The sequence below is a fragment of the Nipponia nippon genome, unplaced genomic scaffold (genome assembly GCF_047370975.1).
Source record: "Nipponia nippon isolate SJK-2023a ecotype South Korea unplaced genomic scaffold, ASM4737097v1 scaffold_6, whole genome shotgun sequence".
Classification (NCBI taxonomy): Eukaryota; Metazoa; Chordata; class Aves; order Pelecaniformes; family Threskiornithidae; genus Nipponia; species Nipponia nippon.
Window position 1 is genome coordinate 31,924,933 of NW_028262380.1, and position 1,153,433 is coordinate 33,078,365.

At 36.3% G+C, this 1,153,433-nt stretch overlaps 2 protein-coding genes and 1 long non-coding RNA gene across 4 annotated transcripts; 2 read left to right on the plus strand and 1 right to left on the minus strand.

The window, feature by feature from the left end:
• Positions 1 to 169,619: 169,619 nt before the first annotated feature.
• On the minus strand, positions 169,620 to 654,791 carry SGCZ (sarcoglycan zeta). The gene is made up of 9 exons (XM_087736759.1): positions 654,671 to 654,791; positions 395,212 to 395,406; positions 299,670 to 299,771; positions 242,472 to 242,559; positions 219,965 to 220,087; positions 194,299 to 194,371; positions 181,203 to 181,326; positions 170,076 to 170,214; positions 169,620 to 169,940 (listed from the first exon to the last, which is right to left on the minus strand). Exons 1-9 carry the CDS (start codon positions 654,707 to 654,709, stop codon positions 169,819 to 169,821), a joined length of 1,005 nt encoding a protein of 334 aa, XP_087592885.1. The 5' UTR covers positions 654,710 to 654,791; the 3' UTR covers positions 169,620 to 169,818.
• A 125,053-nt stretch (positions 654,792 to 779,844) lies between these two features.
• On the plus strand, positions 779,845 to 808,341 carry LOC148051404 (uncharacterized). The gene is made up of 4 exons (XR_015699507.1): positions 779,845 to 779,971; positions 784,715 to 784,735; positions 799,531 to 799,657; positions 808,091 to 808,341. It is a non-coding gene; the product is annotated as an uncharacterized LOC148051404 (long non-coding RNA).
• A 4,967-nt stretch (positions 808,342 to 813,308) lies between these two features.
• Positions 813,309 to 948,424, plus strand: TUSC3 (tumor suppressor candidate 3). Of its 2 annotated transcripts, XM_087736359.1 has the most exons (11): positions 813,309 to 813,484; positions 858,776 to 858,945; positions 869,039 to 869,156; positions 871,572 to 871,712; positions 872,260 to 872,400; positions 881,447 to 881,536; positions 881,865 to 881,888; positions 921,217 to 921,280; positions 936,925 to 936,999; positions 939,396 to 939,486; positions 947,887 to 948,424. In XM_087736359.1, the coding sequence occupies exons 1-11, from the start codon at positions 813,359 to 813,361 to the stop codon at positions 947,900 to 947,902; spliced, it is 1,056 nt and encodes a 351-aa protein (XP_087592485.1). In that variant the 5' UTR covers positions 813,309 to 813,358; the 3' UTR covers positions 947,903 to 948,424. The 2 variants fall into 2 exon arrangements, with proteins under 2 accessions (XP_087592485.1, XP_087592486.1); XM_087736360.1 differs by lacking the exon at positions 881,865 to 881,888.
• The last annotated feature ends 205,009 nt before the right edge of the window (positions 948,425 to 1,153,433 follow it).

Here is a 1,153,433-nt window from a genome sequence, read left to right on the forward strand (position 1 = left end):
GGGTGCCCTGGGCTGAATGTATTAGGTGTGCTCCACGTGATGCAGTTTATCTTCATCCCCAAGGGGTGATGCTCCTTGAGCCTGCTCTGTAATGCAATGCAAAACATAGCAAATAGGGATGACTGGGAGATTTGCTTCAAAATATGCTCCTGATTTACACTAACCTGCTAATGTAGATGTATTAGGAGCCTGGAAAAAAGAAGAAACCTCAGTAAGGGAGTTTCTGAAACAACCTGTCTCAAGGGAAGTTTTGTTGGTTTTCTCGGGGGGAGGAGGAAGCTTAGCCCTTATTGATCTTGATTAGACATTGGGGTGATTTGCTAGTCTGTCTCTAAAGATACAATTTGTTGAATTCATTGTAATTACCATTATGATATTTTTTCACTAAAAATGCATTGCTGATTTTTGGTAAAAAATAAGATCATGTACAGCTTTCATCTTGAACGGTTTCCGCTTCCCTTTTTGCAGAATAAATATTCTATTCATCTCTTGCTGATGCTTTCTTCCTCTTTCCATTCTTGGTATTTTCATTGGCAATATTTGGTTCTTGCATGGTATTTTAAAATAGAGTACATTTCTCCAAATTTAGCTTAGTAAGGCATTTTTTTCCTCTCTCTCAGATTTCCTACTTTTTTAGTCTGACTGCCATGATTGTTCAGAGCTTCCCAGCTGCTAGTGTAGAAATGGCAAAACTGACAATGATAAAGACTGTTTTCACAGCTTTTTTTCAAGACTGTGTGTTTAACTTGAGCAAAACCAGGATAAGCACAACAGTAGGCTTTGAGTTGATGTAATATTTGAGAAACAATGATTGTTCCTGAGAGAGGTCTGATCTCAAAGTACAAGGGACAAAATAAATAAAACATACCAGAGTAAATAATAGCATTGTATACAATTTGGTTTTCATTATGAGAATGACTATTAAAAGATTTGAAGGCAATAGAAACTTAAGATAAATAGAAAAAAACTCTGTTTTATTCCCATACTCCATCGTTTATAAGAGCAACTCCAATTAGTGTTTCTATGTAAACATACGTGTTTAAGTTGCAAGGAACCTCCCCGCTGAGCTAATTAGATAACTGTGGAATTTGATCTTTTGAACAGAAGTTTATACTGATAAAACAATCCAGATTCTGAACAAAATGGCACACAGTGGAACTCAGCATTGCTTGTAAAAAACTATTTTATTTTATATAGCTGATCATTACGTGATTTACTAATCAGATTTCTCTAAAGGACAAAGGAACAATGAGACTCTAGAAAAGGAAAATACATCATGGTTTGAAAGTGGGGAAAAAACAAAAAAAGGATATTTTATCTAGTGACTTGAGAGGAGAAGATAATGAAAAGATACCTGTGAAATGATGATGAACTATACACAGCAAGTGTTTTGGAGGAAGATCAAAGAGTAGTAACACATAAGAGAAAAACATACAAGTTATGTTTTTTTAAAAAGAAGCTAGAAATTGGTAAAATGGAAAGGAAGGAAAAAAAGACTATATGCTGTGTTAAGATCTGAGGATTCCAGCAGGAGTTGTGCTCACCTAAAACTGGTCTGAATCAGACTTGGAAGATTCAGCTGATGACATATTCAAGGTAAAGGAAAGGAAGTGTTTTTGCTCTGCCTCCCATGACAAACCGATATTTAAAGGAAACATAAGAGAAATGACATATGCTTTACCAAGAGGTTGAAGTTAACCAAAAGGAGAATGTTGGATAACAGTTTTGTCATCTGAGTAGTTAAAGAAGAATAATGCAAGATTATCAATGTTTGACAGGAGCCCAACTTCCATGCTCTTCACCCCATACTATATTTTTAAGATTAGTTTACAAACTAGAGAAAGAAAAGATTAAAAACAGCTTTTCTGAGAGAGAGGCAGACATTTGGAATGTTTTCTGGACATCATACAAATTCTTCAAACAAAACTTCTATTTGCTCAAAGTGATAAATATGGCAAAGGCATGTATTGTATGCTTTTGCATGAAGCTTTTATTGCAAGTTGTTTCCTCTATTCAAATATATATCAAGGTAAGGAATATCAAACGCTTTCACATCCACTGAATTCCACAATGCATTTTTTGTTGTTGCTGTTGTCTTTAATAAATCAAATTTTGCTTCAGAAAAGGCCAGTGTTTGTATACTAGACATGAACTCTTGTCTGTCTAACCAAGATCAATGGTTGAATTATTTGTCTTGGCTAGACTGATAGGCACCCTGTTTTCAGTGAACTCACCCTTTCTACACTTATCAGCGTGGTTTTAAAGAAGATATTATGGTAAATTCTCAGTGACTTGGTTTCCTTTGTGTGTTAAGGAGAGATGCTATTCCTTTTCCTTCCTTACCATTCATGACAGTAAGTAGTGGTTCAGCACTGTCTGCCATAATTACCTAGAAGATGCCTAAAAGCAAAAGTAAGGCACTTAACAGGGGTAGTGCAAAGTTATTACGCTAATCTAAGGGAGGTTCAAAGCAGAGAGTGAATGGAAACACTGAAGTATGCTTTTCTGCATATCTAGGTAACCCACAGAGTCCATTAGGTATAATTTCCAAAGATCAAAGGGATTTTCTAAATCCTTTTCCCATCTTGCAGTTAGAAAGAACATACAGTTATTACTAGCCTTCTCACAAAATGTCACCTTTTGGAGAGAAGGTGTTCTTGATACATAGTGACCCTTGTGATTAAAATAGTTTGAGAAAACTCCCGATGACAAATTCTTCATCAGTGTGCTAGCTGTGTATTACACCACAAAACCGTCAAGCTTGAAGAAAGGAAGAGGAAAAGGAAAAACAGAGGAAAACAGAAAAATGCTGAATATATTGTTTGTATGCTCGGGTTAACTGCAGTCAGTGTGATGAGATAGAAATGCTAAATATATGTTTGTATACAACTGATATAATTCTTGATGTAATTTATAATGTAATTGCTCTTCCAAATGACACATGCATTTTATCAACCTGAAAGGGTGATAATAAAGAACTGTTCACTTTAGTCAGCACTGCCTTCTTGGGTATACTTCCTATATTCCCATGCTTCCTAGCAGAACTTCAAGGAACAAGGGAAGAAAATCCTAATTCCAAAGGAATGAAGGGAAGTTCTGCAAATCATTATAGCCAAGTCTGACACAGAGCTCTGTTACTGAAGCAGGGTTCCTAATTGAGAGCAACTAGATAAGTACTTAAGAATGGCATATGAAGGAAAGACAGACAAGTTCCTTCTGAAAAGAAGGTATAGTGATGCAAAATAAGGTCCACTCTAACTAAACTGGAACTATAGCATTTGAAATATTGCAGTATCTCACTAACAGCCTTGTTAAATGCAACCCATATTTAATGTTTTACTTTTCCCTTTGTCACTGACTTCAATTTTGTGATCAAAAGCTCAACTCCTTAAATCTTTGGAACAAATGCGTTTTTTCTATTTTTAAGTTGAGTAATTCAGATAAAACAGACAAATCTGCAATTCTTTTATTTTTTGAGAGGTAAGCATTCCAAGTAACAGAAATCCTAAGATTTGTGAATCTTAAGCTATGTTCCTCTGTAAAAGAGAAACCCTCTTAAGAGTCAGCTTAACAGCTGTCATCAAGGACCATGATGCCTGGATGATTCTCCTCAGACAGGTGTAATTTCACTGTCTTTTCTGAGGACATGACAGATATTATCAAAATTTAGAAAGAGTTTTATACTGTAATTGATTTATGTCACAGTTATAAGTTACTGCAGTAAGTGACTGGTTATCTCTTCTTGCTGTCCAACCTGCATACGCAGGCGATGTGCATCCAGAATAAATGGAGATCTTAATTCTCCATCAGTGACTTGGCTTTTTCAGCCTGACTACAAGGGAGAAGCTGAGTCAGTGTAAAGATTAAGCAGAACAAGGGAACGGTATGGGAACTGTAAGGAAGCTTCCCAAATCTTCAGGATTAATTAGTAATGAATGGATCTTCAGGATTAATTAGTAATGAATGGGCAGGGACAGAAGCTTCGCTTTTTGCAGAGTCTCCAGGGGTTAATGAAACATACTATAGAGTATAGGGCACGGGATCAATCACCTATCACATGAGTCTGAGATTATAGTTTCTTCTAGTCGTTATTTTCAACCATTTACTTTATGCTGCAAGCTTAGATGGGGGAAAGAGAGGAGAAGCAAAGTCTAAACATGTCAGATCATAATTAGTGGCAACAGATACCAGACCTACTTCACCTCACTATAACTTTTTACCAATCTAATACAGCCATGCTTTGGAATCACTGATTTATTCCAAGCTCCAAAATGCATATTGGTACATAGTGTGCAATATTCACACATCTTAAAGCCTGAGTGCTGTAACCACCCAACAAATTTAACAGATGCCCATAGAATATCTTGAGCTATGTCGGATTATATCCAATAATAAATTCAGGTTCCTAGGGCTTTTTTTTTTTTTTTTTATTAACGATATGAAGTCTAAACTTGGACCTAGGCTTTCAGCTATTATTCAAGGCCTAGTTCGGTAGAGTGTAGCTGGATCAGTTTTACTGAAGAAATTACTGTTAAGGCACAACAAAGTACATAAGTAGGAGCTGTGCAGAGGATCATGAGGTTTCTCATCAGGAGCATGACCACCACATACTAATGCATACCCCCTTAGTACATACTACCTGCTATTATTGGGAAAAAAAAATAAAATCATTCATTTACAATCTTAACTCAGAAATATTCTTCTTACAAGATCTCTTGTACATGGCAAAAGCTGCTCCAATTTAGTGATTCAGTGACATCAAGCATGCATTGGCAGTGAGTTTTATGAATTTTTCTGGTAATCATTTGCTGGTTTGGCACATATATGCAGCAAAGATGATGTAACTGGGTAACATTCAATATGAATGAAACTACAGAATTTTCAAAAAGTGTTTAGTCAAAAGAACACAATGTGACAATGGAAATGTAATACATATGCACTTTAACACATAGCTTGCACAAGTCATATCTTAAAATGTACTTTCATAACATTTGCACAAAGCCTTCAGTATTGTTCAAAATACAAGGTGAGGAATGTAAGTCAGTTTAGAGAATAAGATACTATTACCAGTTTGGGAGATAAACAAAATCTACAGAGTTCAGTGATAGCACAATATTCAGTGTCATGTCTAGCTTTATAGTTTGTTGTATTACTGGAGATTTTAGAGAGGTAAGAACGATAAGCCTGTAGCCTCCTATGCTATTAGCAATGATTCAGTCCTAATAAAGTCTTATCAAAGGAAACATTTTCCTATTATAAAGTTTAATGACATTGAAGATGTCAGAAGTTTCATGCATTTTTTCTCATTTAACTGAAATTTTTCATGTGGCAGTCAGGGATATAAATTAGTTATCAGTGGGAATATAAAAAGGGCGTACACAGTCAAATTAACTCCAGATTTATGTCTCTTTACAAACGTACCTCCATGACCTACGTTTTTCATTACACAAAACCAACATATATAGCAAATGGGCACAATATATGGAATAAGTTTCTGTACCTCTGCATCCTGTGTTAGAGTTTATTATTTGATGAGTTTCCTGGCAAAGAGAGTAAGTCTTGCTGACTAAGATCTGTGACAGCAGAAGTCTGTGACTGATCCTAAGCGAACACTTGGACAGTGTCAATAGATACTGCTGCGTTTTAAGGGGGCATGAGAGTTTGATAAGGAAATTATTTCATGAGAGTGAGAGTACCAGAAGAAAGCAGCAGAAACAATACAAGTCGTCACAAGAATGAAAGCTGTAAATGACGCAAAAGCAAAACCGAGTGAACTGTTGTTAGTAGTGTTTGTTCCTGAGGTGAGCGCAAGAGTTTTTTTAGGAAAGACTGCTGGCTAAAAAAGGTTCTGTCTTACTAAGTATAAGCTTGTCTTCTCTCTTGGATTCCCCTGTTAATCAATGACACTTGACTCAAGAAACAGGAGCCAAAGACACAAATTGCAAAGCAACAGCAACATAACAAAGAAATTCTTGGTTCCATCCTTGTTTCCTAACTGAGGCAACCTCTGGGGAAACTCCAAATACTAAGATTGGTACCAATTAGTACCAATGGAGTATGAGTAATGTAGGTTACTGGTACCGAATCCTGTTGTTTTTTCAGATTGTTCATAAGAATTCAATATGAATAATATTCACATCCAATATTTTTGCTAATAATCACAGACTGGTGTATTTTAATTTTTTTGCATTAAGCTCCTATGTTAAATGAGAAAGTGTTTGGTGCATTGACACCTTTAAAGTCATCATAACATTAAGATGTCAGTCATTTTGTAATTTTGTCCATTGCAATTGAACATCTGAGTTGTGGTGTGTGACCAGTGATAAGATTTTAACGATGAAAAGTAGTTACTACCAGGCATGCACAGTTGCAAGGAAAAAACCTCAAAAACATACAAAACAAAAGCCACAGACAGAACCATCCCCCCATCCCTCCCCAAACACACATATTCCAAGAAGAGCATAATGTTAAATATCCACCCTCTAACTATGCCAGTGTGGTTTTGTGGTTTAATATACTATAGTGTGTGAAAGGTGAAATAGAGCTATAGCAAATATTTGTCTGTACGCTCACAAAAAGTTAAACATACCTAAATATAACTGCTTCAGTAAATCTTTCCAAAGCCCATCATGAAAAAATACTGGATGATGAGCTCACTCAAAAGTGAACTTTTATGTATATATCCCCCCTCTCCCTGTGCACATTTGGACTATGGAAGTCCAAAAAGCTCATGTACAAGCAAAGTGTGGGCAGTGCCCACACTCACTATGAATTAGCACATATATCTGTGACTAATATCCAGATCATTCTATTTGTTGGACCCAAGACAATAAAAATGGTGGATGAAGTTTAAAGAATTTTGAGGATTTGTGGGTGGCCAGTCAGTATGACTAAGATGACAGACACTTTCTAGCTGCTTCAAATAGACTTCAGTCTGACTAGTCAGAGTCCCATGTGGTCAGTATGGAAAAAGTGGAAACCACTAAACCCCAAAGACTCCACTGGATTTTAAGCATGTTCCTGCATAGCTTACTCTTGATACCCCTTCTTCTCAAAGTCATACAGCCAAAATAGCGAAGAGTGGAACTATTTTAGTGCATTGTTGTTAAAAGGTTGCTAGCAAATTGAACAGAATTCAGAGAAAATAAGGCAAAAATTGCAAAGGAGTCTGAAAAATGTTAAGAGAAAATTAGAGCTAAGCATGTATCTTTGCTACCTGAAAAATACATGAGTAATGTAGAAATCTTAAAATATTAGCTACAAGAAGCTAAGAAAGCATAACATAAAGGAACTATTCCAAACTGAATTAAGTATTGATAAGTCATCATTAATTTATTAAGGAGGCTGAGGAACTCAAGAAAGATGGAATCCCAGAATAGAAAAGGGAGACACCTACAATATACAGTTTAAAAAAAATATTAAAGAACCATCTTGAACCTAGGTAGCCCATCAGTATGACATGTCACACTCAACGGTGTTGTAATGATGCAGTTGGCATTTGAAGCTGAGTTTTCTTGAAATTAGCAGAAAGCTCAAACTGATTCTTCACATGTACTGCGTAACACTTCAGCTGCTCCGCCACTACATCCCACAGGCATATATGAAATCACACAGGAAAACCAATGTAAATATATTTTAATTATTTTAAATTTACATGAAGACATAAGTAGTCAGGTGTGTGCAACCCAGATTACTCTCAGTTCAGATATCACACAGTTCTAATACCCATTAACAAGTCTATTCTGTGTCTGAAAGTGGAGGAAGCTCATAGCATATGAAATTGGTGGGTACTGATGTTTGTGCATCCTGCAGCTGTCACCCAATAGTTATTTACATCCCTGTGGAGTGGATTAATCTATGTACCACTATAGTCTCTGCTCTTTGGGAATCATAATAATCGGATGCCACCTGCCTCTTTACATGTTGGTCTACAGCCAAGGCTAGACTATGAGGGGTACCTGCTCTGTAAGCAAACATTAGGCTTCAGATTAGTCTGCAACTGAACTTTGTAACCTTAACTGCAAATAAATTTCCACACAGTCTAAGAACAGTCAGATTCAGTAAGCTCCTGAAATGAAACAGAACAACCAGAATAGATTTGAGAGAACTGCTAAAAGGATGGGGTCATAACCAGCATATAATTTATTGCCAGATCAAAACCAATGATTTGAACAAGGATGAGAATCTAGCCTTAAAAATGTTCACACAATCCACCCACATTAAGAAGATTTTGCTGCAAGACACACTGCAGGTTGAGGTTTGGGCAGATATGACCAATTTAGGCAAAAGAAGAAATGATGAAGACAGCTTCTGCTGACTCTGAAAAGGAAAAATTGACTAAGGGCCAAGACTTCCCTGCTATGCCATAGGCTGTACCATAAAGCCCAAAGTGGACATGACTGCCCACTTCCTTGGATGTGTCAGCTGGTAGCTATTTATCTTTTGATTTAACAGACCTTATTATAAGTAAGTGGTCTTCTACTAAGTGAATGCTTCTCATTTATTTTTCCAGATTATACTCTGAAAAATACCACAGTAGACTGCATGTGGTAAAAATGGTAAAAATAACAACTCGATTGTAGGATTTATATAGAATCACATTCTCCCTGTGCACATTAAGAGGTTCTCTGCCTTAAACCAAGCAACAGCTTCATAAAGTGCTCTCACCTTTCCTTACCTGTTTTCCTGTCATTCCTTCCACAGCAACTCAATGCTGCTCTCCTACTTTCTCAAACTGACCAACTTCACAATAATAATTTACTACCACATTGTATATCCTACCCATCCTTTTCTCTATTATCCAGCACATCACTGTTAGCACTATCTTTTCGTTGAATCTACTCAAACCGACAACCGCAAGACCCTCTTTGTGCAGAGTGTGAACCAATTTTATGAAGTGGGATTGGAGATTAATGTCTTATAATACACTAAAGGAAAGTCATAGAATCTCTCTAATTAGTATTTTCTCTGCATGTTTTAACTGCAACATTTCAGACATTCTCCCTAAGTACAGAAGTTGCATTACATTACCAATAAAGCTCTGTTTAAGAAACCTGCTTACGACAGTAAGGCCTGATTGCACTAAGCTCCAAATGGCCCAAATAATGCAGTTCACCTATTGCTCTCTGATTTCACTGTTCTAACTTCACACATTTCATAAGAGATATAAATTCAGAAGTTTAGGTGCATGAAGTATAATGAGCACGTTATGGGATGAAGAGTTCCTTAAATTATTCCAAAACAGAGTATGACACCCTCCGTAAAACCTAGAAAACATCGGTAGGACCTAGAAAACATCAGTAGATTGTGAAACTCTGATCAGCCTTCCATGTGTCTTAACAAATCATCAAATATGTTGTCTTCAGCTCTTGAAGACTTCTGTCTTCAAGTCATGTTGAACTAGTGATATTTCTTTTAACCTGAGTTTGCCTATGTTCAAATTCCAGTCTATGTTCTCCCTTCCTCAAAATTCTTGCCAAGGAGCTATTAGGAGTTGCAGACAAACTGACCTGCACTATATCGATAACCTACAAGAGACAGTCAGAACTCAGCCTTCTAGGAGTTATGTACATAATTTACTACATCAAAGATCAAAAAGCACATGGAAAGCAATGTATTGCTTTTAATCTCTTGCACCACTGGGAAATGGCTATGTGACATGCTAAGGATGAAAAGAAAACTATTAAACAGAGTAATTAATGGTGATTATTTTCTTGCCTTACATAAAATACAAAACTAAGTAGTTCACTCTCTGGCATGGTTTAGATCTTGACTTGGTGTAGTACAGCAGCTTCACACAGGCAAGCAGCGAGTAGGCTGGGGGTTTGCAAGAAGTTGGGAGGAGACAGCTGACTCAAACTGGCCAAATTAATATTCCATACCATGTGACATCATGCTCAGAAATAAAAACTCAGGGAAAGGAGGAGGAAGGGGGGGACATTCATGGTTATGGCATTTGTCTTCCAAATTAACTGTTATGCATGCTGCAGCCTGCTTTACAGGAAGTGGCTAAACATCTGGCTGCTGATGGGAAGTAGAGAATAAATTCCTTATTTTTCTTTGGTGTGTTGTCCTGGAAGACTGCCTGCTGTCATCCTAAACAAGGAGGAATCAGAGTACTATTCATATTTCAGAAGTTTTAATGTCTTGTTTTTTTCCTCTGTTAAAAGTAGCACAGGTTACTAAAACTGGATTGAGGACTGATAAGTCATGTGATGGCAATACGGTCTTAAAAGTAAGTCACATATCTACTGCCTCAGGAGATGTCTGCCCTAAAAATTTTGACACCGTTTGCCATCAGATTCAGTGACGCTCCATACACTGAGATGCATGCTTCTGAATTGCTTGGGAAGACTTCATGTTGCTCTGCAATTCTGAGGTGAGCTCTGTGCAGGCCTTAAGCAAAGGACATTTTATTATCCTGAATTTTTGCAGCTGCTGCTGGTCACCTCAGCAATGTGGCACAGCAACTTCCTACCCATCTGTTTGTCTCATGAGCTCAGAAGAAAGGACTCTAAAGCATTAAAAAAAAAATCCTCTCAAAGCAAGTGGTCTATATCATTGGTCTCTTCTCCAGTGGTAGATTAATTGCCCACAATACTGCCAAAACTGATGCGGAATTCCCTAGAAGGACTTTAGTTTGCAGAGCTGATGCCAGAGGGTAGTGAGCTGCCAAATACATCTTCTCAAGCAGTGTATTTACAGTCACCAAATGCATATTATTTCTTTATCCCATTGAAAATAGTGTGCAGGCTTTCACAAGAGAGACGACTAATGGGATGGTGAGAGAGGAACCATGGGAGTTCAAGTGTGACTGCAGAGGCTGCAGTCAGGTCTGGCTACCCTTTGTGATATATCAAAAAATGCAGCAACACCAGAGCCCTAGTGCTGCAATAGGACAAAGACGCACAAGATTGCTCAGATGATGCTGAACACTTAATATGCAGGACATGTCATGAGGACAGAACCATAAGCACATAATAAAAACACATAACTGTGTGAACAATGTCTAACCCACGATCTTTAGCTTATTGCTAATTAGGTCATCCCCAGTGTCCCCTTGTATATCTATCCCGTTCTGCTCTATTAGATGGCTCTTAGCATATCAGAGGTAGACGGTAGGAATACCTTTCAGCACACTAGGAACAGAAGGTAGAAACCCTCAAATCCAAGGGCAGGGAGAAGTAGGATGTCAACCAGGTAAGTAATTCTTATCAGCTTTGGGAAATAAATTTAAAATACTTTTGGTATAATTGGTTCCATGCTTTTTTGGGGGACCTTAGAAGAAGAGAAATTAATAATAGAAGATGCAAAATATCTTTAAAAAATATTTCCTTGAATTTTCAAGTTGGCCTCTAAGATAGAAAAGCACTAACAGGGTAAGAAATGCATTCCTTATTTCAATATATAACATGTGCTAGTCTTTAAGTGACTTGGAACAGCCACAGCTTCTCTCCCAGGACGGGTGCAGGTACTTTCAGAACTGCAGCATGTCAGATGTTCCACAAAATAATGCCGCCCACGCATAAAAAGCACAGCAAAAATATGCATGGAACATTGTTTAAAGTGCTTTGCTTTCTCCTGCATTATTTCCTCTGCCTTATTATACCAATCACCTGGAGCATAAATCTGTCTTCACCATCTGTTCTTTCTTCTAAAGCAGCTCCCCATTGCCCTTGACTGTTGTTCTTGTACACAATTCTTTATCAAACCTAATTGGAAACAGCACTGAAACCAACACTTACCATCTTCCCAGGCATGCTGCTTAACCCTTCTACATCCAAAACAGTGTTGAACATTGCACATGAGGGTGCAATTCTTTGAAAAGCAAAGGATTTTCTCTCCAGTGCTGAACCAGACAAGCCCTCCTCACCACTGGGGCTACACGGTTACTTAGATGTCCCATGGAGAAAATAAGCTTAGAATTTCAGAATTTCGAGGCTGCCAGTTATAAACAGAGACAGAAACATCCTGCTGTATGAGGTTTTACAGACCTGTCAAGAGAAAGCAGAATTTGGTCCCTTATACTCCCTGTATGTATCAGAGTCACCTACTGTGATAGGTTTGGGGGTTATGGGAAGAATTATAGATATACCTCAGAAATAAAATAGGTTCAGCTGGTAGGACTCACTTACAGAGTCCAGCCCAGGCACAGAGTCCCTCCTCTCATTTTAATTCTAGCATTACTTATGGCAGTGTTGCAGGGAAAACAAAGTGTGTTTTTGCTGCTTTAGTTTAAAACAAATAAAAACATAGTAAGATGATATATTTTACCAAACAAATCTGAGGTTAGTGCTTGGAAAGTGAATGATTCACAGAGTGCACTGCAGGACACAGGGGAAACAAAGCCTTTCATTTGCAGGCATCACCTGTTTGCTTTCATTTGTGCTCCATGATTATATATCTAAATCTTTAAAAGCTTTGGATTTTGAACAGCTGAAGCATTAAATACTGTATTTAGAGAAGCTTCACATGCCTTTAAAGCAGATGTTTGATGGTAGAAGTAGATTAAGGTGGGTTTCTGCACAAAATATACTTGCATCTTTGTAAATGAAATACCACAAACATTTAATTCCTTGATCAGTTTGAAGGTGTGACTGTATATCATCATTATGTCTTACTTTATTTGGAGGGTATTTGACTATCAAATACACAGAAATCCAACATTTCTAATTTTATAATTTCAAAATGAGTTATTTTGGGACTACATATTATATCATCATCTGTAATAGTAAATAACTTATTTGCTAAAGAAAGCAGAGAAATCAGTCAAAATTCAAATTCACTTTCATATGATTATGAAGTGCCTTAAAACTGACTCATAGAAACCAACTGTCTTTACAAAGTCAACATTAGATGTATTCCTAAACCACAAGCACGGATAAGTCTATGACAATATCCCCCAGCAATTTATGTTTTCCCTCAACTCATGCATTACTTCAGCTCTAAGATATTCCTATATGAGTTTAAAGTTTAACTAATGACCAGAAAACTTTATTCACTTTCTCCAAATTGCATATTTTTCCTCGAATTCCAAATGCCACATACTCTGAATGACGAAAATATTTTTCAGTCAAAGCAAATATATTAAAATTAGAGCTACTGTGGGTCCAGCTTCCCACAGTACCTTCAGCTCAGACCCCTTCCTTTTTGATGGAGATTTGAATACTAAGAATATATGGGTTGAGGTTAAACCTTCAATAGCGTCCCTGATCAATAGAATGAACAGCCATGTAACTCATGAAAAGTAATATAAATACTGAGGGGTATTAAGAGCTACAAATGTTGTAGATATTTAATATTCTTCTGCCTGAAATGAGACAGAGAACTGAGCATAACACAAACATCTGATTCCTTACTTTAGTGCTTTAATCTTTATTCTTTAAGAAGCTATTCTTTAAGAAGCATAACTTTATACAATCACCAGTTGTACCTTAAACCAATCTTTGACAGCTCCTCCTGAATGAATTCCTCTCCCAAATGTTTAAATATCCCTTTCTCTAGATAGTTAACATAAGATCTTGAATTCTACCCAGATACCTGCAGGTTACATCTTTTTGTGTGTATACTTATATATATGTATTCACATGTATAGACATATCAACTCATCTAAATATGAATAACTATTTATTCAAATTATTCTTCTGAAGAACTGCTTTTACACATTCACGCAGCTAGTTTGCTCTTAACTTCATATATAATGGATACGTGATGCAACAAGCCCAGTGGTAATCCTGTTCATTTTCAGTTGAATACTCAAATAAATAGATAACTTTTAAATCACATTCATGAAGGCAGCAATTTATCTTAAACTTTCACGTAACTAACTGTGTCCAGGCTTCTACCCTGTTTTCAGAAGGCAGCTGTCTCCCTTCCCACAGCAGAGTCACATTATATTCATAAGAGTGTAAGTCCCATGCTTGTTTCCTTGTGTTTTCATGATTATTATATTGAGTTCTGAGTTTAAAGAAGCTTCAAAACACACTGAACACAGTTTTCATGGGTTCTCTCCAAAATTAGTGACTGGTCTGATCCAATGCCCTTGTAAAAGCTTGTATTTCCCAAAAGGATTCTGCATACCTCTGTTCCTTACCCAATCTAAATGCCCTTCATAAAAATAAAAGTTTTTAAAATTCTTTTTGTTATAGAAAGAATTTCAGGTATATTATCAAAACTGTGAATACTATTTAGCAAATAATAGCATAGACTAACTAATAGATTTTCATTAGTGATTTACAGTCATCAGTTAGAGGATCCAATTGTATTCTGCATAACAAACTATAGAAGTATCTGTAAGAGCCCCTTCTGCCCAAGAAACTAAGTAGTATCAATAAAAGCCCCTTTAACTGTTAGTTGTTTGATTTCCCTTCTCATAGCAAAGATTCTCTTTGGTACACTGTGAGGTTTTGTTTTTTTTTTTTTCCTCCAATTTTCCAAATTCAAGTTTATAGAAACTTAGTTCCATTCTTAACATTTAAAGAAACAGCTGGCTCTACAGACAGGTAAAAAAAGCAAGCAAGCAGCATGACACTAGTATCTGTAAAGTTGCCTTATTTTAATAACATTTTTCACATTTCTTCTCAGTGTGTGAGCTGTTCAGTTTAAAGGAACTTTTCGGACAACATTTTTGCCTGTTTCCTAGCTAAAACTTGCTATAACACTTTTTAAACTTGATAAATAATGCATAGCAAAACAAGCTTATGGTGAGTGAATATTAATGGCAGGAATTAGAGCACAGAAACTAATCTACAGTCAGAGAACACTAAAGCACAGAGTACTAAGTGACATAAGTAGGCTAATTGGATGCTTCTTACAGGAACTGCTTTTCTGCAAACATTGGATTCACCTGACAGATTTACTTGATGACTCTTAGCATGAGAAAAAAAAAATGCTTCTTTTTTATGTCAAACTAACAGATCTGTGTCTTGACATCAAGGGGAATAATTAAAAAAAAAATATACCCAGTACCTTAATGGTATTTTATTTTTCTTCCTCATTTATTTCAAGAATCAAAATCATTCTTCTTATTCTCCTCACAATCCTTTTCCAATCCTTGACAAAGACAACTCAGATTCTCAGAATAAGATAGCATTTAAGAAAATAACTATAGAAGTTTGCTTTACAGTATCTTGATCAATGCCTGCACATGCTCTAGATGTCCTAGTTCAAGAACAATATAGCCATCCTCCTACTTACAAAAGCTGGAATCAGCTTTTGACTTGTGGATTTTTTCATTTTTATTAATTTATTTTTTTAAGAAGTTGATAGCCATATGCCTTTCTCAGCCCAAGGCACTATCGAAGTGTAGATCAGTGCCAGTTAGTAGCCAAGTTTACAAACACCTATCGCAATCTCAGTGCTTCTCTGGCCTGTAAGTGGTAACCTGGGTAGACCACTCAAATCCCACCCAGTGAAAGAGAGGGGAAAATAGAAGCAACAAAAGCTGACAGTCTACCCAGAGTATTTCCTAACTAGGGGTGGAAAATGTCTTCATTACATTTGACAGCAACCTATCCAAAGGATTACCCACTCAGCCTGATCAAAGTCCAGAACCAAGGTGAGTCAGCAGAAAAACTTTGAGGGAAGACTTAAGTAATGAAATGCCAACATAAGGAATTGCCAGGAGTAAGCCCATACTGTGCTACAGCTCTGTCAAACCTAAAATCCATTAATTTTATGTTTGATAGAACTCATAAATAACATGACTGACAACTGCATGAAATCCAGCAAATTATAGCATTATATTTAATAGCCCCAAACCACCTACTCTTAGTCTTATATGTAGCTACGTCCTCTATAGCATTCAAGGCTGTTCTGTTGTCAACAGCTATTATAGAGGCAATGGAGAGTATAAGCCATATTTACATTACTGGTACTTGTGGAGGCTTCCCTTTTAAAAGCCCAAATTAAAACAGGAAACCGAGGTTGAGGCACAGAGCCACCTCAAACTAGATTTATGAACAAACCAGCTGTGCTAGCAAGTGTGTTCCTTTACTGAAAATCTCTAGATAAAGGAGCTTGAGATTCAGTTACTTACAGCTAGGCTTCTACTGCTCTTTTAGATGCCAAAAGGTCTCTGAAACTCTCCAGAAAATTACTTTTGTCCCTTCTGGAGGAGCAGTTCTTCTCAGGCAGGATACCTTTGATACCTCCCAGTATATGCCTGAGATCAAGCTGTTTCACGGTAAAAAGTCAAGGCACAAACTCAGAGTATCATAGAGCTGGCTGAAAAAAATATTACCGTACTTTATACCAGTTTCTAGCAAGATATACATAATTACACTTGTGTGACTTTTGCCGATTTCAATAGAACTCTCCATTAAGTGAATATAAGGCTAAATAAAGCTGGATAACTTTCAGTAGCATTAGAGGGGAGTCTAAATAGAATTAACACTGTAGATAAATTATCCAGGCCAGTTCTGTAAAACTGATTGCTAAAACTGTTAGAATAGAAGTCTTTTGACAGGACTTTACTACAGGGAAGCTACATGTAAAGTAAATAAAACCAAGGGAAAAACTTAAACTTTGCAAGTATGTTAAATGCATTATTACATAGATAATGAATAGCTAGTTCATTGCTCCTGCATGCGTCAATACAGATTGTAATACATTGTGTAATCATCCTTTCAAAAGCACATCTTAAGTGGTACATGAGCAGTATCGCATTTCAAAGATATCTTTGCATTTCAAAAGACTAAAGAATGATTCTCACCTTATATAAACATATGTATCAGAACTGTCATATACATAACAGAAGTTAATTCCAGAATTTTCTATGGAAATATATGTATCGATATCTGAATTCATAGCTTCATACTTTGCTATGCTAATGTTTGCATTGTGCAAACAAACTGGAAATCTAAATATGTTTGTATATTTATGTGTACTTTAAATAGCACAAATTTTTTTCTACATCTGACAAAGCACACTGATTTGTAAATCTATATAATACACAACCATACGTAAAGTTCAGGATGCAAGTAGCTCATTAGCTTACAATGATTATTAAGAAAACAAGTTTGAAATCTTATTGTAAACTTGCCCGGTCATTTGACTTTTGGTGAATATACATCCATGTATAATAGAAAATTAAGTCCTTCTATCTCAAGCCAAGAATAGATTTTCTTTGGTTGTAATTATTAGACCTCAAGACACAAAGTCTCTTCATACATACGTGTCTATTTGTACTATATCAACAGTTTTATCACACAAGAAGATTTACTTAAAAGGGAAATACTTCATTATTCTGACTTCAAACTAATCAATATGAAATTAGCTTATGCCAGAATAAAGATAGTAACCTGGAAGCAGGTGCGTGCTGTATAGACAGTAGGTATGAAGGAAGAAATTTGGTGAAGCCCCATTTGTTTTTTCCACTGCTGCCTCCTTCCCTGTTATGGCTCTATGTGCAGTAGTTAACTACAGGAACGTCTCAATTCTATTTTGTTGAAAATTTCTACTTTCAAAAGAGTAGGATTCCCCAAAATACACTTTAGCTACATGCTATACTAGTATTCCATGCTCTTCTACATAGCTACTATTCTTTTGGCATTATGGGGTGGTTTCCTATCTGAGAACAGCCATTGCATTTCAAAGGTTGCCCAAGTTTCAAATGCTTACGAGACAAACAGGCATGGGGAAAAAATGCCCCCCACCAGAATGACAGTAACAGAGTAAATGCAGCTTCTGCATATCTACTTGGGATTAGCTACTGGATGGCTGGAGATTTCCAGACCAATCACTGCATTAACAAGTAAATTTGACCCTGAAGATGAATCAAGTGATGGGCAAAAATAAGATGGAAAACAAGAAGATGGAGCAAGAAGGTGCTCTAAAAAGTTAGTGTTTTTTTTTTTGTTGGGTGGTTTTTTTTTGTTTGTTTGGTTGGTTGGGGTTTTTTTGTGGGGTTTTTTTGTTTGTTTTTGTTTGTTTGTTTTTTTTTAATCCCAGAATAACTTTCTACTATGCATCTTAATTTCTGTGTGATTGACTCCTGGGAAAGGATTGTATAGTAATTTCAGAAATATAAACTGAACTCAGAGTATCAGCATAACAAAGGGATTTTTTTCTGGTGGTCTGCAGTAAGCATTTATAAGGCCAAATGTCAGCATGAGAATTCCCCCATTCATTCAGAGGGGTCTTTATCAAAGCCATCAAGTTAAACAGCCTTATTAGTCATAAGCTACTAAACAGTTTGGTATGAGCAGATAGAGGTGTGTTAAGAAGATACTTTCAGTATACTCCATGAAGACTGCTTATGCTCAAGACCATGCACACACGTTACATTAGATTGTCAATAAAATCTGTATTCCTCTAAACATTTTTTTCCATTTTTCATGATACCTCAGTAGACACAGAAATGGAGGAAAAAAAAAATATCACTCCATCACTCCTGTGTGGCAATTTTACCACAGCCAGCACAGACTTGTTTGAGAAACACAGCACGCAGGAATTTTAAGAGCTCAAAGGTCCTCCTCTGATGAAAAAAGTGGATGAGGTGGTTAGGAAGATAATATTAGCAACAGTGTGTCAACATTTCTGCTATTAATTCTCCTCTTACCTTCTAACTGAAGGTTAGCTGAACCTTCAGTTCAGCTGAAGCAGCTTTTTACTGGACTGGATTTAAAACAAACAAACAAACAAACAAGCCCCAAACCAACCCTCTCCATTCTCCCCTCCTAATTGTGCTCTGTAGTGCACTTTATGTTGTGTTTGTTTGTTTTTTATTTAGTATTAAAAGAGCAATAGAATGTATTGCTGAAGGTGATTTCATCATGGAGACGTCATTTTTGACAAACATACTCTTTACCCCACTGTAAAACTTGTGTAGCAGGGGCAGGATAACGTTTCACTCTGGAGTCAACAAAAATGGTAACACAGGTTCTTTCCTTGCCCGGCACAGGAAGGGTGGAATGATTTCTCCCCCACCCTCTCCCTACACAATATATTTGCATTTTGCATACCTCCATGAATTTCTGAGGTACAGAACTTATCTTTTCACTATATTGTGAGATTGCTTTTTGGCCATGGTGAGGGATAAGGAAAGATGTAGAATTAGGCTCATAGGTGCTCCTTTTCTTTGTAGTTTACCAACTAAAAAAAAATGAATTATTAGTATGTGGGATAACTACTTGTGGATACAAGTTTTAGACAAAGGAAGTCTTCCTTTGGCTTTTTTTTTTTTCCTCCTTTCTTCCTCCTTTCATTCCTCACTCTGGAAAGCCACCTCTAGTCCAAAGCGTGCAAGACACTTGTGTGTTTTCTGCTTTGGTTTTGTTTGTTTGTTTTTGTTTGTTTGTTTTTGTTTGTTTGGTTTTTTTTTGGGGGGGGAAGAGAATAAAGCAAATGATGTGGAAACTTTTCACACATTTTGGGTATGGGTGACATTCAAGTGTGAAGAGCAAAGGACAGGTTCATTGTTAAGTTTCCAGAGAAACAGACTTTATTTCACTGCACAGTTCTGAGATACCATTCCCAAAGCTTTTTTCCAAGCTACAGGAATGGGAATGGAGGGAACCTGCTCAATTAACAGATGTGTTAAGCACTGGAGTACAGTGAAATGAGCTATAGGATCTGTGGGGGAAATCAGAGGTCCAAAAGCTATAGGAAAAATAAAATTTCAGCAACAGAAAAAGCATGATTGTGGAATAAAGCCTGCTAAGGCTAGCAGACAGTCCTATTAGTGTTGAATATGTCCAAACTCTATACAAATCACGAAACAAAAAGACCTACTTGCTTGCATATGCTCAGGGACATCCTTGCTAGTATCAGGCACCAGTGGAGAACACTGTTCATATTGCTGGTTTGCACAGTACCTCCCTGAAACCAAGCGGCTGAAATGTAATTAGACTATGCTCAAAAGCCCAGGAGGTGAGAGCCAGATCCAGCAATAGTAGAATCAAGTTGTTTATCTAAAATTCGTACACCCGCAAAACAAGCTAAAAATTCCTGTGCCGCTAGTGATGCTCTGAAATGGACTTGGGTGTTGAGAAAGAAAGAGTTTCTCGTTCCTTATCAACACTTTATTTCCTATTTAAAGTTTCAATTGATAGAGCAAATTGTTTGTTTTATCATATAGCTATAGTATACCAAACTTTCAGTAGGTGCAATGATATGGATGAACTACTGTTTCCTGGATTTAGCATAATTGAGCCCCCAAAACCACAGGCAGCAAAGCTAATCTGCCTGTCAGGCTATTTGGCACATATTCGTGTGCCACTGCATACATTGAACCATAACATGTCTACATCAATCCAGAAGATGTGCTACGTTTGAAGGGTGAAGCTAGGGCTGCCAAACTCTCCAGTGGCAGTAATTGTTGCAGTACACATTTGCCATGAAGACACCCCCCCCCCCCATACACACACTTTGAAAATCCATTTAGATATCTCTATATTAAAACTGTATCCAGGTTTTGAGCACAGCTTCACACCTGTTGCTGATCATGACACCTTTTTCTTCTTCATCAACCACCCCTGAGGTAAAGCACAGGATGATGCTGTTATCTCATGACAAACTCCTATCCAGCTTGTCATAACAGACAGGTGGATGGACCACTGGCAGCAAGTGGTTCCTTGCTAGCTCTGGTTTAATTTTGCATTTCACTGGGTCCTGATTGTGACCCTATTTGAACATGAGTTAATGACTCCGTTTATGCTTCTGCAGCTGAACAGCATTTTTTTCCTGAATCTTTGTTTCCCTCCTTTCCCCAGTCTGAAAAGATGTTAAATCCAAACTTTCAGGATGGCTGCTGTTGGAGGAGCAATAAGAAGACATGACATGGGCCAGAACTAGCTGATGGATACAGGCTCTTACTGAGCATAAGGTGGTGTGCAGGGTTAGCAGTTAAAAATGAAGTTAATTCTGACCACTGTGTCCCCCAGAGATGAAACAGTTGGAAGAAGTGCAGGAAAATCAGCTGGCTTTCCTAATATTTTTGGAGATATGGATGATCATTTGAACATTAATAATTGTTGTGACATTTCTGTTGTCTGAATCCTAGTAAAAGTCTAGATCTTGTTACATAGTCTGCTTGATCTAGCTGTCAATGAAGTATTTTATGCTGTATATAGCTGGTTATGCAAATAAATAAAAATCTACTTTTCCAGCGAAATTAAATTGTGTTATATTTCCTCATACAGTAATGTGGAGAGCAAACAGTATCTGAAACATGGAATATGTTTCATAAATTGAGATATTTCCCAGCACTTACTCACTCAGCTTTTAGAATCTGAGAGTAGGGGAACAATTTAAGTGCAGGTTAAAATGATTTTTAGTCACTTAAAGTTGTAAGTAAGTGCTCTATACATCATATTGACAACTTAAATCTCCAAAGTATAAATGTCAAAGACCCTTGCCCTGCCTAAAAGCAACTTGCTGGTTAAAACCAGGGAATTTCAATTAAAGATGATGTGCAATTACTTTAAGAAAGAATAAAACCAAGCTCTCCATTAAGAATATATGAGCAGCTGTTTAAAAAAGAAAAATGCTGTCCATTCATTCAATTAACTCCTAACCTTGAAGGCCACAGATCATTTCATTTGTCACCACATCGATTAGGCAGCTCTAAATTTTGAGAGTGCTTCTGTGCCATTAGGTTATTAGATCCAGCTAATTTGTTTTCCTAGAATTACATGAACACGTTTGACACATTAGCTAATTAAGAAAGTTAGAAGATTTGTATCAAACCCTTTATATAAGTATAACAAATTACTGTTATCAAAACACTGATTCAGAGACAAAATATGTATCCTTTTTCAAGATATAGCATACAACGGACAATATTTTGAAACAAAAATTGTCATTCCCGTGCTGCTATAAAATTGCAAGATATGAGGAAACAATGTTAAGCACCAAACAAATCCTAAATATTATCTCTCAAAATTATAAGTAATTCAATCTATTAAGTACAAAAGCCCTCCCTTTATGATTTTTAAATGTTTTTGAACTATATTTCTTTTCCAAACAGTAAAGCAATCTTCACATCTACTAGTTGTTTGAATGGGAATACACTAACCCTAACAAGATGTATTTACAGAGCCAGGTTTAGAGTATTTAAAAGATAACTTTTTTTTTTTTTTTTGCATATAAATTGAACTGATACTGCAATATCTAAAGGAATTTTATTTCCAGTAAATAAATTAGAAGTGCTTCCTTATTTTATTATGAGATGTATAAAAGAGAGCATTCTCCTACCTTAGTCAAAGATGCTTGCTTCTTACTGACTGGAACAATTTTACTTGCATCCTTGTAAACTCTTGAGCAGTAATCCTGTTATGTGTCTACAGCAGTTCCATGGGGGTGGGACTTCTGTGTAATAATGAATTCACCAGGGAATCTTCCCTTTCAAAGAATGCTGCTGCAGACAAGGAAACCACTCTACATTTACTGTCACAAGCTTTTGGATGATTAGGTTAAGACCTGAGGAGTAAGTACGTGTACATGCATACAGTGACACAGATTCAAATATTTCCTATATGCTAAAGCTTTGATAAATAGGCTGAAAACTGCAGTATGCTTTACAGGGAAAGTGTATGTATATATGTGTACATAAATACACTTTAGATATATATAAAAAAGGAGACTCACAAAAAGTAAATATGAGAGAATTGCTTATTTAGTTTAGATGGGTGTGGCAAAATAACGTGGCTGGGTCTATTAGTGATTCTAACCATTTAATCTGAGAAGCAGAAACTCAGTCAATCATGCCAATCCTTACCTAAAAAAAAAAAAAATCTAAGTGTTTCTTAATCCTACATGATAAGCTGCATAAAAAGCAGATGCACATCCGCCCCACTGACAATCACTAATTTCCCCTGTGCAGTGGCAGCACAGATCTAATGAAGAAGCTCTGTAACGTTAACCCAATAATGTCAAAAATAGCTTCCTACAAGCTCTCTGACAAAGAGTCGTGATGTTTATAGTGATTATTATTAAGATTTATGAGGAAAAAAAAAGCCTTGGAGAGTATGTGGTCACTTAAAATAACAGACAACAAGCGTGAGAGCAAATTGATATGTCGGCTGAAAAAGAGACATATCTGGCAAGGTTATGGCAGCGAATGCGACAAAGGGTGAAGAAGTGTCCCAGTATTTAACCAGCCACTTTAGTGAAGCTGTAAGAAGGATGGTCTTATGATCCATTACTGGACTAAGTGAGCATATCAGCCTTAATTCAATCATCCAGCACTTCCCCTATCTCATTTACAGATAAAAAGAAAAATAAAGAAAAATTTATATCTAGATCTAAGACCAATGCAAAACCAGCAAGTTAAAAATAGGACTTCGATACATTTTAGATACCCAAATTAAAAGCACCTCTCCCAAGCCTTAGTTAATGCCTAAATTAGAAAAACTTCTAAAGGAATTAACAAAATAAAAATAAACTTCCCTACATACCTCTAAATTTGCTTCTGTACATATTCATGGGTGTTAATTGATGGCAAGATTGATAATTTTGCCAGCTAGTACTTTCAAAATGCAAAAGTGGGCCAGAAAATAGAGGTTCCTTTCCCTAAATCCTTCAAGTGACTCCATTTGTCCGGCACTCATAGCTTTCTTGTTAGCTACCTCACAACAGGTACAAACAGTCATACTTTTCTTCTGTATAAATTCCAGCATTCATCCAGGGTGTGGAAGACAAATTAAACTCCCTTCCCTGCAAACACAACCTGCATTTCCCAATTCCATGCAAGTGCCCTAACTAGCAAGTCATGAAGTGGTCTGTGTGCTTACCACACCTTCTTTTGAAACTGTCCCAACAGGAATACAACACTCAAAAATCTGAGCTACTTAAAAGACAAACCAAAAGAATAAACATCATCCTAGAAAGTTCAAACGTGAGCATAACCTGAAGAGCAGGTAACAACCTTATCTAGAGTAGAATTTTGAGGATTTTATTTCAAGAGAAATGAGAAGAATTTACGGTTGCTTAACTCAAAGGGCAGAAGGTGAAGGAAGAGCAGAGAGGGAAGAGAATGATAATATTTAACTGCGTCAAAAGCAAGAACAGAGATGTTTCCCATCTTTATAGCAGATAGTATAGAAAGCAATTAGTTTAAATTGCAGAAAGAAAGGTTTTCCAATGCCTAACATGGATCTACCAGTAAAGACGGAGATTCTGTAGTATTCCAGCTTGCCTGGGAGGCTTTAGGAACATGTTAAAAAAAATCATAAATAATCTAGGAAGAGTTGATTTTGTATTGGCTTAGTGAGGTGGTCTGTACATGTCTGAACAAGGTTTTCAGTGCAAGTTCTGCATATCGAGCATATGGAGGTGAAGCATGTAGCTGTCAGAAATAAAAAAAATTGTCTTTGGATAAAATTAACTAGTAAAAAATTTCAAAAAATTATTTTGATAGGAGTTATTTATGTCAATAGAAGTATGAATGTCATCCTGCTAATGAGAAGCTTAAAAGCAATATAACACTAATTAATCATTTCAATTCAATTTTAAATATATGCTTGCTTCGTTCATTCAAAAGCCTTTACCTTCACTTTAGAACAACTAAAAGAATACAGGCTATTTATCTAAATTAACCTTGTTCCTTTCCCAATTTGATATAGAAATTTGGAGCATTTAAGACTGCTTTTCATAGCTATAAGAACAAAACCTATGTGTCAGGTGTACTAGATTTCTCCAAATACTTTGTTTCTGCTCTTTGTATGAAGTAATTGCACCCTGGTAGAACTTAGAACTTAATTATTCTGACCTAACAGACTAATTTTGCTTAAGACCTTCTTTTATTGATCTACTATACAGTTGAAATGCTTTCCCCTTCTGGCTTGTGCATTGCTTATATTAAATTACTGTCTAAGTCATTTTCATCTACTTTAAAGATTACTTTGTGGAAAAGTGACACCAGACAGCAAAGGTATTGTCTTTTAAGTAAATAAATTACAGGCAGTCCCCCCTTTGCTACTGTTAGATATCCAAACTTGCAGTTACACTTTTGCTATTTGATAGCTGTTGCTAGTCAGTAATGGATACAAGTCCTCTATACAGCTGTTTTTTAATCACATTAAATTGTAGCTTTTTGTAAGTAGAAACTGTCCTTTGATAAAGGAAATTAAATTTAATAAAATGCCATCTTTCTGCAAACACTGATTTGATTTACTAGTATTGTGTTGGAGAATTGTAACCAGCGTTTAGCAATATCTGCACATCATCAAACCAATGAATGCTTCAGTGAAAGACGCAAAGCACTTCAGTTATTGGAAAGTGCATTTCATCTACAAGCTGTAAACAGAGACTCCCGCTCTCAGAAACAAATCTACGTAGAATCGTAGTTCAGTGGCATTTAACTCAAATAAGAGATAAATCTTCTCACATCAGTGTTATTTATTCTTTTCCCCTTCCAGTCAGAAGAGCTTAATATGCATCTCTAGAAAATGTGCAAGATCTCTGACAATTTTCTTTACTTCCATGTTAAAGTGCAGACCATGTGGAAGATTTGCATCCTACATGGAACTCCCATGGATTCTGTATTTCAGTAAAATATTGATGATGTGTTGCGGCTGTCACTTTTTGCTCCAGTGATGTATAGGCTTCTTCAGATTTCCTTGTAACTAGGGCTGTCAAAAGAGGAGTGAGGACAGCCCTCTGCAGAGTCACTTTGGTAAATCTAACTAAACAGATTGCAGAACTGTACTTAAGGGTATTTTTGAGAAAGCCTGTTAGAAAAAAATGCCATCCTGTACCATAACATAAGTACCTTGAAAAAATATTTTCATTGCAGAGGTTTGGCTACACAGGATGCTTAGCCTAACTAATAAAGTCTGGAGAGACTAGATTAACACATTTACCATAAACATACTTGCCATATAAAACAATCATTTCAGAAAGTCATATAATTGTAGGAAAGAAGATAATGAAGAAAGTACAAGATGGATCTATGGCCTGCAAGTAGACTGGAATACATCAAACAGTATTACACTGGGCAACAGTTAATAAATACCCCTGTGCATATTTTTAAGGGTTTACAGTCTTTGGGAATTTTTTTTTTTTTTTGGAACTAAGCTCATCTATGCTGCTGTGTTGACCTTAATTTATGAAATAAAAGGCTGGAGTGAGAAAAAAAAAATTCTAAAGCCGCTAAAGAGAAGGCTAACAAATACTTATGTATTTTCCACTTGACTTACACAACCAACTTCATGTGTGATTTTTAGTTCATTCCAGCCTAAGGTTGTTGGAAACTTCAAGGAAAAGTCATGTTTTGCTTTCTACAGTTTTTCTGGAGATGCATCACTGCACTAGCGTACAACTTAGCACATTGAACAAACTTCTTTCCAAAATTTTACTAAGCACACAATTCTTAAGTCCATGTGTTACAGTGTTTATGTCAACACAATTCTTAATGTATTCCTGTTGCTACAATAAGTTTGTTTACAGCTTGTAGATGAAGTAATTCTCATACATTTTTCTGAGGATCCCCTGTTTTTTCATTGACTACATAGTTACATCTAACCTCCATGCCCTTTATGCGTGGGCAGAGCTTCCTCTCTTTGAATCACGTGCAATACTTCAATGGCAGCATCAGTTCTTGCCAACACCGAGAGCATTGCGCTGGCGTCCTATTTATACTGCAAGCAAAAATAATTACATCTTTTCTGTTCTGAAAACTAGGCACTGAAAAGGAAGTAACCCAATATACTTTAATGAGACTTCTTTCTACAAAGGGGTTTAGCCTCCTGTGTCACTACAGAAAATTCAAAACAGCTTTCTCTTTGTTTATTTAAAAGGTGCTACATGGTTTAGCAGTCATTAAAATGAAGAGGACAGATTTTCTTCTTTTAAGCATCAATTGCCTTGGAAGTTTTCCTTTCTTACCAACTCAAAGGAAAGCATGTTAGGTTTCAGACTGGTAGAGAAATAAGGGAACCACCGCTGTATCCTAAATACCACTAAGCAATAATGAATTAGATAAAATATAAATAATAAATATAAAGTGCCTTCACTTATTCATTCAGAACTCTGAATTTGGCTGGTTATGTTACCTGTGTTATTTGTACAAAGGCAACATTTAGTTACACCAGATGTGTTTCCTTTGATTATATCACTTAACATTTCAACACAGAGAACTGCTTCGCTTCTTGTGGCACCAAGGAGGACAACCATCATGCTCAAAATGCTGCTAAAGCAACTTCCAGGAAAGCATCCTCACTTCCTTGCTACCCTATTCTACACAGTACATGCTGGTGAATAAGGAAGGAAACGGGGGGCGGGGGGGGGAGGGGGCTAATTTCAAATCTCTTATGTTGACTTATTCTATTTTTTGAAGTTATTCATTAGGACATGAAGCAGAACCCAGCTGAAAAGTGCCAGGTTCAGATAAGAAATAATTTCTACATATTAAATTATTATGTAATTATTTTATACAGACACACCCCCCCCCCCCCCCCCCCCCCCATGTTATTAGAAAGAACAAACTTTTCCAGAATATTTACAAGTCTGGATATTAAACCATTTAGTAGTGGAGACCCCAGTTCAAAGGATCTAGTCTGGATAGGCATCAGAACCTGTTTCTTGGTTTTCCTTCATCAGTGCCAATCAGCATAGACATTAAGAAATTTTGCAGGCAAGAGACACCGAATGTAGTAAGAAGGATCTGTCATAGCCAAAACTTGAGGTTCAAGCTGGAATTCAGAAACAACCTTTTCCTCCAAGAGGGTGATGAAACAAATAAATGGAGCAAATTACCCAAGGACATTACACAGTCTCCATCCTTGAAGTTTTCAAGACTACTGGAGAAAGAGCTGAATTTCAAGCAGCATGTTCAACATTCTTTTTTTATTCCTTTGCTGATCTTATACATAGCTTCATTCTTCACTAAGAAGGTGAGAGAAGTTCCTAACTCAAATAGGTTTAAGACATACATTTCAAAGACTATCCCTGCCCAGACAGAGCTATAGAGTTGGTCCAGTTGTATGACTACTTTTGTGAAGAAAAAAAGTGATTGTCCTCAGGCTATTGCTTTCCCAGTTTACATCTCCTAAGCGATCATCACTGGACAGCTAGGTAGAGTAGCCCGGTTTTAAGACATACATCTTGTTGCAGAATACAGATCGAAGTCCAGGTCATCTGTTGAGGTGGAACTTCAGACAGAAGTAGGAGAAAAGTGACTTCTGACATTTTATGGAGGGATAGACAGACTGAGATTAAACTCAGGAGAGCTCAACTTCCTTTCTGAAATCAAGCTCCAGTTTTCATATGCCTGTAGGCAGTACAACTAAGGATGGAGATCTCCATAATTGTTGGATAAAATCATGACCCCATGATATTGATGAGGGCTTTATCACTGATTAGAACAGGTCCAGGTTGTCAGCCATCATGCTGTTTACAAAGTACTTATTCTTAAAGTAAGAGTTTTAATTTTTGTTCTTAAACCCCCCAAAAAAACCAAACCAAAACAAAAAAAAACCCCAACTCTGAGACACAGGTAAATTGAATAATTATCTCGTGGGTTAAATCTAAACCCATGTCCACTGTGGCAGAAGTAAGAACAGACTACAGTTTTGCTAACTTGCTTAAGAAAGTGTTCCTCATAACTCTTGATACTGCAGAAGTTACTGCATTTCTCATGAATAACAAAACAGATTATAAATACTTTTACTTTGATATTCATAGACTAATATCAAAATACTATAACATTCCCTCAGTTTCCTGTTTCCCATGACTTCCATCTGAAATCTTTCTTAGTGACCTTTGAAAAGGGGATTTTTTTGCTCTCCTAGTTTCTGTGAAAATGAATGTAGCCAAAACCAGAATTAAGACCAATATTTAGAGACTATTTTGTTGTCCTTCCATCCTTTTTTTTTTGTTTGTTTGGCTTCCCCCCCCCCCCCCCCCCTCCTTTTCTTCCCATGCTTATTATCTTTCTTCTTTTGTTCATATTCTGATGCATTTTTTTGCCTGGCTCACAAGTCCAGGTTTTACCATCTTTTTATGAAGCTCTTCAAATATTTTTAAATTATTATGACCTGGTTTACTTGCTTTTAGTTGTCTTCATCCATTATGCTGACAAGTTTTGTTTTGAGTGCATATACTTTTTTAAAAAAAACATACAGTATCTTAAAAAAATTCATTTCACATGGTTGTTCTGAGGGCTGGAAGAACAAACTGAAGTAAGCCATAGAAGGTTAACACAACAAAAATCCTTAAAATTAGTTAAAAGATGCATTAAAACTAATTCTAATTGGTAAAACAATATAAAAACAATATTTTTCTAGTATGCTATTAGCAATCTTCCAAATAACAATAAGATATAAGAAGAAAATATAAAAATTGACACAATGTGTAGACAATGCAAAGACTGACAAAGTTGTAACAGGTGGTGTTGTGTTTTGGTTTGTTTTTTTTTAGGTTTGGTTGTTGGTGATTTTTTTTTTTAAGAAAAAAACCACACACTGTGGCCCTTATCTAAGAGGCAACATGTAAAGAAGTAGAGTAGAAAAAGAACCAGATATCACAGAGTAACAGAACTGTGTTGTTCAGTATAACGACTGCAGTGAAAGCAGACTTTTCAGAAGTATGACTTGCTGGCATGACACTCCGCAGAAAAAAACCGCTCACCTTTAGAGTTTATCTGCCTCTTGAAAACAGCCTGAATGACTTTCATGAGCAGCCAGCAGTTTGGATTAACAGCTGCTTACAAGCGGCGCTCCCTGAAGATCGTACTGAGTTAGAAGTGTTTGTATCATAAAACTGGACAAGACAGAAGGCGCACTCATCAAGTTCAATCTGGGGAGTTTGTTGAAACACTGGAGGAGAGCAGGATTTCTGTTTAGAGGGACCCAGGTACACTGGAGTACCAGGCCAACAGCAATGTCTGAGATTTAAAGAAAAATGAGAAGCCCTGCACCTGGCAAAGAGCAACCTCGTGCATTGCAAAGTAAAGGCCAGGCACAGACTGATCTGCTAGCCAAGGACAACCCAAGGGTCCTGGTGGAAAGCAAGCTGAACAAGAGTCAGTAGTGACCCCCCTTGCTGCAATCATAGCTATGTGCTTATTGGGCTGCAAAGAAAGAGCACTGCCAATGGACCAAGGGAATGAATGGGTTATTTCTCTCCACCTGGCACTGGTGAAGCTGCACCTGAAATATACTCTGCTGGGTTTTGGCCTGCCCATAGGAGAAATAGTTTGTCAGCAGAAATACTGGCAAATGGGAGAGTTCAGTGATGGGTCACTAAGATGGGAGCTGGAGCACATGATGTATGAGGAGAGGCTGAGGAAACCGAGCTTGTTTAGGCTAGAAAAGAGATGGCTAAGGAGAAACTGGTTGCAGTCTGACTATCTAAGAAGAGAGAGAGAGAAGATTGCAAAACTCTGCTCAGACAAGTGGAGCAAAAGGTCAAGGTGACAGTCATGAGTAGCAGCAAGAAAAATTATGTTAGATATAAAGAAAAAACATTTAAATAATGAAAGCAGTTAAGCACTGAAGAAAGGGTCCAAAGAAGCTGTGGATTCTCCATCCCTGAAAGTTTAAGACAACTGGAAAAACCTGATCTACCTTTAAAATTAGCCTTTCTTTGAGAAGGAGCTTGTAGTTGATAGCTCCAGAAGTCACTTCCAACCTAACTTTTCCTAAGAATGTAAGGCCATACTTCAGAACTGCTTTACCACCACAGCACAGAGGACACTTGGGGTTTCATTGAAGTGGACAAGTTTCCTCCCCCAGGTTGCTAACATAACCATAGAAGATTCACAAAAAAATTGTGTCAGATTTACCACTTGATTTATTAGCAAACATTATCTGTTTTTTGGACACAAAATGCAATTTAAATACTGTGGCTGTACCAATGAACACTGCTCCTAAGTGCATAGCCTACGTTAAGGAGGCCTGTTTACATTAACTTCCACCATATTTTCAAAATCAGCCTTACAGTTTTTGCAAAATAGATTGACCCTAAGTACTCTCCCATGTACTATGTTAAGGGGTAGAATGTAAGCCAAAATAACAGGAGTGAGTAGGCTGACATTTTTCAGAAATAGTTACTATCTTTATTTAAAGTTTAGCATAGATTAGGGAGAGCTATAAATCACTAAACAATTGCTTCTGCAGCATATCCATTATTTCTTAGAAGTATGCCAAGGTAGTGTTCTTAATGATACCTGATGCAAGACTGGAAAAAAGCCATCCTGCTGATAGAAACCAGTGAGCCGAGAAAAGTATCCTTAAGATGTAGGATTCACATCTATTTTGAAGTGGGTGTGGTAGAACAAATTACTTGAAAACAGAGGGGAGGTTTAGGAAACAGCATGGTATTGGTTGACTGGGCAGATCACTTCCAGCAGCTTCTGTGGTAAAAATGGAATAACACTCCTTTTCCCAGAAGGCAGGGATGATTGAAGAATGATTGAAACAGAGTTTGTACAGAAGGTTTGAAGATCTAAAATACTGTTAAGTTATTTATCACAACTAATTACAAGTTTTCCTTTTAAGGTACTGACATCAAAGCAATATAGGGGTTCAAGGCTAGCATTGGTATAACTGTTTTGAAACTAACAAACCTGTGGTAGGTAGAATTTACAATTTACCCTTACGGGAAGAAAACAAAAGACTGGGACCTAATTTATTGCCTACATAGGTTATAAGACTGAAGATCAAGACTTAAAAGTTCTTCACACAACACACACACTCACCAGTCAAGACAAAGTGTTAATGGGTTTTCATCAGATTTTATTTTAAAGTTAAAGCAAACAAATATTCCAGAAGGCAGTTACCTCAATAAGTAGTAAGAGACCATATTACTCTGATAAAGACACGTGACAAGCTATCACCTCTCTCCCTGATTTTGGGGGAGGGGAAAACGGCAGAAGTTTATAATATATTTAGGTCCAATCTCAGCAAGAATTTCTATTTATTTTTGAACTAAAATATCAACTTGGCCTTTCTGAGAAAAGCCCATAGACAAAATGGGGAGAAATACACCCACAAAGAGAAACGTTACATGATGAAGGCTTGCATCTCAAACAACAAGAATTACATTAAACTGAGCATTTGTTTATTGTTCTTATTTTCCCCTGTTCTCCCCTCCACCCCCACTTCCTTGCTGGCATGGGAATTTTATTTTTTTTCTTTATAGTTTTTAAAATTATGTCCTAGACCTTTTTCTTTTTTGTAACAGAGTTGATCTGAAATTTATGTTACATTTTTTGATACTAAAATAAACAAAAAATGAAGAAACTTTAAGCACTAAGCTTACTTTTGGGAACAGATCTTTTGATCTTATACTTCCTATCTTTTTTCAACAAAGCATCAAAACAGCTGCTTGTGTTGAGGTTTTGAGCTTGGATAGGTGGTTTTTTTTGTTTGTCAGTTTTTAAGTAGAGAAGTCCTGAAGTCTCACAATTCTAGGAGCACAACACTAAGGGGAAATTAACAAACCCTGAAGTCAAACCATTGATCTACATAAATCCACTGCCAGGGAAGCCATGGCGAGAGGCCAAAGAGAAGCTCTGTGCCTCTGCATAAAGAGATATGAAAGATCTAAGTAGATTTGCTCCAGTGCCAAAGCAGCAAAGTGCACATAGGGCAGAACATGCAGTAGCACCTTGCAGAAAGGAAACAGCACAGCATTTCTTCCTTTGATATTCACAGCCCATTTCATCTAAGGGAGGAAATAATCAAATTATAACATGGTGCCAAAGTATAAGGCCATGATCCCATATTAGTTACAGCTCATCACAAGTAGATACCCAAATAAATATAGGACTCTGATGTTATCCATATTAGTCTTACTGTTGTTTAAATAGATGAGTCAGGATTTCAACAACAACAACAACAAGACAACCAAAACAAAGTTTAGATTTTTTCATATGTTAGGAAACCAGGCTTGGGGCTAGAAATAGCAGGTCTGGTGTTTTCACCCTCTCTCTCTCCTCCCTAATTATTTCTTGGCCGCAGAATTTAGTCATTTTACAACAGTGCAAAGAAGAATTATCTATTTATGTTTTAAAAAGGTATAATTTCAGGTGCCCTATGGTGAAGTCCATGGTAATGTGATATCTTGTAACTTCAGAGCTTGCAAGACCAAGAAAATAGATGAAGCAAGCAAAATAAAGAACATAAGTGGATGTGTAGAAAGAAAAGGAAATATTTTTATTTAGTGATAAGGACTGTAATAAGTTTTATTCCGCATGTATCTGGCCTGTGTATTCTAATTATAATTTACTCGGAGATTTGTGTTGCAAATGCACATCTGGACTTTGTCCATTTGCCTGCATTGTTACTTGCTCTGCTGTTTGTTCCAATTTTATTTTCACATAGCTCTGTACAGTGCTTGCACTTCCCAAGGGAGTTGTTCCTAGCAGATGGTATTTACACGTACACATCATGCCTAGATTTCAGTAGTTTTTCCACAACTCTATTTTCAAGTGTCAGAAACAAAGTTCAAACATATCACCACACACAGTTACATTTGTGTTACAGGATTTTGAAGGAGAAGGGGAACTGTGAAGTTACTACGCAGTTTTCAAATAAGAAAAATACACTGTGATTACAAGCTGGAGTGGAGAGAAATTTTCAAATGTTTCATATGTCCCTTGTAGTGACACTTTCAGGTCTTTTTAACTTCTGTCCCAGGACAGAGTATTTTATCTGTTCTCACTAGAAAAGATCTTGCAGTCTAATCAGAATATATCTTCTCTGATCCCAAGACTAAAGAGGTGATCAAGCATACAATGTTTCTTTTGAGACTAAACACCTTGCCACAGAGTCTGAAAGAATCTGTTTTTTTCTAAAACTTTAGAAAAGTCACAACACATTAGAAGAATGCTAAGTAATGCTGTTAACACATCTTAAAGTTTATATTCCTTGCCAGTAAGTTTTAAGGTAAATATTTTTTTTTTTTAAGATAGCTATTCTGAGTCCTTCCATGTATACAAGTACAGCAAAAGTGTAACCCTGGAGAAGAAGAGGTTTTGTTCAGAAGAGAAATGCAAAAAGCATTTTTGACAATATTTTTTGAGAAGATTCTGCTGTTGGTATTTGTTTGGATTTTTATTAGTCTTAAATCTTGTTATACACATCCTGCCAAATATCTCTTACATCATTTTCATGTAGCAATTCAAGGACATAAATTTATAGTTACATCGGATATTAAAAACAAGCATATTGGAATGCAATTTAATAGGGCCCAGATCTTCAAGTCTTCGTAAAACAAAATATTCCGACATAAAATATTTTTATACTTTATCTTGATGTTAGCACTTCTTTCATCCAATCAACTTCCTTCTCAAGTGTCAGTCATACATGATACAAGAAATAGCGTGTTGTTTTACTCATATCTGTCAAATTCCAGTCAGATAGCGCTATTTTCCAGGAGAGTTTTAAATATATATCTACCACTATATTATAAGAAGGCAGTCAAAATGTTAACCACTTTATATTAAAGCTGTTAAACAGCTTGGAAAACCACTCAATGATAGATGAAAAAAAGCCTTCTATACAAGCCATAACAACAAGCATCAAACACACTGGGACAGGCTCCAGCAGCATTAAAAAAAAAAAGTTATGCCGAGACATTAAAAAGCCCTCTTATAATGTTAAAACAAGGTTAAAGAATCAAACCAAGATGAGCTTATCCTTATGCCCAGCTCTACTGTGGCTCCTTATCTGCATTTCCATAGAACAGCTTAAATCCTCCTGTCCTGTGTGTAATGGAAAACAAAAATGATACCCAGTGCTTAGCCAGCACTCTGCAATCACTGTTTGTTATGTCAGGACACAAAGAGCATTTCCAAGACACCCACTGACACCTGACAGATACAATATTGGAGTAATGTTAGACAGTACCTGACACTCCAGCTCCCAGAAATAGAACCCAACTGCTGTAACTCTTGTATGAGTAGTGCTAGTTTTAATCACACGGTGGTCATTTTTACAACTTCCCTTTTTAAATCATCTATACCTATTGAAAACAATCACCATTGCAAAAGCTACAGCAGCTTAGCATCTCTCATACATTAACAATGCACAGCATGCTCTCATCCTGTTAAACTTTTGCTACTGGGTAGGCAGGTTTGTTATTTGAATACCAGCCTAACTATCCTTTGCCAGCCGACTGCCACCAGTTACATTCAACCAAAATAACCAATTCTACAAGTGATAAATAACAGGTAAGCAAGCAATTACTACTGTTCTGGCAAATTCTTTAGAAAAAATACATATTTGATAAATTCTGAAGGAATAGCTAAACCAAGTTCTCCTCAGCATCCACCCTACCCCTGCAAGCTTCCTGTTTGTGGCCACTGTAGAACACCTAGTACAAGTCAAAGCAGAGATGTGATTCTTCCTCTCCAGCACCACACTGAAGTACCATAACTACTAGGCAAGAAAGTCCTCTTTCATACAGTCACTTTATTATTTCATTCCATTAGTAGTGCTTTCATGGAAAGACAGAGGCTGCTAATCATACAGATGTAATCATGGCCCACCTCTCTTCCCTTAAGAATTGTACTACCTGCAGTTGCCACTAACTGACGATCAAGTTAAAATGGGAATTGTTATAACCGAAGTCAAAATATAAGTCTGTATTTTCCATCTACACCAGAAACAACAGAAGTATCTCTTATGAAGAACAGTTTCATTGTCTTTTATCATCTCTCTCTAAAGACTAATGAATGAGTAAAAATGGATTTTTTTCCTTCTAACAATGCAATACTTGTTTCTTGCCTTTCCGTTGACATCCCTTCATACTGTTGTGCTCTGCAGAACAATAGAGCCAGTTGTAGAAATTAAATGAGTCACAAACAACACGTGACTTGGGGCATGTAAGGCAGAACTGACTATATCACTTTGTTTCAGCTGCCAAAGGGTGTAACAAAATCATGCTTGTTTACTGCTTGAATTCAAAATTTTGCTGTTGATCTGAACATATTTTTTCTTTTTAAAGTAAGACATTATGTAACATGCAAAGTTGTTCATAACTTATCAGTACTAACTTACAGTTTGGTTAGCCCTAATGCTTACATGATACAAGACACTGTTCATGTATTGATTAATCATCTCATAACATGGAGGTGACAAATGTCCCTGCTAGAGCAGCATGTAAAGATTAGCTCCTCCGTGTAAAACCAGGTTAGCAGCAACACAGTTTTGTGATTCAAGATATATTAATCTTAAACTGGAATTGCATTTTTCCTTCTCTCCTACAGCTCTGATCATTACATATCTACGTAGGTGGGCAAGTAGTTGGAAACCCAGTTTTTATTGTGTTTTGTTCCTTGCTGACTTTCTTACTACTCTTTCAGTAAGTCACCCTGGAAATAAATATTGTAACTAAATAACTGGAGTATTTTTTCTCATCTGTTGTCAAAAGTTTATCATCTTCCAGATCTTTCTAGGCTCACTCCCCTTAAGTGTCAGAGCACATGCCTATTACACGCTGGCCATTACACAGCAGCAGCCTGAGGCATTCCCACTCATATTAGGTACTGGATTAGAAAAATAACAAAGCAGAAAACCACAATAAATATTTTGTCTAACTAGTAAATTGGAAACCAAGTGCTCTAGATCAGGAGAAAGGAAGAAAGTAGTTTGAGCAGAAATTAAATATCCAAAGGGAAATTTATGTTCCCTGTCAATCCATGCCTATATGAAGCTGCCATTGCTCCCAGAGACAAGATTTCTACCGTGAATACAATAAACTAGGAGCAACAGTGCTCATGAGTGTTTCTCCCAGTATTACCCCATTATTAAAATCTTATATTCTTAAAATCCTTCTGAGATTGTCTCTAAAAAGGTGAGGATGAGTGCCGTTAAATGATCTACCAAATGAAGGTATTCTTTTTCCTCAAAGAATTCTAGCACAGCACTTCTCTGTCAAAGTGGCAAGGCATGGATGGTCCCAGCTTTCTCAGAGCAGCTTTGTCAGTCACGGTTCAGCTGAATTTTAGGTGACGTTTGTACACATATTCCCCCAGCTCCAGTTAAAAAGAGATAATTGCATTGAAAAGGTATTCTTGTGAAGTAGTACCAGAAGACTTCTGGAAATCATCTGTCATCATTGTCATCTTATCATGCTGACAATATGAGAAATCACCATTCTTGTTGACCTCTTGTCCTCAAGTTAAACTTCTAACAAGTTTTTGAAGTTATCAAAAGTCTCGAGGCTCAGATTTAACCATGGAATAATGCAGAAAAGAATTCTCTGTGATTCAGACATGAACACACAACTCAATGCCTTTCAGTTCAAGCTGCACAAATTGCGATAATGAGGAGGTGACTTTCTAAGCTCCAGTAACCATTTACCTGCACACTTTTTGCCACCTCCTACTGTTAAATACAGTAGTAGGACCCTAAGCTAATATGTCACATTTTGCAGGCTGGGTGGTCTAGGAGCATCCAGAGTGAGTTACCACAGCTCAGCTGGCAGGCACTTACTAAGCTGCATTAATGCACTTCTGTAAGACTGTATGACCATATCCAAGCTATCAGAAAGAACATAGTTCTTCATGACAATGATTATTTCAATTTATATTTTTCATATTATCCGCCAGGCATGTAGATCTTTTTACAAATAAGAAATATTTGCATTTATTACTACCAACCTTACCCTCAGGAGATTTCAGAAGTAACTAAATGTTTAGAACAAAGCAGTTGGTAAATTAGATACATAAATATGTATAATCCAAGATATCAACAAAAAGGGTTATTTCTACTGAAATCTGTTTCAGCATCAGTTTCAGCAGATACAGGTACAAACATATGACTTGACTGCATTAAAAGAAAACAAATACTTCCAAGATGCTCCTGCATATTGGTGTTCATGGAACTTGCAGTTGAGATTCATTGCAGAAGGGCCTTAAAAACCCTTTTCTTACAAAACAGCATTTTGATCACTAGCTTAAAAAGCTTCAGAAACAAAATAACATAACTCCATCTAGTTTGGCAAATCACACCAACTTATATCAGATATTATTCTGATCAAATGATATTATGTACATTTTGTTCCACTCAGACCCTGAAAAATGAAAAACATTACAAGATTCAATATTTCTTGACTGATAAGAGTATAGTCATTCATAAAATACAGAGATGGCCAGAATAAAAAAATTAGTATCAGCTATAAAGAAAATATCAACACAGAAAGTTATGAAGCTCTAGGTTATGATTCCTTAATGAAGGCTCAAGGCTTGTATTGAATTACTAGATGCATCATCAAAGTGTGAAAGCTTAAAAAAAAAAAACCTGCAGGGAGCTCTTAGTCCTTTTTTTGCCCCCCAGTTTCTCCGCAGAGCTCTCCCCTCTAGATGAGATTAGGTTAATTAAATAGGCCAAACTCTAAGAGCATATTTGCTTACATGCACTGTTATTTAAGAAATAGATGCTCAAATTTCTTCTTCAGAAAAAATGCTTTGGTTACTAATTCATGTTTGTTTTAATGCCTAAGCATTTGCTTTAATGGTACTCTGATGACAAGTCACAAACTATATTTAAAACCTAAGAAACAGCAGAACATGTGTGCCAGCCTCACTTTCCCTGGCTGGCAGCAGTCAGTCAGTTCCAGGCAAAAAGAAAAGAGAAATGATGCTTTTTCAGAAGGGAGGTGTATACTTCTGCTTTGGCTAGGAGCTGGGACAAAATTGTTTCATACCACAGGGTGAATCACTAACAGCTCCTGACTCTTCACATGGGAGGCAGGGTGGAAGGAACGGAAAGGAACCCCCTTCCCTTCCCTCCCCAACAGATTTACCTGTCCCCACCTTTCTTATGTTTTGCAGACCAAAGTAACTCGTGCGCTGTTACTGGCGTGGAAGCATTTCAAGAGCTGAGTTGACTATAGTGTTAAGAGCCTCGAACAAGAAAGTAGAACAAACAGTGACATCGAGTGGCAAGATATCTGCAATACACTTCTGAAAGTCCCTCTTAGAAACTTCTTCATCAGCCCATTTTTAAGGTCTATTAAACTTTTAAATATTTATAGATTAGAGTTAAGAATTAAAGCAGGATGCATAAAGCGAAAACATTAGTCTTATTTGCGCTTGAACCTTCAATGTTTCATTGGAAAGTATTCTTAAATGAAGACAAAAAAAAGAAAACACGCATAACTACAGTTCACACTAGGAACAGGCATAACTAGCAACTTTAAAAAGACCAAGGCGAGAATCTAGCCAGTTTTCAAAGCATTTGTAAAGTCTTCTCTTTTGAACACATCATAACATCTCTGAAGTTGTAGAAAAGCCACGTGCAATGGTAAAAAAGTACATGGAAGCCACTTGTACTTTCTACCAAATCCTCCTTCCCTCTTAGAAAGCTACCAATGAGTTGAAGTTCAGGAGACTTTAATTATTCTATTTAAGTGACTCTCCCTTTCAGTCCTGGAGAAGAGTTATCTTTGAGTGACACTTATATCACTATTAATAGAACTCCAAATTTCATGAATGACATTTGGCACTGCTGTAAGCTTGGTCTTAAGACACACACACTGAACTATTTTACAATGACTGCCCTGTTCTTTAAATCATTTTATAGATGAAACTATTTAAACTGGTTTCTTTCTAGGAAATATTCCATAGAGTTAACTGCTTCTAGTCTTCTGTCAGATACATAGCCAGTGTGACAAGAGCCATATCTATGGCTTGAAATCTCCTAGGACTTCATAATACTCAGATAATACCTAGGTGGGTAGTTAGTGACAGAAGAAAGATGGCTTATACTTCATAGGACTGTAGCACTGTGCCCAAGGAATGGTAACACATACGGGACTTTTATTATTTGACAGCACAGGAGATGAAAGGGTTTTATTCACTAAATTCACAGGTCCTGGGCAAGATATTTTCTGGGTAGTTCACAGTATGCACACAGCTGGATTTTGAGTGGTGAGAAAACCATATTTGCTAGCGAGGAATCTTCTTTTCTCTCCCCAGTATCACCACAGTTACTAGCTGAAAACACTAAATTTTAATTTGTGCTTTCCAGAGGGCATGTACACAAGCCATTTTAAGGAAAGCACAAAAAAGAGGGATTAAAAAAATAATATAAGAGTACTTCACTGATGTCTTTCTGAACACCAAATGGGATGAGGTAGAAAAGTGAAAGTTGAAATAGATTAGTGAGAATGTGACATTAGCAGACATGACACATCTTTGGCTTTATGCTGGAAAGCTTATTTCATTTTGCATTATAGGATGCTATGCCTTTGGTATTTGTCAGTATAATCCAACACAAATGATCACCTTTAGAGAATTCATATACAACATGAAACAAATAGAATATTTCTGTGTCTCAACCAGCTATTTAAATAGTTATTCTTGTATGTATGTGTGTATATATATATATATATAATAGAGTTATTTCGTCTCTACAGTGTTATTTTCTCCTAAGGATCAGAAAGCCATTTTTGCATAGTTGCCTGTATTTCTCATATCCCTACAGTTTTCCATGGAAGTGCTAGCTAGTACTTCCTTCCCCTAGCTCACTGCTGAGTAACAAGGGCTCCTAAGTCTGAGACAATGACAAGATTCATTTAATTTCCTAATTATTCCATCAAACTAATCAGAAGACAGGTGCGCAAAAAAAAAAATCTTGCTTCATGCTGCTTCTCCCAGGTTTCTGTAGCCCAAGAAACCTGTAGAAAAAAAACCTAAACCAATCCATGCAAAACAGCCTGTGTTTTCTTTTTTTCCCTCTGATGCTCAAACCTCATTGTCATATCAACTTGTCATGCTAGGGAGCTGCCAAGCCAAATATCACAAGCAGAAGGGACAACACTCTTGTTCAGAAATGGAGCTAGTCTCTGAAAATAGTGTGTATTCTAACAACTTGTTGCTCTCGGTAAGAGGAATGTCTACTGCTTCTCAGCTCCAGGTTATTTGTCTTTTACACAAATACTATACATTGCACATAGATCCTTTGGCATTCAAATTAGTGTCTACTTGAAAACAAACATTAGATGCTTGTGTTAGCAATAATATTTTCAAAACAGTGTTTAAACAGAGGTTAGTTTTCACAGTATTTCTGATAAAGTATTAAAAAGCTAGCAATTCTAAAAAGTTATGATCTAAAATGAGCTAGATGTGCTCTGTATGCAAGAAGTTTGAGCAGTCTTGTGTACCTTAAGCAAATTATATCTTCAAAGAAGAGACAAAGTAACACAAAGAAGACTTCCTTTGCCTTTTTAATAGAAACCTTTCCACATAACAAGGCTAAAGCTTCCAGGTTAACAGTTCTTCACAAAACTAAACTGTTTTATTTTTTTCTATTTCTTCTCATGGGTTTCAGTGCCTAAAGGTACAATTCACTCATCTCCAAAGTCCATACCATAAAAACTTTGCATATTTTGTTATTAAGAAATCAGCATCACAAGGTCTGTGCACAGGATAGGACAATCATTTTACACTGACCTTTTGGCCCATTAGTTTTTTCAAAGCAGATACCAAATGTTAGTTGTACCATATGGGCCAGCTGTTTCCTATCTGTATTTCAATCTGAAGCATTGCATATACATGGCAAGACTTGTGAGTACTACGCATACAGTGTTCTATTCTGTCCCAAACTTCATCCTTCTTGGAACTTTTCTCACAGCAGCCTACATAGTGGGAAGCCAGCTGGAAGCAAACAGAATTAAGTTTGACCTCCCAGTCCCTTACAGATTTCCCATGACTTTTCTGCTGTACTAAAGTTTTTTTTCCTTTACACAAACCAGCATCACTTTTGGACAACTGTCAATAGTACAGCACCAGAACACAGATCACAGACAGTCCTTAACAAAGAGCTGATAGAAACATATTCAATATCTCACCTTCAGGAAGGGATAACCTCTTACAGTCAGATACCTTTAAAACTTCCGATAGCAGTTGAAACACATAAAAAATACTGATATCTGCTTTTATAATAGGATTTCTTAGGTAACTTCCCTTATTTCTAAAACACTCAGAAATAGTATAGAGAGATGGAAAGGGACTAGATGTAGTTCAGGACTGTAGCAATTTTTTAGTATGGCAAAATCCAAAGCTCAAGCAGAATTCAGTCCTAAACTACAGGCATTAAGATCAAATTTTGATGAACACAACTCCTTTATAGTAAAGTGTTGCATGAGAAGAAGTATACTTCACACATGGAATACCTTAATTTACCTCTGTTATAGAACAGCAATATTATTTTGAATTTAATTCATTTACATTAAGAGCAATATGCTGTACTCAAAAACTAGGAAGACTGATCTTGCAAATAAAAAAACAGACACAAACATCTCCAATAGGTTGTTAGGTTTTTGTTTTGTTTTATCCTTTTACTAAGTTAAAAGTATGAACAGAATACAGAGTACAGAGATTGTATAACATGAGCTTATTTCTAGTCTTTCAGGCAATTTTCACATATTTTTTGGTGAATTGCTTCCTTCTTTCTAGGATTAGAGAGCTCCAACAGGAGTTGCTTCTGTCTACTCAGATTACTCATATCCCAATATCATGGCAGGAATTTATGTTATCAGCTGCTGCTTCTCTCCTCAAGAGCAGCCCTTCTCTTCTGGTTTCATCTCCTTTATAGCTGCCAAAAATTGAGTGCTGCTTTAGTCAAGTAGTTACTGCTTACTACCTAGCTGAGTGGCAGTTTGAGAGTGAGAGAGGGAAACTTGAATTTGTGTTTCTCCCCCTGACTCCACCAAGTAGGGTATTTACAGCGCTGCAAATTTCTTACAGGTTGATAATTTCACTAGTTTTCAGGAATAAAAATTCACGTTCCCTACTATTTGGCAAGTAGTGGAATCATGTGGATGCTGCCTTACCCATACAGATAACAGTTCATCTGTAGTTTGATCATACCTTAGCATTGCCCAGAAGATTTGTAACTAAGGGGTGCCATGAAAAGAGGCATCCACAGAGCAGAACTCATAGTCTTATTGCTGATAGCATGGGGAAATGTATTTAAACGAGCACACTTGTCTGAAGGCACAAGATCATAGTTTAGGTTCATTATTTCACCATCTCTGCACATTTACAGAGTGAATAAGTGTTTCAGCAGCCTTCAATATAATTCTTACAATATTAAAAAACCCAAATACATAAGTTTCTGTAATTTTAACAGCTAGTACATCTAGATTTGTGGAAAGACAACTCACCGTAAGGCGTGCCTCATGTTAGCTGGACACCACAAAGCCAAGCATTTTCCTTAGCATCCACTCTTCAACAACCGTTTTCCTCCCCTTGAAGCCTGTGGAGCCACAGCTGTGGTTTTTCACATGTAAGAAGTCTTAAGTTTGACACCAGGTCTTCCATCTTGGATTCAGAGTGTGATAGTTCATTTCACTCTCCTCAGAAAGACTTTTATGTAATTTCCTTAGTGTTTAATACAGGGAAAAATCCAAGCTTGAATTCAAACTCAGAGGTGCCCTCACAAACAAGATGTGTCCTCCCACTGGCCTTACAGTTTTTCTGAACTACACCCAGGAAGCACACTACCTCAGAAATACCTCTTTATACAACATTGTCTCTATCACAAACATTACTAAGATTCCTTCAAGTTACTATAACAATATTGTTAATATCAACAGTTAAAATAAACAAATAACAAAACCTCTCATCTTTCCTCAACACTCCTATCTTCTAAGGGAACTCAGAGCTTTGTTTACTTGCAAAGCTCTTTATTAATGACCACTCACGGCTGAGATCTATCTTTAATTGGACCTGGCAGCTCTCCAAGTGCAAGGAGCTCACTAATTGTTTAATTGTTTGTCTCATTAACTCTTCCAAGGTCAGGGATGTTTGCATCCTCCTCTCCCAAGACTTTATAGGAAATTCGCTTGCGCTGCTTTCAGATTAGATAGACGAAAATTTCTGTGCAGAGAATATATTTGCAAAATTCACAGTATAATTACATTAAAATAGAAAATATTAAGGACCAACTATTTTGCAGAATATAAAGGGGAAAAAGCTCCCAATGTTGTAATATTAATTGTGTTGAAAAAGAAAGACCAGGCTGTAATCTATTTCAATGTCTTCCAGAAATTCAAGCATGTTTTAAAATTCAAACCAAGCAAATAATAAAAACCCCTTATGAAACAATATTTAAATAATATATATTGAAAGTATTTCAAATGATGGAAATTATTTCAGAGAATAAGGCGACATTTTTAAAGATAACATAAAATTACTAATTGCAAGTTATTTACATGAAATAGATTGCTGTGTTAATATTTGTTTTGCTTTGCTTTGGCTATTGGGCAACAACTTCTTTGCGACCTGTTTTTTACTGCATAGTTTTATAGATTTCAGAAGAGCTATGTTGTTTTGCCCTATTCTAAATGTGAGTAGAACCATGCCCTTTTCTTTCACTCAGTTTTACATGTGTCTTTTGCTACTTTCTAGTTCTCAGCCCATTAGATCAGACATCTATTCTCACTCACAAAAAAGAAAAACATCTGTTCAGTGGTTGATTTTCTCACTGGCAATTTAATAAGCGCTGTAGCAGCCTCTTTCTTGATATAAAAAAGGGAATGGTTGTTTTTTTCTCTTACTTTTGTGTATTTTCTCTGTTCATTGCTGAATTTTCAGTAATCCGTTAATGCAATACTTACTTATATTAAGTTTTGGTACCATGCTAAGCTAAATTGTGTGCCCTTATTGTATTATTTCTTTATTTTTTTTAGCTTTGGCTAATTATTTCATTAATGGTTAATTGCCTCAGAATCAGCTTTAGTATTATGGTTTATGTACAACCTAGATCCAGTAGATCAAGTAAAATGAAAGCTCTAGACATCTGCCCATAGGCACAGTGAAACAACTGAAAACATTTAATCTTTTCTGTCATTCATCATCATCCACCAGCCTGCCTGGAATATAACAAATAAGGTTGCTGCTTCTTGCATTCATTTTTTTTCCCTAACTGCAGCATCTTTCCTCCTGTTGTGTATGGCAAAACCAAATAAAAGTCCTGCTGCACGTGATCTGACTTACACGAGCCTAGTAGTTCTCAATTATCTTCAAAGGTACATTCAGAGCTCTGTAATGCTTCTCTTCACCTAGGTTAACGTGCTACATCTACATCGTCACAATTATCCTGAGCTCCACCATCAACTGTGTTAGCTCTGCAGCTTCACATGAACATCAATTTCTGCACTAGGGAGACCTTCCTTGTTCTTGTCAAGCACATTTATTACCTTCTGGCATGCTGTTTCTGCAAATGTAGCCTGCAATGACAGGGATCATTAGGTCTGTACTTAAACTTTGATGACATAAAGGAATGAAAACCTCAACATATTAATCTTTTCACCGTACTGGCAAAGACTACAGGACAAAAAAATAAAAAAAAAGGCTGAGTTATTACCAGCGAAGTCTAGACTTCACGCTCAGGAATCCTGAACTTCTGCATTGTTTTAAGGAAATCTGAAGTAATCTACTCAACCTGGAACTACGTCATGTTTGGACCAGGTGATGCGATTCATCTTGGGACTGGTTGTTCTTCAGAAGACTGTGGGAATAATTTCAGCCAGCTGTCTGCACCAGCAGTTCTGCCTCTTGCAGGAAAAAAAAATTATTTCCCTTTTACTGTTTCTCCTCAGGGAATCCTAAGAATTTCCTTGGATATTTGCAGCAGATGTTATAAATATTAACAGCTCTTATATCAACAGAAAGAAAAAGAAGACTACAAATATACATTAATATCTTACTGTCCTGCAAACTAAAATTACTCAAGTATTCTATTTCATAGAAAACTTTAAGAAAATATCCTAGAATTCACTTTGCTGAAATTCTTATTTATGAAAAGAAACAAACAAAAAAAAGTTGTAAGGTCTTATTTAGTAGTTCCTAAACATTTTAGATTTAATTTTTGAAAAAACTGAAGAATCCTGGAATTGTCTTCTAGATGAACTTGAATGCTATTGTCTCTCTCAAAAATGCACAGTGAAAACATGCTACCTCATACAACTGTAAAAGACAAAAATGGCCACACCACACATGTGACTGACATCTAAGTTATGCTCCCTAATATATTGTCTCTGTATCATTGCATTTCTGATTATGTGAAGAAATTTGATACAGTTATCTGACTAATGTCACAGGCATTACCTGTCACACTTGACTAAAAGTGAATGCCAAGAAGTTTGGTGGCATCAAGGAGCTAGAGAAAACATAAAACTAGGTAATAAAACACTAATTTTGTATTTTTTAGCTAATTTTCATTGTCTTTTTGTTCCCCATAATTCTCTCTTCTTCCTGTAAGGAAAAAGAAAAGATGTAAGCTGTGCAGTAAATCCTGCTGAAAAAGAATTCCTTGTGAGGGAGTACCTTTATCACTGAGCTATGTCTTAGACCCTTTTCGTCTCTCTTGGGTGTACTTCATAGGTGGTTCCATTAGGTCCTAGGTGAAACTCAGCTTGACACATTTGAGTTCAACAACTTGAACATGAGATATCAGAAATGTAGCCCCTTTTTGTGCTGATCCTTATTCACAGGATATTTGTACCTATCTGCCAGCTGTGTTAAGAAGGCTGTGATCAGACTCTTGATTAAAATCACTGAAGAGAGACTCTTTTAAATGGGCAGAAATCTATTTCTACTCAAGACAGTCCTTTCTGTACAGGTTTATTCCCTCAGTATCTCCCAAAGAGTCCTTCCAAGATCTCTGCCTGTTCAATACCTCATTTTCTCTCCACATCGCCTTGTAAAAAATAAATCTTCTTGCTGGCAAAGTGCCTTCTCTATGTGACATTTCCAGTTTGGGGTCACCTTGTGATAACCTGATCATTCTTCCTCTTTTCTGAGACTAGTATACTTTAAGTTTGCTTCCCTCCAGCATTTAGGCTGTCATCTTTGGGAAGAGTGAACCATGGAAGCCTGGAGAGAGCAAAGGCTTGTCTACCCTTCCCAACCAACAGCACAGACATTGTAACATTGATTCTTTTGAAACTGTTTATCTGTCTTCGCCGCTTATCGATCTTTACTGCCTTTCTCTGGATGTTTGTTTTCCATTAGCTGCCGCCTTTGACTCACATTCTGACAGCCATACTTGTTTGTAGCAAACAGAAAAACTGATGGGGAACATGACATTTATAAAAATGAGATCCATAACTACTGCATTCTTCAAACTCTCCTACAAAATTGTTTCTGTAATTACAACTTAAGGCTTCTCAGCTTTTTCATTTCTTTTACATGGCAATGTATACAATGATGTACTTGATTTTTGTGGCTCTATCAGTTGATGTTCCTTCTGCTGCCTTTATTCGTCAAATTCTTCAGAATTTTGCTCTGTACAGAGTTGGAAATATCTTTTTGTTTCCTGCAAGTGCCTCAGGTTTCTGCAGTACTGTTTGTTATTCTACTGACTTCACTTGTTCTTTCAGGCTGTTATATTTAAGATTGATGAGGCATTCATTCTCAGTCAAGAAGCTTTTTAAAAGTACACTGAGTTGTATAGATAAATTAATTACTACAATTAAATGCTTGTATATGTTTAGGAATGATTGTTGACTTTCCCCCCTAAGCACATTGTCTTTAATCAAAGACTGCAGAGGTGAAAATAATCAATTACTCGCTGCCTACTTCTACTAAAAATATCCTCATTTCTCAGATGGTTTAGCTGACTGACTACAAGATAATTTACTGTGCACACAATAGGTAAGCAGAGAAGAGCTACAAACTCACACTGGAAGAGGAGTAATTTCAGATAATGTTTCCTCAAATATAAAAAGAGCTCATAAAGTAAGAAATTCATAGAATTAAAGTTTGTTTATACTTCTAGATTGCTAGCTGCTTTAATTTGTAGCAAGCAGAGCTTGTCCCTGAATGTGACTACCATCACAACTCACAAGGCATGTCTCTCTGTAGCAGGCTTTTAAATACAATTAGAAAATTAGGCTCTTTTAATAATAGCCTGAAAAGTAGATTATCTTAGGAGTTACTCTGTGCTGCTGCTGCTAGATTGTCTGTAACTAGTGTGGAAATTTCTGCACTGAACTGCAGTGCGGACATGCCTTTGGTAGGGAAAATACTATCTGCAAAGAATTTCAAGGTAAAAAATTCTTTTTAATATAAATTTAACACATAAATCACCCACTAAGTGAAGAACATCATAGATAATTAATGGCAGTTCTAATGATACTGCTGGTACATATGAGTATTTCCCTGTAAACAATCCTTTTTTAAAAGGTCAGCAGTTTTATAAAGGAGTAAACTTTAAATTTTAATACAGGCGTATTTAACAAAAACAAACCCAACAAATCAGGGATGCAATAGAGGACATTTGCTTAAATATTATTACAATTGTAATTTCAATGATAAGATAAAGTGTGATGATACATCATCTATCTCTGGACTAAAGCTGCATCTGTACTTTCTGAGAGCAAAAGGCAGTTATAACAACTTCTAACTAAGCTGACAACCCTTACTGCTACCTTTTTTTTGGGTTTTTTTGGTTTTTTTTTTTTTGGTAAGAATTACTTGGCAGTATAATACAACCCTGTTATGTGACATTGCGCTAGGGAGATGTAGCTAATGTATGTCACCTTTGACTAGCAGATAAAAATGTATCTTAGGCTACATGACAAAAGACTACAGAGGAAGGCTGCTGAAGGGAGCTGATATGGTGTTATAGTACTCTTGGAAGGGGAGTCCTAGTAACATGCTGCAAAGACTGATGACCGAATATTCACTTTGGTCCCAGAACTACTGTTTCCGAAGTGAACATTAGGAAAGAAGATAGATGGAGGGAGGTGACAAAAGTGAAAAGAAGGACAGAAAGAACTGGAACTACAGAGCAGAAAAAGTGCACTTCTGCATGGCCCACTCCCCTTGGCAAGTTGGAAAAGGAGCTGGCTCTCAGTAACCTGGCATGTCTGCGCTGAGCAGGGGAGTATGAGTTTGGTTTCTGCAGGACAGCTTTGCTTCAGAGCCCCCACCTTGAGAAGACAACTATCCTGCTTTCTGCCCAGACCGTAGCTGTGCAGTGTGAACGAGGAGATTTCTGCCTGGTGGGTCACTGCCTGCAGTGTTAGCTGCAAGATGTGCCGGTGACACTCTCAATGTACTTTGTCAGTTACATATAGTAATACACTCTGTCTGCTCATAGGGTAAGACACAGGCTGATGTGCTCATCTGTTCACAAAGTATGTACTAACAGCTTGAGGCTTGTTAGATTTGAACCGAACAGTAGGAGGGGCAATTATTGTGTTCAAATCTAGGTTTTGTTCCAACATGATCTGTCTAATGTTCACTGTCCTTAATTCTGAACTGAACTGCTATATTCTAACAGTAGCATAAGGAAATTGTTTGGGTTTTTTGTTGTTGTTTTTTTTTTGTTATTGTCGGTAAGACAATAGACTAACTTATTTCAACAGATTCATAACATTTGTTTTCATACTCAGAAAACATTTTGCACTGGTGGACTGTACTGGAGACATGAAACTTAAACACACAATCACTAGGTAAAATTATTACCTAAATTTCACTGACAGAAATACAAAGAGTATCTGTTCATGATTCTACTAAGTTGTTTCACTGTTCCTGGTAATACAAGTCATCAGAATTTTACTGAACCTTGTCACCCATAAGCCAAAATAATGCTTGATAGCATCAAGTGTCATCTGTCTTTTGAGCCAAACACACTTGGACAACTCTTGCTCCTAAGGAACTGGAAAAATCTCTTCTCACTTTTTGTGTAAATCTAGTTAAAGCAAGTATGTAACAGGTGCACACTAATTACTAGTTACCGCTTAACTATCAGCATTACTTTAGAAGAACTTTTCTCTTTACTAAATCTAATAAAAAGCAGTTCTAAATTGAAGAGTTCCTCTAGGTACCCAAACATACCTTCTGGACATGTTCTGATTCCCAGGCAGACTGCATGTATTGGGTTTGCATGGCAAGGTTTTGGTAGCAGGAGGGCTACAAGTGTGGCTTCTCTGAGAAGCCAGAAGCTTCCCCTGTGCCCAATAGAGCCAATGCCAGCCAGCTCCAAGATGGAGCCACTGCTGGCCAAGACCAAGCCAATCAGCAATGGTGGTAGCACCTCTGGGATAACATATTTAAGACGGGTTAAAAAAAACCTGCTGCACAAAAGCAGCTGGAGGAGAGGAGTGACAATATGTGAAACAACTCTGCAGACAGCAAGGTCAGGGAAGAAGGAGGAGGAGGAGGTGCTCCAGGCACCACAGCAGAGATTCCCCTGCAGCCTGTGCTGAAGACCATGGTGAGGCAGGCTGAGCCCCTGCAGCCCATGGAGGTTAATGCTGGAGCAGATATCCACCTGCAGCCCATGGAGGAGCCCACGCCGAAGCAGGTGGATGCCCAAAGGAAGCTGTGACCCCATAGGAAGCCCACACTGGAACAGGCTCCTGGCAGGACCTGTGGACTCATGGAGAGAGGAGCCCATGCTGGAGCAGGTTTGCTGGCAGGACTTGTGACCCTGTGGGGGACCCACACTGGAGCAGTCTGTTCCTGAAGGACTTCACTCTGTGGAAGGGACCCTTGCTGGAGCAGTTCGTGAAGAACTGCAGCCCATGGGAAGGACTCACGATGGAGAAGTTGGTGAAGGCCTGTCTCCCATGGGAGGGACCCCACACTGGAGGAGGGGAAGACAGTGAGGAGTCCTCCCCCGAGGAGGAAGGAGCAGCAGAGACAATGTGTGATGAATTGACCATAACCCCCTTTCCGCGTCCCCCTGCACTGCTCTGGTAGGGAGGAGGTAGAGAAATCAGGAGTGAAGTTGAGCCCGGGAAGAAGGGAGGGGTGGGCAGAAGGTGTTTTTAAGATTCGGTTTTATTTCTCATTATCCTATTCTGATTTGATTGGTAATAAATTAAATTAATTTCCCCAATTTTAGTCTGTTTTGCCTGTGATGGTAATTGCTGAGTGATCTCCTTGTCCTTATCTCAACCCATGAGCCTTTCATCATATTTTTCTCCTCCTGTCCACCTGAGGAGGGAGAGCGATAGAGCAGCTTCGTGGGCATCTGGCATCCAGCCAAGGTCAACTCACTACACCGTAGAAAAGAAGGATTAGATGAGGCTCCAACATAGAAAGGTCTTCCCCTACCGTGGAGCCAGGCTGCTGCTGGTGTGAAGTCCTACACTTGGAAGCTTAGCTCAGGTAATCTAGGCACCTGGAAACCTGATTTTACCTCTTTCTAAGAATTTAAAGCACTTTCAAACTTTGTGATCTGGATGAGTCTTGATTAATCAAGAGAAAGTTCTCAAGTTCTGCCTTTCTTTTCATTAAGCAGATCATTAATTACTTTAACTGAGAATTAGTTCATTTTTTGAGGGCTGTCTTCACATATTAAGAGCATTCACTGTGCCCTGGGGTTAATCCAGGCCTACAGTTTAAGAGCCTGATTCTCACCTCTCTGTTGAGGCTGGCATTCTGTCATCCTGTGAAGGGTTACTCAAACAGGCTGACTAAAACAGTTGACTGCAATCAACTTTAACACACACAGTCTAGCTTTTCTGGCAGTGGCACTGGCAGTGTGTCTATTATATACTGAAGACTGGAAGCAGCCAGTGGTGGGATAGGGTTGGTTGGCTGGGATAGCTGGGTTTAGCATTAAAAGCCAATAATAATTACATAGCTTTGGAAATGGTTTAAGATTTCTGCTCCTCCTACTATAGAGCAGACTGCATAAAGGGTCCCCTAGGAGTAGGGCATGTTGGATCTCACACTTGCATTGCAAACTGCAGGGATATTAGGCAACTGGCTTTATACAATTAAACAATAATTTCTTCTCAGTAATTATGGCCATGATTCTGCAAGAGGCCAAGCATGTGACAGTTTCCCTGATGATTTGGGTACCACTGTCCACAAAGCAGTAGCTCTTTATAATACATAGTGTAGCCTATCTTAATTAAATGATGGTAGATGCTCTTGGGTAAAGTTCTTGCAGTGTCATTGCAATGCCGAGCTTTTGTAGATGTTAAAGTATATTGTATTGAATAATAGATGATTTTACATATAGTTTCTTCATGCTGGTAAAAGGAAAGGAGGTTTGGGCTGTTTTGCATTGCCTTAGGGGGACATTATTCAGTAGAGTCAACTTTTTTTTTTTTTTTTTCTGATTTAGGGAATAACCCCCATGACAAAGAGCAGAGAAGATGCTTTTTATTTCCCTTTAAATGTATTTCACCAGGCAGGGACATGTACTTATCTGTTTTCAAGTCAGTTATGCCTAAATTCATAAATTTAGGCACCCACAGTTTATAGTACCATCTTTACAATGTTAAACCACAAAGCCAACCTCCCCTAACTCCTCCAAACCACCTCAAAAAAGAAACAAGGCCAGACCCCCAGCAGGTGGCAGCCAACTCTAAAATATGTTGAAATTAGCCCACTTCAGTGTATGAATAAAAAGCTCTAGAGCACAGATGATGCAGAAATAAGTAAACAGTGCTTTAAGAAGCAATTTCACATGCTTATTGTCCTACCTTTAGGTTCTGAATCTTATAAGCTTTAGAATTTCTTCATAAAACAGATGGCAGCTTCCCTTGGTTTTAGGTGACAAAATTGCATTTCTTTAACCTATGACAGTTTAATATTGTTGTATTACTAGAAGAGCTATCGTCTCTATTCTGAGGAAATAATAACTGGTATTTCTGCTGAAAAATGCTTGTGTTATAAGTTCAAAATAATATTTCCCAATCTTATTATTGATCATGTAGATCAAATGCGAACAGAAATGCTGCTTACATTTCCAGAAGAGCACTAAAATAATCAACAAACATTACTGTAAATACATATATCTCCGAATGCAATCTATATGTAAGTACTTTTGAAAAAAATTGTTCTAAAGCATGAGCAAGTATCCTTATACAGATATAGAATGAGCAATAGTAGCAGGTCCAGTCTAAGCGAAAATGCTTTTTGCAGCACATCCTATAGTACAATGACTAATGTCTGTTTTGCTGTTAATTTATTTGTGTTGCTATAAAAAAATTATTGTTCAGTGGCATTATCATAGGACACAAAAATAAACTGATTATTCAGGTCTGTAGTTAGTACTACAAATTACAAGCATTATATTACATAAAAAGACAATCCATGTCAAAATATATCCATTTGGTGAATCCATTATTGAGAGTTAGCAAAAAGTTCTTATTTGGTGGCAGATACAGCTATTCTGTCATCAGAAAGGCTGAAATTTGCCCTCACGCATGATGCTTATTGGCCAGTTAAGTCTACCGGCTAAAGGGCTGTTGTCTTGGGCAAGAGAAGAGATTCCTGGTGGCTGGGGAGGAGCATATTTTCCAGCCTACTCTGGAAAGACTGCTTCTGGGTCTGGTCAAAAAGTGGCTTTCAACCTTCACTACTCCTTGTCCTTGTCCGTATTCCAACTTTAGCCTGCTAGGCAGGGCATTCAGGGATAGACCGAGTCAAAAGACAGCATATAATAAGAGCCAGTTATGCAAGAGCATGATTTGGGTATACTTAATGAGTGAAAAAACATATGCTTGAGCCGACTCTGATTGCAAAATTCTAATTGATTTCTTTAGGAAACTCACTGTTTGCCCTCCAGCTAGAGTGATGTTGGTATAGAAAGGTGCATTGTATTTAGTGCCCATTATCAGACTCCCTGAAGTGCTTAACTCCAGAGTTTGAAGATTCCCCAGTGCATATTCATATCCCAATCATTGGGCTTTATTCCCATCTAGTTCTTCAGCAATATTATTACATAAAACAAAATTGAATAGCTTCTGATTTTTCACAGGGGGCAGTTTCAAGAGGGGAGCATGCCAATCTCAGGTTTGCAAGCAGAATTAAATCTAGATGCTCGATTTAATCTAATTAATTTAATTTAACCCAGAATTAAATCTGAAAGTGGACCAAAGGAAGGAGCTGAAAGACTGTTATGGTCGAGAATCTCCAGTTTGGTTAGTGTGAATGACTACCAGCTTTGGCGCATTACAGCCTACACATCCTGTCAAGAAGGGCAACTCAGGCTGTCCAGGGGTATTGCACATGAACAATCAGAATTTCTGTTTTGTAAGAAAATTTGGTTTAATTTTTATCTTTTAGAATGCAATGATTTCACTGAGACTTAAAAACTTCTTGGTCACGGCAGTTTTGCTGAATCTTTGCGCTTGCATCAGTGACTTTGGTATCTTGCATATTCTGCACCAGACCTTTTCAGTTTGCTTTATAATGACAACCGAACTGAAAAGCTTTCCATGTTTTCCTGCAGTTCTTAGGACATACAAATCTAACTTCTTCAGAAGATGCTTTTGGAGATGAGGGGGTTTACCTGATCTCAGATAGGAATGAATGCCACAGCAATTACAATATCTGCCTCGCTCAATTTGCACTGCTTTTGCTTACTCCTACTTAAAATGTCACAAGATCTTAAGGCAACACAGTAAGAGCAACACGTAAGAGTAAAGGACAAGGAATCTGTGAACTCTGTTGTCTCCTGATTGATAAGGCACCTTTCGAACTGAGAAGTACAAAATACTTTGGTGCTCTTCAACTAATTAAAATAATTCAAAGTCCCATGAGCTTTTTTAATGAGCTTGTCTTTCTGTACCTGTGAAGCTTCATAGCATGCAGCTTTTCTGTAATACAGTTGAATCAGATTTTTTTCCCTTTGAATAACAAACTAGTTATTTTTCTGTGATTTAGGCCACTCAAACTTTCCAAGTCAGTTTCCTCCTTTGGAAATGCCATATGAAATGATATAAAAGGGATGGTCATTGATTTAAGTTTTCAAAATCTAGGAACTGTTTTGACATATAAAGCATCACATTACAATTAGATGTCGATTCTTCAAATTGTATCTTGGGTTTGTTTTTGTTTTCTATAAGGAAAAAGAATCCTCACTGTTGCAGATACTGCTTTTTGGTAACTATTGACTTTTAAAACAATGATCACTGTAAATACATGAACAAATTTTCCAAATTGCTGAGAGGTCACAACCCCCAGGAAGTCAATTGAACTCTATGTGTTTGGCGAGAAACAGGTTCACAGCAACTGGTATGGTTATATTTGAATATTAATCACATGAGAGAGGACAAATAACGAGTGTGAGGCAAAAGTGTGCATGGAAGATAGAGGGATATGACAAAAGTGTTAGTATGACAGCAAGAACATCTAACTAAAATGTCAGACCTTCAAAGAAATTTAGTAAGGAAAGTCTGTGTGATTGTTGAAACTACAAACTGAGTTGTAAAGTAAATATTTAATTATCTGCTTTTAAAAAATCATTACAGAAGCATAGTAGGTTTTCTCATGTAGTTAAAAAAAACTTAAAAGCTGCATTCATCTAGGAGAACTGACAAATGAGCAATGCATTTCAGTGGAGTTTCTTTGCCTGTATCTTTTGATTAATTCAATATTGAATCATTCATGTGATTCAAGTTTTTCTTAAAGTTAACAGTTAGGCCACTACATCTGAAGTCAATTAGAGCTTCTGAGGTCTGTGAGTAGGCACTTCCATTGAAGAAAATATTTTTTTTTTTTCAAATATAATGACTATATACAAATAGGATTCCTCTAGACAGACCTGAATTAGGAACTACTTTGTCATATTGTTGCAAAGATATTGGGAGAAAAACTTTAACATTTTGAAGAAACTAATTTATCTTTTATTTAGTTTACTTTTCACATTCCCACACATCCATTGCTATGTGTGTTATATCTTTCCTGGAGATGGCTGAACACCTGCCTACCAATGGGAAGTAGTGAATGAATTCCTTGTTTTCCTTTGCTTGTGTGTGCAGCTTTTGCTTTACCTATTAAATTGTCTTTATCTCAACCTATGAGTTTTCTCACTTTTACTCTTCCGATTCTCTCCCCCATCCAGCTGAGAGGGAGTGAGCTTGTGACTGTGTGGTGCTTAGTTGCTGGTTGGGGTTAAACCATGACAGATGTTCAGATGAAAAACAATACAAAGTTATGAAATAGAAGGCAAAAGAATATAACTCTAAGGATTAGTGCTTCTGCTTGAATAAAATAGTTAGAAATATATAAATATAATGAATAAATACTTCATTAACATATGTTTCTCTTTCTGTGGGTAAAATACAATATCACACTCTAAAACTAATAGGAAATTTTCTAATTCAATGTTAGGTAACAACATGCATTCAGATTTTTTTAAGAATATGTAATTGGTATCAATGAACGCATTCCTTAAAATACTAGTCATGGTATTCTTATTTCCAAATTAAGAAACATACACCTGGAAAAGGCAATACAGAGGTGGGAATAGGAGGCTGGGTGTGGCAAGAGGCCTGGCTACTTTTCAGGTGACAGTGCAGACTTAGGTGGATGTGAGGAGTTTCTCTGTAATTCAGACTTTGCATTTTCAGGGTATACATGTTATAAAATCCACCAAAAGAAAGCTATGCCCCAAGAAACCTACCTGCACAGTTGCAGTCTCTGGAACTAAACCTGTTTGGCTGGGACAACTTCTCATCTCTACAAGAGCTAGAAAAGTTTTTATAAGATAGATGCTGCATTCACTTCAGTGTTTTTTCAGTTTATTAAAAGAAATTCTCCTGACCCAGTTACCTGTACTGAATTTAATCACAGACAAATTGAATCCTACCTGAGATCAGGTAACGCTCATCTCTGAATTTCTCTCTCATTTCTAGCAAGGCCCAAAATAGCTCTTCCAGTTCCCAGTTGTGCTATGCTGATAATCTCTAATTACCGGGTATCTTTTATTAAGGACACATCTAAATCATCCACTGCAGTCCAGTACAGAGAATAGTGAACTAGCGCTGATAAAACTCATATGTGTCCAAAGTCCTGACTGTGTGTTGTGCAATGAGTAGATTTTAAAATCACAATGACTGCGTTAGCACAGGACCATAGTTAACCCTCTCACCTGGCCTTAAACAAAACTTTGGGATCCAGTAGTGAGGTGCTTGGTATAAGCTGTGGGGGACTCTGTTTCATTTTGCAGCATAGCCATAGGTTTATATTTGGCAAAGGTCCACATTTGTTATGTCGAGTAAGTTGTTAACATTATTTATGTCTGTTTATTGAATTTCAAAAGTGCATTTTCATGCTAGCATTTTTGAAAATTCATGATTTCCATTACAATCTTTTAAAATGTATTTCCTTGTTTTTAAATGGAAAAGGACTTCAACTGCAGAATGCTTGGAAAATGTTATTGTAATAACCATGATAGCAGTGCTAACTTCCATTTATCATTTATACGCATAAGGAGATTGCTATTTTTATTATGTTTAACTGATGTGTTAATTATCAAGGAAACATATATATTTGGTTCATAACAAATCCTTTATTTCCCCAAACAAATCCTTGCACTTTTTTCTTTAGAAAATTACATTGCTCATATTAATTTTAATCCTAGCTTTCCTGTTCAGAGAAGTTGCTTGGTTTTACAAAACAATTGGGATGAAATCAGAAAGAAGTCTGCTTGTTCAAAAGTCCCTGAAGGAAATTACTTTCCTTTGCTTTTCTAGATGTGTTCTGTATTCCTATGACTAGAGTGACCACAAGAAAATGTTAAACATGTCTGAATCATTTTGTTCCAAATGTTACCTTAATTTTCCCCACCTTTCCCATTCCTATTCATGACAAAAATGAGGAAGAGTAGAATGGAAACACGCAGACAGCTTAATAATGTGCTGGAAAATTCTCCCCAAATACCTGGATGCATTCCCAGGTACAAATCTTGCAGTCTTACTTTTTCAGAGAAATAAACTCTTCTCTAATACAGTATATTAGGAAGGACATCAGAGAAACTATTTAAATGAGAAGTTGTTGTTACTAGGAAGAAGTAATGCTGACAAAAAGTAAGTAACCCAAAACTGAAATAGAAGGGAAACTCTACAGATTTCAAAACATTCAAAGGCATATTTAGAAAAAAAACAAAAACAAAAAACAAACCATGTTTTAAAATTGTTCCTTTCTGCATTCACAGGTTCTGGTCTGAAGGACAAATATGAAAAAAATTGCAAGCAAAGATGCTGTCATGGTATTTCTACCTTAACAAGAGCAAAATGTGATAGAGATATTAAAATGTTTTGTTTCCGCTCAGGTTCTTTTCAGCAGTTCTCTCATGTGGCAAAATACTTAAATTCGTATCTTACAGTAGAAATGATAGAACAGGGAGGACTCTCTCAAGAATATCCAGTCCATACTCAGTCTTTGGTGCACAATAAAATGTACCTACATCATCCCCACTGGATATTTATCTACTATGCTTCTTAAAAGCACCACTGAAGGGAATCTCACATCAGAGAAAGAGGATTGTTGCAGTTGAAAATCGTTCCTTAAAAATCTAAATAATTATTCAGTATATGTTTTTCTTATTTTAAAATAAGCCTTTTTTCCCACTTGTAATTACTACTCAGGACCAAGGAGAACACTCACTCATATCATTTTACAATACTTGAAGTCATTGCAATCATTTTACATATTGGAAGTCTTGAAACCCCATATCCTTTATTAGGATTCTCTTTTCTATTAAAAACAGCATCAATTGAGAGAATTGTTCTTGGTACTGAATCTGATCTTTGCCATTTTTACACAATTTGTTCACTTAGTCAAGACCATTTTGATTTTTTATTCTGTCCTCCAAAGAGCCTTCAAATATTCCTAGCTTGGTATAGTCATTAACTTTTATAAGTGTACTCTCCATTCTGTGATCCAGGTTGTTAACACTAATCTTATGAACATGTCATGTGGAACAGTGTCAAAAGCCTTATTGATGTCAAGGTATAACACAATCTCGGAGTCCCTTTTATCCGCTAGGTCAGTTGCCTTGTCAAAGAAATTAGAGTAGTTTGACATTATTTGTTCTTGATAGATCCACACTACTTTTTTAACATTGTCTCACTATCTGCTAGATACTTACAAATGGGTTGTTTTATGATCTCGTGTAGTGTTCTTCCAAAAATGAAGCTGGGCTGGCATGAACAGATTTTTCCAGAACATCCTCCTCTCACCCTTGCTGTTCTTTAGAGAGAGCTGCTGTATTTACCTGCCCCCTTCCCCTTCTTCCTGTACTACTAATGGTAAAAGCCTTAAGCACAGCACAGCTAAACAGTTGTAACTAGTTTCCCTGTAATATCAGATTAATCTGTCAGGCCTTCTGAAGTTAAGCATCCCTAATTCATCTAAATATTCTCCAACCTCCTGTTTCATTTTTTTGATCCACAATTCTGTTTTGAAATGTTCTGGTTTGAAAATCTGTCATTTTAATGATTAATAATTTTATGAAAAGAGGAAAAGACATTGACTATTTCACTCTTCTCTATTTCATAAATCCATCATTTACACTTCTGTCTGCCTAAGTACAGGATTGATGCAGTTCTTTTCTTTTTCTTTCAATGTAGTTATGTATATTTGCGTATGGAAACACAGGTAACATTTCTTGTTTCTTTCTATGATCTTTGCTAATGGTAAGTCATCCTGCAGCTTTGCCTTTCTGACTTTTCTCCCTGTATTTTTTGTGCTGTTCCCGTTGTTGCGTTCCCTACTTGGAGGTCATTAAAGGCCTTATAATATAGATGTGTTTGTCTATTTCTAAACTTTTCCTGCATATTGTGCATTTTGGAATTTCATATGCAATGTCTCCTTTAGAAGCCATCAGGTTCCTGAGTCTGTTGAACTGGTTTTTGAAGTCTGTTCTCATAATGCTTCTCTTTCTGTAAAACTTATTTCTTAATAATTCAGACAGACTACTTACTAACTTCAAATTTTCACCTTCCTCTTTAATATTCATTAAAATACAATTTCTGATTCCTTTCCAATGTGCTAGGAATATTTCGAGAAGTTTTGAACTGCTCTATCACCCTGTATAACTTTCAGAACAAATAACTTATTACAATGTGAAACCCTCTGGAAGTTTTAGTTGCTTTCAAATATCCTCATCTACATTCTCTTTATAACAGGAAGCCTACAGTAAATCCTTGCTTTGTTATCCTTTTCTCTTTGATTGTTTCATAGACACAATGGAATTTTCTTCCACTTGTTCCTTCCCCCAAATTCCAGTCTAGACTTTAATTGTACAACGTGAATGGATTTCTATTAAAACAAATTATTGAGTCAGAATGTAGATTCCACTAATGCAGCTACACTGTTCATAGGAAAAACGTTTATAAAGGATTATGTCTTGCTTATTCTAGGCTTTGCGAAGAGGCTGGATGATACAACAAAATGATATGGGAAGGAGTTAAAGTCAGACACAGTAAAGCAGGGAAGAGTCAAAAGAAAATGCCATTCTCTACAAGGCAGAGGAAGGAAGGAAAAAAAATTCCAGATAAGAGACTTAGCATCAGAGATCATGATTCTTAAACCATGTCGTTATGAATATGTAAATCAAGCTACAAATATTATGGTATTCTGGTTTACTACATTTGGTTATAATGGTGGACATAATTACTACATTACAGATTACTCAGTCTCTTTGGAATGCCAAAATTGCTTGCACCAAATAATTATGCCTTTATTTTATTACCAGTTTTAAGAAGATTAAGAAATTTGGAAGTGGGAAAAAAACACACAGAAAAGAACAAAAACAAACAAACAAACAAAATACCTATTTTTGGTCAATACTATTCCAGTCTTCAAATTTAGTTCATAAAACATGTACATGTATTTTGCCTGTGATTTCCAGTAGGGATTTTTAAAGTGGTCCCATGGTACTATACCTAATAATAAAAAAAATTGTTTAATATTAGAAAACAGCATAATACTTCTGTGATTTAGTTCTACACTGGAGCAGGGGGATTATTTACCTTTTTTGAGTGACCTTTATCTATCTGCCAAGTTACAGCTGTGTGGTTGTAATAATCCCCACAAGAGTTTTCCTCTCTGAAAGTTGTTAGCCGTGTTGGAATACAGACTTAATAACACCTTCAGAGAATAGCTGCTGAAAAGCTCTTCTATGCATCTTGTTAGAGTGGAGTTTGAATTTGACATGCAGCGTACACTGAGCAGTCCATAGTTTCTCATTTGTGGAGTCACAGATGGACAATTTATACTTCTTTCCCTTCTATTTCTATGTTTGGTTGGCAACTAAGAGGTGTATGGCATGGTCTCCATGGGCTCCTGCTTACTCCATTCATTGTTTTTTGCCCTATCCCCACGTTCTTCTCACTTTTCATATTGTCTTTTTCATGGCTGCTTCCCTAACAAAGATTGGCCACACTGCATCATGAATGGAGTTGCAATTTTCTGAAAAAACACCTCCAGAAAAGAACTTCAGTGCACCAGTATGGAACATAAGATGTCCTTTTGTCATAATAGTCTCCACAGCCTAGGGTTAAATATCAAAGCTCTGTTATGCAGTATCTAAAGAGGTTCAGGTCATCAGAATGGTCTTAATACAGATCAAAGAACTGCTCAAAGCAATTCAAAGAAACAATAAAGTTTTAACATCTTACAGCTCTGCTTTTGTGAAGACTACAGCCTGGATTTTGTCCTGAGGCTTCCAAACTCAGTTACTGAAACACCAAAAAAGCAGTCACTCATCTCTTTCCAGATATTATGTTGGAGACACTAATCTTCACTTTATTTAAAGAACTAAAATATTCATTGAAATTTATAAATGATCTATATTTGAAGCTATAGAAAAGCTTTTTACACTACTGTAATAGGAGCATTATTATGTCTTTAAGAAATGTGGAAATCAGTCATAACTGCTATGAATTATTTAGGGACCTCCAAGCAGAATACTTCCTTTAATTCCTTTTTCTACAATACTTTCACCCTTCTGCAGGCCAAGACAAAATGAAGAACAACCTAGTGTTGTTGAGAGAATATGTCTACATTTTACTGGCATATAATTTAGCGTAACTGGAGAAGATCACTAGATTGGAGCAGCTGAGGTTGGAAGCCTTGCAGCCAATCTGTATGTTGTTTGGGGACTTGACTTGCAATTATCTTTAGTTGGGTCCTCTGAGACAAATTTCCTCCCCATACACATGGTGTGAAGCTGATCAGTCACTAGTTCAACACTTCATGCAGTTCCTTGGGGATCATATTTAGTGCATGCCTGTTGTGGAGCTAAGATCTAGTTTCCTCAGATAGGAGCTTAACTAGTAGGTACCAAAACCGTTCTGCCAATACAGCCAGTGAACAGTAACTGAGGATGCCAAACCTGGATGACTACTCTGAACTGAAACAATTAGGTAGATGCAGCCGATGTTGACTGGAATAACAGTACAAAAGTAACCCATTGCTAGATTTTACTGGGATTTGAGAAGGCATGCCAGATCTGATAGTTCTAATAATACCAGATATTTAAAATCCATGCAAAACAAGGCTCCAAAAAAAAAAAAAAGATAGCATCAAAATATACTGACAAGGAACACTACTGCCTTACACAAATCAGAATCCCTGTATGAGGTCTGAAAATATTGTTACAAGCTTTTGCCTTCCTCAGAGGCATGGCAGGAGGAATAGACAGAATCATTTTGATCTGACATCATATCATTAACTACCTGCAACAAGCAATGTATGCTTTATATTTTATGATATTGTTACTTCCTACCAGAGCCCTAACTATATAACACTTTATCATTTTTTTTTTTTCTGATTTTGAAATCAGGTAGGGATATTTACTTGTTTCAATGATTAAACCAGAAGAACAGATGTACAAAGGTGGATTCTAGGAAAAGGTGAGGGAAATGCAAAGAAGGACTGTGATCTTAATACTCATAGGCAGCCTTGGAGTCTAGCGGTGGATTGTAAAGAACATTAAGCAGCCAGCTTTTGACAGGCTGTCTTAATGTACTGATCTAGTCTCACCAGACATGGGAGCATTTCGGTAAACCACATGATTAATGCTAGGGGAAAATTGTCTTCTCAATCACTGTTACACAGTCACTGCATTTTGTAGAATTATAGGACATTCAAAGGACATAGGTTTCTATCTAATCTGTAGCTGATAAAGACAAAATTCCCTAGGCTTCTGTGGATACACTACTCGTCTAAGCTGGCAAAGCCAACTAGCTATGCTTGTGAATGCACTATCAAAATCTCTGACAAAGACTTTCATTTTATTTGGATTTTAGTTATGTGGCTTTGAAGAGGAATCTGTAATATATATTCTAACTGTAGCCATTAGAGGGAGCTGATTTATGACACATTTAGAGTATATGAATGCGTTAATATGAATACAATATTTAGGAGTAGCATAAACTACCTTCTTCTTTAACAGTCTTTTGATTATTAACTATCTCTGATCAAAAGTGCTAATGTTATTGTTAGAATTACTATTACAATTAATGTTAAAGTTGCTGAGATTTCTTTATCTCAAAAAAAAAAGAGATGATTTTGGAAAACACATAAACTTGTCTTAAGTGAAACAACTTGAGAGAGCAAGAGAACAGTTAAAGGCACAACAAATGGGAGTTTTCACATAAAAGGATATGCACAACAAAAGCTGAGGCAGAGCAAATCATATTTCATACTCATGAAATACGAGCAACTGATACTCAGCAGCAGCCATGTATGCCTTTGAATTCAAAAAAGTCTAAGCAAAAGAGGATGGCAAGTTTAGCATGTTTGCCTTGTCTGATCCCCTGCCTATCATGGGAAATTCAAACAATTAAAAGAAGAGAATAAAGACATTGTTGTCTAAGTGTGTGTGAAATGAATTTTGATAAATAGATAGGAATTGTTGATTTCTGTATACAACAAGGAATTAAAAAAACATTGGAAATTAAAATGTCAGATTCTGTGTACAGTAGCTATTATCCAAAAATGGAAATCACAGACTAGTCAACTTAATAGTGGGATTTCACAAATAGTGTATTAGTGATAAGAAGTTATCACAGATAGTGGTGACTCGCAGCTCAAGGTTTTTTTTGTTTTATTAGTTGAATAAAAAAATGGATGGAATTATTGTTACGGAGGTCCATTAAAAACCAGATTCTATTGCCTAGGTATTGGTTCTTCGTTGAACTCTAACATATTGAATGCAAAAAAAAAAACCAAACCAAAACAGGAAGTCCATTATCCCACTTTTAGTATTTATTTGTTATATCTAGATCTTAATTCTTATTATATATACACTTTATATATTTATATATAAATAAATATATTATATATATTTATAAATATTTTATTTATAAATAGTATTTATAGTATATGCTATATGTGCACTATATAGAGAAATTTATGCTAATTTTTTCATATATAAAAATATTTTTGTATATATAGAAAGAGTGTATATTTAGGGGTATTTGTGTATATATATTTATATATACGCATACTATATATATACTCCTGCAAGAAGAAATAGGAAGGAAACAATACTTGTTGCAGCTCTGTTCCTCTCTGTTAGATCTACTTACAAACGATTTGAAGATATGCAGATTTAAAATAAAGAAAACAAAAATAGAGAGAAAAATTTAAAGGAAAAGAAAGCTAAAACAAGGTTTTAAGAATGGAAAACAAAGTGTAACAGAAAGGGAAATATGAAAACATTTACACCAAAAAATTAAGGCATTTCAAAAATATAATTCAAAAGAAACAAACTGATCAAGAAGCAGATTGAGAGAAAAGAGATTGATACTTTTTTATTCCATCATGATAAGCTTAATGAAGCACCTGGCTGTGGTACCGAAAAGAATAAGTTTACACTTATAAAAGGAGAGAGAAATATAGCAAATTTTGAGAGACTGAACTAAACAAAGGAACTTTGAAAATGAGAACCCTGCAAACAAGGTGAGAGGGAAAAGCAACGAAAAGAAGGAAATGGAGAACTGTTGGGAACCTTCACCCATGTGAGACAGTAAAACTGTAGTGGTGAATGACAGAAATAGGGAGTGAGGATCAAAAATAGGAGGGAGTAATGCTGGGGAAACAGCTGAATTTTGATATTCTGCTCAAAGATCAAAGTATGTGGAAAATCATTTGACTTGACATTAATGTTCAACAGCAGATTAAGTATGTAAATATAAAAATATATTTTATACAATATAATTTATAATTATAAATATACTGATATGAATTTTTATATAAATATATTCTAATATAAAACATATTAAAGTGCAAATGTTTTAACTTGAGTTAAATATATAAATTAATACATATAAACATGCACAAATCAAATATATAAACATATATTTATGTAAGTATGTTGAATTAGGATTTACTGTAGCTTTACCAGCTGATTCCACAGGCCTTTCACATTGTCAGAAAAGGGAACCTTAGGAAGACTATGATGTTTTTCCAATTTCTATTTATATAATGTTTACAGTACATCTACTTTTGGTGCTAAATTATTCATTTAAAGTTCATGAAAATGTTCCTGGCTGTAGAGTAAATTAACACCTTTTAACTGTTTACCAACAGAAACCTGGCAGTGTGCACCCAGCTGGATATTACTGTCTCTGAGGAGTTTTCATGTTCATAACATCACTTATGGAGCTCCCGCAGTTTCCACATGTACATACCCCAGAGCATCCAAGCTTTTAGAATCTCCTTCCCCTTCAGAGTAACAACTGCAGATGTCTCCAGATGCTGCAGCGGCAGATTTGTTCATTACAACGACCAGCTGGAAACAGAAATTTTTGTTTGGGGTTGAGGGAAGAAAGATACTTTGCCATTTGTTCTCCTTCTGCTTGGATTGAAATGCTGAACTGCTCAGGTTTGTGGGATGAGGGTGAAGGAACCACCAAACAGCCAATAGCTACTTCTCTAAATGGGTGCGAGATCCTCAAGCTGAGATCAGGATCTGGCTCTCTGAACTTTCTTGGCAACCAGCAGTCTCTCTTCCCACACAGAGACATCACTGAGAGCACCTGGATACTGAAGGGTCAGGAAAGAGAGGCAAGAAAAGGAGGTTAAAAAGGTGTGTGATGAAGAATAAGAAACTCTTAAGACATCTGATGTGGACAGGAAAATATACTAGAAAGCAAAATAATGAGGTAGAAGGAACTATGGTAAGCAGAAAAAGCACGTTCCTTAAAGTATATAAAAGTAACTACAACAATAAAAAATCCCATGTAATTTAATTTACTAATATTGAAACAAAACCTGATTCTCAATTAGTATGTGAAACTAATTGAGATTTTTTTTTTCTAGTCTTCTGGAGCTCAGTAAGTATTGTGTACATCGAAAGAATATGAATGGGTGACTGGAGGGCAAAATTCACCTTTGCCGAAACTGTCTTATCTAGAAGTTGTAAAGGTAATTTAGAAGTTTTTCTCTACCTTCAAAAATCACATAACTGCAGAACTTTTCAGAATTTCCCCAAGAATAGTCTAATGTTTTCAAACCTCCCTGTACCATCTCCAGTTTTAGTGAGAAGTTATTTACATTTCTGACTTTAAAAAAGGAAAAAAAAAAAAAAGGTTTTGCAAGTTTTAGTCTTCAGGCATTCGTGTTCAGATTTGTAAATCTGAATTGGGATAGTGTGGGAAGAAAGCTTAATATGGCCCAGATAGTGTGTGTTCACCTCACTTAAGAACTTGCTGTTCCTTTCAAATCAATAGAAATAACAACTAACATTTATATGTGTTGTGCAACTTAGCAGGGCAGGCACAGGGAGGTTAAGAGACATGAGGAAGTTTACAAAGCGAGTAGTGGCAGAAAAACACATGAGAAAAGGACACAGTCCTATATTACGTGTAGCCCAGGATCATGTCACCAGCAGTAGATAGTTGTAAATGCCTAAAAATTAATGAAAGTAGGACTAGCATACAAACAATGTCCTTTCCTTTTATACTATAACTACTTAATTTCTTAGAAGTTATTGGCAAGAGACCATCTCAAAAGCCTATATTTTTAAGGTAATTAACAGGTAAGGCCTTAAGTTTTGTAGGTTTCCAGGTCTCCCTTGAAACTCTTATATTTGTGCCTTTCATACTGTCTTTCAATTTTTAGTTACCAAAAAGACTTTCAAATTAGATGTTACAAAACCCTTGTAGTAACTTTGCTATTTCATCCCTCAGTTCATTTACTGGGTGAATTCCATATGTTCCTGGTGATTTTTAATTGTTCATTGTGTTAATAAGTTCCATAGTCTGTTCCACAGTCACTTCAATTTCAGATAAATCTTTCAACAAGTCCCTCAAAAAAGATAGGTTTCAGCATTGGAATTTTCTTAGTTTTTGCTACTATGAGTAAATTACAAATGTAAAAGAAGGTAAAAGAAATTTAAACAGTCATATAGGATGTTGTTATCAGATAATTTAATTTCATCCATTTGAAAATGTCACTATGTAGTTATCACATGAAAATGCAGATGACATAAAGCCATGCTCATCTCAATGTAAAGTAAAATTCATCAGCTTAAGCCAAGGTTCAGTGGTCCCTGTCTCCTGAGGGCAGTGTAATTGAAACACTTGCAAGGGAAAATATTTTTTGTGCATTTTTTTCTATACTTTGTCATCACCCTGACCTAAATCTTAAATATCTGGGATTTTCTTTCAAGGAAAAAATCAGAACGTACTTTTTTTTATTCTGGAATATAGAAGTATTTTTGAGAATTTCCATCAGGAAGTAAATTTCAACTCTTTAGCCAGATATTTTACTATCATATTTTGTTTTCTGCTTCTTTTTCCAATCTTATTTCAACTTTATATGCATGTTTTGCAACAACATGCAGTTGCCTTTATCTTACTCTATGTCTCTATTTCAGCGAACAAGCTGGTCATAAGACTGAGGCTTGTTGCATAGTGCTTGTCCTCTCTCTCCATCTCAAAATGTTTTCTTTCAGAAGTGCCATTTGTCTTTGGCTGAACTCCCTTGGATGACACCTTACTGCTGACCCTGTGGATTCATATTTGATGTTGTGATGTATTTCAAACACTCTCAGAACCTAGGTATTATAAATTTACTCTCGTCATCTCTATTTTCAATTCCTTTAAAGAAAAAAACCTAGCATGTTTCTTAGGACATGGCTTTTCTTTCAAAGTCATACAGGATGTCTTTTAGCTCTGCTCTGTCCATGCTGTCTTCTTTTTGATTCAGTGTCTTATTACTCCCTTCCCACTTTTCCAGTTGGAAAGACAATAGCTCCCTCTTTGATGAGGTCAGGCTATGGTCATGCCTCTCTTCATGACTTGTTTCTCTTGATGAAAAATCTTTGAATCTAAAGGTTTCTGTTCAAGGAAATCTCCCATTTTCTGCTAGTCCCTCTGCTCACAGGCCTCTCCTGCCTCCAAACGCTGACAGCTGGTAGCATCTCTGGGGCCTTCTCAGATCTGCCTTTGATTGAGATCCTACCTCAGCTACTGCTTCTGCTCTTAGGCCATCAGATTGTTTTCCACACATGGGAGAACTGTTAGGTGGTAATTCAAGTAAAAGCAGGAAAAGACTGTAGGATATGCTGGGATTGAGGCTTGTTTTAATGACTTGGAAATGAAGTGAAAATATCAGCACTTGTTGGAGTACCATCAGACTTAGTATATTAACTTTTATATTTTTTTCCCCATCAGAATTCCTTTTCTCATATCGTAACCATTTTGTAATCAATTTTAATTGTTATCAATTTTTTATTTTTATCTATTTTTAACCTGACTTAAAACCTAGAACATAATTATCTTTTCTATGGAAGACATGAGAACATTTTTTTACCTTTCTGTCTGCAATCAGTCAAGTGAAAGGACTAGATAGAAATGAAAACTGAAAATTAGCAATATTTTAAGAATGGTTTTACCTGCCCAAACCAAAGTGTGCACACCCAATAAAGAGGGATACTTTGACCTCAAGACCTATCCTACTACAACAGAGAAAAGTATATATCATTTAGTATTTAGAAAAAATGAAGGAAACAGTTTTAATAGGCAGCAAGACATAGAATTCAGGAGTTATGAAGTACAGAGAACTGGCTCTCAAATAAGGTCCATGGCTCAAAGACAAATGCTTAAAGAGAGGAATGCATTTAACTTCCGAAGAGAGGACTGAAAGGAGATGTACTTACAGTGTATCACTTCAGAGGAAGAAAGAACAGCCTAAGTACTGTCTGGCTTCTGCTTCTGAGGAACAACAAGAACAAATTGCTGAAATATGAAGCTGGAGAAATTCAGGGACTTTTTTTTTCAGGAAATGCTGAATTTTCAGGAATACTTCTACTATTAGAACAAGCTTCCAATAAATTTAGTTTCTTCCTCTCTTCAGCTTGGCTGCACTTGTGAAAGATCATTTCAGTCAAAGACAAACAAATTCTTGGGCTCTAGAATATCTTGTGAAATTTAAACAGTCTAAGATATACAAATCCAGACTGGTTGATCTAATGAACACTTCCAGTCTTAATCTCTCTGCACCTGTGATATTGGAACTAGAATGTGGCAGGAGAAAGGGAAAATGTAAAACAGCCTGCCTTCCTACTTAGCTGGCCTTGAAGCTTAACCATGGGGAAAATCCTGCTGGCTCCCTTTAGGTCCTGGACTCGTGTAAAAACGTAGTCAGGGCATGGTCATGGGCACACCATGAAATAGAAACGATTTGGCACAGGGGTTGTTACGGAAAGTCTTTCCCACACTTCCCCTCTCAGTTACACAGCACCTGATCTGCTTCCCACCTCCTGGCATTGGATTACCAGTTTTGGGGCTGACATTCTGTTTTCTAGTATGACTGCTTTGTTTCCCTGATGAATTTTAGAACTGCTTACGCTTCAAACGAGGTTTCCTTGTCTTAATGATCTTTTACTGCACTGTCCTTCCTTTGACAAATCAGTCCTGTTTGATGAGTCAAATGAGATAAAACAAGCTTTTCTTCCTCCCCTTCCCAGCAGATCATTTTCTCTCCCTTTTCTTTCCTCCTCTTCCTGCATGTAGGATTAAACCTCTTTTGGCACAGAGTTGTGTGACACATGATACAGAGCATGTGAAAACTGCAACGACCCAGACACTCATCTGGCGGCAGTAGAAATAAGTACTTTAGTTTAAGTCACCCAGGAATTATGTGGGATCCAGCACTGCTACTTTACATAATAAAACTTACAAATGTGAACTTAAAATTGCCTATCAGCACAAAAGTAACTCTCAGGAGATACTGCATTCACAGCAGATATCGAAAAGCATATTAATCTAGCTATATTCTACAAAATCTAAAGTAAGTGCTCTAATACAAACTAGGGTAACAGCCTCTCACACTGAGTGCATTTGAAGCAAAAATAGAAATATTGCATTCTGAGTCCACCTCTCTAATGTGTGAGATAAGGTTCTCTGACAGCACCAACTCAAAGTTTGAGTCATGACTCCTTCTTTCTATCCTGTTTTATCACACAGAATCACTTTAGCTATTACTAAAAGCCTTTTGAACTGATTCTTAGTTTTGTTATCTCCTGTTTCATACAGAAAGCCCCTTTGTAGTAACATTCAAAAGCCATAGCCAGAAGTTTCACAAGAAATTAAGAAGCATAAAAAGCGTGGCCCCTTTACTGTCATTTTAGACATGAGGTTTGTTTTTCATATGACTAGGTGAATCATAATATTTTTTAGTTTCAAGTGTATTTCTTTTGTTCACACATTGATTTTATTGAACATTTAGTGTAGCATAGCTTTTGGAATTAGAGTTTTTTTCCAGTCGATCGCCCTTTTCAACTCTCTCTGCATAACAGAATTTCAAAGAAATTCTCTGAACCTTTTTTTTTTATGTACTATTTTTACATATCATAACATTGGTTTCCATGTTGGTCATTTAATCCCTCTAGGAAATTGTTTGCTGCCTGCACCTGAGGTTAGATAGTCTGTAACTCCTTGTCATCTATATCTTTTAAAATGCCTATATTTCTCAATGGTTACACTTAATATCAAATATTATTTTATCTTGGACTATGCCTAGTATGCCACAAATTTACTGAAGAGTTTCTCTTTGAATTAAAAATCAGACTGTCTTATACATACATGAAAAGAAAGAATGGTATGGAAATAAAAGAATGAGAGGATTATACCACACAATGACATTACTCCGACATCAGTCCCTTTGTGTGTTCTGCAAAATTCCATCTCAGTACAAATGAGACCTGTCTCAGTGCAGGACAGCAGAAGGATGCAAAGCTTCCATAGAAATCTTTATAAAACTTCTTCTTGGAAGGCACTCCCAAATGTAGCGCAGAAGTTGTCACAGATGTTCTGTGGGAATACAAAAGCCTGTTATGATGTGATTAGTCATGTAACCTTGTAAGCATGCACTCTTTGGTATACAGCAATATGTAACTGCATTTTTAATATTCTGTTCTGAATATTGCCCTGCAGCATTTACAGTCTTTATAAAGGGGAAACGATTCTACAGACTAAAGTATCTCTACCATACAGAGAATCCACTGTAGAGAATAAATCATTAAATGGACTTCATGACTTCATTGTTCTATATACAAATATAGTCTGCTTCCAAATTTTTGGTTTGGTTTGCAGATGGGTATGGATACTTGTACTCAATCCTTGTATGTTTCTATGGCTGTTACAATGTGGGTATCTTGGTCATAAGGTGTTTACCTTATTTGACACATCTGATTTAATTGTCAACTGATAGGTCATCTATTTGAATGATTAACATAACTTGAAAGAAAGGGGAATATGCTTACCTGTCTTTTTTCATACCAATGGTCATATAGCGCTGCACCTGCGTCTGGCAGTGGGATGAAGTACCATCAGTAATAAACTGTTGGCTGATACAGCTCTTCAAAAAAGCAGCAAGTGCTGATAGATGCTTAAAGACTCTTATTCCCTCTTATTAGCCTTTTCAGATATATTGTCAAGTTGCCTCTCAGTTTTATTTTAAGATTTAAGGTTTGATTTAACAGCATGTGAATGAAATTGTAATTTCACTTGCTTTCACTTCCATACAATTTCTGGATATGTGTTTCAATTTTGGACTGACTAACAAGAGCCCCACAGATGATGCAGGCAGGCTGAAGTGATGACTTATCTCTTCAGAAGACTGAACTACTAGTTTCTAAAATCTCAGAATAAGAGGCTTCCAGTATTTGCTTGCCTTTAAACAAGTAGGTACCACTATTGTGAAATACAGCTTTAAATCGCTGTCATTTTTCTTGTAGCCTCAGCTTGTCAGATCTGCTGATAAATTTCTGTTATATATCCTTTGGGACTCCAGCACTGTAAGTACAATACTTGCAGAAGTGTTAAATGCTGCTGGTCTGACTAGGGAATATTCAGATCTGCAGATTTTTCTTGATAGAACCACGATTTTAGCCCTGTGAGAACTTCTGCTATTTCAAATGTATGTCAGCATTTTTAAGATAGTAAATAAGTCAAAAGCTGTGTGCCATGTCTGTGTGGGACCTCTCAGAGAAGGACTGTTCTCCCCCAAGACATCTCCTTACTCACCTAGGCACGCTTTCTCCCTAGATCACATTTTATATCCTATCACAAGCTCACATCTCCTTATTTGAGCATTGTCTTTACTTTAAGCTATTCTTTCACAGGCTGTTTCTCACAACAAATGCGTATCAAGTGTGATTGTCCCCCACTTTGGCCCCCATTCATGGGGACCACTCTCCAATGTTTAAAATTACATATGAGCTTTAAATGTACTACTTTATTTTTATTTTATTTTATTGCCCAAATACAGAGACATTACTTCTTTAAGGATGTTCCCACAGTAGTAAAATAATTGTCACAATTTTCAAATAAAAAAAAATCTCTCCCAAACTTACACTTTAATTTGGCCTTTCTGTATACCCATGGATTTTTTTTTTAAAGATCCAAGAATGAAATATAATGGTTATTTCTGCTTTTTTCCAGATCATTAAGGAACAAGTTAAGTAAGATTTAAGCTAACAGTAGCAGTAAAAACGCTCTACAAGATTTACGTCTCATCATAACTATGTACACTGGTATTTGTCTTCAATGCAGTCCAACAATTTGAAATTCCATACCTCTAAAAAATGGGTACAGAATCCACCCTTGCTGCAGAACAAAAGCTAAGCTTTATATTTAAAAATATCAGATCTTTATAACTTTTTATTTGTTGATATAATTACTCCTATAATGTGGAAATCAGAATGTTGCTTTCAGCCCTGTACATCTTTTTAGGACAACACAGAAAAGCCATCTAAAGCTTTCATTTTGTATAGATATGAAGTGAGAAAAGGAATTGGGAAGTCCTTTCTGTATAAAACATGCAGTTTAGTTTGGTATTCTGTGACTGAAATTGTAGTAACTTGAACATGTTTTTCTGATTTATATGCAAATGACTCAAATTCATGTTCTAAAGCCTTAACAGCAGTATGTCATTTAAATGTACCCATGAGGTACACTATTGTCATTACGTAATACCATATTTTATGCAGTAGTCTGAATACTAAAAGGTAAGATGACCTCCATTAAAAATCTATTCTTGATTCTTGATCTATTTTTCATTGTAAGAAAAGAGTTTTCCCATCCTTATTTAAATTTTTGATGTCACATTCCTTCTATAAAATATTCCTTTCCCCTTAAAGGCAAGATCTTGTCAACAGAGACATTAAAGATGCACCCAAGCTAGAAAAACTTTAGATAAATCAGACTGAAATATTCTAAAACCAGAATTTACCCCTGTCCCCAGAGTTCTTTGAAAGCTTATTGCACTTGCTTTCTGATTTTTTTTGAAATTATTTTCATCTTTTATGTGGGGAATTTTACTATGCTTTTCCTTCCTTCCATATATACCTCTTGCGTTTGATACACAGGTTATTCACTTCTACTGAATACTTCTTTCCATTGCAAACCTACACCACTACACATCACAAAATAATTAGTTACGTTGCTGCAATTGGTCTATAGCATAGCTCTTCACTGTACTGACAGAAAAGTCAGTGTACTGTATTCCCTGTCACTATCTGTCAGTATTCTGCATGCTGTGATTGACTTATTTGGGAGAAAAGTTTTTGAAGAAATACAATTGTGTGAGAGTGTGCGTGCACATGCACATGTAGGAGGCTCTTTTGTCCATAAACCAAGGCTTACAGTAAAGGCATAGTGATTTAAGAAAAATCTTTCAGGTAAAATGTTAAAATGTTCTGTACATCTAAAAATATTCAGTATTTTCCTTGGAGCTGCAGCTATTACATTGAATAGATAGTTTGACTCTTCCAAACTCAGATGACGTGCAACGCTAGATTTGATCTGCTCTCACTTCCAGACAGTTTTATTAAAATACAGTAACTTGTTTCCAACAAAGAAAAAACAAAAATATAGTACTGTTGATTTTATGTGAATATTCTTAATTTGTAGCAGCCTAATCAAGACTAACTGTTAGAATCTTTAAAATATTTTTTACACACATTTTTCACTTGACCATTTAATGCAAATAGTTGTGTTAAATTGTATTCCTAAGCTAGCACGGGATGGTTCAAGTTATCATAGTCAATGAAACAGAATAAAAGGTTATTTAATTTTTTTATTCTGTGTTGGACAACAGTTGTTTATCTGCTTTAAAAGGAGACTGAGTCTCTCAATTTACCCATCCCTAGTCAAGTTCCTAGGTCAAGAAAATACTGCAGTTTCCTACCTCCACTGATATCTCGTAACTTTTTTTTGTTTGTTTGTTTAAATAACCTCACTCAAAACAACACATGTGTTAGTAAAATTCAGTTTCCTGGGAAACCTTGAATTGACCTTAAAGGATTCCTTTTATTCTCTTTTTAAAAATCGGATCACAAAATAAAGCATCCTAATTTTACTTCAATGTGCCCCCTATGTAGTCATCAAGCCTACTGCAAAGTGGATATAATGAACTGCTGCTCATTTTAAACACTGGACAAGCCAGAGTAAAGCTGTTCTCTCTTCTTGTGGATATATATATATATATATATAAATCGTACCAACTTAGATTTGAAAATGTAAACTTCCTCAAATAACACTGATTAAATTATCAAGTCTTCTTGCCAAACATCAGTCTGTAAAATTTACATGCTCCTGGCTGATGGCAGGCCTAAAGCTTACACTTAAATATTGGTTGAAGAAGGGCTGCAATACTAATTTTGGGCTCCAAATACACTCAGACATTTTTAAATCCTGAGGTGTCTATCTGGACCAACCGATTTTTAGTCTACAGGTTTGCCATCGCTATCATTGGCAGAGAGATCTGCCCTTGCTCCATCTTCCCTTCCAGCTGGCTGGGCACCCACCAGCTCCGATCCAAACCCACTGGGTTCCCAACAGAGATTATGGTATTAGCTCAGGCACGCTGCCTTCAGATCAGTGCTGGCATTTGTCGATTTACCATAAAGTCCAGGAGGAGCAAGTGCAGGTCAGTCTCCAAAGAACATACAGATACTCTGTAAGCTGCAAGAAGATGTATGCCTCTGCAAAGGGCCATACTCCCAGTCTGGAAGAAGAAGACAAATTTGAAAGAGAAAAATTCTGAGGATAACAGTGCTCAGTTGAGACTGAGTACCTATTGTCTGCTTTTGCTTATGCATGGATGCATGTACATATTTTGCAATGGAACATCAACATTGAGTTTTGAAAGCAGCTCATCCTGTCCCTCTGGAATATGAAACACTTAAATATTGTGCTTGTATTATTGTCAAGCTGTCAGGCACGATGTTTAGAAGTACGTGCTGCAACCTATATTGTTGCACTTCACTAGTCAAGATGCATCCCTGAGGGGACCACCAAACTGTACTTAAGAAGTGTTATAAATAATAGTGTTTAGTAGATTTCATCAAGGACTTCTTTAAAAGCAACACCACAGCATCTGCTAAAAAGCTTTCTGGGAATATCTAATACTTACAAGACTATTTTGCTACCTTATTATACTTGTATTACACCCATGCAACCCCACTGCTTTTATTTTCAATTAAGTTAAAACTGTATAAAATCCAAGAAAGACAGAAGTGAAATCTAGCCCATAGTATTCATGCAGGACAAACCTTAAACTTCACTCAACATATTGACTGGTGTATTCTGTTGTCAGTTACTACTGAATAATTAAAACAAATAATAGTGAATGCATAGTATTTCCTTGCCAAAATGCTAGAGCATCTTTAATAAAATTGCACAGATAGTTGTGTCTCATTTTTTGAGAAAAATGTGTTTTCTTTATTTTATAATAGTCATCAAGAAGAAAAAAAACCCAACACACAAAAACATACTAAAATGAAAAAAGAAAGCCACATCCAAATTCTGTTCCAGAATAAACTGAAATAAAAGGAAGACTTTATGATCAGTTTACAGTGTGGCTTATTTGCTGGAGTACAAATGCTCCATGGACGTACCGGAGCAAAACATCTGTTAAAATGATTTGCTCCCTCCATCAGTTCCAGATACAGATAGATGTATGACTCTTACATGTGCTCATGCTTGAGGTGGAAATTAATCATAATTTTATGAATTATAAACATCTGCAACAGTAAAAAAGCCAATCTAACTCCGATTTAAACAAAACTAGAGGGCATGTATGCTCTATCCTCTCCTTTGCCTATTTGAAGCTCATTAAGTTAAACCCTTATCTTTAAAAAGAGGACTTGCGGTATTTATTACTTATAATAAGGTCAGGGGCACTGACAGTATGAATAGGCCAGTATAGTGTGTGACATTTATAACAGAGAATTGAAAGTAAAAATAGAAACGGCTCCATGAACCTACTTTCACAGCTGTTTAGCATAATGACTGCACAGTACAGTCCACTACTGCCAAGCTAGCTATGAACAAGGTAGTCTGCAAAACTTGAAGCAACATAGATACATTGGCTCCATGCTTTACCTACTAATTAGATTTGCTTTTCAAAGTTTTTCCAGTAGATCTAATTAGTCCCTATTCTTTTACCTCCAAAGTAAGCCAGTGCGGTTCTCTCTGAGGCCACAGTAGTGTGGACCTCCTGGGAAGGAATACCTGTTGGGTGATCTTGTCCCATCTATCTGCAGTTTTAAGAAGGCTTTACAGTATCAGAGAGACTTTATGCTCAGCCTCTATTTATGCCTTGCTTACACTAAATTATTTGCTAATTACTCAAAATAAAGAGGAACATTATGCAGTGAAGGCATACATAATGTACATCAGTATTATGATACCCATGTCCATCACAGTTCTGCCTTATTGCATGTCTGTTCTGTGCACTGGAATAAAATGAACCACGTACATGAAACCACGTTGAAATAATGCTAACACAAATAATTTTGTGAGTTATGCAATAACTCACAAATAATAACTCACTCAATAACTGTTATGCAACTCTGTTGTTAGTGGTTTTTTTAAATGTTTTTTCAGGTTTTTGGGGGGAGGAGAAATGGGAGTTATATCAAAAGAAAGTTGTTTATTTTTTCCAATCAAAATTTCTCAAGACATCATTATTTTTTAACTTAGGGTCACATATTGGTTTGTACAATTTCTTCATTAAAAGTAAGCACATATGGCCTTGAAAGTAGTACAGAATTTAGTGATGTCACTTATAATGGAGCAATTTAGCCACTGAATTAAATCATGGTGCTAACTGATGGATTGGCACATCATTTCATTTTAAACAATTTGTGAAACCCTAGAATTATTTTTATTTTTCATCTTTTCTACCAATTCATATCCTCTTAATATTTATTAGGTATTTAGTAGAGAATGAAATTATAGAGAAAAAAATGATTACTTACAGCATAATTTCTGGTTTGGTAACATCTCCTCTACTGCCACTACTAGATTATTGCATTATTTGGTTTTGAATGCATTCTCTATCATCTCTTATCTGTTTTAAGATTGTCTCTCATTCAGCCTGACCTTGGATGCAGCCAAGTGGCAAAAAATAAAATAAAGTGAAAAAGCTAGGGGAAGCAAGGGGAATAGACAAGGAGGAAAATAAATAAGCAAAACTGGTTTATATTTTTTTTCTTTTCCTTTTATAAAAAATGCTGCACTATAATTTACAGCATCCATAAATGATCCTCCTGTAATTATTTACATCTCACCACTGATCATTTAAATAATCTATAACCAAGGCCAGTTTTAACATGTAGCAAAACAGTCTAAGGCTTTTAGTCATCAAATGTTTATTTGCCCTTTAAAAAGAAATTGTATGTTGCGCCCTGGAAAAACAGTTTATGTTGTTTTATTTTTTTTTTTACTTCAAGCTGTTTTATTTAACAAAGTGGACTTTAGAAGGTTGGAAACAAAAGGAAAACTGGAACATTCAACTTACCGATACTTACTTTAACTTTGGTCTTACTCTAATTACACATTTCATGTTATTTTTAGTGGCATAAAAGGGTAATTAAGCTTATTTCTGAGATAGCTGCAATACCACACTGCATAAAGGACTCAGGAGAAAGGCAGAAACTGCAGGAGCAAAACCACTTAGAAAATTATATATAAGGTAAAGAGACTTTGGCATCTGCCCTCTTTTAGGTGAGTAGCCTCCCCACATGGCATAAAGGGATGTCAGCCAGTATGTTAGCCTGGGGCAGAAGTGAACAAGTTAAATGGTAACCTACTCACTGAGAAAACACTGAACCTGCCAGGTCCGTGAATTCTTGTTCTCTCCAAGAGCTGAGCACCTGGAGTGGGTGGCATGGAGGCATTTCCCACCCCAAGTACAGGAACCGTCACTCTTACCCCGCGCTAGGAGGTAGCAGCAATAGCATATTGTTGATGTATCTATTGGGCAACTGGAAACACCAGCCATGCGTCAATCATTAAATCAGAGTGATTTGGTTATCTGTGGGATTTATGGTGGTTTTGTGAAAGGCATAGGAGAGCTTTATATTCAGTATTAGTACATAAAGCTTTCAGATATTTTACATATTTGAAACACATGGAACATATAGTTGGTTTTGTGATAAAAGAAAAGAATGCAAGTACCATTAAAGCAAGTCCTTTCCTGATTGTGGAATTATTTTTTTTTAATAAAGAATTTAAATCTAACTGTATTTTAAAAATCGACTGAATAATTTTTAGAAAGAGGCCGTAAATTACTGAAATTGAGTTGTTTTCACATTTCTCTATGCCCTTGTAGATACCACAATGCTTCAGTAACCTCAAAAATAAACATTACTTATCTACTTCACTGCAAAGAAGAACTGGAAAACTGACAGGTTATCCAGTGCATAAGCAATGAAGCAACAAGTACAAAACCAGCTGCTCAAGACTATTTTACATATAGCACTTGTAGTTGCATTAGGTACTGTATGCAAGTGTTTAATTTAACATTACCTACTTTGAAAACTAGAACACAGCTTCATTTTCACTATCCTGTTTTTTGGCAGCTTCATATTATTACCTTTCAAATCTCAAGGCAATCTACATGTGAAGCATTATATTTTTGACACGTAATTATTGTGCTATAACTAACAAAATAAGTTGGCGCTCTCATTGTTTTAAGAATAATATGGAACAACAACCAGCACTTCCTGCTGATAAAAAAAAAAAAAAAAGAGATTACCTTTACTGCATTCTGTCATTTCCAGACAGAACAAGTGCTATATTTTAGAAATGGCAGTTACCTGATGCTTTATACACCATGTTATCAGCTTTAGTAGAACTCAGTGTTTAAAGTGACAAAATATTACTGTTGTTACCTTAACACAACAACTCTGAGAAAGTAAGCTTCATTGACAAAAATTTTATAACTGTGGATCTGAATTCACTCTGCTTAAGAAAAAACCAAAACCTACAGTTGATTCAACTATGAATCTGCCTAAGTGCACTTGCAGCAATTGATACATGAAATTTAGTTCAGCAGGGACTACCAGTGCATAAAGTACGTTAACACTCAATAAAAAAATGCATATATATGTATGATCATGTGCAATACCTGATTTCCATCTGTGAGAAACATGAATTCAGAATAGAGCTATATGGAGAATGGTTAGTTATACGATATTGGAAATTAAATAAAAGTAGGGTCTGTAACAGTGTCTTGTTTAGCCTAGTAAAACTCAAAATAAGAGGGAAATTAAAGAAGTAAGTCAGAAGAAATATTCATGCTTAGCCAACAGCATAAGCACGGAAGCAAATAAAAATAAAATAAAAATAAAAAAAGATGCTGGAAAATGGAAAAGTGAGTTGGTTTCTGATGCAGCTATTCAACAGAGGTAATGAGAAAACCAACACAAAATAACGGCATTTTTAAACAAAAGTTTTAAGCTAACCTTGATTTTTTAGTGAGAGGGATGATGAAATATGACTACCTGTATACCTAGGAAACTGGGTTCTATAACCAAGATGTCCTTTACCGTTCTGTTCCTGTAATCTGAACTTCCATTTCGTATTTGCAAATTTATTTGTGAATTTTACATATGGTAAAGGACAGTAACATTTAGCCATAGTCTATCTTGATGTAGCAGAGAGATTCACCTTTTTGAGTTATAAAAGTATATGCTTAATCTCCAGATGTTTTCACATGAAATACCTAGTCCTGGACAAATTCCTTGATGAGTAGTAAGAGCACCCATTGTTTTCAGTCATAGGTTATCTTGTCCGCTGTCTGTGATACCAGATTGTTTCTGTGGCAACTGCAGCAATTGCTTACTGGGGGTGGGATGGGTGGGGAAAGTACTTAGTACATATTCATATGATTTGAATGCAGTGTGGCGATAAGCAACCAGCTCTCTGCATATATGAACACAGGAGGACCTCTGCTGCAGAACATAATGGTATGGGTTTTGATCATTGATTATTTACCTGCACTGTGACACAATTAAGTTTTATGCATAATGTACCTGAGATGCAAATTCAAAGAAAATATATGAACAAAAGTGTTCTAAATACCAGTTAAAAACTTATGCTTCATATAAATAAATCTTAATATAAATAAATGTCCTTAAAAATACTTTATGCCCTTTGACATTTGGACATAAATATTTGCTGCTTACTTCACTAAGTGTATTGATATGCCAACATATAGAAAATACTAAAAAACTATTTACAAGCTCACCAAGTGCCATTGTAGCTTTTTTTTTTAAAAAAAAAAAAACCCCAATGTACAGACTGTAGATTGGAAGTGGAAGATATATATGAAGACAGCATTTTGACATTTTTTACCTTATACAAGCCTGCTTTGTCAAAATCCAGATTACCTAGAGCTGCAAAAAGCTGAATTTCAAAAGCTGGTTTTAGTTTATTATATCCAGGTATCCTGAACAGTTGTAGGTTTTGATTGAAATGAGAATTTTGAGTGGCATTCTGAAAAACTAGGCTGCTTATTTAGATGCTCAAGAATAGATTTTCTTTATAAATGTCCATTTACTTATTTAACATCTAACTACTAAATGGCTTTAAATATGTGTAAGGATATCTTTTCATTTTCAGGGTACTAAATTGAACTTAAAACCAGGAAATTTATTTTAGGCCTGCATAGATCACTGTGCAAATCCATGGGCTTCCTCTAAAACTTAGGATCTTAATCTCTCCTCAGAAGCAAATATTTTTAAATTGATAAACTATTTTTCCAGGCACACAGAAGATTAAACTAATTTATAGAGACAATTTTAAGATGTAAAGAAAAGCATATGCCATAGGAATTTTTCAGATGGGAAAGGTGCCTAACCCTTGGACATCAAAGATTGCTTACATGAATCTTGAACATTACTGACAAGACATTTTCTTTCTACTTTCACTTTAGTTTTCGGTGAAATATTCTCAGGCTCTTTCTGCAGTCTTTAAATAGGTGGCTCTTCATGGCTACTATCATTTTGTTCCACCACAAAAAATATAAAATTCAATTATTAGTGTTATTGTCTAGCTACTCCAGTTTTGCATAAAACTTAATAGTATCAGCTCAACGTTACTAAAGTGAGAAATACCAGTAAAAAACAAGGCATTAGTGTTGAAAGAGGAAATACAAGACTGGAGCCAGTTTATTAGGGGATGTACTCAAGGGTCTAAATAGGGAACACACCATAATTTAATTGATGACTTCTAACAAAGGTTTGAGCACCAAATCAGTGACATTGTGCTAACAGTGACAGCATAATATTTGGGAGTCATTATGATCTGAGGGAAGGAATAAAATATGCAGAGAACACTGGATTGCTTTGAATAACAAAAATAAAAATAAAATAAAATTCAATAAGTTGGAAATAATGTGTTTAAGAAATAATGTGCAAAGGAATTCTGCCAGCAGACACCGTTTCATCAGCTGAAAACAGCAAAGGAGAAAGAGATACGCATATTATTTCTGTGAGTCAGTTTGAGCTGTGACATTTATTTGGGCTTTGGCTTTGGTTTCGCTACAAAGCAACTGTGTACAGGCAAAGAACAGACAGTTTCAATGTTGTGACAGTAAAGTACAAAGGAACATTTGTTACCTACAGAAAGGTTTTGATTACTAGTGCTGTTTCAGAGGGGATACAGCTCCAGTAATTTTTCTGTAGTACTAATTGAAGACTGCTGTGTCAGTCTTCTGTACTGTGTCAAGTCTGAGATTATGATTTGCAGCTTTCAAATATCTTAAGATTGTTCATCAAGAAAAATATATCTGGTTATGCGTTATATTTAATACCACTGAGAGACTTCATACTTGGTTTTCCTCTTAGAAGTTATCTATACTTCTTCCTTTTTCAGAGACTTTCTCTACCTGTATTTTCAACTCTTTTCTTGCAAATTTAACATAAATGCATAAAATATATTTTGGGTGGATAGTAGTGTGATTAGAAACATAGGGCTGGAAAGTAATTCCCAGCTCATTAGGAACAGCATTTTCAATACGGTACAAAAAGTGTTCAAGCTCATTTAAAAATTATTCAATTTCTTTGGTGATGTAACTCATATTCAGGGCTGTGTAATCAATTGCTCTGCTGTGATAGTTACAAACGTTCTGTTTCCAACCTATTTCCAACCTTCTTGACCAGACTGATATCATCAAGACAACAACAACAACAAAAAAAAAGAGGTGGTAAGAAAAATTATTTATCCTCACAGCTGGTTTAAGATTTAAGCCTAAAGTGAAGACCAACATTTTCCAGCGTTATTCTTGAACATATGTGGGAACACAGCAAAATTGAGAATCCAGGCAAGGATTCAGACAAGTAATGCCACTTCATGAGTTACTTCTCATGATTTCACAGTAATGTATCAATTTATTGTGTAGTGCCTGTTATCTTTGGGCTTGTTTTGCAGTGTCTATAGAGTATTCTCATGACTGCTAGAGCTAGGACATCTTCTGGAATGCAGAGAAGAAAATTAATGCACCAAAGCACCATGTCCTAAGGCAATACTTTAGTGCATGCATGAGACATGTTGTATGATGTCTACAAGGCAGAAGTTTTCAACTACGTCATCATAGTGTAGTTGCATTTCATGTTTTCATTAACAGAAGTTTTTTTGAATGACTGTTCCCACTGACTACACATTCTTTAGCTTTCTGAATGTTTAGGGAAATATGATTCCATTACAATACTAAAACTAAATATAAAACATCTAAGAGAAAACTGTTAAGGTTTAGGTATTGAAAAAAAAACATTAGAGTTATGGCAGGACTTAAGTACCTGAGATAGTAAGCCCAGACTAGACTTTTACCTTTTCAGTAACAAAAACAACAGAATCTTCATGTAGCAGGAAGATGATGTGATGACTGTGTTTAGGACTGAAGAACTTTAACTCTTCAGCTAGCTACCATTTAGGATGCCTGAGATCTCATTCTATAGATGCACTCTGAACGTATCTAAAGAACTGAAATAGTGGGACACCTCAGCAGCAGTAGATCCATCAAAAAAAACCAAAAAAAAAAAACCCCAAACACAAAAGTTTTATTGTTACCAGTGTGATGTTCCTTTTTTGTTTTAGATTAAGTAATTTTGGGATAAATTTACAAATATTCTGGAACATGCAGATAAAAAAACCCTACTCTCTCTTGAGTAAAACCCCAAATCTCTATAGAATTAATCTTTCTCTCCTCTCTTTTATCAGAGGTAGGGAAACTTGATTTTTTTTTTGGGGGGGGGGAATGGAGAGATGTGGCGATAACTTAATTTTTAAAATATATAATCTTGCTTGTAAATAAACTTTTATATCCCAGACTCTAGTATTATGCAAATTCTGGAAGAGAGAAAGAAATTTTTCATCTCAGCAGCCACAAAACAAGGTATTTTATGCATATAGAACTTCAATGTAGGAGGAGAAGAGGGTGGGTAAAATACAGTTTCTACCTCATATTATAAAAATTCTTGCAGCTATCTTGGAGAATGAAAAATTTCATTGCTGTATACAAAATGATTATAATGAGCTTCTTGTGTGTTGCATAAATCAGTTAACTGTGAGTTCTATGATGTGCTAAAAATGAATAACCTTGCATTATTTTGCTTGAAACATATATATCTGATGCCATATATATAACCCCGTTATTTTTTTGTGGCTAGACACATACTTTGTTATGTTGATTTAAGTTAAAGAAAGATCCATTTCAGAATTTGGCAATATAGATGTAGGCTGTTCTTTGCAATACTTACATATTTTCAAATACAAATAAGTCTGAACAATAAATGCCTGCAAGACTATGACAGCTCCTGATTTAAATCAAGGTGCAAGATGAAAGTCATAAACCAAGTGAAATATTGAGTTGTCTGAGCTTTTTACTGCTAGGATGTTAATAACCTTTCATTTTTAGTGCCTTTTTGCTTGAAATATTTATCTTCCTGTTTTCACTTCGTAATGTTTACAGCCTTAAAGTTTTTTGTTGTTGTTCTTGGTTTTTTTTTTTTATATGTTGTCAGTGTGGAGAAGGGATTGTTTCTCTGATTACGAAGACACAAAGTGAACTATGAACATAGTAAGACTTCACCTTATGAAGCCTACTGACAGTGGGAAGTAAAATTTAATTTAGCGGTATTTTATCCCTTTGCAAGAGGAAAATATGTTCTAAAACTAACAGCAACATAATTCGTATAATATGGTTTGGTTAATGAAAGGATTTGACCCAAAACAGCTAGAGAAAATTTCATTTTCTAATGAAATTAGGAAGGATTAGCTGCAAAGTTTCTATACTAATTGAAGTAATGGTTTCAAAGTGTGGGAGCTCAATTAGTCTGGTTTCAAGTCAAGGATAGTAGAAAACTTGAAACAGTAATCATAACAAAACTTAGGTATTGCAGGTTAGGACTGCTGGCTGTGAGAGCAAGAATGGTGAATTTTCAGTGTGTATTACTTACCTAAGGAAATAAGTATTAATATGGAGTCAAAAGTGCAGAGGTCAAGCACTCAGGGACAACCAGAATTTCTGCTGTGAATGGAGCTACTCCAATGGAAAGATAAAGAAAGATATGTGTATCTTAGTCAAAGAGCATCTTTGAGACATTTACAGGAGTTAGATGAGAAAGACATAATTGACTAAGGCAAAATAGATGCATACAATAAAGGATACAATTTCAGGTAGCAGAACTATGTGATCTAGATTTAGAAAAAGATAAAAAACATTTTTTTTAATAGATGATCTGTCTCAGAATAGAAGGCTAAAGTATACTTATTTTTGTTTTCCCAGTAAAATTAAGATCAAGAGGGAAGACGACAACCTAAAGATATGTATTCTTTAAAGATATAGTGTTAAGTACTAGAGTAGGGGAAATGCTATTTAAATTCAGAGATAATCTTAACATAGAAAAAATCATTATGTTTTGGCAAAGAGTACTTATGGAAAGAAGATATTAGCTGTCACAAAGTGGTCAAGAAATTTCTAAGACAGCTTTGATTATTATAAATATTTTCAAACACCTGAACTGGACAGAGCTAAGAGTCATTATTTTCATTAAGTACTAGCATTATATTGTCTAAGGGGATAGAAAACTAGATCTGACTATTCAAGGGGTCCCTTCCGAGTCCTAAGAAACTCTTGGACCACTAAGCTCACCCTTTCTATTTGACAACCAAATGATATAACTCAGTTCATGTGTTTATGAAGACCTGTGTTGAAATCAGGAATAAAGCCAGCAGAAACACACAGAAACTCCTGTACTGTCACCGGTTTTACATTTAGTTCAAGGTTATGCTGACGACATCCACATAGGCAAATCTTCAGGGAACAGGCAGCTCATATTGTTTATATTGCAGACATTGTGGCTTGGGACTTAAAAATGGATATCCTGGGACCTTCTTTTGCTGTTTCATACCCTGCCTTTATCAACAGTTACAAAAGCATATGAGCTGCTGTATAATCAAAAACACAGACTACGTGAATTAGTGATAACTGTCCAATTCCTATAATTACAGAAACTTCCATATTTAAGAATAAAGTAACTCTGTTTCCAGGGTGGAAAGAAAAGTGTTTACCCAGTGACCACTTTTGGAGTTTAAAAGAACTATACCGTCAAGATGTTTTTTGAGTTTGCTACTCCATCAAGTTATTTCAATTTATAAAAAATTCTAGACACACTTTTTTGAAAAGAAATCATTATATCAGAAAAAATTATATTCCTGTGCTTTTATGAAAAAGTATTTTCCTGGAAAGGACTTGTACATTTTTGGGAATTAGCAAGAGAATTAAAGTTATATACTCTGTAATAAATATTTTCTTAAGCATCTACCTCAAGATGTTGTATAAAAAGTGCTTCATTACCACTATGGAAGCAATGACAAGGATTTACTCTGTTGTTAGACTGCCATTTTTTTTCTGTATATAGTGTGGTAAGTGTACACCTGATGTTTGGGAAAGAATTGTTCGGTAATATATTGAATAAAATACTTCAGTGTCATGTATTTGCTCTCTTGTGGGTGTAAGAAAGACAAACATTTCACTATAAATAAAAGCATATGGAAGCACAGACTTAATCATTTAAAGTCTAAAAAGTTCTTCTCATGAACTGCTGTGCTTCACTTTGGGATAGCAAATCTACATTGTATGTTTTTGTTTTCTTCAACACAACACAACACATGTCCCACACTTGGAGAACTAGAGCATAACAAAACCAACTTCATTATAATCCAGAGTCACAAAGTACACTTACATGTCAACGTCTCTTTTGAAACAGACTTCAGTAGAGACATAACCTTCTTTCCAACAGATAATAGGATTCAAGTAGTCAATAATATGGAAGACCAAGACTTTTTAAGCCCATTTATACATCTGTTGGAAGGAAGGAGAGGTGTAAACACATCGTAGATGAGTTTCGTAGATGTGTCTGAACTTCTTCATATTTAATGCTTAGTCAAGGAAAACTTTGTATTCTGCAACTCAGGAATACAAGCACAAGCTGTTATATGGACAGACACTTTAGCTAATCCCTTAGCAATTCTAGTTCCTGTTACTCCCTCCTGCTTCCCTTTGATGTTGATATGTGAGTTTTAATTCTCTTAGGCTGGAATTATGACACAATCCAGTCTTTTACTATCCAAGATGCTTGATTTCAGGTGGCAAAGCATTCAAGTGACAGCTCTAATCAGACCCAAGAATAAAGGTGGATTAACTAGTTTCCAGACAGAGTAATTTACACCTATACAGCAAAGACTTTCAGTCTTTCATCTACTCACATATATTATCTGCTAGTGAGGGAGACTTATTCTATAACAATTTCAGTAATAAATCATACGAGTACAAAAATAAGTATCCTATCACTATGAATAAAAAAATATATGCAGAATATCACAGATAAAGAGAAAGTAAGGAGCGAGTAATTGAAGGAAGGTCAAAGAGGTAGAAATGAGCATCATTTTGTTTATATCTGATTCATCTTGCTTACCTTTTGTTACACTCCCCTCGCAACAAGCTTGTACACTACACCATTTTGCTTGATGTATATATACATATTTTCAAATACAGATTGCATTGTGGTTTTTGTCTAGTTTAAGAGATCCTAGGAAGCTTAACTTTTAAGTATAAAGGGATTTTTTTGTTGGCTTTTTTGCTACTTTTGGTTTTTTATGTGTTTGTTTGGTTGGTTTTTTAACAGATAGTAGTTCCCCAAAGCTTAGGGGAAGTTCAGCATTATCTGACAAGGAATCCCAGCAATGCCTTTCAATAGCCTTCAGGAATAAACCACTCCTATCCTCTTCTTTTCTTCCATATTTTTTGTAGCTTCTTTGAAAGTTTTATCTGAATTTTCTACTTTTAATGTACGTCTTATGCGTTAGAATCTATTACAACTTTTTTTTGGACCAAGCTCTTCAAGAAATATCTTTGCACCAAAGTTTTCCACAGAACGGCACTGATTTCAATGAAATTCTGTTTTTCAGAGTGACAATTTTCTGGTCTGTAGAAAGCTTCTTTCCAGCAGTGTCAGTAACATCAGTCATTTATTTAAATACCGTCAAAGTAGGAGCTTCAGAAGAATTATCTGTAGTCCTTCAGCTGCTAACCTAGGAATGCAAATCCTCATCTGGAAAATGGAGACATAAATTACAGACTCTTGTCTAAACCAGACAGAGAAAGAACTTCAATTTCACTCTGCCATATTCCAGATGAATACCATAACTTAGTAGTAGTAATTATATTCAATGGAGCTATTTGTTTTCTGTTTTCCACAGGATCAATGCAAAAGTCTTGGTCTTTGCTCTCATGTGAAAGGATAAAAATACTTAAGTCTCCTTAGCTTTCCTTCCAAGGTCTATGGGCCTTAATGATCTCACACAGCACAGTGGCTTCTTTAGAAGGAACACAAGAGCACAGAAAAGTTATGACTCCTTTGCCACAAGCCCTAAGGATGGAGGAACAAGTGCCATACTAGCCGTCCTTGCTCTGACAGCATAGTAGTTTCGTTTCCTTTCTAGGAAGCATTTTGACTGTTGACACAGCACCAGCAGTGTATGTGCCTACCTGACAGCTATAGTTTGGTCCATAAATGAATAGTATTTTCCAGCTACATCTAACTTTTCACAGGATTTTGTATACTTATGGGAAAAGAAGTTTATATACCCAAATAATAATTTACATTTGATGATAGATGACATATTCTAATATGTCTATAAAACAAGGAAAAAACAGGAATAAGTCTAGTAGACAAGAGCTAAGGCTTGGTAACAATGACAACTACTATGACATTCAGAACTGGAATATTCATGCCTCACAATGAGGAGTGTGAGGAATATTTATACCTCACAATAGAGCAAGTAACACTAAAATGGTAGCCCCAGCCCACAAAAGTGACTGTCATCACAGCCTTTTGGTTTTGCAGGTAAACACACCTTCCTATGGCTTTATTTTAGTTTACATTTTAGCAGAAATCTAACCAAGATTTATGAGCTGCTAGTTAGACCACTTGTCAGACCTCTAGCTGGAGCATAGTAACTTTATATTCTCTTTTCTACATGGTTATCAATTGTTTTTCTAATATCTTATGTTGAATTCTTTGAAATCAATTCAGAAGAATGCAGTGGGAGTTCAAAAAATTATAGGTTTATGTAAATTTTTATTGTAAGCCAAGTGTCTCCTCAAGTAGTTTTCTCCCCAAGGGATTTTCAGTGCCTGCAAATTTCAGAGGGACTTGACAATTTTGCAGCAATTTATAAAACCTCTCTCAGGAAAATATAAACAAGTGATTTAATTATACTTCATAGCAATCCAGTTGGAATTATTTTATTTGACTTTAATTAATTTAGCTGAATTTAATTTTTTTTTTTTTTTGTGTTCCCCCAAGGTAAATTCAACAGCAACAAATACATAAAAGAATTTGACAGGTTCTGGGAAAGATAATGCTGAAGTTCTGCAGCCCCACTCTTCTCTGGGGTTGGTACCCCCAGCCATAGCACAGCTCCATCAGACACTGCAGATCCTTAGAGAACTTCAGAGCATTGAATTGTCACAAAGAAAATGTATATGGACTTCTTTTTAATGTTAAAACTTCCTAATCAGCAAAGTATTTGCCATATCAATTAGTAATCTTAAATCAGGGTATTTATTGGTTTTCAAAAAGTTTTCACAGTATTCACCAAACCAGTCATCTCAGTGTAAAAGGCTATAATGTTGGTCATGCATCATTTCCCCTTCATAAATTCCCTTCACCTGAGAAGGTTCTGTTGATATGCACAATTTGCCAGGGGAATAGTTTCATCCTCAAGAGAGAAATTAATGACTCCTCCTTTTTCTTTGTTTCTCCCTGTCTGTAAGTATGGCAATGAATGACATTGAGTTGATTGACCAACTGCATTAAAATAAATAACATATCAGAACTTGACCAAGGGCTTGGCTGCTAGTGAACCTGAAATGTTGGTAAGGCTAGTACATGGACAGAGATATTCAAATGTTATTCACTGTTATTTTGAAAGTTTTAGTAGACTAATGCATGGATGAGTCAAACTGACTCAAATTCTTATTGTGGAACACCATTGTTCTTGTCTAGCGTGCTTTGAAGATATTTATCTGGGGAAAATCATAGTTCTATGAGTTATACTGTATTTTTTTTATTACTTCTTAATTATAATGTAGTTTAAATTACAATACAACAATCTGCTAGCAAAAACATTATTTTCTTCACACTGACCCATTAACTTTTTTCTGTTACCATTCCATTTATATCCACCCACTGATCACTGCTCAAGTATTTTTCCTGACAGCGCGTACTTCAGCAAATACAATAAACACATTGTAATAATCTCAAATTAATATTAGTGCTGTCAATCAGTTATATATGTGGATTTCTGCAGTGAAATTAAATTAAAAAGTGTCGTATACAGATAAAAAGCATGCAAGTGAGGGTTTTTTCCATTTTTCATCATGACTCATAGATGCGCTCTGGAAGATGGGATTTTGACAGTATTTGAATCAAAAATACTAACAGACAAAAAATTTTAATGTTATGCAACTAAATATCAGTGTTTCAAAAACTTATTTACTGAAATAGACATTAAACACCAGTGATATAAACCAAACTTCTAGGTAATGCGTTTCCTATAAAACCAACATGCAATGAGTAGCCTATGTCACATTAAATGATCTGACTTCTCCTAAGTGTCCATGTTTCCCATGTAATTATACAAGAGGACTTAAAAGACATTAGAACTATGAATAGTATGTCTCATAATCATTTTAAGTGTCTATTTTCTCTAAGGCCTTTATGAGCGTGATGAAGGACTGATGATCTGAACACAGTATTAACTTAAATTGGATGGAGAGAATGACAAAGCAAAATCTGAAAAGTTACTAAGTTTTTACATGCTTTACTGAGAACAGAACTTGAAGGCAAGAGGTATAAACTAAGGGCACACCTCCTCAGAGAGCCTGAGCTGTCAGAAGTAAATGAGAAAGATAAATTATTCTGCTAGATTAACTTAATCCCCTAATTCACAAATTTGATACTGGTCAGCAATACAATTAATGGTCCTATTTTGACTGAAGCTATTTTTTGAGTAGGACTGTACATCTGACACAGGATCAAGGTTAGAACACAAGATAATTAAAGGGAGCTGATCACAAATACAATGGAGAAAAATAATTATATCCTATAGAGATCCAGTTATGTGACAGTTTATGGACACAAGTTCTAATAGCATATATGGCCAAGTGATGGAATACACTCAAAAGGGCTGTGCACAGTTCAGATGAAGTTTCTTCCAAACATCTGTGCAGCATAGGTCTGGCATATCAGAAGGATATATAATGCAACAGATATTGCTCACAATAAATCCACATCATTGCAAATAGAACCCACAAAGAAACCTTCTTCTTTTTCCACCTGAATGGGCCAGCTTTCATCTACTTTTCAATGATTTAGACAGAATTTCTATAACATGAGAAATCTTACTTTTCTTCTTTTTCTATTTTTTTCTAAATCATATTGACACAAAACATCCTTACAGAGCATGGACACCAAGTTCAGAAGTGCTAGCATACTTTCGATCTATTTTGAGACTTACACTCTTCCCCTTCATTTTTATTTTACATAGATTTTTAGAATTTCCATTTCTTCCAGTCTTTTCTCAGGAAGTCTAAAACCCAAGAACTTTGATTATTCTCAGTTTCTCCTAGACTTTCTCCAGCTGGTTCATGTCTGCCCTGGAAGTGCAGTGCCCTGGACAAAGTATGCTAGCAGAATCCTCACAAATGGTAAAAGAAAAAAAAGGATTATTTGATATAGCTTGCAACAACTCTGATCTACTTTGTCTGTTTTATCCCAGTATGCCTGCTGATTGGAGGGCATTTTTTTTTTCCTCCTCTCTCATATATAATTTCATGTAATCTTCTATTACCTTATCTAGTCTTAATATGGATTTGGGGACAAACTCAAAAAAGTTCATAAAATCCAATCTAATCCAATCCAATCTGTCTCCAGTCAAATTACTGAATCAAATTTTACCAAACCAAACTCTACAAAAATGACATTTTATTGCAGGAAAAAACAAAACAGACCAAAACCAAACAAGTATTGGAAGCTAATTTTCTATTGGTCTTTGTTTATTTATTTATTTTTTCTTTCTTTAAAAATAAGTTTTCCAGAGAAACTGGAATCCCTCAATTGTGGAAGGATCTATTTTATCCCTTCAATTTAATGGTACTAAAACAGAGTATCTTTTTATTCTGCTATGCCTACTTAGTCAGAATCAAATCCAATTATATGTTAAAATTAATTAATCACTTCTTAAAGATATACACAAAGCAATACAAAATTATGGAGAGACATTATGACGTCTAGCTGATATTATGTAAAGTTCTGCAGAGTTCCTTATTCTTGTAAAGCTGGTGTGTCACACCATGTTGTTTTCAGTAATTTTGGTGATATAGATAACAGCAGTTAATTTACAGTATTGGCAAGAGCTAAGTTCAAAGTGTTAATGACACTATTGGGAAAGAGGAAAAATAAAAATATATGTTGAAAGATATATTGTCAAAAAAGACATATTTTCAATATTTTCTATTTGAATATAAATATAGCTTCGGTCTTTTATGAAGGACAGCACACAAAAATTGTTTCAGAATCAGTTTATTGTTTCTGCAAATTATAAGAGGCAGAAGCAAGCCAACAGCAAAGCCTTGAAAGATATTATGAAAATTAATGGTTTGTTGAAGAAAGGTGCCTTGGGAGCTGAAAGAAAAAACAAAAGTATAAAAAAAGACAGCAGGATATTGTACTGCTATGGAAGTTACTGCATTCCTATGATGCTGGCATTGTTGCTGTGTCAACAGTTAATGTGGGATCTCAAAGCCACCAAAATGAAGATTTTTTGTTGTTGTTGTTGTACCTGACCTTTACAGCATTTTGGAATTAAATTCAACTGTGACCAAAACTTGTCTTGAATGTCTGCTTTCAGCATGGAAAAGAAAAGCTTTGCTGGTCACTGAAACTGTCACTGCCTCAGTCTTGCCATCCAAGATATTAAGTTAAATGAAGCATGTATATCCTTCCAAAGCACTTAGAAATCTACTAAAAGTAAAAAAAGCTTTATGAAAAAGCAGCACTGCTACGCAAATATTATCAACTAAACACATATAGGTATATTTTTTCCTTCCAAGAACAAGCACCCAGCTCATTGAAGTACCTACATTGCTAGGTGATGTGTATAAAGTTTGAGTGTCTGTATGTACTTCCAGTTTGCAATAACTTTGCTTAGCCCCTACTACTCTTTGCTAGGAACTTGAGGCTGTCCAATTGCTCAGTCCTCAAAGGTGACTCCATCCAGGCCTCATATATTTCCTTTTCAAACAGTCTGAATGCCCTCTAAGGCAAATAGTACTCCTAAAAGTCATGATGTGTTACATTACTGGGTTAGGTTATTTTTGGAAGTCAGAAATGGAACAAAAAAAAAAAAAAAAAAAAAGGAATTCTAACATTTCTATTTAAACCTGCAGGAGCTCTGAATGTATGCTTTGCTTTTTTCGGCTTTCAGAAATTATCACTGAATGGCCCATTGGTTGGGATAACCAGTACCTGTATGAGTACCAATGTTTACTGCTGTCCTTCGGATGAACCCTTGCTGTGTCTCCAGAATACCAGTGTGTTTGGGGATGTGCCTCATATCCCATAGCTGTTTGTAGCTATGAGGCTCTGCGATCCCTGGGGCTTCTAACACTTCTTGTGGTTTTCCCTGATGGACAAAGGGCTTCTCCCAAACACAACTACCTGATTCAGAAACAGAGCACACAATGACATAACCAAAACTCCAAAGGGAAGAGTTGTATTAATCCAGACCATCCTCCAGGTGGAGAAGGTATCACTAAAAGCCAGTTAAAGATCTTGTTTGTCTGTTTTGGGTTTTTTGTTGTTTTGCTTGCTTTTTAATAGGAATACATGAAAGACTGTCTTGCACCAGGTAAAATCCTGACTTCTAATGCCAGTGAAGACAAATAATTAATCTCTATTGGAGTAATGATCTTGTAACCAAACACCTCTTCTGTAAGCAACGTTTCACCCGTCCTCAAAATGTGTCTGTGCACACAATTTCATGAATATTTCATATTTGTCTTTTTGATAACATATTAAAAAAGCATCTGAACTGTATATAGAAATTTCATGTGAATAAAAACCATTATATTGCGGTTAGCAGAGATCCCAGTTGTACATGTTTAATAATTTGTCTATACCTTGTCAGACAAATGCCATTGCAATGTTATTTAATTGTTGATGTATCCCATAATTGAGCTTCAGTGATAGCCTGACATATTTTACAGTATTTATGACTCAAAAAATCTTGGTTATGATTCAAGTTATGAAAATTTTTCCAATAAAACAATTTAACTTTCTTTTAAGAAAATAATTTGTAGCTGTACATTTTTTTTGTTTTTACACTTTGAAGTTTAAAAGATATCAAGAAAACAATGACATAAGATTACAAATTACACACAAAAGATCTTTTTCAATTTTAAACAGATGTTACTAGGATGAGCAAAAATGTAGCAGTGATTGTGCATGTACATGATGCAACAAAATTTCTTGTATACATAGTTTACAGGTCAATTTGTGCTATAAGCCCCCTGATAGCAAGAAATGAAGAGATAAACAGTTCTAATTCAAGAAATCAAAATATTTTACTCTCACTGTACTATGATTTGACAATACTAAAACACCTGTCACCCACTCTTTGCATTAACATGAAAGTCAGAGATAATTTCATTTGCATGGAATTTATCTCATTTTCATGTTCACTTACTTACTGCTTGTGCTGTGTATTAATAAATGCTAACACAGCCAAAACTACTTTTGTCTTGGAAAGGTAGATGAAAAAATGCAGCGTTTGTGTTTTGAATTTTCACAGTAGTAACTTGAAAATTAGCTAACACCAAAATCTACTTCAAAACTAGAAGTTTTATAGAAGATTTCTGTGTAATTGCCTGGATGTTTTTGGTTTTAATATCCTTAAATAAACCTTTTATATTTTCTCCTGAAGACTGTGCAATATTTCAGAATTTCAAAGATTACTTTTTAATCTCTCTTCAACAAAAATAGTCCTTGTACCAGTATACCCAACACCTCAGTCTTTGTTCCAACTAAGTAACTATTGGACTCTTAATTAATTTGCCAGGTAGAACAGGCAATCAAGAGTAACAAGCTACAGAAGAAACAACTTAGCTGATCTCTGTGAGTAACCTAGGTCTCCCCTGGGGAAGGAGACAGGGGCAGAGAGCAAGGTATGATGAAATGAATACCCCCAAAATAAGAATAATGGAATATGAAGCACTAATGGCACCATCACATTAAGAAGTCATCAAAGCAGCCGGTAGCCTAAATTCACTCACAGCTCAATGTAGTAGAGCTGATTTAGCTTCTTGACAATTCCTTATTACTGTGGGGCTAGAGTAACAGCACCATCTTTCTTTTCACCATCTTATACCAAATTTTAAACATAATGAGAAAAGAAAATCAGATACAAACTGTAGCATTGTTTCCTATTCTTTCACCAAAACACAAAAGAAAGCTGCCAATTTCAAACAGCAGAGGGTACGGTCCTGTGAGAGACCCAGCACCTTGCAGGAGATGCTGAGCACGTTCAACCAACACTGGAAGATGCTCAGTACCTTGTAGACAAGGCTAGCAAATGGTAACCCTATGTATAGTGTAGGAAGGCTGCTGTATTTCCATTACCTTCCTCCCCTACCCCATCCTCTCTGAAAAATTACTGCCTATGTATTTAATAACAAAGTCAAAAACCACACATTTTCAACGTTCATGAGGAAAAAGAACGAACTTGTTACACTTGGCTAAGTAAAATAGAAATACTGAAAGTACTTCAAAACCACTCACTAAGAATAAATAAATGATATGCTACATCTCTACACCACAGCATTGTTCTGTTCACCACAGATTTTAAAGTGTGTTACAAGGATGGTAATATGGCAGATTGCATACTGGGCACCATACAGTATTTGATATTTCAATGAAAATCTTAAAACAAACCCGAACAGCTATCTGTAGAACACATACAGCAGTGATTTTCCTTTTTTGTAAATTTCTAGTGGCTATGTATTATTGTGTTTGGACCCACTTAGGTACCTAAAAGAAAATGTGTTTTGTTTTGTTTTTTTTCCTGTGTCTAGTAATGTCATAGTATGTGCACCTGTAATTACTTCACTTTCTTTCACAAAGATTTAAATACAGAGATGGTATTTAGGGATTACGATAATTTCTTTAATTTTCAGAAGAAACAAGTTTCGCAACATTTGCTGCAGTATTTGAAACAAATATTGAAGTGCTATTTAAAAAAAAAAAAAAACAAACATATTTGGAAAGAATATTACCATGTTTTAGAGCTATTTCTCAGATCCTTGTAAAGCAACATTCCTCAGTCTGAAAGGTCACAACTACAAATAAATCAAGACTGTCAACAGCTAGAGCATCATGCTGATTAAAGAAATAAAACAATTTATGGAGTTATACTTCTCACAACAAACCTTTGTCAGGCTGTCATCTATCTGACTTCAAACACTTCTTTGTAGAACATCATTTTACTTTGCTTCTGTTGTGAAATTACCTTTAAATGTCCATTATGAACTTTCCAGTTATTGAAAAAAATAAATCAAGTTTGGGGCGTCTTTGAGATACTCTATCATGTTCATTATTCATGTATTTTACTGCCAGTTCAACACTAAAGTTCCAGGCAAAAACAAACAGTGTTGCTGTTTTAGTAACCGATATAAGCATGAATAGTTGCTAGATGGTACAAAATGTTTATAACTGAAATTTTGTTTCCAGTGTTCCTCAGAGAGAGGCTGTCAGAAAAAAAAAACTGGCTATGAACCATGCTAATAAATCAAGATTTCTTACTATTTTTCCAGCTTATGCATGAGCATAACACAAATGTTCTTGGTTTCTTAGCTTCTAATACTTGTCTTCCTCCCATCTGTCTTTACTTCTAAGTATGAATTTAGGTTTTTCTATAAAAGGAAATTTTATTACTAAAATTTTCTATTCATTACTAAAATGTCCATTCTATTTTCACGAATAAAAAGTGACAGTAATGCATGAGTTCTGCTTAACAAGATAATTATAAACTTACTTCTCTAATGTGGTTTTTCTCATGGTCATTCTAAAAATTGTATTTTTAGTAGTGCTTCCCTTCCTGAAGACAGAATTTATTCTAAAGTTTTTTCACTGACTGTGATGTAGGTTTTTATGATAAATCACACTACATATTTTGGTATGTTATCATTAAAGCGATTATTCAAGGTAGTTCACAGTCAGAATGAATAGATGCTTTCAGGATTTAGATTTAAATGAAATCTAAAACTCCATTCTCTGAAAACCATATGAAACCTTTTCAATTTTCAACACTTTCTCAGTCTTTCATAGTTAAGTTGATCAGTAACAAAGTCATGCTTCAGTGTAGGTGATCTAGTTTTAATGTTCTAAGCAAAGTTCAGTCCTGCTGTAAGTAGATACAACCCATTAAAGTTAATGAATTTCTACTTGTGTTGACTATAACTACAGTGGCATTTGTTATGCTGAGATCTAATTCTTTTTGTTGGAGTACAATTTTACTACATCTTAAGAGGTGACATTATTGAGTCTTTCAGACAGGATAATTGGAAATCCTTTAGAAAGCCCTTCACATTATGCTCCACATAAAAGTTCTTGTTTGTGTTTTAATTTTATAGCAATGAGCACTTATGGTGTGAACATGTTTTGCAAAATTTTAGATTAGATTTAAATCTCATTTTTAAATTGGTATAGCTTGATCACATTTCTAAGTAAAAAACAAAAATATATATAGTAAGGTGTGGTATACCTGTGTATATTTTGCTTTGTCTTTTTAATCTTTCTTTTTCTGATAGAAACCAGTGAAGTTCACGGAACACATAACGTTAAAAGAGAATTTTACACTCTATAGCCTGGTCAACCAGATATTAGTATGTTCTACAGGAGCTATAAAAAACCTGCTATAAAGTATGGCCGAGTCCTACAATTCAAATTGAATTATATTACTCTGAAAATTACTGGTACTCACAATGTAGATTTTAATGCATATTTTAGAAACAGCAATCATATTTGCAGTTTTAAAGATATGATCCTGTTACTTTTTTTTTTATTTGGTGAAACAACTACAGAGTTTTTAACCTCATATAACAGAGCTTATGTAGCTTTATCATGAATGAAAGTCATTATGATACTGTAGATAAAGATATAATGTACTAATCTGAATTAAATAAGTAAAGCATTTTATGAGCAATTCCTGGAACTTCTGTTTAGCTGAGGTGCTTAATGGTAAGTGTTTCAGAAATTGAATTCATTTTGACATGGAAATATTCCAAGCTTAAGAAGATATCAACAGTTACTGAAATTCACAACATAAGAGGGCTCGTATGAGTTACTATATTTGTCCTTCTTTCCCCATTAATCTTTTGTGCATCTGAGTGGGAGAGTATCATAGAATCATAGAATCACTAAGGTTGGAAAGGACCTCTGAGATCATCGAGTCCAACCGTTAACCTAACTGCCTGGTCCACCTCTAAACCATGTCCCTAAGCACCACATCCACATGTTTTTTGAATACTTCCAGGGACTGTGATTGTACCACTTCCCTGGGCAGTCTGTTCCAAGGCATAACCACTCTCTCCATTAAGAAATTTTTCCTAGTATGTAATCTGAATCTCCCCTGGCACAACTTGAGGCCATTTCCTCTCGTCCTATCACTTGTTACTTGGGAGAAGAGAATGACACCCACCTCACTACAATCTCCTTTCAGGTAGTTGTAGGGAGCAAAAAGGTCTCCCCTCAGCCTCCTCTTCTCCTGACTAAACAACCCCAGCTCCCTCAGCCGCTCCTCAGAAGACTTGTGCTCTAGACCCTTCACCAACTTTATTGCCCTTCTTTGGACACGCTCCAGCACCTCAATGTCCTTCTTGTAGGGAGGGGCCCAAAACTGAACACAGTACTCAAGGTGCGGCCTCACCAGTGCCAAGTACAGGGGCACTATCACCTGCCAATCCACTACTAGTATACCCACAATCTTCTCTAATATGTAAATTTCAAATACGGACAGGACGATCTCACAACATGACCTCACGTAAATTGTTAATTTATAATGTCTTGTGCAAATCTTCACATCTTTGAGGAATCTTTTATCCCAATGCAAGATCATAACAAGACCTAAGGAAAACTCACTGACACAGAAATATCTGTCTAGATGTTACAAACCTTCCTGACATATTTTATTAAAACAGGTGGATTCACGTGAAATAGTTGGCATTTAGACAAAACCTGGAAACAAGATTTGCAGTAATTTGTACTTCACCAGTTCTAACTGGGGTAGGTATCACAAGGAGTTTTTTATAGAAAACCAATAGATCCAGAAGATACATTTTAGCTTTGAAGATATGCAACAGTTTATTTTTCAGATAAGAGTCTCTAATGAAAAAGTAACCCTCATAATACAGAAACCAACTGGTTTAGCAAGAAAGTAGAAAATCCAAAGTGATGCAGATTTACTTTAAAAAGCAATACTTCCTGTAAATTTTAGTAGAGAACAAAACAGACTTCTGTTTTTTTGGTAACTGCCTTTGAGATGGTACCAGTTTAAAAGAAAGGTTTATGCTGCTTCTCACAGCAAGTATATCTCTCTTCATACAATCCCTCTTCAGGGAAAAGCCTATGAAATTTGGTGACAAATGGAAAGCTACAAGGTCTCTTGCTTTTCTTCAGTTGCTGCATGACAATTTTGAATAGTGTCTTATTAATTTACTGTAACTATTAAAATCAGAGTGGGTAAGCATAATCATTTTACTTTCTGGAATTTAAAATTTTTGGAGGATCCTAATATCTTTACTTTTTCTACTGATACCTTTTAAAAAGATTTTCTGCATTTAAATAGCATATTTTCATTCCAATAGAGAAGCTTGAATAGCTCAATAAAGAAATGAGCTTTTCTTTCATCTCTAAGTAGACAGTGTCTTACTTCTTGTGTCACTAATGACTGTACCATTAAAGAATCAAGCCGCAAACCTACAATATTCTGATATTAAGATAAATTCTGTGATATTCAAAATAATAAGCAGAATATTTGTATTCCAAATATTTGTATCTAAGGATCAATGTGATGTTAACAAAAACAAAAAAAATTAAATCAATTCTATTGAGCCCAGCATGAAATTAGGGGTCTAGACTGCTGGAGTTGAGCTCTCCTGTGGTTAGATCGCTCATCCTCATCCAGTAGGACCCAACTAACACATTTGAAAACAACATTTCTTTGCTATTTTTCTATAAATCTATGACTCTATCTGCCAGAACCTGAAAGTAACAGAAACACTCAGAGATCAGTTATAGCTAAAACAGCACAATGGCTGGCTTTTACCTGAGTGAAAGCCACTAGTAAACTAATGATATAGAATATTTCAAGCTCTCAAGAAAACCAGCACTTTCACAGTTTCTTAGTGCTATCCTGTGTCAGACACTAATTAAAATTATTTAATCTCATATTTGTCTGATTTTAGATAAATGTGAATTACTCTTCCTACTAGGTGTTTGTTATCTGGCTTCACACTTGCAATTTTGTCCACAAAATCTGGCTAGCAGGATGGCCTAGTATCAACAAAACATAATTAAGAGAAAGCTGGAAAAGCTAATATCTGCTAATGTATTTTAAAGTACACTTTAAATATTCCTCACAATCTCTGAGTAATACTTTAACTTACTGGGTACTCAATCACTTGCTTACAGTTTTATCAAATCTATACTAGCACTTACCATATTACCACAACTAAGTTACTATTGCAACATTAACTTTGTATGTGACTTACTAATCAGAGAGACTAATTTAACAGAAGTACTGTACCTTTGCTTTCCAGCCTAGTCAACAAATTAGATTACTAGAGCTTTCCCATACAATAAGCCTTTCAGTTCACTTACTCTAAGCAAGATAGTTGTTAAATGAAAAGTTGTGTAGACTAGTAGATACAGCCTTAAATTGGAATTCAAGGTACTTAGGTTAAATTCAGTTTGTTTTTACCAAACCATTTAATCTTTCCTCACAACCTTTCAAATTTTTGTTCAAACTGACCTTGCAAATCCTACCTGATTTCAGTGGCAGGCTTTAAACCGTACCATCATATACGCAAAGGTGTTTATCTGTTATATGACCTTTGTAAAGTTCCATTTTTTTAAAGCTTACTTCACAGGAAAAAGAAAATTAACTTTTATGTTTCACTTACGTGTTTCAGGACAGAAGTGGATAGTTGCAGTGAGACTGTAGCTCAGCAAAATTAAGGATGAACACAGCAAGAAAGGGCTAGTATCTCCTAAATACGAGAAAACCTCTGCTTAATTTTTCCCCTCCCTTTTTACCAGCTTTGGCTGGTAAGGACCTTCACATGTGATAGAGGAAAAGGACAAGCAATTGTTCCCTTAGCCAGCTTGATTTACAAAGAGAGACTAAATGTGTCAGCTATTTCCTGAAAATTGGAAGCTATTGGGCCCAAAGCATGGGCAGCTGTACCTAATTTAAGGAGTCATGAGTACACAAAAGCTAGAACTGCTGCTGTAAATGGTGGACATGTGGGATTCAAGTCTCAGGCACTGAAGTTACAGGGCTACAGGATTTTGCTGTATAAGCAGGTGCACCTTCACTGATTTCAGTTTTTCTGCTTTCTCCAGTAATGAATTTGTCCTAGACTGCCTCAGTGCATATGAGCTTTGGGAAACCATAAACCATGTTTATTTTTTTGCATATGTTGATAAATTGCTGTTTATGCCTCCTACCTCCTTATGTCCTGACTCATCATTTTGAATGCCTGCCTCAGTTGGTCAGTGACACATTATGAGCAAGAAAATTTCCCAACAGCCTCATTGCATAATAACAGGTCAGCTTTCCAACTCAATTGCAACTTATGCTATACGAGCAATTCAACTTTGTGCTGTGCTTCAATATCAAACTTTAGCAGAATATAACATACTGGCAGGCTTTTTTTTTTTTTTTTCTTCAGTGTTTGCAAGTCAAATATACAAAGTTTGTCTTTGAAAATATAAGACTACCTTTTTCTTTTTCACCTTGCATTGATCAGGCTGACCTCACCCCAAATTCTTCAGCTTCTGCATTTTTTAAATAACCTGTGATTCATAAAAAGGGCTTTCTGACAAATACTCTCATTCCTTTGTAAAGTTTGTTCAGACTCATTGTAAATCACATCTAAGCTGCGTGAACCCTTTCTTTCCTTAGAACCCTCAGTATAAAATGGATTTTTTTTTTTTTTTTTTACTTTTTAAGAAGGTTTCAGTCTGAATGACACCTTATTCTAGTCTCTGACCTGCAGCAAGAAAGCCTTTCTTGTAGTTCTCAGAAGTCTGACATTTAATCCTTTCATTGCCTGGTTTCCACTGACAAGCTGCTAAATGCACACAACTATGCCCTGGCCAAATAAAGCTAGTGTGCCTGTAATGACACTAAGTCATAAAGCGGAAGGTCAGATACCATTCTGAATTTTAGTCATCAAATGACAGTGATGAATTTTTAGCTACTCAAAAATGCATATCACTGGGATCCACAAAGGCAATCCTGACTTCAAATGACATTATTATCAATGTTCTGCTTTTGGAAGCTTGCCTGAAAAACATGATCCAATAAAAAAATCCTTCGTGTAATTACTAGAGTGCACTGATGGGCGAGCATATGCTAATTTACATTTACCTCTTTGATTCATACATTTCTTAAGTCATATATCTGGAGAAAACACATTCAACGGTTTTCAGAAAAAAATTTTGAGCAGTCACATAAAAGAAAACTACATATTTTTGTTGTCTTATAGCTTACTCATAATATTATCCATATTTGAATTTATTTCTATAACAGACCAGAGTGCAAGCCATTGAATAATACATTGCAGTTAATTCAGTTAATATCTACTTGGCATTACAGGGCTGAAATAATTGTTATTGTTGTTTATATATGCCCTGAATCTGCATAATGCAACCTGCAAAATCTCATGCTGTCAGTAGTCAGAAACTTGGAAGAATCCAGACTTCTGGTAGTCTCTAGATGCATGTGAAGGTTGTTCTAAATAGCTTGATATATATACAAGGTGCAGTGCGATGACACACAGAGATACTACCAGCGTATTTCTTAAAGCACTGGTAATGTACCTGGAGATGTACCCTGACTTGCAGGGACTGCATGCAGTACCACATTGGTGAAGCTATCTCGCTTTTGGGTCCACAGCTGGCAAACGACCAGCTGTCTTGTATATCTCTCTGACACACTGTTCTGGATAGGGACTAGCATCAGATTCCTATGAAACATTTTTTCCATCTTGATCACTGCCTACCCCAAGTCAAAAATTGGGTAATACCTGGGTGAGAGGTTGAAATTAATTAAAAAATAAGGAAAATTATTATAAAAAATGAAAACCAACCCTTACATTCTATTAAGACAACATCTTCTGTTAATCAGATGCACAGAACTAAGCAAGCATTTTTTTCCTAGGCCAGCTACTGCTTTCTCAGATTTAGGAATTAGCATGGACCAGGGTGATCCTTCTCAACAATCATTTTTGGAAGGTGAGAGAGTTGGGTAGGATGGATGTGACAAAATAGTGCTAGCTTGTCTCTGGTCTAGTAAAATGTTCCCGGCATACACTAGCTCATATAGATGCAGTTAGTGTGTCCAGTGCAACAGCCATTTTCTTGCCAACCTTTTCCATTTACATTAATGGAAATATATAGCACAAATGCTCTGGAGCATATGGCTCTTCTAGCTGGTTTCTACAGGCACATTAAGGTACTGGCTATAAATATAATCCCATGCATAGATGGTACCATGAGGTGTTCAGAGATTGCATCTATTCATACGAGTTACAAAAGCTATCTGAGATCAGGTGAGATCTTGTCTGGGGTCCCAGGGTTAATGTATATAATAACCATGTGATTTCATTGAGCCCTATTCCTCAGCTCTGTGGCATATGAAAAATATAGATGTTTCATATGTCAAAGTAGGGCTAGAGGCTGCTTTGTGTTCATCAGTTAGAATTGTTCAATTGATTTGCTAGCTATTTTAAGAAAATGAATGTTCTTCCATAGGAAACAGCATTCATAACTGTATGATGTAAATTTACCTGCTGCCAGCTTCATCCCAATAAACTCATGTGACTCAACATTCTGCTGAGAGACGCTTTAACACTTTAAACAGAAGTCTTCCATGGATGTCTCCCATTTAAATACTGAAACTGTTGATTATTATTTCATTCCTGTGTGCTCATGAACTCACAGGTCATGGTAACATAGTTATATCAATCTAAGGTCTTATAAATCTAAAGGATTTCAATGTGCACATAATCCACATTCTAGGACCAAACATTGCAAACAAGAGACTTTTAAACTGAGATAATATAATATTATCTCTCATGTTCCTTTGTAGTTAAATCTCAACAGAAAAGACCTACACTTATCTAATCTTCTAATCAATATCAAGGAAGTTATACAGGGTTAGCTTAGCAAGAAAAGCAGGGAGAAAGTACAAAGTTGATTTTATTTTTAGAAAGGAAAAAAAAGAATTCTACAAAATACTCTGCTGTAATCAGTTGGAAATGGTAATACCAAAATCCTATAGGAGAGCTTCTGTAGATACCTTTTTATGCCATGTTTATGTAATCAAATATATACATTGTAGTTCTTAATTGTGACAAAAGAGATATTTTAGTTCTGTTTTGTAACTAAAACACAAACTTCTAATTCTGTCAACCCTATAAAATATCTTTAAAGAAGCTTAAGTTTGGGAATGTGACAATCAGATGAAGCAGAGATATAGAACACCATTTAAAGTGACACAAATATTTGTACATGGGATTTACCCAAAAATGGTTTGTTCACTGTGATTGTGACAGTTCAGCAATGATATTCAATGCATCCAAAAGAAAAATGCAGACAGGTATCCACAAACAACAGTGATATAGTTCAGTAAGCTGAGATCCTACATCAGTACTTTCCAGGGTCTGAGAGATGCTGTAATTGCTTGGTTTGTTCATGGTTTATTATATAGTGCTGAAAGTCATATTCTATTTAAAAAGGATGTTTCTGAGCAGTGGAGGAGAAAGTTTCCTGCTTGCAGGCTTGACTGCAACAAGGCAGGAAAAGAGGGAGAGTCCATGTCTGAAGGTTGGAGAAAGCCTCTTTTTAAAAGCTGCTCAGAGTTGGAGGGATGAGTGCAAGGTGGAGGGTGACCGTGAGTGAGAAGGCAGCCTGCCTATAGCAGAGAACAGATCCCTAACCCAGCAAGAGCAGTGAGGAAATTTTCCTGAGGACCCAGAGGGAATAAAACAGGAGTTCACATCCAGGAACACACTGAAACCTCCAGGGCACACTGGGCAGAGCAAAAACTTGTTGACAAACCATTTAGAATTGCATTGTCTTTTAGAAGATCTGGGTTTTCTTCTCTGCTTTCAGAGCTACTTTATTTTTGTTTGTTTTCTAGTAAAGCATAGCTTGAAAAACTGGGAAGTCTTTGATGTGCTCACTTTTAGGGAAGATGATGCATTCTCTTCAAATCTCTGACCAACATAAGGGTTTGTCAGACAGGCAACAAAGATTAAAAATCAATCCAGTGTCTAAAACTGAGTTAGATGCTCTTAGTGACCTCTAGAAAGCATGTTAATTAAAATTTTCATTTGAACAGCATCAGTAAGTTCAATCTGGTTTTTTTTGTCTGCCACAAATTACTTTGAGAGGATATGTTTCTCCTGTTTGATGGATATCAAGAAGCCACTAACCTTGTAATGACTTCACAGAGAAAGAGGTATCCTGAATCTCTGTTCAGTTACTGTAGCTTAAGTTGAGATTAATTCTCAACTTTCAAAAACTGGACAATTGTAGGAAAACTAGTGTTATTCATATTGCTGTGGTTGCCATGCCTGCCCTGGCTTTACAGTATTTGTTTGCTCTACAATGCTACCACGGCTAGCTGTCTTAACGAGTAGCAGATTCATTCTAAAAACTAACAGAAACAGATAAAGCTATCATATGAAAACGTCAAGGAACAAGTATTTTGATTAGGGCACTAAATGGAAGTTTAATAAAAGTCAGTCTGTGATACAGGTTGTAGCTGTTCTCCAGAACGTCTGTGCTGCATGTCTCAGCCCTGTGAGAGCTCCGTCCCACAGGAGTCTGAGATGTCGAGCAGAGATCACTATGCTTTCCAAACCTGACACTAAATACATAACTCTGTCCATCACAGCTTATCTTGTCTCAGTCTGATTAAAGTCTACTCTATAAGGATCAAAGACCTTCTAATATCCTTTTAAAAAAAAGAAAATCACCAAACAAACTGAGATTTTTATCACTTAGACTAAATAAAAGCTTTAGAGTAACTGTTTCTGAAATATATGGAACCGTATTTTCATTTATCTAAGCAGGATTTTTGAACACTGTCTGCAGACACCAAAAGAAATAATAATTGTTTTACTGGGCTCTGTTGAATAGGCCATGTGCATAACCTTCCATGATATGTAAAACCAGCACACCATTTTGATTCACTGGAGAATGTATTTGGAGGCAATATCAGTCACCTGGCATGTGAGAATTAAAAAAAAAAAAAAATCCCAAAGCAACCAAGCAACGCAAAGATAAAATGCCCCAAAATATAAACACCCTTGCATGCTTGTTTAGAGACCATCTCCCTACAGAACAAAGCATTCAGTATATTTTGTTTCCCTATCTACCAATTTTAATTAGAGACCAGTAAAGTTTATACAACTCTGCCTGCCTTCTCCAGAAGCCCAGCCACAGGGCAGACTAAACCTCAGCTCCTCATCTCCCTCTGGTTACTCATGGTGAGAGAAAAGTCTCTTGTTCTAGTCAGTGATGGGAAGATCTTTCAGATCATCATCAATTCTTTCTGCTTTTTTCTTTTTTTTTTCTTTTTTCCTTTTTCTTTTTTCTTTTTTTCCTTCTTTTTTCTTTTTCCCCTTGTTTCCTTTTTTTTTTCTTTTTTTTTTTAGCACTGCTAATCTCACAGGTTGAGGAGAGAAGGATACTTTTTCTCATTTCTGTGACAGACACATAGCCTAATCAGGCAGCTTATAGCAGAGATGACTATAATTGAACACATATAAATTAATAAGGTGAATCTGTACTCTTGCATTAACCACTGAAGCTTAAATTTATAGCTATATCGAGGAAGTAACAGAGAAGCAACACACCTCTGAAAAACAGCAGCTGTGAGGAGAGCAGTCATGACCATGGCCAGTCATGTTCTTATGTTTATGTTCTGGATTTCTTCAGAGTGAAGCTTGAAGACCTTCAGACCAAATACAATAATTTTTCTACCCATCTTTATGATATAGTGATGAGTGGCACAGAAAAGAGAACTACATAGTACTAAAACAGGGCCACACAACACCTGAAAGAATGAAAAATAAGTAACTAAAGCTCACCAGAGAAATTTTAAGTTAAAATATGACCAAGACAGGTGGGCTCATGCTTCTACTCCAGCAAAAAAAGTGTACATTTATGTCCAATCTTAAAAACAACCACAGAAAAAATTGTATCTTACCACATTCAAGTTAATGTAGTGGAGCTCTCCTGACAGGTTGAACTGTATCTACTAAATCAGCAATATGACTTCTTTAGGCAATATGGATTCTTTCTTGCAGGGCCGGTGTCTGACCCTGTACCTGCATGAGATGTAACCATAGCACACCTGAGGTAGCTGAGGCACCAGTTTATTTGTTATCTGTTGGTTATCTGTTGGAAAGAGAAATCGGCTGCAGTGGAAAAAACCAAGATATCAACGTTTATTTTACTGTGGACCAGAAAATGACACACAAATGCCAGGAATACGAAAAAAGATCTGTTTTTTAAATGTATACAGCATACATATACTTAAATAATGTTTTTATGTAACTATCAGTGCATCGTATTTTGTTGTATTTGTATGTTGTGGAGGAAAAAGGAAAAAAAAAAACTTCAGAAGGAATAAAATCACTGCAATACAAAAGTAATATGCAGAATCCATGTGAGACTCTGAAAATATTTTATGCAAATTTATAGTCAAAATTCTTGCGCTCCGCAGCAAACAGCTCTGTGGTCGTGCTGCTATTTGAAGTACAGTATCTCTGAACTACTGAAAACCTTACAGCCTTGAAAATAATATTTCATTCTCCTGAGTGATTTTGATCATCACACATTTCTTGAACATTTCTAAGAAGGCTAGGTTCTTCCTCTTTATTTCTTACTTAGATTGGTTGTTTCAGATCTTTTTCCTGAAAAGCAATAACATTAGCATGGGCAAGAAATTGTGAAGTCATAAGCTGCGTTCCAGCCTGTGTTCAGAATGAGTACCACTCGTGTCTTTGAAAGGTTGAACATGCTATTTATATCTAGTTGTCCCAGAACAGAAAACTGCATTGCTACTGCCTCACTAAAATAAAGGATTCTAGAATTTCTGTGCTTCTGGGGTGCCTACTGACTTTCTTTATGACTTACCTGGGATGCAATGTACATTATAATTGATGCAGGTCTAACCCCAGAATACTATGCTTTTAGCCCTTGCTGGTGGACCTCACACAATATAGCCCTTGGTTTGGTCACAGTTGCATCACCTTCTGCCATTTGTCAGATACATTCAAATTTCATTGACTAGTCAATGTTAAAAATCCTTTCAAAAACATTATCAGAGCTTTCAACAACTTCTGCAACCCATTCTCCATTTTTCAGAGAAGAAAGAGAGCTGGGAAGCAAAGTGCGAAAGGTTTTTCCCCAAGAAGATGTTGCCTCCTGGCACAGCTTTTTAGAATCTCTCTGCTCTGTAAAACAGACAGTTTTTAAAATCTCTATTTGAAGCACGTTTTTCTTCCCCACCCCTCTCAGGTCTTAGAAATGCCTGCCTCAATTCACTCATCACAAAATATCTATAAATTTATATAATTTATCCCACAGAGTATGCAGCCTCGCACTGGAGAAGTTACTGTACAAAGTGCTGTTCCATAGTATAAATAATATTGTTTCTGGATGAAAAACGTCATTGTCACAGGCAGAATTAGTGACAACCGTGGATTTCTGCAGTTGTGTGATCTAAGATTTCCATTTTATTTGGAATCTCAACGACTTGCCTTTTTTCCTGTATCATGTCTGTGCAACTGCAACATCTCCTGCAGAATCTTAAACCTTTTATCCCGCTTTCATATTTGTACTCATTTTTAACCTGACACCTTGAACTGTTAGCTGTCTTTTGAGATCCAGTGGGTTCCCACAGGGCCATTCACTGATGAGTAAAAAGCCGAACTTGGATGTGACCTCTAGGCCTCTTCCTCTTTTTCTTGCTTGTTAGCAGATTGTTCGTGTGCAGTTTGATACCAGACAGAAGGTATTACTGTAGATCTGTTTTGTGCTTTACTTCTCTCCCTATGTGGTATCATTTATCTATTATTTCTTTTCTTTTTGAAGAAAAAGAAATTCAGCTCTAGCAATACATAGGACATGAAGAGCTTGCCTTGAAATCTGTGTGAATTACACGTTTTTTTGGAAATGGTTGCAGAAATGATATTGCCAGATCATACCTGAAAGAGAGAAAAAGAGAGAGGGCAAGATCTCCTGAACAGGTAAACTAGCGCTATTCAGATTTCGATATTGGTTATATGTATAAATATTTTTCTATTCCTAGGAAAATATTGAGACTTTTTTCTTTTTAATAACTATACATTAGTAGAGACAAGCCTGGGATTTTTTTTTTGGTCTAGGTTTAGATAAAAATGCAAATTAAGCCAAAATGGATTTCGCCTTTGAGGGAAAAGGTAATATAGATATGTATTGCAGTTATTCCCAGGTGGAACATATAAAGTTGAGTAGCAGAGGTTTTTTTTCCCCTCCCTGTCTTAAATTGAAAAGTTCCAAGAATCAGCAGCTAAAAATCCCAGCTCCTTATATGACTATACTGTGCAAGTAACTTTGCCCTGAAGAGATCTGTGAGATGGTCACAGCTCATATACAGGATATTATTCCTTTTTTTTTTTTTTTTTTTCCCCTGAGGCAAAAATCAGGGGAAGGAAGCAGTGGGATTGGGACAAGAGTCACTCATGCTCTAAAATACAAGAGCTGTGGTTTGAAATCCCACTGTAATCCTTTCTTTTTTTTTTTTTTAAGCTTTACAATTTCTTTGACCTCATAGGCTACAAAGAAATAACCTGTGGAATCAGATTTACTTCTTCTCATCTCAAATTTCAAGTCAAAACACCTGAAAAATACCCATGTCTTGAAATGTGCCCCAAAAGTAGAGCTTGTTTCATCACAGAAACACTATCCTAACCTGATTCCAGCTGCAGGCAGAATCAGATATCGAATGTTGCATAAGAATAGGGAGATTTTATGATTTACTGCAAACTTGAAGTTACTCTTCAACTTGGTTCAGCAGGTAGAGAATGCTTCAAGAAATGTTTGGGATTTTTCATTTTAAATCCAGATCTGGTCTTCTATGTATCCAGTTATTTCCAAAACCCAAAAGCTTCCTTTTAGTTAAATATCTCTACATAGAAGTCATTGTCAAGAATTGTCATCTCATTGGTGGCTTAGAAGGATGAAAATCTGGCAAAATAGGCAGTCAGGTAGATTGATAGGCAGGAAAAAAAGGCCAACTTACATACACATGTCATTTTTTTAATGCTAAAAGTTTTTTTCAGATAAAGTTCCTGTATCACTGATCCATTCAAAGTGAATCACAGCTATTAGTTTTCAATAGTTTCTAACACTTTTATTTAAAATATTTTTTCAAACCAAGTATAAAATATCCATAGACAAAGCCTTATAATCATACGTAGACAAATGTAAGGTTTTTAAAACTTTGTATCTCAAAACAAATTTGAAGATACCATACATTTGTGGAATTTGTAGCATTTGAACTTGCCATTCTTCCTTTTTTTACACTATCAAAAATAAATATGTCTTAATAGGAGCTAATTTCTTTAACTTTCATATCTAGGCATTTAAAGTCTAACAAAATTGTCCTGGTTTCAGCTGGGATAGAATTGATTTTTTCTTCGTAGTAGCTGGTATAGTGCTGTGTTTTGGATTTAATATGAGAATAATGTTGATAACACACTGATGTTTTAGTTGTTGCTAAGTAGTGCTTACACCAGTCAAGGACTTTTTAGCTTCCCATGCTCTGCCTGGTGCACAAGATGCTGGGAGGGGGCACAGCCAGGACAGCTGACCCAGACTGGCCAAAGGGCTATGCCATACTGTATGACGTCATGCTTAGTAAATAAACTGGGGAGAGTTGGCTGGGGGGCAGCGATCACTGCTTGGGGACAGGCTGGGCATCGGTCAACAGGTGGTAAGCAATTGTATCGTGTATCACTTGCTTTGTATATTATTATTGTATTATATTATTATTATTACTAGTACTATCATTCTATTTCATTTTACTTCAATTATTAAACTGTTCTTATCTCAACCCATGAGTTTTCTGACTTTCACCCTTCCAGTTCTCTCCCCCATCCCACTGGGGTGGGGGGAGTGAGCAAGTGACTGTGTGGTGCTTAGTTGCCAGCTGGGGTTAAACCATGACAAAAATACACTAGGAAAACTATTCAGTAACCTATCATCAAGAGATATTCTTCCCAACTTTCAAGCCAGTACTCATACACATCCACTAATTGGCAAACAAAAGTAGCTACAATCCCTCCCTTAACAAACTCCTCACAAGAGGTTCAACACCATAGCAAAGGGTTAACCTCTTAGGCCAGGTAGGAAGGGAACCTGAGCAGCAGGAAAAGGAATCAAATATTTAATTAATTCCCTGAGCAACGTTCCATAAAGATCAAGCTTCCATAAAGCACAGATCATTATTTACAACAACTCCACTGCTGCAAAATCCTGTAGGGAGAATGAAAACTGTCCAAACTCCCTCAGGGTGTTTTGCTCCTACAATTTCACTGCTATACACTAGCTGGAGTCTTAATGTGATTCTTTTGCCCTCTTATACATCTCTGGAGGTTGCTGGTTTTTTGGTTTTGTTTTTTGTTTGTTTTGTTTTTCATATGTTCCAGGTGATTCTATGAAGACTGTATTAGTCCCTTAAATAAAGAGACCAAAAACTTAGTAGATCCCAGAGGCTTACCCAGCGTCACTGTTCTTTCTTAGCTTGAAAGTTTCTAGGATCCTGTCTATAATGTTTGTTTTCCTTCCAAATTTCCATAAAGAGGTCATTTCAGACTACATTTCAGACTGCAGGTGCAAAGATGTAGGGAACACTGAAAGCATCAGCTTTAAGTCTTTCAAACATATTCATTAGGAATCCCTGTTTACTCTATAGTTACTGAAGAAAAACTAGCTCATAAATTAGTTTTTCATAATCACTTTCGTTGTGGTAGTGAACAAAACCCAGAAAAAGTCATTAAAACTACTCACAATCCAAAATAGTGGGAAAAAACTCAAGGAAAAATCTGAAGGACTGAAGCAACACAGTCAGTCTACTGAGAGGAAAGCTCAAAAGTATTTACTTCTTTATTTCAGGGAATTTATAGACAATACGATAGAGATTAGTCAGAATTTTAGCTTAGAACTATGAAAAGAGCGAACATTGCAAGCCAAAGCCAAACTACTTTAAAATAAATAAACATTTTTTTAAGAGTAAGTTAATCCTTCAAAGAAAGGTACCTAAGCCTATAGTCACTTTTCTATCATTAGAACTCTTTAAATCACGATTAAATGTAATTTTAAAATGGAAATTATTAGCAGAAATCACAAAGATAATCATAATGGTCACTTTTACTCTCAAGTTCTATTCAGAGATGCAAGATATCACTCTGAAAACATTCAAAACACCTCTTTTTGGCAGAATTATTTTTTGTCTAGATTAAAATTGAAAATGAAAATGAATAATAATAGAGTGAGATATTATAAACTGAAACAAAAGATTTATATGCAATCACATTCAAACCAACCCACTAAGTTTCACACAGCTTTAATAGTCTTAAAGCAAGGGGTTGGGTTTTTTTGTTTTGTTTTGTTTTTTGGTTTGGTTTGTTTTTTTTTTAATTTGCACATTACTTTTCAGCTAGGCTGCCTTATGTAGTGGCACAAATCTCAGAGGAGATCATTCACCTGCCTTTCCTGTCAAATTACATTGCAGAGTCAACAGTAGCCAATGAAGTGTGATATTTCACGCTAGACTTTTAGTTCCCAATAAACCTAGTCAGTGGAGTATCTCCCATAATTCAAAATGTTTTAGACAATTAAATACTTAAATACTAAAGAAAAAAACATTAAAAACATTAACTTAATGTAACCATGGTGTCAGTCAGATTGTTTATACAATAAGCAAGAATATTTCAAGACTAGATTTTAGGAATGACTTAGCGGAAAGAAGCTCAGAATTCACAAAAAAATGTGGAGGATGTTCTTGACCTCATGACTCCTGAAATCAGTGGGGAGGCTCCTCTGGTTGATCCACTATTACTCCAATAAAATCGTTCATGCTACCATATGCAAACTAGGCTTGACCACCCCAGACTAGATACAGAACTCTGTTTTAAGTCTCTAACTGGTCTCTGGGCAAGTTTGATGATCAGGGACAGAAGACAATATCTATCCTGTCCCCAAATACTATTCCTCTCCAGAATTACTGTGTCCCAAGCCTTGTGTAACTTCCTGCCTAGAATATACAGTTTCTTCATCCAACTGTTTAGTATAATATAGACTACATATATAAAATCCATCCTTGATCATTGCAATTGTTTTATGCACTAGCTCTTTCTTTCCCCTTCAGACATTGGTCAGAACTACATGCAATTGTGTAAATATAGTAACATGGGTCAAGTTATTGCCTTTTGAACTTACTTTAAAATATGATTAAGGGACTTCATAATTAGTAAAAACTGGCACTGTAGTTCTACATCAGGTGCATTTGTTTAGACTTAACTCTAAGTCTCACCACTTGTAATTAGATGTATTTCTATGCAAATAAATCAGTCTCCCAAATTTGAACCATGAAAATCCTGACATTAATGGAAACTTATTCTGGACTTTAGTCAGGATAGGGTTGGGTTTTTGCACACATATGCTGTGAATCAACACATATTTGCATCCTGAACCCAGGCATGTTAACTGGTCGGCCACATAAGTTTTGTTTGTTTGTTTTTTAAAGAACAAAAGCATATAAAACCCCATAAGTTTGTGCAACCTACATCCTCAATTTTATACTGGAAGATGCTTCAATGGATCTTCTTAAAAATGTGATACTGTATTTATATTTATTTCCTTACATTAGAAAAAGGAATGAGATGCATGTTATTTGAAAAAAAAATTTTTTTTCAGATTAGTGAGACTATAATTTTGTAAGATAACATGGCAGTATTTCCTAGTATTTCAAGATTTTACTTTTTTACTGAAAAAGAATGGACATGTTTAATGTTTCTCTAGAAAGCTGGTACCTTTCATTAAGATTTTGCTTTGGAGGAAAAATTCAATTAGCCCTATAAATAAATAATTACCAGATTGTATGGAACAAATTTCAAAATGTATAGCAAAACCAATGATCTTGGAAAAGTAATAGTAGGAATTAGAATATGTTTGTCTACAAGCATACGAAGCCCAAGAAATTGGAAATTCCTAGGGAACATCACAATTCCTTCAGATGACATCTACATACATTAGCCTAAATAGAAACCAGAAAACATCATTAGAACAACTTTAAACATACCTATTAATGCGCATATTCAGGTACACTAATAGCTTCACTATTTAGAATACTATTGTATGGCGTATCTGATCAAGGTCAGAACTAGAGTCTGTGGGTACGGTAATTTAATCTAAAATTGAACTAGAAGCTCAGGGTCTCCATATTCAAAGAACACTAATGATATTTATAAAATACATTGCATTTATTTTTAAAAAATTATTACTATTGACAATTTGTTTTATAATGTTGTAAATCTATTTTAGTGATAAGTAGTTTGTGGTATTTGCACAGCTGCAAGTAGGCTAATTTTCAAATATGGAATAACTAACTATATAATTTAATTTGGTAGAGAAGCTTTCTTTTTTATGTGATTATGTTATAATTTGTGAACTGACAGCTGAGTACTAAGGAGGCTGATCAGTCACCTTAATGGAAGTGTACAGTAGCAGAAAATGAGAAGAAAATAATTTGATAGGTAGGGTATTTGAAAGAGTCTAGCCTTAAGCTAGTCCAATCAAACACACTGCGGCACAAATAAATCCAAGGTTAAATTCACTTACCCATGTGGACTTCAGAGGGTTCTGTGGGTTTCAAAAGTAACAGGTTTGACAGGTTCAGCCACTTCCTTTTTTAGGACTTAAATCTGAGATTCCAGAGTAGACTTCCCATACTACATACAGGTACCCTAACTTGTCTACTGATCTCTTCATTTTATCTTGGATTTTGAAGTGAGGAGATAGCCTTCAATCAATAAAAGTTCGGCACACTATTACATGAGAATATAGACAATGCATCAATGTAGTTAGCTACATCTGATATTAAATCTTATATTTAGAATAAAAGTACATTTTCTAATACCTCTAGTTCCAAGACCTCAACTTCTTGAAGAAAGAGTTGTTTCATCTCTTCTCTTTGCAATGTTCCTGGTTTGTGGAGAAGCATGCCAGACACAAATAAGCAAACACATGAATGACACATTACCATTTAAAAATGAATAGCAAACTTTACTAACCTGAAAATCTAAAAGATCAAAACATTCTGGGAGTCCTTCCAACTTATTTGCCAAAAACAGTGAGAAGAAACAAACAAAGAGTGGAAGTCTAGGACAGGTAAACACAGTTAACTGATTATCTGAGAATCCAGCTGGGGAAGAACTCATCTGCCTGTGATTGTTCGTTAGAGGGTAGGTGAGTGGACTCAAACTAGAAGAATGCTAACTTTTCAAAAGAGCTTCAGTAAGAGACTCCAGCTTTTTGTACTTTAACTATATAGCAATTAGTAAATAGCTGTTTGTCAGCTGATTTTTCAATCTTTTTTTCCTATGTGGTACAGCATGGCTTAAACTACAGCTCCCTGTAAAATTTGCAATATACAACATGGATTAGAACTAGATAATAAAGAATACAAGTGAATTGTAATATGTACCACACCACACATGTGTCTGTATGTACTAACTATATTATTAACCAGAAAGAAAATGAAAGATTATGCTATTGTGAGGTGCTAGGTGAGGAAAGAATGCAAAATAACTTTCTAATTATAATAAAGATGTTCCAGGATAGAAAGCTGATGTTAAAAGCAAACAGAAACTCTTAGCAGCTTAGTTAATGTGAAAAGAAATAAAGTCATAAGAATAAATCATAGAATGGTTTGGTTTGGAAGGGACCTTTAAAGATTATCTAACCCAACCCCAAATAAGGAAGCTGCATTTCTAAAACATAAAAACATGTATAGATGAATAGAAGCGAGGGTTCACAGCAAAAGCTCTGAGTCACATTCAGAAGAAAAAAAATGTATTTCCATGCCAACAAGAAGAGATGATTACATATATACAAAGGTGGTAAAATATTTAAAAGAATTTTTTTTCCTATTGTGATCTATATACAGAACATGAACACAAGGTTCATAATCATTTGATATTATTTTATAAAGCAGGCATTTTAAATTAATTCATATCATCAATCTGGAAATATCCAAGTTATGTCATTTATCATGCGACATAAAAAAAAAAAATAGCTTCTGCATGGCATGTCTTTGCTCAAAGGCAAGAATAAAAACAACGTGGGAAGTGGAAGTTTTTTATGCAAGGCTTTCTCTGTACAGCTGTGTAAGGATGGGCACTTCATTTGAAAGGGTCCTGCTTTCAGTAACATCTGTTAGTTTATTTCTATCTCAGCTGACTCATCCAGTCCCCTGGCAATAAAGCTACTCTTGAGCTAGACTTACGGGACAGTGCTGAACTAAACCCGTGCCAATGCAGATCACACCAAACAGCTGCCACAGGTATACTACACACCCAAGAGAAGGGAAGCTGCGGGGAGAGCAACCAGGAGGAGCTGAAGAGAAAGTCAGCATCCAGTGATGTGCAATTGGAAGTGACAAGCGAACAGAGAGTTGTCATCTCCTGCCATCTCCATCCAAATATCTATGGGGAATCCCCGACAGGAAAGAATCTCTACCCCTTGAATGGTAGGAAGATTAATGGGCACCACTAGAAGCTGTTAAGAGAATATTAGACTCACATTTAGTGGCAAGAGAGATTAGAAGAGAAACTTATTTAATAAAACTTGAAATAACAAGTACATTGACTGGGTGGTCAAAAGCAAACAATGTACTTGACCTCCTCAGACAGCATGGGAAAATACTGCTACCACCACATAATGCAGGTTATATTTCCTACTAGTGAAAGACAAGTGGGGATAGCTGGTTTATATTAAGTTCATCTGGACAGGAAACCTATACAAACCTGAGGTTTTGAAATTTTAGTGTTAATTTTGGGGAGAAAAAAGTCAGAAGCTCAAAAATGTAAATGACTTAAACTGACAATGTTTTTAGGCTCAGCACTGCAGAAAAGTTTTTGTATAAAGGATATCGAAATTTCATATTTTATTAGAAGCTTTGTTTATGAAGGCTACATACCCTGTATTTAAAAGGAAAATAGTTTTGAACACATTTATTTTAGCTTACAAAATGCTGATATGTTTTTCTTCAGCATGTTTGAATGTGAAAAACAATTAAGGCAGAGAAATATGACACTTCTCTGTAAAACTGCCTATTATTATAAAGTGGTGTTATTTTCATGTTTGAATGAAAACTGTCAACTCAGTTCTGATGTCAAACATCAGACCTAATAGGAGACAATTCATCTGATCTTGAAATATTTTTTGAATTATAGAGGGAGAAATTAAATGGGGCAAATTAAATTCTACTGTTTTCTAAAGAAATAATAGGACAAAGAAACAAGCATGGTTTCCAGGTAGTTTGGGTGTTTCTGCTCTACTGGAACTGGTGAAACTAATCACATCCAAAATTAGAAAAGGAAAATTTTTAGCAAAGACTTCCTGTAGTGAACTGACTTATCAAAGAGAGTTGTAGAGCTGGATTAGGTATGTGTAAAACCTGGCATGTCTGGCAGATTTATAGGACATCAGAGGCAAAGCACAGCAAAAAAAGAAAAAAGGCTATGAGTAAGGAGATATACCAGGTTTCAGAGCTGAATATATTGTGGAATTTTGGAGGCAAAAGAGATAATTTTGTTATGTGCTTTGGCAAAATAACCCGAATGGGCAAACTATGGTTGCCACAGCAACCATTGGTATGCAAGGGATTCCACAGAAAACATTTATTGAAAGTCTAATGAATTTGGACTTGATTACAAAGGATGGTGCAGGCTTACTTCTCCAGGGGAAGAATTAAATTTGAGGTTTTTTATTGGTGTAAAATAATTGGGACTAAGATAAAGGTATCTTTTATGCCCACTTAACATTTTACCGTTGTACTTTTTGTCAGGCTTTGGCATCTGCACAGCAACAGGGACTTTCACAGAGTTTTCTACATAACAAAATTTGTGCGAAAAAAAGAAATATCTATCTGGTGAAAGATAACTGGGCAAGGAGAAGATCTCTAATACAAATAAAAGCACTGAAGGTGGACAGAAAGCTCCTGTAATTAAAAAGAACTGGATTTTAATACCTGTGAATGAATAGTTCCTGGCTGTAGATTACCATCCCCTGAAGACTATAAGAGCTCTGTCAGCAGTCAGACCAGTCAAATAAGCAGATTGTACAGCCTGGAAAATTCCCTTTTCCTTTTGAGCAGACTTTATTTTATTTCTATATTTTAAGACAGAAAATCTGACACATACCTGATATACGATGATGAGCACGTTACCTCTTCTCTAGTAAGGCAACATGCAGTAAGGTCTCCCTCCCCAGGCCCTGAAAAATTAATCCATACTATGTGTAATAGCTAACTGGAAGGATCCTAGTGCCAGAAATGACAGCCTGTGAGGAACAATCATGCAGTGCAGTCTCCCAATACACAGGGTACTCTAGGTTTTAATTGATGAAACAAAGAATGTGAGGAAAAATGGTAACATTATGAAGGGCTATGAGAGAAAAATATATATTTTGTTGATTATGAATTGGAATTTAATTCCTGAAAAAAGAAAGTTACCATCACATAAGCTGGGATGCGTGGCTGTGTCTGAGGATGAGGGGGGCAGGACTTAGCTCTGCTTGTCAGACCATGCAAACTTTAGGAATCAGAGAGATGGAGGAAGAGGAGGGAATAAATGGGTTCTTCCTAAGGAGATGTCATTAGCTTCACCAATGACTGGAACAGCACCAGGGCGCTCTTCTGTGTCCCCTGCACTAATACGATGGTAAATATTCTTATTCAAGCTATTACCTACTCATATCCTCAGTCAGCATTAGGTGCTTTGACAAGCATGGTTAGTTTAGCAACGCTCAGGCACACTCTAGCTCACATGTCTGTGCTGTAATCTAAGGGACTATGTCATTTCTCTGTCATGCCTAGGTTTCACTTCTTGCTCTAACACATTCAATTTTTAAACAAATTCATCCTGCTTACATAGCAATTACAAAATCAGCATGTTTAAATGTTTCATATGGTAAATGTCACATGCAGATGATCTACTCCAGAAATAGCAATACTGCAACTCACTGTCAAATTATTTCAGATATTTATAGAGTGCATGTTGGCATAAGGATGGGTGTTCATCTTCCTGACTTTACTGCTGAGGCATAGATAAAAGAAGTAAAATGAGGAATTTCAGTGCTAGCAAGAAGTTGCAAACTCTTGGCAGCTTTCAGCTGGAGCATAGTAGAGATAAGTGCATCATCCCTGAGAGGTAATTGCTTGGTGATGTGGCTGGTAGCACTCCGCCTGCTCAGCTTGCCTACCAGCAGCATGCTGCCCTCCAGACACTGAGGAAGGGGAGCAAGTTCACAAGCTCTGAGGATTAGACTGAAGGGAAGCTTGCCCAAGGTACCAGTTATATAGTGGGAGGCTGTAAACCAACATGGAGCCTTCTTCAGTCTTGTATGTGAAAAGCATTAAGTAAACAGAGCCTTTTTATCACCATGAAACCAATGAAGTTGCATCCTCCCAGCTCACTCCTCCCTTATGTCTGTCATTTACTGCATGCCGTACTTAATCTGTAATGGTTTCTTCTAAAATAAGCAGTTCTAGCAAAAAGAGGCTTCTGATTGTTCTAAATAGCATTGGCACTGACATCAAAACAGCATGGTATGTGTTTCCACTTATAATTTATATGAATAGCACCTGAGTATTAAATATTAGGGCAGAAACAATCAGTTATTTCATGCAAATCAGGTGCACTTCTTATGCTCCTCATGAGTTAGATGCCAGCCTGACTCCTTCATTAGGTAAGAAGTGTTCAGACTTTGCTCACTGTGTAGTCAAGTGCTAGAAGTTAACCACAAATAAAGCTTATCAGATAGAAGAAAAAAGTCCTTTGAAAGAAATGGCAAAGGAAGTTCTGAGAAGCAGTGTGCAGCTGGAAAGCTCAAACAGATCTATTATTTTCAAGAACAAAAACTGCTACGATAATAATTTAAAGCAAATCCCCAAGGTAGGATCCTGTGAAACTATTCTGTGAGCATGTGCCCCTTTTGCTGAAATAGAAAAGGGGTGAAGAAGGAAACAAAGCTGAGCAAATAGACATTATTAGAATGCTACTACTAATGGCAATAACATAAGCAACATTGTTTTCTTCTGCAGTTTTCCCAAATGAGGGGATTTCTTGATTAAAAATATGGAATTTCTCAATACTCAAGACAATTCACACTTTCTTTAGCTGCTATATTATAACATTATAAGACAGCAACATCCAAATGCTTGTGAGATTTCTGGATTAACTGGAATTATTGCACTTTAGAGGCATAATCCATAAAGCTATTAGAACTGGCTCAGAAGAAAATGTAACAGAATTTAGAAAACTACTGTCAGAGTTCCTACTTTAAGTAACTTATATTTAAAATCTCTAACCTATAAACAGTGTCTTTTTCTATACAAATATTAATTTTAGATAACGTTTTCAAATTTATAAGTTATTACTTTTGTATGTATTTCTGTATTATAATTTTAATCATAAAAATGCTGGCCTGATGATTGATCCTCACATAAGCAGCAGCAAATCAAAGTGCACACTGAGCTTTTTTACATACAGCACATCATCTAGAAAAGGAGAAATATCTTCTGAAAACAAACTGAAGGAAAGCTTACATCCATATGGATTCAAGTGAGGATCTGCAGAAGGAAACAAGACGAGGAAAAAAGTGACATGGATGCCTTCAGCAATGTACACTGAAGTGAAATAAAAAGTTCTTCACCCATTGTCACAGGCAAAACAATCTTTACTTGGAATCTATTTACTTAATTTATTGCCAATTAAAAAGAAAAAAAATCCAACCCCAAAAGCATTTAATCACTGATTCAGGTATTAGCAAAAAGAAAACATAAATAATTAAACAAACATATAAGTAAGCCTTTTTCCACCCCATTCCCCAGGCTCAAGTCAAGCACATTCCCAGTGTCATCTCCCCCTCTCATAGTCTCAGCTTGCCTTGTTTTGCCTCGGTGACACTCAGCCCGCCCCAATCCATCCCCCGAGGTGAGTGGTGGCGCAGGAGGTTGGAGTCACGTGTGCATTGGTTTCTTTCTGCTGCTCCATCGTGCTTCTTGCTGCTTTTCCTCCACCACTCCATGATTCTCAGTGTCCCTTCCCTGGCTGGGGCCACCTGCAGTCCCCAAGGGTACCCCTGCCCTGGCACATCACCCACAGCCTCCATTTCAGAGCTGTCTGTGACCAGCACCAGGAAAGCCACGGCCTCTTCTCACACTGGGCACCCTGCAGCCCCGCTGCCCAGGTGCTACCAGGTACACCTGATAAACTCATTCAAAAGCAATTTCCAGGGAAGCAGTGAAGGACAAATATTTTGAGAGTACTGTCTCTCAGCCCTTTCCCTCATGAATAAGTACTGACCACCATAAAATGTTATTACACATCAATACAGAGAAAAAAATAACCCACCCAAAAACCACAATGATGCAGAAAGCAAACAGCAAGACCGCCTTGCGAAGGAGGAAAAACGGAGCCCTTTCCACAAAGACCAAATAAAAAAGAGGCTTGGTCAACACTCCCACAAATAGTTTAAATAATTAATACATTTAGAGGCCCCTTCCCCTCTCAGATCCTAAAAATCCATCCTAAAAATGGTAATTTACTTTAGAGGAAGACTGAAGTTACTGGAGTTCAACTGAATCAAAGCAGTAACCTAGACTTTGAGAGGACTGAAAAAATCAAAAAAATGCAGATAACTGAATTTTGGAGTCCTACCCTTATGACAAAAGGGTCCTACCCTTATACCAAAACAGAATAAATACATATATGTGTATATATATAGCTTAACCTGAGAATGAGGCTGCAATTTTAGACTTTGTAAGAGTGCTCTTCAATATCTTCTGGCCTTGAACACTGGACTCATTCACAGGCAGGAGACACAAAAAAAACCCCATTTCTCCTTTTGAATAGGTTCTCTTTCTAACATAAGACAATGTGATCTCTTAACAGAAGGAGATTTTAATATCCTCTTCAAGCAATGTTTTTACAGAATGCAAACTATTAGTTATTCCCTGTTCAAATTTCTGAATCTTCACAATACCTCTTAATTAAAGACATGATGCTATCTGCCTCCCGGAGGCTTTTAACAAGTATGTATCCCAAATTAATCTTGAATCAAACTGAAACACAAAGATTTGTCACACAAGTTTCAGGGACATCTGTGCTGCATAGCTCAGCTCTCGATATGATTTGTAAAAACTTCTCCCCTGCTGTCCACAGAAGTTTCCTCTGACATGGGAAGCAGAGGAAGCTGCTCCCATCAGGAACAGGGTAGAACAAGGATTAGTTGAGATAAAACTCTATTATCCTATAACGTACACAGCATATTTTGAGATTCACACAACTCATTAATCCGATCAATCTTGAATAGTGTGGATCCAAGGAAGCCAGGATATATATTTGGGTTCTCAAAGCAGATTTCACAAAGCCTAATATCAATACTTCGAGAAAATTTATTTTCTGTTCACAACCATACAGGTGTACGGTAGACTGGCTAATTTTCTAGTCTCCAAAAGCTAGTCCAACATAACTAATGAATTGACTGAGTCAGTCACAGATCACATATGAATTGACTTTAAAAGAAAATGTCAGATAATGTAAAAGTTACCTCTCTACATAATTATGAAGATGAGGAGTCCACTGGATCATTAGGTAATGCATGTGTAATAAAATTTGAACAAACAAAGCTATATTTTTTGTTGTATACTGAATAAAAATGAAGGACTCAGAATTATTTGGGGAAAAAAAGAAGGGAGGTTACTTATAAGTAATATAGCTAAGTTTTTTAACTTTTTGTACTTGCAGATTAATGTAAAAAAATGCACATGCCAGTATGCTTGACACTAGAACTATGATGCAGCATGTTATTTCTAAAACTCCCTCTTTCTGAAAGATAAGTCAGGCAAAACTTAAATAAAACTCAATGATTAAGGTTTGTCTTAAAATGTAGTCAACTCCTTCCACTGTTTGTTCAGAAATTATTCATAAACTCTATGAAATTGAAAATCTCTATGGTACCCTCTGTGAAGCCTCAATAATTCTGCTTGAGAAAACAGAAAAGAGATTTCCTATATGTTTTTGAGCATCATGCAGAATCACTTATTCCCTTAGACCATAAAAATCTTTGCTACATGCCAATAAAATGAGATGTTGCATACCAAGAGCAAGGGCACTTTAAGGAACCAACACAGACGATTTCCCACTGCTATACTGAGGTGGATTCATGGTGTAATGGCAGTTTGGGGTGGAGCACAAAGAGAGAGAAGAATGATTTATAGGCCAATTTTTAAAAGGCTGTACGTTAGCTTATTTAACAGTGTGAAGGGCTAATTATTTGGACATAGATACTTCCTGTAGGGAAGTTCCTGTCCCTCTTCTTATAAAGTTGTCAGCAGATAAGGACCAGTTGGACTGATGGTGGGGAGACAGTATCATACGTTCTTAAAGAAAGAGCACCATAAAAATTTATTACTGGTTTTGTGCATGTTTTGTTCCAGTGAAATTTTCCAGCGAACTTTTCCAGCTATGTTTAAGTTACAAACTATTCATAAATAGCACAACAGTGGGTGACTGTACAGCGCAACGTGTTCTCTAGCTGCAACATTCAAGCTCTTATATCATTTTCCCTGCTGCTGTGACTAACGTGCTCTTTAAATAGACTAAAGAAATAAAATTTCAGGAGCTTTGCCATTTTTTTTGGAAGTTCAACATTATGTAGAGTAAGAAAGGTGGAAAAGTTGGATATTGCCAGCTGATATTATTGTCCTTGTGCTCCCTATGTTGTGAAATAACAGAAAAGAACTAGGCAAAATTTTTTTCAGGTGGCTTTAATGTGTTATACTGTCAAAGGCTAAGTCCTTTGGGTACTACACAAAACTGATTTTTAGTCTGCTTTACTGACTGTAGTATCATTTCTTTTCTACTTCCATAGCAGTAAAAAACACACCTTATTTGAACATTGTGTAGCACACTGGAAGGTCAGAGCATCTGTTTTATTTGTATCACAATACTTCAGCATTAACAGCGGGCAAACTCAGACCAACAGCAATAGAAAGGGTCAAACACTCAAAGAAAATTGGTTGCAGCCTGCTCCACAGACTAAATTTACCCTCCCCACCGTGTGTCTTTTAAAGTAAATCTGTCATATATAAACAATTGCGTGCATCTAGATTACTTTGTCATCTACTTTGTTTACCCAACTTCTTTTTAAGCAGTTCCAGTAACTAGGTTGACAATATGCCCACTCAATCTATTTTCAGACTTAACAACCTTTCTAGCTAGATTTTTATAATGTCTAACCTATCCATGCTGAATTTTCCACAAAGGGCACAGAGAATATTTATCCTTTTCCTTTTAGATGCTTTTCATAGAGACCATTATCTGCTCTCCTCTCGTTCTTAGACAAAGACTTCTACACTGAACAACCTTGTTTCTTTAGGTCTTTTCTTATATATATATATATATGTTTTCTAGAAATCTAATCACCATAGTCCTATCTGAATTGCACTCCCCATTGTTGAATTACACTCATATTTATTCTTTGTTTGTTTCAGTGTTGTTGCAGTGATATATTATTAAGTGGGCCTCCAGATGATACCAGAGGCTATGAAATATTTAGAAATAGTAATAGGGCTTTAGAAAACATGGAAAAGATGATATGGAATAAATTACACCCTTGTCTACTATTTAACATACCAAAAATACATTATTTACTACAAACCCTGATTTCTTCTGTGGAGAGGCACTTAATTATATGGCAAACAAACACATACTTGGCAATTTATGGGAGCAGGGAGTTACTCAGGTAGGACTCTGGTATGTGGCTCTTTTTGCCACGCTCCTCCTATTCCCACCACTGCCTGTTCAACTTTTATAAAATTTCTCCCCCCCATTTTTTTTTTTAATAATTAGAACTCCTGAAACCTGTTGCAACAGATACATCAGATTTGTTGTTTTTTTTTTTAAAAAAAAAAAAAAAAGGATTTGCTTCCTGGCTAGACATTTCCCTCATTGAGATCTGCTGCTTTCCCCACACAAGCTGTTCTGTCAGACAGTTTCCTGGTATAAAAGGCTTCATCTGTAACCTGCTGCTTTGTTGTGGAATATACTACAATTCTTTCAACAAAAAACAAAGTCTTCCAGAAACTTCCTAACACGAAGAAGAGCCTGTCTTTTCCCTTACTGTTGTGATGAGGAATGAAAATTGTTTTGTGGCTTGGGTGTGATTTTCCTGATGTAGGTGGACCCAAATTTACTTACTTAAAGTGTTGCAGTTACATTTACTAAAGCTGCTCAAGTGTATCATCAAAATGCACTAGAAAAGGGTGGATGGCTCCCATGTGTAGGTGTTTCTCATCCAGTTGTAGAAACCATCAGTAGGAGGAGCAAGGAAGTTCACAGCCACGGGGGTCTGCCAGCCATAGCACTGACTATCCAGGGAGGAGGAAGTAAAACCTGGAACTAAACCAGAAGCAGCTATTTGAGAATTAGAACACTTAGTATGATTACAATCCCACACAAATTCTGCTGAGGGTTTTGTTGTTGGTATTTTGTTTTGTTTTGTTGTTGTTTTTTTTTTTTTTATTGAGAGACAATCTGGTACAATGAACTTCAGGCAGATCTTCAATTTAACAGCCTGTACCTTTACCTTTTTCAGTGTTTCTATTCTTTTACATGCACCTTCTGTAGTCTTAGCAATAGAGCATCCAGAAAATGTAAGAAACTTCTAACCCTTGCTGTACTCCAGAGCTTTGAGTTGAGAAATCCTCTAAATGCTAATCCTTCAGTAGTACTAATTTATATAGGTGCAATATCTGTAAAGATTAAGATATCTACAAATCAGGATGGAAATAGTCAAAAGTAAAACTGACTGATAAGGCATTTGCTACTAGCTAACAAAAATAGCTGTGCTGAGTGAAGCTTGAAATTCAAGAGCTGGGGAAAAGAAGAAAGTAGAAGAAAAATGTATTTACAATTACAATTTTTCTGACCACATCGTTCTTTCCAAATTACCCTGGCTGATTCTAACTGTGTTGTTATAAACAACCTGCCTTAACACAGAAGACAATAAGCTTTGCCTCTGCTTTAATCTCCTACAAAGTATGGTGCTCTGGCAGAGGTTCTCTTTTTTTTTTTTTTTTTTAATTATTATTATAGAGGCTTGCAACACATGGTTCAAAAGTAATTGCATGGAAGACTCTCCAAAAATATATGGCTTTGGAAACTCATAAAGTAAAATTAACAAATTAACATCTCTAATCAGCTATCCTCAAGTCCCTGTCTTCAGGCAGAATAAAAGCTGGTTTGCAGTAGCTGTAGCAGTTACTAAGAAAATAACACTTTTTTTCCCCCCCTCTTTTTTTTTTTCTTTTTTGCTTATATTATCTTCCTTCAGATTTTGGGGTTAAAGAAACTTTTACTTAACTTCCTTAACCAGTGCATAGTACATCTGTTCCACCCCAGTGGCCATAAGCATTTCCAGCATGTATATAAGAGCATGACTATATCTGTATAAGTGCATATGTAGGTAACATCAGTGAGCTCAGGCGGAAACTGGTCCTAAGAAAATTAACTTGCTGAAGACAAACCAAAAATCAAATGAACATTTTGTAAGGACAAGCAGATCAATTTTGAGACAGAATAGGTGGTGCTTACTGATACACTTGTGACTTTTTTTAGAAACCAGCAAATTGAAAGTATATTGTTTAGTGTTGTACAAATATAAATTCTCATAGCATGGTAGAAAAAACCAAGCCTTCCAACTGCAATTGACTTTTTTGAGCAAGTATTTTGAGAGTTCTGAGAAAAGTAATTGATGCAAGCTCCAATTTCAGGTAACAAGATAAGTGCAATCACATTGGTATGTGTCAAGATTTTAAGCAGTACATTTACCATTTGTTTGCATTACACGTATGTAAGACACACATTTATCTCAGTAAGACACCTAACAGTTCTCTTTACTATGACGGCTGCAAATCTAAAATATTTCTACCAATGTTGTCTACTTTAAAATGTAAAGAAGCATTGTTTCTTTAACGTACCTGTTCTCCTCCAGTCCTGAGAATGACTAAGGTTTTTATTTGACTTAGTCTGTACTGATTCCCTGATGATATTGCAAAACACAGACAAAATTTTCTCATAATAATTTTTGCTAAATATCATCTCTGAAACACAGTAATAAAGATATTCAAAACAAAGGTTGGATTAATGATTAAGCTTTGAGATCAAGAAGTCAGTTTTCTTAGCCTTGTACATCCATCAAGAGGAATAAAGAAAAATGTATAGACCAATTATTCAGTGTCCTTTAAAAGGTCACAATATCCAGCTCTTCTTTTCACAAGAATTAAATCAGTACTCGATTACTTTTTTTAAAAAATAAAGTGGTTTTTCTTCAGGTTAACATACCTTATGACTGTCTGGATTATTTCTTTATTTTCAGTGCAGCAGACCAGTGCAGTCTGAGGAACACGGTGTCATCTTGTAATGCAGATGACTATATTTATGCTTTCATCTGTATTCAATAGGGCAATACCTATAATTCTGAATCATTCCAGTTTGGTCATACGGAAATCAATACCACCACCACCATGTCTATCGGGACAAGTAATATGAGCCCAATTTTCCGTTATTCATAGAGTCTAGTTATTGTCATTCTTAAACAGTTGTTTAGCTATTTAGTTTGTTGGCAGAGAGATGAGTTAGTTATGAACATCTTTAATTACTTTTTCTATCACTTGACAAAGCTGATTGTTATCAAGGGAAATTAGACTTTCAAAAGTAATAAAAGAAAGGAGGAATCAGCTATGTCAGAGGTCTCCCATACAACAAGAATAAGTGAAAGGACTTATCAGTTGGTTTCTAATTGAGTCTGATGGGAATAAAAGATACAATACCTTTTATTAAAAAGATGTGTGCATACTTTAAGCATACCTCCTGTTTTTTTCCATCACATTGTTGAGGCATTCATTTTATCCTGTTGCCTCCTAACTATGGGAGATAGGAATACTATTTCACTGAAATCATCTTTACTTTTTAATCCATTATGGTTCTGAAGTGAGCAGAATACCACCATGAAAGATCATCATCTTAAATTTGGTTTCAAAAACATTAGCTAGATCCAAAGTGATTAGGCATCTTGCTCAGACTTCATGAAAAATATATTCATGAAAGTAAAATCACCATTGTTTCTTGGCGACAGCTTCATGACCAGCAGAGAAGGAATGAAGCCTATGCTTAGAAAACTGTTTCATCCCTGTTCATAGCCAAAAAAGTAATTTGTCCATCAGTAATGAAGTAACTTTGCCAGGATCCTAAAATATATACAGCTGACAGCTGAATAAACTCATTATGAATCTACCAAGGAAGAAAATATCAGAAAAGATGGACACTTGTACATGGTCAGTTAACTGGGCCACACTTGTCTGCATAAAAATCTGTTTCAAGCCAGAATTAATTCAACCTTTTTTTTTTGTTGCTTTTTGTTTGTCTGTTTTTGTTTGCTGTAGGCAGCACTGTTTGTTGCACCATTTCTAAGGGGAAGGAGGGAGTGGGCAGGAGAAAAAAGAGAGCGCTGAAGTCCAGAAAAAAAAAATTGGATTGCTGGAAAATAAAAAAAAAATCTTTTCTGAACACATGCCCTTTTATAATACACCTTTTTTTTATTAGCAGTCATTTCTCAGGCCCAGGATGGAATTTATGCATTTTCTACAAGTTCACACTAGTACTTTCTATGGGAAAACAGAATATCAAAGCTGTTCAAAAGCACATTCCAGATACAGAGGTGGTGGATAACAATAGCAGGTTGCATGTCTTAATAAAGTGTCAGTATGTAATGTGTTGGCACTCCATTTAGAAAGAAAGGAGAGTTCTCAAAGTATTATGATGATAGCTCTAAACATTTATTGACAGGACTGTAATACTAGCTTCCTCTTAACTGTTTTAGGGCAAAGGCCTGTAATACAATGATTCTATTCCTACTGAGAGAATACTACAACAACAAAATGAGCATATATTTAAACAAATTAAAAAGGTCAACAAATTAATAACTAAAAAAGGCACACAGCTTTGAACAACATTACAGCCTGGTAAAACAGCATATACTGGATTAGAGAGCATATAAAAGCATTATGTGTAGTATGAAAGAAGACTCAATGGAGTGACACATAATTGAGAGATGATATATAAGTGGCGGTATATAAAGCAGTCAAGGTTTACTTCTTAGAAAACCACTCAAAATGGTCTCCTGAAACTAATCAGAACTGACAACAATTTTAAAAACTAAGATTATATAACAAAGTGATATGAAACTGTAGGAATGGAGCAACACAACCAATATTTTGTCACGCCAAATAATGCTTATCAATATTGCCAAATTTAAATGAATTAGAATAATTGCACAGCAAATTGGTTTTTGTTGACTAAAAAGAAAGACTTTGATTCTTCTACTACAGAAATTATAAATTTCTTCTAAAAATATTAAAGCTAGCAAATGTGAATTGCGTTAGAATAATATTGCCAAAATCAGTATTTCTTCTCTATATTTATTATGACATGGACCAAAACTATATCACTATTCTTGCTCTCTTTTATTCTTTTGAGGTTTTTGATAGTCTTATATATAAGAATATTTCTTTTTGAAATTATTACCATTTATTGTTTAAAACTCTGTGGAAATAGGTCATGAATGAGAGAGCTGGAGGAAAAACAGGAAACAGGACAGCAAATTTTCTGTACTAGAACACCAAAATACACCATAGCATAAATACAGGGGGGAAAAAAAGATCAATTAATTTTCTCATCTAGGACTTCAAAACACTATTTTCCTTGAAAATACATTTATCCAAGGATTGTGTGAAAAATTGTAATAGCCACTATGTTAAATACTTAGCTCTTGTATTTATACCACATATATACATACGGTGTATATATACACCATACATAACATATATTCGTCATTGTCATTTTGAGCACTTATATTTTTCCTCTGGAAACAAGACAATTTATATAAAACAGAGCCTGTTAAAAAAATAAAAAACACAAGAAAATAGCATGTATTACAAGTAAACCTTGACAAAAACAAACCTAAATTAGTAACTGGTGTCACTAGTACCAGTGACCTCTAACACCTAATAACTGCATCTATACCAGTTTCAGTTCAATGTAGAAATAAATATCCTAAATGTTTTGAGCTAAGTCTACCATCCCTTCAAAGAAAAATCTGTCAATAATTGTAGGAAGAGGCTACACACTATACAGTCCAAGAGAAACAGGTGTTCTTTCTTGCCCTAATTTTCAAGAAATAGTTCAGATTACACCTGTTTCATAAACTGAATCTCATAGCTCCGGGATGCAGGTACAAAGCAGAGCAGGAATTTGTCTAACAGCAGAGCTTTATTTCCTTGTGGGAGTTCTCAAAGGAACTCTTCAAGATGAAGTCCCAGACTCACAGTCAGTACTCTTCATGACTTTGCTTTTAGCTGCCTGCAAGCAGTACAATTTGAGTTAGCTTGGGCTGAATACAGTAAATACAACCCCAGAAACCCGATTTTGTTGTTGACACTGTTTACAGATCAATGTGATCTTTAATGTTGGTTCTGCTTTGAGTGAGGTTGGACCTCCAGAGATCCTTTCCAACCTAAATGATAACAGAGCAAACCTATGAAGCAGCTTTTTAAAATAAAGAATATCCCCTGTGTCGTGTCCCCGTCCCACCCCACCCCACCCCACCAACGTAGTTTGCTCATGGAAGTGCTGGACCATTATTTGCAAGACATACTGTTTGAATCCACCATGCTCCATGTCTCACAATGTCCTTGTGGATAAGTCATGCTATCATTACATGCTTTACTGCTATTAAGACTATTTGAAAGTCATTAGGATTTCATGCATAACAGGAGGAAGAGTATCTCAGATTCTCACCCAATCTAATGTAGCTGCTTAGATGAGATCTTTCTTTGGGACATGGCAGAGGCAGCAGCTCAAGAAAGTGCTGGCATCCCTGCTGTGTTTCTCAGTCTTTTGATATCAAAACTCTTGCTCTCCACCTCCTCCTTCCACAATTGTATTCCTCCTCCATTGTTCCTCTGGGACCAAAGACTACTAGAGAAAGATCTAGTTTGAGATTTGAGTATCCACATTTGGGCATATCTAAACTCCTGTAATAGTCAAGGAAGCTGTAGTCAACACAGGCAATGACAATGTCGGCAGTGCAATCAGTGGAGTCCAGAATTCAATACTGGTCAGTTTTCCTCAGCAGCGACTAAGCATGTGCTTTAGGGAAACCTTAGCCACAAGCGCTCCAACCTCCATTGACTGTAGATTGCTATTGACAGTAGTGGGAGCCACCTAGATCCTGAGTCGTAGACACACCAATTCAAGTGCTTTAATTAGGAGCTGAATCCCACTCCTACTGACTTAATATGTAAGGCAGCTTATTCTGCACTTTACAAACTAAGGGGAGGAAGGCAATTTGTAGGTAGAGGGGAAGGGGTGCTCAGCCTGTCATCAGTCCTGAGCTGAGAGGCCATGCAAGTAACACCACCACAGCTCTCCAAAAGTGAGTACAGAAGGAGGGCAGGGGACTGGAGGAGGACAAATGCAGGGAAGGAACAAAGACACATGAGCCTGGGCACCAGAGGAGAGCAACACAAAGCCAAACACAAGGCCGCTGGTGACAGTACTGACACCTAGTAAGTTCAGTATCAACCTGCACTTACAACCACCGCATTATCATAACATTATTTCTTGCCCTTTGCTAATGGGAACACACTAAGGTTTATGTTAATCTAATATATTGTTGTCACATTTTGTTTTTGGCATCTTGTGTAGCTTTCTCAATATGACCTAGAAAAATATTTAATATTCAGCTATGTCATCTTATTGGCACCCTTTACACTGACAAAGTAGATACAGGTCTACTTTTATCTGAGGTGTTCTCTGCTGATGCCTGTAAACTGAATTAGGATGTTCTTAATCTCATCTTGAGTATTGTCCAGATGGAAAGAGCCACATGCAGTGCTACAACCATATCATTAAATTCTTACTTCACAACACCAAAATTATCTTTAAAATCTAATTTTAACAACAGTCTTTCCAACTCGATTCCATATAAAAAAACCAAGCCCTTTTATCATGAGATCATTCTAATATGCAAATGACATTGTCTTTTTTTTTTTTTTTTTACTACGGTACATCTCCCTCCCTGTCCACTTCTGTAAAAAGGATAACTAGGCTGAAGACATTATTTCTCACTGAAGTATTTATCAGGAGTAGGTGACTTGTCACATTAATTTAAATTCTCTGCTAATGAAAGTACACTTAGCCGTAGATGTAGATACATAGCAATATATTAAAAAAATGTGTTTTCCCTGCCTGAAATTACTGGTGCTTGGGCCTTTTAAGGCTACTTATATAGCAAGTCTTGGCCGTAGTGTTGGTAATTGTATTTCTAAGACTATGTAAATGCATATTCAACTACAAAGCAAATTAAAATAAAAATATTGGGTATGTACAGCCCAACTAAGATAATACAGAGAGTGAGGGTGAGAGGTCCAGGAAACCTAGTGGAGTTCCGACTAAAAGGGGACTGAAAATTTGGAGGGGAAAAAAAAATCCATTTAGTGCTCCTACATGTTGAACTTAGTTGAATAATTTTGACTTGACCTTAGAGTGCTTAAATCTTCTTTTTCTGTTCTCTCTGAGAGGATGGTGACAAGACTTCAAGAACACTGAAACAGTGATGGCAAACAAGGATTTCTAGTTTACAGTCTATTTCTTCTGGACCATCCAGAGGGTGCAGTTTTAGCCAAGTTGCTTTTTAAATCCAGGATTAACATTCAGTTTCTTCAGTAGTAGTAGCAGAGTTCTATGCAAAGAAGGCAGCAATTGCCTGCCTTGTGGCTGCTGATGTAAAATAAAGCAAATTAAGGAAAGTCTTAGAAATGCACCAGCCATCCCTTCCCCTTCCTATCGCATACTCAATGATAAAGTAAATTACAATCTCTTAAACTAGTCTAGGAAAAGAACCCACTAGAAATACGGTAACAATTGTGTGCTGTGTGGGAGATAGACTGGGTAAATTGGCCTTCCATGATATTATACTCATACATAAAGATAAATTAATGTTGGCACTGCTCTTGGCTGTCTGCAGTCACACTCAGGAATGTAGAATTCATTTAGCTGGATGAGTTTCAAGGCATACTGGAAACTTCTGCCAATGACCAAATTGAATCTTCCCAGAATTGGAAAGACACAGACCATTCCTGCAGAGAAGTGTTGAAAGGTTTGACAGCCAGTTGCTGACCTGTGCTAGAATGAATATATGTTTCAGATTGAAAGGCAGAGCTGCTCAATAGCTCAATTATATAAGATCTTTGTGTTTCCATTCTTTAGTACACGTGCCTAACTAAAGAAGTGTTTCCCTTATGATTTGTACTAGCATGACTAGCACCCTAGAAATGTTTCTCTCCCAAAAGAATGTTAAATTTAACAATGACAATGGTTTTCTGTTAAGAGTTACCTACTTTATAGCTTTTTAGTTTATGTCAGTCATACTTCTTCAGAATAATCTTATCAGTAGCAAAAAGTGATACTCTGGAGTGATAGATTGCTTATATGCACTGGCTTTGATACTATTTTCCACTATACTGCATCGGGACAACTTTTTATAAAATGAGTAATGAATTAGAGTATTTTTTAAAATCACCTGCTGATCACATTAATCTCATCTGAGTCAGATGAATTTGTCATGTATACTATTAATAATAACACTAGTAGTAGTGATATAACCTTCTTTGTCTTAGTTTCTCAGCTGACAACACATTAGTCCAATATTCTTATTGATTATCCTTGACACTTTCTTTCTCTTTTTAGTTCCCTTTTTTGTGTGTCAGACTGTCCATTCACATTGTTGAGTGGCAAGGGAGATAAAATAAGATAAAATGCAAGCAGCCAGAACAACTTAGTAAATATACTGCTTCAAACACCTCACCTGGCAGATTCTTGTCTATACGCAGAAAGGCAATGCATTATTTATATTAATTTCCATACCAGGATCATTCTTATGCAAATAAAACAAAGCAAAACAATATAAAAGAGCAGTACAGAAAGAACACGTTCAGCAGGTGCTTACACCTCTATTGTCATGAAATTAAACTGAGTTCTTATATATACATATATATTTTTATATATATATATATTTATATATTTCCTTAATAAGAACAGATCAAGTTTCTGTAGATTAGGTCAAACCATGGAAACTGTTCATGGTGCATACAGTTGACATATTAATAAAGATAAGAAGAGATTGCTGTAATAATTCAAGGTCACGTCACATAACACTTGTTTACAATACTATGTTACCAAGAATGATCAACTATTCTTTTATCCCTCTGCCTTCTTCACCACATATCCCCAAATGATTTTGAATTTTATTTGATTTGCTTATGTCTGTCAGTTTCAATGTTGATCAGAGCTCTACTTCACTCTAATTACAGACAAGGAAAATTTAAAAGGACAGTTCCTGTCCCTAAGCATTTTCACAACTATTTAGATACACATTACCTGAACAGCACTGACAATTGATTTCTACATTTGAAAAAAATAGAGTGTATTTAGACATATTTGGCACAGCATTACACCATACGCAATCTCTTTGAAATCAATGATATCGAATAGAGAATAAACCTGAGCAGGTTGGCATGCTGTGTGTATTTCATACGCAGCATCAAATTAAGATCATCTCAAGCTATCTACTGTGCATCAACAGCAACATACTTTGTTATTTCCCATTTGCACACATTTTTGTTGTGGTTGTTTATCTCTCACTGGAGTCCCATCTTCCTGCCATCTATTATCACCCTAACTCCCTAATGTGGCTCTTATTTTTTGTAGCTATTTCCTGTGAAATGAGAGTGTGCAAAACAGCCAGATCAGCATGCCCTATTTTTTTCCCCCTATAAACACCAGTACTTACAGAAGAGTCTTTCTTTTCTTATTACAAGAATATCTGTCTTATGGACTTCTCAGGTTCAGAACAATTTTAGAGTTCAGGCCATGTAGGCTTGAGAATTTAGGTCACTTGATGCTCTTATGAATAAGGACAGATGCATGATTTCCTGTACAGGTTTTTCTGTCTTATCTTGCTAGATTAACATTTGTCTTCAAGTTCAGATATTGAAGGGAAGTGGAAATCCAATGTCTATTATCACATACAAAAAGCTCTGGTGTATACTAGCTATGTATATATATGCATGTGTATTTTAAAACTACATAGGTATGGCCAAACTTTAGCAAGTATTGTTGTGTTATGCATGCAGAAAAAGGCATCTGAGACGAGCTCTAAACGTAGGAAAGCCCATGTTTTACAGTACAGTGCTGCAGAGGAATAAAATTTCTTCTTCTTTTGCAAAACAAAAAATCCACTGCTCTGCAAGAACTTAAAGATACCTTGTTAATGAAAAAACACTTAAAGAACTGCATAATTTCTCATCGAAATGGTCATTATTAATAAAAAACATGGACTTGAGTTCTGTAAAGTAGGCAAAATTGTAGATTTGCTCTGCTGATCCAGCACATGACATACAATGGTATGAAAAAAATCTACCAGTGTTCATGTTGAGAGCAATGATCTAGCTTCGTAAAATAATGAATAATTTGCACAATTCAAAGTTAGATCAACAACCTTTTGTGGAATCCATGTTCACTTTTGTAGAGGTGAACCAAATTGCTCAGGAAGGGACTGCACTGTGGGCAGTGGGAAGAGGCACAGGATGCTCCCTGTCTTTGTGTATTGAACAAAATAAAGAGGGATGGCAAAGGACTTTTCATTAACCAGCAAAATAAGAGGAAGCATATGGGCTAGGGGAAGCCTGAAGAAAATATTTCCAGAGAGTTCACTTAATTTGTAATCACAATAATACCTGTCACATCAGGCCAGATCTAGTATTATTATATATGAGGTAATTTAGCAGCAACTCTCTAACAAGCCATACTGACTCTATGCAAGAAGTTATTTTTCAGAAGCATATAACTTGAATACCTGTAGGTATAAGGAAAACATACCTGAATAACAGCAGGGCCACCTTAAACCAGTTTTGAATTTCCATTACAATCCCATGAGATGCTGCAGTGTCAGGGAAGGGTTAGTTCTCTATCAGACAGAGAACTGATGTTTGGATAGGAATTGAAATGAAGGAGACTAGAAAGTGTTAATGCACTTCAGATATTTTCTAGTAGAAGTCTTTACAATCATAATGCAGCACGCATGATTTCTGCTTTGAGAATTTCACTAGGAAGAAAAAATTACAACTAATACTCCTTTGCTCATGAATTCTATATTTTCCCTACTGTTCAGTGATATTTTCCCTTCAGTATAATTTTACAGGAGAGTGTGAAATGACTAGTGATGCCTTCTGTTCCTGTCTCTCTGTTTACTCTCACAGAGGAAAGAGGTTTGGCTTTCTTCCTTCTTTTGGCAAAAGAGCTTGTTAAAGTTCCCTGCCCCCTTTTTTTTTTTTTTTATAAAGTTAGATTAAAGGAGTGCAGCTCTGCCTGAATAAAATAACTGGAGCCACAAATTTTTTTTTGCTGTATCTCTAAGTACCTTATTCACTCACATAGATTATAGGTTTCAGAATAAGGTTACTCAACTACTTCGTTTGGTAATTTTTTTTTTTAACCAGGCAGCAGTATTTAGCTTCAGTGGTCCTGGCCTACCAGATGTTACATGCTCCCTTCATTTCTATGAGCTGTGCAGACATATAAAAAAAAAAATATAAAATCACTAAAGGAAAGCATGCGATATCACATTTTATTCAAATGAAATTTACCATTTGACAACAGTCTACTGTAAAAATACCCCTGCTCTAAACAGTACCAAGGCCATATAAGAATACCCCTTAGTCACACAGCAGAGACAAAAAGCTGTCACATACTGGGAACTTGTGTGTTTATATAGAAACACCTCAAAAAACAGGGCACACGTAGAGAATTTATTGCTGCCCAAAATCAAAAGCCTTCATGCAGACCTAGTTACTTCTGTGGAGTCAACTGGAAATGGACAGAGGACAGGACAGTGTAACGGGAACCTGATCCTCTGTAACGGGAACTTGATCCTCTTGGCAAATGATACTCACTTGTTTCAAAGGCCAAGGGCTTCTGCTTATTTGTTTCTTGTTTGCATTTGCAATCAATCTGAGCACTGGTTTATCAGGCAGCACTACCTACCCGTGGTTTGACAGCTGAACAGCAGGAGGAGGAAAAGTTGGAGAAAGACCAAGGGGCTGTGCAGTGACAGCTTCGCTGGCTCTACACAGGTAGATTAATGAGTTTACAGAGATAGGTACGGACAATCCCTATTAAAGATATCACCTCAGGTTGAAGGTGGGGGCAAGGAAACCTCAGTCAGCATTTTACAGGTATTGCCTACTGAATCCTTATCCAGGAAAAAAAAACTCACTGGAGCTCTGACCGTTAAGAAAAGTTGCAACATAATATTCTGTTGATATCTGGCCAATACTGAATAGTTGAGGATATAACCTTTTTTCTTTACTTCTGCTAAGGTGATTAATATCACCAACTTCATAATCTTACTGGAGGATGGACACTAAGATTGTCTTTGCCATATAGAAAATGATGTAGAGGGTAGGACAGTGTGGGGAAAGTTATGTTGTCATCCAGCTACTCATTTGTCCCTCCTGAGCAACTGAGATGTCACAGCACATGAAATACAACATGCTTTCAATCATAAGCACTCAACACAGTTGACATGTCAAATATCACCCATGCTGGTCACCTATATATGGCCTAGCTTTTGTACTCAAATACATACATAAATCTGGAAAAAGCTTCTTAAAAAAAGGAACCTATAAAACTGGCTGTACCATTAAGTAGTGTTAGAATTGGGTTAGTGCTCAAATTATTAATGAGTTAGGATGAGGACATTCCTTTTCCCCAAAAATACTATATTTTATATAAACTATTTTAGTGGCATAGACATACATCTATATGACATGGAAAAGAGTTGCCATGTTTGGAACACCCAGAAAATCTATTCCCAGGGATTCTGTTCCTTGTGATGAGAATAGAAGATAGATTGAATTAACTCAGAAATATTTTCAGAATATATCCTCATTTTCTAGGAAAAATTTCTGACTGTGTTCTTTCTGGATGGTGAAAAAGAAGAAAAAAATACCACAGAGATATGGATCAGATATTACGAGCTGTAATGGAATATAAAATATGCAGTAAATAAGAGCAATTCTATTGTTAAGGAGTCTTTTAATTGCCTATTTGTGTAAGCACGGGTAAAGATACGACATTTCCCTTGGCAGTGGTAAAGACAGAGCAATATTAAGCTTTGTACAAAAGTTCAAGTTCTTTTATGTCACTCTTGACTTTCTTCCAGGAGTTTATAAACTGACTGCATTCATCATTACAGGTGCAACGATGAAAAGCAGACCCTGAAGATAATAACATATACTGTTTTCATCTGTTGTTTTATCTGTGAGAACATTCAAAGAAAAGAATGGAAGAGAAATACTGAAGAATCTCTAAATAAAGCTCGGATTTTGCTGCTTCACTTTATAATCTCTGGAGATTTGCTGAATTGAAGAACATTTTAGGACATTAGAGGACCTATGGTCTTCCTTCTCACGTCACTTTTTTCCCCTTATCCTTTAAGTAAAAGGTTTATAAATAAAAGTCCGTTTAAATACGTTATACTTTCACAAATTATACTTGTGATTAAATTAAAGTCAAATGAAATAAATGTTAATTTTGATTGGATTTTATCCCAGTCTATTAAAATTAACTTTTAAGGTTAAGATCAAAACCTTGCCAAAGATTTTTCCACAATGCTTTTTGTCTGAAATACGAATTTCCATACTGGTTCTTTTTGTAGAGAAGGTTTGTATCAGCAACACTTTACATTTTCAAAGAAGTAGAGAGCCTGGAGACAACTGAAGAAAAAAAAGACACTCAGAGGTACTAGCCGCATTTCTGCTATACTTACAAGATAGTACCTGTAAAACTAAGAAGTAATGCATATTTAAAATAAGTAGCATCGCAGTATTTTTCTTTTAGAAACAACAATGTGAAAAAGAAAAAAACCCAACTCTTGTAAGCAGCCAGTAACAAACTGCTCCAGTTGCTTTTAGAACCATTGGGGGTTTTTCTTTTGTTTGTGTTTTTTTTTTTCTTTTTTTTTTTTTTTCCCCTCCACAGTATAGCCACCTTTTTATGGCTGACAAATGCCCAAAAGATAGCTGCAAGTGACTCAATGACAAAATTTGTTTAAATTAGGTAAGAAAGACTTGAGCATTTATTTTAATCTGTGTAGCAAAACAGATCTAATGAAGATGTGATTACTATTATATTCTTAATGAAAAATGATTTCAAAATTTAGCAGGAAAGTTCAAGATATATGAACTTATTATTCACTGTAAGAAACTAATGAAGATTTACCTGTTTCTAGCATAGTCTTTTGGACCCTGGAGAAAAAGTAAGAAAACAAGTATCTAAGAACAGCTGAAGCTATTTCTGTGTCACCTTTAATTTTAAAGCAGTTGATAAAACAGTGAATTAATTGGAACTGCTGAACCAACCCTAACCTTTTTTTTTTTTCCCCGAAGTTTTAATAACTTTAGTTTGCAAAAGAACAGTGCAAACAAAAAGATAGAGGCCTCTTGTTCTGAATATTTTTTTTCATTAATCCAGAGGGACCAGAAGTATTATGGTAGGCTTCTAAAGGGCTAATGTACCTGAAAAGATGAACTGTCATATATTACTGTGCTAGGTTCACTGCACAGAGCTAAGCTATCTGTCTAATTTGAAAAAGCCTAGTAAAGCAAGATTCACACACAAAAATCTACTTCCCTGAGGATAGCTAACATTCCTGGGATGCTTTACAGTTTTGTGGTGTTATTTTGTACAGTTTCCCCTCTCACTTTTAATTTCTCTAGGCTCCGTACAGAATTCTGGTAATAACACCTGTTTATTTTTATTTGTCAGGAATTAAAAACTGCTCAGCTGTGCTAGGATTAGCCCTCAAGATTCTTTCTGAAGACATTACAATCTGGAAGATCTATAGAAAAAGGACTAGATACAGCATGGGGTGTATTTACATATGCATTAACAAAAAAAAAAAAATCAAAGACACTGATCTGAACATGCCCATAAAGGAAAGGTTGTAGGGATTTTTATTAGAGTTACTGATCCCTAATCATTCTGCAAGATACGCAACGAAGCTGGCCCCCTACATATTTTGCATTCATATGGCTCCATGGTATGTTCTTTGCTTAGGAACTTTGGAGCCATTACGCTTGCATATACCAGTGAGGCCAGGATCAAGGCTCTATATTCCAGAGCCTGGGGAGTCCAGGCAGTGAAGCCAAAAGCTTCACTTGTACTTTAACTTCCATTGTACTTTAACTGCCATCACAGATCCTCAGCTATGGCTGAGGAGAATGAGACAACTTGGAAGGTGTGTGTAAATGTTACCTTTCTTTTCCTTCATCCTCAGCATCTTAATACCCAATCTCCTGACAGCTCCACACTGAGCGTGTGAAGCGCACATCTTACATCCTGTCTGTCATAACAATTTTTATTACACTCCTCAGGCTAGCAGCACGAAGGGAAGCCCTTCACAGGGGCTGCTCAGATGGCTTCTTGCCTGTGAGTCTCCCCCATTCCTGCCTCAAAACTGGAACATTCTTGCAAATACTGATTAGATAGTGTTGTGCCATTTTCCTCCAGGAAACAAATAACCAGCATTGGTAATAGCTCTCTAGACAAATACTCACAAATAGGATGCCTAATGGCAAAGTATGCTGAACTGTTCTAACTGGATAAAGGAAAATTCACACTTAAGAGCTTGTTGAGGAGCAATTCCAAAGAATCACTTGTGTGTCTGAGGAATCTTTCAATAATACTATTTATAGGGCTTAAAAATGCCTGGTTTATTGCATATTTTTATTGGTAACTATGAAAACAATGACATTTTAATTTTCTAACATTTTGTACAGGGTCATTGAGCTGAAGGAGAACAAAAGAAGTTATCTAGTCTAACCCCTGGTAATTAAGTTGTTTTGAAACACACCCAGCTGTGGAGACTCCATAACCTGCTCAGGTCATACACTTTAAAAATTTCCATAATTTCCTCTTAAGCGCTATATTGTAGATCTCTGCTCATTTTTGTTACACTCTTGTTGACTCATTCCAAATGGATAATTTTTTTTTCTTTAAATGCAGCACCCAAAACTGAATACAGAATCACAACCGACACTTTGTCAGTGCTGAGCATATGTATGAAAATGGCCCAACAAACAAATAAGGGGCAAGAAAGTATTGAAAAATGTTTGAGCATAGTTATGTTTTTGCTGTACCTTTTTCATTAATTTCTATCTCAGTCATAGATGCTGAAGAAATATCACACATCACTATCAATGGGACATAAGGAAGTCTTGGAGCCCATGATTTAGAAGTTCTGCAGATGTTGACCCAAATCTCCCATAACAGTTCCCTATTTTGAGAATAAAAGAAGTTTCAGTCTCACACAGGATTCTTAGATAACCCTGCAAGTAATAAATAAAAAGTGAAAAATAAGTCATATTGTGATGTATTGTTCATTTAAGAAATGGAGGAGCATGAGAATCCATAAAAAAAATATTTTAGTCCTAACTACAGGCAGTCATTGAGCAGCCTCCCACCCTCTTAAATGAATTGTAAAAGCGGGAAAAGGAAGATACAATGAACAGCTTAGAAGACAAACAGTTAAAACAAAACTGCTGGTGCTGAAGCACTAAAACACTCCTGTGTCAGTGCTGCAAATCTGCTTTTTAGGGCTTTTGAGCCTCCATGTTCCTGCTGCCTAACTCTGAACAGAGGTGGTTAAAAAATATTGATGAGACACGCCATCAGCCTTTTTTTTTTTCCCCATCCAGAACATATTACAACTGTGATCCTTTAACGTTCATCATGTTTTCTTCTCACAACCATAGCATTGTGAATATTCTCAAATTTCTTAATTTTACGTACAGTTAGAAAAGGAGAAAAATAAAAACAATTAAAAGCTAATAATTAGAAACCAAATGGCATCATCTACTATTTATTACACCTACAGTCATAGCATAAGAATATTTGGTAGCCATGTGTTGATAGTTTTCTCCTCTAAACTTAAGTTCTTCAAAATATTGTAGATTAAAACATCAGGTAAGAAAATACTGAAGAAAATATCAAAAAGCAGACAAGAAAAACATGACTTTATGCTCTACTTAGTTGATATAAATATCTATATACTAGACAGCTCTTCAATTTAAAACATCATATGCTATAATATGATTTGTAACAGTTGAAAATCTGATTATTTGTGTACCTTTACATTTATGTACCTCTATATTATCTATATGCAGATATTTAGGAACTCAAAGTTGCAGCAACTTCTTAATCTTTATTTTGTTTCTGAATATGACATTAGAGACAAAGTAATGTTATGGCTGAAACTATAAATAAAGAGAAAATACATTTTCTTCAAATACTTTCAGATTTATCACTAATATCTACCAAGTGTGCACATTTCTATAATCACTTTTTTATTTAGTCATCATAAACACAGAGAAATAATAAATAATATCACTCAAAAAACCTGCATCACAAAAGAGCAAAACAAGGAAAATAAGCCTTTGTATCATTTTTTGCTACTATAAAAAAAAAAAACAAAAAACAAAAAAACAACTCCTTTTATCTGGAGCAGTCTGGTCAGCTCACATAGTCTTTCCATAAGCACAATACGAAAAGACCCATTTTCCACCTGCACTGTAGTGCTTTCCTTCATTTGCAACCAGTATTGAAGGTCAAAGCTAAAATACAGCTTTCAGCATCACTTCTAATGTTACTTGTATGACTATTGAAATATAAAACATACAGAACTTAATGAGGCACCTCAGCAAAACAATTACCATTTTATCAGATCAACAGAGAGCAGAAGTCATTTGAATGTTTACTTATGATAAGCAAGAGAATAAGCCCAGAAAAGCGTCCTTGAAACTGGAAAGCGGCATGCCCAGAGAGCTTGCGCACTAAGCATACACCGGGTTAGTTATTTAAACCCAAGCTCTTCAGCCAGGTCCTTGGCAACCAGCAGTTTGGGTGTTAAGCCCACCACCTGGGTGGCCACCAGCTGGGCTTCCTAGAGCCCCAGGGAAGTTGCCACAGATGGAACCAGCAAATGCAGTGCATTACAGACCCCCTGGTAGGCAGGTCTGGGACCGCAGCAGCTGGGAAACCACTCCAACCTTCTTCTCACAACTGAGAGCGCCAGCCAGCGGCAGAGTCAGCTGCCTGAGGCAATGGGCAACTTGCAATGGGAACACCAGAGAGAGCTGAGAAGAAAGCAGCCCACCCCACAGTCTGTCAGGTGGACTACACAGGGACCAGGTTATTTCAGTGATCCAAAGAGCTGATTATTCAACCTTCCTACCAGCTGAGAAGCCAGCCAGCCCAGAGACACTCATTCAGGCTGATGATACTACCAGTGTCTGCTTTGGAAGGGAGATGGGTAGGAACTCCCTCACATCAGTGGTCAACAGAGGAAAATTGATCTTTTTGCAAATTGTTTGGCAAGATCAAAAAAGGAGGCCCCTGACCTACAAACATTGTCGGAATTCTACACGTCTCAAAACATCTACAAAGTGTGGATAGACTAAGGCAAGGGATATGAAACTGTTTGGAAGGCACAAACCTTACATAAACAACAAAGCTCTACCAGGAAATATCCTGACAGCAAACTGCCCTGAAAAAGCTGTGCCAAGCAGTCTGCATCCACATTGATCTGCCTGTGCCCAAACAGTCCTCCTGACCATTTCAATGCAATCTGAGGTACCATGGCCTCAGGCTCAGTGAAGGCCCTGTGATCCATCTGCACTGGTCAGCACAGAGTAGTGGTCTCTCTATAGGTGTGACACCTCTACTTTGACAGCAGAAAAGGGGTGTCATGTTCCTTTTTCTTCACCCCAATCTCTTGTGGTTTTTTTTTTTTTTTTTTTTTTTTTTTTTTTTTTTTTTGTGTGTGTCCTGAGTTCACTTTCAAAACCCTGGACTCTGAAAAAAAAGAAAAATGGCTTCAGCACTCCTCAGCATGCTCAGACAAAATACTTTGCATTTGAAGGCCCACTCTAACAGCAAGACAAATAGCTGAGGACAGCAAGGAGCAGGATGACAGTATGTGAAGATCAACAGTCCTTTAAATGATTTCCAAAAACCTCATCACAGTGAACCAGCAGCTTAATGCCTTGCTATGTGCACAGATCTGTGATGTCAATCTGTGACACGCAGCCATCACTTCAGAACCTTAAAAAAAAAAAAAAAAAAAAAAACAAAAAAACCCAACCATTTTCCTGGAGTTGTGTGACAAACTCCCTTCAGCTCCTCAGCAGGTACTCCCTGGGATGTAAGCTGGTCCGACAGCAGAGAATTGCTTGGTTGAACAGCGTGTAGCAAACACTCATGATCTCAGCAGGGGAAATATTCTTGTGGATGCTACTACGTGCAATGGATTGCACAATGAAAGCTCTGCTGAAAGGGATATGCTGTTGCCTGGATAAGATGGATGGGGTGTTTTTGAATATCCTGCATAAAACTAGTGCAGGCGACACACCACTAATGGAAGTTTTAAAAGTCACTGTTATGCAGCAAGCCACCTCCAATTAATAACTTCCATGAACAGGTGTTACTGCTCTGGGGATCTGCACTGCTCTTTTGCCATACGATGCATATGGTTGTCTTTAAGTACAGATTGCCGAGCATAATTAAGAATAGTAAAGAATTTTTTTTTGATGCAAATATATGAGCACATAGTACATCCTATTTAGAATTGAATTGACTATTTCCAGGCAGAAGAATAGCTATGAGCACATAGTACATCCTATTTAGAATTGAATTGACTATTTCCAGGCAGAATAGCTCTTTCTGTGGTGCTTCAATCCATACTTTCTTGGTCTTATTTCAGATAGCCAAAACACATTCTGGTCACTATTCAGTTTTTCTGATTTCCAACAAAATGCTTAGTCATTTATTCTGTTCTAAGATCTGAAATCATATGCACAAGACTTCATATCAGTTAATCTTGGGCTTCAGCATAATTCTAACATTTTTCTTTATAACACTTAAATAGGCTTCTATAAATGCATAAACATATTACCAATGTCTTTCTTTTTCACCTCTACTCTGCAATAGCAGAGCCCAAAAACTGTACTCTTCTTGTGCATGTTACAGAAGATGGTTCAAAGGAAGTATATTAAAAGCTCGTCCCCCTTTTATGCCATCCATTTAATTGCATCATTCCCTTGTCCACTGGTACACTGACTGTGTAGGTCTGTTCAGCCTTGGCTTTTTCATGGTTTGCTAATACCAGTATCTCTATTCTCAGTGACAACCAGTCCTTGTTTTGAAAAAAAAAAAAGAAAAAAAAAAAAAAAAGCCCTCTGTTGATATCCAGATGGTGATGGGAACCTAATTCACCATGCTTAGAGTTAAACCTAGTGAGAGACTTGGGGTTAGACCTTGCTCTGTTTCCTCTTCTGGTAAGCCTGCTGCAACCCTTTCTTTGTGTTTCAGACAAGTCCTAGTGCTGCCAACCTCAGAGCTTTCCTGATTTTTGCAAATATGAGACGCACATCTTCAGAGACTTCTCCATTCTCCATACATAGGAGGCTATTTCAAGGAAAACTGGAACTTTCTTCCTGAATAATACCACAGCTTGAGGTCTATCTTTAGCTTGCTTGAGCCTTGCTTGTACAGGTGAAAATGGAATTTTAAACCAGATTATTTTCCAATTCTAGTGATCCCTGAGCTCCCATATACAGAAACTTGATGAAAGTATTCACAAAGCACTGCAGGGATAGTTGCATGTGGGGTTGGTATTGAAGGTGGACATATTATCACATGCACACAAGAACTTCAACAGACTATGTTGTTCAAAAAGCTGAAGTGCAGAATTGTAGAATAAAAATATCCATAAGCACTGCTTGCTGTGAAGTTTTGTTGTGGGTCTAGAATGCAGAGAATCTCAAAGACTTCCATCCACAAAAATGCCTGCATCAAATGCCAAAGGTTGTATAACATTACTGTGTCTTCCCTTAAAAAAAAAAAAACAAACAACCAAATTATTCAAATGACCTACTTGGCACATTCTGTCATTGCACATTGTAGCTCTCCGACTTCAGCATTCCCACAAGAGCTGCATGCAGCCCTCTTCAAATTTTGATCAATCCGTCCTCATCAAAAATCCTTCTCTGAACTCTCGCATTCATTTTGGTTTCCTCCAGAAGTTTAATCAGTGTATGCACTCTTCACAAAGGTTACTAGAGTCAGAAGTTTTCCGCCTTTGCTGATACTTAATAAGCGGTTCTACCAATTGCTCTGTCCACCAGGCTGCTGTCTCTCATTGTCACTGTGCTGTGCAAGGCAAACGTGGTAATAGAGACTGATTATTTTCTTCTGAGTGTCTGAATTCACTGAAAAGGAACCTTTTGAATGCCCTAGTGAATTCTTCTGATAATTTTTAAGAGACATTTTGCTGGTTTTCCCCTCCATATTAGAGGGGATTGGCAGTTTAGCGAAAAAACTTCCATAAAATGAAGTTTGCCTGCTGCCATAGAAAAGCCTTTAATTTCCTCTATATTTGCCCTTACAGCTTGGCATATCACAAGCAAAGAGGAAAACATTACCCCGTGAACTAATAATTTCAGATAAGTCTTACACCCCTTTATTATTTATACAATATTAGAGGCAAGTATGAAGCTTTAAACATAAATTAAAAGGTAATCTCTTATCTTTGCAAGGATACATTCAAATTGGACATTAATTTTTATAAATATAGTAATCCAAGTATGAAGACTGGGTACAAAGACTGGAGGCAAGCATAGGAAATGGACTAAGAGTAAAAAGTAAATTAATAACGATGGTTCTTCACAAGCATGCCTGTAGCCTGACCTGCTTATCTCAAAAGGATCTCGTGCTGGTGAGTGCATCTCCCTCAGACAAAAGGTTTATTTATCATGCTGTGACAGATCTGAATTGAGTTATGAATACTGCATATTGGCAAATACTTTGGAATGTTTACAGTGTGAATACATTGAGAGACCTCAACTAAGAGGTCTGTGAAACAGGTGGGATGAAAAAAAAAACAAAACCACACCACAACCAAAAAAACCCAAATCAAAAAAAAACCCCTTATGAACTATTAAAGCACAAAGCCAGAACCATTGGCTGAGAGAAGTATAGCTCAGCCTTTTCATGATACATACCCAGAATAAGTGTAAACCAGAAACCAGAACAATCACAACTCTACAAAACAAGCTGGAAAGAATTCTGGTTCCTATCTCAAGAGAAAGTTGTGTGAGAAACCAAGCATGAGTGTGGAGTATGGTGTGCAGAGGCAATGAAAATACGATAAAAAAGACAATGAGACAAGTATTTTCATAGGGTATAGATATTTTTTTTTCTTTGCCATAATACAACTTTAAATCTTTCCTTCTACTGCAAAGTAAATAAAGCAAAGGTATTTGCAGTACAAAAGAAGATCCACAAAGGAATGAGGTAGAATTATTTGTCTTCAACAGTTATTCTGTGCAAGTGATTCTAAACTTCTCCCTTGTGGGGACATGGTTAAGAGCAGAACAACAAATTTGTCTCTGAACATATGATGGCACAGCTCTGCCATCTGAAGCTTTCTCTCAGACCTCAGGAGTCAATTACAATGCCATCAGAATCATTTGTTAACTTGGAGCCAGACAAACACTATATATGTTTTATACAGAAAATGCAAAGTAATACCTTTAAGGCCAAAAGGGGGAAAGGAGTAGTGAATATGAACAGGATAGGGACATTAGGATTTATAATCCTGAACAGTGAATATCCTTAGCTGTAAAAATCAAAGAAGTGCCAAATACAGCCAAAACACTGGTGTGCTGTTTTTTCAAGAATCCAGGTACATATCCATCTCCCAAGGTCAAACGCAAAGCCACCTTAGACATTCTAGAAAGGTCTCACCCATCCTGAGTAAAAACCTGAAATCTTACATTACCTTTTTAGTTGGTGATAGAATATCAACTCTACAAAATTAAAAGTATGATAGAGGAATCTTTAGAGAAGACTGACAGGAATGAATACACAACTGATGGGGAAAATTGAAGTCTCAATGAACTTAGGTTGTTTGGACAAAAAAGAGAAGGTGGAACAACAACTACCCACAGTGTGACCATACATTTATTGAAAATGAAAATTGATCAAAAAAATGTTTTTTACTAGCAGTCAAGATTCAAACAAAATTTGTGGAACTAAAATTCACACTAGAATAAGGTACATTTTGAGTAGAAACATTCATTAAGCACTGGTAAAATTTGCTAGGCACCATGATAGCAATGGAGATTTGAAATCAGGATGACTTTTTCCCTGAAATGATATAGGTTACTGGAACAGGAATCAACTTGGGCAAAACCTAGTCTGACGCTCTTCTGTACACAATGGCTATTTCTTCTGCCTATGTAAGTGACAAATGTTAAATTAATCTTTGTCAGCTGAAAAATCTAAAGGTCACATTATCTCTGTATAGCATTTGGTAATAAACATTTGGCACTAAGCATCAGGGAACATAAAAGTCCAAAATACTTCCTAAAAGGCTCTGAAATACTGAGACATTACATGAAGACTGACAATTGCCAAAAGAAAGAGATACATACATATTTATGTTCTCCTTGTTTACATCCTTATTAAGCATTTAACTTTTTCCTTGAAAATTTAATTTCAGATTTAGGAAAGTAGCATTGTGTGATAAAAACAGTGAATATTGAAGAGAAATTTGAGAGTGAAGTTAAGCAGCATATAGTCCTTACATAGCATTTCAGAACTGCATCTGAAATTTCCTTGGGAAAAAGACAGATTTTAAGATATGTGAACTAAGAGAAGTAGAGATTTTTTTTTTTCCCCCTTTTGAGACACAGAAGATTTAACAGGAACATAAATACCAGAAGAAAAAATAGACAGCTGTGCTTTTTTTTTTTCTATAATGTACAAGTCTAATGTCTTCACAGGTAGGCTGAAGAATGGTAATGCTAAATAATGGCAGGAAGAGACATGACAAATATTAAAGTGAACACTCACAATAAGAAGTTTTATTTCCCTGAATCTGAGTTACCAACTGTACATTAGCAAAGAGATGGATAGGTAAACGTTGTAACTCTGTAAAGAAGGGAAAGGCCTGAGGCAAAGCTGAAGTTTAAGGAGTCACCACTACAGAGGTTATAATCAAAGCTTTTACAGAAGATGATGTAAACAGTAGGGAAAAAAATGGCCCATGAAAAACAAATTATATAGAGACTTTCAGTGCCATCAAGCAAAGCCCATGATAGATTTATATCATCAAAATGTGTATATTGATGCAGAGCTTAAAACCCACACATTTGGGTGCAGAGCTAATTCTTATTTGCACACAGTATTTACACTGTATTGACTGTGGAGGAAAATCAAATAAATAGTCATAAAGGGCGAGATCAAATACTGCTCAGACTCTGTACTATCCACTGTGTGTCTCTACAGTTTTAGATGCACCATTGTGATGCCTTCCTGCCAGTACAAATGGCATTGTATAAAGCAGACAAACTTTGACCATGATAGGCGTTGTATCTAGCATATTTTGACAGTAGTTGAGTCTGACATTAACAAACAACTATTCTATTGAACAGATGATCCCTGTTCAGAGTTATCAGTTCAGACCTCCATGTAAGCCATCTCACAAGTGACGGGTAGGCATCTTTACAAGGAGACACATTGCCTGATGTACAGAACACAAATGAGCATATTTTTTTGTCCCTCCATAATATTACAATGGTGCAATGGTATTTCTATCACATTTCTGCCACAACAGGACATTAAGGCTATTGCAAGGTAACAGAGTTTTGTGAGTATACAGTTCCTAGATATGGAAATTGAAGATATCCAGTCATGTCAGGTATCAGACACTCTTATGCCTAACCCCCTGACAGCTTGATTTGATTGATATTACAGCTGAGAATATCAGGCTGCAATAAACTTTGTACGCAGCTGATAGCTCTCTTTTTTTCAGTTTTGTTAAGATAAAACTGAAGTTTTGAGATTTTTCTATCACATAATAATTAGTATGTAGAATCTGAATATTTCATATGCTTGTCATTGTTAAGATAAAACACAATGAGAGCAAAGCAAACTGAGTGACTGAGAACAATGCAGTCCCAACTGAAGACTTTCTGTGTGCTTTGGAAGCTTATATTAAGCATAAAGAGCAATCTGCAAAATTTCACCCAAGTTAGAAACAATGGTAAGAACAGATTTAAGACAAGGAACTGACAATTCACCTGTTTGACTACTTGGAATCTGATATCCCGTTGACAGATTCTTTACATTATACACACACACACAGACAAATACATATATATACACACACACAAATATATTCCATGTGTTGGTGCAGTATCTATGCATTGTAATGTAAGCATATGTGTTTAGCACTCCTTTTTCACCATTATTAATCAGCTTAGTACTTTGATGCTTACTATAATATGGCAAAATTTTTAAAAGTCAACATAATTTAGTTCATCCTTACAGAGAAAATTTTGGTTTGTGTTGTTCTACCTAAAATGTGGAACTCCCCTTAAGTTACCAGCCAGAGTCATTCCAGGATGAGAAACTCGTCTTCTACACCTAAACTTGTCTTCCATTCAGAATCTAAGCAAAGCTCATACAGAATATGGACTTTCTCACTGACCTCTTCAAGGCCTTCCTCCTAGCCTTGTTAAAAATTGACATTCCTTGTAAAAAAATGCATTTTGCAGCATTTTGAAAGTTTTCCATACCTCCACAAAGCTGGACTACTGAAGTCTGAAGTACTGCACATACTAAGATTGCACCACTAACCTCAACAAATCAAAAGGTGTCCTTTTTTATGAGATCTTGCTTTGACTAATCAAATCTATTTGTGTAGAAGGTAGTTTTCCCTAACTAATTCTAATAAATCACCATGGTCTAACACACTATTGTGTGCTCCAGATGACCACATAATCTTGACGCCTTACTATTACATCTGTTCTACAGAGGACTCCCTGCCCTTTATAATGAAAAAGATGTAAAGACCTGTAACTTAATAAGAGTTCAACTTTATTAACTTAGATCATCTGAGAATTCACACAGAATTCACATAACTAATCACTCTCTCCATTTGGAAGACCTTTATCAGTCTTCAGTAGCTTACTTCCAAAAACCCACTGCTTTGTTACCTCTTTAGTAGCTGACATTAAAAGTCCCATCTCTGTCCCACATTTTTTATTTATTTTAAGGGAATGCCTTAATCTGTATCTGGGAATCAGGAAACCAAACTCTGCATGGCATGAGATCTATCCTGGACACCTATGAGAAGCAGCCGTAAACAATTACCTTAATCTTATCTGCCATGGGTTCCAAAATCAATTTTCCCCAAATTACTCTGGTATCAAACATGAGCATTTAATTATTTCTTAATTCAAACTGTTTTGACCTCATCAGCTCAAAGTGATTTGATCTTTTTCCTTCCAAAATTTCCACTGCAGTATTTTAGAGACAAAAACAATTGTCCTGGATCTATCTATTTTATTTTTTTCTTCCACTCATTAAGTCCATAGAACTAAATAAACCCATACAGTTTACACCTGGTGAAGAATAATAATCTCTGACAGCTCCTTCCTGGATGCTGAAAACTGTATTGGATAGTGCGAGAGTGGTTCATCTAACTTCCCAGTCCACCACTGGGATTTTGTTTTGTAGCAGTTTCCATGAATGGAACTCTTTCCTTACTGGGTTAATAGGAGTTAATATTATAGATCCTCTCTTTTAGATTGCTTTTAAAGATGGAGTTCTGGCATGAAAACAAGAAGAAATCAAGAAAACCCAGTTTGAGTAGCTATATGAACTATTTATATTAGCTAATAAAAGTGAAACCTCTGCTTTAAAAGAAAAATAGACAAAGGGGAAGGAAGGGGGGAAGGGGGGCAGAAAGTCAGACTAATGTTAGGCAAATCATTTTATGTATTTTAATCATTCCTCCAGGAAGTGATGGGTGATTAACTTTTCAGGAAAATCAAGAATATGGACCAAACCATATGAGAAAAATATGAACTTCACAGGAATATTCATTCTTACAAATGTCAAAGCTGTTAGCAATTCATTTTTCCACTGTTCCCAAGCCTCATTCAGACTCATCCTCTGGAAAACTTTGGATTCTAGTGCTCTTTATTCATTAAATCAGTCAATGCTTCAGGTACCTTCTTAGGGTCTTTGTTTCTTTGGGCACAAGATACACTTTTAAAGAAATGACGAAGTTAGACTTGATACTAAAAATATAGTTTTCTTTTTTTATTGTCTTTTTTAATTCCTCCCTCCCTCCCTCCCTCCCTCTCTGAATACTGCCATACAAAAGACCTGGGAAATGAATGCCTGTCAAACATGGTCATGCTGCAAAGAACTTTGTAGGAATGAGACCGTTATATGCAAACCCACACAGGTAGCAGCAGCACAGTTTCCTAGAACAATCACCTAATTATGTGCCAGCCCAATACTAGTGGAATTACCCATAAAGATTAAAAGAGACTCCATTTTCTGTGTAAAGACTTCTTGCCAAGGCTGCTGTTTCCACCCACTGTAGTGTATTTTTGACATGTGGACACTAGTTCATTAAGGTCAATGATTCATTTTACTAGTCCAGTAAACAGCCATCTTAATGAAAATTTTTGGTTGCTAGTCCATTATAGCTGGCATAATAAACAGCTGACTGAAGTATTCCAATGTTCAGTGAACAATGATAAAAGTGTCTATTAAGGGTATGCAGCTATGCCAAATACAATCATATATAATCAGCTGCACCAGAAAAGCCTGTCGACACATTGGAGAACATCGTCAGTCAGATGATGCATCTGCTACAAGTGGCAGCTGTTGTGCTCTGGAGTGTAGACAATTAGACACAAATATATTCCTTGGGCTATTTGCAGCACTCAAGCATGGTATTAGCTGACACCTGTTAAGCTGTAATCCCTACATTTTTGATACCTACCCATCATGATTATTGAAAATACAATTTAAGATATCTAAAGACATGAGATTTCATAAATAATGGTGAACATAACAGCAATACCACATGTATTTCTGAATTTTATTTTAGGAGAAGCTCTTTAAATAGTTCACAAAGAGTCAGGCTAAATAAAATTATAAGCCTCTTACCAAATTCATAAATGCCAAGTGCCAAATATATTTACATGTAATGTACTATGTGCTACAGTGTAATTTTTTATATCTAATTACTGAAGTAGGAATCAGTAATATTGCAAATAAGGGCATATACATTTTGTGGAGAAGAAATATCAACTATGTGAACAGGAGAAGCATAGAAAAAACTCTGCCTTTAAGGCTATGAAGAAATTGAGCATAAATCTTTGCCTTTGGCATAAATATTTAAGCATGCAGTGAAGTTATTATTGGATTTTTCTTTATTTGACTAGCTCTGGGTTTTGCTTCATATCACTAGATCTGGTGATAATTTTGATTGGATTATCACACCACCACCACCACCACCCCCCTCCACCCCCCCCCCCCGATTTTCTCCAAGTGACAATTTTTTCTTGTAGTGAGGAAATAATCCAGAGGTTTATAAAATTACTTTATATATATATATATTTATATATATATATATATACACACATACACACAAGAAAAAAGTACTACTGCAGATGTCCTTTAAAACCACCAATAACAAGAAGTTATTAAAAAAGTCCTCTCTAATAATGTCTTCCTCAGCCTACAAAAATAACATGCCCAAACAAGTCAGGATAAATTATGAAAGCATATCTGAATGTTAGGGGTCTTGCATATCATACTCAAATTCTTAAACTCTTGAAGTTTTTTTATCATTGATTGAAAACAAACTATGCTAATGATTCTCATACAAAATGATAAGGCAGACATGGAAAAAGCACATACACTTAAAAGATACATACTTGACTCAAAAATCATGACAAAAGTTTCTGACCAGTTTCCACCCACCCCCCTTCTGATAATTAATCTTGCCAAGCATGAAAGAGAAAGAAGAGCTTTTGCATAAAATTTAGTCACATAGGATATTAAAAACATGGCTCCCAAAGTACTATAAACACATAATGCCTTACTTAATAACTGTAAGAGCTGTTAATTTGCTAATTGAATATTTACTATCCCATGGTTTTCTATTTTTAAAGCACAATGGGAGGCATCAGGTTGACACCACTAGAAAAACAATGTTTTTCTCTTCAAAGTTTGTGATACTTCAATCTTCTGAAGATTTTTTTATTTTCATTTAATTTTCTTGAATTTTTCAAAAAGATAATTCAAAATAGCTCTTAAGACTGAACCTAAGGCATTAAAAAGAAAGCTGGTCTTAACCACTGCGTGTTATTTCAGTTCTCTGAATCAGGGTAAAGCTCATAGTGTAGGCAGTACAAACTCATTTACTGATGTTTATACTGGTCACTTAGCTGTTAACCCTGTGAGTAGTCTCATAAAATTTACTGAAGACTGTTGCCTACCAGCAATTTCATAAGACTAGAACCTTTGTAAAATGCTAAGAGAGGGCAAAGTACTTATGATGGTCCCCAATAACGGAAAAACATTTGAAAATGGCTTAGCTTTTTCCATACAGAAAACACTAAGCAATTTATTGCAATGATTTATTATGATTAGACTCTCAGCAGAAATTAAACTTAAAAAAAAAAAAACAAAACCAAACCCAAAACATTTTTTGATGGAAAATAGGCAGAAGTTTTTTCTCACACTCCAGACTGCTGCACACAGGTTTTGTTCAGCTGTCTGGAGAGGTCTCACCCTGAGAAGGCACCAGCCACAGGGCTCCTGCTGGTAGCCAATTTCCTTCACTCCAATGGTACTTACCACACTGTTCCATGCATAATGCTGACAGCATAAAGTGTGCCTTGATGCAGAGCATGACAACTGCCCCAGAAGTCAGCTTCAGCAGTTATACAGTAAAAGCCAGCACAAGAGCTAGGACTGTGGACTTGATCAGGAACTAGAGCCAAATCTAGTCAGGAAGGCAGAAGCCTAGCAGGAGAAAGGAACCACCAGCTGCAACAACTCCAAGTGCTGATCACCAAACAAGCACCCAGCAACACTTCCTGGAGCCTTATATAGCCCTTTAAGTACCTTTCTGACCTCTATAGGATTGGTTGGGCAAGAAGACAGGCCGGACTGATAAGAGTTGGAAGCCTTTTCTGGAGAGACACTGGGTTAGTCAGGGAGAGAAACCTTCTCTGAGACTGATGCACCTGGAAACGACACTGGATCAACCAGAATATGAGTGCTTAGTCAGGCACTTGGAAAGTGAAAAATTCAGCAAGCAGCCCAAAATACAAAATTTCCTCTAATATTCCCCTAATATGTCCCTCAATATTCTCCAAATGTAACATTTTTTTAAAACTCCCTTTTCCCCTAGAGTAAAAAAAAAAAAAAATCTCTTGTGTCTTAACTTTCTCAATGTTCAGAGAGCAACATAATTTATATGCCAGCTGAATACATGTAACACCTTTTATGATTGTAATTTTTATTGCAATAAACATTTCAAGAATATGAGGATAAGCAAACTAAAATTAGAAAAATAATTACTAGGAAAGGAGGAACTATGACCAGAAGTTATTTAAAACCAAATTTTGCTGAGGTATAAAATGGTCAAACAAAACTAAAAATGCTGCTTCGGTAGTGTGTTTTTAATACAGGTTTGGAAAAGGAGAGCAAAAGGTCCAAACAATGGTCTAAGACTATATTTTTCTTGCTTTCTAGCAAAACTTGATTCATGTGGTTTGGGAAGGGTGGTTACATGCATCTGTAGAACCTCTGGGACCTTGGAGTGTGCATGACCCTTGTTGTCAGGAGAGATGAACAATGCCACAGGAACACGTGTACCCTTTGCAGCAACACTTTGAGAGTAATAGATTTAAAAAACACCCAGTGGTCCTATTAAGACTGCACTTTAATCGAAATGGAGCCAGTCTGCTGGCACTGAAAATTAAAAAGGTTGTAGAGGAGTATTTACGCTAGGAGCTGGGTGAAAGCCAACAGGCACATAGGAGCACCTGGTTCAGACTGATGTGACCCCTGAGAGGATGTGGTTAATGTTCAATGTGTCTCTGAAAGGCCAGGAGGGAATAAATATCACAATCACAATAAATAGAGTAGACAAACCAGACTGCTAGCCAGGTCAGCTGACTGGCATGTGCCATGTCAAACAGTGGAACAAGGGCAAAATTTACAAGTGCTTCTGTGCCGGGACTACAAGTCTAACACAGAGGATGGGGAAAGTAAGCTCTTTACTGGAGATGGTACAGGGGAGATTGCCACACTCAATGCATTCTCTGTAGCAGATAGGTCAGAGGGGCTAGATCACTGGAGAATACATGTAGAAGAAGCACTAGACCAAATAAATTAGGTGTTAGTAAGTGACCAGGACTGGAAGGGATTTATCTGAGAGTTCTGGAGCATTATAAGAAGAAACTGAAGAGAAGACTGGGACTCTTCAGTTTGAAGAACCTTTGGAAAAGGCTCAAGGTGATAAGTTGAACATTTACAGTGGTGGATAAGGTGGTTGCAGAGCTATTATCATCAAATAACTGCATCAGGAGAGGTTCAGACTTGACATTAGGAAGCATTTTTTTGAGAGGGTGGTCAAACATTGGAACAGGCTTCCTAGAGAGATGATCGATGCCTCAAGCCTGTCAGTGTTTAAGAGGCATTTGGACAATTCCCTTAATAACATGCTTTAACTTTTGGTCAGCCCTGAGTGGTCAGGCAGTTGGACTAGATGATCACTGTAGGTCCCTTCCAACTGACATATTTTATTCTGTTCTATTCTAAATCCTACAATATAAGAAGTAGGGGCACTCGGTGAAATTATTTAAAGATCAGTTTAAAAATAGATGAAAGAAAGCTCTTATTTGAGAAGCAGGTGATGAACATTTGGAACTTGTTACAACAGAAAAGCAGCTGTGTCAGCAGCTTTGAAAAAGGATTACAGAAACTCGTGGACAACAGATCCATAAACCGATACCAAAGGTACAAGGCAGGGAATACAACTGTGGATACTAGGGGAGTCTGTGGGGAAGGGGCTGTGTAAATTGGCCAGACTCCCACGCTGTCCCTGAATACCATCCCCTGCTGCCACTACCAGAGGTTGGTCTGACCTAGACTTGGATATTGGTTGGCCTAAGTGCATTGATTGTGTGTTTTCTCCAGGGTCCACAGAAGTCCAATGGGAATGGTAACAGGAAAACTATGCAGAGTGATATCTAAGGTGTTTTATTCAGAGGGTGATTAGGATCATTTGTTTTGGAATTATGACAAGATCTTTAAACTCGGCTTATAAAATGAAACATTGCTTCTGTGTGTTATTTTATTAAACTTGAGAAGGTAAGTCCATTAACCTGGAGAACTTTCACAATATTAGTATTTACTACAGACTCTTACAGAAAGAGTCCTAAGGAGTTATAAGTCTAATGGTAGAAAAAGAGAAGGCATGAGCAGAGTAATCACCATGATTGAAAACACACAACTAACATTTTTTTCAGAAAATTATTCTCCCCAGAGTACAGCTGACAGATACAGTAGTCAATTCTTATAGAGCTGATAGCCAGATCTTCCCATACAAAACGTTATATTACAGAGCTGGCATTTTCATGGGGGCAAGACTGTGAAACCTGTTATTTACTTCCTCTTCTCCCCTGCACCATAGTGTGATTACTGATTATTGCAGGTGTGAAGAAAACTCCATTCTCCATTTGTCTGAACTCTTCTGTGTCCCGTGATAATAAATAGGGCAGTCATGCAGCTCAGTAGCTTGTTACAATTTACAAACCAATTTCTTGTTTGTTTTTTAAATCCCTCTCCAAGACTTCAGTGTTGTGGAACAGCTGGCAATATACAGTGGCCATCTGCACTACCTTTGTCTTTTGAGATTTCAAATTGATTTTCTTCAGCCTACCACGTGAAGTTAAGGGGTGCTCATTGCCTGATGATGTGCATTCATACCATCCAATGTATCTGGGAAGACCATTTTAGTACGAGACCATCAGGATGAGCAAACTGCACTGTGGCAGATGAACTGTAGAATCAAGCTGCTTTTGCCCCTTATGTGCAGGGTAAAGGTTTTATCCATGTTTCAAGGCTTCAAATATAGATCATTTCTAGAGCTGTGTATGTGAAACATAGCCAAATGCCACCGATTTGCTTTGCTGATTGATGGCACTTATCCTCAAAGACACAATAGAGTATGTTCATATAAAGTCAGCAGGGCTTTTTAGGACTTGCACAAAACACTTTCAACATAATAGATGTTGATATAATCCAAATCAAAAGTAAAAATGGGTATGATGAAGACAGACAGTGGTGCATAGAAGTCACACACAGATCTGAAAAGGGAAATATTGATTAATGTATCTTCTCAAGAGTGGCTTTACTCAACCAAGCAAAAGTGAAGCACCATGGAATATTCAGAAGAGTCTTTCACCTTCATTATTTTATAGTAAGTAATTTTTAGGCCTGCAGGGTATTGCCTTACTTTGCTTGGTTTACAAAGACTGATCCAGAAAAATACTTTATCATGCTCCTAACTTCAAACTTCAGAAGTTCCATTAAGTTTACGGGAATGACTCACATACTTATAGTTAAATACATATTTAGAGCTTTGAAGGAGCTTCAGCTAAATGTTAAGTGTAGTGACAAAACTGCATTCAGGATAAATAAATCCAAAGGATGAGCTGATGTGTTTTAAATAATAGAGAAAAAAAAATGAACTCTGTACAAAAAAAATGTTCCAAACATCAAAAAGTATATCCCACTCATACAAAGGATATACAAGACAATGGAAAACAACATAACATATGAAAAGGATTAGCATGTAGCTTAATTTATTTTCCAGATTAATTATGTTAATAGAAAAGTTCAATAAATTGAAGGTGCACATTTCACAGAAGTTTATACTAAAGAATTTTATTCACATTTATTTAAAAATTGATATAACTTGTCATACTTCACAACATGATAATACATTATATACTTCTAAAAGGGAATAATACACCATTTAGAAATTTTTCTTTGGAATGTGAATACTTTGTCATCACAATAGTCTAACTGAAGTGATATTTGTTAGGCAAACTGTACAGTGTCAAATTTAATTAAATGTTTTCTTGTTAGGTTTCCCAAAAATAGATAGGAAAATTGCCTAAATCAACTGAAATTATACTGTTCTGTAAAATGTGAGACAACGTAATTTAAATGTATTTTTCCCTTTCAGTTCTCAGAAACATATGGCCATTAATAAAGTTTTGTGGTTTAGATATATAATTTAAATCTCTTTAAAAGTACATAATGTACTATAGTTAAACAAAAAGATAAAACCCACATTATATTAAAGCCATGCAAGATTTTGGAAACTGGAGGTAAATAAACAAATCATTTTAGGAAGCAGCTCCAGGAATCTGGTTAATCATGTGGTGACTCGCTCACAAACATATGCTAACATGCACAAAAAGAGATGTTTACTATCAGAGCACTGTAGAAAGAACTGGTACGGTGTCCTAGAGTTTCCCAAAGAAAAATGGAAGTACCATTAATTTAATATCAGAATTTTAGTAGGTCTACTGTAGTCCAGCAGTTTATAGTAGGAAACTGGAAGATGAGGTGGCAATAGTCATTTTAGAGAATAAATACTCTTATGTAAAATTTGCACTGCATATCATATAATTCATAAATAGAGACATTTCTTCACAAGGTGATATAAGAAGAGGACTCATCTGGGCTCTAAAACTATGATATGTGATGCGGGTAGACATAAATGTATTATGTGTTTAAAAAAACTGAACACAAACAAAAGCTTTCACCAGCGCAGTTCTTTAGCTGGTGAATCTACCTTTCATAACACAAGAAAGCTGTTGTTTCTGAAATGCTTGTAAGTAGGCCTGCTTTCTTATATATTTTTTTATATGTATATATATTTCTTGAGTGCTATGAAACAAATCACAATAGAAATCAATGCTTGCTCCCAGATGCTGTTTGGGAAAAAAAAAAAAAAAAGAAAAAAGAGAGAGATAAGAAAATACTGTCCAGGCTCTTACCTCAAAAAACCCCCTCAAAACAAAAAAAACCCACCAACCTATACACTATTCTCCATTTCCTAACTCTTGCTCCAGCTGTTTTCTATTTACACTGCTGCAGGCTAATGTAAGCCTCAGTGACTCCCTTCTTATTCCAGGACTCTCCTTTTGTACATAAAACATTGTCTTCTATATAGCTTCCATAGCTTATAGGTTCCACAGCTGTGCCCCTCATCACAGCCAGAGTAGCAACAGAGGTTTTCTGATATTGTCTGTACCATCTCTTTCTTATGAATAGTACATTTCTGGTCTTGGAAATAATTTCTGAATCAATGGTAACCTGAAGCTTTTCCTCTGCTTCCTGCGCTTTGGGCATGATATATTTGATGAGGCCAGACAGGTAAAGAGAAATTTTAACACAAAATTATTGTCTTCCCCTTTAAACTGTAAACTTTGTCTAATACCACTCTCTGTCACTTTTTCCCATGCCTTTATTCTCTTTCCATGCCCTTTCTCTGTTTAATGTTTTGGTTGTATGCTCCCTTTCTCTCCCTGCTTTTTACTCCACCATAGCAATAACGATTAGCTTGAGCAATAACCCACTCCCTGCAGCAATTAATAATGTCAGCTTTAGTAGCTGCTTGTCAGATTTTTCTCTTCCCTTTACACTTAAAAAAAGGGATTACAAGAAGTCTAAAGATAGACCATGCAATGGAAATCAAGGTCAAACACCAATGATAAGGACTCATTTCCCTAATTTAACTTCCCTGTGGCAGAAGGAAGGGAACCAGTGTGGTCTGCAGAGTCTCTTTAGCAGTGACTGGGAAGGTTAGGAATATCAAATCTATTGCTTCCAGAAACAGTGCAACTCTTCCACCACGAGGAAAATACTGGGCCAAAAGATGAAAAGGCAGTAGCAGTAGAATTTTTTTGGCAGTTTGTTTTATGACTCATCTTGGACATCTCATAATTCGTTAATTTGGTTTTGACAAATGAGTGAAGACTCCACAATCATTTAGAGCTCTCCATATGTGGGAGACAAAGTGGTACCTGTAGTTAGAAGTGGGAACAATTTTCAGAGGAAAAATTATACTAACGTTAATGATGGATTTTAGACATTGTAAAAAGTCACAGACCATGATATTTTTTTTGCACAAACTTTTAATGAACATTTAAAGCCTAATCCAAAGACACAGAATTTGTCAGCGTTTCCTATAGTCTTTACCAGTGTCTGAATCCACCCCAGTGTACTGGCCTATTTTCACCTCTTTCTGTCATAAACACAGATACACATGCAAACAGTTCACTGTCACCTTCTGATTGAGAAGTACAAAATTTATACGTAGGTTACTGCTTTTCTCCTTTCCAATGGTGTTTTTAAAAGGAGTCAGGAAAAGAAAGGAAAAAGGAAGTTTCATGGATATAAAGACATAAAAATGATTCATCCCCACCTGACTTTCTGTCCATTTCTCTGAGTTAATATTAGGCCTAATATAGAAGTCTAGTGACTGTTTTTTCACTTAAAAAAAAAAAATCCAGCTTTCATCTATATTTTTATTGTGTATTGTTGCAACATGGCTTATTTGGATTTGCTGCCTATGCACCACTGTCCTACCCATTCCTATGTAGATCAAAAATCCACCACCTTTCTGTCTGTCTGTCCAAGGTTATTGTAATGCCATGTCTTATTCACCCTGGGGAGCACGGAGATGGAAATCATGCTGACTGTTGTCTTCACAACGCCAAACTGCTGTAGGATACCCTCTCTCCTCACATGAGTACATGCCCCCACATCTTGTTCAGTTCCACTGTAGCATGGGAGATACTATCACAGCTGCTTCTTTTGCTACTACATAGGTAATGTATTTCCTTTGTCAGCAGAGGCTCCCGTCTCCCAAAGATTACACAAAACAACAGAAAGGCATGCCATTGTAAAAGAAATCAGATTCTTAATTTACATAGGATGAATGAGAATGTCACTCATGAGCTATAGGAACAATATTCTGTTATTAGTAGGGTTTTTTAATAGTTAGATTTATACTATTTAACACTTTAGGCCTTTTTTTTTCTTTCAGATTTGTTGATGTAACGTAAAAATACATTAGTAGAGAGGGACAAATAATGAGCTCAGTGATTACTTTTCTATTTTCAAAAAACGAAAAATGTAACAGGATAGGATAGTTTGCATATTTATTTTATGGTATTTTAAATACATTCCTTGAATGATAAAACCCATGAGAAATTAAAACTTATTAATAAGTTTATAGTCCAAAAATTTCACTGTTCATTCTAGTAAGTCAGACTAAAAGTGCTATTTACCTGTGTTTGTTTTCCTTCTTATATAACTTCTGTTTTCACAAAGCAAATAATTTTCCTCTTTGGTAGAAACTTCCCTTTTCAAACAGTTCCAGTAAGTTACACAGGCTGATAGAGACTCAGCTAAATCCTTTCCGTTGTCTATTCTTTTGTTATTTGGAAAGAAAGGAGGAGGCTAAGGGGTACAACTGAAGCTGAGCTGAAGAGGTAAGAGTGGGTGGGAGTTAGAGGGAGGGATTTTACTTTCTCTAACTGCTGTAGCATTTGGGACAAGAAAACTGAGTAAACATCATCTAGAAAGAAAACAATAATGCATTTTTTTCAGAATAGTTCTGAAACATGTACTTAGAAATAGGTTATTGTGCTAGAAACCAGATCTCTCAGCGGTGAAGAATGACTGTATGCAAGCTCCCAAAATACCATAAACACAGAAAACCAAATGTCTTGCCTTCAGGATTGATTCTCTAATGCCTAAGTCCTGTTATTCATTGTGCTCTAGATGATGCTAGAAGCTGAACTTCTCCCTCACAAGTCTCACAAACAAGGAGGTATACATGTGATTAAAAGGCACCTTTACTTCTCAGGTCGTCATGCATTAAAAGAACTTGATTAAGCCAAAGGCCATTTTTTAAAATATAAATTACTCTCAGTGCTTAAACTCATCAGAATTTGAGATGCTGGAAGAGCCGGACACTCCTTAAAAGGGTCAACTGCCCTTAAAGATTTAAGTTTTCCCCAAACTGAGAGAAATTTTCTAATTTCAATCTTTTTATTTTCTCAGTTAAGCAGGCTAGGCTTATGCGTGGTATATGTAATATTGACTCTAATCAGACCAGATATACAATATATGCTTTTACCATGGCTCTTCTGAAACTTGTTCTGGTCCTGGCCTGTATAAGAAATGTATTGGTTAAAGACCAAATAATACTTTGAAATTCAAACAACATAATCTGAAGGTCAGTTCAAAGTTTCAGAGGAGACCCTATTTTACACAGAGAGCTTGTATTAAATTCTAGTCTCAGCATGAACTGTGTTCAATCAACACAATGTTTATGGTGGATTTCTTTTCACTATACCTTCTATTTATATTTTAGTGTCATTAGGTTTTCCCAGATTGGACTAGTACAAGCCTGAATAAAATGGCTAAGAGTAATTTTTCTTTCTGTATCAGCTATTGTGTTTTAGTCACTTGAGACTTAGCAGGACCTACATTACTGATAGTTCTATAAAACTGTTGCTCATGTACAGAAATTAGGAATTTTTTAGGCATTATGCAGCTAGCTACTGTCTGGCTACTGAGGATATTGCTGAAATAGTAGCATGGCATCAAGCAGCTCGGTGCAAAAAAAACCCACCCAAATGCTCACCCTGCTTTTTGCCAGAGGTCTGTCCAAGGCTATGCTGTTAGCAGAACTGATGTAACCCAAATTAAATGTAGATAGGATTTGTTCGCATTGATAACATCACCACAAGACCTTTTACATAACTGTGTAATTGTCAAGTGGCTTGTAAATTGATGCGGTTCAAACATATACATACAGTTTATGCTTACTCTGGCAAGGTACAAAGGAACTTGAGTAGTGTAATATGCTTTTACAGTAGATGAGATGCAGCACTGTAATTTAACTTTACTAATGTTGATGTAGAAATAAAACCTATACTTCTTTAAAACTGGATTTTCTTAACATGAGTACTGCATTTAAATGCAGTGTCTGTTGTTTCCAAAAACATTTTTGAACTAAAATTCTAGTATACTGTTTGTGAAGACAAAAAAATGAAAAACAAATTAAAGCTATTACCATACGGCTAATGTAGACAGAAGTAAGGAAATGCATACTAAGAAAAAAATCTACCAAATAAAAATACACAGAAAACCTAAAAATTTCTCATCAGTTATCCTACATCTTCCTCTCATCCTTAGAAAGCTTCCCACTTGATTATTCTTGAAAAGAGTTCTAATATGTTTCCTATTTTATGTATCACATTTATTTATGGTTATATAGTAGCACCAGATGAAAATGCTAAGACCCAATGAAAGAAGTACAGGAGAGATTTCAAACTGTGTTAATTACAGGCTGTAGAAGTTCTAGCTCTCCAAGAAAAAGCAATTTCCAACTTCCAAAACCTTGCTATTATTTTCATAAAAGAAAAAATCCAAGGAAAATAAAATAAAAAATCTTAACGTTTCAGTGTACTGCTTTCGATTAATGTTATCTACAATTATAAGACAGACAGTCCATTAAATAGAAAAAAGATTTGTTTTACATAAAGCAAGAGAGTACAAAAGCACAGCTTTTGTAATTTTGGTAATATTGCAGTTTTACAAACATATTGCATAGTATGTGTAAGAAAATAGTTCTCATCTTTTTTTATATATTTATATACACAAGAAAATCATTAACATGAAAGTTACAAAACAAAAATGGTTAACAGACCTTTACTGAGTACTGGTTGAAACAATATGGCACTCAAACTTCGATCCAACTTACATATGCATTACAGTGAATCAGCTGATAACAATTCCATAGTCTAAGGTTTGATTTTTTTATTTTTTATTTAGACAATGATTTAGAATCTAAAAAAAACCCATAAAAATAATACATTATGTTAGCAACTGAATATCTTAAACATCCTCCATTAAATGCTTCTAGACATTTATGGCTGTATCTTCAACCCAGACTTAATAGCCCTCTGCATCTAAAATGATTTAAAGTGAATTCCGTTATCCAGTCAAGCAACTGTTTTGCAAGCAAAACAATATAACTTCAGTTGAAACAAGCAATGTCTTGGCACATTTTGGAATACATAGTCTTTCATTTTCTTAGGAACACCAAAAGATCCTCATATGTATGAACAGTAATGTAATCGCACCGCACCGACAAAAATTTTAAACCCTGGAAAAAAGTGAACAATCTACAGCTCAAAATGCTGCACAAATCTAAACTATGTTACAATTTCATGTTGTAATTACAACTTGTCATCTCTTCATTCCAACAGAATTAGTAGAAGCAGCAGTGTCATAGTGTTAGATATAATAGAAGTGTCAGTCTTTGGTCTTATCACTTGACCAACAAATGAACTGCAATACAAAACCATACAGCTAACAGTGCTCAGAGAGGTTGGCTGATGCTTTTATTTTTCTTTTTTTAAACAAGAAAGAGACAGTATCCTATAATATCATGACACAGATATTTTTACAGAAGATAGATCTATTGTATATATTAAATACATGTAGCTAATAAGGTTTCATTGTTGTCGTAAGGACAGCCCAGAAGAAGTCAAACAGCTGCAATACCATCTTAGTGGTTCCCATACAAACATTCTAGTACAAAAAGAAACTTTATTTGATACATGTATTCATATACTATTAAAAAACTCAGAGGAATATTTTAGCCACTGATTTTTTTTTAAATTGCGTTAATATTAATGCTTAACAATATCCTAAGGTCTTCAATCTTTCCCTGAAATTGTCACAACAGCAATTTGTTCATGGGAAAGTCTTGCCTTAACCAGAATAAGAAGTCACATCTCTTTTCTAAAATACACAATCAAAATATTCAGTCAGATAAGCACTCTACCTAGAGACATATCAGCTGGGGCTTAATCATAACCTGAATGTTAGATATTATAAATGGCCAACAGAGACTGAAATAAGTTGGAGACAGGGCTAGGGATCTATGAGGAAGATGACAAAAAGAATCCAAAAATTTCCTATGGCTTTGCACACAATGACCTCAGCATTATAAAACCAGCACTGAAATAGCACAGCTATGGCTCCATGTTTTAACATGGTATTTGTGCTGAGATCTTCTGGTTTCCTTCCATCTGAAATTACATTGTGGGACTATGCCATTTTTCTGATATTTTTGGGGTGCACTATTAGCGGAAGAGCTCTAGTATTGAGGTTTTCACTATTGCTAGCTCCAAACATTCAAAAACACTGTGTCTGTTTCTCTGTCCACTCAGGAATGATGCTGCTGCTTACAGATTATTGGTGTTCTGATTTTTTTAGTTCTCTAAATGCATTGAAATCACTTTTCCAATACTCTCTGAAATCACGTGGCCTAGAAATATGTTTTAAAATGAAAACTAAGATTTTCCCCTTCTTACAGTTTGCAATGGATTTAAAGTAAAACATCAATATTATGAAACTCACCAGAATATTAAGACATTATGAGAACTCATGGGTTGCCGAATCTCTCAAATACTCTCTAGTTCAGACCGAAGGGACTCTAAGCAAGAAAATCCTGACAGTGCAGAGCTATATGGACTTACTGGCTTGATTTTGTTGACTCCAATGTGCCATCTGCACCTCTGCCCTGAGTTTTCTTCATACGAAGTGGTAAATTATTCCAGCCTTGCTGTTAAAATGAATCTAGTAACAAAAGATTTTTTTTTTTCCTACCTGCCCACTCCCACCCAAATTTGTGTAAAATTTATAAAGGTTGGGTCTTTCCATCCAGTGGGCAGAAACCTTTTTCATACGTGTTACAGGTACATAACCACATAAGGTGAAGAGCAAACAAATAAATTCTCAATGGAAAATTCATCACAAAGTATCTGCAAGCCATCCTGTGGGTTTATTCTGGGAGAGAAAAAAATCTTAGTCTACTTGTGTGCAATTTCTAAGACGCCAAAATTTAATTCACCAAATAGATTAGTCACTATAATCTGTTTGTTCATCTTCTAAGTAATCAGTGTACATAATTGTGCACAGATATGAATACATATAGATGTTTCCTCATACAGATCTATATACTTTTCCTCCTGAAATATTACTTATCCACATGACTTTCATACTACCATTCTATTACTTGCGTGCGTAAGAAAAATACATCAGTTTCCCTACAGTGTTAAGAGTATGTTGTATGGCTACACTTTCTAATGTTTTATTATCACCTTTGTTACTTGTATCTCTTTTTGTCTCTCTTACTAAAAATTCTCAGGCTTCTAATATATTTTCTTGTGATATTTTCTAATATATTTTCTCTCCAAGTAAAAGAATAAAATTCTCAAAGAAATAAAAAATCAGCTGTTAACAGCTTTCTTTTGAAGGGATAATAAATTTAAAATCTTCCTTTAACTGGTAGAAACAGCAAATATAGCATTCTTGCCATGGGGTGAAATTCACACCTCTGAAGAGGGCCAATGGAAAGGCAAGCACCAGTCAAGCCGTGGACACGTCTTGTGCTGGTCTTCTGCATAGGAGTGAATTTCACCTGAAGTGAAAACAAAATCAGCCTTATTAGATGGCAATAAAATAAATAGGTAATCACAGTATTAGTTTGCTCATTTTCATTTTTTTTCCTCTAAGAAAAAAAAATATTGTGTAGAAATACCCACCTTGCTGTGTCTGCCCTGGCTGTAGAGTTACCTTGCAAAAGCTGTCATTGCATTGGTGATCTTATATTCAGAAGCCTCTAAAGCTACATGCTAGGTGATGTAACTTAAAGGATAGAATTAAAAAGCACACTTACCTCATGTAATCAAGCCATCTTCCACAATAGGAAACATTTTTATACTGTTTTACATTCCTGGGTTCTGCAAGTTTCAAGATACTCTTGTTAATCAAAGTTGTGATAAATTTACTACCAGCATACCAAAGCATTTCATAAGATTTCAATTACCTACCAAGCCAAACAAGTATGAACATTTATACAAGAAAGAAATCCCACATCAAACTTGTCAAAGAAGGAAGTCAGTAGTGAGATCTGAGTGCAAATGGGGCTGCACAATTTAAACACAGACCTGATAAAGTCAATGCAATATCAATGTACTTTTTAATACTGAATGTCATTTAATATGTGTTTTTATATATATTACTATTACTTTGAAAACCTTAGCAGCAGATGGTAAACAAAAGAGAATAAATGTGAATGTCATACCAGTTGTTAGTGCATTGCTTCTCAGCATTACACGTTACATTAGTACTAACGTTTGTACTGTGTTCAAATGGCAGCAGTTAGACATAGCTAGAAAATGGACAAGATGTACCTTTGAAGATTTTCTTGTTTTTACATTTGCCAATTATAAATACCTTGTAAAGAGCAATACAGTGATCACCAAACATATCATCAGTATTTCCCTCTTTACCCTGTTCTTCTTTTCCAGAAACTGTATGTTCTACTTAAAGCAATTTCTTCACATGCAGTAGCCACAAAAATACTATCTAAGGCCATTCAGATCTGACAAACAGGAGCAGATGTCTTTTCAACTCTGCAAGGTAATATTGCTGAGCACTTCCAAAATTTATCTAGTGTACAAAACCCTAGACTTAGTAGACAAAGAGTAAGAACACACTTTTAAAGAAACCAAACTCAGGGAGGGATTCTGTCTCTTTTTGTGTTAAAAACCATTTACTGAATTTAATTGTTTAGTAAAGCAAGCATCACACAATGCTTCAAAATTTTAAAATTCAGGGATAAAAGTTTACATCCAAAAAGATGAATGGAAAATTGTGCTTTCAGACAGTAAAGTTATTTATCATACAGGGGGAACCAATTCATCTCACCGTCAGATTCTGGGCAAATTTGTTTATGTACTATATATATATATATGTGCAGTTCATATCCAGGTCCTGCAAAAATCTAAAACTATGTGCTTCACTTCATGTAGCAAAGGCACCTGTGTTATTCTCCCTTTTGGACAAAAGGTGATATTATGTTCCAGGTTTCCTGATGAAGAATACATTGATTTCTGAATATCTCATTCCCATCTCTACGTTGAGTGGCAACACAAACCACAAGAGAAGGCAGCGCTGTTTTCCTGCTTACACTGGAAGAAGTTGCTCTGCAGGCCATTTGAAGCGTTGAACTTGTCACAAGGGAAACCGAGCAGAACTGTGAAGCAGAGGGATAGTAACAAAAGGCTATTCTGGTGTGAGGATAAATTGGAGTCATTCTAGCTCCACAAGCAGATGTTGCTACTGGATTGACATGTGGAGCCTGCTCCTGCAGGGGACAGGTAAAGTTTACCATTGGGACAGACGCAGAGCTCATAGATAGTCTGACGAGGAGCTGAAGAACTGGGTGAGGAGGAAGAGGAGGAGGAGGAGGAGGAAAAGGAACCCACTGGTAGATTTCCCAGGCGGATTGTATCTGCGTTTAAAAATATCTACAAGAGGGGGGAAAAAAAAAAGGAGTAAGTAAATTTCATTCTTCATCGTGACATATTTTAAAGACGTGTTTTGAGGCAGTGTCCTGAGTTTTTTAGAAATATATAAAAAAATTAGAAATATTTTATTAGAAGTATTAGAAAGATTATTAGAAATATTAGAAATATATATTAGAAATAATTACTTTTAGAAATAAAAAAGCTGTCAACATTTCTTATTTTTCAACTCTGTGTACTTGTATACCCATTAACACTCATTATTACAGTGTATGCAAATACTTCACCCAACATGTTTATTCAGGTACAAGCAGTGTCATATAAAAACATTCTGACAACATTCTTGAATAGGTTGAATTTTCACTTGTACATCTTATGATTAAAATTTATTCACTCATGGCAGTAGCACATCCTTGCTCCTGAAGAATTTGTATTTTAATAAGTGTGAAGTGATATTAGAGCATATTCCCCAGTGTGTTCCTGTAAGCAGCTGGAAATATGTGCTGAACTGTGCTAAATTGTAGGGGCTTAACAATAGCTACATCCAGAGAATAATTAAACAAGGGTACAGAGTCATACGCACAAAATAAGGAGTTTATTTGACCTAAATTAAGAGGAGAAAAGATTTCAGGTTAAAATTTTATTAAGAAGGTCATCAAGCTATTCCCATTTGTTTCTGAATGTTGAATACAATTAAAAAAATATTGTTTTTTTTTTAATCTCCTTCCATTGGAAATAACATAAGTCAGTATGAGACTGTAAATACCAGTAACGTTCATGAATCTGTATAGAGTTCTGCAATACTTACTTACACTTATGTTACATTTTCAGGGTGTTGAATAAACGATGTAATGAAATTAGGTAGGTAAAGCAGGAAAAACCCATATCTTCTACTGCCACAAACAGACGAGTTTCCAGCTGCTTAAAGTTTATTTTTTATTCATGGAAGGAGTAAATGAGAGCCAAAGTAAGATCAGTCATTACCTCAGGTGCAGACTATGAACTTTAAGAAGACAGGTAACAAATCAAAATGGCTTTAAGCCCTGCAGATAACAGTACGAAGCTTAGGAAAAGATGAGTTCCTTAAATACTTGCTAGTGTTTTTTATAAGTTATTGAAAATCAACAAAGCCAACTTAACACCATTATATCATAATGTTGGCAGTACATGTAAAGAATCTGGGGAGATATGGCATGTATTGCTTTTTTTCTACAGGAAGCAAGTATTATTTTATGATAAAATCAGTGGTATGGGCAGAAAAGCAGCGCAGAAGCACTACTAAGCCTCTGCTGGAGAGAAGTGAAGGAGACAAGGCTGTGAAAAATTTGAGGAGAGAAGACCAGATAAAATCCCATACGAAGACTGATGCACAGTCATGTTACCATTCACAGCAGAAGCATTGTAAATGACTGGGATCATCGAAGGAAATACAGGCTGAAAGTAGGCCAAAACAATATAACCCCCCCATCATTGCGAGTTCTCCAGCTCCCAGAGAAAGATACTGTCATCACTGGGAATTTACACTAAAAGGGACAGAGAGGGAGAATCTCAGAGGCACAGGTGACAACTGCATGGCATGATGCCTGTTTCAGTTCACACCCTGACTGATAGAGGAATTGATTACAAAACTAAAATGCAGAAAATTATTATCTTTGTTCTGTAATTTATATGACAACGGAATGATGTATTTACACATACATACATGCATTGCTGCTTTCAAAGTCCAGTATCATAGACCTGAAATAATTAGGAGTCAAAACACCCACAGAAATAATTTAGATGGAAGAAATGTGGATGGTGTTGGGAACAATTTAATAATATTCTGATAGAATTACAACTGAAAAAAAAGATTACACATGTAAAAACATTCAGCTCAGCTAGGAGTAAATGTGAAAGAACTAAAGCAAGCATAATAAGAAAACAAAATAACAGATGGGGAAAAAAAGAATTTGATAGCAAACTATAAGCTAGGAATTGGTAAAACGTAGGAAGGAAACAAAGGACAATCATCAGTCAGCGGAGTGATGGGTAATAAAAAGTACTCTTTCATTTTTCATATCAAGAATAAATGAAATGTTAACAAGTCCACTATTAATATAGCAATGGTGGACTTAACCATAGTGCGTAAAAATCCAGTAGCATTCAACAGTGTAAACTCTATGTAAGTATAAGTGTATCTTTTATACAGAATAGTGCTCAGTATAGTTCTGTACTTTGAGAAAGATCAAGTATTGATGTCAGAACATGACTGTGATAAAATACTTTCAATTTCAACAGTAACTCAACAGGATATTAAACAGGAGCCAGTAATGTCATATACTTTTAATCAGCAGCTCTTGATAACTTTTAACAAATAGATCTCAAAAAAATCTGAGCAGTCTTTTGGACTTTTAATACTGATTTTCAGTAAGCTCTGATATACTTGGAATATCAAAGAAGATAAGAAAAAGACTATTTCTATGCTTTTTTTTTTTAAAAAAAAATGGAAGCAGGAGATATTAGAATATTATATATGTGATAATAAAAGGCACTTCAGTGTAGAAGACATACATGTAAGAAAATCCAACAACAATACAAGATTAGCTATTTGTACTTTTGACAGAGTGTGTGACTGGCCATTTTAACAGTTTAGCTGCAGTGGTGACAGGGAAGGATCATGAGACATATGTAAACCAAAATTAAATGGGTTCTAAAAGACATATCTTTATTCAAACAAGAATTAACTCAGAACAAATCAGAGGGCATATGTGTCAAGAGCTCTTGAACTTTATTATCTTTTTCCTAGGAGCTCAATATTTTTATGTGTTTGTTTACATCAGGACAGCTACGCTTTTGCACGCCCTCATTGCAGATGTTCTGTAGTGTACTGCTCTAAGACTTTAATCCAGTGGACCTTACTCCAGTGTGCATTACAATACAATGTAGCTCAGTTATTTTGCTCATTAAATTAAATGATCTTTTTAAGCATAGGTGTGCCTGCTTTTCCACTGGTGCTTACAAATGTCACACTGTGATGTAGATCAATCCAGGTTTTTCTGGTGTCATAATCTTGAGCAGTAGCTATCAGGTCCTGTCCCAGCACTCATCCCAGAACATCTGGTGAGCAAAGATAGCAGGGTATGGCATCTGAGAAAAACTGAAGTGGCTTCTTGTGAGGGTGTATCTGCTGCGGTGAGTCTAACAAGCTCTATGCCTTTGCAGAAAGCTGGGAAGGCTGTGCAATTTAAACAGACTATTATAGCTAATCCCTGGGGAAGCCCAAGATGAAGATTAATAAAGATGGTTTAAAGTCAGCATTAAAATCTACTCTGTACATATGCTGTCAAGGTTATAAATGAAAGACTAAATTTACAGATGCAACCTTGCTATCTATTAGTTAAGCAGGGGTCCATATATCTCATCATAGTAGTCCAATACATAAGGAATTTCAGAGGAACATAGTCCATGTTTGAGGATATACCCTCTCCCTTCCTATTATCTGCTAAAGACTGAAATTCATGGCTGAAAAGTCCTCCAACATCAGTAAAACTTAAACTATTTACTGTTTTATGCCGGATGTTATGAGGTGTTTAAAGAGAAAGGAACAAGTGGCAAGACACAAAAACTGAACAGTATTACATTCCTAGGGAACACTGTTGCTAGATGACAGTAGTTAATGGAAGTGCCTGTATACACAGTCTTTCTCTAATCTTTTGTGCTTTGAAAGGTATGAGATAAGCCGTTTAATACTTCATATACATCAAGGCCATGCAAACCCATCATGCTCTTTCTGAGAGTCTCACACCTCAGCAGATAAATAGGCAAGGATAAAAACAAAACTTTTATCCATTCTTGAAACATTGTAGGAGACTGACTGAGAGATTACAAAATGGAAAAGGCAGCAGCTACTCAGAGAAATGCTATTTCACAGAGAGCAGAGCACTGAGCAGCATCATTCCCTCTAAATATTTAAGGTTTAGAAATACTAGATCACTGCTTTGTATTGTGCATCTTAGTGCTGAGAACAATATATTAGCCCTATAATATTTAAAAGTAGACCTGATTTCTGACTAATTAAAGTGGCAAACTGAAACAGCCTGTAGGGCGTGTGATAGGAATGGAAAACTTGTACTCTTTTACATACGTTTTTTGCTAACAGAGATCTGCAAGTCATCTGCTCATCAGACTGTGTTGTTAATCTGAACAGTGAGCTGAAAAGGAAAAGGAAGGCAAGCCAGAAAATATAGATTATCTACAAACCAAAGAACTAAACTGAAAGAGAGAACTTTCAGCGGGCAAGATATAGGCATGAGTTAAAAAATTCCTACAAGCCATTGCACACAGAGAAATGAACCTGCTCTGTATAGAAGTTCTCCACTGGGTCCTTGACTAAGACCTCTCGAGAGAGGAGATGATAGGCTAAGTTGATAAAGACAAATGAAGGAGTTAGGATTTATAAACATTGAAGAACTTTCTGTATTTGTGTACAGTTTGATTAGACAGCTAATTCTACAGAGCTGCAAAGGCATATTTCAGGGCTAATGTAGATAAGTAATGGCAGGAAACCAGAGGAAATGTGGGAGAAAGAAGGAAAGATGAAAGGTTGGTGTTCATCAACCAGTATGAGGAGACTGTAATGACATCTTACTAAATAAACCTTTTGGATTCCCATAGGCTCTTCAGAATTAATCTGAATATATCTGAATTATAACAATGCAAGATTTTGTCTAGTCTTTTTGCTCTTCTGCATATGTTATCAGAAGCATACATACAAAGATGACTATAGATTGGGTCAAGAGACTCAACTATATAATTTTCAATGCCGGTATGTTTTAACATTCAAGGTGAAGATGAACTATAGGATAAATTGCAGTAGTTTAGTTCACATGGGCCATTTCGTCTAACACTTATCTGTGCTTTTGACATTTATTTTAGAACCATTATCTAAACCAGTTTTCATTAAATCTGAAAGATAGTTCTGAGAGAGAGAAAAAAAAAAATCTTAATGGAAAATTAAAATATTAACTTGATAGAATATATACTGTAAAATCTAAACATATGCTGGCACAATATCTGGAATCATATCTGTCATAATGATTAATAGTATTGAGGAACAGTTAAACAGTGAAATGAATGTGATGACTGGGATGAAACTGAATATACTAAATATTCAGAAAAGACCAAAAGATCTAGTACAACCTGTGTATTGAAAATGTATTCTCTACAGGAGTAAGATCAATTGACCGCAAGACAAATGAGACCTTTAGGCCCAAGTGTGGTCTGGTGTGGTGAATGTTCTTTTTCTAAAGATTGTACCTGATACACCTGGACAGAGCCACCCTGGCAAGCTGCTTCTTTTGTCAACATTGCTCCCATTCCCACCTCCATGTTATGCCTGGAACTACTGGAAAGTGAAAGTGATTTGAAAACTAACATATATATATATATCTTAAATATAACATTGCACATTAGTGAAGTGTACAGTTCCTGCTTGAATGGAAGAATTTATGTTTTGACTCCTCAGTACTGAAGTGGTGTTTATAAGAGTTATATTTCATTTTAAGTACACATTTTTGTAAATTAATGTTAAATAAACACAAACATACATTGTAACTTCGCAGTTATAACCCCGGTGTAATTTGTATGGGTGACTACTGAAGCAAGAACTTTCTGGTGTATTTATTTCTATTAAGGAAATCATTTTCAGGGATGATCAAATGGGGTTGCTGTGAATGTTGACCAGCAGAAGTTTACAAGTTCCAGTGCTTATGGAATGCCAATGGTAGTCTCATGCAGAAGAATTCCCAGAATCAAATTCTACGTGATATTGAAGTCTTTGCAAATTCATTCAATCGGGGCAGATGTGACTTCTTTGTGATTTATGTATCCAATCCGGAAATGTATTTGGAATATTTGTGCTTAGTCTACTGACTACAAAAACTTATCAATTAATTACCATTCAAATCAGAACTAGATTAAAATGTGATATTAATGAAAAAATATTTTATTTATATAATAAATTATTCATTGTCACTTCTTTTTCTAATAAAATGGCTTATGGTGTTGGTCTTCAAAATTTGCCCATGAACAAACAGTTCAAAGATGGGTAATGTCACTTAAACCACTTTGCTTTTGTAGTTTGGGAACACTGTATTTTGATTGTAGACTTCTACATAAAAGTGCTTTTTACTATAAATTAACTTATACATTAATAACTGTTTTAAGTCAAAAATGAAAGGTTTTGTTTAAAAATAACATGGCATTTTAACAACTTTAAATAGCTGTCAAAACATCTTAATAGAATTCTTGAAGCCAATAATTAAAAAAGTACAGAAAAATTTGCCTTCATTTCTGCTAATCTCTTTCCTCCCAGACAACAGTGACAAGTCAACTGGTTAATACCATAAAAAAAGGGCTGTGAAAACAAAATGCAGCACACATTTCTTTGACAATTTCAGTGAATAAACAGTGGATCTTTGAGCTCCAGAGCCTGCCATTGCTTATTTTTTATTGAACTCACTCCATCCATATCATTCATTCATTAAATTTTTTTTGCAAACATTTAATCTCAGACAAACGTAACGGCTGAATTGAACTAATCTAGGAAATGTTGTAGCCTTTAGTCAGCCATTCCTCCATAGTCATGGCAAGCAGCTTGCAGAACAAGGTAATTCCATTTCCGTATATTTAGGTAATTCAGGAATTTTTTTTTTTTTCTGTTTCAGAACATAAAAAACATCCACAAAGACCCCACCAAACCCAAAGCTTTAAAATGGTACTGTTAGTTGGGCTTACAAGTGATGATTACTCCAGTTTTACTAAGTATTAATCTCTGTGTTACATACATCTCCTGGACTTAGAGAGAGAACTGGATAGGATTATAGATCAAATGTTAGTACTATATGCATTTGTTAGTCTCTACAAAACAATCTTGGGTGTATGCTTCATAAACTGTGTTGTGCTAAAATGGTAAATATAAACTCGTCCTCTTGTTTGCTACACTGATTTTGAGTAAACTTTGTTAAAGAGTGTTACTCATTTTTAATGTGACAGCTATGTGATGCCTCACCAAGGCATCAGCCTCATTATGCCAGAAACAACCAAACATAGTCTACAAATGGTGTTATGAAGGTGTGTAATTTGACAAGGAAATACAGGGCATAAAGAAGTAAATAGAAAAAAGGTTACAGACAGAGTGACTAATATGAATATGTTTGTAAAAATGAGAAGCCTCTGTGAGTCTTTCTCCTTTCATTTACTTGGCCTTTGATAGTCAACGGGATGCAATGAAAGTGCAGAGCCTAGCTTACATAGAAGTTGCTTGCAAAAATACATAGCAGCTGCACAAGACCTGTAAGAGCTGAGTCTCATTAATAGCCTTCTCCTTCAAAGGGTGATGTATTGTCAAAACCATTAAAATTAGTTGTTAGACCTATGAGTGGACAACATCAAACAATCCTTTAAGCTTGCTATCATTATATGATAACGTGTTTCAGGTTCAATTATAACATATTTTTATGCCTAGCAAAATCTAGTATCTACAGAATTCAAAATTGGCCTGTACTTTTGCACTGTGTTTATATGTGAAAGAAGCAGTAGACAACTAGTAGTCATTGTGCTGAATTTCCAGACAAGAAATGTTCTTTTTCTTCTTATGTGAACGAATAGATTCAGCTAGAGCCTGGAGCTTCACATTTCATTTTCCTTGTAAATGATTGCTGCTTTAAACCATTGGTTATGGTTTATTTATAGAATAATACATAGTTCACAACTAAATGCCAAGCTATAATTGAATCAAAGGATTCTGCTGATGCCTCGACTCATAAGGGTGCAGCTCAAGAGCTTTATAAAGGGCAGCAGAATCTGAGTCTAAATTACAGCCCCCAGTATTCAGTCTGGGATCACGCATTATAATGCGTAATAGGGCTAAAAGGATTATTTTAATACTGCAGTAAATAAAAAGAAAATGTATCAAACAGTGGAATTCAGAATGCTTGCAGAGGCTTTCAGTTTATGATGTAGGAGGCTAGAGATTATACGGCATGAGAAATAAGGCTAGTGGAGAAGTATTTCATAAACACATTTATGTTCTTAAAAAAATATTCTAAAGTTATTCTTAAATAAAAGGAAAATATATGTTTCATAGATTGCTCCACAATAAATTCGTAACATTCTGCTACTGGCTATAACTGGTTGATTCCAGATGCCACATAGCTATTTTCTGGCACAATAGCGCAATAATTATACTATAGAAGGAAAATATTAATTCACATCCTTTGATGATCTTTTGAATAAGCTTACAAACATTAAAAAGCTAAATTTAGTTAACCAGTGTGAGAATAATACAAAAAACTTGTATTTTTTCCAGTACAAAAAATGTCTTATGACAAAAATGGTTCACAGATCCAATTCACACAGACAACATTTTTTTTTTGTGTGAAAGAAACTTGACTGATAAAGCATACGTTTTTAGGCTAAAATGAAGATTATTTTTGACATAGATACTTTGCTTTGTTTTACAATGTATTTTCTTAAAAATGAGTAATGATAAACCCTTTACACTTTTTTCCATACTGTCTGCTAATCTGTGGTGTATCTGTTGGGCTGTAAGCAAGGACACCAATCAATATTTTGTTATGTAGACATTTTATCCATCACATGTTTACCCTGGTTCCTCACACCAGGCTGTAATTAGTCCAGCAATTCCCTCATGTGGCCATAGTAACTTTGCACAACGAGTGATGCTGTGGAAGCTCATTGTATGCCTTCCAAAGTGTTTCTGCATTTTCCTCTTACCCTTTCCAGTGTAAAATATGAAATAGTGGACTATAAAGGCATTGGTCAGACCTCAGGATGGAATTTCTCTGTGGATTTAGGGTACAGTTCTTTATAGATCTTACTGGAATTGCAAGTATTCAAGAGATATATAATAAGACAATAACACACCTTGAACTTAGTCAGATGTAGGTTTACAGAACAGCTCCTTGGAAAAGACTGGGGAAAGGTTGGTACCTTGTTTTCTGATAACTATCAATCTAACATCTCCATGGGAAATCACAGATATGCAAAGTCTTACTTACCATGTAGAGGAATATAATGATTTTTAATACAGAGTTCAGCAAAGTCTGCTTTACACTGGCATTTTTTTCCTACAAGCATTTAATACTGAATTGAATTCCAATTCTGAATAATACATAATATAGTCATTACAACTTTTCTTGGGTTCCCATTTTCAAAATCCAGCTAAGGTCATAAGACATTATTTCCAAAACTACTTTGTCAATAAGTTGTAGTAAATACTTAAGAAAAATTAGAAGTCATGCAATAAACTCACAGTGTTGATATAGAGAAAAATGCCTGATGAATCCACAGATTAAATATTTGTACAAAGCACCACAGAGATACACAATACTAAAAGAAGACATTATAGGTACAACCATTGCTTCAAGGATCATGGGGGACTGAGGAAAGCTAACAGTCTTTCTGTTGTTTTGATATTTTTTTTTTTTTTTCATTTTAATTTGAGTATTACTTTTTCCCTCTGGCAATATCATGAAGGGAAAGAACAAAGAAATACATTCTAGGTGAAAAATTTATGTTAATAAATGTAGGAAACATACTAGATTTGGCCAGGTAGGGATTTATGGAGGGGAAGCAAGAAAGGTTACAGGAAGCTGTAGCCCCTGCAATAAAAACGCCCACAGAAAGGACAAGGGTGATGAAGGACAATATTTAGTATTAAAAGAGGATTAGATTGTCCTTACTGCTAACTTGGCAACTTTAGGGAACAGTAACAAAGACTTCATATTTAGAGAGGTGGTAAGTAAACATGAGAGAAACTCAGAAATAAGATGAGACGTGATATATAAATATTTGAGGCTCTGAATTAGGAAAATACTGTGCTTTAATTATGCAGGACAGATACTTGCATCAATAGAAAAATGTTATCAAAGTAGGCCTTTGATGCAGTATATTGGCCAAAAATGTTCCTGTCTGCATTGTAATGCAAAGAGTGTGAATTGCAGGGGATTATCTGTCACAGATGTGAATGCTGGTTTCGTTTGTTGCTTATTTGGATAGTTTGTAAAGTATCTTGGAACATTTGGTAGAAAATACAAAATACAAACACAAAAGGCAAAAAATTTCTAAAGAGATCCATTCCCAATTAGATATTTACATTAAACAACCCATTTTCCAAAATATGCTGTAACCTGGCAAGTCCCACTGAGAACAATTTGAAAATCTATCCATTTCTCCAAAGTGTCTAATAGAAATCTGAGAGCCTTTGATACCCTTGCACGCGATTTTTAATGTTATATCATTTTAAGGATTGAAGATGAAAGGACTTTCATACCAGTAATCTTTCATGCATTTCTGCAATACATGGATTGCCAACCAAACCAGTGACCCAATTTAAAATTGTTTTCATGAGTTTGCACAGGTCTACCCATGAAGAATCTATACCAAAATCTTTTTATGTCGAGCTGATCACTGAAACAAGACACTGATGAAACAGTACAGTGAACATACTGTTGAAGTACTCTGTCTCTCTTACAGAGAGTTCAAGGAAATAAACCACATGTAGAGCAAATTTGTTAAACCTCTTCATCATGGTTTAATGAAGTATTAATCCAAATTAATCCAGACTTCTCTCTCTTCATTTGTCAGATTCATCCAAAGTAATTTTTTAGCACTATCACTTAGCTGTCTCTGTCTCACAGATATGCTGAAGGACTGGGTAGCTTTTTCCTTGACTCTTAGATCAAAAATAATTCTTATCTATATTAATTTAACTAACATTTTTTTCAGTGTGAATAAAACTTAGCGATTCAAATATTTGCAAAAAGCAAATAAGTATTAATAATTGAGCAAGCTAAACCAAAATTACTTTAACATAGGCAAATTCAGAACACTTCTTGTGATGTTTACCTTGCTGCTGAATAAACTATCCTCACATTGTTTGCATTACGCTGGGCAGAGCTGTAGAACACTTCTCTACTGGCTGAACTTACCTCCCCTTCTGTGGACTGTAAATGCAGTTCTTTCCTACAGGTAGCCTTTAAGTCTCCTGCAGCTGCATTGACTTGCACTCCCCTGGGTGCTTCCATTACCAAAGATCTAGTAGGAGATTCAAGTCTGAAAGACAAAAACAATCACTGAGAAAAGATGCACTGAATCAAGCCACCCAGCCCCAAAACCCACAATGCATGTAGATATAAATGTATTTTGAAAGGTAAAGAAGCAAAAATGAGTTATACGTGTGATTCTCTCACTATTCTTTATGGCCTGGAGAAAGACAAAAAAAAAGTATGTTTTTAAATCTATTCCTATTTAAGACAGCATGTAAGCATATACTGATATAAGCCTGTCTGCTTAGTGATGCTTTCTGACATTAGTACCTAATTTACTTGACTGTACTAATACTGAAATATGGGTACTTAAGAATCCACACGGGTCTGTGAATGCTTCTGTAATGACACGTTAATAACTAAAGTCTGCTTAGTGACTGATGACAAATGTTCAACTAAATAAAAAGAAAGCAAAACACTTAAAAAGTTTTAAATAATGATGTAAAACTGATTAGAATGACTTTGCCTTCACAGGCTCGTTCATATTTCGGGTAGGTGTAGCAGCATTATGTATGAAGAAGAGAGGAAAAGAAAATCTGTTATGTCTCTATTATTGTGGGGGTTTTGCACGCTTTTTCTGTTCTGCAAAATACTCGTTATGCTCTTTAACCCTGTTATAATAGGGTTAAGACGCATATCACTGGGTCTTGGTATCTTTCCTCAAAGCAACTATTGTTCTTCTACTGTCAGTCTTACCATTTCTCTCTACCCTATACTCAAGATCCTCCATCAACCTTAATGCAGAACTATGATACTTTCTTAGCTATGTTATGTCACAGTATTGTACAGGTTTCTCTTGAAAGGGAAGTACTAATGCAAGGATTTCGTAGAAGTCGTGCTCACACACTGAATAGGAAGGATGATTGGATGAAAACTGTATTGAACTAGGAAACAAAAATTTGGATTCAGCTGTTGTGTTCACACAACAGTGGTTGTGTTCAGCTCTAGACTTATTGCATAGCCCCGTTAAGAGGGAGACAAAACTTTTAGTCTATTTATATCCCAATAATATAATGACAGAACATAGTTCCACTTTACCTGAACAAAGGCTTTTTGTAAGATGAAATATATTAATGATAGAAATGTCTAGAATGAGTAGCTTGAAGAAAACATTGTATGTCCCTCTTCAACAAATTGTATTTTGAGTATTAGGTCACATCCATCCAGAAATGTAATGAGGTACTAGATGTATAAAGGAAAGAACAGTTTGACAAAGAATTTGCTACAGAAACGCCAAATGAAAGAACTGTCAAGCAAAGAGAATTTCAGTGTATTTCAACTATTGATTTTTTTTTAAGTGTACAGAATAGCGATGGACTATCATTTTGAAACCAAAATACCACATTTGCATACAAAGTCACTGAGATGGTGTCTGTGAAACATTTCTGCTTGTTACATGTCACTGACACTCAATAGGGAAAGGAGGGGAAAAAAAAAAAAAAAGAAAGCAATTATTTGGCAACACAAAATGAAGCTATTAAAAGCAAGTGTCCACATAGAGGAAAACACTATTTGTCGCTACCTATATAAAAAAGCATACATAGGATAGATATTAGATAGAAGCACTAGAAAAATCTCTTTTTCTGTTAGTGCTAAGCCATTTTCTTTCATTTTTTTTGACTCTCTGTCGGGAGAAATTAATAGAAGGTTCTGCGGTTCTTTGTACCAGGGAAGAATCTAAATATCATGAATTATTTAATCATGTACATCAGTGTCTTTCAGGTGGTGGTTTTTGAACTTCTGATGGCTATAAGACAGCAGAAAAAGAGCTTCCAAAACCTTTTAGAAACCATATAAACTATAAAGTTTAGAAATTAGGTTTTCAAAAGTACTCTGTTGCCTTAGTGAGGTTTTACCTTGAATGTAAAAGGAAACTGAATTGTATAAATGTTAAATGATTGGATACTTCCATTCCATATTTTTCAGAAGCATATTTTTGCGATTTATAACCTACTTTCCAGGGATATTAACATCTTGCAGTGGTTTCAGTTGCCATTTCATAATCATGAAGACAAAAGTGCTCTTAACTACATTTATTGCATTGAATTGATGGGTATTAGCAAAGTCAGAAATATTTCTTGTTTCATAACAAAAAAGCCACTCTCAGACCTGACTGAAATTTTTCAGCAGGTGGACAATAAAAATTTATTTAGGAATAACTTTCAAGAAACTATGATTCTGTTTGAAGAATAAACTTTTTTTTTCCTAAAACACATGACAGTGTATAGGTCAGAGTTGTTTTGTCTAGTTTCATTGCTGTTTTTCATGAACTACATTAACATAAATGACTTCCAGTTTGTCTAAAATGAATACATTTGGGCAATTAATTTCTGAATTTGAGAAGAAGTTGTTAATATCAGCCATCTACACACTGTGGAGAAGAAATTTCTTTTTCAGACAATAGATTTTTTTTTGCAGTTTCCTGAAATCAAATAATGTGGTAGAAATGTCAATGAATGGCTGACGATCTGCAGAGTAGTTTTTAAAACACCACCTATCTATTAGTAAAATTGAATGCCCAAATCTGTTTTACAGTTACTAATTTACTTTTCTTATTATTCTTCAGATGATCTACATCTGAAAAGTGACTTATCTGAGCAATCTGCAGCATGTTCCTGGAAATGCAAAAGTCTATACACATAGAGATTACTTCCTCAATGTTTTGAGATAAATTATGTTTGATATGCAGCTGCTTTATAATATTTTTTTTGTCATATTTCTGACAGCTTTAATCTCTATTTTAAACTTATTGTAACACTCCACATTGTAATACACATCCCTCCAAGGAAAAGTGCATTATTAAAATAGCACATCAAGAATTTGCTTTCCTTTCAGATTTACCAATGGCCTGTCACAGTGGCATTGACATCTATGAGTGAATCCTATTCATATAATTTAATTTTTCTTTCCCAAACAACAAACAGCTATGATGGAGAAGGTAACTACTGCTATTATTAGAGAGAAACTACAACACTGTAGGAAAGACAAAGAGTTTTTTAAAAATATGTTTTTAAACAATATAATCTGTCAATTTGCTATATGTGATGTAGACAGATGATCTATCCAGAGCAGAGAAGGACTTTTTTCTTTTTAATTATCAATGGTTAATTTGTGAAAAAAGATAAGCTTCAGAGGATCAAAGCTATATGAATTTGAGTTGAATTCATTAAAGAATTATTGCTAAAAAAGGAAACTTTTCAAATATCTTGACTATGTTCCTTTGAAGGTATTAAAATATTTCTCATTAGAAATGCAGAAACATTTATTCATCATTTGGTATTTTCTGTTTACAAGCTGACCTAGATTGTGTTAGAGAAAAATAATTTTAAAAATTAACCCAAAGATTTCATTTTGTGTTTTAAGAAATATTTTAGATTTACCTCTTGCATATCCCTCATACTCACGTGGGATATAATTTATCTATGTTAATTTTGTTCTGTTGGCTAACAGAAGGTATTTCCTAAAATAGAAGGAAACAGAAGATTCCCCTGTGCAGATGTGAATAATTTATTTGCTTTGTGTCTATTTAAGCAGTGGATCCAACCCATAGTAAAACAACTGATATGAACCTCTACCAATCTGGAATTTGTATTCAAAACAGGGGATTAAAAAATATGCTGTCAACTAGAGATCGCACATGTAAAGCATGTATTAATTTCCCCTTTACTAGGATCTTTACACTGGGAGGTCAAGAAATACTTCAATATTTCCAAGTATTTAACTTTTATATATCACAGTCTTGCCAACATATGTTGTTGTGGCTTTTTTCAGTTAGCAGAGGAATCCTGTTATTAAAAGTTTTGCAAATGTAAAACCAATGGAAAATCTACACAGTAACTTGGTAACCTTTTTGTAGAATTCTATATATTAAAATAATTGTGACATCTATCTTGCTGCCTGTGCGTAAAGAGTTGTGGCAGTCTGGGGCTGCAGAGAGGTAACATACACAAAGAGGAAAAGGGAAGGCAAATGGATGTGCCAAGCCCCTCTCTATCCCTCTTCCTACTTCTTCCTTGTAAACAAGCACTCCCAACCCAGAAACCCCACAGAATGCAGGGCCTTCCTCTTCCACAAGTGAAACCATTTTGTTCCAAATTAGAATTAAGAATTTTTTAAAATATAATTTTGAAAATGTTGTTTTCTAGAAACATCAAACAATTTTAAATATATATTCTTTCAAGTTCTATTATTATGAAAAGAACAGCTGGCTGTCCTGACACTCAAGAAAACTGATTTCAAGAGTCCTCCAGTAGAGACCAAGAGTCCTTAAAAGAGTCCACTGAACACTGATAGTGCTAGATAAAATTAGGGTTTCCTTTCAGCCCATTTCCTAGAAGTCAGGTTGCAAACTCAAGTAGCATCCATAAAGAATAACCAGGGACTTTTATGATCATGGTGACAAAAAAACCTCCTGGAAGCCTTTTTTTAACGTATTGTAACTATTCAAACAGAGGATTCTTGATTAGCTGCATTTGACATCACAGTGGGAATGCTATGAAAATAAAATTAGTATTCACCCATTTCAGTCTCATTACTTACACTATTTACAAGGGTATACATGCTCTTTTTAACATATATAAAAAAGTATCTAAAAATCTCTTTTTGATACATTTACATGTACATGTGCATGTATCAAAATGTGCACCTCTGCAAGATGCATATGAATCATTGCCAGAATAGTTATTTTTCCTGAAGCTTGTTGTATTCCAGCTGATGTTTTTAAGCAAATGCTTATATTTTCAGGATTTTTTTTTTTTTAATTGAAATGCAAGCGTAAATGTGCAGGTCTCATGAATCCTTAATATCAGATATGTTTTACCAAGAAGCAAAATTCTCATATATTCATGTGAAGGTCTCTGATTTATGTGGGAACCTAACCTTTAAGGGCAGAATTCGCCTCTGTATTTTGCGACTTCACAACACTAGTCTTAAGTAAGATAAAGTTAAATAAATGCTTTATGGAATAGGTAATGGCCTAAACCAGCAAATATTAACATGACTTTTTTTTTTTTTTTTCAAATATCCAATTTTGCAACTCATGAACAATAAACTTAAATAAAGAGGAAACTTTCTTGACCTAAATCAGAACAGTAGAATGGCATTCAGTATAGCATTTCATGTTATGTTCATGCTCTGAATGTCACTGACTTTGGCATGTGTCAGCATGCCCTTATTATATCTCCTGAAATTCTCATTAACCCAGAAATCACCTCACTGGGCTCAAATCTGAGTTCTAATTGCCCTGTACATGCCACTGTTTGCAGTTCAGTGGGTCTGCATTATCATAGTGACACTTGAAACAACTGAGTATTTTAATGTTATTTGACATAGGTGATAAATCAGAAAAACAATTTCCCCACATAGGGAAATAAAGGATCTCTTCTGAGAATATAAAAAATACTAGTTACCCAAAAGATTCCCCTTCCCATAATCTTCCTTACTTTTGTTCTGACCTGAAACCCCTCCTACACGTGCCCTGTCACTCCGCTAAACATCCTTACATGAAGTTTATTTTTTTTCCAGAAATAGCTCCATTATCTGAGCTGTCTTTCAGAATATATTTTCTTAAAATAGAAATCTATGTTGTCAGAAAAAGATTGAAGCAACATGCCCACAGATAACGCTCAAGTGGCTGTCAAGAGTGAGATCTGAACACAAAGTGCCTGGGGGAGACTGAAGAGTCAAACTGGGCTCTTTGAATGACTAGAAACACATGAGAACTGGTTGACATAAAATCTCAGTTTTGAAAACCATTAGCTTCCTGTGATTAGGAAGTGATGGTCCAGACTACCTGTAATCTTCTAATGATATTTTCAATATTGTTTCCCTAAAGGTCCTTAAGCTGATATAAACGGATATATTTCAGCTGAGATACACTGCGACACTGGTTTTGATCCACATCTTGAGGAAACTGCATCTTGTGGAAAATTATTCTGCTGAAATTCCTTTAATAGGTCTGCTTCAACCTCTGCAGATTAAGCATAGCAGAGAGCTTGGAATATACTCTCCAGTGGCTCACACTTGGACTGTATCTAAATAGTCCAAGAAGAAAACAGCCCATTCAAAAAAAAAAAAAAAAACAACAAAACCAAAAAAACCAACCCAAAATCAGAAAAGGTTTGGTGAGTTTACTTTCAGTCACTTTTTTTAGCAAGCACCATTTCAAGAAAGAACTAGAGAGAGATTTTTTTTACCTCTGCAATACAAAATAGAGTGGTAGATTATGAAGAAGCCAAATAGCTTTTTTCTTTCTTTTTGGCAGTGAATTCTATCTTGAAATACAACTGAGGATAGAATGAAAATTGCAGGATAAGACATGTAAAATCACTCATTCTTCTCCACTGCTTAGGCTACCTCTGGAGTTCTCTGTATAATTATAGATATAAGCAATAGGAGCTGTTTTGTGGACTATGGAACTAATAGTTTTTTAAACTCATGTACTCCCTGTAACTATCCACCACACAACCCCCCATCCTCTGAACCTCCTTTTTCTTATACCCAGATTGTATGAGCTTCAGATCCTTTGTCTGGCTCCAACATGGTGCTAGGACAAGAACCCAAACCATACCCTCTGCACCCACAACCACAACACTGCTTGAAACTCCATGTCCTCTGCGCACTATAACCACGTCCTAACCGTGAAGCAACATATGTCAGAAGTTGAGGATAGTCTGAAGCCATGAGTATACAAATGGCTAAACTGACAGCAGTAAACACTAATAATTTTCTGTTAGCTTCTGTAGTTAGGCACTTGTTTGCAGAAAACACATAGAAACTTAAGGATCTTTTGCCTTTCTATCAAATACGGATGAAATTGCCCAGCTGCTTCACAAATTATCAGGGAGATGAGGGGAGAGAATAGATAGACAGAAAAGTTAAGAAGCCTTGTTTTCTTGGGAAAGTGGCTAAAGAGTGGCATAGAAAATGGAGATACTCCTGGGAAGGGGAAAAAGAACAACTAGAGTGAAAAAATCTCTGGGGAGAAATTTAGTACAAGGAAAGAATAAGGAAATTAAATGTCGCTCAAATGAAAAAAAAAAAATAGCTCTTTTTATCCTTGCAGTAGTAAGACTATTCACCTAAAATCATAAGAAAGACAAGAAATGAAAATATTATGGATGTTACAGCAGCATTACTTGGCCTTAATGATATATAGTACAAGTTTTATGGACTATAAGTAGTATATCAAATCACATTTCATCAGAAAAACTACACCAAAAAGGAGTATGCAGGTGTGGTGGAACAAGACTGTATTTGATTTAGAGTCCAAAGCATTTCAGAAATGAGTTCTGGCATCAATAACATCAGCCCCTAGGCATCAAGGACTGTTCAATTTCCATTAGAAAGTAGTCCAACACTTCTATCTGGAATATCTGTGCAAATGAAATACTTGAACAAAGCATGTGCTTTCATATCTAGTCCTAGGCTGGAACTACGTGGAACTAGAATTTCTTGAACGCAGAGCAGCAGCTTGAGTCTGGAAGCGGTGTAACAGCTCTGGGGCAATCTCAGATGCAACGAGCCCTGCTGGAGCCAAGAGCATGCAGCAGTACACTGCTGAAAACCCTGAGCATCTCCCCGTGGCACTCTGAGCACCTCTGCTGGTCACAGCTGCTGGTAGACCTGAGCAGGCTTCATGTAAAGAAAGATCCTCAGCTGCCTTGACACTAATCTGCAGAGTGTAAAGTTTCCTTGTCTTCCATTAACTCAGCACTGTGCAAATGCTTTCTATTGCTCCAAGCTTCACACAGGTTCTGAGATAGGATTCATTGGATATTATATTTACACTCATAACCCTGTTAGCCTGAGACAGCTATGCTTGGAACCCATCTGTGTGTTCCTGAAACCATGGCATGGCATAATCATAAAGCAAACATAATCCAGTCACTGGTAATAAAGAATTTTAGTTGTCCTGTTGTTCCTTTTTGAAGGCTATTCCAGAACCTCTTGCATTTGAGAGGCAGAATGATAATTTCTATCTAATATTTCATCCAATATTTACCATCATACTGTTGAGTTTCACAATATTCTTATTCTAGTGCTCAAGATCTTCTGATTGCCAGTGCTTCCAAACCTGTGTACCTCTGTCTAGCACAAAGAGAGTTATTAAAACTGGAAATAAGATCAGTCCTGAAGAAATTCTCCCTACAATCTCCTTCCAGGCTGAAGGAGGGATTTGAACAATACATGCTTATTATATACCACTTAAAATTACTAGAGCCTTTAAAATTAAATTAATTAAATTAATTAAAATACTAGAGCCTTTTCCCTTCTCCAATGTCAAATATAATGATTGTCACTGAACACTAAAGCAAATTATTCTTTCAGTTTAAGAGCCGTACCTAGTTACCTTTTGTTCCTACTATGTCCTATCTGCATAGTAATTATAACCTTTTATTACTGGCTTTCTTCTCTATTTATTTCGATGTCTTTTATTTTTCAATATATATAAAAGCATATATATATATATGTAAAAAAAGAAACTTGACTTTTGGCAATTTCTCAAATTTTTACTACACCCATCTCTATTTATGTATGAACATGTATGTTAAAAAAAACATAGGGATAAGGCTAAGCAAAGAAGTTTCTGTCCCTACACATGCCCAAACACTGAAATAAATATTTAAACACCAAATACAAATTCTGAAAGCATAAACAGTATTACTTCATTAAAAAAGATAAAATAAATTATACTTCATTAAAAAAGAATACTGAGAAAGTAACTAGAACCTGACATCATTAAAAGAGCATAGGAAGGAAACTGGTTTGTTTTACTCTTCTGTATCTTCTCCCTTTTGATGATGTTTCGTTTGTTATTTGATTTCTGGGTAAAATAGATGAACAGAGTCCCAGTGCTTTTGTTACTCTCAGCTTGCTCAGACAACTAACAAGTTAATGTCAAGATTCCTTTCTGATGCCTTCTCTGGCTCCAGGCTTTAATAGAATAGATATTTTGCCCTATTAGTAAACCAACCCTTCAATGCCACGAAAGATGGCTCTCACAAACCATCAGGCAACTCTGAGTGAAACAGCCCCCTTGCGCAAGATCTGTGTATTTTTAATTCTTCTCAGACGTAAAATAGGATCCTACTAGCTTGGATGGTTCCTTGCTGCTTGATCAACTTTCATCTCATTATGCCCAGCATTAGCTTGCAGGATTAGCTGATAGTCTAACCTGGTATGCGAGGTTTGACATAGAAGAGAAAAAAACCTATTAAATTTGATCTTGCAGTTATCCCCAGAGAACAACAACAAATTAATTTACCCCCTTATTAAGGAGGTTATGGAGGGCAAAGCTATCTGCATTTCACTACTGTTTGCCTCTTTTCTGCATGGATATTACCTATTAGTGCACCATGTTTTAATGCACTATTAGCCTAAAACCAATATTTGGGAACCTATTATATTGGCAATATAGTCTTCCTAACTGTGTTCCTGTGAGAAAAAGTGGTGAGAGAAATATGAAGATTAAATTATTAAGATATAATTAATTTTCCTGATTCTAAGGCATGATTCTTTTATGCTGCTTATCCCAGCTAATGAAGGTCAGCTTTAATTAGTTTTTGGGATTTGACACAAAAGGGTTTACCAGCTTTCACAAAGGATTGTATAAAAACATTTTCTGAAAGTAAAACCTCACTAGCTATTATTTGACCATGTAAGACAGGAGAAAGATGTGATCAAAGTGGTTGGGCATATAGGAAGGAATTATTTTAAATCTCAACTAAATTTTGTTTTTACACAACACATTTTTATTAGCAAATATTACAGCTGTTTCTCTGCCTGAAGACCTCAAAATCTGCCTATAGAACAAAGAGTGGCTGAGGCAAAGTTTAGATATGTGAAGCTAATATTAATCTGACTTTGTCTTTTTGGGTCCCTATCCAGAGTAGATGGAGCTAAAATCCCAAGAGTTTTGGGACAAACACTATGAGCCTTGTGGGTATCAAATTCTTAGTTGAAATTTTATAGTTCAGTTTCATTCCCAGTAATCAAGGTGTTCAGAATTCCACTTTTTAAATTCAGTAATGAATTGCTTTACATATCCAAGGTTATGAATAGTTTTCCAGCATCTTTTTTTGGAGGGGAAAAAAAAACCCAACCCAATATTATTTAAATATAGTCATAGCTTGATGTCTGAGGTTTATTACTTGACCACAAATACATATTCCAACATGAAAAATATGGGATCATTTATATTTTAATTAACAATCTAATGTAAATTCTTTTATCTTTCAGTCCTGTATACAAGTATTCTCATAGCCTAATATATTTGCATTTATGCACTGCAACTTGCTGTCAAACTGCAATCACCTGTGTCCACTGAAAAAAATTAACTTTAATGTCAACTCAGCAAACTCTCTACTCTCCTATGTTACCACTAATTTCAGAAGTCCAAAGGTGGAAGGATGTGGCATTTGAAAAATACTCTACATCAGTTTAGGACTGCCAGTATGGTATACTTTGGCTAAGTTTACATTAAAACATTAAAAAGTGCTAGGACCCAGGCCAGACCACTGGAACTCAATCATCTATGCAGCTAAACAGTCACTGGCATACTTGAGAGTCAATTGGGATTCAGTTACAATTCTCCCAAACAATTTGCAGGCACTATTTGGAGGGTAGCATGAGTCAAAGACATTCCCCCTCAGCATTTACAATGCAGCTATTCTGTTTTAGAGGATAAAATGCTTTTACAATGTCAATGTAGTTGTATCAGTTGGGCCTCAGGCCAGAAAATTGGTTCTGGTATTGTTTTGTTTCTGTGACAGAGGTAGCTTCTGAGGCCACAGGGAAATGTCATATTAGGGTTGTTGACCTATTTGTTTGGGCACATTTAGCAAACAATCATCTAAATGATAAATCACTGCTTTCTGACAACATTTTTTAAATTAGCAAAAAAAAAGCCAATATTGGGGGGAAAATGAATGCAGGGCGTGAACTTAAAAAAAAAAACCAAACAACCTTTTTTCTTAAATCATTTGAAATAAGATTAAAAGGCATATGGTAACTGGAATTTTAAAAGGGATATACATGATCTGAGTGTCTAACTGTATTTTGCTGTCAGAAAATATCTCACAAACCCACAATTATTTATAGTTCTTGCAAGCTACAAGGTTAAAAAGGGTCTGCAGATTACCTTCTAGAAAGATTTATGCCAAAAGCCAAGAAATCTCTGTCCTAATAGTAGTTACCATCATTTTAAAAAGATTAAAATGACTTGAGAGTTTTAAAAAAGGAATATCACTCAATCCTAACTAATATATAGGAGCACATGTGTACAAAAACTTGCAGAACACAATATAGACTGAATATATTAAGAATAAAATCACTTACACATAAGGCAATGCTGCTTGACCAAACAGCAAGGGTTTCCATGTCATAATTTTTTTTAATAAAAAGTTTGGGTTAAGTTCATTATTAATGAGAGGGCAGAAAGTTGAATAGAAAATTGTCACTAATTTAAATTCACCTTGGAAAAATGAGCTGAAGGAAGAGTGGAGTTGGAAAACATTAAGCAACAATGGGCATCATGGCAATGAATAAAGCCAAAAGACAAGAGAGGTGAATGCCAAATATATGTTTCACAAACAACATGAGATGATTTTAACTCTAGTGAAATTAATCCTGAAGACACAGGGTTATCTATCTGTTTTATCACACATTTGCACTCTGTTACTATTATTTATTAGAAAGAAGTAGACAAAGCAGCGTTTCCACTTTCTTTTGAGTGGGACAAGTTCCACCCTCTTACTCAAATTTTTGGGCCCCTGAAAAAAGAAAAGATTATTATGGTTCCACTTTGATTTCTGCTGAACTCCCTTTGATTAGAGACCATACCACCTTGGTGGTCATCACTAATAAACGCCTTTACAACCACTCTCAACAAAGAACTGACAGGAGTTTTGGCAGGGGATAGGGATTTTTCAGATAAAAATATAATGAGTAGGATTCTCTGGAAGACCTCAAACCATTACATTACTTTAAAATGTTCAGTGTAAATAACCAAACACAACCATTTACTTCTTACACCCCACATACAATGGTCAAACTTGTCCACATGGGCAGCTTCCTGCACGTGATTGCTGCAACATCATTACTGGTTGATGATCCTAACTGCCTCTGCAAATATAGGAAAGGGCATTTAACAGTGCTTTTCTGGAGCAATTAATTGTAAATACTGCTGGGCAGGTAAAGGGATAGATGTTTAGGATTCGTAGTAGAATTGAATCTATACTGTTTCTCACCAGTTCTGCTGAGAGAAACACAAGAAAGGACCTTTGATTTTCTGGGATTGTCATATATTCTCATTAGTCATCCATATGAATTACAGATTAGTATTTAGCAGTGCACATACCTGCACTTCAGGAAAAAGCTTTTGCTACAATCTAAATTTTCTCTTTCTCAGTCTGTAGGTGCTTTAGTAAGTTTTAGACTTGATCTTTTACTATTTACTTATTTCTCCACTTTTGTGAGTATGTACAGAAAACTTTGGATTTTTTACACTTACAAATGTAGCCTCGCATGGTAATGAATTTTTGAAGTGTGTGTATGTAGTATTCAAAAAACCCAAGATCCCACAAACACCACTTGAAGAAAAAATCTGGGACTGGCTTATATATTCTGTAACAGCTCATAAAAAAATCAAAATCTGTGTCTGATGCTATTAAACAGTAGTGTACTCATTTGACCTTAAAAACACCTGACTATTCCAATCTTTAGGGAAAATATACTTCTCCAGGATTCTGCCACAGGAGGCAACTAATTTATTAGAAGTCATGTATTTTACATTTTGTGTGATAGTAGTTTGTGGGGTTTTTTTGACTAGTTAGAACAAATTGGAGTCTACCAGTGTTTTGGATATGTATGAGTCATTAAGTAGGCAGTATATATTACTATACAGATATTTGCTTTTAATCAAAACTTAATTATTTTTGAGAATACTTGATTTTAAAACAACTTTTTGAACAACACCTACTTGAGATCTTGGGAAGGTTCTGCTCTGATATGGGGTGTCTCCACAGAGTGCCCAAACACTGCCCCTTCTGTGCCTAAAATACATAAATAAAACACAGTACAGTTACTTTGGAAAATAAAAGCACATTGAAATGTATGACCACAAATTGACATTTTTAGGACAAAATATCTGATTGAATCCTTTAATAATGATTATCAATGTTTCTTCAAATTTACGTTTGCATTTCTATATCAAAGTCTGGACTGACATCATGTGAAATTTTAGACTTCTGCTTATCGGTAGATGAATTTCCCATACAAATCTGAAAACATTTATAGATCCAAAGTTTTCAGCACTGACTTGCCTGAATGCTCATCTCAACACTTTGGAGATGGATTGTTTTACAGATAAGGAAAAGAATATCATAGGTTTGTTTGACAAAAACACGTTAGAAGTGTCTACTATTTTCTGCATGATGTTCATTTTGATTACTTAAATTGAGATGCCAAGCTTTCAAAAGTTTTGAAATAACAGTCTACCACCTGAAGTTGCTAGCCTGAATCTCAGTATCTGGCAGCTTCAGCGTTTCCTTCCATCAGACCTTTCTCATTGAAAAATTTTGTTCTCAAAGAAATTAAAGTGACTTATCTGGAATGTTCTTTGCTTTTAGTGTTGGTAGTGGATGCTCATGTATCTCTTTCTGGGTACTCAAAATCAAGGCAAAGAAAAGGGGTAACTATTTCCTAAAACTGAATTGATTCTCTATTGAATTTTAATTTCTGTAACTAGGTCCAAGTTGCATATGATAACTCCACATTTTGAATTACATGGCCAAGATTTTTCATTGAAAAAATTAGGGTTCTGATAAATATTCACTGAAGTTATTTGAAAAAAAATACAAATATTTACACAATCCATTTTAAAATGCAATTATTTTTAAGGAGAATGAAAAATGACCAAGAAAAATTAATAAAGACCTGATTACAGCAAGTTCTCTGTTAAAATAAGAGAAAACTCAAGAAACTGACACATCAGGACTGAATGAATAACAGTCACTTATACTACTCAATTTACGTTTAAGGAATAGCAATAGTCTACCTATGTTGCTAGGCATTCAAAAGTTTGTCTTCTTTTTTTTCCCCTGAACCTTGTTGTCATGTTTATTTTTGTTTACAGATTTGTCCAATGCCATTATTTTTGTCTTCCACTTATATAAACATCAGCTTTTTGTTTGTTTGTTTGTTTGTTTTGTTTTAACAATATCCATATGCCTGTAAGCTTTTACTTTCCTTCTCTGAAGATGATGTACTGGGCACTGTGTAATGAAAATAGCCTAGAACTATTGTGTGAAAGTCTTTCCAACAGAGAATCGCCAATAAAGATGCAAGAACTAAATAAAAACACAAGTAAAACAGGTAATGTATTTACCTTCTATCACTAGCAATAAGATTAAGGAAACTGTCTGGGACAATTACAGTTGATTACTAAATATTCTAGGATTAATTGCCATATTTCAACAACAGAAGTTTTCTTGTGTTCTGAGCCTCGAATTCTGAGTAAACTTAAAAATATACCAACAATACCTCACAGTAGCTGTGCAAGAAGTGCTCAACAGAACAGAGGCACCACTCCAATTGTCACAATATTTTAAATACAATAAAGTACTTTCAATTATTTACATATTTTATTTTTACATATTTTCTTTTATTTATTTACATATTTTATTTAAATATTTCACAAGTATTTTAAGAACTTTTGGCTGTTAATGGAGACAGATATTTAGATATTGTGGCGGTGAATGGAGTCAAATCCAGTTGGCGGCTGGTCACGAGTGGTGTTCTCCAGGGCTCAGTGCTGGGGCTGGTCCTGTTCAGTGTCTTCATTGATGATCTGGATGAGAGGGTTGAGTGCACCCTCAGTAAGTTTGCAGATGACACCAAGCTGGGCGGAAGTGTCAATCTGCTGGAGGGTAGGAAGGCCCTACAGAGGGACCTGGACAGGCTGGACCGATGGGCCGGGGCCAACTGCATGAGATTCAACAAGGCTCAGTGCCGGGTCCTGCACTTGGGTCACAACAACCCCATGCAACGCTACAGGCTTGGGGAGGAGTGGCTGGAGAGCTGCCTGGCAGAAAAGGACCTGGGGGTGTTGGTTGACAGCCGGCTGAACATGAGCCAGCAGTGTGCTCAGGTGGTCAAGAGGGCCAATGTCATCCTGGCCTGTATCAGGAATAGTGGGGCCAGCAGGACCAGGGAGGTGATAGTGCCCCTGTACTCGGCACTGGTGAGGCCGCACCTCGAGTACTGTGTTCAGTTTTGGGCCCCTCACTACAAGAAGGACATTGAGGTGCTGGAGTGTGTCCAGAGAAGGGCAACGAAGTTGGTGAAGGGTCTAGAGAACAAGTCTTATTAGGAGCGGCTGAGGGAGCTGGGGTTGTTTAGTCTGGAGAAGAGGAGGCTGAGGGGAGACCTTATTGCTCTCTACAACTACCTGAAAGGAGGTTGTAGCGAGGTGGGGGTCGATCTCTTCACCCTAGTAACAAGCGATAGTACAAGAGGAAATGGCCTCAAGTTGCTCCAGGGGAAGTTTAGGTTGGATATTAGGAAAAACTTCTTCACTGAAAGAGTAGTCAGGCACTGGAACAGGCTGCCCAGGGAAGTGGTTGAGTCTCCATTTAAATACCTCTACCGTGAGGGTAGATGTGGTGCTTGAGGACATGGTTTAGTGGTGGACTTGGCAGTGATAGGTTAACGGTTGGACTCGATGATCTTAAGGGTCTTTTCCAACCTTAACGATTCTATGATTCTATGATATTTTTGCAGTTAACCAATAACATTTAGTAAACTAATGTTACCAGGATTTGAATGCAGAATGAGGCTACAGAATGTTTAATTGATAATAGCATTTCACAGTGTTAAAGAGAAAATGTCCTGAGCAAGAAGGCAAAAAAAAGCTAATTAAATGTTAAACCGAATTACTGTCAGAAAATCATCATTGTTGGTCACCTTTGAAACTCCACTTTCATTTAAAAAAAAAAAAAAAAAGGAAAAAAACCCCGTCATTGTAAAACACTCTACTGGTATGGAGTATCCAAGACAGGAAGAGGGGATTTCTGAGAGTGATGAAGTAAAGTCCTAGCTTTTAATCTCCAGAAATCTATAAGTTTTACAAATATCTTGGCAAAGCATACTGAAAACAATTTCATTACAACTGCTGCTTTGATGATCTCACAAGAAAACAACCAAATCCACTTTCTATAACCAAACTTTTCTGAGTGTTATGGAGAACCACGGGAGGGAATAAACAGCATATCTTTTTACCTAAAAGTATTCACAGAGATGCTGTGCAGCATCTGCTTTTTAAAACTGACAGCGCCTTGCAATTCTGCTACCTTTAAGAGACAGGAATAGCATGTCTGTATAGGCAGGCTTTCTGTCACTCAAAAAAATCTCATCCCCATTTATAATAGCATGCAAAAAACTGTATGGGAGCTGAATATCAGAAATCAAAGAGTGTGCTTCCAGATGCTGTTCAACTTTTTCATCAGCAGAATTTAATACTTTCAAGGCCTAAGGCTTTTTGTGTTTTTGAAGGTGGAAATAGGACATGAAGATGTAAATAACTGAGCAGGATGCAGAATTGCCAGTCTTTACTTATAAGAAGACCACAGCTGTAATATTTGAAAGAGCAGAATTAATGCAAAGATATATAAAACATCACTATAGTATGGGTCAGACACTAAATCAATCAGAAGTGCCAAAGATAATATTAGGCAAAGACTGATAACAAAAGAGAAATTACAGCTGGTTCTAAGCCAGCATTAGTATTTCCTCACTTTCAGCAACACTTGTTTTAAAGATGAGACGGCGTTTCTCCCCTAACAAAACAGAAATTTAGAAAGACCGACCAAGTTTGTCCAAGCAGACTGAAAATCCAGGCAGGTAGAATTAAGGACAAACTGATAGAATTAAATAAAATATAATTAAAACTCATAACAAACCAAATGTGCTCCTTTTGTTATTTGAAAATATAATCCCACATATGTTTTTTGCTTCCCATAAGGCCTCAAAAGTGAAAGTATAACAGTTCTTGTGGTAAATGTTTTATCCTTAAAAAATATGCTGTCAACAAGTTCAAGAATATCTCCAATTCCTTTTATTTTATAGTGCAAGAAAAGCAGGCACTTACAATTATCTTGTTTTTAGTAAGAAAGGTGAAAAAGATCAGCCAGCCAGAATTTACTGATGTGTTTCCAGCAGTTAAACAGCAGGATCAAGAAAAATGCAAAGGGATTGTACAGCAAATAGAAGACATGGATCAGCATTACTTAAAAATACAGAACAGAGGAAAAACTATAGGAAGGTATTCTTTATTTTTTAATTTACTATATGTAAATCTGCAGTGCTTTGATGGGAAGTTAGATCATGTATTTCAGTAGTGCTTAGGAAATGGTGCTACAAACATACCTTTCTATGAATAATAAATATAACAATATAAATCCGGATTCAAAGTGAATAGCATGATTTTTTAAATGAAATAAATATACTTTAGGTATTTAATAATTTATAATGTTAAAACACTTTTTTTTTTTACAGAAATAATATAAGAATCTATTAACAGTATTCCCTGTCTTACAGAATCATAACCAAGACCTACTTGAGATGAGTGAAATTCTAGAGAGAGATGAATGAATACAAAAAAAGAATATAAAGAAAAGACTTGAACCTTCAAGCCCTTTCAAGTACCACTCAAAAGGAAGTAGTTAGGGAACTGAATTCAAAGGAACATGAATTAGAATGGATAGCTATAAAAAGTGAACCTTTCAGAGGAAATAAAATAGCAAGGGCACGGCGTATGTGCAAAGGATGTAAAATCAAAATTGTAAGTGTAACTGAATAAAATTACTCCCACCTCCAGCTTCCAGTGGAAGAGAATGAGTTAAGTAAAGATTTTGCTAAGAAAGAAGCATCTGTGAAGGCAAACTGCTGGTCAAAGAATACCGGTCGCTATAGAGTTTGCTGGAGAAAACTCAGTAAATAGCACAAATCAGGCAAAAAGGCCATAAGTCCAATTCTGTATTTATAGAGAAATCTCATTATGCATAGCAGATTTATAAACAGCAGACCTTTAAAACACACTTTTTTGATATAGGGCAAATCAAAGCGACCCTTTCGCTACAAGCAAAACTAGTCACACATTCCTGCTGAAACTGAATATTCGGAATCCAGAGAGACTAGCGTAAATTACTCATTTCTGCTCAGTTTACTGGTTCCTGACATTCAGCCTTTGGGTGATGACAAGTTTCAGAAAAACAATGGAAGTACAATGTTGGTATTTGGTGCTGGATTATATTTACTTATGTATGTTCATGATGACGGATTTTTGTCATTTATTTAATCAGCAAATAATCCTTTAGTAATTTATGAGTTAGTTCACACAACACCACTGGTACCTTTTAGTGACCTAATAACCGACTAGCACGAAAAGACCAACACCTGAGCATATTGATTAGTAGAGCTAATTTTTTTGTAAAAATAATGCCAGCTGAAGAGTTGATGAGCCAAGAATAAAAAACCAATAAATTATTTTGCTGTGAAAAATGAGCCATATATTAACATTATCCCACTCCTTCACATCATTCTTGTAAGCAATCACCTCAAATGTACTGACAGTGGAATTGTGTAGCATTTTGATGTGTACAAATTATATGGCATTGCAGTGTCACAGGCATAGCTGAATCTTACTGCCTTGATCTTTCTCTAGGTTTTTCAGAAACGTCAAATAACAATATGATGAACTACTAAGATTATGCAAGTATTAGACTGTAATGCCAATTTGTCCTCTGAGTTAGAGAGTTTAAAGAAGAGTTTGTAAAATATTTATCATTTTTGAAGCTTGCAATTTTATTCATTGAAAACTCATTATTAAGTTAAAGCATCCACAGGTTTCATACAGAAATATGAGTAATTTATCAAGATTGCTTTACCATTGAAGAGACCTTCAAAACATAGACTTTATGTTCCAAAAGTTTAATTGCAATAAAAAAAAAAATCTTAATTCTTTTATCATGTGTACCAATCTAAAATTTAAAAGTGCCTTTGTGAGATTACTTAGCTGTTGTTCAACACTAAGACCTTGGAAGAGCTGATCACTGCCAGACTGAAAAAACCAGATATATTCAAGTAGGTATATCAAGGATCATAAAAATACCACAGAAAATGCTTGTTGCTTCTTTTTTAAAAGCCCAGTTCTTACAATTTATCTTGGGCTGATTAGAAACCCAAAGAAGTCAGAATGCAGCTTCTGGATCACATGTTGATTGTGCAGCTCTTCATGACTTTCAATTTTAATAAATGGCTTGAAATGTAATTTAGCTAGGTACTTGTACTGAAAAAGCATGATGCAACTGGATTTTTGTTTTGGAGGCCTATATAACTAAAACGAAACTAAGTAGGTTATTTTATGAAAACATGATTGGTGTGATTGCTGGGATTTCAATCTTGCAGAGTGCCTCAGGAGCAAAACTGACTAATGTTACATAGTGAAGGTTTCAGGTATGATACTGTTGGGGCCATATTAGAGGTATATTATAGGTAGGAAGCTGTAGTATAGCCTGACTAGATGCAGCTGTTCGCTTGTAAACTAAAGCATGACCATCTAAGTCTTCAGAGGTAAGCCATTATTAAAAAGTAAATTCTAAAATGAATGATTTAGATTCATTACTCAAGGCCCTTGAACATGACTAATGTTTGATTCATATTTTCTGTATGGCAACCTTCCTGAAGCAAGACTTCTACTAAGCCTTTCATTTAGGTAAGAAGAATGAACTCCCCAATAAATTAAAATTCAGCATCTTAAAGTGTGATAAATTTTGATCAAAGCAAATCACAACTCCAGGAAATACTTGCGAAATTGCGACAGTCAGTATTTATTTTCTTAAATATCATCTTAACTTCTATTGAGTACAAACATTTGAAACATTGCTTCCTAATGGTGGCCAGTTAAGACACCTTTTGTCTTGCAATGCAAATGAAACTGGATTATGTGTTCAGTTGCTCATCCACATACTTGTTTGAAGGTTCACATCCAAAATCTATGTCTGGCCACCACTTGGTTTACTCTGCTGAAAAAGTGAATCTACTTGAATAAAATTTGGACTGAGCGTAGTAGTAACATAATTCAATTAATAATTGGAAATGGCTATTCTAAATGCTACTTCTGGGATGGAAAAAGTCAATATATTTCATGAAACTGCTGAGAAGTTACATTAAAATTGAATATTTCTTCAAAACATGAATGAAATTGAAAAATATATAACAGGTTTACACAGAAGAATTTTTCTTAAATGATAATTTTCGTAACAACTTTCACCTTTTTCCCCTATACTGTATGACAGATGGAGATATACATGACAATAAAAATTATTAACTACAACCATTTTCTGCTTGAATTGATACAGTCTCCTTGAAAAGTTACAACAGCTAGATATATGAATATATTTAAAGCTTACATTTAGATTTCACAGTAAATAATTCCTAAAAAACAAAAAACCATCTTCTTTTCCTAGATATATATGATAGTCTGGATTTGCATTTTTCTTAAAATTGTGTAAATGATTCTGGGTTCACAATAGTGGAACACAGAGCAAAAATCATCCTTGTCTACATTCAAAAAAATGAATTTTAATGGGATTATTTTTGCATTTAATAGATTAAAAAGACACTATTTTCACTTTGTTGTAGAAGATAACCTTAGGATTTGGAACACTCAGGCTTATGCTCTAATGAATAGTTAATCAGTTACAAAACAGAATTGCTGATTCCTTGATGAAAAATGAATGAATCAATGAATGAGAGGACTATCAAACAACAGTCAAGAGCTCCATAACCAGGGGACTCACCTTGGATGTAAAAGAATGGGACATGAACTTGGTATCCCAAGTACAAAATGAAGGCTTTAACTTCAAGGCTAATTAAATTATCTTATAATCTTATCTTGATTTTTACTAAAAGCAAAGTGTCATGTATTTGTACAGAATACTATGGAAAAATGTTAGAATCTGAAGGGGGAAAAATGTGAGAATGAAAAAAATGTTTCTTACCTAGTTTCAAGAACGATCAGCGATAGTTTCCCATTTCAAAGCTTTCTGAAAATTCTATAATGTACTGCTGCCTACCTACAAAACCTATCTAGGACTATTCGCTTCAAATTTGCCCTAAAACAAAAGAATTAATTATTAGCTTCTGATAAAGGAAAAGGGCATTTGCCCTTCAGTTAAAATATTCCATAAATAGATGGTCTGATTTTGAAAAGTCAAAAGCTCAGAGGAATTTATCAGCAGTTTCTCCATTAAGTCTAGACATCTCATTAGTTGCCTAAGTTAGGAGGTACAGACTATTTATATTTTATCTATAGCCAAAAAAGAGAAATTGGCATCTCTAGCAGTTAGTTAACTACTGATACTGGACTGAGACTAGAGCAATAATGCACACAACCTAAGCACCTTGAAGTTTTTGCCTTCAACATCTGGTCAGCAGTTGACACATGAATTTTACCTAAATTGGGAAAGCTTGTTTGGAAATCTCACTTTAACTATATGAGAAGTCATCTAAGTTACCCTTAGCATTAAAACTGATTCATAGGGTGCCTTATAGAGGTTTTAGCGGCCAGTTCTTTATGCCATATGTAAATGTGCATTTATTTCTGTTCTCTACTTTGCCATTACTGCAGCATACTGAAAAACTGCTATGATTATGTGATAATTACTGCTTCATTCTCACAATTTAGTAAATTGTTTTATTTATGCAAAAGAAAGCCACAAAGCGGCAGGACTATTATCCAGATTTTTGAAATAGGTCTACTGTAGCATTTTTACTCAGTAGGAATTAGTGTGCCATTGATAAATTATAAACAAATATTTAGATAAACGCATTTGTGCACCCTGTAGAGGGCACTAATACACATATAAAAAGTTCATCATATGCAAGTATATAGTATGTATTTAAAAAGTCACTGTAAAAATGCCTTCAAATACTTTTGAATTAATTAAAAAAATGAAAATGTGAGAAGAATCCTCACATGTATTGCTACAATGCTGAAATGGAGATATGTTGATATAACACATTTTGGTGCATATTAGACCAAAATGGAACAAAAATGTTAGTATCTCCAATTATTGAAAGTCATAATTTTTTTTGCAGATATGAGAAATAAAATGAAGCTATAATATCAGTTCCTCACACAGTTGTTAAAAAGTTTTTATTTGATATTATCACTAGATATCTTGATTATCACCTATTATGACTGTCTTTTTATTCCTGCTCTTTATTAATGTTCTGGTTTTCTCTCTAGAATTAAGTTACACAGATGAATACAGCACATTCAAACCTGGCGTTACCGCAATGCAAAAGGGCAAATGACTTAACTTAGATAAGTCTTTACTGCAGTTTTAAACGGAAATTCTGCAGCTGTGAGAGAGAGGGTGAATGTGCAATAGTAATTTTGTCACAATATTCTTACCTTCGAGTCAGCATAGCAGTGAAGCAAGCCTTTTAATTTAGCAACAAAATGGAAGCAGGTGTATTTCAAATCTGTTAACTGTAGTGACTGTAAACCACCAATGGTCATGCTAGCAAATGCGTGCCTGTGATCTGTATTAATCACAGGAAAGACAGCATATTTTCTGCAGGAAAGCACAAGATACTAAAGCATACTGCAATATACTGAAGTTGGCCAAAATATGCATCTTTTGCCAAAGTCTCAGATGTTTTTGCAGGCAAGAACCACAAGAGTTGCTACATGACTTGCAGAGGGTGTGGGAAGAAGGTTTATGGCAGTAATTTACTGCTAGATCTACCACTCCGTTTTCAAGATGGGACTGAGCTGGGCACAGAGTAATTTATCAGTGCTGGTCTCAATACTCCCTTGTATGTCACCAAGGAGCAGTATCAGGACTCAGATTATAACCACAATTCAGATTACCTGGCAAACCTTGTAACAGCCTAGCTCTGCTGCGAGTCTTGTGGCATAACCTTAGTCTAGTCTTTGCTCTTTTACCGATTGTGAGTCAGGGGAGACTCAAAAATCCCACTCTCGTCACTGCTGTAATACACCTATCATAAATTCACCATAAGACTTTTAAGGTTGAAGCACTTTTCATTGCCTTGCTACATACCAAGGCATGTCTGGTTAAAATTAACAAAGCAGGCTTTACTACTGCATGAAAATTTGGTGTGATCAGCTGCCAGAGAAACCTGTTGCTCACATCCTCTTAGACTTTAAACTACATTATGTTCAGGCACTTTTAGAACAGAATACTGAACACCGGGCATCAGGATTGTCATGTCTAGGGAACAGAACGTTGTACAATTTGACAATCATTGTGAAATCAATTCTTTTCTTTACGTTTTTTAACTTTAAATTACAGAAAAAATATATTTCCTATGTCCAGCTATCAACAAAAGACTTTACCAGGTTCAGAGACAAAAAAGAAAACATTTCTTATTTTGCATTTTCTTCAGATCAACTCTAGAAGATATTTCTCTATATTATCCAGTTAACAAACTGTCACGATGCTTATCAATCCAGACTTTCGGCTTTCATTGAAGAGAACCTTACCTGAAAAGACCTCTATTCTTATATTCTTTAACCTTCCAGAGGAATTTATTTCTTTTAGATTCAGTCTTCCTTGTCCTTTAGTCTCCCTCTGGCCTCCAGACTTACTCTCATCACTGTAAGTAATGTGTTCTGTTTTTTCAGCAGGATACTCCCTCTGCTCCTTTCCTTGTTTTGTATTAGAAGTTCCTTTTAATATCTATACTAATTTTTCACATTAATGCTTTTCCAAAATAAAATTTTTTTGAGTTACTGTTAGTTTTGCTGTCATGAAGAAAAAAGAAAGCGTATTTTCATTAAAACTTCAAATTCAGAAACTCTAATTGGTCTTTTGCTTTCATCCTAAATCTAAATATAAATCTAAATATAAATCAGGGAGGCAAGGCCAAGAATGACAGTGAGAAGAAAAAAAATTGCAACTATAAAAAGCTTGAAAACAGTCCTGACAGCTAAAACATGAGACAAATTTGTTGGTAAATACTCTTTCTGCACAGTATGCTTTATCTATTGCATTTTCTCTGCTCCACACTGAGAGTGTAAAAACAGATTAAAAAAGTAGTCCATCATTTGGTAATGTTGTTAACATAAAAATAGCAAAAATAATACAACTGTTTTTCTTGATATGAAAATAAATATTTTTTAAAAAGGTATTTCCCTTTGATGTTTAATGAAGAAAGACTTTCAGCTGTAACTACCAATCCCACCTCATGCTTTCGACCATAAATTGGGAAAGGAATTTTTCAAGTGAACCTAGCATTCGGCTACCGCCAGTATTTTGTTTTGCTGATCTTGGATACATCTTGTGTCTTAGTGTGATATCCAGGTACTTTGAAAGCTTTACGTGCTGCTGTATCTAGACCTTTGACCATCATAACATACTTGCTTTGCAGAAAGCGATGCAGAAAAAGGACATGAAAAAGCACTATTCCTAGTTACACTGACACTGTAAGTGGTGTAATCTATAGTACTTCCTGTCACTTCTATCACACTTTATGTACCAGATTGGTTTAGAATGATGATGACTTAAGGGCAAAGTCTCCACTTGGGCTAAATGACATTTTGGCATTTGTAAAGGAATAAGGCTGCCTGGAAGAACTGAAAGGCATTTGTGTGTGCATGATTGTGCGTGTGTGTGTGTGTATGTGTGCTTAGATCTATGCTCTAGCCGTCTTTTTCTAGCTTGCTCACAAAATATGTTTCAAATGTTTTACAAAGCTGCTATCTAATAGCTTAAATGATAACCAAGATATTTTTATAAAGAACAGTTACCATAAAACTGAATTCTAATGCTTTCTAAGTAGGAACAGCTAGATAAACTTATCCCACTATATATTACTAATATTAGTGTTGACAGGATCAATACAAGTGTTCTTCATATATCAAAACAGTAAAATTTATGGTATGCATATTCACTTCATTTTATCTATGAATGTAACATATACCATTCGGAAACATTGACATTTAGGTTTTAGTGTGGGCTTCCAACCACACAGTACGATGATTTCTGAAAGGAGAGGTCTCCAGTTGCTTTACCTTGCTAAGCTTATTCATCCTATCCCTTCTTGTAGTGAAGTGTGCTTATTCATGCAGCTTTCTCATCTTCCCCTCACCATACAGAATCTTACTTAAAAGTGAAGCTGAAAGTACATACCAAAAGTAACTAACTTCTAAAACAGATATACGGGAAATACACTATGCAAAGAGGAACTGTACACAGAAGGAAATAAAGGACAAGAGAATGGTCCCCTTTTTATGGCCAAACCCAAATTCTTTTCATTTTCTCTCCAGTAAGATGAAAGGGTAGCTGTATAATGTTATTTTAGAATGTCAGTGTGGTTAACCATGGGTGCTTTAGTTGGCCAAGATATGATCAAAACCAGCCACATTTGTTGTGTGTTCTCCTGTTCATATAGTCCTAATGCCATTTTGTGAATTAATCTTGTGAAGCAACAGTGTTTCGTAGTGTTGCTCTTTGTTTCAAAACACTGCAGTTTGGCACTTTGCTCAGTATCATACCTAGGAATGCCCACCTTATCAAAGCTTATAGTTTGGACCATTATACTTGATTGTGACAGCATTTATTCAAACAGGAACCAAAAAGTCTACATTCCTAGATTAGCACTGGTCTCCTAGGTTTGGAATGGAATATCTCAAAACTCTGTACCTCAATTCAAGAATTCAAGTAAACCAAAAATAGTTAATAAGACCCAAGAGGAGATCAGTCAAAGAAAAAAATATGTGATATTAATTACACACTGTGCTATGCACAATTGTACAGTATGAAATAATGTAAAAAAAGAATAAAGTTTTATCAATTTTGGAAAAAATAATAAATAATAAAAATTAGAAATGACAGTCAATGAAACTACTAAGAATGACTTTTAGAAATGCATCAAGCATAAAGTATATGCTAGTGAAAGTAGATTAATTGAAAAGCAGAGAAGGAAAGTGAGAATATAAATTTTCCCCAAGGAATTTAAATATGAAATACAAAGAGGTCCTTGCTAAATTATTTACAAATGAATAAATGGCAATGCTTATTAGTGCAGAAGGAAAACCAAGTAACTCAATAAAATCTCAGCCATGGTCCAAGATCCCAAGAAGTATTTATTACTCCCGTCTTGCAAAATTCCTCATTGTATGCTTTAGCTTCAGTAGTACAACTCACAGGACCAAAATTCCAGCACACATTTAAATGCTTTGTAGGATTACTGCCAGAATGCTTCACTATTGGCTTTGCCAATTCAAACCCAAAGGATGGGCAATGTAGCTCTGAAAAATGCAAAAGTGCTCAAACCAATGAGACAACTAAAATGACAAACCATGGGTGAGAAAAATGCATATTTTAACAATCTATATAATTAATAGCCACTTTTAAAAAACTTCAGTGAACTTAAGCATCAGTTTAGGTTATTCATTCAGGGCTCATTTTTTGCGCTTATACAATTAAAAGGCAAACCTTACACTGATTTCAAGCTCCAGGCTACTAGTTCCAGTTGATGGGGGCTGGCAAGGATGGAGAAGCATCATCATCTGTTTTATATTTGTTTTCAGTAAATTTTCTATAGAATGAATTTACCGACACCAATGTTTGATATCACAACGTTTTGAAAATGAGTATGGAAAATAAATCTTGGTATTTTAATTACAAGTTTTGCACAGGCAACTAAATTTCAAGGATTAAGGTTATCCAATAATGAAACAGACATAATTCTGATGTATGTCAAAAAAGCTTGGATTTCAAATCCTAACGAGTCACAAAAATGTAATCATGATCAAATCACCATCACAAATTATTAACTGAAAATCAAACAATTAAATACAAGAGAAAAGCAATTTGTTCACAGATGTTTCACAACTGGAAAGTCACCCATTTGTACAGTGGAACTGCTTAACACAGCTTTTAAAAAACATATTAGTTCTGTTCTTAGAAACTTGTCTGAGCCTGCTAACATTCAGAGAGGCTAGGCTGTCAGTGGCCCTTAGATCAGTCCTATGACTATAAAATTACTGTTGCTGTCATGTTCATTTTATCTGGACTTAAATAATCAGGTGACACCCAAATTTAGGAATTAAAGTCTAAGAGGTAATAGGAAGAAAAAAATTAATTCCTTAAAGAAAGAGACTAGCTGAGGTCTGAAGAAATTGAGAGGGATTCACCAAGAATTCACCAAGAAGGATGCTCGCTCTGATCTGGGAAGCCCATTTGAAAAGCTTCAGGGATTGCTTACAACAGAGGACAAAGTAGGAGAAGAAGGTCTGTGGAGGATATGTTTCTAAGCCAGGAATATCTGACCAGGCATAAACACAGTATCACATAGCTGCTGAGAGTCAAGGCAAATTCAGTCAGACTAGGGTCTACACCAGTGCAATTAGCAATTTCAAGACCATTCATGCTAGATTGTGTCTAGTTAGATTTCAAGTCAGGGGAAAACTCATTTGCATCCATGTACAATATACTATTTAGACTTACCTTAAGATTCCTGTCTGATGATCAGATCTCAGAAAAAGGAGGCTTCCCCCTAGAGAAGTGCCTGCTGGGAAAAACTGGTTTGGCTGGTAGATGGAAGAATTTTGAATAGGAGTGGTAGTACATAATGAAGTTCTACTCTATCCAAAAGACTTGTGCTGATCTTAATGACAAGTCTCCCAAGAAACACAAATATTCGTGGGGTAAAGAAATAAAGCTGTTCACCAGACACTGGTTGACAGAAATGTTCAACCTGTGACTGGTCAACAGCCATGTGGAAGGGATGAGAACTCTGAAGGACTTCCCTGGAACAAGCCAAAGCAAAGGTGTTAAGCATATGTGAAGAAGTGCAGACAGTAGAGCTGGTAAATGGCTTGCCTGTCTCTGAAAGCACATGCTGAAAGGCAGCAGAGAAAGCCAAGAAAGAAGGTGCTGGTTCTATGGCTGTACAAATACTACTTGCTGGACCTTGGTTGGGGATGCATGCCCTTCCTTCTATAGCAGAGGGATATTCCTCCTCTCTTATAATGCCCCATTGTGCTATGACTTGCTCAAGATTTACTTCAGCGTTCCTCTACTTAATGAAAAGGAAAACCTTAAGAAAGGAATAAAATTATTGGCTATTGTTCTTCTTTTACTTTGTAAAAGAGAAAAAAAGGTAGTTTACACTTACCTTGAACAGAAACATTTTTATGCAGAAGTCAAAATGAGAATTTTGTAATTGATAGATTTTGTGAGTGGTTAAAGATACAAATGGAGAGCTAAGTGCAAATGCATATACTGATCTCTCTTTTTTTGGTCATGCTACCCACCTGGTTTTTCATACCTAACACTGTATTATAGCCAAAAAAAACCCTTAAAGAATATAAATAAAACAACAATGACAAGGACTGTGTCTAACACATGCTAGTAAGAATTATTCTAGTGTAAACTTCTGCCAGAATTCTGACTCTTTTATCAGTGTTGCATGTAGAACAACAACAGTATGTTGTTATACTGGCACCTTCTAGACATTACTCAAACCTGACTGACCTTGTTAAATTGTCTGCTATCTCCATCTAGTCTTGCTAAGTGTTTTACATTAAAACCTCATGTAATCTATTAATTTCACATTTTCTGTAAGGTCTTAGAAAGTGATATGCACATTACATTTATCAACTTTAAATGATTCGCCCACAAAAATATTCCTTTTTTTTATGGAAAGAAACTTTTTATAATTTCTGGTATAAATTCAAGTACGAGGTAGGGTTCCTTCAGTGACTGATTGTTCTCATAAATAAAAGCTCAAAAAAGCCCAAAATATTAGTTAGTCATAAAGTATTAAAATGCAATAATAAATAATATGAAACATTTTAAATTATTTAAAATAATAAACAATTCTATGCAAATAATACAGTGACATGTGACATTTAGAATAAAATACAAAGAAGTCTTCTTTTAGACAAGAAGAAACTTAGGAGAAGTGTGCCTGCCTATAATAGTGACAGCTGCAAAGATTAGGACATTACTCCTAAGGTTAGAAAGAAGAAATTTTATTGAATTTACATTAGTTGGCTTGTGACTAGAGATTAAAAGAAAATATCTGATCTCCCCTAAGGCTCATTCCTTGTGGTGATCATTAAGTTCAAAACGAAATCAGGATCAACCAGCTCATCTTCAACAGATGTTGTTATAATTTGTTCTGTAGCAGAAAATGAAGGAAATTCTACATTTTCTACAGCCAAATTCTTCCATTGTTTCATTATTCTTTCCGTTAAAAAGTCTTTTTTTTTTTTTTTTTTTTTTTTTTTTTACAACTGATAGAGAGCATCCCTTTTTTTTCAACAGGCTGTTTCTCAAGGGCTCAAGACTCATATCATATTCCCTTTGATATTTTTTTCTTCAAGCTAAACAGCACCATCTTTCTCTCTCTTCCCTCAGAGATCATGCTTCTGGATAACTAATCAATCTCATGGCTCTGGATTCTATCCAGCTGTTTACTGAACAATGGTACACCAAACTGGACTAAGCACTTTGGAGAGGACCTTGCCAGTGTTGAACAGAGCAGATCTGCAGGCTCTACTCCTGTTTACACATTCTAGCTTCATATTTGACTTTCTTGCATCACATGATGCTCTTCAGCTTGTGATTCAAAATTCTTCCTAACTTTTTTTCTGAGGACACCTGTGAGTCTTGCTTATGAATTCTCTGAGGTTTTAAAATTGAACTCTGAAAGTCAATTTGATTTTGTTTTGCTGTTGTCTTTCCCTGTAACTTTCAAACAGGGGATGTTCTCATTACATGGTGATTTCCCTCTCTCAGATTTCCTTCCACTTTCACATTCTCAGTTCCTCCCCCACTGATCAGCAACACTCCTTTAGTTACTTTTTCAACACTGTGTCATCCTTATAATCTTTTGTACAGGCTGCATCTTGATCTTTTTTTTTCCTCTAACAGATGTCTGTCTCTGTAGTTAAAAGAAACAAGAGGCCCCCAAACATACTAAAGTGCTGTCACCAGGCCCTGTGCATTAGATGATTCTTTTTGTTTATAAAAAACTTCCTCTGTATAATCTTTTTGGTTTGGTGGTCAACATTACCACATAGGTTCTTTGCCCTTTCATCCGTACCCATGAAGTATAAATCCATTTGCATTTTGAATCTTAGAGCAGTTATACATTCTTCAGATGCATCCATTCCTGCCTGGATATTGAGGTTTTTTGCTTCATTCTTTTTATGAAATTATTCTTACCACATATAATTTCATTTCTTTTATAGAATATATGTTGAATTTTGCCACTCTCCTTCTGGAATTTACATTACTCATTCTGAATTCTTATACATTTCTATCTACACTTCTTAATCTTCATACACATATACACACTTCCATACTTTCTGAACCTTGAGCAAAGCTGCATTTTTATATACTTCTAATTCAAACACCTATACACATTGACGATATTTTTCTAGAGCCAAAATGATGGCTTATTATGTTTGTGCCTTGGTGTGCTGAATTTAATGCTGTCAGACACTGTGAAATGTAAACTCGTCATTAGCCACAATGAGGATAGGAATTTAAATTCACAATGTAGGCTTAAGGCTGCAGGCCCATATTTTCGTGGGTGATATAATTTTTTTTCTGGAGTTGCTTCCTGTGGGTGAAATTATTCCTAGCTTACAGGATCTGCTATAAATAAGCTTTGAGATGCATTGCAGAGCAGATATGATTTGAATCTATGTTTTTCACAGCTTTGACTACATACCTGCTTTATAAATAGATGTACGAACAACAGTGAAGTCCAAGATGTTGCTGGTGCAAATCTGCTAACTTTTCGTCTGAGTAAAGCTTTGTTTCAAACTGTGACTGCCATGGACTCAAACAGTACCTCCCTGTGAGGATTTCTGTATTTATTCCTTCTGCTACTTAATACTTAAATTCAGAGTCAAGATCTTCCTGTTGTTTCACATAGGTTTTGAAAGTATGATGTATGTCATGACATATTCTTGTATAATCTCACCATGCAGTTTACGGCTACTAAATACATTAGTTTGTACTGAAAGCTGGGTAAAAAAATTGTCTTAAGATCAGGTAAAAATAAAGCCACTTTGTAGTGGTTTCAGATAGGGTTCAGAGAAAACAAAGTGCAGTTCTGACATGTATTAAATGTCTCATGGTAAGAGGTACATCTGTATATTTTTGGGGAAAAGTCAGATGCCTGCAATATTTCCTAGAAATATAATACTATTCCTCCTATTCTGAAGGCTTTACAAATTGAAATCCAAATGATCTCATTTTCTAGCATCTAATGAGAATACTGTTCCAGGACAAAGCAAGATATTTTTGCCCTGTAATATCACCATTATAGGACGAGCATTTGCAGCCAAATACTCTTTTCATTGAACCTAAATCCTATAATGCTTTGCAGCCTGACCCTTATCTCCAACAATAGAATTTTGTTTCCAGGCAGAAATAAATCACAAGCAAGTACTTTAAGGCAAAAAAAGAAAATGGGAATGCTGGAGCTCCTTTATGATTCACCTTTCCCTCCTGTGAGTAGCTATATCTTAAAAACAGAGATGGGTCTGACTGCTGTAATTTAAATGTGCATTTTCAAAATTACCAAAGCCTGAGGGCAGGTGAGTGTCAGGCTTAACTCGGGTTTTGAGAGTTAGACTTTTACTACAATATCTGAACCCAATTCATGTCAAGTTCCTGTATCAAAATGAATGTTTAGTGTGTGTTTTCCAAACAAGCTGGTTTGGTTTAAGGGTTATCTCAGCTTACTAATAATGTGGCAATTTTCCACTGGCCTTTGACCCTTATGTAGGCCATGTGGATTTGCCTGATATCATGCAATTCAGACCCTTCAAAACTAGAACTACTTTAAATTGCTTCTCTAGACTCTGCACAGTTCTTCAATAGGGAATATGAAATATTATTGGGAATATGATGCAGATATTCGTAGTTTTTCCTAAAAATATTCATTCTTACATTGGTCACAAATATCCAATAACTTAATCTTGGTGTCAAAGGTTTAACCTGAAAACCAGATTCAATCTGGAAGTTAGAATCAGTCTCTGGATCAATACTGCCCTGTACCAGAACAGAGCAAATAGTCTCTTCACTAACTTTGGGAAGCTGCTGGCTGTGTTCTGCAAAGGAAGAGCTCAGACAAGTACAGAATCAGCTCAAAAACATAAGTCCTATTTAACAGAATTAAATAGATTACAGCCCAGGAGAAGAAAGGATTAAAATCTGTCTTCTGTTATAACTGATGCTATCATGAAAAAAGGAAAAAAATCAACTAGTTGAATATAGAAGGAGAAGCATTCGGAAAGCATGGATTATAGAAAGGTTGACTCTCAAGGCAGAGGATGATTTTCCTCTACTTAAACATCAAAAGAGTGTCATTTTGCTGTTTTTTTTTTCCCTTCCTGTTCCTTTCTCCTGCCTGACTATATGCTGGCTCTTTCTATGCCTCTGTCTATAGAAGAGCCTTGTTGAGTATTTTTCAGTGGAATGGCTGTAAGAAATTGAACATATTTTCCCGGGCTGGCAGAACTGCTTGCACATTTGTCTGCTTTTGGGTCTATTCTCTTTTCAGAAAAACTTCTTTTATCAAGGCTTCTTTCTCTTTACATACATTCCTGAGACCAATCACTCTGTTCCTTGGCGTGTTTATGCTCAAGCGCCAAAAATCAAAATCTTGCTTTTGCAAACAAACTGTTATTATCCTTAGGTCAAAGTAGTCCTCCAATAATCTACATAGTCATGTGCAGGCTGGTGTAAGTACACACTGCTTGTAATCTCAGCTGGCTGGATGCATTCTACCCTTAACTAGAAGATATAAATTTATTTGTGCAATGTCCTGGATAAGAAATTTATTTATTTAGTCTCAGCACTTTTAGTCTGCTTATAAAACTTCCAGTTTACAGACAGCTTGGAGTTCACATATATATGTTTGTAATCAGCTCTATAGTTGTACCTCAAGAGTAGTGCTCTGACAGGTTGCTCTGTTGCCAAGTGGTTACACTCCTGCAATAATATTATCTTTCAATCAGAGCTCTCATACAGACAAGACTGGACATTAAGTGCTTCCTTGAGATCTAAATAAGCTTATCAGAAACCTTTTTCATCCAGTACATTTTGGGGTACATATTGATGTAGTCATTACTGAGGAAACACAGAAATTCTATATATGTAATGCATTTTTGTTACTGACAGATGATGATAAAGGAATTCTGGTTCATTTAGTGTTCAGGGTACCGAGTCTGGCATATCTACTTAAAGGTTTAACTTTTTACTACAACATCAAATACAGTAGTTTTACTGTGGTCACATAATTTGGTTGCATAAGCCAGTTTAAAGCGATTAAGTGCTTCCCTTCATCTTGTGTCATTTCACTCTCCAAACTCCATCTATCCTGAATGACAATCTACCAACTGAACATGGTAAATCCAAGATCTTCTTTCCCATTCATACTGAAATTCCTATTCAGTCTCTGAAGACACTAGACATACGCCTACTGTAATAACAACATACATCAAATAATCATTTATTTTTCTACATTTCAGTACTTGTTATAAATATTTTATTTCTACTTTTCCAACCTAACTTGCATTTCACATATATTTCCTCATATTTCTGTCATATTTCCTTTTTATAGCCATAAGCCATATTTCTACTTTATCATTTCCTTTTAACTAGTCTGGAAGACCTATTCCAATTACCTGCAGACTCACAGTCCTACACCATAATCTGAAAATCGAAACTGAGGTACTGATGCACTCCTCTGCATGTTAATTCTGGATATTATTAGAACATTATTAGAAAATAAGTATGTAGGTATCTTCTGATGTTTCCTTGATGCAACAAGGCTCTCATCTTTCATCTAGTGAAGTAAATGGCTTTGATCAAAGCCATACTGAGCCCACTATAAGCATATACTTTAGTGTAATGAAAAAGACACTTGCAACCCTTCACAGATTTTTCCCTAACACTGTTCTGGTGCCAGAGTAGATTTGACCTACACACGTCCTGCTATTAATCTGAGAAAGTTTCCATTAAAACTGAAGTATGCTACCTCCTGTCCTTCTCGACTTCCATCTTTCCACGTAACTTTGCTATTTGACAAGGAAGAAGGCTCACAGAAGGTCATAATGATCTGCAAAGTTTTTATACCTCTTCTTTTTGTTTCTCCTACTGCTGCTAGCAACCATGTGCAAGTCTTACTACAATTGCAGTTCCCACAATGAGATCTATTACTATGTTTGAAATATGGAAACAAAGTGATCTTCAGCTAATTATATCAGCTCACACAATACAGACATGGAGCTCCACATATCTGAAAATTTTTGTGTTTCAATAAATTATGGAAGTAGTTGAACTTTATAGAACTACTACTTAACTGTCTACTTTACTACTACTACTTAACATTTACTGTCAAGTTTTTAAAGATTTTATTTATTTTTAGAGGAAAAATATTACTGTTAACATTAATTATCATTATAACAAAATTAAGTTTTATCCAGAAAGGACTTCAGGTCCTGTGCCAAAACAGATTATACCACATAGACATGCAGCAATAAGGGATGAAAGAAAATAAGCCAGCAGTTAAGAAAGTAATAGGAAACAAAGTAAATTACTTCTCCATAAAGGTGAGTAATATTTTCCAAACGATCTAGACTGGGTTATTTAGAAAAAGTGATAGAGCTTATTTGCTGCATCTAGAAAACATAATTGGATTTGACTGCAGAACAGCAATGGCTTCTGATGGAAGACCTATGTGGTTTAATTTGCAAATCCATTTTTGCCTTGCCTTTTTTTAAACGTGATTAATAAAAAAGCCACATGTGCAAGTACAACTGATTTAGAAGAAGGTACCTAAACCTGTAACAAATCAAGGTATGCTATTGTTTTTATAGGTCTTGGAAGAAGGGTCAGAGATAAAATCATGGTTAAATAAAGAACACTATAGCCAAGTCTGAATGAAGTATATAGATCAGAAGAACATGTAGGAGACAAGAAGAGAATTAAATTGCAATCTCTTCTCCTTCAAAAATCATAGAGAGAGAAATACTCTTTACAAAAAAGCAAAATATTTGCATAATTTGGATAAAACATTGTAAGTTTAATGGAAAAAAAAAGTTTCGGATAACATGATTTTAGCCTTAACTGAGCAAACCACCTCAAAAGTCAGAGGAGAAAAAAACCTCAGTTACGTTGTTCAAAAAAGTAGGTGTTTTGCTTAGAATATAACTAGATGACCTCCACTTTGCTTAGTACTTCTTATACAGCTGCTAACTACAAGTTTGGTTTAAGAAAAAAGAGGAAGACAAACTGTACTAACAGAGACATACAGTGAAAGTTTTTATAGAATGGATTACAGCCTTCTTTCATAGTAGTGTGTCGGAAAAATGTATATTGAGCTAGGCCTTCTTAATCTGTTTTCTCAAAAGTACTCTGGCAGAATAAAGCTGAGTTGTGATATATGCTTGTCCTCTCACTGCCAAGTGTGACCAACACAGTGTTTTCAAGTTCTGCTACAAGAATATCTTAGAGCAATTGTACTGCAATTAAAAGAAATCTGAAATAAAAGCATAGGGCAGAAAACTTTGTGTTAAGATTTAAATAACAGAAGTAAAAGTCAAACAGATACTTTTGGTCTGTAACTGCAGAGGGAGTGAAGAAGACTCTACGATGCTATAGATGCTGTCCATTCATCGGGACAGGGTGAATATAAGGGGTGGAGAAAGGTTTAATCATGTGCAGAAGGGAAACTGCAAGCCCACCAGAAACTCAGCTCCTTATTCCTGTATGTTTCCTGCCTCTTTGGCAATATGTTTACTTCATCATGCCTTTCTCTTCCCTCCCTACAAAGCTCTATGACACATGTTAAACTTAGTGGTAGGAGGCATCCCTGTGTCAAGGGGCAATAGTCAGCTGCAATTCTAACAGCTCTGTCTAACAAAGCAAAAGTTGTACCTTTTTTACTCTTTCTTTCTTTCTTTCTTATCATTCATCCTTGAATGATAAAGTAGAAGAGAGCTAACACAGTTAAAAGAAAAAGCAAAAGCAACAATGCAAGTAAGAATAAGAAGTCTAAATTAAATCAGCCAACTGCCTAATTTTAAAGTGAGAGACTCTTAATACAGAAATAAATAGCTGCAATATCTCTAAAACAAAAAGTATTACTTTTGACTCCATATTTTTCTTATCTGAGGAATATATCAATATCTGGATTACTAGCCTGTTTCTACTATAACTTTCTCCCTGGAATAGGCTGCCTAAATAAAAATTTACAAATAACAATGCTACAAAAATAATCAATGAGAAGCTGTAAATTTAATTTTTCAAGTTTTTATTAATCAAGAATTTCTTATACTGCCTTTTGATAGATTGCTTTTTAAAGCTGTGCATTACAAAAACATTCTTCTGAGTTGAGAAAAAATCATATAAAATAAATCCCACATTGCCATAATGGTTTATAAATGCCCATGAAATAGGCATGCTTTAGAAAATTAATTACCAAAATGCATCATTTATTGGACCCACTCACAGTGAAATGTTTCCAAAGAGACATTATTCACAGCTAAGCAAGAAAATAAAATCAGGTTTTCATTGTAGTACCACACTTAAATAAATACATGTGAGAATTTCATCTCCAAATAAGCACAGCTTATTTTTGCTTTTGATATTTTTTGGTTTTGCTGTTCTTCCATAACTCCTTTCCTATATTCACCCCAAGGCACCATGATTATCAAAACACAGGCTTGAGAAAAATACACTTTAAAAAATTTCTGGTTGATGTTTGACATTATGATGCCTTGCCAGGTTTCATCAGTCATATCATGTCATATAGAGTAATGCAGTCTGATTGATGCAACTCACAGGGACTCATCACCTTTCATGTGTTTGCTGAAGAATTTAAAGGTATCATACAATCTTTGGACAGAATTCAAAGAGCTACTATATGAAAGAAAGATTTTGTTATTTTATTTTTCCATGAAGATAATTTATATTTTTTTATTCTTTGGGAGATTTTTTTTTTTTAATACTTTTCTTGAGGTTGCATGGATCATACAACCTTTAGTCTCCATTGGGAGAGTACAGGGATTTGATTACATTTCTTAATGGCAGGAAATCTAATCCTCAGTGCCATTTGTAAGATGTTTTATTTTTAACTTATGACAGATGGTTTGAAATCTCCTTTGTCAATTGTATATTTAAGATTAACTTTCTCAGTATTTAATATTCTGTTCAAGTTTGAACCTTAGCAGGATTCAGTATGATTCTCTTTTTTCTTCTTGTGTTATTTCAGTTATTGTCTTAGGTTTTACTATGGTAAAATTCTTGTACAACTACGATCTATGAAGAATTGCTGCTGACTCAACAAAACACTGATATCTCCTTCTCCTAACCCCAAATTCGGTAAACTGATAAAATTTAGTGTATTATATTGGATACTGCAACATCACTAAACCGCCTGCTTGTAAAAGCCTTTTCTTTTTGTTTAGCAGTATTAATACAAATTGCTTGGCTAGAGAAGATAGATACAGGTCAGATAGGAATGAAAGAGGAAGAAAAGTTATCCCACATATACTGGCAAGCAACAATCTTGAGGCTTATGAAGAAAGTTCAATCATAGCTTGACTCTGGACTCCCTGGATGTATTTTAATGTTATATCTGGCATTATATGGCAGTAAAACTACCTAATATTTTTAAAAAAAAAACTTAAAGTTGCTAGTAATGCATTTTTAGTTTTACAGACCAGAAAGGGATATCTTATCACAACAATCATAAACCAGAACCATCTTATACTTTCCACACAATTGAACTTTCAAACTAGTAGGTTGGTTTCAAACTCTGTAAATCAGGCATTCCCAGATATAGACTGACCTAAAGCTAAACACCACTGACTGGTGAAGCAATTCAAGTTTTGTATCTTAGTCTAGATTCTGAGTGTATAGATAAAGCCCCGCCTAAGTTCAGATAAGATTTTATTAAGCAGTCAAAGTTAAAGCATTTATCTAAAACAAACTTAGGTAATGGATTTTTTTTTATAAACTAACACATTTCTAATATCAAATGAGTTACTGAGATAGAGAGAGAGAGATCTTGATGACAGTAAAACACCAATGAGAATTATTTTTCTTATTTTATTGGACAAATGTTCAAGTCAAGACAAGTTTTCTACTTACTACACTTCAGCTGAACCTCCTAAAGTAAAGCAGAGTATATACCCTTAATTCACATAGAAGTTAGACTTGATACTTTGTATACAGAAAAAACAAAGGTATATAACAATAGTTTTTATCATTGTGAAGGGGCATTACCTAAACAAATGTCATAGGTACCACAAAACAATGCTTAATGGTAACATATAAAAGCCAGATCACTGTGGTAAGGGTGATTTGTACCATAGCTGGTCCTGCAGAGTTTAAATTCAAATCTACCTTTAGAGGATCACTGATGATGAGAAAACTTTTTCCTCTCCAGTGGATGAAAATTTTGTAGAGGAGTGATAGATTAATTATTCTAAGAGTACTAAAAAAAAAAAAAAAAAAAAAAAAAAAAAAAAAAAAAGAGTTTACATCCATTTAGAAACCTTACTAATACCATACCTGTTACTTTCAGTCTGTCGGCTCCGATGACAATCTCATCTTCATCTGCAGAAAACAATAGTTTTCCACCTTCACTTGCCCTCACTTCAAATCTCTTACACTGGGCCTCCACAGCATCAGCTCCTGAAATCAAGGAAGTGAATGTTTCATCTAAGATATTTTGTAAGAATAAAAGTAATCATCAGCATACATGGAATATCCAAAACATATTGAACACATGAGTCTTTTATAAAATACTTGGCTTTCTGTAACTCAGATAGGTAATTCGTATTATAAAATATTGTTAAATTAATTTACAGAGTAACTATTTCACTATTGCATACCAGGACAGAATTTAAAGTAACTATGAAAAATATCTATTTCAGTGTCATGTGTGCATGTCAAGACAAGAATTTAGAATGTCCTTAAACTCTGAGATCTTAAAATGCCAATTTGGGCAGAGCTTTCTGGGGTTTGCTCAGCTTAAACTGCAGTTTCTTGCCAATGGAAAAAAAAGATAGCATATGAGCCTATTTCATAAAGATTAACAAATCAACACAGCAGAAAAGGGTATTTTTCGTTCAGTTCTACTGCAAATTGAACAGCAGAAAAACAAAAAACCCCAACAAAACAAACAAAAAAGATGAACTGAGATATCACAATTTATCTCATGTTCTATTAAACAAAACTCCCAAATGTCTCAAAGCTCCAAAATCCTAAAATAATTCTGAAATCAGACTGACCTATGGAATTGCATCTAACAGTGCAATAAAAGAAGTTTGCAGATACTAAAACTCTGTTAAATTTACTATGCTTTTCAATGTACAGGTCTTATCCTTATTCTTCAGTGTTTTGTCTGCTAAATTGTTTCTAAATTTTTTTTATTTTATTTTATTTTATTAATAAGTGAAAGCAAAACTTTAATTCTGAAAATGGTGTTGAAAATCAATGAACTGCATATAGCACAACCAGCAGTAAGGCAAATTACCAGATTTCAGGGAATAATTATCTGACAATTTTCTCATTGATCCCTAATTAGATTTCTAATGTACACCTGGAATGACCCATCAATCTATATGGGTAAAAACTGTGGTGCAGGCATTAAGGACAAAGAAATCCATGTATGTCATTTCAGTTTATCAATCTGGCTTATAGGTTTGCAAAAAACCCACTTGCTTCCATAATGTGGAAGTTTTCAGTTTAATATTCAAATGCACATGATCAAAATATATAAGAAATACAAAAGCTGTGATAACTAATTTTGGATGAGGAATTGCCATAGCAGCCCTTACTTTGCAGAATCAGTTATAAAATCAAAACAATTCCTCTTTCAGATGAACTTACATTTGTACTGTGAAAAATTTCTGGTTATTTTTAATTCATGAATGTAAAAAGAAAATGAAAAGGAATTATAAAAATACTTGTGGTGCCCCATTTTCTTGAAGGTAGACATGTTTATTCTGTTGTAAAAGTGTAAAATGGTATTTTCTTCCTCTCTCTGTACAACTGAACTTTATTTTAAACATGATAATAAGGTTGTTGGCTTTGTTTTGAAAAAATACTAAATTTTTGTAAAGACAGACAAGGACAGATTTCATATAGCCTAATGTTAGCCATGGGATAAATGCTACGTCTCAGAAACATTCCAGGATGCTCAATAATAAAAGGTATAACAAAGTCTAATTGTCCATCAGGATAAATGTAATCACAATATATATTCACACATAGTTGTCTTACTGCATTCACCCATTACCCTGAAATAATTTTCCAAAGGTCAATGGTGGCGTCCCTGATAGTGTTGTCCCCAGGCACATCTGAATTACTTGTTTAAAATGCTAGCACGTCGCTAGCGATGCATGCTAGCAATACAGTTGGGAAGGATACTCAGTTCTTTTGCACCATCGCAGGGAAAGATACCTTTTCAAAAAGCTGCTAAATATGTATTTATATTTATTTGTTAAATGATTGCTTATTTTATGAAAGCCTGTGAAATCTAGGCATTATCAGGCCTCTAGTGAGTCCAACAGACTGTTGTGTGTCTGTGCAGTGGCAGAAACACAAGAGGAAATCAGAAGGTCAATTTATCAATTTTTTTCAATTTTAGTTCTTAGTTTGCAAATACGTTAAGCTTATATGTTCTTTTGAAAAACAATTCCATTGCAAAATAAATCACACTGTTGTTGACTATATCCAGTTACTCTATGAAATGCAGGTGACCACATAACTCGGATTACTGTAAGAACTGTAATAAAACAGATAATATTACCATTTAATTCATTTGGAAGAGGAAGAAAATATAATAAATTATAGACTAGTTTAAAATACTTGTGAAAATTATAGACGACCTTTTCTAGAGGACTTTTGAAGATTCTACGATCCACTGATTATTTACACACAGACATGATTTAATGCTTAAAATGATATGTAATAGTAATGAACAAACACTGTTCACAATAGTAAAAGCAAGGTGTAATCCTCTTTAGATAGCACTGCACAAAATTGTTTATTCTAGAATGCTTCTTATGGTTCAGAATGGGAAGACCTGTAGAGGCTAAAGAGATCAATGCTTTCTTGTTGAATATAAGTGCTTCCAGAAACCTTGTGGTTTGAAGGAAGATGTCTGAGATAACATCAAAGTCATTGCTAAAATTATTGATGACAAAATAAGTGGTAGCTTCATATTTGAAATAAGATTGCATGCTACTATTTAGCCATTTCATTATAATTGAAGAAAAATTGTGCCCTCTTTCTGTACCATTGATATTTTGCCACTGTGTTCTCTGGAGGGAGGAAAAACAGGCCTGTTACTAAGTTGTTTAGGTTGCCCTAATAAAATCGTACACTGAAAAGTTCAAAATCAAATAGCCTTACTATGGTAAACAGAGAAATGATTCAAATTTTACATAAGCCTTTTACAATGTCTAGCTTTTATTCATTAATATATATTTTCTTACTGCTTCTGTTGAAATTTTTTTCAGAATTGAAAAAAATTCTGAAGCTATCAAAACATTCCATTTTGATACACTTTTGGAGTAGTGTTTACTTTCAGTTTGGAAATGTTTGTTCTTCATTTTGAAATGTTTAAAAAGCATACAATTAAAAGGCATTAATTGAATGCAAAATTTATGAAAGCCATATTAAAATTGACCTAAAATACATTCCTTTCAGGAAAAATGGCAAGCAATCATTTGTCCTGTTTTAGTCACAAGTTTGATTTCAAAATCTCAAAGCCCTTCTGGAATTGCATATTTTTTTTTCTGCACAAGTCTAGTTTTCAATAATTTTGTAAATTTCATTCTATTTTAAGATTGGTGTTAGAATAGAATATATTACACTTCACGAGGGCTGGAAAGCACAGGTAAGAATTCTGTTGTAGAAGTAAATTTCAGTTAACAAGAAATATGAGTTGTATTTTAAAACAATAAGCTCATGGTTTCAGATTGCTTAACAACTACTATAATGTTCTGTGTGAAACTCTTGCATACCATAACATATTATCAAATATAGCACTTGATAGAATACCACAATAATCAAGAAGATCACATGCTTTAAAGTCTTTAAACACCACTATATAGAAGCATAGTATTCTTATTTCCCCTAGTTGGCAGAAGGAAAAAACATGCACAAGACATAAGGGTACCACCAGTCCCTAAAATGCAGACAGTTCCTACTGGTTAGTGCATTCATGGTGCTCAGTATCTCGTCCCCCTGCATGTGCCAGAGTGGTGTGGCATGACCTGGACTGGTGTGCCTACTGGGCACCCTGCCTGAGTGCTTACACTTCCTTTGGAGGGAAACTGCAGCAAGGAGGAGGAGGGCGAGCCCTTGAGTCTCACTTCAACAGTCAGAGAGCATACTTCAGTCAAGTTTTGGGGAAACAATCTGAGGATAAAAAGCTGAAAATCCCTCCTACAACATCTAGATAAAGGTCAGTCAGGATATTTGTGCTGTAACAGGTAATAAACCCAGGCAGACTTCACTTTACATGAAGCATTGTCTGGTGAGCTGTTTGTAAAAATACTATGCTCATTTATGGAGACAGGTAATGGGAACATAACAAAGGGGACAAAGTTTTTAGCAGGGCCTGTAGCGATAGGACAAGGGGCAATGGTTTTAAACTAAAAGAAGGTAGATTTAGACTAGATATAAGAAAGAAAGTTTTTACAATGAGGGTAGTGAAACACTGGAACAGGTTGCCCAGAGAGGTGGTAGATGCCCCAGCCCTGGAAACATTCAAGGTCAGATTGGATGGGGATCTGAGCAACCTGATCTAGTTGAAGATGTCTCTGCTCATGGCAGGGGGGGTTGGAGGTCCCTTCCAACCCAAGCTATTCTATGATTCTATGAAAAACAAAACACTCAACTGATTAGAAAAAAAATAATACAATACAACCAGTGTGTATTGTCATGGCCCAGGAGACTTCCTTTTTTAACAGCGATGGGTTGCAAAACAAGGAGCCCACCAGAGTGTGCTACCTGCCTGACAAAAGCAGCAGCATCCTGCAGGGACAGGAAAGCAAAGCTGAAAAAGGATGGAAGGTTGGACCTGTCCTTGTCCTGCAACCATAGTTATGGGTCAGGAAACCAAAGGATATCACAAATAACTTCATACTAATTAGTTTCATCTTTATTTAAGAGCTGATGATTGCTTAGCTACCTAAAAGTACGTGGCATTATAAGTACTGTGATGCTGGTAATTTACACACATGAAAGTTGTTAGTTCTGTAAAGAAAAGGGATTAACAGAAAATGTGAGAGAAATCAAAGAGAAAAAAGACCTGCCACATTCTTACTCATTAAATATCACTGCAAGTGACAGCCCATGTTTCAATAACTGCCTTTTAAAACTTGCAATGTATTTAGGATAATACAGCTTTTCATGAAGAATGACTTATAGAACAATGATCTGGAACTTCTACAAAAAAATGCATATATTTTAGAAGCTCAGCATTTGTGCTTCTTCAACATCACATTGTATAAAAGTAAACCTAGAATTCAGCTAGTCCAAAATATCATTACAGGATAAAACTCTACTTTTTTATTCTAAAAGAAATGGGCTTTTACTTTATGTTGCACTCAGGACTTAACAGTGCATCACTTAGTATTACTCACTTATTGCTGAAACAGCGGTTAGTGTATTCAAGCCACTTGAGACATTACTAACAAAACATAATACATGCTAAGTTTGTTTCTTTGACGTAGAACCAGTTGTGAATGTTATGAAAATGGTTTTGAAAAGCTAAATTGCCTACAGAGTAATCAATGTTATCAAAATGGAATTCTGTTTCATTACATTTTCATTTCCCAGTTGAAATAAGAGTAAGCAGTTGCATGTGCAATGTATTAGTGTATTATCTTCTTAGCTTTAATGCAAATTTCTGTGTTCCAAAACCACTCTACAAACATACACGTCTCATAACATGTCTGAATCTTTAACAGTACTACTAACAAAAATGATGAGAGAATCATCTCTTAGAATATCATGCATGAACAAAGCAAATCTTTTGAAATTTTTATCTCAAACTTGTAGAGCAATCACACTATCCACTATGCTTATTTTCATCAAATCGTATCTGCTTGAATAATGCACACTTCAGTCCAGAGAAACATGCAGGAAAAATCTGTCTTCCAAATTGTTTGGAAAGGTAATTTGCCAAACGCATGGCTATCTGAAAAGTTTTCTATCTGTGCTACTTTATACTATACTAGTAACCAACTTCATACTAGCGATGCAGTCAGTTTCTTAATAGCTATAATCAGGATGAAGGGATGTCTATGGCAAACTGCCTTGTCATATTGTGTCTAGGAAAATTATTTACTTGTAAATTCAGTTGTATAATACTGAATTAAATTATTAAGTTTCTGTGAAATTCCATTCAAAGTATATAAATGAAAAACGTACATTTCATATTAATCTATACATCGTATATAATGATGGTTTATAACATACGCTTGTTGCGCAGCAGTTGCATAATCAAAACTATCATTAAACCAGCTATGTTAAAAATGGTACAAAGCATAAAATTATTCATTTTAGCTAGAGTGAAGATGTGTTAAATGAAAATGTTGGGCAGTACATGCAATATGGATACCAAAAATTATAGTACTGTAACCCAGATTAACACTAATAGAGACTAAATTTCAAGACAAGAACTGTCTCTGTTTTGAATTTGTACAGCGTCTAGCTTGACTTACTTATTAAGTAATATTATAATAACAGCCATGAAGACTGCATGCTTTTAACATTTTGCTTTTTAAAGTCAATGATGCCTTGTACTACTTTATTATTATTCAGGAAAACAAATTATAACCACTACTTGGAATTATAATAAATACTATCCTTTTGATAGTAGATGATAGTAGATGATAAATATTTGATAAATGTTTTTTAATGATAAATCCTTTGTTTTCCTGAGTATTTTCCACAAAGTTCATCTCCTTTCCCATTTTCCATAAAATGATATAAATAGAAGTAATAATGCTTGTGTGATACTTGTGAATACAGGAAGTGATGTAGAAAGTCATTACTGTGGAGACAAGATAGACAAACTAAAAGTCATAATTTCCCTAATTGCAACACTTTACACCCAAACATTACTTTAGACTTATTTTTTAGATTTTTAAGAATATCTAATGCTGCTCATTACTCATTTGGCACACAAAATACACTTTAACCCTATATATTAAGAAGATTGTGTTCTTTCTTTCTCATCAGTAAAGCGCTCCACTCCTACTCCTATCAACAGCAATGAAAGTAACACAAACGTTAAAAACAGGGCAAAGCTAACATTTGCTTTGCTTTGTCTTCTGGTCTGTTTCCAGCCATCTACAGTGCATTTCCACTCATTCTCAACTTACTGAAACATAAGTTGAATCTAAGATGCATGAAGAATAGTAACTATCGACAACACTAAATACACAAGAAGTTGCATTTTTTCTCTTCTGTTGATAAAGACATTTTGTGTGCTTATATCAGATGTAGATGAACACCAGCAGTTGTGTCTGGTTTCTAAATCACTTTCTGTGTCCACCTGGCAGACAACAAATTCAGATGTAGAAATAGGTAAGAAATCAACCACTTTCAATTAAATATAAGGCCTAGAGTTCAAAAGGAATTACCACAAATTTATGATCAAAACATAATGAAATCCAGTATACTGTCTTCTGATTCTTCAGTGAAAAATGGGTTATTTAAACATTTATTAAATGCAGGGTATTTTTGGATGACAAAGTAAGTTACTTTTATGAGAATGTGTTGATGCCTCTGAGATGGGAGATAAAAGAGATAAAGCATTTTTAATAAAGATTCAACCCCCAGCTGGGTCTAAAATCAATATTTGTGAAATATACACCCAGATAAAATTTTGTTAATATTCACAGGAATGTTAAATATTATATTATTTTTGCCACCAGAGGTCTCAGAAATTTTTCAGCAAACGTAAATGCAATAATGCAAATGAAAGACTCATACAGCTGAATAGAAGCATTGAGGAATTTGAATAAAGAGAGCTTTCAGCTGAGAGCAAGACATCTACACAAGCAAACATTCACGGCAATCGGAACATATTCTGTGTTCTGTTTGCTGAGGAAAGGAAGGGACAATGTTCATTATATCAAAAAAGGGTGAAACTAGCAGCTAAAAAAACCCCCTAGCTGGGTTTGTCAATAGTTGACGGCCATGCTATTGAGATGTCAGAAAGCTACTACTTTTAGGAGAGGTTGACCTTCGAGGCTTCCTGGTCTGAATGATTACCTACTCAGACAAGGGAAACTGGAGCAAGTGCTAGGCAGTGCACATATTTGCTACCTTTTTTAGCATCAGACTACAGTGAATAATACCAGCTGTCAACATAAATTATTAACATAGGGATAAGCCACACATTTACATAAGAGAAGTATATATGAACAAAGAAAATTAAGTAGAACCATCTGAATCAGACAACAAGTATGGTGGTAGCATGGCTCTTCCTTCTTCATGACCTACAGACCCACTGGTATCCATAAAAGATTAGTGATATTACAGATTTAGGACTTGGTCAAATGGAAGCTCACAGGAAAATTCTGCCCTCCCGAGCAGATTTTACTTCTAGGAACTTTATGAAAAAAAATCACCTAAAATATTGCCTGTCACCTTTGCAATGGATAGAATACATCCTTCCTTGATGCATCTTGCTCGTGGAACCCCAGCTATGAAAATATAAATGAAAGTTGTACAAAAGTTGCAGCAGACAGCACTCTCCATGTTATTTCTATACGAGGCCACAAAGAGCAAACCTGTGCTTTTCCTCCTACTATCCCTATCACATGGTATTTTCTATTGGAGACTTTCAGAAATTACATGGCTAAACAGGCCTTTGGTTTGATCTGATAGAGCTGTCCATAGGTTTCATCAGCTGTGAGTAATACATATGGATGAATGAAAGTAAAATGTGCTTCTTGAAGGTTGCTTGAGCTTTAAGTTAAGTTAACACATTTATTTTGCTTCTGTAATGGCTAAAAGCATGTGCATTGTCTTCTCCTGTGGCTCAGCTGACAGCTTGTAATTTTAGCTATAGTATCTGAATCACTTATATTGGTCCTTAGATAAGAAAGCTAAGCAAGCCAAAGGAAGATATGCCAGGCACCCAGTTGCGTGTGTAAGACTTCAGACTGTATGTTTTGCTTTATTTATAATCTCATTAAGTTTAGTTTATTCAAAACATGAGCTAGATAGTTGAATTGAGGCTTGTAGTGAGTATGAGTTTCCTATCTGACTGAATTTTCTCATAATTCTATAAATACATTATAAACATATATAAATAATATATAAAATAAATATACTTAAAATAAAAATGTATAGAAAAGGCTAAATTTAAAATTAAATATATTTAAATATAAAGTAAATAATAAAAATATTAAATTATAAAGAAATATATATTTTTTTTATTACCAGCCTTACTGCATTATCTATGGATGTTTTCCTCTATTGTCCAGGAATCTTCTTTGTGACATCAGTAAACAGCCACACTACATTACATTCGTCTTATAGCTGCCATTATCAACTTCACTTTCACTGACAAGCTCAAATGTCCAGCTCATGCAAATGAATTAGTTATAACTCTAATGTATTTTAGAGTACTCCGAAGTGTGAATGGGAATAGAAAGTTTATCAGTTTTTCTTTCTCATGATGAATGCAACCTGAATAGTATTAAATCCTAAGACAGTTTTCCAAGTTTTCAGCATTATCCCCAACCTTGGAATTTTTAGCTTTCTGTGATGTGATTAGTTTTTACAACTGAAATAATTTACAAAGCGGATCATATACCTTTCAGAAGCTAAGGCTTACTGAAGCAGTCTGTGCATTATGTTTCCATACAAAATCAGTGGGAAAGTTTCCATTGTCTTTGTTAGGTGAGTTTGGCTATAAGGTTACTGTTACACTGTTTGGCCACTACACATTTTATGAAAATCCAAAGTTGCCTACTGAGTAACAGAAGTATATTATTTACAGCATATTCCACTGAAAAGAAATGAGAGTTAAAAAAAGACAGAACAATACATAGTATGAGATACCTGACTACATGCTGTACTTAATGAACAGCGCATTCAAATCAAATAGCAAGAGCACGCAAAAGACAGTAAGGGGAGTATGAAATTTCTTCATTATATAGATGAAACTAAAAGACAAAACAGAAATGTTGCATTTCTTCTTGGGAAATATAACATCTTGCAGACAACAAAGTCATTCATTCCTCTCTGAAACTGTTTCTATTTATCATTATATATTTCCTTTAGGTCAGACTTTTAGTCTGACTTTTCTATTGAATGTTCTAAAAATTTCCCAGAAATTCTACTGAAAATCACTTACCTGTAAAACTCTACAACCCTGCTTTTTTCTTTTCTTAAAAACTTATCTGATGTTTGACCTGCTTGCATCCTTTGAGACCTTATCTCTCATCCACGTACCTCTCTAAAATAATTGCTAATAGTGCAAGTACCTTTCTGCTGCCTGCTTTATCATTCTGAGGTGAACTGGACTGGAACTGAATTGAATGAAGTGAAATACATTCATGTCACCTAACGGTTCCTTACCTTTTCTCTTCCTGATTTTACCCTGTGACCTTTTTTACTAACTGTTATCTATCTTGCTTTGTGAAGATCTAAAAAGAAAAGCATTTCAGTTTTGTCTTTCTTACTGGTAATATTCTCTGTAGGTATTAGACAGTCATTCTGAAATTTGTTTCTACTCTGTAGGTATTTTGAACATATTTGGTGGTTTACAAATTAAAAGATTACTTAAAAATTTTTACTGGTATTCTCTATATACACTTATTATTCAGAGGTTAGTTTTCAATCTTCCTTTTTTTTTTTCCCCCTACACCACCCCCACCCCCGATTTTATTAAAAAGATACAAGTTGTTTTTCCAGATGCTCTTGGCAGTTTTCCATGGATTTCGAATATAACGTGTTGTGACTAGAAAATATCGTATAATATTATTCACAATGTATTGAATTAGACCATTAAAAGGTTTCTGAATGCTAATTAAACTTTTTGAGATAAATAATTGAATTAATCACATTTTCAGAGAAGACTGAAAAAAGGATATGAGCTACCAGAGGACTTACAAGCTTTATTGGAAAAGATATGTTTAAAAAAAATGTTTTAGTTTTATAAAATGTATTCAACACTGTTAGCTATAACATAGGGAGGACTAGAAAATCTATTCTTTCCACAGTGACTGTTTCTCAGATTATCTGCTTTAGCTAGAGAGTACAAATATGCTGAAGTTATCTATGCAAAAGCTGTTAGCATGTCATATAATCACACTTTATCTGAGAAAGATTTAATTAAAGAATGCACAAAATATTAAAAGATGCACAGGATTCACCTAATAAAAGGCTACCACTGGGTACTACTGGGTAGTAAAACAAGAGTAAAAAATTATAGCCAGATGACCAGAAAATGATAATTTTAAACTCTTCTGCTACTTGGTAGATCAGTGAACTGCATTTGCAGATTTCCAAACAACTAGCATCCACTATGATGATAGCACAAGATGATGATGGCTTAGCGCAGCTCTCAGCATTTTTGTATTATCCATTTAGTAAATTACTTGTCTCCTTGCCCTTGACAGTGGGACGAGGGCCAGCAAAGCTGCAGAAGCAGGATAAAAGCAGATTCGGGCTCTTAGCTTCTGGAAGTGTCTCTTCTGATTAAGGTTCTCAATGGAATTCATTGTTGACTTGTAACACAGAAGATGCAATTCAATTCACAGATGAAGGCATCTACCTCAGATTCCTACCCTGCTGACACTTAAATTCTGCATCTTTATCTGTGATTTGAATCATTCCCAGATTGTCTACCTTTCAAATACACCCCTTACAAAGTCTATATTGATACCCTTGGGAGTAGGATCTAATGGTAATAGAACAAGTTTAGTATCATGAGGAAATCTGAAGTGTCCTCAAGAGAATGTATGATTTTGTATCTGGAAAGAAATCTAACCTAGATGCAGATGGATGTAGAAATTCAGAGGCAAGACCTGCAGCATAGGTGGAATTTTTGTCTGGACTTGCTGAAAGCTTTTGCATTGGCAATACGGCAAGCCAACTAGAATCACTCCACCACAGAGAAAAATAGATGTGGTAAATTAGCATTTGGCTTCATATGTAAGTTCCACAGAGAAAAGAAGTTAAAACAAAAACAAACAAAAAAACCCCACAAACCCAAACCAAGCAAACGAAGATGCAGAAAAGACCAAACTAGAGACAGAAGATTAGCAAATTTCCCTTCCCTTCTTAAAAGAAAGGTGAGTGTCAGAATCATCCTGTCATCTTCTTCCACAATAGAAAACCACTTTCTCCATTCCAGAAGCAAAATGGGTAGGAAGCTTTTAGTGTCTGACAACTTTAAGGTTGCAAAGAGTCCAGGTGCCTTGGTAATACTTTTGATAGAAGAGCAACAAAATAGCTTCTCCAAACAAAACATCTGTCCAAAACATCACAAAAGGAAACTCATGAAGTTTTGGGACACTAATGTTGGAATAACTTATTTTAAAGGCAATGTAGTCCTTAATTTTGATTTGGAAACAATGCTCACTGTATTATTTTGATCTAAAACGGATGTTAGTGATTCAGTGAGTGATAACTATTCCCAGTGACTAATTAATTTCAGTTTTATGGAATTCTTTTCTTCACAGGAAGAAATCTAGTTGAAATTTTAAAATATTCAGCTAATCATTAGTTCAGTGCCGTCTGTTCATAATTCAGCTGCAAGTGCAATATTTATCACCCTAAGAATAACTGAAGGAAAAAGAAGGTATTTTCAGAGATATATTTATGTATTACAGAAATTTTAAAAATCCATATTAAATATACCTTTAAATATCCTGTACATGCTTGAGACAAATTACATCAAAACAGCTCTGCCCATCTACAAATAGCTGAATGAAACATCTCTAGTATTGGTATAATATGGAATTTGAAACTCCATACTGTTCTGAATGGAGGCAAAATAATTAAAAGACTAATAAAAATTATTATCTTGATAAATAAGCATAACAAAACAGCTATGTTCTAGTTATGGATATTAACTGGTATTTTCCAATGTGTTATTAAAGTTTCAGTGTTATACATTGAAGTTAGTTTTCGAACTGCATATTTTTATAAGACTCAGACAAAGCAGTGCAATAAATAGAAAGTAAAATTTGACATTACTGTTTTTAAAAAACACAACATTTTTAACAAGTGAGATGCAATTTCTGATAGTCTAAAGACATGTGAGAAGAAATTCTAGAAAATAGGGGGTTTATTTATTTTTTAATACTAGTCATCTAATAGATATGAACTAGAACTTGTGATCTAAGAGGTTCATGATCTTGTATGGACAAATAGTTTTCATGGACAAACAGACAAATATTTCCAAGCCTGACTATCCACTTGCAAAAATCTCTGTCACATATAGAAACAGGCTAAATTCCCATAGCTGGCTCAGTAGGATAACTGATAGAACTCAGACTTTTTAAAAGGTAACTTAGCTGAATAAAGACTCTAAGTCTACAAACAAATTACTTCTCACCCATATTTTTGATAAATCTGTTTGCTGTCACTTCAACATATTTAACAGCAGCAGCATGCTGTTGAGTTTCTTCTTCCAAGTTTTCTCTGTAGTTCTGAAGTAAAGGAGAACATCAGAAAGATCTCACCACTGTTCTCTTTTTTGAATTATGTTTTAGTATTTAATTAAGTTAAAAAATGACTTCTCATTTATTTGCCCTTATTTTGTCCTTCACCTAAGCCACTCCTATTAGAATATTAATGAGCTGTCTGAACATCAGGGAAAAAAAAAGGGGGTAAAAATAAAATATTAATGTCTTGTCAGGGACTTGCTAAAGGTCCAGATGCTGTAGGTAATTTAATAATGCTTAGCACCCAGCAGCAGCCTTGTGAATGTCAAAATGCATGCACAACACCTGTTTTTGCAGTTAAATAAAATATTAGCAGTTAAAGCTAAAGACAAAGAATTAGAACCATCCTTTGAAGATGTATGTTGTATCCCTCAAACCCTCCGAATAATGTCTATTTCTTTGACTTTTGGAATCTCTCTCCTACAAAAGGAAATCACTTCTCCTTCCCTGCTTTGAACATTTGGGTAGTAGTTATGCTGTCTCTATTGGCCAACAGTGCGTGGGTAACAACAGCAGGACAGATGGCAGTGGATTAATGTTTAAACACTAACACTTATGTACCACCATGCAAACCACTAATGACCTCTTCCCACTCAGACTCTACTTTTATGATTAAATCCAACCACTGCTTATAGTTCCATGTCCTCTGGTATGGTATGGGAAAAAAATTGATATATTTTATTATTGAGGATAAAACATTTGAGAATTGAAACAGAATATCCTTTCTCCTAGTTTTCAGTGCCAATTTTATAGAAACAGTGGAAACATCCAGACTTGCATTTAAAATACAATCAGGTAAAATAAAAAGCCTATACAGCAGAGAAGTAAGCAGAGGACTCCTGTACTGCTGGCAAAATAGCTGTTGATAACTGATATCTACTTCAGCGTACGTCCAATCTCACTACAGATGCTCTGAAGTCAAAGTTAGCATTGAAATGAAATACTAAGGCACTGAGCTGAGGCTCATACCTAGCATATTGGGACACTCCTCTGCACAGGGTCACCGTTGTACTCTTGTTCCCCCTCCACAATCACTGCCTGGAAAACACTGATTTAGTGTTCCCTTTCATCCTTTTCTCATCTTCTCTGAAGTGACAGTGGGTATAGAACATTAACCATTGCCCTCTCATGAGAAGAGAGGCCTGTGGCTGCTGCTTTTCAAAAGGTTATCCTGCGGGAAGCCAGCATGTGGCCAGTCCTGCATGTGCCCAGCTATTCCTGCCAGCACCAACTGTCAGCAGCTGGGACCTGAGGCTTCACTTGAAGCCTGGCTTCCAGAAGGATGCCTGAAGAAGACCTGCTACTCGTCCCTCTTCCTCCACTCCATGGTTTTATTCTGTACCCTTTCGAAAGAATCATAGAATATCTCAAGTTGGAAGGGACCCATAAGGATCATCAAGTCCAACTCCCTGCTCCTTGCAGGGCTACCTAAAACTAAACCATATGACTGAGAGCATCATCCAGACACTCCTTGAACTCTTACAGGCTTGGTGCTGTGACTGCTTCCCTGGGGAATCATGTTCCAGTGACCGACAACTCTGACGCAGCTTCATACCTTTTCCATGTGTAAAAGAAAAAACGTCCAATTTCATAACAGCAGCTCAACAAAAATTAAGATTTATAGTGAATATATACAAGAAAATTGGAGCAGCTGAAGAAGAAAAAAGAAAGCACACTGCCCAGTAGCTGCATACGCTTTGGAGGATTTCTAAAGTCCAAACTTAAGAATGTATATTCTGACTTTGAAAAGGCATCTTTTCTTCCATGTGCTTGCACTTTCCAAATCAGCTCTAGATTAGGGAAAGAAAACCACATCAAAAAACAGGTACTGGACCTCAAAATTCCTTCCAAACATAGATGATGAATAAACTTAGAAAAAGAGAGAGGAAATAACCTGCATGTGTTTTGTCTATGCTACAAATATTATAGAGAGAAGTATCAGACTAGTTATAAAAGTACAAAGTATGTTTTTCTTTTTGTCTGTCAGTTACAGACAGCAAAAGGTCCTCTCCATGTTAGATCAACAACTTCAGATATGAACTAACACAAGCTGTACCTTGTATCTGAGGCAGAAATAGTCTTCCTGAGCTCCGACTGAGGGAAATAAAAGAAGAAAAATTGGATCAAGACTTAAACGTTGAAAACTTTTAGAGTCTGAAGAAGACAGAAAGAAGAAAAAAATATACTGAATGCAGAAATAAGAGGAAGAGGTCTCAAGACCCCAGCTCTGGAAGTACTGATGTAGTGCTTAAATAATTTAATAAAAAGTGATTATTTTTAAGATTTAAGGAAGATTATGTATAACACGCTAGAGTCAGGATGATAAAACATAAAGCAAGGAATCTTATATCCACAGTATAGACCTTCTTTGCTACGTTGTTTAGAACCAACAAGGCACAGGCACTCTTGCCCCTGAAATAACCACGCAGAAATTTCACAGAATTTAATTATTGTCCTTCTGCTGCTTCCATTGGTGTTTTTTCATGGGGGATTTTTTAATTCCTGACATATCAACTGACATGATATGCTTTTGTATTTCAGGAAGGAGGTTTCAGGTTAAATAATGGCCATACCTACCAGAAAGAATTACCACTTGGTCCTAATAAGTGACAGAGAAATAGCTTACTACTCTTTATTTTTATAGCACAGTTTTCATGTGGCAATTCATAAGGGAGATATAAGATATGTTTTACAGCATAGTATATTTCATATATTGAACAGCAATGTAGTGTTATGTCTGCATATAACATGAGTATCATAAAGATATGAAAGATATTGCTTAAAAATTGAAAATGTACCTAAATGATTAAAACCAATCTGAAGTACTGATGTAAAGTATCTCTCTCTTGCAAAGAGATCTTGTTACCCAAGCACAAAGTGGACTGAAAATGGTTGATGATACCAAGTCTATTTAAAAGTTTTATGAGTTAGTTATGTAATGGATGTATAAAAACATATTCTTTTTCAATCCAGTTAATGCAAGGGCTAGTCACAAGAGCCTAAGTGCACTACTGCTGAATGTCAAATGTACATATGCAGATTAACAGAGAATGATGTAGCTAATTTACAAGTGAAATAGAAGTAAAAACTAGAAGGGAGTTGTTTGCAATTGTTTTTTACTAATCCATTAACTATTAGTGCCTCTTGATGCTGAATCAAAACAAACAAGTTGAGAGGCTTTCTATTATTGGAAGATGACTTAAACAGAGAATTGAAGAAGAAACATGGATGAATTTCAAATAAATAACATGTTAATTTTTAAAAGGCTACTTTGGCAGACCCATCAAAGTGCTGGCAAAGAGACTGAAGTTTTGACCAGTTTTCAGAGCTTCACATTTTCCTAATACCGCAAGATAATTAATTAATGGGAGTAGATTCTCATGATAGCTTAGCCAAAGTCATTAAGATTGTATCTGAATATATTGTATGTGAGCTCCTATTACAAAACCTGTTACAGTGCAGATGGTTTGTAAAAAGACTTTCCCAGGGACTAGACAGACAGAAACAGAGGCAACGTCACATTGCACTGTAAATTATGAGAAGGGATGAGACTCAGATTCCAGCTGGACATTTCAACTGTTATGAGCAATATGGCTTGCTTTCTGACTGCCTCTTGGCTCATGGCGCACGCTTTGCCAGGAGGAGACGTAAAGCCATATGGCCTCTCAGGCACTGCTCCGTTGTACCTTCTGCAGTGATTCCTGAAGCTGAAAGAGGTCCTTTAACTCTGCAGTTAAGTACAAGGTAGCTAACCTGTACTTAGAAAGGGCAAGTTATCTCACATTTACCTCCATTTAAAAGATCTGACAATGGATTTGTACCACAGACTAGCAGATGAGCTGTATTTTCACGTCCTGATAAATTGTTTATGTTCCTATACTTGGAAAGAGTGTTTAGCTGGCTATAAAACTTTGGTAAGAAATACTACATTGTATAATATTTTGGTATGTAAGCTATCTAAATATTCTCTGAATCGACAAGTAACTGACTTTAAAACAAGGGAAAACATTAGACAACAGAGTAATTTTCAACAGAAAATTCCATTTATGGTGCAAAAACATCTGAAAAAATGTAAGCGATGCAAGTCATTTAGCACAGAAATTACAGATACTGTGTTCATTTTTTTGGATTAGAAAAGGAAGAGGGAGTGAATTAACTATAAGTTAGAAACCTTTGCTACAATGAGAAGAGCCTGATTAATGATAAAATGCCCCAAAAGAAGATTTTAAGCTACTATATATTCAGTCTGAAGTTCAATATCAAATGCTCCTGTTTGTACATCACTACTGTACCACAGTGGTTACAAGAGCAATTGGTTTAATATGAAAACTAGACTAGCAGAATGTTCAATATATTTTAGATTTTTGAAATTTCAGTGTAGTTTGGGACTACAGATAGGCAAAGCTCCCTGTAAGGGAAAGGAGAAAGGCTTTATTTTACATGTTCCTGGCAATTAAGTTCTGATCCATATTGGCCCAGTTGAAGTGTAGAAGCAGCTAATGAGGGATTGTAAAACATCATCCCTTCTCTCCTCAGCACCCTACTATCGACAGTACAAGAACAATCATGAAGATGAGAGAGGAGTTGAGCCCATTATGTTCTCTTTTCCTACTGTGAGGAAAGAGTATATGTGTATGACTGCCCTGAAACTACCCTCTTCCTGCAACACTTAGGAGAAAAGACCTTACATTTGAGGCTACTATGTATGCAAACAAGATGAAAAAATACAGAAGCATTTCTCATCCATTGTTATTTAAGCATGTTTTTACTTCCATTGCCTTAATAGACACTGAGTTCAAGTTCATAATAATCTTCAATAAGTAACTGTCTAACAATAGATATCAAAGATTTAGAGCCACATGTACACACGCATTGTTACAAGTTCTACCACAAGTAATTCTAAAAGCAAGAATGCTTGAAATCTTGTCTCTTGCTTCAGATCTTCTTTGATGTCTAGACCAAACTACAATAAAATGGATTGAGGTATTCGCAATGGGAACGTCACAAGCAACATTTAGGTAATGAGTTACCTTGATCACCTTGGAAGTGAAGAGGTACCGGGATGTGTTACTTGGTAAGGTATCAGTAGATATAGGCAGAGGTGGCTGGCATATGTGATACAGCTAAGAATGATGAAGGGGACTGTTTCCACTCCCACAAGTTTACATACCTGTAGTTTCTAATGTCCAATAATTTCTGCACAATACCCCATGTACTTCTTGGTAAAACACAGCAAGTAAGCAAGCACATTTTTAAGAAAAAAAAAATTCTTAAATGCATAACAAAGTTTTGTGGTAAATAGATGGAAAGTGTCATCGAGTTTGACAAGTTATTTGAATAGCTATGTCTTTTAGTACTGTTATCAGCCTTTACCAGTGCTGTAATTGAAAATTACACAACTGCCTGCTATTTTAAAAAAGTAATTGCAAAAGTGTGATATAACTTTCATTGGTATTCAAATACTTTTTCTCAATTTACATGGCTGTAGAGATCTGAATGAGTAGAGCTACAGGTTCAGGAGCTCTCTAAAGCTGTGACCTGTAGAGCTCTGGACCTCTATGAGAGTTATGATTCTGTCTTAAAGAGCCCCAAGCTTAGCAAAAATGAAGTGCACACTTATCTGTACGTCATATTCTAAAAAGGTTTCAGATATCCCCAGGGATCTTTATGAATGGAAAAGGGTCAAAATAGCAGAAATACCTGTCAGAAGCAATTATTGCAGCAAGAAAAAAAAAAAGAAAAAACCACCTCATGTAAAAATGAGGAAGCTGGCAAAGTAATAATCAAATCTGAAGATGATGTTATGGTAAGTACACATGTGGGCTTCAAGTGTCTCCTTTCAGCCATATTTAATTTTGATGCCTGGAGCGCTTGTCAGCCTAATGTCCTCCACAAAAACAGGCAGAGGTATATATGATCTGCGCATACTGCATGGACACAACAGAATTCTGGATTGAGGTGAGCAACTGTTGTGTATTTCTAAGATTGGCAGAAAATTAGTAGACTTTTTTACATATTGTTTTACACTACGCAAACATTTACTGACAGAGAGAAAAAGTTGTGTCAAGGTAATTCAGTAAAATCCATAATGCAAAGCGTATTGCTAAGTAAGGTTTGGGAGGGGACAGATGTGATTACTTTTCTTTATCTAGCTTAGATACAAAAATCAACGAACGATCATCTTTACGTCTTTATTCTGTGGATATCCTTTATGTCTGTGCTACATCTGCTCTGTTGGTCTTAAATGGCATATCTAAAAACTGAAGGCTGTGGAGTCCTTTTGGAGATCCAGATACAAACTTTGCAGTTTCCTGGCCATATGTCAGAAATAGACTGAAGCACAAAACAACATTTCTAGCTCAGTTGGTATAGATCCCAACAGAAAGCATCGCTACACCAATGACTTTCTCTCCTTCCAGTTTTCAGGGCCAGTATAAATACATTGTACTTTAATAATGGATGCACCCTTGGTATTGTAAGACCTGGAGCCATGACTTGGTTTTACACTATTTAAACATGTAACCACTGAATCATCCAGTATTCTTAGATATCTTATTTTTTTAATATACTTTTCCTTCACTCCTTCTAGATTAGGATGTGCTCTAAGATGTCTTAATGTTGCACTTTACAGAAATATTTTGTCTTCTATAGTCACTCACAGAACTGAGTACCTGTTATCAAGAGTTTCACTGGAGTTTTTCCCTGTCCCTGGGTGACCATATAGTCTTCTTCCTCCCAGCCCCACCCCCATGTTTTTACACTAATCTGTCTTCCATTAACAGTTTTCATTAGGTGCTCTTAAGGCTTAGTCATGCATGGCACAATTCCAAATACCACAGAAAAATATTTTAGTTGTCCCAAAATTTGACATGACCAATGACAGCAATTTAAACCTCAAAGACAAGAGACCAGCCTCTTTATTGCCTTCTAACATCACTTACGTCCTGTGAAATACAGATAAAATGCCAATGATAGCACATATATAGGAGGTGCATTATCATCCACCTGAATGCATGGGCATCCTTCTTTCTTTTCAGAATGCTCCTGCCATGCACATAAACGTGTAGTCTTTTTATTATTCTTCTTCAACTTTTTGAAGGAGTTAACGAATAGGAACACTTCAAAGTTGTTAAATAGATAATTTTTTCCCCAAAGCATAACAATTTACTTTTTCTGTAGTTTAAAAATATTTCTCCTCAATGCTTTCTCCACTGTTTCTTTTCATCCCTTTCACTGGGCAGCCACACATACAGCTGCTTCAGCATGCAGCACCAGTGAAGGGACAAAGAGTACTTTTGAAGAAGGCAGGGATTTTCCAGAGCATATTTACAGCTAACAGGAAAAAATGTTTTCTGATGTCAGAAAACCTGGTATAGGAAAGTCCCCCTTCCTTCTCTCAGCAGATGTTTCCATGCTTTTAACTACACGAAAATCAAGGATTTGTCTTTATCTGCTCTACCTTGCACAACAAAAATTTTTGGAAGGGAGGGCAGGAATTGACTTTTAGGTGCCTGTTAATTTCTTTCCTTTCCAACAGTAGAATGTTCAGCCTTTTACTGATTGTACTGGTAGTTATGTAAGTAAGAAATATTAAATAATAAATAAGAAGATAAGGAATATTTTAACATGTATTCAATACTGTATGAGCAATTTCTAAAAAATAAAGAAGCAGATTTTTATATGAATATAGGAAATGATATAGCCATTATGAAAAAGGATGATAAAGAATAAGAAATAATGTAAATACAATATTGCAATTTAGCAAACTTCCACTCTCCAGACACTCTGCACCAGCTGCACACCAAGAAGCTTACAGGTGTTCACTCTAATGATGGTAATGTAAGAACACATGTTTTCTTCAGGCCTTTATGTTTTTAAAATATTAACCTCTAGTGTGATGCCCATAAGTAGGTCAGTCTCAATATAATCACACACGTTTTTAGTGCTGGTTCCACTTAGCAGGAACGATGTCAGCAATCAGAATATCATATCTATTTCAGCCAATGTGAATGTTTGCCATGGGCAACTCACCTTTTAGTAATTACTAGCTGAAGTGGAAGGTTTTAATAATACAGTTACTAGATGAAACAGAACTGCGTTCCATAAACGCACTGGGCAAGTACAATATGGCTAGAACAGATGTTAGCTTAATTTTCCTCATCTATATCTGCTAGCAAGTCTGGTTACCTTTGCACATTCATTTGATGTGGTCATTCAGGAAAAATCAGTGCAGGTGGTGTGTCACTCTGTATGCACTTGCCAAAAATTTTTTACAACTTGAAGCCATGGTAGCCAGCCAGTATGAAAGCTCAGTATGGATTACGACTAGAGTTTAACTTAAAACTATTTGTGAGCATATCCTTGGCATACAAGGAAAAGGAGTGGATAAAATACAGCTTAATCCAGAAGTAAGGTGAAAAAAATGAAAAAACGTGGAGTCTAAGGGGTGTCTCCTCAAATTTATATATACATTAGTATCTTACATATATATGTTTGTATATTTTTCATCCCATTTCCAGTCAGTATATATTGTTTTCTAACAGATCTAGAACATTACTTTGTACTGAATTTTTTGGCCAATATTCTTAAAAAGCAATTAATATCTTCAGTACTGTTCTAGTATTGAAAATATAAAAAAAAATACTTCATATTTACTAACACAATAAGTATGATTTGTGCTAAAAACACAGTATAGCATGGTAAACTTAATAAAAGCAGGGAAAAAGACATGAAAAGTGGAACAAATAAGTGCAGGATTTTTTATTTCCATTTCAGTTGGAACTTTGATTTGCTATATTTTATACTTTGCAAAATATCAGACACCATTTTAATGAATGACTGGCAATACGATCACTTTCCATTTAAATTTTGTAGTGACTAGAAAACCATTTGGATTTTTGCTTTGTTCTGTTTTTTTACATTCTGTTATTCTAACTGTTTTCAATACATGCTGATACAAATACATTGCAAGATTAACGGGGACAAACCAATTCCCACTGAAGTAATGGAAGACTGACAGAACTTGTAAGAAAAGAATGGTTATTTTCCCACTGAAATTGTTGCTGAAACAAGTTTTTCTGAGTTGGTTTTTTTTTTTAGTTTGTTTTGTACAGCTGTCTCAAAAATAATCATTTTTCATTAGGCTATGTTTTAACTACTTTGAGGCATTTCTGCTTTCTCTGCCTTCAGCTAATGCTGAATCATGTTCTTATGATCCATTGTATGCCTTGTTTTTTGTCTGAGTACGGTGATGCGATTTTTTTTTTCTGACTATTCAGCAATATTTTATCTTCTATGTTAATTAATGAAACCTACTCATAAAGCTAAACTGATATACATAACAGTCAATAAAGAACACTCACCTACTGTCAGTTGTCCAGTTAACTGTCCCAAGTGATTTCTTGCATTCACTGTTACATTTCTGTCAGACTGTAAGACCAGTGGGCTATCCTGGGAAACATGTATAAGACAATAAATGAGAGAACAAAAAATTGAGGTAGAATATAAGCCAGAACTAAATATAAACATGCATGCTGAGAGGGGAGATGTGTCAAATATAATAGCCTTTTTAATAATTTCATAAAGTATGTAACAAGTCAATTTTTTATATAAAAGAATAACAAGAATACGATTTTAAGCTTAAAACCTTTCTGCATAGAATCCCTGCTTTAAAAATCAGAGTTGAACTTAATTTATATAAATTGGACTTTATTTCCTGAGGATATTACAAACTTACAAATTCAAAAAGCCTTAACACAAAACTGTTTCATTAACCTTTTCAATATATTGCTAACATATACTTTTCTAACTACCTAACCAACACTATACTACATTATTCTATTAATTTGTACAACATATAGTATTTGGATTGCACTAAAACCTTACAAACACAGCCATGCATTTTTTTGAAGGTTAAGGTTATTGTTATTCTCAAAAAGTAAAGAAAGCAAGCACTGGAAGGTAAGGTCATATAACAGACAACCCTGACCCACCACCAATAGTACCTGACACGTAATATTAGTGATCAAGCTGATGCAGCACAAAGACAAACACTATATGATGTTAAATACAGTCTTAACATTTTTGCAGTCAGTTTGCAGCATGACTGCATTGCTATCAGCATCCTACTAGATTTAAGCTTTTGAGGGATGTTTACATATATATGTGTAGGCATATCCTGTGTCCAAAGCCAGCTTACGGAATCTCAGAAATGAAGACACAATTGAATTTTGCTTCTTGAAAAACAAGGAGCCAGATCTACTCCTCCAGGGGAAGGACATGCACAGGAAACAGGAAGAGCTTCAACAGAAAGCCAAGAGAAACCCAGCCTAAAAACCCCAGAGTTTACTGATCATGCTCTCATTAGGGAGAGGTGAGTGCATGAGGGGAGGGAAAATTAGGATGGTGGCTGCTGCTGCAGAGAGGCACTTTCCTCCCTGAAATCACCTGCTACCACACTGTTCTTCCCCTGAAGCTTGCAGTGATACCATGGGTGCATTAATGCTTCTGGCAGTTTGCTAGCACTTACCTATGCTTAGGTAAGTTTATCCAACACCAGTAAGACACCTCACAGAGACAGCTGGGAAAGTGCTTTAGGTAGGAATAACTAAGGGCTTGGAAAATATTTCTGAGAATTATTCTTAGATTCTTCCCTAGGCATCAATTATTGGTCATTCCTGGATTGAGCATATTAGGTTAGATAGACTTCGTGTGTGTGTCACTTAATATATTGCTTCTTCCTATTCTCAAAAGTTTTTTAAGAGAATGAAAGGAGTTAAGGAGCCATATATAAATATTTATTTTTACCTGAATGTTGCATTAGGTTTGCACTTAAATTTTCTATACCTTACAATGCATTCCATTGAATCCAGGGCTTTCCTCTGCAAGAAACACTCTTCCAAGTTGTTTTCACTGTGATTATTAACTTTAAATGATACTCAGCTCCCTAGGAAGTCTGAAATCATTCTGAGCTAATTTCCAAGAGTTCAGGTGAGCTTCATCTCATTGGACCATGCTATGACCTCTCTAACATCCTGCCAATTAGCTCTGCATCACAGACTCTGGTAGATGAAAGTCACTGTTTGGCTTGTCCATCTTTCTAGATAAAAAGCTATAATTATCAGTGAGACACAGTGTTCAGTGTGACTGGTTTGAGCTAAACATGTGATGCAATCAAGGGAGCTTCTGGCAACAAAAGCAGCTGCTAAGGTCCTTTTTCTCAACACTTGATTTGATTTCCACTTTGTTTATGGTCCTTTGAAGATTATTAGTCCAGGCAACTGCTGCCCTGGGAAATGAGGTTGTCCTGATAGACAGCTGTATGGCGAAAGTATATTTTTAAGGACCCCTTTTCACTTTTGCTTTGTCAGTATTTGGAGAAGAGTCTTCTCAGAATAATGTCACCCTTAGCAAGGGAGGGTAATGTCATGCCTGTTTTTGCCTGCTCAGCTAAGGGTTTGGTGACTTACACTTCCAAACACTGTTCATAGTCTGATCTGAAGGTTTCTTTCCTTTCACCTCAGGAAAACTTAGGAATCTTAACAAGATTGTCAGGCTAAAATCTGCCTCTCAGGTTTCTTGTGCTCAGGCTCTAATTGTAAATGAAGACCTTGGGTATCAAATTCTCAAGTACAGGATAATGAAAGATTAGGCAAGCCAAACCTTCTTTCTTCTCCTTTCCTTGTCTTACTTAAAAGATAAAAAGAAGGATGAAGAAGTTAAGAACTTAAATCTATATTCCTTAGTTCCTGGATATCAAATATAGAGCTGCAAGTTTAAATTCTGGACCAAAGAAAACCCAGTGGCAAAACTATCAATTTAAGCAGTCCAGTATTTTGTCTACACTGTTTACCTGCACCTCCATTTTCCACAGGAAGTGCCTAAAGACAGAGGTTCAATGTATTCAAAGGTAGTCTACTCAGAGGAGTTAGCAACTCAGAGAAGACAGCTGAAATGAGTGGAATTATAGATCTGTAAGATGAGTATAAAGTGAGACGAGTGTCAGTCATATGAATATGAATTAACATATATCTACATCATAAAAATGTTGGATAATTTTATCTCTGGGTCACCATATCTGCTACTCTTTTGATGTGAACTTAAGCTTGAATTTAATAGACTTGATAATCCACAAAATGCTTTACATTCACACGTGAGAAGGGAGTTAAAAATATGTCATCACAGTTTTCCTGGAAATTGGAAATTAAAAAAAATGTTTTGATGAATATATAAACACAAAGAATAGAAAAAAAAAAAAAGAAAAAAGAATGATTAAGCTCTCCAAATACTGTGGAAATATTTGGAAGTAAAGAAGATTTGTTCTGAAGTCAGACAAGCCTAGGAACATGCACAGTTATTTTTTTGATATAATTTTCTAGGCTGATGTCGCCCAACAGGTGATAAAGTATATAAAAAAAGATTGTTATATTAGTAAATAATTTTTGTATATTTATTTAATGAAAAAAGCTTTAAGGTTATACCTGACAAAACACACAGACATACATGAAAAAACGGGGCAAAGATCTATTACTTCTGTTGCTGACTTTATAAAGATGTATATCAGATCTTCCATTTAGAGGTGAACATAAAGAGCATATTCCCTTACATGTAATAAAGTAATGTAATGCTATAAAATTAGTTCCATGTATTTCTGTAGCTCAGTTTTATGAATATCAGGAATGGACATGTTCCACATTTAGAATATAATCATATAAATGCAGTGTAAAAGTTATCGTGAACAACTCCAAGGAACACCCTTGAAGAAGTTCTTTATCACCTAATATTATTTCTTGACACCCAGTTAATTTGAATGCATGAGAAAAAGAAATAAAAAGGCAGGTCTCTCTTGCCCATCCCAAACTTTCTACCCCTGGAAAAGGCCATGCCACACTTGCTGTCCCAGTTCCCTGAGTTCAGAAGCTGTTCTTGCAGCCTGAACTTGCGGTATGGGACACGGGAACAGGGAGTTTCCTGAGGTACAGGGAACTTGGACCACTTTTGGATTACCAGTATTATTCAATCTTGGAGCAAAGTAGTCCCTAAAATCCAATACTACAATCTGAAATCTGTATTATGAAAACTTCCTCCATAAAAAGCACATGCAAAAAAATTGTAACTGGAGAGTTGGCCTTTTTCCTCCACCTTTCTGTCATGGAATTTCAGATCTTGTCTTCCTGTTTCTTCATTTTGCCTAGCATACATACAACCATGGTTTCTTTCCCAGTCCTTATAATTCTAACTTAAACTGCAAGAATGTGTGATGAATTAAGCATAGCAGTTAGTGTGCTATATATATTTGCTCTGAGTTTACCTGTATTTGTTAAGCATTTACTGGAATAGTTTCACGTATACTGCAAAGCCAGTGAAAAACCTTTAAGTGGAACAAGTCATACTGTTCATGTGATGATTTTGTAAGTATTCTTCACGCACACCAATGGCAGCTAGTTCCTTAGGGGAAAGTTGCTTTCCTTCAGCTATACTACCCATTTACAGGACAATGACAAGCTTGCTTTGCAAACGTGAAAAAAAACAAAACCAACAAAGAATTTCAGATAGTGAGATTATGTCAGTTTTATTTTTTCTGGAAATGATTTCTGAACTTAGTTATCTTAATAGGGAACATTTTTCAGCTGTGCAAAATAAAATACTGAATCTTATGTCTTGAAAAGGTCTATTTTTTTTTAAGCTAAAGCTTTTAAATGAAAACATCTGAGGCAACAGATTTTATTTGGGGAACACAACTTTCTGTGGTTTTCCCCAATCCTTAATGATTTACACATATCAGAGTAAGAACATTTCACCTCAAATATAATTTCTCTTGATTTAAATTCTGTACTGAAGTATAATCCTTTATATCTGATGCATGACACATTGACACAGAAGTGTGTTTGATGTTACTAATTCGTTAGTAATTTCTTAAAAAAACAGATATAATTTTATATGAAGCATCACAGGCTATATATGCACCTTCTCATTAACAGAACACTTGAACTTTTTATTTCTGCACTGCTATGTAAATGTGGTCTTCAGAAAAGAGGTAGTAAAGGATTTGTGATGCCATTTCAAAAATTATACTGTAGATAACAAAAAAGCAACATAGTAAGGACATTCTTACAGTTACATAGAGCTTTTAATAATAACAATATGCTAATAGCTAAAATATTGTAGAGGGATGCTCTCAGGGCCCTGAGAGCACCACCAGCCCTTACTGGCTCTGCCCAGCCTCCCTGGGGCCTTCCCCAACCCTGCAGGGGCCCATTTCAGTCGCTGGACTGAACCCATTTGAACCCCTCCTGGCAGGGTTGTCCTTCTTGGCTCTCCCCTCCCCTTAGGGATCAGTCAGCCCTCGTTGCTCCCTGACAGATATGAGGACCTCAAGAAGTAGTTGATGCTCATGATACTGTATGAGATGACTCCTGTTATAAGCCCTGAAATGTTACAACTTCAAGATTTTCAGTAGTGTATTAAAGGCAAACCAGATGATGTTACTATAGTCACTTCTTATCTGAAACAGGTTTGCAGCCTGGATTCATAAAGGGAAAAATAAACAAATGAATTTAGGGGATATTTTCAAAAAGCTTTCTTGAATCTGATGCCAGTTATAAATATAATGAAAATTTTGGGGGAAAAAAAAAAGTTGTTTTTTTTTTTTCTTTTGGAGTAAGGATCACAGTGCAGTACTAATAAATATCAACTTTTATTTTAGAATTAGATGAGCGGATTACTTTAAGTATATGAAAGACTGATAGATTGCTTTATGAAGTCATTTTACTAAAAAATATTCTGCATGAGCAATCATAGCAAAACTCTAATTTTTTACAGATGATTCCATTTTTTTAACATTTTGGACAAATTTTATGCCTTTTGCACAACATTCAAATAGGCAATCCCAACTAATTAGCTCAGTTTTGAAGACTATTTCCAAAATTCACCCTTTAAATTAGAAACAGTTTAAATGGAGCAATTTAATTCCAGTTAGTTTAATACAACACTAGTTTACTCTAGGTAAAATGGTACACTGTATAATTAAATATAATCCCAGCATAATTAAATATAATCCCAGACTTATGTTCAGAACACAGTTAATTATGATAACACCACCCACTTTGACACTCTTAGGAATAGTAGCAGTATGTATACCATAGCTTATAGTGCAAGCAGTAGCTCTTATGATATGATTCCTGTGCTTCGGCAAGCACACCACTTCAGGTTTCTGGACCTCCACACAGTGTCATATAGATGTATAAAGTAATGCAATAAGTGGGCAGGATTCTAGATCTGCCAACTCTATCTGTTCGCAGTTTGTGAGAGGATGTGAGGTTATATACTACTTTGTTATTTGAGCCCATCGCCAGCATGGGCAGCTAATATAGTTATGGCGGGACATTTCCTTACAGGGCTCTTTTAACAAACTTACTCTGATAAAGTGACTAACCTTTCTTAACTACTGACTCAGAATGACTATTGTATTTCCAAGGTACTTTTGCATTAAAAAAAAAAAAAAAAAAAAATCTGTGTTAGACTTCGGTTTGCTGAGAAACTCACCATGGCATTCCCCATATCCAACCACACAGTGACTGTGCATTGCAAGACTTAAACAAAGTCAGGGAACATGTTTCCCCACTGCTTCATAACACCACAGTTTCTCTACTGCTTTAGAGCCAATGACCCAGACAGAAGCACCAACAGTGTATGAGTTATTTGACCACACCATAGCAAAAAAATGGGAACTGAAAGAAACAGAAAATATTCAGTCTTCTGGTCAGTCCAGCAGCCCAAGGGAGTCAAAAAGCAACTGAGTAGTTTTGAAATAACTACATGGACAACTGCAGCTCAGGCAGATGAGGGATAACAAGCATGAAGACTGCCTTGGAGGAATTAAGTGCAAAAAGTTTGGAAGGAGAATATGAAGGACACTGTGTCAGTCAAGAAGGGTAGAAAGCAGAGCAAAGAAGCTGTGAGGGGATGGAGAGAGCGTTCCTTAGCTGTTTACCCATTGTCCAGAACCAGAACATCAGCATGTTTCTTAGCAGCCTTCCTTGAAAATGGGGAGGTAATAATGGAGGTGGAAGAAAAAGCTCCAGGGACTAAGAAAACACTCATCCGTAAGGCTAGGAGTCTCAGAGCCAAACTTTCTATCATTAACTTTATTCTTAGCATTAAACTAACATGAAGCAACTTGAATAAGGAAAGATTTGGAAAAAATAGACCTACAAATGCCAGCAATTGCTGAGCTCTTGAGTACTTAAAAATGTTGAAGTCTGTTAAAACCGTCCAAAGCTTGGAAGAGCATGGGACTGTCAAAATACAAATTAAAGAAAAATATGCTTCATCAGAATATTCCAAATATATTCTTTCCAAGAATATTTCCAATATTCTCATTTATCAATATTTACCAATATTTAATATTTCCAAGAATATTACCAAGAATCTTCCCAAGGTGTCAGGACAGTAGGGTCCCCAACATAGGGGTACTTCAAATAGGGAGAAGTGAATAATTTATTGTCCAAGTTATTCCTGGACAATTCTGAGATGAGAAGAGTTAATATAAGTATTGATCCAATTAAATTAGATACTTTACCTATTTTCTGTATTCCTGCATTCCTAAAATAAAGTTTCATATTAGATTTTAGTTTTCGTCGTTCCTGACCAATTGTCCTTTCTAACCTGAGAGTCACAATTTAATCCCTAATAATTAGACTCAGAATGAGGAAGCTGATTGCAAAATCACAATAAACATCTTTGGACTTTTGCTTTAAGGAAACATTCCAGATATCTTAAAAGTTTGATCAAATGTTATTGAAAATCAGTAATTTTTTCACACCAGTTTTGCACATTAGGAAGGTTTGGAAAAGTATTCAAGTAAACTATTAGGTAAATGCATTTCATTTGTCCATGACAAGACCGATTTACATATAATTATCATCAAATGCAAGCAGAAAAAAATAATTAACCAACTTTTTTATATAAGACACCGGTAAAATGAGTAGCAGATTTGACTTTATGTCAAAACTGATTTGGTAAAAATACTCCAAATATTGATGTAAGCCACATTTTCAGCAAGATACAAAATCTATTTTTCCAAATTAAGGCGGGACAAATACCTCACTTAATTGACTCACCAAAGAAATGAACAGCTGTGGAAGACAGATAAACAAAGCACAAGGAAATAGTTTGGAAAAAAAAAAAATACACCCTAGTGGATACTGAAAGAAATATCATACTTTCGGGTATTGACAAGGTTCAAGAAACTTTCTAGATACTTTCTAGATAATTCTTGTTCATCGAAGGATGTTATCTCAGTTCCCAACCTCTGCTCCATTTCCATGTCAGCCACCTTGTATACTAAAGGCAATCACAGATACCATCCAGCTTCATGATACAGCATATCTGAATCCAAACTTGATTATATCTACCAAAGTAATATAGGTGTAGCCAACAAGAATCATACACAGCACTCCAGAGGGCCACATGCACTGATAAAGCTGCGCAGTGATCATGGCTATAACCTCCAGATTGTTTTGCTTCCTCGTATAATGCACCAAGAAATTTTTATTACAGCAGAATTCAGTCATGCATAGAAAAACTTAGTGATAAAATAGATATTTAAATAGCAGACAAAAAACATGACTTTTCTGGAATTGATTTAAACATAAGATAAAATTTCAAATGGAGTTTAGATATAAACATCCCAAGTAAAAATAAAACAAGACTACAAATGTACTTGGAGGAAGCTTGTTAAACGCCCAAAGCTCACTCCTTAGTCATTAAACTTGTGACACAGCAAGTAAAATTGTATATTACTGAGCTGCAAAGCTCCCAGAAAACTTTAATTAGGAAAAATGTGGAAAACCAATGCAAGTCTTAAAATCTGAAGCCAAAATATTAAGGATGGAATCACTGTACTTCACTCCTTTCAAACCATCATTTCTTGCAGTGAGGGTATATCAGTTACTGAATGGACTTTTGCCATTAAAGTTAAGTCCAGCAGTAATATAACAGTCCATTATGCTATTTCAAATCTTGGAAAGCAGTCTTTCAGTTCCTCTTTGTGTGCAGGTGCTAACACCATGATATACCATTACACTGAAACAAGAGTGTGTTTCTCATGTCTTTTTAAATTAAAGTGCTAAAACTTGAAATATAGCAGCAATTAACTCCAGGAAGAGGTTGAAGGCATTACAGGAAAATTTATACAAATCAAAGTATATTCACACATTTAAAAATATTTTCCTACCATTCCCTATTGAGGGATCATATCTCTACAGAATCTGAATTACATTTATTTTACACTCACTAGCTGAGAGAAAAAAAAAAACAAACAACCAAACCAACATGCTGTAGTCAGTGATCTGATAACCTGGATATATGTAAACCTTTTCCCAGATTCCTAGTTCCTGATATGTCTATGACAGAGAAAAGTGTGTCAACCCCTACTCACTTGATGTATAACAGGAAATATACATCAGGTTTACATATTGATAAATGAAAAAATGATAAAATGAAAAAATAGCCAAAATAAACTTATTCCATTATATTTACCTAATCCTATGGAAAATCTGACATAAAAGTTCTGAAAAATGTGAACTCTCCAGCAGATCAATAGGTTCTGGGTTCCAGTTTTGTGGTGCCTTGCAGACATCCAGCAAAGGACCATATAGAAATAATATTTCCATCACCAGTTTTTATTTCACTATGATTTCTATGACAGAACTTTTCAAATTCTAAAGCTGGAGAAGGATAAACAAATTCTAAAGGAAGGTTAAGGTACAAAATAGAATTTCAGAAATACATAAATTGTAGCAGAAATCTGGAATTAATAATATAGCTCGGACAAAGCAGCAAAGACTTGCTATTAATAAACAATATTTAAAAGTCTATTTGCTGCATATTAAAATGAATATTGCAAAGAAAAATATAAGACACAAAAGTAAGGCAAGACTAGTCATTAATTTTAAACATGTTTAGTTACAAAGTTTATTTTAGGTGAATATTAAACTTATTCTTTTATAGAAAATTAAGATTGTGGCAACCTATATGATTAAATGATGCCACTAGTAGTAGCAGCGGCTTCAATAGCAGAAGTCAGAAATGGTTATCTGTATTTTTTGTCTCTTCACCTAGGTATCTTAGTTTTTACAATGCTGTTATTTCCTGGTAAGCCTTCCTTCAAGAAGAATCACTCACTGCTGGTTCCTAATTACCTTGGCAATGTTTTCTGCATTGCTAGTTCTCTCTACTATTACTGTATTAAATAACCAGAAGCACACATATCTCAAATGAACTCTGAAACACCCTACTGAAAAGAAGGGATATTATTATTGTTACTTTACTGAGCCTTCCCCTGTATGCACCCATTTCTTATTATATCAATTGTTAGATGCTTTCAGGCTACATTATTGCACTTGCTTGATGCAAGCACTATCAATTCCATGGATGTTTATCATGAGGTATGAGGCTTTGATCAAGTCATCAAAAAGAATGAGAATAAGAATAGCAATTACAGGAATTACAGATAATCCACTGATTCTCTTTAGTAATGCCTATTACGAAAAGTATACTTCTTTAAATTTTCAGAAAACATCTTGATCATGATAGCCCAGGGCTGAGGACTTCAACATTTATGGCAAAGGTCTCAGCATATATTTTATCAGCTGCTAAGCACAGGAATTCAGTCCAAAAATGTCTTTGCAGCATTTCTTTCATGAAAGTAACATCTGTGGTGTTACTGAGAAAATTCACTTTTGGCTGTCTAGCTAGAAGAGTCAGATAACTTTCCACATACTCTGGCTTTAAGAGAGCAAGAGAAGCTAATTTTAAACTCTTCTGTTTTAATTATGGAACCACGACTTATACTTTTCCACAGTCCCTGCAGTCAGTCCCAGTCTTCTTCTCAGGACCAAAAGTATTTGGTTCCAGGAAGTCTCCTTATCTTCTCATAAGAAAGGACCAGTCTCATTATTTCTTATCTTTTTCTCTTCTTGGTCATTAGGGTTTCCTAGGTGATATTGCACCTGTAAAACCTCTTCTTCCTTCTCCTTTCTCTACTACACACCATTCCTGATTCTATGATTAGGGCTGATCTGAATTTCCCAGGGGAAACAACATCTGCTGGCAACTTTTCTTCCCACCCGAAAGAGGAGAGTGTGGTTATCTTGAGAGACAACAATAAAATCCTCTATTAACAAAGACTGCTCACATAAAAAGGAATTAAGATGCCTCATATCTATTTGATTGGTACAGTCTCCTCAATTTGTAAATAGGTATGCGAACAGCTAATATGTAACACAGAATACTCTTTGCATTCCAGTTCTCCAGGAAGAACCACTACAAGATCTTCATCTGAATTATTATTTTTCAATAAAGTATATATTTTATCACCATAAGTTATGAAGAATCAATACAAAAACTACATTATCTTGAACGCAACAGGTAGAAGAGAGTATTTCAAGATTAATAAAAAAAGAAGTCCCCTACACATCATGCATTCACCTTTAATTCTGACATACCAACAGCTAGAAAGTGACCTTGAAAAGTATTACCTCAGGTTTTGCTGTTGTACATTCTTTAACCTTGCAAAACATTTAATAAGCTTTGCCATTAGTATGACACAAACTTGGCCAATATCTGAGCTCAGAGTTTGTTTCATGTCTCCTCTAAAACTTGTCATCTGTGGAAAGGAGATATTCATCCCCACCTTTATTGTAGAACATGACTTGGTGGTGCAATAAATGGCCTTTCTGTTAGAAAATCTGCTTTGAGATTTGCCAATCACAGACTAGAAAGTCACCAACTCTGTTCTGAAGGTGAAAATTGAGGAAATAAAATTCTGTAGAGGGGATTATGGTTCAGGAAAAGAGACAATACATGCCCCTTCAGGGAAGCATATTATTTTCCAGTGGGAACAGCACTAGTGTCAACTTTGCAGTTGTAGATAATTGCCACCTTTTAATAACACAGATCTTTTCCAAAGGATATAATTAACAATTTGTCTTTCTTTTCTACTCTCTAGCTATTCAGAATTTATTTCTATTTCAGTAACCAGCTAACTTTTCCATACCAAACACTTTTCCACTGCAGATATTAAAATATTGAAGAAAATTTGCCTCCACTGACAGAGACTACAACAAATATAGTTTCGTGACTTTGCAGTTTTCCACAGATGACATTTAGATTAAAACAGCATGAGAAATGCCACAAACCTGGATCACTTGTGTAACCTGCAGAATTAATCAGTAAAGTTCTAAAGACTGAATTTCTTTTAAATTCAAGATCATAGAGCAATATGGGAAATTAAAAATGGTTGCATTTCCTTACCAACTTTCAAAAAGATCTCATTGAGGCTTGAATTAGTGTTTGAGTACTACTCATACTTCTGCATATGGAAAACAATGCACATGCAGGCATACCAAAAAATTAAGAACTCTTTCTGCATTTTTCCTTCATTACTCGTACGATAGTGGTTTTAATATTTTATGTTGTGTTTCTGGCAACTACTCAAGCTCTACTAAATGTAACAGGATGATCAAACAGTTCCATGTAATTCTGTATCGGAATACTGCAGTAATTGCCAGGAAAAAACAAAAATATACTTAAGTTTCCGTTATAATCATATTAGTATTCTTCTATAACCTTAGTAAAATCTCTGTAAAATATTTCTAGTGCACCTTAGTTATTTTCAGTGAAACTTAAAGACTCTAAATTATTTTTCCTCACATTTATCCTAAAAAGCAGTGAAAAAAGTTCTGGTTTGTGTTTTGAGCTCTGAATTTTGAGCAAAGGTAACAAAAAAATTTAGACTTGGTTCATGCTTGTCACAGAATGTGTCCTCTAAAGAATAAAGTTTTTGGTTTAGAACTGTCAAAGTGTTTGAATATATGAAAATTACGCAACAGTTGTCCAAATGTACTCTAAAAGCTGTATAAGCAACATTATAATAAATTAAAATATTTAACAATGAACTTTTTCACAAAGTTCTTCAGGACCCTAAGACGACCATCTAATAACTTTTTTCTTCCCTGAATCTTGTCAGCCCTTCCAGGATTCCAGAGCTTTATGCTTATTAAAAACCAATGTGACTTTAAACATTTTATCCTTAAACTCAATCCTACAACTGAAATAAAGAAAATTTGTCATTAGAAATTAGCTAACATTGAACTAAGCAAAGATATTGTTCAGTCTACTAATTCACATTTCAATAAATACTAAAATTAATAAAATCCCTACTCTTCGAATTGCAATTAAATCAATGTATCTTCCTATTTGATTCTAAAAGGCAATGAAAATAATTTACTATTTGTCATATATTCAATTTTAATTTTGTTAAGCTGCTTTTAACACTAAAGAAACAAAGAAACAAACAAACAAAAAAATCTATCAGCTGATCTACATCCTCAGAGCCAATTAACACAAAGCCTCCTCAAACAAAACCTTTCCTCTCAGCAACAGACTTTCATAGACTATTACTTGTTAAAAAGAGTCACAAAGCAAATACAATGATTACTGATGGGAATGACAAATCTCAATAATTTTAAGGACAAAACAGACTCAAAGGAAGGTGCTATAGAGACAAAAATAAAGATGGAAGTAGTCCTCAGAAACTTAAAGATAATAAAAAACATTAAAAAATTGTACTGAAGATGTTTCAGAGGTTTTTTATTTATTCAGCTACAAAAATAAAAATGATAAAAGAAAAAACCAGAAAGACATGGCATCAGAACTAAAATAAGTCATACACTGAACATTTCCTAGCACTGGTTTCAGTGATGTAAGACTGCATTTTCAGCTTCTCCAAGCCCAACTAACAACAATGAACAGTGTTTTGTCTTCTCTCAGAATGCAGTCTTGCATTATCTTTTCCTTCTCAGCAAAGAAAAAGCTTACATTGGTTCTACCTCTAGCCTTCATCCCATTACTCAAATGATCTGACTTACCAAAGGAAAAAAAAAAAGAGAATAATAAAAAAAATTGAGTTTAAATAGTTTACCTAGATAATTTCATTGTTTTCTAAAATGCGGCTTAGAATCATAGAATCATTTAGATTGGAAAAGACCCTTAAGATCATCGAGTCCAACCGTTAACCTATCACTGCCAAGTCCACCACTAAACCGTGTCCTCAAGCACCACGTCTACCCGTCTTTTAAATACCTCCAGGGATGGAGACTCAACCACTTCCCTGGGCAGCCTGTGCCAGTGCCTAACTACCCTTTCGGTGAAAAAGTTTTTCCTAATATCCAGCCTAAGACTAGCTTGACTAAAACCATTGAACTGATACAAGTAAGAAGGAAGTCTTGCAATAGAGGACAGGGTTGACAAACTAGGGGTTGCAAAGAGCAGAGACTTCATAAACTATTTCTCTATTAGAAATATTTCTCTGCCAAAGGATCTAATGTAAAACCGTGCTTACATCTTCCAATATTTACATTGTTTCTGTCCAAGCAATTTATGGCAAAGTGGGAGAAACTAGATCAGAACCTTTCTTTGTTCAGAATGAGACCATGCATTCGTCACGTTCATTAAGGATTTAAACCAACTTCAGATAGTAAGCAATTCAAAGTAGCTGACATCAACAAGCATTGATTTAAAGTGTTCCAGTTTCCCTTCATATAACAACATACAACATCAATTTAAACCAGCGATAATTCTGTGGTTTTATATCAGAGTGACATTTATAGTTAAGTCCTTATAGACCCTATAAAGTACTATTTTGTGCAAAAAGGAATTTTAACTAGTGAACTGCAAAGACACTAGGGCTAAACTGCAGCACAGTCTTTATGAGGCAAACTGTCCTGTCAGTCAAACTCAGTCCTGTTGGACTCCAATATGTTTGTAACTGCCTCTTAATTGGTAACCGGCTGCGTGATAATTCCTCCCCTGAAGAGCACATTTCTTTTGTTTTTACTTTATCCATTTTGCCATGGGGGATTATGCAGATGGTTAGCACCCTGAGTACATGGGATCACCAGGCAATAAAGTGGAAAGCCGTTTAAAGTCAAGTTTTGTAACTGATTCTCACTCTACAGTTAAATATTCTTTCTTATAAAAAATGGCCTGGTAAGTTTTTTACGAAACATCTCTTTGGAACAACTCATTTGACATCACTGGCAAAATTTAACTCTTTTAAAGAGAATCCTAGCTAACTGACACATATACAATATTTCAATTTTTTTATTTTAATCATGCTTTCTGTTGTATTGTATCAATGCCATGGAGGTGGGGAAGGAAGGTTAAGTGTATTATTTCAAGAATACAAGAAAATGTTCTCTGCTTAAATGTCAATGTAAAAACAAATTTCAGCTAATTTCAGCTGTATTTCTGCTAACCTATGACCTTTAAATAAGAAAATCTGAATTGTTCAATTTTCATCCTCTGATAATCCTATATTTGTATTATATTTTCAATTTATTCATCTTTTAACCAGGGTGATAACATTTCAGTCAGTGGTAGAAGATATCCTTCAATATTTAGATGATATTATGGATTTATCAGCCTCCACCAGGAGACCTTTGAATGAAAACATATATAATCATGCATATATCTTGACAATTATTTTGATTACTCTAATAGCCTGGCAATAAATCTACACAATAGACTCCAATATGATCTTGATACCTTGAAAAAATTGTATTCTCTTCATATCTCCTATTCAATAACTGTGCTAAAAACTATGAAATGCAATGCTTTCATCTATCTGTAATCAAAAATTTAAAAAAATATAGAACTATGCATCAGATGTGGGAAAACCACAGCAGAAATACTTTTGCTTCAACTGGCTAATATTAGCTAGTGGATTTTTTTTTTTTTTCCAACCAATACAATTACAAAAGCCATGATGAAACACAGTTGCATTTTCCAATTTCCTGAGCTTGAATTTCATCTAATTTGATTCCTGTACAGCCATAAGCAAATAATCCTACCTCAGCCAAAGGCTTTGAATGGTAGTTATCAGTTTCACTTTTGAGGATCTATCATAAAACTGTATTTTAACTTTCTAGGTCAGCACTTCTGAAGTGTAAAACATCCCGAGGGAAAAGGAAGAATTCTAGTTGGGAACAATTTCACCCTGAGTCAGCGTTCATGTAGCTGACTGTGAGAAAAGCTCAGGCAAAATTTTTTAAAATAGAATGCAAAAGGCAAGGAAAAACATAACCATAACCTACATTATCATCCATATCTTCATGTCTCATAAATTATACAAAATGAATTCTAGCAATGGAGTCACAAGAACACTAGTCAAAGCTTATATAGAGGGAAATGGAGATTTTCAACACCTACAATGTTCCCGCTGTGTCACATGTGACACAGTTCCATACTGGTTTCATTTTGACACAAAATCAGGAAGGAGACCTTCAATTTCATTATTTTGCCTAGATTTCTTTTTATATGATATATTGATAAAAGATAATGAAAATCTCATTTCAAAACCAGGAAGGCTGTATTTTCAAAACAACATCCTGCTAACAAAAGGTTGCCCAAATAGAAAATTCCCAGCAGCCAAAATAAAAATAAATCAAACGCTCTGCCACATAATTCTCTCAGAACAGAGTACCCAATCTCAAATGCTATCCACAAAACAAATATATTGCTCAGGTTGTAACTTTTTTTTTTTTTTAACACAGAAGATTGAAGATTTTTGCTTCCCAATGACTTACGCATTTTAGACAACACTTTCGTGTTTTTTCACTAACTGAGGTGCTACACTCAAAAGAATTCACTCCCAGTGTAGCCAGGGCCTAACACAGATTTTATTAGATATTAATGCAAGAGGCTTAATCTGAAGTGATTTTAAAACAGATTTCCACAGAACAGGATTGAAATGTAACCAATGTAGGCAGTTTACCTTCTTCTGCACAGCTGTCTTGCATCAACTATTTCAGCCTTTGCTTTAAATTTCTAAGAAGATGCCATAAATGCCACAGTCTCCTTTTAATGTTGAAATATCTCTGGTTTTTGTCTCGTATCTTCTTTTCCCTAAGGTATTTTATAATATGTCTACCAGTATTCTTTTATTAATAGACATTTATTTGGAGTCATTCAATTCTACCATATTACCAGTGATTCCTGATATCTGGAGGCTCTTTTAAAGCCATAACTCAGCAGGACTGATTGAATTAGTAGTAAATTTTCTTCAAATGTTGTAGTAGAATGAAAAATACGATGGAAATTTCACAGAATTTAAATGTAAAATAAAGTTCTGCACAATCTGATGAATTTTGAGGTTTCCCTTCAGAAAACGTAAGTAATCATTTTCATAGTGTTAATTACAATGGATTACTAAAGTTTAATTTTATTTTCAATTTTAGATTGCTTGAATGAGAAGTCCAGTCACCAAGTGATAGACTGCTAATAACTTAAAATGTTTTCTTAAGTCTTTCATTCAGTTCTTGACATAGATTACATCACAAGATATTTTATCATCTCTGAAAGTGAAAGAAAAAGCACTGGCTTTGCTTTGCTGATGTTAAAGGCACACACACCAATCAGTTAGTAGCTGACTTACAAAAATCTCATAAAAGTGTTTTACTAACCAGAGGTTATTTTGTGCTCAAGTATTACACAGCAGTTCTGATAGGCGTAAATAGCTAAAAGCAATAGTAGAAAGACTGGTGCTAGAGATTACATGAGTTTCTTTATGCCAATTTAGGTAAAGTGGTCTTGTGTGTACACAGGGATCACTGCAAGATATTTCTGATGGTCTCTGCTTACTACAAAATGGCCTTTCAGTATCTGTATGCAGCAATGATCTATCTGTACTATCTACAATTCACTGCCATCTAAATTGAGGAAATACACAACATCCTTCTCTCTAAATTGAAGAGATATGGATTTGATGGTGGACTCTTCGGTGGATAAGGAATTGGCTAGATGGTCACATCCAGAGGGTAGTGGTCAATGGTGCAATGTCCAGATGGAGATCAGTGACAAGTGGTGTCCCTCAGGGGTCCATATTGGGACCAGTGCTCTTTAATTTCTTCATCAATGACATTGACAGTGGGATTGAGTGCACCCTCAGCAAGTTTGCAGATGACACCAAACTGAGTGGTGTGGTTGACACACCTGAGGGACAGAATGCCATCCAGAGGGACCTGGACAAGCTGGAGAAGTGGGCCTGTGTGAACCTCATGAGGTTCAAAAAGGCCAAGTGCAGGGTCCTGGTCGGGGCAACCCCTAGTATCAATACAGGCTGGGGGATGAAGGGATTGAGAGCAGCCCTCCCAATAAGGGCGTCGGGGTACTGGTAGATGAAAAGCTGGACAGGAGCCGACAATGTGTGCTCGCAGCCCAGAACCGTATCCTGGGCTGCATCAAAAGAAGCGTGGCCAGCAGGTCAAGGGAGGTGATTCTGCCCCTCCACTCTGCTCTGCTGAGACCTCACCTGGAGTACTGCATTCAGCTCTGGAGTCCTCAGCACAGGAAAGACATGGACCTTGTGGAGCGGGTCCAGAGGAGGGCCACAAAGATGACCAGAGGGATGGAACACCTCTCCTATGAAGAAAGGCTGAGACGGTTGTGGTTATTCAGCCTGGAGAAGAGAAGGCTGCAGGGAGACCTTATCGTGGCCTTTGAGTACTTACAAGGGGCTTATAAGAAAGATGGGGACGAACTTTTTAGTAGGGGCTGTTGCGATAGGACAAGGGGTAATAGTTTAAACTAAAAGAGGGTAGATTTAGACTAGATATAAGGAAGAAATTTTTTTTACTGTGAGGGTGGTGAAACCCTGGAACAGCTTGCCTAGAGAGCTGGTAGATGCCTCAACTCCAGAAACATTCAAGGTCAGGTTGGACAGGGCTCTGAGCAACCTGGTCTAGTTGAAGATGTCCCTGCTCATAGCGGGGGGGGTTGGACTACATGAGCTTTTAAGGTCCCTTCCAACTCAAACTATTCTATGATTCTATGAAATACTTCTGATATAAAACTGTAATTGCAAGATAGATAGTAAAACCTGAATCTTCTGAACTTTCAGGATCAAAGAACAGAAAAAACAGCATTATTTTTCTAAATGATCTTTTCCATTTTGCCACTATAGCATCAAAGAACCAAAACCTACTGCTCTGACACTGCTGATAATGAACTTGTCTGGTTGAGCTGGGTGCTGGATCTGCGTGGCTCCTCTTTTGTACTACTAACTGATCTTTGGAAAAGGCTGGGATTTTCAACACAAATATGTATTCTATACCTTTTGTTGCCTGAAACCTTAAATTACCTTAAAATACTTCATTCACTAATTCAGAAAAGTGGCAGTATCATTTTTAGTTCATTACTGAGTTTAAAAAAACAGGTTTGTTTTAAATAATAATAAATAATAAAAATCACCAGGCAATACTGGTGTGGCATTAGGAACCAATCTGTGAAACAGTGATTTGGGGTCAGAAACCTGGATTCATACCCTTTTCAAACAGCAAAAGAGTTAAAACTGCAGCCAGATACTAACTCAGTGAATGACCAACACCTTAGTAAATGAACAAATGACCATATTTTAGCTTATTTAGAATTTTCAGGCAACAATAGGGAGAGAACATATATTTGTCTTTAAAACTACAGGTGTTTTTCATTTGAGAAAAAGGACAGGGTGGATAAGGCTGTAGACACAGATATATGGACTTAAAGGAAATTAAGACAAGTCCCAGAATTTCTGGCAGCTTCTTCCATAGTCTTTTTGGCCAGATCGATGCTGTCTTTAAGAATCATTCCAACAAGGACACATAAAAGTGTCCATCTATTCTGGCAGCATTTCAGACTCTTACAATTCCCATAAGCGGCACAGTGCATAGGGTCCCTTTGTCTCTCTCTGAGGCAAGATCTTCTTCCATTTCTCCAGCCACTGACTAACCTAGGATACATGTAAAACATAATGGTCAAGTATAAGGAACACTCCTGGAGTACTGAAAATTGTTTACAATTTTTTTTTTTTTAATTTGCTGTCAGGGCTTGCAAAAACATCTCTGAATTAGTAAAATAATTTCACTACTGAGAGTGAGATAATAACAAATTGTATTTCAGACCAGTGTCCCTGATCTGCCATTGCTTCAGCTGTTCTATATGCCCACTTGTGCATGGATTTCAAAAGGTTAAGATAAAATTGTATGGCATAATGACAATTCATATTTATTCTAATTGCCACAATTTAGTAGAAAATTACTTTGGCCAATAAATCACTTTCAAGCATTCTTTCTCAAGACAATGCCAGGATTTATCACAAGGCCAGCTGTCAGGGATTGTTTGTTCTTTAAAGTTACAAACTTTGGATGTATAAAAGCCCAAATGTCATTGTCAGTGTAAGAGTCTTTTAGAAGAATAAGATGAGTTGATCTGTCCAACAAAGAAAACACAAAAATAATACTGAATACTTCAATCCCTATGATTCATATCTGTTTTCACTTTCAAGAACTTGTTTCATTGTATACCTACTGAAACGAAACAATACACATTTCACATCTGTGACACAGAATTGTCTAATTTGAGACTCAAAATTGATATTTTTACATCATGAAATATTATCAGAAACAAAAGATTATGTGGCAATTCAATTTCTTTTATCAGCTAAAAAATGGAAGTAATTTTCTCTATGGTTGATCTGTTCAGAAATTTATTTTAAATGTTGTCTCCTGATCCTCCTGCCTCACTTCTCTTCCTTCAAAAAAAGACCATAAAACCCCTAAAGTAAACAAACTGTTACTCTCTGTTGCACTAACAAGTCTATTGAATCCACATTGGCTGTCCTGTCACTTAAGTTTCAAATCACTGAGCTTACGAGTCACTATTGCCTAAATGTCAAAATCATTTCAAGGGGGTTTAAGTGCTCACGTATTTTATATAGACAATAATTTGAATGTCTCTTTGGGTTCTCTCTGGGTTATGCAATAAATATATAAACTGAAATGTTATGGATTCCTAACTTGTAGTCCACAGACCTTTTTTTTTTTCAGTCAGGTGTGAGACTGTTCCAGAGACATTAAAAAAAAAAAAAAATCTGAAAAATCTCATTTTCTTAAAACTTCAGTCCCTGAAAAATCTTGTTCGTTCTTCATCTAGGGTTGTTCCTTTTTAAGAGGTATTCTTGGACTTGTGCTTGGTCCTTAAATCTCTAAAGTATAATTAGCTAAAGGTATTTTTTTCATTTGCTCCTAGCTTATTATTTGTAGGATCTCCTGTTAGGCCCAGACCTTCCCAAAACAATTTTGGCATTTATAATATCATTGCTGAATTCAATTTGCTCTACAGGGTCCTGAAGCTGAAACCACAACAGCAGATTGCAGCTTCCCTTCCTTTTATCCTCAGGAACATATTGCATTAATTTTAAATTGGTTTACTCTCATCTTCTGGGCACAATACATGGTATTGTAAAACTATGAAGTTCTATATAATCTGGAGACCAAAATTAAACGTTACATAATGTAGTCTCTCTTCCTGTAGGTCACAATAACAGCATGCATCACCAAGGATATCCAAGAAAAACAGTGCATTTGTAATCCAGAAGTTATTAAAGAGGGAAAGTAATTTCTCTCAACAGTCTGAGACATGCCTGAGTCCAATGATATTTATGAAATTAATGTCTCGCCTCTTTGGCAAGAGACAAAAAGGTTAAATTGCTATATACATAGATTTTCAAACCAGAACAATTAATTAATCTGGCTTTCAGTATAATGTAGACCACAGAGCCTTAAGCCAGTAACTTCTGCATTGGTTTCTCTACCGTATCCCTTAGGCAAACCACCATGTTCTTTCCCAACTAACCAAAATTAATTATATTTATTAAAATATCAATAGAGGCCAAGATTTCTGAAAGAACTAATCTCAAATATAAGAAAATAAAATATAGTCAGGGTCAAAATCCGGAAGATTTCTTTATGAAGAACAAGCTTAGTTATATTAGTAGCAATGTGTAACATTCTTGTACACCTTCAAGGATTTCTAAGTTAGTGATAAACTCCAAGAGGCTATCAGGTGAGAGAATCTATGGCTGTTAAGTGGAATACCTATACCACAAATAGCTTGATGGCAAAATTCTCAAATGAGGAAAACTTCCCTTTGCATTTAACAAGATTGCTGTTTTCAGAGAAACTGCATAAGATCTGTAGATCAGTTTTACAGTTCAAATTAATTCTTGATGTAACTTCAAGTTTCAATATACTAACTACAGGTACTGCATATGCATGTCATTTTCAATGTCTTTAGGAAGAGAACACATTTCAGGAAATATAGGAGGACTGAAAGTATCAAAGTAATGCAGAGAAGAAAAACAATCTGTATCCTTCCCTGGCATTTCAGAATATACTTACTATGAGCTTTAAAAGTAAGTGTAACAGCTGATATTGCCTTAGCTTAGGGTTTACGGTACATTTAAAGAACTATCAAGCATTAAGTATTACCATTATTATTATTTGATGAGGACAGGGCATAGACTGAATTTTACTGCTGAGGTAGTTGTGTTCCCCATTATTCTAGTCTCTTGAATTGTGTAAAACCCTTCAATCTGTTAAATGACTCCATTTTACATCACAGATTTGCCAACCTCTGCAAGGACAGGGACTGGTTCTTTTCCAAACAAGCCTGAATATCCTTTACAGAAAAACACATGGACAGATGGCCTTCTTCCCTGCTGATGTTACATTAGAAATGTGCTTGGAGGGAAATTCTGTCAACATCTCAAGTCATATTTTTGCCTTATTTATTTTGAAATATTATCTAATGTGGTGAGGTTCATTAATACATTTTATATTAGTGTTCAATGTAATCTTATTTGATTGATAAAGGATGTTCTACATTTCTCTTTATCTTTCTGTGGGGAAAACAAAGGATGCAACAATCTACCAAAGTAAAAACTTTAGAGGAACATAATTTTTATAAACATTTCTTAATCTATTTTCTTTGATTTAGTTCGCTCTAGAATACCCCCCCCTGCTCACCCCCCAATACTTAGATGGTATTGAAGGACTGCACTTTCAAAACAGTTTTAGCAACCCCACGTTGATGAAGTAGTCAGCATGGATTTATGAAGAAGAAATGTCTGACCAAACTGACAGCTCTCTACAATGAAATGACTTGATGGATGAGATAAGTGGATGTTGTTTATCCTAAGCCTTTTGACCCTGTCTCCCATGACATCTTCATAGACAAACTGATGACCTACATAAAATGACAGTTAAGTGGACTAAACCTGGCTAAACAGCTGGGTTCAAAAAGTTGTGATCAGTGGCACAAAGCCCAACTGGAGACCAGTCCACTAGGGGTATACCTCAGGGATCTATATTGGGGCCATCAGTGTTTAATCCCTTCATTAATGACCTAGAAAATAGCACCGAGTTCATCTTCAGAAACTTTGCATATGACACAAAACTGGGAGGAGTGGTTGATACACCTAATGGTTGTGCTGCCATTCAGAGGGACCTCAACAGGTAAAGAAGGTCAACAGCCTCCTGAGCTGCCTTAAGACGACCATCACCAGCACGTCAAAGAGGGGAGCTTTCCTTTCTACACTGCCCTCATAAGAACCATCTGGAGTGCTAAGACCAGTTCTGGGCTCCTCAGTACAAGACAGACATCAACATACTGGAGCAAGTCCAGCAAAGAGCCACAAAGATGATAAAAGAATTGAAGCGTCTGCCATAAGAAAGGATGCTGAAAGAGCTGGGACTGTTGAGCCTGGAGAAGAGATGGCTCCTCAGGGCAGAGGATCTTATTAATGTCTATAAATACCTGATGAAAGGGTGTAAGACTGAGCCAGACTCTTCTTAGTGAGGTCCAGTGACAGGAAAAGAGGCAGTTGGTGAAAACCGAGATAGAAGAAATTCCATTTACACATAAGAAAAAAACCCATAGTCTGAGCATGGCCAAGCATTGCAACAGGTTGCCCAGAGACCTTTTGGAGTCTCCATCCTTGGAAATATTCAAAACCTGACTGGACTTAATCCTGAACAACCTGTTCTAGCTGACCCTGTTTTGAGCAGGGGAGTTTGACTAGATGACCACCAGAGGTGTGTTCTAGCTGCAGCAATTATGTGATTCTATGAATGTAAATGAGTACGGAGTGATAGTATTGTTTCTTAGGTCCCCACATGACTCCCAATAAAGCTGACAGCATTTTCTTTCCTCAAAAGTAAATTAATAATGTGATAAAAATCAGTCTGGATCAAGGAAAATTCATGTATTTGTTCATGCATAAAGACCTGTCTTTACTTGAAACCTGCTATCTCACCATACCTCAGTGACAAGCTCTTCAAAAGCATATCCCTTAAAACCTTATGTGATCTCCTTGTGGCAAACATGGAGATAAATTTTCCTCCAGAACTGCATTAGACACTCTCAGTCAGTATTTATCAGTGAAAAAAAAAAGAAAAGATATGGATTACACTGACATTTACAACTGCACCCCAAAAAAACATTCACATTGTTCTTAAACTTAATAACTTTCATAGAAACAGGCAGTATCTCATTTGGTCTAGTAACACACATATTTTACTTATAAAAGTTGTAGAGTAATGTTGTGGTTTAACCCCAGTTGGCAACTAAGCACCACACAGCCGCTCACTCACCCTTCCCCCAGTAGGATGGAGGAGAGAATCGGGGAAAAAAAAAAAAAAAGCAAAACCCAGGGGCTGAGATAAAGACATTTAATAGGACAGCAGAGGAATAATAATAATAAATAATAATAATAATAATAATAAAAGAATATACAAAACAAGTGATGCACAATGCAATTGCTTACCACCCATTAACTGATGCCCAGCCCATCCCTGAGCAGTGATCGCTGCACCCCGGCCAACTCCCCCCAGCTTATATACTGAGCATGATGTCGTATGGTATGGAATAGCCCTTTGGCCGGTTTGGGTCAGCTGTCCTGGCTGTGCCCCAGGGCACGTGCTGGCAGGGCATGAGAAGCTGAAAAGTCCTTGACTAAGCACTACTGAGCAACAACTAAAACATCAGTGTGCTATCAACATTATTCTCATACTAAATCCAAAACACAGCACTATACCAGCTATTAGAAAGAAAATTAACTCTATCCCAGGTGGAACCAGGACAAGTAAAAAAGTACTGTGACAAAACTTCACTCTCCTTTTCTGAAGAATACAACAGCCTGGTAATTTAGAATTGTATAATCTATATCATCATGCTGTCATCTAAATCAATTGACAAGAGTACGTGGCGCTTAGGGACAAGGTTTAGTGGTGGACTTGGCAGTATTAGGTTTACGGTTGGACTCGATGACCTTAAAGGTCTTTTCCAACCTAAATGATTCTATAATTCTATGATTATTAATAGTAATAAATTAACTAATATTAAAAATATTAATTTAGTGTAAATAGCCATTAATGCTATATCTGGCTCTTCCTGAAGAAGTTTCAGTAGATTTATTTACCAAAGACTCCTCTAAAATAACTAATACTCATATCTTGGCACTAGTAGCAAATATTCAAAAGATATTCCCCATTCAAGAACAGGGAAACAGTGAGACTAACCTGCAGTGGAAATCAATTCTTTGATTTTCAAAATACCTTTGTCTCTTAGTTCCTTTCATTCTGCAGACTACATGAAACTTTTCCAGTCTTGCTTCAGATCACATATGCTTTAGCTCTGCAGACTGACTGACTGAGGAGAGACGTTACTGCACTCACTAGGTGTGTCACCAAGAAGGAGCAAAGGAACACTTCTATGAACAGTCATCCAGTGGCATGGAAACTTTTACACACTGAGGCCAACTACAAAGTAATTTCTTGCTTTCAGTATGGCACAAAAACAGAGACATTTTTGAAGTAAAAATCCATGGATAAATCCATGCCAAATTAGTCCTGGTAGCATATCTGAACCAGACTGACCTACAGCAAATTGCATAAAGAGCAGCATCTTTAAATCAGTACTGAGAGACCAGATCTCTACAGGCTGTTATCAAAATCACTGGGGTACTAAGGTAGCTCCAGGACATATTTGTACCTACCATATGTTTTCAGTGCAGATATAAAGCACAGAATTTTGTCTTATATTATCTTTTCCAAAACATTGTTTAAAATAGAAAAAGTGCACTGTTCTTATTTAAACATACTCTCCTTCTATAACACATGAAACCCAAGCTATATCACATAAACTTTGAGCCATTATTGCAAAAAAGCTTATACAGGGATTTGATGCAACTAAGTTTCCAGCAGGGAATGAGCAGCAGAGATTTATAAAGGCTTTTACTCTTGCTGAGAAATCTCTACAGTTTTTAGAGAAGAGAAAGGGAACAGAGGCAAAAAGACTGGAATCAAAACTGACATCATGGAGAGTAAAGACAGAAAACAGGATCTGAAAGACTAGCTATGTTCAGATTTTTAATTTTTTTTTTATTATTATTTTTAAGGCAAATTAACTATCCTACATCTGGCAAGGAAATTGTTTGCTTGCTTGTTTTTCATTAATTTATTCATATGCTGCTGATTTATAAGCAGTGATAAACCACCAAGAATTACCGTGAAAGCAAAAACTAAAAGAAATGGAGGGAAAAGTCACTTGTTCTAAAGGAGTCAAGTGTGGTTTCTATAGGAATGGTTAGGGAGTAAAATACAGTTCTGTTCTTAAACTGGCACCAAACACATTAAAAAAAAAGAAAATCATACAATCCTTGACAATCTGTATTCAAATTCATCTAAGGATTTAAAGGTGAGGTGCAAAAAAAAGCACCACGATATCTTATATGAAGGCTAATTTGAAATCAAACCTATCCCATAAAAATCTATTTAATCCACTCTGGTACCTCAGATACCTTCAGTGTTTTCCTTTTTTAAAAAAAAAAAAATAAAATAAAAAATTACTTAGAGTTAAAAGTTATGGTCCTGCCTGTATACAAAAGTAACACTATCTTGTTTGAATTGAATTATCTAGGCACCTCTGTCCTGACAAAAACAATTGGGAATGTTTAACTACTTGTGATTTCTAACATCAACCCACAAATACAGCATTGAGACTACATGTGTTGATTTCATCAGTATTGCCACCCAGTTTTTTTATAGTTGCTTAATAGCTAGAGCATTTGCCCAAGAAGTAGGAGATATGGTCTAATTCCCTTTTTAGCCTGAGGGACATCAAATGTCTCTCTCTCACCTTCCCATCAACTGTGCCAACCAGGCTATGAGCAAGAATATAATGACGGTGCTGTACCACTCAAAAATGAAATAAAATAATGCCTCATTGTGGGAGGATGGGAATTGTAATATTATAACCTAACAATCAGAGTGATTTCTAAGTTCCATTGTGTCACGTCCTTGAGCCTCCAGCTGGAAACATCTATGACAAGTCCAACACAATCTTATAAAGACAATCTCATGCAGGCAAACCACATTTAAGTCCTAGACACTTCAGAAAACACCAAACCCCTTTCTCCTTCCAAATCCAACCCTGCTGTGCAGTACTGATAGCTTTCAGCTTCCACTAGAGACATGGTTGCTGCATATGCTTAAGAGTGGCTTTCCAGCCCCATCCAAAAAAAATAAAACCCAAAATGAGATTTTAAAAGGTTCACTAATTTATTTAAAGATTTTCTTATTTCACCTTAAATAATCACAAAGAATGAATGAATGTTTATATTTTTGTCATTTAATTCTTTAGTTAATTGAGATATGCCTAACAGTAACTATTTAAGGCCTACTATTCAGGGGAGTCCTTTTTTTGTTGTTTATACATAACCACCCTGATATTTAATTTAGATGTTCTATTGCATGCATACATTATAGTTACAAGTAGTAATATCATAGAATCATAGAATGGTTTGGGTTGGAAGGGACCTTAAAAGCTCATGTAGTCCAACCCCCCCTGCCATGAGCAGGGACATCTTCAACTAGATCAGGTTGCTCAGAGCCCTGTCCAACTTGGCCTTGAATGTTTCCAGGAATGGGGCATCTACCAGCTCTCTGGGCAAGCTGTTCCAGGGTTTCACCACCCTCACAGTAAAAAAAAAAAAAATTCCTTACATCTAGTCTAAATCTACCTTCTTTTAGATTAAAATCATTATCCCTTGTCCTATCACAACAGGCCCTACTAAAAAGTTTGTCCCCATCTTTCTTGTCAGCCCCCTTTAAGTACTCAAAGGCCACGATAAGGTCTCCCCAGAGCCGCCTTCTCCAGGCTGAACAACTTCAACTCTCTCAGCCTTAAATACCAATTAGTATGTCTATTAACTGCAATGCTGATATTGTTTCGACAGTAGCAAACACTGAAGTGTCTCTTTGAAAGGCATGGCCACATGCTATCACCAACCATAAACTTGGTTTTCATAGTAGCTGTATGATTTAAAGGTTGTTACTACAAATATCAATAGTGAACTACCACTTCAAGTTCTGCTCTCTGGGGAAAAAACAATTTGGAGTTCTGATTATACAAATAATATAAGATGAAGATTCAGAGCATTTGGATTTCTGCTCCTATTACCTTGCCTGGCAACATTAATGTATAAATATCTTTTAAAAAAATCTCATTTGAGTAAAGAAAAACTAACAAAACAAAACCCAGACCAATGGATAAACCATTGTTACGTTAGTACAAACTAGCAACTCTAGAAATCTCAACTACGATTTTATAATATTCAGAATAGTGGACTGCACAACCGGTAACTGAGTTTATTAATGTGAAACACAGGAAATTCTAGACATGCACAAGTATGTTCTCCTCCATTTCAATCCCTTTGCAACACAAAACTGAAAAAAAAAAAATTTTGTTCCAGATAAAACCGAGAAGATTACTTAGCTAAGGCCCTGGAAATGAAGCAGTGTGGTCCACTATGAGTTTACTGTCTGGTTGCATTGCAGAATCAGAGCAATCATGGGTGGATACTCTTAAGAAGAAATCAGGAGGCACTTCTACAACCATGGACTGAATAAACTGCCTCCTTCAGTAAAAGCACTGAAGTTCTAAATATGTGCTGGCACTGATGCATAAGACAAAGTAAACATGCTTATGCTGCAAGTATCCAATAATCTTCAGATACCATGCTGATCACCACAGTAGAGGTAAATTTCCTTTCTTGTTTATTTAATCAAATAAATGGCCAAAAATGGGGGAAAGCACAGATGTGTTGGTTTCATGTTCTTCTTTCTTACAATCTATTCAAAAAGAATTAATATCCCATTAAGGACATTTGTGGGTTTGCTCTATGGCTTGGGATCTGATCCAATGGATGTGTGCACTGACCTGGAGGGACAGTGTTTGGCAAAATACGTCATTGTGATGCCTGTTCAGTCTTTATCTTTACTTCCAAGACAAGCTCAAGTAACCACTGTGACAGTGTTTAAAATACGGATTAGGAATAATATAGGATTGAAATACTGATGAGTTCAATCCATTAAAGGCTGGGATACTCAGAAAAATTACCTCAGAGGACTGCCCTGAAGATTTTTGTTATGTGCAGCCAGATGGAACATGTCTATAGAATAAAGCAGATCTCTTGAAAGCTGCTTAAGTGGTAAATGATGATGAAACACCACAGGGTACAAAAGCTTGCCTCACAGAGGTCACTGCAACTCTCCAAAAGAAGTCAGTTTAGTAGACTTCTCAGTCTATACTTTGCAAGCACAGAAGAGAATGGGAAAAAGAAAACTAAAGAGAAAGAAGAGTAACTGAAATGAAGACCACTATGGATGTTACCTCATTATCTCTCTCTGGGTTTAATTCCAAGCTTCAAATGACTAACCTCATAGCTTTTGCTCTTTTTGTAAAATAATTGTATTTATTTAAAGGCTGCAGCCTTAATCTACATAATCATTTCTTCTTAGTTACTCTATCTAGAAAAGCATATTTCAATTCTCAGCAGATTTCTGTCTGAATCAGTGCACATTTTCCAAGCTATAATGACTCAGTGTAAATGTCCATAGGTTTCCGAGAATCACAGTTTACTGTATGTTTTAGCCAGCCAAATTTTAAAAATGCGATCAACATGTAAATTATATAACAGTATCATCCCTACTGTTCTTGGTCATCATAGAATATCCTCTCTTTTTGAGAAGCAGACAGATGATAGAGTAATAATTAAAATTGCAAGCAAGCCACACACATGCACTTCCAGTTCTGGGGGAAGGAGGGTGTACACACACATCCAAATAAGCTTATGAGCTTAGCAATGTTTGTTAAACATATACTGTCTTCCCTGTGAGCAGAAAACATCAAGACATCTAGCTGGTGTTGACTACATAATACTCTAAAATCCTTGGGAAGCACTCCCATTAGCAGATGTTCTTCCATGAAGGATGTGAACACAAGGTGTTCAAATGACCTGCGAGTTGATCATATGTTTCAGTGGTATTAGCAGGCAGCTGGGAAAGGATAGGCAACTTCAGGAAATCTCTACTACAGTCTTTCCTCTTTTGAAAATTCTCAGAAAAAAAAAAAAAAAAGAGGGAGCACTCTAAACATGTTTGGCTTTGAAAAAATTGTCCATGGGTACAGGGAAAGGAAGAAGCACCTGCTAGAATTGAGATTACAAAAGTAGTATTCTTATTTGGTTGTTTAATGAGCAAAAATATCTGAATCTTAAGATACACTATTTCATTAAAAATTAGGAAGAACTAGATAATATAGAAATACAGAATTTGAATCCAAGACTATCATTGAGAGGAGAGCTTGCCCTGGTTGGGGATGAATTCTGCCACAAGGATGGATGGTACACAAGACATGAAAAAGAAGTTGGTGTTTAGAAGATGTGAGATAACAGAAGACAGATGACCTTTGACCATTAAAAGACATTCCCTCTGAAATGTGAAATACAACCCTGTGGTGGGTTGACCCTGGCTGGACGCCAGGTGCCCACCAAAGCCACTCTATCACTCCTCTCCTCAGCTGTACAGGGGAGAGAAAATATCATTAAAGACTCATGGGTTGAGATAAGGACAGGAAGACCACTCAGCAATTACCATCATGGGCAAGAGAGACTCAACTTGGGGAAATTAGTTAAATTTATTACCAATCAAATCAGAATAAGGTAACGAGAAAATAAAAACTAAATCTTAAAACACCTTCCCCCCCCAACTCCTCCCTTCTTCCTGGGCTTAACCTTACTCCCAATTTCTCTACCTCCTCCCCTCCAGCTGTGCAGGGGGATGGGGAATGGCGGTTGCAGTCAATTCATCACATGTTGACTCTGCTGCTCCTTCTTCCTCAGGGGCAGGACTCCTCACACTCTTCCCCTGCTCCAGCATGGGGTCCCTCCCATGGGAGACAGGCCTCCATGAACTTCTCCATTGTGAGTCCTTCCCATGGGCTGCAGTTCTGCACAAACTGCTCCAGCGTGGGTCCCTTCCATGGGTGCAGTCCTTCAGGAACAGACTGCTCCAGTGTGGGTCCCCCACGTGCCCACAAGTCCTGCCAGCAAACCTGCTCCAGCACGGGTTCCTCTCTCCATGGGTCCACAGGTCCTGTCAGGAACCTGTTCCAGCGTGGGCTTCCTATGGGGTCACAGCCTCCTTTGGGCATCCACCTGCTTTAGCATGGGGTCCTCCATTGGCTGCAGGTGGATGTCTGCTCCACCGTGGACCTTCATGGGCTGCAGGGGGACAGCCTGCCTTACCATGGTCTTCACCATGGGCTGCAGGGGAATCTCTGCTGTGGTGCCTGGAACATCTCCTCCCCTTCCTTCTTCATTGACCTTGGTGTCTGCAGAGTTGTTCCTCTCACATATTCTCACTCCTCTCTCTGGCTGCAGTAGCACAGATTTGTTTGTTTTTTTTTTTTTTCCCCTTCTTAAATATGTTATCCCAGAGACAGTACCACTGTTGCTGACAGACTCAGCCTTAGCCAGCAGCGGGTCCATGTTGGAGCTGGCTGGCATTGGCTCTATCGGATATGGGAGCAGCTTCTAGCTGAAGCCACCCCTGTAGCCACTCTGCTACCAAAACCTTGCCATGCAAACCCAATACAAACCCAATATTCTAGAGTCTATACAACAGTGGTACTACTGCTATCATCAAATTACCAGAAGATACACTGACATACAGCTCTTACTATCTATGTCTACTGGCAGGTCTATAGAGAGGTCAAAAGTTTATTGCATATAGCATTTAATCTTTTTGCTCTAGTGGCAGAAATTGAACTGAGAATCTGAGCTCTATCCCTGACAATGACCTTGCTAAAGTAGGTATGATTTTGTATAATAAAAATGTACAGAGCTCTTTTCTCATTTTGCTTTTTTGTTTGTTTGTTTAACTTGGAAACCAAACTAAAGAAGTGAAATAGTGTTAGCATAGTAAAGTCAAGAAATTATGAAATTGTCAAATTATCATGGTTTGTGCAAGTTTAAACCGACATCTTTTTTTACTTTGGCACTCTACTACAACAATCATTCATTACATGATTTCATGCTTTTTCTCCTATAGGTGTCATTCTTATGAAGTCTATATATAACATATGAAAACTGCACACTAGAAGACTGTTACACTTAGGGTCCATGCTTAATTTCTTGTAATTGTTGGAAGGTACAAAGAATGGTGGAGGTGACCAGGTGAGGATAAAAATACCCTTAGAACTCTTGATTCACTACATTCATCTGCCAGACTTTTCTATTTACATTTTGGAGTTAAAACTTATACAATGTTTTTTGGACCTTTTCAATATTCCAGGGTTGTTATGTATTTTCCTCCTCCAGACTCACACTTACATTAAGATAGCAGAAAAGTCGGTCTGTATTCTAAATACATTTGCCAAAAGAATAAGAAGTTGGTATATGATAATGTTTTTTGTATCCAAGTATCTATATCCTCCTTTCTGTTCCACTTGCCTCAAATAAAACCTGCCAGTTCTATTTCTGTTTATACCTAGTCTTGATTTTGTTTAGTTTTTGTTTGAAAAAGCTGTGCTCTTCCTAACACACTTTGAAATGTCTGACTGCTCTGCAAAATTTTAGTCCTAAAGATAGCAACCTGCTGATTATTTAAAGTCTGTTCAAAATTTCTCAGCATAATTCCTTTACCTTGCAGGACACCATACTGCGAGCAGACACTGTCAATCACAGTGCTATTCTGCTTGAGACAGACTGACTCGCTTTGCAGGATATCAAGAGGAGGCAACATTTTCCTGTGGTAAGAATATCCCATTTGGGGGTTTCTATTGTGTGAGTTTGGGATTATGATTAGATCTACTTGCTTTTTATGAAAGACTGGAAACTGTACTTGATAATTTCAATGGTAATCTAAGGGTTTGTATGAACTGGTAGAGAAAAAGGACAATTATTCCTTTAAGCCTTTTCCCACCCTATATTATCTCTCCCTTCCCTCCACATATTTGGGAAAAATGGAGAGATACCATCTGACTCAACTAGACAAACTACTACTTTCTATAGTCAGGAAGAGCAAACATAAACCAAATCTCTCCACTCCAAAACACAGAAGCAGTTTGTGCTTAGTATGAATTTCTGAGACAGGAGAGGATTAGCATAATTGTGGGGCATGCGTTATACAAAGAGAGTACACCATGCAGATGAGAAAATGGAAAGATTTTTCAATGGTGTGAGGAAGCACTTTTAATCACCTGGGAACTGTGTTCGAAGTGAAGACGAGTCATCCTTCATATTACAGGGATTAAGAAACAAATTTTGATGAATGAAATTTATGGGAAGGCATTACTCTGATGAGTTGAGTGAGAGTTGAGCAAACTCATCTCAGGAAATTTTAAAGGTGGCTGAAAACATTTCAAAGTTCATGTTAAGTCTACAAAATTTTACTTGGATCATGAACTGGAACTGAGGTGCTACTCCTCCAGATGAGTGCTCCAAACACTCACCTGGTCATAGTATCAAATTAATGAGCTCTTAATCATGATTCCTCCTAATCCTCGGGCATATTTAATTATTTATACAAAATGAAACAGAACCAGCAAGGGAAAAAAAAAAAACAAACAAGCCCACAAACCAGAAAGGGGGCGGGGGGGGTGGGAGTGTAAATAAGAGAGAAAGAGAAACGGGGCGGGGGAGGGAGAGAAAGAAGGCGTGAGAAAGAGTGAAAAAGAGAGAGGGGAAGTGGGACAGAAAGCTACTGCAAAATGCCTCATAACTAAATAAATATCTTGTTATTCCAATTTCATAGTAACCCTCCCAATCAGAAAGACTGAAAATGCAAGCAAGGTTTCATTTGCTCTTCAGAACAAGGCTATTTTAACCAAAGAGAAATTGGGATCATTTCCAGTGTGAAGAAAAATGTGTTTCAACTATGAGTTTTAGAACTTCAAAACAAGTAAACAACACAAAGATGAGATGTAGATAGTCACCAAGCAACTAATTCTGTCACTCTCACTAATATTGTATAATACCATTACCATCAAATTTTCATTTTCTTTCATTTGTTTTCATTCACTAAAAGAAATACATAGGATAACCTAAAAAGAACAAGACTTACAGGGTAGGACTGAACTTAAAAGGACAAGCTGAGATATATCAGAAAATCACTACAAAGGCACGGCAGTTCTACAAAACCACTATGCGTTCCGTACTAGTTATTATATATAAAAGCTAGTAAAGAAAAATGTTGCTATGTAAAGTATAAATTAGGCAGACTCAAATCATTATTGGTTGTTGGGCAGGTAAGACAGTAGCATTAGCAGATGAGTAAGAAAACAGAAGTGCCCCTGTTGTACAGTACTGTATGTTGTTTACAAATATTAAAAACTGAAAATACCTAAAAACATAAATTGAAGTTAAAATGTCAGGGAAGCTTTACCTGACAAAAACATGCTCTTAGAATACAAAAATCCAGCCTCCACCAATGTCAGACATATTAATAAAATCCTATAAAGACTTTTACAAACTCTGGGAAGGGAACCAAAGGCACACACCTTTAGTTACCTGCACGTTAATGTTAATTGACTACAGTTTTCACAACAGAATTTGATGTTTTCTGATTGCATTTAAGCCAACCAGAGACAAGATGTTGATGATCACCTAGTTATCTATTAAAAACACTATTTGTGCCAGCTTTGAAGTATCACAAAATATTTCAGACCATTTCTTCTATGTCCACAGAAGACTAATATCTTCATTGCTGTTTTGATTGGCTCCACCATCTGTCATAAATACAGATAAAAAATAATGGAAGAAGCAGCTCTAAAGACTAGGTATGCAATGTGTACACTCTGCTCTGGAAACAGTGACTCTCTGAAATTTGCTCATGCTATAATAAAGTACATTTGCATAAATGCAGAGTAATTGAACAAGATAACAGGGACAGTCGGCTGAAGTTATGCAAATCAGAGACAGGTTGGGACACATTTCAACCATTCTCAAAATATCAGCTTAAATGTATTCGAGATCAAAGTTTGTCTCTGATTTAAGTAAAGAGGATGCACAAACAGTGTCCCAACAAGGCTAGCATGTTAAAAGGGCACTGCTTCTATAGTTCAGTAAATCTTTAAAAGCTGCTAGCTATTGATTTTGTTTCAGATAACATTCAACATTAAATTACTAAAGGACCTAGCAAAATCGGATGAACCTATATTAAGTAAAGGCTCCTGGTTACAATTGCACTTTGGTGCAGCTGGTAAAATCTCATTGCAGCTTATTTTATAATTAAGAATGACCTTTTTTGAATTAAATATGAAAATATAAAGTAAAATCAGAATAACTGCTCTTTTGAATTATAAGGCTGATGAATATAAAGTATTTTAAGGTATCAATGGCCTTTCAGCTTTTCAATTTATAAACTTTTTTGTCAATAAATCAGTTACCTCATAGAAATTGACAAAAAGTCGGAGATTGGAGCTGCTGGCTGATAGCTGGGTTTTTCATCTCCACTGATGGAGACGCATCTGGAATGCTTCAACAGAAGCATTTATTCAAAATAAGCCATCAATAAAAAAAATAACTGACAATTTAAATGTTGGTATTACTGTCTGTAGACTTTAGAGTTAACACCTTGACTTCTGTTTCAGTTGCACCGTGTGAAAGCTCTGATAAAAACCCTGGCTTATACAAGAATCCAATTTTAAAGATTTTAAAATAATTATATTAACTAAAAACATTTTCAAATAAAACTAGTGATTTGAAAGTACTATTTCTGACAGGAGCTAAATTAGATAGACCATTGAGAGTTTTGTTGATTTAAGTGGAAACAGAATCAAGACTATAATGCATAATATATTGAAAAAAAGCTAGGACTTCTCTTTCCCTTCTGTCCTAATACATTATCAAGAGATAGCTAATAAAGCACAATGTCAACAAATTTAAAACTATTAAGTTTTTTGGGGGGTTGGGTGGCAGAGGTGTTTGGGTTTTTTTGACAGAACAGATAATTGACCTAAGAGAATTACTAGGGATACACAGCAGTCTACATAGTTTGAGAAAGGATTAGAGATTATCACAAGGAAACAGAACACCTACTGCTACAATAGATAATGCATATTAAAAAAAAAAAAAAAAAAGAAAACAAGCTATCTAAATCTTCATATTGTGGGCTCTGAATTGGTCATTAAGTGGCAGAAATGAGAAGATTGAAGGAGCATAATAATTAAACATCACACATACTCTGTGATTCACTCTCAAAGTTTCCGTACTAGACAATTCCAGAGAAAGAAAACTAGAACAGCAGATCAGTTACTAGCATTAACTACAATGGTAATTGTTGTGCCTAAGGGTATTGCCAGTGAATATTATGATAATTAACATTTTTTTGGCATCTTCCAGCTGATAGTTTAAGAAGTTAAGTCTGAAAAAAAAAATAATTTACCCTAGTCTTACATCAGTCTTACATCTATGGAAAATTACTATTTTTCATTTACAAAGGAGGAAGCAATCCTAATCTATTATGGAATTAGCTCAAAACCTCAGTACTTAACAGCAGTTGTATTTTGACCAAAATCTAAGCCTTATCCATTATTTCTTGCTTTCTCCACAGAGGTCTCCTTATTCTAAAATCCATGAGAAACTACAGAGTTAGCAAATCCACTGAAAAAGAATGCTGTAGCTATATACTACTACTTACCAAAAGCAAACAAAAGCCCCACAAAGAAACAAAAAACCCCATAAATTCTCCCCAAATACCAGGGTTGTTTTTTTCCCCCCAATATTTTCCTATTTTTAGTTCCAAACTGAAAAACAGGTGTGACTGAATAAAAAAACCAAATTCTTAGAAGATAAACCCTAAAAAAGAATCTTTTCTAATTCCTTCCTAATCGGGCATGCAAACATAAGCATAGTTAACTCCTGCAAGTCCTTACAAGTTAGAAAATCTAGCTGAACTTGCTAGCAACATGATACATTTACTAGCAATAGATGTATTTCTCTTAAGTCTTAAACTGATAGTATTTAGATCTGTCAGGATTTGTATTGGGACTGAACGACATTGAAATATTTTCACTTTATATATTTAAACTGAATCCTTACTTTGTTCAAGTCAAATCAAGCTCCCAGAGATTTTAATACAAGTACGATTAGCTATTCCATATAGTTGATATAGAAAAAAAAACAGGGTCTTTATTTAACAAGATTTTCAACATATTTATCTGCCCCACCGACAGTAACACCTCAGGTTTAGTACACTTTTTCTAAATCATTGCTATTTAAATTTTGTCCATTTGCTGGGCTATTTCAATTCAACTAATGGCCTTCAGCTGGTGTAAAAGTAATAGCTCAAGGTTAGCACATGATTTCCTTTTCATTTAATTGCCTTTTCAGTGTGTCCTAATGAGGTAGGTAAAGGAGGAAATCATGAACGATCACTAGAATTTCCTGTAAGACTGTAAAGGAAGGAGGTTCTGAGAATAACATATAATTTACACAAGAGGAGAGTAGGAGTGAGAGATATCTGAAGTTTGAAAGATGACCACTCAGTACTGTGGCTGTTGAAAGAGATGAGACATGGGGCACAAATAATTAATTTTTCATGAAAAAAAAAAACCAAACCAGTACACTTCTATTGTAATTAAATATCTCAACTCATATGAACCTTCATGGAAAATTCATCTTTACAGATTTCTGTGAAGTAATCACTTATTTTCATAACCTGAACCACAGAAGTCACTCACAAATACATAAATAAATTTAGATTGCTCATTTTGTTTCACTTACACTAGCATCTATATGCATACTGGGGAATCAGAATTAAGATATTTCTGGCACTAAATAAGCCTTTACACTTTAAAATACAAATTATATTGGACATTTTGTGTCCAACATTGTATCTGCTTGAAATTGCATAGATGTTATTTCACTGTCACATTGGCCTGTGTACCAATACATTATGCTTTCTTTTTGTTGAGAATAAAAATGGGAAGGGAAAATTTCCCGGACCCCATCTTGTCCTCTGGCTAAGGAACAATATGCATGCCTGCACTACAAATTGGATAATTTTCAAAAAACATGAAAATTTTCGAGCAATTAAAAAAAATTGCAGTGGTGGTGGTCCATATTAAACTTAAAAGAGCCACATCTAAAACTATAGACACAGGTTCTTAGAGCCAGGAAAACATGGCCAGCCTCAAGGTGAGTGTGGATCCAAAGGCCAGTCAACAACCAGCTGCAGATTCCTCCAGTAAAGGGTGAGAGGAACAGAGACTAACTTACCTAACGCAGTCCTTTATCTTTCAAACCAAGAATTGCACCTACATCAGAAAGCACTATTTACCAACTTCTACAATTCCAAAAGGCAAAATAAAACTCAAAAGAACAGATACATTTTCACTGTATAGAACTTTCTCCTGATCCTGGCACTGTGCATCTACCACCAGGTAAGCTGGTCAAAGTTCTAACACTTTCTAAGTGTTATTTCTAACTAATCAGCATTTCTAAGCTGTCCAAGCTCTCTTAGAAAGTGGCTTTCATTTCTTGCCATGCTTTAAAAGCATAAGAACCAGGCAGGGCTTCCTCACTTATTGTGGAAATTCAAGACATGACTGGAAACAATTAGTCAGAAATTGTTATGTAAAATCAGATGAAGTTTTGAAAGAGAAAGAATTCTTAAAATCAGAACCAGAAAAAAATCCTTTCCAGAAAAAAACATCAGTTTAGTGACCACAGTCCTCTTGACTTAAGTCATCTTGACTAAGATCAGAGACTTGAACATTAATGTCCCACAGCTCTATGTATGGGATGAAGATCACTTTCTCCCTCTTTTACACATGCACGGAAGTACATGTATACAGAGTCGGAAAGTTTTAGATCAATTCTTGCGGTGGATAAAAATTAATGCTCATGGAGAACAGAAAAAAAAAAAACAAAAAAACCCAAAACAAAACAACAAACCCCACATTTCATAGAGAAAGGAAGGCAATTCATAAGTTGTCTGGCTCCAGTAAGTCAATGCCGCCTTCAGTTGCTCAGAACATGGTACACTTTGCATACAGTCTTCATGATCAAACTTTATTCACTTTTGAAAGGGAGCAAGCAAAAGAAGCTGTAGGAAACCTCAGGCCTGTGAAAATGTTATAGGATGTGATGTTGCATTTCTAATACATTTTTGTAAGAAATATGGTATTATGATGCTATAAATACATTCGCTAAGAGTCAGAGTGCTCACTTGCACTATTGTGGAAAGAAACATTTGAGACAAGCAGGATGAATTGAAGCTTCTTATTTTTCTATCTTACCTTGACAGAGCTGCTGCTTTTATATGCTCTGTTTCTAGTGTTAGTGGTCCTGTCCCCAAAGCATCTCAAAGGATGAAGACATTTGCTAGAAACAATTCATAATAAAACTGCTTATCCTTCTTTCTCAATCAGGAGCAACATCATTATCAGTTTCATCTTTTAATGGGGACATTGTATTGGTAGCCTCATTAGCAAAACTGTTTAGTAAAGCAATAAAATAATGTCAGGCTCTACTCTTTATAGCTTCTGATTAGAAAAAGCATTGCATCTCATGAGCAATTTAGAGCTCATCAGTCTCAAAACACACAGGAAATAAATTATAAGAGAAGGATGAGCTTAGAATGATGCCTATAAGCTTGATCTTCAACACAGAAAACAAAATGATAATTGTAATAGTAACTGAGGGCACTGAACATTAATAGATGATCTCAGTATGCTTGATATAGAATACTCCATAAAAATACAATACTTCTGTACTTTGTATTAATACCACCATGCCCTGATGTTCTTATTTGCTTACATTGTCTAACAGCACACACAATCTTTTAAAGTATCAAGCCATATAACCTTCTGTGAGATAGGAAAGTGCTATTATCCCTGTTTCACAAGCAAGAAATTGTGGTGCAGAAGCCATCTTGTCTGAAATCTTGGAAAAAGCTATTGACCTTTAGAAGTAAATGTGATCCTGGTTCTGCTTCTCCTAACCTTTGTGCTCATTGTAGTACAAAACCAAATGGCATAAAGATAATAAAAATCTAAATTCTAAGCATTCACATAACTCCTAGAAATGGTATCCTCTGGTCTCGAAAACAGTATGAAACATGAAGGCGCTGGGGGGCAAGATATTCTTTGGATCTTTAAAGGCTTATCTCAGTCTAAATAAGGCAAATTTGTTTACTAAGTGTCTTACCAACCTTATCCTTCATTCTTGCCTTAAGGCAAAAGACCAAAATATAAAAAACATTAGGCAGATACTTGTTGAGTTTCTCAGCTTTGTACAATAATGATTTATTTTTTATTAACACATTTTTTATTCACAATTTATGACAATATCACATGCAGTTTAGAATGGCATTTCTGTTTGTTAAAAAACAAAACAAAGAAGTAAAACATTGAATTACCAAAGATTCTTCCAAGATACTGAAAGAAGATTGATTGAAGCTTGCTAAGCTAGAGGCCTAGCACACATAAGTAAGCACATATAGAACACGTAAGGTCTACTGTTTAGGAGGAGCCATGTAAAAAAGTTTGCTCAAATAAAACTACTGTGTTCATCAAAGAAGAGGATCCACCACCAAAAATTAAATGAATCAAAAGGCTTCTCTCATGATTAGAGTGAAAATAAAACAAAAAAAATTCTCAAGACATTATGATCCAAGACCTTTGAGTGATTTGTAAAATGAAATTCTAAAATGTGTTTCTTAAATTTACACTAGATACCCGAAGATTCAAAAGAGGCTGAATAAAAAAAAGAAACCAAACAAAAAAGGATTAAATCCTTTAGCAAGGAAAAGCTGAACTGCAAAGGAAAGGTATCTTTGTGAAAATTTGTCAAAAACTTTATGCATACGGAGAACTATGGATTCTAATTCTATAGAGATTCCCTGCCCACTGAAACTTACTTAAAATAGTTTTTGATCTGTACAGGAAAGCAAAATAGGATTACAAGCAAGAAAAATAGACATTCAAAGTCTGATATAATTAAGAGCTTTAAGAAACTAATGATCTTTTAGAGGTCAAAACTGAAAAAAGCTTCTTGTTTATTCTTAGTATAATGATTTCTCAGTTACATTTCTGGTTTGGAAATTTCAGTCTTTAGAGATTTATCAGTTTTACTTTATTTTAATCATAGAGATCTACCCAAAACGTCTGTGAGAGAGTGCATTTTTCAGATCACAGCCGAAGACATTAATTAAGCCTTCTGCTTACACCTCCAGGCAGGCTGACAAACTAGGAGGGCCCTTGGCTTCATTTTAAGGAAGTGAAGCAAAAGAAGGGGAAAAGCTTGATTAGTAGAAGTGAGAAATTGGTTATACTTACAACAACATGATCCAATCAGAACAGACTTTTACAATGAAACACGGTGCCAAGGACCTAGTATTAATACTATTTGTGGTTTTGACGTTATACTTCAGCATATTCCGGCTTAGTTTTGCAGAAAAGGAATCCAGTTTGCACACTGCAAGACCACGCTCTAACATGTACCAAAGGACAGTATCTGGAGAGGATCAGGAGAGGCACTTCAAATGCACACTCTTGATGAAAACTAGAATGCTAAATGTGATGATATGGATCAGAGGAGATTCTGTTTTAAAGACCTAGAATCACATTTGAAAAGGACTGCAAGATGAAGATGAAATTCTGAGATACTATGCCCAGCTACTGGGAAGTGAGTCATTAACCTGCAATTTATCTTCAAGAACAAATGTTAATTTGGTCTGTTAAAAAGAAATAAATAAAAAAGTCATTAAAATGTTTGTTTTAATTTTAAGATTATTATTAAATTACTATAGTAAAACTATTAAAAATCACATATCTGCAGAACATCAAAATAAGGGTAGAAGTGTCTATTTGACCTTCACACAATTAAGGGAAACATTCATATGCTTAATATTTTTAGTGATTTGATCTAAAAGTAGTTTGCTTTAAGGGATAAGTGAAGCAACAGCAAAGATTTTGTACTTGAAGTGGAATTTGACCCAAGTGTACAATTAAGTGTGTCTCATCATTTCACACAGAAATCCACATAGAAGAAACTGGTAATCTCAGACAGTCTGAAGCAAGTGTCTCCATGTACCTCATAAAGGACAATATCATTACTGTGTTAGGAGAACCGAACGTCTATGGACTCTTTTGCCTGGTCAAGAGGGTCTTTTCAGGCTAAAGTTGAAGCATGTGTTAGATTCTAGCTTGGACTCATCCACAGTTAAGGCTTGGTCTATGTTTATTTACCCTTCTTGCTATGTTCCAAGTTTGAACTTGTTTTATTCAATGGAAGGGAATTTTGCAGCAAGGCTATATTATGCTGGATGCATCTGCAACTCCTTTTCAATTATGCAACACACCTTGTGATCCTGGCCCAATTCTCATGCATACCAGATATCTGTAGCCTGTATGTCCTTTGGCGGTTCCTGTGTAGAAACTGAGATACACGGGAGATAAAGAGGTGGTTGGTGCTCACCTGGTTCTCATTACGCTAAGAGATAGGGACATCTGCAAAATACACAGTCTGTGAACTGAAAACTGGTTGGAGAGATTAAGTAATACGGATGTACATAGATACCATCTTCTGACCGCTAAACTCAAGGTCAGAAACAGATTTATGCCTGCTACTGTTACAGAAATACATCCATGCAACAAAGTGTTCTTTGTAGAATGCCTCATTAGATACTGATTTATACTACTTGAATTCACACATAAAGCATCCGTGCCATGCTCACCAGGTGCCTCTTCCAATATTTTGATTGGCAATTACACCAAATTGCTGAAATCCACAGGTAAAAACCCAGACCAATAAAGAACTGCACACCATAGAAAGGTACAGAACAAATGGCCAGAAATACACAAATCCTAACACCAACTATATTTGTAGCTCAGAACAGTTTCCTTAATGCTCCTCTGACTCTGTGAAGAGAAATTGATGCCTTAAAATGCTAAGACCAAAGCATGAAGTTAAGAAAAAACGTAGTCTTCAATGTGTTTTGTGTGTGAAAACTTTTGAAGCATTTCAAGCTATTCTTTTTCAACTAATGGAAGAAAAACTTTGAGGAAATAAAAAGGAACAGTACATGCCACAGCTAAGTATAAACACTATTTTTTTTAACCCACCCCCCCCCCGACATACCTGTCTTTTCCATATATCTGCCTGAATTTTTCCCTAGTATTCAATCACCACCATTTAACATAAGATAAAGAAGCACCACTTCATTCTTGCATCAGCTGCTTTCAGGTACTCCCAGCACCTTATCTGTGCAGTATAGGAGTTCTACCAATTAATACACTAACATATAATTTTCCTCACTTTTGTAAGAACAAAATTATATTGCCCTTATTCATGCCGAACAATGAATGAAGCTATTCCAAAAATTAGTATACTATTCAATATGAACCACGGTGTTTCAAAAAACTACTGCATGCTAGTAGAGTATATCTTACAAGAGAAGCAGCACCTGCATCTTAAAAGAACATGCTGTAGTACCCCAGATCTAAATAGTCATAATGATATTTTTACTAAAATATTTTAAAAAATAAATTTTCTTCTTGTAGAATGTACAGTAGTTGCTCCTGCAAAAAGCTGATCCACTTTCTGCATTTTCTGTGCCAGCATTTTGGCTCAGCTTGTCAGAGAGTTAATTGACATTCCAAAATGCCTACACTTTATTAAAATAACAACACAAATATGAAGCACTTTCCTTCTGAAGCACTCAGAAGGAGAGACCACAGGTTTATAGGAAGATTCTGATCTGGTGGATACCAATGGAGAAACTCAGAGACAAAACTAAACTTTGCCCAAACCTTGTATTTATATATTGATCTCGCAAGAGAAAAAAAAATTCTCTTTTTAGCCATTCTATACTCTTAGTGTAAATGTCAATTTTCCTTTCTACTGAAAATGATTGTGGCATCTTTCATGTAAATCACTATCAGAGTGCCAAGTTTAGTATCAACACAGATTTCACTTTTACTAGTGAGAATTATGTACAATAAATTTGTATTTTTAAAAATTACTTAGGCTCAAGACCAAAAGAAAATTCACCATGACCAGCCTACACGCATGCTACTGCAATTTACTGCAATTTACACTTGCAAAGACTTCAGCAAGAGTATATATTGTAGCGGCTGTTGCAGAATTGTGCATGACAGATTGCCACCCTAAATTAAGAAACTTTGGGAACTACAGTTAGTTACTTTGCAGAACAAATTATTTGAATTCAGCTAAAGATACAAATGAGCCTCTGGCTGAAGCCCAAGACCCAACTTTACTGTAAATCCCCAGATGTTTGTTGTACAATCATAATGCTGAAACCATAATTACCAATTCCAGTACAGGATGCTAACTTGTTCAGCTGCTCCCATTATAAGATTTCTGCTTTCCTTGTGAGTTTTCTTTATCCCAGTCCCACCCATGAATTCCAGCCTTTATAGTTTGAAGTTCTTGCCAGTGTTTATTTCCAACTGAATTTCTAAAATAAAAATATCTTACCCTTAGTTTGTTTCCATGAGACACAAATAATACATCACACAGCAATGCACTAATTTACCGTTTTATGGTTATCTTTTTTAATTTGAGATCTTTATATAGCTTGGAGATTTATCCTTGAAAAACTTACAGACTTAGTTACCACCTTAAAAATTTTCCTTAAGTTTAATTCTAAGCTTTTTTTTCTTTTTTTAAAAAAAAGCTCATAGCAAATCAGCAGAGTCTGATTAACACCAAGCTTTTAGAGTCTAACTTGATATAGAAATAGTTCGTGTGTCTACAGGTCAGAGTGCATATTGCTGCTATACCTGAGTTTTAAAAAGTAACATAGACAACAGTACGCTTACATTTCTAGAGCAGAAGTAGGCCCACAGAATGATGCTTATTCAAGATGTTAAGTAGATAGCGTTGAATAACTATAACAAAGAAGAGATACAAAAACAACAACAAAAAAAACCAGATAAATCAACTTGGTCACCACTTAAAGTTAGGAACTATTTTTTCAAGAAGACAAGAGATACTGGGTCTTTGATTCACTTGAACTAATTTATGTCATGTATTAATTTGGCAAGAGGAGGTAACCTACAAAGATAATATCTCGAATTTAGTTGGACAGATCCTTACATAGAAGAAGTTCTGGAAACTTTCAAGCAGACCATAGAGGCTTTTTGAAACAGCTTTTGGTAATATCTTACAATGTAACCAATGGGTACTATTGAACTTTTTGGTCACCTGCAAATCAGTGAAGTATGTTGATGTCAAATACCAGAAGTCTGACAAAAATAAACTTTTAGTGTCTTCTATCAGTTTCTCAATTCCTTAACTTCATATAAAGGGAGAAGATTCTTAATGGCAAAATAACATTTCACATTGCATAGAAATGTTCCATGGAAAAATTGGAATGTGGAAAATTTTAATACTTTTCTACAAAATCCACAAGAAATTACACTTGAGAAAGGGCAGCATAATTAGATCCAAAGTTAGAAACAGGAAAAAAAAGCATAGAATACATGAATTTCGTGGAACTCTGATCTATTTTTTATTTTATCTGTAGAATGCATGGTATTTCAGGTTACTTGTTACAGGCGAGAAGTTACAATTTTCAGGTAATTTTCTATTTGAAATTTTAATTTCTTTTAATAAAATGAGTTCAAAGGAAATCATTGATCATACACTTGGTAGTGAAAAAGAATTTAAATTGTTTTGCTTTGTGCAATTATTTCATGGGGATGTTCTTCAAGTCAGCAAGGCTTTCAACTAATGTTAGTGTTACTTATCACTCTTGGATGCAGGCCAGTGTCAAAACATGGTCCTTGTTAAGGAATAATCAATGCTTCCATTTTCTTTCTTCAAATAATAAATTTGAAACTGCTTTGGAGTAACAGTGTTAGTAAAGACTCAAGAGCATAATCCATAAACTGAAGTGTGGTACTTACTTATTTTGCATTTAAAAGTGAGGGTGATAACTCCACCTGCCTTTTTTAAGGACGGATTGAATTAACCACATATTGAAGATCTACAAGCAAAAAATAACTGGTATGTTTTTTGCACTGCCTAAAAAAGGAAAAAGATAGGTTTTATTCTAAAATACATAACTTGCTGTGCCTACAAATATTTTAGTAATTCATACTACTTTATTAAAATGCTTGTAGCACTTCTTGTATCTATTTACCTCCTCTACCTTATTTAACTTGATACTTCCTCATTAGAGATAATGTTGCAGCCACATTGCTTCCTAAAACTGATGGAAGTTTAGCAGGTTTTTTGAGAAATTGATCTGGCAGCACAAAAAAAAAAAAAAAAAAAAAAAAAAAAGACGTTTTAAAGTCATTGAGGGAGGGATTTCAGAATTATATAAAGGAGATTGAAGTTTAAGTCACAGTACTAGATGGATGGGAAACTTCGTCAGGGAATAGTAAAAATAAAAAAAAATAATACTCTGTAACAGCATTTTCAAAGCAGAAAATTTCATTGCTGGTGACAAGTTGTTTCTGAAACTAGAGGTTTATAGCATGATATATTTCTTATGACAACAAAGGCTGTATAGTATAAACTCAAAAAGTATGCTTGCTATCTGGAATAAAAGGCTCCAATTCTTAAGACTGACCAGTGATTTTAAAGTGTTGTGCATAAATACGCAAGTTATATATGTGTGTTCATATAAAAAAAAAAAAAGAATGTTATGATGATGAAGCAGTAAAATCCAACTTAGTTCTTACTGAATAGCAAGAAAATACAAAGCTCATTTCAAACAGGAGATGGACATTATTATAAATGCAATCCTTATGATATTTGGTTGTGGTAGTCAGATATCAGAATCTGCAAAGGAACAAGCAATTTATCCCTTAAAGAGAAGAATGGTGTCCTCACCAGGGACTGTCAAAACAGATGTGATGATTATAGTATATCTTATCCTGTGAATTTCACTCCAGGTAGTCAAGGTAAGAGTCATTCTTATTTTTTTCATCTTAAACTTCGGAATATTCATCAATATTTCTATATTATCATGTAAGACACCAAATTGTGTGCAGTGTCCCCAAAAATATGGTATTTCTCAACTATTAGAATGCAATTTTCTTTCCTTGCTTAGATTTTTTTTTTCCTGATAGAATACAGAAGTGCTCAGAACGATAGTAGGAAAAAGAAAAAAAAACAACACAACCCTCAGTCTAATACAATACAGCTCTGATAAATTACATAAGCAGGTAGAAGAATTATTTTTTCTAAACTGTCTCATCAAACTCTGGAATTAAGCTTCTATAACTTTATCACAGATGTCCTTAAAACAAAAAAATGCTTCAGAACTTCTATTTGACCACTCACATCTCCTTTGGAGTAACAAGCAGATTTGGGGTTTGAATTTTATCGGTATTTATTTTTGCAGATTATGAATGGTTTATCTGCTTTACATAATTTAATTGCAAATGTTTTTTAAAGTGAGAAACATAATACAAGACACAAAGTATACTGAAAGCAAAGCTGACCAAGTAAAAGTGGACCATAATAATTCTGTTTCAGTTCAAGGTAAGAAATAAATTTTTCTATATCTAATGAGTAAAACTAATACTGTAAGTTGGCTTGCACTTCTGGAAATTTAATTTAGGACACCAGTTTCTGGTTCAGAATGAATACCCTGAGAATTTTTATATTCAAAGTGTCACCTTTGAAGTTCTGATTTGATTATTATCCCTGATACTTTTGAGATTCATCTGATATGAAACAGGAAAAGAAAAAAAAAAAGTGTTATTATTAATGAGTTGGAAATAATTAAAACTCTGAACAGTTAAAACAGCAATGCTTTCGTTATTTTTCTTGTTCTCTTTTGCTTCTAGAAATTATTTGCTTGTACACTCCTCCTCCTAGTTTTGTATCATATGCAAACTTGCTGAGGGTGCACTGTGCAGGTCCAGGTCATTAATGAAGAAATTAAACAACGCTGGCTTCAGTATTGACTCCATGAGTACACCACTAGTGACTGGCCTCCAGCTAAGCCTTGTGTCACTAGTCACAACCCTTTGAGCCCAGCAGTTTGGCTAGTTTTCAGCTCACCTCACTGTCCTTTTAGCATGTACAGATTCAGTTTGTCTAAGAGTACATGATGGGAGACGGGGTCAAAAGATTTGCTAAAGGCAAGATTAACAATATTAGCTGTCCACATCCACCAAGCTAGACATGTTGTTGTAGAAGACTGCAGGTTGTTCAGGCATGATCTCTCCTTCAGGAATCCATGCTGCCAACTCCCAGCAGCAATAGATGTATAATTTTATTACATGAATATTCTTTGTTGTTAATACACTAAGTCTTTGGATATGAAGTAGATCTCCTCCTAACTTAACAAACACACTGTTTACAATGGTTTTTGGCAAAATTTGTCTTTGCCTATCAAAGGCCTACAAGTGAAGGCATTGCACAACCCAACTTGTAAGAAATACATTTCAAAGGATCTCAGCAGCCCTCAAGCCAGGGCTAACAGACTAGCCATATTTTGGGGAAATAAAATTATGTTATGTACTTTGTGCTTAATAGCTTACATGGATATTTTCCCCTCACAACAACTCCCATTTGTTCCCCCTCATTTTTATCTGTGCATCCGTAGTTCTAAGGTTTTTACAGAAGAGCAAAAAGTAAGGTCTATCTTAAGTTCATAAATAGGATTAAAAGGATAAATGTTCTCCGTGAAAAAACATGAGTAAATTCCTGCATGAAGAGATAAAAGACGACATAGATTTTTCTCCTTTTAAACTCTCTTGCAAGTCATCTGCTTCTACATTTCTGCTTTGGATCAGATTTTCTACGGAAATATTATTTTCTTCATTTTAAATGTACAGCATTTCTTTAAGTAATTGCTTAGCCTCTGTAAATTGCAACTACATTATTTTGAAGTTTTTCAGGGAGAAAAATGTCATTCCTCAGCTTAAGATGCCCATGCAGTTAAAACAGCTAAAAAAACCCTCACTTTGAATGAGTACTGGGATCAGACACAAGACATGATGAACATCAAACAAAAATATCACACGGCTTCACTGAAATTTGCCCCAGTGGAACACAGATGTATTACACGAAGGAAGTACTTGGAAACCTGAAAATGCAATTAATACTGAAAACAACAAAAAAACCCAGAAAAACAGTTGTTACTTCATTAAGTTTCCCACACCCTTCTGAAGAACCATTCCCAAATCAAATTCAGTTCCTCAGGCTGGTATAAAATTGGGTGGATATAGGCCACTCATGACTTTATTCATGAGCTGTAGTCAAACAAAGTAAAAATCTTGGGTAATATTAACTCAGAATTTTCAGTATAACAAGCAGAGATTCTCCTTGACTGAACAACAAGTCACAGTAATAATAAGCGGAGTACAGGTTGACATGAAAAAATGATGTGTTCAAAAGATAGAGTTGTGCAATTGGATGACTCCCAGACAGGTTTCAGTGAAGTATAGCAAATCAAGGACAAAATCATGAATCATGAAAGTTCTTATCAGCTGTCAGTGAAGAGCGAGTACAGCCAACTCAATTTCAAACTGGCAGAACCTACAGAGACCACCAGCAAATATGAGAGTGACTTATCCCTTGGCAAAGCTTGTGATTAAGAAAACCTTATATCGTGTTCATAGCCAATAAACTGACACTGGGCTTTCAGTACATTAGAACTACATCATGTTGAGAGCCATAATGACTTAAGGAGTCCTTTATGTCATAATGATGACTTTATTCTTAGTGACAGGCGAGTGATCCCAAGGGCAAGGCTGAAGAGTAGGTATCAGAAAAATGAACTAGGGAGCATTTCAGATTTTATCTGAGAGGATTGTGACATGTAGCTGCAGAAACAAGCATTGCACTTCACAATGAGCAATAAAGGTGGCAGATTCTTAGGTGCCTTTGTGATTTTTTGATAGTACAAAAAAGAGGAGCAACGACATCTCCTAATTGGAGTTTCTCTGATACCTATATACCTCAGTAGCGGTAGGACTGCAGGACACTCAAACTAGTTTACTGCATGGAAATGGGGTATCTTATGGAGCAGAAAAGAGAGTGGATATAGCAAACAACTTGGCCTTGAATTTTTAGAAGAATATGTTTCAGGGGAGGGTGGGGGAACATTTTCCTCTTCCCCAACCCCAGAAATCAACAAATATGACATACTTGCAGGACATTGCAAGAGACTATGAACATCTTTCAAGAAGGGAAGACTTTGGAAACTACAGCTCAGTCAGTCTCACTTCAGTTCCTAGGAAGATTATGGAGGAGATCCCCCTGAAAATCACTTCAAAGCAGATGAAGGAAAAGGCAATTGGGGAATAAATGAGAATGGGTTTAGTAAGGGCTAGTAGCATCTGATTTGGTGGTCTTGTATAACGAGAAGACTGGCTCAATGGACAAGAGCAGTGGATGTCCTTCCTCAACTTCAGAAAGCCTTTTGATGTGATCTCCTATGCGCTTCTTTATAACCCTACCGGAGACAGAAGCTCAACAAGGCATTCTCTCAGAAAAAGCATTTGGGGTTCTTACAAAGGCATCTAAGGCCCAAACACAAACCTAAATATGTGCAATGTGCCAGCTGGAATTGACAAAATTTAACTCTATGTTAATGATTATACACACTTAGAGAGACAGTGAAGAAAGAGCTATAGGGTAGAATTGCGTTTGTCAAGAATGATTCACGTTTGGAAATAAAACAGAATAAAATAATGCTCTCAAATATTTATGAGGATATTCAGTCTCCAGAGTGAAAATCTGGTGAGAATGAATACTTAAAGTTCTGCTTTGAAACCTACCTACAATTTCCTAGTTCTCATACAATCACATATTTAAAAATACAAGATATACAGAAAGCTTTCAGAGTTTGTGTTCAATTAGAAGTTTGTGTATTCAGTGTTTCTTGTTTTCTAGACCTTTTGCTAATGACTTAACTAAATCATTAAATTCTATGTTCTCTAAGGATCTCTCTTGAAAACACATGCTCTAAGTTCAGAGAATAAACTTTTAACCTTGTTAATTGTACAGAAAAAACAAAGCAATCCCCCCTAGTTTAAGGGACGATGAGTTACTTATTTTATCTGCAATGGAAACAATTTAAGAAAGAGAAAACCTGATTTTCTTCCACATTTAAGTACTGTATGTGTGAACGAAAAAGATCAATAAAGCCAAGAAAACATTCTTAAAAAAACAATGCTTTTATTAAAATCATTTAGGTTGAAAAAGACCTTTAAGATCATCAAGTCCAACCGTTAACCTATCACTGCCAAGTCCACCACTAAACCATGTCCTCAAGCACCACATCTACCCATCTTTTAAATACCTCCAGGGATGGGGACTCAACCGCTTCCCTGGGCAGCCTCTTCCAATGCCTGACTACCCTTTCAGTGAAGAACTAATTTCTAAATATCCAACCTAAACCTCCCCTGGCACAACTTAAGGCCATTTCCTCTTGTCCTATCACTTGTTACTTGGGAGAAGAGAATGACACCCACCTCACTACTGCCTCCTTTCAGGTAGCTGTAGAGAGCAATAAGGTCTCCCCTCAGCCTCCTCTTCTCCAGGCTAAACAACCCCAGTTCCCTCAGCCACTTCTCATAAGACTTGTGCTCTAGATCCTTCACCAGCTTCGTTGCCCTTCTTTGGACACGCTCCAGCGCCTCAATGCCTTACTTGCAGTGAGGGGCCCAAAACTGGAACACAGTATTCCAGGTGCGGCCTCACCAGTGCCAGACACAGGGGGACAATCACTTCCCTAGTCCTGCTGGTCACACTATTCTTGATACAAGCCAGGATGCCATTGGCCTTCTTGGCCACCTGAGCACACTGCTGGCTCATATTCAGCCAGCTGTTGACAAATGCCTCCAGGTCCTTTTCTACCAGGCAGCTCTCCAGCCACTCCTCCCCCAGCCTGTAGCGTTGCATGGGGTTGCTGTGACCCAAGTGCAGGACCTGGCACTTAGCCTTGTTCAGTTTCATACAATTGGCCTCAGCCCATCCATCCAGCCTGTCCAGATCCCTCTGTAGGGCCTTCCTACCCTCCAGCAGATTGACACTTCCACCCAACTTGGTGTCATCTGCAAACTTACTGAGGGTGCACTCGATCCCCTCATCCAGATCATCAATGAAGATGTTGAACAGGACTGGCCCCAACACCGAGTCCTGGGGAACACCACTTGTGACTGGCCACCAACTGCATTTAACTCCATTCACCACAACTCTTTGGGCCTGGCCATCCAGCCAGGTTTTTTTAGTCAGCAAAGCGTACGCCTGTCCAAGCCATGAGCAGCCAGTTTCTTCAGGAGAATGTTGCAGGAAATGGTGTCAAAAGCTTCACTAAAGTGTAGGTAGACAACATCCACAGCCTTTTCCTCATCCACTAAGTGGGTCACCTTGTCCTAGAAGGAGATCAGGTTAGTCAAGCAGGACCCGCCTTTCATAAACCCATGCTGACTGGGCCCAGTCCCCTGGTTGTCCTGTACATGCTGCCTGATGGCACTCAAGATGATCTAATCCATAACCTTCCCTGGCACTGAGGTCAGGCTGACAGGCCTGTAGTTCCCCGGATCCTCCTTCTGGCCTTGTTGTAGATGGGCATCACATTTGCTAACCTCCAGTCGACCGGGTCCTCCCCGGTTAGCCAGGACTGATGATAGATGATGGAAAGTGGCTTGGTGAGCACTTCTGTCAGCTCCCTTAGTACCCTTGGGTGGATCCTATCCGACCCCATAGACTTGTGTGTGTCTACGTGGTGTAGCAGGTCGCTAACCATTTCCCCTTGGACTATGGGGGCTTCATTCTGCTCCCCATCCCTGTCTTCCAGCTCAGGGGGCTGGGTACCCTGAGAACAAGTGGTCTGACTATTAAAGACCGAGGCAAAGAAGGTGTTAAGTACCTCAGCCTTTTCCTCATCCTTTGTCACTATGTTTCCCCCCACATCCAAAAAAGGATGGAGATTCTCCTTAGCTCTCCTTTTGTTGCTAATGTATTTGCAGAAACATTTTTGTTATATAACAAACTAATAAAACTGTACCTTGATTGTTTCCATTCACAAATGCAGTAGTACGGATACAGTAGTAGGACGATGAAGAAAATTCAGAATAACTGAAATATTGTAACAATTCAGGTTATTGCATTATGTGTTATTTGATTTCATACATCTCATCAATGATACACTACAAATAATGCAGTTTGCATTCTTTCTTTGCATCATATCAATGCAAATGATATAAACATGGAAAATACAATGTTGTCTAAATTAAACTTACTGGTTTCAGACTAGTATTTTAATCAAAAGTATACAACTAGACCAGCCATAGTCAAAATGAAATTCTCAGTAAAATTCGGTTCATAGAGTATGTGTACCCTTGTTTCAGGGATATAAAGATATCAATTCAGGATCAAATGAACCCTTATCTGCTTAGGTTCTGATGTATCAGTTCAAGTTCTGACTTGCAGTTATTTGGTAAAAATACAGAAGTATCTTTTTTTGTGTAAAGATGAGATTTTGGGTAGGAACCCATGGTTCTGCAGACACCACTAACTGAATAGAGTAGAAAGAGCAAAGCAAGAGGAGCAAGATTAGGGAAATGGCACCCTCTGAGCAGCCTTCTCATTTACACAACTTCTACAGACAAAACATGAATGAATACTCAGTTTACCCAAGACTTGGATTTTTCATTACTACTCTTCAGTAGAAAATTGTATACTGGCAGGAGAAAATATCATTATTCGTTTTGTTTTTAAGAATTCATGCAACTGACTTAACTCACAGTATTTTAGCATTTACTTTTAATATTCAGGGTTTTAATGAAGCAATCACAAGATAAAAGCCAATTTTCGACGTACATACAAAGTTCAATACGTATCTTCTGATAAAGGCAGTTTAAGGCTTGCATTTAACCCTGCATAAGAGATCTTCTTTGGGGATCCAGGTATGCTGCAGGCAAAAGTGGTGATTTCAGCATCTGTAAGCATATGTGAACTTTACACTAGCAAACCTAGCCACCCTTCATATTTAAACTGCAGCAGCAGAGAGCTCAGTTCATCCTAGCTACTCAACAGACTGCCCAGGACTCTTACCAGAAGTAATTCACTATCAGAATCAGAGGTGAACCCTGCACTATGAATGAATATGTTTTATCAGCTCCAGATCTAGCTAACTAAAAGATAGCTCCAGCATATATGTTAGAACTCTGCACATGCCTCTTAGCCATAATATAGCACACCTGCTGCTGTACCCTGCTGCTAATATCATTGGTCTTCCCACCTAACTCTGCTTTGTTCTGAGTAATGGGAAAGCAGTGACACCCTGACCTGCAGGGCTGAGAGCCCTACATGGAGGTCCCTCAGCGGCCATTCTATAAACCATGTTGCCAGTGCAGTGGAAATACACCTGTTTCACAAACTTATTTTTGAATATGTTACAAGTCATCCCAAGAGTTAATCAAATAATGTCACTTTAATGTCTGTGTTCTTTTAGAGGGGAAAGAGTAAATTTGCTTAAAGAGCAAACTCTCAGAAAATAAATAAGCAACATATGCAAGTAAAAGACTGCAAAGATGTCAGCTTCAAATGAGTTTTTGATTCCACGGTACATTTTAACTCCCATATGCATCAAACTTAAATCATTACTGCTTCCATGGAAAAGGCAGGGAAAAGCATTCCCCTCTGTATCACCCAAAGCAAACACTAATGGCTGGTGGGCAGATTAGCTCTTCAGAATCCACTGTCTGTATTGACTAGGTCTCTAATGACTATAATGAGAGCTCAGAAAACCTGTCTCACTCTTAGATTTCTACAGCACCGAGGTCAATTTTGTAACTGACAAACCAGTTAATGTCAGATGCAGATGCCACACGCCTGGGGAAACACCATGCAGAGACATCACAAATCCCTATTTAAAGCTTAATACAGCTCCAGAGGGTTTTTTCCATCATTCCCTCATGACATTCACATTTGCATACACCAGAAGTTACTGAAACTAGCACAACAACTACTGAGCAAGGTGGCAAAACACTGGAACGTACATCTAGTTCACAAGCACTGCAAGATGAGCACCAAGTCTACGTACATACCACTCTTTTGGCTAGGTAACAAGTGTTTTAATGTTAATAGATATAAGTAGACCTGCAACACCAAAAATATTTTAGTTGAAATACTTTGTCCAGCTAATGATTATCTCTTTTCTTCTGCTGATTTGAGGGCACTTACTGACAGGTCTATCTGTTTTTCATGAGCCTCACAGGACTGGTGTGGCCTTGTGTTAGGCTACTGGTGGACTTTGCATCCTATTCCTTTACAGGAGCTACATGTGTATGCATTTTTCCTGAGACTGGTTAGCAGCTCTGAGTGAGATTAGGACCCTACTTGAATCTCTCATTACTCTCACTTGAAACAAAAGTTTCTGTATTTACTTTAACAGAACCAATGTTCTGCAATATGAAGCCCTGTGGAAGCAAATATCCCAAATCATAACTCTAACATACAGTAACAGGACATGGAACAATAATAGATACCATCCACCTGCAGAAAGGAACTGGGAAAAACGCACAAACCATGACTAATGTTCTGCAACCTCTAAGAAAAAGTATGCTCCCTGAAAGGTTATACAGCCTAGAAATTTTACACCAATTTCATAAAGTCTACATATTGGAATATTCATACTAAGGAGTTTCATGCTTTAGGCATGACTTTAAATAGATTTGTTGTACTAGATATTAACAGAACCCTTAAAATATTTTTTATATTTAGATATAGATAAAAGATAAAGTATTATAGTTATTTGATTAATTCTATAGTTTCAAAATTGTAAAGAAAACATTAGAAGATTACAGAAACTACTTCAGAGGTGCTCAAACCTTTCCATTGCAAGGTGATCTAGGAAAAAATAAACCCACAGCCAAAGTTCCCTTTTGTAGATGTCTTTCTAATTTTAGAAGGCAAAAATCTGGCCTTATTGATTTACTCTTGGTAGCAGTGTTTGGTACTTAAATGGTCATTTAGGTACTTAAGCGCTGACTGTTCCATTGTTTTGTCTCCCCTCAAAATTCTGATCAATATCAAAGCTATGATATTTGCATTTATTTAGAAATAATTAATTACCAAATGCTTGATTATAGATTTATCTTGGCTACTTATTAATATTTTTAGCTACTATTATAAAAGAAACATTAGGAACAAGATTTTGTAACATTGTATGTATTGTGAGTTGAAAAGTAAACGAATATCTGTTCAATAAAGCGATCAAAATTCAACATTGTTGGGGAATATACTGTTGCTTAAATATTATAGACTTTTCCATTACATAGGACAGTATTGTTACTCTGTTAAACTTTGAAAGATCTTAGCTTTACAGAAAAAGAGGACAAAGAGACTACCTGTTCATCTCGCACATCTATTAACACTAGTGAACTAATTAAGAGAAATGGGAAACTGTCAGGATCTCATTTATGAATGTATTTGAGACTTTTTTTAATCTATATAGAAGACAGATTTCAACAGACAGAATTTTCCACAAAGGCATTTAGGGTAAACATACTTTTCATTCCTGTCAACTTTTGCAGTATGCATATTAAAATTCTTTGCTGATGATTGACTGGAAACCATTGTAATATTCCCCTCTGATCATAGGTCATCACTTGCATAGTAAAAAGAACTTAAGAGATTTCCAGTATTTCAAAACTATTTTTTTAATTCATTGATGATTTTAATATATAACAGCATAACTGGATAGAAACAAATGTGTTAAAATGAGCTACGCTGAATTTCTGAATGCCTAATATCTTGATTTTCTTTTTTCCTCTGTAACAACCTGCTGCTAAATGATAAAACAATTACATTTAAGCAACATTGAAAATGGTTGGCTTTAAAAAATTAAATCCCTGAGACATGACATTTAGCAAGATTGCCTGTACCTGATGAAGGGGGTGGGGGGGTGGGGGGGAGAAAGAAGAAAAAAGGAAGGAAGAAATCACACTAGCTAATAATACCCTTAAGCATATATAAAACCATTGTTTATTTCACTGCATTTTGAACATATCACCAATCTTGCTCTTCTGGCGTTCACACTAAATTAAGGGTTCCATTCCCAATACTGAGGTCCATCTGAAGTATAAAATATACATACGTTGAATCTCTTCTCTTTAGGATAAGACATTTCTTTTAAGAGGCAAACAAGAATCCAGAAAAAAAAAAAAAAATTTGACATGAAGGAAGCTTTCACTGTTAAGGTATTCTCAAAGCAAACCTCTACTGATTGCTAAATTAGGAGGTGTAAGAATTAACCTTTGTAGTTTCAGACTGAAGAGATTAATTTATATTAGCTGTAAATTAAGAAAAAAAAAAGATGAAAAACACCTACCTTTCGGGAATGGATTTCTTTCACGTATAGTGGAAGTAGAAATTCAGATATTCCTTCAAGTCGTATTCCTTTTTTAGTGACTCTCAAATTTCCCATTCCATCCTACAATCAATAATATATATATATATATTCACTTTAGGAAATAACCTTATCCAGAACAAGGTAAAAAGAACACAGTAGCTGACCTAATATCTAAAAATAATGACTGCTGTCCCACAGCTCTCCTCATGATCTTGGACAGGAGCTAGATGGGGGGATTTATAGGCAAAGCTTCACCTAGGATTGAGGTATTTAACTGCGCAGCCTGATGGTGAACTGCATACATTATTCCTTGCCTGGACTTAATGCAAGGGTACAAATATAGATCATAAATATTTCTTTAGTGTAGAGGTAAAGCTAGATCTTGAATTGCAACTGCTAAGTAAAACAATTATGTAATTATCTCTAAATATATATATAACATTTGGTAAAGTAATCTATTACTTTTCCGTAGAGAAATATTAGAAAATATTACGTCATTGTTATGTCTTGAATCAACTGGTTTTGCTTTTCCCAGCAATTAAAATACATAGGGAAATATCCCATAGGAAGAAAGAAGTGAAGAAGTTTGTGTTGTTGTTTTTTTTTTTGTTTTTTTGTTTTTTTGTTTTTTTTTTTAATAGTAGTTGCTCTTTATTACTAAGAGCATGTTGCTGGTGAAAAGAATTTCAAAATGCTGAGGATTATTTTTGTTAGTTTTAATTTATCTGAATAGAAATAGGAAAAGGGCCTTTGTAAAAGTCTGGATGAGACAAGCAAACCAAATGATTCGATGTTCAATAAAAAATATAAGCATAGAAGAGTGGCATAATAAGGCTTCAGCTGTACTCTTACAGGAAAAACGATTAAATCTGCTTGATACTTAAGAGACAGGATCATTTTGCACACTGATAGAAATTCAAACTTTTTATCGCTGGATGCTTGTTACTATTTTCCTGACAGAAGATAATTCTTCACTGTACAGCCAGTGGAATTCAACTTTATCCACTTCAGTGCAAAATTAGAAAATTTAACCTAATTGCTAATTAAATGTTTTGAAGCCATTGCTGACTCTACTGTAGCAAAACAGTGAGAACTTGCATTTCTGCTCTGTTGGCTGAATTGCGAAACAAGTAACCTCCACTTGCTAGGCAGTCATAAACAGCCGGATAACAGTGTCCCCAACTGCTATAGCTGAAGCTGGAAGAGGACACTGAATTAAACAACATTATGCTTATGTAAAGATAGTGTAGCCACTATACCACTATAGCTATTCCCTTTGTAAAACAAACAATGATGCCAATATGGCAGATATTTGACTGGCACCACTGCCTCCACATCTGAAGCAAGACTGTGAAAATGTTAATTCTTTAAGACAACAAAAAGAATTACATTTTATACAATGTAATTCAGTTGGTATCAATTCCCAAACACGACAAGGATATAGTGATAGATAGCTTTCCACACTATGACAGATTTGCGAAGAACATACTGTTGGGAATCATGCCTTCACATGTCAGTTACAGGACTAGAAGCCTAGATGCCTATGACTACAAAACCAGAAACTACCAGACTCAGAAAATAAATATAACCCCTTTCCAAAGCAGAGAAAATATGGAATAACAAAAGCTACTGCTAAGGCTATCTATAATATAGAATATACTTGTTAAAGTGATAGGGCACTTAAGAGAAATTTACAGACTCTGTAATAGTCCATATAATGTTTAGAAGAACTTGTAACTGACTACATAAAGCCAGGAACTGCATTTTTGTTAGCAGAAGTACTATTTGTATTCAAACTACGTGCCACAGTTTAACCAGCTGGCAACTAGGCCTCACACAGCCGCTCGCTCACTCCCCCACAGTGGGATGGGGGAGAGAATCAGAAGGGTAAAAGTGAGAAAACTCATGGGTTGGATAAAGACAGTATAATAGATAAAGCAAAGCAAGGAATTCATTTGCTGCTTCCTGTTGGCAGGCAGGTGTTCAGCCATCTCCAGGAAAGCAGGGCTCCATCACACAGAACGGTTACTTAAGAAGACAAAACACTGTAACTCCCAATGTCCCCCCCCTTCCTTCTTCTTCACCCAGATTTTATTGCTGAGTATGATGTCATACGGTATGCAATATCCCTTTGGTTGGTTGGGGTCAGTTGTCCCAGCTGTGTCCCCTCCCAGCTTCTTGTGCACCCCCAGCCTACTCGCTGGTGGGGTGGTGTGAGAAGCAGAAAAGGCCTTGACTCTGTGTGAGCACTGCTCAGCAATAACAAAAACATCTCTGTGTTATCAACACTGTTTTCATCACAAGTCCAAAACATAGCCGCATACTAGCTGGTATGAAGAAAATTTACCCTATCCCAGCCAAAACCAGTACACTATGACAGCTGAATTATCAAATAATGCTTGGATGTCATATTTTTAAATATTTTTTTTGAATCAGGATATGAGATGACTATACAAATCATTTCACATATAAAACCTCAGGCATTTGTAAGCTTTCTGACGAAGAGTACAACGTGAGAGAGTGGTGCTTATTTTTGAAAAGGAAGCAAGATAAAGAAATTAGACTTTGCTTTTGAAAATTCAGTCTGGATTAACACCCATTAATTCTACATTTCAGCAATCCTATTTTTCTATATATGCTATTACTATAGCATATAAAATCATAATAGGAAAGAATAACCTGAGAAAAGACAACCACCATGCTGTATTTTTGGCAGTGAATACTCAACAAGAATTAGGTACCAATTTATTGATTTGCATATAAACCCATTTTCTAACTTAAAAGGCAAATTCAATACATTGTTTTATCTGCTTCTGTGGAATGTTTGTAACTGCCAGGCACAAAATAATATTCACAATAAAACTTAAAAAAAAAAAAGTGAAAAAACAAAGTCAAACTTCCAGAAAACTGGAAATGCTGAAATTAAGGTTGCCTAGGAATATTCCATCTTGCATGTATGTGTATGATGAAGTCTATGATTATACGTAACGTTTATGCTCCTAAATCCCAGCTAATTCCACACAAGACTGGAACTACTCTTAATCAGCAGCTACTCACTATTTTGCTTTTGCCTCATTAATTTCTTTGCTCCACATTTATTGTACTCTGTTAAAACCCTGCTTTGAAGACAGTACGGTCAGTTTCCCTCTTGGCTTCTGTTCTCGTAAGTGTTTATTACTGAAGTTACACAGTTCTTCACAACTATTAATTAGTTTTCAAAATACTTCTGGTGGCTTTATATAGAGTGATACTGTTCTTATATTACTGAAAGGGAACTGAAGCACAGAAATTAATTTGTTCACTAATTTTTGGTACTTATTTTCTCTGCTTATTTTCAGCAGTGGGAAGTTAATTTGTATAGCAAGTTTAAACTGCCAGAGTCTTAGAAACAAACTAAGAATAGACTCTACTGCGTCCATAAGGGCTTCCCCTTTCCTGAGTGACATTTCTAAGCCCTCATTCTTTAATTCTTCAGCAGTGAGCTACGCACCTACCAGAGTCCAGCAGTTTGAATCCAGACAGACTCTGGACAGGCAGGAGCACTCTAGTTTCAGTAAAATTACATTATTCAAAATGAGAAGATAGACACTACATTCTGGGGCATAAGCCACAAATGGTCTTATAAGATATAAAACTGAAATAGTGTGATTGTGACCTTAATTGCTTGATAAATACAATAATCTTCCAGAAAGTAACTTCCTGAAGTATGCAATGATTGATAAGACTGAATAGTAAAATAAATAGTAAGACACGTACTATGATGTGCTTAATGAGACTCTCTCCATTCAAAGAATCACTGCCCAGTACATTTTCTTCATCAATACTTCCCCATCCAGTTGAAAGAGGGGTTGCAATAAGAAGAGTTTCTTGTTTCATCGAGTTAGAACTATGCTGTTATAGAGAAAAATTCAAGAGTTTTCAGAAGTAACATAACTTGGTCAAAAAGTTATTAGCATTGAAAAGATTAATCAGAGGAAGGTCCAGTCTTCTTGGCTCATTTAAGAAGATGAGTTCAACTTTGGGCCTCCCCCAGAAAGATGAAAATTAATATTAAAGAGTTTAAAACAGAACCACAGAAGAATTCTGTCTTAAAACATACTTGCATCTTCCTGTAGATATGATTTTGATGTAATATTATTAGCATAATTCATTTCAGGTATTCCTTCTGCTAATCTTCCAAATAAACTGCCTGCTTTATGCTTTCTGGGCAATGAATACTCAGATTATCATTTTGGTGTGATTTTATTTTATTCAAGTGCATAAATACACTTGAATGAACTATTCCAGTACTTTCTTACAATAAGTAAATTCTAAGCTCATGTACTGGGACTGGCTGAGATGGAGTTAGCTTTCTTCATAGCAGCCTGTATGGTGCTCTGGTTTGGATTTTTGGCTAAAACAGTGCTCATAACACACCAATGCTTTGGCTGTTGCTGAACTGTGCTTGCACAGCACGAATCCTTTTTCTTTTTTTCCCCTCTCTGCCCCGCCAGCAAGTAGAGTGGGGATGGTCAAGGAGTTGGGAGGGGACACAGCCAGTACAGCTGACCCAAACTAGCCAAAGGGATATTTCCTACCTGTAACATTATGGTCAGCAATAAAAAGTGGTGGTAGAGAAAGAAGTGTGAGGCAGAAGGGGGATTGTCTTTCAAGGTGGCCACTGCTCAGAGGCTGACTGGGCATCAGTCTGTTTGTGGTGGGGAACGATTGCCTTTGCATCACTTTATTTGCTCTTTATGATTATTTAATATTTATGATTATTCTCAGATTGTTACTCCATGTATAACTTTCCCTTTTTCCCATATAAGAAGATAAAACAAACTAACAGTGACCCAGCCTCACATATTTTGTTCTTTACCTACAACACTAAGAAAAAACACCCCCCCATCTTTACACCCATAAATGTACCTAGCTTACATATATTATTAAAAATAATAATAAAATTATCACCATCAATATTTTATGGCATTCTTAGATTATATTAAATTCCAGTTATGAACACCAGAAATTCAAACAAGCAACTGTTAAAACCTTAAAATACCAAAACTAAACATTTCTTTTATGCTGCTGCTTGTCTTATAACGGCAGAAATATAGGAATAGTTTTATTGAATTTGATCTCTACATTAAAGTCAATGAAATCCCAAACTATACTTATTATAAATCTCTGACATAGTATAACTTTGAATCAGAGCATATTTAAAAAAAAAAAAAAAAAGTTGTGGGAGTCAAACAACTAATATTGACATTCAGAACTTTTTCAAGCTTTGACCTGTATATAAATGGGCAGAGATTAATGTTCTCAAATGGTCCTGTAAATGGTATATAAGCAAGTCTGAAGTTAATTCACACTGTCTTTAAACAGAGAGGATGATCTTTTAAAAGATTGTTATTTCTTGACTATGGGCTGAAAATTCTACAAGGAAGTACTACTTACGTAGTAAGTTCTATTTCTGCCAAATAAACTATTAAAGCAGCATATTTTATGATAGCTATTAATAAACAAAGCACATGATAGAACTATAAATACTTCTCAACAAGCCAGGAGGTTGACAAACTACAATCTATCCTAACTAATCCTGTACCACACATATTGCTACATAATGAAATGTGCTGTGTTGTGCTTTCTTTTCTCTCTTTTTTTTTAATTATTTAAACAGTAAGGCATTCTAAGGAACAAGTAGATAAGGAATTCTATACAAGTTGCTGATAAACAAGAAGCATGCAAGAACAAGGTTAGCAATTTGCATGATAGCCAGCTCTCTGTGCCATACATGACAAGAACTGGGGACCTAGGACAGGATTTGCAATACTGGCTTGGAAGATCTTCAAGTTACAGAAAGGGCAGGTTTGAAGCCAAGCTGCAGACTATTTCAAATTGAAATACCATTTCTTCTGGAGGACAATAACTAAATCTTACAATTCACTCAGCCTAGATGAAATAAAACCTTCTTGCATGAGACTTGGATCAAATCCATACCTTCAATATCACAAAAGCCTGCAAATCTATGGGTAGTACTGCTACGTGAAAGATGTGAAAGTGGAGAAAACACCTACAATTCCTACTTAAGATCACAGAATTCAAAATTCCTTGGTCTGGAGAGAAGTAGCAGAGTGCGATACTGCAGTTCAGGAATTAAAACTCTCATTAAGTGAGCTGAAAACAGCGTTCTGCTAGATCGTCCATAATTTGTCATGCATCTCACAAAGTGGGCAGTTAGAAAGCAGCAAAGGACCCTGCCAATTAAAATACAAGCTTTTTCCTTAGGATCATATATTTGAACTTACAAGCACAGTGAAAAGTAAACTGAAGTGTTAGTTAATCTGAATTGACTAAAACATGAATAAATAACATTTTGTATTTCAGTTTTACATAGTGCTTTTCCTGTTTTCCTTCATAATAAAACACACCTAGTATCTGTTTCAGTACTTTACAACAGGAACAACAAAGTAGTTGGTAGGCCAGGAAATCCATTATTATCAATAGTTTTTCAAAAGTTTTTCAAAAGTTCTGCTGTTAGATGTGATATTCTGCTTGCTTTCTGAGTATATATTTAAATCCAGATTCTGTCTCCAAAAGCTCACAGTCTGAAGAGGGAAGCACTGCACAAAACATTGGGTGGGGGAAAAAAAAAAACTAAAAAGAAAAATGTGGTGTTTAAACAAAGTGCCTAAACACAATGTCCTATAAATTTTTAAGTGTTCGCTGCCTGTTGCCTTGTAGGCATCACAGCAGAGGCTAAACATGAAAACAAATCTCGATGATGTGGTTCATTTGTGCTCTTTCATAGCACTGCTAACATCAGTAAGTGTCCAAAGATGCAATGCAAAAGGAAAAAAAAAAAAAAAAAGAGGGTAAGATATCAGGACAAAGGTGGTTGAAGCAAGGAAGCAGTGGTGAATTATATTGATGATGCAAAAAGAATACTGAATTTGATATGCTGGCACAAAAAGCAGATAACGTAGAGGGACAGTGATGGGGACGATTAGGAAAATGAAAGACATTAACAGCTATGTTCTTGATAAAATGGAAAAGATGCACAAAAGGCTGGGAAGAAGATGACAAGGGAAATTATTTGTATTGTGTTCACACACACAAAAAGCTGGATTTCATAAACAGAATTGGAGCATAATTCCAGCTGAAGAAAAATGCTTGGACATGGTTATATGTGTACAACTGAAAGAAAAACTGTAGGCAGCTACAGTCCTGTATAAACAGAAAAAAGGTAGTGGTATCAGCAATGAAAGCAGAGTGTGCTTTCCTGAATTACCAGGAAAGATAACTGTGAATTTCGGTAGCCAAAAATAAAGGTAAAATGATAGAAAGATATCCAGGAAAACACAGTGGAATGGCAAAAATCTGGATCGATGGAAACATCTGCCTTCATCCATCTGCTGAAAATAATAGCTGACACTCTACAAATGACAGGCAGGAGTAGATATCAGGGAAAAGTTGGGGAAGAAATTATTATAGTACAGTGCAGCAATGTTTAAAGGGATATAGACTAAGGGAAAAAATAACGTGGAAATTCAGTACTGACAATGAGATTTTAAGTGGAAAATCTGTTAAAAAGAAAGAAAAGTCAGACTACTATCCAAACTAAATGGAATTAGAATATCCTGAATATATTCTGTCCTTTGGAATGGTTTTTGAATGTGTGGAGCATGGCCTGGCCTCTTTAATTATAAAAGTAATCTTGAAATGAAAATAAAAGTCTATATGTGCATATATTAATAGAAAATATATACCTATCCAGACCAGAAAATAAGATCAAATGCTTCTTTCTTGCTTAAAAGTTTGATTTTATTCCCTGGTCTGGGCAGTTGCGTTATTTTTCATTCATACATAGATGTGTTCTTTAAAGTCAAGTGAAAAAGGCAGAATTCTATATGATCTGTTCTCATAAACTACTCCAGATTAAGGTATGATCTTCCTAGAGTTCTTGTATTTAGTATTATTGGGCTTGTTGACAAGAAATTATAATTTGTATGTTCTTAAAACAAACAATTAATAAATTAGGAAAAATATATAACCTAACTACGCAAATTCTTCTCCCCCCAAATATCTGACATTTCAGGAATTTAAACAGTAAAGACAAGATTTTCAGACCCCTTGAACACCTGCAACTCCTACAGAAACTACACGGTGAGAAGGATATGAAGTCTAGATAAAATAGTATAGAAATGAACAATCTTATACTTAATCTCTCAAACTTTTGGACATGAAACTGATTCTTTTCTTTATTTGGATGCATGTTCTCTGCTCTCATTTCATTCAATGTTCTGTTAAATTAAAATTCTGTGATTCATTTGAATGTGTGGTCAGACTAGCAAAAAATAATTTCTATCCTAACATAGCCTCTTACAATCAATATTTAACAAGTCAGAAAATGCAGAACACTCCTTACAACTCCATACTTCATGCAGATGGAATAGAAGTATAAAACAGTCAGGGAATGTTAAATTTTCTTCTCTGTAACCGCCAGCAAAATCATTAAGTAAGAGCTAGTGAAGGGTTTCTGGTCTATGTAGAGTCAGTTACAGGACGCCAGGAACTAGGTAAAGATAAGCAAACAGTCTGGAAAAAGAAAACACAGAGAGATGAGATGGATGAGTAAAGAACATCTGTCCCTCATCTGAAAGTAAACACCGAGAAGTGGTAAATCCAGAAGTGTTATTCCTTTACTCATCATCTTTTCCCCCCTTTCTTTCCATATATGAAGTCAAACCGATTACAAAAGATGATCAAGTCATTGTTTTTTCAATTGACTTCCAGTCTGGAAAACAAATTATAAGTGTAACTATTTCAGTATGAGCTGAGTGTTTCACCACTTGGCTATAACAGGGAATTTATTGAGCGCTCAAGAAAAAAATTAAAAATAAATACATAAATATAAAAAAAAAATGAAGCAATCCAGTTATGTCAGCAAGTGTAAAAATAACTAAAGGGGGACCCAAGAGCAAGGTGGAAGAACCCCCCACCATCATCTCCATACTGCTCCTGGCAAAGCATGATAATGACTCATGTTACCATACACAAAAGGGCTGAACCTAACACCAGAGAAAGGACTGGATAGCAGAAGTTTGTGTATATTGCTTTTAATTCTATCATTATTAGGAGAAAGCTGTAATTATTGTATGTTTTGGATTATAAGTGTTAGCACCACTGTAACTGGACTAATAAGACTTTTGATAAGACTGCTAATTTTTTAATTAGCCTAATAATAAATTATTGGGTGTGCGTATGTTTGTTTAGTCTACATAAATTGCACAGGTTATTTATCTGCTTCCCTGCCTTTGAGGCTTGGTTGCAATTTCAACACAACATCTTGAAGACAATTTAGTCATGCTGAAAATTTAATCACGCATTGTCCTTGTATTTTATTTTTCAAATAAGTGATTGCCTGACTTCAGAAAGAACAATGAAAAACTGCAGATTGCATAACATACTGATATTGGAGGACAATAACCAAATATGTTATATATAAAAGCAGTCACCTTTGTTGATAAATCTGTAAGAAGTATTTACCTATAAGAAATAATAAGAAATTTGTACACTCCCACTGTTTGTTGTGTATGCATAAGCCTTAATTAAAATGTTAGAGCAGAGGCTCTGCCATTTCTCTGTGAATCTCTACAGACAATTTTTAGGACCTACCCTTCTCATGTATTCCAATCCTTAAACTGAACTAATACTACATTACCTAAATATTGAGAAGTAAAAAGATGATTTGGGCGGAGATGCCTTGTAATTCATTCAGTCACATACATAAAATAGGTTGTATTGGCGGGATTACGTGTTTGGCGTTTTTCATGTTTGCACCTTGCCCTTTCAATGAGCCTGACACAAACCAGAATTTCAATGCTTGCGCCACGAAACTCTACTATATGCTCATGCCATTTTCTGCTTAAAAATACTTCAAAACCATTTCAGAAGAAACTAGCTGATCAGAATGGGAGAATAATCATGTAAGACAACTAAACTTACACAATGAGGCAGTTCCTCAAAATCCATATATTTTAGTTTGTAACTAAAGAATAGAGTTTATTATAGAAAATAAGATTTTTACTAAGTATTTCAACCTTATTCTCCATGAAAAAGGCTGTGATAAAATATTCACCCATCCCTAGTACATATTTAAGTCAATTTTCATATCACATTTCTACTATGGTTTCCAAGCAATTCAGGACTAGCTATTACAAGACTGGAAAAATTGGGGCAGCAAAGAAAGCAAGCACTAAACAATCATTAGTAACCTTTCCAGCAGCATTTATTCCCATTCTAAAATGATAAAGCTTGTCTTGAATTGAGTGGTGGGCTTAGTTGAAAGGTTCTGCAAAAGACTACTACTCTCTTGCATTACTGCAAAATCAGCTATATCTTAGCTTCTCCTGACATAATGGTTTGGTTTTCTCTTGTTCTTTTCCTTAAAGGCATATTCTGTATCTTCTTTAGGCAGTCTACTATATTGCCTAAACTATCTTTATGGTTAAAAGTATTTTCTTCATACATAATCTGAACCTCCAATGCTATAATGCAATTGCTTTACTTCCATTTGTCCTTCAGACAATTATTGCTTAGACTAAGTAATCGCAGTTCATTGTCTTTCCTTGTACATCATTTTCCATCTTAATCCTCCCCATTGCTCCTAGGCTGCCTCTAGTTCATCCACAGCTCCCTAAGTAGAACAAAAAAAAAACACAAACAAAAAAAACACAACACAGAACAAGCACAGCTTGTGAACACTTACCATAGCTAGGCAGAGAAAAATTACCTCACTTGTTTATTCCAGCATTTATTTTTTTTTTGTAATATTGTTCTGTTACTGATTTATTATATGCTTCGAATCAGATACTTGTTATCAAAACAAATGAATTTAAAGACTGGATTCCACAAACTGGCTAAGAAATAGCTCATCCTTTTGTACTCATTAGAGTACTTGCCCAGTATCTGATAGGGCCAACTTTTTCTTTCCTCCTTAGCCTGAGACAACTAGAATCTATTGATGACTGTTATAACCACATTACTCTAATGATTGCCGTCTTCTCAGTAACAATCCAGTTTGTATAAATAATTAAAATTTTATTGGAAAAAAAAAATTAAAGTCATTTCCCAAAAGTACCCTTAACACCAAGATTATTCTTCTCAAGAGATCTTTTAATATTATCAGAAAATCCATGCTCCTCCATCAGAAAAGACTGAGGACCATTTTAAGATAAACCTTGCAAGTTAGGATTGCTTATGATAACTAGGCAATCTCAGGATTGCTTATGATAACTAGGCAAAATGACCCAGAAGGTCCTTTCTTACTTTGTGTTTTCTTAATATTTTACACTTGTGTCTTAAGGCACATGTACCTTCCTAAATATTTTCTTCTAGTGTGACTCTGTTTGTTACAGAGGAAGGCTTAACTTACAATAATCTCATGAGCCATACCACCGAGGTACTGAAATACCTACAGTCAAGCACATCCTTCAGTAACTCCCTGGATTGGCACTTAAATCAGCAAAGTGTGCTTTTCTTATATCAAAACAAATATCATTAAGTAGGAGCTGTTACACTGCTTCCTTGATCACACTTGCAAAAAGCACTAAAGAAATCAATTTTCAAGACAGTCTAAGGAACCTATTGCTGTCAAAACTGAAAGTGATTATTTTAACGTGAGGAAAAAGCATTGTATCAAACTTAGCAGCTGCAGAATTTTACTTTTCAAGAAGTGTGACTATCTAACATTGCAGTCTTTATAGTATCTAAGTTTATACATGTTACTTAGTATTCCAGTACAAACACTGCATGTTTTTCAAAACAGCTACCACAAATCTTTCAATAAGCAACACCTTGGTCTATTGATACACTCAATAAAATAAATGAGACTAAGAGTGAAGTAGCTTGCTGCAGAGATCCATCTCTTGCTATCAGGGCAAAGGAAATGAAAGTGTAAGAAATGCCATGAAGTTGCTTGAAAATAACTCCTCTTTTATCTAACAGCCTGCTCAATAGAACACTCTTCTCCTACCTGATAGCTTCAAGTTCCTTCTCTGCAGTCCAAAGGGATTAAAAATCATAACCTCCACTTTTTGAGGAGTGTTATAACCACAATGATCAAGGGACCTACCTAATCTCCTTGCAGATAGCTAAGCATGGCAAAAGACTTTGAGAAGTTATCAGTTATGTTGGCAAACGAGGAAGTCTTGTAAAGGGGATAATTTCAAAGGAAATCTTAAAAACAAGTTTACTGCATCGTTTTAAGGGATGATAGTGTATTCCCACATATCACAAACTTCTTATGGTATGGCTAAACTCCTGATTACTGAAGGACAATGAAAGCTATGTATTTGTGAATCAACAGTTCAGTATCTCACAGACTTTTGTAACAGGGCAGTTTAAGAGACTGATTGGAGAAGGGAGTTTTAGAAAGCACAATTTAGTATCACAATTCAGCCCTTTAAAAGCACAGCATCAGGGTCATCTCTGCCATCTAATCTTTCTCAGTATACAGCTCTGAGGATGCAGGTGGATACAAGGTTGCTACCTGCAGCTGTGTCCACACAGGAACCCTGGACGGGAATTCTTCAATCCAGGTTCTGTGCTCGAACTAGGGAACACAGACCTACACAATTCTAAAATCAGAAACCACAAAAGAATCCCTGCAAATATTCTTTAGGAAAAACTGGTAGAAGACCCATAAGCAAAGTGGTGAAGCAGGGAAGCCCATATGATCCAAAAGGATATCAATAACATGCCAAGCACAAGGACCTCCAGTGAAAAAGACGTTGACCAGCTGGAAAGGAATGAAGGAGTACCAGACATGGAGGACAAACTGGACACCCTCCAGAGAAGGAGATGATTAGGGAAGCAGCCAATGGTCTAATCCCCAATAGCAAATGAAGAATCCATCCCAGTACCAGCAAGAAAGAAGTTATATATCCTTAACACCAAGAATCATGAATCTGACTAGATTCGAGACTCACTAGCCATCTGATTATTACTTCATGTGGCTCATTAACAATTACAGTAATAATATAACAATCTAGGGAGAGAAGGATATGGAATAATTCAAATTCATGTAGTACATCTTGTTGAGGAAGAGCAGTAAGGGAGTATAGATTAATACACTTGTTCTGAGGTTCAGACCAAAAGGGAGAAAGAACTAAGTGGCTGCAAAGGATAGTTATAAATTTAAAAATTCATTGCCACTTTGAGGTTTCCCTCCAAGACCAGAAGGATCAAACAGATGATGTATTTGTGAAGAGTAAACCAGAGCACAGACCTCAGTAATAACATAGGTTACTGACTAACATCCTTTGTGAATGCAGCAGCAGACAGGCTGAAGAGGAAGCTCCTGAAATGCTTTCATGAAAAGAATAATGAGGCTGCTTCACATTTGCCTCTAATTAACAGAGAAGAAATAGCTAAGAATGTGAAGATTAAGAGGTAATGTAGTTGAGATTGGTCACAAAAGGACAGAATTCTCAAAAGTTAGATTAGAAGGAAAATAACTCAAACTAAAAGCAATGTATTTCAAGAAGGCAAACTTCAGTAAAAGGACTCTTAGAGAAGATTTCCTGGGAGACTTGCCCAAGGTGAAAAAGGAATTATAGTGAAATGGTAGCTCCTTAATGAACCAATTTACCCAAAGGAGAAGAAAGGCTTCTGATAGATACTGAAGAATATTGACATTTTTGATTCTTTTTCTTTGCTTTTTAAATTTCTCCTTTAGTCAAAAGGTCAACATAAATTGGTTCTCTGTTTTAATTGGTGCACCAGTGATAAAGGATTAAGATCCTGCAGGGAAAGGATGAATGCATTTAAGAATACTTGTATAAACTAGGTATTTTCAAGCCAGCTGAGTAAAATGAAGTTCATCCTGAGGCACCCAAAATCTGCAAGCCATAAATGATCAACTAAAATGTGTCTGCAACAGTGACATAGCTCAGAGCAGTAGAGTGCAGCAGTCCCTTGTTTCCCCACTTACTCCATGTTGGCTCAGACTGTGGGGCAGATTTTCTGCATGTGAAGGGGATTCCTTTTGGATGAAATTAAATCAGAAGATCTGTTCAAAGTGCAGCAACAGTCTCTAAAAGGAATAGAAAGGTCCCAATCAATGTGTGATCTGCAGCACAAGCAAGTCCCACAGCAAGTACCAAGTGCACGTGCACTAACACAATGCCCTCAAACCACAGAGGCCTCCTGTGTTCTTCTGCTTCTTGTGCCACTTAAAAGGCTAAAGGTCTCGAGGTCCATAACCAGCTCACACAGATGCCCTCAAGCTCCTAGGTAAGGGCATTCTTTTATATTACACCAAGACCTCCTATGGTTCAGTATACTTTTTCTTCCTTCAACTGCTGTATCCTTTTTCAGTACTTTTCTGAATTGCTTGTCTCACCTGCCTTTTTTTTAAATTAATAATTATTCCCCTTTTCCATCTTTGCTTCCTGATCAACTTCTTTGGTCTCACAGAAGATTCAGTATATTGCAGTCATAATGCCAGATCATGGTCAAAGGTCTCAGCTATGCTCCCTTGCATCTGTAAGTTCTGCATCTACTGCCAGTCACCCCCAGGACTTTGCGCTTCCATCTGTCCAAACTCCAAACTCTGCATAGCCTCTCTCATTTACCCTGCCTCTTCCTCATACAAATGAAAAACTGAGAGGGTGAAAGTAATTACTTTCATGGTGTCCACTTGATCATTTGTCCCTGCCACAAGATTTAAGATACCATTTCTTCCATTCTGATCCTCTGTCTGGCCAATACCCAAATTCAGAGTCAGGAAGCAGCAGGCACGATGTGTTACATGTAAGCGAACGACAACAAAAATAAGACTTGCTTCCCTGAAAAAGGGCATAAGAACACCCATGGGCTCCTGTCATCTCCACTAAAAGGATGAAAGGGTGCTCTGGCACTTGCTGAAGCAACATTGAGAAGCCTACACACCTGAAAACAAGAGTTTGTAGGATAGCTTTCTTTCGGCTATCTTTGAACAACATGTGCAACAGGGATGTTTGGTCCAGGGGACCAGATTAATCATAAGGTAAATAAATATGCATATCTATAGTTTGGCTTTTGGGTCCTTGGTACAAATTGCTTTTTTCTACTGATCCATTCATATTGCACCATATTAGTTTTTGCTGTGTCGCTCACAATTGCACAGTGTGTGAGCACAAAGTCTATAAGAGCCCATAAAGGATGGATGACAGCAAACTGTAAAGGTGGAAACTAGAAAGGCAGAATTGGTATTTAATCTTTTAAAAGGCAAAACAGTGGCAGTAAAGATCAACTTACCTTGAACTCTTTCAAAAATACCATGAGCTCTATACCAGAATAGATTATCAAACAAACTATAGCTGGAACATGCCCATGAGATCAATGAGATGCAAAAGCAATCAAAAAGCCAGTAACAGGATAAGAATGAAACAACAGGCAATGCAAACAAACATTAAATAATAATTAAAAAAAAAAAAGACCTTGAAGGAAGGGCTAAACTTGATGACATTGTTCAGACTGGAGAAGACAAATTAAGGAGGCACACAATAATAATAAGTATGAAAACACTTTCTTCGTGCCCACTGATAATTAAACAATAAACAGGGAACTTAAAATGAAGAAACTGAGAATCAAGTGAGTATTGGCAGAACATTTTGAGTCTAAGAACTGGACCAGAAAGTTTTTTCATGGTTGTGCAATACCCATCCATGAAGATTTTTAAGAACTTTTTGGACACATGTCTCAAGAATGATGTATGGTTTAAGCTATGTTGCAGCAGAAGGTGAAACAGGTAGCTTTTGGAAATCTCTTCCTGTCATTCTGTCTATAATTTAGATTTCCATGCAGAGACTATTAAACACAGTATGTGTCTTCACAAGGTTCAGAATTGGATTTTTGCCTCATGTTTGTTGAAGAAGTCCTTGTACAAAATGCATTTAAAGGTTCTTTTAAGGCCACTTTATAACACTGCAAATATCTAAGCCACACAATTAAAGAAAAATCAAAAGACACAGTAGAATACCTTGGGTTTTATACTCCTCCTTATTGTTTTTTACAGAATATAATTTTTCCCATGTTTACTGTATTTACTGTATTATTTTACTGTTTATATGTATATATGTTACTGTATATATGTACTGTTTTCAAACAATATCTTACAGAAGTCCATGTACAGCATATCTGCATATTTTCCCAGGCAGCTTTTAATCAAAAAAAAACCCAAAACAAAACATAAGATTAAAAACAACGAGAAAGAAGGAAGATTTTAAGGGATGAAGAATGAAGTATATCCGGATTTTCAGTGATTGCCCTTTTAGCTGTTGTATCATAATTTGTCCTAACATTGCTCTAGAATCCAAACAGAATCATTATATTTAACATACGATCTCAATTTGAACACTTACTGCCAATTTCATTAATCAGCAAAATGTACGTACACTTGCTTGGTTTAAGACCTATGCAAGACCTCTGCCTTGACAAAATTACTATCTTGATCAGTAGTAAACACTGACAAAGTTTTATTGGACTGCAAGAAAACAAAGTACCTGTTCCTAGTCTTAATAACTAACATAATCCATATGTGTGGAGGGCTTTTTGCAGCAGAAATAGTAGAGTAATTGAACAAGCACAATTTCTTATTGTGCAGACAGTAAGGCAGTTTTGAGAATACCTACATAAGGTGTTCTGTAGTGCAATTAAACATGCAGTAAATTATTCACATCAACACCTTCATACATTCATTTACTCATATTCCTCATCACTCACAGGAGAAGGGTGAGCAGGGTCCTTGTTTAGGTAAAAGATGGAAGACAAAGGAAAGATGGTCCTGAAAACTGAGCTGACAACAGACTGAAAACTGTAAAGATGAGCTGGGATGTAGTGACTCTCCAGACAGTAGTGACAGTCTTTGACGAATTCAGTTAAGCAGATGCAGCGCAGTCTATCCAGAGAACACAAATTCACAATAAGTGTCAGTTTTAGCAAGAAAATTGGGTTCTATAATGATAAAACCAAAAGTACAAAAATACATCTATAAGCCCAGACCCTTAGAGAGATCAAAGTAAGAAAACAGGAGAGGTTTAAAGGAGGAGATTTTATGGGTAAACCACTCCTGCTAGCACAGACAGGACATGCTATGAAGAAGGAAAATAGCAGAGGCGTTTCTCTCTTCACCTTAAGAGACAGGTATCTCATTCCATATGCTGAGAGAGCTTGGAAAAGAAGAGAGAGAAGGCTGGGGTGGGCAGGGGAAGATGACAACTGACCAATTCAACTCTGCATTTCTTGGAGAAAAGTGTTTTGGAAATTTTATTCTTTGCATACTCTTTCCTCAATGTGAGCCACCATACGTTTCCTTTGATCTACCGTCATCCTTCACTAGAGTCACAGTTTAGTCACCTGTCTTGTCTATTTATTTTTTTTATTTTGTTTTTAATCACTGTGAAAAAAACTCAGCTTTTTAGAAGAACATCAGGCTAAATGCTGTTATGGTAATTTCTAACTATTTTCTGTGTACAGAGGTTTCCTGAACACACAAAAAATGTATACTAAGAAAAGCAAAGGTATAGAGGGAGAAAAAGGAAAAAAAACAATACAATAAGGTAATCCCAAATCTTTAAAGTCTTAAATATGTGATCTTCACTATCTGTAACATGAGGGCATTTTGTTCTACTGAACAAAAGAAACAATTATTTTACAGTGAATTTGGCACTTGTTGAAACTCTAGGTAGGTACTCTGTGTCTAATGATTCACTAAAGAAAAATACAAAATGGAGCGAAATATATGTCAAGTCACTTCTGAAGTGTCTAAAACTCAGCCTTTCATACCTATTTTTCAAGGCATATCATCTTACATACATCTTAATTTAAAAGAAGCAGCACTCACAGGTATATTTTTTCAAGGCTGACTATCTTAGTTCTTCTATCTTGGCTCAAAGGAAAAATACTTTTTCAGTATAATATGCACAGATTTAATCAGAAAGAAAAGATCCTTAACAGCCTACAATCTCTACAGCTTTGAAATGTTCAACAAATATTCAGTTGTTGGGTTGTTTCCTTTCACTTACAAGTGTCATGAAATTGCTGAATTTCACTACTAGTAGCATTCTGTATGACCACCAGTAAGAAAGACTCATCTGAGATTTAATAGCCACGTTTTGGTAATGCAACTTTGACTATATGTTTGGTAGGGAAGGGAGATGCAGTATGAGAAAAATAAATAAAATAATCAGTTAAAGCTATTAAAGGAAGAGGTTCTTCACTGTTAATTCCATCGTGTGTTTAAGAACAGAACAAATAATAAATTATCCCTAAACACACATCATAAGCAGGAGTTGTATCTTATGTCTTATGAAATCAATTTGAATCCTTCTTTTGATTACATTTATAGTTCAGAAGCTATTTGCATGGATGCAGGGGATCAAAAATTTTGGTTTTCAGTGAAGATGAAACAATCCATCTGTTGGGACATGCAAGTTTTTGGACTCATGCATTTGCAATGCATATTAAAGTACACTTGCATGACTTATTAGGTCATCAACAAGATGTTGATGGAAAAGGAAAAATGAAAAAAGGGGGGAAAAAAAAAAGTAAATTTCAATACAGCCATTCTCTTTTGGTAACACTACTTCCAAATTAAGTGCATTTAGAGAGAGTCAGTTTTCCAGGAAAGTTAAAGAACCAGCAATAAACACTTTTTCAAAATTAAGGGGGGGAGGGTGGAAATTATGTGAGTCATCTGCACACAAACACCATTCTTCCCTAACTGCATCTTATGTGCTTTATACCAAAAATTCCATGTACGGCTACAGCAAATAATTCATTTTTTTTCCAAAAGTAAAAAAGAACTTAGTGCAAGTACAGAATTTAAGATCTCTACTGCTGTCTTGTAAGCAGTATAGACAAATCTAATGGATACTTCTACTTCCCTCTGCTATCTTATTTTTCCTACCTGGTGTTTTGAAAAACAGCACCAGTGGTTTGAATCTTCAGCAGCAATAAAATAATTCTCTTGTGGACTATTATGACACAGTGAATACTGTGAGATTCATTATTAGAGTAGTAAAAACATTCCTACAGAACAAGTCTGACCTAAACTACAAGTTATGATCTTTTAACTGAGGTCCAATTTAGATAGAAAGAGCTCACATTTGTTTTAAAGCATCATTTTTATTTAAACCCTAAATATTAAATTTTATTTCTAATCTAATTCTACCTTATTTGTTTGAAATCCATCTTGAAAATTGTATCCAAGCAGAGCAGCTGGGAACATAAGCCACATAACAAGTGTAATTCCACATAAATCAGAACCAAGACGTTTATAACAAAAAAACTGCTGTTGGTGACATTACAACACTTTGGCTAACAGCCCAGATGTTTAAATAAATGGCCTTGTCAGAGACAAAAGATGCTTCTGCAGAATGCTGGACAATTTGTGTACTACAATCATTTTCAAACAAGGTACTGAGTCTAAGCCATCTCTTCTGCCTTCAAATGTTTTCATAATCAAAAAGCAGCATAATTGCCTACTACTAATCTTTCAAACTACTGGAGGAAAAACACATGTAAAATTGCACAATCACCAGTCAATCCATTAATACCTGAAAAAATGACTAATTTATTTATGCTTATATGTACATAGACAGAACTTAATTAAATGCTGATATGGCATTTATAGTATATATATGAGCAGTATTTTCCTTGATGCTAAGAGTTTTTCCAGTTGTTTCCTCAAATTTTATTTACATAGAGAGGATAAAAAAAAAAAAAAATCATTTTCCTAATAAAGCATGTTAACTGCCTAAACATCAGTAAACTTCTACTATATCTCAGGCAGCATTTTTAAAACAGTCTTTAAACTGATTTTATAACTTACAGCAGTGATATTACAGCTGTGTTGTTCTGAGATCTGTTGTTTCTGTTTTAGGTGTGAAGAACTTCAATTTCTGAAAGTTCTTCTCTATTTCCAGCTATTTAATTTGGTCTCATTAAAAACAATACTTCTTATAAAGCTGGCCATTAAGACAAGTGGGATTACAACTAATCCTTTTGCACATCAGCAGAAGACTCATCCATGTTATCTGGAGAGTAGAGTCAGGTTAAACAAAGCTTATCTCTGAAGAACTGCAAAAACTGCATTTCTGCTCTAAGTTTGATCAGTGTAATTTAACCGAGCAATATTGTCTTATATCTATTGCTTTGTTCATATGTTGAGACAAAACCTCATGATTTAGTTTGGCAATTTGACAGCAAAGATTATACTATTCACTAATTCAGACCGAGTTTCTTAATTACTAGCTATGGATCAGCTAGCCAGAATTTTTACTCTAGGCAAATCTCAGATAGCATTGGTCATTCAAGAAGTCTTAAGAAACATGTACTCTTTTAAAGATGAAAATTAACTTACATTTTTAAGTACACATATGTAGACTAAAAGTACACATTGGCCAACACTTTTCTTTGTAGTTCCCTCATTCCTTCCATTCTTGCTAAGTAGCATAGAATAGAATATTTCAGTTGGAAGGGACCTACAATGATCATCTAGTCCAACTGCCTGACCAATTCAGGGCTGACCAAGTTAAAGCATGTTTTTAAGGGCATTGTCCAAATGCCTCTTAAACACTGACAGGCTTGGGGCATCGATCACCTCTTAAGGAAGCCTGTTTGACCACCCCCTCAGTAAGGAAATGCTTCCTAATGTCCAGTCTAAACCTTCCCTGACACAGCTTTGAACCATTCCCACGCATCCTATCGCTGGATACCAGGGAGAAGAGATCTGCACCTCCTCTCCACTTCCCCTCCTCAGGAAGCTGTAGAGAGCAATGAGGTCGCCCCTCAGCCTCCTTTCCTCTAAGCTAGACAAGCCCAAAGTCTTTAGCTGCTCCTAATAGGACATTCCTTCCAGCCCTTTTACCAGCTTTGTTCCCCTCCTCTGGATGCATTCAAGGACCTTCACATTCTTCTTAAATGGTGGGGCCCAGAACTGCACACAGTATTCAAGGTGAGGCCACACCAACACTGAATACACTGGGATAATCACCTCTTTTGACCAGCTGGTTATACTGTGTTTGATGCACCCCAGGACATGGTTTGCCCTCTTGGCTGCCAGGGCACGCTGCTGACTCATACTGAGCCTGCTGTCAACCAGGACCCTCAGATCCCTTTCTGCAGGGCTGCTCTCCAGCCGTTCCTCTCCCAATTTATACTTGTTCCTGGCATTACTCTGTCCCAGGTGCAGGATCCAGCATTTGGACTTGTTAAATTTCATCCCATTAATGATTGCCCAATGCTCCAATCTATCTGGATCCCTCTATTAGCTGAGAAAACACACACTTAGTACATACGTCATGCTTAGGCTTATAAAATGATCTTGAGCTGGCAAAAGACTGTCTAGACAAACCTCAGCAACAGTTTTTTTCAAACCCCCAGAAGAACAGCGTTTCTTTAGTTTGTGAGCTGGGTGTCCAGCGCAACCTCTTTATGAGCTGACTTTACCTGATGTCAGATGGAAATTAATTTCTGTATAAACCTGAAGTTTTACTATCTAAGTGAATAGAGTTCCATTCATAAACATGAGTTTCTACCTTTCTGCAATCATACGTTCTCAAAACATACCAGGTGGTAATACTGTCATTAAATACAGGAATCTTTTTGTAGTGGTATGCATTTTTATCAGGAGGCTTCCTTGAATCCTAGTTTGATTCTGTTTGATTATGTTCTTTTAACAGAAAACTTAAGTGAAACCCCAGAGAGCATAAATCCAGTTGTGGGTAGCCTACCATTGTATGCACTGCAAATTGAAGACATCCATTGATGCAAAAGTCTGTGTCAGATGGTGGACACATACTGGGGTGATACAAATGTATTAAGATTATGCCATAGTCAGACATAATGCAGCTGTCAAATAACAGCAAGAATTACTCAAACACAGGAAAGGGCACCAAGCTTTCAAAGACATCGCGTATAACATTTGATCTGCCTGGTATGCATACATATCAACTAAATCTCATATACACCTGAAAATTAGGTCTAGAAAACATAGAAGTGTATCTTGGATTACAGAACACATTTTCATGCAGTGGCAGTAGTGATGTATATATTTCTTCAGTCAATTAAGAAAGCAATAGAAACACAGAGTCATTGCAGCTGGATAGCATCTCTCGTGTTTGCCTAGTCCAGCCTCCCAGGGGCTCAGTGTAGCGTCAGCTAGAGCAGATTACTTGGGACACTGTCCAGTTGGGCTTTGACTGCCTCCAAGGATGGGGACTCCACAACCTCCTTGGGCAACCTCTTTCAGTGCCCAACCAACCTTACAGGAAAAAAAGGTTTTTTAGGTGTGCTTTACATAAGTTTAAAAGCTAAGGTGTTTGTATCAATATTTTACATTAGAAAAAACAGTAAGAGAACAGAATATATTGTCAAGGACTCAGACTCAAACCTGGAATATACAGAATTAACATGAAGCGCATACAAAGAAATGGAGAGGCTCCTAGTACCTAGAGTGAGGGTGTCCTGCTTTCAGCTGGGATAGAGTTAATTTTCTTCCTAGTAGCTGGTATAGTGCTGTGTTTTGGATTCAGTATGAGAATAATGTTGATAACACACTGGTGGTGTTTTAGTTGTTGCTAAGTAGTGCTTACACTAAATCAATGACTTTTCAGCTTCCCATGCTCTGCCAGGTGCACAAGAAACTGGGAGGGAGCATCGCCGGGATGGCTGACCCAGACTGGCCAAAGGGCTATTCTATACCATATGACCTCATGCTCAGTATATAAATTGCAGGGAATTGCCTGGGGGGCAGCAATCTCTGCTCAGGGACGGGCTGGGTATCGGTCAGTGGGTGTTGAGCAATTGCATTGTGCATCACTTGTTTTGTATCTGCTTTAAGCATTATTATTATTTTCTCTTCCTCTGCTGTCCTATTAAATTCTTTATCTCAACTCACAGGTTTTACTTTTTTTTTTCCCCCCAATTCTCTCCCCCGTCCCACTGGGGTGGGGAGGGTGAGCCAGTGGCTGTGTGGTGCTTAGTTGCCACCTGGGGTTAAACAACAACAGAGGGAAATCTTGGGTCAGATGAAGACATTGAGATTTCTGTCACCAATTTTACTATAGTCAGTATTTCAGCAGATATACTTAATATAGTTTTCAATATCTGAGTTTTAATATCCTAACAAAGTTGTCATTTTATAATTAAGTTGAATAAACGTGACAAAGTGAGATTTGGTGCTTTGTCTTCCCCCCTGTGACTATCAACCATATGATGACAACAACCTGGTCAAATTTGAAACTTATTTCAAATTTTATATTGATATAATAGAAGCCCAGGAGTTATCATAATTCCCACACAGACATGGAGACCATAAAGCAGCTGAGTTGATTCCTTCAGCAATTCAATTTTACTCAGTTATTCTTACTGTGAGGTTGCCTGAAACTTTGTTTGAAGTTTTTCTCCCTGAATTGACTATTGATGCCATGATACCAAGAAACAGATAAGTCATCATTTCTGTTGGTAATATCTTCCACTGTATCATGCACTCTTCTTTTCTAAAAATACCCATGCAAAGATGGTACACAGTATTTCTTAACTGGTCTAATAAATACTATATGCAGGCTTAAAAGCATCCTAACCTTACATTCCTAACCCTATCTCTATAAATCCAAAGTTTGCAAACATTCAGAACCATGTTAGTCCCTATCTTCAGCATAAACAACTTACATAATAATGATAGAAGGAGGAGGAAAAATATGTTAACCCCAAACCTCACAACCAAAGTATTCTATCTCCGAGCTCCTGATTTTCAATGCCATAAAGAGCTTAAAGAACCCAGTTATATCAAAAACATAGACAGTTTTAGAAAGGCAAATCCCATTCACCATTTCCAGAATGTATTTTCAGATTTTAATTGTGTTTTTTGTTAGCTAGTCTTATAAGCATAACTCTGACAGATACAGTCACAGAATGCTGAGTATCTGCACTATAATACAGCACCCACTCTAGGAAGACAGACTGCATTAGCTGGTGTCCTACATTACAAACACATTTTCTTGTTCTCTAAGAATGCCTAGTATATTTCAAGAAGGTATTTAACAATTATGTGATGAATTAATGCTGCCAGTGAACCATAATAGAAGAAGAAAAAAAAATCCAAACTAGCCAACAAAACAAATATTAACATGTAGTAAATAAAATACTACATTAAAAGGCAAAAAAAGCAGTCATGATTCTGGTAGTTTGTTGCTTGTTTTAATCTCTAACATGCACTCTGTTTTACCACATTTCTCAAAAAAATCTGATGTAGTCTTATCTCTATAGAGTCTGAGACAAAATATATGTATCACCATTCTGAGATTAGAGGCTATGTTTACATGTGTAAGAAATTAGATCAAAGCAAGAATAATAAAGAATGTTAATAGGTATGCATTATATGTCAAACATTTTTTTTCTTCTAGATTGGTATATCATATAGCTTCCAGTGTTAAATAATTAAAAATTGCTGACAGGTCCATCTGTTTTATTATTCCCCTTGGCACAGGCTAAATTTATCACATAGGTCTGAAACAGATTATATGTTGTTTTATTAGATTAATTTAATTGTGTATTGGCATCTGTATATGTCAAAATTAATGGCTTTTTAATGACAGTACATGCTAATGATTAACTAGAAATACTGAGGAGGGGTGAAGGCATGGCTTTAGAAATTATTAATATGACAACTTTTTAAATATTACTATGCATAAAACTGACACGCACACACACAAAAAAAAAAAAAGAATGAAACTAGCTTTGTCTCCCTCTTCCTTCCATCCTGGGAATAAAAGGAGAACAGTAAAGTGCAGGAATAATATTTGCTTACATTTTATCAACTCTAAGTACTCTGCATAACCCCACTGTTCTCAAAATATATTTCACTGAAAATGAGGCAAAAACTTAAGAAAAAAAAGAGTGAATACCACATCACTATGACATTACATCTACAAACCTAAAACACACACAAAGTAATTTTCATCCTAATCCAAGTTTTTTAACTTGAGACACTCTTTGCTAAATTCTACCTGCAAAGCAGGACAGAAGCACATTACATTCCCCTGCACACACCCCAATTTCAAAAAAAACAAAGAATATGAGTTAAAATTAATTTAAAAAAATAGTAAAAATATTTTCTTATATTGTGTTTTTTAAAATACTGCATGAAAAAAAGGGAAGTCCTTAAGCCATTTGTAGCACAAGTTAAAAAAAACTAATTTGATTGAAAATTTATTGAGACAAAAACATTTAGGGGAAAAAATGATGATATTTTTAAAGATACTTAGAGCAACGGAATTAAAAGGAATTTTTCCCAAACCTTTGCCAATGTGTCAAATCAGTAATATATATTTTACTTATATACAAATATTTAATGTCATGTAGTCATGATATTTATTTTCATCAACTGAAGAACAATATATCTCCATAGCCCTATAACAGATGCAATTATGAAATGGTTGATAAAAAAACCCAAACATAACTCCTTATATCCTAAAAACTAGTATGAAAGATGGATTTTGATGCATTAAGTCTCCATTTCTCACCCTTATTTACCTCTGCATGATTCTCTGTTGCTAGCGCATGCCCCTCAATCCTGTCGTTTCATTCCTGTAACTCTCTTCCATTGAGCCGTAACTTAGGAGACACATTGCTTGTTACTTGTTACTGCATAGCTGACCTGCTTTGCATTCTTCATTCTTATTTAGCAATGATCTTGATATAGATTAAAATTACTGGGTTTCAAAAAACTCTGAGTGGATTGACTTTGGCTATATCCAAGGCCTCTTACACATAAGGGTCTCCATAAGGCTTTGTACTCACGCTTCTCCTTACTATTTTTGGAGATAAGCAAAGTGTGTTGGGTTTTTTTTTTTTTTGTTGTGAAATAGCTTTTATTTCTACTTGTACCAGAAATGAGACTCATATTGTGTCCCTTTAAAAAATAATAATTAAAAACCCCTACACATTCCACAGTAGTTCTCTATTAATTCCATCATAACATTTTCTTCTATATTATTGCATGTTTTGAAAATTTTGTTAGAGGTAGATTATTTTTGATTGATGTTTAATAGCAGCTTAAAATACAGAGCATTCTATAAAAATTTTATAACTTCTAGAGCATTATATAACAATTAACATGAATACTGAGCTATATTCAATTTCCAGTCTTGCTAGGAAAACACTTCAGTCATTTTAGGCAGACAATAAGAGCAGAAAATAATTTCAGTGTGACTAATAATACTTCTGAGTCATATATGCTTGAAGAAATGGCTCAGTAAATTCAACAACCTGCATGAAAAAAGTCCCCACACTCTATGCAGTCAGCAAGAGACTTCTGTATGGAAATAAGCATGTTACAGAATAAGGCTTTGATCACACTGTCCACTTTTTGTTGCAGCATACGCTGCCTCTAGCTCCAGAATTCAGCTTTCTTCAGAGTTCCCCCCCCCCCCCCCGCCCCGAGTTTCATCAATTTTGGTATTAAGCTTTTGAAATGCTTGTAAAAAATGTTAAATTCTATCACACATATATTTATCATAGCCAAATAAGAGCCTGTTGACTTTATTTATCGAAACTGAGAATTCACATGCCCTTCTAAGAAAAAAACTAAACATAATGTGCAGTCAAAACTGCCTTCAAAGCATTTCTCTAAAGAAACATGTTCACCTTGTTCATAGCTACTTGGATTATGGTAAAACTAACGCCAGCCTGACATTATTTAGAAAGCAAGAGTCTGACTTCAGGAAAACCAAAGATCTCTATACTCAAACTGAATAGTTCGGCAATTAGGGCATCCACTTTGATAGTAGAAGGAAAAAACCCAAACGTCAAAATACTCTATTGTATTTCCTTAAAAGTTGGAAAATACGTGCCCAAATCTGTAACCATTTTTCTTTGTATTTTTTTTTTAATTGTAGCTTTACTTTCTTATAAGCATGAATTCAATTTCCTATCTGAGTAACAGACACTGACACAGCATCATAGAATGGTTTGGATTGGAATGGACCTTTCAAGATCTAGTCCAACCCTCTGCCATCAGCAGGTACATCCTTCACTAGGTCACATCTGTCATTGCCTGCCTGAAGCTAACTCCTAAGCTGTTACATTACAGTCTGAGTTCAGGAAGAGCAATCTGAATTATTTTTAATACATTGGGATTCTACATTAATTGCACATATGAGAAAAATCCAAAAAAACATTAATATGAGCAGACAATGACAAACATTGCTATAGAAAAGGCTTTTGACACCACCTCTTGCCATGCTCTCCTGTGGCACCTGAGGAAGTGTGAACTGCAAGAGCAAACCGCTAGTTGGGTAGAAAAAGGCTGGGCCACTAGATACATAGGACAGTAGTCAAAGGTTTGCTATAGAGATAGAAGCCAGTTCCAAGCAGAGTGCCCCAGGCATCAGTAAGGTAGTCAACAGGATCCCCTGGGAAACTGCCCTCAGGGACAAGGGAGCAGAACAGAGCTGGCAGATCTTTAAGGATGCTTTCCATAGAGCATAAGAGCTCTCGATTCCCAGGTGTAAAAATTCAGGAAAGGAAGGCAAGGGACCAGCATACATGAGTTGAGACCTGCTGGTCAAACTAAAGGGCAAGAAGGAAATGCACAGGCAGTGGAAGCAGGGACAGGTATCCCAGGAAGAGTATAGGGATGTTGCCTGGTTGTGTAGGGATTGGGTCAGGAAGGCCAAGGCATGGCTGAAGCTGAACTTGGCAAGGGATGCAAAGAATAATAAGGGCTTCTATAGGTATGTCAGCCAGAAGAGGAAAGTCAAAAGTGTACTCCCCTGATGAGCAAGATTGGAAAACTGGTAACAATGGACAAGGAGAAGGCTGACGTACTCAACAACATTTTTTCCTCAGTCTTCACTGGCAAACTCTCTTCCCACACCTCTTGAGTGGATGGACCACAAGATGGGGACTGAGGGAACAAAGTCCTTCCCACTGTAGGAGAAGATGAGGTTCGAGACCACCTGTGGAACCTGAACAAGCATAAGTCTATGGAACCTGACAAGATGCATCACAGACTCCTGAGGGAACTGGCTGATGTAGTTGCCAAGCCACTGTCCGTGATATTTGAAGAGTCATGGCAGTCAGGCGAAGTCCCTGGGGACTGGAAAAAGGGAAACATTGCATCCATTTTTAAAAAGGGTATGAAGGAGGACCCTGGGTATTACCGACCTGTCAGCCTCACTTTTGTGCCTGGGAAGATCATGGAACAGATCCTCTGAGAAGCTATGCTAAGGCCCGTGGAGGACAGGGAGGTGATTCAAGACAGCCAGCATAGCTTCACCAAAGGCAAGTCTTGCCTGGTCAACATAGCAGCTTTCTATGATGGAGTGAATACATCGGTGGACAAAAGGGAAGAGTCATGGATGTCATCTATCTGGACTTCTGTAAGGCCTTTGACACGGTCCTCCACAACATCCTTCTCTCTAAATTGGAAGGATATGGATTTGATGGTGAACTCTTCAGTGGATAAGGAACTGGCTGGATGGTCACATCCAGAGGGTAGTGGTCAATGGTGCAATGTCCAGATGGAGATCAGTGACAAGTGGTGTCCCTCAGGGGTCCATATTGGGACCAGTGCTCTTTAATTTCTTCATCAATGACATTGACAGTGGGATTGAGTGCACTCTCAGCAAGTTTGCAGATGACACCAAACTGAGTGGTGTGGTTGACACACCTGAGGGACAGAATGCCATCCAGACAGACCTGGACAAGCTGGAGAAGTGGACCCATGTGAACCTCACAAGGTTCAACAAGGCCAAGTGCAGGGTCCTGCACCTGGGTTGGGGCAACCCCCAGTATCAATACTGGCTGGGGGATGAAGGGATCGAGAGCAGCCCCACAGAGAAGGGTTTGGGGATACTGGTGGATGAATAGCTGGACATGAGACAACAATGTGTGCTCACAGCCCAGAAGGCCAGCCATATCCTGGGCTGCATCAAAAGAAGCGTGGCCAGCAGGTCAAGGGAGGTGATTCTGCCCCTCTACTCTGCTCTGGTGAGAACCTACGTGGAGTACTCCGTCCAGCATGGGAAAGACATGGACCTTGTGGAGTGGGTCCAGAGGAGGGCCACAAAAATGGTCAGAGGGATGGAACACTTCTCTTATGAGGAAAGGCTGAGAGAGTTGAGGCTGTTCAGCCTGGAGAAGAGAAGGATGCAGTGAGTCCTTACTGCAGCCTTTCAGTACTTAAAAGTGGCTTATAAGAAAGATGGGGACAAACTTTTTAGTAGGGGCTGTTGCGATAGGACAAGGGGTAATGGTTTAAACTAAAAGAGGGTAGATTCAGAATAGATATAAGGAGGAAGAATTTTTTTTACTCTGAGGGTGGTGAAACCCTGGTACAGGTTGCCCAGAGACGTAGATGCCCCATCCCTGGAAACATTCAAGGTCAGGTTGGACAGGGCTCTGAGCAACCTGATCTAGCTGAAGATGTCCCTGCTCATGGCAGGGGGGGGGTTGGACTAGATGAGCTTTAAAACATTGCTTCCCACCCAAACTATTCTATGTTTCTATAAAAAAGCAAGTTGAAAAAAGGAAGTTATTTAATTTAGAGATGGCATGAATAAGGTGAAACATGGCAGAAAGATAAAACACAGCTAGAAGCAGAGCAGAAAAAAAGGGAGTGCCACAAATAGCTATCTTATGATATGAAAATAAGAGGAGCAAAAGTACACTTGAAAAAAGTCTATCTACACAACTAAATTGTAGAACTTCATGCCACAATTCAACATTAAATCCCTGTGATTCAAAATATAAGCCCATCATTAAGTAATAGAGATTTGCAGGAGGAAAAAAGCCTGTTAGGATTTCAGTAACTGACCATCCACTAACAGACTTTCTGAAATAGTTTCTGAAACCAGTACTGTCCACTGCCAGTATGCATGGCAAGGCAGTTCACTGGCATACATGGAGAAGGCTTTGAACAGTGGAAAGGCTCACACACACAAAAGACAGGTTTGAAGCAGTTTCTACCTTTTAAAAGGTTGACAGCACTGAAGTACCTGTGTGACAAGACCCTGGAGTTTGATCTTTCATTTTTTCCATAATAATAAATCAAGTGACACAATTTATTCTACTATGCCTTTTCAAGTCCAGCTGTTAGAATTATGTGCTCTTAGCTCCAAAACAATACATTATTACTGCCAAGTGCTATTTATCATTTCAGATGTTAAATTCTTAGTGGTATTAATTATTTATAGGGCAAAGACAACTCAACTCTTAAAATGTAAAATAAGGATACAAAGTCTCCTTTGATGTATATCCTTTGAAATTTATAAGTGTCATAAATCTTCCAGTTGGGTATCTTTCCGGTTTAAACCCATCAAATTATATGAACTTACCAGAAATGCTTTATGCTGTTCAGTTTAAGTAAGCCACCTATTCACTAGGTAATTCAACGTGCTTTGCATCAAGACTAGATATTTGCAATTTACAGAGAGCATCTTCTATGAGCAACATTATAGTCCTAATTTTGGAGTAAACTTTGCAGAAAATAGGAATAACCACCAACTGTGGTGGAGGTTTTTACAATGAACAGCATTCTACGCTTGCAGGTACAGTCAAGACAAGAAAAAAAAAAGTATTTTCCATCAAGATGACAAGGCATCAAAATTCATTTCATAGATATAGGAATGACGTTACTTTAATTAAAAATGATTCGTCTCAAAAGCTATTTGACATTCCAAACCATGATAGATACAGACTGCAAAAAATGAAAATCAGTCTGGCTGGTACGTTAGGCCAGGTGTCAAGTTAAAGTTTAAGTAATTCTAGAGGATGTTCTCCTCTTTAAATAAGCAGAAGTATAATCAGGTAAAAAAAAAAAAATCTATCTAGTAATTAACATTTAGCTTTAGCAGCAATTATAATCTAGAATATTGTATTTTTAAAACAAGAAATTCTAGGAAAAGAAAGGAACAGACATTTATTCAAAGACTATTAAAATTATTATATTAGTATCTTATATACCTTATATATTGTTACATTATATTTCTGTAAGCATACGTGATCATCTTTTTTTTTTAAATTAACTTCTAAATGCCCTTTTATTTCCTGGTTAGAAATAACTACAGTCAAAAAAAGGTGAACAGGCTCTGAATCAGGGGTGAATAAATGCACCTAAGCAACCTACAAAATCTAATGGTAGCACTGCATAACATAACCCAGCAGGTTTCATGGGAAGGAGGGGGGAAAAAAAAAAAAAAAAAAAAATCAGCAAACAAATTGATCATGAACTATCTTTATAGGAAAAGATTGTTATTTCAGAGGTTTAGTTGGAGGCAGAAAGAGTAGTGCAGGGCTCCAATCATACAGTCGCTACAACGTGACGGTTGTACATTCCCTTTGTATAACATGTCTGATTCTTCAGTATTAGGTATTTTAAGGAGTCATGTTATGCAAAGCAGGTGCTTAAGTTATGTCACTTAGCAGATGACAACAATGTAAAGACTTTGTAGCTATGATTTCAGCTGAAGAGCGGCATCAGCAGTTGGGATTTTGAGAAATTTACTCCTTCCTACCTGCAGGCAAGGGATAAAATTTTCCTAGACTGACACTACAGCTTTTTTAATGTAGCCATGGTTATGAGAAAATTGAGGCAATAAAAAACAATTAAAGACAATAATGGTTATCACAATAAAGGATTTCAACACAGTACTGAGATCTCAGGGAATTTGAATTGCTAATTTCTCAATTAAAAAGTAAAACTTTCAGGGATGGCATAGTCAGTATATTTACAGAAGTACAGGTAGGTTTTTTTTCCTCGTCAAAAGAACTCACACCAGCCTTGCATAAAGAGCTCTAATGGCATTCACTTTCTTGATCAGATGGAGAGTTATCTCAGAGCCTTCAGTAAGTGAGATGGTACATCTAAAGAACAAGGAAGTATCTCCCTTAATATAAGGAATAAATTGAGCTCCTTAAGTATTTAATTTTAAATCTCATTTTCAAACTACTGCACACACACAGAGTTGTGCCTTAAATTTCTTTTCAGCTTATTGTTCATCTTTTGCAAGCAAAAATGCGAGACATCCCAGCATTCCTCTTGGGATATCAGCCCCAAATTAAACTCAAAGTCAGTTGTGGGTATGTGTGAGGGGTAAGGTTTTTTTATTTGTTTGTTTTGTTGTTTGGTTGTGGAGGGTTGGGGTATTTGGTTTTTTGGGAGATTTGGTTTGCTTTTTTGTTTGGTTTTAAATATGTTCCATCATAGCACCAAGTCTCTTGACCTCCTATATCAGGTTATCCATTATGATTTTCAACTCTTTTCTAAAACCTTTCCTTCAAGATAACCTGTTGCACCATCAATGGTTTTTGTCCTTAGCTAAATAACTTTCATTTAAGGTTGGTTTGGTTTTTGGGTCTTGGTTGCTTGTTTTAACACAGCATTTATATGAACATTTGGCCTATAGCATGTTAAAATGTAGTTAGCAATTTGTCATCCTCAATAATTGTCAAATATCCAATGTTTATGTCATCCCCTATGTGCAGCTATCACCCTTCAATAACTATCTCTGGCATCAACTCCAGGTCACCGATAAAAATATTGATTATGAAATCACCTGAGAGATTATGACATCCATTTATGCTTCAGGTCTGACAAGCCAGTTTTTAAACTTGTAAATGCATCTCTTACTATTTAATTTTATATCGAATAAGAAAAGGTAATATAAAAATTTTGTCAAAAGCCTTAAAATGCATTAATCACCATACTTTATCAAACAGTATGTAGTCTAACTGACAAAGGCTGTAAAACAGATGCATGGGTAGGTAAAATTTTGTCTTAAATACTAATTCCAATAGAGACATAATATTCTTAGAATCTATGGTCAGAAGGTAGCTTACGTCTGTGGATGCAGCAAAGGTGCAACATAAACCTTCCTTACAGCACCCCACCATGAACACAGAGGAGAAGATCCTGTGCTTGACTGAGTGCAGGGATAATTAGGGTGACCCAAACAAGAGAGAAGAGAACATCAACTTTCTAACACATATCCAAGTATGTGCACAGCATAACTCCCACATAAAATAGAAATAAAACTCTCTGTACCAAAGCTACTTTAAGAGACTAACACATTATTTCCGCTTTTATTCTGTCTTCTCAAAAAGAGAAAAAAAAAAGTTCAATAATATTTGCTAAAATTTTCATTACAGGAAAAATTTGAGATATAAAAAGAATTTTTAATTAAAAATTTTGCAGTGTTCTTCCAGTTCTTTGTGGAAATAACATACTGTAAAACACTAGATTAATTATTTTTGAGCTGGAAAGCAATTACATTATGTTCTGTTTGTATTATATCACTGTAACTTGCCTGAAGCATGGAAAACATGAACACTGATCACTTAAAAAAAGAAAACATTGGAAACTAGTGTAAGTTAAATGCCTGTGTTAATTCATAACAAAACAAAGAAGCAGAAACTCCAAACAACAGTATGATATACATATAAACACACATAAATTAACATACATAAAAAAGATGGATGGAAACCAGGTATCCCTACCTAATGGAAACATGACATTTTGGAATGTTCCCTTTTATGAAAAAATTTAAGAGCTTTTAAAGATCCCTCCCAACATTTTTGGCACTTTTTGTTATTATTATTGTAAGTGTTAGTTTTACTTTCTCATACCAGGGACTAAAGTGGAAGATCACATCACTCTCAAATAGCTGATATTTCTGTAGGTGAGGGGCTTTTCAGTAATGTGTGATATAAGATGCCCTGGAGGGTAGAATCCTGGTCCAACATTATTTTTATCTTACTGGGGTGTGAGACAATGTGTCATAACAGCTAAGCTAAAGACGTAATCTCTATGTGGTCCAGTGATCTCCAATACTTCCAGCTGAATAGCCCATACAGTTGGGCTGTTTACAAGTACAGAGAAGGGCTGAACACAAGGACTCCTCTGTTCACATCACAGGACCACTGCACATACACAGTACAGTAGATTCAAAATAAACAGGAGATCCAATCCTTCCCCCCTTGGACGGGCAGAGAGGTCTAAGTTGTAGAAATTGCTTGGGCACTTTTCTGGCAATCTCCAGAAAATGTGTATGTTTGGTCACATTAGTCCACTCCTGAGTAATTTGTTCAGCTCACCACTTCTCTCTGAAACGTCCATGAAGGTGTTCACTAGCAAGCATTGCAGGCTGGATGTATTGCTCTGATCAACTCTTAATATGTTATAGAGTCAAAAAGCTTCGATGAGAAAAGTTAAAACAAACACACACACAACTCAAAAGCTAGAAACATTTCTGAATAATAACAACGTCAAACCTGACACATTTAGTAATGGGGGCAAGAGGGTTTTGTTTAAAAATATAGATTTATCAAAACAAAGCAAAAAAAAAAAACCCTCCAGAAGTTTGGAAAATGCTCTGAAAAATCCAATCCAGAATGACAGGATTAACATTACAATAATCTTATAAGAAGTTTCAGGAACTCAAGAACTGCTGTATTGAGTCAGATCCAAGGTCTGTCCCACAACACACCATGTCCTGCCAGCTGTCAGTAGCATTTGATTAGGAAAAGAATAAAACAGGACCAGTACAGAATGACACTTTCCCAGCTCTAAAGGCTCTGAGGCGAGATGTTGATCACTGTGTTTAATGATCTCTGATGGATATATCTTCTATTAGTTGGTCTAGGCTTTCTTTAATCTATTTATAGATTTGCCCAGCTGCAATCTTCACAGTTCAAAAGTAATTTGAAGTAATGAGTTTAATGTTTCCACTCCTAATTTTATAGCTCCTTATCTCTTCTTCCACATTTGAGAGCCATTCTTCATAAGGAAGCTATTCCATGCTATGATCCATTTCTCCAACATTTTATGCTTAAGATGTGATGAGAAGAGCTTCATGGCATATCTGCAGTAGGAAGTTGTGCACAGATGGATGGAGTAGGATAATAGCGTTCTCGAGGTTTTCAGGACTTTCCTGATAAATTCCAAACCCATCATTTCTCATCTGACTAAGCACTGACTGCAACTTTTCAGAAGTTCTGAGCATGTAACTTGTTATAAATATAGACGGTATACTTCAAGAATACTACCTTCACCAAAATAACAGCGAGTGGAAAACAAAAGACCTTCCACTGTAGAAGAAAAGTGACTTGCTTTCATTCTTAACAAGAATAACTTTACTCAGAAAATGGAAGTAGTGTCTGGAGTATTACTTTATGAATTATTGTTAATTTCCACAGTTAGACAATCCAAAATTTTAGGACATACAAAGATGCCTTTGGATCTTTTCTATCTCCTTCATATACTAAAGAAACATTTAAAGCTCTGAAAGCCTTAAATACCTTCCTTGTTTTTCCACACGTGTAGAGCTTGAGAATCTTTTTTCCTTTATCTTATGTTGAACAAGGTAACGTGCCCCTCACACAATGAAGGATTGATTATGGAGTATACCTTGTTATAAGGGTGTCTGCACATTTTCAGAAAAAAAAATGGCATTGCTGAAGTTACCTATATTTCTTTAGAAAAGCAGCTCCCTATTACTTTTTACACAATGAAGGAGCACATACAGGTTTGAAGCTCTAAGTGTACCTATCTAGTATCCCCTGTGTTGTAAATAAACATTCTCACTCCATGACTATTGTGTTTAGTTTTCAAATATAAGAGGTCATGACACTGGGGACACTTCATAAAAAACAGAAAAAGTTAAATTATTCAAGGAATTACAATAACGTATAATTAAAACCTATAGTTTCCTTAGCGGGGGACAGATATCTGCAGACTACAGCTAAATTGTTTTTGCAGACAGTGACAGAAAATGATACTCCTATTTAGTAAAATACTTCAAAGGGAAAATACTTTCTATTTCTGAGTTCACCTGATAATCTTCAGAAAAATATTAGTCACTGTGACACTGAAAGAGCTAGGAAAATAATCTCAATGCTTAGCTTTTTCCTAATTAAACTTTATAAGATTATATTTTGCAGCCATTTCAAAATTCAGAGGGACTGAATTACCCAGGATACCAAGACGGGGAGACGGAAAAAAAGACACTGAGAAGCAAACACCCGTTAGTACTGAACTCTCTTTTTACAGTAGCCATATATAATGCTACATTAAGCCTGATGAAGCTTGTAGACAATTAAATGAAAACCTACTGCACTCATTAAAAGATATATGGCATATTTTGTTTCAACGTTCTAGACCGAAATGAAAGATGATTATGGAATATACCTTGTTATAAGGGTGTCTGAGCATTTTCAGAAAAAAAAAAATGACATTGCTGAAGTTACCTATACTTCTTTAGAAAAGCAGCTCCCTATTACTTTTTATGGATTATCTGCAGCGCTTATTCCAGCACAAACAGATCCAGTATTACCCAATGGACAGAGGCCTCAAGGGCAGACAGTGTCACAATTCAGCATAAGCTTTCCTAGCACAATCCTTCAAAGCCTAGGAAGATCAAGTTCTCTCAGAAAACATATAAGTCGGGCCATCACAAAAGTTATTGGAAACATTTTTCTTTGCATGCAAGTAAGTTTTCATGACTACAGTCTCACAATGATTTTGATGTGGGAGATCCATTTTAATTATTAGCTTGTTATATATCGGCTACATTTCAAACAATTTTGCCCCACAGATTCTATTTTTCTGTAACAGTTATAAAATTTCTGCTATATTTAAGTGCCACTTCTTTGCTAGGACATTTTAAGTTCTGTCTCCCACTGTAACAAGCTTCACACTCCCTCTGTGTAACACACTCACCTGCTTCCAGTGAACACCAGCTCCTGTGCCGGGAAGATCAGTGAAAGTTTGAAAAGCATTGCCACAGAACAAGCAACTTCACACGTATTTAATGGAGAACTTACCATCTGCTTTCTGTTTCTTTGGGTAGTTTTTTCCCCCTCCCAAAATTTAAACATTACCGGGAGAGAAGAGCGAGCCAGGCTGCTGGGACATTAAATATTAGTGGCAAACAAAATGTTTGAGAAGTGAATAGTCAGTGGGCCTGTGCTGCTACTCATCTGAGAGGAGGCATTTACACTCTGCAAACAATCCCTAACCTCTGTGTCCAAGACAGAAGTTGAGGTTACTTAAATGTTCAGTGTAAGGGTCTGATCAGAGGAAATACACAAATCCCTTTTTTTCAGAAGAACTGTGGATTGTATATGTATGTACAAAAAAAAAAGAAATAAAGTGTGACTTTGACAGGTGGTTGTATATTATTGAGTGATAGCAACACTTAAAGTCGGTTACTTCTGCTTTCTCATTATTTAAAATTGAATTATGTTTAGCTGATTTATTATTGTTTTTAAGTTTCAATAGATAGAGGAAATTATCTCAAAAATATAGCTGACTACAACCTCATAACCTTGAATGCCTGGATGCCACAGGTAGAGACAAGTCAGTCAGACTACTACCTTTACCTTACCTTGGTTTCTTTCTCATCATCCAACACAAAACCAGAAAACGTAACTGGAGCTTTGACCAAATGATGTTTTGTAACTATTTTCACATTCCCTTCACAGAAAACATTAAAAACAACAACACACCAACAACCAAAATCAAAACACCTGAACAGAAGAATAATTTGGCTGACCACCATAGTGGTTAGGATGGTAGAGAGTGAAACTGCAGACAACCAGATAATAGTACTTTCTGAGCTACACAAGATAATGTTCTATTTAACAATCCTTGACAGAGTTTTCTTCTATTAATCTCTTGTAGTTTTTTCAAATCTGTATCTGACATACCTGAGTTATTATAAAGTTAATAAATAAACAAAATCAAATCTAAAAAAACCCCAACCACCAACCCAAAAAAACACACAAGATATCTAAGTTGCCAGCAAAAATGCACCACACTCCATTCAAACAGTTCTTGACTTGGGAATTGCGAAGTCCATCCCCACCAGAACTTTATAACTCTCAGTAAAACATTCCTGGAGGTGTGTTCCCTATTGCACTGTCACCACTAATGCAACTAAGGATTGCTTGTAAATTAATAATTGATGAGGCAAGACAGTAAGGAGATTAAATCTTGCAGAAATCAATCAAAGAAAGAAAAACTTTAAAAAAACTAATATCCCACTCATGGCTTTATGAAAATATTTTTCTTTCAACCATAAAGGAGACAGTATAGTTTCATCATGCCTATGGATTATGAACACACTGATTTATTTACGCTCTGCAGAGCACCTCACTGTCTCTTCTGTACAGAGCTAAAATTGTGGACACCTATCTTCTGAAAGGAGCCACTGAAGTTAAACTACACATTCCACATAAACTATCATTGTATTAGTTTTTGCTGTTCTTACCGAAATTGTTGTCTTTATTTCTTAAGCAAATGTTAAGTATTTGTGCCTTTAAAAATGAATGCACATATATGTCTTCAAAAACCATTAAAATACACTGAGTAATAGTATCAGTATTCTGAAAGTAGAATATATGTCTAAGCATGCACTGTTAAAAACAGGTTATTTGCATAAATGCTTCAAAACTCATTTTATTTCTTCCATGACTGCAGTAGTATACTACATTTGATTTATTACTTGTGTTACAACAGTGTCTAACAGTTTACCTGGCAAAAATCGAACTGTGCTTAGTGTTGTACAAAGAAAAAATGAAAACAACTGCTATCTATAACATAAAGCTCAATCTAATAAATCATAGGCATTGAATATAGAATGTAAGTGCAAGAGACGAGTAATGGAAAAATACAGAAGCATTAGTAAGAATTGAATTTACATATACAGAAAAATTATTCATACATAGATGTTTTAAGTACATTAAATATTCAAATAAATAAACCTAATTACTAAGCATACTTTAACACTAGTCCCTGAAGTTTCTATGCTATTCAGCATCAACCAGTTGTTTTCTGTGCAGTGCAGCAGAAAGCAGGCCCTACCACAGGGTAAAGGCTTTCCTACTGAACTGCAGGACAGTATTCTTGCAGGAAAAGAATCGCAGGGAAGGTGGGGGAATACACATACACTGTTGTTAGTAGTGCTGAAAAAAATAACAGTTAGTCACACACAACTTCATTTAAAATGTGATAATAAACTCCTAATTAATTACCTGAAAGATAATGTCACTGCTACTGAAATCAAATTACCTCTATTTATAGGTTCACAGCCAGGCATGGTAACTGGAAGCAAGGTGACAACCTGATACATCTTATACAAGAAGGATGACTTATGCAGGACTGCAAGAGGACTAGAATTATATATCTGAGGGAATGAAGAAAGGATCCAATAACAAAAAAAAATTAGGTGGGCTGTCAGGATCACAGTAGTTGATCAGGAACAGATGTCAATGGATATTAAGTTTTTTCATAGAGTCACAGAACATGTGGCTCCAATGTTTGAGAAATGAGATGTGGTCCAATTCAGCATTTTACGTGTGTCTTAGATGCTATAAATAACAAATTTCAGAAAATGCTGGAATGGTGGGGAAATGCAAGGCATTAACAGAAGCCATATTCAAACAGAGCATAATTTAAAGGAATGCCATAAACCTTTGGATAGAGAGGGAAACAGATGAGCCAGAGATGCTGATTTTGCAGCTTTTTTTCCACCCCTTCTTGCAGTCAGTGGAACTGTTACCTCTTTTTGGGAGAAAGTCTACACGCACTTTGCTTGCTCTCCATAAATATATGTAGGTCTATAAAATTCACACTTAATACAGCAAGGAGATGTGCACAAGACAGGAAGGAAGGATCGACGGGCAGAGAAAAAAATAGAATTATTCCTACCATTGTAATTCAGAGCTAACATAGTCTCTTCAGGAGAGGTAGGGCCTTTCTCTTAACTATTTCTGCTCACTGCAAGCCCCCTCTTGTATTAAGTTGTATATTTATTTTTAACCTCTACATACTTGCCCTCAGAGGGGTGCATTGTATTCTTAGATGATCAATTGTAGTTTACACAGATTACTGTAGGCTATAATTCCAGTCACTCATACATCGGTACCTCCATCCATTATTCCTGCTACCTGGGAAGGGATCATTATTAACTTTAAACCATTTATTAAACCTTTTCCTATTCCATCCACCTTCTTTAACATTTATCACCTCAAACACTTCTCCTCACACATCCAAACTCCCCAGCAAAGTACAGTTCTCTGAAACATTACTTTGACTTTCCCAGTGACTCAGACACTTGATAATTAGCAAAGCCCCTACCAAGATTGATCACCTAGAGTCTAATTAAATACTAAGTGTGAGCATTTCCTGATTACATTCAATTGCATTATGCAAAACTAATGCCAAGCCCATACACTTATTCTTCACAGGAGCAATTTGTACCAGCAGTTCTCTCTTTTATAGCTTTGTTTCATCCCAGCTTCACTGTCCAAAGTTTGTTATTATAAAAAGATTAATATTTTTCATAGTTCTGATACTTAAAATATTCAAATGCAATCCTTTAGCAGAATAAAATAACAAATAAGGGAGAACAATGGCTACACATGAGAACACTGCCTCCTCCAAAATCAGTGAGCCTTAGGAAGATCACTAGCAGATTTCCCTCTTATTCAGAGGGTCACCACTCTGTCACCCCTCAGCTAAGCACCTTGCAAAGCACAGACTAGTGCATAAATTGATACTCCACACAATTTAATTCATATAAAGAAAAAAAACACACACTGAGTTTTCTATCCCTTCACAACATCACTGCCCGTAGTGGCCATGAAGCCATAAAAATACCACTAAATCCAGAATTCAAGAATTTAACTTTTCTCTTCTTTCTCCAAAAAACCTAGTAAAATCAGATTTCTTCTTCAGAAACTAAGAACATTTGAAATTCAGAGATACTGCCCTAGTGAACTTTTCAGAACAATGTCCATGTCGAATCTGCAGATACGATGCTTTGAAAAATGAAAGGGTACTGTAAAGACAAAAAGACCTACAAACAAGAAGAAAAATAAAGGCTAGAAAGCTCTTGGTTGCATTACTTTTTCATCCTAGTGCTCAACTTCAAGGAAATTTTAGATCCATACAAGGTAAGCAAGACCAAAATAAAGGTTAAAAAAAAAAAAGTCATACAGTCTATAAACAATAAAAATATACCACTATTATTGATAATAAAAGGTTTGTTTAAACTTGAGGCTTCAAAATAGCCAGTTTGAAGTTTTTGTTCTGGAAATATTCCCTGGTATTCTCATGTCTGAGGATGATTGCTTTTCTGTCATTCAGCTACACATGGAGAAACATTATTTGAATAAGGAATATCTACTTACAAATTAATTTCAAAAGAAAAAAATCCAGAACTATGAATTAAGAACTCCTCACAAGGAAAATACTCGTCTTCTCCCCCAGAAACAAAGAAAAGGTATCCAGACACTGCTGTTCTTATCTGTATTTCTTCTTTCAGATATAGTTAGTACAAGAGTTAAACCCTGGTTGTTCAGATGACCTACCAATATAAAATTAACCTATTAATACTGTGCGAGAGAACAAAAAGCTTGTAATTGTTCCTTCCTCCTTGAAAAGCAGCAGGAATAATCTGGTCCATAGTTATTTATCACAGCTTGTACAGAAAAGCCACAGAAGTATTGGGAAAAGGACCCAGGTAGCTTTTTTGCTAGAGTTAATTCTAAACAAATGAGATTATGGCAATATGTACTATTTTAATGAAATGGAATTACTTTGTGCAGATGTTTCTCTTCTGGTGATTTTTTTCTTGGACACCTTATTTAGGTTCTGGCTTTAGAGTCAGAGACACTTATTTTAGGACCCAGCAAGTAAGGCATTGCCTTCTCTAGAATCAGTCTGGCACCCTTCACCTTCACAAGCACTCCTCCAAATCCAGCTCACTCCAATCCTCCTAGAGCCACAGGACACTTACACGTGTAGAACAAACATTACCTCCAACCTGATTTTGTTGTCACAAATTAAAAATTAATGCCTGAACACTGCATAGTATCTAGATATATGTACATTGAAAAGATGATCTTTTATACTTTGTGAACACTTGATCCAGTTTTGAATGAAAATAAAGTCTTGAAAGTTAGAAAAACAAGCAAAAACCCCTCCAAACAAACAAACAAATCAAAAACAAACCAAGCAAAAAAAGCCACAAACTCTTGTTGCTCTTAAGTCATCTATGCTTTAACCACTGTTCTACCAAGGTAGCACAAGCAGGGCTGTATACGATAATGGAGAATATAGGAGAAGGATACACTTCACATCTTTCTTGCAAGAAACATTCTAGTATAAATGTTCTATCAGCCAGAAAATAAGTTTAGAGAATAACTAAGGAGCAGCTAAGTGAATTACTGTTGTAAATGTCTATCAAAGCATCAGACAGTACCCTTTATCAACACTATCAAACAGGCCTTCACTATACATCTTACAGTACAATAAAAGGTGAATTTGAAATGTGCTTTCTATTTGGGAAACAAACAGGTTTCATAATTTAATCCCTGGATAAAGTAGAACAAACAATGTTTCCTCTCTATAAAAGCAACTATGCTGAAACCTTCCTCAATGCTAATTTTGCAACACAATTATAATATTACAAACATAACATTAAAAAGACTTGAGTAGAAGTCATATGTAATGGTAACTTAACACTCAAAGCTCAACCATTACATAAAGAGGGAGAAGTAAAAAGCAAAAAGGAAACATCAGAGTCATCACAAGATTTACAGCACAGTAAGATGTGTACATTTAAACCAGCTATGTCTACAATGCTAACAGTTTCAGGCTTTTATACTACCCAAAGTAGTTTCATTCTTTTTAACTTGAAGTTGACTGTTCTTGCTTTTCTCTTTTACTATGTATCATGTGAAATAGCCTTGGCTTATTTATGAAAGCTAGAAGTAGTATTTTTATTGTTGTATTTATTACAGTATTACTGTAAAGCCAGTAGGGTTTAAATTGTCCATATGCACTACTCATTTGAAAGAGCAAAGAAAAGGCATTTACACTTAAACAGGAGAGCAGGAGAAAGTAGACAAACAAGGGTAAGAAATTCAGCCAGTCTAGTGTCTGACACGTTGAACCACACTGGTTCAGATGGAAGACTTCTATTTTGAGAAAAACTGACTGCTTCACGACAGTATGCCTGACCTGCAAGGGGAGGTCTGAAGTGACCATGAGTGACGCATTTTCATGGAAAGTTTCTGACTGTAACTACTTGCGCTGTAGGAAGAACTCATTTATTATTAGACATCTCATACTTATTACCTTATTCCTACCAAACCATTATTTTTCAGTCTTATTAGAAGCACCTAGTACGTACTACCAGATGATCATGACCGGTTGTGCTTACGTAGTACTGACAATGCAAAGGAAAGAAAGAGGCACACATTCCCCCTACAGAACTAAAGCTCATCTATAGCACTATTATAACTCACAGCTGTGATTAAGGTTTTTCTAAAGCTTCCTCAACATAGATTAGCAGATAAAGATTTACTTCCAGCAATGCAGTTCAAGAAGAAATAAAAATTTCTGGACAAACCAGATACCTGTTAGAAATAGGGTTCTTTCTAACCAAAAAGATTCAGTATACTTCAATTACCACAGCTCAGAGTCATTATCTGTTACAATACAAGAAATAGAAAGAGTAAGAGAGCAAAGAACAGGTCTGTCTGACCATACAGAAGTTATACAAAAAGTCATATTAAGAACAAAACTCCAAAACCCACCCCACATTCCTCTCTTTCTAAAAATATTTTTTAAAACACATATTGTCTGGAAAGTCTTACAGGTTCAGGAATTTAACAGGCATAGAATAGCAAAAACATTACAGCAAATAATTCTGAATGAAGGGCCATTGTATATCTGCCTATGTTTACAAAATAGTATTTTAAGAAAGTACCATAAAAAAAAATATTATCAAAATGGTGAATTTACCTAATTTGAATAACAGTACATTCATAGCAGCTCAGTGAAAGTGTTTCCAAGAACGCCTGTCAGTGGTTTCTGCACAAAATTTGATGCCTATCAAGGAGAAACAGAACCTTTCAGCTACATTTATGCTTGTTCAGTTCCCAAGGGCATTTTTAGGCCGCCCTAATTAAGGCAATGCTTTACTAGTGCTCCTGCAGTTGCAGGTAATTGGCAATTACTAACAGCAGGGTTCTGATGAGGATTTACTTTGTTAAAGTAGGAAAAAAAAAAAAAAAAAACCATAAACCTGTTTTCTTCTTTTATTTCTCTAAGCCCAATCCCACAAACAATGGTAATGAATTCCAATTTAGCTTAGATTCTACTAGGCGAGTTTTTTTATCAGTCAGTTACATGAAACATTCAAAGAACCCAGACATCAAAACAGGGATTTCTCATAGCTGCAAAATGCTGAATTTTAACAGTAAATGTTAAATTTTAAACAGCAGATTTATGTTGATTTAAAAATACTGATAATACAGAGACAGAGAAAAAAAATATTAAAAAAAAATCACAGGAGACAATTCATTTTACCTGAAAACATAGACATATTAAATGTTACATATGAGATAATAAATGTTACATATAATGTGATGTTGCACAGTCCTTGTAAGCATCAAGTAACTGTTATACAGCTAGGTCTCCCAGGCCTCTCTGCTTAGAGAAACAGTTCAAAGAGGAGAGCTACCAGCAGTGCATGAGGACTGAAGCAAGGACTAATTGAGAGAACTCAACTCATACAAGTCAATGGGACCCAACAGGCTGAACCTGAAGGTGCTGAGAAAACTGGCTGATGTACTTGCAAGGTCCCTCTCTATCATCTTTGAAAAGTCATGGAGATCGGGGAAGGTCCCCAAGAACTGGAGAAAGACAAATGTTGCACCCATCTTCAAAAGAGGCCAAAAGGACAATCCAAGGATGTGGACGGGTGGATAATTATGTGAGTAAAAGTGGGCTGGATAATTAGACTCACAGGGTAGTGGTTAATGGTCATACTCTAACTGGAGGCTGGTGACCAGTGGAGTACCACAGGGGTCTCTTATGTTTAGTACCTTTATCAAAGACTTGGAGGAGGCAACAAAGATGGGCTATCAGGACATTTCACTGAGATAAAATTAATCCAATCCAGTCTTAAAGCTGGACAAGTTCTGAAATTCTGTGTCTATAATTTGTATGTGGATATATACATGTGTGCCTTTATGTGTACATACCCACCTAAAACACTAATGATTTCAAATTAATGTATTTCATGTGTTCTCTTACAGTAGCTACCCCAAGAACAAACTACCTAAGGAAAAGTTTAATCATGTTCCATTCAGCTATGATGAAACACCAGTGGACTTCTAAGCCTTGTGCTGAAGGGCTAGAAAATGTAACAGAGTTCTTTTTCCTTCTATATAACTCTTTAACCCCCCCATAAAACTGTGGAAAATCATTCTTTGTTGTTACAAAAAAGGATTAAAATCATTAAAATGTGTTTACTGAAGTCTTTTGTATAGAAGTTCTTGTACACTTCTACAGGTCATATATGAACACTGTTATATAGTACTCCTTTCCATTTTTGTCGTTACAAATACACCCTCCTCTACTCCTTCAAGCTTTACAGATGTTAACTGCAGGAACCATTCACTCAGTGAGCAGAAATGTCTTATGTGGGCTTTCTGGTTGGTCAGTACTAATAAATTCAGTTTTAATATAAAACATAAATATTTCCATTAATAGCTTATAAACACAGGAAATATGAAAGGAATCTTACTTGTTCACATCTTTAACCACAGAATGCATTATTTTGAACAGCTACATCTGCGTACTAGGTATACATTTCCATAGTCATTACATCATCTTGAATGTTAAATAACCATAATACCAAATGAATGATACAGAATTAAAATACTTCTGAGAATTTATCCATTCATAAATAATGAAGTAAAAAAGAAATATGATTATAATCATATAGAGAATTGTAATATGATATAATTCTCCTAGCTTCACTTTGTAAAAATACATATACTTTATACAAAATAGGTACACTATCAGATGGGCACCTATGCTCTGTATCCACCTTTAATTGCAACCACTACCCTTTAAAAAGCTCAGGTGAATTAGGCAGATTATTGTTCTGCATTAAATAAAAGGCCAAGAAGTAAATACAGAAATCAATGACAGATGTAATTTTTGTAAACCTTACCCAGAAGCTGTTTGACAAAATTATTTCCTACAGCAGCAGGTGAACAAATAACCTAACTAAACTACTTTATTTTGAAGTTTTTATATTTCCATTGCTCCAAATGCAACCGCAAGAAGAGCAGGTATGAATTTAGAGCATTTAGTTTATGACTTTTGTAAAGTTTGGTAACACAGCTGATAACAAATCTAACATTTCTTGTCTCATTAGAAGTGAAACAATTAGTTTATCAAAATAAACCACTGCATGGTAGGCTTTCACTATTTTGATAACACAAAGCACTTTTTAGATTCAAATATCTGACCACAGGTTTCAAATTGAGAATATTTCGCTACTGAGGCATTGTTAGGGAAACAAATGAAATTACAGAATTATTCATAATTGGTATTACTTCTGACAAAATATGTCTTTGTAGTGAAATAAAAATACTTTAAGATAGGAAACTAGTTTCTGAAAAACATTCATCTCAAAAGTGAAAAATTTCTTCTGAATCTTCATGGTGGAACAGAGATATAAGCACTTGTCAAGTTCTGGGAGGTAAAATATTGGCTCTTTCTTCTTTATATGAAATTCAAAGTGTAAAGGTCAACAGAAGCTCAAGAAGAAATACATTGATAAATTGAGGAGAAAGTTTAGAGAAGTGACAAACTACTAAAGGACTAGGAAAAATACTGCAAAACCTTATACTTTATTTTGAAAGATTCAAGGAGCTCCATCTTTAAAATTACAGAGAGGAATCAAAGTTAAGGGGTACAATCTGAAAGAGAAAACCCATTATGTGGAAGAAAAATTCTATAATGATGATGTTCATTTTAGAAATTCCAGTACCTAGGAACTAAATATAAGAGCAAGGTAAAATACAGATAGAATGGATGCACTTCCTTGATATGTATTACACACAGACTAAATGACCACAGTAGATCTTTTACCAGCTGTGTGATGAAATAATTCTCCCTCCTCCTTTCTTTTTTTTTTTTTTTTAATTACAGTACTGCTTAGAGAAAGTAATCACATTAGAGTGATTATGATAGCTGCCACATAGACATAAAAAACAACACTAGTTTTGATGTTTGCAAATTAACACAACAGGAAAGACAAAGGTAATGAGGTAGCAGTGAAATATCTCTTTACTGACTGGTTAAACAGATATATCTTGGCTGATGGCCACTTCAGGGAGCTGAGAACAACCATATCTTTCTATGCAATAACCCCATTTTTGTGTAAGTTCATTTATGGAAAGAGTGCTATAAAATAGCCAAATTCACAGAATATTTTGTATAATTAAACCTCTCCAAAGGATACATTGAACAGTAGGTGTACAAAAGAGGCACTGTTGATTGGATCTTGCTGACCAAATTGGAAGCTCTATGTGTTCAGAATTTAGCAATTCTGATCTTTTGAAAACAGAACATAGATAAGACTTTGTAAAAGAAATACAATGAGAACAAAAGTGTGGTTTCATGGCAACAAATTCCAAATAGTATTGACTGGGTGCAATTTTACAAACAGGACCTACATCTGTTCTGAACAGAAATAATATATATATTAAATAAATAGTTTGCCACTACTTTCTGATCTATACGATGTTAAACTAATGAATAGTCTACCTATATCTTGAACTAAAATCTTGAACCAAAAGATCTTTAATGAGCAACTCAGGTGTTCCTGCAAATAGCAGCAAAACTGTGAAATGTGAAGACAGATATACTATAAAAGAAAAAAATGGTGAAATGTCTACATCTACACTGCTAAACACCAACTCTCAACACTGAGTGACTGTTAGCACGCCTCCTGGCACAGTTTTTGCCCAAGTTTTCCACTCAAGCACACAAGCACGGTGACAGGGGAGAGTACATACACATCCCATTGACCATTGCTGAGGGTAGCACGTACAAGCCTGAATCAGATTTGCATCCTCCTGTTATTCATTGTGCTTTAGCAGTCAAGGAAACTCTGCACCCTCAAACTCAAAATGCCTTTGCATTACACGTTAGGGTATGCAACTACCTGACTTTCATACTATGCAAAAAGTATGCATGGGCTATGTTATTTCAGACAACTTAAAATAAACCTAAAAATAGTAATTGTATTTCTGAACAAGAGGGGACGATATGGGATCCAGAGGGGAAACAAGCCAAATGCTAGGTAGTATAGATGTAGCTAATCTATGCTACTTGGCCTCTGGGATAGTGGCTGTTCTTTGATCCTCTTTGACTTAGCAATAAACACATAGCCAACAATGACAGAATAGTAATAACACTTATTACTATAAGATGTTGAAATAGTAAGATGTTCAGGAAAAAAAAAAGTTTTATAATTTGTGTAATTTTAAGACACCTATCCATCAGTAATGTCTTGAAACAATGGCAAAATGTAGCTTCATTCTGTCACTTACAAAGAATGAGAATATATGTAACTCCTTCCCTACGCTCACAGCTTAAGCTGAACCTCCTTGATCTGGACAGTTGTTCAATGGACATCACTTCTTCAGCAACAATGCTCTGGCAAAAGTGTCTCAAAGAAAACATCAGCTTTTTTTATGATTATTTCTGCCAAGTCATAGTCACAGGAGTTTGACCCTCTTTCAACACACAAAATCAGGTTCAGCTAGCATAGTTTTCTGGTGATGCCTGTCATAAAACAAAAAACAACCAAACAAAAAACCTCAACAAAATTAAAAAAAAAAACAACCCCGAAGAATCATGGACAATATGAAGTTATGACAGCTATTCTTTTTCCATTTTTTTCTCCAGACAACAAAAAATGTTCTCTGAGAACATTTATTACAGATGCAAACAGTATTTCAGAATGACAGCTTCAGTGTAGCTTTAGGAAATAGGTAGATTTACTCTCCCCTAACTTCAAGGCATCTTGAAAAAGCATCTCAGAAAATTTAACAAGCAGCACCTAAACTCATAAAATACAAGTTCAAAATATCCATCCAATGTACATATGCTAATATTTTTTGTTATTTTACAAGTGACACTTTTGCAAAATATTGATATTGTATAAAACATGAGATACTCTGATCCCATAATTGCAAATACAGTATCCTCGCAAAAAAAGCATGGCTGATGTTCCTAACAGAAAAGTCTGTTGTCAGAAACTAGTATGACAGCTTATTGTACTTGAATTTTTATGAAGCTGAATTTAATTTAAGCAGTACTAGATGATTCCTACTGTAGTTAACAAAGACAAGTCCTTTGGAAGGGATTTTTAAGTACCAGTGGCTGTGGCTACTCCTCTTAAATTGATTCAGTGAACATCCAAGAATTTTAAACAGTGGAGCTCTGTTTAGATATGCACATTTCTACTGTCCAAAAAAAAAAAAATTAAAAAAAAGGACTACAAACATCAATTGAAAAACAAAATCAATAGTAACATGGTACTTATGATAATCTACTCATTATCCAGAAAAATGAAGCACTAAGACCAACCTTATGACTAATTCAGTTGTTGCACTGCACAGTGCTTTTTGCCAAATCTCCCCTTATCGCAGTTAAACTGGACAATTGGAATGCAAATTGAATGATCAGCTTACAAAAGCTGTACATGGAAGCATTAAGCAAAGCCAATCAATATGGGTGACATGCAAGAAAATTACTTCATTTGTGAAGAAGAGTCTTCCTAAAGACTAGAGGTAGAAGGTCAGGGAGCACAGAGTCATAGACTGCTATTTCTTGCATTCTTCTACAGCCTACAGAGTTTGTCTGCTCCCTATTGGTTGTCAAATCCTGAGAGTAGATTAGCGTCTTTGGATGAAGTTCTGATCTCCTCAGTTTAACCTAAATTCCCTTTAAGGACAGAACAATGACAAGTACCTGCTGTACTAAAGGAATGGGATATGAATGGGATCAGAGCTGAAGAGAAAGTGTACCCCCTTAGTCTTACAAGTGATACAAGAGGGCTCTCTTTCCTTTGGATGGAGGATTAAAACAAGCATTTTATTTCCATTGTTGATATTTTACTTGCTATTGCTGTTTCTTTCTCCTTTTGTGAAATGGGATTGAAATAAAACCAGTTGAAGTCAATTTAAGTGTGAGCTGATGCTGGTTCTGGGGCATCTGTTCACCCTTGCTATCGGCCAAGTGAACCTGGCCTCCTTGTCACACCAATGTTAGCATTTCTGCAGGTTGTGCTGCTCTTAGCTAGATTTGAGAAGTGATCTGGTTGAAGATAAAACATTCTTTCTGTGTGATCACTGAGCTAGGAGTTTCAAGTAGTCTGTATATATTACATAGTTTGATAGGTTTCAGCCGTGCAATAAAAAAGTATGCACTAGCATTAATTGGTGCAATCAAGTACACACAAATAGCTTGTATAACTAGCAGTTGGGGAGAATTATCAAGTAGAAAATGACTTTAACTGAGTTAATGCTGCCAGTTGGCTTGCATGTATCTCAGAATTATTCACAGAGGTTTCATGGTGCTACTGATAATTTCAGGTTCCCTTCGGGGAGCCCTGAGGTTTTAGCTGATGAGCCAAATGAGTAACATAGGACAAAGTCTCAAACTGCTCTTCCCAGCTGTGCCTCAGGCTACACTGTGAGACTGAGTAGATCAAGATCTTCTTGTGTCTCATTTCATACGTAAAATGAGGAGGATAATCTTTTTGTATTTACATCATCATCTTTCTTTCGTTAGGAACCAGGTAGTGTTTTTGAGAAAGAAGCCTAGATCTTGGGAGAGACTGGGGGCTTTCTTTACACTTCTGTGGTGCAACAATAACAGCAACTAAAACCACACAGCTTGTATTTCATTATATATATTATACCAAAAGTCATCCTGCCCTTCTTTGAAATCACTCCAGCTTTTTTTTTTTTCTATTGAAGCGGTAAAAAGTGAGGCATTTCCACAGAGTATTTCTGTACTAAACATGTTAATGTTTATTTACTGTAAGTATGTTTATCTGTGTTACATTGAAAAATCCTGTAAGGGCAAAACAGATACAGGCATACAAACATATACTCTCCTCTTAGCACCCCAGTCTTTCTTATCTTCTCTGCAGCCCAAGTATGGAAATCCATACAAAAGCTTGAAATGCATACACATCACTTCTCTGTTTCTTTATTAGACAACCATTTTCCAGTCCTAAATTGGGCTATTTTATTGTTGCCAATTTGTTTTGTCTGATTAGAACAGCAGTACTTATACCCTTTATATTGGTACATATGGGAAGTAAGTAAATTTCTTGAAGCTCATGTCCCATTATCTACAGAATCATGTAACATTATTCATTTTCTGTTTTACCTTTCTTGTAGTTTCTAGCAGCATTATCCAACAGAATAAGTATGCAAATTGTGCATTATTCTGTTTTACACTGAAGAAATGCTGAAAAAGAATCATAGAAACATAGAATCGTTTGGGTTGGAAGGGACCTTTAAAAATCATCTAGTCCTGCCTCCTGCCATGGGCAGGAACATCTTTCTTGAGATCAGGTTGCTCAATGCCCTGTCCAGTCTGACCTTGAACACTTCCAGGGATGGTGCATCCACAGCTTCTCTGGGCAACCTGTCCCAGTGACTCACCACCTTCATTGTAAAGAATTTCTTCCTTATACTCAATCTAAATCTACCCTCTTTTAGTTTAAAACTGTTACCCCTTATCCTGTCACTGCAGACACCAGTAAAAAGCCTCTCTCCATCTTTCTTATATGCCCTTATTAAGTATTGAAAAACATTAAGAAAACATTTAAGAATTTAAGAATTAAATTAAGAAACAATTAAGAAATAATGAAGAATTTAAGAAAACAATTGAAAAACATTAAGAAAAACATTAAGAAAAACATTAAGACAGCATAGAGAGAGGGCCATCCATGTTCCATGATGAGAACATGTTAGTATAAATGTGGTCATTTGGAGGAGAAAAATATCTTAAATAATCTTGCCTTCATTATTCAAAAACATGAAGTTGTTACTGTATAAACAGTTCTTTAATGCAAGTGAATATTTTAAATTACTAGTGGCCATAAAGCACAATCTTGTTTGCTTTTAAATAACTGTAATTATATTCTGGGTTTCAGAGCCTATGAAGCATTTACTATTATTTCAGTATCAACTTATGTAAGCCATATGTATTAATTTTCAATACAATTAGGAAACTCCTAGTGCTCTAAATTAGAGTGTAAGATATAACCTCACAGAAAAATAAAAAAAAAAAAAACCCTTTTTTGAAAAAAGAAATATTTGAGCCAGTGCAACACACAGTATAAATGAGAGACAGATAAATGTACTGTGAAGTCAAATACTTATATGAATTCTTTTTGTATTGCTCCTGGGATGTACAATTACATAAACTTACAATAAGCAAACATTTGGATAAGACCAAGGTAATCTAGCATGTTTATTAACAGAAGAGGTTTATAGTTTTTCAGAGAGCCATTATCAAAGACAGAATTTTCAAACCAATCACACATAAAAAGTGTGAGATTTTACCTGACAAATGAAGCTATAAAACTTGTTATCACTTTGTTAAGTATTACAAATGACATTTATACTTGGACCTTTTCCATGAATTATTATAGAGTAGCACCTCAACTACCTATTGCAACCAAACAGTTCTTTCTGTGAGACGAAGGCATGAGAAATCCTACTTTGAAGCTGAATTTGGGCCTTAACTTGGGAGTTCTAAAATTGGGATCTGAGTACCTTGATTTGTCAAGCTCCTTTTGGGATTTTTAATAGTCAGAAAAAAACATAAGTAAAACTGTGGTTCCAGTAAGGCAAATAGCAAGACTCTCATCTCATTCTATGATTCTATGATTTAAGAATTTCATCCTCGAAACTCAAGAGTAGATTATTGCTTAACTTGATAATAAGGTTTCACTCTTGTTTTAATAAAGAAACAAAGAAGTTTGAATTCCCTGTGTGCATGACATCTCTTTTGCCCATGATGTTTTCTTAAAGCATGGACAAATCCAACCTATCAATGAAGGCATTCAGAAGTGGAAGATACAGATCTTCATTGTCCCTTTGCATGGGTTTGCATACACATCTACATGCTACATGACCCACCTGTCAGGCTGTATCCCACCTGTACTCACCCTACAGTTATATCTAAACAGTATCAATTACATGATTTGTCTTAGAAGAGATCTGATGTGGTGCATACAGACAACTGCAGTAGCCTTTGCTTGGATTGGCAGTGTGGATGCCCTTAGCATCTTCGAAGTGTCTTTACCAAAATTCAAGGACTGAGCAATATTGGTTTTCCATAATTTTTGACACTGTCAAACACCAACAAATAGGCTCTATGTTTTTTCCCTACAAAAAAAGTCATGACAGATCTAGTTTTCACTCTGATGTGAAAAGATGACTAGTTGCAGAGCTTCATCTTATTATCACAGAAAAAGATCCTTTGCTTTCTTCTAGATCAAGCTCTTGATACAGCAGGATATATTTGACAAATGTTCTTCATCCTAAATTCCTGCACCTCAAATTTCACTGCAAAACAATTGTGCTTTATATTCCTTATCTTGCTTCATATTAATTTTCTAAACTTCTTGCAGGCCTGCATAAGCCTTGGGAACAACTCTGGGGGTGAATTTAAATTTATAGTTTTAGTTCAGGTGTGAATCTGCTGATGTTTATCTACAGATCATTCCCACTTACCCTGCTTAATTCTCAAAGCACATGAAAACCAGTCTTTTCTAGTGAAACTACTAATGTTCTCTAACCACTGGGTATTCAGTCCATGGGAAATACAATTCATGACAATAAAAACATACTTTATATTTTACCACTTCCACCCCAAAACTTTTAACTTTATGAAGCAGATCAAAAGACTTAATCACTTTTCATCAACAAGAAAACGCATCCTAAAAGGAGCCTTTCTTATGAGCAGTTTGATATCTATGATGACATAAAACAAGAAAATGGGTCCAGTAGGTTGAGCAGAAATCAACAAGAAAGGCAGCCATGTACCCAGATGCTACTGCTGCTGCAGAAAAGCAGATTTTTTTAGTTCACCATCTGGAGTCTACTGCTGCCAAGCACATCTTGTGAGTAGTCAATGGTACCGAATCCATTGCTGAGGCACATTACCTAAGATGGCAAAGGATTACACAAAGCCACTTCTCTAGTACCAGCAAGAAAGACTAACTGAAATTATCATATGTGTCAATCCAATCTGGAGAAGTCAGTTAGAAAAAGAGATTTCCATATACAAAAGTGCAGCCTATGCTTTAAAGTTTGGGCTAAGCTTTGAAAAAATGCAATAATAAACTTGGGCGAACAATGGAATATTTTTGTCAGTGTTGTTTTGTATTTTTTTGTTTTCTGTTTTTTTGTTTTGTTTTGTTTTCAAGTATGGTCTATTTACATTATCAATACACAGCTTTGGTATGTGGTCACGTACCAGATGCTAATGTTTTAGACTATAAAGGGAGGCAAATAAAACAACAGAGGCAAATTATACCATAGTGTCTATACTCCGTTCTCTTTCACTGTTTCCTTTCTAGTTTACATGAGCACTAATCTGTATGAATTGAGTCAATCATCAAAAGCAACTAAAATATAATTCATGCAGTTGTCAGACTATTCCATTAGTCATAATTCTTCTAAGCTCAAGATCATACTCATAAAAATCTTAGATTTCTCAAACATAATCATTATGAAAATAGTTTAGATGTAAAAGCCTGATTTTTAAGCCTTAAAACGTTATCTGAGGAGAGACGTGCAAACAATAGGATTCTGATTCAATCCTATTTTATTTTTCTTAAACGGAATACTTTTTTACTTGCTGAGACAGGAACATGAGTTGTGACTTAAAACAGGGTTATATGACTAAAAGAGATATCCCTACTCATAAAGTCCAGTCCCTTGACTTTCACTGAGTAGTAACATTATTCACCCAGTAAGGTCTCTGATTTTATCATCCTTTCAATGCCAACCATGCTGGCTTTATTGAAGAACAGCCAGAAAAGTGTACCATCATGAATATTCACACACATGCTGTGGGAATATTGACAGAAAGGCAGTGTGGAAAATTACATCTACCCTAGAGTGCAGTTAGCAAGTAAGTAAATAAATAAATAAATAGTGCTGTTAGCAGCAGAAAAGAGTTGTTATTTTTCTAAATTGTGAATGACTACATCCTTGTCATAAGGGGTAGTGCGTGTTTACTCCTTCCAAGGGCAGAAAGACTTTGATTTAGACAGTAATTGATTGCTAGTTTCTATTAAGAATCAAGATTACTTCTCCAGTGTAATCTTAGGCTGCACTGCACAGGTTATGGGATGGAATACGCACAACCTGTTTGTATATCGCAGTTGATCCAGGTTCTGCTGGTCCTGGACACTTCCTGGTTGCATCACCACACCTTGTCTGACATTATCAGTGGGTGAATGCCAAGACTCCACTCATCCTCTTCCCCCATTCCTGCCTGATCACATGAAAGAAACAGATAGATAATCTTGCGAGTCTCCAGGCTCAGATTCTTGTATTACTCCTTCATGTAACGTGATTTGTGCTTAAGCCCTAGCCAAACAATGAAGTCTTTCAAACACTGCAGGTCTGTGCAACGGTGTGATATGGCTAATGCACTTAAATAGTTATTTTCTGTAGTGGATTTCAATGTGTGAATGCAGTTAAACATGTCCACAAAAATATGTAGCAGTCCAGAATACACACTGAAACAGTGACGTAAATTAAGTGTATCTCTACCACCAAAAGTTATTTGGATTTCAAATTTCTTTTTATTCATCACAACACCAACTGCCCCCAAAACAGCAATGTTCTCTTTAACTTTACATTTTCAGACATGGTTCGTTCTTCAGTACAAGTTCTGAAAATGAAGGTGGTGGTGGTAGTTAGGAAATGTGCCACTAACAGGGTCACAACACATTTCCTGAGTTTTATTTATACTAATCATGTATCAGCATGATCACATCTAGTTTTGATAGCTTGTATAGCAAAGACCACATCCTGGAACTTATATAATATTTTTATATGGCATGTCACAATGTATTGGCTTTATCTACAAGAGCTCAGCAAAAGGAGCTTACGTATGGCAACTGCTTGCTAGGTTTCCAAGTTTCCTCTCCTTTTGATACTGCCGGTAGTCTTTTATTTCTACATACACAATTTTGTGTTCCACTGTATGTCAATATATAATCTGGGCTGTATTAATTTCACAAGTAAATTCAAAACCATTTCTTTTCACTGATGAAAATAACGATCTGAATATAAGGTGCTGGAAAGTCTGTATTTAAATCTTAATTTAATACATTAGTATTACTACTATTTAGTCACTTCAAATATTTTTTGTGTGTTATTTTATATAATGCTGGAATAACCTATGAAGTATAACTTCCAGAATGATAATTTGCGATTCTGGCTACCAATATTATTTTGCCATTCTAAAAACAATGGCGGTTTTCATTGATAAGAAATTCATCACATTTCCTTCATTCTCATATTTGAACATGGTTTCAAACATTTCTTGAAGGCTTGAGAGCTGTCCTTCAGCTAAAGTTCTGCAGCTTTCCCCCTACTTTTCTTATATATCTATCTGATCTAAAATAACTGATGAGGTTTATCCTTTAAGTAGGTCCCAGTTATGGTCCTTCACAGAACTTTCTGTGCATATTCTGTCTGTGAATCATTAGTGGTATAGCATAGCAGGTAGTACAATGTTTTTAAGAAAATGTTTCCAAGTTGTAGCATTATTAATCTTATCCTGCAAAGAAGTATAAATCTCCAGAATTTAAAGAAAAAGAATTGAAAGAAACTTCTGTCTAAAAAGAAATCCCAAATAACTGTGTTGTTTTACTTTAGACGCTTGAAGGTGAAACACTGGAACGGGTTGCCCAGAAGGTGGTAGATGGCCCATCCTTGGAAACATTCAAGGACAGGCTGGATGGGGCTCTGAGCAACCTGATCTAGTTGAAGATGTCCCTGCCAATTGCAGGGGGGATGGACTAGATGACCTTTAAAGGTCCCTTCCATCCCAAAGCATTCTGTGATTCTATGAAGAAGAAGAAGGTGGGTATAAGTGAAAAGTTTTCAAAAATTCCTAAAACCAAAGAAATTCATCAGCTATACACTAGTGAAAAATAACATCAACCTTTATTTCTTGCATTCTGAATCTGAGCAAAGCTTTTTATTTCAGGTTAAGATTTTTTTTTTCTGAACTCAGTGTGGGTATTTGTCATCAAATAATGCAGAATTTTATTGATGCTTTGATGTATCATGAGAGGAGGAGAGGTCAGCACCATCAGCAGGGACCCTAGAGCATGCTTCAACTGAGAAAAACTTGGTTAAGATACCATTACTGGTGTAACCTACTAGAGATTTAATATGCAAAACCTACTAGAGATTTATGCAAAACTTCCCACAGTGAATTTAGAAAACATAATCAACATTTTCTAAGGCTTTCTGTACTCCCATATTAAATGAAAATGTGTATTACCATACTCTACTATCATAACATCATTTTCAAAATAGGCTTAGAATATTCACATCCACTACCTTTTTGTCAAAGATAGCTTTACACTAGATTAACCTGCAACGATTTCAACATGCTTCTTTATCTCAATAACAATAGAGCTTGGGATTGGCATTGCTTTTGTTGCAAATAAAGCTATGAAGTTAAAGCTCATTAAGCTCCTTGATACAGTTTGTCTGTGCTAGGAAGGATGGAGCTTAGTTTTCTTTCTTGTATGACTGTATCAATCACCAGTGCCATTCAGGAAGGAAAGAACACAGCATTGTATGAAGGTTATTAGACTAGAACTTGAGCAAGTTTTCTGCCATTTTCCAGACCTCTTAAAATAAGCATCATTATTCATTTCAAAGAATGTAAAAATGAGAGATTTACTTCATCCAAACAGATTTCTACCTAGCTGTAGGAAACTTCATTGTATTCCTTCATGAAAAGTTCTTCTAATGAATGCTATAGAGCTCATCACAACACATCTGTACACCGCAAGTTGGGGAAAAATTGATTTTTTGATAGTTCATTATTTAGGCTGTTTTCTACTGACATGAATTCTAGAAAGTTTTAGAAAGAAAATGTAGGAAAGTCCAACTGTATACATGAACCCATGCTCTAAGTCACTAAATACCAGAATTTGCTGGGGTTGTGTGAGTACCCTACAAGAAGGCATAAAAAGTTTTTTAGTCATCATGGCTTCACAATTATAAGCAGGTTGATGGTGAGGATTTGGAAGAGGAAGAATTCAGAAAATGAGACATAGGCTTTACTCTAAGATACTCAGCCTAAATGGAAACCTAACTTTTAGAAACCTTTTCTATTCAACATTGAAAATAGAGATCCACAAGTAACAACCAAATTTATTACAGACTCAGGTGAAATATGGGTCAATTTTATGCAAACAGATACATTGTTTTTCCAGGCGTTCAGTAAAAAATATTGAACTGCACCGTCTGTATGCCACCAACATAATCAGGAATCTCTGCACACTGCTTTTTAGCTGTATACCATGCTAGCAATGCTGGTGGTGGGCCACATAGATCCATGCCCCACACCCTATGTAAGAAAGCATTAGAACGATTGTCTTGCACATCCCAGGTAAGTTCTCTGGTAGCTGCTCTAATGGGCACTTAGGACTATTTGATTCCATCTACTTTGGAAATTCAGAATTTAGAAATTAATCCCTTAACATGATGAAATTATCAGAATTTATGCATTTCTTCAAAAACATTTTTCACACACATACAAAAAAATTTTAAAAAATCTTGATGACATCTAGATGATAGAGAAAATTAATATTCCAAGGTCTCATTCAGAATTTTTTAACCAGTCAAATAACACCAGTGTTGCTTTGAAATATTATAGAGAATTTCTGCTTAAAGCAACACTACAATGTATATTCTCCCTTAAGAATACTGAATAGTCAGCATTTAAAGAGATTTGATACATTTGCATGACTTTAATGTCTAAAACCATCTAATTTAAGATATATTTCTTTTGTAATGATATAGCAAACATTCCTCCTCCATCAATTTTTAATGTAGTGCAAGTATGCATAGACTAAAATACTTATATTGCTTCCATTCATTTCTGTAAAACACCATAGAAACTAGTTTGTGTCATAAATTGTATATGTTGTTATCTTGCTGGATTTGTTCAGTTCAATGACTAATATTATACAGGTACCAAATATTTTGTTTTATCTTTTATGATCCTTTAGTAGCCACATGAATCTCTGTAGAGTGATACTGCAAATTGTTTGCTCTATTCAGTATTTGTTTGGTGGCAAAACAAATTAAGTTAGGGTCATTCATTCAAGACAGTATTTTTACTATCCATTTGTTCTCCTCTGGTCTGAGCACAAGATGCTTTTATTCTGCCTGAAAGCCAAACCAGACCTTTTCCTGCAATTTGTTTTTAATATTTCTCTTAGGTGCTTGATGTAGTAATTGCATCAGCCACTAATATAGTCTCCCATATAAAAACACACACACACAAACACTAGTTTTTTCATTATTTTAACAAGTGTGGCTTACCCAGGAGTAATGAGGTGTATTGCATTGGCATTGCAAAGACAGCATTGTATTACTGCAGTTAAACTAATCATCAAAACCGCAGAGCTGATAAAAACCTGGGACATCTGTTTCATGCTAAAGCTACTTCAACAATAGGAACATTTTCTTATTGCTCATCGACTTATTGCACAATCTCTACTCAATTCTTTGACCGGTAATCTGGATGACAATAACCTACACTACTACAGCTAAATCACTGTTTTATAACCCTGCAATTCCCATTTAACCTATTTGTACTGATGTCATCTGGGTAACTATCATAAAACTTCTATAATAGATAGATTAAATGTTAAGTTTGTTTCTAGTGGTGGACCACACTTTCTGTCTTCTGGTCAGGGTGACTACAACTTCCCACACAATTGACTTGGTATTAAAATAGCACTGCAGTTTAAACTAATGAGTTTCACTTTTGGGATTAGCGACAGAGAAACCTGTAAGGGAAGAGAAAATGTTCTTATTTAGGGCAGGATCTGATACTTCCAGATACAGTTAGTCTGCAAGTGTCCTTTTTTTTTTTTTTCCCCCTAGCATTTGCACTAAAATTGTATGCCAGCGTAGCATTTACCATGGTAAAGAAGGGACAGGATCACTTTTATATATTTCTATAAGAATAAGGAAGAATCAAGCCTGGAAATATCATTCATTTCTAGCCTTCACATTTTCTTCTTTTTATATACTTTTACAGAGGCACGTTTTTTCTTTTGACAATACTAGCTGGAAATGCTACTTCAGTTTCCAATTCTATTTGGAAAAGAAAGCTATGTACTAGAATTTTACTGATATAATTGATTATAACATATTCAGCATTCTCAGATCACTGTCTATCATTTTTCGTTTTTTGATACAATTAAGCTTCAATCTCACTAGTATGTCATTTTATTTATTTACTTTTTTTCATCATGATTAAAACAATCAATGATATTTTCCACAACTCACTGACAAAGACTGTGGTTGGTTCTCTTTTCCATATGGAGCTCGGACCCAAATACTCATAGATATTTGTGGTCTTGGTGGCTCTGTACAAGTTATCAAATATGAGGTATTTTTCTTTAAAGTCAGAAAATAATGAACTCATTGCTCTGAAAACAGGGGGAAAGACTGTTTCATTATAATAACCTTTTGTGGCACAAAATATAATAGGAAGAATTATCTTAACATTTTAATAACCTTTAAAATACTCATAATAATCCTTAATAACAATTCCTGTTAGAAAATAAGTAAGTACTAAAGCAGTATCATCTTCAACACTTTGAAATGCAGCCGTTATCAAAGAGGATATATGAGTTACTCCAGGGTGGTGAAACCAAAGGAGGAGAATTAGGAGTCTGTGGGAACACAGGAACTGTAAGTTCTAGTAGGGATTTTGGGGGCTAATGAGAGAAGTCTCCAAAGATGCCTTTGCTCTCCTGCTCAGCAGTTACACTTTGTTCCCTCTCCTTGTATTCTGTCTTGTTCCTCTCAAACTGTTTCCCTCAAATATGGAGGGGAAAGAGGTAGGTTACTCATTCCAAGAAGGACAAAGTCTGGGAGAGGCAGAGAGAGGTAGGTTATTCCTAAAACTGACTGGAAGACCTAGGACTAACTGCTCCTGCTGCCATCAGATGAAAGAGGTTATAGCAAAGTTAGATCTCCCACAAACACAGACACAGACACTCAAACATTCCTTCCACACCCCAGCAGCAGGAGAGGTAAGGGAAAGCAGGGGAAAGAGATGACTTACTCTGACGACAAAGACACCGTGTTGATTAACAGGATTTTTTTTTTTATTTATAAGAAAACACCACCATAATGGTGTTTTCCATAAGGGTAAGATTTACGGTTTGGAGCATCACTGGAATCTATTCCAAATCTTTCTGTGAACTTTCTTCCTCTCTCCTAGGGATTAATCCATTCTGCTATTTCATCCCTTCCCCTAAACTGTTCTAAATTATTCTGTCACCACCTACATTCTATTTTTGAGATGTTTCTAATGAACAACACAAGACACGCACAAATGTAGACTTGTCTAAAAATAATCTATGGCAGACACAGCTGCACTCACTGGGAATGAGAGTGGAGAAGCAGCATGCAGCAGCATGGCAGATCTCCCAGTCATGTAACCCTGGGAGCATGCACTGCATCTGGCAATGCTCTTAGAGCTTTAGTTATCCCTTCTGCCAGTGAATTTAACTCTGTGTTACTACTATCCCATACACCCCGTTCTGTAAAGATAATGATTGCTACATAATTAAACCATGAAGACTTACAGCTAATATGACACTTAAATAACACAAAGTTTATGCTATGAGTTTCTGAAATTTGGCCCATGAAATGTAAATTGGTTTCTCTAGCAGTGTTATTGAATGTGCCACTATCTTACCAGCTCACTGCATCTCTAGTAACAGAGTTCTGCATCACTGTAAGATTATCCTGAAACAGGATTATTATCTGCTACAGTATTTTTAAAGTACATTAATATCTCAGCAGATAATGATAAAATTTTAAAATATGTTTGCAGCTTCATATAAGACAAGTTTGGCTTATATCATCAAGCTTTTGTGCTGCACAAGCAGTTAAGCATAGGTGACTTCTTTTAAAACAAGAAACACCTTCTCTAATTTTGATTTTATGATGTACCTTATTAAAATACTAGCAATAAACCAACACAGTTAATATTGTATGGAAACAAACCTTTGCCTGAAATGAAAATCATCTGCAAAGAAATAGTTACAGAAACAAGGCACAGTTACTTACATTGCCCACTGCAGGAGTCTTAGCTAGCTAAGGCACTTACAGAGACTAATACTCTTAAGATATAAAGTTATTTTGTGTGGTATGCTTTCTTCTATGATCTAGTCATATCTAATGTCCTGTATCTTTTAGGGCTAAATTTCACATAAAGATATTATCAAAATAAGTGACCACGGGCTTCAATTTCAACCCATAATAAATATGAACAGTATATCGGTTGCATTTACTGTCCTTTTTTCTGACCTTTAGCCGATAAAACAGTTCTCCCAAATTTGTTTTATGTAAGTTTTATGTTCTTTTTCCATCTAAATGTACTCAAAATTCAAGGAAAATACATATTTTTTTTCATATTGGTGGTGGAAATCTTTATGACCAAAGTTGAAAAGCATTTTCCTTTACCATTAGCATCTAATATATGGCTACTGGGAAACAAACAAACAAACCACAAAACCCAAGCAGATAAGGATCACTATTTTTTTTACTAGAATGACCTCTTGGTAAATACTTTCAAAGTAAAAAGAGAGTGACCAGTCATTTGTTTGAGGTTTTTTGTGAATAGTTGCCTAACCTTTAATTTACTCAATGTACAATGATTCCAGAGAATCCAAAGTGCTGTAAAAATTATTGCTGAAATGTTTCCAGAGTTCAAACTTTTTTAGACTGTAGTTGATTCTTCCTGTTCCTGTTGATTCTTCATTTGCCTGAATTTCTTTGTATTTTGAATACAAGCTATGAAAGCTTTGACTTCCTATATGCTTTCCTAGTCTATGGACTATATCATGTGATATATCAATCGATCTTATTGTACTTATTGCCTACAAAATAATTGAACATATATAGGAAAATATGGCTGTTCATCTGTTGTATTTCTGGTAATTCATTTCATGAATTACATGGTCCACTCTGTTATTCTCCCCAAACTGAGTTTAAATCTTAATACCAAGGGGCTTCCCTGAGGCTACTTTATTAATCTAATCATTACCAAGCAGCACAGAGGCATTAATAATTAACATATTACTTTACTTCTCATTTATTTGTAATCTATTCCTCCAATCCCAGCTCCCATGGAGGGGAAATTTAAATGTAACTCATTAAAATGTCAAAAGCTAACAGTAAGCACAATTTATTCCATTGCAAAGCAAACAGTGTTTTCTCTGTTGAAAGATTTAATATTAATTTTGTGTTTTAATATTCTAAATATATTGTGTTAAACTCATTTGTAGTGGACATTATTTAATATTCCAACAAAAGGACAGAGGACGAAAAGGTGATTTTTAGCAAATCACACCTTATTGAAGTAACTGTTTCTAAAATCAAATGACTGGCTCTGTAGATGGAAGGGAGAGCAGATGATGTAATTTATCTTGATCTTAGCAAAACTTTTGGATACAGTTTCCCACTGTATCCTGGTAGCCAAACAAAGGACATGTGGACTGGATGAGTGAACTGTAAATTTGGCAGAAAATTGGCCAAACCATCAGTACCACAGGAACAGTCAAGGGGAAAACTTAAGAGGAGCAACAAGAGCAACACTGATAAGCAATGCCATATGACTAAGTAGCATATTGCTTCACACAGCATCAAAATCAACCAATCCCAAACTTTTTATCTAGTAGCCATTACACTGAAAGTCTAATATTCTGCTATTATTCACACAGACAGAATGATATGTCAGAGTCTAATAATAAACACTGCCTGAACAGTCATGTGAGGAGGTCCGTACTTGCTCTTTCCTTAGGTCTAGACTGTGCTAATGTACCTTCAGAGTTGTTCAGGGAGACTATTAATTTAGACAGTATAATCAAGCCTTCTACTTTATTAGTTTAGACCTATGTAAATAAGTGTTTAAGTGTATATAAAGTAGTAGCATATGCAAAGAGATTTATAAATTGTCATATGGTTGTTATTATGTGCAATTTATGACCTGTACATAATTTTTCATCTACTTAGAGGTGGTTTAATCCTTCTGAAAGGAAAATACAGATGAAAATTGTCATTGACAAACAAGAACTTTTTCAAATGTGCAGCAAAATAAAAATAATAGTTGGATTTTAATAGGATAAAAGCGGCCATCTTACCCAGATGGATTTTACATCCTCCTAAATTTTGATTAATATTCTTGAGCACTTTATGAATGTTCAGAAAAATTCATCAATAGATCATCAAGGATGCTGATGAAGGAAGCCCACAAAGAGCTCACACAGAGGTTAATACACTTGAAAAATTGCAATGGCCTGTAAGTTACAGCACATGCTTCCTCCTTTTTAAGTTTAATCCTTACTTTCATGTTATGGTTTAAATGTAAGCAGAGAAAGGGTCAACCAGAGTAAAGAAAAATGCTTAATATTCAGATACACAGCATATAGTCACTGTGCAAATGACATTTAATATTTTTGAATCAGCTGCTGTTTAGGCACAGCATACGACTCTAATTATAAATCTTTTCATTCATATAAGCTGTTAAGTTTTAAGGATTTTAGGTGCACAGTTTTCAATGAAACACAGTAAACACTTCTAGGTGGACATGGACATGGCCTGTCAAACTGACAAAAAACACTGAAAATGTAGGTATTTCTCCATCAAAAGTAGTAACCACACAGCGCTGTGAAAGAAAGGATGGTATTACTACTCTGTAAGACACTTATTATTTTACCATGCCTTGCATCACTATTTATGACTGTTTAATTAGGAGTTAATTCTCCAACATTATTAGATAATTGCTGCATAAATTGCATTTGCTGAAAAACTGTCACATCAAAATCATTAAAAAAATGAAACTCTCGAATCTTAGGGTATCCTAAGATACATCCTATTTCCTTGTATCCAGGTATTCAAAAATTTTAGGATCAAATCTTATCATCCTTTTCACGGCTTACTGAAGCAAAGTTCCCACAGGACTTAATAAAAGACTTTAAACTGAAACATTTAGGCTAAAGTCCCTTCCTTTTGGTCTTCCGACTTCACTTACATTTAGAGCTTAGCTACAGTACTGAATTCTAATATTATAAAAGCTAAAAAATTCCATGAAAGACATTGGAGTAAATTACAAATACTATAGAAAATTTCAGAATGCATTCTTTTAATTCAGTATAGATTTTTGCAGAGCTTCCAGAAAGCACAAAAGCACAGTTCTATAAATCTACATGAAGGTAACATTGCAGCACTCAAAGAAATAGATCCTATTACCACCATGTGTAAAGAAGTCACTAATCTGTTATTCAAGATAACATTACAAATGTCTGTGGGGAAACATTTCTTTTGGCATATGGAAATGCAATGTTATATCAAAAAATATGAAGTAAATAATTTTCAACCCATGCTATATCATTGAATCATTTTTAGCTTCCGAAGCAATTTCCTGATTGTGTTCTGGCTCTATCAATTATTGACTGAAAAATGCATGTTCCATTGCTTTGCACAAATTCCTATTTTTTATACTACCGAACCTATACAGACTTTTGAATACAAGCATATTCTTATACAAAGTTACGGATCCCACTTCAGAGATTCCATTTCAAGGTAGTGCCAAACTGAAGGAAGGCCTCTGAAGAGAGACGCATACCCACCCCACTCCCTTTGCTCTGAAGGCATTTGAAGAGAGACCCAGACCTACCCCACTCGCTCCCTTTGCAGACTCATAATTCCTTGCTGTTTGTAGGGAAAGAGAGCACCCTTAATCATTTCATAAAGGGTTAATTTCAAGTAAATGAGTAAGCCTGGGTGGATAGAACGATGCAGACAGAGAAGAATCCTATGAAGAGACTTCTTCATACTAAATCCCATAAAAAAGAATACTGCTCCTTCTGAAGCAGAATTAGTGTCCCAAAACAGTTTTCAGAGTTGCAAACGAACAGTTTAATTTCACACAACAGCCTGAAAAAAGGAAACTACAGCGTAGTAACATGGTAGCTTTGAGACCTTACTGCTAGCAGAGAACAAGTGCTTTCTTACCTACCAATTAGCTATGGCACAAGTAGCTAAGAATTCAACACATCAGAAAGTACTCACATTTTTAGAACCTGTGTGTTGACATGAATGTTCAGTCCATACATTAAATGTATTTCTTTTTCAAGCAGCATAATTCGTATTTGCTTTTACAGAAACAATATTTGGCAAAACTAAGTTATACCCTACCTATATGATACCTATTTAACTGCCGAAGGTTTTGGCACACTTAGAACTGACTTTGTTTCAGAAATTGTTTTATCTATCCACCACTCAAACAACCATACTTTACGTCAGTAATAGTTTATGTTATTAGTATTGTATTGTATTAGTATTGTATTGTAATATTGTATGTATTAGTCCTACCTAGTTCCAACTGCTATGCAGTTACCTCAAGATTTTTTTCAATCTCTACTACTTCAGTTCTAAAGCAGACAATAAAAACAATATTTTATTAATGACTTATACCCAGAAGTGAGATAATTGGAGAGTCGGTGCATTTGATTTTCCCTTATTTGTCTACATTAAAGTTATTGCTTCTTTGGCAAGTGTTCCTGAGTTCACAACTGTGTTGCCAATAGGTTCCTGTGGCAGACTCTTGTGGGGATTTCATATAAATGAGAAGACCTTAACACACCATAGGGAAGCCCAGATGCCTAATGAAATACATGGTGCTAAATTCTGTCCTTCTAAATGTGCACTCTATCCTTATTAACTTGCAAAGGATATACCTTAATACCAGTTACAGGAGATGTGAACTGACTATTCAGTATTGCCAAAATGAAGATTCTGGGGTTTGTAAAACTGACAGAAGGTATGAATAAAAGCTGAGGCTGAGGCCCTTCTGTAAGCTTTTATTAAGTTTGTAATAGCTTATTTTACTCCCAGCTTTTAAAATAGATGTCCTCCGAACAAAGGCATAAATTGCCCACCATACAGCCACTGACTGTAATCGTGAGATATTTTCATGTAGGTGTGACGGCCACAGACATCTCTCCACAATTTTGTATTATTACTTGAATCAAGGGAGCACAAAAAACACCCATCAAGGTCTCTGTCAGAGTCTACAAAATTAAATGGGAGAGAGTGGAAGAGGAATGCGCGAGAGTTGGTAGACACCCATAAGAGCAGATAGCCTGGGTGACAGTAGCTGCATGCAGCACTGACTTACACTGGCTCAAGATGTGGTCTCACAACATGAAATCTGCAGCAGCTGCTGTTCCAGTTCCTTCTATTTTTCTCTCCCAGCACTTTACCATGGGGAAAATGAACTGGCAGGAGAAAAATATACACATATAAATTTATACACATACAAAAATGAAAATATTTTATTTTCCTTATAGCTCCTTACAGTTCCTGATTCTGTGCCCCAATGCAAAAAAAAAAAAAAAAAATATTGACATCAGAAGAACTGCACAGGTAGTCAGTTGTGTTGAAGGGACAGAAATGTGTAGTGGGAGCGAGGAGAGAATATGTGAGAATGGTATTGCTGCTGAAAATTTACTGTCCTGGCACTAGCATGGAAGCCACATGCAGAAGCTACATTATTCCTTGTTTTAAAATCAAGAGAACAACAGAAGTTTACAAGGGTCTAAGAAGGTATGGCTCCATCCAGCCTCAGGCTGCAGTCCTGAGAGAAAAGTGACCTGATACAATAACCCATGACAGCTGAAAGGGAGTTCTGACACTGCCCCCACATCCCAACTGCCGGTGCTCCTCAGATGCCATGACAAGCCCAATGAACCTCATTACGCTGGTAAGAGAACACAAGAGGAAAGCTGGAGTGGTCATTTTTGCAGGACTGTGTTCACATATCCAAGTGAACACTTGATGAGTAAATAATTTTGATCAAGGCAGTCTCTTCACCTATATGCCATTTTAAAAATGTTTCATTTTGGACATATGCCTTCCCAGTGAACAGACAAAGTATTTTAAACTTGCCTAAGATATATTTGGGGACTGTCTTTTTGTTTGAGTGCATACAGCCATTAGCAGGTCATAAACTGAGAGCCATTGCCACTACCAGAATAGACTACATATAGATAATTCACAAAGCAGCAACTAAAAATTGTAAGCAATTTTACGTGCAGGATATCTCATTAAAAAAAAAAAAATCAGAGAGAGTTTCAAAGCTGAGGATTCACTATGGGGAGATTTCTGTGGTTGAAACTAAAGAAAACAATGACAAATTCTCACAAAGAAAATTGTGAAATTGAATTATACGTTCCATTGATGTAATCCCAAGAAGTGCATCCCATTAACTCAGACACATTATTTGTCATTATTCAGGTAACTGCAAAATTCTCAGGTAATAAACTTTTCCAATGAAAATACTAATTCACAAGATACCTCCTCATGATTACTAGAAAATGTATCAGCTATGCTGATTTCTAATTTAGAAAGATTTCTTCAGAAATACTGGAATGCATGATCAAATACATTCAAGCTGCTATATTACCTCCTTTGAACTTTGTCTCCTACATCCCATAATTGCATTGTCAGTGCCAGGTTACTGGATAGTTCTTAAAAATAATGAAAAGTTTATTTTCGTTTCAGTGGGGAACAAGAAAAGTTTATAAAAAGCTCAGAATATTTTACTATGTATTCCTCATTTATTGAAACCCATTTTTATCTGTCTAGACATTTATCAGTATTTCAAAAAGAAGTTTCACATTGTATTTCACGTCCTTCCCTGCTTGTACTCGCCTTAGTGCACTGATTCTATGACTACCCAGAAAACAGTTTCCATAGCAGCAGAGATGAGCCCATGACTCAGTGAGGTTTTCGTTTAATGCGATTATGTAATAAATCTTTATTCCTGCATTCCTTGCTGACACCTTCCAAATGCTCTTCTAGTCTTCTGACAGCCTCAACTTTCCATTCTTTTACTGTAATCTCATTAATCTTTGGGTTTTCTCGCTTTAAACTTAATGCCTGGTAAATAAAGTTGGATAGTCTTGCTCACAAGGGATCAGAAAAGAGCACGTCAAGTTACAGTACAGTGTGAAAACCAATGCAAAAAATAGAAGAATATAAAATCAAACTTATTCATTTAACTAAATTATTTGTAATATAAGAAGGCTGTCAATTAAACACCATTTGTTTATGTGCTAGAACATAAGGCTTATTTTTTTCATCTAGTGAGACAGAGTAGTAATGACATAGGGGCACTTCTGTGACCAACTTGATGTGAAATACAAAGACAAAGCATAAATCTGTTCTTATAAAAGTGACGCTGTTTTTTACAAATCTGGTTTTCCTAGATCTTACTGTAAGTTACCCTCAGAGGACAACTGGTTGTTTGCAACCAGGTTTCAACCACGTTCAAAGCAATACAGACAGCCTGAAGTGGTAACTCCTGGCTGTTCATCTGCACCCCCCAGCCACGGCTCACCTCTATCAGCTGTGCTCCCCTGTAAACTATATCACTGGCTAGAGTGCCTTTTTTTTTTTTTTTTTAATGGGGTTTTTCAGTCATCTAGTTATACAAAAATTCAACTATAATGGCAAAAATGGTGATGACTACAAAGTTTGGACAGGAATTTCACAAGCCAGTATTGCTACCAAATCTCTTCTCTTGTGGCACTCCCCTGTGTGTACATTCTGATAATTTGGCAGGATCAATGAAGATTTATATAGATCACGTGCAAGCGTAGGTCATCTTTTCACCACCTTTCCCCCATGACATACGAAAAACACCATAAGTAACTAGCTGAAAAGGAGATGGCAAAGATACAGGAAAAAGCAATATCACTTACTAATCCAACTGGTATAGTTAAAGGGATGAACTCACACACTGCACTGAACTCACACTGAAACAGAAGCAAATACCAATTGAGTACAATTGCTTTGACTCTAACTTAATTATGTTAATCAGCTAGATAATGTGAGAGACAAGTATGGTTAGCACCTGTGGAGCGGAAGAGATATTAGCAACAGAACAAGTCATCAGCTTTGGAGGAACAGCAAGACAGAGAAAGGTAGTTATTACCTATGGAAAATTAAGGGTGATCTGAGAGAGACGTGTGAGGAAAATCATAATGTGTCATAAACCCAGTATTTGCACTGAGTTCATTCTCTGTTGTATATTTTGGTGCTGCTAGTTTTAGTTCCAAGATTTATTTGCTGGACATATTTTGCAAGTTTCCCTTCAGAATTAAGGATCAGAAATGAGGTCAGAAATGGAACAACTATCTTGGGACAAATGTTTTCCTGCTGTTCACTGAGGTTTTCTGTTCTGTATCTTCTATATGAATTTATTTTGAAACATGGAGATTACCTGATTTGATAAACAAACCTTCCCTGTGATAACTGTACAATATATTTTACATTCTCTAGTGCATGTGTAAGAATGGCATTAATTATACAATATTCCCCCTGTACAATGGGAAAATATATTTTCCTTGTTGAAAAATTTCCTTTCTTCCATTAGGAAAAGTAACAGATATTTTGCAATGTATCTTCAGCCAACTGACAGTTTAAGGAGAAGATGTGTCATAATCCATAGTTTAAAAAATGAATTTGAGATTGGGCCACTAAAAGTACCTGTCATCGTCTCACTTCAACATATAGCAAGTGGAGCATATAAACAGCAGAGTGATTTGAATTAAGAACAGAACAGTTTTGCCCGATTAATAATACACTTTTTTTCTTAACATGTTTGTATTGCTAAGAACAACTACTCCATAAGAGGACACTCTAGTAAATTTTAAAACCACCTGAATAAACCTAATTTTTTTTTTACTAAGTAGATTACTTGTGCTTCTCAAGTGAGTGGGAATTTATTTGATCGCAGTGTTAAAGGGCACTATGAGAACAGAGTGCCTCAAATCACCTGATTTTCAATGTCCTCAAATCCCAGACATAACTATTTGGGCAAAAAATAAGAAGAATAGCCTGTGTCACATGCTTAATATGCATCAATTTTTCCATTACTCGAAAGGATTTTTTTCATCACCATGTTCATGTATCCCCATGATGTGTTATTAAAATACAGTCAAAAGTGCCAAACTACTTCCGTTAACAAAAAGCTCTCCTAAGTTGTTAGAAACTTCACAAGGAGAAAGGCTATAGTCCTTCCTTGAGCATGCATACTGTTCCTATTAAGGTCATTTTGAAGTCTGTTGAAATGAATACTGCACACTTTGTTTTTGTAGGTAGGAATCTGTCTGTGTATTTAGACTCAGTTTTGCCCAGCTGCTTCACAGGGCCAAGTACAGCAGAACAGGGTTAGGAAGAGACCAGGCCGTAATTACTTAGTAGTAATTTCAATGGTTCCTTGAAGGCAGCAATTACCCTCTTCTCACATGAAGAAAGAGTCTATAATGGGCAGAAGAGATCAATCAGGTCATGTTCTGTGGATGTATCACAGGCTAAAAGGATTAATCAGATTCAAAGAGGAGAGATCCGCTGCCTCCCATAGGGCTGCAGCAATGCATCTCCCCCTGAGGAATGCAACATGCACCAGCCAGACTGCAGAAGTCTCTAAAAATTGGCCCAGCTTCAACTGGAGTCAGGTCTAATAACACCCCTTCCAACCTTATTCTAAAGCTATGAGACTGCATGAATCCATGACTTTTTAGTGTGCAGCTCTTCTACTCAATTTTATAAAAGATGTAAATGAATTTGCTTTTATCATGTTGATAATAGTAATATAGCAGGTTTATATATCACAGATATATCTTTTGCCAGCAACCAAGGCCTGCCTCCTATATAAAATCCTGCTGTATGAGGAGTTTTTCTTCCAAGTGCCTCAACACCTGGAATCACTTGATCCCTTCAGTTTTCAGTAAAATAAAAAAAAATGTTACAGAAAAGGATCTTGAAACCACTTATATTAAAGGCTTATAAAATAGAAAACAAATTAAAAACCCCAAGGTGCTGAGGGTAGGCATTTATCGCCATGAAAAATGCCCAGTAATATACATCATCACTGATACATGATACAGGACCTGCAAGATATGTATCACCCTCAAGAAATAAAAGGCAACCAACAATAAGAATGGTACACAACACCCCAGTTATAAAAGGCCAGCGAGGTTAATCATGGCAAAATGGTACCCAACACCTAAAATGCTGCCCAGGTATACTGTTGTTACTAATACACAGGCCTTAGTCATTTTTCCTCATGTTTGCAATAAAGTTACAATTTTCACACAATTAGGTACCAGAGTAATGCCATGGTAATCTTTACTTGGCAAAATCAAGATTTCAAGTAGAAAGTATACAATACAGTAGATCAAGAGCTAAGGAGAGAAAATGGTTTTACCCTTTCCAGCAAATATTCAGTGTACATCCAAAACAATAATATCGCATAACACTTTTTAAAATTATTATCATAAATTAAATCAGCAGGTAGGAAATCAGCCATCTATGATAAAAAATTAATACTAAACAGGAGTTAGCCTTTTGCGTCATTCCATTATATTTACTACCTTGGTTTTTATACAAAATACAAAAATTTTTGCTGTCCTATGTGTATCCTTTTTTATTACCTAATTAGCTTTTTCTTTTATAAATCTCTCTGTTTAAACATGTTTAACAATTCATGTTTGTCACCACATCCAAGTTTTTTACCGTTCTTGAGACCAAGAGGCTGACTGAATCCTTTGCAAAAGGTAAGTCACTTCCCAAGTGCAAGCTTTCTCAGTCCAGAACAAACGTTCTTGTTCCCCTCATGTCAGTCATTCATATAGCTTGTTTCAAGAAAAACGATCAAATAATCTCTCAGATCTACTCAGATTGCATTAATCTGTTGTAGAATCTATTTATCTTTATTAGTTAGCATGTTTTACTTATATTGAAAATACATTCAGCAGACATGTTTATTGACTGTAATATATGTTCAACAGATTATTTCTCAAAGAATCAAGAAAAACCCTATTTCTGAGTCTGAGCAGCTCTGTCAGTACATGGTTGTTACACGTATATCCATGTGAAATTGTATCTACAGTTGTGATATTCCTCACTCTAGCGTGTTTAATTCACCTGAAGTTTCTCATAATCCCCCATAGTTCTTACTGGTATGAATCTGAAACCATCATCTACTCACTAAGTACTCTTCCATATGGTTAACACAGACCATAGAGTAGTAACACTTCACTCGGTATTGACTGACAATTTCTCTCAGACTACCTCAGTGAAAATTAACTTTCAACTTCAGGAAATATAACAAAGATTTTTACTTCCTACTTTAACATTTCAATTTAAGATTCATAAATATTTGGGTCTATTATCTTGAAGAAAATACTTATTAAGACAGTGCAAAAGCCAAAGAAGCTATGGGAGGACGGAGAAGCATATGATGTATTGTTGTAAACAAATAAAGAAAACCCTCGTCCAAGAAATCACACCCTGAATTTTCTTCCTCAAACCTGGTGTAATTCTGTCAATCTGCTTTTCAGAAAAATCAAATCAAGCAATAACAATCTCTCCCAATTCCAGCACCGCTGCTGCAGATCTCTTCCCGGCCAAGGCACAGAACCTTGATTCCAGCTCACCTTTCCAACCTAACCTTCTGATTCTGGGAAAGATAACTATGATTACTTTCATTTCCAATACTCTCCTGGGGAAAATGTCTGCAGGACCTATATCTGAGCCTGTCTCTCTCACTCTCAGACACATTCTCCTGTCAACATATGTTTAACAATCAATGCAAATTTAATTTGGCCAATCTGCAGTATATCAGTATCTTTATGATACTGCAACACTTCATTTTTCCCTACTTAATAAAGACTGCATAAAAATAGTATTTCAAGTTAGAAATGAAAAAAATAAAACCATCACCCCTCCCCCAACAAGTATGAATTCCTAGTTTTCCTATTCAGGCTTGCCCAGAGTTTAACTCGTTAACTTGCATCACAGTTGGGGGTGGGGGGAGAGATTCTCAAATATCTACAAACATCCTGATAAATAAAGTCTTAAAAAATTGGAGATCACTTAAAGTATTTTTTTACTTAGAATATTATCTTGTGGATTATCTAAGATAAAAATGAGAAAGGCTACACATATTTGAACCCGAACCTAATTTTTAGAAGATGGGTAATCCACTGAGACTCTACCAAGAACTATGGGAGACAGTTTTTCAGTCAATGCCTATTTGACCACAAATTACCTTGTGGTGACCTGTGGCACTGAGCCTTTTGTCTTTCACCTCAAAAACGAAGGTGTCAGAACTCTCCTCATTTGTATGAGTTCTATGAACAAAAAAAAAAATTACATCTGAAGGGCAGTCAGGATACAGATTTTTAGAATGAACATTCGTTAAGGTAAGTAATTCCTTCTCTGAAGCTACTAACAATGGGGAACAGGGCTGTTTTGGTTTTCTTCCCCTCTTTCTCTCTGGAAACCTTCAGTGTATCCTAAATTATATGAATTCACTGACACTAGAAGGATCAGTGTCTTTTTTTTTTGTTTTTATTCTTGAAAGGGTTTACTCCTGAGTCCCAGTTGTATTACTGCTTCAGAGAAATGACAAGGGGTTCTGCAAGCAAGGGAAGTCAAGAAATCTGATATATATATAGTGATGACAGAGCAACGTTAATAAAGATATAAAAGCAAATAATTCATTAAGTATTAGTAATTCCAGGTACCCTGCAGCCTGTGTCTCACTGATGATTGATTTTGGTGTTAAGGAAGGCATGAGCTGTGACTGGAGCTCTTCCATGTTGTTCGAACATGTAGAAGGACTCTCTCCAAAGTTAATTCCTTCCCATCTTTTAAAGTAAGATCTGTCAAGTAAAGCTTTGCCTTTACTTGAAATATTTATAGGGTCTCTTTTGTCTTTTGTAAGAGCTCCTTATTTTCACACAATATTTAGGAACTTACTGATTTTCATGAATACTCCTTGAAATTGGCCAACCAGTTCCACAGTTATAAACACAGAAATATATTCATTATAATATATGATCAGTATCTTTGTTTCATAGTACTGCAAATATAGACTTAATGAGCACACACTGTATGTAGAAAAACATCAGATATTTCATTCAATTTATAGGTTAAAGACTTTTACAATTTGACAGGCTTTCCTTGCTTGCTTAATATATGATTAGCTCAGAAAGTCCAAACAAAACTTTGTGCACAGCAATAATGTTCGTTTAGTCTATTTACAAACAAAATAAAATGTTATTAAAATTGGAAAATAAAAAAATTGAAAGCTAACACCACTGGTCGGACTCTTCATCTAATACCTCCTTTGCTTCTCAAGAGTTTCCATTCCCTTGGTGGCCTGCTTTCTGGCTCCTGTCTTCCATCCTAGGTTGCTGCTCTGGATAACTGGATTGACAATCCAAGAGGTCTTTTCACTTGGCTCATGGGATTAACTGGAATATTACAATATTAACAACCAACACAGTTTTGTAGACAACTGCTGTTTTCTTTCTGTGCTGCTTTATAGTATAATAAATACTGTATGTCCTTGAGTGCCATAGAGCACTGTATGAATAAATCACCTTTATAAGGAAAGCCTAGGATCAAAGCAGTCATTGTACAACACTGCAAATACCTTCCCCAATTTTATCATCATCTACCATCACACAGGTTTTTCCTACAAGAGTATTAAGAATATTCTGAAAGATTTCTTTAAAATAATAAATGATGAGATTTTCTATAAAATTGTCCAGCTCTAGATGTTCATTCCATTGGTTTCTTTTTGACAATAACTGTTCAGGAAAATTGTTGTATTTACTTACGTTTTTGATTATATCCTGTGCTATTTGATATGTGGTTCTAGATTATATCTTTATTAGGGTTTTTTTGACCTTGTTAGAAAATTGATAAGATTTTCTATCTAGCTTTTTCAGGCGATGAAAATTTCTATAGCATTTTAATGGCATCTATATGTGAAAGCTTATCACTTTAGAAAATAAAAGCAAGCTCTTTTAATCAATTGAAGGTGAATACATTCTAGAGTTTATGGCAGAAGAATCAAACAACAGGCTTCATAATATGTCCTTCAGTATTAAAATCGTGTTGCGTTCCATTGCTATTAGAAAGCAAAAATGCTATTCTAGAATACTACCATAAAATGTAATCATATTGTTCATATTAAGAAAGAAGGTTGTCCAAAACAACAGATCTTTCCCATGAATACTTTGTCTCCTTTTATGAGTATGGTAGTCTGGGATGACCAACACCAACTTGAACATCTCGGTTGTGGTTTTAGAAAAACTGAAATGAAACATAATATCTTAGGCAATTGTTTCCTCTTTCCTTTAAATTCTCAATATCGAAAGTAGTTTTCTGATCCAGATTCTGAGTTCAGTTCTGATCCTTACAGAGCTGGATAAAGCCTTAATCTCATAACTTGCAATTTTATAAATGCAGATAGAATTTGGACTTTGATAATCTGGATTATTTGATTTGACTCTTTGAAAACCCAAACTTTCATTTTGCTGTTGATTATAACATTGTACCTTACTACAAAAAGTAGCATGGTACTTTACAGAAGAAAGCCACAGTCATATTTATGAGCCAGCTGAAACCTTCACTGAATCATGAACTGTGGTATTCATATACTATTTATAAATGACTTGTAGCGTTATCTGGAGGGAGGAGAGGGGGTGATCGAGGAGCACTGAAGGATGGTTTACCCTCTTGGCATTATTTGTTTGCCGGTACACAAATTACACCACTTCTCAAGGCATGTTATTTTTCCCTTTTCCTCCTGTATTTTTACTGATACCTCAGGATCCAAGAAAGCTAAATTTTGTGAAGTAAGAAGTTAGAGCCAATTTTATCTGCCTCCTATTCCACTATGAGTGATGTTGTTAAACTTTTCTCATTTCTAAATCACACTGGGTTTGGTAAAGTAACAGTATTTAAATGTTAAAAATCAGCATGTAAATTATTGGGATAGAGAGAACAGTTATGTAAGTTTTAAATGAAAATTGGATCTTTATTTGGGTGAATCATTATTTTTCCTATGCAATTAAAAAATTAAAATTAAAATTTAAAATAAAAAAAAATTATAGTGCTTCAGGTAATAAATGCAATTCTAGCTAACTCTAGCAATTTATTTCTTTATATTCTTTCCTAAACTGTGCATTACAAGTTGTTTTGTTGAAATTAATTCTCAATGGTAAGCGTAACTTGCAATAATAGTTTCTACATTGAATCACCAAATGAAGAGAGGAATAAATTACTACAGATTATACAACACATATTAAAAAGAAACAAAATTATACAACAACTAACATTTCAGGTGTTCTCTACCGAGCCTTAGATTTTATTTTAAACCCACAATCATCAGACACTTGCTGAAAGGCAAGACACACACCTGATCTGAGCCATCAACCTACATGTCCACTGTTCCTGCTGACTGAAATTTCAGAAATTATTTGACCTCACACAGAATGCTAGGGGTCAGTTTGCATGAGCCACGTGAAATCAGATGTGTCGTATTGTTCAGCATCTATTCCTAACTTCACACAAATGTTTCCCTGGAAAACAGGGCTGTCAGCATCGATAATTCTACGATAATCCATCAACTTTTGCCTGTGTTTTGTCTCACCAATTATTCTCCTTACAGCTTGTTTAGCTACCTATACCTGGCTAATGACCCTCAGATCAACACCTAGAAACTGTCAACTTAATTTGTACTGAATAGATGATTTTTTTCTTCTTTTCTCTCTCTCTTTTCTTCCTTTTCCTTCTTTATCTTCTCTTATTTTCAAAACTCAGCCAGTATTATCCTCCTGTTCTCCTTACTGTTAGCCTGAAACCAGTTCTTACTAAAGACCTTTCTCTCTTGGTACTGTAATTTTTATAGTATCATTATAGAGTTTAGAGACAGTTTTATTGTAAGTAATAAATATTTCTAAAATTCGTTCAGGCATCCAGCAATTGTGTTTATTTTATGACACCATCACATCATGAAAGATCGTAATGGTTAGAGGCCAAATGCATTTCTAAATTAATATATAATTTATAGCCCTTCATTAATTGAACAAAGTAATAAAGGAACAACTAATGAATAGCTTCTAGATATTTCAAGCACTTTTAGCATACTTAAATATTTCAAGATACATTTAAACCTATAAATCAAATAAAAATGAATGTGCCATGTACTTCATGCTTCTCTGCTAACACATACATACAGGCATCTATAGTAGCACTGTGAAAACTCACACCCACATAAATAACACATTACTGGTATTGCTAAATATGCTAGAATTTATCTCACAGTGACATGAAAGGTAATCATAACTGATAAGAACAGACTTGTATTTCTTCTAGGAAAATTTTCAGAGAAAGTTGAACCAAGTGCCTATTTCCAATGAAAGATAACAAAGTATATTCAGTGTAGTTCTGTGTGAATAAAATGCCAGAACCATTTCAACCCAGTTTTAGGTATATTTCAGAGTACCTCTCTGTGCTAGTGAAACTTAGCATAGTCCTACATTAGACACTTCAAAAGAATAAGAGGTACAGTTATTGGTTTTGTCCTGCTTTTAATGTCTTCTTTTTCTCTTTTTTTTTCCTTTTCTATTGCTTGGTCTCTCCCATAATTTTTTTCTTGACTCTAATTTCCTTTTTCTTTCCCTTCCAAAACTATGTATTAAAAAAAGCTTGTTTCCATAATTAAAATGATTACTATCAGAAAAGCTTTTTAATGACAATGTTTATTTATTTAAAGACAGTGTATGACTAAAGAGCATGACAAAATCCATGAAATAAAATCAAGAATCAAGTACTTTTTGAAAGCCACCAAGGCTGCTTGTTACCAATAATCAAGTTAAGCACTTAATCATTCAAAAATAAACTTTATTAATAAACAAAAATGCTTATTCTACCTCACCAAAAGACATTCTCTTTTTACTCAAACAGCATGAAAGAGCAAAGACATAAAATGCATAAGAATTAAATTACACACCCCCCCAGATCAAAACATACTCCGTCACTACATTGTAATCAAACCATCTTGCATTTATTCCCTCTGAGAGGAACATACTAGCTGCCGAAAAACACAGGTACTTTTGATCCATTGGGTGATATATTTCTTAGTTGTAAAATTCTAGTAACTTATATATTCATGTTGATTTCATTAGCTAGTCTTTAAATATTCAAGTGTGTTTTCCAATAACTTCCATTTTGAAGTAACAAATCATTAATATTCACAGCTAAGCAACTGCAGAGAGTGCTAAAAATCAAACTCTGATTTTTATAGCCCTTGTCCAATGTTTTACTCAGAAGACTAGAATACTTTTTTGCAGTATGTCGTATCTGCTAGTGCTGTCACCATTTTAATTTCTGTGGTCTAAAAAGTATGTCTTGTTTTTCATTTTGAAACATATTGTTGCCTGAGTCTATTACATCTATTAGCTAAGAAAACTTTTTAATATGAATCACGAATGACTTTTTTTTATTTCAACTTTTTGATTTCATAATTCTTGTTTGATTTCATAATTTTTACCACATTAGGTTAGTCCTTTCTTCTCCTTTCCGTTCCTTCTTCCCTCTCCAATACATGCCTTTCCTGCACACCCTTTTACTTGCATTTTGCAGCATGTAGGAACTCAAATGTATACAACAGATTCTGAAGTTTAGCTATAAGAATAGTTCCACTCACATAAAATTAGAGTAGTTAAACTATTTTATTTCTTGATGCTTCTGTCTTCATGCTCATCACTACCACTACTACTACGACTACACTCAAGTAACATGCAAAGTAATATTAGTACGTGTCCTTTATGCTGATAACCACACGGCAATGGGTCATATTGATTAAGACCATGGATTGGGGAAAAATAGGAAAACAGTTAATACTTATAAAAGTGGAAAAAAAGGAACAATAGTTAATATTATGAAGTCATTAACTGAAGATTCAAGAAGTTTTGCTGACTCATGTACTATTAAGAATTTGATAGACCTTAGAAAGCTACTGCTATACTGGCATATAGATTTGTTTTGCTTTCCATGGAAATGAATCTAATAAATAACAGAAGACCTTTGGAACACTTAATATAAAGACCTTTTTTGTCAAATGAGAAAAAAAAAAATACTTATTGAAAATATGCAAGTCTTTTCTGCTTTCACTTTACATTAATTTTAGATTGGAAAGTTTGTTTTGCCTCTTATACTGACTATTTTTTAGTTTCTAGGTAGTTTTGGAAAATGACCACCTCATATCTCAGTAATACTAACACAATACCTTTAACCTGCTGTACGTGAATCAGATGTGATTGCATTTTTCATTTCCTTTGGTTGATAGCTGAATAAAAAGTACCATTCTATAAAAAAATTAATGGAGAATTTTCTTTCAAGTATTGGTAGTTTCAAACTGAACTAAGGAAAATCTCGTATTCTGTGATGATGCTCTATTTCAAAGAGATTAATCAACTACAACCACATAGGCAAAGTCAATTAAAATTCTCATGATATTATGTATCTATAGCTAAGTCTTAAAGTATATTCAAGTCCGAATATATGGACAAGCTTCTGTAAATCCTGGCTTGTACGTTGACTTGATCAAGATCAGAGAGCAAACAACAGATCGATATTAACATGCAGCCAGCATAAGAAAGACTGTCTACGCATGCACACACAGAGAAGTTATACACCAGAATGTAACAGACCCATAATGAATTCTAAAAAGACAGAGATAGCTGAACCATGCTTTTGCTCCTCTAACTTCTTGTAATAAACAGCAATTAAGGAATTAAAAAGGTAAATCAAAGTGATCGGAGCTGCCCATATAGTGGTCTCTTCCTTGTAGATCTTACCTATTAATCTAGGTATAGGGATTTTTTTTTTTTAGTAATTTGAAGTGGACTTAATCCATTTTAGTAAACTGAAAACAAATTATTCATAAAAGAACATCTATAAAATTTTGCTTGACAAATTTACACAAGTGTTACAATGCGTTGCCCAAGGTATGATATGAAGACAAAGGCAGAAATTGTGAATCAACAGACTAATGTTTTCTAGTCAAGACAGTACATTAGAGATTTTGAAGTTTTTTTCAAAGTTATACAACCAATACAAACATAATTACATTTGTAAATGTGAAGGAAAACAAACTCTTCAGAATTCTAAGAAAATATCCTAAACAGATTCATATACTGTTATTCCAATAACTTGCATTGTTCTTTTTACCATCTCTTCAGAATTTATCTTCATCTGTTTGCAAAATTATATGAAGGCAGACACTGCTTGGAAATAATTTAGTAAACTGAGTCACACTTTTATGGGAGAGAGCATTAAGTTAAGGTTCCAAATTCAGTATTTTGTTTGACAAGTTATGTCAGTTTAGTTTTGTTCTGCTGTGCTACAACACTGCTACTCAGCATACCACTTAATTTTCTTTCCTGTTTATGGGAGAGAGTAAAGATCCTAAAAAATTTCTAATTTCATGTGGAACCAGGGATCAGGACTAAAACACTTAGTTCTCTTTCCAAAATTTGATCCTTAGGTTCTTAATTTTACTGCACACTGCAATGTACCGCAACACACAATGCAAAGCGCTGGTTTAGCAATATAATGTATAAAATGAGAACCACGTCCTCAGCACTGCTTTCATAAAAACATAAGAATGGCCATTCTGGGTGAGACAAAAAGTCAAACTAGTCCAATACCTCATTTCCAACAGCAGCAAACAGAAGACACCCAATCATAAGAACAGGATATTCGGATAAAGGCATTTTCTTGTAAATCTCTTGCCCTTCAGCAATTTTGATAGCCTTTGGTACGCTTTTCTTCTATGTATTTGCCCAATCAATTTTAAACATCTATAAACTTTTAGCATCCACATCATGTAGTGAAGTGCTCCAGAGATTAACTACAGATGATGCTGCCAGAGTAACATTTTTCTTTTCCCCAGTTTTTCACAACTTCTCTCTAGCCAAGTGACTAACCACCATAGCACATTCCTTGTGTGGGCTAAATGGCTGTCTGTGCTCTGTAGCTGATGTTCAACCTGCTTCTCCACTTTATGGACACCATCTCTCAACTGCCTTATTTCCCTGGACTCCCCCTGGAATTAGTACCTGTAACTGTTGCATTGTCACTAAATGAAAAAGAAGCTGGAAGATTTGTGTCACTCATGTACACCTTTAATGTACAGTTACTGACCTTTACTATCCTGCCTAGGCACACTTTACTAACTCTACCTCCACGAGAATCAGTACTTTCAGCATCATGCTTTGAGGCTTCAGAGCCTGCGTGAGTCATCACATACTGCTCCTCATCACCCTTTATAACATAGTATTTGTTTATCCTACATCTGTTATCTTCCAGAGCCCACCCAGCATACTGTGCATATTACACACAAAAATTACTGTGAGGATCCTAATGCTCAAAAAGGAAATATTTCACATGTGATGACTCCAGAAGGGTGTTTTTACAAGAGCAACAGGCAAAAAGCTGTGCAGGGTAGTGTTTTTAAAACAACATACATATCATCAAGATTGACTTACTATTGGAAATCAAGCTATTAACTGCTAACCTGAAACATGACTTTTTTTAGATTGTGTGTATAAGAAAAATACAAAGTGTTATAGCATACAAAAATATCGCACAGAAGTGTGAAAAAGTTTCTAGAAATACCTCTAATCACTTTCAACAGAGTACACTACAGGTAGTCAGAGAGAGGGAGACTCTTCACTTTAAAGAGCTGTGGCAATGGTTTAAGTTGAGGCAATTACAGAAAGAGCTAAACTTTATTCACCTAATTTATACTAGTTTACTTACTTCATCTGTCGACTTAGATACCAAATCTTACATCATTAATGCAAAAAAAAAAAAAACACCAAAAAGAACTAAACCAAACAAAAAACCTGACCAGAGATTACTTGATTACTTGGACATGGATAGTTCTCCCATTCAGATCTTTCCTACAAGGGTCTTCCCTGATGGGCCCAATTAAAAAAAACAAACCAAGCATGAGGCTATCATAACTTATTTCTCAAGAAGGAAAATAGATCTACACCTTCAAAAAGACCCAACTGCATCATTTTTAAGAGGCTCTACAGAATCATTCTATTTCCTTTTCTTAGAATTTTCCAGTATAGCAAATTAAAAAGGAAAAGATATTGTGGGTTTTTATTCTCTCTCTGTTACCACAGTATTATTATCTTTATATCCAAATGCAGTAAGAAAGGCTCAGGATGCAGGCTTGATCTCTGCCCCAGTATTTTCTTTTAGGCTTTATTTCTTTCCAGCTCCAGGCCCCATTGATCACTTTAACAGAACTGTTTTACAAAATGGCAGAAATGGAAACAGTTAATTTTAAATATTATGGAGTAGCAATATAGTCTTCATAACTGAAACAATGACAATACCCACTAAAATGTATTTTTACATAAGTAACCTTTCCAAAACATATAACAGTAATATGATCTCTGAGCCCAGTGATTGAAATGGAAAATAGCAAAGCAAGGGGTATCTGTCTTTCAGGTTCTTTCCATTAAAACTTCAGAAGTGTCATAAAGATGTGGTTGCTGACTTACGCTAGATTCTATTCCATCTTTTAATTTTAAAATTTTATGCCTCTTACTTTTATGAACAAATTTGTTTCTCTTTAAGCATTCTAATTTGTCGATATTAAAAATGACACTCAAGATAATGATAATAATCAATAAAATAATTCTAAAATTAGTTGTTAAGTCATAAAGTGATTTAATTCACTTTGCAAATCATTTATGAAATTTAAACTGAGAGCAAGATAATGTAGAACTAAGCATAAAAATCAACCCTCTCCCTTTATAATTAGCATTTTAATTGTGGAAGAACCAAAACCAACATGAAACCATCAGGAAATTAAAATGTAAACAGTTTACATTCCTCTTGAGAAAAAATAAGTTTTGGACATGTATATACACATAAGCTTATATCAATCAGCCCTGAGAACAAATCCACAGGCAAATTTCTTTTTATTATTAACTTTTTGCATCATACATTTTTCCTTTAAATTAACTACTGTAAAAATGAACAAGGTCTTTAATAGTTATTACCATCATTTGGTTAATAAATTAAAATGTTAGAGTATGTGCCTTAACATGTAACGTGACAAGAATTATTTCAAACAAAAGTGTCTTTTGGATTGCATAGTCATCCAGTTGAGCTAACATAGATTTTTGTCTCCTCTACTATTTCTATGTAGCACGCCCAGACCCAGAAAGATGGCGTGAATGAGTTGTATATTCCTGAAGACAATGAAGGAAATGAGAAAGGGCTCCATCTCTATAAAAAATGTCATAAAACATGATTTGAAGACAACCAAATATATTATTTTAATTTCTCTCTATCTATACATCTACCTTCAATATTAAAATATCTTCTCTACTGAGCAGAGCAGGATAGTAATTTGATTTTCATTTTTGATGAATTTTGATTTTCATTCTATGAAAAGAACTTCTTTTCCTTTTTTGACTTGTGCTTTCACAGTATATAAAAATAAAATGACTGATTAAAAGTTGAATTAGTCAATCAAAATTCATATATATTAATTCATACTGTATTTTTATTATACTTTTTTCAATTAGGTTTTGTTGAAGTAGACAGAAATCTGTAACCCTTTTGCACATCCTTGCTTTTATAAACCTGAGCTTTGAAGATAATATGAAAAGTAAACACAGTAACTAGAAATTTTTGCTTGGGAAACCATTTCTTGGTATTGCTCAACTGTGTACACAGATTTCAGTGGGGTCAGAGGAAAGGAAGATCTACAATTAAAAACAATTCTGTGCACCATAAGAATGCACAATTCATTTTTAGAGCTGTTAAAATCTGTATCTAATTTTTTTTCTTTTTTTGTAAGATGCAACAAATAGATTCGAAACTCTCCAGATCTTACAGGAGGCCCTGCACAATTTGTTTGACTTAACTAAATGACACAGTAAAAAAAATTGCACTGAGTGTCTGAGGGTTGATGGTCGACTGAATATGTTATTGACATGATGGACACTGATGTGACAGAACGGGTATGCACTATGTTGCCTGCAATAGCGAATCATTAGACAAGCTCCGTTGGACCAGGCTTTTCCAGAAAAGGCAGCCAAATTTATATTACAATCAAGAGCTTTAGGATTGTGTAATAACATTGACTTCTATTTTGTGGTAGTTCCACTATTTCTATGTTGCCTCTGGCAATATCATTTATATTCTGCTTTTATTGGATTTCTTTATTTTTATTCCTTGATTGTATCTAGCAGTATAGTAAAATATGACTGTCAGACATAAACAAGATATCCCATCACTGTTGCGTCTTTTGGGTAAAGGTCTTAAAATTTTTTCCTCTCATCCCCTGCAGGCCACACAAATATCTTATTCATATTTTTGATTAAAAAAATGTTCTTGCTGCTGTATTATTCCTGCTTAAAACATTTGATTTCGTCATTTAATCCTGCCTGGGATTCCAACCACACATCTAATATCCTGACTTACAAGAAAGAAGAGAAAATACTTTGCCACATAAACAACATACCACTACATATTATATCTTATCTTCCTATTTCTTTTTTATTATAATTTCTAGATGTACTAGATCTAATTTAGGTTAGATTGACATGAGTACATTCTGCTCCTGTACACAGACTTGTATTGATTTCAACATGGAAGATTTGTACAAATAAAAGCAGGATTCCAAGCAGAGACTGTAGTTTTTTATTGTACTCTGTACTCACATAAATCATCCCAATAATAGAAGAGAAAGAAGAAATCATGACACATTTCATTATTCAAACAGATTGTTGGTGCCTTTAAGTAACTAAAGTTTGTTGAAATGGTTTGATATCTTTCTGATTACTGCTAAATAGCATTATAAAACATTACTGCTTGGCCTGAACTATAAAATTAACTTGGTCTGTTTTAGTTGCCCTATTTGAGATAAAAATGCTGATGCATTAGCCTTCTTTTCTTTTCATGTAATGACTTTCTGTTATTTTCTTGAACCCTAATAGACAAAATTAAGTTTATTCTCTTTTTTTTCCCCCATTAAAAATGATTGCATGTCAACAGCTCTCTTCAAACATCTGCTATTCAAGCTATGCAATTGGACAAATCTAAGTGTCAGAATTGGGTCAATGTCAGTTATTGGGTAAACCTTTAAGAATTCAAAATTATCTTTGTATAATATTCTCTTGAAAACCTGACTTTCCACAAACACTAATGTCATGCTAGAATACACATGGAAAGGGAAAACAGCTAAAAGCCAATAATGGAAATTAAGTTAATTCAATTTTCATGAAAGCAAATATTTGAAAAAATTTTCAGAGATACTTGTTCCAGCCTATTTACACAGTGAATCATGAAGAATAAGCTGTCTAGTAAACATTGTTCACTCAGCTAAACCACATTATTATTATTTAAGAGAAGGTAAATATCCACAAACTGAAAATAAATATATGTATTCATTGTCATCTAACCTATCACATGAATTGAAGTTGTTGTTGCCCTCTTCTATACTTTCTATAGCCACACTCAGCATTCTTTTTGAATGTTAAAACTCTTACAAGAGGTTGCACGAGTCATAGCTTAATGCACATCAGAATCACTGCAGTGAATGGTGGAAGAAGATGTAGCCATCCATCCTTTTTTTGAAACATGGGGCAAGCTACCTGTGGCACGCTGGACTGCTGACATGGGATAAAGGTACAAGTTATGAATCTCTGTTCCTTAAGCTGATTCTAAATCAGTCCTGACACTTCATGAAACAAATCTGAAGCAATGAGACAAATGAGCAAGCAGTGACCTTGTAAAGGCAAACACCTCTTTATGTTCTCAATGCATCTCTATAAAGTAAACACTGTTTATAGGCAGCTTTCCCTAAGCATTCAAGTTCTGGATACTACAGTACAATTCTCCAAAGCCACTGCAAGGTCAGGTTGAAATTGCTTAAACTGTTATATAAATAGATTCTTTTTTCCTACAGTGAATTAAATCACATTTTTACAAGGTTAAGTAGGGTGAAACATATTTATTCCCTTTTTCTGTTGGGAACTTTACTAGTATTCTGCCATTAAATCTGCATGACCAAACAAATATAAAAATGAGAAATGAATTTTATTCCATTTTTTCTTCATCAACGATAATATGTAAAAATAAACACCAAAATTTACAGATATAGATCTCGCGAATAAAATAAAGTATTTAAAATCTGCATTCAGGAACCCAGAATCAATAATGTAACATGCACACCAAATCAAGGCAATTCATATTTGCTAAGAAGTGCTTTTAAAAAGCACTGTTTTAAACAATACTTTCCCACTTTTTACAGGAAGATGCCTTTGCATGAGATGCCTAGTACTATAAAATAGCTAACCAAATATGCGTAATGGTGGCTTGACTGTTCATGCAAACTGTTGCTGTGCATATATGTACAGGAGGCTGCAAACTTGATTTCAGATTAGTTGCCTTTCCACTGTGACACAACAGATTTTAACTTTTTCCCTTCCATCAGAAAAAAAAAAAAAAAAGAGGAGATAACAGATTTACAGCAATTAATTAGGGTTGTGGACATTAATTACTATGCAGTCAAGTAAACCTACACCATATTTGCACTAACAGATTGATTCCCCCTCCCCCACCCCATAAGTGCTAGGAAAGGAGGTACGTATACAAAACGAGGTAAAAAGTGATTTAGAAGAATGGTATCAGAAATACTTAAAATGAGTTCTTCATTGTCCTCAGGACAGCAACTATGTGAGGTGCTCAAAAGAGAGTAAGAATAAATCAGTTTGCTCCTACACACTGCACTCCAAATGAAAGAGGACACAAGTTTTACAAAACACCCTCCAGCTCCGCAAAGTTGTGCTTTTACATGAATGTTAACAAATGGGATAAAAAAGTACAAGTAAAATTAACCTAGCAAGATTCTTTTGCTGACATGCTATGAGCAAGTGTTTGAATCATGCATGGAGCTGACAGGTTGACTCAAGAAACTTAAGTTTCTGTTTTCCAGTGCAACATAAAAAGGAGATGAGAAGATAGCCTATTATACAAATAAGACTCTGTGTATGTATGTAAATGTGCACACAGCTGCATGGTTTTCTAATACTCATTTTAGCTGGCTGACAATTTTCTAAGCATTTTTTTCAAAGAATTATAAATCTGAGCAGAAAATATTCTTGAGGAATACACAGCTATTTCATAGGAATTTTCAATAAAATTTGTTGTAAGCATGATATCTAATGTTTGAGACTAAAAGATAGTAAGATAGAGGTCATGTATCTATTAAAAAGGAACATCAGAAATCAGGAGGACTCATAGCCTGTGAGTAAGACACTTACCTGGGACATGATCTATATTGGAGACTGCATGAATTTGAACCTTGGTCTCCGATATCTTGACTAAGTCTCTTAATCATTAATAATTAATGAAATTGCCTGCTCTGGACTGGATCTTTCTCACTAAAAAAAACAAACAAAAAGGAAACAAAAGCTTTCTTGCATTCATCCCAAAATGGGACATCAGGTTCTTGAAAACTAAAATATTGAAGGATGTAGAAAAATAGTTTTCTCTCTAGTTAAGAGATAACAAGTTTTGAAAATGAGATCATTTACAGTTTAAAATAATTATTGACAATAAATGATTGCCATTGAAATAAATGAAATCTGCAGATGTGACAAAACATACTTATTAAACATCCATTAACTGCCACTATTAAATTATAATAATATTTATTCAAAACCCAATAAGAAATTGCTGCCTTTGTAAAATGAGAGAAGTTGTCTGTCTGCCAAACAATTATTTTTGAGTAAAGTACAGCTATTACACAACTTCATAAATTTCAAATGCCAATCTGCTAGAAATTGGAGGTCTCAACAAAAATTAGCTAAGAAATGGAAAAGAGCTTTTTTTTAGTTCTACTTGAAATTGTGTTAGCTGCCATGGGCAAATACTATTTTCATTGCACAGATCAGCAAAACCGACTGAACTGATAACAGAACAAATACTGTTTTGAATATCAAATAAAGAGATCTGGGTGGTCAAAGAATCTTAGAAACCTGACAGCTCATATCACTGTCATGCTTGTTGAAAAATGGATAATGAGTATTACAGTGTAGTTTTAGAAATAAATTATTTTCTTATTCTACAGTATACCAAGACAGTTTGTCTAGATAAAATCATTGAACTGCTGCTTTAGTTCTGTACCACTAAAACCTTAAGTATCAGATTGTAGCTTTAATGGACAAATTGTACTTTTAAAGAAATTATTTTTTCCATATTGGATATTAGGATGAGAAGTGTGTGTGTGTCCCAACAACACAGAAAATTAAAAATTTGAAAGATTTCCTCATTCTTGCACAGCAACGAAAACCCAGGAATATATACTTGTGTTTACTGGTCTCTGTAAGTAATGATAATAAAATATTATCATTCAGATTTAGATTTTTGTAGATCCAAAAGATTCTAGCTCTAAAAGTCAAACTCCTAAAGGAATACAAGGACAATCTAGAAAAATGCAAACAAAGGAGTTAATGGTTGCATATATCTCTGTCATTATACACACTGTCACAGAAAAATAAATCATGCTTAGTTGGCACGTGTATCTTCCAGCAGACATTCAACCATCTTGCAAACTACCTGCTGTCCAAACAACGTGAAGCTGGAGCTAGGCAGCCAGCAATCAGAGCATGTTCAATTGTGAACATGAAGCACGTGAATTCTAGCGAGGAAATTCAAACTGCTGTTTATGCTCTGCTTATGTTTGAAGCTAAATTGAAGTTCAAGTTCCCTTGAGAAATAACTGTCCAAACCCAGATAATAAGTTGTCTCATTCCTGATCTTAAAAGTAATTACTATGGTACTACTGGAAAGAGGAGTTTAACATGTATCAATACCGAAAATGTTGTGCCATGACAGCAGTCAAAACAGCAACACTGGAACTAACTACAGCAAGAGAAAAGATCTGAATTGGGTGACTGCATTCTCAGAGGAATAACAAAAGAAGTCTTTTCATACATTGATTCGTAAGGGGAGAGCAGAATGTGGAGGCACACAAAACCAGATGTACAACCAAAACCAGTAAAACAATTTGGTGCTGATACTTTCTAGGATATGTGACTGAGTCACAGGCCAACCCAAGAGATCCTAAGAACTAAAGGGGTTCACATTTACATTTTTCCTAACATTACATTTTTTTCAGCTTTAGTAAACTCCAAACTTCAATGTAATGTAATAAGCAATGGAATAATGTAATATCAAGTAAATGCCAATATCAATGCGAATTGTGTACATATTAGAAAATGTATAAATGCACTGATATTGAATGCCTCCCCCACCAAGAGGGGGACTTAGGTTTCTATGCTGATTGCCCCATGTCACTTCACAATGTCACTTCACAGCAGTAAAAGGAATACTTTGAATTTCTTTTTTTAAACTGTAATTTGAAATACCTGCAGAAAACTTTCAGTCACATATTTCTACACTGGTATTTAGTGACAAAAATGTAAGGCAAATCTCTTTTACGGAGTAAGTAATCAGATTGACAGACTGTTAATATACTTTATTCGTTAACAGCTATATGAAGAATAAATTATAAAAATTATAGTTCTGTTGAGGTTAGAATAACTTAAAGATGATACAAGATAAAAATTATATCAGCGAATAATGTTCAAGTGATTAAATCTTTAAAGAAAAAGTAAGCTAATTACCTATGCTATGGACCATACAAATACATGACAAGAATGCAGGTACAGTAAGAAATATTTCTTTCCTTGCTATCCTTTAAAACTTATACATATTTCATAATTGAAATAACCAAGATATTATAAATACACAACATATCCATACTTGACCCTGTGGTTATGTCACCAAGTTACGACTTGAGTGTCCCATCCTTCTTGAAACACCTAGTATATTAATTGTACAGACACAAAAAAGTAACTAACACTTTGAGCTTCATTAGACACATATAACCTAGACTAAGTGAGAGGCTATCACATCCTGAGGGAAAGTGAAAGACAGGCATTTCCATGGGGAAGCCTGCAAACCATGGCAAGGTTAGTACAAGGAAAGGAAATTATAAATGTTCCATAAAACTCAAGTCTCCTAAGTCTATTATTTTGATATTGACAAAAGCTACAGATTTTAGTCCCCAGCTTGATTCTTCCAAGATGTTTTGCATGCCTCCTTTGAAGATCAGGCTGAAGAGACATGAGGAAAGTCGAGTTCATTCTTGAAGACAGCAGTTGTTTACTTTTCAGGAAAGCATTTAATACAATAGATGAAGTCTGAAGTCCAAGCATGTGATTCAGAGACTTTGATGGTTCCATTAGGGGACAATATATCATAGAGGCTGCCAAATTATTTTATCCTTACCGCTGAAGACAGAGTAGATCCACTTGATGCACATAAGACAACAAAGAATTTTATTCCAATGATGAGTTTAGCCTGGGGATTATTTCAGGGCTAAGTTACTGGCAGAGCATTTTGTTCAAGGTCAGATCTTCCTCTAATACAGCCTACTCCTGAACAACTACTTTCCAAGTAAACCCAGGATAGTATGGTGTGTTACAGCTACATGCATCTATCAGTGGAAATGTTTAGGGACTTCTTTGTCCTGAAGTTCTTACATGCTTTCACATGTATCTTCCTAAACAAATGATTGAACAGTAACAGATCTGGACTAGACATTAAAGGACAGTAACACTAAGTTACCAGTGGGGGAATATCTTTCAAAAAATCTACCTCATCTCTGCTTCCTCCATCTAATATTCCTTCTGCTACACAGATACTAATTACCTTCGGTTTTTCTCATCTGATACATATTATATAAGGGCAATTATTTGTAACTTGTATTTACCTTTCAAGTTTCTCTCTTACATTGTACACTGGAAAAAGACATTGTATACCTGAAAATTTCTCTACCTTTCCCAGCTATACTGTTTAATCTGATAAAAGGAGACTTGCACAACTTGCCCGTACTATGTTTTTACACAATTGCAAATAAACCATATTTCTTTTTTAATTAGTTCTTTGATGAGCTATTCAACATCCATCCTTAAGGACAATTCACTTCAGTATGAGATGAATGGCCTCACAGGAGACCCTATTTCTCCTCTCTGTGTATAAAAAGAGCATGGGATAACTAGCTCAGATACAGAATGCGACTTTTACTTGCAAGGTCAGTATATTCAGAAAACTTTTCCAACTGCAGAATCTATAAATTGAACTCAGAAAGGCTTTTATTGTGCCAATTGGCCAGCAGCTGCAGCTGTACAGTTAAAAATAGAAAGTCAACAGCTAATACAAATTAACATTGTCGCAATTGTCAGCCAGCAATGTGCCCTGGCTCTTCACCACCCCTTGAAATGGTGCATTTACTATTGTTTTCATAAAAAGCTCAACATTGGCTTATATTAAAACAGTAAATAATTTAAAATAATGTCAAAATGTCAAAGCAGTTAAATTTCGACAATTATTTTATCATGGCTAGATTTCTCTTTTGTGCTAATACCCTTTAAACCCGTTTAGCAAAAGTATTTTCCCTTTCAAAAGGTTTCTAGCTGCACTTTTGATTTCCTATTACTGCCCAGATATACAAATACAACTTCTTAGTTTATATCTAGCTATACACATATACATGCACATGGAAGAAATATACGTATATTTCAAAGCTATTGCATTCTTTAAATAAATGAAGTTTAGGTTCATAAACTAAATTATTTTACTCTCAGACATCTGTCACTAAGAATGTGACCCCTTCAGACTTGATACAAATTTCCCACTGGTGCTCAAATATGCATGTGTGGACATAGTCGTGAAGATTTTACTGAACTTTTTATATGACAATCTTCCAGCAGTCAATTTTTGAACCCATACAGAGACTGTAATGTGAATACTAACTAGTCCAAGTAGAAGACTACCATTCCACAAATCTGCAGAAGAAAACTGGTATTCTTCAGTGTGTAATTAACAAAATGGATTTGAACATGATCCAAAATAACGGTGCTTATAAAAGCAGAAGCAAATACTGACAGAACCACAGATCATTCCACAAATTTATATAAAAGTTGAAAGACAAAACCAAATCAGCCCTGAAGCAGTACATTTCATTAAACAAAAGCATGAAATATTTTGCCATTAAAAGAATAATGGTTAATAATTTTATGTCAACAGGCATATACTACATATAAATTTGAGTAAGAATGATCTGGAGGTGGTATCATCATTAAAAAAAATGCTTCTGTTATTCTTTTTAAGTACAAAATCCTTTTGAAGCAGTAATTTTTGCAGATTGTTCATAACAAACTCTTAAGTAGGAATTTTCATTTCTGAGGTAGTTAAGGGGTAGATGATATTCCAAAATGAACTGTGTTCCCAAGCATATGCAATATTTTTGGAGGGAGTTCATATGAAAGAGGAGTGATACTGTTTTCCAAATTGCTTACTATTATATATGACTATGGTAAGTGTGAATATACAAAATTAATTTTAATTCTGTAACATGAAGGTTAAGGATTAACTCACACTAGTCAGTGGCATACTATTTATCTGTATTTATAACAAATTCAGGATTATTAAAAATGCACATAAGTTTTGTGATTTCTGAATTGTAATAACGACATAACAAGATTATAAATCAAGTGCATAACATTTCAAACACTGTTTTTGTGAAATTATTAAGCCAGTGTTCGCATAATTATTTCAGATACATCTCTCAAGCTACTGAATCAAGATCTTCAATCCAGTAATTAGTAAACAGAACTGCTGAAACAATCTGGTTGTTTCCTGCACTAGATTCCTATACTGATTTAGTAATTCATCATAAACCTTTAACTTTCTAACAAAGCTTTGACATGTGGGAAAGACAAATATTTTGAAATATCTTTTTTGGTTTTGTTTTAAAAAGATTGTATGATCAAATTGTAAAAGTTTTAAAGTGGATAGTGCTATAGTAGCTTGTAGCGTGGAAGGTCAAATATTGCCTAGACATGGAAGCAGTAGTTTCAAATATTTTATTGGAATGCAATCTTTTGCACACAGAAAAATTCTGTGCTTTTTAAAACATCTTCTTAATCTATTTCAATTTCCATGCTTAATTCTCCTCTGGAATAATAGCAGACCATTATACTGAAGTCAACAGGTATGCCTAAATATGCTTCTAATACAAATAGCAAAAGCATATGGGGATATCCTGTTTTGCAAGGACATTATGCTAAAAAAACCCAAAAAACAAAAACCAAAACCAACCAAACAAAATACCAAAAAAACCCAAGCAAAAAACGCCACCAAACTTCTAACAAACTCTTCAGTACATGAATATTAAAGTCATACAGTTGTCAAAATATGAATCCAACGTATTCATCCACTAGTGGCAAGTCAGAAGTTGCAATGTATTTCCACAATAAGTCTCACCAGGCAATGATCTGAGATAACCCTATGCATTACAGAGCATTAGCAGATATAGAAGAATTTTAGACATATGTTTAGTTCTGTTTTGTTTTTTATTTCCAATAAACGAATGGAGAAGAGAAATGTGCCGTAACCCTAGGAATTAGAAATGTATTACTAGCTACATCAAAATATGGCTTATGAAGGTCAAAATCCAGAGGTTTTTGGACTACACTGGTCCTAGCAGAAGCACTGCTATTTTACACTTTGGAGTGTTCTCTCTTTTCTTTTGATATAAAAAAAGTCACTGCTCCACTGCCAACTAGTGAGCCCTTCTACCACCTTTATCCAAACAAAGCTTTGGGAACAGCTGAGCAGATAACACAGTTTCCACTGAACACAAATGTTCTTTCAGGTGTACATTTGAAATACAGACTTGGTAACATGTTGCTGCTATTAAAGATTCCACATGGAGGCTGTCTCATAAAAGCCTGTGGCTCTAATACCCACCTACCCCCTCTTATCAACATCAAAATGGCTACTGAGTTCTAGGTAAACTAAAAAAAAAACCAACCCTAATAACAATGTAAACTAAAAAAAGCCACCCTAAGCTGACCTAACTAACCCAGTTTCCTCCTGAGAGAGATACCATACAGAACAGACATAGTAAACTCCTACTGATTGCTTTCAGGGGTGACAAGCAACCAAGAGGTGCTTGGGGCAGTCACCATGATACTTTTGGTTGGGCAACCAAAAAAATCTAAGATCCAGATATATTTTCAGCATATATGATTAGCCAAAAGTATCTGAATAGATAAGGCACAGGTCCACTCACTGCAAAATATACACAAAAAGTATAAATATCTGAAGTAACACTCAAAGAACTATATACAACTTTTAATCCAAAATTACAAGATTTCTATATAACATGGTAAAGGAAAGAGAACTAAAACTACAAGTTATTACTTCAAGAAACAGGGTACATAAAGTTACTGATACTTACCACTGTGAAATTCATAACCTTCAAAATCCATATTGTCATTGCTAAGTTAACAATCATGGTAACCAACAGCAGAAGGACAAAGAAGTATAAGCACCTCTTTCGCCATCCATAAATCCCTACTGGGTAAAATTGAGGATGTTCAGTCCTTGGAAGGCTGTTCTGTTGTGTTGCTAATATATACTGCTCTCGTGTCATCTGGAAAAGAAAGATGTAAGTATAAGCAAATGAGAGGTCTGTTTGTTTTTCATAGATTTTATTACATGAAGATTACCTGGGAATGTATAGAAAATCAGTTTCTATGGGCACAGAAGGGATGCATTCATTCAGTGTAAACCACATCAATGTCATTTTTACTAGGCATTTAGTAAGAATTTGGTGGTTTTCATTAATTTAAAGTAAGCCTTTGATTTGATATTTCAAACTGGATTTGCGTTTCAAATTTATCAGCAAGAAACTGTAAAAAATATTAATGTAATCGATGTGTGTATCTTACATTCTATTTCTGAAGACTGTTTTATTGTCCTTTATGAGGTCATTCAGGAAAGTTTGGTTTTGGAGAAAAATATAACTTTTTTTGTACTGATTTTGGCTGAGATAAAGGTAATTTTCTTCATAGTAGCTTGTAGCCAAAACCACTACACTCTCTCATACAAATAGACAAAACTTCTATTCTTTCCAGAAATGCATCTGTCATAAATGAAGTTATCACTCTTTTATTTTACTTAGTAAATTAAATTAACGATTTATGCCACTATATATACACTCATATTTTAAACAAAAGTATGCCACTGTGTATACGATATTTTACACAAAAAGAAACACGAAAACCCTTCAAAGCTTTAATTTTGCCCTTTAGGAGATATGGATACTAGCATCATCTGCTGTTTTCCTGAATCAGTTAAAGGTCTTCTAGCACACAAGCAAGCAATAACTGTTTGTAAACTGCTTAAAGAAGTTATCATTAATTCTTCTTTAGAGCAAAAATGTTTATGGCATTTAATAAGAAACCATTTAACATTTTTTACATCCTTAACTTTCTTTTACAGATATTTATACTCATATTCATCTGTCACATTGCCTTTTGACTGGAAGGTATTAACTTTTCTCCATGACTTAAAAACGAAATTAAAGCAATCTTGTTCTGTTCATGTAAAAGGTCCTCCTGAAACATGCCCATTAAAAAGATTGTTTAATGGGCTTTGTGCTCAGAGAGAGGAAAAAAAAACAAAACACAAAACAAAGAAATACCCAAAACAAACAAACAAAACCCCAACAAACTTATAAACCAGATAGAATGATCAGTTTTACATTTAAAAACTGACTTTCTTTTCACTAAAAGAAAGTAAAAAATGCACAAAAAAGGGTCAGTTGATTCAATCAGAAATAAAAAAAACCAGATTAAATCCATTTGAAGGATCAAACAAATGTTGGTTTCATAAGATTTTTAAAATGTAAAGCTCAAAAATGTTTACGTAAACATCTGTATTGCTAGATATTTATCCAAATCAAAACTCTTGAGGTTTTACCATGCACTTGTTAGTGAATGAGATATTAATGGCACAAATTAACTCACTGTGAATAATTACAGCCACAAGTCATAGAATACACATCCATATTACAACAACAATACATATATCACTGAAATAAATCAAAACAGAAATAATGAATTTATAAAACAGGTTTTAAATAAGCTAGTAAACAGGTATTTTGTAATTTTTATTCTTTTCAATCAGAATTGCTTCTCTCTGCCCATAATTTCAATTAAATGTAACATTTAGCAGTTTATTTACATAGTAAACCTTTACAAAAAGAACTCCCCTCAATGACATTTCTCAGTCCTCCCAGAACAAAGCATCACCAGGCTTCAAGACCTTAGATCACCCCCTTATCATATCCTGGCAGTATTCATCCTAGCTGTGTCTGAATTCCTTATGAATTCAGAAACTGAATGCACGAAAGGGTTAATCATCTTCTTCCTTACAATGAGTTTCTACACATTTATTTAGCCAGCCATTGTAACAAAAATGCAATGCATGATTACATTTTGAGATTTAAAGTACTTATTTTTTACACCATTTCCATTGTCCTGTGACCTTAGTTTATATATTACTTAGGAAACTATTACCATTAAAAATAGTTGAAAAGTCAACTTCCAGATTGTGAGAATGCCAGAAGTAGCACTGCCATGAAAACTATGAACATGGGCCTATGAAATATGCCCTTTGCAACACAATCATTAAATACAATGACATTTTATTCCATCACCACAGCCAGGCATCAGTCAGTTCCCTCAGTGTATACAGTTCAATTGAGTGAGGCTTGGAGATGCAAGTTGTCCGCCTGCAGCCCATGGAAATCCATGGTGGAGCAGATATCCACCCTGCAGCCCACGGAGAACCCCGCGCCAGAGCCGGTGGATGTGCCAGAGTCTGTGACCCCGTGGGAAGCCCGTGCTGGAGCAGGCTCCTGGCAGGACCTGTGACCCCATGGAGAGGAGCCCACACTGGAGGAGTAGGTTTTCTGGCAGGACATGTGCCCCTGGGGGACCCACACTGGAGTGATCTGTTCCTAAAGGACCTCACCCCACAGAGAGAACCCACGCTGGAGCAGTTTGTGAAGAACTGCAGCCCATGGGTGGGACCCCACGTTGGAGCAGGGGAAGTGCATGAAGAGCAGCAGAGACAACGTGTGAGGAACTGACCACAACCCCCACTCCCCATCCCCCTCTTTGGGGCGAGGAGGTAGAGAACATTGGGAGCAAAGTTGAGCCCACGAAAAAGGGAGGAGTGGGGGAAAGGTGTTTTTAGATTTGTTTTTATTTCTCATTATCCTACTGTTATTATCCTATCCCTGGGTCCCCCAGGGATTGATATTGGGCCCAACATTGTTGAATATCTTCATAAGTGATCTGGATGATGGGATCAAGTGTACTCTGATGAAGTTTGCTGATGATACCAAACTGAGGAGGAAGTGGACAATTTGGAAGGGAGAGCCACCCTGCACAAAGACCTGGATAGGCTGGAAGAGTGGGCTAGCAAGAACTTTATGAAGTTCAACAAGGACCAGTGTAAGGTCTTGCACCTGGGAAAACATAATCCAGGAGAGCAGCACAGGCTGGGATCTACCTGGCTGAGAAGCAGCTCTGTGGAAAGGGACCTGGGGGTCCTGGTGGACAACAAGCTCAATAGGAGTGAACAGTGTGCTGCTGTGGCAAAGGCCAATAGGATGCTGGGTTGCATCAACAAGGGCATCACCAGCAGAGATAAAGAAGTCATTATCCCACTCCACTCAGCACTTGTCAGGCCACACCTGGAATACTGTGCTCAGTTTTGGTCCCCGCTATGCAAAAAAGATGTGGACAGGCTGGAGAGGGTCCAGAGAAGGGTCACAAAGACGATCGAAGGACTGGGAAGCCTGCCATATGAGGAAAGGCTGAGAGAACTGGGTTTGTTCAGCCTTGAGAAAAGAAGGCTTAGGGGAAACCTTATCACCATGTTCCAGTATTTAAAGGGTGGCTACAAAGATGGAGACTCCCTTTTTACAAGGAGTCCCATGGAAAAGATGAGGGATAATGCATCCGAGTTACTCCTGGGGAGATTCTCACTGGACATAACAGGACAATTTTTCACAATGAGAACAATCAGCCATTGGAATAATCTTCCCAGGGAAGTGGTGGATTCCCCAATGTAGGACACGTTTTAAGATTCAGCTGGACGGGGTGCTGGGGCATCTCGTCTAGACCATGCTTTTGCCAAGAAAGGTTGGACCAGATGATCCTTAAGGTCCCTTCCAACCTGTTATTCTATGATTCTGTGATATGATACTCTCTTATTAATTGGCAATAAGTTAAATTTATTTCCCCAAGTCGAGTCTGTTTTGCCCGTGACAGTAAGTGCCGAGTGATCTCCCTGTCCTTATCTTGACTCATGAGCCTTTTGTCATATTTTCTATCCCCCTGTCCAGTTGAGGAGGGGGACTGATAGAATGGGTGTTTGGTGGCTAGCCAAGGTCAGCCCACCACAATTATCTACAAGCAATTTTTTTCTTAAATCTGTTGAATATTTTTCCAACCAAAAACCAAAATAAACATTTTAATTCTGAAATTGTTCAATATAAAACCACACACCACCAGCTGTCTTCAGACCTCAGGCCAGACCCAATTCATGTAACATCAGTTCTTGCCAACCACCCACAAGGATCAAGGCTTCAGTTTTCTAAGAGCTGCACATATATACATAATAAACAGGCCCAAAGAATTTGCCATTTGTTATTAATATAAAAATATTGTTGCGATTTTGGCGTTATTTTTTAGGGTTTTTAATCTGGCCAGTTACAGTTAGCAGCAGCAGTCTCATTACTGATTTGTATACTGGTATAAAAAATCATCAGCTGATTTTTAAACTATTGAAAACCAAAACAAACCCTAGTTGGTCTGGTAGTTAGTACCTGGAGATATTAAAAGTATTAAGACAAAAACCACATAAATGTTTGATAAATATCTCCATTTAGTATCATGTTTTTATCACCAGTAACTGAAACGATGCTAGATCATATCCACTTCAGATAAGTGTTTTTAACTGAGGAGGAACTGCTGTGAGCAGTGTGTTTTCAGAAATCATGAAAAGGCAAAGAAATTCCAGAACACTAGAAGGACAAGTAAGTTATTAACATATTTTTTAAAAGTGACTTGCATGAGCCTTGCTAAACCATGCAATATGACAGAGTGTATTTCAAAAAACTGGTAACACCTAAAAAAAATCTGACAAATTTTTGCTAAGAATTCTGATTGATAAAGTGCACATATACTTTGTACATAAAAATACGTACACACAGATATTTATGAATAAATCTGTATATATGTAGATCATAGAAATACATACAAATATACACACAAACTTTTCATGACTCAGTTGCTTTTTCATCCTATTGAACTTTCAAAATACGTTATAAAAAATATATTCTAAACTAGGTGACTGACAGATCTTATTGATGAGGAATTATTAAATGGTCATTTAAAAAAATCTGACTGCGGTATAAGCTTAATGCTATTCCATTATTCAGGTCTTGTAAATATGAAACGATTGGTGACAACACTTCAAGACAAGACAAGAACTATGGTTTGAAAGTTTACCTGGGTTTCTGACATTAGGATGCCTGAGGGTCCCAAACCAAAAATAATTAAATTACAGAAATGTTCCATTAAATATCTGAAGGGTTTCAATGTTAGCATCTTAAACTGGTAAACTCCATGGTGCCAACATACATATATACACAAAGTCATAAGCAACCCAGAGCCACATGCTAAAGAAATTAAAAATAACTCCTCTGCTTTGATAATTAATGAGATTTCTAATTCAAATCCAAAGTAACAGAGGATACATTATTCAGTAACTACAAAGAAATTAAGTCAGTTCTTCGACTGCACTGAACAAGTATCATAAACAAGACAAAGGAAACTATCATAGCACTGTAAAGTATTTAGTCATGTCACAACTGTACCTGAATATATTTTGCAATTTTTAATTTTCATTTTTGGCTCCTACACTTTTTGATCTTTGTCAGTACCATAAAAAATATGATTGTGCATATTCACTAGGCACAGGTGAATCTGAGTAAGCATACAGCTTGAAATCTACATCACAATCAAGTCAATGACCTTTAAACTACTGATATATTTTAGGGCCATAATGCACTACTGGAACAGACATCTTAGACTCATAAAAGTAATTAAAGAATGGAGCAGAGACATTTTACATTTTCAAAGTTTATTTCAGTCTTTGGGGAAATCTCTTACAGAGGTAAATTTTCAAAGCAGAAAAATGGAAGAGAAGTCAATGAGCAAATGAACTAAATTCTGGGTGAGATTGTTGGTATCATTCCTGAAGTTAGGGTAGCAATCTACTTAAACAAATATTAACAAAAACTATTTAGAACATGATTATGCCTTGCAAATAATTCTCTAGGCAAATATAAATTTCTCTTAATGGCTAACGGCTCTTTTCTAAGTGCACAAAAGAAGAATCAGATTCAAAACTAAGGAATAAAATAAAAGGATCATTGTTCTTAATTATAAATGCTTAGTCAAACAGGAGAAACAATTCACTATCTGCTGTTCACATCTAGGCAGGCAATTTGACTTCCAGCTTACTGATTTTCTGAAAAGAAAATTATACTATTTTGTGTATTTTGAAGACAAAATAGAATTTTTAGTTCTGGATCAGCTCTACATATACTCTAAACCTATGTTGATTCCATTCATCCTACATTGTTTAAAAAGTCACCCAAGAATACTAGTAAATGTGTTAAAAGATAGGTTTTTTACCATTTTGCACAAAAATAAATAGTGGTAAAATATGCATTTAGATACAATAATCTTAAATGATAGGGGTGGGGTGCCATATGGTAATACCATCCCAGTAAAGCAATTCAAAAATTCTTCTCAAAGTGTGGTTGACTGAATAAAAACCAAGATTAATGCAATAGCTTCTCCATGGCACACTGAGCTCTTAGGAAGATCACCTCTCTGCATGTGCATCCAGCTGCTGAAACAGGTGGAAGGCTAAACTGGGTGCAATACCTTTGATCAAAGCACAAGATGCTTTAAGAAACAAAGATGACTATAGAGTATGATTATACTTAACAGAAACAGCAGAAGTTATCAGAGGGCTTTTACACAGATTGATATGCCTTCTATGTGTTTGCAAATCAGGCAGTCTAATAAAAAACTGGTATCTCAGTGGGGATGGGGGAAGGTAGGAAGGAAGTAAGGAACTTCATAAATTATTTGCCAGGATAACTACAATTTTCTTCAGATCTAAAACAAGCATTCTTCCTATTACAAACCTATGTCTCAAGCAAACAAAGCTCTTTACAACAAACAAGATCTGTGTCAGCATCACTGTACATATGAAGAATGGAAGCTCAGGGAGGGAGGGAAAGAAACTTCTCCACAGACAACAAACAAACAAGTGAAAAACTGAAGAACTGAATCACTTCAGTCTCATTCTACTGCCTTCCATTTGGCATTGCTTCCAGGGTTTTTTTCTGTTTTAGAGCCAATACCAGTTTCAGGGCATTTCAATGAGAGCTGGTCAAAAGTTAGTTTTTCTAGTTCATGTTCTCTCCCAATTTCTTTTTAGCTTTCTGAGAAGCTCAAGCTGAAGGTCTCAAGAGTTCCACAATCCCTGCAGCAAATGCTGTAACTCAGATTGCTTAGAGACCCACAGTGCTCTCTAATCTTACGCAGATTTTCTGCTAGCTTCAGTTAATACATTTCACTTGACAGTCCTTGCTATTAACCAAGCTTTCATACTCGTACCTTTGAGAAAAATATTATTCAGTAACAAATTTTTTTAAAGTGTTTAATAAAGCCTGCCTGCATTCCCAAGGGTATAGAACAGAAAAGCCAAACTGAGTATATTTGAAACATCAATACAATGATTAAAAGTAGTTTGAAATTTTCAACAAAGAGTGCTCAAGTGAGCATGTTGATTCATTGAAATTTATTTGTTTGAACAAACTCCAAATAAAATGGAGATGGATGCCATCAGACATTCACCCATAACTTGGGGAGACAGAAAAACTTTTTCTTTTTTTTAAGAATTTCCAACATTTTTTAGAACAGTCAACATTTAGAACTTCAACATAATTATTTTATTTGCTATATTTATATATGAAACAAAAATAAAAGCATTATTTCTTTCCATGACTAGTCTTTTGAGACTTTTTGTGATATTTCTTATTAACAGGAATTACTGACATAGGTATATCAAGACTTAAGTAAGAAAATAACCTTAATAGTTTCAGAAATGTACCTCTGGGAATGATTTGTTAATTGTTACATTATAAATGAAAAATGTTTATTTAAAGCTACAAGCAATTTTCAAGTCTGAGAAGATATTATCACAGCAAATTCAAAAAACCTAAGAAATCAACAGCTCATTTGACAGATACAAATCTGAAACTGTCTACTACTCACATCATGAAACAGACAAGCCAAAAAACAATATGATTTTTGTTACCTCAGGTATTGGAATTGTAGCCCGGCACATGACACTGTTTCTAAACATTTTTATTAGTGATTGATTCTCTGTGCATTATTTTCTTAATTCATAGACAGAATGAAAAACATAAAGGAATATTAAAATATAAAAATATAGTATGACAGCGTCTAGACCCAATAATGATTGGGGTTGGTAAGGAACGTATTAGCAATGAAATGTGCTGTAGAGGTGAAGAGAGAGAAGAAAAAACTATAGCTAGCAGGGAAAAATCTTCACATCAGCATTTAGAGAAAAAAAAAATCAAAAAGCAATCTGCTCATAACTAGCCATAACTCAGGACATCATATAGATGATTTACCAGAACCAGCTGGCTCTCTCCACTCACCCTGACAGTAACACAGCCTCCGGCCAGCAGCTCATGCTGTGGACAGCTCTCTTTTTGTATAACACTACAGCAGGTCATTCATTTTGCTTCCACTCTACGCAGTATGTGGCATTAATTAAGGTTACAGTTAAAATATCATTTTACTGTTTTCTTTATAGACTTTATCTGGAAGTTTACCATACGTAGTGAAAAATGTATCACACAGAGCAGGAAGTGCTATAAGAACCGTAACATTTCTTATACAGCAAAACCAAATATTTAGTATGTTACAGCCCAGCCTTGACTCTAAAACCAAGAGTTGGGATGAAATCAGTAAGAAGTTCATTACAATAATAAATATGAAGATGGCAAGCAAGTGGCTTGTGTCTCTTGAAAAGGCCTTATGAATGAAAGGACAGATTTTCTTGGAAAGTTTTTAAAATGTCAAACAGCTATATACAAAGCTCTTGCTGTCACTTCCAGCAGCTAAACTGTTTCTTCTCTTCTGCAAGGGTTTGGTACTCTATAATTGATTTCCAAAAATAATAGAAAAAGATGGTATCATCTTGAGTTAGTGGGGATCATATTAATTGCTGTGAATAGAGGTAGTAGAGTTACATTCTTAGAGAATTAAATATTGGAGGGAGGCAGAGAGCAGTTTCTTCTGAAAACATCTTTATCTGGGCTACACCTGACACCTGCAAAGTCTCCTCCTTATGCTATTAGCCATTTAAGCCTTCTAAAGGCAGCCAAAAGCATGTCAGCAACTGACCCTGCTATAAATGGTCATTGGGCCACAAATTGTTGGCCAGATATGATAAAAGCCGCATCACTCTATTGCACGTTACTGGCAACAGAAATCAGTGTAAATCCTTATTGCCCTGATGGACAATTTTACATTTTGACAGATTTTTTTTTTTTTCTGTTTAGTATAATTGGGATCAATCACTATTAAACCTGCAACAGTAACTCAAAAGCATTTGGAGAGTGTGGTGCTTCTGAGACCCGCACTAGGGTATATGTCACAGATCACAGAATGCTTGAGGTTGGAAAGCATCTCTAGAGGTCATCCAGTCCACCCCCCTACTCAAGCAGGGCCACCTATAGCAGGTTGCTCAGGACCGTGTCTAACTGGCTTTTGAATATCTCCACAGATGAAGACTCCACAACCTCTCTGGGCAACCTGTGCCAGTGCTCAGTCCCTCTCACAGTAAAAAAGTGTTTCCTGTTGTTCAGACAGAACCTCCTGTGGTTCAGTTTCTGCTTATTGACTCTTGCCCTGTCATCAGGCATCACTGAAAAGAGTCTGGCTCCATCCTCTTTATACCTTCCCTTCAAGTATCTGTACACATAGATAAGATCCTCCCTGAACCTTCTCTTCTCCAGGCTAAACAGTCCCGGCTCTCTCAGCCTTTCCTGATAGGAGAGATGCTCCAGTCCCTTAATGATTTTCATGGCCCTTCACTGGACTCTCTCTAATATGTGCATGTCTCTCTGGTACTGGTGAGCCCAGAACTGGACACAGTACTCCACAGGTGGCCTCACTGATGCTGAATAGAGGGGAAGGATCACCTTCCTCAACCTGCTGGAAACACTCCCCCTGATGCAGCCCAGGATACTGTTCGCCTTCTTTGTGGCAAGGGCACATTGCTGGCTCATGTCCTATCTTCTGTTGAAAAATACTCTCAGCTGGGATACAGACACAGATCACTTCTTTTTAAAAAGCACTTAATCCTAAAATTAATCTCTTCAGGTACTGATCACTGAGTAGAAAGTACTTACATTAAGTAGGCCCTCAGTCAAGCTTTAGGGACCACTAAGATTTATGAAAAATTTTATGCTCCATATTTTATATTGGCTATAGCTAGGCCACATCCTAGTCAGTACCACATTACAGTGAAAGATGATTCAAGGGAGGCTTCACTTGTTCAGTCTTCAGTCTCCAACTTGCAAAACTTAATTCCAGATTGACTACATAGGGAGACGCAACTACTTCTGCCAGGAAGAAGTGCCAAATCCGAGGGACTTCAAGATTCTAATCTGAGAACTTGATGCCTTTTTGGTTCAGCCATGGATTTTTGCTCTGGCCACTTTCAGAAATGGAGGTGCAACTGTACTCAAAACTCCAAAATCATGTTTCTTAAGCAACACATTTGGAAACTCCTTTGCACCCCTGAAAATCTAAAGGAAAGAACATGCAAATAACTTCATCATCAAGCTGTACATAAAGTCAGTTGATTACATAATTTACATGTTTTGAAGTTTAATAATTCAGAAAAATCTGTTTTTTCTTCTTGGCCACAAAGAACAGTTTTGACATCAGTGTCAACAAGGCTTAAGTCAGCATGTCTTTACTGACAATTTGCTTGGCTTTATATTGTCAGTTAGAATTCCATTTTTTTGCTAAGTCAGTACAATTAGATTACTACAGAGACTTCATTACAGGCACAGGCAGGAGAGCAGCTGAGGTACACAATTTTCTCCCTATGATGCCAGTACTCACTAAACAGTTATTGGAACAATTGTCTACAAAAGGACAATAAATATTTGCATCTTGAATATTGTTCTCCAATAAAATTATCGCTTCAAAAAAATGGATACCAGTGAGCTGATACTATTACCATTATTACTTAGTGAGAACATTTATGGCTGTTCTGTGTTTAACATATTTAATTGTAATGTTCACTGCACAATGAAGTTCACAGCATGTTAACAAGAATAAATAATCATGTAATGAATAGAATCATATTTTTACCACTATTCTATGACCTGAAATGTTTCTAAATAGTAATGTGCTATCCTGAATTCTTCAGGAAGCTGGATTCAAACATGTTTCAGGCTACGATGTTCCCTAGTAATATGCTTTTTAAGTTACATTTCCAATAACCATATACAATTCCAGTATACTTTCAGTGTATTTTTTTAAAGCAGCTTTGGTTTCAAAAGCCTGCTCATTACTTCATTTTATTTGGCTTTATAATCATCTAAACTTGCATGTTGTGTTTTGGAATAAATTTTGAGGTATTCTATCTAGCTACACTGCCAACGTAGTATATTATAAGGATAACCTTAATTAAATTAGGTGTGATTGTAGAAGCAGTCTAGTAGCAGCAACACAAGATTCAGTATAGCTGAGTTGCCTTAAGCGAAAAGCAGATACCTGAGGAGACAAGTAGATGATGAGTAGACCGCTGAAAGATACAACAGCATACAGTCCCAGCACCTGTTATAGCTCTCTGGACTTTATCTCCAATATTCCTACTATTAGATAAATAGATTAAATTTGTCTTACTGAAGAGATTCTAAAAGTCTATTAAAATAGCAACAAAATCAGGAAAATCACAGTAAATCATTAGATTTCAGTTTAAAAAACACTACTTTTCTTTTAATCCTGCTGGGCCTTCATCCCTGTCACTCTACATATCTCAATAAGGCACAAGCACTGTGACCAGCACTTTACATCTTCTGCTCAGTTCCCTCTCTTAAGGCCACTGAGAAGAAAAGATGGAAAATGTCTTGTTAAGGATATTCCATCAAGAGAAAACCTGGCAACCACATCAATGGAAGATGGCAGGACCAATATCTCAGTAGCTTCACACAAACTGGCCCTAGCTTTCCTCTGTGAGTAACATGTTTCGTTAAATCAGTTCTAGTAGAGGGTGGCATAGAAAAGTGTAATCTTCAAGAGTTGGGAAAGAAGTTTTAAGAGTGGCAGATTCACCAAGGGAAACAAATTCAGCTGGACTGGAAGAAACAGATGGAATGAACGCTTGAACTATGAGAGGAAATGTCCTCTTTAACTAGTTTGTTCCTACCCGTAGGTTGAAGTTTAAAATTCATGTGGTGGGGTAATCATGTAGTCCACAATCAAAGAACAGGAAAGAGATGGGAAATGTGAACCAAATAATGGATTGCTAGAAAGATGAAGAACAAGCTTTTAAGTACTGTTCCTTTTCCTCTTATTTGCATATACGTGTAATGCAACTCTGCTGTATGGATGGGACACAACTGCTTGTAGATCTAAAGCCACAAGCATGTCTCTTCTGGCCTAACATGTACATCTCTGTTAATTCAAATTAATAATACATGGATCAGATATTAAAGAGCATAGAACAAGTTGCATAGAGCAAGTGCTATGATATGAAGAACAGGAGTATGCCTTAAAAAGACAATGATTACATTTTGGGTTTGACTTGTACTTGGGCTTCTTCTGTGATGTAAGCAGGCAACAATACCACGTCCCAAAGTGACACTGAGCTTTTAATTCACCAGTTTAATCTTAATGTGAATTTGGTGACCTCGTATTCAATATGAATCAGATTTCCCATCCTTTCAGAAGATTTCTTAATCAATAGTAATTATAATGATATCAATACACAAACAAAAGTCTTGGTCTTACAAGAACGTAAGCATGGATCAAATCTGCTGTTATCAAGCTGCTATCCACAGCTCTAAAAATATAAGCTATATATCACCTGTCTGCCTGATAGAGTACAGCCAGAAAATAGCAGAATTTATCTTAATAGAAGAAGATAGATCACACTGCCAGAATTAGATTTTAAAAAATACATATATATATATATATATGTAAAAAATCTCTCATTTTATAGCACCTACCAACATGGGGTCCTGCTTCAGTCTAAAAGAACAAAATTTAAAAATTATAACGACCAGTGCGTTTTACCATGGGATGAATATTAACATTTTGGTTACCACTATTGTGCTGAGATAACACTCATGAACAACCCAATACTTAAAATACTCTGAGGGTATTTTAATGAAATTGCATTGATGAAAATGGTTGGAGAAACAAACAGAAAATAAATACAGATTTCAGTTATTAATCTAAAATTTGACCATGTATTTCAGATGATACTATAAAGCAATGGAGAACACCCAAGTTGCTTCTGCAGACACCAGGAATCTAAGATGAAATTACAGCTTTATTGCTTAAGTTTACATGGTTTTAATTTAACATGATATATAGGACCAGGTCCCTAATTTGTCTCCCTTTTTGTCTTCAGCATTTCCCCCTTTACATTAAGCTCCCTCATCTTCCTTGTTACTAATGAATGTAACTGTTCCCTGTGATTAGTAGTTTCATAATTTACATATGTGGTTTCACAGTGATGGCCTGTACCTGTGCCTGCCTCTTTATAAACAACAGTCATGGCATTTTAACACTGTAACAAAAGTCATCTCATCTTTCCAGCACCCACATGACCGATGACATCTCACACAAAAAATCCCATACCAACAGATGCTGAACATGAAGTGCAATCTGTAAAACTTTCAAGTGAGAGTAACCTTCAGAATCATCTTCCTCAATGATCTGAAAAAAGCATTACAAATACAACAGTGGAGTAATGTCCACTTTTTTATTACATGAAATTTGGAATTATTGTTTGCTGCACTTTTAAAACTATCTTTAATAACTATTCAGTTCTACGTTTTAAAAAGCAAAAGAACTTTGACTTTCTTTTCAGATTTTAGTTGATATTTTGGAAAGAAACATAACAGATATGTCTGAAAGCTCCTAAATGACGTAAGATCCCAAGGTCAAAAACATTTTGACATTTTCAAAACCTATTTTACATGTGGTTGACAGTATTAAAGGCATAATATTCCTTTGGAAAAAGAGTTCTAAACTTCTAAATCACTTTGGTAAAATTTTCACTTTGGAATTTTTTTTCATCAAAAATGAAAGCACATGTTTTATTTTATTCTTATAATTATCTCCACATTTTCACTTGCTCCATTTCATTTCTGTTTGCATTTTCTCCTTCCAGAAAATGCATGCAGCAGTATGTTCATTCCCTAACTGTCAACCCATTCAGATTTAGCAGGGTACAAAGCACTGAAGACAGAAGCTCAACCACACAAGAGTTGTTTCCTTATTGAACAGAGGTTCCAAGAACTTGCTAATAATGAAGACATTTAATATGTAATGATTAAATGTCACATTTCTGCCAGGCATATTAACACATTAACTAGCTATACTGGCAGTACTGAGCTAATCTTTTTCCTTTTTTTTTTTCCTTTTTTTTAAGCAATCAAAAGAATGGTGCCAACAGCATGGGTTAAACAATAGAACTGAACTCAAATAATTTCTGGGATAAAAATCTCCAATCCTTTCAAGCACTGTGGGAAATCTAGAGAGATTCAAGTGGTCATCTATCTCTCTTCTATATCTCGTTTTTACTGCATTCAACTACCTTCAGTTCTTTACTGGAGGGAACTGGGCTAAATCCTTTGATAGTCTAATGCAGGTGGAGCTTTTTCCCAACTTTACTCAAATGAGTAATGAAAATTAAATGAGACGCACCCTACATATAACATGTTCTCCCTGCTGTGAAAAGAAAAAAGAATCAATATAGCTTGATGAAGAGAAGACTGATTGGAATTGAACAAACAAAGCCTTCTTTTTACACTAAGAAGAAACTGAAGGAGGATCCAGTGCCTACACCATTTTATCTAAGATACTTGTAAGATACTATCGGAAGAACAGAAGAAAAAATAACTGCTTTTCTCTGGAACTATACTGAGCCAGCTTTATGAACAGATAGTGTGCAGCTGCCTGTCCTTGCAAGAACCTAAGGTCAGCAAAGTGGAAAATTGACAAACATGAAACACGATTTGTTGGAGACTGTGTACTCAGATGTCATTATTCAGTATGATTCTTGTGAACAGGATATTCAAGGGAGATTAGGTACAGCAAAGAGAGACAAACAAACTCCTAATGATCTGGAAGAAGAAAAAAACTAGAAAACAAAGATTTTTGAAGATGTTAGTGTGGAGACAGCTACAAAAAGATAGAACGATGAGCAGATGTCCTCCAGAAGTCCATTTTAGCCCTACAAGTGATTCAGACTGGAATTTATAACTAACTAGATATCCATGGACAAGGGGAAAAGCCTACTTAATGAGCTGTGAAAAAGATTGGCATGATCCAATCAGTACAGTTATGCAAAGGAAGAATGTATGCAAAGAAAAGAAGAAAAAGACCAAAAAAAAAGGAGAAGGGACAGAACTGTGGCTCAAGAAGGAACAAATTTTGCAGTAAACAAAGATCTGGGAGAGAAGCCAAATATTCACTGTCAAAACTGGCAAAAGCAAACTAATTCTCTGTGTATTTTGGGAAAGCAGCTAGCACATCAGCAGAAAACACCTTTGCATACCCTAGAAAATGGCTGTGACTGTCAAAAAGCAAGAAGCAACTCTTACTGAGCACAATCTAGGAAATTCATTAAACTTCCAGAGTCAGCAAAAATCCTCAGCAACACAACAACAAAAAAAAAAAAGGAATAGGTTATTTCTTCAATTGTTTGCCTTTACCACCCCATTGCGCTTGTCTTATCAATAAGTGAAAGCCTCCACAGTTTCCTTTAGATAAAGTCTGTCAGATTAATAAACAATGTATGTTATTCTTCAGAGTTAATTTGGCTAGTGTAAGCTCACCAGTAATTAAGAGTCATTCATGAACACTCTCACTGGCATCTCAACATGAATGATAAACTTTCTAAGTGTGGGAGACAAGGTGCTGGAAGTATGGTGGACTCAGAAAAGAATCTCCCATTTGATCAGCTTCTTATACTTCATCCATGTTTGTATCAATGAATCAAGAAACATTCAGAATAGTTCCTCTCTTACTTGCAGTGATTAACAATGTATAAAGGCTGAGTTTGCAAAAATCCAATTCAGCATACTGAAACTCTTTCTCTATATTGAATTTCTGATAAAGAATATTCTCTACAAAGAATTGCTAGATTTTCTCTTTCTGATCAACAGACTTACTGATAGATCATAGAATCACAGAATCGTTTAGGTTGGAAAAGACCTTTAAGATCATCAGGTCCAACTATTAACCTACCACTGCCAAGTCCACCACTAAACCATGTCCCTAAGCACCACATCTACATGCCTTTTAAATGTCTCCAGGGTTGGGGACTCAATCACTTCCTTAGGCAGCCTGTTCCAATGCTTGAGTTGATATTAAAGTCTGAAAATAGAGCCTCTACCACTTAAGAAAATTCCTACTGCACTGATGCATTTTTCCTCAGCAACTCTCATCTTTGGTGGATGCATCCTTTTTCTTGGTCTATTATCTCCTCTTTATGCAAACTTCTGGTGATGCAGCCTTTGAAGACTTCCTGCTTCCAGATATTAACAGACTTAGAATCTTGACTTAAGATTCTAGGGCCATTCCATAGTAAGCTCTAGCTCTATGGAAAGCTAATTCCTTCCTAACTTCATCATATTATTGAGGCAGTTATCCATTTATAGAAAATGACCTTGTCATTGCCCTAACACCAGCCATTCCTTCCACTCCCAATGTCTCTGTCAAGCTCTCCCTCATCTGCTAAAGCAACAGGGAACCTAGCATTTTTAGGGTTCCAAAGCTTTCCATTCCTTGCAACAACATAATAAATAAACATACTGAAAACAATAAATGCTTAAAATTATTTTTGTGTCTCAGGTTCCTTAGTTATCTGAAATATTTTAGGGATTCTGATCAGAGTCCTCTTAGAAATTAAATATCCCACTCCTTGTCCCTCCTCTCTAAACTGTGACTTCTCCTTCAGAGCAAGGCATCTTTTTCTTTGGCGTAGATCCATTTCAAGGATTTTATAGGCAACACCAGTTGCAGACACCTAATTCCTCAGGCAAGTGAGTCACACATAAACAGTATTTTTCTACTGGAACAAGCGGTGGGTAATTATTTTACAGTGTTAATAAACGAATCTCTGTGTCTTCCTAAGTCTATATGTACCATGTGACAGACTGCATGACATACTGTGTGACATTCACAACACAGAGACTTAATAAAACAGACTGATTCTCCACTGTACATTTGTTCAGATTAACCAAATAGGATGTTTGACAAATGCCATGCATCCAGCCCATGTATGCCTGTGTCATTAAGAGAACTACTTTCCTGGACACCTGAAAAGGTAGTCGGGAGCTGCAGAAATACAAAAATCTGTCTTAAGAGTTCTGTAAAATATTAGAGATTTAACAGTTAATGTGAGAAATCTCATTATAATATTTGGTGACCGTATAATTTTCTGTTGAATTATGACTGCTTTTTTTAATTCATGGCCTGTGGTCTGAGTCCCTTGCAACATGACTTAAAGCAGCATTGTTTCCAAAAACAATTTCCTTCTGCTTAATTTCGAAAATGGCTACTGAAATTGCTGCCTTTTTTCAGCCTCTCATCTCTTCAAATAACTCATGATCAGGCTTAAAAGCCATTTTGGTCTTTATTTACTTCTTCTAGCATTCAGATTCAAAAAGACTAATTTGCTGGAGACATAATCAACATTTTGTCAAGCAGGACTACATGCAACTAGAGAATCAGCATCCTCACTCTAATTGCAAAAATTACTGGAGGCTATCACAAACCATACCATACTGCAAAACTTAAAAGTCACATCTCCTCAATCTTGGCTTTTCTGGTACAATTAAATAACAAAAATGTAGTATTTAATAACAAAACTCTAGGACATTCCATTATCCTCCTTGTAGAAAGATAGAAATAAGAAACACATTAGCTTAATAATGCATTACCAGAAGGTACACCAATAACTGTGAAAAACACAGTCCAAAACTTTTAAATATGCACTATAGTATTCTATATGTATCAAAGTTCTTAATAAACTAATTTAATGTCTTGAACTGAAGACAATAGTTAACAAAGAGGAATCTGGAACATGCAGAAGCATTACCTTAATCTTATCATTTTGCTGATGCTGGGAAAACTGCTGTCCTTTGTACAATAGCTAACTACTAATAATTAGTAGACATAGCTTTTATACGGCAGTTACATCAGCAAACTCATATTACCTGAACAAATAATTAAAATGGTGCTACAGTTTTGGAATCACAGTGAATAAGCAGGTAGATTGTGTTTTTAAAATTTAGAATAGAACATTTTAAAGGTTAGTATAATATAAATACAGAAAAGAAGTTGGCAAGCAAAATCTCACTGACTAATCAATGAGAGAATATTTTCTTGAAGCTTTCATTTTATTTCGTTGGGATTTTTTTGATGCATGACAAATACATCATTGGAGACAGGAATCTATTTGTTGAACATCAACCTATTGTGCAATCTTACACAGCGGTAAGCCTCTAAATGAGTAATCAGCACAGTACCACTATGATTCTGAATTCCTGGTTTTGTTTTTGTTTTCAATTTATAACTCATGAGAGAGCACGAAAAATAGTTCCTATGAAGTCAGGCAAAAGAATAGTTAAGAGTGGATGAAGAAATACAAATCAAGCATAGGAAACATACATCTCAGGGAATTATGGAGATTACAGGAATTACCTAACATATATAGAATCATAGAATGTTTGGGATGGAAGGGACCTTTAAAGGTCATCTAGTCCATCCCCCCTGCAATTGGATACTGAGCCTTTGATGAGGAACAGTGGAGTAGGCCTACAAAAGTACACAGCAACAACTAAATACTTGATTAATTTAAGGGGGCGTTGTTTAGCAGAAATGTTGGTCAAAAAATCAGGACCCTTTCAGAAAGTATTTATTAACTGAGGAAAAAGAGGTAAAATATAAACACTTCACATATCTGTTTCAACTGTTTCAAAGAATAACTGACTTTCTAATGAAATGCAAAATGGAAAATAACAACTTAAAAATTAACAATAGAACTAAGAACAATATGCAAACATGGTTTCATAAAACATTTACACTATGCTCATAAATGTTGTGCAAAACTAATTTCCAGTGGATTAGCTATGACATCATATAAGGCTATTTTCCTGAACTGATTAATGAATTATGTGATTGGATGCAGCAATTGTGAGTCTCTTTTTACTTAATATCTTCATTAAAAACTTCAGAGAATGGGTACATAGCATCATTTATTCACACAAATGCCAGTGAAGATAAAGAAATAGTGTTCATAGAACTTTAAAAATCCTAGTATTATGAATGCTAAAATAATCATAGAGCAATTTTTTATTTCAAAATGTAAGCTGGTTCTCAGAAATAAACTGAGAATAAAAAGTCAGTTGTTAAGTGGGAAAAACAATTTTAGAAATCAGCAAAGGAAACAGGAAAAGCGAGGCTGGTGGTGAACAGGAAAAAAGGTAAGTGGAGCCAAGAGGGTTTGGCACAGACAAGAACAGCAATCACTTTCAGAATTCATAGTCAAAAGTATCATATTGTAGAGGAGGGTAATAACACTATTTCTACACCTCCAAGAAGACAGAACTTCAAATACTGCATTTCTGATACCTCACAAATAAAAGGAAAAAAGAAGAAAAACAACTGACAAAAAAAAGAGATAGATGTGAATTATCTTTGGCTTCTAAAGTGAGTATTAAGAGTCAATCACTCAATTTCTGCACACAGATTCTAGCTAGTGGAAGTACAGCGATTATGATACTCCATTTCTAAATTCTCTAGAAGGGCTTCACCTTACATGCTCATCACTGGAAACTGCTACTGGAGTAGTGAAGCACTGCACAGCTACTTGTTAGGCTGTCTGATGAAGCACAATTCCTCCTCAAACCTTCTTAGTGTATGTAAAGCTTGCTTTGAGCTTTGCCAAAATAGCGTAGACTTCTTCCCATCTGAAGCCTCTACCCCTGTAGACTGCTCAAGGTCTTCAGTCAACTCCAGCCTCTACCACATTTGTACACAAAGCACATGTTCAACCATCAGTGGCTTCATTTTTTTTCACTAAGCTATCTTGGGAAAACGTAATGAAATATTTACAATAAGTACTACAAATGCACATGTGACAAAGAAAAATGTCAGATCCAGAGTATTGTTTTTCCCTGAGCCTACAATGCAATTCATTATCAGAAAGGCAATATTGTGCTCTTCATGTGTAAACTTATAATATGCACAACTAGGCTGGGAAAGTAATGCCCGCCTCTTCAGGACTCTATGACTGGATAAGAGTTCTTATTTATTTATTTGAAACACTGGAAAAGATCGGATAATCAATCCTTTTTGGAATTATAAGGCCTAAAAGGCAATTAATTTGCTTACAAGATCTAAAGATATCAAAAATTGAGATTTTTTTTTTTTTTAACTCTAGGGATAGGCTCATTGCTTTGTTTTAGAACAATATGCCTGGCTTTTGCAGTCAGTAAATGTTTCAACCCAAAATTTTAGTGATGTTATGGCCTGCTAAATTAAATAAAATCTATGCATGCTATGTTACAGTAGTCCCATTTTCCTATATCTAGACTGAAATCAAACATTTATAGTGCATAAATCAATGTAGCAGACAAAAAAAAGCAAAGTAACCACTATCATTCATAATACGTTTCCCTCAGAGAGCTTAGATTGATCTTCTTGTTTATGTAAGAAGCATCTCATTTTATCATACAGGCTCTTAAATTTCAGACAGACCAAAAAAATGAAACTGCTAAGTTTTTCCCTGAGCCCTCTGCACAGGGAGATATTTCACCTAGTGAATATAAAAATTTTTCTTCTGGGCTCTTCATTGTCTGTATTATACTTAGTATAGGAGAATGTGAGGTAGTTTAATTTAAGCTTATATCCATTTAATGATGAGCAGCACTGTTCCTGAGAAAGGCTAATTGGTCTGATTTAATATGGATAAAAGTTAAAAAGAAAAAAAAGTTTAAAAATATTTATGCTTAAAGGAGATATTTATTGTATCCTTTAATTATAATTAGCTTCACTTATGAAGTAACTTGCCAAAAGAAAATGAAATAAAGTTCTACTTTACCGTATTAAAAAATACTGAAATACTGTACTCTCTGAAACACTGACAAAATTGGTTAGCAAGTAACCTTTACTCCTACTTTGTGTCTTATGCATTCACTCTACAGAGAGTGAGTCATTCTTGACTTAAAAGTCAAGTTTCTGGGACATCATCTCATGAGATCCATGGGAAATGTTTTCAAGGCAATCTGGCATGTATACAACTGAAAGTGAGGCCTCTGTCCTAGAGAGGGAATGAACTTAAAATTGCAGTTTAAATTTCTAGGTCAGGTATAGCAGCATACTCTGATTATCCGACTCCTCGGAAACCCAGTTCTCTGTAGAGATACAGTTAACATTTTTATCTAAGAAATTCCTTTTTTGGTGCAGGAATTTTCCTTTCTACTCTTTTCATGATGAGGCAGATTCTTCAAGGTGTAAGAATTGCTATCTGCAAAAATATATTTATATTTGTTTTATATTTGTCGGTAAAGATTTCCTGCTGCAACTTTGTTCACTGTACTGTTTGTTCTTGCAATGGAAAGAACTGAAAGGCACTAAAGGCATCTACAGCTTATGATGATTTGGAATAAACAGAGGAATCAAGTCCCCCATTGTATCATTATTTCAGCTAAACAAAGATATTTATGTACTGACTCCACCCTTTTCTAAAAAACTGTTATTTCAAAACCAGTGGGAAAAAACTGCCAATGGGTATTGAAGATATATGCCTAAATATACACACAAAAGCAACAAGCCACTGTAGAGTCCTACACAAATGGCATATTTCATTTAGTCATCCAAGTTGCAAGTTCCAGCGACATGCAGCAGAAAGGACAATTAAGAGACTGAAATTAAATGGCCAGCCATTGTTATGGATTCAATCCTTGTATGCTACTTATGCACTCCTTGCCATTCCAAATGAGAGAGAGAGAAAACAAAAAATACATGCTTCTGTACAGAAAAGAAAGAAACCACAACTTTCTTAGCCTGCCTAATTCTACCTATAGTATCACACACAGGTAAACCCCCCACTGTATATTTTCTACACTCCACAATGCAGAAAAAGTAAAATACACTTTAGCTGCATTTCAATTACTGTGCCATAAAACAAGTTACGTATGCTATAAAAGTAACAACACCAAACAAAAAGAAAGAGAAAGGAGGGGAAAAAAAAATACATACATAAAAGCAGCATACCAAGGAGCTTATTTATGACAATTAGGAACCATTATAGGTAAGAAAAGAAGCAAGCTGTTTCTACTGCAAGAGTGACAGAGCATGACTTTACTGACTGTTGAAGAGATGCCTGAACTTAAAATCAATATTCAATAGTGTTCTGGTATCATTCTCTACAGTCAATAGTGTATTTATGACACTGACAATTGATTTTTGACCTGTTTGTGTGCTGTTAAGTTTCTGTTTTAGACAGTACATTTTACTAGAATATAATTATATATACGTGTCTGTATAAAACATGTAGGAAGAACAATTATTCTATAAATTGCCTCTAAGAGCAATACTTCCCTACAAAATAAAGTTTTTGTAGATAGTCATAGTGTGTTCATGTTTCAGGGGAATAATATTATGAATAGATGGATTCACAAGGGAGCTCTTAAGACCTATTGCGTTTTTAATCAGTACAAAACTCAGTTTTCATATCTGACTAGTTGTTTTAAACAAAAAGAACACCCAAATCAAAATTTCTGAGGTTAATTAGCTTACAACCTCTGGATTTCTATCTTCTTCATATAAATTTCAAATTGACACAAGTATCTCTCAAAAGCATGACTAGAATGGTATTACTGTGGATAAGCTACCATCCTACACTAAGAACTGCTCCTTCTAGGCATTTCTTCTGAGCTTATAACTAATGACTTGTTGCTGTTTGAAAAGTAGATACATTATCAATATTTTTATACAATAATTGTTATAACACCTTAAAATATTATCACAGTGTTATAAAAAGTATTTAGTTTTTTCTTTTAATACGTATGATCTTAAAATAAAATTGAAAAAGTTTTTACATATGTCACCTGAAAGTATAGCTTACATTTATAAAAACTGCAAGTATCCACACTGTCCAAGTTTGATGCAATAATTGCCAGGTAAGACTAAAAATGTCCTTCTGATCCAGGGATATGTAGAAATAATTAAGTCGGGCAAGCACAAGATCAGTCTCAATACATATTTCTGACAGGAGGATCCTTCAGCTCCTAAACACAGCATGCCCACTCCATCCCTTCTCAGTCATATAATTGTTCCGATCACCGTTGTCATTTGGACAAATATTTCCTACTTATTTGCAGAAAAATAAGGAAGCAGTGAAAACAAGGAGGCAGGGAGAAGAATAGGAGAGAACAATGTGCCTAAAATTAATTAATTAGTTGTCACATTTGATTTAGGGTACATCTAACCCTAATAAGGTCTGCCAACCACGAATATAGTTTAAAATGGTCTGGAAGTGAAAATCTAATCTCCACCTGTAGCCCTATTTCAGAGATATCAGAATCTCTGTTTTTTAAAAAAATCTGATTTTGCATTGAAACTTCCAAATTTAGTGATCAGGCCTCTCCGAAGTATATGTACATGTTTTAATAAATACTACTTATTTTTTTAAAAAAAAAAAGTTTCAGAAATAAGTACAAGTAGTTAAATAAAACTATTTGTTTCTTTTGTCATAAACAAATGTACTCACCAAAGAATATATTTACCCTCCTATGGGGAAATAAAATCTGATAAAATCTCCAGTAAGCCAAATTGAATTAACGGTAGAATTTTATCAATAATTAATTTTGAAACTACCAGCTGTAGTATATATAATAAGTTCCATTATTAATTGATCTTTTTCCAAAATACACAGTATGTCAGAATTATTCTGAATATAAATTTGTCATTTAAAAAAACAGCACAATAACATTATGTTAATCTTCACTTTAAATTATCCATATTAAAAGATACAACACCAATCCACTGGAGAAAAACGGACAGAAACTTGAATAGCAGTGGATGAAATTTTTAAAAAGCAATTAATTAAACTGATCTTTGGTCACATAGTATTCTAGTCTACAGAGATTTTGGTATCACCTTCCTGACAAGGGAACAAGAGTGCTTTATACTGTCTGAAATAAGTGAAGACAGAGGGAGGTAAGGGAAAAAAAAGGAATTTGACCCTAATTCTGTACGTGCTTTTGCAATAGTAGCCTCTGCTCCTTATTTCAGAGGAGGAATCTGCAGACAGCTTTTCATTCTTTGGATAAACCCTTCAACAGCAGCACAATGTTCCCTATAAAGTTCAATGCAAGAAAGTGTCCCATACTTTAAAAGTTTTCTTCCTTCTGGAACATCCAAAAACACCATATCAAAAATACACATGCTAAATTAAGTATGTAGAATTTGTGCACAAAAGACAGTGATGAGACATGGTGTAGTGTTACTGCACTCATTTTCTTCAATCCTGATACATAGCTCTCGAATATTTACATTTGAAGGCAAAGAGTTACACTTGTATAATCGGTTACCCACAAAGACATCACTGGAAGAAATTACTAATGCTACATTTTAACAGAAACTCGAAGCACTGCTTCTTAAAAAGACAACGAAAATAATCTGCTTCTAGCACACAATTTGGCAAATCTGAAAATAAACAGGACTTCAAAATTTCAGTTTGGCGTTCCTTACAGGGACATGCAAAATCACTGTGTGATGGCATTTTCTTCAAGGCTTTAAGATGAACAGTTTTGGTTTGTTTTGTTTTCTGTTTATTTTGTAAGCATGTTAAAATCCATCTTTTTTGAAAATACCCCTCTTTCTTTTCAGTCAGTAGAGTGATTTTGTTCTGGAACTAATTTATTCTTATGTTTATTTTTAACCACATCTTAATTTCATTATTTTCTTTGTAAGCTCAGGTCCCAGTTCTTTTGGAAGCTGACGTTAATTCCTGTCCCTTTTTATTTCTTGCAGGAAGATTCCAAAGTAGGAGCTTTATTTGTTTTTAAATTAAACTGCATTGTGAAGTAATTTTCTTTGATAATGCATGAACAGGGACCTAGTGCCTGAAGTCACAAAAGAATGCAGAGTTACTCTTCACCATACAGATTGCTCATGCCATGTTTTGTTAGTTTTTTTTTTTTAATAATTACTAAGAAACCTAATAAAGTTGATTAGGAAATAGGTCCTTATTTTCAATTGAAACATTATCCAGAATGATGTTGTCTGTCATATGATGGTTCGATTAAGGGACTTCAGAATTTCAAGCAGTATTTTTAGGAAGGGCTGTATCCATTTTCCTGTTATGCAGTACTCGACGCATTCCAAATGTTTCTTCTTCCCATCTAAGTCTTCTCAAGTTAACTTCAAAGAGAGACTTGAAAGGTAATGCATTTCTTTCTAGCCATATTAGTATTTGCTTGCTTGAATTATTGTGTTGAGTTGTATTTGACAGCCAAATTACCTCTTGTCATTAGTTATGACAAACTCTTTTAATTTATGCTCTATTTTCATTCTGCTAATATTTCAGACAGATGTACCAGATTTTATGAAGCTATACACCAGGTGCTGCATAAAGGAAAATGAAATAATTTATTATTTCTTCCACCTCATCTTTTGTACAACTTGTAGCTTTAAATAGAAATATGAAATGCATTTACAAGCATTTTACACCACTACACCCTGTACTTTCTCCCTAATATGATCACAATTTTAAAAAATAACCAGCACATGGCTCTGGTTTTCAGTTAACAGATCTCTACTATCCTACAAAACTGTATTTGTCAATGGGAGTGTCTAGCTAGTTAGCACATACATAAACATATTAAAGTTTTAAACAGGGACATATTACTCCTCCTTGCAACATCAAAAGCTTGCCATGGGCAGAACCACAGCTCATGTGCAGGGTATCCCCTTAAAGATTAGGCTTACACGAGATGTTTTAAAATATCTGAAAGAACAGCATTTATCCAAAGAGCGTCTGAAAGCTATCAAAGATTAACATTGTCTTTATTAAGCAACCATTAATTTTGCCATTATTAATTCCAGAATTACTGTTATTTCATTACTAACCACTAATCTTAAAAGGCTTTGAAACTTAAATGCAATATAGAATTACAATGAATTAATCACTGCAAGGAAAAATCATGTTTGCTGCATTTTTTTCCCTCATTAAACAACTACTTTAAGGAAACAAAGTTTGAAATTTAACATCTGCAGTTCAACTTTCACCTAAAATCACTGGAGTTGCTTGGCAATTTCTATTAACCAATCACTCATTTCCTCTTACTTTCTAAAATAACCAATACTCATTGAAATTCACTAGACGAATGAGAAAGACAACAGAAAAAATTGAGTGAAATATGGTAACATATACAAACATTTTACTTATGAAATAAAGGCAAGCAGGAAGCTACATGTAGACTGACACATTCAGTCAAGAGGAAAGTACATAACACAGCTCTATCTCCAACTTTAAAATGTGTAATATGACAAAAAAATTTCCCTGAGCAGTAGTTCAATTTGAAGCTAATCAGTACTGGAGTGCCACTCAAAATAACTTAAGTTGTCCATCTGACAAGGGTGAGTTTAATCTTTCAAAAAGACCTCTTGGACCTGTATTATTTGAGCTTATTCACCAATGACAGAACTTGTTTTTTATTAAAATTATCCTTCTAGACTATCTCTCACAAACATGGCCACATGCAATAGATGGGAAAAAATCTAGCAGTGTCCCATAATGTGATTTATGTCTTAACAGAAGCTCTGAATGGCCATGTGGGACATGCTGTTTGGAAGCCAGCTAAGCACATGCATACCCAGAAATGTTGTTCAAGATCATTAACATCACTGGAAAACAAAACAAAACAAAAGCTATTTCTATATCTGTACTTCAGAGTATCACTAAGGCACATGCAAAGTATAACCAGTGTACAGAGATCAAAACTGAACTGAAGCCAGCTAGCCAGCATGCTCCAGTCAACTCATTTTTATCATAAGCAATCCAGGAATTATAATGATATGGCAGGATTGTTTTCAAATCTAGATTCCTCTGGTTATCAAACATTCATCATGAAAGCTAAACAAAGACATTACACCCACTGTGAAGTGAAAAACTTGATGCTGAACCACGAATATGTGAGTCTGAAATCCAGACACAATCTATTATGACATTTATACACACACACAATCACGCACACCAGAAAAAAAAAAAAATTATGTGCATAGCATTTTCTTACTTATGGTAAAATATCTGGCAGCAAAGAATTGCTTAATTAAGAATCCTAGCAATACTAACTATATTCACAACTACACCTATGAATGTGATAGTAAAAAAAATCCTGGAGATTCACATCTATTATCAACTGGGATATAAGAGAAAAATAGTTTTTAACTGTTTATAAACATATTTAAACATATATACATGGAATAACTTAATCCTGATAAGCATTATATGATTTGAGAAACTGAGACTGTTTTTGATGATCACCATGATTAGATGCCATCTGATGCCTTTCAGAAATTATAAAGATTAGAGATAATTGTAATATCTAAAAAATGTTGAAAAGACTAATAAGGCAGGAGTATCATTAACTAAAGGAGAATTCTCGGCTTATCATAAAACAGTGGATAGAAAATCCAACTCCAGCACGTTCAAAGCTGGTTAGCATTTGTGTAGAATCACACATATTTTATCCTAACACGCCTCATATGGAATTGTTTTCAGATTAATGTTGCTTAATCGATGGCCTGGAAGATAATAAAGCACTACATGTAGTCCTAACATTGAGGCAAACTTTGATGCAAAAAAAAAAGGAGACTCAGAAACGCAAAGGACACTCTCTTATAAAAGTCTTCCCAATTCAGTTTATTCTATTCTATTTTCTGGATCTTGCATTTTATATATTTAAGATTGGGTCTTGCATCTAACTGTTGCTAGCATTTTTCCTTTAACTATTCCACCTATTATACATATGTACACACACTGATATCCCTGTATTTTGGTAATACTCACCAATAGCCTTAGGATAAGGTTGTCTTCAATTTTATCTGATTTTTCTTAATTACTCTTTGTGAAAACATCTAAGGGTGCACTTGGCATTTTGACAAAAACAGTCAGTAACTGGTCACAGACTTAGCAAGCAAGTAGAAAAAAGAAATAGGGAAAACAGTGAAACAGTCAGTTTTCTATCAGCTCACCCCCCAAAAAATCGTGTTTAACAGTTTAACAGTGTGTATGCAGACTATTAGATCAATCAGTAAGTTAGGTGTTAGTAAGTCACCTGGACTGAGTAGCATTCACCCCAGAGTACCAATTGGAAGCTGCAGAACTACTGGCAAAGCTCTGCAATGTCACCACAAAAAGCTGAGGCAGCAGTGCAGCATCAAGTTGTCAGTGCAACCTTCATCTTCAAAGGAGGCTAATTTCTTTCCAAAGAAGCTATTTGAGAACTAGAGACCACCAAGCCTGACTTCCATTCCTGGCAATCACTTAAGACTCTGTAATACAGAATAATGTCACTGGGTACATTGACATACATGGTCTGTTGGAAAGAGCCAGCACAATTTCTGCACAGGGAAATCCTCTCTCGAAGACCTGCTGAATGGCTAGGAAGGTATCAGTACACGTAGCCAAAGGGAACCAGTGGGCAAAAATTATTTAGATTTTCAGAAAGGCACTAACAAGCTTCCACAGCAAAGTGAGTTAGAAAAGCTAAGCAGCTGTTGGATGGAGGCAAAGCTTTTGGTTAAGACTGGTACTGGTTTCATTCAATGACTTCATCAGTGCTTTGCAGAAGGCATTACACTGTGCAGTCTGTATCTGCAGATAGTATTAAGATCTTCTGGGTAGTGGTGCAACTCCTGAAGATTTGCCAAATCAAGGAAGTGGGCAAGATGTTGGCAGATGATCTACAGAGTTGATAATTGTAAGGTAATGCACCTAGTGAAATTAATCTAAGCCATACCTACATAACTGTGAACTCCGACCTAAGAGCTAAAATGAAGGAAAAGGATCTAGGGGTCATTAGTGATGTTTCTCTGAAATTGTCAGCTCAATGTACGACAGCAGCCAAAATAAGCCAATAAATTGCTGGGAATACTTTAGGAAGGATACTGACAATGTAGTGTCATTTTGACACTGTAGAAAACCTTCATTAACGTTTCTCTGCAGCCTGCTGTTTGCCTAGGATTTGCTATGTAAATATAAAACAACAGATGTTTTAAAGTAAATCATGAGATACTTCCACATTAACTTCTTTAGGTTGACTCCACAGATGGAACAGTAAGTTCAAAAAACGTATTCATCACAGCAGTAAAACAAATGTCAACTCTCAAACTTTTAGCTAGTCTGAAGAATACATCTGCTCCTTCCTTAAAGTAACTTTCTTCTTCTTACTAATACTATTCAGTTTTACTTTTTTAACAAAAAAAAGGGCAAATTGTCCAATATTTGGTAATGGATAATTTAACCAATATAAAATTGCAAGAATTACAGTGTCAGATGTCTTCAGAGGAAAATAACTGTGACATTATTTAACATGCCCAAAGAAATAATTTCCACTAGTAAAAAGATGAAGTCAAATATCATAACTGCTACCCAATTTTCTGAAATACCTAAGAAGCCATTTAAAGGAACAGAACTACTGTGATAAGTGAGTTGAGTGGTAATATTACAAGGAAAGTAACCAATGAAAGAGAAAAAACCTTGTGAATACGGAATAAAACCATCTAAAATAGTGGAAAAGTTATTGCCAGATGAAACAAGTGAAAAATGGACTCTCATTTCCAATCAATATAAGAATCATTAATATTCATTAATTTTATGTTAGAGTCATCTTGTTACTGTTTAGTTTTACACAGATTTCTAGAGATAAATGTTAAAGATATTGTACAAAATTGACGATGGGGAAACAAATTTGAAGAGGAAAAAGGTATAAAATATATATATATACACACATATATCACATTAATAATGGAATATCTTATGGGAAAATTGTTTTAGATTGGTATACAGAAGTGAAGCCCCCTTCCCCACAAAACTAAAAATTGCTTGCATCATTTAATATAACCTCAACCTGACACTGACATTACTTTTACTGTATTCTGGCACATCACTTATGTAACAGTCCCACACTATTCAAAGAACACAACAGTATCTAAATATACAGACTCCTGAAAAGAGTTGCAAACACGCTTAAATTGCATTCATTTTCTGTGCTTTAATATCAATACATGTGTAGAGAATCAGGGCACAAATCAGCAGAATTAGTTAAATTCTAAACTTCATCATTCATCTATTACACCCCTTTGTTTTCTGTTTTCTAAGTAGGTCTTCATCTACATCAGGACCTTCCTTCTAATCCTATAGGTAATAACTTACTTCAGTTTCTCCACCTGGCAAAAATTATTGCTGCATGACCTTTGGCAATTCAGGTCAACTAAAAACTACCAAGAAATTCTCCCCTATCCACATACTCAGTGAATTCTTAAAAAATTCTAATGGATTGTACCCATCTGCTCCTTTTACAAACGCTATACTTGGTTTTTACTGATTTTTTTTTTCCTTATGCCACTAATGCTATTCTTTATTATTGTTGTGGTTTAACCCCAGCCGGCAACTAAGCACTACACAGCCGCTCACTCACCCTCCCCACGCCACAGTGGGATGAGAAAGAGAATCAAAAAAAAAAAAAAAAAGTAAAACCCATGGGTTGAGACAAAGACAGTTTAATAGGACAGTAGAGGAAGAGAAAATAACGATGATGATGATAATAATAATAATAATGATAAAAGAATACACAAAACAAGTGACGCACAATGCAACTGCTCACCACCTGCTGACCGATGCCCAGCCCGTCCCTGAGCCGCGATCACTGACCCCCGGGCAACTCCCCCCAGTTTATATACTGAGCATTAGGTCCTATGGTATGGCACAGCCCTTTGGCCAGTCTGGGTCAGCTGTCCTGGCTGTGCCCCCTCTCAGCTTTTTGTGCACCGGGCAGAGCATGGGAAGCTGAAAAGTCCTTGACTAGTGTAAGCACTACTTAGCAACAACTAAAACATCAATGTGTTATCAACATTATTCTCATACTAAATCCAAAACACAGCCTAACCAGCTACTATGAAGAAAATTAATTCTATCCCAGCCAAAACCAGGACAATTATAATTTCTACTAAGGCATTTAAAGTTCTAAAGAAAACCATTTAAAATCTGTTATTCTAATAGTTATAGATTTCTGTAAGCAGATTCCCTAAACTTTGTTATTTCCTACCTCAGTTCTTGATGGTGGTTAGCATTCTATGGTCCTTTTTAAAAAATCTGCATCATATTTGCTACTTCTCATCCCCTGATACAAAGGCATCTTCAAGCAAGAGGCTATACATGATGGTTAGTAACTCCTCTATCCCATTGCTGTGTTGCTTAAGAATTCTTAAGGAAAGAGTAACTAGTTTGCTATAGCTGATTTTGTCAATTTTGTCTTCTATCAACAGTGATTTGAAACAGATTTTGTAGCATGCTGTGAGTAAAGGTGGATCCACAGAGAAGATGGATGCAAAATTTCTTCCATGGCCTTATCTTCCAGAGGCTTTGCCTTCTTGATTGTGCCTTGCTCATACAATGTCTGAAAGATTTTCTATTTCTAATACCATCATAAACCCAAAAGGATTTATTATTAGCTTTTATAGTTTCTCATTTTAAAATATGTATCATCACCACCAATCCCCCTGCCCTAAATGTTCCTATATACTCTGTACTTTTGCATTATAGTTCTTCCCAACTATCTTCCTTCCACCAAATTTGTGCCAACTAGGTCATTATCCTCAGAAAAAGACAGTATTCCTCTTCCCTTATCGATTTTGTCAACACTTGCAACTAAAAAAGTTTTGTTTTTTCTTTTTCCCTCTCTCACCAGCCTGCTCGGGACTCTCACCCTCCTGGCTGTTCCTTGCCATTTCACCTTTAATTTTGCCACTACCTATCGATTGGCTGAAGAAACAGAACTTACATATTAAGTTCATTTCTAAAACATGCTATCCTCAACCTCTTGCTGTTTCACCTGTATTATTCCCTCCTGCCTTCATTAAGCCCTATAAATAACCATTTAAATTAACTTGAATGTAATTTAGTTCAATTTACCTAAGTATTAAACCATTTCTCTTTGGCTTTTGATGATGCTTCTCATCACTTCAGGAGCTCCCATAGCTTCAGAAATTATGACAGTGCCAATTGGATATGAACTGCTCTGTCCTGTGCTATCCTGCCAGCCATGCACTAAGACTTTGCCCCTCCATCCAGTATTACAAACACTTCCAGACAACCACCACCAAAGTCTTCTTCATCTGCCTACCTCCTGTCCAAACTCTTCCTCTAGAATTGCTCTTCATCCTTTCTTGTGTCCATATGACACATGTCCCTTTGATCCTCCACATCATTCTATGTGTAAATTTTTTTATGTCATTCACTGATACTTTTAATTTGGGTTTTGGTCTTCAAGCTGAGGAACTTCTAAAAATGACATATTTCTCTTCCTTTTCATAAAAAGCATACACTTCTGCTTAGATGAGAAATCATGAATCCTAAATGGAGAGGCAAACAGAAACTATTTAAATTATCTTCAACCACCCACACCTTTGATAGGCAGCACACCAAGTATCCTGTAATAATAGCTGGAAAATAATTATATATTATATTTCTTATATCATACATAAAAAAGATGAGCTCTCCCTTTGAACCTAGAAACTTTTCCCTAGCACTATTAGCACTAATACCACTAACTATTCTAGTTTCCTATTTTAAGTTCTCCCTTATAAAACACACACTTTCTAGAAGAAGCATTTTCCATCTTCCCAAAGCCTTTCTAAATTGTGAGGAATGACCAAAGTCACTCATCGCCCAGCCTCCAAATTAGTACATCTCCAACTAGAAGTGAATGAAGCAGAAGACAGAATTACACCCACCCATATGCCTAAATGTCTTTCTAATGACTGAGCATTATTTTCTCAATTCAGTAGAGCAAATAACCATTATTTTTTCACGCTTTTTCCATACATTTTTCTTTATCCTATACATCAACGGGTAATGAGCAGAATATATCGATGCTATGCCAGTCTTCCTCTAAGTAGCAGCAATGCCTCTGTTGCAAAAGCATAAGGAGAAAAAAGCATCCTACTGCTGACTAATCTTATAGCAAGAACAATGCAAAATCTCATGATATTTGCTGTGAATATGCCCTTACTGTTTTTTTTAAACCTGAATGTAGCAGAACTAATATTACAATGAGTTTTTTTCCAGCTTTGAACATTTCATTTCTTGGAATTTATGCGAATAAATGATAATGACAATCAAAAGTGAAATTGAAAATTTATCAGTATTTGGAACAATGAAGAATGTTTATTTCTTCATGAATGCAAGAGCTAGCAGCATGGTAAATTCCTTTTCCAATCACTAGACTCAATTTCCCTGTCCAGAGCTACATGCAAGCATGACTTTGGCTATTGGATTGTGTTCATGAGTGCATGTATATATAATTCGCGACAGGTTTTAGAACCCTTACAGGAAAAGCAAACATAAACCAGCGATTTGTGTTTCTGGACGTGTCAAAAGGTGAACAAAATACCAGGCAGTTATAATCTCCTGTAACACATTACAATGAACTTGTTCAGTAAATAGGACCTGTTCACAGACAATATCCTGAATGACTGAGTGGTCATGTTTATTTCTATGCTAATAATAATCTCAGCAGAACCATTCCAAATTAATGGTGGACAGCAATAAACTTTTCTATATTATGTTTGTTATCTCAATAAATCTTCCTGTTCAGAATAATGTTTTGGTCTGTTTCCCTAACTTTTATTTCTCCCAAACATTATAATGTTTAATAATTCTTATAAGGAACAATTTTATATTATGTATGCACCAAGTAGAAACATATACCTGAATTTTAAGGTGCTTGAGGTGAGGAGGTTTTTTTTGGTGAGTGAGAGTTGTGCCAAGATCTCATATTTATATTAGCCATTCCCATATGGCAGACTTAAAAAAGCCATAGTAGGTGATGGCAAGAAAAAAAGAGAGTGAGACCAAGGTTACGTTGATCATTCAAAAGAACAGTTTCTGTATGTAACCCAATTGTAAAATGAAGCTGATCTCTGCAAAAATTCCAGAGTTCCGTGAAGACATCATGATCTCTCTTCTTTATTTAAAGTTTTGACTTGTGTAGAAATCAAGCTTGCAATACTTTCAGACTACTTTGATAATAGTGAAAAACATGCTGCAAAACCCACTAGTAACAGAAAGGTAGTAAATGGACTTAAATGTATAAATAAATACATCAGATTGAAAGAGCATAATAATCAAAGGGATAAAGCTCTATAAAGATAAATTTTATGTATGGAGGAGATAGGAGAAATAAAGGACAGAAAAACAAGACCAAAACATTATTCTGAATGAGAAAGATTTATTAAGATAGTAAACATAACATAGAGAATGTTATTGTTCTCCAAATCAACTGAGTGCCTCAAAGGTCCGAGAAGAACATGCAACCAAATACAAACAAATGCTTCTATATTTTTTCCATTCAGACAAACCTTTTGGTGGTTTGCATTGTCTTGTTCATGTTTATCAAACAAACAAGCAGTGCTCATGAACAACTGACGTAAGATGAAATCTGTCTTATAATTTTATATTGAGTAGCATGTTAAACTAAAAAATAAACGAACTACCCGAGAAGTGCAAAACTTCCTAAAAGTTGGGAAATTTGGAACATTATCACACCACAACTTCCCCATTCAGAGGAAAGAACACGGATTGTGCAACACTTCATTACAAGAGTTCATCTGGTGAATCAAAGCATATGGTTTCTTTTGTTGTGCTTCACTCAGTGTACGATGCATGCAGACTTCCACATAATTTTTACAGCAAATTCTCCTTCCTATCTTGAGAAAGTGCTTGTTTGGGTATCAGACTTGTTAATTTCTTGGAATCTTTATTTTTCTATAAAAATAATTTCCCCCTTTTAATTACTTGTCCTCCCACTAGCATTTCAAATTTGATAACTAAAATTTCACATCCATGTTAATTGAAGATAAATCATTAACATAAATTATCAGCTAAACTTTACAGTTGAACTCCATAGGAAATGCCATACAATTCCTTAAAATTTAAGAGAGTATTAACTTTGGAATCCTTCTTTAGCCATAATCTTATATAAAAAAATGACAAGAAACAAAATAATACCAGCTACGCTTTTAGAATCTTATGTCATATCTAGGTTAATTTATGTACTTAAACTAAGTAACTAGACTTCTTCAATGCTCAAGACATAAAAATAAAACTTTCTGAGGCTGGCTGGTCTGTCTTGTGGCATTTCTGTCACCGTTCATAAAGTGGCATTGCCAAAAAAATACTGCAAAAGCAAAAGACGTTGAAGGGTGATATTTTAATGACATTCTGGGGAATACTGCCTTTCAGAAGTGATATTTCTAGATTTTGGGAGATCTCATCCAAAGTACCCATGGGAAAGAGTCAGTTCTGGTCACATTCTGAATTTCAGGTTTCCCACCTTTAAAAATATACATTTTTTTTTCTTTTCCAAACAACATTTCCATGCCACAGTCCCAGTCCTGCACCAAAAAAAAAAAAAAAGGAAAAAAAAAAAAAAGGTTTCACAAAATTTTAATACCATAGAATGTTATGCAATGTCTCATATCAGTCCTTTGTGTGTAGCATAGACAAATCACAGAAACATAAGAAATAATATTTCTGGGTATGGGTAGCTGGCAGATTACTCATCTATATATGCCTGTTCTTCAGTGTTGGGGAAGACATGTGCCCCTGTGTAGTGTTTTGTATAGTATAGTTTGACTTTTATACTTGGAAAGTCAAGAGTTCTCTGTCACTCAGAAAAAGAAAGCTCAATCGAACTGGACAGTGACGGACAACGCTCTCTCACCTATCTCCTAGCTCTTTCCCTGGTTAGGAAACGATATTCACTGTTTAGTGTACAATCTCCTAAATGCACTTTATTCATCATGTATCCCCCTGTCATAATACTATTTTGCAGGGATTTTAATTCCTTCTTTTTTTTCCCCAATGGATTTAAAAAAATATACTTCCTACTGCCTACCAGCATTACTGAAGCTCAGATACATTTTTAGGGTGATGTGAAGAGACTATAAATTAGCCTGCTCTTTCAGCACTCGTTACTCATTGAGTCAGTGCCAGAGCGCTAAATACTCTGCCAGCAAGAGCAGCACCAGGCTGTAGAATACACATGAGGAAAAAAAAAAAAAAAAAAAAAAGCACCTCAGGAAAACAATCTAGGGTATTGCAAGATATTGCAAGAGTGGGAAAAACTGTGACAAAATAGACCGCTTGGGAAAAGCCATAGCTTAGATAACCAACTGGGCTCCACAGCAGAAAGAGAATATAAAAACATACAACTATAAAAAGTTAATAAAACATTTAATAAAAATATAACGCAAACAAATCAGGAAAAATAGCTAATCGTTGTTTCTTGAGGAATGTAGTACAATATAGCAGGTTCCCCTACATGAAGAATATTGGCAGTAATATTTCAGTTCTGCTACCCTGACCCACTGCACGTTATATACAGTCTCTTAAGACTATTGATACTTCTACTCAATCTCATTAACTGCAAAGATCTACAGAAAAGAGGTTACACAAATCCAGTTTCATTTGTTCTAAACAGAACTGTGGAGATAGATTTGCAATTCTAAGCACAAAAAGATTACTAAATAATTCTTCTGCAGTGGTGCTCATTTGCATAATTAAAAGCTAGCAATTCTTCATTCAGTGTTCATTTCCTTTACCTCCTTGTAATATTATTCCGTTTTCTCAGTGTACATAATTAAAAGGCAAATTTACAACTTATAAATAAATAATACTAATCACTAACAATCTAGTTTAAAATATATCAATTACTACTGAATTTTCTGTTGCTTTGTATTGCAGTTAGCTGCATCCTCATCAATACAGAAGAGACAAGTTTAGTTCTCAGGGGAATTTAAGATGTGAAAGCTGTATTTTTTTCCTGTTACCCAAGACACAAGTGCAAAGCTATTCTGCTCCTGATTTCTGCTAACTAACAAGTAGTGTAAGCATAATAAACAATATATAAAATATACAATAGCAGGCAACCACATGATTACCCAGACCTTTTTAATATATCTCCTGGGGGGAAAAAAAACAACTCCACAAACAAACAAAAACCACCCCAGACCCACACATACACATGTACCAACTGTACTCACATCTAACTCAGCAGTGCAATTCAGTCATTTAAATGAGTTTAAATGACTGGCAGCCTATTTATCTAAAGCTTTCTCTGTTATAGTAGCAAAAGATAAGCACCTTGGCATAATAAATCAGCTCTAAGTTGGGATCAACTCCCCTCTGGAAGTGTCACTCACTGTCCAGCAACAAACTATGAACCATCCAGAGAAATGAAGCTTCTCTCAGCACAGGCATCCTGTGATAAATGCCTGAAATTATACTAAAGAATCTAAACACTGGAATAAACCAAAACAGCAGAAAAAGACATTTATTAGCCCTAATATGCCTCAAAATATGTTTAGTAAATGAAAGTGTCCTGAGTTCTGAAGGAACATATATTTTATATTAAAAATATATGTTTACATATAAATATACTGTATGCACCATATACTGTACACAGTAAATGTATAGGAACAGTATTTAGAATATAGGAATAAATGAATAAGAAACACTGCAGTGTGGATATGACTTTGAATTCTTATTTAGAAACTTACCGACTGCTTTTGATTTTAATCATACCTGTGATCTTCACATTTCCATCCTTTACAAACCTTTTATAGATGGATAGAATAACTTAAGGTCAAGTAAAAAAAGGAGGGTTGCTTTCCCACAGCTGTCCCACTTCTTTGCAGCCATCTTAATGCAGGCTGAGAGATTCAGTGACACCAGAACAGGTTCCCATATGATATTACAAGTTTGGGTATTTTCTTGATTTTTTTCTAGACCTATCCAAACCTATTTATTTTCATACTTTGCTGGGAATCTCTAAAGAACAGATTGTCACGACTCTCTAAGAATTCATAAAACAGTCTTTCTCACATCTTTGTAGCTGACTCCTTTCTACCGTGATTATCTTTTGCTTTCCCTTCAACTGTATTGTATTCTGAATATTCTTCCTTCTGTATGTTTCATTGTCTCAACTCCACACAAACTTTTCAACTCCTGCTTTAAGCTTCCATTTTTATTATTTGCAACTCTTACTGACTGAATTTGTCTTGCAGTTACTCCTCATTCAAATATTTTTTGAAAACACACTCATTTTGAATCCCTTATCAATCAAGCCAGTAATAATTCAACACCGAAACTGCATTGCAAGACTCAATGCAGAAATACATATTTTTATTACCCGATATGCTACAATGCAAATTCTGTCTAGGTCTTCACAATACAAATTGTTCCATGAATCTAAGTTTGTGTGAATGCAATTTGAGACTTCCTTCTCCTCACCCTCCTCAGGCTCCATTTTGGAGCAGGAAGGGCCTGAGGATGAGCTCACCAGCTAATGCTGCTTTGCTGAACTGAGAAACAGACAAAATAAGGAAAGATGCAGCTAGAATAGAATACGCTAAAAAGACCATAGCACAACCCATGAGTATGCATTACATGGTTTACTGTACTGGAACAGTCTTTGAACACCTTGGTTTTCATCTACTAGCTTTCACTCACTAACACAGACACTAGGAATGTAGGAAACTGTCTTAAATCTTTTTGTTTAATTCAGAGCTTGTGCTTAAATTCATGCTTCTAGAATCAATGTCTCAATCACTGGGTTATAGATGGGGCACAAGACTTAGGCTACAGATATCTACATACTAGTAGAGTCATTGCATATCTGCATAAAAGCTGTCTTTAACTACACTGACAAACAGAAATGCAGAAGGAAAGCAAACAAGCACAGGCTTGACTGAGAATGCTTTTGGCACGCAGAGTACATCGTCAGTTTTCCTCCTTCGAGTACTGTGACCTTACTGGGTTCTTAACAATGGCAGCTTGATTAAAACCAGTGAGTCTTGCCAAGTTCTTCTGGCAAATGTGTATTTGGTGGGAACTGATATTCTTTTAGCAGGTCAGGAATTTTACTTTCCAAAAACAGATTAAAACCCACAGAAATGCAGCGCTACAATTCACCAACAGAAGTGTGTTGACTGTTGCAGTTACTTTGGAATTGGAAGCAATTCTAGGTGTAGCTTTTTACTAGTGAAAGCATCCTAAAGTGCATCAGCAGATGAAGCTATTAAAAACAGAGGCTTATCTAAAAGACTTTCTATTACCTTCCTCAACATTTTCATTAGACATCTGAATAGAAGCTAAAATGCTGAGGTTTTCCTGATAAGGTGATAAATACTTGGTTCCTAGACTTTGATCAATGAGAACAGAATTATATTACCACAACTGAAAAAAGCAGGGATGAGCTGCAATTTGTTACTCTGCTGTTATGGAGCCTTCCTGTCTCATCTTTGTAGAACTGAAGAATAATGTCTGAACATAAGAAAACTAAATAGAAAACTAAATCACAACCACATACCCTTCACTGTAAGCTACATATATACTGTTCATCAAATAAAAGAATGAGAATCGTAAAAAGAAATATGATTCATAGGAGTCAGACTGAATGTTTTTATAATATATACTACATTTTCCATAACCTTTTCTATAGGCATTTCACGATTCTGCCCTCGTGTACATAATTTCATGACCCAGAACTGAATTCAGAATGTGATCTATTTTACAAATTTTGTAACTATTTTATAATGTCCTCCATCAGATAAAAGGTGAACTGATCAATCGAATATACACTGCCACCTGATTTCTAAGTACAAGCAATCATGTCCTATATCCCTTGCTACTCCAGGAAATCAACATCTATATTTATGTTAATATAGAGAGAACTATACACACACTCAATTTAAAAACCTCAATTATGTAAGTTAAGATCTTTATGAACACAACTCAAAAAAATTATAACTGTCTTGTCTGAAACTAGACTGGAAGCATAAAATTACTTATGATATAGAAGAGAAAATATTTAAGAAATAATGGCATGACATAACTATTAAAATGCTGAACGGATATGAATCTCAGGAGTTACTGCAAAGGTGTTTAACACTTCACTGTTAAGTGACATTTAAAAGTTTTAATGGGCATTGATACTATTAAGAAAACTGTGTAAGAAATACTTCAAAACATTAATAGGGATTCTGAAGATATGATGCAGACATGATATAATGCAGATGTGAAAGATTTGGGAATTCTGAAAGAAAAGGGACAAAAAAGCCTAAAGTTTGCAAAAATAAAAGGGCAAATGAGATGAGCAGATTACATTGACATTAATGAGACAAAACTGTGGAAAAGCAGCTATGAGTAATCATGAAATCATTAAAGTGTAATATAACATAAACACATAATTTGTTACAACAAACAGCTGATATTTTTTTCTGATGAGATTTAATTCATCATACATAAATTGAACCAACATTAAATATATTTAGGCTCTCCCACAGCTACATATAAAGCAACAGGTCCAAAGGAAACCCTGCCCTTCTGCAAAAACTTACAAATGTAGCTTGTACAACCATCCCATGCTATGTTCAGTGCTGGGCAGTGGACAGCCCCAGATCATCCATTGCATATGTCTGGATTCCAGCCCAGAAGAAAACTATCACAGAAACAATCAACAGCACAACTGATAGCCAAGAGATTTGCAGAAGTCCTCTGCACAGATTGCATGGATCTAAGGTATGATCTCTGTTTATGTACACTTCTGCCTTCACCACTGGGATCATGGTTTACATGAGAACTGAGCTGTTACCAGCTTTCAGCTGCCACTTACCTCCCACCATTCACAGTATCTGCTAGAACTTCAGCAATGTGATGAATATGGGCATTCAAAATATAAAAATTTGTGTAATAGTAACCCACCTGCCTGAACTGGATAAATGAAGAGAGTTTATATTGCCTAAAACTACATCCATTCATTTACCTGGTTTACAGAGATCCAACATAAGCTAGATCTATACTGACATACTAAACTAGAAAACAGCTTTTAAACTAAATATAGTTTACTTTGTTGTTTTTGTTGACATCTCTCAATCCAGACAAGTAAAATTCTGAAAACATTACTGAAAAAGTCAAGTTACACGCAAGACCACCATTTTGACATACTAGATCCCCACTTTGGGCACTGGCAAGCATAATTCTCTGGCTACCAGTCACACCACATCAAAATCACAGACCAAAACTGTTACAAAAAGAAAAACCTGTAGCAAAAACCAAGTCTACATTACATACATAGAAACCTTCCTAAGCCTCACTCCATGAGTCTGAGCTGGTTGATAGAGGTCCGGACATTGACAGCAGTAGCACAAGCCTCTCGCAGTATGCTAGTCCTTCGGTCCTTCCAGCTGTTTTTGTACCACCACAATCTGTAGTTCCTGACCTTTATTCAGAACTTACATAGAGGCAAAAATGCTTTGATCACTTTAAAACACAACACATAATAAATGCAACTCCAAAGTTGAGTTTGTGTAACTAGAGATGACATTTTTTCAGGAAATACATTTACGGTTTTTGTCACGATCTACAGCAAGAATTACTTGTGACTGTTTACGCAGGAGTCCAGAAGACAGAATTGCCCATCAATCATTTCCATATACATTCTCCCTTGGTGAGGCAGAATTACAGATCGTGGATGAACCAATTATCTTGCCTCAAATCCTTTCCATCATCATAAACAACAAAGCACAACTATTTTGCTTGCTTGCTGAATTTTTGTTTCTTATGTACATCAAAAGACACTTGACAGTGTGCATTTTAGAGAAACAAAAATGAAAAAAAAAAAAAAATCATCATTCCTGTCTAAGGGTCACAACTGTTACTTTCAAAGCTTTCTGCAAACAGATCTGAATGATATCAACTACTTTAAAGATAAAAAAAAGGGCAATGTTTAATATTTCATTACACAAAAGTTAGCTGAAATCAAGCACAACCTCAGTAATATTACAAGGTTTCCAGTGACATTAGTTCTCTGTTTTGTTCAGGTAACATAAGCTTTGCATCCTTCCTAAAGTATACTTCAAAATTCTTAATAACAGTTCTAATGTGAGAGTGCTTACCTTGTAAAGATCTTAATTCTAATGTGAAAATTAAAAGCCCTCCTACTTTTGAAACTGAAGTGGCAATCTCTGTCAAGCTCTACTATTCTGAAATCCAATATATGAAAATAAGAACAATAAAAAACCTAGATAAATTATATAGAATTTACTAAGAGGACAGAAATACTTCATTTACAGATTAATCAAAGCCACATACCCAAACTACCATTTAAATAATTTTGAAGAATTAATAACTATTTTCTTTCATTGATAGTTAAAAAAGCCCTTTCTTATTCAGCTACAATTCATATATTTTCTAAAAGCTCTACGTAAATTTAAAACAAGCACAAAAAAAAGGTAACCCCAACCTGTACCACAACAGGTAAAAAATCCCACCACAAAGACAGTTAAAGAAAGTGCCATCCAAAAAACATAGAATTGTTTTTATTTTAATCGAGTATATTTTTTAAATTCCACCAGTTAAAGGTGCAATAACTGGTTAGAAAGGACAGTGTGTGAAACGAATATAAATCTTATTTTAGATGCCATTTTGCCCAGTATTAGAGACATGAACTAAATGAAAGTCAGTCTTTCTAATTCAGCAGAGATCAGAAAGAACTTTTACTTCCACTTTTTGGATTCAGTAAATAAAACATTTACACAACTCTAAGACAGCACAAGACAAATTATTTTTCCCCACTAACCTATGTATGTGTGCCATAAATTACAAAGAGAAAGTATTTGTAAGTGTACACACCCTCTTACTATTCTAGTAAGTTAGGGATTTTAGTACTAACTATTGATAATGATACCCGGGCCTTCAGAAGCATTACTATTTTGAGACTTAAATGTTACAATTGTTTCTCATTTAAAAGACATTAGCATAAAAAGAGATTAGTTCTGAGACTAATTTATATGGGTACTGTTTTCAATTGTTACCACTCAAGTCAGAAAACAGCTATTAGCACAGCAGCTGTCACAAATAAACATTAGAGTAATTTTCTATTGTGAATGGTCTAGAAGTGGAAACAAATGTTACTGGATCCTAATAATTTCAAACTTTTGAGCATATTGCCAACTGCAAATTTAGAGAATAACTAGTAAAATCACAAAAATGAGACTTTTCCTAAAAATAAATTGGTATTACCTGACTGGATCTAAAAAAAAAGAAAAAGAATCAAGAAGACATTGTGGAAATTAGTTTCAGTGCCAGCCTTATGTTCAGGCTCAGGTGACACAGCAACAAAAAGGGTACGCCACAGCATAGAAACGGAATGAGCTTCCTTCAGTGCACAAAACAAAGGTTAGGCCTGTATTTCCTTTACTGAATTTCTGCTATAAGAAGAATGTACAGGTTCGCAGAAAACCATATTAAGTAGTAAAAATGGAAAATTCCCGAATTCCATATAGAAATCTATGGTATAATACTGTCCTGGAGAACATTTTCCAGGACAGTTGGTTGTTCTATTTGCTTTATGCTTTTCAGGTGTTCAAGATTTCCAGAGATTTCTACAGCCATTGTAAAGTTCAAAGGTTGGTTTGTTTTAAAAGAAACACACATTCTCTGCAATTGTTTCACATAAGAAAACAAAAAAACAAAATTTAAGGACTAACAGCTTGTAAAGCTAAAAGAAAAATCAACGTTTCCACTATGAGCATTTTCTTAGCCACTGACTGTATTTTTACTTTACCTTTTACTTTACCTTTACTTTACCTTTTACTTTACCACCTACGTGCCTACCAAATTCTGCAACACTGCCAGACAAACTAGGATTGCAGTTTGAGGGTGATATTAATTATATGCAAGAACAGACCTACAATTGAAGGTAAATACATTATTATTCTTGTTAAAATTCTAGTGCTATACATTGTTATAAACACTTAGACATTCTAGGACCACGCTAAATTCTCTTGCAACAATAAATAAATCAAAGACATCTCTCTCTGTACCAAAAAGTAATTTCTGCAAAGCCAGAAAACTACGGATTCTGTGGCAAACCAGCCAGAGAAATGCAGCCTGGCGTCCTGGGTTGGGTGACTCTCAAGTGAAAAATCCAACAAAAAATAATCTCAGAAGAGCACTAGTGCTGAAGGATTCCCCTTCTCATCCACTCACTACCACATTTCTGTCTTCCCTTATTTTACAGTAAAAATGAACTCTTCTACTGTCTTTTTCAACATAATACAGAAGCATGTATTAACCAAATATAATTGTCTTGCCTGCTATTTTTTGGCAGCAGCATGAACGGAGAGCAGTTGCACTAAGTCTTGTAAGGTTGTGAATGGCAATTCATATGTTAAGCACAACATAATTGTTCCGACTTTTGACTTTTAAGGATGCATCATCCATTCTTTTTTCCCATGAAGGTCACTCTCCAGGAGGCAAACAAATTTGAAGTCTTACATTCTCCAAGTTACTGTTTGTCTATTGAATCTATAGAAGTATTAGTGCAAATATTAGAAAACATACCTAAGAATATTAGATGAAGCATTTTTGTATGCCTAGCAATCAGCAACTAAATAGTGAACAACAACTGGAAATTTTCCTGACTAAATATTCATGTTAGTACATAAGTGAAGTGAATGATGACATTTACTGTTTTCAAGTAGAGGGATATTTACAGTTATTTTGATATTAAATTCTGAAAACAACCAATTGCTGTTTTGCTTACAAATGTGATGTACTACATTCTTATTCCAGTTTGCATTGCCTAACATACTTAGTTACAATCACAATATTCCTGCTATTATTTTATAAAATAATTGCTTTTGAGTAATCTACTGTAAAATACATCTATGTAAGTGTTAAAAAAAAAGAAAAAGAAAAAAAAAAAAAAAAAGAGTATGTTCCTATCCAGTAGGTTACAAATGATCTAAGAATGTTAAAATTCTTGATGTGACTTAGGACAAATGGCAGTAGTACCATACACTTCAAATTACATAAATACATAAAAAGAATTAAACATGCTGAAGCTACAGAAAATTGGGCAGTGATATATTTGAGAAGTTAGCCTCATTATTACCCCTAATTTTTTAATGAATCATTCCACATATTTCAACAGGGCATTAACACATAAGGCTTCTAATGATAATTTTTATAACTGATTGGAAAAATTAAGTCGCTTCCTCCCAGTATTTTTTTAAATAATGCATTTTTACCCCATTATAAAACAAGTGAAGGATTTAGCAGATGATAGTATCATGTTATAGCTTAATGTTAGCCAAACAGAAATCATTCACAAATATTAACTTCATATATATTTTATATTTATTTCTTTATGTTTATTTATACCCAAAGTCCTTCAAATAGCTGGGATTTGCCTTCCCACATTCTCTAAAGAAAGTGGTAAAAATATGAACCATAATAAGAAAAATATCCTCCAGGCACTAAGCTATAATTTTGCTCCAAAAGTTCACAAGAAAAAAAGTACAAAATAATAAGAAAAACCTTAATCTTAGGCATGAAGCTTTTCCTGTTTCCCTGCTGATTTTTTGAAGGCTCCTTCAAACAGATAAGGAAGAAGGATAACATAATGAACACATTATTTCTTCCACATATTTTCCAGACTTTGGGCCCATATTTTTCTTTCTTATCACCTGCAATTTCACAATCATAAGACTTCTCTGAAAAGCTCAGACACTGTGCTTGAATGAAATGGGTAACATTTTCATTGCTAATTCTGAAGTTTTCTTTTTAATTCCACAAATCTTTACATTTTTTCTATTTGCTAAAAAAAAAAAAAACAACAACAACAAAAAAGTTGCATGGTAGAATGTCTAATTCTTGATATTATTTCTCTCTTTCATTTAACTCTTCCATATATTTTGAATTTTTTCTTTTACTATTAACATTTTAAAAATATATTTAAATATTTAAAAATATATTTTGTCAACACTTCCAAACACAAAAGTTTCAGAATTTTTAGAGTATCACAATGAACTATAAAAATCCTGAAAAAGTATTATATTGCATAAGTGACAAAACAGGAGAAACTGAGGAAGCAAAAAAAAATTCAACCTTTCTTTTTAAATATGAAATAGAGGAAACTCCAAATATATTCTAGATATTTAGAAGTTATATCATTTAAATAAACTAGTTTTGGTGACAGAGTACTGGTCAGGAAATTTTGCTCACAATTTCCAAGAGCCTTTTTGCAACAATCTAGTTACAAAGTGATAGCTAAATTAAAAAAACTCTTTGATTAAAAACATCTATTAATTCTACTTCAGGGGGCGGGGGAGGCGGGGGGAGGGACAGAGAAAAGTTTGACATTTCCTTGGAGATTACAAGTTTGTAAGGGGAAAAAATATAAAAATACAACAAGACTTTTTTCAGAGATATCAGATTTAAAATAAAATCCACTGTAGTTAAGTGAACGTTTTAAATTTAGCAACAGTAATAGTTAGGTATCATCACCTACCGCTGGCTTTATTTGAGCTATAAAATCTGTGATTGTTTAAATGAAAAGGCTATCAGAAACTGCCAGATTGGCACTAATGAGCGAAAAGGTAACAATGTAAGGTTATATAAATGAGCTTGAGGACACAAAACATGTTTGCACCTTTTTTTTTTTCTTTTGGAAAGTGTTTTTTTTTTTTTATATCCTTGCTGTTCATAGCTTCAGCTCTGCTCATGCAAAGACTTGCACAGTTGGAGAGCTAGGTCTTTATTCTGACAGAAATAACAGTGTGAAAAATATTCCTTTTTCTGTGTTTCCTTATATCACTAAACTATTTCAACAAAACAGCACTTGAAGCACCTGAAAAACATCAGCTTTCTTCAAATTTACTGGCATTCTGAAAACCTCACCCTTTCTGCTGCTGAGTTGAATATTACTGCGAGTTAACTGCTTAAGTACTTTTTAGAAATTTTAGATCATAGCATTAAAGTTATTTCTTTCAATATTATTAACAAGTCTTCCAGCAAAGTCTGTAATAGATAACATATAATTGCAAAGTATTTTAAAAAGTTAGGCATATATTTATGCTATTAAAAATGCATGCAAATATACAAAACTACTTGTGAATACATTTTCTGGATGTATTTGCAGTCCAGTTAATTGGAGTTAGACAAAGGGGCTCTAAATTCCAGAGGTTAACTGAATAATCTTAAACATACCTTCACTTCAAGCTTTCAATTTTTCCATACAGAAAATATTTATCTCCTTAATAAAATGCTAGAAAATCTACTGAGAAATTGCTAGCTGGGATCTGCAGTGTTATTCACAGAATCAAATGTGTTTTCATCCAGATGAAAGATACCATTTTATAGCGATCCCATACCTGTTTCCATCAGAAAATGGAATAACAAAATTGGATAAATGTATGACAACTTAAAATTATATAAACCATAGAATCCTTCTATGCAGATTTTCAATGAATTGCATAAAATGAATGTCATCTAAACATAGATAAATAATGTGTATGGTAGCCTGCAAATCTCAAACTGACAAAGTATTTAAAGATTATTTGGGTTTTTCACAGGATTTTCATAAATTTCCATAAGGAAGCTACCGTTTGATGTTACTTTAGGAATAGAGACAAAATTTACAGCATTCACTTTCACCAACTGACTTGCAGTCTACCTACAAAAAGTATTCAAAAAAGCAAATTGCATTCAGTGAAACTATTTATTGAGGGTGAAAACCAGTAAATATGGCTATTAAATTGAATAAGTGAAAAGCTAATTTTTTATGTCCTTATAAATTCTCATTCTGTGAAGTTTAGCAAAAATATGTGGGTTTATGTCACCATATTACTATTATGCCAACATGGGGAGGAGCGGACACAATACTCCTAAACCCCCACCTCTGCTTATACCCCCAATCCAGGATTATCAGGCCCTCTCATTGTCTCTTTGGTGTTTGCCACCTGTGTGAATGGTATTGGTCCTAACTACAAAATGTAAAGTTTGTTCCATTCTCACAATGAATGATTAAAACCTTAAAGTACAAATTAAATAATGCTTCTATTTAGTACTGACCTGGAATAGGTATTTCTCCCACACATACACCTCCACCACTTATATGAAGCGATATACATTGCTTATGAGACTTAAATTCTATTTCAGATTTATGAGTCTAGTTTCAGTTTCTACCTTTGGTTTCTTAGACACTTTGCACCTACTGCAATTTCAATGTTGGGAAACTCATGGTCTTAGTCAATGACAAAAATATTGTATTTTCTTCTTTCCCTGTAAGCGGGAACACACTTCTATCAAATTCAGCTTTTTTTCAGCCACCTGAAGGGGATTCATAATGTAACAAGGGTTTAGTACCTTGTTCCACAAAACCAGTAGGAAGGGCAATAGGGTGAAGAAGCACTATATTTTACCATTCACAAACTTGTGACTAGCACTGATGAAGCACTTGCACTGGATGGCAATGTATCCAGCCATTAGAGCATTGTAAGAAGTGGTTTTATATGGAAAAGGGTTGTAATTTGGAGTAAAGGAAAAAAAAAAAAAAAAGAGCATATAGAAACATTTCCACAGAATTTCTTCCCTTGTCCCATCAAAAAGCAATTCCATACCTGTTCTACTTCATTATTTATAACTTCTTACCCACTTGAGCACCTTTTCTTCCCCACTGAGTCAGCCCTAATTTTCCATCTACCCATTAAGGCAATTACTGATTTTTCAAAGCAGGAAACAGCTTTCAATTCCACAGACCTCTGTGTCTTACACGTGCTCCCAGCCATCTATTACTTCTCCCTGCTCTTTACAAGACCAAACTATTTCTAGTCTAATCTTAGTGGTAGAAAATTGATGTCCATTATTATGTTGACTATAACTGACTGAAAGTACACTTAAAGCACTGTAAAACAAAATCTGTATATTCTGAAGAACTTGCAAACTGACAACAATAAAAAAGACACAATGTACTGGGACACACAAGGTATTTAATTACTTATTGTTTAATGTATTTCAAAAAAATGAGATAAACAAACTATTGAATCTAGAACTAGAATTGGAATGAACCAAATAAGCATTCTGTATGCCAGAAAAATAATTAATAAACCCCCCCCAAAACAATAACAAAAACAAAACCCTCGCAAACTGAATTTGAGGCATCCAACTGGTATTATTGGAATGTGAAGGAGGAATACAATCTTAACAGTAAGAATAAGTATATAGATTGATGACTAAATGATACTAAACAGTATTTAATGTTGAATGCATCTGTTGCATGATTAAATGAGACACAGCAGAAAAAGGTGGAGAGTAGGGAAATCTGTGGAATGATTAATTATTTACTGTGAAGAAAACATTAGCAACCTATTACTACATGGTGGAAGGGACAACATAACATGCAAGTGAAATGATCATGGCTTTTAATGAAGCTGTTAAAACAATAAAAGATGGAATTTTTGTTAAACATTTTTGGGGGGAAGGGACAGGAGAAAGAATTTTAAATGTAGCAGGATTTAGAAGTGTTTTGTCTGCAGGGCAGACACATGGTGACATTCTGAATAGTGTTATTAATGTAGTTTCTTGTTCCTCTCCATGCTACTTATATAAGACTCCTACACTTAAAAAAAGAACTCCAACTTATGTGGCATGTATTACTGGGAAAGATGAATTCCCCAAAACTTCACCTAAATAAGACATGGAAAGCTGCAGCAGCCAGTTACTATATCCAAGCAGATTTTTTCCAGAGGTTTAAGAAACCTTAATTGCAAGGATCACCTTTACCAACACTCATTAACATAAGCAATTGAAGTTTGATCATACTAAGAACTTCAGTGTCTCTAAATTTAGTTATTTGAAATCAGTTCAGTTAAAGTAACTGCTTCCATTTAAAGATAAAACTTCCATTTTTATAATTACAGGTCCCTTGTAAATGCCCTAATTTCATCCTCAACTACTGGCAAATGTTTTTGTTTCGTTTTGTTTTGTTTTGTTTTTCCTTTGGAGGTTCTGAAGGTTTCGTTTATATTGTAAAAGTCAAAGGAAAGTAGGGGTTCAATACTGCCTCAAAAAGCTTTTTGTTTTACTCTAATCTATTCACAAATCTCTAGCTGTCTCTCAAACTCTGCCCTCCCTAGAACTATTATAAAATTATTTTCTCTATAAATGCAAGCTTTTTTCACAAGATCTTTTTCAACTTTATTTTTCTTCTACCTCTTATTTTTACCGGCATCAGTTCTATAATCAGTCCTTCCAATGCTTTTTCACTCTTTACAACTTTCATTAGTCATCTTTTGAAAAAAACAAAACAAAACTCTGCTTTACTAACAACTATATCCCTCATATGCATTCAGCTTTATTTTCAGTAGTAAGATTCTAAAGACTTACCTACTATTATTGAATCCTTCAACAAGAGGACATTCCAGTACCTGCCTAGTTTTTGACTAACTGCAAAATTAAATTGTATAAAATGAACTTCACTAAAGAAAAAAGGGAATATTTCCTTTTTCTACATTCCTAGTTGTATCTAATTCCAAGCAATAAATTACAATACTTTCTAACAAACCGAAGAAAACCCACAACCACCTTCATATTTTGTAATACTACGAAAACTCAGTCCTTTAGAAGAGTTTTCCACACTAACTGCATCTTTTCTATTATGTACGCATTTCCCAGTAAGAAGCAATTTTTCACATTTAGACTTTCATGCTTTTAGTCTGTGTTTTTATATTTAAAAATTATCTTTGGTCCATCATTTTAACTCTCACTATTTGATTTCTTCATGACACAGTGAACACTGTTGAAAGATGGATTTTATGTTTATGCTCCATGAAAAACATTTCTAGTAAGAATTCATTTTTCTCATCATAGTTAGTCTTACAGAAAAGGCCAATATATTTTAATTTTTCTGGCACAGTAAGGGTCTTTGATATTGCTGATATAATTAAATTCCAGGTGTATTCATTTTTTTTTCCAAGTATCTCCTCCTTTCCAGTGGGAGTAGTTTGCCCTACAGAAATTTGTTATAATATTTAATGAAATTGTTAACGAGGGCCTATTTACAGCTGCACCTGCTCTTATCTGTAGCATTAAACTGTGTAATCACTGTCACACTTTCCCGATTTGGGTATTTTCTCCATAAATGCAGAAAACTGAGTAAGAACTTTTTTTAGGGACTAAGAAATACTAGTTACTCAGTTGAAATCTTAAATGTATTGAAATGTGCAAATGTAAGTGTATTTCATAAAAAAAAAAATCTCAGTAAAGCCCTCACAAACTAGAAGACAGATCACTGAAGGAGAGTTTGCAATAAAGAAGGAAGAAAAAACCTGCCTTTTGTCCTGTAGTACAGCTCTGCCTGTCTTCAGCCACTTTTCATAGGTTGTCAAAATTCTGCTTTTGGATAAGGAGGCAGTTGTATTTTGAAAAGTAAAACAGTAGTGATTTTATCTTACAGCTTCTGAGCATACTGGGCACAGAATAAATCTGTTGTTTCCTCTATAATCAACACATTTATGTGGAATTTCTTGGTGACCATTTTGGGCATATTAAAAAAAGAGAGAATAAGAATGAAAAGAGATCTCTCTAATCTCTAATTTTACAGTTTGACTTGATTTTAAGGGTCTTTTCAAACCTAAATGATTCTATGAGTCTATGATCTAGAAATGCTAATTCCAATTATATCATATAGTCAGTGGCACATTCCTTACTGACTTCAGTGCTCCCATGATTTCACCAACCTTCTTGTTCTGCTGCTATACAGATTTTTAACTACAGTATGCCAAACAACAGCCATCTGAGCAACCACTGAGCTGGGTTAATGTTCTGCTATCAAAGATCCATTTTCAAAAAGTGATTTGATTCAGATCTCACCCACTTCCAGAAACCAGTACCAATGGTATTGTATCATCAGTTTCTACACTCTTTCTTACCAGTTATTACTTTGTATTTTCACGGTACAGCTCAGGCTGAGTACAGATGTTTCCCTGATTAGTTATTTATTTGAAATACATACATTCATATAAAGACAAGCTCTTTCTATGAAAATTACAACTATGACCCCCAAAATAGGGCATCCTATCTTTATTAGTATCTCACTGTCACAGCTTATCAGATAATTCAACATGAAATTTTAAAAAATTTCATAAAATGACAGTCTTATTTGTTACATCTTTCCTAGCTGCTATTCTTTGTAAAATAATGAATGGATAAATTTATACATAAAGAGCTTCAAATAACTCATTTCTAAGACAAATAAATTATTTGATTTTTTTACTGCTGTTTAGAAATCAGAAATCTGTTAATTTATTCCCAAACAATTAGAAACCCACAAAGCTAAACAAAACTAACACTTATGCCCAACATTTCAGAAGCTTTAAAATTTATGGATTTTGAACTTAAAGTTTAATCTACTACATAAACCCCTTGTTTTATTTTACCTTAAACAATCCATTAAGACTCCTGATCTAGTTATTTTTTTAAATCCATCAGGATCATAAATGAACATCTTGCTGTATAGGCGAACATGAACTTGTGACCAAAATGTTTGGATATAAGACTGGGAGTTCAGATGGGAGTTTGGACTGGAGTACGGGTTTAGACCTAAACTCAAAATATAACCTAGCCCTTCCCTAATGTAATAAATAGCATTTGGTACACCTGTTTTGAAATTATCTGTTCAGTTTTAATCTAATCCAACAAGCTTTGATTAAATGTGATGTTTACATTACTTAGCTCTCCACTCCAGAGCTCAGCATGGAAGTATGAAAGTGCAGTGATACTTAGGATACATGGTGTTTCATAAGCCATATTTAATGAAATCTTTTACTGAAGAGAGAATCTTAATGTGGTGAGCCTTGAACTACAATAATGTTGCTGAAAAGTAATTGTAAATAGTATAGTTTTCAGTTCAGAAAAGGTCTACTTTATCCTGGCCATGGCAATCCCAAAGGAAGTTTGTCCTACGTGATTACAGAACCAACGTAACACATAACATATGGATCCTAAGAAAATATAAGAAAAAAATTAGCACTTAATTCATGGGCCAAGCAGCAGGAGGACTCAGTTGCTTGATTCTATTTCATTTATTTTGCAAAACTGCAAATTTACTACATTTGATTGGTATTTATGTTCTTCATATATCTATTCTTGCTTTAGTTACCATTTTTCTTCCTGATTAAGAAAAGGCAGCTACCTGAGATAAACACATTAACAGTACTAATTATTTAAAATTTCCTTCTTTTTTTAATCATATTTATAGTCATTGCAATGAATTGCACATTTCACCTATTGTGTAAACTACTTGTGCTGCATGGTAAACAAAAGAATTAGAATGTTTGTGCAAACAGGACCCAAGGAAAGATGCATCACTTGCTTCTTGTAATGAGCATGTCACCTGAAAATACTGCAGGGTACAAGCTATTTCAAATACAGTGTCAGGTAACTTACAAGACATGACCAAAGTGGCTGATGGTAAATATACACTTTTCTGAAACAACATCTGTTTTGTGTTATTTTCTGACATTACTTTAGATCAGCACATCAAGATATATTTATAGTATTTCAGAATATTTATGAGGAGAAAAAGAAGCTTAAGAAACCAAGGACGCACTGTTAAGACCAGATTTTTGGGTTTCATTTCAGCCTTTTCATTTCCCTATATATAGGGGAGTCTCTTTGTAATTTATATAAATATTTAAAAAACACAAATGTGAAAAATATCTAGATTGTGTTGAAAACCCAGGCATATTGCTAATGGAAATTATAGTATCTTCTTGCAGAAGAGGACTCTAACAAAGATAAATACTTTACAGACTATGATTCTAAGATACTAGGATAATGGTGATCATGTATACATTACATGAACAAAAGAAGGCAACTTCCAGTGAGAAAAAGTGCTAGCAATGAGTATACAGAAAAAAAATGGTAAAACATTATACACAAAGCGCTGTCAAATGAAAGAGAGAAGTGACTTGGAAAAGAAAACCGTTCTAATTTCTTCTTAACTTTTAGTTATAGGCATCTCAGATAACATTTGTGCTCAAAACCCATCTTTTTGATAGAAAGGGCTTCTATGTATACGGTGAACATTTAAAGTGTTTCACTCTCACAGTTCACACATCTGTGCAAATTTGAGAACTTAAGAATCACAAAAATTGTCAAAATATGTTACATTTAATCTAGGTTGCTTCCTAATTGATGGATGTTTTATCCATGTTCACTGACATCTGAGGCTGGCTGATACCTGCAAGCCATTTTAAGTTTATAAATGGATTTATAAAATCACTTTAAATTTCCAGCTACTTGTGTGTCATATTCAAAGCAGTAGCATGAACCCAGGAAAAGCAAATCAAATGTATTATTTGAGCCACATCATTTGAGATTCAGTACTAATCGTTAACATCTCATGGCCATCCTGATTTATATTTCCAATAGTCTTTCCCTGGTCTTCTATGATGAATTTCCTACTAAAATTTAAGTTACTACTTAAGATCAAAAAAAGTAAGAAAATTCACATCTCTCAAAAGTAATTAATATATGTTTATGTTCCTGCTCTGAATTTCATGCATTAGAGTGGTCATTTCATTCAAATTGCGTAATTGATTTGTACTTTCAGAGTGGCACTTTGTTTATAAAATTGCCCTGAATTAGTCTAATCTATGCATGACCTCTTAGAAGTTTCCTACTCCTCCAATACCTTAAATAAGTTTCATATTAAATCACAGTGTTTTACACTTCTATAGAAATAGAAATTACAATTTTTTTACGATTAATGACATTTGGATGAATGCCAAGTCAGGAAATGATGAAATGAGAAGGAAGGCAGGTTGCATGAAGCCACTTCCCTGCTCTTCAGGAGGACACAAACAAGGAGTAGCTAATACAGCCATAACCATAGATTTTCCTAGACAGCAAGTACAATACTTCAAAACATGTATCAGCAATTGCTTTTTATTAAAAAAAAGCTAGATATTTAAAAAAATTCTTTGTCCATCTCGTCTCCCTGTGGAAACAGATGACATCCAAAAATGTTGGGAGATAGCTGAAAGAAAAGGCATCGTAGGCAAGTCACATTATACAGGTCAATAGATCAAAAGTTATGAGGTAAAAATAGTATTTTTGAATTGTGTTTCTTCTGAAGCATATCTGACTATTCTAATTTCCGTTCTCTTGAAATCCTAAGCAGGAATGATCCTAACTTCTTTCTGCTTTCCCTCTAGCACCTATGGTCTAAGATGAAGCTAATATTTCAAAATGGGTTTAAGAATTTACGTTTCATCAGAGGAGCACTCAGCTAGTATTGTCTAGTCATGGAAAAATGCTCCCTCCAACTACAGAAAAATCTGAAGGAAAACAAGAGAAAGAAGATTTAGCAAAGTAGGAATCTGCAAGTGATCACAAATTTAAGACAACACTGCAAGCATAAGTGTGCATGAACATATACACTGAACACAAATGCATACAAGATCTTAAGCAGTATTCCACTTTTCCTGGAAGAAATCCCTTTGTAAACTTTCTGGTCACTTTTAAATTCCCTTCTTTCTTTAGTCTTCCAACTTATGACCCCATTAATCTTCACAATGTTGCCAAATCAATCGTTGATTTTTTCTGAAGGACTGGCTAAAGATTGGCACAAAGTTTAGTGCAGAAAGTTCTCTGAATATTTCTTGTAAAACTCAATTATATTACGGTAAATTAATGCCTTTACTTCATTTACTTAAAAATTCAAACATAAAGTACAAAAATCAATTAGAATTTGGTTTCCTGGACCTTAGAAGAAGAATTTTGACAGTTTTGATTCAGAGGCTCTAGACACTGAAACCACAATAAAACATGACATTCAAGAGTTTGATTGAAATTACACATAGCAAATCTCTCATATTTGAATTATTTAAACCAACACATTAAACTCAAGATTTCAGCTGAATTGAAGACTCCTGATTAAAACAGTCAAAATAAGGAACACCACAGTTTTTCCATAGGAAAAATAATGAGTTTAGCCTGGAAGATTAGGCTAATTTGTAATTAGAAGCAGTACATTCCAAAGTTCCTAGCTTTCTGGGATAACAGGAATTGCTAATTGACACATTTTGAACTGCTTAGGAAATCCTCCTATAATGCTTATTAATGATGTTTCCACTCATTTACTAAGATTTCATGCTGATGAAAAATCAGTATTTCTTCAAATAGCCTCCATGCTGCAAACTATTTGAGTATGTTTTACAATCACTTCACCAAATGTTATTAATAGTGCTAAATATGACAGTGAAGCTGACCACGGTGTTGTAGAATTGCTTGTTATTGTAAAACCATGAAAAACACAAAGGTAAATACAAAAAAAAGACCTGGTAATTTACTACAAGACTAATATTGTTATCATTACCTGTTGTGTAGTAGCAGGTTGGATCAAGGCTAGTCAAAGTTGGGAACAATACATTGTTAGAAGATAATTTAGAAGAGAATTAAAGCAAACAAAATGAAAATAAATTATTGGTAACAATGAACAAATAGTCTTGTATAACAGGAGATCAGAAACTATATGAGATTGAGAAAGAATATATCTATATATAAATTAACTCAGGAATTTCTACTCCTCCAACAGTATTGTAGTAATAAATACTTTTAAAAACATTAGTTTTCCAGAAATCAGTCCCAAATGAGACACTATTTCCATTTCAGTGCAGCCAGAATTTCCTTTGGGAAGTCTTCCTCCAAGAAACTGTGCTCACAAGTCTTCCGTGCTATCATTTTGTAGAATATGGTATTTCACAGTCTACTGGTAACTATTGTAATCTGCAGATAATTCATAGTAGTGCCACATAGTGAAAATGTATTTGTTTTTCCTAACTTATTTGGAGGCAAGGGAAGTACCTTAGATTTGGTTCTCTCGCTCTTTTCAGCAGTCCTTAGTAGACATACTATACCTCTGCTGCAGTGACCACAGTCATCTCTCCCCTCGTGACTCACTTAAACATAATTCCCTTCACATTCCACTGTCTCCTCTAAGATTACAGCTCAATTTTCTTTGGCATCTCCAACTACCAACTGCTGCATAAATCCTGTTTAAAATTAGCTTATGATAATTTTATTGGAAATTTACAATTTCAGACTGAAAGAAAAGTAAACACATAGATGACTAAAGAACCACAAAAGAAATTTTCACTAGAATGCAACTAAAAGCAGATCAATAAAGCACTGAGGCACACTTTTGAAAGAAAGAAGAGGGAAAAATTAAAAAAAAGCATCAAAAGGCTTTCATTTTACTTATGTGTTTCCTTTTTCTTCAATCCAATCCCAGTACAGAGATCCAAAATCCTAGCAGAAGAGATTTTATCTTTTGATAAATTAAAGATGAAACAATCTGTTATGGAAATACCCTGTTAATAGGTAGTAATCTCAGATAGCATGTGTCTGTCATCATCACATTGTGACTAGACTAGACTATAGATAAATCTAAAATAGCTGCTAGAGTTCTTGCTGTGCCACTAAATAGCTCAGATCAAAACAAACTGCATGACTATTTTAGTCCTGCTTCTTGGGTAAGCTTATATTTTGGGCTACAATAACTAGGCTTCTTTTTATGCATGAACTGACTAAAAAAAGCCTTATGCACACATTGTAGCAATGTGCCATAATACAGTCAGCTTTTCTCCTTACTTCCATCTCTAAATATACATCTTTAAATAAGTTCATCTGATTGATCTTTTTCAGTTCTGTTTTTTCCATGCAGAGATTAGCTATGTTTCTTCAAGATGTGTTATTCTGCAAAGAAAACAGTAACTTATATTTGTGGTGTATCACCATTACACAGAAAAAGACCTCCAACTTACATTCTACCCAAATGAATTGTGCCTTTTATTCAATAGAAAGTATTATTAGATCCATTAATAGTCATGCCAGATAAAAAAAGTGATGCTTTCAGAGGTTTCATGTCATCTGCCAGTGTATCAGTTGAGAAAAAGATGCTTTCATTAAACATCAGATCTACTGAATTTTATATGCCACCTCTTCAGAGATCAGCCCTCTTTGTGGTATCACTGGTCACAAATGAACATCCATTTTTTTGTCTTTAGTGCTGGTAAAGAGCACTAACCATACTGACAATTCCACCCACAAGTGAAAGCAGGATTAATTGTTACTTGATCTCATGCCACAGTCAAGTCTTCTATGTTTCAAGAGTTTTCAATATCCATTCTCGGATTACTGCAGATACACAACCAGGACACAGATACCCTATTTATCCCCCATTACTGAACAAAAACTAGTTTGCACATCTTAACAACACTGACTAGATTAAAATTTGAATTTGATTTTAGATTCTTTCCTGCCTTATTTATGGGCTCATCAGGATGTGAAAGATTATAATAGTATCTCGTAAAACCTGGCACTCAACTCCATAACGTTCTAAAATAATAAATGCTCCCTGATAAGTACACAGATGTGTATCACCTTCTCAACATAGAGACAGACAGCAAGGAAGGGAGGGTGGCTCCACAATAAAAAAATAAAACAAATATGTGCTGAAAAGATCCAAAATTTATTTTACTGATTTTCTATGTCAAATGTACTAGGAACTACCAATCTTTAATTAATATGGAAAAGATTAATCTCACTAGTAATGTGGCTGCAACATTCTCTAAGGTAAAGGGTATATTTTGACATATGCCTTTCTGCTGATTCATGGATCAACAAGGCAGCAGCACAGAAAAAAATTATACCAACATTTCTTCTGGTATCCCTGGTCCTGATGGAAGTTCAGTGCAACAGGAAGAATGTGGGGGTGGGATGGGGACAGGAAAAAAAACAACCTGAAAATGCCTTTATATACATTTTGATGAAAAATAAGCCTGTATTCCCTAGTGACAGTCCATCACTGGAATTTTGTAGGACTATGGCCTGCTCATTAAGTTTTCCTATTCCTGAAGCAATCTCAGAGGAACGCCTGAAAAATATTGATTGTATGGTAAGTTTGATACATATTTGGGCTGTCATTATTGAAGTTATGCCACAATTCACAGTCCTTCCTTTTGATTAGTGGCTTCCAAAAAACATCAGGTTAAACACTACTCACATCTGACTCACTTTTTTTAATCTACAATATACACCTTTTACTAACTGTCTCTGCTTAATCTAATAATCTTTTTAAATGGGTATTTTAATTAGAAAATAATTAAATAGCAAAGCTGGGAACTTCAAAGATGCACAAAATGATCACTTTATTAATAATAAAAAGATTCTCCGCTGTTTGAAGGGACTGGGAATACCAAGTTAAGGCAAAATGAATACTGCTTGATAACAAGCTGCACATCACTGCACTCAACCCAAGAAATGACAATGTACCTTATTCACACCTTAAATAATGAGGATGCAAATAAAAGTCTGCTTTGCATTTGCAGCGTGCAAAATACTACATGTGATATCACCAATATGCCTCTCTGAAAGTATGATTTTTTTTTTCACTACTGCTTTTATTTAGTTGTACTCATTATGATAATCAGGATATTTTCTAATTTTTGCATTTAAAGACATTTCTTTCTCTGTATCCCCAATTACTCATAAATTCAGTACTCATGTGCTAAGTACTAGAGTCAAGCTTCTCAAATAACCCAGACCTAAAATGAGGAAGCAAGTACCTGTATTCCATAAAGTGATGTTTACGGAGCAATTTCTATTATGGCATTTTATAAGGACAAAAGTTTAATGACTAATTCACTTCTGTTTATATAAAAAAAAAATAATCCAAATTTCTTTTGGCTCACTATATGTATTTTCCCCAGAAGCATGTATTAAAGAGGACCTGTATAAAATGTCTATGCAAATAACCCACAAAACAATCACTATGAGACAGTAATGTGTTCTGAGGACAAATGCATACAGGAGAGCATACTTAAAATGCAGACACATGCATGAATAAAGTAATATCCTTTAAATATTTTAGATCATAGTGAATAAGAAATAGTCCCTTTACCCTGTTTAAAGTAACAAAAGTAAATCCGGACAAATTAGAAACAACATCAGACAGAAAAGTGAAAGAGTGCTAGGAACATATTCATTTTGACCTCATTCAATAATTGATGCACATCGGCTTACATCTGGAGCTTGATACCAATGACTGAAAGAGCAGCCATGATATCTGCTCTTGTGTTAGTCTTTCTTGTCTCCTGACCATTTGCCAAATTGTAAGTGTGTGAGTTCTCATCTATCTGCATAGAATTACATACTCCCGAGACTAAGTGTTCTTTGGCTTTCTTTATGGATACCTACTCAGTTTAGGTTTTACCTGTTGCTTCTTTGTTTTTCAGCTTAGCATTAAGGAAAATATATGTGGTTTATATAAAATATTTAGGTATGGCTTTGGTTTTGGATAATTAAAATGTATTTTAAAAATTCCAAGTATTACCTGAATGCTGTTACCTATTCTACTGTCATAGCACTTAGAAATCCTAGTCAGAGTACAAGGGTTGGCTTCAGTAGGTGCAGAAGGAGCAAGACAAACACAGGCTCAAATACAGTTTCTCTGTGCAAGCATACACCATGCAAAGGACTTCAGACAGAACTTTAGGGAAATGAGCTCCCAAGTAAGTATGTGTATGCTTTTATTCAGATACCATACTCATAGTCAATAAACTTTCACCATTCTGAAGAACAGATTCTGTATTCTTTGTTAGTCACCCTTCTTGACAGATATTTTGTGGCTATTTTCATTTGGTGTTCTTACTTGCCATTCTGAATTGATCTGGAGTGAAATATATTGCAGTAGGCTTTGGTGAAAACCAAACCTATGTTTTTATATTTTAATCAGAAAAGGCTGAGTCCCAGCTGTTGCTTAAATGATATTCAAAATTATCTTCCATCATGTTCTGGGCCAAATTTCATCTCTAATGTAACCAGGCAACACTCCAGCACCTCCGCCGCACTTGTAACTCATCAGAATAGAGGATGAAATTTGGCCTTCAGAGTTGACTTCCAAATACCTTAACAGTCCGTATTTTCATTACAGATACTAAAAAACCCCTACAATTTATCATGGAACCCAATGAAGACAGAAGTGCTGACAGCTTTCTTAGCACATTCTGCTTTCTTTTTGCAGGCATAGGAAATCTGCTCCATGGATAAAAATCGGTCTCTCCAAAGCATAAACAAAAAAACCCCCAACAAACCAACCAACCAACCAAACAAAAAACAAACAAACAAAAAAACACCAAAGACCTTTAAATTAAGTCTTCCAAAGTCTCTTACAATCACTATGATCTCTCTTATAAATGTTATGAATGGCTATATATGAACAGTTGGCACTACAAGCCCCTATTTCATCTCTCGGAGAAACTGTCACTTTATACAGGCCAAGGTAACCAGACTATTCCCTTCATTTTGTAACAAACAGAATATTTTTGTATACACTCCCCTAAAGGAAATAAGCATTATTAGTATCTTACCTGCCTCCGAAATACTTATACCATACATTTATCCTACTACTAGAATTTGCCCTCATGAATAAGAATGTGGGTTAAACAAGCCCCTGCCCTTCCACCTGCACTGCCAGCAAATTGCAGCTGGGCAGTGGGCAGGAGGACACCTCAGCTGCTGTCTCATTAGCATCCCTTGAGAGTAAGCAGCTGGAAGAACAGAGAAGGTAACCTAGGTCTCTTGCAGCAATTGTCCCTTTTTTTTTACTCCTATCATTGTAAGATAGTAACCTGTTGAGAGCCAAAAGACATCTATTCTCTCATAAATACCTATTGGCACAAGGTTTCCTTCAAAATTATGTTTGCGCTACTCCATAAACAAACCTCATCCAAACAGACTGAGTACCTGGGTTTTCTTGAGTAATCTATTTGAAGAAAAGGAACACAAAACCTCCTCATTTTTCTTTGACACACTGGATCATGTGTGATAAATGAAAAGGCCTGGTTTTTCTTTTCTTCTTTTCTTTTCTTTTCTTTTCTTTTCTTTTCTTTTCTTTTCTTTTCTTTTCTTTTCTTTTCTTTTCTTTTCTTTTCTTTTCTTTTCTTTTTTCTTTTCTTTTCTTTTTTCTTTTCTTTTCTTTTCTCTTGCTATAAATTCATTACTTGTGTCACACTTTACAGAGCCAGGTATTCTTTCCTAGTGCTTTTGTTCAGAATAAACAGACCAACTAGGAATGAATAATGCCATAAGAATGCATCAGAATGAAATTTCCAAGGATGGAATCAAAAGTATTGTGACCAGACCAAATGGGAAGTAAAGCACATAGGATATATTACTTCACCAAGATCATAAGACTCCTTAAAGTCTTTTATGAACAAAAAAAAGAAAGGAAAGGCTAAAACAGTGGTTCTAGCCAATACTTATACTCCTGGCACTCCTACCATATACAACAGTGGTTCACAAATAGATCTGGTGGTGGATTTTCGAATAGAATTAGAATAGAATGGAATAGAATTAGAATAGAATAGAATTAGAGTAGAGTAGAGTAGAATAGAACAGAATATTTCAGTTGGAACAGACCTACAACAATCATCTAGTTCAACTGTTTGACCACTTCAAGGCTGTCCAAAAGATAAAGCGTGTTAAGGGCATTGTCCAAATGCCTCTTGAACACTGACAGGTTTGGGGCATCAACCACCTCTCTAGGAAGCCTGTTCCAATGTTTGACCACCCTCTTTGTAAAGAAATGTTTCCCAATGTCAAGTCTGAACCTCCTCTGAAACTAATCAGAAATTTAAGACTCTCTCAGATTATGTCAAAATCTCACCTATTTAATTAAACAAAAATCTCTATTAGGAGAATATTTGATATTAACTATGAGGAAACAAACGTCACAATCTATTTGACCATAAACAGCCTTTGAAGAATTAATCTTCTACTGAAGTCACCACTCTTTGAAAAGCAGTTAAAGACAAATTATTATTTACTTGTTTTCTGAACTCTGTAACAGGGATAGAGGTCTTGATTCTTGATGACATTCTAATATTCCTGAGTGATCTACCATTTAAGAGACTGGAGGTTTAATCTCCTGATTGAAAGTTAAGGAAGCTAGGCTGGCCACATAGTTAAAGATTACTGGAACTCTGCTAACTGCTCCAATTAAAAATATAATAAAAGCAAAGCAAACCAAACCAAAATCCACCACCATCATAGCTACCTTTTCTCTGTCTAAATCCCAGCTTGAAATCTGTGTTGCTTCCCTATTTTATCTGAAAACTCTTGATCTAAATGGCATAAACAATTCTGAGATGACTGGAACCTAAAATCGTCCTTTCTTGTGTCCTGACTACCAGCCCCAAAATCCAGTGGATTCTGGAGAGGCAAGCTAGCTGAAAACATGAAAGAGATTTTTATGCCTTTATCATTATAAGTCCCTACCTCCAGCTCTCTTTGAATTCCATCCTGTGGATGAACCATGACTGTTTTGAGAAAAAAAAAGAGGTAGAATGGCGAGGGCTACCTGAATGTAGTTAGGGCATGGGACTAGATGCTGCAAACTATTTTTCTGGCCTCTGTAACTTCAGTTTCATGAACACAAGTAGCTCCTTCTAAAAGTGGTCTCAGTCACCCTACAGTTTAGATTAATTTTGTCTAAAACAGAGTAACACTTAATTCACAATCTTCCATAAATACTCCTGTGACAGACCAGCTGTATACTAAGATCACACATTTTCCATAAGGGATGAAATTGCAGCTATGTAAAAATGCTGATCACCTGGGAAAGAAGGTCCTTCAGTGGTTAGCTGCTCCATAGTAGTCATATATACCTTTAAGATGTCTTACTACAAATTAGCTAGAATCAGTTATTATTGCATACAGACATTCATGTTAGTACAGGTTTCAACTGATCACTTAGCCACAGTTGAACTCACATTACAAAATTGTGTCAGATAATAAATGTCTCTTGAAAGGAGATGGCAGAGCAATGCTCTGAATCGTATTTAAGAGTTCACATTATGGAATAGCATCAGTGAAGCACCTGGTTTTCACCTACTGACATTTTCTTCAACATAAAACTGAAAAAAATGCCTGCAATATTAAAGACTGACACCGATGACACTGAGGACTTTCAGAAACATGACAAGACAGACGAGATGAAATCAATCTGAGACCTGAGGAAGTGCTTCTACTCCATGAAAATGATGCTCTGCCTCTCTGCAACTGAAAGCACAAAGAGGAGTGATAGCACAAGTAGGAAGCATGAAGAGAGTATGTCTGTCACCCCAAAAGAACATCTACCATGAACCTATCATACACAAATCATAAAAGTAGGAAAAGCAAATAACTGCCAGCCGCTTTATTTCTAGATCTCACATCAGCAAAAATAGACTGCAGACAGAACAGCATTACAAGTGGTAAGATATGACATCTGAACCACTGGAATTGCTATCATGTGACAAAAAAACCCAAATCAAAATCAAACCAAAACCACCCAAAGAGCAGCTGCTCTTAGGACTTTGATTCATAGAGGGCATTTATTACATCTAAGACAGAAGTTGCTATTTTACTTCCCTTTCTTTTCTGCCCAGAATCCCTGTAATGACACCTGATACATCTTCAGGGCATCTGCCTCTACACCATCTGCCTGGTGTAGTCCTACAGAACAGCCATAGCTGGTTAATAAATTTAACTGTTGTCCTATGGAATGTGTTGCTGGGAAAATGTGCTATTAGAAGACACATTCAGAGTATTACAAGGTACCACAGGTCCTCCCTGTTGTGCTTCCAACATGGATGAGAGCATGGTGTAATGGACACAAAAGCCTTTATTAAATAATAGGATCATTTCAAGAGCACATGGTATGGATATGTCTCATGCTTTTAGGTCTCCAAAACCTTGTATTATGGGCATATGCTCAACACTGAAATGCTTTTATTTATTTGTTTTTTAAATAAAAAAAAAAGATATTTTGCTCCTGCTAAGAAATCTAACTGATAGGAAATATTAAAGTGATTCCCTCACCCCTCTTAAATATTGTCTCTTGCTAGGCTGCTGGAAGAGCCCTTGCTCTGTCCTGGATCTACCTTTTAAAACATGCCTCAAGAGTTAAGAACCTTATCCTGTGATGTACAAAACCAAAACAAGGCTCAAGTCCTTTGTTTTAGGAGAACTATGGCTAAAGTAGTCACTCAAGAAAGATAGGTGTGATTCCTTCCTATGTTAAAGCAGGATCCAAACGTTCCAAGAAATAGGCCTGAGCTCAGACCACAACTGGCCTGGCATTACTAACCTCTCCTCAGGAAGCTAAAAATCACACACATGTATGCACACACAGACTAAATCGACAGCTTTAGAGGAAGCAAACACATCCACTTCTATCTGCAGAATAAAGTGGAGAAGGAAAGGGAACTGTAGAAACCATGAAAGTATCCTACCTACTTCTCCTTTTACTTATGAAATGTAAGCTTCAAAATGACAGTGAAGAGCACACTCTTTGACCTGAAAAGCTTAAAGCATATCTGTAAAGAAGACATCTTGTGGCCTTGTAGCCACTCATGTCTAACAGCTCAAAACCCTCACTAATTTATATAAATGAACACATGTCAACACATGATGTCGAAGAAAATGAAAAGACAAAAAAAAAAAAAATCACTCAGCATTTATTAAGGAATCTTCCATATTTTCACAACAGATGAGAAGAAAAACAAAACAAATGTAAAGTTTAACTTTCCATTTAATTATTTCAGGGCACACCACTGTCAAACATGTCAAGGAAACCTCAATTTTTCTGCAATGAAAGATTACAAAACCAGACAACTCACTGTTAACTTTCTTACTTTTGAATATTATGAGCCAAAAAGGATAGAAGAAATGCCTGTCTGAACAATCTACTGCTGGATATTGCAGCCATTTTTGAAGTATTTCACCCCTGATATAGCATTTAACATTAAAAAAAAGTGGTGGTGTTCTACTGCTGTCCTGATATAGGGCAATTCCCATATTTCTTTTTAAGGAGTATAAGGTGAACTAAATTAACTAACATTCTTTCCCGTTTCATAAGCCGAAAAATATTATTGCCTATTCAGAGACAGACAGGCAGAATTCAATAGAATCTGACCGTAATAATTTAGATGCAATTCCCATCTTCCTTTTCTCGTCTGCACAACTGCGCTATACTTAATAAAACAGGTCTTGAATTTAAATGCACAGCATAAATTAGAGTCCTAGTTCTCACTGTCTATTCAATCCCATTGCTCAAAAGAAACTGTATTGTAATTTTAGCTGCATAATCAGGTAGTTTCACTCCAAATTTGCCAGTTTGAATTCTCCTTGTCTTCAAATAATATCATTCTCTCAATCTGAAAGCAGTTCAAACATTTTATGTCAAGTTTCTGTACCCTAAAGACATGAGGCATTCTCCTAAGTCTGAAGTGTGAGGAACTTCAGCCCTTTTTTTTTGTTTTCTGGTTCTTAAAAAAACTTGGTCATTTTTGCAGCTTTCTTGGTGATATTTGCAATGCTTTTTTCTCCTCATTTTTACAAAAAGAAAGCAGAAACAGAAGTGTGTTCTTAGGAATACTGTCCAGAGGCTTTACGAAAAATATATCTTTAGACTCATGGGTCATCTGGACAAAAGGAAAAAGGAAACACCCAGATAGTATTTATAGAATTAGTACTTTGTAGATTGAGTTGTCTAAGTGCAGCTGAGAAAGACTCACTACATCCAAAAGTCTGAACAGATTTGTACTAGTTTTGAGTTTTGTTCTGAAAAGAGACTGTACAAGGAAGAAATGTGCAGTGTACTACAATTATCTTTTATTTCTATTTTTCCTGACCAAGTCTTCATAGCATCCTGTAAATAATCTTTTCTCAGTCTTAGGCTCAGGATTCATTTATGTGGCAAGTATCTAGAATCAAGGAGAACAATTCATTCTAGTCATTTCCTCCAACAAATGAAAGCAAAAAAAAAAGTTAAATGCAATATTTTTCAACATAGTTAAAACTGAAGACCACATAAAAATAGCTAACTGTTCTTTAGAGTACGGAAAGGTTGAAAGACCTTTTAAGTAACACATTCAAGACTCTCCAGAAAGGTATCTTTCACTGTATGAAAAAGTCACTACAATTCCTTTCTTTTTTTTTTTTTTGGAGGAGGGGTGCAGGGGGGCAGGCAGGGGGTGTCATTAAACAACTGTGAAACAACTCCTCCCTGTGATCAAGGAACTGTTACACCGATAGGCCTATTAACCTTTCTCTAGCACAACAATGCTGTTGAAAAAGAAATGTTTTACAATTTTTTTTCCAGAAAACTCATATCAATGGGCTTGGCTGTTGTGGCAATAGCAAGGATAACTTTGGCAGGTTCCAAGTTCAGCAGCTTCACTGACTTTGCTAATATGAGAATGAATAAAACTCTGCAGAATCTGATTCCACCTCTTCCCAGGAACACCATCAGTATGGCTTGGCTAAACACAGATAACCCTGATTGGTATATGACTGCACATTCTGAGGGGAAATAGCACAGGTACAGTTCCAAAACCTGCTAAAAGAACAAATTCATAAGTTGACAAGTCAAGCTAAGATTAACTAATGATTTTAGAAAGTCTCGGGGACTGATATATTCGTTTGCTATTCTTCTTTCCAGGCCCCTGGTTGTTCATTTTTACTAAAAAGTAATTAACTAAGTATAATAGAATGGTTTCCAGCCTATTATGTTATTTTCATGGGAATTTTTATAAATTAGTTATAATTAGACCTAATGAAATCTCTAAGAGTGCTGGGTTCAATTGTAGAAATTATTCTATTACCTGTGACTTCTATTTACTATAGTATCAGAATACATTCAAAACATCCTTTATAGGCAAGCACTCAAATTAAAATCAAGATCTAAAAGAAAGTTCAATGTTTTTTTCCTCTTACCTTCAATTGTTCTCATATAGTATTAGAACATGACTAACAAAAAATCAAAACAAAGTACAAAATAAAGAGACAAGAAGGATTGTGATATCAATTATTGGAGAAAAGGAAAGAGGAAAATAGATTTAAGAAAGTATGATTTAACTTGGACTCCTACAGAGACTGGAAAATTAAGTCAATAGAGATTTTTGTAACACTTCTAAGGCGTTCAGTTCTAATATTATAGACAAGAAGTGTGGAAATAAATTAAAAGCTTTGATTGCATTAAGCAAAAAAAAAAAAAAATCAGAAGACAACCTGCATTTTGGACAAAGTACACATCACCAAAAAGACAAAAGAGCAAGTCAACAAAATGAAGGTCAAGTTTAAAATAAAAACTCCTTATTCTATCCCTGTCTCAAAAGACAGCACGAACCGCCAAGACTGACTTGTAAAAGATTCTAGAGCTCCTAGAAAAATAACCTCTTCATGACTGCAGTTACTATTTATTGTAGTAATAACAAAATACAGGCACATAAGCACATAAAGTCTTTTCTTTCATCCTGCAGTTCTTAATTCTTTACCTTCCTTCCTTCCTTCTGTTTTGTTTTCTTATTTACATGGGCTTTCTTCTTAGTTTTCATCATTTTCTGCCCTTTATTCTTTCTCCTTTTTTCTCATTTCACAGTTCTTTCTTTTCTTACCCTCATTCCTTACCACATATCCACAATTCTTTCTTCTGCTTAGATGTTCAAACAACAGAAGCACAAGAAGTGCTGACTCCAGATAGTCTGTAGCCTCTTCCTGGAATTCACCTCTTTCCAGGTAAATCCAGCAGTCCATTAAGATTGCATTATTGATGGCTTACTAACTCTTCAGCCTCCAGATTTAGCTGGAGAAAATTTAAAGACAAATTTCAGTTTTGGACAAATTTCACTGTTGTTATATTTCCTATCTGAGTAGGTACTGCTCATCTTATCTCTGAATCCTCTCATTTCTTACCGTTTATGCTCCCTTCATTACCACTACTGCTATTTAAGGCCATGTGCGTTATTACCTTAGTTGAATATATCTGCTGAATGATTAGCACAGTCAGCTCTTAGGAAGTGGCAGTAACCCTATGTTCACTACTTTTTCCCTCCTGGAAAGACTACTTACTTTCTGCTACTGTTTTAAACATTACTAAAACAGTCTTCCTACTAGCATTCTAATCTACAGTCTCTCCCAAATGAGTAAGCCTCCTCCACTGGAAAGGCTATTTAAATGTATTCAAGGAGTCACTGCTTTGTTATATTAGAAAGAGGTAGGCTCCTCAATTACCTTTGTCGCAAGAAATTTCAGACCACTGAACACACTGAGGGGACAGCATACCTATGCTGAATATTTTGAAAACTGTTTTGCTTATCGGAAATTTCACTTCATTATTTTATGCACAGATGTTGTCAAGAGATTTTATCCACCCCATCATGCCCTTTATATATGATTTTTAGCACTAAAAAGGACCATTTTAACTTGCCAGAAATACCACAGCATGTTTTCAGGTGTAAAATATACTAGGAAAAGTTGAAGAAGGTTCTGTTGCAGTAAGGCAAGGTGGCTGCTTACCCCAATCAGTGTTTGGCATCCACCAGGTGGGTCCCTTCATGGATCACAAATACTAGGTGATTCAGAATAGACGTTTACCTTGAACACTATGAAGAATATATTTTTCACTGACTAGAGGAAGAGCCTGGACAGACTAGGTTTCAAAAGACTAAAAGGGATCATAACATTAACGAAGGAGGACTATCTTTCTGTAGCTTCAAGACTAAGAAAGATGTAAGTTAGAGAAGAGGTGTTAGAAGTGAATAGACCCAAGAAATTTTATTTTGGGGGTTTTTTTTATACATTATGAAAATAATTTCTGCAGCACAATTGTGTAGGTCCTCTGTAGTATCATCAGTGTCTTCTGGTCAGAGTCTCTCTTGCATTAACATAGATTATTTCAGAATTTGCTCAGCAGTTAGCACATGATTAAGAAAGGTAGAAGGAAGAAGAAAAAAATCAAGAAATGCCTTTAAGAAAAAAAAAAGATAAATGGACACTTGAAAATAAGCACGAAGAGTTCAGGAACATTAGCATGGCTTTTTTTCTTCACTTAAATTGCTTTACATTCTTACTGAATGGTTCCAGCTGCCTACTAAGTGATAGCTGGTTCAAAATCCCCACAGGTCTTTTTTTATGCAGCATTTTTAAAGAGTATATGAAGTCTAATCCGTAATTATCAATCCTCTCTGGGATACCAGTAAGTACTAAAAAAAGCTTAAATAGATTATCCCAAGATTAATAGTGATTTTGATATAAATAGTGTAGGCAAATCAAAAACATAAGAAAAGCATACAATGAAAAAGGAGAATTAAACAGCATCTTCACAAACTCCCAGATACACTTAAGTTTCTTCAACTGAAGTCTATATTTTGGTTCCTCAATCATTTAATCACAAAAGTAGATTTCCAAATTGTAACACAATCCTTTCAAAGCAATAGGAGAAACTTTTACGTTTGCCTGTGAAAGTCATTCTAGAAGAGAGGGAGCAAACACATACTTTGAGCAAAATGAGAAAAAAGAACCATGGCATGCAAAGCCCAGCAATCTGGCCACCCATACTGATGTTCAGAGATAACTAAAACTTCAGCTGACATCTTAAGCAATCTGATAGTCCCTAATTCCACAATGCTCCTTAGATTGCCAAAAAAAAAAAAAAAACCACCACACAAAAAACCAGACAATTAAAAACAAACAGAAACAATGTACAACCAAGGTGTACTGAGTACCTGCAAATCAATTACCAATAGATCACCTAATTCATATAGTTTCTAAGTCTCTCTCAGAAGGAAAGAGATCCAGCCTAACAAAATCTTATCCTTAAAGTCCTTGCTGGCATACATCGTTTAGCAAAATAGAACTAACAGAAAGAAAAAATCTTCACATTTTGCAATCATCTCTTTGTTACATGACCTGACATTCACTCCCCTTTTCCCTGAAATTTTTTGCCTATATAAATTTAAAGACAGACATTATATTTTACAACTGCCTTGCAAAGGAGATCCTACATAAACTGTCATTCATCAGTGACAGAAAAGAGTATTCTATGCCAAAACAGAGAGGTAACTACTCTAGACAACATGACTAGGTACACATTTTCTATTCCACGAAATGATGCAAAACATATTCAGAGAAACACTATAGTTTAGCAGTCTGTAGAAAGCTCTAAGGGTTTCATAGTCCCAAAAGCAAAAATTTCAAAGCAGCAGTGTTAAGTCATTGCTTTCATATGCAGAGATGTGACATTAATGGTCATAGTTAAAGGAAGCATAGTAATTCCTAAGTGCTGAATTTCTAAGAACTAAGTAATTTCTTTTGGTAATTTTATAGTTGTGTGTTTAGTTTCAGCTACAATAAATTAAGAAAGGACCAACAACCCCCTCTCTGAACATTATGGCCATTGGTGCAGAAGGTCTTGCTTGAGAGCCATGGTTTATGTTGCAGCCAACAAATTAGTCTATCTGAATGGCAGGAAGACTATTTTGGTTTCTGGCCCTCAAATCTAAGGAGAGTCACAGTACCTTTTTTATTTTCAGAACACCAACATGAAAACATACAAACAAAGCCTCTGTACAAGGATAATCAAGGATTCCTAGCTGTCAATAAGTTACATTACTATTAACAAACCCGCACCCTTTAAAATGTTCCAAGTAGCTAAAATGAACAATTGCAAAATAGTTCACAGAACATGCAGTTAAAAAGCAGTGCTTGGACATGATCCCTGCCCAATGAAAACCACCACTGTCCAGTGAAAAAGGAGCAAGATAGATACCAAATCTTCCATCTCACATTATAATAATATAGTAAACAATCCGGTAAAAGAAATATTGTCTAGATAATTGTTATTGTTTCCATGACAATTATGATGATTGTGTCTTTGTCTGAATTATGATATTGATAAAAGTCAATTTACATGGTCAGCCTTCAATAATGTATAGGATATGCTGAAATACTTCTTATAATTCACTCAGTCATCAAAAGATTAAAAATAGTTTGTAGTGCCCCCACAAAAACAGGTAGGAGAATCTTGCACAACAGCTGTTTTGATAATGACATCAAGAAACGCAGTGTTACATCTCATTTCTTCTGTGTTCTTAAACCAAACTAAAGGTACAATCCCTCTAGCAAATAGTACAAAAATACTCTCCTGCGTTAGGAAAGAAATCGTTAAATGCTTCCAAGAATACTGAATTGGAAAAATAAATGCTAGGAGCAAACTTTTTTAAAACAATAAACCTAGTATATGGTTTGTGTAATGAGTATCTTTATTTCCAAATTGGGATTGGTTTGCAAATACATTTATTTGGATATGAATTTGAAATGAAAGCCATATTTTAAAATGCTAAGTTAAAAATCTACCAGTTCATGAACTAAACAGGCAGTTTCCACACAAGATAGAATGCTCTGCTTTTCAAAATATTTATGCTAGAGCGGACTAGTTGCTATTTAAGAAGCATATCTAAGACAAAAATTATTCTCTCAGGTTCAACATTACATTTTATTAAATAAAATAACCTCTAGCATTTTAAATTAATCATCTTGAAACTGGGGCCTGTGAAAAACATCAATGAATTCAGGGCAGAGAATATTTTCAGGTAGGGCAGTTCATCTCATTCATTTCTCTAAGTTTTACTTAAAAGATACTTATTTATATTGACATATTCCCAAGCAATCCAACGGGCCTCAGCAATTCTGTAATACATGCTAAACAAACATTTTAATCCAAATAATTCACAAATAACACACAAAGTTATTTGTGTAATTACAAGAATAAGTAAATACGGACCTATCAATCTGGAAACACAACAAAAAAAATGGTAAGTGGAAAGCAACTTCTGCAGAGGATTATTTTTGTTATATATTTTCTATTATTTATAGGACTGTACCTGTATGAAAATGAATCAAAGAAAATTATGAACTCCATGTTCATGACTGATGAAAAAATCTACTATAATTAATTATCAGAAATAAGAATCAATTATCGCTTCAAAAAGTTGAAGTTTCACACATTTCCATGTACACAATTCATTGTAATTTTACTTAAAGTATAATTTCAAAAATCAGTTTAACAGCCTCACTCTGTTACAGTTAGTTACTAGATAATGAGTTCAAGGGTCTTAGACACATGGAACAGTACTTGAAAAGTAACAGTCTTGCCTCTCAAGACAGGTGGTGCTTTAAAATAAATAGATGTCTTGTCTGACTCTCTCCAATAATGTATGACATCTTTCCCCTGAAGGAATTTTTGCAATTAATTGATCATTGTAACTGGAAAATTCCTAAGTTAAAGGTTTACATTTATGCAAAGCTTATGTAGATCTAGGTCCAGATATAGCTTTCAACTACTCAGAAATGCAACTGGAGTAGACCCATTTGATTTAGGTAGCCTAACCCAAAGACAACAGAAGTCACCGCAGTTTCTCGTTGATCTCTTATCCTACAATTCATAGATCTTATTCTGAAAGATTGTGAATATTTCTTATTCTGAAAATGCAGTCTGACTTAAAATGTCACAGTCTATAAGCACTGACTGTATTTTACACAGATCAAAGCAACTAGGCCTAATTAAATGGTTGCTTACTCTAAATACTGACATAGACCTTTCTGGTCTTTCTTTAGCTTCCAAAGGGTCTCCAAGTAATTAATAATAATTATAAAAAATTCTCACAGCTAAATTAAGCTTCAGTATAGATAATTCCATAAATGAAAGAAAAATGCTTATGGCAGAACTCCCATTTCACCAGCAGAAAAATAACTGGAATACACAGAGGCCATCAAAGTGGCTAGTATTAAGGCATGATACGAATGCTCATACTTCCATTATGTAAAAACAAATTTACTACTTAAAATACTTCATTTCCATTTAAGTTTGTAAATCAAACTGATTTACCATTTTTTCCTAGCTTCACTTTAAAATGGAACTAAAAATCTACCTAACAAGCAGATTCAGTTACCTTCTTCCAAATGATGATACTTCATAAATTTGTTTCACAATTTTAAAGACTTCTTTTATCAGTGTATTTTCATTAGATCAGATGCAAATAACTCTGAGACACTGAATATTTCTAATGCTCACTGAGAAGCTACAGATTCTCATTACTTTCTCAAAATTAGTTCTATAAACAAAATAAGTTTTACGATACAGGTGGGCAGAACTTGCACAGCCCATATTCAAGCTAACATTGTCCTAGAATTTACCTGTTTCTGAGAGCTCATATGAAGTTATGGATTTACGGTAGAATTTATGCCAAAGAAACCTTAAGGGTTTTATGATTTTTGCAACCTCAGAACAAGCAGTACTTTCTGGGTTTCAGTCACCCAGTGTTCACTGGAAGACTGAAAGTTCAAACAATCCAGAACACAAGTTGAAACAGGAGTCTATAAACAATACTCAAGAAAAAAAGCAGTAAGATTATGCTGTTCCGATTTCTACTATTAGGGCCAGAAATAAGAATTTTGCTTTTCTTGGCCACTTGGGGTAAAAAACAATTAATACAATAAAGTGACTAGAGAGTGAAAGAAACACTGAATATGAATAACAGTAACTGTAAAACCACAGAAACAGATTCTGGATCAGAGATGTGCTTGAGAAAATAGGTATTTCTGCATATTGACATTAGACTTTCAGTGACGTAAGACTGCCTAGATGGGGTATTAAACATTTTTTTGCCTGAAATGTATTCACTCCTGTTCCAACTGCATGTTACCTGAAAATATAAAATAATGAGGAAATTTTGTTAATTATGATATTTTAGATAGTTAGAATCTCTACAGATTTCCTTAAGAACATAGCCAGTGAAGTTGGTAGAATAAAGAGAATGAGAAGAACTCATGCTACTTTGAACTCATTTCTGTCATAGTAATTTACATTTCAATTAATTCATACCTGTGTTGTAAACTATTCACAGCTTTTAAAACCATTGAGGCTTTTTTCCTTTTACATTTTGTACTGAAATACCTTGATTAACTCAGAATTCCACAATTACTTTTCTGTAAAGTCTTCACATTAGTACCGCGTAAGTAAAAGGCTATCAAAATCAATTTGATAACATCAGTGACAGAATATGTGCTTTTTATTTATACTTCAAAGCAGAGAATTTAATACATTAAATACGTGTCAGAATTCATAACAAAACTCTGCATCAACATGCTTGTATTTCCCCATCCCTTCTTTTCTTTCTGCCTTCAAATGTATGCCTCTATCTATTTCTTGATTGACAATTTTTTTTCATTCAAATGTTAATGTATTACATCTGAGCTGATAGCATAGGCATGGAAGAGAAAGATAAGTGATACATCTTAGTACCTTTTTCTGTGAAATTACATTAGCCTTCTGGGATACTGGATAGGATGAAGCTGCAGATTCAAAGATCATTACACTGCTTATTACCCTTTGTATTTATCTTCAGTGCTGCTAAAGCTTTACAGAATATCTAATTTCTCTGAAGCTGCATTAATGTCAAAACCGCCACTTTTTGGATGCCAGACTTCATTTCAACTGGCAGATAATGCACAAAAGGATCTAATATCAATCACAGGGAATTATATAAAAGCTAAAGGTTTGGCACATTTGGCAAAGAATTCAACTAATGCTCTACTTCTACATTACCGCGGGATCTTTGCTCTTCTATTCAGTACATGTTTTACTAAGCAGAAAGATGAAGTGTTGAGCAATGGAGTCAAGGTTGTGCTTAATCTTTCCTCATTCTGTTATTGCTTGGGAGGTCTTTTATGACTGATATGGGTAACTTTTTCAATCTCAGCAACAGTCACTTTAGAGGAAATGGTACAGGGCATGCCTAAAGGAGGAAAAAAAAAATCCAGCATAAACTCTTTTTTGGGGACCAGCTAGTATTCCAGTCAAAACAAAGTAGAAAATAGAATCTCTCTCTCCCTTCCCACTCCACTTTTTTACACCAAACCAAACCAAACCAAAAAACATGATAGCAGCAACAGTGAACCAACACCATCTTCTCACGGATCTATGTCAATGACTGGCTACTATTTCAATAATAAGCTTAAGATTTCAAGTACAAGCACAAAAAAAATACATATCTGTATTATATAAAACTGACAAATCCAGTCCATGTCCTTCAGAACGGTTTCTGTTTCGTCCACCTGGTTATAACTAAAAATAAGCCAGTACATGATACTTTGTAAGAATTATACTTCAATCTCTTTCTGCTGATGATAGCAGATAAACTCTGCTCTTAAGATTCTCTCCTGCCTGGAGTAATACTGAAGTGACAAATTACATTCTGTGCCAAAAAGAGGGATTCTAGCTTTCAATCCAAATAAGAGATCCTTACGTGTTACCAGGTGCCTCCAATAGAAAAGCCACTACAAAGTGCAACATAGACTCATAGAGTGGTTTGGGTTGGAAGGGACCTTTAAAGATCACCTAGTCCAACTCCACCTGCCATAGGCTGGGACACCTTTCACTAGATCAGGTTGCTCAAAGACCTGTCCAACCTGACCTTGAATATTTCCAGGGATGGGGCATCTACCACCTCTCTGGGCAATCTGTTCCAGCTTCTCACCACCCTCATCGTAAAAAATTTGTTCCTTAGATCCAGGCTAAACTTACTGTCTTTTAGTACAAAACCATTACCCCTTGTCCTGTCACTACAGGGCCTGGTAAAAGGTCTCTCTCCATCTTTCTTATAAGCCCCCTTCAGCATTGCAAAGCTGCAATAAGGTCTCCCTGGATCCTTCTCTTCTCCAGGCTGAACAACTCCAACTCTTTTTCTTAGAGGAGGTGTTCCAGCCCTCTGAACTGTTAATTGTTTTTGACCTAAGTTTTATCCACCTTAAGCTGGCAATCTTTTAGCTATCATTCACATGATGATAATAGGAACCAACTGTTGAACTGATCTGTTTTTCTCTATAATGATACTTTCACCATGGAGTTTTAACTTCTGTTATTACTACTTGAAGTCATTTTCCTTGTAGTGAGAGATATCTTTAAATTTAGTCTGATGAAACTTGACTTATAGTATGAATATGTACATCTGGGCTACTCTAAGCTAACCTTATAGTAAGTGAAAGAAAGTTAAGTTATTAAAGAGGATGTAGATGTCATGTCATCTATAGTAGATATGTGAAACAGTTCAGATGAACCATGTAGACGTGGTTTAGTGGTGGACTTGGCAGTGTTAGGTTTACAGTTAGACTCAATGATCTTAAGGGTCTTTTCCAGCCTAAATAATTCTAAGATTCTATGATTCTAAAATTTCCTGTTTCCCTGTAATGAATTCAAGTGATTCAAGAGCTCACTAGCTCAATTCTACATGTCTGCATTTTAGACATTTAAAGTTAACTAAATAAATTCTACCCACCAGGTCTGTATTTCAAAGAATATTACAGATGCCTTCTTTATGTACAACTTCTACTACCATTTACATTACATCTGATTTTTAGTAGACACTCTTACTTCATTTGCTATTCAATTTGGACATACAGATGAAAAATGTCAGTCACTTAAGAGGAATTTTAAAGGCAAGCTGAAACAATCAAAGTCAGACATAAGGCACGACCACTGTGTGAAGTGCAGAGCAGCAACTGCACAATAATCAGTGATTTAGAGATCCTCTAACCCCAGTGTTTTGCTACTATTGTAGTCCAAATCAACAATTTCCCCTGGACCTTCCTAAATAGCAATGTGGGAACTAATTTGTGAGACAGTGACATTCCTAATCCTCATCCTGCATTCAATTAATTAATTAATTAATTCATTTATAACTTTCAAAGTTCTATATATACGTGTGTATGTACAGAGAGACACACACACACTCTCTTGCAAGTGTCTTTCTGATTCAGTCTTTTATTTAGTTGATTTAGTATTTTATTTCATTTATTTATCTAAAGTCTCCTTTGAAATATATCAATTTTCAACCTGTCTCTTATTACTTTAAGAGAAAAAAGTTCTGTGTTAAAAAGGACAGAGAGAATTAATTTAACATTCTTTGAATATTTTTGTCTTCCCCGAAAAGATGCAGATAATACTGTATTTCAGGAAACAGCTTCACTGCTGAAACACTTTACTCACCTATTGCCCCAAATGTTTGTCTCATTGACATAATAATTGATATTGTGAATGCTTGTAAAAATGAGTTTGATTTTATAAAATGGGAAAGTGATATCTTGGTTTTTGTCTGTTAACATATGAAAGAAAATGTTAAAGAAATGTTAACATTTTTCCTCAGAGTGTTTTGTTAAAAGATTGCTAATGCCTAGACAAGTATTTAAAAGGCTTTAAAAACAAGGGTAACACAAATGCAAATAGTTAACTAATAGGGATCAGCATGTGTGTCCATTACACAGCAGGAGTTGTAAGTACAATTTCAGAAGCTAAACTGTTAGGCTTCACCCGAAATGCAGCAAAGAACATGAAAGAAAAATATCTACAAGTTTCCGTGATATTCCAAACATAAACAAAGACTTAGGAAAGTGCTGATCTAATCCCTTTCATAATTATAAATACTAGTTGCTCAATGCTTCTATAAATCCTGTCCAATAACCTTCTTCCAGACAAACACAATGTTTGAGCTAAAGTCCAATTAGGAATACCATCCCAAACCTCCTTCAGTTTTGATTCTCTATCCTGTCTATTGGACTTTTTGACTATCTATTTAGAAATGGTTTTCTAGTTCACAGTCTGTTTCTGCTTTAACTCTTCGCATTCAGTAAGTAAGACACAGAGTTATTTCTGTGACCAAAGCTCTGTCTTTTCATCATAAGTTTACAGAAAAATAATGCAGGTTTAAAACGTCTCAACCAACAGAGAAAGAAATGGACAGAAATATCACTCAGCCCTGAATTGGAAACATAACTATTTCTTGCTAAGAGAAAACACAGAGAAAATATATAGGAGTAGGACTATTTTTCTCACCATTCAAACATCAGTAGAAAATAGTGTAGTAGCAACTGTAGTGTTATAACCCAATAAAATAAATACAGAGCTGCCCTTATGAGAACAGGTCACAGGCTTTGTGTTAAGCTAACAACAGCTCTATTATGGTATTCAGAAATCCCAGAGTTTATATTCTTTCATAAAAGAAAAAAAAATGCCTATAGTTTTCACAATTTCTACCTAATGATTATCTATACTGTACTGGTACCTGTTAGGTATTTTATATGCTATATAGATACTAATACATATATTCCACATATATACATGCCACATATATTTTATTTAGATTTCAACAACTCAGCCATAAAAGTCTTCTTTAACCCAGTTATTTCTCAGCTAATACTGATTCTTCAAGGAAAGTGAACTTAGTTTCAAATAACTTGCATTTTTTTGTAGAAAGCTACCTACATTAATATTTTGCCTTGTCACTCTAATTAAATGGGAAGTAGGATTGCCATGTCTCAGTAATATTGTCTAACACTGTTTTTTTTTTCCCCTGTATGTTTTGCATTTAAATTGCAATTTTTAATTTTTGAGATTACAGTAAATTATCTTCACGTTTTAGGTAAATTTTCTCAAGTATTTAGACAGTCACAAAAAACTTGAAATTTAAGCATTTCATTCCTTTACTTTAATGTAGCATTTTTCGCTAGTTACACCTTTCAGATTTTAGACGATCTGTCTCATGAATCAGAAGCAAAATTCCTTCAATAGTATTACCTGTAGCTATTGTATATAACTGCAAATTATTAAATATATATATATACAAATTTCTGTAAAGATTAGTGTAAAATGAAACATAATTTATAACTTTGGAATAAGAAAAAAAAATCCACAAACAGTATTATAGCTGTGGATAAATCAGAATTTGTCTATTCTGCTTTTCTATTTTATTTTTTTTTTCCTGCCTCTTACTAATGGGAAGCCCTATACCTAGACCAAAAAAAAAAAAATATTGTTACTGCAGCATTCTTGTACAAATGGACAACAAAAACACCACAAGAGACTGTAAAAGCTGTAAGCAAGCAATACTTTTGTGATTAATCAATATAATGTATGATTTCTACCTCAGAGACTGAAGTTCTAATCAAGCTAAAGATTACAGCAGTTAAAACAAACAAACAAAAAAATCCATACTAGAAAACCCAACAAAAAAATCCCAGAAATCCCCACCATCTACAGATTGCAAGATGGACAGTGGACACAATGCTCAGCAGTTACGAACCATGAAATAGAAAAAATATATAACGAATAGGGATGCAATCATATAAACAAAACACCAAGAAGTCAGACCAAAGCACTGTAAGATGTGGAGAAATCTATAGTAGGAAAACAACTAAAATGCATTATAAATTTCAAAACCAGGCAGAAAATACTGTGACAAATCCAACTTACTTCCTTAAGCCTAAATTTAAAAAGGAGTAAAAATAACATTAACAATACACAAGAGAAGGAATAAATATCAGGAATCGGTGATGAACTTGTGAAGGGTGTTACCTTGGTAAATGAAAGCATAAGGTTCACAACAAAAGAGAATTCTGAATAAATTAGATCATTATTGGTGTTCCATTAATTGTCTAAGATGAAGTATTCAAGAACTGAGATGCTACACTCAGGAAATCACCTTTTTTTTTTTTTTAAATCTAAAAGAGTACAAACTAGACAGGTATTTTGAGACCTGATGCAAATTAGATCAAGTCACAGTGGCATAAACTTGGATTTAGACTATTATATTACTGTTTAGATTACTATTTGTGTTTGACATTTAAATGCATAAAGTTCTGGATTTATTATACACCTTAAAAAATACACAAATAACAATTAAGTAGAAATACTGTCCATACACTGAAAATCATTAACTTACAGTTTCTAATTTCTTTCACAATGGCAGGTAAAGCCTGATTGCTTATCTTCCAAGTTTGCTAAATCCATGCACTGTAGGTCTTAGGATTTTGATATCTAGTCATCACATTCTCATAAAAAATCTCAGGCAATAAATGACAAAAATCTTGTAACATTTCAGCCGCCTCAGACAAAGTCCAAACCACTTGTAGCAGATAAACCCTTGCACAGACTTTGTGGATGAGATTCTCATTGCATCTCGTGTACACATAGTTAACTACCAAAACAGTTGTAACAGGATGCTACAAAGAACAAAACCAATACATTGTTGAAAATAAAGAATAAATATTACCATCAATGATCTAAAAACCCATCCATGATCTAAAAAATTAATCTACAGTTCAAAAAATTTCCGTGAAGGGGTGAAGAAACCATGTTTAAGCATGAGAAATCTCATGAGTATGCATGAGAAAAAATTTCTGGAACGGCACAGTTATCCTAAGTCAAAATCAGATCTGTCCAAAGAACTGACTGAATTTAATGGCAGACCAAGCATTCAGTGTGCACAAGCAACTTCATCCTCAAACAGTAACTCTAAATAACATCATACAAAGCCCAAACTTATTTGAACATTATATACAATGCTAAGTGTGTAATTAACTTATTGTGAAAATGGTAAATGTGTATGTTTCAGCTTGTATTTTAGAGGTAATACAGAGGATGTACAATCTTTTAAAGCAAACTTTCTAAAAATCAGATTATCTTAATTTTAAATATTACATTTCCTTTCAGCTGCATACTAGTATTGGGTATACTTTATTAATATATTTTCATTTCTTATGATGCTGTTCCCTGTCATAAGATTCTCCTACCTTACCCAAAAGTTGTAATATTCCTAAAGCAGTCACTCTCAAGCTAGTAGTAGTTTTCTGCTACTAGTCTCTCAAAACACACACACACACACACACACACACACACACACACACACACACGTCTGAGCTTGCTGGACCACTATTCCAGTAATCCAACTTAAATCAGTTACAAGTTGACCTATCCTGGGCTATGGATTTAGCAATGAACTGTACTATCTCACCTTTCCAATGACCTTTCCTACCACCAAATGATTATTTTATACCTTTCTAAGTACACCATATTTGCCAGAAAGAAAAAAGAAAGAAAAGCTAATAAAAAGCACAATGAAGCAATAAAAAAAAAAAATCTATAGTACCTTGCTGTTGTGCATGAAAGGACGGCAATATTTTTCATCATATAGAAAGGTATGTCAGATAATTTTCATAGACTTTTCCACCAGAGGTAAACTGAAGGAGAAGACAGATATAAAGATAATAAGCTATCATAACTGGCAGAATTTTAGCCTGAGAAATGTCATAAGAAAGAATCATAGATAAATTGAAGTTGGTAGGGACTCCTGGAAGTCATCTAGTCCAAGGCTGCTTAAAGCAGGATTACCTTCCACCTTGGACCAGGCTCCTTAGAGCAATGTCCAGCCCAGTCCTGTCAGTCTGCATGTAGCTTGTTCCAATCACTAACACTCTCATGGTGAAGAATCTTCTCCTTATGTCCAGTTAAGGCTTTCCCTATTACAGCTGGTGACTGCTTCCACTTGCCCTTTCATTGTGTGTCTTTAAGAAAAGTATGGCTCTGTCTTCTCGCAAAATGCCTTTAAATGGAAAGCAACTAGATGCACAGCCTTCCTATCTTCAGTCTGAACAAAACCCTGATCCCTTGACCTCTCTTCTTTCAGCATGCACTCCTCCTACCCCTAACCACCTTGACAGCCCTTCAATGGCTCCTCCAGCATGTCAGAATCTCTTTCCTGCACTAGCAGGCCCAAAACCAGATCTTGGTGGATAACAAGTTGAATTAGCAGTGCATCCTTGTGGCAAAGATGTTCAGCCACACAATGGACTGCAGTAGCAAGACTGCAGCCAGGAGATGGAAGGATGTGATTCTTCCCATCTGCTCAGCACTTGTGAGACCACACCTTGAGTACTGGGTGCAGCATTAGGCTCCCCAGTGCTAGGAAAACATTAATATACTGGGGCAAATACAGTATGGTTAGGTCCCCAGAGTGATGGCTGAAGAAAGAATGAGAATTGTTTTCCCCACCCTTAAGAACAGAAGACCGGCAAAGACCTTACTGCCTGCCTTAATAGGAGGGGATAAAGACAACACAGCCAGACTCTTCTCAGAGGTTCACAGAGCTAAGGCAAGGGACTACAGATATAAAATGCAACACAGGAAATTCCGACTAGGTATAAGGAAAAAAAAAAATATACCATGAGTGGTCACATCTTGGAAAATTGCAGAATTTCAATCATTAGAAATATTTGAAACTTGTTGGGGCAAGATCTGCAGTGTCTGATCTAACTGGACCTGCTATGAGCAAGAGGGTGGACACGAGGACCTCACTCTCACCCTAAATAAGTCTATGATTCAATGTGTGATGCAAATTACAGGAAAAGCTAGTACAAGTGTAAGCTGGCAACATTTCTCACAGGCCTGAATATACATCAAAGCGAGACTTCAAAACAAAGATCAAGGAGCAGTAAGTAGTTCAGTGACTGTTTCTTTTCCGATGCCGGGTTAATTTTTTCCAAGTCAAATGACTCATCTATGACTGATATATGTATGTCACGCCACCTACATCAAGCAGTGAAAAAGCTCAAGTCTCTTCATTAGCCTACTTTTAGACATTAATTCGAAAAAATCCATTTAAAAATATATATAAATAAAACCACATACTGAAAACTGATAAATACAAATTCAATTTCTTGGAAGAACTGGTTACCTTAGTTACCACACAAACAGTTTAAAACAGTTTCCGTATGGCAGCACGTATTGAATTGTTTTTTACTATACTTTCTTTTACTTCTGCAATGCAGCAGAAGAAACAGACCAAAGTACATTAATGAATCTACAAGTAAAAACATTTGGGATGTCAGACACTAACACTGCTATCTTTCCACAAACAAAACAAGGGAGATTTGATTATGGGATCTAATGTGCAGAAATGCTCAGAGCTTCTATCTGCAACTGAAGCCAAAGGAGCTGTACTTGAACATATTGAGCTTATATACTGACACCCGTTTATAAATATTCACTGTTCCAGATGGAATATTTAGCATTAGTGGATACTTCAGACTTAAAATCCCACGACTCATACTTTTTCACTTACTATGAGAGTCAGGATGAAAATGGGGATATCACCTTCAATAATACTATAAAAATAAATTAATTAAGGATTGTGAAGCTTTTGGGTACCGTAAAGATAATTGCTATATAAAAAAAGTAGGGCAAAATAAGAATTCTGTCTTTAGAACATGACTTAATACTTACTAATGAATGAGGAATGGGGTCACAAACAGAGTGATGAAAGGAAAAAAAAATTAATTAGCACTTACTCTTTGAACTTTGTCCATCCTATAAAATAAACGAAAAAGAGTTTCCATGGAAACACTATATACATATAGAATTATAGATTATACATAAATACAAGGGGATGAGATATGATATAAAGTAATACAGTTAGTCTTATTTTAGATATTTCCTAACTCTGAAATCCTTAATTATATTATTTTGTTATCAGGGTGGTTAAGAAGGTTCTATTATACTACTTTATTTCACTAATACCACTTATCTAGCAAAATACCTTCCATAACATGACACTTCCGTAACAGCTACTTTGCTTAACTTTTAGCACTGATTCTGTTTTTATTGTGAGAACCCCAAAATAATTAAGATGTAGACAGTGGGCAGAAGGTACATTAATACTGCCTCTCATTTTCTTACAATTGCTGACTAATATCATCCTACTGCTTTTAAATCTTCTTCACAGTTTGAAGTAACACTAATTAAAAACTAGCACATGCTTTATGCACAAATATTTCAGGACTCAGAACAAATGCTTTGAAATCTCACAGATGAAAAAAATCAGTATTTCTCTGCAGTATCTTCTACAAACCTGCAAGCAGTAGACTGTCTCCTTTACTGTTTCCTATATTGTTTTCTTATAAATTAAACTATTTTAGGAATAATCTAGAGGGGGCTCAATTAAGCAGTTAAAATTTGATTTAAATGCTGATGTCTTTAAAACACGAGTTTATTTATAATTTGACTCGTTGTTAAAACTTTTAGATTAACCAAGATATTTATATTTTCTGTAGAATTACTTTAGATTCAAAGGAAATTATTTCTATAAACTAATCCTATAACTGATTTCTAATTCTCAACTAATGTCTATAAGCTCTTTCTATAAACTAATAAACATAACCTGCATTAGAATACAAACTGTTTATACAACAACATATATCCTTCAATAATGCTTTAAGGAATGATGCTCCTAAAATATATATTTATGACAGACAGCTACAACTGCAAATAAATTCTCTACTATAGACAACATTAGTGGAAAGAAATATAATTCTTATGAAGCATTTTGTTGGCCTGGCATATAATTTTTTTCTAAACCTTTAGAAACAACAGGAGCATGTCTGAGCAAAACAAGGCTGTGAGCCTCAAAAGCATGTCTACAACAGATATATAAAAGTAATAAAACATCTTATAAGAAATACCCGCCAAAATAGAAACAAAGAATTTTTTTAAATAATTTTAATCTGCAGAAATACTGAAATATCATAACCGTAATTATGGTGCTAGTGAATAATACTAAAAAAAGACCAAAATTAAGGTTATTTGACTGTCTTAATGATGCTTTCATCTAAATATATTCAAATGTCACATTTAATCATAACATTTAATTTTCCTTAATACTCAGCTTGACATCTCTCTAAAACCTCTTTATCCTATATTACTAATGCCATATCAATCCATCTTTCATTTTCATAAAGTTAACACTTTGAATATATGCAAAACCATGAATATTCACTCACAAATGTAAGCTTCAGATTAACAGTACAATTACCGAAACACCAAAGATTATTTTATGTAATCCCAATTATTTTCTGAGTTTTTCCTTTTCAAATTTTAATTACTTTCCAAATACTACCAAAAAGGATGTTAAATTTTTTAATATAACTGTACTTCTGCCACTCAAATCTCGGTTTCAAAACACTACAGCCAGGGGTGCAGGAAGAAGGGGGAAAGAAGGTAGAAAGAGAAGAGGAATACACACATTTACAGAAAAATAAATGGCTTAAATTTGTAGTTGCAAACCTCTAACAAGTGGTAGTCAAACCCAATAAATGTTGGAAATGACAATTTTAGATTCTAAAGCTGAAAATTCTCTTGCAGTTCATATGATATCATGTGCAAAATAAATATAGTTTCAAATATCTTTTTTTTCAACAAAGCATTAAATAATATCCAAAATACCATGAGGGGCTGGCTAGAAAATACTGCCTCAGTATTTCTATTTCAGAGGTTGTGAAGCATGAAACAAAAGTTCATGCATGATAAGTAGTTATGTGTACACTGATGTAATAAGCTATCTGGATTCTAATACATGATCCCCCTATGGGAATATTAGACAGGGACTATATAGGTAAAACATTTGTCTGAAAAGTACACATAAACGATATAAACTCACAGCAATTTTTAGAGAATTACATTTAGTTCACTTACAATTGTCTAAAATAATTAATTCTAGAATTTGCACAGCTGTTCCAAACAATCACTTTTGCTTCCAATATTAAGGTTCCAAAAAGATAGCCTTTTTGCCCAGAGTTGAGCGAATGAAAATTACATTTCACAGGCAAGGTACAGATTTTAGAATTTAGCCTTATTCAAATTGGATGAGGGAAAGGCTGTGGATGTTGTCTACCTGGACTTTAGCAAAGCCTTTGGCACCATTTCCCACAGCATTCTCCTGGAAAAACTGGCTGCTCATGGCTTGGATGGGCATACACTTCACTGGGTGAAAAACTGTGTGGATGGCTGGGCCCAAAGAGTTGTGGTGAATGGAGTTAAATCCAGCTGGCGGCCGGTCACAAGTGGTGTTCCCCAGGGCTCAGTACTGGGGCCAGTTCTGTTTAATAGCTTTATCCATGATCTAGACAATTAGATCAAGTGCACCCTCAGTAAGTTTGCAGATGACACCAAGTTGGGTGGAAGTGTCAATCTGCTGGAGGGTAGGAAGGCCCTAAGAGGGACCTGGACAGGCTGGATCGTTGGGCCGAGGCCAACTGTATGAGATTCAACAAGGCTAAGTGCTGGGTCACAACAACCCCATGCAGCACTGCAGGCTTGGGGAGGAGGGGCTGGAAAGCTGCCTGACAGAAAAGGACCTGGAGTGTTGGTCAGCAGCTGGCTGAATATGAGCCAGCAGTGTGCCCAGGTGGCCAAGAAGGCCCATAGCATCCTGGCTTGTATCAGAAACAGTGTGGCCAGCAGGACCAGGGAGGTGATCACCTCCCTGTACTCAGCACTGGTGAGGCTGCACCTTGAATACTGTGTTCAGTTTTGAGCTCCTCACTGCAAGAAAGACACTGAGGTGCTGGAGCATGCCCAAAGAAGAGCAGTGAAGCTGGTGAAGGGTCTAGAGCACAAGTCTTATGAGAAGTGGCTGAGGGAACTGGGGTTCTTTAGCCTGGAGAAGAGGAGGCTGAGGGGAGACCTTATCACTCTCTACAACTACCTGAAAGGAGGCTGTAGCGAGGTGGAGCTCAGTCTCTTCTCCCAGGTATCAAGCAATAGGACAAGAGGAAATGGCCTCAAGCTGCACCAGGGGAGGTTTAGATTGGATATTAGGAAACGTTTCTTCACCAGAAGGGTTGTCAAGCACTGGAACAGGCTGCCCAGGGAAGTGGTTGAGTCCCCATCCCTGGAGGTATTTAAAAGCTGTGTAGATGTGGTGCTTAAGGACATGGTTTAGTGGTGGACTTGACAGTGCTAGGTTAATGGTTGGACTTGATGATCTTAAAGGTCTTTTCCAACCTAAATGATTCTATGATTCTAAATTTTTAGACACCTTCTCCTCAGATGTGTGCCTTCTTTTAAAAGATCAAAATCCTTAGTAAGTTTACTAAATTCTTCCTAAAAGATCATTTGTTTTGCCAAAAGTACACAGAACTCTATAAACCCGAAAGGCAATTAGTTTATTAGTTAATTTATTAACCATTGAATGAAATCTATGATTTCAAGTACAACAACATTTTCTGTTATTTACTTAAATCTTGTAGAATAATATTTAGCATGCTTTCTCTGAAGAAAGAGGCTATCCACAGAGCTTCAAAATTAAAAGAAAATCTAATCAAAAAATAATGAACTAGCTGGATTCCAATTCCTGCACATGATAAAGCAGGTGTGTTTGCTATTCATGACAACTTATTTTTAGATCAAATACAAAATCCTTAAAATAGATTCTACTTGTAAACAAATAAAAAGAGTACAGCATATTCTTACAATTCCTATTTACAAATTTAATAAAAACACCTTAACTATTCTATCCACTGAAACGTAACAACAGTTCTTAAATTCATTCATGAAACAGGTTCCATTTTTTACTTATATAGTGGGAAAATACAGTTATAATTTCTGAGTATATCAATTCAGGAAAAATGGACACAAAATGACTACAATATTTGTAAAATGTTTTTAAAAAACAAATTTTGATGAACTTTTAAGATTTCCTGGCCAAGAAAGCATTTGCTAAATAATATTTTTAAGTCAGCTAAACAGAACTGTAATGAGGTAGTTGAGGAAGATAAATCTCTGCAGTCTGTTACTGTACTGCTTTTATCTTTCAGAATTAGTTTGTAAACCAAACATGTTGAAAAAAATAAGATGTACATTTGTTTTTCAGCACTGCTCAAATCTTCTGACTCCAAGTTCATACATGTGGCTTTCAGGGCAGTGCTGAAATAATTCAGTGATGTCTACTTCTGGAGGATATGATTTAGGATTGCAACAAGCTCATACAGATATGAGCAAACAACAATTTCTGTGACGTTTATTATCTAAAAAGGAAGACTTATACAGTGAAACTTGTTGCTGCCAGCTGAACAGGTTAATACACAACATGTTCAGGTAATTTTGAACTCGTCTCCCACTTAAACCTGGCTAGGTTGGTTTGTTTTTTTGTTTGTTTGTTTTTTACACCCCTTCAAAGAGTGTGTCCAATAACAAAAAGTTCTTGACTTCCAAGAAAGACTGACAGGCTGCTTCAAATTTTTAGGCCAACAGCAGTGACCATCCATTAAAAGAATGTGTAATTACTAATATTTTTGACTGTGAAAATAAGTGCTTTGGCCATCAGCACATTGGCAGTAAGGCACATTAGCAGTAAGACATAAAGATTACTGTTCTTCAGAAACAAAACCAAACCAAACCAAAAAAGTGTGTTTTTAAGAATGCCTGTCATCCATGGAAAGTAGCAGAAAGGCTAAAAGCAGAGATGAATTCTTTAATTCCTGCTCCTGCAACCACAGCACCGTGACAGGTATATCTCTTTCTCAGATAAAACAAATTCTGAATAAATAGCATACCATACCAGATGGTCATCTTTCATAAAGTAAAATACTGATCTAGCCTTTTCTTAATCTGGTATCAGCATTCCATAGGACGGTGTCACAAGCGTTAAAGACAGAAGCTTTACCACACAAAGTTACTCAAACTGTTAGAGGTTTTCGAATTAATTTTATCTAAAATCTAAGGTGTTCCAGAGTTCTGCTGTAGGATCATTCCACCTCTAATGTGTTTCTTTCAATAGAGGACAGCTCTAATCTTCCATTACTGAAGGCCAAATGGAAATCACAAGACAGTAACCTGCAGCTCCCTTGCAACCTTCTGACTATAAAGGGGAAACCAGAAATCTTCCAACATGCATAGGTTACATTCAAAGTACTTGAGTTAAAAATGATTACTGTTAACAGTAAAAATTAAACATTTTTTCACTTGAATTGTTCATTTTCCTAAAATTGACCTAAGGAATCAAAATTGAATGCTCAGTTTAAGATTATGCCTTCACTTTCAAGTGGTCATATTTGTCAGCTATCACAGAACTGAAAAATCAATCATCTATTGTACATGTTAATCCTAATCCTATATTTAAATACAGGGTTTGTATATTAAAAAGTCAGGTATAAGTAAGGACAGATTAAAGACCAAATGCAAGCTGGGAGGACAAACTAGGAAATTGCACTGAGTTGCCTGAACCCCAAGATATGAAGATTAAATTGCTAGACTGATGGAAGAAGGTTTCAGAGAGGCTGAGGAGCCATTGAGAAAAAAAATTAACGGCAACATCTTAATGCAGAACTACAGCCTGTCTAAAGAAGACTGATGTGCAAAAATGCCTTCAAAACCAGGTATAGTCAATAAAAGCCAGAGCAATGTTGAAAGCTCAAGGCAAACTAACATCAGCTGCTTTTTATATGGTCCCTACCAGGAGCCTGAAGCAGAGACAAGCTTTAGTTATTCTATCAGCCTTTAGCAGACAGATGCACTAAGACAGGTTCTGCATTTGTTGTTCCCTGTCCCAGAAAGTAATAACTAGATTTCAGACCAGAAAAGAAGGTATTAACTGACACTCCAAAGTAACAAGATGAGTGCAGTTCATGTCAAAATATAACTACAAGGTTACTCATGTCTGACAAAGGTTAGGAGTATGATATAGGGCTATATGGATCGGGAAACATAAGTGAAAGCAAGAAGCAGGAATATGAAACACCAAAAAGGAACGAAGCTGAAGCCTGGCAGTAATACTAACTTAAGTTACATGTCATGATGCAAGAAGGTCCAAAAGCAGAGGCAGACAAGGAAAGGTGCTTAATAAAAAGAAATATTTAGTTAACTACTAGCCAGTAATTAAATGGATGAGGTTTTGTTGAACTGAAAGTCCCATCTCCAGATATGATTTTTTGTAAATGGTGTCTAGTCTTATCAATTTATCCTTCCTTCTATTTTAACTAGTGTACTTCATTTGAACTGGACTACAATAAGGACAACAGAGATTCTACCCTGTGTAACGGACCCTTTCAAGTTTTACCTACTGTTGTAGCAAAGCCCATCTGGAACATCACAGGACTTCTCTACAAAAACTGAAGAGAAACAGCTCTTGTGCATTACAATCAGAAAAGAAGTTACAGCTTCTGCCGCTAGTGATTTCTGATCAAGTACGGTGCATAAAAGACCAAACTGTACCCTTAAAAGCAATAAATTGCAATAATCTAAATCAGTGTTACCACTTTGGCAGAATATCCCTCTGTGAGGAGGGAACATCCCTCCTCTGAGGAGCAGTAAGCCACACAATGAACAACAGGTCACTGCAGGTTGTGAAGGAAATTTGAGGAGAATATTGTGATGTTGGGATAGACAGGCAGAGTGCCTTTACCTGATACAAATCCATGAAACACTTATTTGTAGGAAGGAAATAGAAGATATGTTATAAGAAACAATTTATAAAAAGAGGTAAGACCACGTATTATGGAATTTTAAGTACTTTTATGCTAAGTAGGCTAGTTTAACATTATTTTCCAAAGGCGCTCTTACAAATTATGTGCAAGTTTGTTTTCCTCCCAGGCCTCCACTCTTATTCTGAGGAATCCTACTACTCCTCATTCAGCAGCAGTGCATTTCTGAGCAATCATTTCAGTTCTCAGTTATAAGAACTTATGTGAGAGTATTCACAGCTCACTTCTAAGTTTTACAATGGAAATTTAAATAGGGCTAGAGATCTACAGATCATTGCTGCTTGGACAGCTTAGTACTTTATGGAAGAAAGTAAAAGGGCTACCTCTCAACTGGTGCTGATCACAGTGACTAGCTTGCCAGGGAGAAGTGCTGATTAAACCAAAAAGTCATTTTTAAAGCAGCAATACTGCAAAAATAATCCAGCCAAAATGTTCAGCCCTCTGAAGAAGTAGGAGAGTACACCTTTCAACTCAACTAAGAATTTACTTAGGCTTTTGTACTCAGCTTTTTAATTACCTTTAATTTTTAATGTTTAAATGATTGCAAATGAGAAGACAAGACGTACTTTTGTAAGGTTGGTTCCTTAGGTCTTTCCTCCCATGATGATCTGGGTCTTTACTCCTAAATTCCAGCCAGAATGCCTGCAATCCACTAGCCACTAACAGTAAGTCTTGCATGAGAAATTTGGTCCATAATGAATACTACTGGTTAAAGCTGAATCAGGAAGGAAAAAAAAAAAAAAAACACAAAACAAAACCAAACCCACTATAGTTTGGAGGTGACAGTGCTTACAATACAACTTTCCTTCTACATTCATTAAACCCACACATAGAATATATATGCAGTTGTCCCTTTATACAGAGACATATTCACACCTGGGGATTCTGAACAGAGGTCCTCCCCTCAGTTCTCCACATACAATCTATCTGTCTATTAAGGCACAAGAGAGGTATGGGAAAAGGGACAGATACTATGATACAGATACTATGACACAGATACTATGACAGATACAATGCAACTTAACTTTTTAATACTGGAATTAATTTTTATTTTATAGCCCATTAAATAAACCAAAATGTTCAAAAGTAGGAAAACATCCTTCTGAAAAATAAGACTCAATGTGTTTAGACAGTTTCTTCTGTGTAAAATGTACAAGTTCTTTACTGACTAGTATAAGCGAAGTCAAACGCTTACATTTTTACTGCCTTGTTATCATATGACCACTTTCAAACTGTCTAACAAAAACAGAACTCTAAACCTTTCTGTGACAGATGGCATTTCAGGAAGTGCACCTTTAATCAAGGTACCTACATTTATTTCAGTCTAGAAAATAACTTGCATACAGCTCCAATACACTGTTTTTCTTGTAAGTGCTTACTCAAATTCATGATTTGCTAACAAAAAAATCTTCCCTTACCTCCCCTCCTTTGACAGATGAATAGAACACATTATGCCTAATTGAAAACTGCAATCAGACTGACATGGTTAATAACAGGAGCTTCTCTCCTAAAGTATCATTATAGACTAAAAGGGAACTGCCTTTTTCCTAAATATGAAATCTGCTGTTGTTACTCCATGTGAGATGCTTCTCAACTGTGTTTAAGAACAAGAGATAAGACTCAGCTTATATGTGTTTTTTGCATGCATCTGGACACGTAGATATCACATGTAATGTATACATTTCAGATCTATTATTGTTATAACTTTTATTTCCCTCATTAAATCATGAATACAAACCTGAGACAAAACATTACTAAATGGGGATCCTCTGTTCTCTGGAAGTGTATTTTCATGGAACCATAGAATAGAATAGTTTGAGTTGGAAGGTACCTTTAAAGGTCATGAACAAGGACATCTTCAACTAGACCAGGTTGCTCAGAGCCCTGTCCAACCTGACCTTGAATGTTTCCAAGGATGGGGCATCTATAGGCTCTCTGGGCAACCAGAGACAAATGGCAAATGACAAAAAGACGGTGGTTTCTTAAAGCATACACTGCTCCCAATTTCTCGTAATTCTATGTATAGAAATGTATAGAAATGATACGACCATAAAATTGCTGCAAAATGTTAAAAGAAAACTGAGACCCAAGTTTAGTACATCACCTCTTTGTTTCCAGGCATTCTGTCTAATGCAATTTTTTTCAAACTAGTTATCTTTTCAATGTCTGCTTTATCCTGCTGTTTGTTTTCACCTGTGTTCAGTATTGACTTCTCCATAAAACCACACTTACTATTTGTTGCTAATGAAACCAGCATCAAACAAATCAAGCTACAGAGAAATTAATCCAAATGGACAATTAGGTATCTGTGCTAATTGTTTTTGTTATTTGTCAACTCCTTTATTTAGACCATTGCAAGGGGACAGTAACTTATCTGGTTGCCAAGAACTTCTAAATAACTTCATGTCTGAATAAAAGACAGATGCATCTTACTACATTTTTGAAAGCATTTTCTCAAGGAAAAGTTTGGATCTCCAGTAAGCTTTTATTTATAATATAGCTTCGGATCATTTTCAAATACCGTTGCTGCTAACTAGAAGAGTTCAAAATATTTTTTTTCATATTGTCTATGGGGTTTACATCAAAATGGCACAGATATTTTTGTCTTGGATTCTTTAATGATTACCATAAAAAAGTGTTTACCTCAATTATTAGGTAACAAAATCCATTGATTTCTCCTGTCATAATCACAAAAATCAGTACTATCTCTCCCCCCCAAAAAAAAAACCCAGTAAATAAAAAAAAACATAACCAGTTTGGAAAAAAAAAAAAAAAACAAAACAAAACAAAACAAAAAAACCCTTGGCACTTGTACTCTTCACTAACTGATTAACAAAAGCCTTCTTTGCAAAAATAATACTGTTTTATACTACTAAACTTAGCCACCCATACTACTGAACTTAGTCTATTAACTTTTAAGAGGCCAATTCTATACATTCCACTTATTTTTTCCAAAATAATACTTTACCTGTGTAACTTAAAACTGATCTAGCCACTAGCTCAAGGTCAGCCATCAATCATTTCTGCCACAATTATTTACACTTCCATGAGGGATTTGTTTGGGTCCTTAAAATGACAAAATGTACAAAAGTGGGATGGCAAAACAACCTGCCAGGTAAATATGCTCCACAGAAATCTGGAGTTTAGTGAATCACAACATGAATAATGATGTAGCTCTTTAGCTTCTAAGTAGGAAAGTTTGTTAGTTTGTTATAGGCATCCTGTTAAATACCCATTATGCTAGGGAACTGTATAGTGACAACATAGGCAAGCATGCAAGCAAACTTACTATTTAGTGTAAAGACTTGTAAATCCTAACAACTGAATACGCAAGGTTTATTTCCTCATTATCCAATTAACCCAAAATATAAATCCCCACATGGCAAGTATGGATCATCCACGTACTATTAGAACCACTGTTAGTTACCAAAGTCATAACCTTGAAATTGTTAAGCCTAATTTTTTTCTATACTAATTTTAATAGAACTACATCTATATTAACATACAGATAATACAATGGCATGCAGTACTATGGAAAAGATTTTATTAACTAGTAGATTCTTCAGATAGGTAGATAGGTAAATCAGGGAGCTTTTTTGAGTTTGCAATATAAAAGCACACTTGGAACAGTGCTTTAATTATTTAAGAATGATGTAAATTTGGATCAGAAGACATGATATGAATAAGTCTAAGAGTACCTGAACGTATTTTCTTCCCATTCAAATTCTCTATGACATTTTTACCTTCATATGTAAAATGATTTCCACATGGTCACAACAGAAGAACCACAGACGTATATTTCTTTCACTTAATCATAGTAAAAGCGTGACATTTTACAAAAATGAAACAGAACTGGAACATTATTTTTACTCCTAATAACGAGTTATCTAGAAATTTGAGCCTGCATCTGACATACACTTCAATGTAACTGACTTTGATGCAGAATGATTTGGGAGCCTGAATGTATAGTTTTTGACTAACAGTTCTACCAATTACCAGCAACTGTAAAATAAAGACGCAGTGAATTTCTTCTCCAAATTTTCAAATACAAATGTCATCTTTTAACTTTTTTTTTTTTTTTAAGTATAGCAGGCCTGAATCAAACTCATAACAGAATACCTATGCTTAGCCATGAGTGTCCTAAATTTATTCCTCTCTTACTCTCCAGTGTGAAAGACATTAAAAACAATAGGGTATGAAAGGCAAGTTCCTAAAATCTGTACAGATTTGCTATGGTATTTCTAAAAGCTCTGACCCACATTATTCAACAATACACTTGAGGGGAAAAATTTGTATTTATTTGCTTAAAATTACCAGGTTATTAACATTTACAGAGAGTCTTTTGCAGAACTTGATTACTTTGGTATCAGAGCGAGATATCTATGGCCACTATGACAGTACTACAGCTAACAAGCAGTGAGCACTAACTATCCCCTTGTGAATCAGATTGGCATTAGCATAACAAGACAGGTCATGGAAATGTGTCAGCCTGTCTTGAATAGACCCATTACACTGGTGGAAAACACACTGGTGTATACACAAAGTGACATCAGGATATAAGCTCATTTAAGTGCAAGACAGTGAACACTATCTCAAAATCATTAATTTCTCAGTATAGGGCATTTTAAAACTTCCAGCACAGGTAATCTCTTCTATCCAAATAAGAGCACGTTGCAATAAAGAGTGTCATTGTATTTCTATTAGAAGTTTTTAATTTCTGCAGGAAAGATGGGGATAGTCTTTTTAGCAAGGCTTGCTGCAACAGGACAAGGGGTAATGGTTTTAAACTAAAAGAGGGTAGATTTAGACTGAATGCAAAGAAAAAAATTTTCACAATGAGGGTGGTGAAACACTGGTACGAGTTGCCCAGAGAGGTGGTAGATGCCCCATCCTTGGAAACATTCAAGGACAGGCTGGATGGGGCTCTGAGCAACCTACTCTACTTGAAGATATCCCTGCCCATTAGAGGGGGGTTGGACTAGATGACCTTTAAAGGTCCCTTCCATCCCAAAGCATTCTATGATTCTAGTGTAAAAACACCTGCAAGATCCAAAAGCCAGAGCAACGCAAGAAGAACTGAACTGGGAACAAATTCACCTAATACAGTGAAAGTAGCTAAACCAGGAAAACATTAGATGGCACTATACAGTAAATAATTCATGACCTATTGTCATTAGAGAGTGTGATAGAGGAAGGATGGGTGTCTGAAAGAGATGCACAGGATTTAACTATTCATTCTTCTAGACATTATTGTTAGCAACAATAAAAGACTCTCCTTCTTGAGCAAAAGGAAAAAAAAAACAAACCAACATTATCTTTTATGGTTATTCTTCCAGCTAAAGCAGCGTCTTCTATCAGCTATCTTTCAAACATTTGATCATTTAAAAAACTGTAAAATATCATCACACACAAAATCTTTTATGCAAGACAGACTTCACACAAAGTGACAGACATTATACATACAGTGCACAATAGAAAACTTTACAACTTCAATGCAAAATTATCAAAGGACTCCGCAAATGTTTTAATCCTTCAGTAAATACAGTTGATAGTATAAGTTATGAATAATGCTTATTGACTATAGAGAAGGCTTACGTTTCATACATTTTTAAATTAAACTTTGTATTAGCAAATGAGACCAGCATATAACAGATTATCATCCCTCATTTACACTCAGTTGTAAAAGACCTAATTTGTAGATTGACGATGAAATAAGAAGCTGTTATTGAAAACAAAACTGTAACAATTACACGCAACAATATATGGAAGAGGCTGATAATATGGGGGCACTGTGATCTTCTGTAGCTCTTTACAAGAGATCAAGTGTGGTCATTTAACCTGCAATTTGAGGAAGAGTTACCCAGCAGCCAGAGTTCAAAAGTCTCTTACATGCTCAAGATTCATACTTGCAATTAGCAACCATAAGAGCAATTTTGCTGTAGCTCTTCCTAATGGGGAATATCACTGGGGCAATCTTATATATCTTTCTCAAGAGCATTTATGGCTTTCTGAATATTTCTATGACATCTTACATGCAGGTTTTTAAACAGAATGTTAGGTGTTCATACTGAAGTACCCAATGCCAAGAAAATGCAAAACAGAACAATCAGAAACTGTTCATCCCACAGCCTTATGTCTATATATTATCTTGTAAACTGTTGTGTTTTTTTCCTCATCCTTAGATTATTGACCATTTTTGCACATTTGTGTCATTACATCTAATTATATAATCTGTGAATTCAAGTAGTCACTAAATGAGAATATTTAATTACCTATGATTTATTGAGCTGCAAAGCATGACAGACTCTAGATGAGAAACAGCTTCAGCAACGTATCTGTCAAATACCTTTTCTGAAACTAGAAAGTCTGAAAATAAGGTAGTAGTGAAGTAGTAGTGCAGTAGCGAAAATGTAGAAAGGAACTGGATTTCTGCAATAGAACTAGAAGTAAGCTAGGGAGATGTACAAAGCAGGAGACAAGGACACCTTTCTCTCCACTGTCTGCATAGACTTCTGTGAAATAAAACACCTAAACAGAATTTGGGGGGGGGGGGGGGGGGGGGGAAGAGCTCTATGAAATCCTAAATAAATTGAATGAGGAACAAGGACCCCATACATCTGAGGCATATTCCATTATAAAATTTATCACTGCTCTTTCATAACATCTGTTCCTCTTCACCCTTCCAAAAACAGTTTCCTGTCCACTTCACTTTTGCATGCTCACTCACAGCTGGGGAATCAAAACCAAAAAAGAACCTCTTTTTTTTTTTAATAGAAGCATGAATATAATTTTTATGCCTTCTAAAAATATTTAATATTTATTTAATATTTAATATATATCTGATTAAAAATTGCCATAGAGCTCTTCTACATGAGGACACAATATTTGAATAGTTTGACAAGTTGTGTTTTCATCCATAAAAATATAATGTAAGAACTGAAGAATATTATTCTGTGTGTATGTGTTATTCACTATGGATTTTGAATCTCAAGAGAAATTTGAGTTTCAGTGCAGCAATCGCTAAAGACTCAGTATTAAACATTTCTGAAGAATGAACTCATTACATGTTTCTGAACATTAAGTCACAGTGCTTTATTTCTGTTATGTAGAGCCCTTCTAAAAGATAGAAATAAATCAGTGGAAGATGAGATTTCACATACATATATTTTGTTGCTGTTGCTTATCATGACACAAACTTCTCTTTGATTTAAGATTAGCTCATATAAGGTTGAATGACTACGTATGGTATGCAATGCCATGGATTTTTTTTCCCACATTATAAAACAAGCCTTTTATGATAATTAGAATAGCCTACCTTCTTTGAAAAGCTTTCCAAACAATGACACAGCTAGCTACTTTGCTTGCTAGACTCAAAATCAATCACATTTTTTTTAAAACTTTTACCTATATCTCAATGTTCTTTTTCTTCTGCTTACACTATTTACAACTCCACTCAACACCTTTCCCTGTTCTCAATTTTGTGTCTGTGTCAAAAATCAGATATCAAATTGTCAGACTTTTCAGTCAGTCCTAAATCAAGATGAATTCACAATAATGATCTGTAGACAAACAACTCTAGTTGTTCCTAATGGTTTTTTATAATCCATTCTTCTCCAGAAGAACCAAAGAACTATTTTTCCTTATATTGTATCATTTAAGTGTAGTTGTATGCACAATTATGTACATTCCAACAATTCTGAAAGAAAAAAACTACAAAGTAGTATTGGGATGAATGGTATAGTTTCCCCACATTTAAATTAATCCTTAGTAGTTTTGCTTCAGTAACATGATATAGTCATATTCCACTCTTTCAAACTATTCATAACAAGATTTTACATTGTCAGCCTGAATTTGAAGAAAGAATTGACATATAAAACTACATGTTCTTGGGAATAAACGAAGAGCTCATATTATAGACAAACCAAGTTTTCTTCTTAATTTAAACATGAATTGACTATTCGTAAATTTAGGTCCCTTATAGCAAATGATTTGTTATTAATATATTCAGTCCAGTTCAACAAAATGCTCTTGACAACACATTTTTCTGGTTATTGTTAACAACACACAGTCAAAAACCTGAAAAATGTATCAGCCCAGGAGTTTAACAAAAAATTAAAATACCAGGTTATGAAAAACTATCACAGTATTACACACAATAAGCAAGGGGAGATTCTTTGCAACACCTTAAAAAAAAATTAATAAAACTCACAAAAAACAGCTTTTGCTGCTCTGTATAACTCCTACAAAAACAGTTTGACATGCTCTTTTCTGTTATGTCCTGCCTCACAAAAGCTGTCCGTTACTTCCTGGTCTTATCCTTATCTCAACTTCACATTTCTACTTCCTTTCCGACAGACTATGGCAGAACTTCCCAGTACTGTAGACTAAATGGTTATAAGGGTAGAATTATGACCCCACCCGCTCACCACTCTCACTCTATTACTTCACAATTTCTTTTGTTTAGCACTCTTTCTTCTGCCTACCATGTTTCCCTTAGACAGTGCCACAGAATGTCTCTGTCTTGCTGAGACTGAGGTCATTGTTCCTCCTCAGAAAAGCTCCATCCCAACATTAAGAGGTCTAACTAGAAACTATGTTTAGGTGAAGGAATGGGTGTTTCTATTTAAACACAACCAAACCAAAACTTTGCCTATTACTGGCAACATTAAATGTACTCCTGTTGATTTACTCTGTCTTCGAAGGCTGGAAACAATTTAATACGAGGCACATGCCTGTTCCACTACTGACATCAAATATTTAGAAAATTAAGAACTCCACATAAAAATGAAATTGTGCCCTAACTTAAAGCATTCTGTTCACTGCTGTCCGTGAAATATACAGTCATCCAATAGCCATAATAGTAGTATAAGTATCAGCATTATAGGTCAATCTATCTCACCTTCAAATACAGCTCAACAGAAACTGCTTTCAGTCCTGGAAAACAGGTCAATGCATGACCTTGATCAGATCTTCAATATAGCATTGAAGTGCTCACTGTATCATTTAGCAGCATCCTTGGACTGATATATTGAATTTAAAGTTGTTGCCAATATACTTGACAACCTCAAAACTACTTTAATTTTTTTTTTTGAGAGTTGAATTGCATATAGTATGTAGGTATTCAGTGCTGAACGAACATCTACATTTTCTCTATGAAGAGAAAAATTGCTGTTTACTATGTGCACCACTAATCTGTAATTTGTATCAATAATTCCACCCTGTTTTTTATATAAAGAGAAAAGCATTTTTGCCCCCCACTTTGCTTTAATCCAAGTACATTTAACCACAGAACTATTAGAAATGTATTAAAATGCATTCCATATGTATATTTTTCCTTATATAAAAAAACTTAAGATAGATAAAAGCTAGATGATTAAAATTAGGCATATAAATCCATATTTATTTATCTCCAATTCTATCAACTATTTTCTCATAAAAATTCTTTCCAATGTATTTACACACAGAAATGCATGTATGTATTTTCTATCTCTACATATAAATATGCATTTCTGAAAATACATATAGAATCCTGTTAGTGTTGAACATCCATTACAAATCTGAGAATCCTGAAGTTCCTTCATATAAACGTGAACAGTACAAGACAACATGTTCTTGTTGAACTTGCACAGAATTTGACTAAACAGGAATAGAATTTCTTATGCAGTCTCAGCAGCCACAATTCTTTACTTGGTTACCAAACCATGCAACGAATTAAACCAGCTTACTTGTGCATTCACTTACATGAAAGATGGGTATGATGTGGTAATGAAAAAAAGAAATGTAATTTTCTGTACAGAAATGTCAAGATTATATTTTCTTCATATAACTACTCCATGCACTAAAGCCATACTGTGAATTTCACACCATCAGCTATCTATCATAGCAGGCCATCTCTTCCAGTGGACAGCCTGTAAAATGTTAAAAAACACTTTAACACTCAGAAGAACTAACTGATTTCTAGTAGCTAAAAAAACTTGCTGCTGTGTGGCAAGAGTTCAAGCATTAGCTAAAAAGGGGAAATCCAAATGCCATCATGAAACTTTGTAAGGAAAAAGACTATTATTGCTAAATATAAGGATATAAGTAATTGTTCATAAGTAAATACGATGTAATTGCTAATCCTGAAGTGTCCATACCATTGTTGGTAATTTTTGTTAAGTAAGATACAGTTCTGTTACGTAATCCTTTGTATACCAGCAACTATGAAGTGCACCACATGTGACTTTAATCTACCCTTCTAATTCTCTAAACATAGGTGGGAAGGTGAATCTGCTGATGAAAAGGAAATCCAAATCTTAATAAACCAACCAGGGAAGGAGAAAGAGAGTCACATTTATCTGATCCAGGGTATATTGATTAATTTATCAAAATAATATTGATTAATTTTATCCAAAACATACACACACACAATAGTTTTTACACCTCTAAGATTATTTATGTTTTGATATAATACAATTAATATGCCTTCCTTTCTACCAAGTAACCCTCTATTCAATATTTTGGAGATTGTTGATTTTTAATGAAAACTAAACAATTAAAGGTATACAGAATTTTGTACTTTCCATTAATTTTCTCACAGTTATTTCCTTAAGATATCTGCATCAGCTCTACATATATTACCAACATTAGTCTGCCCTCTTCAATTATCTATTGGCCAAATTAAATATGAGCAAGAAACACCAAAATACAATTTACAATAATTTATTTTCTGTGTCAAGCATAGAATAATAGAGAAACATACTTTATCGTTTCTTTTTCTAAGATGTAGGAAAGGTACATCTTAATATGAATACACACTATCATAATAAGCATCTCATTAGATAGGTTAGATTCTACATTAAAAGGTCGTGCCAAGGTCACTTGGTCTGACCTTCTGCAAAACATATGCCGTAGAAAATCATTTACCTTAATTTCTGCATCCCGTATGCAATATCTTTTTTGCAAAATTTACTGTGATTTGAAAAGTAATGGCATCTCCCTCATACTTGCAGGCATGCTATTTTCAATTTAAAATAATCAACTTATTTCTAATTTGAATCAGTTCATCCTAAGCTTTTGAGTCCTAAATCTCTTTCCAACTTTTTATCCGAGATTCAAGAACCATCTTCTGCCATATACCTTTCTCCCTAAAAAATTAAAGTATCCCTCCTGAAGAGCCTGTAACCATCCATCATGGCACACCAGTCACAGGACTCATCCCACCAGGTTTCACTTACGATGTCATATCTCTGGGACTGGGCCAAGGCATCTAGCTCCTCTTGCTTGTTCCTCACGCTGCACACATTTGTGTAGAAACACTTCAAGTGTGGTTCATTGTGCCCATTACCTCGTGGAGCAGCCTGAGGAATCTCACTAGCACACAGCTCCTTGAACTCTGGTGTGCCATCCTGTTGCTTGTCACTGAGTAGCCTGGTATTGTCCCTTTCCCCCTTCCAATCTAGTTTAAAGCTCTTTCAATCAGCCCTGCTAGCTCCTGAGCAAAAACCCTTTTTCCCTTCTGAGAAAGGTGCAACCCATCGGATGTCCTGGTGACCTGGTGATGAACAGACCATCCCACGATTGAAAACCCCAAAGTTCCACCAATGACACCAGCCTCGGAGCCACATATTGATCAGCTGGGTCCACCTGTTCCATTCAATATTCTTCCCTGCTACTGAAAGGATCGAAGAAAACACTACCTGAGCACCTGATCCTAAACTGGGGGGAGTTGATCAGCAGCGGGGGCGAAAATTACTTGGGAACTGGCTGGACATCAGTCAGTGGGTGGTGAGCAACTGCACTGTACATCGCTTATTTTGTATATACTTTTATCATTATTATTATTATTTTCCCTTCCTTTTTTGTCCTATTAAACTGTCTTTATCTCAATCCACAAATTTTACTTTTTTTTTCCCCGATTCTCTCCCCAGTCCCACTGGGCGGGGGGAGTGAGTGAACGGCTCTGTGGTGTTTAGTGTGTGTGCAGCCCCAGGCATGGACAGGATTGACAGATTGAATGCATAAGCATTCAAACACACATAGCTAGATTTCTTGGTTTTCCACAATAAATACGCAATTTAGCATGCGTTAACAGAAAACTGATAAAGCATGAATAGCTGAGTTGATTCAGTTCCTATGGACATTGAAACAAAGCTAGGAAAAAAGCTAGAAAAAATTCGTTGAGGAGTAACATTAGACATACATGTTTACCTTTCTAGTAGAATTATGAAAGGAGAAACAGGAGAAAACAAACCAGAGTTTGCATTCGAGTCTGATGTACATTCATCTGTAACAATATCAAGTGTAACCTCTGCAGCAGAGGAAGGTACAAAGTGAAAAAAGAGCAGTCATGAAGGCTCACAGGTAAATGCTTAAAGCTTCTTTTATGAAGCAGAGAACATTGCTCCAGATAAGACTCATTACAAGATGCATGGGTTCTTTAACATCTGTGGCAAAAGATGTCTGTGCAAAATGCTACTAACCAGCTATTATTTTTTTTCCGTCTCTATAATTCACAGTTGCTCAGCCTTACGGTATTTTCAATTATGTTCCTTAGACAATAATAACTCATAATGGTATTAAGTTACTGAAATATTCACTTCAATATTAATAGTTGATAAACAATACAAACATCATTTACATAAAACTCATGCTGGACATAAATTACAATTTTTGGTGAACTAAATTCTAATCAAGAAGTATACAAATACATCACAGACAGAATTTAAACTAAAGCAGAGACCACAGTCTAGTGTTATGATATCCTAAATTTAAGAACTGAATATACAAAATGGGTTGCAGGGGGTTTTTTTCTCCACCCCATTTTTTTCTGGACTGCCTTTCAAGTTTTTTTTTTTTAATCATTTGCAATTTCATAGTGAATTCATCAGCTTGGGAGAAATAAGTCTTTGGCAAAAGCTGTTGCAAGTGACACAAGATAATGAGGGATATTGCATTTTAGAAATAAAACAGCATACGCTATGTGTTAGTAAGAAAGGAATACTGTCCAATGATCAAGGCCCCAGACTTACATGCAAGAAATCCAGAGACTGATTACAGTCTTTCAAAACATAAATCTGTAACATAAGGCTTACCTATAGCACAAGTAACATTGTTAACAGAAATAACAGTGGGAAAGATACTGTGGTGATATGGTCTTGAGTTGGCTAGCTGGCTAAAAAATGTCCGATAGCAAGTTGTGCCATATTTGGGTTGTTAGCGTGTTTTGAATTACATACTACTTTATCTTACTACTACTACTAACTGCTAAAATGTATGGCATACCTTTGTTTGCTGGCTAGACCTACCCACAGACTTCACCATCTTCTTTTTCTTAATCTCGATTCACAAGCAAAAATAATATTCTGCCTGGACTAGACGAGGTGTGGTGAACATGAATAAAACAAACCCAAGGAATTGATAAAACTGCTGAGGATGGAAGGAGAGAGATGGGGTGGACGAGAGAAGGAAAGACAAGTCTTATAACTGAATACACGTAGATGTAAAGCAGCTTAAAATTCTTACAGCCACAAAGATTTTCCATTTTTCAAGTATATTAATGGTTATAAAACATGCAGGATATACAATAAAACTGATTTGTCTTACTTAAAAGCTGTATTAAATGTCAGCCTTGTTTTCTCAAGAGATCAACATTGTTACACTATTTTCTCTTTCCAATTAATCTTAATCTAATCATACGCATTTAAAAACACAGTATCATGCTTAATGTTTAATTCATTAACGTAATCCTAGGCAACTCTCAATACAAATATCCACAATTAGATTTCCTGCACAAAACTTATTCCTAAAGCTTATACAGAAATGTACGAATCCTCTCACTCACTGCAAATTCAAACTGATATTTGATGGATCCGTTCAATCGAAATCATAGTTTTACCCACTTTTTATGTTTCCTCAGTCCTGGTGATTAGCAGCCATTTCTACTGTCACACGTAAGTTTGAGCAACTGAGAATAAACACCAGAAGAACACCTGCTTTAATATAAAACTGCATGAGCCATCTCCTAAACATAGTTGTGGTGGCCACAGGTGTCCAAAACACAAAGAATGTTCCAGCCGTGCTACTCCCAAAGCAAGCTAACAATGTTCAAAAACAAACGTTAGAAAGCTATTAAAATCTATTTAATCATATAATCGTATTTAAGGCTTTTGTGATTTCTATGAGAAACAATTTCAAATAATCTTTAAGCAGCATAAAACATATCTGGGAAAATATTGCCTTTATACAGCTTGGTCGTTACATAGAAACTTCTAGAACTCAGCTCCCAGGTGGCAAGATTGTTTTGTTTTTGTAACTTTCATAAAGCAATTTCTCATTAAAATCTGAACAGGTAGTTAAAAAACAGTTTGTATATTTAAGGATTTCTGAATATATCCATTGCCTCTATAAAAATGTTAATTAAAAGTATACGAAGGGACTTCAACTTTTCCTAAATATATACTATGCTTTTTAGAAAAAAGGAACAGGATTCTTCTTTTTATGATGTTTAATGTTTTTATGTCAACTTCAGGGCCAAGTGGTATTTGTTTCTATACATCTCAGGCATTGCCCGACAACAGACACACCAAGCACAGACTTACCTGGTGCAATAGAGCATCTCACAGCACCAGTTTACTGCCTTCTCCACTATTCTCCAACTGCCAGAGCACTAGCGGCATTTGGGTTTTAGTGAAGCTGCAGCACGCAAATAACGTCAGTGCTAGGACATGGTGTTGGCTATAGGGGCAGACGATGGTCATGACAGGGGATTTTAAAGCTTCTGCCTGAAAATGCACCAGGCCAAGCCAGCTGGTTATACCTAACCCTGACTTGGTTTCTGCTCCTGGCCTAGAGAGAAGCATTTCATTCACAGGGGCTGCACTGGCACAATCTGGTGCCCTGAGATTAAGATACCAACTAGTTTCTCCTTTACACAGAGTTGTAACCGAATACAGATATGAAGTCACTAAGAAATAGGAAAATACAGCTGTTAATGGCAGTTCTAGTTAACAGCTGTTACATATTTTTCGGTCGTCTTTTACAGTTTCTGTTTCCAAAATGAATGTAGAAGTGACATACAGTAACTTTTGTATTATAACTTCCCCATTTAACATACTATACTGACAATCCTCAAACAACTCAGGAGAAACACACTAGTTCTTATTAACAGTCAACCATACAATGTTGTTTGCAGTTCACAGCAGCACAGCAGAATATTATGTATGCTACTATCTCTGGTTTTGAGGTCCAACCTTTGCTAATCCCTGTGAAGCTGCAGTGGTAAGTTTCAAGGAACAGTTCTGAACTACCATAAAATTAGCTCTCTGGGATATTCTCTATCAAAATTAAGCAATAATCAATACAAAGACATGTTTTTTCTTTCAGTAATGCAAATGAGTTGCCTAAGTCAGTTCTACTAACAGTATTACAATGCACAACACAACTTTGTACTCATTGCTTTTTGAGAAAAGAGAAAAATGAAAAAACGTAAATAACTATGAAATTTCACTCTGGAAAAGGAAATGCTACTGTGTGCTTTGTGCTATAAAAGAGTGTAGTTGCCAATCAATAGAAAAGAAAGCTGTTATGGATGAGCAGATGGTTGTTCCACATAGCTCCTGGGTTTGAAGGAATAGTTTTGTTACTGCATTTAAGGTGGGAAAGGAGGAAGAGGGACATCAACATTTTATGTTTGCTGGACAGCCAGGGCACAAAGAAATATGAAGCTGACTAATAAAAATCTGAGTCCAATACATAAGCAAACAAAATGACAAAAAGTTATTTTCTTTACAGAAATATCAAAAGTTAACTTTTTTCACATAAAGAATTACACTTAAAAGTAGTGCAAGTATAAATATCTCATGGCATTATACCTGCTGTTAATTAATCATATTAAAAGAAGGGACCAAATACATTTCTAATAACAAGAAGAGTAAATGGCTTATGAAATCCAAAATCAAAATGTTTAAATATTAAAATAACCACAGTTCACTTTCTCTCATACATCATACCATGGACTGTCAAAATAAATATCATAGTCTCGTCACCAAGCAGTAAGTGCCAGCTAGCCACCTGCTTCACAGTCAGTCTCTCTTCCCCAACGGCTACGGAAAAACCTACCTGATGGACCCTGGCCATCTCAAGTACATCTTCCTTCTCCCTAAAACCAGTCTTTATAAAGCAGACTTTCATCACAGCTAGGACCCATGTCATTTGTTTGACCCAAACCTGTCACTGATGTTACACTTAGGCTTTCACTGAAGTGAGAAGCTGCTAAGCCTTAGGTAAGAATACCGAAGGGCATTGTCAGTCTTTTCTCCAGTGGCTGGAAAAAACAACTTTTCTGCCTCTGGCCTGCAATCAGTCAGGCTTCTTCCTCCCCACTTTGCTCAAGCTGAGCACAACTTTCTGTGTAACCATACATAGCAGATATGTTACAGGATAGTAGCGTAACAATGGAAAAACTAATTCCCCTCCCACCCCACCACAAGTCCTTCCCTAAAGGACTGTCGTAAGAAATTATGAAATTACCTAAACCAAACCCTCATCCACAAAAGTAAACTTCTCCATACTTCTCTATCTCCATCCACACTTAGAAAACTGTTAGAAATCCATGCTCTCCTTTCCTTCTCTCCATTATTTCAATTTCAGAATCTGTTCTTGTCTTCATTTATGTTAGTTCTACATAGCTTAAAAATCAAGCAAACATATTTGAAAGCAAAATACCTGTAACTACAGATATCGCTCATGACAGTAAGTAAAATACATCCTTTCTGACTGTAACTTACATTCACCTGCCCTTGTCACATTCCACACAGTTGCAGGGCCATCAATATCTCCAGTCAGATTTCTCCATCCTTTAATCCAAAGCCACTATACTCTTTCAGGTTACAGTTTGATGGTTTGGGGTTTTTTATAAAATAACCATAACCTGGCCTTAAAAATGGCTTCACTTAAAACTTTTGGAGTAGCGAGCAGCTTTCTAAACAGTTATTTTAAAAGAAAGCTCTACACTGTGCCAGCTGGAAACCTACATAGAGAAACAGCTAGTGAGTTCTTACAAACCTCTTTTTGGCCTCATGTGCTCTTCCATACATGCTGCACGACAGCATATTCAGGAAAATGATTTTATGAAATTATCCACTAATGTAGAGAAATTTGACAATTTGTTTCAACTCTGTATATGTAACTGCATAAGATTACTGATCTTAAACCCTGTTTCTCAAAACTTTACTAGTAAGATCTCAAACATGAACCCACAGAAAATTAGTGCTTCAAAAAGCAAGCTGATATAAATAAGCAAGAATGTCTCTTACCTTTGATGCTGGGTAACAACTGTACATAGAACCATTTTTTACATCTGTGAAAACAACTTATTTTTGCAAATGCAATCCTTATTTGGTAAAAAAATCAAATTCATCGCATGAGACAAAGCACTTAGTATAGTGCATGGCACAGATGATTTTACTTCAGGTGTGAAAATAAGGTGTTTAATCCCCCACCCCACTGCTAAGAACTCAAACATTCTCAGTTTGAAAGAATTATAATCTTACACTTTTCTAATGCACACACCATTATCCATGTTTTCAGTTAGTAAAAGTTAAACAAACTTAGATGATTAGTAGCATTTTAAGTTATTTTAATTAATTAAAAACCACAAAATCAAGTTATTACTAAATCAAGGTGTTTCTGAAAAAGATACATACTAGTTTAACCAAACCTGTCTTAGAAGTCTGCAGTCTTTTATACAAGAGATCAGGTAACATAATCAAAAGGATCCCTAGTGATATAGTTTACTTACTACTCCAAAAAAAAAAATCATTATAAAATTTAATAATGGTCCCAATATGACTTGAATTTTAAAGCAGCAGTATTGTTCCCAAACCCATGAGATCTGAAATGAGTGAAGGCTCACAAAACTAATTCAACCTTCCTGTAGATAAACTCAAAATGAATTAAATGCCATAAAATTCCTAACCCACTATTCACAGAATGCAAATAAACATCTTTTCAGAATTTAGAGATATTAGCCACACAAGTAAGCCAGGAAAATACCATAACTACACAAAACACTATTCATCAATAGGAGGGGTTTTTTTTCAGCATTGCAACATACATAGGTGTTTATACTGACCACGTAAAATGTAGAAAACTATTATCTACCATTATTACAAAACTTTCATACAAAAGTTTTAGGAAGTTTATCAATAAAATGAGCCAATGCATTTAAAGTATTGAAGTTGCATCTGGCTCCATACGAACAAAAACGTGATACAGCATATCCTTGTAAACCTAAGTGAATAAACGATACACCTTCATTTGCGCTAACCCCATTTGAGAGGGGGAGTATTTATCCCCCAGACTCTATGAATGGTTTCTTTCTTTCTGAACTGTTCCACATGAGCACGAAAAGAGGCTCGATCACCACTGCACAATAACTTGGTAATAGAGCATTACTCATCTGTAAAGGTGCTGCAATGGGGCACCCCCTAGAAAAGCATACCTGAAAGAAGACCATTTAACTCTGCAAGATACTTCTCTCCTGAAAGGCATAAAAGTCAGGGAAGTCCAGTCTAAAGAGCAATGTGACCTTAGTTACTGCAAACTGAATGGTCATTGATCTTTTTCTCACTCTTATTAAAAGGAAAAAAAAAAAAAGAAAAAAAAAAAAAAAAGAGCCACTTCCTGAGTTTTGGGCTCAGATACTGCCCTGCTTACACTGACGCCTTGTCTGGTGTCCACAGAGGGCTGTGCAGCCTAGTATCCCTTTCCACCTATGCACTGAAGCACTACCAGCTTCACCACTGCCAGCAGACAGAGCAGGAAGCATAGCAGCAAGAAAAAATAAAGCAAATGTTACAGGAGTACACACAGGCCTAGGAGAGCAGGTGCTTCACGTGCCCTGACAGCCAGTTGCCAGACCACGCTAACTCACTGACTGGGAAAGGTATAGCTCCCCTGCTTTACTTCCCTGACTCACCATCCTGCCGTGGAAAGGCTCCGTCCTCGGAGAGCGAGAGCAGCCAGAGTGGTAGGAGAGGTTTTACTGAAGCAGGCAGGGGTGGCAGGGAAGAGGCAGGCTGGCTGCAGCAGCGGTGCCCCAGGCAGGAGGGAGCATGGGGCCCGCGGTCTGGCAGAACCTTATAGTACTGGAGGAGCAGCAAGCCCCGAGGAGTCGACAAAAGGCTGGCTCTTACCCACTGCAGGAAGAGGTGTGGGCAGGCTAGGTCTCCCTGGGAATGGAGAGAAAGGCCTTTTCTCAGGAACCGTGAGGGGACTGAAGGAATTTTGCAGTTGGTGAGTGTCTGAGGTGACTGAGAGGAAGCCCACAGAAAAGAACTTGCCCCTGCAAGGGCACCGTGAGCAAGGGAAAATGGGTTTGTAAACGTGTTTATTTTTATTCGCTCTTACCCAGCAGATCTGAGGTTTTCCTATTTTACAGGTCACCTAGGTCTAATAAAAATCAGTTTTAAGGATTATAAAGCTTTGGTGTTTTGGAAAGCAGTAGGGCTTGGTTATCGTGCCTGCGAGATGATCTCAAGCCCTGCTTCCTATATCAGTTTACTTAGCAAAATAGTTTCAGGCAGAAAATCAATAAAGCAGCAGCAACTTTCAAAATTACTCAGTCTGATCTGAAAAAGCGTTGACTCCCAGAAGAGGCAAACCCCAAAACATTATGTACTATGTATTGTTCTAAGGAATCAAAACAAGCATAGAAAAAAGGAAATCAATAGTCTTTCAGCCACGTGTAATTTCACAGTATCGAATATGTGCAAATATTTGTGGCAAACACTATTGTTTTTGTACCAGACGGGTCAGTTGAAAGTGTTTGGAGCTGGTGGATTAGAAAGTTCACTGTTTATTGCTATAGGCTGTTGCCTTACTTTACAGAGACTACCCAGCATGAATACAAACTCGGTTTGAATGGGAGAGTATGAGCCTTTTTCTCCTGAGTCCTGTACTGCATCATACTCCCCAAGATAATGTCAAGTCTGAGGGATAAATCCATCTTCTGGAGCTGAAATGGGAAGTGAACAAAGACGACACACTTCTGGCTGCTGGGCAGCACCTCGACTTCTCTGCAGCTTTGGAGAACTCGAGAAAATTTATTGTGTACACACAGGGCTGGTTACATGAGCAGGCAGAGCTGCTATAGGGAATCTCCTTGCTCTCCCTTGTGAATGTACAAAGCTAGCAGGACTATTCTGTCATTTTTCCCATTGTTCCCATGCTCCAAGGCAGCTGTTAGCTGATGATAGTAAAAGATTTATTGCATCATGTAACTGCAGCTGTGCAAGGCCAGGCACATGTCCCTACCTGAGATGTGTCATAATCCCATCAGATTGCCATCTTTGGCATGTTTGGATATTCTGCATCCTTTCATGAAGGTGAACAGAAATCATTGTAATCTGCACTTTAGAACCATGGACTAACCATATTACTCTGTATGTTGCAGTAAGCCTTCAAATTGCGTACAATGGGCAGGGTAAAACTGAAATGCAATTTAATGTAACACTGGGTTTCTGAAGGTATTAAACCTAGTTCAGCATATCAGTTCTTACTTTCAAAGCAATTAGTAATATAACATAGAGATTACGTTAGAAATATTTAACTACTCTATTTTCTAAATCTTTCACGCGAACCAGTTCAATACAATATTATTAACGTTCTCAGCAATTAAGGAGTATCACAAATCTCCCAGTTTGATGTAGAAGTGATTTTCTTTTTGTGGAGTGGAGGAGAAGAACATGAAAGCAAAATAAAGTGTTAGAAAAATACATTGCAGGAGAAAGCACCTAGCTAAGCACATGATTCTCTTTTTAGGGAAAGGATGAAACAAAACCAAGCAAACCACGCCATTAGTCATACCATTGAATGCACGCTGCAAAGCCTTCAGACTATCCAATGAGCCTCATACTTGACTAGGTGGAATGCAGTGGTGCTGCTTGCCTGATACGCTGCCTGCTAGCAGTCTGAGCTCTAATGGCTCTTTCTTCCTCGAACTACATTAAGGAGCTGGTGGGTTTTTTGACAGCTCAGATGAGGAGTACTGGTGTCTCTGCATTTGAATGTAAAACACCAAGAGGAGAGCAAGAGGAGCCTTTGGAGAATGGTCCCAGAGTACTCATCATCACACAGATCTCAACATTTTGTTCAAGTCCCGCTAATTCTGATTGTATTCTTTACTCCTTTTAGCATGCCTGAAAGGAGAAGACAATGAGAGAATACCATCAGAGAGAAGCTAGAAAATATTTTCAGAGGCTATAGATCCATTAACAACTACTGAACAGAATTTTTAAATGGGTCATAGACAAAGCAATAAAGAAAAAGATCATTCTTTAAAGAAAAAGAAACTTCATGGATGACATTACTTTTGTAATGAAAAAAGCAGCAAATCCACCACGTTCTACTAGATGAAACAAAAAGCAAATTGACAGTATGGAAGCCCCGCAAGAGAGCTACAGCCTGTGGAACTGCCTATATCATTTAAGGTCAGGAAGAATTGAGAGAGGCAGGCCAAAGTAAAATTATATTTCCCTACAGGGATGGGACAGAGAAAGAAAACTCTACTGAGTGAGAAGAAGACCACTTTGAAAGGAAAGGAAAAAAAATTCAAAGGGAAAATTTTGTGAAGAAATGGTTTGTTAATATATGATAAAAATAGTTTGAAATTTGGCAGTGGGAATGCAAACGGAAGGAGCAGCTTCAACATTTTTCATCACAAAGCAGTGTTATCTCATGCAGTAGCAGTACTCAAACATGCTTTTATCAGTTAATCCAATGTACAAAACAGGCACACATCTTGCCTCATTTAATACTGTGTTGTTTACAGAAAGAACAGGCAGTGATTAATAGTAACATACCATATTTCTATCTAATATTTTAGAGGCTTTTACCTGTAATCAAGTGTAATATACAAGCTAATCCCATGTTATCTGGTTAAACATACTAGAGTTTATTCAAATAAAACCTCACCAAACCTGAACTGCAAAAGAAATAAGTCCCTGAAATATTTCTGTTTTGTTAATCAAGTTACTTCCAGGCTTTCAGCCATTTCAGAATTCTGGTTTTATCAAAAAATGAAGCATCAAGGTTTAAAGTAATAAAATTCAGCTTTAAGAAACATCTGGAGGAACTGTTGTCTAAGATCTAAGTAAAGGCTAGAGAAAGTAGCATGCAATTAATAAGCATTAGTATAACTTATTAGAACCAAAAAGACAGAAACAGTGAACCTTTGCTGCAGACTAGAACTTCTCAGGATTCATGGATTCAATGATTAAGCTAAGCAGTACCTTTTATTGTTAAACTAAAACATAAGTCAGAGTTATTTAATGAAGTCCCACAATGATTAGGCCTATTCGCTAAAACCAGAAAATAACCTCACCTTAAATACCGGAACTACTACGAATACTTTCCATAAGGGTACTACTTCATACTTACTTAAAAGAGTGCTAGATATATATTCCCATTATCCTTGGTATCTTCAGACACAAACTATATTATTCACCAAAGATAGTGTGAAAACCGTTGTATAAATGGGAAGATGACATCAGACCTGTCATGGAATCGTATGCAATTGCATGCAAACTAAGCAATCAAAACAAATGATAAAAACAGTTCATAAAAGAATCAATTAAAGCAATAAAAAAGTGAAAACATGCTAAGCAAAAAGAAGTAGCCCAAAATAATTACCTGCAAATTCTAAATTAGGATGTGTAAGATGAAGAAACAGGCCAATTTCATTTACAGCTGGAATTAAAAATTTTTGTGAAACCTATTTCTCTTTCTTTTAATAGTAAAATATTATTCATTCTGAAGCATCGGTGTATCCTGTAGGAGTGCACAGATTAGCAAAATACTTAAGATCATCTTTAAAATACTGTGAAATTCCAGAGCAAATTAGAAGTATTCTAGACTGAGTAAAAGAAAAGAAATATGAAGATAATAAAATAGATGGATCTCATGAGAATGAGTGGTTAAATGCCTGAGTGCATTACTGAAATAGATTTTTTTTTTTTGAGTTCTCCAAAACAGTACAGCAAAGAAATAATTTCATCTATTTTACTTTTCAAGCTGTGAAATGAAGACATTACTATCTCTTTACCTAAATATCTCCTTAGAATTGTTATACTGAACCTGTGAAGTACCAAAACTGTTGTGATGGGGGGGAGGCAGGGGAGTGGGTTGTTTTGTTCTGGGTTTTTTTTGTTTGGTTGGTTGTTGTTTTTTTTTTAAACAAGTGTCAAAAGTGTATGGAAGCAATGTTAAAATATAGGTTTCCTCATTCCTTACCTGGGGGTAATTGAACTACTTCAGTGCAGACCCAGTGATATTTCTGTTTTAGAATGTGAGAAATGAAACTTTGTCAGAAATATTATAAATTGTAAAGCTATGTTAAATGTTTTGGTTATATTAAAATTGTTAGTGAAGTGATATAGTCTAAATATTCATATATGGTCAGAGTAAATAGTTAAATGTAAAAATGAAGAAAATTACATTTTCGGTGTTGTTTTTTGTCAGAGGAAGGTACTGGAAACCTGAAGGTGTGGCGCACGCAACAATTTATGATTTTCAGTGGACTGCAATAGTTGTTTTCCTGAGCATGTCTTTCTCAGTTCGTTTAGAAGCAGGAGACAAGAGAAAGAGTCAGATTCTTTTTCTTGGCATAGTAGTATTTTGTCTTATGAGCACTCACCTATTCCCTCTCCCCCTTTCTTACCAATACTCTGATTGAGCCCCTGAGCCTCAGACTCCCTCATATGAATATTCCTGTGTCCCACAGTTTGGTTCTTTTTCTCTATTCTGTAGCAACTTTTTACCTTTGTAAGTTCAAACATATAGAAAGAGCATTAAAATGCGCCTTTCCACCTAGAAACATATGCATTATCTATATCTAAATGTATTTGTTGAGACACGGATAGCGTACTGTGCTCTTTGCTCTTTCGCATTTCAGCCATAGTAAATTTTAGCAGCTCTCAGAACAGTTAATTCCTGAAGATGCTTACCTTACAAACCACTGTAAATGGAGTTAGAGGTGAAGGACTTCATCAGGTATTAGACTGTACAACTGATAGGAGTGCAAAGCAATATCAGCATTGCTTTCCAAGAATTGCTATCAAAATTAATATAAAACGAAACCGCTTTGTGACAAATTACAGCATAGTTTAATCAATTAAACTTTTTTTAAGCACGTGGGGGTATTGTTTGGTGGGGTGTTTTTTAGCTAACGTGAGCAAATATTAACATGAAGTAACAGCCCAACGTTTTTCCTTTCTGTTATATCTGATTAAATTAAGTCTTAGCGGACTCCTGCCAGACTTCTGAAAGCACTTTGCCTTGGCACTGATGATTTGTACTGGTTTTGGCAAAAAAGATTCTTTGTTCTCACATTTAATAGACATACTCGGTTTCTTTTCTCTTCAAGGAAGCGGTGGTGCTTAGATGTGGCTAACTGCTTCCATTTCCAGAAATACACAGTTGAATTTTGTACAGACTTTGTTTCCTTCTAAGAAACCCACTGAAATATTTTGTTTAATGTTAGAATTAATCCTGTGATCTACACTGTTATGTATTGTGGGCATTCAAGGCATTGGGTTTTCTCCCCCGTTTCCCAATTCAGGCAGCATATAGCTTACATTTATTCATTTCAACTGTTTCCCTCTGTGTAATAACTTCCAAGTAATCTGTAGTCAGCAGGGAGAAATGGCCTTGGCATACAAAAGAGGGTCCTTCTAGCTACCTTTTAGTCAGTATGTCATGCTCTAAAGTACATATTCTTCTAAACTTTTGGTGAAACAATTCTGAAGCTTAGAAAGATGTAATAGTCATGATGTTTTTTCTCTATTTCGTTTATAGCCACTGGTAAGCTCTCATTTTCTATATACATTTTTGCTGATTCTAGGGGAAAACACACTCCTAAGACTTGAAAAGTATGGTCTTCAATTCTGCAATAAAAAATATTTTTTCAACATAAGGAACAATTTATTGAGCAGTGTTAAATCTAACCTTGGGACCCAGATTTCTAGAAAATCAGAATAACATGAAATCAAGCTAAACTTTTTTTTTTTTTTTTTAATATTCAGTAGTGTCATTCTGTGTTTCCTTTTAAGTCCCAGAGCCAAGGTCTTCAGACAGACATGATAGTAACAGCTATGGGACTAATGACCCTGGAGAGTATTGCAGCCATTATGTATGATTGTTTTCATTGCTGAAAACACATCTATGCAACAGTTGACACCTGTGCCATGAAATATATATATAGCCAGTTCTAAAAGGTGGGTGGAAGAGAATGAAGGGGATCATTTATTTGACTCATACTTGCTTCCTAAATTTTCAATTCCATTCTTGGTTTTAAACTCTGTTCAAGTGCAGTTCAGTTGAATGCCAATGAGCTGAGACTGTAAATGAGTGCCTAACTTGCATGCACGATCTCTTATAGTCACAGGTATGAATGATGCATGCAAGCTCTTGTGTTTCTGAAGCTGATGAACAACTTTTTACATATTTTTCATATGTACCCTGTAGTTTGCCACATCACTAGGCTTACAATATTACTGTTATGACCAGCTAGGAAGGAGATTACCAACATGAAATCTCCAGGGCTACATGCATCTATAGGAATATTAATAACATTGGTTTCTGCATCTCTCTCAGACAATACAGGAAATGCTCCTTATTTCCAAATTGTTGTTTGGACTGAATAAAGATGAAATTCTGCTTTAACATCCTATATTGAAGTCCTCATTTCACACAAACTGACAGAAACTTATGTTTTCGTAAAATTCTAGTCTATGACATCAAATAACTGGAAAATATATATGATGAATTATCTGTTATGAATAGCTGGCCTGAGTAAAATAAGAAAAAGTTCCCTTCCTTGTCCTAATGACTGAACTTCTAGTATTGTCTTTATTCTTTAAAAAAATAAAATAAAATAAAATAAAATTCCTCAGAATGCAATGCTTAGGAAGAGTTAAAAGCTGCACACTATAAACAAGCTAAACTCAAATTATCTTCACTATGCTGCTTAAAACATACTAGCAATATAATGAATATACATTCCAGCAGTCTTTAATTTAAATTTTGAATAATTGGGGGTGGGTTGTGGGTTTTTTTCTTTGTTTGTTTGTTTGTTTTTTAAGAAAAAAGGTGTCAGACTTGCATTATTTTTTTTTTCACCTGTTGGCTGGAAAGCACTAATTTTCGTGAAAATGGTATTTGGGTATTTTAGCTTTTTTCATAAATCACACATGGAATGTTCATGCATTTGATTTTAATTTGAGATTAAGTTCATATTTGAACCTTATAATAGTCTCAGTTGGTACATGTATCCCTGTTATAGTTCTATTAATGAAGCTTACAGGTTGGACACGGAACCATCAAAAAGTTAGTAGAAGAGATCCGTAGAAATTATTGGAGAATTCCTTCATTTCATATAGCATGTCGTATCAACAGGTCAGAGAAAGAAAGAGAAAACAAGAAACAAACAAACCCCCCCCACTTTTATTTGGTCAGAGACATGCACAAAACACCTACTAGCACCACCATGAGCCATCAAAGTCCCTGAGCTTTGAACAGCTTGGTGCCCATTCCCTTCCTCGTCTTCTGGCACCATCCAGACAGTTTAATTTTACTTCCAGGCCACAATTCCCAGTCCTCCTGGGAAGAACCTCAACTGCGCAGAAGTCAAGCTTGCTGTGCACGTAGTGACAGATGGTCATTGAATACATTCTGGACCTCCTTAAATCTGTATGATATTATGTCTCAGAGGATTCATTCTTGGCACTGGCAACTGCTGACAACTAGTAACATGTGACAAAAGTATTTTAAAGCTCTACACACAATAAAATGTGCTGATATTTCATACACAGCATAATAGAAAAGTGTACTTTGAAAAGTACACTCTTGTAGAGTGAGTAAGAAACTGTAAGAAACAATGAAAAACGAGTTACATTGAAGCATAAGAACGTAAATGAGGTAAACATTTTTTCCAAAGCAGCATTTTTCTTTAAAAACACTGATCACCATCAGAACTATTCTTTCCCTTTCCTTGTTCAGAAATTAAATATGTATGTTTGATCTTTCCAGATGAGACAAGAGAGGAGTCTGTTTACTGTAAACAATAGGAAAAGAGCAGAAGCAAAGCAAAGTCTGTCATTAGCAAGGATGATATCTATACTGAAGATTTCTGATATCAAAAACATACCACCAATAAAAATTAATCATCTTGGATACCAAGGCTGTCCTATGACAAATAAAAGAAATTAATGGGGTGAATCCTACAGACATATTCAGGCTAGCTCTAACTTCCTGACTCAGATCCTTCTGGCAACAAACAGTAATTTTAGCATGGGCTGTAAATCCTAAGGTAGTTCTCAGTGCGCACAAAGCTCTGTCTCATTAGCATTGCATCAGATTGGTGGAATCTAACCTAGGTAAGGTAGGTCTGCACAAGTACAGCGACATACCCATGTATCCATGTTCTTCAGAATAAGATTACAAAGAAGTAAAAGTATCATTGCCACCTGAAGACCAGTTTCTCTTACTGAAATAAGCACGCATAGGTCATGAATGCAAATGCTTTTCCAAATATGGATTGAAGTAGCGATTGCCATTAATCACAATACACACTTTGTAATCTCCGTAAAGCATTGCAAATTCTTATTTGACTTTGGAAGAGAAATTAGATGTGAGCACAAGTCAGTTTGTCTCTGAGTCACATTGGAATAAATCTTACCAGGAGTTTATCTGTACCAATTATAACAAGTGCAGCTTCAGAAGTTTGAGATTACTATGTTTTAACAAGAAGCTTTTGGGGGACTAAAAATCTGAGATTAAATTTCTGTCACACCTTCCTTGGGTGAAGGCAATATTGATGAAAACCAAATCAAAATTATATGCTGTGATGAACAGTTCCCAGTTTTTCAGTTCTTCTAATATTTACAAGCTGCAATCACTGTATGAATATTAGCTTTCTTCATTTCTATGAAAGCAACACACCTACCCATCTTTCTAGATAAAGTACTTTCAAACAATGTTTGAAAGTGTATGTTTGGGAAATCTTTTTATTCCTTATTTCTGTATTCTTTTAAATTTCTCTTAAGTTTCTTTTAAATATTTATATGACCAAGCAGAAGGTACTTGTCACAGACATAGATGCATCTAGGTCATCTGATTACATTAGTGAAGAGGGGATTTAAAACAATTTTAAGCAACTAAACAAAATACTTTTAATCAAATATTAACGTACATTTTAAATATGTTGGTAGCCATATAAGCTTCACAATATTGAGAAATGTAGTTACACCAAGTAAAATAGTTAAGCATTTGAACATCTCTACGATGTTACCAATGAACTGAAATCTTGGCATTTTGCAAGGTCCAAACTCACCTTCAGAATTTCCTTTTAATTCAATGAGTTCTGTACGTGAAACTAAGTGAATAAACATACTAGGTAAAATCACATACTCAACCAAGGTAACTAATTGCTCATATAATTCATATTGCAGAAATAGTATTTTTTGAATGCCCTTCATTTTAGATATAAAATAGGTTTTATTGTTTTATGACATGCATAAGTTCTGATCTATAGCTTTCTAAAGAAAGTTTGTTAAGTAGGTGAGACGAGAGACCTTATTTTAAGGTTTTCCATTCCTTTTTTATTACCCCTTAAACAACTCAGAAAATTCTAAACATAAGATAAACATTTTTATTGCCTGGAAGAGAACAACCATTGAAGCCTACTTGAAAGCCTATAACAATATTTCACATAATAAACTCCTGTTTCACAAGATGTGCCACATTCCCAAAGAAATCAAGTTTGCCAAGAAGACTGTCCCTTCTGATTAGAACATTCCTTACACAGTTCTTTGTCTCTTGAGCTCACTCAAGCAGATGGAAAGGCTGGGGGGGACATGAGCTGGAGTCAGGGAAGAGAGAGGAAGAGAAAGAGCCTGCACATGCCAGGCTTCAAAATCACTGGTATTTAATCACTAGAAAGAAAGAGGAAGGAAGTTGTAGTATTGTTCATAGCATTAAATATGAGCTATGCTGGAATCTAGAAATATGTTAGTAAATAAAATTTATCTGGATTGTGCTATACTCATTAAGAATTAATTTTGGGAAGATACCTCGATAAGATAGCTATTTTGGCAAAAAAACCCTAAGTATCAAAAGACTTTATACAAGTATTAAAGTTAAGAGCTTAACTGCATAGATCTGAGGAGAGTTGGGAGGGCAAGTGTGGCAAAGCATTTAACACTACAAAAATAGGATTAGTTCTGGTCCAGGTTCTGGATTATGGCTCTTCTGTATTATAGACAGCAGCTCCAAGGCCTAATACTTGCTGTCATCCTTCCTGTTTAGTGCTAGTGGCAAACTTCACTTGCAATAAGACCGAAACTAACAGAGTTTAGAATTTATAGTAGAATAAAGTTTCTAACTGGGCAATGAACACATTGTGAAATATCCAGAATGTCACTATATAATTCAAAGAATTACAGAACATTTGATTACCTCCTTCCTTCATAAAGTATGCTGCTTTACTGCCACTTAATATTTGAGTGACAAATCTGCTTTACAAAATAAAGTGAATCAACGGACTAGGCAGTCCCAGAATTTAGTGAGAGATTTAATTAAGACTACCTTTTCTAAACAGTTGTTGGCTGATGATCCAGACAAAAGTCTTATGGCCTAGGCAGACCATAGCATTTCACAATTTTATAAATCAATTCATCTTCTGGTCTTGCTGCCCTCAGACACGCTTGAAGAACAGAGTATATTTATGCAAGACAATCACACTGAAGTAGCCGTAATCTTTAGCATCTAATTACAGTCTGAAGCAAACATGGTATGTGTTTTTATTCCACAGAAATTACAGTATTGCTCTTCCAAAGCACTATGTTCATTCTTAGTATTTCAAAGCATCCACATAATTCTTTATTTCTTTAAGAGAAATTAAATAGGTATCAGCTCCATAAAAGTTTGCATTTGTTCACATTTAGGCAGAAACTTTTCATTACAGTATTTCTGACTGAGCGTGTATTTGGTTTTAATTGCAAAACAATTACAGGTACAACTTCAAGAAAATGAAGAAATTAATTTCCTTTCCTAGGGCAAAATACAAGAAATGCTTTCCATCACTGAGGCTGGCACCCTATCACTCACCTGTATTGTCTCGATACTCCACTCCTGTATTCCTCTGAAGTGATGTTATGATGAATGATACCAGATTATGTGGCAAGGCAGTTTGTAATGTGGTGTCCACAGGGAAGCAACAGTATTCTCTTCTGGGTTTCAAACCCTAGTGCTTGATGAGGACCAAGGTCTTCAAGAAGTAAAAGGCTAGTACACTTGCTCTTTCTGACCAGGCAGTGCTGTGGCTGCTTAATATCTACTCAAAGCCACAATCACCTTCTGATCTGAGGAGCAGGTGACTTGGCAATTCTCTTCCATTCTGATTGCTATGCACAGACCGTCATGAAAAGGTAGAGTATAAAAGATTAAGTAGTATTCTAGTCACCCAGACAGTTTATTTTGCCCTTTTGAGAATTGGTCCAATGCATCATCGTCTGTCATAAATGGCTTATAATATGACAGTGCTGGATCTTTAAGGTTATCTATGCTCCAGTGCTAAATAAGAAAGATAAATCTGCAGAAAAGCTCCGACTAATTCTAGTCAGTGGTAAAGGGCTGGTTTCCTTTCCTAATAGGCATCCAAGCATCCAAGTCCAACAAGTCAAATTAATTCTGTGCCTCAGACTATGAAGCAACCTTTCTTAGTTACCAAGAAAAGACCAACAAAGAGATACCGTGCAAGTTTCTGTTTCAAATATGTAACCATTGCCTGCTGCTATAATAAAGTTAACAGACCAAAATCCACATTTGGTCAGTCATTTCGGTGTATGTTTAAAAATTAATAAAGTACAATCTTGCATTTGCATATTTTTATTAAAGCAACTTTTTTATTTTACAACATCCAATATGTTATAATATAATGACTAAACTGAACCATAAAGTTAGGATGTTTCTAATAACATTAGATTAAAATAACAAAGCATTTCAGTAATGTTTCTGTTCTAAGACACAAGATACTAGCTTACGTATTCTTAAAAAAAAAAAAAAAAAGAATAAATATCATTAGAAAGCAACTACCATACTCTGTTAAACATCCGCTATAAAAATCTTGAAATACTGAATAAATTGATTTGATTGTTGACGAGAGTCTACACTGTAAGATCATATTCCATATTTGACCAAACTAGAGGATAACCAGCTTCTTCTGAGACTTAATAATCACTATACAGTTAGTTCCTTTTTTTGTTGTTGTTCTTGTCTTTTCCTCCTAGAAGTACAAGCATTTTACACTCATGGTTCAGATTTAAATAAACCCTCATAGCAAAGTTATCTCCTGGCCTCTCAATCCCAAGATAACCCAGGTAACTAAGAGTCTTTTTTATCAGTGCAGACAAACTACCTGGTGCTGAAAAATCAACAAAAATAATAAAAGGAAATGCGTGGTTGAGGTTGTGGTGCCATTCTCACAGGGGGACTCCTGAGGCATCAGCTCAGAAACTTTTCTCAGAGCCTTTTGGTCTCTGAAAAGCAGTATGTATATGCACCCAGTAATATAACACCAAATATGAAATTAAATAATCAAATCAAGAGGCTGTGAGAGTCACTGCCAAATTAAAAAAGTTCTTGATATACAAGGAGGCCAGTTTCTCAGGGGTAGCAATTAGAAATGCGGAAATGCATGCAATCAGGTTAAAAGTATAACAGTAATATATCTCTCCACATCAATTTAATGTGCTGGACAATTACCAAATGTGAAAATAATCACTGTAACAGAGCATTTGTGGGGAAAAAATATTTCTAAAGTACTATTAAGAGTCCTCAAAGTCTACTGAAAAAACCTACTGAAGAGTATTCAGATTTTACATAAAGAACAACTTGAAGCAGCAGCAAGCCGTCAAAACAAAGATGCAGAAAAGCTTAAAAAATATGCTAAAAATCCAAAATATGTCATTCTCTTTTTCAAAAAATAATTATTAGGATTTTTTTACCTTTTGTTTTTGTTAAGCAGATTCTTTTAATTTTCCCTTTAAAATCTAGCATTTTTTTCCCAGGTTGAATTATGAACTTTAATTTAATGCAAACCTTTACTACATTATTTATAATGCAACAATTCAAATGAGTAAGATTCAGTGCACGATATCACACTATGCCTTCACTGGGGTTGGGGAAAGGAGAGAGGCACAGACGACCATTTGTATGAAGAAGTAATCCACCATTACTTTATATATTAATAAATAAATAAATAAAACCTGCATCAGCAAAAAAGAAAAGAACTTGAATATAAATCTGACGGAAGTATTTTATCACCACGGTTACTGTGCTACTGCAATTAGAGGCACCCTTCTCAAGGCAAAATGCCCACTTACTCACCAATAATTTGTCCAAATACAAGCTGACGATGAATACAGAACTGAACACTTTGAATTTATACCGTGATCACTTTTGTAGCATATAACTTACATTTCTGCTGTGTTATACAATGTTAAGTATTTGACTGGTAGTAACGTGCTGCTGTTTCAAAAAAAGTACATGGTTGCTGACACAAACAGTATTGCAGCGCCCAAAATTTAGCTGCTGTAGTTAACTAAATTCAAAGTCAGACCCTTGATTTCAGTTATTGAACAGCACGATATAAGCGCCTAAGGGGAAGCCTTGCAGGAGCAGCACGCTGCACCTACCATTTGGGAATAATCACCGCTGTTTCTGAGATTCACTCTGCCCAAGCTTAAGCACCTAACTCAAGTTAGACACCTATCATAAAATTAATTAATCATCTATATGTCTAACTATCTTAATTCCAGCACAATGAACTGTTACTTTTGAAGACACAAGGTGAATAAAGAGGTCACAGCTACCTTTTGCATTAAAACCAAATGGTTAAATTATTCAGTAAGTGGGAGACCAGTTCACCCTGCTCTTCAGAAGGAACTCCAGTCTACCTTTCTTTTACCTCAAACAACCCTAATCATAGGGCTGTAGGCTAGTTTGAAGAAAAAGAGAAGCTATCCTTCTCTAAACAAGAGAGAAATATGATCGCAGCCTAGCTGTTAGCTCACTATTTTGGGGAACAGGGAAACAAGGTTCTGGTTCTTTTCCCTCCTCTCAGGAATAGCCCCTCTCCCTAACACCTCTGACTCTTTGAAGGCTGCTGGTCATGAACGGGTCATAAATATCAATTGTTTCATTCTCTATAAATCTATGGCAAGGAAAAAGACCTTTAATAGAGGGACCAGAGAGCTTCAAATTTCTGCACTTGGACATAGAACATAGTCATGCAGTTGTCTGATGTATCTAATAAAATTGCTGCACAGAACAACTTGGTGAAAATGAGGAGACAGTAATCATACTAAGCTTTCTGAAAGGTGATGGGTAGGTTGTTTACTGTGAAAACTATAAACTTTAACTAAAGTATGTAATCTGGCACTTCGAACTTCCAAGTTAATTTTCTTTAGTTACCGAGATCAGAGATTTCCATGGAATTTTTAATCAGTTGCTATAGAAATGCTTACATGCACAGCTCTGCACCTCCAGCTGTAAAGACATTCTCGAAGCAGTAACCCTGTTGCCATATCTTATTGTTTAACTGAATGCCAAGATTTACTTGGTCCTGGAAGTCTAGAAGCTACTGCACTGAATATATTTTGCCTAATAACAGAAAGGTGTCATAAAAGTGCCTGTGGCCTTTTTCACATTCTTGTATGAGTTGGGGGGGTTTATTACCTTTTCAACGAAGTAAGCTCATTTAACTTAGACAAAAATTACATTAAACAATTAGCAAAACCAAGTGTGCATGTTCATATTCTTCATTTTCTATCCCCAGTATCTTTCTCTTCCACTTATTAGAATTTATTTCTCCAAAGGACAGATCAATAATGAAGTTATGATTCTATGCATTCAGCAAGAAAGGAAACACTCTTTGCAAGAGAGTGTGAAATTCAGAGAAAGATTAACTAAATTCTGATGAAAGAGATTCAGAGTCACTGCTCAGCAATATAGCATACTTAGCACAGTATGAGAGAAGTTATTAATATTAATGTAAAGAAGTGGCTTTAGAACAACCTCATAGATCAGGACTGCAGTAATCTCCCTTAAAACCAAACTAAACCAAAAACCCCAAAGTTAAAACCACCAATTTTCAATGAAAAGTTGAAGACCAGGAAGAGAGCACAAGCTATGCCCACATCAGCTCTAGGCGTACTTTGATACAGAAAGAGTGAACAACCAAGATAAGATTAAGCTGTTTGCTATTTAACTAGCTCACCACTGAAGTGTAGTGTGTTAATTAGCTAACAGTTGCAAAAGTTTTAGCTTTAAATTTTACTAATATAATACTATTTTCAAGTATTTCCTTATTGAAAATATGGCTTTGTACCAACGAAAACAAAATAACAGATGATAATAACAGAGCTTGAAAGTTTCATCAGTATACGTTTTCTAGAGTAACCCAATTTTGCATTGTAAAGTTAGAATTCCTACATTTAGGTAGAGTACAACCACAAAGTACATGAACCCAAATCAATTGGCATATTTCACCTCATCCAGAACAATTTAATTCTCATCACACAACAATAATTTGGGAAAAAAACCCAACCAAACAATAAATCTTTTTTTCTTTAGTAAGAGTCAATATGTAGGCACAATAGAAGTTGACTATTTGAGAAGCAGATTGTGAAAACACCTGCAAACCTGTCTACTAAGGATAGATCATTTCATACAACTGGTACTTGATACCTCTATGTTATCTATATGCACATGTGTGTATTTATAGTGCTTTTTATATATGATAGATTATGATTTTGAATAGAAAATTGGACTCAAAAAATTCACACTAATTTTATAGAGGCAAAGATGGGATATCCTTTAATGGCAAGCTGAAGGTTTGATGTATTTAACTTACAAATAAATACAGTATACAAAAACCTTAAAAAGCAAACCAAAATTCTTTCAAATTTGGATATTCAGAGTAATTCTAGCTCTCTACATGGAAATTTATTAGCAGGATTTTCTCACTGCATGTCCTTGTTGCAGAAGGGTATGGAACTGGTGTAGCATGATTTTTATGACACAATGAAGGGCAAGGCATTACCTTTTTTAAGGCATGAACAATTTAGTATTTCATATTCTTGTGTAGCATCTGTAGAGCAGTCTGATTCTCTTAAACTAAAGGTATTGAGGATCACTGAAGAGTTTGAATTAAAAGGTTCTTGAAAAGCCATGGCAATTTTAAAGATAGAATATGTCAGACTTTTTTTTCTTTACTGTATAATCCAGTAATTTTGTTCTTAGACCCAAAAGTGTGCATATGGAAACATGCATACAAACTCATGATTATCACTTCCCTTCACAGTTATTTTTTCTGATACTGCTGATCACTTATTTTTAATCAATTCTGACAATATCTTTTGCTCCAGATTGTTGGGTTGTTTTTTTTTCTTTTCTGCATTTTCTTACTTTGTCCATTTATACTTAAGCAACGGGCACAAGAAAGATGATATTATATTTTACCCATGGTCACATTCTATGGCTCCTAATTCTTCAGAAATAATTTGCGTCCCACAATAGGTTTACTTTGGCAAACTTGTGACAAAGTATAATAGTGCTACAAAAGCAAGTGCTGAAGTATTCATATGGACAAAACAGAGCATAAAGTTGTTCATATAAAGAAAATTTTCTTCAGACTAAAAGGTCAATAATGACATGGATACCTCTTACCATTAACAGAAAATGGTCAAAAGTAACAAGAGATATAAAGAGCAAATTTAGTAAAATTTCAAAATGTTCTTTTACTGTTGTGAAGGGTCTATAAAAATAACATTATGACAGCCTATAATTCTATTAGCTTCATTCATGAAAAAAATAAAATCTGTATTTCCTTCTTATCCTAAAACTATTTGTGGATTTGATTTGCATTTATTAACTTGGAGTACATTTCTGAAAGGCTAGCTAGACTGATAAAGCCAATGTTATCATTGACCTTTACCCAATAGTTAACCCTTTAGGATGAGAAAACCTAACTGACATCCTTGCTCTGAATCAGAAAGAAAGGGGACATGAGCTTAGGTCTTCCAGTTCTCCACAAACATATTGGCAAGGACTCTACCAGATATTCCAGAAATTATCTCCATCATATCAATGCTCATCCATTTAAAAGGGAAAAAAAACAAATACATTTTAAAAAATTAAAAGGGACATAGCAGGCTGGTAGCTGATCATTCAGGATTAGATATCTGGCTACCAGTCCTTGAAACCTGTCAAATAAGAAGGTTTGTTGTTAGTTTTTGGTGGTTTTTTTGTTGTTTTGGGTTTTTTTAATCATGTGCCCATGCAGGTAGCCAATATTCCTAGCTGGTTAAAACACAGTTAGGAGCTGAGAGGAGCAAGCTCACACCACAGAGAAGAAGAAAATAAACCCAGGTCTCATCCAATCTCTTACTACATTTTTCTGTTATCAGTGGAATATCTGCTAAGAATTTCATTGTAAATCACATTTTTACAGCAGTGACTAAGTTTAGCATTTCATTTTATGGTTTTGGTTAGAGATACACAAATTGGAAATGCAATATTTTATTGAAACTTGTCACTTAATCAAAGCAAACCTTCATTTGCTTTGCTAGTTTTCCACAGTCCCCTTGAGTAGCTGCCAATGTGCATATGCACAATGTCTGCGTACTGCATGTGCAGAAAAAAAAACCATATTTTACATCACATAGTCAAAATTCATTGTGCATGCAATGCCAATGCCCATGGCTTCCTCAATTCTTAAAACATTTATGTGCAAGCCCTCTGGGATCTCTTTTTCTGGCTGGCCTAGCAGGCTGTAAAGGAGTAGTGTCTGTCAAACTGTAGGACTCCTGGTTACCTGAGCTACCAAGGGCATATTTTTGGAAAACTAGGTGGAAATAGATTAAAAATACTTGCTTGAGAGTTACTAAAATTTTGAAATGAGATAATTTCTGTGATCTCATCGCAGATGTGAACTCCTATTTCTATGGACAGCCATACATAGTTGCTTTAAAATAAAAGGGATCTCTGGAAAAAATATGCTGTTCTTTTTATGTTTGGTGTTCCTCTAGTCTTCCTATGAACTTGCTGCTGAAAAGAATATTTTTTTTAGACTTCTTGCTCTCTCCTACGTCTAATGTAGTAGAAAATATTTTCAGTATGCCCTTTTAATTCAGAGATGGAATTAAATTTAATGTCACTTGAAATTAAATGATGGCAGAAAACATAGGAAATTTCAGTCTTAGATAAGAGAAGTGATGTGAACAACCTAGGCAAATCTTACAATGAATGTAAAACAGACAATAGCAAGCTTCTTACTCACTTAGGTGAAGTGTACAAAGGACTCGAGATCAAATCTGTCGCTTAGAGGAAATTTAGAAACAAAAGTATACAGAGGAAGAAAAGAGAAGAGGAGAATCAAGTAGTGAGTTCCTCTAGAATGTGGTTGTCAGACTGCAATCCTCATTCTATCTACACAAGAGAGAAAACTGTGTGACTATTCACAAACCCAGCAATATCTCATTTACAAAAACTGGCCTTTTCATTAAAAAAAAAAAAAAAGGGCAAAACAGCTTTCCACAATATGCTTTTTTTCTAAAATGATTTTGCCAAAGCAGAATCCTACATAAGAAATCAGCGCAATATGAGGGGTTAGGTACTAAACAAAAATTGTCAAAAATATTCTGCGATTTGTTTGCAGATCATAGAATCATTTAGGTTGGAAAAGACCCTTAAGATCATCGAGTCCAACCATAAACCTAACACTGCCAAGTGCACCACTAAACCATGTCCCTAAGCGCCATGTCTATACATCATGCTTTTTAATTAGAAAGGCACTACAGATCATGCTCTTTGATTAGAAAGGCACTGAATAATGCCATCATTGATTTCCATTTAATGTTTAAATATTATATTTTTAAAAATATAGAACAAAAATAATTCTAGAGCTTTACCATTATACCAACACTACCAGATTTTCTGATCATACTCGTGAGCATAAATGGAAATTTCTTTACAGCATGTCCAATCTCCTGCATGAACATACAGCCAGAAAAGATGTCACAGAGGGCTAATAAGATCATATTCTTGCAGCAGCCATACTGATTAGATTTACAGCGCTCTCAACTGTTTTTCCAGAATCACATAAGGTGTTAATTCCAATGACAGTACTTGACAGTACAGTATTTGTCAAGTACTGGAATGAATCCTTACACTGCAAACAGAGCACATACATTCCAAACCTGATTTAATTACTCAAACTGAAATTATCTGATGCACATACTTCATAAATGGCCTACCTACTTAACATGCAACAATGCTAATTATAATGCATGGTATATAAAATAGGATATACACAGGATCATTCATTTTTCAGTCATGTTAGGTGTCTCTCAAAGGCACATTTACCTTGTATCTACCAAAATTAGGAAGAAATCTGTGCTTAGAAACATTAACTAAGCTGAAATACCAGGCCTCTTTTGTTAGCTGTAGTCTGTGCAACAACCTAAAGCCAGATGCAGTTTAGTCAAGTTTTTCTGTTACGTGCACCACAGAGTTATGGAACAACACTAAAATTTTACAGTCTGCTGTGAGGAAATGGAAGCACATAGTTTTGCCACTCAAGATTAAAGCAAAGGATAAGTTAGGATGGTAAAAATTCATCTTGTTTTCCTTCTGCTTTGGGAAACAAGTGCCTATATTCAATCCTTTCTTCTTTTTTTTCCTTTCTCTTGTTTTTTGGTTTTTTTTTTGTTTTTTGTTTTTTTTTTATACAGCGTATTGAAACATTGTATATCCTACTACTTGTATTCCTAAATGCAAATCAACTGATCTTCATTTTTACAGTAATGTAAAATAGAGGGGGAGCTCCCTCTCTTGTTGTCATTGCAAGTATACTAACTGGTGTGGGAACAGGCAGGGTTACGTGGCCTGTTGTCCTTCAGTACTTCTAAGGAAGACTAGAGATTCTTATGGAGACAGATCAGAAATTAGTTACAAAATATTTTCAGGAACTTCCTAGAAATAACAATGATTTTACTTTATTTCTGTGTCATGTATCTAGTCTGTCAGAGACTATTTTATTCTAAGCAAGCATACAGCCATGTTCTCGACTGTTCCATAGATAAATGTAGTTTGTACATTTATGTCAATTGCAAGCAGTGTGCTGTATGTAAATACATAAACTAGATTAAACAGGCATATGAAGTATTATCCTCTTAATGTAACATGCATAAATTTCAAAGTTTTAGGTGAGATAATACAACTCTTTGATATGGTTTGAAAGCAAAAGTAAGCAGAGATCACAGTATCATAAACTCACTGGAAAATTTCAGAGGCATTAGCATGGTTTAGTTTCATGCATTATCACAGTATAGGCTCATTCCTTTCATATACACTAGAAGAAATTTTCCTTAACTTTCTGAACATTGTGTTCTGCCTGGTCTATTTGGACTATCAGCACTTAAAGTCAAAATAATCTCTGTATTTCAGCTGTATGATATTTAACATTGTTGGGCTTCTCGACCTGGAAAGAATACATCTCATAAGAGACACAAAGAATTGGATACATGAAATTTTGGGGTCCCTCCCCTAGGTAACTGGAGAAGAAAAGAAGAATAAGTTTGAGTAGAAATACTGAAAAGGACCTTTTCAGTGATTCTGTTTATATTTGGTCTCATGTTTCCGTAATCTTTTTCTCTCCGCTAGCAGCCTCCCAAATCATTGGTAAGATGGTATGCATAAGTGAACTTACCTTCTGACATTCATACATTCTTTTCATCACTAATCTCTACAGTAGGTTATATGCATTAGAAGCAGGTTAGAGAAAGCAGTCATTACACTCTTGGAACAACAGTAAAAACAATTGAATATACTTAGTTTTCATCTAAATTAATTCTTGTAATCTCTTTAATTTTTTCCTCCAGTTCCCATTTAAATTGATCCTGTTCAATGTTACTGCATAAGGATATTGTTACCAGGCCCTTTTTGACTGCATATACTATGTCCCTTGTTGGGGGATTTGGCTCACCAATACTGTCTTTACCCATGATTTGGAAAAAATAAATCCTGACAGCTAGCATATAACAAGTTATGAGGATGGAAAATAATTCCTCTTAAGAAAAAAAAAGTACTTATCATGGTTAGGAATGTATTTGGCCACATTATATACAACTAGAGATCTGTTTTCATCCTTAGCCTTTCATACAATACAATTATGATAAACCATCCAGAATTACAATACTGGATATCTTCTGAGTAATCATAAACAATGCTCAGCTTATATATCTGCCCATGATGGCAGGCTGTGTTGTTATGTTAGTGGGCAGACATTATTTGATTTTGTGCCCCGCTCCCCTTTCACTCTATAACACACTTATACCTCTAAGGTGCTGTACTTGTGACAACTGTAACATTATGCATAGCTTCATCAAAAACAGGGAGCAATAGTAGGCTTGGGACAAGTGTGGACCTCTGTGTATGAGGTAGAAATGAATGGAATTTTGGGTTTATTATGTATATAGTATTTTAGAAAAATAAATCTTTGCACCCAGGGTCAAGGGAAGCTAATAAAATTAGGGAGATACCAGCTTTTTTTTTTTTTTTTTTAAAGAAATATAACAAGTATTTTGAAAAGGAATGAAGTTTGCTTTGAGGTACCGTACATTTCTTAAATGAATAGAATCAAAGTCATTAGAAGAAAGGAACCATCCATGCTTACAAAAAAGAGATGTGAGAAATTCACACTGTTCACCATATACACATGATTTTGTTTAAACCTTCTTTCTCTGCTCCTCAAAAAAAGTTCAGATATACTTCAGTTTCAAAGGGAAATAACTGCAGGAGTTTATTTATTAAAAAAGTATTGGCCACCTATAATGAAATTAATTCCTCTCATCACTTTCCTTAGACATCTTTTGAAGCGCAAATTTAAGTATACGCATTCGTTTTCTGAAAATTAATTCCTATTCTTGAAAAGATAATTGACTGTCAATGCTATAGCCTCAAAGGAAGAACCAGATTCTCATTTTTCATTACACAGAAAAAGACAAAATCTTTGTCCCTCTAGTTACTTTCAGAAAGAAATGGGCAGTGATTTGTGAAGGTGCGCTCACACAGAGCCTTGACTTCGGGTCAGACTGGAGGACCATCAGTGAAGGGGGGTGAATAGATGAGTAGATCTGGAGAAAAATAAAGCAGCAGATCTGAGGTACTTCAGTGTTATCTGATCTTCAGTGCTGGTTGTGCACCGATATATTTACTGTTAACGTGGTTTAGGCTGTGGATGAAATGCATAGTTTCTTGATTATTTACGTGTACAAGAAGATTAATGATAATCACTATTTTCCAAGTAACATACTCAGTAGAAAAGGTAGGGTCAGGAAGAGTGCATAAATTTCTTCTCTGAAATACTTGCCATCACAAGGATCTGCCCCAAACTAAACTAATTCCCTCCCCTTCCAAGACTAGTTGAGGCCCATCACCTTCTTTTGTACTACTGTGGTTTTTAACCTTCTCAGAGCAAGATATAAATTTATATATGAGAAAGACGACAAGAGCTTGTTGACAGATCTGAAAAGGACTCAGGTTTATAGAAAATGTAATGCCTAACTTATGACAGTTGATTAAGCAGAATAAACTGCCAGTCAAGTTCAGAACAGAATCATCCTGCTGGCTCAATACAAGGATTATGCCAAAACACAGAGAAAATATTGGAAAAAAGTTTATTATTAGATAATATCTCCACATCCCACACCAACCCCACCCCACCCCCACCCCAAGAATGAAAATGGGGAGAACATTCAAAATTTATCCAACTGACTGATACTTATTAAAATTTCTGGAAACTTGCATATAATGCCTGACAAATATGAATGGGTATATACTCCCTGGTAAAGATTTAGTCTGATTTTTTTCTGCTTGATAGTATTTAGATGCATTAGTGAGTGTTTTAAAGTATATAAGTTACATTGCTGTAGTTAGGAGCACAGCAAATCCAAATAATCACAACAAAGTGGAAAGGCAAAGATGCTGGAAAATTAATAAGAAATACATTTAACCACCTAAGACTTCCCTCTAGAAAGGCCTTAGTGTTAGAGTAAACCATATATATATGTAGCATTAGGTTTTCAAGAAATAATTTGTAGGAAAGATGCATATCTACTAGATAATGTGAATAATTGCGTGTAAAACTGAATACTGAGCAAAAAAAGAATACAAAGCTATTTATTTCAGTATGTAAAAATAGTAAATATACTTCTGTCTAAAGGTGAGAATCATCTTTTAATAAGTCATATTTTCCCAAAAAAGTTATTTTCCCTACTAGTACCTCTATATAAAATCATTAGCAATTTCACTTGAACTGTGTTACTTTATGTTCAGTAAGTACAGCCTCCATCGAAAAGATAATAGTTCTACTTCACATTTACATAATAGAAAAGGTAAGAATTGAATTTCACATTGGATGATAGCCCTGGCATTTCTTTCATTTCTCTTTGCAGTGAGAGCTACATAATTTGTTCCAGCCAAAAGGGAAATTTGTTGCATGGAAATGGAAGAAATATCAAAGCTCCTAAACAAGAAGCCTCTACTCCATTTCAAAAAATCTTGGGGGCTGTACCAGCGCCCCCTGGTAACAACACAGAAGGCAATAACAACATTTGGTTCTATTTTGACATTAGCACAGCTGCCACCCCAGGCACACAGCTTACCCTCCTCCAGTCTCACAGCTGCAAGGGCCACAGAGAGCCCCGGCACAGGATAACCAGGGCATAAGTCTGTTTTGACCATGATGAGCAAAGAGTAGTCCTGTGAGCAGTGCTCTGTGGAAGCAGCTATCTCAGCAAATCTGGTGGAAAAGAACATCCAAGCAGCACTTCCTTCTTTTTTTTTTTTCTTCAGATCATTGTTTCCCTAATATATGGCTCTTTTCAGCAGCCCAGCAGATTATCGTGGCAGAGCAGAGAGGACACGACATAGAAAATGCAGTTTCAGAAACAGAAAATGTGACAGAGCAAGTGATATTTCCTCTTCATACCAAACAGAAGTCAGGTCACTGGAAACAGTAAACTGCAAACGCTGCTGTGAGCGCCACTTGTCTGGAGTATCTTTTTTACTTTCAGTTACTGAGGTAACAGTGCAATTTGTGTTTAAAAACAAGTAAATCAGAAGATAGAAGCAACCAGAATGCTGAAGACTAAATGGGATACCAAAGAGCACAACAAAAGCCTCCCAGGAGAAGGCTGAAGCCACTGAGGAAGTTTCACCTTGTTTTTCCTACAAGCATGCATGTTGAGAACTATTGCTAAGAAGCCAGACAGATTTAGGAGGACATATATTGTCCATTCTCAAAAATGGCAAATATTCATTTTCCTTCTTTATTTACTCTCAACCGATTAACTGATTAACGGTGGTTGCATTTAGTAGACAGTTGTGCAGCAATTACCAATAAGCTTTTAGATATTCAGCAAGGAACAGAATAACCTGGTCAAACACAAGCTCATCTTTGTCACTTTTTTGTTTTGTTAACCACCCATGGAAATCCAACTGATATTCTGGAGCTGTGGCCTTTTCAAATAAGTGAATACTATTAAGTCAAATTACAAATGCACACAGAATTAGATTTGCAGAGAAGTGCCAGGAATATAAAGTTTCTACCTATTTAAGAAGAAAAAGGAGCCTTAAATTTGTATTCAAGCTCTGTAAAATACTAACTGCAAATAAAAATTAGAGAAAAGCCTATTAGTATGACAGCACAGAAAATTCTATAATATTTTTCCTTTTTCCTGTCAACTCCTCCTCCACTAAAGGCAAGTCTTTCCACCATGATAAGGAGAACATACTTCCATGAAATTGGTAAATTCCCTCCCGAGGCAAATTCGCAAATATTACTATTACCAGACTCAGACCAGCATACATAACGGTGTTAATATCATTTTTATCTTGCAAAAGACTAAGGGAGTTGTGCTTGACGGAAAGCTACGAGTACTGTAGAAACATCAACACATGTTCTGTTATGATATGGTTATTTGCGATAACATTCCCATCAGATTGATTTATGCCAGGAACTTAAAGATATTTTTGTACCGTCTTAAGGCAGGACCACAGAGGATTTTCAAAATGTCTCTAGGTAACAATCTGAGAATCAGGCTGTAGAAGAAATGCACCGTAACAGCTTGCCATCAGGTTGTAACTAACTCAGAACTTCTGTGCAAACTTTTTGGTTCAATAAATATATGGAATAAAAGAAGAAGTTGATATTTAGGAAAGAAAGCAAGAGTCTTATCTTCATTTTTCACTCCATTACTCTTTAAACTGACAGCAGAACTAATATATTTAACTCAGATGATACCTAGTAAGGCATTAAGAGTAGTATAATACGATGCTGGAACAATAGTAATATTAACAGTTCCTTTTCTATGTTGTTATAGCTCACAGGAATCAAGAACTGACTGTGCTATGTGGACTGGCACGAAGATGAGAGTCCCTGTCTGGACAGCTTGGAACTGAAGAGAAGTCTAACAAGGGACCGCTCAAGAGTTTTCCAATACAGAGAAAGCTACAAGGAGAAGCCAAATTAAACTCTTGTCAACATTTGCATTAGACACTGAAAGAAAAGGATCATACTTGAGCTTACGTTCATATTAGGCATTAGGAAAATATTTCTAAATGAGAGAACAATGAAGTAACGCAATACAATCATTGCAGGGTTTGTGTTGGGTTATGGGTTTTGTTTTGTTTTGTTTTTAATAAAGGGTAGCTATCGCCCAGAAAACACAAAGCTGGTCCTTACTTGAGCAGTTATTCAACTAGAAAATATTTTTAAATTCATTATTGTCTTATTTTCAAGTGTTGAACATACATCTCTAAATCCACATATGCAGTTACTATATCACTACTGCATATTTGAACTATATAGCAACAGTAAGAGAGCAAGCTTATAGTGAAAGCTTGGTGATGCTTCATTAAATTTTTTGAACTAAAAATTCTAACTGTAAAAAGTGCTGTAAAAATATTTGTCAGTGTTTAATGGTATTGAATATTTCTCTGGATACATATGGTACCATGCAACTCTATGAAACAGTATTATCACTTTGAAAGAGGCCCTAAGATGAAGCTCTGTGTGCTTCTTTCTGTCAAATCTTACAAAGAAGAGAATTCCTGCCTTCATTTGAATGATAGAAGATAAATGTAATATAACTTTGCTTTTGCCCACCCCCCCGCAATAGTACTTTGTGCATAACCAGAGGTGCTCTCACTTTAAAAGGGACTATAAGGGACTATCAGCTTTCCACATTCACTGTAATATCCAAGAGGAAAGAGCATAATCAGAATCACAAGCACCGGAGAATTCAGAGCTGAGAGTCTTTGTTTTATCTGTGGAGGCCATTATGCAACTTAACTGCCTTCACTCTGTTCCAGAGAAAATTAGAAAACTGTACTGTCAATGTACAGAAAGAACGTGCTTCCTCTTCTTAGGCTTGCCAAATCAGTGCAGCAAAGTAGACCGAGAAACAAAAGCTTATTTCTGCCTCAAATGTCTACAGATGCATCTCAACACATGCCGTGGACAGAAACACTGATAGGCTAGGATGTGCAATTTTTTGAAGTGCAGAGCACTTTCAGAGCAGAAAACACAATTCAAACAGGATCTATGAAGAACTGAACCTCATCTGCTAAATACAAACGTGGAATAGGAAGGCTCAAAGATTTTCCTGGCAAGAAGCGAGCAAAATTTCTTAAGCTATTTGTTTCTAAATTCTTAGCTGTGGAATATATTTTTCTCCTGGATTTTTTTTATGGTTTGCATGTTTTACAAAAAGTAAAGTAATTCATGTAGTAATTTCTCTGAAGCTCACAGAATTACGATCAATTAATGTAACCCATTAAAATGTGGTGCTAGTCTGCATAAGACTTTTGGCTAGCTGTCTCTCTATTAGAATCTGATAAACACTGTTCTATGCTGTATTTGTTTAAACAGGCTTGCTATATATTTTTCACTAAACTGTTATGGCCCTGTTTCCAGCAGTATGAAACACGTGCAGCTTGTGCTGACTTTATTAGGATTAGTGGATATCTAATACCTTTGGAAACCATCCTGCTCTGAATCTAAATAAAGAAAAACAAGTGAATCACTGTCTCCGTAGATTCATTAAGTACATTTCTCTGTATTTAAAGTAATGACTGGGGCAAAAGGAAAAGCTCTGATAACAGTAACTATGGCATGTTTTCATCTTTGCAACATATGGCTTCAGTTCAACATAAAATTAGATAAATTTAGAAATATCTGTTTTCTTAGAAATGCCTTTCAAATCCTGCTGAGCAAAAAGGGTTCTCTGCTTGAATATTTTTAATGGATATAAGATGTCTCAGAAAGAGAGCTCTGTTTCATAGGGAGTTTCAGACTGCAGCTTTCCAAACAGAAACCAAGACCATGCAGAGTGCCAGAAGAAATGAAAAAGCTAGAGTCAGCATGCATTTTCTTTTTGTAATCCAATTAATATTTTTTAAAAATCCTGTTAGCGTGTTGGGTAGCAGCTGCAGTAAGTGAAATTAATTTAGTACCTCAGTATTTTAAGTACTGTTGGTTTTTATTCAGATTCTTATCATTGTTGTCTAGCTCTGGAGTAAACTCACACTTTGCTGAAACTCGTTCAGCAAATTTGCCATGGAGATGGCAATGGAAGTGGGCCAAGGCACTTGATTCAATGCTGCCTAAGGCTTTTGTCAAATTCTGCATTTTATTGAAAAGTCTGCAAGACCAAACCAAGCATCAATATAACAATAAAAAGGAAACTTGAACACACAAGACAATGAAGTGAATGCACGGCGGGGGGGGGGGGGGGGGGAGAAATAGGAATATTTATAATTCCTGTGTAAGAGTATTGCACGTGGACTTCTTATTTACTTCGATGAAGTAAGTTCTTTAGGATCCTAGGGGATATGAGCAGATCTTTCTGTTTTCAAAGAGTTAAATTACTTTTAACTAGTAGAAATGTTTTTAGGAAGAGTGAAAACTCCATTCCTAGCCTTTTCAGAATAAAGCTTAATATAAAAGGGCAAACTATTTTAACATTGAAAACTGGTTAACTTTCTCCTCCATTTTTAGTTATTTCAATTCTTTCATCTCACCTAGAGACCAGCAAAGCATTAAAAAAAAACCAAAACAAAAAAAAAAAACCAAAAAAACCCCAAACAAAACTATTCTCACATTTTGATTTTGCCTCTTCAGAGACTAGGACCATTCCAGAAGCTTTTATCATGGTTTAACCCAACTTGCACACACAATTCTAAAATTCATGGTCTTAAGTTTCCCCAGTTTTAAAACTAATAGTTTTTAATCTGATAATTCCATGAATACTTGGCCCATTAAGTTGTGAGAAACTGTATATAAAAATCAGAGGAGAACCACACATCAATAAATGTAGTGTATATTGTCTCAAAAAAAAAAAAAATCACAAAACACAATCACTGTTTCCCACTTAGAGTGAACACAAGTGAATCTGTTCACTTGCTACACATCTGTATTGTAATTCATCAAGAAAATTTACCTGCTATGAGCTTTTCAAAATAGGATAATAGGGAAAATTAATTTTAAAGCTTGTGACCACAATCAAAAGCAGGAAGTGACAAGTATTTTAGAGTGGCCCTTTCCACACAGGCTTATTTTGTTGTTGCAAAAATGATTTAAAGTGGGGGTTTTCTTGCCTTTTGTCTTGTTTGGATTACATGACAGACTTTTTTTTTTTTTATAAATGTGTTTTACCCAAGTTCCTTTTCTGTTTGTAAGTATTTTGCAATGTGAAAGCTGTTTGTTATAATCATTAATCATTACTGAGATAGGAACTAGGTGAAAACCTGTGCTGTGCATCCAGTTCTTACCCAAAATATGAGAGTGTTCAGATTCAAGTGGGTCAGGTTTTTCTATTTATTTATATCGACCTCCAGCTATGAAGCAGATAAAGCCAGCTTCACTACCTATAAACCTAAACATTAATACACACCATGAGAATGTCAGAACATATGCAAGTCCTAGTAGGATATCTTTGCTACTCAGGCATTTACAGTTAAACAAACTGGAATACAGTGATACCAATCTACGAACTCAGGATTTATAAGTTTACACACAGTGTTCTGATTCACTATAAACTGTATCAGCAAGATCAAGTTTCCAGTGGGACAGAAAAGAAAACAATAAAAGATCTATGTTATGAACACAAGCTAAAAAAAAAAAAAAAAATCTAGAAAAACGTCATACATTGTGAGAAAAGATGGGCTGGAGGTCCTAAATGAATGCTGTATAAAAAGGGTCATGATTTTTCCTAACTAGAACATATTATGGAGGAAAGAAAGCCCTTCCTGTTTAAAATGGTACTACTAGGCTTAATTTATACTAACTTATTAGCAATATTTTGAGCAGAGGCTGAGAGAAACATTACAAAAGAAACACTTAACCTCTGACAATGTCACTGAGAAGTCAAGAACCAACATCATCCTAACTAGCTTATTGCATGGAGGTATCTAAATGCACACAGAAAGGGGTCCAAGTGGCATGGGGCTGAAATACACATTTCCCTGGCCATAATACTAAAAGATAGCATTATAAATGCCTAAAACTGAAATGAATAAAATGTAGAGAGAAAACTGAAGATAGAGACCAAAATTGTACATATTGCACCAGCCAAGAACATGGCTTGACAGCTAACAACATTGCTCTTCACTAATAAGATATTTATCTTTGGTAAAGTAGGAAATTTTTAATACTTCTCCATTTTTTCCACTGCACTTTTCCATAGCTATTTATGAAGGAGTATAAAGAACCGTAAGTATACATATCTTTAAAGATGGACAGTTTCATACCCTGAGAAAAACAAATTGTATTTTCTTAAAACTTACTAGCATCTATCTCTAGCAATAGAATGATAAAAATCCTAGTTAACAAGTTTCTGCTATAAAGCAGTCCAAAGAGAAGTACTTAAAGTGAGAGTCAAAGATACGGAAAAGCTTTACAAAATGCTTACAATAGGATGTATATCTATGCATATATATTAAGTCTTCAAGTCCTTACAAGTCTTTACAGATATAATCACTGAATGAGGTATTATACTGCATTAGCAAATGCCTGAACAAAGTACTAAAAGCACATTTCTAAGTGAAAAAAAAATGAAAAGCTTTAAATGAAAACAAAGTCTTTTTGTGCACTTGTTTACACAACTCCTCTGTTCTTCATTTTTGTTGCAGTGTCAGCCAAACATTTCCTCCATTCCTGTGCAAGCAGTTCACGCTATACCATAATTAAACTCTTATTCTACCAGTGCAAAACCCACAGAAATATATATTTATCAAATGAACTTGTAACACTTATACTAGCCTAAAAAAAGTTTGCACATAGGCAAATAATATACTGTTCAAAGAATATACATATATTGCAGTTTTGGCTTTATACACAAATACAGATGAGCCACTTATAGAGCTATACATGGCTATTGTTCTATTTTTGCATACTGTTGTGCTTCCAGCAGAGAGAATATGGAAAGGAAGCAACTCTTGAATTTTGCATCACAAGTGTGAAGAGGCAAGAAACGGAACATAATACGGACTTTGAAAGGTCAGACTTGTAGGTGTTAAAACCCTGATGAGAATATCTGTCTCTATCCTTGAAAGGAGTAATGCTAATATATTGAGCTGGGTTGGAGAGAAGGAACAGATAAGAGCAGACTGAAGATTAATGCAAGTCAGACAGCAAAAATGAACAGGTTGAAAAGGAAAGTGAGAAGAAAAGAAAGGTGGCTATAGCTGTTGAAAGCAGCATGACAAAGACACAAAGATGGGAGCGATAAAACATACAAGAAACACTGAAGGTATCCAAGACTGCCTGGGTAGCCTGACTGCTACAAACTTTCACTTCCAAGTCACTATCCTCTGGAAGGAGTGCCACAAACCTGTAACAGCTCATTAGACTATAATTCTGAAAATAGACTATTTTTATCATTTCTAGTATAATGAAGTTTCATGGCCTGACCAAGATTACATTGGTGCAGGAGCATCCACTGATACAGTAGTACAAGCTGGTGGTTGAGTAGCTTGAACTCAAGTAAGTTAGAATAGTTTAAAGCATTAACAATATGTCACTAAAAAAAATGTGAGTTGCCAAGTTTCTGTATTATTTCACACAAGTTCACAACTATTAGATAGTTCTACTTTCATCCAAATAAAAAGCATTCTCTGTCAAGTTTAATATTTGAACCAGTATTTATTTAGTTAAATTGTGGATTCTTCTCAGCAGTTGATCCTTCTTGATTGGACTGTCAGAATCTCTATCAGATCCATTAGTTAAGAGATGTGCTGGCTTATTCCAAAGAGACAGCAGAAAAATTTGGCCAATCAAGAATGCTACCAAGCAAATCTCAGCTTCATGGGAAGAGTAAAAACATGTATAGGCAAACTAGAACACAAAATTAGTTAGAAATTGTCTGTAATGTTACTATTTGGGGGTACTGATTATCATCAACTTGTGAGAGCTATTGACTTCTCTAATTTGATCTCCTATGCTGTGGCTTAGTTTTTGTTACTAGAATCTTAGACTAACTTGCTGCTCCCCCACCACCACCTTCTTTTTTTTTCTTCTGAATAGACTGCCTTTATATCACTATCAAACAAGCAGTTCAACATTCCCTTCATTAAATCTATACAACCTTGAAACCAAACTTTTGCTTATGACAGTAGTGCAATCTTGCGATTCTTTGTTGCATACCACATCACCAACATCTGGCCGCGCATTGTGGACCAGTGTGGCCACAATTATGATGTAATAGCAATATTTCTACATACCAACACTGAATTTCGGTCATTGCTATTTCAACCCGATGAACATATTCTTCATTTTGATTTATGAGACTTAAATCTGGGACTACTTAGGATGGCATTTTTTGGAGACCGAATTTGCAGATCACCACAAGACAAAATGTATTCACTGACACAATGTGCAACTGATAAGGGTTAATTAAACTTTTCTACATCAAGAAGAAAATCTGAGGGCTAACCATTGCACATGAGTAATTTTTTTTATAATTTCTTCCTCTAAAATTCATTATCTTTATCACTAAGAGTACCAGAACCATTCTTTTACCTTTAATAGCTGGTAGATTTACCATAAATAGTGGTAGTTAGTGTCACTGAAATAACTGATCTAGTAAAATTAGTTACAACTGTGCCAATGTGATTGCTTGTGACTTGAGATACCATTATCTCAGGGCAAGAGATGAAAAATGAAAGTCGTCTATAAAGAGAACAATATGAAGAAATTCTCTTTGAAAGAGGCAAGAAATAAGTAAAAAGGTAGTTCTTCTGTACAAACACCCTCTCCGCAGAATCACTGTTGTTTTTTTCCCTTTCCAGCCTGAAAGTGAGTAAACACTGGTTTGATTTCTTCAGTGCTGATACCAGCTGCTTAAAATGAAGTTAACACATATCTCTAGGAACACCGTTTAATATTTTCTCATTCTGAACAGCTTACACTAATATACTGTTAATAGCACAAGTAGTCTTTTATGTATGATTCCTCAGTGCATGGGCAGATTATTATTACTAAGAAATTAAAATATGAAGTTTGCTCTTAAAGCAGTTGGACATTGGTTGGACTGTCAAGAGGCTTCTCCAGAAAACTGAATATTGTGATATATTGTTTTGCTTTTTAAACATACCTGCTTTTATTGGGTTCATTTTAAAAGAAGCTTTGTCTCCTAATATTTTAGCTTAAAAAAAACCAAACCAAACAAACAAAAAACCCCAGAAGTATCCATCTGATTTCCAAGGCAGAAATACTCAAAACCAATAAGCATATGGGTTCTCAGGGCTGAGCAACAGAAATAGTAGCCAGTAAGCTACTGGTCTGCCTAGGTGTTCTTGCAGTGTTGGCCATGCACTGGCCACTCTATCGCTGCAGAAACAGAAGACAGACCCTGGGTCAGCCGCTGCCTTTTAAGGACCCCCATCACTATGAACATTTCTTTCTATACAGTTCTGTGAAGCTTGGGCAACAGCCACAAGAATCAAGTAGAGTCTTCAGCTTCCATAATCTAGTTATGTGATGGAAAAAGCTCTTTAAGATTACAAATCTGGATTAAAAAAATCACTAGAAATTAAAATACAGCAGTCTCTGACACCCTGCTTTCCACACCAGTGCTTTTCCCAAACCCATGTCTCAAAATACACTCTGCCAAACAGCAAGTCAGCTTGGGAGACAACATAAAGTCAAGGAATTTGACAGCTACTTGGCTTGCTTCTTGAAATCAAAGTGCATCAAAAGAGAAAGGTATGGCTGAAGAGCAGCATTTGGGCTTCCTCAGTGTGGTGCTGGTGCACACCATGATCCTCTGGTAAGAAAACAAGCAGTGTATACTACAGCCAGAGAAGAGACAAAAGATGTTAAATGCAGATTAGCAATAAGGTAATGGCTTCACAGGGGCATACCATATCCTTCTGCTGTCCACAGCATCCTCTTGGAGATCAGTTTTCTCTCAGATTAGGGAGAAAGTAGAACTTGCTTCATTTTAAAGGTATCAGCTTAGAATTACAGCAAATGCAAGGGCTGTGAAACATGTGGCCAGGGCACAGCAGAGGATTTTATTTTCTAGAGCAAGTCTTGCTGATAGGTATCACTGTGATAAACAGGAAACAACACTGCCATTAGTAGTTAACTTCTTTCTCTCTGTCAGGCCCTTTGCAGGTGGCCACTGTCCAGTTATCAGCTTCCTTCATGATCAGTAGGTGAAAGGTAGGGACAGGAGATCTTGGTGGTTTAGAAGCAAGGTTAACATGCAGGCAAGCACCTTGAGAAAGCACAGGAAGGTGAGAGTAGATAAAAGCAACATGTGGTAGCTTGTAGTAGACAAGTAGACAAGTGTTTGGAATAAAGCCTAAAACTAACCCTAGATAAAATAAAATTTCAGATCAAAAGCAATTTCATTTGAAAATAATCTGTGTTACATTATAAACCATCACATCCCTGTCTTCGTAGCTAGCATTTGTGATTAGAACTATGGGAATTTCAAGAAGTTTTTCAAGAAGGTGCTAGTAACAAACTGGGAAATATCTGTGTTTGAACATATAAGATAGGGCCATCTAATTTCCAAAATCTGATGAGCAATATTCCACACTTCTGGTTCCCTGGGTTCATGGTCAAGATTAAACAAACAGGGAAATAGTGTGAAAGATATAGTCGGTTTTTACAGTACACTCTGGTTTTATCTTTTTTTCCCCTCTAGAGAAACCATTATAGAGTTAAAGGTTGGTATCTCAGAAAGTTAGCTTTTCTCCAGATTATTCATTTTCTTGCCAAGTACCATTTTCTGTGCTCTCCCAAAGTGCCAAAACTTGATCTGCAGACATACAAGAACTCTTTGTTAGTTGAAAGGTGCGCAGTTCACAACAGAGTTGTGTATATCCTAGATATAGAGGTCTTAGAAGATGTGGAAGATGAATCAGAGGTAAAAGCCGAAGAATCCAAACTGCTTGTGTGCACAGGGGAGACTCTCCCATCACTGAATCTGTCTCCTCTCCAAAATTACATTTTTCCATTTGCCTTCTCCATGTCCTGCAAGGTCTAATTAGACCATTCCCTCTGGAACCAGGACATTTGCAGTACTCTTTATAAAGATGTATAAACAGCCCTACAGAATTTGCATGCTACAGTGTATAAATCTACCCAGTAACACCCCAGAAACACACATTTTGCTTAATGCTGCAACTCAGTGTGACTTTCTAATGTTTACTCTCAGATTTACTGAACTGTTGTTTGTACTTATCTCTAGGCTTGTATTTTCTGACTCTTTTTACCAGCCAGCTTGTCACTGCAACGTGAAACCAAGATAAAAAGAAAAATACTTCAGTCCTCTTAATCTCTCTTTTTCCAGCTTTCACCCAAGTAGAACTTTGCTCGGCTTCAGTCTTCTGGGAACCAGCTGAGCTACAGATAAGCAGAACCCCACCAGGGAACATCATTGGAATTAAAAGGCTGCTGCTCCTTTGACACATTCCCCTTTAGCAGAATAAACTAAGACTATTAATTTTGTGTATGTAGTTCATAGGACATCCTCTGATCCCACCTACTGTTACCATTAAAACAGATGTTTCTATATTCTAAACTTTGAAAGCAATATTGTGCTTTAGAACCTAATTGACCTTCTCAACTGAAAAAAAAGTCAGCCAAAACTGATGACTTGCTGAGAACTAGCAAATCTGAAGATTTAATTTACAGGGCATTTCAGTAGTCATCCCTGTACGAAGTTTAGGTGAGTGAATGGATCTACCAAGTACATTAGCAGACAAGACAGACTGAGCAATCCAGTCTTTTTGCAAATTCAGCCACAGAAGCTAGTCTAACAGGTCTATGCCATCCAGTAACTTCCACTGAACACTAGATATTAATTCTCTTCATAGCATGCATTTGCTAACTTATTTTATTCCAGTGCAAATATTATGTTTACAAAAATCAAGAAAATATGCTGTACTTGAAATTTGCCATGGAAAATGCAAAAAGGGACAAGATCTGTGGAGCACTTGTAAATCTTAATTGTAAATCTTTATAACACAAATCTTCGGCTAGTGAAGCTGTTGAAATGAATACCTTGCCTATGTATTATAAAGAAATATAGACTACTGTATCAATTCTCAGAAGAGTACTTTTATGCATACAGTTAATTATTATGGAGATCTCAAAAGACTTTTTTTGCTGTCCAGAACAATAATGTAAGACTGATGATTACCGGTTACGGTTTCATTTAAAAAAAAAAAAAAGTAGTATTTGTTCACAACCAAATAATAATGTAGTCTGTTTGGCATTGTTTAATACCTTCCCTGTCCCAGCCTACAGACATGAACTGTCAATTAAATTATTTACATGCATATAAGCATGTGCCAGTGCTGAGAAAATACTGAAGTGCTGCTTTTTGTGGAAGATTATATAATTTAGGGATCTCACCTTTCTATTTAGTTCAAAGATGTAGATACCTACATTAACTGGTATTTTTTTTTCACGCTGCCATTCCTGTTGCCTCTCCAGGAGGCTTCCTCCCTCCCCTTTTTTTTAAAAAATGTCTTCATTCACACAGTAGAACACAGTTTCATAGTCATTTTAGCCCAGAAAGGTAAGATTTGGACTTTTTATTCTTACAATTCATATCCATTACTAAAAGGATTATATGAGGTATATGGCTTAGTCCTGTAAAGGTGTATATATACTTACCTCAATTATTAACTAATTACCATTCAGGGTCTAGACCTAGACCTGCAAGAAGGTAAGTGTTACCACTTACTTGGTTACCATTGTTCCCAAGAGGTCCACAGATTGGTTTGCAGTAGTTGTGCAACTCCTTTTTTGAAACCAACATACACCATTCAAATTGAGGACAATGCTTGGAGGAACTGGAGTCTAATCAATGCTTCAGATGTATGGTATCATTTTCCTTGAGCTATGGACATATCCAGCACTAGAACTGGTTTTATATTTCCTTTAGTGTGGCTTAATCATGGACAGAAAGAAAGATGGACCAGGCTACTTGCTGAGGCTTTTTCATACCTGTCTTCTTTAACTCTCAGTCATATTGATGTTAAACACTTTAACATGCCTGCAATTTTTCCTAACATCTTTTAATCTTTCTCAGGAACCATAGCTATAGTTAGATCTTCATACACTCCATTTACTAGCCTAGCCATATATTCAACTCCAAACATTTTGAATTTGAGGCTGTGATTCAGCTACCTTTTTCCAGCAGACTTTACTATTGTAATGTGGACATAAATTTAGCAATTGTAAAAATTGTGTGGCAGGGATCACGGTGGAAAGTAATATGAGCTATTTAAAAATTCTTGTAAGTCCTCTACAATTCTAAGAATAGAACAAAGGGAAAAGTCTTTAGCAGCAGAGGGTTTTTTGCCCTTTTTTTTTTTTTGGTGCTATGATTCAACAAGCAAAGTTCACAGGCTTGGACAAGCAGTTATTTTAACATCCCAGCGGGCAACGCATGCTGCAGCAGACCTTTTGCCTTTTATCAAGGATATGACAACTTCAAAAGTTCAATAACTTGCTGGGATTTGATGGAACCCAGAAACTGCTGAAACATCTATGGTATCGGTAACAGGCACTGCAAGACTGGAGAATTTCTGAAGCCAGAGAGCTTGCGTTTCTCTGGGTTCTCATTTAGCCTATAGCTAACTTTGGCTGTCACAGCTGGGCAGCAAAATGACAAGACCATAATTAACTACAGACTTTTTTTCTGCATGTCTTGCAAAAACAAGAAAAGTTCAGTATGTAGCAAATACTGTACAGTAAAGTTAGTATCATACAGGCTTAGTCACAGAGAAGAAATTTCCTATTTCAGGCCAACTCTCATGAAGAGCAGAATTACATAGCCACCAAAGAAACAATATAAAAACATCAGGAATAGTGCCATACAGAGAGGACAAAATAGCAGCAGGCTAGTTACTACAATCAAGAGGGACAATATTCTGTTCCTTAAGGCAGAGAAAAATACAAAGATAATTTGTACAATTGAAAGCTAATGTACTTCTTTTTCATAATTCAAAGCATTTAAGAAATGTAATTGGTAAATTGATCCAAACCTTTTCCCAGGAGTGTTCTTTTTGCTGGTTATAGCTAATACTAAAATGTTCACAGCTACATTTTATGCCTATCAGAACTAATAATTCCAAAGAAACACGGGAGCAATTATTTTCATAATACTACTATGGACAGTGAAAAGACCTCTCTCTCTCTTCTTCCTCTCCTTTTCACCAGTACTGCATCTGTGTTTTATGTGCAAACATCTCACAAACTTTGCAGCTTCCAGCTGTCAAGTCCATTAATTATCAGGTAAATAAAGCCTTGACTTTAGACCTGCCTTCTATATTCCTAGGAAGTAGTCTTAAAATACATTCTTTGTCTTGAAGCCAGAAGTAGTGCACACCAAACAATACTAAATTAAACATGGTAAAATTTTGGACAAGGGCAAGTTTCTTAACTCTATGACATAGTGGAACCTAGAGGAAGAGATTTTTTTTTTTTTCCTCCTTAATGAAAATTTCATCTTAGTTGCTTTTTATTTGCTTTTCCAAATGTCATCTTGTGCAGTCACTTAGTCTAGTTCACATTGCAGTAAATCCATAAGACACTTCCAACCCCCAGAAGGCCCTCTTCCTTTGTCTTCTCAGCTTTTTCTTTTGAGCATGTCTGCGTATGCGTACATCACAGAGAAAACAGATTCGATGTAACAGAAGAAAACTGTTCAGCTTCTTATTGCCTGATATAACATTTCTTACATGCAGCTGAACAGATGCTTATATTAATCTTTAAATGAATGTTTTACACCAAAATAATACTAGCACTGCAGTGAACATTAACAAGAAAATAAACATTTGTTTAATTTTTATAACACGAAATAGATTTTTCCCATTATGCAATTAAAGCTACATTAAGCAATTGCTGACGACAGAGTCCTTAGGCCTCCAGTGATTCTTAATTCTGAGTTCCCTATTCAGTACTGCTGCACAATTCTTACTTCATAAAGAGCTTCTAGCTAATTGCTGCAAATAAAGGCCACCTTGTTGCAATATACTGTAGTCATCTGTTTCTCTTTTTGATACAGTTAAGGATGCTTCCTGAATAATAAGTTGTACCTTCTTAAAGACATTTGCATTCAAACCAAAAGAGGTAACTGAGTCTTAGGGATTCATACAAAAATGAAAATGCAATTATATTCCAAATGTATCTAGTTTTTGTTAGTACATTAAAACTACCTGTGCCAATGGATAACACATTAATTCATAAAATGAGGAACAAATAACCTAATGTGGAAAATTAAAATAAGATGAGCCTACTGCATAAAGAATGACATTTCTAATCCACACATGTGTATGTGCAAAATTTTTGTGTAGCATTTTTAAAGAAACATGACAGTTTTCAGTAAATTGGATACACTTCACATTAATTAATGCTGTATGGTCTAGAAAAATGGTAAGGTCCTCACTTGAGTCAACATATTTTTAGCTTAAAATGCCATTCTATTTTATTTTCCTAGTATGACCAGATTTTTAAAATCATTTAAAAAGGACTGCCATGTTGTAAATCTTGCACTTCAACAGCAAGAGTCCTTTCCAGCAGGATGCATTTATGCGAAAGAAAACAAAACTGGTGTTATATCAGCATTGCTATAAAGAATAAAAATTAAAGAAAAGGTTGTTGGAGAAAATATTAGAAGAATAAGACTAAAACTGTGCAGGAGTTTAAAAATAAAATACCTAAGCCACAATAATAAAAAGCTTCTTGTCTTTTATCCAGGAAGTCTTGATACGTTTTGGTACTGCTTCTGAATATATCATACAGGTTTGAGATGAACAGTACTAGTAAGAGATGGTATGTTCGCTGACATTGCAGATCAGAAAAAAGTTTAAATTATTGCTGAACTTAAAATATTACTTTGACTTTCATTCTTCAAGTATTAAATTCAGAAGTGCTGAGAACAAAACAACCTTCTTCAATACCTTACCTGAAACAATACCTTTTCTCCGCTCATGTACATTTTCACATCTTTTATCTGATTTACTATTCCTTATGGAACAGCTTGAACAAGGTTTTTCCTAAGAAGTGTTGCACAGCCTCATTGATCTTAGTATTGGTAAAAGTTTCCTGTGGATCTAAACTTCCCTTGAAAATCTTTTATTCCATTACTCTGAAGGTTTACTCATCAGAGAGGACACTCTCTTAGCAAGTAGAACCCAACAAGCCATCAAGCTGATCACTGTCTAAAAAGTTCTTCTCACTCTCATATAGGTTTCCTTCAGCATCTAAGAGTAACTACCTTTAATTAATCAGTTAACATCATGTTACAAATTATATATAAAATAACTATCTTAATATACCAGTGCCCTCTTGATCAGAGGTCAACAAGGATCTAAACTTGTGCGTGCAGTTACTGCAGTTATTAGTGTAGTGTGTATATCTTCTTCATTTTCTTTTTTAATACTGGCATAATTCTGTCTATGTAGATTTCTTCCTTTGGAACAAAGAGGCACTGATTTCTGAATGAATTTATGTTGAAGAATAATTACAAAGGAAAAATAATAAGAAAAACTTTGCAAATTCAGTGTTTTTCCTATTCATTAAATATCAAAGATATTTTGTTTAACATATAAAACTGAAATTATTCAATATGTTATTATTCATTTTTATATTTCAGGATTGATTTCTGCTACAGCAAGCAGTTTTTCTCTTCTAGTTATTCCCTGCTGGAGATTTTAGAAGAATATTTTATTCATCTGAAAGCTTTGATAATATATCTCCTTTGTAATTGAATGAATGAACAAATCCACATGAGCGAACGTACATTTAAAATTTACTTGCACAAGTATTCACAGCAGAAGTTAATGTTGAAATCTGATTCCTAACCCTAACTCAAAGATAATTTTAAGTACTAGGATCAAAAAGAGTATTTCACACCTCTTAAAACACTTGCGCCAACAGAAACTCCTTATTGTTTAACTCACTGCTCACTGCAAACAACTCATGCACAAATTTAATTTTGAAAACAAATGACTGTGAAGCATTTTTCAGCATTTAGATGTCAGGTGCACCATAAAGTGTCATCAGAAAAGACTTCTTGTGGACTATTGCCTTTCCAAGAAAAAGGAAGGTTGGTGCTTCTGGAAGAATTCAAAACTTTCATTCTATAATAAAGTTGAGAAGTCACAGAAATTCTTCCCATGTTTTTTATATGTTTATTACCTATCAGTCTGGGGCTGCTGCCAGGGGTCTCAAAGCAAGTCAGTTAAGGTCTGCCAGAGCTCCTCAGGCTATGTGCATTATGTTTTATGATATCACTTTTTTTTGCTTAGGATCAAAGTGTTCACACTGCACATAGGTAGAGTTCAGCATACACTATTTTATGACTTCACTGCATCACACTTTGAAATTCTGCATCTCTACCTTTCCTGTTCCACCTGGCCCAAATAAATTGCTGGGAGCTTGGGTCTGGATTAATTCAACCTCCAGCCCAGGCTCCTGGGAATGCTCTGGAGTTTGGCCTAAGCTGGTTCTTGACCTGGGTACATGAATGTTGATGAAAGATCCAGCACCAGATTTTATAGCATCCTAGATGATGTCAAGAATCAGCAAAACCCCACTGTCACTTTGGTAACGAGCATTGCATATTTATCCCAGGCAGAAGTCTGGATCAGATATGTTTCTTATGTAGAGATTGGTACAAAGCAGAAAGCTTACCAGAGAAGGTATTTTACACTGAAAGATACACTCTCAAACACTGCAAGGACAGAAAAAGAGCACTACTTCTCTTGAGCAAAACTGCAAGGGTTCAGTGGTTGGTCAGTGAGGTATCTGAGGTGACATGTGCCACTGTAAGAGCTGAACAGCTGAGTGCACGGCAGTATCATGCTGGCAGGGAAAGCAGGACAAGGCTTTGGGCAGTTGTCAAGGACAGAGATGGAACAGACTGGCAGAGTCCAGACAGCAACTCTGGGGCTCAGTTTGAAGATGTTTCAGGTGACACATTTTGAGCTCTGTGAATCAGCATCTACAGATGAAACATTCACCAGGACATTTCAAGCCAGCTGTAGTAATAGGATTTTTGCAAAGTCATTAATCATCATTATCGCACAGCCCTGCAGTAGTGCTGCAGACCCAACCAAGACTGCGATAGTGCCCTGAGGAGAAACAGCACTTATCTCCACAAGTTTACAGTCAGAGTAGATAATTCTGATTACAGATACAGGAAACAGACGCAGAGTGCAAAAACGGATTAATAACTTCCAAAGGCCACAGACATTTGCAGAGAGTTTGTTAGGAAAAGTACAGACTAGCATAAGGCAAGAGCAATGAAAGCAACAAGATGGGGGGCAGAACGGGCTAGTGGGGAAGGAGAGGAGCACAACATGGTGCCTAGAAATCCATCAAAACTGCAAATCTGAGTGTCCCTGCAGGATTTGTTTCCCACAAAGAAGGGGGGGGGGGGGGGGAGGAAGCTTTTTCCTCCATCTACCCTTCTTTTTTAGGAATATTCTGCAAGAGGAAACTATCAATTTTTAGACAAAATTTAGTATTTATAACTGTTGACATGAATTCTATTACTTCCCTAATGATACTTTTTACTTTTATGTCTTACAGCTATAGAAATAAACCATTCCACGCATTTTTACATCTTAACAATGCAATGATGTTTTACCTGAATTTATTGCAAGCATATAGTGCCACTTAAGAGAAAAGGATATAATTTTCTCATGATTGCCTATCATATTTATGCAGATACTTATCTGACAGATCTGATAAAGACTGGTTATTTGAGGGGAGGCTGTTTGATTAAAAGGATCAAAACAATCAACCACAGACATGAGAATGGAGCAGAGCAAAAAGTTGTGAATAACTTAATTCTGTCTACAAATTTTTAGCAAAAGCTAAGTAACTCTTCAGTTTGGTTGTGTAAGAAAATTTTGAGCCGGATACTGCAAACTGACATCAAACTGCCAGTCACTAACTTAGAGAGGTATTGAATCAGGCCCTGGTTTGACACAGACAGATTAGATAAACAAGAAAATAAGCTTTGCATCATTACTATACTTGATTAGCTATTGTAGTTTGCTTTCCATAAGTTCTTCCTCTTTTTCTCTCGCCCTGAGGTTAGAGTTATTAAGCCTGAAGTACCAGTAATGGAGAATAGAGCCTTCTAGAAAACAGTAAGAAATTACTTATATAATTATCCTAAACAATGCTCTCCTGAACAAAGAAAAACAGAATAAATCAAAAGCGACATCTAATGTGGATCTGTAGATCCCATATAATATTGCCAGAAGTAACAGATGGAAATTGTGATACATCTTAATCAAGTTTGTAGGAATATATAAGTGTCCAGTTGGACTCATAATTTTTGCATTCTACTATGCAGCTAAGCTGTATGCAGTAAGAGCTCCAAATGAAAATGGAGTCACCTAATCCTCAGTTACATTCTCCCCAAAAGGGAAGCCTTGCCTCCATACTCTTCAGCCTACTTCTAGCATTACTACAATCCTAGGGTTTGAATTATTTGCCAATTCCAGTTTATTAATACAGACAGATATATGTGAATAAGGTGTATGACTTATCACATTAACTTTCCATTTGGCATTTAAAAGAATCGCAAACAGATAAAACTCTCCCAGTTCTCTGCAGCAGTTAGACTTTTGAGACTAGGGTTCCCCAGAAGTCACTTCCAGCCAACAGTTGTATGATTGTATGAAAACAGCAGCACTCTGGGAAGCTGTGAATGGATCCAACACAGTTGGATAATGGCAAGGATGGAGGTAGGAACTCACAGCTGAAGCCTTTTAGCCACTTCATAGATCCAATCAAAGATACCATTCAAGCTGTAGTCTTGTAGCATTCACTTATCTCAATATTGCTCTACAAATTGTCAAGTAAGCACACTGAAATCCTCCTCTTGGCACAGAAAAGGTTAGGGAAAGGGGTCCAGGATGGGGGGGAGGCAGGAGGGAGGAAGGGAAAAGCAGGGAAATGCCAAGTCTGTATTATTATGTAAACCTAGCCTTCGCTACTTCCACATACTCGCCAAACATCGACTCTTGACAAAAATACTAAACCGCATGAGAGCAATAGAGAGCATTATATTACAAGCCTCCTAGTTATAATTCAATGCAAAATATTAATTGAAAGGCAACAATCAGAAAAATCATAGAATATTGTATATATTATATATAACATTTTTATATATATAATTTATTCAGTAAGTAATAAAATAATAATCACAAATACCAGCTACCACAAACTAAATACTGAAATGTCATAGACCAGGACTTTAAAAGCAAGCAAACAGCTATATGCACAGGTTTCAATAGAAAAGTTTAGGATGGAGTCCAGAATATATAGGATGCTGTAGCTGGCTTAATAGTAATATTTAAGCCGCCAAGTGCAATATCTTGCAAGGAAGAAACATATCAGACAGCAATACTTCAGGAGATTAAAAAAGCAAGCACACAAAAACTAAATAACTGAGGATATTAGTTATAGAGGCTCTAGAAACCTACAGGGAATGAGTAAATCTTAAAATATTGTGTGTTAAGAAGTTTTCCCTGCCATCAAATTGTTCTATAATCATCTCTGCAAGGTCCTTGTACCTTCATTTTTGTAAATCATCTACTATCAGGAATTGCATATTGGACTCCACATATCACTGGGCTTACTTCTCAGGTCAGCTCTTATATGATCAGCATGAAATATAGATAATGAAAAAAAAAAATCAAACATAATCACTAAAAGCTAAGAGAGACTAGAAATCTCCTCATTGTGTTGACCTGCTCTTCAAGTAGAAGAGAACTTAAAGGCAGAATTAGAAAATCAGTAAGAATATTTTAGCTATAACACTGCTTGGTATAGAGATGTATCATAGGATCCTCACAAACATGTTCACAAACCCCTGAAGTTTTTAATGGTAGTGAAAATCAGGACATCCCTTTGAGGTTTTAAACTAGTGTTTATTTTTATCCATCTTCTAATTAACATACAGTGATTATTTCTAAAAATAGATGAGGTTTTTGGTTTTATTTGGTTTTTTCCACATGAAAGAAAAAAATAATTGACTAGTAATGACTAATCTGGGTACAATGCCAAGACATTTTGATGTTAACTTGAAAGATATATTTAAATTCAGTTACATGTCTGAGATCAAGAAATATTAGTCTATGCTATCAATTAATAAATTCAAATTGATTCATAAATGTATACATATATGTTATGACTGAGATGATTTTTAAGACCAATTTTTAAATTGAGGTATTTTCTAATACTGCGCTTGAAGAAGGAGCTGGAGTTTTTAAACAGTAAACCTGAGTATAGAGGAACAAGCTTTAAGGCCTTTGTTCTTTAAAGTAATCTTAAAAAAAAAAAAGGGGGGGGGGGGGGGTGTCTCTTCTCCCAAGTAACAAGCAATAGGACAAGAGGAAACGGTCTCAAGTTGCTCCAGGGGAGGTTTAGATTGGATATTAGGAAAAAAATTCTTTACCAAAAGGGTTGTCAAGCACTGGAACAGGCTGCCCAGGGAAGTGGTTGAGTCCCCATCCCTGGAGGTATTTAAAAGATGGGTAGATGTGGCGCTTAGGGACATGGTTTAGTGGTGAACTTGGCAGTGGTAGGTTAACAGTTGGATTTGATGATCTTAAAGGTCTTTTCCAACCTAAACGATTCCATGATTTGTAAAACAAAGCACTCCAGGAAAACAAAGATACCAGGAGGCTTGTTACCATCCACAATTTCTTTACCACAAAAGAGTCGGGATAAAGCCAAGCTTGTCTCAGATCTACGGCACTCATTTTTCTGATAGCAAAACAGAGAAGAGGAGAGAGAGCTGCACTGCATGCAGGTGAGGTGAGGAGAGAAAGTGGTTGAGGATCAGTCATGGAAACTAGGCAATGATCCTAGTCAGTATCTGCAGAAAGAGGTGGCCTGGTTCACCCACATTTTTCCTAGCACAAATCGCTCTATATGAAAGACATTCCCCTCTTTCTCCCCAACTGATGTAGTAGCCACACTCAGCTCACTGCTTGCTTCCCAAGTGCCACCTGAGTCCATCTCTCATGATTTTCACCTGGTCTCTGCTTATGATAAACTCTTTCCATTAGCCTTCCAAAAACAAAGCAAGAAAAAAATCAGTGACTGACTCAGGAGAAAAAAAAGCTGATGAATCCATGGAGCCCCTTCCTTGGACTACCTCATAGTAATAATTTTCTTTTGGACAAATTAGTTAAAAAGGCTAGCAATTTCAGAATGACTAATTTGGCAAAACTTTTCAACCAAAACCTAAGGGAAGATAATACTAAAATCAAGACTTTTGATTTAGGTATTTGTGAGTAGCAGTAATAAAAATAATAATACATGAAATTAATAATTTGTAAGTGATGGGTATTTTTGAAGAGTGAATATCAATGACTAAATCAAGCTTTATATTCAAGGAGATATTTTCCATCTAATTAAGGCTGTGCCATTTTTTTTGGAGTACAGAAGTTGAATAGACTTTCTGTTTGTTTTCCTGAGTAACAACATTTCATGTCCAACAAGAAGAATGTCTCCTTCCCCCACCTTCCATTAGTATCAAAAATGGCATTATTTACACAGCCCTACCTATGACAATCATATATAGTGCCTGTCAATATATGCCATTTGTCATAAGAAAGACCTGCCACTACATATCCTTTCAACACTCTAAAATCCTTTTAAAACATTTGATGAAAATTATTATTGAAAGACTGCTTGCTTTAAAAAAAAAAATTCTCATCAGTTAACAAAGAGGGAAATAAAATGAATAATCTACACTACCAACAAATTTGCCAGCTTTAACTCAAGGTGACATCTTTTAAATAACACAGTGTCTGGCAGAATCAGAAAGTTTGTATTTTATTTGTTTCTTCTGCAATAGAACCAAATACATAAAATGTCACCCCCAAAAGTATTCTTGGAGTACTTGAAAACATTTAACATGACATATAGGTGTGCAAAGTGATCATTTTACAAATTCTCAGAATAGTCTTATTATTTGCAAACATCCCTCTTCCAGAGAAGTCAGGATTTTACTAAATCACAAAACAACACGCTTCGTATTTAGATAAAATTTCTGTAATAACCAGCAGTTACTGCCATCATGTCTGTACAGTTGCTGATTCTAGATAAGAATATCTCAAATTAAGGGAGTAGTGATGATAGAATGACAATTTACTTAGGAGTTCAATTTATCCCTGTTGGTAAAGGTATCGGTGCTCACTCAATTTTTGTTATCATTTTCAAGCTCATTCAACACATCTCAAAATAGACACAAGATAATTATCAAGTTGATCCAACACGTTGTTTATGAATACCTTCTGCACCAAAATCAATACATTTACACATTTACAGTTACAGGAGATATGTGGAACTGTGGATATTTTGCTCAGTAATCTCAGTTTTGCAGAATGAAAGAAACAGGGAGCAATGCACTTGCAAGTATTACAAGATGATGACTTAGATACTGGTTTTTCCACAGGAAAATCTTTCCACCATGAATTTCTTTACATTGTTTTGAAGAATAACATGAGATCTACATGTGTTGTCTAAGTGGGTGTTGTCTAAGTAGGCATGATGAGCTGAAATTATTTCTATCTACAACTAATGAAGAGTTTAAAAGATCCATGAAGGTTTTTTAATTCTTGTTTCTAATTGTTCTAGTTAGCAAGAAACAAGGAAATACAAGAAATTAATAACAACTCTGATAATTTAGTAAACTTAATAAGTTGTTTAGGTATTATGATCTGGATTACTTTACTTGATAAGTGCTCATCTACAAAACATGTTTCCATAATACTTTGCTTAGAAATCAAAGTTAGAATTGGAGCAATTAGGTGGATTGTTTGGATTTCTCTTGAAGTGGAATGAAGATTAGTCATTCAGCTGATTACAATAATAGCAATCATCTGAAAACAAATGAAAGGCATCAAACACCTAGATTCCTATATTATCTAAGACCTGAGAAGTCTGACAAAACAAATGTGTTCAAAAATTGTAATTAGTAAAAGAACTGCTTCTTTGCAAATCTAAAGAGGACAATATTGAACAAACAGATGTAAACATGAGAGAAAACAATAATTGAAACAAATCAGTGAATATAAAATTAAATCTCTTCATCACAGAAATGACATCTAAGGTTATACTTGAAAGTGACATAAGGAAGAGACTGAACTGGAAAATAAAAAGATGACAGGTAATAAAAACTGTTACATTTTCTTCAAAGCTTTCTGACATGCACTCCAAAATAAGTCAAACCAAAGTTTACATTTTGCCTTAAATTAGCAAGAGTCTAATAATCACTAACAGAAGATCACATTCCAAAAGAAAATAGTTTTCTGGTATTACTAAAGGTGAAACAATTTCAGATTGTTACAGAAAAGAGACAAGATGTAAAATAACACACATTCATAAAGCAGCAAACACCTCTGAAGAGCCTGCTGTAGCTGTCTGACAGCTATCAGATTTGTTTAGCAATTTGAGAAATTATTGAACATTTGCATCATCTTACATGGAAGGAACACATTGAGGAGAAGAAATGTTTAAGTGTATAGGAGGAATAAAACCAGCTGCATTATTACTAGAAACAAGAAAAGAGCTTTGGAAGTAACACAGGACAATAAACTGAAACAGTAAGGCATCACCCAAAGATTATGACAAAGGTGGAAAGCAAATAGCAGATTCAGAAGTTTCTTTTGATCCTTAGCAGAAAAATAACAGTTGATTAATTTTGCTTGTGCAGTTGTGGGCTGAAATGATGTTTACATAGTAAAAGTAGAGATACTAGCTGGTGGCAAAAACTCAGTGAGTTTTACTGAATATGAAATCAACCTAAGTACAACGTGTATAGTGATCACAGCCTCTTCTTGATTATGTTTCCAGCCAGAGAAATCAACACACCAGTTTTCATTAAAGAAAATTCTCAGGCTGGGAACATAAAGAACATTGATGTGACAGAGATTGAAGCTAATAAGTTTGCTGAGAATCTGAATTTATGATTCCTGTGACATGTGCTGAGTTACTTTCTTTGCTACCAAAATACACAGTTCTCAGAGAAACAGAGCGGAATAAAATCTTAGAACCCTAAACCAGGACAAAGGAGAGAAGTTCGTTCAGCAGTGTAAGAGCATGAGATGCTGAATAGTAGCAAAGAGAAAACATGGTCATGCAATGGCATTTAAGAGGAAAAAAGTATTGACCAACAGAAACAGATTAGTATGAAAGATAATACATATCTTAAAAGAAATCATGCATCGTTTCATGCTCTTAGACTGAAAACAGATATTAAAGCTGGTGTGCAAGATCAGGTATTTATTTTTTTTATCAGAATCTGAATTAGATTAATTTCCATCAAATATCACTCATTATTGAAAAATCTAAGTTTTAGACTGACTTGTTTTTCCAAATACAGCCATTTATCTGTGAAATTAAACCACGTGGACATTCTCAAATGAGTTGTATACCTACCAGTGATTCTCTCAGCTTCAAAAGAGATTCAGGGTGCTTTGTGGTAGAGATTAGGAGGCAACACAAGGAGATCAGCATTGTTCATTGGAGGGACAAGAGAAAGGAGTTTGGAAAGTAAGGTATATTTTAAGGAACAGAAAAGCACAAATAAATGAAAAGTTTCTGCCACGGTACAGAGACAGGGTTTAAATTTTGTCAGCTTTCATTACTGGTATTCCTACTATTGACAGAAAGAGTGGGAAACATCAGGGATGTCAGTAATGCCTCCTACCTCTGTTTGCCTTATCTAACTTAAGTGCATGGCTGATGCAATCAAGGACAGGGCAGCCAGGCAGAGAATGGGCCAATGAGAACTTCATCAAGTTCAAAGACAGAAAGTCCTGCACCTGCAATAGGTTAACTTGTGCCGCAGTACAGCACTGGCTGGTTCTCCAGTGTATCTGGGGATAAGAGAAAAAAAAACAACAAAAACAAACCCCCAAAAAAACCCAACTTGAACCAGAGTCAATAGTGGAGATGTGTGCTATTCTGTTTGCCAGATTTGTGGTCTCCCCAGCACTGACACACGCTGATTGGAGTTTGCTAGGGAAGCTAAACATCCCCCAAAACTGCAGTAAGAGTTTGCATGCTGGGAATGTACCCACATCTCACATTAGGACCTACAAAGTATTCCTGAGCTTCAGACTTAGAATACATCTGACACACTCAAGCAAAGGTAGGGTTTTAAGGCTGTAAGATTTTTCTGGGGGTACTTTGGTCTACATTTACTGTTTAGAGTGATGGAGTTTCTACTAATTATTCTAGGAGAATTTTTTTTGAGATTCTAAACTTTGGTAAGTAAACACTGCCTGAACAACTAGTTATGTCCTCTTACATGCTCAAGCACCACTGCTGTTGCTAGCAGTAGTAAGATGCAGAGCAAGGTATATATTTGGAAATTATTTTACTCTGCATTAACTTTCCCAAATATATTTACTGTCAGATCCTCATGTGAGGAGCCTCAAAACCTTAGAAAAATCAGGTCAACACTCTCTTTCTATATCTAGAAAATTTCTGATCTAGAAGCCTCTATTAAGCTGATAAATGTCAAGAAAAAAAGATTATTCTGTAGAATGGCCTTCAAAAGTATTTATTAGACTTCTCACAAGATGATATTATATTCCATTTCTATATTCCACTCCGGATCTACTTATAGCTTTTTAATGAGTTGCTTGTCCTTAATGGGAAAATCTTTTACGTAACTCTTTGATCTTCAAGTAATTTCAGGTAAAATACATGAATACCATTTCATATAATTCCTGTTAGGAAATGAAGATTTCAATAATCTTAAACTTTAAATATCCATCTTCTAATAAGAATCTATGGTAAAGAGTCTGCACAAGCTTTATATAAAAAAAAATACATCCTGTCTCTTCAACTTCTGTCAAAATCATTGCATATTTTGACAGAAATACATTTTTACTAGGTATAAAAATGTATCATGGCTCCTTAGAATGGAAAATATATTTGAAACTTCTATATTTAAGAGATTAATGCCCAGTTTGGTACTTGATTTTGAATAATTTAAACCTTAGTGCTTTATTGCTATATTTTCTGCTGAAAAGGAAAATGTCTTGTAAATCTGCCAAGCTCCAAGATGGATTAAAAACTTATGTGTGTCCTTTTCTTCTGCTTAGAACAGCAGCTTCCTTAGAAACATCTTTTCCTTTTCTCAGTATATGCAGGCGTCATTTTTACACTCTGCATAGTTTGATAAGCAATTTTACTTTCGTTTTTTGCAGTACTTGATACAGTAGGGATTCTATAGAATATTATGGGATATTAAAAGTAGCCAGTTTTGCCTGTATCAAGTAGTTCAGATGGTTATTTTCAAAAGCCTAGAGAAAACTTAAATATAGCAATGGTGGTTAATTAATTTTCATATATGGACTGAACTTAGAGAGGTACTTGAGTTAAAGAATGTGCACACTAACTTTTGTCAGTCCCAACATAATCCACCTCCTCATAAATGGCAAGAAAATGCAGGTGGGATGAACAGTAACGTTTTCAGTCATGAGCCGGACTTCCCAAGCAGGGAGGCACAGAGCACGCTCCTCCAGGGAGGGAAGACAGTAGCTTGAGGTGGGCCTCATCTTCCTTGGGAGGGCTCGAGTACCCTACTCCAATATCCTAGATGGTGGAAAACAGGTACCTGACATTTTAAATATCACTGGGCACCCACCTCCCACATCGGAAAGGTATAGGCATCTAATGTGTCGTATCTGCAGTTCCACAAGGATATTTCACACATTGCAGGGATCTAAAATGGCACCAGACACCTATAGTACGCCAACGTTGTCCAGAGTGTTATGATTAAAGCTTTGAGATAGGAATTCTTTTACACAAAATAATGGTACTTGTTTCCATATAGGAATTCAATGAGGTCTAAAGTAAGAAGAAAACACTTCACAGAGAACAGAGAAGAATCTGAGTAACACAATGAATAATACATTGCATTGTTGTCTCATCTTCCCCTCCTTTTGCTGCTGGAAGACCATAAACAGAAGGAAACGTTCATGCCAAATAGATTTCCTCTCCACATTCCTACAGCACTGAAGGATAAAAGGAGGATGCAGCAGCTATGAGGCCTGCTTAAACAAAGTTAGCTACTCCAGGCTTATCCCAGCTAAAAGATCTGCGTGATCGAAAGTGCAGGTCTTAAATTTCAAATGACTCAGAGATACAACCTAGAATTGCCAGAGGACTGATTTGTCCCAACTGTTGGTGACTTTCTCAAGACAACAGTCATGCTGCCAAATAACTACATCATGGTACTAGAGTACTTATAGAAACAAATATCATAAAAAAAAATTGCATATATGCTGTGTGAGGTTTTTAGAAGAAAAAATTGCCAATATTTCCCCTATGATAAATAATTTCATCTTCTCTGCACTAAAAATAAAGACTGCAGAAACTCAAATACAGTGACGCAAACATTTTCTCCCAGAAGAAATAGCATACTCATGAAAACAAGGAAAACCTCTAATGATTAGAATGCTCATTAGAGGCACTATCTATATTTAAACTGAGGAAAACTACAAGGCTTGTAGTTTCTTGTGAAATCCATGCCCCCGCCCCTTCTGGATCAACAACTGTGCTGGTTTGGGCTGGGATAAAGTTAATTTTCTTCATAGCAGCTAGTATGGGGCTATGTTTTGGATTTGTGCTGGAAATAGTGTTGATAATACAGGGATGTTTTCGTTATTGCTGAGCAGTGCTCACACAGAGTCAAGGCCTTTTCTGCTTCTCACACCACCCCACCAGTGAGTAGGCTGGGGGTGCACAAGAAGCTGGGAGGGGACACAGCTGCCAACTGGCCAATGGGATATCCCATACCATATGATGTCACACTCAGCGTATAAAGCCAAGGGAAGAAGAAGGAAGGCAGGGATGTTCGGAGTTATGGCATTTTATATTCCCAAGTAATTGTTACATGTGATGGACCCCTGCTTTCCTGGAGATGGCTGAACCCCTGCCTGCCAATAGGAAGCAGTGAATGAATTCCTTGCTTTGCTTTACCTATTATACTGTCTTTATCTCAACCCATGAGTTTTCTCACTTTTACCCTTCTGATTCTCTCCCCCATCCCACCAGGAGGGAGTGAGCGAGCAGCTGTGTGGTGCTCAGTTGCCAGCTGGGGTTAAACCACAACAACAACAAAAGATACTTATTATCAATTCATGTTATGCTGTTTTTCAGTATAGAAGCTAACAAGCATAAGGGTCTTTATTTGTTTTTCACTCCCTCCTCCATGAAATTAGAAGCTAGCTTTTAAAAAGGAAAAGTTATGTCTCTTTCTTAGGACAGTGCACTGTTTTTATTTCCTTGCCTTAATGGTGATGGTATCTAATTTTTTTTTTTTTATTTTCTAAGAGTAAGGTGGAGGTGTATGGGTTTTTGTATTGCATCTGTAGGAATCACTATTAGCATTTTATCAAACCCTTACTAATAAGTTAGAATGAATACATTTGCTTATTCTCCTACAGGAGAAAATGGCTATATTTTCAGTGATAGAGGACAACCGTAATTCCAGCACTTCCCTTTAGCAAACACAAGAATTTAAAGCCTAGTTTGTTATTTCCCCCATTTTTCTGAGGTTATTTATGTAAACTTAAAGGAAATACAAAACAAAGTATGATCAAATGCGAATGGGTATGTTTAACACCCATCTTTGATTACTTTGAATACTTATGCACAAGGTCTAGACAATGATAAAGTAGGTCTTCAAACGCAGTAGCATCAAAATTAGACACAAGCAGTAAAGTTTAACAAGATACCATGTTTCTTCTTTAAAGAATCTCTGGAGCTAGTGTAAGATATCACTTTTCAAAGTATAGACATGCAGAAATTTCTGAAATATTGCAATGTCCACAACCACATGCCTGTGAGGCCACTCTGACTCATACCAGAAGAACTCTATGCACCCATTGCTCTTTGTCCCTCTCGCCCCAGACACAGGCTGTCAGTTCACAGCCATAAACCACTTCAAAACACAATTCTCCCTTGCTCCCTTCTCCTCCCATCCATTAGCAGCAGGACTTTAAAGTTTTCTTCTGTCACAACACCGCATTGTATAATGGTTTTAGGCAGGAAGAAAAGGAGCCCATAGCAAGGCAGCAATTAATTGCCCCATATTCCTTCAAGGAAACATTGCTTATAACCAACCTGTTATCAAAGTTGTAGCCATGAGGCAACACAGCCTGGCAGTTACACAGCTCATGTCATTAATTTGATTCGTTTTCATTTTATTTGTTGCCAAATGCAAATATTTTTAATTTTTATTTGTTATAAAGGTCAAAAGTTACAGGTTTAAAAGCTCTAAGAACCCCACTATGTAGGAACTGTAAGGAAGTTTTAAAGCTTCTGAAAAGTTTTCTTCTGCTACAGACTCTGATTATTTTTCAAATAGAAATGTGTTTGTCTACTCCTTGTCTATGTAGCAAATTAATTCATACCTCAAGTTGTGAAAGTGTCTTATTCAGAGATTACAAGTTAGTGGTAAAGTACAGCATAAAGAAAGTGAAGAAAACTAATACTATTCAAAGTCTCTGACAAATAGCTATTGAGTAGCCCAAGGGATAAACATAGGGTTAGATCAAGCAGAAGTTAAGTTAAAGCTATTAGTAGGGCTCCTTGTCTTTCTGGCCTCAGTTGTGCTGAAGTCCTCTATTTACAGCCCATTTTCCCTTGCTCCCCCAGGATTAGCCATCAGTGGTAGCAAATCCTGTTCATTGCCTACTGCAGTGATGTAGGGCTCCTCAGACCAAAGGAGTCAACCAGAGGTCAGCTTCCATCAGCAGCCATGTACATTGATTAACATCAATCTCCAAACAACCTGCTCCAACCTAACATTCACAAGTTTCTTTGAGATTTAGTTCACCAGATCTCTCCTCTCCAGGCGAACATGTTTAGACAACCATTAAGGATATTTGACTGATCCCAGATGCCGTCTTTTGTTCTGCACTGATTGTTGAAGACAGAACTTGTCTCCAAGCCCAAGACAGAGAGCTGCACTAGAGAACAGTGAAACTAGAGTTTCAAAATTAGCCTTTCTCAAAAGCAACACGTTTCAGGAGGTCCAATTCTTTCAAGTCTGGACACAGAAAGGGAGAAATCCAATGCAGTTTTTGGCTCAAGCAATTGTTGAAAATGTTTGTGTATTTCCATGTTGTTTACAAAAGGTGATTCTACATGATGTAGACACATGACAGTTTGAGTGTCTTATTTCATTAAAAGTTGAGCCCTGGTTCAGATATGGGTCCTATAAACTCAACAAATCATACAGCTAACTACTGAGTTTGTTACCAGGCTGTAAAATGTTTCTGATCTTGTCTGAACCTTCTTAATATAATGACATTCCTCATGCCTGGACCCTGCAGTATTCTCTGCTAGAGATATATTATAGTTTTATGCATTACATTAATAAATGCTCTGATTAGCCCATGATCATTTAAGCATTTTTTGAAAATAATTTTCTTATATACAGATAAGCTATTTAACAAATTCTTTTTATTACAGAATTTATTTTCTTACTAGAACTTCCTGTGCACATTCTGCCTTGAGAAATAATGCTTCCCCTTTAGTGGTTGAGTCATTTCCCTCTTTTCCTGTTTCCCATACCTATACTGCCTGTTTATATGCAGTACTTCAGGTACAAACATTAAGAAGCCACAAACTTTCAAATTACTACTGTGATTTATCCTTTAACAAATAAGATCACTACCTTAAATTTAGCCCATCCCTTTTAGTGTAGTTCTTTTGTACCACAGTCCTTGATGTCAGCCATACTCTTGCAAAAGCATTGCAAAACTCAGTAGATTGCCTCCTCTTATAATTACACAAGAGGGACTCTACTCAGACAGGATGAGCATGAATGCAACCACGAGTCCTTTTAATTTTTCCAGTCTAAGGAAAACACATCATGTGTCCTGCTTCAATGCTTGAAAAGAAATCCTAAGGGCTTTCACAACACCAGACATTTTATTGGACCTTGCTTTCCTTTGCAGCTCTGTCAATATAGCTACCTCAATTTACCCTGGCTGCAAACCAACGTCTAATTTCACTTAGTGTCAAGAATAGTGGTGCTCAGAAGCCATGTATACTCTTAAGATTTCACCAAAGCCACTCCTATAACGTAGGAGCACAATGCTGTTAGCTTCCATGTGTTATTTGGGGGTGAGGGTGGAGAACACAGAGAAGTCTTTTTGATGTTAAGATTTACTTTGTTACCCACAGAACATTGATAATGGTTACAGATGGCACAGATGTTTGGCCTTAAGAGAAAGACCGGTGAATATTTGGCTAACATGGCTGATGTGTAGATCCATAACTAGATCAGACAAGAACAGTGAAAAATGCTGGTGGGTCAGAGTTCTCCATCTTCCAAGGTGCTGGCCAATATTAAGTGCACCTCATGCGTGAAAGTGTACTATTCCATCTAAGCAGCCATGAATCTCAGGAGGATGATTTATCATTTATTTTCAGGAAGCTGACACAGAAATATGATGTTCTATATACTTCATTATAGTAAAGACAGTGTCTATGCTCACACTAAAGGATTCAGTTACAGTCATATGTTGCTTCCCTTACAGCAAGTTCCATCAATAATTCCTCAAGTGGTTTCTTTTTGGCATTCATGCTACCAGAATGGCTTTTCTTTTGTTCCTATAAATATGCTAACATAATTATGCTCACCATCTGATAATTTTAGAAGGCACCAAGGCTTTCTAAGAGAAATATATTCTATGCTTTCTGTCAAAGAAGTAAAAAAACCAAACCAAACAAAAAAAGAGTAAGCAGGATCAGCTAAGCAACAGTCCAGGTTAAAATCAGTTTGCTTAGGTATGCCGGTTCAGATCCAAGGATCTCCACCTGCAAAATTTCTGGATGACACTACACCTACATTAGAACTATTCAAATAATAAATTTGAGTATTTTTTAAGAGTAACATGCTGATTCACAGCCACTTGCAGTACTCTCTTCTATTTGTATCTGCCCAGCACCATCTGCCTCTGAATAACTTGGGTTATGGAGCTCTGACTTGGATAAGCTACATGCAGCTATGAATTCAATGATATGTGGCACTGGGTGTTTATATGGCAGCTTCTCCCAGTTTAGGTTGTCTTGTATGACATGTTCCCCAGCAGCACAGGAAGAAGACTTCAAGTGATATGGAAATACTCAAACAGAATATGCTACTGAGCCAACAAACCATCCTGAAATGAATACTACAGTATGCTTGCAGTTCTATTTGCTAGGCAGAAAAATATCTGTAGCTTTCTAGGCATGGTGGGACAAAAGCTATTGGCTCATTTAAGTTTCCTATTGCACCAGCATTTCATGGAAGCTTGACTTAATATGCAGAAACACTCCAAAGTCACATTCTGAGACGCCAAACCACTGTCTCATATATGTGGAAACAAGCTGAAGAGTGTTACTAAAACATTTTCCTGGAGGACTTCACAGGAATGCTATTTTGTTTTATAGGCTAGGAGAAATGAAGCTCTGAGTGATCAGCTCAAAGGTCATGTAGTGACTCAGTGTGGAATTACAAGTAAAATGGAGTGATTTCTCTTATCTTCTGACTTCAGGTGAAAATATCCTACTTCATGTGGAAAAAAAAAAAGCTTCAGCAGTCCTACCAGCTGCTTATCTCTTCAGAATCTAAGAATATTTCTTCCATATTTATCTCAATTAGTAAATATTTAAACATTGTTGAGAAGATACTGAACCTGGTGGAAGAAAAGCTGTTTTATAATGAGTGGCATCATTTTCTGATTGGCTTTGTACACTGCAGTATCTTATACTTTATCTTATTTATCTTCAATATATTAAGTCTTTTGGGAATTTACAGGCAAGAGACATGACGACAAAAAATAATTGCCCCTCATGAACTTTTACATTCTAATTAAATAATTTCATGTTGTATCATCACAATGGCCAAAGAGTATCAAACAACTCAGTTATGGTGTGCTTTGACTTACATTATAAATGTTCTTAGGTACCAAGTTCCTCAAGTACAAACTATGCCACTCTCTTTGGACTGTTAAAAACAAGGTCACATAAAGAGGAACATTGTTGTAACTGCTCTGAGACAACGACACAACAGGAAAACAGGTGCAAAAATCTACCCAGCTTCAACAGAAGCAGAATTTTGTCCCTTACCATCAGCAAGCAATTTTCTTGTGCACATTAGCTAAGTCATCCCTCATCCTCTCAGCACTAGAAATGGACATAGCTTGAGTCCTAGCACAACTGCCTCAGCAGAGGGTCGAGGAACCCTATCAGGGACAGTCTCACACATACCCCAGACGATAGACACAGCCCATGGGTAACTGCAGATAATGCAGGAAGTCAATATGCTCAAGTTCAGATTCATCACAAAGTAAAGCACATGGCAACAGCAGTGATATTTCATCATCTCTTTCATAAGCCACATTTACCAACTGTTGGCCAGACATGCGAACAAACAGACCTCTCTGCTGCTATCAAAGGCAAAATTTAATTTCAAAACTAACAGTCAACTTAACCATGATGCACAAGGCAGTTACAGCCACTACATGTAGTTGGACAGAAATGTTACTTGGTGACAAAGTGACAGTGAGAAGTTGAGTCTTCCCAGTGTGACCCATTTGGCATACTTTTTGTCATACCACGCTACATAAATGTAGAGTAGGGTTGGGGCTTTTTTACTGGCAAAAGTTATCCTGTTGGTATTTTACTTAGAAGCCAACAGGTTTTCATATTCATTTGCCATCAGTTTGATGATTTCAGCATCTCCCAGCTGGGTCATATGACAAAAGCCCTTGATTTCCAGAAATCTGGTCACTGATTTTTGCTTTTAAATACTTCATCAATGTGGCAGTAAGAGTATTAAACAAGAACTGTCGGGAGAACACTCATCTCCAAAAGAAAATCCATTAGTTAAACTAAAATTTGCACTTTGCCAAAAAGCTTGTGAAGTGGTAATTGCATAAAGTTTTCAGTTAATGTTATTTTCCACAGACTCACATGATGTGCCTATGTGTGCTTCAGTACACAGTTGCTTACAGTACATGAACAGTGTTCTCATGAGCTTCCTATGGTAAGGCAGGCAGGGTAATATGAAGGCAGTAATCCAGCACAGTGATGTCCACTTGCTAAGTCACTTTCCAGATCTTTTTGGACAAGATCACAGTAAGTTCAGAAAGCACAGAAATAATCTTTTTTAAATAATGTATGATATGTAAAATTATAATTAACTTATAAAATAATTGATACAAAAAGCAGTTATTTTTCAGAGTGATACATGGTGGCCAAAACACGACAGAATATAAATTCATTCCATTTTAAACAAATTTTTTCATACTGCCTTTTACACATAAGAGGAAAACCAGACTCAGAAATTATTAACATATGTGATCACAAGGCTCAAATAAATATTTAACATATACAACGGTTTTCTGAACATGCCTATTGAGTCACCTTGATTGCTTCACCTAAAGTAACTCTTTCTGTAACATTAAAAATATCTTAAATTTTCTGAAGCCCAAAACTGGAAAAGAATATTAGTATCAGCTTCATTCAGAATGTAGAAAATTTCAGGCGTGTAATTTTTTTTGGGTCCTAATAGATCTATTTATCTTTCAGTAGTTTATTTGACATATTTTACCCCTTTTACTGAATATTCCTTTAAGTATTAATCAGCTGTTCTTTCAACTCTATTCATATCTCTTTACTATGTAGCTGAACTCTCCAGTAACAGAAGTTAAATGAAATAAAAAAAAAAATTGTCAGAGACAAGAAAAGATAATGTCTTAGACTGGTTCATTATACCAGTCCTCCAGTGGACATAGAGACAGTCATGGACATGAGTGTCACATTCTGTGTCATAAGTTTGTCAGCAAATTTGTAGAAAAATGTTAGAGAACAGCTATTCATCATTCTAAAGCTTTTCCAGGAAAATGCACTGTATCCAGCGAATATCCTACAGGATGCTTCTTTTCATGGTAGATTTCTACTTAGATTCATATCCCTCTGCAGCCATTTGGTCTGCACTGTGGGAATCACAGAAAAATCATATTCAGGCCTAAATTATCCCACATCACTTCCATCCCTTGTTAATGTTCAAGTAATATAGAGTACACTGGTCTTTGCTCTTCTATAGTGACCAAATTCCACAAAATCATGAGCAGACATTCAGCGAAGATTGCCTATTATTATAAATCTTTCACAGCACATGGGAGACTGAGTCAAAGTTCTTGACCTCAATAAAATAGCAAGCAATTTTTTTCTTTTTTCTCTCCTTAGTCTTGGATGCGTGTCAACTGTCACCAAGATATGGACCGAAATGCAATCTAAGATGTCTTATATGCAATAAATTCAAAGGGCTTCACATCAAAATGAAACTGAAGTTTTACAAAGCTGCAAAAGAATTAAAGGATAGGGAAGCTGCCACTTGTCTAGATCTACTATAGGGAGGTAAAGCTCCCTCCACACCTCTTCCGCTCCGAGTACAAGTTAGTTACCATTCATACCATGGGAGACCAGCGCACATAAGGCCATTGGTGTTTAGAAAAAAACATTTGCATCTACCTCCTGTTTTCTATTTTTATAGTTCAAGTGCCCAGAATGCACTTTCTTTCATCTTTTGACAAGCTTTCACCAGTCCCATTCACCTCATCCTCTCAAACATCCTTCAGTTTCTTTAGGGTTTTTTTGCAGTTGATTTTTTTTTTAATGTGCTATGATTGGATTTGCATTTTGAAGCTTTCTATTCAGTGTTATATATGGAACACGTCAAAGCTTTGATTTCCACTTACCACCAAATAGAGATAAAAGTCAATGCACAAGCAGTAAACGAGCTCCTTTTTAGTGGAAGTACACTGCAGATGGAATGTAGAACTGATGAGCACACAGTATCAGCAATGAAAAATTCTATTTCATGTTTAGCACAACAAAACTGAGAAAGATCTTTTATCTAACCAGTGTTCTCACTGACACCTGCAATATAATTGTATAGATATCTGTTGTTCCTATTTTGCTTTGCATTTACATTCCTCCTACCCTTCACTCTTCCTACTGCTCTGCTTTATTCATTTGTTTGTTTTTTTTTGTTTTTGTTTTTTTTAATAACTAACACACAAATGATAACACATAAGTTCACTATTTCTTCAGTTTCCCTTCCCATCCCCTCCCAACATTATTTTTCACTTAAACACAACAGTAACTATGCAGTCTAGTATTGCAATCAAATCAAATAGTCCTCCCAATCCTTGTAGGAGTCAAAGCAAAGCCAAAATTAAATGAAAAATCTCTACTATTTCAATGGCTTGATTACAGTATTGGTCTCTTTTCCATTACAATAACCAGTAGATGACAACATGGAAGAGACTTATTCTGCACATCAAACTCTAGCTTTCAACTAATAGTTGGTCCCTCAGCCCGCTAGCTCCTAAAGATCATATCTTAAGTCAACATGGTCTTCTACTTCTAAATTTTTCCTAAGCCTAGTTTAGATGTTCTGGTTTTCACCGGGTTTTGGTTCCTAGAGTCAGTGTGTGCCTCCCATTCAATGTTGTAGAAATCAACTCCTTCCCTTGACAATTACCTTGTACTAAGGTTCAGCTGGCTGTCTTTCCAACTCCTGTTGATCTCTTTTTGACTCATCTCCGCACACAGCAGAAGCTGTTTCCAATCCATCTGGTTCTTAAAGCATCCATTTTTAAAGATACAGTTTACTTGCATATGGCAAGAATACTAAATATATAGCCATAACATGGTGTAACAAGTATTTTTCTACAATTCCCTACAGTTATTTTTTCTTCTACTGATTTAAGAACATACAAATAGCAGGTCTGGTTCAATTATACCAGTCATACCCAGAACCGAGACATCCCTTTTTAACTACAAGCAGGAAATACCTTTCATAGCAGACACAATTTTTAGGCTGCACCCATCAGAAAGGGTATATTTATTGAGAAGATGTGTTTGGAGCATCACAGAAGTATGCACAAAGTTTAGAAGTTAAAGCCTCAGGAAAATCCAGCCTGTAATAAAGCATTACATACAATGCACTTAGGAGAACTCAAACATTGAAGGAAGAAGTCCAACAACCATCATTAATATGCCTACTGAAAGTGCAGTAAGTATTTACTACTACATTGCAATGAGGATTTAGATAAAGATCTAATTTCATGCCAGTTTAAGTATTTTGCATCCTCTAAAATGGTAATGAATGCTGACAAAGATTTATGCACTATTATTTGAATGCTTTATTGGCTGCCTCTGTGTAACTGTATTTAAATAGTCACACGAGGAAAAGTTTGCAAAGAGGTTCCAATGAAAGCTAGTTATGAAAACATGTCACAGAAGAGTGGCTTCCCAATAGACTACATTGATATCTACAAGTCAAACAAGTTCAAATGCTGTAGAGGATAAAATACTTCATACTTGGAATATTCATGAGTTCATTCACATAAATCCATCATCTTGATATTTACAAACAACCCTTGAAAATTAATTGGAAAAATTACTTGTGTGTGTTTTTTTTTAAAAACCACACACATACATGTGTCAATTCAAGAGAAAAGTCTTACACCAACAGAATTTATAAACAGTATTTCAAATTTAGAACACTGAGTACAGAACTTATACTTAATCTAATGGAGAAACTAAAAGGTTTTTGTTTCTTTGTTTTAAAAGTTTGGGTTGTTTTTTGTTTGGTTGGTTTTGCTGGAGGCTTTTTTATTGTTTTGGGGTGGGTTTTTTTTATGTTACAGGTGGAATTCATTCAGTTAAATCCAAACTGGAAAGCCTTTTTGATGAAAAACAGAGGGTCATATTCAATGCTTGTCCCAGAACAGAATTCCAATCTGCTGCTCCTCACCCCAACCCTTTTTTGTTATTTGACTCATAAAACAGCAGCATACCAATATTTAGGACGTGAATCCCCCAGGGTCTCTAGCTATAGGTGCTCTTCTACAGCCCTCTACCAGCCCCTATATAGTTGTGCAAATTTGGATAACACAGATAATATAGCACTCTAGTGGATAATATGTTTGTTAAATAAATCAAATTTATCTTTGTTTGTATGCATAGTATTCATAATAGAACACTATAGAAAATCAGAGGGGGGATCCTGTGTGTGTGTGTGAGGCAGTGGTGGAAATCTGTCATTTAGGTTTGTGCAACCAGAGTCAAAGATGCATGCGGTACAAAAACCACCAAAGATGCTGCCGTTTCCACCAATTAGCAGACTTACACTTCCAGATTTGCCTAATGCTTATTCCAGAAAGTATTCAAAGTGGTTCAGCCTTTCTGTAATGGTAATATTTTTCATTCACTCTGAATGTGGGAGACAAATAGTCTTTGCATAAAGCTTAAATTAGAAAGGAGAACTCTCACCATGGGATAGATATTATTCAGCAAGATTTTTTCTTTCTATAGTTCCATGTTGAGGCGCCAGGCAGTAAATGTGTAAACAACAGTTGCTATTTACATTCCGCAGGGAGATGTAGAAGCTGTTTTTGTTATTTATAGTATTTGTGAAATTAAAGCAACGAGTTCAGAGTGTATGTACAGTTGTCTGTAGTAAATTGATTCTCTAGCACTTTCATTTTAAAAAGTGGCACCTGCTATCTTTCCTTTCTGCTCATTAGTTCTTTCAGTTATAAGCACTAAAAACATTTTTACTCCTCTAATTTGCAGAAGACTTATGAACATTGAAATAGTTCAATGTGTCCATTGATTAGAGCACTCTACTTGATGTGTACCACTCACAGTGTAAAAGAACCACAGATGAGATATCATGGCAGCTACTAATGAAACTGATTGGTGCTTTCATTACATGTTGTATTTCAGCTAGTTTGGTACTTTTCACGCCTTTAAAACATTCTGGTTTTGTGATTACTGTAAGACAATTTTAGGAAATAAATTACATGAAGAAAGTCAAAGATATAGCAAGAATACTGATATTAATAACTTACACCAGTTTACACATAAGCCCAAAGTTCCAATCCTAACATACCTGATTTTATAAGGGCTCCTAATGACTAAGAGTTAGTATTTTTTTTTTCTTTTTTTCAATTTAAGATGACTAGAGAACAAAAGGAAGATTGCTGTTACATTTTAGAGCATTAGCAGAGTTCCCCTTTGTCACGCTTTTATGCAAAGCCACAGGAAACAAATAATTTTCCAGCAAGAGTACCAATCAGCATAACTGCTTTATTATAAAGAAACTCATTATATGGGGAGAAGAGCATAATGGGTCCTTTTATTTTGTTTAGTAAATCAAACTCAGTCATGTCTCCATAAAAATATACCAGTTGAGAAGCCCCTTCACTTACAAAATCAGCAGTTTTATTAACCTCAGCTGATCATTTAACCTTAAGGCTGTTAACAAGTCTGGCAAAAAGTGTCTAAATACTTGCTGCAGTGATCACTTCAGAATAACACAAAATCAGATACCTTATCTGAAAAAAAAAAAAAATCTTGAAAGGATCACATTTTAAATAATTTGGGGCTTTAAGACTTGCAAAATAGTTTGTAGAAATTTCTTTGATATCAAATATATTACTGAACATTGCTATCTGTTAAATATTTTTCTGTATCTAAATATGTCTAGTTATTATATGTTAATGTTCTGTGTAGCGCACAGGAACTAAAAATAGTGTCCTCCCCCTCAGAGAAATTTATATGGATGTGAAATTCAATACAGAATTAGTAAAACTAAGTGTGCAGATGTATATAAATAACCCACAAACACATTGTTTTATATAGTATCCACATTTACACTGATCTTTTCCTCTGCCCTTAGTTACACACAAAATTCCTGGTACTACCCACTACTGGTTACCAAGTTGTATGCACACCTCTATAACTGCTTGTACAATATTAATAGTTTTAATGGCTGCTCAAGGATGAATGTTATCAAAGTGCTCTTTTTGAGCATACCTAAATGTACCTCCTGGTGCCTCAGCTTCTTATACTTGTCCATTGAAATTTCCAAGTAAAACATAACAAAAGGAAGGTGTTGCAGTGAATTAAGATATCAATGAACCCAGAATACCCATGGATTATTTTGTCAAGTAGCTTATGCTCATAGATAATTATGAAAGAAAATATTAATTTTGATTCCTAATTACATTTTTGTATTGAGAATTAGAATTACTTCACTTGCACAGAATCTCAATTTAATTAAATTAAATGGACTATTAAAGCATTGAGTTATCAGGTAAAATTAAGTATAGAGCGTAGATTAACACTTTCATAAAATATGGATAGTGCTATAGTACTTTCCCATGTTTGTCTTTAGAAATGGCTTGTTAAGAATCAGCTATGTCTCAAGGACAATTTACACTTGACAAAGCCAGTGCAACTGAAAAATTACTATGGTTACTCTTACTACAGTTATATCCATCATCACTACAGTTATAACACATTAGCCAGAACTTCAGGAATGCAAATGTGTTGACGTGGGATTTCATTAATCAATTTTATGAAAAATGGTATTTTGTCAGCAGTTTTGTGGATCAAGATGGACATACAAGGAGAAAGCTGTGATGCTGCAGCAATGGCTGGAATCTGTTATATGATGAAAGTGCTAACACTGACTGATCCTGTACAAAGTATTCTGAAAACAGATGTTTTAGCCTTCCAGATTCTGAGGTCCGACCCATGGTGGCACTGGAGAAACACAGAGGTAGCAAAGACAAAAGAGGAATCAGCAAACCTAGTATTGAAAAGCAATTACTGTGCAAAATGAGGATGCACATATACCATATATCAATCCTTGCCATGACAACAAAATGTGAAGAAGCCCTGAAAAGTCGATATTGTTGAAGTGGGAAAAAACTTGTTGTTTCTTCTAGCAATACTCTGAAGTCCATGACACTGATAAGTGCATAACTGTAGGACACTATCCTACCATTTTATTAAAGCTTTGTAATCTAACGTGTTGTTAGAAATACCAATAGTCATAATTCTAATTGACAGTTGAACCAAGTGCTACCTCAACTAAGAGGACATCTGCATCAGTTGAAGTACAAGCCACAAAAGGAATATGTACTTCTCCCAGTTACTACTGAGGGTCTAACAACATACTGCTTCTACCAACCAACCTTGTCTTGCCCGCATTTTTACGTCATAACTGCATTGTTACCATTCGTATGTAGGTTCTTGGCACTGTGCGTGTAAACCAACAGCTCCACATTTATACTTCATGGGCTTCCTCAAATTTCCAGTACTGAAGACAATACTCACAGCTGAGCCTGGCTAACACCATATTTGTCATCTAGCAGATTATTGTGAGTGAATCAGTTAAAACAACAAATTTAGGTTTGTTTTTTTTCACTCCCTCAAGGGTGCTGGTTCCTTGATACAGGTCCAAACAGCAAAACTGATTCTAATGTATATTAAGAACACAGTAGTGCCAGTACCTGCCTAACCCTCAGGCAAACCTGCTACATAGCAAAGCCAAAAAAAACCCAAAACCCACACCATGAAACAGTATTTGAATATTTATTCTACATAAGAGCAACTGATTTGATACTGAATATGAAACAACATATTGTGGCAGATTGCCAACATACTCCCTCATCCTTCTTTTTCATCTACTACATAGATAAAGGGAAATCTGGGTATTTACTCTAGTTTAAAGCAGAATTTGGAGTCAAAAAGACAATGTCTCCAGCAAGGGGGATGACAAGTTCTCTGGCATAGCCAGAAGTATAAAACCTACAACACATTTTTGTGTTCAAATATTAATTAAATATTTCACTTAAGAAATATCTTGTACATGAATTTAAGACTAAAGGATCTGTAAAGCCACTTTTAAGGCCCAGTCTGTAGGCACTGAAGATTATTTTAGTAATCTTTTACCTCTAATAATTTTCAGAGCATGTACTCGATTGCAAGTTGCTCATGGTTGGTATATCATCATAATTTCAGATTTCTAATGACATCTGACTATAGCACAAATTGCTGGGTCACAAATTTGTGTTTATTCCAAGGGTATAAAATATTTAACTTCAATCTGCAAATATTTTCACATTCTATTAGTTTACTTTGTATGATCAAACATTTACTGTATAGGCATTTTATATTCAAAAAGGCTGTTTATATACATACTGATATACTGCTTCTAATTAAAAAAAAAGCAACAACTTCTACAAAAAGTTTAGCTACTCAGGTTTAGTGTGACCTGTAGTTAACTTTAATAATGATGTTTTACCAGTACTTTCTAAGAATATGACTTAGACCAGATGAGAAATACTGGGGTAAAAATAAAGTTTGGGACAAAAAAAATCAGTATTGGACTTCATAGTTTTATTATTAAAAAGTGCCTGAGATGTGTTGTATAATTTCTGTTTATCATTATTTCCTCAGAATGTTTCTGTAGGGTGACCTTCCCCCCCTGCCCCATGCCCTTTCTATCCAACCCTTATTCTTTTGCTGGTTTTGTCTTCTAATCTGTGGTTCTTTTAATCTTTAAAATGCTGCCTACAAGAACTTTAATACCATGTTACTACAGCACTACAGCACTGTGTTACGATGACTAATTTGACCAACTTTATAACCTTAGGGGAAAAAAAATTTTAAAAAATCACAAGAACAAAAAGGTGTCCTAAAACATTCCATCAACAGCACAGTCCTACTCTTGCCAGCATAAGGTTTTTCATTTTTTCCCTGGAAGAAATTTTTGCTAAACTCTAACTTATTAAGCACTCATGAAATTATATTTATAGAAGAAAACGGGATTACCTGCACCAAGACAAATGAGGCCCAATTCCAAACCCACCATTTTTAACATACCAAGAAGCTTTAGGGTGGAGTTTGACAGATTAGCTTGCTATACACTGTGCTAGCAGTTCTTTCTGCAGCAGTTTGTATTACAACTACAATTCACAATTACTCAGAGAGCTCATTTACCTGCACAGTGTCCCAGTTATTTCATAAGACACAACATCTAGCACACATCTTCAAAATATATTACAAAAAATACAAAAATATTAAATAGAAGATTGTTTATGGCTCTCACGTACCAAGCAGGGGGAAACAGAAGTCATACGCCATCATTACTGTTTCCTAAATCTGCAGCTTAACTCCTAGAAGAGCTGAATTGTGCTGCTAAAATTAGTGTTTTATAACAAGAGACTGCTAAATAAGAGACAGAATATGATGGGTCATTTAGATGAGGGTGCTATAGAAATAAACCATCCAGAATTCCAGATTATTCAGTTTCGTTTTCAGAACATTTAGATTCAATGCGAGATTAAAGGAAGAACAAAACTCTTTCTGACCTCAGATATTTTGAACATTGCTATGGACTGCACCAACATTTAGCCTCAAAGTATTCCAGCACTGACCTCAAGTATTTTACTGTTAAAACATCCATTAACATTGCTTGCATCACATTAGCAGCGTATGATAGAAAATGAGCACTGCACCTCAGTCAATGTGCTACTGCTAGCAAAGTAAAGGGCACATTAAGGTGCAGGCCCTGTTCTACAGTGCAGACATTTATACAGAGATTACAGAAGTCAGTTGAAAGATTTCCAGTTAAAATTACTTATGTCATTAATAGAGAACATTTATTCAGCAACATCAGCTCTATGTTATTTTCTCAGCTACAGAGCTATTATATATATAGGTACAACAATAATCACACTAATGTCTTTCAAAAGAGTTTTCTAAATTTACGTTTGTACTCTAGTTTTTGGTTAGATCAAATTAAAACTGCAAATCAAACAATCTTTGGTTGCCAAAATAATACATGTATAAACACATATATACGAGTATTAATTTGGCAACCAACGATCTTGCTTAGAATTTAAATGCTATGGTAGACAGTATCATAGAAACAAAATAGCCCCCAGACAACTAGTAATTCTGCAGTTTGTTTGCAAGACAAAGCACTAAAGAGTTAGCAAAGATGGTAAACAGAAGGCCAATGTGCTGCGGGGACTTGACTCAAAATCTAAGATCTCTCAGGTGACGCATTAGGTAACTTTGTTAGGTAACTTAGTTATCACCATTTGTCTGGCTACTGCGTGGCAACACAGGAAAATGCAGGAGGGAAAATGCAGGAGGTTTGCCTGCGTAAGGGCCAAGATTGAAGAAAGCACAACGACATGCAGAATAACCACACAAACAGGCTCCCCCAACTGGTATATTTGCCAGAAGCATTAGACAGTCATTTGAGTGGGACAGGTGAGAAGATACCTGGACCCTGAAAAGGTAGAGGGAGGGGAGAAGACCCAGCTGGGACCCATGCTGTCAGTTTGGGAACATCAGCCCTTCAGAGCAAAGGGTACATTTCACTGGAAAGTCATATCTCCTAACATGCATTGGGATGCAGGAGCCCGACCTTGCAGAAGCAGAACCTTGCATAAATAAAACTTTGAAAGGATCAACTCTATCAAAGTCAAGCAAATGACCTATCCTTCCTAGCCCTATACTCTGAGGAGAAACACAAATTTTTAAATGCTTTAATTTTTTTCCAAAATGAAGCAAGTCTAGTATCCAGCTAGTGGTAGTATTATTCTGAGCAAGGACAAGACTGACATGCTAGTCTGATTAACTTGTTTGAGCTCTCAGAAGTAACCATTTACTCAGTTTAATATAGTGCAGAGAGTCACTCACTGCAAGTGGGATGCTTACGTACTAGATGACTCACCTATGATGGCAATGTCTTTGCAGATTTATTACTATATAGTGCTCTGCCCTCTGAAATGAGTATCTGTAGAGTTAGAGAATGCAAAACATACCTAATTAAACAGTCAGTGAGACTATTCTCACAAGCAAGATGGATTAAGTTACACAAAACCAACAGGAGTAATTTCAAATTTTAAGTCATCTATAACATGGGATAGCTATGAGCTTAAGAAAAATTAAGCCAGCTTTTACTTCATCAAGTCTAAGAAAACCTTACATTTCCACCAAAGACCATTATATCCAGACCCAGGTCTGTGTGAAGTAATATTCACTATAAAATGGTTCTCTTAGGTTTGCTGTGCTTTCAAGCAAACAGAGCGAAAAAGAACCAGAGCTAGTAGTGGAGCATGAGGGCCACCCAAAAACAGAGTTTTAGTTGCCAACATGTCATTATGTAGTTTTTATTTTCTTCCTTTTGACTCATTTTGTACGTTTTCTGGGACTCTACCATAGCATATCAATGCTGATTCAGTGTTGTCCTTGAACATACAGAGTTCAGCACACAGACAGAACACTGAAAGAAGCGATTTAGGTTCTTCCTCCCACACAGTTTCTTAGGATGAATGCTGAGAAATCTCACAGGAGAAAACTGTTGGTTTTGAACAGAAGAGATATTGAGCAGCATACTTTACTTGTTCAGGAACTTACTACTCTCTACAACATTAGCGACTGAACATCTCTATCCACCTCAAAACTATGTTTTCCCCTTTCCTGAACATACCACCCTCGCTTTACTGCTCAAGTTGAACCACAGAATGTGATGCGCACAAATTTCAGATATGTGCGACTGTTCATCCATAAATTTAACCTTCATAATAACTGGAAGCTTTCTTTCTCCTTTGTTTCTTCCAAGATTTCCAAGTCATTGTTTTCCTGAAACAATGCACAATTCTGAAGGACAGCCAACATTCCTTGGAGTTCTTGTTTTGGTAGAATTGCTTTTAGCTTAAGTCTACGTATATGTACTGCTGTATAAAATCTTTTGCTGACCTATTATCTCTAGGTAAAAATGTGACAGCAGAGATCCATAGCTGGGGTCTTTTACATGAAGCAGCCAAAGTGATCCCTCATTAAAGAAACAAATAGGTATCTCCTAGCAACTAGATAGCATTCACTTTCCACAGCTAATTTGAAGGCAATTGTCCTTGAATATCTATTTCTGCTTGGGGAAAATAAAAAGAAAAGTGAAGACTGGACAAGTTTTGTACAGTAAAATAAAAGAAAGGCATAGGGAAGTCTCAATGACTGAGTAATTTCATTTGTCATTTTCAGCTTTTTTTTTTTCTGGCTAATTCCTTATGACTAATGTATCAGAACAAGTTTTAACAATAATTGTGGGTTAGCTTAAATTCACTTCCTCTTTGATCTGAAGCTATATTAAAACCAGAGACATGATTTGGATATGTTTTACTGCCCAAGTCAAATCCTAAATTCAGAAGAAGTAGTCACCTCTATGCTGAAGTACAGCAATATTTTAAGATCCTGGGCCAGACCATAGTTGTTTCTCAGTTGCCAGGCAGCCCAGGGTATGGCACAGATCCATAGCAGTGGTAAGAGGATTTAAACAGCCTGATATAGGACAGACACTTTTTAGCTTGCAGGAGATTACTCAGCAGCAGCAGCAGCTATAGTAGAAAAGAAGAAAGGAGACATACTCAAAGGGGGTAGAAACACTTGAATACTGAATATGGGCTACTCTACTAGCTAGTACCCATAAGACTGAGTGAAAGGACTTTAAGAAAGTACATGAAGAGGAGCAGTACACTGGAACTCGTAAAACCTCAGAGCATCACCCAGCTATGGGGACAAAAGACACTTCCTTCAGCTAGGCTGCCATATCAAGTGTTATTGATACAAACAGTTAAGACATATTCCTGACACCACACCAAGAAATAAGCTGAAAGAGATAACTGCACTACATGAAACACATAACTGCAAGGAAAAGAAAAGCCTCCAAAACCCCAGAGTCTTGGTTCAGCACACAGTAGAAAACGCCCCTCTTCTACAAGGTGAACAGCTGCTGTACACTTCCCTGTGATTTAAAAAGCACAGCTATTAACTAAATACAATTTGGCAGAGGCATCCACTGAGGCTCCCACCAGTTTGCACATGCTGAGGCACTCAAACTGTTTATGTTCCGTTAGATGGCTTTTAGGCCGGTTTTGGCACTCAGAGTTACAGTCACAGCAACCCTACTCTGGACAGTACGGACAGCATGTGAAAGGTCAGTAGTAGGTTTTCAGCATGAATGGCAGTGGGGCTGGTATGCTGAAACAATACATTCATAATAGTAATGCTCTCTAGAAGCCCAGAGGAGGGCAAGAATGGCAGTTAAACAATAAATGTTTATATGTTGTTATTTGGTACCCTCAGGTTTGATCCAAAACTACTGACATGCTCAAAAAAAGATTTGTTGAAATAAATGTGTATCTTATCAGACCCTTTCATTCAACCACTGCTGCAGAACTGATTTCCAGCTTGAAACATTCACCCAAATGACAGTATGTAATTAAAGGTGCAGATATTAAGACAAGTTGGTCCTCATCTTCTCTTTCACCTTCACATCACTTGAATGTGCAAAAGCTATCCCACCACAAAAAAAAAAAAAAAAAAAAAAAAAATCGAAGAAAGATTACTTGTTCTTTATTGAAAAAATTATCCTACTTAGAAAAAAGTTCTTTTATGTCATTTAACTCCATATAGATGAACTGGCTATAGATGAGTTGATGCACGAAGACTTAATGGCCAATTACTGGTTTGAGATGGAATAGTATCTACAGTGCATGACAGAGGTTGCTAATGAGTTACCTCCATGAAAAAGAAGAATTCATGAACCAGATGTTTGGGAAACACTACTTCTACTATAAAGTCTTAAACAAGGATTTTTAAAGTTCCCTTCTTTACGCAACTCCTTACTGCTTGCTTTTTAAGAGTTATGAAGTTTCATTTCTGGTTTACAACATAGGAAAGAAAAAACATTTCCTTGTTTCCCTTGCTAATTATTTTGTGATGCCATAGACTATCTCAGTCAGAGCAAAGCCAGTAGTACAGGAACATTTAATGACACCCATGACTTCTGAGTGCACATGGTCCTGTAAGTCAGTGGTGTGGCATAAAAGATACTTATAAGACGAAAAAAAATGAAGAAGCCAGAGTACCTGTTGCAATACTACTGCAAATACAAAGAAGGGTTTGCATTTGCTTTCAATCAACACCTGTTGTAAAAGATGCCACATCTGAAAGGATTCTTTCCCCTATTCTTTTACTATCTAAGTTACACAAAACAAAGGTTTCCCTTAGTGGGAAAAACATAGAGGAAACAAATTTGGAAACATTTTCTTCAAATAATTTTGAATAACAATCTTTGGTTTAATCACTTTCTTAAATGACAAACTAGTCAATGAGTGTGAATGTTATGGAAAACATCTATGCTTCAGATATTTCCTTTCTTCCTAAAAGGATTCAAATTTCCTTACCAACTAACCTCTCAGGATATGGGGGAGGTCACAGGGGTGGGGGCAAAAAAAGAGAGGATTGGGGCACAGAGGACTTCCTTGGAGATGATCCAGAGCTGCAGCTACAGGTGAAGCCAATTATTGTTCAATATCAAACAGCAGCTAATTTCCTAGTAACTAAAGGGAAGACATTATTACTGTGTACCTCATTTAGAGAAGTATTTCTTCACATCTTCCTTATAAGGCCACTATATAATGACAATAAATATTAAAAGGAAAAGAAATCAAAACAAGAATAAAGAAATAAAGATTAAAGAAAAACAAAGTTTTAAGTTAAAATATAAAACAACTTTGAATGTGTGAAAATTAAATGGCTTTGAATGAAATTGTAAAATGTACATTTCAAAATTAAGTGAAAAATAAGTTATGTTTTCTTTCTGAATGAAAGAGACAGTAGAAGGAGCATAATGAAAGAGGAGCAGGCAAGCAGCCCAATAACTAGCTGTATTTATTAGTATGTGCTTGCACACATGCAGGTTATTGGAGAAGATCAATAACAAGCATGGACTGAGCATTAGTGCTAGATACAATGTATGGGTATCGTATCCATATACGTACTTCTTTGTTTAGGGATGGCATTTTGTATTTTCTGAACCTGAATTTTTAATGTCAAAGCGCTGGTAAAAATACATAAATCGCCCATCTGAAAGAAGCACAGTGCTATCAGTCCCAGCTTTCATTGCCAAGAAAACTGTCAACTTTATGAGATTCTCCTTTACTCCTCTGTCTCCCCCTAAAAAAGCAGGAGCCTTAGAATTAATTACGTTAGTTACGACATAAGTTAATGATGGCAATTAACATGAGGATACATTTGACCCTGAAGTCACTGTAGCCTCCAGTTTCTGACAGAAACCAGCATCTGTTCCAACAACCTACTGTAAATTACATCCTTAGAAAAAACAGCAGGTTAGCATCTTCATCATAAATAGCCCCCTCCTTTTTTAATCGCTAGTGGTATATTTCCATATAGATGTGCATATGTATAGGCATAAATTTATACACAGATAAATATGTATGTACATACACATATGCTATTTATGTATCCTGACCAAGGGTAAAGCATCCTTTCAATTGTAGAGGGATCTAAGTTTTTGCATTCTCTAACTTATTAGTTTTAGTTGCACTGCAATACTCGCATGATGACATTCAAGAATGACCCATCCTATGAGTCAATAGCAGCAATTCTTTCTATACCCACTCAGAGAGTCAATGCAAACTCACTAGCATGCTCCAGCTGAGAATCTGGCTCCTTATTTCCACAACAGACAATGAAATCGGGCAAATCCTTTTAGGTAAATGTAATGTAATACTCTCCTACACATTATTTTGCAATATTAATAGCTCCTGTCTAAAATGCTGGGTTTAGTGCACTCAATAAGATGTTTACTTTCAAATAAGAAATTAGATTCTTTATCAAGAACTGTATTCCAAGCCAGAGTGCCTAAAAATATTTCTTCTCTATTCTCTATCTGTTCCTAGAAGAAAAATTTAATGATGCTTCAAAGATCATATTAATAGATCCATTATCACATTATTTTTAAGAAAACTACAGTTTTAAAGCCTTTTCAAGTACTTTTCAGAGGCTGCTGATACAGATTTCTTCTTGGTAACATAGTCACCCTCAATTGCTTGTATCAAATGGCAGTCCACAGCTTTAGTACATAGATACATCACCAAATAAGGTATTTCCAAATGGAAAATGTCCGTGGGCTGGGTGTGCTCAGTTTTGTTAGCTTAGTTCGAATTCCAGGAACCTGGGACAATGAACTGTCCATTTCAATGACATGACATGACGCTCTACCACATGCAATTAAGAGATTCTTTGTGATGAGGCCCTAGAGCATTAAAGCAATCATTAAGAACTTCCCAGATTTCATATTATAGAATTATAGTATGTAACAGGGATAAGTACAAGCAATTCCCAGGTGGTTGCTGGGATGAAATTCTTCCTTTCTAGTTCTGAAAGCAGTTTGCATGCATTGGAAGCCAGGTGGATGTTTTGACCTGCATGCATACCATACATGGAGGCCTTATGTATTGTTAAAACAAGAACTGCTCTGCAACACACATTTTATGCTTCATGTGCATGCCACTTGTTTGTTCACTGCACAGGCAAGAACTCCATTGGTTCAATACCACTTTACTAGAGTCCCATAGCAAGCATCTTCAACAGCTGCTTTCTATATATTAAGTCATATTTCTCTAGTGGCGTAAGAACCTTTGAGAAGTCAAGTAAAATCACTGGCCAAATTGAACCACAATGTATTAAAGCCAGGAATATAGCTAAGTAAACAGAGCCACTGGAACAAAACCGATCTGGTTTCATTATAACCTTCATATTTATACCACTGCACAAACCAGGTCTAGAGTAGACAGCAATGTAACAGCAGTATTCCTTTCTATATTCAACGTGTAGTACTATGCACACTTGGAGGCAGAGTTACAGTTATACTGACAGCTAGAACTACGATGTCCCTCACTGTAGATTACTTGAGTCTAAGACAGCAATATTACCTTAAAATACTTGGTTTATATTGTGTATGCATTGCATTGTATAGTGTACGCATGTGTATATAAAAGCACATTAAAGCATATCGTTTGATACAAAATATGTATGAGAGCATTTTGGGCGCAATCTTTCCTTGATAAGTCTGATATGAAGGTAATTCATGATTAGATCACCTGGATCCTTTGATCACAACTTTAATTTGCCTATTTACTGGTGAAACATGTTTTGGAGCAGTTTGGCGGTATTTTTCAAGTACCTTCTTGAAATTCTGCTGAGAGGTTTCTTCCTTGAAGTGAATGGTTTATTTGCTCAAGTGGGCAATGAAACTAGTAGCTGTAGGACAAAGTTTAGCCCTGTGGGCAAAAAGATGCTGTTTTAATGAAGAAAAAAAAAAAAACAAAAAAACAAAAAAACCAAAAAAGGCTATTACTATAAGATGCCCTCATCCATAAAATAAGGAAGTAGAATAGGTGTACCTTTTTTCCATTAAAATGTAAACTAACACTGCATAGTAATTATATTTCAGGCTTGCAATGAGATAGCTAGGTTTTAAATAAGATTCTAATATTAAGAATAGATATTACAATAGTATTAATAGAACAGCAAATTAATGGCTACAAATCAACTATAGAAACCACCCCCTGCCCTCCAATGAAGACAAAATTAACTACAGCAAGGAGAAGCCTGTGAGAAGGAAGCCTTGATTATCCAAGCACACACTGGCCATCTGATCTTGGATGCTGGCAATAAGTAGGGTAATCATTTGGATAATTATAGTATTGGTTGCCCAGCGCTCCCATATGTTCCATTAAACAAACCTTTGGCATTATGAATAGGCTGTAGGCAGATCTGACAGAACGGAAATGGAGATACCTGAACTCCTAGAAGGGGAGGCAAAGCTTAATGAGCATTATTGGTAACACGTAATCCCAAATATCAGTTAAACTAGGCAGGCCCTTGATGGGTTAGCCTCAGAAAGACACAAAGTGATTTCAAGCTAATGCAGGTGATTCAGGAAAGTGGCATCTTTGCAAGATCAGCAGTGGACCTAACTTTTTTTAAAAATCAGATGGTATAACATTTATGAAATATGAGGTTCCTTGTTATGAAGCCTTTCACAGGAAGTGAAAGTTTAAGAACATTGAGAGTCATGCCTATTGTCTCAGATGTTGAGTTAACTAAGTATCTCAGATAGTAGGTGTTTAAGTAAAATTCTCACCAGAGTGAGCTGCACGTTATCTTCACTCAACTGTATTTAGCGTTGGTAATAATTGTTGATTTAACTGAGCAGAGAAGAAATTATTTCAGTGAAAGTATGTGTATATCTCACTTTTTTTCTTTACAGAGGTACTATTTACACATTTTGGTAAAGACCTACCCAGCAGGGATTTAGTTTAAAACTCAGCAATGAATTTTTTTCCTAACTACTGTGTTAATGTAGGACAATGGTATGTTCAAGGCCCTTAGGTATCCAGATCACAAAAAGCATGTCTGATTTCACAACTTTATACATGTTTTACTTAAACATTTTGCACCTGGACTGAAACATTCATCTGTCCCTTCCCTCCACCTCTGGAAACAGTGAATGAGTTAAAAGAGTAGAACCCATCTGATTTAGTCTCTAAATTCTGGATCAGTATTGCCTTGTTTCCATGGACAACACAGCCTCTTTATCCCCCAAATAATTGCCCTAGGTTTGGGCACACAGAGGTTCTTCTCTGGACCTTCCACCAGCAAAAGTTTATTCTAGGGTATGGTTTTCATGTTAAGTTGTTCAGAATAGTTTTGCAGAGAAGCCTTTTGCTATATTAATCCACTCTCTTCAAGACACTATTCCTACAATAAACTAAGCTTATCTGCAATTCTGTTAAAAAAAAAAGGAAAAAAACAATAAATTCCAGAAGTGATTAAATAAATTACTGAATTGGTGCCTAGATAGACATTTTTATACCATTGCCAATAAGTGTAATGTATCTGTAGAAGGACTCTCTTGTAGATAATCAAAAGGCAGCCTTCAAATAGCCCAGGATTTTAGAGGAGTACAAATCTTACTGAAATAAAAAGCATAGTCCATCTAATATTGCTGAATAGACTGACGAGTTTTATAAAGTTGAAAGAAATACAGCACATACTTTGTTTTGGTTAGACGTAGGTAGGAACTATATATGTAATAATTATAATAGACCAGTTTGAAAGTTTACACACGGAAGGCACTTACAGGCATCGCTTTAACATGCTTACACAGTTTATCATGGCAACCTGAAATATTCTGACATCTTTATCTCATGGTGCTTGAATTGCTTTATCATTAGATGAGGTACAGCTGCAAATTCAGAGGGGTCTACCACTGTATCAGCCATTATGGACTCCAGCCATATGCTTGTATGCCAAATTGGTAGTCAAACACTCCCTACTGGCTGGATATGACAGTTGCTACTTGATCCAAACAATCTTTAATTGTCATGTCACAGCACATTGATCACGCAAATCTTGGTAGAGTGCTCTAACTTTTCATTGTGTTTGGCATAAAGCACTGTCTTTGTAGTTTGTTACTATTCAAATGTGGTATTAGGTGTCATTTTTATTTTCTTCAAAACACCTGAATATCCTGGGCCCCAAAGCTAGCAGCATGCCCTGTTGCAAGGACCATTCAGCATCTGCTGCCATCCCACTGTCCTATGGCACAGATGGTTTCCACAAGTTAACGCTTCTTGCAAACCTTTGTTTTCTTTAAGGTTTCAGTAAAGAGCTGCTAAGCTGTTTGCCCTTACTGTCAAGGTCCAATATCATCACCGTGACAAAGTAAACAAGTAGTTATCTGTTTTTATGACTCAGTTGAATGCTTGCTTGAAATTTTCTTCCTGTGCCTAACTGAGGGAATGTATCAGATAAGTAACCAAAAGAGCTATTCCTTAAGACTCCGCTGTTACCTTGCAATTACGGGTAGGTTTGCCCTGGTGCACTAGATTTTGTCACTTCTATCTACTTCTTCTGGGTTTACTGATCAGTACCGCAGAATTAAGTAGTTTTGCATCACATTGTCATTGTGGAAAGAACAGTTAAATAGCTCTAATACTTCATGTTACAATTACCCACATGTTGTGAAATCTCATTCTCATAAAACCCACTATGATTTTTTTGAAATATAACAGTTCATGAACAGCTCTTTGAAAAGTGGCTAGCCAATGCACAAATTTTTCCTCTTAGTAGACGGTTGAAATTAATAACCTTTGTGAGCTGTGTGACGTTATAGCAAAACATTGCAAATTTTAAGTGAATTATCAGACCAACTATTCTGCATTCTAATGCATCTCTTGATGCCTTCCTCATTCCTACCACTTGGCAATAAGCAGTTAAGTATTTTGTTATTTCAAAAACAAGTACTCCACATTTCAGAAAGTTGAAGTCTTACACTAACTATGAAAAAGAGCCTTCCTTAGAAAGACACTATTTGGATTAGTTTTTCAAACTGAGTTTCTAATGTTTCATTAATAATATTTCATATAAGGGTGTCTAAAAAGCATGAAGTCAGAAGGCCAGGAGTCAAGTACTGCTGCTAGCTAGATTCAGAAAACAGGTTCTAAATATAGCACTTAAATTTCATTTAGTGCCTCCTGTCATGTCAACCACCCTTTATGGTGCAAATTACTATTCAAGGGAAGAAAGTTAGACAAATACTCACTTCCATATTTTTTTTTTTGATAGCCCCCGTTATTACTTCACACAAAATCCAACATTTTTTCTTTCAAGACCACACATTTAGTTACAATTTGCGGAATTCCTGTAAAGGGAATTTAGCCTTAGATGAACATTAAATAGCAATCCACTTGTTTCTGTCACACATTGCTGAATGAATGGCAAGTGCCTTCAGCTCTTTAAGGTTTAGGGCTATTTTATCTTGACCACTAAGGTGCCATTTGTGTTTCCTTCTCCTCTTTCTTCCACGCCTCCCCCCCCTTCCCCTTTCTATTGATAGCTTTTCCAGGAGAGCCCTTTCAGGCAGAGCCATGGCCATCTTGTGGGCAAAGAAAATGAGAGTAAAGTCTCATGACCTGAGTGAGATCAAAGCTATTCCTTGCCTTGAATATGCTGTAGCATCAGTTGTCTTCTGCTAATGCTTTTCTTTCCGATCCAAGGCTTAAAAATAAATAGCAGCTTTCAACAACAGGAGTAATAAGACTAGACAGTGTTAAGGACCACCTGCACTGTTTTACAGCCAGTCAAGGCAACAGTGAAACACCCATGGTCACAGTGAAATGGAGGGGATGTTCATGTGTGAAGCCATTTTCTCTTGAGTAGCATAATAAAAATAAAACCTGATTTGACAGTTATGTCCGCTTTTCAGAGACATGCTACAACACTCTGAAGATAAAAAAAGACTTCTAATGGAATGACTGCTTGCATTTAAGGCCACTTAAGTAAAATCTTAAACAAACCCCACCTCCCCCACACACCCTATACCCAAAAACAACAGGAATAAAACCCACCCAAACAGGTAGATTTTAGACCCCATTGACTGTTGTAATTCCCATATAACTTCACCTGGTTAGTTCTTTTTTCTAAAGATATTGAATAAAACCAGAAGCAGACAAGAAGCATCAGAGAAAACTGACAGTGTTTTGTCAATACTTCAGCTTAAATAAAAAGGCAGTTTATCACATTAAACAATTTTTTTTTCAACATCTTGATACATCTTGAGGTCTCAGGGAAGAGGCAAAATGATTGATGTTATTTGTATAACAGCTACCTCAATAATATTACAACACAGAAGAAATACCTCCATCAATAGCAATGAGCAACCACTCTAGACCACCTGGGATTTCAGAGAAATCATTCCAGCAGGCAAGAACTGTGAGTTAGGAATGGTACTCACCTCTTGTGAGTTTTGCAATGAGATCTTGCTGATCTCTTTGGTCATGCCTTTCTTTAAATATGGACATTTACATAAAAAGACCAACAGATAGAACCATGCAATTTCCTTGTGTTATTCAAGGCACTTTAATATACTGACTTTTCAACTAAAAGTTAAGACTAGATGCAGCAGTAACTAAATGTTGCTAACAAACTAGCACAAAATGATTCAGTGACACAGAAAAGTCAGTCTCGGAGAAATGAAGGAACTATAACAACTGAGAAAACCCAAACCTCCTCCACTAGAAGTAAAAATTGGCATTTTCTTCACTATCAAGTGCTGACACAACTGTGGAAAAGTCAAAAGCAGCAACTGAGACTTAATAGGGAGCTTTGGCTTGCTTGAAGACCAGTAGCTGATAGCTTACCAAACATAGCCTGTACACAGCAGATACTCTTACAGAAGCTTGTGCATTTTAGTATTGACAGCAAACAACAACTTAATGTTCCCCTGCATACGCTAAAGCTTTACCTTTAGGCAGGCCCAAATGCTGTTAAAATATTAGAAGCTTCAAGCACTCAAGTAGTCTTTCACAGCTATCTATAGAAGTCTAATGCCTATACCTTACCCAGCTGTTTAATCCTTAAAAGTCTGAAGGCAGCTGTAAGGCACAGTCAGATACTCTGAAGATCACTAGAGGGAAAGCTATATCTACCACTACAGCTACTTTGGGCAGGACCCTAAAGTAGACGTGCTTCTGGCAATGATGTGATGTAAAGACATTTTTGGATACTTGCAACCTTGTGCTGGAGAGTGCTACATAAACAAGCATAATTCATCAGCATAATCACAACTCCAGTATTTCAGCTCAATCACACAGGCAGCAATTCTAAGACAGACTCAGCTACTGTATCTGCACAGCTCAATTACACATGCACTGTACAGACAGCATGCTTCAGAAGCGCTGCTTCTGCTTCAGAGTGGCTGAGCACCACAGAGCTGATTGGAGGAAGGGGGCACACAGACATATTACTGAAAAAAAAAAAAAAAAAAGAATCTCAAATACAAGAAAGCCCAGAGTTATGTTGGCAAGTGAAACCTTTCAGTCCAGGGACATGTCTATGGTGCAGATTTAGATTAAGAAGGAGGACAGGTTACTCAGCTGTCCTTCTAGTCGCTTAACATAACTAGACTTTCTCCACAGATTAAAAGAACTTTAACTTGCTTTCCAGAAGCTTATATTTCATAGTTTGAGGAACTATTGGCAGATAAAGTTAGTACTTGAACTTACTTCCTTGTGCTTCCCTTCTCCTCCAACCTAATTTGGGGCTTAAATTACAAGTTATTTAGACATACCACATATCCTTCATAAAAAAAACGCTAGCTACTTTCAACACAGTTACTTCATCTCACCTACTAAATTAGCTCCTTGCTTTGTTCTCCAACACTGTCCAGGAACCCCTGTCCTTTAAGTAGCTTTTAAATAACACACCAACTCACCCTTTCCCCTGCATTTGGAGCTGGTGAGATTAATTAGAATTAAGGAGGTTAATTAGAATAAGATGCTTAAATTTCCACTTTGGGCTGGTTTCTGTCATCACAGGAACCTAAGTAAGAGTGAAGACATATTTGGAAAGAAAATCTGGTCTCTTCAATAACTCTTCTAATGCTTTCCTCTAGCCATATGTAACTAAACTGTGGGAAGCAGCTTGAAAGAAAAGGGCCTGGTGGATAACAAGTTGGCTGTGAGCCAGCAACATGCCCCTCTGGCAAAGGCAGCCAACAGCCTCCTGGGCTGCTGAGCACTCCTAGCAGGTCAAAGTGGGGATCCTTCCCCTCTACTCAGCCCTGGTGAAGACACATCTGGAGCACTGGCTCCAGTGCTGGGCTCCCTGACACAAGTAGTAATTGGACATACTGGAGCAAATCCAACAAAGGGCCACAAAGACAATTAAGGGACTGGAGCACCTCTCATATGAGGTCCAAGCTGAAAGTGCTTAGACTGTTCAGCTTGGAGAAGGCTCTGGGGGATCTCATCAACGTATACAAAAATCTGAAGGGGAGAGGTAGATAGAGTCAGACCCTTTTCAGTAGTGCCCAGTGACAGGACAAGTGAAATACAGGAAATTATGTTTAAATGTAATAAAACACTTTTCTTGTGAGAGCAGTCAAATACTGGCACAGGTTGCCCAGAGAGGTTGTGGAGACTCTATCCTTGCAGATATCTGAAACCTAACTACGCATGGTCCTGACCTACTCTAGCTGACCATGGTTTGAGCAGGGGGGGTGGATTAGATGATCTCCAGAGGTCCTGGCCAACCTCGTTCATCCTGTGATACCTGTAATGTGGTACAGTAATTTTGAAAAAACTCCTTCTGCAGAAATACAATAGATGTGAAATATTCCAAAGATAACAAATCTCCATAGCTGCCAGAAAAAAATGTTTCTGCATAAAGAGAACTGCTCTTTCAAGTATTTTTGTACCTTTTAAGACAGAGAAGTCAAACAAGCATGATTTTAAGGGAAATGACAGGAAAATGTCTATTTTAAGCTTGTAAGAGAATATTAAATTAGTAGTCATATAACGAAACAAAGATTTCAGCTAATAATCTTCTCTCCTGAGTCTTGCAAACCAAGTTCACTCTTTCATGAAATTCAACTCTGCAAGGATTACTCAGTGTGAAAATGTATTTGAACTGCAATTCAAATATTCCCCTGAAGGGTTCTCTTAAGGCATTTCTGTGGTTGGGTTCCATTATCTTTCCTGTATCATAACACAATTCTATTAATTGGAGAGAATGTAAAACAGCCAGTCGCACATTTAACCAGAGAAGCAGGAAAGACTAAGAAACAAACACATTCAACATTACAGCTAGATTGTAGGATTACAGGATGTGATGGAAGTTATTCTGGTTTTCACTTGATGATGTCCATTAAAAAAAAGAAGTAGAACCATCTTGGGAAGTTATGTCTTTTAGGGAATCTGTATATAATGCAGCCTGTACTACTAACATTGTAGAATATTAGTGTCTGAAAAAAATTAGTTTACTTCAGGAGAGAGTTATAGTATCCGGGTCTCTAAGTAAGTAGCTCAGCCTAGTTAAGTTTTCTCATTGAAGGTCCAGTGCCTGAACATTTGAAAATAGACTCTAAAATAACAAAAGGATCAAACTACCTATTCATACACTGACAAGCTTTTATATGTTTAGATGGTAGAGAATAAATGACTTATTCCTGTCTCTATTGAAGTTACTGGCCAATTTCCCATTATCTTTAATGAAGGGAGGGACAGTCACTGTGGGTCTCTGAGGATGAAAGTTATTCATTACAGTAAAGGAATATGGGTCACTCTGGAAAAAGACCAAAGGGGTTGAACCAAGAACACACAGTGAGATGCTTTGGTGCTCATTTCTCTTTGAAACCCTGTGTTGTGCACTGTCACTTTTCTGTGGAAGTCAGTCCTGTTCAAAGCCCGATTGCCAGAATAATACCTCACAGGCAAATAATCCAAGATTCAAATATTTTAATGAGGTATCTGATGTCCGTCTTCTTTCTCTTCTGAGAGAAATGAGCCATATCCAAATAATTAGTACTTTTATATGAGGGGATATTCCAATGGTGGCCTGTAATTAAATTCATACTGCACAAGAATCCTGTCACAGTGACATTGTACACATCCCTCCCATAACCACCCCCCAAAAACATTGCTGTACACAGTGAGAAAGCAGACAAGGCCTCAACTCCTTGTAATCTTGGTTTTATAGTTGCTGAGGCAGTACACCTTGTTCCTTTGGAAAGCTATGAAGCACATCTGTGTCCCACTAACATTCCTGACGTTTGACTATCCAGGAAGATAAAATGCTTCCTTCTAGTGCCGCTAGTCCAACAGTTTCACAGACTGCAGGAGCCTGATACAATGCAAACATCACAAACCTCTCCAAGTCATTTACAACAGAAGCAGACACACATATGCTAGAGTTTTTCACTGCTTTTCACAGCAATCACTTATGTTGAAATGCCAATGTCTATTTAGGCTGCACATACTACCTTCTGAAAGTACCCTGGTAAATGCTTATACTCACTGTTTAATGCATTTTGAGTTTATATCTTCTTTAACTGGAAACATTTCTGTTTGCCTGTTTGATTTGAGAGAATAACATATAATTTCTAGTAGTTACTCTCCCTGAAGATAATTTAAGGTTATTTTAAAATTTAAATGACTAAAGTATAAACAAAATTCAGACTGTGCTATTTATGTCCTTTTTTCTTTTATGTAGAGTTTAAATATGGAGGGCTAATCTAAGAAAAATTTTAAAATTACACATGGGCAGCATGTTCTTTTGTGTGCTAAATATCACATCAGAAATCCAAATTTCTCATGGGTTCTCCCATTGCCTTTCAAAACTGGAGGAGGGGGGGAGGGGGGAAGGGGGGGAGGAATGACCATAACAAAGAGAGAACCCTACAAGAAATCCACACTGATACCCTAGGGACAAGCAGGGGGCTGCACCTGAACAAGGCAGGCATGACTCAGAGCACTCTCTCTCAGGGCAGGACTCCAGCTGATTCTCATCATCACTGTAAAAGAGGACTATTTCTTCATCACCCACCCTGATGAAGAAACACTTCACCTTTTCCTCAGGGCTGCTTCTCTACTGAAGTGCAGCAGGCAACTGTGCCAGTAAGATTGAATGCAGCTGCTGCACAAAAACTATTTCGGAGCTTAAATAGGAATATTTAGACCTACTGTCATTTAGAAAGTATCTTTACTGAGGAAATGCTTAGTAGCAATTCAGATATTATGGCAATAGAAATAAAGAGTTCTATTTGTTTCACTATGGCATTCAGTAATTAGCTTTTAAATCTTTCAAGGCTAAAATTTCCTTATTGTAATGCTATTACTATAGTTGCTACATTACCATCATTATAATGGAATTTCATTTTCAGTGTCATCTGTAGCAGAAATGGTTTTACCACTTAAAGGTCAGTTACTTCCAAATTTTCCTGTTCCATATAAAAAATTAATTAGAATAAAATAATCTGAGGCCTGTTACAATTCTAGTCATTAAAATATCTTAAGGTTCTGTGAAACTTAATGAAAAATTGTTATTTTCTTTGGGTAGGTGTCCTGGACATGACTAAAAGACAGTTAATTTAATAGAAAAGAGTTTATTTGTGTTTACTACAGTTTATATTTGGCATGTTTGTAAGCATAGTTTATACCCAGTGAATGACAGCAATAGGCCAGGATTCTTACAGGTATATTTATACAAATAATATTAGTTAACATTAAATAGATATAGTAACTATACCTGTTAGCGCAAAAACTGAATGTGTAGAAGCCTTTTTTTTTCCCAGCTACCTTATTTTGTATTTTTTTCAGTCCTGAAATTAGAAAATCCAGGCTAAATTTTAAGACAAGTTTCCAGCACTAAACAATTAGAGGTCAATTTTTCAGAAAGCTTTTTCCTTATGCTAAAGTGGCCTAAATATTTTTCCTTCTTGCTCAACTACTGGATTGCATACTAAAATGGCATATACATCACTGTATCAGGAGACTCCGGGCCAGATTTTCAAAGTCAGGGATATAACAGTGCAGGAATAAATAAATGCACATGCATATCAGATGCTGTGATACAAGTTGTCCACAAATGGTCCTTTAGATGAGATTTCTTGCTCTTTGAAAACAGGAGTTCCTGATCCTTAAATAGAGGGCCAGCATATCCTTAGCAATTAAAACACAAAAAAGAGATGAACTGAGCAGTTCTAAACAGATGAGTTACAGGTATTTACAGTCTGGATTTGGTTTCATACACTATTAATCATTATCATTGTTTGACTGAAATGATGATGTGGAAGAACTGTATGTTTAAGAGAAAGTACGACCAGGTTAATGCTGAAGAAATTGATGATAAATATTTAAAATGTAGATTCTAAATGAAATGTTATTCTAAAATTAAGCAGATTTATGCCAGACTCCCTGGCTCTGAGTGACTGCTGAAATACCACCAAGACTAAATAATCATATGGCGATGGACACATGAGAAATGCAGATGTACTAGATAAACTAAAAAGAAGCAGTCTTAGTATTTGCTAGACATTGTCTGAAAATTTGTTATCTTTAGTCCACAGTGATCTATTGTGCAGATCTACATATAAAGCAGTTTGGGCATGCTACTTGGATTTCACTAACCACTGTGGATAAACACACTGGACAGGTTAAGGAAGACCCATCAAAAGCCAATCCTTCTAGCATAGCACTGAAATGTTGCATATAGACATAAGTGTGGGGAAAATAAGAATGCCTTTTCTCCTAGATAACCTACTTCATTTCTTTATCTCTAAATGGCATCAAGAAAGATTAGGATATCTAGAGAAAGACCATGGCATTTCTTAAGTTTCCTTCCTAGTCATGCAGCTCCAGTAGCTACAGAGAAGATAGGGAAGGATGCTAGTTGTCTGAAAATTGGCAGGCATAAGCTCTCCCCTTTTTTAAGCTCTCTGCTCATGAGGAAGAGAGAAATCTGCAATTAGCAATAACTATACCAATCTAATGACTCCTTCACCCAGAAAGGATATTAGAAGTCCAGTAACACCCTCTTAAACTATCAAATTCCTACAGTTTGTGAAAGAATTTAGTTTCAGTCAAATTCAGACTACCTGATTTCAGATATAATCTTGTTATTAGATATAATACTTAGTCCTACCAAGCAGTCTATTCAGTATGACAATGTCAGAGGTTCTCATCATACACAAAGAAGTTAATATATTTTTTGTTTTAAGACTGGATCATACCTCCAAGGCTGTTTTGGTGTTGTTTTTTAAAAATCATGCTCTGAATCTGTGGCATGATATGATTTTCTGAGTTTTAATTCCTTTCTTCCCCATCCCACCCCTTTCTTTCATTCCTCCTTTTAGCAACTTTTGTTTTATCTTTGGCAGATGCTCATGACAGACTGAAGCTCATGCAGGCAACTCTCAAGACTAAATGGTAAAATATTTTATTCAAGCTTTCAGAACTCTTTTTTGTTGTTAGATTTCTTGTAGTTTATGAGATTTAGATTCATTCTGAACAGCTTATCAGCATACTGAAATGTAAAAGAATCTGTTAAATTAAAATGCCAAATACTCATTTACTCACTATCTGATAAAGTATTAGAAATGTCATAAATTTCACAGAGATATGCAGGAGTGCACTATGCTACCTTGGTGGCTTAGGGGGGGGCCTTTAAGAGATATTTTAAACAATTGTTGACTGAAAGATCCAAGAATATGGTCATTGTATTTTGAAAACACAGTATTCATGTGTAGAAAGATAGATAAATGTTTGTTACACATCTGAAGGTAGGGAATATGTTAAGATGCTTCCCATTTAATTTTGCATAATTTTAAACAACTGTAATGAACTAGCAAACATTAACCTGACAGCATGAGATTGTCATTTATTGAATGCCTCAGTAGTTTTAATCTCTAAGAATCACTGTATAATATCACATACTGAACATTCACCACCTAGATTCTTCCTTTCCTATGTTGGGCAAAGTTTAATGGTCTTATCTGTGGCTAATGAGGAGGAAAAACATCTAAGGGACTTGGGTGTAGGAACTGAGTAATGAATGAGGTTTAAGCAAATATGGAAACTGACCTTCAGTAACCTATCCACTCAACAGTTTAAAATATGCTTAGACACAACAACATGCACCAAATTACTGCTGTGCTGTAGTGTCCAAGAATACTGCAAGAATCTTAATTTATTACTGCCATGAAAGGAAGCAATGCATTAGTCTGATCTGATGAGCTAGGTTGTCCTGTGTTGACCTACTGTGATCATCAGCCTCAACAGATGCAAAATCTGTGCCAGATGGAAGAGGCACAAATTGCAACTGCAGTATGTGACAGTTTTTCCTCCTACAGTATAAAGCACCTGATTGTAGCTTTTGTTTTATCTTCTTTAAATACTATTATTTGAGGGGCAGATGAGTATTTAAGAGGATTTTAGAGTATTTTGAGTCCTTTTAGCAACTTCATTCTGTCAGAGAACCACCAGCATTCAGGTATACCAAGTTGCTGAAGGGGCAGGATTCTTCGTTCAAAGATACTGAAGAGTTATATGCTAGATGGCTGAAACGAAATTCTGCTGTGTGGTTGGGGTGATTAAGCTAATTTTATTCAATAGCTAGGAAGAAATTGAATTATTTGTGCTTGCTTTGATGGGCACAACACTCTACAAGTCTTAAATAGGAGCACTTGGATATATTTTTTTGTGAAATCCAATGCATGAATGCATTGATTTAAAAGTTTAACTTCAGAAAATAAATTTTAACTACATATTAATTAAGGTTGAAGAGGTTGAAGAATGTTTTGAGTTCATTTTACTCTCTAGATATGATAACTTTAGTCATCTCTAAATGTGCAGAAAAAAAATAATAGTAGAGCACTACACCTAATTTCTGTTATAGCTGTATTGACCATAGGTGATACACATGGGGTTTTTTATACATTTCAATAAAATAAGGTGTTTTGTTAAGCCCTTTTCCTAACCTAATAAAATTAAACCTTAGGGTCATTAGGGAATGTATTTATATCAAATAAAGCCCACATAAGAAACAGAAAGGAGCAGTACAATGAATGAAGATTAAGCAGCAGCCATTTTGTGGGGTTATTGAATATTTCATGAAGTTTATTAATTAGATGGAATTGCTATTAGAAGGTAAATTCATTGCAAAGAGGGACAATGATATTGTATCTCAAACACAGATGACCATAATGCTGTTGCTTTAGAAAATACAAGCTCACATTAAAAGCAGATTTTAAAAAACATAATTCAGAAGTTGTCTGTAGAATCCTAGAAGGTATTTTCTATACATTTGTAAAATGCAGGGTTTGATCCCCCCCCCCCCTTTTCCTTTTCAGGGTAAAAATCCTGATACTTTATAGAAAAATATTCTATCATTGAACTGTTAACTAAAACTAGTTGAAAAAAGTGAAAAATTAACTGAAAGTAAAAGAATGTTCTTTTAAAACAAAAAAACCCTAAATACTGATTAACTAAAAATTCAGGCTGGAAGTTTTGTAGTTAACAGGATTAATCAAGTTATTCACACCTTTTCCTAATATAGGTGACCTCCTTCAATCTGAGTCCATTAACATACAAAAGTTATAACTGTCTTACTACTCTTTGCAGCCCCTGTGGAATGAAGTGATTCAAAACCCATGTGTACATGCTTTACTCCACTGAGAATATTCAATTAGAAAAAATACTCAGTCCAAGATTAACAGTCTTTTTAATCACTCAGTAAGCCTTTTCACATCACTCATGTGCTCTGTTTCTCTAACAATTAATCACTAAGTTATATTAGGAGACATTAACCTAGAGGTTATTGAATGAACCTAGAGGTTCATTCAGTGTCTGGTACTATTGAGAGTGATAATCATTTGTGTCATAATATATTTATCTCCAGCCTGGTTAGCTTGATAAAGGACAATAATTAACAACATTAAGCAGCGCCACATTGGAATACTGGAACATGTATTTTTCACTGTGATTGGGAATCTTTCATTTGTAGGATTCACTGGATTTGCCTCCAGTTTTCCTTGCGTGTCCAGCAGTCACATAACTAATTGTTACCTTAGCTTTGGAATATTCACTGTCTGCGTTATAGCTAGGAAAGCAAATATTGAGGTAATATTGTCCACTATGCTAAGCACAAGATTGTGGCAACAAGCCCTTCATAGAGAAGTGACAGAACTTAAAGAGTCACTGTCTTCACTGGACCTGGTCTGAAACATTGCACCCATACAGCTTTGAGTACAAGCAAGGACATCTCTACAAATTAGAGATTAAAGAACACCCTCCCATCCCCTCCCAAAAAAAACCCAAAACATAGAAAGTAGCTATAAGAAAAGGAGGTGGGGATTATTAGGTTATTTAGAAATGATAGTTCAATTTAAAAACAAAATAAGTTATGAGAACTCAATTGCCTAGCTAGAATCATCTCACACCAGCAATGTTTTTGGTTAGCTTTTCATACTTTGGTATTTCTTTTCTGCTTGTAGACTTCAGTATCTACTTGAAAGCACCAGAACACTTTTTCCTCAATCAGTAATTTCAGGTGTAAAACTCATCTCTCCACATCAAGCAGTGGTCACTGGGGGCTTGTGCTCCAGCAGCTCTAAAATCAGAGCTTCAGCCATGTACAGTTATCTTGTGACATCTCTGAGCTGAATTAGGAGTTCTGTGCTCTTAGAAAGGCATATCATGATCTGCACCAGGAGAAGGAAAACTAAACAATCACTACCTGCACCTTTTCAGAGAAACTGTTTACCTAAGAAGGTGACTGTGAAGGCTGTCCACATGTAGATGTCTATTCGAACTACTTGTCTACTCTTCTGCATTATCCCATGGAAGTACAAAGGATTCAGTTCAACCATTCACCTTAGGTGCCTACCTAAAACAATCCAGACAACACCTCAGGTACAGAAGCTCTCTTTCCAGAGTATACCACTGCTTGGGGACATATGTTGGTCCGTGACCTGAGCAATGCTAAGTGAGGCTGTAGTCTAAAACCTTTCCAGTGTCTCAAGAACTTTCCAAAACTTTGAGAACAGCCACAGAATCCAATGAAAGTTCTAAAAGCTTTCCATTTGGATAAAGCATTCAACATTACTCATTCAAAATTCTTAGTTTGTACTGTTCAGAGACACAGGTGGACAGATTTTTCAGTCCATCCTAAAAGTCTGAAAAAAAAAATATTCACTAAGTTGAGCCAAAAATATTAAAAATCTGAAATACTTGGGTTCATTTTGCTCCTTAAAACTGCTCATATGAAAAACAGGCTTTCCAAACAAAGGAAATTTTCAAGACATCTCAAAGCCAAAATATTTTGTTTCTGAAGTTCTGGAGGTGTCTATTTGAGACCAAGCAACTTATTGAAACATACATGAATTTACTAAATATTTTGAGTTAATAAATATTCTTTTTGCCAAAACATTATCAGTGTTGTACAAATATAGTTCTGCTTGTTAGTTCTATTGAGCATAAGGATTTGTAGGCAGTTATCTGCTCTGAAATTTTATTTGAAGCGGTAAGGAAAAGCATGCTGCATTCCTTCCAACAATTTAAGTGAATGTAGACCTAACACCTTTATTCATTTGGCTACTCAGTCTGAAATATTTTTGATTACTCTATCTGTGAGCAACAAATATCATAAAGGCCAGTTTCAGAAATTGGCAAACTAAAAATACCATTACATTTACCCCAATGTTTTTTCTCAAAAGCGTTGCAAAAAAAATTACCAGGAAACTGAACTATTACTGAAGACTGTATTTCATTATTCTTCCTCATTCTGCGTAGTTCTTTGCTTTGTGAGGACAGCCTTTGAAATTAATGTAATAAAATAGAATAAAAATTATATGCTCAAAAATTAAAAATTGCACATTATTTCCCAAAAGTGACATAATTGTGTGGGTGTGCTAATATAACATCATAATATAAGTCATTTCTCTATAGAAATCAATTACTTGGTACAACAGATGATGGGTGGTCACATTATATTGCTACTATTATTGTTATTGTGAAAACAACCACAATAGTTATAACAGAAGTAGATATACCAGTCATAGTAATAATATCAACATCATTGCCTTTTTATGGAGTATCCTAAAAGATGGACAGGGCATCTTTGAATAAATATTGTATCAAAAATAATTTCTGCTTTCAATTACCTCCTGTTTAATTTCAATGTGACAAAATAGTCAAGTATGGAAGTGGTCTTTTTAGAGTCAAAAAAAGATATTTCTGTAGCCCAGAGGAGATTTCTAGGGGGTTTTCTAAATAATGGGCTATAGCAATGACTTATTGTTTGCTATTAACAATACCATTATTCCTGTTAAAGGGAGAGGAAAGAAGGAGGATGCAAGGTGGGGGGCAGAGAGATTTGCAGGGTCCTCCAAGGTAGGGTTTCCTGTATAAACATAGGAAATATTGTTACTCTCGTCTTGCCCTGACACTATGCATGAGGGACATATTTCCTCCATAACCTACAAGACTTTATTACATATTGGCAATGCCTTTACCTACTCTTTTAGATCCCTTTCTATTGTAACTGAAATAACTCAAGTCCTTTGAGTGCATTAATGTAAAAAACCAATGACATTTAGCACATGATTTTTAGAAATTTTCCACCATACTTTGAAACCTATTTATGCTTTGATGGAATCAATTTCTTTGTAAAAATGCTTAGACTGTTACCTGGATCCTTCCTAAGCTTTCAACACAGTTCCTAGGATTGTCTTGAAATTATGGCACAGTAGAAAAGCAGATGGTAACATTCAGCCCAGGTTTTAGGAAACAGAACTGGGACTGTTTAGTAGTGTGAAAATGCCAGTGAGAATATACACAAGCTCTGCATCGACAAGGTACCTTTTCTTTTTCTCTGTGGAGAGAGTGGAGATGAGCACAGTCTGGGGACACTGCGGCACTGCTCTGCAAACACCTAAAGGCTTACTGCCGCGACAGCGACTTGAGGGATGGGAAGGGTGTTTGTACTTCTCCATTTAGTCCACTCAATCAGTGTGTGTTTGTTTCAGCACGTAAGCCAGGGAGAGTAGAAAGTTTATTGTACTACTCAGACAAAAACGGCTAGACTCTGAATGGGTACCACTGGCAGGCAGTGGGTTGGAACAGAGGGTACGTACATCATATATGCACAGAGGTATAACCATACAAAATTATCAGGCACATGTCCCCAAGGACAGGAAGGAAGATATTCTCTGATTAATCAGCAGTCCTCCAACTCACAGAGAAAACTTGCTCAGTGTAACTTGTTAGGTGGCAAAATACAGCAAGTATCGCTTGTTTCCTTATTTCTTCACTGAAACAACCCTTAGATACAAAAGCCTAAAAGGGTTAAAGACCCAGTTTAAGAGAGCATAAATTCTTTTGCTAGGGCTTACAGTTTCAAACACAGGTTCATCAAAATTAAATCAACTGCTTACAGCCTGGTCTGATCAGAAACTTGCATACTTTAAAGGATCAGTTTTAATTTCTGAGGCCAACATTAATTATGCACCAGCTGCTGTCTTTGCAATATTTTCAAATAAGTGATAAAGCAGTAAGCACCCCTCATGCTACTGAATGAAATGTAAGAGGTTCATAACCATAAATTTGCTCAGGACATTAACAAAGTTGCATTCTAAAAAGAAGCTATTGTAATGCGCATTAAAGGAAAGTTAAATATATGATAAAAATAAACTATCATATTCACATTCTTAATTGCAGTATAATGCAATATAAAGTGAGGTCCAAAATCTACATGTATTCACGTTTTTCATAGTATTTATAGGCAATTAAAAATAAAACATTGTGGTTCAGGTTTTGGTCTAATTTACACTGCTGTAATCCAGATTAATTTAAGCAAGTAGAGTCAGACTGAATAAAAAAGAAAAAATAAGACACTTAGAATTAAAACCCTTTTAAAATAAAGTTTCTTAAAGCTTCTTAAAAAGCCATGAGCTCTCTCTTTTGGCAATATAAGGAAATTAAATGGATAAAATTCTAGTTTAATTATTTCAGCTCATGATTGTTTAGTTTTTTCATTGTTTTATAGGCTTTAATTCAAGACTTGAAGTAAAAGGAGAATAGGAAGAAAAAGTGCTCCTAAAAATCTTTCTTGATCAATACTTATTTGTAAAAACACAGTTTTTCTAGCTATCAGTTCACTTGTGGTTCTGTAACTTGAGATCAAGCAAAAATTTACAAGAAGTAATTCTTATTTCATAATCAAATCACCAACAATATTCTTTCCAACAAATTATTTCAAAGTATGCTATGACGAGGCTATTATCCTTCCATTAAAATCTTGAAAGGAAGTCATAAATATGCATCCTTTCCTGAAAACTAACAAAGAGAGCTCTCAAGATGTAACTTCAGGTTACATTCCTTTTAAAACACGGAGGCATATTTATTGTATATGTTACATAGAACTGTACAGCTATCACTAAATAAGGCACTTAGCACTTAAGCATAAACATAGTAATTTTTGCTTTTTAGAAGGTATGTCCTGATTTATATGTAATTCCTGCTGTCTTCTCAAAAATACTCCATAGTCTCTATGGTTTCTAGAATCATAGAATCAGTTAGGTTGGAAAAGACCTTTAAGATCGTCAAGTCCAACTGTTAACCTAGCACTGCCAAGGCTGCCACTAAACCATGTCCCTAGGTGCCACATCCATGCGTCTTTTAAATATCTCCAAGGATGGGGACTCAACCACTTCCCTGGGCAGCCTGTTCCAGTGCCTGACAACCTTTTCAGTGAAGAATTTTTTCCTAATATCCAATCTAACCCCCCCTGGTGCAGCTTGAGGCCATTTCCTGTTGTCCTATCACTTGTTACTAGGGCGAAGAGACCAACCCCCACCTTGCTACAACCTCCTTTCAGGTAGTTGTAGAGAGCAATAAGGTCTCCCCTCAGCCTCCTTTTCTCCAAGCTAAACCACCCCAGCTCCCTCAGCCACTCCTTATAAGACTTGTACTCTAGACCCTTCACCAGCTTCGTTGCCCTTCTTTAGACACTCTCCAGCATCTCAATGTCCTTCTTGTAGTGAGGGGCCCAAAACTGAACACAGCATTCAAGGTGCAGCCTCACCAGTGCTGAGTACAGGGGGACAATCCCTTCCCTAGTCCTGCTGGTCAACTATATTTCTGATACAGGCCAGGATGCTATGGGCCTTCTTGGCCACCTGGGCACACTGCTGGCTCATATTCAGCCAGCTGTTGACCAGCACCCCCAGGTCCTTTTCTGCCAGGCAGCTTTCCAGCCACTCTTCCCCCAGCCTGTAGTGCTGCATGGGGTTGTTGTGACCCAAGTGCAGGACCTGGCACTTAGCCTTGTTGAACCTCATACAGTTGGCCAATTGATCCATCCTGTCCAGATCCCTCTGCAGAGCTTTCCTACCCTCCAGCAGATCAACACTTCCACCCAACTTGGTGTCATCTGCAAACTTACTGAGGGTGCACTCGATCCATTTGGCTAGATCATGGATAAAGCTATTAAACAGAACCAGCCCCAATACCAAGCCCTGGGGAACACCACTTGTGCCTGGCCACCATCTGGATTTAACTCCATTCACCACAACTCTTTGGGCCCAGCCATCCACACAGTTTTTCACCCAGCGAAGCGTACACCCATCCAAGCCATGAGCAGCCAGTTTCTCCAGGAGAATACTGTAGGAAAAACTTGTTTCTACTACCTGTATATGTTGTTTCTCTTGCCACTAGAGACAATTTTATGCCAAGCATAGCTGACTTCTTATGGTTTTCTTTGTTTTATTGCTTTCTTCTTATAACATGATCATTGCCATCTATCCTAGTTTAAACACACAGATCCATTTTTGGACTACACAAGGAAACGATATGCAAGTTTTCAAATGCCAGCGTGTGTAAATAATCACTACAGAAATTTCAGAGATTATTTTTGCTAGAGGAATGCATGCTCTTTTCATTTTCTATTCTCTTTCATCCTGGTAGCTTTTACTTTGAAAATCCATGCTTCCAGGGAATAACAAGGGCATAAAGTTATTTTCTGCAAATTGTGCAGTTCTAGCAGTCTTTGTTTCTCTTAAGCATCTCTGCTGAAGTGGTTGTATAAGCACTTTCCAATTACACATCAAAATGTTATGTAGTTCTAGTACGTGCAAAGGCCACACTGCTGTGTGCTGTTGTGCTAGGTCTTCTCCATCAGCTTCTCACTTAACATATACCCTATTAACATTGTTAGAAGAGCGACAAGTAACCCCTTAATAGTAAACAGGTAGGTATAAAACAGAAAAAAAACTACCAAAAACTCGAAGTAAAGGGGAAGTATTTTAGTTTTTAAATAAGACTTAGATGTTTTACCACGCCCATGATTCTGCTCTGTGTTCAGTACAGCTCTTGCAGCTGTTGGCCTAGAAGGCTACATCTGCGTCCCTCTTTTCCTTCAACAGGCTTCCCACAGTTCTCCTGAGCCTCAATGCCCAAAAAAAAATGGGACCTCTACGTTAAAAGGAATTTTACTCTTTTTAAAAATTCCTCTTCCTTCTGTTGCCTCCATTTCTCCTGTTGTCACAAAGACAACTTTACAATTCAGTAATACCTGCAGGATGAATTGCATAACTTTTGGGATGGGTCTCCTTTTCAGTTTGATCAAAGAGGGAGGCAAGGTGGGTCTGGGTCAGGTTGGCCTGTGACCAAGGCAGTTCCTTTAGGGTATTCCAGTGCTGCTCCTCTGCAGACCTCCTTGCAGGCAGGCTATGACCAGTAGCCATATCACCAATAATTATTTTGCCTCTCTTTGACCAGAAGTCATAACAAGAGTCATTCAGAGAGCAACAACTAGACTGGTATGTGATCTAAAATTGTATAGGGCATTTCTCCTTAAGAAGTTAGGATTATGCTCCAAAGATTGAAAAAAAATAATATAAGAAAGCAAAAGTCAGGCCTTAGATACTGGGAACTTGCCTCTGACTTCAGTCACTTCAGTATTTATCCCATAAAAATGGATTTTCATCTTTAACCTCCATGAAGTGTCTATTGTGCAAGCTGAATTACAGAAAAAAAACAATGTGGTGTTGAAGCCATATAGAAATGTTAATCAGATATTTTTCTTTTGGCATATATAATTCTGGCTTCTCAACAAAATAATCTTTCATTCTCCCACATACACACATCGGAGGGGAGCTTTTTCAGTTTTCACAGTCTATTTTTAGATGGAAATTGTATTTTCATTTTCTGAGGCTTACAGAGAAAGGAATATTACTCCAACAAAATGCAAGTTGTGTATCTGTCTTTTAGCAATAACAACAATGGAAGAAGCAGAAGCTGAAAATCTAAAGTTGTTGCAATGTTATCACGCTGGTCACTGCAAAAGCAGAGAACTTGTTTCTTTGCTTACTTATAACTAATTATTGAATTAAAGTACCACAGTACCTTCATGCTTAATCTGTTTATTTTCCTTATTCAGATAAGTGTTGCCAGTTTTAGTGGTGTACTGCATCTTGAGTTTAATCTGAGCACTACTTATTTGTCAAAGACTCTTCTCAGTTGACAGTGCTGTGAAAAACGCAATTATACAAAGCTGACAGATCTATTTTTTTTTTAAGCAGCAGAAACTGTCACGTTTATTCACCCTACATGTAGAAGCCTGCACACAATTATGCCAAAATGTGAAGATATTATGGACAGACACTGGCAGAAATATTTCCAGGTCTTTAGTGTGTCCAGATTATGCCTAGATCACCAATATAGCTTAGAAAGCATGAAAAATGAATGTATTCAAGTAGACTAAATGAACATCTCTACTCAAAAAGGACTGCAATGAAGTTTTCCTCTTTACCCAATTGATATTACCTTTAAGTGACAAGAAGGTCATTCATCTTAAGCAGTAACTATGGGAAAAAGTCAGTGTTATCTTCATAGTTTCATCTCTCTCCCCCCTCAGCAAAAATGATGCAAACACATACACTGAGAGGACTAAAAAAAGGGGGGACACCCACATAAAAAGCTACTGAAATTTATAAGAACTTAAGTCTCTGTAAAATTTCCTTTTTTCCTTTTCCACTTCTACCAGCTGCAACACAAAGGAGAGAGCGTGACCTTCACAAAACAAGTGACCTCATAACAGCTAAAGCTCTTTAAAAGATACAACCTCTCTCCCATAATCAAAGTGCCCAACAGAAAGATGAACCACACTTTCTTTTCTACTCACAGGACAGAGTAGGTCTTCTTTCCAGCCACCAGAGTAAACTGAACTTCCAGTCTCTGGAATTGGAAACTTGGACCTGAAAATAGGAACCGACAGTCTCACACTGTCCAGGAGGAACCAGAGAATACTATTTCTTCCACTACCAGGTGGATGTCTCCTAATTGATCTCAAAAACTAGCTTCTATGCAATTAAAAGCTAAAGAAAAAAATCTCTTACTTATAATTTCATATAATAGAAGATACTGTAATGATGGAATCTTATAAATTCATCTATACATACACATACATACAGGGAGAATATATTTGAATGTAAACTAAAAAGTTGACATTTAAGATGGAAAATACAACATACATATGCATTTTGTCTGCAACTAAAGCCATGCTAAACTGTTGAAAGAAGTCTTAAAATAAGCTTTCGTGAGTCTGGATTTTCTTTAAACATCTTAATCTTAGGTTAGATTTGCAGCCTGGGGGGGGGGAAATCAAAGTTTGCTTGTTTTGTCACCAGAGCTAAATAAAGTTGTTAATTTGTGATTAATTTTGTATTTGGCTTTTATTTTCATCAAAACAAACAAAAAAAAAGACAAAAGGAATTGAACAGTAGAACTGCAGAAAGTTTAACCTGAAAACTTGAGACCTGAAACTGAAGATATTTGCAGAGCTGTTAGTGTAACATGCTGGCTAATATCCATCACTAATATCAGTTAGAGAGAAAAGCAGATACCCTTAGCATGTGGTTAATAGAAAGTCTTTAATTGCTGTCATAGAAACATCCCTAGGGAACAGAAAATTCCACTTTTTCCCCTTTTGATGGCTAAAAAGTTTCAATGGTTGCAGAATTATTGCACTGTAACAGGCAGGAATCATCTAAAACCCTATTAAGTGGCTCTGTTTCTCTTTTAAATAATTAGAGGGTTTAATGTCTAATACGGAGACATGCTGACCAGATCCATGCACAGAAGTGTTCCTACAGTGCCAGAGGCTTCATGTGGAAGACAGTGACAAATCCCTATTGACTTCAGCAGCAGCAGAAAAACCCTGTTATCTCTAGCATTGTAGCCCAAGCCAAATATAATTTGTGATTGCTTTCCCCACCTCCTCCTCCTCCATCAGTACCACTCCCCAGCCACTGGCTGAAATGTGCTCCTGACAGCGGGCATTCAGCTTTTACCATCCATACCAGCATTAGCACTTGGCAGCTGCTGTTACCCTTTACTAGCTGAAGTGGTGTCTCAGCCATTGATCAGCATATTTGTATCCTTAATGACAAACTCCCCCTAATACTATGTCAGTATTGTTTACTGAGCTACTAGATTAAAATCTTGCTATGTCTTCTTGTATTGGTGAGAGCCGAGGGCAATGAATGAACTCAAACGCTGAAGCAAGTTATGGGTGGATACGAAGCCTAAAGAGCTTTGGATTTTTTTTTTTTTAAAGGCACCAAGCATTTTGAGCAGCATCAGAGCCCAAATGAAATTCCAGCAAAATTCCATTAAGCAGTGGAATCTGTAGGTATTCAGACACCCCAACCAAGCAAAATTCTTTCACATGTTCACTGTATACTGACATAGGCTAACAAAAACACTTTTGAATAAGGGTAAGCCTGCAAAACCAGCTGCTCAAGATGTGAAAGATGCCATAAATCAACACCATCAGGGCAAACCTTGCCTCATTTGCAGTTTAGAAACTAAAATCATGTTCCATCTATAGCATTTTTGAGTTGTCTGCAGAGCTTGGCACCAGAACTGAAGCATTAAAATCTATTTCTGAGCTGTTGCATGAGTATAGGGAGGATTCTCTAGCAATGGCAAGATACCACCATGGGCTAGCACAGGAGGTAAAACAAGCAACACATCCATAGATTTCGAAGATAGCCTGCAAATGGCAAGAAAGTATTAGCTTTCATACTACATATTGGTGGTGCACTCCAGAGCAGTCAGAATCAGTCTTCCCAAGCCTCACCACTCAGACTTTTGTTCTTCCGCCTAATGCATGTCTCAGCCTGCCTCATTTCAGTCTCATTTTTCCCAGGCTGTGCTCAAGACCTCCTCACAACTCACATTTCCCTATCTCGCCCCATCTCTGTCTCCAGTTCAATCACATTCTTCCTTCTGGCTGTCATCCAAATTTGACCCAAAAGGCTTTTCTTTTCCCTTGCCTGCCTCAACTCTCTGAGGCTATGTCTACATGAGGAAGTAAAAGATCTGTAGGGTGAATCAGACCTGAAGTCCACGCTATGCACATTTTATATCTGTTTCACTACTGAAGCAAGTATGTGACTCCAAATAAAGCCATCTAATTCCTGATGCGAAATCTGCAATCTTCTCTTCACTTGTGTTTTCTATAATATGAAGCAGTGATTTCCCATGATGTGCTTTTGACTAGAAAGCACACCACTAGCAAGTTACATCGAAATAAATTATGTCCCAATGCATCTTTTTTAAATGTATTTTACTATTTGTCCTTTAGTTTGTTTGTTTTAAGAGCACAGCGAGATACTTGCTACTCTCAAAGTTGAGAGCTGCCTGGGAAAAACACCAGCTTTGATTTTATTTTATATTTTTATGTGGGTGACAAGTCTAAGGTGACAAGTGATTTAAAAAAAAAATTAAGTGTGTCATACAGGGAAAATGCCATTTTATTTTCCAATAGAATATTTAAATGCATGAAAAAGTAGGTCACCATTGGCTTACGATTCCAGCTCGGTTTCATTCTTAAATATGTCTGTCGTTGGTAATGTCTCTCCTTTTGTGTCCCTGTCAGATATTTCCCATTCCAGCCTTATTGGAAAAAATCCCTCTTTTCCCACTCTTCAATTCAGTTTAATCATTTTTTCCTCACTGTCTACTCCCACCTTCTTGCTCACTCTCTAGTAGCCTTCATACCTGCACAGCATCCCTGCTCTTTCATTTGCTATGCAAGTTCTCCAAAAAAAGGTTATGAAGGAAAATAGGTGCCTTACAGATTAAGGAGGTCACCACTGTTCTCTGTTACATTTAAGAAAATTTATACTAAAGAAAGTAGAAATCTTACCTCCCTACATCATGAGAGAGGTTCACATGTAAAGTCTTGAGAAAGTATGGGTTAGAATTTTCATGTATCATATTACGTGTGTATAATTTAAAGCTTGATATGCTCAAATAGCTGTAAGACTTTACTTTTTATATTCTAAATAGCAGTATTGATTGTTCAAGAGGTTTTGATTTCTAAGCCTAGTAAGAGTGAAATAAGATTAATACTGCATTTTGTTTACTAAATATACATTTTTCTCTTGAAAATCAACACATCTGCAGATGTATATGGATGGACATACATATCTACACTCAATCCTTCATATCTTAAAACACTCTGGTTATATATTTGTGTTACATTACTCCAAAATCGTTGTGTTTTCAAGTGGAAAATCTGAAAATACTACTAATTTTCTCCAACACATGTGACTTTTTCTCCTATTTTTTTTATGCCTGCGTATTTAAATAGATCATGCACTACACTGGAATATCGATTCTCAGGAAGCTGGAAGTTTGGAATAGATATTTATACCAACTTGCAACATCTATAAGGCAGATGAGGCCCATTTATATTCCATTATGTGTTGCATAAATATAATTTTCAGTTAATAATTCTGGTAATTTTCAAGGAAAATCATGATGAACATAGTTTACTTGCACATGTAGTAAAGGCTAGCACGTTTATTTATGGATTTTCCAAAGAAAAGAATCCATGTCCTTTTTGACACTTGGGCAACTTGTTAATATCACTTCAACAATATTTTTGAGAAGCATGTAAAACGACTTCAAATGGGAAAAAATTTAGATGCAGTCATCTAGGCATTACTCAGCCCATTCTCCCACTACAGACTGCTGAGAAAAGGCGAAAAGAATGTTTGATGAGAGCTTACCAGAATCAACAATGCCCACCTTTAATTAAATTTCAACAGTGATAAAAGATTTATCACTCGAACCTCCAAAAGATTTTGCTGTTTTACTGCTGCTCAGTTACTTTGTATTTTTTATATACACGCTTGTGTATACATATACACATACTCATTCCTTTATTCCCACCTTTCTCCCATACATTTTTTAGAACAAACAACATCACTTCCCAAATCAATTGAAAAGTACTTGAGCATGACTTAAAAGTTTAGATGGTTACACATTCAAGAGGCAGGAGGCACACTAAAGCAAAGGCTGAACTTTTAGGTTTATAGTAGTTTATAATATCTTATCATTGCTCTTTGTGGTCCCATACAAATGCAATAGAACTGATACCTTCCAGTTTACTAAAGGCATAGAAATAATTATCCAGTTCTAAATCTGTTTAGTTTTCAAATCTTTTTACATGAAAATTAAGAGATTAACATTTAATTAATAGATTAAGAAAATGGAGATATTAAAAGTTTGCCAAGGATCTCCAGGTCAGTGATATCCAAGGTACCTAAAGCAACTGGGGCGGGCGGGAAGATTCTTGCTCTTTCACAGATGACAATCCTATATAAATTGACTATGGCGAATGTTAGTTATGAAATGAGTGAGATTTTAATGCTACTCTCAGCAATTAAACTGAAAAGAGTTAAATAGCAGTTCTAAAGTTACTGAAGCATAACTCAAGTAAGTAATTAGGGAAGGCATAAAAATGCTACTTCAAATTTATGATAGACACAGCTCACATCTATAGGAATATTCTTTTGGGATCCTTTTTTCCAGTTCCGTTTCTTGGACAAGGATAAGCATAAGAACAATTATGTTTTGCTTCATTGTTCTGCAGTGATAAGCCAGACTGTCAACTGCTTATTGCATCACTTGTTCAGATTGTGGAATCTGAGATTTTGGGTCCTAACCCTGCTAAATCTGCCTTTTCTTCCATCCCATCTGCTGTGCAAGTGGATGTAGAAAGGTTTTTGTTAATATATTAAAAAAGACCAATTTCAGAAGGCAACTGTCATTTTAATAGCTGTTTTTATGGGTTAAGTTTTCTCCTGACTTATTTGCATCTCATCTTTTTACTGTTTCTATGTTGGTTAAAGTATCTTTGACACAGGTTAGAAATACTGAATAGTTAATGCCTATATACAGAAAAGGAGGCATGGCCTACTAAGACCAAAATGCTTTACTGACAGTCCAAGATTTTTCAGCTTTGATACGTTTTAATCAGCAACATGATTTCCCTTGTTTTCCAAAGGAGTAAGAATACAGAAGCACACAACAGGAAACATACAGTAATGCTAAGGCCATAGCATAACATACTGACATACATTTATTAATATGAACACTACTGTAAACACAAGAACATTTATCTATGGACACATTTTGCCCAACTGCTGCAGTAACTGCCTGCAGCAATGCTAACATGGTATCTCAACAGACACATTAAATGGGGACAGTCAACGTAAACTAGAACATCTCCAAAGCCCAGGGTTTGGCCTGAAGTGATTTATTAAGCATATTTGGCCTGAAGGTGATTTATTAAGATTTATTATTTCCTCTGGGGCAACACAAAACCAAATTTAAGTACTGACTGAGGTACTATCTTCAAACTTATTTGTTACGAAGAGCTCAGTGGTCTTTAGTGATTCCATGGCTATTTCCTAAAGACAAAGGGTGTTTATATGTAAGGGAAGCAACTCAAAAGAAAACTGGTAGAAATACATGTTACCACATCAACTTTAACAAGTGTATATAAATCAAGAGCATTCATAAGAAAGAGGAAATTCCATTTCTAAAGCTTCATAAGAAAAGGCAGAGCACATTTTATCTGCAGCAAAAAGGGAAAAAGACACTCAGAACTGGGAAACAGAGGGGTAACATGCTAGACCTTCAGGCTACTTTGAGGCAATGGTGTCAGACAGTCTAGGAGCATCGGGCATGTCATTTTGCTTAGCCTTCAAGGCCAAAACTTCCCTTGAGATTTGTGGAAGAGAAGCACTAAGATGAAAATGAATTGTTATTAAATATAAAGCAGTGTAACAATTCCAAATTATGATTCTTTTTGGTGACCATGTATTCCACCTCTGTAATCAAAGACTTATTTTGTTTGAAACTTGTGGTGTTGTAACCTTAACATTGCCTAGTTTTTAAAGTGAGTCCAGATGAAGCTAACTAATAAGGATAGAGATTTTTAAGTCTTTGTAAATACCATTAAACTGTGCGTACACAAATCCGAGACAAATTTGAAAGACTGAGGTATTGGGGTAAGCCTTCTTTTGAACTCCAGATGTCAGCATCAAGCAACAGATTTTTGAGGAAAAACCCTTCTCTGGCAGACACAGACCAGCAACTCTCTGGCAAGAGGCAGATGGTACATCTGAATGCTCTGAACATTCCCCAAGATCATCACCCTAATCAAAAAGGGAAGCAGAGAATAGCCAAATGAATGCATAGAAGTTACTCTATTAATGCTCGAGTCTGCTACAAGATATAAATCAAGCAAAATTGAAGTGGGAAGAACCACTCTCCTTTCACACATTGCTTCCAAAATTATCTTGCTTCTCTCACAGGTTTGCCTACTCTAGGAAGTGCTATGCAACTATCAAAAAATAAAGTCTCACTTCTTAGCTCTGTTCTTGAGACAGGTAGGATTAATCACTCAGTCTTTGAAAACAATCTGATCAGAGAGAAAGCCTAAGTAGGATTAAGAGATATTGGAAAGACTACAATCCAAAGGAAATTTCTAGCTTTGTCTTCTGAGTTTAAAAGTAAGTCATAAACTAATAACATTTCAGACTGAAGGAAGGAGATAGGGGGATATCCTGGCCCATATAATTTTTCTGTCCAAGCAGGCTATCTTTGCCCCTTAATACATCTAAACTGCATATGTATACAGAACTGCCCTCTGGAAACCTTACATTAGAGCTTAGTTTTCAGTTCTGAAGGCTGGATTTAAACAAGCATCTGTAGGAAACAGTATCTTAGTCATATAGTAATAATAATGTAAAGGCAGCACCCATCTATTTATCCAGGGTTATATAACTAGGAGCTGCATAGTGGTAGTTACAACAGCACTTGGAGTGAGCATATCCCACTGTGAATGATTGCAGTTGTAGGTTGTGTATGTTATTTTAGTTATGACTGGTTAATTTGCAGACAATTTTTATCAGCCAAGATAAAACGCTGTCATATTCCATCATGCAGTAGTCTCCCATATTCCTCTGGGTTCTCAATTTTACTCTTATTCTGAGACATACTTTGGCACCTAAATCAATATTGACTTCAAGAGTTGCTTGTAATATGCATCTAGAAACCAGAGAATTTGTGCTTCAGCATTTGAAAATGCATGTCATGTTCTTCACTTCGGTGTCAATTAAAACAATTGCTGAATGTCCAAAAACATACACATACAGGGAAAGATGAATATTGAAATTATTGCTATTATATCACTACTGTATTTGCCAAAAAATACATTGAGTTGTTATCTATTAGACAATACAATCAGGACAGGTTTATGGTACTTTTCCTTTAATTTTGTAATTATGAGCTTAGTTGAAATTTTTCATATGCAAACTTTTTTCTAAAATGAAGAGTAATTTTAATTGAATTTCTCAGACAAATATAGTGCTAAGAAAAGCTACCGTCAGAATTTTCTAGAGTGGCAAACTTCGGTTCAAATATAAAGTTTCTTTCTAGCAGTAAAGCGTATTAGATTCCAAGTAGAAGACCCCTGGTCAACAGGAGAGAGCAAACTCTCAGCAACAATACCAAATCCATAGTGGGGACGGGGAAGGTAAGCAGAGAGCACAGTCAAACACTGAGACATGTTGCCCAGGGAGTTTGTACAACTTGTGTCCTTGGATATATTCAAAACTCAGCTGAACAAACAGAGATGACTGGACCTGCTTTGAGCAGGGTGTGGGAATAAAAGAGCTTCAGAGGCCCCTCACAACCTAAAATATTCTGCACTTATATGATTCTATTTTCACTAACTCTATGCAAGTAATTTTCTCCAAATCACTCTATTAAGAGAAGAAAGACAAAATAATTGGAGAACTGAGCAGAGAAGCACAGGAGGAGTGAACTGGTTTCTCAGAGGTAATTGCTTAATTATTACCAGAACCGCCAGATGAAGTGTTGACAGTAAGGACAGTAAATTAGGCTGTTTATTCAGTAGTATTTCTAGTGAGAATTTACTACTATGTTCCTGGTAGAATTAAATCTAAAGCCAGATTGAAAGGCAAAGAATGAAATTCACAGAAGTAAAGCAGGAAGTACCAAAAGAAAAGAAGTACAGGGATGGAGAGACATACAGAGTAGTTCGGATTCAAAAAGTTCTTCTCAGATTATATAAAATCATGATGTATTTTGTATTAGAGAGACAAACAGAGAGAACAAAGCTAGTGGAAAGACACTGAAGTCAAATTAATAAGACAGGAACCAGTATGGCACAAGAGTGAACTGGTGGAAGAAGGAAACATACAGTCGGTGCCCAGGGTACATATGTGATGGAAGAATAAATTTATTGGAGATGGTAGTGACTAGTGACAGACTGAAAAAGAGTTTACACGAAAGACCTCCTAATGCATATCAGTTTTGCTGCTAATGTAGATCATATTCATTGAATCAATATGCCAAATGGCTACTAAAGAATAAATAAAATCCACTAGTGTTGAGAGGATACAATTTGCATCAGTTAATAAAATGTTTACTTAACTGAATAGGTTATAGTATATTATTATAACTGCCTAATAAATTATTTCATCCCATATTGGAGCACCCTGATATCATGTTTTGCACATGAAGGGTTTTTTGCATGCTTTATAGATAATCACCCAACTGGCTACAAAAATTCTTCTAGCCGTCCAATAGATTCCAGCACTCTCTAGTAGAATTAAATGCCTATTAGTTGACGTGAGAATTGGAAACAGTTTTAGAAAATGAGGCAGGTCATTAGACCAAAAAATGATAAATTATATTTTTGAGCAATTGACAATTATTTAGGCAATATGTTGTGTGTGCATGTTTTGGGTGACAAATCAGACATGTGGTATCAGAGCTTATAGCAGCCTCTGTCCAGGCTCCTCATAATCATGAGGTATGCTTCCCTTTTCCTCACCATTCCTTATTCACTCCTACCTGTAATAGGGTTTAATTAGTGAAACTATCTGCTCTCTCATCAAGCCTCTATAGCCTGAAGTAGTTTTCCAAGTTCCTTACCACTACATGTGACTTTGAATGAATGTCATGTGTTGCAGGTTAGACTTTCCACAAAGTTTTTTTCTACTGTCTTTATTTTAATCTTTAAAAATGTTTATCAAGAGCCTCAGAAAAAGTTCAAATGCTTAATTTTTCTACCTTTAGTAACAACCACCACAAATGTCTGTACTGAAGAAAATTCAGATAAAACTTTCCAGCAGAAAAATACTTCTAACAAGCTGAAGAAAATAGAGCTATGGGATGTATTAATTAGTACTAGCTCTGTTCATCACATACATTATAGATTAAGGGCAGATTCATACTTATTCCAGATTCAGTCATGAGTCTGCCATTAATGAATGTCCCTGAAAATAGAGAAAAATAAATGATGCTTTGGTTAGAGCCATACTTCCTATCAGAAAGGGCTGCTAGCACTGTCTTGTTTTTCATGTTTTATTCCTTCTGACAAAAGACTAACTAATAAACATTCATGAATGGAAAATTCATACCAGTTACAACAGTAGTCTTTGTATTTGCCATGTAGTGGAGCTATTTAACACCTTCCCACCTACACCAAGAAAGAATGAATAATCAATATTGTAATAGTCCTCTGACTGCTCTTCATAAAGTGCTCCTGGTCCTACAGACACTAATCATGAAGAATCCTGTTGGATTTAACACAAGAAAATTAACTAAGTTCATGATAATGGACATCTGCCTGACACTTTCTAATGCATGTTTGTTTGTTTTTTTTAAAGCAGATACTAGACTGGGCCTTCATGGATTTTCACAACTGTAACACATTACTAATATGCATGGACATCCTCCCCACATCCCCTGATTCTTCATCCCTATCATCTCGTAGAAGAGGCATACTCAAGATTTTCCATACAGCCTTTTTTTGCAAATTTGGTGTGTGCTCTTCAACACATAGAATTTGAATTTGGGAAAGATAAACCTCAGCTGATGTAATACAGCACAGCTCTGCCCTCTTAAACAGCACAGACATTTACATCAGTCAAATATCTTCTAGGTCTCTCTTATTTCCCAAGGATGCATACAGCTATTTTTTTTTATTACCTGTTTTCCAATCAGCATTAAGAGTATGATGGTCTAAATTTAGGATCAACTCAGCCACAGGTACTGTATAGATATGTTACTAAAAATTGCCATTTTTCTTTTTGTCATGCCAGTCTGAACAGATAAGCAACACAGTCTTTGGAGGGAGAGAAATTAGGAGATTAGTCCTATAATCCTTCGTAGAATATTGTTGCTCAGCAGCAGCTTTGTGAATCAGGGAAGGTGACCCTACTATCATCACAGCTCATCAAATTTCACTTAATGAAAACTCAAGAGGGCACTGGTGAAAAGTATGGTATAGATGGATAACCGGAATGAATTTGATGATACAACTTTACAAATTGTATCTAATGTTATTCAATTAGTTTGATATGTTGAAATCTCAGAAGAAAAACTAAGCAAGGCAAGATTTACAGGGAGAAGAGACTTCTCTCTCAACTAATATTGCTCAATACACACAAGCAAATTTTCAGGTCAGAAGAACTGTATCAGCTTCTCCCTTCTCTCTAAACCACATCAGCTGGTCTAGCAGTCTCTTCCTGAAAGCTGATCTTTTCCTCATACATCATGATAGCCACAGCATCACTGCAGCAACTGAAGGGAGAGTTGCCAAAAATGTATAGGATTGATTCATTTATTCAGTAAGACCAACTCACAAGAAGTAGTTAGTAAAAAAAGCAAAAAGATGCCACTGTCACACCCCCACACATACACACATCCCCCCCATAGAGACAGACAGAGCACACACACTCTCCTGGCATTTTTACCATCAGCAGAACAGGGAAGTTTTAACTGATGTAATTGTAAAAGAAATTTATTTACTGCAAAATAAATGGCATCAATAAATGTTGAAATGGTTGTTTTCTACCTTGCAAAGATTTGTTTCTAGTCTCTTGTATACAGTAGGTCTAAGACATACATTTTTCAGTTTTAAAAAAAATGTCTCCACTAAAATCTAACAAAGTATTTCAAACAAAAGTACATTTTTGGCATTGCAATTAGTTTAAAAAATGTTTCTCTCTAGCTCAAGAGAGGATTAAATTCTAGTCTTCAGAATGCTCTATGTGACACATGATACAAGTTCACAGATCTCAGAAGTCAGTTCTGTTAGTTCCAACAGAACAGTGAAGGAAAATGTGATTAGAAAGCTTCAGGGCCCCTTGGAAAAGTGATTTACTGGGGGTGGTTTGGGGTTTTTTTGTTTTGGTTTTGTTTGGGGGGGGGGGGGGGGGGGGCCTCCATAGTAATACAGGGTCTCAATCAGTTCAGCTTTAACTTTTCATAAGGACTTTCTTAATAAAAAAAGATCTATTTAACTAGAAATTACTCATAAGAGCAATTTACTTTTGTCTACTGAATGCTATGATATTTTGCAACATGGGCATTTTGAAAATGTTTGTTATGTTACCAAACCTGCTTATTTGAGGAAAAAGCTGAGATTAAGTTTTATTTCTCTAACCTCGCACACATTAACACATTCCCCCCCAAAAGTTATTACATTTTGTGTCTCATGTATTAGGCATAAAAGTTAGTGTTTTAGGCTGGTCTTCCTAACTTGACTACAGACTCTTCAGAGCAAATTTGACTGCTGTAGGCTGTATTCATATACTAGAACTTAGGTGTTATGGTTTTGATGCTACATGATCAAACAACATCATGTCCATCTATCATACTCAAAACCCTACTTTGGTTTCACAGGCATAATTAGCTGGAGACTAAAAACTTTAACAATCAAATAAAATTGTTTGTGTATTAAGTTATTTTTCCATATGACACCTCAAATACTGAATCAGTACTTGTATCTTGCATCAAGTACAACATTCCATGATCCTTTTGTTCTTTTTTCTTCCAACAAATTAAGAAAACCAATTTTTCTTGCCCAAAGAAACCCAGTGTCACTGTCCAAATATTTATCAAACCTAATAGGTTGGACTGAATTTTGAGCAGAAAATGCTTTTGGCCCTCATGGTACAAGAGTGGCTTTCTGCAGCCACCAGCTGCAGTTCTGAAAGCACTTGAAAGGTGTTGCTCTTTTTTGATAGCAGCTTGTGTGACAAATATGCCAATTAATTGCAGAAACCTACAAGCAAACCTTCAAACTGATGCCATGTATAACCCATAATTGCTTAATAGTACTTTGGCTCAATTCAGACAAGACTCTCTAAAGTCTTTTTCCCCCAGTCATAACAACTTTGTAGTACAGACAGCATTTTGGTTGGAACAGACTGACTGGAGGGCTACAAGTGCCCTCCTCTGGATATCTGATGCTACTCCAGTTTATTCGAGGAATAGCATAGATGACTGACTCATGACCAGGTGTCTAAAACACCCTGTGCTGAAGTGTTTTGCATTATATATCCCCTGTGTGAAAATGAAAAGATTTATTGAATTGTAAGCTTGCTAGTGCAAGCTATACAGACTAAAGAGCATCAGCCAAATAATAAGAAAATACCAAGCTGTGTAATTTAGCAGAGCTTTAGCGTCATTTATACATAATTTCTCTCTGAATATGTTCCTTAACTAACTGAGCACACAAAATTGATCTTTAATCCTATCATTTTTAAGCAGGATTTAGATTAAGAATACACCTCCTCCTTTTTCTTCCAAGTCTGAAAATGAGTTTTTGCAGTTGTTTGTCTTATAATATCAATAAGAATAATCAATACATGAAGGAAACCATTAGAATGTAAAAAAACCAAACATTAGTATAGCTTATACCTAGCTACCAATCCACAATGAGGTGGATAAAGGTTCCTGACTCCCAGCTGTGCTGGGATGATTCACAGTTCTGAAATGCATCAAAGCACATCTACAAATCAGTGTGTGCCTAAATATGGATTTAATATGTTTACTATAAGTTTAGGTATCTGCATTTGACAATCTGGGGATATACATTCACATACATTAGAGATTAAAACAAATGATGTGCATGGCAGCACAATTTGCATGTTAATGATTACACAGCTATCCAAAGGAACATTGTAGACATGACTTTATGCCATAATCAGAAACATATGGAAAGTTATGTACAAAATGGAAGCAAAATTGAGAAAGTTCTAACCTGAAGCATTGACTGTATTCTACTTTATCTAAGAAAGTCAGCTTTCCATTCTGACATATAAGCTAAGAACAACCAGGATACTCATGTGAGCTCTGACCAAGTTACCTCTCATATTCCATGTGGTTTGTATCTGTTAGTAGATGAAATGATACGGGGGAACAAGTTACAAGACCCAGGAATTCTGTATTTTATTTTGTTCAGCACAAGTACATATATTGAGATCCAGCATACTACACATGCAGTACAGTAACCCTTCTGAGATCCACTCATATTAGAAAAACCTATAATCCGTTTCCTCCTTATAGAGTAAAGGCAGAATTTAACCTTCTCAGTTTAAGAATGAAACATCCAAAAATCAAAGAGCAAAGGGTGGAAATCAAACTTGAAATTTGACAGTGTCCCAGACAAGCGTGATTACTCTCATCAAGTGCATTGCAGTTTTTCTTCAGCTGATACCAGCATGTCTTTCTTCAAGGTGAGAGTCTGGAAATTAACACACAAACAGAAAAGAAGTTCTTTCCATCATCACTACTAAGTGATGTGGGGAAGCCATCCAGCTCTACTGTGCTCTATCTTATAGTTCAGTGCCTCAAAATATTATCTCGCTTTCTGGAAAACAGAGCAGCTTTTGTAGCTCTCAGATCTACTGCTAATCCAAGTCACTCTTGGTTCATAGATAGGAAACGAAGTCCAGAGAAAAGGAAAGATCCAGGCACCTGAAAGGTAGCTTTCAGCTTGAACTGTAACTTGTTCTAGAAAATCCTGGACCCAGCACAAAACGTTGCATTAAGCAGTCAGGCCATGCAAAAAGTAAACGGAAGTAGCAACAGAGGCGGCATGAAAAACATACTGGTAATTTGTTGCAGGCTGGTTTTGCAAAGTTAAACAAAATTAATCAAACAACCAGCAAAGGAATCAAATATTAGAGCAAAACATTCAAAGCAGCATTCAGATTCTACAGCCCAGGTGTGCATTTCAAATTTTTTTTCCATGAAAATTTGCTGATAAATGTGAATTTCTGATTCACTCCTTAGAGGAGCATTTCCTGTCTGAACCTAGAAGTCCATGCAAATGGACTCAAATAATAGATCATTCTTTTTTTTTTTCCTCTGCTTGCATTGGTTATACCAGTTTGTGTTGCTGTCTGTAGGTGGGTGGAAAATATGAAGTACAGATGATGCCAGAAAGCAAGGAAGCACTAGCTATTGTGGACATGATGGCAAATGTGGAAATGCCAACCCACTTTTGTGTGCAAACACTAGAGAGGAGAATGCCAAGGCACTTACCATCTTCCTCCTGCCTGGCACACAGACCTACTTGCCAATGTATGGCACCTATAATCAGGACTTGCATACAATGATTTTCTTGTTATCCCAAATTTGGGTGCACTTTTAATACAAAAAGTCCACAACAATCTATGCTTTAATGATTTTTCACCACATATGTGAGTTTGTGGCCTCTCAGATCAAATAGCTTGCTCATATTTTTAACCTCCCTAGACCTCTGAACTGACTTTATTGGTCTATATTGCTTCTTAGTACATCTTTATCTGAGGAAACTCATTAACATGCTGGTTACATCATTTGGTAACCACTAATGAAAATGTTAAATTAGATCAGACAAAAAAATTGATCTCTGTGACACTCCACTACACACTTCTCACCTTTCACATCCCAGCTCAATATGCTGTTGCTTATCATTATCTTTTGTTTATGGTCTTTTGGACAGTTTTCAATCCCTGTGTTATTCAAGCCAATTTCCATTAATTTTTCAATGAGACTTTGCAAACCACTATTTTATTAATTCCTGCTACCACAAATACTTTATTAAATTCCACATACATTAAGCTTCCCGTATTCCTACATTCCCTTTGTCAGTTAGATGATATTCTTTGTTCTTTCCCTATTTTATTGCTCAGTAAACTGAGTGTTTGCAAAAGCAGTATTTGTTTCAGTACACTACTAAGACAAAGTTAGGACTCTTGCACAGTGCCGTAATTTTCAGGATCATGCTTTCGATCAGCAGCACATTTATCTTATCTCAGTGGCAGCTTCTCAGTTCTCCATGACTTTTCATAAATCACTACAGGTGGTGCGGTCACCATCCTTTGGATTCTGGGATGCATATGCTTAGAATAGCCAATCTGTACTTTTCCTCTGAATATTTTCTTACCAGTTCTGATTTGCTTCCTTTCTACACCCCTCCTTAGACAAAAACCTATATTAGAAATAGCCTTTATTTATCCTGGAATATGCTACGCCCTTTCATTTCTGTTTCTTATCTTTCACTGGTTATATGCTGAACTGTTGATAGCAACAGTAATACATTTCCTTCCTTTCTACAGAAACAAACAAAAAAATACTGGTTTTATATGTAGTTGCTTAACCATCACTTAAAAACCCACTGATACACAGTACAAATCATGCAGCACAACTCTTCAGGCTTTTGTCTGGCTCATTTTTAATGAAAGAGTAACTACACTTTCAGAAAAGTTTCTGAGTGACTAGAGTTATTTTATAAATCCTTTAAGAAACATTAAACAAACATCTGCAGAAAATATATTCCTTTTATTTAACTATATAATACACATCAACTACATGTAGCCAATACTTTGAACTTTGATATCAAGCTGAGATTATTTGTTATTTTGGAATTGGCCAGAGTGATGAATTTTTCAGTCTGTGGAAAAAGTAATTCTTGTGCAAAAAAGATCATACGCATCCTTCAATAAAAGATAATTGCAGCTAGATCTAATTTTATTTGTGAGCTTTCAGGGAACAGTATTAAGTTCCCGACACTGTAGAACTGATTCACTAGATAATATGCCTTTGAAAGGCAGAACTCAGAAAAGAGGTGTATCTTGTATATATCTAGGTATCCGGCATCTGCAAATTGGGTTCATGTGGCAAGGCTCTGGTAGTAGGAGGGCTACAGGGGTGGCTTCTGTGAGAAGCTGCTAGAAGTTTCCCTTCTGTCCAACAGAGCCAATGCCAGCTGGCTCCAAGTGGACCCACCACTGGCCAAGGCTGAGCCCATCAGCAACAGTGATAGCACCTCTGGGGTAACATATTTAAGAATGAGAAGAAAAAAAAAACAAAACAAAAGGAACACACACACTGGGCAACTGCAGCCAGAAAGCAGAGTGAGAAAGTGAGAATATGTGAGAGGAACAACTCTGCAGACACCAAGGTCAGTGAAGCAGGAGGGGGAGGAGGTGCTCCAGGCACCAGAACAGAGATCGCCCTGCAGCCTGTGGTGAAGACCATGGTGAGGCAGGCTGTCCCCCTCCCTGCAGCCCACGGAGGTCCACAGTGGAGCAGATATCCACCTGCAGCCTGTGGAGGACCCCATGCTGGAGCGGGTGGATACCCGAAGGAGGCTATGGCCCTGTGGGAAACCCATGCTGGAACGGGTCCTGGCAGGACCTGTGGACCCATGGAGAGAGGAGCCCACGCTGGAGCAGGTTTGTTGGCAGGGCTTGTGACCCTGGGGGGGATCCACACTGGAGCAGTTTGTGAAGAACTGCAGCCCATGGGAAGGACTCACGATGGAGAAGTTCATGGAGGACTGTCTCCTGTTGGAGGGACCCTACGCTGGAGCAGGGGAAGAGCGTGAGGAGTCAGGAGCGGCAGAGACAATGTGTGATGAATTGACCGCAACCCCCATTCCCCGTCCCCCCATGCTGCTGGAGGGGAGGAGGTAGAGAAATCGGGAGTGAAGTTAAGCCCAGGAAGCAGGGAGGGGTGGGGGGAAGGTGTTTTAAGATTTAGTTTTTATTTTCTCATTACCTTACTCTAATTTGATTGGTAATAAATTAAACTGATTTCCAAGTCAAGTCTGTTTTGCCAGTGACCGTAATTGGTGAATGTTCTCTCCCTGTCCTTATCTCAACCCACGAGATATATATTTTTCTCTCCCTTGTCCAGCCAAGGAGAGGGAGTGATAGAGCAGCTTTAGTGGGCACCTGGTGTCCAGCCAGGGACAACCCACCACAATATGACATGTCAAAAAGAACTTGAGTCAGTGGATTTTTCTGTGGATTATAATTACCATTTAGTAATCCATAAAATGCTACTAACTGTAGGATTTAAAACAGATCCATATAAGAAAATTCACTGATGTTGTGTGTTATAACTATACAACACAAAAAGCACAAGCATATTTTGTTTCCTATATACAGCAAAACCACCAAAACCAAGGAGAGGAAAAGCCTGAATCTAGAAAAATTATTTTCAAAATAATTTTTTTACACTGTGAATAACAATAATTTTGATTTTAGCTACCTAAAATCTAGCTGTTTAATCCAAGATGGTCATTTGGCTAACTTTATGCTCAAGAGAAATTCATTCTTAGCTGGCTGGGGGAGAGAATGATAGCAGGTGCCCAAATGCAAGCTGCTCATTCCATTTCAGCTCTCTGTGCAGGGCTGTCAGATATGACAGGGGACCACGTGAAAGCCTGCACTCTCCTGGAGTGATAGATGGAGCCATACAAGCAGCCCCAGTACATCAAGAATGGCAATAGACCTCTATGTATCAAAAGCAGATACTAAAGGGCGAGCTCAAATTAGATGCCTTGGTTTAGATGGCTACAGACAGGTGAAAGTCATTTTATCCCATGTGTATTAATTCATATAAGCAAAACAGAAGAGGAATCTAACACATATTTTAAGACAAATGCAGAAATAGTTGGAATGTAATTTTGAATGTGCGGATGTGTGGAAACTTGCAGAAAGCATAGGGTATTTTTGCATGGAAGTCTTGCTTTAGGGTGCCTAGAAGTAGATTAAAAACAACCCTTTGGCAACATGCTTCAAAGTACTGAAATAGTGCAAACTCTCTTGGCTAAAACTCTAATCTAATTCTACAAGTTTCCTTCAGTCTTTTGAGCCCAGTTTAGCTTTGGGAACTTAGCTTGAATTTGGTGATCATTTTAAACTATTAAAAGGAAATTATGTGTTTGAATAGGAGCTTTTATTAAAGGATCTTTTCTCTCAAGGGAAGCTTATACATGAGTAGAGAAGCTACCATTAGATTAATAGAATGTAAATTTTATCTATTTACATTTCTGAATTCCTTTTTCTCACGTTTTAATTAAATTCTTTTTCTCTACATTTTGCTTTCATTATGATCACAATTTGACATGCAGCTGGCAATAACTGATTTTCATTTTAAGCTGTTTATAATCTCACCCCCAACTGTCATCTGTTACTTGCACTTCTTGTGATCTCTTTGGAGCAAGGAACAAGTATTCATATCTTTACAGGCAGCACCAGGAGTGTTGTGGGAGCTACCGAAGTACACACTAACAATGACAAGAGTAATGACATAATCTGAGCTATTTTCTCTTATCTGCTCTTCAGAATCAGTTCACCCATCTAACACTTTACTAACATCCACCAGTGAGCTGCCAAAATATTTAACTTAAAAATTGACAAACACATCTTGGCTGCACACACTTAAGTATTAAAAATCTGGAAAGTAAGCCGTATGCTGCCTATGTGCATTTTATATATACACAGACATGAAGCCTCATTATGTGCATTATCATCAGCCTAAAAGCATTTCTCGCACTCAATAAAGTTTTGGCCAGGAAAATCAGTTTCACATAAAAGCAGTCACCTGTATTCACAGATAGAAGATTTCAAAGAAGAGACAGCATCAAAAGACCCGAAACTTTCAACATAGCCAATAACAAGCAACAGTAGGAAGACACAGAAATCTCCGTATGACAAAAAAAAACCAAAACAGCCAAAGTGATACTTTTTTGAATTACCAGCCACAAAGTGCAAGACACCAGTGTGAAGCAATATAACTCTTGACTGTATAGAGCACTTGAATAAAGAAACAGGAAAACTTAGACCTACACTAGAGACTCAGTGCCCAAGGAAATTTTTCTCTGATGTCATCAGCTCAACATACAGCAGGACTCAAAGGGAAACAGCTAAGCATTAGGTATCCCTCAAGAAAGTATTAAGAACAAGGGAGAGGACAGGTTTATAAGAGACCCTTCCAGAAAACCTTAGCAAGGCCACATCCTGAGCAGCATACACAACTGCACAGTTCTGGAAGGACACAGTTGAGTTAGACTCCAAAGTACAGGGACAAGGGCAACTACAATGATTAAAAGCTTGCAGCAGCTGCCCTACAATGAAAGATTAAGAAGGCTAGGAATCCTTAATTTGGAGAGAGCAACACAAAGGGAATACAATTAAGCTCTAGAAATTTCTGAGTGCAGTGAATAAATAAGCACAGAACTATTACTCGCTAAAATGCGTAGTACTAGAACTAAGAATGGCTTGATAAAGCTAGCAATAGACTAATTTAAAGCAGGTAAAGTAAAATACTATGTGGAGACAATAGTACTTTCTATAATTAATTGCTACATCTCAAAGTTACAGAGGCAAACAGTACCAGTAAATTAAAAAATAGACTACAAACAAAACCTCACAGTCAATAAGTGCATAAAGGGAAATTAAAAGCCATAAGCAAGATCTTACCTCCCAACACCCCTAAAACAGCAGTTCTAAGACACTGAAGAAGGAGAAGAGGAAGAGTAGACTGCAGAAAACAGAGAGGCTCACGTACTTTCCCTAAATAACACTTCCCATTGCCAAGCTCTCAGCTGGAGAATGCTAAGCTGGATGGCCCATTGCTCTGACTCAGCTGGGCCTTCTTATGCCCTAATGTTCTTAATTTGCTTTACCTTTTACCATGAGAAATTCACTTCTTTTGTTGCAAGTATGAAAATGCAATTATTAATAAAAAGAAACACATGCTTATCAGGCAGTGTGTTAGCTAAGGTAATATACAGTACTTCAAAACAAAATGGCGGAGTTTACTTAATATAAGGAATAAATATATTGCATTTAAATTAGGTGATCATACTAGGTTTGACTATAAATCATGTTTGCATTTCTTCAGAAATATCTAGTTTTCACAAAGGGACTTCTTTTTATCAACTGCTAATTAACATTATATACTTTAAGTACCATATACAAAAATTCATGATTCTGCACTGACTTTGGACAACATAAGATTGTTAAACTCCACCTTGTATATCACTTTATGGGGTTGTTGGGTTTTGTACCTGTGAAAAAGAGGAAATTAACAGCAAACACACCATCTCCATTTTCACTGAATAAACTGAAAGAAATGTAGAAATGAGTGCAACCTCTTCTTGACATGACCATACTTCTAAAAAAAAAATCAGTCACACCTGTTTCTGACTTTTAGGGACAGCATATTAAGGATTATGAAATAACTAAAGTTGATGAGGTTTTTCTCTTAAAAGAATGAAATTAAATCTCTGTACTTCTGATACTAGACTGCAATGCCTTCTCAGAGATAAATGTTTTCAAAGGGATAACTGTCTGCCTGGCAAAACACAAAAATTATATTCAGATAAAAGCTCTGATCTCTAATCTGGGCTAAAAAATCAGAAACAATTGCATTTGGTCCAGATGATTAACAATATTTCCCAGTTTTTCAGGTCATAAATGTGTCCTTTGTTGTTTTCCGCACTGCATATTGCAGAAGTCTTCCACATGCATTTGCTCTGCGTCTATGGTGGTAGTATGAAAGCACCACACACAAATGGTATTGCCAAGCAATATTCTTTTTCGGTTCTTCTCTGGTTAAAAAAAAAAAAAAGAAAAAAGGCATTTCTAAAGAGTTAGATACTTGATGGTGAACTTTTGTCTTCTTCTATATGATGCAAAACTTTTTAAAAAGTATTTCTGCTTATAGACATTAACTCAAATCCACTTCAGCTCCAGTGGCTTATTGCTGCTGGAACTAGAGAGTATCGGACCACCCTTTTCTCCTATCTGTTTGCACCTGAAATTGTTAAAAGTGGAAAATAGCAAGCTCTGTGTCAGGAGCCAATCCTGCACATTGCTAGCTGAGGTAATGCTCTCTGTTGCAAACAGTTTTATTCGCTTTTACTGGCATCCATACATACTTAAACTCATTGAACTATTTTTAGTTCTAAGTACTAAATCTGGTAGGAGTTTCAGATCCAGATCTCTGGTTGAATTATTCAAGTGTTTCTCCAGAGTTGGTGAAATTAATCCTCCTGCAGTCAGACCCTTGGCAAGTCAGAATACACCAAGAGGGAGCTTTAAAATAAAAAAAAGTCACCAGATGTTATGTCTTGCAAGAAGAAGCCTAGGAAGCCTAAAAGGGCAAAGCCCAAACATTGTGGTTTCATTTGAAATTAAAGATAAGAAAAACCCATTAAATATTCATTAATTCATAGATGAAGGTGGGACCTTAAATTGACTAATTCTGGTTGTCTTTACACAGGAGATTTTACTTCAATTATTCAGATATCCTGAGAACTTCTGTAGATCATGAATTCTAACATGTAGTAGTTGCACTATGTCAGAGACATAAAAACAGATGTTAAGTATTAATTGAAATTTGGTTGGGTCAGAAAGTTTCTAGAAAAACAGAATCTACCACTGAGCTGAACACTTAAAATTGTAGTCTTTCACACCAGCATACCACACTAAGGAAAATGTTCTTTAACTTCATCATTTTGATTTAAATGAGATCCATATAGCATGAAATACAAAGAAAAACAGGTATTATACTATTTAATTCTGTCATTTCTAAATTTTCAAATGAAAAATGAAAAAAACTGGTCATTTGAGAATATTTGGTTTAATGAACAAAGTGGTTTATTACAGTCCTATGTCATTGGTTAGCAATTAGCAGTTAAATCATGAGAAATCATTGAGCCAGCATATAATTAGGATGAAGAACGCAACTATGTGTAATGCCCATAATTAGGCCTATGAAAGCTGAAACAGGCAAAATCATTAAATCAGTCAATGTTTAAATCAGATGGACATTGCACCTACTCACTAAATTGTTTGCACATGATGTCAAAATTACATAGGCAAATTGCAGCTCATACCCACTGTGCAGGCATTTTGCAGGAAACCATGCTTAATTCTTTCCTGTGCTGCCTTAAGAATACCACCTGGTGTGTTTCAAGTACTGCAGCAATGCACTGCAAAAAGATAGGGTGGCACAGTGAACAGGCCAGTAGCCTTTTGAATAAACTAGATAGTACAAATTTACTAATTTGCCAATTAGTGCAAATTGTCTACTATGTATTAATGTTTTTTAATGTCCTAAGCTCTTTATTGTAATTAATTGTCTTTGTATATCCTTTGCAATTACTAATTTTATTTCCATGTTCCAGTTCCTTTTGTGTGTTTTCCTCCTTCAGTAATAATGCGTAAGTTCAGCGATCAACATAGTTCACCTATGCAATTGTCCTTTCAGAATAAACGCACAACGCTACCACCAATGTGATTGGAAAATCTCTTTAAAGCAGATCTAGGGTTTTTTGTCTGAAGCTTTTCTACATGCAACACACAAGAAGATATTCTTGAATGTATCAATATGTGTCCGAATTATTCAAAAACACTTCCAAATCCTCGCAAAGTTTAAACAAAATAAAAGTTATTTACAACAGACTAAGGGCTTTACTTTGCCATTTCTGCAATGGGAAATACAATTCCTCAGCAGACTTTCGTCATTCAAACACAAAGATTTGCGGAAGAGTGTCCTGTATACTGAGGTCCCAGGGCTCTGAATTCTGACACTAACTGTATACGTACTTACTTTTCCCTGGAAAGTAACATTTCTCTCACCTGAAAAAAAAATTACAATATTAAGTATACGAACTGAGTAACACACACTGAGAAACAAAAAAACCAAACCCCAAATCCCATCCAACTGGATATAAAAACCGCCTTTTTCACTGTGAGGACCGTCCAGCAATGGAACAAGTTTCCCAGAGAGATTGTGCAAGACCTGACTGGGTAAAGCCCTGAGCACCCTTGTCTGATCTCTTTTAATAAATTTGGGCTGCAGACCTCCTGAGGTCCCTTCCAACCTGAGTTACCTAATACTCTATGATTCAGTAACAAACACACAAAAAAGGAGGAAAATACTGCTTTCCTTTTGAGGATCTTTTATGCCTGTTCGATTTCCACCAAAATTTCAATATAAAGTTTGTATACTTATTTTTTCAGCACACTTAAGAGTAAATGGAAACACTGCTTACAGCTCAGCCACAGATATTAGCAGCACAGATTTTACTGAAAAAGTTAGAGCAATTTCTTTGGAGGAAATCTGTTTATCTGCTTTATGCCAAAAATCAGGAGGCAGACTGTAATATTGAAAGTAAACTAGCAGGAACATAGAGTCCTTCTGATAGTGGTAAGACTGGTAAAAAGCACAGGAATCATGCCTGTGGCTATCAATCTGGTACAGAATCCTAAGTAATCTAAGTTGACTGTTCTTTCATAGTTTCTGTAAATCTACCTCTATACCTGCCTAAACAAAAGCCTATTACAACACCCACTGGATACGGAAAGACAGTACTTCATTATTTTCAATGTGTTTAATGTGTTTTAATATGTTAGCTCTACAGCAATGGTGTTCAACAAGGAAAGATTCACTCAGTAAATGCCTTACATATTTTCTTGGCTCATAAAGAGCTACACAGTACTGCAGGGAGCATACTGTACAGTTATTAAATGCTATTATGAGATATGTCATATTATTGCTGAAATCTGCACAAAGCAAGAAAACGAAGAACCCTCAATATTTGAACTTTAAAATTATACAGTATTTCAGTAGCTACATTTTCAATTCATAAATCCAAAAGGTCTCCATAGCTAGAACCTACATATAACCACAGCCCAAATTGAAAATATTACAGTAAATGTGACAAGATAGATGATAAATGTGGTGTTACAGTTCAAGGATTTACAGTCATGATGTGAATACATTATGTACACTGACAATTTTCATAATTTATTCATCATTTTAGGAATACTATGAAAAATATAGAGGCACTTTAAAAATCAGATTGATCGTATGTGCATTGTGGAGGAGTTGAAACACATATTTACTATGTGTTTTCATGTGCTTTCATATATTCTTTTGCTGAGAGCCAGATTCCAGGATAGTAGCACTCCAATTTTCTTACTGCTGAGGTTCACACTTTTGTCGTTTTACTGAAGCACTCAAGAAAGTTTGGATTCTCTGAGATCTTTTGTAGCATCTGCCACTGATATTCACTGATACCCAGTAACAATCCACAAAGAGACAGTTTACTGAAAGTATGCATTAAGAAGCTCACTGTGGAAATATAAACTGAAAATACATAGGTTTATATTAAGTATTGGAGAAGTCAAGTCATTGTTTCTTTCCATCTTCCTTGTTGTCAAGACTTGGTATCACACTAGAGGACGCCATGTCAGCCTTCTGGTCTAGGAAACAAATGCTGCACAGGGGAAACGGTGCACACTGTACCACACAGCTGTGGTACATCACCTCAAGAGCTGTGATACTGGGTGCTACAAGAGACAGAGGCTCTATGGACTATGTGAATTTAAATAATACAGAATTCACATACATACTTAGGAACAAAGGATACAAATTAAATACTAACCAAACAGAGAAAAGAATGGACTAATGGTCTGGAAAGCATTGGCCAAGAATGAAAAGATGCTCATGAATCCAAGTCATCCATGAAATGCCATCATGTAAAGGACTAATATAACCTTTGCATACACACACAAGCACACATATATAAAAATATAGATATAAATGTATTTGCATATTAATATATACTCTGAGGTACACCCTGCAGTGCATCTGACTTTTCTGCTCGTCAGAAAGATCTCAATAGTTGTGGTGCTCCCTTGTCAAAATGGATGCTGAAGGATTGTGAACTATATAAATAAAATTTGAATAAATAAAATAAATATTTGAATACCTAAGAACTTGTTTTACAATTAAAGAGTCAAAGAGCTCAAGCTGTTTCTTTTAACAAAAAGTATAAGGAACAACTTGATTACTTTATGAAAGTATCTCCAGAGAGAGAAAAATCTAGGTAGTAAAGAGCTCTTTAATCTAGCTGAGAAAATGAAACAAGAAGCAAAGGTTAGAAGCTAAAGCGACACATATTAAAATTAGAAAATAGGCACACATTTCTACCACAACCAATTAGCAAGTACATTTGTAAGTTCTTTTCCTATTGATGCCTTTTGAAGACCTCTTTTTTAATCTGAAAAGACACAATTTTATGCAAACTTCTGATCATACTTCCTGCTGCTTCTCTTACAGATTAAAATGTAAGAACTGATTATATAAAGTGAATGGTCATCTACTATAGAAGGGACAGGGAAGCAGAATGCCATTTTTTCCTCCCTGTGACAGAAGAAGGAGTAACTTGGTAAAATGCAAACTTACATAAGTTTCACTAGACATACCAGAGTTCAAAGGAGTCAACTGATTTATGAGCAGTATTCCGATAGAAAGAAGTTCACTAAGAACAAGTTAAAGCCTGAAGTTTTCAGCTGCTTAGGGTTTGGGGTATTGCAGTCTTAGAATTTTCAGCTCTAAGTGAGCATCCAACAAGTTTTGTGAGTACTTTTCAACTCAGTTACTTTCAAAAACAGATGTGCAAACTCTTAACATCTTTTATAAACAACTTCTGCCATTTAACGTCAGTCATTTTCTGTTCTGAATCTAACAAAAGACACCATAATTAAATGTCTCACCAGTGACTGAACAAACTGAAAAAAAATACAGTCAAGCTTTCAGTAACATTAGGCAGACAACGTTAGCAGATTATATTCTACATTGAAAATTATAACAATAATTGAAGTCAATGGTCAAATCCAAAGTAATGTAATACAGGCAAGTATTCTAGCTAAAAGGTTTCTAGTCATTTTGCAAGTACACTTACAGGCTTAAAATAAACTGATGAACTAAAAGCACCTTCTTTAAAGAACAGGAGAGTAGACAGTTTTGATTAACTGGCCATTTACTATATGCTAAGCATGGAAAGATGGATACTAAGGAATTCATGTTATTCTGCAGCTTCCCAATTTTATTTTATCATTGAAGAACCTAAACTAGAGCAAGTTTGTTGAATCATTTTATTTATTGCAAAATTTTTTCTTTGCTAATTTTTGTGCAAGTATCATTGACTAAATTTGTCTTCCTGGTTAAGATAATCTTATTCTATCACCAATGGTGGGAAAAACAGCCTTTTTCATCTCTTTCCACGAGAAACATGTTATGTACATATTCCAGACTATTTAGTTTTATCTCTTTTCTCCCTTCTTTTTCCTATAAATGATCCATTGGATGAATTAATATTTGACTAGGCAACTAAACAAAAGCTAACGTCTTTCGTTTCTAAGTTTGGCAAAAGAAATGTCTTCCACTGTACCGTGTAGAGTGATCTCTAGAAATTATTTTATCTCTGGAAGTTATTTTAATTCTACAATTTGCTGTCTTTTCACATTTATCCCAATAAATGTGAATCTTACACTTTTACAAAGTTTTGATTCCATGGTTATTCAGCCATATATTCCACTGGCTTTCTTGAGTTATGCAGTCAATGAACTGTTTGACACAAAAGTCAAACTGTTCACTGTTGCTCGAGTGTGCCTGCCCTGCAGCTGCCTGGTCATGTGGAGCTTCTGACACTCTACATACACCAATAAGCCAACAGTAAATGTCAGTCAAGACCTGCCTTAGCAAAAATAATTCATATATTCTTATACAGAGAAAAAGAACTTCAAAATTATGGTTCTTTTGCTCTTTCTCAATGACCTGCCTAGAGTCTAAAAGTGGGGAAACCATGGGAAACAGAAAATAGCAAGAGAAGCAAGGTATTCCATTTGTGAAATAATGTTTGTCACTGTCATTAGTCTAGTGTTACAATCAAGGAGAAACGCAAAAATACGGTAAACTGAGAGAATAATTTCAAAAACTTGGACAAATGGGCATCATGCATAATGTGCGTGTTGCATGTGGGGAATCACACTTGGGTTTAAAAATCCTCAGTGGAAGAATGCAATGCACCTTAACACTCTAGAGTTTGCTATGTCTTAATTCATTTTGTTCCAGAATCTTGCCAGAAAGAGCAAGATTATCAAACACTCTGATTTTTAAATTTTTTCAATAAAAATTGTACCAAAATTAGATCTTGGAAAATTCAGTTATTTTCTAATCAATAACTAACTTATAAAGACTGAAGAGAGTGCAAGAAAGGATCTTGCTATCTCTTTAAGTGAATAGTTCTATTGATTAGTACTATAGAGTCAGTACGGATACCTCCATCAAATTCAAGAAATTCATGGTTTTAGGGCCAGAAGCCAGGGTGATGCTTTTGAGTCAGAGAAGCTTGGAGATGAAATTATAGACAGTCCAAAACATCTAAGAAGATTACAAACTGAAGAGCAGTCGGTCCTTCTCCAGTAGAGGAGAAAAGTATTTCTCATGGGCTAGGAATTGCGTATTTTTTTGAACTCGGATACATGCCACAAAAGTCTAGTTTAATATCTGTGACTGTGGAAAGAAATATGCCACTCTGTTCCAAAAAATAAAAAAATTACAAACAAATCAGTTTCTAGCAGATGATCAAGTTTTCAACCACCTGGCAAATTACACTTAAGTAGCCAAAGGGGGCAGATTGCTTGTGGTAATGGGCCAGCTAATCAGTTCCCCTTTAAAGAAATAACTTCTTGGTAAGTCAAGCTTGATGCTCTGTCAGAGACATTCTCCAATCTCTCACAATTTCTGTATGTCTGAAAAGGAAGTCTAATAGTTATCACCAGTTAAAGCAGACTCCAATGTCAAAGAAAGGTACCTCCATGCTGACGTCATCTTCTGTACTAGGGAAGAATACATATGGAACAAGACTGACCCAATGTGCTGCTGATTACTGCTGTGGAATGAATAACCTCATGGATAGAGAGTAAGATATACCAAGTTGCCATAAAGAAATTTGCTCCAGATTCATGACTCACAGCAATGGTACTTACAGCACCAGGTCTTCTGACTTCCTCACTTATAATTATCCACTTTTCATCCATCTGTGGGGAACAGAGGCCATGAATGAGAAATTCAATCTTGTGGAGTGTTTTAATTCATGACTTCCATAAAAGATGAACTGTGTTATAAAAGGTTCCTCTCCCTTTCTTTCCTTGATACCATACTCCCACTACCTCAGGAAGCAAAACATATTTGGCTTCCTGCTAAAGACAGCAAGAGAGTATGATATAACACAGAAGTCCTACTCTGCATCAGCAAATTGTGACCCTTTTTTTTTTTTTTATTGCTACTCCTCCACTTTTTTTTCAGAAATGTGCTTCTAAAACTCATGTTCTCTATAGGCTTACTGGACAAGTATATTTTCTCTGCCTAGGGATTTATCACAGCAGTGTGGAAGAAATTGTACCTGGGACAAAATACGTGAAGAGAAGAGCAAGCACGGGAGATGCTGACATGCGTGGGAGCCAGTTAAAAGGACTTAGTTGTAGGACCCCCTCTCCTGCCTGAGCACATGGGGACAGAGAGGATTTAGAAAATAGGGAAGATGTGAGGTGAGTGTGCATTGAATGGCAGACATAGTACTGGACTGAAATTCTGGTTTCAGAGATGTAGGGGTACAGCATAAGGATAGAAGAGCTACAATGAGCTTGGGAGAACAGAGTAAAATAAAGAACTGGGGAGGGTTGTTTTAGATGTCAGTTCTGGATCTGAGATGTTGAAGAATGGAAATTCCCTTCATTTGTTTCATGTCTGTAGAATTTTCACAATTGTAAATTATAGACAATCTTACATCTAAGATCCCTTTGAGTATGTTGTAGTAGAGTATATGAAAATGTAATTTCCCAAGCTAATCTTGCCAAAGAAACAGACTTCTTTCTAAAGTGGCAAAAAACCAAAGAAGTTTAAAAACATGTTCAAGGAAGAATAAAATGTTGAAGTAATACAGTCTGAAGGAAACTGTAAGATTAGAAAGGTTTTCCTATGTTCAGAGTTTCAATTTATACTCCACTTTTTTTGAAGGCCATTCAGCTCGATTTTCTGCTTTCAATACATTTTGACTAGAAACATAAATCAACTGACAGAAACAAACTCAAGTGAGCTGAGACTTGGATTTTATAGCAATATTGATAAAAGCACTGGGCATTCCTGGTGGAACATTGGCATTTGGCCTGGGCGACAGTGTTTTGAGAGATTTCTCAGATTCTTCATACGTCTACAGACATATTGTTGTGCTGCAAGTAATAAATGCGGAAAGAGGAAAGAAAAAAAAAAAAGAGCTCTCCCCATGGAAACCACAAAATAACAATTTTTCTTACAACATTCCAAGGGTGTAACTTGCTGAAGACTAGGTAAGCCTCAGAGCCATGGTAAGTTTTAAGGAGAGATATAGGGGAAGACAGAGTAATGCCTTTATAGATCTCTTTGGGCAGTTCCTATCATGCAGAAAGGGCTGTGCAGGAAAAACTTGTGGTGACATTTGATGTCAATTTAACTGGCAAAGCGGAAACTGAATTACATAGTATGAAAGGTGAAGTAAAGTTATCAAGAAGGGTCATAATTTAAAAAAAAAATATTTACACCAAAAATCAAGTAAGTATTTTAACTAGTATTTTTTGCTTGCTTCTTTTTAAGCTTACTCCTTTTCTTTTATGTAATTCCATGCTGGAGTACCCATATTTACTAACCATATAAAATAGAACTGGAAGTAATTCATAAGATCTTTACATATTTCTTCCTCCTAAGTCAGTGTCAACTGCACCAAAATCATCCTCACAGGCCTTTGTGTAACCCATTCATAAATAACTCCAGTGATGAATACTGCACAACAGCTCTCTGCAGTCTATCTCAGCTCTTAGTTAGAAAATACTTCTTAATTTCTACAAATACCTTGTTACAACATTAGCTCATTACTTCTTGTCACTGGATGAAGGAAACAGATTATTTCCTTCCTCCTCAGGTCATGTTTTCTAGACCTCTGATCCCTGTCCATGCTTTTCTCTACAACCTCTTCAGTTGGTCAGTATTTTGTTTGAAGTGCTATAACCAAATCAGGATCCCAGATGTTTGGGTTTTTTCTTTTTTTTTCTTTTCCTCACAACAATATGAATTTGGCAACTGGTGCTCCGTTCAATAAAACATCCTAAATTTGTTTTCTGCAACTTTTGCCTAGCTAGCCAGTTTCTATCTTTCACTGCTCAGCTGATTATTCTTACTGAAGTGCAGTAATTTGCATTTGTCCTGCTTGAACCACATCCTGCTTTTCAGACCAAATCACCAATTAACAAGATTGTTTTAGATCTTAAACCTCTCCTCCAAAGTGCCTGCAGATATGCCCCCATCCGTTTTGACTTTATATAAAAGAATACGTCATCTTATGCCATTCTGAGATGATTCTCCCTGGCTTCCTTTGGTTCAATAAGTATCATGCAAGAATTTTTCACTTCACCACACCAAGGTATTAGTTTCCAATACAATTCTGCATTTTGGGGGGCTTAATGTAGGTACTGTTGCAATTATTTTGCATATTTTGGCTGCTAGGGTAAGGAATAACATGAAACATTCAATCAATAACATTTAGCTACTTCCTTAGAAAAATAAAAAATAGACAGAAATTCAGATTTGGAGGTAATAAACACTTTCTTACAATTTCCAGCCAGAAGAAAACTTGTTTTTACCTCGTATCATCTAGAACATACATCCGGATTTTCAAGCAGCAGTGTTACAGTGCAGAAAGAAAAAAATATGAAAGACAAAATTTATTGAATAATAAATCAGGTGTGTATTGAAAGAGAAAGAGAACAAGAGAACAACAAAGCCTTGTTTCAATTGGCTAATATAAACATTTACATTTTGCATAAGGATTAATGGATTAAGCTACTTTAGCATGAAGGAAAAAATTGCTGTTTATGACCTAGTGTTAGACAACATTAATAGCTTAATCTGTTTTTCTCTGATGGTAAAGTTGTATTTAGTAATGGATTTAAGAGATATGTACAGAAGTTTCTTACTTAATTTTATTAGCACATGAACTATAAAAAATTTTGCTATACATGTATATGTATAACCCTTTGTAACTGGCATTTCCACTCTAGTATTTCAGGGACTTACTTTTTTTTTACAGAAAGGAAAAGTACCCAACAGAAAATATGGTGAGATAGTCTTCCTAATATTGTGCTTGAATGCAGCAACTGGATTCCTAATGACAAAGTGATGATATGTGAACACTAATTAATATGCGAATTAGCAAACTCATGCTGAGAAAAACCAAAATACTTATAGGCCATAACCATATCCTGGGCTTCAGGCTATTTTCTCTTTGTATCTTATTATTTCTTTGTGAGACAGCACTCAGCAAATAAAAGGGCAATATAATTTCTGTGTTGTGTTTGATAGAAAATTTAGAAGTGCTGTGTAATACTCCAGATATATTCTGTGGTGTAAAAGAGAATTATTGAAGTGTAACAGCTCAGAATTTTAAGACAAATAAGCAAGTTTTGTCAGCAGACTGGAACACTGAGTTTACCTTTGAGCTTTGTCTACATAATCCTTACATTTTATGCTGCATTTGTTGAATACAATGCCTTGCCACGAGTCAAATGATTAGTCTGGAAAAATTAGTTTGGAACTTGTATTAGTTTCAGCTAGACAGAATAAAAATTAGAACTCAGCTGCATAAACATAATTATAAATTTGGTTATATTACAAAAATAATGATTTTTATTTTTTGTAGTGTAGTGCAGAAGTACCATACTGTAAAAAACATCACTCACAACACAACAGAAACACAAAATAAAATTAATTCAGCAGAAATTTTTACAATACAAATAATGCTATTTTCCAAAAGAAAGAGATCTGAGAACATACACATACTTGATGTTTTATTTTAATTCTAGTAAAGCATAGGTATCTGGAAATCTACACAGGAAAGGTGATCACCCAGATGCCAGTGCAGCATTGCTCAGTTCTAGGGTTCAGACTTCAGTTTTCCAAATGATTTGCCCTGAATCTCAAATTTTTTACCCTATATCAGTTTACTAAGAAACTAAAAATGGACTGCATGTTTGTGCTATACAAAGAGATTTTTGAGTTCTCGTTTTCAGGATTTTGGAGAGCAGAGGTAAAGAAGTTTTAGTTAAAAGATGTGTAGCAAAAAAGCCATGAATATTCAAAAACGTGATGTGGAAAAATGGCTTATTTTTTCTGGAAAATGTAAAGAAGGTCTTATAAAATTTAGAAGAAATAAACCTTTGTCCTTTGGAATTTAGCATTAATGAAATATAGGTAGCATCTGACTACTCAGAAGGGCAAAAGCAGTAGTATTTGTAGGCACAGATGTTTAAGGAAAAACAGCTCAACAACTTTCATCAGACCACCTAATACAATTGAAAAAGTGGACAAATTTTTGGAAAGTATATAGTGGATTTTATATACTATACATTCTATATCACATAGTATTCACCAGTATGTTCTGCCATGTAGAATAATCTCTTAATTTATGCCTTTGGGCCATCCACAGGGACTGAACTGGGGACCCGCAGACCCCACCTGGGTCTACTGCTACAGTCTGAGCTTCAGAGCCAAGTCTCTGCAGCCTGAATATGTAACAGCTTGACTCCACTCGTCATTGACATGGACAAAAACTTGTAATACACGTGAACCAAAAGTTTATACTTGTAGGCCTGGTGCAATAGAAAATACCTATAGGGCAACCACTTCTGATTTTTATGTACTCCAGTTTCTTTCAAATGATTGAAAATTAGCTTTATTCTTACAGTTAAAAATCATAAGATTTTATACATGGTATTTATTTTGGTTCTCAATCTCCTATATATTTACCTTTATGAAGTATTACCCATATACAACAAAACAAAAACATCATGAAAGTAATCCTGTATGTGCTTTCAGACAAGAAATATAACCTGCATTTAGCTAAAGTCTAACAATAATTGTATAGCAAGGTGTAGGAAGTCCTTGTTTTTCAAACAAAAAAAATTATTGTCCCTTTTACTGGAAAGCAAATAATTTGTTTGTAAAAAAAGAAAGGGAACCTCTTCACTTGTGCCCCTGAGAATGCTGCTTTTCTTCAGATTAGTTCAATGGTCCAGATAATAAATGAATAATAAAATCTCTACTGTGCATGGGATTTTTAATTAGGGAATATATTACAACTCCTAAATTATATTTTCAGGCAGCAAATATAGTGCTCTGGATTTCTGCCTAGAATACTATTACCATTTGAAAATAATTTCTATTAGATTCTAGAAGGACAGGGGGTTTGATTTTCCAAATGAAAGGTGCTATGCCTTTTTGACACAGGAATGTCCTACAAATCTATTTTTTTAAATCTTTGTGCAACTGAATTATTTTGAAAAAGTCAGCAAGAGGTTGGGCCTCACAACAAATGCAAATTTAAGCCATGGTTGCCATTTGTATACTATACATATGCACCTGTGAAAGGTGCTATAGCACATACATTCAGCTGATTTTGGGATGGCTACGCTACTTTCAGAAATGCAATATATCTCTTCCACAAAACCTTGGCCAAAATAAAAAGTGAAAAAAATAATTCTTCTGCGTGTACCTACTAAAAAATCTGCAGCCCATTTGAAAATTTGCTTATGGCACTTGCAAACATTGCTTCATTTTGTTAATGTTTCAGTCAGAGGCTTTGAGATCACTCCATTTTTCCAGATATTTAATGCCTTACGGAACAATTGGATTATTCTCAATGTCACAAGTTTATTTCACCCATTTACCTTATTTACTCATATTAAGCTGGTAACATAAATTAGACTAAAGCATAATTTATGGCTGCCTTAGGCATATCATCTTGAAAGGCATTCAGTCGCAACCTGTAAACATCAAGGGACTGACAATTCATCTCTTTCCTGGTAAGTTTACTCCAGCAGCTAATCATGTTCCCTTTTATAAATTCGTGTGCCTGATGGGGATATGTTTACGTTTATGCCCTGAGCACATATTATTATGCCCTTCTCCACTACACCGAAGTCCGTTAATATGCCGAAGTGATTCTTCATTCTATCAAGTCATCTCATTTTTTTCTTTGTTTGTTTGTTAAATTAAACAGGCCAAGCTCATTCAGACTTTCACTGGGGGGTATTTTTCAAGATGCTAGTGTTTCAAGGTACTTGAGCTAGTGCAGGCGTTAGAAGCAATGTTGTTCGGTTATTTAGGACCACAAAAACAGCCACAGCAGATCAGACAAATAATGGGTCATTGTAGGAGGATCCTTGGGGACACCGTATAAAGACAGGACATGTATTTAGGTATATTTTCTTCAATTTGCATTCCTGGAGAAGTGACACAGATTATGTATGTCCTCTCTTTTATTCAGTTACTGTTCATGAGAGGATTTTTATGCTTAAACATTTTAAGAACCTTTGCTGAAGGACCTCATAAAACGTATTTCACATGGGCACATTAAAGACCTTTGAGAGCTGCCTCCGGTTGCCTTTTACCCAGCACTGCACCTCACCAGATAAACAGACCTTGAACAGCAGCCTTCCCCGTGTTGTGACTCTCCTCTGAAACACCCCCTATCTTCCAGCACCCTTCTGCAGATGTGGGCCTTGGAACATAGGCACATGGTGTCACTTCCACCCTACACCAACACATCGTCTAACATATGCATGGAGCTGATGATTGGGCTTGGGAAGCATTTCAAGTACAGTTAATTTCTCTTGAAATATATAGAAGGTGAAAACTGTGTGATAAATTACAATGGAATAAAAGATGAATTTGCACATGGTTAGAAATACTTATGCAGGCTACTAATGATACTGCCATCATCCAACAGTATGGCTATTACAGAGCTGTTCAAAAACTTTCATACAATATTCCAGCACAATTATTTGGACAAGGGTGCATTACAATGCATAAATGATCTTTTTACATGTGAATAAAGACTTAGAGCTGGCTAGATTGTTTGGTTCCAACGTGGGCAAAATATAATTATTTCACTCACCGAAAGATTCCTATTGTGTTTCCCATAACTATGTGATACATTTTCAATGCTCTATGTGGCATCTGCATGCAGAGCACTCCTAAACAGTAATTGTTAGTATAATTCTCACACATAGCCTGTATATGTATCACAAGCATGGGTGGATTCACTTGCTGAAGCAGAGCGCTTGTTTTCCTTTTTGGAAACTGAGGGAAAAAGGAGACATAAAATCTCTGTTCAGTGTATTACAGACTGCAAGTGGCTCAGTGCAAAGACAGAAAGAATATTTCTGGTGACATAGCTGCAAAAGCTGTAACACTGCCCTTTATTTTTATGACTAGCCTACATTTTCTTCCATCCACTATAAGTACTGATGAGCTGTAAAATATATGTTTGTGCTTGATTTTTTGAGTTGAAGCTGAGACGAAGCTTAATCTGAGTTGAAGCTAGCAGCAAGGGAGAATACGTCCTCCATATACACCAATTCCCCATCAGCTTGTTAAAGACTCAGCCACCTCCAAGCAGAAAGGGAAGATGCTTCAAGTTATCTGAGCCAGAGAAAGGCAACAAGAGGGACTGCCTACCTTTACAGATACCATAAAGGGAAAATAATACAGCCTGAAACCTCACTGTTTTCAGCAGAGTTGCTTTTACAATGTAAAAGGGAAGGGTCCCTGAGTCAGAGCTGGCTGAAGAGACATGGGTGCTGCACCGCCGGGGGGAGACTGCTGCAGCAGAGCCAGAGCTGCCCTCCAATGCCTCCCCTGGAGCGTGGGTCAGTGTGTCCCAGGCACTGCTGCCGAGCAGGAGCTGGGTGCGAAACCAAGCCCTCTGCCTCTTCAGGAAAACACTGGCCAAGGAAAGAGTCAATCAAAAGATCCTCACCGTGATTAATTGCTATGGCAGTTACTAAAATCTAAAGGTGTCCTTGCCCGTTATTGTCGAGACCTTCGAATTTTGATGCCTGTTGTCTTTGTTGTTGTGCTCTTGGCTACAAAATGCCCATTATCACACATATGCACACTGCTGCAGTAATTAGACCCACACGCTGCCCTGGTTCTACGTGTTGATTGAACTTCTGCTGCCATTAATGAGCACGTGTAGTAAAGAAAGCCACTAGACGGCAACAAGGTCAATAAGCACAAATCTCATACCTATCTCACCAGTCATGCCATAGGAAATTTATTCCCACCTGCTTCTGTGAATATTTCTTCTGTTGCAATCATGTCACAATACACAGCTCATATTTTCAAGTCTTGTAAATGAATATTAATCTAAAAATCTCAGCAACATTTTCCTCATTTTACTGAAATTAATGAGATTGTTCTGATGAGTGCTTACAAAATCAGATGCAAACCAACAGAGACTAATTCTACAATAACATACTTTTTAAAGCACTGTTGTCAAAAAAGAAGCTTAAAAACTAAAAATAAGAAAAAAAAGAAATTATACAGGCCTATAAAATCTGTAAACACACATACGGCTCTATATGTACATATATACACTTCTTAATACACATACTACTTAGAAAAGGGTTGAGGAATTATACTTAGAGGAGAGAATAATTCAAAGAGAAAGATGATTTTGGTTCAGCTAATATAGTACACTATGCCAGTAAACTGGCCAGCAAAAATCTTTTTCTTAGGGATGTTTTTCAGAAAAATATTGAAAGGCCACAAAGCTAACTCAGAAGAGGTAAGGTAAAAAGGCTATGGAAAATAAAAATAAACAGAATCAAAGATCTTGTATTATCCTTATTGTGTTCAGTTCTCTTTATCCATATCAGCTATAAGCTATTGAAGGAGTCTTTTTCTGCTTATGTATTTGTACAACAGCACATGATCTTCCCTTCTAATTGTGCAGATAAAGCAGATGTCTCATGCAGATCTTGCCTTTTTTAGAGAAGATAGGAAACAAAAGTCTTTCCCAGAAGCAAATTTTAAATTTCCTAAAAATGTGATGCAAAGTATTAGCTTTAATGTCAATTTCTGTCCCAAAGAAGCCTCAGTGGTGGAGGGACCTAGGCAGAAAGCAGGCAAGGCAGCCACTGACTTATAGGCACATCTTTTTACCATAACCTTGTTCACAGTGGAGGCATGACCCACCTGATGGTCACTTTAGATGAGTCTGCTGCCTGCATACTACTTCTTCAGGAAGAGGTACAGGCAGGCGTACATGTATCCTACAGATGGAAGAACTGGAGGAAGCCCCAGAACTGATACCTTGTGGATACAGCATTTTGCCACCAATTATTTTTCTTCACTGATATTTTGCTGCAGTATTAATTATTGGGCCTAGCTAGTGATAGTCTTTCAAAATGACTTTTCAGAAAAGTTTCAAGAGCAATGCCCTTGATAAAACTACAACTTTCCTGAATTCATTATGTTCTAAATCACATCTAAAATCAGGTTTGCTGTACTGCTTTCCAGGAGTCAATGGGTAACTATATTTTCTTCCATAAACCTTATTCTTCCACATGACTTAAAAGGTCCAGAGCTATTTTCTTTCTGAGGCTGATAGGAAATAATACTTTTCTTAATTTAACCTATGACCATGAACAGAAATACCTTCTCTACTAGTCTATGTGGATATTTACTTACATAATAAATCTAATCATAGCATATTCAGAGTAAAAAGTGTAAGAAAGAGTGTAGGTTTCTCCCTGCACCATTGACACTGGGTTCCATGAATCACAAATAAAAATACACTTGGAGCTTATAAAAGGCATTTTAATTAAAAAAAAAAAAAAGTTAAGTTTCATATATTTATTCTTTCACACATCCTTGCCAAAATTGTTTGGCACTTGGTCAGAAACATCCATTTAGTCATGATCCAGGGTAGTGCTCCCAAGAGCACTGAGATGGCTTTACTGACATCTCTGTATTTTGCTTTCCACCGCACCCTTAGCCATTTTAAATGTTGCAGGCTATCAGTTCTGATAATGCAAAATGTAAAAATGGGAAAATGGGCCCACCTCCTAACCTCTCAGGCCGTAGTCAGTGTACATTGGCTGAGCTGACATTTACATTTTCAACTCGTCAACTTCCCCCTACCACCAGGCAAATATCCTGGTGGAAGAGGGGTTTTAACACCCGCAAAGGAAGTGCAGAATTTTGAGTGGAAGGGTATTTCTCTGTGCCCTGCCCTTCCCCTAGAAACTCTCTTTCTCTACCCGGTGACCAGCAACAAGCACACCCATACCCTACAAAGAAACATGCATGTGCCTAAGTTCTTGAATAAGTAAACAAAAGAATTCAAGATCTCACAGGTTAGAAATAAAAAACAAGGATGTAATGTATGCAAACCACATCCCTCGATGCATATTTTTAGGTGTATACTGATTGACTTGTCTCAGTGTTTAAAATTAAGTTGCCTTTAGGCAGTCAGGTCTCTTTCAAGAGCTACTGATGATGATATTATTAACCTTTGGTATTGAAATTCTGTTAGTAGCACCTGATTTATCCCAGTAAACATCATTGCCATCTCATTCTTACCCCTGGCCTGTGAAAATTTACAGCTTTGGGGTTTTCATTGGCTTGTTTTTTCAGAAGAAGGTACCAATAAAAGGAAACTACCCATCAAACTGATCCTCATACAGACTGTATATGAGGGATGCATTACAATTTTACCTCTTTTTTAAAAGGTATGTTTTTTTAAAGGTATACTTTTTCCAGAAAAAAAAAAAAAAAAGAAAAAAAAAGAAGTTATTTTAATTTGCTCTAGCTTAAAATAGAATAAATTGAGCAGACAGGTAATTCTTCCTCCTCCTGTCTCCTCTTCCCCTGAAAGGTTCACAGAAGGTATTTTTTTAATAAAAAGCAGTGATTGTTTCTGCCATTAGGCTTAATTGTGATATGACTTGCACCAATGTAAGATAAGGATTAATTTTATTGAAGTGTAATAACAATCACAAAGACATCCATATTAATCCCAATTCAACTTTTGGATATAAGCTTCTCTCAGCTCACTACAAGATGAATGGCTGAATCCCTTGTATTCTGGCTGAGGGCTCTAGTTCAGAAAGCCAATAAACAGGATTTCTTTGCCACATACGAATATAGCATTTCCTTCTCTTTGTTCTATTTTTGTAACTACTTCTGAGCAGATGTTTAAGACACATACCTTATCAATACTAAAATAAGGAGATGCCCGCTTCTTGAAAGGAGTGGTCTTGTTTACTTGCAGTTGATAAGGCATTTTATAGTAACATATTTGACTTTTTACCACTTTCCAACAGCAGTAAACTTTATTCCTGCTGACAGCAGAAGTAATTGCTGTGTGCAGAATAAAATTGATTGTTCTAAAAGTTTAACTGTTTTCTTCTTTCATCTTTTGTGCTCTAAGATTGCATTTAAATCTGTTTCAGATAAATTCTTTCTCTAAGAACAATTCTTTCTATGTTACTGGGGTAAAAATACATATGAGTGAACACCAAATCATTGCAAGCTAAGGGAAACTGGGCTTTTATCCGAAGTGGAAATAGGTATTTGACTTTCTCATGTAGAAATATTCTTTTCATAGTGAAACTTTCACAATTTTTTTTTTTTAGTTTACAAGATCAGAAGAAAAAAAAACCATTTAGGTAATTTTAGACCTCTGTATTTAAACGAGACAACTAACAATAATATTAAAAATGGCAAGAAACAAAACTGCCATCATAACCTTCTGCAGCAAGAAGTCAATTTGTGTAAAATATGTACCAACCATGATCCTTGGGCCAAATTCTGGAATAATGTGAATAGTGGCAACTCACGGCATATACACACACTGAAAAATATTATATGCAGAAAGGGCACTTAACACTGTGGTTCCCCACTTCTGTTTTGTGAGTGGTGATCCAATTGAAGATGCTCCAGCAACCAGCTGCCCACCACCAGCCCTCCAACAGAACTTACTACCTCTGCACTACTGCTGATTCAGCTGCATTTTACTTTCAATCTTGGTTTAAAAGAGTTCATATCCCCCAAAATTAAAATTTATGGCACCTTATCATTGCTAGAAAAGTTAAGTATAGCTCAATCTGTGTATCTTTCTGGCAGGTCAGATAAGGGTGAGAGAAAATCACAGAACTGCATTGCACTGACTTGGGTAAGACAGTGGAAGGCACCTTCATTTAGCTCACATTGTGCTACTGGCTTCTTCTAGTGGACTTGCATCTTGTCATCCTCTCCTGTTCCCTTCCTCTTCATGCTACTGACTTAATCTGGGGGGAGTCATGTGAAGATGCAGGAAGCATTTGCATGTCAATGCTATAGAATATTTTGGCATTGTGATACATTATTAAAAAATCCAAAATTTAAAATGTAAATGAGTCCTCATGCACATAGACAAAGATGTGATGATAGAGTCACAGAAATTGCAATTTAAGTAGACTTCAGTTTTAAAGAAAAATCACAGCCTCATCATAAGTCTATTTATTTTCTTAGTTTTAAGAGCAGACTTAAGCTACCTTCTCCACAGATGGAAACAAGATTGATACCTGTAATTGCTAGTCTCTGCTAGTACCATTAGCTCTTCGTTAAAGGGTCAGGTAGCAAAAAAGTTATTTGACATTATGAGAAACAGAACAGTACACCTGTTCAACAGAGGAGGACAGGTTTTCCCTAAAATAATATCCAGTGAAAACTAAGTGAAACGGATCCCAACCATGAATTTAGGGGAAATTTGCAGTGCCCAGGAACTCGAGTTTCGGTGCTATGCTTAGATCAGAAAACAATAAAACACATACTATACATCGCATACCAATTCAGTGGTAACATTCCATTGGGATAGTAGGACAGTATCTGTCTTAACACCATCCAACTCATACTGACAATAGCAACATCAGCTGCATTCATAGGTTCTCAGTTTTTTCTGCTTCCATCACCTCCTATGCCAAAGCCAATGTCCAGAGACACCTGTTTCCTCAAATTTTCTGAGTAGTTATTTCAGTTTTCTACCACCTAGAGAAATAAATTTCACCTTTTTTTTTTTTCACGTGCATGTAAATGTTGCACATGCCACGCACACATTGTTTACTGAGTGGTAATATGAGCAGAAAACACTCAGTTATCCTATTTTTAAAAAATTACAAAACATAGTGCTTAATGTGTGAATAATTAGGATATCTCAGTGAGCAATCAGCACGAACAATAGTGCAGACGGCCATACAGCCATTTTGATTCAATTTGCCACCAGCTCAGCACATGATCACTGTGCTGTCATTTGTTATTGCACCGCTCAGCTTTCCCTTTCAACTTAAAATCTTTACGTTCCACTTGGCTATTCTCAAACGGCGTTGGCAAGCTCTGTACGTCTATTACAAAATAATAGCATTATAGTCTGATGCAGCAGCATATGCCCAAAACTGAAACGAATTTTACTCAATATAATCTATAATTCTTGGCATATCAGGTGCTAGGCTTATGTGCAGCTCTCCTAGGTGCTCCCTCTTTGCTCTGCTCATCATGCTGTAGTTTGCTGCCTACTAGATACATTAATTCATTGATCAAGGCTTACAAAAGTCCAAGTTCAATAGGACAGACAGCACCTTGGCAAAGGTTGCCTTCTGTTTTATGCCTGTCAACAGTATGATGGAGATTTTATCATGAGACACAGAGACACTACTCACGTACCCATAATTTTATTAAGCAATAGCGCAAGTGGTCTCGGTAGACTGAGTAGATGACATATTTACATGAACAGTGAATATTATCTACCTCATCTAAATTAATACTGAACAAAATAGGGAGCTTAACCAGGTAGAGGTCTCTTCTGGGCAAATAGATCATTTCCCAATCACACACTCACTTGCACCTCGTAATGAGTTGGGGGAGAAACAAAGGAAGGAATGAGATCAATTCTAAAAATAGCATCTCACTCCCCTGAAAACAAGATATACTTACAGAAATGAGAATGTCAGTGCCAGTATTGGGGAAACGGCACACACTAACTAACTTGTTAGTCTCCGAAGAATGATATTCTTTTGCCAACTTGTTCAGGAAAATCTGATAAAACATTGATGAAATGGAATAATAATTTTATGCATGAAGATTAAGTGGGAACATGAGTCTACACGATAGATAGTTTTTGCATTCATCTCATGTCTGCTCAGCTACAGAAGTCATTGGGAAATGGCATGTAGAATATTTCTAAACTGAAGTATATCTGAAATCATAGACGTCAACATGAGTCCTACGGGAAGTGACAGTCAATACCAGCTTGTTGCTAGCTATTTTTGCAACCACCTACAAAGTCTGACACAGCTAGACAGTCTTGTGTTCGGACTGAAACCTATTGTTTTAGAAGAAATAAAAAGGAAGATAATTATTACCAGTATTTACATAACAAGTACTGTATCTGAAGGCCTAATTATGCACAAGCCTCCGTGCTGACACCTGTCTGAACCTCCAAAGGACACTGAGTTTCTGACAAAGAGTATAAGGGTAGAATTAAGGGTAGATGCCTTAGGTAGCCCACAAACGGGAGTCAGCTGAGTGATTTCTACAGAGTATTTGCCATCTGTTGGTGATGACTCAAGCAAAACAAAGCACAGATGGATCTTACTCCCAATTTTTGTCTTTTTCTTTTTTGCCTGAACTCTTCTAAACTTCAGAGAGGATTAGGATTTTGTGTCATTTTGAAGTGTATTTTTATAGTGAGTGGCTCCTAGTTTGTGCTTGTTCACAGCTAATTTTCAAACTGTTGAAAGTAATAAATTTTGCCATGAGTTTCAGCTTTAAGACTAAGTAGTCTTCTTGGAAAAACTTCCAGACTCTTTGTAATGCATTCTGAAATGCTCTCTGCCGTTTATTGGGGCATAGATCATTCAACTTCCTTCCTCACACATATATTACGCGGTGAATGGGATTTACAACAGCCAGCCAGCTCAGCAGGGAGGCTCCTGAATTAGCCAAGACAAATTACCACCAAAAAAAAAAAAAAAAAAAAAAAGATGCAGACTGAAATCTTACATATCTCCTGAAGCCTTGCAACCTTGACAGGAGTTTCTCTGCTGGACTGAGATTCACATTCTTAAATGTTCTGCTGGACTATGATGACCAAGCAATCACATTGAGTACAGAAAATTGGCTCAATCTTTTCTTCAAAATAGAAACAACCCCTCCAAGTTGTGTCACAATCACCTTTTATTGTTAAAAATATATGTAGTTTAAGCTAACAGTAAAAAATCCCATTAAAGTGAAGACCTGGGCATTTTTACCTCGTTTGGCCGTTTATCAAGTGAAAGCCATTGGGGCTACTGAACTCATGCTTGCAAAGAATTCATTGTTTGAGTACCCTTATTGGACCCCAGTCCTCAGGAGAATTCAACATGTCTTGCAGATGAATATCAATGCCCCTAAGCAGGATAAATCCTAAGAAACTCCTCTCAGTCCAGATGGGAAATACACAAGCAAATGCATTATTCATTAGCGTGAAGTGCCTGAGCAGCATTACTAGGGAAAACAGAGGCATTTGCAAACGCTCAGTGCCTGGTGGGTGACGTGGGGTCTTTGTGGATTGCTTTCCAGGACTGAGCCTCTGTTGCACTGTAGGCACCTTCCTTGTAGCAGCTCCTAAAGGAAATAATGCATGTTCCCGGAAAGCACAGCACTTCAAGCTCTCATAATGAGCCTGTTAATGGCTTGACTACTTCCAAAGCTAGTTACAGCCAAACCACATTTATGCCTGAGCCACAAGTGCAATCAGGAAAGACAGAGAGTGGAGAGGGGGCTACCCAGCCCTGACCCCCTCCCAGCACAGAGCATGCAGGCTGGATGTGTGACGGCTAGGCACCTTCCTGAGTTCAGATTTAACACCCTTTCCAATACAAGGCTTTAAATTGAACGCGAGGCAAAACCCAGATTCTGAGGCTCAATTCAACTGGCAATCTTCCTTTTTATTATAGGTAACTCCTGGAATTTTAGATTGCCTTTCAACTTTTGTCATCTCTGTTGATCTATGTGCAGAAACGTACTAGCTTATAAAGCAGCAAAGGCTCTATAGATTTTTAACTTTTAGTTTTGATTGGTTTATGTATGTTGGTGGTTCGTTAAACGCAACTCTAAGTTGAGCAAATGTGAAACCGTCCTCTAACACAGTTAATTTACTTGTCTTCGACTAGTTAAAGGGCAGAGCCATGTATGGAGTGCTTTGCACATGTGGACTAGCTTTAACTGGAAATAATATAATTTCGTACTATGAATAACTTCACTTGGAAAGAATGTTACCTGTAATTTCAGTGGTTTATGGCATTTTTTCTCAGCTACAGGTCCCAACACACCACAATATATCAACTGCCAATGTACCAATCAGATAATTTTGCTATTTTAAGTTAAATTGATTTTCCATAAAGGTTTTCCTGAATTAAAACCTATACTGATTTTGAAGAGCTGTTGTGCCATGTACCCACTGAACCAGGGCAATTGCATTGCTTGTGTTCAATATGAAGTTAGTAAGTTTTTCCTCTTTCTTGAATCCACCTCAAAATACCTTATGAACAATTTTGAGTAGAAGAAGACCTACTTAACTGAGAAGTACAAGTATCATCAACACTGATCTTGAAGAATGAAAGTAGCAAAAATACCTATGTAGATCTGGTTCAACAATCTGCACTACCCTGATAGAGGTGATAAAGCCTAAAAAACTATGCAGAATCCATAATGCTGTAACAACACATTTTCATACTCAGGATCATGGTACAAAGAACAATATCTTTAGAAAGCACAAATTCAAATTAATTGTGTTTTCAGTTCATGTGTTTTCATTAAATGTACAAAATTGCCTTCTTACAAACTGGAAAGGAAGTGATTTTTCAGTAGTGGTGGCCTCTATTTACTAACATAATTTGTCTGTTCAAGAGTTGTAGGAGCAGGAAGGTGGAACCTATAAATTCCAGACTATGCTGCCCAGATGAACTGAAGAGGACTGGTAAAACAGAGAAATATGGCTAAAGGCCAGATTTTTATGCCTGAGGCATTCCACTGCTTGTGGCACTGATTTTTAGACATATCAGTGGTGTACATCTACTGATGTAACTGCACTGATTTAACAAAGTACTGCTAATTTAAAATTGCAGAAAGATACTCTGTCCTCATCTAGTACTTTTCAAGCAGCGCAAATACACAGGAGTTAAATCACACAATCCTACTTAATGTGTTATCTAGAGGTATAAGAAGGGAGGTACAGACACAACACTTTTTTTTATTAAAGCTCTTGAACAGCACAAGCTTGCTTTGACTTGCTTAGTACGTCTGTAAATCTGGCCTTGTGTGATTAGCTGCAGTAATACTGCTAACTGAGAATAAAGCGTCTCACATTTTGCATCTTACTGCTGTGGCTTAACCAACAGACATTCCTTCCTGTGACAAGGAACAAAACCCCGTGCTCGTGGATAGCAACCTCACAACATCTTTCTTCAGGGTTTTGTTGTGGAACAAAGAGTTAACATGTAATATCTTAGAATTAGCAAAGGATCTGATGGCTTAGTACATAAATGTCAGTCTTCATTCTTGGACTGTTAAGTAATTCTGGCTTTACAATGGCATTATATATGGTTGCAGCCTAAAGTACAACAGGACGTTACACAGGTTTCTGTAAGGTCTTTAAATGTACAGAGTATTTAAAAATAAAGACAGTGACATAACTTCTAAGCCATGTTCTCCAGGTTTCTTTCAAATGAAGAGAGAAGAAAATAAGAGTGTTTTCCCTATGGAGAGGCCCCTGGAATTTCCATGTCAAAGTGAGAAAAGAGTCTATTTGTAACTCAGTGTGTGCTTTTTTTTATTATTTGAGTCCTTATCCTTGTCCTTTGGAATGCTGAATTCTTAGAGGATGTAGAAACAACTATGCTGGACATGGATTTACAAGGTTTACATAAAAAAGCACAAGGCAAAATGATTTCACAGGAAAAGTCTCTTGTGACATTTCCGCCATAATACCTTACAAACAGTCTTGCTCACGGCCTAATCGGGAACGTGGGAAGGCAATAATCCATCTCCAAAAGCTTAAGGGACATACTAAGAAAGCATGACTGGGACTGCCAAATCTGTCTTCACATTAGACTGATTTATCTTTGAAAGGCTCTAGCATGAGTTATACATTGTCTCCAAGTCTTACATTCAGACCTATAGAAACAACTTACACACTAACCTTTTCCATTTCAGGAAAAAAGAAATGTGTTGCCTACCTTTATGTAAACCTCTTACATTTATTTTTTTAAAGTACAGAACATAGTGGCAGAGGAAAACACAACAATATTTATCCCCAAAGCCATGGAGAACAGGAAGATAAAGTGCTTTTTTCCCTTTAACCAAGCCTTCAGATTTTGATGTCTTTTCCATTTAAAGAGTGTTGAGCTTAGCAAGGCTGTAATGTACAATGTCAAAAAGCTCAGCCACAGGTTACTACTGTTTCTTGGTAGTGGTAGTACAGGAACGATTTCTAAAGTGTATACTGAGAGCACTGCTGTTGTCTTGACCTTTTTTCTATGTCTTTTGAACAACTCTATCTTATGCATAGAATTCTCTCCAGCCTCCTGGACTATGTCTAGTCCTTATACATATTGGGAGACGGAGAGGAAATCCCACAATGGAACACAAAGAAAAGGAATTTGCATGTATATTACTTTAAAACCATTTCAGCTTGACCTTTCATGAAGAATGGTTTAAAGACTGAATTCTCTGACTGTGAATGCAAAGGTTAATTGTCTTTATTGAGTATTGCTGATAGGGCCCTAGTAAACTGTGATGGTTTCTTGGAGGGACATAGGTAGAGAAGGGTAGGAGAGGGCAGGGTTTGCATTAAAAAGACAAATCCCTTAGTATCCACACTAAGACGTCCATGTCCCAAGCAGAGACATGAATAAATGAAGTAGACTTTCATAAGAATATGTTGAGTGTTATGGAGTACTATACTTTTTATTATGGAATGACTAACTTAAAACAGAAATATAACCACCTACCTAGTCTCATCAAAAGTCCTCCCACACCACACCAAGCAAATGAGTTTCTCTGGCTCCTTCTTTAAAAAAAAAAAAAAAAAAAAATTACAGAATTCCTCTGGGTATTAGTTCTCCTGTTAATTTAAATAGTGAAGTGACTTACATGTTTAAGACCACAAAGCTACTGAATCAACCTCTTGTTTAAACTCTTGTGGTTTCCTTGTTTGAATTTCTTTATCAAATATTTCATAAATTACATAAATCGCATTGGAAGACTGTTATTGCAAAACCTCATCTGTGACCAGTTTCATGCGGATGTTAAGTAAGTAGTTTTATATCACCAGGAAATGTAGAACTGTAAACAGACTATAAATATTTTCTCATGAGCTGAATAAAGAAATTTGGCTAATGTTTACACGATGATTCAGAAATACTGTAGTGTTTAACATTTTTTGCATATTAAAAGTGATAATTTCAAGACACTTAAACACACTATTAAAAATAATATTGTAGGATTGCAATGAAAAATTCTCACTGAATCAGCACCTTCAAGTAATAAGAAATGTTTTCCAGGATGTTTTTAATTCCATCATGCTAATAATCTCACTGTTACCATACATTCAATTACAAACTAACTTTCCTCCAGAAAAGTATCAGTGTTTTACAGACTACAAGGAATACTATCTCCCACTATCTAAGACCATACACAAATTGTGGTTACTAAACAAACATAAGAGAAATGGTTGTGATATATGTTAAAGGAATTGTATGTCAAACGACTGGACAAATGTGAAGGACAAAATCTGTAACAACCTATCCAGTGTCAATGAAAATCACAAGTCAACAGCAGTCCAGCAAACACAAAGGCCTCTCCACCCTTCTTTGCAAACCAAACTCGGACAATTTCAAGCAATTAAGTACAAATGCACCAACATCAGTTTTGAATACATTAAATGCAAAGTTTGTAAGTTAATTCATTGTATTTTATATGCATATACAAATTACAAAGCCCTATAAAATACATAATACTCACGCAGCTGTACAGTTTCATGTACATTCAAAATGTAGGTATAGAGAATCACATATACTTCAGGTAACAGAAAGTGCTTCACAACACTAAACCCAAGACTATAGTGCAACTACGACAGAATTATTTAGTCTGTGTTTTCAGTATTACTCCTTTAAAACAAAATCCCCACAGGCTTGTGAATTAAAAAAAAGAGGAAGGTTCATGTATGCATCTGAGACAGAAGATGAGACAGATAAAAGGAAAACCAGCTCAAAATCTCTGGAAGAGTAGTCTCTCTTTTCAGTACTGATCTGTTTCATCAGGAATTCATGCATGGACTAGTAAGGAGAAGCACACCTAGCCTCATTAGCAGGTGTTGCACACATGATACTTGTTCAGTTTTTCACAAAATGACCTTTCAAAACGTATATTCATTATACATCATTATATATATAATTCAGAATTCATTACAACCAGCGCAATAAATAACACACGGATTTCAAATTTATATTTAATGCCTAATCTGAGATGTATAAAAGCTTTATCTATTGCATAGTATATATTTCCAATATCATTATTACATATTATCATTAGAGCCAGCACATTTGACTGGTAGTATTTGTAGGGAAGTTATCAATATTCTTTTTGATGTTTACTGGGATTCATTTGTCATAATGGAGGAAATCCAGTGTCATGAAAGAGCATCCAGCCTGTTTCCAGAATTCTTGGTAAGTTGTGCTATGATACCCTGCTACCATATTTGACATTCTTCACACGAGCCCTCCGTGCAGTGCGATGTGAGAGCGCGCGAGCTTGACACGTCAGGACCTACAGCTGCCTGCCGACTGTATGCCCCGACTCCGTCCCTTTAGTCTGGCAAGGGACTGCCTTGGCCCAAGGGAGAAGGAGTGGAGCAATGAAATGACTCAAGCTCTCCTGAGACTAGCCAGAGATTGGTGAAAGCTCTTCACGACTTAGAGCAGTGTTGGAGATGCTCTTTATTGTGCCCAACTACAGCAAGGTCATCAGCTGGGAACTGCTTTAGCCCCTGAGAGCTTTGCCCCCCTTATATTCCTGCTGGTGGGAAAGTGGCTGGACGCTTTGCGCTGCAGGAAAATCCAAAATTGCTGGTGCAAGATGCACGGCTGCTTTGCATTACTGTTTGGCACAGAGTCCTGTTAGGGTGGGAACCCCCTCCCGGCTGCGGTGGGCCGGGGGTGCGGGGCTCCCGGCCGGGCCCGCACCACCCCTGCCGGGGCCGGGGCGGAGCAGCCGCCCGCGGCCGCTCCGGGCAGCGCCCCCGGTTCCGCTCCGTGCGGCACCCTCCTGGCGTTGGAAATCACTCCCCGGCAGCCACGCGTCAATAAAACACCTGGGAAAGCCAGCAAAAGCATTGTGCCAAAGGGGCTCGTCCCAGGGAGCTGCCCAGATCCTAACAGTATCTACAGAAATGCCTCCTTTTGACGCTCTTCTCGTTCTTGGGGGTGGGGGGGGAAGAGGTGAAAGTGCTGATGCTTAGGAGCAGTGCCACTTCTCAGCTATGCTGCTTTGCTCAAGGTCGCTCAGCCTGTACGCGCTGCAACATTGGTCTTAATTGCAGCGCAGATGACTACGAGATTAATGGAAGCCCCTTCCTCTACACCAGCCCTGCGCCTGGACGCCCCGCTCGCAGCGGGACGTGCCTCTCGGGCTTTAAGGACAATTCCTGCGAAGTGCTGTCCCCCTTTAGCATAAACATATTTTCTTTAAAGACCCTTGAAAAATAATCCCTTGAAATGAAACTTTTTTTCCCCCTTAATTGGAAGCCTCGGCTCCTGTCCTCCCCACACCAGCTGCCTCCTGTAAATCTGGGAAAGGCTGAGGAAGGAGGGAGAGGAACCCCCAGCTCCGGCAGGCAGCACTCGCGGCGTGGCAGTACTTGAAGCGCTATGAAGATCAGTGGGTCTCAAGCAAGCAATTGTTTTATTACCCTCTCCGTCCTGCGCTTCCATCACATCAAATATCCAGGCAGCGCTACAGTTCTGGTGTGCCTTTCCTTAGGGGATTTATAGCAGTGGCGAGCAAGACTGAGAGGTGAATCTATTTATTCATTGATGCCTTACAGACAAGTATGCTGAAGTACTTTGAGATCTGGCTTGTCAGGGAAGGAAAGGAGCCCACGGCAGCACTTCAGTGCTCACCAGAGTTTACCTCCCCAACGGAGAGCCCTCCTCCGTCGCGGGGAAGCCGGCGCCCTGAGTGGGTGTCCCGAGGATGGCTGTGCGTACGGCGAGGGGAGGAAGGCTCTCTTCCCCTTCCTTTCCCATCGCTTCCTTAGCCGTGCAGCTGTACCTCCGCCACCCCCGCGGCGAGGTGCGTGTCCCCGTCGTCCACCCCCCGCCCCTCCGGCTCCTGCTCGGCCGTCGCTCCCCTCCCGCCCGGGGGCCCCGCCGCGCTCGCCCCATGCCCCGCTCCCCCTCACCGCTGCCTCCCCCGCCCCACCCTCTTTACCCCCCTATAGATGGATAGAGGCATTTATATTATTATTATAGCCCAATTCCGCTCAGGGCTGGGGGGTCTAACAGCAGGTGTGGGCAGGCTTTCCATCTCCGCAAAGGAGCATGCTCAGCGCTCTCAGGCATGCAGGGAGGGAGCCAGAGCTGGCCCGGGGGGGGCGGGGGGGAATCCTCACACTTGCACCGTCCTAATGCAAAGTTTTATTGTTCAAGCGGCCCCGGAGCCGGGGGCCGGCCTGGCACCCCCTGCCCCGCCCCCCGCCGCCGCTTCCTCGGCTCGGGGACCCGGGCGCCGCGCCGGGGGCGGGAGGGGGGTCCCCCTCGCTCCCAGCGGCGAGGGGAGGAGGAGGAGGAAGAAGAAGAGGAGATGCCCAGGCGAGGAAGGCTTCAGAGGGAACTTCTGCCGGGAAACCCGCAGGTCCGCTGCCGCCTCCTCCCGGGGCGAGATGACTGCTGCGCCCGGCGCTGCCCCCAGTGCTGATGCAACGCCGAGAGCACACGGGCAGCACCATCCCCATCATCACCACCATCATCATCATTATTATTATTAATACTACTATGACGATGCTCGCGGCGGCGCAGGCGGAGGGGGAAGCCGCTCCCGGCTCCGGCAGCTGCCCTCCGGAGCTTCCCCCCACCGCGGGGCGGCTGCGCCCGGCTCCGCGCCCCCCGCCCGGGGCTGCGGGAGCCCCGCACCGCGCCGCCCCGCGCAAGCCCCCGCCCCCGCGGCCAGGCAGCGGCAGCGGCGGGGAGGGCAGGACGGGATCCAGCCCAGATCGTAACGACGGCACCCGGCGGGTCGCCTACCTTGAGCTCCTCCGTGTCCAGGTTTGCTGATCGGTCCATAGAGCGAAACTGAGCGGAGCGGAGGGGAAACTAGGGAAGTTGTGCCAAAAAATAAATAAATAAAAAATCAAGGGGAAAAAAAGAAAAAAAGGGAGGGGGGAGTCTAGTCTCTCAGTTTCCAGCCTAAACTCAGCCTTGTCCTCCAAACCCCGGCAGCTCCCCTCAGTCTCATTCTCCGCGATCACGCCTCCACCGGTTAAAATAAATAAATAAATAAATAAATAAATAAATAAATAAATAAATAAATAAATAAATTCACTTTTTTTTTTTAAAAAAAAGAACTCCCTTAAGGATTAAAGCGACAGGTGATCCTTCTCTGGTGACAGAGATTCGCGTCCTCTGGCAATGAAAGGAGAAGACAGCAAAAAAAGAAAAAAATCCACTCAGTTTAAAGATTATTTTTTCTTCTGCAATAAGCTCAGAAACCGGCAAATCGCTGCATCCCCAGAAAAAATCGTGCTTCCCTGGACAGCATCATGCAGCAAATTTCAAGCAAATGTGTTCAAACTGAAGAGAATAGTACATGATAAAAGCCTTTCTCCGTCATGCCTACTCTGGTAGCTAATTTAGCACCCTGCGAGCGCAAGACATTAGCGATGAACAATTTCGCTGGCAAGAAAACAAAATCCCCCAAGTCCTGCATAGATTCAAAAAATTGTTTTGCAGCTAAAGGTATTCTCTCAATAATAATAATAGTTTAAAAAAATAGATAAGAAAGTCTGTAGGGGATGGTCTTCTTTGAAGGTTATGCTGAAAGAGTTGGGAGGAAAACAGGAGGTGGATCTCTTGCAGAAGAGAGAAGGGAGAGAGAGAGAGAGAGATTTCCCCCTTCGTTCCTGTTTTACTGTCCTTCACCGCCAGGTGACTGACTTCCCTCCTCTCGCCTGACGGCCCGCACGGGGGGGATTTCTCCAGCCCTCCAAAAGCAACATCGCCTTTCCGAGCAGCCCAGCCCCCGGGTCTTAACGCCGGCGGCAGCCGCGCCGCCAGCACCGCCCCGCCGCGGCCCCGGGGGCGGGCACGGCCCCCGCCCGCACCGCCCCCCCCCCCGCGCACCCCCCCCGCGCACCCCTCCGGGCCCCAGCCCCCCCCTCGCCAAATGGCTCCTCTCGCTAGCCCCACCTGTCTCGAATAATAGCCACACTCACCGATTTAATAAACTGTTACTGCTTCATGTATCGCTCACGATAAAAATATATCTATGTATTTCCATCTGCAGGTGTGTCTAAATTAAAAGGTGACGGGAAACTTCTCAGTCTTTGGCTTGAAGTGCACGGTTTTTATCCAGCTGTTGAGTGTATCATTAACGTGCTGCAGCTTTGGTGGAGCAGCGTTTCTGATGGCACATGGATTAAGCCCGAGTCTCTCTCAGGGTGTTACTTTACTAACCTCCTTTTCCAAAAGATTCACCGTCTTGCGGCTCGCACATCACTCCAAAGAGAAGCAAAATTAGATTTTAAAATTCAAATTCCTCCCCACCAAGATCCTGATTTTATCACGGTCGTAAATCTGTCACTTGCAGTTTTGGGGAACAAGGCTGTGACTTTTGGTTTCCTGCTGTCAGTCTTTTGGAGGCCTTATTTATTAACTCCATGAATGGCAAATTCAGAACTATCACTTTCTAGTACTATCACCTCCTTTCTACACTACCTTAAATAGAATCGGTATTCCTGATAATTCGATGTAAGTAGACAGATCTAATAGCTCAAAGTGCATACTCCGTTTCCAGCTCAATATAGATTTGTTTTCAGCTTCCAACACTTCAAGGTTAACATAAGCTTAAGCCCTGGGAGATGGCCAGTGATAGCCATTTCTGAAGACTGCATACAGCCCTCATCTTCTGGAAAACTCTACAAATGCAAGGCAGACACAGGCAAATGACATTTCTTTTCTTAGCACAAACTGTACACGACTTCCAGGTTCATTGTGAATGCACTGTAAATATCATTATTATCATTAATCTAGAACTGCAATTTGTAAAGATTAAAGATTTAGTCTGGTGTTCCCGTGTGAGCCAACAGACTCATGTCCAAATAAGACTGCCAAAGTGGACACTAAATCAAGCTGTTGTAGGACCTATAGAAATTTAAAAGAGTGTTTTTCCCTGACAGAAAAATACCACCCTACACCATCTACCCCCCAAATAATAAACCTCGAGAGACTTCTGTAAGACACCATGCTGAAGGAAAAGCTCTCTCAGAAGGCACTTCTAAGCTTCCCCAAATGTGTCAATACGCAGTCTTGGGAAGAGGAGAGGACTGCCCCAGTGTGTAACACCAATCAGGTGATATAGTATGAGACCACCTTGGTGCCCCGGCTGGTGCTATTGGATAACCAGAAGACCCCTGAGCCTCTCCATACATCCACACCTGTTTGCATGGTGCTTAGCAGACCAACAAGCAGCTGCACAAAATGCAGCTTTATAAAAACAGAGGGCCTGCAGCACTGTGACCTTCTGCTGTCTTGTTGCTGCCACACTGCAGACTTCCTTGGATGGGGCACTCCTCAGTTTGTTTTCATATTGGCACAAAATGCGTGGCGCTGTGATATATTTGAGAATACCCTGCTGAATTTAGTTGATATCGGTTAAGAGTTCAGGGAAGAGACAAGGAAAATTGACAGGACAATCATATAAGCCTACTTTCCTTAGAAAACAAGGCAAAACAAATTGATTTTGTCCGTCGCTTGAATAATGCTTTAAAATATGTTTCACTCTTCACAGGTAATATACCCTAACAAGTTACTTTAAAAGTGTTTTTTGATGCTGAGGCAGGCACTCTGAAGTTAATTAATACCAAACTTCCAGTTGCTTCAAATATCTTAGTTTTTTTATCTTGTGTACAATCTGTAAGACATCTCTTTTCTCATTGCAGGGCCCTCATTCAGAAGACAGGGCTGACATTTTCATCCTCATTATTCATGTATGGCCCTATGTCTTAGTTGCTGCATACAGTGTGGAATTATTATTTTCCTTAAAGAGGGTTTTCCATTTCATTCAGCACCATTAACAACAGTATTCTGCACCGTTAACAACAGTATTCTGCATAAGTGTCAACACAAAATTTTACTATAAGGGTAAATATTATCATTACCATTAATACAGGGGGAAACTGAAAGAAAGCCAGGAGGCTAGATCTGAAGAGGAACCAGCAAATCTTTAAGCAAATCAGAGACTGAGCTCTGAAAATAAGCCCTGAGCCTGGTGCTTGCAAATGAGTGTCTGGAAATGAAGAACGCGAAGCGAGCAGCAGTCTGCAAAGTCACCAAGCAGTGACTTTGACCTTAGGCCCTTTTTTCAGCGGGTCAACATGTGGTAGACCAGTGAAAGAATTCTGTTATTTTGTGTAAATCCAACAGCCTTAGCTACTATATCACCTTTATTCGTGTATTCATCTTTATCATTCATCTGCTAAGCCTTCCAGCTTTTTTTTGCCCGCTAACAAACCACTATGCAAAAGTCATCACTGCATAGTCCTATATCTTTCCTGTGCCCCAGTCTTCCTATGTCAAGCATTCCTGGTTAGTGTAATTAAGGATTATATATAGGATATAATCAAAGATTGTATTGTCAGGATATAATTAAAGACTGTATGAGAGGAGAATCCTGGAAGAATAAGTATCCTTAAAAACTAAGTGTTTAACTTTGAAGTACTTGAGTTAGGTTAAGGTTAAGGTCAAGTTTAGGTTATTTTTTGGTATTTAGTCTTCTACATTGGGTGGGGTTTTTTTTCTTCCTTTTATTAAGGCTAAAAGACTTGCTTTCTGCAGATCCTTGTTGTACGTTTTTGTAGCAGAGTTGACTCTGAAGTACAAAAGCAGGATAGAGAGCTTATGCAGGACTTCGCAATGCTCGCCCAAGTCAGAGCAGAATTCTAGCCAATCTGGAAAAGTTGCCTCCTGGACTTAAAAAAATTAAATTCTACAGTCATTTAAGACGGCATGCAAACAACGGGGAGCATATTTTCCTACATAAACTCTGCAAAAACATTTTGATAAACATAAGGTATTAGCAAGCTAAGGTAGGGATCGGAGCCAACTCTCCCTGTGATACATCCAAATAGTGAGCAAGTGCAGTTCAAACCTGTGCTGGAAGCAGTGAGAAGGTATGGCTTTTCAGCAACAAATCATGCTTTTTGAACAGGCACAGGAGTTCCAGTGCTACATAGTTATCATGATTTCTTTATCTTTCCAGAGATGCAGAGACAGGCGTGTGTCCCAAACAACATGGCAGAGAGTGCTTTGTCCTCTCATCAGCACATCGATCTCATCTTTGAAAGAGACTTTTTCTCAGATTGAGGAGTTTCCAAGATAGGGTTGTCTAGAAGACCTTCTTGGGTGGCTTTGTCTTCTCTAGGCACAGATGATTTACTGGGTTGCTTTAGGCTCTTGGTATAACCCTTGCAGGAAAATAAACACTTCCAAAGGGTGACTTATTTCCTAAAGGTCTGAATCATCTCTGGAAGTGACTGTTTCCTTCTGACTGTACAGGGAGCTCCTGAAGTTAGATGGCTGAATCTGGGACCACATGCTCAGTAACTTAATACAGATATGATTGAACTCAAGCCAGAGTTACACATATGCATCTGAAAAAAAGCTGTCAATCATAATGAAACCATGGAAAATGATGGAATCTTTCATAGTGAAGCCACAAGTGTTACGCCCTCTTGTTTGTCATCCTTTTAAAATATAGAGGACAATTTTCCTAATGTACTGTTAGTAAGAAGGGAAGAATAATTCAAAAGCCAATACAACTCTTTTGATACATTTCATAGGTATTTTCCATTCTAAAAAAACCCTGAACCCACAAACCCAACATTTAAGGCTAGAGATACAGACTTCAGCATCAAATATGAGTATTTACTAATACAGTTCTTAAACAGAATAACTACATTTTTCCTAAATTGTAAGGGAAACCTGTATACCTGAAAATGTTTTTTATACTGCTCCAAACTATGCAATTTGTTTTTTAAATAGTGAATGTCAGGCTAACATAGGTATATGTATGTTACATTATAATTATCTCTTAGTAAGAGTGTTCTGAGTAACATAAAATTGGAGACCTTTGGGCTGAAGTCAATAAAATACCAATCCGTCTTCCATGCTTCAGAACCCATCACAAGCCAGAAAGAATAATTTTCCTTGGCCTAGCAAAGGCTTCTCAGGTGCAGAGGGGCCTGCAAGCCTTTGTTGTGCCCTCGGGCTTACGAGAACTAAGAATAAGGAAGAACCATAACACTATAATAAGAAAAACAGAGGAGAGAGCAAACAAATATGTTTCCCATGAGCTGTTATGTTTAGCTTTATCGCGTGAGCAAATAAATGTGTTGGCAACGAAAATGTCTAAGACTCATCCCAGTCATTCTTCTATTCACTGCAGAAGTACTTTTATATTGAACAAAAAAATGGGATATTTAAAGATATATTGTGGATGATGCCCTGAGTTTGCATTGACTTGGAATTATTATGATCATGAATACAAATGAATATAGTTGCAGCGCTATATTGTATGTTGGTCATGTAATTTTTTCTAGGCCACCCTTCTATGTTATGCTAGAAAAGTCTACAGATCTTTGAAATGTATGAATGAAATCTGAGGGCAAGTAGGAAAGCTGGAGAAATAAAGGCAGTATTTAGATTGAATTAATAATATGAAAGTCTTAAGAGATGAAGTAGTTCGACTTGAATTAGGCCTGGAAACCTCAGGTGCTGCCTTCCCAAAATTTTTGGACATGCCGTTCTCATCACTCCACCCAGTACAAATAACTCTTCCCCTTTTCTCTGTCTCTATGCTGTTTCTTTCTAATTTTCCAAAGACTCTGCCACTAACTGCTTGCAAAGTTACATGTGAAGACTCCAGTATAAGGCCTATTTGAAAGCTAATACAGAGGAAGTAGTTCTTAACTTTCTAATACAACTATTTTACATTATGTTTACTCTTAGGAGTTGAGATTCTGTCGTGGTTTAACCCCAGCCAGCAACTAAGCACCACGCAGCCGCTCGCTCACTCCCCACCAGTGGGAGGGGGGAGAGAATCAGAAGGGTAAAACGGAGAAAACTCGTGGGTTGAGATAAGAACAGTTTAATAACTGAAGTAAAATAAATTAGAACAGTTAAATAGGCAAAGCAAAAACCGTGCACGCAAACAAAGCAAAGCAAGGAATTCATTCACCACTTCCCATCGGCAGGCAGGTGTTCAGCCATCTCCAGGAAAGCAGGGCTCCATCACACGTAACGGTTACTTGGGAAGACAAACGCCATCACGCCCAATATCCCCCCCTTCCTTCTTCTTCCCCCAGCTTCTATACTGAGCATGACGTCATACGGTATGGAATAGCCCCTTTGGCCAGTCTGGGTCAGCACCCCCCCGGCTGTGCCCCCTCCCAGCTTCTTGCGCACCCAGCAGAGCAGGGGAAGCTGAAAAGTCCTTGACCAGTGTGAGCGCCACTTAGCACCTATTTAGCAACAGCTTAGCACTACTTAGCAAGAACCAAAGCATCAGTGTATCATCGACATTGTTCTCATCCTAAACCCAAAACACAGCTCCATACTGGCTACCAAGACGAAAATTAACTCTATCCCAGCTGAAACCAGGACAGATTCAAATACTGCCTATCAAACTTATAGTTCCCTGATGCGTTAGAAATTGTACAGTGAAAATAGTACTTGTTGGAAAAATTCATTGTAATGCCTAGTTTGCCAATTAGATTAACACACAGTAAGCAATATGATATTCAGAGAAAATGCAAGCTGATGACAATAAAGAATTCGGCTTTTTAGTAAGGGCAAAAAGTAGTATTTGTCATGAAAAGACGCATTTTATACCAAATTGCTCCAAGAGATCAAATTTATGCACAGAATAGTCCAACTGAGAGATGACATGGTTAGGAACACTACTTTTACTCTGCCAGTGACCTGCTCTGACCTTATGCAATGCAATAACTCACTTCCCTTATTGCTTCAGTTTCCACAACTGTAAGATGAAGGAAATTATACTTATTCATCTGTGTAAGTTTATGAATGAAAGAGTCTGCAAAGTATTACCGTATAGTAATCCAAATTGCAGCCTACTAGATATTCAAAAAAGAAACACTCTTCACACTTCCAGCTCAACAAAGTACAACGTTTCTATAGCTCAAAGAATTTAAGGTATTCTAATAATGCATAATCCATATGGATAATTCTTTTAAATGCATATGGATTCCTGAATGAATAAGTTTCCTAGCAAAATTATTTACTGATCTCTAGCAAGTAATGTGAGCATTTTAATGAGTAAATATGCAAATAGATAATTAGGTTGAAAAATCCGTAAACCTTTAGCTATAATTAAAATACATGTTATGAACGAGGAAGAAAAATCCCACTTCTTATAGGAAAAAAATATTCATTTTCTAGTGCAGTGCTTAGACAAGTTGGTCGTTTCCATAGGAAAGAAATTGTTTCAGAGTTATGTTCAGTTTCATCAGCAGGTAAATGGTTTTTACAACAATGGTATTTAGACTGTAAGCTCTTGAGGACAGAGACCTTTTCCTTTTAATATCTAGAAAGTGCCATGCAAAGATACATGTATACATTAATATTTAATACACAAATATTAATAATACCTCTGAGTAAGAAGCATACTTTCTTACAAAATCATATTAGATTACAGCTCTGAATGTAAATATAACAGTCTTACAATTGCAACTAGAGCTATTCCAAAGTAATACCAAGAAATACCTGAGTCCTGATGTTTGCAATCTGTACATATTTGTAAGTCAGATTTCTGAGAGTATGGCATTCGTGTGGTTTGAGATTGTGTGTGTTTATATGTGTGCATGGACATCTCTCTGAGCCCCATTAGTAATCTTTGAACCTAATGACCAACTTCAACCCGCGTTAATACAGGTCTTAAATAGATCCTCCCACCTATTTGTGAAAGTAAATAACTTTAAACAGGAGAGAATAAAGACCGTGCTAATACCTTCACTAAAGGGACGACTTCAGGGTAAAGTCCGTGTACCTTACTAGGTATCCAAAAATCTACAGGAAAATGGTAAGTTTAAGAAACTTTAATCATAAATATGTATTTATCAGACATGAGGGCAGTCCCTACTCAGTCAAGCTTAGTGCCCCTTGCTGATCCTCTCGTGTCTAGCAATGAACAGTCTTTGATAAAAAGCTTTTTTTGCAGTTATATTTATCTCCCCAGTGGATTCTCTGCTGTCTAATTAGGGGTGAGCTTGTCTTGCAACCTTAGTATAATTCAGTTAAAATGTCAATCAACCATAAGACAAATCTAATGGAAACCAGGCTTTGTTAGGTGCAGTGCTCAGACAACTTCTTGCTACATGATTTTTAAATGATATTGCTATACTTACTTACTACATTTATGGATTCAATTCCCATTATATAGTCTTTAAATACACATATATGCTATTATATCTATTTTAGTACTTTCAACAGTATCAATATGGCTTGTAAACAATAGCATGTCAATTGTATTACAGAATGTACAAATCTCGTTCTGCTTCTTATTACAAAAAAAAAAAAAAGAAAGAAGAAAAAGAAGCCACTCTGTTACTGGACTGAATGCAGCTGGCCACATCCTGTAGTCCTGCCAAATGGCAAACACAGCCTGGAGTTCCCATACATGTCTTTTTGGGCAATACAAAAAGCACACAGCTCATTTATTTTTGTGTATATTAGGTTATGGGCCTAAGTTACTGCTGGATGTGTATTCCAACATACTGCTGTAACTTAGTACTTGAACTTCGAGTTTGCTGAAATGGTGTAATCACAGACTCACGTTGTATTGGGTTTGCATGACAAGGTTTTGGTAGCAGGGGGGCTACAGGGGTGGCTTCTGTGAGAAGCTGTTGGAAGCTTCTCCCATGTCTGATGATAGAGCCAATGTCAGCCGGCTCCAAGATGGACCCACCACCGGCCAAGGCTGAGCCCATCAGTAGTGGTGGTAGCACGTCTGTGATAACATATTTAAGAAGGAAAAAGCTGCTGTGAAACAGCAGCCAGGAGAGAGGAGTGAGAACATGTGAGAGCAACAACTCTGCAGACACCAAGGTCAATGAAGAAGGAGGGGCAGGAGGTGCTCCAGGCACCACAGCAGAGATTCCCCTGCAGCCCATGGTGAAGACCATGGTGAGGCAGGCTGTCCCCCTGCAGCCCATGGAGGTCCACAGTGGAGCAGATATCCACCTGCAGCCCATGGAGGACCCCACGCCAGAGCAGGTGGATGCTCAAAGGAGGCTATGACCCCCTGGGAAGCCTGCACTGGAGCAGGCTCCTGGAAGGACCCATGGACTTGTGGAGAGAAGAGCCCATGCTGGAGCAGGTTTGCTGGCAGGACTTGTGACCCCATAGGGGACCCACACTGGAGCAGTCTGTTCCTGAAGGACTGCACCCCATGGAAGGGACCCACGCTGGAGCAGTTTGTAAAGAACTGCAGCCTGTGGGAAGGACTCACATTGGAGAAGTTCATGGAGAACTGTTTCTTGTGGGAGGGACCCCACGCTGGAGCAGGAGAAGAGAGTGAGGAGGAAGGAGTGGCAGAGACAATGTGTGATGAACTGACTGCAACCCCCATTCCCCATCCCCCTGCACTGCTCAGGAGGAGGAGGTAGAGAAATCAGGAGTGAAGTTGAGCCCGGGAAGAAGGGAGGGGTGGGGGGAAGGTGTTTTAAGATTTGATTTTATTTCTCATTACCCTACTCTGATTTTGATTGGCAATAAATTAAATTAATTTCCCTGAGTCGAGTCTGCCAGTGACGGTAATTGGTGAATGATCTCCCTGTCCTTATCTCAACCCACGAGCCTTTGTTATATTTTCTTGCCCTTGTCCAGTTGAGGAGAGGGGTGACAGAGCAGCTTGGTGGGCATCTGGCATCCAGCCAAAGCCAACACACCACACACATCCAGAAATCTTGGGCATTTTCTGTTCTTTTATGTACAGAATAAGGTAAAGAACAAAAACTATTCTATATGTCTCAGACACCATTTAAAAAGAAATGAAATGTAGGAACACAACATAACTTCTGGTCAAACTTACCCTGCATTTGGGGAAATATTTAAGTGCAGAAGTACTGTGCATAACTGGCACAATGCACCAGTTTTTGGAAGACAGTATCCCTAAGGAACAACGGTTCGTCATGGAGGCTGCTGCTAGCCCTTCCAATGCATAAATTATTCCTCTTTTCAGTTCTGTGCATATCTGAGGGCATAATCAAGTCTTAGTGCTGGAGCGAGATACTTTTTGTTCTAAGAAATGAAGTCTGGAAAGAAGCCATTTTGCTTAATCTCTATGAGACATTACTCTTAAGTTTCATAAGGAAATGCTCTGCAGCTTCACCATTGCTCTCAGGTTCATGCACACACACTGAGAATTTCTTTAACATCTCGAGACAGATGAAGGTTCCCATACTCATCTCCATTTCTGACTAATGTTCAGTAAACCTGCAACAAACAATGACTGGATTGTTCTGAGGGTTTTAGTTCACTGCGGACTCTGTTTCCTCAGGCCACCAGCTCAAATCCAACCTAGTCCTAATAAATGACTATTGATGACTGTTTAGAGAGCTATGTGGCATGTTTAGAGATGTACATGGCATGCACTAATAAATACATGACAACTACAAAACTGAACATTACCACCTACTACTATCATATATCTAACAGCCTAGAAGAGGATGCTCTCCCAGAAAAGCAACATACAAGTTACGACTGAGTAGCACAGTCCATTTCAGACTTTCTCCCTTTTGTACTCAAATGATATAAAATCTTAATGATCAAAAGATGTCTTAAAGATAAACTAAAGGCAAATAAGATGCCAGGACAGTTCAGGAGCACTTAATATATAGCAACTCCAATAGCAGTCTGAAATTTGTTCACAGCACGTATCGGTTTTAGAGGGTCAGGGTTTTAACGGGTTGAAATAAAAGGCTGAAATAAAGGAATTTCAGGTGGCAGAAAGAGTGAAACTACAATGTCTTTGCACATGTTAAGAACTTTCTCCATAATTGTCAAGGCAGCACTTTCCACAAATGGAAAAAGGCTTATTTTTTAGGCTATTTTTAATAGTTATTGTGTGTTCTTTCCCATTCAATAAAAGGAAAAGCAGATAGTCAATATTACTGATTATAAAAATAGGGGGTTTATGACTGAAGATGAAACGTGATGAGTTAACCTTTTCAAGAAGGCTATGGTTAAATAAATTATTAGCATCTGTTCTTTTATCTGCTTTTTATGAGCCATTCATTCAGCTCCTAATATAGAGAGTGTGTGCATAGGGTTATCTCTGACAGCAAAGATTGATAGCAGTAGTCGTTCATTTTTTAAAGAAAACAGTACAAGCTTGATAGTGAAAGTTAAATCCAGGAATGACAGAATATTAACTGTGCTACTAACTTCTCTACTGCTGCTAATATTTTTCCATAATCCTAGCCTACTTTTTCTTACTTCTTTTCCAAGGGATTAATCCTGCCTCTCTGTGTGAGGAATGTTGGCAGTGTCTAGGATTTGCAAGAAACAAAATTGTGAGACATTTCCAAAGGAAGGTTTTGTTCTAAGGGACAAAACTTCAAAAAAAACCCTGACCAAACAAAACCCTTTTTGAATGCAAGATGTGCACTTGTCTAAACTATGTATCCAAATGACCTATTTACAGATTTTGTAAATCCTTCTCTACACTCTTTTTTTGCTACTCCTTTTCATTGCATCATATTTAAATTAAGTGCTCTAAGTCCAAGGAATATATTTTACCATTTTTTTAGAACAACTAAATAAACTAATAATAATAATAATAATAATAGCAGTAATATATCAGTGCTCTGAAATATTCTCTGACTTTATGCAAGTTTATATACTGAAATGTGTTATGAGCAAATGTGAAATGATCCTCTTTGATATTTATACAACACAAATACGTGGCACCTTCAGGAGTTCCTCCATCTGAAACACTAAAGGTGCTCACTGGAATTCCTTTAAATATTTCTACTGATGTCAGTAGTTCCAGCTGTTTTGCCCTGAAACATTGGCCTTCTTGGCAGCTATAAGAGCAGCATCCAGCCTGTCTTCTACCTGCACCCCACCAGGTGGCCAGCCAGCAGAGCCTGAGTAGCCTAACATCCTTTATTTTTCCTGTTTGCACCAGTAGAACATGCCATTCAATAAGTCCAGTTGAAGATAAAAGTTAATCATCTAAAGATAGCCCATATGAAGATAATTTGCTTATCTTTTTTCATGTAACTACAGATGGAGCAAAAATGGTTATGGAAGTTATTTTTATGTATAATACGCATATGTCTTCTGGAGCAATGCCTATGAACGCGCAGTCTCACATATAGCTAGGATTCCTAGGCACAAACTGATGATGAAAACATGCTTATACTTAAATGGGCAAGGAATGAGTAAAGTACAGAGATGTCCACTAGGAACAAAAAAAAGTAATATTCTGCTAATTGTTGCAGTTTAAGAAACAAAACCAGAAACCAACAGCTTCTTTAGATGGATGTTGATTGGCACTGAGACCATGAAGAGATCTTTGTTCATAACTTTTTATGTCCACTCCCTACTGACTCTTAACTTTAAAACAAATGGCTAAAAATATTAAGATTCTGATTATTATGAAAATTCATTTTTACTCTTTGCAAAAGATATTATCTCTGTCAACAGGTTAAAATTGTAATTATGTGAGATGTAACTGAAATGTGAGAAAATAGTTCTTTTTCAGGGTGTCTTTTTCCATTTCAAGGTGGAAATAATTAAAAAAAAGGTTATTTTGTATCATTACTATCTTTCAATATTTGAGGCAGTACTTTTCTAACAATTGTCAGATGTCAGATATCAGATGAAAATCAAAACACTCATCTCAGAAAAACACAAGAGCATTTTATTTATGTTCTGTTACATTTCATTCCTCTTCCCAGACTTCAATATTTTTGCAAATGTATCTCTATATTAGATGACTAAGCTATTAAGTTACTCATAACAATTCACAGTGAGTCAGCATATGTGATCTCCAACCTGTTCTATATTTTATAACTTTGAATCTAGATTTAAGCTTACACAGGACAAAAGGCAGAAGAACAGAAGTGCAAATTGCACAGTTCTTTTCTGAGATGTTAAATCCATTTGGCTGTTTTCACGACAGACAGGTAAGATAATTCCTCCTGAACGGGGATACACAGGTAGCATGTGCCACCAGAACCTCCTTTACGCTGCTGCTACCCCATTTTTCAGTTATTTCTACCTATTCTCACATCAGAAACCTAGCAGCAGACTTTTAGGGTAGAAGTCCAGCTTTGAAATAAAATGGAAGAAAAAGAATTTTTCAGACCAGTATCTTGTTTTATTCTTGCTAAAAGTGGGAATATTTCCAATTTTCAGGGTCCTTTCACAAGATGAAGGAAAGAAAGCAGCAGAAGCATAGCAGTGCCAAATTACAAAGAACTGGCTGTACAGGCGATCCCATCCTTCACTCCCTCTCTGCAGCTGAGAGGTTGTGCCATCTGCCCTTTCAGTCTACTGAGCGCTGTGCTGCTTGCGAAGACTCAAATTCGGAGTCCTCTTTTGTCAGGCCAGATGCAAACCAGCACTATGCGGGTAAATGTGCTAACCTCCAACATATTGGGCATTCCAGGATCAAAAGCTGCCCCTCTTTCATGGAGCATGTGGTTTTTTAATTTTCCACTGGAAAAAAAGAAATGCAAAAGAAAAAAAAAAAAAGAAAGTGACCTTTCTGCTGGGTCACTGAAGGATTACATGACCACAGCTGTCATCCCTAATGGATTAGTCCATCATCTCGGATCACAGATATTTGTTCTTTAATGAAAATTTAAGCATCTTTATATGAAGTGGATGAAGAGGGCAGTGCCTTGAATGAGATGGAGTGAAATGGCAGCAACGCACTTATGGGAGCTTGCAGGGCACTGCCAGTGTATAATGCTTCTCTGAAAAAGAGTGGAAGGTTTTGTAGCTACTCCTGATCAACAAACTTGTTTGGTTTTGATTGGGGTAAACAATGATTAAAAGCACGACAATGTATTAAGAAAATAAGGATATTTTTAAGATCTTCAGTTTTACTGTATGTTGAATATTAAAGAAGTTTCTAAAGGAACTGTGACGGGGAGCACAATTGCATGTGGCTTTAAAATGACTAACTGCAAAATTCAATCATTGTCAAAGGGATACCTTATTATGCTTTTGTTGAAGTAAACCGCGTGTTTGCTTGTGTCCAAGATACTAACTTATTTAATTGCCTCCTCTGGATGCCCTCTCTCCCGCAGGAGACCCTTGCAAGGGAGGAATACCACCTCCCACACCTACAGCTGGTAGAGGGGTGTTGGCCCTCTCTCCTGCATTTTGGTATTCTGGGAAATGTAGTGTAGCAGTGAAGCGGCCATTTTGCATCTGCTCTGCTTGTTTGTAAATAATTGAATTTAAATTAGGGGGTGTTCAGAATAAGGGTGATATCTGCATTGCATGTTAAGTCCAAGAGATGTGTTTTCATTAACGAACAAAGAGCCTTTAGATGAGATGCTCTAAGAAAGCTCCTTTTATAAAATGGAGGGTGCTAGAAAGTGTGTGCCACTGCCACTACCACCTAATAGAGGTTACGCACTGATAGAGGGAACAAGGGAGCTGGCAGAAACCTGTCTCTCGCTGTCAGTTCCAGGCTGCAGGCTTTTATGTTCATTTGTAATGCAATCAGTAAGGAATAGCTTAAATTGGGCTCTGGAAGCTTGATTTTATAGTTTACTAAATTTCTCTTTTAAATCTGTTTAAAATAAAAGAGAAGTTTCTATGGAAACCTTCCCTTTTATTCAAAAATATCTCCAAGTCTCCCAGGCACTGCCTCTGCCTCACACAACCAGGGCTGGCTGGATCCACGCCAAGAGCTGCTGTGCTCCCCAATACCTGCCATGCCGGCACAGCACCAGGCAGCATGGCAAACACCTGCCACCGCCTCCGTGATGCAATTAACGTAGCTTCTTCCATCACCTCCAATAGACCAGGGAGGTGATGCCCCCTCTTCATACTCTTCCACCTCCCAAAAGAGTTGGCAGTGAAGGAGATTCCCTGCTGGCCTGGGAAGCCCCAGGAGCGGCAGCGTGTGCTGGCTGTATCCTTGCTGCCCTGCAGCGCTGCCTGGAGCAGGGGCACCCAGGCAGAGTGAGCAGAAGCCATGTGGCTCTTGGAAGTGGGAGATGCTGGACATTTCAATCTTGCTAGGTGGCTTCCAGGACTCAAAATAGTTTGTTCGGATAAAGTTTTGGATGGGGCGGGGGCGGGGGGGAAGCAGGAAAACCACCCTTCCCTGAGATAACCTCTGTTTCTTAATTACAAAGTATTAGGCTCTTTTTCCCACGTAATGCAAAAATATCAGTTGATATCAAAGAAAAAAAATTACTGAATTACTTTGGTTTTAAGATAATTACCCATTATTGTCATTAGCATCACCTGATAGATATTTGTTTCCCTTGACACAGAGAGCTTAGGGCAGTTTGCTTGCTTAGAGTTTCAAAGTCTCTGTTCCAAAGGGCTCTCTTATCCTAAGCCTCTCTCCCCTCCCAGTTTGTGATATTCTGCGATTTTTTTTTTTTTTTGCTGTTGATGCAAACCACATGCACTACTGCTGCTGCGTTCGAGATCTTCCCCAAGCCTCCACTCTCATTACTCTGCCTCTGACCAGCCTTGCACAGTGTTATCCAACCTAGGAACTTGGTCTGAATTACCCAACAGAAATTAGGCTTTAACAGTTTTTTAAATTAATCTTGAACTCACTGTGACTAGTGTACTCACTAGCTTTACCCATTATTCATTCAGTCTGAGCCATAACAGTTACATAGTAAAAAAAAAAAAAATGCTACAAAATCTGTTCAGAAAGGATCTATACCAATTGTTATCTTAAAACTACAGTAGAATATTTGTAGAAAGACAACAAGATAACAATCTGATGTAAACCATGGCTTCTCATAACTTTGATAACAATTTGTCAAAGGTAACAAGCTGTATAAATACATAAAATATTTTATAATGTGCTGCATTCAATTCCATGTAATTTATTTTCAGCACAACACTTCATTACATGAGCTACTGAATAAAGAAAATAATTCAGTTTTGCACCCCTTAATTTTTAAAGTCAGGAATAAGAGATGCCAGATTAGAGGCATGTATAGAATTATCACATTTTTGAAATAAAAAGAGAAACTTTAAAAAAAAATGTAATGCAAACTTTACTCATCTGGAATAAATTAATTTAGAAGAGATCCTGATACTGAAAAGATATGCATTAATATCTTAGTATTTTTCTAAACGTTATTCCCCTAGGAAAAACAGGGGTGGGGGTTCAATATAATACATCCTTCACCTACCCTGGCTGGTCATTCCTCGCCTCTTGGGGAATGCTGCTGAGAGAAAAGCTCCTGTGCATGTTCCTTATCTGCTCCTGTGCAAGTCAGCTGCCCTAAATTAACAAAAAGGAGGTATTTCTTTACACATGGAAAGGACTTTTATTTAATTTCAGTTTTAGCTTTGTATGTAATAATGCTTGAATAAAAGATCTCAGAAAACCATCTGATTACCTTGGGGATTTTTTCTTAACGCCTCCAATGACTAGGTAACTCTGCATTCGTTCTGAAGCTCACTGTAACTTAGCTAGCATAAGGGTGATATAAAACAGGACTGTTCAACTTTTTTGACAACTATGGTCAGATTTTACTATAGTGAGTTGCTCATGGACCAGACAACAAACAAACTTTATAATGTGATGAGTCATTTGGGGGACAGATTCAACCTGCATGCCAGGAGTTGGACAGCAGCATTGTAATACATTAAGGGCTCTGTTATATTGTAGAGATACCGTGTAAACAAGAGCTGGAAGTTGATGTATTTATTTATGCAGTTAGCAAAAGATGTAGTAGTTCTTTCTGCATAAACACAAATAAAATTAAGCAAACAAGTGGCAAACATTAAATCATTACTACTAGCATATAGTCTGTTATTTTGACTGTATTATTTGTGCATGCTGATCTCATGACTTCGTGATTAAAGCTGCCAGAAATAATGTTCTTTAACCTCACTGTCATCCAAAGTCCTTCAAATTGTGGCATTTTTAATTAAAGATTATTTTAATTTTTCAGTAAGAGAAAAAAAAAATCCCATTAGATAATGGTCAAAAGCAAAAAAGAAATTGTTATGCTTGTCAATCTCACATCACAGGTATGTTTAATTAGCTCTTGTCATCTGGAGTCCCTAGATGAAAGATCAAAACAATCAATTTTATAGTTCAAAGCCAAGATACAGCACCGGGATTTGCCAGGATAAGTAAACTACTTGAGAATACATGTATGATGATACAGAGAGCTGGTTATCACCTGAACACAGGAAGTTTCAGAATACCCTTTATCTCATTCAAAAGCCCTCACAGCTTTATGTTCACTCCAGACAATAGAAATGCCTGAAGACTCGCTGGAATACTGTATCACAGGGCTTGTGATAACTCCTGCGTTCCTCATGTATAACAGCACTTTCTCATTGGTTCCCCACATCACTGAGAGAAGAAAAATGAGGAGGAGGGAAACCTCTCTGGACGTCTTTTACTTCTAGTACGTGTCAAACTCATACAGAAATGCTGCAGCATCTTTGTGTAGGAAAGTACATGCGAAACATGGGTTCTGCTACCTTGGCCTTTACCTTCAGTCTCCTGCTCCGGCTCTTTTGGCTGCTTATTCCTCTGTTGTTACAGAAATGAAGGGAGAGTTCAACTTCTGCATGCAAGAGATTTGAATTTTTTCTAAGTGATTTTGGATATTGTAAAGGTAGAGTTTGATGGACTTGGACTTGAAGAATGTTGAAAACATAAAAAGAAAATGAATTGCCTTCATATCCAGTGAAAAGGCTTTCCTTTGCTCTTGGTTGTACTTCAGCTGGAAAACGATGAGAACACCACAGAAGAATGACAATATACAGTCCCTGTTGCAGGCAAAGGGCTGAAGCTGGACACTCCTCTATGTTACAGCTACTCTTTTCTCAGTTTCCTCTTCAGGCTTTTGACTGTACTTTTTTCAAGTCCTTTGTTCTGCCTTGGCCAAATCCTGCAGGCTTCCCTGGCCAGAGAACCCCTCAGATCTTCCTACCTTTTTTTACAGATGTCTCCCCAGCACCCAACTCACTGTTTTGCCCCTTCAAAATCCTTTCTTTGCTGCCCTTCTGGCCTTTGCAGATTGCTGCCTCTGTTTGATTAGACAATACTTGCTATAGGAAATACAGTCTCTCAGCTGTAGTCCTATTGTAAGGGCATTTTTACAAAAGAGCTGTCTTTTTTTTATGTGCATACAGTTAATGGATAATGGCCCATTATCAAGAAGCTGTGACTTTGTTCATAGGTTTTCTTCCAGCAGTGAAAATCTTTATTGTTGTTAACACACAAATTTCTGGAGCATTTACATAGCAGCAATTAAGGCCATATTCAGATAGGCCATTATTGTACCTAATGGGTACATAATAGGTACTTAATAGGTATTTAGGCACCTATTATGTTTCCCGGTTCAAAAGAGCAAAATTATCAGACTCTTTACTCAGGCCAAACAGAGGAATTGTCATGACGAGGACTAACAGACATCCCGATATCCCATATTATGGGCTCAAATTCATTGTTCTGGGCAAAAGCACAGAGGATTTCTTCTGTGCTTCCTCTGAAGTGGTTCTTCTTTTCAAAGCAGAGCTCTAGGAATTTGTCCTTATACGACAGGACCTGATGCAAGGAGCAAGTAACTTTATCACAAAATGTCACAAGCTTCTTTGAGTAGACTGAAAAGATAAAGTCCTTCCCCCTAACATCACAGCAATCATTCACCTCATTTATTTTAAGACAGTCTATCAGAAGATTTTCTTCAGGGACATTACCTTGTGGAAAGTTCTTTAAAAAACAAACAAAAAAAAAAAAACCAGACAAAAATATATTCACTATTATTCTGATTACGACCCAAACCAAAAGAAAGACTTAGTTGCTCCAGATACAAAAGACATCATACTCCTATCCCTGCTACCATTTTTCTTCTCTCTATAGTTGCACTGTGAACCCCACGCATGGTGTAAAACAACCAAGGCACCCCAAGAGAGATTCAGTTTGAGCAGGGCAATTTTGAGCAAATTCCTGACAAAATCCTATTAAAGTTTAAAACATTTTGTTTCTTAAAATAAAATTACCATGCTGCTTCTAGCTCCTGTAGAATTCAGACAGACAGTCCAAAGAAAATATCCTTTCCTTTAATTTTGTTAAGTTTTGTAATGCCATACTAACTTACTAATGTTCCCCAGTATTGAAATCCAAACACAAAGTACGGGCTCTGTAGTTTAAAACAATAACTTTTTTCTTTCATTTAAACTACTAAACACTATATTAAAACTATTTAAACACTTTTTTTCATTTAAACACTTTTTTTCATTTAAACTATGAAAAGGAAAATGTAAAAGCTGTTAAAAGCAGAGTTGTAAAAACTCTTAGCGTAACCTTTTTTCTTTAATATGCAAACTAGAGCACAAGTAGTAACTGCTTCAGTAGCTTGTAGAAAATAAGCACTTCTTGGTTTGTTGCAGAAATATATTACAAGATTAATTAGTCACATTCCCAATGCATTCATGCCTAAAACGTTTTAAAACTTGAACAGATTCTACCTCTGGAACAGCACATGGGGCTATTCACTCCCTCCCATCCTTCCTGGTCATGCAGATTTAAAGTATCTGCCAGGAAACAGGCTGCCATCCAGCGAGCTAAACAGAAACCGCTACACTAGAGAGCAAATAAACCACAGGCCCTTGGCAATGGTCAAATAGCTTGAAGGAAGCATTTTCGTTAGCAAAAAAAACCCCAAACCAACCAACCGAAAACAAAACCAGCAAGCCCCCTACAGTCCAAAGAGTGTCTTCTAAAGCTACAAAGTCAAAACAAAAAAAAATAAACCCAGAGGCTTTGTGGGGAAAAAAAAAATCCTCTCTCCTACCCCCAATTAATTATAATCAAGCTCAGGCAAGGAGTCGGCCACTTGCAGTTCACAGGAGGAAATTTAGGCTCTGCCCTCTCCATGCTTCCCTCCGCAGGCGCTTCCTGATGCCTGGGAGCAGCAGGGCCTGTGTTCTGACACTGCATTTGCTGGTATTAGGAAACAGCTATGATGACTTTTCTTGGAAAAAGTGCTGAATTAATCACAGCTGTGGGATCAGCCTCATTATGGACAGAATGGAGGTAACCTTTTGCTTAAGCTAGTGCTGTTTTCGAGCACGTCATCCTTACAGAAAACCATCGTTCTGGTGATAAAATATTTAAACCCGGCTCTCAGAGGGCCTCTAATTCTGCCTGTGGATCCCCACAAAAGCTCTTCAGACATTTCAGATATTCTGTTAAATCTCCACAGAACTGGTTTTTTACTGTCTTTTGGTGGTGAAACTCTACACTATCCTTTTCTGATGCAAGATGAATCCCGGCAGCAGAATGCATGACTTCAAACTCAAAGGTGAAGAAGAAAGTCTGTGTTTCTAATGCTCTGCTAACAACTCTGCTTTGGCAGCTTGCAACCCAAATACTGCAAGCCAAAAGATAAACCAGATCAAAACAAAGCCCAAGGACCCAAACACGCAGCAGGAACAGCGCGCAATTTCAGAATTGCTTCTGGTTTTCCCTTCTGGCCTCTTTTTTCCCAGAGAGGGGGATGCACAATGTCTCACGGGTCAGATGAGTCCCACAGCCCCCAGGAGAGCCAGCTGCTGCCCAGGGCCGCCTTTGGCTCTCTCCCAGACTGCCTGGTGGTGGCAGGGTGTAGATTTAAGAAAGCTCATTTTCAAAGCTGAAAACTTCGGGGCTTTTAACCACTCCATCATTACAGCGAGGAAAGCAAAGCTCATAAACTTCTGGATTTGAAGAAGTGCTCTTATACCATATTAAGGTATCAGAGAGTAACTCACGAGTCTTACTCAATTGCAGCTGAAAGGCTGAGTTTAAACAGTTCCGAACTTCATAAATCCTTAACTTGATTTGTTTCTGGCTTCTGGTCACACCCAAATTATTTTAAAAAGTCAAAGCCATACTGACACGGAAACTAAAAGGTAGAATTCAGATTTTGTGGTTGGTAAATGAAAGCAGTTGTTTGTGATACTCAGTTTGTCCAAGGAGAAGTGCTGTGGCACAGTCCCCAGGAAACATAACATTGGAGAAAGATACAAAGCACTATCTCTTAAACTAATATTTTATTAATTTTTCACGTACTTTATACATTCATTTATAAGCATCTTGTAACCATTTAATGACAAGTGTTTAACCATATTGCATACATGCTTTGTTTTTGTGAAAATTGAGTAAATATGTTGCGTCGTTAATGTAGTTAAATTTTTTGAAATTCTAGCAAATGGTTCAGCATACTTGATGGAAGTATTCTGCCTTTTATGTTATTTTATAACTGTCAAACCAAGTTACTTATCTGTAGTTTATAGAGACTCTTCTAGATATTAACTCGCCTTTGAGGTACTTCCTTATATTACTCAGAATTCACAGGCCTACATTTTTCCTTCTTCATTTCCTCAAAATAAAGTACCTAGTATGACCAAAAGATTGAATGTCTCTAGCCTCAAAATCAGATGAGCTGACTTGGGAAGAAGTGAAGAGCTTAAAAAGTGGTCCTCATCAGTGTAATCTTTCTATCACGTTCCTAATGGTCCTATAATTGCAATAGTAAAAATAATCACATATTTGGATGTTAATAAAAGGTGTGTTAATAGGTCTTTCAGTGGCAATCATATTAAACTATTCCCATTTTACATGGTCATACATTTTCTGTTCATCTACATGTACTGAGTGAACTGCAGTCTCAACTGAATATGGTACAGTCACTAGATCAAACATCTTTCATTTAATACTGATCATTTACCCAGGATTATGCAAATAAATAAGTAAATAGAAATTAAATCCTACCAAATCATCCAGCTTTATTGCCTTAGAAGAAACTTCAGAAGGTTCCTCTCACTGATGGTTTTAGCAAAAATTGCTGTTCGTAAAAAATAGAACTGTATGTCTGTTCAATATTTACATCTGTAGTATTTGTTAATGAAAGGGCTTGGAAGTAGAAGCTGCTATCTGTGGGACTGAAGCACAGAAAAGGAGGCAGCACGTGAGTTAAAAATCTACTTGACAAATATATGGAAAAAATCCATTGAAAAGATAAATACGAAGACCTTTGCTCAGGAAATCCAAGATCCACAAATTGTTGGATTCTGGGGAAGTATCACTGCATGTTACCCTCATTCTTTTGTTTTTTCTTCATGCATGCAGTGTTAGGCTATGCAGCAATTTGGAAACTAAAGGTATGAGAAGGAACAGCTAGAAGAGTAAAATGCTAATGACAGAATGAAGACTGCTTAAGATGATATACTATCCTGCACATTGCTTATCACATTTCCTCTTAAAAATTGAAGTAAGCAATCAAGCAAGGAACCTATTGTACTAAAACAGCAAAGTAAAAGAAGCTCTTAGAAATAAAAAGAATCTGCACAAAACCCAAAGCCATGTCCTAGAAGAAGAAAAATATGAAATAACATAAAAGCTTTAATCCATTAATACATATTTATTTTGCTAAGTATAAAACCCTAATAATAAAGGGCAAAAGAGATTTCAAAGAACAAGTTGTTAATTGCATAAAAGTTACTGAGGAAAAAAACTTTTTTTCAAATGCATCAGAAGCAGGAATCCAAACAGAAATAAAGTTTAATAGACAACTGAAATATACTGACTGATCTTGAGAAAGACAAGGCCATAGTATAAAAGTCAAATGAACTCTATTCACCAATACACCAAGAATGAGGAGGAGGAGGAGGGAGCACCTGTCTCATATTGAAGTGTCAGATGTCAGAATAATTCAATAGAATACATTGTAGCAAAGCATCAATACAATACATTTGTTAACTAGGAGAACTAAGGAAATTCAAATATTAAATTGCTGAAATACTGACTATGGCAAGCAATCTGTTGGTCAAATCAGCCTCACTGAAGGGCAGCAAGAGGTATCCAGATATTTCTAGACAAAATAGGTGCATGACTTCAAAACTGAGACTATCAATAAATGCTATGAGAAAGTTAGACTTACTAGATAGTGAAGTAACTATACTATATTGGAAAAGGTCGATGTGCTTTATGCAAAGGGAATGTGATTTGCAGCATAATTTTTGCTTCACAAATCTGCTGGAGTTCTTTGACAGAGTCAGTGGTGTGGGTAAAAGATATGTTTAGAATAGTATGCTAAAATCTACAGCTGACTGAAGACCTGCAGGAATATCTTGTGATATTAACTCTGTAAATGGGAATAAAATGCAGACGAAATTCAATGTCAATGAATGCAAAATAATGCTTTTGGTGGGAAAAACACAATAACCCTACTATAGATGCACAATAATGAGCTCTGAAAGATCTTGTAGTCATTATGAGTAGATTTCTGAAAGCATCAGCTGAATGTTCAGAGGCAGTTAAAGTGGTAAATAGAACTTAGGAAATATTAGGAAAGTAATAAAGAACAGAAACTGTCATTATGACACTATATAATGTCTGGTGAGTCTACGTCTTGACTTATGGATGTAATTCTGATCATCCCAGTTAAAAAGACGCAGCAGAACTAGGGCAGTTTCAGAGGTGGAAGATAAGTCAGATCAGAAATCTGGAGATTAAAAATACTCTTTACTTTGGAAAAGAGATGACTGATAGAAGGAGTATATGATAGGATTATGTAAAATCTTGAACAGCACAGATAATACAACCAAGGGAAGTTTACCCTTCATATCTCATAGCAAAATTGTTAGGGAACAGGCTTAAAACAAATTAAAGAGAAGGTCTTATTCATAGTAAATAAATACAATATAGTCACAATTGCCAGGGAACGACAGAGCTCAAAAGTATGTCTAAAAGAGGAATTAAGAAATTCATGTATGATAGGTCTATCAAGAATCAATAAAAGCAAAGGTCCAGAGGCAATCTTAAGATCAAAAAGTCCTTAAACCGCTGGTTACCAACAACTGAATGACTGTACCAGGAGAGGTGCCACTTTTTTATTGTTAAACTGTTTTTATCCTTTCTCTTGAATCATTCACTACACATCACTTCTGAGACCTGGTGAAAGGTTTGCTGGGTTTGATACAAGAGATTCTCATTGGCATTCGTATTCTCTTTTTCTGACCTGTGTTCAAAACCATACTTTTTCGGTGAGTCCCCTCCTGTAAATAAATGCTCCTCGTCATATCAAAGATGTGTCGATAGACAGGAATTCTCAAAAGGGCTGTAGTAATTAACCACAAAGGTTCTCCCTGCCTTAAAATTTAAGAATCATCACTGTCTTTTCTATAACCAGTCACAAGATTCTGAGATGCAAGTTTTCCTACTGTACAAAGCACCCAGTTTGGATTGCATTATTTAAGACAGAAAGCTTTGTAATTCGTTTAAATAGGGATTTTGTGAAGCATCTGAAAGAGAATTTGTTTTGACAGATAATTTACTGATCACATTATCTAAAGCCTATCCTATTCCTCACTGAGTTTTGTTTCAAATATGGTGGGAAATGAGCCACTGAAAAAGCACACCCTTCATTTGTCCTATGGAACTTATTAAATAAATAAGAATATATTGAAATAATACGAATTTAATTAACCTGGAAAGATTCCATCCATTAACAAAATTTTTTATTAGTGGTTATAAAGCAACATTGTATGTTAATGACAGGAAGGCTTTTTTGTACCTTTTTTTTCCCCCAGACCTTTTGTATTGTATTAGATTGAGTTACTAAATGGCTGTCACACTCTGCCTTAGAGATAGCTTTATTTTAGTGATGAGCAGGGAATTTTTCAGTTGGATCATGCCTTCCAAAGCACACATGTAAGACTGCACATTGGAAGAAAGGGACTTTTTATCAAATCTGTTCTTGTATGTCCGTGTTTAAATTATCAATAATTTCAAAGAAACATAAAAATATGGTTAATGCAACTTAAAGGTCTCACACAAAATTTGGGGAAAAATAAAATTCATTGGTGATGACAAGAAATTGCTAAAATCAACTTGATCATTTGTTAAGCTGGGTATACGCAAAAAAATGTATTTTAATCCCACCGAGCATGTCCTTGCATATCAAGGACAAAGGAGCAAAATAATTCTTTGTAAAGCAGTAACTGTATCCTAGGAAGCAGTGAAAGAAAAGATTCAGGGATACAGCAAGAAGGAAGGGGTAATGAGGTTACTTACACATGAACTAACCATTCATGCTCCTGCTCCCCAAAAGGGTCAATGTGATCTTTGAATGTAGAAATAGGAGGGTTTCAAAACTAGAGAGATTTTTATACTAGTATAGCAATTTTTGGAACCATTCCATGGTATATTTTAGTAGCATCTTTAATGTTAAACAAAGGTCCACATTTTTTAATCTTCATGCAGAGAATAACTGAGACTGGATGGTCCAGGATTGTTCTGTCTCAGCCAGAATTAAATTATGGGCAGGAATAATTGTCTCTTGTTAAATTCATACTTACATATATCTATAGATCCAGCTAGATATTATACACAATAGAGAGATTAATAGGATAATCATCTGTAGTGCAGGAAAATATCTGTTCATTACTGTCTTTGTGTATATGTTCACAGTCACAAGCCCAACTGCTATTACACGAAATACATTCTTGGTTTGATCAAAATGAAGTGATGAAAAAAATGGTAAAAGCACTTCAGCTCCAATTTGTATTACCACATGTTATTTACCAAAATAAAATCTTGTTCGTTTTTGTTTGCTGCTTCCCACTAAGGCAGCAAGGCTGAGTCAGCATCAGTAGAGTCTTTTATTTTTACCAGACCTTTCTCTGGAGCCACATAAGGCACTGAGTCTTACTCATGTTATTGTTCTTTAGGTCTTTGGAAAAGATGATCTACCAGCAGCTGAGGTCTATATGCTGAGTTATATCTACCCAAGAACTATTCTGCTCTCATTTATTCCCCCGTGCTCATTTCATGGTTCTTACTAATTAAAATGAAATTCCTGAATAAATAACACATCAGTAGACTACAGGATTTTCTATGGCTAGAAATTCATCATATTTTACTCATTATGTTGAATATATTTCCTTAAAATGCTTTTAAGTTCTAAGAAAAAACTAAGATCTCATTCTGAGACATTCAGTGTTTACTAATGTCTATTTGCCCTTTAAAGCTACAAGCATAGGAAAGTAGTTAAAGACAGACCCTTTTTGCCATGAAGTTTCCAGGGCTGGTTTTGAGGCTTTCCCTGATTACTTAAAAAGTGAAGCTAATGACTTTGGGTTTCTTTGTGGATCTCCACAATAGATTAAATTCACTCAATATCAGAATAAATACATAAAAATAAATGTAAACATTAATATTAATAACAATAATGGTGTTTGGATTATCACTCTCTTTACAACTGAATTGGTTGTTAAAGATAAGAGACCATAAAACCCACTTTTAATTATAATTACGATGTCAGCAAGCAGTCAAAAGGTAAGAAGCTGGCTGAAGCTGTATCGTTTCCATATAGATATAGTAAGAAAATATTTGCCTTGTGTGTGTCGATACAGCATTGTATATTTCTCCAATGTTAAGTATGAAAGATTAGATTTCTGGGTTGCCTGGATACACTACGATTTTGCTCAGTGATGATGCAACAGGTTCCAGATTAGTTTGAAAGAAAAAAAATTCCAGAAAGTATATGTTCCGTTTTTAAAATATTGGTCACACAAGCATACCCCTGCTTGCCTTCATTAGTTCCAGGCTTAAAGCCAACACAAGATTTACTTCCCTTTCAGTGCTATTTTTATTTATTATTTTTTCCAGCTTGTCTCTTTTTATTTAGAGTCAGTAAAGCTTAGCCTCAAATGCTCTAAAAGTTCCCCTCACTCACCTATCTAGGTAGAGGTTCTGATGAAGCTGTATGACAGATTCAACGCACATTCCCGATGCAGTTTAACTGACCTAATTCCAACACACATTGCAACAGTTCAAGAAAATTATATTTTCAGAAAAAAAACAAATTTCCTTTCCTGTTCATTTTTGGGTGTGGATGTGCCATATAAATGGCTGTGTGTCCACAGGTTAGGAGATGGCACAGCACCTGCCATCTGCTTGGCGTGGTGATTTGCTAAAGGCCACAGGAAGAACCTGCCCACCAACTGGAAAACCTCCAAAGCCAATTTCACAGGAAATTTGGAGGGCCTAATTCTCAGGATCTGATCACAAAACTTATGCCTAAATCCTGTGAACAGCCAGATTTGGCAGGTATTCTTAAGCGCAAGCATAACAGGCACCAAATAGAACACAAAGTGGTTCTACAGTAGACTTCATTAAGGTGCATAGTAGGTTTTCTTTCAGAAAATGGCAGCCAGACAGAGCACTACTGATACTACCACTGTTTTATCTAATTATATCACTCACTCAAGCTGGGAAGGCCACAATTCATTCCCTTCACCTGTCAAGAGGGATTAAAATTCACATCTAATGCCTCTTCTGCAGGTGCTTCTTCATTAGTGTTTTATTTTGGATTGGTGGTGCGCTTTTGAAGAGCCCTTCCTTGCGTCTCCATTTAGTGCCCTGTGGTTAGCATTGTCTTTCCAGCTGCCTCCATTGAAATTCCTGAAGTGTGTTTTCTCATGCCCTTTTGGGTGGTGATAAATCAGAAAATATACTCCAGGAGTACCCCTGTGCCTTCCAATTACTGATGGGCATTCAGTCCTCAGGGTCAGGCTAGAGCTAGCCTGAAATAAAATCCTGAAGAGCGTGTCCTGTACATGTCAGTCCTCAGCACTGTCTGCTCTGTTCGCATCTACTGCTACTGGGCTGTACTACTTAGTACAGCCATAGCCTGAGAGGTTGGCAGGCACCTCCTTGCACATGACCTGAAATTGTTTAATGTCACAGTGAGAGAATTGTCTCTATTTTTATAGTGTCAATTTAATTGCAAAGAGTACTGGGTTAACTTCTGAATACTTTCTGTTCCAGTAGAAATGGCCATGCTCATGGAGTTTCATGTAGACTGTTGTTTTGCACTGTCTGGGCTCCCTTTGTATCAGATAAATGGCATCAGCAGAATGATCTCCAATCATGCCTCTCTAAGTCAGATATAATTATTACATGAGATAAAGCACAAACCAGTAATAAGGTTATTGCAATGGTCTGAGGGGTGATCATAAGAAGCATTTACAGACTATTTTCAGGAACATGCAGAGATAGTACTTCAATTCCAATGCAGCAGGATAGTTTGGATTTCCTTGAAATTTTCTTGTCTTTGAAATCTAGAGTTTCCCTTTCTAAATGTAAAAAATAATTAGGAGAGCCAAAATATAAAATACGAATAAGACTGTTCTTCATATTAGAATAGAATGGACTTTGTGATTTCTTAGAATAGAATAGAAAAGACTATTTCAGTTGGAAGTGACTTACAATCATCTAGTCCAACTGCCTGACCAGTTCAGGGCTGACCGAAAGTTAAAGCATGTTGTTAAGGGCATTGTCCAAATGCCTCTTAAACACTGACAGGCTTGGGGCATCGATCACCTCTCTAGGAAGCCTGTTCCAGTGTTTGACCACCCCCTCAGTAAGGAAATGCTTCCTAATGTCCAGCCTAAACCTTCCCTGACACAGCTTTGAACCATTCCCACGCATTCTATCGCTGGATACCAGGGAGAAGAGATCTGCACCTCCTCTCCACTTCCCCTCCTCAGGAAGCTGTAGAGAGCAATGAGGTCGCCCCTCAGCCTCCTTTTCTCTAAGCTAGACAAACCCAAAGTCTTTAGCTGCTCCTCATAGGACATTCCTTCCAGCCCTTTTACCAGCTTTGTTCCCCTCCTCTGGATGCATTCAAGGACCTTCACATTCTTCTTAAATGGTGGGGCCCAGAACTGCACACAGTATTCAAGGTGAGGCCACGCCAACGCTGAATACAGCGGGATAATCACCTTTATATTGGACTTTTAAGGAGGTAATAACTTCTCAGACCACTATCTACATCATGGGACTTATCTGCCCTGACCTATTTCAGTGAATGGTACTCAAATAAAATATGCAGTAAAAAGTAATTTAATAGACGTTATAGATAGTCATAAAGAGCAAATTGGAAAAAAAAAAAGTGACGGATAAGAAATAGGACAGACGCACACATTGTCAATCTGCTAAACTTATTTGCTGTTTTGTAACCTCCCAGTGTCCAAGAAAAATGTCTGTTCACCGCTGGAAAAAATAAAAACTTGACTTGCAACGTCTATCTACATTAAGAAAATACTACTATTCAGTATGGCTTTTTTATTTAATTACAGTCAGATCAGTGAAAAATAGACTGAAAAATCACAGGCATAGGTATAAAAGTTCTTTTGCTATGTTTACTCTCTGCAGTATAGAGAGTTATTGCCTAGGATTAACTGATGATTAATTGATGAATCAATATTTCATCCAGACTGTTCTTACATCTTTACGGTGATAGGAATAATGAAGTTCTGAGACAGCAACTGGAGCATCTAATCACTGTGCACTTCATAGCATTGGGTCAAATATTACTTGCATAGTCATACAAATATGGTAAGTGGGAGAGAGTAATGAGTATTAATAACTAAAATATCATGTTAAACCATTCTGCTGACATTCCTGCGAGAGGAGGAGGACCAGCTCAGAGCCTGACTTGAAAAAAGTAACCCAGCTGAAGTAGGAATGGCAGAAATGGAAACACTCTTCCTATTTGATGCCTTGCTTTCTGAAAGTAAATCTACATCGACTGATGTGATCTAAATCCAACTTGTACGTAGTCTTCATGGTTGACCAATCCAGCATACTGTAAACTTCCGTGCTACAGTCTACTTGACAGAATAAAAGAGTCACTTCTGGGATTTCTGTCTGACATGTGCAGAATAATTCTCAATACTGCAATGCCTTAAGAAAAAGCTTTTATCCCGTCAGAGACTTCAGTCCCAGCCTTAAAAATAGATATCTATACAAATGTATCTACATCTGGTTATCAGTAAAACAAGACCTCTTATCTCCAGAATGTGGAAATATTCAAATTAAATGCATTATTAAAACAAAATATTAAATTAACTGAGTTTAATTTCATGGTTGTGTATATTAAATTATTAAACATTTAATCTTCTTCATAAAAGTCAGTGAGAAGCATACTGTCACTTTCTCCAGTGAAGTAAGCAATTGAAAATGTAAGACTTTCAATTGAATTTAGGATTTTCAAAGAAAAGACAGCTTTTAGATCATGTCAAAAAAACAGTGATTGATCAAACCATTCTGCCTGAAATTGTATAGTTCACTGAAAATGCAGATATATTGTAGATTGTAAGTACTAATTTTTCTTGTAGCTGAACCCTCCCTGCCGCCCCCCAAACACCCTCTATGTTAAATGCCAGTTTAAAAAATGATGTAACAAGTCAGTAACACTTTCATTGGCTATTCTATTATTATGTTAATTGGAGCATGTAAAGGAGAGAAGTCAGAAGACACTATCATTTTATTTGTGTAACACCAGGGAACTCCAAGTGATGGAGACTTTCAAGACCTAGTTAATTATTGTATCATATCTTACATCCAGAAAAATCCTCTATTAACTGAGCATTAATAGAGTAAAGTGTAATATCCAATAATTAGAAAATAGAAAAACTAAGGTTGACTTGTAAATCTTAGTCATACTGTTTTTCTCCCTATGCACCAATTTGATAATTACTCCATGCACTTGAAGTGAGGGAGAATTTGAAATATACTGAGTGTTTCAAAAAAGTGCAAATACTTCCCCCTTAATAAGCTGCAGTGCTTGACTTAAGTCTGTGGAACTACTTAGAATGTAAGAGTCTCTGGGCTACACATAACTGATGAAAACCAATGGGGAGCCAAATACAGACAACGCAAATAAAAGTACACCCTCTAGACTACAAACAGTGGTCCAGACCACAGGTGCTCAGAAGATGAGAGCATACCTGATTGCACATACCTAGTTGCAGTGCGAGATACATTCCTCATGGTCTTCCTGAAGGTCACACCACCAATCAAAACAAAATCATGGACCCGACGAAGGTGGACTCTTTCAGGTGATACAGGTCTGTTTTAAACTGCAGATAAACGAAATGGTTATAACGGTCACTTCGGGTCCTGAAACCCATGAATCTTTTGTCATGTCACACTTAAAAATAAAAGTGCAGGAATCTGTCTGGTTAGATTTCCTAGTTTGCCTAAGATTGTGATTTCTGAACACCTTCTAATGTTCTAAAACATGTCTTAAACCTGATAGCTGATAATGGTTTGTGTGTAATATTTCATGTTCTTTAACTCTCAATAAGGATACTTTTAAGGAGCAGTGGGGTATTGTCTACCTTCCCCCCATCTCTTCCTTTTCTTCCCTTTACCCCTTGTCTCTTTTCTTTCCTCTTCCTTTTTCTCACCTTCATTTGGAGACGTGAAAGAGGGAGAGCTAAGCCAAGGAAGTGAGTTTTTCACTTTGCTCTGAAGCCAGAGAGATTTGTGGTCATCCTAATCTCTGTTGGTAATTAGTTCCCACGTCTCAGTGCTGCTGCTGAGCAAGCCGTCTTCTGCTCTTACAGGCTTCGCTTTCATGATTGACAGCTTCATCGCTCCTAAGGAATGCAGCTGTCAGGGCATAGCTTTGTTGCAAAAAATACCAACAACCTCAAAACCAACTGGACAAATAAAAATGTATTCTCCAGCATGTCTGGAGGTAATACCTCGGATAGCTCTAAGTTAACATGTTCTTTTAGCACATTTGTCCTGAAATACGTGTGATTGATGTAAAATAAATGGGAAGCTTTTTGTGTGATTTTTTTTAATCAATGAAATACACCATTATGAGCTGGAAGAGATACATACTTATATGGGCCAAATCCTTGACTAAGAAGATGCTATTTTTACATCCTCATTTCCTGAGTGCAGCTGCACCTCCAAGCCAAAACCGGGAAGCCTATAAAAATAAGTCTAGAGTTCAGTTCTTAAATCCATGTTTAAGAGCCTAATAGCCATTTGGGGGGGTTGTTTGAGCCTTTGAGTTGATGGAAGTGTGACTTGGGATATTCCTTCAGGCACTCAAATTTGGGCCTAAGGCCAAATACTGAGCATCCTTCCTCAAAACCTTTCTTTAGTTGTGAATTTCTTGAGATGTTTTTTGGGGACTTATAACAGCATCATAGAAATTGCTTAAATTTATCACTGAAAAACTAGGTAAGATTTAGTATTTTTTAGATGCCTTTTGTTTATTGGCACATTACAGCCAAACTAATTAGGGACTGAACTGAGCAACCCCTGCTCCCAACCTTTACTGCCGCAAATAGCTAAACGCTTGATGTGCTTCATTTTTCCTAACTTCTATTATTTCAAACAAATCACCACTTAGTGTTTTCAAGGCCATTTGTCTTTGATTAAACATTTTTGTTGTGTTTTCTAACAAATTTTTAATGCTCGATTTCCAGTGCCACGTCCCTCACCATTTCAAACTATTATTTCAAGCCTTTGCATGGCAGTCGCGGGCCCCAGCTGCTCAGCTGTAGAAAACATTTTCTCCAGCAGCAGCAGCAGCAGCAGCAGCAGCAGCAGCAGCAGCAGCAGCAGCTGCTGGCTGCTTGGCAGGCTCGGCAGCCAGCTGCAGGGCCAGGGCTGCCAGCACCGCTGGGGCCGTGATGCGGCTGCAATGCCGATGCAGGCTGCCACCGTGCCGACAGCCTCGGGTACCCCTCTAACTCTTCAGCAGAAGACTTTGTGCACTTGTCTCCGTTTCAGTTCAAGAGGCTTCAAAAAGCCATTAGAAGATTTTTTTAATTGGTGCAGTAAAAATGGGGTCACTGCCAGGTTATCATAATTTCCTTCCAGAGTCCCAGCCTTAAAGACTTGCCCTCCTTGAACGTTAAACTTTCTTTGCGCGGTAGGCAGGCAAGCAGGCTGTCTGCCAAGTCAAAAAAACTGTTGTTTTTGTGCACTCTCACACATGACCCATGTATTTGTGACTAGGTTTTCAATGACGCCTGCGATTCACTGCCACCTGGAGGAGTTCAGGTTAAGCTGGAAGAGCGTCTCTACCTCCAGTTGTGTTTTAACTCTTCAGAATGGCTTTCAGATTTCATTTGGCACCCCTGACAGAGAAATTAGGCTGGAAGCTAGGTTTAAATATAAAGTATGTGTGCCTGTGTGTGTATGTGTTTAAATCATGGTTTATTAAAGCAAAAAAGAATTGAAATAAATAAAATATGACTTCTCTTCTCAGTAAACCGTGTCCACATTGCTTTATTACCTTTAATCATGTAGTGTAAACACAGCTGGAATTCTTTCTTTATTCCTCCACTTCCCTCATTTTAAAATAGACCTATTAATTTTATTATTATAAACAATATTCATGAGATGTGTAAAAGCTTTAACATTTTATGAACTGTGCTGTATTTCTGTTTACTTAGCAATTTGCAAATTCAATCAATTTTAGCAAGTGGTAAAGTTCTGTTGTGTCTTTAGGTTCTTGAATATTCAGATTTCAATATCGAACCTCCAGCTACCTAATAATTGTGATAAAGTCCATAGTGTTTTCTAGGATGATAATAGACATTCCAATAAAAAATATTTCCTCAGCATTCCAGAGATATTGAGAGTAGTGGGTCACATCTAATAAAAAAAGTCCTCATATTTTCTCTGATATTTTGCCAATTAAATGCCATTTCTGTTCCAATGGTATAAGGCTGTGTATACACTCCCAAAATGCTTTTTAAAGAATAAATTTACTCAGTAAATATTGCTGAGTTCCAAGAACAGTTTATAATTCAAGTCATGGACTGGATACACATTGATTCTTAGTTTTCAAGTAAGATTTTAAACATATACTGTTAATGATTTAGCTCTCTAGTCAACAAATGTGTTATACGTGAAAGTGCAAATGCCTCTGGCCAAGCACCCTGGGAGACAGCTCAGATGAGCTCTGCAAAGATTTGGCAAAAATCCGTCTCAGGCCTGTATAAATAAACCTTTAAATAAACCTTTTAAATGGTACAGCATAAAAAGTCTCTCTTTGGCTTATCTCCCTTTTCACACATAAGCTTCTGATGGGAAGGGAGATGGAAATTAATTTTGATGCACACCTATAGCCTACTATTTTGCCATTATGACCACACTTCAGCAGGTCTGGTCTGCAGTTCCAGTCTGGGGCATGCACCCACACACTGAATGCAGCTTTAAAGGTATTGCCACAAGTTTTTTCAGCCTCATCAATCCACGCGTCCTTGCCTCCAGCGCACATCCCAAGGTACGCAAAATCTTTTGTAAAGAAAACTATTGTGGAGCTACAATACATGCAGGATTAAACCGTACCAGTCCCTAAATTTGCAAAATTGAGCTCTGACTCATACAAGAGCAAATAGTCCCATCTACCAGACTTTCTTCCTTCTAGCTGCATTAGATATATCTATTACAAGAACTAACTGTTCAAACTGGATGTCGCTTTTAGGCATTTTGTCCATAAGCACTCAGAGACTGTAGCAGTGAAAAAGAGATCTTTCAAGGCTAAAAAGAGGTTATTTAACCTGAGATAGAAATTAAAAACATTCCTGATCTTACCATTTTTTTAAAAAATCCCTCTTTTGCAAACCAAAGCTTACATAAAAGTAAGAGAAATAACGTTTGCTCTTACATTTTGTTTAGAATTAATCCACGTCCTTCAAACCCAATATTAATATTTTATCTTAAATCCCTCAGGCCTAACCTAGCTTAATATTTTATTATTTAATTTAGAGCTATATGGTCTGACAAATTTTCCTTTTGCCTATGAGGAGAATTGCTTAAGCATGACTATTATTATTGTGCTCTTCATCGTATCACCTAACCTCAGACTTGACTGGAAAGTTAGAAATGGGTTGGTATACTTATCTGAAAAAAGACTCACCTGAAAAAATATTTTCAAGATTCAGTTGATTGAAAAGTTTTAAAGGATTTCTAAAACTTGGGTAATGAACGTTCAGTTTCAAAATTCTCCACAAGCAACTAAATTTACAATCTGGATTTAAAAATTGCTGAACACCTTCTCAGTTCAGAAGAAAGCTTATTAAAAATATACCCTGGCAAATTAAATCAGCCCTCCATCCCTTAATTAAAGCTTCATTTCCTGCTATATTTTCCATTAAAATTTTAACAGTTCAACAGACATTATTGAAATCTTTATGATTAACAGGACAATTATAGTCTCTTCTCCACAGAAATAGGTCTTTCTGCTTGTTTTTTCTCCTAAAATAATTTCTCTCAAGACCTTTCCTTCTTTATAGATCACCCATCACTCTGTATATTTTTGTCATATTTTGGCAAGACTTTTCATTTCCTGTATCATGGGCTTTCTCTTCCTCTTTTCTTTCTGGAAAGGTTTCTGGGCTTTTTCTCTTTTCCTCTAGGCTTTTGGGTTTTTTTGTTTGTTTGTTTCATACATTTTTAATAGCTGGTTGGATTTACTGCTCCACTCCTTTTCTTTTCCTACTTTTTTTTCTATTTACTGTTTTCCCATATTTATCTTGCCCCTCATTCTCTGAAACTGTCTCCACTTGTTATCATTTGGCTTTATCTTGGGGAATTATGAACACGTGCAATTTGCCATTAGCTGGTGTGTCATGAGGGGAGAACGACACAAGAGTTGTATTTAAGGTTAGTTGAATCATTTCTACCTAATGGTGGCAAATAGACAGTGGAAGGAGGGACTGTCCCCAGTCACCTGGAACTGGGGGGACTGACCTTGTCCCCTTCCTGCCCCTGGGAACAATGAACTATTGCACATTTTAAGCAGATATCCCCATCTTGAGTCATGACTGAAGAAAGCAATAGCACAAAGTGCCTTCACACAAAGTTAAATATATGGCGCAAAAGTTAAAATAAATGCTCCAGTGAAGGTACCTCCAATCATTTCCCTCCACTCACTTGCTAATAGAGAGACTGTGCATCAGACAGCTGAAAAGATTAAGGGACTGGGGAATTTCTTGAGGTCGGACTTTCTACCAGTAGGTGTGATAATGGTAGGAACTGAGGGGAGAACAGGTGAGATTTTTTTCCTTCTTTTGAGGGGAGGGAAAAAGCATGTATGAAATGCTATTAACTAAGAGTGGAATGTTGTTACCTGAAGCTAAATTTAGCAGAATACTAGACTTAATTGCTCTTCAGAAAATTTCTAAAGGAGCTCAGATAACCAAAGGCAGTTCTTTGGCTTACTAATTTTTCATCTTCATGGGAGGACATTGTTAATGTATGCAGGCAGGGGACCCTGGCCTGAGGTTTACTGAACAGAAAATGAGAAACTACTGAGCAGAAATTGCTGGACATAACAAATGTGAACAAGTGAAAAGCTGACAAAAGTTACAGATAGCACTGTGAGGAATGACCAGTTTCACAGACTGTTAAGGGGGAGTTATGTGAGAAATGGCCAGTCTTCACAGATAATTAAAGGGGAGCATTGAGAACCTTTTGGGGAGTACAACCTTGTGTTGCCAGCAGTACCTAGGTAAGTGTATCAGTAATACCAATCAGTATGATCAAGATAACCATATAAGTAATACCACTAAGTCATACTATATAAGGCTGATATTACCTAGGAAACAGTAACAGAAATACCAAATTTTGGTACAAATGTAGGAAAGCCACTGGGGAAAAAAGTAATTATGGTTGGGCTTTTTACTTGCATAGAGATAAGAACAAGAATTGGAAAATTGAGAGAAGGGAGGACAAAAGGGTCTGGTCTAGCGTAACCGATCACAAGCATGCCTTTATTAACACTTGTTTGTGCCTAGGGCTATAATATACTATACACGTGTATGTGTATTTATATCTTGTAATCATAAAGTTAACCCATCTCTTCTTTCCCTCAAAGTTTTGCAAGGTAATACGGCAGCAGAGGAAGATGATTTAAAATCTATGAGGAGCAAGCATGCTCCACAAAGTCTTGGGAAGGCAAAACTGGGTTGCATTTTATAGGTCTGATAAAAAGCATATCTCCTGATACAACAGCAGCTGTAGGGCAGACAGTGATTTATGAACAGGAGAATTAGAAATGCAAGTTTGCCAACCGGTATTTGTTTAGCCTGCATTAACAGTTGATATTAGGCACCATGTCTTGGAGATAAGTTTCATATACTGCTTCAACTTTTTATTGACTTAATTTATGTATTGTATAAGATTTATAACCTACCAGTGGAAAGGGCATTTGTTTTTTAACCTTATGTTAAGAATTATTTCTTTTTCTTTTAAACACAAGTACCTTGTAGGAAGTTTTTAACTGCTATTTCTATTACATGCATTTCCTGATATAGGCTTAAAATTGATACCTTTTAAAAATTATCTAAATTTAAACCTGTTGTTGTCATGAGAAGTCTTAAAATACAAAATATTTAAAAAGGGATTTGAAAATAGTTAAGACTCCTAATTATGTACATATGTTTATTGATATCAAGGAGAGACAGGAGATTATTTTTGTACTTTTACTCTATGGTGTTATTATTTTACTTAGACAAGTTGATTCCTGTAATCTTTAATCCCCTAATGTTTGGAAGCAAAACTGCTTGCTGAAATATCAAGAAATTTTAATCAGGTCTGAACACAGGTTAATCAAAATTCTCACTATGTATCATGTATCCCTCAATTTTGGCTGTATTTGAGAATCTTGGATAATTAAATTAGAGTTCCACATTCTAATATATTCCACCTAGAATGGAGTGGAAAGGCTGCAGGACTAGTCACTAGCTGTAAATTAGGGAATCCCTATCAGCTGCATTCTCAGATTAAGCTTGATACAACACAGCTGGTGTTCTCTTTTATATTTAATTCAGTGTTATAAATTATAAACTCCTCTTTAGTCAGCAGGTTTGTTACTGCACTCTCAAATTCTGATTACTTTGTGTTTCTTGAAAGATAATCATATTCATTTTAAAGAAAGTGGCAAAAAAATTGACTGGGTATATGTCTGTAGTTCTCATGTACTGAAGTTTTCATAAACTAGAGCTTGTGACATCAAAGAAGATTCTCTGCTTGTGCTTGGAGTACTACTGGGGCAGAAAGTAAGATTTCCCAGGAAGATAAATCTAACTTAAAATAGAACCAGGTATCAATAAGTGTTGATAAACTTCAATATTTTTTATATATTATGAATTTATATATTATGAATCTAGTCAAGTTTTAGAATTATTATTGACTTTTTATAGTTAGGTACTTTCAAAGCTGCTGATTAACAGCAGCCCACTCTTGAGCAGAACTCAGCTCCATGAACAGAGCTATTTCAAAGCCATTGTATCACCTGTGTTTCACATAAGGCCTACCTGAGGCCACAATAAAGTCAGTAGTAATGAAAGCCTCTCTAGTCCTAATGTATGCAAACTCTGACCTGGATCATCCATACAATTAAATAATCTGGTTGTCTAATAATTTCAACTATTCAGCTAGTAGAAGCCAGTCAGTTTCAATACAACACCTCTGCACCATTCAGTGGATCCAGCACCATTGGTTCACTTAAGATCACTTAGTTACCATAAATTCCATCATGTCCATGGCTATAGAAAATTTGAGGCTTTTTTTTTTTTTAACATGGATACAAAAGTCAGAATGTCACCTGAAGCGTTTGTATTTCCTAAGCTTCTAACTAGCCTGATATTAAAGCAGAGTCTTTTCCACAGGAGCCCTTATCAAATAAAAATAAATTTGCAAATGTCTTGAATCCCATCTCATTATTTTAAATGCTTACTGTGTCTTCAACAGAATGAAATGTACAGTTATTAAACTTCTAAAAGGTATCTGTGTATATCTAAATCTGAAGCAGAAGTAGATACTGGGAAAACATATATATACTCATTTGCTGAACAGCTCTGTGTCTCTTATTAAGTCAGTATTTCACCTTTATAAAATGCATATACATACATGATCATGCACATATTCCTGCACATACTTATACAGATATGTATAAGAATACAGATATTCTTGTTATGCACTAGTTATTGGATCAAGGTTAAGTGATTCATGGGATGACCCAACAGTAAAGCTTTTGAAACCTTTGACTGAATATGAGAAAGATCACAAACTCACAAAGCCATCTTATGTTGTCATTGGAAACAGAGAATATTATTCCAGTTTCTTAAGAATATGGCATAAAGATAACAGAGGGTGTCTTTGAGACTTACTACTGTAGAGAAGCATCATCATACATAGGGCTTACCTAGGTACTTTCTTTTGACCTTTTCTCTGTGAATTATACTAACAAGGGTTGTATTATTTAACTTTTCAATTACTCATTTTCTTAACATGAGTTGAAATAACATTATATCTATTTGAAGAATCTGTATTTGTAATAGCTGTGTTAGTGCTTGACCTGGGTGTCTTGGGTGTAAAGCATGTAAAGCACCTTTCAGATTTCAGAGCTATGTTTCTGTCAACCACAAGTAGAAATACAGCCAGTGATCTCATTCAATTTCTATGTGATATTCTTCTCACAGTGAAGAACCATTACAAAATGTAGCACATTATTTACGACTGGCAGTCTCTGGTTAGAAAAGGCTCAGGGCTGGGATCAGAACAAGCGATGAAGGTCAGGACTGAAATACATTCATTTTTAAGGATGCAACAGAAAGCTTGAACTTCATTTACTAAGGAGTATGGGTCACTGACTTTGCCCATTCTGGACATAGATACCCAGTACGTGTCAATGAGATTGCAGTGCAAGGAATGCAAATAGAATCTGCTTTATACCCAAGGACAGTGCTCCTTCATTTACAAGAATGTTGAATTAATTCAAACAATGAGAACACATAGAATAAACAAGCATCCTTTTTTTATCTATTTCATTTTCTCTTAGAGCTATTCATACCAGCATCACCTAGGATACCCTGAAAAGATGCATCTGCTCATAGTTCTAACTCAGCCCAGGTGGGAAAACTTGCAGAAGTTTGGAGGCAGAAACTGTCTTCTCTTCCATGCTAATAGCAGATGAGATTTTGGTTTTGGTTTTGGTTTTTTTATGGTCATTTGCTTTTTTCACTCATCATTCAACCAGAGCATCAGATTTAAAGGAAGAAGGTGACAGCACATACTGAAGTACTGCTCTATCACTACAGTCACATGCGACACCTCTATAAGGAAAGCACTGTATTTCAGAGAACTTAAGTAAATTCTGGGGTCTTCAACATATAGCATATGCTCAAAGTTGACTGTCATTCAAACCTTTTTTTTTTTTTTGTGAAAGACATATTACAATGTTAAATACTAAGGGAGACCTCTGAAGTCTTTATCTTAGCATGGTAATAGTGTGTATTACTTTAAGACTCTTCTCTTATTGCTTGCTTCAGTGAAGTGAACTTTTGCAGGCCAATTATTTTAAACAGCAAAATACTTCTTTCTGTCATACCTTCCCTAATTAGACCGTCAGGCAACGTGGTTTTATGGAGGTGAGTTTGGGCTGGAATTCAAGATGTTGAGGCCTCTATTTGCCATTTGTGACCATCAGGGTTCAAAGATGAGGATCGCTATGTAAATAGTCAATATTTCTAAGAAACTATAACTTCCTTCAGTTTATATAGAAAAGGAAATACCTCCATATTTTTCAGATGAGGAACAGAAATAAACTTCACTTTTGTTCTTTTTTTTGTGTGTTTGTTTGTTTTTTTAATTAATAACCTAGAATCCAATAAGATTAAAACTTTGATTTGCTCCTAAGCTCTTGTTTTTTTAAACAACTTAAACAGAATGACATGACAATATAAAGTCCATTAGAAAACCATAAATATGACAAAAAACATGGCTTTAAACTATATTCAAACCAGGCAAATTAATATATTAGTTCTGCAGCAATTCATCCAAAGCAGCACAGTCAACACCAAAGAGATCTAAATATGTGGCAAATACCATTTTTGTACACAATTTTTCTTCCAAATACTCCTTTACTTTGATAATATGCCCTATGCTAATAATATGCCCGTAGGCTCTACTAATAAGAATCTTTTGTCTTATAACCCTTATTTTGATACGAGTAATGTATTTCTTTTGGTGCTTAATAACAATATCTTACTGCTGATTGAGCCAAAGGATAACCTGTGTTTTAAAATAAATTCCATATAATATAATCATAAAATTTCTAGCTTGTGTTGCTTTCAATAACAGGTTATGCTTACATACCAATTTAAAAATAATATATCTTAGTATTCATTGAGCCCTGATAGTTCTTTAAATAATATCCTCCTTCTATTCTAAATAATGTTAAATCCTGACCAGGAACACTTCCTCTGAAGTGACTAAATAGAGCTTTTCATTTACTCTGCTAAGTGGTGAAGATTTGTTAGACTCCTGTGGAAGTAAATCCTGAGAGGGACAGGCTTTTTTCTCTTGGTAGTGAGATTTTTGCTGGAGGGGGTGTTGTTTTTATTTTTTCTGTGTCTTCATTAAGCATTTTGTCATTACACTCCTACACAAATGCGATTAAAAAAATATAAAAATACAAAGATCATGGACAGAAAATATATAAACTAAAAATTGCAATGCAGTGGTAAATTACAAACTTCATAAACACAATCAAAACATCTCCTATTCTTCTCATTTCTCAGTTACAAGTTTGGACTTTTTATCTGTGCAACCACTAAAGTCCTGGAAATACAGATATATGCAACTTTACAGAGATAAGTAAACCAATCTACTATGATGGAACTCACTAAAAGCACAAAATTACTTGTATGTATAAAATGGTACATTTGGGGATGTTCAGTCTTCTCACGCCTGTAAGAGACTGATTTTTCAGACTTTCACAGAGGTTAGAGGTTTTATGATCAGAATCTAAAACAACAGTTCTGGCCATAACCATAACAAACTGCTGGTCAATGAAGAAACAGAGATAGGGAAGAAAAAGATGGAAAACTTTCAGGAGGAATTGCTTTTCACAAAGATTTCTAAAGACTAAAATGTAGAGCTGTGTGAAAAATAGGATTCATGCCCCATAAAGTGTTCTTAGTCTTTGGAAAGACTTTATTTATCTTGAAATATGACAATGCTGGCATGCCAAAAAAATTATGCTAGAAGGAGTTTACTGAAGATAGCAAAATGTTTTGTTTCTAAAAATTGATTCCAATAAAACATTTTCAAAATGTCACTGTGTTTACATTTCATAATACCATGTTGTTTTGAATTCTCACATAGAATATCAAAATGTTTAGCTGAAAAGTACATTCTTAACATTAAAAAACAATTTAAAGGAAAGCACAGATTTTTGTCAGAAAAAATGATGAGGAGAAAAAATTTCAAATACCTGTAGAAAATTATCTGTACCCTGGAAAACTCCAAGAGCATTGTTGCATTCTGTGGAAGATATAACTGCTCTAAATACTTCACACTCATCGTGGAGAGCCAAGTAAATGATACGTTGTGTTGACACAGGCTCTGACAATCAAATTGTGTGAATTGTACGTACTGGAGGTTTACACATATTAATAACCATGGCCTTCATGTCACGCTATCCTGCAATGTATAGTTGCACCAAGCATTTTGAAAAAACTTTTCCCAGAAATATATTTTGCATTCCAACACTGATAGCCAGAACCCTGATGCTCTTCTGACCGAATCTGTATCGTGTGGTCAGTGGATGCCACCCGGTCTGAGTTTCCATCCATAGGTATTACACTGAGAGTAAATATATGGGCATCATTCATGTGAAAGACAAAGAAAACTAATTTCTCAAGAATTTACACCTATTATTAAGCACAAAGAAATTGCTGTGAACTAGCTGTCTGATGCCCAGAGAGCACCTAACCTTGTCTACCAGTAATAACCTTGTCATATGAGTAGATTCTCATACATTCATTCAGAAACAGACACACCTCACTCTGTGACCCCAAGAGGCAAAGAAAGCAGGCTTCCTGGGAGGAAATGGTTATTTATATTTTTTTTCTCTCTTCTCCTTCTTTCTCTTCCTGTTAAAATTGCTGAATTATTACTGGTATGCAAGCACACTTGGATAATTTAATCAATCCCCCAGCTATTTAATGAGTTATTTAATTAAAGTGATATGTGGCCATTGGGATTAGGTGACTGCTGATATCTTAGAATCCGGGTATGGATTGTATGCTGTTATTTATTAACATTGTTATCATATAAAATAAGTACCCATTTTACCAAATTTACCAAAAGGCCAGAATCTTACCTACAGTTTCTGTTATGAGAACTAAATAATAATAATAATAATAATAATAATAATAATAATAATAATAATAATAATAAAAACCCAACTATTTTATTCCGCTTTCTAGTTCAAAAATGGAGCTCACAGTACTGTTCTTTCCCTACGTTTGGTAGTATTGTTGATTGATAATAACGTATTTAATTTATTAACTATCACATTTCACTGAGGATGATAGCATGCTAGGTCAACTCTCTTTCAGGTTAAATGAAGGAATAATTAAATGTCTTCCTATTTGGAGATAGCTGAAAGAATAGAAGCTACTGATAGAGGTACTGGTCTTCATAAAGCGGCTGGAACAAAAACTCTGGAAAAGTAAAGCTGTTTCTGGAACAGGTAACAAATGCTATGGCAAAGGAATTGCCGAGCTGTATGGAAAGTCTCAAGGGTAAAGGATTGAAAAGATAGAAAAAGTGTTTAGCTGAAGGAGGAAACAATGAGGAAAGCTTCTTTTTGGCAGATATTTGGCTAGAAAGACAGCATGAACTCTGAAGAACAAAACCTGCCTTTTGCTGTTTATTCCATCTCTGTCCAGGGACATAGGAAATATTTTGTAAAAAAAAAAAAAAAAAAAAAAAAAGAAAAAGAGATGTAGTCACCCAAAATATGTTCCTGACTGTATAAATCAGTTTCTCCTCTGATTTGAAACAGATCTTACGCATTAGCTAACCAACTGGACTACAGGCCGTTATTTTACACCTGTCAAGGGAGAGTGGTCTCTTGCCTTATACTGTGTACTATAGCATGTCAGGTAGGTGACAGATGATTACCTTGTAGTTTTCAAGCACTTAGTAGTACTCCTAAGTGACTCTGGGAAAAGGAATATTATTTCAAATAAACCTGAATTTTGGAGGTGCCAGTATCCATTATTTTACACACACTCTAAAATTCCACTTGTAGCTGGATTTCACTGGCTGAAAGGTCATCATGCATGTCCAATAGAACCTCAAAGGTAGGCAACCTAAGAAATACTTTGTAATAAGAATGAAGGGGAAATGGATGGGATCACTACATCACCAGAACCTGAGACAGAAATTCTCCATGTGAAACTCCTAAAACACTGACATTGCCTCTTCCTCATTGTTCTCAATAGAGGAATAGAGAGTATCAATGGGACATTGCTTCTGACTGAAAAGATATATTGTACACACTTAGTGGCTCAGTAGATGTGCTGAGACTATTAGTAGATTAAGGCTACCACTGATGAAAATCAGTATGGCATGATGCTTATATATCAATTACATTTGGCTATATTCATGTATTGTAGCTACATCACAGCCAGTGGTCACTGCAAACTTGATTTCTCTCTGACATGATCTACAGACAGATAAAATAAACACATCAGAGTAAAGGATGTTGGACAGCCAAAACCCCTGTAAGTGTGAAGAAGTTCCAAAGAACACTCATAGTGTTGTGAATATGCCTCATGGACTTTTGTTTTCCCAGTAGCATGATTAGTGCTGTAATGCAGCAGATATAAATCTTTAACTACCACTGGCCAGCAGAAAGCACATGCTTATGCAAAACTCACAAACTTTGTTCAGGATGCTCATTTGTGTCAGCTTTGACAGACTCTTATCATAGAACTGAATTTCTTGGCATTATGAATTAAGTACTGGCTCAGGAGCCCCACAGCACCTCCAGCTGGAGCTGCTCTGCTCCTCTGCCATGTGCCTTACTCAAAGTGCAGGGGATGTGCTACCTCCTTGGTAACCTTGGAGTGCAGATTTCACTCCTGTCATGGGAAACCAAGCTACTGGTTATACCAAAACAATCAACGCCTGCCATCCCAGTAAGGGGGATTGATTCTTCCTGTCCTTGGTGTCTTCTTCAACCATGAAATTACTGGTGTCATGGTTTAACCCCAGCCAGCAACTAAGCACCACGCAGCCGCTCGCTCACTCCCCACCAGTGGGAGGGGGGAGAGAATCAGAAGGGTAAAACGGAGAAAACTCGTGGGTTGAGATAAGAACAGTTTAATAACTGAAGTAAAATAAATTAGAACAGTTAAACAGGCAAAGCAAAAACCGTGCACGCAAACAAAGCAAAGCAAGGAATTCATTCACCACTTCCCATCGGCAGGCAGGTGTTCAGCCATCCCCAGGAAAGCAGGGCTCCATCACGCGTAACGGTTACTTGGGAAGACAAACGCCATCACGCACAATGCCCCCCGCCCCCCCCGCTTCTTCTTCCCCCAGCTTATATACTGAGCATGACGTCATATGGTATGGCATAGCCCTTGGGCCAGTCTGGGTCAGCACCTCCCCGGCTGTGCCCCCTCCCAGCTTCTTGCGCACCCAGCAGAGCAGGGGAAGCTGAAAAGTCCTTGACCAGTGTGAGCGCCACTTAGCACCTATTTAGCAACAGCTTAGCACTACTTAGCAAGAACCAAAGCATCAGTGTATCATCGACATTGTTCTCATCCTAAATCCAAAACACAGCCCCATACCGGCTACCAAGACGAAAGTTAACTCTATCCCAGCTGAAACCAGGACAACTGGCTTTACTGGATCCTGCCTTTCTGCCTCACCCTTTTCTGCTTTTACATGTGGTCTCTGACAGACCTCTTGCTTATTCCAAGAAAGAAACTGGAGGAATTTAAATTTTATTTTAAAAATGTTCAGATTTTTCAAAGCTTTCATGGGTGGTAGAAACACTATCTACACTGGGTCAACTCTTCAGTTCAAGATTGGTTAAACAAACAAGCATTAAGTGTAAGTGTTTGTGGAACTGAACCCAAGTACAATATGCCATGGGACAGGTCACATGAAAAAACCAAGCACAAGAATCCTTAAAGTTCACAGAGTAGGACCAGACTTCTAAGGTCAATTTCTGACCAACTTTGGTTTTAGTATTTACTTTAATGTCATTTTAGATTTCTGTGGCAATGAAGGCAGTGCCTTCATGAGGCTCCATCTAGTATAGACTATTCCTTCTAGGAAGTTTTGTTTGCCTTTAACAATGTGTAAATTAGATTATTTTTAAATCAATAAGATGAGTACAAGCTAGATTGTAATACCTTTATTGCATTTCTGAATAAATGTTTTCTGTATTTTCATTACAAAAATCTATATGATCTATAAGAAACCTTTTTCTTTCCACAAAGAGAAAGCATAATCCATCAGGTTCTTGCTCATGTCAGTTCTCTGTAATCCCAATTAAATAATGCAGCACTTTTCCCATGAGTGAGGCTTTGTCCTGTTGTCATAAGACTGAATCCATAGTTATATAAATATATTGGACCAGAGGGTTCTTTCCTCCCTAAATCTCATTACACTATATACTCTGACTTTTGTTGTTTAAAAATACCTTCTGTCAATAAATTTTGTAATTGTTTTTATACACATAGCTATATATGTTAATTTAAATACTTCTTGCAGCCACCTTCTGGCTAGCTCCAGTACCTCAGCCATTGGACATAAAGAATATAAACCAGATTATAGAAAAGCAACGAAAAATAAAATGCAGAGGTGAACAGAACAGCATTCTGCCTCAAAAAATTACCTTTTTTTTTTTTCCTATTGAAGTCAATCTTTAAATGATTGGACCTGTTAATAATGTTGAAGTGAACTGCTGAAATAGAAGAACTCAGAATGCTAATTTATTCTATTTATATCTGAATGGATATTTTTTTAAAAATATGCCATTTCCTACTAAGTATTGCTCGGCTGCCTATTTATTGATACTGTTCTTGGAAGAAAATGGAAATTCTCTTTTGCTTACGCAGCCAAAGCCAATCAGTTTTGATTTTCTATCAGAGATATTTTTAAATTCCACATGTAAAATTTCAAATACAATACACATCTTAAGATGTGTTTTATCAGTTTATGAAAAAGGATTATAAGACAGTTATCCACCACAGAAGACTCAGTGACCCAGAAGACCCTCTTTGTCTTGTGTATCTTGATAAACATTCCAGTCAGACTACAAAAATTCTGTTTCCATATACTTAAAATCTTGCCATTTGAAGAAGTAAGCACTCTTCATAGTGTTTATTAGTATTTTTTCTCAATTTTTCAGTATGCAAACATTGAACTCCATCCTGCTGTTCTTATTCTCAGAAACAGTTTCTGTGGAATCAAGTACACAAAAGGATCCCAGCCTAGCAATATGCCCTCAAGTGCCTAGTTTCATTTTTTGAGAAGTCCTATTGATTTCAGTAAATGATTTGAATATATAAAATTACTCTCAAGCTCAAGTACCTGTAGAAACTGTGATCTAGGGAAAGCAACATAGCTTAAGAACATTTCCTACACTGTCCCTGCAATTAAATTCTATACATAATTTATCGTATTCTACTAGTACAGCCCATCTAATCTAGTCTATTAGTTTCTCTAACATATCTAGCATCAATATACATACAGATATATAGCTTAAATATATAGTATATTATAGTATCATAGTATAACTCAGGTGGGAGGGGCCTTGTGAAGGTCTCTAGTCCAACCTCCTGCTAAGGAAGCAAGGCTAGCTGTGAGATCAGTCCAGGTTGCTCAGGGGTTTACCCAGTCAGGTCTTGAAAACCTCCAAGAATGGAGCCTGCCCAACCTCTCTGGGTGACCTTACGGACTTTCCTCGTGGGGAAAACATTCCTCTTTACATCCAGTCTGAACCTCTCATTTCAGTTTATACCCATTGTCTCCCATCCATGCACCACCATGAAGACCCTGGCTCCATCTTCTCGATGCCCTCCCTGAAGGTCCTGGGGGGCTGCTGTTAGGCCTCCCACACTAAAAACTTCTCCTGGCTGAACATGCCCTGGTGTGCAGCCTCTGCTCAGAGGGTTAGCGATCCAGTCCCTACCAGCCTTGTCACTCCCCTAGACTTGCATCTTTGTAGTATTGGGGGGCCCAAAGCTGGGGGCAATGTTCTGGATGTGATCTGATTGCTGCATAGAGGGGGATAATCCCTTCCCTTGACCAACTGGCCGTGCCCCTGGCCCAGGAGGCTGGTGGCCCTCTGCTGCTTGGATGCTGCTGGCTCATGTTCAGCTTGCTGCCCACCAGCACCCCCACGGCCTCTTCAAAGAGCTGCTCCAGTCCAGCCATCCCCAGGCTGTATCATTGCAAGTGGTTGTTTCTTTACAGGTGCAGGACTTTGCCCTTGTCCTTGTTGAATTTCATAAGGGTCCTGGTGGCCCATTCTTCCAGCCTGCCTGGTCCTTCTGGATAGCAGTCCTGCACATGGGCATATCAGCTGGTGTCCCAAGGGTGGTGTCATCTGTGTGTCTTGGGTGTGCACGTAATTTTGTGTAGATGTGTACACACAAAAATAAATAAATAAATAAATAAATAAATAAATAAATAAATAAATATATATATATATATATATACTTACACACATTATAGTTTGTCCACCAGTCTATCAGGCATAATATCCTGTACATAGTATTTAAAAATAATTGTGCATGCTAGTTATAGAATTCTAATTACATTTTAGTTATATGTCACCTTATGCTCTCTGATTTTGCTGTGAATGCTAGTCTGACTTTGACTTCATCCAGATTTAGGTAGCCTCTGGGTTTTGTGCTTTAATAATAACTTAAATGCATTTTCAAAACTATTTGGATACCAAGTATACTAACCTTTTTTTTTTCCCCCAGGTCTGATTAAGATGCATTTAAATTTCTGTTGGAGTGTAGGGGTGCTAAATTAAATTAAACTAGAATTCAAAGTGAGTAAGAACCATACTTTCAAAATTCACGTGCAAGTTCATCTTATTAATAGTCTTCTCTAAATGTTTCCTTTTTTTCTCCACATCTTGTATGGAATTTTACTTTGAAAAATGGTGGGTTTGTCAGTGTTGGTGGAATTATAATTAGCTCATCATTAAAGAGGGGAAAATTTAAAGCTACGAAACAACAGGCACAGTCAGGTCTATCAGAGATAAGTAGGAGGTCATTTATCTGTAGGAGTCTTGATAAGTCGATTCAAATTTTTCTGAGAGTTCATATACCCCTCTAGTTTTAACCCATGAGCAATCACTAAAGTTCAGTGGGCTACCAGTGTCCCACTAGGAGAAACCTTTATAGCGCACTCCCAACTTGAACTTCTGAGGAGGATCCTGAAACATGTACTGCCTTGTAGAAGGTAAATCACAGGTGTAGGTTTTCACTCTTCTTAGAAGATCTCTAGCTGCACAGTGAACAAAGTCTCAGTATAAACAGCTGCCAGCAGAGTTGAGCTTCCCATGTTAGCTTACAAATGCATCCTGATTTAAAGAAATGCTTCCTTACAATCTGTCCCCAAATGCTTTAGAAACTTCTCAGAGCCCTAGTAAGTTCCTTATATACAGGGATGTAAAGTCATCCTATAGGCTTCTTCATGTAAATCGGTGCAATTGCACTTACCTACTTTATTTATCTTCTACAAGCATATTTTTCATATTTTATCATACTCTGAAGTCTCCTTGTTCTCTCTTATTTGCAATGATTTTAAGAAAGGAAAAGATTTCTGGTTAAATGCTGTAAAGCTGGAATCCTAGCTAACTGCTGCAAAGTTGTCTGAGGGCTTCTTATCATCAGCAGATGACCTGGATTTTCAGTGATTCTGCACAACATTTTCTTCCATCATGGAATGGCTCGTTTTCTTCTCCTGGTATCCTTGAACAACCCTGAGTAGAAGATAAAATGGTATATTTAGCCTCCTCATTCTCTTTCCCTTCAGCTAAACTGTCAAATCATGGCTCATGTCCTTTACACAGTAGTTTTTGACTTTGCACAGCCCAGAGGAAAAGAAAGAGTGGAAGGGGATGGGGATTTTTCTGGAGTTTGCAGGTGGGGTCAATACAATGAAAACAGACATTCAGACAGATACGGAGTTAAGAAGAAAGGTTATAAATATGGTCTTAAAGACCACTATGTAGAACTAATAAATAAGCAAAGCAACATTTAGAGATTTGCCTGCTAATAGAGATAGGTCTGCCAACCTATACAAGCAAATAAGTAGTAGTCAGCTATTGACTGAAGGGATGTTCCACCAACTGTAGAGATCACAGACAGTGTATTTACTGGCAAGCTCCTGAGCATTTTAAAAATGCATATGATGAAGTCATTCATTTCAGGCTCTGAAGAGTGTGGATAGCATACAGCACATGTTATGATCATGTTATGGAGACTAGCAAATCAGTTCTGAATACAGATCAGAAGACTCTGTGTGTGGGTATGTAAACTGTATATTTTATGTTCTGACGGAAACTTATATTTAATATAAAGAGCAGCAAGGTACCACAGATTTTTATGAAAAATGCCAATTGACTTACTAATGGCTCCTCTTTAAAGAAGACTGAAAATAATCTAAATGGTACACATAATTTTTTTGCTGTTTCTTGGTATTACTTTATTATTGAGCAAAAAGAATACATGATAGTCAGTCTTTGGAGAATATAAGAACTATGAGCATCAGCACGTCAAATGCAGGAATGCAAAAATTCCAGAAAACAACCAATTCTGGCCTGTATATCAGTAAAGAGTTAAACATTGCTGAAGAAGACAGAACTACAAAATTACAGTTGTTATGTTTTTAGTGTCTTCATACTGCATTTAAAATGTACATCCAGCTGCTTCATTTTTTACCACTTTCCCACAGCTCTCTACTTACATTCCATGCTGTTCATTATTTAACATAATTTTGTTCTTTTAATAAGTTTTCTTCATTTTTCCATGTACTTTCTGGATTCTTCCTTAAGCTTTTTATATCAAGCTGGAGTTTCTGGAAGACTTGATTTGCTTTAGCACTTTCCAAATACTTTACTTTGTGTTTCAGTTCTTTTTTCATTACTTCACTCTTTGTGCCTTATCAGTCTATCAGGCCATCATAGGTATTTTTAGACAGCTGGTATCTAGGCACCCTATTACTATTAAAGATATTAGAAAGTGCTCTAAAATAATGCTATAAAAAGAAATATTCATCAGGAGGACTCGTGCTGCAGACATACAAAAAGTGCTGACAAGGGGCTGGACATTCCAGCTCCCACACACTGCAAACCTGCAGGACAAACAGCCTCACAATTAAATGAAGCAGGAAGCAGTGATCAGGCATAATTCCATTTTTTATGTGATGCCACTTCTGTACAAACAGCGATAACAGGCATTTTACATCAGTGGGTCCACACAGGCACACATTGGTAGCAGCCTGAGCAGATATCGGGAAGGTATATGGAGAATCTAATCATCCTACAGAACAGAGTCATGAAGTTGGTCACTGAGGATGAAACACAGTCTCATTTTCTCACCTGTGCCATGTTTGGTCTAGGAGAAATCTTTTGCCACATCTTGCTTACATGAACAACACAGTAACACCCATGCCAATATGGAGAAAGCTGAGTACAGCCTGAGAATGCCCAGTTATGTATATACAGTACAGTTGTAGCTCCAGAAGAGTAATAGATGGTATTGCACTACATGGAGAAGCTCTTATTCCCATATCATCATTATTACCACCAGCTTTTCCATGCAAAGTGGTAAAAAGCATTTATAATTTGTCATCAAAGAAACTGACCACCTTACACAAAATCAATCCTGATCCTTCCTTTCCTTTTGCTACCAGGACTCCAGCTGCAAAACTTCCTGGTAATCCTTCCGACTTAGCAGACCTCAGGAAGGGTGGGATTTCTTTCATTTTTTTGCTACTTTTAAGCACTTCACAAGAATAGTACTACCCATCCTCCTGCTGCTTTAGCCTCTTAGATGAACTAAGAGCTGTCAGAAGCTGCTGTGGTGCTGCTGGACAGATTTTTTCTATAAACCTGAGGCAACTATTGCTTCTCATCTCCACTTTTCCATCTTGTAAAAGAGATGAGATGAAAAAAGGCATCATGGGCTTGAGGTGATATCAGTGAGTAATTTTTACCTGATAAAATAGCACTCAACAGCCTGCCAGTGCTGGTTGGAGGCCAAGAAAGAGATAAACTGGCAGCCCTTTTTGGCCAGGATAGCCCTGCTGCTGCTGCTTCCTATATGTTTTTTCATCAGAGATGCAGCCAAAGAGTTGCCATCCAAGTGTAAAATCAGACCCACAAACCCTCAGTCACAGTGTGAGCATGAGTTCAAGAGGCCTTGAAGCACCTCAAAACACCATCTGACAAGAATAGGTTCCCAACACTATGCCAAATTATATTTTGACCACAGACACACAGACACACACACGCACACACACAACTGATTCAAACAATTTAAAGGAAACGTCACTGCCAGTTCCTTCAAGGCTTCAGAAGTCTCTGAGATCTCACTACCACATACCTTATTATATTCCCAAATTGAAACAGAGGAAGAAAGCTTTCTCTCCTTTTTCTGCTCTTATTTGATTTTCCAGCTTTGAATGAAGTTGTTATTGAACTGAATTAGTTGGAAACTGAACCAAATAATATATTCTTCCTGTACCTGCAGAAGAAGAAACATTTGTCAAAAGATGGATTAGTACAATAAAATAATTTCAAACATTAAGCTAATAACTTCTACTTCGTTGTCATTAGCATTTAGAGCAAATACTTAATGATTGTTCTTTTTTAATTTAAAGGACAGTTAAATTAATCTAAGTTCATAGTATTTAGAATTTTACTTGCCTCACATTTTTATTTTTAATATCTGTTGATTTTTACCTGCTTATATATTCATTAAAACTTCCTTGTTCCCATTCTACATATTTGTAATTTTTGCTGGTTTTCATTGGTAGTTTGTTTTCTATTTTGTTTTGCGGTTGTACTTCCATATTGCTATTTCCCAGTTTGTGGCACCCTGGAACAATGCTGGAGTTAATCTTGAAAATTATAAACTAAATTTGCCCTTTTAAATATAACAGGGCCATGGACCATTGTTAGGTCTAGTGTGGAAGTGGTCTTGAATGGCTGAATTAATGGTATATCAAACTTTTCTCTGTCCTTCCATAGGCTCCATCTGGTGCTCACATGCCCCTAAGGGACACTTACTGTCTGTAGAATCTGGGGTCGGTATTTTCAGTCCAAGTGCCTGACATGAATGTGACAGCTGTGTTGCAGCACCACAGAGTGATGTTTACCTACCCCATAGCATTTTTGGGGGTATAGTGGGAGGCTATTTGGGAGACTTGAGGCTGCAGAGTCTGCTAGGATAGTACAGAAGACTCTCTAGTCTAAAAGGAAACAAACCTGGTTCTGCCTTGCCCATAATTTCTTTTGGAAATTATTGTCTTGAGTCAGGACATATGTTAAGAACTAAAAATTGTGAACAGCCAGTGGTCCCGTGCTTTGGCTTGCTCTCTGACCTTGCTTCATTTAGCAGTATTAAATATAACTGTCTTGAAACAAGGGCATGCTCTGAAATAATGCTCTTTAATAACAGTGTGTCATGCAATCATGGCAGGAAATATTCTTAGCGACTTCCTGAGTTCTGTCCTCCTTGCAAAGGTAGGTTTCAATAGGCACTGACCGGTGTGTTCCTAGTATTGACATAATCTGCTTCAGCTGGCAACCTTGGACTAGCTGATGCTGCAAGTCTGTGATGGTGCTCATTGTCAGCCCTTTGAATTCTCCCATCTTGGGCATACATCTGCCCCATTCAGCAGATACTTTCTAGATCTAGGATAGGGATAGGCTATTAACTAATGTTGCACCGATGTAGAAAGCATTATTTCTCACTATGTCTCGCATACTGCATGTAATATTTCAAGTGTCTAGTACACAACTTGGGAATTGGCTGGCTGGGAGTCAGACTCAAGTGCTCAAAGTGTGTACAAAGATCATACAATGTTCTCCTTGTTCAGATGTGGGATTTGGGCACTCCATGCCTTGTCAAATGTCTCATAGAAATTCTGATCTACTAATGCTTGTTCTCTAGAGTTCATTTAATTAACCCGGTCACCCACTATGATTTCACAGTCTAAAACAATCCACATATTGTTGCTGCTGCTCTCATCCAACAGAAGTTACACAAACAGCCCTTTTCTGCTTATATCATGGCCTACTGCTTGCAAAAATAAAAACACTCTAGTTTTTGCTTCTTGATCCTTTCTAGTTTGGATTAAAGTATATAAATTTTTGAGGTCTAAATCTAAAACTATTTACATCCGAAATGGTTGATCAACTTGTTCTGCTCTCAGTGAAGTAAAGAACTGCATGCATTTATTTTACTTCAATTTTAAAATCAAGTAAATCAGTCAGTGTACAGGAAGATGTAAAATAAAGTGGATAGAAAGACAAATGATGATGGCAAGGAGAATACCTGTTTTAGAGGTGTAGAGGGGAGAAGAGAAAAGTTCAGTCTGCATAAAAGCCTTGGAAGGCTACATACAAGTGAATGGTTATGAAACCCAACATGCTTCTGTAGGAAAGGGATAAATGCAACTTTACAAAATTGGGAAATCTTAATATGTCAGGGGGCAAACCACTCGTTTTTCCTTGTGCATGTTACATAGTAATAACCTCTATAAAATGTATACAAGATCCTTTAGTAATTAGTACTGGAAAGAACAGGAGAGGAAGAGGTACCTGCTAGTGACAACCAGGAAAGCTCTCTGATGTGATACAAACCCAGATACATTATTTAGGAATTTCTATTAGATATAAACAACATGATTCATAACACTGTTCTAAAAGGCTGTAGTTGCAATGAAACAGATTATTTTACCCATCCACCGGGAAAGTCTGATCAACATATATTAGTTTCCCTTTGTGCTGTTTCAATTACACTCCATTTTGTTTCTTCTTTTCTTGGCAAACTGTACTTTCAAATTAGGGCTATATTAGCATGCTCTTCATCTAACTGGTGGTAATTAAATATGTTTTAAAAGTAGATTCCCCCCTTAAGCTTTTGTTTTCTCCTTGGTAGGTTTTTTGTGACCAGCAACTACTTTGCTCAATCGCATCCTTCTTTGTATCTCCACCTTTCTCCCTAACAACAGCTAAGAAGATTTAAACAGAAGCTACACAAGGCTGTTAGTGGATTTGACTGAAATACCAAGATATCAAAGATTGTTTCCAAAATTAGGCAGGTTGGGGGAAGGAGGAGGGAGAAGAATCAGGCAAGGTCCTGAAGGCCTAACCTTAAATTCCTAGGGTGTATCTTGGGGCACAGGAGCAAAAAAAAAGTGAACTCTTCATAATACCTCAGGTAGTTCTCCAGGTGGTTCAGGAAGTGTGTTTCTTGTACAGTCTTATAAAAACATGTTTGCTCTAGATATCTTACCTCATGGTATGAAGGCAGAGAAAAACACTGAATTTCAAATGTGCTGAGTAAGTTTGTGACAGTTTTTCTCATTATAAAGGACATGAAGTTTGGGACTGTCAGAAGGAGTGAGTTCTTTGCTAGATCCAGATGCTTTTTAGCTGAGCTTCTGAGGCTGAAGGTTTTTATAAAGACAGTGAATGACTGCAGACTTGAATGCAATCTTAATGTTTAGAGTCTTTCAAGATATGTGCTAGGTGTTTGGTCACTAAATTCTTTGCATCATTTTACTCTTTCATGCACAGACCTTAGCAACAATTTTAGTTTCTTATTTTGAATGTTCATTTTCATCCACTTGTATAATTCTAGTATTGCTGGAATATTTCCATCTTTGTAATGCTAAAAGCTGGATATTTAAGCAAGGCAGATTATCACCCTACATTGTAATTATTTTGTCATGGCTATATATTTCTGCTTAGCCTTTTAGGAAACATATTCATAACTTTATCTTGTATTGTTGTTAATGTAGTTCCATTAAGTTTTGCATTTACATACTTCCTAGATCCTGTTAGAAGCTCTCTCTTTGCTCATTTATTACATCAATGGGGCCAGCTGCTACACATTTGCATTTAAGAATAAAAGACTGCAGTTTGGTGGTATGCATCATCCCACAGAGAATAAATCTGGACATGTGCATCCACGTGTGAATGCACGTACATGCTTATTGCCTAGATTAAATACTGTACCCACTAATGTCACAGGAACTTCAATTCCGAACCTGATGTGTTGAGTCGTTAAATACTGGTAATGTGTATTCAGATTCACTACTACAAAACAATTCATAAAGTTGAGTCAAGAGTTCATGTTCTAAGTTTAATTTAGAATAGGTTAAAATATGAATCGTTACATTTCCATTTCCTCTCTGATGTACTTAATGAACCAATTTTTCAAGCAAAAAGTCACATATATTTCATTAATGCTTCTGAATATATGCTTCTTTTCAAGAGCCCTATGAACTCTCAGAAATTGCTGGAAAATTAGTATAGAACAACTTCAAAAAAAAGCTCAAAATACTGAATTAATTGCTGTCTATTGTCCTGCCAGATGTGAGATGAGCTATATTTTAAGGTTTTCCTGATCATGTCTCTCCTGGAATACATCATGATTAATGATCACGATGATAAAGTAAATCTTTATTAAAGGTAACAGTCAAACAATTAATAGAAACAACAACCAACAGTAATACTGAAAAGCATGAAAAAAAGGAGTCCCTATGACTGAGCATTCTTGTGAATTAATTATAAAGGAGAACAAGACATTAGAAAATAATTAGTTTTAGATTCTTGACTTATTATTCATAATCGCAAAAGTATTGTTCTGGCTGTAACAGTCCCCTACAAAGACAATGCTGCTACAGCATTATCTTCCAACATTCACCTCCCCAACTCTCCCAAAGTTTTAATAATTTGGAAGAGAAACTAAAAACAGACAGAGCCATATGTGAATTATACTGCATACCAACAGTCTCACCATTTCAATGCATTCAGTGCATTTCAGTGTGTTGCTGTGTGTTACCACTGTGTGGTGAAATTTCTGTGTGAATCCACTATTCATAGATATACTTTCATTATTTATGTTCCAACAGCGTCTAGTTGCCCTCTCTGAGACCAGAGTGCTATAAATTCCTCTAATTAAATGAGAAATAGCTTCTGCTCTTGGAAGGTTACCATCATGCCTGACCAACCTAGTGGCCTTCTATGATGAAGTGACTGCATCAGTGGACGAGGGAAGAGGTATGGATGTCATCTATCTGGACTTCTGTAAGGCCTTTGACATGGTCCCCCACAACATCCTTCTCTCTAAATTGGAGAGATATGGACTTGATGCGTGGACTGTTCGGTGGATAAGGAACTGGCTGGATGGTCGCATCCAGGGGGTAATGGTCAACAGCTCAATGTCCAGATGGAGATTGGTGACAAGTGGTGTCCGTCAGGGGTCTGTATTGGGACCAGTACTGTTTAATATCTTCATCAATGACATTGACAGTGGGATCAAGTGCACCCTCAGCAAGTTTGCAGATGACACCAAACTGAGTGGTGCAGTCAACACACCTGAGCAATGGGATGCCATCCAGAGGGACCAGGACAAGCTGGAGAAGTGGGCCTGTGTGAACCTTATGAGGTTCAACAAGGACAAGTGCAGGGTCCTGCACCTGGGTTGGGGCACCCCCCAGTATCAATACAAGTTGGGGGATGAAGGGATTGAGAGCAGCTCCGCAGAGAAGGGCTTGAGGATACTGGCGGATGAATAGCTGGACGTGAGACAACAATGTGTTCTCGCAGCCCAGGAAGCCAACTGTATCCTGGGCTGCATCAAAAGAAGCGTGGCCAGCAGGTTGAGGGAGGTGATTCTGTCCCTCTACTCTGCTCTGGTGAGAACCTACCTGGAGTACTGTGTCTAGCATGGGAAAGACATGGACCTTGTGGAGCGGGTCCAGAGGAGGGCCACAAAAATGATCAGAGGGATGGAACACCTCTCCTATGAAGAAAGGCTGAGACAGTTGAGGTTGTTCACCCTGAAGAAGATAAGGCTCTGGGGAGGCCTTATTGCAGCCTTTCAATACTTAAAGGGGGTTTATAAGAAAGACGGGGACAAACTTTTTAGCAGGGCCTGTTGTGAAAGGACAAGGGGTAATGGCTTTAAACTTAAAGGGTAGATTTAAACTAGATCTTTAAACTTTAAAGGGTAGATTTAGCCTAGATATAAGGAAGAATTTTTTTTTACTATGAGGGTGGTGAAACACAGGAACGGGTTGCCCAGAGAGGTGGTAGATGCCCCATCCCTGGAAACATTCAAGGTCAGGTTGGACAGGGCTCTGAGCAACCTGATCTAGTTGAAGATGTCCCTACTCATGGCAGGGGGGTTGGACTATATGACCTTTAAAGATCCCTTCCAACCCAAACTATTCTATGAGTCTATGATTCTGAACAGAATAGATGGGCAAACAGCAGAAGAAAGGAAGTATTGTTAACCACATATTAAAGATGAGAAGCGGAGGCACAGACTCAGGAGATGCGTGAATAATATATTCTGGGGGAGGACTGAAGGAAAAAAAAAAAACCCACATTTGCACTGACCAAAACCAAACTTCCTTTTGGTCAAAAATGAAAAGTATTTATTTTATATTGAGAAGTGTGTTTCATTCAACATGAAAAAAACATTTCAACATGAAAAAAAAAAATTTTGAGGAAAACCATGGAAAGAAAGCACTAAATTTACAGACTGTCACTCCATTTCTAAGGAAGATGTCTTGCTCCCTTTAACCCTTCCTCTTAGTTATAGAGCTCTCCTAGCATGAATTTTCTCTTTATCTTAGCTCCATCTTACCAATCACAGTACTCTTGTGTGTGTTGAGGGAGAATGAAATGAGATAATTTTCATTTTTTCTGGTGACTTCAGTTCTACTTTATATAAATATCTAAATTACAGAACTCTGCTGTTTCTAGTCATTATTAGAGGAGTTATCTCTCTTTTTCAGTGCATATGTAAGTATTCCATGTAAGATGGAATGGCTTTGGTGTAAAGCAGCTGAAAGCAATCTACACCAAGATGTTATGTAGTACCTTAAAGGATCAAAAAAAGTGTTCAAAGTCCTCCAGGATGAGGAGAGAATTGAGAGAGGTTCCAATAATTTTCAGGAAATTATGTTTTATATAAATGATGGAGTTTACATTCTGATGGATTAGAGAAAGTAGACTTTACTTTCTCTTACTATAATCAAAAAGTTTTCAGAATTTCCAGCATAAGCTATTTTGATGTTTCTGAAAATTTTAAACCATTCAGCCTCCTCCAAATGGCAACTTTTGGTTAAAAGCATTCAAAAGTTTTGGTGAGAAATAAGGTGATTATCTCAAGTCACATGTGAAGTTTCTGGTAGGGACAGAATATGAAGCATGTGTTTCTGTGCTCTAGCCCATATCACTTGTCCATTGATTACTGAATTCAAGGTACAGAAAATATAGCACATACCTTAAAAAAAAATTTGCAATTTCATGAAGCTTCTCTTAATTCAGATTCCTCAGAGACATCAGCTATCTTTTTCATTATCTTATTTTCTCTTCCATTTGGATTTTTCATGTCATATCAAAGAGTCATGTTTGACTCCAGAACCAAAATGCAGCATGACTAAGAAAAGAGTGAGAATCCTTTTTAACTTCAAAGTCATGAATGGCATGAAATTTTGTTTCCAAGGAAACTGCAGATTTTACTTTGGTAGAGGCTACACCACAAAGAAGGTGTAAAAGCCATCTTGTAAATTGTCTCTAGAGATGTAAAAGCTGTGCACAAGACTCTTTGGTTTAGAAGTCCCTGCCATGGAACAGAAGTGAAGCTAGTTTCTTTCTTCCCATATATAGGAACCGACAAAGACAACAGTTCTCTAGTGTCAAAATGTAAGAAAATCAGAATTCAAGTATTATTGCTATCCATGAAAGATAAAATTAAAACCTGAAACTGTTTCCAGAAATCACAGTGAGGTCCATTCTCCTCTATGGAAATAATGAAAATCTAGAATATCTCCATCCTTTTGACTGGAATCATATTCTTGCCTTTATTCACAGATTTTTACACGCTGGGAAGAGCCATCACCAGTAAGAACTCATGTCATTCTACTAAAGTTTAGTATTATACTAATTCTATACTAAAAGTTGATACCTAGATTGTGGTGTCTCCAGTACTATTCAAAATAGGCCTACTTTACAGCATATCACTAAATGTCACTAAAACCAAACACCTAAATGTAAAGAAATATGATGTTCATATTCTCTCCCATTTTTCTTACCAAAAAGAAAGTCCCAGTAGTAGATCTTCTCTGCTGAGAACACATTTTTTTTCATACAAAAACTCTCACCATTGCTTCTATAATTTGCTGTGAATTCCTGTTTGCTTCTTCCCCAACTGATTCCCGAAACCAATTCATTTAGCATGATGCTACAGCAGTAATTAACAAAATTATGAGTCAGTGCTTTCATTTGTAGTGCAGCATCATGAGATTATGCAGTACACTTTTCTCTTATTGCTATTTTTCCTTAACCTCTATTGTGTCCTTCGGTTTATTAATACCTCAGATTTGGTGAACCAAACTCTTGGACACTGGAAATGCTCCCTATCTTAAAGGAGCAGAAGTGCAGATTTACACCATTTCTGGAATCAGCTATAAAATTCCAATCAGATAAGCTTTCTTGGAATACTCAAATATTCTTTGATTCCTCTAAATTTAAAGAAAGTATCCAGTTATATACAGAAAAACTAAAACTGTTGAACAAATCATATTATTTCTGAAGAGTCAACCACTCTTAATATGAACTTCACGTTCCCCTAGTGATTGCCCCAACACCATGAGCATGTTATACCCTCTTCATTCTGTTAACTGCTTGCCACAGTTACATGTAAGCTTTATTTCAAGTGTGTATTGATGTTAACTATTACTTTGATTAACTCAGAACAGAATGACTGTGCATAACAGGATTTAACCTTGTGCACAAGCAGTAACTAATGAGTGAAGGTGTTCAGAAACTCCTATCCTTACAGCTAAAAGTCTGCCCTCTAAGTTGCTGACATTTTAGTGGTAGATACCAAGCCCACTTATCATTCAAGCCGAGAACCTTCATCATTAGTAGCACTGGGAATAAACATTCATCATGTAGGCTTTATTGTCTGCAAGGGCTGCTTTTATGTGCTTAGTTTTAGAGCTCTCTTTAAAACAATTTGGCTTGCATTGCAAAGTGAGAAAATGCATTACCTTTCCTATTAGATGGCAAGAGCTATATTTTGAAATCTGGCATCTAGACCATACCTCTCATAGGCTTTACTGATAAAGATATAAATATTCTTCTGAAAGAAATGGGTGCCTGAGACAGGGAGAGTAGAAGTCACCACATAGCAAAGAGCAATTACAATTTGGGTTGTTGGGTTGGTTATGTCTGGAATACATGCAGTTCCCTGAATACCTTAAGGAATGATATAAATCTTTGACCTATGCCCTTCTCACTGGAATACACTCAGAAAATAAAAACCAATTTCTTACAAAGATTTAAAATTTTATTTTGTTCTATACCTTAAATGATTCTTTGTGATAAGGATGAAATCGCACCTTTACCCCTAAGTACCCTGATTAAATGACCCAGATTTAAATCACTATTCCAAAAATTGTTGATTGGGACCATGAGCACCAGTCTCCTATTAGCTGGTGCTTGTCTGTTCTAGGATGGTACTCTTTTTGTGAAATTCCTGAAAAACATCCCATATGAAATACCATCTTCAACAGATGAAACCACATTTGGAATGGAAATAACAACCCTAAGCCATTGCTGCTGTCTGTGCTCCATTTGGCACTGCTGATAGGTTCCATCACATTGGACGGTTATTGGAACTTCTCCTTTTTATCTACAAAAAGTTTCCAACCCAGGCAGTTACATAACAGTGTAAACAAAGAAAGAAAACTTAGCCGCAAGGCCTCAAAAATTTAAAATCCTATTTTAAGGGGAACAGCTTCAGCCTGATGCTCCATTAAGGTCCTTATGGAACAGCACATAGATAACTGGGATACACTATATACCCTAAAAAACAGTCATTATGTGAGAGATTATTAATTCCAAATCTATTTGGTGATCTCCTTGTTCCTTTCTCGTTTAGCTCAATGTATCTCTCAAGCTTGGCACTGAAGAACAAAGACAATGTTTTAAAAAGTGTGTGCAAGGACCTGACTTCTTGGCTGAATCAGCAGCGCAGGTGGGATCTAATTTCAGGCAATACAGTGGCCTCGTATAACACAGAAGCCACAACATAATTTTATGTGAATAAAAATTCCAGTGAGGCACTCCTGTGAGCACTGTTCTTTGCTACAATTTTAAATGCTTTTAAAAAAATGTTCTGCCATTCATATTAATTTTATTGACATTTGCTGTAGCTATAAATGAAACAGTTAAAGAGCTGGAGGCGTTCTTCTGAAATTACTGTCAGCTGTGAAGAATATGGTAAAGCTTGTGAAACTGTTCCCTTTAGTGATTTCAAGACCTGCTTCTGAGGGAATGAAGTGTATCTTGTCCTATACAAATTGGGGAATAATTTCTGCAGAAAATGCTTTGAGAGAAGATATATATCATGATGGGTAGAATATGATTCAATAATTTCATAATTGCGTGGAGGTAAAATATATGAAAGTAAACAAGAAGAACAGAGAGAAATTGTTAGCAGTCTGTGTTGCAGATTTCATTTAAAACAAAAGCCAAATCTTCACCTGAGTGAAATGTCCATTCTGCTGCAGCTAGGAGGAAGGTAGCCCATTTATAGTCATACTATTCCAAAGCTTGCTAAGGACAATCTAAGTGATAAAAATGGCTTCAGCAGCTCAGAGTTACTCTATTTTATTCTCAACTGCAAATATCTCACTTCATTTTTTTTCACCATGTAACGTTGATGCCTCATGTACATGTTAGAATGATGCAGCCCACTCCCTGGCCAGGGAGACGGTGCATGTGCCTCGCTCATCCATTCATTCATACAGATTGTCTGTATCTGACTGTGGAGAGTGACTCTGAACTATCTGAATTTTTAAAAGTGGTTTTATGGGCCAGCTAGGTCATAGACCAATGCTGTTAGCCAACAAGCTGCAGCATTGCATACACAGCAGTGTATATAGCTCATAACTTGCAATCACGATGAAGAGGAGTTCTCTGATCACAACAATAAGATCCACCAATAATGTAGGTCAAAGATGTCAAAATGTATGAGGCTTTAATATATTATTTTTCATATATTAATACTATAGGGCTGTAGACTTCTGTTCAGGCCCTTTTAAAATTTTTAGCTGTGCTATAATAGTTATCCCTTCTATCTCCTCCTTAACAAATGAACCTTTCTGAGAAATTGAATCCCTAGTGTTTTATGCGAAAGTTTCCACCTTTCAATAAAAAGTCAGAAACCAAATCGCACAATGTTTGTAAGCCAAGGGGAAGAAGCATGTGTTAATCTTATCCCTCCAACTTTCTACCTTACTGCTGCAGCAGATTCAGAGAATAAAGCACCTAAAGTATGCTTAGAAGCGATCCTTAAAAAAAAAAAAAAAAAAAAAAGTGTTGCAGTTTGCTCTCTGGAAATTTCAACAGTTAACATTTCACCTGTTTGGCAAAGCCATTATTGAACTGGCATCATGCCCTCACAGAAAGCATCTTCAAAAGTTCATGAGCGGAGGAATACCTAGGAGAATGAATTATATATATATATATCTATATGGATTTTATTCTGGTGAATATTGGCAAGATGTTAAGTATAGAAATATTCTAAGAGTTTGTTTGCGGGTGTTTTGGTTGGTTTTGCTATGTAGGGAGGATTTACTCTAACATTACTTTTGTGGATTTGTATAAGAGTTCCATCATTTAAAGCAGAATTCTATATGAATGTAATCAACATACATCCTTTTTCATAAAACTTAACTTATATTTTTTGCGGAGGGAATTGAAGGGTTTTTTTTGTTTGATGGTGTATATTCACATATAGAAAGACTGAAAAGCAAACCAAACGTTTAGTTATATCTGTATGTCCCTCTTTAGTTAATAGCAGAATGGGAATGATATAGCTAATTGCTACCTATCTTCCCTCTGCAACAAATGTAATTAACATTAAAATACATCTTTATCAGAGAAGAGACCAAGTTGATCAAACAGTATGAAAAATAGAATTTATGAATGTTTGTTATGAAGCTGTTTTTCCCTGATATTGTTCATCATATAGCTTGGTGAAAATCAGGGTAAATTGTCTACAAAAGTATAAACCCGCATTTGAAACAGAAGCAATTGTAGCATTGTTCTGAACCTAAGTTTGTAATGAAGGTATTATTTTTTTTTTTTTTTCTGAGGATCTTTCAAGAGTTTTCAGCAAGAACTATTCACACAATCATTCTCTGACATCTGTAGGTTTAGGACCAAGGACCAAATGAAAAGATGCTTGCTTTAAATGAGTATTACTAAGCAACAAGGCTTGAATAAAAAAAGTAAATATTTTCTTTATGAAAACAACTATATGTATGCACAGGTTACAGCACATGGAGTAAGAAGATTGGAAGACAGCAAACTATTGAGATAGAGGAAATTGACTCCTAGAGGTTCCAGCAAATCTCTGCATGCCTTTGCCAAAGGTTGGTTATGACAAAATTAATCAAATGAGATTAAAAAAAAGTCTACACCCTGTATAACTTAAAGGACAATATTTGCATGACATCCAAGCTTCTCATAATGGTAACAACAAGGATGCTAAGAGTTTATGCTACAGGAATTCTAAAAAGATAATATAGGAGACATAATTTAATCATTTCAGAAACCCAGACAGATGGTTCTCTTCTTCAGATATAAGACTTCATACATATAAGTACAATTATAGAATGAAACAACACAAACACACTGTTTGTGGGTACATACATACAGGACCTGTACCTGAGGTAATATAACCTCATTCCTGATTACCCCTTTCCTATCTCCACTAAAGTACTTTGATATTTTCTAATGAAGAAACATAAGTAGGATATTAAATCTCTGTAGCTGTGGTGCTGTATCTCACTGGATTTAAGGCATCTTCTCTGCCCCATTATCTTTCCAATGTGGTATGGTCCAGAGTATCATATTCTTTCACATTGATACAGAAACCTGTATTTACAGTACTGAAGATCCATATCCCCCAATTCTTTCTATATGTGTCTTTTTTGACAGTTCTTTACACTGAATCTCTGATTTTCATAGCTGGTGCTGAGTTTATCTTCCAGGGCCTATACACTGAAAAATTAAATGTCATTCAGTTTAGCTCATTACATCATCTGCTAATGGTCTGGTTTCATTGTACATTCATTGATCCTGCTGATTTCATGCAGCATCAGCTTTCCCATAGGAGATTTTCCTATTGTGTAGTTTGTTTCACAGTTATTCCTATTTTTTTTCTGTATGAAAAACCCATGTAAAAACAATGCACAAAGGAGGAGAGAGAGATGACTTACTGAAAGATTTATAGTTGTACATGTCTGAGATCTATATTCAACAGAACAGTGCCCTTACCATAAGGTACATCTGCATTGCCCTTGAGTAAATCACCTGCTGTGTATTGGTAGACTTGGAATGCTTACTATGTTGTTATTTATTTAATTAATGAAAGAGCCGAGCACATTTTTGGATCAAGCCTTGGGGTATTTCTGAGTTTTCAGTGTGAAATAGACCTTCTGTGTGATCTGTAATCATTATTCTTACCCTTTGCCCTCAGTGTAGCCTCTCCCCTCGGTGACCAAGCAATCTTGTGGCAGATGTAAAGAGTTTTCAGAGCAGTAATTGTTTGTATGCCCTTATAGATATTACACTGAATTATACATCAGTCTCTAACTTAAACTTAGCCCACTGATATTTTTCCCTCTTGTAATCTCTGTAAACATTTGGTCTGTACCTGGCTGAGCTGTTGTAGCTAAAATTGTTGTTGCTGCTGAGCTAGCATTGGTGTTTGCTTCCACATAATTATGTTCTCTACTGAAGCTTCTCATTGAGACTATGGTTTTTTTTGTGGTTTTCATATCTCCTTTAAAATATTTTGACTTTTTAAAATTTGGTGGATCTTCATCTACTTTACCCTTTTCCCCCACACTTTCAAACACCACTTCCTTTTCCATTCCCTTTCAGACATGCAAACTGGCTGTTGTTTTATATTGTTGCTTTTGTATGTATGTAATTATAAGTAGTGTAACTATGCATGTAATTTTTGTTCCTATTTAATTATAAACAGAACTCAAGGACTGTTTCAACTGTTTTAGAAATATTTACTAGTTCCAGTGAATAAAACTCAGCAATAATTCTTTGACTTCGGAGACTTTGCTTCAAATATTATCCTGGCTCAAGTAATTTTATACATACCACAAATACAGGTGTCAATTTTTTACTTTATCATTGAACTCAAATGTTCTGACATCTTCCATTTAGTTACAAAAAGCATGTCACATGCACTTTTATCTTTCATGCTGACACTGATTTTTATCTCTTCATCTGGCACATCATAATAAAGGTCTTTACCTTTTTCTCCAATAACATTAGGCCAGTGACAAAATCCATCTTTTTATGCTCGGATTTCATGAGTCAATCTATATGCAAAAGGAGTAATTTCTACTTCCTTAGAAGATATGTGCCCCCATGGTTCATTCCTAGCAGTCAAGTTTTAGTAGACTTGGGTTACTTTGGCATTTTTAAAAGACTGTGTCATGTTTTGGTATTTTTATTTGGATACTGCAGTGATTTAGGTACTGTGTCAATTAATCTTGAGATTATTATCTCATTTTTCATTATAAGAAAAAAGCCATATATCGATATTTCCTTTCCCCCTGCTTTTCATTTTCCATTTGAATTAAAATTATTAAGAAGTTCTGACAGAGAATAACAGCAGGTCAATGACTTAAATGTTAAGGTAAGATAAATGGTAACTCCTATTAATAGTGCAGGGAGAAAGCTGGGAAAATCACCTTTGAAAAGAAGTTTCCTAGTAAATGCCTGTCATTCCCTGCAGCAGACTTGTTAATGAACTATACCACAGCTGGAATACAAAGTATAAGGCTAACCTATGGCATTAGCTATTTTTGGCTACTTAAATCTGCACAAGATCTACCTGATTAAAATGTGGTAAATTTTCCCCTTCTGAAAACAGGTTTTGCAAACGAACCCTGCAAAGGAAAAACACCTGATTATGTCTGTATTTTCCTCTGCTTTAACTTTTAAGCAAAGCTAACAGATTAAGCGGCCACAGAAGTCTACCTGCCTCAGTGTTTTGTCTGTGCGCAACAGAACAGACAAACTTATACTAAAGGTGGAAGGTTTTGGTAAGATGTAAAATGCACTGGGACAGGACTTGTGAAACATTGCTGGAGTTCAGGCTGAAATTCTTAAGAAGGATTGTGCTGAGAAAAAAGATCTCCGTACTCCCCGCAGGCCTGAGCGTTGCCTCACCCCCCTTCAGAGCTCCAAACCAAACAGCTGGCAACTGAGCCCTCCACTGGGTCTTCTGACAATAATTTCATGCAAAGAAATGTAATCTTAAGCAAGATCCTATTTCAGTTTTTTTTCTATGTTATCTGTCTATGGAATGTGCTGTTGCCTTATCTCTTAACTTCGTGGTGACAAATATGAAAATTTGTTTGTATTTTCGTTACAAGAACAGAAATAATGAATATTTATAACAGATTGGGTCTACAGGGCATAAATTACCATTTGGTTAAACTGTACATAAATGCATTTTGGTTCTTTTTTTAATTACTGCTTGCTTAAAATAATCAATTTAAAATAATTACAAGCATTACTTTTATTCCCTTAGTCTTGATATTTATGCGATGCACTTGCTTTATTTTATAAAGTATTTCTAGATACTCATGGTTTTAATGTTATTAGCATAGTTGCTTGGAGATCACTCTTGATATTAAGCATAACTCTATTAAAATTTAATAAGAATCAAATTCTAAACATCTCAGGAACAAAACTCTCTCACAAGTCTGTTTATGGGCAAAATTTTGCACACTGCATGCTTTCCCTGAGCACTGGCTACAGCCAGGAAATTTTTCTCTTCTGATATGTAATAAATTATCTTGCAGCTTTTTTTAAAAGAAGAGAGTATAGAGGTCCTGCAGAGTACAGATTACTCTATTATAAATACTCAGTATTAATAACTTTACAGAGGAACTTAGAGTATGTGTAAAGGAATTAAGAATTTTTAAAGAGAAATATTAAAATGATATTTAGTTATAACAAAGGAATTTTGAAGGTGCACACGCTATTTTGGCTTTATATACCCATCTTGTGTATGGCATATAGCCGTACTTTATACATTGATTCTTCAGAATTGGAAATGGAAAATTTTAAACAATACAGGCAAATATGACAACACATCCAGGTGATGTAGAGAACAAGGTAATTGCTGTTGCATTTTTACACTACAGAGAATCAGTTATGACAAAGTAAAACAGTTGACTCGAAATCAGAAGTAACTTTTTTATGTTGTTTGTTGATGTCTGCTAAAGAACAGAAACCTTGACTAGAAGATAATGAAAATGGATGAGTGCATGTGTTGCAAAGAGTAAACACATAATCAGCTATAGTATTCAATACTTTTATAGTCCGATTACAACTCAAGTGAGAACATCCATTACAATGACATCAAATGAGAACTTTTGACCTTTGATATTTAACAATATGAATCTGGTAAACATATTTTCAGGAAGCTTGAAAAACATAACTTTATTTGGAAAGTAAAATAAAAATTATCTTCTGCCTTTTTGCTTAGTGGAAATAATGTTAACAGTTCAAACAAAAATGCCTTTTTAAGGGTGATTTATGAAGTAATGCATAGTAGTTGTTCAAATCCTCACTGGTCTACACAAAGAAATGCTCATGGAATTAAGAGGTTGATCTTTTTGAATCTGATAAATTACTGTTCACATTTTGAAAGTGTCAGCTTGCAGTTCTTTCCCATGCAAAATATAACTTTGAAAATGCAGAGTAGCCTAAGTTGAAAGCATAGGCTGAAAGCAAATCATTACCTTCCCATAAAATTCACAAGATTTTCCTGCTCTCCCACTAATAGCCTTATCCTTCAGGGATGACATTTAAGAGCTATGAAGCCCCTATTTATATTTTTGTATTCAAAATCTTATTTCAACTCTCTTTAGTTCCATGAAAGCATAGAAACTTCACAGCAATGAAAACTGAATCTGCCAAACTTTTATTAGCGGCTTTTTAAATTCTTTTTTCTTTTCTTTCCTTCCTAGAGGATAGAGTCTTGTAAAGAGACCTAGTAGATTGTTGTGAGATGCTTCACTCTTCCAGGAAAAAAGAGCTAAGGGGTAGCTGATGCTAATACCTTAGTATCACAAATGCCAACCATCTTAAAGCTTCTCTGAGAGATTTAGCTTCTAATTAAATTAGAATTTTACATTACATAACAAGTTTCTATGGTGAATAAAGAGGTGAACTAAAAGATGTGATCCTACTTGCTCTAAAAAAGACAAAACAAATTAGTCCTTCTCACAAATCCACTATTCAAATCTATTCATTTTCAGTACTTGGCTTAATATTTATACATGACTGAGATATACAATGTTATTTTAATTTTTTCCTTGGCTTCTCACAGCTTAGTTTGATAGAAAGAGAAGCATTCAGGACACAGAGTGGTTAACTGTTAAATTGGGGCATTAGGTATATAACTCCGTATTCGAGATTATTATAATGTCAGGAATTGCTTCCTGTTTGAAGATGAATGCAAAAGTGACAGTTTGATATTTTGCAAGTTTCACTACTATAATTGCATTGCTGAGATGGAAAAGACATCTTAGTTGACCTAGAAACTGAGTGGTATAGTGAGTGACAGTGGACGGCTCATAGCAGTCTTCATGGTGGTCTAGCTTTCACCTGCATTCTGCTGGTCTTTAGGATTTTGGCTAAAATTTTTATTTCCTTTTAATAGGATAACATGGGGAAAAGATGGAGAGTAGAGATTGGATGTCTTCTTAAACTCAGTAGTCACAAAATGAATATTTTCTCAAGAAGACAAACAGAAGAAAGACTGGAGAAGTTCATGTCAAAAAAGTGAAACAGAAAGGCCAAAAAAAAATTAAGAAGAGATAGAAAGAAAGCAAAATGGTTATCATCTGATGAAAAGGAGTAAAAGCTGATTATATAGAAAATATTATGTGATCAGTCTTATGGAAGAGAAGATCTCATGACCAGGGATTCAACTAGAGATATCAGTAAGTTTCAGACATGTCAAAAGACAAGAACAAGGGAGGGATGCAATTCAGATTCTACATTACAAGATCTGTAGGCATCTACTGAACATAGCCAATGCAATATATTTCAAGATCCTTTCTACTGACCATAGCCAATGCAATATATTTCAAGATCCTTTATTCATAACAACTGATTGATAATCTAAAAAGGATACAGAGGACAGAAAGGTGTAGGAGTAAGTAGTTAGGTGTAGCAGAGAAGCTGAGAAGGAACCTTGATTGGAGCATGGGAGAATTCACTGAGCACCCTTTATGCTAGGGTAAATTAAATTACAGGAACAAAATGCATATGCCCAGTGATTGCAGACATTCAAAAAGTGACAACTTAGGTGATATTCAGTCACATTTTTCCAAGTCCTGTCAAAGTTGATTACAAAGTGACAAGCTCAAGAATTAGTATTGTAAGGAATATATGACTACTGGGACTGCTGGTGGAACAAACGAAACTTTTTTGATGGATTGATTCAACCTGAGGTACTAGCCATTTAGGATTGAAGCTGTCATGAAAGAACACCTTTTACTAAAGAATATAGAGAATGGGATGAGATAAATTAATGATTTCCACTTTTGGCTGTAATGATCAAGATAAGGGAAATAAGGAAAATGAGGGTACACGGAGGAATTCAAGAAAGAAAATGGAAGTGATGTGCAAAGACAGGATGAAAAGACATTGCAAATAAGATTAAAAAAACCCAGGAATTTCATATATATATATATAAAAAGGTAAAGTTGGTGGTATCCTATTGCATAGTAACAATATAAAAGATTCTAGAAGGGAAACATAGAATCATAGAACAGCTCAGGTTGGAAGAGACCTTGAAAAATCATCTAGTCCAACCTTTCATGGGAAAGGGAGGGTAGATGAGATTATCTAGCACCCTATCCAATCACGCCTTGAAAATCTCCAGTGATGGGGATTCCACCACATCCCTGGGGAGGTTGTTCCAGTGATTAATTGTTCTCACCGTAAAAAATTTCTTTCTTACATCAAGATGAAACCTCTCCCAGTGCAACTTGTACCTGTTGCCCCTTGTCCTCTCCACATGGCTCCCTGCGAAGAGAGAGCCTCTGTCCGCTTTGTAGCTGCCGTTTAAGTACTGGAATACTGTGATGAGGTCCTCCCGAGCCTTCTCTGAACATGGACAGTTTAATATCTGTTTGGGCTAAAGTCACTTTGGAGATGAATAACAAAAGGTTCTATGATGATATTGGTAGGAATTGGAGGAGGTTTTGTGACCACTGTTTATACGTAGATGAAAGTTTCTTTATCAAATAACCACTGGTGGCAATTGTCGATATGAATGGAAGGCAACAGTGTCAGGTTTGGACAAAAAAACCTCACAGCTTTATTGCTCAAATTAACAAGAATAGATGGCTGATTACAGGAAACTTAACTATTTAGCATTAAAAATGAAAGTTTGAAAATAAATATTTTTAATTATTCATGAGATTGCCTGACTGAAAAGTAGCAAATATAGTCCTTACATGTGGTGGAAGGTGTGGGAAAGAAAATAACATGGAAGATCATAGTTTTAACAGTCAGATCATGCATGCAGTGGTACTGAACAAGATTTCAACATGGAAGTAAAAATAAAGTAAAAAAACCTATAATGTAGGTTTATCAAAGATAGTTCATACTAGAGATAGATAGTAATCTTTGGCTTTGAGAGAACAATTAATTTTTCAAGACAATGAGAGACTTTTCTCTCACTTTTAATAACCACTTAGTAAAGGTTTTGATAAGGTACCACACAGACGACTACTAGTTCAAAGGAGGGAAACAGGATTAATGCAGTAACTGCAGGGGAGAAAAGCACGTAAGTAAAGGTGAGACGAGGGACTGTATTGAAAAGACAGTTACTGGGCTATAAAGGTCTACCTTTCACTGAGAATCTTGAAGAAAGACTGAGTGTAAATCTGATTACATGAAGCCACTTGGCCATTGTGTAGATGAATTCTAAGATGTTGGACAGAAAATAACAGATGATCCTGAGATTTGGCAAAATATGAATCAGACAAAATTTTAACATGCTAAACACTTAGGAACTAATATGAATTTACTCCATGAGCTTCATTTCATCAGTTGGAGAGTTCATAGTGTATTTTTCATTTCAGTGTATATATGTGTGTATTTTATATATGTATACACGTACACACAAATATGTGAACTTCCATTATGCAGCTATGAAAGGCCTGAAAAATATTAAAAACAGTTGCAGATGTGCAACCGATTATATGCTAAAGAGCAGGATGTCTGTGGTGCATTGAAGGACTCATGAAAATCTATGCAAGACAGGCGTAATATCATGCAGGGAGGATGAGCAGATCAGGAAATGGCCCAATATAGCATGCAAAGATTTAAGCATTTGGCATCTGACCTTGAAAATATGCTTAGTGTTTGGCTAATCTAAATATCTATTAAAATTCATGACAGATGCATGACAGAAGACAGTATCAAATAGAAAAACATATGGATATAAAGGATAGCCATCACTTGCAATCCCTGGTTGCCAGCTGCTGAAACCTCCTGTTTGCTGTTCAATCACTGCTACACAATGCTCATTATTTGCCAGACTGTGGGATAAAGGACACTGAGTGACAGCTTTGGTATTTGACCAAGCTTTGTGGCTGAACAAGGTTAAATGAGTGTCATCTCTGAACTGATGTTAGAACTAGTTTCTAAGCAGTCAATTGTGGTCACTGAAGAGGGAGTCTCTGCAGTGCCAGTAATGGCCAGTGAGCCAAAATGGCCAGTGACCACTGGAAGACAGATCCTGAAAGAACCCACCAGCAAAAATATCTGTTTTTACTAGTGATGGGGAAGTATTAATATGATTGTTTAATAACATTTGTCATCTAAACTTCTCTATACAGTTCCAAGACATTCATGTGCAAGAGTGAATTCCAGCTGATTGTGGTACAAAGATGGGGTAACAGAGAACCAGTGGTCTTCTGTGAGAGTAAACAGAGAGGCTGGTTTATTTAATTTAGCAAAATGAAAGTTTGAAGGTGAAGACTGAATGTCCCAAGGACTACACACCAGCTATGGGGAAGACCCTTTGTCGTGCTTTAACCCCAGCCACCAACTAAGCACCACACAGCTGCTTGCTCACTCCCTGCCTGTGGGATGGTGGAGAGAATCAGAAGAGTAAAAGTGAGAAAACTCGTGGGTTGGGATAAAGACAGTTTAATAAGTAAAGCAAAAGCTACACACACAAGCAAAGCAAAACAAGGAATTCATTCACTACTTCCCATCAGAAGGCAGGTGTTCAGCCATCTCCAGGAAAGCAGGGCTCCATCACGCGTAACGGTTACTTGGGAAGACAAATGCCATAACTCCAAACGTCCATAACTCCAAATGTCCCTCCCTTCCTTCTTCTTCCCCCACCTTTATATGCTGAGCATGATGTCACATGGTATGGAATAGCCCTTTGGTCAGTTGGAGTCAGCTGTCCCAGCTGTGTCCCCTCCCAACTTCTTCTGCACCCCCAGCCTACTCGCTGGTGGGGTGGTGTGAGAAGCAGAAAAGGCCTTGACTCTGTGTAAGCACTGCTCAGCAGTAATGAAAACATCCCTGTATTATCAACACTGTTTCCAGCACAAATCCAAAACATGGCCCCATACTGGCTACTATGAAGAAAATTAACTCTATCCCAGCCAAAACCAGCACAGTCTTTAAAATTCAAAGGAGCAAATTCAAAACAAGAAAAAGTAGATATAGGTGTTGCAAAAAATAACTTTGGTTGGAAATTAAGGGGGAAAAAAAGCTTCTTACTTTCAGTGCAGTGACCTTCCAAAACAGGTTTAAATGAGAGTGGCGTGGAGACAAGCCACTTAACAAGCTTTGAGGTAGACCTCAATAAACGCAAGAATAAGATCATGTGTTATGGTGATAGCAAGATAATGCAGGCAATTCTTTTTACTGTTGTGCTCTCTGTTTCTGTGCCAGGATCATTTTATATTCTTTTTCTTATAACCTTATTCTTTACAAATAATTTACTTCATTCATACCATACCCAAAACATTTACCTTTTGTTTAAAATATAACCAAATCCTAGCCCTTTTGCCTTTATTTCTGTGATATACCTGTTGTCTTTTTCCAGGTGGTATAAATCAAAATCCACCACTCAGTGAAGTCAGTGGTAAAAGAAAAGAGGCAGCAAAGAAAAATGGAGCAAGCTCTAGGGAATCTTCAGCTTAAATCTTCTTATTACTACCTGGAAAACCCGGAGCTACTAACACATTCTTCTGTACTCTACCATAACACCCAAGGACAACAGAAACCAAGAGGCCTAGTGCAAATTTTATCTTAAGACTATGTAGAAAACATTGGAGGCTATATACAAAACTACTATGATTTCTGTGATGTTGCTGGATGAGTTTTCCTATGCTATATTTATTGCAGTCTTTCACTGCATGTGGAAAGGACTAATGCACATTTATTGGCATACCTATGTAAAAAGTTCCCTATCATATTGCTTACCTACTGGAAATGCCTAGCGACAACACATGATGATATTAACAACCTCCTGATTAATACCAGAGAGCACATTTGCAATCAAATGGTCTATATCAATGAGGCATGTGGAGAACATTTTGTACATGAGTTCAGGAGTTCATGGAGTGGTGCCATTACTGACATAAAACTACCCGTTATTCACCTCATGAGCTCTGTTGTAGTGTTTCAGAAAGCTTAATCTTATATAAAACAGTATTTCTCATGTCTTAAAATAGATGTTTGTCATATGGTTTAGAATTTGCGCATTGGCAGCCAACATTGACCACCCTGTGAAACAGACTGCAATACAATGCGATCTGCGCTCCATGACTGCAGGCAGAGAACTACAGAAAAAGGTCAGTGGACATTTTGCCCATTATTCAGATGAAGACGCAGATGTAGAAATGAACAACTGCTGTGTTGCTTTGGAAAATGAAAATCACCATTAACACAGTACAATACAGTAGAGGTTTTGCTACTTCTGCCGTTTCTGACTTTATCTTTGGAGACAAGTATTTCTTACTGTCTTTAGGCACAATTTGTGAAACATGTTGCTTTGAAAAGCAACCTAATTGATGTTTTTCGTAAAACAAATTTATTCAATTTTTTTTGAAATATGCACTATTTCTTTATTAATTTATCCTCATAAGCAAGGTTTTGAAACAATTAATGATTGCTTTTTCATTATTAATTGGATAATCAGTTCAGCTTTAACCTTACACTGCGCTCCTGGAACACTAAGAAAAATGTTTTTGAGTCATGAAGGTATACAGCTTTGTAATATTTCATAGAAGACTGTGGCAGATTTTAGGACAACAATTATTTAACAACAAGAAATAACTTTAAGAGTAAAGAGTGCAGATATTGTGCAATCTGTTCTAGCTGCATTCATGATCTCAGTTCCTGCAACTGGTCCTTTTCTATATGTGTGTGAGAAACAAACAGAGTTATTATGGGGCTTGTTAATAAAAAAAAATGTCTGTATGTACATAAACAAGTAGGTACTAGATCAGAGTACAAGTATATAGCAGTGAAGAATATAGGTCATTGTTGCTGAGGTTTACAAAACCTGCAGCTTCCATGCCAGCTCTGTGCCTGCAGATCTTCTCAAATATCTCCGATGAAACTCTTTCCCTGAAATCCCTGCCATGAGCTCCCCCACTCCCAGGGGTTTAGTAGTGTGGGTACGTAGGACCCAGGGTCCAGCCCTGACGTGGCTTAGCTGTGTTATGTTGACTCGGGCTGCAGAGAAAGAGCCTGTAGAGACAGAAAAAGGTAACAGTTACAGAAGTAGGATTGCTGAGACAAGATCATTAATAAATCAAGAGGAAAAACAGTAGCAAGGAATGGTATAAAGCCCAAAAGGAAGACAGGGAAGCTAGTTAGTTTTGCTGGTGGTCATTGGGTTGAGTCGTCAGTACCATCAGCTGATGAGAGAGAGCAGCTCAGCAATATCCAGGACCAGTCCCATATAGCTACAGAGGCTAACCCTTCTCCCCTGGAGGCCGCCTTTCTGGCACCTGTATGCTGTGCTGTATGGACTTGGTGTGCTGTATCAGGGGAGGTGAACATGACAATGCTTGGCCAAACAGCTCCCTAAAACTCCTTTATACTTTAAAGTTGTGTATACCCCACTTGCAGAGTCTCTTTGGACCTGGCTAAAGATGCCCAGACAAAGAGTCCCAAATGAGGTGCTGTAACATTAGGACGAATCCCTTGTGCTTCATCGTGGAGTCTAGGTGGCAACACCTGGTGAGGCTCAACTCCTTAGAGCATATGGCTTTCTATTAGTCAGGCAGGGTCATAGTCAAAGAAAATTGATAGACCTTTTCTCACTGTGCCTTACTGAAGCGCAGACTCAAAAGGCAACAGGTACTTTTATATTGATCACCCAGTTGGTGCCACTCTGCAGCTTTTCTGTTAACCACCCACACTAAGGTCTTTGCTGCCTGAGCTCAGCTATAAGAGCACTGCAAACCTTGTTTCAAATGTCATGAACAATGGCTTTCAGCACTGAGCAAGTAGAACTGTTTCTCATCTAGAAGTAGAGGATGACTGTAGAAAAATGTGATTTCAGTTAGCACATTGACAAAAAATTCCGGGACTGTCTATGGAAGCTTTAAATGAAGTAAAAGGAAAGACGTATATACAGTTTTTCAAGCAATGACAGTTGAGCACTGGATATATTTCTGAACGATAAAAAAATGGGGAGAGGTAAAGCAATTATTGTAGCAGGATAAACTGGTAACTGAATGTTGGCATTACACTGAAGGTTTGGGAGCCTGGACTAAAACGTGGCTGAAACTTTGCCTTGTTTATTACAGACAAACTGCTGTAGCCTGCTCTAAAGCAGTATAGACATGACATAGTTTAATGTATAATGCACTTCTGTGAATTGATGCTGACCTTACCCTTGGCATTTGGCTTTAGCATTCTATTTCTTTCCCTTGTTTCATTAATGATGAAGCTTCTCTCCCTTTGTAATTATCATTGGTAATTGATTGCTCACCCAGAAGAAGAATACGGGTTTTTTTTTTTGGACACTGCATGGGGCTGGAGGCTTTATTTTTTGCCTATTTGATTCATGTAATTATAACATATATATATCTGCCTCATTAACATAACAGATGATCTACTTCATTGTCACATTTGAAAATGTCAATTTCCAATTCAATCTTAAGATCCTTCTAGTATAACAATTTATCTTTGTGAACAGATATAATTAATCTGAAGTGTCATAGTAAGTAATACCCTCTTCCACTGGTGTGTGTTCTCTTTGGTGGCATGATATATTCTCTTCTGCCTTGTTTACCCATGTAATATAGATTCTCTTAAATAAAAAGAATAAAAATATGTATCAGTCAACACTGTTAGCTAATTTCAATACTTATTTTTTGGAAAGGACCTTTGTCTATTCTTTCTCATGCATCCAAAGACAAACATGTCCCATTCAAAAATTGTAATGACACATATATCACATTGGGCTAACCTGGATTTGGAAAGTGCAGACAATAGTAGACCATGGTTGAAAGTGTCATCATCCAGCCAAAATAATTTTTGGCTTAAAAATAAAGTATGTCCCATGATATTCAATACTCAGTTACGTGCTTGAAAAGATGTTTGTTTATTCCTTAGCTTTCATACAGACCAAATAAATAGAGTATTGGAGCTCTTTATCTACAGTGTATCAGTGTTAACAAATTTTTGGTCAATGATGAATAATTAGTAATTTTGTGATAGAAATTGTCACTTAGAAACCAAATATGGATTTGTCCAGATAACGTGGCTCAGACAAAGTGATGACATGATGTAAAATACTTGTGATTATAGCTGCTTACTCCAGATACCACCAAAAAATTCCAGATTATGGCATACAACCAGGTTAATGATTAGGATTTGGCCATAGCACAACTTTTTGTGTCTTGCTTGAGACGCCATGTTTCATCCATAGCCACACTTTATGCCGCTGACATACCGTAGTCCATAAGGAAGAAAGGACGTGGGAAAGCTGTTCCCAGCCAGAACCTTGTCCTTGCTGTTGAGGAAAAACACATGGAAACGGGTTGACTGCCAGCAGAGAGCCATTCCATACACCATCTGCCTCCTCCTTCCCCTTTCGAGAGCCCTGAAGAGGATTTTAGTGTTTTGGTGAGGGCTTTCCTATGGACTGCCAGAGTAGCATTCTCAAGAGTCAGAGCTGATCTGTCCTTCTGTACAGCGTACTGATCTGGTCTCTTCCCCGTAGCAAGGAACAAATTTAATTATTTCAGCATAGAAATCTGAATACAGGTGCAGCACAAGAAGTCCATGTTCTGTTCCCATTAAAGAAAAGAATACACTTTTTTTCTTGATGTGGTTGCCCTCAAGGACCAGAGCATCATATCTTTGGGATCACAAGGCAAACACTTTTTTTTCTATTTCATTGTCCTGTGGGATATTAGCAATCACAATGCTAAATATATATATATAGTCTGGTATATTGTTTTGCTGAGTTAAAGATTTTTCTTCAGAATTATAGATATAATAAAAATGCATGAAAATATAAAAATACATTAGTGGTTTCCTTATTCTTTTGAATATGTTATTGATTTTGAAGTATTTTTCCTCACTTATAAGGCCTTTGGCAATATTGGGCCCTAGTTCTTAGATTTTTCTTTTCTTTCTTTTGGTATTTGTTATAATTTTTAGGTCAGAATATCCCTATTCATGATTATGTCCTAAATATAATTTAAAGACTGTGGGTGTCTGAGCTTTTAGTGTATGTTTTCACAATGAAATGAAATTCCTATTTATATTTGGAAAGCTGGTTGTGGATTTTGCTTTATAAAGCAGAATTTGAAAGATCTACTTTCTGTATTGCTTTTACTTGCTTGGGATGCAAAACTCCCTGGGACTCTGAGAATGGCACTGTATAAATGAAATTTACTATTATTGCTGTTTTCTCCACAGTAAAAGCTATTGTTAGTGACAACTGAGTTGCAGCCTTACAGCTCCCTGTCCACTATTCTAATGTTACAAACTTCTCCTTTTGGGCTCAAACATCTTATGCTTAGGTTAAGCTGAAAAAATTGTGGTTGACTGGTTGACTGAAGTTCAGCTTTTTTTAGTTAGCAAAACATGTTTCATAAGAAGAATCTGTATACAAACAAAACAGCACCTATTTAAAAAACAGGATGTATTTTAAAAAGCTCATTTTTCTTAGAATACAGAAATAACTTGAAGAAGTTGAAATATGAAGGTCAGATGTTTAGCTGCTGTAAATGTAGTTTCATTCATTTAAACAAAGCTTTGCCTGTTCATAAGTGTTAGTCCTCAAATGCCTGTCTCGTACCTGGTACGTCTCAATAAGGAATTATCATTCATAATGGGCTGATCTTAAGTGGTGAGTGGGAGTCAGTGTGTATATGTGATTGTGAGTGCTAGAAGTTACTTGGAAATGTAAGTCATAGAGAATATTAAACTTTTGAGAAGTTTGCTAAAAGTCTAACTGCAGTCTATCTAATTGTATAACTTCAAATTAGAAGTTTTAAAATGGTGTTTTGTTTTTATTTAACATTAGACAGCAAGAAATTACAAGGTTCCAGTGTAATATAAATTCTATACAAAACCATTTAGTGCATTAATACATAACCTTTAGGTTTATGGATTACTTCTTAATGAAGTAGCATTATTTGTTATGGCTGAGATTATCTGGGAGACTGTCTGTGTTAATTTATATGGTTTACTGTGTTCCAACTGTATATTGCTGTAGGCTGCCTGAGTAGTTAAAAGGAGTTTATGAAGATTGTGTTAAGAAAACTGAAAGCAGCTGACACAAGTCAGCCTTAGGGGCCCTATTTCATACGACTTAAGAACAGATGAAACAACTTTTCAGGGAGAAATTGGTTAACTGCCAATATTCAGCCTTGGTCTAATATAGGAAATGTTTTCCTTCTTGATAAAATAATTCTTTAAAAATAGTCCAGTTGACCTAAAATTACTCAATAGTTTCTTCTGCAAAAAAAGTAGGAAAGAGTCAATTAACAAAACTTGGAAGAAAGTGATACAGATTCTGTTTCTTTCTCTACCCACCTAGTGGTTAGGGCATTCATCTCAGGTGATGAAGGCACAAAATCAATTTTCTCCCCTGCTTGAAAGGGATTAATCCCATATTGTAACAAGGACTCCTTTCCACAATACTATGATGTATTTTGAGGTGGGTTACACTCAGTATCTCCCCTTGACTGTGACCCTGTAAGTATTGCATATGTAACAAGAAGACTGGCTCTAGAAGCTGATGGCTTTAAGGGTGTTTCAGTCATTCCCCAAGGCTTGACAGACTTTGTCTTCTGAGCCTAGTGGCCTGCATTAACCGCGGGTACTGAGCAAATGCTGCCTTTTGAATATCTTCCAGCCTGGTGATTAGATCTGAGACATGAAAATCTTACTCAGAACAAGAATTTCAATTAAATATGCCCCACAATTAAGATATTGTGCTGCTGTCTTTCTCAACCATTGAATATTTAAGTAGAAAATCATCACTGGGTGAAACTGAAACTGGTTTACCCCAGAGGATTTTATTATATGGTACTTAGCACACTCTGAGGTAGATGAAAACCGACGAGTCAGAGAAGAACTCTGAATCTGGGTCAGGCACCATGGGGGGTAGGTATGGAGAGGATATACAAATCACAGGGTCTGGAGTATGAGAGAGAAGGGTTGTCATCAGCATCACCATATATGTACTTCAGTTCTGTGAATGGTATTTAATCAGGCTCTTTTTTAATTTATTTTTTGCAGTAAATATTTTCAGAATAGAAATAAAATAGCTGTGTTTCATATCACAAAAATATTTCATCCCATCTACAGCTATCTTTTGCTTCTCATTTCTGAATTTGTATGTATATAAATATATCTAGTTTTGTGTGTGTGTGAGATATATGTATATATGCATATATATGTACATAGACATCTACATGTATAAGCTCAAATAATTTTTTTCTGTTACTTAGGACCACGATAGATGGCATTTGCTTTTCCTGTTTGTTGTGTTTTGCTGTGCCAGATTCCTTTAAGTAAAGAATGCTTGGATTATGTGTAAGTCTCTGAAATGAAAACGATTTTACATGTTGTTATTCACTTGTCCCGTTCCCCACCCTGGCATGCAGCGGGTGCTAGCTGAGTGTGCTGGGAAGGGAAGCTTCCCTGGGGCAGGATGTGTCTCACAGGGGAGACTGGGCATTGCAAAAACTGAGAAAGCCATGAGAGGTGTAATGGGTGACACAAAGGCAACTCCAGGACACAATGGGGGAAAAAAAGTGATGTTCCAGGAAGCAGACAATATGGTGTGGAGCCACATGTGGATTGTGTGGCCACAGCATAGGAAGTCCCTGAAGGACTGCTGGGCTGAGGGAAAGCCTGGAAGAAAGGCGCTGCCCTTCAGGGAGCATGTTTGTGATACCTTTCATTCTGTCTCACTTAACTCCTCACAAGATTTTCTGTTTTAAAAGATATTTTTAACACTATTTCAGTTTTTGCTCAAGTAAAACAGGCTTCTGAGCTTAAAAATCCTGGCAGCTCTTTGGAGGTGGCAGGCTGCCTGAGTAGATCCTGTGAAAGCAGTGGCAAGTTAATGTGTCATCATAAGGGCAAGACAAGAAAGTACTTATTATCTGCTACATCCCAATTTTATTAGTCTCAAGGCTATATTAAAGGACACACAAGGAACCAGGCACAATCCAAACCCCTTTACTTTTTCTAAAGAGGAAGAAGATGGTGGGCTGAAAGGCCCTAAGAGTGAAGTCTATAAGCACTTTGGGATGGGTCTGTCAGAGTGGGAGCTGGCTAGGCTGACAGCAGCATAAAAAGGCATAAATAATACAGGTGCATCAGCAATCAGCCCTCTTTATTCTAAATGTTTTGTACCTTTGAGGAATGAACAGAACATGCCGTATTTGGAAAAAGCTCTATTAGTTGCTTTGATCAACTTTTGCCACAGGCTCCCAGAAGGAAGCCCTTGAAGGGAAACCTTAAACCTCCTATATTAATTCAAATTTGTACCTAGAGGTAACTCAGGCCTTGGGCTGAGTGATATTACTGCAGCGTACTCCACTGAAGGTCACATACTTGAGTGGGTGCACTCAGTGAGACCCTGCAAATAAGGGGTCCTGAAAGGTGTCTCTTAGCTTGGTAACCATGACAATAGCTTTCCCAAATACTTTCTGCTAATGAAGAGTCCAAAATGTCACATCTGCTTGGTATTTTTGTCCAGTGTATTCTGTGGATATCACCGCTACTTTCAGAAATGGAGAAACTGAGGAGGAGCCTGGTCCTGATCAGAAATCCAGGTGCTTGTACACTGGGCAGGTGACATGGGGCCAAGGGGGAGAGAAAGAGAGGGCTATGTAGTGGGAAAGAGGGGAGGGGTAGTCTAACTCTTCACCTAAACAAAATAACAGAAGACAGATCACAAGCAGTCAGACTGAACATAATCAGATCTCACAGACCTACAAAGACATGTAAGCTTGTGGGAAGAAGGGTCTCTTGAATTATTACTTTAAACAGCAATCAGTGGTGCATTCAGAACCTGTGAGCAAAGTCAGTCTCCAAGGGTTGGTTAGCGTCTGTCTAACACAGCATCCAAAGTGGTTTACTTACAAACCAGAAAGCTTGTTCCTCCTGAGGGATAATGGGGGAGAACAGATGTAGGCTGCATGTGAAAATAGGTCTGAAAAGTCAAGAGTGACCCTAGGAGATGGGTAATTGCATCCTGGTCCTTGGCCTCAGGAGGAAAGGCTGGCGGAAGTTCAGGGGCCTCCCAACACCCTTCAAGTTGTGCTTAGACCACAGGGATCCCCTGACACCCCCCTCCCTTCCGTCCCAGGAGATGCTGCCTCAGCAGGGCTGAGGCTTATAACCCTGTAGCTGCCCAGGATGAGCAAGAAGCCGGAGTTGTGCAGCACCATACGGCGTGAGATGGAAAGCCTTCTCCAGTCGTGTGCCTCAGCATAACATCTCGGCATCACACTGGGGTTTCCTGCTCCCAGCCTGCAGTGCCAAAACACTGCCTGCAGCTGCGGATGTGGTAGTGGCTGACTCGCAGGGGAAGGTGTATCACCTTCTAATCACCGATATTTGAATTAAAATCCAATAAAATGTCAGTCCTCACAAACATTTCTCCCTGATACATGCTGCCACCTGTTTTAACAGCTGCAGGAAAAAACAGTCCTTTTCCATGCCTATCTGCAAATATCTAGTGTACCCACTTTCTGTAGCTGTTTTAAGCTAATTCTGTGGTAGTGTTCATGTATAAATAAATATGTATTTATGTAAGTATATAAATCAGAATGCTAATCATAGAATCATAGAATCATAGAATCATAGAATTGTCAAGGTTGGAAAAGACCCTTAAGATCATTGAGTCCAACCGTCAACGTATCATTGCCAAGTTCATCTACACCATGTCTTCAAGCACCGTATCTATCCGTTCTTTAAATACCTCCAGGGATGGAGACTCAACCACTTCCCTGGGCAGCCTCTTCCAATGCTTGACCACCCTCTCAGTGAAGAAGTTTTTCCTAATATCTAACCTAAACTTGCCCTGGCGCAGCTTGAGGCCATTTCCTCTCGTTCTATCACTCGTTACTTGGGAGAAGAGGCCAACCCCTACCTTGCTACAGCCTCCTTTCAGGTAGCTGTAGAGCTGTCTCCCCTCAGCCTCCTCTTCTCTAGGCTAAACAACCCCAGCTCCCTCAGCTGCTCCTCATAAGACTTGTGCTCTAGACCCTTCACCAGCTTCGTTGCCCTCCTCTGGACACGGTCCAGCACCTTGATGTCCTTCTTGTAGTGAGGGGCCCAAAACTGAACACAGTACTTGAGGTGCGGGCTCACCAGTGCCAAGTACAGGGGCACTATCACCTCCCCGGTCCTGCTGGCCACCCTATTCCTGATACAGGCCAGGATGCCATTGGCCCTCTTGGCCACCTGGGCACACTGCTGGCTCATGTTCAGGCGGCTGTCAACCAACACCGCCAGGTCCTTTTCTGCCAGGCAGCTCTCCAGCCACTCCTCCCCAAGCCTGTAGCGTTGCATGGGGTTGCTGTGACCCAAGTGCAGGACCCAGCACTTAGCCTTGTTGAATCTCGTGCAGTTGGCCCCGGCCCATCGGTCCAGCCTGTCCAGGTCCCTCTGTAGGGCCTTCCTACCCTCCAGCAGATCGACACTTCCACCCAACTTGGTGTCATCTGCAAACTTACTGAGGGTGCACTCAATCCCCTCATCCAGATCATCAATGAAGATATTGAACAGGACCGGCCCCAGTACTGAGCCCTGGGGAACACCACTCGTGACCGGCCGCCAACTGGATTTGATTCCATTCACCACCACTCTCTGGGCTCAGCCGTCCAGCCAGTTTTTAACCCAGCGTAGAGTGCACCCATCCAAGCTGTGTGCAGCCATCTTCTCCAGGAGAATGCTGTGGGAGACAGTGTCAAAGGCCTTACTAAAGTCCAAGTAGACAACATCCACAGCCTTTCCCTCATCCACTTATCAGGTCACCTTATCATAGAAGGAGACCAGGTTAGTGAAGCAGGACCTCCCTTTCATAAACCCATGCTGCCTGGGCCTGATGCCTCGGTTGTCCCACACTTGCTGCATAATGGCACTCAAGATGACCTGCTCCATGACCTTCCCCGGCACCGAGGTCAGGCTGACAGGCCTTTAGTTCCCCGGGTCCTCCTTCTAACCCTTCTTGTAAAGGGGCATCACGTTTGCTAATTTCCAGTCATCCGGGACCTCCCCGGTTGACCAGGACTGCTGGTAAATAATGGAGAGTGGCTTGGCAAGCTCCTCTGCCAGCTCCCTCAGTATCCTCGGGTGGATCCCATCTGGGCCCATGGACTTGTGAGTATCCAGGTGGAGGAGCAGGTCAGTGACTGCCACCTCTTCGACAACTGGGGCTTCATTCTGCATCCTATCTCCATCTCCCAGCTCAGGGGCCTGAAAAACCCGAGGATGACTAGCTTGACTATTAAAGACTGAGGCAAAGAAGGCATTAAGTACCTCTGCCTTCTCCTCATCCTTCGTGGCAAGGTTACCTTCTGTATCCAACAAAGGAGGGAGATTCTCCTTGGCCCTCCTTTTGTCACTAACATATTTATAAAAACTTTTTTTGTTGTCTTTAACGGTGGTGGCCAGTTTAAGTTCCAGCTGCGCCTTTGCCTTTCTGATCTTCTCCCTGCATATCCTCACAACATCCTTGTAGTCCCCCTGAGTCGCCTGCCCCTTCTTCCAAAGGCGGTAGGCTCTCCTTTTTTTCCTGAGTTCTAGCCAAAGCTCTCTGTATCTCTATCTTCCTTTAAAAATATTATCAGACACAGAAGGGAAATACCACATCACTTACCATAATTAATTACATATCTTTATATTCATATAAAGATTCTAAGATTTTTGGTGGATGAAAAAATACACAGTGAAAGGAAAACTTGACTGCTAATGGTACAACGGACTGGATGATGGGTACCAAAGAAGGTTCTTGATGGGAGCAGGGGGCAGTAAGAAATGAGCAACATTTCCTTGATATTTGAGAGAGGAGTGGATTTGTTCCTTTCATTTGGTATGTTTCTTTTTCATTTGAGCAGATGCTGTTGTCATTTGGCAATGTACCCCTTCATAAGGTCAGTTCTAAAACATTAGGATTACTCCTCTTGATTTATGCTCCTACTGTTTTCTGCATAAATAAAGTTATGGCCTCTTCTTTCCAGTTAATGTACCACTAGCTTAATTAATTTTGAAAGCGGAAGAGGGTGCAGGAGAGAGCTGATATTAATGAGTTGTGCTAACAACATTAGGGACTTACTGAAACTAGTTATTAAAAATAAGAGTAGGGCTTGTTATATGCTTTGGAAAAACTGCAATAAGTAAATCCAATAAATCCAGACTAAACACAGAATTTTATGCTATATGCCTATCTGCATATAGCTACTACACCTCAGGAAAAATTCTGATCTGAACCTGAGCTCTGTGTTTAGTTCCATACTTTAAAAAGTTCATAAAAGTAAAACTCCTGCCTATAAATGACTTCTCCATTTTGAAAGCTAACATTTCACTTACAGCTAAGAGAGGCCTTGCAGTTAAAATTTTGCAGTTTGATGGATCTACACTTCAGGGATTACTTCATCTGTGGATAATTCTATTTCCTCTTCTATTTTTATACTACTAGTACCCAAGTGTCCCAGTTAGATGGCTATTGTGCTAGGTACCATACATTCATATATATTCAAAGCATGTACATTTTTCTATCATCAACAGCAAAATGTTGTGGAGAAGGTGAGAAGAAAATAATGTACCAACAGCAAAGATATGCATGAAACTCAAGGACAGCTAATGGCAGGGAAAAAAATCCCCAACAGCTGATAATTCACAGTATTCCAACTCACCTTGAGGGGAAGCTGCCCTGACATCTTCAAAATAAGAAAACCGTGGAGACTAACATTACTACACATCTAAATAGGTGTCCAAATCTGTTGTGGTCATGTCTTACATTTATTTCAGTTTTAATATCCTGTGAGTTGGAAAGATAGTCTATTACCCCGTTAACTTCCATTTTGAGCTGCTGCTGCTCTGCATGAATTTATTTCTTGCATTTCCTTGTGACTTTCTTCACTATTCTGCCCCATTTGGGATCAAAAGATTTTTTTTTTTAAACTTTGGTTTTAAAGATTTTCCTCAAGCTTTTTAGCTTTGACCCAGAGTGGTATTCCTCTTCTTCCTATTCATTACCCTCAGATAGATACTTGGTTATTTTGGTCATATTTCTTCCAACAAGTATTAACCCTGTTTATCAAGCTCCAGGAAATATTTGTCCAAGCTGAGCATGAACAGGCTTTCAAGAGTTTGCAGAGAATCTAGGAAGGGGACTAACTTCATCATCACACTGAACAGAGTAGAAAAGGACAGATCAACATAATTAGACTTCTTTCACTGCTATGACTCCAGAGTATTTGCAGGGTAAGCAAGAGCAGTGTTTGACCAAGTCTTTCTACCTACTGAGTGCAGACGCATTCACAGCTGAAGTCATAGCACAGGGCTAATAGCTGATAAAAGTGTCCCTTTTACTCTTTGACAGGAAATAATTTTCATAGACATCAGGAAGGAAGGTTGTGTAGTGAGAAAGGAAGATGCAGATGTTAAAGAATGCCTTTTGCATAGGTGAAATTGTTTATCAATCATTTCAACTTGTTACACAGCAAAAGGAAAGAGACCCACGTTCCAGGGGGGAGGCGAGGAAGAGATACCCAACTGCCTAGTCCTGGAACTGAGAAGGAAACCTTAATCTTGCTTGGAAGGGTGAAAAAGCCTCAGTGGATCTGAATGAATTAAAGCTTATTTAGACAGCGTTAACACAGAAATCCTCCTTCTCTAATACTACATGTATAGTGTTTGGGTAATTACAGCATATATTAGGTATTATAAAGTTAGACGTATATAGACAAAACGTACCCTTCTCTGTAACTCTCTCAGAAATAAGAATAATTTTTTCATTGGTAAGTAGTTCCATTGCAGCATATGCTTACACAGGATTGATTATAGAGTAAAAATCACAGTTTTCACACTGTCCTCAGTGATTATTATATTTAGCATTTAATCAAACATTCAAATGTTTATTTGTGTGAAGTCATATTCCAGATCTTAGGATTTTCTGACATTTATTCAAGCTGAATATCTCTTCATTTTGCAGAGATGGTAAAATGCCTTGCTCTTTATAATGAAAACCTAATTATGACTGACATAGATCCAGATCCCAAGGATAAGGTAAGCGAAATTTTACTTCTTATAGGGATGGTAAGTGTTGTCAAGAACAGTGGCTAGTATGAGACAAAAATATGCTTGCCATGACTTAGAAGAAGAAGGTACCAGGGGAAGATCTTCAGTTGACAGAGAGAAAATCAATCTACAAGCAGATTTTAAAGTCTGGAAGTAGGTTATAAGCAGAATTAAGCTGTTGCAGCACAGCTTCAGAAAACTCATGAGTGAAGTGCTTATCCACAGACAGAAAAGGTAATATACTTATGCCATAACAAAAATGAGATAATAAAGGTAAGTGATCAACACATGGTTTTCTGTCTGCAGAAAGAAGGATGTAAATACAGACTTGCACAGCAAAATCAAAGAAAATCTGAATTGACTCAGGCATAATATATGCAAAAGAGAAGAACAACTTTTATTTAGCAAATGAAATAACTCCCACGACAACCAAAATTCCATATGTGCAGTGGTCAAAATAAAGTTGGATCCCAGCAGTTATTCAGTGTGTTATGTAAGACATTCGGATATTTCCTCTTCTAAGCAGTATAAATTGCTACATTCATTTGATGGCTGATGGCCTTGGTCTGCCTTCCAGTAAAGAAAGGAAAAGGAAATTAATTACAGATCATATAATCCCTGGCTACACTAGGAATCCTCACCATGACCTTTCTTTTCTGGTCTTTGTCATCCAACTAGTCAATAACAGCTAAGCAGCAGTTCTAGCAGTGGTTAATCTCCTTTCAGAACTGGACCAACCCCTTTGTCTTGGGCCTGAAAAAGGAGTTGGGAAAAAAAAGACAAATTGGCATTGTTTGTTACTTGTGGAACATACCTGCTATTTCTACTCTGACATTCCCAGCTGAAAATTATCACCGTTACAACTTTAACATCTTCAGAAAGATACTGTTACAAAGATATATTTTCTAAATCTCAGCAGATGGGAAACTCACAACTTTCCAAGTGCTAAATTAAGCTTGCAGACTATCATAAGGGATTTTTATTTACCTTTGCATATGATATGACATATGATCTCTGGACTAAAGCAATCAGATCAATTAAACAAGTGGTCTCACTGTGGGAAGTAAAAATAATTGTTAACTATGAAATGTAATTTAAAACTCTGGCCACCGATATCGCTGAAATGGAAATAATGCTAGCAAAATAGAAGGAGTAAACAGTCAAAAATACATGAGAAATAATGTTAATACATTACTTAATCATTGGGATACATTAGCACTACCATCTAAAAATGGAAAGATTTCGGCACCAAATTGTCTTTTCTGATACAAATCCAGAGTAACTCTAAACCAGTTACAATAGAGCCAGTCCAAGATTTATGTTCAAACAATGTAAATCCACACACTATTTGGGCATCTCTACTGGGGCTCCAGTTTCTGTTAATAAATGAATGCAGTGTATTTTGGAAGGAAAAAAAAAGGAAGTAAAATAAATACATCATCTTCGGGAATGTAAGGAAACATCAATATGACCTTTATTTTACAGTTCCAGTCATCCAGCCTGATGATCTTTGGAATTCTAATGTTTGGCAGAGATTATTTTTGTAATGATTTCTATTGATGGTGAAATTGTAAATAACTGTATGTAAGAAAGAATGTGTCCAATTCAATATTGCTATATATAATATTGCGTATAGTTATTAGTAGTATCACCTGCAGCTAGCATTTTATATTTTAAAATCCTTTTGGTTTCAAACACCCCTAGTACTTACAATGCATTCTGGAGTTACGCTATTGAATTTTATTCTGTCATCAAATGAGTAATTTCTGTCTATTCTAATACAATTTTGTATGACAGGGCCTGGAGAAAGTTTATCTGAGCACCTTGTGTGATGACTGTAAAACTGATATCATTCTCAGCACCAGCAATGCAGTCCCCTATGAATGTGGAATAAGAATCGGTTTCCATCAAAATAGTTTTTTTTCTGAAACTCAAGACATTCACCAAGGCTTGCAAAACCAGAAATGATATGAATGTTGTCTGGCTTAATTTTAAAGGTCATAAAATAGATTTATCACCCTTAACATCTTTTATGTCTCTGTAATTAAATTATACTGTTTATGTGTTTTTCAGGCACTCCTTGTATGCAACCCAGGGAGGTATAATGAATACTATTTATAAAGGCAGAATTATAAGATTATTGGAATGAATGCTGTATGAACTGTACAGCTCAAGGGTGAGTGAATAAAATTTTCCATCAACGATAGTCATAATTATTACAGCTTTGCTACTTTAGGAAAGAGTGAACTACTGAAATATGTCTCAGTTTTGACTCAGCACTTAGTCAAATATATTGACTTCAGCAAGTAAGGGCGCAACACTCATTCCTCCTCAGCAGAATACTCTGGGCACAGCCAATGAACGCAGCTGTCAGAGACTCTGTCATGGTGCTTTCGCTCTCTGCCGTGCAGCAGTCTGGATAGCATGCCTGAACGGCAGCTATTATGGTTCTGAATTTGTTTATGAATAGGAAGTGGCGTCCCGCATAGGTGCTTCTGGGATTTTGTCAATCTTATGGTTAGAAGTCTTTTTCAAAGTTACTCTTCTCCTGTTAAAATATATTTGTTCTTTAAAAAAATGTGGTATGATTTTATATATGATTTTTCCTTCCCAGTATTTATATTTCCTATGTATTTACTGAGAACAATGCAATGCCCTTACAACCTCTATTTTTTGCTAGGCTAAACAAACTTCAGCATTTCAATAGTCCTTCTCAGCAGCTGTTCTGGTACAAATTCATCTTTCTTGAATATAGGTGAGCAGATTTATACATGGTATTCCAGATGGAGCTTCAGCAGGTCCTTGTACAATAACAGTAATATTTGGTAATATCTAATAGAATTATCTGCTGTTTATAGTCTCTATGCCTTCTTCATGGTGTATTACTTTGATGCATATTAGTCATCCCGTAAACAAGACCTGTAAAACTTGGAAGATCTTTAAACTGATTTCACACTGGCAGGACAATGTTTTTTTTCTCCTGCCCTGTTGTCTCCAGGTGATGGGCACTCACTGGTAGAGGCCAATAACAAAACTATTATCTGCTACGTTGCAATAACTTTGACTTTGTAATAATAAATGCCATTCTATTTCTACCACTAAGCTCTAGTTTTTCCTATAGAATACTCCAATTCTCCAGTGTATTGATGATGCCTGCCAGCTTAGTTATCAGCAAATTTCATAACTACAGTTCTTTGTCTGATGCCAAAGCAACTAATGTTATTAAGTAAGATCTGTCCTAGAACCAATCCTTGTATAACTCCACAAAACACTTCCCTGTAGCCTGATAGCTCCCCTTTTCATACATCCCATATTCATGTCTAAAGTTCTCCTTCCGTATCCTGTCCAGTTGCAGTACACAGTTCTGCACTTCTGAAGTTAGCCAGTAATTTCCCCTGCAAATATGTGTATGACTTCACATAGATTAAATATGCAGTTATTTCTTCAAAAAGACAATGCACTTGTCCATCATTATTCACTGGTGGTAAATACATGTTGCATTGTATTACTTTTTTCCATTAGCTTATGTACCTTTAAATTATGACAATGTTCATCGGTTCTGTCAGAATATGAAGACAGATTTTTTTTTGCCTTCACACAGTCAGCATGGAGTGCACTAAATTCTGAGGTTTCCTCCCACCTGACTGTAAACAATTCAGTTACTTTTAGCCATCAGGGTTTCTCTGTCCTTCCTAATAGCATATTCCTTATCAAAAGCTGAGATATTTATTTAGCTTTTCAGCAAAACTTAGTTTGCCTTTAAAATTTAACCTTCCTAAGTTCATGGTGAATAAATTTCTTCTTTTCTTACTCTCTTTTTGTTTAAACAGTTGCATTTTTTATTATTGTTGTATTTATTATGTTCAAGACCAAAGTGCTTTTTGGAGTTTCTTCTTTCTCTGCATTTCTTTTCTTTGACAATCCACCTTTTTTATTTTGTATCATTGCTGCTATTCCTAATACACTTCCCAATAAATTAGGTCTGGAGTCTTGTTTAATAAGGTTTTTTTCTCCTTTATTTGAAATATAGGTTCTAGAAAATCTCTGTGTCTTTAAAGCTTTCATGCTGAGGTCTCTAAGCTCTTCAGCCTAGATAATGTCATTCCTAATTCCTTTAATTTCTCAAAATTTTCCCATTTGGAGCCAATATTAAGTTGCAGAGTAATCTTTGTTTTTATTAGACTAAGATAAAATCTGAAGTGGTATAATTTCGAACTGGTTCAATGAAGCTGGTTCAGCAGGCACCACACCTCAGAATACCCAGACTGTATTAATGGTCTTTGTTTTCCAGTGTCTGTTTGAACAACAAGTTTGCAATAGTGAGAAATGTCCTGGTAGGACATATTTCTCTAGAAACAGAATGTTAAAAGAATATATATAAAGCAGTAAGCAGACCTTTTTTTTTCCCCTCTACTGACAACACTCTGCCATGAGGCAAAATTTGTGGAGAGAGAAAGAGAATGTTTAAGAACATTCTTTTAATCAATATTATCAACATCACAACAATGAATAGGTAAGAGTAACTGCAAGCATAACAATGAGAACATTTTTTGGAAAAAAGGAATACTAAACTCTCAACTGAAGTCCCTGTTAAATGTACATTGTTCTTGAAAAGAATAATGATACTGTTTTCTGATGGAAGTTACACATTAGAACTAGAGAAAAATATTGACCAGTTTGCTGTCAAAAGTTGTAGTTTTGCCAAGACCAAGATGTTTTCATGGAAGTATTCCAATTTCTGACCATCTCTATTATAAATACTTACTTGGGGAACTGAAAGGTCTGGTCTTTCTGCATACTAAGCAGCATTGGTCTCCAAAGATTTTAATGTGAGTGGAATATCTTGCAGGGTTTGATCCTAAAGGAACTATATATCTCTCTATAGTATCTACAGAGTAAAATTCCAGTGCTGAATAAGTCTCTGACAGAAATGAGAGAAGAGTCTCTGTCAAAGTAAGAATACAAGCTAGATACTGTCTTATGAATCCATGATCCCGAAGAATAGTCAGTCTCACACTATTACATTTATGGCTTGGGGGGTCAACATCCCTTAGTCTGATAAATTATATAGGTACAGGAATCCACAATTCTACCAGTCAAGATAGATTGTGCAAGATACGAACTAGAACTAAAAATGTAGTCTGACTGGAAGCTTCCCTTAAAAGCTATTCAAGAATAAAAGAGCTACCCTGGAAGAGAGATGAAAATTGCATACAGACTATTTTCTACTAAGAAATACTAGTCACATTTTTTTTTTGCTTTCATTAAATATAAAAATATAAAATCCAGTTATAAGCATCTGAAAAATGAAATTGGAACAAAATTTTTTAAAAAATAAATGAATAAAAGTCACTAGTGGTGAGGAGATGGTGCATTGCTTGAAAATACTTAAATATAATATAATTCTTTCCTTTGATTCACCTGATGCTTTCAAGACATTGTATAAATTCAGCAAGTAGTTGTTTTCTGGAGCAGTGGATAACCATGATACCATCTCTAACACTATATGGCACGTGCTGGCTTTTAAAATAGCAGCTTCTGTAAAAGCAGGATTTGGATCATTACACTGTGATTTAGTAGAATCTTTTTGCATGAGTATTCCTGTTTGGCCAGATTATGAGCCAGTTACTAGCATTCGTATTCAGTAACTGTGACAGATACGCTCCTCCCCACGGTGAAGATCGGGGCTTTTAACATGGCGATCACCCGCTTTTCGCGCCTCATTTTCGCGCCTTTTGTGCGCTGCCGTGCCCGCCGGCACGTACAGCCTTCGGCCGGGGGAGCAGGACGAGCGGGGCCGCTCTGTCGCCAGGCAGGGCCCGCAACCAGTGAGGCGCCTTGGCTCGGAGAAGCTTCTGGATCATGGCCAGTGATGGCCACAGCGCAGATCCGACCCAGGGTATAAATGGGGCGCTGCCGGAGACCCCCTTGGAGCCGTCTCTCGGAGCAGCGGGGCTGTGTTTGAAACCTCTCCCCTCGGGTTGGGACACCACCTGAGGAGACTTCCCGGGGTTGCGTGCCCTCACCTCCTTCGGGTGAGTGATTTCTTCTGGATCATAGAATCGCTAAGGTTGGAAAGGACCTCTGAGATCATCGAGTCCAACCGTTAACCTAACTGCCTGGTGCACCTCTAAACCATGTCCCTAAGCACCACATCCACATGTTTTTTGAGTACTTCCAGGGACTGTGATTGCACCACTTCCCTGGGCAGTCTGTTCCAAGGCCTAACCGCTCTTCCTAATATCCAATCTGAATCTCCCCTGGCACAACTTGAGCCCATTTCCTGTTGTCCTATCACTTGTTACTTGGGAGAAGAGACCGACCCCTACCTCGCTACAACCTCCTTTCAGGTAGTTGTAGAGAGCAATAAGGTTTCTGGATATCCTTGAGTGAGCGCGCGCGTGCGCACACATGCACAGGGTGACCAATTGCATCCTCTGGGTACCCACGGGAGGGAGAGTTTTCATCATCATTGTCGTGTGTATTGCCATGCAGTAACAACACCCTGCCGGACTGACACCTTGAACCTGTTATGTGTTAAATGTTATTGGAGTGTTGATTGATTTCGGCTCACCCCTGTTTCTCATTGGTTTCTGTTATGCAGTTTTGGTTGTTTTGTGCAATAAAGTTGTTTTGAGTTTGTCCTTAGTTTCAGTTAGTCTTAGTGTACCTCCGTGACAGTAACTCACGTGTTTCGTCCCACCTACAGGCTTCAGAATTGTGGGACTGTGTCAGTTTTGCTGCAAGTGCAATATGGAATTAATCTATAAAAGTACTGATATAAAAATCTGATTTAGAGAGGTGTGGCTGAATGTTCTGAACAATTTAGAGTCTGAGATAAAGTATTCTAAGTCTAGGAAGGTATTTCTGGCAGCTGCATTGTGTACTTTTTGTAGGATGTATGAACAGTCCAGACCTCTTGACTCACTACTGCATGCTACCCAACCAAATCATACTTGGGCTGAGTGGGCATATTCTCTGCACAAAGGCAACTGGATTCATTCCACAACTTCGTAGTCCAGAGCAATATAAACATTGCTGTATCTCCACCGCATTCTCATCACTTCTGTGTGACAGAAACATTGTCTCCCGAACATTACTGTCCTACAAAAAGGAGGGTCCTATCAATAGGAGGAATCAAGTTCAAAAGTGATAAATTTTAAATTACATTTGTTAACTGTTTAATCGACACTTTCTTAATATTAAATGAAGGAAAATAATTTGAGCAATGAAATTCTTCCATTTCCTTTTTTCCACCTCCCACCAAATCTATTTTGTTACCTAGTAAAATGGATTATCATTATTGCTATGCAGTGCATAACAACTGATGGAAATGATCAGACTGTAGAGCTTAACAATGCATAGTGAAGGATGTTTCATTTTATTTTAATGTCTTTTATGACAGCATACTCTGGCAGAGCATATTGATTAAACAACTGATAATGCCACATTGTAAAACACTGAGATTCTTGGTACTTTATAAGGAATTAGCACTAAAAACTGAGCTGGACTTCTCCTATCTGAGTATAGTCCTACTGAAAAAACTTCAGTCAGAGTCCCAGTCTTACTTATGCTCTGAGATAACTATGCAGTATGCTGTACCTAACTTTGCAGACAGACAAAAAGATGAAAGTGAAGTCTAGTCAAATGTCTCTGGCTTTCTGGCAATAATGATTTTTTTTTTAATTCTGATGTCATGTATGAGTTCCCTATATTGAAGGAATGCTTTTATGTTTCTTCAGTTCATTACCCTGTGCTGATCCTATCACAAGAATGTTATTCACTCCTTTCTTTGATAATTAATATTGATTGCATGTTAGTCTGTGAGCAAGTAAAATGGCCCTCAGTCCCAGTCAGTAGAAAACCTACTTAGAAATTTAATAAATATTTCTTTTCACATCATTTAGCTTGCTTAATGGTGTACCTCTCTTGCCCGAAGCAGTTCTTATTGCAGTTAGAAGGTGATGAGTAGAGGAGGTAACTAGTTTTATCGTTGGCCATCCACAATTTCATTTGCTTGCTAATGCTTCCACCTGAATCCTTCCAAGCTGCTTTTCCTCAAAGAAGATACAACATAGGAAAATGAAAGACAATGTGAATGGATTTTTTTTTAAGCCCCCAAAGACCATTGTAGATTTGTTGTTTGATTATTTACATTTGTTCCGTTCAATGTTCTTCTGTCAAATCTACTATATTGTGATAATGGGAGCCCAACCAATATTCTTTTGCTTTTCAGGAATGTCCCAATAAGGCCATCTTTAAAAAAAAATATGTTCTGATCACAGTAGAGGAGGGCCTGAACTAAAAACCCAGCTCTGAAGATTGCTGAATTGTGTTAGCATTAACCTCTGATTCCTAACTTTTCATCTCAGTTCCATCGTGACATTGTTGGGAAATGTATAACTCATGATACAAAACAATAACCTGAATAAACCAAACCGAAAGACCAGACTATTTTACATTACGGAGAGAAAAGGAAAGGAGAAAATGTGGAAAAATAAGTAAAAAATTTTACAAATCAAATATTATGAAGTAAGGCATAAAGTAATCAGTACTGGAGAAGTGCTTTATTTTATCATTTAAAAGTTTTCTATTTTTTAACCAGAAAATCATGAAGCTACATACATTTAGAAACCAAGGCATGCATCCAATGGGTTCATAATAAGAGCTTAGGAGTTTGAAAAAGATCAAAAACCATGCCTTTGAAAATGGAGAGTAAGGAGGTCCTAAAATGATGTCTGTTTTGCTAAGCATAGATTTGAAACAGAGTCCTAGAAGACTGCGTCACTTTATTTAAATGTCACAGAATGGTAGTCACCTGCTAAGCTGAGCCAACATTGTCCCAACGACAAAACTACCTTAAAGTATATTTTAGTAGACAACCAATGAAAAAGAACATTAATTAATAGAAAATACGGTTTAGTAAATTATTTACCAACAATGGCTATTTCTTCACAAGAACACCATCATTTTACAAATGTATTTTATATTAACCTATATACTGAAGAAATCTAATGGATATCCTGCAGATTTGGGGTGACATTTACATCCCTAACACCGGCACATGTCTGCTGGTTACTGTACATGAATACGGTTAAGATACTTTTTGCCTTTGCAACATGATTGTTTCTGCCTTTCCCACAGATATAGATCAGCTGAGGGATTGAACCAAAGGCTAAGTTAGTATCTAGCTAGGCAGAAAACTACCCTGATAAAATGTAGAATGGATGACAAAGGTAGAGGAAAAATGATATAGCAACATATAGCACAGATACACTTTTTTTTTGAGTGGGTAGCAGTGATAGATAGGCACTGGAACACCTGGCTGGCCACAGTTCCCCAGGGGCACTCTGCAAATAGCTGACCTAATTGCAGGTGCTGGGATTGCTCTTAAAGTCAGCAACTGCCAGCAGTTTCCAGAGAGTAGTATCTAAGGAATTTTGTTAATTCCAAATTGTGGTAGAGTCAATTCAAACATTGTCATCAGCAGAAATTATTTATGTTCACTTTACTGGTCTTACATGAATGCTATTCTCTCTTACTGTGCCAGCAAATTGGCTAATCTGCCAATAGAAATATTCACATGTGGGAGGAAAGAAAGAATAGGAGCTGTCTGTCAGCTGGTGTTATGTGACAGCAAAAAGCCTCCAATGATACAGTCGCAACAGAAGATAGGTGGCCCTCGAGCTATTTCTGTCTTGATCATGGTCCTCTAAAGCACATAAAAAGTACTGAACTAAAAGTTTCAGGTGAGGACCATCATGCTTTTATGAAGATCAGTTCCACATCAAATAGAAGAAATCAATGTATTTTCCAGAGAAATGTAATTTTCCAAATTCACCCATAGATTTTATAGCTAGAGGGGGTCATTAAGAACATCCCCTCTGAGTTAGCGAAGACCATAGAATTTCAGGGAGTCATTTGTTATCTCAAAAACATCATCTGGATGAGCTAACACATACTGTTTAGAAAAATAGCTAATTCTCTTGACTTAAATTCTCCATGGAGTTGAGGATACACATCCTCTATAGATAAAATATTTCAGAGATTAATTATTCTTACTGATAAAATATGTGTCATTTCTAGTCTTGATTTGTATAACTTTAGGTTGATTCTTGACATATCTACCTGTAATGGAGCAAACAGCCAGATCTTCTTCCAAGCTCTCCAGATCCAAATCTTTCTCTCCCTTGGCAAGGAAAAATTTGAATTTGTAATTCAGCACCCCTCAATTAAATAGATTTAGGACTAATAAATAACTCTGATTTGCGAATTCTGTCCAGTGGAAAAACATGTCTAATCCTATATGCAAAAATAAGAGAAAAATAAGAGAAGTGACACATGGATGTTCAGAGATTAGAATATTCCTACAAGAATCCCAGATTGCAGAAGAGATGTTTTTCTTTGAATAAATGCCAAACATTCCTCCTGATTTTAGTTAGTCCTAAATAGTGTGAGCACATGCAGGTATTTATAGACACATTTTTTCCTAGACAATTCAAGACAATTGTGGGCCTGAGATGTAATGGATAGTGTTTTGCTAAGAGGATGGTGAATCTATCTATCAGGAAGCTGACACTATCCTACGGAAAAAAGAATTGACAGGCTATTATTGGGACATCAGAGATTAAATGTTTTTCCATTTCTTACTTTCTGGTTTTCACCTTATGTTGTAGCTGTTTGTATAGCTGCTCCTCTTGCCACCCACGTTTGCCCTCTGAATCCAGATACATAAAAGTGCATCAGATTACCTCTGTGTATTGATGTGGTTGCATGTACACTCATTGGTACTGTAAGCTGTGAGACTGAAATGGAGACTTTTTGCCTTAAAACACTAGGCTATCTAGGGAAAATACCTTAAAATATACTGAATGAAATGTGATGAAGTGGCAAGTCCCAAAAGCTGGGCTTCGAAGTGGAGCCATTTTTGTGCAGAAGTGTTGGAAGTATTAAGGCTGATGTCTATGAGTCCAAGTGGATCCAGTGTGAGAAGAAATCCATAGCTCTTTAAAGTAAATAGAGTTTCAAGATAGGTATCAGTAGCACTTGAAATTTTTAAAGCAAATTTAAAACAGCTTTTATTAGCCTGTAAGCTGCTGAGAGAACTGAGACAAAGAAGTCGTAAACACCCATATTTGCAGAGAAAAAAATGCACCAAATTTTATCTTTCGTTCTTTGGATTTGAATTGATAAAGCCAGCCTCAAGACAAGTGTTTGTAGTGGTGAAAGAGTGTGGGAGCTTCAACTGCTTGAGTTTAGTACAATGCAGCACTTATGAAAGCTTAGCAATACAAAAATTCATCATCTGACAACAGTATTTTTATCCCGCTATCTGAATATTCAGGCACTCTTCTGAGAACAACAAGTTTATCCTGAGAAGTAGAAGATAAGACTATGAATCAGCTGGTAATTTTTTTAGCCAATGAAAATATTGACTGAGCCATCACTCTTTGATATTATACTCCAAATATACTTGCATTCCAAATCAACTGTTGTTAAGTAAAGAGCTTATTGAACTCCTAGCTAAACAAAGGAATCTGCTCAGCATACATATCTTCAGAATTTATAGGCTTGCAGCAGGATTAGTGAAATACCATTATTTGTTTCATCATCATCTTGTGCCATGGAGAAACCTATTCTTTTTTAATGCATAGTTATCTATTTCCTTCAGTCTCAAATAGAATATTCTTCTGTCAGTTGTATAAGCTGATATAAAGTTATTTACAGCGTTTTACTAAGTAAAACTACGAATATCAGTGCCTGTAACAAGTAAACCCAATTCTTACCAACAGAAATAGCTTTTGCTCTCTGAATTGGTGTGCCATATCTACCCCAATTTAGGACCTTTTAGTTTTTAAATACCAGTCTGATATAAAAGTGAGCACTGAATTCCAGCACTGCCTCACTGATATGTTGAATGCTGAAAATTAGCACTAGTCTTCCCATCAAGAACTGTAAATCCACTATCACGTGTGGTATTTGGAAAGTTGGTTCCTGGCTCAGGTGTCTTATCATAAAACAGTTTTCAATTCAGTATACTGACACTTTAATTTGTCTGTTCTTTACTGCTCAGAATTAAGGAAAGGGCATCATTCCAAGCAATTTCTCCAATATCATTTAGAAGCAACATGCCTTTTGACCTCTGAATTAAACTGCAAATCTCTTTGCATACACAGTATTTTGCAGTGCTGAGTTACTCCTTACATTAAATCTCCAGCTGGTTTACTTTGCCACTGAGAAAATGCAACCACTTGTTCAGCAAAAAGGAGATTACCATGAAATAAATTACGTTTTTTTCAAGGAAATTAAAGGTTTATGGAACACCTTGATTCAATGTAGAGCTGCATTGCTCTTCTAGAATCTGCTAGTCAGCTCAGCACAAAGCATCTTCATTTATTTTTATTTATATACATAACAAGGAATATCAAGGTCAAAGTGTCTTTCAGGAATGAAATCATGCTTAGAGTTTATTTTCTTCTCACAGTCACGTTGAATGTAATCTATTATGCCTACCATATGTGCAACCATTAAACATCTGACCAAAGACCTTTCAAAATATCTTAATTTCTATTATCTTTGGAAAATAACCTCAGTCCTATGAAAAGACCCTTGTAATCAAGCATTAGCACCTACATAGAAGATTCTTCACTACGGTGGAATTCTCCCTATAATTTGGGCTTAAAACAAATTTGCATTTTTAACCAAAAAAAGGACTGAGATAGTGTGCATATCTATGATCTATGTGCACACATAGATCTATGTGCGCACATAGATCATGACCAAATGCGGGTATTTAATAATCACGTTGGAGTGAAAAGAATTCTTGAAAAACAAGGAGAAGTGGAAAAAATTGGGGCAGAGAGAACAAAGGGGGCATCTTATCAGAACCCCCAACTCAAAAGAATGTTATTTATCCTTACAGAAAAATCCTATGAAACTCTAATGGTAATATTGCAATAATGGCTTAGTCTTGGTCATACTAGCCTCAATACCAAAGTTGCAGGTATTTTTCAAGGAGGTAGGAATAAATGCGTATTTTATCTCTCTGAATAACTTGCAGATAGAGTAATAGCAGTGAATGACAGTGTTTTCTTTCTAGAAGTTTGAGACAGACCCAGAGTTGGGTCAATCGTTGCCTCTCTGTTGTCTCTCTGGTAGGGAGAGCTCCATTCACTCTCTTACCTGCCTTTTTGTCATTCAGGAACTAAATGGCATCAAGCTGCTTGGAGCTTATGTAACCTCTCATGACCTCCTTAAAGACAATCAATCATCTTACCTACTTTAATGTCTAAATGTTGGTCCCATAACAAAAGCAGTGATAGGGAACATGATCTGCCTCAGAGCTTATACACAGAAATGAAGAAAAAAGGTATTTGTTAGGTCACATATATACGTGGGACTATAGTCCCATAAATGAGGAAGTGGATTTCAAGTGCACTGACTGTTCTGTGGTCACCACTCGTGTATGTTGTTAACCTATATTAAATAGGACTGCTTTCGGTGAAAGCAGAGCATGTAATGGAGGAGCTGAGGTCAACTTTTAAAACTGCCTTCCTCCATCCTATTTTCTAGTCTGCTGTGTACAGAATCTTGCCGTTGTATACTCCAACTCAGTGCAATTTATGTGTGGTCCCAAGAGATTGCCCATAGCAGAACTCAATATGCATATTTTTGTCACCTGTTTAGTTCTGAGCTATTCTAAAAAAAAAAAATGCATGCATTTATGCATGTGAAAACACTGGCAGTCCCTGTTAATCAAACTGCAGATAGAAAAAGAAAGGGATTTCTTATAGTGCAGCATAGAACGGAATCAACCCTGAACAAATTGACTATGTTCAAAAGTCTGACGGAGACTTAACATCCATTGCAAAGTCTGGCAGAGATACATGCAAGAATCTATGTGATCTCAAAGACACTAGACTCAAATACAACCTTATTTTGGGCTTATGAAAGCAATGCTAGCTATGGCTTGGCTCTGCACTAATGCAATTATACAACTGTTGTTTTGTTTAAAAGAATGCATGAACTGATTTTCCATGTTACTGTGGACTCACGCATCTAAACTACATCTGGTCCTCACCTGGTAAAATCCACATGCTGCTGTGCTATGTCATATATTGTTACTGGTTCTGATTTGCATTGGATTGCTTCTACCTTTTCTGACATGACTACTGTATAGAAGTAATATTCATATCTAGGAACTTATCTGCAGCCACAGGATGTCTTGCGTGGGGTTGGTTTTTTTTGTTGTTTTTTTTTTTTTTGACTGAAACATTCAGTTATTCCAAAAGTTTCATCTTAAAAATACTCGAGCAGGCACTCATAGGCTGGGGCAGACATGGGCTGCTGGCTTGGGACTGCAGGAGACATGATAGGGTGATTGAGGACCATGAGGCAGAAGGAAAGGTTGCATTTCTTCTCCCTTACATAATCTGTAAAACAGGATGTTCCACATAGGTTTGTTTACTGAACACTGTACATTGAGAAAAAGTCTAAATTATATATATGTGGTCCCAATTGAGGTTATAATGTGACATTGAATCAATGTCTCTATGCTAGGGTCTTACCTGTAGGTATGACACAGTCAGTATAGGATTTCTCTTATGTATAAACTGCAAATATTTTAATGGGTAAACATCAGTCACTTAAAAGAACAGACTTGAAGCAGGTGGTATTTAAGATCTTAATTGTCCTCTGGGTAAACAGTCAGTCATTTCCTATCACCATCTAATTGTTCTTTCATGGAAGAGAGAGAAATAAGATCAAGGAATGGATCTGAACATCTTTAAAGCTCCAATGAAAGTCTTCACATACAAAATGAGGTATTGCAAAAGATGCATGTTGTCTCATCTACTGCACTCACACAACTTGCTTATGACTATGCCTTACAGAATGCATTGTTTTACAACAAATCTGCTAAGGTAAAAAGCCGTCTGTAACTTGTCAACATTCAGATAAAGCCAACAGAAGTATCTCTTGCTTATCGGTAAGAATGTGGCACTCTGCAGAAGCCCTTTCTTCATCAGTCTGTGATGGGTTGACCCTGGACAGTGGCTACGCACCACACAGCCACTTGCTTGCTCTCCCCTCTGCAACAGGACAGGTGAGAGAATAGCAAGAGCAAAAATGAGAAAACTCATGGGTCGAGCTAAAGACAGTTTAAGTGAAGGAAAGAAGAAGAAAAAAAAATACACAAAACAAGTGATACAAAGGCATTCACTCACCATCTCCCACAAGCAGACTGATGGATGCCCAGCCAGCCTCCAAGCAATGGCTACCTCTCCCCAGTTTTTGTTGTTGAACATGGTGTTATGTATTAATTTGGTCAATCCAGGTGTGTCCTGGCTGTGTCCCTTTCAAAATCCTTGCCCACCCCCAGCCTACTTGCTATGGGGGGCAGAGTGGGAAACAGAGAAAGCTGTGAGGCTGTGCAAACATTGTTTAGCAACAGCCCAAACACTGGTGTATTATCAACACTGTTTTAGCAACAAATCCAAAACACAGCACCATAGGGGCTGCTAAAAGGAAAATTTACTCCTTCCCAGCCAAACCCAGTACGCAGTCTTACTCTTTCCTTTTTTAAAATTAGTCCTTGTATTTCATTGCAGCACATCAATTTTGTCATTTAGCCAGGTTAGCAGGGAAATGTGAGCATCCTGAAAGGTTCCAGGGCCATCTTCACCTTCTGTAGGTGTCCCACTTATATCTAGATAAGTGAGTGACATAGATCACTCCATCAAGGTGTACATCTCTGGTTAAGATAAATTATTTTCTTCGTCAGTCTTGGAAATGCTGCTGGAGCTTAACATAAATTAAATGTACTGCTAAAACTAGCATGTCTCATAGAGTATAGAAAAGACAGTTGGCTTCTGGAATCTGGGAAGCCAAAAACATCTGCAAATATCACTTGGTAAGTCAAGTTAAGTTACATATTGGCCATCACCCAAGCCCAGTAGCATTTCATTAATCTGAGATATTGGACGTACATCTGAACCAGATATTACATATAGCTTCCAGAAATCGATACAGAAATCAGATATGTTGGTAAGGTTCCGGAACTAATGTAATTAGGCTGCAGCATTCTCTGTGTGATGCTGTAATGACTAACTGTAGCATCTTCCATAATTTGCCTTTTACTATATTCCATAACTGTTCAAGATCTGAGTCATTTGTAAAACTCTTCCAGGTTCAGGTGTTTCTGCTATAGAAGTAATCACATCCAAAAGCTTTTAATTAGCTATCTAACTTCTCCATGCTGCCCAAGAGCTGAGTAATCCCAAATGGTGTTTCTGGTCTTTTCATCAGACTTCTGAGGCTCCAGCTGCTTCTGAAACAAGGCGCTTGCCATGTGTCTTCTATGTCTACCACTGTTTCAGGACAGTAACAGGATAAATCGGAGCCCTTCGCCATTTTCGCAGTAGCAATTTTTTTTTGCTAAATTTCCCTACGTGCCCATAACTTCAAAAGTCTTTAGACCAATAATTCATTTTCTCCAGTGGAAAACAACAGTACCCAAGTGCTTATTTCTGTATCAGTAACAGGGTAATCTTATTAAAGAATTGCTCTGAGTACTGCTGCTGACTGTAGGGTTTTTTCCAGTGAAAGGATTGAAAATGTTTTGTATTTTCTTCTGTCCTAGTATGTGCTGTATAACATTCTGATTTGTGGTCCCTTGTTTCTCTCAGGATTCCTGAAGGTGGATCAGCAGTCCCTGCAGATTGTTTTCCAGAGAGTAACATAAAGGGTGAAAACCCTGTAAAATCTTCCAAATTTTGAAGATCTTACTGATCCTGGCATTCAATGATCATCTGCTTTTCAAATGTTTTGTTTAGTGTACATTTGCACCATGCAGACAGACACAGTGTCATGGGCAAAAAAAAATAGCTTAAATTTTGAACACTGAGCAGATAACTGAGTGTATGGGGAGGGTGAATATCTAAAACTGAAGCACACACAGACACTAGAGGAACCTGATGTAGGGGCAGCATGGTAAAAACTAAAGGGGTGTCAGAACAGCTTTTACAACGGTGTTGCAAGTACTTGTGGCCTCAGGTACCCCAGGGCTGGCACTCAGCTAACATTGTGCACACATCCCTGGGACTGTCTGCTCACGCTGAGGGACTGTGCAGTTTCAGCCTGGGTCACCACTGATGGACTGGTAGTGATTCCAGTAGGCTCCAGGTGAGTATAACCAAGAGTCTCAACCTTTCTACTAAATCCCTTTAGAGATGCAGGTACTGGAAATAGGACATGCCAGAACTGACTTTTGTAAATCTGTCTGTGACCCAGCCTGTAGGCACTTGATTTTCCTGATGTACATGTTTCCTGTACGTGTTTCCTGTTTCTTGTCTGATGAGACACCATAATAATTACCTCTGTTACTGTCATCTTAGCAGGCAACATATCAGAAAATTACTCTTTTTCTATAGCTGGAATATCTTCACAGGGGTGAAGATGGGAAATAGATACTTAGCTATAAATTCATAATCAGTCATAATCTGAATTCCATGTATATCCATGGGGACAAGCTTTAAACAGCAAAATGTTAGTTTGCTTGCTACGTACTATATACTGTTATACAGTTCAAAATTATTGTATAGTTGTTGTCTGCTGCTAGTGCTATGTAAAGCTGGACATTGTAGTTCATGGAATTTGGACACTTTGAATAGTCTCAGTTACATGGTTTTCCATCATTTAACTGGTAAAGCACTTGTGGAACAGTGACATCTTCTTCCAAGACTTGCTCTTCAAGGGTTTTCAGATTTCCATCGGATTGCTTCAAGGGAAAAAATAAACCGTTATTACTCCCTACACCTGGCAACACTAGAGAGCCAAAACAGCCACAGGGCTGAGATAAATAGCTGAATAATGTGCTAGGGAGGGTTTTCCATCTCATACATCTTCAACAGAAGTGCTAACTAAATTCCATTAATGGTGTCAAATTCTGCCTTCAATTACACCTGTGAAACCTAATGGAGAAAACAGCATGTGCAAAGAGAGACTTCGGCCTTGTAGGCACTTTTTTTGCCAGTAAATATATGACAGCCTGAAAGGATATATCATGTCTGAAATCTCAGGCTGAGCATGCAGGGCTGCAGCTGGGAGGATTTTCATTTTTTACCTAGTGGCTGAGTAAATATGATACAGAGTCACTGATCATAAAAAAGTCCTATCATGCTGCTGTAACACTGACAAAAGTCAAGACTATTCTACAACTCAGGAAATAAAGATAGCTCTATTGTCTCATGGTATTCCAGCTTAAGTTAAATAATATATGTCATGAACCCAGCTCGCATCTCAAAATCTACATTTTCTGAACTATTACATCATCAATTCAAAATTGGCTTGTTAGATGAGAGTGGAATAATGGTAAATAGAAGTCTGAATATATTCTGTAGACCCTCTGAAATATGTCTGAAGAGTATATTTCAGAAACTCACATAGAAAAGAATGAAAAGACTGCTGTGCTGCCATTAAATAAGAAACTACACTGTAAATCTAAGATACTGTTTTCATGGTCAAGGTGAGATTTCTCGAAGATGCTGGACAACTGGAAATGAAGGGATACTTATCCACTAAATCAGGCCTAAAAAGGAAAAATGGCTCCTGCAGTATATGGCTAATCCTTTGCTATCACACATTGCTGGAATATTTCACTTCAAAGTTACCTAGAGAAAATATTTGTGAAGTTATTAACATTTTTTTCTATGAAACTCCCATGACAGCACTGCAGGGAAGTTTTGATGCAGTTGCTGTATCTTTTCATAGAGCCCTGCACTGTGGATTTCAATGATTTTATAACACTTTTAGCACACACTTAAAAAAAAGAAAACACATTCTATCAACTTCTATTGACAGTTGCAAAGATCTCACTGCAGAGACCTTGTAAATCTAAACCCCAAGTGTTTAAAATGCAATAAAAAAGGATTTCCATATGTTATTATTTTTAGGACAACATGATTTTTGAAGGTGTAAGTTTGGGAGTGTTGAGTACACAGAACTTTTCCATTTCCTGGGAATCAATTTTATTTTACAGAAACATTTGTACTTATTGATAAAAATGCCATGCAGAAACAGCCAATTACAGACAAATAACAGGATCAAAGAACAGAAGACAAACTTGCAGAACATAAAAAAAGAATTATGATATTGAGAATAGGAAGTTGAACTGCAAGCTCAAAGGCACTATGTAAGAGTAGCTTAGAGAGAAATATATTCAGACAAGTATTCACAAATGAATGATCCTATAGAGTCAATCACACCACAACCAGGGAAAAGTGCATGGAGAGAGAAGTGCATCCAGCTTGCAGCCCTCCCTGGGAGGCCGCCTGAGTGCACTGACAGATGCTACCACCTCTGCTCTTCCCTGCAGGGCACCGAGGCATCTGTACTGAAGGTCAGGTCGTCTCTGACATGCAGCAGCCCTACAGCCCTGCACCAGACACCTGTGGCAACAGCTACGGTATGCAAAAGAGCTGTGGGAGCCTCCACTCATGCACCCTCTCCTCATTGGCTTGGGACCTGCATTTAAACTCCTGCCCTGACTTTTTTTCTTGTACTTGTTGCCTTCTAGGTATGTATGTGCCTAGTCTTCCACATTGCTAATCCTTGTTTTACCTCACCTTGGCTTGCTGGTTTGACTTCCTGGCTTCACCTCAGACCTGCCTTTTCCAGCAGTCCCTGAGCTGTGGTTAACCCCAGTTACTGCTGTGGGACTTGCTCTGCTTTTCTTAAGTGCTTAAGGGCTGTATTGCTTGGTAGTGAGCATACCTGGCCATCATCCTCAGCTCCTGGTTTGTCCTCTGTTGAGGAGTAACTCACCTCTGGATGCTCCCGACCACCTTCCTGGTAAGTAAGTGCTTCAGATATATATAAACAGCAGTCTTCACAGAGCCTACTGAATCAGTGGGGAGACCAAGTTGCAAAATGACTAGGAAGAGTGTTAAATCTTCAGTTCTATAGTACAATTTAACATGGAAGTAGAAGCTTTTTTGAATGCCAAGATTTAAGTAACGTAAGTGCCAACAAGTGAGGTATTTAGTGTACACATGTCACAAGATGGAAAATGATAAACACTAGCATCTAAGAAATGAGATTTCAGTTGCCTCTTTGTTCTCTTCACTTAATTATTACAACACAGTAGCATGGCAAAATATTCTCACTATAATTAGTCAAAGGAGATACCATAAAAGTCCATTTACAATGTTTAAATTTTATAGGCATATATATGGGTCTACATAACTACACAGGTCTCTAGGGACTATGTATAGCCATAAGAGATAAAGGATTTACCTGTTAGCCTTTGTCATTGCTACATACCTAAATGTTTAAGGGAACTTCAAAATATGCCTTTTGTGGCTGTAATGCTAATATCTGAACTTGTACATAAAACCTTGAAAAGTGAATATTAGGACTATAATATATACCCCAAAAGAGACAGACTTTCTGTCAGTATTAAAAGATTCTGAATGCTTGACATAACTGTTCACTTCTGTAGATTTTTCCTGCAATGTCTGGAAATACTTTAAGCATTGGAGGTAAAGAGTATGGTCAACCATCAATAGGCTTTTATTTGTAACATTTGACTTGTGGTTTATGATGACTGTGTGGCAACGTTTTGATAGCGGGAGGGCTACAGGGGTGGCTTCTGTGAGCAGCTGCTAGAAGCCTTCCCCTGACAGAGCCAGTGCCAGCTGGCTCCAAGACAGATCTGCTGCTGGCCAAGCCCAAGCCCATCAGTGACAGTGGTAGCGCCTCTGGGATAACATATTTAAGAAGGGCGGGGCAGGGAGGAAACTGGGCAACTGCAGCCAGAGAGAGGAGTGAGAATATGTGAGAGGAACAACTCTGCAGACACCAAGGTCAGTGAAGGTGCAGGAGGTGCTCCAGGCACCACAGCAGAGATTCCCCTGCAGCCCATGGTGAAGACCATGGTGAGGCAGGCTGTCCCCCTGCAGCCCATGGAGGTCCACAGTGGAGCAGATAGCCACCTGCAGCCCATGGAGGACCCCACACTGGGGCAGGTGGATACCCAAAGGAGGCAGTGACCCTGTGGGAAGCCCGTGATGGAGCAGGCTCTTGGCAGGATCTGTGGACTCATGGAGAGAGGAGCCTATGCTGGAGCAGGTTTGCTGGCAGGACTTGTGACCCTGTGGGGGACCCATGCTGGAGCAGCCTGTTCCTGAAGGACTGCACCCCATGGAAGGGACCCACACTGAAGCAGTTTGTGAAGAACTGCAGCTCGTGGGAAGGACTCAGGCTGGAGAAGTTAATGGAGGACTGTCTCCTGTGGGTGGGACCCCATGCTGGAGCAGGGGAAGAGAGTGAGGAGTCCTCCCCCTAAGGAGGAAGGAGCAGCAGAGGCAACATGTGATGAACTGACCTCAACCCCCATTCCCCATCCCCCTGTGCCACTGCAGGGGAGGAGGTAGAGAAATCAGGAGTGAAGTTGAGCCTGGGAAGAAGGGAGGGGTGGAGGGAATGTGTTTTTAAGATTTGTTTTTATTTCTCATTATCCTACTCTGATTTGATTGGTAATAAATTAAGTTAATTTCCCTGAATTGAGTCTGTTTTGCCTGTGACAGTAATTGGTGAGTGATCTCTCCCTGTCCTTATCTGGACCCATGAGCCTTTAATGATATTTTCTCTCCCCTGTCCAGCTGAGGAGGGGAGTGATAGAGTGGCTTTAGTAGGCACCTGGTGTCCAGCCAGGGTCAGTCCACCACAAGTGATAAGTAATTGGTAAAGTCTAGAAGCTATTTCCTTCCTTGTTATGCTGGGTGGAGACTGTTTAGCTAATTATCAACTTCAGTGTTTCTATTCCTGCAAGTCCTCTTTTTCTAAGTGGAAAAGATGCTCAGATCCATGAAGCATCTTCTGTATGTTAGAGTTGTCATCTAATGCTAAGTTTATTAAAGTCTAATAAAATCATATAATCAGCTGCTTATACCACCAGTAAACAGGCATGAAAATCAAAGGGAAGTAGAAATCTGAACAAGCTGTGTGTAGTTTCTGCAAACATTCTTGTATTATACTTCAGCTGAATTTTACTTCTGGTTAAGAAACTGTAGGGATCAGTCATCATTAAAACTGCAGAAAGCAAGCTGAGCAAGCCATTGCAGTAGTAGCCTATACTCACCCAGCTGAAACCACAGCACTACAGCTGCTGACATTTCTTTTCATTCATCTGTGCCTCTGTTACTCTTCAGTAGGCCACCCACTGTTTGCTTGCATATTGCTGTATATGCACATTGGAGATTATTGCACTATCGTGCTCTATTTCTCTAAATTTTCCTGTAAATAAATAAAAAAAAACCCTAGGGCTTTCTAGATGCGTGGCGTTCAACCAATATAAAGCTTGAATTAATGATGCCTGTAAAATCTTCTCTGATAGGTGTTTCTCAGTTTAACACATATATTGGCTAAAATAACAAGTTCACCACCTGTTGGTTTTATTAAGTAGTACTGGTGTCAGTGTAAGTAATGTTTGTTTATCAGAAAGATTCAGATTATCACAATATTAGCAATGTGGTAAAACTCAAAATTATTGAGTGTGTCAGAAAATATTCTTAAGAATTAAGATTTTTTTTTTTCCATCAAGAAGCTATTAGCCTGGAGCAAGTATAAAAAATGAGCTACACGGCATCCACTTGTCTGAAAAAATCTTCACATTTTCATGAGACAAGTAGTTAGGGTGACTGGTATTACCCTATTACTACTGCTAATTAGCCTTTATAAAAAAGATAAAAACAATTATGTCAAAAGGGTTAACTGAAAAATGAACGCAGGCTGAAAGAATAACCATGTTCAGTGCCTGACTTACAAAATTCCATTGCAGTATTTTTGCCTTTCTGACAAGGGCAATGAATGTGTTAGTCAAATCTGGACAGCAAAGTGCCCACCAGCAGCCTATATTTGCACTGAGGAAGGAGGATTCTGGGTTTTTATGTATTAGGTTTTCTCATAGTCCCCTTCAAATCTGTTTATGGACTTGTACTTATGTATATCTTGCAGAACCCCCATGCTTCAGTGCACTGAATCCATCCTTCCCATACTAGGAGAACCTTGTATATTAGGGTTTAGGCTGAAGGAAGGTTCAGCTGTAAATAATCACTTTTGGTCCAGCTGACTAGGATGTGGAGTATAAAAGCTATTAGTACCATTGCCTGCTTGATGTTCTGACTTCTCTGCCTTTTGGCTAGGATATTTCTGTCATTTGTAGATTAGGAACCAAAGTCTTGCTTGTTTCTCTCTTCTGAACACTGTTGCAGCCTGGAGTGTCAGAACCATGCTGAGCTTGGCTTTCTGGTCATGTTTCTCATACCAGCAATCAAAGCAGGCAAGGAGCTTGCACTGAAAATATAGTGTGGCTATTAAGGAGACAAAGTAGTCACACAAACAAGATCTGTATGTGTGATACAGACAAGTAAACTGAGATATCTGTGTCAGACTAATAGTGGTGGACTATAAATTTGTAAAGGCACATTGAAATTTATTCTTGCAAAGATGCTGTGGATCTAAACTAACGTTCATCTTGGCACTCAGCTGGATTGGCAAACTTGAGCCCAAACTTGTGCACACCTACCTTGAGAGACAGCTGATATGCAGCCTTTCAGATTCTCTATGCCTCCATTAATGTAAATACTAATAAACTTAGCTTCTAACTTTACCCTATTCACAAAAAACATAGATGCTGTTTATTCTTTGTGTCCCTGCTCAGTAAATGAATCAATAATTGATTTTTTTCTAAATATGTATATATTTCAGAGAAGTCAGTAATAGATTTACAAATGCAGGGACTGAAGTAATTTTCTCATCAACAGGCTGGGTGAATGGCTCTTACAGCCACTGTGCATGCTTCTCCACATTATTCACCTTATGTGTACCACCGGCATATGAAGTTATCAATATCCACTTGCATCCTTCTGAGCCATGCATCTCTTCAAGAATTTAGTATGGTGGAATTCCCAAAAAACTGGTAGCAGTGTGTTTCATGATAAAGCAACCTTAACCCAGCATATTTCAGAAAATTAACATCCAAAAGGCTTTATACTGTGCAAGATTGCTTCAAACACAGCTCTGAAGTTTTTCTTAAAGTTGAAATAGTTGTGGCAGACACTTATCTTTAGCTCTGCAATATTTAGTATGAAAAGCATTAGGTAGCATATTGTCCCCTGAACTAGCAGAAGCGGGAGGAAAAGATATTTATTACTTAAAATGTAACACGTGACCTAGTTCTGTGATCAACACTGAATCATACTACATAACTGTAAAAGCATCGGATTGGGAACTCTAGAAGATGAGGGGAGGGGAAGCTCTGCCTAGTGTGGTAAAAGCCTTTTTGTTATTGCTTTATATCGCACATTACGCTAATCCTTAACATCACTTTAAAAAAAAACCAAAACTTTCTGGGCATATTTCCAAATTCTACAGAAGTCAGCCCATAAAGCGACTCCAGCTCTTCTGGAGATTTTTCTCATGATTAAAACATGATTATCAGATAGAGAGTACCAGAATATTGAAAACAGTCTGAAAATGTATAGATCCTCCGATCTGTTTGACCCATTCTATATGGTTCAAACAGCATACAGCAGGAAAGAAATGTATTACTAATTTCTGTGGGATGTTTCATAAAACTTTTAGGATGTTTTCTATTATTCTAGCAAATTCCCTGCTACTGATATCAAAGTGAATAAGATTTGACAGGTGGAACTAGTAAGAGCTAATGTTCTTTCTTTCATTTTTAAAAATCACTGAATATTTATCTATGCTTTAAATTCTAAGTGCTTAATTAATAGGATACCTAACCTTCTAATATTACTGAGACACAAGAACTAATAATTTCTGTGCATTAAGAGGAACACATTAACTAAATCACCAAAAGTTCAAGCTTACAAATGATTCTTTTGCATCATACCAATACATGTCTTAACACCCTTGGAGCTTCGTATTTTCTAGAGAACTTCCTCTTTTTTCCTCCCTTTACTGAGACTTCCTAATCTCTCAAACAGGCATTTTTTTGTAATCTTATTATAGGGTGGCACTGTAAGAACTTGACTCCGTGTTCTTTTGTTGATTTTTTACTTACTGTTCTAGACAGAAAGACTTACTGATAACTCTAGGAAATAACTCTGAGAAATAATGGCCACCCCAAAAGAAAAGTGCAAAAGTGAAAGGGGCATAGGTGAAGGTTTTGCTAGGAACTAAGGCTTGGAAAGGAAAATAATCTTGTAAGGCTGAAGTTTAGGACTAGGGGGGAGATGGACACACAAAGAAACAGAAGAGTTCAGGTTCAGGAATAATGTTATAGGATTGGGGATTTTGGAAATGTAAAAACTAACACGAGTTTTGGGGTATTCCCTAATATGTCAAGAGCAAAATCAGAAAGCAGAGCCCAAGAGCAGATGAAGGAAGGATGAAAGAAGCCCAGGCTTCAGAAGACTAGAGGCTTTCAGACAATTCTAGGATGAAAGACTTGTTTACACCTAGCTCTGTGAGTCTGCAGTCCTTCCAGACTTTAAATTGGGTTTAAGGAACTGCTGAGATACATCTCTAGCTAAAGGTTCTGCAACCTGATGAGCAACTGACACAAAGGGAAACCTGAAACAAAGGCATGATCCTACCCTGGGTTTGAAGAATCCTGCTGTTTGGTGATACTCTAAAGAAATAACTCATTGAGCTGATGGATATGATCAGCAATGATATGCTTGATCTGTTTTGTCTGGTAAAATGAAGTATAGATAACTCGTACAAATACAAGCTTTCTCTCTTGACTCTGAGAGGATCAAAGATTATTTTCATGTCAAATATATTTAAGCGAAATGTTGGAGGGAGCATAGCTTTTAGCAGGAAGTCTTGAACTCGGATATCTGTTACTGAAAGCATTAGCTTATTGAATCAATTTTCTTTGATTATTCACTGGAATGAAGGTATACATAAAACTATCTGTTAATGATTTTTACACTATTACCCATGCTTTTCAGCATAGGATTTTGGCAAAATTTGACTTGTAACTGAATATATTGTGCTCAAACTGTTCTGCACATTTTGCAGGATTTTCCAATAGTTTTAATAGTCTGGTAAAGCAGCACTTATCAAACTGGTGTTATGATGTGAGGGCAGGAAGAGCAGACAAGGTATAAAGCACTGCAATGTGCTCTTATCCAGCTGTCATTGTTCTGCAGCACAAAGTTGTTCAGTTTGACTGAAATAAGAGGTGGGTCAAGAAACGGGTCTTAATACACATCTATTTACTTGTGTTAGTTACACAGATCATCCCTGTCCCATGTCCTATACTTTTCCTCCTAATAATCTTTATGAATGAAGCTAAAATGTAAGATACAAGGTTTAAAACTCTTTTCTACACTGATTCTAGGGCTCGGACAACTTTCTCTTTGCAGCATGTGTTTAATAAGAGAGGAAACTAAGATGCTGCGAAAGTCTGAAGTGAGTTGCTGGGTACTGAAGAATAGTAAGCATTTTTTTTTCTGTAAATATGGGTGCTAAATACTTTTCCTAATTCAAAAGAAAATTCTCATGTTCTGAGAGACAGGCTTTATGGAATTTGTCAAATAACAGACTTTAAAAAGTCTTTTGATTGTTTCTTCTATAACTTTATCTGGCAAACTGGATGAACTTCTGATGATTAATTTCTCAGTTCTGGAGACCTCAAGGAAAATTGTTATATTTGTGTTAGCAGAGCCAGTCCTGAATTGCTTTTTGTATTTATAGGTGTATTTGCACTTATTTGATTTCCAGCTCCAAATCTGAAGTCATATGAACTTCAAACAAATTCAAGATTTTGGTTTCAGTTAAATAACGTACTACAATTTCTTTCCTATAGATATTTAGGACTTCTCATACTTACCAGCAGCAATTAAATAAGATCCAGTATTAGTGATGGAGACCACAAAAGAAGTCGTGTATGGGTCTACAGAACAGATTCTGGTGTAGTACAGAATTCAGTCTTAACAGCCCTGGTGGCAATACTCAGTCCAGAGTTATGCTTAAAAGAATATAATGAAGAACAAGAACTCCAAAGATCTGCAGAAATTATGTGCTGAAAGTCTATCCCAAGAATATTATTTGAACATCCAACTTTCCATGAAGTGTTCTGAAAGTTTAGTATTTGATCTCCATTGTATCCTGCTAGTCTCTAACTCAGGGTGATGACATAGATGTGCTGGACAGACATAAGAAAACTGCAGGCATAGTTATCTTTTGCAACATCTATGCAAATCCCACTGATGTGAATGACTTTACAGAGGATAGGATTTGGGTCCACGTTCATAATTGTTCTCGCTAGAAGCAGTTAGCTTTGGATTTAAAAAAGTTTTATGTTTAAAACCAGTCCTTGAAGGGAAAGTCTGCATTCTTGCTCTTCCTGAATACCAAGGAGGGATACAGAAATATATTACTGGTGCTGTGCTAAGAACTGAGTGAGAGGCAGTAGTGTTTAGATAGTGAAAAGGAGTTAATTTTGAGGGCTCTTTTTGTAATGTTAATCATCAAAAGAGGGAGAAAAAACATTCTACAATTCTTCCCTTCAAGGACTTCCATCTCTTTGTAGGAAGAACCACAGAGGACCATTGTGCTATAAAATCCATGAACATCAGTTCACTTCCTGAAAGTCTCTTGGCTGTGCAGGAAGAATTATCAGACTGTCTTCCAGTGCCAAGCACCAATTCCCTCACCAGACTCCTTTGTAGAGGCTCAGTTCCTCCCTGTTCCCAGAATCTGGCTCCCTTTTCCCTCTTCCTCCTCTCAGCTGGAGCCACTCAATAGACTGAAGGAGCTATTGTTGCTGCCTGTTTTGGGAAATGGCAGATAATAGATAGAATTGGAGCCCACCACCATTCTGAAGGACTCCAATACCACAGTTGGTGCTTAAAGTGATGTGAAGTGGGGTATCCCAGCCTTTGGCTTTCTGCCCTTCTATTTTCAGAGTATTTCTCCTTTTTTTTTTTTTTTTTTTTTTTTTTTTGAGAAAGACCTGTACTGTGGTAGGTTCACTTGGAGTGCCTGAAAAGTGCTATATGGCTAGGACCTTCTCTGGTTGAGTTAGAAGACACTGTTGTCATTGTGTGTGATAAAGTGATGGTCGCCTCCCCTGCAAAAGCTGGGGATGTCTGTACTGTACTGCCACTGAACTCATAGCTGCAGGACTCTCCTACCAGAGCCAAACCCCCTTTGATCACAGAAATTGGCCAAGCTGTGATACAAATCAACTGTTGACAACCACATCCTCCAACTTTACCCTAGTACCAAAAAAAACCTGGAGATGCCACTCACTATCTTTATTTCTACTGGATAGATAGAAATAAATTAAGACTTTGTTCAGTGAGGGACGAAGTCTGACCTGAACTCACCTGAATACAGATGAAGACAAATTATCTCACATCATATCGCACTGAATATTAGATGAGTTATATTTGATAAGTTTTATTGGTTTTAATTTTGGGGGACTGAGAAAGAATTAAGTAAATGCTAAATGTTACGCCGAAATGAGTCCCAAGATGGAGATTTGTATAAAATGTCTATTAACAACCTTGTAACACCAAAGGCATTAAGAGCAGTATAGGGAAGGACTGGAAGAGGGAATGTTTGGAGAATAGTAAGGGGGTGGATAGATAAGGAAGACAGGCATTAGCCAAGAAACTCCAATGTCTCAATTGCCATTTCAAAGTGATTTTTTTTTTCTCCCAGCATACCTTTACGAGGCATCAAATGGATTTCTATATATAGATATTCCTTCACTGATTGGTGTGGTACTTAGCCAGGAATCTTAGGCAACTGTTTTATATCTCATTGCATAATTTCAGTGCTAGACACATGTTTAGTGGTGATATAGCTCACTGACTGCAGAGAACACATCATATTTCTTCTATTTTATTTCTGTCTCATAAAACTAGAACTTCAGTAACTTTTTGAGACAGAATATCCTTAATATAGGAGAACAGTGAATCTTAGGTGAAGAAATTTTACCGTAATGAAATAAGTTATTTAGGATGCTTTCTGTTTCATAATATTTTGTTTCTTTCATATCCCATACTTTCAGCAAATGCTGACAGGCTTTTTTAGGGCTCCAGTGATAGTCTTGAAACATTCCCAAGAGCCTGGCAGCTATCCATCCCCTATAGATCTCTGCTGCTCACTGAATGTGCCATTTTCAGCTGTCTACTTGGGAAGCTTCATTTCCATATGCTCCAGATTCTAGTAATTCCAAATATACCTTCCCTGCTGAAATGGAAAATAATTTCCTCTCAGAAGTTTCCCACATAAACATGATTATTCTGAAAAATAAAAAAAATCCTAACAAGACTGAAAAGAAACTTCCTCACTGTTTTTTATTATTTTAAACAATTGTCCTCCATTTAGTTGTGAATGCCCCCTGTAGTACATTGATCCCAAACTGAAATGGCATCAGTTAATTGCCTATGCCTTGCTCCCAAAGTAAAAACTCCTACTTGCTCTCTTTCCCCTTGAAATACTGGGAAATGGCTGTGGAGTTGCAAGAATCCACGTTACTGATGATAACCACCACAGTGTTTTGTTAGCTCATGGACATAATTTAATGAGTTTCATTCCTCTATCTTACCAGTGCAAAGAAGTTTCATTTAAATTTCAGCTTACTGGGCAAGAAGTGCAGGGGAAAGGAGGAGTTTCATTCTTGAGATCAAAGAGATAAAACCCATATAGATGCTAATCCTAGAATTTCCAGAGGCTGACTATACGTCCTTAGCGAGTGCATTAATTAACTGTTACTGGCAAGGCTGCAAATGACTATTTCTAAGACTATATTTTTAAGCTGTCATTTCTCTACAGCATAATGTACACGGAGACATTTTCTCTTGCTCACTTTGGCTCGGTGCTGGTAGTGGAGCCCTGCAAATGGGGCAGCTGACTACCACCAGAAAATTTATTGCTGTGTTTTGTAGATTTATGTCTGCATGTTTAAACAACTAGAACTTGAAAAAGGCTGTGTTAGCCTGCTGCCCCCTTGATAGAACTGCCACATATCTGGGCTCTCCCAAGCAGTTTTTCCTATGCAGGATTACTTTGGATGACCTTGGAGACTGTGTTTGGGATTTCCAGATGTATTTCAGCTCTGTCGTAGCTTCTGTGCATCCAGGAAATCCTGCATGCATTCACCATATGTGGCTCAGTCCAAGGGCACATACACCATACAGTGGATGCTCCTGAGAGCTCTCACACTGACTATGGCATTGCAGGGGAGTAGCTGGTCTGGCGTATAGCAGACCCAGCAATGTTCAGAAGAGTGGAATGAAACACTGATGCACTGCACATGTGCAGTGAGAGTGACAGTCTGAAACCCTGCAGCTGACTGCACTACTGATAAACTGTGGTACATACTTGCAAAACTGAGAAGGGGTTAAACCGTTTTCTGGCATTTGAAGGCTACCACAGAGGGGAGAGAATGAACTGTTCTCCATGTCTGTGGTACACAGGATGAAAAGGAATGGCCTTAATGGCAGCAGAAGGTTTCCAGTCAGACACTGGCTATGTTTTCTTATGTGTAAGTACTGCAAAGCACTGAAATGGGTGGCTTAGGGAGACTGGAATCTTCATCACTGCAAATACTTAACGACAAGTTAAACAAGCACCTGTCAGGAGATAGATCCTGCTTTAGAGAGGACACTAGGCTAGATAATCTCCCCAGGTTCCTTCTAGGTTTATTTCCTTATGATTGTATGCACAATAAGTCTGACATGTCCCAAAAGTTTCCAATTACTGTGCATGAACAGACCATCTGTGCAAAGCAATCTCAATATGCCTGATGCTTCCTGGAAGCATTTTACTTAGTGAAACAGAAATATAACAGTTCTGCCCATTTATACAAATGTCTGTCCAGAGTCACTGGGAAAAAGTCTGTTAGACACCAATCAAAAAATGTTTTGTTTGTTTACTTAGCATCTCCTGTTGAATTTGAGTAATGCCTGATTCTCCTAAGAACAGTGTATGTTGAAGATACCTAACATCCTGCAAGTGTTAAGATGTAGTCATGCCTTTCGTTGAAAATTACCATAGGATCTCATCCCATGAGTTCTTGAGGGAAACGATTCACCTTAGTCAGACATGTAAAGTGGTATTTGTATGTTTTCAGGATCAAGTCCATAACAACAATTCTCGATATTGTATCGAAAGAGTTACTCTTGTCTAAGAAATGTATCAAACCACTTTCTTTAAACATTTCCTCATGGAAGGAAAAAACACATCTAAAGCTGAATTACAGTACTAGTGGATGGTATTTGCCAAGCTGTCTGTAACTGCAGTCTTAACATGGTAGGCAGTCATTTGTAAACAGCTGAACTGAATGGTTGAACATGGAATCAAAGCCTTTAAGTGAACTGAAATTCCTCAGCTTCAAAAAAGGTGAGGTTCAAAATAAAAATTGCTCTTAGATAAACCACTTATCATGGAAGGCTATGTGGGCAAAGACGATGACATTATGGACATTTGAGAGCCAGTGAATCAAATCTTAAACCACCCATGATCACTTCTGAAACTTTCTTAAAGTGATAAGCATGCCTTCAGTTTATATTATTTCTGCAGAGTTGCATTATTCTTATAGACATGAATATTATAATAATGTTTGAGGTTTATATAGCATATGCAAAGAAAACTATCAATATATACAGAACAATAATCTTTAAAGCCTATTTGGTAAAAATGCAATATGTAGTTAACATAGGAACCTGTCTATTCAAAGAGTGGAATTTGGTAAGAACAAAAAAAAAGTATGTGAAGATATCTCTCACTGTCTTTTTCCCTTGTTTGTTGCTATTGCTGCTGTTCTTTAGTGGTAGTAGCTCATGGTACTGATTAGATCTGGGATAAGTTCAGAGACAAGAAAAAAAACCCCTTATCCTTTCTGGTGCTCATACTGCAATGAGTTTTGCAGTCTTGGAACCTCTCTTATTTCTAAATGAATAACATTGTGATAATGTAAGTCAGTAGTGCGGGGAATTTAGTATAGATTTTGAGTCTAAAAGAATGAGGCAGAAAAAAAGGTGGAGGCTACACACAGAAAGAATAAGCAGAGGAAAGTTTGCCCAAACCATCTAATATTAGTTTGTGTTTTATACTTACACCTGATCTTGTTAAAGTTCCACACTGTAAATTGGACTCTGCTGAATCAACAGACACAGAAAGTAAGCTAGCAAACCCCCAAAATAATGAGTTTCACTAAAAGCCCGAAGGATGTCAGATCCATCCTTCAGCCCTTGGGGGATGAAAAGGAGCTCTATTTGCAGGAATATACTGAGAATCAAGTTTTCTAAACTAAATGTTTAGTATAAACATTCGATGTGTTGGTACATTCCAAAATTTTATATAATAAGGTAAAACTTTTTTTAATTCAACCAAGTTGTGCTGCTTTTAAATAATTAACTTTCTGAATAGCGTAATAAAAAAATCTCAAATGCCTGTTCCCTCTACACAAGAAAAGAAGACAGAGAAAAGTCAAAAGACTGAGATCTGAATGGGAAAGTCTGGGTGTGGAAGCAGTGAAGGAAGGGTAGAAGAATAAAATTGGCATGGGTTAAGAGCATCTTCGTCAGAAGGTCATGAATATTACTGTACATCCACATGCAGCTTTCAAGACCCCTAGATCAGAAAAACAAGATAGCCTAAAACAAACAACAAAGGAGACACCCAGAAAAAAGTGAGGGGCAGACTGAACGAAACAATAGGTGGAAGCCGGTAAGAGATGATGGCAAGAAAATAAAGAACAAGTTGGAGCCATTAGACACCGAGATAAGGAGATAGAAGCCAGTGAGCAGGAGCATCACGCTCATCAGCATACCATCAGCAGAGATGCCTAGTAACTCACTGACTTGAGGCTGGAGACAAAAGATCACAGCCATTGACAGCTCCTAATGTGTGCAAAAAAAAGCACATTGTCCCCAGTTGAAAAAGAACTCGGAAAAGGTGGTGAGGACCTGAAAGCCAATATGTTTTTTTTTTTTTTCCCCCTTCACCCTGAAAGAGCCTTTCATCTGGCATCTAGGGCACTCCTGGGGATGTGGCTTTGGTCCCTGCAGGAGATGAAAGCTGAGCCTTAGTCTTTTGCTTCCCAGGGACTGTTAGGGGGAGCAGAAGCCTCTCCAGTGACACAGGCATTGGGGAAACGGAGGTGAAAAGGAAAAACAACATCCTGGTCAAATACGTGGTGGGGATGGGGAGGAAGGGTAAGGAAATCTCTTAGGGGACTATTTTGGATGGTGGATAGAGGGTCACGTTAGTGCTCTGAAATAAGATGCCTGAGGGAATTTAAAGAACAGCTCTTGTACCCAGTATTTCCTATTAACTCAGTGTCTTCCTGCTCAGCTTGCTGGGTAGCTATAGCCCATCCCAAGGCACTGATTTGCCTCAGGCACTGTTTTGAAATTTAAGCTCCCTAAAACTAGTGCTGGGCTTAACATGCATCACTTGCAACTGTGTCATTGAGAAAACACCTTTTTTTTTTTTTTTTTCCAAGAATCTTAAATCTTTTTCCCCTGCTAAAATTTAGTAACATTGCCTGAAGTAATTTGTTTGGGTTTGTTTTTTTTTTTAAATCTGCCTTTGGCTTTGCTTTAATTGTTGAATTGACATGTCAGTTACTTAATGATGGGAACAGCTGAAAACTTTGGTTTAAATCAAGTTTCTATACCTTCTAATTTGGAGTAAGCATGTAAAGAAATTATGCTGACTCTGTCCCTTTAGACAAAAAATACCTGGTCAAAAGACAGAATGCAGAGGGTGGTGATCAGAATAGAAGCAGAGTTTAGGTGGGATAAGTTTGCAATTTCAGGGACGAATTCTTAGATTATATGAATCTGGGTAGTTTCACTAAACAAGACTTATATACCCCATCAGAGATTGTATCTGGCATCGTCTTCAGTAATGGTTCTGTGACTTCGTAGAAAGAACATTTTGTTTGCATCTTTGGAGCTAGGATAGCTCCTCATTATAATCCCTTTAAGATAATTCAATTTAGGAAAAAGTCATGAGAGAAATTTATGTCTGTTGAATGCTACTTAGCTCTGTACCCTATGTTGACTGCAGTTACAGAGCTCCCTCTGATACTTCTAATGTAATGTAAAGACTGAAGCTCTTTGCTTGATATACTGTCTGTTGATGAATTACTGCTTAACTATTGGTCTGTGTGTTTTATATACATATTTTCTTGATGTCTTGCAGTGTGGAAGAAAAAAATTCCCTTTTTGTTGTTGTGGTTTTTTTCTTGTTTTTGTAGCAGCAAGCCAAAAGAGAAAATTAAGTAGTTGCAGTCTATAAACTTGTAATGGCCAGATGAGAAATCTGTGTCACTCCTATGTATGACTGAAGTATTTGATCTGTTCAGGAACTGCCTATTTTAGGATGACATTAGTTACCACAAATTAGTAATCAAGGTAGATAAACCTGGGGGAAAAAAAAGAAAGATTAAGGATGTAGTGAACAATTCATGTGTCTCTGCCAGTCGTAACAGCTGTTAGAAATGTCTGTTAGATGCTTTCATCAGCTTTGCTTTCATCCTATGACGAACATGATAGCTGAAAAGATATGTACGGGCTTTTAAATTTTCTTTTAAAATTTATTTCATAAGATGAGTTACTTTAGACAAGAGGTGAATAAGAGGTCATGTAAGAAGTATACTGAATAAAGAAGAAAATGGAGACATAAATTTTATAGTCAGATCCTCTCTCACAATGAAACAACATTAAAAGAAACTGGAAGACAATACACTGTAAAGCTAAGTATATTTGCAGGAAAACACTAAATTAGAAGCACTATAGATGGCATAGACTTGAACCCTTATTGAAAATATGGCAGTTTCTCATTGGCTTTAATGAGCTTTAGTCTCTTGTTGTGAGATGAATTTGAAAGCTGAAAGAGGGAATATGAAAGGGACTTGTGCCTAGTGAGAGAAGAGCACACCTCATTCTGCTGGGGGTTAGTTCTGCTGCGTTTCTGCCGGTGGAAAGCTTTGCATTGTGAGGCAGCGGCTCAGAGCTGGAGAGAAACTCCCTCTCTTTGATCACAGCAGAGAAGGGAGAGAGATTTCTAGACTTCTACCAAAAGACAGGTCTGTTTATCACCAGCTTGAATGCCAAGAACAGGTATAAAATATAGCACCAGAATTTTTGTTACAAGATATGCACCTGAGGCTAAAAAGGATCCATTTCAATATGCAGAAGATCATCTGGCAAATTTCAGAAAATAATGCTTATTAGGACTTACCTGAATAGATGCAAAAAGTCCATTGGGGCAGGCAGGAAAGATAGTTAAAGCAGTGGAAACTTCTTATTTTCAGTGAAATTTTTTTGACCTGTGGGAGGAAAGGGAAACACAGCAAGGAAGATGAACAAATGGCTCAAACGTTAATAAATCTTCAAGGGAGGTTGAAGAAACCTTGAGCACTTGGAAGTGTGAATAGAGAAGGGATTACTTACATTGCAGCGTAGAGAAATAACATTGTTTGGGCTGAGGTTGGTCTGAACTGGCGAGAAAAGCTTTAAAAAATGAAGAATTTTGGGAGGTACGTATGTAGCTTTACACGTGACTATAAAACGTACAGAGAAGCCCTGATAAATGAGGGTATAGCAGTAAGTAAAACAGTATCAGACACCAGAAAGATGTATAGTTACAGGTGAGAACTGCAGGTAAGTAATGTAAATAGTGAAAGCCTTGGATGGGATGACAAAACAGCAAGCAGTAGCTGAAAGGCTTGTGCTCAGTTCAGAACCCCAGACATCAAATAGTGCCACCAGAATTACTAGTGTAGAACCTGAAAGCAGTTATTAACATGGCAATCATGGCAGAGCACAGCTGCTGACAGGCACAAATCGTTCAGGAAAGACAGATATAAAAGTAAAGATGATGAATACCACTGCATGTGGTTCTGTATCAGATGCAAAGAAAAAGAAGAGACAGCCAGGAATAAACAAAAATCTGCTTCGAGACAAAATTAATTTTGGGGAAGGTTAATAAACCAGATTGTATTGGAATAGTACTGTAATAGAGTGCCTGGATCAGATTTGGATAGAAAAAAATGATGCAGAGCAGGAGAATAAGTACAGAAGATTTTCAGTAATGAAGACCTTAATTTCCTAATGGTAGACCTGACAACATAGTTACAGGTCTGTATATTCTGGAATCTCATAGCTGACAAAGTTTTTCATTGGCTAATCACTAATAAAAAGTGATGCCAGAAGTGATTTCAGTAAGACATTAAAATGTGATCAAAATGGTGGTCATAGGGGTGAGAGAGGGGTGGGGAAAAGTATTATCGACAATCATAACTTTATTTCTGTTAAATAGAAGATTGATAGGGTTCTGTGAGAAATTTTTGAATTTCAGAAGCTCAAATTTAATCAGTGAAGAGAACTGGTTAGTAAAAGTATCTAAATTAAGAGCTGAAGGGCTTGAATTTAGAAGATGTTCAGAATTTCTTGAAATCAAAGAAATCTGATTTCTAAGCAAGGTAAAAATGTTATCAGAAATTTAAATAGATTCAAAATCCCTTCATAGGACATATTAGCATTAAAGGGTGAATTTAGAAAAAGTGGGACAAAAAGCTCGATTTTAAAAAAAGCTGAATGTTAGAGATCAAGAACTGCAGGGATCAAATAAATATAGCCTAAGGTGGGGCTGAGTTTGATCTTAAAATATTAAAACCAATAGTAAACATAAAACGTTCTATGTACAAAAAGCAAGCTACACAAATAAAAGCAGAATAAGGAAATAGTTGTCATTAGCAGTTCAGATGATATCGATACAGTCCAAAAGACAAAATGAAACCTGCATCTCAGTTTTTCCTAACAAGGGAAAATGGTGAATAAATTGGAAAACCAGACTATTAGAAATGAGGATAGAGAAATTTCCATTAACAATTCAAGTTGAAATCATTCTCTAAGAGTTTAATGCACTGATATTTTGAGGAACCAAGAATCTCTTACTAGGAAATTCAGTGAAAAAAACCACCACAGTAATGAACAAATGAAGTGTCTGATTCAGTAGCAAGGATTTTTAGTAGGTCAGCATGTACCATGTGACTCTCTATGCACATAGCTAAAACAAAGACGTCAATGAAGAGTTTTTCTTCTTTTAAAACAATCCTCACAAGAAACTTGGAAGATTCCTGATGAAACTTTCAGGTGTCACTAAGAAGGAAAATGCTGTCAGTGCACAAAACAGAGGAGATACTGTACTGAATGTGCTCAAAGAATGGATGGAAGTCAGTGGTGCAACATGCAAGGTACCTCTTACACATTAATAATTCCTGCTTTGATCTTTAGCTTGTTAGAGAGAAATAACTGTGGTGGAGAAATGGTTGAGTGGTGTATCAGTGAGCTTGATGTACTAGAGAGGCACAGGATGCCCAAACTACTGCTGGCATATGGCTGTGCTGAAAGAGGGAGGGAGAGAGGAAGATGTGGCTACCTGATGCATTGGAATGGGCATTTCCAGTAGTGATGCAGGGGAGAACCAGAACTCAGTTCAATGAAGCAACATCTGAGGGGATAACATTTCTCTCCATAAATAAATCAGGGGCAGGGATATATAGTGGGAGGGAGAACTGTTTGAACTAAATGATGGTGCTAGTAGAGAACAGGGGGTTCAAACAGGTCGCAACAAAATTAATCTAGAAATTAGAAGGTTTAAGTACCACAGGAGTGATGGTCTGAATGAATGAGGCTACCAACTGAAGTATAAGGAGCCAAGAAAACTTCTGTTACAGGTAGTGCAGTCAGTCTAAGAAAAGAATTGCATGCTATAGTGAGCTGTAATATCTCAGGACTGGACCACCGAGGCCCCTTCTAATTCCTAATTACTGGAGTAACTAATTCTAATTTTTCCCATCCTTTTTGCTACAAAATTCTTCCCTCCTCCATGACATTTCAGGGCTTTAAATGTCCAAATGAATTATGCAAGGGAGTTCTCCTTTGTCACCTTCATTTTGACAGACTTCATTCTTATATCTTAGGCATAATTTTTCTTGCAAAATTATACTGACTATTCAAACACTCAAAGCAAAAATCAACAGAAATTGGGAAAGGAAAAATTAATCTGAGTTGAATGTATAGTTTATATGTATTAAAAGTGAAGTTACAGACTTTGTTCATTTGTCCTTTCCAATAATTTTTAGGATATATTACTTGAAATTATTGTGGAAACATTGAAAGGCATTCAAGCCATCAGTACAATAAAAACAAAGCCAAAATCCTAACAAAAAGAACAACAGAAACTACATAACAAGAAGATTAAATGCTTTGCTCTAGCAATCGGTTTTATTTCAAAACTAGCTCATCCTTAGTTCCTGCTGTGCCTCTTTAGCAGAAATGTTAGTGCCTGGGTCTCTGTCTGGCCTTTGCTGTAATTAGTGCTAAACTTCTGTTCAAAGCACCTCTGAACAAGTTGTCATCCTTCGTTGCAGCTTCAGTCTTGAGCAAAGCTAAGCTTCTCTTCAAAGTATGGAACATCAAATAAGTCTTAGCATTTTCAGAAACAAACCTTAGTTTGATGCTCCCTGTGTCTTTCTCCCCATGACCTAAGCACTCTTGTGGTTCAGTGAAAACTAATTCCTTCCTCTGGGAACTCCTGCCAAGGACTGGGAATACCACATGGTTTTGATTTCTTATGCTGCAGAAGTACAAGCCATAAAATTTCAAAGACCCTCCAGCTAAGTTTATTAATGAAAATGACATCACTCAGCAGTCCTGAAATTCTAGTTCAGTGCACATAGAGGGGAAAAAAAAGTTAGAGATCCAATAAAATCTCTCTCAAACTATTATCATTATTTAAGTTTCAAATCTCAGAAACCATAAAGAGTAAAGCTTTTCTGCCTGTAAGCTCTCTGCATAGAAAATGTTGGTTTTGTTTTGTTTTTTTTTAACCTATCTTTGTTAGGCTTGTAGGAAATTTCAGTAACAGAGATGAAAAATGCAATTAATTTGATGACTTAACATACCTGCATATCTTTGCACATACAAGTTTTTATGTCCATGTGCTGGCATGTAACTACACATCACTGCAAATTACCAGCTGAAACATTTGTTAGACAATCCGTAAGCCAGTAAGATTTATTTTGAGTTGCATAAGGCCTTTCATCTGGCAGATGAACTCAGTGCCTACACTGCAATTCATTAAAGATTGCATACAATTTGCTTGAGTCTTTGACCGAGTGATATTGTCTGACAGTACATTCAATATATCTTGCATGGAAATTCAGACTTCATTATTTGTTCATTGTTTAGAATGTTTTAGTTTATACGCTTGTATACCTTTATTGTTCAGCATATTTTCCTCCAAATTCTGATTTTTGTTCATATACTTGATTTGGTTTTTTTATGTCCCTAATTCAGTTTTAGTACTTTCCAAAAAACTTACTCCTTACCAATGATGGCTATTTATTCCCTGGCCCTTTGGCTTATGTCTGGTTTTAAACATACTTCTGTAAAGTAGTAACTCAGGGTTGCTCGGGTTCCTTCAATACACGTAGCTCATAACATTGGTGACAGAAATCACAGCAGTGTTCTTAAGAAAACCTCTAGGAAAATGCCATTATGCAGACTTTTGCTGCAACCATTACAGTATCTGTTTTCCTCTACTTACTTATGATCCTAAATGGGAAACAGTCTGACTTGAACAGATTTTCATGCACTTTTTAAATAGTCCCTTTAGATGTACTTTGGAGATCAGTAGATCCATATATGTTACAACCAAAATACATCGTACAGGAAGCCGTGTACAAAATCATTGTATGAAATCTATGAGTTGGTTTAAAGTGGGGTTAAGCTCATGCTTAATTCATTGACAAGACTCACAGCAACTTCAGCTGGAGCTGAGCTCAGCCCCAACTTCAGCCCCTGAAGACAACTGAAACATTCTTAAATTTCATGCCACAGTATGCCAAATGTTGTGTGACACTGGAGATGTGTTTCTATGCCTACTGCTATAATGCTTAGTCTTTTATCACTTAGACTAGGAGAATCACTATTAATTATTAGCAATGTTGTACCCATAACACAAAATCAGGCAAGTCTGTTTCTGTTCAGTAGAAATCACAGATATGCTGTAGATGAGAACATTGATCACTCTAATCCAGTATATTCTGCCTGACAATGATCAGTGTAAGTCAGAAAAATGCAAGAATAATGCAGTAACCTACTTTTAGAAGTTTCTGTTCAATTCCCCCCAGTTAGTGGTTGCACACATCCTCAAGCATGAAAATGTCAATGGCTTCTTTTCATTTTCTCTAACATAACTGTGGAAGATCTTATGGTGAATTCTGAACTTGCCTACAGAATCCATACATTTATAAAAAGATATGTAGATTCTACAATGGATTAACTACACATTCAGGTAACTAAAGCATTTCCTTTATCAACTTTTAATTATCTGTCTTGTAACTGGGGCATGGCGTATTTTGAATGACAAGATGAAGGGGTTTTTTTAGTTAACTTAAATCAAATGCTGTTAATGCAATTTTATTTATCCTTCCCTTGTTTCCTTATTCTCTTATCATTAAGTGGTAGGAAGATTTTCTGTTGAGCCATAAAACTTGATTTTCATTTTGCCATTCATGCCTTGTGATATGAAAGTAATGCTTTCATTTTTGCATGAAGGGCTCCAGTGGCAATGTTGATTTCAGGAACCCCTGTCACCCTCTGATCCCTCACCATGTCTGCTCTTGTTATGGCTCCTGCAACTTGCCAGGTTGTCAGCCGTGTCAAACCAAATGATTGCATAGACATATTCAACCTGTACCAAAATACTCCCTTTAAATACTTGTCTCTCTTCCTCCCTCCCTTTTTCTCTGTGCGCTTATGCTTTAAGCGGCCCTCAGTCCACAGGGGAATCCAGCAAACAGCTGAACAAAGGGGACAGTGAGCTGTGACAGCTTGCCAATGCAGGAACTCCTTAAGCCATACTGTTTCCACAAACCCAGCATCTTCAAATTGAGGCTTTTGTCTGTTAGAGAAGCTATTTACTAGATTGGATTTTGCCAGAGAATCAGGAAGAAAGTTTCATTGCTTATATATAATCATCTGACAGGTATGGTAATGTGTCTGCATTAACCCCCATTCAGAGAAAGCCTCAGCAGCTATTATTTCTAAACTTCTGCTGATACAGGTGCAGTTCTTGCAGGTGGCACTTCAGTTAGCTGTAAATGTTGCTTTAACTTGTTTGAGCAGATTTAAACTGATAGTTTTCCCTTGTATAACTCCACTGCTTCCCAGTTCACATCAAATGGAAGTCAGACTTATTTCTCTTACAGCCTTTCAAATATAGTGTGCAATTTTCATTTTAAATTAGTTGGGGGAAGGTGGTTGTGTGTAGTCGTTTCCTAGTTTTATAAAGAGCAGCCAAGAACCTAGATTGTAGTAAGTGATACAGTAGATATTTGTCTGATTACAAGGTCTAATTTGCATGTATTGATCTGCTCAAATGTCCATCAGCTTTGTGTTTTACTCCACATTCTTACAGCTGTTGCTTAAGGTTTTGCAGATGAAGCAGCAAAGACCTGCTACATAGAAAAGTTTTCCATCTTATGAAGGTTGAACAACAGTTGAAGCCTTCTGTGACCGTTGTAAGGAAGACAAATAAAACAATTTTACCAGCAGCTTAGTTCCTCTAGATCTGCTCCTTGTTCAGCTTTTTTGCCGAGATCTCAGGCAGTTTTCAGCCCATTATTTACATCCAGGATATGCTATTTTTGCCTCAATTCCAGTGCTTATCCTGATCTGTTGCTGAATTCTGTTTTTTCCTGAAAGTTGTAAGCACTTAAATATAATCTACAGAAGCTGTAGATCGTGCCCAGAAACCATCTTGGGTTTATAACTGCACAGAGAGAGTACTTTCTCAAGCTGTGTGGCTCCAAAGATGTTAAAGTTTATAGCAGCCCTGCCCACACAAAGTAGGTGACATTAAATGTGGTCTTTTTTGTACTAAGGATACTTTATATTTTTCTAGCAATCTATCTTTGTCTTTTTTTTAGGCTGAAGCTGCACTACTAGAGGTGAGAATCAGCCATGAGAGAAATGAACTAGATCTGGATTCTGGAAATCAGATTTCTTCGGATTTTATCATTCAAACTTGACACCTGAACTTTCAATTTCAGTTTGAGACAAGGAGGGAATGTGAAGCACTAACACATGGGTTTTTCTACTACATTCTTGGATCACTGAGATTTGCAGACACCTGGTTATGTCTGTGGAGTATAACCAGTTCAACCATACAGTGCATCTACAGTAGGGCCAATGTCACACCAGCTGCGCATGTATTACACAAATGATTCAACTTGCTCAGGGTGCATGGGATATATATCCTCCATACATTTGCAGTTCATGCCTAGCTGGTCTGACTCCTCCAGAAGGTATGAGGCTCACTGCATGCATGCTAAACAGGACCTGTGTACATACCCCTGCTCAGAAGTGCCCCAGCCAGAAATAAGGCAGTCTTTCCTTGAAAATTAGCTGGCATGTATTCCAAAAAAGATTAATGTGGACAATAAAACCAATTTATAAACAGTGTAATTTTCCCCTGTAAATTATAATGCCAGAGTTTCTGTACATAAAATGACTATTATTCTGGCAAGTATTTTTATGGGGCGGGGGGGAGAAATCAACTTATTAACAAAAATGAAGCATATAAGGCTTACGTTTTTAGGCTTAAAGTTTAGCACTATGAGTCATCTTGTTCAGAAGTGGTAAAAGTATTTTTAACAAGAAATCAGTCATTATTTAATGGATTAATGAATCCATCATACATGGCCAGTTAAGAAATCATTATACTGTGAACAAAATTTCTGGTTAAATATCATGGATTATTTGGTGAATCAGAAGTTTTGCTGCTGGTCATATTAAGGTGCATATTTAAGAGCTGAAAATGATATTGATGCATATCCTAAAAAATAGAACTTAATTGTCCTTTAAAAAGGTGTTGCAAAAGATTTATGAGCATCTTACTTTAAAAATGTAGATGTGGTCACAGTGACAGTGACCACCATTCACTTTCTACATGGAAAATGAATTTTTTTCTTTTTTGGGAGAAGAATGGAGGAGAAGGGAAGAAGGAGAGGAATGAAGGAGAGGGATGCCTGATCAGAGATCTTCTGTAATTAAATACTTAATAACTAGCAGTCCCAAATCCATTCTCTCTCATCAAACCTTGAGCGGTGGGGATACAATTTAGCAACCTCACTGCCATTTCAAATAGTGTTACCAAATAAAGAGAAAAAAAAAAAATCCCTGTTTTCAAGAAAACATAATGCAACATTTGGCAGCTTTTTATTTCTTCTTTCTTAATTCCTATAATGCTTGGTACAGAGGAACCATGTGAACTGCTTAAGCATTGTTAGAAATGCTCACTACTAGTGATGAGGATGTTTTATAGTTTTTCATTTATGTTTCTTCACAAAAAAGGAAAATATATTTTCTTCACTCATTTCACTTGCTATCACAGCACGTGGTCACTTCTTATCTCAGTTGTGGGGAGCACATGTTTTATATGTGAACAATTTATCTGCTTATAATGCTCTCTACAGGGCTATTGTTTCCAGTTTTGTGGAAATGGAAGAAACTAGGTTTGGCATGTTCTCATTACCCATGAGACCCAGACATTTGTCCAGCCTTTAAAACTTGCCTAGAAACTTAAGCCAGATCATTGACACATATTTCATAGAAAAGTTCAAGGAATGTCTGTGCTATAGCTTGCAGCAGACTAATGGATGCTATGTGCTATAGCAGGAGACAACTTGAACCAGTGGAGGATGAGCATCACAAGAAGCAGTGCAAGGCCAGCAATGACCTGACCAGAGCTGGCTTCGGTGCCCAGTAACTCCATGCAACACATCACCTCTCCTGTCCTGAGTCACCACCATAACAGATAGACCCCAAGTCATAGACTAAGTGAACTGAGTGGACATTTTACAGGAGTGGCCCATAGACTAAAGGAATAATATCTATATAAATCAAAGGAGGGGAAGGGGATTGGTGGTTAATGAAAATGTATGGGACCATGACTTAAATGGTGTGGAATAAGGGGTGGAGATTGTACTGGTTTTGGCTGGGACAGTTAATTTTCTTTGTAGTTGCTGGTATGGTGCTGTGTTTTGGATTTGTGACCAGGACAGTTTTGGTGACACACGGATGTTTTATCTGTTGTTGAAAAGTACATCAAGGCCTTTGCTGCTTCTCACTTTGCTCTGCCAGTGAGTAGGCTGGGGGTACACAAGAAGTTGGACCCAGCTGACCAAAGGGATATCCCCTACCATATGATACCATGCTCAGCAATAAAAGCTGGGGGAAGAAGGAGGAAGGGGAGACATTTGGAGTTATGGCATTTGTGTTCCCAAGTCACTGTTATGTGTGATGAAGCGCTGCTTTCCTTGAAATGGATAAACATCTGCCTGCCAATGGAAAGTAGTGAATGAATTCCTTATTTTGCTTTTCTCATGCACACAGCTTTTGTTTTACTTATTAACTCAACCCATGAGTTTTCTCACTTTTACCCTTCCAATTCTCTCTCCCATCCCACTGTGGGGGGGCTGAGCAAGCAGCTGTGTGGTGCTGAGTTGCCTACTGGGGTTAATGCATAACACCACAGTTAGTAAAACCATGACAACAGCAGCATTGAATAGCAACAGCACTGTGGATGGTTAAAAAACCCAACTATTTGATTTTTAAGAATATAGTCATCCATTTAAAGTAGAAAATAATTTGTATTATACTTTAGTTCACAATTGTATATTTGATATGATTAGATACATGGGGAATGGTGTTACTAGGGTTGTTGACATGAAACGATCACAGTTTGTATTTCTGCATATGACAGAAGCAAGATCCCATATATAGAAACCTCTTCTTGGTAGCACCACTATCATAGGACTGAATGAGAAAATCAAAACCTAGAGTGCAGAGAAACCTCTAGAAATACAAAACTAAGAGACAGGGCTCAATTCTAGGAGGAATTGCTTGTCACGGGAAAAGAGCTGAAACTTGCTGTAAAAGTTAGGCGAAGCAGATAAATACCTACTTGGGACTGAAACTTTCTCATCTACAGGGAAGCTCTTATGTTGCTTCAAGAATATAAAGGGTTTATTGGGCAACGGTATGTAACAGAAGACAGTGCTTAGCAGACTGGCAACCTATCATGTACACTTGTAAAGAAAAAGCTTTCCCCCTTTCCACACTCAGGGCTTCCTTTGAGTTATCAAAGGAGTTACTCAACGGGCATCTATGTCCTGACCTCAAATGTGGAGATATTTATGTTCTTTTGTGTCTTGCCATTAACAACTGTAGTCTGTGCAAAGTCTTGTGGAAAGACATTTTAGACAACGTGGAGGTTCAACACATTTTCACCCTAGCAGTTATATTAAAAGATTTATGGGAGCTTGTCTGCAAGTGGGTGTTAGTACACAGCATTCAAGGCTGTACTTTACAGCACTTGCTACTTGATACTACTTCCACATATTGGCACTCATAATGAGCATTAGTTGCTCAAAAGCTTACCTAGCTTTTAATGTTCCCCTGCCCTGGGTGTACGAGCCAGCAGGTGAAGGCAGACATCTCTGCCTACACTGTCTCCAAAACAGAAGTGCAAGGGAATAGAGACAGTCAAGTTGAAAGGCTCATCTCTGGATGTAATGGTCAGCTTTGTTTTGGGTTGTTTTTTTTTTTTTTAATGTTACGGATTAGTAAACTACACTTCATCTAGACATAAGCTAATACCCTGTGGCCTTAGTACTCTAGGTGTCCATTGCTCAGATGAGTTCTTTAATTCATGTTATGACATGTGTCTGCCTTCAGTATACATTGAGAGTATACAGGCTAGGAGCTATTAATGGTTTAACTAGAGGAACTATAACCTCACAATCTAAACTAGTTGAAATTAACTTCAGATAAATCTTAAAAGGGTTGTGATTGTTATGTTTGGAGATGTAAGCTAACCCTTTTTCTTTTCTCTTTAGTAGGGGTTGTTTTAGAAAATTAGTAAAGTGGTTGTACAAACAGTAAACCATTAAAAACACTACTTTATCACTGATCTTTGTAAGAAAGATGGATATTTTTCTTTTTATCATGAGCCAATTACAGTATCTTCCATAGTAAACATAAAAGAAAGGAGCTATACAAAGACTTATTTAATTACATACAGACTATTATGTTTTTATTAGGCTAGAATTACATCCAAATGTAAACTATTATTTCTATTGCATCTCCATAAAGGGAAAATTCAATATAGTACTAAAGGTTGGGCAGTAAGAGGACAGCATTAAACTGCTCTAAAGCAAAAGCTGCATCTTTTAGACGTCTTTGGAGACAGTTCATGAAAGTGAGATTTTTTTCTTGATTCAGCTGCATTTCACATGTACCTTTTGGAATGTGCATTCAAATAGGTTAGTGCATTGGTTTTAGAGGAGGAAATAAGGCACAAATGATTCCCATTTTGACTCTTATTAACAGGCCAGTGATTGAACCATGACAGTCTGTGTGCTTTGTTTCACAGGCAAAGATGTTGTACAGTCCTGAGTCAGTAGGATCTTTGTTAATGTAGAAGTAGGGGCTATACAACTTTACAGTGAAGGCTTGACAATTCAGAAAAGATCAGATCAACCTTGCTAGGGCCCCAGCATGCTCACTGGTAATTGAAGTGATCATTGTGATCTTTCTTTAAGAGCTACTACTCCTTTTGCCACTGGCAAGTACTTTCAAAGATGCTGCTAAGCCAGGAAGGATGGTTTTCTTGCAAAACAGATGTATATTACCTCACAAGGGGCCATACTGTGCCCAGAAATTATGCAGATGTATGCAGAAAGAGAGGGGAATCAACTTTTTCTCTTCATCCAGAGCCTGTAAGGCTTACATAAGGCCATTGCATAATTGTAGCCTTTGGACTTGGTGGAGCACAGGGATTTCTCCTTTGCTACATTTCTAGGAGTGTGAGGCTGCCCCAAAAGGGAAGTAGGAGGAGAAGTAATGCTTCTTCTAAGCCACCTATGTCAACTTGAAATATGTAGAAAAGAGAACATAGGTGACACACTTTGGAGATCAATTACCCAAGCAGCATTCAAGTGCCTTGGCTTTATGGCTAAATACAATTAAGAAGGTACCTTATATGCAAATTATCAAAACACTCTTGATTTACTCATTTGCCCTTGAGGCATTACTGAGAAAAACCCTACGTTAATAGTAATTACCTCTAGAAACAAACTAAGCAATGTCTCAACTTATTGTCAAGAGCAAATTCCCTGCATCATTTTCTGAACTGTGAAGTCTTTAAGCTTAGTCATTAACATGCAATTTAGATATTGATTATGAACTCTTTAATCCTGGTCATAGAATTGCTCATCAAAATCTACCTATGAAGTCTTGCACTTGCTTCTGAAATTGGGATGTTCTGGACCTCACTATACAGATACAGGAATAATCTTTTATTGTGTGTACTTTTAATTAATTTCTCTAAAAACTGTCTGTTTGTACTTTAAACTCAGACACAACAAATATTTCAATGAAATGTTTCAAAAGTCATTAAAAGAAATGTAATTCTTATCCAGACATTATGTAAAATACAATCCTAATGAGGAATACTAAGGTCTTGCATTCATGTTTTTTCTGGAGATACTAATGCTGCAAAGTTTTAAATTTTCTTTTTCTGTATGGGACTTATTCTCAACTAGACTGTTACTAGTTCTATTCATCATTCAGGATTACTCTGATGTAGCAATAAATAGCTGCAAAAAAAATTTCCTGTTGATTTCAAAAGATTTAAACTCTATTATAACCACTAGCAAGCTATTATTATGTGCCTGGAAGCTTCAACTTTAAATCAGACAAATCTATAAATGAAACAGCCTTTTCTAGGTATTAGGACTTATTACTACCCACGTTTTTAGATTTGGCCGCAGAGAAAAATATCATCATATTAATTTTGACTTTTGTTAATTTGTTGCATTCATTCTTTTCTCTGCAAAATATAGTGTGTTTGTCCATTCATAGAATTAACTTTCAATCTTTAAGAAAATATGTAAATGAGGTGAAGATCATTTTGCATGAATCACAATTGAAATTAAATCCTCCTCAGTTTTCTTACGGTTGGCAAACTTTTGCAGATATTCTTTTTTAGTACTACTTCTACTAGTATTATAGGATAGTATAAGGTAAAATACCCAGTTAAAGTTTTATTGCCTACTAAAAAAAGGTTTTGTTAAGAATGTTGATTTTCTTCTGGTTTATATGGCTAAATCACCTAAGTAATTGGATAAATTCTTATGTTTTAGTACATAAATGACAGCCAGAGGCAAAGAAAAGCACAGACTTAATTTATCTAAGGAAAAAGAATGACTGAAATTAATTAATAGCCTTTGATCCAAAGTTTTGGGTAGTTTTGACTGATTACCATTGATGAGTTTGGCATGCTGTTACGTGGTGGGAGAGCACCTAACATGATGGGTTACGTGGGAGCCAGGCATTGCTGATGCCAGCCTCCTGATGCAGAAGACGTATATGCATTGCAATATAGTCACTCATGATCTGTTAAGTATTCCTGGGCTCCCAAATAGCTGTGTGAAGTTCCTTTTGAAAGGACTTGGCCCTTTACACGCACTAGATTCTTCTGCTGAAAAAAATATTTTGTGCTCTAGCAGGTGGGATCTGCATAAGGAGTAGGAGCAATCATATTGCTAGACAACATAATGTCTGTGATGAAAACTCATCTACTGGTTATCTGCTTGCCTACTTGATGAAGGATACAAGTGACTTGCTCTTGTTGATACAGAAACAGACCTATATTTTACTGCACTGGGCTATTGTGGCTCAGATTTTGTCCTTACCACATCAAGACTCCATTAACCAAAAAAAACCCCATCGTTTGAGTTGATTATATTACATGAATTAAGTAGCTTTGTTTGCCATAATATTCTACTCAGACTTCTGACTGTAGAGTTCAACACTCAAAGAAGTAGATGCATATTATTAGCATCTACTAATGAAACTAATTATTAGCATCTACGCTGCAACACACTATTGAACACAGATGTCATTTAGCTTTGTAGTTCTGATACTTAATATTCATAGGGTTTTGGGGGAAGGTATTTTTTACTTGTGTTTAAGGCCAGAAGGGAGCATTAGATCATCTATTCTGAACTTACATATGATATCTGCCATTGAATTTCAGCCAGTTGATACCAACAGCTTATTTCATAAAAAGACATTTGGTCTTGTACCAACAGTTCAACCAAGTACCAACCAAGATCACCAGTTAGACTCTGTCTCTTTCCCTCAGTTTGAATCAGTGCACAAACATCCTTCTTTTTAAAAATGCATGTCCTCTTTCTACTTTGACTGTGTTTGGCTTCTAGTTATTAATGGTTTATTAAAACCTTTCTTTGCTGAGTTAGAAAGACCTTTAATGCCAGGTATTTGCTCCTCAAGGAAATACTTATGCATTGTGTCAAATCACCTTTCAGTCTTCTTTTTGACATGCTAAACAGATTAAGTTTTTAAGTCTCTTCCTCTAAGGCATTTTCTCAGCACTTAGTGATTTTTGGTTCTTTTCTCCGATTTGTTAAATGTAAACAGCAGTAGAATATGTAGTATTCCAACACTGCAGTCAGCAACATCACCCTGAGAGATTAAGTCCCCACTTATTTGTTTACAGTCAAGGATCAGATTACACTGAGGTTACTGTGAACTGGTTTTCTCTTGTAAATGCTTTTCAGGATTCCCCTGTCCGTGACCAAGGACAACAATTCTTCTTTATAGATGTATAAAACATTATTTTCTTGAATATCTTCAGCCTGCTATGTGATCTAAGTGATTCAACCAGACTGTTTTGTTATTATCACCAGTCTCCAGGTTTTTTCAGCAGTGCGTCTAAGGACTTTTTTTTTTCTAGAACAGTAATAAAAATGTTTAATAGTAAGTAGCATTCAGCTGCTCTCTGCAGAGCCCTGCTAGAAGCATGCTGATGTGATGATTATTAACAGATATCCTGATATATGACAAGTAGCTGTTCTAGATCTACTTTACTGAAGATACTTAATGTTAATTTGTCAAAAAACATGTTGTTGTATGTAAAAAACGTGTCGAAAGATCAAGTTTATTAGATTTACAGTTACCTTTATTCACCAAAACTGTACTCTCATCAAAAGGTGAATATAATCCATGTGGGTATATTATATCCCCAGTAATTCAAAAACCCTGAAGATTTCTTTTACATGTTGGTAATCGACATGGAGTTAATCTGGGTGTTGCGTAGTTGTTGATAGTAAAGTTACACTAGGTGTCGTAGTGTGTCACTCTATTCGCAATTCGAAGTGTCACAGAAAGCCAGAATAGCAATTCATCCTCACTGTAAATTTCACTAACCAACCTCCTTTAAGAAAGGAGTGGGCAAAGTGTCCCTGCAGTTGGCTGACCTTACTGGGGAGTGATGGTAGTCATCAATATACAACACCCATCACAGAAAAAAGAAAAAGTAACTGGGAAAAATCAAAATAGGTGTTCATCATTCTGCTAGAATGAAAAAGTCTGTTCAAGCAGTTGTGACCACCACATTACCCATTATTAGCAACCTAACTAAAAGGTCAGGAACATATTTGCAGAGGCCATAAAAGTTTGCCATTTTCCTGATCCCTTATAATTTCTTAAGCCAGCTAAGTGGACTTTGCTTTCCGAAAACAAGTAATCAACAACCAGAGAGCAAATCTAGACATATCAATCAGGAGTTGAAAAATAAACAAAAGTAAGTGAAAAAAACACTTCCCAGAGCAGAAGTTTTACAATAACTGCGAGCCTGATCTCAGAGGTCTATGGGTTAGGAAATTGTGCTACATTTGTTGCAAGTAACTTAGCCAGTATCACCTACAGATCACAATCTACCACAAATGACTTAAAATACATTGTCATTTATGGTAAAAAAAAATCCCAACATGTAATTGCTCAACTTTAATCACCTGTAAGAACAAAAAATAATAAGCATAGTAAAAGTAATTCCTAAGTGCATTATGCATAGCTAGTCAACTGAGATCATGTGGGGGTTTTTTGTATCCAGCATTTTTATCATCTAAAAATGTTGACTTTGTTTGGACACAAGTATTGTCCGAGTTTCTCCTAGAGAGGAACACACACACACATATTCTTCTCTTCTTGCATATAGATTTGACTTCTTAATGGTCAGAATTTTTACTTCAAACTAACTTGGAAGTAACTTAAGACTAAAGGAATATTACTCTCCGTGTAAAGAAAAAAATTACAGTATTCAAATCTGGTAAAGGCTTTAAGGTGTTTTTTTTTTCTTTGTTCCACAAACAAACAAGCATGAGAGCAACACTCTTAAAGGTTGTTTCCGAATCTGGCCATCCAACTGTGTGTATTGCAGTAAGTCACTGAGAGTTAGTAAGCAATACATCAAAGTAACTTGTCAAAAGTAGTAAGATCTTATGTGCCCTCCTTCTTGCCTGAGAATCAGTCCAAGGTACCCAGCTGAACACCAAGGTTCAAGCAGAAACTATATAGAGAGTCTTTACAAGGCAATCCACCCCAAGCAAGGGCTTATCGTCTTTTTAACAACGAAAGAAGGAATGTGAGTACAGTACAAATATTGGGTAGGTGGAAGGATTTTCCAGAACATACAGTGGGTGGCATTATTGACTCTACCTTTCAGGAGGGGCATGGGGGGAGGAAAAAAGGGGGGAGGAAGATGAATTTGAACACTCAACAGAGCATAGCATGCAAAGTACCTACAGCTTTATTTAAGCCAAGACTATCCAGAAGCATATAGGAGACATCAAACTCTGAAAATAGACTCTGACTTCTTCCCTTAGCATATGCTAAGGGAAGTAAAAAGCCAAATCTTCAGATTTCTCTGAAGTAACTGCTGTTTTCTGTTATTGCCTGATACCATATTCTGTGATTGTTGTGGTAGAGGGTGATAACTGTAGCAGTTACATTGCAGTTAAATAGAAACAGGTGATCTCAGTATTGGAGGCTTAACTGCCATCAGCCTGAAATTGTTTTCCCAGACTCTTGGGAGAGTGTCAGTAAAGCCTACAAGATTAAGATGTTTACATCTCAGGGAACTGCCATAAGGACAGGACATCTACTTCTACGGGTTCCACAGGAAATTCCACGTCATTTCTTTCGACTTAAAGATTAGATTTTTAAATTTTAAAAGTAACGCTGCAGTTCAAAAGTTGCAGATATTATTCTGTGTTTCAGTACTAATAAGCACAGAAATCTGAGTAAAATATGCAGGCACACCTCACCTGTCTTGAAGGTTAGTTATCTATAGCAACAGAGGGAAGATAGATTGGCAAACAGTATCGTGTCCTCCTTAACCTGCACCATTCAGGTGTGACACCATCACAAATACACTCTTCAGTTTAATGCAGGCATAATAATGATGAGGCTTCAAGAATGAATGGTTTGAGACTGACTGACCCAAAAGTGGAATAATGTGCAATATGCCTGTCACAGATATTATGTTAGCATAATTAAATTGGAAAATGTAATTAATCTAGCATCCCAAGTAAATTTGTGTGGATAATTTTAATTTACACCTGTCCAAAGGCAATGTAACAGCCTACTAAATAGGGATGGTAAAGAATTTGCCCTTTGCATTGGTTTAAAGGTCTTTGCAAGGCACTGTCGAGAATCAGAGACACAGATTTACTTAAGTATCCTTTTGGGATGCTGCTAATTCATCTGTGACAGGTATGATTCATCGAAATATTTGTGAAGAGCAAATGTTTCTGAGTGAGTTTAGCCCAGATCATCAGAAATGTGTACTTGAAGTTTAGTGAATGTGATACAGCATGGTACTCAAATTGCATTGTCTGCAATCTAAAGACAAGACAGGGATGAAGACCTTGAAACTTAAAAATTTAAAATGTTTAAAAATGTAAGTGCCTTTCCTTAGGAGTAAAATGAACATCAAGTAAGTGTGTTAACTCCTTATACAGTTAAGGACAAAATAGTTTCTTTAGATGGACAGAAATGAATACATATGATGTTTTACATGTATCCACTATGGTAATGGCAGGCTGTAAGAAATTGTGACTTTAATAATTTTTTTTTAATTATGCTTTACCTATACTCCTAGCTTTACTAAAGGAAGGTTTCCTAATTCATTTGCCAGTGTACAGAGGTTATACCTTCCAATGTTTAACTTTCTAAGGGACTGCAGTTTTGTTGCCTGTTGGGAAAGGACCTAAAGTTCACTGCAGTTATCTTTCAGATCCTTTACGTGTTGTAACTTTCCTATTACTTCTCAAATGGAAACCAGTATGTAATTACTGACAGCTAAAACTTTAAAAAGCAGGTCAAACCAATATTTTGAAAGAAAACCAGTGCAGGTAAGAGTATGAGAGTTAGGCTGGGTATGTCTGATAATCACAAGAACAATCTGTTCCAAGCTTCTTATCAGGAAGGTATCTGCTACCCACTATACAGAGCAGAGATAAGGAAAAGCAAATGCTCCTTCCCATTGAAGCAGAACTTGGAGCTGGAGCATTCAGCTTACAAGAAAAACCTCGTTAATGATTTAAGGTGAGGCCCTCTCTGAACTGAATTCAGCTTTCTCAGTCTTTTCAAACTTCCCATGCAGATAGATGGTATAGTTCAGCATATTGAGCTTGTTTTTTTAAAAAGTGAGATATAATTATACTATGAACATATAAAAATACAACTTAAAAGGTGTATGTGAAATAACAACCAATGCAGTTCTACTGCTCTGCAGACAATATAAACTTTGGGTGCTAGTTTCCACATTTCAGCACAAATTTTAATTGCACTCATATAATTTCTAGTGTTCCCTAGGACATCACTGTTTTAACATTATTTATATGATCTGTTATTTGTACAAACCATCTAACTTCTTGTCTTGGTGCCCAACTGTCATTATGATTTCTAAGGCAAACCCATTTTACCTATTTACAGTGGGACTCCATCTAACTCTGGACAGAAGCATGCTTGAAGCTCAACTGCTGAATAATGTGGGTCAGGCTTTGAAATTAATTTAAAGCATCTTGCTTTACCTTGGGCTTGCGCCCAGTTGGATGTAAGGCAGGTTTGGTGTGACGTGTATGTTCAGGCCTGTGCTTAGAAATACAGTGCTATATATTCACTGCAGCTATAGTTTAGTAGTTTTACCCTGTATATTTTCCTTCATGGTTATTTTTTTTCGCATCCCCTTTTTTATTTTATATTTTTTGTTCATAATGATAAACTGGTAAGCTCTTCTGAAAGTTAATCCCCTGTTAGCTTTGTAGCTTCTGTGCTAATCTCTTGTTAGCTTTGCTGCTTGTATTCCTGGAGCTGATTTGCATTCCCTAATCCAGAGCTGAATCTCTTTGCTCCAAGTACTTACGTTTGTATGGATATGTATTTTTTAAATAATTAGCTGAAGGATCCTCCCCATAGAACTTAACACAGATTGAAGACATTTTATATAAGCTGATGTTTAAATGGCTTTCAAGCCAACTATGATTTTTTTCTGATTTATCTTTTCATCTGGGAACAAACAAATCATATGTTTATGATTTTTAAAATTGACTCTCAGCTCTAATTCTAGCATGATATTTTTGAGAAGCTTGGTTTAATGCTTGTGAAAGGATTGCAGCAAAATTATGGGCCTTCCTCCATCTGACTTTTGCAATTCTAGACACAAAACTGTAAGGTAAGTAGGGCTGGACTTGTGAGAATCTTCCTTTCCCTGCGATCCTTGGGAGACACAGATCTGTTGCCTTCATTGTATTGTAGCCATTTGTGCACCCAGAAAAAGGGATGTGACCACTGCAGTCGCCCACTCAGATTATTTGGTTTGCAAACAGGCATTTACAAACAAAAGCAGCTCTACCTTGTGTAGCTAAATGAGGAGTGCCCAAAGGTGCCCAGAATTTCCATCTCCTATCCTTCCTTCCCCAGTGACTGTGACACTAGGAGCTCTGTTGTATTAGGAACACCGCAAAGACTACATCAATCTTAAAAGCCAGATAAAATACATTTTTCCAAATGGTTATTTTGTTTCTGAGAATTCTGGCAACATAACTCCCAGTCATCTACTCCACAACATAAATTACACACATTTTTGTCATGATATATTCAGCATGGGTCCATAGAATATAAGAATGGCTGTACTCAGAGTATGTAGCCTGATATCTTATCTTGAACAGTGAGCAGTAGTAGATGACCAGGGAAGAGTACAGAAGTGGACTATAAATTTCTGGTCTCTTTCAGATTGCCATACTCTAATTTCAGTTAAGTATTAGGAGAGATGGTCATTGTCTGCTTGCCTTTTCCATGACTCTCTCCTGCAGGTGAAGAAGCCCAGCTCCCTTTACTGAAGTTGTTTCATATCTTTGATCATTCTGGTTGTTGTTCTGTTGAAACTTTTTAAGCTCCATTCTGTCCTTTTTGAGCACCCCTTCAGTACTGTACTTTTCATTTCTAGTTTAGCACAGACCACAAAATGGTCAGAGAACCAAACTGTTGTAAAGCTGTTGTAACCAGATGTAAGAAATCTCCCTTATTCCATAGTTCTCAGTTTTGCCTGTATTGTGCATTTACCAATTTTTAACACAGCATTGTTGTTTAGTCACATTTAATTTCTAGCAAGAGCTATTAGTCAGTCACTATTCTCCTTTGTATATTTATGCAATGAATGATTCTAAGCTACATATAATAAAAACATACATTTAAATAAATGCAGTCAGAGAAGATATTACTTCCACCAACTGGCTGCCAAAAAAGGGCATATTTTCATTCTTTTGACACATCTGACTGCAAACAAACGTATTAAGACTAAGTGAACTCCACTTAGCTGGAACTTACATTCAGAGGTATCTTCATGCAATAAATATGAATCCATGTCAGGCAGAACAGCATGGCACAGGACATAAGGTTGAAGAGGTTGGACTGGTCACCAGGACTAGAGGTTACCATAAGCCCTTAAATGATTTTACATGCAATAGAAATCTTACTGAGTACAGTAACAACCCAATCATCAATCCCTTTGAGAAGGCAAACTTGGGTGCATGCCCTGTCTATGGGATTGTAACCCAGCTCTGACAGGCTGGAGGAATTTTCTTGGGAATTAGCCTGGCATCAGAGTCTGCTAACTGAAGAGAGGAAACTAGAAATCAAACCAATCATGTATGACCTGTTTTACTTTCCTGTATCCGTTTCCAAATATAATATTTCATTTCACTAGCTTGGCTTTTTACTATAATAAACTTACTTAGCTTTTAGATCAGAGCATTCCAGATAATGTAAGTGATCTCAGGGGAGCTGCCGAGGCACAGGAATTTCATTCCCTAGGAAGGGACAGGTCTATCCTCACATGCCCAGCACAAGGTCAGATATCCCCTAACACCTTCTCAAGGCTCCAAAGAGTAACTGGAAGCTGGTATCACAGAGAACTATTTAGGGAGAAGTACCTTTCAAGAGAAACTATTAGCTAAAGTCTCCTTCCACTGCAGCAGAACAGTGAGGCTGTTGGTAGAATATTTGGCAGACTACTCAAAGACAATAACAACTTAGGTCATGACCTAACATGAAGTTTATTATGTTCAAGCGCTAGGTGGAATACTACATTGAAAAGCTAGCCAGCATTCCCTTTGATGCCCATTCTATAATGAAATGATAACAGAATGGGTAGTGTTGTCAGATTGCCGCAAGTTTTTTTTTTCTTTTTATTATATTTCCTTCTTTTGTTTCCCTCAGGATGCTTCAGTTTGCTTGGTTATTTAGCTCATTAATATATATTGTTATGGCTAATCATAATTCCTGAATGTTTGTTTTTATCTGTGGTTCACAGTTGTATGTGCTGGCCTGTCAGATATAAACTGGAAGCTGCAATTTGTCAGGCTAGGGCCATAACAATGGTGGAGGCAGAGGTCATGCCTTATAACAGCCCCGAATTGTGACTCTTCATAAATTAAATGGTAAGTGATACTAACAGAAACACTGTTGTTCTCTAAGGAATGTAACAGTCTGAACAAACCTTTCTTCCATTACACTTATCTACAGGGAAGAAATGCCTCCTTCCATACAACTACAACAAAGACATTCATACGAACATTCACTTTTGCCCTCGCTGTCACAAGTCCTGAACATAATTTATCAATTTAGTATGCTCATGTTATATTTTGTTTTGTTTTGTTTTGTTTTGTTTTTCACTTTGTTGTATTGACTGCAAAGTGGACACGTGCCTGGATGTTTTCTCAAAGTCTGAAAGTCCTATTGTCAGCTTGCAGCTGTAAAGCCAAATGAGCTCAGGTGGCCTCACACCACTTGTGTCACTGCGCTTAGATCCAGTGCACACAAAAGTAGCATTCAGATGTTTTACACTTGCAGCGTAGATATATTCGTACCACACAATGCTGACTTGGCTCTGATAAATGTTTTTTTTTCAAAGAAAAATGACCAAAAAGGTCTATAAATATTAACACACCCCATGATACTGGAAGTAGTAACAGTATAGTAACACAGAGAGCAGATTAGCTTCTTGGACTATCTATGAATTACACTTTTTGTACTTCTATGTGTACTGGAAAATATATTACTGAGGGAGGATATAATTGGTGGTGATTAGATTAATTAGACTGCTGCGATTCATTTTTCAAGAGGTTCTATCCTTTTCATGCTTATATAACCCTAAATTGTGACTAAGCCATCGTATTAATACAGAACTGAAGAGCACTAGCATTTCATATTTTTTGAATACCCCCTAATTGGGAGAGATGATTCAATAAGATTCCTATTAAAGCGCTTAGTAAAGAGTGTAATTTTTTTTCATTTGCCATGATAATGATAACACAAGCATGACATGACAGTTACCTTAAGTTCAGTCAAGAAAGGAAGAGTTAGTTGTTTGTTTAAAAATTAAGTCTAAGTCCTTGCTTATATAGCAAAAGGTTATTGCAACACTATTCTGCAGTGCTGTATATCTGCTGATTAATTTGTTTGACAGCGTATGGTGATACACTCATCTGCTGACATAAGATTCATTGCCCATCTTTTAATTAAATTTTTAAAGAATGATGGAGGACACTAGATTGTGAGAATACTGATTATATTTTACTAATTTCAGTACAATTCTAAAACTTTAGATGTAAAAGCTGACTTGAAGCTTAGTAACATTTAAGGTATAATGTCTTTTTTGAGTTTTAATCCCAACACACCTTTTCTGCACAGTTAGCATTTTCTTTGTATACTCTGTTTAGATGTTAAAAATCTATGCAAATCATACACTAATTTATGTATAGGCAGAAATAAAGAATATAGTTATTTTGGTACCAGGCACATGTTCCCAGGCATAATTGTTTCATTCAAGTAATTTCATCTATTGCTATCAATTAAACAATCATCATAGTGTAAATGGTAAGTCTGGAACACATTACTTTTGTCTGCGCTAATTTTTATCATAAACAGAGATCTCAAGAACTTAAGCATCTTGATTCTGTAGGGCTGGTGATCACACCCAAATCATGGCAAGTCTTTCTATTGACTGAGTTTTGGAAAATGAAGGAACAGAAGTTGTTCCTTCCTGAAGTTCTCTTTGTTCTAGATCATCTGAATAAAATTTGTTTCATCACAGATTCTGTCCTCTGGGTTCCACCTATACCACAATACATATAAACTTCAAATGCTTGGCACGAAACTTGTCAGCAGTACCTAGTGAACAAACACGTGCAAAAAGTTTTGCAGACTGAGGCAAATTTTTAGGAAATTATGACTACATAAGTCTGAGTGAAACAAAACAAGACCAACATCTCTTGTTTAATCATTCATTTTTACATATTTCTGATTATGTTTGTGTCGAGAATAATTTGTTTTGACATAATATTTCAGACAGTTTTTACAAATAAAATCAAGCAAGTAATTTTACTTTCCATAAATGCCCTTGAGCAGAAAGACATTCTTAAGCTTCTTTACTGTTGACTTTCTTAAAAACCTGCAGATTTTTTCAGTGTTTGAAGGTTAAGAGCTTTGAAAATAAAAATTAAAATATCCATTAATGAAACAAAACAAAACTCAAGCTAACCCATTGTATTAAAATATCACACAGATTTAAGTGCAAAGAATACTCTTATAAACATGCTTTCAATTACCTGAGAGAGGCCACTGGATTTCATTTGGTCACTCCTGAAACAAGCTATAACTTTGGACTACAATATATCTGTAAGAATGGCATTCAGTCTTGATTTCAAGTGATAGAGAGTATCTAGAGAAGCTTTTCAAACAGCACGCTGCCCATATTGTTGGCATTTTGCACCTTACTTTGTCTGAATGAATCTAACTTCAGTTTCTAATCACTGATTCTTGTTAATGTCTTTTTCATATATGTTAAAGACCTATTGTCAGATGTCTTTTCTCTACACATGTACCTGTGGACTGTAATCATGTTATGCTGTACTCTTCTTTGGAATTTAATAGTTTGAACTTCCTCAGCCTTTACTGTAAGATAAGCTAGAGCTCACATTAATCTTGTGAATAATTAGCCTTTATACATTTTTCTGGTTTTAACTGCATTTCATGAAGTGTAGATATAATGTTCCAATTTTGGTCTCACTAGCTGCTATAGAAAAGCAGTAATAATCTCCTAATTCAATTTTATATCTCTTTGCTTACGCATGGAAGCCAGCACATGGCTACTGCATTGCAATGAGAGGTCATATTATATGAGTTACTAACATAACCCCTAGGTCACATGTAATTGCTGTTTTTCTATCCTGTAACTGTTCTCTAAATTTGTTCTTATGTTTTGGCTTTCATTCACTGTTATTAGAACATGGTACCCAAGTTTAATAAATTAATGTAAATATTTTTTAAAAAATGCAAGAGGATGCAGAATGAAGCTTCAAAAGGACAAGGATTTCCTCCCATGTTGTGAAGCTGATTCTATTAGTGGCAGCAGCTGTAACGAAGTTCACAAAACTAAGAACCTATTAAATATTACATCTGGCAGACTTTCCTTAATCATGCAAGCATCTGAACTCTGCTTTGGCAATGGTCTTACCATAATAGCATCAGGTAACAGCTGAATCATTATGTAGGATATGTGTGTGATGTTTATAATAAGCTGTTTGAGATCGATGGTTTACAAGTTTCTATAAGAGGTCAGAGATTATATTAAAGCTGGATGGAGAAAGGGTGAGGTGAGAGGTGGTCTTTACCAGCTAACTGTGACAGAGACGATGTATGACTGGCAATAGTGGTTCTTGAAGCTCTCAATATACACAGCTTACGGGGGCATATTAGTCCTCATGTTAGGGAGGGCAGTACTGATTAATCTTATGAAGTTCACAAGATGCAGGCTGGCAGTTCTTAAGGGTACTATCATTTTTATTCTTTAAGATATCATCCCAACCCATATTGGGAAAACAGAAGGACGTATTGAAAAAGTTGTCCATCAGTCCCATGTCTTTACAGACTAGCAGGGGAAGCAGAGTGAAGGGAGATTCTTCTCACTGCCCACAAGGCTTCTAGTATGTATTTCCTCTCTTCCCTCTAATACAGCCATATAGGTAAGCTTTAAAATACACGTAAATGAAATGTTAAAAGTTTATCTATATGTAGGGGAGAAGACTGACTTGTGATAGCTTGAAAGACTTGTTCAGTGGAGAAAAAGTCTTTTTCTTAGTATGAGTATTAAATAGCTTGCAGCATTCAAAGAATGCTGAAATGATTTCAGAATGATAAAAATGAAGTGCTACTGGGAGACATTCATAGCCTGTGAACTGAGCTGCCATCCCAACAGTATCATCTACTAGTCTTCCCACTTGGAGAATCTCTCCTGAAGACTTTCAAGAGGGTGACTAAGGCCTGCCTCCAGTGGAATTGATGAGTTTTTTAGGAAATAAATAGGTATCAGCAAAAATCTCTCCCATATTAAATACAAAGTAGGAGACATACCAGTAGTTTGAAATATGTGATCTTTCAGGAACAATAGTATTAAAAGTAATAACAGTTAGAAGCCTAGGAAATTCAGTGTCATTTTCTATCCTTTTTAAGTTAGAATTGCTTTCTGTGAGGAATAAATATCCATAGGGATGCAAAAGAAGTCATTAAGAAAATTATAATATTTTACTCTGATTATTATAGGTCGTTAAAATGTTTCCATTACCTTCACTTAATATCAGATGTTTAAAATTATCCTCATATGCTTGATGAATATCATAATTTCCATATTTATGTTGTTGCTTACTTTATTAAGTAAAATATTTAAGACAGTTAAACTTAGAAAATCCTTTTCCTCTGAAAATGTCATATGCAAAAAGCTTCAATACGCGTGCCTATTTTTGTTATGCCAGAGAGAGACACTTTACTCAAGTTACCATGTTTTGGTTTTGTCTTGCTAGAACCATTTGATTTTCCTAGATCATAGGGAGAGCTATTGAAAGCTGTAACTTACTGTTTTAACTAAACTTACTGTTTTGGTTAAAACAATAAACAGCACAGGGGGGTTTCTTACAGAGCAGAATCCTGCTTCTTCTTTGAAGAACTTTGGGGTTTTTTTTAGGATCTTAAAGAGGTTCATACATTGCCTATCCATCCGTGGTCTAGTCATCTCTCACAAACTGAGTCTGGGGCCCTTTACCATATTTTCATTCATTGCACACTCTCTAGAGAAAATTGGACCATTTATACTCATACAAAAAAGTCTGAAAGTGATGAGTACTAAAAAGGGGTAATTAAAATTTTGTGTGCTATCAGCGTTCACCTAATAGTATGCTTAGGTGAATGCACATTAATTCTCTCTTAGTATCATTCCTTAAGAGATTATTTATAACTGAAATGTTGCTATTGCAGCTGACTAACTCCTGTAATGGCTTATTTAAAGACACTAAACACTCATTTTTTGTTTCATCTGATATTCTTGTCATCTTTACTGATTAAAAATTGTTTTGACTATCCACAATAAAATAAAATTCAGTAGCCCTTAAATTATATTCTTTTGACTAATCAAACATTAATTTGTTCTTCCATGAAAAGTACACAATCTGAACTGGTGTTTAACAGAAATATTTAGTACCTTCAAGTAAAACAGCATTTCGATACTCTATTACAATTATTATTGGAACGGATTAAACCTTACTCTGTGCAATAAAAAGACTCATTATTGATGCAGAAATGATGTATATCTGTCTTAACTTTCCTGGAGAAGAAATAACTAGCATTCTCAAAGCTGTCATTTTTATTTAAACCTTTCCACAGGGAGTCATGTAAAAAGAGATTGTTACTGAAATAACCACCTATGCTGCTTGACTTGGGATTTTTTTTCCATACTCCTCTCTTTTAATTTGTTAATGAAATATTCATACCTAAGACTCGTAAGTATTTTACATGTCCTTAATTTTGATAATCCTCAAGACATAGTAAAAAATTACCCGTGATCTTGGCATGCTGCACAATGTCCCTAAATTATAATCCACCAAGACAGTTATCAAGACAATGATTGAAACTGGGACTATAATTTTTCAATACTATAAATTTTAAAAATTTTTGTGCATTCTGTCCCTCAATATATTCCTGTCTTCCTCTCATAGGTTCTATACCAACTATATATTTACCGTTGTATCTCTAGAAATCAAAAGCCATACTTTGTGTGGCAAGAGAAAGCTCCTATTCTAGGCAACCATTAGGAAATGAGACATTCAGGGTTCTCAGGGAAGTAACTGTAGTGACTGTACTTCAAAATGCAGACCACTTTCCATTCATTCACCCAAAGTGTTAAATTTATAGATATTTCCACGAATGGTGTTCATTTGTCCCAACTTCTACCAACCAACAGTTTGATGTCTACTCTGAAATAAGCTGCCTATACTGTCAGTGAAAAGAAGTGCTCTCAAAGATTCATTCATCTGATCCCTGCAAAAAATTATCTAAAATAGCTGGTATGTTTGATTAGTTTAGAAAAATTTAACTCAAACAGAATTAGATTACATGTATTCACTCTATATCCCTGGCAGGGATCACTTTGACATTCATTCATGACCGTCAGTGTTCAAGAATCATTTGGACAATGCTCTTAGACACATGGTTTAACTTTAGGCTGCCCTGTGTAGAGTCAGGAGTTGGACTCAATGATCCTCATGGGTCCCTTCCAACTTCAGATATCCTATGATTCATATCAAACATTTACTTCAGTGTTGATTCTGGAGTGAGGTATTAAAATGCATGAGCAATTTCACATTCTTTTTTATAATCAAATGCCAAACTTTGATTTTTCATACAAAGTAGCATAGTTGTTGAGAGAAGAATGGGTTATGGTGACACTCTTTTAAGAATTACAGGTGACCATTGGCAGAGTTCTTAAGTTTTATTTTGCTACTATTTGCCAACAATGGAAAATTTCAAAAAGCTTTTTAGCCCAGATATTCATGAGTAAGAACTGGGCAGGTGACCCACAAATCAAGTATATAGCTTCACCATCATTCTAACCTCTTTAAGCTATTGAATATACAAACTTCTTAAAGACAAAATAAAATGTAGATTTTAAATTAACTGGAAAATCGTATGAGTTTGCAGTTATTATAGAGTAGTTAAAAAACATATTCATTATTTGCAAATCATTTTGTTGTTCATGGGGGAACTGAAACACTTTTTCTTAATGTTTTGGTTTTCACTTTCCTAACTCAAGTTCTTCACAATCCGATATTGTTGATGTATGTCTGTAACTTTTCTTCAAGATTAAAAATATTTCTATGATATTATAGATGATACACCACTGCTTACAGATAAAGTAAATTTTAGAATAACATTAGCCAAAACCGTGTTAAACAACCAAACCAAAACAAGGTTTGTAACAAGGCTAAGAAAGAAACCAATCCAAATCCGAATCCACTCAAAATACAACTATGAAGCCAAAGATCCAATTATACATTTATCCATAGTAATAAATTCTTTTCCTAATTTAGTCTTTATGCACAGAGAAAGTGAGAAGTATGCTGCATTGACACTTTCTCGATAGATAAAAGCTCTGTCTGCTTACAAATTTTTATTGCATGTACTAACTTACCAGCACTATGAGTTATTTACCTGCCTGTCACATTTTTCCCAGCCTCCTCCATTTCTTTATAAAATGTTTCTTTTGGGGTCCCAACAGATACTTGCACAGTGTGTCTTAGTGCCTGACAGTTTCAACAATCCCAGGAAGTCTAAATGTCATCCCTGTTGCTTACACTCCCATTTCCCCATCATACGGTTGTACTGTAACAGCCTGAGAGTTGTTAACAAGGGTCAGGATCCCTAACCATAACTACTTGTGTTTTATCAATATGGGTGCAAAATTAGACAAATCAGTAATGCAATCTGAGCTTTGGTCCTGCTCTCAAATATAAGAACCCCCATTGCTGATATACACTTACATCTATGTATATATTTATACCTTTAAATATAATATGTACTAAGAAAATTCTTGGTTATGCTTAGATAGCTGTTTTAGTTTTCCTGAATATATGGATTATTCTATTCTGAATGTGAGTCTGTTTATCCAAGATAACATGTAATGCATTCATCATAACAATATGAAATTAATTTATGAACAAAGCAAAAGGAAAGTTTGCAAACCAAAATAAATTTAAATGTATGGTGTGTTGGTGTAGGTGTAAATTATTTTGTTGTTCAATTCCATCTAGTAATTTTTTGTATAATATTTCTTGGAATCTTAGTCAGTGAACTAGGACAATTATAGAAAAATTTATATCACTTGAATTGTACACATAAACATGAAGTTTACTAAAATTAAATGTAATGAAAAATACCAAAGTGAAGACGGTATGAGGTTTTGTAGTCGATCTGGTTTCATAGCACTTACCTTTTGTATTGCAAAAGGGGTATAAAGCATGCCAATATAAATTATGTGCAACAGCGAACACAGCATACTTTGTTGTAAGTACTATAGCTGTATTCCCAAGTAACGGATCAGTGCCTTGTTCAGGAAGAAAAGATTTATGAAAAAACTGTTAGCGTGGTTTCAATTTAAGAAGGCATTTTCTTTTGTGTAGTGAAAAAACCCAAACAAACAAAAAAGAGGAATGTAATAGTTCACTTCATAAATTGGTAAGTTTGGATGGCTGACAGGTAGCTAGGTAGTTTTATCTTCTTTACTCAGAGTAAACAAAGTCCAGAACAGGAATCAGCAACTGCTACACTACTGCCAACCATACGCCATGAGTGGATTTTTCCTAATGGCATGTATTAGAATCCGTGTGATGCCAAAACTCAAAGAGCCTCAATATCTTGAAAAGCACATCTCTGAAAGCTAATAGTCCTGTTAATGACAGCAATTGATTAATGGCAACTTGCCTCTCTGGGAGGCAGCATCTCCCAGCAACTCTTAAGTTTTGTTTTGCACGCTTCATCTTTAATAGGAGAAAGGAAAAATATAACTCAGTACACCACCCTTCAGACCTGACTTGGATGTGATGTGGCTCATTGGTTAGAGAGAGATCAATGGGGCATGAATGAAAAAGAGCTCTCTGAAGGCTGACGGCTGAAAGCCAGAAGAGAAGATATCATTTCATTTGATTGTAGGAGTAAATCCATCTTTCAACATTAAAGTTTGCAACTTCTGAACTGTGACTGTTAAATGACCATAGACAAGCAATAAAAGATTGTCCTTAAGAAACTGTGTTTGTACAGAAGTTTGTAATCTTTTCTCTTGGAAGTAGCCCTTGCTACTGCTTTTGACACTTTGTCTATATCATAACCTACACACCACACCCACCTCCTAAAGAACAGGGTTACACTAATATAAATCACTTTCCAAGCCTATTACCTCTACAAATTTCAGATACAGGAATTAGAACAGAACTCTGAATTTCCTGCAGAAAGTTCTGACACGTTATTTATTTTGATCCCAAATCACAATGAAATTTACCTTTTTTTAATATCCTTGAAATTTTAATGAAGAAACATCAAAATATTTTAGCATCTTTAGTTTTAAGAAAAATATAAGCGTTCCCAGAACTAAGATGTTTCGTCATAGCTTAATAAAATGACCAAACTGCTTCATTTCAGGTCAGTTCAATATTAAATTATACTTAACAAATAAAATTCCTTTTTCCATGAAGCCGTAGCACATAAGCCTCATGTGACATTTCTCTCATTGGGCCAGGCTGCTATCGTAACTAAATGTTCCAGTGATGGGCTTGATAAAAACCAAAACCACACTGCTGAATGGGTGTGTAGTTTCAGAGGATATAATGCCATACTCCTGCAGAAAATGTTGGGGGTTTGTGGAAATTTTTTCCAATAAAAAAAAATACATCCAACAAAAATACCCTAAATAAAACTAATGGTGACTCAAAGAAGTAGCAGACGATACCTGACAACCATAGTAGTAACTTTTTTTTTTTAATACAGCTGGATATGGCTGCCTAACTCATATAACTCTTCTGTCAGGACTTGATTGGCTGTAACAAAGGTCAGGTTTAAATTTAAGGGGATTACTTAAAACGAAAAAAACTCTGGCTTGTTCCACCTATAAACATTTGGATAATTATTTTAAACTTTCTGGTTCTGTGAGAGCTGATTTTCCTCACTCACGAATACAAATTAAATAGCACACAAAGAATATTCTTATTACAAGAAAAAAAAAGCTAACAAAGCAGGTATGCAAGATAAGACTAAATAGTTCTTGAAATGTTACTAAAACGCTTTTAAATAGTTCACATTTTTTTTTCTTCTAGGAAACTGCTAGGCTACTGTTTTCCCCTCATGCAATAAACTTCACTCACTCTTTAAAGTTTTTTAAGTGTTTCTGGATTGCAAAGTCTGATTTGAGCTAATCTGATATGTTGGTTTGTCATGTTCATGTTAGCTGATCCTCATTTCACTCTCTGTAGCCAAGTTTCACCGCACTCCTTGGCTCCAGAGCCACACATTGGGCAGCTGCTTGCTCCCCTACCCGTTTTCATTTACTATTGTTTTAGGCACCCTCACTCCATTGCTTGCTCATGCACTCATCCCATCTCTGCTATCTGAGCCTCACGCTGCTTTTTTTTGCTCTGATAACCACTCTAGCCAACTTCCACAGCTCTGCTCATTGGTTTTTGTATCACCTCTTAGGAGGGCTCATGTAATAATGAGAAAGAGCATACTCTTCCAGCTCACAGAAGGCTTTTAAACCCTCTTGTTTAACACATCTTGCAGGAAAGTTTAAGTTCACAAGAAATGCATAGGTCACTTTTTTTTCTCTCTTAAACCTTAAGACTTTTATGCAAAATGTACCACCCTTGTCCCAGTGTCTTGCATTTGTATCCCAGTACCAAAAATGTTCTGTTTTCTCAGGTCAGGACACTCATCCCAGGCACATTTACACAGTAATTTGGGCCAGATATATGTACACTATTACAAATACAAACTCTCTGTGTAACTTTATGACAGAACTAACTCAACAGAGCTAACTCTCAAGAACAGTAACACAACAAATGTAAAGCAATGTAATCTTTTCCATTAATCTCCCCTTCTCCAGCACTGCACTTCTTTTCCAGGCTTACACTCCTTCCTCTGTCATTCCTTGAGGAAAGACGGAAGAGATGTTTTTATTTCGCTTTAGGCTTTCCTTAGCAGCTATGCCTGTATATAGTACCTATGAGGCTAGTTCTATCAGCATAAACTCCAGACAGCCTGAGAGTCCAAAATACGTAGGAAAACACTTTACAGTTGCAGGTTCACTGGGTCACTTGTTGTATAGTATGTCCCAGTTATTGCATCAGCTGTGCGAACTCTTCTTTATCCCGTGAGCTGGGAAAAAAGTCAGGTGTATGAAAGTTCTGATTTATGTGGAACTCTGGTTAGAAATCTGAGAGGAAAAAATGTAAAACTGTCCATATTGCTGTTTCCTGCTTGGGGTCGGGACTTCAGGTGCCTGAAAATGGAGATTTTTGATTCAAAATAAGTGTAAGGATTTTGACAGAGTTGCATTCTTTCTTTGACAAAAGAAATTTCTTAGTCCTTTCAGGGAACGAAGAGCTCCCAGTGGTTTTCATGTTCTCAGTAGTTTTAATGCTCTTTTCATACAGTGAAAACGTGAAAGGTCCACAGTTTATTAGGCTCAGGAGGAGACCAACAAGTTTCCAAACAAGGTTCCAATGAAATCACCTTCTGGATTTAACAAGAGTGGCCTGAGACTTTTTAATGAAATGTTATTTTTTTAGCACACTAATTAAGATATGCCTCTCTTGATCCAGTGCAAAGGTTCTATTGAATTCTTAGCTCCTAAATGAAGAGAAGGTAAAAAGGTCTTTTTAAAAACAGACAGTTCTGATCGATAGGTATATCCTGCCTCTATAGAGCAGAGGTCTGTGTTAGAAACCTCTGTAATCCACTATAACAATGCCTATTTTATTCTTTTTCTAATCACTTACTATTCTTGTCCTCATTTTTGGGGCAAAGCAGGGAGACAGGTACCACAGGTGGCCTGCAATACTATGTTCACGCTATGTTTACTAGGTCACTTAGCTTATTATATGGCTAATTACAGAAATTACTTAGAAGTAGCTAGCATAGTAGAGGGGTACTGATAGTGGAAATACTGAGACACTTTTTGTCACAGTCATGTTGAAGCATCTGTACTAATACAAATAATATAAGAGAAACTATCTTGGAAGTGTAGGCTTCTCAAGCATATGGCTCTGTCTTCCTTCCCAGTAAGTTGTTCCTGCTGTTCCTTTTTAGCCACACCCTAGGAAGCAGGTGTGAGTATATTTTTAAGTGGATGTTTTAAAACAGCTGGGCGTTTTCAAGGTGATAAAAGGGCCAGTTCAATTAAAAGCCATATTCTTATCTGAAAAAAACACCCCACCTATCTGAGGTTAATGGAGCCTCAGAGATTAATGGTAGCACAAAGCGTTCCATAACTGAAATAGGATGTCTCCCTCCTTAGTTTACAAAAAAAGACAGAAAAGATGAGATATAGTGATTTCTCCATCCCTTTCTTACCCAGCTCATATTGGGGAGGATAGGTCTACATGCTCCAGAAGACAGGGGATCTCCAAAACACTGGAACACATATGGAAAAACAAAAGCTTCTCACCTCTAATCTTCCTACATTCACTTCACTCATTAATGTGACTGTCTTCTCCTCCACTTCCTTCTGTTTTCAGTCTTTCTTTTGAACTTATTCCTTCCCCATTTGGAAATGGGGAGTAGCTATTTACTGAACAGTGTAAATTTGGGGTAACTGAGATCTGGAGTGACAGGATCTGTGATTTATTTAAAAAAAATAAAAAGTTGGCATATGGGCGTCATCTTTTTTGAAGATTTATGACAGCCCTGGTGTCTGCACTCAAAGTCTATAGTCAAGGCCCGTTGGGCCAACCTTCCTAAATACTTGAGAAGCAAGGCCCAGATTGCATACCACTTTTGATTATTATTGTCCAATGACAGTCAGAATCTGATGGATGTGGATAACAGATGGCCTGAACTCTCTTGACCTTAGACACTTAGATCAATCTTAAGTGTCTGGCAGATTATTTGAATATGATCTACAGTTCCACTGGATATAAGTAACTTCTGAAAGGCACATTGCAAATATAACTGAAGGGAACACAACAGCCTATTTAACATTTTAAATGCTCAGTGCTAAGATGTCAGCAGTACCATCAAATTAGCATCTGATATTATCATCAAAATACCATCTAAAAATTCTTTGCCCAAAATAAACAGATACTTTTGAATACTCTCTCAGTGCCTCAGCTTTCTATTTTATCATGGTGTTTTAATTATAAAATTCTTAAAATTTTTGAGTGATATAGTAAAATCTCTGAAGAAATGAATACTTCTGTCTTCGGAGCCTTCAGCACAGATGTGTGTAACTAATGTAGTATAAGGTGAGTACTTGGAATTCTAGGAAGAAAAGAGAAGAAAATTAAGTATACGCTCATTAATTTAACATTACCTAGCCTGTGCCTTGCAGTGTGTACTTTCATGGAATAAAATATGCAATCACTGATTTGAAGACTGTACCATGAACGAGAGTATCAAATTAAAGCCACATGGTTAATGCTCTGGGAATTAAATTCAAATTAATTGTATTAGTGCATTACATTAATATTACTTTCTGCAAAGAAGGCCTTCTGTGTGAATAGTGAAACCTGAAAAGTGTATGCATGCAAACGTGTAGAAAAAAAGGGTCTTTAGTTTTCTTTCTTTTACACAGTCTTGATTCACGATTGCAGTTTGTGCTTCAGGTAGCTGTGGCAGGGAATTTGGAGCAGCGGGTAAAGTTGCTCACCCCAAGGCCAGGTGGGCTGAAATACCCCCCAGCCCTCGCGGGACCGCTACTTCTGGAGCCACAGCCCTTGTACAACATAATGCCCCTGATAAAGCTGACAGCAAGCCTCCGTCATACAACACCTGCGTGCAGGGCAGGTGGCTAGCACCGAGGCCTACCTCAGCGAGAGCCTCGGAGGCGCCCCGCCGCCGGGCTCCCGGCACCGCCGCCAAAATGGCGTCGAACCGCCGCAGCAGGCACGCGGCGAGGCGAGGGGGAGAAGAACTACATTTCCCAAGAGCCGCCGCGCCCCGGGGCGATGCGATTGGCCAGAGCCCGCGCCCAATCAGCAGGGAGGAGGTGGGCAGCGGTGCCGCAGGTGCTCGCCGGCGGAGGCCAGCGGCCGGGCGGCGGGGGGAACATGGCGCTGGGTACCAGGGCACTGCGGTGGCTGCTGCACCTGCCGGCCGGGAGCTGCCTCCTCCTCCTGCTGCTGCTCCTCCTCCTCCTCTGCGGCCAGCTCGGGGGAGGACAGAAAAAGAAGGAGGTAGAAACGCTCGCTTCTTTCGCCATCGCGCCTGGCTGAGGGGCTGAGGCTGCCCTGCCGTGCTGCCTCCCCGCCGTCAGCGCCGCTGGGTACCGGCGCCGTCCCCGTCCCCCTCCGCCCGGCGCTCTGCGCCCTGCCTCCCCCGCGCTCCTCCCGCCGCGGCCTCGGGCCGCCCTCCTCCTGCCCCGGCGGCTCCCCTCCCTCCCCAGCCCTGAGGGGGGCGCCCGTGGGGAGGAGGGCGCCGGGCCGCCGCTCGCCCCGCCCCGCCCCGCCCCGCGGAAGATGGCCGGCTGCCGGCGGCGGCGTTTCCGGGGCAGCCAGCGCCGCGCCGGCTGCGCTGTCCCCAGCGTGATGTCCCAGCCCAGGCGGGTGCCATCCGTTGTCGTGGGCCTTTAAGTCCCTGGTTTGGAGCAAGTAAAGGCAAGGGCCGCTGTCCTGTGCTCGGCTGGCCTCCGCGGCGGGCCGCGGGTGCCTCAGCAGCCAGCCGAGCGTGAAGAGCGCTGGCCTGCGGGGAGCCAGCAGGAGAATGGAGTTGAAGCCCCTGTTTGTGGTGGCAACTAAAAGGAATGCCCAGAGTTAATAAATAACACTGAAGGGATGGCAGCAGGTGTGTGCCTGTGCAGGTGTAGGTGCCGGTACTGTCTCCAAGGTGTCTTCTGGGAAAGAGAGGTGTGGAGGAAGGAGCAGTTTTAATTTGGTTTCAGTAGCAACAGTCTGTCTTCAGCAACTTTTGTATTTATATACGGAAATGTGCGAAAATGCGTAGTATAAATATTTGCCTTTTTCAGGTTTCAATGCTGCTAGAGGTTACTACATTTCTGTCTTCCTAGCTTGCCCTCGATTCCAGGCCAGCTTCTCATATACCCAGTGCTAGGCCAACCAGTAGAGTCTCTTTACAGTTTCTCTATAACTTCATTTAGGGGGCGAGATAACTTTTTACCAAACTGTAGAATTTTATTTTTGTTATTTTTTTACATCTGTTTTCTGTTACTAGTGTTACCAGAGGATTTGTGCTTTGCGGTGGTGTAGGAGGGAAAGAACAGTTTTGCTAACAGATCCTCTCTTTGAACTGTCTGCTCAGAAAAAGAGAAGGATGGTCAATAATTTTTTTGTTGGTTTTGATTTTCTTTAAAGAACTATGTAGGTTACTAAGGCTTGTAGGCCAAAGAAGTAAAATGGGGGGGAGCAGAGAAGGAGGTGCTGATGTCTTTCTTCTGGTGTCCGGTGACAGGACTTGAGGGAATGGCTTAAAGCTGTGTCACGGGAAGTTCAGATTGGATATTAGGAAAAAGTTCTTCACTGAGAGGGTGGTCAAGCACTGGAACAAGCTCCCCAGGGACGTGATCATGGCCCCAAGCCTGTTGGTATTCAAGAAGTGTTTGGACGATGCTCTTAGGTATATGGTTCAACTTTTAGGTCACCCTGTGTGGAGTTAGGAGTTGGACTCGATGATCCTTGTGGGTCCCTTCCAACTCAGGAAATTCTATGATTCTAAAAGGCCAAAGTTAGTATGTAAAATCATTATTTAAGTGTCTAAATAGTGATCTGACTTTGTGGTCTTACCAAGTTAAATAATAATCTGACCATTGAGATAAATCCCTTGGGTATCAATGTAAAAAACGAGCACCCTGCCTCTAGGCATTCTCTTTTTCCCTCTTTCTGGAAAGAGTAGGCAGTAATGTGTTGCTTTTCTGCTGCTATAATTAACATCTTTTCAAAACTGTAACTTATTAGGTTTTTTTAATAAAATGTGTTTAATGTTTGACATTCTTGATTCTCTCTTGCTGTGATGTGCTGGCATTGCAACTTCTGTTGACACTTTCACATGGAGTGCCAGCTGTGCTATGAAGATAGCTGAAATAATCTTTATTTGTTTTTAAATGGAATCCTTTCCTGACAAGTAAATAATGGCAAATTAAAATGGACATCTAGAATTACTTCCTATAAAGTTTCCCAATTCTGCTGCAGAGGTGGTATGTAACAGGATTGAAATGCATATATTTTGCTTAGCCATGTGTACTACTGCTCAAGCTGATATTTCTCCTCTGTAAAGCTTGTTATTTGTTTTTTTTTCCTTTTTAACTGATTTAATTGATTAACTAACACTTCTGAGTCTTCTGCACCTTTTACCTCCATTCTTTGTTCCTGCTTAATATTTTTCAGTTAATGCAATGTACTAAATACTGCTCATACAGACAAAACACTGGTTTTGTGTAGACATACTGTATCTACAACTGCATCTGTACAGAAACTAGTGCAACATTTTAAGTGCTTGCTTCACTTTAAATGCAAGCTTAAAGGAAAGTGTGATTTGGTGGTTTTCAGGGTTTTTTACATTGTATGTATATTATGAATATTGCTTTGTATGTGTCTATGTTGTATATGTTACAGCTAAAGTCTGACTCCTTTTCTTGCCCTACTAACCTCATGTTGAAAACTCTAGCAGTTTGCCCAGTATATATGGGGGAAAAACATCCATATGCAAAAGATGAAACTTGAAGTTTCTTACAGTAAGTAGTTTGGAAATAACATTTTAAAGCTGTTCTGAGAAAAATTATATGAGTTGAAAGAGCACAGGATCTTGTGCTGTGGGAAGTTCCTGTTCACAATACTGTCCAGAAGCACAGGCAATGATGGAAGTTAAATATGTAAAGTGAACCAGTTTTTCTATACAGAGTCTGATAACGTTGCCATAGCTTTTACGGAAGTTGAGAAAATGGTTGAACATACAGTGAATTGTTTCAAAGTGAACACTGCAAGAGGGAAGTTGATGTAGTAGGGTTAAAATATATATCTCACGAGGTAAAAAGAAGTCACATCTCAGTTTCCTCTTTCCTACTTGCTTGTGTGTGTCTTTGTTGGGGTGGTTGTATGGAGAGAGAGGTTAAGAACTAGAGAAAGGAAACTTCTTTCCCAATCAACTTTTTTGGAAACCTTGAGTGCTTGAAAATGAGAAGGACTTGAAATGTTGGAATTGGAGCTTAAGGAAGGAAAGTATCCTTGGTGAAGACAATGTGGGTTTGGATTTTTTTTTTTTCCTTTTAAAGCATTGGCTACATAGAAAAGTATGTATAAAGTCTGAATGATTAGACGTGTCTGGATCTGTTGTATGAGCCTGGAAGATGGAAATAATGACTTTGCAGAAAGGAGAGGACAGAGTTAAGGTTTTAGATGTTTTTGAAGGGCTTATTGCTATCAGAGAAAGGTGAATGGACAAACTAGAGAACATTGGCTTAACTTTCTGTGTTGATTGTGAAATACTGTTATATCTGTATTTAGAGTGGAAAATATGAAAGTTCTTAAATTACTAAAATGCATCGTCCTGTACAGTAAAATATTCTTAATGATAACTAAAGAAACTTTCTCCTGTGGCAAATTACTGAAAAGTGCTGAGATCCATCTTAAATTTGATGAAATTTGTAAAAATTTAAAGAACTATTAGAGAATGGATTTGAATTAATTGATAATTAGTTATCTGATGTCATGGAAGATATTTCTAGAATGGCAGCATGAATATATAAACATACAAACATTCCTATTGCTTCTCTTTAATCCTGCTGTTCATTTTTCTGTATTGTGGACACCCACGACAGCCTTTGCCACTGAGCAGATAAATAGAAAACATTGGACTGTCTTAAAATGACGAGAGATAAAATGTAATAATTTGGAAGTTGGATGAAGAGCAAAACCATAACTTTGTCCCATGGCTCACACTTAAGAGCTAACTAGATTTGAAAAGACTGCTTTTATGATTTTAATTCTGCTGCGGAGCAGTACCTTTATTTGAAGTGAAGTAAAAAAAAGTTCCTGGTTATGGAAACAGCAACAAGTAACTGAAGAAGGACTGTTCTCTTGGAAACTATATTCATAATGGGAAAACATAATAATTGACTGTTTCCACATCGTCTGAGAGAGTATGTTTGTATTAACATACATGCATTTTCTGTAAGGCATGTTCCCAATCCTTTTGATGCTTTTTATATATCTTACACAATTTCTAAGGAGTTAAAACTATTAAAAATTGAAAGGAATCAGAATGAGAGTGTTGCACTTGGCTTTTTATGATAAATTGCTCTATGGGCAATTTATATTTATATAGATAAATAAGATTCTACTCTACAACTTCCATAGGTAACCTATTACCTATGTCTTATTGTTAAAAGGAATTTTTTCCCAGAGATCTAACCTAAATTTCTGTGTGTTCAGTCCCCACATTTTTGAGCCTGTTATTTCTTGTCCTCATTATGGCTATAGAGAACGGATTCATCTTTGATGCATAGTCTTCTCCATTTAGACAGGGATTAAAGGTAGCATTTGACAGTTTTTCCAGGGTTATTTTTTTTTCTTATACGTAGAAGTAAATGTATTTTTTTTTTAAGACTTTGAGTATTAAATGTGCTAATTTTCCTGAGAGAATCTTCAGTCCTGAACATACTTTCCTCTGTTTTATGTGAAATTAACTGGGATAGATTGGCAGGATCCTCTTGTTTCTGCACAATGTGTTCTTATTTTCCTTTGGGTTTACACATGAAGCCCATCTTGTTTATTCAAGGTTATTGATGGTTATTACTGTGTTCCTTCCCTTGCAGCCAGGATGGCACCTTTTGCTTAAAAATTCCTTTCCTAGTCTGATTCGTGATGGTGTTTTACCATAAATGTAGCAATTCTCACCCTTGCAGAGCTAGGGCCCGCAAAATGTGCAGCAAAGCCTGCTGCCCTTGGTGTCTGTTGCTCCAAAATGGAAAGGGCACTACTTAAGTTCTTCCTCTGTCTCCTCATGCTGTTTTCGATGACCTGTAGCATTCTTTCCTTCTGATCCATGTTCTGCCTTCATATTTAATTTAAAGAAAGAAATTATAAGAAATGTGGTAGAGCGAGTGGAGAAAAAGAAAAGAAAAAAGATGTATGATGAATGAGGAGTGTTCGGCATAGATTTAATGGTACATGTAGTATAAGAGACAGATTCTTGATCTCTCAGGATCTCTGATACTATTTCAACCAAATAGTGATAACTAAAACTTAAGTTTCTTTTCTTTATCTCTTGGAATTTCATTTAACATTAAACTTGAATATAAAGCCTTTTTGGCCTTCTAATCATTAAAATGTTGGGTTTGGTATCCAGACTGTGGAGCACTGGACATTTTTGCTTTTGAAACAGCATGCAAGAAAATGTTTGGCAGTTATACCAAGTATAGACTCCTCTTTAAAAACTTTATTAAAAGTTGAGATGTGCAAAAGTTGAATCTTTGAAGGAAAAGTCAGTCCTGACTATAGATTTGGCTTCAAGCAATTTTAAAGATGTATTTTAAGCGGAGGGTTTATATCCATTTGTGTAATTTACCATTTTATCTATTGTTGCAGTAGAGTGAGGAGGTTTTTTCGATCAATGCTTAAAGCTTTAAAATAACTGTCCTGGGTTTGAAGTGAAATAACAGCGATAAGTCATGCCTGAAAATGTAAAATACTTTAAATGCAATTCTAAATGTTTTTCTCTACTCAGTCCTAAAAGGAATGGGGAAAAAAGTGTTTGCAAGAATGCTTTATTTTCTGCTGATTTTTACAAGCAGCAAAAACCTCTATGTCCCTTCCTCTTCTATTCTTAATTAACTAAACTTTTGGAGAAACTTGACAAAATTAGCTAGCAGCTCTTATTTTAACAAATATGTATAGAAAACCTTGATGTCTTCAGTGATTGCATATAATAAATGAAATAAAGGATGCTTACAGCAGCCTGATAGCATTTTGTAATTGGGTTACTGAAACTTTTCTGTCCCAGATGTCTCCATTTGGCATCCTTGCTGTCATAAGACAGATCAGTGGCGTAATTGATCTTTTCCCCCTGTTCTGTTCTATAACCGTTTATACAGCACATCCTGTGCAACCACATGGAAAATATAGATTGTATCTGCTTGAGTTCTAAGTGCTCTGGAAAAATCAGTCAGTACAATTAGAGTGGGAAAGCACTGGCGTTTTTTGTTATTGTTCTGGATCTTCAGATTTATTCTCATCATTTTTAAAAATGTTTTGAAGGTCACATTTTATTGGCTAAGCTAATGATCAGAACTAAAAAAGAAACTTTACCTGGTATTTGTTTTAGGCCTCTTGCTCTAATAAATCTGAAAGCAGGCATAATAAAAAAGTATTGTTATCTTTGCATCTAATGCTATGAGATATTGTAATATGTATATATATATAATAATATCTTTTAAATGTTTGGTGTGTATATCAAATGTAATAAACATTCCTCTTTTTTTTGGTTAGAACTTTCAATAATGAGGGATTGCCATGAAATGAATTGAAAGATATAATGTAGAGATCCTTAAAGCTGCATTTCAGATAGAGAAACTCATATTTTACGTGCTATTATCACAAGTCCTTCACATTCTAAGAAAGATAAGCAAATTGATACTTGCATTGAATTCATTGCTTCTCTTATGATAGAATTGAAAGAACCTGGCAATATTTTGGTGACAGAAAATAATCCCAGAAATTTGAGATGGAAAAGATTTGCACCCTTGCCAGTGCAGACTTCTTCGTGACAACACTCTTCATGATTGCTAAAGTGGTGGCAGGACTTTTATCGTTTCTCTGGGGAGACTGTTCTCCCACCTAATAAGATTTACTGTTAGGATTTTACTTTCTTCTGATGGTTGTATCTGATAATACCATTTTGGAATACCCGAAGTTCTTGATCTTCCTCTTAAGCAGTTGCAGACCTTAGCCTAATTATGCCATTCCATTGCTTTTTTTTGTTCTTTTCTTCTGAATCTAAAGCAACTTATTTTTGAATTTCAGACGTACCGGTTGTTAAGCTTAGCAGAGTTTGGCTATGTTGCATAAAAATTTGTATATCGAGTTTATAACAGAAGTGGTAATTACAGTTGTGCAGTCCCTTTGTGGAATGACATTTTGAGCTCACAGAGTTGCTCAGGGTTATAGGCTATAGCATCTGCTGCTTGAAAGATAAAAACTATTTTCTATTCTGCTTTTAGTTTGCTTTTTAATAATTTCATATCACTATTGCTGTTTGTTCCACTATTACAAAATTAACATTGACAGTTACTTCCCTTATCCGGTTGCCTTACATAGGCCAACTAAGACAGGGTCTAATCCTGAATGTTGCATATTTACATTTCGGTTTAACTTTTCTAGATTTCAATGTGTATGTGTTCATGTCTGAGCCATGTAAATGTCTCTTCAATGGAGGTTTTTGAGCTTGTAGAGCAAAAGTGTAGGTAATATAGTAAAAAAAACCTACTTAAAGTATTTAAGTTCATTTCTGGATTTTATTTTATAAATTCTACTAAACATTTTGTAAGCTTGATTGTTTTAGGATGTCCTTTGATACTTGGGCTTTTTTTCATGACTCATGAAAATAATTGACAGTTGTTCAGCTAATTAATTAGCTAATTCCCTTAATACTGCATTATCAGGTCCTGCTGACTACACATTCAGGCTTTTTCATGTATTTTGTTTCTTAGATCTTGCCAGTGGCAGAGGTGCGTTCTGAATCTAAACTTAAGCCTTTAACTCAAAATTACACTATCCTCCAAGAGTCTGTTTGTTTAGAATAATGAATTGTTATATTTATATTGCAGTGTTTTTTCTTCACTATGCTGAAGAATATGATTATTTTAACAATGAAGTATGAGAGGTATTTTTTTGGTTGGTGCTGCTTAAACTTTGCTTGGTAATTGTAGCTGCTTTGTCTCTGTTTACTTCAGTGATTCAGATTATTTCTTAAAATGTTTTGTTCTTTTTCATTCTCTTAGTTATCATCAACTCCATATGACCCTCCTCCACTTTTAGTAGTAAACTAGAATGAAATCTAAATTGCATTTAATCCATAATTGCTAAATTCACTGGGGCACTGATATACTAAAAATATGAAACTTAAAATAATTTTTATTTTTAATCCTATTGAAGTATTTTAATGTGAATCTTTGTCTTTCTATAAAAGACATAACTAAAGACTCAGATTCTGCAGGGGTGATTAATGTAAGGGCTGATAAAACTGAGCATACAGGATGCTTTGAAATACAGCTCCTTTCTTTACTCTTTTTTCAAGGTTATCTAACTGTATAAAGAAGATATTTGAATACAAGTAGAAATCTGTTTTGACTGACAGAAGTAATGTGTATTTTTCTAGATACCCTAAAAGTTGCAGGTGTAGGGCTACATACAGTGAAAGAATAAACTAGTTATACCAGCATATGTTTAGGTGTTTGTCCAAAGGGAGGAATTCAAGCTACAATTAGGTGAGGCAATCGTAGAGCAACTTTGTAAGGGAAGGAGTGGGACACCTCATCATAGGTTGCAGTGGTAGCACTCTGTATAGTTGGTGATCTTGAACTAGGGAATAAGAAATGCAAAAGGATCTTTCTGAAATCTTATCCTTCTCTAGACTTTGGATGCTAAAGTTAGAACTGTAAGGCTGTGCTGTCCACTCTGTGCCGTCCAGAATTTGGTATAACTTCCTAACGTAGAACATGTCTTGGTAAAGTATTGTGCAGACTTCAGCTACAGGAGGAGATAGTGGTGATGACTGTATACTAATTCTTCAGTGAGGACTATATACATGGTCCCTAATGGTGATAACAATAAAAAAGTTAAATAAGAATGTAATCACTCGATTAAAGTATTGCTTTCTTTTTTTTTTTGTCTCCACATGGTGATGTACTTATGGTTAAGGTAGTATATACTCTGGTTTCTGTTCAGATCAGGTAAGGTGGTGCAAGCATGCCCATTGATTGTGGTTTATAGGATATGGTTACAGGGGTTTCTCCTGAGATGTGGGACTTAAATACTTCCAGGTTGATGAAGATCCCATTGAATCCACTTCTTACTTGGCCAAACACTCTAAAATTTAGAAGAGTGCACAAATGCACACAGCAATAAGTGGCTTTTGTTTTCAGGCTTGCTTTTAAAGTAAATCCTCTGTGATGCCTTTTACTGAGATGTTTTGAGGTATTAATTAGATATTTTCAGATTGTGCTTAAGATCAGATGCCTAGGGGAATTAATGCACTCGCTACCTACTTTATCAGTCTTCTTAGTGGGGCCAGACTTGATCTCACTGCAAGGTCTGACATGGTCAAGTGTAGGGCATGTTCAGAGGACTAGGGAACATTGAGAATTCTTCCTCCTCCTTTACTGCTGTGTTTGAGTATTTTTTTACAAGTTGCAGATGCCTGTGGTTAATGAACTTCATTACCTTCTATCCATGGATCTAGCCAGTGAAAAACAGGTTAGCTAAACATGCAAACCTCATGTTCAGTGTAACATTACACATCCTGGTGACTTAACTGGAAATCCTATCACATGTTACCCTGAACAGTGTGTTTTGGAAAACAAAGGCAACTTGCTGAAGTTAACTTCTTTGATAAAGCTGGGGCGTTTTATTATTATTGGGCTGGAGGATAGAAAAAGTACATATGGGAAAATAAAAACTATTAAAAGTTGTCTTGAAATGAAGAAGGCGTGAATTGCCAGGGATTTGTGTTTATTCTAGCTTTATTGTATTCAACAATCTCTTTGAGATGCTACCTTGCCTTACTTTTTTGAAATAGTCCTAGAAGATTTTTAGTACAATAGCTAGACTAGCAGAATTAATGGGATGTATACATAGGTTAAAATGACACTAAATGCAATGCTTTACTGTAAAAGCATGAAGAAGTGAAACTTTTCATTTGCTCTTATGCTTGTACCTTTCTGGCCTTATTTCCAAAAAATGCTTTAGATTTTCATCAACCATTTATGTTGCCATTACACTGTAAGAAAGTTTTCAGGCTATCTATGAATCTAGTAGTTGAGTATTGCAAAAATCAGTTCAAAGTGGATCAGTCTTTATGGTGATGGATGACTGAAGTTGATAAGATTTCTTCTTATCAGCTACCAGACATATGCCTTAAATGGAATTGCTGTTAATGGCACATAAAACTTCATTAGTAGCCAGATTTGTCCTGCATGTTCTCTCAGCAAGTCCTAGATTCTTCTAACTTATCTCATGCTGAAATGTGACTTGCTGAATGAGTGGCCTGATCAGGTAGTTGAATCTGATCAACTTTTTCTTTTCTATGAGCAGTTGATCCGAATTTGAGGCAAAATGCCTATGAAATATGATGCTACAAAAATTGCATGTAAATATATTAAAAAGCACACAATAAGATATACACATTTCTAAAAAGATGAGTTTTGATCATCCAAAAAAATATTGTTTTGATCCAGCAGGAATATTTTGGTCATGCTATTTAGATGTGTTCTTTTGTTACAGTTAAGCAGGAATTGTCATCACAAAATCCAGACGGTGATATTTGGCAAATTCATTCAGGAAATTGTTCTAACAGTATTTTTTTTCTTTAAGGAAACGTGATGTGACCTTGCCTTAAAAATAGTAAAAATGTTTACCAGGTTTAACTATTAAGATTTAAGAGAAGCCAAGTTCAATGATCAAATGTATTCAGAAGTGAAGGTCCTTAAATCTTTTAGAAATCTGTTAGAGGAGAGAAACCAGTAGTGCTAAGTTGTCTGAATTCTATATTATTTTTGCATCACACTTCTAAATATTTTACTCATAGTTTGTACTCTTGGTAACCCAGCTTTAATGCATTTCACGGGAAGCTTTTTCATCTTTCAGTTCCATGCCTGATTTCTAACAAAGCTTCCAACTGAAGTGGAAAGTGAATGGCAGGAATTTCATTGGAATTTCAAGGAGAATGTCAGTCCTAGGAAGCTTAATCCAAACTCAGGATGTAGGACTGTTATGCCTCTTATTTGTCCACAGCAGATGGATTCAGTTATTGACAATGTGACAGTGCTTTGAGTGGGCGATGCAGAAATTGTTCAGAAATTGAAAGGAATGATGCATGTTAATGCTGAGCTAAAGTTAGTGTGTAAATATTTTCCTTCTGTTGTGAGACACTTTCTCTTCTAAGCTAGGTGTGGATAGAAGCTCTTGTCTATATTCATAAGTTTTCTTCAAATCTCTGGTTATTGATAGCAGTGCACTAACTTTAGTGGGCAATTTGTTTAGAAACTAAGATAAAACATTATTAATATCTGCTGGACAGGGTCCAGATATTATCGTTGTTTTTCATTTTCCTTTACAGTTTTTTTTTGTTCGGGGCATTGCTAATGACTTTCCACTTAAAATGCATGGTAGGCTTTCTCATTTTTCTGTTTGTTTCCTCGAAGATGGATAAATCGGTCAATACAGATTTTTTTTTTATATATATATGTATGTACGCACATGTATATGTACTCACACACTGGTTTGCGCTGGTCTATATGAAATAGCATTTACCTTTGTGTTGACAGCTGTGAGTTCTTGTCTTCCTATAACTCTAAACCTAGATTCTGTAAATGATCAAAGTGCTTTAGCCAGACGCCATACATAATGCAGCTTTCAGAGTAAACTTTTCGTCTAAAATGCTCTTGTGTAGCTGCATATTGGTTCTGGAGGCTGCTAACATTATTCAATTTCTTTAGAAGTAATAGGCACCTGAAGTTCTGCTTTTGCACATACGGAAGACAATCCTCATCTGATTTGGTATCTTGTATTTTAGCCCAGTCTGTGTACAGAAACTAGGCATTCTTAAGTCATTGTTTGCTATGAACTTGTAACATTCACAATAGGATTTTAATTTATCAATGAAATGTGACATCTCAACCTTTTATACAGCAGCATTGTGGTTAGAGCGTGTGCGGGAAACTGAAATAGTGGGAACAGTTGATATTCATTTGATTTCTGGGAAAAGACATCCTGCTTCACATAAAGTACCCTAAAGACTTGGCTCTCTGCTGCTCTGGGTGCTTCGATCCTCTTAAGGTGGTCTGGATTATTGTTTTAATGCAAAAAGTAGGCTCCTGCTCTGAAGTGAATCAGTTGTTTTCCCCCCCGCAATGCATTGTTTGTGCTCTGAAATGGTCTCGTGTGTGTGTGAGCTGGATTCTATTACTGAATTAAACTGAAGCATGCACTCCAGAAATGCAGGTAATGCACTGCAATTGCTAATCCACATTTAGTCCTTGGAACCAGTTTAGAATTAGTTTGAAGCAAAATCCTGCAGTATGTGGATATTAAGGTTTCAACACCAGCTATTTTGTTCTACAAACATATTTGTTCTCATTGCATTATGTGCTGATATTGATCTAGTCAAACTGTCCTCTTGCCCAAGCACAGAGCTTCAGAGAAGGTTGCGGGATTTACTGGGCCACAGAGGAGTGACAAGAGGGAAGAGAATTTTCTAGATGAATGATGATATTTGGAAGAAGGAAGTCCCGGTTCCCACAACTATTTGTATGTTTAATCCAATAACTGTTTAGTGTAAAACATTGTAATACAATCTGTTCAAGTAGATTTACTTGTCCACCATCTGGATGTGAGTGCTGCCTGCCAAACCTTTAAGTTGGGGACCACATGGAGGGCAGTGAAAGAAATCAAGGTTACTTTTAAGTAGTGAGGGTCAGGATAACTGCTGTACACTGACTTTCTTCATTTAAGCTGCTATCACCTTCTCAGTTGTAACTGCCTTTGTTGGTGGAGGTGGCTGAAGGAAGTAAGTATAGACTGCACTATGTCCACTGCTCAAAGTGCTGGCCCCTGAATATTTAGAAGTAATGGAGACCTTGCTGGGAACATAAAGGTGCTCAAATCAGCATTTTTATTTTGCTGTTCTAGGCCGTTTGTATATTACAAGAATGTGGAGAAGGAGGAGGTTACACAAAATCTGAGCTGTAAGTACCAGTGGCAGGCAGGAGAAGCCAGTTCAAATCTGGAATTTCTAGCTCTCGTCTCAGTTCCTGTTTGCTGTAGATCCGAATTCCTCAGTTAACTGCTTCTGTGGGGCTTAGTTAAACTAAGTACTGTGTTACACCTGCAGGTACTGAGCAAAAGAGAGTATAGCACAAGATTACAATGGTGTTTCATTTAGTTTATAGGTGGTCAAACATCACCATATTTCACTTGGTTTTAATGGAATGCGAGATGGGGAAGAGGCACTAAAGCTGATAAGTTTATTTTAGTGCAAAATATTTTGTACTGTGGAAAACATATTAGTAAGTGGGCTACATCAGAAAACAGTGAGGCCTGAAGTCATGCGACTCTAGACTTTTAGTTGAGATATTGCTATTGGAGGTTTAGCAACCTTTAGTACCATCAGTGGCAGTACTGATGGAGACGGTTCCACCTATGTAAGAACTGAATGATATTTCCATCCTCAGCCTCTTCATAAATTCAGGAAAAATGTGCTGATGTCTTAGCCATGTTCATTTTACAAGAACCTCAAGTGAGCTATGTTGGCGAGATTGTAGGTCCAAGTTTATATTGCATATTCAGATAACATGTAGTTTCATAGAAAGTAGAAGTTTCATCTTTAATTGCATTTTTCTTGTCCCAGTGTGTTCAAGTGATATAATTATGGTTGTGTCAGTGTATTAGTCTATTGGCATGTATCTTAAGTGATTCAAAAATTTAGCTGAAGCTGTTCTGTTACAGCAACATCATTTTTTTGAGCAATGAATGCATTGTGCTCTCATGCAGAACTCGTGCTCGCTTGGCTGTGAGAGAGAAAATTACAAGTTCATTAGCTGATACAGCAGCTTTGTTTTCCAAAGTAATTTGAAGTCTATACTTCTCCCAAGAAGTGAAAATGGAACTTTTCCTGAATTTAATGAACTGTTTTGATAGTAAAAAATGTTCTGGAGGAAACGCATTTTTACTCAAGTCTTCATGGTGAATTTTCAGTCTACAAAGAGTTAAGAGTGTGCTTTAAAAATGAGCTTAGAGAGACACTTTCAGCTATTTTTCATCATTAGATCTATAGTCACTTTTTCTAAGAATGCAAAATGCACCTTTAGAAATTTGATTTCAGGTTAATTCTGGAAGTTAATTTCAGAAGGTCAAAATTTAGACTTCATGATATGTCTGTGTTTTTATGAGAATGCAACATTATTTTGGTAAACACATCAATTTTTTTACTTCTCTAGTGTAGATATTAATTCCACTTCCAATTTTCTCAATGTGAGTTATTGAGTTATCCACTATAAAGTACCTGAAATTTTAATATTCAACACAGAAATGAATGCTGAGTATAGGTGTTTAAACAGCTGTTTCTTAACATATTTAAACCACTAGGTTTTGCATTAAAGCTTCATGTCCACTTGTACGGTCTTGATTTAACATTCAACAATGAACTTCTGCTTTAGTCTTATTAATTGCACTTTTTTTATTTAGATCAAAATTATGTGCTGGTATCTATGAATAATCTTTCCTTAAACTACTTCAGAAATAGATCTGAAACTGCAAAGTAATTATTTTATGTTAAAAGGATTAAGGGCTTTATCTATCACTAGAGATTGTCTACCTCTTGTTGAACCACAGAATCCATTCATTAATTTAGCACCATGCTGTGTTCTTTGTCTTCTAATGAATGACCTGCCAGGGAAGGTAGTATTCTGATGAAAGGAACTCGGGCTCAAGGAACTGCAATACTTCTGTCCCTTAATGTATGGGTTATTGCAAGTATGCAAGAACTTCATCTGGCTGGCTAACAGAGGAAAAAGGAAAGCTTTGTAAAAGGTTTTGTTGTTTGAAAATGTTGAAGTACTAGTCACAGAGAAGAAGAATGGAAAAATTTAATGGTTCTATCATATTTTCTTGTGTTTTTTTCTCCCGAGAAATAGAAATTGCTAGGAAGCTCTGACAGTAAAGGGACCAATGAAAGGATGGCATAATAGAATAAAACTATGGAGAATAAATGTCAGAGATGACGAAGAATGTATGAGTAACTAATAGTAATAAAATGACTGTGAAATAATGTAAGTGAGGATAGATGAAGAATTTTTTCTTACGAGAACATCAGTCATGATCAAAACAAGTTTGAAGAAAGCATGAGGAGGTATACTACTCTGAAACATACATTAACACAGGGATAATGGGTACAATATACAAATTGCCTAATTTTTAAAAGTGGACCTTACACTCAATTAATTTTGATGCTTTCAAAACTTTCTTTATTGCCTAGTTTTTCTCACTTTGTTTAATTACTTGTAGAATCTTTCTACTGAGATGTTTTACCAAAAGAAAAAGAAGGAAGAGGATTGCTTTGCATATGATGAAAGGAGAGAAGGAAAAATCAACGGTTTGAGCTTGAATCCAAACTTTTGCAATTAGGTCATTGTGTCATCAGAACGCTTCTGTATAACAATTTGTCATTTCTAGCAAAGGAGAAAATTGTGAATTTTCCTTTGTATGAAGTAGGATTTTTATTAATTTGGATTTTTTTTTTTTTTTGGATGGCAAGTCATGCAGAGCAATGCTGTGCTTTGGAACCTTTCCTTTCTTGTTTTATAGTAGATTGTCCATTAAATTGACTAGATCATGTTCCTGCTGTTATCCATGTAAAGTGCTGTAGATATTTGTGATTGTCTTTGATAGGTATTGTTAATGCCCTTAAGATGCACACCTGTTCAGAGAGGCAGGTTGACTGATATTTGGGGAAAAAAAAAAAAGAAAGCTCACAATTAATTTCTTCATCCTGAGAACAGTTTGGCCTTGAAACCAAAGTGAGCTTTCGCTAATTTCAAGTGAAGCAATGAAACAAGGTACTACTTTCTAATATTGTTGCAGAAAAAGGAAGTTTGCTATCTTACCTTCTCCACTTGAGAATGTCATTGCTAAGACTGACCCTAATGTTAAAGCATCATCTGGAGACTTGAGGTATTTGAATTAAATTGTTAGATGTGTGACTGGTTTCCTGTGTAACTCTGCCCAATCTTCTTTTGTTACTTTTCCTTTTTATAAAATGGAAAGGTTGGTACTTCCCTTTGTTCCTGCTTTTTCCTCTTCATAGCCAAGAAAAGGATGTGTTAAGCAAATAAACTGCTGCTTTTGCTTTTGAGGTATGGCAGCACAAATTCTTTCTAATTCTTTTTGGAAAAAGTAAGTGTCTTTTTTTGGTGCATGCTCTGTGCGATGTAATTCTTCTGTAAATTCAGAAGCTTTAGAAGCCCTCAAGGTTTTTTTTTTTTAAAAAAAAAGCTACTTGAAAAGCCCATCTTTCTGCCAGTGCAGCTCACTAATGTTAATGATTTCGGTATTTTAATGCCTTTCTTAGTAGCATGCAATAAGTGTCAAATTTAGTTAATTTAATTTTGAAAAAGTGCTGTAAGTGCTCATGATAGATTTTATCAATCTGCAAAAGCACTGTTAAATCTATAATCAAAAGGATTTATGAAAGTTTATTCTGTATGTTATGAAATTTCATGAAAGATTAAATGAAATGTACAATAAAAGTCCATCAAATATACAGGGGTGCACACAAACAAAACCAACTTCCCCTTATGTCTTTTGAAGCACTATCATTTTTTTAACCCTAACATATTTGAAAAGAAAAGCCTGAAAGTCTGGGGTGTTTTGGTTTTTTTGCCTTATAATTCTGGACATTTTTATCAATGACTTTCCTGTTGTGCCATGTTAAAAATTATCTTTTAGGGAAATGTAGGAACAAGAATACATCCAGATGGTTGGCTGCTTTATGAATGAATGTGTAATATTACGTACATACTGTAATAACTTAAATACTTGAAATACTTAAAACATCAGTCCAAAGAATAAGTGATTTTGTCATCAGTTCTGTATACCACTTGGGTTGTGAAGAAAAGTGTATGTGAACTAATAAATTGAAGGAAATTCTGAACTTCTCTAAAATCAGTTTCCAGGATGCCAAGGCCCCATGGTAGTGTAGATCCCTTTAGTAATATTCTGCACTTCTTTTAATAGAGGAGGATGGATGACAAGTGTCCTGTCCTCTTTCATTCCCTCTTTATGAAGATTGTAGGCTTCACATTAGTGAAACAAGGACCTGGGTTGTATTAATGTAGATAAAATTCATAAAAAAGGTAAGAGAAAATAAGAGCTTAGTAAAAGAGTTACAGCTCTTTTCAGAAAGGCCTCTTTTTGGCAACAGTTTATTAAAGTGAATTTCTCTCATTTACCCTTGCTGCTTTTGGTTGGATATGGGATAACTGTAAGCAAATACTAGAGGAGGCCATCTGATCCTGAGCTTTTTTCCTCCATCCCACGTCACACTCTTCACTGCATACATTCATCAAGCCAACACAATGTTATAATTACACACTTTTCCCCACCTTCCTTGTGAGGTCATATTTTGTATGGATAAGTTTAATGCATTTAAAACTGAAGTTACAGAATGATTAAATCAAATTTTTGAGTCACATCTTGCTTACATCTCAGTTATGGCTTTGTTGGAGTTCCGTTTTAACAAATGCTAATTTTTCTTTCCTGCTTATCTGTTTGAAGTGGAAAAAATAATGTGTAGAATGTAAACTTCGACAATATCAGAATCTTTCATACAGTCTTCAAAACGTATTGATGCAAGGATGCTTATTTTTGTATTTCTACCTAACTCTAGCCATAGTGCTTACTTTCTTTTATAACACGGTTTACATGTAGTCTGAGTCCCTTATTGGAATTTCTTTGGGCTCTTGATTAGCCAATTCAGTTATATGAAGTAGATTACAGGTTTGTTTTTTTTTTTTCCCACCATAATGGAGAATTCATGTACGAGTATAAGCCCAGTGGACTTTTACTACATATCTGCCATGGGTCAAATACGGTTATCTGCCTGATAAGCATATGGATGAAAAAGAAGGGAAATACTTGTATTTCTACCAACTATCTGTCTTGTCTAGAGGGCTGCTGCCAGAGATGTGAACAAGAAAATTGAAATGATGCTTGGAAAGTAGGAAGTGGTATATTTTCCAAATTAAAAAAAAGAAAAAAAGCTAATATAGGACTGAAAACTGATTGTCCAAATCTTACCCGCTATCTCATCCTGCCTTTCAAAGTGACCAAACTAATTTGCCACCTTCTTTCTAACCATTATTATTTCTCAGAGCTAGGAATAGAATCTAGGCTTCCTGACTATCAATATTCTCTTTTCAATAGCAAAGAAAGGAGGAAAAAAAAAAGGTAACTTAAGAGAAATGTTTCATTTCCTCTGGAGGCTGGGCTGTGTAGAAGTGGCTCGTTACAACTTGTTTTGCTCAATAGCATCTAACATATTGAGAGTTGTTTTTTTTTTTTTGATCCAGGGCATTCATGCTGAGGTCAAGACATTCAAGACTTTGAAGTTATGAAGTTAGAATTATGATTTGACAATGTGGAATTCAGTCAATGCAAGATAAAAGAACATGTTTTTTTTTGTTTTCATCACATTATTTTTGGGACAGTTCATTGGTTGATCCTCTTAACACAATTTGTGGATAATAGAGTATGAAACTGATTTCAAGATTAGAACTGTGTGATTAGCAAAAAGCTGTAAGGGTTGAGCTTTTAATTGTAAATTTGAGTGATAGCCAAAATGTCAGCTGTCTCATATGCATAAATGTCCATTGTCAACATAAGATACATTTTCCCCTTCCTTACCTACCAGTATTGATGGAAAGCATACCACACTTGTCCTAGTATAAGGCAGACTTTTATATCAGCAGCTGCTGATTTCCAGATATCCATGAGTGGTGTTCTAGAAAGTGAAGATATAGTAACAGTCAAACTCATATCCACTTGGTCAGTGGCATCACACTTTCTAATTACATGAGTTTAATTTTATTGTAATTAATTTCTCACTCAAAGGTTAATACTGGTGGTATTATAATTCATACTATAGAATACAAAAATAATAAGCATGTCTCAGCATTCTTCAAAAGTTTGATGTGATGCAAGGAATAACTTTTCTCTTTAATTACCCTGCTGGTGTATATTTTTTATGAATTTCTTCTTCAGTTAGAAATATTGCTACAGTGTAGTACTGAATTTTTATTTAAATGAATAACAGTAGTTTTTTGTGTCTGTATGCTCACAAGAGGATGTTATGTTTACACAGATTCTTATGAGTATAAATAAGATGAGCAGAAAGGTGTGTGTGCTCTTTTCCAATTTTATATTGCCTATATTTTTCCTTGTTTTCATTATTTTCAAGTTTGGGATAGATGTGAAGTCTTGTGCCACTACAAATAATTGCTGTATATAGTGTGCTTCCAGAAGTCATAAGCTAGTCATATAAACAGCCATAAGCAATAGCAAAAAGTCATTCTGACCTGGAAGCTGTGTTACAGACAGCTTAGAGAAAGTTTCTGCACTCATGCGTGTTTTTGGGAATGCATCTACTGCAGTGGTTGAAGAGTGGATAGCCATAAGTTAATATTATATAAAAAAATTCTCAGATGGGTGCTCAATGCATTCCCTCTTAAACAAAAGTGCACCTTTGAATTTATGTTGTTAGAAGGTATATGCTAGGCTGTTTCAAATTTCTCTTTGTGAATGTTTTAGTATTCATAGCTATATTGAGTTGGCTGAGAATTTCAGAAAACTGATTCTGAAATAAGATGAAAAATTCTCCAAACCTCTCAATGTTCAGTATATGCTACGATGTAATTTACTGTTGTCTCAGGTCAAGGGCTGCTGTTGGTTCCTTTTCCTCTGCATTTCCAATATCTTCCCGGTTGGATTTTTGGATACATTCCAAATGCATATTATTTAACTTAGCGCTGTGCATTCCTGGTTGTTGATTTGCCTCTTTCCCTGGTAGCTCCACACGCTGAGCAACTGTGTCTGTGTGTCTTGCAACTGCCATTGCTAAGGGGCAGGCAGCCAGCTTACACTCAACTGCAGTAGAAATAATTCCTCCTCTTAATTTCTTTGTCCATAAAAATATGGCCATCATTTTACAAGACCCTTTAGGTAGCATGTGCACCAAGATTAGAGAGTTATTTCTTTCAGATTCAGCTGTTTGAGTGCATGGATTATGTGTATTGAACCCTGAAAAATGGATTAAAGTCTTCAGTCTTGCACACTTACAGACTGATGGGAAAATGTGTAAATTGTTGCTGCAGCAGTATGAGGACTATAAAATTACAATGCAAAATGTAAAATACACAATTTGTAAAAATTGTACAATTTGATAATTCAGGTGAAAGCTTCTAATTCATTAAAATTTGTGGGGTCATAAATTACATTAGTAGATGATGTCTGAACTCTTGTAGGCAACTTTTGAAGTCCAATTCTTCATAAAGTTATAATCAAACCATTTTTGCTGGAAAGTATTGTGCATTGTTAAACTAATGACAATATATATAGCTCTAGATGTTTATTATTAACAGGACACTATGTGTTATATCTGCCAAAGAGCTACTTATTTAATTCTTTGAAGTCATACATCAAAATATAAATGGGTTGGTCCAGATCATTGCCTCCAATAATCTTCATTTTGATGATGGTAAATATGTAGAAACCAGTAAAGTTGTCAAAATAGTGCAGTGTGAACAGATCTAAGGTACCATACAATTATGTAGGCTGTCTTTTTATTTTTAGGAGTTTTTCAGGGAAAAGCAGCATCGCTTTTACATTAAGGTTACTGGTTGCTGAAATGGTCTATTGGTGATACAGAAAGAGAGTTAGACATCCTGTGTTTCGCAGGCTGAATCTGACCTGTTGGAACAAATCCAGATGGTTCCTCTGGTACTACCTCTGTTAGCCTTTCTTGCAGTTCCTTACTCTACTGTAGTCAGATGTCTTTGTGCTGCTGAAATGCACGTATTGCCACATGAAAGGTATACTGGATCACATAACAAATACTTGAAATAATTTAACCTAAACTTGCCGTTTACAAAAACCTACCAAATGGTGTAGCACAAAGTGGAATTAATTCTTGAGTATATGACAATAATATGTATTTTAGGTATGTGCAGTAGATATATACCTACCTGAAATAATGTATTATAATGTTCCTTTAATAATGGATGACAAAACTAGTGTGCTGTTACTGGTTTATGTAGAGAACCCTGTCTTCAAGGAAAATTAATCCTGTGCTTCAGTTTTGGACTTCTGAGAACAACGGTCTAAATTAAAAGAAATATTCTTTATGGCCTCACCAGATTGGTGTCTCCCGGAATATCTGCTCTCTTAGGTGTAGTCAGCTACATTGTACTTAGTATTTTTCACAAAAAAAATTCTTTTATAAGGTAGATATGAAATGGAAATAAACCAATTACAGTCTCTCCCTCGTATTTCAGGTTGGCTTCTTTTGCATTCAGGGTATATCCTTGTCCTTTCCTTGCTTCAGTCTCTATAGTCATCCCTTTCTCCTGTTAAAACTGTATAAATGTTTTAGTTTCTTAACCATTTTCTCTTGGATTAATTTTTCAAAAAGGGTGAGTAGTTTTCTAAGAGTTCTCCTTTTTTTTTTTTTAATTACTGTGTAGAGAGGGGAAATTTAGACCACTGAGAATATTGCTTACTGATATGTCTGTGTATCTTCTAGAGAGAGATGGCCTAACGGTTACCCACATAACACTACGTGTTTGATAGGGAGAGAAGGTGTGCCTTGTTTTTAATGGCACCATACAAACAGACAGGAAAAAGCAACACTTTCTAGTGAGGGTTCCCAAGGAAGCCTGAATAAAATGGGTGTGGGGTGCATTTTTATGTTTTGTCTAATTTTCTCTTACCTGCTACATGTCCTTGCATAGTCTCAATTGGATGCTCATTCTTAATAAACAAATTAAGGAATAGTAATGAGTGCATCTTGGATATGTTTCTGTGATACAGAAGGGCATTTCCAAGTTCAGGTTACTTCATTGTCTAGATAATATATAGATCTTTTAATAAATTTGCCATCTCAGCAGATACTCTTCTTCACTCTTCTACTAGATAGTAGTCATCCTGACCTATCATTTCTCCTTTAAATTCCCCTATGTACTCAGAATAAATTCTTTCCTAAATTTATGGTAGGGAATGCAGTTATTCTATAATAGCTGTAGCTTGTTGCATTGGCTTTAAATGACTTCAGATCAGAAAAGTATTTATCTTCTCATTATTCGGGCTGTTTTTGTTGGCTATCTTCCTTTTGTTCTTCTTGTCCCTTTCTGTGTAATTCTCTTGGGGAGCAGGTTAGTATCCATGTTGTCCTTCAATATTTGTATATAAAACCTGTAAATAAAGAAAAAGCATAATAGGTCAGTTTCTTATAACCTTGTTTTTTCCTCTGTAGGGATTTTGCAGATTTTTGACATTTCTAGAAATAACTTTCAACTCTTCTAGTACAGTTTTCTATTGTCTTTTTTCCCTGGTTTTTCTTTTGTTTTTCAAGGTATAGCTTGTCTTCCAAACCCTCCGAATTTTTATAAAATGCAGAGTCACCAGCTGCAGTCTCAAGTCATCACAAAAAAAAGTTTTTTTTTTTTCTTCTTGTGGCTACATTCATATTCTGCTTAACCAAAAAGTCTGCTTATTTCCTTCCTGTATCCCAACTGGTGGCATATACTTAACTATTTCTCTGTGACCTATATCCTTTTGTCTTTGAGATTTATTAGGTTCCTCGTTTTTGGCTTGAAGGTCTTCATTGTGACTCATAGGTCTGGAGTTTGTATTTCTTCCCCGAAAGTTCAAAACAGGCTGCATGAATTAGCTCTATAAACTCTTTTTTCTTTGCTACGCTTGGAGAAGAAAAATAACTGGGATGACATGGTGTGAAATGCTATCAAAACTAACGTGGTCTCTGTTAGATGTTTTTATTTTTCCCTCTCCAGTCCTTAGTGCGATTCCCTGATATGTACAAGGCTAGTAATGGATTCTGATCTCATCATGATCACTCTCTGCACTAATCTATAAAAGGGATGATTTTCATTCATTAAGCTCTAATCGTTGCCTCTTGTGTTATCCACCTATTGACAGGAGCCCTCATGGAAGTGATTTTTTTGTCCTGTTGCTGCATTCTGTTGAGTGAAAATGCTTCAGATGGTATCTCTTTCCAGAACAGCAAACTGTGCGCCATATTGTGATAATCAGAAGAAATTTTTTTTTTCCTTCCTTCCTGAGCAGTGGTGAAAACTACCTTGTGCTTTGAATATTTTATTGCATCAGATCAGCTAGGATCTCAATATAAGATGGAAAAGAATGGCTTAACTCATTCAGGCTGAGTTCACCTATTCCCGATATTTTTATCTCAAACAGCATCTGCAAATGGATGCCTAGGGGAGGGGAAGCGTTACCCCTTCACCAGCCCATAGTCTCCCACCCTTCAGCTGTTTTCAGCTCGCATTTTCTTGAGTCTAATGTTTTCCACTAACGGATCTCTCTATGAGAAATGCTCGGTCATGATTAATTCAGCAATCCTAGATCTTGCAGCTCTCTATGCTTTACAGAACGAGACTGTTAAGAAATCTAGATCTGTAGTTACAGCTGTATCTGGAGGAGATTGACGTGGCCCCAAACTTATCAGATATCTTATCAGATGTAAATTCTGCTGGCTTGTGCCTTCTGTTGCAGGAATGTGGTGTTCTCAATCCAGAGATTGGTAAAACCATGCATGAAATAGTTTTTATGTTCATTCAGCATTCTCTCAGATGCTAACACAAAGAAACTGAATTTCAGATCTTACAAGGTTGGCTGAGGAGCTCAGGCAAGTCTTATGGCTCACACCTTGTCATTTTCCTACTCTTTGCCAAGTATTTTGGTGTCAAAGAAAGTTAAGTGCTTTTCTTTTCTCCTACTGTCCAGGGTAGGATTGTCCATTGGACATCCCTCTGAATTTAATTGATAGAGTTACTATTCAAAACACCTTACAGCTACCTGGCTCCATAGCTGTTCTGGCAGGAAGCAGATTTTTTTTTTCTCTCTCTCTCTCTCTCTCTCTCTCAGCCTTGAGTACTGAATGAAGTGATACTGCCAAATCAGTCTGGACTCAACCTTATGTTTTACCATGCACAAATTTGATTGCAGTGATGACTTTACCACCTCTGTCGAGGAGGTTTGTTTACATCTTTAGAATACTTGCTTTCACATCTTAATCAGTGTTGCATCGAAATATATTCTTCACAGAGGGTCAACATTCTTGAGAGTAGGGTTCTCCTTTTTCCACTATACACTGCACCAAGACTCTACCAAAATATTGGCACCTTAAGATGTGAAAGAGCCCATTCTCTTGCTGAAGGGCATATTTCTTTCAGGATAATTGGGCTGATATTTGGACCTTTTACTGATGATGTTCTTAGACTGTAAACACAGTCTTTCAGCTTTCTGGGACTGAGAGTAAATGAGATTGACCTGGGAGTAAATTTGTGGTCATTCGGCCTTTGAATTGGGCACTACCGTTTTGTCTTGAAACAGATTGAAAATTGCAAAACAGGGCTGCATCTTACTGTTATGATAAAGGTATGTTTGGTTCTTTCTATGCAATATACTGACATAGATGGCATGTCAGACTTAGCCAGTTTTTCAGCTGGTATAGTTTTATACTGTAAGTGCTCTGAGCAGGGATTCTTCCCTCCTGTGGATAACTGTCCTTCTGCAAGTCATGCAGTTTCTGAATTGGTGAAAGATCAGCTGTTCATTCTTTTTTTTTTTCTTTTTTCCCCAAGAAACATGAGGTATGGACGTGTCATCTGTAATCTAGTAGTTTGCATAGTGAAAGGACAAGCAGTGAGGGCGACAAGATTCAGCAAAATAGGAAATTTTTACTGGATGTTGAAGGAAAAAAAATATTCATAATGAAGAGGATGCCCAGAGAGGTTGCAGAACCTCCATCCTTCGAGACCTTGAAAACTCTACTGGACAAGGCCCTCAGCAACCCAGTGTAACTCCTGAAGTTAGCCATGATTTGAGGAGAAGGTTGAAAGGGATGATTTCCAGAGATCCCTTCCTACCACGTTTTTTACCATGATTATATAATAAATAGGATAATCTTAGTTCTTAAGGAAAGATTGAGCTACTTATACTCATTTTCAATAATGGGTACTTTATACAAAGAGGAAGATTTTGTTTTATAAGTATTAAAGATAAGATAGGTCTTATTTTTCAACATTGCAACTATATGACTAAAACTGGTTCTTCTCACAACTTAAGTGAAAGTCATTACTTAGCACAAAAAGTTTTAATGAGAATAACTGAATAAAATTTTTATGCGTTTGAAAGGCATGATATATTCTGATATATTAAATCTGATATATTGACTCCTTCTGAAGAAGGAGTAATGCCTTCCCTCAGCCTGCTCCTGATGCTGCTTCTACTGCGGGACAGGGTGCTGCTTTGCCACAAGGGCTCATTGCTGGCTCAGCATTCAGTTTGTTGTCCACCAGGACCCCCAGATCCTTTCCTTTCCAGCTGGTGGTCCCCTAGGGTGTGCTGGTGCATGGGGCTTTTCCTCGCCAGATTTAGAAGTGTGCATTTCCCATTGAACTTGAGATTTCTGTTGGCCCATTTCTGCTGCCTGTCGAAGTTCTTCTGATGGGCAGCACAATCACCTGGTGTATCAGCTGCTCCTCTGAGTTCTGTATCATCTACAGTTTTAGTTCTCTAAGTTCAAGATTTTCTGTAGCAAGTACAAGATTTTAAAAACCAGTATTTTGACTAGTTGTATAATACAGATTCTTGGACTATGTATGAACCGTAACACTTTAAAGACCATAATACTAAACTTATGCTTATTTTTCTTGATTCTGAATTGACCATTTCTGCTTGCATGGCTCTTATGCATCTTTTTAAAGACTATTGTAAGATAGTCCTGGATTACTGTGGCTATGGGGGAAAAATAATCAGATAATAAGAATGTAAGGAGACAGGATATAATATTTGATAATATGTAGTCCTGTGAAGTGTATGTCTCTGTAGAACACTGCAGTTTGTGTCCATCAGAACATTAGTACTCCAACAGTTGATTTAAACCTAATTAGCAGATGTGCTCTAATGATGAAAATCCTAATGACTACATTCCCTGAACAGATTATCTGCAATACACTCCTTAATTTTACATGGACTTTTCATTTGCTTGTAACTGAGAAGAGGCCATTTTCATTTCTCATTTTTATAACTGTGTAAAAATGTACTTTCTAGATGCAGTATCACAATACAGTTATTCATTAGAAATTCCTTACGGAACATATATGCGATGGATATATGAACAGTGCATTGGATCTGTGTATGCTCAGTAAGTGTACCTGGGATTCCTGGTTGTATATAGTAGTTCTGAAAGGTTCAAAATGTAAATAAATGTGAAAATTCCTCAATCTATACATGGACCAAATTTCCAGGAAAACACATTTTTGGAGAAATGTCACTGTTTTGTGGGTTTTGTCCAAAAGCTGTTAAGTGCACAACTGCGTACTTTAATTGGTAACCATGAATGAACTGTAACAGGAAGTACCTGATAGGAGTGATTTAAATATATGGGGGAAAAAAAATTAAGCTTAATATGGTCAATTGGTAAAGAGATAACAATTGTCACTTGCAAGGTAATTATCTGCCATCTGTTCTGAAGATCTATTAAAAAAAAAAAATACACTTCTGTGAACAAACAGCAAGATGATCTTTGTTTTGCCTGTATTTATTGCATGCCATAATTTCTGTGTTTTAAAGACACAGTGACAGTTCATTTTAGTGTTTAGGATGACCTGTGTGAGGGCACGAGATAGGACTTTCAATGGTAGTCCTTCAAGTGTGGAATGAACTTGTGATGGAGATCAACCCAGTATAAAACCTGACTGCTTTTGAAGTACATGAGCAGTTTTTCTTGAAAAATTGAACTAAAAGCATGATCATATAACAGTAATTTACATTAACAACACCACAAAATACGGTTTTATGTTTTGAATGGAAGAACCTTGTCCTGGTTCCCAAATCATAATTTAATTCTGAACCTGCCTTAGTAAAAAAAAGAACTTTCATTATTTGAAGTAGTACTTCTCTGTATTGTATTTTTATTAAAGATGAAAGCTTGGAGTAGAAAAAAAGCCATATAGAATAAGTCTTACACCTCCAGAGGAAAGATGCTGACTATCTGAGGCATAGAACACAAAATAGCTTTCCATGTGTAAAATTTCCACCATGACAGCAGATCAAATGAAAGACCAAGAACAGTAGAAACGAGAAGGTCCAACTCAGTTGGACAGTACCAAGTTCATGGTACTCATGGTTAAAATTGTAGAAGCGATAAGTATCAAGAACATATGATTTTTGAAAAGCATTGTAATTGAATCTACATTACATCTTGATAGAAGGGATGGTGCTGTGGTGAGTGGTAGGCTCCTCAAGTCATTAATCTTGAAGTAGCTAAGAAGAAGAGATGCTAATTTTACATGACTGTTTTCAGTGAGATGATTCTAGAAGTCTTTTTTCAGTCAAACAAATCAGTCATCTTCCATCAGTCATTTGGAGAGAGACAGGTAGGTTTGTACATGACATGGGTTATTTCCTGTGATTAAAAACTAATGGGGCAGTAGTTCTGTATGTTGAACTCACCTGCCTGATTGCTCTGTGTGCTTGGGAACAAAGTATGGAGGTCATTTTTACAAGATGGTCCTGAAATACTGTGGCAAAGGGGGTGGGGGGTGGGGGGGTCAGAAATAATGGCAGCCATTTGGAAGTGAATGCCAATTCTAAGCTGTTGTGGAGAGGGTGAGTGTGATTTCTGAATAAACAATTGAGGAAATAATTACCTTATGACATTATTGAATATGCACATAGTACTGGCAGGGATGAGACCATTGATAGGGTATTATAGCCAGCTCTGATATCAGTGCCGAAGAATGTTTGACAAATAATGAAGTATTTGGGAAACAATTACAACAAATATTTGTAATCTGTGTGGAAGGGAAAGGCTTGAATTCAGTCCTTGGCTAAAACCAGACATTAAGGATGGCCTTGACCACAATCTAAAACTACTTATATGAAGAAAGATCTGTTAAGAAAGGTGTCTCTCTCCTATCAGAAAATTTTATGTTTGATTTGACAGCTGAAAGCTGAAGCTTAGGCAAAGTGAGGTAAGAGATTAGGTGCAAATTTTGTATTGTAAGATACTTCATTAAATTCTGGTTAATTTACTTGGGGTTTTAATTTATTTTGTATTTTTTGTCATTTAGACTTGGCAATTGTAACACTGCTTTTTGGCTTAAGCTATGAAAATTATCTGTAACCAATACAATTTCTAGAACTGATTTTTGTTTTCCAGTTCATTTTGTATGCTGTGTTGTCTTTCTGTATGCCACATACTTGTATCAACAAAGCATAACTGCATTGCAGCGTGACAAACTAGATATACTGCTATCTTGTTAATCATTGGGTTTGGGGTATTTGAAAGTTGGTTGGATACAGTTTGTTAGAATATAGCTGAATGTTTTTATCAGAGTACTCAGCACTGAAATTAAGTGCTGACATTCTAAATGCCATTTGTAGATCTCAAAGTCAAACGGGATGAATAATGCAAGTCATGCTTTCATAGCTGTTGAATTTTCCACAACCTGAGGAAATCAACAGCACGCTGATGTCTAATCAATCAATTCATTTATATGGTTTTCATCATAAGCCTCAGAGTTGGAATTAAGATTTTTCTTTTTTTTAAAGTTAATGTAATTTCTCCAAAACCAGTGCAGTTTTTCACTTCTTTAGAACATTTCAACATTGTTTTGTCCTCTCTGCTCCTCCTTCCTCCTCTATCCCCTGGATGACTTGAATATGGTGGTATTATGTGAAAGTAACATTTGCTGTTATAGGACAAGATGACTTGCATATATGCAACCATCAGTATTCAGTTCAGTGGTCTGTCATATCTATCTGCCATCTTGGCTTGTCAAAAGAGGTCTAATGAATTACCTGAAGTAAATGTATTGGATTAAGTAGTTTTAGAAATTGCGCTTACACTATCACTAGTTTCAACAAGAGATCTCATATCCATATAGTGGTAACACCACTTGAGCGTCATTGCTAACTTCCTTGACCTTAGGCTACTTTATATGCTAGTGTTTGAGCAAGAATATGAAAACAAGGCTGTCCACTTGCTGAGGGTGGGTAGATTTCATGTGTAATTTCACACAATGATTAGAACAGCATTATTTTAATCAATTACCTGAGGAAGTGATAAGCTCTGGTTTAGGCTGTAAGGATGATACCAAGTTCTGGAGACTACATCCAGACAGTATTTAGTAGTAATAAAGTAGTCTGTCCCTGTCATGAGAACTAACAGATGGAATTATTACAAGAAAAGAAATTGACAGGTAAACTGAAATCAGTTTTTTCCATACCGTTAATCTGGGGAGAAATGCTTTAGGGTTTGCAGAAATTTAATAAATATGCATAAGGTGATATTTTGTGTTCCACATCCTTTACATTTATACTGGCTTATTAAAGATTTAATTAAGTTTTCTAAAAAGGGAGAAGATGCAGTCTTGCAAAAAAATGTAGATGACAGTGTGGGTTCACAATAATTAGGGCTTCAGGGATAAAATAAAGGGTCTCTACAGTTAATGAATATTAAAGCAATGGCTGCTTTGAAAACTTAAAAAAATGACAGCATTTTACTTACCACATCTGTCTTCTGTTTGTATTCTAGCCCTGGTCCTTCAATATTTGTGACAAATGACATACCATTTACTTCTGCAACTATGGATAGTAAACAAAAATTACAGAAGATATTTTACTTTGCTCTTTTTGTGCATAAGCAAATTCTTTTTACCAACTTCCTGCTCTTCATTATCCTGCAGTGTCTTTCTTTGTTGTCCATTCATTTAAATCTTAAAAACAAGTATCTCTGTATGAAATTTATTAATATTTTCCTATTGAAAGCACCTCACAAAGCATTGCAAAGACTCCTGTTCTTTTAAATCCCTCTTTAAGTCTATTTTGCTGTCAAGGTTCTAAAACCTTGATGGTGGTTAGACAATAAACGTGGCGCCGTAACTGTGGACCACGTTAACCCATGGTCTTCATTGGTCTCTTGTGTTCTGTGTGCAGACATACATAAATAAGCAAATGAGGTCTGCTTTGTCTTCTTTGATACGTAGCTTCCAAACTCCTGGGGACAAGAACTGTCTCTCTTATGTGCTTCTCTAGTACCTTGCACAATTAAATTCTGCTCCTTGACTAGGATTTCTTAGCACTCTGATTATATAAATAACAGCAATACTGAAATAATAATTCGTTGCACAAAATTAATTAAAAGCATAAATGAAACCAACGATATGATGCTTGTACCCTGGACAACATAATTTGGTCTATAAATTTTTTATCAATGTAATATTGGAAAAGAAATATATTGTTCTGCATTTTAAAAAGTGTGTCCAACTGTAAGTTCAGTACAGCTGCCATGGATTCTCTTACAGGCTTTTGTTTAAGGCCTTGAATGTAACTTCTTGCTGCTTTAAGCTTTATAGCACATATTAAAGTATAGTATTCTACCATATGCTGTGGGTATGGCAGAAGCTTGTATCCTTTATGCTTATACCCTCTTGACAATTTTCCAGGTCTGCTTTCCTCCTTCTATTGTTGTTGATCCTGTGTTACTTTTAGAATATCTTCTGGACATCTTCTGGATCTCCTCTTCCTAGAAGAAGAAATTTCATGGCTTTCTGAATCTTTCTTTTCTGTTCGCTGTGCTCTGTTTACAATTCTGGTGGCCCTGTCTTCTGGCAGTAAGTCAGCAGTCCTTTCTTCCCATTCATTTCCATGGGAAAAGTGGGTACTTTTGTGTCAGTGAGTGATGGAAAAGAAGAAAAGAGAAAAAGGAGCCCTGTCTTCTGGCAGTAAGTCAGCAGTCCTTTCTTCCCATTTATTTCTATGGGAAAAGTGGGTACTTTCCTGTCAATGAGTGATGGAAAAGGGGAAAAGAGAAAAAGGAGCTGTTAACGGTAGTATGGACTGTGAGGAAAGATCAGCAGGTAATGGAGCTTGCTCTAAGTGGTTTCTACAGTTGATTCAGGAACTGAATTCTCTCCAGCACAACTTTCCTTTAAAACCCACAGCCTCTGTGAAAGCATTGGCTTGCCTCTGGTACCTAACCCTTTTGCGTTGAAGTTTTTAAAATATACCCTTTCCTGAAATTTCTTGTGTTTGTTGAAAATTGCAGTTTTAATTGTCTGAACACTGCTTTATTTGCATCTTGTTTCTTCTCCCTGCCAGCCTGTTCAAATGCCATTTAGAAGTAGCAGGAGAGTAAATTTTCCTCTTGTGTTAACTGTATTTTTTTTAAGTGGAAACTGTTATGTGCTTCAAACAGGGTATTTGTTTCTGTATAAATACGAAGTTTTATTTTAGTGTTACAGATTCTGGTAACTTATCCTGAAGACAGAACTCTGTATATGCAAAGTGACTTAGTCACACTACAGGTTACTTTTTCCCACCCCCTTTTACAAAGAGCTGGTAAAAAGCCATCTGGCCCACAAGCCCTGTCTATTCTATTTTATGGGATCTTTAAATACTGGCATTTCTGTACTCTTATTTGTCTTTAGAACCATATGTTTGCATAGTTTTTGGCAAAGTAGTATTTTTTCAGAAAAATATTAAGTGTCTCTTCCCACCTTGTACCACAGAACATTAAATTGTTGGATATTTGGCCAAACCCAATGAGCCAAACTAACAATGTGTCAGTTAGGCAATCAGATGATTTCAGTTAAGTCAGAATGCTATTTGGATTGTGTGTATAAAGCAACCCATTTGTATGGTTGATTAATATTCATCCAGTTTCAGTCCTGCATATGTAACTCCATGTGTATATATAGTGCAGAATATTTAACTACATTATTTTTAATTTTTTTATTTATTGTTTTATATACATTTCATAATTTTATACATTTTATAAATGTTTTCATTATTAGAATTATATTGTTTTGCAGAATAAATTCAATTCAGTTGAACTACATTCTTGGAGTGGGAGATAAGTACTTATGTACCAGGAAAGTAAATTGTAAAGTAATGCTTCACGTACTTATTTTTAAATGTGATTCAGACCTAAAAGTTTCTAGCAGATCTTGTGGTGTTCTTGTAAAAGGATAGGTTTCTGTCAAATGGAGATAAAGTGTATTCTCTGTGTTTGTGTCTGTAGGGGTTAGGATGGTAATTGCATCTAATTTTTGGTGATGCTTTCTCCTCCCTGTGGTCACTGATGTATTATTTCACTGAAAATGTGTGGGGAGGAGTTGAAGCGTCTGCAGTGGATTTCTTAAATCTGAATGTAATTTCTATTACTTTATGTTTCATCTCTAGGGTTGTCAGAATGAGAGTTTTTTCCATAGTTGTTTTCTTCTAAATATAGAGGGGAAAAAATTATTTGTGTGAGCTGAGAATTTTATTTAGGGATGTGCACAAGCATAATGATAATATTGACCTTTCTCCCCTCCCTGCCCCCCCTCAAATAGGGAAGGAAATTTTGTCACAATGAATAGTACAGTTCTGTAGGAAACGTATTTTTTTGTGTCCAGTTAATGAAATATGAAACCCTGACTCCCTTGAACAACATGGAGTGTAAATTGTGCCAGACTAAAATTGGAATGAGCTGATAAGTGGTATCTGCTTTTTCTCTGACATCTTTTTAAGACTGTAAGAGGTTTCAACAATGAAAATCTCCCTGATTGACTATATTTAAAATGGTGCAACCATGTGAATGTTCCTGATTGGCATTTTTCCTTGTAATGAGGTGATTTATTGTTTGTTCTTGCATGTTCAATGAATATTCACCAATTTTGTTGCTAAACATATTGATGAGCTTTGCATTTATTTATCAGATCTTATAATTGGTTTTAGGCCTCTGTAATCTTCCTCTCCATAGCAATTATTGTTAATCTATCAAAAGTATCACCCTCTTACTCCCTTCCTGCTCCCTAAAGTCGAGTAAGCTTATCAAAGATTTTTTTTTTTTTTTCTCACTTGATCTTTGACTAGTTAGTTAACTCCTCCTCTTAGGTCATCTTTGTAAACAAGTTTGTAATGTTAAATTGACAAATGAATAGATCAGAACTGTTCTGTTCTTTTTGGTCAGTTACTGCTTCAGCTTTCATGAGTGTTCCTTCCAATAGGCTAGACTTAGCTTAGACCATTGTGCTATTCTAAGAAATAATAATGGCAATGTATCCTATCTTTTAACTAAAATGATTTGTTTTCACTTTCTGTCTGGATCTATTGGGTGGCTAACTTTGCTAGTTCATTATCATAGCAAATGGTGTAGCATTTGTGAGGGAACTAGGGAAGTGGCTGTCTTACGGTCGCATGGGAGAAAGTGCAGTACTGAAGACCTTCTCACTCATAAAGGCAAACTTTTTGTAGGGAAACTGTTTCTGCAGATTCCTCAGGGTATAAAATACGGTTTCTGAGGTGCATTTTTTTTCCCCCATGCTGATTTTAAAAACTAGGTTGAATGGGAGTTGAAAGTGGGGTACTGGACGGTGGCATGGTTAACTAGTGTGCTAATATTGACCTTAAAGAATGCAGATTTCAAAACTCTAGTTTGAAACATTTAAATGTGAGATAGTAAGTTGAATTAGCTGCAGTGTATCTTTTCATCTAGCTGCAAACCAGGACAAGACAAGAAGCTGCATAAATTTTATTCACATACGAGGGGATGTATTCTTTAAAGATAATGCAGCCTTTGACTTCAGTAATTTTTCAGTGTTTATCCTTTGTGGAGTTATTTTAACTACAAAGATAGCATTTTCTACCTCAGGATGTCCCTGAGATGCAAATGGTGAGCGCTGGGAGAATATATACTAGGATATATAATATGTTTGCTTAGTTCTCGCAAGGTTTTGTAAGAGTCCTCTATTGAATGTGGACTAGGCTGACTTTTGGCGTGAGCTGGTACAGCCTCTGTTATGTCCTTCTGGCAATGGACTTGGGATCTACAGAGGATTTCAGAATATATCTGAGTGCATTTAGGTAATCAGGAACAATGATGTCTCTTCTTCAGTTAGGAAAAAAAAAATAGGGAAAGTGCTTTGTGGAATTATACTTCTAATTGCTTTGAAAGTAAATCTCTAGGATAGGTCTGTGGAACATCAAATTTTATAGTCATGTTTCCTTTCTCCTTTTATATTTTTCATTATTCTATGTCAAGAAACTCCTTAAAATCAACCACAAACACCAAACTGCTAAGTAATATTTTTCTTTCCCTTTCTTCTACTTCAAAAGCACAAGTATTCTTCCTGTTTTCCTTAACTGTAGATGCAGAATAGACTCTACTGGGTCTGTTACAGAATTGAAGCTTAATATTTCTTGACTTGTTTAGGCCTTAAAATTGGCATTTTCCTCTTTAGCAAAAGAATAATTAGTGTTTTTTGTGGAAAATGTGCAGTTATTTTCAACACTGGTAACTCCAGACTTAGCAGATGTAAGAGCTATCATTTTTGTATAGTGAGGATAGTAATGATATTTTATGTAATATTTGTTTCTTTTCTACGATGTATGTACATTGGAGGCTTAATCCTATGGGTACTTGGTTTTATGGGTAAAACATGAAGAACACCTGGAATTTTAAGGAAGAAATGCAACTTGTGTCTGTGATTGATAGGTAGTTAGAAGATGTTTTAGTGTCTTTGGTAGTAATAATAACTTTTTCCACGCTAAAGATTGGTAACTACTGTGGTAGCAAGTTTTTGATTATAATATTTGAAATTCTTAATTTGTACATAGACTAGTTTGTGCATAGTTAGATATCTTATTTCAGAAAGTACCTAAATGGCTTGTCACAAGGTAGAAAGTGTTTATTGCTTATCACCACCACATCTTTCCTCTGCCATTAGCCTTTTAATTTGCTTACTATTCAGTTGCTGTGAAGAAGCAGATTAGAAATATAATTCTATTTTTTAATTTCACAGTGTGCTAATCAGCAAGGTAACCTTTCTCATTAATAGTAAAGGTGCCAATAAGGAATAGGTACTTGAGAATCCGCTCGGTAATACCAAGAAGGCAAATCCATGACATCTGCCTATGTGGTGTGTGGGGTTTTTTTGTTTGTTTGGCTGGGTTTTTTTTAAGTTTTGGGAGATGAAGTAGCCGGAGTGTTCATACCCAGAATGTTTTTCGACTAGATGCTTTATGTGGCCTCTAGATCAACTTAACTGATCTTTCTATGCTTGTCTGGAGCAACTTATTCATAAGAACTCTGCTGATTTGTTGATTTAGTTAAAGGTCACTTAGCTTTCTCTAAAATTCTTTTATGTTATATACCCTCAATTTAACTGTCTGTTATATAATAACAAAGTAAGGTAAAGTACTGTTCTATTCCTTGATGGAGCAATTTAAAAAAAAATAAAAATTTTTCGTTCATTATTCTTAAGGGGATTCTGTCAAAATTATTTCAGTATGTTTGATTGAGGTCTCATTGTTTCCCTGTTCAAGCAGTTATATTTCTGATTACCAAACAGCACTTAAGTGCCCTTATAACAATTTAATTTCTGCCTTTTTATTCCTCTTCATTCTGGTGTGTTTTCACTCATTTATGGAACCAAAGCATCTCTGATTTGTTTTGTATTTACTATGCATTTTAAATTTTAAATGGTTGTTGAATTAATTTGTTCTTAGCATTCTTTCTTTTAACAGGACAGGCTCCTGCCCCTTCCCAGTCTTCCTTTATAATCTAATACACTGTACAGTCTTGATTTTTTTTCCATAGCTAGCAATTCATAGGCTTCTTTTTAAAATAAAACTTGTTTTCATTGTAGTGATTTAGTCATCTATTCTGTACTTTCAGTGACTGAAAATACAGCATCTGTATTTTAACCTGGTATTTGAAATAACTTAGAAAATTGAAGAAGAGGAAGAAAGTTCTTTTTTAACATTACCCATAGTTTGACTGTCTGGGTTGATTGCTGGGTAATTCTTCAGTGGTAGCACAGTACTTCAGGGCTTTGAGTGATTAGTCTCTGTGTGGTGATTCTACAGTGCAAAGAGCTCAGCTATCAATGGCTTTGTAAAATGTCTTTCTACAATCCCTGTTTACAGAGAGCAAAAAGATCCAGATGCCATTTAAGTTCAAATTTTCAGAGAGAAAATCCAGTAATATCCTGAACTTCTGTTGCTCTTCTGGCTTTTTGCCCCCTTTCAAATTGTGATTTGTTGCCAGCATTCCACCAAAGGCAAAGCAGCCTCAGATTTCTAAAGTGATTTACCTCTGTGTGGTGTTACCATCATCATTGCTGTATCAACTGTCAACATAAAATCTTGTCATTCCACAAATATGCAGAGGAATGTGCAGATAAGGGGGGCGGCGAAGAGTAGTGGTGGTACACTAATTCAACAGCACTGTGTACGTATTGCTGGGAAAGGAAGATTCTTTCCAGTAATGTAGATTTCTGAATTACTTTATCAAGAAACAGAGAGCAAATACACTTTGAACAAAAGGGCAATTTTGTTGGTGTCTATGCTTGTTCAAGTCCCCTTTCCTCTAGATGCTATTTGCTCTATGGAGTAGAACTTGCTTTACACTCACAAAGAACAAAAAATAGGGCGGAACTACTGTTCAGTAAAGTCATGTCTTGTCATGCACATCCTTTAAATATCATGCTTTCCATCTAATGTTCTGAAGTGGAAAGTGTTCTGAGGAAGGGCTGGGAGAGCTGGGACTGAGAGAGCTCTTCCTAGAGAAGACTCAGGAGAGATCTTGCCAATGTATATAAATACCTGAAGGGTAAAGTGTAAAGAAGACATAGCTAGACTCTTTTTAGTGGTGCCCAGTGACGGCCAGAGGCAAGGGGCACAAACTGAAACACAGGAGGCTCCATCTCAACATCAGGAAACACTTTTTCACTGTGAAGATGACTGAGCAGTGGCAAGGGTTGCGCAGGGGGGTTGTGGAGTCTCCCTTCTTGGAAATACTCAAAAGCTGTCTGGGCGTGGTCCTGGGCCACCAGCTCTAGGTGGCCCTGCTTGAGCAGGGGGATTGGACTAAATGACCTCCAGGGCTCCCTTCCCACCTCAGCCATTCTGTGATTCTGTGAAATTGCTTTAGAGTTGTAAACTGAACCTACAGCCAGACTAGATAAGAAATGGAAACTGTTTTCTTCATGTTCAGACTTGAAGTCAGTATTCTGATTGCCTGTATTGTATCCCAAAGAAACATGAAATTCAAGTTAATGTTGGCTTTTTTATTTTCTTCCAGTCTTTCTCTTATGGATATAGAAAGTATTACAGGACAGATTATTCTAAAGAGGTTTTGTTTTGTTTTTTTAAAGGATCATACTATGTAAGTTATTTGCATTTCTCCCTGGGCAGCATCTCCTCATTCTATATAAAGTACATGAGCTACTTGCCCCGATATGTACAAAACTATTTAGTATATGAGCAACCTGATCCTGGATTACCAGGTTCTTACGGCTGCTCGGTAATGCTATTTTTTTTTTTTTTTTAATAAATCTCTTTAAAATAAGAGAATCATCTGAACAAAATAATTCGCAATGAAGTTTACAGGGAACAGTTGGTTATGTAGCACTGTTTGGAGAAATGTTAAACTTATCGTCACAAATAGTGCTTGAGAGTAGTCAAACAGGAATATAATTCAAGACAGACCTCACTTTCATGTTTTCAAAGACACTTTGGTCTCTAGCCTTAGAAGACAACAGAAAAATGACATTTGGGGGGGAAAAAGGAGAAATGGCTTGTGTCTTTCTGTGCTATTGAGCCTTGGCTTTTAGCAGAGAAATGCCATTTCTTCAAATGATCTGGATAGTTTAAATAAGGCTGCCTGCTGATTTCAGCAAACACTAAAGAAGGGAAGGGAAAAGAATGGGATCAAAAGTTACTTTATTTTTAAAAATAAGCACAATGTTAATAATGTGTCTGAAAAGTCAATATTCTTTGTAGCAAGGGAGAAATACGCAAAGTATATAATAGTTCTTGAATGGCTTTCAGTAGTTAATTCATTATTCTCCACTGTAAATTCAGCCAGGCTGCTGAATGTTGTGAATTGAGTATTGCAGCAAGCTGAACTTAATAAAAAAATCTTGGGGATGTGTGGAAGAGTTTCTGAAACTCAGAATGGCAATATAAATAGCAATTAGTTTAAAAGGCTGTCTTAGCTAAGTTTAGTCTTACCTAAAACTCAGAAATATTTGAAAATGGCTGAATGAGTACATTAATGTCACACATGCCTTGGTAATCTGTAGCTGTGAGATGTGTTCCTCAATTTAGAAAGAGTTTTTATTTGTGAAATAATAATTGTGAATAGAATTAATGTGAAGTATCTGCTTAAAAATCATAAACTTAGCAGTCTAAAAGGTATGGTCATATGCAGTTCCCAGGAATCTGAAGGTTCTGAATACTGAAAAAATATACAGTAATTTAGAATTAGGAGGTTGATCATCTTACTATTGAATTGAAACATCTGTGCAGTATGATATTAGTGTTTAACTTTTTTTGCATCATTTTGATATTTTCCTAAGGATTTTTTCCCATCTTTTAACCAAGAACTTTTGCAATATTTTTGCTAGGTCACCCTGAAGTGTTTTCCACTGAGAATAAATGGAACTTTTTTAGCATTTCTGTATAACAAGTACTCTTGGAATCATCCTGGTTGTCCTATATTATGCTCTCCCGAGACTAATATCCTTTCAGTGTAAAGGTGACCTAAGCAAAATGTACTTTGAGGTTTAGCTGATGCTTTTGTTGTAATATCTTTTCTCTAATTCGTAATTCATCCTTCTGATATTTCTCATTATGTTTTTAATTACTTCTATGCTTGTAAAAAAAAGTAAAATAAAACAGTAGGGAAAAAGCTTATAGTTGTATAAGGCATCTTACCTAGGCTTATTTCTATAAACTCTTAAATGGTTTAAATTGTGTTTATTTAATGCAGTACAGCAGGGATTCTCTTTCCTGAAGTAAACTGTGTGCTTGTTTACTAGAGTCCTACTCTGTAATTCATAATGTTGACGTTACAGACTTTATCTAAATTACGTGAACTTTCTGAATACTTACATTCATTAAAAAATAAAACTTGTGACAACTTGTGAAAATTTTAAAAAGTATTAATGACAAAAAAGGATTAATTTCCTATATTTTGAAAGAAATTGTCAATTTTTGATTGTACTCCATGGAAACTAAGGATCTTTTTTAAATCATCTGGACAAAATACATTCATATAAACCATTACGCAGGTTACTTTCTATCTTGAGTTTTCTACATTGGAAAAAGATATTAATGTTATTACTTTCTTGTGTAATGATCAGAAAATGACAGCTCCGTGTAACAGGAAATCAACCAGATTTTTCTTAAATTGCTAATGGAGCAATTTACGGGCTAAAATAAAAACCTCAATACTTCTAGTTCTCTATTCATTTATCTACTCAGCCTCGAAAGGACATTTTTAGGCTTAATACCACAAAATGTAGGCTATTTTGCATGAAGATGAAAATCAGTGTCTGATTCCAAGAAGCTCACTGAATCCTCAGTCACAGCTAAATGACTTCAAGTCAGTGGAGCATAATATCTAGTCAGTCATACTGTGCCAGCTTACATGGCTTCTCAATTATGTACAGGCAATGGCTTTTTGTAAATAAATAAATAAATAATCTGAAAGGGGAAAAAAGTATCCTAACAGATTCCTGTATATATTAGTGGTTAGTAATATTTACATTAACACATCCTTTTTTTTTTTTTAAATTAAGAAACAGTCTTTGAAAGATCATGGAAATCTGCAGAGGAGAGGACGACAGGGAAGGAAACATTTGCAGCACTGATACAGCTATTCTCAATAGAAGAATTAGTTTATGACCTTATGACTTATAGAACAGATTGTGCTGTGCTTCCAATCCCTCCAGAATTTGATGTAAACGTTGCTAATTTCTGCTGCAGAGAAGTATGTTGCTCACTGGAGTATCTAGATACTTAATCCTGGAGTTCTCCATTAGATTTAGGATTACTTGTGTTGTGAATCAAGAAATTACATTTGACAAAGTTTGTAAATTTGACATGACCCATGCTTTCTATTCCCGATTATAGACAAGTTCAAAATAGGGAATAAATATTTTGGATAAAGCCACTGATGCTGCATGTCTTACTTTGAAGAGGAGTAAACTGTGATAAAAGCAAAATAGGTTTTAATTTTTTGCCAGGTTCGAGAATAACCTAGGAAGTGTTGAAGAGAAGAGTGAAGATCTAGACAGATCAAAGAAATTACTCTTCTTTAGCACCTTCAAGTCCATGAGCCACGTGAGGTCTTGTTTAGAAGGCTTGTGCAGGAAAGTAGTCATTTATCTTCTCCCTTTTTCATGTGTAGGGAATGATATAAATACATAAAGTTACCTGAGTATATGCAAGTATTGTTTGTCAAGGTTTACAAATGATGAAATTGTTTGTGATACATTCAACGATACTGATATATTGGTGGTGTAACTTACATTTATATGCAGGCATCAGGTGAACAAGGCACCACAGAGGAATGAATGACTGTACATTTAAATAGGCTGTAACAACAATTTGAATGTTAATTCCATTGTCTTTCTGCCATTACTCTAATGGAGTCAGTAATTACATATCTGGGGATGTTTATCAGACACGTTTTTAGAGGAGTTAACTATTCTTGCAACATACTGCTGGAATGAATTTATTAGTACAGTTAGTTTCTCTATACTGTTATTCTTAGCGTAACTAAAGACTGAAAAAGACTGTTAAAACAAGTTGGAATTTAAGCTACATACATCAGATTGAGCGACTTACATGCTTTATCAGTGCAACCTTGGTGTTGGTTTTTTTTTTAACAATGAGTGTTGTCCCGAAATGATTACCTACCAAGCTAATATTTCTTGGAGATTTGATGCATCTAAGTGAACAAAGCAGAGTCTTCATCAAGGGTGGTCATTCGGTTTACATTAGTTGTTTTTGGTAACATACACAGAAGGGAAACATGGAAGTCAAGCCACCTCAATTTTTTTTTTTTTTTATTTGCAACATCATAATTTAAGAAATACTCAACAAAATCTGTGGTTAATTTATCTCCAGTAGCAAATATAATATCAAATCATTAATTAGAAATTCCTTGCCTTTTCTTTCACTACAGAAACTGTGAAATTTGAGCTACTGGACTGAATTTGAATTTTTCATCAGGATATGGGAATGGCTTGGTAATAACCAATGCCTCAGCGTTACTAGTAGTTGACAGTAGATTGAGTCCCTGCCTAATTTTTTTGAAGGACTTTTCCTAGTACCGCTACGTCATCTTGACCCCACCTTTCTAGATCTGAGGTCTTCCACGTTCACGTGTCTGGTAGTAGTCAGGAGGCACCTTCTTACATCAGAAAGAGCTGAAACCTGAAAGAAGCAAATTGGTAGAGTCAGTGTGTTTCAAATGAAAGGAGGCTAGTTTGGACACTGAAGCATTGAGTAGTATTGTTGGGACTTTGTTATTTGCTTTTTTAAAATAGCCCTTTCTGCCTTAAGTTACCTGTGTGATGTTGTTCTGACTGAAGGAAAAGTAAATGAAAGGAGGTCTAAAGAAGAAACTTAATTCAAAATACATTTTCAGTAATGTAAACCCATCGTAAATATGTTTATATGATAAAGACAATCTAATAAAACTTTTGTGGGAACCAAGGAGAAACTTCCCTTTGACATACTACAGCTATTTTGCTATGATGTATATTTCCCAGATCAACAAATCTGAATCAACAAGTATTTAAACCTTAAATATTTGTTTTGTTTTAAAAATAAGAGGTTTTTCTTGAAAAGGTCAGTGGCATCCATTGGACAGACAGAGCAAGCAGCATTTAGGAAAATCTGGGTGGTTTTTTTATTTTGTTTTGGTTTTTTGTTTTGTTTTCCCTGGAGAGATACGGTTTTATTTGGGCCAAAAGAAATTTAGAAAATCTGGCCAAAGAAGATTAACAGTCAAGTGAGGCAAAATGTGTGTATACAGGGTGGTTGTTATTGTTGTTTATGCTTTGTCTTGGGAGAGCGAATAAATAAAGCTGTGTTTTGAGTAGTTAATCTGCTAGTCACAGAGTACGAAAGGGAAGGCTTGTAGATGCCAAGATCTATTGGGTTAAGAAGCAGAGAGGAGATATGGGGGATCATTGGGAAGCAATCCCTAATAGGGAATTGCTTCAAGTACAGATGCCAGAAGCTGGGCCTGCCAGCATCTTCTGTTTCATAACTTGTCACAGCTCGCCTACGTTTTTGACAGGTGGCATAGTTGTTTCATCACATCACTGGAAACTGGTACCTATAATAGATGAACTTTAACTTTATTCTTTTGCTTTGTTCTTGATTCAATGATATGGACAACTGCAAATGGAAAAACCTTTTGCTAGCTATAGGGGCAAAAGCAGAATTATTTAGAATTGCTGTCCCAAGCAGCTTATGTCAGTGGGGAATGCTCATCTGCTTAACGAGATTGAGGCCAAAATACCAATGACGCTGCCCCTGCTCCAGCAACAAAAATAATTTTCATAGGTGATCTCTTTATGGAGAAATCCCTGTCCTAAATAAAGAACTGCTTTCCTTGTTGCATCAGAAAATTCCTGGATTCTGGATTTTCTCAGTTACATTTTTAAGGGTTATTTAGTTTTGGAAAAATACTGTTGTGCCATATATTTTCACTTGTTACAAAATAATGTAGGAACAACAAGTAATATTATAGTTCTGCTTGTTTTACAGATACTAGCATTCATGTTGTTTCCACACATACATCATACATGTTCTGCTTGGGGCATCAGCTAATGAAAATAAATAAATGATACATGGCTGCTTCTTCACCCATTGATTTACATGTTCTTTATGCTTTTATCAGTAGTCTGTTATCTGTTGACCCATTTGTAGTTACTTGCATCAACAAAACTGCAATTTTCTTCGTAAAGGAAGAATTTCCTTTCTCAGACTTATGCTTCTGGTTTTGTTTTTTTTTTCAGTGTTTCAACTAAAACAGTCCCCTTGAGTTACCAGCATAAAGCTAGTAAACGCTCAGAGGAATTCTGTAAATAAATGGGTTTAAACAAATGTAGGGTCTGTACCTGTATAGACTGTGGAAAGGAGCAGAAAATTAGCAGTCTAGGGCAAAAATGAGATTGTGTGTCTCATTTTCTGGACATGAGTAACAATTGTTCATGTCTCTCAGTCATCACGGGATGTGTTTTGTCTAGTGGGTCTGATTTAGCCATCCTTTCCTATTTCCAGATATTCTCTGGCAGAAAAGTGTCCCCGGGGGCAGGAAGAGGCAAGTTAATACAGTTTTTGCAAATGTCTAGAATCCTAATGGGGATTCATTATGGTGACAGTTTTATGTATGGTTTGTATAGTTGGATGGTAACTGGTAAAAGAAAAATACCGGAGGACTTGTTCAGTTTCACTACCTTCGTGGTAAGATTAATTTGGGATACATCATTGTTTTTTTTCACAATGCTTTCCTGGCTATTAATAGATCATTATTTTTATTATTATTCCATTAGAGCAATAGGGAAAATTCTGCCTTTTGTTTCTAAATGTTTTCTGTCAATTTTTCTTCACTTTTCAACACTGTTCTTTTACAAGGAGAAATGGAATGCCTCATACAAAACTAGTGAATCTTTTGAAATGAACAGACAGATTTAATCCAGGCACTGATAATCCAAGGAAATCTTAAAAATGAAGCCTACTCGTTTGTATGTAATCTGCTTTATGATTCTTTTTAGAGAAAAGAACTTAATATCTTGTTGAAGCAAAACTACCAGAAACATATTATGCCTTTTAGCAGAAGAAAAATTGTAGTATTAATTGATTCATTGGTATTCTCATCCATACAGAGATGTAATCTCTCTTTCACATTTGTGATTACAAATCTCAGCTAAATTCTGAGAATAAGAATGAAAACGTAAAGGATACTTTTTTGTTAAAGGCTTTATAGGGTCAAATAAATGTGGCTATCTTGAAACTGTTCATGATTTATGCTGATCAAAGCTTCTTTTGGACTCAAAACTTCTGATGACCAGCTGTACCTTATAAGGAGCTCCAAGGGGCATCTTCTGCTAATTTTTAAGATCAAAGATCTGACAGGCAAAATGTAATTTTCCTTTATCCTCGTAGTTCACTCTTTCCTTCCCCTCGTATATCTATCTCTGCTTTTATTTATAGCCTTACTGATTTGTCAAAATGTTACTAGATGAGCTAATTTTTCTATTTCATTCTATTTTTTAAAAAATTCCTAGAAAAGCCACCTTGTGTCCTTGCTCAGTTGTTCCTGCACAGTATTTGAGTTTTATCCTTATCTTGCCTGTCTTCATGTTCTCTTTTCTCAGAGTCCCTATTTCAATATGTTTTGTTAAGCTAGTTTATTCTTCCCTTCCACAGCAGACCCTCATCCGTGTGTATGCCCTTTCACTAACTTATGCATATTTTATCAGAGGTCTCACGCCTTCCTGTTTTCTGAACTTTGTTCCTCTTTTGTTTGTTGCTCCTCCTTCACTTTCTGTCTCTGTTTGTCCCCCACCTTCTCTCAGCACTCAGCTTCTGTGCAAGTTGTAATATTCCAGTTTTCTGCACTCTTTTTTTTAGCTGTTATTTGATATAGGCAGCTTCCACAATGTCCTTGAGCAGGGAACTGAAGACGTAAAACAAGATGGATTGTTGCATTGATCCTGATATGCTGTGGGTGTAGCAATGCACCTAGAGCATGGTCAGTGCAACCTCACTGAAACTAGGTAACTTAGGAGACTAAAAAGTCTGTGCTGAGCATATGTGATATCAGGTTGGCTTGATAAAAAAAAAAAAATCAAAAAAGATTTTCATAGGAATAGTTAGATGAATATTTAACTTGAGGGTCATCTTCTAATATGTCTCATAGCCTGTTTTTAAATCATTCATGTGATGGAATGCTTTCATGCAAAAGAAAAGCCACACACAAGCAAATTTTTTTTCTTATACGCTTATAGTTCACCCAAAATACTTTGGGGATCTCAATCCTGAAAGCAACTAAAAATGTTGATCTCATAACGGAATGTGCCTAGGTGGGTTTATAAGACAGTACACTCCTGTCTGTAGCAAAATATAAATCTTACGTTAATTTAAATTCAAGACGATACATATTAGTAAGGAAATTCTGAACGTCATACCTATTTCTCTCTCTTTGTAGCTACATTTTTCTTTCATCTTAATATCTGAGTGACTGACAATATCCTGCTGTGATTTTTACTAAATAGAATAAGTGTAACATAACGCTGCATTTTCTAAAGCCTCCAGTTTTCAATGGAAGTTAAATGATTGCTGTACTGGTATGTTGTATTTAGACAGCCTTACCTGACTCCTTTGCCTTCAGTAGTAACCTGTTTGATTTCATTTTATGTATCTTTTCTGTTTAAGACCATATTGAGTTATTTTTTTAAATACTTAAAATCTACTCGTCTACATAGAAGACTAAATTGTGCCCTAAGCTATATAGAGGTGCCCCCAACCTCCTGCGTAAGTCTGTAGGAGCTCTAAGGATGCAAAGGCAGAATATAAGTATGAAGTGCTTGAGGTTTAAGCTTAAACATTCCTCATCCTTGTCCTCAATTACAGAATCTTTTGGCTGAGAAGGTGGAACAGCTGATGGAGTGGAGCTCAAGGCGCTCCGTCATCCGCATGAACGGAGACAAATTCCGAAGATTTGTGAAGGCTCCACCTCGTAACTACTCTGTGATAGTGATGTTCACTGCTCTCCAGCCGCAGCGGCAGTGCTCTGTTTGCAGGTAATTTATACCTTAGTGATCTTTTTCATCTTCCTCACCGCAGTTTTCAAGTGAACGTTTTAATCAATGTGCAATACACTGAGTAGGATTGTCCTTTGCATGGGATAGATGCTTGCTGTATTACAGGCTCATGTGTTTGTTACAGCATCTTTTCAACTGCCTTTTAACCTGTATGTCAAATTTTAGAAGTCTGCCTAGTTTTGGGTTTTATTAAGTTACAGTTGAATAAAATGTTCGCTATTGAGGAAGACTTTCTCTTTAAGAAATCTGCCTTGCTTTATTATCAGTCAACCATGATCTTTCCAAAGACATTTTGTGACAGAAGTGATTCATTACCGTTTAACGATATGACACATCACTGATTTCTTCGGTTAAGAGATGTCTAAGGCTCTGATGCAGATGTAAGTTACCCTGTGATTTCACAGCTTTGGACAGTTCTTGCACACAGGCACCTTTTTCCACAAGGACATGCTTATTGTGGAATACTGTCTGGCACTGCACTTTGATGTGTTCTGGTGGCTCCTTTTAGAATACATATTAGAGTGGCTCTGGTATTCCTCTAAGTTCAAGATCTTTCTCTGCAAGTTCCTAGTTCAATAAGTTAATCCAAAAATGACTAATGATAGACACGGAAATAGAGCCAAGGGACTGAAAGGTATTCATGCACTTAATTACCTTACTAAATCAGAAACTGAACTAATAAAACCTTCTTCAGCCAAAATATGCATTAGAAATTGTGTTCAGTAATAGATGGGATTATTGTGCAGGGAGTTCTAAACAGTATTTACATAGGCAGCAAAATACTCCATAGAACTACGAAATACATAAGCTGTATATGAGATACATGAGCTGTATATGAGGAAATACTATTTCTTGGTTTTAAATAGGTGCACTTTTAACAATACACAAAGTTGTTAAATGTAGCAGCTTGTTAGATTTCTTAGGTGTTGGAATGCGACATTTGCAATAGAAACTTTAACTTGTGTACCTGTAGTCATATATGGTTTTTATTGGATTTTTTTTAGAGATTAATTTTTTGTCATTGAAGACAGCTGGTCAGTTTTCAGGGAGAGTATATAAATTGCATTCCCATGAGTTCATCCTCCACATCTGAACTGTGAAGGTGAAGGAGTAGGTACAGAAGCTTTCCAATGTTCTTAAGTCAAAGGAATTTTTTCTTTAAAACTTCCAGCACTTCGTTGCTGTTATTTCTTCTTTGTATTGCCAGAATTCAACTTCAGGAGATGAAATAGGAGTTGAAAGTTTACCATGTTGTTTTAAATCATTCCTTATTTTTCTACCCAGTAGATAAAGCTACAGGAGATGCACTAAGTTCAGCTTTATAAGGGTCAGCGTATTCGTCATTATAATGGCCATAGCAAATTCTTTCCCTGTGTTATGTACAGCTCTTTAGAGCATGTGAAAACAATATAAATATTGCTGTTATTAAGGAAGTTAATTTTGCTTACAACTATATATTGTTTACTGTACTGAAAAAGAGATTATAAACTTCATCCTGTAATATACCAGGCTAGCCATTTATGTACAGAAACAACTGAAAATCTTTTAAGCATAAAATGAAGGAAAAAATCAACATACTGCTTTCATTTGGGTTTGTTTAAATAAATGTGAAGTTGTGATCCACTTTTTCATGTGAAATAAAAGGAATTTAATGAGGTTGATCGAACTGCACATAAAACCATTATCAGGAAAATTGACGTTTTCAAATCAATGGTTAATTAATGGACAGGAGCACTGAAAAGATACACAGAACTGAAACGCATGTATTACTTTATTGTTAGCTATTCACTAGCCACTTTGCCTAAAGGAAAAATAGATTTTTAACTTAATCTGTAATGTTCTGTGGGGATGCTTTTGTCCAAGATTTAAGTTAACTGTTACTCATCAAAATATTTTCAGAACAATTGCATTAAAAAAAAAAAATCAATGTTGTATTTCAAATACAAAAAAGCACCTAGACTGAAATCTTTGACTTCGAATAACTTTGTCACAAGAATTACTACTTTCCCCTCCCCCCCCTAAAAACTGAGCCTGGTTAGTTTATGCACCACAGTATTATCTTAAAAAACAAAAAAAAAGTTTTTTGTGTTTTCCCTTTGGTGACTAAATTTGACATTTCAGTATTTTATATCTTCTAAATGTCCAGTTTATAAAGAACAGGGGCGCAGTATTTTCAAAAGGGAAAAAAAGATGTTTGTGTGCTGCTGTTGCATAGAGCTACATCAAATGCTAAGCATGAAAAACACAACATTATACAAAAAAAGATAAATAACAGGACGAAGCGCAATGGTAGGAAATATGGTCATCTTCTGGAGAAGAGCAGTGAAAGCTGATCATCATTAGAGCAAGCCTTTGCAGATTTGCACATTTGGGGCCAGAAGAGGTCATGTGTGTCCTAGCTTGTTAAAATAAACTATATTCTTTGTGTATCTGATTTTTCATGTGGTTATATTTTTAGAATGTTTGTTGTTAAAATGAGCCCCTGCTTACAGTAAAATCCAGTATGACTTTTCTGGCAGGTGTTTTGAATGTTTGTGCCACCAAAGATGGAGAGGTAGTTTCTTGCATTGAGAAAGTTGGTTTTTTTAGTTACTTTTAGCACTCTTCAAAGGGAATGCAAAGTCAGTTTGGTGATCCAAGTTCTCTACCAGACTAAGGACTATTGTGATATTTAAACATTTAAAAAAAGTCTTACCTATCCGTATAGCAAGGACCTACATGTGGAAAGCTGACCAAATTTGTCTCGGAAAATCCAGGGCTTTTCTGTGCACAGCAAGGAGGATATTGTAACATCAGTCATGTAAATCACTTTAACTGTTAATGATTTGTGAAAGTATATGGAAGTAACACCAATTTACTCTTAAAATGCCACATATGAAGAAGTCCCTGAGACTCCAGATATTTGCGTGAAACTTTTGTATGCAAAAAATGTACTTTCAGTCAAAGGAGCTGATCTTTTTTCAGTAAAACCGATTCATATTGTGTATTTTGTAGGTGTTCTCTAGCAAAAGTTATTTAAGATAAGATTTTTTTTTTTTTTTTTTTTCCAATGGAATGAGAAGGGTTTCTTTATCATTACAGGAGATGAATACATAATCTTATCTATCATCTTGAGAAGGATCAATTATAAAATTTTTTGAATGTTTTCTTTGCCAATTTTTTGAAACTTACCTGTTCATCCACTGCTAGGCTTGTTTATTCCTGATATACGTCATATAGTTGTATTTAATGCTTTCCATTTACTTAATTTTGCTTGATTTGCTTCTAATTTTTGACATTATCCCTTTTCAGTATATACTTTTAAAAGTTAGAAATCATATGTCTGCATTACTGATTGGGATTTATTCTGTGCCCAGAACAAATTAGGTTGATTTATAGGTGTTTCTAAAAGACAGCTTCCAGTTAGTCATCTTTGAGACAGAGACTGGTTCTATATTCATCTTAATGAAATATTTTCACAAACCGTGGACTGGAAAATATATCCATAGGCTATCTGAATCAATCCAGTCGTAACACATGAAGGCTTCTGTAAACCAGCAGCTCTGTATACGTGTTAGTAGTGCCTCTAGTCATGCCTCTAGAGTGTTTTTCAAGGAAATTCTGTCTTTATCCTAAAGCAGAATTTGTAGTACAACATTTCCATCTAGCTTTGTGGACAAGCAAGTTGCAATTTTCTGGTCCAAAAAATTATTGAAAGCCATCTGATGCCTTCACAACTGTGTAAGTGGTAGCATAAATGTCAGTTTTGCTGTTGACACAATTGTTTATGTTCAGTATGACATAGCTGGTATTGAGAGATGAATTAACTGTAACAGATTAGATATCCTATGTGCTCTCAAAGGTGAAGTCATTGATGGGGTGGGATGTGTTTCTAACAGTTGAAGATGTGGGGTTTTTTCCATGCATGTTTAGAAACCTGTTTGGTTAAACAGTTTTGGTCCCAGGAAATTAAACTTGGTTAGTCTTAATTGACTTTACATGTTATTATTATTCTTGGTGTATATACTCTGCAACAGCACATTGGAAGCAGATACTAAAGGGCCCTTTGATGCACTGTGATGATGAATCAGTTTGGATTTTTTTTTTTTTTGTTTGGATGAACAGTCAGAAATAATCTAACTCTAAACAGTGACTCTTCAGGATGTAAGACCAGCTTCCCTTTTTCCTTTGTGCTTAGGTATTCACTCAACTAGATAGTTTCTTTCTGTTACCCACATCAGTCACACTACTGAAAAAATTACTTATGCATGTAAGGAGAACAAAAGAACAGTCACTCTGACAACAGCATCTTCACAGAGATGAAGAGACTGTTTCTCAGCCTGTGCATCCAGGCAAACGGTAACTACTAGCCTGACTTGAATGCATTTTTGGGTGTAAATTCTCTTCCAGCTTCTCTGCTCTTCGTCTTCTTATGTCTTGCAATCTGTTCCCCGATTTTATTTTCACTACTATTTTCCCAAATGGATCAGCACCATTTTGCCAACCAGACTTTAATCCCCCCCCCCCACTCCACTTGGCTGAGTATTAGTGCTTTGATTTTCAGCTGCACGTGGGCTTTAGCACTAGCCTGCTGAAGCCATCACTGTGCTGACTGTTCCTCTGGATTTTTCATTGTTATCATTAGAGTGTTCCTTTTTGTTTGTTGCTGTACCATCTAATCACTCCATAAGCAAATTATATGACGTCTTTTATTTTACTTTCTAAGCTCTGCTTCTCTCCTCTCGCTGGCGGAAGCAACCATCTCTGCTGTGCACACAGGTGCATATCAGAGATGTCTTGTTTGTTGTCAAACAGTTCACATTTTTGTCCGGTTCATTTTCCAAATTCATTGCTGGACTATTTTCATTTAGAAAAGGATATCTGGGTCAGAGAAATGAAACTGATCCCTTGAGGTTTTTTTTACCCAACAGCTGAAGCCCATCAGCAAAAAGATGCATATTTTGTTTCATTGTTGTTTTTTTTTTCCCTTGGTGTTCCTTGAAAAGATCAGAGCAGGGTCAGAGGCTAAAGATATGGACTTTCAGTACATAGGGTCTATACCTTGACCTGTGCCACTAGTTTGTGATGTGATAATGGTTAAAGCATGTAAATTAGACATGTACGTATCTCTGTGAATTTCAAGCTACCTGAAACAAATGGATTTTGTTTTGCATACATTCTGCTGTGCTTGTTTATGCCTGTGAATTCTCAAATGTTTCTTTTAAAGATGTAACTGAGCCTGTTTGAATCATTGTGAATCAAGATTAAAGCCCAGAATTAGCGTCATAAATGATCAGGAGGAAAACGGGGAAATGCAACAGAGGAAGACTATAGTAATGGCAGGTGACCACTTGTGGAGACAAACTTGCAAACTGCACAAACTGAAAATTGTGTTGTGTCAGTCCTGAGTGATGTTTAATAGTGTTTTACTGTGGAAGTAATGACCCTGCTTCCAGATTCTTGGAAAACACAGTTTTGCAAAGACAGTATTTATGAAGAAGCAGCTCGAAATGGCTGGTAATGCAGAGTAGTTTGTGTAGCCAGTAATTTTCTTCGCCCCCATGTTGACTAGACTATCGCGTTTTTAAAAGTATCAGAGGTTTCATTATATTGAAAGGAGCACTGATTATTGCCATTAGCTGCAGTTCTGTGTGTGTCTGTAAATACATATGTGTGTGTAAATATACATATAAAGTATATACATAAAATATATATGTACGATGTGAGGGAGATGGGTCAATTTTGCAGGTGTGGCACATGTTTTCTAAAGACTTATTTTGTTTCATTTGAGTGACAAGGCTGAATTCTGTCAGAAATTATTAACGGCATCTGTTGGAACAAGCTTGTAGTTACTGCAGAAAGCCTGCTGCAGAATGAGCTCAAAGTCAAATGCTTAAGCTATTCCTTCTGTATTTCTTACAGGATTATATAAAAGGTAAGTTATAATTCAACATATACTTAATCTATTTTTAAGTTTCGAGCTTAATGTAGTATGTGTTTCATAAAGGGTTCTGAATGTAGCTACCTTCTGCTGTTGACTCACAATGTGCAGAAGGAAATGACAAAATATATGAGAGAAGAGATTCCACATAATTTTATTAACATCTACCTTATCAATGAGACCTCCAAGAGGAGGTTTTTAATCTGGAAAAGAGAAGAATTCTGTTGGTTTCCCTGTTCAAGAAGATATCTCAGAAGACTGCTTTCAAGTAGCCAACAAAAGAGTAGGTCAACAACAAAAAGAATTCTGACAGTCAAGGAGGTGTCATCAGAAATAGGATCCTCTGCCTTTCAGTTTTTTGCTGGTTGATCAAGAGCAGGTAGTGAGAAAATCATTGACAGTTCTCTTAACTGTGCTGAGAGGGAATTATCTTTTGAACTTTTGTTCAAAGAAGGAACAGGAAATGTGGAAGGAGCTGTTGAAAGTTCTGCAGTTGCTTTGCCAGTGCACTTCAGGATCTTGATAGAAGTATTGATGAGTCCTGTTTAACAGGGCAGTAATTTTATACTTGGATCATAAAAGACTCCCTATTCTTCCTGTGGTCACAATTTTTTTCTTTTTTTTTACTTTGCAACTTATACAAAATATGATCTCATAGCTTCTTTTCATTTGCAGAATATGGAAAATTTTGAGTGATGCTGTAAATAGACTAGCATGGATTTTTGCTTGCTTTCTCCTATTATAGATACCTAAGTTGCATAAATGATGTAGTTTTCAACTAGCGTCCATACTCTCTTCATTTTGTCGTGTGTGGTGAATTTTCTGGACACATTTGTAGATTCTTCAGTGCTTTTCATCGTGACATTATGAGTCATCCTAAACAAAAATAACAGCAAATAGGCATTCAGAATTTATCTTCTCCATGCTGAGAAGTCGTCAAAATATGCACTTAGCCCCTTTTTCTCTTTATTTTGGGAAAACAATTACAAATATAAACCAAAAGTTGTTTTGGAGGGAAACTGCAGCATTGATCACAGTTTACTTTAAACAGATGGATAAGAATGGGTGGGTGACCTGGTAGTGCACTCTTTGCCAATTGCACATTTGTGAGTGTTTTATACAGTCCATGGTGTGCCAAAAAATAATGCCTTAGTGCTTTCTTTGGCAAATAATTCCACAGTCTCTTTTATTCTTTTCCTAGTATTCCGTTTGTGTTTTTCTTACTATAATGTTGGACTAATAGAATAAAATTAATCTAATTTAACACAGCTCAAGCTATACAAATCTGATTATCTGCCATAGACACCCACATAATTAATCTTTTTAAACAAAGCTTTTAATATTTCATGAGCACCTCTTGTGTAATGGAAGAAATTTTTGTAGAGCATTTACTTAGCAGCTTACTTTTCTATATGTTGAGTAAATCTAATAGTAGCATTCCCTTTTGATCTGACCGCTTTTTCCTAGTAGCTGGTTAACATTACTGTTGTTGTCGCTAGTTCCTGTGGTGCTGTTATGATGAAATTCGTAAGAGGTGGCTGTAGCAACAATAACATTTAAATCTCCTTCATCTATCAAAAAATCCTGTCAAACTAACAAGAGCAGTGTTAATGTTGTTATTCTGATGAGTTCGTACGAAGTGTAGTTCTGCCCTATGCCTTTATAATATTTCATATCATTATTATAATAATTCCATATAATTTACATTACTTCATAGAAACTGATAGAATTTATATTAACTGATTGAGATAGGTAGATAAGAAGTGGCAGAGTTGATGTTGCCTGACTTTAATTGGAAGCTGAATTTTTTTCAGCCAAGTGCTCATGCTTTTTACTATTGCTGTATCTGAAAAGGAGTAAGCAACACTACAAAAAGTTAATGTGATTGTATCAGCGTTGTATCCATTGGAAATTATATAGCAGACTGTAGGATGTTCTTCAGTTCTGTATGTAGTAATCCTGTTACTTTGTATTCCTGCCCCTCCTTGTTTCACTCTCGCTTCTCCACACCCCTCAAGAGCTGCTATGAGGATGTATCACAGAATGCTTTGCTATCTTCAGTGTGTGGGGATGAAATTGTGGTTTGAATCTGCTATAGAAAATCTAAGACAGCCTTTTGCAAAATGATGCTTTCTGAAGTATACTTTCTACATATTATATTCATTCAAAATAGTTCACAGATGCAAAATACATGGAGATCAACAGGAACAAGAGTCTTCTCTCAAAATAGTGGGAACGTAACTGGAGTATCTGAATTTCCCAGAAATACTGTTTCATCACAAGTGAAAGTCAGACTAAGAAGAATGATGGCATCAAGATGAAGTGATTTTTATCTTGTTCTTATAATAAAAATGGTCCAGCTTCAATATAGCAGGTTTAACGGAACGGTGCCCTACAGATATTACTTAAGATTTTACAGCATTCCTTTGATGTTGTCTCACTGCCCTCTTCAGGATGACAGTGAATATGTTAGTTTGCTTAATGTTAGTTATCTCTTTCTAGAAATAACCAATCTTAATGCCTAAATCACATTTTTTTAATAATTGCAAACTCTTCCCATTGAGTAAGTGTGTTAAGTAGCAAATTTTACTCAATCGGGTAATAAGGGTGAAAGCTGAGTTTTGTTGTGCTTCATAAGACTTATTCTTTGGGGGGTCAAGAGATCATAAAATTTCATTTTAACTTTTTTGTTATGATAGATTTTTTCGTGTACAATATATTCCTTCATACAACACAACTCTGCTGGAGTTGTATGTAATATATTTCATGCCTAAGGCTGATCTCAGTTATGAGGAAATGGGGAGGATCTTATGACATCTGTGGTGCTGTCATCCTCTTCCCCCTCTTTGGTCTCTCAAAATACAATATGTATTATGTGTGTTTAGTGCAGAGTTTCTCTTGCAACAAACAGATTTTTGCATCTACAGCTTTTAAGTAAACAGTGTTCTGCACCGTCAAACACATGGAACTGGTTTTATAGAAACGTTATTTTAAGAAAAGCTGCAGAATACATTTATTTATAGTACTTCTGCATCTTACCACATGCAAAGATAAGTTGCCAAGTGGTAGAACCTTGGTTTGGACTCTACAGCAAATATGATTAATTAGTAACAGGGAAATAATTAGCAAAGGAGCCTGTATAAAGCCAGGAGTACTGCAAGGATCCTTTCAGGTTTTTTTTTCTTTTCTTTTTTTTTTTTTCCTGAATTATTCATTGATATTGATTTGTCCTGTGGAGGAACCTGTGGTTTTATGGTTCTGTGATTGTATGTTTAGAGAACATCTCTGCTGGTAAGGATCCCAGAATTCTTCTCCTGGAATTACTTTTTTCCTTTCCTCTCAGTGGGGACAGGGAAAAGTTGTTTGGTTTTGTTTGGTTTTGTTTTTTTCTTCTAAAATGAATGAATGAACAAACAAAACCCAACCAACCAAAAAAACCTCACCTGAATATAGTGCCACAAGCAAAGCCAAGAGTAGTCTTTCTGACAAATTTGAGTAGTAGCAATATGACTTTCTAGTGATGACAGAAGAGATTATTTAACCCTATATGTTGTGCAAAATTATTCTTTATCACTTTTAAAACAAGTTTTGTAGAAATGATCTTGAGTGTATTATGTTACGTACAAGCCTGCTATTCGTTTAGTTAGTATCATTTCCCCAGTGCTTAGCAGTTTCTGTGGCTCTGCCCATGGCTCTGCTATTTTAGGAAGATTACGGCAGTCATGTTTCTGTGTTATTTTTCCACTAGTTTCAGAATTCCTTATGTGCAGCTGTCTTCAGCAAGTAAATCCTGATATCGTTCTCAAGGGCCATGTAAGCATCTCCTTGCATGGATCTGTTAGCAGATTTGAGTGACTCTTGCTGCTCAGGCCACCCCTGTCTTCTGAGACTTTTAAATATGGAAAATGTTACTTTTTGTTAACATCATCTTGGGAGGTGTCTGGTATAGTTTGACTTAACACATTTCTAATTTTGGAAAAGGCAAGTTTGAAACAAAGAGTTGCATAACTAGCCGAAACTTTTTTAAATTGATAGTATGGGTGTTGAGAATGATACTGCAAGTGTAATTCATCTGACCGCTGCAGCTGGTTGTAGAATCCTTTTTGCCAGCGAATACCACATGCATGTACATTTGTTTCTTTCCCTTAACAGGCAAGCTAATGAAGAATATCAAGTGCTGGCTAATTCATGGCGCTATTCATCTGCTTTTTCAAACAAACTGTTTTTCACAATAGTGGATTATGATGAAGGGGCAGATGTTTTTCAACAGGTAAATGCTGGATACTGTAAAACATCTTAATTTTCAGAATTACACGTTGATTTGCTAAATGCTACAAGACAAATTATTTTCTGTGTATAGGTGTGTACTTCTGTGTTTTGTATACAAATTCTTCTTGGTTAAAAACACCAGGCGCTGCAGTTTCTATGACATTAGCGAAGACAGGTTATACCAGTAACCACTTCTAGCTTTTTTCCAAGTGTCATTTATAATGTTTGTTTATAGATTACATTATATGTATGCGAATATTTTTTCAGCCCATTGTTAATGTCATTTTTTTTAAGAATTAAGCACAATGCAGCTAACATTTGTATTTAAAGATTTCCTTTATTTTATCTTTAGGGGAAAAAAGCTCTTAACTAAAAGAGCCTTTTAATTGCTTTTATGTAATACAATATTCTTCAACTCCAGTAATACTTGTATTAGTGTGGAAGTTCTTCAGCGAAAAGAGAGGAGACTGGTTTAGATTTTATATATTGACTAGGAAGAGTGAAAAAATCAATTGTTGGAGAACACTCTAAGGCTCCCTCTTAAATTGAGTAGTCAAGGCAAAATCCATCCCTTGAAAATTAGTACCAAATACTGACATGCTTTTCTCTGATATTTATCCGTTGATTGAAGCTAAAAATGCAGATTAAGAGAAGTGACAATTTTTGAAGTTCTCTGTATTTTTAACCACTTTTTGGTGAATTGTGTGATTTAAAATTTTTAGGGAAAAAGTTTAGTACTTATTTTTAAAATACTTTATAATTTTAAGAGTTTAATTACAGTGTTTAGTAAATATTTTTGCTTCCAATTGACATCTTAGAATGTATTGTGTAAAGAATGGTTATTAATGGCTTAAGATTTTGCTTTAAAAATTTTAGTTCAAATAACCTTTAAAATAATCTTACATTACCCTACATGGTTACAATAATACAAAATATGTTGTTTGATCTTGCCTTAAGCCAATATTAGAATAGTCCAGTCCAACTTATTCCTTGTGTAAAAGGGCACAGATTCAGTTTATTTTCAGGTGGTATGCATTTAAAGTCATGTAAAAGTTAGACCAAATTAGATAAAATACGTAAGTTTTTGACTGTCTTTGAGAAATACATTGTTAAGAATAAGTGATACTAATGATTATTTTAAGGTGGATTTGGGGGAAATGTAGTTCTGACCTTGTGTTTACGTGTGCAAACAAGTCATGTAATACTGATGCCATAGCAAAAAAACCCCAAAAAGTAATGTGACTTTGATTTTTCAGCTTTTACTGTTTAGAGAGAATGACAAAGCCTTTGCAGACCAACTGCCCCCAAACTCTATAAAATGTCAGGTTTCTATATCTCAGAATGTTTCTGTATCTTATAAAATATTTTATTAAACTATTTCACAGCATTTGTCTTAGCCTTTCTCAAATATTTTTTGTTTCCAAATCAGTTCACTAAAGGAGACGGTTATTTTTTTGCTTAGATGGAAAATATTTTCATAGCTGATAATTCCTATTGATAAATCCAGTTCTGTACTTGATTAAATATTATGTTTTGGTAATGTGAGAAAACTCATTTTGCAGCAATGAAACAAACAAATTTACTCTGCATTTGTTATTCAAAGATCTCCATATTGCATCATCTTTAAGTATTTCCCCTGATTTTGTTTATGTTAATTTTCATGTTTTCAAGTGATTTATCGCACTTTCTGAGATAGACTGAATATGGAGGAATTTTATATAGTAAAATGATATTATCCTATACCACATTGCAAAGTTGAAGTCAAAATTTTAAGTGGCAAATGTAAATGTAAATCTATTTGTTTATCACCTTTGAGTTTTTTGATATACCGTGAATAGTTCCAGTGACATCAACACATGGATTAACAGTCATGTAATTTCTAGGGCAAGTTATGTAGTCTAAGCTAGTTATCTAGGCCTTTCTGGATTCAAAGACAGCTAGTAACTAGTGAATAGTCTGTCTTGAAGCCAGTGGAAGACTAGATGAATAGTTTAGTTAAATTTGGATTGGTGAGAGCTAGGCAAGAGAAACAATGTCAAGCTATTTGAACACTTTTTTCCTTCCCTAGAATTATAACCTAATATACTTTAGTAGATTGGATGGGTGTGGGGGCTCTGTTTTCCTAATTACAGCAAAGTTCTTATAGTGCATGAGAATTTTAAAGCATAAGATACTTGTACTCAGAAAAGCTTGTGGGTTAAATACTCTGAATAATTAAACATCGCAAAGAATCTAGGGGAAGGAATATTCTGAGCACTTTTTGGGGGACTATATATGAAGATGTATAAAAATAACATATGGAGGCAAATAATATTTTTCATGCTAATTACACTTGTGTTGCCTTATACATAAAAGGTAAACAATTTGAGGATAGAGTTACTAATATTTTTTTCTGCTATTTTTCCTGGTTTTGTAGCTGAATATGAACTCTGCTCCGACTTTCATGCATTTTCCTCCAAAAGGTAAACCCAAGAGAGCTGACACATTTGACCTGCAGAGAATCGGATTTGCAGCTGAGCAGCTAGCTAAATGGATAGCTGACAGAACAGATGTTCATGTAAGTCTTTTGACAATTTTAAAAGTTGAAGCCAAATGTATCTTTGTAGTCTGAGACAGGCTGATGACAAATTCTGTCTTTCCTTAATACTTTTTGTTCCTCAAGTGTAGGTTCCAGAACACATTAAAAAAAAAATATATATATAGTCACGGTACTTGTGGCAACTTCCGCAGTTTGCAGATTATATTCCATTCTTGCTTTGTTAAATTTTATGTAGTCTTATTCTGGATGAAAACAAGCAGTGATATTGTGATAATTAGTTGTTGGTAAGTAAAATGTGCTTTGCAAAACTATATACAAACCAGATAGTTCAAAGGTAGCTGCAAATCTGTTGAAGAAATAATGTTTTGGAGTTGAACAGTTCAAAATGATGCTTAAAATTTTTTCATATTATGTGCTTATTAAAGGAAGTAAAATTTTAATACCTTTAGGGATTAGTCTTTCTGACTCTGAAACCAGATTTCAGATGCTCCCTGTTTGATTATGTGGAAGGTGATCTGTATGTACACGTTTATTTGTGATCTGTATTTGCATTTATCTTTTCCAGATTAGAGTGTTCAGGCCTCCTAACTATTCTGGTACAATTGCACTGGCTCTTCTGGTATCTCTTGTTGGTGGCTTGTTATATCTGCGAAGAAATAACTTAGAGTTCATCTACAACAAAACTGGCTGGGCCATGGCAGCTCTGGTATGCAGATTTTCCTTACTAATATGCTTTTTATTAGTTTCTTATCTTAGCATATATATCTTCATTATTTGCATGGTAAATTAAAAACCATTGCATTAATACATTGTTCAGAATGGTACTATCAGACAAAGATTCATGATCTAGATTTTGGGGCTAATTCTCATAAGCAGTGAGTATCGGTTGTTACGAGTGATTCACTGAAAATGAATAAATTTTCTGATAGCTGCAGATTTTTGTTTGACCTTTAACAAAGAAATATTTCTAATAAAAAGTGTTACTAATGTTCACTGCTATCGTTCAACTTTCTCTTTTTTGTAAAAGCAGTAATGTTATGATTGGTTTAGTGTGGATATCAATGTCAGACTGTATTGCTTTAGAGTAATGAAAGGTTAAGAAAAGTAACAAAGGCTTTTATATGTTTGTAAGAAAATGATAAAAGATCTAAGAAACAAAGAAAAAGGTGGAATTCTTTCCAAAACTGGTTTCAGTAGTACTGACCTTAACATTCCACTGTTAAGCTAAATGAGAATAGGATGATCTTATAATTCTGAGGAAATTCTAAAATTGCCAATAGTCTGTTTGAACTATTAGTCAACTAAATCCTCAAGGCCATAAATAATGAACTAAGGTTTAACATGCCTAATAGTGTATTGCAATGTGTTTGTTTATATCATAGTTTTCAAATAACTGAGTAGACTGATGAAAAGCGTGGGCTGTGCCGTATAGTCAGCTGTCTCAGTTTTAGATAGGGAATAACATGCAAGGATGGTAGATGAAGGTTAAGATATATCAATAAGTATTCGTCAGTCTGCCACCATTGTGACTGACAGAAGAGGAAAAATCCGAGAAGCAGCATCTAAGGTTTAATTTTCAGGGACACGGAGTCAGGAGCATGGTTATCAACACTAGAATAGTGTCTAGGGTTACCAAGTACAATCCCACATTTTACAGCTTAATAGAGCTCCTTCCTTCTGTATTAGCAACAGATTAATTGAGAACAGTACTTTCTAAAAATTTGTCCATGTATTTTATACAACATAAGCCAAGCTTTTCTTCTTTTTCCATGTAAATGGTTATTTAATCATGTCATCATTTTAAAGACTTTTTCCCAACTTGCATCAATATGAATTAACCTTTCTTGAAAGCACATGGCTAGGATTGTAGATGGAATTATGAGTTTACTTGCGTAGCAGCGTTCATATTTTATTTCTCATCTAGGCTCCCTTTCCCATGAAAGCTTGGACCAGATGGTCTTTTGACGTCCCTTCCAACCTGGGCTGTTCTATGATTCTGTGTATTTTAGCCCTGCTACAAGTAGGTTACTGACGTATCCTATAATTGTTTTTGCCTTTTCAAAGCCACGTCATATTGATGGTTTGCTGTTCTGCTCCAATTCAACAATATGAGAAGATACCGTCTTTTGTGACACTTTCAGCTGATGGGCCTGTTGGCAGCTTTTATTGGATCAGTTCAAAGATACAGTTGCCTAGTACCTGTTGGGCTCTAATTCATTTTTTTTAATATCTAAATGATTAACAACATCTTAAAGCAAGCTCTTTGTTCAGAGTTCCTTAATACTTGGCATTACTCTTGAATAATGGCTACTGATAATGCTGTTTTCTCTCATGTGCTATCATAGCATTTCCTACTAGTGTACATGGCATACATTCTTTGTTTAAACAGTTTGTTAATCTACCCTGTACATTGAGGGAGGAATAAAGAACAAGATTTCAAACAAACCACCTACAGGACTAGATTTCAAGTAGAATGATGTTTCCTTTTGATCTAGAGAGCCAGGGGCAGAATGTCTTCTTTGTTCCAGGATGTCATTTGGGGTATCCTGAACTCTAGCACAGACTTTTGATGATTTTCTTCCAAAGTAAGTCCGTTGTATTCAGTTCCACATATTTTTCTAGATTACCAGTATTTTTTAATGATAATACTTTTTAAAGATACACTACCATGAGAAAGCTGAAATTTGATACGTATCAATCTTTTCTTTGAACTCCTAATTAAATATCTTTAGATGTCACCTGAGTAAAACAATAATCAGCACACCAAAATAGATGTTTGTATCAAATAAAGATGTGTAATCAATGGTATTTCCTTTGTTTAGCCATGTGATGTATCTCTGGAGACAGCAATTATATTCCAATTTCATACCTCAGGGTCCCAAATCAGAAGTTTAATGTATGAATGTTTTGGGCAATTGTGTTTTTTCTCTTGCAGAAGTTAAAAATCAGTTCTTCAAATCAAGAATCATTCTGTTACAATCTGCATTCAAAAATAGTTGAAGACATAATTAACTAATTAAATTAAGAAAATTAACACATTGATTCTTTCTTAAAATATTTGCAGTTCTCCTTAGCAGCAGCTGGACGTTTTACATCGGAACTTAACTGCAAATTACAATGTAGAAAACTTCTAATCACATTCAACTGAACCCCTGTGAATAAGATCAATGTCCAAATGTGATCAAACATTTAAAGAAATTGGATTAATGCCGTTCAGTAATTGTCATCCTGCTGATTGTATTGACAAGCAATAATAGAGTTAAAAGGAATTAAAATGGCGTTAATGCCATTTATTGTTGTTGCTAATACCATTTTCTGTAAAATTCTGTTTACTTTAAAAATGAATAGCACTTAGAGGATGTTTTAGAAAAAGGTCTTATATCTGAAAGTACATAGCAATTAATCATGGCGTTGAGTCGATGCTTCCCTTTTTTAATCATTACTGTTCTTTTGCCTTCACAATGTTGTCAAAGCCCCATACTGCAAAATGATTTTTTAGCAAAGATCATGCAGTTACCAGAAGTCTTTTTGGTTTTATTCAGATCTACATGGACATACAAGTTAATGTTATAAGTTCTTTTTGGTGGAATCAGCAGGGACTCTAGATTGCAGGCTTTTGCACAGATGACCTTAGTTCTGTAAAATGACTAGAATATGTCAAGATCCATAGAAGAAAATGGACAGTCATTAATATATTCATTCTAATGTATTGTGTAGTTATGATTCTCTTAGTGCTTTTTTCTACCAGTAAAACTTAGAGCTTCTTTTTTCATAAAAGCTTATTAAAAGGAAAAATGGAGAAGATGGTGTCTAGTTAAGGGGAGTGAGTCATGCCTAATAAAATGCTTTTATGAAGTGTATAAATAATAAATACTTAATTTTAAAGAATTACATTCTTCATTAATATTTTTTTCTTTTTGAACTTTAAAAAACAAATCAAACATGGAAAGCCTGGCAAGATGCATAAAAACTACAGGAAGCCCATGTTTTTGACAGGAGTATTGGCAATTATTTTGTTCCTTATTGGCAGTTCTTTTTACAGATGTTGCAGAACTGAGAAAGCACAGGAGCTTTTTTCTGAAAGCTGTAGTTTTGGGGTTTGATTGTTTTTGGGGAGGTATTGTACTGCTAGGTAGCCAGCATTCTTTAATTGTATGGAAAATAACATTTTTAATTTCAGCTGAAACTCTTTCATAGATATCCTGGAATTCAGTAACTGAAAACTGTATCATTGCAAACAGACAAGTCTCTTGTTTTCTTTCCTTGTTTTTCAGAGCTTCTTAGTTTATTTTGAAGAGCTTTTATGCTCCCAAGTTGGATACTTTTTATTTAAATGAAAAATGGACAGTGCCTCTCTGCCTGATTAAATGATCTGTTCCTAAAAATTAGAAAAAAATTCTCAGCAAAAAGCGTCTCTGATGTTTTTACTAGCAGGAGAACAGAGGATCCCAGAAATGTTGACTGAATTTTTATTTGATATCTCCATTGATACCAGAAAGTTGTGTCTTATAGGTAATATTTCTAGCACTGTTTTAGGAGAATATTTAGGAATGCAATTTTTAGTGATGCATCTAATGGTTTTGATAGACTTTCAGAAGCAAGACCAGAGAGCTTTCATCTCACACATTGATTCCAATGCCAGTTCACACAAGACTGTTGAATTGGTTTTCTCCTCAACATCAGATTGCGCAACAGCAATGCTATTAGCGGTTTCATTCCCGCATTGAAGCACTGCAGACTCTGGAAGTATCTTGTATGCCTTAGGCGTTTTTACTTGCAACATTACCCAGAAGACTTTTAGAATGGCAAACCATGATGATTGAGTCACCGTACATGATATCCCAAAAGGTGTCTTTTGAGATCACATCCAAAATTTATCCCCTAGATTATTTTAGACTTTAATTCAAATCCTACTATTCATCTATGGATATTTTTCCCTCTGACATGCTAGCACAAAGATGAGGAAGGGCTTCGGTCCCTAGATAATTGCAGAGTCCTGTCCTCTTATACTGATAACAAGAAGCAATTCAGATTCTTCTCAAGACTCTTCATTTCTTAAGCAGAGAGGAAAAAAAGGTCAGATGGTATAAACTGGGGAAACTTCTAACATTTTAGATAAGGAATTGCTACATTTTAGGCAACAGTACTGGTGCTGAGAGTTTATTTGTTCAGTTGGCTAGAACATGGGCTACTAGGGGGCTTTTTAAAGTGTTTTCTTTTCCAGGCTGCCACTGTGGTTTTCTGCATGTAATTTTCAGTTTTATTTTATGTGTATATTTCAGATTTGCCTGTATACCTGTGGAATCTGGGAAGGCAAAGTCTGTGCTCAGATTCAAAGGTAGCTTCCTAGGAGTTGACTCTATTGGGCAAAATATGTCAAGTCACTTGAATGAGGAGGCAAAGCATGTGTTTACGCATTGTTGTAACAGTTAATGGTTATGAGAAATGTGTTCTGTGCTGATACACTTCCACAGTACCTATACTTTACAGTACATTCGTCATCAATTATTGCTCTAAAAGAGCTTAAAGGGTATCATGGCTACTAGCGGCTTCTTTACCCCTTTCTGTGAATGAGAATAAAAAAGTAATGGGTTTTATTCAAAGATACAGCTAGAAAAAGTCAGGCCCCTCTACATGAGAGATAGGCATCTCAAAAGAACAGTAATAAATATAGGTTATTAATTTCCTTTTCTTCCCATAGTTAGAGGTTTGAGATGCACAGTACCTTTTAAAGATACAGAATCCCGTTCTCTTTGCTTCTGTGTTGGTACTCCCTGTCCTTGAATTGTCTGTCTCTTACTGGAGATTCTAATAAGTGATGGATTGTTATTTAAAAATTGAGTACAGATCTTGCAGCTCTGTAGCCTTCGTTGAGTACAAAAGCAGAGTTAAACTGGATAGAAAGGATTATATTTCTTTAAAGCAATAATTGTGAAATAGCTAAAACTTACATATACAGAACAGTATAGCAGTTAAGTACAGACTGGCTGCCTGTGTCTCCCCTTTTTTTGAAACCATGCTTGAATTTAACTATATTCATAAATGAATCTAGAATTTCATTATTTTTCTTATGTTACAAAGTATTTGGCATGTTCTGGGGTCTAACCTTGCAGAGAGAAATCTAATGATCTGCTTTGTATAGTATCTGCTAGTAGGAAGCTTCACTTTAAAATGCATACCAAATGGCTTTTTAAGTCTCTAGTAATTTTGATTAATAAACTGGCAGATGGTGTTAAACAAAACTTAACGCCTTTGAGAAACTGATGTATTAAACCCAAATCATTTGACAAAGCTTGCAAGACCAAGAACAGTCGAGAAATTCTGCCCATGTACCTGTAAAGTTGTGTCTTGCTATCAATTCAGTGTTCTGGTGGGACTCTGGGTGCTTATCTACCTTGCATCTGCTCTTAGAAGCCTTGTGGTACACACACAGGTGCACCATGGGTGAGCTCAGAGCAGTTTCCCTCTTAGTAAAACTAAGGCTGAAGTCATGCATTGTGAAGCCATCAAGAAACCACCGCTCGCAATTTGTTAACTAGGTCCTTGAGCTGTCCTGTCTACACATACAGCATACTTACCCGAGGCTGGTAATAGGGGTGAACTTCATTGCCACTGAAGACATCCTGTGGTCATTTGGTCCTGGAACCATGATGTGTTGTAGCAAATCATTGTTCCTTCCCTCTCTGTACTACGCCAGTCAATAATGTAGATCTACTCTGATTGCTTTTATCATTTGGATGCAGAATAAGCTACCTAAATCTGGAAGCTCTTAAAATAGCTAAACCCTGAACTCTGCTATCTGTAGCATACCAAATGCTTACTTAAGGGATATGATGGAAATGCTTTCTTCTTAGTATACTTAAAGTAGATGAAGAGTGGAAGAGGACAAGGGAGAAGCTGGAGAATGTTTTTTGGCTCCTGAAAAGGTCATTTTGAAATACACAGTAGAGAGGTGCATGATGGAAGGAAATCATGGCAGATCCAGGATGTGGTGTACTAAATTAGTTTTCTTGGTCAGTAACGGTCTGAACTTGACAAATATGAAAGATGCCTTCAGGATAAACAAACATATTGTTAACTCTTTCCTTTTCAATAATATTAATACTTGGAATTTGTTCCTCCCCACTATTATATCTCTTGGATATTTTTTGTTAGATGTTACCATGTTGTGAGACAGTGTATTTGTATTGGCAAGCGATAAAGATCTACAGTAATTAGAGATTTATCCGTTATAAAGTATATGACTGTATAAACTGGGGTGGGTTTTTTTAATCTTTCCATATGGAAGCAGATTTGGCCCTGGAGAATGTAAATTAAATACAGTAATTTAAAAATGAGTAAAATGAGTTTTCATAGAAAACTTACTTTGAGAGCCACAGTTTGTGCACGCTATGCATCTGTTCTCTTTCGATGTTTTACTTTTCAGCTAACTTTTGGCCTTTCAAAATTGTCTCTTTCACCTCACTTATTACCCACATTTTCAGTTTCTACACTTTTGTACTTTCATATAAGCTGTCTCTTGTGTGATTCATCACCAAAATTGCAGTATAAATTTCTCTGCTAAAACAATCTACAAGGTATAGAAATAACTATTACCCTTTTGCAGTAACGGAAGCATATACTCTCTTAATTTCTTTGCATATTATTACTTAAAACATAATCCATTTGGTAATAATCACTACCAGTAGGCTTTCATTTGCCATATTAATTACTATGCTGTTATATTCCAAATCCTGTTAAGGGCAAAATGAAACACACCTTACACTAAGAGCAGATTCTTTGCTTTAAATATAACTGAAATCTTAACACTACAACAAAGAATTATTATTAAAGTGGATATGAAAATATTCCCTTTTTTTTCATTTTTTTCTTTCTGTTACAAGGGCTCTTTCTGTTACAAAAAGTCTGAGTAATAACAACACAATAAAAATTGTTATGCACACACTTCCTAGTATCTTTCCCTTTCTCTGACATCATGGTTACTCTTCCACTGTTTCTCTCTGGATCTTGAGATCATTCATTGGCTTCAGTTTGGGGGTGCTATGGCGAGTTGTCAGCATTCCAGGTTCTTTGCTGGGAGGAGTATGATGCTGCTGCTTTCTTCCTCCTTGCTCTAAGGTCCACTTGGGGCTACTTTTACACTTTGTCATTCCTTCACTGATCTGCAACTACATTTTACATCAAAATTTACTGGGTAAATGGGGATTGTCTTACATATGTTGGATGCTTGTCCTTTGTTCTCTTTGTTACCCCTAAAGCTGGTTTTGACCAGCTCCCAGGTCTGTGTTTCTTTAATTCACCGTTGGCATAATATTTATAGGCTTGGATTCTCCAGTATAATCCTGTGCCCCCTTTCTTATCATTCCATACTGGTACACTGCATCCTGTGTTTCCAGTTTTGTTGTCTCTCCTCTCATTCCATGCCTTCACTACATCATTATGTTGGTCATAATTATTTCATCCTAAATAGAATAAAAAAAAAAATATTATGCCGTACAAAGATAAGTAAAAGTGATGCAAAGTAGGCATAGCAACCTGGTCTTTGGAAAAAATGCTGTCTCAGCTAAACAAGTTTAAAAAAAAAAAAAACAGGAAAGCCAAGACAGATTTGGTTAAAGCCTGACAAGATTCAGTCCTAAGGCTTTCCAAAGTTTGTTCAAATCATATTGCTAGAGGTGACAATGCTGCATTTATGGGGTTACAGAGCTACGCTAGCTTACATTTGTTTCATAAGTGTGTTACTAAATATTCTTTAAAGAAAACCCCTTAAAGAGTTTTAGTAAACCCTGGTTTAGTTAACGATCATGGTATGAATTTTTGCATTCATGATCCGTCTGCTTAAATCACTATGCCTATACTATACTGGTGGGTATATTGATGTACAGTAAAAATGAGCAAATATGTAAAAACTGTACTTAAATTATCTTCGAGTTTTTGTAAGGATTATCTGTACTGATAAGACAGAAGATATATTTAGATGATTCAAGTTTCCCATTTCTGTTTTTCTGATTTGGTAATCAAAAGATACCATATTTTCATCTTTAACATTGCCATAATGACCCTTGCTATGACTATAATGTTTGTCATGTAGATTCTGCAGTATGACCTTCTGCAAGACTTAATGTCCATTTTTACAGTTTTCATACATTCCTAACCTAACTCCACACTTCTTTCCATAGGGAATTTCACCTTTCTAACAACTTGACCATTGTTATTTGTCATAGCTAAAATGAATCACAGTCATACAGGACACACAATGAGAATTTCATAAAATGGGACAGACTTTCTTTTGATAATTGGATTTTTTTTTCTTATGGTTTTATATATCATTTCGTACACCTGGAAGCAAATAGTTAAGCTAAAAGTTTGCATTAGATTAGAGGCAGAAATAACTTCATGAAAGGTTATACAAATCTCAAACACTAGTTTGTAGAATATTTGAAATGAATGCCTTCTACTGCTATGAGTGCTTTTTGCCATAAAGATGTGTAAATGTGGCAATTCCAAGTGCACATAAAGACAAGTGAGATTTTAAAAATCTCTGTCTTAACTCATTTTCTAACAGAATTCATTAAGAATTTTATGAGAGCAACACATCTGAAAACCCTATTCTAAAAATCAAATAGAGGTAGATACTGTATCTGGTTAGGTAAACAATTAGGTATCTAAAACAAACATCACCAGCAGAATGGTTTTCTATTCAATTCTGCTGGGTAAATAAATGAGTATATTGTTTTTCTGTTTTCTTCTAGTGTGTTGTATTTGCTATGACATCTGGTCAGATGTGGAATCACATCCGTGGACCCCCGTATGCACATAAAAATCCTCAGAATGGACAAGTGGTGAGTTGATTCTTTTATTTTGGGAGGAAATATTATATAGATAGTCACTACCTACAGTGAGTCTTAAGTCTCTAGTGGCAAGCAGAGTCTGTTTTGGAATTTCAGATGTTTAGAAAGTTCCACCATCTTTGATTTGAGCAATGAAGTGAGTGGCCATGTTTTTCAAAATTCTATCAGGCTTCCAGCTGTAGTGAATGTGTTACAAAATGTTCTATACTACACAATTTCTGCTATCCAAAAATAAATGGATATTGTGTCTTTTTGTAGAAACACGCTCCTTCAGAAGGTGAAAAGCAAGTTGTTTTGTTTTTTTTTTTCTTCTTTTCAGGCTCCACTTACACAAATCTTTGAGGTTTGTAACTTCTTATGTTCCTCTTTCTTGAGCATTTTAGTTAGAAAAGGAGACGGCAAATATTTTCATGTGCTTTATATTTTTCATGTGCTTTTTTTTTTCCATCATGCCTGTAACTCTTCCACTGAACTTTATGGAATGCTTTTTCCTATATCACTTTACTCCTTCAATTTAGATTCTTTATCAGCTTTACTAAGAAGTTACGACTAGTTGATTCTGTCAAAATTACTGTTAGATCCTTCTACTGCTCCTACGTGCTCCATCTGCTCACAAATTAGCAAACGTTCATCAGAGTTCAGAAGGAGAAACTCTCTTTGCCTACTGGGAAGGTAAAGAGGACCTTGGCTAGTTTCTACCACTCTTTGTTGTTTACCACTTTTGAAGCAAGTTGTTGGTATGGAATCTACAAAACTTGCAGTGAGCTTAGTGGTCAGGAAGCTTTTTCATGACTAGTGGCCTGTGAAGCTTTTTTCGGCTTTGACCATCACTGGTTAAAGGAGACTGGCTTATGTCTTAAAGAAAAAATTTATTTGAAGCTCCCTTTGTGTCATATCTTAATTGGAATAGGAAAAAAATGATGGTTTGAATTTGATTACTGGTTTGCTTTGTATCAGGAATGTAGCAGCATATCGATGTCATAAAATGACATGATTCCATCTGTCAACTCTGTTTTGCAGAAGTAGAACTGATAATGTAATAAATAATCTCTGTAAAACACTGTGTTTATAAAAATTTAGAGTTTTTCATTACTGCCTTGCAGTATTAAATTTATGATGCTTTCCTACAGAGTGACAGAAAGGAGAAATACTGCAAAGAAAAAGCACAGTTTGTAACAAACTAGCTCTTACCATATCCAATTTTATACACATTGCCCTTCTTAAAGACCTGTTTCTGAAGTATAGACTACGTTAAATAATTTAAAAATATCCCTTTAATTGCTCCTGAATTTGTGCCATCTTGTCTGTTTTCAGAGTGTGAACTCTGAGTGTTTGAAAAACTACTAGTTTGGGAGTATTAACATATGAAACTAAATAATGAAAATACCGGTAGAGGTGGTTTTAAGTTCTAGTTACTAACCTACTGTATTAGTCAACACACATACCTTCTTTCCTGGTTTTGCTCCATTATATGACTTCAGGTAAGTTATTTTGCGCCTCTGATTCACCTGTCTCTCCTTGTTCATGTATGTCAGTACTTTCACCTCTGTCGTGGTTTAACCCCAGCCAGCAACTAAGCACCACACAGCCGCTCGCTCACTCCCCCCGTGGTGGGATAGGGAAGAGAATCGGAAGGGTAAAAGTGGGTTGAGATAAGAACAGTTTAATAATTGAAGTAAAATAAAAACAGAACAGTTTAATAGGTAAAGCAAAAGCTGTGCACGCAAACAAAGCAAAACAAGGAATTCATTCGCTGCTTCCCATCGGCAGGCAGGTGTTTGGCCATCTCCAGGAAAGCAGGGTTCTATCACGCGTAACGGTTACTTGGGAAGACAAATGCCATTGCGCCGAACGTTCCCCTCTTCCTTCTTCTTCCCCCAGCTTATATACTGAGCATGATGTCATATGGTATGGAATAGCCCTTTAGCCAGTCTGGGTCAGTCATCCTGGCTGTGCTTTCTCCCAGCCCTCCCTGCCCCCTAAGCAACAGCTTAGCACTACTTAACAAGAACCAAAACATCAGTGTATCAACATTATTCTCATCCTAAACCCAAAACACAGCACTATATCAGCTACTAAGAAGAAAATTAACTCTATCCCAGCTGAAACCAGGACAACCTCCTTGGAGTCGTGTCTGTGTCAGTAAGTAAAACCAGTCATATTCTAAGAATTAAAAATAGATGCAGGATCACCAAGTTCCTGATTTATTTAAGGTATTACTGACCACTGTAGTTGTAACTTAAAGCTCTGGTTTTTACCAGTGTTAGAAGTTTAATAAGTATTCTGTAAACCTTTACCTATTTTACATCGCTTTTTTTTTTTCAAATAACATTTGAAAATTCAAATAACATTGAACATTTTCCTATTTCATTTTTCTAGCACTTATCTATGTTCCTGTGAATTTGAAGTCATAAAAGTGCTTATCTAACACTTCTGTGAGATTTATTCAACCATGATAATTCACTGTAACACTGTTCTGCATTAAGTTAGCAACTGCTGTCTTTACATCTGGATGAAATTTAACTCATTGCTTTCTTTCAATGTCTAGGATTTAGTACCAATTCCAAATTTCCATGCTAATTTTGTACAAGGATTACTTGCATTTAATATTCTGAAACACTGTTAAAAGTCTTACCATGTAAAACTCTGTTTTTAAGAGGAGGCATAGAATAGCTCACCAAACTTAATTATTTTATTGTTAGGTTCAAATTTACTAACTCTTCACTTTTCTTGTTTCATAGGCGTTAGCGGTTCAGTTCTCTACTAGCTGTAGAGCCTGATATGCCACCAGACTTTGAAAGTGATAATATTCTGTCTTCATAAACTTTTCCTTGCCTCAGATATCTCCTGTTATTTGCTTTGTTCTTGTCATAATCGTAGATGACACTTCATGTCTCTTCCTTAAATTCCTATTTTTTTCAAAAGATGAAAAGATATTTGTTTGCTTAGCTTAAACGACACTACTTACTAGTGCCAGTATCTTGTAAAAGTAACATTACCAGTTCTTAAAATTTTTGGTTTGTGCACTGCATTTATGATTCTCTGCTTGCTTGCTTAAATTACTTTAATTCTGTGATTGTATTCTTTGAATGAAGCTTTTAAAACGTATTTTTGTAATTCTGTGTGGTTCTATTCTATGAAGTTGATGTGCTCTCTTATTGGGGTTCTTGCAGTTACTTCCTTTATTCCTCATGGCCGTCAGCTAATTTCAGTTTTTGGGTCCACATGAAAGCAGCATCAATTTTTATTTAGGAAGCTGAATCACACAGTACCGTTGTTTCATATTTCAGTTCTGGTTTAGATTGACGAAACTGGTGCTAGTCTTCTATCTTGACATGTTCTTTATCTCTGTTACATTTTTGGAGTTCTTCATCTTTTGCCTAATAATTTTGTTAGGATTAGGCCCTTGCTGACTGTGTGGCAATAAAATCTGCACTTATTTTACCAGAGTTGAGAGTGAAAACTAAACATCCCATTGGTGTCTGTATATAAACAGTCCTGGGAGAGTTCTGATTTTTTTATTCAGCACGTGATCTGTATAAAGATGGTGGTGAGACAAGTAGAGAGCTGGAGAAAGCAGTTACGTATTTTTGAGTCTCCTGCAGAGGTAGTTCTGTTGCGGTTTAACTGACCTAATAGCAAGGAATTCTCATTAGATTTTCATCAGCTTTTAATCAAATAGCAGCAATGGCTAAGAAAGCATTTATGTATGTCTGTCCAGGGATTAGCAGCCATTTTTTTGATTTGGATACAAATTCTACAATTTTTATTGTGCAGTATGCTCAAGACTGCATCTTTAAAATGGTTGAAAGTTTGCTATAAATGAGAACAGGGAAAAGGACAAGCTTGATCTAAAGTACTGAATTAAGACTATTTTTAAAGCTCATCGTTTTCTTTCCTTCTCAGAAAAAATTATTAGAAGTTGGAAAAGTTTTTTGTGTGAAGAGGAACATACAATATTTTTATTGTCAGATATTAGATGGTTTTCCTACATAAGCTGATGCTTTGTGAAATGGATAATGGTGTTATTTGCCACTACATTAATTGGATTTTTCTTTACATGTGTTATGTTTTAAAAGCTTGTTAAAATTGCTTAAGCATAACACAAATTATGTCCTTAGGAAGCAATTTATATCTGTTTAGTGGATATTTTAGATAGAATACCTTGCAATATCAGATCAAATATAAATATTTGTTCAATTGTGGAGTTTATTCAGCCTTTTTTTTTTTTTTTTTTTTCCTACTTACCTTTCACAGTTTTATAACCACTGATCTTTATTCGGGAACAGTCTCTAAAATATCACTTTTCAAATGATCTAGCTGATACTAGTGTCTGGTAATCTGTATGTTTCTGAAGGTAAATGAAAAACGTTTGCTATTATTAATTTTTGCATTTGTCAATGCAAAATTAAGATATTCTATGTGAAAATTTTACGCTTAGAATATAGAAATTCTTAATGCACATTAGTCCTCTACTGCTAAGCAGGACAAAATGTCATTTATTAAAGTATATTCTGTGTTTTCTGACATGATTTTTTCATATGAGTCTGATTAAAATAAATGGAACTTTCTTGGAACAGTTTTAAAGAATGACTCTCCCTTTCAAGCTCAGTAAGTTGCAGTAAATACATTGTCCTTTTGTCTTTAATCTATCTGGAAGCATGTTTGAAGTACAGTTTGCCAAGATTGTGTTTGTAATGCCCAGCTTTTCTGAATGTGGCCAGATTGCTTGGTAGCAGTTTCAATATATAAAAAAGTCACTTTGTTGGGTGATATATTATTATATATTTGCCTTGCTTTTGGATAAAAAAAAGTTCATACAGGTTATTATATCAGCATCTGACATAAGATATCCAGATTGGCATCAGTAGTACCGCAACAATATTTTGGTGCATCTATCAACAATAATCACAACCATAGTGCTATTGAAAATACTTCTTAATATTTTATTGGAATAGCCAATTATTTTTGTTAATATGCTTGACAGAAATGAGAAGTAGTTAATTTATGAGTGTATTTAATGAAACAGCTTTCCTGTGGTCGTCAAAATAGTGAGTCTACTCAGAAACTGCAACTAGTAAAGGGATTCTCAAGCCTTTAATTTAAACTTCTATCCTGATTTAGTCAAAAAACTTAACAATTGGCAGTGTAAGATATAGAAGTAGTATAAAACAATCTTAATTCTGTTAACAGACCAGCACATTAACAAATAGGCAACATCATATCTAAACTAGTGTTGGGAAAACTATTAACCTGTACAAGACATCTGTCCTAATTTTTGAGATTGCAAGGGTGATCGTAGCTGGCATTTCAATAACTTTCTGTATAACACATTTCCACCTTGGTATTAGAACAGGAAAACCTTACACAATATTGTGTACCCTTTTTTATTGTGGGAAGAAAAGGAGGTAGGAAAATAGTCATGACAGCAGGGTTGCTCAGATGAAGCGTTAGAACCTCTAAATTCTTAAAATGGTCAGTTCTTGAGGTATACATGCTGTAAAAGTTCAGATTGTATTGCAAGTACTGTAGTTTTGGCTGAGTAAAGATGGAACATGTTCCCATCAAGTAAAACTGGATTTTAGACAAGTAATCAGGCAGCAAGTAGTCTGTCATGATAAAATCCAATAAAATAAAAAAAGGCACTAGATTTTAATTGCTGCTTGTAACAACAGAAATCCAATTGTAATTGACTGATACCACTTTCAAGTAGCAAACACTCCTCCTCCCCTGCACACATTTTGCTAAGTGTAGATGGGCTCCTAGAAGCAATTTAGTTTCATTTGAAAGAAGAACTGCTTTGTGCGGAACAGCTCTTACTATGTCAGAAATCAGAGAGACCTCAAGTATGTGAAGTTATGAAGTATGTAAAGATAGAACGATAATGCAATACAGTAAAATATACTTTTTAAAAGACAGAAAACCAGAATAACACAAGGGAAAACCTGTTCATGTTCTGTTCCTACTGGAACAAGAGCCATTTTCTTAAACCCAGCTTGAGTGCCAGGTAGGAATATAGTTTCTCTGTCTTCCTGGACTTTACTGGTTGTGTAGGTGTTAAAAGGTAAGAGCCTTCTCTAATAAAATAATTTTGCTTGGAAGGTACCTCTGAAGATCGTCTAGTCCAGGTGCTTGCTCAAAGCTGGTCAGGTTGCTCAGGACTTTGTCTAAGAAAATTCTGAATGTCTCCATGGTTAGAGATTCCCCAGCCTGTTCCAGTGTTTGGCCATCCACATAATTCTTTTAATTTTACCTTTTAATTTATTTTTATCCTTTTTTTTTTTATTTCCCTCAGGAACAGTCAAGGTAAATTTTATCCATCTCTTCAATAAAAGCTGATTTAGCCAAGTTCTTAATTAGAATTTAACACTGACTTTAATAAAACTAGACTTAGCCCAGCAGTATACCTTTTCAGAGCTGCTGACAGCATACCTTTGCTTAAGTAGCACTAGCCCTGTTTTGCTATCACTACAATATCCGTACTGGAAACGTGAAAACATTAAGCCTGGAGTAGTCATAGAGATTTTTCTCTGTATAGATTCTGTTCTCTGAATAGAGCTGTGCAGACGTTCTTCCGGTAGCTATTAAACGACCTAAGCATGTCTGTTTTCTTATAAAATCTTACAAGTTTTCAACAATTTTGAAGGAGTGGAGAAGGGAAAAGAGAGGAAAGAACTCTACCATATTTTCCCTATTGCACAACACAGTCTTTCACTGTTTTAGATGGATTATTTTGTGAATCTTTCCTCTTCCCTACGGAAAGATAATTTATAGTACAAGGGTGCAGATGTTCCTTTTGCTGAAGTAAAATTTCAGCAGTTGGGAATTGTCTTGTGAATTACTAAGCAAGTACCAAAATATTTTGTATCCTGCAGAGCTTTCTAGAATTATAGACCTGGTACATTTTTCCATTGGAGAGCTCTTGCCTCTCCATATAGTTTTGCTAGTAAGCTCTAATGCTGTCATTTCAGTGTAAGAGATTAGATTTCTCTTATGCCTGTGAATAATGTCAAGAGAAAGAACATGCTTTTGAGTGTGTTAGTGTAAATGAAGCAGCGTACTTCAGACAGTCCTTCATGGACTAATTCATCCATAACCTCTGGTTCAGAGAGATACCTTTTTATTTTTAATCTGCAAGGCAACAGTTATTTGCTACTTGATATTTTGATAAATATAAAATGCTTTTTGTATGTTTTCACAGAAACAAAAATTATTCTGACACTTTTTTTTGTCTAGCTCTGGTGCCAACATTAATTCCTTTCTTTGGCTAACCTTTCATGTTTACTGACTGTTCCTGAAGGAAGAAACAATAGAAGAAGACATAAGGACTAAATTAAAAGGTAAACTAAAAAGTTTTATTGTACATGCGGATTGTTCTTCTGAGCCCCTAAAAAGCAGTATAGTAGTACTATACATCCCACCTTTTATATATCAAATATTTCTCAGAGTTCCTGGATGTTAAATGGCAGGATACGTGTTTTTTGTTTTTCTGTTCTTTGAATCGTTCATCATAATTTTTTTTTTATTTATAGATGTTGACACCCATATCTTGTAGATAATATAATGAGGGACAGGCACATAGACCTGTTTTCATTATTTTTCTTACATATTCTTTTGAAGCATTATGAATATTCACAAGGTTAATGATGCCACCACTACTGTTCTTTGTACCTTTCATTTTGAGACTTGGAAGTGTCCTATTTTGTGGTTTTTGTTCCCTCCCCCCCCCACTGCCTAGCAGCATACTTACATAAGAATTCAACAAAGTCTGAACCCAGGTAGCTGAGGAACCAGTTTTGGCTTCAGATAGTGTGCTCAGATAGGCAAAACCTATTCCTATACTAAAATTAAAATAAAGTGGTGCTTGGGAAGGTTATACATATGAGCAGAATGTGAGAGTAGGTGCTCTGGTAAAAGCAAGGGTTGACTACTGGGTTAAACAGGGGTTTTTTGTTTGGTTGTTGGTTTGGTTTGGTTCCCCCCCCTCCCAAGTCAGTGGTAAAATTAGCACTGATTTTTATAACTGTAGACCTGTTCAAAGCACCTTTGAAAATCATATCTAAGGAACGTTATGTATTCATTTTTCTTTCTGCACAGTAATGCTTCAATAGCAGAAACGAAATTTGGTCTAGCTTTAGAACAAAAAATGAGAATATTTAAACAAATGAAGGACCTTGTTTCCTGATTTTTTGCATTTCTCAGATTAATTTATACAGTTTATTTATCTAATGTTAATTGGATGGTATTGTACTTCTGTTTATTACAATGGTTATAATTATAAAAATGGAAATGTATATATATACTTTCATCTTCTCAATACTCCTCATAGCAATATATCTTGAAAATGTAAAAGCTATTTCAAAATTGTTAGACAAATATACTCACTGAATCTATAATGCTTGTGTTGTCAGAAATGCCATACAGCATGTGTTATTAATATTAAAACTTTCTGCTGTTCTGTTATGTCCAAAGGACAAATTCAACCTAAACTACTGGGATTCTCTAGAATATACTCTAATACGCAAAGTGTAGTCTTATAATTTAGGATCCTGGTGAAAAGTTCAATTTCTTTAATTATTTTTATAATAGTTTAATTAGATTTTGCTCACAAGGCTAGCTTGCATGGCTGTTACATTACCAATGCTTATATGTAGAAGCAGACATTGCTAAGAATTGTCTTGCTGTGTCTATGTAAGTGGTAAGCTATCTTTATCAAAAAAAGTCACCACAAATGTTTGAAAGGGAATTACTATTTTCCAACTGTGCCATCCATTTTCCTTGGAGGTGCCATCCTTTCCTTGGAGGATGAGGAGAAGAGAATTTAACTTCTATCCTGACTGCTGGTCAGGATTCAAACTCTCTTTATGTCCACGTTGTTGAGAAACAAGTTCACAAAAGGAGTGGGCTTTATACAAGCTTTAGAACAAGGAATTATTTTCATTTTGCACTGCCCTTTAGACAAGCACCCTCCTATCTGCTGCTTAAAAGGCTATTGCAGAACTGCTACCACGTATTGGTTAGAAAAGTTGGTCTAGAGCCCTTCTGAGGAGAGCTTACTTCTGCATAACACAAGTGAGATTGATCCGCTTTTTAGATGTTTTAAAGGCATCTTGCATCAAGCTAATATGACGCCCGGAAGTGGGTTGAGGAGCGCATTTAATGTACGTCACATTTTCTTAGTATTCAATACTTAGAGAATTAAACTTTCACATTTATGAGAAGTAGACTGTAGTTCTTTTGTACATGTTTGTACTGAAAAGAGGAGGCATTTTTCACTGTTCCCCTTAAAAGTCATTTATTATTAATTTATCATTAATATTTCTATGAAAGCTGTTAAAGGCTGGAGTGCTTTAACTTTAGGTACAATACAAATTAAAAAGAGTTTTTTACTGCAGGTCTTGCAAATCCAGGTTTTGAGCAATAAACAAAAACATGAAATAACCTCCTTCATGTTCACGGGTTCTGAGGTCACTTAGCATAGCAGAATGCTCTACATGAAGAGAAAATAGCATTATCATTTAAAAGAGGGAAGTTGTCTGCATTTACCAGCCCTTCACACTTCTAATATGGGTCAATAGAATGAAAGAAGAATTTGGTCTATGATTTTTTTTTTATAATCACTGTTCTAAAAAACATTCCAAATAAAACAATGTTTGTGTGCCTTTTCCACATCCAAAATTCTGTAGTTCATATTAATCAAACTGGGTAATCCCTGTCAGATAAAAGAAGAAATTGTTCCATAGTCTTCTCTGTGGCTAAATACCAGAGTCATAGAACTAAACTGAAAACTATTTTTTCAATTATTGTTGTTTTATTTGCCTATAAACAGAGAACACTTCAATGAATGGTATAATGAATGAAGAAACACCATCTAATCTTGTCCATTTAAGATATTATTGTCCATATTAAGATATTATTCATGCTGGAAATGGGGAAAAAAATACATCGATTGTCTTTAGAACACAAGTAGGTATACTGCCATTAAAATGCTTTGTGTGTAAAAACAAAACTTTAAATTTGAGCTCTGGAAATGTGCAGAAGTATTAGGACGTAGTACTCATAGCCCTTTTGTGTGGTACTGTAAAGAATTGGTGAGGGTTTTGTCAGTGTTAGCTACTTCACCTTCTGAATGTGCATTTAAGTAGAACTATGCTACAATAAGTGGAAACAATGCAAGCATTGGGTCAGCTGCACAGTTTAAAAATGGATTTTAAGAATCGATTTAAGATCCAAATTTAATTAAATTCATGCTGTTAGTCATTTAATATCCCAGTAATTGATCACTTGCATTATTATTAATTATCTCTGGAAAACACAAAACCACAAGGACATGATGTGAATGTATATGCCACTTTAGGTAGTGCTAACAGAGAGACTATAATGGGTTTGCTACTGTGGTCTTTCCACTGCATCCCTCTTATCCCTTAAAAACACTTTATTACGTTCAGGCCTACAAATATTTTGCAAACCTTGAGTAACTGGAAAAGTAAAAACAGTACACAGACTTTATTTCTTCTGGCTTTTTTTCTCCTGTTTGCTTAATTTCCTGTTTCCCTAACCCTACTAAAATACTGGAAAGCTTCATTTACTGAAGAACAAACAATTGAAACCCCTCCAAACGAGCCTCTTTAAAGCTGAGGAACAAATTCTAGAAGAAACAAATTGGAGAAACATTCAAACCACTGTTACTCAATAGATTATTTTCTGTACAAGTTAAAGAACATACCTTCCAAAAAAGATAGCAGATATAGCATGGGGTAGAGTGAATACTGAAAATAGACAGCACAACTGAAATAGTAAACACACAACAGCAATCTGAAAAAGAAAAGGACAACTTGAAAAAAACCCACAGAAACAAATTCCAGCAGAATCCTGGACGTTACTGGTATAGGTGACCAGTACATGTCTGCTGCTGATATATTTAATGTCTTTAAAATGAGCCTCTTTTCTGTGGATCTTTTTCCCTTTGAGAGTTAAAGCATACTGTAAGGTTGGGTTATTAACGTAAGTATACTACCAATGTAACAAGCTCAGTCCAAATGCGTAATACTGATTTGAGGTTTTTTCCTTCTCCTTTGCCCCTTAATTTTTCTTTTTGCATTTGACTATCTAGACCATTTCATGTGGCTCTGATCTAGCAAATAACTTTAATGCTTAATTCATAGTTCATGAGTACACAGTAGTGGGAGGGCCCTTGTACATCCCCCAGTCATGGGCAAGTACATCTTATCAAAATCTTTGATTTTACTTAAGATTTTGCTCCCAGACTTATTTTACAGTGCTGTTGTACCACCTTTTGTATTCAAATGAAACTTCTTTTAATTGTTCGGTGGATTGCAGATGCAATACTTTGTACCTTGATTTTGACTTAATTTTTTAATAGGCAGATCAGATTAATGAATTATATTCAGTCCATACTTATATAGCGGATACTTTTTTTCTAGCTGAGTTCTTTCCAGATAATGAGAACATAATTTGTGGAAATCCTCCTGACGTTTGAAGCATATAACTTTCATTTCTCCCCATGTAATGTAGTGGTGTGTTTTTCCTCAGTTCCTTTCTGGCATCAGCTGAATTCATTAGTACCTATTTTTGCACTCAAGTCATCAACTTGAAACATAATAAATTAGTCTCAAGATCTAGAGTTCCTTTATGTGTTTTTAAACAGCCTATTCTGTCTCCCATTGAGCCAGTTATTCAACGTGCTTATACTGTTTGTTCCAAACCCATTTTTCTCCAGCTTTACATGTAACAGAATGAATTGCCAAAGTCCAGATAAATAGTCACACATTTTCTTTGTCAAGAGGATTAATTACCTTAAGAAAAAGATTGTGCCTGATGAATCTGGTACATATCTCTTTGGAATAAGTGTGCTGTATTTCGTCTCATTTTTCATGTTCCTTCATATGTTTAATTGTTCTTTATTTCAAAATTTATTCAGAAGCACTTCATGTTATTGAAATCTAATTTCCTTCCTTCCTTCCCTCCCGAACGTGTTTAGTTTCTGTGTATGCTGTTCTATAGATTTACAGTAACATGCTCAGATAGACTTGGCTAGAATACATACATAGAAAAATAAAATTGCTACTGGGCTTTAAAATACATGTACTAGTTCGGAATTCTGCTTTTTGAGTTTTCCTTCAACTTTCTACATGGTATAGGTGTATTCTGTCAGCTGTGGACCCTTGTAACCCTTTTATTAATCATAAGCATTGCAGAAAACAAAATTCAGAAATTGGGTGATTACCACCCTTTACTGAGTATTAACTTCTTTGCTTGTTCTCTGTTTTAATGGATGAAATACGAACTGTTTTCATTTCATTTGTGGGGCCACCTCAGATTACCTCTGGACAACTTTCATTTTATTGCTAAGCTTCTTGACCTTTTAACAGGGAAATGTATTTGCTAGTCAGTCTCTTTCCATTCTTTCTAAGCTCTGGTTGTTCACTGTATTCCATTTGGGATTATTAATCAGTTAGGTCTAGAATCCTTCCCTGAAAGGTCACTAAATTATTTATTTTTTTATTTTTAGGATTTGTGGGATGCAGATTCAAGATAGCTTAAGAAACTTAAACTGTTAGTCTCTGACTCACTCAATTCACCAAATTTTCCTAGTGTAGGTGACTTCCCTTACTGATTTTTAATTTCCCTTGAACTGTTTCAAAATGTAAAGATCTTAAATTGAAAGTTTCAAATGTGTTACTATTAACCTTTCAATTTAATTTACTGAATCAACTCAGGTCATTTTATCTGAAACAATTTTATACTTCCCGTGTCTTTATAGTGACCTTTTTTCTATGAAAAATGCACTTAAAGTATTGTTGCTTCTTGTTGAACCAGTGGGTAACTGAGGATAGAATCTGCCAGGGGTCACATACCGATCATTGACGTCTGCTGTTAGTAGTAACTGTTTCAATCTATTAAGAAAATTAGTTTTCAATCTACCACAAGGAGTTCTTTTTCTGAATGCTTTTCAGTTCTTCAGCTTTGTAATATCCTTTTCTGTGAGAGGAGTCTGAGTTATCTCTTGACATGTTCTCCTCCTCCAAAGCCTGAAATGTTCTTCTGAAGGTCCGCTTATCTTTTCATTTCCATTTTTCTGTGAGTTCACCCACACCAGTGCTTAGTTCAGATAAGGGGTGTTCTTTTGACACCCATGCCACCTTCATTCCCACCTTCTATGCTTTGGTTCACATTACGCAGGGCACATAAATTATGATCGTTTTGGATGAAATGTAGCCAGAAGGTGGACTCCAGGAATTCAGCCAGTAAACTCCCACCTGCTACTGATTTGTTCGGTCTATTGGACCAAAGAGGAACTAGCATGAAGTAGAATCACTTGAAATGTGTATAGTGTGGATGTTGGGTTTGGAGAATTAATATGCAGTACACTCTAGTATAAGCATAGCCTTTGAGTCCTCAGCAGCTCAACATCAGCATCTTTGCATCAGTAATGGTGGTATTCTTCCAGTCAAATTTTGAAATTTGCTCTGATATGATGGGTGATGTTGAGCAGCAGGCTCTGCTTCTATGAGGGTATTTCAATCGCAGATTTGTATCTGATATCCCTTTTTCTAGGAGAAGGTGTGTCTTACATTTTACCAGATATATTCTGGTAATGGATCATCAAATGAATGTATATCTATTTCCTGCTAGTGTATGTATATATAAAAAAAGCTAGATAGAGCTTTGGGTCATGTCTGCTTTTATCTTAGTAGCTCTGCGCTGGTCTTTTCTTTATTTCTTGAAAAGACTGAACCTCAGTAGGCTCCTCAGAATTTTGACTTAAATGCTTTGCTGCCTGCTTTGCTTTTATACTTTTAAGGTTTTGCTAGACTGTGTGTCAGATGAGAAAATATATTTTCTGAAGAGTCTACTTAAGTTCAAGATCTTTCCTCTTCAATCTTGTAATTTTCTATTGACAGTTAAAATGCCTCTTTGAATGCATGTTTAGAAAATATTACTACCAAAGGGTAAACTGCTTTTTTCATTCCAAATTTGTAAAACAGTTTTGGTGTTGAGAAGAGATTCTAAATAATGGGGGGGGGGGGGGGGGGGGAGGGTCTGTATGTAACAGCTAACTCAAATTCACAAAAATTGTAATCCTTCAATTTTACATCTTGACTTACTTTAGGTCTTGTAGCGATAAGGTTGATGTAATTTTTGTTTAATTATCAAATCAAGATTTTTTCAACTGAGAAAAGTAACTTAATACCTAAATGCTATTAATGTGTGATAATAAGAATTTTAACATATGTTGTGTCCTTTGTACATAACAAACTTTTCAATGTGGATTTTCTCTCACATTATTAAGTATTACAGTGGGTGAATCCTGGCAACTTTTGTCATATATTTGTTTTTAATATGCTCTGAAGATAATTTCCTTTCTTAATATGCTATGAATATAATTTACCTGTATTTAACAGGTCATACTATAGAAATATTCTTATATCCTCTTATTTATGGCTTTCAAACACAATATTCAGTCCTTTAACATTTTTATAATTCTCTACAACTCTTTTGCAACTTTAGTAAAAATACATAGTCAAGTTGCTAATTGGATCCTAGACATAAACAATTAAAAAAGCTCAATCTTTTAACAGAACTAACAAATACCTTAGTGTGTATAGATATATTTCCTAATTGCAATGCTTCCTCTTTGCATTTTAAAGATCGGTTCTATTATTCCTGACAATTTTATTTTAATTTGGCAAGCTAAAAAAAAAAAAAAGGGAGTAGAACACTTTGAAACATAGAGAAGTTGCATTTTAATATTTAATATAATATCACCCAAAAATAGTGCGTTTCTCAATAGAGAGATTGCCAGAAAAGGGTTGCTAGATGGTACTAAAAATACCAGTTTCAAGGGAGACAAAGGAGTAACCTTCAAACTTTTTCTGACTTTGTCTCTTATCAGTCATGCAAGTGTCAGAGTCATAATGTGAATACTCAAGAAGGCTTTGAATTGTCAATAGAGGAAGCTTCCTCTTTGAGGTTATATTCGCTGGAACAGAAGAGATAACGCTATTATCAATGTTTTTATAGTGTAGCCAATTTCTCATTGCACATACTGAAATGCAGTTTTTTAATACAGTTTAGATATTAGTATAATGATAAATATGACAGACTTTTAAACTAAATTCTGAATGTTTCTGTCAGTCTTGATACAGTATGAAATTCCACTCTGGTCTCTTCAGAGATTTTTATGAGCATTTTCTGGAAAAAAAGTAATTTTCAAACACATTTCTAACCTCCTTTTTAGGAAATTGACATTAAATACGCATTTCTTTCTGGGATGTGTGTTGAATTGTCAGCCAGTTGGAACTTCAAAGTTTAGCACTGGAGTGTAAACATACAGAATAAAAGCTAGCACACTGTATAATATACAAATACTTCTACAAGCTGTTTATGATCACCATAGTATGAATTTTTATGCTGGTTTTGATAAGGCATTCAGGCCCTGTGTTTTAACTGCTGACTGTGTGAATCGGTTTAAACTGCTGTTCATGGGCTTGTTAGTTTTATTTCTTACATACTGTAATTTTTTCCCTTGGGCTAGTGAATGCACAAAATCTCAATGCATTCAAAAGTATTGTACAAATTTTGCACGATAATTGCGCTAAACTTTTACACGTGTCCCACTTCAAATTTATTAATATTTATACTGAAATTAATCAAGGGCTTAACTGCTAGTGGACTGTAGAGAGCTATGAAGGATTTCTTTTCATTTGCGTTGACTTGTCGGTCATTGTTCGCAATATGTCAATTAACTCAATTATTCAAGATCATTTCTATAAGAATTATGTGTTATCTCCACTACCAGATTTAGGTAGTCTTGTGAATCATTACTACATTTAGATATTCTGAAGTAATATTTCTGTTTTACTTGAGTGAAATTCTCATCCCTGATCTTCCAACGTACAGGTTAGCAAATAAAGATTGACAAGTGTGCCAGGGCTTAGGGTTTTACCAGCAATCTCAAATATTTCAGATGTATGAAAATAGCCCTTATTGTCTAATACGTCATCATGAGAATTAAAATCCAATAATAATCAAATATACTAAGTGTCTGGAGAATTCTGTGTAGGTAAAATTGTTGCTCTGCTAAAAGATAGACCTTTTCTTATTAATATCACATAAAACAGTCCATATTTTGTGATTGTTGGAACTAATTATTAGTGAATATAGATCTTCATTTGGTGTTAACAGTATCCCATTTCTTATAAAGTTGTCTGTGTTTCCCTGTTAGCATCACTCAAGAGGCTGATAACAAACACATTGTTTTTGACAATAAGATTCCAAATGAATTCGTAAGGTGGCCTTTAGGTCAACTTTGGATGTTGTGCTAAGAACTCTGCCAGTGGAAAACTGCTGTGTTAGAGGATTACTGGTTTTAGCAAGCTACGTTTCATGTGTTATAAAATATATATTATCGACAAGGTCAGGCTATAGTATTCGTCTTACAGAATGAGGACTACATTTTATCTGATTTCCACTTTGTTGTTCTTAGTTGCCTTATCTCTTCTCCTGCCAATCTACCTGTCTTCAGGAAAGCAAAAATGGTTGAAGTAGGAGTTAAGTGCATTCTTTCTCAATTTTCCTGTTACCAATGGAGTAATTCATTGAACTAAAAAGATAAAAATACAAAAGAAGTTAAAATCCAATACCTAAACCATTATTATTTTCAAATATATACTTCCATATTTCTCTGCATACCTTAGCAGGTTGAATCCTAATAGTTTTTATGGTTCTAAAAGGATCCAGAATGTGAAAAGGAAGTAAAGAAACAACTGAAACAAATGAAAATGCAGAAGCAAGACTGATAAAAAATATTTTACTTATTATCCAACTTTTTTTCCTATTATTTAGCTTGTATAAGATAATGTACAATCTTCTTTGAGAAAGTGTCCGAAGATTGTCGTCTACTGGAGAGTAATTCAGATAGTAGTGGTTCAGTTCAGCTTTTCTGCTGTAGAAGGTAATTTTTTATTTCGAAATGTATGCTAAAGACTGTCTTCAAAGTACCAGATACATATGGAAGTACAGGAACTTTATCCAAAATATTCCAACAAAAGCAGAGATTTACTGGTAATATTTTTACTTACGATATCACAGACTAACTTTTAAAAATAAAATTATTATGTCTTTAAGATAGCTAAACAGGTGGCATCCATATTTGAAGTTGTTTCTAGATTTTTGTTAACCAGCTTAGCTTACCTATTTTGAAGGACGTAGTAAATAAAAATCAAGGAACCTGTGTGGTGAATCTTGAATTACTATTAGGATGAGACTGAAATATACTGAAATATCTGGAATGACCTCCCTCCAGAAGCATAGCATTAATCTTTTTCAGTGATTATAATCAATGTTTTCTTAAAGTGGGACATGGTGTTTGATGCCGTAGATTAAGGAATGGCACTAGCAAGTATTTTATAGCAAACATTGCAAAATAAGTTGTATGTCATTCCACGTGGGGTAAAAATAGCCTTTGTAATTTTTGGTTGTATATTGTCTTGTTAAATATGATTGTTTTGGCTCTCTAACGTGTGACATTTTTACATTTAATATAAAGAGAAAAAGCTTGTATCAATACTGATATTAAGTCAAACACTGATATTAAGTCAGTGATGTACAAAACTGGTCACCTCTATTTCAGGATTACCTGAGGCTGGCATAGAGCAGGCCAAAAGAATAGGAATTTATTTTTGATCATTAATCTGTGACTATGACAATAGAGTTAAACCTGAAGTTGCCTGAAAACTTGCTATAAAATATTTATGTCTTATGACTACTGTCTAGATATTTGTATTTTTTAATTTCCAGAGTTGTTTGTGGATTTGAAAGATACTTTTCTACTACCTTGTAACATAGATTTGGATTTCTCATTCCTTATCCCTAGTTCAAGAAATATAACTGAGTGGGAGGGAGTGGATGTGAGGGTGGAAAAGTCCACTTGATAGCTAAAGTGAAGCATTTCTTAGAATGGTTAATGATACAAAGCTATAAAAACTTTCACGTGCATGTGCAAAGGTATGTGTGTGCATGTATATTTGTGTCCTTATATAAGGATATGTTTTACAATATTTTTATGGCTTTATGGTCATTATTGGCGCTCTGTCTGTTACTTTTGCATCTTAAATTGTAATGGGGGGGGGAAGTCAGTGTGCCTTTATTTCAAACCTATAGTCGTTATTAATCTTTATAGTGTTGCTGCTGACATATTACTTCTTCATTACTATAATTCTTGTCCAGAATAACTTTGTATCAGTGTATTTCGTTTTTCTTTGGTTCTCTTTACACACTCGAACAGCTTACTGCTTAACGCTGATTCTGAACTTCTAGATATTTTGAAAATATGGAAACAGTCAATATTCAGATATATGCAACTGTTTACCACATACATGAAGATATTATTGAAAGAAAATAAAAAACATTACTGAAGTACATTTTTTTTAATAATGAAAGTTACACCTGAGAGCTATGAGGTCTAAAGCTTTTTGGTTTACTAGCATTATTTTTTATTCTCATGTTCTGGAAAGCTGATAAGAGTCTAAAACTTCAGGGTTCTGTCAGCTTAGTTCCAGGGCTGGGTTTTTTTGGTGGGATTGGGTTTTTTGGATTTTTTGTTTCTGTAGAAACAACAGAAGGAATGTTCTCATAGCCATAGGCAGTGCAGTATGTAGTTACCCTTGGGTAAAACGATGACGTGCCTCTTTCAGATCTTTCTTTAACAAAGAACTATGACAAAAACGGTGACAAATTCTGGTCAGCCCATTTTCTTAGGAAACGGGCTGTATACAACTGCTTCTTGTTTTTGATGGGCCTGGGCCTCCTTGAAAACTAGTAAAAGCTAGGGGAAAGTTGTGTAGGAGGGGAAAAACGTTCTTGAGTCTGTCCTGTGTTCACTAAAAAGTTTTTGTGATAGCAATTACAGTTCATAGGATGTAAGTTTTCCTTACTAAAATATAAATAAAATCTTTAATTCTTAAAGATAATATGTCATCTTTGGAAGCAGTTTGAAGAACATATGCAATGTATCAGAGATATGTAGTGAATACTTCATTTATAGTGAATTGACTTTCAGGCTAAGAATGGAATATTGTTTAATTTACACTGAAAGGCAATGGACAATGCGAGCTTTTAAGAAAGGGAGACAAAGGATGAGGAGATTTAAGATACCACAGCTTTATGTTGCCAAGAGGAGTAGTGAGTCAACGTAAAGATTGTTGCAAGAGTTTAAGTATTGCATTATATTTCATTAAGTTACATTGTATGGAACGGACAAGGCACACATTTAATGGATTAAAAAGTTGCTCACTACTTAAAAGGTTTTTAACAGGGAGAGATCAATATGGACAATTTTGGGAGACCAGTGTTTCCTAGTAATCTAGACACAAATGTTCTATGTCATTAAAAGAGTTTCAAATAAAATAAGAGAGGTAGTGTTGGTACTGGAGGACTGGGAATGTGGTTAATGTGATGTCAGTTTTAAAGGTGTGGGGGTGTTTGCAAGGTCCACACTGAACAAAATGCTCTAGATAACAGCTGTTAAGATAGGAATATGTGTGTGAATGGAGTACCAAAACTAAGTGAGAAGGTATTTGCCCTAACACTTTGTTAAAGAGGGTAGCAACCATCAGATGGATTAAACAGTAACCAGGGAATTGCAAAGAGATTTTTGTTTGAAATAAAAGGAGGAGGCAGTTTGAAAATAAGTGTAAAGGAAGAATGAGAATTTGTACCAATGGGGAAGGACCTTGGAGGGAGAAGAGAGCAGCAGTAGCAACTAGCTTTCTCACTGCTGGAAGTGACCCCACTGGCAATATGACACTGCCTGGGCCTGACAGAGCAGCCTCTCCCTCAGATGGTAGGCATAGCCTGTGTCTAGCTAGTAGACCAATAGTATAGGATGCAGTAAGTGGGCACTCACACATTGGGTGTGTGGGATGCTTTTACTGGTGTGTGCCATAGTGGATTGTAGGGCGCTTCTTTTATATAAAGTTAGAGCAGAGTGGGGGAGATGTATATAAGCAGGAGAAACTGTGCTTCTGGGATCCTTGATTTGGATAAAACACTGAGCTGTTTTTTTCATCGAGGCTCTTGAGATCTTGGGAACTGAAAACTAGTAAGCATGCTTTCTGTGTTGGGCAAACTAATAGATACACGATCAAATATGACACACTGGGGAGAGCAGCATGGCAATAGAAGGAAGTCTTGCCTCATGTATCTGCTCAAGTTCCTTGATGGCATCAACAGGAATGAGAGAGCTACTGCTGACAGTCCACTTGAACTGATGGAAGTTTTGTCATCAAACAGGTTTGAAGAAATTGCAGAATGAGGTCTAATAAGCTCTTCTCATGAATGAATAAGGAACTGATAGGTGTAAATTATCACCTTTCAAGGTGAAAGGAATGATAACAGGCTGATTTGAGTGAGGTGCATTAAATAATGACTGACATGAAGAGAAGCATGAAGGGAATATTTTTCTATTTATTCCAATTAAATTTGAATGTAACATTCTCAAATAAAATGTTTCGACATGTTACACAACTGTGGAACTCTTTGCTGCAGGTTATCACACATATTAAAAGTTTACAGCTTTCAAAAAGCTACTGTACAAGTTTATAGCTATTAAAACACCTTCAAGATGGTAGTTTCAAGGTAGTCTGCCTAAAAACCAGGAGTAAGTTTTGGGATGCAGTGTCTCAGGGAGAGATTTAAAGAGACAATTCTAGATCATAACCTCAACATAAACATTAAACGGTAGTGTCATTAAGAGCATCTATCTTTGAGTATGTGAAAAGAAGACTATCAAGTGCTAAGTTGTTCTTCCTTTGTCCACAACATTTAATAAAATAACGGAATAAAATTTGACTGCAAATGGTTCAAGTGTGTGTAATTCAAGAGATGTGAAAATACTGGAAGTATTGTCACAAGAATAAAGATTTTCAGTAGTTGGTCATTAAAAAAGAAACTAGTGGATTTTTAATGTTGTGTTGCATGATTGAAGAGTCTTCTGTGTGGTCATGCTACAGCTGTCTTTGTGTCACACCAGAATACCCTCATCATTCATGTGGTGTATATACTAACACTTCCTTTGAAGTCAGCCAGATTTAAAAAGGAAGGGAAAATGAGATGTGGACTGGTAGGAAGCAATACATAGTCCTGCTAATACATGCAGTCACAATGCATGCCAGCTGTTCAGATTAGCTTTTGAGAGAATATGGATCACTGGAGACAGATACTTAAAAACAGAAAAGATGTTCGCTAGTAGGGGGCTTTTAAACTGCTTAGGCAAAGCGATAAAAATGTACTTCCCAGTGTTGAAAATAACTTAAATTTTGGAGTACTTTATCAAAGCAGATGCTGCATTCCATATTACTTGAAGGAGTTTTAGGACACGTAAAAGATGCTTAGATTGAATTGGGAGAAACTTACCTCCTACTAAAAGAAGTTGAGAGGCAGTAGTAGTACTTAGAAGACAGTGACTGTCTGTTCTCGTCTTGATGTGTGATCAAATCCTTTTCCCTTCATAACCTTTGAGAAGAGTGAGCACATAAATACCTTACATACAGTAGCTTCTAGACATCACAGTTCCTTCTTGAGACAGACATTGCAGTAAAAGTCAGTGCTTCATCTGTCAGTTGCCTTTTGGAGTAAGCAAGGAGTAGTTGCCTCACTACAAAAAAACAAACAAACAAAAATATTCTGATAAGGGGCAAAGAAAAGAGCTCACCCCAGAGAAACTTCAAATGCTAAATAAGGGATACTAGGCTGGATGTGGAGCATTACTGTGAGGATGTCATGAAGTGTCCCCTAGATGTTTTTTCTCATTCAAGTGGTTAGTGTTAGCCATACTTTGGCTCACTAAATAGTTCACTCTCCAGGTCAGTTTAGAAGAAACTTGGGAGAGGTGCATTTCTAACCTCCAAAACATATGGATGACAGTTTACATGCCAGATCTCTTGCCTGAGGTTATTTGCAGAACTCTTTCTTTTATATTGAGAGCTTGCTTTTTTCTTGTGGCAGCCAGTTTAGTCTTCTGCAGCTAAATGTTATTTTGAAATAAATACGTTAGATTGAAATTCTTTAATATAGAGTAAATGGTTTTACTTTATAGTTTGTTCTATGCAATTATGTGGCTTATTGTATACTATATATCTTTCTAAATATTGATGTTCTGAAATTCTATCACCAATAAACCATCAGAATGAAATATTGGCTCTGTTGAAATCAATAGCAAAATGCTTATTGACTTCTTTTGAATCAGCATTTCACCCAATTTATTTTAGGTACAGAGAAGAAACCTCTGTGCTCTTCTATGAATATAATCGGACTGGAAATCTGCTTAGGTCAAAGTCACTGTGAGGTTTTGTAACTAGAGCTTCATACCATGTATAAGCTCAAGGGATAGGTGTGTGGCGAAAACTTTTTTTTCCTTTTTTTTTTTTTCTCCCCAATAAAAGATACTTTAAGAAATTACCTGTTGTATTAAAAGAATTGCCTAATTAGTCTATAAGAACTGAAAGGAATCTTGAAAGTCCAGAGAGGTGAAAGGGGGTAAAATTCATTATGAAGCCAACAACTGCTTCTCCAACATTGGGAACAACCCTTTGTACTAAAGTCATGGGATGTGTAGAGAAACAGTCTTCAGATTACATGTTCATGTTGGTAAATTAAGACAAACCTGCCTGTATAGATGAGTTTTGAAAACTGGCAAAACCACTGAGGTTTCTTGGAGTTGTTGACTGGAGTTTTGTTGTAATTCATTTAGAGAAAACAAGAAAGATCACACTGGAACTTGCCTGTCTCAGTCAGCAGTAATTTAGTGAATTAATTAAATTCAGATAAATACAGCAGGTTGAGGTAGCGTTCTGCCTGTCAGACCCTGATTCAGGCTCAACTAGTGAATAAGTTTCACTCCAGCACACCTCTAAAATGCAAACTTGGAGTTTTTGCTTAGTTTCAGTGGGCTGCAAATAGTCTGCAAGTATTAAGAAAATACTATAGGTGTTGTAAAAGTCTTAATCAGATTTGACATGCTGTATTGAAATTCTGTTGTGACAAAAGTACCAATGAAAAATATTTTTTAAATGCTGTGTATTTACGTACAATGTCTCAGTTTATGTACAATGGGACTAAGGGAACTCAATGAGTAAGCAAACAATTCTTTGCCCTCACATGTGTGAAGGCTGTTTTGCATGCTTACTTTATGCTAACTTTGTAAGCTCAGAAATCCATGCTCTTTTCTGCCGCTTTGCTAGAGAACCATGTCTTAGGTTCACTATATATGCAATAGGTGTTCCTATACTGGATGTTTTTATTTGCAGTTAGCTGCTATAGGCACCACAATAGAGTACAAAAATTTTTGGCTTGGAACACTTGTTTGGGAAAACATACCCTTTTAACAGAAAAATTAAACTATAGTAGTTCAACTGTAATGCAGGTATTTTAAAAGTCTAGAAGTTTGGATCTTTCTTGATGCCAAGAAAAGAGGAAAATAGTATTTAATGACCTCAAAGTTGATGAAGTTTCTGAATGTTCTGAAAGCATTTAGTCATCTGGTACTGTGATGCATTTAAGTATCTGAATGCTAAATTTGTAACTACTTAAGCCACCTGAAAAATGACAGGATGTTTTTAACTAGAACATTTTTAAAAATCTACTTGAACGCAGATCTGTCTCACAGTGCTTGCAGATCTTTGATCAGTTTGTCAGGCTGTTCTTGTGCATTAATTTTAATTTGAACAATTCTTTTATGTCAATTTACTAGACAACATATGGTCCGTAACTTGTTCAGTTTTTCCTCTTCATCTAGAATCTTCAACTCTTTCTCTTTTTTTGCCTTGGTGGTTATTTTTGTCTTAAGATGTAAAATTTTTCTTCCTTGTGCATGAAAACTATTGACCCTATTCTTGCAGTTCCTCATACAATGAAGTAACCCTGTACACTATATGCATACTTAACACTTGCTGAGAAAATTGTCTCTTAAAGCCTTCCAGGCTTTCCTTTTCCACCTATGTTACAGCATTTCGCAGGTAAGGTAATAGTACTAACTTTTTGTTTTGCACCTTCCTAGGCAGCGGATCACTCTGATGTTTTTATATATGCAATTTTTATTGACAACTTTGCAGCAGACTATTCAATGTAATGCCATGGTTCAATATAGTATATAGAAGTCCCATGCTGACCATTGCTAAGTGTCACCAAATGAAATGCCCCTAGTGAGGTACAAAGAATGTTTTAATTCTTGTATAATTTTTTTTTTTAGTTTGTTTGTTTGGGGTTTTTTATGGTCCTGAGGCTTGCTACATCTTTGGCCTCCTCAGGTTTTTTTTATTCTTATTGTTCAATTAATATTTATGGTTTTATTGTTTCATAAATTCTTTTCAAAACCACCTTCAACATAAAGCACTAAATACAAAGCACCAAAAGAACATTCTGCAATTTGTAAATTCATTTCACTTACTGCTGGTCTTGGGAGTCATGTCAGTTTTCTCCAGATATCTAGGCTGCACAGACTGAAGCATCTTTTCACTGCCATTCAGCCTGAGGACATCCATAGAAATGTTTTTCAGACCTGGAACTTTTCTGTTCTTGCTTTAACTGGGAGAACAGTTTTGTATGTGCTTTATTTTATATTTCATTTATGTTTATATTTCACTGTGATATTCTTTCAGCTGCTTAATCAGTATCATGTAGTGTGATTCTTCTTTGTATGGCTTCTTACATCATTATTTCCATTTTAATCCATGTCTGTCTCTCTCTTTTATATATCCTACCCCCCCCGCCCGTAGTAATTTTCATTTTAATCCATAAGAGCCCTCAAAATCATAAACATCTCACTGGATTTACTCACTTTGTTGCTATCTCCTTCATGGTATATCAGCTTTTCAGAAATTCATGTGAGCAATTTAACTTCTGAATTTTTCTTTTTTTATATTTAGCATTGTCTTGTCTTTTTTGCCTATACACAGTGCCCTTCTCAGTCAAGAAGTTAATCTTTCTCTTTCCCTTTTCTTCTTCGGATGTTCTCATCTATCTCTTTCAGGCATCATGGTGCTTTCACATTGAACATAGGAATGCTATTACATAAAATTTGGTGTTGACATCAGTATTGTGCCTTTTTCTGGGTAAATTAATACACTATTCTAAAAAGTAAACCATCTAAGGTTTCTGCTTTTCAACAACTTTGCCCAAATTAAAAGTTCTTATTTGCAAACTGCTCTCATTTCTGCAAAGCTGTGATCTACTAAAGGGAAGTTATTTCTTCTATGTTCCTTATCACAAAGAAAGGAAAATCATTTATCATGAGGTATTGTATCTGTTCTTTCAGGTATCTACTTTCTATTTCAGTCCTCTTTGTTAATGAAATTCATTATATGGCCTTTGCCTTTGACCTAAAAGCTTATTTGTCCACAGTGGCCTGTTTATTGGTTTTTGTTTTTTTATTTCAAAACACTAAATGTGTCATGAAAGTACAACTTCGTTATCTTATTAAGTTAGGCATAATAATCGAGCTTTGAACAACTCTGACTTCTGATATTTGTAGAATATGACTCAGCTTATTCTCTTCTTTGAGCTGAAAACATACTGCAATTTCACAATTCAGTACTTGTAATATTCTTTTAACTTCCTCGCATAGCGTAGTACAAGTGTGAAAGTCTCACGTGAACAAGCACTTATTACATCTTAAGAGAATTTTTCATTTGGCCTCAAATAATTCCCAGGTTTCTTTGTCCCAAATACATGGGCATTCGATGTTCTATTGATATTTCCTCTTCTAGGTATTATTTATGACTTCTTTAGTAAAGCTAGCATTTTAAATATTTCTGTATAAGCTTGAATGTAATGGTCATTCTGAATGTCTATACGATTTGTGTTGTTTTTCGCAGTCCTGGAGTTTTTCAGTTCTTGACTATTTGGGTGTTTTTTTCAAAGACAGATGACGGAAGGAACTTGAAATGCAACTTGTCTTACAGCAGTATTTGATTTGTATTCATTGCAGGCTGGAATACTTGCTAGGGATAGCACAGCAAATGGGTCCAAGGTTTTGTGTCATAACATAAAATTTTTAGGTACTGGCTTTTGTGGTATATATATTAAGTTAATGCCTGCCATCCTAAACAGAACTTTATAAAATACATCATCACAAATTTGATAGTTGCTGAAGTACAAGATGTTTAATGGCATAGCACATCCATTGAAAAAAATATTCTCACTCTTATATTCTAATAATTAGGAAGCATCTGCCAGTGCATTAAACAGTGAATTTAAATAAGTGACTCCCCTCACTGCCTTCATAAATCACGGATTCAAAGCATTTGTTAGTGTGAAATAAATTCCTATTTGTCAAGTGTATCTACTTTTCAATTTTATATTCTAAACATGGAGAGATTCCTTTGTTCTCAATTTGTCCTGCTAAAGGCTTCATTTTGCTCAGTTTCTATGTCATGTCAGCAGTACTTCTTCCAATGTGCTAACTAGACCTAATATACCATGCAAAAATTTGCTCTGGGCAACACAGAACTTCTTTAATAACTCAGCTGTACAATTCTGAAAAATATAGGCTTATTCTAAAATATTGATATGAAGATTAAAAACAGTACTGGGAAGAAGTTTAACAAGCATATACCTCTTTTCCATTGAGAAAATTTGGGTGTAGATTTGAGTTTTCCATCACAATGGCACTTGCTAAGTTAGCTTGTAGAGGAATGAGGAGAAGAAAAGAGAGATTAAATACAAAAAACAGGGTTTTGGAAAAAGAATTGGAGCATGAGTGCAAATAAGTTTCCCTCAAGTCATGCGTGCCAGCTTGAATTCTGTTTTCTTAAAAATTTGATGAGATGTTCTCTTTATCCCAAGAGTAATGTTAATATGTAATGCTGTGCAGCGATAGTATGTAATGAACTTAAGATGTCAGTATTTAGAGCTTTAGATCATTGAAATGATATCTTATTATAACCACATCAGATGATAAGTTACACCTAAATCTGAACAGAATAATAAAACTCTTCCTGTAGTGAAAATATACTTCCCTCTTTTTACTGACTTAAATGTTGATACTTTATGTACTTGCATACTTTGGTACATAAAATTGGTTTTAATAAAGAATATTAATTTTTAAGGTTTTATTCTGGTTCACTGTCACATAATGACAAAATCCCAGAGGATATAAAATCTGAGGACATGTGTGTATACGTGTGACTCTATGTGCTATATGACATGTAAATCGGTTATAAAACTGTGTTGATAAAATTTCAGTATTTGAAACAGTTATATTTTTCACACAAGTATCATTTTCTTTTTGTTACTATAAAAAAAAAAACCCTGAAATACAAATAGCTGAAAGCAAATACATTACTACAAATATGACTTCTTGTCCCTTAATGACAGCTGTAGCTCCATTCCCTTGTGTTCGTGTTTTGTCGATTAGCTGTCAGTCTTCCTCTCAAGAATAATCCAGTGTTTACTAAAAAGTGTAGTTTGAAAGGGGATTGGAGACCTACAGTTGTACTCAAGAAATAAACTTTTTAATTCATGAATCTGTTAGTTTATACAGTGTTCACTCAGATACTTCTTTCTAAAGTAAGTGTTAAGGTTTATAAATTGATGTACAGGCTGTGCTTCAGATGGCACTAAAAATTGCTTTGGCAAGAGAGACTACCATGGTTTTCCTCTCTGGCATGTATCTAACTACTCAATCATATAGGCTAATTTTTCATGCTCAAATTTCCATGCCTGGTTACCCCTGCCTAGGATGTCTCACCTTCCTAGTTAATTAGCATTTAAAAAACAGCATTCCAAATATACAAATATTTCCCCTATACTTGACAAGTTTCTCTGCTATGGCAAATCCAAAAAATGACTTAACCTACTATGGAACTTGCAGTTAGTGAAACCTGTAGTTGAAGTAACTTAATATATATCTCCATGTCGTGGTTTAACCCCAGCCAGCAACTAAGCACCCCACAGCCGCTCGCTCACTCCCCCCTGGTGGGATGGGGGAGAGAATCGGAAGAGTAAAAGTGAGAAGACTCATGGGTTGAGGTAAAGACAGTTTAATGGGTAAAGCAAAAGCCGCGCGCGCAAGCAAAGCAAAGCAAAGCAAGGAATTCATTCACTACGTCCCATCAGGAGGCAGGTGTTCAGCCATCTCCAGGAAAGCAGGGCTTCATCACGTGTAACGGTTACTTGGGAAGACAAACGCCATCGTTCCAAACGTCCCCCCCCCTTCCTTCTTCTTCCCCCAGCTTCTATACTGAGCATGATGTCATATGGTATGGAATAGCACTTTGGCCAGTCTGGGTCAGCTGTCCTAGCTATTGTCCCTCCCAGCTTCTTATGCACCTGGCAGAGCACGAAAAGCTGAAAAGTCCTTGACTAGTGTAAACTCTGCTCAGCAAGAACACATCAGTGTGTTTTCAACATTATTCTCATCCTAAATCCAAAACACAGCACTCTACCAGCTACTAAGAAGAAAACTAACTATCCCATACCATTTACGTCATGCTCAGGTCCCACATTATCCAATACAACCTCGTTAACCACCACCCCACTTATTCTATGGACCACCCCTGTGAAATGTCTGTAAAATGTCCATAAACATCCACAAATGTCAACATAATGTCCATTGAGTTCATTTAGTCCGTGACTTTGGGCTCCATCTGTGATGGTGATTGCTCAGGACAGGAGAGGTGGTGTGTTGCGTGGAGTTATTGGGCACCAAAGCCAGCTCAGGTCAGGTCACTGCTGCACTTGCACTGCTTCTTGTAAGGCTGCTTCTCCATTGGTTCAGGTGGTTCCTGCTATGGTAATTCCTATAACATGCAACTCAGATCATGGATTACAACAATTTAAAGGTATTTCCATTACAATCTCCACCCCTGGGCCCTTTGGGTCAGGATTAACATTGCAAGGAACTCCTCCCCTTGCTCCTAGCCTGGCTAGCAATAAGGGGTTCCTGCTATAGTAATTCCCATAACATGCAACTCAAATCCCGGGTTACAACAATTTAAAGGTATTTCCATTACAGTCTCCACCCCTGGCCCCTTTGGACCAGACCATTGGGTTTAAGACTGCAACGGACTCCTCCCCTTGCCCCTGCTCCGGCTTGGACTTATCCACAGACTGCAGTCACTTAGGGGTTTACCTGCTCCAAGTGGAGCCTTGTCTATGAGCCACAGTCTCTCCAGGGGTATACCTGCTGCGGCATGGATTTATCCACAGCCACAGTCTCTCTTTCTTCACTTCTGCTTCCAGCACTAGCATTGAGGTCAAACTACCTTTTTTGCCTCACAGCTTGGAAACCAATTGAAAGAACACTTTGAAATTTCAAAAGAGAAAATATTGTAGGTCCTGACTAAGTAATTAAAAACATCTCTGAGTTCATAAATATTACCCAAAGGTATAGGTTATTATGGTGAAGGCTATATCCAAAATGGCTGTAATTTCTTTGACAAAAGAAAATGTTACTATAGACCCAGAAAAAAAATGGGAAACTTAAAGGTATAGGTATTTTCTGGATATCTACAATCATATGACACTTCACTAGCCTTAGATTCTAAACCATAATTTAAATAACAGCAAGAAAATGAGCTTGGCTAGATGGCTCTTTCAGCTCTTCCAACTCTAAAAGAAAACTTTCTTTGAGTCTACTATATGGTAGCTGTCTTCCCTGTGTTACGCCATGACAAGTCTTTGTCAGTACAGCAATGGAGGGAATATCATCACACTTCCACGCTAACTTGGACAAAAGGATTCAGGAGATGGGGTGGAGAAGAGTTCCTAACCTACAACTTGCCAAAGGGAAAAGTAAAGTTATTTAACTGTGGTCTTATCTGATTGTGTGGACTTGTGTCATCAGTGCTGCCTAATCCCTGTATTGAAAGTAATTATAGGTATATAGCAGCATCTAGGGGAATATTTTAACTTTGACTCTTAATTTTTATAAAAGGAAAAAAAAAGCTGAATAACTGATGAGATATATCCCATATTGTGCTTAGCATCAGAATGAGGGTGAAAAGTGCAGGGGTATTTTAGAGTTCAGAAAATGGTTCTTATTAACAATGTGTTTGTGTTTTTAGGGGAATGCCGTTCATGAAAAACATGTCAAAATCTCTTGTTTCCTGATTAGAAGTAGTACCATAGTTTGGCTTCCATGTGTTAAGCAAGCTCTCTGTACTCCAAAACAACTATTAACAGTTGAACTTTAATTGCAACTTTTCTTTCATTAGAATCACTGGTTTGGTTGTTTGGCTGTAATGAAATGCATAGTAATGTCAGTTTTCTCTGAGATTTTTTTTTTGTTCTCTTAAGTTGATTAAAATGTTGTCATGTTGTTAATCAAAGCTTCACAGTTGCAAAAATTTCCTTTCCTTAGGCAGCTAGGCTAATCTGTGTCACATAAACTTCCCGGAACTTCCAGAAAGCTCTTTCAGAGATCCTGTAAATCATACCTTCATCTCTGTTAAAGTCTCTCATGTGGGTACTGTGTGTCATAATGCCCATTAAGAGGGAAGACATTTGTTGCATGCCAATCTATTAGCTAACTTGGGAATTAAGTGCTATAAGGGTAGCAGTGTTTTATTCCTAATGAGAGGTTAAGTTCTGTTTTTTTTCCTGAAACCCACAAAGTAATGATTCCTTAAAGGACTGCTGTATCTTCTGTCTTCTTATTATTTAGTAATTAATAAATGTGGGAGGAATCCCTCAGAATAAATTCTTATTCAGCCAGTTGTATCAAAGCCTCTGTATAGCTGAACAGTGTGTTTGCAGTTTCTGGATTTGTGAAATCACCTCTACTGATTCCTTTGATAGCACTTCTAGGCACCCTAAATAATGCCATATAGCTATAAAAACTGTCTAGGGACAGCCAAAGCAGCAGCATAAACTAGGATTTGTATACTATTTTAAATTATACCAACTACCCTTTCCAGCCAGCTAGTCTGCAAAAGTAGGCAGCATTTCTCCACTTTTGCTCTAGGGCTGGGAACCCAGATCATATTCTGTGCTCAGTGCCAGATGGACTTTGTGGAAGACAGCCAGCACAGCCTGTTTCAGCCAGACAGACCTGTGAAAACCAACTGATGTCTCTGGACTCTGTTTTGGTTTGGGGCAACAGTGAATGCAGCAGTGAGCTCATGGAAGATGTAACTCATATTCATTGAATTAATATATGAGTGAATCAGGGAGCCTGTATGAGATTGTTGTGCGTATTTGTATTATATATTTTTTTAAAAAATTCAACATTAAGTATTTCTTAAATAGGCTAAAATTTATCCATTGCTATTAAACTCTTCCATCAAAAGTGGCTGACATGTTTTATGGTCATATTTAGTAAGTGGGAGTCTGAACACCTGCACTAACTGTTACACCACGGATGCTGAGACTGGTGTAAATACATGAAGTTTTATTTGTGGGATCCAATGTTGATTTTTCTAGATTATCCTACTGCTTTTTAGAGTGAAGCACTTGAGTGTAAACTGAAGAAAATCAGTAAAAGTGCATAGTCACCACCTCTAGTAATTCTGTCTATTCCTCACCAGTTTGTGTGTGCTGGTGTGTGCACCTTAGATGTTTTCTTAGTCCTAGTCTTGTTGGCCTGTAACTGAGCTGGATTTCATGTAGAGTCATTGCTTAGAGCCATTGCTTGCTAGGAATATAAAAAATGAAATTTTCACCAGAGTGCCATTCTGGTGGCTTATATTTGAATTGGAAATGTTCATAGAGCTAATAACTGTCTAAAAGAAAGTGTTTATTTCAAGTGGGTTAGTGCTGCACTAAAATGTTCCTGTTTCATTGTTAAATAATACTAAGATCCCTGAAAAAACTCCTGGCTCAAATAGTTGGCTGCACATTTCTTACTATAGTCATATGTAGTCTACATTTTGCCAGAAACACAAATTCATTAATTCAGGATTTCTGTTAGCAGTGAGTGAGTTTAGATTTATTTTGTGTTTAATACTAATTTAAATTTTGAAGCAGTTAAGCATCATTTTCAGATAATGCCCTTTTATAACTGGGTATCTACAATAAAAGAAATTCCCCTATTAAATGCTTGCGCATTATCCTAAGAGTTGGAAATTAATATGTGGTTAGAATAGTCAGAGGTTTCTGAGCTGTTTAGTAAATGAATTGAAGTCAAGACATTTTGTATTTCTTTAGGTTTTGAGATGTTACTTCATATATCATTGTATATGAACTATATATAAATATAAATTACTCAATTTCAGTGTTCTTTAAAATAAAGTCATACTCACATTCCATCCCTCGTCTAAAAAAAGGTTTAAAATTATTTTAGCAAATCGTGTCCATACACTAACAGATGTTCTAAGTTGGTAGCTATTCTCACTCATGTGAACAACTTAGGCCCAAAACAGCATCATCTCATGTTTTTCACATCAGTGATCATGATAAGGGCTTTTGAGGGCTGGCTGCTACAGGGAAAATCAGCTACTGTCATGTACTATCCCCAGCAGATAATAGTATCTTATACGATGGAAAGAAAATGGAATTACATTAGGTTTCTGTTTTCAGATTTTCACAGACCTGCCTAGGCTAATAACTTCATATGAAGTCCCCTGTTGGGTTCTTAAGCAAGTTAAAACTCTGATCTGCCTGTACGAACTGAACAGATACTACTATGTAGTAATCAAATAAGCATATTTGGAGAGCATTGCTTCAAGTGAAGCTATGCTGTTCTTTAGAAAACATAGTATTTAAACAGGTATAAGAGAGACAAGAGTCTGAAAGCTAGGTTTTTTTGAGCTGCATAAGATATGATTCTTGCTGGGCAGGGTGTTGCTTTTGAAGTGTTACATAGTTAACGGAAAAAAAACTCATTTGGAGAAATATGCATATGATCACGAAAACACACAATAAAATGTCAAATTAATATACCTTGGTGTTTGGTCTTGAAGTGTTTGCTGTACTGAATGAACTATTTGTTCTCTGTAAGATGTTTAACCTTTTTCTGAATTCACACTTACAATGGTAGAGTGTATAAATGGTATCGTGAAAAAATGTTTTAGATCTTTTGCTTTAAAAAGCAAAACACTTAAATACTGATAAAAGTCATGCTACCCCTGGACATTAATTTTAAAACATATAAAATTGATGTGATAAAGAATGTGGTAGGGTTCTTTTTTCCCCTCTAAATTAAGAGAAAAGAACAAGTTCTTATAGCTAATATATGTTCTTGGCAAAATTGATGGACTTCAATTGAAATAGGCCATTCTGAAGGCTTAATCGTAATTAAGTAATCCATGGCCTTCCATAATGTTCTTCTTTCTGATGAACTTCACCCTGAATGTTAATGTAGTAAAGGAGGACAAATTAAGTGTTTATCCTATTGGTGTGGAATTCATAACTCTCTCTCTCTTTGGGGGCAGTTAACTAGTGTGTTGCTTCACCTCTTTCCACATATATTAGCTTGAATTTGGCCTGTTGTCTCCTCCAGGGGGTAGCCTCCATCTAGAGGTTTCTTCAACATGCAATACAAATTCAGCTTATCATTAAGAAGGATGATTTTTATCAAAATTGTCTGCTTTTGATTGGTCTCCAATACACTTCATTAGATGTGTGTCATGTCTTGTAAACTCAGGACAAGTTATTTCTTAGTTATCCAAAATGATAATACTTCATAGAATCATAGAATCGTTTAGGTTGGAAAAGACCTTTAAGATCATCAAGTCCAACCGTTAACCTGTCACTGCCAAGTCCACCACTAAACCATGTCCTCGAGCACCACGTCTACCCTTCTTTTAAATACCTCCAGGGATGGAGACTCAACCACTTCCCTGGGCAGCCTGTTCCAATGCCTGACTACCCTTTCGGTGAAGAAGTTTTTCCTAATACCCAACCTAAACTTCCCCTGGCACAGCTTGAGGCCATTTCCTCTCATCCTATCGCTTGTCACTTGGGAGAAGAGACCGACACCCACCTCGCTACTTCATGAAGTAGCTTTGTATGGTATGTTATTACTAAACCCAACTCAGCTTAATCCGGTCTCTCCACCCCAGCCTCCGTCATTCACATACTCATAAAAAATAAACATCATGGTGTTTATCTTAGGAAAGAGTATTGGAGCACTTGAAATCATGTTTCAGTTTTAATCTTGGGTACTCCAGAAGTTAATTGTATTGCCTTAAGAATTAACATATAACTCACAGAGGCCTTATTTCCAATTACTTTGTTTCTGTTTTATTTACATTGCATTAACAGAAAGGAAGGAAAGAGCACAGATTACACTTAACTCAAATATTTTACTGAACCATGACAACTACCACTCTTGAAGGGAAATCACAAGCATATGCTGTATTTAGGAAAAGTTAAAAATATATTACGTTGTTGTTATCGTTGGCTATCCTAGTGAGGGATTATATTTATGTGCCATCTGCAGTTCAATAACACTAAATATTTAATGAGTTTATGAATACTAGATAAATATTTAACATAGCTTTGTAGAAATTTGCATGCATTGAACAACTGTTTGTCACTGCCAAAGAAAATGGCCTGATTTGGGCACATGATTATTTCAGTTAGCAATTCAAATTGCTTCTGTGGAATCAGACCTGAGATAGGAAAATGTTGAAGTTGGAAAAGGACCCATTGTTCAAAATGTCAGTCAGCTATACTTTGGTTCCTCTATTAGTTCTACTCGCATGGCATTTGCTGTTGCATCCGTTGTGTGGCTGCAGTAATTGTGCGGCTGTACAGCAATTCTGCTCAAACCGTGGTTGCATCTCTTCTGATGGACTTTAGCTTTGTATCTTACATGGTACTCCCTCTGGATGCCTCTAAAATGAAAGGGAAATGCTGAGTTTATTCATGAATTTATTTAAAGCATTTGCTTAGAGCATTTGCAGCCAAACAAATTTCACAGAGCTTCCAAATATTAAATGGATTCAGTGTCAAAAAGTAGAAAAGATAGCAAAACCAGAAATCTTACTTCTCAGTCCCTTAATAGTTTGTAACCTCAAATAAAATTTCGTAAGAATATGTGCCTTGCATGTAGGTCATTCAGCAATCTTACAGAGGGAAAGAAGTAGTATGAAAATAAAGAAACCTCACAGGTGACCAGATCCTTTATTTTGATTATGTGGATATAATTTTAAGAGCTTTACCCAGTTAAAAGCTGCTGTGGAACCACAAAAAAAGTATGGAGAAAACTGGTTATGAACTGTTGAAAAGCTTATTTGTCAAAATTCCTTAAAAAAATATTGTCTATAAATGTATTCTATTTTAGGTAAGTATGAGCGACAGATGGCCATGAATTTCAAAATTTGATGAGTCAATGGCCATTGCAGTGTACCGAACTGGTGTGTGTGGGTACATTTGCATAAATATGTATCCATACAAATATAATCTGTGTTTCAAGTGGCCTCACAGTGTCATCATATGCCTGTAGGAAAAAACACAAGGACAAATGCCACACAGTTCTCACTATTTTCTCTTCAAGAAAAGCGGTTTGCTGTCATTTTTGCATTAAGTACTGGTCTTCTGTCTTCTAAAAACTTCTACTCTGATTGTCTGTTGTTTAGAATGTAGGTCTGAAACTTCATTGCAGAAAATACATACCCTGTAATTCCTTCATGAAGTGGTTATGATAATCATTCCTCATTAGAAGTGAGGTGAGGTACTGTCAGAAACTCACATGATTCACATTATTTTGTTGAATGCAAATTATTTTGGTTATTCTTCGTCACTGGAACAGTCTCTCACTTTCTTCACTTCTTCACTACTGTGGCTCTGACTGGCCCACAGTTATGAAGGAGATACACCATGCTGCCATTTTGAGTATTTGGAGAGCAGTGTCTTGGGGAAGCAGTTTGAGGAGCCTATTGATAACACACAGATTTAGTACTAGGTAACTTTAAAGAATAATCTACCTAAGGACATTTGTAATAAAACAAAGAAGTTAACAGTTAAAATGTGAAATAAAACAAAGAAGTTAATGGTTCTTTTTTTTTTTTAAAGCAATACCAGACAGTAAACATCTGCCCTATTTAACATTTTAACTAATTGGCTTTCAACTAGCGCACTCTCTCTCTAAATTAACCTGAAATCTCTTGCCCTCTCAAATAAAGATGAAGCTTGGTTTTTGCATTTAAGGTGGCTACTCACTTTGCGTTTATCCATTTCTGAGCCCTCTCTGGGGACAGAGCAGTAGTTAACGATTGTCTCTTGCTAGCTTTTTAATATACACATAATGTTTCCAGGACTAAATCAAAGAACTTCCACTTCCTTGCAAGCAAGGCTATGCCTTTAGCAACTCACATTTAAAGAAGTATAGTTACAACATTAATCCCTATGAGACATTTAGCCAAAAATTCATATTCATCAGCTAGTTTTCAAATTGCAGTCTCTGATTCAGGTCTACTAGGCAAGTTTTGTTTGTTTCAGGTTTTGGTTTGTTTGGTTTTGGTTGGTTCGAGTTTCAGCATTTGCAAATAAACTGTATCTAGTCCATGGTTTTTTCTTTATACTGAGTATCAGGTGGTAGCTAGGACTCTATCTGTCACCTAATTAATAGTGATAATGAGAATATCTTTGTTTTCAGGATTTTGTCTTCTTAAGGACTTAATCTTTTGAGAGACTGGTCTGGTGATGCATTTCATACCTTGAAAGCTTCTCAAACAGCCCCTGGAAAAGCCTCAAATGAAAAAATCCTGAGAAATATACATATTTTATGTCATGCAATAAAACTAATTACTTTGGGAATTTAACGAACAGGCAGGCAAAGATTTCTGATTGAGAATGTCTTTCCAGTAGCTGTATCCTTGTTATATCATTGTGATACCAACCCTGCTAGTAGATTAGATAAAATCAAATCACCATACCGCTGCTGTAACGTATAAAAACTTGCCTTCTCAGGTAGACAAGAGTTAATGTTTTTTAATCGGAATATGATTAAAAAAAATTAGCAATCTAATTAGTTTTTATAGTGTTGAGTCTTTTCTTTGTGTTGTTTCAGCTTTGCATTGTAAGTAGTCTACATGTACAACGTTGAAAACTGGGTTTACCTGTTGCGAACTCTAATCATCCTCAGATTGAGACAGAATTTTTCAGTCAGTTTTTCAAGTACAAATAACTAATCATAGAATCATAGAATACCAGGTTGGAAGGGACCTCAAGGATCATCTGGTCCAACCTTTCTAGGCAAGAGCACAATCTAGACGAGACGGCGCAGCACCATGTCCATCTGCGTCTTAAACCTGTTCAGTGTAGCAGAGTCAACCACTTCCCTGGGAGATTATTCCAATGATTGACTGTTCTCACTGTGGAAAATTTTCGTCTCGTGTCCAATCGGAATCTCCCTGGGAGTAACTTGGACCCATTACCCCTAGTTCTCACCATGTGACTCCTTGTGAAAAGGGAGTCTCCATCTTCTTTGTAGCCACACTTTAAGTACTGGTACATGGTGATGAGATCACCTCTGAGCCTCCTTTTCTCAAGGCTGAATAAGCCCAGTTCTCTCAGCCTATCCTCATATGGCAGGCTTCCCAGACCCTTGATCATCTTGTACATACTTTGGATTCTGTTCCTTCAATGGTGTTATGGTGAATTAAATTGCTACCATAAAGAGAAAGAGAAAAATAATTTATTTTAACAAAGTATAAAGCATATCAATAAAAATGACTTCTCTCATCTAAATGTTTTACAAATACAGAAGGCATTTATAGTCTTAGGAGTCACGTGACAACCAGTTTTATTAATTGGTGATAATAATGTTGTCTTTTTGACAGAGAGTGTATTTCTTTAGTTCCCAATCTGCATTTTTATACAATTTAGCATGTGCATAGAGAAATAGTATGGATTATGTATAAATGTATATAGGTATTCAGTAACTAAATAGTGCTACTAGACCCTGTTACACTTTTCTGATGAAAGGCCCATTTTTTATTTCAGTTCACATTGTTTTAACAAATACGGTATATATGTAATCATTGTAAGCTTTAGACTATAACTTGGTGCTATGATTGTAAGAAGAAATAGATGTTTACCATTTGTTAGGCAAACTTGAATCCAGATCCTGCAAGTGTATATGTATGCCTACGTAGATATATATTGCTTTAGCTGCATGAGAAGTAGCAACAGAGGGTCACTATTTGCAGGACTGTGGTCACAACTGAATCAGAGTACACGATCTATTAAGCATTTTAACTTCATCATTATTTTTTGTTAATGTGAAATATTCCTATTTCCTTCCTTTGTTTTGTATATATGTGTGTGTGTGTGTGTGTATAGCCTTAGCGAGATTTATAAGGGACCCTGCAAAAAAATCAAGAAATACAGATTGGCGCGTCATCATATCATACTGCAATGAGATATTCTTATGAGATCAGTTTTATCTTGTTAAAGAAAAAAGATGTCTTCTTTGAGATATGGAATCTTTAGAAACCAGTTCTTGCCTGGTTTAGCTTTGAATTGGTTATTTGAATGAGCATAATATAATTGAATTTTGAAAACAATAGATAACCATCTACTGAGTAAAAATTTTTATCACATCTTATGAACTGTATGTTTTGAGAGTGCATCAACCAGAAGTTAACCAGTATGGATGAAGGCATTCTTTTATATGCTGAAGCATTAGAGTATTTCAAATCAGAATTGTTCTGAATCTTGACAAGGATGGTATTCAGGCAGAATTATTCAGAGTAAAATGAATTAAAGGAAAGTGTATGAGTTAAAAAATAAAGAAACTAACAAAACCCTGAATCCATAAGGAGGGCAAAAAGTTTTTTTTTTTTACCTTAATAGGACTGAGCATTTTTCTTTCTATTTAATTGGTGTGAAAATTGTATCTATACCTAAGAATACATAAAAATAATAGTTTGAGAACATAGATATATTTAATTTCAAAGAGAATAGCATGACAAGCCATACTCGATGTTTGTAATTGATGTAGTAGAGGGAGAGAATCTCCCTCATTTTGTGCATGTTTGCAGTCCTTCAAATGTTTGCTTCCTTTTTTGCTATCATAGTTATTTAACAATAAGCAATAACAACTTCTAAATAATAAGCTATATGTTCTTAAAAATAAATTACAAAACAAGCCCATTAACAATAATTATTTTGGGGAAAAAAAGTAGACTATGTTAGGTTTGCATTTACTATTAACATCTGTGATTGCATTTACTACAATTCTGTATAAACAAGACATTTTATGAATTACGATTTTTTATGGACACAATTGTACCTTCTTGGAGAAAGATGGAATAGACTTTGTATGAACAAACCACTCAATCTGAGTAAGACTAAAGTAGAACGATTTTTTAAAGGCAAGGTTCAGTTTTCATTTTTGTAAAAACCATGCTGAGGCATGTCCTTGATTTCATCAACCTCCCTTCTCAAAAATTGTATCTCCTGAGCAAATAAATGCATGTTCTTTATTCCACACTAGCAGCCATGTGAAAAAGAGTCGAGCATAACACACTGGTGTATGAAACATTTCAGTCACTATATATACGTGCTTTGCCTAAATATGCTATTTTTAACACTCCTTTTTACTAAACATACGTACATAAACTGTGCTGTTAACTTGTAGCTGTTGCTCTCTGTATTTTTCTGCAAAGCAGGTTTTATTTTGATTCTCACATATCCAATTGTGCCATTTTCAACGGATTTCTTTGTTTTAAAGAGGATTGTTTTTCATTTTTATTTCACAGAGTTACATACATGGAAGCAGTCAGGCTCAGTTTGTTGCAGAATCACATATTATTCTTCTGCTGAGTATCCTTCAAACCGGTGATAAATAGAAAAAAAGCAAGCTGAGGCAAAGTGTGCTGTTAAATAAAATTGCTCTGACAGTGAACATCATTGAACTTTTGAGCAGGTATTGTATTTTGGCTTACTTACTATATGTTTAAATAAATATTCAATGTTGTTGCTATTTACTGCCAAGTAAAGCTGGCATTGCTTTTCACTGATATGTACCTTGTTGTCTCCTTTGTTACTTTTATGCCTGGTTACTAGTCTTAATGTTTTTTCCTTTCAGTGTTATCTTTTCAGTAGCAGAAACTAATTTTCTTCTCTTTTTCACTCTTTATTATAAAAGTTAAAAATTCATTGTTAAAAATTATTTTATTTCTTTTAACTAACTGACAAGGAAAGCATACTGAAATTTACTGATCATGCATGAAGATGATTTGTCCTCCAGTAGTCTTTGGGTTTGGGTTTTTTTTCACCCGCCTAATCTAAACAGTTTATTACTACTTCTTGAAACTAATAACCTGATCCCATTTGTTCTGACACCATCTCCTCACAGAAAGACTCTGAGACCTACTTTTACTCTTTCATTCTTACTGAGTCAGAGCAAGTTAAATTAATTTTTTTTGTGAATCTGTCTTAATAATTTGTAAGAAAAACTCATGTACTATCTGGTTTCTTTAAACCCTGCTTCTAAGCAGCTTTGTTCACTGAGTGAAAACTCTAGTTACCATTAACCACTATTAAAATACAGTCATTCCATCACAAATACCTTCCTCTAAGGAGAACAAGAGGAAGAAAATAACATTTCCCAATTTGAAGTAATAGCCAGATCTGAGTTTGATGATCGTAGCTACTGTCTTGTTCTCTCCCTGAAGTTATGTTGGCTTAAATCCTGCCCTTCCTCTGGCTTCCCTATCTACCTTCATCTTTGGTATTTACTATCCAAAGAGAACACCATCATTACATCTTTTAGCTTCATTACATTCATTTGCCTGGCATCAATTTTGCTACCTGTGAAAATTTATTTGCTCTGAAAATAGCTATTACAAATTTAATTCCAAAGTTATGATCATATTTTGCAGAGTAAATGCAATATTTGCAATTGAACTGGAATACTGTGCCCAGTTCTGGGTTCCCCAGTACAGGAAAGGTGCATACTTACTTGAGCAAGCCCAGCAAAGGGCCACAAAGATGATTAAAGGACTGGAGCATCTCTCCTATGAGGAAAGGCTGAGAGTGCTGGGACTGTTTAACTTGGAGAAGAGAAGGCTCTCAGGGGGATCTTACCAATGTGTATAGATACCTGATGGGAGGAAATGAAGAAGAAAGAGGTAGACTTTCTTAGTAGTGCCATCTGACAGGACAAGAGGCAGAGGGCCCAAATTGAAAAACAGGAAATTCAGTCTGAAGACAAGAAGACACTTCATACTGTGAGGGTGGTCAGACTCTGGAACAGGTTGCCCAGAGGGACTGTAGAGTCTCCATCTGTGAAGATATTCAAAACTCAACTGGACACAGTTCTGGGCAACCTGGTCTAGCAGGTTGCTTGAGCAGAGGGGTTGGATTAGATGATCTCAAGAGGTCCCTTCCAATCTCAAGCATTCTGTGATTCTGTCAGTTCTCCAGGTTTTATATCATACCCTAATTAATGTTGTGTCAAAATTACATTGTATTTGTTAAAGTTTTGGAAGCACATTCATTTGTTCATTATTTTTAAATTTGGGCTCCTTTTGTTGGAAAGAGAGAGTTAAAGATAAATAGCTTTACCTGAAAATTGCCAAGTCAAAACTCAGTGATTATTAATTTAATGGCTACATTTTTTTAAAACTACACAGACTGCTATTATGTTTCAGATGAAAAGTTTCTTGTATAATAGATAGTATGCATCTTATTAGTGTCATCTTTATGCTTTCTTTTGTATAGCCACAATTTATTTTTTAATGTCTTTTGCTTTTCCCAAATTGCCACAATTTAGACAAATCTGTTATCTAAAACAAATCCTGTTGGCTGCTTGAGAATGGGAGAAGTAAACCCAAAAACCAGCTAAGATTAAAAATAAACCAAACTTTTGTTCATGACATATTTTGTTTGTCTGACTCAGGCGTGAAAGTGATATCTTTTTGTTGGCAGAGAATGTTTTTAAACTGGGAAGTTGGCTAACTACATTAAAGCAGCTGGCTGAAAGAATTCTTTCAGTGAGGTTGTTCATTGCCACTTGCAAAAAGAATTCTCTAAGGTTTCATTTCATGGCTCAATACTGTTGAGCTGAGTTTTTGGTCACGCACAAATTTCACAAGTGACATGAAATCTTGACAGATTTTAACAGTTATGCATGAAAATTAGTATTTCTTTATCCTTTCAGTGTTGGTAGTAATTATTATCTGCTTCATTGCTTCTTCATTATTTGTTTATTCAGGAAATGTTGATAAAAAATGTGGGAATTAGAAAAAAAAGTATGCCAGATTGATAAACTTTATCCTTTAAAGTTTAAAAGATGCATTGAATCTTAAAACAAGACATTACTACGCTGGTAATGTACATGCTTCATTTGGTTGCTTCTTTTCACTTTGTAGTAGAAAGAACAAGGACAAGGTTGTCACTTCTTGCTAGATGTTGAAATGCAATGCTGTGTTTCTCTATAAAGTGAATTTTTAATACCTGTGATGAGAAAACACGAATTTCCATTGCATTTCTATACTTGCTTTTAGATGGTGATTCTACCCAGTCTGCTAGATGATTTCCATATAAAGATCTGCTGTTTTTTCCAGAGCTGTAGCTACATGATTAGGACATGTGTAAGAAGGACTTGTGAAGATGTCAGATATTCAGTTTCAATTATATTATAAAGCAAAATTAAATTCAGTAAAATCTATACAATGTTACTGATTACATACTAGGTGTATGCCCAAAATTTTTATAATATTTTAAACAAGTAGTTTTAGTCCTACCAGATGGTTACTACATCTTAGTAGTAACGCAATGGAAGTCACTGTAATAATACAGCATGTACAATGTTAAATCAGTAAAACAATTCCAAATAAAAAAAGCATTTTGATTATTATTGTACTTAATTTTATTTCTATGATATGTTTTCTAACAGCCAAAATACTGATATTGCATTTAGCAGTAGATCAGACTAGCTGAAATGGGTTAGATTTAACATTTTCTGAAGACATTAAAAACTCACAGTAAGCAAGCTCCTCAGAACAAGGAGGCCTTCTTTCATTTCCAAAGTCCCAAACTGGGTTCTGATTCATTCTGAGGCTCCTTAGAGGTGGCTGATGGGGGCCATCTTACCGAGTCCACAGCATCTTATACCATGGGTGAAGTTTCCTTTTAGAAATTGAAGAAAAAAAATCACCATATTTTGATAGAGACCTTGTTTAATTCCAGGCTGCAGAATAGTGAATAAAAATATGAGTAGGCTTTTAAAAACTGAGTGTGGTGGGTTCACCCTGGGTGGACACCAGGTGCCCACCAAAGCCGCTCTATCACTCTCCATCCTCAGCTGGACAGGGAAGAAAAAATAGAATGAAAGGCACGTGGGTCGATATAGGACAGGGAGATCACTCACCACTTACCATCACAGGCAAAACAGACTCAAATTGGGGAAATTAATTTAATTTATTACCAATCAAATCAGAGTAGGATAATGAGAAATAAAAAATCTTAAACGACCTTCTCCCCACCCCTCCATTCTTCCCAGGCTTAACTTTACTCCCAATTTTCTCTACCTCCTTCCCTCCAGCGGTGCAGGGGGACAGGGAATGGGGGTTTCGGTCAGTTCATCACATGTTGCCTCTGCTGCTCCTTCCTCCTCAGGGAGAGGACTCCTCACACTCTTCCTCTGCTCCAGCGTGGGGTCCCTCCCACGGGAGACAGTCCTCCATGAACTTCTCCATAGTGAGTCCTTCCTACGGGCTGCAGTTCTTTGTGAACTGCTCCAGCATGGGTCCTTTCCACAGGGTGCAGTCCTTCAGGAACAGACTGCTCCAGCATCTTGTGACTTGGGGTCACAAGTCCTGCCAGCAAACCTGCTCCAGCATCAGGAGCCTGCTCTAGCACAGGCTTCCCATGGGGTCACATCCTCCTTTGGACATCCGCCTGCTCTGGCATGGGGTCCTCCATGGGCTGCAGGTGGATATCTGCTCCACCATTAACCTCCATGGGCTGCAGGAGGACAGCCTGCCTCACTATGGTCTTCATCAGGGGCTGCAGGGGAATCTCTGCTGTGGTGCCTGGATCACCTCCTCCCCCTTCTTCTTCACTGACCTTGGTGTCTGCAGAGTTGTTCCTCTCACACCTCTCTCTTCTGACTGCTGCTGGTGTTGCCCAGTTTTTTTCCCCCTTCTTAAATATGTTATTCCAGAGGTGCTACCACTGTCACTGATTAGCTTGGCCTTGGCCAGCAGCAGGTCCATCTTGGAGCCAGCTGGCATTGGCTCTGTCAGACATGGGAGAAGCTTCTAGCAGCTTCTCACAGAAGCCACCTCTGTAGCCCCCCTGCTACCAAAACCTTGCCATGCAAACCCAATACACTGAGAAACAGTCCTTTTTGTAAGAAGTAGCTCCTGTAATTCTGATATTCTTTTTACCTTATGAAATGAGGATTTATAGGTCTTTCAGACTCAGTTGCGCAAGCTAGTTTTAGACTGCACTGTTTGAGGTGAAATGGTTGTGTGGTCCAGAGCATGTGGAGACACCGAGCTGCCTGAATACAGAGGCAACTCCAGTCAAACTCCCGCACAGCATGGCATCACTGCCTTTGTGCTTGTTCCAGGACCATTTTAGTCCAGAACAGTTTAGCTCCACCCTGCGAAGACAGAGATCTCATTGATCTAAACTGTAAGATATCCAAATCTACGGAGTTGGCTTGGCATCCCAAAGCAATTTTCCCATTAGTAGGATTGCAGTACAAAGCACCTGGTTGCCCACGCTCAAGCTGATCCAGAGTTGATAAACTTCGCTGCACGCACACTGATGCCTGCTCAGTCACTCAGATGTCACTCAGGAACAGGCTGTTATCTTAGGTACAGAGCAAATACATAGAGCTGACATCCAAAACTGCCTGAGCTAGTAAAAGTCCTTGTGGGTGAGCACCTAGCAGAGAACTGTGAAAGAACATAGTTGGATATGATGGCACTTGTTATACACTTCTGTGATTTTCAGGCTATTACTACTCTGAAACTTTGAGAGCTTTATGTTACGCTGACAACATGACTGTGATTCAGCTTTGTTTTTATTTGGCTCCCTGTTCTCTCATCTTGGAGAGTTAACTTCAAGAAATAATCATGGAAGTCGTATAAATGTTGATTGAAAGAGACCTCTGAAGATCACATACTCCAGTTTTCCTCTTAAAATGGGATTATCACCAATACTGGATCTGGTCTTCCCTATCTTTGTCTAATGCAAGTGTTTAAAAACTCCAGGGATGGGTTTGCATATTCTCTCTGGGCAGTTCCAGAATTGAAGCTGTTCCTAACATCCAGTCTGAACCTCCCAAGCTGCAATTCATGGCTCGTGCTTTTGTATAACAGTCTTGTCTGTCATAAGGTTTTGGCTTCCCTTAGGATTTTTTGCCAGCCTTGTAAAATTAGTGGAGTCTTCAGTGATGTTTTCATTCAGAAATGAACAGAATATTCTGTGGGATAGAATAATGAGATCCATTATGGTTTAGCTTTTTTATTGCCTAGGAAAAAAACAAAAGGCAAGGTTTGCTTTTATTCATGCTACTTTACAGCTCATTCCTAGCCATAGATTGGCAGGTAAAACTTTTTTTCCTTTTTTTTTGGCACAAAGAGAATGCTTTAATATTTATTTCGAGAGAAAAAGTAATACTGAATAACAGTTAAGTATAAATTTCATTTGTGGTTGCATTTAATTATCCATAAAAACATGCTGGTCTTTTAAGTATCTGCATTCGGTTTTCTTTGAAATTGACCAACTTTGATTTCCTTCCCAGGAGCAACAGAACCTTGTTATCATTTGCAATTGAGAAGGAAGTTTTATGTAATATATAACAGTATTTATCCCCACATCAGCCTGATGATCACTGCTTCAAGCAACTGGTGTAATTTACACACATAATAATTTGGGGGGTTATGTAGAATTATATCAATATTGGGACTTTCCTGTGAAGTAGAAGAGTTATCAAAAAGTTGTCATAAAAATGGACGTATAACTGCTGTAGAATAAATGTGGCAAACACAAACAAAAATTATTTAAAATAAGACCATGGAATAGATTTTATTTAAACAGAAATCTTTTTTTGTTAAATAGATTTGAAAGCAGTAACTTATGTGGAGCTATCAACACACTAGATATTGTGCAGCCTGTAATGCAAGGTTTTTGCTTCTGAAGAGTTTGAATATCTCTGAGGACCTTAGGACTGCATAATTTACACAGACGAATAACTTTGTTCACATGAGTAATCCTGGTAAGACAATCTATTCATTGGCTAGATATCTAATTCTACCACATAAAAAGAGCATATATCTAAACACGTTATGATTTAACAATAAAGTTTAGCATCTTCTCAAGTTATCATCACAGTTTACATCCATGTGTATAAGTGCAGCAATGTATATAGAAAATAGTTAGAGAAGGATTGTGCAAAACAAAACATCCAACCATGATCAATGATTTAGGGATTTTTGAGCCAGATCTAGCATGCAGAATATTATAGCTCCTAGCCACCAATGAATACATTCTTATTTCCTTTTAATGCCTTTTTGAATTAATTATGGCACAACATTCTATAGCAATGAATTTTCAGTGCTAACTTCATGTAGTATGCAGAACTCCATTACGAAGTTTTTTTAGCCTAAAATTTGCACAATAACTCTAATAATAAGTCATGGGAAATAGTCCCTTCTCTTTTTTTTTATTTTTCTTTTTCTTTCCTTTTTGCTTCTATTTGGGGCTTTATAGAATTCTCCATATAGATTTCTCTTTCTTTTCTCCTTTCCAAGTGAAAAATTCTACTCTTTCCTCATGCAGATGTTCCAGGCTGCTGGTGTCTATTCTTTCCGGACAGAAATGGGGTCATAGATAATAAGAGTCAGTGGAAATGATGAGGTATTTGTTAAAAAAAAGTGCAGGGTAGTTTGACATTCTTGGAGAGACAAGGAAGCGGAACTAAAGACAAGGATATTGAAGTACTGTTGCTAGAGTTGGGGAGGACAGAGTTATTAAGAAGACGTAGAGGCAGAAGAGATATAACTGTAGAATTAAGAGCTGTCATTTACTAAGAGAAACAATGTCAAGTAAACTGCACAATCAGTATTACCGTTGTAATTAACTATAGTTGAATACAGATAGAGTATGTTGACTTGTAAACTGAACAGCTGTTGGAGTATGCAGTGTTGATGTAAGTAGGGCTCTGGGTGTGAAGATACAGTGAGAAAGATAAGCAATAGTAAGGCTGGATAGTCTGTGTTGAAGCTGAAAGATTTCTTCAGTTCTTTCATTTCTCCCTTTGGTAGACACTAATCTGTACTTCTAATGAATGTCCATTTTCATCAAGTTTTTATGTCATTCCCTGGAGAAATAAAACTGATTTGAATCAGTGTCATCTTTTTTTCCTTTTGCAGTAACAGTCAATCTTTATTATACAGAGTAAGTTTAAAAGTTACAGTAAATATTTTCATTATCAAAAGAGTTTCAGTTATTAAGCAAATTATTTGTTGTACAGGAGATAAATCTAAACCATTATTGTAGGAATTAGCAGCTACTGATAACCTGATAATGTTTCTCATTATTACTATTAAACTTAGTTAACTTTGATACTGATAAAACACAGGCACCTAAGTAAAAATGGAAATGTCTTTTCAGATTGTTAATTTGAATTCCTAAGGCAGAGTTTAAGGTGACAGCTGTGGGTGGATATGAGATGTTGATTGAGAAGGAAAAAGAAACTTGATTGGTTACAAAGAAAAAGACAAATCATTTCTGTAGCATTAAAATTACACTTATTATGAAAGACATTTCCTGTCCTACAGAGTGAATTTAAATAAAGTGTGTTAAGTGCCTCTTTAGTGTAAGGAAAGTTAACCACAGAATGAATTTAAATGGGAGATGTCTTCTGTGTGTCAGTAGGGCTTGTGCAAAGTCACTGAGCATAAGAACCTGAAATTTTGAGTCAAAGTCAGTAGAACAATACTCATTTAGCTCTCAGTAGTAGGACTTTATCAGTCGTGCATAATGGAATGAAATTTTGTTCCCCAGAGATTATGTAAAAGTGAATGATGATGACAACTAAAGCAGTGAGATAAGGTTCTTGTATGCTTGATCTTAAGGATAAGAAAAAAGGGAAGAGCATCACAGTGGAAAAAGATAGAGCTAAAAGCACAAAATTATAGCATATTTAAGCATGTTTCTTAATTAACTATGGAAATCAACGTCCAAAGCAGCAAAACATAGTGCATGTTTTCTATTTACTTGCGTTATCCACCAGTACCGTCTGTTAACCTTGTAGGCTCTTCTGGCTTTTCTGGGGGCTGCCTGACTCCTCCTAACTGTAACAAAGAATAAGGAGATGATAGCTGGAAAAATCAAGACATTTCCTTCCATTACCTCATTCTCCTACAGCTTGACCTTAAAATAATTCATAATATGACCTTTTAAGAAAGATACTGAAGTCTCTTAGATGTCAGAGAGATATGCAGGGACCTTAAATTTACAGCTGGGCATTTGTCAATGCAACATGCAACATAATTCTCTTTCATCGGCTAATTAAATGATACTGGATTTGGTGAATTACCTTCAAATATGGTGTGTGTCCTCTGCATGAAATTACGAACTCTGTAGTTCAGTGTTTTTCAACCATTTTCAATTTCTGGCTCTAAAATTTTCCAATGGAAGTGCAGACCCCTGCAAAGCAAATTTAGCTGTCAGCTGCTCTGGCAATTGCCCCATTTTTATTTGCCTTTTCCAAATACCTGACGACTAGTCCACAGACCAAGAGGTGTTCACTGACCACAGGCTGAAGACAACAGCATTTCTAAGGGTTTCTTTAGGTATCAATTAATAATTTTAATGGTTATTTTAATTGTTAAGAAACACATTTGTTTGAGTGGCGAAAAGATGCAGAAACATAGTCCAAAGTTAAACGTTTTATCTTTTTGATCCACAGATAGCTTTTACTAAATTGAGTAGTCCTCAAGTGCATTCAGCTAAGAATAAACTGTATCTATTAAGATACTGCACAGGTCTTTAGCAATGAAGGAAAGTATATTGCCAGCCTAAAGTCATATTGATGATGATTTATGATATAGAAAAAGAACGTGTGATATTCTTAAAAAGATTTATAGGTGCTTAGAGAAAGCGAGAAAAATCGTGTGCATGCATGCTGAAGGGTCAAGTGTGTACTAACAAACAGATGAGACAACGTATTAAAACAAGCCTAGTGTTTGAAATAAAGTGCTTGAAAATCAGGTAGATGTTTGGAATAAAGTGTTAGAATAGTGAGAGAAAATGATATAGTGTCATGAATTCTTATAGATAGCTCAAATAGAGTTTGTTTTAGGCAATATATCTGTGTTTAAAAGTTAAGGAATGAAGCTATTAAGAAAAATTCCTTCAATTATTTTAATTGCTGGTATGCTTAACTTTAAGGAAACTAAAGTACTGTTATACATCTACTTGTTCTGGAGATGTGTATACTTCTGTGATTTAGAATCATAGAATGGTTTGGGTTGAAGGGACCTTCAAGGTCATCTAGTCCAACCCCCCTGCCATGGGCAGGGAGACCTTTCACTAGATCAGGTTGCTCAAAGCCCCATCCAGCCTGGCCTTGAACACTTCCAGGGATGGGGCATCCACAGCTTCTCTGGGCAACCTGTTCCAGTGCCTCACCACCCTCATAGTGAAGAATTTCTTCCTACTATCTAATCTAAATCTACCCTCTTTCAGTTTAAAGCCATTTCCCCTTGTCCTATCACTCCATGCCCTTGTAAAAAATCCTTCTCCAGCTTTCTTGTAGGCCCCCTTCAGGTACTGGAAGGCTGCCGTAAGGTTTCCCCGGAGCCTTCTCTTCTCCAGGCAGAACAACCCCAACTCTCTCAGCCTGTCTTCATAGGAGAAGTGTTCCAGCCCACTGATCATATTTGTGGCCCTCCTCAGGACTCACTCCAACAGGTCCATGTCCTTCTTACATTGGGGGCCCCAGAGCTGAATGCAATACTCGATGTGGGGTCTCATGAGAGCAGAGTAAAAGGGGAGAATCGCCTCCCTTGACCTCCTGGTGGACCTGCTGATTTATATGTCTCTAGGCAAGAAGATTTGTAGAGACAAGTTATAAAATGTCAATAAGGTTAGAAAAAAATATTTATTTTGTACAGTGGCAAACCACACTATAAGAATTTGCAAGATGGACAGGACTAACCCTGAGACGCCATCAGATGTAATTTACAAAGCCAAAAATGTCATAAATAATAAATGTAAAAATCATCTCCCCAGCGTTAGTTTTAGGTGATCCTAAAAGATGACACCAATATGAATAATTAGGATGTAAATCAGGCTGAAAACCTGCGAATGTTTGATTAGTGATTTAGCACAAACTTACTCAGGTATCTTTGATCTTTAATCTTACGTTGTTGCAGTTGAAGTAAAATGGATTCCAGAGTCTTTCTCTTCTCCTGAAGCTTCTATATGGCCTTTCCATGCCCAAGTGTCTATGAGCATCACAAGAGGGACAGTTTCATCAGATTATCTGTGGATTAGAAAGTCTCATAAATTGAAGCTGAAATTAATCAAATGAATAATAAAGAAACTTTTTCACTATGGGAGGTTCTGTATTAGTATCTGTTAAAATGATGAAAAAGCATCGAAAAGGAAAGTGGTGTAGTTTGGTTGGCATTTAAATGGTTGAAATGGAAACTTCCAGCAACTTCACTGTTGTGAATTGCATATTTCAAGGAGTTGGGGGGAACTCCAGGGCCAAGACTCATGTCATAATTCCTAAAATTCTTGAAAAGCCATTTGGTGTAGCTGAAGCCAGAAGGTTTTAAGCTGGAAGAATGCTCAGGGTTATTGTGAGTATCAGTACAGCTAGATTTCAGGCCATTTAAAAATACTGAAGTACATCTTGATTGTCTACAATTCATGCTTAAATTAAATTCATATTCAAATAAATAATTTTCAGACTATGCTGCACTTTTTCAACTTCTGAGTTAGGAGTCACCCTTCTTCACTGAGACAAGACATACAGTGACTGGTATTTTAAACGTGCCTCCTTCCTCAGCCCTTAAGGCCTGTTGAATCATCCACTGGGATAGTTATGGTCTAATTGAGAATTGATTGCACATTGAATAGCATAACTGGAATATTAGAATCATTGCTCATTGTTTCCTAAATTGAAGCAGCAATTTCTTGAAAGAAACCATGAAACCTGTTTCATTGCAGAACCATACTTTTTGTCTTGATTAGTTTCTTCAACCTATGATAAAAAAGTCAGATCCTTGAGCTGGGAAAAGTGACTAATACTTTGTTTTCAAGAACTGCACATAGCTGAAGAGTATTTCCTAAATAGGATGACTGGAATGCATGTTATGCTTGGATTTTTCAAATATAAGTTGAAAGTTAAATCCAACCTGAAATGGTTCAGATAAAGAACCTGTAATGTGGTAAGTGTTTCTGAAATTATAGCAGGTATTTTAGAGGTTTAAGCATTAGTAGGAAAAAGTTAAGAGAAATATCTCTCTCAGTTATCAAAATATGCACCCCTCATAAGGGACCAGCAAAGAATTTCTCATGTTCTAATCATCACCCCCCAGCCAAAAAAAAAACCACCTAAAAAAAGAAAAAATAGAGACAAAACACCGTAGATTTTCCTGTTGATCACATTACTCCTTCACAAAAAATGTTATCTGCTTTTCTTTGTTCCATGTCTAATAAAGTGAACCAGAAGTTTTTAAAGTTTGTGTGATAATCTGTCCCCATTTTAGTTAACAGTAAACTGAGCACAGACTCGAGTGGATGAATATTTTGTTCCCTAGTTTTTCTTGCTCATGTGTTATTAAGCAACTGCATGATCCACAACTAAAGGTAGTTTTTCTTCACGTGTATAATCTAATGCCAGGTTTTGTACTCTTGGCAGAAATCCAGCGGAATATGAATGAGACCACCAAACTTTTTTCACAAAAGTAACCAAGTGTTAGTCAGCCTATTTTCTCTCCTGCTGTTATTCCCCACTCAGTACTAATTAGGACTAAATTTGTGAAGTAAAGATATAAATTATATATCACATTAATAAACTTATGAACTATCAGGTTTTCTTGCTTTTGGGCATTCTGGCTGGAATTAACAGTGATTAAATTTTCTATTAAAGTATGCTAACAAAAAGTATCCAGAATTTACTAGTAATCACTTTCATTTTTTAGGGTATCGATCATTCTGGAGTTTATTGATCCAGTTGTCTTTGTTTTGGTTTGGGTTTGGTGTTGTGGGTTTTTTTTAATACTTCCAATCAGGCGTCTTGATTTTTGCAGGGCTAAATATTATGCTCTGTTACTGCTGATCATTTTCTGAATAATCTTACGAATTTTGATGATCGCTGTGTTTTTCATCCTACTTTAAAACTGCTCTTCTTCAGGTATCAAAACATTCAGAACCTTTTCAAAAGCACTAACTGAATAATATATGTTGTCAATTTCTACAAAAAGCATGTACCAGCTGGGAAAAGGAGCAGCAGAAGTTTAATATGTAAAATTGAAATAATTCCAAATTTGAGAAGACATATAACTGGATTTACACAGAAAAAAAATTGCTACAGAGGGATACATTTATCAGAAAACATGAGCATCTGAATTTAAAACATTTCCTAGCTGTGGTTTATCTGAGCGCCACATTCCCCTGATCTTTTCAGAATAGTTTCATAATGCATAGTGAGGGAGATAAAGATGAATTAGAAAATAAGTACATCTTTTGATGACATCTCATTTTTTGCAGATGGAAAACTGTCCAAGTAACCACTTGCCAAAATTTTACATTGTGCACTGCTAGAGAAATATGATACCGTAAGAGATTCTTTTCAGAGCTAGGACTGTTGCTTTCTTTTGTAGAATATTAAAATAATGTAAAGACATAACATACAATATTAGGAATGAAAAATAATAAGCTAAGCATTCTGTGGTAAAAAGCTAATGATTGTATTGAAATCTCAACTCAGTAAGATTGAATTTTTACTTCAACATAACAGAGCTGAGGCAAGTGACATGCTCAGTGTTAGAGTGTGAAGTTATGAAGCTGATGTCATTGAAACTAGAAGGCAGCCAGTGAGGCTGAAAGCTCAGCAATGATGACTAAAGTTAGAAAGCAACAACTGAAGCAAAAATAGTGACAATGTGAGGGAAGCTTTAGGGGTAATGATGTGAGACTCCAAAAGACAAGAAAAAAAATCAGCACAGTTCAGCTGGTTACAGATCTAAAATTATCAGTTGTAGAGCAAAGAGTTATATTTGTGAAACTGTTCTTCCTGATGTTAAGAAAAGTGAATTAAAACTCATGGTCTGGTAAGAAAATAGGAACTCAGTTACAGAATAGTTGTCCGGCAAATGGCGTTTTAGTGTGTGGTTGGTTGGTTTGTTTGTTTCTCAGAAGCAACCAGGTATGGGAAATAGCAAAGGACCACATTATGTGCAATATCACATGAGATAATCAAGCAAATAAATTCCATTTACAAAGCAGTCCAAAACTTTTGCAAAAAGTAGCACTTCCCTGAGAGGCTCTGGTGAGTTGCTTTCACATCTTGGCACTATTCTTTTCACATGACTCAGTTAAACTAAGAACAAAAACACTACTATAAATCTTAAGTGAGGGATAGGTAAAATAAAGTTGTTATTAGATAATGCTACATTAGGGGCTTTTCTTAATAGAGTAGAAATATGTGTGGATTTTTTTTCTCAGCCCTTCTTGTTGCAGCTTCCTCAATTAATTCATTTTTATGCTTTTGTAACTTTTGAAAGCAGAGAACTGAATGATTCTCTTGACAGTCTTTCCAATTCTTTTTCCTACTTAAAGCATAGCAGTAGCACAGGACATTGCCAGTCTCTTATGCTTATGACTCTGAATCTTAACAGGCAAAATTTTTAGAAAGTAATTTTTGCCTTCCCTTCCAATTTGCATAGTCTTGTGGATTCCAGGTTTGGGTTTTTCCCAATATTTTGTGATTTTTTTTTTATTATTGTTTTGTCAAATCCAGTAATAAGCTTCTGGAAAACTTGAATGTAGCCATTTATTCATAAGAGTGACCCTAGGCATTATAGGTTGTACACACGTGTGAGAAAGTAATTTGAGCTACTGTTGTGTTTCTAATAAGTGTCTAATTTAGGACTGTAGGTAGATGTCTATATCAAACCGGGGGTATTAAAATTTACATTTCCTTGACATTGCCTGTTGGGTGAGATGGGCATTTGACTCCTTTCACCATCAGTTTTTGCTTTTGGTAATGCTGTTATTCATCATTAGAATTTTCTCATTCTACGTATATGAAATTTGGAAGTCTCAAGTCTGAATGGGCCTGCTAATCTCTGATAAAGTGTGATGATGTTAGCATTGACATTTCTAAATCCTTTTGCTCAGACTCAGGTTAACTGAAATTGTATAGCTGAAATTTCAGATGTCTTTGAGCCATTTTGGTCCAATTTTGAACATTTCTAACATGAGAAATGTTAGTATGGATATTGATAGGATTAGTGCAAGTATAATGTTACAGGATGCAGATATTGTTTACAAATGTAGCGTATTTGAAGTATCTTCCGTGCATTATCTGTGTGCATAAATAGAAACATCTTCTCATTCTTAAAGTTTGTAGTCATCCTACTACCTAGCCCTGGGGTGAGTAATGCTTAAAAATCCAACCATATTCAAGAATCGGTTAACTCTGGTGAAGTTCATATTTCCTGAAATTGTGAGATATAGCTCCCATGATGCACTCCTGCTTCAGTATGGCATTCAGGCATGCCTCCTCTTCAGAACAGATGTTATGCACAGTAGTAACCGTTCCTTTTTGTTTATACAATTTCAAATAAACAATTAAGTGAATGGTTTAAGATCTTGCTAGATTAGTTAAATTGTTTTATCATTATGTACTTGTTCACATTTGTAACTGTTATAATGAGACAATAAAACACTGAAAGTGAATGAGGACTTTGCCTCTGAGATGTTTCTCTGCTGAACTATTAAGCAATATGACACTAAAGAGGGAGCTAATGTCTTATCTAAAAGCAGAGGAAGATAAAGCAGTCCAACTGCTTCACTTTGCATCAAATAACCAATGAATTGTGTGCAATAACACTGAATGATTTCTGGTTCTTTTAGTTTTCATTTTTTAAAATCCTTTACTTCCAATACACAGAATATTGTAAGATGTTGAGGAATAGCTATTTCTATAACTGTCCAAAATTTGTGTGTCCTACTTGATGACTTGTCCTTCAAAGCTTTTTGAAGCTTCTTTCCTCTTTTATGTAGAATGAACAAAGAAAAATCCTACTATACATTTTTGCCACAGGTGAGTGTATTGGTACAGTACAGATAGTGATACGCAGTTTTATATATAAATACTTTCTTTCATTTTATGAACTTGAAAGCTTTAGTTCGTAGATGTACCTTTGTGGCATTCTGAGGTATCCACACATCTGCTGTTTTCCTTGACAATGGCGATACAGATGCTGCTATCACCATGGGAATGGTACTCCTGAATGAAGCTGCTACCTCCAAAGGGGATGTTGGAAAAAGGAGAAGTAAGTTATTTAGTACAACTAAGACAATGTTTAGACAATTAAAAGACATTGAGAAATTACAAATTAATCTGATGAAGTTTCAGAATGTCTCTACCTTAAACAAATTTTTACCTTTTGTGGGGTGGAGGAAGGTATAAAAATTCTATTGGTAAAAACTGCATTCACATGAAGTTGTAACAGTATAAAAATGTTTTAAGCATACTCAGTCAAGTTACAGTTTGACACAGTATCTCCACTACGTAGTACTGCATCGTATAAATGCTTTTTGGCTCTTGAATTATATTGAAAGCCAGCAAGATAAAGAACAGGAGTTTCAAAACATCATTTTCAAAATTAATTTAGGCATTTAAGATACTTAAGCTGACAACATCCAAAGGAGTGTGAAAATTCTTTTATTTGGTACGCTTTGCCAGCGTCATGTCTCCAGAGGAAGGTGAAAGCCCAACAGTAGATGTAGTACAGAACATAACCTAATCTGTAATGTCTAAAGATTCTTAGCTTGAAGTGCAAGTTTTATGTTTTTCTGAATGTTGTAGTCATTCAGAATATTTGGAAGATTTTTGGCAATGAATTACATAAACATACAATATGTATTAAGTATTTTATCCAGATTTAAACTTCCTAAAACTGTTAATGTTGAACAAACTTCTACTGAGTACAACATAGGTTGAAACAAATATGCCATCTGCCTCTGTACGTTTTATAATATGTTTTTTCATCTCCCCTGCCACTTCTTCTTCTCATATAAGGCATTGAAGACCTTTGAAAGATACCAGACTTGCTACGCTGCTTCCCCTTTCTTTCTAGATCATTTTTTTAGCTTCTTCTATGTAATACACAGTAATGCAGATAGGGCTGGCCAACTGTTTTCTATAAAAGCATTCTATAATTCTTCATAATAGCTGGTTGAATGTTGGCTAGAGATCTCTATAGTGATTTGAGGGTCTCCTTCAATGAGCTGTAGATGTATAATTTAATTCTGAATATCTTTTACAGTATCTAGCTTTAATACTGATGTCAAAAGAGACAGTGACATGAGTTGAATTGGAATATGATCTTAGATCACAATTGAGATCTGGGTCTGTGAACATGGACACAGCAAAATAACAGTGGGCTGCAGTACAAATTCAGACTCTCCTCTGCTTGTGGCCATTATGTGGCCACATATTATATTACCTGCCATATTATATTACCTGCCTTGCATTGTTCATGCTTTGCAATTTATTCATCCATGTTTTGAAATCATATTTGTGAGCGGTGATTTCTTTATAATGAAGTGTGTTTATAAAATTTGTACATGGCTAGTTTTCTCAAAATAACTGCAGAAATTTTATATTTCAATTGATGTGTGTCAGTTTCCACATGGTCAGTTTTAATGAAAAAATGTGTCATTGTCAGTTTCCCCGACTTCATGGTTGCTCATCCTTCGCTCAAAGACAGCACACTTCTGAAGCATGAATATTGCAATTAAATAGCAAAGGTTTGTCTAAAGTAGGAATAGTATAAGAAGAGAAGTTTTTAAAATCAAAGTAGCTCACTAGAACTAAAGCATTATCTAATGTAGATTAGCTGCATCTCAATTATATGCATCAGCTTGTAACATGTTGGCTTTTGGGGGGGGTTTATTTACATGCAATTGAGCAAGCTATCATGATCAAAAAGGTTTTATGCTATTACTACACAGGTGCCAACTGGTGTTCCAAATTTTATTTGTTAATTTAAGCATTTACTTTCCTAATTCATTCTTTGCCTGGAAAGGCTCAAAGCAGTTTCATCTGGATGCTGTCAGAAGGACTGTGTCATTGTTATTTATCTTCAAAACCCAAAGATTTATATTGCTATCAAGTTAAGAGTAAAAAGTAATTTGGCTACCAGCCTTGGAACTTTCTACAGTGAAATGTTTTATCCACTAAGAACTAGATAAAGTAGTTACTAAACTGCCTTTGCTGTTTCTTCAGCCTTAGATGGTTGACTAGAGAGAACATGACTCCATTAGTAAAGGGATATTTTTCTGAATGTAATTTGTTTTCCAAAAAGAACAAGCAAATACCTGAAATTACATTGCCTGATATGTATAATTTACAGGGTTATTTAAATCCATTATCAGCAGTAAGGTGTTTGCATCCACATACATTTGAGTTGCAAATTGCTGCTCTTTTTTCTTGAAAATACATTCACACTGACAAGTTATTTTTTCTTAATAACCATAAATATTATTTCTATATGTGTTTGAAATCCTGTCAGAAGATAGTGGGCATCAATAGTCAAGGCAGTAACATTTTTGTATTTAACTGTGTCAAAATTCTCCATAAATGATTGACATAAATAATATTCTTTGTAGAGATTCCAGTTTTAAATCTTTTATGTGCTAATAAACAAAGTTATTTTCTTTCCAGTAATATGCCTGGTAGGCCTGGGTCTGGTGGTCTTTTTCTTCAGCTTCCTGTTGTCAATATTCCGCTCCAAATACCATGGCTACCCATACAGGTAATCTCTCATTAAATTCTCATCTTATAGATTTTAATAGCTTTGTATAACTTTAAGAATAGCTTTCAGGTAGACAATTTTTTTACCACTGAAGTCTGTGGTAGCTGGAAGAAGCAGGAAGAATGGTGATCAGTTGCAAAGGGCTGGAAAGCTAATGTTGTTAACATGACTGTTAACGCAGACTGGTTAAATGGGTTTGAGCATAGACATGTGGCATATGCAGTGCCCCATGAAAATGCAAAAGAAAATATGTGCTTGAGTTTACAAACCTTTATTAGATATTTATTTGTGTGTCTTTATAACTAAGATGTACATAAGACAAGGCACAAAAACCCCAAACCAATGTACAGTGCTAAGCTATGATTTGTCACTAAAAGTACCCTCTTATTTTGTCAGCCACACCAGAGAGGAACAAAAAGGTTATGGTCTCTCATAATTATATGTACAGCTATCAATTAAACAGTTACAATTTGTCTGACAAACAGAAAAAGTGGAAAAATAGTAAAGGAAATACAGTTCTTGCCTTTTGTAGGTGGATGCTTTCAGCTGGGAGGTCACCTACAGAGGTAGTCTAGCCTTCTGATTCACATCTTCTTGCTGATCTGTTATATATTTTTTTAGTAGTCTGCCAGGAACAGATGGCGCACATAATTTTCTTTTGATCTTGGTACCGTTTTCAGATGTGCATGAAAAAGCCTAGCTAGAGGAAAGATGCAATTAAGTAAAGTCTTCAGTGCTATAGTAAACATGTACCAGGCTACTGAGGTAAAAGCAATACAGTGACATTTCCCCAGTCATCAAATTTGTGGAACAAAACAGAGGCCCGTTGATTTTTCTCTCCCAAAACTCTGTTTCGTAGGATGGCTAAATATTTTTAATGAAGAGGAGTCCTTTTCCTGTTGTTCTTATTCTCCAAGATTAGCAATTTTGTTCAATTGACTTTTGATCCTATTTGAAACTATGCTGTTCTTCCTTTTTGTTTCAGTCTTTGCTCCTTTTTAACTTCTTTCCTGTAGATACATGTATAAAAACATCTATATGTATACAGCCAACATAGCCTTAACATGCTATGTGAGGCTTTACAATACAGATAGTATGCATGAGTGCTCTTTTCCCCCCTCTAGTTGGTCACAATGTGGTTAAAAAGATGAGTTTTTCCTTATTATTTCCTGTGAAATTGGTTTCTATAAACTAGTAGACTAATCCTTCACAGAATATTAGTCTACATTACTATTACCGTGGATGGAAGAGTAAATGGATGACATGTGTTGCAATGTAGATATAGTAACACTTGGCTGAAAGATCTGGCATGATGAAATATCAACTAATACGTTTACAAATATATATGTAAGGGAAACATTAGTACAATAGATTCAGAAGGTTATATTTTGAAATAGAGAACAAAAGAACTGTATATATTAATGTTAACGGTTCTGTTGTTTTTACAGCCACTGTTAATGAATCATGTGAGGAATACGTCTACAGTTTTTCTCACATACTTCTTAGTGTTGATTTCTATGACTAGGTCTTGTAATTAGTGTAGCAGCCAGCTTTATATTCTGTGTTATGTTCCACTAGTAAGGATTCAGCCTTGCGAAGCCAACTTAGATCTAATGTTTGAGCTAATACATAAAATTTTTATATTAGTTTTTGCTGTGAGACCTTAGAACTATTTTCTCATTTACTGAGCTTGGTGTCTTTATGCAGATTAATTGACATTTAGTTTAGATCACCTCAGATTAGTTTTAGCATTCAACAACATCATACTCAAGTCAAGGAGTATTCCCTTTGCAATATGCACAGAAGGTCTGCTCCTGCTTTTTACTCATTCATTCCTGCTGAGGGAAGAGGTCTGTAAAGGACCCAGTAATATAATATAGCAAGATTTCATCAGTATGGAGTTAGTAGTTAGCCATCTGGGATAGTCTGTACAGCCTCTCTGGAGACTACCTTCTAGCTCGACTGACTTGGGGTGAAAGACAAGATCCGGTTTTCCTAAGTGTGAGGTCTTCTTACTTCCCATTAAGTGCTTGAGACTTAAAAGAAGAAAGAATTATAAGCTTGATCTGCAGCTCGTAAGCTCACTTGAGAAGCACTGCCAAAGAATGTCAGCCCATGCTCACTTGCATCTTCTCATAACAAGTTTACTAAAATGAAAAAAGCAATTGTTGTGTTCCTTGCCATGCAATTTAACAGCTACTAAAGAAAACCTGACAGTTGTACTAGTTTCATTTTTAGTCCTTTCATCTTAGGAATGTTCTTCTCACCTATTAACCACATGCTTATATGGCTGTACCAGTTTCCAGACCTTGTGTGGCTTTTGTGAATGTTTGCACTAGGTTTTTTGACGGCTGTATGATACCTAGGAAGTCTGAGGTTGTACAGTACCTTGTGAACATGACTATGCTCTGTCAGTTGGCATGCCTACAGAATACCGTTGATGTTGTTGCTTAGGTCTACTACATCTCTGACTGTATTGTAAGCTTTAAGAATCTTAATTTAAGTAATGTAGGGGTTTTCCCTCTTTTCTTGCTAATCTGTTTTCTGTAAATTTTGGGTGGGACGGATTTCTGCCCCCACCCCGCCCCTTCCCCCAAACTGAACCTGTATTTAGTGAAATATCAGACATCTTTTCTTTGGAATACCTAGCAGAAGTTGGAAACCTATGTAGATTTCATAGTCCTCTGTTAGTATCCAAGCTAAGAATAAAGGACATCAAGAACCAAGGGTGTGGTGGGGGGAGGGGGAAGAGGAAGAGAAAGAGAACTTATGAATTCTATTAAAAGTTTAAGTTCAAGAAATTTAATTTGATATGCAATACATGTAGAAAAAGGTGCACCTGTTAGTATGTTAAAGCTGGTGAAGAAAGAAATAAAAGAAATCCAGGATAGGGCTGAAAAGAATGATTCATCACAATCCTGTTAAAATGAGATAGTGCTGCATCATGTTGTTACTAGGAAGGAATTATTAGATCCATAAACAAAATTCTGTCTTAAGGAGCTAAGTAGATTTAATATCACAACTTAGTAATCAGTAACACCCATCAAGTAAATTGATAAAAGAATGAACCCTGTGGATGCATAAGTACATGAGAAACATTTAATAGCTGGCTGTGTTATGCAGTTTTCTTTATTTTTTTTTTTTATAATGTTACTGCAGAATTAAGCAAGATTTTACAGGCTTACTTGGACTGTCCTAGATTCTTGTTTTCATGAGAATAAATTAATCATTCGATCTCAAATCCTCACTCAATGCAGAATTACTGGAAACTGTCACTAGAACTGATCCTTTTGCTTTGCTATTACCAAATTTCATTTGCTAGTTTCCCAAATGTGTAATTTACTTATTTCATCCTTTCCAGTGTTAAATCTTTCAGGTTTCTGTTGGTCTCTTGAGTAGCTCTGACCCCATTTTCTGTTGTGTTATTTTAAATAAACACATTATTGATTTTTTGACACTTCAGTGATCTCAACCATGTCATCTTCATGACAATGCCATAGTGTTTCTTAAGAGAAGCCTCTTTAGTTTATGTGCATAGTTGTTATGAATTTTAATGAAGTGAACATGCAAAACACTAAGGAGGACCAGGTATACAAACTATTATTTTCTCTCTCCCCTTTTAATTTAATATCCTGCATTTTAACTTCAGTCATATATGCTGATATACATTCATCTTTTTGTCTGAATTCCTTAGGATCTTCCAAGGAGTTCCGTGTCCCATCCGTTGATCCCAGTGTAGATATATTTTATGATGTGAAATATGTCTGTCTTTTTACTCTCAGTGGTTGTAGATTTCACCTTGAAACTATCAGTCTTTATGTGATAAATTGTCCTCGGGCTAGTAAAGCTTTGCCGTTAACAATACTAACAACGATGCATACTAATGATCTGTCAGAAAAAAGAAAGAATGTTTATGTTGGCATGCCTAAAGCAACAGTTAAAGAAAACTGAAATTGTTTTAATGCTATATGCACAATCTCAAGCATCAACTTCACTGTCCTACTTAAAAAAAAAAGTCAAATATACTAAATTCTTTCTGTTCTCTGGCACTGAACAACCAAATAAGTCCTTTATGAAGCAGCATGCATTGATAAAAACTCAAACAGTAACACAATTGCTGTGCATCCTCTTTCTCTCCAGTGACCTCCAGGTAGTGAAGATAAATCAAAACAGAGGTGGATAAACATAAAGCAGGAGTCAAAAACTGGAGAAAGACTGTTATTTCCTTTTCTAATGTGTATAAATAAAAGTACTGGGAATACTGTTATTTCTTTGACCCTGATAATGCCACTGTCATTGTTAATTTCTGTGACAAACAGAAAAGTATCCAGAGGAGTGCTAGATAAGACCGCAGGTCTATAAGTGTGCCCTTTAGAGGGCATGTATGTAGGAAGGGAGAGTAACATTTTGTTTACATTTTTTTTCTTCTACTTCAGACATTGTCCAATTAAGTTTTTGATTCTTCCTTCCACAGAATTTTCCTCTTGAAGGCTAGGGTTGGCGAAAAAAATGTTTTAATTAATATGCTAGTAAAATACCCTTATACAATAAAGCGTTGGAATAGGAGAGGTGATGCAAAATGGAGGTCATCATGAAGGTTACCTACTGAGCGAACACAAGCGTGATGGATAAGCTGGCATGTAACAAATCTCTCTGCTAGAGCCATTTTTACCATGGCAGGGCATTTTCATGCCTATACTAATACACCTTTTTTATGGGAACTAGATGAAATTTTCATTTTGCTGAAACTTAATTTAATTGCTGTCATTAACTGTTGAAAGATAATGCAATAATTTTATTTTACACTGTTGAATATTTTCCCCTTTATAATGCTTTCTGGATAATAGTGTTGATATGTCTGAGAAAATCTTTTTTGGAAGCCTTCTCACCCCAATATTTAAATTGAATAAGTGATATATTAAATATCAGATACTCAGTGACTGAGCAATAAAATTTCATTATATCAACACAGAATTTTCTCTCTCAACTAATACACATGGGAATGACAGAGAGACTATTCTTAACTATAAGCCAAAAGCATGAACTCTGAGTTAGCTTTGCTAGTCAGGAAAGAGCTTGGAGAGTTCTCTGGAAACCTCACTTTAGGCAGTTTCAGTCCAAAAAGCACACAGAATATTAAAAAGAGTGAGGAAGAACAGTAAGAACAAAACAGAAGACATCAATACACTAGCACAGTAGTGTTTTACTGGGAATATTAGGAATGTAAATATTTGTAACGCTGGTTTCTTCAAGAGGACAGACAGACAAAAGTCTTATCCACTGTTTACTGATGTTAAAAAAAGTTTCTCCGTTCTTTTTTTAGCTTTGGATGAAATTTATTAACTGCCCTGTGTTGTCTTTTCTGGTTTGTTTTCTGGATGAAACTTTTAGCACAGTTTCATTATTGTTGACACTTCCAATTGTCCTTTCAAGTGTACATTTTATCATTTAATCTTTTTTTAATCTGAATTTAAATGATACGAACATCTGAAAATTCAAAAGTGTCATGTAAGTTTTCATTAACTAGCTTGCATTAGGTAGCTTTTTAAAGAATTTTTTGGTACCTGCAGTTGAGTGTTTCATTATCAGATTATCCTTTATAGCCATTGTATTTGGGTATTATTGAAGAAAGTAATGATGTGAAGAGTTTTTAGTTAAACCATAAAAAATAAGCAACCTTCTAGAACTATGTGTTGGTGGAATGGAAAAATACATAGTTTGTACTCACTAGCAGAGAAAATGAACTAAGCTGCTAGAAAGCATGATAAATAAAAGATGCCTTATTTTTGTCAAAAAACCCATAAATGTTAAGTCAGACATGAAGTATTCATTCATTGCTTAGAGAAAAACAGTCAATGGAACAAGAACAGACAAATTGCAAGATGCCCCAGAGCTTGAAAATTCCTTGCATTCACTATATACGCCATATAAGAAATGTCTAACCTCATTGTAATTAAATTAGTTTCAGTAAAGAAATCCTGTATAATATTGAGCAAGTGAATAAAATGGAATAATTATTTCTTGGAAATATACTGGTAAAATATTAGTAAGTAGAACAAATAGTATTTGCAGATGTATAAAATTAAATTTATTAATAAACCTGAGCACTACTAACAACTGTTCAGATGTTCCATGTTGACTTCATGCATGATTAAATTGATTCACCTGAAGTTTATGAACTGGTAAATCTACTTCTGATAAACACCAAGATTCACATTCAGGTCTATAGTGCTCAGCAAAATAGGTTACTTTCTTTGAAATGGCAGACGGCAGGAATATTTTAAAAGACAGGAAAACAATAACATACAGTTGTCAAAACAAAGCATCTTACATTTAGTATTTTCTATACTTCTTCTTTTAATGTGGCTAGGCACTGTGTTCTTCAGAAAGAAGCTGCCCATTGAAATGGAAGGCAAAACAGCTCAGTCTCCTCTGTTCGTCCAACAGCACACTGAATTCATGAATATCCACAGACCTCCAAATTCCTCTCTATGTGGAGTGTCCATGTTCAGGTGCTGGTTTCTCGTCCTTTAAAGAATAAGAGATCTGAATTCCAGGTGTCTGGCCCCATAGCAGATTTCTTAAGAAGGGCGTGCTTCTTCCTGTGCCAAACAGTTTGCAAGCTATAAGTAGGACCTTCCTTCTGTGATTGCCACCATTAAGCATGCCTCTTCTTGCTTTTATGGCTTTCCAGTAAGTCTTACAGTTTACCATTGAATCCTACCTATTCTACCCATTTCCAGGTAGTTAATGTCTGGAAGGGCACAGTTTGGCCATCCTTTCCTGTTCTGCTTTCCCCTGCTCTGCGTAAGGGGACATGGTTTCTTTGTTCAGATCTATCCCAACAGATGTTGTCCAATTTGTTGTTGTAGATTTTTCAGAAACCCTGCCCAACCCCTAACCCCTCACCCCCTCCTTTTTGTCTACTCTCTAGTTTATGATTTTTTTATGGTGTTTTGGCTTTTTGGTTTTCCACCTTAGGCTTGTTCCTTCTTTGTGTATCTAGCCTCTTAAACTTGTTTTGGAACTTCCACTTTCAGGGTTTACCTTATTCATATTATATCATGTCTCTTAGCTGCTAAAGATGCAGTTTGCTTGCAGACAGAAAGTAAGGAACAATAGGTATGGTAGTGGCATATTTAACCAAAATGACACTGCCATATTTGTAATTCCTACAGTTATATCATTCAGTCTTTTACCCCTCCTGAGCCTGTCAGTGCTACCTGCCTGACTATTGTAATCTTCAACCCTTCCCACTCTTCCCCCTGAACTGTTTCACTACCAGTATTCCTCTTCTCTCTTCTCTTCTCCTATACATCCTTCTTTCCTATACATCTCCTTACACAGCTATCATAGACCTGGGTTATCTTTTTAGTCTCATGTGCTCAGCAGTCTCTTCTCCACTCAGCACCCTGCAATTCACCTCTTCACACAGTTGTTCTTGCTAGCTTTTCCCTTTCAATAATCGCTTCACCCTCCAGCACCCAGCCAGTTGCCATCTGTTTTGCCTTGGTTTGTGTGTCTTGCCTAATAAGCTTGTCGGCTTTTTGCAGCAGGGAACATGTTTATACTGGTACAGTCTTTTAAGCTTATGGCACTTGTATTTATGTTTTGTAATGATTAATTATGCCATGAATGGAAAACTGATGAAATTACTACAACATGTGTATTCTAGAACACCCTGCATATCTATAAGGAGATGAAAGATTTTCCATGTGAAGCTAGAGGCACTGAAAAAACCCTTCCATTCAGTAGTTCATTGCTTTTGTGTTTGTACAGTTAACTCAGTCATGCACAAGTCTTTCTCTCTGTGTTCTCATTTCCCAATTTATGACATAACTGTTCTTTGGTAAAGTACTTAGAAAGGAATACAAGCAATATATATCTACTTTTTAAAAAATACAAAGTTTTGTTCCAGGGGTAAAGAAACAGCAATGTCATGTGAAAATTCTTCATTTTTAAAAATATTAAGAATTTAAGAGTCTGCAACCCTGCAGAGCCTTGCCAAGTCCTCTATACCCTCCCCACTCTGGGACCACTTCAACAGTAAAAGAAAAATGTTTTAAATAAATCTCAAACATCCTGGGGGAGGTAGTTCTCACTTTAAGTAGTAAGAGCAGATGCAGAACTTGATTAAAGAGAACAGATGTTTGAAGTGTGTTTTGCTTTTTAATTTTTTTAAATAGGCAAATTTAAGTTTCAGTCACTCAAGTTTTATTTGATAACTTTCATGCTTGCTTAGTAATTACTAAATGGGATATAAAAACTTAAGAGATTATTACACAAATGTCATGACTTTTCAAATGAATGTTTTGAAATCTGTTTATTCTTTTCAAATAATTGTGATGCTATGTTTTATATGCATTTTTCAGCATTTAATCATGTTTTCTTTCTTTTCAGCTTCTTAATTAAATGAAGTCAAGAGGGATTCATTTAGAGCTGCTTACCATGAAGATAAGCTATTGCTGATATTATCTGCCCACCAATGTTACATGTGTTCAAGAATCTTTTGTTGGTTCATCTGTTTTTGTGATAATTTATATAGTATGCTGACAGAGAAAATGCAGTTTTATGCAATGAATGCATAATTTACAGAAACATACAGTAAACGCCTCATTGGGAAGTGCTAAAAAGTTATGAATATAGTGTGCTCAAGAATTTAAATAAATTTCATTATAATGGGTTTAAGCCTTCCTCATTAACTTTAGTACATGAATCCAACGGGTATTGCCAAGATTTTTCACCTGAAGTTTGTAATAAGGTTTTGGGAACAAAATATCATTGGTTCTTCAACTACTCTTAAGAGAAATATAATGGTGGAAACTATAATTTAATGACTACATGCACTTTGCCACCACTTTTCTTTGAAACAGTATATGTATATATAGTCTCTGATCACCTCAGACATGTTAAGCCATTAATATAAAATTGTATTCTACATATTTTCATCCTGGATCTCTTCTTTTCCTGGCTCAGAAGTATTTGGAGTACATACATTGCCAGTTCATCTCTCTTTTGTGCCAAAGGATGCAATTCAAAATGGTTTGTGGAATCTTGAAGGCAAGGCGGCTGAGATCAGTCAGAACTCTGATGCTTTTAAGCTGACTCTGTGGTGGAAAAAATGGGAGGATGGGGGGCAACAATATTTTGTAATCCACAACATGCTGTTTTTCTTAAGTAGCAGCAGAAGGAATGTATTATCCTGAATGATGTTTATAAAGCAATATAGATGAGTCTATTGAAACAGGAGTTGCAGCAGTTGCCAGTTTTCTGTGTTCACCCAGCTTTGTGAAAAACTTATGTAGGAATTTGTAATGCCATTTAAAAATGCCATTTTTGTAGCTGCTCACATCTCATATTATATGAATTGCTCATGAACCTTTGCATATGCCTGCATAGTGTATTCTCTGTGGCTCAAGGTCAAACAAAAGAAACACATGATACTCTACCTCAGTCCTGCTGTTTCTTTTCCTCTCCACTAGTACTTTTCCAAGTACCAGTTCACTGTCACTGGCATTCCAGGAATGAAATCAAGTTAGAATTTCTTCATTCATAATACAGGAATGCCTCTCAATATGAGGATAAAATGGACTGGACTTTACAAAACTCACTTCATCTAATGCTCTAGCTGTTCTTTCTCCAGAAAATACCGGTATGTTAAGAACTGGGAAATGTTTTGGGACATGAAAAAACAGGAAGGATAGGTTATGTCTTACACAAAACCAGAGCAAGACTGCTGGTATTGAAATGCTGCAAGGTTGTAGGTCAGCATTTAAACCAGAAGCTGGGGAAAAACTGACAAACTCAAACACCAGGTTCACAGACTGATACGGACTGCGAAGGGGGATGCAGCCTTTTCAGAGGTGCATCAGCTGTTAGCTAGGAAGGCACATCACATTGTGTAGGGAAGGCAAATCAGACTGCCTATGGTGCCAGTTGATTGGCATGTGCAAGTGTGGTGAAGCTAGGGCAGAATTTGCAGGAGTGTTATGTCAGTGCTAGAAGCTTGAGAAATGGATGGAGGAATTAGAATGTGTGGTATCGAACAACAGCCCTGGTTTAACAGACATTCAGAGACCTGGTGGGGGGAAAAAAAAAAAAAAAATCAGTAGGACACTGTTGCCAGGCTACTGACTTGAGAATGGCACAGCAGGATATGCGGGTGACAAAGTGGCACTATATGTGAAAGATTACATAGAGTGCAACAGCATGGATGTCTTACAGGAAAAAAAGCAGCATTGCAGTAGGTCTCCATGGTTGGAAGTCTGTACTGACCTAATTAAAAAAAAAAATCTAATTCTAAAAAAGAATTAGAACTGTGCTAGCGACCCCTGATCAAGACAGCAATAGCAATCAGGAAATTAGACTAGAGAAACTGCAAGTTTCAGACAGGTAGTAATAGTGAGAGATCTCAAGATGTCAAATCCTAATGAGATTAAGTATTTCAGCTTGTGATGAGGTATAAAGTATTCCAGTGATACATGACTGCCTCCTGGAACAACTAGTAGATCTCAAATAAATAACAACCAAATCAAAAGTAGCAGCTTGAATAGTGCACGGGTACTAGCATAAGAGGTAGCCATGGGAAAGCTACTCTATAACAGCAACCACAATACAGTAGGGTTAATACTGTTGCAAGAGAGGACAGTCAAAGTGAAATCTGAACTAATAAGTTGGAGCAATGTAGAAATAAAGGCAGTTAATAAAACAAAAAATCCACAACAAACAACAACAACAAAAAAGAACAAATAATAAGACACCTACAACCAGCCTGGGGGCTATTAAATACTGTATTAGAAGCCCAAGTAAAACATGTGCTGCAACTCAAAAAGAAATAAAAAAAATACTTACATGGCTTAATAGGAAAGTTATTCAGAGAGAGTTCTGTGCTTTGAATGCTGGCAAGAGGAACAGGAAAACTCACAGTACATCACAGATCTACTGTAAACATAACAGGTCTAAACAAATAATCCAAAGATGATGCTCAAGGTGGTAACATGGTAGCACAGAATTCTTTAAATACATCAAAACTAGGGGACCAGGTAGGGAGCTAGTGAGAGAGCTGATGACAAACGTTTAAGAAGGGGCACCCACTGATAAAGACTATGACAGAGAAGCCAAATTCTCTGTAGCAGTTAGGCCAGAACATCTAGATCAATGTGGTCTAGCACAGTCTGTGTAGTTGCTTTAAATAGATAAGCTAGATGCTGGTAAGATCTCAGGACCAAATGGCATTTATCAAAGAGCTCTGAAGGAAATCAGATGTGAGGTTACAGAACTGCTGAGCAAGGTGCCTTCACCTATCATTATAGATTGCCTCTGTATCAGAGGACTGATGGATTACCAAAACAGCTGTCATCTATAAAAAGGAGAGTCTAGAGGAAAGACTGAGCTACAGACCAACGAACAATTTCCAATCCTGATAGGATGGTCAAGTCTGCAGTAAAGAGTAAGCTTACTGAGAGCAAGGGTAAACATAGTCAACAGAGAAAGGTGTAGGACTTGTATAAAGGAGAATTTAAGCTCACAAAGCTTGGAGAGGGCTAAAATAGTGTCAGAAAAGCACACAGATAAAAATCCTTTGGCAAGGCTTTATTAAAGAACCTAGTCTGGAATTGGGAGAAATGTTCTTTTTGTGACTTGAAAACCAATTAAAAGATACCAAGCAAAGGATGGGGCTTAATGGTCACTTCTCATGACAGAACAGTCAGCAATGGGACCTTCCTGAAGACTGGTGCTGGGACCACTTGAATACATCTTCATCAGTGACCTGTAGAAGGGCATATGCAGTACAACCTGCATTATAGATAAGCTCATATGGTACTGTGCTGATGAGGAGAAAAGTCCACAAGAACTTCACAAAACTTGATGAATGGGTAAAGAGTTGGAAGGTGAGCATCGATGCATTTAGAGAAAAACAAATCATGCCTTCTTCAGCTAAAACTCAGGGAAGAGATGGGGGAGAGATAACTGAACAGATTTTAACAGAATTGTTAGTGTGCACTGGCAGCCAAAGAAAAGATATTTCGTGTCATCAGTACAGGTATGGGTAACAAGACAGAGGACAACACTTTGCAACCACACAAAACCTCTGTGCACTCCGGTTGAGTGAGTGCTGCATGTAGTTCTGATCTACGCATCTCAGAGACACAGGGCAGTTCAAGGTATAAAAAGGCACTGGGAACTGATCAGGGAGATAGAGTCTCCTTATGAAGGGACACTAGGAAGACTGGAACTCTTCACCTGGAAAAGAAAAAACTGAGGAGTGACTATGAGTGGCTTACAAGTTTATAAACATATTAAATAAGCTGCATACAAAACATTCACCAAATCCTACAATACTAGGACCAATGTGCAGCTGATTTAAAATAAAGTAAAAAGGAAGTACATCCTTACTACTTTTTCAAATTCTCATTCACAGGAGGTTGTGGAGCTAGATAATATCAGCAGGTTCAGAATACAGTCTGAAATTCAGTCACAGTTCCGGAAGAAACTCTGAAGGAGAGGCAAGCATACACTGTTTACCATCCTTAGTACAGTAATTCTGGATGCTGGAGAGAGTATGAGGGAAGTGGACCACATTCTCTCTAAATAGTATCTCCAATGAGCCAGAACAGTGAGCTAGACGGGCTTTTGGTCTGACCTCCTAAGGCATTTTGTAAGCTCATTAAGAGCTGTGAAGGAGGAAGGAGGTGACATTAAGAGGACCTGTATGATCTACTGCAACTTTGTTCTCTTGACAGCACAAATAAGCAGGCCTGGAAGGCACCAGCAATCAACAAGGAGGCAAACACAGGTATTGGCAGAGGTCAGGAGGACAAGAAGCATTGCAAAAGACCCCAATCCCAAGGCTGTAGTCAGGCAAACTCTGTAGGAAAAAAGTACAAAATTTAGCAGACCAAAAATACAGAGTAATATAATTACTCATTTTATGAAGTGCTAGAATGAATGCTATTTGTTGTAAGTCTTTCTTTCCTGTTACATTCATAAGGAGCTGATAAGATAGTTCCTGTCATATTTCATAGGTCGTCACTTCCAGTGCTATGAATTTAGCCAGCATTACCTAACTATAGGAACCCTAGCTATAGCATTCACAGTAATAAAAGGACAAGTTAGAGTTTGATTTAAAGAGCAAGCTGAAGCAGTGAGAAACAACACAGCTGTATCACAGGCAATAAGAACTGCAAATCTACACAGAGCAGGCAATATGGAGTCCTCCATGTCTTATGCTTGCTCTGCTGCATGCTGTCTGGCACATATGCTTTCTCCCCTCCCCCAGGTTTGGATATTTTTATATAGACCTTAGCAAGCATTTTCAAAAGCATTAGCTCCATTTTCTTCCATCCCTGTGTACCAGCAGCTTCTTCCTTATGTCCTTTTTCTGTATCACAGGCCTTAAAGTTTTTACACAGATCCAAGTGATGTTTGGGGAAACCTCATTCCACATTTGTTTTGTTGCACTTTGTTAGTTACTTTAACTAGATGTTGATGTAATTGGCATAACGTGTTGTCATTAAAGAGACCATTTAGATGAAAATTAAATGATGTATAAATCTGAAGGTGGAGAGAAGCAAGCAGTATCTCTTAAAAGTACCCAGACTCTAAATGAGAAGTGTGGTACTAAAAAGCTTGATGGCGTTTTTCACTAGTTCATGTCTGCAGCAGTAGATAGCTACAAACTTGTAAAAAAAGAAAGCCATACTTGAGGCTCAAAGCACAAAGATTTAGAGCAGTAAAGCCTTGCAACTGAAGTTGCAAAGAAAGTGTAAAAATAAAAATCATCATTGTCTTTCCAATCAAATTCAACTCCAGATACTCTTCAGAACAGCCAAATATAACTCTCTCTGCAGTCATGTCAGTGACATTAACAAGGCTTAGTGTCCTCTTAAGGAGCTAGAACAGACCTCCACATGGATGCAGGTGTCTGGTCAGGCAGTCATACACAAACTCAGGACCTCATCCCTAAAAGATTTAAGATGTCTTTAGACCAACTTAGAAACTGCTAGTTATTCTTCCAATTCTTTGTCATACATCAATAACTGAGTATGGTTTTGCTCTTTATGTTTGGTAGTACTGAATAACTATATTCAAGACAAAAATAGCCTGTAGTTTTCGCTTGAGATGAAAGTGTAATATATACATATACTTGCATGCTGTAAGTTGAAGATTTTATACACTTGTTGAGGCTTTGGGTTTTTTTTTTTTTTTGAGCTCTGACAACTTCTTGTTAGAACCTCTCAAGTCCAAGAGTAGACATTCACCTATTTACAATCCATGTATGAACAGGAGCACTGGATGTTCTCCAGTGAAGTATGGATACATGCTACACCAAGAGCTATGCAAGTTCAGAGCTCATTGTCTGCCATGTGGCAAACCAAACCCAACACCATCCATAAAGAAAGGTTAGGTCAAACAACTCAAGTCTTTTGCTTTCTCTGACAATGTCATATAAAACCAGTATTTGCAGGGGAACAAACCTGCACAGAATGGTTTTTGATCTGATGTTACCTATGCTAAAAATTTAAATTCCGTGTCCTCCATTCACCCCAGTTAGCTATACTATTATGCAAGATATAGCCAACATGAATAAGCAAACCCAAATTTCTTTCTTTGAGCGTCAGTATACAATCAGTGTATGATGCTGAAAGAAGCATCTTTCCATATTTTCAAGGGAGGTTTGTATTGCGCATTAACACAGTTCAGTACATTTTTATTTTATGAGATTAGTAACTTCCATAACACTAGGCTGTGCATTGGTCCCTCTAAAACTACTTGAATTAAATAGGGAATATTTCTCTGGTTTGTATTTAGCCTTTCTGCCTTGCATTTTAAAAATGCTTCGCGAGTATAAACAGTAATGAAGAAGCCTCAGAAGTTGCCAAGTTGGAAAGCTTTGTTTTATCTTCTAATAGTTACATTTTTGCTTTAGGAATCTTACTCTAGAGAGGAAAAAAAGCCTCAAGGTAAGTCATTACCGAGGAGTGCTTCAGGCAAAAACAGAGGAAAATATGAGTTTATCTAGCCTGTAGCACACACACTTCCATAAGTATTTTTCCCTTTCGGTAGCACTTGGTGCAGGAGTTTCATTCTCTGGGTTTAAGGATAGAGAGCAGGAAGCTTTACATCATGTTTAAAGAAGAGCTGTTTCAGTTTTACTTTGTTTTGTAATAGTATGTATTTTCACTAGCAATGGAGTCATTTTGCAAAATGAAGGTAAACAGAACTGCTTACTTCTTATCTGAAAATATTTTTGTTGGTCAAAGCTAGTGGAAGTTATTGTTAGTATCAGAGGAAGCTCATAGCCAGTTTTTGCCCTTGAGAAGGCTATCTACCACCAGCACATCTGGTGGCAAGTAATAAATCACCTCAATACTGAGGTTGGATTTGGCTGTACATCTATGTCAATGGAAGTTCTCCTTAGTCAAGGTATTTGGAGCTAGGAATAATTGTATGCAGTGCAGAACAGCCTTTAGCCCTTCCTTTTCTATGATTACTCACCTCAGCTGTGTTTAACCAATTCTTTCCCCCACCTCCCTCTTGGACATGGTCATGGCCAGTTGATGGCCCTACTACTATGGCACTTAAAATCCTCATCAGCTAATTGCTGCTCGGATGGCCTGTTTTCTCCAGGCTCACCTCTTGCGCCTCTGACTCACCACTTTAAGCCAGAGCCACAGAGCTCGACTGGATTGTGCTGTGACTTTTCTCAGAGAATTTTATTAACCCCAGAGGTGTCCAGCCCCAGGCCAAAGCTCCCTGCCCTCAGCATTTTCCCATGGCCCCCTGACCCAAGCAGCCTTTCACCTTTGACAGCTTCCCTGCTGGTCTCCTCCTAAGGTGATCATCTCTCAGAAGAGGTCTTGGCTCGCCTGATGCCCTTGCCCTTTGAAGCAGAATGGTCTTTTCCTTTTCACAGCTTACATATTATAAAACCATAAGAGGAAACAAGGCTAAAAATCAGCCTCTGCTGTGTGGTGTCACATCAGTCCAGAGAGGCCTTCCAGCAGTTAGTGGCCCATTTGTTTCTGGAGGACAGGCTGAAAGCACAACAGAACAACAGATACAGCTTTGCAAAAATAAATAAAGTTTGCAAACAGTATTTTTCACATAAACACTGCAGTTACTTGCACCTAAGATCTTCAGTTAACATATCATGTGACAAATACTTGAATACAGAGAACACGTAGAAAGAGCAGAGTAGCATTTCTCCAGCACTTCTCATTCAGTGAGAGCAGGATACAGTCACAGGTCATTGGCTTTATAATGCTGCCACTATCCTGAAGCCATTGTAGGCCAATGTCAGACTTTTACCCTCGCAGCTCAGTTGTTTATGAATTTTTATAAGTTCTGAGAATTTTAATGAGCATTTAAAATGCCACAAGTTAAGAAATTGATGACAGTAATCGTACAACTTCATCCTACATCCCTTTGGTAATCACGTCTGTCAAAAGCCTTAGCCCAGCAGTGCCCAGTTCTCACATAAAAGCTGTCTCAGCAGAATTTCCTCAGAGGAAGACAAGATTTCCTGCTGGGCGTACAGCTCCTTCCCCAGACCAGTTCCACAAAAAAAGTGTGTAAGCCACAGGCACACACATCACAGCAAATCCTAAGTCCTAAGACTACGTTTTAGTTCACAGAATAAAACAGTGAAAGCATTCATGCCGGTCTATCGTGGTAGTAAACGAAGCTACTATCATTTATAATAAAGGCAGACAGGTAACACTGAAAAATCTAGCCACCACAGCTTTAGATACAGGATTTTTTGTGTTTTAAACTGTTGCCAGGTGAGGCAATTCTTAAGGGGTTAAGAAAATTAGTCTTAAGTGGCTTAATTATCCAAATGTCATAAGGTACCAAGACCTCTGTCCCCACACAGACTCTTGCTAGGAGAAATCTGAAATCTCCGTGGTTTCTCAGGGATGCTCAAGACATAGGTATCCTCTGACACCCAAGTTATGGTTACTCACATCCTAGTGTTCATATCCATAAAAAAACCACCACAGATGCTACAACTCATGCTCTTCAGGGATACATTAATTGTCATCAACAGGCCAACCAGCTGATACAATCTGGGAACTACTGAAGTAAAGTAACACTGAGATTTATTTTTCTTGTAAATCCCTCACCAGAAATTGCTTCTATAAAGCAATCCCAGATAACCTACACCTCTTTCCTTATGTATTCAGGGACGTTTGAATGCCTCTGGGGTCTCTGTTTATCATGAAATTAAGTTGCATGAAAAACTGGAAAAACATTTTCATCACTAAGAGCTCTTCAACACCCCTGCATAATATAAGAAGGGCACAATATATAGGCAGTGCACAATAAGCCAAGGTGTCCAGTATCCCATATTAAACCTGTCTTCTGCTTAAACCACTCATTTCAAGGTCTTTCTTTCAGCTTCCTTTCTTGCCAAATCTTAGGCATATTTAAAACCCCTCAAAATTTACTATTCCTTTAAGAGGCTCTCTACTGCTATTAGTGCACAAGTATCATCACTCTTTCTGAAGTGGCTTAGTACTTTCAAGTGTCATTCACACTGAGGGACACCTGAAGAAGTGCATTAAGAGACTTTGGTTTCAATTGGTCATGCTTTCTGGGTTACTCTTCCTTCAAACACCTCTTCTGTCTGATTCATTTCAGGAAAACATTAACATTTAATGTCATTACATGCTTAAGTAGACATTTATCATCCTTTTGAAGGAGGGAATTTCCTTTTTGCAGGTCACAATTCTTGTGACACTAATATAAATCATCACTGAAGGGTGCTCTAGTGTGTCATGCATTAATAAAGACAAAAAACTGAGCAAGATAATAGAGATAAATGAAGATGTATAATAGAATGCCTTGATACAGACTAGCTTTCAGCACGATTTGTAGATGGGCTAAAGCAAGCAGCAGTACTCCCAGGACTGTCGGAAGTCTAAAAGCAGAAGTACTACTCAATATGCAGATTTATAATATTATGTCAGTGGATTTATAGATAAATTACAGCTACAAAATGTACTCTTGATACATACCAAGCTCTCAGTTATCATGTGCTAGCTGCAGTTTACCAACAGGTATATTCATGCAAGCTTTCCTGGTTTCTACACTGGCCATACTTCCTAAACCAAAGCTTGTATTAGAATCATAGAATCACAGTATTGTGAAGAAATAATGGAATTAGATCTCATTCCCCCCATAAATATTATTTGCATTCAGATATGTTCTGTGCTGACAGTCCTTTATTTAAACGTATGTGTCAATTTGCAGTCAACAGTATATACTATTCAGGTAAGTAACTGAAAAGTCTGCTCCTAAATAACATAACATAACTAAAAGCAGAAAGCCACGTTGATTGTAAGGAATTGCTGGTATTCAGTACTTAGTGCTACAGCCTGCACAAAGAACCCAACTGCAGTATTTGTAGAAGACAGACCACAAAAAGCTTTTGCATAATGCTGATTATAGGAAATGGCTGGGAAGAGTTCATTCAGCCCATACTCTGTGCAGAGAGGATGCTGCAGGTGATTGAGTTTAACAAAACAACTATCTGCAGTGTTATTACCTCCACCAAGGGAAGGTTTCTGCACTCCCAGATAGCCATAAAACAAAGAGTATCTGATGGTCTCTAGTGGAGAAGATAACCAACTTTCTAAAACAATTAATTCAGCTCACCAAAGCAGAAAATGTAGTTACCTTTCTAAATTGCTACCAGCATATTGTTTGCTACATATGCCACCATCACCTCTCAGCTGGATTAAATGCAAATATTGCAAATTAGGTATTTTATCACATAGGCTACAACAGCTGATACAAGATACTGGGTCACACCTCTTACACAAATTATGTAAGTAAGTGGTTGCTCTCAACAATGAAATCCTAGAGATCACCTAAGGAACAGCAGTACAAAGTCTTATTTTTCAGCTTTGATGGGAATTTGATTGCAATCATATCAAAACCAAACAATAAGCATGCTTCATTCTTTTTACAGACAGTATTTTTCATCAGGTAATAGCTTGTCAGTTGTTGCGGCCTTTCAGTTCAGCATCAAATACCACATCTACTATAGAGCTAGATGCCAAAAATTATGCAAAGAGATACACGTGTTCTAAGCCACAATCCTGTAAAGGTGCATATAAAAGCACATTTAAGTACAGCTATTTTGTGAGCTTAAGAGGAGTGGATGCATACTCAGAACCATTAAGGAAGGTATTTAGATGTGTGTACATAAGGCACAAATCAAGAAACTCTAATCGCTTATCAGTTGCTGAGTAACTTTGGGAATTGGAGAGCAATTCGTTAGCTTTTACATAGAGGTAATGCTTCTGAAGTGCCTTGAAGTGAAAGGTAACGTTCACACATACAGTATTACTGTTTTCTGATTAGTTTTATTTTTTAAAAAGCAATACTAAATCTTCAAGATAAACCTTTTCACCTCGTATCTATAATCGTACATAAATAGAAGCCATAGTATTTCCTTATTAAATCCACTGGAAATTTATTGACATTTTATTGTGTTTCTTCTTTAAGTACAGTTAATCATTGAAGAAGTGTAACTCTCTCAGTGTTACTAATGTTTTTTCTTGAATTGCTATACTTTTCTTAGTACACAGTTAGCTTTTCTTGATCCCATCCAACGTAACAGGATTCAGCAAGAATTATCCAGGAAATATTACTTAGATCCTATAATGTCTCATCCCTTTAGCACTTCATTGCTCTAAATTATCTAAAACATGTATTATATTTATCCTATTTAGCCTCAAGAAGATATTACTTTAAAAGCAAATCTGATTATTGTTCACAAAAAAAGACAATACCACACAATTAGTCATGTCCTCAGAGTAAATATTTTAGAACTAGAGGATAAAGGATTAATTTGGCTTGTGGATGTGACATGTAGCCTTCTATGTAATTAGGATTACACCTTTATGAGATACATAATAATGAATAATCTTGGCTTATAAAAGCAACAATTGCATTTTACATTAATCTTTTCTTATGTAAAGTAGTTGTCTTCCTACTTAGGAATAATTGACTGGTTACCAATTTGCTCAGTTTAGGAGACCGCTGGGCCAAGTTCTTCACTCGGGCTTCCAGCAGGCACACATTTGCACTAATTATCAGAATCATCTTCAAAGTCCTAATCAAAAATGACATGGCAAGAACAAAAGTTCATAGTATTTCTGATAAAGATATTAAATCAAGCTTAAAAGTCTCATACTAAAAAGCAACCTTATATTTACCAGTTATGGCTTCTGTACCTGTTACTTCAGTAATTACTATCAACACAGTAAACCAGGACTATAAAATCAAAAGAGAACAGGAAACATGAAACAGAAAAACATGGAACATTTCCAGTTATAAATGCAAGTTATGAGTTTCCATTATTTCCAAGCAGATGTGAGCTCAAGAAGATGATAAAGTTAACTGGAATGTGGATATATAAAATCAATTGGTCAAAATTAAAATAAAAGAGAACCGATGCACCCATATACTGTTTTTCCCCTCCATCTGCACATAGTTATCATGGATATTGTGATGGAACGTACAGGTTGTTTGATCACTTTACTAAATACCGCTACAGTTTTTTCAAAGTGAGCACAGACAAAGAGGCAGCTTTGCTCCCAGTCAGACACAACCCCAGGAGGGAAGGACATGGCATGCTCCCCAACGGTGCTCCACCTCTTCTCCTGGCACAGGTTTTTCACAGCACAGGGTTGAGCAGCAGGCTTGGGAGAGACTAAACAAGGAGGGTATCTACAGCATAGACTGAGGCACTCTTAAGAAGCAGATCCACATCTGAAACTCAGACATTGTAGAGACCATCCTGTTCAAGGAGCACAGGAGAGACCATGCACTTTACTGCAACCTAGGACAAAGAAAATCCATCCTACAATGATATAGGGGCAAGATAACTTGAAGTTAAATAACTCATATTTTGTTCCATTTTACGTAGCAGGTCTGCATTCTTCTTTGGACTACCTTAATAAAATTTAGCCTTTAAAGACTGCAAGCCCCTTGGCATCCTAACTTCAAGGAGGAGATAGAAACAGCTCAATTTCAGCTATCTCTGATCAACTCAAGAAAATCCCATCTCAGATAGACACAGCAATTGAAATGGCTTCACATATCATACACAGCAATTCTCACAAAGAAAACTTGTATTTTTTCCTATCGGTTCCTAGCACAACACAGAAAGCCCTGAGTCCACAGGACCATACAGTGAGTGCTTTGATAGAGAAAATTAAGTTACAGGTGAGGTTTACCTGCATGTTCACACAGGAATAATTTTCACAAGCCAGCATAGTACAGCAACTGGCTGAAATCCCACAGCTGTACCTGGGACACTCTCTGCCCTCCAGAAGAACCTCTCCAGTATGGAGGGCAGCCTCCTAACACAGCTCTTCCCAACACCAGTCACATACCACTATTGCTCATGAAATCAATACCCTCCACATCCCTGAGGCTTCCTTACTGTCTACAAAAGCTTTAGCTGCCTCCTTCTGCTCTTTCATTCCCAGCAGCTGAGCCCATTTCCTTCAGCCCTGCCCTGTTCATGAAGTTAACCCCAGTCTTGCCATGGCACGTTTGTAAATCCGATTGGTGCAATGTATAAACATTAATCACTACCCTAACCCTAGTTGAAATTGTTACATATGTGAGTTGCGGCTACCTCTTAGAGTAGCTAAATGAAAAATAGCATTGGCTATTTTAACTTGGAAACACTTTCTTTAAAATATATATACTAACTAAGATACTTAGTATAATTAGGAAAAGGATAGATATATCTTACTGACTCATTTTTTTTTATGGTTCTGTTTTGTTCAAAATAGGGAAAAGTTCTGGAATTCAAAATGCAGAAGCTTTGAAACTATCAATAAGGTTATAACAATGAAAGACATCACTTGCACTTCCTTTTTCTTTTTCTGATTGACATTATTGCACTTACTAGTATATCTGAGCTATTGCCAGAGTCTCCTGCAAAGGGTGCATTCATTAAATTTTAAAGCTCGGGTGTGCAGTGAGTGACTGCCTGCAAAATGAAAGCTCTGTTCTAGTGAGATTCAAAGCTGAATACAAGCTCAAAGGAAAATTGCTTCTCTTGTCAAATCCTTCTTAAAACTTTGAGCAGATTTCCACTTAATCATCTTCAAATTCACTTGCCTCCTAACCTGGAGATGCTTATTTGTAGCACAGGCAAGACTATTTTGTATTTATTATTGAAGCTGGGCACCACTTCGAGGTTGATTGTCAATAACTGGATACCTTTATCTAAGACAGTCCTGAAAGTGATGTTTATATGACTTAAAAAAAAAAAAAAAGTAATCTGCAGGACTCTAGCTATAAATAAACAGGAAGCTCTTATTTTTCAGACTCTGGCTACCAATGCATGGTTTGAAAACACTTTTCATGGCCTTGTTGGGAAAGTATTATGCCAAATACTTTATCATTAATATATTGGGTTTTTTCCTTCTTTGATCTAATTCCCTTTGATCTAACAGCTCGTGTTTAATTAAGACTAATCTTTGCTAATGAAAAGGAAAAAAAATCACAAAAGAGAAAATTAATGGTCATACCATCACACATAGGTCACCCTCTTACAAGGTCTGCAGCTTTTTCAATGTGAATCCATTTGATGGACTTACTGCCTGCCATTACTGCTCTTGTCCAATGTCACAGGGGTACAGTCCATCAAAGTAACTGTTCATGAAGTATGTTGTACTGCTGCTAGCTGCCAGGGTGAGAGATGTAGTTACACTATTGAACAGCACTATGGCTGAATCCATTACCACCTTCTCTCTTTACAGTAACAGAAAAAAGGATTAAGAAAAAACACTAACGTTAAGGAATGCTACTGTCCTCACAACTCCAAATGTTAAGCTCTTGCATCCTTTTCTAATTGCAAAGAATGACTGGAAAATTTGTGGGAAAAAAATAAAAATAATGCAAGTTCAGTTGCTGAGAGGGCTCAATCAGTAGGTGACATCCTGTGGTTACATTGCTCTTTGCAGGGCCACCCAGGTGGACATCGTCTATCTCCTGCAAAAACCCTCACCGAGTCCCTGCAGGGATCTAGCACAAATCTGGATACCCACTCCATTTGGTCACCTACTCCCGTTTCCCACCAGTGCTTCCTGTCTTCCCTGAGGTGTAAACACCATTATCTGGACCCATCTCAGTGATCAGAGCATCCACCACTCTTGGCCCAGCTGAGATGTGGAGGGATGAAGGGAAAGAGGGAGCACAGCACAACTCAGGGTACATGGAGCACACCCACTGTGCACACAGCTCCTACACCTCCTCTGGCTGGAGATCTGCTGGAGGAGTGACCGTGGGTTCCCAGAGCTCTCCCCTTCCTTACCTGCAGGCTTTCCTGCCTCTGGAGGCAGCTCCAAATGCCTCTGCCCAGAACAGGGGAGCTTGCTCTCCCATGAATCAGGAAGCACAGTAAATTCTCTATGGTTACTTTAAGTGCTGATTTACTAAACTCCAAACATTTCACCTTAATTAAATAATACTAAAAAACTTGCAACATTTCTCATATTGCATCCTACAAACTGCATTGATTCTGTAGGTTGGAGAAGGATGGGCCCTGAAGTTGTCTAAAGGAATAAAAAAAATTTGAGTTCTTTCTATGAACATCAAGAAAACAAATGAAAATTAGCAAAGTATCCATCCTAGAGAAATATGAAAGTCACAGTTGTGGTTTGCCCATGTAATTGGTAAGATGTGATATGACCAAGGAAAATGAGAGCTCTTAGATACCAGGAACTATTGATCAGTTGAATCAATAAAATAAAATAAAGCAAAACAGAAAGAATAGAATAGAACAGAACAGAACAGAATAGAATAGAATAATAAAATGAAATGAAATGAAGTGAAATAAAATAAATAAAATAAATAAAATAAAATAAACCAAAGAAACTGAAAAACCTTCATATTAAATATAACTAAGTGCTGGAGTCTGATCAATATATGTTAGAATGGTACCAAATCTATTGAATTCAGTGGCACTGTTTCTAAGCTGTGTCTAATGAGCTGTAAGAGTACTACAATTAGTAAAATTATCCACCATTTGCAATTACACATAAATCTTTTGGGGAAATATTCATAGTTGCAAAATTTGACTGTAAAATAGAATTATCAATTGTGTAAATATTTCAAGGACATTAGCTGTAAGTTGTAAACAGATTTTGATTATTTATGTGTTTTTAAATGTTTCCTTAAATGCTTGTTGATAACTTTTTTGGTTAGTTACGCTATACATTTATAAAATGCATATTACTGTAGGGAATGTTCTTCCTTCTCCCATTCTGTATGTTACTTTTGAACAAAAATACTGATCAATACTGATCAATTCACAGGAAAACCTGAATAGTTTAAAGATTCATAAAATCTGATTCTAAAAAACTCTGTTTATGCTGATAGTATGTTTAACAGTGTCTGCATTTGTTATCTTATCAGCACGTTCCTAAAGTAATAAGCTGCACAAATGTTTGGCAGAGATTGATGTGTTCGAGGTCCGTTACCAGGAGTCTTTGCTTTCTGATCTTTTCCCCCTCTCATCACTGTTTGTACAGCAACTTCTCTACTTTGCCCTGATAAGTGTTGCCTCCCCAGTAATGTGATGAAACATCATTGATCACTGATTTTTTTTTGTCCCCCACAACATGTCCTTCATGTTTTGTTTCACGTTTATTTTTACCTGAGGCTATTGTGGTCTCACCCAGTCAGGACTGGTGACATGCAGGGTGTAAGTGCATGCAGCTACTGGGGAAACTGCTGTAATATTCCTCCCTTTTCCTCAGAGTACCACAGAAATCAATGCATGAGGTGGGTGAGCCCATTTTGAAATATTTGAAAATATTTCTGACTAGATATTTGCAATAAAGTTCCATGTTTTTGGAATTTGCTACCCTGATTGCTCTGAAACAGCACAATGAGCCTCACCTACATTCTGCCACTCATCTCATCCTTCCACTTTTCTAGACATTTAAAAATAACAAATTGGTTAGACTACAAATCGCTTTTTGAGAAGGTGAAGGGTAATGCAATAAATTATTTTGAACTTCTAAAAGTAAACACCAACTTTGCAGATGTTTATTTTCTAAGCACGTAAATATTCCCACTGATCTAACTGCATCTGCCTTACTTTGTCTGCCTCCCACAGCATCATTACATTGTCTTGTTAAACAACTGCTGTATCCCGAAGGTCTTTGCACTTGTTTGACAGACAGAGTAATGCCTGCATGCATCATTTGTAAAGGGCCTTGGAATCTTCGACACAGGAGAGCACTGAGCTTTATCTTAGCTATGCTTCCATATTTTTGGGAGGTTTCTCGATCACTGATATTATCAGAATTATTTCTTATTACTACTTCTTTCAATGCTTCAAGAGGAGAAATCCGTTCTAATATTTCCACTGATCCATGGAGGACCATTAAAGCAATGGGGAAAAAGATATGAATGTACTTGAAGAATGAAGATAAGTTTCTCTGATGATGATGTAGTGGGATGTTTTTCTCATGACTATCTCTGCCTCTTAATTTGCATTCTTTTTATTCTGCAAAGAAAAAGGAGCTGTGATTCATAAGTACCTTTATTTGTTTCTCATCAAATTCCTTGGGATTTACCCATCATAGGAAAAGTTTTAATTGCATTGTCAGTATTCATTAAACTGCATTTTGACTTGAAATTCATTTCTGTCATGAATGGAAAACTTTAAAAAATTATAGGTCCTTTAGGAAAACTATTTGAATTCCTTTAACCATGAGAACTGATGTTTTACAGACTGAAAAGAGGCAACAAATCTGACTTGGTAAACACTTAGCACAAAAATCAAAGTAAACAATAATATAAGCAAACATTTATAGAACCTGAAAGCAAAGTAAGTGTTAGATAAGTGAGAGAAGAAAAAAGGCCTTGAGAAGTGGGGAAGGAACTGCCAAACTGAAATAACCTGCTGCTGTCAATAGCTTGGCCATGGAGAAAAACCACTCCCTGACTCACCCTGTTCTCGTTAGCACGGGCTGAGCTTTACAGCTGGGGTGGAAGGAGCAAGATGACAAAACCCAGGAAGAGCCAGGAAATATCAGCAGTCAGACACAGCGAGCGACCACTCCCTCACCTAATATCCTCACCACATTTTAAATTATAGAGAGATATATATTTACGGATTTAACAGCAGTGAGTACACAGTAAGCCTCATCTAACTCAACCTGTATTTCAATTTAATGTCTGTCAACTTGTTTTTCTTAATTCTGGTGCTAGACTGGTGGTAGGAAGAAGGAGATGGCCAGCCTCGCGTGGCCTCAGAGAGGATATCCAGTGCAAGAATCCAGCTTATGGGACTGATTGTATCTACATTCAAAAAAACTAGGCAGAGAAATTAATTTCTGATATTCTCCATTTAACCAAATTCCTCAGCACATTATGTTCTCTAAAGTCTAATTAACCATTAGGTTATACATACTCTTTTAAGTGTGGGCTCATTATAACTTCTCCCTTAGGTATTTAAGATCTTTGGATGCCCACTGTACTTTAATTTCAATTTTAATCTTCTTTTTTTTTTTTTATTTAATCCAGCGATCAGAGAAACCTGACTGGTTTTAGACACTTTGGTTATAGATTTTGAACTAAGTCTTTGACTGTTCTTTCTGCTGATTTACAGCAGCTGACATGGTTAAAGCTCCATGTGTCCAATCACCAAGAAGTTATTTCCCTTTCTGCATTCTCTGATTGACAGGAAAGGTGAGAAAGGAAAGTTCAAACAGACTGTAGCAAATGAGATAATTTTAAATTTACCACTGTGCAGAGAAAGCAGCACTTCACATTACCAAACAGAGAAAAAATAGTGCCCTAACTGTCAAAATTTTGACACTGTCAGAATCTTTATCCAATTATGGGTTTGATTTTCTTTTTGATAGCAGGAACTAAGACATGATTATGATGTGTCCTGGATTCAACAAAATGCATCACATAATTTTTCTCGGTGTGTCCTTTGGAGATTTAAAGGTGTTTTAATGCTGTGCAAAATTCAGAAAACCAATGAGAAGGGAAGGGATAGAGATGGGGAAGGGAAGGAATGGGATGGGGAGGGGAAGGGATGGCGAAGAGAAGGGATGGGGGAGGGACTCTTGAGATATTTGTAAGAAATAATTCCAGATGGAAAGTATAACTAAAAGATAGATGAGGTAACAACACTAGAATATGATCAGAAGCAGTTTTGCTTGCTCCTGTAACTCGTTTGAGGGATGTTCAACCAGGAATGTCTGTTTAAATCCAGGGGACCCATTAGACAGGGAGACAGATAGACTCTGCAGAAATGGAGACTGCTGTAGCTGAACAACCTCTCATCACTTGAAGGTATTCAGGAGTTTCACATGCAGAGACTTCTCTTCTTTAATCCCTAGTGGTATTCCTGGGTTGAGAAATAACTGTATTGAGATTATGTGAGTCAATTTGCTCCAGTTTGGCAACTCATCACACAAGCACTTGCATCATGTATAGATACAGAGAAATATGCACACAACTATGATGTAAATTTAGACGCCTTTGGAAAGAGTACAGAGAACTCATGTTTCTTGCTTATGTCTCTCACAGGACACTAACTGAACAATATCCCTTCTCGCTCATTAGGCTGAAATTCTATTTCAGTGTAAACTAAGCTTATTAAGTGTCCTAGGCTTTTCGCTGTTCAGCTTAGCTAGCAGACAACAGTTTCAGTGAAATTTGGACTACTGCTCTTGTCTGGCAAATATTTAAACTCAGTATTTGAAATCATCATTGCCTAATCAAATACTCCTAGTAATTTAGAGTGCAGCATACTTGGTATTCTCATCTAGAAGAACCAGGTAACCAGTATTTTTGAAGACTTTAAATTTGTTTGGTTTTTCTGAAAGGATGTTTGCTGTACGATAAATTCATTAGGCTGTGACTTAACTAACCAATATTAGAACTTCGTGCTTTGGCTGTAATGTGATATGAATCTAATGTTATTGGAATATTAGTTTTAGTGGTAATCCGTGTCTGCAGAAATAATTCCTGTTATTGTCACATCTATACACCAGCAATAAAAAGCAAAGATCGAATCATGATGAGTGAGATACAAGCAAATTTCTTTTGTTTTGGTATCTTTGAGCCTAAACAAGTATGCACAGCATCCACGCTTTTTAGGAGTCTCTTGAGCAGACAATCAGGATTCCATGAGATTACATTTCCTGCTTCAATGGGTATTTGGGAATGTATTGACCCACTTCAGCTCATCTGGGATTATTTTAAGTGTTGGAAGAATGAGTAAAAGAGAAATGTAGTTAGCAGGCTACACCTGAACTACAGTGTTGTGATTCTCAAACAGGAAACCAGCGGCAAGTGACTAATAAGCACTGTAGATAGAGTTATGCTTTTTTATTACTCATTCTCTGAAAACACTGGGCCTGCTTCCCACTGCACTGTGCTCCCAGTGATGCAGAGAAGGAATGCAATGCCTCCTCACTTTCGACAACACGTGGCATAGTCTCAGAAATTCATAGGCAGTTTGTCTAGGGAGCTTGTAATGGTTAATGTTGCATTCCAGACATGATTTTATTCCATGTTTTTAACCCTGGGAATAATTCTCATCTATGAATTCCCCCATGATCTTGGGTTAGCTGAAAATGCTAAAGTATTTGAATGCTTTTGCTGGCAGAATAAGAACAAACTTTTATACTTTATAAATTTACAGATTTTTATGTCAGTCCCAATATTCTTCTGTATTGCAAATGATTCATCTCTCTGTCTTTGAGATAAATGCAATAGGAATAACCCAAATTTTTATCTCAGCTATTTTAATTTCCATGTGCACTGTATTCAGTGCTAGATTTGGTCATGTCCCAGGATCGTAACTGCCTTACAGCAGCAGTATGAAAGTGCTGTGGGATCTAACCTTGAAATACTTCTCTAGTAAGACAGTAACTTTTAATATTTTTCTCAAAGATTAGCTACTTGGTCAGGCTTTCTCTTTTTTTAATGGCAGTTTTACATCTGCAGAGCTCATGGTACTACTGGGTCCATCTCCTTTCCTCCATTATTCAGTCTGTATGGTGGCATTTCAGGACAGTGCATCCTGCTTCCTGTAACAAGTTTGGAAATAGCCTTGCGTCTCAACATTTAAGTGATTAAGATAATATTTCTTTCCTATCTAAAAATGTTTAAAATTGTGAGGCTACAGGGATTTGTATGAAATTTCTTTTAATACGTCAAAGATTTCTTAGTTCTAGCATTATCCATGAAAGGCAAGAAATGTGAAACATGAGCTCTGTCCTCTGTGGGCAGAATGCCTCTGGCAGCTAAAACTGAAGGAATGGATTTCGTTACCCTACATCTCCAAAACAGTAATAGTTGCAAAAGTCACAATATTGCCTTAAGGTTATTTCTTATCTTACCAAATACCTTCAGGGGACAGTCGATCTTTGTTCTCTCTCACACACTGAAATACAGTTCACATTTCATTTATTAAGGGAAGGAGAGGTAAGAATTTTTTATATATTTTTACCTCCTCAGAAATATGTTTACATAAACTTTCATATTAGTACAAGAACATAAACAAAATGTACATGCAATAAAAGAGAGGAGGGTTGGTTTAAGAGATCTTATTCAGCATTGAATATTTTCATGCTTACTGATGGTTGACTTGTTTGGGTCACTTAAAAATATACCTTTCTCACCAGTGTAAGGTGCTTTGTAGTGGTGACACAGAAGATGGCATTAAAGAAAGCAAAGAGTACAACATCTTGCTTATTTTTCTCCTTCAATAAAAACTATGGATTTAAAAATAACTGTTATACAACCATCTAAAATCTGCTCAATGCTTTTCAGTTTGAAATTGTGTCTAGTAAAAATATTGGCAACAGCTCTGATAAAGACTTCCATTTGCATTTCAGCAATCTAGAGTTCTGGTTCTCAATGTCAGAGGTAGCTTCCACTACTCAAGAGTAAACAGAAATAACTAGAGTCTGGGTACAGACAGACACAGAAGATGTCAAATATAACAGAAATATTTTTTGCTTTGCTATAAACTGTGCTGTATATGCCATTCCAAAGTTAAACCAAAGATGAAATATAAATTTTTATATGAAAAGTAAATGTGCTGGCCTAAGACAGAAGAGAGACAGGAGATCATGGGCTATTATTTTAACAGCATCTCAAGTATCAAAAGGACTTGGAATGGAGAGCAAACCAAACCAGTGCCAATGTTTGGGCAGTTGTATAGTCTATGGGTCAAAGCTTCTGAACCTCATTTCTAACATAGTTCCAGCCCAAGACAGCTGTCATGACTAAATGTTGGTTTTGTATTAAAATTTAAAAATACTAATTTTCATTATACGTTTAGTCATTTTGATTCAATACAGGGGTCAAGCCAGAGGGAGACAGCTGGAGAGAGGTAAACAACGTGATGTGCAGTAAGAAGGACTTTCCACCTTCAGGGACAGTCAAATCACCAAGTCGATTTGGAAAGCTGAGCTTTCTGTCATAGCAAAAGAAGAGACAGTGGGAAAAATGCCTCTGAAGTTAATAACATACCAGTTTCTGTATAGGTAAATGGCATTAGGAAGACGCAATGTAGTTGAGAGTTGACAGAAGGTGAGCATAGGCCCTCATAATAATGCCTATGGATAAGACAGAAATGTTCATGAATATTCTCTACGTTAGCTCTAGGGGAGTGAGAAATCAAACAATGAGCCAGACTGGACAAAAATAGAGGTAATTTACCTTCTGAAAAAGGGGAGGAAAAGAGAAGTACAGAGAAAACTGTGCTGTTAGAAATTTCATTACTTCTCAAGATAATGTGCAGTAATTATTGAGCTAGCATGAGACCCAAGCAGGGAAAAGTGTCTAATTCTTATTTGATTGAACTAAGCTTCCAGTATTGCTATAACACTCTACATTTCATGACCTGTCCTTGCCATAATATCCTATAGGGTGCTTGGGATGTAGCTCTTTGGTTCTGTTCAGGTGTCCAAAAAAATTTCTGCCTAGTGCTTGTTTCCTGCTTCCTTTTGTGATCTGTTTCCATCAAGAAATATGTCTTCTGAGGTGTAGTTCCAGCTCTCAAAGTATTCAAGTCCAAGTTCAGAAGGACCTGGGCATAAAGCATCTTCTCTTATAGCTGTGAGAACCTGCCACCTTGACAGTCAAGGCATCCTAGTTCTCACTGAGCTGGAGGGTTCACAGGAGCCGAGGAGAAACCACCTTTCATAAAGCCTGTGTCCTGCCTTTGCAAAAATTTGTGACTTCCACTCTGTCATGAAGTAATCATAGGGATTACTGCCTCCCATAGAAGCAATATCCTACATCTAGATGGAAATAAGTGCTCCTGTCTCCCTGCTTCCCCTGGGTTCAGACCTCTGTGAGTACAGGGATGCAAGCTTGGGGTGAGCCCAGCCTGAGATCAAGGATGAGTCTGAGACACTGCAGACCATCAGGACTTTACAAGTGGAAGAGATGCTGCTCTGGAGCCAGTCTGCTCCACCTGGAGTCACACCAGGGATCAGGGTTACTACTGCTCAACTACAACAGAGGCCCTTTCTCCAGGATGAACCTAGGGGCAGGAAAAAGAAGAATGCCTCATCAGAAATACCATTTTCCATTATATACTACCAATCTTTCTCGCTTCGTTTTCTAGTAAGCCCCATATTTCTAGCTCTGCCTTTATTTACATTTTCTTTTGAGAAACTAATCTTGATCATGAGTACAGCATACAGGCACTAGTGAGAATACTTTTTGTGATAAAATCTGGAACAAATATGCAGCCATGTGTAGCAGTGTATGATCCATTTTATGTTTATCCAGAGCACAGCAGTATTTATAGTGACTGCCAATATGCAACTACCATTTAAACTAAAAGAGCTAGAACGCTCTGATGTGCAAGTAATGTCTGACTTCCCTTCTTATCATGCTATAAGGAATGACGTTAGCATTCCTGTTGTATGGCTGTTTCTACTGATGGTTACAGCCTATATGAGTAAATACAGGTCCTAATCTTAAAAAATCATCATTACCTGTTTGAAGAGGAACATAATGAAGACTATCAATTTCACAGGGGGTCACTGTTCCTACTAATTGGCAGTTATTCTAGAAAAGGAAAATATGATAGTACAATGAATTATATAAGCTATACTATACTGATGGTTCAGGGTCTTTATGCTCCTTTTAATCTTCTATTCTACAAATATCTCTTGATCTAAAGAAAAAAAATCAGAAAGTTTCCCAAAAGAGAAGAATACTATTACTAAGAGCATGGCCTTTCTGACAAGTGCCAACTGACAGTGCCAATTATTCTAGCTGCATACATAAAATATAACAGTGTCTTGCAAAGAGTGTGATGTTGAAATTCTGTTATAAATTTTAATCATATAAAAATATGGTAGATGACTGTGTGAAAATAAGTACCTCTATTTGCCTGTATGTATCCACTTTGTGAATTTTGAGACAGACAGTGATGATGTCAATACATGAGTGTCAATACACCCAACTACGAACTTCAGTTCAGTCTGATTTATTTTTGGTGATGAATATTGAAAGTGAGTAATCCAATGCATCAGTTGTGACAATGCAAGCAGATTGATTACATATGTACCTAGCACTGAGGCAGGCAAATCTGCTGTGACTCCAACCTTATTATCAGTTCGGGAGGAAGTTTGTTGCATACAAACCCTGCTGCATATTTAATGACATAAGGAATCCCCTTGGACCAATTAAATTTTTTGTTTACATTTCCGTTAGGTAAAGTTGTTTCCCAGTTTGGCATTACTTACTGCAGTTATGCAGCCGATACAGGATTTATTGCTCATATGTTTTTCATTGGTCATAAATCTAACATATTCAGAGAACTGTTTCTTAGCAATGATGATCTTATATGATCCATTTTTAAGCTGCTACATATTATTGACAATTAGATCCAAACCCACATTGTTTTTGTCTCCAGAGTTTATGATTGACATTTTGAATGGAATATATAATCTTTATTAACTTTGTTCAGTGTTGTCCTAAGTTTAGAAATGGTATATAGGCTGTGAAAGGATATATTGCTATTTAATAGATCTAGGGCAAATGGGGGGCAGGGTGGTGGTGGTAGAATGCCACAGAAGGACGTAAGCTCGCAAAAGAAATTACCTCCAGTGAAGTTACACCAATGAGGAAGTTGATCTGCAATTTTCACTCCACTCTGAATCATTTAAAGAAAGAAAAAGGCTACAAATTTCATTTTCTTGCTGTTACAGAAACTTTACAAAATTGTAAAACTGTACAGTGAGGTTTTTTTGTCTTTTATTCATTTGGGGGAGTAAATTTAATTCATGTGGCTCCGCTGACGCAGGTTGTGCCAGAAACCACAGTTTTTGTAGCTAATACAGTTAAAACAACATCTGACTATTCACTCCTGACAAGGACCTTCAGAGGCTCCGGAGAGCTGCTGGAAGGAAAGGAGGCAGATGAAAAATGGGATGGGAAGGACTCAGGTACTTCCACTTGCACATCTGAAATTGGCAATAAATGCTGAACATGAATGACATCTACATAAAATCATGCACAAGAAAAAAAAATAGCATATTTCAGGTGTGGGTAAACAGTGTCCACTTTAGAGTCTTGCTGTCCATGATAGTCTAGACTTTGCTGAAGAGAAAATGTATGTAAAATGACATAGGGAAAATAATAGTGGTAGGGATTTCATTTGTTTGTTTGTTTTCACCTGAATTGTTCTCAGTCCAGGTAAGTACATTAAGCACTGGTGTTGACTGCCACTCTTTGGGAGTAGTACATTTTATATTTTCATTTATTGAAATACTCTAATGAATGGCTATATACCAGTTTCAAATATTACTGTTTCAATATTCATTAGTATTACAGAGGTTTAGGTGTGATGGAGGATAAAAAATCATATCCAGCTTTGAATATATTGGCCAAAATGCAGCATTATCTTGCCAAAAAGTCCCAAATCCCTGGACTTGAATCTGGATTTCAGAGAAGCATAAGGACTTTCTGTAAATTTCACTATTCCAGTTTAAGTAACTTCCATATACTATTTGACTTCAAAGGCATTTAATCACATCCAAGTTGAATATTGTAGCTAGGTCTTCCAAGATACAACAGAATATCTACTTCTACTTTTACTTGGTCTGGGGTCTACTTGCAATTACTCAAATGACAGCAGGATCATACCCTAAAACAGGTAATTCCCTGGCAGGGGAAAACTAAAATTAACTTTAGTCCATACTCGATTTGGTGTGGCTGGGATGGAGTTAACTTTCTTTATAGCAGCCCGTATCGTGCTGTGTTTTCGATTCATGATTAAAATGGTGATGTTAACACACCAATGTTTTATCTGTTGCTGAGCAGTGCTTGCACAGTGTCAAGACTTTCTCTATTTTTCACTCTTTCCTGAGCAATGAATCTGGGAGTGAGCAAGAGGTTGGGAGGGGACACAGCCAGGAGAGCTGACCTGAATTGACTAAAGGGATATTCCATGCCATGTAACGTGATGCTCATAATAAAAACTGGTGGAGCAGTCTTTCCAAAGTGGACACTGCCCAGAGACTGACTGGGCATCAGTCTGCTTGTGGGAGGAGCAAGTGATTGCCTTTGCATCACTGTTTGGGTTTTTTTTGTGTCTTTCTTTCACTTATTAAACTGTCTTTATCTTGACCCATGAGTTTTTCTTGCTTTTGCTCTTCCAATTCTTTCCCCCATCCTGCTGGGGGCAGCAAGTGAGCAAGTGGCTGGGTGGGTGCTTAGTTGCTGGGCAGAGTCAACCCACCACACTCACTTAGAGCCTTATTTTTCACAAACTCACCAAGTTGCACTGTATTTAACTTAAAAATATTTTAGTAAATGTAGACCAATATGGTGAATGCTACTGGAATCCTACACTATTGCCATCCAATTTATTGCTAATATTTAAATTTGGCATAAGGTCAGTGTATTCCAGGGACAGAAACAGCAGTGAGACACTCTCCTAAAACATTTCTAGTTCCTAAAGATAACAAAATAATCGCGGACAGGCATATATAACACATCCAGCCGCACCCCACAAGCAAACTTGCCAAGTATGAAAGTGATGATCTTTTTTTCCAAAACAAATGTAATGAGTAAATTAGAAAAAATAATGAAATGCAGATCACGCTTCCCAAAACGGACTTTTAATTGCATACTTTTAATTCTTTGTCAGTGACTACATCATTGCTTTTCTGTGTATGGCATGTTAAGGTGCTGTACAATGCCAACTAAACAGAGACAACTGTTACATATAACTTGCAGATTCAAGATGACTTCTCATATTGTACTATAAACATCAATGACAATGTCTGGACAAAGTTTGTAAGATTTTATTTTTAGAATCTAATTTTCAAATGAGAAACACTTTAGTTAGTTGTTCAAAGTGGTGCGAATACCTCCCTTAAATTCTGCCTTTTTTTTTTTGGTAGCTAAACTTTGTCCATGTACAAATGCAGTCATATTGCTTAACTGAGAAACTGCTTCAGAAAATTCATTCTGTAGTCTGTATCATAATATTCTTGCTATTTTTTGCTTGTACTCTACATTATTTTGCCTAACACTTGAAGGATACAGTGGAAGTATCCCAATGTGTACAGGACTTAGAATTCAACCAACCTTTACCACTTTATTTTCATGTATTTTACTTTGGAATAGGTTTGAACAAGTAAACAAAGTTACATTCAATAATGTGTGCCATATATGTTATATCAGATGCACTTACATTTCCGAATTCTCAGAATATATTCATACACCTACACATCAATTTCAGAATTACTGTTGAAGCAATGCAACATTTTAAAAGATGTTGTGATAAAGAACCATAGCAGCTCAGGGCATTTCTGTCCAAGTTGTTTTCTATTAAAGGTATTGTTTGATATCATTCATCTTCACCATGTTGTGTTTCCTTTGGGCTTCTATTACTATACCTGCTATGTCAGTCCCATTGTAACAATGACAGTGATTTATCAAGCACATTAAATCTGCAGTATCTCTGGCTAGAAAAGCCAGTTTTTCAAATATTAAATCTCAGATGTGTCACATTTAACCTGCCCTGAACTCCTGAAGCAACTCTGTGCTGTTTTTAAAAAAAATCAAATTTTATTTTATTAGCAAACTTTTTACCTCAGTATAAAATAGAGCATTATCAGCTGCTGATTAGGTGTCATAGAAGCATAAGAATTACTTATACAAGGAAAGCCAACTTATCCCAAAGAGTCTGTCCCTCTTAAGCTTATCTTACCCCTTACCCTCTGATACGTCACTGTCTTCTTCAATTTTCTCTCACCATAAAAATGTCTAGCTGTCTTTTAAGATGATTTCTGCCATTTGCCTCACTGGGCACAGTGTACCAGGCTGAGCAGGTTAGCTTGCCTTACTTTGTCAAACAAATTCCAGATTTAGAGCTACCTATTAGATCATCTTGAAGTCTTCCCTTTTTCTGTGATCACTAATGTTGACACATCTAAGAGAGCACAGAGAGGAACATAAAAGACTACAAGAAGATGCTAAAGGAAAGATGAAAAGAGCAGAGCACATTTAGCTTTGTCAGATATAAATGAATAGATGTAAGATGACAGATACTCAAAGTACAAGTGTAAGGGGTTAGAAGAATTTTTCAGGTCAGTCAGAAGGAAATAATCAACATTCATGGAATAACTGTATATGATGGATGTTTTTATAATGGTATATATGATGGTGTCAAGTGTTTTCCAAACACACTAGGAAAGAAAAGTTTCTGTTCTGAAGAGCTTGAAATCTAAGGTGGACATTTTCACAAGTGCGGGCAAGAAGCACCAGCACCTATAGGCTTTCTTCTACTATATGTTGTGGGGAGTGTCTATGCTTCTGAAAGTCTTTGCTCTCTCCTAACCCTTCTTTCTACATGCAATATATTAAGTAAGGGTGATGAAAAGGAACACAATTAAATGCACAGTGACTGAACTAGATATACATACATGTCAGTTGTGTGCATAAGAGTGCATGTTCAGAAAAATAAATCACATTTGCTTTCACATACTGACAGATAGGTGTAAGAGCTCCTCACTAGCTTCTTTTTTTAGAGTTGATAAGACTTCTTTTGGCAGGGGAGCTGATTCCCTCTTTGAAGCAAAGATATTAAGATTATAACAAACTATCTATCTTTTAAAATTATAATAAGATAATATTTTCCAACAGTGGAATCTCTAAACTATAGACAGTAGTATAAAAGCTTTGTGCTGGCTTGATACACTTGGATGAGTTTCAGCCTCTAATATTAAAAGATGTATTTACTATATCTCTGATGTAGCTTTAAAACATAAAATTACTTTATCCCACTCATAAGTAATCTTACTCAGAGCCAAATCTTCGTTTTATTTTAGTCAGTTGCAAAACTCCCTTTACCTGAAGTATAATAATACAGACCCAATAGATATAGCCTTCAGATAAGTTATCATCCACTCTTGTTAGGTATGGCTATCGCTTTCCATGTAAGATTGTATGCCAGTGAGCTGAACAATCAGCTGAGGAAGATGAATAATGTTCTCACCAGTGCCAGAGTTTCAGTCCCTGTCCTCATGGCTTTCTGTTATTGATTTATGAAACAAAATATTTCAAACAAAAAACCCAGGCCACTTGAAACAGCCAGAAAATTTCCAGCTTCATCCCAACTACTTCTGCCCTTCAGGCAGGGTGATAAGGTGGAAATCCTGGCTACTGACACCTTGCCTTAATAATTCTGTGACAGGTTCCACATTAACCTCTCTACAAATGGAGCATCAAAAAATTCTTTAATTTCTGTGGAATACTTTTCACAATGGTGCAATTAATATTAGTTTTATACTATCACATATCATGACAAATGGAAGATAAAATCAGGTCTTGCAGCTTGCTTTATTTGCTGCTGTATTTAAAAACACTGAATTGTTTATAGTTATCTTGTGCGAACAGTGAGAATATTCAGCTACTGGGTTGTTTCACTATACCAGCTCAACAGCTTCAGAACGGCGTCTTGGATTTTTTTTTTTTTAAATCCATTCTCTGCAGCTCTTAGATTACCATTGGAAGGTGGTGATGAAGAACAAAATACTCATTATTAACTCTTTCATGAATATATTTTCCCTGAACTCTGACATAAGTAGGGCCCAGGTTAGAAATGAAGGCGAAAGATCAGGGTAGAGAACCACTATATTGGATCTTATGGGCTCAAGTGGAAACATACGGCATGATGCAACATCCCTGGTTCCCTTTAATTTTCTACTAAGCCTCTGCTTCTTCTTCTTATTTTTCAATTAGATAGCATTACATAAACACATTTTAGAGCACACAGTTTCATAGGTGTCTTGGAGACCAGGAGGTCTCTACCTTCATTAATCTGCCTGACCTTTGGGAATAATTCCTGGTGTTTCAGGAGAATTAAAGGACATGGTAATTTGCATGGAGGTCTAATTCCATGGTTTTTTGATTGATTGAGTGTCCTGGTTTCAGCTGGGATAGAGTTAATTTTCTTCTTAGTAGCTGGTATAGTGCTGTGTTTTGGATTTAGTATGAGAATAATGTTGATAACACACTGATGTTTTAGTTGTTGCTAAGTAGTGTTTACACCAGTCAAGGACTTTTCAGCTTCCCATGCTCTGCCAGGTGCACAAGAAGCTGGGAGGGGGCACAGCCAGGGGGGCTGACCCAGACTGGCCAAAGGGCTATTCCATACCATATGACGTCATGCTCAGTATATAACTGGGGCGAGTTGGCCGGGGCGGGGGGGAAGGGATTGCTGCTCAGGAACGGGCTGGGCATCAGTCAGTGGGTGGTGGGCAATTGTGTTGTGGATCACTTGCTTTGTATATTATTATTGTATTATATTATTATTATTATTATTACTACTACTACTACCATTCTATTTCATTTTACTTCAATTATTAAACTGTTCTTATCTCAACCCAGGAGTTTTCTGGCTTTCACCCTTCCAATTCTCTCCCCTACCCCACTGGGGGGGGAGTGAGTGAGCGGCTCTGTGGTGCATAGTTGCTGGCTGGGGTTAAACCACAACATTGAGGAAAGTTTGATTTGACGAAAGCTGTACTCACAGGTTCAGGACACCAGGGACCAGAACCAGAATGGCTCTTTTACCTCCTCACTTTCTTGTGCAGTTCCGATTACATTGGGATAAAATAATTTCTTACTCAACATATAGTTTATGGATGTTTTTCTAATTGTCCCCATTCTATTAACCTATGAATGCAGAAAAACTCTCCAGATTAATTGATTATTTTTACACACAACACAAAAACAAACATGAAATGTTATGGTGAGAAAATTAAACAAGTAAAATCCTGGCTGTTAGAGTTAATGAATGAAATCTTCACATGAAGGGTGTCTTCTCTGCCAGTATGGCTCTCCCACATTTGCAGCCTCTTCCAGAAACTTCCTTTTGATTTGGGAAAGGAGGAGATCTGACTGACGGGAGCAGAACTAAGTTTTGCTGAACCTTTCTTCCGATGAATAAACCCCAAACCATCTTGAACTCTGGCTCTACACATGATTTGATTAGGTCAGACTGGCTCACTATCTCCTCAAATACAGCAGTCAGACAGTTGCCAGCTAGGAAAAGGTTATGTAGCAAATACAATGTAAATTTCATAGCACAAATAACTGCTAAAACTTTTCTACTTAAGTGGAAGCAGCAGGGGATTTGGCAGCAAGAATGCAACAGCCACATACACTTTGTGTTCCCAGAAGAAAAGATTCCTCAGGGTTATGTGAGGACTAGCATGTGTACCTTCAAATATTCCTTATCTCCTGTGTATCAGTGAGAGGAGCTGTCTTTATAAGCATGAACATTAATTATTCATATTTTAAACTTGGTTTATGCATAAATTTTAATCCAATGTTGTCCTTGTAGAAAATAAAAACAAAGTTTTGAACAAGGTCAAATATAGACCTTGTGAATGAATCTTCACCTATACATCTAGGGCCATTTTCTCAAAGGTATGTAAGGGGCTGTTCATCTCCAGACAGCAATGCCAAATGCATAATTGGACCATCTCCTTAAGACTAAGCATGGAGGGAATTGGTTTGCAATGAAGTCAGTAAAAAGCTGGCAAAGTAGTCATTAGTAGCATGGAAGGGACTCGGCTGTTTTGCCTGAGTTGAGATAGGCACTATGATTCAGCCTCAAGACACAATCTGAGAATTTCTATGAATTTTTGGCATTCTTGGTAAGACAAGTGTTCACCAGCTAATACATTTTATGCATTTCACAGAGAATTGTGTCCACTTCCAACTTTTGTGCTGAGCCCCAACTTTTCTAGGCTTCTTTTTAGAATGCTTTCTGTTCCCCTAGTAGCCAATCTTTGTATCTCTGACAGTTTGAGCAACTGGAAATGAGCACAATATTTGACATGAAATCTTTTCAGGTTCTATATACTCATACAATTTTTGTCTAAGTCTACTGGACATCTCTCTATCAATACAGGTTCATATTTGTCTTCAGTTGCTTTCAGAGAGTGAATTCCTATATAAGCTGAAGTATGTTTTGTCTCCAAGTGCCGAACTTGCCTTTTGTAAATGTGAATATATCCTATTTCTTTTCTTTACTCTAACCAAATGTGCTTTCTTTTTCCTGAGACTGATCTTTCCTTCTTCATGCTGAGTGCATTTACTGATTTTGTAATATCAGTTGATTTCACCCATACCCTGTTGTTTTTCTGCTAAAATCCTTAATGAAAATATTTAAAAACATTGAGTCGCAAATTTATCATGTAGAAACTCCACTAATAATCTTTCAGACAGTAAACTCTCATTGTTGTGTTTAATAGGTTTAGTGAGTTCTTCATCCATCTTCCAATCTCTCCATTCTCTCTTCACTATCATCAATTATTTCCTATAAGTCAAATGAGTTTACTTATGCAAAAATCAAAGTAAGTTATTAAATTAGTTTGGTGTCATCTTCATTTGTCAAAACTATACTGCATTGTATTCAGTTTTTCATTTGTGTCCAGGTTCCATTTTACTCTTCTTCAAGCGTTTTTTAAAGCCTTTTGTAATCCTTGTGAAGGGATGCACGATGGGAGATCCCCAGGACATTTCACCCTCTTTGTTGATATGGGTTCTCTCTGTCTTTTCTCTTCTCTATAGCTGTGACTACCCTCAAATGAATGGTCTAGTCTAATCATGAATCAGACAATAGATTAAAAAAAAAAAAAAAAAAAAAAGAAAATATGCTAAGAGACCCCCAGTATCTTGTACTAGCTTTTCTGTGCTAGGATTATCCAGTCTTCTCAACTAGCGTACACTTTGCAGGAGTAAACTTCATCTCTATATTCATTCATATGCCTATTTTGGTTTGCTTTCATGGCCAACAGTGTCTTTGTAACTTGAACACTGAAGCTAAATATTAATTCAATTTGGGAACCACGCACTAGCTCTTCTCTCGCATATCATCATTGTTTAGTCACCTCCATCTTCTTTCCCCAAGAGCAAGCTTTCTTTGTTTTAATACTTACCTATACTTCTTGACTTCTAGTTTGACATACTTTGCTGTTCATCCCTCCTTTTTCCCACTCCTTTCAGATGCTATATATAGTTCGAATATCTATCTCAAGGTGTTCATGCTGGTAAGTGTAGGGTTTTTTTCTCCAAGGATTTCTCTGTCTTTTTTTGAGATGTAGATCCTGAGTATTTATAGTACCTTCAACTGAAATAAATTCTTGGCTTCTGTCACACTTCTGTCCCTCAGCAGTTTGCTTGATCTTCCTCAACTTGTTTCATTTTTTTTTTTCTCTAAGTCTGCCATTTCAAAATCAAGTACCTTAGTTATTCTTACTTATTTACCATTTCATTTACAATCTTCCAACTTTGGTTATTTTTAACAGCAGCTGTATCTTAAGTACTTAAAAAATTAAGTTTAAAATAGCATTTTCTCTATTGTACCCTAACTTTTTGATGAAGAAATCTCTCAAGCACCATCTCCAGGATTAACTGATCCTTCATTTATTTGTCAGTCTACCTCCAGTAGCTCTGAAGATTCTCATAGATGTATAGCTGCTGATAATATTTCTCCCTCTAGAAACTCCATGAAGATCTCTATCCTTATCTATATCTGACCCAAAACCTCCCAGTATCCTACCTGTAATTCATCTTTTGTCATGCTTCCCCACGATATTGACTCCAAAAGATTGTGCTTCATGCATCTCATATCTTCTTATTTCCTGAAGTTTTTCATATCCTTAAGATACAATCACCTTATGTCTTTATTTCTGTCTGTTCTGAACAATGCATATCTTTTCATACCTGTGTTCCTGTCATGGCTGCTGTCCTAATATGCTTCTGTTATCTGGAGAATATTATTTCTCAGGTCCTGCACCAACAGTTCTTATTCCTCAGTTTTGCCACTGAGACTGCTGGCATTAATATAGAGCATTTCAATTACTTTTTACTGACCAGAAACTAATTTCCTTAGCTGGATTAATCTTTCACTATCAGTTTCAGCTAACTGGCTACAGCTCTCATCTATATGAGTACCTTCTGCTTTCTATCCATTCTCCTGACCACTGATAATCTTTATCCATTGCTGTGCCTTATCTATCTGATTTCTTTCTCCCCGTATATTAAAACTACAAAAAGATGTGTAGAAAGGTTAATAAAATAGAATATTAACCCTTAGAAGGGCAAGTAACTGTTTTTCTTTATTTTAAAAGTCATCACAAAATTTTCTTTTAAGGCCCTGGATTGGAACACACTTGAGGGAAAGGAGGAGATGCCATGTAACCATAAACTTCATTTATTTTACTCCCAAACATCCATTAGTGCAAAATGATAATCTTTAGAAGCCATTGTTGATCCTCATCATCCCATTTCATTCTGTTTTCATTCATCATGAATTGGATCTGAGCACAATAACAACTAAAGAAGGCTGCTTTCTTTCCTTTAAGCACTACAGAGGGAATTATTTTTATTTAGAGTCCTTTCTGGAATGAATGCATACTGGGCATTTGTAGAACATATGAAAGCCAGCTATTACTGAGATGCCTAAGAGCATATTTACAGGACTGCAACTGACTGAAGTGCCATCACTTAGTGAAATACCCCTTGCGAGTATTTTACTCAGATTTACTGCTGAGATGCCGTAAATGTATGCAATTAGTCCATTACAAATGTAAGATAAAATGGATTAACTTATATAATCTGAAGACTGTTAAAAAATAAATATAATTTGAAATTGCATCAAAGCCCACTTCCTTCAAGTTTCTGTTTAGGATTATTAAGTAATGACTGGCTATATTTTGCTTAGAATAATAAGCCAGCAATGTCACAGTCAACTGGCTTACAAGACATTATTATTTTGGTTTTCTAATTATGTTGTTTAACCCTTAACTGGTTTGCTGTAATTTACAGTGGTTTAGTCTTAGTCTTTTTAATTCCCCCTTTTCTTGCTTGCTATAAAATTAAAATTCCATTGAGTTACTCTTGGTTAAATGAGCAAAATGGGTCAAAATCTGCATTACTCAAAGTTATTCAGATTCTCCAAAATACTTCCTTATATTTCCCTGTTGATTTTCACTTCCTAAATCTTCTGTTTCACCCTTTAAAAAAAAAAAAAAACAAAACTAACAACAGGATTCTTACAGGACTGCAAACATACTGCAAGTATTTATCTGGGGAAATTTACAGACACTGAAGTTGCTTGGGCTCTTCCAAATGAAGGTTGAGATTTCGCACAGGATTTTGCAGAGAAGAGTATTTCATTGTTTCCTCCAAGCCTTCTGTGTTCAAAAGACACTGCAACAACTGCACAGAAACCTCTTATTCTTCTTTTGTGGAGCAGATTCAAACCACCCACTGCAAGGCTATGATGGTTACACTACACTATTTGACCTCTTTCTGCGCTCCCTCTTACAGTGGAGAAAGTCCCTGGCACCATGCATCTGCATTGCTGGCAGGTCTCCACAGCTGCATCTGTTCTCCTCAGTGCACTTCGACATACAGAGTTGCCAGAAGCCTTCTGTCTTCATGGCTCAGTAGATCATTTTCTTGCTCTACTGACAACTCTGTCAGCAATATGGGGCTTTCCTCTCCTCCTTGCAACTTTTCCATCCCAGGTATCACATTGCTTAGTTTTGGCCCAGCACTGGGCTAGCTAGCTGCTATGCTGTCATATGGCTGTGGCTTGATGTTAAATCTGATGCCCAGTGACTTCAGGTTGTTGCTGCCTTTAAATATGAGAGAGTGGAGGCGGAAGCAAAATCACTATTTGTACAGAAATAAGAAAATTTCGTTTTGAGCATTGTGTATTCAGTGGTCTCAAACAGAAAGCTGATGAAATATAAACTCTAACGACACTTAATGCTTACCCATGACCTTGAAAAATCTTAAAGATGCTTTTCCTGTGGACAGATGGCTAAGGATATTTCAGCTGATAAGACAAATGGTAAGTACCCATATGCACAGAAAATAATTACAGTATTTGTTTAACAGACCTGCTCTGTAGCTAATATTTCATTAGGTCTTTTATAAGAAACTGGTAGTTTCAGGTTTTTGCATGTTTGGTCTGATCTTGATTTAAGAGGAAAGAGAATGTGCTGGTTTTGGCTGGGATAGAGTTAATTTTCTTCATAGTAGCTAGTATGGGGCTGTGTTTTTGGTTTGTACTGGAAACAGTGTTAATACAGAGATGTTCTCATTACTGCTGACCAGTGCTTACACAGAGTCAAGGCCTTTTCTGCTTCTCATACCACCCCACCAGCAAGTAGGCTGGGGGTGCAGAAGAAGCTGGGAGGGGACACAGCTGGGACAGCTGACCCCAACTGGCCAATGGAATATCCCATACCATATGACATCATGCTCAGCATATAAAGCTGAGGGAAGAAGAAGGAAGAGGGGACATTGGGAGTGATGGCTTTTTGTCTTCCCAAGTAACCATTACGCGTGATGGAACCCTGCTTTCTTGGAGGTGGCTGAACACCTGCCTGCTGATGGGAAGCAGTGAATGAATTCCTTGTTTTGCTTTGCTTGTGTGTGCTGCTTTTGCTTTACCTATTAAACTGTCTTGATCTCAACCCAAGAGTTTTCTCACTTTTACCCTTCCAGTTCTCTCCTCCATCCCACCAGCAGGGGAGTGAGCGAGCGGCTGTGTGGGGCTTGGTGGCCGGCTGGGGTTAAACCACGACAGAGATTTTTTAAAAGTAAAGAAAACACTGTTTGTTCACTTTTAGGTTATGTGAGTTATTGATATTGCCCAGATAATGCTTGGTAAACCAGATGCACCTGGTTTGCATGCAGTGACTTCTACATTTACTTAAGATATCTGAGAGGAAGAGGACATGTGGACTCCTAGAGAGGAAGATGTGTTCTGAAGACCAGAGCTGAGGACTAGGGCCAGAAACTCCTAAAGCATATTTTTTAATCTCTTATCTGGTTCTATATGTCTAAAATGTCTGTTAATTTGTCATGTTTGCGAATATGAACAGTGATAAGCAGGATAGCCTGCTCTTCAGAAAGTGCTGTCTACTGGCAGCCCCAGTGACTAAATATGTTTGTGTCAACATACTCAAGGAATTTGAATGTCACATTGTTATTGTTTGTTCTAAAACACAGTACACTAAGCAAAATAAAACCCAGTTCTGCATGCTAATAAGTGCTAATTGCTTCCTGAGCAGCAGGTTTTGCTGCTCTCTAGAATTAAACTAATTTATAAAGTTATTAAAAAAATAAAGTAAAGATGAGTAATACCTTGGAAATAAAATAGTTTGGGAAATGCCCTTGATAGTTTCTCCCTTTTGGAAAAAGCACATGTTAAAATCATTGAGCAGCAATATATCTGAAAGCCCGTAAGAAGTAGCTGCTTTTTGTACAACTCAAAGTGAGGGGGGAAGGGGCAAAAAGGTAAGCATCTTTTTATATCATACAAATGCTCAAGATTCCCAGGGCTCTCTTTGAGAAAGTTAAAATCTCAATCTCCCGTGGGAGCAATGGAGATAATGCACAGATAAGCAACTTCATGCTACTCCAGAACCCACAGCACTTCCAATATGGAGAGTCTGACAGGTCCATTATGCTATAGGTGGCATGAAAGGATAGTTTTCAGGACAGGATGTGGCCCAGAGGGACATTACAAGGACTAACATATATATATTAAAAAAAGAAAAGAGGAAAACAACCACAAAAAAGCGTCTCTTATTGTTCTTGGAAGTACTTGAGGCATTAAAGTAATATTATCAGCTAAATCATGGTGTCAGTGGAGGATTTCATTAAAGACAACCTGCTTAGCCTTCCCTAGAGCAGAAGGGACTCTGTTCTTTTTCAGGATACAATTTATTCTCCAGCATGAAACTTAGGTAAACATCAAAACAAAACAGTCCCTCTGCCTACCACAGGTAAGGAAATTGAAGAAACATATACTCCCCACTGTCTTCTCTTTAATCCCCCTGCTTCAGGCCTGTTGCAGGATCCTATCTTCCCCCCTGCAGCTCTCAGTCAGAACTGAGCCACTTGCTGATTTTTATAATCACCGGTTTCTTTCCCAGTAGGTCTTATAATTGAATGTGTGCAGCTGACTGCAGGCTAAGCGGGCCCTAAATGGCCAAGCTTCCCTGTTAAAGGAACCAGTGTCCCTTCAGTAGACTACTCTTGTCATAGAGAGAGTCCCCTCCCACAGCCCTCTCATGGACCACCCCATTCCTTCATAGAATTTCTTTCACAGAGTTTCTCTAAATAACCCCTATTATTTAATTCTGTGCAGCTCAGGCTAACAGCAGCATTGCACATATCCACCTATCAAGCTTAGCATTCGCAACATCAGCAGCAGACAAATAGCTCTTATTCTTATGTCACTGTTTTTTTCCCTTGATCATTTATATCGTGGAAGAGCATGAAAAAACAAACAAACAAACAAAAACCACAGAAACAAGTGCTGAAGATAATTTAATCAACACTTTTCAAAAATAAACAACCCATTTCTCTTCATCTCCTTGCTTTCCTCCAGATGGACTCAGATTCTGTCTTTGGAAACACTCGGTGCAGTGAGATGCAAGAGAAAGACATGGTCAGATTTTATGTGGGCAAGGCATACATTAACTCCAGAAACTGCTTGGGCTTCTGACTGTCCTGACTTATCCAGGCTCCTGACTGAGACACCTCTGCTAACTGCCTACGCTTAAGAAGTATGTCGTGTAGTTCTGCATCTCTAAAAAGGACATAATACTTTCCTATTTTACAGTGCTACTGTGAAGATAAATACATTAGAAAAGAGGTCGACTGAGAGATGGTAGTAGAGAATATTGTTAAGATAGATACTTAATTCAGTAAAGATAATGTACTATTGTCCCTTGAATAAAACACTTAGCTCATCTTGGCCTCTAACCACATTTACTTCATCATTTGAAGGCAAAGTTTTAATTATTTGGTTGCTTTTTAGTCCTCTAAAACACAACATTTAATCATATACATTCATGCACCTGTAAAGTAAATTTTGTGGCATGGTGTAGTAAACTGCAAAAGCTGTTTTAAAAAGTCACAAGAATAATCCAGTTAGGCACCACAGCCTGCTAAGCTTGCTTCTAAATGGGCGATACATGCCAAATAGGAAAGGTAATGTTCAAAGAGGGAAAACTATTCAATATTCCATCTCTCTGTGACATCTGCAGCTGAACTGCTGGTACCAGTTCAGAGGAAACAAATCTTTTATTTTGTCTGGCCAATCATCGTAACATATCACATAGCTTATCATCTTGGATACAAACTAAACCACAACATACAAATGGAAAACTTTTTTTTCTGACAGAGCATGAGCAACAGATAATGATTTGTTGTTTTTTAGTCATGCTTCTTTTATGTATCACATTTAGCTGAGTACAAGAAATAAACATATTTATAGATCAGTATATAAATGAAACTGTAGGTCTCAGTCATGTTTCTGTATTAAACCAAATTAGCTTACAAATGAGGTAAAGTGAATATTCATTTTAGACACACAGAAGTTCATGAATTATCCCCCAAATAAATGGTGGAGTACCCCTCATGTTCAGTTACATTTGAAATAATGGAAATTGGCTTAAAATGAATTTGAATGCAAATTAGAAACACTATAAAGCAGTTGATTTTCAGTTTTCTTGGAGTAAGTAACCATTAGAAATGTCATTCAATGCAGTCATATCTACATATTTTCTGGGCAATGTATTATTCTTTTAGATGACTTTAGGAAAATGAATGTCTGAAATTCATATTGATTTGTTTACATTCAGCAAGTCCAAGGCTGAAAAAAAAGCCAGGGCAAGTAAATAAGAGGAATCTGTAAAGCTATCTTGCTGAGATGATAATTGTATTTTGACTATGGTTCCTTGTTTCTGCAGTACTAACACACAGGAAATTGTATTACATTAAATAATAATTGTTTTTCTAAAGGGATAAAGTTCATTTCATGCTGCAGTATGTTAACTTAATACAGTAGCACACTACTGCATTAATACATTTAACTCAATTTTATAGAATGCCTTTATTGCAGAGATCTATGAAGCTGCATAGCTTGGCGTTGCTAGGCTTTGTAGGAACCTCTTCATTAGTTTCAATTTACATATATATATGCCTCTTGAGGTGCACTTTAATTTGTGAATTCAAAGCCTCAAATAGCACCTGTGTTCCCATCAAAACATAAATTACATATACAAAATTAAGTCCAAAAGGGTTGTATAGAAGAACACAGTCAAACTCCTCAAAACCACCCTCTGTTTAACCCTGGAGATGCTTGAAAATTCGAGGCACATCAGATGCCGAGACTAATTTTCCCTAGGCGTCTAAAAATCAGCTTCAGGATAAGCCCTAAAGCCCTGGCAGAAGGACAGTGCTGAACATCTGGATGTGTGGCTCACAGCCAAACTTTGCCAGATGCCCTCAGTAAAGGTATTTCTCTTTCTCAGAGGTTGTGCCTTGGTGAGCCTGCTCAGGTCCATGTGGAGAGAGTGCCCTTAGCTCTGGTGCACAGGTCCGTGGCCAGGAGAACCATCCGGGCTGGGGAAGGTGAAGGAAGCCCAAAAGGAGGGCAAATATACAGGGGAACAGATTGTCAAAACAAAAATATAAACACCAAGAGCATGGCCTCAGCTTACCTCTGATTGCCTCATTAGCCTCTCTTTACTCCTATTTGCTGACTCACCATCAAAAGAATAAAGACGTTTTCTCTAATTAACATGTTTCCAAAGGGCCACCTAGTTTTCTGGATTATTGGCTTAGACCAAAAAATGCTTACCTCTTTTAAAAATATTTGAGCATGTACTTGTGGGGGTTTTGGAGAGGAGAGGAAGAAGAGGGAAAGGAAAATGACGTATTCTGTCTGTTTTGTCGTCCAGACTGTGAATCAGATATACCAGCTGTTACCATTAGGAACACACGATGCAGCCTTCTGATACCTACCTGCTGGACCAATGTGTATTGAAGTCCTCCTCAACAGTTAATCCTGGAAATTAGTGCAGTTTCATTTGTTTCCTGGCTCCATGGAATGAGTTCAGTTATTTGTCTGGAACCGGATTTTTAAAGAACTGCTCTGTTCGGTGGTGTGAGAGAGAGGCAGAGAGACACACACACACGCTCTTAAGATCTTCAGTGCCTGAGGGCATTTCCTGTTTCTTGTAGCGGTGAACTTATCTGCACTCCTTCAGAGGAGCAAAAAACAAGATGAAATAACTACTTTATCACCAGTCTCTGAATGTTTCTGTGCTACCCTTTCCTGTCACCTAGCGAGGGCTGCGTTCTCCTTCCCAGTCCCAGATGATTAAACACCATGATTTCTCTTAGACTCTAGGAGCTGCTTTTGGGTTAGGAGTATTAAAAGCTAATCAAAAGGAACAGTCCTACATGAGAAATCTTCAGTGTTTTCCTGTCCTCATTATCAGCAGGATAATCAACTGAATTATAGAATCAGCTTATTTCCAGACAATGAGCTCTCTGAAGAAAACAAAAGTAAGCAAAGGCTGTCCACTTTTCTCAGTGATACCTCTGGGTCACCTGGAACAAAGCATTAACAGTCCTAATTTTCCAAGAGGTCAGCACTCTCTCAAGTGACTTAAATGACCTAGCCATAATTTTCAGAAGTGATGGGATCTATCACCTTCCTGCATCTTGAGCTGTGCAGAGTGAACTTTCTAACCCTGATCAAAAGAAGCCAGGCAGAATATAGGTCTATCACATAGAAAACATCCATATATCACATAGAAAACATCCATATATCTTTCTAAGCTGTTAACCACTGTAACATTCAAACTCTTCTTGTACCTCTGTGAAACAGGTTAGTATCATTCAACGCTATTCTACAAATAGGTTCTTTAAAAAATTTGCCATCCTAATTCCCTGGTGACTCATTTCCCCAGGCAATTTCAGAGACCATGTCCCACATTTGCGAGCGACTCGAGCGCATTTAGCACACCAAAAATGAGTGGGGTTTTGGTATCTGAATTCCTTATGAGCTTTTGCAAAATGTATCCTAAATAGCTTGCTAAAGGTCACAGAGGGATTATTTAGTGAAATTAAGAGTGTTGCTTTGATTTCTTGAGGTCCCATCTGGTATTCTTACCACCTCGACAACCTATCTCAGCAATTCTAACATTCCTCAGAAAACTATATTTCTATTAATACATTAGTACAAAACACAGCAGTTCCTGATGTAGCTGTCTTTTTAGCACAAATCAAGAACCTGTTTTGCAGAGAACTCACCCGTTAATGAAAGTTTTGTCAACATAGAGAATTTTTTTTTATGAATGCAATGTTTGGAACAGTGGAGTAGTGCACAGCAGAGAGAGATGACTTGCGTTCTTCCGACTTAATTTTAGCAGGTTCATAATGTTCTCTGGATATGGCTTTGAAGGCCCTCACACAAGTGACCACTCCCTCCATGCACTTCAATATATCCTATTTCTTTTACTCTGTGATATGCTGGCTACTTATGAAATTATTTAGGATATTTAGAATGTGTAATAACTATATGTTTTGAAATAATTCCAGAGTTATATTATTCTAAGGCCAAATATGAGCCCAAAGAGCACTACAAATTTACAATTTTTGGAGAAGTGGGGGAAGGGAGAGGAGTTACATGTATAGCCACCAGCTCCCAGGGAAGGTGGAAAGAGTCTTTTGAGCTTTTGACATGCTGCAGTGAACTTAAAAAGAGTCACTCAAAATTCTAGACACACTTTAATATTGATGAGATTGGCTTCTCTGACCTCACAGGTATGAGAAACACAGCTTAGGTAAAACCATCCAGTAGGAAAGATCATTTGGATTATAAATGAGTGTATTAGTGAGCATCCTGGGAGAGGGGTGACTTGTAAAAATTGAAAATAGAAAACATTTGCCCTGTAGCTAAATTCTTCATAAAATTTGGTCTGGCTCCTTAGAGAGTCTCCATGTAAGTTTTAGAAGATTTTTTTTCATAAGACTGCATAGAATAGTTTTTTCACTTGTCAGCTGAGGAATGAAGAATCAAAATGTACAAGGAAGGTTCAAAAGATGTAGAGGGTTTTTTCATCTGTGTTGCATATATGTAGATAATGCACATATAAAAATATATACATATATATAGATGCAAATAGTTATATACTACATGATACTATCTCTTTAAATTGTAAAGCTAACAAATTTAATGAGTTTGTTAAAAGGGATGACTATTACTCTGCAAGTAGACAGGATTAGAAGTCACAATTTCGTCAAAAAAACCATTAAATTTGAGAGTAAAATATTCCATACTGCAGTAACTACAAATTATTTCTCCTATAGTTCAGATAATCCAGGTTCTTACTATCAGCTCTGCTTTTTATTTATGCTGGGAAAGGGCTGGTTTCTACAACCACGGAAGCCAACTGTAAAACTCCTGCTTATTTTAGTATGAGAAGGGTTCAACTGAGATCATATTGATTAACCTCCATTAGGTAAACACTGAAGTCCATCTACTACCTAAACATAAATTTGTCAATACCTAATGCATCTACTGGATTATTAAAAGTGACTTGGTATTGCAAAACTAGCTGTATTTCAAAATGCAGTTTGTCTGTCTAGCCTCCTCTTTAGATTTTGTGAAATATTTTTCTTGAGATGCTTAAAAGTGACAAATTTTACACCTCAAGAGAAATTGTTAGCTAGTGGCTAAAGTTTCTGGAGAGAGTAAAAACTCCAGTTCCAGTTACCATTCAAGGAACACCTTCAGTTCTTCCCTTTGCAGGATTTTACTTTTGTCTAGTGCAGGACATACACGCACAGGTAAATAGCCTTAGGTTTTACTTATTTTATTGTTAACTGTGATGAAGACATGTCTGATGCTCTTACAGAAATTCCAGACTACATGGTAATTGAATGACCAAGCAACCAAGCAGCCTGTAGTACGCCTGTGATCTGAGACTCAGATGTCTGATGTACAGCAGTTCTTTTTGTGAGGCTATTGTATGTCTATGCAACTACAAGGTAACATGCCAACACTTGGTTTCTTTGTCTTTCAGAAACCCTGCATACCTGATAACCTGATATCAGTTTCATGCAGGGGAGTATGTGTCATCAGTCCTTACAATGGCCTTACAATCCTGTTTGTGCTCTTTATGTTGCCTGTGCTTGGTGAATCAGGAGTAACCAAATTGCACTTAGAGAGGAGAGGTCAACTGCCACACCTCTTTGAGCATCAATATTGGCTGGGTCACTGGATGAAAAGGCAGATTCTGTGTGGCTGGCTCAGTTAAAAAGACAGCTTGCTTTTTTAATATGCTTTATTGTTTTTGCATACAGAGCTTCTGTTACATCTCCTAGAAGCTGGCTTTATTCACAGTGCATTTTAAATAGCCCTCTTCTTTCACAGTAAATGATGAAGCCCTCTGTTGAACTGAATGCTAGAATTTAATTTCTGATGCTGTTTGTTGGGTTTCCTAACCAACTATATACTCTGATGAATAGTTGTAATGAAACAAACTAGCCAGCTGTTTAACAGAATTTAAACAAAATTAAATCCTGCTTTCCCAAACTAGCACACATTTGGTTTGGGATTTTGTACTTTTCAACTATAATACCATCACAAATCATCCCCAAGAAAGGAAGAAGACATTCTGGCCAATACTGTTACTCCTTAAAGGTAAAAAAGAAATACCTGAGAAAGAACTGTTACAATCTTTATTTTTAGGAAAGAGATCAGAGCTGAAGACAGTCCTGTTCAAGTCAGAATCAGATGCTTTTTACCACATTCTGTTTCCCTGGCATGGTAAACTATTTCCTTGTGGACTGATATTTCCTTTTTTTTTTTTTATTTGTCTGGACTGGGCTTTTTGTGGCGCTGGGATTGATATTTCTTTTATTTTCATTCCTCTGCCATCTGCAGTTTGACTCTTTGTTTGCTCTAGCACTATGCGCATAAAACTCATTTGATCTCCAAGTTCCCCAAGAGCCTGGCATCTCACTGAAATGTGAAGAAAGCAAGAAGAAAAAGCTTAGGCTCAGCAAGAAGTTATTACAGAAAGAAAACACTAGTAGGGGCTCAGCTATCTTTCAGATGTAAGAGCTCTTTGAAGAGTGGAAGGAGAGGTTATTCCTAGCATGGCAGCCTTAAATTTCTGGATCTCCTGGAGTGCTCTCGGTGTTAGCAGTTGTGCACATGTACAAGAGGTGTATGCTCACCCACACTCAAAGGCATTTAGGTTTCTAAGTCCTGCTGATTGGTAAATGGTAGAATGTCATGGGAGATCAGGTTAGTGATAAACTAGGAAGCTCTCATTTTTTACTGCATAGAAGTCAGGCACCAGTTTTCCTTTGCTGAAAATCAGCCAGCAGTGAAAAATAACTTTTAGAGTTATTTTAAAATAGGACTAGGTGATGAGTGCAGGGTGAAAATGATTGTGGAAAAACAGTTCTTTTGACTCAGGGAATATAAATAAGTCTATTTGACCACCAGTATCTCTCTGATTTATGAGAGCCCAGAAGTCACAACTCCAGAGGGCAGTTAAAATATTTTATGTGACTGATAATGACCACACATTCACCTCCTGAGGTAGAAATGTCTCCTTTGTATTCATTAGATCAGAAGTGACTCTTTCCCACAACGTTGTCCTCTCACCACTGCACTCTTTATATCCTAAAGGCAAAAGACGACTTTGTTTTTTTTAAAAGAAAAAATTTTATGTTTAGAAACAAGCCAACCCATACAAGAAAACAACTGAGATCTGACTATAGTCAGAGAAAACTGCAATAATAATGAATTGCAATAACTGCAATAAGTCAGCTATAAGAGCTATGAGTTCTTTCACAAAAGCCTCCCCAGACAGACCAGGCTGACGTAGGTACACAGCTCCTGTCTGGCACTCTTTTCTGTAACTTTAAGATACGTAAAGTTGTTCTGAGTTGAAGGTGTAAGGGAAGACAAGTGGCTCTAGTTGGATTTCACTCTTCCCATCACTGCTAGCTATTTTATTGTTATAAAGTGATTCTTTTCCATGCTTTACCAATTTTAAGCTCCATGGTTTTTGTACCAAAAGTAAATAGAAATCATTTTCCTAAATAATTGTGAAGCTTTCAAAAATTGTGCACTATCAAACACTTAAACCTATAAAGCACCGGATCCATATGATGTACAGCGCATTCATGCAGCAATCCTGAAATGAAAAACTATACATTTTGGCACCACTGCAGTAGAATCAAAACACTGTACAGTAGGAGGTATAGAGGTTATGGAAAAACTCCCAGGTGTTTGAATTCTGTTTCTAACTGCTTTGCCTAATTCTGCTGTGAAGGGTGAAAGAGGAAAGAATGCTTTTATATGTAAACTGTGTGCTAGGAAACAGTCAAAACTAACAAAGCAGAAATTATGATTTCACAACATATAGGACAAACTTTTAGTAAACAGAAGTCACACAGTTTATGGGTTACTGGTGAAGTGAACTGTAAACCTCAGGTCCTTTTTCACAACAGCTACCCTATGAAATTCATCATCTGATGAAAGAAACATATAGTGCCCTTTGTCATCAAAGGCACGATCATGACCTTGACTGCTTCAGCTCAGGATATTCTGAAGCCAGAATAAGGATGAGGAATGTGTAAGACTTCAACACTCTCTCAGGTTTCCAGTAAGCATAAAAGCATTTTGTTTTTATACAAAAGTTGTCATTACACACTAGCAGTTTATTAAAAAAGAAAAAAAAAAAAAAGAAGAAAAAAAAGAAAAAAAAAAACGATAAAAAAAGAAGAAAAAAAAGACCTAACTCCTTAAACTCCTCTAAAGTGGTTTGAAATTCCCTGAACTTAATGCCATTTAGGAGCTAGGAATAGCTTTGTATTTTAAAAATGTCATGATATTACTATATAATAGTATGAGTAGAATTCTATTCTTACTTTATTCTCGTTTCTTATTCTTATCATTCTTACTGTACTGACTTGGAGATTGGTAGTTTGCAAACAGCATCTAACCTTTCGAGGTTCAACCTTTCAATCTGTTAACAGAGTAATTTTAATTAAAATGGTAATGCTTTCAATTGCCAGACTTCATTTTTATTTAAGTTGAACACCATGTAGACATTTTAAAGAAATGAACAACTTGTTTGATATCATTTGATTTGTATTGATTTCATCTATGAACTTTAATGAAAAATTTCAAATAAGAATCAGTATAGGATACAAAAGCTAAAAATAATCAAAACCAGGTTCAATTCACATAAACTTCTCCACTAGGACAACTGTTCTGGCTGAAGCCTATGGGAAGTTTTGTGTAGATAAGGTGGAAGAATAATAAAAGAGAAAACCAGCTTCCCCAACTCTGAAATATTATGTGTTATAGGGTGGATTTCAGAAGTCCTTAAAACATTTTAGATCAAATCTTTTAATTGAAAAAGGCAAATTTATCTTTCTATATGTTGTATTATGTATTAGTATTTGGTGACTGGTATCTGGTGACCTCAGTTCTGTCAGAACACAACAGAGCACTTGCATTTTCTGCTAGCATAATTTTGGCATGAATTACAAAAGTAAGAGAAAACTGGTGCTCAAAACCACTGTCTGCAGCATTCCTTTCATATTTCATCCCTTTCCATCAGATGCAGAAGAATGCTTTGCATTTAGCTGTTGTTATGTCTCAGTTAAAAAGATTAAAATCTACAAATAACAAAACCAAAAATCCCAAAGCAATATGTTTTCATTTGCCGACACAGGCATGCATTGCTTGGCTTGAGATACTTTGGCTTACCTCCTATATATAACAACATTTCTCTCATACGTACATCCCCAAACAATTATGTCTCAACATTTGCACTTAAAATATGACTTTTGGTGTATATATTACTGACAGAGTTTATGTCTACAATGCCTGCTAACACAATGACAAAGAAACTCTTCTGCTTTTCTGCAAACCTTTCTCTAGAGCTCCTCAAAATATCTGAATACCCCAGAGCACATCATATTTATGCCTATACAGTCTCCCTCACCCCTGTTTCTATAAGGCACTGCAATGTTCCACATTTTTTGCCTTCACCTCTTGGTCCACATTTCCTACAACATTCAACCATCCTTGCCTGCACTCCCCTCTACAATATTGCTGGACTCACACATGGAAAATTCTGGGTTGTTTCCCCTCAAAAGCACAGTGTTTCTAGATAATACTCCTGGGACTGTGGAATCACTTTTAGTTTCTGAAATTTTCTGCTGCATTTGAGTCACATTTCCAAGGTCTTACTTACAATTATGATGTCTGGAAATTTATCTTCTTGCCGAAGGTTCACTTGAGATCCCAGTGACTGCAGGGATTAGTGCTCTAAGAAAATATTGTGAGTTGGCACCATTATTTCTGTGACCATAGGTGGCTGCAGTGAGATTCCTAGGTGGAGCTGAAGGGCATATAGCCACTTGACTTTCAGGTCTGAAAGTGGCCACATGTAGAGTAAGTCCATGCTTTTGACTGCAGACATTCTTCTTCATTTAATATGTGTGCAATGTACAGCTTACTGACATAACTGGCCAATGACTGAAAAAAAAAAAAAAAAGCCCTTTTAGAAGAACAGCTTAAACCATTTATAAAATTTGTGAGCACCTTTTGGCTGAAAAAAAAAATGTTGGGGGATAATGAAAATCTCAAAATGCTTGATCCTACCATTTTAAAAAAAAATGTTTTAATTTCTTCTTTCAAGAGGAATTCCATTCCACAATTTCTTTTGATTTAATTAAAACACAGGGACAGAAAACAGAATGGAAAGTTTCATATTTGGTCAAATAGCATATTTTCTCCATCAGAAATTATTGGGGGGGGGGGGGGTTGCAGTGTGCTATTCAATTTAATAACATTTATAGAGGAATTAACTTCAGGTCACTTCAGAAAAATATCTGCCAGCATTCATGTTCATGCAACAACAATGAAAATAATTTATACGTTTAGCCCCATTTTAGTTCCCAGTACACTGCTTTGGACTGCAGCTTGGACTGTGGATTTGCTTGATATATACTAAGTTTCATGTCACCTGTCTAACACCGGATACTTCTTGTAAACCCCCAGACAGTATTATGCAAACAGTTGAGATTTTATCATCATTGTTGAACTTCCATTATAATAGTAAATAAAAATCAAGCGCTGAGACAGAACAATCACTTCTGAATTTAGTAAGGTTTTAACGCAATCCACTATTGTATAATCATCCCACTTCCATCTCAGACTCTGCCCACTCTTTGCAGAGACGGTTCAGGTGGCTAATACTGAGCTGCTGAGCTGATGAAGGAGTCTATAACCTTTCCTCTCTGGGTATCCTGGACTCATCCTGGATGTGCTCCCTTACATCAATTCCTCCAAAGTCAGTGTATCATTAGTAACATGGCATGTGACAGGTTGGCATAATATTATGAAACAGACTTAGTTAACAGGAAAAGAGAAGAAAAAGGTCACCTAAAAGCTTTGTGTTCATACTATGCAGCCTGACCCCATCTTTTCTGAGCCTATTATGAGCAGAATAGATCCTTACTGAGACCCAGCTTTCTCTAGTTCTCTGTGTCAGGCTGGGTAGCAGAGGCCGTTTTCTCAATTGGGAACTCAGAGACAATAATGCAGTCAGCTGAAAAACACAGCTCATACCTTTCAGCCCCCTGCCTACAAGCACATGCTTGCTATGGTTTTGCCACATTCTGTTCACACTGGATAGTTACATTATTGTTTTCAGGTGTGAGGTAATTTCCCACAGTTCTTTTGTTCAGAAGTTAATTGTATGTTATGATGACTCATATAAAATATATATAGGTAATTGATCGAATTGGCTTTGCTGATTTTATTGCCAAAAAGTTAGTGATGAGGACACTTGGCCTAACCATTTGCATATATGCTAAAGCAGGTACTCTCTTGGGGTGAGGGAAAGTCGTCGGAACTAAAACTAGTCTTTGAAAGAACAGTCTCAAGGAAGATCACAGAACAGATGGAATCCTACAGAATTTGTACTTTTAAAATAAACATGTCTAATATGAATGTAAATCAAAGAAAGGTCATCATTGTTAATAAGAGCAAGTCTACTCAGAACAGAGAAACAAAATGAAAAATGAGACTGGCCAAGTATACAGTGTGCATTTTTAAAATATATAATTAAAATGCTCCTCTTCCTTCCTTCATAGTCCGAGATTGGTGCTTAAATGATGTTTCAAATAGTAAGTTCTCTTGTAGAATTGTGTAGCATGAGTTTTTAAAACATGGTAAAGTTATTAGTGAAGACAGATGCATCAACAAAATGACCCTGTTTCAATGTAACTTCCGTAGAATTCATTCAAAATGGATCAATAAGTAAGTGTTTCATTTATTTTTCTGGTATTCTGTATAAGCAGGATTTTGTTAATACATTGTCTTGGTTGGCAATCACATTCAGTAATATTGAATAATTTCATTGATACATTTCTATTTTTGAAACTCATGGAGAAGGTCACACAATTTTACATTTGTTTTCTAAATCCCTTGAAAAAGTAAATCTATACTGGAAGCAATTAGTTTTCAAACATGAAGTCCTTAAAGTGAAATAGATTTAGGAAAAAAGGTCTAGGTATTGTTTTCATGTCTGCTAAAAAGATTCATACCTGCAAGAATATTTTAACCCTTCTAATACCTTATAAGTTTGCTGACATTTTTCATAATTTAATTTTATTTATCTGATCTGTGAAAGTGCCAGAACATCAGAAATTAACCTTTGATTAAGTGCAGTCATAATAGAAATCAATGGACCACTTTTTGAGGAATAATGAAGCAAAAGAAGTGCCAAAGAACAACTTTTTTTTTTTTTTATTGCACTATTTCAAACATCATTGCAAAGCAATGCTGTCAAGGGCAATCTGTTGTTCTTCACCATTCAGGCTGTAACCATAGTAATTCATATGCTCCAAAACCCCCTTGCTTAAACAAGTAAAACAAACAGTAATAATCCTGAGATAGTGATTGATCAGAAGTCCTAAAATAAGTGTTAGCTACATAAAGAAAAACATCTTCTGTGTTTGCATACGTAAAAAATGGTGATCTGAATTGAATCTTTAATAACACAAGCCCCTTCAAAAAACCTTGGATGTCAGTTACAAGCTATAGGGCTAGAGAGCTAGAACTGGATCCTGTCTATTGTGGAACGTTACTAAAATAGCCTAATTAGGTTCTAGATCTATGAAAATGGCCACCTAATTCAGTGGTGGGAACAAAGATGGCAATATTATTGGAAACACATTCTTAAATAATGTATTACTAATATTAACTAATTAATTATTTTGAGGTAACATATGTTTATCCTAAATTTCCAATACAGAAATGGACATAATGAATTGAAACTAAAAATTTACTAACTGCCCTCCAGTTCAAGATACTTCCATTTCCTGTAGCCCAATAACACAGTACCTGGCATGTGAAGGATCAGCAGTATTCAAATGTATTCAGTGCCAAGGAGCTTCTACTGACATCTGAATTGCCATGTAAGGAACCTCTCTCCATTGCCCAGTTTGAATTTCAGATTTGAAATGGGAAGGTCAGAGCATAAATGCTATCACAGTGTCCTTTTTCAGGAGAGATTGAGCTATTGACACTCCCACTATGGAAGTTCTCAGAGTATCATAATTTTTGAATATTTTTGTGAAATGTAAAGACTTCCAACAGTTTCTGAAGTTCTTCCCTTATTGACTCTGAATTTTATCCTTCTCTGTCATGGTTGGGCATTTTGGTTTGGGGGATTGGGGCTTTTTTTGTTTTTTTTTTTCCTTTCTTGCTTCTTTGTAGTAAGAGAGACAGACTTTGGATATTATTTCACCAGACAGGCATGCCTGTGGAAGAAGGAATGGGAGTTCATGAAAATAGAACCCTGTGGTGTTCCTGTTGCCTGAGGATTTAAATGGCTATATTAATATATTTTTAAAAACCACAAATGTTCACTTAATTTAGGAATTTATTTGATTAAGTCATAGACTGTTTCCTTAAAAAAGTGGAGTAGAATTAAAATTGTCATGGAAAGAAGTGCAAGTTTATTTTGATCTACATCAGTTCAAATCCAAATCCAAATGAATTCCTGTGGTTTTATTAAGGAGAGTATAATCTGTCGTTTTTACTGATACAATGCCTTCTAAGTTACTGGTAAATATCAATCCTGTATATGGGTTTCCACTTATTTTGGAGAAAAAACTGCTGCATATATTAACTGTGGCAATGTTTTAAAACATTTAAACTGTTCTGGGTTTGAGGAAAAAAACATCATGCAGTTTCTGCAAATAACATTAAACTACTGTTATTAAACACAACTCAATGCTGGCAGAATTTCATATTCACAAATATTGGATAAACAGCTTTGTAGAATATTCAGAGCAACAATTTCTAAGTATATGATTTTAAAAATTAGGTTTCTGTCACACCAAGCAGAGATGAGATTAACGGGACAAAGCATGTTCACGTATGGAAGAAATTAGACAAATGTTTTAGCAGTGTAATAGTTGCAATTTAAGACTACAGATATGTTTACTCTTCACTTAACTCTGTCTTTAATCCAAAGATTACTCTAGATTATTACTAGTAGTGTAACTACCCTGAGTTCACATTTTTCTCCAGCACCCTTCTGCATATAAGTTCTTATCCAGGAGATTCATACTTTGTACTCTGTTATGCCCTTGCACAAAGTATGTCTGGGGTCTGGTGGCTGGCTGAGAATGGGTACCTGAATTTCTAGTTCATCAGAGCATGATGACTATCATATTAATTCTTGAAATTCTTTCTGAAGTATTACAACATAAGACATAAAGTTGGGATGATGTGGAATCTGTTTATAAATGCCATCAATATGTCTATAAATGTATCAATAGAAGGTCACCATCTTTTCGAACAAAAGCATCTTGAGAGGCTAGGATGGCTGAAGGATGCTATGCCAAACTATCTTCCTCCAGTTCCTTTGTAAGATATTGGGATTTACATTCAAAATTTTAGATCACTAGAAATTCCTCATGAGCGTGAAAAATTATCTAATACTCTTTAAATACCCCAGACTGTGACATTTTAAACTGGGGAATAAGAGCTGTCTTTGAGGGTAGGAGAGCAAGATAGTGCAGTCCAACTTTAAAGAAAATTATAAATAACTATGACATGGGAGTATGCCGAAGAGACCAAAAAATGCAAAATGCTATGTACTAGACACACCAAGGAAGGCTTAAGGATTGAAACTAAGCAAGATGGTGAATGTAAAGCTAGAGTGAGTTTTCCATATAACTTCTTATCTGTAATTGCAATCCAGAGGTAAATTCCCCCTACAGAGGCAGTGCTGTCATGAGGCAATGGTACAAATAGCTATTGCTGCTCCAAAGACAACCTTCCTTCTCCCAAACTCCACTGTATTTAGCTTATATAATAGCAATAACATATGAAGCAGGGCTGAGCCTTTACCACTTTAGTATTTTAAGATGCTAAAATCATAGTACTGCAAATTGAAAATTCCATTAGTTCTACATGGAGATTGATAATATCAGAAATTATAATATACTCTATTAAATAATTTTAAATGTGTGAAAACTCTGTCACTAGACATGTACTAGCACATCTAAACATTATTCAATTGTCTATCACCTACACTGCTAATCATCAACCTCTTATGCAATATCATTTGCTTTATTGCCCAAACAACCCATTGATTTTTCCAGTTAGGCACAATTTCCACATCAGTTCTTCCAGCAAATATAACTATACACTTAGTGCTTACTTGTTGTAAAGGAACTAAATCCCCCAAAAGGACAAACTCTATCCGTATAATTATTTCTGATGTTTATTATTACAGTACTTTCTTAGTGCTTAAGAAAAACTTGGCAGGAGAAGAGATTTTCAAATTATAGAATGAGGCACAGATGAGAAACTTAGCATGATAATTTATAAAGCTACATTGGTTAAATATTGAAATGCTGATTTGACAACAGCTAAACTAGACTAACATAGTAAGTCAGAAATGACAAGTTTTCAAAAAAGCTGACTCTCAGAGTGGGGACCATTGAGAGATTCTCTCATGAAAGTTTCCAGTTATATGACATTGAAATTTGGTTTAGCACAGCAAACAGTAAAACACATGTATATTTGGAATACCATTACCCATAAGTTCCCTACTGTAGTATTTAAAAAAAAAACAAACCAAAACCCCCTTACATTTAAAACACCTAGGATTCAAATATGAGGTACTGTGTGTTAAGTGCAAAGCACTAGCAAATGCATTGGACGTGTTACTTGCTTCAGAAGACCCTCCTTTGGAAACTGGTTCATGCAGTCATCGGTGAGACTCCAGATATGTTACCTTATATTAGCATTCAGATAGCTTGTCCATCCTGCTGAACATGCTTTTCACATACTGGAAGTAAATATCATTGGCTGGGGTTGACTGCACACTGTGCAATGCATAGGAAGAAGTGCCCTCAGATGAACAATGTGTTGAGTACACCTGGAAACACTTTAGAGATAGGTTGGTGAGAAACCTCTACAGTGACATCTTGTGTTTTTTGCCTATTGTACCACAGATATCAGTCAGTAAAATGGACTGAATTAATTTTGGACAGATTATCTAGTACTACAGTATAGCCTTTTCAAGTCAGTTTTTCCTGTTCCACATTGGCCAAACATTTTAATGTTGTCCACAGTCAGCCACATTTTAAAACTTTTCCTCGTGCTATGTGATAAGCAGAAATGAGCTGGCCTGTCTAGAACTAATTTCTAGCAAATTCAAAAGTTACTGTAAAAAGTGTTATCTCCAACGTGCCTATCTTTGTTCCTTGATGAGCTACAGATAGGTTTCTTAATTCAAGCTGAAAGGAAATGAGAAGGTGAAAGGAAAGGAAATAAAATGAGAAAAGGAGTCAATGAAATGCTGAAAAGTTTGGTTTAGGAATGTGATTTTAAAGACATAAGACCCTCTGGAGTGATATTTCAGATGGTAGAGATAGATCATTCATGACAGATCTGGAGCAGATGTATTACTGCGGTAGGCATACTATCTTCCATAATTGTTAGAAAGTCATCCTGCTGCCTGGCTTAATGCATAGAAATATACTCTAAATATTGAACTGAAAGGCCAAAATCTTGACTCAGGTTCTTTTCAGTCCTGAATACAGAAGGCATTCCCCAGGGTTCAGTATGGCCTCAGAGCAGGGATACTGAGTTGAAGAAGAAAATTTGGAGTTCTAGGTTCAGCCTTTCAGTAGAATTAAAACCGCCCTGTACCAGATTACTTACCGATACTAAATGCCTTCATTTGTGTGAATGCCCAGGCTGTGATCTTGGGCTGGTTTATAGATATTCTGTGGTTTTGCTGCTTCAGTTATCATCCAGAGTTGAAACGGCTGCCCAGCTCCTTCGAAAATCAAGACTGCGAAGTATCAACTGCCAGGAATTGATCAGGTCAAATTAATTAGCACTTCTGAAAATGTGTCCATTAATTTTTCTTGATGTGATTAACATTTGGTCTTTGTTGGAAAAGAAAAATTGAACCCTGACATAAATATCAAAGCAGAGGAAGTAGGAATGTAGTAAGACTGACAGATAAAACCAGACACAACAAAAGTAACTTTTCATTTAGTCTATATAAGGGTAGAGATATTCTGCATTTGCCAGTAGGGGTTGTTGGCCGTACTTAGAATTCACTAGATTTACCTAGTTACGTTTTAGGAAAGCTTTCCAATAAACAAAGCAGCTAATGGAAACAACAGAAAAACTATTTTAAAACAGCCTATATTAATGCCAAGAGAAGTATTATAAGGGGTTTTTTTACACTATACTTTGATATGACTGGGAATACTGTACAAGCAGCTCAGTGAATCAGATACTTCAGAAGAAAAAGCCATCACTAGCACAATTGCTTTTGATGTCTCAGAAGGGGGCTCTTTGAGAGCTTTGGTTTTCTCAGCTCATACCATAGGAACAGTCCCTGTAGCTAGCAGCCTTGGCAATGCAGGCAATAGAGGTACAGTAGTGGGAATGGACACTTGAAAGAAGGAATCCTTTTCAAACTTTCCTACACATGCAGTCAGTATGCACTCTGAAAGGATTCTCATTTATTATGGGAAGATATAGCTCAAAATCCTTGACAAAGGAGAAAAATTAAGCACCTCTAAGAAAAAAAATAAAATGGAAGATCAAGCTCTTTATCAAATCCTGCATTGGAGGAGAAAAATTAGCTTTGGTCCAGTTCTTCAGCTATAAATTTAGAAAGTTATCAGCTTCTTTATAGCCCCTCAATCATAATTAAGATTACCATTAGGACAAAATGAATGCACATGCAGCTAGAAGAACAAATAGACTTCATTTTACACAACTCTTACAGTGTCATTAAAAAAAAAGATCTGCAATGTTTTTTAAATCCCTGTCCTCTACTATTAATGACGTCTACTCTAGAAATGCTATTCCAGTTCTTTGGGGGAAAAAAAAAAGCAGAGGTAAGTAGACTTACATATGTGCAAAGAGCCAGAGGTTATCATATAGTTCTACTTCTAATTTCAGGATTTTTCTGATCATGATTTCAGGAGATAAGGTATTCTAATCTTCTAGCAGAGTGGTGGACTGTTTGCAATGCACTTGAGGAGCAGAGCAAGTGAATATTTGAACAGTTTACGTATGTTATGTATATATGCAAATGTGGAGCACAACTTATCTATAAAAGACTAAAATGAACCAATGTTTTACTTTTCTGTACATTATGCTATTTGTAGTGAGATCTACTGTTTTGTTTTGGCACACAGGCAATATTCTCCATACTAGTAAGATGAGAATCAGTTTATATAATCAGAATTTCACATGATACAAAGTTGAAAAGAAATCAGAGATGGAAAAATTGTTTTTAAGGCACTGGCTTATTTTTTGTGTGTTACCTCTTCCAACACTTGGCTTTAGCTTTCTATCAGTTTCTTGTAGCCCAACAGAGCTGATCATCTCAAATCGGACATTTCAGAGCTATTGCTGATAGTATTTTCTAGAATCTTACTTAAGTCCATTATGCATCTACTTCTTTTGTTTGCAGTTATATGCTCTCATTTTTCCAGGATTTCCACAATATATTTAATATTTATCATTTTATTCCTTTCTAGCCCATTTTTGAATTCTGCAGAGGTCCTTCCATACAAGCGTCCAACCAAGTACCTATCATCTCACTACTGTCTTTGATAGTGGTAGGCTTGAAAGCTATGCTGGCCAAAGAAGTCGCAGACAAATCTTTCTTTCAGGAATGTTGTGAACATTATACACGTTGGGAACACTCTTGGTCTCTGAGGTCTACCACCAACCCTTGCTAAAAACAATAAGATGTGGGAGATGACTGCCAAGGATGAACACGAATGGGCTCCCCCACAAGGGCGGTGAGCTGGGGCAGGGGGTGAGGCTGAGGCACAGGCAGTGTCCCCCAGCAGGACCTGGCCCCCAGTGTCCAGCCAGGGTGAACAGTGCAGGGCTGCTGACAATGACTGAGGTCAGACATGGCCATGACTGGGCACCAGGCTGGGACATGATGCTGGGAGAATTGGGGTGAGGTCCTGCAGGGCTGGGACCAGGCACCAGGGCAGGGACTGAGCCTACACACAGCCCCCAACCCAGAGGTGGACACCCCAGACAGGGTTTCTTGCACCTCTTCCTCACTCTCTCTTTCGTACAGCTAAGCTGATTATAGTAAATCTGGTGGTGGTGGACACAGGGAATATATTTCCTATATGAAGGTATCCATGCTTTTATTAATCAGAAGAAAGCTAATAATGTAAAAAAAAATTAAAAAATTACCCTTTTTAGAGCAGCTTCATTTTCAAACAGAAGTCCTGTTCCATTTCCAAGAGCTGCACCTAGATTCTGCTTAAAGAAAGTTCATAGAAACACATCTGCAGTATTACTGTGAAAACATCAGCTCTCCACATAACTGATAAAGAAGTGGATGAAAAACTGCACTCTATGCAGAAGCTTGTTATTTATTTTTTTGTTTTGGTGTGCATCAGCATTACTATTCAACTTTATCATAAAGCACTCAATTCTTCCAATACCCAGATTCATTCCTATGTCAGCTGCTGTGGCAATGTCTCCATTCAAAATAACTTTGGGCATGGCTGACAAGCTGCTAGAAAGCTGAAATGCTTGCATTTATTCACTAACATGAACTTTTTGAGGTGTAAGTGTTGCAGCCTACCTTCATCCTTAATCTGTTGTGCTAATCAAGGATTTTTTTTTCTGGGACTAATTTTATTAGACTAAAAGCAACTCTTCAACAGAATTTTATTGGTACGGAGAAGATATATATTTTACTTAGTTCAGGGTGAAGGTGAGATATAGTGGCCTAAAGTAAAGGTAGGTCTACATTATGGCTACAGAAAGGTAGTTCTGAGGATGGCTCATGCTCTTGGCCTGGGCCAGAACTCTAGAAAGTTCTTCTCCATCAATAGAGCAGCTCCGTGTCTGCATGAAAACAAAACCATTTGCTGTACTGTCCCTAAGTTGGACTTGCAAGGACATGGGAAAGAAAAGAAGTGGCCAAGTAATCCAGAAAAGCATTGATTCAAAGCTTTTAACTCCTGCCACTCATCCAACAGGTCACTGACAGATGGTGTTTTAGCAGCCATGGGGAGCTGAGTCACCCTTATCATGGATCTGGAGAGAGATTTTGCCTCTCTGAACTTGCCTCGTCCTACATGTTATCTAGACAAGGTCTGGTTACGTATGCTCTCTGAAAGTGAAATCAGTCATCCTCTAAAGGAATGCTGAGCAGACAGCTTTCAAATATCATCTCTTCTGTCTCTTCAAATGCTGCCTTTTCAGAAAGATGTTATGAGAGACAGGTGGTTTTTATTTGGTTCAAAATAAATCAGCAATGTGCTAATTGGTATACTGGAATGAGAATGCCTGCCTAGTGCGATGTTATGGATGATGCCAGAAACAGAAATATGCTGATACTGGTGGGGCTGCTTGTTATGCAAGGGTGACTTTTTTAAAAGGACCATGCAACTCTGAGACTCTTTAATGGCACTGCCAGACCTGTTTGAAAGTGAGAGGAAGCATTTTTTTTCATGGAAAATGATACCTCACTGAAACCATACTAACATCAATATGGTTTCAGTTTCTGTCCCTCTACTTTGTACGGCAGAAAGGCTCAGCTTCTGCAAAATGTAATCCACATAACACACCTTATCAAATAAAGCATCTTGTCAGCTGAAATACCTTATTGAATGTGACTCAGATGGTGATATGAGGCAGAGAATGTTACTGAAACTTTATTACCTAGTGGTATTTAAAACTCAATTGGTCCAATAGATAAAAGCTTATTGTGCATGATGGAATGGAGTAATATCTTGTATCCTAGCTGTGTGCTCTTCTAAAGCCACTGTAAATATTGGAACAGACTTATTCTGAGTTTGAAAATATTAAAGAAGTTACATGAAAAAATACTTTTTTCATAATTGCTTTTAACAAATTATGCAGGTAAGACAAGAGATCTCCTTCCTCTCAGTTCCTGGATCAGAAACCTGAAATGTCTATGACTTATAGCTGGCAGTTTTGGTTGGGGGTTTTTTGTTTTTTTTAATCAAAATTGAGTCTGTGTATAACAGAATGATCTGTATGCAGAGTATGAAGTTAACCACTGCTATTCACCACCAATAACACAGATGGATCTGCCGATTTAAGTTGCGAAACATATGGCTTTAGTAAGGAAGAAATGACAGCTGAGCTAAGTATCTTTGACAGAGTAACTCTAGAAAAAGAATAAAAAGTTAGTTGCTTTGAAAATTGCCTTGCTTTCTTCAAAGCCCACACTCTTCACCCTCTGTCATCTTAATATCCATGAGTTCTGTTTCATGTAAGAAGTTTTTCATGTCTTTGTACCTTTCAAAATTATATGAGATACATGGCCAGGAGCAACTGCCAGGATTAGCATTACTGAGCACAGAACATGCTATTTCTTTCAAGTCAGAGAAACCAATTGCTTTTATTACATTAAAAACTGACCATGGATTATATCTCTTCTTCCATTACATTTAGGTTTTCTTCTAAAATGATTAGTAGTGTATAATTTTGTTAAGGTCCAACTTGTCACCTTAATAAAAAGCTTTCAGCCGCTTCTGATTTTAAAAATTTAGAAAAGGCCTAGCTATGACTAATTATACTTAGTTTCACGAGTTGTTGAAGCTATAGTTCTGTGAAAATGTTTCTGACACCTAAATATACAACTTTTAGAATTTCTAGTTAGTTTTGATAGTCGTCTCAGCCTGAAAATTAAGAAGAGGTGCCACATAACTCTAGCTTTGTTCTTTTCATGCAATAAAGAATTCAGAAAGTTTATCCAAAGTATTTTCATTTAGGTTAATTGATACAGAGCAGATACTGTAGTTTTTCCTGTTTCCAGAGAGATTGACATATGTTCTGTTTCAATGCTACACTCAGTTAGGTAGTCATGGTTCACACTGTTCTTTATACAATAGTAGCAGTTAAGGTTGCAAACTGTAAAAATAGGAAAGAGCTGTGCTATTGGGTATCAGCTATATAAAAAAAACTTTAAAACTGAATGATGATTGTGGAACGTGAAAACACTAAGGCATCATTTTTAGCAGAATGTCCCCTAATGGGAGAAAATGTATAAGGACTTCTGAGAAAGTTCAGTGGCTAAAATAACACAAACATCTGGTTCTGTTTTTGCGCTCTCTTTTGTACAAGTTCCTTACACAAATCCTGCATATCTAGCATATTGTCTGTGCTCTAGGTATATGATGGTTTCTGCTATAACATGAGGGATAAATAGGCCTCATTAAGCAGTATTACAAAGCACAAGAACTCAGTTGAATTAATTTTGACTAACCAAGTACATCTATGAATTTAAAATATAGCTATCATCATCTAGATGTTTGTGACTAAATATAGTAGCTATTAGAAGTATTATTATAACCTGATTACAAATGAAGGACGATTAATGTTTTATTTTTTATTGGATCAGCCTTTTACACTGTTTTGGATAGAATATAGACATGTATCTTAGCAACTTTTTTTAAAGAAAAGACATTTATTTCTAAGGTTCACAAAAAGCTTGTACTCAAGCCATAGAAGTTTGAGTCTCAGCCAGCTATTAATTTGATGGAACTGTTCTTCTAGAAAGTCATTATAGTTTTGCCCTGGCTTCCCTAGATAAAGGGTTGCTCATGGTATTCACATTGAATTATGGGGGTCCCAGAAGTATTTCAGCTCTAAATCGTCTTTGAAGACAAGGAACACAGAAAGACACTTGGTGAAACTTCTGTGTCTGGTTTAGAAGTATGAAAATTGTTGCATTTAGTATTAAAATCTGGACAAGAACTTAGACTGAAACTGCATAATTTCTTAAAGACTTTCTTAGTAGAAGCAGGGGTTTTGGCTTATCTCAAAGGTAAGGCAATGTGATGTTAGTATGGCAGCTGTGTGAGTACGTTAAAGCTGACATGGAGGACAACCTGTGGTCTGTTTGGATGATCTTTTTTTCTCCTTCATTCCAGTTTCTTATTCATGAAGGAACAACTTTAAACTTCCCAAGAGCTTCTATTTGAACCTATCTGTTTTGAGGAGGAATATTTTTGTAGGTTACTAATGGTAATAACTGCCACAATGACTGCATTAATAAAGCTGTACCTCAATGAGATAAAAATGCTGCAGTTAGGTTTTCAATATTCTTGCAAAGAAATACTGTGGTATATCACACTAACTAACAACTCATGTCCAGTGTTGGCCACTGTAATTAAATTCTAACATCACAGGATCTAATGTTAGGAAGGAGGGAGCATATTACACCAGAATTGTTCTCTATTTCCTTTAAATTTTAAGGTTTTGTTTATTCTCAACTGAATTAAAATTGTTACTAATTTTTGTTGCTGTCTTGTCCATACATTGGGTTTTTTGCAGTTGTGATTTTCATATAACACATTGCATTGTTGCCATATAATTTGCATTGGCATAAATAAAATGTATTATGTCTTTAGTATAGCAATTTAAGACATTACCTGGCATTGATATAAATAATCTGTTTTCACAAAAAATGGATACTGTGTTTCATACACCGTATCATAGTTCTCTTTGTCACACTGAGTGAATGCACCAGGTGAAATGGTGATGTGACCAGAACATTTTCTTCTGAAGATGTAGTTCATTGCAGCATTTTCAGTCTTAACTGATTATTATTTACTGAGGTCTCTACATACAGAATACTATTTTTTTTTAGATGCTACAACACACTCTATGTAGATTTTTGAGGAAAGTCAAGCTCAAAATAACAAAAGTAGCCTTATTTCAGAAACTACTGGAATTTACTGGCCATTTCCAGAGTTTTAAAAGCAAACCTAAGTTTGATACACAAGTATAAGCCTATTTGTGGGAAGAACAATTCTTCTCCATATAGTAAAAAATATTGTACACTAAGGAGAAACAATTTTGCCAAGAATATATATTATACTATAAATCTGTGTACATAGTTGTGTATACCATTGTGTTACACACTTTTTTCACTTAGCTGTATCACATGATTTTAAATATTTATTATAAACCCTTATGTGACTTAAAAACTAGTTTAACATGACTAATAAAATCAGAGTCAAGACTGGAGAACTAACACAGCTAAAACTTATAAACTCATAGAAACACAAAAACCAGTAACAGTTAAATATAATAATTAAATGACAATAGACTAGCCACACGATATTCAGTAGGTGCAATTCAAAATAAAAGAAGGGAGGGCAACTGGATTTTAACAATAAAAAAAAAGAATCGAGTACTTGGAAATTTGATTCTTTGGCAGACAGGAAACATTCTTCATATGCTGGTCATTGTATGGCATCCAATCTGCATCACGTAAAACCAGATCCAAATCCCAGCTCCAGAGAGAATAGTCAAAACTAGGTAGAGAGTTAGAGCAGTAACTGATAAAAGCAGAGCTGAAGGAAGACATTTTAGATCCTGGCACATGACACACTCTTTTCCTTATGCCTTGTCCAGCTTTTCCTGTATTCACTTCTCTCCCTTTTGCTATGGACATGCAATTCCTCATTCAAGATCACAGCAGCTGTTGGGAGTTAGCCCTATATGCTGCTTCTTCCTATCCCTCTCACATAAACTTGCTATATCTTTGTTTCAAGATTTCACATGAAATGCTGATATTATTTTAAAATATTTAAGAATCTTTCACAATATTCAAAACATTTAAGGTCACAGTTATCTCTAGAAAATAGAAACTGTGGAAATCAAGCATGAAAACTCTCATTAATTTTTAGCGTTAAACCTGCTAAGGTCTTCTGAAACTTACCCTTTCCCTAAATCTATAACAGACAGATAGCCATTCTCAATGTATAGTTAATACTGCGGATGTAGCTGCCTCTATAAACACTCTTTGAAATATATGTCTTTTGACAGTCAATAAAAGCGAATGTTCCACAAAGGACAAATAATCAGGTTGTACCAACCATCTAATAGAGTTAATGCCAGAAGGAAAACACCATAATGCAGCACTTCAGACAAAACTGTAGACTCTTGAGAGCTTGATTATATGTTTAGTGACACTACAAAAATGCCTTTATTCATTATTTTAATGTTCCTGAACACGTGTCATGTAAGACCTACAATAAGTATTTCATGTATTTGTGAAAACTGAACCATAAATCTGAGGAAACAGCTGCCATTAAAACCAAGATGGCTGTATTATAAGCCACCAAGACTTAAAAGGATTACATTTAGAAGGTTAAATTCGATGTCATTCTTTTTTCAGTCATGAATCGTAAAATCCATTCTGTTGGCTAGAAACCAGCAGCAATTCAAAGCTAGAATGAAATATGTATTGGGGGGGGGGGGGGGGGGAGGAAAATTAATTTTGGAAACAAGAATGTAATTTCTGAATGCAGCAATAAAGATTCATGAAAGCTGTCCTTGGCTATTAAATAAAGCCAACAGTTGTGCATTGTTATCATGGTACCACTTTATTTCTGAGATACTACCTATTCTGAAAATTGCAGTACTCTGCTAACTGTCAGAGGCTGCAAATGTAAGGAACAACTTGGATATTTCTGAAATCTGCTCTATGGTTTGTGAATTTTTCTGGTGGGGGTCACAGAGAGTCAATATTGAGAAATATTTGCTTCTGGGTAGAGTAATAAATGGAGCACATCTTTTAATAAGGAAGGCTAAAATAACGTGGCTTGTTTTAGTCAAGCAAATGGAGGCTATGGAGGATAATTGTCTATAAATAAATCAAAGAGAAAAACATAGGGAGGGGGGGAAAAGCCCCTCAAGCTAAAGGACAAGTGTTGACACAAGAAGTGGGTGTAAAGTGGTTCTGAACACATTTAGATTATAAACTGGAAAATTCCTAGTCAGAGTAACAGGAGCATAACCTAATTGCTTTTAAAATGGGTCACTTCATGAAGGAGTAATATGGGAACAGCAAGGGGCTATTCCGAATGCCCTGCAGGTTGTTTGAATGATTTCCATGCCCTCACTCTCTGGTCCCATTTGTCTATATTTCTACTGAAGTCTGTAGTTTTTGTGTTATGTCCATTTTGTAAGGATTTGAAAAACAATTTATAAGTATAGTGTACTCTTAATCTCAACCATTCCTAAAAGATATAACATATAGCTTGTGCTTAAAATTTAAGCAGGTATCTAAGCACATTGCTAAGATGGAACTAATTGTGTTTAATTGGTCATATTCCCCTCTTGGGACAAAACAAATTGCTCTTGTGAAAAAAGTCTTCAGTGTATCCAACCATTATCTACACTACTGTTTCTATCTCACAGTAAAATAATTGCTGTTTCATGATCTATTCTCTGCTGCTGTACTAAAAGCCTACCATTTGCTGTAATAACAAGTATACAGCTGATTTTTGAAGAAGGCACAAGGCATACAGAGATTTGACTGATCACAACTACCCACATATTGATACAGTTTACATTGAACTGCTAAAGGACAGAAGCCTTAAGAATCCTGAAATCAGGGAGCAGAATCCAGGACTGTCCCATCGCAACAGAGTGCTCTCATCCTTACCATCAGGGTTTCTGTAGGCACGTATGTTCCTGGCTGCAGAGATAGGGAAAGGCTCAGACACACAAGGACTGAAGTCCTGGCCCTCCTAAAACATTGCAGCCATTGTGCCTGTAATGTCCTGCCCCATCACTCAGAGCAGCAGAGATTTCTGACTCTGAATCACAGTTTCACAAATATCCCTCACTGCTGCCTTTGGTTAGATGACACAGTCCAAGAAAAGAGCAAGATTTCCATCTCTCTATCATTTCCTAGAAGTTGATTTAAGCATCCTTCTGTCAATTCTGTGATTATCCTGAATCCCGCTCCCAGGGTCTGTTTGAAATTTTGCATCTACTTTTTAGGCAATCTGAAAATGGCTTTTACAGTCTGGTCTCTAGTGTCTGCTTGGTTGTACTCAGACCAAAATCTACATTTTGCGTAGCTTCTTTTCCATTTAGTGAACTGGTTCAAAATTTGGGGAGAAATTATTTCCCCAAATATTTCTCAAAGAGAGAGATTGCATAAGTATTTCAACACCATGAACAAAAAATGCTGTTTCATATGAATAGAGTTTAAGACATAAGCAGGAAGCATTTTAAACACCTTAGTACTATAAGCAAATAAGGGAATACATGGAAAGTGTTCACAAAGACCTGAACCACTAATATCAAGACGAGCCAGGAGCTGGAGAAAACAAGGTCAGATTTTTCTTTTTTCACTCATCTATATTTCAGGAATTATAGCTGTGTTTAAATCAGTGTTAAAGGTGACACCTAGAAGGCTGATGATTCTGAAAACAAATCTGTCATGGTATTGGACTGATACGAATGACCAGAATTTTGAATGGGTCTTGAATCCATGGCATCATATGAAAAGGTTATATCTTTATAGGATAGACAACAAAATGGAAGAGTTTAATAACATCTGGATCTCATTTCAAGCCATAGAAGTGGAGAAGAAAAGTCAGGAATCTGATTTAGTTGTATGTGCTTAGCATAAGTGAAGAAGTGATATATGCTTGGGATATTATATTCAGGCAGAGCAGAATGTACTGATACATTAAATAGTTACATTTCTACTAAATTGTAAATGGCATTAGTTGTTTTCCAAATATAATTTTGGAAAAGGCTTATATCACATTTTCTTTTGTTTCAGTTTCTAGGGCATTAAAAAGTGACAGTATGTAAGCTCAGGTTTTATGAGCAGACTAGCATACATTAAAAATGCTGATATATACAATATTACCTCCGGTTGCAGTGTCAACAGAATATAGATTTATTCCAGGGAAAAAAAATATTTTCAACAAGCTTTCTTATATATCTAGCAATCTTATAAATTAGTCTAGTGCTCATGAAAAATACCAAGCTAGAAGAGAGGAAGGCTGGAGCCATTTTTTAATCCCAAGTAAGGTACAGCATGAGCAGTAGTGCAGCTTGCTCCAGACTGTCCACCACCAAGCTGCTACCAACTTAGTTTAGGCTGAGTAGACTGAATTGTACCAGAAAGAAATAGCAGGCAATGTTAGCCAGAACATCAAAGCTGTTTGTGTTACAAGCATGTTAGATTGCACCCTAGGCCCCAGTTCTTTGTTGAAGCACAGATCAAAGCTCATTTGTCTTCTATGTCTTTTCAGAAAGTACTGTGCAGACTGAAAGTTAAATCTGTTGTGTTTAAAATAAGAACTTTAAGGGGTTTACATACCTTTATCTCACTGAACTCTGCCTCTCTTCCTTCCCTGAAGTGACAGATCCAACTTTTAAATTAAGTAGTTAATATGTAAATACAATTTCCATAAGCTTCATAGGGTCTTACACATGACAAAAGCCTCCCTTCTAACTATTCCCCTAAACCCATAAAACACAGCATCATAAACCACACATGAGACTGACAAAGTTTTCTCTAGCAGATAATGGCCAAATTTCTTATGCCTGTTTTCTGGTTTAACCCCAGCTGGCAACTAAGCACCACATAGCCACTCGCTCACTGCCCCACAGTGGGATGGGGGAAAGAGAATCAAAAGGGTAAAAGTGAGAAAACTCTTGGGTTGAGATCAAGACAGTTTAATAGGTAAAGCAAAAGCAGCACACACAAGCAAAGCAAAACAAGGAATTCATTCACTGCTTCCCATCAGCAGGCAGGTGTTCAACCATCTCCAGGAAAGCAGGGCTCCATCATGCATAATGGTTACTTGGGAAGACAAACACCATAATGCCAAACATCCCCCCCCCCCCTTCCTTCTTCTTCCCTCAGCTTTATATACTGAGCACGACGTCATATGGTATGATGGAATATCCAATTGGTCAGTTGGGGTTAGCTGTCCCAGCTGTGTCCCCTCCCAGCTTCTTCTGCACTCCCAGCCTACTCACTGGTGGGGTGGTGCAAGAAGCAGAAAAGACCTTGACTCTGTGTAAGCACTGGTCAGCAATAATGAAAACATCTCTGCATTATCAACACTGTTTCCAACACAAATCCAAAACATGGCCCCATACTAGCTACTACAAGGAAAATTAACTAACCCAGCCAACACCAACACAGCCTGTAATCTGAAGTAACACTGATATAAGATCTCTTTAACACTCTCCTATTGGTGGTTCTTTTTCTATTAGTACTAATTTTCTTCAGTGGTTGGGTGTGATGGCAAGGGCTGATTAATCCTTTATGCAATCTGATTTTCTTTGTGTGCTGATCAATGCACTTCCACAGATTTCTACACCCATTTTGGTTCTCAGATGTTGTATTTTGACTAAAATCCATGTCTTCAAAAAGGTAGAAAAAGGGATGAAATCAGAAGACTCCTGGACAGTGTTATGTTACATGGTTCACACATTTAGATTAGATATAAGGAAGAAATTCTTCACTATGAGGGTGGTGAGGCACTGGAACAGGTTGCCCAGAGAAGCTGTGGATGCCCCATCCCTGGAAGTGTTCAAGGCCAGGTTGGATGGGGCTTTGAGCAATGTGGTCTAGTGGAAGTTGTCCCTGCCCATGGCAGGGGGGTTGGAACTAGATGATCTTTAAACTCCCTTCCAACCCAAACTATTCTATGATTCTATGATTCTATGGATAAAAATGAAAATATCAAATACGAAGAAAACATCCATAAGAAGCAGCTAAAGTTCTGAGGAGGAGAAAGTTGGAGAGTTGCCAGTGTTGTGATCATATGAATATTCAACAGGACACTTAAATTCAGCACATCGGCAATGACAAGGTAATTTTAAAGCCTGAGAGTTCAAGGATGTATTTTTTACTTTTATTTATTATAATTACTACCCTGCGCTTTGCATTTGGGTTGTATATCTAACATGTAAAAAATCAGTGGGTGAGTCAGAGACATTTTAAGAATGAGACAGAAATTTTCAGATGTTTTACAGATACCTTTAAGAACATTAATAGAAAGAGCTAGCAGTGGTAATAAGCCATGGTTTAAACTAATCTATTTACCTTTTGGTTTTCATGGGAAGCAATGACAAATAGTAAGTCTGTATTAATATAATAATAATATATTCCTAGTTTCTTTATCTATGTTTACATTCACTTACATTAATGAATATATGGCCTAGTAAATTTTCATTTGTTTCAGGTCAAAAAAGTGCATAGGATGTTCCAAACTGTAAAAGGGAGCCATTTCTGAGGTATCTCTGGGTGAGATGTCCACTACACATACATGCTGCTCAATGAAAAAAGCCATATCCCCTTACCATCTCTGAAATCAGGCTATCAAGTACCACTTATGCAGTATTGGAGCCATTTACAGGAATGGTAAAACTGCTATTGATTTCAAGAGAGTGGTATCTCATACTTAGTTTTCATTGTACATGTCTGGAAAAGCAGTGTTTGTGTTTGCTGGAAAAAGGTGTAAAAAAATAGCCCCCTGTACAAACTTAAAGTAACATCCTATTTTCTAGTCAGGCTTTTGGGTGAGTTACTTTTGTAATTTATCAGTGAAAAATTGGACATGGTTCCATGTTTTAGGAACTGCTGCTAACAGCAGCTTCCTTACCAGAAATTCATTCTTGCATCTATTTTAAGATTACTTGTACATGTGAAATATATTAACCCAATAACTTGAAATCTGGTATCAAAGACCAACACCAAAGAAATGTTACTGTTTTCATTTCAGTTGGATTGCATCTTCCATTCCAGGGACTGTCTTTAGATACAGAAATGTTTATTTGTAGGATTTCTATTCAGGCTTATGAATGTTAATTCGCCTTTATACCAGACTTACCACAGCAGTGTCTGCATTGTGGACGAATTTAAAATGACACCAAAAAAGGGTCTTTGTATATTACTCTCCCACCTCCCTGCTTCCTGTAAGGAAAAAGGCACATCTGGCTACCTTTTTTCTTTGCATCTGCAAAGTATGTAAACTGTTCAATTCTCACATTTCTTGTCCCATACTTGACAGTATTTCATGTTTTAAACCCAGTGAATACTTGAGCAAGTCATTTGTGTGCTTGCAGCTTTGTAAATTCAAGTCCTTGCATGCTAAACTCATTGCTCTATTTAAATTAATTAGCAAATGAATTAATTAATTAATCATCTATTAAAATGTTTATGCCTGGAACGCTTGTCTTGTGACTCAGTTATTTCTTTTTAGGGTAACACACAGTTTTAATGCAAGTAATGAGTATAGTCTAGATAAAAGAGATGGAAGACGGGATGGTGCCGGATGCTACAGTGTGGCATTAAAGTTTGATTGACATCACTTTGGGAAGGCCACGTAGTTCACTGAAGAAGAGAGCAAGAACAAGTTCTTACCCTGTAAACACTTCTGAGAAAAATTTCTGTCATTACATTGTCATATGTAATGTTCTCCTGGCAGTTACATGCTGTGATAAATAGTAATATGGAATTACAGTAATTGGATCTGCTAATAAAGGTGAACACAGAAACCAAAAGTAAACTTGCAGAAAGCTATATGAAAAAGCAAAATGCCCTAACAAGCACCTGGGCTCAGTGCAGCTGCCTGAGCAGCAACAGATCTCTTCTCAGCCAGCAAGAGAAGAAAATGCTGTCCCTCAGTCCTAGACTTCTGAGCCTCCATCTATCCCATTAATTCAGCTACAACCTTATGTCCTTGAAAAAGCAAATATTGCCATTTTGCTACATATAAAAACAATAGTTCTGATAAACTGAAGTAGTAGTCTTCAGCTGCATGAGGTGGTATACAATTCGTACTGTACTACTGATTAGAGTCATAATGATAAAAAGTGGAATACTGGCCTATTTAGGCCACTTTCTTAATTAAGAAGTTGACCCTTGGGACCTTACCTTTAATTAAGTACACTGAATACCACATTAACTTCATTATATGCTGCTGTAAAGTGCAAATGAATGTCCTGAAGGTGGGTTTCACCTGGCCAGACTTTGCTGTTCTTAAGTAAAGTACACTCATCACCTCTGAGAGTTCTGTGGATGCTACATCTCATATTTGCTGCTAATTCAACCTTAATTATGCATGAATTCATGTTCAATTTTCTAATAAACTCTAATGAAGAAATTACTTTGAGACTTTATTCAGCTCTGATTTGAAACTCTTGTATTTCATATCACTAATGAATTATGTTCTTAACTTTACTATTGCATTTCCTGAACAATCAGAGTTTCTGGTTCATGAATCACATCATTATTATTTTATTATGATTTTAGTTTTATATGATACACTGTAGTTCTGAATTATAGATGGACTTTGTTTTTATTCTGTTGCCTACCAAAAGGAATGCACTGCATTTTTTCCCCATTGTCACAACTGCAAACCCTTAGAGTAGTATGTGGAAGAGTTTACTTTCCCCAGAAAAAAAAAAAAAAAAAGTAGTAATATGTAGAAAGTAGTTTGTTTCCATATTTATGTGTAGAAGCTCACAGGATATAGACTGGCACACTGCCATTTAATTTCATAGAACTATGGAAAGCTAGATGTATTTAATCCTGCTGAGATTCCAGCCTTTTGTGCTTCCTGCAACAAATCAAAATTATTAAAAACTAGCTGCACTCAAAGTTTCCATAACTGGCAAGTTGTTTAATATAGTCCAGACCACAAGGAAACACAGATAAGAAATCTAAAGTTATTAAAACTTGATCAGTGGAGATTGATAGAAGCAACATCATAAGAAAGGGTGACTAATGTTGATATTTAGAGGGAGCAATCAGACAAAAAAAAATCTGTTTCAGAAGACCATAATGGATAATGTAAAAGGACATATCTTTTATCTGGAAAATTATAACAAAACTTGTGGGAAAGTTGAGACCAACAAAGATAGTGATACGGCTGATGGCAAGTAACATCACAGTGTTTTTAGAATTATTGTCTTATCTGAGAATATAAACAGCATATGACACAAAATGCTACATATCAGAATAATTGTAAAAACATGTGGACTTAAGTAGTTGATATCATTGTGGAATTTTTACCTTTATGACTAAGTTCAAGTTACTGTATTTTTCTGTTTCATTATAATACATGGTAACCTGGAAGTAGTAGAAAAAGATATTATTAATTATTTAGAAAAGTGATTTTACTTTTTTATCGTGGTTGCAACCTGTTTGACATCTGCATTATTATATAGACATATGCTGCCTATCAACCAAGGTCCTCCTTGGGACGAGTAGTATTTCTCATTTCTCTTGGGCTGAGCAGTTGACAAAAATCTCAAGAAGCGAGTTAACTCTTGGTCCCAATACCACATCTACTATTTCAGACAGAATTTTCAAAGGGTGTCTTCTATAGTTTTTATTTTCATGACCAGAGAAACAAACAAAAAAAGAAGCTACACAGAGCAGTGATTCTGCTGAGTATTTGTGGACTGCACACTGAACGGGGTGAGTTTTTTCAGCAGGCATGCGTGCCTACCTTCCCATTTCTCTCTACCAGTGGACACTCATTCTTTCCTACTCTGTACCTTGTTCAGTCTCAGAAGAGTGCAAAGGTCCTACATAGCACATGAATTGCCTCACATATTAGAATGGCATTTTATATCTACCTTGAATATGCTTTGTGCTTATTAAAAAAACACTAGGCAAGATGCAAGGCAACACAGGATTAGAGCTCTGATATTTGTCATAATAGAACTGATTCTTGTCCTTGATTACTTATTTATTCATCTATTTTGCCCAGTTAATTTCTTCTGTACAGGAGATTTTTTGCACATTAAATAGTTTGAAAATAATTTGTCCATAAAAAGTCTCACTTTGCCTTCCCTCTCTCTATTTATTTTTCTTTACCCTTTTATAGCTTTTCTGTAACTTTTAATTTTTTCCCATACTGTTTCTTTTTTGAAAGATAGAAGATTAACTGTCTTGTTCTGACCCCTCAATCTCAATATAGGCAAACTATAAATTTAGCCATTCTATAAATTCTATATTGTTTCTTAACATTGCCTTATCAGGTAATATGCCCTTGTGCTTTGACTTCATTTTCACACTTCATTCCAAATCCTTTTGATAACTCCTAGAGCAAACATACAGGCCAGGCAGGAAAGAAGAAGATTAACCCTTCAGTCCCATAGGTAAAGAGACTTTGTCTGGATTAGCAGAGAAAAATGTTAGTAGGGAGGGAGACAGAGGACACCACCATTTGAGTAAAGGGGATGAAGTAAGCACACAAGAAAAATGCCACATAAACACTACATATTTACTGCTAGTTTGGTAGTGGAACATATACATTCCTTTGCATAATATTCTGTAATTTACTTCAAGAATCTATATGCCTGCAAATTGCTTAATATGTTAGGAGTACTGTCAGTAAAAGAAATACAGAAGAACCTAGCATCTAGTATGGCTTGTCTGGAGGACAGAAATGGTGAGAGAGGCAAGTTTCTCCACTTTATAATCTGACTTAACTATGGGAATTGGAAGAAAGATTAAGTCATCTGAGAAGATTACTCTGCCTGCATGGAATACATTTAGCATCTTCAGTTTCTCTGTGTGGATAAGGCCTCGGGACAGGCATTTATTACCTGACAGTCTTCCTGCATCTGTCCAGGTCTGTCTCCTGGGGCAAGGCCAGAGGCAATTTATTGTGAAAGATAAACTAAGAAGTGAAGGGGGTTTTGACTGTTGGCCAGTCTCTTAATTAATGACACAGCTCTCTTGCAGAAAAGGTTGGATGGCGCACATGAACTTGAACGTTAGTTCCAAAACACATAGGGTCACTGGATATGATGGTTCTGACAGAACAATTTTTGCTTATTGGATTAGGAGGGGAGTACAATCCATATGAGAAAAATTATCTTAGCAGCAGTAATCACCTATGGGCAAGTTTACACTGAGAAAACACTCCATAAAGTACCAGCAAAACCAGTAATCGGTCACTCTTGCTGGTGACTGAGAAGCCTTCAAGATGCTAAGATGTAGGTGGAATTTGAAAACTGGTGCTGGAAGCATCAAAAGCATAGTTACAACTGGTTGAGTTTAGACTAAATCAACCATCCTCTTGAATATGCAAGCATACAGTGGAAGCTCAAGGAATGTACATCATCTGAGGGCAGGGGAAAGTCATCTCAAACAAGAAGTTAGTAATAGTTCCCATATTGTAACCTTTTTCAGTTCAGAGACTTGAAGGTTCATTAGAGTGCTACAGGTAAATGTAGTAGTATTTGGAGGAGTTAAATGATTCTAAAAACTTGATTTTCTGTGAAAATCCAAAAACAATTGAACACATTCAGGAATAAAATGTAGTGGGAGGTAGTATAATTTCTTTCAGTGCTTTTACAATCAGAAACTGGTTTATCGTCCTGTAGTGTCAAAAGAGTGACTAAGAATTGAGCTAGGTGTTGTTCGGTCACAGAATAGTTGGTGGTCCCTGTCCAAAGATATGAAACAGGTCAACAGAAGCATTTGGCTGGGAATAAGGAACAAAATACAAGAATGAATGAAAATTAGAAACAGTAGTGGCAGCAAACAGCATGTAACTCCCACAGTTTTTAAGGTTAGATACATGGAAGGTAAAATGAAAGGAGATGAGACAGAGAGACAGAAAAAGGGAGAGAAAAGAAGACACAGAGTTGTAATGAAGCTGAGAAGAAAAGAAATTAAATCAGAGCCCTCAAAGTCCCAAAGTTTCTGCAGCCTCTTCTGCTACCTGAAACATGTTTTCCTCCACAGCCTAGTGGAACTGGATTCCTTACTGTGAGTCTCCCCATTATAATTCTGGTTTGAGAGCAGAGGTGAGCCCAGTTCACCTTCTTTCACAGTGGGACAGTAACAAGCTATTCTAGGTATTCTATTATCTGGATTTTTTAGCTTACCCCTCTCTGTTTTTATACATTCAGAAATTATAAAAGGCTTCTATAATAATCTAATTTAACTTTTTGGACACCACAGACAGTAGGCTTCCATAGACAGTCTCCTTTAATTTTGAGCTACATACTTTTTTCCATATATATGTTTTATTTGGCTATACTAAAGAACATACTGTTTGCTCATACTCCGTGACCTGTCAAACCCATTTTTATCATTCTCTCAATCTTTATGTCATCTGCCAACTTTGTCAGTACTGATTTTATGGTTTTTTACATTACTTAAAATGCTAAACAGAATGAGACCAAGAATCAATCTTTGTGAGACCCAACTGGAATCAACCCCCTTGGTGACAATTACCATTATGTTTTGACTGCCCGTTAGTCAGCTCCAATCTAGTCAATGCACGTCATGTTAACTTTGTATCATTCTACTTTCTTAAGCACAATGTCATACAGACACAAGACAAATGCCTTACTGATAATTACTTTTTATCAATTGGTTTATAATCTTATGGGGAATAAAAAGGAATATCAGATTATCCTGACAGTATATATTTTCCAAAAATCGGTTTCATTATCATTACCTGCCTCTATTTTTCTATTAGTCAAGTACCATATCAGCTCTTCTGTTACTTGCCCAGATTGACATCCAGGCTGTACACCTTATAATTACATTGGCTAGTCTGTTTACTTTTTCAGATATTGAAATAACACTAGCTTTAATCTTTATTTGAGCATATGATTTTAAAGAAATTTTTGGTATGTTTCTTTACCTGATTTATAGTTTTATAGTATCACTGGAAACCGTCACTTACCACTATTCCTTCCTCTGCAACTAAGTTCTATTTACAGTGACTTCTTGACAGAAGAAAAAAAAAGACTTTCATTTTTATCAAATAACAGATCATTGTATTTTGCTTAAAAAATAAAGACAATTCATATCCCATGTTCATTCAAAATAGTTGATATGGATTAGGAGGAGTCCAACCAAGCATTATTGTGTAAATTAATATGATAACAAAAAGAAACCAAGCCAATATTTTGTAGGGGGCACTAACCCCTTACAAAAGATGGGCATTAGAAATATGGTTACTATCTAGGGAAAGTCAGTGACAATTTGGTATAACACATCACATGTTCCTGCTTTTGCTTTTGTAGAAGACATGGAGTATTCCCCTCCTTTCAACCATAATGTGGAATTTATTACGTGTGAAAAGAACAGACTGAGCTACTCAGCTGAAGTTTTTTCTTGGCATAGTCTGCTCATATAATGTCACATGTCTTTTCTCCCATTTTTCCCCAGGTGAACCTGTTTTCTGGCTGTGTTGTTAAACTCTTAAGGCTCAAACCATTATTCATTGTTTGATTCTGATCACGAAGAAGCATCCACTAGATATTTGCAACTGTTATGTGCGTAAGCTCAAACATCCACCAGATATTTGCAGCTATGACGTGAGTAAGCTCAGTACTTATTACTATTATCATAGCTATTTATTGTTCTCTCGTTTCTCTTTTTCAAACTTTTTTTTATTAAAAGACAGCATCTGTGTACAGAATTCATGATCCGATGTGGTAGGCTATGAGCAAGTACACAGCAAGTGTTGTGCCTTCATTCAAGAGGTCACAGTTTAATATGCACATGCTTTTTGGATCTCACAAAAAGACAGAAACATAGTGTAGTTAACAATAGCAGTTATACAACTTTTTTAGTCTTACTACCTTTTATTTACAGACACTTCAATCCACAGCTGAAAACAGTCTCTGTTCTGAGCTGGTGAAAAATAAGTTCATGAAGTTATAGTCTCCCTGGCTTCATTATAGTGACCATAATCTTGTTTTAAAATTGTACTGTGGGGGAACAGTTTACATGGTAGAGACAGTCAGACACTCTTATAAAACAGTGCCGGTTACTAATTTAAAGAATGGCACCTTAACACTGCACTTGCAAAAGCAGACTTTGGAGTTAAAAAGATAACCGACAAAGCAGGTATCATTGACTGTAACTGTGCATCTAACAGCATATGCCAAAAAAAAAAGTGAACACAGGACCTAAATAAACATGTGAACAGTTTAACCATATGAGTCCTCTCTTTGCCTCTTTCATTCCTTCTCTTCATGGCAGCTGTTTACCGATTTCTCAGTGAAACCTGAAGTAAGATTTTAAAAAGACAGTTATACAATTAAATATTGTCCTGTGCTTAGTGAATTTTTTTAAAGTCTATCCATAAAGCATACTGATTTCCAATGCCTCAACTTCCATTTCCCACTGTGTGTTCCTAAATACATACCAAATGTGGATGTCACCTTTGGGATTTCCAAAAATATACATTCAGCTCCTAAAATACAAGGACACATTTGAAAAATGTATCTTAAAAAAAACTCTTGAAAAAGTGCAGTGAGAGAGAGGGGATACAGTAGGATGCAAAAAATTTTAATGATTAAAATTTTTTACAGAGAGAATAATTACACCATATCTTTTAGGCTCCTAGTTATTAGATTTCAAAAAAACTATTTTAGGAGTAACTAAAGGAGCTCTCCTAGAAAGCACAGACATTTTGACAACATAATCACAAGTGAAATACAATGTATTTTTATTCTTTTACTATTTCTTTCTTTCTGTAGTAAACAATGGAATAAACTAAATAAAGCAAAAGGTAAGCAGTGCTTTTATACTCATATTTTCTGTATCAAATTTTTCAGAGGAGATTCTGATTTACTCAGCTTGCAGATTCCCATTCAACATTTGAGTATCTGTAGTAAGGACAGAATTAAATTCCAAAGGAAGAGAAATGAAATTCAAATCAAACTGTATTTCTCACAATATCCTTTCTATCGTGTTTATATAGCCTGTGAATTAACTAATTCAGGGTTACTCCTTAATATATTCCTTTAATGCATTTACTCTTGGCCCTTTCTGTCCAAATTCCTTTAAAAACTACAGGTCAGAATTGTCCTCAGAAGGTCATTCTCTGTCTAGTCTAGACCCAGACTCAACCCTTGAGTTGCTTGACTTCAAAAGATTTACATCTGAAATGAGTCTAAGCGATCAAGCCCTTTGAAAGTCCACTGGGAATAATTTGGTTGGCAAAGAATAAGTCCACAGTCTATAAAATAATTCTGGGAATGAAAGGAGAGGCCACGCTGAGATAAAAGATACTGATAGCTTTCCCCTGAATTATTCATTTTAGATTTTTGTGTAGTGCTTCTTCCTATGCCATATAATATTTGGCTTTATAATCTATGTGGAGTCCTCACTGAAGCTTGTGGTGCTATGCTGCAAATGAACACGTCTCATTTCGCTTCTCAAAGCTTTGATTCAGCAAAATCCCTAAAATATATTTGGCTTTGATTATATGGTTAAAATCACTTCATCCAAACCATGTGCTCAAGTTCAAGGGTGAAAATGACATAAATTAATTTTAAGTATTCAAAAATTATGTGCTGTCTAAACCAGATATCCAGGCTGTCTTTAGAGTAGTTAGACTATAATATGCCTCCACAGACTGATTAATTCCCTCCAAACATGGAGCCTAATACAGGTGGTGTTAATTGTCCTCCAGAGATGCTTACTTTTCTCCATTAATTATTGAGGGAGCCTAGACAACAAGCTAGGGCAAGGCAATCAAAATGCCTTTCAAGAAGAAAGTAGGCCCAAATGTCTTCAGTGGGATTTAAATAATAATTCTAGCCTGCTGTCCTTAACAGTAATGGCAACATTTCTCCAGGTTTACACAGAAGATGAGGCAGGTTAATCACAACTTTCTGACTCAGGAGTATTGCTGTAATGCTGTTAAACAACTTTAAATAAATTAACTTTATTTAACCAGTTTTGGTGTAATATCAGTATGATGCCCCAACCCAAAATAGCATTACCTAAAGTAAAATTTTTTCTGTACTCTCTTGTTCCTGAGATTGAAATTGGTATCATTTTCAGGGATCATAAAGTACTCTGAGCTCATCGCAGCTAATCTCATTTTTAGTTTTTACCATTTGTTTTAATGGATATCTTGTCCTGACAGCACTTGAGCTTTCTTTTAATTGCCAGTGACACTACCAGCAGAAACCAACAATCTTTCCAACCTATTTTATGTATTCTTTTTTTGCTCATTATACCTCCACTGGGCCTCTTCCACCACAATTTTTCTTTACAGAAATGCTACTATTCACTCTCCACTTTGTTCCAAACTATCACCATGGACATTTGTTACTGGGTATATAATTTTATGCTTGAGGCTCCACCTATCAAAAATTGCTGCATCAACATCTTGTCCTCTGATCATAACATAATTATCACTTTCAGAGATAATGAACCTCATCAAGGTCTTCTCTTTTCTTCTTATTTTCATTTATGAACAAGCTTGGCTACCGCCAGGAGTTAATGAAACTAAAAAGGGAAAGAGAGGAGGCAACACTGCCAGTCTGACATAACATTGCTGAGAGAGTGACAGGATTGCTTTTTAAAAGAAGATCACTGATACAAGTTGCCTGCCAAATATTCAGCTGAACCTTGACTGGGACCAGGTGTCCTGCTTTAAGATTAACAGAATTTTATAGGATATTTAAAAGCATGTTAGATGTTCTAATTAATGACTAAAACGTTTTATGAGTTCAGAAAAAATGAGTTTGACCCTGCATTGGAAAATTCAGCGATTTTCCAGTAAAATGGATATTTTCAAATATTCCATGACAGGAAACATAATCATTTCTACAGCTGACAAAATCTAGCAATTCATACATTTTGATATTCTCTTTTTGACAATAGTTGACACCAAGTGTGGGAGAGAAAGATGGAAGAAACATTGTAGTGAATAATTATAGCAAGAATTTCTCCAAAATCCATTGTCAGCTTACACAATGATGCAGGTGGACCTTTACTCATTTCAAATTTTTTTTCTAAAACCCAAGCCAAACCAATAACTTTTTCTTTAATGTAACTAGAATAACCTCATTCCTCTATGGTTCATATTCACATTAACATTCTTTCTATACAGAATCAAAGACTAATATAGGATTTGATATCATAATATGTGTAATCGATAATGCATGTTTTTCAATGTATGTGATGAAAGGTTATCTAAACTCTATAATAAAAAATGACCTTCCCACTTCTGGATGTCAGATCAAAGTATATTTTTTTATTTACTGTATTTTAAACCATATGTACATTACCAGTTTCATGAAAGGACTTTTAAATAAAAAAAATTATCCCCTCTGTTGGTGAATGTGAAGAATTAGACTTCATGCTATTTTGATGTTAGGAATTAACTTTTTTATAGTAGAAATAGATTAATACAATATTTCTTTCTACTATGTCTTGTGCTTCTGTGATATGAGACACGGTCATTTCCAGAAAAACAATGACCTTCCTGATGCTGTCGTTCCTATTATTTAATGGATCAGTTCTAGAGCCAAGAACTTGGTGGTCTACTTAGAATTAATGGGGAGACTAACAAAGACCAACACTAAGAACCTGATACTTAGTGAAATTAATAGAACAGGCACCTAAGTCATTTTCAGAATCCTAGCTGATATTCTTATCCTATTATAATTATTATTATATTATCTTATTAAAAAAAATTTGATTCGCAATAAGCTTATTTTTTTAAGTTTCTCTGGCCTGGGACCTTTTTCATGCAACCATAATTCTGACATCTGGTAAGACTAGTTTACAAATTGTATTCCTTATAACCAGGCTGTAATATAAAATGTAGGAGAAAGCAATCTCAAAGAAAACCAAAAACCCAAAGGAACAATAAGCGCTCAAGGAAAAGGCAAAACCACAGAAATATAAAAAGACGATTCATGTTTATTTAATGAGTGCTCCTGATGGGGAAGAGAGCCAAAATAACCACTGACATTTTTGTGATTTTGACTTTTTAATTGCTTGTTTGTTCCTTTGGGAAGCTTGCTCAGGCATCCGTTAGATTTTTGCTAGCTAAATAAAGTGGTTGTTCATGTACTTCAGATTGCATTTGTAACTACCTTCATTTCTTATTCGTTTTCGAATTCACTTTGAGCTGCATTCTGATTTGAGCTATAATGCAGTGTTGCAAAAAACTAAAGTAATTGTACGTTAGAACCTGCATATTCAATTAGATTGCACAGAAACATAGAAACAAACTAAATGCCATACTGGATTAGCCCAGTGGTCATTTCATACAGTAATTTATGTTTAGAAATAGCAGGACCAAGGAGCTTGAGGGACTGAGTTAAGCAATCTGCAGCTGGCATATGTATGGCATAACCTGCCCCCTTACATAGGTCACCTGCTGCTTTCTAATTTTTAGAGACTGATTTAAGCATAAAAGTCATAAAAGGCAGAATTTAACTTCTGAAGTTTTATTTGTCATTAATTTGGAGGACTCTGACCTGATCATTATGGAAATACTCACTTTCTCTTTGAATCTCACTACATAAAGAAGTACTCACTACCTAAAGAAGTTCTTGAAAGCGGAATTGTCACACTTTAACTACATTTTATATGAAAAAGTACATATAGTCTTTCAGGTTTCCACCTTTGAACTAAATTGAATGTCCCCATGTTCTTGTGTTATGAAACAAGGTGATAAGTATGCTGACTCCACCTTGTCTGTCATTGATTATATTATAGGTTTTCCTCATGTTGTCTCTTATTCATCTCTTTTCTAAAGCAAATAACCCTAACCTTTTCAGCCTCCTTTCAAGTGGCATTTTCCCCTATGGCTTCAGTATTTTCACTCTTCTTGAGCTTTCATTTTGAAGCATCTTTTTAAAAGCAAAGTAACCAAAAGCCCGGATAAGACTGCAATATTGACTTATACACTGTTTCTGATTTGATACTCCAAATATCTTGTTTATGACTGGCATTTTTGAGAAGATTTGCATTTTTCTTTGTTATCCACTCTACCTTGGTTTTGGTAATATCACATTTCATCTGCTTATCAAGTTGCTCATTGTCCTGATTGTTACATCTTCCTGGAGTTCATCACAGTTCCTTCTGCTCCTGATTAGTCTAAATAATATTGTATGATTTGCAAAATTATTGTCTTATTGCTCACTTGCTTTCCAGGGACAGTTCTTGTGTGAAACACAACTATTAATAATTTCTCACAATGAAACTTTTCTTCTCTTTAGTCCTCTAGGTAGATTTTTATCCATAACAGTACTTGGCCTTTCCATTCATGTTTACTTTGTTTCTCAGAGTCCTGATTGGAGTCTTGTCAAGTCTTTGACAAGACTGTGAAAGTCTACCTAAATTATACTGACAGGATCCCACTAGCCTTGTACATTCAAAGAATTCTAAAAGATTCAACCATGTAGGCTTTTCTTTTTTAGCCTGGTTTTCTCAGAAAATGAATGTTCTTAGCCTTGTTCAGTATGTATGAGTTAATGTAAAGGTTTGTGTGACTATAGGTCTGTTAATCCCTCCTAATAACTTTTGAACCCAGAGGTAAATTGCCAACAAGTCTCATGAGCTTCAGAGATGTTAAATTACTACAAATTTCATAAATGTAAGACTTCAAGAGGAGATTAGACGCCTTATTAGTATATTAACTGCAGGACATAATGCAGTGTGATGAGCTCAACCCTTATTATACATTAGAGAAACCAGACAAGGGAGGTCTGTTGTCAATATTTGGATCACAGGAGAAACTCCTGACCGCTTACATCTTAATGGATATTTGAAAATCTGCCTCTCAGAGAAAACCTCTCTCCTGTGTGGATTCTTTAACGTCTGGTATAGCACAGACTTCAGCCGGTGTAATTAGCTAAGATGAAAAATCATACATTCAGGGAAAAAAAATCTGGAAATCAGGCTTGATAGGCTCTGATGATCCTAAGGATCTGATCATGTCCAGCTATCAAGTAGGTATCTTCTAGGCCTTGCTCACTATTCTTTTTTTCAAGGTTTGGTTGTTTTTATACTGATATCTGAGTCAATATTCAGATATTTTACTTAGTTTTACCATTAGTTATACAAGCCTTTTTTGATGTGGCGCTCCACAGATTTGTAAAACGTGCCACTTTGGTCAATAGTAATTTGTCCCCAGATTATTACTACTTGGATGCTGTTTTATTCTGAAAGGTTTTTTTCTCTATTTTGATCAACTTAAAAAAAAAAATCCTCTCCCTCCAATATCCCATTTCTCTTTGCACGATAGCAGACCTGTAAGGGAGTGCAAAGGACAGAAAAGACCTGACTGCAGTGAATTACAGTGGGATGGTGACAGTAAGGAAATACTAAAGGAGTTTTTTTCCTGGCTGACAAGGAAAATCTCTTGTTTAGTTTTTATGGCCATTTAGGATTAAGCTTCTACTGGAAGCACTTTACCAGGATGCTGCAGTAGAGGTCCCTAATCTGGCTGTGTTTCACATTGACAAATATCCCATTTGTTGCTGGGACTCTTTTAATGAAAACTTGAAGGGTTTTTTTCTTTGCAACTAAAAGCTGTGATTCACTGGTCAAGTAACAGGAAATTCAACGTCAGCTTTTAGTTTTACACTGAAATACAATTTTTTTCTGAATTTTCAGTGTGGAATTATAAAAGGTTCCAGAAACTGGGATGATACAGTAACCATTTCTTTTTTAACAGCCTTCTGTTAAACGTGTGACTATTTTTTTCACAAATGAAACAGATGTTCTGCCTTTCTAGCATGTAGCCACCAATTGAAGTTTACAACAGCTTTCAGGAAAGGAATGGTGGATTTCAAGATGCCGTTTATATTTTTGTCCAACCTTAATGATTTCCCCAGTATATTTTACATTGCAAGAGGGATTTATTTAAGCATCCCAAGCAGTTCTGAAATTTTGCTTATGGTTTTACTGAGTTTTTTACTTCTGATTCTGAACTGTAATACAGTAAAATACATGTGGTACAGGTCTTGTGTCCATAAAACTTAAAAATGAGGCAATCTCAATAAAGAACATAAGAGAAACTGGACATTTTCATAGAATAGTGTTCAGCATAGCAGCAAATGAAGGAAATAAAGGGGTCTATTTCCCATCCCTGACTGGTGCCGAAGAGCTGTGAACAGCCCCTGAGGAACTGTGGGGAAGCACAGTTTGAGTGGAAAGCACTTCCACCTCCAGGGGAGACAAAAGATCTTGAGAAGAACTTGAGAAATGGAGGAAGTAAGATAGAAATTCAGGATGCAACTGACTCCCCAGTGCTAGTACCAGTTATGTGAAAGAAACTATTCAATTAATAACAAGAGATGATGGTCAGAAAAAATAGAAGAACATCCAGGCATAGGGAATTGTACAAGAATCTTGGACACGAAGGATAGAGAGGATCCAGTTACAACAAACTCTCCAAATAAGGAACAAATTCTGATTTAAATGATTTCAAAAACAGACTTTTTCTGAAGTCAGAAAAGATGATGGAGTTGGTGCTCTACTGAGGGATGAGAAAAGCTAGTGGCATTAGAAACAGCTCCTCTTTACTAGTAATGAATTGGGCAATTGGAGAAATGTAGTTAAATAAACTGTAACAGTGAAAGAGGAGATACCTCAGAGGCTTAGTGTGTAGCTATCCAGGAGGCATCCATATATTGAGCTTTTATTTTGTATAGTAGCAAACATAGTTTGACAGAGATATATGAACTTCTAAACATTGAATTGAATCTGATTTAACCAAAATCCTGCTAATTAAACATCAATATTTTGGTGGTTCAGAGAGTTTGAAAGAACCCCTTTTTTATATGCTATAGTCTAACACTTGAATTCCACAGTTGTGCAATATTAATGTAGAATATATTAGAAATGAAGCTAGGACACTGTTATCAGGTTTTTCTATTTTTTTTTCCTTAGGGTGTGATTGTGTCACCACTTGTAGCCTGCTGAATTGGAAGCAAATGATAGAATTCTCTTCTTACAGAAAACACGATGTTTTTTTAACCACTGCTTTTAGCTGTTTAACAGTGTTGTACAACGCACCCTGAAGGTTTCTGAGCTAGTCACTTCTATTTACAAGCAGAAGACTATCATCAGAATATGACTTACCATCAGAAGACTAAGAAGAAGTTTGAGCATAATTATTTGGCAGGTTGTTGTGCAGGGGCAGGGGAGGAGGACAAGCATTCTTGTTTCTTTTTAAAAGGGAGTTGGGTCTTTGAGTAAGATGTCAGCTAGATTTCTGCTGTAGCTTTCACAAGATATGGTGTAAAGTTATTCTAATGATCAGTTTGTCTGGAATGCAAAGAATATAAGCAATTTTTATCTAGAACTCTTGAAAACCAAATACCTGTTTACTAGTAACTCAAGTGTAAACACAAAAAATGTTGAGGGCTTTTTTTTTCAATATGAGATATTAGATGTTTTACCTACTTTAGTTGAAATGTTGAGGACTGAACAATTTTAACCTGATAATCTCTTTATAGTTCCTCCTAAATTTTCTCAATAAACTGATTACCAATATTATCTACCCTTGTAAGTCTGCAAGCATAAATACTTACCCTTGTATTTAAGAAATCTTAGCCTCCTTGGAGAACTTGTATATACGAGTCTTAGGGACATTTAAGAAGGAACTGGTATTGTGTCCAAAGTGAGATCTGCAATTAACTGAATTTGCTAGAGATTTCAGCACAAATGGCACTGTGGAGTCCTTTTCTCCTATCTTCAAATTTGTAAGTAGTCTAAGTAGTAAATGTAAGGGTGCAGTAGTATATGCGGTGGGGAGATTTACAGGATTCTAAAACTACTGAAAGTTAGAAACTCCCACACATTCAAATGTGATCCTTCACTGACTATGCCAAACAAACTTATGAAACTTAAATATAAGAAATAGTGTTTTTATTTATTTTATTAAAAAAAAAAAGTTTTCTTATTCTGATTTCTGAAGTTGTTACCACTGAAATTAGCCAAAGAAATCTTTATACAACAACAAAAATAACAGTTCCACTTAGTTTTACACACATTATGTGACCATTTCCAAGAGCATAAAGAATTGAGTAGCTATTGATACTGGTTTCTAAAGAGTTTTACTAATTTACTTTCGGTTTTTTAACAGTTGGCAAGTATTGGCTAGTATTGGATATAATAACATTAGTAGATATTTTCTTGAAATTTATTGCACATGGGATGTTTTAACTTGATGTAACATCAATTACATTAGTGGAAAGAGGCATATTGGACAGGTAAGGGTTATAACCAATTGCCTCATTAAATGCTAACAAGCTTGTTTTCATAACTCTTCTAATTTCATTATATTCCCCACATTTTTCTCTGCTTGTTAACTATAATCCTCATAATCACTTATCCGCTAATAGCAGCTTGTCTTTCTTCATTCACTTATCACTGCTCTACGCTTTCCCCTGCTATCTGCAGCTTTCCTTAGTTTGTCAAACTTGTCAGCGCAATGTAGAGCAAAGAATTAGTTGTGAAGAGAGAAAGAAGCAGTGTTCCAGAGAGAAAGCTAAACAATATTAAGCAAGTAGCAATGAGTTCTGAATTTAGATAGGTAAATTTAGGATTCTGCAAATTTCCAGGATTGCTCAAAAATTCTGGCTGAAGAATGGTGCATGAAATGGACAAAGAAAAGGAATTAGACTGGGCATGAAGATTTATGAGACCAAAGTATTTGAAAAGTTCAAAAGAAAACATATGGGAACTGTACTAAATAAAGAATGAGGGAATTAATGCAAGAGATGGGAAGTGATTAAAGTTTCTTTCTTCAAACAAAATCTGAAAGGATCCGAGTGCAAATGGGTGTCATCACCCTAATAGTATGGTTACTGACCCTATTTGTCTGTTTAAATGTTGGCTTTCTAAATATAAATGCACCTAATAAATGATAATTAGCATAATGTCAAGAAGTTAAAAAGAAAAATATGAGAAATTCCACACAATAAACTAGCCAGTGAACCTCTCAAAGTCAAATGGCAGATAAATGGAAAAGTAACTGGAAGAACATGGAAACTTTGAGGTGTATTACAGGGAGGAGAAAAACCCTAGAGAAACACTGATCTTAATAACAAGCAGCAGATATTTTCCCTTTGACAAAGAAGCAAGTGATAAACTGCAGGTGATCAGCAATAGTATTCAAAACAGTAACAAACTGAAAAGCTGAAAAAGAGTTAAGTGGCAGGGCAAAAAAGAGCTCTGTTTTGAGACAATAAACCCATATAATCTGTACTGCAAATAAAGAGACTAGTTGTCACAGTGCCTTCTGATTACTGGAACAGATAGAGGTTCTGGATTTCCTTGATCGCATATGAAATCCAGCCAGTAGACGATAGTCCTCAGAGGAGCAGGTAAGAGTGAAATTAGCTTTCCTTGAGGAGACTGGTGAAATATCTTAGACCTTTCAAACACTAAACAGGAATGTGAAAAGTAGAGAAGCATTGCTAAAGATTATACATCATATATGCCATGGTGTGCAGAAGAGAGGGTTTGGGATTGTTTGTGATAGTGAAGGATTAGAGAGATTTTGAACTAGATGACTTCCAAACCAGAAAAAAAGAAACACTCATATGTAGTTTTGAAGTCCAATAAACAGGCAGCAAAAACACTTTAAGCTAGTTAGGAGGTGGGGGTTGGGGAAGAGGGAGAGAACTTCTTAACTAATGCATGCAATACAATGTTCTAATGCATTAGGATGAGCTGATGTGAAATATAAGTAGTAAGACTTAGTATATTAGTACATTTGCATAAATGCAAGAAAAAATAGATATAAAATGTCAGAGATCATTTCCTAGTGATTGTGGTAGAATTCTTAAAACTTTCTCTTGCACAAAGTAAAAAGCTTAGCAGATTTTCAGTATGATAAAGTCTGATGCCTACAGTATCAGCATTTACAACACTATCACATTACTTTTTGATTAGATGAGAAGACAATAGTTGATATTCTGTAAATAAGGCCACAAAACATAAAAAAAAAAATTGGCTGCGGAACTGTTGTAGTCTCCCCGTGTTAGGAGAAGAATTGAAGCAAATATTTCCAAGACCATCCCATAATGTAATGTAAATCAGAGAATATTGCACTTAACTTTCCAAGTGTTTTCTGGTAAAAAAATAGGTCTAAAATAGCTTATGAAGGATGTTTTGAAGTTTTAATTTTAAGATAAACACTGGAATCTAGGAGTTACTTTGTTTATTTCTATCTTGTAACATGCCATCTCTTCTTCATTTCTTTTGATAAACTAATGTGCAGTCATGTCATGATGGCTGGGATGCAGCTTCCATGCATATGCACTTTCTGCCTGTCCAAAGGCCCAGCCAGTAGCTGTGTTCACTGAGCTTCCTCCATCCCCCCACACGCAGCAGCCAACTGAACAGTTGCAATAGCTAAGTGAAAACTTCCTCTGCAAGTAAAAACTTTTCCTTATAAAAATGTCATTTGCAAACATTTGAAAGAACATGTTGGATGTCCTCTCAAACATGTCTCTATGCATTGGCAATGAACATCAAGAAAACAGTTAACATATCAGCTCCTCCCAAAGCACGTGACAGGCCCTTACTCCAAGGGTAGAATAGAGCCTGAGGATTAGATTACAGATTGCTCCTCCTTCCTGCTTTGGGAAACATTGAATAAAATTTCTTTGAAAGTGCAGAAGTCCTTTATCTATTACTGCAATGACTAATTACAGTACTCAGCAACAAAGTTACAAATTTTCCTTTAAAACTGATGAACTCTTCTTCTGTTTTCTCTTCTGATTCCTTTTATCATGGCCTACATTTTTTTGTGTGAGTAGCAGTTCTTTTATTTGCATGTTTGCACCTTATACATTATGTTTCTTTCTCAGGATCAATCTGGGAAGCCAGAAGACACTGGTTTGTCATGTCCTGGTTGCTGCATGCTTTGTCAAACACAACTTTCTAGAAGAAGGGGGAAGAGATTGACCTCTTTGTGGGAAAAGATGGAAATATTCAGGGGATAATGTTTCAGAGTGCAAGTTGAGGTAGGCAGAGGTAGCTCTGCAGAACATCTGAGTTTGGGAGACTGCTGAGCAGCGAGTAAATCCAAAGTTATCCCTCCCGGGTGACAGAGAGACTGTGTAGGGTTAGTTTGTTACAGCCCAAGAAGGCAGTAAAGGTTGCTGGATGAAAACAACCCTAAATGAAAGGTTCTGTTCCTCAAGCACATGGCTGGCCAAGGGACTTAGATTTGTTTCCAAGTCCCCTCCTTTCCCTATTCACGTTCTATTTTTTCTCTTTTTTTAAGAAGAGTTTCTCTTTCCAGTTAAAGTTCTAATAAAAACAGGTCTTTAAAAGCTGTTTGGTCTTGTTGGAAAGCTCACATAAAAGAAAAAAATATAGGCAGAACTGCCTTAAAGCTCTGGCTGGTTTGGGATGTTGTGCAAGTACCACAGTGGTTATTCACTTGCTAGTTAACATTAAAAAGATAAGTTATTCTTCATTAAATACATTCATGTGTTAAACTTGTTGTCTCTGTATCTCACTTTGAACTGTATTACTCACTTGGAGCAGAACCATCCTGGGAGGATGCCAGATAAAGTTTCCAAGATGTCAATAGCTGGAGGAACCATACCCATGTAATGCAAGGGAGTTCTCTGCTCCATTTTCCCTGACATACCCCTTAGATGCAATTATTCCATTGGATGCCTCCATTTGTGCAAAGGGAGAGAGTTAGTTGTGGGCCAGCCAAATTCTAACACATACAAAGCTAAAATCCTTTCTGGACAAGTTGCAGTGCTCTCAATGTGTGCATGATTCCCTCTTTTCCCTCTTAGGTACTGCAGACTCTGCAGGATGGAAGTCGGATGATGTGCAATGACAGAACTTAAGCCAAAGCTTGCTTAAGAGGATTGGGGACAGAGCTCTCCCACAGGTACCCTCCATAAAGAGGGTACCTGCATTTATTCCTTTCCCATCCCAGTCCTATTACTGCATATGCTGAAAGCAATAATCTTTGTTAGATTCAGTCATTTGCTGAGATGAGCATTGCCCAAGTGCTGCTGTCTAGTCTGCAACACTCCTCCCTTACTGTGATTGATGAGGCAGAAAACTGTGTATCTGGAATGCAGCTTAGGATTTAAGTGACCTAATATTTTCCCAGAATTCAACTAGATATAATTTAATTTTCTATGTTGTAGAGTCTGAATAATGTCTTTTTAATTAAATGTATCTTGGATTTAGTTTCATGCTCTTTGCACAAATATGTCCAGTATATCTTGTGCTATAGTTACTATACATGGACAAGTATTACTTTTCATTTACATTTTATAGTAAATTTTGGCAACAAATAAACAACGCAATGAATCAAATTAATGGATAGGAAATACTTACTGTTCCACATTCTTTCTGTAGAAGTTTGGCTGAATGAGGCTGCTGTATTTAAGAGCTGATTTGATTAATACAGTGTTTTTCACTGGATAACAGCCATCTGTTAGTACTGGACATACATACGGCAGTGGTAACTGTAAACAGATTAAGTTTAATTTGCAAAAAAGTATCAGTTGTGCCTATTAAGTGGTCTGAGAATTACGACCAACAAATTATTCACACTAATTCAAAAAATAAAATAGAAATAATGAAAATAATACAAAGCTGACAACAGAAACGACAGCAAAGTTTAAAAACATTTGAGGAATGTTTGTATTTTTCACTACCTACCACTTATATTTTTCAGCCAAAAGGGACTTACAGGCAGTTAATCCTGTAAGGATTAATCCTGTTACTATTTTAGTAACTACATTCCCCATAAGTATATGTACCTAAGTTTTTTTTTTTTTAAAAAGCTAGTTTTCTGATCGATGTTTTATCTTTTTTTTTCATTAAACATTTGAGTTCCTTAATATGAACGCATCTTTAATCTGCTTGAGTTGAAACATCAATATTTTCCTAAGTATGACTTGAAAATGTGAAGGTAAGAATATTAAACTGTCCCCATGGGGATTAAATGCATTCAAGGCAAAGATAGTTTGAAAAGTTTTGTCTAGGTATTTAGAAGTTTGGGACAGTCTTTGTGAAGCAGAAAAGCTGGGATGCTTGCCGTAGCATGACGAAGTGTTTGATGTAGCACAAAGGCAGAGTAAGTCCCAGATGGAGTATTACTGCCTTATATGTGCAAAAATTTAGAGTTTTAGTGTACCCTCTCCATCTGTTACGTCTCTAACTCATATGCCATAGTCAGCAGCCACATCCTCTGACCAGATAAAATACTTTGTCAAAAAGTTCATTGGCAAAAGTTTTACAGCAAGAATTAACTAGACTTGCTTGACTGCAAGTTTCCTTCTCCAACCATGGAAACTGTAAGCACTTTCCTTAATTAAGAGTTTTGAAGCCTTATTCATTGTATTCACTGTACTCACAAACCTACAGTTTGTGAATGTGATCACAGCTACATCGTCTTACCCTTACCTGCCCTATGCAAACCCTTTTCCCATTTTACCTCTCTTCCTCAAAACCAAAAGAGGCCAAGTAGGCTGTAGACAGGTGCAAATTTCTCCCTAAGAAAATACACATTATTTAGTGCCTTCATTCTTTTGCAGAGAGTTCATTAAGGAGAAATAGGAAACTCTCCACTAAGTGAAGAAACTTAGTCAGGGAGCCAAGTCTATGGATTTCAAAGTCCTGAAGACCCTTCAGCCTCCATATAGTCAATGTGGCAGTACCCTTGCCCTCCAAACTGAAAAATAATTCTCCTTGCACTGTGTCCTAAAATATATTACAGCTAGGAAAGTGGAAAGCATACACATGCATGGAAGTCTGAAATATCATCAGATGAACTTGGCTGCCCTGCCAGGCTCAGACTATTTGTTTTAGAAAAATCATCTAGAAGTGATACCCCCCCCTCATCTGCCCCCTCTCCCTTATTTTAAAGGGATTGAAATGAAAGAAACTAGCTGTGAAAATGCACTATGTTCAAGGATAATGGGTGAATGGATTCCACTTTGTTATAGTGGCAAGCACTGTAGTCAGCGATTACACTTCTATCAATACAACTGGAGCAATAAATAGTTGTTTTGGGGTATCCTCTCTGCTTCAGAACTGTGAGAAGAGCTCTTCTTTAAGCAGCAGCTTATCACAGTGTACAACAGTGCAGATTCAAAAAGCATGAATACTTCAGCTAAACTTCATAGATTGACAGACCTTAGGGGCTCAAGGGGCAATCTGATTATATACTCGGATCACTAGGTCATTATATTTCACGCAATTGCGCCTGAACTGAGTTCTGTAACTTGCATTTCAGCTAAAGCGTATCTTCCAGGGTAGAATCCAATTTTTATCTGAAAAGAAGGAAAATTTAATCATTCCCTTCAAAAAAGAATGAGAACTTGCTAGATGAATTGTAACAATTTGAAATTTCTCGATCAGTAATGCATTACTAGCCAACAGTGGGTCAGTGACCTGTATGAAATACAATAATGATCTCAAGAAACACATCACAAAATCTATCTTAACTCCAACTAATTGGCATCCCTGTTGGCACTTTCAGAAGAAATTACAAGAATGAACACTGAAAATGAGCTACTCTTTCATTCCTACAAGGGAATCTTTTTAGCTTAAAGTTGAAGGTGTTTTGGAAGACACGTATAAAAATGTGCAGTACTGGTGGCACTGCAGTATCTGTTCTCTTGGGAAATACAGAACTTCTGTTTCCAGAATTTTCAGTGAAACAATTCTGTGAGTCTCCCAGTTATTTCTATTAAGAAATGGGAAAAAATCCAGAAAGTATGGAATAAAACAATCCATTATACAAACATACAGGCACAACCTTGTTGTACCTCCATGGCTGGACATTAGAGATAGTAGAACAGTTTTTCCCTCTTCATATCTTCACTTACATACAGTGTATTTAAAACAAGTTCTTCACCTACTGTTCTCATTGCTTTAGGGAATACTAAACAGGCATGCCAGTCTTTTTACTGATTGTTGTCAACTCCACTTAGTACTTTGTTATATTAGTATACATTAATTTGTGATTTTATTATTGCTGCAGGGCATATACACATCATTATGTTTCAGGGCAGTGGCTCATCATTATGGTGATTATTCAAGAACGATGTGTTGATGGCTTTAATGGGCCAATAATCCAGTAATGAAGGCTCTGTAATGGAATTCAGTACTGTTGTGAAATTATTCAGTACTCCATAGTGATATGATTTGCAGAGCTGTAAAGCTATGCAAGTGGAATAATCTGTTAATACATCTTTTTGCAGCTTCTCAGGGTTGTTTTCTGTGTTTGTTTAGGAATGCTGGCTTTCACACGTGTAAGATTTCCTTGAGCTATTGGGGACTTTTTTGATAATACAGCAATTTGTGTATTATTTTACTAGTTGTCTGCAACCAGATTTTTTGAATACTTCATTCTTTTAGATAATAGTCATGAAACTAGAGAAATTATAGGAAGAAAACATGACTTTCTGTAATGAAAATAATTTTTTATACTTTGTAAAAGAACATATGAAATGGACATCCTTGTATCTTTAGGAAAGTGAGAACAAATATAATGGAAGGATAAAAAAAATATCTCTTTTATTACTTTAAATATAGGTACATGTGTGTACATTTATGTAGCTTACATGCATGTATATATTTTGGTATTACTCTCTGATGATATACAAACATAAAAGTTTAATTTCTGTGTTCAATTGTAATCTGATTTTCTGTGAGCCATGCAAATATAAACTTCCTTTTCTCTGCATCTCACCTTCGGCAAAAACAATACAGTAGGAAACAGTATTGTTATTTGCAACGATGTGTTCCTGAGAATCTTCTGAGGTAGGAGCAAAGAAGTCTCTAGAGTGGATGATTTTTGTTAAGAAATCTTTGGCATCACAATGAAACAAAACAAAGTAAATCCACTTGAGACCACAAAGTCTAATAAAAATACAACTATTTTAGATATAATCTGTGGTGCTACACAAGGATGAATGCTGCAGGAATAGAAGATAACAGCTTGGACCCATTAAGTACGTACAAAATGTTTTTCCAATGAACTGTCTAAAGAATTGCTGCTGACAAAGAGATGGAAAGACAGTTATCACAATGTCTTTACTGCCCTTACATACAGCTCATTATTTTCTTTACACTCAGCTGCACAAGACTGTAAGCAATCACAGGCTGATCTCACTGTGTAATATTTCTCATATTCATGTCCCTTCTCTGACTTAGAAATTATTTTCTTGATGCTAACCTTAATCTGTGAGTACAAATACAAACTAATACTTCCTTTTGAAATCAGCATGGGCTAGATGTAGCATACGTAAGTTGTCATAGCTAATGAGGCCTCTTTGTTTAAGTTAGTATACAACAATAATACTCAGTTTCTTTACTCCCTGGCAATTCTATGCAGGTTTTTTGCTATAATTTTTGGATATGCAAACCTGAGAAAACCTAAGATAATCTAGTGTCCAAATATGAGCTTTAAATTTTTTAAGAGTCGTTCACTGTTTTATAACTTTCTTTGTTCAGCAAAGAAATTTACTGTTATTGTTTAGGCACTACAGGTTTGATACATTGTCTGTAACCATATTTAACTAAGAACTTAGCAGCTGTTTTTAAATCATATATGATTCAGGTTGTACTGCCTTCAGTGGGTACTAACTTTCAAAACCTTGATTTAAGATTTTGGGAAGCCCAGATAAAACCTGAATACAAGGTGATAACAAGTGATGGTCGTGTTATTATCTTAGTGCAGTAAATAAAAGACATTTCAGAACCAGTCTGATAACATGGGAAACAATTTCACATGACAAACTACTGGCTTAGCAGCACTTGAAAAACTGTGTGAGGTGATCTGAAAGAACAGTACAAAAATAATCACAGAATTATTAGTTTGAATAAAAGCTGCAAGTTTGCTTTGATGTTATTCATGACCCTTTCTTATTTTCAGTGCTACGGTAGTGCAACAAAATAATTTAAAGTTCGATGGTCCCCAATACACCAGGACACTAGTCTGCAGTTAGGTGATTTCATGGCTCTCTCTTGGTAGTTTTTCTTCATATGCTTCAAAGATAAAATGACATTAGTGGGGTAAAACCTGTCACACTAAATCTTGAATCAGCAGTGCTGGAACTTATCTTGTTTCATGATAATCTGAGAAGAAAATTATTTAAAAATGAGACAGATAATGTAAATTGTGACAACCTGCTAATGGAAAAAGATGGTATACATCAAATTTTTGTGTACCAGATAGTTTACATGCTGTAGTTGGAAGGTCCATGAAGGGATTTTTTTTTTTTTTTACTACTGCTATTACTTCCTAGAATACAGTATATGCTATGCAATATGCACATCATACCAAAGTAAATACTGACTACACATGATTACAAGGCTGGCAGAAGCACATATGCAAAGTTCTGTTTTGTTTTGTTTTGTTTTGTTTTGTTTTGTTTTGTTTTGTTTTGTTTTGTTTTGTTTTGTTTTGTTTTGTTTTCAGGCAGAACTGAAATAGTATTGAAAAAGAGAAAAGCTGTACACCAAGGTCATATAATACTTTTTACTTCATGGAGGTACATGATAACAAAAGAGAAGGAAATAAGTCATTCAAGTAGACTGGCTGAAGATATGACCAAGTCACTATTATCAACATTTAGGATGAATAATGTAAAAATTATATGCACTCTGAAAAAGGATGTTAATTGTGTGGTACACTGTGAGTATACCATATAGCACTGATTTTAAAAAAAAAAAAAATAGAAGGTATAAACAGAAAAACATTCAAAATGTTCCAGAAACTGGAGCATACAGAACAGAGAAAGACAGCAAATGTATTCTTGTGTGAATGAACACTGTTTGTATAAGAGGAAGTGGAAGAGTCCTCAGGTCTCTAGGTAGACGGAATTTTCTTATTGTTTTTTCTTCATGTGCATCAAGTAGAAATGTCTCTGATGAGGCAGAGCCTGATCTCTAACTCCCACACGTCAGTCATCTTTGTAAAAGGCAAACTTGGCCAATCTGATTGTTCAGATTCTAGTAGAAGGCACATGTCCTGAAATTAATTCAAAAAACAACCAGCCTGAGAGATTTAGGAAGTTCTGTGGTTGGCGGAATGCAGGGTATAGCTTCAGGATCCACTTTTAGATATAATCAAGGACCTTTGATTAAACAAGAAGATTTTATCTCCAAATACTACTATATTCTGAATTATCTCGTATGGCACTACTGATTTTAAAAGGGTTATCTCTAAAAGAAGTTTCTTTCCTTCTTTTTTCTTGCTATTTTTAGTTAACTTGTGGTTGATTTGTGCTTTTATTGATTAAAAAAGGAACAAAATAAACAATATTTACAAGGAATGGCAGGCAATCAATGGGCAGAAGACAAGCTTTCACTGAATAAACATACATTTCTATAGTAAAAGGCAAGGAAAAAAAAGACTGAGTTACTATTTGTTTAATCTATAATTCCTTTTGATGAAGCATCATACCAGAATTCTCCAACTTGAGCTCTTGGAACCTGTAAGGAAATTTCTCTATGTAGGTGATTCAAAGAGATCAATCACTAATCCCTGTTGTTCAGTCTGTCAGAACAGAAAGGAATCCTAAAAATGTTCAATATGCAGCATTCATCTGACACTGAAAGAAAGGAAATAGATGTTTGTACTTTATGTTCACAGAATCACTTTCTGTACATCTGTGTGAATATTTTTAAATTAAATTTAAGTTTTTATTTCTGTCAATTTAACTTTTCCATATGCATGAACTTACAGAAAGGTGATACAGAATGGATACTGGACTAGGAATGGGAACAATATTCTTTTTGTCTTCAAGTGCTGGTCTACACGTGTACAAAATTTACAGACTGAGTCAAAAGTACTAAAACTTAAAATCTCTGTCAGTAAATATCCATGTCAGCTGACATGACATCCATAGCTAATAAAAGACTTCTGAAATCTGGTCCAAATTGGCTACCAGTAGGGTTACATGTCCCCAGGTCTTTTGCAGGAACAAAAAGAGTGGCTTGGGTAGCCTGAGAAACAGATCAGCAAGTAGCACTGTTGAAGAGTTGCAGCCATAGATCACACCAAATCCTTAACATTAAGATGCTATTTCAGCATCCCACAGCTGTCATTACATTGTTATATCAGGTGGTTAGTAAATTTTTATTCTTGCCCCACCATCAGGATTGAATCCTATGGCAAGATTGCAAGCCCTTAGCAGACCTTAGCTGCATATGCAAAATTTTCTTCTGGAGTATCCCTTGTTGTCAATTATTTCAGCCATTGCATTAAGATTTTCAGCAGCATGATTCGTATTATTCCTGGGTTTGGTGCTGCATAAGGCTGTCCTTCCCCTTCTGGCTGATGGTATATTTTCTCCTTCACAGAAAGCGTAGTCATGGTTCTGCGTGGCAAGTGAGCTTCCTTTTCATAGCTTTTCAGCTATGACACATGCCAAAACATTGATCTACTCCATTGGCCATTTGGGCATTGGAGAAAAACAGTCCTGCAAAAAGCACTTCTTAATGCTTTCTCTAAAACAATGAAAAAACCTCTTGACTAAAATAGGTAGAAAATACTTCTAACTTGAAATCATCATAAATAGTGCTGGTGTGCAACTTGGTCTGGCTCTGGACTGTGCAAAAGCCTCAGATAGTATGCCACAGATGTAAGCACTGGTACAGTGTAGTACCAGTACAGGAGGAGGGCGAGGCTGTTGGAAAGGACAGTCTCATTCAGATGCAGCTCACGCTGTGTTGTGTAAGAATGCATCAGAGTCTTTATGACTTCCTGGGGTAGTAAATTTTCATCCTGCTGACAACAGGAGTAATTGCTGTGTGCAGAATAAAATCGGCTGTTTAAAAGTTTAAGTTCTATTTTTACCAGCTATACTTCCTTATTTCTTAGTTTAACTTATCAAAGATCATCATTACTGTCATTACTACTCATGATAGTTACGCTTGTGGAGAAAGCACAGAAAATTTTGCAAATTAACATATTACTATGGAGGACAGAGAAGTAATATTTCCTCAGTCCTAAAAATTGTATATTCCACATTATGCTTTTTATTGATTGGTGATGATTTAAAACTCTTTTGGCATTTTGGAGGTGTTTACATTGAAATTTCAGCAAAGGGGTTCCGAGTTCTCTTGTGAAAAGTTTTTATATTAGCTCTTCAGTTCAGTAAGAGTACACAAATGAAAGGAACATCTTCATTAATAAACAAAGCCTCTATAGATACCAGACTAAGGTTATCTTGTCACAGCTGCCTGTGTTTGTACTAAAATAATATCATATGCAAATTGAGTGAGAAAAACATTAATACACTGTAGGTGGTATTCCACCAAAAGAAAAAAAAATAAAAATTGCAGGATTGTGTTCTGTAAGCAGTAGTTCAAGCAGAGCTGACAAAAGCCTTTTTTCTTCTTTAGAGCCACTGAAAATTGTGAATATTTGCTCAACTGTTGTTTTCTTTCATACCAGAGCATATATCAAAGCCTCTGCATCACCTCAAACTTTCCTTGAATTTTGTAATCCACTTTAAGTCTTGATTTTTAAAATTCTGCTTTCCATGGACAAGGAAAGATTCACCAGTTGTGGTAGGTCTTATGACACTTAACATTAATTAATGTGCTACTCAACATCTCCACTGTGCTCATAAACACATAAAAAATAAAAAAACTAACAGGTTAAATACTATGTCAGAAATTCATAACTAATAAAAATCTATCAAGTTCTGTTAGGTAGATTCCTGTAATTAGTAAGAAAGAAGCATTCTTGCTATTTGCATAAGGAATACGATGGCTTCCCATAAAGAAAAGTTTCATCCATCACAAAGACATTAAGAATATCAATGGAGTTGTTAATATCTCTCAAATTGTAAAAATACTAATGATGTGATGCTGTGCCTTTTTCACACAGAATATCAAATACTTGCCGTGAGCTATTTCAAATCTGTGTCACAAAATCACTTGAAATTCAAATTTTTTGGTCTTGAAGTAGAGTTTAATATATTGGAATTTAAACATTTTATTGCCCTCACACATAGTTTAATGAAAAGTTACAACTCTCAAATAAATATTCTAGGAAACATTTTTTTTTTCAATAAATCATGTGTCTTTTTAGAAGAATCCAGCTGAAAATAATGGCACTTCTTTATTTATTTAGAAAATTCTCCAAATTATTTGGAGCGTATAAGTGTATCCTTTTGAAATTTCAAAGCTCAGAAATGCTTCATCTGACATTTCTCTCTTGCACATGTGCTCTTACCTTCTTTCACATTTCTCAGTTTTAAGATGGGCTTATTGCTTTCCCACAGTCCACATGATATTTCCTACTTTGAAAGAAACAGAACTGTGGTCAGTTCTTTCACATATTGACTGGGTCTATACTTCTGGTTTTAGCAATCCTCTGTTCTGATGAAAATCTATTGTACCCCAGGCTAAAAGAGGCGTGTGGCTCGGTCTCTTTCTCAGAGTGTTCAACCCACAGCTGAACAGGTTTTTTCTGTCTACTGCTGCTTGAAATTGGTTAAATATCCCTTTCTGCAGGCAATTAACCTATATGATTTGTAAAAGAAAAAAATCAAGCAGAGTACCTATTTGAACGTTTTAAATGTTTCGTTTTTTCCTGATAAAGTTAAAAATGATTGCGCCAAGACTGTTTTTATATTTTTGTATCTAGTTATGAATACGCATAAAAATATAGTAATCCAATCCTGCTTTTCTGCATTATTAATATTTTTGTTTCTACATATTTTAGGGTACATCTCTTATCTGAAACATAGGTAATTTTCAAAAGTGCCTCCCTTTCTCTGTTTGAGTATACACACATTACCATTTGGAACCTGTAAAATAATGTCATTAGTATTTCAAGCAGTTACAAATAATAGAGTAATTTCTTTGGGTCAAAATACAGCCTCAATTGCCTGTAAAGAGGCAAAATCTTGAATCAACATTCTTTGCACCTCTGAGTTAGCATCCAAGTGAACTTTTAAATGTTTGCACAGAGGTAAATTTAATTGGTAAAGCCATGTAACAGAGTCACAACTGTGTTTTTCTTTAGCTTTTCCTTTGGCTTCTTTTCTGACATTAGACAAATAAGTTACCTGTTTCTGGCAAAAAAGATGTTGTATAATAACATTTTCAGATGAAATACTGTGTTCAATCTGAGATTAGGAGTGGGAAGAATGACTCTTGATGAAATAAGAAAAATGCTCTTACCAGATATTATTATTACCACAACTTTGCAGAAAACAGTTTTAAAATTCTGTTTTGTCAGCATACAGTGTTCATAATAAGTAGGTTTTTGTTATTTGTTAGTCCATATGTTTCATTTACGCTTTGGATGTTAGTTCTGTTCCAAAACTTAAATTATTTGGTTGCTTAAGACACAGGTGTTGTTTTTAAGACACCAAAGAAAAGAAATAATCTAAACCTGAAGTCTGGAAATGGAGAGTTACTCCATTTACACTGTGTTCCATTTCCGAACTAGGTAGTCATCATCTGGAGATCCTGTGGGCACAGGGTCTTCTGTTTTATTACATATTAAACAAGACCACAAGTTTTAAAACTAGCGAGGAGGGCTTTTACCAGGTACTGATGAAGGCAATAAGAGATCTTCTAGTGACACACATAAAGATTGCAGCACTTAAACTGTGTCCTTTCATCTCACTCAGTTTCTTCTGTAAAGGAAAATTCAGTCTCTCCACTTGGATTACTGGACCAAAGAGTTTTATCTTCTATAAAATGAAGGAAAAGTTCTTAAGAGTGAACACACACACACACACACACACACCCATCTAAAATACAAAGGTTAACTCCAGACAGAATGGATACATGCTTCTATGTCCACCGTATGTCCAGGTGTATTACCAGGAAAATGAGAAGAGGGGGCAAGAAGGAAAAGCCTGTTGGTCAGCTAGGGACAGCCCAGTGCACAGCAGCTTTCACCCCACTACAGGGCAGGGATGTGGCTATGTACGTACTTAGACCTAAGAACTGCCATAAAGCATTGTAACCACTTTGTATAGAGCTAGTACATGAATAATATTTTTAAATGCACAGATATGCAAGCACGATGCCATGGAAAAATATGTGCGCTTTGTGTGCAACGTGCACAGTATCTTGGGAATCATGCTGATACAAACACCTATTTGAGTAGACACTTGGCAGCTTCTTTGTTAAGGTTAATTCACATATTCACATCTTTGTGTTTATTTCTGAAAAAAAAAAAAAAATTCCAGGACTCAACCAAGCTCAACTTACATTAATAACACGATTTATACTGAATTTGGTGCCTTTTTGTTCAAGTCATTGGTAAAGACATTTGTTTCACTGTTGGATAAATTATTGGCAAACTTTCCTCAAGAACAGCTCAGAAGAATTGAGATTATTTGCTGATCTATGATCATTTTTATTATAAAGTGAAATGTTATGCTTAGGTTATGCTTATGCTTTTTTTACTGCTTCTACAAAACAAAAACCTCAGAACTGTTTTTTCCGTAAAGGCTGAACTCAGCAATATGTTCTTAAATACTTGCTGAGAAGCCTTTACGCTGCTTTATTCAAGTCAGATGAATTTTCCAGAAACAGAACCACTGAAAGTCTTAGTTGCAGCGGATAGAGAAAGGAGACAGAAAAAGAAGATAGAGTGTATTGTGGCTTATAATTTTTTTTTCCTTTGGTGGCTTGACTTACTGCAGAAAGAAAAAGATTTTGTGTATTATACAAACAATACATGTTTACTATCTCAGAAAAATCACATGTAGCTGGAAAAAATCAAAAAAGTGTGATCTTCTGTTCCTGCTGTTGTGGATAACATCAGTTATTATTTTGTCTTGTCCTTTCCTCCATGTCTTTGTCAGATAGATTGCCGTAACATGTCTGGAAAGGGCACGTGTGAAACATATGACATGATTCATTTCATCAAAGGTCAAAATGAGATGGAGCTTTGTTTGACCCTACAAGAATAAAGTCACCCACCATAATTGCAACATTTGCTACTGAGAAAACAAGGCAGCCAACAGATGCTGAAGGAGAAAACAGAAACCTGTGTGGAGGTAATCCACAGTCTGTGACTGTCTCACCCATGCAATGTGATGGTGTAAGGGCAAAGACAATAGCTGAGTGGGAAAGCTTAAATATATTTCTATGAGGCTACCACACAGCCCTGGGAGCAGATACAAGGGAAATCGGGTTTGTCTGCTCTCCCTCAGCAGCTGCATACAGCAGCTGTTTTAAGCAGTAAAGACATCCTTCTTCACAGAAATTCCCTCAGACTCTGAAGCTCAAAGCAAAACGTACATTTCCCATTACCACATTTATAGTTAGGTGACTATGTACAGATTCTCACTCCTTCGTAATTCCATAGAAGTTCAACCTTTTCCCACTCCTATTCCTACTCCTCCCTGCTTCATTAGTTCTGTATTGACAATGGACTTTCTGGAAAGTTATTCTTCCAGTGTTAAGCTCCTGATTCGTACACACAGATCTCTAGGAAAATGTCTCCATGGGCTGAGAGCCTTTTTTATTACCTTTTTCTTCTTTCCAATTAGCAGTCAGGATAAACAATTTCTTCTACAGGGCAGCAAGCACTGTTAAGACCCAAGTCTTCTCTTCAAACTAAGGTAAACTGGGTAAAAGAAAATGGGTCAGCAAGCAAAAGCTAAACAGTATTGGCAGCCAAACTGCATCACAGACTGCTGTTTGAATGGGATGGTCTGATTGCCAGGGAGGGAATAGGCTCGTCATGAACTAGGAAGGCAAGAAAAATACCTGAATCATGCATCTTGGGCATTCCTGCATCTCTGGAAGAAACAACAAAACCAAACTCCTCTCTTTTTGGTGTCAGAGGTTACTGCCTTTCATCTCATCCTCCTCTAGGATAACTGGAACAACCCAGAAGTTTTAAAGTTTCATCTCTAAGAACTTCATATCTAATTGACAGTTTACACAAACACTCCTATCCAAAAACTGAGCTCAAATGTTGATAAGGAAAAATGTGGATACTCTGCTTGGCAGACAGTTCACTTTAAGAATAAGAAAAGGAATTAACTAATCATAGAGCATTAATCTGTGTAAATACTTGGTTCACATGGAGTCAGGGTGAATCATAGAAAGCAAGGACCCCACATGTTTCTCCAAGGGATAGGTATGCAGTATGTTGTCATATTAGAGCTTTCAGTGCTATGTCTGCATTATAATACATTTCAGTAAAAAGGCAGCAAGTTGGGAATGAAGTTGAGAGCTTGAGGTCACCTCCTCCGATTCTGTGTATTGCTTGAATTCCTCAGTAACCAAGTCAGAAAAACGTGTGTGTCCTGGAGCAGTTTGGATTTTCCAGCTACATAATTTGGCCTAATAAATATTATCCTTTGTGTCACTCATATTCTTAGATAATCCTGCATATATTAATACAACTACACCACAGCTGTACTCCTATAGTCAGGAGTTAGTATCTCCTGCTTATTTTGCTTTTTGCTGTCCTAAATTAGGACTTTAGTTTGCATTTGATCTAGTTTCTTCTCTCTCAGGCAAAGCAGCATGATGATGTGTAGAGCATGATGTATTTAGCTTCAGGCTAAGAATTAGGCCATTCTTCATTTTGTGAGCATTGAGCTTTGCTTACAGAGACTCCAGTGTTGAATGGGATGGGGCATTTGGCAGGCAGGTGAAGTAATCAGTTTACCTTTTGTCACAGGGGTATTCCTGGGAGTTAGAGCAAATAGCTATTGCTAACAGCAGCTTAACATTACTCCTGCTATACAGTTTACTACTTCCCTCACTTATCTAAAACGTATTCACTCTTAAATATATCCATATTTACCTGTATTCTTTTAACTAAAAAGATCATTGCAAGTGTTATGCTCTGGTTAGATGTACTGTATACGATGTAAAGATACCATTTGAAGGTGTATTTCTCACTTGAATGATATGAATGTTCTTCCCCTCCCTTATAAATGTCACGATGTGTTTCTTTATTTGAAAACAGCTGCAGTGTTTTTGAAAACTATTGTCCTTTACTAGTCTTTCCAGCTAGGAGGAGTGACATTGTCATTCTTTTATGCCGCATGAAAGCTTTTAACTTGCAAACACAGCCTCTCTCACTCACATAGTATCTGATTTATGTACTCTGAAAAAAAGAATAAATGGCAGCAACATTTGCTTTTTAATAACATACAGAAAAAATACTTCAAAGTCAGCCATGCATGAAGGAAACATACAGGAAGGGACCTTAATACAAGCTGCTGACAGATCACGAACCAAAACTGCCTTTTATGTATCTTGAAGAGAAAACTTTGTAATCATCTATGCCATCAGTAGTGACAGTACATTCACGGAAATCATTACACCAAAGTGTTGTAAGGCTTGGGATTATCTGAAAGAGCAGGGAATGTTCATTTATTCATGAAGTAGAACAGAAAGGCTTCTGTGTAGTGTTGGGCCTCTCTTTAATTAGAAAGTCAGGGAAGTAAGGCATTAGTTAAACTTTGCCTGAATAGTAAGTTAATTATTTAAAAGAACAGAAGAAAGCAGAATATTTCTCTAGGAAGAACAAATAGGTTAATTTCAGGTATTTATTCTTAAAAGGTTGTCAAGAATCATTGTGCTACATTTAAATACATTGGGAAGACATTTGTTTAAGCAGATAAAACATAAAGGATGTTGGATTCAGTGTAACAGTGAGAACAGGCAAACAAATGAGTACTCAAATTTAATTTTTTTCTATAGCCCAGTAGATAAGAATTCCTAATCTCCAGCAGAGGTAAAACAAGAACATGCAGCAAAAGACTTTACAGTACGTGTGTCTTCCACAGTCCCAGTTTAGAAGGACCAGCCTCTAGAACTGAGGTGAATAGTTTCTTAACATCCGTTCAGTCTTTGATTCAGAACTAGTTTTAAAAAAAAAAAAAATCCAGTGAGATGTCCTGCAGACATCTTGTGGATATGCCTCTAAATCACTATTGACCAAAGGTGGTTTTCAGTTGATCTAAAGCAACATTAAAAAAATCTGAACTCTTCCCTTCCAGTGAGGGATTTATCTGTCATCACAAAAATGTTTGGGCAGATTTTGCCCATGTAAAGGCTGCTAACAATTAGCAGTGACTTTTTTTTGTATCTTTGTTTTAAATCTATGGCTAATTCACAAAACACTGGAGAATGGTGTAGTTTAACATTCTTTACGAAGAATGGAATACATTTTATTAAAAATACAAGTTTTTCTAAACCTGAAGACATCTAAAGACTCAAAGGTTGATTCTGTAATTGTATATGCACCACCTTAATTCCTAATTAGTAGCTGACATATTTTTGTGCTATAACCCTAGAAGAAATATGAATTTCTGAGGTTGTCACAATTGTCACAAAATAGAAGCTCAGAGTATATTAGAGTTTTTTTGAAACACTTCTATTTGTAAAAAAACTTAAGAAAATTTTGAAAATCGACAGCAATATACAAAAAACTCTACTTGCACTTAGACTTGTGACAATATCCAAGCAAGTTTGTATTCTGACAGGCTCTATTAGAAAATTTCACACTCCAGAGAGTGTTATCACATGCTGTCTCAACAACAAAAGTGAGCAGGTATACATTTACCTGAAACTTCCTTACAGCAATTTCTATTTCTTTCATACAGAAGCCACTGGATTATCAAATATAATGCATGTTAGAATGCAGAGGAGAAGAATGGGAGCACACCTATCAAATTAATTTAATTTTAAAGGAAGACAACTTTATGCTATATCTCTTTCACAAGACAACTTTAAATATCATAAAAATATTTGCAGTCCTTGACAACTTATAGAATCCCTTGGGGAACATCCAATATATCTCACGACCATGACAAGCAAATTGTTGGCAATTACCAACCAAATCAGAGCTGACCTGAGGCTTCAGTTTTCTTTACATTGTTGCCTTGCTTCTATCTCTTAGAGTAAAGAAAAGCAACACTGCTGGGATAACTTCACCTAACAAAAATCTGTTACATAGGAAAAGCAACTGTGACCTTCAGAAAGCAGTTAAGATTGTTTAAAATTCCTCAAAAATTTGAAGTAATTCTATAATATTTTGATGTTAACTGTAGCATTGATGTCAACAATAATCAGTACTAAAGATTTGTCATTCAGAGTGCTTTAGAATAACCTTGATCTTCCATTTGCTTCATAAAAGTTACCATTTTATAATGTAGGATACTGTCTTCTAAATCATAGTCTCCAAATGTTTGGTACTATAGATGCTGCGGTCATTGCAGGATGAATTCCAACATCAACTTTGAAACTGAGAAAAAAGCCTTTACTGATAAACTTTAAAGTGGTAGAAGATATGAAAGACAGGTGCAACAGACATTGAAGGAATGGCTGATGAATGACAATAGAGGGTCAGCACAGAGTTTCTCTAGACAAGTATGTTATTTCTAATTAGGCCAATGGTTGTCAATCATAACTGACAACCAATTATTCCCACAGGGAATAATATTCTCCTTGATATTTCCATTTCCCTTCCAATCTCCGCTTTAGGAACTTCCTCTTCCACAGGTTGCATGTAAGACTTCTGCATTTATAGTTGCCAAAGGATCTATTTTTCATGAATTTGACAAATCCATTTCTGAACTTGTTTGTAGTTTTTCTTTTTGTAATTCCTCTGACAATCAGATTCCCGGTTTAAGTATGTGCTGAGGTTGTGTGGGAAAGTGCTTCCTTTTGTTTATTTTAAGCCTACTGCTCATTATTTCCTTCGAAGCCCATTGTGCTATTAGAAAAGTAAAATCATCATACCCTAGTCATCTTTGTCATACCTTTTAGGAAGCATAGATTACTTTTCAATTGATTCTCTCTTTCCTGAATGAGACATTATTTAAAAGCCTCTTGAATAAAAGCCATTTAAGTTATATAAGACACTCCTTGTCTTTCTAACTATCTTTTCCTGAACTTATTCCAATTTTACCGTATCCATTTGAGGTAGGATGATGAAAATTTCACTGTTGTATAATTTGGATCAGTTAAGCATTTTGTGTTTGATTTAGAAGTACCTTCTTTTAAGCCAATGAAAAGTCTATTTTATATTCATAAATAAAAATTTCTAAAATACATGATTGCTGTTTTAAGTATAAGCACAACAACAGATAAATTCATAAATGAATTCAAAATGCATCTTAGTCTTCTGTCTTGTCAACGTGGTCATCTCTGTATTCATGCAACTATATGAATTAGTCCACTATTGCAAAAGTTGCGAGTCACATTATCTTTCTGTAATGCTTAATACATGTAGGCAAAAGGATTTCAATAATTCTTTCATTTCAGGAAAAAAAATGCTTTAACATTTTAGTAACCATGGGATATGACATACTTTTCTTAGTCCTTTGAAGTGCACAATTACCTTCTAAATGAAGGAGTTGCACATTTGAATCTGCACTTTGGTGTACAGTCTGTGAATGTACCAACACATCCTCCTCACTTCTTGGGGCAATGTACTCCCTGGGGTAGTCAGAAGTCAACTTTGAAGAAGAAGTGTTACCAGCGAGATTTTACAGGGAAAGCCATTTAGGCTATAAAGAGATGTCGAAGAGAAAGAGAAAAAAAATATAGAGTAAAAATGCATTTGTCAGCTCTGGTTCATCTATGTATTTTTGTTATAATGTCTTCTATGGAATGAGATGTCATTACTAAGTTGTGTATTGCTCCATTGTAGCCATCCATTACAGTAAAGCAGAAATGGCACATTCCATTAATCACAGACACAAGGTTAAATAAAGACGTAAGCATATTGGGAAAGAAAGCTTCAAGTGTACATCGCCTTGATATATTAAGCAAATGTCTTAGAAGGGGTTACAGACCTGAGAGAATAATAGTAGTAATATTAAGCAGAGCTGTATTAGTCATGCTTAACTCTGTAATACTCATTTATATTGCTGTAAATGAATTGATTATTTGAGTTCTCTGCCATAGATAAACAACATATGTTACATAACATTTGAAATCAAAGGGAATTTACTGAAAAAAATTAGTACTTCAGATTGACTCAATCCATTTGGTTTGATAAATATTCCTTTCAAATCTATTTTTTTTCTTACACGTTACTAAGCTGTTCCTTCTACGTTACAGAGACGAATGCACACAGAATCCCTGGTCAATTCATTCTCATGTCAGTGGTCATTCCAGAACTCTGTGCTTTGATAAATAAAGACCCCAAAATGAGCCAGGATAACTTTGTGGGATGTTATACTATGGATGGCTGACTTCTATATGTTAAGAAAGGTTGTTGGGAAAATAACCATTCCCATTTTGCTCCATTCTGTTTTTACCATCTTTTTCCTCACTTTTCCATTTATCAATTCTGTTTCTTCTGTTTCTTTCTTTTGAACTGTTCTTTCTCCCATTTTACATCCTTCTTGTTCAGCATCCCATTTCCATTTTCTCTGCAGCATGGTTCAAAAAGTATCATTGCTCTCAGCAGCTATGGACATTTATGGTGCTCTGCAGGAGTGAAATATACCAGATAAATAACAAAGTCCCTGCCAAAACCAGCTTGCAGTCGCAAGGATCAGAAACATAGTTATTGATGCTTAATGACATTTCTTGCTTGCATGCCAGGTTTGAACTGGTGCCTCCATTTGGACATGGGACAAAATTTTTCCTTAGTAATATCAAGAAGTACTCCTCCTGCATGGGGCTAGTTCACCTCCTGGTTCAGTTTGGACACTTTATCATCAGATTACCTTTTGTCATAGGTATCTGTCAGTAGTCCTTGAGATACTTTAATTGACAAACATCCGACCCAAGTGCCCTAAAAGCTCGACATTGTTGGTTGGGGTTTTTTTCTATCAGCTGTAATTATAGCTAATACAGCCAGTAGCTAACTTGTGTTGAATTACCCCAGTATTTTAATTTCAGTCAAAAGAATTTCTGAAATGCTTTTTCCTCACAATATTTACATCTTACAGCCTTACAGCTGTATCTGAGATACAGCAGTTATTTTGTTTTTACGCTTTACTGCAATACACCTTCTTCCCAATGCTATGAGCTTTACTAGGGCAACAATTCTGACACTGAAGTGAGTGATCTCAAAGTGGTGTGCAGTGTCTTTTCTGATTGTGCTCTTCGTGTATCTGAAATGCTCAATGGATATCAGTGGTGCCATGCTTTTTGTCTTTTGTGTGATATCTCTAGGTTGCTATCCTCTTCTTTAACTGTCATGATTTTTTCCAGTGATTTTTATTTCTCTGACTTTCATACGCTGGACAATATACCTTTCACTCACTAGGAAGTATATCTTCTTGCTGGTTTCCATTTCTGAAGCACCCTAAGAGTTTTTCCACGCAATACTGGAAAAGCACTTATGATCCCAGATGTCATCCATTGCATAACACACCACACGTAAAGAGAAAAACCTGGACTTTTCTATAATAAAATTAAACAGTTATTTTCACCAAAAAAACCCCAAACTTGACTTTCCACTTTGATAAATAATGACCATATAGAACTGTCTATATCCACATGTATTCTCCTACTTCAGATCACACAACTTTTAATTAACTCTCATTTTGTTACACATTCTTATGCTTTTATTCTTATATTCTTGTTATATTCACTCTCTCTCTCAATTACCTGCTGTTGTGTAACCCTACAGAAGCTACAGAGTAGGAGTAAACTGTCAATCTGAGGGTTAGGAACAGATCAGGAACAAAATCTGTATGCTTACATACCTTCTCACTTCAGGTTATTTCAGGACTGTGAAGACTATATCCAATACAGTTGGATTAACACTAACCAGCCTTAATCCTCATACACTTCATAGTAACTGGAGTTAATCCATGTTCTATGCTATAACCGTTTCATAGGCTAGCAAGGAACGTTGTTGGAATGATGTAATTTATTTCCAGTCTACTAATTCTTTATAAATAGACTGTGAACACACATTGAAAACACCCATTGCTTTGGGGGAAACAGGAACCAAAAATCAGTTGTTTCTGTTTTGTTCACTTCATTACTGCTGAGCACACACTTCCCCACACAGCAAGGGAAGGTCACCTGCCTGCCACCTCTGCAGCTTGAGTCAGTACTCTTTTTTTTTTTTCTGGGAAATTTGCCTGCCAAATCAGTCATATCTGCCTTGTGTGTGAGGACACCATACCTAATCTGGGTGAGAACTGACGGTCTTTGGAAGGCAGGAGGTTATAATGATAAGCAGATAAGCTACCTGGCCTTAAACTACAAGAAACAATGAAGTTTGGTTAGGTATGAACCTAACAATGGGGTTCAAGAGCACCTCCTAGACACTTCTGAATGCTGTAGTAAGACATTTACTCTATAACATTTTTACCTGCTAAGGAGTTCTAAAGTGTAATAAGCATAATGTTATCAGGAATAAAATATTTTTTTTCTGATATTATATACTACAGCCCTCTTTTACTTTGTAATAGTGGTTTCATGTGTTCAGTATAGACAGGTAGGAAATCACTGTGGACATGACATTTATTTAGAGATGTGGAAAACACTTAAGGCATTTCTGTCTGTTTTAAAGCATTTTCTCCAACATGCCTTCTGACAAGGCTACAGAAAAACACCAATGTTTCAATATTTATAGAATACCTAAGGATAACTTTTACAGAAAGATAACACTTTTTTTTAAATGCTTTTGACTTGCCCAGTTGTATAGTCATTCCTCCTAACCCAAATTATTAGTGGTGTTATGCTATTAAAGTATATAGTGGCATGGGATGCGGTAGCACAGTATAAAAGGGGCAAATGGGATAAATTCTCTTCAGCAAAGGCAACCGAATTTAACTTTTCAAATTACAGATGCCTAGAACTGCACATTTAATTTCTTCTGTGCTACACGAAAACTGCATATTCATTGGATTTAGGGGATTAACTGTTTCACAATTTGTATGCCTATTTACTATCTACCTAAAGAATTAGAAATTTCATTGTTAATCCATTTTTTAAATCTTGGCCTGAAGTTGTATTTTCAATTTTTCAACTGTACCCAATGCCTGCAGACTGAATAAGGTGATGCTTTCGTTCTCCATTTCAATCTGCCCAGACTCTTACCCCTCAAATAGAGTTGGGAAAACAGCCTAAAGTAAAAGGATTACTTAGCTGGTTGATTCTAGTCTGCTGTAATTGAAAATAATCAAACTTCAGTAGGCATATTAAAAAACTTCTAGCAATTTTTACAATACCTTAAAAATATTCCATTCCTTCATTAATTTGGAAACATTCAATGGTAATTTTAATTGCTGTGAACTTATTTTAAATAAAATACTAAATAAAAAAATTCACAAAATTTGGAGATGTGAAGGGCTGTCTTGCAAAAGAAAACATGGAAAATATTTTTAGAATACGAGTATAGGAGAACTAACTCTGTCTAAGAATGGCAATACTCTCTAATATCTAATTCGGTCTTTGCCTCAGGAAGGGAATTCTCCTCTATTATTTTCTTTAGTGTAAAATCTAGCAGCATTTTGATTAGACTATATTTTTAATATGTTGCAATTGGCAGGGTTATTTGACATTGAAAAAATATGTCTGGGAAATTTAAGATTACAAATGTGCAAGAACTCCTGTGCATTTTTCTTTTCCTTTAAATAGTCACCACCTAGCAGGACTTGTTTTCTGTAACAGTGTGTTGTTATTTCTTATGACAGAAAATACTTTGCTAGGAAAATAGCTCATATATCTGTCATAAACGCTTAATCAAGGGTACAAGAAGTTTTTTGACACTTCAATTTCAATGGCAGTTTGTGGTGAGTTTGTGTATAACTCTTACCAAAAAAACTATAAAATTGTGAAAAAAAAAAAAAGCAAAAAATGTACAGGAATAATTTTGAGGTTTCTAATAGATTTTCTCATCTTCTTATGGTTTTATTATTTCTTACAGAAAGCCACACTGGTCTTTTCTGTAATATTTACTTTGTTGCACTGAACATGGAAAGATGGGCTTCCTAATCTGCTAAACCAATACTGCGGAAGAAGAAAATGCTATCTAGGCTTATATATTTTCTTCAGTCTATATGAAAATATAGGGGACTGGTATTGATAGTCTTCTCACATTTTACCTTTACTTGACTTATACTCTAAAAATAAGATTCTACTCTCCATACAAAATTGTTTTACATTGTATCCCTGTAAATCCACATTCCAAAATTATACTAATGTTGCATCATCCATTAAATATGCTGAAAGTTGCAGGAATGCATAAAAAAAGTCTTATCTTGAACTTTAACTTTTTTAATACCTAACAAAAGATTGATGAAACACAGGAAGTACCAGTAGTAAATCTTCTACAAGTAGGTAATTTGAGTGAAGCAAATGGAGCAATATCTTTTTACTGGGTGTAACCTGGCTTAAATAATGTTATTAGTGCTAAATAAGTTTAGCAATATAATAAGGTGATCTGACAGTTCTCAGTAAAAGGCCCTTTCCCAGTTACATTAAATTACTTAACTATAACTTCATCAGGAAGAATTTTGTGGAGTAATTCAGCCAAAATAGGTCAGTCATTTCCAAGAAAGGACTAATAGAAAGCATAAGAATATTTAAAAAAGAAATGGAGGTGTTCTAGTATCCTACCACTATGGACCAAGGAAATTTCATTAACTTTGTGATATTCTGTTTGTCAGAGCTATGAAAATCTTAAAATAATGCACATAAATTGATCAAGTTCTAAGTTTGAAATAACTTTCAGTATGTGCATGAGCAGCAACAACTTAGAACGGAGCATTTTGCAGATTTGCGTGTCTCTAACTATTGGCAAAAATGAACATCAGCTGTCTCTTAGGTATGACCTGCTTGCCTCTGCTCCACACATACAAAGCCACTTCACATCTAAACATACAGACCGAAAGCTGCTTCAACTTGAGGGTCTGTGTGTGTATGCTTAGAACATAAGGCTTTTTTATCTATTCAAAGATACTTTTCTTCCAGCCACAAATCTTTGTCTCCAAATCAGATTTCTTATTGCCTTCTCATTAACTAGAACATATATATGAAAGAGGATCCTATGTGTTTAGCCTCCCTCCCCTCCCTTCATTCCTGTCTCACTGTTATCTTAGCCACTAAACTGGAAGAACATGTGTTGACACAAAGATTTGCACTGAGGGTTTCTGAAAAGGAACAGAACTGATTTCCTTTCAAGGGATTTCTCTGGAAACTTTTTCAGCTACTGCGCAGAGATCATAGGTCTCTGGGAAGGCAGAAAAGAAATTTCACACTATTTAATTATTTCTTTCCTACAGTATTATTCATCAGTCAGTTTTTGATTCTCTCTTAAATTTCGTAGTAGCCAGATGATATCACAGAGTGCTAAGTGTCTGTATTTTATTTGACATATGAAATGGCTTGAAACTCACTTCCTGAGTTTTGGCATTTTGAAAGGAGATAAAACATTCTTTTATGACTAGGTGTGGCCTGAAGTGAACAGTTCAGGTCTGCATATAAAAACTTTTGTGTATAACTGAGACACAGAGAAAACTTAACCTGCTGGATATTTAGCCAGAATTGATTAATCTGACTGCATTTGTTGTGAACCCTACCACAAAACAGGATAAGCAATATAATCCTAGGCACAGACATTTAAATCTGCTGAGAAAATGTTTTATTGCTCTTGCTCTAGGTGATTTTACAGATCCTGGCATGATGAATCCAGATGCTATAAAATAGCACAAACAATGATAACAGAAATTGTTATCATCATTGTCATACAGATTACCGCTGCTGAAAATTTATCCCGTGCAATTGACTATAGACTAAAAACTTGGGGTCTGTTTTGTTAAGGTGCTTACATTTCCGCAGATAGTAACTCCTTTGATATTTCAAAAAACACTGAGGTTCTTAATTCCCATGGATTTTTGCTTTTTATAGTCTGGTCCCCAGTCCAAGAAAAACAGGGAATTTTTCTTTCGTGCAACCTTCTACATTTAGTTATGAAAGGCAGTTGAGACTGCTTCAGCTACTAGAGACAAAAGGCAAGGCAGAGGCATGGAAGTCCCTTTACAGAGAGTCTGGGTTTCTTTCTGATATTACAGCATCTACAAAGTTATTAAATTGCATGGCTGATTCATCAGCAGGAAAACACTGCTTGCTGAGAGAACAGCTTGGAAAGATCAGTTCTGTCCATCCCATTCCACTTTCCCACTGATTCTGTCCCAAGTGGGGTTATCTCAAAGCTCACTGCCAAGCTGCAAGGGTGTTCTTGAAAATGTTTCACATTTAATCCAAAGAGTTCCCTTTTCATCCATTATCGTGGATGATGTTTTCAGCTAGTTTTGAATGATGAAAGCCATGTTAAATTCAAAGGAATGCTTTTCTTAAATGGTTATCTTGAATCTATTCTGCTGTGTCTGGAATTGCTAAGAATGGTGGATAAAACTGGTATACAGGCTCACAGGAATCAGATGCATTTTTAAAGATATATCCATTAACATATTCTGACATTTCTGTTTCCCAGAGGTTTTCATAACAGCTTTCAGATCCCTTGAATTATTTTCCTCTGTCAACATGAAGAGGATATTTTGTGCTCCTTCAGTAAAAAAACTACAGGCACATCTGTGCAATCAATCTCTGCCTTAAGTTTATTGCATATACAAAATTCAAAGTCATTAAAGGTCAGATTCTGGTTTTCAGCCTGAAACAAATCTGGGCTCAGTATTATATCTAGTGGGCACTAACCTTGGTGATACATCAAATTTGGAAAGTGAATAAATAATCCTAAAATTATTGTGAAGGACAAAATACAGAGACTTATAAGAGCTTTTATAAGAAGGGTTAAATTGAATTCAGTTTGCCTATATAACTGAGAAAGTGATGTGTTATTGTTCATTTTCATCTCTATGCCTTGTAGAAAACTGTCACTTTTGTGTTTTGTGCAAATCTTCAAGCTGTGCTTATTGCCTATTCCCCAATACCATCTAAGCTGAACTAGTATTTTCAATTACCATGGAATCAAACTTCTAAATAGAAGAAAAGTTATTAAACCTTTTCAATGTGTTCTACTGTCCCAAAGAAAAGCAACAAAGACAATACTTTGCATCTTAAAAACATATTGTCCCAAAATATTCTGATCAGGCATGTGAAGAGTTACTGGCTTGCTTTCTGCCTATGTTCTCCAAAGGTTCGCTGTTGTTGGAACTTTAACGCTAATTTACTGTATTCCCATTATAATGGACAAGACAGAGTAAATAACAGACCACAGTGGATCTGGTACTGGGGTTTAAGACCCAACAAGATTAGCACTTTTAACCTACTTGGTTATCTCACACAGTCAGTCACTCATTCACTTCCCCTCTCTATCTTTACATTGCCCAACCCTCAAAAGTTGTATCAGTCCCTGCTCTGCCAGCTGCTCCCAGTTACCCACCCTGGGCATCACCAGCTAGGGTCCTGGAGCATCCCCTGGCATTCATCTTCATGAATCTACCTGATCTGCAGGATCTGCACCCACTTCTGAGATCTTTCCTCCAACCTGTCTTTCCAAGACTGCTTCTTCTTTTGGGAACTCTTCTTTTGGTACCAACTCCTCTTTCCAGAAGAAAAAGTCCTCAGTTTTCCCAATCTAAGCAGCCTATGTGAAGAAGCACAATGCATAATTAGGCTCCTAATTGGTTCTGCCTCACGACTCTGTATTAATTGGAGGAAATGGGATGTGCCACTTCTGTTTAGCCCAGGCACTTTCAAAATTTACAACCAGCCCATACCAGTTACATCTAGCAAGAAACAGGCTTCAGATTGAGAGTTCAAAAGCTCAATTTTGGACATTCACATACACCCAATTCTCTACTACCTGTTAGCATTCACAGCTTAAACTATATTTTCACTGACAACAGCCATTTATATACAGTCTGATAGTCTCTGAAATAAGATTGTCAAACTGTGAAGTCATCCTATATTACTGTAGAAAAGGGAGGAAATGCCCCCTGCACAGTTTAGGATGATTTCTAACCTTCCTTAAGGACTCTGCTAACATTTTCCTACAGGAGCAATCATATATGCTTCAATCATGGGAAGTGCAGTGTGAGGTATATTTTTGAAGGTGCTTTTAATTAGGTTTTGCTTTCTACTTAAACTTGAATATATTGATAAGGAAAAGCAGAAGGCAGGATTGATAGAAGCTGTGAGAAAGAATAAATTCAATGATTCAAACTACAAGTTTTGTAACTGGGTACAGTTTCTTAAACCTTCACATTAAATATACTGTAAAAGGAGTGCAGTTCAGAATTGTCCTGCACATGTGCCTATGTGTATAAAAAACAGAGTTTGCTAGAATCTCTGGCAATTAACATGTTATGATTTGACTTCCATTTAAATGGTTAGCTCTTTCCCAAAATGATCACTTTATGTATAAAAATCTTAACTCTGTTTTTAAAACTTTTTGTTCGTTTGTTCATTGGTCTAGCCAATCCCTAGCACTGACTTTTACCTCCTGACAGATAACACAAACTAAAAATATCTCTATGGTGTTCCCACAAATCTTCATATTTTTCTTCATGCTTCTCCCATTCTCATCAAACTTTTTAATCTCTTGAATATTCTACTTGCTCCTCAGCCCTTCTAATATACCTTTTTCAGTCTTTACTTTCATCCGTCTTATACACCTTTACATCCTCTCAGCTAAGCCACGCTTTTCTCATTCCTGAAATCAATTTTCTGACATGTCTGCCTGCTCCTATCTGTATCCATCCTTCATTTCTGTTCACTACCACCACCCTTTACTATTGTTGTGTGTTGCTATTACTAAAGGAATTCACATTTGAGAACAGCTTGTAATGACATAAATCGACGTAATTTTTTATTTGCTGATGAGTTAGTATCATTACTGCCTTTTCCATTACAATAATGAGAGAAAAGACCCACAACACACAGGTCAGTAGGTAATTAGAAGAAGAAATTAGACAGAAAAAGGAGGTGAAAAAATCCTAAAAAATTACCTAATCATATTCTTGTCTCATATGCTTTTTCTCTTCAGGAGATTGAATGTATCAGTAAAAGATTTAACAGAAAATTCAAGGGAATTGAGAAAAGCAATATTTCAGCTGTATCTCCTCCCGCAGTGCTTGGGAAAAAAGAGCCAAAGTTCATTTACCTAAATGAAGGCACAGTGTTGATCTTTGCCGCTTGGTGTGTAGTAGATTGCTTCTTGTGTTGTGTTTTTAAGTGCTCGGGACAGGATTTGGATGATGTATGAATCAGTCTCCAAAGTATCTGAACTGCCTGTGGTATATAGTTAGCCAGGGCTGTCCTGTGGTCCATCTCTGCTTATGTCAGAGGAGATTCCAGGCAATTTTGCCAATTTGGAGTCTACTCAATACCTTGGGAATCATGAATGCTCCAGTTACAGCTCCCACAGAGCATGGCATAGAGGGTTTTTTTAACAGCTCGCATTGTGTGGCCAATCCCCAGTGGCTTCCTTTAAGTGGCTGACAGACCCCTTAGTGCTGTTAATGGGGATTTAATATGAACCATTCCTGGACCACAAATTGTAATGATTGGAGAGAGAAGGGGAGATCACATGGAAAGGAGGTGGATGTCACAGCACAGTTACTAATTCAGGAAGAATGCAAAACACCCAGATTCTAAACAAATAACTTGAAAGCAGGTTTCATTGTTATTCAGTTTGTAATTAGGGCAAAGGACAGGGTATTCTGAGAGCCCTTCACCCATGGCAAAGAGCTCAGGGGAGTGTCAAGACCTACCGAAGATCTAATTCCAGTGTCTCACTTAACTTTACAATCTATTGCAGTAAGAAGGAAAGATTCAGCACTGCCTCTGGGGCTTTACTAAATCTGAAGTCTGTGTCACTTTTAGAGCAAGAACTTTTTTTTTCTCCAACCTGTAATGACAATGCAGTGGCAGCCACCATCAGTTACTGAAGCAGTGTTCAGGCCTCTTTGTTACTTCCACTGATTTTGGTTGCAGAAAGAGAGGCAACAGCTGGGGCGAAGTAAATCTGAAAACTGCAGCATTGGCAAAGAAGCAACTGCCGTACAAAACATCTTTGCGCATTGCCTTGCAGAGTGCTGACACAGGCCAGGTTGACAAGTTCTTCACCAGCTTTGCATCTCAAGAGGGAAAAAGGAATAACCCACCAAGCAACTGCAGAAGGGCAAATTTTCTTTGCCCCTTTGGCAGCAATGAAGACAATAAAGACTGTGAGTTTGACGTAGTACTTCCAAACAGTGTCAAAACGTCTCCATTATCAGATCTGGATAATCCAAGACACCCAACTACCACAGCTGTCTATACTCTAGCATACTGAAGAGTTAAGTGCTTATTATAGTATGACTCAGACTGTTACCAGCCTCACTAATAGTGTCTTTTCTACACTGAAAAACAAAGCAGGCATATCTATTTGTTTCTTTTTTTTCCCATGTTAAAAATAGCAGTATTTTGAAAAAGGAAGGAAAAGGGTAATAGAGAGTTCAACATGAGGACAATGATGCAGTGTGGTATTTCAGGACTGAGGGTTAACCACCACCCAGGCGGTCAGCACTGCCTCCAGCAGGTGTGACTCACAGCAACATTCCCTCAGGAACCATACGTGCCATGCCAGTTGAGTTTGGCAGTTCATTCCTCTGGGATTTTCAGGTGATGGGAAGAGTGTGTAAATTCCTATTGAGTTATTTAGTGGTGTAAATCTGTCTCCCATTCTCCCATGTTAGGAATGATGCTATTTCCTAAAACGTGTCTGCAAGATAGCTTTCGTTTCTCCACTTCATTCTTATTTTAGTCAGGTCTGAATTTTGCTTGGGTAGTTGGTTTGAGCATGGATATATGTTCATTTTCTAAAGGAGGTTGGTCCCATTTCTTTAAACAAACTATTATTCTGAATAATACCTACCAGTAGTTATATGTTAACCTTTGCTATCAAATCTTGTACTAATGGTGAATTTCTGAAGCCTCAAAATTAAATGGGAATGAGAAATTTATCTGATTAAATTAAAACAGCTTGAATAAAGAATGTTATTTAAGCAAAAGACAGCAAAGATCTTTTTTGGCAGGGAAAAAAAGCATCTCTGAAAAGGTTTGTTTAACTGATGTCACAAGGTTATTAATAGATGATTAGTAAATGGGTTTAGGACAGTTTTATACTAACATTGCCTAGAAAAAAGATGAAAAAAATGCATAGTAGGATGAACCTTAATATTCCATTTAGCTTCATTGCTGAATGCATAAAAAGACAAGACAGATGAAAGGTTGATGAAATGAATTTTTTCCCATCAAAATACAAGCCGTTTTGCCATTTTCATCTCAATTTGTTATGTTTCATGTTCACAGAGAGAAAACGAAGAGCCAAGAGGTTACACTTGGTATTGCAGCCATATTTAATTGCTTTTTAAGACCTCTAGAATGCCCTTACCAGTTATCCTACTCCTTCAAAATTGCCTCATTATCATTCTTTTGCTACTTTACTACAGCACAAATTTCCTTTCTGCCTCTCTGGCATTGTCCTTTCACAGGCTTTTGCATTATTGCCCTCTTCTTTGTTGATCTCCCATGCCTGAAACTCATGGCACTTTATAGGTTCAGTTACTGCAGGGCTGGATCAGGTCCCTGCAGAACTGTGTACCAACTACCTCTTTTATATTATCTAGTTCACCAATCTCCCTCAAATCACTCCTTAAAGTATTCCTCCCCCCCTGCCCCCTTTAAAAGCTCTTCAAATTTAACCATGGTATAAATTCCAAAATTTCCTCACCACCTTGGTTATGTGCTATCAGTCAGTTTTTAATGTGCTTGAGCTGTTTTGCTTGTGTCTGACCTTCATTGTAAGGTTCTTAGGGTATGCTCTGTGTCCTCTTACTTGTTTGTACAATGCTAAGAACACATTCACCACTCAGCCAATAATACAGTACAGAATAAAATACTATCTATTTTATCACCACAGCTCTAAGCTTGAACTTCAGGGTAGGGGAGGATGTAAAAAGACAATTTGCTGTTTGGGAAATTGCTGAATTTACAGCCTGAGGGTGGAAGAAATCCTGTTTTCCCAGGACAAGTGCTCCTTTTTCCTCCTTGTATCTCAATTATACACAGGATTTTTCTATATAATGTATTTGGACTTACCCTCCAGTCTCCTGTAGATGTTGAGGCAACTACCATTCATATTCTTTCAAACTTATTTCTACTCACATTAAAACATAATTTGGCCCATTAGCTTCAGAGCTGTACTGAAGCATTACAATTAACCCTGAAACTGGATGAATTAACTTTATGTTTTATTATAACCTTACACTCAAACTCCATTTACTCAGCTTCATTATTTTCCCATCTCTGTTTCTTGAGAAGCCAGAAAACCTCCCATCAAGATTATTAAGGACAATTTTATGTTAACGAAAAGATTTGTCCTCCACACAACTTCAAACCGAAATGACCCATCATGTTGCTGGGCTGTTCACTCCTCCATTCTAACCTTGCACCAGAGGTGCCAGCGTTAATACGGTAACAATACCCCCTTGGAACAGATTTTCTTCAAAGAAGTTTTGACTTTAAGAGCAGATGCTTCGCCACAGAGATTTCCTGTATGAAGTTTTAGGAACCAGATTATTTCTTTGTTTACACAGGCATAACCCAGACATATTACTCTGCAATCATTTACTCCAAAGTTAAATGATGCTCTACAGAACTGAAATTCACCCTCATAGAATGAAAGCCTGCCAGGTTCCTGGAAGAGAGCATGATAGACCAGCACCTGGTGTAAATCAGGGAGGAGAAGAGCAGATGACTGTTCAGTGCAAGAGTACCAGCTCCAGACTGAAGATAGAAAGGCACCCCAGCTCTGGAGTCCTCAGTACAGGAAAGACATGGACCTGTTGGAGTGGGTCCAGAGGAGGGCCATAAAAATGATCAGAGGGATGGAACACCTCTCTTATGAGGAAAGGCTGAAAGAGCTGGGGTTGTTCAGCCTGGAGAAGAGAAGGCTGTGGGGAGACCTTATTGCAGCCTTTCAATACTTAAAGGGGGCTTATAAGAAAGATGGGGACAGACTTTTTAGTAGGGCCTGTTGCGACAGAACAAGGGGTGATGGTTTTAAACTAAAAGAGGGTAGATTCAGACTAGATATAAGGAAGAAATTTTTTACGATGAGGGTGATGAAACACTGGAACAGGTTGCCCAGAGAGGTGGTAGATGCTCCATCCCTGGAAACTTTCAAGGTCAGGCTGGATGGGGTTCTGAGCAACCTGATCTAGTTGAAGATGTCCCTGCTCATGGCCGGGTGTTTGGACTAGATGACCTTTAAAGGTCCCTTCCAACCCAAACTATTCTATGATTCTATGATTCTACATCTTTCATACTTGTACTTCATCCATTTAAGACTTAGTTTCCCTAAGATCAGGCATAGGCTACATAACGAAATCCAACTCAACCAAAAGGAGTTTCATATTATACCATCTTACTTTTGGCTTCTGAATTACAGTCTGCTCACTAAACATGAATACACTCAGACTGATCCAGCACCTGTTAGTCTCGGCTGGTAGAATCATTCCAGTCATGTAATTCTCCTTAATTCTTCCTCTTTAATTTTCAATATTTCTTGCAGATGCTTGATTCTCCCTTTTTTACTTCCTTATTAATTTTTCCTAAGAATCCTAATTTATTAGCAGAAATAATAAAATCCATCATGTAGTGCTGTAGAAAGCCTTTGAGTTAATTTTGTTAGGCAAACATCCTCTCTTGTGTATTTCCCATAGCTATCTGACTTGTTGAACCTTCTTCCTGTATCCTTCTGAGATCCTAAGCTCCTTATTTCTGATTGCAGGTTCTCTGACATACGAGAGTGGCTGAGAGTGAAAAAAATGTGGCTAAGAGTTAAAAAGAGTGCTGCAAAGCCAAAGGGTCCAGATAAAGAGGGGCTTAGGGGCATGGAACCAGACATGGGTGTGATTTAGGTTTCCACAATCCAAAAATCACAGTCCCAAACCCACCTGAGAATAGGACTAGAGATTTACCAAGGGTTTGCCATCGGAATCAAATTACAGAGGCTTCCCCTACCTTGAACATCCCATAGTTTGCTTGTTAAGGCAGTTTCCTGAAAGCAGATCAGTAATACCTCTTTCTTTGGACTTGAAAGCTTGCATTTTGAATTCTGCTCCAAAGACATGGGAACTAAAATGCTCCAGATACTTAAATGTTTATATCCTGTACTTCATGTATTGCCAAATCCTTGTGTGAATATAATTATTAAAAAAGAAACCCTCAGCTGTCCTATGCACATATGAAAATTTCTTGACTGAAAGAAAAATAAAACTTTTACAAAATTTTTTTCTGTTTAACCTTAGACAGCATCAACCTGTACATGAAAATCAGCATCTTCACTGTGAGCTCAATGACACTCCAATCCTTACAACTATATTTTTCAACTAAGCTTTCAAATCCAGAATAGAGAAATTCATGTATCACTATGGGACACATACCTGTAATGTGAGGGCAAATTTTGCATATATGTGATTACGTTTCAAAGGGATAACCTAATGAGAAATTGAACATTTAGGATTTCATATTTGAAATACCTAGGATTACACAATGGTGGAGCACAATGCATGGTAACAATTTCCTTCTTTAAAGAAATGATTGGTTGCACAAATATTTAATATGGTTTATTAAATTTTGTAAAGGTATCCCCTGTCCTCTGGAACAAAATTGAGCTGACAGTTTCAAAATCTAAACATCCGCATATGTGTCCCTTGACCAGAGAATATTTCTACACTTAGAAGGCTTGCTTTACTTCATCCTGATCCAGAAACAATATCCTGCTTTTGCTATTGTTGCATAGCCATTCTTTAGGAAATATTAATAATACAGAAAACATGTACAAATTAATTCATCATGAATTAATGTGTACCCTTGTCCAAAAGATGCACCTATGTGGCCACTGGGTTCTGCATGTTATCTCAGACTGTTACAAACTACTTTAATTATTGCAGATACTGCCCCACTATCCATTAGGAAAAAATTCTTCTCATCTGTCATGAGGAACCTGTTCCCCTGCATGAAAAATTCTGGAATTTGGAACTCTTAAAAATGAAAATTTACATAATAATAAATTGTTACTGAATTGGAAAACCTTAATGGTGACACCATTCCTTTTGTTGTTTGCAAACAGGTGAGAGGTGAATGCAAGGTAGCAGTTTGAAACTTAAAGAACAGAGAAACTAAGTCGGAAGTTGTAGCTTCTATTCTTTACACTGCTAACGAGACTTACTATATGACATTGAGAGAGTCACTTAGCTTCTCCATTTCCAAATCTGCAAATTAGATTAGTATTTGCCTACCTCATTCATTTGTCAGATGGCAAAGTCAATGATGCATGTGAACTGCTTAGTAATTTTTAGAGGAAAAGCTTTGTACACAAGTGTACAGCATAATCTGATATGGAGCCATAGACTTGCAGATAACCTTTTTATAAGAGATTTGATTTTGCTAGTTAATTTGATTACAGTAATTTGTATAAAATACCAAGACTACACTTGCTTTGCTGTTTATGAATTTCTATCTGCAATGGATGATGTTCAGGTGTTTGTTCATATATGTGTATCAGTGACTTCAGATGATAGTGCCATATAAGATTTTGTTTGTTCTTCATGGACATTAGTTGGCTTTGTTCCTTCCTTTCAATCTTTTCTCAGATGCTAAGGTCAAGAAATAACGCTTTTTCTGCCCTCTGTGTGCCCCATCAAAATATTTCTTGCCCCGTCCTGCTTGTACAACCCAGAACTAGTAAAAAGTTTTTTATAAGAAACCTAGAGGCCATACATTTCTAATGTTCCGTTGACAGACAGCTGATTCCCTTATGTATAGGGATATATATACCTTAACACAGGTAGCAGAGATAGGTACGTAACAGTTCAAATAAAACAATAATGAAACCTCTAGGTCAGAGGAAACAAGAAGGTGAGGTAGGGTTATTTCTGCTCCTCTGAATACATAATTTAGAGGTCTGATAGATCCACAAGTGCTATTAATGATCAGATAGCAGCTAACATATATTTCCCTTTTCATTTCCACCTTTCCCTGTGTCTTTTTTGAATGCTGACCAATAATTTTTTCCTGAAGATACTGTTATCCCACTTTATTCTGTTTAAGTTTCCTCTTCAATTCCACCTAGAAGTGGGAGATTAGGAAAGATAAGAAGAAATGTTTGTCACATTTATAGAGCAATACCAATGCTTGGAAGCTTTGGCTTCCTATCACCTTGAAATGAGGCTTGCTTGGTCTTGAAATTACATTTCTTATGGTATGACATGACGTCAGACTAGGGTTTAATTACAAGGTATGCATTTGTTACTCATTAAAGTTAGGCTGAATATTTCCAAAGAAGAGTGAGGAATATTGAAGACCTATTTTCAAGTCTCTAACCCCTTTGATTGCTTTCTGTATACAAAAATGACAAAAAAAGATATATGTTTCCATATATTTCCTTGAAACCCAAGTCCTCTTGAAGACCATTTATCTATATGATGAACATAGCTAATTAACCACATCTGAAAGAGTTATTATTTTACTAGGCATCATTGTACGTTATTCACCGTTTTTATCATCTGTTAAGGAGAAGTGCTGTCAGCATGGTTCATCTCATACCCATTCTATTCATAAGTGATAGAGGCTTGAACTCTGTAAATCATTAGTTCAGCTCATAAAAATGAGAGGCTGATAATAGGCAGGCACACAGCAAACATCACTGCATAAACTTATTGTCATATTCCTTGTCAAAGTTGTTCAGTGAAACACATTCATGGCAACTCAGTACATCTGCTTTATTTAAGCCTAAATATGTGCAGCCTTTCAGCTCCTGAAGTTCAGTCACAGGATTGTGTTCTTTCCCTTTTTCTATGTATTCTCTGTCACTACATCATCACTAACATCAGAAGACTCATGGATTTTTGTATAGTATATTTCCAATACTAAGTGAGTGCTAGTTGTCCTGTAAACCATAGGGTGTACTAAGCATTCACTGACCTTATCACAGATTATTTTTACTGCTGCAGTGGAAGAAACACCACCACTTTCCCCTGCTGTTTAGACTTCCTTCTAGCTAAATCTGTAATCTTTTCAGCATTGCCTGTGTTTGGAACCAGGTGGACTAAAGACAGATTTAAATCATGTCTCAGTGTTAAAGAAAAAGATATTTGTTCTCCAAATGAAATTCTTTTTCCACTGTTCCCTTTCCACTGGGAGACTATCCTCATAACATACTAAAATTGAAATAAAAAGGAAAAAATTGTGAGTTGATTACCTCTGATTTTTTGTCATGTCATAGACCATTCTGTTAATTCTGAGAAAAAAAAAGAAAAAAAAGAAAAAAAAAAAAGAAAAAAAAGGAAAAAAAAAGGCTAGCTTTAATCATACTGACAGTCAACAGCTACATTTTCTAATGCTTTAATCTCTACTGGTTCATTCCTTCATTAAGTATAGCATTAAGGAACATTACCTGTACTGTTATAGTGACATAATTCATATAGGAGAAATATAAGGGAATATACGAGAAAGGGAAAGATCTCAGTAAAAACTTTCATAAGGTTTCAGAAAGGGGGAGGTTGCTGAAGACTTCATCATATTACAAGTTAAAAATCTGTACATGCATGACAAACCACGGATCAAGCCAGGCACTATAATTAGACATTTTGAAACTTTCTAATTGCAAGTTCTAGGGAAGTGACAAAAGTCAAAGATTAAACTCCAGCATATTAATTAGCCCATTTTCCCAAAAACATATTCTGAAAGACAGTCACCCAATTACCATATTTTAAGGTAATAATAAAAAAAATTAATACAGACTTGTAAACAGTGTTCTTATTTGCATTTTTCATTATGAATTTCATTCTGCAAAGTAAATGATATATTTATATATTAGTATACCATACTTGAATTCACCATATTAATTTGGTTTTTTGTTAATAATTTGCTACTTCAATATATAAATAAATCAAGAGGAAATAAACATATCTAGTTATTTAATCAGATTGAGTACTGAACTTCCAGAAAAGTCTATAGGAAGTTTGGACTTATATGAACGGTATAATGAGAAGCTAAAAAAATGGTTAAGAAAATTATTGCTCCTTAATTCATTATATTTCATTTGGGTGTCTGTAAAAATGTGAAGGTTTAAAACAAAATAAGACTTTTGTTTCAGATCTAAGTGGCTTTAGCTAATAGAAGGTCTCCATTCTGTTACCCTGTTTTTAGTGGCAAGGTAAGGTAAGACAAGGGAGATCTTAAAAAAAAATTTCTTGCTAAGAAAAAAAACAACCTGATTTCTACCAATGAAATATCCCATTTGACACATGGCACATTTCTCTTGGAAACTGAGAGAAAAAGCAAGAAAATTAATTATCTAGATTCAAAAAAATGTTGAAAGAGAAGAAAGAGCTGAAGTTATTTCTCCTTTATGCAATAACCCATTTCTTAGTATACGCATCTTCAGTAGGAGTAATTTGTTTCAGAAGATGTGAATGCATATTTTTCATTTCCCCAAAAAAATTGTAGTTTGGTAATTCAAAGGTGGGATTTCCTCCAAGTCCCCCCGCCTCCTCCTTTTCCATCCTGTTGACATCATTGTTCTATTTTATGTAAAATATTTACATAGTCACTAAAATAGAAAAGTAGTTTCTTAGTCCTACTGGTTCAAGTGTTCATCTGGAAGATTAAACACATGGATTACCATCTGCCACTCAACCAGACAGACTCAGAAAAGGTTGATGGTTGAGGTACTGTCTGGGTAGGTGGAAGGCTTACGTATTTATGTACTTACTGTCTGGGAAGGAAAATAAATGTGTTTCTCTGCCAAGCAACTTAACCGAGGTATGGGATAAAAGAGGAATGTCTTTCTCTTACTGAATTTAAGATTTCCCCTTTCGACTCCAATCAGAAAGGTGGATAATTTCACCAGTACTCTTTTGTAGACTCAAAAATCTAAGACATTGCAGATTTTAAAAAACTTTTTTTGAATGCTTATGTAGACTCTGTTGCTGATCTATGTCATGTGACCACTGAAAGATGATCTGTTGTGTGAATATATTAATTTAATTTACAACAGATCACCAAGAAAGAAATCAGCAGGATGGCTAAGGAAAATGCACCTCTTTACAGACACTTGAGAGTTGTAAAAAAACAATGTCAGCTCAGAGAAAAAGTGCAAAAACATAAGAATTGACTTGTTATGTGATGCTTTCGGTTACAGATTTTTTATGATTCACCAAAAACTGCTGCATAAAAATGCAATTGGCCATGTTGGGTAAGGGTGAGTGATATACAAGATACAGTAGCCCAAGGCCTGACTGTTCGTCTATTTACTGAAACATTTTGCAGCATGATAGACAAAGCTGAACTAACTGTGATTTAGCAAGCTCAGAGTAACCACAACAGCAAAACTTGGTGATATGAGTTAAGCATATGTTATAAAAGCCTGCCAGAGACACTGGTTGTCTGTATGGGCAAAACATTATGCCACTGCTGTCTGCACTAGCGAGGGGAAAACTAGCACAAATATGTTTACTGGAATGAGAAATTCCACCATGGGATGATGGAACACATAAGGCTTAATATCTACAAGTTGGGATAAGGGGAATGAGAGGTGCTTTTAGGAAATTGAAAGGAAGATGGAACTAGGCCATAACCATAGCACTTTGCAGCACAAACAGGTTTCTATCCTTGAGGGGGTATGATCACAGTAGAGCTGATATAGCCACCTCTAAAACTATCTGACATGGATCCTGCCAAAAAAGCGGTATCTGAGAGAAGAGAATATGGAAAGAAAATCGTGCTGGACCCTGGTTGTACCTGCCTGCCACCACAGTTCATCATGCTTTCTGGGCAGCTGTGAGAGAAGGTATCCTTGATATCCTTCTGATTTATGCCAGCAGACAAAAAAGCTGCCTGCAAATGCACGACCAGAGGAATGCAGAATTACCTTTTTTCCAGCCCTGGCCCTGCCGGCCATCTAGCAGGACTCGCCAGATACATGGGCAAGGGTTCAGTGCAGAAGGCTCCCTGCCACATGGCCTAAAGAAGAAAAGAAAATATAGCTAGCAAATCTGTACCAAGGAAATATTGGCCCTTGAAACCAAGAGAAATTTCTTTAGGAGACAGTTGGTTAAAAGTTTCTGTAGACAGTGTAAAGAAATTATGCTCTGTACAGTTATCAGTTGTCAGGGACTAGTTGCAGAGCTTTATTATTAGGCTTAGGTATTAGGTATTTTCTTTCCACAGGTAGTCTCGATAAACACAACAATGTTTGAAAGTGTCTTTCTGCTTGAGAGGCAATTCTTTTAGAAACAGGTAGATGGAGGGGTGACACAGGTGTCTTATACCTTCAGAAGCTTACATTTAGTGCTAACATTATACTGAGAGCGCAGATACTAAAAGTATTCCAGCTCTTGACTCCCAGTTGTTGAAACAGAAATAGGAGACAGATATCAGTATTTGAACTTAAAGCATATCCAAACAAATTCAATTCTATTATTTGAGTAATTTTCCTTCAGAATTTTTTAACTATTAATATCACATCACTAAACACAAGTAAATTTCACAAATGACTAATAACACGAAGGAGCAGAATAGCATTAAGTGAAATGGTGTTTAATGACAAATCTATTATCATTCTGGGACCTATCTCACCAATTGTTATTAATATTTCACCACCTCTATTTAGCAATGAAAGAGCAGAAAATGGATTAGAGCTCCTGTCCAAAATAAAGTTAAGCTGATTATTAAAAAAGCAGTCAGAAAACAAAAAATAAGAAAACCCAATATTCATTCCCACAGAAGAACTACCAAAGGCATATATCAAATTCTCAAACACAGGTGGAAAATACACTGCCTGTTTTCAGTTTTAGTAATATGAAAATCCCACAGAAATAGATTGATTATTTCAGTATGCAACAATATCTTCAGGCTTCCTTCTTATCTACTCTTCTGCAGCAGCTACCACAGCATCCTATGAGAAGAGAAACGTTGTGATTTTCTTTTTCTAAATTCCTCAATTTTAATGTTTGCTCTTATTATTATGTCTATTAGACCTTTCTGTCAATGCTCAAAGTTGGCTTTCACACTCTCGTTCACAAAGCTCTGAGTGAAAGCTCTGTGCTGTTCAAAACCTTTTTAGATCTACTGCCATCGGCTTCAACACCAAGCTTCAGTATTCCAAGGAGATGTCCTGGTAGACAACTATATCTCTAATACCACACCACAGTTTGTTATGGTTGTTGACATTTTTTGCTCCAGAGAGGATTCAGATTGGATTAATGGAGTCACTGAAAGTGAAGGCTGGACGACACTGCCAGGGGTTATGGAAGAAGGACCACATTGTCCATATTAAGCCAGCAGCAGTTTTTTACCCAAGAACCTCTGCCAAGTTAAAATGCAGGTAACAGTCAGGAAAAAGCCACATCTGAAATTTTAAACACTGTTGCTATTGTTATCTGCAAACTGCTGTAAGACTATGATGGTCTCCCTTCAATTTTAGCTCTAAGACAATGGATCAGTTGTGAGCACTGAGAAAACAACAAAAAATAGTATAAATCATGGTACTTATCTGCAGAAGAATGGCAGTAGAGTCAATGAAGAAAGGTAACTCATGTTTGTTCCCCATGAAAACTTTTACTGCAGCAGTGATATTAAGGAGGGTTTATGCTGTGAAAACTAGTTTCTGCATCACACACTCTTAGGGACACCCACTGTGACAATGTGGCTTTTGAGCATCTGTTGTGAATGGCTTATCTCCCGCTGGGTGCTTGCAGCTGAAGGCAGTCTGAGTATCCCAGGAGTTCAGGGGATGCAGTCTCCCAGGCTGCATGGGTTTAGCGACTGTTACCTACTCATTGCTAGAAAATACTCCAAGATCCTAATCAGGCATTAGCAGCAAAACAAGCTGTTGACACAGAACTAGAAGTTCTCTTCTTGGATTATCCTTTTCTTTCTGATCTGTATTTCAAAATGTCTATTGCCCAAACTTAAGACGGCAATGAATGACGCATGCTACTTACCACATAAGACTGCCAAAACCTGGCTCCATGTACAAGCAGTCATGAGAAGCAGTCACTTCTGAAGAACAATGCAAAGAGCTTTAGTAAGGAGATTATTTCTCTCTCTGCCAATTGTTTAGGAGTCTGGTGGCCCTGTACAGTAGGCACCCACCCTTGCTACTCCTAGCAAGGTCTGACCTTATGCTGTGGCAGGTTTTTCAGGCTCCCTTTATCAAATTCCAAAAGGAGGGAAGGAGATTATGAAAATTAAGATTCCAAACTGTCCTAGGCCTAGATCAAAATGACAGAGAGGACAGGCTGCCAAGTTTCAAAGAAGCTGGGCCATTCCTTGGAGACCACATTGTCTGAACTCACCGCTTCATGGAGCATACATTGAAAAGGTACCTCTTGGAGACCCCAGTGTAGATAGCTATATCACAAGAACATAACCCTTACCATTTTCCTGAATTTCAAATGTAAAAGCACTGTTTCTTCCTTAGGAGATCACATTTCCAAGAAACACATACCAATTTGTCATGTGTCTCATCTGCACCATCAAAAATGTATTTCAGACAAACATAGACTATATTACCATAAATGTCATGGTACAAAGCTGTTACCAACAGTTGTATCATTAAACTGCATCATATTGTTGAAAATAAAAAAAAACTATAAATAAAAACAAAGGAAAGGTATACACATTTACTTTCATCAAAAAGGCAACAGGTAATTTTGATAGTGGTCTCAGGGAAAACAAAAGAGCTGTAGGGAAAGGAAGCAATCACATTCAGCTGCATACTTGATAGTCTGAAGACCCAGAGTACACGTCAGAACAATTTCAAATCTTGTGTTGCATCACTAGTGAAAAAGACTAACTAGTTTCCCGTATGACTGATTTTCTTGAGTCACAAACAAATACACCATTTCCATTATATACAGTGTGTTAGGTAATGAGGCACCTATTGGTGAATATTGGTGCTAAAAGTGCATTCAAATAGTTCCGTGGCAAAATTTCTCTGTCTAGTGCCTATAAATGTGTAGTGACATTGGCCGTATTTCCTCTGGAACTGCAGTAAAAATGGCTGAGAATATAAAACTTTTGGTGTGTGTCATAATAACATTATTTACCCTTTTGCCTTACTTTGATGCTAACTGGATGTCTTATATTCAGAAAAGTTGAACACCCAATAGTCTTCCCAGGTGACTCAACTCTGAATCTATGTAGACACATTATCAATGTTGTCCGTAGGAAGCAGAATGTCTTCTAGCAATGGTACATGATATGTAAACAATTGGCACTTAAGGACATAGTTTAGTGGTGGACTTGGCAGTGAGGTTTACGGTTGAACTCGATCTTAAAGGTCTTTTCCAACCTAAATGATTATATGAGTCTATGATTCTATGATTCTACGATTCTATGAATTGTGGTTATCTACAAATAAAATATGATTAAACAAAGAGGACAACAATAGAAGTAAAGAAAAACAAGATCTGATTCTCTGTCCTTGTCTGTTTCCTTTCTTTTTTTCTCCCTCTTCCTTATCACTTTCTTTCTAACTTTCCTTGTCTTTTTCCTATTTTTCTTTGGTGTCCTTTTCTTTCACCTTGCAGTTTTTCATTTCTTAGATGAAGTGATTTCTTTGCTGGGTAATGGAAGTGGTGTGTCTTTTGTCAGAATCATTATATATAATTAATATAATTAAATGTAGTGACATGTCATATATATTGTTGAACTAAATAACAATTAATAGCTGGAGGAAAGCTTTGAAAACCATCTCATATTAAAAGTTTCTAGGATTATTTCTTTTAAGGGATTTTCATGAACCATCAGTTACTTTTAGCGCAAGGTTATAGAGTTAATAGTACAATTAAGCCATTTGAAGCCATGGAGTAGAATGTGAAATGTCTCTCTCAAATTTTATTATATAGAACATACATAACAGGCTGTATTGGCAGTCCTGCTGAATTTACTTTGTTCTTTCATTCAGCATTGGTAGCAAAAATATCTTTCTGCTTCCTTCATCCCGTGTATGTACCTTTGCCCCAAAATGACTTGCAGTTTCTTTTTAAAGCATGGCTTCTCAGTTCTTTGAAAACCTTTTTTTTGAAAGTTCATTCCACTAGTGCAGACATGAATGAAAATTGAGCATTTTATAATTTGGTTTTTTAGCTGACATTGAGCTCCAATAAGTAGACATTCTCAGCAAAATTAAAGAATACAAAGTGTCAAATTCAGAGATGCAAATATTGTGCTGTAGCATGGATTTCTTGGTACTCTGAGTTGCTTGTATTGTACTGCAATGTAATGCTATTGTACTGTATGAACTCCCTTAACCCGGCCTTCCCTCAGTATGTGTCTGACTCTGTGGTGTTATAATCTACATACTAAAACATCATAAGGAGGTAAAAGTTAAATTAAATAGGGTATGTATACATTTTATACCTAAGAAGAAGTTGATCAAAGAGGAGGATTTAAAAGCCATCAACTCAGAGATCAAGAGAACATTGGCAATAGAGGAAACAGGACCAATACAGACTGTTTTGACTTGGAAGACTGATAGGCAATGCCAAATGTAGAAAGGGGAGGAAATGAGACTTCAAAACTCTAGGGAAACACCTGAAGAACTGGTAGGAACGATGCCAAAACATTGCGAGTCAGCTGTCACAACAGCACTTTACAGAGTTGAAATGTAAAGAAAATAAGAAGTACCCCTACAGAGGATAAAACATGGATGCCAGAAACTTCCCATCTCTGCTGCTGTGGAATAAAAAGTGGGTACATACCCACTTCTATGCACACCAAGCTTGCATTTTATCTAGGATAAAATACAAGCTTGGCGTGCATAGAAGTGCTCTAAGTAACTCTTGACTTATGCCCAAAGATCTGCCAAAACACCCTACAGTGGCAACTACTGCTGTTTGTAGCCACATCCTTCTTGCAACACCTACATGCAGGTCGGAAAGAGACTGGTGGTAAGCTGTCCAGGACAGAAGGCAATTAACCTGATTTTCATATCAGTTTCGATGGCCAGAATGACGCAAAGCCAATGGATTAAAAATTGCCCCCTTGATAATTCTGTTTGCATCATTTTAGAATTGACTAAAGCACGGGAAAATATTTCCCCTTCTACTCAGCAACACAGCTGTATAAATTGTGGGTGTGGTAAAGGTGAGCTTCTCAAGTTATTATTCATGACTGACTTTATCAGGGAATTCTCTCAGACTGTTAACAACTTGTCCTTCCTTAGAAATAAGAAGGACAAGTACCTTGGTTGAGCATTGTCTGTGTTTCTTTTAATTGCTTGCTATGGGCATTATTTCTTGAACTTCCTTTAATATCTGTTGGCTGGGATTTCAAGGAGAACAATGATGTCCAGCATACCCTTAAGGTATAAATGAAACCTATTAGAAGCAAAGAAATGGGTCACTGTAAGTTTCTTCACTATAAGCCAAATTCCCTGCTGGTGTAAATGGGCATCTGTTCCATTTGCAGGTTGGATTAGAGGACCTTTATGGAAGGGAATCTTTAGTTTTCATAATTTTGTACTCCTTGAAAAATATTGTTGATTCACAAAAACACCCCACCTCTTCTTCAAATGAAAATGTGTCTAGTTACATTTGCAACTTGATTTCATGGCTTTAGGTGCAAGATGAATGAGTAAATTACTATGCCTGGCTTAAACAATAATGTCTACATACATCTACATTTTAGGGAGCTAACTAATGTTGCTGACCAAAAGTAAGCCTACTGGCACATCAGGGATCTAAGCAGTCCGACACAGACTTTGTGGATCAGTCTGAAGAGCTGAGCTGCCTAAGCTGCGCTGGCATTATAGTTTAGCTGATTAAGTGATGATTTGGCTCTAGGCTCTGACTCCTAATGTCACAGTGGCAAGACAATTTCCTGCCTGCTCCACACCACCATAGCTCCATTAAAATCAATGTATGATGTTAATACACTGTAACTCAGTACTGACCTAGGCCAACATTTTTATAAGAACTGGTTTGAGTGAAGGACATCCTAATTAATTATACATGGATATGAGCTGTTTTTACATTGTTAATGGATGCAACCCCGTTTCCTTTCCATATTTCAAAATATATTACTTCTTTTTCTTCCTTAAAGGAGTCTATTTTTCACAAACAGCTGATACAACTTCTGTTCATCATTAAGAAGTAATCCATCAGCACCTATGGCAAGCTAAACAGTGGGCTAAATACAAGTATAAATCTTTGCAGTACTGGAGTTTTCACACTGTGTATCATGTAAATGTGTTTAGAACTGCAGACTGCTCTTGATCTGTGGGCAGTTTCCCATCAATTTCCCTGGGAGCCTTACATGTAAATCAATCAATCTCTGCTGTTACTACCACAATTATTTAACAGTATAACATGGCTGTGTGAACCAGGATTTTGAGTTCCCAAGCTTTGAGTTAAAATACCATGAAAATTTAGTCATGATTTGTTTTAAAAAGAAAAATCACTTTCTTATTTCAGCTGTACTCATACTCTCCTAAAACACTGAGCAAAATACATAGGAGCATGCACTGAATTGAAACAAGTGTATTCCAATATGCTAAACTTCAAGAGAAAGAGAAATAAACACTAATGAAAACTCTGAAATTCATTTCACAGGTCTGTAAAATTAATATACATACAAAATATTGGATCTAGAGTAATGATTATTTGTTTGCTTGTTTGTCTGGGGAATTTTTGAATGTAATGCAGTGTTGGATACACCCTGGAAACCAGAAGTCAGCACACAGCAGATGAGTTGTATCATTTATTACAAAACAGCTGGGCAGAGTGTTCTGAAAAGGATCTAGATCGAATGCTGATACCAAAGTTAATCAATTTTTATACAGCAGCGTTTTTACTTCATCAAGGAAATTTTGCCTGGCCTTGCAAAATATTCTACAGTTGACTTGAACAACTAATAAATACACTGTCACCTGTACATTTCATTATCTGACAAACTTACCTCTGAGTCCTTGAACTCCTGTTATCTGTTGGTCTCCTTCTACATAGTTATCTCTTCTCTCTCCACTGACTAAGAGAACCTTAGGAGAATTCAATAACAGGCGCTGCATATATTTTAAAAGAAAGACATGGTAATATTTTCATTTATGTAATTAAAGTATAAGCTTCTTTTCTTTTTTCATTTCCATTGTTCAGAAGAGGGTTAATCTTTCAAGTTGATAACTAAAATTTTCAACACAGATAGAGACACAATTACACAGAAGTGATAGAAAATAAAATCTAGTTTTGTTTGGAAATCTTAATCAAAAACAGAGGACTTATTTTCCAGATCTCCCTGGCTATCCTAAACCTACATCAGGGCTTAGTTTTGATGGAATAAAAAGGAAATGAACAAAGATGAGTGGTTTTGAAAGTGCAGCAATATTGTGTAGAAGAGAGTGAGGAACAGCACTGTCATAAAACAATGCTCAAAGGAAAATCTTAGAATGCATCCTGCATAGAAAGATGCCTAAGAAGTTCAGCACAGAGTATCATAAATGGAAAAAGAATTCTATTTAAATAAATATATGCATTTCTTTCCAGAAGTACAAAGTGTGTGGGTGTCAAATACTTGGAAGAGACAGAACAAAGTTATGCTATCTTTTTCTAGAATGAAAGAAAGAAAATCACAGTGCCTAGATTTATTAGAAAATATCTACTGCCTTCTGGAGTTTATAGTCTTGTTCTCTGAAGTCTTACTCAGTTATTACAGCAGACTTGCAGAGTTCCAGGGCTACCATACGCCAAGGTCTGCACACACTTCAGCCTTTTTTTCCATAAACCTTCAGGATGTCAGATCAAAATGAACTCAAAAATTGTTATGTAAACTTCATGGGAGGCCTGGGAAGGATAATTCAGGAGAAGTGGCTACTCTCAAAGAAATGAGGCTAAGGTCAGAAATTAAAGTTAGCCAAAAGAAGAGGAAGGATAAGCGTAGTAAGAACAAAATTGTGAACTCTTCATTGACTCCATACCCAATAAGGAAGCACATAACAACTGGAAACAAATTGTTATTCAAACAGGTATAAAATAGCAGAAAAACATACAGACATGCAAAGGCCAAGTCTATCAGGGTAGAAAATGCCATTAAGCAAGCTGAAAGCTACCAGGATGCATTAATGACAACAGGAAAACACTCTCCGAGTACCTAGAACCAAAAAATTCAAGTGCTGTCATACTTAAAAAGGGAACGTTACTAAGAAATAAGGCTCAGAAAATTGAAATGTGTTTTGGGTTTTGGCATTAGTTTTCACTAAGAAGATATTTATGAAGAAGTGGCTAACACAATAAAATAAAAGTAGTATCATAGATTGTAGGAAAAAAACCCATATTTTAAGAAGCTGGGAGACAACAAGAATATAAGGTGCAGCCAACAGGGAGATGTCAAGAACAAATCATGTCAAATCAGCCTAATTACCTCCTGTATCACAGGGAACAGGCACGGGCAATCAAAATGGTTCTGACATACTGAAAAAAAGGTTTAACACACACACAAAAACAAACACAAAAAAACCCCAACACATTAAGACCATGTGCAATGAATACTCTCAGCAACTGAATTGCAGAAATGCAAACCGAAAGACAACTTGTTGGGCAGTAGCTCCTAAAAAGAAGGTCTAGGGATTATATAAACTGTTGAATGTGTTAACAATTTCAAGAAATGACAACACCATTCTGTGAGGATAGCCCAAAGGATATGTGAAATAATCCCTCTCTCTGCTCAGAACTGGAAGAGCCTTGGCAGTAGCATTCTGCCAAGTTTTGAGCTGTCACCTAAGAAAAAAATATGAATCTTTTCAGTGAAGTTCAGAAGAGACCAACAAGAGTAATCAGACACCATAACTCAAAAGAGAGCTTGCCTGGATAAAGCCTGTCTGGCTTTGAGAGAAAAGGTAGAACAATCAATGGTCTCAAAGCATGTGGTAGAAATCAAAGCAAAAATGAAATAGCATTTTCTCCTTTCCAAAACAGAAAAAGAAGTATAACACAGCAAGATCAAGGTTTGATTTCAGCGCAGACTGCATAAAGAAAGAAAAGGACAGAAAAGCATAGAAAAAAATGTCTGGAAGTCTTCATCTTTACAGGTTTCCAGCAATAGGCCAGATGAATATCTGCCAGAAAGAACATAAGTACACCTAGAGAAGTGGACTAACAGTCCCCTTCCATTCCATTTTCCTTTGCCTTTGTTTTACTGAATATCAGCCTTGGCCTCCTACACTTTGTCTGGTAATGAAACAATTTTTTTAAAAAACTGAGGTTCTACCTCTAGATGCAAAGTACAGCTGTTGACAGAGCACATCATTCTCCAGGAACATTGCTTAACAGCAAGCTGGTTTATTCATGTTTGCAATAATTAGAATAAGAATTTGGATTTCATTCTGCTAAAATGTAGAAACTATTTATCTGCTTTCAGTGTTTATTAGGAGCATAACCAAACAGCTGAAAAACATTCACCTTTTCTTTTTGAAGTCTGGTTAAGTTTTCGTCTAGTTCCTGCTATTTGTCTTTTCCAGGTTTCCACATTTACTACATTGTCTATCAACGCTAAAACCAGCTCTTAACACAGTCACAGTATCAGGTGTCTACAGTAAAGTTTGTGTCTAGAATTGATTTTTAATATATATACATCACTATATAACTTTTTTCAACTTTAACACTCTGACACATAGGACTTTATGGGGATAGAATGGAAAAGCTTCCAGCCAGTTTTATGCTTTTATTCCTGCTTTTAGATGGATGAGCATATATCGCCACTGACACCACCAGAAATCTATGATTGGAAATGACACTGGAAATCATGAATGACCAGAATCATCACCTTTTACCAAAGTGAAGTTTGGCTTCCTATACATCCAACCCTTTGGTGAAACTGTATTGAAATCAGCAGAGCTATTCCTTCTTAAAATTGGACTAACGCTGTAGAGTCAGAATGATTCACAAAAAAAGGATTTACCACTAAACAGCAATGCCTGAAACAGCTTTAGTATTAGCAATTCTGACAATTCAGTGTTCCTCAGCCAGAGTTGTGTAGGATAAGGACAATCATATCTGCATGATATATTATTGCACCATTAAGTAGATGTGAAGCATCCATCACTGGCCATTGCTAGAACAGCATATGGAAATCACTGAACCATTATTCTATTCTGGAACAACATTTCTTACGTGCCCAAGTTCTTCAGCACCTGACCTTCAGCAAACACATGCATACCTAACAATAAAGTCATGAGTAAAAGTTTGCAGAAGTGGCAATGAAGAAAACTGACAGTTTTGGTGACAAATTTCCACTCTTTACTAACGTATAAACATGTTTATAAACATAACAAACTGAAGCTCCAGTACAAGCTGCTATTATAAAGCCTGTCTTCCTGAGGACTTTAAAATAATTTTTGCTTATTTACACAAATCAAAAGAAGTGAAAATTATATTGCTGTAATGTGTTGTAACACATTGCACAATAATGTGTTATTGTGCAATGCTACAGAGTGATCTCAGACTCTTAATGTGAAATTGCTAGTGATATTATTGAAAAGCTTAATTTCCCATCTTAATTTCAGCTCTAGATTCATTTGATGTTGCTCTGTGGTCACAGCAGCTTCTAATGTGTTGCAGAAATGATCACTTTTGTGATGTCCTGTCAAAATCATAGCAGTATCATAAGATACATCATCCCTAATGGTCAGTGCCTGACGACAAGAATAGACCTTATTCATTAGATAGGATTAATGGATGTTTATTGTTTGAGGTATCAGCTGTGAGTAGCAGAAGTGAGAATAGAACATTTTCATAGTAAAACCGTTATTCCAACAAAATAAAATTTATTCCCCCAAGGAAAACTTTACAATATAATTACCTCATTTTAAGCTGTTATAATTCACTTTAAGTGAAGGAATTCATAGAATCATAGAATCATGGAATTGTTAACGTTGGAAAAGACCCTTAAGATCATTGAGTCCAACCGTTAACCTATCACTGCCAAGTCCACCAGTAAACCATGTCCTCAACCACCACATCTACCTGTCTTTTAAATACCTCCAGGGATGGAGACTCAACCACTTACCTGGGCAGCCTCTTCCAATGCTTGACTACCCTTTCAGTGAAGAAGTTTTTCCTAATATCTAACCTAAACTTCCCCTGGTGCAACTTGAGGCCATTTCCTCTTGTCCTATTGCTTGTTACTAGGGAGAAGAGACTGACCCCCACCTCGCTAGAACCTCCTTTCAGGTAGTTGTAGAGAGCAGTAAGGTCTCCCCTCAGCCTCCTCTTCTCCAGACTAAACAACCCCAGCTCCCTCAGCTGCTCCTCAGAAGACTTGTTCTCTAGACCCTTCACCAACTTTGTTGCCCTTCTTTGGACACGCTCCAGCACCTCAATGTCCTTCTTGTAGGGAGGGGCCCAAAACTGAACACAGTACTCGAGGTGCGGCCTCACCAGTGCCAAGTACAGGGGCACTATCACTTCCCTGGTCCTGCTGGCCACACTATTCTTGATACAAGCCAGGATGCCATTGGCCCTCTTGGCCACCTGAGCACACTGCTGGCTCATGTTCAGGCAGCTGTCAACCAACACCGCCAGGTCCTTTTCTGCCAGGCAGCTCTCCAGCCACTCCTCCCCCAGCCTGTAGCGTTGCATGGGGTTGTTGTGACCCAAGTGCAGGACCTGGCACTGAGCCTTGTTGAATCTCGTGCAGTTGGCCCCGGCCCATCGGTCCAGCCTGTCCAGGTCCCTCTGTAGGGCCTTCCTACCCTCCAGCAGATTGACACTCCCACCCAACTTGGTGTCATCTGCAAACTTACTGAGGGTGCACTCAATCCCCTCATCCAGATCATCAATGAAGATACTGAACAGGACTGGCCCCAACACTGAGCTCTGGAGAACACCCCTTGTGACTGGCCGCCATTCACCACCACTCTCTGGGCTCGGCCATCCAGCCAGTTTTTAACCCAGCGTAGAGTGCACCCATCCAAGCTGTGAGCAGCCAGCTTCTCCAGGAGAATGCTGTGGGAGACAGTGTCAAAGACCTTACTAAAGTCCAGGTAGACAATATCCACAGCCTTCCCCTCATCCACTAAGCGGGTCACCTTATCATAGAAGGAGACCAGGTTGGTGAAGCAGGACCTCCCTTTCATAAACCCATGATGGTTGAGCCTGATCCCCCGGTTGTCCCACGCACGCCGCGTAATGGCACTCAAGATGATCTGCTCCATGACCTTTCCCAGCACCTTCAGTTCAGATTTCACATAGAACTATAGGGTTGTTTGGTTGTCAGGGACATTTTTAGGCATTTTGCCCCTTTCAATTTTCTCAAAGTTTGAGTAGCCCACCTCAGAACCTTTACAATAAGATAAAGAGCAAATAACCAGCACAGAAGAGGTGAAATTTTCAAAAATAGTCCCTGTTGGGTTTAGTCAGCTCACAAAGATGGGTTGTCCCAAATCATCTTGGAAAATCAGGTCTTCCTTGAACTTCAACAATGTCTTTTACTCATAGGCTACTCATTCACTTACAACAGAACTATTTACCCGCTAACCATATTCTCCACGTACCCTGACTATTCTTGACTGATGAAAGCAGATTTTAAATTTTGCTCGCAGTTAGGTAAATCTCCTGGGATCTCCTAAATCAAGGCAAAGTAAATGTGCTCTCCACTTAGTCCATAGGTTCACTGAATGTATTTTCCTAAAGCTGAGGATTTTGCCAAACAAGTGAATCTTAACTGTAAATGCCACTACCAACCTAACTTGGCTGCAATTTGTTCCCACTTTTGGAGGGATATTCATAGCACTGATTCTCCACATTGGTGCAAGAAAAATACAGACTGGCTAGATAGTTCAATATTTATTTAATTTTGACATGCAAAAACTGTGGGTCTGTGGCAGGTATAAACTGCACTTACAGAAAGTGAAGCTGTTCCTCTTGACTTTTAAAAGTTACTCCAGAAAAACAACTTTACTCCAGAAGTCAAAGCCAGTCTTGCTTCTTTTGCCATTAATGAATCTTAACAACTACTTAAATCTGGTGGTGAAGTACATGCAATTTCCTACCTTGCTGTTTCATGTTGTCTCCTGTACATATAGCATTCCTGACTTTTGAAGCAGAACAAAAGATAGTTAAACAACATCACATTGAGAAACTTAGTTTTGCTTCCCATCTTTCACTCACCTCTGTCCATGGATTGCTGAAACTGCAGCTTAAAATCAGTATCAGAAAGCTTTTGTTCAATTTTGATATTTAGATTTTAGAAATGTTCTGAAATTATTAACAAATTGGTTTAAGTTTCCACGTGATCCCTGATTATTTTTCTAAGATCTTTTCCCATAGGAATTGAAGATGAACGTAATAGATGAGTTACTTTTCAAACTGATTTCCACATTCAAAGAAAGGTTCCAATGAATAAGTTTCAAATGAAAATACAGTATTACTGTTAAATCCTTGGCTTTAGCTGACATATGTGCTTATAAAAAAATGAAATCAATGGGACAAGTATCAACACCTTATAATTTTGTTATAGAATTTGTCCTCCAGTACCATTGTATGGTTTCTCACTACAGGTTATCTATCAGTCATCTGTTTCCTAGTCAGACACAAATAAAATAAAATAAAATTAAAATAAAATAAAATAAAATAAAATAAAATAAAATAAAATAAAATAAAATAAAATAAAATAAAATAAAATGTAATTTTGAAGCTAGAAGAATCACAGTGCTACCTGAGGATTATTTTTTTCAGCATATTTCTCTTTTTTTACCCTCATTTTTTATCACTGCTGATCCTAAATATTTTCAAATTTGATTCATGGATTTCCACATGGGAAGGCATTTGGGCTTGTATAAAGCCTCATTAAAGTCAATAGATGTCCCTGGGCATACAAGATTCTGTCTATATCAAGCTCCTGTTTGGATTACTTTCTTGGAGCAAATACCAATATTTTCAACTTTGTATGCCTAAAGCATGTCATTTATATAAAAGTGGCACAATTTCCAGAAGGACTGACAACCAAACACACCCAGAAAAGCTGATGTGAACAGCAAATAATTCTGAAAAAAGTGGGCATTATATATCTGCACGATCACCAGTGAAAACAAAATTGGAGTACTGCATCTCATTCTGATGTCTGCACTTCAGAGGGGAGATTGACAGACTGAGAGATCACAGAACAACCCCAAATCTTAACTGAGGTACAAATGCAAGGAGAAGAGATAATTAAAGAGGCAGGTCCATTTACTTCATCAAAAGAGAAGCCTGAGACATTATTTAATTAAAGTATTGGAATACCTCCAAGAAAATACAATACCAACCTTTTTTAATAATAGAAAAATAGTACTTTAATTAAAAAAAAAACCAAAACCTGCTTTAAAAGTCTGGATACTAAATCCATGAAAAGTTATATTAAAAATAAAGGTATACAAATGTCATTAGGACAGTGATTAGTGACTCAGTCCCCAAAATAAATTACTGAGGTAAAGAACACTTCCCTGTTTCTTGTCAACTTCATATCAAGACTGATTGCCTTTCTTTAAAATATATTTTAGCCAAACAGAAATGTGGCATTTTAACACAAGTGTAATTGGAAGAAACTGTGGCGTATGGTTCTATCATCAGATCAGATGAATATTTCTACCTTTTAGAGTGTACAAATCCATGAAAAATTCTCAGTAGAAGATCACAGGTGCTATATTCCCACTTTTAAAAATTTGCTCTTTAGGTAGAATAATGAGTGAGAAGATATAAATCTTATATACATATAAACACATTTCAGAAGAAAAAAGCTGGAATGATATTTGGGATAGTAAAAAATAACTAAATTTTAGTGGTAATTGATGCATATAATTTGTGCCTAGGTATCTTAATAGAGCTCTTTTTGTTAATGACTTCTTTTTCTATTTGAAATATATTTTGAAGGAAAAAAGATCATTATAAAGTTTTGGTACATGAACTGAATGCCTTGAAAAGTTTTTGGGTGACAACAGTGGAGAGCAAGTTTGGCATTTATTCCTTCATTGCATGCGTAGTCACATTAAACCTCTCTGTAAATCACCTGGCCTCAGGGCTACTTGAGAGGGTCCACCTCCATCAGTGAAAGCCTCCTTCAGTATAAGAGGCAAGGTCTGTGGAGAGAGGTAATACTTTTATTAGACCAGCTTAGGCTTGGAGTGAGTTCAATCTTCCGTAGAGACTGCCAACAAGGGAGTCAATTAATGCCTGTTGTGATGATGGTTTCTGTGGAGTGGACGACCAACAGATCACTACTGTGCGCCTCTCGGGTCTCCTTCCCCTCCCGCCCTCCTTTTCCCAGTAGTAAACTTCAGGGTGATTAAATTAATGGTCATGCAGCTTAAGTGCCTTCTGTGATGCATGATGGGGCAAGGTTAAATCCCCTGTGGACTGTGGGCAATCAAATTCCCAAAATAATTCTCAGGATAGAAACAGACAGATTTTCAGCTTCTATTTGTTTAGAAACTATACAGCAGTTTCGGGATTTAATTGTAGATGCAGATATCCTGACAGATGCTTATTATTCATGCCAGGCAGACACAGTGGGTTCTGTGTTGCTAGTGAAATGGGTGCTAATATAAGCAGGAAGAAAACCAGACGTTTTTAGAAGTTTGTCAGAGTTAATAGTCAGCTATTACAGTTCATATGAAATGAAACGTTTTATGATCAATCAATGTCAACATTAAAAGTAGCTTATTTGCTCTTATTTGCTACTGCATGGAGTATTTTCTTGTGTTTCTTTTAAAAGCTTCCATTTTATTGAAAGAATTGTTTTGATTTCATAAGCAACACAGAAATGAGAAGGTCCTAATTCTCAGAGGCTTGTTGACGTCATTCTGTCTAAGTATGGAAAAGCAGCTTAGCCAAACTTTTGCTGGTGTAGGTTCACTGACATCAGCAGGGCTTACACCAAGAGCTAATCCTGCCTGATGAACGTTCACAGCACATGTGAACTAGAAAACAATATCTTAGCTGAAAAAAAATGGCTGTGAGGCCATCTGAGGTGGAATATGTTGTCTGTTCCCTTGTTATTCTGCTTCTAGGCACCACTGAGAAAGAAACTTCCCTATAAGCCCAGGAATGGAAAGTAACTATTTTGCCAGCTTATTAAAGGGCTTTCTCCCAGGTTTCTTGTACTGTACTGTGCATTCACAAACCATGAGAGAAGAAGGACTGATGAGTTTTCTGCTGTTCAGCAGAACAAGGTTGTTTCTTGTGCTTGTGCTCTTCCAGCTCTGAGGAAATATTGCCTCTAGACATGGGCACTGCATGCACCTGAAAGCCATGGGCAGAGAGCAGCCAGTGCCCCATTTGCTTCATTTCACCAAAGCTTCGGAAAGCCAAGGTGGGAGGTGCTGCTAAAAAGGGGGCATGAAATATGGGGGGCAATAGCTTGGTGGGTCTGCTGACTTAAGAGAAAACACTTTAGAATATCTAAGAATAATAATTTTCATGCAGAAGTGTACAGGCAGAGACATAGCTACCCTTTTCTATCTTTATCCTTGGCAAAAGAATAGGTATGAATTCATCTCTCTCAGCTTCCTCCATGGATTTGTAATCCCCTTCATTCATTCCCCTTCAACCCAGAGAAGTCGAAAGAGGCTCATGACTTCTCCTGAATACTTAATTGACTGTTCCTGCATTACTGAGAAACGTACAGCCAAACAGCCTGGTGAATAAATGGGCTGAAATGGATGAGATACTTTTGCATGTCTCCCAGAGATCCTGGGAGAAGAAGATGGACCAGAGAGAAAAAGAAAGAAATATTTAATAAAATTAAGTGCAGGATAGGCAGAAGTTTACCAAAGTATGCTTTATTAAGCATAAAATTGCACCATTTCTATTAGACCTGGTTCAGAAATGCAGAGCTAAATATTTTTCACTGTGAGGGAGACTGGTGGTGTGGTATGAATCATCATTTTTCACAAAAATAGTTTATTCTGGGGATCATATTCCACAAAGAATGGTGAGATAATATATTTTCCTGGAGGCCAAGATATTTTCTAACCCACTGATGCTGCTTTAGTACATTCAGGAATTCCCATCAGCCTTTTGTCATTGCTTCACTGCTCCCATGGGACAAACTCTCTGACAGGTTGGCCCCCTCTGTATAAAAGTCATCCCTGGAAATGCTACCTTCACACTTCTCTGAATTCTCTACAGAAGGAGGAGAATAAAACTCACCTTTGCAGTTGTCTCAGGTCACATCATGTTAGGAGAAAAAAGATCAATACAGAATGCAATTCAGAATTTTGTTTTTTCCAGACATTTCCATCCTCCTTAAAGACATACAAAGAAATAAAATTAGTCATAATCATAAAAAAGTTCAATGTTTTAAAAAAACAGGTATCATAAAGCACACTTTTTTCTATAGCAAAAGAAATCTGAATGCTTCTTCGAACTCAAAATTTAATTAAAATCTACACTATGATATTTTATTTTTCAGTTGCTTCAGATTAAACAATGTGCCCAGTATTAATGTCACATAAGTCAACAGAAGTCCCTTTCCCTTCCCTATGTCCACAGTTTTGGATATTGACACTTTGCAAAGCTCTATTCAGACCAGACACAGAGCTTCTCTGACACATTGAAAAGACTTTATTTATTCTCATTTGGGAAGAGTGTGGGTTTCTTTCTCATAGCAATAGTTCTTGAGGTTGAGAAGAAGCATGATGTGGGTGGTTCATTGAGGCACAGAGCACGCCACTGTCCTCAGCACCTTTGTGCCATCAGTAGCAGCTACCCATCAGACATCAGCTTGTGCAGCAACAGGCCATTACTACTCTGCTCTGAGGAGAAGAGCACAGAGCAGCTTGCTGAGCTCCTTAGGAGCAGTAACACAGACAGGTGGATAACAGCCACAGAGGGGTCTCGGACAGTGCAACGACAATGAGCTGCATCGTCCTAAACCAAGTCATCCTGCAGGTTTCATATTCATAACTCACCCTTTAACTCTTCTTCAGTTCTGTAACAATGATCTGTGGCATAAACATGACCTAGTAAGTCTATTGTTTAAGATTATCCATCACAGATGGCTTCTTTTTTAAAAAATGAAAAAGTTTTGCTTACTTGCCTACTGACTGCAATAATGGCAGCAAAACCAAAGACGAGGCAATGAAGGTAATCATAACTATCTGCAGTCCTTCCTGAATGACTCTTTTTGAAGTTGAAAACGAGCAGAGATGAAGGGAAATTCTACCATTCCTTCTGGATTTAGAAATAAGGAGTATTTTGCTTCAGTCATGACTAGAGCAGTCCAGAATATAACTGACTACTTATTACATTTATTGATATGGACATATTGAAGAGCTGATTGAATATTGAAAATACTTTCTGCCAACAGACAAAATAATTAAACCAGCAAGGACTTAAACACTTTAAAAATAGTCCCAATTCTCATAGCAGGACCAGCACTAACTAAGTTCACTAGGAAAGATAGATTTTCAATTTCCTTCTGCTAGGGATATTTTATAGATTATGTGCTTCACTGTTTCCATTAGAAATTTCTTCTCCCTATATTTAAGCCCTCACCAACTCAGATGTTGTTTGAGAGTACAGTTCTTTCTCCTTGAGTGGACCACCAGAAGACAGAAAAATTCAATTCTGGTAAGGAATTAACTTTCTCCTTTGGGAAAAAATGGGCTCAGGAGAACCAAAATCACAAACAAGCAAATTCTACAGCAGCTTCTGCTGAGACCAGAGGAAATCACTTAGGGCTCAGACCAGTCAAGAATAAAATACTCTGTATGTCACTAAGCTTGAAAATACTGAAGGTACCCACAGTAACATGGGCCAGATTTGGAGAGAGGATCTTTTTAAAGGGATAAAACCAGAACCCTTAATTAAACAATTCAGAAGAAGTCATCAAGGAGATCATTAGGGCAATTTCTTAATTAAGTGGTCCTGGTCCAGAGAATTGGGAATATATTATCTCTCTGAGGACACTAAGGATTCAAGATAAAGAAATTATTATAAAAATCACACAAAAAATCAGAGATACTATAATAGTCCCAAGAAACTTTGTTCTAAAACCACATTCACAAGTAAGTAAGCTAAAATAATTGCCTTCATTCGTTCCTTACCAGCTGCAGCTGGTAAAAAAAAAAAGCTTTTTAATAGATGTAGGATATAAAGCAGCATGATTATTTATAATTTTAGTAGAATTATATTTTCCATTCACAACCAGAACAGAAAAAACAAGAGTTAACATTTGGCTTGTTTTTTAGTTCAGCATTGTTTTTCTATATACATATAAACACATCTGTACAGTTAAAAGTTCTTTTAGAACAACTATTAGCAATTAAAAAAACAATGAAGTTTGCTCAATTTTAAAAACATCAATCAGTTCTTCTTTGGAAATTCAATTCATATTAACCACATGTATTTTACTGACTGAAATGAGCTATTTCTATAGATCCCAGATTCGGGATAGTTTGTGAAAAATGGCTTTAAGATGTACCTAAATGAACAGCCAAAAACTGTGTACTGAGAAAAAGATAAAAACCAGACTTTCATTTTTTCTATTATTTCTCAGAAGCAAGTAGCATTCAGAGGAATTCCTAGAATTTGCTGGTGGTGCAGTCCCGCCAGCCCTTTGGTCTGCCAGAAGGACTCCTGGGAAAGGACCTATCAAAACTTTTCCATGGGCCAACATGACTCCTGCAAACCTTCCAGCTGGATTAACGACCTTGGTCATAGCGTGCCAGTGGCTGAGGTCAGCTCTGCGCTTACAGGCATCACTGCCCAGCCAAAACAGACAGATGGTCATGTGGGGTCAGGTAGGGCAGATGAATTTCACTGTCAATGACACACACTGTCAATGCAAAATAAGAAATGTATCTTTTCTAACAGAGAAAGTGAATCAAGAAAAAGTCAGTTATTGCCTCCTGAAAACTGCTACACAGTACATGTCAGGCTCCTGTTTTAGTCTTCAGTTTTCTGAAATTAGGAAAATATTATCCTATTTACTGGAAATCAATTGCATGGTGGAAGGAATGCTTTCCCAGACAGGGCAAAAAACTTGACTGAGTCAGAATGTTTATCCAGATATGTAATTGTGTGACAGCTCCTCCTCACAGTTTGTCATCTTTTAAATTCCCAAACTTATACAAGAAAGAACATGTGCCTTAAGGCTTTCAAATTCAACATCTTCATAAATACTAATGTAATCTAAGGTTAACTAATGATGAAGAGCCTGAGTGGCTTATCTCTCTTAGTTTGTAATGTCAGAGAGAGAAGCCACCTCCCTCTGGCAGAAAGGTAACACAGAGAAGCGCATAGATGAACAATAGCCATACTGTAGCTAACATACTACAACATGTTACATCAAAGTCCTGTGACAACTTAAAACGTATTAAATTAGTTATATTTTCAGAAAACAAATGCTTCATACTTTCTAGAAGACCTAAAAATTCACTAGGTGTCTTTGAAAATCATAGTAATTTTGTGTATTCCAGACTTCTGCATAACAATTTGTAATATGCAGAGTATTCATCTCTACAGAACTACAGTAATCTCCTGCAGCTTGTCTTCCAATACCATTAGAGAGAGAGATAAGGTATTAACTACCTGCTCCTTCTCCTCTTTCCTCTAGCAAATACAAATTTTTCCACCAGTAAGTAAGCCTTCTCCAACACTTTTATAAACACAAACATATTTTTTCCTTTCACCTATAAACAAGAAAATAAAAAAATCATTACTTTACTACAGTTTTCTCTCCTTCTCGCCTGGAGAGAGAATTTTGACAAAGTCTTAGTTACTGACAGCTCAGCATCTACGATACCAGCTTAGACAGAGAAATGTAGAAAAAATGCTTGTTTTTTCTGTTAAGTCAGAATCTGCATTTCTTGCCGTTATGCATTTTTTCAATGAGACACACTTCACAGGGCAGTTCCTTCCTGCCATAAAGTCGCTTTCTCTCTTAAGAAGACACCTTGATTATTTTTTAACTTCTGGATCATTTTCACTTTTGCAAAAGCTGTTTTAATTCCAAATAATTTAAAGAGTAGATGAATATTATCACCCTTGTTTTGCAAATAGAAAATCATTACACCAAAATATTGCAGAGCTAATCAAAAGTCTTGCACCACAGCTGAGAACCCCCACATCCTCATTTCCAGAGCACTGTTTGAACATCTCTCCCTCACCCCACTGCCTCTGTTTCAGGAGCAGCTTAAATCAGGGATTGCACTTATATATCAGTTGATATGAAAGCACGATTATGTATTAAACATTTTGATAAAGGCAAAATACTCTCCTCCCTCAAAAATATGAAGTGTAGATAAAAAAAGGAAGGAGATTTATCAGACATTCTGAAACTCCTATTCCACATAGCCCAGAATCCTGACTGGGGTCAATGGCCAAAGGTTCCCTTCTCTGCATCCCACCTCAGGCTCCCAACACGCTCCCTACCCATACATGATGAGAGGAAGCATGCCGTAAGTTTCAACGACATACTTCACACATTTTGAACTTGATAGTGATTCCATATCAGAATTCTCTCTTGCATAGGTTGTTACCACTCTTTAATATTAATCTTTCATGAGAAAAGCAGTGCATCATACAATTTTAAACAAAATGTTTAATAATTTAAAATGTTTCCTTTTAAAAATAGAGAAGTAATTGTATGAAGCTTTTTAATAAAAGTTCAATATTTGAACAGTCCTTGGTCATTTTTATTTTGACTGTATACAAGATGGCTTCTAATCATGGTCTTTAGAGGATGTGACAGATCCTGGCATCCGGTATTTAGTACAAATTGAATATGTTCCTTCTAGAGGAACTACTCCTATCTAAAAAATATGCTACATTATGTCAATGCTCAAATGATAAGCCATATAGTAATCTTAAAATAAAATGACACATGGGTTTACTTTCCTAGATCCTGCAGTAATTCAATTGCATTTAAATATTCCATTTCAAAATTTAATCCTCAAATGCTAATTAAATAATACAACCAGTTACAAGATAGATCAAATATGAAAGGTTTCAACTGAGATTACTATCACCTCCACTGTGACAGCTGACTTAGGGGGGAATTTCTGATTACAAGTAAAGCATTTCAGTGACTCCTGAGTGTGCCTAAGCTGTTTGTAAAAAAAACAAAACAAAACAAAACAAAAAACCCACAACAAAACAAGCCCCCTCCTAGCAGAAGTGAAGCATATAAAAAAATCTAATCCATTTATGAGTAGAAGTTCAATAGAAAATGAGATTGACAGTATTAAAAATACTCAAACAATATTGCAAAATATAAACTTTAGCTTGTTGGGAATAAACAGATCTTTTTGAAAGACCTGCAGTCTCCTTTGAGGAAAATATTCACTGACATCTGACTTCAGTGTCAAATGTCAGTTGAAGTATTACAGATTCATAGGTTAATAGGCAATTTTTAGGTTAGTCAGCAGGAGAGGTTTGCACTAAACAGAATTTCTCTCTTCATTTTTTATGAGAATGGGGTAAGAGAAGAAAGTTACTACTAATGGCATTTGCAAGGCAACAAATAAAGCAGCAGGACTGAAAGTTTTGGTGAGTGTTGCAAGCATAAGGCTTCACTAAGATATATTTAAACATTTGCACCTTGGATATCAGACAGTTTTTATTTTCTTGCAGTTTGTTGCTATTTCAGAGAAATAAGCTCTGAGAAGTTTCTCTAGAAGATTTGCTGTGCCAGATCCATCCATAAAAGCCTGAGCTATTTGTTGAGAGAGCTATATGGACAGAATTAAGGAGAAGAAAACTGAGGTCAGTGAGATACTGCTGTCTGCCGGCACTCAAAACCTGGGAACTGCTGGTGCTCCATACATCCCAATAAACTCCAAGGGTTAGCGGTGCTGTCTTTGGGCAGTGATGGCTACTGGCACTCGAGTCTTGCCACTCTCTCGCCTGCTCTCTGGGTGCAGGAGTCGCAGACCAGCCCTCTCATTCATTACAATAGAAACGCCTGGCAATCTACCCAGCATGCCACTATTTATTCTTTATGAAATATGGCCTCGAGTACAAAGTAACACATTCTGTTCAGGGTGAATATGCTTTCACATAACTAATGGAGACCTGCAAGTTTTATTAGAAGGCAGAAAACTGTTCCTTTCTGTGCTGATCTCTCTGGATATTGAACTTTCTGTGAGTCCTATATCACGTATAACGTTTTTCTATTAGCTAAAAAAGCAGCTTGGCTGTAATAGTGATGCATTTTTAACAGTGCTGTGTGAAAGGTAGGTTCAGGATTTTGAAATAATGAAATAATATGAAATAACATATTAATTGTATTAAAAATTCAGTAACATCTTTTCACATTTGGCATTTTGTGTTGCATCTTCATTAGGTGATTAGGAGAAGAATGCATATGAATCCCACAGTAACTGTTGAATCACCTTTTGATTCAGTGTGTTGACAGAAAACGCACTCTGTGGACAAGAGCAGAAAGAAATGCAATAAAAGAAATAAGCACACACATTTTACTTGGAAGGATTGAAACAAAAATAATAGAGGTGGATATGGCAACAGGCACTGATCAAGGAAGAGAGAATTAATTTAGCAAGAGGTTCTGGTCAAAAACAGTTGCTATGGATAGGAGCTTTTGTATCAGTTTCAGTGGGTTTTGCATCTGCTCCAGGTCTGGAGATGTTGTATTTTAGAGGGAAAAGAGACTACACCAAATAAGAGGCATGAAGCCAATTTTCCCTCCATTTCCTCAGCGTAAATCCAGACTAACTCATGAAAGATTTACAGTGGTAGGCTGGCGAGCAACATTTGATCCACAAATTAGAAGATATAAACCTGAGATGAAGAAAAGAGCAAGAAGAGATATAGAGTGTGTCCTAAAGGACAAAAATGAGTGTCTCAGGTAAAAGAAAAAAGCAAGGTATCAACTTTCAATGAAAAGCAAATGTTAAGTATCCATACAAAGAAGAAGAAAACCATGCAGTACAATTTTGTACTGTTTCCTAACACAAAGTAACAGGTTATACGAATATTTCTAAAGAGCTAAGACAAACAAAAAAGAAGGGCATAAAAATGAATGATTTAGGAGCAACACTGGAGAAGATAAGTCTGTATGTTACTTTACACTTTTCTAGTGAATCTTTTTTGATCTCTTTCTTCTTCATTTGCACGGGCACCCCACTTTTTTTCTCTCTCTCAAAGGGAAAAAAAAGAGGACTAAGTAACATTATAGGTGATAACTGTTTAATTATGTTGACTGTACAGCAATTTTGTGGTTATATCCAAGCAGAAAGTGTTCAATAACACATTTACGACACAGAGGTGGAAAATGCCTGTTCTTATTTCCTAGCAACAGACACAGAGATAGGATGCTGAGTAGCCCAAAACATAAATTAAGGTATAAGGTATATGCAGAAAGTTAACTTTTGCACTTTCTAAAATATTGTACTGTTTTGCCTCTGGCTATTACCCAGCTATAAATTATAGTAGCCTATATTGCTGTTCTAAAAAAATGGCCACAGATGGTCTATACTGGATTAGCAGAAGTGACAAGCCCTTTAACCAGATAAGAAAGGCAGGCAGATACAGAAAAATATCTACTCTGCCCTTTGAACTAGGGACATTTGCTTGGTAAAAGATATCTCCATGTCATACTATAGTTTCTTGACAGTTCAACACTCAGTTATAGTCTTCAGATTAAGGAAATATTTAGCATTATCAGAAACTCTTGTTGACCTTTCCTTACTATGAAAGAAGAAAGGGTCACTTTTGCTGTAAAATGCTGATGAGTTTTATTTAAAGGCTGTTGTTACATAAGAAAAAAGACATGGAAAGGCAGAAATGTCCTGGGGGCACTGCACTTTAAGCTGACTTATATTTGTTCATTGAATCTTTGCATTTTCCTGCCTGTCTTATACATGTTTTGTCTTGATTATATACTTGGTTTCTAAAGGCTTGGCACTTGTAGAAAAATTAGAACAGTAGGGGTCTGGTCTGTAACTGGGCTTTTGGTAATACAGCTATGAGTTATAATAATAACAATATCCTGCGTGATTATGCCAGTGGTGCTGCTTTTAGTCATACACAGATTTTTGTAAATAAATATGCAAACAATAGAAATATTCAAATAAATTCTTTGGCTGCTTCAATCAGCCTGGCAAAATCACCTTTTCTATTATAACAAAATTGTGATATAAAATCATTAGTACAGAATCTGAAAAAATCAGTATGTTACATGAAAATAACATGGTTTCTATTAAGGTCATGATATGATTCTTCATCTGCCCAGAAATAACAAAAAAGGAAATCATAACATCTCAGTGGCTGTGGCTTTCATGTTAATTTTCTATGCATAGCACAATATTCATTATCTATGAATATTTAAATCCAAAATGGGTCACCATTGGATGTTTTGACAAGATGTTTTGACAAGATGTTTTGACATCTGGACATGTTTTGAGATGGCTCTGGCTCCCCTGCTAGCCAAATATCCTAGGGCACAGGGAGACAAACTGACACAAGACTTCAGTAGTCTTTGGGAAAATAGCAGACAATTTTGCAACAAAATGAAGATTTTATGGACTGTTTCTTTTCCTGCATAGGTTTTCTGTTGCTTATAAGGTTTTCCTTACACACACTGTAATTAGGGCACTTCAGGTAAGAGCTAGGATTTTGATGAAGCCCTTTTGAAAGAGAATGGCATAGGGATGACATATGAATGATGCTCAAAAACAATGACAGTGTGGATATTCTCTCTGTGCATATGCCACCTTCCTAAGTATTTAAATGGACTCACTTTTTAAACTGACGTGGGAATCTAAGCACAAAAATCCCTTAATTTATGCTACTAGGTATTATATAACACTGGTTGACCAACTTGAGCTATGAATTTCTCACTGAGAATATTACTGGCAGCCATAAAAGTTAAAAAATTCAAAGGCCCCAATCTCATAAAGTTTCCAAAATACCAGGAAGTTTTGTTCTTTCTGTACTTTACTGCAGCCATGAGAGCTCACTTTTTCAAGCTTTTGTCCCTAACTTGAAGAACTAGAGTCTTCCTGGAGCGGAAGAATCAAAAACAAAAAAATGAACAAAGTGAGGCTCATATAGCCTGATTTTAAAAGCTGGATCTCAAAGTAAAGCATAACATACCACTGTTAAAATCACGCAAGTTGATACAGTAGACTTCCTTCATAACAGGTATTCTTCCCAATTATTATATTAATTCACTTTTGTGTCTTAAATCAGACTGTAAATTCCTCTGGGCATGGCACAATTCTTTTTCAATACAAAGTTCAATACAGAAGAGGCCCATTCCAAATTGGAATTTGTCAGCTTTTCTGTAATATAAATAAAAACCATAATTAGAAATGTACCAAGATAAAAAGAAACAAAAGGTCCTGTAAATTCCACTGGATGTTTCTATTATCCTTTGGAGGTAAAAGTTCACTGCTCATTTTGTTACAGAGCAATTAAAGGCAGATACCTTTCAAGGCTCAAAGGAAAAGGACGGAAGACTTCAGTGTGTATGTTCTCTTTCATGAAGCTGAGGACAAAACCAGACACCAGACCTGAACCAAAATCGAGAGGAACATAGAATTAGTCTGAAGGATCATTTTGAAGTATTGTGAAACTTCACAGAATGTAAAGGCAAACAAAATTTTAGTCATATAGCATGTTAATTTTATTGAGGGAAATAAGTCATATGAAAACAGCATCTCAATTGTCAAAGATCAGTGCTTAACCATTTAATGCCTGAGGAAGTAGGTGTCTGTCAGACAGAAAAGCTGGGATTAATCTTTACAGACGGGAAGACAGAATCACATACTAGCTATATCCCCATGGCAAGTGAATAAATAAAGCCTTTTGCGTACTATACTCACTACAAATAAGACAAATCTATCCTTCAGAGGGTAGATACATTGAACATGGCTTTATTAGCTCTTTCCCTCTAACATAGCTCTGAAGTTCATACTACAGGCAACAGAAGGCATTTATTTATCTTCCAAACATAAGGCTATAAAAATGACAGTTTAGAAGCAGAAAAAAATATGCAAAGAAATGTTCTTTCTGGCTAATGTTAATGCATAGCCAGCATTTGCTTTATATACACAATGCAGTAAGAAATAAATTAAATGACAGATGGCTTCTCCCTCCCGCCTTGTATGTTGTAGCATGACTAGACAAACAATCTAAATCATCGGCAGATACGTGCTATGCAAACACTGTGCAGAGGTAGTTAATTACTCCTGTCAAAGAACAAAAATGCAATTGCATTATTTATTTTGAAATTACAAACACAATAAACTGTGAAATAATCGTTACTAGCATAAAGGTAATTCCGTGTTCATCTGTGGGAGTAATCAATAAATCCATGGATTCAGTAACTGACATCTCTTTATAAGTGAAAAAGAAGTTTATAAGTGAAAAATATCTATAGAAGGTATATGAATGTTGCTGACATGAACCCAACAACATTAATCATTAACTTCTATTTAACTAGAGCCTTATGCAGGTATACAGAATACAAAATGTATTCTGTTTTGCTAAAAAAGAGGAAAACAAATTAAAAACTTCAGAGGCAATCCAAGCATCAATAAATGTCAGCTCTCAAGTTTTTAGGGGCAATTACATGGACAGATTGTCCTTTCTTATAGTCTGTGCTTTGCTATACCTCTCTTAGAGGTGGAGTTGCCATTTACTACAACTAATGCATCTATTTCCTAGTCATAAAAGGAAAGAAACACCTGCAGAACTGAGGTTAAAAAATATATCTTACCCTCACTTCTGTCTGATTTTCTAATTCAGTACTAATTCTCCTTTGCCAGAGGAGAAGGTGCTCCTGGAGCCACCTGTATTTCAAGACAATGATGGACTTGGCAGAGCATATCCTCCTTTCCCCCATGATATTCAGGTAATGTGACTTGCTGGGAGACATGGTACAGACCCCAGTTGGGATGGAGGAGGAGGAGGGAGTGATGAATAAAGTTTTTTAACATCTAAGGAAATTCACACTCTGATAAAAATCCAGATGACAGAGAAGGCAGCAAAAAGCATTTATCGCTTTTGTCATTTATGCTACATATTGGTCACTCTTTTATGTCAAGCTGTCTATCCTATACACTAAAGTCTGTGTTATTCCTTACTGCCAGAACCCTGTTCAATGTACAGTAATGGACAAGAAAGGAATCAGTGTCTTTATTTTCTGTACAAGTATTTTCATAAAGATAAAAGTGGATGTTGGAAATTGAAACAGAAATGGTGAAGAAATATATGGTGAATATATATTGCTTATAGAGTCTTACTTGCCAACTGCCTGTGCATAAATGTACCCTACAGCATATGTTTTCACCAAACAGGATAATAATATGTTTCTATAATGGAGTGAATAGTATTCTTAGATATTTTTATGATTATAGCAGTGGGAGATTTTAAACTAAGAAAAAGAGTATGTTACAGGTAGACAGACTTTACACAGTGCTATTAGTGCACAATGCAAACTATATTCATGTCAGCTACTATGATTTTAAAAGCCAGAAGATCAGGGGAAGAAGTTCTTTACTAAGTAATTTACCTCAGCTTGGTCAGACAACCGTTTCTGAACAGAGACTGCTGTATGTAAAGCAAAGGCAAGAACGATGATAAACAGAAACTGGAATCATTCCTGGAGCATGTTCTGCATTTTGTTCACTGGATATAATCAGCTGTCTCCATATGTGTAGACTCCTGATACATAGGCTTACACAGTCTGGTACTCAAACTCCATCTCACTCCTTGCTACCCAAAGAAATGCACTCTCTGGTTTACATAATGACAGAAGCAGGACGTTATTGACAGGAATCAGCACCTCTATTAACTCCACTGTACTGGCTACATCTGTAATTCAAACTCCCTGTCCTATAGTGAAAGCCTTCCAATGAATTATCTCAAGATATTAAAGCAACTGTCTCTGTAAGTACAACAATTATGTTCCCTTGGGCCAATGAAACTGCTGACTGTTGGGGGAACGGACATGTATTTTATTAGGAACACTCTTCACTAGCTTGCAAAAAAGTATTCAAGTCAAAGTAACTGTCAAATTTGTTTAATTTTAATTTGGTTTGGTATTGTGAGGAGTTATATGGAGGAGAGATACATGCAGACATGATGGTGATTCCTCTTCTTAAACATGCTTAAAAAGTAACTGCACTTTGAATAGTCATGATTTTTCAGGTAGCAATTAATTAATTTATTCTGGTAATCAGAATATGAGTTATTATTTTACACTTGTAAAAAATGAGGGGTTTTTTTCACCTTTGGTAATGGCCCACTTGAGATTAATTTATTCATCTTTAGAAAGCTGCGACAGAAATCCTGCCACATTTGTGATTATAAGAATAGTTAGAACTGAGATAATGCTAAAGAAATGGGTCTCCATACAGATTTTATAGAATCCTGCAGCTCTCAGTAGGACAAATATGTCATCCAAAATGCACCCCACCAAGAGAAAAAAATAGCCATGATAATGAGAAAGAAAAGAAACAGCTATTTTTCATTTGTAGTCCAAGTGTTAACCTTAGTCTCTGCACAGGACAGCACAAGGCAGTAAATTATTAGTGTTATATTCAAAAGACAATGGAAGAAATTGAAAGTAAAAAGAGCTCATAAGATTTTAAGAAGGTGAGTACAATAATCTCTTCACAATTTAAGGAGAACTGGATAGGGGAGAGAAAAAAAATCCACCCCTCAGCTGGATAGGGGAGAGAAAATAAAACAAAAGGCTTGTGGGTCAAGATAAGGACAGGGAGAGATCATTCACCAAAGGCAAAACAGGCTTAACTTGGAAAAATCAGTTTAATTTATTACCAATCAAATTAGAGTAAGGTATTGAGAAAATAAAAACTAAATCTTAAAACACCTTCTCCCCACCCCTCCCTTCTTCCCTCAACTTCACTCCTAATTTCCCTACCTCCTCCCCTCCCTGAGTGACTCAAGGGGATGGGGAATGGGGGTTGTGGTCAGTTCATCACACGTCTCTGCCACTCCTTCCTACTCACACACTTCCCCTGCTCCAGCGTGGAGTCCCACCCACAGGAGACAGTCCTTCACGAACTTCTCCATCGTAAGTCCTTCCCACGGGCTGCAGTTCTTCACAAACTGCTCCAGCATGGGCCCTTTCAATGGGGTGCAGTCCTTCAGGAACAGACTGCTCCAGCCTGGGTCCCCCACAGGGTCACAAGTCCTGCCAGCAAACCTGCTCCAGCATGGGCTTCTCTCTCCATGGGTCCACAGGTCCTGGCAGAAGCCTGCTCCAGTACAGGCTTCCCATGGGGTCACAGCCTCCTTTAGTCGTCCACCTGCTCCGGCGTGGGGTCCTCCATGGGCTGCAGGTGGATATCTGCTCCACTATGGACCTACGTGGTCTGCAGGGGGACAACCTGCCTCACCATGGCCTTCACCATGGGCTGCAGGGGAATCTCTGCTGTGGTGCCTGGAGCACCTCCTCCCCTTCCTTCTTCACTGACCCTGGTGTCTGCGGAGTTGTTCCTCTCACATATTCTTACTCCTCGTGAGACCTTGGAGGACCCCGCGCCAGAGCAGGTGGATGCCCAAAGGAGGTTGTGACCCCATGGGAAGCCCATGATGGAGCAGGCTGGAAGCAGCTAGAAGCAGCTTCTCACAGAAGCCACCCCTGTAGCCACCCCCGCTACGAAATGCTTGCCACGTAAACCCAATACAAACTCTCATCTTAGAAAAAAATCTCTGAAGAATAAACATCTAAGAACAAAACTGTTGAGAGAGCAAGGGAGAGTTACAAACATATACAGCATTCCTATGATATAATATTTGTATAATATTAAGCTTGAAACTGTGTCTAATATTCAGTTGCATTATAGCACAAAATAAATTTCCCTAGGATTGGTCACAGCCTGCTGTCACTCTCTTATATAAAAAAACTAATTCTCACTAAATGAAATTTTTTGTTATTGTCTTAGCTATTTGATACCTTTCAATGAAAATGGTGGTATAGCTTCATAGACTCACTAGCTGAGCTATCTTAATTTCCTATATGTCTGTATTCAAAGAAATTCAATCCCTTACAGAAACAAAACCCAACAAATCCAGATCCAAAATAGGCTAATTAATCCACACACACATAATGAACAGTTAGTATAAAGCTTGTTCTTGCTTTTCCATAATGCAAAATTCATTCTTCCTGCAAACTATTTTCATTAATTCAAGAAAAAATATGCTATCAATACACGGATATTTGTAAAAACATTTGGTGGAATGCTTTTCCTTTACGTGCTTCCACACCAATAGTTATCAGAATTATAGTTTTTCTAGCAGAATTATAGGCCTGAGTTAAGCAGGCTTCCAAGGTCATCCTTCAGAAAACTCAGAGTCAGGTTGGTAAGTACTGGGATAAAGACACAGCATGAACTGAATCTGGAAATCAGTATTGTTTATGTTTAATTATTTTATTTAATATGTTTTAGAGGTGAACTATTGAAAAAGACACTATGTTGGACAAAAAGCGTGTTTAAGTGAGATTCTGTTAGGAAATATATGCAAATAACATCCATTTTCCTGTGCAAAAAGCATGCAGGTGGGGTGTCCTGCAGCCAGCCAGCTGTGGCAATGCTCAGTCCCACACAGGCTGCCTGATGGAGCCGCTCTCGCAGCCCTGCACTCTGAGCAGAAGGAAGATACAGGCATGTGCTCTAGCGCTTATACCTGGCTGGGGACTCCCGAGTGCCTCCTTCTACGGCGCTCCAAAGTTGATATGGTTTCCTGAGAAACCGTGTCAGAAAAATGGGGAAAGAAACATTGCAAATGGAGGTGGGGGATTTGCCTTAGCCCTGTCTTCCCTTCCCACCCCTCTCCCCCCAATAAAAAAATACAAGTTCATGGGCATTAAGATGTAAGGAACAAATTTAGAAAAACTCTTTTTTTGTTGTTTTTTTTTTTTTTTTCCCAGAAAGTTGAGGATTTAAGAGAGAGGGAGATCATGGAAAACTTTTTCTAAAGTTTACTTCCAACTCACTGAGGTCCAGAGCGTAGAACTAAACAACATGATTACTGACTACGATTAAAGTCCTAGCATTTTCATTTTCTGAAGTGTTTTTTAATATCTAATTTCAAGAACATGGCTTATTGTAGCTACTGTAAATAAGCTTTCTGACTATGATTATGAAATAAGTCAGAATGTATGTAAGGATCTTTCACAGACTTATCTGTATAGATGTTGGAGAATAATGTGTTCTACCAGAAACCCTGGGTGTTGCATGTATGTTGCATGTGTACGAGAAAAAAGAAAACATATCTGATAGTTTGGAAGCATATTTCAATGTAGGCTATAAGAATGGACTAAAGAATTATGTGATAATGTAAAAAAAAAAAGGAAAGTAAATACAGTACATAAGGTTAATAAGAACAGAATTATTTCATACGGAAAATAATAAACATACAGAATAAACTGTCGAAATTGAAAGTCTGGATTTTGCCAGAAGATAAATGAATTTCACACACTAAGCAGTTAAGCTTTGAAGGGAATATATCAGAAAATTGGAAAAGGTGGATACAGCAGTTCAAAAAATATATGAGCACTACAGAGAAAAGCTTCACATCAAGACTAAAAAAAAAAAAGAAAAACAAAAAATAACTGCCTGTAATGTTGGTATTGCTGTGTTGTGCTGCAAGGCAAAGGCCTGGGGAATTTCACATTTGAAAATGAGTAAATGAACAAAATCTATGTTTTGATCATAGTGTTTGAAGTCTGAGTCCTAAGAAAAATATCAACTCAAATTCCATATGTTCAAAAAAGGAAGCAGATGATATATTTTATTAATTTACAAGAGAACTTCAATGATACTCAAAAATCTATGAATATGAACATTTTGAAGATGTTATAGTTCATGAAAGAATTTAGGAATGATTCACAAATATTGCATTTAAGAGGGGAGGAAGGTCCCTTGTTATATATAAGTGCATAAAAAAAAACTTCTACAAAGGTTACCACAAATAAGCAACGCAATGAAAATTAAGACTGGTCAGGAAAAAAAAACCTACATGTGAGAAACCAAAACTTAGGAGGTTACCATGAGCACTGAAACAAACAAAAGAATTCTTCAAACTTATCATTAAACAGAGAAGAATAAGGAAAAAAAGTAGGACAACTACATCATAAGGCTGATTCCAAAAATTAAAATAAAACTATGAGTTCAATAGTTCAGTGATTTCCACAGTGTGGAGCCACAGACAACAGATGTCAGTCTTGTTATTTAACGCACTAGTGGAAGCATTTGAAGTATATAAGTGCTACACAGCATCCTTAATTAAATATCAACAGAACACTACTTGATACTTATTATATACAATATTAGGCATATACTAACCCTCACAACATACATCTCATTAACTGGAATAGCCAGCAAGACAATATAGTTTGAAGATTTGGTTGTATATAAATGGCAGTTGGCTCATTAAAAACACCTCCTTTATAAACACTGTAAATTACTTTCCAGTTATATTCAGGAGTTATATTTTGAAAGAGGAACTAGTATTTCATGGAAAATAACTAACAGTGCTGCTAAGAATGGCACGCTGATGCTCAGCACCGGCTCCTGAAAAGCGAGTTGTGCTGAAAGCTCCTGCAGCTGTCTTCCACCACTGCCTGGGGCCAGGGGGGGCTGACCGCCTGACGCAACCTGCCACCACTCTGCTGCCATCAGCCAGCTTGCAGGGACCTCAAAAGCCCACGACTAGCCCCTCACTTGCACATGTAAATGTAAAAGTCTACAGATAACAACATGGTGGTGGCAGGTCACTGGGGCAGCAACACAGGAAAATAAATGAGAGTAGACACCTGACCTAGAACTTGGATGGAGCCTTTCCAGTTTAGGTAGACTAGTAGAGCCCCAGAAAAGAGGTTCATATTTTTTGCTGTCAGCATTGCACTTTTTTTTTCTGTAGGAAAATAAGGGATTTCAACTCCCATGGAAATTCCCATGGAAAAGTGAAAGGATGTAGGATGGAATCCAGTACTGAGATATGCACTATGAGATACTCAAAAACTGAATTTAAATGCAAGTGTTACAAAGACTAACGTGATAATGGGTGATATAAAGCATAGAGAGGGATAAATAAGAAGTCTTACCATAGGGACCATTTTGTGAAAGTATATAGCAGCAAATAAATAAATGAGAGCAGAGCATTTAGTAGCAGGAAGAATGAAAATGAGGGACTTCCTCTTAGGACTGCAAAGCAGGGAAATTTGCATTATTTCTAGCATACTAATCTAGTGCTTGCAGAAAATATAGATAAGTTCAAAACAGTCACAGTGCACAATATTTTCTTCTGAAGACAAAAATTTTAAAGCGATTCAGAACAAAAGAGAGGTAAGTTGTGAAATAAGAAATTTGGGCCTTTAACCCTGCATTTCACTAGCAAGTCCCAAACTCTTACTTACTGGAAGAACCAATGTTTTCTTCCTTGGATCCAGCCTTTATTATCTTGATGTTTCCTTCTCTCCCTCCCTCTCCTAGCCATTTCCTAATTTTGAAAACTGGGAAGGACAGGTTAGTTGATATTCAGTGAGGGTTTGTAATTGTATAGTTACACAAATAAAATGCTTTTCATGGTTACATGGTTTTAACACAGCACTAAAACAGAAAATCAGTGAAAACTAAAACACTACATTGTGGCCCCAAATCTGGTGTGAGGAACATATTTGTTCCCCCACTCCTTCTTATAACATAAAATAAAATCAGGATGAGCCAATATCAGAGGAGAATAACTGGTTTGTAAAAATTAAAATGGATGGATTAATTTCTCTTCATTTTACAATAAGTTATGTCTATCAGGGGCACAAGTATTTGTATTTTTACAAATATAACCCATAGCATTTTATGAAAAATTAAGTTCAGATGTCACCCTTGTCATGACTGTAGCCTGTTAGCAACCTCCAGAGTAGTATTTTCTTTATAGTACACCCACATCCTACCTCTCATCTTGGGACACAGATGGAAGGGCAGACAAGGAGGAAGCAAATGTGGAAAAAAAGAGGCCAATAATATGCACAAGAAACATTTACCAACTGGCAGAAAGTGCGTATTCAAATCAGCCATGGCACCTACATTAAAGGTAATGTGCCAAAAACACACTCCAGACACAATAAAATATTGAATCATCTTTTCTAGAACGTTACATCATATGGTAAGTGTCTTCCTACTTGAAGATCACACGTGTCTATTTTTTTGGTTCATGAAAACAATATTATCAACCTGATGCAGCAAAACATCTTTATGGAGATTGCACTCACACAGTTAAATGGTATGCTGCAAATCCCTTGCTGTTAGACAAGGACAAAAACAGTTATCATTTCCAAGAAAGCAGTATAAGGACACATAAACTTTCATGCCAACACTCCACTCTCCCACACACTGCACTTCTAAAACATAGTCACTCTGATGGTGTGGCTGGTAACACTTTCAAAGCCAAAGCCAAGGATTTGAAAAATCCTTCATGTCATCTAGAATACGTAAAGTGAAATTCCAGTATGACGTTTGAAGACTGTTTTAATTTTTATTCTAGAAAGTATGAATGCCAACAAAACTGGAAGGCTGACATGGTGCACCTGTGAAATATATCTGTGATAACTGCATGCAGATTGATCCTCAGATGTTATAGGAATGTAAAAAAAATGGATTTGCCATAAGAAGATGACCTTTTTTCTTTTATGGATTGTTTCTCCCTGTCATGTTTTGTTTTAAGAAACCTAGTTTGCCCATAGAATAATTTCTCCTTTAGGTCCCACTTGGTAGTTATTGAAGCCATTTGAAGACTGTCATTAACTTCCACTGCATTTAGACTAGCTGAATCAATTCATTTATTTGCAAAGAGTTGCACACTCATGTTTACAAAATCATCTGCCTAAAAGTTCTAAAGTGTAACAACAAGCGACTTGCTTTCAAAATGTATTTAAGCCTTTGCAGAAATTAGTTCAAACATTGGCTTATGTAGCATTTGTAATTTCAGAAAAATCCTGTGTCAGAAGATGGGCTGGGAAGAGGGAGCAAAAGAAGATCAAAGGATTGGTGCCTTCCTACCACACACTTTTATTCTCAGTATAGATACCACATGAGTACCATGTAGCATCCTGAAGTTAAAGGCCCCAGTCTACAGCTTGTAAGAACATCTCCATTTTCCATGACTCACTATGCTGTCCACCTCCACATATAATTCAAAATTGGCCACTTCCTCAGTTTCTGCATTTCTGTAAACACACCACATCTGTAACATTTTCTTCCCACTCTTTAGCCCTAATTTCCTCTCTCCAGCCTCGTTCACAGTAAATATCTGCAAGTTGCTCTGTTTTCTCACTGAAGGAAAAAAATGCTTACCAAAGATCCAGTTTGCAAAAATAAACTGTATTGTAATTACATTACATGATTTTGGAAGATGACAATTACCATGGGATTCCACTTTTGAGACATCATGTGAAATAAAAGCATCTGAAAATTAGGATATTGTTTCACTAGAGCAGTCCATCTTCAACACAAAGAATACATCTCTCATATATATATTTATATATCTCATATCTATTTATGCTTTTTTATATTGCTTGCTTGAAAAGAATGTAAGGGGTTTTGACTTATTTAACAGAAACAGGTACGTGGTATGTTTTATTTAATTATTTGACAGTAACATATATTTAAAAATTGTCCATATTTTAGTTCTCGAGAAAGAAGGTACGTATCACTATGAATCAGAGAATATTGGCAGATGCAAAAAAGGAAGATATTTTACATGAGTTCATTGAATACATTACTTTAAAAATATAGTATAGTTTTTTATTAGCTTTTAGTTTCATATATGGCTTATAATGTTCATATGTCATTCCCAAAAGGATATTTTCATACCTATTCCACCACATTTTCAAGACAGTAGAGGGGCTACTGGTTATTGTTCTTGAAACACACAGAGAACAAAAAACCTGTTTTAATCCCCGACTTGTTTTTCATGTATCAGATAAAGCACAAATAGAGAAAGGCAAAATTTGTCCTCTTCACCAATATGGAGTTATTTCAGGGATGAATTGGGCCCACTGTCTACCTGCAACACAGATCTATTGGTCACGCTGTGATGGTTTCTTAGATATGGCTTTCCCACAGTATTAGCCAGCAAGCTGCTCAGTATGGCTGCTGTGCTCTTGCCAAAAAGGCTGATTTGGAAACCCAGTTCCCAAACCAAAATAGACAAATAAATGATCCTTTGTTCAATGCTATATTAATGGCTTTGATCCCCATAGAAGTTTTTCTTTAGTCTTTTAACTAAACATTTAGCCTAAAATAATGTGATATTTTTACATTAAATGTAGCCAATGTTTCCTTGATACAGGCTGTAATACAATATAACTCTGATAAATGAATTTTCGTAATACAAATAGAGAGGAAATTATATTAAAAAGTTAAGATAATGGTATGAGCAGATAAAAGGCAATGGACTGAAACGAAAACAAATAGGAAAGGCAGCTTAACTTCTCACCAACAGAACAGCCTCTCCTAGATTTCTCCTGGGGGCTTTGTTGTTGTTCTTTTTAACAAGATTCTTTCTATAGTGTATTGCTGATTAAATGAGACATATTGCACCTGAATTTTAAAAAGAAATCTTAGCCAACCAAACATAAACAACAAAACAAAGTCACAATCTGTATCAGAAATTAATTTTCCAGTTGCTCCACTTGAATGTATATCTTACAGTTTATTGACAAAATGTTTCCCAGTTATCCCAGTTTCTCAGCTTCCCACATTTGTAAAAGATCTGCCTGAAATGTGATATTTTCTTAATTAAATCATCAAAGGATACTAAATATCAACTTACCTCCATCTGAAACCTTTCTTTTGTTGGATTTTAACATTCTATGTTGAATTAAAAATTGCGTTGCTAGAATCAGTGTGAGGGATAATGCTGGAATGTTATTTTCAGGCACACGCTAAAAGTGCTCTAAGAAAACTCTCTTCTTTAACATACATACTGTCCTGGTTTCGGCTGGAACAGAGTTAATTTTCTTACTAGTAGCTGGTAGAGTGCTGTGTTTTGGATTTAGCATGAGAATAATGTTGATAACACACTGATGTTTTAGTTGTTGCTAAGTAGTGCTTACACTAGGCGAGAACTTTTCAGCTTCCCATGCTCTGCCAGGTGCACAAGAAGCTGGGAGGGGGCACAGCCAGGGGGGCTGACCCAGATTGGCCAGAGGGCTATGCCATACCATATGACGTCATGCCCAGTATATAAACTGGGGGCAGTTAGCCAGGGGGCAGTGATCACTGCTCAGGGATGGGCTGGGTGTTGGCTGGCAGGTGGTGAGTGGTTGCATCACTTGTTTTTCCTGGATTTTGTTTCTCTCTCTCATTGTCTTCCTTTTCATTACTGTTATTGTTGTTGTTGTTGTTATTATTATTTCAATTATTAAACTGTTCTTATCTCAACCCAACGCTTTTCTTACTTTTGCTCTTCAGATTCTCTCCCCCATCCACCAGCAGGGAGAGTGAGTGAGTGGCGGTGTGGTGCTTGGTTGCCAACTGGGGCTAAACCATGACACACACATATATATATAATAACTTTTTCTGTTTTATTAGAGAGTTCAGAAAAAAGCAAAATCAGAAAAAGCACACATGACTTTCAGTGAGAAAAAAAACAGTGAGAGAGAATGTTGCATTCCTGTGCTATTACAGGACAAATTATTGCCAAGTGCTCTCTCTAAGATCTTGCAGGAGCAGCAAGAGAGATCATGTAAAAAGTTCTTATGGTTCATAGTCTCCTTAAATTTCCTCAAAGCAGGCAAATTTTTGAGGGTTAAATATAAAGGGGTTTTTTCACTTGAGCGGGGACACTGAAATGCATAAAGTAAAGCATATATGTAAGTTCATTAGTGACTTTCTTTTAGTAACAGGAAGTATAAATTTGTATATCTTATATGTTTAAGCTTAAAAGCATCACTGCTCAAAGAAGAAATCACCTTTGAGCTTAAGGAATCTAAATGTTACACCACCAATAAAATGAAACTGGAATAGTAAGAAGAATTTTGAATACAATGGCTTTTGCATTTACTGTCCTCAGCAAAAAAAAAATTTAAAAAAATCAGTATTCATAAAAGATTGCCAAATATCAAAGAAGATCAGGGAGGAAAATCAATGATGTTTATTATTTTAGTCTTTCAGACTCCTTCTGTCTTCCATCTCATGCCTTTCTTTCCACTTTTTCTGTTGTGTATACTATTGCCGCATGTGTCTTTATCATTTGATGACTTTCAGTAATGCAAAGGATTGAACCAGATAGTTAGAATTGAAATAAAACACTTGTTAGCTATGACCTGAAAATCAGCAACAGGAGTAATAACACATATATGTATAATCTAACACAGCTTTTGTACTGCATTGTAATAACACTGTGCTCTTCCCCTTCATTACCTATGACCAGAAATGGTAGCTCCATGTAATTGATACTGCTGACTGCTCAATCTGGAGTAAAAGTCAATTTTTCCATGTTTAGTTTGAGTATTTTTCATGTCTCCATTTTATGGTACATTCTGAAAGCTCTGTAATAGGAGTTACAGAAACCCAGATGAATGGGTTTGGCGTGCTACATGACATTGGAGAGATGGGGTGGTCACAGAAATGACTGATTGTGTCAGATGGAGGGAGAAGAAGTCAGGAAATATCAATAATGGCTTGAAAATAAAAACTTCCTGAAAGGTGAGTGAATCTCTAAGTGTGGTTCCTTTTTTTTTCTGTCTCCAGGGATGTAGACATGCTCATAGGTTCCTTAATATTTCATGCAAGGGCAAACAAAATCCTGGTTTTAGAAAAGGTGAAGCACAGGGGTTTTTTTGTTCATTGTATTACGTATCTGTCTCCAACATTTTGCAGAGAAGACAAAGAGTCTAGAAGCTTTCAAATACATTACACTGAAAAAGCATTTAACAGTGATGCAAGAGTTTAAAATAATAATAAAATAAAATTAAAAGGAAAAAGAAAACCTGAGAAACTCTCACTAGAACTTACTGGACCAGACCAGGGAATGATTCACAAGTTTTTTTTAGTGTGCAGATATTTTGCCTCCATTTTCTGCAGCTGCTGCTAAAATAAAATGAAAGGTGTTTAAATTTACGTAATCAAAAAATACATAGAGACCACAGCCTCAACTGCAGATAGCAGTTCTGTCCATTTTAGGAAAGGGAGTGGAAGACTAGTTTTAATCTAATTTTCCAGTTTTCTAATGCTTGCTATGACAGAAGCCATTATGAGCCAAAGCATACTTCAAAACCGCCTAGAAGGTGCTTTAAAATTAAACTAGTTTCAGAAATCTTAGAGACCCCTGTGCCAGCTGGGGACAGGAAAGACATCACAGCCAAACATGTAGCTTTGAGGAACAAACATGATTCCTAGAGAATCATGCTGCCAGGAAAAAGCTCCATTTAGGAAATGCCTAAAACAGCACAGCAAGCTGGACAAAACCCAGCCTGCCAGCTGTCAGTCAACCATTTGGGTATCAAACATTCGTTTAGAGACGGATAGTTACGGAGCACATGGAAACCCTCATAGCAGGAACAGCCATAACAGAGATCATGGTTAGCACAGGTCTTTGCCACAGTCATCTGAACATTTCAATTGCTAAGGATCATTAGTACAAACATAGCTCTGGATACTTTGTCGTGGCCTGAAGCTGTGGTACATGGACAGGAAAAGATTCATGCACAGCTCAGCCTTCTGCCTGGCTCTTAGGGCACTGGGAGACAGAAATAAAGGGAAGAAAAGAAGAAATACTTTGATTTTTGGTTACACTGCAATTCTGTTACTGTGTATGTTTGAATAATATACTTCCCATAGTACAATAAGCCCCAGCCTGTTTTTAGCAGTCTGCCTACAATAGAGAATGAGTAACAGGATTAGAAACATCTTTATTACAATTTTATTCCCTCTCTGTGCCATTTTTCTCAGCACTTTACTGCTTTCCTGCTTCTGTCCAGGATAATAAAAGAATGGGATACCTCTCCTCTTATCCAACTATTCAGCTGATACTAAGAGGATAATAAAAGAATGATTCAATGTCCATTTGGAAAATCAATCAAAGTGGATTTTAATCTATTCTCAAAGGCCTACAAATCAGCTGAAAAAAATCATTACATAAATCCAGATCCACAGTCCCTTTCAGTAACATGGATAAGTGTAAGTATACATGAGCAGATTTTTAAGGGAATTTACAGCTTTTAACTCAGCCATCAAATGGGATTTTCAAAGGTACCTAAGTATTTAATTCTCATTGGTGCTTATCTGCATCTTCACGAGCCTAAGTGCTATAAAAAAATCCATCCTTTGATCATCATCAAGTGCATAAGGAAACTCTCAAAAGCAAGTAAATAGCTGACAGATATTCATTCAGAAGTAGGAGGGAGCAGACAGAAGAGAATTGTAATTTAAAAGAACAGGTCATTTCATAAATAATCTGCATTCTCTTTGTCTGTCAGGAACAAATAGCTCAAGTAAGGAGAAGTCATATAATTTTCATTCCCCAAAAAGGTCTTTAGTCTTAGTCTGATTCAGGCATAGTCCTCAAAACATGGTATATTGTAGCTAATATTTTCCAGTCTCACTTACCCTAAAGAAAAAGAAGAAAACAGAAAAACATGTTTTCTGATTCCATTCAGTCTCTTCCAGTAAATTTAGGCTACTGCAGTTTAGGATGTAAGCATCTGCCCAGTCCTTTAAGAGAGCCAATGATTTCCTTTACATTTCCTGCTCCTTTATGTTACATTTTTGAGAACATATTTATCTTATTCTGCTTTTCCACAGCAGAAATATTATTTTTTCTCATAGAGAAGAAATTGTTCTGCCAAAAATTCAAATAACTTACTTTCTGCCAAGAATTTGACTAACTTCGTTTAAACTTCATTTCTTATGGAAGATGGATACACTTCAGTCTTCCAGATAGCATTTGAAAATGACATGCAAATTCCTGCATATGCCTTAAATTTGCAGAAATGAAATTGTGTTTGTCACTGAAAGTGTTCAGAAGAAAAAATGGAAAGCAAGTTTCTTTTAGGTCAAAAAAATTTTGAATTTTCTTGAACTTGCATTTTGCAATTATGAAACATTTCTTTCTCAGGACTCATCACATCTCTTGTATCTGCTTTATTGCCATGGTCTGTAAGAAAAGAGGCTATATTCCTTTTCTCTCTCACTGAGGTTTTACACTTGTTCTTTCTTCTTGGCTTCTGAAAGTTATTCCTGTTTAAAAATAGAGTTGCTTTTGTCTAGTGTCTATGTAGACAAATAAATAAGCACCTCCACCAGAAGCATGGTCTCTGCATTTCCTGTGCTCTAAGGAAAACAGAGACTGTTCATCCTTGTTATTTGCACGAAAAGCATGAATGACAGGCTTTTTTTATTATTATTTGATAGAGTATAAATGCAACAGTGAAATGTCTGTCACACGAGCTTGTATGACTGCAGAACTCTGTTCCCGAGTTCATTTACAAAAAGCACTTCCATCGCAAGGTTTTGAATGATATATAGAGAGTACAAACTACCTCTAAGGGTTGCTGATTACATTGCTTATTTAGAATAACTTACTAATAACTGATCAATACCTCTGACTTCCTCACTAGCGAAGTCAAACTCAACAGTATTTCTATTTACTCAAAAATTCAAGCATAAACGACTGATGCAAATGAGCATGTGTTTTCTCAAGGTGATAAACTCTAGGGAAAATGCTGTCTTTACCAAAATCCAGTATCGTTTAAAGCAAAACAAAACTAAATTCATGGCAGTGTGCTAGAAAAAAGAAGAAAATAAGAAGTATGTTTGATAGTTTGCATCAACAAAGTTTGCATTTAATCTGTATACTTATCATACAACTCTAATGCTTTGTTTTATGACACCTGGATGCTGATTTTTCTTGGCTAACAAATTTTCTGGCTGTGTAAGTGAAAGTGACTTTTTGAGGGGATGTAGAAGCCTTTTAATCACTCAGATTCACAATATAGCTATCATCATGGATTCCAGACTTCAGCTTCCTGGCGCATAAATCAAAACCAAATCTGGATTCAGGTGCTCACCTATAAGCACCTAGCACCATGCTGAAACAGCACGAGGTCGGCAGATATGGAACTCATTCCCTCCTGGAGGAGTAGTGGGAGACCCAGCAGCAGACCCCAGGGCACCTCAGAGGGAATTAGACAGCTACGCTCAGGCAACTGAACAAGGTCTCAGGAGTCTTCAATGCTGGCAAATGCTACATACTTTTCCTTCGGACAGGAAACTACAGCAACGCATTCAACTTAGGTTAAAACCTGAAAGTCATGCCAAAGCTGTAATGATGTCAGAGGAGGCAGAAGAGACTTGTAGATGGGTAGGATTTTTCTGAAACTAAATGAAAACTTCTAAAAACTGGCCCAAAAGAAAGAATTTTTACTGAAATGCTGAAATGTTTCTGACATCATCTATAGCAACTTATAAAATTGGTTTTGGTTTTTTAAACAAGTCAGGAAAGATAGAAAAAAAGGTTGAGAATAATATCACCCTCAGCTAAATAAGGTTAGCCTTAAAGAATGAATAAATCACTTTTCTTGGGTAAACAGTAGAACAGAGATTCTACATTTCCTATATTTAATTCTATGATGAGAAATGCAACATTTTACATAAAAAGAAAAAAACTAATAAAATATGAAATATTCAGCTTCATCTATAGACTACCTTTTTTTTGTTAAAAAGTCATCTTTTATGAGATCATTCAGGCCTGATCTAAAGGCCTAAGCTTAGACACTGATGGCAAAGACACACAAATACTTATAATGGGATGATACATTCCATTGTTATAGGATTAGTAGAATTAGTAATGGTTTAGTAATAGTAGAATTAGTAATGAGTCTGCAATTAAGAATGTTTTTAAACATTTGTTGCCATATTTAAATAATTGATTCTCTGAAGATGCTCTCTCTGATATTGACTATGCAAAGCTTGTGCTCAGGCAACAAGAGACAAACAGAAAGCCATATTTTTATATTGTACATAAAACCTATTCAGTATCTACTTTACTTTGCATGTTTTATGATCCAAATTTAGCAGTTTCTCCAATCTTTTAATCTTTAATGATGCTTAAAAGTACAAAATACAGTGAAAACATTATTTTCCACTTTTTTTAACCAAATATATTACTTGAAATTGTTTGAAATACTAGTCTATACACCAGTGAAAAGAAATTAAAGCTAACCTTCCGTCTAAATCATCATCATCATTATGGACTTATTTTCAAGAGTCTAAAACAGTGTCTACATTAAACTGTTAAAACTTTGAACCGGAAAATAAATTACTACAAACTGATAAAAACTGGGGAGGAAAAAAATGTCTAGATGTGCACTGCCACCAGAGGATATATGACAGAATCTGCATGAATTTTAAAAACAGCAGGGAAAAAAACCTCCAGAATACATTTTGCACCAATAGTATACCTAAATTAATCTGACAGATAAGTTTTATCAGCACTAGCACAAATGATCTGAAACTATATATATATTTTTTTCTTACAGATGAACTAAAAAAGATGGTAACAAGCTGAAATAACTCAGCTAAAGTGACATTCTGGGGAGAATTAATTCATGAGGTGTCTTTAAATAGAAAATATAGAATCATAGAATCACTTAGGTTGCAAACGACCCTTAAGATCACCAAGTCCAACCATTAACCTAACACTGTCAAGTCCACCACTAAACCATGTCCCTAAGCACCACATCTACATGCTTTTTAAATACCTCCAGGGATGGTGACTCAACCGCTTCCCTGGGTAGCCCGTTCCAAAGCTTGACAACCCTTTTGGTGAAGAAATTTTTCCTAATATCCAATTTAAACCCCCCTGGTGCAACTTGAGGCCATTTCCTCTTGTCCTATCGCTTGTTACTTGGGAGAAGAGACTGACATTTAAACGACCAAAAAAACTTCCTTTGCAGCACTCATGGTACCTAGCCAACCTCTTCTGCTTAAACTGCTTTTAATGTCTGACTAATTGATAGTCAGGGGCAAAATTAGAGTCTCACTCTCTGTCTTGCCAATTCAAGGCATGCATCTAAGATGTTGATTTGAACAGAATAAAACACCACATTTTACATTAGAAAGCTGTCACAGTCCTAGGCCATTTCTAATAAATAACTGTGGCATTTACAACGAAAAGGGAACAACAGCACAATAACAATTTGTCTGGTATCAGTCTGTTCAAAATTCCTTTGAAGGCATGTTGAGAGGGAAGTCTGCAGTGTGGTCCCCCAGGAGGCATTGGCATGTTTCATTATGACAGTCCTTGGCAGCTCATCAGTTCTACTCAGGAAGTGATCAGCCCCTTCCAGCAACCAAACTAATTTGTTTCCTATTCCAGCTTTTAGATTCTCTACCCTCTGGCCTTGTTCTTTTCTCTCCAAAGGAACCAAGGCAAACAATCCTATTTGGACTGGATTCTGGGCTACCCAAACCAGCTCAAAGCAAAGGGCAGAGGTGTGCCATGCCTAGCATCGCCTATTGTGCTACTGTCTACCCAAGAACATGAAGGGAAGAAGGATGGCAACCATTTTTCCCTGATGATTAAAGATTTTTCACTAAATTGCATAAACATCTGTCAAAAGGTTTTAGAGGAAAGCATGCTTGACATATTTTTAAGGTTGTTCTCTTCTAATGAAATCTGTCTCTCATTAAATTCATTCAGATCTCTTTGCAGCCTTTCACTGCAACAAGCTTTAAGTTGCCTTCAGAACAGTGTTTCATGAATGGAGAGCCTTGATATCTTTCTTAATTCAAATTTTGATCAGCCTTAATATCATTTCTGTGATGCTTCCTTAGCTGCTGTTCTGAATTAAATTACATTGATTTGTTTCTACTTGGTATTATGCATGCAGGTGCAATTAAGCCATAACACTCTAAGTTTCCATACTGAAATAAGAAACTGCAGAAGTAATCCTTCACTGGCCTTGCCACAATGGAAACTGTCTGCTTCTAGCTGAACAAAACCCCTGAGAATACCCCTTGAGAACTGTCTGAAAGTCAAAATGTTCCTGTCAAAAAAGACAGGAATCCTGTCGAATCCTGTTTTCCCTCATCAGCGGGATATAGGAGCGTAGTACCTGGAATAACCCCTACCTGGCAAAATCCCTGTTCCAGAAAATTCAGTAGCGAATGCTTGTCCCCAGGACTGGAATTTTATTCAAGCTATTTGAATGTTGTCTTTTTCTTCTGATTAATTTTCACAGATTATTTTTAAAATAGCTATTTATACCCAAATATTATAGATATAACCGTGATAAAAGCTACAGTTATAATTCATGCAAGAATACTGGTAACTATTAATAATTGTTGTTGGAAGTAGCTAATGGGCTCAATGAAGGTGATGGAGACTGTACAATAGATCACACCTCATTTCTGTGATCTGGGAACAAGAGCTTTTGTGTCACTACTGAACCCTTCTGTCATTTTAATGCATTAGGGTTTATACGTTGTTTGCATCTTTTATAACTGTATTAAATGTATTCACTGGTAAATGTCTGGACTGTGTCAAGAAAAGAATTGGACAAAGAAACCATTAAAATTCACAATCATGTAGTGTTTAATTTTAATCTATCAGTCCAGTTGCAACCATCTGCACAATTAACTTGTCTGACCAAAGAGAGGAGGAGGAAGCTTAGCTTGAATCTAGGCTTGAGAAAATAATGTGATTCTGCACACAGGCAAAGGATTTTCTGCCCAAATAAGATCACTAAAATGGAATTCCCAGGACTACTTTTCTCTTGGCATCCCAATGATCAAGGAAGCAGACACAACTGGTAGATAGCTGCCGTAAGGACTGAAAAATGAGACAGAAGCGTATGATCTACCATGTCTGGTCGAGAATTCAGCAGCACTCATACAGTCCCAGAAAAACCTCCTGTTAAAAATTATTTTGGATGACATGGGTTTTAAAAACCTCAGATAAATCATAGAACCTACCAAGGCTTATTGTCAGTGCTTTTATTTTTCTTTTTTTCCCCTAAGTATCAGGCTTACTGATACAGCTCTCTGAAACTGAGAGCTGCCCAAGTCCGCATGAATGCCACAATCATTAATCATGAACATGACAGCAAAGTTCCTTGGAGTATGGGTTGTACCTTCTTCTATATGCAATGCAGACATTCAATGAATAATAGACAGTATCACAAGTCCTAAGTCTTTTGACTTCACTTTTTGACTTTAGCTATCACTTAATATTAACTTTTTTTAATTTGTGCAGATGTACTTTTACCTTCTCTTATAGGGACAAATATTAGCTACTGATGTGAGCTGTCTTTCTGGATGGAATTTTTTAAGGAATTCAAGAAATTAGACACTTAGCTCTCTGAACTTTGAAATCGCAGCTGAAAAAACTAGTAATAATTTACAGAAAATATTTTCCACCAGCAGTTTCTGTAATAGCATCTTGCTACACTGCTCTCAATGCAGCAATAGCTTGCCCTAATACAGGAAACACTCGAAAAGATAATGTCAGAAACAGAAATGGCAGCAGCAGCTTAGCTCACACAAAATTTTGGGATAAATGCTTTTATTGCCCATAGTTCTGTGCTGTGAACTGTACACCACCCTTCATGCTCACGATGGTACTGCCATCCTTAACTATTGGAAACTCACCATCATTAGGGGGAGTCTTGGTCTTTGCATTCTCTTCTAAAGATCATATCTTTTTTAAGAGATTCGCTAATCTAAGTAGCATTTCTAATCTTTCATGCTTCATTTTAAATTCAAATAATGTATTTACATGTCTAAACAAATGCATCAGGGTTCAAAATATTGGCCTGTGTTTATAAACAGTACAACGGTCTCCAGCTTTTCTCTTTGATAAATGTGACAAACTTTAACATGATGAGAGGGAGCGAGACAGAATGTAATAACATGATCCAAGCAGTGACAGGAAAGTAATAGTGTTGTATAGTTACTATCAGTGACCTGATTTCAAGGGAAAGTTCTCATTAAATGTATGAATGCTTTTAGAGCATATTGGCAGTGTATTGGTTTTGCATGGCAAGGTTTTGGTAGCTGAGGGACTACAGGGGTGGCTTCTGTGAGAAGCTGTCAGAAGCTTCCCCTATGTCTGATAGAGCCAATGCCAGCCAGCTCCAAGATGGACCCACCACCGGCCAAGGCTGAGCCAGCGACAATGGTAGCACCTCTGGGATAACATATTTAAGAAGGGGGAAAAAAAAACCTGTTCTGCTGCAACCAGGGAAAGGAGTGAGAATACGTGAGAGGAACAACTCTGCAGACACCAAGGTCAGTGAAGAAGGAGGGGGAGGAGGTGCTTCAGGTGCTGGAGCAGAGATTCCTCTGCAGCCTGTGGTGAAGACCATGGTGAAGCAGGCTGTCCCCCTGCAGCCCACGGAGGTCCATGATGGAGCAGTTATCTGCCTGCAGCCTGTGGGGGACCCCACACCAAAGCAGGTGGATGCCAAAAGGAGGCTGTGACCCTGTGGGAAGCCTGTACTGGAGCAGGCTTCTGCCAGGACCTATGAACCCATGGAGAGAGGAGCCCATGCTGGAGCAGGTTTGCTGGCAGGACTTGTGACCCCGTGGGGGACCCATGCTGGAGCAGTCTGTTCCTGAAGGACTGCACCCCATGGAAGGGACTCATGCTGGAGCAGTTTGTGAAGAACTGCAGCCCGTGGGAAGGACTCACGATGGAGAAGTTCGTGAAGGACTGTCTCCTGTGGGTGGGACCCCACACTGGAGCAGGGGAAGAGTGTGAGGCGTCCTCCCCCTGAGGAGGAAGGAGCAGCAGAGGCAACATGTGATGAACTGACTGAAACCCCCATTCCCTGTCCCCCTGTGCCACTGGTGGAAAGGAGGTAGAGAAAATCAGGAGTAAAGTAAAGCCTGGGAAGAAGGGAGGGGTGGAGGAACGTTGAACGTTGAACGTTTTTGAGATTTTATTTTATTTCTCATTATCCTACTCTGATTTGATTGGTAATAAACTAAGTTAATTTCCCCAACTTGAGTCTGTTTTGCCTGTGACAGTAATTGGTGAGTGATCTCTCCCTGTCCTTATCTGGACCCATGAGCCTTTAATATTTTCTCTCCCCTGTCCAGCTGGGGAGGGGAGTGATAGAGTGGCTTTAGTGGGCACCTGGTGTCCAGCCAAGGTCAACCCACCACAGGCAGAAAGAGGAGAAAACAAAATCTCAGAAAATTGTGATTATAAACAGTGGATCAAAATTTTGAAAAACAAAAGTGAGATAATAAATCTTACTTATTTGCAGGTATGTAGAACGTCCATATGCAGACAGTTGTCAAGATAGGATTTACGTATAGGATTATATCACATTCTTTCAGATCTCAGTTCTTTAGAAAAAAAGTCTCTGACTGTCTTTATGACTCATGTAGATTTGGTTATATAAACTGATCTCCAGTCATCTGTTTTCTATAGTGACTTTCTGCATTATGACAATTAAAATAAATGCAACTCCTGCAAAAAATATAAAGATATAAAATATGCAGTAATCTCTTTGTAGCTTGCTCAAATCTTGATCAAAACATGCTATGTACCACATCCCAAATCTCATCAAATATCCAACCTTGTTAAACCTAAAACCAAAAAGACAGACACAGCAGTACTCCAGGAGATCTGGGTTTTTTTCACAGGGTGTTCCAGCAGCTCAGCTGAGGGGACAATGACCATTTACTGCCATGGAATCAAAGGCAGCTAAACAAAATTTCACTCTGCATCAGCACTGTCTTCATTTACTTCCACAAAGACTGAAAGGGATTCAAAAAGTTTCCAATTTTGTTTAGAATGGTCTCAATCTGGCCTTTCTTTTGAAATAATTGCTTCTTTATTTCTGTGTTGAAAATGAATTCTGAATGAAAATAGCAACAATCATTGAACATCTTGTCAAACATTTAGGACTCCAGAATGAGAAAAAGGCTTATAGGTCTTCTCAGATTCTGCGATCATTTTCCATCTCTCTCACAAACTTTCCCATGGCAGTTTTGTCTAGTCATTTAGGTCTCTGTTCATTGCATCCTTATGTGATTCTTTTAATCAGAGCCATTACCTTTACTTGTCCGCACTTAGCCAACATAAAATATAGATAATGAAATATCCTTTCTACCTTAGATCTGTTTTGTGACAGCATTAAATGTTATCTTTTCAGGGAAAGCATCTTCTCTGATGCTACATTATTACAGTGCCCAATACTCATCCAAAAAGTCAACAGGGGAGATACATCTGATGTGTCAGAAGTCTCCAGATGTGTTGTTCCAAACTTCTATGATCAGCGTGGAAAGCACTGGATCATATTAAATCTTATTGGATCCCTAATTATAATGCTATAACAAAGCATTTGAAAATACTTGGATTAAGGAATTTGTATTAAAAGAGACTTCCATGCATTGTCAAAAGCTTTGCATCATCATGAAAAATAAACTACTATCTCAATGTAATTACACTGCCATCATTTAAAACTTTCCTGGTTTTCAACTTAACTCCTTCATCAGTCTAGCTCTATCCAGTCATCACTTCCCATGACTTCCCAATAGCCAGGCCTGCAACCCATGAGTTATAGATTAATCCAACAAACAAGCTGTAACAATCATCTGATTTTTGCCTTTTCATTGCTTCTTTCTCCTAGATTACAGTGCAGTAAATGCCCAAACCTTGACAAATAGCTCCCCATCATATTAACACTTCATTTCAGTGACACACATCTTGTTCTCATTGAGGTCACTCAAAAAAATTTTTAATCTTCTTGGTTTGGTAAAACCATCCTCTACTTTAATTCTCCCAATGGTAACAACCGTATAAAGTTGATACAGTTGCCTCATTTTTAGGATCTTGAATATTTTAAGACTTGCCTAGATTTCCACCCTTGTCTCTTCTTCACCTATTTTACCTTTCTTTCTATAATCTCACAGTATACAAAAACCCCTCTCTTTGGCAGTTGATCATGCCATCACTCTTGCTTAAAAAATTCTCAGTACTAACTTCTACAGAAAATCTTAAAAATAGGAAGCAATAATAACATTATACATATAGGCACAATTTTTAATCTGCAGAAATGTACACAAAAATTAATCCAATGACCATATAATCCTACTTAATTCCTTTCCATGCACCCAATTCTCACTTTAATTCTTTTTCTTGTACCAAATCTAAATTTAGTTTTGCAGTTCTTTTAAAGAAAGAATCACTTCTAAATAGCTGCTTTGTGGACTTCTTTGAAAAGAGAAATCTGTTTGCAAAATACAGCTAATCATATTCAGTTTAGAAATAATGCACGCACTTTAAGAAAGTGATTAGTATATGGAAGAGGTATCGAGGAAAACAACACTTTCCATATATACTCCATGTCTAGAAATCTTCAGACCAATTTTGGTACTCTTCTAGAAGCAAATATTTCAATCTTTGGTTCATATGTTGCAGGCTAGACAAGGAATTACACTACCTAATAATTGATTGAGTCTTTTCTTTTAAAAACTTCTAGTGTATATTTCCTCTCAAAATGTAAGCAGTATGCCCATCCACATATAGCAGCTACAGTCATGAACAGTTCAAAGAAACAACGAACTAGCAGTTGATTAAAAGTAATAGATTTCAACGCAGCTCACCATGCATAAGATACATAGAAGTTCTTTGAACTTGATAAAAAGACTAATTTATTTCTATCTTTGGATAAGAACATCAAATGCCTGTTAATACCATAGCTACTTCAAATACATGAATTCAATGGGGTAGTTATTGCAGCGTAAAGTCTTTAACTGCTGCTGGCAGTGGAATATTCACAGAAGTTTCAGCAACAAATTCAGCTGGTCATATCTAGGGGAGAGTTTTCAGAGTAGTTGGCTTCATGACTAACCTCAGACTTAATTCTGTAAATTTTATTCTATTTAAAGCTTCAGTCTCTCCTTTCCATTGGTAAAATAAATGGAAACATAAATTAAACTTGTACTAAGTATCTCTCTCATTATTCTTGAATCTAATATCTAGAGAAAAGGCAAACTATAGATTTCTGAAGGTTATTCCAAACTTGTTTGTGAGCTCTGAGCTGTTTTTTTGGGTTTTTTTAGTTTCCAAGCTAAGTTCTATTGTACAGGTGCAATGTGGATAATGCAGATAACTTATAACTGTTTCTTTCTTCTGATACAAAAATAACTTTTCCCTCCCTCCTCTGTGATATTTCCAATTTATTGAAACAAATAACTGACTTCTATAAAATTTATTTTGCAGTATGTTTTTCCAGTGCCATAAACTACCAAATCAGAGAAAATAGAAACACTGTACACATCTTTTAATGTCTTTGAAGAACAACAATAACAATTATATTTCGTGTCAGCTTTGCAAGGTGGCTTTCACCAGGCCCAATGTTTCAGCATGTAATTATGTCATTCAGTTTTCAGTTTTGTTTTCTTTTCCTTTAAAGCACCTTGCAAAAGCAACATCTAGGGAATTTCACACTGATAAAATCTTGGCCCTAAGATGGTGAATCACAGAACTCCCACGGATTTCAGCAGGGGCCAGAATCTCATTAATGCCTTTCAAAAACTACTATCCTATTAAATTAAATATAAAAACATACATTTAATTAATTGTGCTTTTCCAAAATCTTCAGAGAAGCACAGCTCCTGACTTTCATTTCTCAAAGGCTCAGAAAGGCGGGTCCTAGAACTACTCAGATCAATGGCAGAATCCACATTACCTCCCCTGCCTTTGGGGAGAAATGGCAGTATTTTATGTAATAATAGGCCTAAAATTGTTATTTCATTCAGGATTGTGCAAATAGTTCATTTTAAAAAAAAAGAAAATATTCAAGATGCTATCAAAGAGTATGTCTTTTCTTTTTCAGTTCTATAAATAATGAATTTGATGGTACAAAGGTACAAACAGCTTCACCCCGGAAAGGTCAAAACAGTGCTAAATTCATTTGCAGTTCTTGGTAAAAAGTAGTGAGTATATCAAGCTAAACTTTTTTCCTGAAAAATAAGAATATGTGTATTGCCCCCAGATTCAAACCTTAAGGACCTGGGACTTCAGCTTCTGAAATTTAGACTCCCTCCTCACAGATAAAATCCCAGAGAATCAACTGCTGTATTTTCAATTGTGTTTACACAGACAGATTGTCCATGCAAGAAATCTTTTCTCATGTTTCTCCTTTTCTAAAATCAAGAACACTCTAAGTACTAAGGGGAAACATTTATGGAGTGTATCATCAGTAAAGCACAGTGTAATGAGCACCACAACAACAACAAAAAAAATAGCTGGAGGCCTAAAATAAACTCATGTGTCTAAATACCACCCTGTGCATAGGTGCACTTGGGAATGGTGATGTTATCCAGAGGCTTTCCCCTCTAGGGCACCCATATAAAGTAGCGGCAAGGCAAATCTCCTATTTGTCCTGAAGCACACAAGCACATGAGACAGTAGTAAGAGGAAAGCTTAGCTTCTTGTGTCAGTAAAGGAAATGACTTTGCTACTGCCTAGGAAACATAACTATCCCACTCCTAGCATGTTCCTTACCCTATAAAGCAAATATTCACTCCTTTTTTCACTAAAGAAGTAATTACTTTGGTCGTATGTACCTTCGCTCCTCCATCACATATATTTTCTTACTCTGAGCCCTTCTGCCCATAAAGAAAAGGAAGATTCCTGGTCACAGTGTGAGCAGCTGCTCCTCACTGCTGCCCTTTGCTCTTCAGCACATTAACTCTACGTGCAAAGCATATCTCACATATGAAGGCTGGGTTTCCTCTCCCTCATGCTCAGGTTCCTGCTAAAATCTTCCACTCTGTAGGTGACCCACAACAGTCAGCACTGACATATGGAGGAGGATTCCTTTTCTTTTCTATTGCCCAGACACTCATCTAGCCTGTGGCACTGCTCCTTTCTTCAAAGTAAAATAATCATAAAGCACAATTACCTTTTCCTGACTGCAAATTTGGGGTGCCATTCTCATCCAGCTCCTATTTTTGATCATTTGTTGAGTCAATTATTAAACTCATCACTAAAATAATTTAAACAAATTACATAAAACAAGACATGATGATGGATACCAAAACAGTATCCAAATACCCTCTCTAATTAAACGTTGTCAACCTATATGTAGCTGTTAATTTCTAATATCTTTATGTAGGTCATAAGACACTCAATACATAAAACTGTTAAAATAGTTGCTCTAATGACAGTAAGCAAATTGCTTAGCCAGAGATAAAACCCAGGTATTAAAGAACTTGTCAAGGTCTTGTCTAACTATTGCTCAAATGCTTTCTCAATGAAGTAGAAGAGTACTTTGAAGGAACACAGTAAATAACTTGTGGTGCCAAAGCAAACCCCTGTAAGCTTTCCTACTGAACTCTGTCTTTAGTTGTGGAGAAACAAAACATACGCTCTGCTAAAAAGAAACTTTGCAGTATCTGCTTTTCAGGTCATGAACTTTTTATCTGATATGTTGTTGTTGCCATTGATTCATTAATTCTATGGAGCTGCATGCAGTTTTGCATTCATTATTTTACCTGTTCTGAACTAGAATAGGCTACAAGGGTCGAAAGCTCTTTTTTTTTTTTTAAAAAAAAAAGTCTCCTAAAAACAAATAGCCTATGAGATAAGACTGTACACAACAGTATTTGATGTATTACATCTCACTGGTATCTGACAACCCTTACTCCCTGGTGATGCAATTCTTTTCTAATAATTTATTCTCAGTCTATTAAAAGACAATTACAGATAATGCATCCAGGCAAGTGGTGAAGGATGTCCAGAACAGTAGTTGTAGAAAGGTTATCAAAACACAATTCTCAAAAAAGAAGTGTACTATTGATTTTTTAATCATTTCAGACAGAGACTGTTATATAGATTTTCTAAAGGATTGAACATAACTAGAAGAAGCTGGAAATGGATTTCCTCTTTGCTACTTCATATGTCATAATAATAGATTTTTTTTATTCATTTACCACTAAGTAAAGAACATAGCTAGCTGTTCAGAAGTCATCTTATGATACCTAGAGACTTGATATACTTTCAAATCTGTTGCTACTTTGAATGTTACATTCCATATTCCACACAACTCCTGATGAACAATTATTTACACATTATGCATAAATTAGTACAAAATCAGAAGCAGCCTTTGAAGGTTTTGTTCTGTGCTGCTGCTATCATCTGGGCTTTCAGTTATAATCTGGCCACACAGTAAAATAGGACCTTTAATAGCATTCTGCTTCAGAAAACATTTCTGATAAAGCAGGTTAGGTTGCCATTCAGAATCTGGAAATCAGGAGAACTTAGAGCATGCTTACATTTTCATTTGGATAAGGATGGATTTAAAAAGTGTTTTGCCTAATTACGATACACTGTTTCTGAGAGCATTTTACAAACTGTTAAATAGAAACCATTTACTAGGACATCTGGTCTAATAACTGTCTCCATATCAATATAGTCCCCATGACAACAACACAAGATGGAGGGGGTGAGTACCTCACAAGACATCAACTGAACACACACAACACTGGAACTTAGCAAAATAAAGCATTAAAGCAGGCATTGTGCTTTAAAAATTTTACTTTCAACATTTTCACATAGGGAATGAAGGGGAATGGAGTCAGAAACAGGGAAACTCTGAAGCTGCCCCTAATATGATTTGACATTTTTAACATTCACTCTCAGATCGGCTCATTGTAGACTATCGCTATTTTTCAGGCTTGGAATAGTAGAACATATCAACAGGTTTCCTTTCTTCTCTTCTGTACTGTAATTTCAATAGCCCTTTTACCTGATGCCACAGCCAAGATGGCAATATGAGACAATTCAAGATCGGATGACTGGAAATTATTTCATACACTTCAGCATTGTTAGGAATCATGGTTGTCACTGCAGATGGAAATTTGAAGCATGCAATAAAGTATTAGAAAGCAAGCCCTGCTGAGTAAATCTCGGAGGTGACAGAGGTACTGCCACCCCTTTGTCTTTAACCACATTGGTCAGTTTCTCTGTCAGGCTCCAAATGGGGCTTCTTCAAAAGGGAAGATGCTCTAATGTGTGATATGATCTGTAAAAAAGGCTTCGTACAGTCAGCTGGTTCTCCTTGCCCAACATGTTGGCATATCACTACAGAAGCAGCCATTGGTTTTGGCCCAGGTGGCAAACACCTGTAATGGCCGTAGTCAGGCATGCTTCAGGAAGCAAGGAGTCCACATGCACGTCCCATTGGCTGTTACTATCTAGTACCCACCAGGGAAAGCAATGATTTTAAATCAGTGGATGGTAGTCCTTGAAATAAATTGAAAAACTATTAAAACAGCACTGTTAAGCTTGATTCAGATGTAAATCTAAACATGAATATATGGCTGAGCAGGAATTGATCGGGGGAGCTATATAACTGCACATATAACTATATACAAAGGAGCTCACAAACTTTTACTGTACTTCTCTATACTTATCACGGACTATCAAACCACTGGTATGGCAGTGTGTCTTATAAGAAGCCTTAGGTTTCAGGAAATCTGCCTGCTTGTTGGATTTCCTTCAGGTGGGCAGAGGAAAGGAGACCAGGACTATGAGTGTATGAACAGTGACAGCATCTCCACCACGGTCTTCAGAGATTAAAAAAAGACTCTTTTCAAGAACACCGAACACCAGGTTTCTGCATTTCGGGAGGGTTAAATAGGAAGTTCCTTCATGGTGCTCAGCCTCTATGCTGAGCCCTAGATATTACCCTTTCTTTCCCTTGAACTTAAAGCGTTGATCTTAAAACTGGAATATGCCATAAAGTATTTACAAATAAACATACTACTGGATATACTGTTGACCTATAAAATAAAGTAAATAGTATGTAGTTTTCTTACAGTATGACTGCCCTGCCTATACAGTGTAGCTAAAAGGTTTTCATTTCAAAAGCATTTCTAATCACACACATTCATAATGCAAAAAAAAAAAAAAAGTGATTTAAAGCACAGTCTTGACCACAGTAATAAATAATGAAGTTAGTTCAACATCTGAGATATGGAAATGGTATCAAATGTGCTACTTATGCATGCTAAATTCAGCACTGTAACAGTATACCAATGATTTCTAGGACAGCCATGAACATCAGATGTTTACAGTGTCCTGACAAGGTTGTTTGAACACTCTCCCAGTGCTTCCTGCTAGTTTACAATATGTTGGCCATAGGTGACATAGCAACCATTAGTTTGGAGAATTGCATTATAAATCTCACATAAACATTAAGTTTATTGTTAATGACTATGATTTTGCAGTATACAGTTTAAGTGTATGTTCCCATGGCTCCCTCTTCTGGATAATCCACAAATAAAATAAGAACTACCCATTTAGAAGTGAAGAAAAACAATAATAATAATAACAAAGGGCAAAGAAGGAGAAAAATGGAAAAAAGAAATTTTAAAGTATTCTTTATCAAAACAGATTAATTTTCCTTCTCAATCTTTTTTCCAAATTTTTTTTTTTGCATTTCATGACTATTTTACCTGGAAAGTGTGATTTCGGCCACAAAAATGTTGTGAACAAAGACATCATATACATTGTTGTCAGAAATATACAGTCTTTTCTTCTTAATTGTTCTTTATCTCTTATTAAAATGTGTAGCAGTGGAGTTAAATAATCTGTAAGAAACTGGACAAAAAAGAGGACAGAACAGATTGGACCTACAATAGAAAATATATGAGTGGATTAAAGAAACTAAATATTGACTTAAAGTAGCTCAGCTGAGAAGAGAGGTGCTTGCCATTGTTAATAGCAGAATACATAAGAGAGGAATGTGGCCCATATTCATAGGGCCTGGGCAGTTAAACAATGGTTAAGCCCACAAGAGTAGGTTAAAAGCATTATCTGAAAACAAAAATAAACTTAGAAACATTTCCCCTGAATGAAATACCATATTTTTGACTTTTTAATAAAAATGAAATGAAAAGCTTTTACAAGAAGCAAAAAAAAAAAAAAAAGTGTTTTTAATTTTTCAACTCAGACAGAAAAGTTTCTTTTGGATAAAGTTTGTTTAGTTTAAAGGTTGAACAATTTGATCAATATATTCCAAAAGATATTTTTATTGAAAACTTGAAGTAGAAAATCAACTGTTCATACTCAGTATATCTGAGGATGGATACAATCAACAGGATAAGACTTAGAACAATCTCATTTAAAAGCAACACCTTTACATTCTCAGCTTTGAATATGAGGAGCTGAAGAGGTAAACAGAACTATAAAAACCCAAACCACCACATTTAAATGGTTGAAATGAAAGGAGATATTAAATGGATATTCCATGACAGATAAATAAAAATCATTAACTAGTGGAATAAGAACAAAGGGGATAAAATCCATCTCCCGAGTCCAGCTTAGGAAGATAAATTAGTAATATAAATTAGCTTCAACTGCAACACTGCATTCTCATTAGGAACATAATTTCTTAAGAGTGTTAATAGCTGAAGGATTTAAGCAGATGGACCACAATTTCCACCTCATATAAGCCTTGAGAAATAGGATATTTCTTTTGTGCTTTTGATTGGCTAAGCCAATGTAATTTATCAGGCGAGGAAACCCTGCTCATCAGTACTGTCTGCACATAGTTTTCACAGAAGAAAAGAAAGCACTTTAAGTACCAGTTTAAAGGTCTATCTTTAGGGCTTCAGGTTTCTTTTTAATTTAGATCTTTGGATTTTCAGATTTCCATAAGTTACTTTATTTTTCTTTCATAGATCTAAGTTCTCCTTATTAGAGTATAATGCTACACATTAAGTTAAGCACAGAAAGGCAGCTAGTTAGAAAGAAGATTGAATACGAGATTAAATCTTTGAATTTCCTTATTTCATTCCTCACTTAATTACAACGATATAGACATTCCTTTTTTCCTTCACAGAAAATATGAAAAAAAGAAAAAAGTAATCCAGTCTTTCTCAAAGAGAAATGCTGTCAAGTAATTTACAGTGAAACTAAGCCACATTCATTAACTTTTAAGGGCTGCTGTGCAGACTTAGACAAAAACTAATAAAAATACAGAACTTAAAAAGCATAATTTAACAGTGAAATAGGTCTCTCTAGAAAAGCTGAAAATGAAATGAGAACTGCTCCGCAAGCAACATCAAAATATTGCATGATGATGGATAAAGATGACATTTACAAGGTTTGGTAATGCAAAATGGTGAAGTTTACAGGAAATTAATCTAATATGGTAGACATATCATTTCTCACAGAGGCTGGATCATAATTCAACTGTCTTCACCTGACAAGGTCAAAATTTACCACAGTGTACACTAGACAACTGTAAGTTGAAGAGGCTTCATCACATCTTAAATCAGTTTCTGCATAATTTCAGACATAAAAATCTAATTCTGTGGCAACCAGAGGATTCATCCCTGCTATATTAAAAGGAAACTCTCAAAAACTTTTGATTAAAATATAATGAAGAGAAAAAAACACCCTATCTACTTAAAAAGCCTGTTCGTAATTAATTTGAATTATCAGCAAGCTAGCAAATATACAGTTTCCTAGGAAAGATAACACATAAACCAAAACCATCCATTTCTTTCAGCATATCAGTTTGGTTGCAGACTCAAGTTCCATTCTGATTAAGATGAAAACAATATGATTAATTTAATAACTATAGAGGTGTTCTTTAGGGTTTAGATTTCAAAATCAGGGTATGCTGCATATATTAAACCATAACTACAAATTCAGTTCCCGTCTATTCTTATGGATTCTTCTGAAAGCACGATGCAAAAAAAATCCGATTCAAGACAATTTTGTGTTGTATTCAAGTAGAAGACATCATTATTTTTGGTAAGGGCCCAGTCATAAGACCACTGAAGAGACTCTTCTGATCAACATTAATGACCTCCAAAGTCCTAAAGCATAGCTGTAACTTTTGACATTGACCTACTCAGTAAACTACTCATACATATTTAATGGGATCAAGTATTGAAGGACGAAATATTTGTAGAATATATTATTTTTATTATGTATGATCCAGGTCAATTTATTGTGATTTCACAGGAAATTACTGGCATTCCAGAAACTGGACCAACTGCTTTCACTTTTAGGGGGGTTCTTCATTTTTTTATAGACACATTACTATTGGCTACTCCAAAGTCTGCTTCTCCCATCAGCAGGGGCCCGGGTTCACAAAATTAACTATGGAGTTTATTCAAGACCTTATGCAGCAATCAGATTTCTTTGGTACCGAGGCAGTATGGCAGGCAGCTAGCAAAACACTATGTAGCGGTGGTCACAGTAATATATGACAGTCCAGCTGTCAAACTCCTGAAGGATCCAAAAAATCCAACTGTCATACCCAGTCCTTAAGGAACCAAAGCACAGCTGCCTTCTGCATACTTTTAATCAGTTCTTCGGACATTGCTTCATGCATTTTTACCAATTACCATTTGTCTGTCGTGTATCTATTGATCATTTCAATCAGCAGGCATAATTTTCTTAGGTACTACACACCTACAAGTACTGAACTTTATCATCATAGAGCATAGCCTGTGTGCAATGTATCTGGGAAAATCAGAGTCTGCACACATTTCCAAACTGATTCATGCAGATTTTCAGATTTTTTTTTAGTCCTGTTGTGGACTACACACATGTATTTGTTCTTCATTCTCCTATCTAGAGCTGCTGTTAAACCTATTTCTTCAGTTCCACACCTGTAAGTAGACTTCAGGCCTGCATATCACTGCTCTAACATATGTAAAATATAAAGTAAACTATATAGTAAAATTACATCTCCACACACAGTATATAGTACCAGTTTAAGAAAAAGTTAAATAGTTCCTTTACTGAAGCAAACATCATGCAAGATCAAAACCTGTGGTATTTGTAAGAAAGTTGTAGCTTTTTCATAGCTTTTTAAGGCAATCCAGTAAAACTTAACAGAAAACTGCATAGCAATGCATAGCACTGAATTCAGAAATAGTCATGTGATTTTCCACTATCTGAGGTTCTTATAGAGTAATTATTAATTGTGCATAATCATATTAAATATGCATAACACTCTACAGATTCATCCTCATTAAATACTATAGGATTTCTTCATTAAGGAGGTACTAAGTTGACTTCTTACAAATCTGGATAGGTATCTCTAATTAATTTAAATTGAATTAATAGATTTTAAAGTCTGGAGGAATCATCACAGCAATCAATTTCAACTTGCAGCATAAGAAATGACATGTTACTTAATAAAGTAATTGCTGCATCAAGATCATTATTTCTGAACTAGTTTGGACCCAACGTGCCAACTGCCTATATTGTCTTGTCTGTATTTCATTCTCAGTAATTTCTGCTGTGTGAAAAATAGCAACATAACCTGCCTTGAACTCTGTGTTATTTTTCCCTATTTTGCTCTGCCATTTTGTTAGGAGAAACATGGAGCCTGAACAGAATGGCAAAGTTCCTCTACTTATATTAAGAAAAAAGACCCATGACTGATTTAATCTCTAGAACTTCAGCAAAGCTTCCAGGCTGCCACGGAGCAGTGATAATTAGACAATCAAGATGAAGCAAGTGCTGCAGACACTCCATGAAAATCATCAAATCCTTTGAAGCATTCACTGAAGCAGGATGAAATATTATTTCAGGGTTTGTCATGATGAGCCATCCAACATGTTCCTGGTCACATCAGCACTACACTTCTTTACTAATTTTCTGAATTCAAAAAGGCACACTGCTGGAGTCATGTGCCATGCTTACCTAAATTTCTAGAGAATAAGCATTAAAACAAGGAAAATTTTGACAGTGGGTCACTGGTTTTCAAGCTCTAGAATTATGATCATACTCTAGAAAGCTTCAGGGCCAAAAACTTGAATTACCTAATAGGCTAAAAATTTGATGTGTAAGCATATTTAGCCTCACAAAGTTATTATTCTAGGTAATAAACAGGAAAACATAGAAGCATTGAGCTAATCAAAGTGTAGCAGATAACAGGTGTGTACACACCCCTACTCAAATCCTATCAGCTGTCTTTTCTGCTGGGAACATAAACAAAAGAAAGAGGTACTCATTTTCAGCCCTGCAAGGAGTAACAAATCAGCAAATGCTCATCTTAAAGAGAGGAGGAATGTTTCTCCTGTGCTTTTCATCTTGTAGGATGGAAAAGAGTAATGATGCTAAGGGATGTGGAGTGGTTGACTCCCAACAGTGTGTTTAGTAGGCAGAAGGTAAGCAGACATGGAAGAGAGCTTCCCACTGTTGTTGCTGCATATCATATTACAGATATTTGTAAAGCAACAGGGAAAATGCTACTAGCAAGAAAGTGGAATGAAATGAAAACCATGTTCACTAGCTTAAGCAGCAAGAGTGAGAAAATTATCAGCAACCCATCAAGGTAGAACGGAAGCAGGCCTTCAAAAAATGCAATACGGGCTTGGGCTTAAAAGGGAGTTTTCTTTTAAAAGTTAACTTCTCTCTTTCTTGATGATATGACAGAATATTTTAACATATGTTTTTATCTGTAAATAAATATGTCTCAAAATAAGTCACAGCTTTTCATTTTTTAATATTCCAAGAAAAACACGGCATGCTTCATATATTGAAATCGTCTATCACAGCCTATTGTCTCTCTGTGTAACAGAGGATGACCTTGGTATATTGTCATTACACAGCTTATTAGATATCATTCTTTTTACTACAAGAACAACCTTCATTTCCTCAAATATAACAATGTAGCTACCATAATATCAACAGCATTTTTTACTACCTTAATCAATTAATTTTAGTTTTCTTAATACTCTGTGAACATAGCCCATATATTCCTTGCAGAGCCTGCAAGGAAAAAGTAAACCTTGGCAAATGCCATTCTTTGGACTGCTTTTTAGGAGCAGTCCATAACAGAGCAGGTTAGGGTAATTCATTGTCATTTTTAGCTTTCGAAGCTCAAGACTGAAGCATGACAATGAAATACAATGAGGGGATATGCTGCCTGAGTGTTGAGAGATAGTGCCTTCAACTACCCCAGAAGCATGACTGCAGTCAGGGTGCATGCCTTTGATTGCCTTATTGACGTTCCAAAATTTATTTATAGTGTTATAAAGCAGACTTTAAAAGACATTCTATGAAAGAATTAAGTCAGTGATTTATGTCATCCTATTATGCTTCAAAAGCAGTTCATAAACTCCTGCTGTTTTAAAGACAGGTTGGCTATAGATTTGCTACAAAACTGTATGACATCACAAAGTAACATCAATCTCGATGCTTTTTCTTTCCTTATTTTGATGGGGAGGTGTAGAGGTTAGGAGCAGAGAAGTTGCAAGCAAATGTGTAATTTTTTCTGCTTTTGATATTCCTTATCAATTATATGCCCTACTGCACTTGGAGTGGTCACCACACACAGTTTTTTATTTGAGTCTTACTGCTTGATCATCAGTATCTTAAAGTTTCTTTGGGTTATATACTTTTCAACTGTAAAAATTTCCTTATAGGAAATTTTCAATATTGAGCTGAATAGCAGGCAAAACCTAAAGAGTTTCCAAGTGGTATCAGTAAAAAAAGAAAAAGAGCTTATTTTGTTATGTTTTCAAGAACATCCTTCAATGCCAAATGCAAAGTCATACAGCTAGGAAAAAAAGAATATTGGATTTGGGAATCTAAACTTGAAAGAGGGCTCCTGTATTCTGATCTATGTTCCCAGGAGTGTTTCTGTACTTCATCCAGTGTAATTTAAATGTGCATTTCACTAAACCAAAAATAAATTTAAAAATTGAGCATAAGAACCACATTTCAGAATTAGAATCTAATTCTAATTAGAATTAGAATCACTGCAATTCATTTTTAACAACACATTTGGTATTATATGTCTGATATTCAAAGATAACCGGAAGCAGCTAATCAGATTACCTGGTTTTATACCATCAGCTCTTCAGCTCTTTCTTTCACCTTAATCTAATTTTTTGCACTTCTTTTCTATCCTAACAGACAGTTGTAACCACCTTCTGTGAGTAAAAGAAGCAATGGATTTATAAAATTATTAAAAAATGCATGGTTAATACTTTGCAAATTTTCTCTAGAACTAAATATTCAGTAAACAGACAAACTGTTCTCTTTGGTTTTCCTCTTTAGTTTATATAATTGCAATTAGTTATTTGTGCAATCCGTCAACAAGTTACACATGTTTATTCAACTTTACAGCAGTATGCTCTATAACCGTTTAAATCCACAGCTGGAATAAATTTCTTGAACATAACAATTTGAAAGAATCAGAAAATGCAGAGAATAAAAGCAGTGAAATATTTGATTTGTAATACTAAAATATAACTTTATAATTATTTTAAATGAAATTCATACAGAAGCAGAGACTTGGCACAAGTTCTCTGTTTAAAATCACTTTTGTTCCTCCATTTAAAGGTGACTGTGCAAAGGTCTGTGGTGAAGCTTAGCACATGGGTGGATTTCACCAAGAGCACTGACCAGTGACCTCAACAGCTGCTTGGAAGGAGTCTACCCAATCTGCACAACTAAAACATCCATTTTCAGTAGTGAAGTTGCTATGGACAATAGCAATTTGATTCTAACGTGTCTCTAGCAACTATTATAGTTGTCATATATTGATTCTGTGAGTTGCATTTTTGTATTACCCTGTGCTAATATTTACTGTCACATTCATAGCACAGCAAAATGGAAGGAAGATGTCACAAAGAGATTTTGTAAGGCTCATGTTTCTTAAATAAATCACAATTTCTCATATTAGTGGCATTCATCTGTCTGTTGAAAAACTTGTTTGTCTTAACCTCTTTCTAAAAGTCTTCCTGTCATTTGATATATTTGCTGCAAATTGGAATTGCATTGTAGAAAATGAATGGGTTTAGTCAAATTAAATAAAAATTATATGCCAGCTAGATTTCATATATTCTAAATATGGCAAACCTATTACATACATACTAATTGCATTTATGTAAAGCCTGCCACTGCTTCACATGTGAAAGGGCAGCATTAAGGGAAGAGATTAAGATACATCATGCAGGCAGTATGTTACTAAAAATATTCTCAGAGATCCAGAGGTTGCCTATCATAAAAAAGGCTTGCTAGTGTAGCCTGCTCTCTATTATCTACTCTGTAAATAAAGTCAGCCACAGATACATGCAGTGTGGCTCTACACAAGTCCCTCTCAGGGCTGGCAATACTTGGGAGGCTGGATGAGCCTGATGCTACTTATACAAGCAGCTCAAATGGCAAATTTTCCAATGGCTCAGGAGGCAGAGACTTCCCAGAGCAGGAAGAATAGAGAAGTGGTTGCAGAGCAATCTTCTGCCTGCCAAAGAAATAATAAAATATAGTGGAGCTGTCATGGATGCACAGGTACATCATGGTTGTTCCCTTTCCCCCTCTATTCATCCTTTTGGAAAACATACACAACAGTGGAATTGATTTTGAAGCTAGAAAGTACCATTAAGTCACATAACATAACCTCTTCTGGCAATGCAGACAAAGATGTACATCCATCTGTACTGAAGCCAACGACTTGGATGTAGCTAAAAGGTAATTTCCAGTTCTTATTTAGAAAAGATATAGAATTAATCATTTCTATTGATAGTTTGTTAAAATGCTTTATCACCTTTCCCATGGGATATTTGTGCCTATTTCTAAATTGGCTGTAAGTTCCAGCCAATACTCTTGTTATGTCTTTCTTTGCTGAATAATTTTTTGATGTTATTTTTCAGCAACCTAGAAAGCTTCAAAACGCAAATCTGTGTTCTTATTTGATCAATTTTCCAAGTCACTTTACTTTTTTGGCATGTTTCACTCAAGGCTGTAGTCAGTTAAAAATTCCGTTCCCCTGTTTTCCTTTACAAGACTATCTTTGTTCAGTCGCTGTTCAGCTCGTTCCATGCAAAATATATCACCCAAGTAATTTTGAAATAGATGTCAGGGATTTTAAAAATCACTCCATAATTTACGACAAAAATATTTATACCTAGTACCTCTTCTATTTTAACATAAATCTAAGACTTGCCCCTGATAAAAAAGCCAAGCACGTTAATGGAAGACAGCAAAATTCTCAGGGTTTTTCTCAGCTGCAGGTCTGTTCCTCAGACAAATTTCAGAACTAGAGTAACACAAATATTTACTTGGCTTATGGATTAGTAAACTTCAGCTTCACTGGGCTGCTACCACCTTCCCTCAGTCTGTAAAGGCCATGCACTATTGTAGGATGGACAGTCTTTGGGGAAAGAACAGATCCCAGTGTTTTCCAAATACAGCCAACAATTTCAGGACAGTGAAACCACAGTCATTACTTTTACTGAAGATATGGATACTTATATCCATGAGTAAGTTATAACACCATTTTCTCCTTAGAGAGTATCTATCAATACTATTTGACATGAGCAAATACTGCAAAAATATGCTTACATGCATTCATTTGAATAAAAACTATGAATTCAATTTTACACTCTTGAGAACCTTTTCCACTTTTAAAAATATCTAAATAGGTTCTTTTATTTCTCTTGTCAGAAAAAAAATAGCCTAGCAATTGCTGTGTGCCTTGTTCACAATTCTCCGCGTGGCTAGCAGGAAAACTCATTTAACCTCTTATGAACAGAAGGGAAAGCAATAATAATACAGTAACATTCACTGCAATTGTGCTACAAAGACACAGGACTTCAAAACAAAATCAAAACAAATAGTTCATGAATAACGCATAGCCTGATATGTTTGTATATAAGTGTTCAGTGAATAAGTTCCAAAACAAACGTATTTATACAATCAGAATATTTTTGGTGAATAATGTATGAAGAAAGACATGGTAAAATTTGCAAACGTTATGCACTGCAAATAGCCGATCTTCCACACAGAATAAGAAACAGAACAAGGTAGGATAAGATAGGAGATATGAACTTCTTATTAGCTGCCAACCAGTAAAATGGCAACTCATCACGGTAATCCCTCAATTCAAAATTTGTGGGCAGAGGAAAACACTGGAAAGATTCCCTCGGGAGTTGTTAGATTAAATGTGATGCACTCTCACCCAGCAAACCACCTAGAAAACAATCTCTGGGGAGAAGAAATTAAGATGTTTATGGCAGCTGCAAAGGCTGCTAATACGTGAGTGAAAATGTCATCAGCTTCGACTGGCTTTTCTCCACCAGTTACTGGTGGGCTGTGCACTTCAGTTATGCCCCATACCTTTTCAGGTCTTTTCACTTCAGCTCTACACTATCCTTCGTATCCATTCTTTTATCCCTTCACTTTTCTCCCTGTATGTCCTCCCCTCTCCTTCTTTTCTATATACTCTCTCCTCACTACTTGTTAGATGTCCTCCTAATCAATTCTTACCAAAGGAAAAAAAAAAAAACAAAAAACAAAAAACAAAAAAACCAATAACATTACCATGATCTTTCTGCCTTTTGTAACATTTATTACACACTATATGTAACATCATTTTATATATCCATCATTTGCATTTTGTGTTATGTAAAAAGATCTTCAGAGCATTAACTGTCTTCTTCCAGGTGTTCACCTAGTGTTTAGGAAAAAAGAGCCAATCTTCTTTGGTTTGTACACATTATAATAAATAAATAGAGTGTACTCATGAGTAAAGCTCATTTCTAACTAAATCTTTTACTGTATTGAACTTGTATTACGTTTGATGGCGTGAATTCTGTTTGAGACATTTTAGAGACAGGACATTTTAAAAAAATGCCAAAATGTGTTCTCTGAAACCCTTCAGTGTGTATTCTGCTCAATCCTGCTCATCTCCTTTGACTGCCAGACCCTCTGGGTTCCAAAGTACCAAGGAACTCAGTACCAACCTAGCTTTATACACAAATGCAAATCATAACTCAAGTGTCTGAGTAACTTCTAAAATCAAACAAATCATAATGGAAAGTTTTGTTCCATCATCTTGTCATACACCTTAGCAATAACTTACTGGAAGTCAGGGATTCCCAGTTCTCTAGATGATAAAGCATTCACTCCTTGTCCTCTGGCCATGTATTTATCTCAGTTTAAACAAATTAACTTTGGAGTCTGTGTTCAGCTTTTGGCACATATCATCAATATTACAGCATAAACTTAGTAACATAAGCATAATTGTGCATATACCCAGCTATCTAAGAAACCTAGTCTCACCATTTCCCTATATTGTGTAAAACACAGTCTCTGTCCTTTGAAGAAGTGAGACAAAAAAAGGAAAAAATAAGAGAGATGACAAGTTTTTCTACTGAGGGGTTATTTCTAATGTTTTCTGGCACACTTACTGATCCTGGAATGAAATCAAATATTGGCAGCATGACATTTTTTGACACGTTTGATTATTTTGGAGTTATGCACTGTTTTGAAGATTAACAGTGGTTTAGAGTCTAAGCAATCATTCCAAAAATAAGCTAGGTAGCTAGTAAAGATGTTGACTTTTCATTTTTTTGGTTCCAAAGGATGTTGCATAAATACTAGGATAATTATGGTTCAATTGCTAATGCAATTACAGTTCAGTCATTGCATTTAGAAACAATATTGTTGATTGTATACTGAAGAGCAGTGAAATGGAAAAAACACTACGGAATATTAAAATCCACAGAAAGATTTTAAAAAACAAACAAACAAACAAAAAACAACAAACAAAGAAACAGTAACTTTTTTTATACATGATAAATTTCAACCCCACGGAAAATATTTTGTCCGTATTGTGTCTTAGTTTCTTAAATAGTAAGCTAGCACTTACCTCAGTAATATCTAGTAATTTAAGTTTTGAGGGGAGAAAATTCTATGTAAATTGAAACACTGCAAGGATATTCTCAAGGAAATCACCCCATTTATGAAGAACTGTTCAACTTGCAGTAAATTCAATGCAATGATACTTTACACATATATAATATCTTCTCAAAAAAACTTGAAATGTGGCTGTAGAGTTTTCCAATAATACAGCAGATTAGAGTGTAACTATTAATGAGAAATTAGTCCAGTTTTCACAGGTGTCACAGCATATCACAGTTCTTCACAAAGACAAGACATTTTGTCTTTGACAGTGTCTGTGCTGTTCACTGTTCCAGTTTAGCTGATGAGCTTTGATGTCACAGTTAATATTTGCTGACGCCAAAAGATGATCTTTGTCTTCTGTCTTGAGAAGATGACGCTGCCCAATTCACTTGAGAACATCTTTGCAATGTGTCATTTGCTTACCTCTCAGTCACTTGCTAAATGTAACTGATTATATAAAGTAGCCTCTGGCAGCTTGCTAACAGCTGCTTTCAATACCCAGATCAAGCTAAGTTTGCAGGGTAACACTTACCCTATGTGTTGCAAGCGTTTGGTGGCTGATGGTGATATCCAACTTTGTATTAACAGTTGATCATATGAGGAAATTGCATCGCACATCAGTCAAGTAAGTGAAAGAGAGCTATGAAAAGGCATTCATAAAGGCAATATCAAGGATATATTAACTTTTGATTCATTGTCATCCCATCATCTTGCTCTACAAATCTTTTTGAAATATTTGTCCTGATGATGATTGCCTAGCTCTGATATATTAACAATATGAGTTTTACTGACATCGCCGTGACTATCTTGGACTGCACCTTAAGACTTAACAATTTCCTGCTTTAAAATCATCCAGCAAGATGACTTTGTCATTTGGTGGAATGGCTTAAATGTTGAAATAGAACAAGTTTTTTTTTACATTATAGGTACACATCAGCTAGTATTCCGTGTATTGGGTTTGTGTGGCAAGGTTTTGGTAGCTGAGGGACTACAGGGGTGGCTTCTGTGAGAAGCTGTCAGAAGCTTCCCCTATGTCTGATAGAGCCAATGCCAGCCAGCTCCAAGATGGACCCACCACTGGCCAAGGCTGAGCCCATCAGCAACAGTGGTAGCACCTCTGGGATAACATATTTAAGAAGGGGGAAAAAAAAAACCTGTTCTGCTGCAACCAGGGAAAGGAGTGAGAATATGTGAGAGGAACAACTCTGCAGACACCAAGGTCAGTGAAGAAGGAGGGGGAGGAGGTGCTCCAGGCACCACAGCAGAGATTCCCCTGCAGCCTGTGGTGAAGACCATGGTGAGGGAGGCTGTCCCCCTGCAGCCCACGGAGGTCCATGATGGAGCAGATATCCACCTGCAGCCCATGGAGGACCCCACGCCGGAGCAGGTGGATGACCAAAGGAGGCTGTGACCCCATGGGAAGCCCATGATGGAGTAAGCTCCTGGCAGGACCTGTGGACCCATGGAGAGAGAAGCCCATGCTGGAGCAGGTTTGCTGGCAGGACTTGTGACCCTGTGGGAGACCCATGCTGGAGCGGTCTGTTCCTGAAGGACTGCACCCCATGGAAGGGACTCATGCTGGAGCAGTTTGTGAAGAACTGCAGCCCGTGGGAAGGACTCATGATGGAGAAATTCATGGAGGACTGTCTCCTGTGGGTGGGACTCCACGCTGGAGTAGGGGAAGTGTGTGAGTAGGAAGGAGTGGCAGAGACATGTGATGAACTGACCACAACCCCCATTCCCCATCCCCTTGAGTCACTCAGGGAGGGGAGGAGGTAGGGAAATTAGGAGTGAAATTGAGGGAAGAAGGGAGGGGTGGGGAGAAGGTGTTTTAAGATTTGTTTTATTTCTTATTATTCTTATCTGATTTTATTGGCAATAAATTAAATTAATTTTCCCGAATTGAGTCTGTTTTGCCCATGATGGTAAGTGCTGAGTGATCTCCCTTTCCTCATCTCGAGCCTTTTGTCCTATTTTTCTCCTCCTGTCCAGCTGAGGAGGGGGATAGAGCACCTTGGTGGGCACCTGGCATCCAGTCAAGGTCAACCCACTACACCTTGGTTTTACTATATTTCATTTTAGGACTTGCACAATCAATTATAATTGCATCGAAGTGTGATCTGCAAAGCAGATGAATTGCAAGTACTGCTACATGAGTATCATAATAACCAGGCTCATAAACAAGAAGTAGCAAGTGTTTTTCAGATCTTGTGTCACTGTCAAGGCATGTTACATCCTGAAAAGTTTGTAATCTTACTGGTGCTGAGTAGGTTGCTTGGTCAGCCAGAGAACACTAATGGCATGTAAATTAAGTAAGTGACTTTAAAGATCCTTTCTCCTGCTTTCACAGGTGCGGGTGAGAAACAGCACCTTTTGCAGAGCTGCTCTACCATTCTGAAAGATATTCTTGTGACCCAGGAGGAATAGCAAGGAATCAGAAGTTAGAATAATTGAAAATAATAAGCTTGCACTCAAAAAGATGCATGATTTAGAGAGAGAAATTGTCTACTGGCAAGGATTATAGCAGAGTGATGAAAATGATGTTAGATTTAGATAACCGTCTGAGTATGGGTGATAAACCTGTTTAGGCTTGCTGTCAAAGCTTTCCTTCTCCTTATTTAACTTTTTCTAAAGAACAAAAAGTACAGCTGAGTAGCCCATTGTAGCTAGTACTGCTGGCTGACCTGAGGAGCCACATACAAACTTTATCCAATCCCAAGTTTTCTTACACCATTAAAGAACATTTTGTTTCAGTTTTAAAGAAGGGAAAGGAAATACACTTATGACAAATGACTTGCCCAAGGTCAGAAGCTCAGAGACAGACCACACAGATCAGGTCTCCTGATGTCTAGTTTGACACCTACCCTCTGTAAACAGCCCAAGTTCATATTGGTCTTTTGGCTGCTGTTCAACAATGCAAACTCATCACATCTTTTTTCTGGTAACACTGCCAGGTTTCCATCATTTTTTTTTTCTTCCTTCTTTTGAATACATTTTTCCACAGGCATACTATCTTGCTATTTTATTTTTTTCCCCTCCCCAAAGTGAACCTCATTCTGATGTTTTCTAACAATTTCCTTAGAGTAGCAAGGAGCCTGAAGGAAACCTCTGAAGCTAGCACGTTTTGGAAGGCTGTAGCCCAAAGTACTTAATTTGTAACTCAGGCCTAATCCTTTATAGAGTGAATAAAGGACCCCAACTTGCTCATCATGACTGGTAGGGGACTGCATTACTCTCTAGGGAGTCTGTTCCTCAGTTAAGACATCAATCCTGAAAACTTCATGACCTTCACAAAAGTAGTGCGCACAAAAAGATATTTGACTAGCAATGGGAATTTGAGTGCATACTAAATCTTTAACGTTTAACAATAGTTCTAGAATTTTGAAAATGCTCATTTTTTTTCTCTCAAACTATACAGCTGTTTAAATAGTTCATTAATATAGTAAATGACTAATACATTTGCTAAGATTTGACAATTCAGATATTCAAACACTTTTTAAACTACTCATACTCCATTTCCTGCAGTCATAGTCTGCCTGTCTAAGAATACAGAATTTTTTTTGCTCCTCTTATATGGCTTTAGTCTATACCTGTATTTGATTAAGTAATTGTTTTTCACTGCATATACTTTATTTATTCTAATTTATTCCAATTATTTATTCCAATGTTATTTTAGAGAAATGCAGGAATCCGCTGGGATGAAAGATCATTAATAGGTGTGTTTGCACTTTTCTACAATGTATGTATTTACATTCAAATTTGTACAGGGCTTAGATAATTGTCTTAAACATATTCTTCAAAGTTTCTATTTTCAAATGAGGACAAGTTGATATGTATTTTACCTACTCTTCTTTCTTTTGTCAATATTAATATTCCCAGCACCTTGGCTTTTTGTACAATCCCTTTCGTAAGTGATAATCAAGTAATCCAAGTCATCATTTTATCAAGACACAAAGATTCATCATCTTGTTGCCATGATATTTACTATAAGATCACTTGGCTCCCAGTGTGAGGCACAGACATTTACGAGACATCCACATAAAATGATTAAATGCCTAAAGGGTTAGATTTACTACAGAAGCACTTTCATGGAGGAAGAACACTTCTCAGAAAAGGACAACAGGAAACTCTTTTGTTCACCGATGGTTATTTATGAGCCTAGCATCTGTTCCTTATTGTTTAAGTGATTTGGGTGCTTTCCCAAGGTACTTTCCAGTATCTTAGTAGCAAAAGATGACATGCCATATGTAAAACAATTTTCAGATATGACTGATAACACCCAGCTTAGATTTCAGTGGTAAACAGTCATAAATTCTGTATTCTGAATTGCAGCTGTAACAGCTCCAGAAATTTCCATAAAGCTTCATGAAGTGATTATACCTACCATCCACCCACACATACAGTTTTGTGATCATATGACAATAACATTTAGATCACTGTTTGGTTTTTTTCATTAAAGTTCTGCTGTACCTGACTCCACCTTGAGGATCTAGAAACAGCTGCACAACTTAAAGTATGCTACACAGTTATGACATGGTCATGTATTATGAAATATTGTTTAGCCACAAATGGAAAAAAAATAACCAGGGAAACTTCCCAAACTTATTACCAGTTACTATATTAAGATGGTCCATTATCTATAGATGAGGATTTATATATTACAACAAGGTGAATGAATGTTTTATAAAGGGTAATAAGGGACAATAAGGAAAATAAGATGTGATATATATATATCTTCAAAATGGATTTGCAGGTGTCAGATAGTTGAAATGAGGTAGAGAGCAGAAAAAAGAACATGACAACTGATTCAGTTACAAATTTCTATGACAAAGCAGACCATATGTATTGTCAAAGAGATTTTTCCCTCAAGGTTCCTCACAAATCAATGCCCTATAGGCATTTGTCTCACATATGCTGAGGTTTAATAAGGCTGTTTTCTCTGAGAACCTCTTTCATCTCATCAGACTACTTTGTGCATTTTAAAGCTAGGAAATTAATGCAAATATTGATTGCTGAAACTGTCAAGCAGGCTGCAATGTTGCTAATGTTTCAGCCCATTTGGTATACTGGATTGTTCACATTTGTCTGTACTTAAAAGATGAAAAGATTATTTCTAATTTGACATGACATCATAAATTAACATATTTCTTACATTCCTTAAGCTGTAATGTACAGGTTTTTGCCCTTTTATATTTCATCCTACCTAATGGGGCTGACAAAATATACTTTCATCTTATTTCTGAAAACAAGCTTTTAAAGTTTTTAAAGCAAACCCCTTTCATCTCTATATCCTTTATTATTATTATTATCACTACCACAAACACTACCTGTCACAGGTAGTGCATGCAACAGTTTTTGTGGGAACAAGGTAATGATTCTCACCACCAGGTGGTATGCATTCAAGGGCATACTCTTCACATATGTTTTCTGGTTTACCAGGCACAGAGCACAAATTCGTGCTTGTTGAAAACAGAGTAAATTTAGCTATTGCTAAACTTACCTCATCTTCAGGAACTAAAATGCCCAGTACTAATCCATATTACGTTGTGCAGCAAACAAAAACAACTATTTTCTGTGTTTAGGAGGAAAACACTTGTAGTTGTTCCACAAAGCTCAGTCCTGGCTGTAGTTGAGTCAATAGGAGTCTGGATGCCAAGGAATTTTTTCTATCACCCTTCTCCAAGCCAATACTCCAAAGACCAACAGACACTAAGAAAACAACTACACTGCAATGTGCATCTGTGCCATAACGGGCCAAAGGAATAAAAAAGCCAGCCAATTCAAAGATATATTTTATATCCTAACAGTAAAGACACTGAGATTAATGAAACCTAGTTTGGCGTAACTAGGCCAATGTAGTTACATTTATGAGGTACAGCATCAACATTTATTTAATGATAGGACCTGAAAAGTATTTCCCAGTGGTAATGTCATATTTTGAAATTTATTTGTTTGTTTAACTTCCTTCTTCCTTTTTTTATAGCATTTGAAGGACACATGCAAAAAAATGTTGAAGCTTAAAAAGGAAAATAAGTTAAGTTTCTTGTTGACAAAGATAACCCTGCAATTGCATTATAACAAGCATTGTGTAACACTGCTCAATATCCTTCTTTCTCCAATGAGAAAGCCTGGAGGCTTGTTGAAAAGCACCCCCATCAAATCTGAAGCATTTTCAGAGTGGGTAAGTGTTGAAACACTTGTAATCAACTCGTAGGAAGTTAAAATATCTGTTCATTTAAACTGTTTTTCTGAAAGGAAAAAAGGAAAAAGGAAAAAAGGTCAAAGGAAAAAAGTTTACTGCCCCAACTTGGCAGTAAAGGTGAGATGGCAAATGAAAATACAGAGATGATTTTTATATGAGGAACAGAATATAACATCTATAAAGAATAAAGCGGTAATGGGCCTGCACCATGAATCTTCCCTTGCAAAGGATGCTGGTTTGCAGATTTTTCTGTTACAAAACATTGCTATTCAGCAAATGGGTCCTCTTTTGGAACTTCTTCCCTGAGGCAATTCAGGCCAGCCCAAGATGCATTTCTTCTGGTGGATTTTAATTATATCCATCCTACTGTAATAGAGAAAATCCTACCTAGATATATTGCTTTTCAGACATAGAATAAAGTCTGATCACCATGTGTAAATAGTCATTAATATTTTATTAACATAAACCATTTTGATACTTTCTAAGTGTACTTTAATATTTTAGAATGTATCCTAGAAATAACACAATATATAGAATAAAAATAGTTGCTACACACAATGAGATGAGTTTCTTTGTATTATGGTGGACTTGGCAGTGATAGGTTAACGGTTGGACTCGATGATTTTAAGGGTCTTTTCCAACCTTAACGATTCTATGATTCTATGAGTGGCAAAAATGTCTGCATAAATTGGCCATTCTTAGTTATTTAAGCCAGATATGGAATACTGGAAAAATGAATCTCTTATTTGAAAAAATCTCTTCAGAATAAGTCACAAAATTAAGACCTCAGCTTGACAGTAATACAGTAGCAAAGACTTACCTACTGCCTTTTAAATCTGGGGAAGACTAGTAGTAACTTTGCCGTAATACTTTACTATCTGCTCTGAAGTGGGACAACCACAATATTAAACGTTTCATTCATTTGAGCAGCGTCGAAACCAATATATTCCATTTATTTCTGTGTAGGTCTGACAATCTCTGTGAACTACAGATTAAATTTATGTCTTCTATTTAAATTTTGTTCTTCATAATCCACTTAAAGGAAACTCTGTTATTATAATGGACTTAAATTTGACCAATCTGTTGCATTGTGTGGCTGATTGCATATCTTGAACCTTATAGTTTTGTACAGCATCTAAAGAGGGTTCTTCATGCAGATGAAGCAAATTAAACTTACTGTCTCACTAATTTGTCTGTCTGCTGGCTTAAAGTAATTTTAAGTAATGCAGAGAATATTTTTTTCCTATAGTACTAAGAAAGTTAACTTGATTTCTGTTTGTATTGTACTTCAGAAAATTAATTTGGCATTTGGAAGAGTTAGGTTCCCACTTCCTTCAAAAAGAATTTGAAGAGGATTTTTTGCCTAATTTCCCAAAGGGCTTTGAAAATTTTCACCATTGCTAATATCTTATGGAACTTGCAGTGGGGTAGCCAGATAGCCCAAAACCAAAAGAGCTTGCTGGGCAACATGTGAAACACATCCTGCAATACTTATCTAGTGTGGTTTCCAGAATGGAAATAACTTCTTTCATACATCAGAAATTATGTTTCCATTGCCTCTCAAAGTGCACTCATAAATCAGTTAGATATTTTATTCTGGACAAGATTTTTATGTAAATCCAGAGTCCTCATACTTTAAAAAAAAAAAATAGAATGATTGATGGACTCCTTTCTTATCCACTCAGTATCAGAAGACCTAATCCAAAATGCTGTTTATAACTTGGTAAAAATAAAGGCATTAATGTTTGGCCAAGACTGTAAAGTTGGCTAGGTTGGATGGCTGTACTCCTTTCTAGAGGAACTTGCCCTGGTCTTGCAGAGTTGGATGTATTTCTGAATTAGGCTGAGTTTTGAAACAGAATGATATGGGATGTGATGTCACCATCTGGTTATTGCTGAGTCATAGAAATGAGGGATTAACACACCATAAAGCATTTTTGTCTGCCTGCTTGTTGAAAAACATAATTTCACTTCCTATCTCCTTCACAGGAACAATTCATTCAACTTCAACAAGGTCTTCACCTAGCTTTATGCCAGAAGAACCAAGCCTCTGAAAGAGCCATCATAAATCTAAACCATATATCTTGATTAAATAGTAAATCACTGCTTGTATGCTCAGAGTACCTTCAGCCTGATTCTGCATTAAGGTAGATTTTAATATTTTTATATCCTAAGCTCTAAATTGTATTGTCAAGCTTTAAGGAAATATTTATGCTCTACTGATAGATTATATTTCCTAAAAGGTTGCAAAAATTCAAGGATCAAAGAGTAATGGTATCATTCATTTTTCTTGTGGCCTCAAAGTACCAGAAAGAGCCTTGAACTGCTTCTCTGTTCTCCTGTCTTCCTTCCAATAACTGTTACTGCTTAATAAGGAATCTCTCACTTTTTTTCTTTTTAGATGCTTTCAATCTCCATGGCATCTAAACAATTCCCAGCCATGAATAAATCTCTATTCTGTGCAGGAGGAAATATTTTTATTCCATTATACACAGATAAGGCAACCAAAGCACAGACACATGAAATAAATTGCAAAAGGTATTTAGCAGAATCAAGAATAAACTTACATTCATGTTCCAGATATATCAAAAGTTATAGGCATATTTCAGAATCATTTGAAAAAATACAATGGACAGTGCTATGTAAGAGATTGTGAGAGATCTCCAGCATAATCCTTTCCTTAAAACCTATGATCCTGCTGAGTCCCATTCTGTTATCTTAACAACAAACTGATTTTTCCTAGAGAAACCAAAACCATGGGCAATTTGAGACTTTCAGTAGCAACAATTATTATCAATATTTCACTAGAAACATATGCTGTGTTTTATACATAGTTAGGATGAATTCAAATCTGATTTTCTTTCATAAAAGATGCTGGAGCTGCAATAAGAAACCTGTCAATTTGAAAAACAGTAAACTCTCCAAGATAAAGGATTAAGGACACACAAGTAAGAATAAGAACACTACATTTTTAGCAGGTAGTTTAATTAAATATCTTTGCATATTGGAAAGTTATGTGTTTGGAAAATATTATCAAATTGATTAATTTAAGATTGTTGGGTAATTTTGAGAGTAGAGGAAGGAAATTTTTCATTTGAATCCCTGCTTCCCAGTGCCAACTTATCTTTTGATACTGTCCATTCAGGACTTATTTAGTTGAGGCCCAGTACCTTGCTGAAATATTTTTTATTGCTTTTTGGAGTCTCCATGCAGGATTTGCCCACAGTAGCTGGATGGCCTAAAAGAGATACACCCAGGTGGTGTTGCAGCCAGAACTAATAGCTTCACTGTCTCCTAGCAACTATGGTGTTGATATTTCCTACCTACAGGGGACTCAGTAGCACAGAGGCACTCAAAGGCTGAATGAATTCTCCCAGTTTCTTAATTGCTTGTTCACATGTGTATGAAATTTGGCATTACAATAATATTGACAGCTAACATTTTGTTAACATTGTTTTCCTGTGGTTGGAAAAAGAAATTATGAAGAATTATACCTTTAAGAGACCCTGGCATGAAACAGTTTTAATCAGTTATTACCATGAAGAACCATAATCAGTTCCAGCAAAGGGGTGAGGACTGCTTAACTCTAACTGATTATATATTGTAACCTGGCTT

Coding starts and splice junctions, on each gene's coding strand:
- TUSC3 (XM_087736359.1), top strand. CDS start 813,359: ATGGCGCTGGGTACCAGGGCACTGCGGTGGCTGCTGCACCTGCCGGCC. Junction 872,401..881,446: donor GCTGGGCCATGGCAGCTCTG/GTATGCAGATTT, acceptor GTTTTCTTCTAG/TGTGTTGTATTTGCTATGAC. Junction 881,537..881,864: donor ATCCTCAGAATGGACAAGTG/GTGAGTTGATTC, acceptor TCTTCTTTTCAG/GCTCCACTTACACAAATCTT.
- SGCZ (XM_087736759.1), bottom strand. CDS start 654,709: ATGGACCGATCAGCAAACCTGGACACGGAGGAGCTCAAG. Junction 194,372..219,964: donor CGACAGACTGAAAGTAACAG/GTATGGTATTAG, acceptor TATGTATTTTAG/GCACAGAAGGGGCAGTGTTT. Junction 169,941..170,075: donor GCTCTGCGTCTGTCCCAATG/GTAAACTTTACC, acceptor TCTGCTTCACAG/TTCTGCTCGGTTTCCCTTGT.